The sequence below is a fragment of the Anabrus simplex genome, chromosome 11 (genome assembly GCF_040414725.1).
Source record: "Anabrus simplex isolate iqAnaSimp1 chromosome 11, ASM4041472v1, whole genome shotgun sequence".
NCBI classification, from domain to species: domain Eukaryota; kingdom Metazoa; phylum Arthropoda; class Insecta; order Orthoptera; family Tettigoniidae; genus Anabrus; species Anabrus simplex.
In genome coordinates, this window is record NC_090275.1 from 120,332,167 (window position 1) to 121,158,496 (window position 826,330).

Genomic DNA, 826,330 nt, shown 5'->3' on the forward strand with positions numbered 1-826,330 from the left:
CATAATTTGTATTGATATAAGGTGGATCATTTATACTCTCTTTGTTATGTGTTAATCTCCTTTCAATACGGACCAAATATATGAAGTTTTTAACATTACAGACAAAGAAGGTAAATGTTGTGTTGCTGTAGTAAGTGTTTCAGCAATACAAACTTAACTCGCTTGGATGGTAAAGTGGCGTTAAGATCTTCTTCCTCATCCCTATCCTGCTCCTCCTCTTCCTCATCCTCCTTCTCTTCTTCTGGCTTCTCTTTTTTTTTCTTTTTATCATGAGATTTTTGCATAGAAACAGAACTTGTAGTAGACTTGGACAATGAAGTAGAATTAAAAATTTGTCTTGTGATAGCCTAGGTATGGATATGGAAAAAGTGAAATTGCTTTCTAATGAAGAAAAGATTAAAATCTTTCAGAAAGTGGACTGGCATCCGCGCCTTTAAGCGCGCAGAGGTCATGAATGTTCAACTCGTACCTTCAAGTTTCGACTCGATCAATTCGACTTGCTCGAAGTTTTCAAAATGGCGGCCAATGTCATTGTCGCACATGACCGTGTATAACGTCCAATTCACGAGTTGCTGCTTGGCAGCTGACCTGACCGGTTGTCTTGTATAGTGTGTGCGGTTTGCGAGTACCGTACGGCCGAGTGTAGTGTAGTGCAGTGTGGCCACATGGTGTAGTGTGAGCAATATGGCAGAGCATAGTGGGGGTGACGAATCACCTGATCCGTCACAACTGCAGGTCGAACGGGAAATAGAACTCCGTATGGAAAATGATAACTCACTACTTGATTCAGCTCAATTGCCCAATTCTTCTTCTCAAAATATGGAAGGATCTAATAATCCACCTCACTCTGATTCTACTCCTCCTCTTGTAACTGAAACGTATCCTAGTACTCACTATGGACCATATATTGTGTATGTGGAGTCTACCAATCCCCAAAATATCAGTCATTTGCACCCGATGGCTTTGGGGCGAAAATTTCATGTCAATAATTTAAGTGCAAAATCCATTTCTCGCAAAGGGCGTAATCGCCTTCAAATTGAATTTTCATATGCAGTTAAAGCCATTGCTTTCTTAACTAATCCTCTGCTCACTAGTCTTCAAGTTAAAGCATTCATACCCAGTTCCAATATTATGCGTGTGGGTATCATCCGTGAAGTTGATAAAACTCTTACTGAATTTGAGATTCTTAAAAACTTAAAATCCACGAGCCCAGTTAAATCTGTTAAACGCCTTAAACGTCGAGTCACGCAACAAGGTAGTAGAGAATATCTACCCAAGGGCTCTATTTCGTGGTCAGGCATTACCTCAACATGTTTCCCACTACAGTGTTTATATGGAGGTTGAACCGTTTATATTTGTTCCTATTCTTTGCCGCAAGTGCCAAAGAGACAAGATTTGCAGGGCAAATACTACCAGATGTGGTCTCTGTTCCCTTTCCCATTCTACTGAAGACTGTCAAGAAACATTCTTTCAATTTGTTCACTGCCAAGGACCCCATTTGACTCGTTCTGCCTCGTGTTCCGAACAACAACACCAACTCCAAATTAAGAAAACCATGAGCATTGAAAATATCTCCTTTAATGACGCCTTGTCTAAGCTTCATCCCCCCAAGTTATTCTCCTAATCGGCATCACCAACTATTTCCCCCTCTACCTCAGGCTACATCTTCTATGCCTGCCGAACAACCAAGAAAGCGCAAATTCACCCAAATTATTACACATCAACCTCGGCCTGTACCTGTACCAGGATATAGCCGAGCTGGTTATCTAAATCTCGTCCGTGCTCCTCCGGCGCCCGATTCTCAACCCCTTTCATTGCCATCCACTTCCCATTCAACTGCCTCATCTGTACCTCCCGCTTTCGGAGCTCGAACGTCGCCGGAAGTGTGTCACAACCACCGTTGGTAGACAATAACCAACGGCAACGTCTACATCTACGACATATTACCAAAAAACTAACTACTGGGTGATAATCACAAAGTATCTCATGCTCTTCACATGTTAAAAGACAGTGTATACCCTATGTTTTCTTTTTAGGATCAGTATCACGCAAAGGAACGCTAGGAGTATCCTAACTAAACAAAATGAACTAAAATTACTTATCCAACAAACACACCCTCAGATTGTAGCTTTACAAGAAAAATGGTTTTTGCAGAGTCATTTTTTTTGTTCCGGGTTATAATATTGAACGATATGATGGGCGTGGATTTGGTGGCGTGGCACTGCTCCTTCAAAATAATATGTCATATCAATCATTACACATTACTACTCAACTTCCTTCCACCTTGAGTATCGCTATACTGTATCGTGACATATACATTATCAATATCTATTGCCCCCCAGATATTTATCTTTCAGAAGAACAATGGTCGAATTATTTCGCTCAGTTTGATCATGCCTCAAATATCCTCATCCTCGGCGTTATGAATTGTCACCATACAGTATGGGGTAGTGACTCTGACTCGTCTAAAGGTACCCATCTCTTAGACGCGTCATATGAACATAATCTCATAATACTCAACGATGGCTCCACTACAAGTTTGACTCCCCAGGCTCTCCACCCAGCGCGGCAGATCTTACTCTATGTCGTTGTTCTATGGCACCACTCACAACCTGGCATACTTTGATGGATACTTTTACAAGCTATCACTTCCCCGTCATTATTACGTACGCCCTCAGTAGACCGAACCCGTCTCTGTTTGACAATAGACATATTCCTACCGAACGATCGCTTAAGAACTTTGACGCGAACACCTTCCGACACTTTATCGCGACTCAACTTTCTCTTATGCCTTTTCATATGCTAATATATGACTCACTCCTGCAGATCGTTTATCGATAAATCAATATCTATTACCCTTTTAAAGTCGTTCACACTCCTCAATCACGGCAACCTTGTCGTTTGCGTTGGTGGGATGATGAGTGCCACAATATTATACAAAAACGTAAAAGATCATATTGCCTTTATCGTAAAAACTTATCGCCTCACAACTATTACGCTTTAAAACATCATATTGCCTATTCCCGCCGAGTTTTTAATGCCAAGCGCCGGGAAGCGTGGAGGAGCTTTATTTCATCACTTACAAAATCAACACCGGTTACGCAACTCTGGAATGCTGTTCGAACACTGACTTGTGTTTTTCAACATGCTGCAAGTGCGATAATCCCCACTGATGTGTTTGAGCAGTTTCTTCATTCCCTCACTCCGGACAATGTCGTCCCTTGCCAATACCTTTTCACAAGCCGATCCCAGTCGTTATTCCTCCGTTTTATTACAGCCTATTACACTATATGAATTCGAAGCAGTTATCCCTACATCCTCTCAGTCAGCACCTGGCCCTGAATATACTACCTACAGTGTGCTGCACTTGTTGCCTCCCACAGATAAGCAAGTCATTCTTAAATACTATAATACCATATTATCTACACTTAAATTGCCCTGTCAATGGAATGACTTCTTTCTTGTGCCAATCCGTAAACCGTATAAGATAGCCTCTGATTTTCATAGTTACCGTGGGATTGTTCTCAGTTCGTGTATGAAGAAAACATTTCTTAAAATACTACTCCAAAGATTTCTTTGGGTACTCGAATATTATAACCTGGTACCAAAAATCAATGTACGTATCTTAAGGGCCGTAGCACTCAAGATGCTATAAACACCTTTGTACTCGACCTCATATTGGCCAAGGCACGTCGCCACAGTACCATAGCTACGTTTCTTGATATTCAAGGCGCATATGACTCTATTCCGTTACATATGTTATGGGATTGTCTTTCTGCTAAGAATTTCCTACCTGGTTTTATTTCCCTTTTACAGCAATTATTTACATAACTTACCGTAATATTATACTACAATCGTCTCAACTTCTTATTTCTAGCCGGCATACGTCCAATGGCTTGCCTCAAGGGGACATTTTCAGCGGGATACTTTTTGCTCTTTACATGAGCGATTTTGACAGGGTAATAACGCGCTCCGCCCGTATAATAGCGTACGCTGGCGACATTGTTCTTTACCTATCGCACACCAACATCGATACATGTCGCGAGCAAATGTCGCAACTTATGAGTGAGGCTACCTCGTGGTTGGATTCCCATGGTCTTCAGCTTGCAATATCGAAATGCTCAACGATGATCTTCACCCATCGCCGTAAATTTGACCGGAACCCTCTTCTATTCGATACGTATTCTATCCCTCTCTGTATCCATCACAAATACCTTGGACTACATTTAGACCATAAAATAACCTGGACCCACCATATTAAACATTTACGTAATAAAGCTACTGCTTATTTAAATATCCTCCGAACTGTTACACGCAGAAATTGGGGCGCAGACCCGGCCATCGCTCTTTCTTCATATCAGGCCACCATCCGTTCTCATATGGACTATGGTGCCCGTGCCCTAGATATGGTTTCTAAGACTACTTTTGCACATCTAAATACGATACAATTCAGCGCTCTCCGCATTTGTCTCGGTGCCCTTCACACAACGCCTACTAACGCATTACTTGTGGAAGCTGGCGATCCCCCTCTAAAAATACGACGACTTATGTTAACAACAAAATACCTCTTCAAGAAATTTGCCATCATCGCTACTCCCCTCATACCAAAATTATAACTATTTTTCGAACTTTCCGCCCCTCCCCGTCAGCGTCTTCCAAACATGCCGGCAATATATCATGCATAGAGTTTTTACATGGATACCGTGATGCACTTTTGCACATGCCTACACTACCGTATTACTATTTTTCTTATGAATGTTTCATTCATCGCCTTTATATTATTCTCCCCACTGCTTCTAATTATTGCCGCGATGCCAATCAGCACAGTACACAGGTACAAAAAGTTACGTGTCTCCCCCTATACCAGTACTGTGGATATATACACAGATGGCCCTAAGTCATCGACTGGCGTTGGGGCGGCCTTTTTTGCTGTTCAACCTCAGTTTGCTCAACAAATTAAATTACCTAATCACTTCTCCATTTATTCTGTTGAACGTTTTGCCGTACGCCAAGCTCTCCTTTATGTTACACAACATAATTATGCAAAAGCAACCATCTACACTGATTCTTTGAGCGTATTACAATCACCCTTCTCCACCTCCTTCTCATACAATTGGTACCTATATAACGTAAATCATCTTATTTATACCCTCGAACACTCAAACGTCTACTTTACTTTCGTCTGGGTGCCAGCGCATATTGGAATTCATGGAAATGAACGAGCCGATACTTATGCAAAGCAAGCAGCACGTCTTCCGCTTCTCGCCTCCACTATAGCCTTCCCCCCACTGATTATTTCATATATGTCAAAAACAATGCTCATTCTGAATGGCAATCAGAATGGCATGATACTGCCAAGTACAAAGGTAGATCGTACTACCAACTGCAACCTCTTATTCCTCTACAACCGTGGTTCACAACAGGCCAGTACTCTAGACGACATATAACTACTATCATCCGTCGAAGATTTAATCATGTCCTTACTCCGCTCTATAAATATCGATTTCATCTGACAACTCACCCCTTTTGTGAATGTGGTTACCCCGACGGAGATGCTAATCATATCTTTTTCCAATGTCGTTTATACCGTTCAGCTCACCGACGTTTTTTACACTGCCTTGTCCAGCACAAATTTTCATTGCCTACCAATATTTCTTGTTTACTCTATAATCTGACACAATTTTTCTTGATGACTCCAACCTCACTTTATAACTTGATATCATGTTAATCTTTCATTTGTTTTTTTGGTGTGCTCCTGGCTTCCCTTGTGTATATAACCTGATCATTTGTTTTCCTGATGACTATTTCTTCATTTTCAATTTTTAATTCTATTTTGTTATTAAAGCTGCTTACTACCATCTCTATGAAGTTTACCCCTTGCATACGATACCGTCACCGATCTATGAGTTAATCAAGTCTACAATGCGCAAACTTTTCTTTCCAGACCTCCGGTGTTTTCTGTCGTGTGTACAATGCGGTGCTCCCATTTGTTTATTTATATTTGTACTAGCAAAACCCAACAGACGTTGTCCTGGCTGTGTACATTTATTTACCTTAGCATATATAAAAATGAATAATCTGTATGTAATCTAGAATCTATAATTCATTGATAGAAATACATGATGAACTATGTACATTTTTAAATTAATAATTCACGCGAATGAACAATATTTTTTTACTATTCCATTCGCCATGCAGTATAATTGAACCAATTTGATATCATTTAAACTAATGCTAACATTTAGCGTAACGCGAGTGGTTACACAATATTTTTGGTTCTCTTATTTGGTGTATAGATGTAAAGAGCTTTTGGAGTTCCTACTCTGGAGCAAGCAACATATAGTTGACCATGCGAAAAACACGGATTTTCCAAATTTAATCCGGCAACACGCAGTGACTGCCCTTGAGCTTTGTTTATTGTCATCGCGAATGCAAGACGCACAGGAAACTGTAGTCGTTTGGATGCGAAGGGCAAATCAGTTGGAATCATTGGAATGCGCGGAATCATCACATCTTCTCCTTTACATTTGCCGTTAATTATTGTTGCTTCAATTACATTCGGCATAAGTTTCTTCTCGGAAAGTCTGGTTCCGTTGCACAACTTTGGCGTGTTAATATTTCGAAGGAGGAGTATAGGTGAGCCAACTTTCAACGTCAATATGTGCGGTGGAATTCCAGCAGGCTCCAAAGAATTGAGAAATTCTACTGGGCAATTAACAGCTTGATCATCTTCTGTAACTGTGTCAATAGATTTATATTTCGTAACCGCACCAGGAATTTTCAATTGAATCTTATTGTTGATTCGATTGACGTCATCATTCTTTGGAGCTAAGATAGCTCGATCGCATAGCCAATCCTGATTACTGTAGTTGGTCGCGATGTTCGGATAAACGTTATTTTCAAGATCTTCAATTGATGACTGAAGTTGACAGAAGTTCAGTGGGAATGATATCTCCTGTGTTTCAGGAAGAACCGGAAGTTTACCGTCGCCCATAACCAAAACTTGCTTGGCGAAGGTTTGTGCGGAAGTATCACCAAGTAATCGTACACGCATATTGGTCGACAGTGTAATTTTTTTCACATGTCTCCAGAGAGCCGAATTCTTCAGGCATGCGTTCAGCTCGTCTGCTGGTGTCGATCTCGGAATGACGGGCAAAGTTTGCCGAAAATCACCGGCGAGCAATATCAGGGCTCCGCCCATTTGACGTTGACTATTTCGAAAATCTCGCAGAGTACGATCAAGTGCCTCAAGTCCTTTCCTATGGGCCATGGTACATTCATCCCAAATAATGATTTGGCATGTTTTCAATATAGTTGCCATTCCAGATGTTTTACTAATGTTGCAAATGGGATCTGCAGCTAGATTTAAATTCAATGGCAGCTTGAGAGCCGAATGCGCCGTGCGTCCTCCATCAAGTAGCGTTGTTGCGATCCCCGATGATGCCACAGCCAGAGCAATCTCATGCTTCATTCGAATTTCGGCGAGTATCAAATTGATTAGAAATGTTTTTCCGGTGCCTTCTGGTGCATCAAGAAATAGAAGTCCACCATTTCCACCTCTTACATGCTCCATAACTGTGTCGTACGCGAGTCGCTGATCGTTTGTAAAGAGCCTTTTCTGTGCCTGAACAAAAACTTGCAGCGTCATATTGTTTTTCTCGCAGTACGTCTATATCGACAACATCGTTTCTGTGACGTTGCGGGGAAAGGAGCCCAAGCTGATTGAGCATTTTGTTATTAATCGACATGCACATATCCTCCAGTGATATCAGTGCTTCATTGTAAATGTCTTCCGAATACTGTAGATCCAGGCCGGAGTTTTCTCTGCGTGCTCGGGAAAGTATGTGTTCGCTCATATTCTCTTTGTGTTTTTCCCATAGATCTTTCGGATCAGAAGGCGCACATGATGTTAAAATAATGGCGAAAAGAGTTGGTATTTGGTGGGCATGACATGATTCAGATGCTTCAGTCAATGCGTTGTCCCAGTGTTGATCATGATCAAGCAAACCAAGTTTGAAACATGCTTCTCTGTATGTCTGACACACTTGACCATCGATGGTTTTGATTGCTTCGAACGATGTTGGTTCTTTGACCACGTGAAGCAGCATTCGCAAATAGTATCATTCACCATTATTCGGATGAACAGTGTATACGTATACTCTTCCCAATGTGCCAGTAGAAAACATGCCAGCTATCGAAGAATGTCTGGCGCCTCGTTGTTTTCTGCAAAATTTCTTCGCAGATTGATTCCAAGTGTAATAGTGTGGGACTTCGTGATACAGCAATGTTTTTGCGAATTCGTCAGTTGCACACAATTGGAAAAAAGCGGTCAACGTTGTATTTGGTGGATCTGCAGCCTTCTGGAATGCATTTTCTTCCGTGAAGTAAACTCGTTGACCGTTTTGTAAGTGAACACTGAGATGCATGACAGCAGGAAAGCGTTCATGAACGTCGAAACCAAGAATTCGCCATACAGCTTCGTTACTGCTAATATAACGCTCCACTTGAAATTGTTCGACTTCATTGACGGGTGTACTGGGTTTCGCAAGTCCGAAAACTGCCATATCGCTGTCTTTATTCAAATATTTACATATGTATTTGATCGATTTAACTGAATTGCAGGCCTCCACGTTGATATGTGCATTAAATGATTTCGAAAGGATAGGAGAGTAGGGCATAATCCATTGGTTATCAATATTGAAATCAACGTTATTGATTTTGATAGTTGTTGTGTGTCCTCCTTCATCTGGTTTTCGTCGTCTGTACAGCGGATAACCATCGCCACCACTTTGTGTTTCTTGGAACATCTGACGTGGATACTTTTTGGTGCATTTTCCACCTTTCATGCATGGTGAATGTGGGTTCTATAGTCCACATGGTCCGTGAATCATATGTTTCTTGACAATTTTGAATAATTCTGGATCTTCTTCTGGATCGGGCAACTCAGCAGTAATTATATCTTCAATATGAGTTGGAAATTTTTTTTCAACCAACCAGATTAAGATATGTGCATGTGGTAGACATCTTTTCTGTCATTCAATCGAGTACATCCAGCAGCGAGTTTCTCTGTATACATGATTCTTGGTGATGAAATCCATAAAACGTATTAGTTTTTGTTTGAAAACTCTCGCTGTGAGGTCATGTCGATGGGATGGTTGCTGACCAGACAGAAGTAAATCTTTGATTTCTGTCCAAGATGGATTACATGTAAAAGTGATGAAAAGTTCTAGACGTCCGTATTTGCGAACATATGTCAGAGCATCCTGAACATATTCTTGCATGTGTCTTGGACTTCCAGTATACGAAGCCGGAAGTATAACCATTTGTCCAATGTTAGTAACTGTTCCATCATTCGCAATTGCATCTCGCAGATAAATATACTCTTCGACTCGAAGCTTCGATTGATTGTAACGAATGTAATTGAGTCGTTCGCTTTCGACTTTAGCGTACATATCTACGATGAATTGTTGTAAAAGTTGACGACACTTCAGGATGTGATTAGATGGTTGGTCTCCAATCATGATACGATATGCATAAAAATCCGAACAACTGACTCTTTTCGTTGTCGCAGCACCTGTAAGGGGATGAGTTTGGTACAATTCGAGATGATATCCGTCTTCTCCTCGCGGAAATAGTATTGGATACTGAAGTGCATCATACGATCGGTGTGTTTCAGCAACACGTTGTATGGTTTGATCTCGTCTGCTGATAACAATATCTCGCCGGGTAATCTCTGTTCCGACAATTACAGCTGCTACTTCAGAGGCTGTTGGAGCATTAAAGCGTCTTTCATGCTCATTCAATGGCGTTTTGTCTGCCCTGATAATGACTTTGAAGTCATCCGCTCTTACGTTCTCTAATGCGGATTTGAAACCTCGGACCAAACAGTTGTGCTCGTGGAATAATGCTCGTAATTAAGAAATAATTTTCCGATCTGTTGTTACACTAAATGCGCATCGTCTATCAATCTCTTCCTCCACATTGTCCATGAAATAAATTTGTAAAAACTGTGGATCTTCTTCAGATACCGGAAGAATTTAACCAATCTGATGATACACTTGTCCTAGGACTTTGAATGTGGGCATGAAATTCCCATATTTCACAATATTTGTCGCTCCAAAAGATGTCATTTGAAAGCATGAGTTGTATTTCCGAATATGCTGTAGAAAATATTTAGACTCCCGAGTAGCTCCAGCCACATAAGTTAAAAGTGGTTCTGGTGGCTCAGCCAGTGGTGGCAAATGGAGCAACATATGCCAGGCGTTTCTTTTTCGAACTTCAAAGCGTGAAAATGAAAGCACAAATTAGTCATTGGGCCAATGAGAACATCGCGATGCATTCGGAAATGGTAGTCTTTGTCGTAATTGAACGCCGCTTTCTTGAGATCGATTCTCGTTCTTGATCGACTCTGCCGTGAGCGTTCAACTTCCCATCGTGTCTCTCGCTCTTCGGGTGTTGCAGCAGTTATTGAAATAGAAGCTCGCACTCGCATGCTTTCAACTCGTGCGCCTCGTTCTTCAGACGTTTCAGTAGTTCTTGAAGTAGAGACTCTGATCCGTTCAGTTTCCCGGCGTGCGACTCGCTGTTCAGATGTTTTAGCAGTTTTACTGGATGACAGTTGCCGCGCATTTCTGGTTGATTTTCCGATGTTTGATTTTTCTGGTGGCATTTCAAAAAATTCCAGTACTCAATGTTTGGTGACAGATGAGGCGTTCAAAGATAGTTTAGTTGTGTATGACACAAATTTCATTCGCCTGTAAACAAAGGAAGAAACGGATGTCATTCGCCCGTAAACAAAAGAAGAATAGTTATTCATATCGACGTCCAGCACTCAACAGAATGGAAATGGCATTCCGTTTCAAACTCACTCACCAATTACAAATCATAGTCAGAAAGGTATTTGTTATTACTGAGGACTGAGGCGTCGATATGATTTTTGTGATCTATTGAACGGTATAGAAGTTGATGATATGCTGCATCGCCATCTAGAAGCGAGTTACAACATAGTGGACAGCACAAAACTTTCTCCATGACAGAACTTATATGCCATCTCCTTCACATTCTTACTACAACCTCTAAATACTCTCATAACCATGTGCAGAGATCTGTACACTTTATTTACAAAACCATTCATGTGCTTACCGCAGTGAAGATATTCCCTTATATTGATACCTAAGTACTTACAGTGGTCCCCATAAGGAACTCTAACCCCTTAAATGTAGTAATTAAAACTGAGAAGACTTTTCTTATTTGTGGAGCTCACTACCTGACATTTAACCCCGTTTATCATCATACAATTTCCTACTGTCCACCTCAGAATACTGTTGAGGACATTTTGCCGTTGCTCACAATCTTGTAACTTATTTATACTCTATACAGAATAGCATCATCCTTAAAAATCTTTACCTCTGATTCCAATTCTTTACACACCCCTGAGTCTTCCGATATGGTACTATATCCCAACCCCCCGAAATACATGATCAATTCCAGCGGATTTTCTAGTTTTATAGTTTTCAATGTTTGTACATTATTGTAAAAGTAAAAGTCTTTGTTATCGTAGGTAAAATTTAATACTTGGGTTAGTATTAGTCATCTGTTCTCTCAGGACATTTTCCTTATACCTATTAAATTACTTAATTCTACTCCTTTCTTTACAATACTTCTTCAGTTCAGTACTAACATTTTAATGTCACCCCTACTTGACGTCCAGATCCCCGTACCTTTATCACCACTCCCTAGCCCAACCTGTTCCCCTGAATGTACCTCCCTGTAACCCTTTTAAACGAACTTCCTAACTTAGATGTACCACTGCGGTTGAATTGAAGGCCATCTTAGTGTAGATCCCTATCCTGTACCCAGCTATTAGGGCCCGGTTGCATAAAGATATCTGACCGTAGATCAATTTAGAAGGTAGTTCTGAAAATGAATTGAGAATACGACTTCGTCGCGTTCTACCAAACGGAACTCGCTATACACATGTGTAGTTCAAATGTAATCGGATTTCAGAAAAGTGGACGTTGCAACATTGCAAAAGAAATGAAAAACGAAATAGCTTTGCCTGTTGGATAATACTTCAATGGTGGGACTGACCTGGCTAGGTGTATAAAACAGAGTAGTTCCATTTAAAAACGAAGTTAATAGCATTATCTCAGAGGATATTGACGCCATTCTAACTTGAATGGTCCATATGTTATTTGAGATGGAGAACTTAGCTGAATAACCTTCTATATCCCAGTAATCAGACATGTGTAAAACATGAACGTCAGCAATTCACAGAGGTTATGTTGTAGAATTATGTTTCACTGCGTTATAAGAAGCGTAATATAGCTTATATAAACGTATTAGGTTAGTGTTTTGATTTATCGTAACAACACAGGTAATATTATGTTCACAATCAGCTGTTCTTGTATCTTGAATAGCAAACCACTCCTTGATGAATTTCGTTTCTAAGATCAAACTACTTGCAGACAGAGGAAGCAATAGTTATGGTACAGTTATAAACTGCAGTTAAACTTATCAAACACTTACGGTGCTAATACTACATTCAATTGCTCACACACATCGACCCGTACACAACAAAACGTTCTTCAAGGAGTGCAAGATGTGCACTCGTCATGGCCTTCTAGGAACATAGGCCCTACCTAGGTGATACTCTTAGAATGGAGTTTCATAACTACGTCACACACACATGTGTTGCTCGCTGTTCCTGTCTGTCTACCGCTGCTGGGCCGGCGCGTAGCGCCAAGTTTTAAATTTTAATTGCGGGGACTTAGTTCCGCACCGCTGTTCCCGGTACAATATCTGGATTGCGGACTCCAATTGAATTTCGGTCCTCTGCTTAAAATTTCAATTTCAGTTTCATTAAAGGTTGTTTTGGAGATATTTACGATTGGTGGGTTGAAATTATGCTCCTCGTGTATCTTGTCACTGTTTGAAACTTTTTTGTTCAATTTGGGTGATGTGGAGTGACTGATATTGTCATTCGCTTTTTTGAGGTTATCTACTTTCTTAAGATTGTCTAGTTTCCTAGCGGCAATGTTTTCCGTTACGTAAAGTGAGTGTCTTAGAAAATCGTCCCAATAAGTTGGGGGAAGGTTTCGAGCTGCGTCTAAGTGTGCCTTGTAGAGTTGAGTGTTCACAATTGTCCTTTTTCTGCAAAGGAACTTAATTTCTCCTTTTAGCCAAATTTTGTTGGTTTTATTTCGGGTGTTTCGTGTATGAAATGTTGACCTATGTTTTGGGTTGTAAGCTTTTAAAAATCTAGGAGTTAGATTATTAAGAAGGCATTCTTTTAAAAAAGGCGATATCTTTGTTGATGATCGTTATCTTTTTCCTCAGATTTAAATATTTATAAGCGTATTTGTGTGCCTGGTTGGCCGCACTATCGTAAGTTCTGATCTTCATTTCCGTGTTGACGTTTAACCAATAATGTAGAGTTTGAGGGATGTTCCACCATTCAACACATTACAACAGTGTATTCAATTATAAGAAGACCGGTTTCGACTCCATGAAGTCATCAGATCTCGGTGAAAATTAAATTAAAGGGAAACTGATAACAATCATCATAATGAAAAATCCATGCACCTATAGGTGGTTGCTTGGAAATATATCATTGAGTTGATAGATATTACCTAGAAATTTAACATACACTTGACAAGGAGAACTTGGAGCTTAGAAAGTTCCCTGTTCTGGTTCTAAAAGTCTTGTGTTCATAGAACACGGAACACTGGAATTACATGTACTGGATTGAAAATATATACAAAACACAATAAGGACACTTGATAATGGTGTGGAAAACTTGGCTTTCTAAGAGCATTCTTGGATTTGACAGTCATGTTTCTGTCTGAAAAAGACTGGATGAAATACACACAATGAAGCAAAATGTATAAAGACATAGATCTAGTCTAAACTGTCGCGCGTTCATGTACACGGAACACTGGGAACACTTGTATTGTTTGATAACACTCGTTCAAATGAAAACACTTATAACCATATGAAATAATAATAATGTTATTTGCTTTACGTCCCACTAACTACTTTTTAAGGTCTTCGGAGACGCCGAGGTGCCGGAATTTAGTCCCGCAGGAGTTCTTTTACGTGCCAGTAAACCTACCGACACGGGGCTGTCGTATTTGAGCACCTTCAAATACCACCGGACTGAGCCAGGATCGAACCTGCCAAGTTGGGGTTAGAAGGCCAGCGCCTTAACCGTCTGAGCCACTCAGCCCGGCCCATATGAAATATTGGCGTCACAAGAACGTTTATGGGTTTGACTCTCCTGCTTCCCCTGACTAAACTAGTGAAATAAATATACATTGAATGTTAAAGAATCAGGGGTCGAAAAATACCGGGCGCCCAGTTGCCATGGCGCCTGAAATTTTTTATCTGGCGCCTAAATTTTGAAATTCGGTTTTGAAAATTTATTTTCCGAAACCCGGAGTCCCTTTACATGTACGTCCCCAGCACTTTGTAAAGTAACTTTACTGTTTACTGTAGCTCATATATTCTAATATCTGCAATAAACATTTTCACTGCTTTTGGCAGTCTTGGAATTCTGTAATTGGCACTTCGTACTTTGGAACTTGACGTTTCAGTTCTGGGCGAGAGCTGCCTCGCGATCATGAGACACATCGTTGTAACCCGTCAAACAAGTAGCTTTTCATGTGGACATATGGAGAAATGCAGATAACTACTACGTTAAATAATTTCACGAACATCACATTACCGCCTTCGTTCCCGTGATTGGCCCACTTCTTGTAGCGAATGACACTCAGGAGCCGTCTCGGCTATATTCGTTGTTACTCGGCTCATAGAGCCGAACGCATCGTATCGTCACTAGTTCCGCTCACCTTTGATTATTTGAGAATCTGTATTATTGAATTATAAAAGAGTCATGAATAACTTCGTGTGCCCAGTATGTTCTACCGGTACATCCTTTAATTATAGACAGACTAGACTTTCTTTCCTTTCTTGTAGTGTATGCTTTCCCGAAGATCCCGCGCAACAAAATGCGTTATCTCAACCTGTATCTTGCGGTAGTCAGATGAGGTTAGTTAAAACGAGGACTTTATTTTAGTTTTGAAAATTCTTGAGTGAAATTATTAATGAAGCTAGTGTATTATTTAGTTCTAAAGTAGTCGTGAATAACTTGGTGTGCTCAACATGTGTTGTACATGATTTAATTATAGAAAATTGAATCGTCATTTTAAGATGAAACATTCAAGTGAAGCAGTGATATTTACATGTAACTTCTGCATCTACAATATTATATGGGCTTCCACCATAACGATATGATAATGTGAATATTTGTAATATTTCTAATAATATTAGCCACTTATTTTCTGTTTACGATGTTAGAAATGATGCATGTGTACGAAGTAGCATTAGAACTGATAATAAACTGGGCACGCAGTAGCATTGTCAGCGAGAGCCTACAGTATAATTATGTTCACAATACTCCTTAATACTCTGAGCTCGGGGAAAGTTAAAAACCTTAGCTTCGAAAAGGTCAACCAAAGGGAGGGTGTGTGTAAATATCCTGCCACGACGACAATGCGCGATTTTAGCCGATGACGGCTCCTGAATGTCAAGCGCTAGAACAAAAGTGACTAGAATAGCCAACCTAGCCATTCCTAAACTATTGCCGCCAAAGCAGTGCTCATAAATTCCCGTGGAATTCATTCTTTGCATTTAAAACATACAGAATTTTCACTTTTCATTTAATTACAGCATATTTGTATTGAACGGTTTGCACTTTAGAAAATAATACGTTTGTTTTCATTCCTGTGCGGCGGTGGAAAATCGGCAGCATTGCATCAGACATCGAAGCCCGCGAACTCGTAAGCCATTTAACTCTGGTGATTTATTGTAGTCTATTACGTGTTTTACGTTTCTGTGTTATACTTCAGAAAATTGGCAAAATGAAACGAACAAAGCCGCACAAATTGACTGATGCGAGTAAAAAACAGTGTACTCTTTCAGATTTCTTCGTAACAAAAAGTGATACAGAAGCGAGTTGTTGTTGTTGTTTGAGCCATCAGTCCACAGACTGGTTTGATGCAGCTCTCCATGCCACCCTATCCTGTGCTAACCTTTTCAGTTCTACGTAGCTATTGCATCCTGCATCTTCTCTAATCTGCTTGTCATATTCATACCTTGGTCTACCCCTACCGCTCTTAAAACCTACACTTCCTTCAAAATCCAACTGAACAAGTCCTGGGTGTCTTAAGATGTGTCCTATCATTCTATCTCTTCTCGTCAAATTTAGCCAAATCGATCTCCTCTCACCAATTCGATTCAGTATCTCTTCATTCGTGATTCGATCTATCCATCTCAACTTCAGCATTCTTCTGTAACACCACATTTCAAAAGCTTCTATTCTCTTTCTTTCTGGGCTAGTTATCGTCCATGTTTCACTTCCATATATTGCCACGCTCTACACGAAAGTCTTCAAAAACATATTTCTAATTCCGATATCAATGTTTGAAGTGAGCAAATTTATTTTCTTAAGAAACCTCTTCCTTGCTTGTGCTAGTCTGCATTTTATGTCCTCCTTACTTCTGCCATCGTTAGTTATTTTACTACCCAAGTAACAATATTCATCTACTTCCTTTAAAACTTCATTTCCTAATATAATATTTCCTACATCACCTGCCTTCGTTCGACTGCACTCCATTACTTTTGTTTTGGATTTTCATCTTGTACTCCTTACCCAAGACTTCATCCATACCATTCAGCAACTTCTCGAGATCTTCTGCAGTCTCAGATAAAATAACAATATCATCGGCAAATCTCAAGGTTTTGATTTCCTCTCCTTGGACTGTGATTCCCTTTCCAAGTTTCTCTTTGATTTCCTTTACTGCCTGTTCTATGTAAACATTGAAAAGGAGAGGGGACAAACTGCAGCCTTGCCTCACTCCTTTCTGGATTGCTGCTTCTTTTTCAAAGTCCTCTATTCTTATCACTGCAGACTGATTTTTATACAGATTGTAGATAATTCTTCGTTCGCGGTATCTGATCCCTATCATCTTCAGAATCATAAATAGCTTGGTCCAATCAACATTATCGAATGCCTTTTCTAGATCTACGAATGCCATGTACGTGGGCTTGTCCTTCTTGATTCGATCCTCTAAGATCAGACGTAAAGTCAGGATTGCTTCACGTGTTCCTACATTTCTTCTGAAGCCAAATTGATCTTCTCCCAACTCAGCTTCAACTTGTTTTTCCATTCTTCTGTAAATAATACGTGTTAAAATTTTGCAGGCATGAGATACTAAACTAATGGTGCGGTAGTTTTCACACCTATCAGCACCGTCTTTCTTGGGAATTGGTATAACAACATTCTTCCGAAAATCGGACGAAACTTCTCCTGTCTCATACATCTTGCACACTAAATGAAATAACCTTGCCATGCTGAATTCACCTAAGGCAGTCAGTAATTCAGAGGGAATGTCATCAATTCCAGGTGCCTTGTTCCTATTAAGGTCACTCACAGCTCTGTCAAACTTTGACCTCAAAACTGGGTCTCCCATTTCATCAGTATCAACAGCCTCTTCATGTTCCAGAACCAAATTATCTAAATCTTTACCTTGATACAACTGTTGGATATGCTCCTGCCATCTTTCTGCTTTGTCTTCTTTCCCTAGAAGTGGCTTTCCATCTGAGCTCTTAATATTCATATACCTAGATTTCCTTTCTCCAAAGGCTTCCTTGATTTTCCTGTATGCAGCATCTACCTTTCCCAGGACCATACAGCCTTCGACATCCTTGCACTTCTCCTTCAGCCATTCTTCCTTAGCTACCTTGCACTTTCTATCCACTTGATTCTTCAATCGCCTGTATTCTTTTCTGCCCTCTTCATTTCTGGCATTCTTGTATTTTCATCGTTCATCAATCAGGTCTAGTTATCTCCTGAGTTATCCACTGATTCTTAGTTGATCTTTTCTTCCTTCCTAACATTTCTTCAGCAGCCCTACTGCCTTCATTTTTCATGATTCTCCACTCTTCCTCTATAGTGTTTCCTTCAGCCTTTTCGTTTAGTCCTTGTGTAACATGTTCCTTGAAACAATCCCTCACACTCTTTTCTTTCAACTTGTCTAGATCCCATCTTTTTGCATTTTTTCCTTTCTTCAATTTCTTCAACTTCAGATGGCATTTCATGACCAACAAGTTGTGGTCAGAGTCCACGTCTGCTCCTGGGAAAGTTTTGCAATCTAACACCTGGTTTCTGAATCTCTGCCTAATCATAATGAAGTCTATTTGATACCTTCCAGTGTATCCAGGTCTCGTCCACGTATACAGCCGTCGTTTGTGGTGTTTGAACCAAGTATTGGCAAGGACTAAATTATGATCAGTGCAGAATTCAACCAGCCGACTTCCTCTTTCGTTCCTTTGTCCCAATCCAAATTCTCCTACCGTACTACCTTCTCTTCCTTGGCCTACCACTGCATTCCAGTCTCCCATTACAATTAGATTCTCGTCACCTTTTACATAGTGTATTAAATCTTCTATCTTCTCATATATTCTTTCGATTTCTTCATCATCCGCTGAACTAGTAGGCATATAGACCTCCACTATTGTGGTGGGCATTGGTTTGCTGTCTATCTTGACGACAATAATTCTTTCACTATGCTGGTCGTAGTAGCTTACCCGCTGCCATATTTTCTTATTCATTATTAAACCAACTCCTGCATTTCCCCTGTTTGATTTTGTGTTGATAATTCGGTCGTTGCCTGACCAAAAATCTTGTTCTTCCTGCCAACGTACACTTATACCAACTACATCTAACTTTAGCCTATCCATCTCCCTTTTCAGATTCTCTAACCTACCACAACGATTCAAACTTCTAACATTCCACGCTCCGACTCGCAGAATGTCAGTATCCATCTTCCTGATGATCGCCCTCTCTCGTGTGGTCCCCCCCCCCAACCCGGAGATCCGAATGGGGGACTAGTTTACCTCCGGAATATTTTACCCGGGAGGAAGTCATCATCAGTACATCATTCATACAGAGAGAGCTGCATGTCCTCGGGAGTTAGTTACGGTTGTAGCTTCCCGTTGCTTTCAGCCGTGTAGCAGTATCAACAGAGCTAAGCCATGTTGAGTATTATTACAAGGCCGTATCAGTTAATCATCTAGACTGCCGCCCTTGCAACTACCGAAAGGCTGCTTCCCCCCTTTCGAAGCGAGTAAATGTGAGAAAACACTTGATGGAAGTGCCAATTGTAGTGTTCAAGACGACAATGACAAGAGTGAAATTTGTGGTGTTCAAAACAATGATAAGTCAAACATTAAAAATACGTCGAAATTTCAGTCAGGCAAACGGAAATTTCAGCAATCGTGGCTTGAATTACTACCGTGGCTGCGCTATGAAGAAGGAATTGCGAAGTGTGAATTATGCAATAAATTTCCTAGTATTGCCGACCAAAATTCTAAAGTTGTATCCGGATTTTCAGGACCATTTAAACTGGAAACTTAAAAAAAACACGAAAAATCGAATCCTCACTCGAAGTGTCAGGAGGCTGAAAGTTTCAAGAAAAATCCCGAATATGCACCTTTAGCTAAGTGTGTAAAGAAAATGGATGCTAATATGTTACAGCATATGAACGTATTGTTCATGGCATCTTACCATATTGCAAAAAATAACAGACCCTACACTGATTTTGAAAGTTTGGTTGCATTGTTGAGCAAGTTGAATGTTACTGATTTTGAGAAGTATGTGAATGATAAACAATGCTGAGAATTTATTTCATACATTGCCTCAGATCTTCGTGAAGATTTGGTATGTGAAATTCAGTGATCTCAATATATAAACAGGATACACAACAGCTCTGCTTTGGAATGGCAAAAATCGTGACGTTCGTTTTTTGTTACGTTGGCAATTGTGTACGCATTGAATGTGATTTGGATATATGTGATTCTTATTGAAAAATATAATTCTAGATGAGTTTTCGTCATTTATTAATGATAAAATGGTGACACTACCTCGGTTGTGCGGGTCAGTTGTGCGCAGCATTGGTGATCAGTTGTGTCTAGTATATGTGTGGTGAAGGAGTGGTGAGCTATGGCTGCCGACAGTGGAGGAACGTTGGCATTGTCCGGATCTCATTTACGAGTGGAAAGTGAAATTGAAATACCCATGGATGAGGAATCCATGACTGAGTCATCTAGTGATACGAAACAACAGCAGGGATCTCAGTCAACTGAGTCTGATTATCAAAGTCGTAATACGGATGTGTCAGAACGTTCTAACCGGTTTCACCATGGACCATATTTTGTATTCGTGGAATCCATGAACGATCAAAACATAGGTAGTTTACACCCTGTGGCACTTGGTCGCCGGTTCTATGAAACAAACTTAAACGTTATATCTATCCAATGTAAAGGGCGAAATAGAATCCAAGTAACATTCCATACGGCTTCTCAAGCAAATGCCTTTATGAACAGTTCCATTCTTGAAACCCTAAAAATTGAAGCCTATATCCCTTCTTCACAAGTTTTGCGAGTAGGAATTATTCGTGGAGTCGAAAAAGGTCTATCTAATGAAGAAATTCTACAGTATTTGGAATCTGTAGTACCAGTTAAAAGCGTCCAACGACTTAATCGTCGAGTGACCCAAGACGGTGAAACCCAATACCTCCCCACGGGTTCTATTAAAATAATTTTCAGGGCTCAAACGCTTCCATCACATGTTGCCGTATATAAGGTCTATATGGAAGTTGAACCCTATATTTTTTCACCCATACGCTGTCGCAAATGCCAGCGCTATGGACACACAATACGACAATGTCAGGCCAAAAATGCACGTTGTGGAAAATGTTCTCAGCAGCACGAAACCCAGGCTTGTACTGAGAAATTCACGCAATGTGTTTATTGTAAGAAAAATCACGATACGGGCTCTTCGAACTGTCCTCAACACCAGTATCAGGTTAAAATTAAACGATTAATGAGTACCGAATATCTGTCTTTTCCAGAAGCTAAAGCTCGAATCGTCCTTCCAGTTTATCATCCTGAGCAACAGGAAAATCAATTCCCTCCTCTGTCATCGTATCCCCCATCTCCCCCGACTCCAAACCCTCGTAAACGAAAGTTTACTCAAGTCATCATGCAATCTCCCCCTCCTACACCTGAACCCGGCTTTGATAAGCAAGGATATATGGCCACACTTCGAAATGAAAATTATGCCCCAGTAAACCCTATCCCATCATCGAGTAGAATGCCTCAACCTACGCAGGTATCATACCCATCAAGTTTGTCACAATCCAGTGGACAGAAACCTCCTGTAACCACCCAACATATAAACTATACTCCTACGAAGGAACTTCATCAGGAAATCCAGCGACTGCTGGTAACGTTACTCCAAAATATGAGCCATGAGCCACAGATGCACCATGTTCTATTTCAACTAAGGGACCATATAATGAATATTCTTGTATGATTACATTATTACAATGGAATTGTAGAAGTGCCACCTCTAAACGACATGAATTACAAAATCTAGTGAATGAAACGCAGGGTAATATTATTTTCTTACAAGAAACGTGATTTCAACCACATTTTTCTCTCAGATTAAGAGGTTACCAAGTTTTCCGTTACGATGGTAATGGTTTCGATGGAGTAGCCACATGTATACAAGCTTCACTAAATTCCAAACAACTAGCTTTACAATATATTATTCCACACACGTACGCGGTAGGGATAATATACCACAATACTTGTTTTATGAACATCTATTCCCCCCCCCCCCCACATTTATGTTACTCAAAATCAATGGACGCAATTTTTCCAACAATTTGCACAATTCCAGCACCTTTTCATTCTTGCTGATTTCAATTGCCACCACACTGAGTGGGGGTGTATAACGGACACGATAAAGGGTTCCAATTTATTTGTTACATCAAATCAACATAACTTGTTTATTTTAAATGATGGTTCTCCAACCCATTTAACTCCGCCTGGATCCCCACCCAGTGCTGTGGACCTTACATTATGCCGTACAAACATGGTTCCCATTACCACTTGGCACACATTATCCGACACCTACACCTGTGACCACTCTCCCATTATTATAACATATGGTAATAAACCAATCCCCTCTCGAAATACGGCACCTGCATTCATAAGTAATGTACGATCCTATAAAAATGTCAATACTTCAAATTACCAATCATATCTCAATCATATTCTACAGCATAAATGCGGTTCATCTATCACCTTTTCAACCTTACTCCCTTATTTAACTCAATATTTAGATATGTTTCACCCGTGTAGACCACTTAATGTAACGAACCCTCCACCAGAGTACGAGATAAAATGGTGGGATAAAGAATGCCACGGCCTCATTCATAAGAGAAAACAATTATTTAAACAATACCGCCAAACTATGACTCAACACCATTATTTCCAGTTACGGAATCACATAGCTAAAACAAAGCTTATCTTTAATACCAAAAAACGCAAGGCATGGCAATCCTTCACTTCTAATTTAACTCCACAGTTACCACCTGCGAAATTCTGGAACGTTATCCGCATGATAACCAGAACTTTCCAAAGTCCAACCTAATTTTCATTTCCACGACACGTTTTAGAAGATTTTTTGTATAAACTCGCCCCAGTATCAGTAAATCCTTCCTTTATCCCAAACTCAGTGAACAATTCTTGTCTCTATACTTTATTATTAAACCCAATTACATATAATGAACTTCAATCTGTATTGTATACCGTTAATAGTTCCGCTCCAGGACCTGATGCCATTACTTATCTTATGTTAAAGGCCCTATCACACCAAGTTCAAATTTACTTACTACAATATTACAATGGTATTCTTGACACGCTACAAGTACCAATTCAATGGAATAATTTTTTCATAACTCCTATTTTAAAGCCTACGAAACGACCTATAGAACCCGAAAATTTTCGTGGTATTGTACTGGGATCATGTATCCGAAAAGTTTTTTGTAAAATCCTCATGAAAAGAAAGGCGTGGATATTGGAATATCATTCGTTATTACCTAAGTATCAATTCGCTTTCATGCGCGGTCATAGTACACAGGAACCCATTATCATCTTTCTTCTCGACATTTTATTAGCAAAACGGCGGAAGCACTCTACCATTGCGGTCTTTTTGGATATTAAAGGCGCCTATGATGCTGTCCTATTACATATTCTCTAGGAGAAATTATCTATTCATGGATTTCCTATCAGATTTATTTCTATTTTAAATCAATTATTTACCAACCGTCGGTTAACCATTAAATCAATTCACCACACAATTGAAAGCCGGTACACATCACAGGGATTGCCACAGGGATCAATTCTAAGTGGAATTTTGTTTTCTCTTTATATGAAAGACCTCGAAGCTATTGTAACACCACATGCTCGAATTCTAGCCTTCGCAGATGACTATGTCATTTATTACTCCCACCAAAACAGTGACATTTGTAGAGACACAATATCCCATGTTTTAAACTTAGTTTTTCGGTGGTTATCGACCCATGGACTTTCGCTCTCCTTACCTAAGTGTGCAGCGATGATTTTTACTAACAAACGAACCTTTGACAGAAGCCCCATTATTTTTGATAATTGTAGCATCCCTTTTGTCCCGCAACACTTATATTTAGGTGTATATATAGATCAAAGGCTTACATGGCAACCCCAAATACAAGTATTTACTTAGGAAATCTGATCGATATATTACCATATTACGAACAGTAACGAAACGTACATGGGTGCTGACCCCTTGTCAGCATTACAACTATATCGTGCAACCATCCGTTCCACACTGGATTACAGTGCACATATTATTGATTTAGCCTCTAAACAAAGTCTATTAGCATTGGATCGCTTACAATTTTCTGCACTACGTATCAGTGTGGATGCCCTCCGAACAACACCAACCAACGCTTTGTTAGTGGAAACTACAGAAGAACCTGTTTCATATTTCAGGATAAAAATTTCGAAAAAATTTCTACTTAAACATTTTAGCAAATCGAACTCCATTATAGTCCCTAAATTAAAATTACTACACGAATATTATCAACAGCGTCCTCCCCCTAATCGTCAATATCCGGCAATATATCTGGCATATGCTGAAATGCAACATGTCACCGAGACCATACTACGAACACCACGCTTGAATATGTACTCCATATAGCTATGATGTTCAAATATTCCGTCCATCAATTATCATTGTGCCTTCTGTTTCGTTGAATCAATCAATGAATGCACCTACCCTCAAATCACATGCTCACAAGAAATTTAAAAGTTTACTTAATTCACCAGACTATCATATTTTTACCGATGGCTCAAAGTCGTGTAATGGAGTTGGAGCAGCATTTTATAACCCACAAACACAAACTAGCTTTAAATATCCGTTGCCTAATAATTTAACTGTCTTTACAGCAGAATTATATGCCATACACCAGGCTCTAGTATATGTCCAACATTTGCATTCCAGGAAAATAAACATTTTCAGCGATTCTCAAAGTGTGTTACAAGCTCTACAATCACTCACCCCCAATCAAAATACATATGTCTACGAAGTTAAACATCTTCTTTTTCAACTCGAAACATTTGGCTTCGTTATCACGTTGTTATGGATAAAAGGGCATAGTCAGCATGTAGGCAACGACATAGCCGATATAGCAGCCAAAGAGGCTAGTGCAGATACCGAGCACTTATTACAAATCAAAATTCCGGTCTCCCGATTTCTTTCCATGTATTAAACACGAAGCTCACCTAACATGGCTCACACAATGGCGTCTATCAGCTAGTACGAAAGGCCAATATTATTATCAAATACAACCGAATATTCCAACACATCCGTGGTTTTCAAACGGTAAGTACACGCGACGTCACATCACTAATATAATTAGACTACGCTTTAATCATTCACTAACACCTGTCTACTTATCTCGTTTTCACATTATGAATGACCCAACTGGGGGTTGAAGTTGCTCACGTCCGTAGGTTTAACCTCACATTGCCCTACACGTGACCCCCGGGTGGTGCTAAGCGAGCAACTGAGACTAGATGCCGCCGTACTGTCCTCAGCGACCTCACGGCAATGACAATCAAAGAGTTAGCCCTTTTCAGGGCGCAGCATCCTACACATGGACACTAGGCCCTCAATTAACCATCTGTCAACTAAACATTGAGGGTATAAGTAGAGCCAAAAGTGAATATTTATCCAAGATACTTCTGGATCATTCTCTTGATATTCTGGTGCTACAGGAAACTCATTGTGAAGATGAACATCAGTTGATTACCAGGGGGAAAATACCTGGGTACAAGCTAACTACCGGACTTCACCACCCTAAATATGGCATCGCCATCTATATGAAGAATAATATTGACAACTATGAAGTTCTGCCATCTGACTCTATGCAAAATATCTTCAACACATCTGTCAAGTTTCAAAATATTACTATCACTAACGTTTACAAACCACCAATGGTTAACTGGCCAGACCCTATCACATTAAAACCCACCGAAAATAGTGTTATCCTACGTGACTTTAACAGCCATCATACATTATGGGGCTATAAGGATAGCGATGAGAATGGCGATAGGCTATTGCAATGGATAGACATTAATAACCTGACACTGGTGTATGATGCCAAGGACAAAGGTACATTCCATTCAGCACGATGGGATCACGATTATTCTCCAGACTTGTGTTTTATGTCATATGGACTAATGACCCAATCTTTACAAACACAAAGGAAAGTATTGAACGATTTCCCACGAAGCCAACACAGGCCCATAATTTATAAAACCGGCCAATAATTAGATCAATACCTAAAGCTCGGTGGAATTTTCAGAAAGCTGACTGGAAACTGTACTCCTCGTACACGGATGCTAACATACGATGGGTAAAACCATCTCCTGAGAACTACGTCCGTTTCGTGGGACTAATCGAAGCTGCTGCTAAGCGAAGTATTCCGAGAGGATTCCGTAAAGATTACATACCTGGGTGGAGTGAGGAAACTAGCCGTATATACAAAGAGTACGAACAAGACAACAGTCATGAGAAAGCTACCGAACTGCTGGCATCCTTGGACAGTGGCAGGAAAGAAAAGTGGAACAAAACTGTTGAAGGGCTCAGCTTTACTCACTCAAGCCGAAAAGCTTGGTCTCTTATCCGAAAATTGGACTCTTCAAACAAGCCAGCAAGAAAACGATCATCTATAAACTTAGAGAACATTGCTAACTACATTGTCTCCTCATCCAGGCCCATGAAAGATAAGAAATACATCAGAAAAATTCGATCTGAGCTCAAGCGGTTAAGACAAGAAGCTGAACCTCATACCACCTACTCTCGTCCATTTTCCCCAGAGGAAGTACAACATGGCCTGAAGTCCCTCCAGAATGGTAAAGCAGCTGGATTTGATGGTGTATATCCAGAGCTACTGAAGATCTGTGGCCCCGCAACTGTGCGCTGGCTGGCGTCCTTCTTTAGCAGTATACTGCACACTGGACGTGTACCCCCAGTATTTAAGAGAACCAAAATCATCTCGATATTGAAACCAGGAAAGGATCCTTCTCTACCCCAGAGCTACAGGCCAATTTCGCTATTGTGTGTTACATATAAACTACTGGAAAGGTTACTTCTGAACAGGATAGCTCCTGCAATTGAACACCTGATCCCAATAGAGCAAGCTGGGTTCCGCCCCAAGCGAGACTGTAGTGACCTAGTCCTTGCCTTAACATCATATCTGGAGATTGGTTTTGAGAAAAAATTTAAAAATGTTTCTGTCTTCCTTGATCTGTCAGCGGCCTATGATACTGTCTGGAGAGAGGGTCTCCTCCTGAAGCTCATCAAGATTGTACCTTGTCTTAAGGTGATTACTCTCATTGATAATGTATTGAGTAATCGATTATTCCAGGTATTCTCTGAAAATTCCAGGAGTAGATTTCACAAATTGAATAACGGCTTACCGCATGGTTCAGTCTTAGCCCCTATACTGTTCAATTTGTACATCCATGATATCCCAGAAACTACAGCTCGGAAATTCATTTATGCCGACGATATAAACCTAACAGTACAGAGATCTACTTTCAAGGAGGCTGAGGATATACTGTCTGAAGATCTACGGGTGATGGATGAATACTTTAGGAAGTGGAGACTTCAGCCAAGTCCTTCGAAGACGGAAGTAGCCGCGTTCCATCTCAACAACTTAGAGGCTACTTATCAACCTACGATACGGTCGGTTCAGGAATCAACTTTCGAAATACAATAGTACACCAAAATACCTAGGTGTAACATTAGACAGATCACTGACATACCGAAGTCACATAGCCGCCAAACTTAAGACTCGGAATAACCTGCTGAGCAAGTTAGCTGGAACTTCATAGCGAGCTGACGCCAATACTTTGCGAACTACCGCCTTGGCCATGGTGTATTCTACAGCTGAGTATTGTGCCGGAATATGGTTAAACAGCTCTCACTGCAATCTAATTGATATCCAACTTCGCCAGGCTATGCGTATTGTATCCGGCACGCTGTACTCAAATCCAGGGCAATGGCTACCTGTCCTTTGCAACATCTCTCCCCCTCATATAAGGAGACAACAAGCACTTAATAGCTTATGGTGCAGAATAGTGAATAATGAGGCCCTAATTGTTGTAGTTTGAGAGCTTTCTCCACAACAAATCTTTCCATCACGGTTGTAAGAAATAAAAAATAAAAATGCCAAAACGATATCTATGCATAGGCAACAGTGCGAAGTCGGTCACGCCAAAACAAGAAAAAGCAGTGTAGCTGGAAGCAGTACTGGGGCGAAGGGGGGGGGATAATAGGAGAGGTTTACCGTGGTAGGTACCAACATAAAAAAAAAGAGAACAATGCCTTTTCAAAGAAATTCTTAGAGTGACCAAGTGTATTGGAACAGCAACTATTACGAGAATACAGTACGCGCTGACATACTTGGAGAATACAGATCCTCAAAAAGTACAAGAGAGATAATTAAGTTAACCCTTTTTTGCAAAATTGAATTGACCAATATACAAAGAGTGTAAAAAGGAACTGCCATGCAGGACCTATCTTTTTTTTTGTTTTCCAATAATTATACAGATAAATATATCAGATAATACATTTCTTGACTAGAATTTTCTAAACTCTTTAAAAGAAAGACTCCCTTTTTTAAATAGAATTGGGGTAAAAGTTATATCACAGTACATACCTTGCAAAACAAGGAGAATAAGCCCGAGCAAAACCCCGGACATTGATCACAAAGGCAAATAGCTCGGATCGCCGTTAGGAGGAAAAGTATTGGAAAAAGGAGTAACCCAACAAAAGTTTGACAAAATATTTTCACAAAATAGTTACTTTGAACACTATCTCAGATAACTCCACCTAACGTGAGTGATAACCATATAAGGGGACTAGATCACAAAACAAGTTCTCTCAAATTTTTTTGAAAAGGGAGGCGTCACACACACACAATAACCTCAAATAATTATAATTATTATTATTATTATTCAATCAACTTTGGAAGGAACAATTATACTTTTACTATGAAGATCAAAAATTTATTTGGCCACATTAAAAAACAAACGAAGACGCCTCCAGGGCGCTCTAATATAAAAACCATATACACCGAAATAAAGGAAAAAAAGGGTAGGGTAAAAAGAAGGATCAGCACAATAAGGATAAGTGAGGATGAAAAGAATGGAAACTCCGACTGCGTAATGGTTGAGAAAGTTCAGTCTGCCAATTTATGTTTTTCCGGAATCATCAAAGCTTGAGAATGTTCTGTTTGACGATGTTCAGGCTCAGTCCACATCACCAATATTACAGCACTTAAAAAACAAATAATCTCAATAAGTTTGAAGGTGGCAAGAAGCCAGGCTCGAAACAAGGCCTTGAAAATTTTCACAGCATGCAATCACGGGAATGCCAAAACAGGCCAAGTTAGGATTTTTAAGCAAGTTTACTTAAAGAAATGTTTAGCTCACCAAAGCCCTTTTCAATTCAACTCCATCAGCTGGTAGGGAAGAAAATAGCAGCACACGGCAAGCCGTGCGAAGTCCGTAGCCCCCTCCACACACACACACACACACACACACACACACACTATTTACAGAAGATGATACCAGTCTGCCCAAGACCGGCCAAGCAGTCCAATATATACACGCCCGGAAGCGAAGACCAGTTCATTCAAGAAAGATCATGTGACGTGGCAGGTGACGTAGTAGTTGCGAGGCAGACAGAAAGACAGCAGTCAGTGTGTCGAGAAATGTCGGAGGGTAACGACAGGTGAGCAAAAAGTAAGGTAATTCCGATGATAGGAAGAAGTATTGATAACCAGAGCAGATAATAATAATAGCGTATAGTCCTGTAGAAACATAAAATTGTAGAGTATGTGGAGATGTACATGCGACGAAGTTCGCAGAAACTCATAGAACGTCGATCGAGAGGTTATGGCAGTGGCACGTTACATATTCCTGCCACCGGGCGGAATCCGAAGGATGGGCGAAAGCAGGTAGGCGTAGCAGCAGCAGCGATGTCCAAGAGCAGCTCCTCCAGTGGAATCGATGATCGGTGACCAGAAGAAACGCAATATCAGAAAAAAGAAAAAAAGGAACAGCAGAAGTATGGAAAACAAAGAAGCAAGCAAAAGAAGGAAAACAGAGAAAGAGAAAAGAAAGGGAAAGGGAAAAAGAGAGAAAAAGGAAGTAGGAACGATGGAAAGCGGTCCGGACCAATGCATAATAGACTAAAAGTGGCCAAATATAAAAATTACAGGAAAGTTTCCCATGAAAATAAAAAGCAAGTACAATACAAGAAACGGGCATGGGAGAGTCGTACATCAAAAGTGTGTGTGGGTGGAGGGAAAAAGGACTGGGTGAGCCAAAAACAGTAAAATAAGTTTTCAGAGATGTGGACCAGAACAAACAAAGCAAAGAGAGAGTAAATCCAAATACCAGACAATAAACAAGAAAGAACTCTCCCTCAGCACGCAAGAAGGTTTAGGAGGAAAATTTCTTAAGTTCGGAAAAATGGGCCTGCCGAATATCCTGAGGGTTGGAGAGAGACTGCAATTGAGCAGTGACCAAAGAGAGGAAAGAAAGAATTCGGTATGGGCCAATCCATAAAGGGGAAAGCTTAGCCGAAATATGATGTTGGGTAGAACTAATGGGATGGTTTTTTTAACAAAACCTGATCAAAAAGCTTGAACTTAGGCGGACGAAGACGGGAATTACAAGTTTTACGGTAAAGGTCCCTGGCATGATTTAAATTACCAAGAGCTTCCCGTAGTTGAGAGTCAGTGAGTAAATGAGGAGGGGTAAGCAATAAAGAGGGCAAGTTCCAGTTTAAAGATAAAGGAGTATGAAGATCTCTTCCCAAGAAGAGTTTGGCGGGAGAAAAGGAGGTAGAATCATTAACAGTAGCATTTAAAGCTAAACAAAAGTGAGGGAGTTCAGTATCACATGATTTTTGATCTTGGGAATGAAAAATGGAAAGAAAAGATTTAAGATTCCGGTGGTAACGTTCAACAACATTTGCCTGAGGGTGAATGGGTGAGGCACAAACCTTTTTGATACCATAAGAAAAACAGAAATTATAAAAAAACTTTAGAAGTAAAAATTTACGCGTTATCAGAGACCAGAATTTTAGGAATGCCTATAAGAGGAAAAACGTGATTAGTTAGTAAATTAAGGATAATTTGGGAAGAAATGTTACGTAATGGGCGTACAACAAGAAATTTGGAAAAACCATCCAATAAAGTAAAGATGTAGGAGTTTGATTTGGAAGATTTGACCAAAGGACCGACAATGTCGATATAGAATTTCTCGGCCGGGTAAGTAGAGGGAGAGGCTGCATATGTCCCAAAAGGTTGATGATTTTGGGGCTTATGTTTTGGCACAGGTCGCAAGATCGGACCCAAGAGAAAACATCCTTTCGCATTTGGGGCCAATAAAACTGAGAGGCATTGCGAGAATAAGATTTCGCCATTCCAAAATATCCACCAGTAGGGGACCCATGAAAATATTGAAATATCATTGGGCGTAATGCGGAGGGGAGAACCAGACGAGGAGTAGCCCAAGGAGTAGGTTTAAAGACAAGGAGTTGATTTACAATGCGAAAAGGCCCAGAATAATCATTACAAGAAATATCGTTTTTCAATTGTTGGCAGTATGGATCGAGATTTTGATGGTCTTGGCAGGACTGAAAGGACAAAGGAAAATCAGTAAGTGAAGAAATAGAATTTACCATAGCAACCGGAAGGTGGTGTATTTCGGAATCAGCAAGATGATGATCGTCAAATCAAATCAAATCAGATCAAAAATCTCTTTATTTGCAAATGAGGTGTCTACCTCGGTGGCAAATGGTACACTAAAATACATTATTGTCAAGCACTAAATTTTAAATTAACAGGAGACGAAGAAAATTTTCCTAGAATACAATATTATACAATTTACGCTAATAATTTTTCTATTAAACACACACATCATCCTTAATAAATTTATATTGTTTACAAAATTCTACTTATAATATCTTACAAACATATTCAACTCATATACAGTACGGTATGTGAAATTACTTCTAATAATACTATTCAACTTGTATAAGATTAAAATTAACATTGAATTTATTTACATATTTATATTTTACCCATTTTGGAACCTAAGTAGCATAACGACCTGCTGCGTCTTAACCAGAGCCCCTTTTGCCACCACTTTTCAGAGTTCCTGAAGGGCCTTCACAGCTACCGTAGCGGTCCCAGGGCCCTTGAAGTCCCCACTGTACTTCACCCCTACAGGCAGTCCCCTACTTGGGCTGTCCAAACACCTTAGACCAGGGGATGGAATTAATTTAATCACACACATTTATTATTTACAATATCCTGCACTGGTCGAATGCCCTCTAACATTTAATTTATTATCTCTGTTGTTGTTTATTCTCTTCTTGAATATCTGTACAGATTTTGGAAAAGGATCAAACACTACCCCTGGTAAACTGTTCCACTCCTTCAGGCCCTTCCCAATGAAAGAAAATTTACCCCAATCGCTTCTGCTAAAATTCCTTCTAATTTTGTACTTGTGGTCAGTTCTACCAATATAATTATTTTCCAACCGAAGCCTCTCACGGATATCTCCCCATGCTTCTTCTCCTGTATAGGCTCTATATAATCCTATAAGTCTACTTTTCTCCCTTCTCTTACTTAAAGTTTCCCACCCAAGTTCCTTTAACATTTCTGATACACTACTCTTTCTCCTGAAATCCCCTGTTACAAACCTTGCTGCTTTCCTCTGCACACCATCTAGTTCTTTTATTAGGTATTCTTGGTGAGGATCCCAAACACTGTTTGCATATTCCAATAATGGACGAACCATACTTAAGTAACTTTTTTCTTTTTATTCTTTGTTGCATCCTTTAAGTAGCCTCATTATGACATGTAACGATCTGTATGCTTTCCCAACAACGTCATCAACATGACCCTTCCAGTGCAAATTACTTTCAAATCTCACACCTAAGTATTTGCACTTGCCATCTTTTGGGATAACTACCTCATCCAAAGTATATTCAAATTCAGTTTTAAAGCTCCTGTTTGTAAATGTTGTAACAGTTGATTTGCCTCCATTAATCTTCATATTATTTTCTTCAACCCATTCCAGGATACTGTCAAGGTCCCTTTGTAATTCTGAACAATCCTCAATGTTATTTATTTCCCTATAAACAATTATGTCATCTGCACACAATCTTATTTTCGATGTTATATTGTTCCCTAAGTCATTTGCGTATATTAAGAAAAGTAACGGACCGATTATACTACCCTGTGCAATTCCCTTCCAGACTTTCTCTTCCTGTGATATATTATTTCCTACTTTGACTTTCTGAACCCTTGAATTCAGAAATGTTCTTATCCAACGTATAACCCTTACGTCCAATCCTATTCCCTCCAATTTCTTTAATAATATTCCATGTTCCACTCTATCAAAGGCTTTGGAAAGATCTATGGCTATGCAATCTAACTGGCCTCCTGAATCTAACTGATCTGATATGTCCTGCTGAAATCCCACCAGTTGTGCCTCGCAAGAAAATTTCTTTCTAAATCCATACTGGCTCCTCATGAACCAATTTTTATCATCACATATCCCTCTGATGTACTTTGCTATTAAACTCTCCAGTATTTTACAAACTATACTGGTCAGGCTGATTGGTCTGTAGTTCTCTGGTTTCCTTTTATCACCCTTTCCTTTATAAATTGGTATTATTATAGATTCCTTCCATTCCTTTGGTATCACACTATTATTTATGACATAGTCAAAGAGAAATTTTAAATAAGGCACTATATACCACCCCATTGTCTTTAATACCTCCCCAGTAATTTGATCACTTCCTGCTGCTTTTCCTAGCTGAAGCAGTTGGATTTCTCTGAAAATATCTTCATTTGTGAATGAGAAGCTTCTTGTTTCCCTCTGTGTCTCTCCCTCTCTATCTTCTGTTACGGTTTCCAAGTCCTGACAATCTTCTACTGAATCTCTGAATTCCCTACTGAAGAGGTTTGCTTTCTCAGTATCTGTTAAATAGTGTTCACCCCCTTCTCCCACCATTGTAGGAATTTGGATTCTTTTCCTTTTTGATTCCTAATATATGAATACAGATTTTTCCATTTCCCTTTGTGGTCATTACCCTCTTGAAGAATGCCATTCATATAATTCTCTTTTGCTTCCTTTTTCACTCTATTCAGTTCCCTCATTGGTTGTTTTCTAGTTTTTCTATTCTCCCTACCTTCTTTGATTTTCCTGTTTACTATTCTACAACTTCTTTTTAATTTTCTTATTTCCCTTGTGTAATAAACAGGGTCTGAGGTCATTTTACCCTTCTTAACAGGTACAAATCTCTTCTCTCCTTCCCAAATTATTCCTTTAAATTTAGCCCAAAGTGTATCCACATTATTCCCTTCACTTATCCAGCAACTGAATTGTGATTTAAGGTAAGTCCCAAATTCATCAACTTTAGTTTTTCTGTATAATTTCTTGTCTTTTGTGATCCTCTTATTAAGCATTTTTGGTACGAGTCCTACATCCATTATTACAGCCTTATGGTCACCTATTCCTTCAATTACCTCAGTTTTATCAACAATTTCCCATGGTTTAACCAAGAATACATCTAGCAATCTAGCAAATAGGCGAGACAACGCATCAGCGACCGAATTTTGAAAACCAGAAATAAATTTCAGAGAGAATTTGAAACGTGACAAACGAAGCAACCAGCGACCAGTAAGTCCAATTTTCGGAGCATTATTAAGTAACCAGGAAAGTGATTGGTTATCAGTGCTCACGATAAATTCTCGATGATCGAGATAGTCGGAAAAATGTTCAAGTGAAAGGATTAAGGCAAGTGCTTCCCGTTCATAAACGGAATATTTACGTTCCACAGGTGATAGTAAACGACTATAATAGGCAATAGGGCGGGTTTCGCCCTGTATAGTTTGTTGCAAGACAGCGCCAATGGTGACATCGGAAGCATCAGTAGAAAGCTCAAATGTAATGTTAAAATCAGGAATCTGTAAAAGAGGAGCTTGTGATAGTTTAGTTTTTAAACAAGAGAAGGCATTTTGCTGTAAGTCACCCCAGTGAAACTTTACGCCTTTGCGTTTCAATAAGTCAAGAGGTTCGGAAATATGGGAAAAATTAGGTATACATTTTCCATAAAATCCAACCATACCAAGAAAGGGACGTAACTGCTTTAAGTTCTTTGGAGGTGGGACATTATGGATGGCAGAAACCCTATCCGGATCGACAGCAACACCGTTAGAACTGAGAATATGGCCTAAAAACTTAATCGAAGTTTGAGCAATTAAGACTTTAGAAGGATTAACCGTTAAACCCACGGAACGAAGACGCGTTAAGACTTCACGAACATGCTGTAGGTGAGTGAAAAGATCAGGGGAATAAATCAAAATATCGTCAATAAATGGGAACAAATATTGATATTTTATGTCAGAAAAAAGTGAATAAACAAAGCGTTGCATAATTTGAGAACCTAAATTAAGTCCGAAAGGAACTTTATGAAACTGAAAAAGACCATCAGGAATAATAATAAAGGCAGTGTAACGGGAGCTAATTTGATTGTATGCAGAATTAAGATCGAAAATAGAGTAATATTTGGCGTTGGAAAAATTTGAAAAGCGGACTGCAATTTGGGCATAGGATAGGAATCGTAGAGTATACGGCCATTTAATTTACGATAATCTACGATGAATCTCGAAGATACATCGGGTTTATCGACAATAAAGCCAGGGGAAGCATAATTAGAAGAAGAAGGAATTATAGTTTTGTCCTGAAGCATTTTATCAATTAATTGATTTAAAATTTTCATGCGAGGAGGGCTGAGAAAATAGGAGTAGAATCAATTAAGTCAATATGAGCCTTGAAATGTTTGACCGTACCAAGAACAGGAGTAATGACATCAGAAAATTCAGTTAACAAAGAATCAATTTGATCAGAATGAATAGAATTGTTAGTGTGAGACATGGATGAAGTTGAAGAAGGATAATCAGCAATATTAATTAATGGAATAACCGTTGAAGAAAAATGAAAAGAAACCGTAGAGTTCATGGAATCAAAAATAAGACCAGTGTGGGGAAAAATCATAACCTAAAATAAGAGAAGATAATTCCGAAACGACAAGAAAGGTAAACGGCCAAGAAAAATGTTGAATTTTAACCGTGAGAGAAATATGACCAAGAACATCAATAGGGTGATTAGAAGCCGAAACACAACCGGCAGTAGCAGGAAGAAAATGAAGGTGAGAAAATACCTTTTTCAGGGATTCAAAGAAAGATAAACTGATTAAAGAAACAGCAGCCCCTGAATCGAGAAGAGCGACTGAGGGGACATTATTAATAGTCAAGACAATATGAGAAGTAGGAGGTACAAATGACGAACTTTCCGTCAAAAAAGTTGAGAGGAAAATTCAGACGGCAAAGAGCGAACATTTGAAACAAGAGTAGAGGGGGACTGAACAATAGAAGACAGATTTTGCCCATTATTACGCCTACTGTCTAATGACGCGGGTAAGCCACGTTTCCCGAATAGGGAGTAGAACAATTCCGAGATATATGGCCCTTTCCTTTACAACGGAAGCAAATAATAGGAGAAGGAGTATTACCAGAAGAAACGGATGTAGAAGGTCAAGGACGAGAATCGAGAGGAGATGGGATAGATGAATAATAAGAAATATCTCCCAGAGAATGAATGGCGTGAGATTGACCTAAATTAAAAAGCTGAAGCATGGACGTAGGAGGATTTAAGGCATCAAAAAGCTGCCGAAAGGAAGGAGTAGCGTAGAATTGGACGATAGAAATTAAGTCATTGACAGAGTGAGCAATGTTTAAAATATCACTATAGGTCGTAATCGAATCAAGATAGTCATGAGCAGGTTCGGTGGGAAGTTGATGACGACGAATAAATTCAAGGCTCAGCTTGCAAAGTATTTCGTAAGGTAAGAAATAGTTGTGTATGGCATTCCGAAGTTGATACCAATTGGAAAAACTTAACATATTATCAACCCAAAATTTAGTTAAAAACCGGTAGTTTTAGGTGACAGTAATCCCATTAACTGAGGAAAAGAAGCTAAACCAGTATTTAGAAATTTTCGTGCAGAAAAGAGCCACAAGGTCAAACTACGAGGATCAGTAGATTGTAATTTAGGGACTTGATCAAGAGATTGTTTTATGATCTGTACATTGAGAGAGGTATCAATAGACGTGTATTGAGGTAATGAAGGGGGACGGGGTATAGATGTGTATCGGGAGGCATAGAATGAAGTTGAGGTAATGAAGAGGGCTTGCCCTCTGAATCAGTGAGCAAATCGGGAGAATGAACACGGGAAGATAATGTTGGGGTATCAGAAAAGGAGATTAAGTTACTAGTGGAAACCTCAGGTAAAGACCGAGTATGATATACTGGGGGTGGAGATAAATCGCTATCTTCGCCCAAGCGAAAATTATCCGAAAAGCAAGCCATAGTGTTGCGAGAACAACCAAAACAAAATGCGAAAATATCGAGGAAGAAGAAACCAAAAAATTGTATCAATTTCAACAAGAGAATATGATGAGAATGAGGAAGAAAGGAACGTCTGCTACCATATGTTACGTAGTTTGTGCCATATAGTTAAGATAGCTTGAGAGCTTTCTCCACAAGCCGTGCGAAGTCCGTAACCCCCTCCACACACACACACACACACACACACACACACACACTCACACTATTTACAGAAGATGATGCCAGTCTGCCCAAGACGGGCCAAGCAGTCCAATATATACACGCCTGCACTGGCGTAGCCAAGGGGGGGCCAGTGGGGCCGCCCCCCAAAATGTTTCCTGAACTAGAGCGAGGATCAGCCGTTGTTTTACATACGGTACGAACAACTTAAAAACTTACGCCGAAATATTAAATTAACGTAGAGACAAAGAATCTACTAGCAGGGCTCAATACGGCCATTCATAATTCTCCATATTTGTACTGCTTGAATGAAAGGAAAACACTTAGGATTGTGATGCGCGGGGATATTACACTGCAGGGGCCTCAGTATTGGGAATGCAACTGTGTGTTGACAAATTCCAAAAGATGAGGAAAAGGGCAATTAGCCAGGGATTACTCAATAGGGGGCCGGAACGTGACCACCGAGATAACGATGTCCACGGCCAGAAACAGTTCAAAGCTTACAACATCGTGTCAGCTTTTGCAGATCGGTTCCAGGAAACTGGGGTTGTACCGTGGTTGAAAGATGTGCTATGTTTAAGTTGCAGCGTTCGGTAGACTGTGACAGGATTGTGAGCTGCACGTTAGTTCCTCATTTTGTGCCATATAAGTAACTTTATTTGAAGACGGACCGTTTTGTCACTAAGGGCAAAATAATGTGCATCCTCGGTAAGTTATTTCTTTTTAATTGAAACAGTAGCAAGACAGATCGCAGATGCGTGCCTTAGTTCTATAGGTAGGTCTATATATTTTGTCAAATGCCCGGGGACTGATTGGAACCTCAAATGGCGCCAGCAAAAGTGCATGTAAATATTTTGTAATCAGCGGACGTGATAACTCAGTTCCAATGGTTCTATCTTCTCATCAAGACGGCCGAGGCTTGAGTCGCAGTCGATGCATGAAACATTTTTAAAATGGGAAGTCATGTTCTATTGATTCAGATTGTACTTAAAGCACTAGGTCGCGTGCCTTACCTTTCTTTAGTACTTTTGAATCATAACCGCATCATTTATGATGGTGTACTTTGAGGATCAACCATTCTGCGGGCTTACCTTGCACCTTAAATGGTGAGTGGATGCAGTGGCGTGGATACAACTTTTCCTTGGAAGGGGTTGTGGAAAGATGTTTTATTTTGTATTTAGAATTTACGTCGCACCGCAGGTCTTATGGCAACGATGGGAAAGTAAACGGTTAGGAGTGGGAGTGAAGCGGCCGTAGCCTTAATTGTATGTTCAGTCTTCAGCCCTAAGGCTGGTTGGATCCTCAACAGCTCCGCCATCAGGTGTGAAAATGGGAAACCACTGAAAACCATCTTTAGGGCTTCCGGCAGTGGGGTTCGAAGCGGATGCAAGCACACAATTGTGCGCCCTTAACCGCACGGCAAACTCTCCCGGTGGATATGAAACGAAAGCCGGCCCTACCGAGTGCGGTGACGGATCTTCTGTAGACATTGATGGGTTTGATTGTTACCATGTAATTATATCCAACAATCTATATCATAGCTTCTGTACTCTAAACCGGCTGCATTATTGAAACTATTCGTAAAATTGATAATATCGTTCTTCGTTTGTGAGGAAGTAGAATCTTCATTTAATTTTTTCTTAAAAAAAGGAACAACTTTGGTACTACGCCCCATGAAGGTGACTACCTGCCAGGTCGTAGATATTTCTATCACGGGAGACTCATGGCCAACTCTATTGCAGCCACAAACAAGGCTGTATCTTCCCGATCCCATGCCTTTCTTAACTCTGTCAGTGGCGGGCATCGAATGCAGGATGCCTTAAGTCTAATTCCAAAATAAGGAGACCTAAAAATAACAAGCCAACCCCGCGGTGTAGGGGTAGCTTGCCTGCCTCTTACCGGAGGCCCCGGGTTCGATTCCCGGCCAGGTCAGGTTTTTTTACCTGGATCTGAGGACTGGTTCGAGGTACACTCAGCCCACGAGATTATAATTGAGGAGCTATCTGATGGTGAGATGGCGGCCCCGGTCTAGAAAGCCTAGAATAACGGCGGAGAGGATTCGTCGTGTTGACCACAGGACAAGTGTTGGCTACTGAATGCATGATTCGAAGCAGTGTATCGATTCATTCAAGTGTCCGAGTGAATCGATTCACAGGAACGGCGAGCTCACGGCACACGATTCAGCTTACTCCCAGCGGACAGTGCTGAGTGGCGCACTCACTGGACGTTGACGGGGAGCCGAGCTTCCGCTGCAGCGAGATAGTGAATCATGGCACATCGAAATAATCGTGAACGAACGCGGCTCAGTGAGACACATGATACACACGGCTCCTTATCGGCTCACTGGACACGCGGAGAGCCGAGCTTCCGCTGCATCGAGACATACAGTCAGCCATGGCACACGGAAAGAATCGTGAACGAGCCGGCTCAGTGAGACACAAGATACGCACGGCTCCTTATCGGCTCACTGCAGCCAGACATGCAGTGAGCCACGCTACACTGAAACAATCGTATGCTATAATGGACTCTCGAGCTCAGATCATCTAAAAGTACACTGACTGACAGAGCAAATGCAACACCAAGAAGGAGTGGTCAGAACTTTATGCCAATTGCAGGGTAGACTGACGTCACTGAGGTATGCTCATGATGTGAAATGCGCCGCTGTGCTGCGCACGTAGCGAACGATAAATGGGACACGGCGTTGGCGAATGGCCCACTTCGTACCGTGATTTCTCAGCCGACAGTCATTGTAGAACGTGTTGTCGTGTGCCACAGGACACGTGTATAGCTAAGAATGCCAGGCCGCCGTCAACGGAGGCATTTCCAGCAGACAGACGACTTTACGAGGGGTATGGTGATCGGGCTGAGAAGGGCAGGTTGGTCGCTTCGTCAAATCGCAGCCGATACCCATAGGGATGTGTCCACGGTGCAGCGCCTGTGGCGAAGATGGTTGGCGCAGGGACATGTGGCACGTGCGAGGGGTCCAGGCGCAGCCCGAGTGACGTCAGCACGCGAGGATCGGCGCATCCGCCGCCAAGCGGTGGCAGCCCCGCACGCCACGTCAACCGCCATTCTTCAGCATGTGCAAGACACCCTGGCTGTTCCAATATCGACCAGAACAATTTCCCGTCGATTGGTTGAAGGAGGCCTGCACTCCCGGCGTCCGCTCAGAAGACTACCATTGACTCCTCAGCATAGACGTGCACGCCTGGCATGGTGCCGGGCTAGAGCGACTTGGATGAGGGAATGGCGGAACGTCGTGTTCTCCGATGAGTCACGCTTCTGTTCTGTCAGTGATAGTCACCGCAGACGAGTGTGGCGTCGGCGTGGAGAAAGGTCAAATCCGGCAGTAACTGTGGAGCGCCCTACCGCTAGACAACGCGGCATCATGGTTTGGGGCGCTATTGCGTATGATTCCACGTCACCTCTAGTGCGTATTCAAGGCACGTTAAATGCCCACCGCTACGTGCAGCATGTGCTGCGGCCGGTGGCACTCCCGTACCTTCAGGGGCTGCCCAATGCTCTGTTTCAGCAGGATAATGCCCGCCCACACACTGCTCGCATCTCCCAACAGGCTCTACGAGGTGTACAGATGCTTCCGTGGCCAGCGTACTCTCCGGATCTCTCACCAATCGAACACGTGTGGGATGTCATTGGACGCCGTTTGCAAACTCTGCCCCAGCCTCGTACGGACGACCAACTGTGGCAAATGGTTGACAGAGAATGGAGAACCATCCCTCAGGACACCATCCGCACTCTTATTGACTCTGTACCTCGACGTGTTTCTGCGTGCATCGCCGCTCGCGGTGGTCCTACATCCTACTGAGTTGATGCCGTGCGCATTGTGTAACCTGCATATCGGTTTGAAATAATCATCAATTATTCGTCCGTGCCGTCTCTGTTTTTTCCCCAACTTTCATCCCTTTCGAACCACTCCTCCTTGGTGTTGCATTGTCACTGTCAGTCAGTGTAATACCCATTTGCATCCACTGTCCTCTTCTTACAGGGAGGTTTAAATAATAGATGGATTTATTTGCAGTGTTAAAAAGGTAGTCACAACATAATTCTGAAGTAGCTAGTGAGTAGGTAGGCTATTAGGTTATACTATTTATTAGTTTAATGAATCTTAGTATTATAACTTAATTGACATTTGACAATTAAACTCTACTCTAGCCTGCCCTATGACTATGAGTCATGCTCATGACCACTCAGAAGTATCTGTTTTATATTGGGAAGAACGGCTCAGTATTTTCTCAGTTCATATGTCACATCGTTGCACAAGACTTCAATCATATGTGGACAGACGCAATAATAGTATGTTGAATCAGAAAATCAGCGGGCTACTGTACATCTCGGGTAGCCTATACAAAATATGACGATTTAAAAAAATCCTCTGCTGATAGAAAAATACATATTTTCAAAAATGACTGAGCGAGTTGTCGTGCAGTTAATATCGCGTGGCTATGCGCTTGCATTCGGGGGATGGTGGGTACAAATCCCACCGTCGGCAGCCGTTAAGATGGTTTTCCGTAGTTCCCCCATTTTCACACCAGGAAATGCTGGGACTGTACCTTAATTCAGGCCATGGCTGCTACCTTCCTAATCCTAACCTTTCCCACCCTGCGTCGCCGGAAACCTTCGATGTATTAGAGTAACCAGCATTTTTTCTAAGAAAGGAGTTCATAGTATGAAGACCAGATGGCAGCTGCGAGCACTGAATGCTATTGGTGCAGTCTTACCAGCACATACTACACAGATGCAGTAGGAGCGGTGACCAATGAGCCGTGAATCGGATCACTGTATCGATTCAGTAACGTGAACGGAATCAAATGAATCGATTCAGTAAAATGAATCGAATGTCCCATCACTACACAGGACACCTCATAATTTGCAGGACTTCGGGCTGAACAGCGGTTGCTTGGTAGGTGATGGCCCTTCGGGGCTGTTATGCCATGGAGTTTAGTTTGGAAAAGTGTACAGAGAAGGAAACGACACTCCTGCAAGGCTCTTTAGCTTCCAGCTAGTTCTTCCTTCCGGTCTCGTGCATTTAGGGCAGTTGGAAAACGTACGCCTTAATAATGCTCTTTATTAAACCTGTGTAAACATACTAACTGAATCTATTTATAACAATAATCACAAACGCCTCCTTTTCATGTGGTTCAGTTGGTTGAGTCGCTGTCCTTCTGAGTCCGAGTTCGCAGGTTCAAATTCCGACTTTGGTCGGTGGCCCTCAAAACGGTGTTGAAATGGCAACAGCTCCACGTTGTTGGTTTCTGGCACATTAATAAAAATTATACATACGAATATTAGCGCCACAAAACTGTAACTTTATACTACTATATTCTGCACCCCAGGCTTGCGAGGGAAACGAATTAACAATTTGCTTTACTTCACAACGACACTGATAGGCCTTATGGTGACGGTGGGATAGGAAAGGCGTAGGAGTGGGAAGGAAGCGGCCGTGGCCTTAATTAAGGTACAGCCCCAGCATTTGCCTGGTGTGAAAAGGGAAACCACGGGAAACCATTTTCAGGGCTGCCGACAGAAGGGTTCGAATCCACTGGCTCCCGGATGCAAGCTCACAGCTGCACTGCCCTAACTGCTAGGGAAACTAATAGGACAAGGTAAACACTAAGTAGTATATGTTGTGACGTATATTTTTCTTTATCAACTAACAAAATATCTATACCCATACCCTTACATTCTATATTTATTTATTTATTAGTGCCTTTTTTACAGCGGCGAAGTTAGGGCTCGAGGCCCTCTCATACACTTAACCACACACTAATCAAAATCTTAAATAAAATACTGAGATACGTAAAACAGTTAAAACTACATAAAGTAATATAATTAAAAATAAATTTAAATAAATTACCAACTAAATTAATATTAAAACGAATTAATATTAAAAAGTGCGGCTCCATGGCTAAATGGTTAGCAAGTTGGCCTTTGGTCACAGGGGTCCTGGGTTCGATTCCCAGCAGGGTCGGGAATTTTAACCATCATTGGTTAATTTCGCTGGCACGGGGGCTGGGTGTATGTGTCGTCTTCATCATCATTTCATTCTCATCCCGACGCGCAGGTCACCTACAGGAGTCAAATAAAAATACCTGCACCTGGCGAGCCTAACATGTCCTCGGACACTCCTGGCACTAAAAGCCACACGCCATTTCATTTCAATATTAAAAACTCTTAAAAATGACTAATCCTCAGGCATGCACACATTCACACTTCAACCATTCAGTCAGCTGTCCTCAGCAGGTGACCTTAAATCTTGATCTCTGACCTGGGCTGACAAGGAATTCCATAATGTGCCGCCGATCAGCACAAATGATCTATTAATTTTATTTGTGCGGTGCAGTGGAATAGAAAGAAAGGATCTAGAACGTGTATTTAAGTTGTGAAATGATGATAAAAAGGTGAATTTAGAAGAAATATACAGTGGCTGCCTTTCAGCTAACACTCCTAAACACCATCGTTAAAATGTGTAGCTGCCGGCGTTTATCAGGCTTCAGCCATGAGACAGCCTGATAGTATGGGGTGGTATGAACATCGTACCCGATGTTGTAAATAAATCGCAGGCAGGTATTCAGTGCTCGTTGAAGTTTAAGTGTTTCTTCTCTCGCCATATCAACTAAAACGTCACAATAATCAAGAACAGGGAGAATGAGTGTCTGTATTAGTTTGGCCCTCAGCTCAAATGGAAATATATCCCTCTGTCTTTTAAAAGGGTGAAGCATTCCAAAAGTCTTTTTACTTATTTCTTTCGTGTGACTAGAACAATCAAGTGTTTCATTCATAATTAAGCCGAGATTTTTAACCGTTTTACTGTAGGAAATAATGTTAGTCTACCATTCAGTAGGATAGGCAGGATTGCGACATTGTATGAGCAGCTCAGTGATTTTCGTGATCCAATTATGATTGCCTGAGATTTTGTGGAGTTTGGTATAAAAGAATTTCGTTGTGCATATATACTGAGTCATCGGAGGTCATTGTTAATATCTTGTCTTGCAGTGTCGATATGTTATTTCCTGTCAGGGATGGTATGTCATTGATATAAATACAGAAAAGTAAGGGCCCTAGAATACTGCCCTGTGGGGCACCACCAAGTTTCATTTTCCATTTAGAGGCCTTGTCGTTTACTGTTCCACGCTGTTGATGGTTACTCAAATAATAACTACAAAACTTAAGTGCAGCCAGGTCGAAATTTAGCAGTTCCATTTACTTTATCATGGTCTGAATGTCAATAGTGTCAAAGGTGCTACTGAAGTCAAGAATGATAAGTACCATATAGTGAGCAGTCGTTTGTCTATAGCGTTTCTTCTTACCTTCAAAAGTGCTGTCGCGGTACTGTGACCCTTCTTAAATCCAGATTGCAAAGGGTCCAAAGGAGCATTTTTATTTAAGTACGGTATTCCAGAACTTGCTCGTATACTAAACGTTCAAAGGTTTTTAAAGCGCAGGGAATATGGACACAGGACGAATGTCAGAGAGTGATTGTGGGTCCAAACTCTTAGGTACCCGGTACCAGTATAATATTCAATATTGTCAGTTTTCAAGACAGTAGGGAAAATTCCGTTTAGTAAACAGTAGTTCAGTATGTGCGTCAGTATAGGCAGGACAGCACCCATAATGTTATGTATAAAAGTAATAGGAATATCATCTACACGCGTGGCCTTTGATTTAATCAAGTACAAAGCCTTTTTAACCTGATTTTCTGTGACACTGTGAAATGTGAATGGTGGATTGGCTGGAGAGGAGGGCGGTGAGTCGGTGCAGTTATTTGGGATAGGTTGAATATTTATTCTACTAGAGTAATCGTTCAGTTCGTCAAGTAGAATGTCAGGAGTTGTCAGGCTCTGTTGATGTTTTCCTATTCCCAGAGCTCTAAATTGGTCCCATGTGCGATGGAATTAAAGTTGTTAGCTAAATTCCGGAAATATGCACATTTTAAAAATTTCTGATTAACTGCTTTGTGCGATTTCTTAAGATGCGGTACGATTCGAAGTCTGTGTCATCTAGGGTTTGTCCATAATGTCGAAGTAATGAGTCACGGTGGGCCATCATTCTCTTGGTTTCAACATCTAGCCATGGAGAAGAAGGGCGAGAAACCTTTATTCAACGTGTATGTGTGTGTTTCTTTGCCGCATTAATCGTATAAAATGTCACTTCTTTATAGCTTATCACATGACCATTATTATAATAAAATTACAGTATTTATTTTCTGGCTTGGGGACTGGGTGTTTGTCCCAACATTTTCCTCTTAATATTCAGACAACATACTACACAACCAAGCACCGAAGAAGCACATAACAGTGATTACATCCCTCCATATAGGGTTGGCGTCGGGAAGAGCATCCGGCTGTAAAACAGGGCCAAATTCACATGTGCGACATACTTCGCACCTGTGACCCCACAGATGTGGGAAAAACGGACGAAGAAGAAGAAGAAGATGATAATGATGATAATTATTATTATTACTATTAGCTTCCGGAATCCGCACGAATCCACCACTCTTACTTGGATCCAAGGACACTCATTTCCTATTTAGGTATTCTATACCACCTAAACTCTGGAAGTTTGGACACCTATCAAAATAAATGCCCCCCCCCCCCCAAACTGAAATCCTGGCTATGCTACTGCAGGCCCGGAAGCGAAGACAGTTCATTCGAGAAAGATCATGTGACGTGGCAGGTGCGAGGCAGACAGAAAGACAGCAGTCAGCAAGGGTTTGACAGCGGCATAGGTCCTACCCTTCCGAGGGCCCGGCTCAGACTGAATACTTTCGCCCTCCACTCGTGTGGGCGCGCTGTTGTACATCACGTCACTCACCCTAAGTCCACGTGACGAATACGGCAGCTCCTATTGGTAGAAACATCTCCCAATTGCTATTGGTCGATTTGAGTTTGACAACTTGGACCACGTGGGACGACCACATTTTTGACGTTTGTAACATTTTGCTTCACTTTGATTTGTATGCTATCTGTTATCTTCGTTTGCGTGTTTGAAGAAAAAGTACCTACAAGATATTTGAGGTAAGCATCCTTTCTGTTCTTGTTTTACTAATCTCCTGAGGCCAGAACATGAAAACATACCACATCAAGGCAAATGAATTTCGGATAATTTGAAACATAAGTGCGGCCAGTATCCAGTATTCAGGAGATAGTAGGTTCGAACCCCACTGTCGGCAGCCCTGAAGATGGTTTTCCGTGGTTTCCTCATTTTAACACCAGGCAAATGCTGGGGCTGTACCTTAATTAAGGCCATGGCCGCTTCCTTCCCAGTCCTAGCCCTTTCCTGTCCCATCGTCGCCATAAGACATATCTGTGTCGGTGCAACATAAAACCAATAGCAAAAAAAAAAAAAAAAAAAAAAAATTAAAAAATTGAAACATTTTCGTCTAGGCCTAAATTTTCTGTTTATTTTATCTTATTGTTTGAATAATGTTTGCGGATATTCCATTCTATTTTTAAATAAAATCCTATTAAAAGGATACTAGGCTGCAGGAGGTTAAGTAAGTTAATAAGTTAATGATTGATAGTTGCTATTATTTTTGGCTGTTACCTTTTTATTACCTTTTTGCATGGTGGTTGATATGATAGTTACATAAGCCTACTTGAAACAGACACCTTAAAATTCAGTTGATGTAATGTTATATTAGGCCTACGTCTGATAAGCCACTATCGTTTTGATAGTATTGATATTAGCAGTAAAAATATAAACTGATTACAATGTCCTTAATTATTTTCTTCTATTTCTTTTCATGTCTCAGACCATGCACGAAAAGTGTCAGATCGATGGAATTTACACAGATAACGAAGAAGGCTGGCAACAGGGAATCTTATTTCATCATTTCCCTGTTGCTAGACCTAACATTTGCAGAGAGTGGTTGGACGTTGTGGGGGTTGAACGGTTGCGGCAGCTTCCTCCGAAGCAGCTGAGGAACCGCACTGTGTGTTCGATGCACTTTCGTCACTCCAGCTATCCAGGACCCCTATCGAGGATGCTGTCGACATGTCCACAGCAACCGACTGGGAGGCCTAAGTCCAGTGTTACATGATTTGGAAGGAGCAATAGAACACTAGAAGTTCAACGTACTCTGTTATAACTTGTTTGTGATCATAATATTCAAATAGTTCAATTGTGCAGTTAATATTTACCTGTCTGATATTATTGTTAATGCCCTGAGGGGAACGAATTGAAATTTATATAAGTTTTATTCCTCGCCCGGCTACTCATTCTTGCCACCCGCCTGACAAACATTTCTGGGGAGAACACAGGTGCTAATGATATTAATGTTAATTTTACATTCAAATTAAACAATTTCAGTTTATGAATGCTAATGATTGTTTAGCAATATATTTAATTTTGTATTACAAAACACCCAACAAGTAGGCTGTGCAGTGTGGTCATGTATCTATGAAATTGCGCTTGGGCAGTGGTGGGTTCGAACTCCACTGTCAGCTATCTTGAAGATGGTTTCCCTTCTTTGCAATAGGCAGGCAGATACTAAGGCCATACGGTACCTTAATTAAGGCCACAGTTGCATCCTTCTGAGGCCCATTCCATCGTTGCCATAAATCGGTGATATATGAGCCTCATAGGCAAAAAAATGAGATCATTATGAAGCCCAGAACATCATTATAATTGTTCATAAAAGTGGAAAACAAGTATGTTCAGTTCATGTTCAGTGTTGTAATTCAAAATATGCCATACATCTGCATGTTTCAGACTCCCATTTGTCTTAATTGCATTAATGACTTTTATAAATTCCTGCCCTACAGTTGTTATATATTCAAACACTTTATTTAAACTTCATGGGACATGTATTATTATTATTATTAATATTACTATTAATATTATTATAGGGAGATTAAGTACAGCATGAAGCATATCTGCTAAATGGGAAGTGAAAAACTGTAATGTGGCGTTATTTTCAAGAGCAATGAACCTTTCAAACATGTGGTTTACTGTACTCATAGTCTGTTCCTTTATATGAGATCATCATTTGTGTATAATTGTATGATAATAATCAAATACTGTAGTGGAAGTGTCGTGTGATATTGTGTGAATGATTTGTGTAAAGAAGTCATAGTTTTGGTTAAGCATCCATTTCTTCCAAAGGAGGTTTCACTGAAAATCTTGTATTTTGGAGATAATTTCTCATCAGAACACAGGGAATATATTATATTCTCACCTCTCTTATTTGCAGTTTGTATGCACACCCTCCTATACAAAAGTATGTACTGGTATGTATGCAATGTCCAAGTAACTAAATTAATATTTGTGAATTTTGTGATGTTGGTAACCCATTCATTTGATGTGATGGTAACAGTTGTACAAACTTTTCTTATCATAGAACTAGGCGAGTTGGCCATGCGGTTAGGAGCGCACAGCTGTGAGCTCACATCCGGGAGATAGTGGGTTCGAACCCCACTGTCGGCAGCTCTGAAAATTGTTTTCTGTGGTTTCCCATTTTCACACCAGGCAAATGCTGGGGCTGTACCCTAATTAAGGCCACGGCTGCTTCCTTCCCATTCCTAGGCCTTTCCTGTCCCATCATCGCCATAAGACTTATCTGTGTCGGTGCAACGTAAAGCAACTAGCCTTATCATAGTTGTCCCCCTGTGGGTAGGGGCAGTAGAATAACAGCCACGGCATCCTCTGCCTGCTGTAAGAGATGACTAATAGGGGTCCCATGTGGGCTCTGCACTAGGGAGCTTGGGTAGGCGACCACGGATCCCTTAATTGAATTTTGGCATTGCTTCCGCTTACTTGTGCCAGGCTCCCCACTTTCATCTATGCTATCTGATCTACCTCGATCACCACCTGTTCTTTTCTGCCCCCGATTGTATTATGTATGGAGGCCTAGGAAGTCTTATTTTCAAGCCCTCCATGGCCCTGGTCTTCCTTAGCTGATACAATCATTTTTCCTAGTGTCAGCCCCCTTCCATTTCTTCTCTCCGATTACTAATATATATAGGAAATGGTTGCCTAGTTGTACTTTCTCTTAAAACAAAGACCTACTGTTGGATTTTTTATTATTGACACTCGAGTTTAGGCTTTAATTACAAACGAACCAATTGGCCTATTGCAATGTGAGTTATACTGATAATTTCCTTGTTTAATTCTACATTAGTGTATATAAGACACATTATTTTCGACGTTCATTAAATATTTTTTATTATTGGTTGTAATAAATATTGCCCGGGTTTTTGGCTTCTCCTCTAGGAAGCGCTCACTTAGGAATATATACAAGGTAAACTACTTGTCTGATAGTAGTGAAATTTTTATATGTTATAACCACATGTATTTTTAGTGTAATACTCAAGTTAGAATTTTTTTCAACCACCCCAAAAGAAGTTCTTATCATTTTTCTAAAGCAACTCTTTCTCAGCCCAGGATAAACGTACAGCAGCAAACTTGGGCTTGTTTTGAAGCACTCAGTCGTGGTTATCAAAAACTACAACAACTGTAACCCTACAGTGTGGTACCGAATTTATAAAGAGTAATATTGAAAGGAGGTTTTGTGTACGCCGGACCGTGCGATTAACAGCAAGCCGGGTGGTGAAATCGGGCGCAGTGTTGCCGCGTTCAGTAGCAATCACGCGCGCAACGAACACAAGAAGTAAGTATAAATAACCACCTAATCGATACTTTATTAATGCCTCAGGCAAAATTGAATAAAATTAAAACTTACAGGACATGTTTCGACCACTTAGTGGTCCTCTTCAGCTGTATAAATAAAGAACTGAAAAGAAAAACATTGACAATAAGCACAAATAAACGTTCGTTTACTTTCAACCTTTAATTTTATTTCCTCTTATAAATTCCACTTCCCATCACCTTTTCTCATGAGGGCTTTGGACCTGCAATGGCAGATTTAAAAATGGTTGACTTCCTAATTTAGAAATATCACTTGCAATTTTACAAGAGTTGTTTGCATTATTATTTACATATATTTACAATATTTAATTCTATCAATTTTCTTCGTCTGAAAAATCACTGTGTTACGATGAATCTGTGCTGCTGTCATTCAAGTTGATTATGACTGGCTCGAAATAAGGGTCATTTTCAGACAGTCCAACTTTTTCCCAGTAGTGGTCTTCAATTTTCTTAGCGTGTTTAACACATTGTTTCCAGAGTTCAGGGATCACGGTCCGTAATGCTTCTCGGCATAAAGCGTTAATTGCTTCCATACCTCTACCATTTTCTAATGTGTTATCCATATTTGTTTTTAATATTTTCCCTTTTACGTAAGCCCAAATGAGCTCGACTGCATGAAGCTCGCAATGGGCCACTGGTAACCAAACAAGCTGCACATCTGGTCGAAGTCGTTTAGTCAGTTGTTCCATCTTCTTTACCGGTGTTTGAAAATAAGGCCTGGCAAGGACAATCAGCTCTAATTGAGTTAATTTGTTATAATCGTCAACTCAGGTGGTAGTGAAATATTCTTTGATGTTTTTTTTTTTTTTTTGCTAGTTGCTTTACGTCGCACCGACACAGATAGTTCTTATGGCGACGATGGGAGAGGAAAGGCCTAGGAATGGGAAGGAAGTGGCCGTGGCCTTAATTAAGGTGCAGCCCCAGCATTTGCCATGTGTGAAAATGGGAAACCACGGCAAACCATTTTCAGGGCTGCCGACAGTGGGGTTCGAACTCACTATCTCCCGGATGCGAGCTTAGAGCTGCGCGCTCCTAACCACACGGCCAACTCGCCCGGTATTCTTTGATGTTATCCAAGATATAATTTCAGGTTTCAGCCATGACATGTTCGGGTTTTTAGATGAAGGATCAACCATCGTATGATATGGAGCTTGATCTATAACAACAGCCGACCTTTGATGCAATAAACTCAGGACTTTCGTGAACCATTCTTCGTAATGAGCAGAGTTCATCTCATTGTGGTAATCACCACATCCTTTCTTGCCAATAAAACAAAGTTCTCCACCGTCAAGAAATCCTTCTTCACTTCCGATGTGTAAAATTATGATGCGTTTCCCAGCTCCAGACGGTGTTTTGAACCCTCCACGCCATCCATAAATTTGCTATGTACAGATTATAGTTGTCAAAGTTGTTTCTAAAGCTTCAACCATGTTTTCTTGCCACCCATACTTCATAGTATGGTTCCTCCGCACGAGGTCTCGTCTGTAAAGAAGATCTTGTAGCTGTGTGCTCTTAAGTCTCTAATTCGCCTAAGTTATGTATGTCGGAATGCAGCAACTGTGGAATTTATGAGGGGAAATTAAAGGTTGAAAGTAAACGAAAAGTTGTGTTCGTTGCGCGCGTGATTGCTATTGAACGCGGCAACACTGCGCCCGATTTCACCACCCGGCCTGCTGTTAATCGCACGGTCCGGCGTACACAAAACCTCCTCTCAATATTACTCTTTATAAATTCGGTACCACACTGTAGGGTTACAGTTGTTGTAGTTTCTGATAACCACAACTGAGTGCTTCAAAACAAGCCCAAGTTTGCTGTTGTATGTTTATCCTGGGCTGAGAAAGAGTTGCTTTAGAAAAATGATAAGAACTTTTTTCGGGGTGGTTGAAAAAAGTTCTAACTTGAGTATTACACTAAAAATGCATGTGGTTATAACATATAAAAATTTCACTACTATCAGACAAGTAGTTTTCCTTGTATATATTCCTAAGTGAGCGCTTCCTAGAGGAGAAGCCAAAAACCCGGGCAATATTTATTACAACCAATAATAAAAAATATTTAATGAACGTTGAAAATAATGTGTCTTATATACACTAATGTAGAATTAAACAAGGAAAATATCAGTATAACTCACAATGCAATAGGTCTATTGGTTCTTTTGTAATTAAAACCTAAACTCGAGTGTCCATAATAAAAAATCCGATAGTAGATGTTAGGCCCTTTTAATCAACAAGCATCATCATCATCTTAAGCAAGGAGATTTGTGGTGAGGGCGAGATGTTTGGTGGCCATGACATATACTAGGAACTGTCCCATCATTTGCCTAAATGCAGGCGAAAGGAAAACCATTCTCAGGACAGCCAGTGGTAGGGGAACAGCCCGTTTCTGTGTCCCAAATGCAGAGGTGTAGAAACACTGTGGAACCATAGCCACCCCTCCTCTGCTTGGTTGGCTGGTTGGAATGCATGCTGTCAGACCACAGATCAGCCTACTCTGCAACCACCAACATAGATTTCTGCCTTCGATATACAGTAGGTACAAATGGCACTGTCTGAAGTAAGTTTCCACTGTCTTCAACTGGCATTTCGTCTAGGTCACAGCAAAGCCCCTTGCACATCGTAATGTTGTGGAAGTAGCAGCATATTGTTCATAATACTGTACTAAATTAGCAAACAATTCCTTGGACACAAATCTTAATAGGTGGAGCTATGTTGTGACTTGGCATGGGAATGTTTTATGCTGGATCAGCTGCCATGTTATTGTACATAGATCCTGATGCTACATATTTCTGTCAATTTATTGGAATTCCTCTCCTGCGGATGGACTGAAAGGAAGCATTATTTGTACCTCCTGCATGTTGTAAGAGGGAACAATCACAGAATCTGTAAGCGCTCTCTTGTCTTTTAAACCCACAAACATATTCATGATTCCATCCTTTTCCATGTAGCAGAAAAATTTAGATATATCCTACTGTCACATAAAATAGAACATTTTTAAGTATTGTAAATAGTGCAGATCAATGAATACAAGGGATGCATACAATTTTGTAGCTTGACATTGTTTATCATCTAAATGCAGATGACTGATTGAATGATATGTTGTGTTTTGGTGCAGTATGTAGGACCAGAGTATGTGCTATCATGTCTTGGTTTCTTCAAACACTACTCTGCCAGAGATTTGCCATCCTCTAGTAGATGCAAAAGAAGTACAAATCTCAATATTTCTCAGTGTGTGGCCCTAGGTGCTTCTTTTGACAGACTGAAAGATGTATCACATAGTAAGTTCCTTGGGAAAATACAAATGCTGTTGCTGAAATTTTTGCAATGTCAGTGCAACATTAGACTGCAATAAGAGAGAAAAGTATTATGTTGTACCTTGTCAGTTCCAGTCTTTCTTTTATAAATGAATGATTTTGTATTTATGTTGTATTGAATAGTTTTCTGGCTGATGAATATTAATTGACGATTAACACTGCTGAATGTAATGTCACAATTTTATACCTGTAACACTGTGGATAGTAGGTAGAATATAGCTCCATAAATCAAAAGATCGTGTTTCATTTCAATTTACCTTTGAATCCTACAAACTCCCTCCTTAGCATATGAGTTTCCTTTCATCATTTTGGTTCCTGTGTATGGTTTTCTTTCTTACATTGTATTTATATTTTATTTCCTGCATAAATGGCATATCTTGATACTATTGACTGTTACAGTTGGCTTAAGTACGGTAGTGTTAAAGAGGACTGATGTACGAGGGTATTTTAGTGTCCATTTCTGTCATAGGTCGTAATCTGAGATAAGGATTGCCAATCCCACTCACCTTCTGGTCACTTCCTTCCTCCCTTTGTGAGTTAGCTTCCTTTATCCTCAGCAGAAACAAACAAAAGCAGCACAGGCAAGGCCAGTCACTCCCATCCTTCATGGCTTTGTGAATTAGTAAAAATAAAATATAGCTCCATAAATCAAATAATTATAATAAGCAGCACAAGCTGGTAAGCTTCTTTTCTCCAGCAAAAGAATTATTAATAATACAGCACAGGCCAACCTCCAGGTGTATTGTTGTTCAGAATGCAATATTTCACAAAAAAGTAACAGAAAGAAGGAAAGAAAGAAAAGGAAATGAAAGAAAAATATAAGAGAAATTTTAAAAAAAGAAAAAATATATTTAATATAATATTTAAGAGTGGAGGGGGGACGAGAACTCGGGGACCCTCCGCGCGCTAAACGATTTAAATCGCCCACCCGGTAATTTTAGTTCAACCCTGTATAAGCTAGAGGCACTAGTGTGCAATTCCTGGCGATCTTTGCGCAGCCGTTGCGTACAGAAGTGAAAAATGACGTTGAGAGTCATCTCTTACTCATTCTCTTTGGCAGTCAGTGTGTCGAGAAATGTCGGAGGGTAACGACAGGTGAGCAAAAAGTAAGGTAATTCCGATGATAGGAAGAAGTATTGATAACCAGAGCAGATAATAATAATAACGTATAGTCCTGTAGAAACATAAAATTGTAGAGTATGTGGAGATGTACATGCGACAAAGTTTGCAGAAATTCATAGAACGTCGATCGAGAGGTTATGGCAGTAGCACGTTACAGTAGGTGTGCCAGTTACCAACTAATGAGTCTAAATTAACACACTGGGGCGAAATGCTGGCAACTAAGAATTAGTTCCCTGTTCCGGTTCCTAAGACACTACATCGACCACCTCACCATTGACCTGGAAATAGCACTCTCCTTTAGTCACACTTAGCAAGCATTCAAACCCTTAATGTGTTCCCATCATAGAGACACATCCAGCTTCTAAAATGTAACATTCTGTACATACATGTATATGTATATATATGTACATTATTGTATTTTTGTGTATGATATGTGAAATCGAAATGAAATTATGGTTTCCTTCTAGGAACCTCATTTTTGATATAAAGGCCAAAGGCAGGCCATTTATACAAGTGGAGGCACATGCTTCCCCTAGTGCACCGTCACTGCATTGTCCTACATAAGAGGCGCACTAGCTGCCAGTGTCTTGGAAAGGTGTAGCAATCCACTGCTACACTTGGGCGAAACGCTGGTAATTTCACGATTGGAAAAGCCTAAAGAGCTTAAATGTATTGTATATAGTTATATAGATCAACGTTTTCTCACCAATTTCTTTACTCAGACATTACATTCTTAGCATGGAGTTGATTTAATTTCAGTTATTATACGTTTCAACAATCTTTACATATATTGAACATTACGTAGCAGAAAGCTGGCTAAGTCTATTCATTTAGTCAGCAAAAATAGCTAAGCTGCTGCTTCGTTTCTTCATGGGGTCTCTAAATATTAGTTCCTAATTAGCGTTGACTCTAAGATATTTTGCTACCATGTTTTTCCTTCATTCCCACCTAGATATACCTGCTCCCTTCACAAAGCTGCAGGTTGTTCTTATTGGATCTTCTTGGATTTTTCTCTCTCTCTTCACCTGGTAGTCCTAGAGTGGAGAGTCTGATTCTACCCAGAGCCTCACATTCGAAAGGTGTGTGTTCAGGTGATTCCTCTGCCTCATTGCATTTCCTACATATATTGTCTCTTATTACTCCAATTCTATGCAGGTGTTTTTTCGGATGGCAGTGTCCTGTCAACAGTTCTACTACCCATCTTATATTTTCTCTGCCGAGTTTCAACAGTTCTTTAGTATGCTTCTTGTTTGGTCCTTTTATCAGTTCCTTTGCAAGCCTGCATCCTGAAGTATTTTTTCAGTTCTCCATTTGTTTCTTTTGAACCCATTTTTCTATGTAGTGTCGGGCTTGTCCATAGGAAATTCTGCATACAGGTTCTGGGCCTACAAAATGTGTTTCTGCCCCTTTCCTGGCCAGTTTATATGCCTTTTCATTTCCTTCTATACCTGCATGCCCTGGTACCCATATTATTTTGACAATGTTGTGCTTTGAGAGCTTCAGGATAAGTGAATGGCAATACGAGACAGTTCTGGATATTATCCGGACTGCTTCTAGTGCTTTAATGGCCGCTTGGCTGTCCGTAAAAATGAAAATGTTCTTATTCCTATAGTTCATTTTCAGATTTTCTTCAAGACATGTTGTGATAACTTTCACTTCTGCTTGAAAGACTGTAGTGTGTTTGCCCAGGCTCATCTGGACTGATCTCTCAGGTCTTTGATCCCTCCTCCTGTGCCATCCACAGTCTTTGAGCCATCAGTCCACCGCATTATATCTTCTTTTTCAGTATTCCATTAGTTGACATCCCGTTCTTCTTTGTTATTATCTAGGTCTCAAACGGTTTTTCGAAGTTGTACTTTGGTATCATATGATCAGAAGGCACATGTAGAACTTCTTCTGTTATTACTCTGTTAATTTTACAGTGTCCTAGATTGGGTCTTTGTGCATTCCAGCACTCTGATTGTACCAATCTATATGAACTCATTCTAGCCTGTCCTTTTATGAAATTGCATAGTGATGGGAGATCTAGTAAATTATTCAAGGCTTCTGTCAGCATAGTTCTCGTAGCCCCAGTTATGGCTATGCTTGCCATTCTCTGTAGGCTATCCAGTCTGCTACTGACTTTTCCTTGGCTTACTTTCTGCCGCCAGATGATTGCAGCATAGGCCATGATCATTGTATATATCCACATTACCATCGATGGTCTTACGCCCCACGTCTTCCCGACGGCTCTTTTACATGCATACAGCAAGTTCTTGGCCCGGGTTATGTTCCTTTCTATATGTGGATTCCAGGTTAGATTTTTATGTAACACTACACCTAGGTGCAGTACCTGTTCTTCCATATATATATATATCTTGCCCAAAGAGCTTAAGTGATCTCTTTCCTTCTAATTTCCTCCTACTTGTAAAAGGGGCCAGAGTTATCTTGTTCGGGTTGACTGATAGTTGTTCTTCCCGACACCAGTTCTCCAAAAGGTTAAGTGATCTTTGCACGAGATCCTAGATAACTCATCACTTTACCTCATACCACAATCACTAGGTCATCTGCATATCCTTGTGTATAAAAACTTTGTTCGTTGAGCATAGCTATGATTTTGTTCACTACGAGGTTCCACAGCAGAGGAGAAAGAACTCCTCCCTGAGCACAACCTCGGGTGGCCCTAACCGTCAGCGTTTCTTCAAACAGGATTGCTCTTTTATCTTCCTTCAGTCTAACATGGATTTAGTCCATTTGACGATGGTTTTACTCACCTTGCTCTTTTCCAATGCTTTGATCATAGATTTGCAGCACAAAGGCTCCTTCTATATCTAGAAATGCCGCCAGTGCAATTTCTTTATATTCTGGGCTTTCCTCTAGTTTACAAACCAATTGTTGGAGTGGTACTTCAGTGGTCTGCCAGGTCTATATGCAAACTGATTTTCATTTAATGTTGAGTTCAGTTGCACCGTTATTCTGATATATTTATCCAGAATTTTCTCCATTGCTTTCAGCGTGAAGGAGGTTAAACATAATGGTCTGTATGCTTTGGCTTGGGCATAATTTGCCCTTCCAGGCTTAGATATGAATACTGCTTTAGCTTCAGACCATGATTATGCAGGTACCCTCAAGCTAGACTAGCTCCGTCAGGGCACTGACGAGTATCTCCCATCCTTCCTGTAGGAGTATCGGAAGTACCTCATCTGGCCCCGGAGGCTTTATAGCATCCTATATTCTGTTGGCACAGTTCCAGTCTGCTCTTTGAGCTCCGGTCTCTGTTCCAACCGATTCTTCTTCTGTCATTTCCTCAGCCTCAGGAAAGTGACATGCCATTAGTATCTCCAGCGTGTTCCTCCCTGCCTGAGTAAATACCCATCTGGTTTCTCCAGTGTCCCCACCTGATTTATATGGGTTGCTTTCAGAACCTTCTGGAGCCTTGCTATTTCAGTGTGTGATTCCACTTTCTCACAGAACAGTCTCCAAGATTTTACTCAGTGAGTTTCCGAAGATATACATCCCACATATCATTTTTAGATGATATTCTACACAACATCGAAACCTCTTTTTTAATTTTGGCTAGTTTGTTGTTCCACCACCTTATATTTTTTGTGTTTTTCTTTTATTTGATAGGACAGTTTTCATGGAATGAGTCTATAATGGCCTCTTCTAATAGTTCCACTGCCTCATCCAATTATTTTTGTCCTCTCACATTAGTTGTGTACAGCTTTCCCTAGAACTTCTCTGTATCTGTCCCAGTTAGTTCTTTTTGGGTCTCTGTACATCTCAGTCCCACATAGTCTCGCATCTATTGCAAATTGGATGTGCTGGTGGTCTGCCAATGATGGATCCTCCAGCACCTCCCAGTCTTTAATGAAGTTTGTAATATGTGTAGTGCTTAGTGTAATGTCTATTACCTCCATACAATTTTTGTTTATAAATGTAGGCTTGTTTCCTGGGTTTAGTACCATCAACTCAGTTCCAATAATAAACTCTAGTAAAGTCTCACCTCTTGCATTGCAGTTTGTGCTGCCCATGCAGTGTGGTGAGTGAAACCATCTTTATCAACATTGGGTTTCGTTTTTTCCCAATTACTTGAAACTTGATCTGCCCAAGTCCGAGCTTAGCCTTAAGGCTTCTCTTTTTGAGCTCTTCAAATTCTCTTTCACCAAGGGCTAAAACGACAGTCATTCCTGTCTTATCAATTGAAGTGGCATTCAGCACTCTCCACTCTTGTGTTAGAAGTTTGGTATTGTGCTGATTGATTCTGACAGCAGTCTGTTCTACTGGAGCTTCTGTTGCCATTTCTTGTTTTGAGTCAGCGACAGCCTGTCCAATTGGGATTCCGTCTCCATTTTTTCATCTTGGGGTTTGCTCCCAGATCTGCTCTACTGGAGCTTCCTTGGCTTCCCTTCATGTTGAAATTTTTGAAAGTGGTTCTTTATAAGCATCCATATTTCAATCAAACAGGGTTTTTGCTCCTTCTAGGGTCCTGAGTGTCGTCACCATCTGTGGTGAGGCATACAGCCAGAAATTGTCCTCCCGCAACTCAGGCTCTCCTTAGCAGAGACCACACCCCTCAGTTGTCCGCCTCTGGCCTAAAGCTAGCCAGGTTTGTTCCCCATTCAGTAGGCCTACTCACGTGGTCTCCACTTGGCATTATCATGACTGAGTTCACAGCCATGACTCCCCCTACGTTGGGATCGCCCCTTTCCCAACCCGCAGCTTGTCCAGGCTACGTAGAGCAAACTGATGCGTTGGTTCCAGCACCCTGCAGTGAACCTTCACCTCAATCACCAGCCCCACTTCACCTGAACCACCGTATCACCCATGTGGAGGAACCATGGATGCCTCTCTAGCATGTGTGGGTGAGGCCTCCACTTCCAAGTCTTGACTTGGGCTAGTAAGAAAATAGCTAAGCTACTATTGGTTATGTTATCAAGAACTCAAAATTAAAACCCACAATATGCTCCAGCTATAGAACTGATATAGCCTATTGCTAAATTGTAGCAACCTGTACATATGTATATAGTTCCAATTTGCATTACATATATTTGGTATAGATCAAAGTTTTATATAAGAACCTTTTTCACATTCAATATTTTCTTAGCAGGTTAACTACATTCATTCCTATCATACCTAATAACAGTAATTTGATATCTATTTATTTAAATACTGTCATTAATAACACTGCTGAAAATAGCGGTTTCCTTAGTCATGCTGTTAAAGAAATAAGCTGTAATATTGTATTTTTGTGTATGATATGTGTAATCAAATGAAATTGTCTATTCAAATGTAAATGGTAGAAGACAACAAAACTAATTCAGTAAAAATAAAAATTAACAAACAAGAAGAGAGAGAAAAAAATAAAGACTATCTTACAGAACAATGTGTATTCCTCAAGACTCGCTAGGTAAGATGCCCACAATCCAGTCTCCCACTCCTATCGCCTCTATTTACCCTCTCACACACTTTTTTTTTTTTTTTTTTTTTTTTTTTGCTACTTGCTTTACGTCGCACCGACAAAGATATGTCTTATGGTGACGATACCCTCTCACACATCTAACACTTCACCTTTAACCCTCCACAATCTCTTGACCAGAGAGTAGGTGTTCCCTACCTACAGGGAGGAATGATGGCTTGAATAGATAGCATGCACTACATGCACTAGCCATGCATCTTGGTAGGTGTGCTAATTATCAACTGATTAGCCCAAATTGGCACGCTGGTGTAAACGCTGACAACCAAGAATGACTTTGATGGAAGACTTATCACTTCCAATAACGAACCATTTATATTGGAATTATGAATTTACTCATTTAGGACATATCTATACCTTCTGCTCTGCTGTCATAACCAGATCCCACATATCCCCATCTATGTAGGGACGTCTATCTTCTTCTCCATACGTTCCCTGTTCCAGATTCTCTCTGGGTAGGGTAGTGTACCAAGCCCTCCACCTTACTCGATCTTTCCACCCCTCTTCTTCTAGTGCTTTATTGCTCTCGACTACTCTATTTGCCATACAGTCCACAACAGAGCTCCTCCATCTCATTCTAGGCCTCTCTGAAGTCTCTGTATCCATGAATGTTCTCTTTGGTATTCTATCTCCTGACATTCTCATCAAGTGTCCAAACCGTTTCAGCTTTGCTACACCAATCTCTTCTTGAAGTTTACACACTCCCATGCTTCTCCTTATTTCCTCATATTGTATTCTATCTCATCTTGTCTTTCCCTGTATGCTTCTCAAGGATCCCATTTCAGCCGCTTGTATCGTACTTTGGTTCCACTTAGTCAACGTCCAGGCTGCTGAAGCATAGGTCAGTATAGGTTTATAATGGGACGAGTATAAAACTTTCTTGCACTTCATTGGCACATCTTTGTTTCATACAATGTCTCTCACCCACTGGTAGAAACTTGCAGACTGCTGTATTCTTAAATCAATTTCTCCATCCAAAAATACTTTTCTCATAATTTTCTTTCAGGTATGACATGCTTATACTGGACAAGGGCATTTAACCATAGGAAGGTAGTGTTTGTGAAATATCAAGGGCCACAAACATTGGGAGTGTGATGTAATGTGAAGCAACATCACATACCAGTATTAAGATTGCCAAACTGAGTGACTCACACGGTTAAGGCGCTGGCCTTCTGATCCCTACTTGGCAGGTTCAATCCTGGCTCAGTCTGGTGGTATTTGAAGGTGCTCAAATACATCAGCCTCATGTCAATAGATTCACTGACATAAAAAGGAACTCCTGCGGGACTAAATTCCGGCACCTCAGCGTCTCCGAAAACCGTAAGTTGGTGGGACGTAAAGCCTATAAGATTATTATTATTAATACATTTTAAGATTAAAATTTTCCCTTCATTACTGGAAGATGCCAATTTAAATAATAATAGAACAAATAACCAAATTTTGTTGTAATTACAAAAAGCGTGCTGATAACATAAGGTTATAATAATGTTATTGATATTACATCCCACTAATTACGGTTTTAGGGGACGTCGAGTTATTGGATGTCCCACAGGAGTTCTTTAATGTGCCAGTAAATCTACTTACACCAGGATGACGTATTTCGACACCTTCAAATACCACCGGACAGCCAGGATTGAATTTGCCTTGTTGGACGATCACATAAGGTTGGTTGCAAGTAGTTAATAGGGCTACCGGTATAGGCCTAGATAATCTTAAGACAGCCTCAAGATAATTATTAGTTCCCAGGAAAAGTGTAATATCACAATTTTTGTAATGTAAAGCTATTTTCTGCTCTTTAAATGCAGCTATTTACTACTGTTTACCTTCAATGTACATTCACACCAGATTCAGATTAAACAAATGATTTTAACAAACCGCTTCAATATTATTTTAGTCAAAACTTACAAGAACATCAAGTAGTTTAATTTGAAAATCTATTCGTTCATAATAGTGGTTTTATAAAGCCGATATTTTACTATAATTCCAGTAATGTTTGCATGGCTATATACAGGACACAAGTAAGAGAGAGAGAGACAGACGTACGTTCACTGTCATGGCGGACCGCTAACTCTGTCGTCACCATTTTCCATCATGCAGTGCTACCTCCAGTATAATTATATTAGAGCTCAGTGGTGAAATTAAGGAAAGTTCATACGTCAGTATCTTACTTGATGGATCAACAGATAAATCTGATGATGAGGAGCTCATACTTTACGTTCGTTTTTTAAAAGAAAATAAGGTGAAGGAGACATTTCTTTCTATTGTGTCATTGGAGGATGCAACAAGTGATGGCTATATGGAAGCTCTGGAAACAGAATTGCTTCAGTTAAGGCTTGGAGAACTCTTCACAGGTACAAAACTAATTGGCATAGGAACTGATGGAGCACCATGTATGATTGGTGTTCGTAATGGTTTGGTAACGAAAATATCTGAAAAACTTGAGAACTTGGTAAACGTTCATTGTGTTGCACATCAACTCCAACTCACCGTTCTTCACTCACTGAAAAATGTGAAACTTAAAATCATTGATGAAATTGATTCTATACTCAGGAAACTATACAAGTTTTATCGACATTCGCCGAAACGACTTCGCGAACTGAAGAAAATTTCGGAGTTACTGGAGTGTGAAATATCTAAATTGCAGTACTTACACCAAGTTAGATGGGTAGCAAGCAAATTAAATGCTTTGCATGCAGTTGTCAAAGACTGGGAATGCCTAGTGTGCATTTAGAGAATATTTCTGAAAGGAAAGGTGAAGAAGGAATCACGGCTAAAGGTCTTCTAAAGAAGATCAAGGACTTCAAATTTGTCATCACAATTCACTTCTTGTATGATTATCTGAGTATATTCAAAAGACTTTCACTTGTATTTCAGAGGTATGATCTGATTTTAAGTCAGATAAGAGTGCATGTAAATAATGCAATTAATTCATGGCAGCAACTTCAGAACACCAAGGGCCCAATGGAAGAAAAATTTGTTTCTGCTATAACACTTTCAGTTTTCAATGGATTATCAGGTGTGTTGGATAAGAATTTCACGACAAACAAGGAACATATTTTGGCAAGTGGGATTAACTTTCTGAAAGACACATTTCTTCAAAATGAAGATATTCAAAGTGCCACTGGTGTTTTTGACACATATTCCTGGCCTTCAGGAAAACAATTGGAAAATTATGGCAACAGTGAAATACAGCTTCTTGCCACTCATTTTTCAAAACACCTTCAAATTGAGGAGAACAACGTAGAAGACATACTGAGCGAGTGGTACGAGTTCAAAATAGTCGGGAAAGCTTCCACTGAGTGATCTACTTGAAAAATTGCGGACTATGAAAGGACGATTTCCGATTTTAGGAAAGCTCCTCAGTATAGTGGCAACAATTCCTGTATCAACCTCATCATGTGAGCGAGGGTTCAGTACAATGAATATAATTAAACACAAACTGCAAACCAAGCTTGCCGTGAAGAACTTAAGTGATCTCATGATGATATCTTTGAATGGACCGTCTATAAAGGACTTTGATGCAACAAAATGTATTGATCGTTGGTATTTTGGTGGGAAATCAAACAGGCATATGTAGTATAATTTCAAAAGATGCTGACCTTGAAGGTGACTGGTGACTATTTGGGTTAGTATTTCTTAAAATATAAACTGTTTCTATTCCATTCTTATATGAATTGATAGACTAGACTATTTAGGGACACACTTCAAAAACAATACATAGCTTAATCCTAGTCTAACCTGTGGTTTTTGTAATGTTTATTTGCAAAAAATGTGCTGGCTCCTGATAAAAAGGTAGTTACTGAATGATTTCTACTTTTTCCTACCCCTGTTAAAGATAAACTACTTGGTATTTAAAGTTCTGGTTTTTGGTTTCAAAAATCGTCATGTGTTCGTGGAACACAGAATAGAACTGCTGGTCCTGCTTCTGTCTACTGGAAACTAATGCATTAACGCAATTGAAATTAATTGAATGAAAGTTTATACACCAACGGCAAACACTTGGCACTTTAATATTCTTGGATCTGAGTAAACTCGAACACACAACAATTTCTCATTTTGTCTTTCTCTTTTTCCTCAGACACCTTCAATGCACGTTTCCATAAGCCAAGGCCGTACCATCACCATACTACAACAACAATAGCGACAACAGTTACAACTTTACATAAAAACAATATATATACAATTCTCCACCTTATCAATACGAATTTATTTTACATTACAAATATTCAAGACTAGTTTCGACCCCTATGGGGTCATCCTCAGTTGACATGCATTGTAAATTGTTCATAAAAACATCACGTATAGTGGTAAAAGTTAGACTAGTTTAGGCTGATCATTAATGTTTGGTATGTCTAGTACATGATTAGTGTGCATTGTTCATAAAGACATATATTACCTTACTGCTACTACTATCCAATTTTAAGTTATATAGTATGGAACACAGATATGTTTGTGTAACTCAACAGTGACAAGTTCAAATATTTACAGAATTGGCTGTTGATTAGTCACATGATATTACAGAACACAGGCTTGAACATTTTTGATTTAAGTGTCAGTGCAACATCTTGCTTATTATACATACTAAAAGCTAAATTCATTTTGTAAAGTCATTACATTCTGATTGGAACTTAGTGTGAGGTTAAAGTTGAATAAAATATATGCTAATGTGGACATTAAAATATTGTTAAAATGGGCATATAATCAAAAACAATGGTGTGTATGCCACACATGTCTAGTATAAAAACTCATTACATTGATGCTGTTAGTGTGCAGTACAGCATATACACTGATTTGGCATAAATGGATTTGTATATATATTGTTCCAACAAAGTGGATCCATAAAAATATAAGATGTATAGGTAATTAGTATTATAATGATCCACTGCAAATTAGGTAATGCTGTTGTTTATCTGAAGATCTATTGGCAGCTACAGATATTAAAGTTATTAAAAATGTTAATGGAACATGTTTTCTTCCGTAGACGCGATGTTTAAGATTGGTGGCATTAGTCAAATATGATGAAAGTTATGCGTCTTGGTGCACGTTGGTTAGTTCTGGAAGCTTGTATGTAATGAGAAACCAAGGTGGAGTGTCTGGAAATAGAAATAAAAGTGTGATAATGTTGTGGATAGAAAGTGTGATAGTGAAACGTATGTCGTTTACTTACTTAAAGTGCTGGAGCCGTGCGTTCTTAGTAGCTGCCTGATGGGATCTGGTGCGCGTAGCTCTGAGATTGTAGTTAGCGGCGGTGGAGGGGAGGTTTGGGGGGGTAGGTGGAGTGTTAGTAATAGGAGTGGGGTTGGAAGGGGGAGGGTTTTGAGGCGGTTGATTTGAACATATCGATTTTTGCTTGTTTATTCTTTTGATATAGAAATCTTTTAATAAGGGAATTACTGCATGAAAAAGGATGTTATTTCTGTCTATACTTTCATTTAGGTTGGAGTTTGGATTCACATATTTGTCTAAATTTATGTAAAATTCTTCTATTATACTGAGTAAGGGACTTTTTGGGTTCATGTTAAGGATTTGCATGTCGTTCTTAATGTCTGTGAAATTATGTTTTTGATCGTCAATATGCTGACCCATAGCCGAAAAATGTCTGTGCTTGACGGCGTTTACATGTTCATTATATCGTATTAAAAAACTTCTACCGGTAAGTCCTATATAGCTGGCTTGGCAGTCGTTACATTTTAGGCGATAGACTCCTGAATGATTGTATTTATTCGTGTTATTAACTAATTTGGAATTGTATAGTATGTTGGTGTTGTTGCGTGCCGTTTTATATGCTATTTTTAGGCCTTGTTTATTGAAGATGTTTGTTATGGGATGTATATGGTTATTGTTATAAGTAAACAGTGCATATTCTTTTTTATTTTTAGTGATTCTAGTTAGCTTGGTTTTAGGTTGGTTTTTGACTTTATTGATGATCCGGTTTATCATTTCTCTTTTGTATCCATTTTGTTTTGCTATTTCATGGATTGTGTTTAGTTCTTTATTTAGATTTTCTTTTGAAAGTGGAATGTTGTATGCTCTATGAATCATACTATAGTATGCAGCTCTTTTATGGGCATGTGGGTGGGTGGAGTCTATGTTTATTGTATTTGATGTATGGGTAGGTTTCCTATATATATTGTATGTTAGGTGGTTGTTATGTCTGGTTATGGATATATCTAGGTAGTTTATGGTGTTGTTGTGTTCAGTGTCCATGGTAAATTTAATGTGGGGATCTATTTTATTTAGTTGTTCTAGGATTATGTTTTCATTAGTATGTCTGTTGTCCATGATTATAAATGCATCATCGACAAACCTGCACCAATAGATTATATTTTCTATTTTTTTAATTTCTTGATGTTCTAAGTGATCCATATATATATCAGCTATTATGCCTGATATTGGTGATCCCATAGGTAATCCTTTTTGTTGATAAATAGTGTCATGGAACTTGAAATAGTTGTTATTGATAGCAAATTGTAGAAGTTTAATAAATTCATCTATTTCCAATTTGCTTAGCTTACTGTGGTTATAAAGGTTGGATTCTATGATAGTGATAGTTTTTTGTGTGGGTATATTAGGATACATGTTTGTTATATCATATGTAGCTAGCTTGTAAAAATGTTCTATTCTAATATTCTTAGTAATGTTGCAGAAATCTATTGAGTTTTTTATGGTTTTGTTTGCTTGAAAAACATAATGTTTTTTGAGGAATTTTTGTATGTATTTGGATAATTTATAAATAGGGCTTGGTCTATAATTTATTATGGGTCTCATAGGAATGTTGTTTTTATGGATCTTAGGATAAGCTTTAGCTGTAGGTATCCCTGGGTTCATAGTGGTTAATTTTGCAGTTTCCTGTTCGTTCATAAGAAAATTGGTGTTTTTTAGGAGAATTTTTAAGTTTTTCTGGATACTGTTAGTGGGATCTTTAGTCTTAATTTGAAAGGTTTCATCTTGAAAGCAGGTTTTTGTTTTTGTTATATATTCCTCTTTATCCATAATAACTGTAGTGTTTCCTTTATCTGCCTTTGTTACTATTAGGTTATTTTGCTGTATTTTATTTTTGAGTACCTTAATTTGTGTTTGGTTTGTGATATCTTGATTCTGAGGTTTTTGAGTGATCTTATCAACATATTGTGGTAGTGTTTTTTTGATTTCATATCTAATTTCATTTTGTTTTTCTTGGGGTATTTTATTTAGGGCATCTTCTGTTTCAGTAATAATGGTGGCTATGTTTTCAAATACTGAATTGTTTTTCCAGTTATGTTTTGGTCCCTTGCTCAGTATAATTGTTTCTTTTTCATTGAATGTTGTGTTAGTTAGGTTTTGGAGTGGGGGATGGAAAATATGTTGGTTGTTATCAGTAGAAACAGTAATATGTTGTCTATGTTGTATATGGTTGGTTTGGTTTAGTGATGTCTTGAGTGCGTTAAGTTTCTTGTTTAAGGTATTCTGCTTCTGTATGGCTATGTTTTCTATCTTTTCGTTAGTTATTTGTTGGAAATTGCTCCAGTATGTGTGTGGTAGCTCATGTGAGGCTTTAAGGTGCGCTTCATACATTTGTGTGTTTAGGTGTTGTTTTTTCCTATACATGAATTTAATTTCTTCTTTCAGCCATATTCGATTGGTTTTGTTTTGGGTATTTTGGGTTTGATATGTGCTTCTATGTTTATTATTATATTTCCTAAGAAATTTAGGAGTTAGATTATTAAGTAGGCATTGTTTTAAGAAAGTGATGTTCTTGACAATATTTGTGATCTTAATCTTCAGATTTTGATATCTGTGTGCTATTCTTCTTGCCTGGTTGGCTTTTCCACTATTGTTTATAAGTTTCATTTCCGTATTGATGGATATTACTTTACATAAAAACAATATATATACAATTCTCCACCTTATCAATACGAATTTATTTTACATTACAAATATTCAAGACTAGTTTCGACCCCTATGGGGTCATCCTCAGTTGACATGCATTGTAAATTGTTCATAAAAACATCACGTATAGTGGTAAAAGTTAGACTAGTTTAGGCTGATCATTAATGTTTGGTATGTCTAGTACATGATTAGTGTGCATTGTTCATAAAGACATATATTACCTTACTGCTACTACTATCCAATTTTAAGTTATATAGTATGGAACACAGATATGTTTGTGTAACTCAACAGTGACAAGTTCAAATATTTACAGAATTGGCTGTTGATTAGTCACATGATATTACAGAACACAGGCTTGAACATTTTTGATTTAAGTGTCAGTGCAACATCTTGCTTATTATACATACTAAAAGCTAAATTCATTTTGTAAAGTCATTACATTCTGATTGGAACTTAGTGTGAGGTTAAAGTTGAATAAAATATATGCTAATGTGGACATTAAAATATTGTTAAAATGGGCATATAATCAAAAACAATGGTATGTATGCCACACATGTCTAGTATAAAAACTCATTACATTGATGCTGTTAGTGTGCAGTACAGCATATACACTGATTTGGCATAAATGGATTTGTATATATATTGTTCCAACAAAGTGGATCCATAAAAATATAAGATGTATAGGTAATTAGTATTATAATGATCCACTGCAAATTAGGTAATGCTGTTGTTTATCTGAAGATCTATTGGCAGCTACAGATATTAAAGTTATTAAAAATGTTAATGGAACATGTTTTCTTCCGTAGACGCGATGTTTAAGATTGGTGGCATTAGTCAAATATGATGAAAGTTATGCGTCTTGGTGCACGTTGGTTAGTTCTGGAAGCTTGTATGTAATGAGAAACCAAGGTGGAGTGTCTGGAAATAGAAATAAAAGTGTGATAATGTTGTGGATAGAAAGTGTGATAGTGAAACGTATGTCGTTTACTTACTTAAAGTGCTGGAGCCGTGCGTTCTTAGTAGCTGCCTGATGGGATCTGGTGCGCGTAGCTCTGAGATTGTAGTTAGCGGCGGTGGAGGGGAGGTTTGGGGGGGTAGGTGGAGTGTTAGTAATAGGAGTGGGGTTGGAAGGGGGAGGGTTTTGAGGCGGTTGATTTGAACATATCGATTTTTGCTTGTTTATTCTTTTGATATAGAAATCTTTTAATAAGGGAATTACTGCATGAAAAAGGATGTTATTTCTGTCTATACTTTCATTTAGGTTGGAGTTTGGATTCACATATTTGTCTAAATTTATGTAAAATTCTTCTATTATACTGAGTAAGGGACTTTTTGGGTTCATGTTAAGGATTTGCATGTCGTTCTTAATGTCTGTGAAATTAGCACTTTAAGTAAGTAAACGACATACGTTTCACTATCACACTTTCTATCCACAACATTATCACACTTTTATTTCTATTTCCAGACACTCCACCTTGGTTTCTCATTACATACAAGCTTCCAGAACTAACCAACGTGCACCAAGACGCATAACTTTCATCATATTTGACTAATGCCACCAATCTTAAACATCGCGTCTACGGAAGAAAACATGTTCCATTAACATTTTTAATAACTTTAATATCTGTAGCTGCCAATAGATCTTCAGATAAACAACAGCATTACCTAATTTGCAGTGGATCATTATAATACTAATTACCTATACATCTTATATTTTTATGGATCCACTTTGTTGGAACAATATATATACAAATCCATTTATGCCAAATCAGTGTATATGCTGTACTGCACACTAACAGCATCAATGTAATGAGTTTTTATACTAGACATGTGTGGCATACATACCATTGTTTTTGATTATATGCCCATTTTAACAATATTTTAATGTCCACATTAGCATATATTTTATTCAACTTTAACCTCACACTAAGTTCCAATCAGAATGTAATGACTTTACAAAATGAATTTAGCTTTTAGTATGTATAATAAGCAAGATGTTGCACTGACACTTAAATCAAAAATGTTCAAGCCTGTGTTCTGTAATATCATGTGACTAATCAACAGCCAATTCTGTAAATATTTGAACTTGTCACTGTTGAGTTACACAAACATATCTGTGTTCCATACTATATAACTTAAAATTGGATAGTAGTAGCAGTAAGGTAATATATGTCTTTATGAACAATGCACACTAATCATGTACTAGACATACCAAACATTAATGATCAGCCTAAACTAGTCTAACTTTTACCACTATACGTGATGTTTTTATGAACAATTTACAATGCATGTCAACTGAGGATGACCCCATAGGGGTCGAAACTAGTCTTGAATATTTGTAATGTAAAATAAATTCGTATTGATAAGGTGGAGAATTGTATATATATTGTTTTTATGTAAAGTAATATCCATCAATACGGAAATGAAACTTATAAACAATAGTGGAAAAGCCAACCAGGCAAGAAGAATAGCACACAGATATCAAAATCTGAAGATTAAGATCACAAATATTGTCAAGAACATCACTTTCTTAAAACAATGCCTACTTAATAATCTAACTCCTAAATTTCTTAGGAAATATAATAATAAACATAGAAGCACATATCAAACCCAAAATACCCAAAACAAAACCAATCGAATATGGCTGAAAGAAGAAATTAAATTCATGTATAGGAAAAAACAACACCTAAACACACAAATGTATGAAGCGCACCTTAAAGCCTCACATGAGCTACCACACACATACTGGAGCAATTTCCAACAAATAACTAACGAAAAGATAGAAAACATAGCCATACAGAAGCAGAATACCTTAAACAAGAAACTTAACGCACTCAAGACATCACTAAACCAAACCAACCATATACAACATAGACAACATATTACTGTTTCTACTGATAACAACCAACATATTTTCCATCCCCCACTCCAAAACCTAACTAACACAACATTCAATGAAAAAGAAACAATTATACTGAGCAAGGGACCAAAACATAACTGGAAAAACAATTCAGTATTTGAAAACATAGCCACCATTATTACTGAAACAGAAGATGCCCTAAATAAAATACCCCAAGAAAAACAAAATGAAATTAGATATGAAATCAAAAAAACACTACCACAATATGTTGATAAGATCACTCAAAAACCTCAGAATCAAGATATCACAAACCAAACACAAATTAAGGTACTCAAAAATAAAATACAGCAAAATAACCTAATAGTAACAAAGGCAGATAAAGGAAACACTACAGTTATTATGGATAAAGAGGAATATATAACAAAAACAAAAACCTGCTTTCAAGATGAAACCTTTCAAATTAAGACTAAAGATCCCACTAACAGTATCCAGAAAAACTTAAAAATTCTCCTAAAAAACACCAATTTTCTTATGAACGAACAGGAAACTGCAAAATTAACCACTATGAACCCAGGGATACCTACAGCTAAAGCTTATCCTAAGATCCATAAAAACAACATTCCTATGAGACCCATAATAAATTATAGACCAAGCCCTATTTATAAATTATCCAAATACATACAAAAATTCCTCAAAAAACATTATGTTTTTCAAGCAAACAAAACCATAAAAAACTCAATAGATTTCTGCAACATTACTAAGAATATTAGAATAGAACATTTTTACAAGCTAGCTACATATGATATAACAAACATGTATCCTAATATACCCACACAAAAAACTATCACTATCATAGAATCCAACCTTTATAACCACAGTAAGCTAAGCAAATTGGAAATAGATGAATTTATTAAACTTCTACAATTTGCTATCAATAACAACTATTTCAAGTTCCATGACACTATTTATCAACAAAAAGGATTACCTATGGGATCACCAATATCAGGCATAATAGCTGATATATATATGGATCACTTAGAACATCAAGAAATTAAAAAAATAGAAAATATAATCTATTGGTGCAGGTTTGTCGATGATGCATTTATAATCATGGACAACAGACATACTAATGAAAACATAATCCTAGAACAACTAAATAAAATAGATCCCCACATTAAATTTACCATGGACACTGAACACAACAACACCATAAACTACCTAGATATATCCATAACCAGACATAACAACCACCTAACATACAATATATATAGGAAACCTACCCATACATCAAATACAATAAAGATAGACTCCACCCACCCACATGCCCATAAAAGAGCTGCATACTATAGTATGATTCATAGAGCATACAACATTCCACTTTCAAAAGAAAATCTAAATAAAGAACTAAACACAATCCATGAAATAGCAAAACAAAATGGATACAAAAGAGAAATGATAAACCGGATCATCAATAAAGTCAAAAACCAACCTAAAACCAAGCTAACTAGAATCACTAAAAATAAAAAAGAATATGCACTGTTTACTTATAACAATAACCATATACATCCCATAACAAACATCTTCAAAAAACAAGGCCTAAAAATAGCATATAAAACGGCACGCAACAACACCAACATACTATACAATTCCAAATTAGTTAATAACACGAATAAATACAATCATTCAGGAGTCTATCGCCTAAAATGTAACGACTGCCAAGCCAGCTATATAGGACTTACCGGTAGAAGTTTTTTAATACGATATAATGAACATGTAAACGCCGTCAAGCACAGACATTTTTCGGCTATGGGTCAGCATATTGACGATCAAAAACATAATTTCACAGACATTAAGAACGACATGCAAATCCTTAACATGAACCCAAAAAGTCCCTTACTCAGTATAATAGAAGAATTTTACATAAATTTAGACAAATATGTGAATCCAAACTCCAACCTAAATGAAAGTATAGACAGAAATAACATCCTTTTTCATGCAGTAATTCCCTTATTAAAAGATTTCTATATCAAAAGAATAAACAAGCAAAAATCGATATGTTCAAATCAACCGCCTCAAAACCCTCCCCCTTCCAACCCCACTCCTATTACTAACACTCCACCTACCCCCCCAAACCTCCCCTCCACCGCCGCTAACTACAATCTCAGAGCTACGCGCACCAGATCCCATCAGGCAGCTACTAAGAACGCACGGCTCCAGCACTTTAAGTAAGTAAACGACATACGTTTCACTATCACACTTTCTATCCACAACATTATCACACTTTTATTTCTATTTCCAGACACTCCACCTTGGTTTCTCATTACATACAAGCTTCCAGAACTAACCAACGTGCACCAAGACGCATAACTTTCATCATATTTGACTAATGCCACCAATCTTAAACATCGCGTCTACGGAAGAAAACATGTTCCATTAACATTTTTAATAACTTTAATATCTGTAGCTGCCAATAGATCTTCAGATAAACAACAGCATTACCTAATTTGCAGTGGATCATTATAATACTAATTACCTATACATCTTATATTTTTATGGATCCACTTTGTTGGAACAATATATATACAAATCCATTTATGCCAAATCAGTGTATATGCTGTACTGCACACTAACAGCATCAATGTAATGAGTTTTTATACTAGACATGTGTGGCATACACACCATTGTTTTTGATTATATGCCCATTTTAACAATATTTTAATGTCCACATTAGCATATATTTTATTCAACTTTAACCTCACACTAAGTTCCAATCAGAATGTAATGACTTTACAAAATGAATTTAGCTTTTAGTATGTATAATAAGCAAGATGTTGCACTGACACTTAAATCAAAAATGTTCAAGCCTGTGTTCTGTAATATCATGTGACTAATCAACAGCCAATTCTGTAAATATTTGAACTTGTCACTGTTGAGTTACACAAACATATCTGTGTTCCATACTATATAACTTAAAATTGGATAGTAGTAGCAGTAAGGTAATATATGTCTTTATGAACAATGCACACTAATCATGTACTAGACATACCAAACATTAATGATCAGCCTAAACTAGTCTAACTTTTACCACTATACGTGATGTTTTTATGAACAATTTACAATGCATGTCAACTGAGGATGACCCCATAGGGGTCGAAACTAGTCTTGAATATTTGTAATGTAAAATAAATTCGTATTGATAAGGTGGAGAATTGTATATATATTGTTTTTATGTAAAGTAATATCCATCAATACGGAAATGAAACTTATAAACAATAACAGTTACAACTACAATAGCAAGTATTCTATATTGAAGGTGTTCTCCCAGCTCTTCAACCAGCTTAATTCTACTAATAAGTTATTTCCGTCTATCAAAAAAACTGTAAGCTCATGTAAACTAAAACCAGCAAGTATCTTAATTCGGGACCAACAATTAAGTTCCATGTTCTACTAACACACGGTAACAATTTTAGCAGAAATATACCTGGACTTCCTCGAATACACCAAAATTGACAACGAATTCGAAAACATTCTCTTTTGGGCCAGATATGTCGACGATGTCTTTGTAATCATGAATGAGAAATCAATTAACGCACCCACCACCCTCTTAAGACTCAACAATATTGATCCTCATATCAAATTCACACTAGAATCCGAATCAAATCAAAAAATCAACTTTCTAGATTTAACCATCACTAGAAACTCAGATTCTTTCAGTTATAAAATTTTCAGAAAACCCACTCAAACAGCCTCCACCATTCGCCAAGATTCAGTGCACCCCCAGTCCCACAAACGAGCCACATACAACAGCCTAGTTCACCGAGTCTTCAGCATACCTATGTCCAATAAAGATCTAAAAAACGAACTCAACACAATCCGCGGAATCGCAAAATTCAACGGCTTCAGCAATCATTTTATAGAAAGGATAATCAATAAACACAAACATCGCCCAAAAACTACCCTCAAAAAAGAAATAACCAAACCTCTAACATTTTCCACCTTCACGTTCAACAATGATATCTACAAGTTAACTAACATCTTTAAGAAACAAGGCGTTAAAATAGCCTTCAAAACCAACAATAAGAACATGAACGTTTTATACAATACTTCACACATCAACAAGACCAGCAGTTTTTTAAAATCAGGAGTTTATAGGATCAAATGTACCACCTGTAAAAAAACCTACATAGGGCAAACCGGGAGAAACTTCATTATCAGATACCACGAGCACACTAACGCAATAAAATACAACAGGTTTTCAGCCATCGGCCAACACATGCAAGATTATAACCATAATTTCACCAAAATTGAACAAGACATGGACATCCTCGTATTAGCAAACAAGGGCCCTTTACTCAACATAATGGAAAATTACTACATACACCTAGACCAATACTTTAATGCCAGTCACAATCTCAATGAAATCTCAGAGAAACCCAACATACTCTTCGATCTATTTATCACTTTCCTCAGAAACAATAATGCAGCCAACCTAAACTCAATCCTAAATTTAATCAAAGGTACTTTTCCAAGACAATTACACTTTCTCCCGCACCCTTCAGCCCCACTTTAAGCCCTCTTCCTAAGCCATATTTCATTTCAATACAAGAACTTACTGATTTCCATGATTATAATTTTTACAACACCCCATTTATACTTTATTCTTTGTTAAAAACCTCTTAGTATGTATATTCCTTGTATTATTAACTATTACCATAACATCTCATTTCACTTGTTATTCTTTAAAATAACATTTTCTTAGGATTTCGCCACAAATGATCTTTGCTCCAATACGGCTGATGATGACCCCTAGATGGGTCGAAACTAGTACCGTGTAATTTGTAATTTTGTGAATATATTGTAGTATTGAAAAGGTGGAAACGTTTACGTTGTTGTTATTATTATTATTACTTATATATTATTCTCAGTTCAATACGGACCAAAAACATGAAATTCATAACCATCAACCAAGATCTCTCTTAAATACTAAGCATCTCGGACCAATGTGTAACTTCACCTGTTCACCAAACGTTTCATGTGATGTGTGGTTGTAATAGTGAACAAGTCTTTTTTTTTTTTAAGTTTCACATATTCTGGTTGTGACAAGACCACTCGACAAGTCCAAGAATATTAAAGTGCCAAGTGTTTCGCATTGGTGTATAAAATTTCAATCAATTAATTTCAACTGCGTTAATGCATTAGTTTCCAGTAGACAGAAGCAGGACCAGCAGTTCTATTCTGTGTCCCACGAACACATGACAATTTTTGAAACCAAAAACCAGAACTTTAAATACCAAGTAGTTTATCTTTAACATTCAATGTATATTTATTTCACTAGTTTAGTCAGGGGAAGCAGGACAGTCAAACCCATAAACATTCTTGTAACACCAATATTTCATATGGTTATAAGTGTTTTCATTTGAACGAGTGTTATCAAACAATACAAGTGTTCCCAGTGTTCCGTGTACATGAACGTGCGACAGTTTAGACTAGATCTATGTCTTTATACATTTTGCTTCATTGTGTGTATTTCATCCAGTCTTTTTCAGACAGAACCAGGACTGTCAAATCCAAGAATGCTCTTAGAGAGCCAAGTTTTCCACACCATTATAAATGTCCTTATTGTGTTTTGTATATATTTTCCATCCAGTACATGTAATTCCAGTGTTCCATGTTCTATGAACACAAGACTGTTAGAGCCAGAACAGGGAACTTTCTAAGCTCCAAGTTCTCCTTGCCAAGTGTATGTTACATTTCTAGGTAATATCTATCAACTCAATGATGTATTTTCAAGCAACCACCTATAGGTGCATGGATTTTTCATTATGATGATTGTTATCCGTTTCCCCTTAATTTAATTTTCACCAAGAACTGATGACGACTGCACGGAGTCGAAACCGGTCTTCTTTATTTATTTATTTATTTATTTATTTATTTATTTATTTATTCAGTGATGAACATATCAGGCTTTTCGCCCAATTACAATGTTCACAATATACAGTACAATTAGTAGTTACACTATTAAACATTAAATGAAAAAAAAAGACAATACAAAGAATACAATGAACTAACCAAACAATACAAAGCTTGTAATACAATAAAAAAATACACTTACTACATTAATAATTATTTTACAGCGGTGCCTAATAATTGAAGAAATTGTTGTAATGTGTTGAATGGTGGAATATCCCTCAAACTCTACATTATATCTATAGTCTTCGCAGATATAAGAGGTAGGATCTGCACCTTGGATGTAAATATTATTACTCTTCAATTAAGTGTTCAGTAGTAAGAAGGGATTGTATTTACATATGAAACAATCGGAGTTGTTTGTATATAGCCATATTATTATTGTTTGGACAAAATGTAATTTGCGTGTGCGAACACAATGCAGTAGACGCAATGTATATATCTTTGTCACAGTAGTTTAAGTGTTCAGTTACGTCATTCTACGATTATTTATGAAGGTCTGTTTTATGGTGATTCATAATATGTGATATCATCGATCCACCAAGGGGGCGTTGTGTTAGTACATATATCACACCCTTGCACTATATGTAGAAGCGAGAGATATTGTCAGTATTCAACTATTATTATTACTATCATCATCATCATCATCATCAGTATTTCAGTTGTATATTTTGTCATTAATATGAGTAAGCTGGGAGGTCTCCATATATGGTATGAGTAATTTATTTTGTACAACGGCTGGGAAAATATTGCTATATTGAACTTGGTAAATTTGGATAAGTCATGTGTCTACCCCAGTGTTTGATGAGATGTGCTTGTTGTTGTACTCAGAACGTTTATGACTCATGTGAAACACCCCAGAGTTTTTTTTTTGTCTTGGGAGCAAGAAGAAGTCCAGGGCGTGGTCTTGACAAGAGGATCTACCATGACTGGCTGGCCAGGATCAAGCTCTGCGTATCATGTGAGAGCTGAGGTCTTTATATACTTCGACATCACAGCGGAAGTGAACCACACACACTTTATGGGAATGAAGTAGTGCTGATACACAATACGGGAGTGAAACTACACAAGACGGTACTGGAGTGAGACTGCTGCACTATACTGGACTGGACTTCAAACGTTCGTGGAACACTGTCTGTGCTTACGTATTGAGTATTGCATCACTTTGTGGCGGCCTGGTATTACATGTTTCTGAAAGCTGGGAGGTGCTATATCTCAGACTTTCCATAAATTATGTTCAGGGACGACAAGCGTGTGTTGCTCAAATGTGTAACAAGTAAAACAAGTCAGTGAACACAGTATTACGAGGTACAGTATCAGTGTGATATTATAAGTGCAGATTATGAGAATCGGCAAGTCATGTTGATACAGAGACAGTGAAGGGTTCTTACCTACATATATGTACATTGTTCAACGCACTAACTGCAAATGGTGGCTTAGTTCTCGCTTTTGTTTTCCCACTATTTTCTTTGTTGTTGTAAATATGGAGTCTCCCAGTAATATTTTGTTTGTGTATTATAAGTGTATTTTGGTGCGTTGATGAGGTGTTCATGCACAAATTTTGAGAAAATAGTTATTTTAGAATCAGTGGAGTTATTGATGAACCTAGGTGCAGTTCCTACCTATTTAGTCATTTTCAGAAGGTTAGGTAAGGCCTGAAGCAGATGTACCAGTACGCAGCATTATGTATACGCCCTGGGAGATAAAGAATTATCATGCTCTATCTAAATTCGAGGGATCTACTCTGGTGAACTCTGGCGCCCATACTACGGACATTTTGATTAATTAATTGTTTTTTGCTAGTTGCTTTACGTCGCACCGACACAGATAGGTCTTGTTGCGACGATGGGACAGGAAAGGGCTAGGAGTGGGAAGGAAGCGGCCGTGGCCTTAATTATGGTACAGCCCCAGCATTTGCCTGGTGTGAAAATGGGAAACCACGGAAAACCATTTTCAGGGCTGCCGACAGTGGGGTTCGAACCTACTATCTCCCGAATACTGGACACTGGCCGCACTTAAGCGACTGCAGCTATCGAGCTCGGTGATTAATTATTTTTATTAATTCATTTTTATTTCAAGTATTTTATTAAGTGTTTGAGTAATTTTATTCAGTCATTGATTTTATTATTTATTAGTATTCACAAGATAGTTACAACGTGCACATGGAAGTACATGAATGTAAACATACGAATCTACTGCAATGCATACTTGGAGTGAAATGTACTATTTCAAAATGTACTTCAATGAAGGTGTTCTTGACCTAGCATACCTGGTATGTTTGAAATGTGTGATATGAAATATATGATTTACGTCTCAAATGAAATAAGGTACTATACTTACTTTATTCTTTCCACAACCGTAATCCACTTCCTGCGTCTGTCCGATTCCCATGGACGACCAGGAAATGTGTGAAATGTAATCCCTTTTCCACGCGTGTTTCTTTGTGTGTTGTGGCAGTTTACTGCACAGCAGTTTCCATTTGATTTAGGCATTTTGATACACTACTACTACCACAATTTCACCCCTACAGTTACACGGCCTGGACTGACCACTTAAGACAAGATCACCTAAATGTTACAGATTTCTTCCGCTAGAGGCGCTAAGAGCGGCCGTGCACGCTCCCTGTAACAGCTACCTGGCAGGCTGTGTACATCTGTCCTGCTGATCACAATGTTTACCTCCAGCACTCTTTTTTGTAATCCACGATCGTTTTCTCTTCTTGCTTGTCCCTATTACGTTCCCTTTCTCTGCTATCCTTCTCTTTGAAAGCACATTTGTTTTCGTAAGTACCCACGATTCACATTACACTCCAAACCTCTTCCTCAGAGCTATCCTGATATCTGAACGATTCTTCCACCGCAGGTCCTACTAGTCCAACTCCCTCCCTGTCAGCTTCTCCAGGTACACGTACACTAGTCCCTCTTCCTCTCCTCACAGCCTTAGTTGCATGGTATATGTAATTAATTTAAGTTTTCCACACTTAGGTAATGGAACCAGTATGATTCTCTACTGACTGCACCATTCCCTAAGGCAATCAGCGTTGCATCAAAACCCCATCTTTTCGCATGCTTCCTGTTCCATACTCCCGACGTCCTAGTTTATTCAACATTCTTTGTTTCCTAATTTTCCTCAACAAACTCTTCACTCTTCTGTACATTTCTTCTGCCTTCATCATTTCACACTGTTCTTTAATCAACTCATCTCTTGCCTTGTCTCAAGGATGGTTGCTACATTCATCCATTTTGTCCAGTATTGTCTGTGTAATCCAATCTTCCAAAGTTGTCAGCACTACTTCCATTTCGCTGATATTCAGGCATGGTCTCACGTGTCTGCTCTGGGGAAGGTCTTTATGCTGTTCTTGAACCTTTGGTTGAGGTCTTCCAAGTATACAGATGTCAGCTATCCACAGGTAACATCCTCCTCCACCAAGTACAAACTTTCCAGCAGGCTGTTCCAGTACTGTCCTCGTCTAACACTTACTCGATCTATTTGTAAATTCCATCCACCTCATCTTCATCACACTCTGACATTAGCAGTATCACATTCAGAACGAGACTGTCCAGCGCTTTCTTGTATAGCAGGGTGATTCTCCCTTCTCTTCTCCTCCCTCATACATTCGCCTCACTCTCTTTTTCCTTCTACTTCGCTCCAGACTTCACTCACTGATGTTGTGTCTTTCCATTTCTCTTTTCACATTTTTCATCTTATATTTTCTATTCACTGCCCAAATATTTCATGTTCCAATTCTCAGTGTTTGAGTCAACTTCTTTGATTTTCTATTTTGTGCTGTTCTCCTGGGATAGCATTCAACCGCACATCTGAATACGAGTTCAAGTTAAATTTGGAAATATTCTGCTCAAGAACAGTCAAGACTTTGAAGAGGTTGTGTTGGACTAGACTTTTCAAGACTTTTCAAGTCATAAAGAGAAAGACAGAACACAGAACAGGTCAGCATGGGTAGGAAACACAAAAGGACAAGTTCCACAGATGCTGACATTTATCACAGAATATAACAATATTACAACTGCTTCTCAAATATAAAAAATGGAATCATTAGCAAATGGAAACACAATGTTGTGAACATAGGAAGACTCATCAATGGAACTATTCTTTATTATAATGCATTACACAAGAGATTCACACATGAACATTCGTCGGCAGTAACTGAACATCACCGTCATGTCCCGAGTCGCCCGAATACGCTGGTGCGCTTGGTCATCGTGATGCGTGGGCGTATGTTACTCTGAACAGGCTCTTTCGGATACACTTTCTGGGTCACCGTACCAAAAGTGACAGATTTGACTGCAGCTGAACTAGGGGAGTTGAAGACTACAGGCTCTGGCTGTAACAGAAACAGAGAAAATTATGGAAGCTGGTTGAAACATGTTAGTCAATGCAGAAACTCCTCTACATCTGAAGATTTAACTGAAACCTTGTTTATCCACAAATGACATAGCTTTTTTTCTTTTTTTACAATTGGCTTCATGTTGCACCAACACAGATAGGTCTTATGGTGACGATGGGGCAGGAAAAGGCTAGGAGAGGGAAAGAAGCGGCCGTGGCCTTAATTGAGGTACAGCCCCAGCATTTGCCTGTTGTGAAAACCGGAAACCATGCGAAACCATCTTCAAGGGCTGCCGACAGTGGGGTTCGAGCCCACTATTTCCCAAATACTGGATACTGGCCGCACTTAAGTGACTGCAGTTATCGAGCTCGGTCCATATAAACAACAATAAGTGAGATACACCTAATTGTTTAAGTTAGATCTCAAAGTGTATGAAGGATAGTGTCTGAAGTTCCATGACGTTAGCTTGCCGTATTTATGGATATCTAAATATGTGCAGATAACGAGTTTTACCATCATGATTTTTGATTCTGAACGTTCATTGTCCCCTTGTTTTTATTAACACACTGTTGGGTGAATTGACAAGTTGGATTGCTTTCATCATGTTTTAAACCTACTTCTCCTAAAATTACCCATGTTGGTGGTGCAGCTTTTTTCAGGCTAAAGGTGACCTACACACCAGCCTTCCTGCAGTTTTTAAATCTCTGGCAGTACTGGGAATCAAACTCGGACCCCTAAGGACGGCAGCTCATATTGCTGTTGTGCAATGGAAGTGGATATTTCTTAACAAAAAAATAATAAATCACGTACTGCATGACTTTAATGTGCGCCTGCACTGCATGAGTCCCACAGACAAAACTGCTCACCTATTTTTGTGACATTTATTTTTTTATTTATTTAGCGTATGGCCCATACAATCAAGTTGAGTTTAGATATAAATTATATACATATTTACATAACAAGAAAACAATGAACAAGAAAAGGCTGTATTGCTTCTGGAGTTGCCATCAGGAAATCCACTTTGCTGCCTGTGTATGCCCGCGTTTCACACTCTCTGACAATATGATGTATGGTTTGTCGTGCAACTCCACAGTCACACGCGGGTGTCGGCAACTTGTTCCATTTAAACAGCATGTCTCTGCATCTGCCATGGCCTGTTCTTATTCTGTTCAGACCAGACCATGTTTTATGTGGTAGTTGGAATCCACTTGGAAGTTTGGCATTCGAGAACATACTGTGCAGGTGCGTCTCCGTTGCTGCTTCCCACTGTCTTTTCCACTCTGTAGTTGGGTTACAGCTTCTAGCAACCATGTCTGAGGCGTTACGTCAAGTTGGATGGCGTGAACGTAATCTGTTTTGGTTGATAGTTCGTAGATCTTCGTGTACAGGTAGATCGGGGTTCCTTAAGATTTTATTGAATTCCTTGATAAGAGCGGTGGATCTGCGTAAATCAGATGGCATTATTCCAGATAGAAGCGGGAGCCAATGAGTTGGTGTAGATCGAATTGTGCCAGTTATTATGCGCATAGTGGAATTCAATTCAGCATCCATGAGTTTTGTGTGATGATTGTTCATCCATACTGGAGCACAGTACTCAGCACTTGAATATACCAAGCCTAAAGCTGAAGACCGTAAAACACTTGCCGAAGAACCCCAGGTAGTTCCACAAAGCTTATGAATGATGATGATACGTGTTTTCAGTTTCTGTGCAGAGCCCAGCAGATGTTGCTTATAGGATGTTGCTCACGTCCGTAGGTTTAACCTCAAAATACCCTACACGTGACCCCTGGGTGGTGCTAAGCGAGCAACAATATATTTGGCAGCCAGTCTATCACTGCGATCTCCTGGCAATTACATACAATGACTTTTTTGTGTGACATAATCACTATGACGCAGAACTGTTGTGCTCTAACGAATTATGTTGCAGGGATGTTATATGCGAGGTTTAATATTTTTCATATTCTTAGCCTCTAAAAGCCTAATATGTGAGGGAGTTTAATAGACAAGGAAATACAGTATTCCGCTTTCCTGTTTTTGTAGCAACTACAGACATCAGAAATATAGGAAGAAAGGGGAACACAATAACTGGGAGACACACATAAATGTTAAAATGAATATAGGTTTTACAAACTGTGACTACACTAAGTAACTGTCTCTCACAAGTCCAACCCCTCGTCCACACCGTGGCAGATGGGCAAAGTCATCAAGCAGGGAACAGCCCGTGGGGGTGAAGTACAGTGGGGATCGTGTGTGCCCTGAGACCGCTATGGTAGCTGTGAAAGTCCTGCAGGAATCCTGAAAAAAGATTCCAGCTAACAGGGCTCTGGTGAAGTCATGACAGGCCTTGCAAGTCGGTGATGGATGTCCATTCTTGTTCAAAGAAATAAGGAACAATAAGCCGGACAGACGTAACAGACGACGACCCTGGCAAGGAACCGGGATTACGAATTGGAACACTAAAAATACAAACACTGACTGGAAAAGTAGAAGAGATTGTAGACATGACAGAAAAAGAAAACTGGATGTATTAGGGCTGGCAGATACTAAATGGAGGGGGGGGGGGAAGGTAAGAACGGTTTTTGGTTGTACTGGTATGGAAATGATGAAGGAAAGCAAAATGGAGTAGGAGTGGTGGTAATAAATGGATTGAAAGAGGAAGTTATAGGGAGAAGTGACAGGTTGAATGACAGTCAAAGGAAAAAGCTGGGAAACTGTACAAGTATATGCTGTGTGCAACAAGATAAATATGACTTTCAGGAAGAATTGGAAAGTTGAATGGCCAAAACAAGCCCTTTTTAACGAATCACAGCTGGATTTAATATTTCTTCTTTACAGAGGGGTTCAAAGAAAATAGGCTATATATCACAAGAAATGGCCAGCCCCACGGTGTAGGGGGTAATGTGTCTGCCTCTTATCCAGAGGCCCTGGGTTTGATCCCCAGCCAGGTCAGGGATTTTTACCTGCATCTGAGGGCTGGTTCAAGGTCCACTCAGCCTACGTGATTACAATTGAGGAGCTATCTGACGGTGAGATAGTGGCCCCGGTCTAGAAAACGAAGATAACAGCCGAGAGGATCCGTTGTGCTGACCAAACGACACCTTGTAATTTGCAGGCCTTCAGGCTGAGCGGTGGTTACTTAGTAGGCCATGGCCCTTAGCAGCTGTTGTGCCATGGTATTTGGTTTGGTTTATCACAAGAAATAATAATACATTTATGTCTTTAATGTAATGTCAGAAAATAGTAAATTAACATATTAAAAATACTAAAAAGTTAAATTAACACAAGAATAACAAAATATTTACAAAACAACAGATGTAACAAATTTTTTAGTGGACCATTGGAAGCACAACCTGCAGCAAGGAAAGGAGAAATAGGTATTACTGACTTGCAATTATAACTTGAAGGAACAGAGGCATAAAATGATGTTAAAGAGATTTGTAAAAACTAGACCATAAGAACTGTGAGAATAAGCATTATTAACCTTTACTTTTTGAAATAGTCTGGTACAGTAGTTTGCTTCCTCTTGCCCAGATGTCTCGCGGAAAGAAGTTTTCTCTCAATTGAGACTGTTGATGAGGTCTTCATCAACCTTGGAGGAGGAGGAGGAGGAGGAGGAGGAGGAGTACTGGTGGACAATATCCAGTCCCTCCAATGCTGCCCCAATAGTTGGTTCTGCTGGATCCTCTTCTTCTTCCTCTTCAGTACTTTGTCTTTTTTGCATCGTCAAGAAAGTCTCCAACATCTATCTGTGGTGTTGAGGTTAGGATATCATTATCACAAGTAACAAATTCTTTGATACAACCCCCCAGTCTTCCTTAATGTCATTAGTAGCGTCATCTTCGTGAAAAACTTCTGAAATTGCACCAAAACCTGCATGCCCAAAGCAGTTTTGAATAGTGTCCATTGTGACTAGTTGCCATCCTGCTACAAAAATATGAATGCCTTGGAGTATATTAAATTTCATTTCCTCATTTCTTTCGAGGAAAGAAATAGCTCTTTGAACCAGGGCCTTCCTGTACTTCACTTTCACAGAATGAATAATGCCAAGGTCCAAAGGCTGCAGGTGACTGGTGCAGTTAGGAGGAGAGAAAACCAGTTTGATATTCTGCAGGAAAGATGTACCTGAAGGATGAACTGGATATCTATCACCAGCACTAGCTTTCTGCCGATCCCATCTTAGCATCCAAGCTTAATAACAATTTTAGAAATATCTCCGATTGATAAGGTGGATTCAAGGATATACTATTTTAAATAGTTTTTAATAGATTTTGAACATACACTAGACGAAGTTTTCAGTTTAGTTCAATGTTTTAAGAAATGCGTTGTCTTTTACGCTAGTAAAAAAGTGACAGTTTTGTCGGAATTTCTTACACTAGATCTGGAGACTGTATTGAGGAGTACGGTGGGTGCTCACGCTTGTGTATTTCAGTAGTGTGATAAAAGTTTATTTGGTGCGTTGTTACAACCTAGGCTATTTTACTGTGTTTTTCATAAGTGATAAGAAGCATGGCAGATTACAAACAATGACAAGTTGAAATATATTCAAGACGTGGACTGTAACCCTCACATGAAGTCTGGATATAGGACAAAAGTGAAATATTCCTCCATCTACAATGAACACGATTCTCGGCAAAAGGAAGGAAATAGAACGTGCATTTGAAGAAAGAGTAGGGAAAACAAAACATGTGTGAGAGGGACAGTTTCCTAAACTGGAAAGTGTGTTATTGAAACGGTTCATGCAAGCCAGTGCTTCAAACATACCAATCAACAGAACTGTGGTTCAAGCACAGGCCTGTAATTTAACAGCACAGATAGGCATCACTGATTTTAAAGCTTTGAATGGCTGGATTGAGAGGTTCAAGAATCTGTACCAGCTGGTGTACAGATGCATCCGAGGCGAGCTGTTAGCATGAATACTGACACAGCAGAAGAGTGGAAAAGTAAGACACTTCCTCAATTTCTCGAAAATTTAAAGGAGAAAAATGTCATGGAGGAAAGTTGAGTAAAGAGAGATTGACAGTCTTGTTGAGCTGCAAAGAAAGTGGAATGTAAAAATTGTTTCTACTGGTAATAGGACAAGTGAGGAGCCCATGACGTTTTCAATGCACACAAAACAGGCTTGTTTTTTCACCTCTTACTTCACAAACCCTGGAATTTAAAGGAGAAAAATGTCATGGAGGAAAGTTGAGTAAAGAGAGATTGACAGTCTTGTTGAGCTGCAAAGAAAGTGGAATGTAAAAATTGTTTCTACTGGTAATAGGACAAGCGAGGAGCCCATGCTGCTTTAAAAACGTGCAGACATTTCCTTGCAAGTACACAACCAATACAAACGCCTGGGTAACAACTGCAATATTTGAGCAATATTTAAGCATGCTGGATGCGAAGGTGCTCAGAACAGGAAAAATCTTGCTGTTCGTTGATCAATGTGCAACATATCCTACCGACGTGGTGTATCTAAGAAACATGAAGAAAATGTAGGGGTTTCTTTTCCAGACGAACTGCACTAGTCACCTTGCAGCCATCTGATCAGATCAGGGCACCATCAAATGCGTGAAACAAAAATATAGGAGCTCGTTCAAAAGCAGTTGGCATCTCTTGTAACCACTATGCCTGGGATTCAGTTGAACCGAACACCATCAAGAACCGTTTTAACATGGCCGGTTTCTGTTGTGTTGTTGCAGATGACATCCCTGAAACAGGAACGCCCGTTCTTTAGCTTAGTGGAGAGCATGGATTAACGCCAAGGCGTGTACGGTTCATGCTCAGAGAGTATAAGAGAGAAGGGTAGTGAAATGAGTTCATTTTTAAAGTTGAACTCACAGTTTATTCAAGAAAATAAAAATTATATCACCTTTACAGATGAATGGTTTGAATGTCTTCAAAGATGTGGAGAAGGTGTCGTCCCTCGGCGGTCGTCTGGTGATAGTGCAGCGTGGAATAATTGATTAGCTTTGTATTCCACTAAAGTCCCATGAAGGGAGAAGAGAAATGTAAGATGTTCACACAAAATGTCAATAGAATCTGATACGACACTTCTCTACTGCACTGCACTGCAAGTTGTGGCGAGACACTGTTTATTAGCCGAACAAGTTCCACTGTAAATGGTGTTGGATGCACATTACTTTCGGAAAAAAGAAATGGATTCAAAATCACAGTTCTGTGAAAATAATAGAAATTAACACTGTTCATGAACTTGTCACTGGCGAACTCAAAGTGACAGACAATGAAAAATAATCTGGAACTTTCTCAGATTCAACTGTATCAAACTTCACTTAATCTCGGTGCGAAGAAGAAAATAAATTAATTCCTACGGACACAGTCTTTTGTACTGTTTGTAATGAGTACAGAGAAGCAAATGCAATGATCTAGCGCGCGCGCACGCACGCACACACGCACGCACACACATGTGGAAATATATTAGTTTCTATGAAGACAATAAAGAAACAGTTTATGCGCCTTAACATGCAGTCTCGCGAAAAGAACCAAGTTCCATTACGACACAGTCTTAATCAAAAAATCACATAGTTTCTCAGAAATAAATTCTCCACTGAGGCACAGTTTAACAAGTCGCTTAATACAACTTCTCGGCAATAAATGTAGACAGTCTTTCACAAGGGGAATTAACGTAGTCCCTTGAAAGGAAATAAAGGCACAGTATTTCTCGAAGCGAGTCAACACAGTCTTTCAAAAGAAATGTCGGCACAGTCTTATGAAAGAAAATGTTAGCACGGTTCCACGAAGTGAATTAACACAGTCTTTTGGAAATGAAGGTTGGCACAGTCTTATAAAATAAATGTCGACACTGTTTTTTACGGATTGAATTGACACAGTCTTAGAAAAGAAAGGTTGGCACCATCCTTTATGAAACAAATTAACACTGTCCTTTGGAAAGGAATGTACTTTCACTAGGGCACAGTTTCACGAAATAACTTAACATAGTCTCTTGAAGAGGAAATAATGTTTCACTAAAGCACAGTCTTTATGCCCTAAGTCCTTCAAGCACAGTTTCAAAAATATCTAGCGATTACTGTATAGTCTCTGCAATACAAAATTCACAAGATGAAAATAATGTTAATCAGCTCGACAGATCGATATTATAAGTGAATAAGTTTTCTGTTTGCACGCAAAGTTAGAGTCCGATGAGAATATGTTCGACACTTGTATCGCGTACTTTGGGGAGTGGAGTTGCTCACGTCCGTAATTTTTAACCTAAAATTACCCTACACGTGTTCCCTGGGCAGTGCTAAGCGAGCAACAGCGATCAGGCTGCCAGACTATCCTAGTGATCTCCTGCCTATTTTACATAAAATGAAATATCATTCAAACGGTTCTTTTCAGAACCAACAGACAAAGACTTTCGAGCCTACACTTAAAGTCCTTCATCTAAATATAGAAGGCATAAGAAAATCCAAATGCCAATACTTGTCAAGAATCCTACGAGATGGAAAAATTGATGTGGTTGCCATCCAGGAAACACATGCTGTGGATGAACACCAATTACAAATGAGAGGGCTAATGTCAAGTGCAACATATCACCATGCATGTGGTACAGCTACATATGTCCGTAGTACTATTGAAAATGCCTCATTGCTCGCAGCTAGCTCAAAAGACGACATACATACAGTTGTCATCAAAGATGGAGATGTCACCATCATAAACATCTATAAGCCTCCACCTTCACCATGGCCCTCTCAGATGATTCAGGTACAGGACCATCCAGCCATCTATATGGGTGACTTCACCAGTCATCATGAAGAATGGAAATTTAGTGCCACTGATTCTAATGGAGAAACTCTCATGAACTGGGCCGAGGAACATAATATTCATCTTGTATTTGATGCAAAAGATAGAGGAACATTTAGATCTGCTGTATGGAAACAGGAATACAACCCAGGCCTATGTTTTGTTTCCAGTGATCAGAATAATCAACCTCTGCTCACATCACAGAAAGTACTTCAAGATTTCCCACAAAGTCAACATTGACCTATATGTCTTGAGGTTGGAATGTAAATACCCCTGATAACTTCTTATCCTCGTCCACAATGGAACTTCAGGAAAGCAGACTGGAAAGCGTTCTCGTGTGACCTTGATAAATATGTTAGATGGATACCACCAACAAGTAACAATTATGAGAGATTTGTGGGTGCTGTAATTGTCACCGCAAAAAAATTCGTTCCTAGAGGCTATAGGAAGGAATATATTCCTGGCTGGACTGATGCAACTGAAAAGTTATACCAAGAATTCCTTGCCAGTGGTGAACAAGAAATAGGGGATGAACTGCTTCATAATCTAGATAATGCTCGAAGAGAAAGATGGACTGAAACTGTAACATCTATGAATTTCAGAGAATCGAGCAGAAAGGCATGGTCATTGTTATGGAAGCTTGGTGGGGCCACTTCCATCTTTCGTAAAAGTTCTGCAGTCACTCCAAACAAAATTGCAGCTCATATAGTTGATATGTCTAGATCACCGAGAGACAGAAATCATACAAGGAACATCAAAAAACAATTAACCAGTCTTAAGGCCACAAGCCCCCCTGATTCAGAATACACTAGACCATTTATTGTGCAAGATATTGAGGCAGCTTTAAAAGACATAAAAACTGGTAAAGCACCGGGATTTGATGGGATTCATCCTGAGTTTCTAATTAATTGTGGAGCAAATACAAAATTATGGTTATCTAGGTTTCTAACCTACATTCTTAGAACAGGTATTCTACCTCGCTTATTTAAAATGAGTAAGATAATTGCTATCCTAAAGCCAGGAAAGCCTAATGATGCACCAGAGAGCTATAGACCAATACCATTGCTTAGTGTATGCTATAAATTACTTGAAAGGCTAATCTTGAATAGAATTGCTACAAAAGTGTTGGAAACGATCCCTATTGAACAAGTAGGATTCAGGCCACAAAGAAGCTGTGCTGACCAAGTCTTGTCATTAACTATCTTCATTGAAGCAGGATTCCAGCAAGGACTAAAGACTTCAGTAGCATTTATTGACTTAAAGGCAGCTTACGACACAGTTTGGAGAGAAGGTGTAATCAGCAAACTCCTTAAAGTGATTCCATGTAGGAGTCTGGCTCATCTTATAAATAACATGCTGAGTGACAGAACATTTCGTGTAGTCATGGGGGATGATATCAGTAAACCCAGCAAACTAAATAATGGACTTCCGCAAGGTTCAGTGCTTGCCCCACTCTTGTTCAGTTTATATGTCTCAGATTTACCATCCACAAGATCCAGGGAATTTGGGTATGCAGATGACTAAGCTCTTGCCACTAAAGACCTATGCTTCGAGCAGACAGAAGAAACGTTGACAAAAGATCTCTCTGTTTTAGGAAAATACTTTCAAAAATGGAGACTCCAACCAACAGAAGTTTCTCGTTTTCATCTGAACAACCGAATGGCTTCAAGGGACCTCAAAGTATACTTCGATAACACTCTCCTCTGCCACAATAGACACCCCAAATATTTAGGTGTTACACTTGACAGAACACTATCATTTCAAGAACATCTGAGAAAGAGCGCTGCCAAGTTTCAGACACGTAACAACATAATTCGAAAACTGTGTAGTTCTTCTTGGGGTGCAAGTGCAACTACTCTACGCTGCTCAGCTCTAAGTCTAGTTTACTCTACTGCGGAGTATTGTGCCCCCGTCTGGATGAACAGTCCTCATGTGAAGAGAACAGATGTTAAGTTAAATGACACAATGAGAATGATTACGGGTACGATCAGATCAACTACAATTCAATGGCTGCCCGTACTAAGCCATATTCCTCCACCCCACCTCCATAGATGCACTGCTCTGATGAATGAATACAATAAGATCCAGAATAATCATAGATTGCCCATTCATGAGGATATCCCCCACTTACATATAGACAGACTTAAGTCGAGACGTCCACCCATCTGTACGGCAGAGAACCTTATAGCCAGTCATTTCAATCTGATTGAGAGATGGTCTAATGAACGGAGACAATTTGCTTCAGCAGAATCCTTACATATGCCGTGCATTACACAGAAAGTACCTGACTTTGAACAACCTCGGAAAGCATAGTGCAAGTTAAACCGGATCCGGACTAACCATGGTGTGTGTGCAGATCTGCTGTATAAATGGAGGAAAAAGTCATCATCTTGCTGCGACTCTAGTGCTGAGAGGCAAACTGTGAAGCACATCACACAAGAATGCCCACTGAGACGTTTCAATGGAGAAAAACATGAATTTTTCTTGGCGAGTCCACAGGCGATTACCTATGTAAATAATGTAGATATAAACCTGTAATTTATTGCACTGATCATGTATATGCCATACGATAAATAAATAAATAAATCGCATACTTTCTATCACCGGTCCTAAACTAGACAGAGTAACTGACTGTACTTCACCAGCTGGCCCGCATGGCGTGACAGCTGGTACATGACAAAATCACACACTGTCTACTCTGGGGCTGGCGACCTCCTTATATTGCTCAATTTTGGACGGCCAGACTGGAAATATGAGCTTATTTTAAAATTTATAACTCGACCATCCTTCTGCCGATTTTCATAAAATTTTGGGCAGTAGTATTTGTTGTCCAGGCCTACAAGGTGATGTTCTTCAAATCACGATCTGACATTCTGTTCGTGATATAACGATATCGAACCGAATGGAACTTTCGGCGTGACATCACTTGGCCTTGGCTGGTACTCTGCAGCAAGCGATCACTTGTATGTTGTCACCCATGATGCCTGCGCCCTCAGTGTTCCTTTTAAATCCACACAGTCGGGTGTTAGTGCGTTCTCTTCAAGAAATACATGAACGGCGAATGCTGACAGGGCATTCCTGTTTCATCTCCCCCCTGCTCAGGGAAAAAGAAAATTGGTGGACAATTTTCTTTTTATTCATCTCCTAGCAAAGTATTTTTTGAGGTTAGCAGAGTTTAAAATTCCCTCGATGTTACCATCTGTTCTTACTACTTCGTAGGCACCGTTGTCTAGTGCAGTAAGTATCCTGAAGGGTCCTATAAATAAGGGACAGAATTTGGCATAGATTCCCAGGTCAGGATGCGAAAGTGCAGGCATGCGTATTAACACCAGGTCGCCCACTTGTAAGGGTTATCGAAATTTATGATGTTGCAGCTTTCTTTCCCGGACTTGAGCAGCATGCCGCAGTTGCCGAAGTGCCTTGGTAATGCGAGTTTGTTGGCTCACCGCCGCATCAGGTGGAACAGACAAAGTTCGATCCCATGGTCCGTCAGGAGCGAGACTTTTATGTACCCTCAAAGGGATGTCCTGAATAGACTCATGCATGGTGGTATTGACCATCTTTTGCATGATGGGGAGAACCTCAACCCACTTCCAATGCTGTTGGCCACAATATAACCTACAAAATCTGCGATCTCTCGCATAACACATTCGGCTGGGTTGGCTTCCGGATGTCGGATTGAGTTCATAATATGCTTTATTTCAAGCTCTTCTAGTGCTGCTTGACATTCCATGGAGGTAAACTGACTTCCGTGGTCTGTTAAAAGAAATTCCGGCTTGCCATTCTCGGGAATGATGATTCGACGAATCCTTCGGAGAATGTTCCTGGTGTTTGCCTACTGAATCGGAAGCAACATAGTGTATTTAGAAAATACATCTATGGTAACGACAATGTGTCGGTTAGCTCATAATGCCTTAGGCAAAGGTACGTACAGGTCCATTACGAAGATTTGGCCAGGTTTTTCAGGAATTAAAGGTCGTGGATATTCCCTGAGGAGCCTGTTGTTGGGTTTAATCTTGTGGCAAACATCACAAGCACTGGTGGTATTATCGAAGTCACAGCGCAAATATTTCCACGTAAACCTTTCTCTAATGAGGTTTAGGACCTTGTCTGTACCGGCATGTCCAGAGATGGAATGTGAAGTAGACCATCATGGTAACAAAGTTTTTGAGCTATCCTTGAAATAAGAGGATACTCATCTTCATCTGGAGGGATGAATCCTTTAAAAAAGCAAATCAACTCATGGCTAAGAGAGTCTCTTCCTTGAGCTTGCAGTAGGTACTTAAGTTGTCACAAGAACTCTCCATCTTCATCATTCATTACTTTGATCGCATGGATCGAAACCTCATCTGTCGGATTCCGACTTAGCGCATCGGCGAGGATATTTTTCCTTCCGGACCTGTGAACAACAGTGATGTCAAATTGCTGTATAAACAGCACCCATCGTGTTATCCATTGTAATGTCTGATTTGAGAATAAAGGTCAGTGCTTGATGGTCGGTGTAAACTGGATATCCAAATATTATCTTCTTCCAATAAAGGAGAGAATGTACTATGGCAAGGGCTTCTAATTCCGTTATCGTGTAAGCCTTTTCATGAGGCCTTAACTTGCGACTCATGAATGAGAGAAAGATGCAAACTTCGGGTTCCTTCAGATTAATTTGAAAAAGAGCTGCACCGATCCCTATGCGGCTAGCGTCACTTTCAATATAAAAAGGTAGCTCATAGTCAGGATAGGCCAGTTGAACATTATCCTTCAACATTTGTTTTGTTGCCAAAAATGCCTTGTAGCAAACATCAGACAACTTCCATCTGTTATTCTTCAACAACTGCTGCAGGGGTGCCACTGTTTCAGTAAAATTAGGACAATGTTGCGCAAAGAATTGGTAGAGACCTAAGAATTGCCTGATGTACTTCATTCTGGTGGGTTTGGGGAATTCTAGAATGCATTGAATTTTAGCCAGATTGGGGTTGATCCCATCCCCTCCAATAAGGTGGCCTAAAAACAAAACCTCAGATTTAAAAAACTGGCTTTTCTTGGCGTTAATTTTAAAGTTCTTAGCCTGTAATTCCTCCAGTATGTTATGAACATCCTATACATGTCGTTGCAGGGACTCGGACGCGACTATAATACCGTCCACATAAAAGGTGGTGATTGCCTTTACTTCGTCAGAAAGTTGTTCTTCTAAGGCCCTAATGAGAACTGTGCCAGAGTTCTTAATGCCAAATGGAAGTCTATTAAATGCATGTGACATTATCAAAGATGAACCCCGTAAATCTCCGACTATCTTCATCTAATAGGATGTGGAAATATGAAGAAGCCATGTCCACAGCAGAAAAGATCTTCATGTTGTGAAATTTCCTGATTACATCCCGGAGTAAAGGAGGATGGTGTCACTCTAGCACAAGGTGAATGTTCAAAGCCCTTGCATCAAGGCATATGCGCAGATTACCATTTGCTTTTTCACTATCGCTAGAGGATTGATATAGGGCGTAACACATTTTGAGATGATTCCATCATTCTCCATCTGTTTAATGATGACCCAAGCTTCTTCCAAGTATTTCATGGGTATCGAATAAGGCCGTTTCTTGTAAGGTGAAATGTCAGTAACATCTAAGTGGTGTTCAAAGCCTTTGATAACTCCAGTTTTATCAGAAAACACATCTGGAAATTTCTCAAAAAACTCTTGAATCATCTCTGCCACTTCATAATCATCATAATCTGGGCTTTCAGCTACACTGGCATAAATCGTGAAGTTACAGTGGTCCTCGTTAAATTCATCATCGATAATGGACGCTATCGGGTCCTTTCAATTTCAACATTAATTAAGAGATAAGTGTTTTTACACACTTCGATTTCCCTTTAAACTCTCCTTTCATTCAATTTCATTCATTAACACGTAAATTCTCCTATTGTTACAGACTTTATATTTAACACAGCTACTTAACATCAAGCACTCTTCTTCACTCGTGCTCCTAGAAGACTGCAGTTTCATCTCATCACATGAGAGTTTCAACAGTCTAACAATCTTTATGCTGATGTTTGAACTGTTTAATACCTGATAAATTTTCTCTAACACCCTCAACCATCAAAAGGCCCTGCTTTACTTGTTTCAACGTAACAATTTACTTCAAACCTCACTTGAAGTGAGCAACAGAAACTTCTCTTTACAAAATTTACGTTTAAAGTTAAAAACTTCATGATTGTTCCGTATTGAATAGAGAAATAAGAAGATGTACAATATTATAGGGAAGGATCCACCTTTCAATACTCCGTAGTAAAAAGTAGTTACAACCTGTTTATTGGTACCAGTTTCAACACATTTCAAGTGTCATCATCAGCCAATTAGCGAAGATCTTAAAACAACTAATATATTGAACACAGGCAAAATATTAACATTGTATCATATTGTAGCAATTCAGTTAATGTTCAAAACACAATAATCACAGTCAAGAGAGTAAACAGAACATCACTATCTTGCGCCGAAAACAAATATATTTGAAGTTCATAAGCTGATCAAGTATGCACTTATGTAAAGTCGTTGCTAGGCAGGTCTTGTAGGCATTTGTTTCTCCGGCCGAAGAGTAAAAGGTGACGTGAATGAAATCTTAGGAAAACAGTGTAGGATTTAGTTTCGTCAAAATCAAAGTGGATATATAGGTTTTAAAATAATTTAAAACGTTAAAAAATAAAAATAAAAATATATTAAAAATGGGAAGAAATAATGAAAGAAATACGAGGTTCAACTCGAAACAACTTGCCGTAGTAATTGATAAAGAAATGATAGAGAAAGGGGGTGGGGAACGTTTATTAGAGGGTGGTGATGGTGGTTATTGTTATTAGAGGAAATACAATTGGGCAACAGTCCTTTATATAACACTAATTCGAGGAAAAAAGAGGAAGAGACCTGACACTTCGAAAAATGAAGATATCGGTTAAAGGAAGACAAGGGCCACGAAGGGCGTGAAAATGAAAGACTCCCTAGCCCTCGCAAACCTAATAGCATCGGGGTCGGAAAAGAACAAGAGTTGACCAAGGGAGGTCGGCATTGCTTCCACTTACTTGTGCCAGGCTCCTCACTTTCATCTATCCTGTCCGACCTCCCTTGGTCAACTCTTGTTCTTTTCCGACTCCGATGCTATTAGGTTTGCGAGGGCTAGGGAGTCTTTCATTTTCACGCCCTTCGTGGCCCTTGTCTTCCTTTAACCGATATCTTCATTTTTCGAAGTGTCAGTTCTCTTCCTCTTTTTTCCTCGAATTAGTGTTATATAAAGGATTGTTGCCCAATTGTATTTCCTCTAATAACAATAACCACCATCACCACCCTCTAATAAACGTTCCCCACCCCCTTTCTCTATTTATCATTTCTTTATCAATTACTACGGCAAGTTGTTTAGAGTTGAACCTCGTATTTCTTTCATTATTTCTTCCCATTTTTTAATATATTTTTATTTTTATTTTGTAACGTTTTAAATTATTTTAAAACCTATATATCCATTTTGATTTTGACGAAACTAAATCCTACACTGTTTTCCTAAGGCTTCATTCACGTCACCTTTTACTCTTCGGCCGGAGAAACAAATGCCTACAAGACCTGCCTAGCAACGACTTTACATAAGTGCATACTTGATCTGCTTATGAACTTCAAATATATTTGTTTTCGGCGCAAGATAGTGATGTTCTGTTTACTCTCTTGACTGTGATTATTGTGTTTTGAACATTAACTGAATTGCTACAATATGATACAATGTTAATATTTTGCCTGTGTTCAATATATTAGTTGTTTTAAGATCTTCGCTAATTGGCTGATGATGACACTTGAAATGTGTTGAAACCGGTACCAATAAACAGGTTGTAACTACTTTTTACTACGGAGTATTGAAAGGTGGATCCTTCCCTATAATATGTACATCTTCTTAAAATTTACGTTCTTAAAAAACTACCAGTATACAATTTGTTACCAATTTTTAATCAAGGACATTCATAAATTTATGACTATTTGTATATTAGACTTTATTAAGGTTTCATTTTAAGAATATCAAAACTATTGTCAACCATTTCGCTCATCATTTGAAACACATTTCCAACATCATCTTCATATTCATATGTAATTTAATTATAATCAGGTACCTGATTAATTAACTTGCAGATTGAGATTAGGCTGAAGATGCCCTTCATTAAAGGGCGAAACAAGTCCCTATAATTTTATTTACCGATTTAATTCTTTATTAACATCTCTTTTTATGTATTGAATAGGTGGAATAATTAAACTTTATTATTTATTTGACTTCACGTAAAAGAACTCCCGTGGGACAAAATTACGGTACCTCGAGTCTCAGAAAACCGTAAATGTTGTTGAATGAAATGGCGTATGGCTTTTAGTGCCGGAGTGTCCGAGGACAAGTTCGGCTCGCCAGGTGCAGGTCTTTTTATCTGACTCCCGTAGGCGACCTGCGCGTCGTGATGCGGATGAAATGATGATGAAGACGATACATACACCCAGCCCCCGTGCCAGAGAAATTAACCAATGACGGTTAAAATTCCTCACCCTGCCGGGAATCGAACCCGGGACCCCTGTGGCCAAACGCCAGCACGCTAACCATTTAGCCATGGAACCGGACATAAATGTTGTTAGCGAGATGCAACACAAATAACATTATTATTATTTTGCACATTATAAAGAAAATAATGAGAACCATCATAGCCAGTTAGTTTGCTACTGTGATGGCATAACAATACTTCCTCGTCAGCAATGCTTGGATGTTGAAACACTTTGTAATAAACTCTTGAATATCTCCATTATTACAGATTGTACGGTAAATAGGTGTCAGATATAAATGACTGAATGAAAATCATATTTTCTATAATTATAGTTATGTGCTAATAGCCGGGCTGAGTAGCAACTCAAATGGTAGAGCGCTGGTCTTCTTAGCCCAACTTGGCAGGTTCGATCCTGTCTCAGTCCGGTGGTGAAGGTGCTCAAACACAAAGTTAGTGGGATGTATAATCCAATACCATTAACATTATTATGTGCTAATAACTTATATTTCTGAATATATTTTGAAGCCCCTGAAATAATACAGTATTCGTGATCTGATATATAGTAAATACGGAGAAAGAAACAAAAATGTCATGCGAGAAGAGACCTGTTACTGGATCTCGGTTACTTCAAAAGTGGGCCTCACACATCCCAGTCATGAGTGGTTAAAAACATAGCACGGTTCGAAATTTCATTTAGTGTGTTTCACGGTAAGACTGTATCCAGATGCAAAAACGTAATGAAAACTCTTATTTCTATTATTAAGTCAAAGTTTCCAGTATTTCATGACAAAATAATTTGTCTCTACGTAAGGACCAGGACATTTATTAGGATATGGCATTTTAATGCAAAGAGTAAGGAGCTAGTACTGAGAAAATATGCCAATAAGAAGGCTAAGCTTTGTAGTGGTTCATCAAGTAATTAAGTCTCCTGACACGTACGTTTTAATAATTTAATGTAATTCCATAAAGATGTCGATATGATATATATTTTCCTATGCCATTTGATATAAATATTTACTTAATCAGGACATAAATTAATTATTTGAGTTGCATGGCAATATTTTATTTCTTATCGTATTATATGTTATGTATTTGATAGTTGATGTTCTACCTGCTCAGCATGTGACGAAATGTGATGAAATTTAACGCATTTTCACGTTTTAAAATCTATTGGAAGTGCCGTTACTTATCGAACTGGACTAAACCAGACTACTATTTGATGAAAAATTGAGAAGATGTTGCACAGGCACGAGAAAGAAGCTTCAAGTGCCGGAGTAGCTTACCTTTTATTCTAGTTGCCTTGGGACCCTGCTACATTACCCCAAACCGTTCGTATCCAATCTTGTACAAGAGACTTGCCCATCCATACTTTTTCTTGAACTCGAACGGGGAACACTCGCGGAAATTTTGCTTTAGGCATTGTTGTATGTTTTAGAACAATGTTAGGTGCAAGCTTTCTGCCATCATCTGTTACAGCAAGCATTGCAGTACCGGTACATCGTTTTTTGCTTCCGGTAGCATGTACGATACCTAACATTGTTTGTTCCTTTATTATTGTTCGACGTTGTGGCATATGGAAACTGATTGGCGCCTGACCTGCGGTTCCTATTAAGGAGATCAAATATTCCTTCACTTTACACGCTTTTCAGTCACAAAGCGATGGATATGGCTGAAATCAATCGTCATTTTTTGGCATAATGTTGTTCTTCGTCGAAGAGAAAGTCTATTTCTCTTCATAAAATTAATCAAGCCTCGGCTAACCTTCAAATCCGAGACACTGATTCCATGTGCCGCTGCTATTTGTCATTCTTTAAAACACAGCATTTCGTAAGAAACGGCTTATCCAACACTGCATAACAAATTCATATATTTAAGCAGATAATCCTCTACTTGCGGAAACTTGCCCCTTTTTGGTCCGCGAAATGCTTTGCGAGACTTGTTGGCCGCTTGAAGTGCACTTGTTACCGCGGTAGCGCATGTTTGATTTGGACACTGAATATTTGCTGCCCGCTGCACTATTCCCGTATGTTTTGTCGTAACTGATCACCAACTTCGAACATCCATCACTCAGCTTCGGATGCGTTTTGAAATAAAGATGTCAACTACTCAAGTATCAGGCTTCCTCTTGCGAAAGCGGGCATTCCAAACACAGGGCAATGTGCTGTTATTAACCGTTAGGAAATCCCACTGGACTAGTTTTACGACGACTGTTTCGGGTACGGGACATTCTGTGATTGCAAGTGATCTCAAATTGTCAGTCGTCTGGTGATAGTGCAGTGTGAAATAGTTGATTAGCTTTGTATTCCACTAAAGTCCCACGAAGGGAGTAGAGAAATGTAAGATTTTCGCACAGAATGTCAACAGAATCTAATACACGACACTTCTCTACTGCACTGCACTGCAAGTTGTGGCAAGACACTGTTTATTAGCCGAACAAGTTCCACTGTAAATGATGTTGGACGCACATTACTTTGGGAAAAAAGAAATGGATTCAAAATCACAGTTCTGTGAAAATAATAGAAATTAACACTGTTCATGAACTAGTCACTGGCGAACTGAAAGTGATAGACAACAAAAAATAATCTGGAACTTTCTCAGATTCAACTGTATCAACTTCACTTAATCTCGGTGCGAAGAAGAAAATAAATTAATTCCTACGGACACAGTCTTTTGTACTGTTTGTAATGAGTACAGAGAAGCAAATGCAATGATCTAGCGCGCACGCACGCACGCACATGTGGAAATATATTAGTTTCTATGAAGACAATAAAGAAACAGTTTATGCGCCTTAACATGCAGTCTCGCGAAAAGAACCAAGTTCCATTACGACACAGTCTTAATCAAAAAATCACATAGTTTCTCAGAAATAAATTCTTCACTGAGGCACAGTTTAACAAGTCGCTTAATACAACTTCTCGGCAATAAATGTAGACACAGTCTTTCACGAGGGGAATTAACATAGTCCCTTAAAAAGAAATAAAGGCACAGTATTTCACGAAGCGAGTCAACACAGTCTTTGAAAAGAAATGTCGGCACAGTCATATGAAAGAAAATGTTACCACGGTTCCACGAAGTGAATTAACACAGTCTTTTGAAAATGAAGAAATGTCGACACTGTTTTTTACGGAGTGAATTGACACAGTCTTAGAAAAGAAAGGTTGGCACCATCCTTTATGAAACAAATTAACACTGTCCTTTGAAAAGAAATCTACTTTCACTAGGGCACAGTTTCACAAAATAACTTAACAGTCTCTTGAAGAGGAAATAATGTTTCACTAAAGCACAGTCTTTACGCCCTAAGTCCTTAGAGCACAGTTTCAAAAATATCTAGCGATTACTGTATAGTCTCTGCAATACAAAATTCACAAGACGAAAATAATGTTAAATCAGCTTGACAGATCAATATTATAAGGGAATAAGTTTTCTGTTTGCACAAGAAGTTAGAATCCGATGAGAATATGTTCGACACTTGTATCGCGTACTTTCTATCACCGGTCCTTAGCCGGACAGAGTAATGGACTGTACTACACCAGCTGGCCCGCATCCCGTGACAGCTGGTACATGACAAAATCACACACTATCAACTCCGGGGCTGGCGACCTCCTTATATTGCTCAAGGTCGGACGGCCAGACTGGATATATGAGCTTCTTTAAAAATTTATAACTCGACCATCCTTCTGCCAATTTTCATGAAATTTTGGGCAGTAGTATTTGTTGTCCAGGCCTACAAGGTCATGTTCTACAAATTACGATCTGACATTCCATTCGTAATATAATGACATCGAACAAAATGGAACTTTCGGGGTGACATCACTTGGCCTTGGCTGGTCCTCTACAGCAAGCGATCACTTGCATGTTGTCACCCATGATGCCTGCACACTCAGCGCTCGTTTTAAATGCACACAGTCGGGTGTTAGTGCGTTCTCCTCAAGAAATACATGAACGGCGAATGCTGACAGGGCCTGTAGACAGAAACTTTGCGACGACTGATGAATGGCGACAGACAGCAGGCGAAAACTACAACATAAGCTGTGATGCTTATATACACACTGTGATGATGGTGTTGCAGTCTACGACGACTGACGAAATTCTCCATCAGCAGATGGTAGATAAGCGACAGCAAGAAAATGAAAAAGAGGACAAACCAGAACAGATACCAGTGCCTACACTTTCAAAAGCTCTAGGAAGCACCACATGTCACAAGTTTTGTTGCTGTTGTTGTTGATGATGACACGGCTGTAATGACGAAAATCAGGGCACCATTAAATGCGTGAAAAAAAACTTGGACAAAGGAAAAGGGTGGATATGTTTTTCAAGGCTTTGTTATGTGTGATAGCGGAATAGATTATGCTGCCATCCCAAGCCAGAAGGGCGTAACTCAGATTTTAAATGTTTGGCAAATGACCAATTTTGTAAATTAAAAATCACATATCCTTTTAAATAAGACGTCACTGTTTTCGTGTTATGTATTGAAACTAATTGCACTTCCTTAGCTTCATCTGAGAGCTGCTATTTTGCGTAAGATTTCAATAAAGGCTTGAGAAACAGCATAATTTATTAGTGGTTTTCATCACTTTCTAAATTAGATACTTTGCTGAGGAAACAGGTAGAGTGACCCTTACACGTTCCTATGGTAAAATGACACAGAAATTTGAAATAAATAGATATGCCCTTAAGGCTTAAAATGGCAGTAGAGTTAATAAATTAAAATGAAGGTCCACCTATTCAATACCATTTAACCCATTGCGCTACAATGACTGCTACAGCCGTCAAGAGTTTCAAGTTCATTAACATGCAATGACGAGTACAACCGTTCCCGTGTACTCAAGTCGGGAATATGTCTGTCTGACTACCAATTTCTTTCGACTGTGATGTTGTACTTTAGAATTACGTTCCTAGATAGTTCTAGTGTGTTTACATGCCAATGTTATTATCCGAAGGCTATTTCATCAATGTTTATTTTGCTTCTAAAGTTGGTCATCTTGTTCACGAAACGAATGCTAACATGGAGCAAGATGTCATGTAAACATCGCGAGGAGGAAGAGGAAAGAATTCTGCAAATTCCGCTTCAGAGTGGTGATGAAGATAACTCAGAATTATCTGATAGTAGTTTTAGCAGTGATAGTGCGTCAGATATGTTACTCCGCTCGTGAAAGTGATAGTTAGGATGAAGATAACTTTGTACATAACCTCACCGCATCGAGCAACTAAAAATGCAGTTTGGCCAGTAATTTTCTGAAAGGCAATGCGTGTGCAGTTGTTGGGGAGCTAAATACTGTTGTTAGAAATTTCTTATCTGACTCCATATTTATATGAAAACATGCTTTATTTTATCTCATGCAAACTATATTGAGATTCACCTTCTGCAATGTTTTATAAAGAAAAACAAGAACAACAACCATATTATTAGCATATTACCCGATGATGAATGCTTACTCCTAGGAACTCTTAATCAACAGTTCATAGAGAAGACAAATCCAAAGAGTATAAACGAAGTATTTACAACATCCTCCCACCTTGGAATTGTGGGAACAATTTCAAAACTGTACTCTTCTATAGGGTCCTCATTTCTTCTATTACAGGCTCAGAGCTCCCTATGGAGCTCTTCAATTTTTCAGTTTCATCCAACATTGCCTTCGCCTTTTCCCACTCGCTCTTCCTGAATTCCAAACTCTGCAGTCTTTGATGCAATAAGTTCAGTGGTTCGGACCAGCTCTGCACGAACGGATGTAATGTCTCCTCCCCCGCTAGCACTACAGGGTCCACTCTGATGCCCAAGAACAAAACTGAGTTCTTCTTTCAAAAGATTAAGGGCAGTATTCTTTTCAATGAGCTGTTTCCTACAACAATCTAATTCATCCCTTATACCCTCCTCACTACTCAGTCCACCATTTGCTAACATGCCTGTAACAGTCTCTACCTCTTCCTGAATGGCTGTCAGTTCCTCGCCTTGTTTTTGGCTGACAGTACTATTAATGTGGGACAATTTATCTCTACCTTTCACCACATTCTGCTCTCTCAACTGAAGCATTTTAATTTCTTCCCTGAGCTTCATATTTTCAGTCTGTTGTTTCTCGCTGTGGTTTTCAAGGTTCGAAATGACAACGTTTAAATGTTCCAACTCTGAGTATAATCTGGCCACCTCTTCTTTCCCACGACCTTCTAAGGTCCCTTCAATCTCCTCCGGTGGTGGAGGTAATTCCGCGACTGTCTCAGGAGTGCGATCCAGACCATCTTTTCCTTGACTGTCACTGGAAGACTCAGTCACGCTTACTGAATTTTCGTTTCCTTTAGGGAGAGATATGATTTTCTCCAAGTTCTCATCCAGAACTGTGATTGCTGCAGACAAGGAATAAGAAGTTGACGAATCATCTTTCGTATCCTGCAGCACGGTGGACCCAATCTGTTGTAAAACAACTGCAGTCTGTTGTACTATACTCTGCAAACGTCGTTCAGCATCTTTGATTTCTGAACGCAGAGCACTAGTTTCAATGCTAACAGCTTGCAAGTCCTGATTTAATTTCTCCTTTTCATCCTTTAAACACACATTTTCATTGAAAATGACATTCTTCTCTGTATTTAATAATTCTATTATACTAGCAAGTTTCTCCTTCTCCTCGTATAAGGCATTTTTCCCAGTAATTACAGCCTCAAGATATTCATTCGACTTCTGTTTCTCAGATTTCAAGAAATTGTTTTCTTCAGCAAGGATATGTTTCTCTTTGCTGATAAATTCTAAACATACAGTCAATTTACGATTCTCCGACTTCAGGATGTTATGTTCTTGTATAATGATATTCTTCTTTCGACAACCGATTCCAAACGTCCATTAAGCTTATTTCGGTCAGACTTGTATTTACTGTTCTCAATGACGAGAGCATCTCGCACTTTAAAAACTCCAGCAAAAACTTCACTAAGTTTATGTTTCTCTCCCTCAAATCTGGAATTGTCCTTCAATAATGCTTCATTTGATGTTTCAATATTCTGAATCAACTGCTTCAGTTCATTGTTATTAATACTCTCACTATCCTTCAAGATAGACTCATTTTCTTTGGACAGCGATTTCAATTGTTCGTTTAGAGCATCATTTTGATGTTTCAGCTTTTCTTTCCCTTGGAAGTCTTTCTCAGCGTGTAAGATCTTCATGATATCTTTCAAGTTCTCTGCATTAGCTGAACAGTCTTCCAACTTCTTCACAGCCAACTGTGCCAGACGTTAACATCTGTTTGTCATGCTCAGCCACTTCTGTTACGGCTCGCAAGCGTTCCGACAGTTCCTTGTTTTCATTAGTAACGGTCTCCACGGTTTTCTTCACAGTCTTCAATTGTATCTCAAGCTCTTCCCTTTCCTTTTTAGCAACCACAGAGGCTGTCTCTAAATGCTTGATGGCCTTACCAAGTTCGCAGGCTGCATTATCCATGGCTTCGTTCCTAATGCGCAGATCTTCACGGTACTTTCCTTCCATCTTAGCCATCTCATGGAGGAACTGTTCATTGAGCAATTTCATGTGTTCATTCTTCTTCTTGTTTTTATCCGAGATACCATGAAGCTCTTCCTGGAAGACATAAAGTTCATTCTCCAGAGACGTCATCTTGGATCGGTCAACAAAGTCCAGAGCGAGTGCGGAGCAGCCTGACTTCCATCTCCACTTCGAGATGTTGTAGTAAGTCGTCGTTCTCCTGTACAAGCCTCTTGCACTGTCGCCTACTGCTCTCGGCAGATGTCTCCAGTTCATCAAAGCGAGCCTGTAGCCGAGTTAACTGCTGACGAGCCCGCTTCTCATTTTGTTCTTCAGCTGATTTTATTTCTACTGGATCCTGAAGACCTATTGTTTCAAGATTCCACAAGTCCGTGATTGAACAATCTTTGTGAGTCATCGTGATTGTTGTATTTGCCATATTCACTTCACGAGAGTTGTCAGTTAGTTCTCCACCCAAAGTCCATCCTAGCTCTGTTTCAATGGCTGTAAGACCATTCGTAAGTCGAACAATATCTCCAGTTAGAATTTTAGCATAGACATCCATTCCGATAAGAAGCTGAATTTCTGGACAGTTATCACCCACATCGCTGATCCATATTTTCTTCATTCTAAGTTCTTGAAACAACGTAGAGCACGCTGGAACTCGTGGGACTGACTGGCAAATACGTGGTTGGTCCCTGACTTCGACCTCACAATCAACGCTACCGCCTGGCTTTTGGAGCTTGATTGTGTACTTCTTGTGATTTATTTCCGAGGTCTTGCTTCCACCGAACAGATCATGGGAAACCAATTCCTCAGCGTGTGATTTCAATCCGAGTTCTTCAGCTGTTTTCTGCAAGATGTAGGATCGTTGAGAGCCACAATCCAAGAAAGCTCTCACAGTTTTCCTTCTGCCATTTCCGTGGATAGTAACCATCAGTGTTTGTAGTATTACTTGACGAACAGATGTATGACAAGCCATATTTGAAGTTGTGTGAAGCTGACTGGCTTTCTCTTCTTCCTTCGATTCATCCTTATCTTTCTGCAAAAGATGAGGACACATAACCGTGGCATGCTTCTTACAACAAACCAAGCACCTAATATTTGATTTACAGTTCTTTGACAAATGATTAGGTCGCAAGCACGTGAAACAACGCTTTTTTTCTCTAACCTTTGATCTTCTTTCCTCAACTGCCATGTTTGTTGTTTTGAAACACTTCTCGCTATCATGGGCCTTTTCACAGAAGATACATAAGTCTTCTGAAGTATTGCTAAGTACAGCCACCGTAGGTATACTCATATTATCTTTAATGTGTTTCCTATCTACTTTTGAAAAAGATCCCTTCCTTTCAGTCTTTCCTTTCACTTCTGTACTACCGAAACCTAACTGTGCTAACAGTATTTGCTGCTCATTTCGGACTTCACTCTTGACCAACTCCATTAAACAATCAAGTCGAGACATCCTAGGTTCCATTTCATTTACACTCTGTTTAGAAAATGGACTTCTCTGCCATGCCCGTAACGTTTCTTCTGGTAAACTCAACTCAACCAAGGGATATAACCATGTACCTGGATCTGTGCCGGTCAAGTTTAAGGTACTGAGTGACCGTAAATGCGATTCTAATTTAATTGATAAAGTTGAAAGGGGAAGTTTATCATTTTGAGTAGCATTTGAAATTACTAGTTTCAACAGTTCTCTTACATAGACTTGCATCAGAAGGTCATCCCTACCAAATCATTCTTTTAACGCTTCAATGACTTTTGGATAATTTTCTGCTGTTTGAGGGTAACTAAGAACAATTGCCTCTGGTTCTGTGCCAGGTTTCATTGCCTGTAATAAATACTGAAACTTGTCACTGTTGTGCAAAGTATCATCTTTGTGTATCTTTCGGAACTAAACCCTAACCATTCCTTAAGATCTCCATTAAATGTCTTCAGTTCAATTTTGGGTAACTTAAAGGACCTTCTTTTAGTGTTACGATTGCCTACCTCATTTCCGAACATCTCGCTAGGTGGTGGACTAATCTTTCCTCAGTACTTTCTCTTTCAGCTAAAATAATATTATCCTCTGCATGACTGTCTAATAAATGATCCATTATTTTCACGTCAATTTCATGAAGTTCCTCCATTAAATTTTCTAAACGGTTAAAATTTGATTGCAACAAGTCACGATTCTGTGAGGTAATTTCTGTTACAAGAAACTCTTTAATACATTGAAACTTCTTTGTTACACATTGCTTAATAGGCGCCCTACCTTTCTTTAGCCGTTCCATGTTGCTTCCTTCTCTTCTTGGATAGGAATAATTATTCACGATTACTCACAACATATATTCCTCTCTCGCCTTGGACAGGAATATTCACAGTAATTTATATACGTCTCCGATCACGTCGGGGTCACCAAATGTTAGAAATTTCTTATCTGACTCCATATTTATATGAAAACATGCTTTATTTTATCTCATGCAAACTATATTGAGATTCACCTTCTGCAATGTTTTATAAAGAAAAACAAGAACAACAACCATATTATTAGCATATTACCCGATGATGAATGCTTACTCCTAGGAACTCTTAATCAACAGTTCATAGAGATGACAAATCCAAAGAGTATAAACGAAGTATTTACAACAACTGTAGTCAGGAGGTGTCTGGGCGGTAATGATACAGATTATGATGCTGTGAGTCAGTTCCTTACTGACACTTATTGGGAGGGAATTTGCAAGGAAACCAATGCATATGCAAATAAAATTCTGGAAGATACCACCCTTCCTGATTATGACACTATAGGAGTTTCATCTCAAGGTAGCACACTAGCACACAGGGAAGGCTCTGGAGTCATTTTCCTGAAACGACTGCTCCTACAGCAAGTAAATCAGCCACATCAAGGAGATGTAAAGTCTGTTTTGAGCGTGGAATCCGGAAGGAATCTTGCTTCGAGTGCAACAAATGCAAAGTTTCCCTCCACGTGGATGGATGTTTCAAGGTGTACCATACCTTAAAAGACTTAATTGTAGTAAGTTAAACTCTACCCCAAAATTTTGTTAGTTTGATGCAGTATGCTTTTTTAACCATTTTAGCATCCATAACATAAAATGTAGAAAAAATAATCGCGTTCCAAGGTACATTTCTCAAGGAAAATATTTGCATGGCAATGGGTTAATATGATGTCAAATCACTTATACGTCAATGCTTGTAACAGGTTCTCTGTTATGAGTCAGCATATGCAGGATTTAAATCATGAATTTACATCGAATGAACAAGATTAAAGTAGCAAATAAGGGTGCTTCACTCAACATTATGGAAAATTGTTTCATCAACCTGGATCAATATACAAACCCAAATTTAACTTTAATGAAATCTCGGAAAAATCAAACATTTTTATGATACAATCATTACATACATACATACATACATTACATTATCATTATAGACTGTTATGCCTTTCAATGTTCAGTCTGCAAGCCTCTGTGAATTTACTAAACGTCGCCACAATCCTCGATTTGCAAGTAGTGTTGTGGCCTAATTTAGTTCTATACCTTTTATCTTTAAATCGTTAGAAACCAAGTCTAATCTTCATCATCTTGGTCTACCTCTACTTCTCTTACCCTCCACCATTCGCCTCACATGACCCCACCACCGAAGTCGGTTTATGCGTATAGCTTCATCCATCGAGTTCATTCCTAAATTAGCCTTCATCTCCTCATTCTGAGCACCCTCCTGCCATTGTTCCCACCTGTTTATACCAGCAATCATTCTTGCTACTTTCTGTTACTTCTAACTTATGAACTTATCCTGAGTCCACCCAGCTTTCGCTCCCGTAAAGCAAAGTTGGTCTGAAAACAGACCGATGTAAAGATAGTTTCGTCTGGGAGCTGACTTCCTTCTTACAGAATACTGTTGATCACAACTGCGAGCTCACTGCATTAGCTTCACGACACCTTGAAACAATCTCACTATATTACCATCCTGGAAGAATACACAACCAAAATACTTGAAATTATCGACCTGTTCTAGCTTTGTATCACCAATCTGACATTCAATTCTGTTGAATTTCTTACCTACCGACATCAATTTAGTCTTCGAAAGGCTAATTTTCATACCATACTCATTGTACCTATTTTCAAGTTCCAAGATATTAGACTGCAGGCTTTCGGCACAATCTGCCATTAAGACCAAGTCGTCAGCATAGGCCAGACTGTTTACTACATTTCCACCTAACTGAATCCCTCCCTGCCATTTTATACCTTTCAGCAGATGATCCATGTAAATTACGAACAGCAAAGGTGAAAGATTACAGCCCTGTCTAACCCCTGTAAGTACCCTGAACCAAGAACTCATTCTGCCATCAATTCTCACTGAAGCCCAATTGTCAACATAAATGCCTTTGATTGATTTTAATAATCTACCTTTAATTCCATAGTCCCGCAGTATGGCAAACATCTTTTCCCTCGGTACCCTATCATATGCTTTCTCTAGATCTACGAAACATAAACACAACCGCCTATTCCTCTCGTAGCATTTTTCAATTATCTGGCGCATACTGAAAATCTGATCCTGTCAGCCCATTTGTGGTCTGAAACCACACTGGTTTTCATCCAACTTCCTCTCAACAACTGATCGCACCCTCCCTTCTAAGATGCCAGTGAATACCTTGCCTGGTACACTAATCAACGAGATACGTCGATAGTTGTTTCAATCTTTCCTGTTCCCTTGCTTATAGATAGGTGCAATTACTGCTTTTGTCCAATCTGAAGGTACCCTTACCAACACTCCATGCTAATCTTACTACTATGAAGCCATTTCATCCCTGCCTTCCCACTATACTTCAACATTTCAGGTCTAATTTCATCTATTCCTGCTGCTTTATGACAATGGAGTTTATTTACCATCCTTTCCACTTCCTCAAGCGTAATTTCACCAACACCATTTTCTCCCTCCCCATGAGCTTGGCTGTTCGCAACACCACCAGGAAGATTTCCTTCTACGTTGAGAAGATGTTCAAAATATTTCCTCCACCTTCCCCGTGATTCCCTGGGGTTTATTATGAGTTCACCTGAATTACTCAAAACACTGTTCATTTCCTTTTTCCCCTCCCTTCCTAAGATTCTTTATTACTGTCCAGAAAGGTTTCCCTGCTGCTTGACCTAGCCTTTCCAGGTTATTACCAAAATCTTCCCAAGACTTCTTTCTGGATTCAACAACTATTTGTTTTGCTCTGTTTCTTTCATCTACGTACAAATCCCTGTCTGCTTCGGCCCTTGCTTGGAGCCATTTCTGGTAAGCATTCTTTTTACGTTTACAGGCTGCTCTCACTTCATCATTCCACCAAGATGTTCACCTTTTCTCATCTTTACACACAGTTGTTCCGAGGCATTCCCTTGCTGTTTCTACTACAGCATCCCTGTATGCCACCCATTCACTTTCTATATCCTGAACCTGCTTACTGTCTACTGTTTGAAACTTCTCACTAATCATATCCATGTACTTCTGTCTAATTTCCTCATACTGGAGATTTTCTACCCATATTCGTTTGCAGACAGATTTTACTTTCTCTACCCTAGACCTAGAGAAACTTAGTTCACTACAGATCAAATAGTGGTCTGTATCATCGAAAAATCCCTGGAAAACTTGTACATTCCTAACAGATTTCCTGAATTCGAAGTCGGTTAAGATATAGTCTATTATGGATCTGGTACCCCTAGTCTCGCATGTGTAGTGGTGAATAGCGTTATGCTTGAAGAATGTATTCGTAACAGCTAAACCCATACTAGCACAGAAGTCCAGCAAACGCTTCCCATTCCCATTAGCTTCCATATCTTCCCCCAGTTTACCAATCACCCTTTCGTATCCTTCAGTTCTATTCCCAACTCTCGCACTGAAATCGCCCATTAGCACTATTCTATCCTTGCTGTTGACCCTGACCACGATGTCACTCAATGCTTCATAAAAACTTGTCAACTTCATCCTCATCTGCACCCTCACATGGTGAATACACGGAGACAATTCTAGTCCTAATTCCTCCAACTGACAAATCTACCCACATCATTCGCTCATTTACGTGCCTAACAGAAACTATGTTGCGTGCAATGGTATTCCTGATAAACAGCCCTACCCCAGACTCTGCCTTTCCCTTTCTAACACCCGTCAAGTACCCTTTATAATCTCCTATCTCTACCTTGTTATATCCCCTTACCCGAATATCACTTACTCCTAGCACATCCAAATGCATCCTCTTTGCTGACTCAGCCAGTTCTACTCTCTTTCTTTCATAAGCCCCATTAATATTGATAGCTCCCCATATCATTTCATTTCGTTCGCCAAGTTGTTTCCAAGGAGTCCCTCGCCTGTCAAATGGGAGTGGGACTCCGTTACTCCCATAGGTCCGAGGCTTGCTTAAAGTGTTCTGAGCTCGGTAAATTCATGAAGCAGGATGCTACCCTACTTGCAAATAGTCCAAGTGAGGATCTCTCCTCTAACGGGTTATGGACCACCGGTGAATTGTATAGTCGTAGCCGCCTGAGCACAAGGAGGGACATGACTCAGAATATGTCCGAGATGCCAACTCCCATTCCATAGCAACTGGTATCCCGACACTCTCAGGACCACTTACTAGGCCGCTCAGCCGTTGCCCATGGTTCACAAACTAGGACGTGACTACAGTAACCCACACCATGAACCAACAATTTACAACAAATACAGTTTGAACAAAATAAAAATCTTGTGTCGCCATAAGACCTATCTGTGTCGGTGCGACGTAAAACCCCTAGCAAAAAAATAAATAAATAAATAAATAAATAAATTTTTAAAAAAAGATAAAATTGAATACAAAACTCAAGAATACAAACCTCCGCTTTACCCTTACACAAAACAAACCAACAACACGCACATTTTCAACTGAGGAAAGGGCACGAAGATCGGAGCGTCTGAAGAAGTACTGGGAGGACCGCAAAGCCCGAACAATCCCTTCAAAGAGACCTGAACGACGGACTGTCTAAAGTGATCCTATGTGGTCATGAAGAAGAAGAAGAAGAAATAAAAATCCCCACTCCTAGTCCAGTCTCTCGTCACTCCCTCGGTGGCCTCCCATTCCAACTCATCCATCCTTGAACTGTAACCACACCTCCCCTACCCTCTAACTAATCCCCCCCCCCCCCCCCGCGCTTTCGCCCCTTTCAATACACGCCTCTCTCCGCTTGTTCAGTTGTCTGTTCCTGGGTATGTGTGCACAGTTTGATATTGTGGAGGGATAAGTCTCATACCAGTTTCCTTTCATCACCAGCGTTTATACCCCAGTTTTCTTCTCTTTTCAGACCTATTAGCTCAGCACAAACAGCTCATCAATTATGATTTGGGTTCTGCAAGGTCCCTTGTATCAAATAATTCAATTGTACCATTTCAAGCCTACTCATTGTGTGTTGTGTTTGACACAACTCTCACCGATACATATTACTCAGTAAGGCACTAAGCACACAAGAGGGTTATTTTAATTTTCAACACCAATGTAACAGCTCAGCTCCAATTTTAATATTTCAATTGTACATGTAAAGAGATCTTATTAGGTCTGTTCATTTTAGATTAATACCAATGGCAATGTCACACATGACAAATTTGACTAGTGGACTTTAAATTAACTAATTATATTACAGACTGAAAGATATTTTTGCCTCTTTTGTAAAATAATTTGTAATATGTAGCCTATGTAATATTTTAATGTGTTAATTTGATTGTATTTGCACTATATATTGTCAATTTTAAGCCCTCGCTAAAAATGACCCATAATGGGGTCGAAACCAGTCCGCGGGTTGGGTAGTAGAGCATACTCGACTTTCAAAGTGACTCCCTCTGCCATCTATCTGCTAAACATATAACTTCTTGGAACCAGTGAATTCTCTGCGCTTCATAGGTACAACTGACATGCACGGAATGCTAAAATGAAGTGTCTTTTATATGTTTTTTTAGATAGAACAGACAGCTGACAATGTAAACACATTGCAGCAAGATGGCTACACATAACCAGTTGAGTGAAGAGGATATTTGCTACAAATTAGATTCATATGTTGACGAATGCACTGGTAGTGAGTTTGAAGTTGTAGGTATGATAATAAAAATGGTGTGGGAAGAAGATGGGACAGAAGATTAACCTGAGGGAAATCGAAATACAATTTATTGCACAGGACAGGGAATGCTTATACAGGTACCATCTTCTGTTAAAATATTAGGCCTACTTGGACAAAAATAATTATTAGTTTTAATCCTCCAGTTAATTCTGTTTTGGACTATGGGCTTTTACGTAATTACATAATATTCTAACTAATGTCAGTTTATCTTCCAATCCCATTCAGTGAAAAATAGTTCATAATTTGTATGTCCAGGAGGCAGTATGATTTGCTATCTACATATCTTCCTCTGATGGATCCCAAAAAAAAAAAAAAAAAATTGGGGGATGCAGGGTGAAGTCCTGCGTTCTCTGTATTACCAATAAAATAAGAGCCTCATCACGTCATGCAATTCAGACCGACTTTAACAAGTAATTTAATATTAACTTGCACCAAGTTGGATGCTTCTTGATGTATTATTCTGAACGGGGGTGTTCCTGTGTGTAATTAGGTAATCTCATTGTATCATTTTTGAATAAGTATAGTGTATTTTCCCTTGTTGAAAAATTTGAAACCTATACCTTAAGTGGCTTTTTCAGAATAAATTATTTAGTGAAGGTACTCCACAACTATACCTGACAAGCAAATTATTACTCTAGGTTTCGCCAGACAGTGAGTCAAAGAAAGATAGTCTGTTGCAATGGGTTAAATGGTGGACCTTCATTTTAATTTCTTATTAATGTGAATGTTTGTCAATACGGATGGCAGTATAGTGGGCAGCCGGAAGCAGCTGTAAAGACTAGATGGTGATGTGTGGAGTCAAGGCGCAAGCATAGCTACAGCATTGCTCCGGGCTGTTTATGCAATAAAATAACATAGAATGGTACAGTGCGTTGTGTAGTTAAAATACTCATTTTGTAGGTTTGACAGCATCCGATGTTGAAAGGTCAGCTGCCCATTTTCCCAAATTGTCAGTGCGGAAATCTAGTTTAACTCGGGATCAATTGTAGACATTTTCATGTACTCTTACGAATCTTGTGAAAAAATTTTCCATCAGTAATTGATAATGTTCCGACTGATCTACAGTGCGAGTTACTCACTATTCAATGTGATAGTAAACTGAAGGCTAAATATTAATCACGAACAAGCCCATCACATTTTTTGCAAACAGATTTCCCAAATATGCACAAAATGGCTGCCAAACTTCTATCAATGGTTGGCTCAACATATCTGTGTGAGGAACTGTTCTCTCTAATGAGGATACATAAGGGTACGAACATACCGAAGATGCATCGCAGCTCGCGGTCGCGGTTTACATCGCGGTCGATGCCTCGATGTCACCTCCTGGTAACACAAACACACAGTTTTAAATGGAACAGTTCATGTCAAAGATGCTCGCTTCCATTCACCATCGCGATTTACCAGGAGGTCTAGCGCGATGACAAGAAAGTTTGTGTTCTCATCGCTGTAGAACGGGAGGCATCGATGTAGCTTGCTCCTGATTGGCTTGTCCGGTTTGAGATCACGTGATATATCCCCCCGTTCTACTCTGCCCTTAATCCAGGTGTTCACAGAGCCCGCGTGTGTATTCGTGTGGTAGTTATTGTACTTCACAGTATCAATTTTTGATTCCACATTGTTGTATATGTATTGGAACGTCTCAAAGGACATTCTCATGTATGAATGGAATCTGTCCGCGTGGTGTTTCAGTTCTTCAAATACCGGGCGAGTTGGCCGTGCGCATAGAGGCGCGCGGCTGTGAGCTTGCATCCGGGAGATAGTAGGTTCGAATCCCACTATCGGCAGCCCTGAAAATGGTTTTCCGTGGTTTCCCATTTTCACACCAGGCAAATGCTGGGGCTGTACCTTAATTAAGGCCACGGCCGCTTCCTTCCAACTCCTAGGCCTTTCCTATCCCATCGTCACCATAAGACCTTTCTGTGTCGGTGCGACGTAAAGCCCATAGCAAAAAAGTTCTTCAAATAAGTTGTGATATTCCCCCAGCGCCTGCCTTCTTTTATTACAGGATGATCATTCCACTGGCGGGTTTACTGATTAAATAATAATGTTATTTGCTTTACGTCCCACTAACTACTTTTTAAAGTCTTTGAAGAAGCCGAGGTGCCGGAATTTAGTCCTGCGGGAGTTCTTTAACGTGCCAGTAAATCTACCGACACGGGGCTGTCGTATTTGAGCACCTTCAAATACCACTGAACTGATCCAGGATCGAACCTACCAAGTTAGGGTTAGAAGGCCAGCACCTTAACCGTCTGAGCCACTCAGCCCGGCGGTTTACTGATTTGAAAGTAGCCACCACCGTGTGCTTATGCACAATGAATCACTATCTCCACTGTCACTTGAATACATACTCTATACTTGTAAAAGCTCAGTAGTAGAGGATAAATTATCTTTAACTTGAACGCGGAGATCTAAACATTACGTCCACTCACTGTAAACACATCTCAGAACACTGAAAGGTAAACCTCCCCGGTATGTTCACCCTCCATCGACCACAACGTAAACCGCGACCGCGACGTAAACCTCAACCGCGACCGCGAGCTGCGATGCATCTTCGGTATGTTCGTACCCTAAATCTCCACGAAGAGCCACTCTGACACACATCTCACTGTCGTTCTTCGAACTGCAAGTGCAAGATCAATTGCAGCAAACGTAACTCATCTTCTTCAGCGAAAAGATACTGTGACATTTCAGGTCTATTGTAATTGACAGTGAATTTTATGTGATGGGACTGTACGCCACGTGTTCCAGGCCGCGTGTTCGCCGGCGAAATCAAAGGGGTAACTTTCTTTTTTCTTTTTATATAACAAGCTGAGGGATGAAGACCAACATTATCACCACAGGAAGAGACGGATAAATTATTAATACTGCTGGACTCTCCACCCATGAGAAACATTACATTTAAAACTTCCCGTAATCTCAAAACTTAAGATTCGGCGTCTTAACAAACATTCTCTAACGAGTATGTATAAAAGATTTGATAACATATTTTAGGAAGATATAAATAATATTATGAAATAAAATTAATTATGGAATTAATTAACTAATTCATAAGGAACCATGGGACATGTTATTCACAACATTGAGGAACTTAGGGCGTCAACTGAACCACGAGGTACGCTGGATGTCAGAGCTCAGAATGTATATGGTGTACACAGTGAAGGGCACTTTCACTTGCTACGCGTCATTCATTTGCTCACTTGCTGTTAGATTCAATACGCAGTGAGGTCTTGTAGACCTGGACAGCCGTTTCTCACCACCACAAAGAGAACAGTCTCATTTCTCGATCGTTTAACAGACCATCTAGATTCATAGCAGACTTCAATAGTGTTCATGAAAAAAGTACGTATCATTACGTGCCAATTGTTAAACCATGAGTTGAGAATCCATACTAATATTTTCGTGTAAGTTTCAGTGAACATCAAGAGGTACCAGTTCGTAACCAGACGAGGCGATGAAGACCAGCATTAGGAAATTTAACTGCCCCGAAGACATCACCCATCTCATCATGCAGCACTAAAAAGGAGGACTGATGCCGACAGTGTCCTAATGCCATGAATCCAGCCTAGAAGGAAACCAGGGTCATCAAGACATCCAAGTTAAGTCGACAATTCATTTATACTGGGTATTATCTGTCTATGCATCTGTAGTAAGTAGTTAACTTTCCTCTTGAAGGGATTATTGGTTTAATAGTAGTTTTGAGTAGATTTTTAGCAACTTAACCATGACATTTTCTTGCATTATACGATGTTGGGTCTGTATTTTCTTCAATTATACGATTTTTAATGTACGTCAAGATCATCGATTGTGTGGGCTTGAGTAAGTCATGTCATTGGACGAGTATCTGGTTTAAATATCAGCCATCGGCTAACCTTTAGTGAATATTATTTTTCCATTCAATTATTACGATATTCAGGAACGTGTACATGAAATATTTTTATCCTTTGGAGTTTATTTCACCTATATTTTTTCAAAATGTTTGCTACATTTTCATAAGGGAGTAAGCTCATCTGATGAACGAATGCTAAGCTAGTGATACGGATAGTTTTCTTTTGAATCCGATTTAATACTTTTAAGGGAGGACATTGTTTAATTTTTAAATTCATGTGTGGTTTGAGTCATTTATGTAATTTTATACATTATATATTAGACGGACGTTGCGAATTATATTGATATTTTTCCTCTCACGTTGTGCCATGTGGAGAGATGATGTATTGGATTTTGATAATTTTATGTGCTATTTGCGGACGAATCTTCATGTTACTATGATCAGAAGCACATGTAATCTATTTTCTGCGATGCGGTGTATAATGATGAATGAATATTTAGAGATAATTTATCTTCATTTGATATATCTATGAGTAGTTGCTTTTTCGAGAGAGAACCATAGACGGTAGTGTCTTCACGAAGTATTATCAAACCACATGTCTTCTTATAAAATAAAATTGAGCAAATGAGATTATTAGAGCCTCTTGTCATACTGGAAGAGCATCCTCACAATGATATTAAATTGTAGCTGTATGATACTACCCAATTCCTCAATATTCGATTGATTTACGTAACGACTTGCATTTGATGTAGGTATTGACGACCTTATCAGTCACCATTACCCAGACTATTTTTACCGGATTAATTATTGTTATTTCATTTATGGGATTATTTCATCCCCATTATAATGGATGAAAATGCGTGGACACGTGTTGTAATATTTGTAAAATAGTAATATAAGTCGTAGCTGGTTGCATTTCCTTCCTTGGTAGATGATGGTAACGGGAGATTTATTACATGCATTTCTTTTTATTATTTCCACAGATCGAGTTATTTTTATTTTTATTGTATTTTATTGATGTGTGTGTTACCATCGTTGTTCTAAGTTTCGGCATTGTATTAAGGTTATTACACATGGTTAAAGATTTAATTTTAAATCTTTTTACTTTCCTACTTTTGTCATGTGAAGTCACGTGTATTCTGAGGTTATGCTGAACAGATAATAACTGAAATGTCGAGTTGAATTGGAGGGACGTTTAATCAAGCAAAATTAAGAGAAATTTAAAATTAAAATTTTTGTATTTTCATATTTTGACCAGTCATGCAACTTAAACATTTAAAATCTTGTTCCAGATTTTCCGGCATGATTTGACATGCGTACGAGCATCATTCTCTTAACAAATAAAAATTAACATTCATTAAATTCGAAAATGATGATTCAATGTAAAATTTTGTCAGAATTAGTAGGGATTTATTAACATGTGCCATCCCATTTGTTTTATTTTTGGATGTACATCAAGATTGAGCAGAAAATTTAAATTTATATTACATAATCATAGTTCTTAGGATGATGAAAATTTTGTAATAAATTATCTACCATGGATTTACACTGACTGACAGAGCAAATGCAACACCAAGAAGGAGTGGTCAGAACTTTATGCCAATTGCAGGGTAGACTGACGTCACTGAGGTATGCTCATGATGTGAAATGCGCCACTGTGCTGCGCACGTAGCGAACGATAAATGAGACACGGCGTTGGCGAATGGCCCAATTCGTACCGTGATTTCTCAGCCGACAGTCATTGTAGAACGTGTTGTCGTGTGCCACAGGACACGTGTATAGCTAAGAATGCCAGGCCGCCGTCAACGGAGGCATTTCCAGCAGACAGACGACTTTACGAGGGGTATGGTGATCGGGCTGAGAAGGGCAGGTTGGTCGCTTCGTCAAATCGCAGCCGATACCCATAGGGATGTGTCCACGGTGCAGCGCCTGTGGCGAAGATGGTTGGCGCAGGGACATGTGGCACGTGCGAGGGGTGCAGGCGCAGCCCGAGTGACGTCAGCACGCGAGGATCGGCGCATCCGCCGCCAAGCGGTGGCAGCCCCGCATGCCACGTCAACCGCCATTCTTCAGCATGTGCAAGACACCCTGGCTGTTCCAATATCGACCAGAACAATTTCCCGTCGATTGGTTGAAGGGGGCGTGCACTCCCGGCGTCCGCTCAGAAGACTACCACAGCATAGACGTGCACGCCTGGCATGGAGCCGGGCTAGAGCGACTTAGATGAGGGAATGGCGGAACGTCGTGTTCTCCGATGAGTCACGCTTCTGTTCTGTCAGTGATAGTCACCGCAGACGAGTGTGGCGTCGGCGTGGAGAAAGGTCAAATCCGGCAGTAACTGTGGGACGCCCTACCGCTAGACAACGCGGCATCATGGTTTGGGGCGCTATTGCGTATGATTCCACGTCACCTCTAGTGCGTATTCAAGGCACGTTAAATGCCCACCGCTACGTGCAGCATGTGCTGCGGCCGGTGGCACTCCCGTACCTTCAGGGGCTGCCCAATGCTCTGTTTCAGCAGGATAATGCCTGCCCACACACTGCTCGCATCTCCCAACAGGCTCTACGAGGTGTACAGATGCTTCCGTGGCCAGCGTACTCTCCGGATCTCTCACCAATCGAACACGTGTGGGATCTCATTGGACGCCGTTTGCAAACTCTGCCACAGCCTCGTACGGACGACCAACTGTGGCAAATGGTTGACAGAGAATGGAGAACCATCCCTCAGGACACCATCCGCACTCTTATTGACTCTGTACCTCGACGTGTTTCTGCGTGCATCGCCGCTCGCGGTGGTCCTACATCCTACTGAGTCGATGCCATGCGCATTGTGTAACCTGCATATCGGTTTGAAATAAACATCAATTATTCGTCCGTGCCGTCTCTGTTTTTTCCCCAACTTTCATCCCTTTCGAACCACTCCTTCTTGGCGTTGCATTTGCTCTGTCAGTCAGTGTATATTTTAAGGTTTGATATTTGCTGATATCTGCCCATTTCCATTGATCCACACCATTTTGGAACATATCAATACCTTACTGATCACCCCTGAGGGTGTCTTGTGTTTCTGATGTAGTTAGTCGCGGCATAAACGGGCAGAATACGCACTCCTCATCATCTGCTGAATGAAATTTCAGATATATAAGAACACACAGGCCTATGTTTTGTTTATGGTGAATGATATTTATTTCTTTACTTAATCTAGAGCTAGTTTTTCATTCATTGTTTATGCTGTGTTCTAAACAATTTTTTTATGTTGGCTTATTGTATTTTCAGGGCTATACGTAATATTTAAAGTTAAAAACTTCATCAAGTTGACAACAGATTGTTCAATATACTATCTAAAAAACAGAGTACCTTAGATAGAAAGCTCAACACACTCAAAAACAACTCAGTGCTAAACAGAAATGTTACTAAAGTAACCAAAAAATGGAACAATCCTGACAACATAATAAAGAAGTTCCATCCACCTGTAGTCAACTTATCAAAAACAACTCTAGATGATGATGATGATAACTCGATCCTCTCATGGCCCTAAACATAACTGGCCCAACACAAATAAAGTTAATGCATTTTTTAATTTAGTTACATAATCTGAAATAGCCATCAGTAAAATGCCCATAGATTTACAAGACGAAGTAAGACTAGATGTAAAGAAAAAAATAAGATTCACACCACTATTACAAATACAAAACCTACTAAAAGAGATACTTTCCCGGAAAGAGAACTCATTTTCAAGCTTAAAAAGAAATTGAAAATAATAATCTCATTATTACAAAAGCTGATAAGGGTAACACAACCGTTGTTATGGATAAAATTGAATACATTAAAAAAACCAAAAACTTTTTCAGCAATAATTCTTTTTCAATAATTAGAAAAGACCCAACTCGACAGATTCAGCATCTTCTTAAGCAAACATTAAAGAACACCTCTTTCCTATTCGCAGATTATGAGAAAACAAAGTTATTGAACATGAATCTGGGTCTACCAACTGCAAAAGCTTTCCCTAAGATCCACAAGGCTTATGTCCCCATTCGCCCGATCATTAATTACAGACCCAGCCCGCTTTACAAATTAGCCTAATTCATTCAGAAATTTCTAAAGAATAATTATAAGTTTTATCAAAAAAGTCTATTAAAAGTACTATTGAGCTAATTGAAAAACTGAACAACTTTGAAATCCAGCCATACCATTCTTTACATTCTTTTGATATTGTCAATATGTACCCTAGCATTAAGACCAAATAATTATTTCCCGTTTGTACAGTTTGCATATTTGTTGGGAGATCTTTAGAAGATAGGTCAGGCAGCCAATGTTGTTGCTTCCTTAGCACCACCCAGGGGTCACGTGTAGTGCTCTTTAAGGTTTAACCTATGGACGTGAAGCAACAATGTACTCAAACTCAACAACACAATGAGGATTATTTCAGGTGTAATAAGATAAACTCCTACCCACTGGCTTCCTGTCTTGAGCAACATTATGCTCCTTCATTCTGCAGAGCCCAAGCACTGTTGAGAAAATACTCCAAGATAAATGAGAACCCTGACTTGCCCATCCACTCCAATATTCCTGACCTTCAGAGGAACTGGTTGAAATCTAGACATCCGCCAGTTAAGTTCACTCAGAAGCTCACAGAAGACAATTTCAACCCCTATGCCCAATGGAAGGAAGACTGGATCTCAAAAACAGGTGAATATCTCTGGCCTTTCTTCCCACCTAATTCGAGGTCTGATCTCCCAAGAAGAACTTGGACCATCCTTAATAGGATTCGATGTGGTCATGGTGTCTGCGCTGCGTCCCTGTATACATGGGGAAAGATACAATCCCCCGAGTGTGACTGTGGTGCTCCTTTTGAAACCATCGAACACATTGTAAAGGAGTGTAGCAGAAGAGCCTACCCTGGAGATTGGTTTGATTTTCTAGAGGCCAATACAGAGGCTCTAGAATGGATAACATCTTTGAAGATTAAAATATAATGTACTTTCTTTCTTGTTTCTGTATATGTGCCATATGATAAAAAAAACCTGAATACATACACTCACCCGAGTAAATTTGAGATTCTTGATTTCATGAATGTCTTAAAATTGGTAGTCAATAACAATTTTTTCACATTTGACAATATACCAACAAGATGGCTTGGCAATGGGATCACCAGCATCGGGGATCTTGGCAGAGATATACTTAGATTTTTTGGAACACAATTTTATTGACAACAGTGATAATTTCAAGAATATACTTTTTAGGGCAAGATATGTGGATGACACATTGGTAATTCTAGATGATATGATTATTAATGCATCCTCTACTCTTAATAATCTAAACAAGATTGATCCTTTTACCTGCGTAACAATTTTTCCCTCTCGGTAAATATTTTTGAACTAGCCACATGGCTGTAGAAAACTGTGTTCTTAATAGTGGTTCGCCACTTCGTTATTCCTTCTTTTCAAAACTTATAAGCTGGAAACTTCTCCGCTGAAATGGTTATTTGTTGTCCAGCTAACTGTGCGCTCGTCCTGTCTGTGCCTTACTGTATTATCCTGCACTCTAGTGGCGTAGGTATGAACTACCTCGCGAACTACCTCACCACTCGGTGGCTCTCCCTCTGTGTACATGTGATCGCTGGGGCAGTGGACTGTGGAATCTCGGGAAGAAAATGCCATTGCTGTTTTGTGAGAAGGAGATGGATGTGTGGGGCTTCTCTCTCCCTAGCGAGATGATTTCTCCAAAAATGTTCGAGCCTGGTTAAGGTTACATTGGTAGGGCTTTGCCCTGGTGAAAACTGCAAGTTATTTTTGTTTAATATTCCTCGCCTGGAAATTGTATTTTATGCATTTCTTCAAAATACGTAAGTAGAATGTACTACCGAAGCGTCCTCACAACTTCATCTGGATGAAACTGTAAGTGTTGTTCCAACTAAACTTTTACTAATTTATTGTGAAAGACCTGAAAATTTCCCTATGTGAAGAAAGTGTGCGACACGATGTAATCTGGCATCATCTAAAAACTAAGTCTTGCCTTGTGGAATTTCAAATTTTTTGGGCTTGTTAAATGGAACTTATAGCATGTGTAATTTACGTCAATTAACTAGGGACTTGCGTGCTATGTGAACGAATGTTTTGATTTCTTAGAAATCGTAAATTGAAAACTTGGTGTTTATTAAAGGCTTTCCAGGCCTAAAAGTTTTGTGGTAAAAGCTATTATTTAACAGGAATAATTAACCAAGCGAGTCGCTCCAGGGATGTGGGGGTTACGTGTATATTCTGTTCCGGTTCTTTCTTCTTTTCTTGCTTCTCTGTTTAATTTTAATTTTTAAATTAAATTTTTCTTTTCTTGGTATTTGGGTGATTTTCTGGGCCCGGTTTTCTCTTGTCCTTTGTAATGAACCATACTGTTCATGAGCCAATAGCATCGATTTTAGTATTAAGATTGGGATTACATGAGACCACCCACGAAGTCATTGTCTTATAGTATATTTCATAAATGAGTCCAGAAGACGCGTTCTTGTGTGAAGTGAGCTAGAGCGTCATTATGAGTAATCTCCAGAACCTCATTAAAGGGAGTTATGTCCCAAGCCAAGCCTCTTGATGAAGATTGGGGACGCTTCCCAGATCCCGGCAAAACTTATATTAGGAGGGAAGAGAGAATTAAATTAATATCTTTGGTTACGGAAGAGTTGCATTGGATTTGAGACAAGAATTGCAACCTGCATAATTTCTGCTTAATTTTGATATGCATTAGGGCTGCAATCATAAATGCATTCGTTAAATAGAGCACTGGATGTACTTTGTGCGGGAAAACGTCAAGTCGCGGGCGCGCGGATCCTACACGCGATCAAGCGGCGTGATGACGCTAAACTGGATTATAAAAATAAGGCCGCCTGGCATATCAGTCTCATTCTTTGACCAGAAGGCTGCTTGAACGAGTCGTCATACTGCGTGTTGGTACTGAGAACAACGCTTTGTCTTCGAGCTGCACATACTACTAGTACTACTGTACCTGCGAGGAAGTAAGTAATCAACTTGAATATTCAGCTGAACTCTTGATTTTACCGGTGAGGATATGCTATGGGGAGATGAGGTACTGCTTGTAAGAGACTGATGAACTAGTAGCTTCATATTTCTGTGAGGTCAAGTTGCAACTGACGTAAGGCTAGGATAAATATAGGCTCAGGGTAATTCAAGAACTACATGTTGTCCGAGTGAAGGGATGAAATAACAGTGACTAAGAGTAGTGATGAAACTATTGTGTACCAGGTTTAAAATTCTGAACAAGACTTCGTCAATGTAACGTGTGAGACACGATAGTAGTGGAAACAGGCATCGAGTTTGGACAGTCTGTAATGAATGAATTTGTTTTCAGTTACCCCAGCATCAAGTCAGAACGAGTTTTTGACATCATCATTGCGAGGAAGCCACAACCAGGAGCTGAAGCCAACACGACAACGGGCATCGATCCAGGAACGTTGGGAGCACCTGATCAGCGCGACGTCGAAGGGGACATCTTTCAACTATCTAAGGAGCTGTACGGAGGAGTCACGCAAGAAAGAATGTCTCCAAGTGGTCAATAGTATCGGATGCAAGCGCCGCAGTCTGTCATGATGTGGTAAATTCAGTGGTCCACAGGGAGGGCCGCTCCGTCATGTCATCAATAACATAAGGTCAGAGCTTTCCAATTCTGTTTCAAGCATCTCATTTAAATTTAGATAGGAAACAGTCAACAGATTAGTTATGGTAGGAAAATTTTCCTTGTAATTAAGAGCTAGGCCTCAAGCTCGAACCCCGTACAGTAGGGTAGATGATATTTTGTAGATTCCTTGTTAGTGTGTTTATACTTCATTTCGATTGTATTATATTAGCGTACGTGTTATCTTGATGGGTCAGGTCGAACTCCTTTGGTCATGGTAGGTTAGTCTAACAGGCAGGCACTTTTTATTGTAGCGCATTTAGGCGTTTGTTTCTGCAGACGTAGATACGTATAGTTGAGACCAGGATGGAACCCGTAATTCACCCAGCTTCACTGACAGGGCGAGCGAGTCCGAATATTTGAGAGATATGAGCATTATGCAGATACTGACTGTATGTATTTGAGATGAGAAAGCCCAGCACAGTTTGAGAGTGTATTGGCTGCATGAGAGATGCCTGATTATGGCCATGTGATTATCGCATATTGATTTGTGTCTTTGTCTTATCAAGGTTGAGCCCAGGGGCGGCGGAAATAAGATTAGTTATATTGCGGGTGATATTGAGATGAGGGCGGATCGCCCAGGTGTATTTAAAAGAGTACTTTTTAGCAGCCAGGTTATGTAAGGTATTTTGAGAGGCGAGATGTTTTTGCTGGCAGCCAGCTGAGCTCATAAATTATGTGGACTACCGCTGGTGAAGTGGTTGCAGGGTGAGGGTCGTTGTGCCTGACGTCACAGTCTTGATACTTGGTCATTTTCCTGTCTGCAGCTTGTCGAGTTTGTTAAGGGGAGAGACGACCGTGATGTTTGAAAGCAGGAGGAGATTTTTTTTTGTTCCATTTGCTCTACATTAATTTTACACTGACCCGTTTGATATTGATACCCTTGGATATGTTGGTTGTGTTCTTTTTATATTGTTTGTTTGTTTATGAATATTATTCGCCTTACTCTTCATGGGACTAGGGTTCGTGACCGAGTCAGGACACTGTACTTTATGTGGTGGTATTTGTTTGCACCGGGGTTCGATGGTACGAGGCATTGTAAATTTTATGGGAATTACTGTTTGATGTGTATTTCAGTAGATATTCGTTTTTCTAGAATTCGTTACTTATACTATGGTAACATGCTTGTTACAGCACAGCTGTTTTCGTGAAGGCAGTGAACTGGTTGTCATCGGCTCAACGTTATTTTACCCAATCATTTTGAAAGCTCTTTCATTTGTAAATAATTCATTTTATGTAATAAATCCCTGTTTGTTAAACTTTGAATGCAGCGATGTTTTCTGTTATATATTTTTTTTTTTTAATTTAGCGAATTCTTACCTGATTAGTCACATATCCTAGTGTTTTATCTTTTGTTGCCCCGTTATCCCCATGTTATCCCTGAGAAGAGCGCTTGTATCCGGCTGAGAATGGATGTGTGTTCAGGTAAGACTATGTGCACCAGCTCACGTTTGTGAGAGTTCTTTCACTACTGTACTCTGGGTTCGAGACCGGCTTTCGCCTGGCCGGAACTTTAGAGTCCAGTGGGGTACAGTAAGTATTCGCCTATTGTTGTTTTGAGGCCTGTGATTGGCCCCTTCCTTCCCTTGACCTATTGTTGGTCGTTGTCATGGAAATGCTAAGATTGTTGATGTTGTGATGGGATTGATAATAATAATAATAATAATAATAATAATAATAATAATAATAATAATAATAATAATCGTATGGCCTCAGCTACCGTGCAGACATTTCAATTTGACGCCATCTGGCTGTCTGCTTGTCAATTTTGACGCCCCGTTTTACTCTAGGCCCCCACTAGATGGCAGGCCGAGTAAACCGAAACTCTCTTGGGCGTCTATGGCTGAGATTTAATTAATTTTGTCGGGTAAACACCAAATGTGTCACCAGAGATCTTTTACATGCCGACATCGTACGACATGGAGTGTCGAATGGACTTTTTTTCCGCCCTTCAAAAATCCGACTACCTCTGCCGGGTTTGAACCCGCTATCTTGGGATCCGGAGGCCGACACTCTACCGCTGATCCACACAGGCAGCTATGGGATTGATGATTTGTATTGATGTGCCTGTTATGAATTCTGCCTTGTGGGCGGTTTACCTTGGTCCCTTTTATTTTTCTTTAGCATTTTCATTCTTCCTTCTGCTCATTTTTCCTCCCGGTGTCGCGCAGCTTATTATTATTATTATTATTTTAATTTCGAGAAAAGTGTACGTAATACCTACCCATCCTTGTAGGGGCTCGTTTGGATACATCCTAAACAAGGTTTTCAGTTTCAATAAAAACAAAAACTGTTTCTGTCAAGGTTGTTTTTCAAGGCTGAAAAGATGTTTGAAAAACTTAGGTACTGGTCAAGGAAACCTTTTGGTTTTTAAGAAACCTTACGAGTTGATGAGGTGTTTCATTAATCTACGTAGTCTTACTAAGTCCTTTAAACAAATTAAATAATTATTTTCTTTATTAACGGTCGACCGTAGGGTTTTAGTTTGAGTTTTAAGTTGTTATATTTAATTTTTTTTTCCAGCGAGGATATTCCTTTCAATTTTGTTAATTACTTAATTTTGCTGATTAAATATCTCTTTGTTCCCCAAAGGTGTTGGCGTTTTCCTTAAAAGGGGTGATAATTTGATATGACCAGGTGCACTTTTATCCGCTCCTCTGGGGGCTCTGTGTGTTTTTTTTTTTTTTTTTTTTTGTTTTTTTTTCCCCCCTTATGGTAAGTGCCTTTCTTCCTTTCAAGGTGTTAGTCTAGCACGTTTCCATGTATCTGAACCGTGCCTTGGCTGCATGGTCAGACCTTTGGTGCTGTCACTTGGGGTAATTGCGGCTTTAATTGCTCTAAGTGCTACAGTTCGTGGCAGCAGAGCGTGGTTAATTGATTTGTGTGCCTCTTGCTTGGATCTACCCGTAGGTCTGTTGTATCCTCATTAAATTTATTTTGCACTGTGTACTATATGCTTTAATCTCCCTTTCATTAAGCTTATCTATTTTGTTTGTGCCAACTACCTGGGTTTTTTGCATTGTCCCTTTAAAAAACCTGGTCATAGGGGAACTTTAAATTATTTGAGGATTCAAAGAGAATAAAAACAAACTTGTAATGTATCTTCCTGTGAAAGGAACGCTTTTATTTGGATTAATTTGTTAATTTATTGTTTCATGTACATCAACTATGGCGAGGGCTGTGCTGTTCCCATACCAGCTCAGGAAATCAGAGCTAATTTATGAACTCACTATCAGGGACATCAATCCTGCTAACACTGTTGCTGAGTGCGCTGCTTTGCTGACATCGCATGTCCAGGTTCCGATTAATCTAGATTCTGTAAAGATGTGCTGCAACTTTGGTGAGTCCCTAAATTTAATTACTGACTCCCTTACAGAAATTGAAATTGTCAGACAAGAATTCATTGAAACTTCTCCCACTAAGGGGCAGATTAATAGACTTAAGGCTAGGGTGTGGCATTATTTAGGTCGCATCCAAGATTTGATTACTATGTGTCCCCAACCCAGTCTTGTTTCTGAAAGTACTAAGCTGTTGACCATTGCTTCTAGTATTTCTGCTGACCTAGACATAATGCTAGCAAGTAAGGATATGGAGAATTTATCGGTTGTTGAGAGGGAAACCTCCTCTTTTCCTAATTCTAATTATGCTTCTAGTCATGCTGATCCCTCACTTAATAATCAAGCTTCATGTTGTGCAGTCTCTCCTGTTCTTGAGAATCTGTTAGCCTGTTTAAATTGTGCTCCTTCTCACTCTTCACTAAAGGATCTTTTCAACGGAGTTAAAAATTTCTCCGTCAATTCAATTGAAGAAAGTACCAGGTTTCTGAGGTTCCTGGTAGAAATGACAGAGTCGGGTAGTGTGTATTCTGTTGATGACTTAGGAATTTTCCGAGCCCTATTCTCTCATTGTGAGGGGATCTTGAAACGTGAAATCTCTGAAGCAATTTCAAACAATTTAACGATTATGGAATTTCATGAACTTGTATTATCTAAATTTATTCCTTCCTTAGCATTGCAAAGTTTGATTCCTCAGTATTGCTTTCGGACTCAATTGCTCCATGAAAATCTTTTAAACTATGTTCTAGACTTGCAGTTTTATTGCAAGGTATTTCGAATTTCGGTGCCAGAAGAGGAAATGGTGGCCCGTATTCTGAAAGGTATTTCCCCTGCCTATCGATCCTACCTCTCCCTCACGAAGAGTCCGACTAATTTTCTTGAATTAGGAGCTGCGTGTACCTTTGCTGAAGGTGTGAGGCATGGGGATGCAACAAGACCTATCTGCCACCCTCCTCCTACTGTGAAGCCTGTTTCGCCTCAAACTAGGGATAGTGGAATTCCAAAAAAAATGTTATAATTGCGGGTCACGTGATCACCTTAGGAATGCTTGCCCCTCAGTCAAGCGTGGCTCTGGACCTTGTTATTTGTGCGGCTCGAGGCAACACCTTAAAAATAATTGCCCTGCTTCGTTCCGAAAATGCAGTCAATGACTAAGACCTAATGGTAATTCTGGTGAATCGTTTGCGCCCGAATTTTACGTGGATTCTGAAAAGGTTATTTGCCCGCAGGAATGTAATAAGATCTCTGCTTTGGTTGAGTCTAAAAGTACCTTCGCGAAGGTGGAACTGAATAATGTACCCATTGTTGCTCTTATGGACTCAGGTAGCGTCGTCACCTTAATTTATGCTAATTGGTATGATGGAATGAGGTCCCCTTGTAAACTGCCTGAGTTGAAGAAGGTCAATGTTGCATGTGTCATGGCTAATAAGGATAATATGAAAATTTTAGGGTCTGTTGATGTGAAATTGCGTATTGGTAATTTTACTTGGAAGGTTCTTTGCTTGGTAACTCCAAAGCTAGCGTGTAGCATGATTTTAGGTACGGATTTCTTGTCAAGAACTGGTTTAATTTTGGACCTCCAGGCTAGAAAATTTCACTTTAAATTTTCCCCAAATTGTAAATTTGATATTATTGATGCTCCTTTGGGTACCTTCAGTGTTTCTTGTGTAGGCAGGCTGCTACCTAGGGAGAACAACGAAATAGATCAGTTGGATCTTAGTCATTTGGATTATCAGCAAGCTAATCGTGTGCGTGACTTGTGCCACCAATTAATTACCCGATGTGTTCACTAGCAAGTTACGAGTTACTGATGTTCTCGAGTATCAGATTGAGCTATCTGATAACACTCCTGTTAGATCTCCTCCTTACCGTCTTTCACCTCCTAAGATGTTAGAACTCAAAAAGATTATCGATCAGATGCTTGCCGATGGGGTCATCAGACCGCCCACTTCTCCCTATACATCTCCTGTTTTTCTAGTACCTAAACCCTCTGGGGGCTATCGAGCTGTTATCGACTACAGGGCTTTGAACCGCAAGATCATCTTGCAATCAATCCCTTTACCCGATTTGCACACTTGTTTTGGGTGGTTCTCAGGAGCCAAGTTTTTCACAGTGTTAGATCTCAATCAAGCATATTGCCAAGTCCCGTTGTCTAAGTCATCCATTCCACTGCTTTCATTACTGATTGGAACCTTTACGAATTTCTGAGGCTCCCGTTTGGGTTCTCTTGTGGTGCGGCCGTCCTTACGAGGCTGTTAGATTCGATACTCTCAGGTATTAAATTCAAGTTCGTCTTTCATTATCTTGATGACCTTGTAATATTCTCAAATTCCTTTGAAGAACATGTCGAACACGTTAGAGAAGTCCTGGATCGCTTGAGAAAAGCTAGACTAACTGTTAAGTTGTCTAAGGTAGCGTTTGCTAAGCCGAGTATGTCTTTCTTTGGACATGTGGTTTCCTCTGACGGTATCTCCATCGACCACTCTAGGACTCAGGCTATTAGGGACTTTCAACCCCCTAAAGATGTCAAAGGCATCGCACGGTTCGTAGGCATGGTGAACTTCTTCAGGAAGTTCATTCCAAATTTTGCAGAGATAGCAGCTCCTCTAAATCATCTCAGACGTAAGGATGTCAAGTTCATCTGGGGCCCCTCCCAGCAAGAAGCCCTTGAGACCCTGAAGCTTGCCTTGTCAAATGCTCCTGTGTTGGCTATACCCGACTTTAGTAAACGCTTTATTGTACAAACTGATGCCTCAGGAAAAGCTGTTGCTGGTGTACTCTTACAGGAATATGAGGATGGTCGTAGACCGGTTGCCTATGTGTCTAGGATCCTCAATAATCTGGAGAGTAAGTACTCCATCTATGAATTAGAATGTTTGGCCGTGCTGTTTGCACTCGAAAAATTCAGACCTTTCATTGAACATGTAAATTTCGATCTAGAAACAGATAATCAGGCTTTGTCTTGGGTCTTGAACCGTCCCAAAAGAACGGGCAGAATCACTAGATGGGCGCTTAGGATCTCAGCCTTCAGTTTTCAAGTAAAGCATATTAGGGGTTCGGAAAATGTCATCGCTGACAGCCTTAGTAGAATGTTTGACGGGAGTTTTGGTCTTGATGAAAAATCTAAGGTTGAAGAAAATGATGAAACTAATGTTGCTAGTGTGGGTGCCATTCTTTCGGATCTACCTTTGTTGTACCATGAGTATGCAGATCATCAAAAGGCTGATCCTGATTTGAGAGAAATCGACAAAATTAGTGACGAAATTGTGGTCAAACCTTATTCTCTGGTGAAGGGTGTCTTATGCTGTAAAGGTCGAAGCGACGCTAATTTCAAAATTGTTGTTCCCAAGGTTTTAGTGCCAATCATCTTCAAGTACTATCACTCTTGTCCCATTGGTGGCCATTTAGGCACCTTTAAAACTAGGCAGAAAATTAGACAATTCTTCGTTTGGAAAAGAATGGATGGTGATATCCGAAACATGATTAGGTCCTGTAAAATTTGTTCTATCAGTAAACCTAGTTTGAACAACCGTGTGGGTCTATTATCTTCCTCACAAGCCTCTCGTCCTATGGAAAGGTTATTCATCGATTTTGTAGGTCCGCTCCCTAGCTCTACCTTGGGAAACACTCATATCTTTGTTGCTATTGATGCGTTTTCTAGATTCTCTTGGATTTTCCCCACTAGATCTACGACTGCTCGTACGACTATAAGTTGCCTAAATTCTATCTTCGCATCCCTCGGCCCCCCCAAGTTTCTGGTTTCTGACAATGCCAGTGCTTTCACTGGTCACTTGTTTAAGAAGTAACTTTTTGAGTTGAGCATTTCCCATGTCACCACTACCCCATACTATCCTAACCCTTCTTACGCAGAAAGAATGAACAGGAACCTCAAATCTGCTCTAATTGCATATCATCACAATAACCAATCCAAGTGGGACTCTTGCCTGCACTGGTTGGCTCATGCCTTCAATTCTGCCACACACGAAATTCATGGTAAAACCCCCATGTCACTTATGTTCTGCTACACCTCGTACTCCCCTATATCAAATGTTCTGGGCAATGATGATCTTCTTCCAGACTTGTTGAAACCAAATGACCTTCAGAAAATCTGGGATGAAGCCAAGAACAAGTTGTCAGTATCCTATGAGAAAGGCAAGGTTAAGTATAACAAGGGTAGAAAGTCACCTAGGCTGAAGGTTGGAGATCAAGTTTTTGTCAAGACCTATCCCATTAGCAAGGCTATTAACAAATTTTCAGCCAAACTTGCTCCTCTGTATCATGGTCCCTGTACTATTTTGCAGTTTTTATCTCTGGTGTCGGTACTGGTGAGTGACCCTATCGCCAAGAGGATTAGCCGGGTTCATTTATCCCAGTTAAAAACAGGTTAATGCATGTTTGGATTTGCGGATGAGAGCAACTTTTCAGAGAGCAAATTTGATAGGTCACCGTGGGTTATTATGTAATTATTCTGGTCTGGTGTGAATTTAATCATGTAATTTTTTCCTTCCTTTTCTCGTGTACTGTATTTTGAGGAGTTTTTCGGTATTGCTTATTGTACTTACCTTCTTTTCCTGTCAAACATGGTTGCTTAGTAGGGTGCGAATTTTTACCACGTGTTTAAGCTTTTGGTACCTTACCTGCTGCGTTCACGCCTCCGATGATTCTTGGCATGACCATGTAGTACTTTCTAGCGTGTACTTGTTCTAATCATTGTATCTTAAAAGGGTAATTGTGGTTTGCGAGAAGCGTGTGTACTTTCTCTTGCTCTATTGGTACCCAATTTCTTAACACTAGAACGGCCGAACGTTCCTCATACCTATAAAGGCCGCAGGCGGTCATTTTGACCGCTGCCACTTACTGACATATATCTAGCATCCAGGATCTGGAAAACATGCGAATGTTCAATTATTAATTTTAAAACAACATAGTTAACAACTGGGATGTATTTTATACATACAGATCAATCTATTGTTAAGTATTAATAATTGTTCACATTCTCTCGGAGTTCACTTGACGTTGTCATCGCTTACGACTGGCACATTGGACCTGAGTCTGAGTCTGAGGCTCAAGCTGAAGTGTAAGGAGACTTTTTTTGTTTGCTAGTGGTTTTACGTCGCACCGAACAGATAGGTCTTATGGCGAGTTCAATCAACCGGGATCTTGTCTTCACAAAATCAGATCTTAGTTCTTGTATTACTTCAAGAATATAACCATGTTGAGAGATTCTCTGTCCCGTAACTTCCATGTAGACTATCCATGAATTTATTGCTGCTAGATCAAGTACGTTATAAAATACATGGCATCCAGCCCTGTTGGTGTATATTCGCGCCATTTGATCAGCTGTATCCACACCACACTTAGTTCCGTTATAAAATTCAGCAGTACTAGCGAGCTTCTTGTTATCTTCACTGACTTGAACGCTTGGGTGTAGAATAATTAGCAGAAGCACATTCTTGTTCACTTTTCCTTGATATATTGTGAGAGTAGTGTGATCTTCCTTCTGGAGTATGACAGTCTCGTACAGATTCATACGTTGTGCTTTGATTGACTCCGGGATTTCTTCCTCACTCGATTGACTGTTCCAACAATACTAGTTTTCTTCTCTTTCAGTCTCTCAGCCAACTTTGCCAATGTAAAGAAGCTATCAGTGGTCACGTTATGTCCATTCATGAGGTATGGGTCCATAAGTTTCAGGACAACATTTCCAGGCAGTGACTCATGGGCAGGTCGCATTTTGTCTTTCCCAAGATAAGGAAACCCAATGCACACATACTTAGAATCAACGTCACCAGTAGCCAAAATTTTATGCCAAATTTATCTGGCTTGTTGGCCAAGGTACTGCGCGAACCTGCACCAAGCTTTGCTTGGGAAGTGTTGTTCATCAGCTGTGACATTAGCTCCTGGTTTATAGCAAGCATAACAATTCTCAATAAATCTATTCCAAATAGCAGATGCCAAAGCAAATTTATCTGTCAGCAAACGAGTGGATGTAGTTTTACGGAGATCAAAGCGTAAATACCTTAGAATTTATTTGAACCTGTTCCTTGCCATAGTGTTGGTGAAAGCAGAGGGACCCCATAAAGAAGACCACATGTGATCTACGGCTAGACCACTAAGTTTATAAGCTCCACGGGCGTATAATATACCAATAAAATCATCTAATTCTTCCAAAGAAATAGACCACTTGTTTTCCATTGTCTGTCTGTGAGCTTCAGTCGCTGTGCACATCTTTATATGCTTCAACATGGATGTGTCAATGAATAAACATCAGACACTAATCTTGCCATTATCTTGCCATTAGTCTCTACGTTATGCTTAGCATGAGAAATAGGCCCTGCTGCCTCTTTCAGTAAATTCTGAGCAGCCATCCTTCCAGGGAGGGGGGTTCCCACTACTGTCAATAACAGTCCAAATAATTCTTCCATCCTTACCACATAACTAATCCCCTGGTGAAAATGAAGAAGACTATACCAGTTCATGACCTCTCCCACCTCGTCCCCTTCCTCTTCAAACAGGTGGCTCGCTGCTAAGGGACCATTCTCTGCTGCAAGATTGATCATGGCTGGTGAAGGAATAACTGCGTCTATCGTAGGTGCGAAGTCCACTGTGTCAATACTTTCATTAGCCGAATCACTATCACTATCCGACATATTGCCACACTGTTGAGGTATAGAAATCTCATCGTCACTCATTACGTCTATGTCTGATAATGTATCTTCATCTCCTGATTCATCTTCTAGCTTTTCAAGTTCTGCTAATAACTGAACAGGAGTAAGTTTTTGCCGCCTAGCCATTATTACGCACTATACTACACAAGGGACAGGCACTAACTCGTCCACTCGCGACCACAGCTAGAGGCATACTATTTAGTTACATCATACGCCCCTATAGCGCCAGTTGTAAATATATCACAGGAAGCAAGCAGTAAGCAGAATAGAGCTCACCGTACCAAGGGAGTGAAGCGGTCAAAATGACCGCTTACGGCCTTCCTAGGTATAAGGGACAATATCGGTGTTCCCTTATCAACTACGGATATAATTTTTGGTGTGAATGTACATAACCCTAAAAGATTAAAAGTCACAAAAGCACAACCTCGTGCATTAAAAAGTACGAGCGTGGAAATAACTTGAAATTCGCTAACGGTCAAAATGACCGCTCTGGCCGTTCTAGTGTTAATTGTTAATATCTAACTACTCTTTTGGTCTGGGTGCAGGTCAGCTCCATCTAGCTCCATCTATCATAATTCGATTATATCCTGATCATTTACGTTTGCAAAATTTTGATCATAAATTTATTTATTGGCTCTTGAACTGCTGTTGCCTTGGTTTGGTACTCATTTTGGAAAATTGTAGGCAATTTCTGCTCTGTGCGTTGTTATTAATCCGGTAGGAAAGCTGTTAGTCTCCTAACCCCTATTTATCTTGCCCTGTTCTAGTTTTTGGTCCTAGTTCTTTGTTATCTGATTCCTTGCGGGTAATATTTCGGTTATCTATTCCAATTGTGGTATTGTTTGGTGTGCATTTGTTGAAACGAATTATCTATTGGTTACATTGTTGGTGTAAATTGACTAGGATCTGGATATACCCGGTGTTACGTCCTGTTGGGTATGTTTTGTTTTGCCTGTGGGTATTGGCAATGGCGGAATTCTGACGATCGGAATTGGTGGTGGTTGGCTGTTTGTCTTTACGGCATGGACTTCACAGTCTTCACTGCCTTCTGTCTCCAACTTCTGGTGACACGATTCCCTAGGCTGCGAGTGCTCTGATGTCCTTCTCTGGGGCATTTCTGTTATCTGTTGTGAGTTCACGGTTTACTGAGTTATCTATTCCTAATCAATCTTGTACCGATGGTTTACTGGTGAGCAAAATCCTGTTCCGGGCTAACCTTATTTGGTAAATTTTTCTTTGGGTTTTCCTTCCTGGTAGTGGCGGTTAACTAGGTGGTTTCTTGTCGTATTTCTGCTTGCAAGTGGTATTAATTCTAACCTCTTCTGAAGACCTTACCTGCCTGATTTTATTTCCTGAAGTGGTGTATTATTCTTATAGTATGTTATTTAATCGAGTTGTAGCTCCATGTCGTCCTGCCCAGTCTATTTGTTATTGTGGTGTTTTGCACTTATTGCACTAATTGATCCTGAACCTGAGGAGGGCGGTCTCTTTTCGTGCCTAGTAGGTACTGGTTTCGGTCCTGACTTAGTAAAGTTGTAAACGGTACCGTGGTTTGGTTTTAGGTTTATCTTGTGAGGTGGAATGATGGCTTCACGACATGTTGTTGAGGGTAGTTGCTGTTTTCTTCCCTTTTTAGCTAACGCGTGTCCGTTGTGGTCCATTATGGTTGTATTGTTGTCATGTAGTATTAGTTATTTGTTATGGCGCTTCGGTATGGGCGGCGTTGCCTTTAATTTACCCTGTGTCCCGGTAGATTGGGAAATAAACTCCGGCATGGATTTACAACTCACTGTAGATGTGTCTTTTCTGCTTGCATATAATGTGTGATTCCTGTATGACCTGGTCTGTTCTTTGATTTTAATTCTCTGCATACCCTAGGAATCTGACATCATGCAATTATCCTGTACTATAATGTTCTTCTCGAATCAACCTGCCAGCCTATTGGCCCTTTTCCTTCTGGAGTGTTTGAAAACCTTGGCTATCGGTTTGTTATCTTGTCGTCCTACGGTGCGGCAGTTGCGTATGGGATCAGCTGGTGCTTCATAGGCGGCATTGAAACCTCCCCTCTATCTGGTCATGTGATTGTTTAGTGGTGTTTTCTATTTCTCTGTTATTTGGAGTGTTTTCCAGCGACCTAGTTCGTGACCTACCTTTCATATCTTATTTACCTTGTTCTATATTTGGTGAGGTACCTGTGACTGAGTGGCCACAGTGTGAGTCTACGGATATCACTTATTTCTAGTCCGGATTTGTCCGAGATCTCTTGTGGATAGCCGGTAGGGAATCTTGTCAGGTCTGTGCTCCCATATTCAAAGGCGTTGGCTTAATTGAGGTGCTTTACTGAACCTTTTAATTGATTGAGTTGCCCATTGTTAAGGTATATGTTTGTATGTGTGGTAACATTGTGAGAAATATGATTTTAGATTGGGTAACACTCCTGTTTCCTTTCGGCCAATTTCTGTCCGGTTTCATCATGGTGTTAAAGATTGTGTTTCATAACCTCTGTTACCCTCCTACTACTCTTTGCTTGGTGTTGTTTTTGGCTCGTTGCTGATGACCAACTATACGCGTACCCTCCATCTGAAAGATCTTGAAGTCTACAACTGCAGCCTCTACATTCATCTTGTCTTGAGTAATTATTTACTGTAACCCATGAATTTTGATCCTTACCTAGTATCTTGTTTCTGGGAGTTTCTCCTAAAAAAAAAAATCTATATCCCATCCTGTTTCTTGATCATTTGGGTTTTGCATGGAGTGTATACGTGGAGTTAAAATTGATTTGTGCCAAAATTTATTTCTAGACCTTGGTCATGTACTTAAAGGGTTTAAGTCTTGTTAATTGGCTCACTGATTAGTGGTTCTATTCCGTTTAAAATATATAAAAAAAAAGGAGGTTGTAAGCTTAATTTACTTGTAGTTCTGTGTTATGTTTCACAACATGTTTTTCTTGGTCAGTGTCTTGGTTTGGTAATATGTATGGACGGGAGTTTCTCTTAGCATTTCTGTTATGGGAAACATTCTGCATCCACGAGTTGGTGCTTGTCTGTAGTTTTTTTTCCTATGTAACGTTAGCCTCCTGGTTTCAGTTTGTCGATGGTGACGTTATTGTGTAGCCATCCTGATAGGGTTGGTTGTATGTATTGAAAGGTGTTTTGAGGAGATAACTATCTTTGGTTATCTAGGTTTTGGTTCTCCTGGTATGTTGAATATTGTATCCCTGGCCATATATTTTGTTGGCATGATACTTTAAATGTAATGTAATTAGGTATCTGGGTATGGATTGTTTAAATAATTTTTGTATTCTGTTCCTGTGCCATACCGTAATCTTAAGTCATGTTAATCTAGTTTAAGGTTAGGTTAAGTATTTTCCGGTAGGACCTTGTGATTGTGCTTTACGCTCACGAAAGTTGTTTAACTCCTTTTCTTCCCTTCCCCTTCTGGCATTTTTCTTTTTTTGGGGGGGGGTTGTCGTTACCATCCCAAAAAGGGGGTGGAAACCAAATGAGGGCGTTTCTTATCTAACGCAAGTCCTATAAATAATTACAAATTTGACAAACATGTAGTGATTTAAATATAGGTATGTGATCGAGTGCAGTTAAGACCTAGAAGGTCTAATGTTCTAAAAGCAAACATTTATGAACTTTTCCTAAAGGTGTGTATGTAATACAAGGTAGCGTAACCTTCGATCAGATGACGCATACGAACTTGCGGAAGTTAATTGTTTACATTAAAGCATAGCAAGAAATCTGGAGGATAAGTATCCCCTGTGATCTGGACCATTAATAAATTTGCCTGCATCTTGTGTGTTGCACAGTTTGGTGCATGGGACTTCAATATAATTGAAAGTGGCTAGACATTTGGTGTCGTCTAAGTGACCTGTACTGTTTCTCTAATTCAAATCACATTGTTTGGGTTCTTAATGATTGTTGGACTCATTCTGCTGGTGGTGCATAAACTGAGACGGGCGATTGGTGGTCATTTTCACATATGTACTATTCTACCAAAAACTTAGTTTGCTTCAAGACCACCGCCTTATGATGGTAAACATGTGCTGTACATGTCAAGTTTCGGGGAGGGAGACTGTTACCTGCGTAACAACTTTTCCCTCTCGGTAAATATTTTTGAACTAGCCACATGGCTGTAGAAAAACTGTGTTCTTAATAGTGGTTCGCCGCTTCATTATTCCTTCTTTTCAAAACTTATAAGCTGGAAACTTCTCCGCTGAAATGGTTATTTGTTGTCCAGCTAACTGTGCGCTCGTCCTGTCTGTGCCTTACTGTATTCTCCTGCACTCTAGTGGCGTAGGTATGAACTACCTCGCGAACTACCTCACCACTCGGTGGCTCTCCTTCTGTGTACACGTGATTGCTGGGGCAGTGGACTGTGGAATCTCGGGAAGAAAACGCCATTGCTGTTTTGTGAGAAGAAGGAGATCACTAGCGAGATGATTTCTCCAAAAATGTTTGAGCCTGGTTAAGGTTACATTGGTAGGGCTTTGCCCCAGTGAAAACTGCAAGTTATTTTTGTTTAATATTCCTCGCCTGGAAATTGTATTTTATGCATTTCTTCAAAATACGTAAGTAGAATGTACTACCGAAGCGTCCTCACAACTTCATCTGGATGAAACTGTAAGTGTTGTTCCAACTAAACTTTTACTGATTTATTGTGAAAGACCTGAAAATTTTCATATGTGAAGAAAGTGTGTGCGACACGATGTAATTTGGCGTCATCTAAAAACTAAGTCTTGCCTTGTGGAATTTCAAATTTTTTTGGCTTGTTAAATGGAACTTATAGCATGTGTAATTTACGTCAGTTAACTAGGGACTTGCATGCTATGTGAAAGAGTGTTTTGATTTCTTCGAAGTCGTAAATTGAAAACTTGGTGTTTATTAAAGGCTTTCTAGGCCTAAAAGTTTTGTGGTAAAAGCTATTATTTAACTGGAATAATTAACACGTCATCACACGCCCCCTTATTTTTACATGACAGCACGCCCCACGGCAATTTGCTCACGCATGTTATATATTGTTGCTCTGATTTTGAAATGAAGAAACCTATCCTCAAACGTTAACAACATTGTAAGAAAGAGAATTTACTTACCAAAACGTCATATTTAGGATTGTAAATCATTATTAGTAATTTAAAATATTTTACAACACGAGAACACGCTATGTTAGCAAACTGCCGCAATTCCAAGCCTGTGATCTGACATCAAAGCACGCCCCGTTAGCAAATTGCCGCATACTATATCTTAGGCATTTTCACATAAGTTGCATTAACACAAGTCCAGTTGAATAAGTAAAATATGAAATATAAAAAATATGATTGATTTAAGAAACATCGTAAGCATATTACTTCTGTCCAACAATCAGCCAGTCTTGTCATTTTTCAGCTGGATCCTCCTGTTGGGTTGAGCATCTCGAACACGTTGGCACTGTATGTTCTCGGCAGATGTGAATATCACATGCGCAACAAATAACCATTGTTCTGCTATTTTTCCTTCTAGGGCAGATACCACAGATAGCATATTGACCTGGTTGCAGGGGCCTCTCATGTGGTTGTTGGCTGTCTCACTTTAAGAACAGGCTCACAACGTTCAGGTTCTTGCTGAGCGCCTACTGAAAGGTTCAGTGTCTCTTCGTTTGGCGGTGGGGTGTGTTGTTCGTTACCAACCTCGCACGGCTGTATTATTTCTTCTGCAACACTCTCTTCTGAGTCACTATTATTATGCTCTAAAATATCTGTTTCATCAACGTCACGATAACCAGAAGTATCTTCTCCTAATTTACTTGAATGACATTCTGGAACACTGTCCACTATATGTCTCACTGTAGCTTGTCGTACGTCGTACGGATCCATTTCCAGGTAATGGCGCAAACAATAAAACAGAAATATTGCAACTATATCATATTAAATATACGCGAGAACTCGCCCGTTAGCAATATGCTCACTAATGTTTGTACGCGATAGCACGCACGTTAGCAATCTGCTCACACAACGTGACACCACCAACACAAATATGAACTGACGTAGAGAGGAGACAGCGACGAACTGGATTACGCTACGGTCGTTATACAGAGATGTGGGGGAGGAATACCTGACTGCCCGCCGATTCTTGGATACAACAAAGGAAGATATTAGGATTATTGTTCAAACGCGGCAAACTGCCGCGGGAGCGTGTGATGACGTGTTAACCAAGCGAGTCGCTCCAGGGATGTGGGGGTTACATGTATATTCTGTTCCGGTTCTTTCTTCTTTTCTTGCTTCTCTGTTCAATTTTAATTTTTAATTAAATTTTTCTTTTCTTGGTATTTGGGTGATTTTCTGGGCCCGGTTTTCTCTTGTCCTTTGTAAGTATTCGCCTATTGTTGTTTTGAGGCCTGTGATTGGCTCCTTCCTTCCCTTGACCTATTGTTGGTCGTTGCCATGGAAATGCTAAGACTGTTGATGTTGTGATGGGATCGATGATTTGTATTGAAGTGCCTGTTATGAATTCTGCCTTGTGGGCAGTTTACCTTGGTCCCTTTTATTTTTCTTTGGCATTTTAATTCTTCCTTCTGCTCATTTTTCCTCCCGGTGTCGTGCAGCTTATTATTATTATTATTATTATTATTATTATTATTATTATTATTATTATTATTATTATTATTATTATTATTAATTTCGAGAAAAGTGTACGTAATACCTACCCATCCTTGTAGGGGCTCGTTTGGATACATCCTAAACAAGGTTTTCAGTTTCAATAAAAACAAAAACTGTTTCTGTCAAGGTTGTTTTTCAAGGTTGAAAAGATGTTTGAAAAACTTAGGTACTGGTCAAGGAAACCTTTTGGTTTGTAAGAAACCTTATGAGTTGATGAGGTGTTTCAATAATCTACGTAGTCTTACTAAGTCCTTTAAAAAAAATTAAATACTCATTTTCTTTATTAACGGTCGACCGTAGGGTTTTAGTTTGAGTTTCAAGTTGTTATATTTAATTATTTTTTTTTCCAGCGAGGATATTCCTTTCAATTTTGTTAATTACTTAATTTTGCTGATTAAATATCTCTTTGTTCCCCAAAGGTGTTGGCGTTTTCCTTAAAAGGGGTGATAATTTGATATGACCAGGTGCACTTTTATCCGCTCCTCTGGGGGCTCTGTGTTTTTTTTTCCCTTATGGTAAGTGCCTTTCTTCCTTTCTAGCACGTTTCCATGTATCTGAACCGTGCCTTGGCTGCATGGTCAGACCTTTGGTGCTGTCACTTGGGGTAATTGCAGCTTTAATTGCTCTAAGTGCTACAATCCTCATATTAAATTTACATTTGAATCTGAATCCAATAGTTCAATCGATTTTCTAGATATAACAATTAGCAGATTACCTTATTCTTCATCTTATATGATTTATAGGAAACCCACACAAACAGCTACTACTGTAAAACAAGATTCCTCACACCCACAATCACATAAATGTGCCACTTACAACAGTATGGTTAACCGCGCTTTCAAAATACCTTTATCTAAAGAAAATTTAAATAAAGAACTTAATATCATATGTTCCATCGCTAAATTTAATGGTTACAGCTGATTTTTTATTGAACAAATAATCAATAACTTTAAACACCGAACAAATACAACGCTATCAAATGACAATCCTAAACCAGCAGCTTACTCTACCTTCATTTTCAATGAAAACGTCTACTGCATTGCCAATATCTTCAAAAAACATAATTCCAAAATTTCCTTTCGAACTAACAATAGAAACATGGATGTGATTTATAACTTCATATCTATAAACAGAATATATTTTCAAAATCTGGCGTATACCGTTTTCAATGCAACACCTGTGATTCTTCTTACATTGGACAAAATGGACGCAGCTTCAAAATTAGATATTCAGAACATGTTAACCCGATAAAATACAATAAATTCTCAGCAATAGGGCAACACATGCAAGACGTAAAACATCATGTCACTACGTTAGACCAAGACATTGAAATTATCAGTACCCTAAACAAAGGCCCGCTTCTTGATATCACTGAAAATTGTTTAATACACCTTGATCAATATTTTAATCCTAACCAAAACCTTAACGATTTGTCTGAAAAACCGAACATTCTTTTTGACTTCCCTTTTTCAAAAGCTTCAAGTTGACACGTAGGCATTCAATCTTCCATGTAATACACAACACCTTCTCGCGCTACTTGCCCTTACCACAACACCCCCCTGACCCACCTTAAACTACTCCCCTTACTTTCTTACCCCCTCCTATCCCCTACCTATTCAATTTTTGGTTCTTACTTCCTCTTGTACTTCATGACAAGGCTAAATTAAAGTGAGCCTAATAATATTACTTACCTTACCATTTTCACTTTTCTATTTCTTATTTTTAATTTATTTTATTTTTCTTAGGTCTCATAAATCCATATCAGTACTAATAGTTTTATATATACCACTATCCACCTTTTGAAGTACTAAAACAAAATCATCATTTGTTACCTAGCAACAAATTTTATTCCTTGAATAACAACAATAATTGTGAATTATACTGCATCATTTTTTTACCTCAACAGTGCTCAAGAACCTAAGATATCTCCAAAAAATTATCTTCACTTAGAAGTGCTACATGAACTTCTATTTTTAATTCTTCAAGGAAAGTGTCATAAGTATTACAATTGTGTTGACTTCTTGCCATTTTTGTATCGGCTGTTGACGACATGGACATATGTCGAAACCGATCCCATAACATATGAAACATGTTGCTACATTAATTTGTGCAACAATATTATTGTATTGAATAGGTGGAACATCTTTCTCTTTTTAGCATTGTAACTATACGTAATAGTCAAAGTAATTAATTTTGTTTCTTACGCATAACCTAGTGAGAGGAATATAATTAAACATATTTACTCGGCACCATAATCTAATGCACTCAATAGAACGAGACATTAGACACAACACAAATGTCAAAAGTTTAAATATGCTTTGATATGCACCTTTTCCCCAGTTGTAACAGCAAGCTGTGCAAGCAGCTACAAGGTTAACTTCCGTTAGAACACCTGCCTGAGCAGGAGCGTTGTTCATCGAGCTGGATTGTGCCCACCTCTCGTGTAGAGGTACAGCAAATTATCTTCATTTTTACGTTGCTATTTATTCTCTGCATAAGTTACTGATCACCTATGTTTATGTTGTGACTAATTGTTAAGGTTGGCGATTTAACGTGCAAGGCTACGTTACATTCTTTCTTTTTTCTTTTTTGCTATTTGCTTTACGTTGCAGCGACACAGACAGGTCTTATGGCGACGATGGGACAGGGAAGGGCTAGGAGTGGGAAGGAAGCGGCCGTGGTCTTAATTAAGGTACAGCCCCAGCATTTGCCTGGTGTGAAAATGGGAAACCACGGAAAACCATCTTCAGGGCTACCGACAGTGGGGGTCGATGCATTCTTTCTTACACATTGTTTTACAGTACTATATTTTCCCACATTTGACATACAAATTTTTCAGTCCCTTCAAACATGTATGAAGTTCCACTGTATGTAATGAGAGAATGGTACAAGGATAACCCAAAGAACATCAAAACTGGAAGATCTAAAGACAATATAAACTGCCTGAGATTTGCTGATGACTTTGCTCTCCTGTCCAACAATGTTCACGAGGCCTGACAAGTTAAATCGCTACAGGAAATAGGACAGAAAATCGGCCTCAGAATATACTTAAAAAAGACAGAAATAATGTTAACTAATCCACCAGTCTAAAATAATAACACAACAGAACAGAAAATCAAAATTGTTCACAAATTTAAATATTTAGAAGAAATAATAACACGTGACCTCATCGAAAAGCAGACATGGCATAACAGAATACAGAAACTGACCAAAGCAAAATATATCACCAAGAATACATACAGTAAAAAAGGCCTCTCAATAGCCACAAAATCAAAACACAATAAAACAGTTACACAACCAGAAATAACAAATGCCACTGAAACCATTTTCAAAACAACAAACACTGCAGAAATGGACAGAATACTCAAGATTGAAAGGAAGAACAATCAGAACATGCGTAAACAAAATCTATGAAGAAAATGGGCACTGGAAGCTAACTTATAATGAAACAGTCTACGAGAACTCTTAAAAAAAGGATGCTGTTATCCCTAAGGTAACTTCATCTTATAATCATTAATAACGGATCAATCATCAATAAATCAATCTTAAAAATGTCATCTACTGTACTCAGGACACCAGAAAACAGGATAACAGGACAATAAGAGCAACATTAGATGGATTTCAGAAATCAAGGAAGATATGGGGGAAACAACAAATTACAATAGATGATTTTTTTAAAAAAAAACCTCACAAACAAACCAAGATTAACAGAGGGATAATGGGGTGGGGGCAGTTAAGATCCCACAGAATGAAGAAGTACTGAAAAACCTTTTCTAAAACTTACTAAAGTGGTTCAGTAAAGCCCACCTGTTTGCAAGTTAGGTTCTCTCTAAGAAACAGGAGGCAACAAAGACTCCCCGACCCAGCAGGATTAAAAATCCTTCTCGCACATGAAGCATTAGCAAACACAAATATGGAAGTGAGAAGCAATGAAACAAGAGTGAGGATGATTGAATTTGCTGGTGACCAAGCAGAGTAGCGTCTCAAGAGAACAATAGCCATCCTACAGGTTAATGAAGCAAGGTGAAGAAAGCTGAAGCCAAGATGGATTTCATGTTGTGCACTATCACCCTGAGACAGAACAATATGCATCAGAAAGTTGGACAATAAGTGGGTTTGACAAGAACAGACAGAGAGGCTAACAAATTCTGAAGTTCTACGTGTGGAAATTGGGGAAAAGACCTAAATAAAGCAGGGACATGAGAATGGGGCCCTAACTAAGATGAACACCCAGCTCCTCAGTGAGAGGAATTAACCAACAAAAGTTAAAATCCCTGACCCAGCCAGGAATCGAACCTGGAAGGCCAGACCGCTAATAATTTAACCACATGGCAACATGCCATACTTCACTGAGACAAAAAATTACACGGTTTCAATTAGTTGAACTGTCAATGAAGAGAAATAGTTAGCCGAGGAGAGTGCGGGAACACTGGCAGGCAACATACTTAATAAGGAACAAAGGAAACTTGAATCATGAGAGGAGAGGACAACAATCTTCACTAAACACCTACCTTTCTTTTGACAACCGTTGTTGACGACAGGGGCGGACTGCCATCTGAACTTCCTAGCCTTGACTTGACGCTCAGTTTGGTAGCATTAGTTGGGTTAGCTATAAGATAAAGAAAGAAGCAAGTTAACACTTCATAACATCATAAGGTTTTAAAAAATTTAAATGGCCATAGCCGACATATTCCTTGATGTGTGCGATTCTGAAAATACGGTATGTTTGAAATATATCTTACGAGTAGAACTTGAAACAATATTTTTAAAATACCAATAGTTATTTATTAAAGTGTCCAATATAAGCACACTGACATTTATTACCATCTTGATTTTGCTGACCACAGGGTTATTGTGGACAATATTTATTGTATTACACTATTACATATTACCAGAGGCCGGATTTCCATGCAAATTCATGTTTTTAAATAAGCTAGTTACACTCCACAAACTTTGTAAATATTTGTTTATGGCTTAACGATTCCAAATAACCATTCTTTTTCCCTGCATGTTTGCACGTATTGGCTTTTTTAGGAGAAAATTCATGCATATTTTGAAGATTTTGGATTTAACAGTGAATATCTGGAAGTTTAATATTGCATAATATGACTTTTCTTCTGACTCTGACCCATATATATAGTGTTAACTTGCATGATAGTGCCTTTTATGAATGTTCGTGTGCAGAATTTGCGAACATTTTTCCACGTCATACAGAATGTTTATTACTGAGAGATGGAGAGTATGTATTCCCGGCATCCTATGTTACAACCAATGTTAGTACATACGGTAGAGGTCCTATAATCCAATTAAGCAAGCACTTTCTTATCTGTTGCTTGAGAAAACATTCACGTAACCCGGAAGCCCCCTCATCGATCTCTGTAATTCTTAGGAATAAGGTGTCCCAGTTATACACTGTTATAAATTGAGCCTTAAATTGTGCATTACTCATTGACAGCCCAGTTGTTCATCTATCTTAGACGAACAAAATGAAACTTTTATTACAGTTCATTGATGCCACATTACTGAGATAGCAGCTTACACACCTAGCTTTTGCCCTGAACCCTCATCCGTTGTTATCCTGGAATTTCCTAACCAGAACTCACTCGTCACACGTCTTTGTTATCACAGCAGACAATCGTTACCAGTTATTGAGGACATTCAAAAGTGTCTGCAATCACTGCATTGAGCCGCAGCAGCTAGAGATAGGTGGAACAGAGTAATTCGTTCAAATCCTGACTTTGAATTCAAGCTTATGTAAGACGTATTGTAGTGAAAATGCAAAAGACCTACAATTTGACCTAATTGTTTCCCAAATGTCTTCATTTAAGTACGCATTTTTCACTTCTTGTGACATAACAGGATCATTTTCTTTGTTTATGAATTGCTGACATAAATGGATGAGCTTAAATCAAGACAAATTGGAGAAATTACGGTAGTAGCTGTACATCGTTTCAAAAGAAACTGAATTTTGATAGTGCATATTTTGAGATTTGATAGGGCATGGAAATCTGGGTTCTACATATTACCAGGATAGCGTATCTCCAATAGCAAAACTTTAGAGGAAGCAAGAAAATCTGACAAGTCTGGTACTGTTTTGTACAGTGGAATCTTGTTAGCATGTTTCCGAAGGGACTAAAAAATGTAAAACAGGGAAAGCATATTGCTGAGGATACAAGAAAGTGTTTATTGTGTGTTTAGGCTGGTGATGTGATCACAAGTAGTTTTCACATGTTTAGAGACTGAAAATGCACAGTGGATTCCTATTTCCTTCTCTTGTTCCAACTTGCCTTGTGTATAACTGAATCAACCCACATTAATACAGCCATATTGTCACTGCCACTACAGAACTCCACACAGTATCCATTGCTTCCAATGTTGGCACTGGTGTTCATTCTCTCCATCACCACTTTCCGTTTCAGCATTGGAAGTATGATGATCTCATTCTGTAATCAGTGTCTTCCTCACACCAATCATCTGCTTCCACTATGTTTTCTTTTGCTGCGTGAAGCTTCTTATGTTGTTTTCAGAAACTTAATCCAAAGTAGATTTCACATGTTCAAGATACGTCCTCACTGTGGAATCACATAGTCGCTGACCAAGAAGTAACCCTAAGTGAAAATTTGGATGGAGACCACACGCTGTTACTTGCAGACATCACAAATAAAAACTTCAGAGACTTTCTGAACCAAGGGTGAAGGAAATGTTTTCAGAGAATATTCGGAAGATGTTACCAACCAAGTAAGAAAATCCAAATGCTGGACCGAGTAGCTCAGACGGTAGAGAGCCGGTCTTCTGAGCCCAACTTGGCAGGTTCAATCTTGGCTCAGTCCGGTGGTATTTGAAGGTACTCAAATACATCACATTTGTGTCCGTGAATTACTACTGGCACGTTGAGAACTCCTTCGGAATAAAATTTCAGCACCTTGGCATCTCCGAAAACCATAAAAGTAGTAAGTGGGATGTAAGAGGAAGTAAACTAGGCAACGATCCTCTATATAACACTAACCAGAGAGAAAAACTGGAAGGGGTCCGACACTTCGAAGAATATCGGCCTAAGAAAGACAAGCAGCCACGAAGGGCGTGAAAATGAAAGACTCTGTAGGCCTCGAGTGCTCTAAACCCTTAGGGTCGGAAAAGAACAAGAGTTGACGAAGTGAGGTTGGATAGGGTACACGAAAATGAAAATCCCAGCACAAGTAAGTGGAAGCAATGCTAGGACTCAGTTAAGGGCCTTGTGGCCACCAATCCACGCTCCCCAAGTTAGTTACCTCCTACAACAGGCATGGGATATTATGGGTGTTATTCTACAGCCCCAATCCAGAGGCGGAAACAAATGAGCTGACACACAAGATGACACTCCAAATGTTATAAGCAATAATATTGGAAGTGGAGAGACTGGATAAGCTTGGAGAACCTGCATTACAATGGTTGTATACAGTACTTCAAAGAAATTACAACTTGATAATATACATATATAAAGGAGGCGACAGAAATTACATCAAGAAAAGAAAACTCAACCAGAATCACATATACCTAAAAGATAACCCATTCTAACTTAACTCACGTACTATTAAAGCACAATTCAAACTCTTAATTAATGCTCATTAAACAACCCTGAAGTCATTAGCAGAATAATTTAAAATGCTATAACAGAGACATTGCCTGCTGTCATTTCTTGATGGATGCATCCATCTCTTGGCACAGGCCAGAGCAAAGTGTAGCTTCCACCGAAGTCCCAGTCTCATCCATGGCTGTGACAATATGAAAGCTGCTGGGGTATGGGTGGTGCTAAGTAATGACATTCAGAGCACGACTAGGGCATTTGAGTGTTATGCAAGGTGTTGCTCATACGGTTAGTCGTGCTGCAGTAGCTCTTTCTGGCCCAGTGGGGAAAGCAATGGCAAACTACCTCACTCCTCATCTTGCCTAGTATGCCTCATTTTTGTGCTCCCATTGGTTTCTGCGGTTTCCTTATAACCGCATAACCATTGGTAGTGCTATTTGAGGATCCAACCAGCCTCTGGGCTGATGACCTAACAGACATAACAGAGACTCCAACTTTCAGAGTGGCAGTGTCTGCTGCAAATAAGGGAAGGTATGTTGAACAAAGAGACGTGAGAAATAATATTCAGTTCTTTGTATTGTCTTTGATGCATCCTCACATTCATGATTTTTAAATTTCGCATAGCATGGACAGTCATTGCGTCCTCCGTCTTTAACTGAAAATTGTACAAGTGATTCACAAATCTGTGCCTCGGTAAACTTTCAGTGGTCCTAGGCACGAAAACCTTTCCATATACTACTTTTGGGAATACCAACTATTTGCTGCAGATAGTTTTTGTCCACAGTCACTCAGCTTTACACTTCTCTAGAATAAATATTTGTACATATACAATGTAAATTTGCAACAAAGGCGGGCAATGGAAGTGTAAATCACTGCAGGCAACTCATTACTAAATCAGAGTTAACAGAACAGAAAATGAGCACATATGCTGGGAATGTGTTAAAGTTCGTACACAATATTGCTGCTATCTAGTAATCTAGTAATGAATATTATGCTAAGGATCCCCACATTGCAGTAGCTCACTATAAATTTTTTCTATGCAGAATGAAGCTGCACCAGACTCGCACACAATGGATTGCAGAATTACGTGGTCTCGCCAAGAGTTGCAAGTTTGTCTGTTCTAAGGATGGTTGTAGCACGCCCTACACAGATTCGCTCATTCGGGACATGGTCATTCTCCATACTCCACAAGACAAAGTTTGTTTCAATGCTGTAAAAAGTAGTAACCCTTCTTCAGAAGAAGTACAGCGTATTGCCACAGTCTATGAAATGACTACTAAGACTGCAGCTGAAATAGCTACGAAACATGAAGTTGCTCAGGTATCTCATACGGCCAGCAAGCATTCTGCTCCTCAGAACCGTCAGGTCAGCTCGCTCACTTCGAAGTGCTCCCGACAGGTTCATTCTCGCTCTTCTACGAAGACACGCATTCATAAGAAAGCTCCAAAGCTCCTGCCTTCCTGCAGAGGATGTTTTAAGCATCACAAATGCCGTGATTACCGCTTCTTCAAGTCCACCTGTGATCGCTCTCATAAAATAGGGCATATCAAGACTGTCTGTCAAAGTACGTCCTGCCCTGCCCGTACTCCTCCTGCGAAGAAAACTACTCAGAAGACACGACAGGACATGGAAGTTGATCAAATCAACCTCATTCTACCTACAAGAAATTCTAGTAAGATCATCATTCCCAGATCATTCAACTGACTTTCAATTAGATACTGGATCGCCTGTCTCCATCATCAATCTTTCTACATATCACAGCTTAGGATCGCCGTCCTTCTCTCCTGCTGATGTCCAGCTTGTTACTTTTAACAAGAAGATTAATATTAAAGGAAAAATCACTGTTCCTGCAAGATATAAAGATATTCATAAGGCAGTTACCTTACTGGTTGTCAATAACTATACTGCATCCAGCATTCTAGGCATGGATCTCTTCAATTTATTCAGATTTCAAGTACATGACAACGTCAATGTCGTCTCCGCCTTGCAACCTACCTCTGATGTCACTAATCTCCTAGAGCAATTTCCAGAAGTTTTTGACTCCACCCTAGGCACAGCCAAAGACTACACAGCTCATATCCAGCTTAAATCAGGAGTGAAGCCTCGCTTTTTCAAAGCATGTCCAGTCCCACTTGCACCTCAGGAGAAGTTACGCAAGAACTACAGAGATGGCTAGCAGCCGGTATCGTAGCTCCAGTCAATTCCAGTAAATGGGCTACTCCGCTCATCGTGGTTAAAAAAGCCAATGGCAATATCCGCATTTGTGGTGATTTTCGCTCTACAATCAACTCTCAGATTGAAACTGACGTTTTTCCGATTCCCCGTCCTGAAGACTTATTTCGCCGTTTAGCCGGTGGACAGTTCTTCTCTAAAGTGGATCTCAAAGAAGCTTATCTACAGCTACTATTAGATGAAGAATCTAAGCAGTGCCTCACACTGAATACCCCTCTTGGACTTCTACAGCTCTAGCGTCTACCTTTCGGTTCTCTTCCTCCGCTGCGATTTTCCAGCGATATTTAGAACAATTTACCGCCTCCATTCCCGGTTGTGCTAATTACCTTGATGACATTATTGTGACCAGCAAAGATCAAGATCACCTGAATAATCTGTGCCTACTCCTCACCAAATTGAAAGAAAATGGCCTCCGCGCTAATCTTGCTAACTGCACCTTCTTTCAACCTCAAGTTCACTACCTAGGTCATGTCATTGATAAGCATGGTATTTGGCCCAGCAAACAGAACGTCTCTGCCATTACCAACATGCCCGCACCGCAGAACATCAAACAACTACAATCCTTCATCGGAAAAGCTAACTATTACAGCAAGTTCATTCCACGCTTCGCTTCAGTAGCAGCTCCTCTGAACACCTTACGCAAAAAAGGTGCTAAATTTCATTGGTCTCCACAATGTCAGCATGCCTGGCAGACCATCAACAAGGCCCTTCTTGTCCACGCTGTCAAGCTTACTCATTTTCAGCCCGGTAAGCTACTCACTCTCACCACGGACACATCTGATTATGGACTCGGTGCCGTTCTCTCCCAGAAGGATCGCCACGGACAAGAACATCCTACAGCCTTCGCTTCCAAGACACTCAACGAACACCAACGTCACTACTCTCAGATAGAGAAAGAAGCCTTAGCTATTATCTTTGGCATTCGCTGCTTCGATGAGTATCTATATGGTAACCTTTTCCTCATAATCACTGATCACAAGCCTCTTGCTCACTTATTCCATCCTGGTAATAAGATCCCTGAACATTCTCTACATAAACTTCAGAGATGGTCAATATTTCTCTTTGACTACTCCTATCAGACTGCCTATCGTAGCACATCCCAGCATTATAATGCTGATGCTCTCTCTCGCCTACCTGCAGGTCCTGATACTACTTTTGATATTCAGGAATCTGAATGTCTTCAGTTAGACATTGAACTTGAAGACACAGTCTCCAGTTTTCCCACTGACGCTACTTGCATCGCCAAAGAGACTGATAAGGATAGTACACTAGCTACAGTTCGTATTTATATCCGCAGTGGTTGGCCTCTTCAACACAAGCTTCCTACCAGCCTTGCACCTTATCGTTTTCAGCATCGTCTCACAGTTCGTGCCGGAGTAATCCTGTTAGAAATAGGCACCCTATTCCGAGTGGTTACCCCACTTAGTCTCTGCAAGCAAGTTCTCAACTTGTTACATGAAGGTCATTGGGGAATATCGCGCACCAAGTAACTCGCCTGTCAACACTGTTATTGGCCCGGTATTGACGCCGACATCGAGAAACTCATCCGCCACTGTGACCCTTGACAAGTACATCAGAACGCACCGTTGTCTGATCTCGCTCCATGGCCTCCTGCTAATTCTCCTTGGGAAAGAGTACACATAGACTTAGCCGGACCTTTTCTCAACTCTATGTGGCTCATCGTGATAGACTTTCTATCCAACTTTCCTTACGTCGTAGAAATGCATTCTACTACTACAGAAGCTACCATTCGCACACTTCAGAAGATTTTCAGTACAGAAGGTTTACCTCAAGTGCTAATTTCAGACAATGGACCTCAATTTACTGCCATTAACTTCCAGAACTTTGGCACCCATAATGGCATTAGGCATATTTTGGCACCTCCTTTTCATCCACAATCCAATGGTGAAGCTGAACGTTTTGTCCAGACTTTCAAGAAAAATATGAAGAAAGCCGTATCTTCAGGTTTAACCAAGGATCAGGCATTATTACAACTCCTAGGCAGATATAGGACTATGCCCGGTACCGACACCCTCACTCCAGCTCACAAGCTCCATTGACGCCCTCATAGAACTTTGCTTTCTTTGTTGCAGCCTCTTCCTGCCCAGCCGCATCACTCTTAAAGTTCAACGCTGCCGACAAAGTATATGCCCGGACTTTCAAGTCCAATCCTCCCTGGATACCTGGTATCATCTGTCGTACCTTGGGACATGGTCTCTATGACATCCAGACTGCCGGGAAACGCATCTGCCGCCATCAAGACCAGATCCGCCTCCGCTATCGTCCATCTCCCTCTGTTGATTCCCTTATCACACCTCAGAAATCCATCACCGAAAGAGCTCTGGACCATTTAATCACGATGGGTTCTTTTCAGGACGATTCTTCGCTCCTCCGCCCAGACCAGGCTCCAGACAACACAACAAACACGGCCGACTCTCCAGCCCAGCATCGCTGCCGCCGCTTCACGCCGTACCAGCATAATTAGGAGGGGAGGGTGTTGTGTGTGTCCTCTGCCGCCAGCAAGCTCCGCAACCCGTCCAGCATCGACGCTTCTAGATACCACGAGGTGTAGACTGCAGCGCGCTGACGTAATCGTGTGTGACGTCAGTCAGCGGATATAAATTGGGCGACGTCTTCTCCACTGAAGGCACTCCCACAGTGTCCAACGATCAGACTACACCGTATATCAGACACGGAGGTACCCTCTTAAAAAGTGTTCTGAATAGGTGGACTAATTCTGGTTGGGAGGTTTCACCTCAGGACATCTCCGCCTCAAATATCCTGCCTCCCGTATCACCGACATGCATCCTTTCCTAGCATTCTGCTACTCACAAACTTTACCACAAGTTCCCTGCAAGTTCTCCAACTTCGGCCTAGCATTCTGCTACCACAAACTTTAATCCAAGTTCCCTGTATAATTCTACGAACTACAGATAGTCATCAGCTATCACGGACATTGGTTACTTCAAGCGTCCTATCTTATCAAGATAGACAGCATTGTACATATGAATATTAGTATGTATGATTGTATTTTTTTCACAGACTATCAGTCTACTAGTTTAGGCCATTATTTAAGGTGTGCAGCGCTTCAAGCATCAAGTCAGTTTTCGTTCCTTTTTTGTATATACTGTGTAAAGATTTACTAATAATAAACTTTTATGTTGTGCTTTGTATATCGAGTTCCTTGTATACAACAAGGAGTTCACTGTGTTCATCACACATAGGATGGTGTCATCCCGGGTTCTTTCACAAAAACTACATCTCCTCTTGACGTCTCTCAGCAGCAGGCATCCTCCTTGGTTCTTCATTTGGGATGCCAAGAGTTGCTCTCTTCATTTTGCTTCTTACAGCACTCATTACCATACTTTGATCTAAGACAGCAAACCAAATTCTCATAGGCCGGTTGGTATCTCGAGTTGCAACTGGCCAAACCTGTCAGTTCCACCTTTTGTGGAGTGATAAAAAGGAATAGGTAATGGTTTCTGAGTCATCGTTAGCAAGCATTTTATTTCTAGCAAAAGCGAACAGACATATCTTTGTCTTTTTTGCAATGAATAATCTAAAAGTACCTACCATTCTTAGTTTGTGTTAGGGATTGGTTCACTTAGTATTTGAACATAGTATTGTTGGCTGGCTTTATTTTACCAACATTTATCATGTAGGCTGTTCTTGAGTCATTAATTATGTAGATTTTCATGCCATATTTTATCAGGCTTACCTTTCATGTATACTCTGAATGGAAACTTTCCTCGGTACCCAATTGACTGCTCATCTATAGTGCAACGTTCATACGAAGAGTACCCAAGATTTTGCATTATTTACAAATATGTCCCATATTTGATGGGTTGGTGCAAATTTATCATTGAAGCGTTATTTTACTAAGTACGCTTGTTATGCGATCTACCTTGGACAATCTACTGTCTATGCAACCTTTATTTAAATTGTGTCCTTTACCCGCACTCATAATTTTGGGTGAATTATTGCTTTCTGCCATGGACTTCATGTTCCCGGCCTAGTGACTGTTCGGAACTGTGATATTACCACGATAATATGAGACTAGAATTCTACTCTATGTGAAGTATTGGATTGGTAAACTGTGTGTCTGGTAGAGCTCAGAAACTGTTAGCCTACTGGCGAATGTGCCTTTTCCTCACAAAGTCGTTCTGTGTATTACTGCCGCTGAGGGTATAAGCATCGTGGTCTGCCACGCGGACTTGTACGTCATCTATTAGTGAGCATAGCTACTGCAGTGTGGTTTTGGACGGCGCTCCTCCCGGCGAACGCTGAAGGTGATATTCTGCGCGTGAAGGCGAGAGAGTGAAGACCTTGGCGTTGTACTGATGGCAGGTTCGACCGTTGCCAAGACTGTGTGTGCCCAAACTGGTATCTGTATTATTTTGTTTAGAATTAGACATGTTATTCCTTTAGTGTATATTTGTAGTTAAGTAGGTTGTTTATATGGTGTTAGTAAAGTAGTAGTATTTAGTCAACTACGTGGTAAGTTATCTTGGCACTTGACCTACTGGTAAATATGTTTAATTAGTTATTTCTGTTACTATTATTTTAATGTGTATATACTATATTCAAGCTGGGGTATGGATGTGATGGGTATTTAAGTTTGGTGACATTGAGTTCTGCTTTTCAGGTGTGTGCGTAGTACGTAAAGGATGGTCATTATTGTGCCGAGATAATATTTGAAATTCTTCATTTCCTTGTTTCTTGAAGTTTGTGCTTCTCTTCTGCCCTTATATTGGTGTATTTGCGAGTGATTTATTTCTTTGTGATACGATTTCATGCGTGTGCCGTTCTCTGTGGAAATTCCATTTATTAATTTTTTTTCTCATCTTTCGTCTGTGTTTGGTAGGCACTTTTGGCCTACTCATGTTCATTTATGGTTTCTCTCTTATGTGTGTTTTGTGCCTCTTGGCATGCGTTTTGGCTTTTGTGTGCCCGTAATTGACCGAATACTACACTACACTTGTCTCTATTATTTTCTTTAAAATTCTATTAACATTATTATTATTATTAGTAGTAGTAGTAGTAACATTTTCGTAAGATGGTATATGCTTTTATTTCCTAGTAAATATTTTATTTGAGTTTGGTTAGGTTATTTTCTTTCCCTTTGGGGGACTTTTAAATATTATATTACTCTATTGTTGGTGTAATATCGCATTAATGTTATCTCACTTTCAACAATACAATTGTTAACGTTCTGTATGTCGAGGGTTTGGGCAGCCCTGGAGCGAAGGATACGGTGCCTGTATCTTATCTTGGGTTGGGGATTGTTGTCTTTATCTATTCATGCTCGACAGTTACGTAATATTATTATTGGAGTGAGAGTGTGAATTGTCTCTGCCAGGATGACGGTATCTTGCGTATTGTTCCGTGAATTCTACTATGAATTAGTTTTCTTCTGAAACCGTTTGTGTGGGCTTCTGTCTTGGTGATGTGAAGTGATCTGCTTGTGCTATTTTAGAGATGTTACTGTGACTTAGTTATCGCGCTTGTTTACCATGGTTTTGCGATTGTAAATTATTTGTTCCCTGGGGCAAAAATTTTTTTTCTTTTCAAACGCGGTACGAGTTTGGGGTTGTGACTTTATGTTCGTAATTGTGTACTGATTTTATTTGTCATGTACGGTGGTGTGTCGTTCGTGTCTGGGTTTGTGGTGGCCCATTTACTTCGACTGGGTGCTGTCAGAGTCCTCGATTTACAATTTAAACTCTTCCTTTTTCTAGCTTAAATATTTATGTTTCATTTAATTTTAATATACTCTAAACCTGTGCTTTCCATGGCAATTATGAAATCTGACTGATGCATCAGTGTATAGTCCCTATATATTTTTGGGAAAAGAAAGGAATAGGAATGACTTTTTTCTATTTTATCTAGTTCATTTATTTACTGGATATCCATTTTTCCCTTTTATGTTGTGTTAATTTTTCTGAGTTTATTTAATTTTTATTTTGTATGGTTTGAATTTTGAATGATTCATTTATTATATTTTATTTTAAATTTTTGAAAATCTGGGTGTTATTTTCTTGTTGTGTCTGCTACGCAATTTCCTGGATCCCCACCTCTATTCTTTAAATGGGTAGCCTTCAGCACTCTTCCTTGCTTCCTCTCGTCCGTATCCTTGGTGTGTTTTTCTGATTTATCATGATTTGCTCTTTTGAAATTTATCTTGTACGTGCACGTCCCTATGACCCCTCTCATTTGCTTCTATTGTTTGGGGCGTTGCATCATTCATCTTCCTAACCGCCCTGGTAGCTTTATCATAAAAACGTAAGCACTTCACCAGAAACTTGAATCTATTTAGCAGCATTTTAGCTCAAAATACTGATACTGCAAATGTTATGGACCAAAGTTCATCTAAATGTCTGTTGTTATTTCTTTGAACACTGCTCAAATATTAAAGACCAATGAAAGCTAACAGTTAATTTTCATTAGTGGCAGTGTGGTAGCTTTCAACATTCTTTAACAATAAAACATTCCTGCCTATTTCTTGATTTGTTCTAAGTACAACTATCTGTAGAATGTTTCAAAAACTTTGAAGCAACCATGAATTAAGAGCGGTAGTTACCTCTTTTCCAGGTCCTTTGACACAAGGAGAGTGTGTCACTAAGTTTCTTGCTGAAGGACATCCTCTTTGTTGAGGTTTCTCTGAACTCCACTAGTAACCGTTTTTTTCCAAGAAGGGCAGCTGCGTTTCTTATCCTCACACTGTCTTCTACTTCTTCTCCCTCAACTTCCTACTGCTGCTTGTCGAAAATTATTTCTTCAGAATAATCTGATTCTTCTTCACTGTCCGTCTCCAAACAAAGTTTGTCCATCCTCTTCATCACTATCAAAGCAATAGATCGTGTATCTCGTCACTTCACAAATTCTCAGACATAGTCTAAGTTTCCTTCATCTGACTTAATACACGGTCTAATGCTATAAAACCTATAGTTGCTACTACTACTAAAAGCACCAACGTAAAGGATGCACTGCTGCTCGGAAACAAAAACTAGTGATAGCGGTCACTGATAGGCAGCACTACTAACTGAATTTATACATGTGGTAAAAAATTCCCTATGCCTACCCATGTTGCAGGAGAAAAATAAAATGCCGTGGGATAATGACATCAGCAGAGAGTTAGTGATAAACTAGCCAGCTGGTCACTTCCTTCCCACTCCCATCCCACCTCTCTGCGTTGGAATGACATAATGCCAATTGTAAATTTAAACATTCAACTGTTAGAATTTAAACATCAATGATTTAATGTTTCTTAATAATATTAATCAATTCATAACATAGTCTTCCATCATCAGATGTTGATCAGTTTTGTTGTTGGCTGAGTGAAATAACAAAATGGTTGGTTGTTTGCAGGTTCTTGGTCTCCCAGGACCACCTTCCCCTCAATCTCCCTTTGTATAATTATTTGCAGGAGGTTATAATTTTCCAGGTGCCTTATGATATGACTGATGTTAACAGCCCTACAGAGTTCTTTTCCCTTCCCCCTTATTTCATATTCTGTCATCCCAGCTTGAAATTCTCCTAATCTTCTCTTGATGACTTTTGTGACAGTTCAGGACTCGACTCTGTACACCATGATGGAGATGCAATGGTAGTTCTCTGCTACAGAGCACTTGACGGAGGCTTGTAAATCCTACCCTGGCCTACTCAATGCATCACTGTTTTGTGGGAATGGTCCCCTTGCCTGTTGACGACGCTGCCTACGCAACTCTGTTAACCCACAGACCGGGCTTTAGACCCACAGACCGGGCTTTGCAAGAGGGTTTTCGCTTACGATCTGTATTTGATCTTTTTTTTATGTAAACATTTAGATAAAGGTTTTCATATCTCCCCCACTTTCGACAGCATCTGCTGCAGGTTCTCCATGCTCTTGGCCATAAGGACAATGTCGTCAGCATATCTGATGTTAATCGTTAATCATCGCTTCATTTGTTCTGATGCCCCTTTGAATATTAGTTTATACAAACCACACTAAGATCACAAACATCAACCCTGAAACCTTCAGAATATGGAATGTTGAGTCACGTGACATACAGTTCCTGAAAGAACTTCCAAAGGTCATTGTTATGAAGATTTCCACCCAGAACAGATGACAGACATCGTCGAGACTGTTGACGAGAGACGTGTCGACAATAGAAACATCTGACGTCATGGTGAACAGGGATGACTATCAACATTCAAGTTCAGCAAGGTGATATACAACCGAACGTGACAGATTCAGAGGACGAACCAGAATTTTTGGGCTTTGATGTGGGTCTACTTCCAGTTGAAGTTGCAACGTCGAAGTGCAGGCCAGGTAGGCCTAAGAATGTTCTCACATGAAAACCAGGCCGACCAAGGAGAGGAAGTTGGAGATCATCCAGATGTCGCGTGCATTGCGGAAGTTCCCATTAAGTCCACTATCTCTGGTCCCGATGAAGAAAAGTAGATGCAGGCGATGGCTGATGAGTTTTCCTCCATACTGAAGAATGATACCTAGGACTTAAGGTGCGTCCGAAGAATTGTTCAACTGTTAGCAGTCGGATAGTGTTGAGAAACAAATACGGCACTGATCGCTCTATAACTAAACAGACAGCTAGGGTTCCATACTTAACTAGCATACAAAATTAGGATTTCATCCTTATTTTATTGCCAAATTATTAAAAACGTGGTGCATGTGGTAATTTTGTAATGCTAGTTAAGTATTGAATAGGTGGAAAACAATGTATTATTATTCTCCTTTCAATTGATTTTCAATACAGGATCTAAAATGAGAACAGTCTCTTGAAACCTATGCTCCCGTGGCGTGACTCAGTTCCATTCGCCTAGGTATGGCTCATGGAGTACTGCGTGGGATCCCTGTGCGTCAATTCAACGTCTCTACTGCCTTCCTTAAGGGCATTGTTGGCGAAGAGATTTGGATGGAATTTCTGGAGTATACTGAAAGAGTTTTAAAGTACATCACTGAAAGGAAGTATGGCACTGAAGATGTAATCGACAAGGCCAACAGGATGTTATCCGAGGTACAGAAAGGAAACAGAGTATCCTGCATGAAGAAAGCGCTATACGGGTTGAAACAGGCTCGAAGGTGTTGGTACCAGGGTTTGGATGAAGAGTTACGGAAATTCAGAGGAAAGTCAACCACTGGGGATCCGCAGCGGAGGGTCCCCTGGCGAGGAATAACATCCCGCCAACCCTAATGCTGGACCTTGAGCGGGTGTCGTGATGTGCCGCCAGGTGGTGGATAGCTGGCACCTGCCTAGACAGGTGTGTCTCTGAATATATTGAATAGGAGATCACGGACCACCTTCCCAACCCCAAGGTGTTAAGTGTGGCTTGCCTAAATCTGTGCCGAAGGGGTGCATGGCACATGGGTGATGTTTAAAGATAAAAATGTCATGATGTTCCATACTGAACTGTATCACAATTAAATTGAAATAACAAATAACGTGGTTCAACCTATTGAATACAAGTAAATAAGAAATGTAGTGTTACATTCTTATTTAATTATAAGCGGAAGCGGTGCAGGTTTTGACCACCAATCTGGGTCATGATCGCTGAATAAAAATACAAAAACAATGCAAAGGAAAACAAGAAATTAAAGGATGAGTCTTTCAAAAAAACAGTTGAAGAAGCAATATAAGATAATGGGGATTAGCACTGCGCAATTTTAAATCGTAAAACCTAGAAGAAGTAGGTCAGTCACTTATATGAAGTAAGGCGCAATCTTTTGAAGAGTACCACAACACACGCAATGTTCGGCAATGTGCCTCAAAATGTTTACGAGAAAAGATGAACAGTTAAGTGAGCCAGCCTGCATATACTATCAGGCGCGAAGTCACGACACAATTTAATAAATATGAAGCCCCAAAATTGTGCAGAAGTCGAAGACGAGTTGCTTGATTGAAGCAGGATGCTAGCTCCTGAAGATCAGCACAACATAATGTCTGGCACTGTGCTTTCAAATGCTGACAAATTTCGGTGAATAGCTTAATGATCAAGCCTGTAATTGTTTCGGTTGCAAAAATATATATATAATACAATTTAATATAGTTGAAGTATGTAACTAGAATCTACAAGAAATCGGAGAATGATCTTGCTTCTGAGTTACGCGGTCAGAATATCACATGTGACAAACTTTTACGTCATACAATTTGGGACAGCTGCGTCTGAAAAGGAAATTGACTACGTTGGGAAGTATACTGAAAAATAAGCAAGGGCTTCCACATAAAATGACCAATAAGGAAGCACACAGCTCTTCATTTTACTTCATAGATGTCACTACTGTGGTCAATTACATTCCAAAGAGAAATAACAAATGTAGACAGGCTTATGTTGTGTCAAGATGAAACTCTTTACATTTGCTCCGCGTCTTCAAAAGAAAATCTCGACTGTTCCTGAGGAAGTCTTGTACAATAACGAGGGTTTGAATTTGAGAATATTTTACCATTGGAGAATTGTAGTGGTATGTCACTAGGTGGCTGGCACAGCGCTCCAAGCGGGAGAAGGCGACAACATGACATTTACACGTAACACACAGCTTGGAATGAACCATCTGGTGATGACGAGCGTACGAATTTGGAAAACACCGAAGCGAAATAACAATATAGAAAGGACAGGGAAGAGAACTACATACGTAAATCCTTAATGGCTGGCAACCACATATTACTTAATAATTAATTATTGATAGCCAGGGTCCCTGTTGAAATTGTTAGAATTTCTATGGATTTCCACAGCTTCCCGTACCTGTAGTGTGTAGTGTGGGTAGGAGCTCTAGCATCTTGGAACACGACATCATGACCCGACGACAGGGCGTGCTCAGCTATTGCTGATTTGTCTCGCTGGTTGAGGCGAATATTTCGTTCATGTTCCTTTATACGAGTACCAATGGACTGGCATGTTTGGCCAATGTATACCTTGCCGCAAGTACAGGGAATTTTGTACACCCCAAGGTGTAACAGTGGGGACAATTCGTCCTTGGTTTTACCCAGACTGTGAGCAATTTTAGTGACGGTACCAAACACAGTTTTTATATTATGCTTGCCAAGGACCTTGGCAATTCTGTCTGTGGTGATGTGAATGTAAGGCAGGTAGGCAGTTTCCTTCGTTTCTTCTTCCTGTGAGCTTTGATTACTGTAGTTGTCTCTCTGGGATGCAGAGCTCTAAGTATTTTTAAATCAAATCAGCAACATCCTTCAATTAAATTCACTATGGAGATGGAGTCAGATGGATGCGTTTCCTTCTTCGATGTTCTAGTAAGAAAGAAACCGGACAGCTCCTTAGGACATACCATCTATCTTAAGCCTACTCGCACAAATCACTACCTCCATCCAGCACATTCGCCATGAGAGCGACACGAATATCCAGGAGGAGATGGACATGTTCAAGGGTTATGGTTAGAATGATGTACAGATGCTGTCATCAGGAAGTCAGCCAAGTTCCCTGTCCTGCTGTCCTGTCAGCTCCATAGCCACATTTTATTCCACTTATGGAGAGCATCTGCCCACTTGCCTTGGTCCACATTCTATTTAAGGCAGACCACATTCTGCAAGGCCATTCAAATACAGGAGCTTTCCTAATGATACAGGATAGAGTTTGACAGCTTGGTGGGCAGTTTCCTCGCCAGCTTTGCTGCCAGGAACTAACAAGTTTGAAGTTTGTCATAGTTAATTCCCTACCAGTGGATGCCTAGACACTACACCAAGCGATTCCAACTGAGGTGCTCCCAAGGACCCGGCCGGCCCCGTCAGCAGCCCCGGTGCTGTGCTATAGCACCGTTGAGGTGGTGGGGGAAGAAGGGGAAGTGACAGAGGCAGAACCACAGGTCGTCAAGTCAGCGCACAGCTTATGAAAACAATATTATTTATGACAGTTCTGTGAACACATAAACACACAATTTATTCTGTACATACTTTGCGTTTGCCTTAATGTATATTTAGCGTTTAAGTCGATTGCTGACATCGTTTTGTGGCAACTAATTTACCAATAATGGGTACAATCGATTTGGCAGTAGAAATTGTAAGTACAGCCTCTAAGTCCGCATCAGACAGAGAAGTCCTAGTTCCCCATTCATTTAAATTCAGAATTGAAACATCTGGTGTTTCTGCAATTTTCAGAGCAACAACAGCCCATAACGTGCTTGAACTGCGCCTTCTAAAGTATTGGATTCAAATATCTGTGGGACAGGGAGATAAAATAATTTTTGCAATAGGTCTTATGGTGATGATGGGATAGGAAAAGGCTATGAATGGGAAGGAAGCGGCCGTGGCCTTAATTAAGTAACAGCCACAGCATTTTCTTGGTTTGAAAATGGGATACCACGGAAAACCATCTTCAGCGCTGCCGATAGTGGGGTTCAAACCCAACATCTCCCGGATGCAAGCTTTCACCTGAGCGCCCCTAACCGCGCCGCCAACTCGCTCTGTGTTTTTTCTTAGCAGCACATCAAAGTCTAATTCTAAACAGTTCTTAATAATACAAAACCAAAAACGAAAAAATCTCCAAAATTGCATGTAAAACAATTCCTAATGAGCATGTTATTACGTATCTCCGAAGAATTTAGCAATTCCGATTTTAACTTAGCAATTTGTTCGGTTCTTGCTGTGCCAACAATGTCATCATAGGTGGAAACATGTTTATTGTGGTAGTGTCGTCGCACGGTTGAAGACTTTACGCTTAAAATGACATGACAAATTAAACAGTAAGCTTTCCCTTCGGTATTGAGAACAAAATATGAATCCACCCATGAAGGATTAAACGACAATTTTAATGAAGGTGAAACCAACTGCTGCTCCACTGTCCGTTCTATTGAATAGATTCTACTGAGAATGACTCTCTCTCTCTCTCACACACACACGCACACACACACACACAATGAGAATGAATGTACTGCCTCTTACAAACACATGCACCGACCACTGTGCGGGGCAGGTGGGGAAGGAGGGGAACGGTGCTGCTGAGTGCAGCGCTGGTGCGCCCCAGCACTAAGTTCTCGAGTTAGAAAGGCCTGTACTACACGGTGTCTTTGTAAATCCTCCATGTCATGTTTCTTATTTTTTATTACAAGGTGCTTTATTACAAGTCATTAATCTCATTTTTGGTCCGTATTGACAATAGTGATTAATAGTGATTACATAAAATTTTCAAAATATACATTTAATGTTAACTTAGTCAATACTTACAATACCACATTCTGTGGTTAAATATTTATAAATGATAGAAAGGTTGTGAACATGTTTCGTCCTTCTTAATGGGCATCATCAGCACAATGGATAACCTCACAGGGGTCTCTTCCCGCATCGCGCTCACTTGGTTCTCTCCCTGTCCGCCTTCTGTGTGACGTCATGTGGTATGAAACAGCGGTCGCCCGTCCTGCTGACACGTATTACCACTACAGTCTAAAATGGTCATAACTTCTGAACCATTCATGCATATAATGTCCTGACAAGGTTATTGTAATCGTTATAAAATACTGGAGGAGGTCAAACAATTTATTTTGATGGGGAACTCGAGGATAATATCGAAATATTTATTTAATTTTAAGGAGTTACATTTTTTACTGCGGACTGTAGCATAAAATCGCTTCTAGAGGGCAGCCGGTTGGAAATAGGTATGTGCCATCACAGACTTGGGTGTTGTCAGTATCTGAAGTAGAACCACTGTACTGATTCAAATGCAGACAACATATTATGGAAACGTGTGTGGCGCTATAAATTGTCGGCACATAAAAGAACTCCCGTGGGACAAAATTACGGCACCTCGAGTCTCAGAAAACCGTAAATGTTAGTGAGACGTAACACAAATAACATTATTATTATTATTTCGCAAAAAATAAAACACTACAACACAGTTATAAAACCGGAAGCTACATATGCAGCAGAAACACTCTTTTACCTGAATAAACAATCAAAGACTGACAGACTTCAGAAAATTGAAAGGAGGATTGGAAGAACCTGTATCAACAAAAAATATCAGAAAGATGGACAGTGGCGGTTAATACCTAACAAAGTCGTGTACAAAGAGCTAGAACCCATTACAGATACTATGCGTAAGAGGAGACTAAGATTCTTTGAACATATCATGAGGATGCAGGACTCGAGACTTCTGAAACAACTAGTACAACACAATCTCGTCTCAAAAAATACCACAACAGGATGTAAATGGATCAGAGAAGTAAGAGAGGATCTGAAGGAAATAGGCCTTACAACAGAAGACACCAAAAATAAGATAAAATTGAATACAAAACTCAAGAATACAAACTTCCGCTTTACCCTTACACAAAACAAACCAACAACACGCACATTTTCAACTGAGGAAAGGGCACGAAGATCGAAGCGTCTGAAGAAGTACTGGGAGGACCGCAAAGCCCGAACAATCCCTTCAAAGAGACCTGAACGACAGACTGACTAAAGTGATCCTATGTGGTCATAAAGGAAGAAGAAGAAGAAAGACAATAACGACAACAATCATCATAGCCAGTTAGTTTGCTACTGTGATGGCATAATAATACTTCCTCGTCAGCAATGCTTGGTTATTGAAACACTTTGTAATAAACTCTTGAATATCTCCATTATTACAGCTCGTACGGTAAAAAGGTGTCCGATATAAATGACTGAATAAAAATCATATTTTCTATAATTATTGTTATATGCTAATAGCTGGGCTGAGTAACAACTCAAATGGTAGATCGCTGGCCTTCTTAGCCCAACTTGGCAGGTTCGATCCTGTCTCAGTCCGGTGGTGAAGGTGCTCAAAAACATAGTTAGTGGGACGTAAAATCCAATAACATTAACATTATTATGTGCTAATAACTTATATTTCTGAATATATTTCGAAGCTCGTGAAATAATACAGTATCCGTGATCCGATATACAGTAAATACGAAGAAAGAGACAAAAATGTCGTGCGAGAAGAGACCTGTTACTGGATCTCTGTTATTTCAAAAGGAGGCCTCACACATCCCAGTCATGAGTGGTTAAAAAATATAGCCCAGTTCGAAATTTCATTTCGTGTGTTTCACGGTAAGACTGTATCCAGATGCAAAAAAAGTGAAAACTCTTACTTCTATTATTAAATCAAAATTTCCAGTATTCCATGACAAAATAATTTGTCTCTACATAAGGACCAGGACATTTATTAGGATATGGCATTTTAATGCAAAGAGTAAGGAGCTAGCACTGAGAAAATATGCCAATAAGAAGGCTAAGATTTTGGGCTGGTTCATCAAATAATTAAGTCTCCCGACACGTACATTTTAATAATTTTATATAATTCCATAATGATGTCGATATGATGCATATTTTCCTATGCCATTTAATCTAAATATTTACTTCATCAGGAAATAAATTAATTATTTTGAGTTGCATGGCAATATTTTATTTCTTATCGTATTATATGTCATGTATTTGATAGTTGATGTTCTACCTGCTCAGCATGTGACGAAATTTAACGCATTTTCACGTTTTTAAATCTATTGGAAGTGCCGTTACTTATCGAATCGGACTAAACCAGACTATTATTTGATGAAAGATTGAGAAGATGTTTCACAGGCACGAGAATTCACAGGCTTGCTGTACTGCGACTGCGTTCCTTACTCGCTATCGTTCATACCGCGTGACGTCAGAGCGCTCCAGCCAATGGAAGCTTCAACCGCCGGAGTAGCCTACCTTATATTCTAGTTACCTTGGGATAATCTTAAAACAATTAATTCCAACTAAGAATGTTTACAATTATTAGTCATATAAAATTGGAATGAGATGATGTGGTAAGTTATTTTCGATATCATGATTAGAAAGTTTGACGCAAATGTTACAAACGCAAGTTAAAACTATTGTAGTACATTTTTACAATATTGTCTAAAAAATATATATTGGCATTCGTCTGGAATTGAAATGGATCCTCTTCTTTTAATTTTTGGTGAAAGTCAATGTTATTGTCGTGTTCACCACCAAGCAGATTTAAAGAAAAAGATATGTAAAAAACATATGTTCTTATTGTAGAAATTAGGTCAGGAATGAACAATTGGTGTTATTTCTTGAGTTAAATTGGTTAAAACACTTTCACTTAAGGTGCTTTATGTCGCACTAACACGGATAGGTCTTATGGCGATGTTAAGACAGGAAAGGTCTATGAGTTTGAAGGAAGCGGCCTTGGCCTTTATCAAGGTATAGCCCCAGCATTCGCTTGATGTGAAAATGGGAAACCACAGAAAACCATCTTCAGGACTTCTGACAATAGGGTTTCAACCCATTATCTCCCGAATTGTTATTATGTATTACAAGTTGTCCATTTCATGACCGTATCGATGTTTAATCAAGAAGTAAGTATAAATAACCACCTAATCGATACTTTATTAATGCCTCAGGCAAAATTGAATAAAATTAAAACTTACAGGACATGTTTCGACCACTTAGTGGTCCTCTTCAGCTGTATAAATACAGAACTGAAAAGAAAAACATTGACAATAAGCAATAAGCTCAAAGACAGCGCAGAATAAACATCTTTTCCAAACAAGAACGAGAGGCAAGATGACCTATTCTGATGACCTCCATTTTTATCAAAGGAGTCTCCAAAGAACTTTTATTTGTGCTTATTGTCAATGTTTTTCTTTTCAGTTCTTTATTTATACAGCTGAAGAGGACCACTAAGTGGTCGAAACATGTCCTGTAAGTTTTAATTTTATTCAATTTTGCCTGAGGCATTAATAAAGTATCGATTAGGTGGTTATTTATACTTACTTCTTGTTATTATGTATCACAAGCTAAGGGTTGCTTAAAATTTTCTTGTACTTCCAAAGAAGAGCGTTCTTCCACCGAAGGTCTGGAGGAGGTATATGAATCAAGATTGGTAACCAGAAGGTGCACACAAGTATGAAGGATGAGTTTTCCACCTAATCAATACTTTATTTTACAATATATTTAGAATTATTTACGTTAAAACAGTACCGGTTTCGACCTTTAAATATGCCTTCATCAAGTGTTGGTGAACCTGCTTAATAGCGATTGTACATCATAAAACATTACTAAAAACTAATTAAACAAGAATGCCTTATTCTAACATATGTAACATGCTCCCCTACGTCATGTCGTCTACCTTTTCAACTGCTCTACTTCTGCTCTTACCTCTGCGTGTGTTCCGTTCGCTCACTCAGCCCGCTGTGTGCTTCACAACTGCTCGCCCTCCGTTCCCTCCCCTCTGCCGCTGCTTGTGTACGTCACCTTGCGCTCTGGTACTTTCTGGACTCTACTTTTACGATATAAAAGGCTCGCTCTGGCCTCGAACAGGCAGTCTGACTTTTTGCAATGAACTGTGTGGAGGAAGGAGTCCATCATTCGCATATACGGCTGGTCCGTATGCGATTTTTTACTTTGTCTGCAACTCAAGATCTGAACCTACGACCGCTGGCTGGGTGAGCAATAATCACTTTGTGCTTTCTACTTCTCAATTCTGGAAAACTGTTTGCTTTCTCTAATATGCCATTCCGGCTGAAAATGTAACACTACTCTTGTTGTGGCTACAAGACAACATTATAGACCTGTATGTTCATTCTCAAGTTCATATTTGAATTTTCAAAATTTTATTCTCCATCTAAAAATTGGTAACCAACTTGGTGAACAGACGCAAGAACTGACAGTCGTATCTGTGACATACTTGGAACTCTCTTCTACGCCTCGTTATTGGGAGCGAGCTTATTACTTTTCTATATTTATTCGCAGGCTGTACCTTTTTCTTTCCCTTCGCCAGCCCTTGGACATCATTTTTTCCTCCTTTATTCTTCCTTTTATCCTATTCTGGGTGTTTTGCATATTGTACAGTGGCCTTTGAAAATTTTAGAATTCCTTTTTGATATAGTGTGGTGTACATTTATAGGGAACTTGACATTTGATTCTAGTCAATCTTATTTTTTTGTATCAGATCCCCATGTATACTGTGGCGTACCAGCCTAGTATTCATAATTTTCTTTCTTTTCCACTTCAATCTGCTGCCTAGTCTTATGGCGTTACAAATCCTATTTCGATTGTATACAACTGAATATAGTCGCTTATTCAATTAATAATTGTAACCTTGTTCTTGTGATCATGTTTGTTGTTTCTATAATACATGTGCATTATGAAAATTTAACTGATTGTATCTTCTTGATTGCTGTCCCTCCCTAATTCAAAACTCCTAGTCAACTTGTACTTACCACGTATACTTCTGGAATGATCTCAGCTTAACGCTTCTTTGCAAACTCTACTTATTCACTACGATTTCATTCTGAATACTTATTTTAATGGAGAGGTGGTTAAAAGCTGGCCACGCATTTTGTGAAGGTGTGCACCGTTTTCACTGAATACCTTACCTCGCTTCGCCCATGTTTGCTTGCGCTACCACACTGGTCAGACTAGTGTCTTCATTTACTGTCCACTTTTCTGTGCTACGTGTTTGTTTTTGATATTTGCTTATTTGGACTATTCTATTTATCTACGATAATTAACATTACCTTTATTCGTCACGTCCATCCTTTTACTACCACCTTCCACTACCTACCACACCACAAAATATTTAAAGTACTTGTACACACCCACGTCACAAATGGTAGCAGAGTATCTTTTCTTCTCTTTATAGTTACATTTTTTTAAATGTTCCTTTTAATATGGCATGCTTTTCTGATAATTTTCCCTTGGGCGAAGATACGACTTCATCACCACCACCTCCTCCTTATCATAATCTCTCCTTGCCTAACCCTTCCATGGCTGATTTAATTTCCTTTTCTATTTCCAGTCCTCCAAGTTCCTTTACATATCTTTCTTCTCCTACATCTGACAACCTGACTTCTGATCATAAATCTTCCCCATTTTTTCACCAACATGCCATGCCACCGAATCCATGTCCCCATTCCTCTCCATCCATACCCCAACTTAACGCTGTTGACAGCTCACTCAATGTTCATATTATGGAACAATCTTTACTCCAGGTTCCGCAATTATTAGCTACTGATCCCCGTAGTCTAACTATTTGGCTTGTCTCTGCTCGTAAATTTTTGAATATTAATTTAGCTTCCTTTCCCCAATTGCTTGGTTTGTTATCTGCTAAAACTATGGGCTTTTTTTCAAAATTTTGGCTGGATAATATGTCTCATTTTTCTATCTGGTATGAATTACTAAATGCCATTCACAATTATTTTCTGCCTTACGAGAAACGTTTCAAACTAAGTACCGACTTCATTCGTAGTCATCAACTACCTGCTGAAACGGCACATGACTATTTAGATTCTATCACTACCTACAGTGATGTACTAAATATTGCTCACAATTTTGCCGAGTTAATTTCCATTGTTCAGTTTTATGCTACTCCCTCTTTTCGTCAACTTTTCAATGCATTGAACCCTCCAACCTCTATGCTTCAATAGGGAACATGCATGATCCGGGGTTTTAATTATAAATATGCTAATCTGATTCAAAATTGCATGCAGAATTCAAAAATGTGATCAGAATGTACAAATAATAACTCCAAATATGATAAAAATCTACGAAAATGTCACGTCACGCAAGTACGCGATCTCATTGGCCTGACGTCATCGTACAGGTTGACTGAATTAGCAGACGAAATAACACATAGTGTGCTGTGAGAAGCAGGATACACTTCGCGTATTTCTACTTTACGTTAGTGTCTAGTATGGTTAAATTCGAGGTCTATACATTGGATAATAATCTGAGTGGTATATTTTAGACTTAAAATGAATCCTGCGCAGACAGTGAGGCAGAAAACATAAATGGTGTAGAGTTCCGATGTGCAATAGCACTTCGCATACCATACCAAACAAGTTGTTTATAAACGTTCCAAAGACGCTAAAACTGGCGAGAAATGGATTTTGGCGAGCTGGAGAAATGCTGGTGATATATCGGAAAAGTCTACAGTTTATTTTTTTGGAAGATTTTAACGTAAGATGAATTTGTTTGAATTTTCAAATCACTTTTCCATGTCAGCTGTTCTAGTGGTAAAACTTTAAATTTTAATGTATGATGCTTTATTTAAATGCTTCAATTACATCTTGGAATATGAAAGTAATAAACAGTGCATTAAATAATGCTGATTATTAAAGTATTCTCCAAACCTAACCTATGTTTTGGGTGATCCATGTCAAGATAATAAATCAAAGGGGTTATGAACCATTCTGACAGCTCTAATTCTACCAATATATCTTGGCATGGGACAGTTATGTATGTCTTTATTGAAGAGCTTAATTGGTAAAGAAATTTAGGCTATATCTAAATACTCTATAATGTAACAAAGAACAGGCGTGTACATCATGAAAGGAAACAACGTGAATTTAACAAATGTATAACTCTACACAAAACCAATGCTTGTCTGTTGGGGTCTTATAAGTTAAAAATGCTCAATTATAATAATTATCATAATATTAATGAAATAAATAACATAATTGCACACAGGTGAAAATAGTGATGTAGGTGTTTAAAATATTATCCAACTTAGCCTAAGTTTTAGGTTATACAAGCCAAGTCAATAAACCGAAGGGTAAAAATACCGCGCGAGTTGGCCGTGCGGTTAGGAGCGCGCAGCTGTGAGCTCGCATCCGGGAGAGAGTGGGTTTTGAACCCCACTGCCGGCAGCCCTGAAGATGGTTTTCCGTGGTTTCCCATTTTCACACCAGGAAAATGCTGAGGCTGTACCTAAGGCCACGGCCGCTTTGTTCCCATTCCTAGGCCTTTCCTGTCCCATCGTCGCCATAAGACCTATATGTGACGGTGTGACGTAAAGCAAACAGCAAAAAAAAAAAAAAGTCACAGCACCCAAAGACATTCCTGTATTGAGCAACTAAAATGTCACCAAGACACTTTTCTTTCCTGATATGCTCAGCTTGTTAAAAGCCAAATGTAATTAATGTTACTGGCTTCACGCCCCGCTAACTACATCTACGATTTTCGGAGACGCCGATGTGCAGGAATTTAGCCCTGCAGGAGTTATTTTACGTGCCAGTAAATCTACCGACACGAGGCTGACGTATTTGAGCACCTTCAACTACCACCGGAATGAACCAGGATCGAACCTGCCAAGTTGGGGTCAGAAGGCCAGCACCTCAACAGTCTGAACCACTCAGCCCGACTTGTGAAAACTAGATGAAGTCATATTTATCTTTATCATGTTTAACTTTTTCCCTCCACAAAGATATTTAATTCTCTTTCATGGGCCCCGGAAGTGGGTAGGCCAGTTGTCCCAACCATAAATATATATATTTTTGGGAATGATAGATTATAGCCCTATAGTACTATGATCTTTCTTTCTTTCCTTCTCTTTCTTTCTTTCTTAATCAGTTTATCCTTCAGGGTTGGTTTTCTCTCGGACTCAGCGAGGGATTTCACCTCTACCACTTCAAGGGCAGTGTCCTGGAACGTGAGACTTTGAGTATGGTGATGCAACTGGTGAGGAGGGCCATTACCTCTCCCAGGCGGCCTCACCTGTTATGCTCAACAGGGGCCTTGTTGGAGGATGGGAGGATCGGAAGGGATAGACAAGGAAGAGGGAAGGAAACGGCCGTGGCCTTAGGTGCCTGGAGGAGAAGTAGGAAAATACGAAAAACCACTTCGAGGATGGCTGAGGTGGGATTCGAAACCCTTCTACTCAGTTGACCTCCCGAGGCTGAGTAGACCCCGTTCCAGCCCTCGTACTATTTGTTTTCAACTTTCATGGTAGAGCCGGGAATCGAAACCGGGCCTCCGGGAGTGGCACACATTAACCACTACACCACAGAAGCGGACTAGTACTATAATGCTACCTATATGTTTATGTTTAGTGCTGAAATCCGATTTCTTACTTTACTAATGCTGAAAGCCCGAAAATGTAATGTTATTCTTTAATAGGGGAATCAGTCTAGAAGGAAATGTTGAAAGTGATGTGATATCTATCCAGGTTCGTTGTTATCCTAATACTATGGGTTACAGTACATTGCACGTATATAAAAGACGCCACTTACAAGCTTGTTATCCGCGAATTTCTGCGCCCACAAAAGTCACTATTTTTCAAGAATGATGACATTTACACATGATAGATTGTCTGATTGTGCTGTTTTGAACGTTTCTTCTGTCATTTTGAAGTTATTCGCGATCATGAATAATAAACAATCGGCTTTTAGCAACGGCTGATGCACAACGGCTGGTAGAGCTCCATGCGGTACTGGATCGTGACGTCACAGCGCGCCGCTTACGTCAGAGGCCGTTTCACTCGCCTTGCGGAAAGGCACTATTAAATATTTTTTTAATGGTAGAAAACAAGGCAACATACCACAATGTAATACGTTTACGTACTATTTCATTGGTGTACTTTTCAAAAAAAATATTTTTTAAAAAGTGTCATGTTCCCAATTGTATAATCTGGCTCAATCTCATGCTATATCTGCATTAAGTGATTCTTCTTATTATTCTTCCGTTCCGCCACCACTTGTCGCTTCTTCTTCACCCACCTCCTCCGTTTGTAGTGTTCCCAATGTTCGCTCACCCATTTTTTTTGTTTTCGTTGTAAAGGACAGGGCCATATTTCCAAATTTTGCATCAACCCGTCCTTGGGAAACGCTTTTCCCCCCTCGTTGTTAGGCAGTTGACGCATTAATAGGGAAAATCTGCCTTCCCACACTCTCCCGTCACCTTGCCATACCTTTGAAGTTTCATCTACTTCATTACTGTCTTCTTATTTTTCTTCAAGTTGTACCTCATTTCTACCTCAGGCTTCTCACGTAATTGTCACTGTAAATAACGTACCCTCTGTTGGTCTTTTAGATTCCGGTGCTGCCGTCTCTCTTATTAGTTTTGCATTTTTTCAATCCTTACAATCTATTTGTCCTCATTTGCATTATTTTACATCTACTGCTCAGTGTGTTTCTGCATGTAATCAACCTCTTGATGTCTTTGGTGCTATTTCTTTAAATATAAAGATGCAATATTTTTCTGTCCATTCTGATCGCGTTCAGTCTTTACTCTTTACTCACTGAATTTTCTGATGTGATTACTCCTACTTTAGGTACCATAAAAATTTTACTGCTCACAACATTGATCTTACTGACCCAACCCCAGTTCGTTGTCCTTATTTCTTGAGTCCTCCCAGAATGAAAATTTTTAATGAATTAGTCGATCAAAAGCTTAAATATGATATTATTCCTTCATCTTCTAATCATGCCTCCCCCGCATTTATTGTAGATAAACCCGATGGATCGTCTCGCTTTATAGTGGACTATAGGAAATTAAACTCTCGTATCTTGTTTGATGCATACCCTATGCCCAAATTGCAATCTGCCTTTCAACATTTTTCTAATGCTCAATTTTTTACTATTTTTTATTTGAATTCCACTTATAATCAAATTCCTCTCGATGACATTAGTTCTCGATATACTGCTTACATTACCCCAAATGGTCTATATCAGTTCAAAAAAGTCCCTTTTGGTTTATATCTTGGGTCCCAGATTATGCAGCGTTTTGTTGATTCTTTGTTTGCAGATGTAAAATATAAATTTTTATTTCCTTTTATTGATGACATTCTTATCTATTCTCCTGATTTTGAATCTCATTTAGTTCACGTCCGCAAAGTATTACCTCGGCTTCGTTCTGTTGGCTTAACCGTTAACCCCTCTAAGGTACTTATCGTCCAGACATCAATGAAATTTCTATAATCCATAAAATACCTCCTCCCACTAATTTAAAACAATTGCGCTCTTTCCTTGGCATGGTTGGCTTTTATGCTAAATATATTCCACATTTTTCTCTAATTTCCGAACCGCTAAATCTTCTTAAACGGAAAGGCATTAAATTTCACTGGACTTCTCTCCAACAAACCGCCTTTGATACGTTAAAATCTAAACTATCTCAGGCTCCCCTCTTGCAAATTCCCGATTTTGATTTAAAGTTTGAACTTTCTACCAACACTTCTGATGTTGCCATCGGTGCTGTCCTGCAACAGACTAAAAATGATCAGACTCTACCTGTTGCCCATTTTAGCCGTATTCTCTCTCCGGTTGAATGTAAATATTCGGTGTATGAAAGAGAAGCCTTAGCCCTCATTCTTTCCATCGAACATTTTGCTGAGTACCTCGATCACCGTGAATTTTTAGTAAGCACTGACAATCAAGCTTTTCCTGGTTATTGCATAACGCCCCTAAAATCGGACGTACTGGTCGATGGTTGCTTCGCCTATCTCGCTTCAAATTTTCCCTCAAGTTTGTATCTGGATATCATAATTCTGTTGCGGACGCCTTATCTCGTCTTTTTGACGATTATCTATCTCATGTTTCTGAACTTAATCAACTTCCTATTAATTCTGTTACTTCGATTTCTTCTCTTACTAATTTTCCTCTTCCTTTTCAATCCTGTGTCGATCACCAAAAACTTGATCCCTATTGCCAGCAAATTGTTCATGATCTTTCTTCTCCTGACTATTCTGGCCCTTTCCGTCTACAAAATCAGCTTCTAATCTTCAAACCTACCCCACGGGCCACCCCTCGTCTTGTTCTCCCTTCTAGTTTACGGTCCATGATTTTTCAATATTTCCACGGTTCCCCTATTGGGGGGTCATCTTGGTATGACAAAAACCTATGCTCGCCTTGCCTCCCAATTTTTTTGCCCCCAGATGAGGAAAGATGTTTATTCCTGGGTACGCTTATGCGACTTATGTCAAAAACATAAGCCCCTTAACCATCAACCTTATGGTAATTACAATTACACTGCATCTTCTGCCACATACCCTGCTGAGAAATTTTACCTTGACATTGTCGGACCTCTTGTAAAATCTTCAATGTCTAATTCTTATATTTTCACTTTGCTTGATGGTTTTTCTAAATTCCTCATTCTTCGTCCTTTACGTAATATTTCTTCTCAAATACTTATTAATTTATTGTCTACCCAAATTATCCCTATTACCGGTCTTCCTAAATTTTTAGTTTCAGATAATGCCACTATTTTCACTTCTAAACTTTTTTACAACTATTGCTTTTCTCATGGTATTAAGAAAGTTAACATTTCTCCATACCACCCTCAAGCCAATATTGTTGAACGCTACCATCGTAATTTAAAATCTTTTTTGTCTATCTTCCATTCCCATGATCACAAATCTTGGGATGCTGAACTCCCCTATTTTGCCTTGGCATTAAACGCTACCGTCATTAATTCTACTTCTTATACTTCTGCCAAATTATTTTTAGGCCGTGAACTTCACACACCTCTTTCCTTGACTTGGCATTTGTCCTCTCTGTTGGACACACCTTCTCATCTTCTTACTAATGATCATTTGCAAGATGCCCTCCAGAAGCTGTTTCAGGCTAGAGATCTCCATAAGAAAACTTATAATTCCCGGGTTCGTACCCCCTCTTTCAAACCTTGGGACTTAGTTTTGCTTAAAAACCACCCTGGTAGTTCCTCTTCTCAACACTTGTCTGCCAAGCTTTCTCCTCGTTGGCTTGGGCCTTTTTTGTATTCTTTCTTTTCCTTCCCCCGTTACTGCTCTATTGCAATCTCTTGGCAATCCCAATGACATTCGGAAGGCTCACTTTTTCTAACTTGAAAAAGTTTTCTGCTTAATCCTTTGGCATGGCTTAGGGATTGGATATATATATATATATATATTTTTTTTTTTCCCCTCCCTTTCTTTTGTCAGTATACCCTTTGTTGTTTTTATTTTCTTCTTGCGTTTGTTCACATGTGCCACCCTTTCCTTTTTCTTTCTTTCTGCTTATTCATGTTTGTTTACTTTTTTTTGCTCACCCAGTCATGCTCCCTCCACACACTTCATGCCTTTTGTCTGACTCTTCCATAATTATTTTTCCATATGGCACTTGTGTTTCTGTTTATTTATGGGAAACCATACTTGTAATCTTTCATTGTAAATGGTCCCATATATTTATATTTCTCAGAAATGTTAATACTTTACCTTTTTTACCTTAAGGCCACTTATATTTTCTATATATCATATTTTATATTATATTTTTTTCTTCTTCTCTTCCTCATATATTTTATTCGATCCGGATAGTTTTCCCTTCTACTCCTGTTTTCATCTTCTCCCCCCCCCCCCTTCCCTATTATTTTCTCTTTTCCGCTACTTATGCCTGCCCTTTTTTTTTTTTTTTTTTTTTTTTCTCTCGCTTTATCTATGACGACTCTCTCCATGTTCCTGAGATGGCGACTCTCCGGAACATCGATGGACATTCGTCGCGCCAGCATCCCATCCTTCGGATTTCTCCGGCTGCAGGGAGTATGCAACATGCTGCCCTACGTCATGATGTCTACCTTTTCAACTGCTCTACTTCTGCTCTTACCTCCGCGTGTGTTCTGTTCGCTCACTCAGCCTGCTGTGTGGTTCACAACTGCTCGCCCACCGTCCCCTCCCCTCTGCCGCTGCTTGTCTACGTCACCTTGTGCTCTGGTACTTTCTGGACTCTACTTTTATGATATAAAAGGCTCGCTCTGGCCTCGAACAGGCAGCCGGACTTTTTGCAACGAACTGTGTGGAGGAAGGAGTCCATCATTCACATATACGGCTGGTCCGTATGCGATTTTTTACTTTGTCTGCAACTCAAGATCTGAACCTACGACCGCTGGCTGGGCGAGTGATAATCTCTTTGTGCTTTCTACTTCTCAATTCTGGAAAACTGTTTGCTTTCTCTAATATGCCATTCCGGCTGAAAATGTAACACTACTCTTGTTGTGGCTACAAGACAACATTATAGACCTGTATGTTCATTCTCAAGTTCATATTTGAATTTTCAAAATTTTATTCTCCATCTAAAAATTGGTAACCAACTTGGTGAACAGACGCAAGAACTGACAGTCGTATCTGTGACATACTTGGAACTCTCTTCTACGCCTCGTTTTTGGGAGCGAGCTTATTACTTTTCTATATTTATTCGCAGGCTGTACCTTTTTCTTTCCCTTCGCCAGCCCTTCGACATCATTTCTTCCTCCTTTATTCTTCCTTTTTTCCTATTCTGGGGGTTTTGCATATTGTACAGTGGCCTTTGAAAATTTTAGAATTCCTTTATGATATAGTGTGGTGTACATTTATAGGGAACTTGACATTTGATTCTAGTCAATCTTATTTTTTTGTATCAGATCCCCATGTATACTGTGGCGTACCAGCCTAGTATTCATATTTTTCTTTCTTTTCCGCTTCAATCTGCGGCCTAGTCTTATGGCGTTACAAATCCTATTTCGATTGTATACAACTGAATATAGTCGCTTATTCAATTAATAATTGTAACCTTGTTCTTGTGATCATGTTTGTTGTTTCTATAATACATGTGCGTTATGAAAATTTAACTGATTGTATCTTCTTGATTGCTGTCCTTCCCTAATTCAAAACTCCTTGTCAACTTGTACTTACCACGTATACTTCTGGAATGATCTCAGCTTAACGCTTCTTTGCAAACTCTGCTTATTCACTTCGATTTCATTCTGAATACTTATTTTAATGGAGAGGTGGTTAAAAGCTGGCCACGCATTTTGTGAAGGTGTTCACCGTTTTCACTGAATACCTTACCTCGCTTCGCCCATGTTTGCTTGCGCTACCACACTGGTCAGACTAGTGTCTTCATTTACTGTCCACTTTTCTGTGCTATGTGTTTGTTTTTGATATTTGCTTATTTGGACTATTCTATTTATCTACGATAATTAACATTACCTTTATTCGTTACGTCCATCCTTTTACTACCACTTTCCACTACCTGCCACACCACAAAATATTTAAAGTATTTGTACATCCATCGTTACACATAATACTAATGTTAAGATATATACATATGGTACAATTATAGGGCTTTGACTTGTTGGAGTCCCATTCAAATATCTATGCTGTTGCCAACATTACGTCAAACAAAATATATACATATGGTACAATGAAGGGCTTTGGCATGCTGGAGTCCCATGAATGCCACATATTCCAAAAATCGTATGGCTGAGGTTAAAAATAGGGTATAGTTCTTAGAAAATAAAGGGTCACTGAGGTTTTGGTTCAAGTTCAAATATCTATGCACTATGCCATTATCATGTCCAATGGTTGTATAGATAGAATCAAGGTGCATTGTTAGGCCGCATTTTTGCAGGGAACGTTGCGTTCAGTAGATTGAGGTTCTATAGCTCATTTAACAGGTACTATGTTCATTCTTAGTCTATGTTGTTGCTGATACATGCTAGTTTTCAGGATCCTTGTTGAGGCATATCATACTAAGAAGAAAGCTCCAAAATTTATCAATAAAACTAATCATAATACAAAGTTATAACGCTGTGCATCTCTAATATACGAGATCTCAAGCGAAATATTCAGAAATAGATAAAAAAATAACTGAGCGCATACTAGGATCGCACTGAAGATTAACGAGAGTTTCTTAGGAAAGACTTTAAGAAAACGCAAACATTTAAAGAGTATTATTAACCCTTTCCCACTGAATATCTTTGACTCACTGTCGGGCAAAACCTAGAGTAATAATTTGCTTGTCATGTATAGTTGTGGAGTACCTTCATTAAATAATTTATTCTGTAAAAACCTCTTAAGATATCACTTGCAAATTTTGTACCAATGGAAAATACACTATAGTTATTCTAAAATGATACAATGAGATCACCTAATTACACGCAAGACCCCCCTGTTCAGAAAGATACATCAGGAAGCATCCAATAAGGTGCATAATGTTAAATTGCTTGTTCTTGAAGTCACTCGAACTGGACATGATGGAGCTCTTATTTTTTTGGTAATGCAGAGAACGCAAGAATTCACCCTGAATCTCCCAATTTATTTTATTTTCGGGATCAGTCAGATGAAGATATTTAGTTAGCAAATCGTGCTTCCTCTCGGACATACAAACTATAAACAATTTTGACTGAATGGGATTGGAAGATAAATTGACATTAGTTGGAATAGGCTTATGTAATTAATAGGGGACGTATTTTTTGGTAATAGCGATAAGCACGAAACTTTTCATATCTTCTTTCTAGCCTTTATATGACCTTGTAGGTACCGTACCGTTACGTATTTTAGCGAAATGAACTCGCGAAATATTGCAAAATCTGTTTATTACGCAAATCGCGCAAATAATCACGAAATATACCCCACTTGGTAAGAAAAATGCTAAATCGTATCGGAAAAGATTTCCAATAAACGTTTAAATGCTCTTGAGAACATGACTATAGTAGTTTCCTTCTCAGTTGATTGATAGCACTGTATATTCTCTACACAAATGCACACAAAGCGATGAGCCCTGTGTATCGGAAGTATGTGTATTCAGTTCTGTGATCTCTAAGGCAATCATTAAAAATCAATATCTGTTATCGATTACAGCAAATGGCGTTGTGGTCGTAGCAAGATCGGTTGTAGATACAGCAGTGCGCATTATACTCTTTCGCATTGAAAGTTTGCCACTTATGAACCTTTATCAGCAAATGTCCAGCATTTAAGTACAAAAATGCTAAAAACTAAAGTCACAACAGTTTTTCCGAGGGCCGAGGAATACAACAGTGAGGCGTTCTATGTATTTGATGCTGCAAGAAAGATTCTAATGTGTAAGTACTATAATGTTCGCATTACGTGAAAACGAAGAGATTACATAAAACGAAGAGATGCGTGCGATAAATACTGTAGAGAATCAGAAACACACAAAAAGAAGAAGAATGAAGCAAATGAACATAATTTTAAGCGGCAAATAACAATCGGCGATACTTTACACATCGCAAAGGAGTTGAAAAGTGATAGAGAGCAATTTGTAATAGACACAACAAAAGCTTTCATGCAAGCCGGCATTTCTATAGAAAAATTGGATAATCCTGGCTTGAGGACATGGATGAATATAAAAGGGAAGATAAATAATACCAACTTTATTATAAAATATCTCTGTGTTACTCCGCTGCAGAGTACGCTTGCCCTGTTTGGTACAGATCAAGTCATGCTAAACAAGTTAACATTTCTCTAAATGAAACATGTCGACTCATTACTGGCTGCTTGAGACCAACTCCACGAGATAGAATCTACTGTTTGGCTGGAATCGCCCCACCAGATATAAGAAGAGAAGTTGCATCCATGAATGAGAGAACTAAAGCACTTGCCTCATGTGCACACCCATTAAATGGATATGAACCTGCCCACCGAAGATTGAGGTCTAGGAGGAGTTTCCTGAATACAACCGAAGATTTAAACGAATCTGCCCAATCCACACGGTTGAGATTATGGAGAACTAGAAATCCTCAACTTGCTGATTGGATGCTACCAATTGAACATCTCCCCCCAGGACACGAGGAACATTGGTCTACGTGGAAATCGCTGAACAGGCTTCGCACTGGGGTTGGTAGATCAAGAACCAATATGGTAAAGTGGGGCTTTCCTGGCACATCCAGGCAATGCGAATGTGGTGAAGACCAAACCACAGCCCATTTCATGAACTGTAGTAAGTGTCCTTTAAGATGCACAATAGAGGACTTGATGGCTGCAACACCTAATGCCCGTGATTTGGCAAAATTTTGGGCAGACACTATTTGATATGTATGTCATTAAGTACCATTATGCAATGTAAAATGTATGCTTCTGATACGAATAAATAAATAAATTATAAAATATGACGATATTAGTAGGCCTATTCTAAATAAATCGCACCGAGCTCGATAGCTGCAGTCGCTTAAGTGGAGGCAGTATCCAGTAATCGGGAGATAGTGGGTTCGACCTCCACTATCGGCAGCCCTGAAGATGGTTTTCCGTGGCTTCCCATTTTCACATCAGGCAAATGCCGGGGTTTTAAGGCCACGGCCGCTTCCTTCCAATTCCTAGGCCTTTCCTATCCCATCGTCGCCGTAAGACCTATCTGTTACATAAAATCAGCTTCATGGTCCGTATCGCACTTCAATAGATTCACAATTAAGTATTTATTTATTTTCCACCTAGTCGATACAATGATTGCTTAAGGTGCGACGTAAAGCAAAGAGCAAATAAATAAATAAATAAATAAATAAATAAATAAATAAATAAATAAATAAATAAATAAATAAATAAATAAATAAATAAACAAACCGCCTGGTTGAGTTGTAATAATGTTATTGTTTTTACGTCCCACTAACTACTTTTACGGTTTTCGGAGATGCCGAGATGTCGGAATGTTGTCCCACAGGAGGTTTTTACACGCCAATAAAACTAGTAACACGGGGCTGACGTATTTAAGCACCGGACTGAGCCAGGATTGTACCTACCAACTTGGGCTCAGAAAGCCAATGCCTTAACAGTCTGAGTTACTCATCCTCGGCCGGGCAGCACCAGCATATCCATGAATATCTTCCAGGGATATATGGCTTTGCAAAATGCAGTGAAAGCACGTCTGATAGAAGAGAAGAAAGAAGACATTGTTAGTGAAGTTTTAGGAGGATTTGCACCAAGTGTTCGCAAGTATTATGGTTTCCGACGCCTAATGTGGTCAGCGAAAGGGGCTGCTTTGTTTACAAAAAATACTTTCTGACTGTCGCACAACTCTGAATCCTGATAATGCTGAAACCATGCGTAGTTTTTTACTTTGGAGACAAGTCATTCAAAATGTTAAAACGTGTAGAACCAAACCAAACCCCACGGCACTTAACGCCCTGAAAGGGCCTTGGCCTGCCCTGTGACCGCTGCTCAGCCTGAAGGCCTGCAGATTACGAGGGGTTCGTGTGGTCAGCACGACGCATCCTCTCGGCCATTATTCTGTGCTTTCGAGACCGGGGCCGATATCTCACCGTCAATAGCTCCTCAGTTCTAATCAGGTAGGCTGAGTGGACCTCGAACCAGCCCTCAGGTCGAGAAAAATCCCTGACCTGGCCGGGAATCGAACCTGGGGCCTCTTGGCGAGAGGCAGGCACGCAACCCCTACACCACGGGACCGGCAAAAACGTGTATGCTACGTATAAATTCTCACCTTCCGCCTAACTTCATTTTGAGGTTTCAGTGATTTATATAGGCCTACCGGTATTTATTTCTACAACATTTTGTATATTTGGTTGTTCTAAGGTTTAATAACAATTTAATACATTACAAGTGTTCACTTTAAAACCCCTAATCACAAAATTAGTTAGATTTACCCCATACCATAAGGAATATTTCACAAGAAACATCAATCAGTATGACAATTTATTTCACGAAATACCTACCGAAATAGTGTTGGTTTTAACACCGAAATCAACAGTTTTATTTCACCAAAAAATAAGGCCCTTAGTAATTAAGTAGAGGCTCATAGTCCAAAACAGAATTAACTGAAAAATTAAAACAGATAATTATGTTTTTTACAAGTAGGCCTAATATTTTAAAAGGAGACGGTACCTGAATGAACATTTCCTGTCCTGTGCCATATTTCGATTTCTCTCAGATTCATATCCTGTCCCAAATGCTTCTGATACCATTTTTATTATCATACCTACAACTTCAAACTCACTACCATTGCATTTGTCATCATATTGATCTAATTTGTAACAAATATCCTCCGCATTCAACTGGTTATGAGCAGCCATGTTGCTGCAATGTGTTTACATTCAGTCAGCTGTCTGTTCTATCTAAGAAAACGTATAAAGGAACAATTTATTTTAGGATTCCATTCATGCCAGTAGTATCTAGGAAGCGTAGGGAATTCACTGGTCCCAAAATGTTATAGTTTAGCAGACAGATGGCAGAGGAAGTCGGTCTGAAAGTAGAGTACGCTTTACTACGAAATCCACGGGAAAGAGTTAACGTTAAATAAGACGATTTTAAGCCACCATTAATATCATTGAAACTACTATAGCAGAACTTTTGACGTCATATTCTACCTTTTAAAATGTAGTAATAGTACACGAAGGCTTAGTAATTAAGAAGATGAAATTAACGTAGTCTTTGGATATGTTTGTCATGCATATGTCTGAAAACGCCATAATGGCCTGCTAAACTGGAGATGGGGTTGACGTCTTGACCTCCTTTCCAGTTATTTAATTTTTAACATCAATAATTTCAATACGGAACAATGAAAATTTTTATCTTTAATCCTGTGAATGCAAATCCAACTGCCGAGACTCGGAAATGACAGAGCCGTAGTCCAGAGATGAACATTCCCGAGGAAGGACAAAGCAACAACTAGCCCAGCCCATAAACACACGCAGAATAAGATAAGTTTTATGAATTATATTTAAAATTAATTGTGTTTTTACTGTCTTGTAGTGAGTTGTTGATTGTGTTGTTTAATAAGGAATAGTAATATCTTCGAGAAGTGCTTTAAATATGTAGTTTCAACGCGAATGTACTGATAGCGATGTTTTAAGGAAGGTTATAGGTAGTCTTCCAAAATATTTAAACACATCAAGTGTAGGGAAAGATGCACATCTAAGTGTAGGGAAAGATGCATATGTCAATGAAGTGTTACAGTATTTCAGTTTATTCTCAAGGAACTATACCGAAGATAGTATGTTTTGATGAATATGAAGTACGATATTGGTGCATATTAAGTTATAGGCTACCAAGGCCATAAATATCAACAACTTATTGCCAAACGTAAGTCAATATGGTAATGTTTTGACAAGTGAAGTACATATGGCTAGGAATATGGTAGTTGTTGATCCATAAAATATTAATTTTACTGAATTGTGAAGTTATGTGAGCTGAGCGTTACATTGAATTGATTAAATAATATTTGTATATGCGGCGATATAAAGGTATGATGAAAATATGAGGTAAGGAATGTGAGATTAATGAACAATATATATTCTCGGATAATGTAGCTGAGGAATCATGTTAAATATGACGACGTATGAGGAAAGAATTTTATGAAAGGTTAATTAATGAAAGAATAAGTAACGCATATATGGATCAAGGTTATAATAAATGCTAGTAATGATGTGAAATATTGAATAACCTATGAGTTCATGGCCATTTGATAATGGACTTACATGTTAATAATAGATTATGGTCATAAAAAATTTCAAGTAACCTATAATTAAGACTCTGATGGTAACTTCAAAGAGAATTTCATATTTTATTTAAGGTTTAAGCTGATTTAAGTTGAAATAGCAGATCATTGATGGCAGATACGATCTTAGTGTCTTCATTGTGTTAGCCTAGCATTATTAAAGAATTAGGAAGTTTTATCCATGGTATTCCTTGTCGACTTGCAATCGTATGATTGAATTTTATGAAGTGATATGACTTAAATACAACCTGTTAACAAACTTGTTGAAGCTATCTAGGAAAATTTTACCTATTCCTTAGGAAATATTTTGAATATATCTAGTCATGATGAATAACATTTTTTTAATATTGTGATAGGTAGCCATTGAAAACTACAGTAATGAAACAGATCTTATTCTGCGTATGTAATTAAAAAAACTTAATCGCATACATCAAAAGCGAATGATATATTTTCTCTTAAAAACATTCTTGGTAGTCCTAAAGAATTTTATTATCCTAAAGAATTTTATTTTATTCTTGTTGCATAATTTCTATATTTTCAAGCATGTTAACTGAATTTATTTTTTAATATCAACATAAGGAGTTCTTGGATTTTTATCCTTCAATAAGAGGCGTAGGAGATGTGAATTGTAATTTATGTGAGGACAGGATGATTTTCGTTAAGTAATTTCAACAACATAACATAACATTTATAACATGTAATAAGTAATTTCAATCCGAATAGACTACATGGAGAGGAATTATTTGTATTTACGAAGACAAGACCTTGGAAGATGATAGTATATTTTATGACTGCGGACTAAAAAGTCAAGATCAAGAGAATAATTATGAAATAATACTTTCAAAGTAATATCAATGTAAATACTAAAAATGTTGGCATAATGGATTTAACTTATCTGAAGTATACCATATTATTCTGAAAAAAATGTTAGTAATTAAGAATGTAATTCATCATTATTATTTGTAAATCATAGAATTAATATAAGATAATTTCGTAATTGATAATGAGTAAATGAATTTACAGTTGGTTCTTTATAACACAATGGTCCCTTAAATTAAGACATTGCGAGTAAAGGAGAGATGAAGGATAATTCTCAGTCGAAGTCACGTAAAAAAATCTTGTGTATAACATAATCCTGAGATGTTCTCCAACGTTAGCTGCGGATTTTCTTGAACGCCAACGAGGGCTAAGTGGAAGAAAGAGAAGATGCCCAGTAGGGTTGCAAAAGTAAGGGTTGGCACACATGGTATCAACATGTGCTGGGAGGGATCCTGTAGATAAGGTAAAGAGATGGGACAAAAAGAGGAAGGAACGTATTGATGTTGAGAGACCTTATGCAATTGCATTCTATAATGACCACATGGGGAGAGTAGACCTCACAAATCGCATGGCAGCACATTACCCTGATGCTCTCAAAAACAAGAAGTTTTATATCAGGATCTTCTTTTATTTCTTCAATAAGAGTATTGTAAATGCATGGATCTTATTCAGAAGAACCTGCAGTAAAATTTCCTTAGTAGACATCAAAGCTTCTGTAGCTACTACAGTAGTGGAATTGTGCTTGGGAAGAAAGAAGCGGGGGAAGGCCATCCTTATCACCAAAATCTCCCACAGTAATGAAGAAAGGAGCACGCATGCGTTGTGTTCAAGAAGTGAGACTAGATGGAATGGACCATTATCCAGTGAAAAAGGACTACAGAAGTGTACCTCGATGTAGAGATAAAAACTGTAAGAGGCGAACACGACATGAATGCAAAAGTGTTGTATGCCAGTTTGCCCAGAGTGCATGGAGTCATTCCACACAGTGTAAAACTATGAATTTGCTAATTTTTGCAATAATTGTAACTAGTTGTGAAATAAAATAGGTACAAAGAAACACAATTTTTATAAAAGCTTCCTTGATTGGTCCACCTATGCACTGTACACAAATGTTGCTATTAACAGAAAGGTTAGTTCTGGGGTGATATTTAGATATTTCTAAAAAATAAGTAAATAATTATGGCATTTCAGCCTCATGTACCATATAAAAAATCCAGGAGGAAAAAAGTAAATTTAATAAATTTGCCCCTGAAGAGGTTAAAAAAATGTATTCTACAAAGTAATTTAAATTCAAAATTTCTCTGCATCATGAAAATTTCCTTAGTAGAATTCAAAGCTTCTGTAGCTACTGGAGTCATTCCACACAGTGTAAACTATGAATTCGCTCCATTTTCCAATAATTGTAACTAGCTATGAAATAAAATAAGTCTTCCGGAACGTGCAGGGGTAGCTTTCCGCACTTTCTCTCACTTCGGTATATCTACAGTGTGCTTCATATTTTCTAAGTTCAAGTGAAATCATAATTATTTTGTATTCAGCATTTTGAGGAACACCACAATATATGCAGAAGGCGAACATTGGCGATGCTAAGAGTTAGTTTGAAATCATGTAATTGGATAACCGATTTTTGTGTCCTAATGACTTTGACTTAACGAATAACGTAAATACCCCTAAAATTACTAAATTTTTACAATATTTAGGTGAATTGCTAAGATTATAAACACGTTAATTTGCAGGTACATTGATTCGCTTAAAAACTACTAAAAATACCAATTAAATTAAATGATATTAAAAACAATGTAGGGGTTAGTGTGTTAATGATATGAGACCGGATGATTACATAGTTGGTCAGCTTAAAAACTATGTCTATTCATTTGAATAGTTGTTAAAAATCTCATTTTGTTACATTAAAATGTCTGTTTGCGGTTAAAAGTTTTAAAATGTTTGACTTCGTAACACTGTTCAAATTATTGAATGTTTTATCTTCTGTTCCTTCCAGGTAAGTTGTTATATATTATGGGTTTGCTTATGGTGCCTTTGATTGAGTCTGTGGAACTTTGAAGCTGATTGCTGATCAATTTTTGTGAAGGGAGCTTCGTTTCAATTTCTTGCTATTGTTAGACTCCAATTCTACTGTGACCCTGGAGGGACGTTTGTTGCTGCTTTGCGTCTTGTATAGTATTAAAGTATCAAAACGGTGGAAGAATTTTAAATATTGTAAAATTTAGTGATTAAATTTTGATACGGAAAATGAAGTTGATTACTTGCAAGTAAATGCACCTTGTCGGGTACATTTCGGAAATAGTGTTTTCCATGGCATTTGAAAGGTTTAAACAGAATGAAAGTGAATGCATGCATATTTCAAAAACCCTTTTAATGATCAGACTGTTAAAGAAAAAATTGGTAAATTTTCTGTAGTTTACTAAAAGTTAAAAAATCCTTTACAAATGTCCTAAAAATAATTCCAAAATTATTTTCTATTTCATTCTTGGCAGATCAGTTTTTTAGTTTTCTATGTGAGAAAAATAACTAGAGCATTTCATAGATCTCTACGATTCAAGAAGGTCTTACCTAATATGCCTGCAGTCTTGTTCTTGAGCTTCTTCACCACTTTTATGGTTTTCACAGATGATCCTCCCTGCTTTGCGCTACCACTTCCCAGCCGACTATGCAACAACGCCTTCTTTTTGACAACAGAAGAGCTCTCGGCATCAGCCCTCATCGTCGCCTCATCTGTTTTCAAAAAAATCACAGAAAGCAAAATGAGAATGAACCCCCAAGCCAAAGCAAAATGAGAATGTACCCCAAGCCACGTTCCTGTAGATATTATTGTTATAGTGATACTACTTCCAGCATTCAAGAATCGCAAGTTAATGGCGCCTCACTGCAATATGTACTATAATTATAAATATTCCCCTGACCATCTACATAAATGATACGAGGTTGAGATCATTACAGAGAGCAGTTCAAGGAGGGGACTAGTATTATGCTTTACAGCTTTGTAATATTATCAATCAGTCAATCAATCAATCAATAAATGATATGCAAGTGGCAGATTCCCTATCACTTGTTTCTTAGATTTTCTTGAAGGCTATGAAAAGAACTTTGAAATTTAACAAATCTCTCCCTTCCTCTGAACAAGTTTTTTCCCTCCAATTTGTAAAACAAATTGTAATAATCTTCTGCAGTCCTTGTACCAAGTAATACTGATGAGCGTGCTATACATTGGCACCATGTTCTAAGTGGGTTCTTATTAGTGATTAATATGCCCGCTCTTTTACATCCTTAATATTAAGAGACCTTTATTTACATCCTGTGTATGTCATAACCTCAACGAAGCTATTTCCTAAGTACTTACTGTCACCTCGTCAACACAGTAATTAAAAATGAGAGGACTTTTCCTCTCAGTAAAACAAGACTTTTCACTCCATTTATGTCTGCTGTCCATGTAACTATTTTGTCAAGGTCTTTTTGCAGTTGCTCACAACCCTTCTATCCTGTTATCCTATTTTTTGCTAGCGGCTTTACGTCGCACCGACACAGATAGGTCTTATGGCGACGATGGGATAGGAAAGGCCTAGGAGTTGGAAGGAAGCGGCCGTGGCCTTAATTAAGGTACAGCCCCAGCATTTGCCTGGTGTGAAAATGGGAAACCACGGAAAACCATTTTCAGGGCTGCCGATAGTGGGATTCGAACCTACTATCTCCCGGATGCAAGCTCACAGCCGCGCGCCCCTACGCGCACGGCCAACTCGCCCGGTGTTATCCTATTTATTACCCCATACAGTATAATATTCCTGAAAAGCCCTATCTGTGATTCCATTCTTTATACACTCAACTCCCCATTTACCGTAATTGGATCAATCACGTTGCGGTTTAACCGCGATATCAAAAACACTAAAAATTCACGAGTGTTAGGAGTTACAGTAATACAGATATTTGATGAAGCCGATACAGTTAGTACAGTGACTGAAGCCATAAAAACTGTCGCAGGAAGAGCTGACAAACAGACTGTTGACAAGGTAAAGTGCACGGAAGGAGCGGGAAGTGAAAGTGGTGAGGAGGCACAACAAACAGTTATGCATGGGCTGCCTTGGCAAATGTCGAGTCACTGCTGGAGTACATCGAGGGCCAGGATGATTCTCTCATCAGCGACAAACTTGCTTTGAGAACCTTGAGAAGCAAAATAAATAAAAAGTGTTTCTCAGCACAAAAGCAGAAATCCAAGAGTGATTATTTTGAGAAAGAGTAAGTTACTGAAGCTGGTCTGAATATTTCAATGAAAAGTACTGTTTATTTTTCCATTTGTTAACTGTGCTAAGTGCTACTTTTACTGCACCGCATTGGGTTAGTTAATACAGTAGTATAATTTAATATCATTTTAACGGTACATTCAGTATGCCTCCTCTATTTTTAACTTTTTGCGGGTTAACCACGATTTTACTTATCCGGGAAGCCTTAACCCTACATTATTCTGGTTAATATATGTAAGAAAACGCAGAGGTCCAATAAATCTGCCCTGAGGGACTCTCCAGATAATGAATGATTCACCTACTCTACTTCTCCGAGTTCTGTTTTCAAGAAATTTAGCCACACCATTCAATCACGATAGACCTCCTTTTAGTCCACGATCTACATCCGCAGCCACTTTGATATCAGTAACCATTACCACAGTACCGTAATACATTTTTCGCGTAACAGTTTACTTCTGCATCCTTATGCATTTTAGATTACCATTTTAATTATTTCAATAATATTTCTATCCCACGGGAGCCATGACGCACATGGTGCATCAGAGGAATTACCAACCAGCTTTTTGCCTGAGGTGCCGTTTGACACAGTGTATCTGTCTTGACAAGTAATGAAGTGGAATCAGGAAAAAAAATGTTTTTTCGACTGTAGATGTTCAATGGCTTTTCTACAACAGATATACAGGATGTTTCTGTAAGAGTGTGCAAAAATTTAACAGGACATAGAGGATGCTCCACTGAACAATTTGAGGTAGGGAGCCTGGGGTCAGAGAAGCCAGCTTAAGGAGATAATAGGAATAAAATCACATTATTGTATACTTTTTTATTTACATTAGTTACAGTTAACTGCAAATACCATCGACACAATGAAGTACCATTTGCACTGTATCTTACAAAATGTGCTGAAAATGACGGCCATCAACCTCAATGCAAGCATGACATCAGCGAACAAGCGACGCACCCTGACAAATATCCCTGGTGGGTTTCGAATCACATCATAAGCAGCTACAATTTTGGCCACTAATTCCATCTCCGTATCTACTGGGGTCTCATACACAAGTGACTAAGACTTCCCCATAGGAAAATCAAGGGGGTTCAGGTCAGGTGACCTTGCAGGCCATGGAACAGGACCTCCTCTTCCAATCAAGCGACCAGGAAATACAGCACTGAGATGGAGGCGGTCCACCGTCATGTTGTATCCACATCCTCGCACGAACAGCAAAGGGTACGTCCTCCAACAACTCAGGTAGAACTCTTTGCAAGAATCTCAAGTACAGGTGGCCATTCAGACGGCCAGGTAAAAGATATGGCTCAATGAAATTGTCGCCTACAATGCCAGCCCACATACTCACAGTAAAACATACTAGATGGTGTGACTCTACTAGAGAGTGAGGGTTTTCCACAGTCCACACATGGCTATTCCTGCTGTTCGAAACACCATGGAAATATGGTCGCTCAATCCATTGTTGGAGCAACCACAGACACAATGCGACCCTTGGTGCAAAGTCAGTCGCAAGCATTGCATGGACGCGTTGTGGGTGATATGAGTGTAATTGTTGTTCGTGGAGTACTCGCCATACGCTAACATGTGCAACACCCATTTCACGTGCAATACGAGTATTTGTAGTGGGGTCCAGCACCTCCTCTTCAAAATCGGGTGGGGGAGTGGTCCTCATGTTGCCAAGTCCCTCGTTTCTTCTCTCCAACAAACCAGTCTCCCGCATTCTTTGACTGAAAGAAATAAACACCCATCGTGACAGATGGTACCTGTTAGGAAATCGTTCCCTGTATAACCTTTCAGCAGTGAGAGCATTGCAACATAGTTTCCCCTTACACAAGGTGCATGTCAGAGAGTTCTGCAAAACTGTACCGGTACCGCTCCATCATATTGTACTGTACTTCCCTGAATAGCACTGAGTAATGAATGGGTCTATTGGTGATTCATAGCACATTCTGTTATGGGCCAATGTACATACAATACAACAGAGCCACCTTATCAACAGGTAAAGTAAACAAAATGTGCATCATGACTTGTCAGGCTCGTCCTTGTTTCCTTGCAGGAAATAAACAGCACAGAACGTGTAAACTTGTATGCATGTTAGTTTTAAATAAGCTGGAAAACATTAATGTGAGACAAAGCGGTAGACAAGCCTCTAATACTGCTCTACAACAAACACAGGTACAAATGGCACTGTTTGTGGAACTGTATTAAGTATTGCTCAAGATATAAGATTAGCTGTCCTGCATACTTGCTGCAGCCCTGCGGCTTCCGTAATTTACACCCATTCTCCCTGGCAAAATGTGTTCCTATAGGCAGTGTGACAGATTTTGAAAGCCTACGATATGGTGTTTTTCTTTTTTCTTTTTTCTTTTTTCTTTTTTCTTTTTTTTTTTTTGGCTGAGAAGGCTCTGCAACCTTGCTATTTTCTGTAATGGCTACAGAGACGATAACTAACATTCTGATCCCCAGACAACATCACAGATAAGAGCTTGGCTTGTTTACCCAGGTACTAGCCAAAATACAAGCTTTAATATTTGGTGCGGAGATTGATACACGGGTCGTCATCGGTACTGAGTGAAAGTGGAGTCAAGACGCACGTCATCAACCGCAAATATGTTATTTTTTATTTTTTTTGCTAGGGGCTTTACGTCGCACCGACACAGATAGGTCTTATGGCGACGATGGGATAGGGAAGGCCTAGGAGTTGGAAGGAAGCGGCCGTGGCCTTAATTAAGGTACAGCCCCAGCATTTGCCTGGTGTGAAAATGGGAAACCACGGAAAACCATCTTCAGGGCTGCCGATAGTGGGATTCGAACCTACTATCTCCCGGATGCAAGCTCACAGCCGCGCGCCTCTACGCGCACGGCCAACTCGCCCGGTGCAAATACGTTAAAGGCCTTGGATAGGTCAATAGCAATATAGTTCATTTTACTTCCTAAATCTAAAATATCTTGTTACAATTCTAAAAGTTGGGCCTTAAAGGAATAACCTTTCCTAAAACTGAATTGCCTTCTATCAAACCAATTAGTAAATTTGCAAATGCTTTCCCAAGGTTCACATGCAACACATGCAAAACTGACTAGCCTGTAATTATCGGCTTTATATTTATCACCGTGTCCTTTGTACGCTGGAGCTTCTATAACAACTCCCTATTCATTTGGTACACCACCTCTGTGCAAACAGTAACCAGATATGTACTTCAGATAGGGTAGCATTTAGTACCGGTTGTTTTTGTAATTTTCAACTTCTGTATCTTATTATTAATAATGTCTTTGTTATCACAGGTAAATTTCAGAACCTCATTTGTCACCGCCTCTATTATTTTTATATACTACTAACTAAATACTGCGTTCTGTACATGATGAGGCAACTCTTATGCTGGGTCTTGCTCACCAGGTACAGGCTACCCCAGCAAGTATTTTCAACATTCAAGTTTGAATGAACAGCTAAGGATTGTTATTTTCCTTTGTTAACCTTATGTCGAACAAATTAGCAGCAAAATTCACTTAGTTTGCATTTCAGTTTACTCTGGCTTGGGGCTGTCAATATGACCACACAGAGTTGCCTGAGGTAGTGGATCAGAAGTGAAAGTGATAAAGACGAGAGTGCATGAGATAATTCAATCAATCAATCAATCAATCAATCAATCAATCAATCAATCAATCAATCAATCAATCAATCAATCAATCAATCAATCAATCAATCAATCAATCACCACAAATTTGCATGTATGGAAATCACCCAGGTGGTAGTAGATTCCCTACTAGTTGTGAACCTAGTCTCTTCTTAATTTAAAAAATTTGGAAATGTATTGAACATCTCCCTTGGTAAATTATTCCAATCCCTAAGTCCTCTTCTTATAAATTAATATTCACTGTAGTTTGTCCTCCTTTATCTTCACATTATGATCATTCCTACTTTTAAAAATACCACTCACACTTATTCGTCTACTAATGTCGTTCCATGACATCTCTCCATTGACAGCTCCGAACATACTGCTTAGTCAGCCAGCTCGCCTTCTTTCACTGAAGTCTTCCCAGCCAAAAGTTCGTAACATTTTGGTAATGCTACTCTTTTCTCGGAAATCACCGAGATCAACTCAAATGGCTTTTCTTTGGATTTTTCCAGTTCTCGAATCAAGTAATCCTGGAAAGGGTTCCATGCAGTGGAACCATACTCTAGTTGGGGTCTTACTTATACACCCTATCCTTTACATCCTTACTATAACCCTATATACCCTCACCACCACACAACCATATGAAAGGATCTGTACCCTTTATTTACAATCCAATTTGTGTGATTACCCCAATGAAGATCTTCCCTTAAATGAACATGATCCCCATCCCCATGAGAAACATTCACCCCACTAACACACTGATCAAAACTGAGAGGACTTTTAGTCTTTGTAAAACTCACAACCTGACTTTTTCTCCTGTTTACAGTCATACCATTGCCTTTTGTCCAACTCACAATATTGTTGAGGTCCTTTTAGGAATCGCTCACAATCTTGTATCTTATTTATTACTCTACACAGTATAACACTCGGCAGTTCTTTACTCGTATCATTTATATATACCATATAAGAAAACATAAAGGTCCAATAATACTGCCTTGAGGAAGGCTGATCACAGGATCAGATAATGTAACTTGAGAAAGTCTGGAAAAAAAAAAAAAAAAAAAAAAAAATGGCTATTGGAGCCATCATCAGCACATAAACACAACAAACACTTAAATACGATTATAAGAGCATTATAGTACAGACGCGAGGAATGATTTTAACATTAATACAATTGAGAGAAAGATGTATGGAAGCAAAAATGATATTTAAGAAAATTATAGTGCTGTGTACTGATTAGGTGGTTAAAACTATATATTTTTCTTAATTTATATGTAGGCAATATGGATATGATTACTTGTCTGCTCGAGAGCTGGATCTGACCAACTTGGTCTTCCAAGGCACTTTCTGTTCTCTTCACAATTAGTGCAAGTTCAACGGTAGCCTCGAACTCAAGCCCAGGTGTCAGTTTGTGCACAAATCAAATGAGATGTGGTGGCTTTCATTAATTTCAGAAGCTTCATTCAATGTCAATAAATCATAAGCATTTCTGTTATTTTGAGGATTCGTGTTTCTCATAATTTTTTATTCATTTAGGTGTGTTCAAATGATAAATAATAATAATCATTCCAAATCTGGAGATATCTGGAGGTAATCTGGGGACAGTGGTTCATCCCATTCTAGTCCATTTGTCTCTTGGTACTATTCGACAGCAGGAGGCTATGTGCCAGCACCGGGCTTCACCCTCTCCCTTCCTATTATCTTATATTACATAATTCATTTAATTCCACTAACTCCTCTCATGAGATTGATGGCAGGATGGACATCAGGTTAAATTTTTTTTAAAAAAGCTTGCTACGAAATCTCATCTCACATCACACCAGAGCCCGTAGAGAAACGACAGAAGGGTTGGACATACAAACATACACACACTGCTGGGGAAAAACCTATAACATCCTCAAGGAAAAGTTAATTTTATTCACAAGTGATACGACAGTAGTTCATCATTGCAGGAATATACGAGAGGGGATCACATATAAACGGGATTTTATTTTGTATTTAAATTCATTCATTGAAAAACACAACGCAATTACAATTTATTTTTCCAGATAGTTTCCTGCTTTGGAAATGCATTTGTCCCAACGTACGGGCAGTTTTTTGATGCTCACATCGTAAAAAGAACAGGGTCGTGTCACCAGCCAGTTGTGCACGAAGTCTTCCACACTCTCATCACCTTCAAATCGTTGCCCTGCTAGACCTTTTTTAAGAGTGGTCCAAACAAATGGAAATCGCAGTGCAATAAGTCCGGGCTGTAAGGATGATGATCAAGTGTAGTCCAGTGCATTTCCTGTCGCTTGGAGACAGAGTTGCAGTATGGGGCCGCGTATTATCGTAAAGGAGAATAACCTGTAAAATCGGTTGGTCTAGTCTTTTGTGACGATATACAACTCTTGCCTTGTTCAACAGCTCACAGTAGTAAGCAGCATTCATTTGCGTCGCTCATGTAAAAAAATCAATCAGCAAAATACCTCGCCGATCGAAAAAATATTGTAAGAACCTTGCCAGTTGACAGTCAAGTCTTGGCTTTCACTGGTGCTGCCTCTCCTTTCCTCCGCCACTCGTTACTGGCTTGTTTGGATTCAGGAGTGTAGTGGTGGACCTGTGTTTCATTGCAGGTGACGATCTGATTCAAAAATGCATCACCTTCTTCCGCAAACCTTGCTGTAAGCCTCTGACAGATCTCCAAATGTCTGAACTTCAGATTTACGGTCAAAAGGCGAGGGATTCATCTGGAACACACGTGGTGATTGCTTCGCAGCTCCCATAACTGATTCAGACTTTTTTTGCAAATTCTGTTACTGTCGCCAGTCGATAGTCGTCAATGATGTCTTTTACCACACAAATGTTTTGGTCTGTAATGCTGGTCAGAGGACGGCGATCATGTTGCTGATTTCCCACACGTTCTTGCCCTTCCTTGAACTTTTTATGCCAGGCAAACACATGAGTCCTTGACAATGATCATCTAACTGTGCAGTCAATCTATGGCAAATTTCCGCCGTTGTTAACTCCTTCGTGAGCAAGAAATTTTATAATTATGCGTTGCGCAGTGGAGGGGGTGCACCTGTTGCTCTGACATCGTGACGTTACTGATGAAACGACGGGAAATATCTAACAGCACGCTCTCCCCACTCCTAACGGTCCCGTCTAAGCATAGCAGAAGCACGGAGCTAGTCCTACCAACTGTTGATGTTCGGGAACAAAAATTCCGTTTATATTTGATCGACCTGCGTATGACTTCAAATTTAGACCAAGTGAAACGCACGTCACAGTAAAGGGTGCCCAAACAGTTGCACCAATACACAGTGTACCCCACTCTGGCAGCAACGCAGGCGTGTATTCATGCATGCAAACAGCATGCCAAATGGCATCCTGCAACAGATTGTTTCAAGAAATTGACAACGGTCCTTGCAGGCCCTGGAGAATGCATAAGATCCTACTTCATCATACCCCATGTGTGTTCAATTGGCAAAATATCTGGTAATCTTAACCATGGAAAACCTGTTCAGGGCTGTTGACACCCACTATCTCCTAAATGCAAGCTCACAGCCGTGCAACCCCAGCCACACAGCCAACTCGCTTGGTATGTTATCCTTCAACTAACTTTCACAGAGATACAATTAATTATTTAATTTTGGTATATTATAGGGTAACATTTCAAACCATAAAACAGAAGAAAATTTTATCAACCTCAAAAATATCAGAAAAAAATTTCACCCAAATTATCAGGCAAATCAAGAAGCAATCTCAGAAAGATCTAAACAAATCAACAGAAGAAAATTACCATAGAAACAATTCTTCCAAAATTTTTGGAAGGCAACTACAAATATATAACCCCATAAGTTAATGCTAAAAAGTGAGGACAGAAAAATTACTCACAGTATGAAGGAAAGCGCCGAAATCACGGCAAAAGCATTCAATAAAACTTTAAACCGTGAAGGACTCAAGAAACTTTGAACAATTAACACAATCAGCCCAATAAAGACCAAACCTATATGGCTGTATAAAGACAGCAGTGGGAATTAATTTGAAATGTCTTTTTTTATTGTATTAAAACTTATCTTTTCTATTTTTGTCATCGTCATCATCATCATTTCCCCTCATCCAGCCCGTCAGGACAGGGTATTAATGGCACTTCTCCGTCTTCCTCTTTCCTTCCACCACTCCTTTTCCACGATCTTGTCCCAGTCTAAATTTCGTCTTCTTATGCTGCTCTTCACTGATTCAATCCACCTTGTTCTAGGTCTTCCTCTTGCTCTCTTGCATCCAGCATCTGCCTTGGAATTCTGTTCTTCTCCATCCTCCTTACATGTGAAACTACCTTAGTTGATTCTTTTCAACTCTCTCATTTAGCTTTTCTATTCTAACTACCTTCCTAACATCTTCATTTCTCACTGGCTTGAATTCTACTTTCTTGCCTGCTAGTCCAAGTCTCAGCTGCATACGTCAGTATGGGTACATAGTACATTTTGTACATTATCTCTCTACTTTTCCTTGATACCGGCCATGTCCACCCACGATCTTATATTTCTTGCTTACTCACCGTTCCAAAATATAAACCTAGGTACATAACGTGCAGGAATATGAAAGATAATGACATGTATGAATTAAGACACGATGCCTACAATCTTCTGTGGAATAGCATTTTTAATCTGACAGACATTGATGCAAAAATAAATACATTTAATTCGTTAATACACAATCTATACAACAAACCTGCACCGTAAAGACAGATCAGAATATCCCACAAACCTAATCCATGGCTAACCTCTGTAGTTTAAAATATGATGTACCAACGTGATACTCTTTACCGACATTACAAACGTACTCAGGACCCAAATGACTATGAAAAGTAGACAATAATTAGGAATAAAACTGAACAAATCATCCGTAATCTTAAATTTAAATATGTTTGCGAATCAGTAACCAACCTAAATACGGCTAGTCCCTGAAGGCATCTTCGAGCCATGGGCATAGGAAAAAACACATGAACAGCATCAGGTACCCAACATTCCTCTCGACGATTTAAACAAGTATTTCATGGAAGAGAGAGATCTGCTTAACAGACCACACGTAAATAACATCCAGCACCTGTCCCTTTTGTATCGTCAGCATTAATGAAGTTAAGAATGAAATTCCTATTACTTTCATTCATAATATTATTGGCGCTATTCTACCCATTCTCACCCATATTTTTAATTACTGTCTCAAAAGCAGCACATTACCGACAATTTGGAAGTAAGCCAATGTAATTCCACTTCCTAAAAACCCAGGTTCGAAATTCCTATTCGATTACTGTCCCATTTCGATTCTCCCTGCTCTCTCCAAAGAGTTAGAACAGTTGGTACGTGCGCAAATACTGGAATACCTTCAGGCTCACTTTCTCCTTGACCAGCTTCAAACTGGTTTCAAAAAGAGCCATAGCACAGCAACTGCCTTATTCAAAAGTGACTGAGGACATACTCGCACTCCTTGACTTCGGCAGTGCTTATGACACGATAAACATCCAGACATTGCTGATGAAGCTCAAATCGTTTTTCGGTAATGTTGCTTTAAAATTTTTCACCGCACATCTTACAGATCGTATGCAACGTGTTATAATACAAGATACTGCTTCTCAGTGGCGACTCCGGAAGGCAGGAACCCCCCAAGGTTCTGCTCTTGGTCCCCTTTTGTTTGTCCTGTATATTAATGACATCTCCTCTAAAATAAAGTATAATAGGTATCACCTCTTTGCCGACGACCTCCAAATTTACTCCTAATATAAATGATATATCAAATGCAATAAGAGATATTAACTACGACCTTCAACAACTCAGTGTGTACGCCAGTGAAAACTCTCTCCTCCTCAACCCCCAAAAAAACTCAATCATTATCGGTTCTCAGAAATGATTAAACATCATGTATAAAAATTTTGCTATTCCTCCAGTGACATTAAATGCCACCGTAATCCCGTTCAGTAAGGAAGTAAGGAATCTAGGTATGACCCTGACCGAAACTCTTGACTGGTCTGCACACGTAAGATATACATGTAGAAAGATGTACGCGACGCTACACCCTCTGAAACGACATAAGGACATTTTGCCACAAGACGTAAAGATAAAACTACTCCAAACTTCGATACTACCAATACTTGACTACTGCGACATTGTCCTCGTTGATGCGACCCGTGAACAAATCATGAAAGTTCAACGAGCATTGAACTCTGGTCTTCGATTTGTTTTTAACTTGAGTTACAATGCTCACATAACACCTAGCTACACATTTCTCTCCTGGCTGAAACCCGAGAGGCGACGGAAATTACACGTACTTACGTTGATATATTGAACTCAGAAGGAAAATCTACCCACAAACATCTCTTCAAAATTCCATTTATTATCCTCATTCCATTATAACACAAGATCCCTCGCTATTCCCGTCAACTACAATTCTATATGTAAAACAACTTTGGAATTTACTTCCAGCTGCTGTCAGAAACTCAACCAATATCAAAATTTAAGACTGAATGTACAGATTACCGCTGACTATTTCGTGTGATTGTTTCAAGTGTATGATGGCGTATAATAGGTTGTGTGACTGTAGTTATTATTATTATTATTATCATCATCATCATCATCATCATAGTGTAAATGTACGTATTATTATTATAGTGTAATGTACATAATATTTAGCTTCCTACTCATGTACATAGATCACATATGGCCATACTTATATTTCCATTTACTTTATTACTTATTGTGTTCTCTTTATGCATTGATTATTTTTTCAGTTTGTATCTTACTTTTCATTATGACTTTGTCTCTTTCTTATTATCTTTATGCTCCGAATTTTATTCCATTTTATTTGTTGAACTCTGCTTTCTCTCTTCATTATATGTTTTTAGCTTATCTTTGATTTTATAATAGAATAGTACATTTCTTATCTTCTTCTTTTATGACCACATAGGATCACTTTAGTCAGTCAGTACATTTCTTTTATATATGTATTATCTGTAAATTAATTATGTGGTTAAGTGTAAGAGGGCCACGACCCCTTTCGCCACTGCTTAAGTCAATAAAGAAATAAATACTTCATTGCTCCAAACAAGATTTCTTACACTTTGGTAGAATGCATACCCTGCTGTACCCTTCTGCTAATCTCCACGTCCACTCTAGCATTTTAAGCTGTCCACAATTATTTCTAGACTCTGACTTCCAATTTTCACAGCGCCCTTTCCTCGCCTTTCCCCACTCGACATCTTTGTATATAAATGGCATATCTTCCGGATTAAAACACTGTAAATACCACTTATATGCTGATGACATACAGATATATATATGCAGCAAACCCGAAAACCTACACTCAGAAACACGTCACCTGAATGAAGACTTGATGACCATACATATATGGGCCAGAAATCACGGATTAAAATTAAACCCATCAGAATCCCAGTAAATAATTATTGGTTACCCTAAATTACTTTGCAAACTCAATCGAACAGCGTTACCACAGTTGTCCATAAGTGGTACTCCGATACAGTATAGCCAAAATGTAAGAAATCTTAGTATAATATTTGACAAACATCTGTCCTGGTCTGCCCAAACTATATCTGTGCGTAGAAAAATATACGGAACGCTACGTTGTCTCAGTAAATTCAAATTCACTTTCCCTTTTAAACTAAAGAAAATTCTTGTTGAATCACTCGCATTACCTCATTTTGATTATTGTGATATAGTTTACAACAACCTAGGAGTAGACTGGGGAAGGAAATTACAGTGTGCTCAGAATGCTTGTGTAAGATTTATCTGTGGCATATATCCCAGTAATTGCAGTTCAAGTCCCTGGAGTAGTAGTAGTAGTAGTTTTGATAGAAATATTTGAGAAATTATTGTCGACAACCTCGTATTTTTCAGTAGGCCTAATTAAGGACACTTTTTTTTTCTCCGTCCCGTGGAGTAGGGAAAATAATCCACCAGCTGTAATAATCACATAACCACATTTCAGTAGAATTGTAGTGAAGATAAAGTATAATATATTAGACTAGCTGATGTACCCGCGCTTCGCTACGGGATTCTCAGAAAGACTGACCTTGTGGTATTCCTAACTGAAGTAAACAAATCCCATTACAAAAACGTGAGTAGGAAAGTAGCGAAGTTATAATCATAATAATTTCGTGTTGCTATTTCTAGCCGGATGCAGCCCTTGTAAGGCAGACCCTCCGATGAGGGTGGGCGACATCTGCCATGTGTAGGTAACTGCCTGTTATTGTGGTGGAGGATAGTGTTATGTGTGGTGTGTGAGTTGCACGGATGTTGGGGACAGCACAAACATCCAGCCCCGAGCCAAGGGAAATAACCGTTTAGGGTTAAAATCTCCTACCCGGCCGGGAATCGAACGCGGGATCTCTGGACCAAAGGCCAGCACGCTATCCATTTAGCAATGGAGCCGGATAATGTTATCGTATAAAATACTCAATCAAATGAAAAACCACACCTTTTCTCACTTTAAACCAATAGTACTACGGTGCCGATCTAACAGTCCAAAGTTCCAGAGCTGGAATGAACTGGCCACAGACATCCGTGATCACTCCTCTGCCATAATTCTCTTAAATATCCAAACTGCTCATACCAATCAGTGCCTCAGAGTACGGATTGAACAGCTCGAATGCTATGATGAACCAGTGTGTTATGTACCAGTAGTGTCAGAAAATTTATGAACCAGAGGAATGGCATGCTAAAGAAGAAAGTTATCTGACTCCCCAGTTACTTCCTGCTAATCTTCAGGCAGGCTGTTACACTGGGTACGACCGGGCGAGTTGGCCGTGTGGTTAGGGGCGCGCAGCTGTGAGATTGCATCTGGTGGATTCGAACCCCACTGTCCGCAACCCTGAAGATGGTATTCTGTTGCTTCCCATTTTCACACCAGGCAAATGCTGGGGCTGTATCTTAATTAAGTTCAAGGCCGCTTCCTTCGCATTTCTAGCCCTTTCCTATCCCATCGTCGCCATAAGACCTGTCTGTGTCGGTGCGATGTAAGATAAATTTAATCCTAACTATCGTAGATGAGTGGCAACAGAAGACACAAAGCCCACTACAACAAACAATGGTCAATGTAATGTTATTGTTGGTCAATGTTACGCGCTTTCAATATGGTAGGCCTTCACATTTAGTTTTCTTCCGGCTCTGAAATACCATTCTTATCATAGTCGCTACGATAACATTGAATAAACCAAAATGGTCGGAAATTGTATTCTCTATAACTTGTGTTATGTAGTACTTTTTCGATAGGACCAATAACATAGGTATTTTAAATTTTAGGCACCTTCCCCTAAACTACAATTTCACACAGGGCGCATAAAACTGTTTATATGTTAGACTGTAGTTTATTATTCCCCGACTCTATATACCAACATTAAATTATGTTAATACATTTTTTTGTGGCTCGGCGTTGATATGGACTTGGCAACAACAATACAAATTCATGAATATCTGTGTTATCAAAGCCGGTGCGGTAACAATGTATGACATAAATGATCGGAAATTTAATTCTATATGAGAATTAAATTTTAGGCCTTCCCCTAAACTACCATTTCACTCAGTGTGAGTAAAATTATTTATAGCCTAGATTGTAGTGGCTCCTCTCCCGACTTCACATACCGATTTTCATTAAATTCTCTTCAGCCGTTCTCTCGTGATGCATGTACATACATACAGACAGACAGACAGACAGACAGACAGACAGACAGACAGAAATTACAGAAAAGTAAAAAGTGCATTTCCTTGTTACTATGGACATGACCGATACAGAAATACCTTTCTTTTCAAATTCTGAGCAATGTACAGACAAAACTCTTATTATATATATATATATAGATAGTATCTTGCCAGTTATATTCGTGTTTTTCTTCGTGTACGGCAATCCTTTTGATACTTAAGCATTTAACCAAACGCAGTGTAGTGTAGTGTAGATACATTGTAGTATAGATACAGTACATTTAGATAGTGCCGTATCTTGCCTGCTATATTCGTGTGTTATCTTTCGTGTATATCTATTAGGCCGTAATACTAATAATAATTTGTCTAAGCATTTAGCTTCATTGGTAATCTTTGAGTACAGTAGTTCTTGCAAATTTCATTTCTGTTGTGCTTAGTAGTGACATACGGTACGGTACCGGTACCGTAATTAGGATACGTCTGAAAGTGTGATACTGTAGTATACTGTACAGTAGTATACGAGTAATATCCTATTAGAATTTAGTGTGCTTATTTTATTATTGTAAAATATTTGTGTAGTACTGGTGTAGTAGAGGTATCCATAGAAACTCTTACTAAAATATTGTTGAAATTAGGATAGGCTTAATTGCAGTTTGGAATTGTGTAGTTCTTGTGTATTACTTTCGATATTCAGTAATTAACAGCAGCTTTTATCCTGTTAGGGGTTGTAGGATAAAAAAAAAATAGAGCACGACTAAGTAGTATGGTAGTGTAGTTGTATATTAATTACCTTATTGTTGTGTACTATCCCAGACAATATATCCCTCCGTTCATTTATTTTTTTGTAAATAAGTTATTTTTTAATTTAAAATTTTTCCCCCGTAAAGAATGGCTAAGGAGCGCAAGTGTACTTATTGTGGGTGTGGTGAGGCATTGAGGGGTATGAGGGAGGAGTTGGAAAGTTTGAGGGAGATAATTAGGATTCTCACAGAAGACAGGAAGGAAGATAGGACTCCCTCAAACAATGTACAGGTTACAGTAGGTGTACAAGAGGGAGGGGAAGGAAAGGGAGGAGTTGTAGAAGACAGGTGGTCTAATGTTCTAAGGGGAAGGAGACTGCAGGCCAAGGGCTCTATTCAGGATCAGAATTCAGGACAGGTGTCTGTGCGAAATCAGTACGAGTCACTCCAGGTAGAACAACAGAGGGAAGATGAGGGACAGGGAACTGTTGCTGAGATGCGTGGAAGTAGGAGGAAGGGAAAAGGTAGGAAAGGGAAATGTAGAGTAGAGGATAGGAAAAGACAGGTGGAACAGGGTCATGGGAAGGAGAAAAGGGAGGAGGAAGTAGCTTCTGAAGCTATCAGGAAAGATAGGGCTGACCAGGAGGGGAGGGGATCAAATGAGGTGGGTAGGGTTGAGGCTCTGGTCATGGGGGATTCCATCGTTAGACACGTGGGGAAAGTGTGTGGAGGAAAGGGAACCAGGGTAGAATGTTATCCAGGAATTAGGTTGAGGCAGATGTTGAGGAAAGTAGAAGAGAGGGAGGAGGGGAAGGAGAAGGTGGTAGTGTTTCACGTTGGTACCAACAACGTAAGGCAAGCTGATATAAGTACCAACATAGTTGGAGATGTGTGGGATCTGGTAAATGCAGCACGGGTGAAGTTTAAGAAAGCGGAGATTGTTATTAGTGGAATACTGTGTAGGAGGGATACTGACTGGAGGGTGATTGGGGATTTAAATGAGACTATGGAGTGGGTATGTGGGAAACTGGGAGTGAAATTTCTAGATCCTAATGTGTGGGTAGAGGATAGGGATCTGCGCTCGGATGGCCTTCATTTAAACCGCAGTGGTACGTATAAGTTAGGAAATTTGTTTGGAAGGGTAATAGGGAGGTACATTCAGGGAAACGGGATGGCCTAGGGAGCGGTGATAAGGGAACAGGGAACTGGAAATCAAGTAGGGATGACATAAAATTGTTAGTGTTGAACTGTAGAAGTATTGTAAAGAAAGGAATAGAATTAAGTAATTTAATAGATATATATTTACCAGATATTGTAATAGGAGTTGAATCATGGCTGAGAAATGATATAATGGATGCAGAAATTTTCTCACGGCACTGGAGTGTGTATCGTAGAGATAGGATAGGAAAGGTGGGAGGGGGAGTTTTCATTCTGGTGAAAGAAGAATTTGTAAGCTATGAAAAAGTTAAAGATGAGACACATGAAATTCTAGGTGTAAGGCTCATTTCTAAAGATAATAGGCAACTTGATATATTTGGAGTGTACAGATCGGGAAAGGGTAGCACTGATGCGGATTCGGAATTATTTGATAGGATAGTCAGCTATGTGGGAAACGACATGGAAAGAAATGTGATTGTAGCGGGAGATCTGAATTTGCCAGATGTCAATTGGGAAGGAAATGCGAACGACAGGAAGCATGACCAACAAATGGCAAATAAGTTAATATGGGAAGGACAGCTGATTCAGAAAGTGATGGAACCAACCAGAGGGAAAAATATTTTGGATGTGGTGCTGATAAAACCAGATGAGCTCTATAGGGAAACTGAAGTAATAGATGGTATTAGTGATCATGAAGCTGTTTTTGTGGTAGTTAAAAATAAATGTGATAGAAAGGAAGGTCTTAAAAGTAGGACTGTTAGGCAGTAGCATATGGCTGACAAAGCAGGTATGAGGCAGTTTCTAAAAAGTAACTATGATCGGTGGAAAACGGTAAATAAAAATGTAAACAGACTCTGGGATGGGTTTAAAGAAATCGTTGAGGAATGCGAAAACAGGTTTGAACCTTTAAGGGTGGTAAGGAATGGTAAAGACCCACCTTATTATAATAGAGAAATAAAGAGACTAAGAAGGAGGTGCAGACTGGAAAGAAATAGAGTTAGAAATGGCTGTGGAAGTAAGGAAAAATTGAAGTAACTTACTAGAAAATTGAATCTAGCAAAGAAGGCAGCTAAGGATAACATGATGGCAAGCATAATTGGCAGTCATACAAATTTTAGTGATAAATGGAAGGGTATGTATAGGTATTTTAAGGCAGAAACAGGTTCCAAGAAGGACATTCCAGGAATAATTAATGAACAAGGGGAGTGTGTATGTGAGGATCTCCAAAAGGCAGAAGTATTCAGTCAGCAGTATGTAAAGATTGTTGGTTACAAGGATAATGTCGAGATAGAGGAAGAGACTAAGGCCAAAGAAGTAATAAAATTTACATATGATAACAATGACATTTACAATAAGATACAAAAGTTGAAAACTAGAAAAGCGGCTGGAATTGATCAGATTTCTGGGGATATACTAAAGACAATGGGTTGGGATATAGTACCATATCTGAAGTACTTATTTGATTATTGTTTGGTCGAAGGAGCTATACCAGATGAATGGAGAGTTGCTATAGTAGCCCCTGTGTATAAAGGAAAGGGTGATAGACATAAAGCTGAAAATTACAGGCCAGTAAGTTTGACATGCATTGTATGTAAGCTTTGGGAAGGCATTATTTCTGATTATATTAGACATGTTTGTGAAATTAATAACTGGTTCGATAGAAGGCAATTCGGTTTTAGGAAAGGTTATTCCACTGAAGCTCAACTTGTAGGATTCCAGCAAGATATAGCAGATATCTTGGATTCTGGAGGTCAAATGGACTGTATCGCGATTGACCTGTCTAAAGCATTTGATAGGGTGGATCATGGGAGACTACTGGCAAAAATGAGTGCAATTGGACTAAACAAAAGAGTGACTGAATGGGTTGCTATATTTCTAGAAAATAGATCTCAGAGAGTTAGAGTACGTGAAGCTTTGTCTGACCCTGTAATAGAGTTGAGAGGGGAGTTCCTCAGGGCAGTGTTATCGGACCTTTATGTTTTCTTATATATATAAATGATATGAGTAAAGGAGTGGAATCGGAGGTAAGGCTTTTTGCGGATGATGTTATTCTCTATAGAGTGATAAATAAGTTACAAAATTGTGAGCAACTGCAACGTGACCTCGAAAATATTGTGAGATGGACAGCAGGCAATGGTATGTTGATAAACGGGTCTAAAAGTCAGGTTGTTAGTTTCACAAATAGGAAAAGTCCTCTCAGTTTTAATTACTGCGTTGATGGGGTGAAAGTTCCTTTTGGGGATCATTGTAAGTATCTAGGTGTTAATATAAGGAAAGATCTTCACTGGGGTAATCACATAAATGGGATTGTAAATAAAGGGTACCGATCTCTGCACATGGTTATGAGGGTGTTTAGGGGTTGTAGTAAGGATGTAAAGGAGAGTGCATATAAGTCTCTGGTAAGACCCCAACTAGAGTATGGTTCCAGTGTATGGGACCCTCACCAGGATTACCTGATTCAAGAACTGGAAAAAATCCAAAGAAAAGCAGCTCGATTTGTTCTGGGTGATTTCCAACAAAAGAGTAGCGTTACAAAAATGTTGCAATGTTTGGGTTGGGAAGAATTGAGAGAAAGAAGAAGAGCTGCTCGACTAAGTGGTATGTTCCGAGCTGTCAGCGGAGAGATGGCGTGGAATGACATTAGTAGACGAATAGGTTTGAATGGCGTCTATAAAAGTAGGAAAGATCACAATATGAAGATAAAGTTGGAATTCAAGAGGACAAACTGGGGCAAATATTCATTTATAGGAAGGGGAGTTAGGGATTGGAATAACTTACCAAGGGAGATGTTCAATAAATTTCCAATTTCTTTGAAATCATTTTGGAAAAGGCTAGGAAAGCAACAGATAGGGAATCTGCCACCTGGGCGACTGCCCTAAATGCAGATCAGTATTGATTGATTGATTACGCTGACCATGTCACACCGTCTTACACGCGGCTCGGGTGGCTTCGCCTGCAAGAACGACGCACACTTCATACTCTTTGCTTCTTGCATACTATTCTTAAAAGTTCTCAACCAGCCTATCTCCGTGATCGAATGAAGCTCCTCTCCACAGACCATAACAAAAATACCCGATCCTGCAGCACCATGTGTTTATCCCTTCCTGTACACAGAACAGCAATCTACACGAAATTATTCACCGTTACCGTAGCCCGACAATGGAATCTCTTACCAGTGGACGTCAGAAGCATGTCCAGCAGCTTAGCTTTTGAACATGCCTGTGTCGAAATACTAGGTAAACATGCATGAATCATCAAATTATGACCTGAAAACACCTACTCCTACCGCCTCTTCATCATCGTTTCCCTCTTCCTTTCACAGATCTTCTTCTTCTTCTTTTCCTTCTTACTAATCCTTCTCTTCACCTCTCAACTGAAGGCGATATTTCGGTGTACTGTAGAAATGTATACATTTTCTAAACTTTTTCTTAAGTAGTTGTTATAGAACTCATTATTCAAAATTGAATTCTTCTACGTGCGATTTATATTATATAGATGATATGATCTTTTTAATTGTGGTTACTTTTGTTAATGCTATTACCGTTATTATTGTTCATATTATATTATTATCATCAGTAGTTATTATTAAGTGTTCTAGGTTAAGACTGGTTAAGTGTAAGAAAGGGAGTACATCCCTAACTTTGCCAGGATAAATAAAACATATTACTTACTTACTTTTCTCTTACCGATTTTCATGCCATACATCTCTATTTTTATTCAGTGCATCTAGTTGTTGTTGCACTTCTTTCCCCAGATCACCACATTATATTCAAACAGCAGTATCTTCATCTCGTTATCTCCACAAGCTTCCTTTGTTTCCTTTACAATTTCGTCCATGACCATAATAAACAAAAGAGGTGACGGCACACTCCCCTGTCTCAGTCCAGCCTTATTCCTAAACCATTCTGTCTTTCCAACTGGGGTCAGTACTCTGCTAACATAGTTGTACATTGCTTGCACCATTTCTAACATTTCTCTTCCAGGTATCTTTTTAACCATGATTTCCCAAACCTTCTCTCTGGGGACACTATCATATGTCTTTTCTATATCTATGAAAGTCATGACCAGATCCTTTCCATATTCCCAGTTCTTTTCCATCAGCTGTTTCCATTGTAGATCTTCCACTCCAGAAGCCATATTGTTCCTCTTGTAACTCTCCTCCAATCTTTCTTCTCATTCTTCTTTTTAATATCCTTTCCAGTATTTTAACTGCCTCCGATATAAGTGTGATTCCTCTATAGTTATCACAAACTTTCTTGTCCCCTTTCTTAAACACTGGTATTATCATCCCTTTTTCCAGTCTTCTGGTACACATTTGTGATTCCACAAACACTTTAGTAGCTGGTACAACCATTGCATACCAACAGGTCCAGCAGCCTTTATCATTTCCACACTGATTTCATCCATCCCTGTTGCTTTTCCCATCTTCATCTTTTGTACCACTAATTCCACCTCCAGCATTGGTTATATACTGTAATCCTCTGTTGTTGAGTCCTCACACTGTATTGCTTCTATCTCCCCTGTACAGTTGTTCACATTCAACAGCTTATCAAAATACTCCTTCCATCTTCTCTTCATCTTTTCTGGGTGTGTTAACAATTCCCCATCATCCTTTTTTCACTAGCTTTGTGATAACTCTTCCTGCCCTCTTACTCTTGTAAGTCCATACAGCATCCTTTTACTGCCACTTACATTTTTTGTGTAAATTCTTCCCAAATTCTCCTCTTTTCTTCTCCTACTACCTTCTTACATCTCCGTTTTCTGTTGAGATATTTCCTTTTGCTTGATCTCTGTTCCATTCTCGTCAGGCTGTCTTCTTTTCTTTCACCACTTTCTTCACTTCCTCATTCCACCACGGTGTTTCCTTTTCTTTCACTCTTGTAAATGTCCTGCCACAAGCACACACTGATGTACTAACAAATGCCTTTTTAAAATTGGCCCACTCCTCTTCTACATTTTCCACTTCAGTAACTGGGATTCGTTGGTTTAATCTCTCCTGAAAATATTCCTGTACATTTTTGTCTTTCAATTTCCATACTTTTATTTTGCTTTCTCTTATCTCTTTTAGCTTTTCCATTTTTCCCAACCGTAATTTTGCCACAACTCTATGGTCCGCATCAAATGCTTCTCCTGGCAAAGCTGTCACATCCATCAACTTCCTGTGATTTGTCCTTTCCACCAAAAAGTAGTCAATTACTGATTTTGTTCTTCTGTCACCCCACCCATATCTTGTAATTTTCCTGCTGTTTTTCTTTTGAAACCGTGTATTCCCCACTAACAGTCCATTCCTTTCACCAAAGTACACTAGTTCCTCTCCTTCACAATTCTTTCTCCCATATCCATATGGTGCAATGACTTCTTCCCTTCCGTGTCTCTTGTTTCCGACCTGTGCATTCAGATCTCCCATAATAACCACTTCCACACCTGAAATTTCTCTTTTTACTTTCTCCAAGAATCGTTCAATATCATCTTCCCTGTTTCCCGTCTGCGGTGCACACACTTGTATGAAGTCCATCACTTCATTCTTCGTTTTTAGTCTAATCTTCATTAATCTGTCACTCATACGTTCTACTACTTCAACATACTCCTTCAATTGCTTTGAAATGATTATTCCAACTCCGTTTATTCCCTCCTGGCCACCACTCCAGTATAATGTGTATCCTTTCCTCAATTTCTTCCTTCCGTTACCTTTCCATTTTACTTCACTCAGCCCCATCATTTCCACATTCTCGTTCTTCATGAAGTCTACTACTTCCTCGGCTTTTCCTGTCGGGGTCATAAGATTTACTATTCCTATCTTTATGTCCGTTACTGGTCGCCCATTTCTCACAGTTACCCCAGTACCCTGAGACCTGCAAGTTGCTTTAAGCAGGGGACACCCTAACCTTTTCCGAGGTTGATTTCCTAGTACAATACCGTATATAGGCTATTATTAAGATGGGGTCGCCACTCTCAAAGGCATTGTATACCTACTGTCAGGTGTTATTTTAGGCCCCTCCAATGGAGTACAGACACCTTCTGTAGTCGCTCCTCTGGAGTACATATGCTACAAGTTTCCCTCTTCTGCCACCAATGCCGTACCAAAGTCCACCTTCTCCACCACTGATGCCGTTGGGGGTCTTCAACCATACCTGGGCTTGGGCCCTCCATATCTGTGACCCCTGTAGAAAGGGTGTCCCAGTATTTTAAAGCTTCCAGGAATTGGGCTGCCTGTTGTTCCGCAGGCTGTACTTCGTATTTCAACCAGCCCTACTGAAAATAGGGACCCCCTATCCACCACCCGGGGTCGTGCCCATAGAGGTTAACAGGCTCCCCCGAGGGTTTATTTTTTAAAGATTTTATTCTGTTTAGACTTAAATTTTTGACTTCAAAGAGTTGTTTCGATCTCATAAATGTGGAACTATCCAGATCATTTTAAATTCTCTGTTCTAAAAACTCTTATTTATGGGTTGTACCAAAATTTTCATTAATCTGTGGATTTTTATATTTTCGTATTTGGTCAATTATTTATGAAACATGCACAGTTCTGGAAGTGTGTTTCCTTTTCCATATACGAAAACTTTTCTTGAACATTTATTACCACTGTGTCAGCAAGGAAGAAGAGACTTTTGATTGGAGAAAATAAAAGTAAATATAACTGGTGAATGTGAAAGTTGAAGGTAAAGTCTGCATTCTTTGGTGGTTGCACCATTTGCTGTTTCTCTATCTTGACCCACTTCTTTTGTGGGAGTGCGCTAGTGTCTGTGTCTTTGATCATCTAATCATCGTAGAGAGCGGACATGCTCATCTTTCAGTCCCCTCATGGGAAACTCTGTCTCAGGGTAAGCACTGTTTCCACCTTTATTTCAGTTTTTAACTTCAAATGTGATAATTTACTGTACCTTTCTTTTTCGTATGCAGGATGGTGGTGGTGGTGGTGATTATTGTTTTAAGAGGAAGTACAACTGGGCAACCATCCTCTATATAACACTAATCAGAGAGGAAAAAAAGGGAAGGGGTCCGAAACTTCGAAAAATGAAGGTATCGGCCAAAGTAAGACAAGGGCCACGAAGGGCGTGAAAATGAAAGACTCCCTAGCCCTCGCAAACCTAATAGCGTCGGGGTCGGGAAAGAACAAGAGTTGACCAAGGGAGGTCGGATAGGATAGATGAAAGTGAGGAGCCTGGCACAAGTGGAAGCAATTCCAGGAATCAGCTGAGGGCCCCGTGGTCGCCAACCCATGCTCCAAAGTTCAGAGCCCCTGGGGCTTTCGTATGCAGGAGCTTACCTTCGAATTTCACGTTCACGGCTAATTTGTCAAAATGACAGTTTCGAAGCTAAGATCATATACTATTTGTTTGGAGGCAATACCCTTCTTCTTAACCTTTGTATTATGTTTGAATTATCCCTCGGGTTTGCCGCCTGGTATTTAAGTGTCACCTTTCATACATAAAATCTATGCAGGTTATCTGAAGTGTTTTAGATCATGATTCAAGTTTACGTACCTCTGTTTGGTTTAATTTCTATATTTGTTTGTGTAGAATGGAACTAACCCTCATTTTAGTAGACATGTATCATCGGATTAGGGTTTCTATAGGTTTGAGTTTAGTGATAAAATTTCTTTTACCGCACTGTGCATGTCTGCAGGCATGCCTAATAACTCTTTAATTTCCCTTTGTAAAGGTCTTTCAATTTTTGAGTTTCTGATTTTGTGTCTTTTTTATAAATAAATGTTGTAATCCAAGGGCAATTACCCTCTCCGGTTTCTTTCATAGCAAAAAGGCTACGTTCCATTAACTTTAGGGTTCCACATCAATTCCATAGTTGTCACGTTTCCTAAGGCCTCTCGTCCTTTGGATGCGTAATCATGCGACAAGTAGCGATGAAGGGTCGTCTGTATATGCACGAAAACGCAGGACTGTTCCAAACAGATGCGAGGGGGATGGAAGCTCGTCCACTGGAAGCGGGCTGGTAGTACGTACACGTGCGACGGCGCATTACATCCAGTACAGTTTGGATTTTCTGTGTGACAATACACGACAGCAATGGATTGTGAGAAATTCGTTAATTTAATTCAGGAACGAAAATATCTGTGGGACCAGAAGGAGCCTCAGTATCACATGAGGAATGTGCAATTGAAGTTGTGGAAGGAGGTTGCACTTGAAATGGAAGAATCAGGTACATTATATTACGTAATTACCATGTTATTAATTTTATATTTATTTAAATTATTATGTTTGTATTTAACAACTCTGATTCAAGTAGGCTTACAGTTGCAATCATATATTTACGACCTCAGATTAACAGTTTTTGTTGACATTCATGATCATTATGGATTATTAGCAAAATAGGTCTTTAATTTTTCCCTCACATCAGTAGCTTTAAGACTGCTCCTATTCTCACCCCTGCTAGCAAACCTAGAGTGGTTTTTAGTCTATTCTGTTGAAGGCTGTATTTCTGGTGAGCCTTCTCTGTGTATTATCACATTGTGTAATAAATACATTTCACAATGTTTTCCGCTCTCTCGGGGGTAACTTCTATTGCTTTCATTAATATGCGCCATTTATTGCTTATTATACCGAAGGCACACCCTACCACTTGTCTTGTATGCGATAAACGTTTTTTCTTGTTCGGGTGTTAAATGTCTCATAGGATAACGGTTCATCAAATAGGCCTTCAGGGGATATCCTCCATCCCCTATCAGAAAATGTGGTACAGTTACATCACTACGAGGAAGCTCTTTCAAGCACTTTACCTTTAACGCACCATGATCCAGCTGTTTATTCAAGTTTGAGTACCCGAAAATCCTACCTGTTTCCATAGGCCCCTATATCAATACAAATGAATTTGTAGTCTGCTCCTACCACTGCTTGCAGTATGATAGAGAAAAATGTTTTGTAGTTGTAATACATACTTCCAGACTGCTTCGGACACTTCATTCTTATGCGTTTACCGTCTATACACCCAACACAATTCGGACATTTCCATTTTCTTCAAAACTGTGATTCAATCTCATCAATTTGCTCACCAGAAGGGAATGGAATATGGTCACTGTGTAATGTTTCCCATAACACAGAATACATTTCGTGAATAATTCTTCCCACTGTAGCATCTGATATACGATAAGAATAACCCAGTGTTTTGAAAGATGAACCAGTTGCTAAGTACCTGCAAAATACAAAGGACGTGATTATGTTGTAATAAAATGCATCCACAGTGAGCTAGTTACAACATAATTTTATTAAAAATTTAATGGCTATTATTTAAAAATTAATATGTTCAATGTTTTCATTGGTCTTTTGTTGTGATTTAATGAAATTAATTTGATTTTCTTTGGGTAGATGATTAGCATAGATGTTTGAATTGTAGTAAAGTAAATTTCAGGATCTCAAAGGATCTGTTACAACAGTTCCTTATCTCTTCACTTGACTGGTGTATAATTTCGCTGCATTTTCCTTTCTATTGCAGTTGAAGAACTTAAGAAAAGATGGAGGAATCTCAGGGATTCATTTAGGAGAGAATTGAAAAACTGAATGAAACAAAATCTGGCAGTGGTAGAGAATCGTCAAATACATGGGCTTTCTTCAACCAAATGAGTTTTCATACTGATGCTATGCAACCAAAAAGCATGCAAAGCAGCGTTCCTGATATTACAAACAATACAATACATGAAATGTTCGACGGTCCTAGTACCTCCAATACAGCCCACACAGACTCTAATCAGGAGGATAATGCACAACCGGATGCCAATGATCGCGAAGGGGAATGTTCAAAATCGAGTAAAGAAACAACCAAAATTACAGGAAATAGAACATTTAAGAACCCTTGTAAGAAGAAGAATAAAAAAGTTAATTACGACGAGAAAATTCTTGAGATTAAAAAACAAGAAACTGTCTTTCTTTCAGACAAGAGCAAAAACTGATGGAGACAGTGACTACCAGTTTTTGGTTAGTCTTCTCCTACATTTACGTGAAGTACCACCGGAAAACAAGTTAAGTATACGGATGGAATTAATGAATGTTCTCTTGGTAGAACAGATAGAAAGACAGAGACGTAATCAATCTTCAACAGGTTCATCATCGCAATCTTCATATCGTCAAATTAATTATTTCATTTCACTGATTCTAGCACTGCTTCGTACTATGATAATTTTGATCCTCAGCAATAGGGCATTGGTTGTTTCAACTGTTTATTTTTCAGTGACATGCTTTCTTAATTAATGTATTAGTTACCGCATTAATTGCATCTTGTACTGATTTATTGTATGATTCCGATTTGTAATACAGGTACTTAGTTTCTCCTGTCTTGTATAAATACTTTTAAATTATTCCTACATTAATGTTAGTGCTAGACGTTCTGTGGGTGCAATGGTGTCCCTGAAATTACTGTACTTCTGCAGACAATCCTCCCCCTTGGATATTATGTACTGAAAAGTTTCTTTCATCTGAAAATAACCAAAATGTTGAGCTTCATTAACTTGAAGATCGTCATATAAGTGGGAAAATGGACCATATCGACTCATTTTGCTTAAAATTTCATTTACCCACTCCTTTTACCTCTTTCGGGCTCTTCGCCTCGCAAGCAAAGGCATCTCCAAAGCATACAGTAAAAATGGATCATCATCATCATCATTATTATATCAGATACTCTGAGCATTTTAACGCAGCTAAATACAACAAATTTTCAGCCATCGGCCAACATATGGTCGATTATAACCATAGTTTCACGAACACTGAAACAGACATGGACATACTAGAAATAGTTAAAAAGGGACCTCTACTCAACATAATTGAGAGCTTTTACATAGATTTGGATCAATATTTCAATGCCAACTACAATCTTAACGAAATTACCGAGAAACCCAACATTTTATTCAATCTTTTCATTTCCTATTTAGGAAAAACAAATCAACTGTTAATAAACCTTTCTTTAAATCAATTAAGGGTCACCTTCCATTTCAAATTCCATAACTTCCCTCTCTCCTAACCCGTCCTGAACCATTTCCCCTTCCCTCCTTCCCTGTCTCCTTCCACACTTACCCCTCCGCATCCCTTCTCCTCTCCTGCTGATCTACGCTGCGTGACGCTCACTCTGTCTGTTGCACTCCTTCCAACAGCTCGTTTCAAACAAGCGCAAAAACACACACACACACACACCCACCCACCCACCCACCCCCCCCACACACACACACACACACACCTCCCTCCCTTAGTACATTCTCTATCAGATTTCTTGCATTAATTCTAATTTTGTTCTTCAGGTTCTTTGGGTTCCAACTGAATTGAGACTTCCTTTAAACACAGCATTTGCTTAAGCTACATAGAACAAGTCCAGCTTTCTCAATTTGTCAAGTCTATATTGGTCATATAGGACAATTCCCTCTGCGCCATCGTGGAACTTGCCCCCAGAACTTTCCAGAAAACTAAGACTTCACTTGAATTTAAATGTGCAACACGAGTCCAACCGACAACCTAGACTTTGGCATCAAGAAATTTTAAACGACATCACAATTATTTTATTCATTTGTTAATTTTAACATATTCTGTCATATTTATTGTAACTTATGTAGAAGGTTTTTACTTGTATGTCATTCCACTACCATCAATCCTCTTGTTCATCCATTTTAATTTAGTTTATGTCTTTTACTTGCAATTTCGGCTAGGCTGATGATGGTCCCAAAAAATGGACCGAAACTAGTACCTGACACTATCATATTGTAATGTTTTGTTAAGTGTTGAATGATTTTAAGTATTGAGAAGGTGGAGCAATAAATCTTGTATTCATTTTAAGTTCATCACGGAAGGCCACGATCACATCACAGAGCTAAGATTGACTCCGCTGCTACCAGACAATAAACGCGTGCAAAGGATGATGCACTGTCGAACGACACTGGACTGCTTCACGTCGCGCGTACATGCTCAACATCGCAGTCACAGATGTACGCATCCAGTGGACGAGAAGCCTAACCTGTTTGTGTACAATATGTGCTGCGATGCTGTTGTTGAATTTTTTTTTTACTGAGGTTAAAATTTCATTCTTTATTATTATTATTATTTGTGTAATCAGCCAATCAACTGTTACAATTTATTAAACACACAAATCTCCAACAGCCCAAGAGGCAGAAACAGCACTCAAGAGGTCGAAGAATTAGAAGGCCTGTGGAGAAGACCAAGTTTTCACAGAAATGTGGAAATGGGCCAGCAGCAAAGCTTAAAATTAATTGTGCCATATTACAGGAAACAAAACAAGCCTCTTGCAATAAATAACCTTTGTAGAATTAAGGAAGGCATATCATGACTGTATCCATAAACCCAGCCTGTAGCCATTTCTTGATGGATGCAGTACTTTTGTATTCGTCTCTTGGCACAGGCCAGAGCTAAGTGTAGCTTCCACTGAAGTCCCAGTCTCATCCATGGCTGTGACAATATGGATGTTGCTGGGGTATGGGTGGTGCTGAATAATGACATTCGGAGCACAAATAGTGTTTGAGTGTTACGAAAGGTGCTGGGTGCTGAATAATGACATTCGGAGCACAAATAGTGTTTGAGTGTTACGAAAGGTGCTGCTCATAGGGTCAGTCGTGCTGCGGTGGCACATTCTGGCCCAGTGAGGAAAGCAACGGCAAACTACCTCACTCCTCATCTTGCCTAGTACACCTCATTTGGGCTCTGCCATTGGTTTTTGCTCTTTCCCTATAACTGCATAGCCTTTGGTGGTGCTATTTGAGGATCCAACCAGCCTCTGGGCTGATGACCTAACAGACAGACAGACATCCATAAACCTTCAATATTGAAAATTCTTAAGATCTTTGTTTTACATCCCACTTACTACTTTTATGTATTTTCAGAGATGGCAAGGTGCTGGAATTTTGTCTTATGTGCCCGTAAATCTACAGACACGTGGCTGAGTTATTTGAGCACCTTCAAAATACCACTGGACTGAGCCAGGATCAAACCTGCCAACTTGAACTCAGAAGGCCACCCAAAATTAATCAAATTGATAGAACTCAACACAAAATCTAAAGTCAAGGTCAGAAGCAAGGGCATCTGCAGGGGAGGCATAGAATCCTAAATTTAAAAGAAAAGAGTATATTTTAACCTTTTCCGGTCCAATGTCGAGGTGAACTCAACATCGTGGTTTATTGTAACTGGTCGAACGTCGAGGTTACCTCTACATTATTTTTCGTTCTACTTGAGCGGTTATTTATTGAAATTCTTTGACCTCATTGAGGTCGATCGATATCCCTGGAATTTCTACAGCTAATTTTTGTGCACAAAGGAAGTCGTTCTCTTATCTCCATAGAAATAATACAAGATATATGTAGCCGTGTATCATCATGGTTACCCGCAGCCTGTCAGCTGTGTTTACATTGAGTAATGCTCCACACGTGTCGTACTAAGCGTGTTTATCTGTGAATGCGAATTGTCTCAATTGAATTTATGATATAAAAGTGGCAAATATGAATGAAGAAGAAATACGTATGCACATTTATTTAGATAGCAGTTATGATGATTATTTATTTGAATTAGACAAGAGTTTAGAGGGCTGCCAAATGAAGATGAACGTGTAGTGAACTCCAGCATTGCAAGTGAAACTTCATCGACTAGACCTCTGCGTAAAAAAAGAACCGAATGATCCCGGGCCATTGTGTGCTGTTTCCGAAGATTCAGAAGAGGAAGTTCCAGTGACTGCTACAAAAGCAAGAAGACGCGCGAAGGTAATGGTCCGGGGCGGAGGAGGGGATACGGCACACGGCAATGAAGACGCTTCTCAGGTAGGTGTTGTAATTTGAGTAACAGTGATGCTGAAAATAGTTCCACATATAAAAATGGGAATGAAAACGACAATAGTGTTTACCAGAATGTAACATTTCATGATAATTAGCCTCCTAGACTAAGTTATTTACCAGGTTAGAAAACTAGAAGACCGCAGGTGCCTCATAGCTGCATCACTCCACTTCAGTTTTTATGTTAATTTTCACTTCTGCACTGATGACGAAAATTATTATTGAAACTAATTCTTACATAATAGAATATACGGTAATAATCATTATAATATACTTATAGTTACTAATAACAGTTCTGTGATAAATCTAACTAGGTAAAAATTTGCAAAATTAATTTGGACCAGACTATTGGAACATGTGACAATATTGGACTGCAAAGGGTTAAATACAACTATAAAACAACAAACTCAGCAGTTTATTCTTCCCTTAAAACACTTGATACCAAAATGAGATTTTGACGATACGAACAGATCTGTACACTACAAACCTATTTGACAAACACTTACTGTATGCAGAGTATCAAAATATTAGGGTTTTAAATACGTTTCTAACATTTATAATAATTAAATAATTGCAATCATCTCCATGTTAAACATGCATGCTACCAATGTAATGTTTTATTAGAATATTCGAGGAAACGGCCAGATTCTTGTTAAGAATCACTCATTTTATCATGATATGCACAGAACAACGATGTTCAAGTTTTGATCCATTTAAAACCGCACCATCAAATTATTTTATAGCAGAACGACTTACCACAAGGCAATGCAATGGGAGATCCAAAACAAAGAATTCCCTTGTATGTAGCGTGACTCCACACACAAGGATATCGTCGTTATGCATTTAAATTCAACGGAAGGAATGTTCCACCTCATCAATACATGTCCTGTCCATCCACATATGCGATACCAGTTTATATCTATCATTTCAACTCCTCCCAGACATCACTAGGTCTTCCTCTTGGTCTCTTCCAAGGAACACTGCTACAGGAGTCCTGTGGGGATGCCACTACAATCTGTTCAGTTCCAGGGTCTCCAGCAGGCTTCCTTATTTCATACAGTGTTCTCCCTAGGACACACCGCCGGGTTAACATAGCCTAGATATATGCGACTTACATACATAATCATTATAGACTGTTATGCCTTTCAGCATTCAGCGTTCAGTCTGCTAGCCTCTGTGAATTTACTAAACGTCGCCACAATCCTCGATTTGCAACTAGTGTTGTGGCCTCATCTAGTTCTATACCTCTTATCTTTAAATAGTTAGAAACGGAGTCTAACCATCGTCATCTTGGTCTCCCTCTACTTCTCTTACCCTCCATAACAGAGTCCATTATTCTCCTAGGTAACCTATCCTCCTCCATTCGCCTCACATGACCCCACCACCAAAGCCAGTTTATGCGTACAGCTTCGTCCATTGAGTTCATTCCTAAATTAGCCTTTATCTCCTCATTGCAAGTACCCTCCTGCCATTGTTTCCACCTGTTTGTAGCAGCAATCATTCTTGCTACTTTCATGTCTGTTACTTCTAACTTATGAATAAGATATCCTGAGTCCACCCAGCTTTCGCACTCGTAAAAGCAAAATTGGTCTGAAAACAGACCGATGTAAAGATAGTTTCGTCTGGGAGCTGACTTCCTTCTTACAGAATACTGCTGATCGCAACTGCAAGCTCACTGCATTAGCTTTACGACACCTTGATTCAATCTCACTATACTACCATCCTGGGAAAACACACAACCTAAATACTTGAAATTATCGACTTGTTCTAGCTTTGTATCACCAATGTGACATTAAATTCTGTTGAATTTCTTACCTACTGACATCAATTTAGTCTTTATTAATAATCTTGACCATGGTGGTCTTCGAGAGGCTAATTTTCATACCATATTCATTGCACCTATTTTCAAGTTCCAAGATATTAGATTACAGGCTTTCGGCACAATCTGCCATTAAGACCAAGTCGTGAGCATAGGCCAAACTGCTTATTACATTTCCACCTAACTGAATCCCTCCCTGCCATTTTATACCTTTCAGCAGATGATCCATGTAAACTACGAACAGCAAAGGTGAAAGATTACAGCCTTGTCTAACCCCTGTAAGTACCCTGAACCAAGAACTCATTCTACCATCAATTCTCACTGAAGCCCAATTGTCAACATAAATGCTTTTGATTGATTTTCATAATCTATCTTTAATTCCATTGTCCCCCAGTAAAGCGAACAACTTTCCCCTCGGTACCCTGTCATGTTTTCTCTAGATCTACGGAACATAAACACAACTGCCTATTCCTCTCGTAGCATTTTCTAATTACCTGGTGCATACTGAAAATTTGATCCTGACAGCCTCTCTGTGGTCTGAAACCACACTGGTTTTCATCCAACTTCCTCTCAACGACTGATCGCACCCTCCCTTCCGAGATGCCAGTGAATACTTTGCCTGGTAAACTAATCAATGAGATACGTCGATAGTTGTTGCAATCCTTCTTGTTCCCTTGCTTATAGATAGGTGCAATTACTGCTTTTCTCCAATCTGAAGGTCCCTTACCAACACTCCATGCTAATCTTACTACTCTATGAAGCCATTTCATCCCTGCCTTTCCACTATACTTCAAAACTTCAGGTCTAATTTCATCTATTCCTGCTGCTTTATGACAATGGAGTTTATTTACCATCCTTTCCACTTCCTCAAGCGTAATTTCACTAACATCATTTTCCTCCTCCCTATGAGCTTGGCTGTTTGCAACACAACCATGATGATTTCCTTTTACATTGAGAAGATGTTCAAAATATTCCCTCCACCTCTCCAGTGATTCCCTGGGATCTATTACGAGTTCACCTGAATTACTCAAAACACTGTTCATTTCCTTTTTCCCTCCCTTCCTAAGATTCTTTATTACTGTCCAGAAAGGTTTCTCTGCTGCTTGACCTAGCCTTTCCAGGTTATTACCAAAATCTTCCCACGACTTCTTTTTGGATTCAACAACTATTTGTTTCGCTCTGTTTTTTTCATCTACGTACAAAGTCCTGTCTGCCTCGGCCCTTGTTTGGAGCCATTTCTGATAAGCCTTCTTTTTACGTTTACAGGCTGCTCTCACTTCATCATTCCACCAAGATGTTTGCCTTTTCCCATCTTTACACACAGTTGTTCCTAGGCATTCCCTTGCTGTTTCTACTACAGCATCCCTGTATGCCACCCATTCACTTTCTATATCCTGAACCTGCTTACTGTCTACTGTTCGAAACTTCTCACTAATCATATCCATGTATTTCTGTCTAATTTTCTCGTCCTGGAGATTTTCTACCCTTATTCGTTTGCAGACAGATTTCACTTCCTCTACCCTAGGTCTAGAGATACTTTGTTCCTAGAGATCAAATAGTGGTCTGTATCATCGAAAAATCCCCGGAAAACTTGTACATCCCTAACAGATTTCCTGAATTTGAAGTCGGTTAAGATATAGTCTATTATGGATCAGGTACCCCTAGCCTCCCATGTGTAGCGGTGAATAGCGTTATGCTTGAAGAATGTATTCGTAACTGCTAAACCCATACTAGCACAGAAGTCCAGCAAACGCTTCCCATTCCCATTAGCTTCCATATCTTCCCCACATTTACCCATCACCCTTTCGTATCCTTCAGTTCTATTCCCAAATCTCGCATTGAAATCGCCCATTAGCACTGTTCTATCCTTGCTGTTGACCCTGACCACGATGTCACTCAATGCTTCATAAAACGTGTCAACTTCATCCTCATCTGCAGCCTCACATGGTGAATACACGGACACAATTCTTGTCCGAATTCCTCCCACTGACAAATCTACCCACATCATTCGCTCATTTACGTGCCTAACAGAAACTATGTTGCGTGCAATGGTATTCCTGATAAAGAGCCCTACCCCAGACTCTGCCCTTCCCTTTCTAACACCCGACTCAGCCAGTTACTTTCTTTCTTCCATAAGCCCCATTAATATTGATAGCTCCTCATCGAATTCCATTTTGTCCGCCAAGTTGTTTCCAAGGAGTCCCTCGCCTGTCAAATGGGAGCGAGACCCCGTCACTCCCATAGGTCCGAGGCTTGCTTAAAATGTTCTGAGCTCTGTAAATTCATGAAGCAGGATGCTACCCTACCTGCAAATAGTCCAAGTGAGGATCTCTCCTCTTAATGGGTTATGGACCACCGGTGAATTGTATAGTCCTAGCCGCCTGAGCACAAGGAGGGCCATGACTCAGAATACGTCCAAGATGCCCACTTTCATTCCATAGCAACTGGTATCCCGACTATCAGGACCACTTACTAGGCCACTCAGCCGTTGCCCATGGTTCACGAACTAGGACGTGACTACAGTAACCCACACCATGAACCACAATTAATATATATCCGAGTTGTTGGGTGCTCCAAATTAACATGTAAATACTGCAAAACTGGGCATTTAAATGATAAATCTTCATTATTGTCAGCATAATTGCATCAATTACATCAGAGTTTAAGTATTTAGCTTGACTGTCGCGTAGCGTCGTGCCGAGCGGTGTCTGGTTTGGTGTGGAATCACATGAGAGCACTCTATTTCGCATGATATCACAAACCAATAGGCCATTTCACAACAACAGAGTGGTAAGTCCCAAGCTATGTTATTATGAACGAGCAGTAGAACACTAGTAGTTTGGGATTATAACACTACAATATTTCAATTTTGCTGCTAAAGTTCACCTGTCTGATATTACTGTTAATGCTCTAAGGGGAATACATAAAAACGTTATCATATTCATTTTGTTATGAAATATTTCCCGCCTGACTTCTCCTCCCTGCCACCCGCCTGATAAAAATTTCTGGGGAGAACACTGCCATCTATTTTAGTTTTTTGTAGATGAAAACTGTTGCCTGAAGACAACTCTTTGTTGATCCAGTAAGTGTTACTGCTTCCAGACCATATGTCAATATTTCATCCCAAAGTATACAATGTATCTGAGCAAAACACAAAGATACAAATTCAAATCTTGGTACCTTGATTACATATTACATATTAAAAATTCCATTTTGGTACCATATTGATGTCACTAAACATGTACAAATGCAAATGTGAAAGATCCACCAATTCAATACATCATATATTCACATGAAATTATTACTTGTCAACAAGTACTAGCACATGTTTCGTCCACTTAGTGGACATCTTCAGCTAATACCATCAGTACTAAATCACAAATTCTAGCAAGCTAATCACCAGTCTTAAAATTGTTCTTTGATGTGTTGGTACACATGGCCTTGATGTGGTGAAATTCAAATTATATGCATCCTCCTTTGGCACGGATTAATCTTATTTACTGTTGTGGTGAACTTCAACAGGGAACCACTGAACCTATTGACAACTCTATGTAACACGGGTCTCCGCTGGAACTTCTCAGGCTGAGCCTTGTTATGAGATTGGTTCTGTGTATTCATATTTTAATTTGATGTATGCACTAGCCATGTATCTTCGTAGGTGTGCTATTTACCAACTGATGAGCCCAACTTACACACTGGGGCGAAACGCTAGCAACCAGGAATGAGTTAGCTGGAAAATTTATAATGTCCAATAATGGACCAACTATACTGGTATTACTAGTACTTCCCGCCAAGCAATAATTTTATCTGAATATATGATGTACTGACTTGGTAGATCTTTTACATTTGCATTTGTAAATATTTAAAACCTTGAGGCGAGTCATCCTTGGCTAGATGCATAAACAATCCTCAAAAGCTAAAATACACTCTTCAAGGTGGTTTGAAAGTATAACATATCACAGTTTGCTGCTGTCCATAAAATGTTCACAAGACTAGTTGTGGTGAACTTCTGCTATGTACCAGAAAATTATAAAACGTCCTTCACAAATTATATAAGCATGTATGCAGCCCAGTTCCTGGAGGCTTTATAATACTGGGACACCCTCTCTCCAGGGGTAATAAGTATGGAGAGCCCTTGCCGGGGTTATGGTGAAGACCTCAACGGTTGACTTGGCAGAGAAGAAGTTCTTCGGTATGGCAAGTGAGGCGGAAGGGGCAATGAACCACAAATCCAGCTATGGTGTCTGTTCCCGCATCGGGCGGCTTGCTGGTCAGCGTCTGTTATCCCATGTTAGGGGCGGCTGTTAATGGAAGCTCTGGGACTTACAATCTCAGTTCTATATCTGCGAAGCAATTCTTGCTTCGCCACGTCTAATGATTAGACAGTTAACGCGTTATGGACTACCAGTGCATTGATGAAACTACTCCAGGTGGCAGCCCAAAAGGGAAATCCACCGCCACGATAAGTGGCGCAAGCAGGCCAAAGGGTTCTGGAGAGCCTGCACCACAACGCGAGGGGAAGTCGGAGTCCCCTGGGAACCACAGACTCAAGATGAAACGCAAGTTCTGGCTAGGAACTCTGAATGTAAACTCACTACTTAAGGTCGGAAAATTGAAAGAACTAACAAAGACAATGGAAGAAAGGGAAATAAGAGTTTTGGCTGTTCAAGAAACAAGATACAGAGACGAGGACTTACTCGATACTGGAAAGTTTAGGATATTTAAAGGAAAACCAGCCATCATAGTGGACCAAACTAAATCTCTCCCACTATTCGGAACAGCATTCATTGTAGACAAGTGTTTAATAGACTCCGTTGTAGGTTTCGAGAGTTTCTCTGAACGCCTATCATTTCTGCATTTAGGATGTGGAAACAAAACGTACACATTAATCAATGCCCACGCCCCGACCAATGAAGACAACCGCAAAAAAGCAGACAAAGTTGATAGTTTTTGGGAGGAATTGGAAGATCAGATCTCCCGGATTCCCGAAAGAAATGTGAAGGTATTAATGGGGGACTTCAATGCTCAGATAGGAAGAGAGAAAAAGTTCAGAAAAATAGTAGGGGAATATCCGGCACACAGGCGGACAAACAGGAATGGAGAGAGGCTTATTGAGTTGTGCCGAGCCTTTAATCTACAACTCATGTCAACTAAATTCAGACACTTGCCAAGAAAACAAAAAACGTGGAGATCTCCCAATCCGATTCTGGGTGAATTCCAAATTGACCATGTGGCGATCTCTAAACAAGCGCAAAAAGAAATAATGAACGTGAAAGTATTACGAGGTGCCCAAGTTGATTCTGATCATTATTTAACCAAAATAAAGATGAGACTTCTCCCAGTCAGGAAAAGACAAAAGGGGAAAAGAGTACCAAGATACGATGTGGGAAGGTTAAAACTTAGTGAGGAAATAAAGCATCAATACCAAAAAGAGCTGGAAAACATGAATTCAGTAAACTGGGATGACATTCGAGACAATATTAAACATGCTGCAAGTAAAACCATTCTCTTGGCGAAACGAAAGAAACATGAATGGTGGAATGAAACATGTGAAGATGCACTATTGCGCAGAATGGAGGCATGGAAGAAATGGAGTTCCACCAGAAGGAACTGTGACTTGATTGCCTTCAGAGATCAAAGAAAATTGACAGCACAAACTTTCAGGCAAGCGAAAAGACAATATGAAACAGATCAGCTGAAGAAGACCTCAGAAGATTTCCAGAAAAATAACACCAGAAATTTCTATCAGACCTTTAAGTCACGGTTAAAAGGATATAAATCACCTGGTCTATGTTTTGAGGATGAAGAGGGTAAACTAGGAATGAACAATAAGGAAAACTGTCAAATTCTCGCCAGATATTTCAAAAGATTACTGAATTGCGACGGTCCACAAGAAAGACTGGCAATTAAGCGACCGCAGGTAACAATGCCAGATTCAAAGCCACCTGACGAACGTGAGGTATCCAAAATCATCCAGGAGCTAAAAAATAACAAGGCAGCAGGTGAAAACGGTATTGTGGCAGAACTGATCAAAATGGGAAATGCAGAATTAATCTCATCATTGACCCATTTATTTAAAATTATTTGGGAAACGGAAAGAATTCCAGAAGACTGGCTAACTGCTTTAATACATCCATTACACAAAAAAGGGAACAAGAAGGATGTCAATAATTATAGAGGAATTTCGCTGCTTTCGGTCCCATATAAAATGCTGTCTAAAGCCCTTCAAACCAGGGTTGAAGAAAGACTCGATGAAGAACTGGGCGAGTACCAAGCTGGATTCCGGAAAGGCAGATCATGCGCTGAGCAGATTTTTAATCTCAAGAACATCATAAAGTACAAGATGCTGGGACGAAGCAAATATGTTGTAGTCTTCGTGGATTTTAAGAAGGCCTACGATTCGGTAGATAGAGACGTTATTCGGAATACTGGAAGAATTTGGTGTGGACAGTAAAACAAGGAATATCATCAAACAGACACTTACCAACACCAAGTCAAAGGTCAAGTTCATGGGTGAAATATCGGAGTCCTTTGAAGTCAAGACTGGTGTGAGACAAGGGGATGGACTCTCACCAATTCTCTTTAACTGTGTCTTGGAAAAGGTGATAAGGAAATGGAAAGAAGGAATCCCAGACAAAGAAGCATTCCGTATTGGAAGAGGGGCAGGTGCTATACGGATAGACTGCCTGGCATATGCTGATGATATCGCAGTCTTTGCCAGTGACATAGAAATAGCAAAGAAAAGAGTGGAACAACTCCGTAGCATAGCAGAAATGACTGGACTGCAAATATCATACAGTAAGACTGAATTTATGACCAACATCAAAGAGGCTCCCCAAATGTTAAAGTTGAAAGAGGGGAAAGTCAAAAGAGTAAAGAGCTTCAAGTATCTTGGAGAAATAGTTCAAGAGAATGGATCAGAGAAGCTAGCTCTGATAGAACGAGCGAGAAAAATGGAAACAGCGTATCAGCTCACTAGAGACACCTACAACAAGAAAGCTTTGTCATATGGAGCCAAATTAAGACATCTGGACACAGTCATCAGACCTGAATGCTTATACGCAGCAGAAACATTGGATATGATTGGAAAGGGAGATCTAGAGAACATCAGAAAGAAAGAGAGGAAAGTGCTCCGGAAGATCTTGGGCCCGAAAATGAAAGGTGGGGAGAGGAGACTTAGACCCAACAAAGAACTATACCAGAAAACAGAGGAAGTCGTCGTATTGATGGAAAAGCGAAGGCTTCAATTTTATGGACATCTACAGAGAATGGACACCAACCGACTGCCCAATTTTATGGACATCTACAGAGAATGGACACCAACCGACTGACAAAAAGGATTTTCAGCTTCTTCAGCCTAAGGAAGACGGAACCAAAATGGTTTCGGGAAGTAAGGACCGACCTGGCCAGGGTAGGAGTAGAAAAAGAGGACGTACTGGACAGAAACAAATTTAGACAAAAAGTGAAGGAGTTCAAGGGTTTCCAGGAGACTGGGGAAGAACTTGTGAAGAATAAGAAGAGAACCTACACAGAAGAACAGAAGAAAGAAGTCAGTGCAAGGATGAAGAAGTACTGGCAGAATGTGAAGTCAGGACTGGTGAAAAATAATGTAAAGACTGTAAAACGTGGTCCATAGATGGCCTGAACGATAATAAATAAGCATGTATGCTTGAACTGTTTGCAAGAAATGTACAATGTTTATACACTGTACAGAGCTTAGATTTAGCAGATATAGTTGTTATTAATAATAATGTTATTCGCTTTATGTCCCACTAACTACATTTACGGTTTTCAGAGACGCCGAGGTGCCGGAATTTAGTCCTGCAGGAGTTCTTTCACGTGCCAGTAAATCTACCGACATGAGGCTGACGTATTTGAGCACCTTCAAATACCACCGGACTGAGCCAGGATCGAACCTGCCTCATTAGGGTGCAGATATAGTTAATTACATTATTGTCTAATAGCTGATCTGAGGAAACCACCTTTAATTGATGTGAAGACTGACTGTGAAAATGACAGATTGTTGTAATTTAAGGAATAGCAGTGCACAGTGATAGTTTACCAGCTGCCGCCAGTCGGGGTTGCAAAATCTGCCTCGGCTGCAGGTAGCGGGAGTGAACTACTTCAAGGTCGGTCGCCGAGACAGCAGCCCTGGGTGAAGAGCTCCATTTAAAATAATATTCCACCAAGCACGGGCTTCTGATAGCCGAATCCTGTTGCCTAGTGTGAAATGGCCCTTAATGCATGGTTCTGCACGAAGTTCGTAGGGCAAATATTTTACATACATAAACATACAAAAAGAGAAAATCAATGAGAGAAATCTTACCTGTAATATGTTGATCTTCTTTTCATCCTTCTTTTCGACGTTTACACATCTGATAGTGTGCTTGCACCAGCATCTTACGATAATGCAACTTGAAGTTGTGTATCACTCCAAGATCAAGCGGCTGCAGCTCGCTCGTACAATTCGCGGGAAAAAATTCCACAGTCACATTCTTCAGATACGAAGTAATAGGAGGATGTGTTGGGAAGCTATTCAAGAACAATAAGATCTCATGACCTTCACTCCCATTTTGGCATCCACGCTTCCAAGCCAGTCTTCAAAAACTTCCGTAGTGACCCAGGAATTCTTATTGTTGGTGTATTTCGTGGGGAGCGTACCAACGTACTTAAAACAGCGCAGCTTTGAAAATTTGCTGATTATAAGTGGAGGCAGTTTTTTGCTTCCGTCACTATTAGCACATAACAGAACTGTTACATGTTTGCTTTTTTTCCCGCAGTGACATTTTTTTCCCTTTGAATGCCATTGTACGTCCAGGCATTAAATTTTAAAAAGAGGCCCGTCTCATCCGCATTGAAAATGACCTTAGGAGTAAATTGAGATGTCAGTTTTTTTGAAAGATTTTCCTTCCAATCTTGCACAGTCTCGGCATCAACACTTCTGCTTTCCCCACACATATTATGACTGTGAATACCGTGTCTAACCTTAAATTTGTGTAGCCAGCCCGACGAAGCACTAAAATCTTCCACATGAACTCTGATCGCTAGATCACTTGCCTTTTCGCAAAGGATTGGTCTGCTGATTGGAATGCCTCCTGCTCTATGTTGCCTGAACCACTGTAATAAACAATTTTTCAAGCGTTTGTATTTTCCGCCCTGAATGTGGGTCCACTTATTTGTCCTAACACCTAATACATGCGCTCTTTCTTCAATTTCCACAGCATTAGCTACAACAGTATTTAAGGTACACGGAGCAATCCCCAATTTCACAACAATTTCACCTCGTTTCATGTTGCCACTTCACTACACTCAGCAATCGTAATGCTCGTTCTCTTTCTTTCACCCATGTTCACTACTCACGAAATCTCACGATGCTAGTCACAACTCGGTCACACCTGAAGCACAGAACACCAAAGAGTAAGCTCAAAAATAGCTTGCAGTAAGTAAAATTCTTTCAAGAATAAAATTTACTGTGTCACCTATTCAATACAATGTATACAATTTATACTTATTGCTATCTTCAATACGGAACAGATGTGAGATTAGTTACTTCTAATAGCTTCCAGGTCGCTCACATTACCAAACAAGAGCGTAGAGGTACGATTTCCAAGAAAAGTACAGTGCGAGTCATAAGTTTGTGTTTAGAAATTTTATTTATTTTGAAAACGGACACCATCATAAATGTATAAACGAAGCATTTTGCCGTAATACGTATAGAATTTGTCGGGACCGCTGGAAAAAAGTGTGTAAGTGTAAAAAACGTATAAGTGTGAAACGTATAAAAGAAGTTTTACTGCATTGTAGCAGCTGTATATGGCATTTAGTTCCAACTAAACTTTCGTCTTTCGTCTATGGATAGCTGCTGGTGAGGAGTTTAATAATGTCTAAATAGCCTATTAGCATGGTCTACAAGAGGCTGGAATTGAGCACAGAGTTCGTATTTTGGAGAGCCAGGAAGAGAAAGTTTACTGTTGTCAGCTAAATGAAAAAATTTGAAGCAAGCTGAAACGTATCCCTTGAAAACATTTCACCAAACCAAGAAGTAATGAAATGGTCTACAGAATTCTAGTAAGAAACAATAGTAGGTTTTTGTATTAGTTCTATATTCAGGATGATCGCAATGAACAACCTTATTTCATTAATTGTAGTGGGTCTCCAACATCAGGATTGGGAATTGGGTGGCAGTTTATTACATGTAAGGAGTTGGTCTCTGTGACTATAAGGTTTAGCAGAGAGAAAGTGAAAAATAAGTTGAAGTATGATATGGGTGGAGAACAGATGGAGGGGCATGTTTGGGTCTGGGAAGTTCCATGAAGGAGACAGGAGGTTCCTTGGAAGAAATTTCCGTTAAATGTTCTCCAGAGACATCATCATCATCTACCACCACATTTACAGTACCTTTAGTGCTCTTAGAAACAAACGTGTCTTCTTTAGCTGCGCTGATCCCGGGGGCGTGTCCAGTATAATTTTGTCAATACTGTCTTAACTTAATTCACTATTGCTATCCAATAACAAATCATCTGCGTTAACTTTGCACTGTTCCAAATACTCCATTAATGTATCATCATCAACACCTGTGAAAAAATATCACCTGAAGCACTTGCCATTTTCCTTTCACAAAATCCAATCACTGCAAGGAGCAAACTCTTACTGACTGGTTAGCAATGTAACAGGTAACAATTCTTGTGAAAGCTAGAATGCCCTATTAAAACTGCCACAGCAAGGTCAGGCATAAAATAACTTGTAGCCTCATTACTATAAGTTGTCAAGAAAGTATGTACGTCAAAAAACGATGTTTATCATGGAATGTTATGCCAGCCAATATAATTGGTGCTGGCAATTTCCTACTGGATTTTTAAAGGTAGACCTGATCAGCTTCGGCAGTTTAAAAGGGCTGGTGCTCGCACTACCACCTGGCTCCATGAATGTTAACCGTAAGTGGTTAAAATCCCAGGGCTAGCTAGCAATCAAACCCAGGGCCCTATAAACCGAAGGCCAGTACATTGCCCATGAAACCAGAGAGACAGATACAAAACTAAAAACAGACTAGACACTAACTTTTCAGAGTTACAGGCACCTTCTTCACCAAGATAGTCTTCTTAGGAGGTAGTTTGAAGACGCCAGCATATGGAGACGGTTCATCGTCTTCATCTTCTTGGTCATCCTCTTCCAAATCTGGAGCAGTGGAGGACGTCACCCGCTGCTTATCCCCTAGGCGAGAGAACACCGACGACTGCTGCAACTGTGAACAAAAGGCATGTTGATATTCATGAAGTTCGCCACTCGAACCATTTTTCTAGCGGTTTAACGTCTTGTTAACTCTGATAAATTTTGGTAATAACAGATGGAAAGAAGTAGCTATGGGTTTAATGAAGGCACAGCCTAGACTAGAAATGGAAAGCCATCTTTATGGTTGCTGATAGTGAGGTTCGATCTCCCAGATACTCGCACTGAATACTCTCAATATAAATTTTCTCTTTGTCTTCAATTAATAACCCTATTATTATAGTGAACTCTGAGTTCTCACATTATGACACTTATCATTAAGGCATGCTCCCCAAGAACTTGCAGGTACAGGTCCTGTTCTGACAAGAGATATGATTGGAAAGGTAAGGAAGACACTTCCCACTGGACACGGACAGCTTCCAGTTTCCTCACCAATACCAAGACCATACAGAAGTTACCTAGCAGTAGAGCTTCTATGCTGTAACACAAACAGCATTGTATGGACAGAAGAACTAGTCATTAAAATCTAGTCATCATCATCATCATTTCCCAACTCCAGTTTCTCGGGTGTGGTGTAAAAGCGCTCGCCATCTCCTTCTGTCTTCATACATCTTTTGTTTCAGTACATCCTCCCATTTGTGTCCTCTCTCCTCCACAACTGATCTTACAGTCTCTATCCAGTGTTTTCTTGGTCTTCCCTGTGGTCTTCTTCCTATGAGATTAAGGTCAAAATATTTTCTGGCAGGTCTTTACCTGTTCATTCTTATCATATGCCCATACCACTGGTCTGCATTTCTTTATGACATTGGTAATAGGAACATTGATACCAGCTACTTTCCTATTCACTTCATTTCTGATCTTGTCCTTTCTGGTAGTTTGGTTCATGGTTCTAATGAATCTCATTTCAGTTGCTTGGATTCTACGGAAGTCTTTGTTTAGTAGGGTACATGTCTCTAAACCGTACATGAGGATTGGTACAAAGTGTGGTACATGATTGTTTTTGCTCTTTGTGGTATTTCACAGTCCCAAAGAAGATTTCTGACTTGGCCATAGAAGTTTGATGCTTTCTGTGTCCTGCTGAGTATTTCCTGCCCAACAGTGTTGTCTTTCGAGATTGTGCTTCCGAGGCACTTGAAGTGGGAAACTAATTCAATTTTTACTCCCTCCAGAAATATATATGAGCTTGTTCCTTCCCTATTGATGGTCATTTCCACTGTCTTTGTTTTGCTCATCTTCAGTCCAAAATTATTAAATGTGTTGTTCCATTCGTTAAGTTTCTTTTGAACTTCAGCTTCTGCACATCAGCAAATACCAGGCGTTAGGTTCACTGTCCATTTTCTTGATAGATTTTATGACCTTGTCCATTACTATTACGAACAGGAGTGGTGATACGGCACTTCCTTGTTGGACCTTCGTTTCAAACAATTTTGATTGTACGTTGCCTATGTGGACACAGCCATAGCACTTCTGGTAGAGCATCTTGACTTTGTTAAGTACTTTGGCACCTCTAGGTCTTCCAGACCTTATCTCAGGCTTGGTTCCTAAAACTATGTCACTCCCGCTCCCCTCCTAGCTACTCTATGTGATGGTGTTTCTACAAAGGGAGACTATCGGCCTGAATTGTCGACATAGTGATTTCATCCTGTTTTGAACTGTTATAAAATGAAAATTTTGTAGACTAAGAGGTCCGCAACCTTGCTACGTGCACTTATTGTTTCATTTCCATCTGTATCAATTGTTTTCATTTCTTTTCTTAGGTTAACACAGTTTTTAGATTCAATTATGTTTTGTATTAACCCCCAATTTCACTGAATTTTATCGCAACGAGTTGTTTTTTTGCTTCATACGATGTAAATATTGTACATTGTGCTTCTTTTATTTCCGTCATGTCTCTTATGTTTTTTCATTTGTTCCTTCATTAAATGTTTCTTGGCACTTTTTTAGCTTTATTATGTGAATTACTTCAACCCCTCCCCTTTTTTTTTAACTGAAGATGGCTCAAACGATTCGAAACATGTTTGAATTTGATTACTCCATCTAATGATGGAATTATATGATGTATTGAATTAGGATACATTTAATTTTACCTTTGTAAAGTGCAACCCGTCAATACGGAATGATTCTAATACACTTAAGAAAATGGAAATTGCAACACCATGAAGGCATTGGTCGTTTGTGTTGATTTTCAAGATATGGAACGATGCCATGTAGGTATGTAAATGATCAAAGTTTCAGACCCATTGGGATTGTTGCTACAGGTCTCCCCATGTGATTGGTCACGGAGGAATCAACTCCAGTATACGGACTCTGGTGTAGCGTAGTTTACTTGCAGTCTGTGCAGTGCAGTGTTCCCCGTCAAACATGCCTCGACAACAAAGAAGAGCACGCTATCAACAACTGTCGCTGTTTGAGAGGGCTCGGATAATTGGGCTGTGTGAGGCTGGATTGTTGCTAAGGACTGTCACTGCACGTGTTGGCCGACATGCATCTACGGTACAACGTGTATGGCAGCAGTGGTCAAAGGAAGGTACCCACACCCGTAGACCTGGCACAGGCCCAGCGCGACGGACAACTGTGAGAGAGGATCGCCGCATCATTCGGATGGCCCGGATGGAACCCCATGCAACAGCAGCGCAAATTCGAGCAGCTGTGGCACCCTACGTTACACAACAAACAGTTGGTAATCACAAGCATGCAGCTTGCTTATGAACCTGTGTCCCTGCAGAAGGTGTTCCATTGACCACACAACAGCGAAGTGTAAGGCTGGATATTTTCTGTTAGTGGCTGGCCGGCAAGCGGATAGTTTTTTCCTCCGCCTTACCATTTTACTACTAGAGGAGCATTTGCAGAAACATAACGGGAGGTTTGTTCCGCTCTGATTCAAAAAGTCCGGTCCTGCAACAATCGAGCAAATGTCATCTGCCCTGACGGCACAAACATGGCTAAAATTTTTAAGATGTATACAATGATGAACCTATCAATGCAACCTATAAGGGTATTAACTTCAAAGGATGTCAAAGTTGAGTATGGCGGTGTGAAGACGTGTGTGGGTAGTGCTCCGATTAAAGTGCATAATTTAGATGTAATATGTGCTGTTCATTAGCTGTAAATCTGTAAATGGTGTCTTCTGCTGCTGTAAGTACTACATAACAAATTAATATCATTGGCTCATGTGGTTAACTTCGATATAAAAGTTATGAGATCAAAATTCGCTTTATGCAGTGACAAACTAAGTTTTGGAGGTTATACGATCTCGATAATGGAAGACTGTCGACAGTTATTATTCTGTCAACTCACCTCATGCTACCACCTTTGAAACGTCATTTTTCTCGCAAGGTAGAGTTTTAGTTGGGTCCGCTAGATGTCGGTGTATACTCCATGTTACTAAATTTACTCTACATTGCATGTGACGTATTTCTTGCTGTTACAGCTTTGATTTTCAACAAACATTTCAGTTAAATAATAAGAACGCACGTTAGGAATTACTCAGGAGTATCCCACGAAACTAAATTACAATGAGCGATTGCTGTGTGTGTAATTTGAAACTCCCAAACAAAGCAGATAAATCTGATAAATTACAGTGTTCTGAATGCAAAAGAACATCGCATGCTAAATGTGTACGCTTGAAGAAAGGGGAAATTAAGCAACTTAGAGCAGTCGGTGGCCAGTGGAAGGGTTCAGAATGTTTTTCTACTAGAGATGAGAAAGCAAAAAAATGAAGACACGGTGACTTTGAAGGAAGTGTTAACAATTCTGAAGGATGTTAGAAAGGAAATTGTGCATTTAAGGAAAGAAATTCAACAAATTAAGGAAACGCAGAAAATTCAGGAAAGGGAAATGGACAGATCATTAGAACTATGTCATGAAAAGCTAGACAGTAACTCTGCTATGATTGCTGAGCATGGGAGAAAATTTGACTCGTTTCTACTCATGATCGAGTCCCTGAAAAATGAAAATAATGAGTTAAAAAAAAGGATTGAAAACTTAAGCGAGAGGAATACCGACTGTGAACAATATTCCAGGGTGAACACCTTGGAAATCCATGGAGTTCCTCATCAACACAACGAAAATGTGAGTGAAAAAGTGGTGGCTGTTGGTAGAGCACTCAATGTCAGTATTGAAGAAACTGACATTGATGCTTGTCATAGGCTCCCTAACAGCAACAGTCTGAACTCCCCCACCATAATTGTTCGATTCTGCCGTAGGTATTTCAAGGAAGAACTTCTCCGTCAAAGGAGAATAAAAAGGAACTTTTCTACACTGGATATTGGCCACATATTCAGTCATACTATCTATATAAACGCGAGTCTTTGTCCCACTCTTAGGAAACTGTTTTCGAAAGCTAGGGAAGTCAAGATTTCCAAAAATGTGAAATACCTCTGGATCAGAAACGGAAAAATTTTTATGAGGAAAGAAGATGGCTCAAAAATAATTAGAATTCAAGGTGAAAGTGATTTAAATAAGTTTAAATGTTAACTTCACTCTATGATATTTATTATCAGAATGTTAGAGGTCTCAGATCAAAGACAAACTTATTTTATAACAACGTGCTGTGTAATTTTTACGATCTTATTGTATTAACTGAAACACGGCTCCATAATTCTATTTATGATTCCGAAGTGTTTGACGATAGGCATCATGTATATCGCCAGGACAGAAATATACAACTCACTAGTAAGAGCAGAAGTGGTGGGGTGTTGGTGTAAAGAATAGTATCATAGAAAGAATAAATCTACTTGAAGGAAATGCTGATTCACTATGCATTTCATTCCTTAGTAACAATGTAAGATACATTATTTGCATAGCTTATTTTCCAACAAATTCAGATCTGACAAGACTATAGTTTCTTCTTTGAAAGTCTAATTCAAATCAAAGGTATATTTACACTGAATATTATTATTATGGGTGACTTTAATTTACCTGAAATAACAGGCAGCAACTATGATATGAGTCAAGGTAGCAACAAGGTTAAAGAAGTCCTAAAGTATTTACACTTGTTTAATTTAAAATCAGTTAATTATGTACGGAATAAAAACGGAAGAACCCTTGACCTTGTGCTTTCAAATATAGACACAATTGATCTGAGCGAAGAATCAGAGATACTTACTCCCATTGATCAACACCATCCTCCTTTGTTAGCCTCTATCAAATATACAGAAAATAAAACAAGTAAAATTCACGGATGTGAAAATAGATCTAATTTTAAACGAGCAGATTTTTGTACACCTTTATGTTCTGCTTAGGAAAGAAAATTGGAATGATATTCTGAATTGTGATGATGTAAATCTAGCTGTAGACGTATTTTACGATAAGTTGTATTCAATTTTTAGTAAATGCGTTCCAAAAACTAAGCACTATAAACGGAGGTATCCAGTCTGGTTCACTAAGGATTTGATATGTAAACTGAAGCTTAAAGAAAAATTTAGGGAAAAAAAAAAAAAAAAAAAGGAAAAAATAATTTTAATTTAGTTATGTATAAAGAATTAAGAGCAAATATTAAGAAGGGAATGAATATTGCATTCAAACAATACATTGAAAGTATTGAGTTTGAAATACCAACGAACATACATTCATTCTGGAATTTTATAAAAAACAAAAGAAAAAAGTGGAATAAAAGTACAGTGATGAAATTAGATGGTAAAGTATTCAATAATAATGAAAGTATTGGGAATAATTATGCAGAATATTTTTCTAAAGTGTACTCAGAAAATACTGCATCATACAATCCGTTTGTTCAAATGGTAACTCAAACGTGTCGGGGCGACGACAGGATAATATTATAGTTTGATATACCACAATGAAATAAAATGTACCATAATTGATAAGATAACGTTGGGTGATCAAACGTGCTTAATAAAATATAATAAGAAGTAGGCTATGATGAGGAAAATCGCGCAGTAAGGAAGGAACTAGGCCCAAAAGAAGATGACCAGAATAACAGTACAAAATAATATATAAATATATTTTAACAACCATAACAACCAGATGAAAATTTGGAAATGGAAGAAAAATTTAAAAAAGATGTGCCACATTTACAAAAGTATACAATATGCATCGAAACCAGAACCCTGAAAAGAAAAAGGACGCATTGGAAGGGAAAGGGGACTAGGATGAGAAAGGATCTTCTTCACCGGGTAATTGAATAGTTTAGCAGTAGCAATAGATCATAAATGAGAACTGAAGAAGCTTTCTTTTTGCCAATAGTCCATAGCGCAGTTCATAAGTAGAAAGAGTCTATGTGAAAGTTTTAAAGCGAAGCATTGCCACTCGACTGAGTAAAGTATTTATAATAGGCAAATGCCAGAATGAAGGTTAAGTCCACATGTAAACAGATGTGTTATATGCCTTGCTCACCGAGTTGTAGCAGATAATGTCCAGCTGAAGTTGACATAATAGCACAGCACACAGTTATTAGCGTGTGTAAATCCACCACTCCGTCACGAAGGCCCGACTCAAGGATGGATGGGCGGAGAGAGCAATTTAAAGAGGAAAGGAAGTTTCCAGAAACGAAGCGAAGGCTATACACACTAGCAAGTTCTAGAAAGAATAAAGTCACATGGTGCACAGTACACAAGCACGGCAAAGTGTAGCACAGCTGACGTAATCAGTCGAGTTGACAGTAGGTGAGCAGAGTACATCATGAGGAGAGCGTAGAATTGAAGCAAGCAGCGCCAAGCAAGGTAGGGAAACGTAGAGTATATAGGGAGATCTTAATAAACGTACAGTTGGATTTGCTTCTCTTGGGTAGAATAACTATCTATGAGATCGAGAAAGCAATAACGAAACTCAAGCCAACGAAATCGTCAGGGCCAGATGGTATTCCTCTGTTTATTTTCAAGGGATCCAAAGATCAATTACTTTATCCATTGGAATACTGTTCAATATGATTGTTAGCTCTTCGATTTTTCCTGATGCTTGGAAATATTTGAAAATTACTCCTATTCCCAAAACTGGTGACCTTAGCTTAATCAGTAATTGTAGATCAGTAAGTATATTGTCAACTCCTGCAAAGCTATTTGAAAGTATTCTTTTTGAACATATAATGAATCATGTAAAACCTATTATTTCTATTCGTCCGCATGGCTTCATGCCAATGCGTTCTACCACCACATATTTAATCCAATTTTCAGAGTATATTTCAGAGCATTTGGATGACAGAGGCCAAGTTGATGTTGTATTTACCGACTTTCAGAAAACGTTTGACAAAGTAGATCATGATATACTTTTAAAGAAAACTGACTCCTTGAATTTCTCTCAGGGCTTCTACTCCTTGATAAGGTTAACAGAAAACAATATGTGTGTTATAAAGGATATTCATCTCACAACTTTATAGCTAATTCAGGTGTACCATAGGGCTCAAATCTAGGACCTTTACTGTTTCTAATTTATGTTAATGATGTTGTAGATGTCGTGTCTGTCTGAAATATCACTCTTTGCCAACGATCTGAAGGTATTTTCTGCAATTAAATCCATCATTGTGGAGTAAAGAAAATAAATTACCATTCAATGTAAATAAATGTGTTAAAATGTCTTTTACAAGATGTAGCCAGCATATCGGGTATACTTATAACATCAACGGTTCCGTCTTGAAGGAAGTCAAACAAAAGATGGATTTAGGTATTCAGTTCAATATAGATTTGAAATTTGGAAGTCATATTGAATATATAGTTAATAAAGCAAATAGAAATTTGGGTTTCATATTTCAAAATTCCTTAAATTTTCAACGTACAACGTTATTTATTTTATACAACTCATTAATAAGACCGAAACTAGAATATGGTTCTATTATCTGGAGTCCTTCAGACACTAAGTACATCAAATTAATTGATGAAGTACAAAAAGCATATGTACTGGAAACAGTCACACGAGTACCCGACATTTCTGTCCTATTTAAAGTTAAGAACTTCATTTTGGTCCGTATTGAATTTAGATTTACACTATAAATTGAGGATAGTTATGTCCACCTTTTCAATACAAAAACAATGTGAGGTCATTAGCACATCACATATTTATTACCTTTCAAACATTGGGACCGGTTTCGGCATTATTTGTATGCCATCATCAGCCATAGGAAACTTAGTGACAAGGCCTAAGTACAATGTTAACATAACTTACAACATACATATATATATATATATATAAAAATGAACATATTCTTACAATGACTATTAAAATTTTTTGGTGTACACCATAAAACCTTAGATTAAGATTGGTAGCATATTTTAGTCAAATAATTGTATAAAGTCATAATATGTCGCATAAAATATGCTACCAATCTTAATCTAAGGTTTTATGGTGTACACCAAAAAATTTTAATAGTCATTGTAAGAATATGTTCATTTATATATATATATATATGTATATGTATGTTGTAAGTTATGTTAACATTGTACTTAGGCCTTGTCACTAAGTTTCCTATGGCTGATGATGGCATACAAATAATGCCGAAACCGGTCCCAATGTTTGAAAGGTAATAAATATGTGATGTGCTAATGACCTCACATTGTTTTTGTATTGAAAAGGTGGACATAACTATCCTCAATTTATAGTGTATTTCAGTCCTACTCCGCAATGTTATCACACTTTGGTGTTAAAACTTTGGAACAAAGACGTAAAAAGTCCATGATGTTATTTTTGTATAAAATATTGAATAGTAAAATTGATGATGAGTTACTTGGAAGGATACCACTTTACGTTCCTCGAAAGTCTGGCAGGTTCAAGAATTTGTTTTACATTAAGAAATGCCGCACAGAAGCCCATAAGAATTCTCCTCTTAATAAAATTCTGAAACTTTATAATACATTAAATACATATAATTTGGATATCTTTTTCATGAATCAAATCAACTTTGAATTGGCATGCGATACTTTCCAATAATGCACATACTGTTGAATTTTATCTCTGTTTTCTGTATATGTTTTATTTCATTCTTCTAGTTGTTCTTTTATTTCTCTTCTTCTATTTGAATTCACAGTTTTCAAATGACCTATACATTAAACACTTTATTTCTCTTTTTAGAATATTATTTTGCATAATGTGTCATGTGTCATGTTTTAAGACTAAGACTGCATAATTTAACTGTATAACGGAATGTGTTACTTTGTGTTAGGCACCACTGTAAAATAGTTATTAATGTAGTAACTGTATATTTTTAATGTATTACCAACTTTGTATTGTTTGGGTAGTTCATTGTATTCTTTGTATTGTCTTTTTTTTCAGTTAATGTTTAGTTGTGTAACTATTAATTGTACTGTATATTGTGAACATTGTAATTGGGCAAAAAGCCTCTTATGTTCATCACTGAATAAATAAATAAATAAATAAATAAATAAATAAATAAATAAATAAATAAATAAATAAATAAATAAATTGGATAATAAGATGGTAGCTTTATAGTGGCAGCAACAATACAAGCAGTGACAAGTAACATTTTATCAGTGGCTGACTCAGCTAATGGATCATTCCAGGGTGTTAATACACGTTCTATGAGTGTAAAGGATAGGAGTAATGAATGGACGATTCAAGAGTGTTTTTAAATATATTCCATGTCTTACGTGTTTGGGTTACAACATGCATTATTATACAAAACTGCAAAGTGTACATATAGTGTTCTAGAGTTGAGGTTATACAGGACAATGGTTAATGTGATATGATAAGATGTTGTATCTGGAGACTTGGGTAAGGTAGATTTTGATGTAAATATGCTGACGAAGGGAGTTAAGGCTCCCGAAACATGTACGTATAAATTTTCAAATATTAATAATATATTTACAGGGCGGACCAAACAATCACCCGTTGTACGTTATCGTTATTATGAGTCAATACAGACCAATTAAGGACCGATATGGTCAAGTTTGTTGACTTTGTGTAAGTCGAGAAAGATCGACATGGGTCGACGAATGGCATAGGGTCGTCTTTAGTGATGAATCGCGCTTCTGTCTTGCCCGCAGTGATCGCCGGAATTGTATGCGCCGACATACCGGGGAGAGGGGCCGCCCAGATCTTATTGTCGAGAGGCACACAGGGCCAACACCAAGCATTATGGTTTGGGGAGCTACTGGCTTGAATGTGAAATCACAATTAGTGCTTGTTGAGGGCACTATGACTGTTCGACAGTATGGTGATAGGGTACTCAATCCAGTGGTTGTCCCTGTGATGGCGAACATTGCTAATGGGATGTTTCAGCAGGACAATTCCCAGGTTCACACTTGCACGCATCTCCAGAGAAGCTCTCCACAACATCACAACCTTAGAATGGCCCGCCAGATCCCTGAACCTCAGTTCTATTGAGCATGTGTGGGACAAGATGGGTCGACAACTGGCTAACCGTCCTCGGCCACCCACAACTCTGGAACAACTGACCCATGCAGTGCAGCAAGCATGGGCCACAATTCCTCAGGAAGCGATCCAGGGCCTTATTGACTCCATGCCTCGACCAATTCATCAATGTATTGCAGCTCGCGGTGGGCACATCCTGTATTGATTGTTGTCCTAACTTGCGGTCAGAGGGACCTTAAAGTGTAATCATCGAATCACAATCGAACACTCGTCCTGCATGTTCACTTGCAGCAATGTAGCACCACTCCTTCTGGGTGTTGCAATTTCCATTTTCTTCAGTGTATCTTGTAATGTTAGGTTTGGCACCAAAGCGAGTCAGACGACAACGATGAGAGCTGCAAAACAGACCGGTGTATACTCAGGCATTCAGGGCATGACTGGCAAGGTCACAAATCCAAACTTCCAAGCGGTTATCTCATACTCGCCTCTGCACAGCTGTTATTCAGGTGAAGGTGAGGCAGGCAATTCATAACACTAGTTCGGTTTCAGGAGGGGGAGGGAACCCGTCTAACCACATCCTTGCCGCTAGGAACAGCAGAGCTCTGAAGCTGACACACGACACTTCTAGCGCTGCTGCAGAACTGCTTATGTTGAATGTTCTCCCACAGAGTGATTTCATAAACACAGAGTTTTGGAAAACCACCTGCCATATGCAGAAACACCCTGGACCTCATTTCTTTGTTTTGTTATAAGCACAATATACCACAGGCACAAAGCCTATAGGATGTTCGGTTAACCTGCTAGAAATCTCTCAATACCCTAAGGAAAATATTTTTCCCCGCTAAAACATGCATATTTCAGCACCCACCCTTTATATCCAAATTCAAGTTTCTTTCTTATCCATAACAACTATGGTTGGGATGAAGGTATTGTGAGAATTAGCTTCAATTCTAGACATTTCTTATTAAATGGAATTGATTTTTCAATGTTCATGATTTTGATTTTTAGTGACGAATTTCTTGAGCTTGTAACTTGCTGGACTGGCAAAATAATTTTTTAATAAGGAAGCCATACTTAAGGTAACTTAAAAGCTTTCCAGCCTGTTGACAAGTAAGTTCAATCAGTTATCCTCAGCAACTATGTTTGGAATGATGCCAGTTCCTTTTCTCCAGTCTAGTTCTTCGCAGCTAAGTAAGGAGGTGAGCAGAAATTTTGTAGGCAATAACTCTGTTTTGTGGAGGGGGAGAGAATTTATGAGCATTAATTCTGTACAATAGAAAGAGGAGAGGGTGCTGCTTCTTCATCTTATCATATATTCTTGTTTATAAGAGTAAATGTAAGTTACTGATTTTGATGAAATAGAAGTAAGGAATTAAGAGTATTTTGCAGCACATTATTTTTATTGATAGATAAAGTCTCGATTTGAGAGGACACTGCACAAATTCAGAGATTTTGTTACAGATAAGAATATCTGACTCAGAGAGTTGAGCGGCGAGAAATAACTCGACCCCTAAAGGCCCGTCTCCACTGATTAACATTTAACACCAACATGTTAAATTGAACATGTATATTGTGACTGTCTTCCAATTGACTTGGCATGTCAACTCAAAATGTTGAGGTAAACACTTTTAACATGTTGGTGTGTTTTCTGCTCCAAGTGGAAACCATGTCAAGTCAGTTCCTTGTTCGTGGATGTCAGCACAGCTTCGGCAACTTACGTGCTGTGCCTACTCCAGCAGATAGCCTAAACAACGCAAACGACGTACTTCTCGTGAAGTAGGATTATAGTTACAACACTCCGCAATACTCATTCTCTTTGTTATAAGCCACAAATTCAGTACGGGCACGTATGTCGTTCTCTCTGCACTATACCGGTACTAAAATGTATAGTAAGAAATGGAGTGGAGCAAGGAGATTACTCTGGACTTAATGATATAATAGAAAGGCCTTGTTTGTGGGATGTCTCAAAGGAATACAGAGATAAAATGAAGAAAGCCAATAGTTTCCAGAAACTCCAAATCACCTATAATTGTTCCCGCGAGTGCATTGAAAAGAGAAACTAGCATCCCTCCGCTCCAAGTACAGTCAAGAATTGTGAAAGGTTCAGAAAAGTCGGAAGTCGGGGGCAGGAGCAGGGAAGTGGTTTGCTTTTGAGGCAATGAGCAGGATGAGGGGAAGAAATGTGCCTAATAAAACTGCATTTCTAAATCATAACAAGATGCAACAGTGGCAATAACAAAGGCCGAATACTCTCCATCTTTCTTTCTTTTTGCTAGTGGCTTTACGTCACACCGACGCAGATAGGTCTTATGGCGACAATGGGTAAGGAAAGGCCTAGGATTTGGAAGGAAGCGACCGTGACCTTAATTAAGGTACAACTCCAGCATTTGCCTGATGTGAAAATGGAAAACCACGGAAAACCATCTTCAGGGCTCCCTACAGTGGGAATCGAACCCACTATCTCCAGGATGCGAGCTCACAGCCCCGTGCCCCTAACCGCACGGCCAACTGGCCCGGTAATCCTCTTCATCTGAGTCCATTGCCCTTGTTTGAAAATACTAGACACCATCTAAATGTATTACCACAAATTGATATAATGAACTACCTGTATATAGAAAGAGGAAGTTAAGTTTAACATGTTTATTAAGTGTGGATACAATGTTAAATGAAACATTATTCAACATTTAACCTTAACATGTGGATGGTGTCACCAGTTAACATTTAACACCTTTAATATTTAACATACATACATACATACATACATACATACATACATACATACATTATCATTATAGACTGTTATGCCTTTCAGCGTTCAGTCTGCAAGCCTCTGAGAATTTACTAAACGTCGCCACAATCCTCGATTTGCAACTAGTGTTGTGGCCTCATTTAGTTCTATACCTCTTATCTTTAAATCGTTAGAAACCGAGTCTAACCATCGTCGTCTTGGTCTCCCTCTATTTCTCTTAGCCTCCATAACAGAGTCCATTATTCTCCTAAGTAACCTATCCTCCTCCATTCGCCTCACATGACCCCACCACCGAAGCCGGATTATGCGTGCAGCTTCATCCATCGAGTTCATTCCTAAATTAGCCTTTATCTCCTCATTCCGAGTACCCTCCTGCCATTGTTCCCACCTGTTTGTACCACCAATCATTCTTGCTACTTTCATGTCTGTTACTTCTAACTTATGAATAAGATATCCTGAGTCCACCCAGCTTTCGCACTCGTAAAGCAAAATTGGTCTGAAAACAGACCGATGTAAAGATAGTTTCGTCTGGGAGCTGACTTCCTTCTTACAGAATACTGCTGATCGCAACTGCGAGCTAACTGCATTAGCTTTACTACACCTTGATTCAATCTCACTTACTATATTACCATCCTGGGAGAACACACAACCTAAATACCTGAAATTATCGACTTGTTCTAGCTTTGTATCACCAATCTGGCATTCAATTCTGTTGAGTTTCTTACCTACTGACATCAATTTAGTCTTCGAGAGGCTAATTTTCATACCATACTCATTGCACCTATTTTCAAGTTCCAAGATATTAGACTGCAGGCTTTCGGCACAGTCTGCCATTAAGACCAAATTGTCAGCATAGGCCAAACTGCTTACTACATTTCCACTTAACTGAATCCCTCCCTGCCATTTTATACCTTTCAGCAGATGATCCATGTAAACTACGAACAGCAAAGGTGAAAGATTACAGCCTTGTCTAACTCTTGTAAGTACCCTGAACCAAGAACTCATTCTACCATCAATTCTCACTGAAGCCCAATTGTCAACACAAATGCCTTTGATTGATTTTAATAATCTACCTTTAATTCCCTAGTCCCCCAGTATGGCGAACATCTTTTCCCTCGGTACCCTGTCATATGCTTTCTCTAGATCTACGAAACAAACACAACTGCCTATTCCTCTCGTAGCATTTTTCAATTACCTGGCGCATACTGAAAATCTAATCCTGAGAGCCTCTCTGTGGTCTGAAACCACACTGGTTTTCATCCAACTTCCTCTCAACCACTGATCGCACCCTCCCTTCCAAGATGCCAGTGAATACTTTGCCTGGTATACTAATCAATGAGATACCTCGATAGTTGTTGCAATCCTTCCTGTTCCCTTGCTTATAGATAGGTGCAATTACTGCTTGTGTCCAATCTGAAGGTACCTTACCAACACTCCATGCTAATTTTACTACTCTACGAAGCCATTTCATCCCTGCCTTCCCACTATACTTCACCATTTCAGGTCTAATTTCATCTATTCCTGCTGCCTTATGACAATGGAGTTTATTTACTATCCTTTCCACTTCCTCAAGCATAATTTCACCAACATCATTTTCCTCCTCCCCATGAGCTTGGCTGTTTGCAACACCACCATGATGATTTCCTTTTACATTGAGAAGATGTTCAAAATATTCCCTCCACCTCTCCAGTGATTCCCTGGGATCTACTAGGAGTTCACCTGAATTACTCAAAACACTGTTCATTTCCTTTTTCCCTCCCTTCCTAAGATTCTTTATTACTGTCCAGAAAGGTTTCCCTGCTGCTTGACCTAGCCTTTCCAGGTTATTACCAAAATCTTCCCATGACTTCTTTTTGGATTCAACAACTATTTGTTTCGCTCTGTTTCTTTCATCTACATACAAAGCCCTGATTGCCTCGGCCCTTGTTTGGAGCCCTTTTCTGATAAGCCTTCTTTTTACGTTTACAGGCTGCTCTCACTTCATCATTCCAAAAAGATGTTCGCCTTTTCCCATCTTTACACACAGTTGTTCCTAGGCATTCCCTTGCTGTTTCTACTACAGCATCCCTGTATGCCACCCATTCACTTTCTATATCCTGAACCTGCTTACTGTCTACTGTTCGAAACTTCTCACTAATCATATCCATGCATTTCTGTCTAATTTTCTCATCCTGGAGATTTTCTACCCTTATTCGTTTGCAGACAGATTTCACTTTCTCTACCCTAGGACTAGAGATACTTAGTTCACTACAGATCAAATAGTGGTCTGTATCATCGAAAAATCCACGAAAAACTCGTACATTCCTAACAGATTTCCTGAATTCAAAGTCTGTTAAGATATAGTCTATTATGGATCTGGTACCCCTAGCCTCCCATGTGTAGCGGTGAATAGCCTTATGCTTGAAGAATGTATTTGTAACAGCTAAACCCATACTAGCACAGAAGTACAGCAAACGCTTCCCATTCCCATTAGCTTCCATATCTTCCCCACATTTACCAATCACCCTTTCGTATCCTTCAGTTCTATTCCCAACTCTCGCATTGAAATCCCTCATTAGCACTATTCTATCCTTGCTGTTGACCCTGACCACGATGTCACTCAATGCTTCATAAAATTTGTCAACTTCATCCTCATCTGCAGCCTCACATGGTGAATACACGGACAATTCTTGTCCTAATTCCTCCCACTGACAAATCTACCCACATCATTCGCTCATTTACGTGCCTAACAGAAACTATGTTGCGTGCAATGGTATTCCTGATGAAGAGCCCTACCCCATACTCTGCCCTTCCCTTTCTAACACCCATCAAGTACACTTTATAATCTTCCTCATTATCCCCCCTTACCCGAATATCGCTTACTCCTAGCACATCCAGATGCATCCTCTTTGCTGACTCAGCCAGTTCTACCTTCTTTCTTCCATAAGCTCCATTAATATTGATAGCTCCCCATCGAATTCCATTTCGTTCGCCAAGTTGTTTCCAAGGAGTCCCTCGCCTGTCAAATGGGAGTGGGACTCCATTACTCCCATAGGTCCGAGGCTTGCTTAAAGTGTTCTGAGCTCAGTAAATTCATGAAGCAGGATGTTGCCCTACTTGCACATAGTCCAAGTGAGGATCTCTCCTCTAACGGGTTATGGACCACCGGTGAATTGTATAGTCCTAGCCGCCTGAGCACAAGGAGGGCCATGACTCAGAATACGTCCAAGATGCCCACTTTCATTCCATAGCAACTGGTATCCTGACTCTCAGGACCACTTACTAGGCCACTCAGCCGCTGCCCATGTTTCACGAACTAGGACGTGACTACAGTAACCCACAAACATGAACATGTTGTTGTTAAATGTTAATCAGTGGAGACCAGCCTCAAGAGGACCAACCACTTCGGGCAGATGAGTTCTCTTACATGGGGTGACGGTCCCCTCAGTGTTCGAAATGACACTGGAACCCGTCAAGCAGCGTCTATCCCCAGATTAGGGGTGGCCTCATCCCCTCCTGGCAGCAGCTCTAAAATGCCTTTGGGAATGGCGAAGCCATCGTAATAGAACTCTAAAATGAGCGCAGATATGGCGAGGCCTGCAGGCGATGCGCACTTCTTCAGCTACTGGGGAGCTGTCAGAAGTCGACAAACAGTCAAGACCGAAGAGATGACAATAGTTCGTGAAACAAAATGGAGAGGAAGAGGGGAAAGGAAACTGAAGGAAGGGTACAGGATAGGATGCAGTAAATGGAGTAGGAATTATCATTAAAAAGGACATCCTGGAATATGTGGAGGAATTGAAGATCAATGACAAATACCATAGCAAGGATACAACACAAAATCTGTTCAAAGTATATGCTCCACAAACTGGAAATAAAGAAGAGAATACAGAACAATCCCATTCAGAAAGGCAGAAATACACTGCAGACAAGGAAGTAATTATAATGTTAGATGTGAACACACAAGTGGCAACAGAAGAGATTCTGGGGCCATACAGATATGGCAACAAGAATCAAGAATGGGATATGTCAATTGATTTTTGCTAGAGGTACCAACTAAGAATACGAAACACACATGTTTTAGGAAGAAAAATAGCCACAAGATTATCGTACCAGTTATGGATGGGGAGATCGAAGAATGAAAATGTTGATTGATTACATATTAGTTGAAGAAGGACATCAGAAGGATCTTATAGACGTTACAGCGATGGGGGTGACCATAGAGCAGTGATAGCCAAGTTGAAAGTAGGCAAGGTCACTAAACTACAAGAAACATTAGGGTCTGGAGATTGAATGAAAAGAAGGTTTAGGAGGAGTTTAGTACAGATATTAGTTATGTTGAACAGGAATGGAATAATTTTAGGAGTGCATTTGTACGGTGTGCAGAACATCAGGAAAGGTAACATGGTGGAATGATAGAGTGAAAGATAAAGTACAGGAAAAGAAGAAAACTTGGTAGGAATGTAAAATGCAAAAGACTGAAGAGAGTACAACCAGATACATGGAAATGAAAAGAGTTTGCAAAACAGTAGTAGCTGAAGAAAAGTTGGGAAATATGACGGGAATTATAAGAAACTGTGGGAATGAAATGGCAAATACAAGCTTTGTGTAGAATAAAGATGGAAATAATATTTCAGCTAACATCTGAACGTGAGAAGTCAGACGTGGAAGGCAGCAGGAGTAATAGAGAAGGAATAAGACATTACAATGACACTGCTGGAATGGGAAAACCTGTGGGATTACATGAAGTACCATAGTAATGATCAAGGCTGCAGGACCAGCAGGACTCCAGTGGACTAACAGAATACTCAAATGGAGAGAGAGAGAGAGGGTTTATAACACCAATATTCAAGAAAGGAGATAAGAAGATAAGCAGTAACTACCAAGGGATCACTATCACCTCCCATGTTGCCACGATAATGGAAAGAAGAATTAGAGAAAAGTCAGTTACAAGAGGAACAATTTGGATTCAGAAGTGGAAGGTCCACAGTGGAACCTGTTTTCATTCTCAGACAGATCATGGAAAAGAGCTGGGAATATGAGAAGGACATAGTAATGACTTTTATAAACTTAGAAAAAAGATACGACAGAAAGTCTAACACAAGGAATTAATAACAGTTGCAGCTGTGTGTGGATCATAATGGCTTATAAATGACAATGGGCTAAACAAGGCAATGTGTTGCCATAATGGTGATGGCATCAAGGGAAGAACACAGAGGGGAAAGAACGAATGTTATGAAGAGAAGATGAGAGGAGGAGGTACAACAACAGCTGAATGTTAAGGATCAACGTGGATAAGAGCAAGGAGAGGAAGTAAAGAAATGGATATAGAACACTTGAAATACTTGGGAACTGACAGAAAATGGAAATTAGTACAAGGATAAAATTGGGGAGCGCCTTTTACCACCGAACAGACATATGGAATAAAGATGTATGAATGAAGGCTAAAGAAGCAATGTACAAGGTATAAGCAGCAGAAACCTGGACGACAGTGAGTAGAAGGAAAAGTGTGATCTCTCCCCTAGTTCACCAGTTCCTCTGCTAAACGGCTCTTCTATCAGTAAATAAGCTTGAGCTTACGAATCAGCATACAAATAAAAGAAATTTACTGCATGCAAAATATGCTTTTGCATACTATTCCTGAAGTCAGTTGTCAGATAGTAGACTTTGTGCTCTTAGAAGATTTCGGTTCCTTTCTCATCTGCCTTGTTACAAAATGAAAGTATAGGAATAATGTCCACATCATGATCATCACAGCCCCTAATTCTTTCGAATTAATAGTGATTCTGTGTAAACTGTCCAAACACTCTTAAAACAATCACCCCACAGACTATGTTCAGAGGAGAGTTTTGTTCTACTACAATTTCAACCTGCACGAACTGCTCTTGAAGAATGGGCGAGGGAAGTCCTGTCAATGCTGTATTTATTGCTATCGTCCCTTAAAAAATGAGGGCTGAGGCAAGTATTTCTTCCATAGGCTTTCCATGAAACATTATGGGTACCTCGAATGAACCCGAAAAAAGAGTACAGATATGCAGAACACCTACTTTAAAACAGGAGGTGGACGCACAGACTGGGAGCACAGCACTGTATAGGCTGGGAAGTGGGCCCTGTAGGTCAAGTGTCGCAGTACCTCACATGGCAAGCAGCGGGGAGATATGTGATAGTGGACAGTGCTCGAGGTATACGGTTCGAATCCTACATAAGAATTTTTTTAACAGCCAGTTGCCTGGGATGTCGTAAGGTTGCATACTTGACAGCTTCCAAGGAATGATTTGTTTGTTTGACCGTGTAAAAGCCCATAGGTATCGTTGCACTAGGTATAGTGCTGGGTTGGACGAGGATGAGATGATGGTTTGTGGCCAGTTAGCTACATCATACATCATCACAATATGATGTCTTTAAGGAGACACTCCACAGATAAAAAGAAATATTTACCTAATGCATGGATTTTCACAAAATGTTTGTGGGAATGTCACCTACGTAAGAGCAGAGATATCACAAAAATTTCATTCATGTACAATTAAGTTTTTCCAAAAAGAATAGAGTTTTTTTTGAAATTTTTAATTCCATTTTTTAATGAAATTTAATTAACATGTTAATGTAAATTTGTTATTAGGTTCATAATACTTCTTTTAAAAGCACTACATATCGATTTTTCTGTACATAATTTATATAAGGAGATACATCGTGCTAAAGTTTCTGTAATTTTTACGTTCTAAAATTTTGGACTTAAAAATCTCTACTACTTGAAAAAATTCTGCAATAAAAAATAGCATACGCAGATTTTTTAATATAGTTTTGATACATATACCATACAAATTTTGTTACAATTGGCTGAAAATTTTGGGAGATAAATGGGATTTAAATGTAAAAATGGGGGACACGGAAAGAGCCTCCCCGAAGAGTGTATGATTTACATTCGGGCGTTCCCTGGGCAACGGTGAGGTGTTAACACCGGCTGATCTTTCCAATCCATAAGTAACATCAACTATTATATAATGACATTCATAAGTCGGGAAAAGTTATTTTCAGAACCAAAAATGACCATCATATCTATAAACATAGAAGGTATGTCAACTTGTAAACAACAGCTCTTACAAGAACTTTGCCAAACAACAAACTGTGATGTAATAATATGTGTACAAGAAACTCGCAGGGATGTACACCAACCACGTCCTAGAATACCAGGTATAAAATTGGCAGCAGAGAGACCACATGGACGATATGGTAGTGCAGTCTTCGTCAAGCCAGGTCTCCAGATACTCTCCACATCAATTACAGAAGAAAATGATACAGAATTCATCGCAGTGGAATTGAGCAATTCAGTTATAGTTTCCATCTATAAACCTCCTAATGTAACATTCTCATTCATGCCACCTAACAATCTCGAGGATTGGAAGGTATCTTTCTTCATTGGTGACTTCAACAGCTACAACAGTATTTGGGGTTATGAACAAGACAACGAGAGTGGTGAGAATGTTTTAGAATGGGCTGAGGAACACCATCTGTCTCTTATCCATGATAGCAAGCTCCCTTCTTCTTTTAACAGTGGTAGATGGAAGCGGGGTTATAATCCAGACTTAATATTTGTGAGCGAAAAGATAGCACATCAGTGTGTTAAAAACTGTATGTGCTCCTATTCTGAATACACAGCATCACCCAATAATGTGTCAACTGGTAGATGCCATTAGACTTCAAGAGGTCTACTTTAAAAGGAGATATAATTTTAAGAAAGCTAACTGGGAAAGATTCACCAACTTACTGGATGAGAAGATCAAACCACTCAATCCAATTCCAGAAGCATATGAACAGTTTAATAATATCATCAGGGAGTGTTCTAGAGCTACAATTCCTAGAGGATGTAGAACAAACTACATACAAGGTCTAACTCAAGAAACCTCTGCCCTCTTAACAGAGTATCAAACTCTTCGAAGAAAACCCTTTCAGCAACGACACCATCACAATAGGACAACAAGTAATCTCTTCTATTTCTGAAGTAAAACGGGCACAGTGGTTAAGGTTGATGGAAGAGATTGACATGGGTAGAAGTAGTCAAAAAGCTTGGCGATTACTTAGACGACTCAGTAGTGATCCTAATAAAACTTCAACACATTCCAGTGTCACAGCAAACCATATAGCACATCAACTTCTACGAAATGGACAACCATCAAATCCATGTCGGCTTCAGAATAAACGAATTGAGAGGGATTATGAACAGGAGACAGATACACTCACTAAACCTTTTACTTTATCTGAGCTGAACAGAGCAATAAATCAGTGTAAGAATGGTAAGGCTGCCGGCCTAGATGAAATATGTGTTGAGCAAATTAAGCAATTTGGACCTGTTGCTAAACAATGGTTACTAGAACTGTACAACAATTGTATAAACATCTGCAAATTACCACGTGTGTGGAGGAAAGCCAGAGTAATGGCAATTCTCAAACCAGTAAAAGACCCAAATGATCCGAAAAATTACAGACCTATCTCACTGTTATGTCATCTGTACAAGATCTTAGAACGGATGATCCTGGAAAGACTTACTGTGATCATTGAACCACTTATTCCAGAGCAAGCAGGATTCCATAAAGGAAAAAGTTGTTATTCACAGGTCCTCCATCTGACACAGTATATCGAAGATAGATATGAAAATCATAAAATCACAGGGGTGGCTTTTATCGACTTATCTGTTGCATATGATACAGCTATTCATCGTATACTGTTGCGAAAATTATACAACATGACAAAAGATTACAAGATGACTCAAGTAATTTGCAATCTTCTCCAAAATCGTAGGTTCTTCGCTGAATTTCAGGATTAGAAAAGTCGATGGAGGAAACAAAAGAATGGTTTGCCACAAGGCAGTGTTCTCGCACCTATGCTCTTTAATATCTATACGAATGACCAACCTCTTCCAGTTGGCACCAGAAGTTTCATATATGCGGATGATCGAGCTATTGCTACTCAAGCAAACGGCTTTGAGGTTGTAGAAAAAAAGTTATCAGAGGCTCTTTCTGAACTATCCTACTACTACTACAACTACAACAGAGGAAACCAATTGAAGCCTAACCCATCTAAAACTCAGGTATGTGCCTTCCATTTAAAGAACAGACAGGTGTCAAGGAAACTGCAGGTAGTATGGGAAGATACTCAACTATACTGAGAGTCAACTCAAGACCTTAGCGGTCCCTTTGATGTTAGTCAGACTTCTGGTCAGTGAAAAGGCTTCCACAGCGCCAAATAGTTCCCTAGGTTTGTTACTTGTTCCTGAAGTCAGGAGCTTCCTTCAGTCTGGTTAGATATTCTGGTGAACTGACTTGACGAATTACACATTTTTGCCCTGTATAAATATGGAAAATATATCACATGTTGTATGTTATTCGGGTTCGTTACCAACTCTTATATTTCATACGTAGATGGCTATGAATAGTGATTGTTCTCAGTGGCGTATGTAGCAAAATAATAATTATTTAATATTATATTGATATCTTATTGCACTGTGTAATTATAAGTTTTGTTCGAGTTCATTCCATTGCTGATAAGTTCCCATAATATGTGCGACGTTGAAGATGGATCCAAGAAAACTGCTGGCAATACTGGGCTACTGGCTGCAACAGCATGTTCAGTATTCATAATGGCTGCCAGCTGTGAGCAAGACGTGTGTGATGCTGTGACGCTTGAGTTCCCTGTGAAATACTTTAAAGCTAACAAAAATGGAGAAAAATTAAGTAGGAAATCTAAACCAAATTGTTTTAAACGTTTACAGTAGCCCACGAGATGAGAATCCGCTGTGGAATGTGGAAGACAAGGTGAAAAACACCGCGCAACTGACCGGCTTGTGTACAGTGTTTACACCGCTCGCTTGGAATTTAAACTCCACGGAAAATCCAAGTCTCCAGCGAAAGGTCGATGTGTCAGCTCAGCACTCGCCGTAAATAATAAAACAGGAAGGGCCTTAACACGGTATGGGAATAGGATCCTTGGCGTAATAATAATAATAATAATAATAATAATAATAATAATAATAATAATAATAATAATAATAATAATAATAATAATAATCTGTACTTTGCTTTATATTCGTAACCGCCCTCCACCTGCAGAAGTGTTGTCATGAGGGGATCATGAGTTCGTTTTACCTTCTGAATGACGAGACCACAATATTTACAACATTCCTGGAAACATTGTAGGCCTATTTTGCAAACCCACTCACAGGTGGTTTTTTTCCAGCTTTTTGAACTGTGAGAAACTGCCAATGACAGTCGTTGCACGAGAGCGGAATCGTATACTTATGCTGTAAGTCCCCATATGCCTCATAAAAATTGCATTATGAAATAAAAATAAGCCTTGCTTCTCTTGCCTCGGTATTTGTCAGTAATCTGTAGGCTTTACATGGCCAATAAAGGAATAAATAGGTATGGTACGTAATCAAAGTACATCTATGTGAAAGGATGTGATTTCATTTGATGCTTCTCTATTTCAGAATGAAGTACTTGTCAGACAGACGCACGCGTTAATAATAAGCTAGTTGTGGCGGAGATGGAGATCGGAGACGGGAAGGGGGAACAGACGACGTGCTCACGTGCGGAAGGATACTTTTCCTAAGCTCTTAAGTTGAATTTCAGTATAGATCACTGCCCAACACCTAAATATCTAGGTGTAACAATGGATCGTGCTCTCACCTACAAACAACACTGCATGAACATCAAGCAGAAAGTGTCGGCTAGAAATAACATCCTTCGCAAGTTGTCTGGAACCAATTGGAGTACACATCCAAAGACATTGATAACTGCACCCCTGGCTCTGTGTTACTCCGCTGCAGAGTACGCTTGCCCTGTTTGGTACAGATCAAGTCGACATTTCTCTAAATGAAACATGTCGAATCCTCAACTTGCTGGTTGGATGCTACCAATTGAACATCTCCCCCCAGGACACGAGGAACATTGGTCTACGTGGAAATCGTTGAACAGGCTTCGCACTGGGGTTGGTAGATCAAGAATCAATATGGTAAAGTGGGGCTTTAATGGCACATCCAGACAATGTGAATGTGGTGAAGACGAAACCACAGCCCATTTCATGAACTGCAGTAAATGTCGAAAGTTGCACAATAGAGGACTTGATGGCTGCGACACCTAATGCCCGTGATTTGGCAAAATTCTGGGCAGATACTATTTGATATGTATGTCATTAAGTACCATTATGCTATGTAAAATGTATGCTTCTGATACGAATAAATAAATAAAATGTAAAAATTACAATTGGCAGGAAAATTAAAGCAAAGTTCAAGTGACGTTTTCTTCCTGATTCATTACCTAAAAGTCACCGAAATCATGTTTTGCCTTCCCTTCCTTTCTTAACAGCTTTTGTACGAATACTGGTAACTCTGGAAGCTTGTCTCTTCTTCTTCTCCTCCTTCTCCAAAGAACGGAACGGAAAAATGATTCACCTGCAGTTTGTTTTTCACAATGCAACCTTTCCTGAGTCGAAGTTATGGGGATTGTAGTTTCTGTCATGTCAAGTTGATGCAACACTTTCCTTATGAGAACAATCTGATTCCCATAACATTTCATGACCTTTTGTCCCTGATTTCTTCAATGGAGACTCCTGTCCAGTAATAGCTGATCCGCATCTCTTTCCTATCAAAAGTTCAGCAATTCGTCACTTAGCTAAGGCTGATTTATGTTTATGCATATTGTTTATTCCCTTGAATACAAGCTATCCATTATTACAGCATACTGATCTTGATACACAACTACTAGCATGTGTAATTCACAAAAGTAAACAGACTGGCTACCACCACAGAACCCACAAAAGAGAGTAAACATATCCGCATAACAAAACTTATAGTTATCGGCACTATTGTAGTACCATCAGGAATACCAATACAAGCATAAATATGTTGCTCAGTGAAAGTTGAGTACTGAAATATTAGTCTGTAACAGGCTTTATAAATTAATTCAGAAATATGGTAGATCTTACAGCTTGAGTCTGTATAAATATATCGGGAGAAAGGGCGTGGGGGGCTTATGGCCCATCCCATAGATGCATAATTGCAAAGAATAGGCATATTTGATTGAATGGAAACATAATGACTTCATTACCTAGCAAAGCAGTTCAGCAGATGCCACGCCCATTTCTGCTGTGTGCGGACTGGCAAACAAAACATTATTAAAGTGATAAATTGTTTGATGCAACAAAATAACTTTACGACAAGAAAGAAGAAACTTAACCCTTTCAATTTCAGTAAAAAAAATTTTTTAAACACCCAAAATATTGATCCTTATCTCCGGAGTGTTGCCTTGAGTTGACTGAAGACCTCAGGTAAAGAAGTAAATCCCTAATGTCTAATGTAGAACAAGCACTGACTTCTTGTAGGAAGCAGGTAATAATAATAATAATAATAATAATAATAATAATAATAATAATAATAATAATAATAATAATAATAATAATAATAATAATAATAATAATAATAATAATAATAATAATAACAACAACAACAGCAACAACAATTTTTTCTTCTATGTCAATTCATCATAAATTTGTGCTTAAAGGGGTTGGTATAAATGACATAAAACGAGTTATGTATTCTCTCAGATCAAATGCTGCTGGACACGATGACATACCTCTGTCTTTCTACAAATGTATCATTGGCACCATTCTGCCGATCATACCGCACATTATTAACTACTGTTTGACCCAAGGAATTTTCCCTACTGTGTGGAAGGATGCCCTTATCATCCCAAGCACCAAGTATTCCTTCAGATTATCAACCAGTTTCTATCCCACCGACCCTCAAGTGCTGGAACACGAGTAAATCCTAACATACTTGCATAAATATGCTTTACTCGACCGTTACCAATCGGGCTTTAAGAAAAAACACAGTACTATGACAGCTCTGCTGAAAGTGACGGATGACATTAGATATGCAATGGACAACAAACAAGTGACAATACTTACTCCCTTAGATTTCAGTAGCGCATTTGATACTGTCGATCCTAGGTTGCTTCTTCCCAAATTACAGTCAAACTTGAGCCAGAAAGTACTGGAAATTTTCTATTCTTACCTCACCAACCGCCGGCAGTGTGTGGTTCCAAATAATAACAAATCAAAGTGGTGAACAAAAATTATTGGTGTCCCACAAGGGTCAGTCCAGGGCCCTCTCCTATTCACTTTATATATAAATGATATCACCAGATCAAGCACGGCAAGTACCATCTTTATGCTGATGATCTGCAAATTTATTATCACATTAGAACTAATAATATACAACAAGCAATATGTAATGTAAATCCTGACCCTGAGCTAATTAATGGCTATGCAAATAAAAAGAACCTTAAATAGAAATCCCCTAAAATGCAAGCCATCATCATAGGTACATCATAGAATCTTTCGGCCGATTGCAGAAACGATGACTAGTTTTAAGCCTTAGACATCGTCTACCTAACCAACGCCTAAATCGTTCACGATATTCCATTGCATAAACAATGTTCAGTCGATGATTAACTAGACATCCCTTAAAGTTTCAATTTTGGTTTGAAAATGGATACAGAAGTATCTTTCATGCAACTCTTTGCTTGTCGCAACCAATGAAATTTGCCGGTGCGCGCGCCAAACGTCAGTCAGCTGTTTGTCTTCCTACACATTACTCAAATATGGCTGAGCATGACTTGCCCACAGATAAGAGTATCGCTTTCGATGGAAATTAAATCTCATAATATCGACACTAAAGCGACACGGCACCGTACGGGGAAGTGTAGCTTTCATTATAGCGTTGTTACAGTGAGTGTAATCTACTCATAAATACGGTAGCTTCGACGAAGGGAAGATGAAGCAATAGTAACGTGTAACCGAGTGTGTTGTACGGGCCATATAGATGTAGCTTGCAATCTGGAGATCGTAGGTTCGAAACGCATCATCGGCAGCCGTGAAGATTGTTTTCCGTAGTTTCCCTATTTTTACACCAGGCAAATACTAGGGCTGTTATTATGGCCACGGCTCTTCTTCCTCAGTCCTCTTTAAACGATAATCACCATCACTTGCCTTTTCCTATCTGATAGTTGCCGATGATATATATAAAAATCCCATACAACCTAATTTTTAGTTTTTACTATTATGTGTGTTTACTTGGCAGTAAATATAAGTGAATCCCTCCTGATTGATATATGTGACAGCCCTCAGACGATCGGGACACGTAATTCTGATATGTATGTAGTCAAAGTGGCCTTTAATTCCATGGAAATTACCTCATGTACATAATAAAATATATCGGTTGCCAAGAATTGTATTCAAGTTGACAGTTACCGGACTGTCACTTTGTCAGTCTCAAGAAACAAGTCTCTCGTAAAGCGAAACCTTATTTTATTGTTATCTCCCCGTGCATGTCAAACGAATTGCTGCGATTTAGCAGCGGGTGACCCACAGAGAGGCCGTCGGATTAATCTTTCTTTCCGGAACCGTTTCAACATGATCATACAAATTACATATTTTATGGTACATAACCTCTAATTGTGATTCACTCCTCTCATTTGAGGTTAAACAGTGCTCTCGGCAGTGTTTAAACATGACCGGTTGAGCATCGGTTTTAGACAGTGTCTAAGTGATAAATAACATCTCTGCAATGCGGCAGCCATGCTTAGGCATTGTTTAACCGTAGACATCGTCTAAATACCGTTTCTGCAATAGGCCCTTTATATTTTAAAACATTATTGTATTCCTCCCATAACTTTAAATAATACTGCTATACTTTATTGTGAATCAGTATCTAATCTGGGAGTTATTATAACGGAAACTCTAAACTGGTCAGCTCAAGTTACGAACATCTGTAAAAAGGTGTATTGTGGCTTGCATCCCTTAACCCTTTCACTACCAATTTCATTTTTTCATAAATTAGGATATTTCTTTGCATTTACTAGTCAACGAACTTCTAATTAGTCTGTAATTTCAATATCTAATTCATATCTGATATGTTTTGCCTTTGAGAGGGGTGGGACATACGTGTCCCACTGGTACCCCTGTGTGGGACATATATGTCTCAGTGGTATATTTTGAATGATGCCGACTCTTATTTATATTACCATTATTTATAAGAATACTAGCTGATGTACCCGTGCTTCGCTACGGGATTCTCAGAAAGACTGACTTTGTGGTTTTCCTAACTGAAATCAACATAGGTCATTACAAAAACGTAAGTGTGAATGTAGCGATTAAAAGCAATGCTATCATATAAAATACTCGATCAAATGGAAAGCCGCACGTTTTATCACTTTTAACGAACAGTGCTGTGGTTAGATTGCGGTGCCAATCTAATAGTCCAAATTTTCAGAGCTGGGATGACCAGGTCGCAGATTGCCATGAACACTCATCTGCCATTATTCCGCTAAATATGCACACTGTTCATTCCAATCAGTACCTCAGAGTAGGGATTGAATAGCCCAAATGCTATGATGATCCAGTGTGTTACGTACCAGTAGTATCAGAAAATTTATAAACCAGGGGAATAGCATGCTAAAGAAGAACGTTATCTAACTCCCCAGGTACTTTCCATCAATATTCAGGCAGGCTGTTACACTCTGTATGACTGGGCGAGTTGACCGTGTGGTTAGCGGTGCGCAGCTGTGAGCTTGCATCCGAGAGAGAGTGCATTCGAACCCCATTGTCGGCAGCGCTGAAGATGGTATTCAGTGGTTTCCCACTTTCACACCAGTCAAATGCTGGGCCTATACCTTAATTAAGGCCTAAGGCACTCCTAGTCCTTTCCTATCCCATCGTCGCCATAAAACCATCTATGTCGGTGCGACGTAAATCAAATAAAAAATACTCTGTCGCAGCAGTAATCCTATCTACCGGAGATGAGAGGCAACAGAAGACACAAAGCACATCACGACAAACAATGATCAATGTAATGTTATTGTTGATCAATGTTATGAGCTTTCTATATTGTAGGCCTACACATTTAGTTTTCTTTCGACTCTGTGATTTGTAAAATATTTTATACCGTAAACTGTAGTTTCTTATTCTCCGACTTTACATACCAATTTTCATTAAATATGGTTTACCCATTTTCTCGTTACTCGACGCTGATATGGACTTACTGTAGTAACAAAACTCCAAATTCATGAATATCTTTGTGATCATAGCCAGTACGGTAACAATGTATGAGACATGAATAATAGGAAATTTAATACTGTGTAACCTTAGTTATGTAGCATTCATCGATTACACCTCTAATAAGAAATATTTGAGAATTACATTTTAGGCCTTCCCCTAAACTACCATTACACTCAGCGTGAATAAAATAATTTACAGCCTAGACTATAGCGACTTATTTCCTGACTTTGCATACCGATTTTCGTCACGATATGACTACTAATAACAACAATAATTGAGAATTAAATTTTAGGCCTTCCCCTAAACTACCATTTTTCTAAGCATGAATACAATCATTGACAGCCTAGATTGTAGCAATTTAGTCCCCAACTTTGCATACCCATTTTCTTTAAAATACGACCACTAATAGCATAAATAGTTGAGAATTCAATTTTAGGCCTTCCCCTAAACTACCATTTCAGTCAGCGTGAGTAAAATGTTTTATAGCCTAGATTGTAGAGGCTCATCCCCCGACTTCACATACCGATTTTCATTATACCACTAATAGCATAAATAGTTGAGAATTCAATTTTAGGCCTTCCCCTAAACTACCATTTCACTCAGCGCGAGTAAAATGATTTATAGCCTAGATTGTAGAGGCTCATACCCTGACTTCACATACCGATTTTCATTAAATTCTCTTCAACCGTTTTCTCGTGATGCGTGTACATACATACATACATACATACATACATACAGACAGACAGACAGACAGACAGACAGACAGAAATTACGGAAAAGTAAAAAGTGCATTTTCTTGTTACTATGGACATGACCGATACAGAAATACCGTTATTTTCAAATTCTGAGCAATGTACAGACAAAACTCTTATTTTATATATATAGATGAAATACAAAATATGGTACACAGAATACTACGATGATGTACAAGATCAAATTATTAGGTTTAGAATACTTGTAGGTTAGATTAGGTGCAACAGATCAAGTGTGATAAGTTGCAAAGTAGTTGTTGCACAGAGGGAGCTTACACACTGTACAGAGTTTTGGTTCTTGTTTCTTTCTTCAGCTTTGAGCAATTCACACATCGCCTTCTGGTGTTGCCTTCCACCGGCAACTGATCTCCGACATTCAACATCAATTTTGATGCCGAGGTAGGTCGCCCAGATGTCCTCTTCCGTTTTACTGTTGCATTTACTTTGCCAACAGCCATCATAATTGAGAATTGGCGCAAAAACAGTGACCCGTATCGGTAATCTCCCGTTCTATGAATAAAACTTGGAACAAGTGCCATCTGTTGGAAATTTATGGCAATGCTAAAGCTAACAAATGTACAGATAACCATTGGGACACGGCCCTGTGATATTATAATTGAATTAAATCCCAACAGTATTGCTTGATACCCTTGCGGTAGTGATGGGCAGTCTGAGACAAGGTCTCAAGATTTCTCGAGACTAGCGCAAGCACTATTTCTCGCGAGAAATTTAGAGAGATCTCGAGAGCGTTGTCCCTGCATTGTGAGGTGAGCAGTGTGTCTTAGGCCTACAGGTAGTTTGAGCCAAATGCAGTTTGTGCCGAGTATGCGAATAGCAAACCACGCGCCTTCCCCATTCCGTAAATGTGTGTCAACAAGCGACTAGGGCATTCAATTCTGCCCAGGTATATGTATATTATAAAGGATACGCATTCTGGCATTGTATGCACTGGTAGGTACACGAATAAATAGGCTAAGTACAGAAACTGACGGCAACTGTAGGTACACGTACCTGGATAATAGAGGCGTGCATTATTTGAACTCGAGACGAGCCAAGATGCGCCTTGCTGCATATGCAACCTTCATTACACACGAGTGGAATGTGTAATCTAAAACGCTCGAGTTTGCTCCAATTCTTTCCACAAGTAGGTGTACATCGTTATCAGACCCCATATTCAAGATCATATGACCACCACTTGTGTTTACCGATACTTTGGTGACGAAGGAAACAATTCCTTACGATGTTATAGATTATTCGCATCATAATTAGGTACTTCGATATATGATGGTGCCATGTGTAATTATGTCTAGTTGTATGCCACAACTTGAAGACGATGTCCGAAACACAATGGAAGTCGTGGATGTCCGTTATTTTGAAGAGATGCCACATAGCACAGCCCGCTGTGTTGCTTGTTCAAAAGAAGTAAAATATGTCAGCGGAAATACTTCTGAGATGATTCGGCACTTAAAAACGCATGAAGAAGAATCGTCACAGAACCCCTCCGGCCCGGTCTGCATTCACAAGAAGCTACCCTATCGACAACGATTGCGAGGTATCCAGGTAGATGTACATCCTATCTACAGTTATTAACAAATTATATGGGTTATTCATTCAAGAAGTCCACCTGAAATAATTCCTGAACAGTTCAAAATACTGACATTCTGTTTTCACTTTCGTTAATGTTATTTTAAGGAGCTCATAGTTCAACATGAGGTGCTTTCCTCGGCTGTTGACAAAATTTATCGTCACACACGTTTCCGTATGAGAACTGCTGATTATATACTACGAGGCTTACGCTCGTAGTTTCTGGGACGTCACTCAGCTCGCAGCACACGAAAACGGTCTCGAGAGCGTTGCCCATCACCCCTGTCGAAAGAATTGGAGCAAATTCGGGAATTTTAGATTACACGTTCTACTCATGTGTAATGGTGGTTGCATATGTAACAAAGCACATCTTTCTCCGTCTCAAGTTTGAATAATGCACGTCTCTAGTATCCAAGTTATCCTATCTACAGTTATTCACAAATTATGCAGGGATATTCAACTAAGATGTCCACCCCAAATAAGTCGTGAACAGGTTAGATACTGACATTCTGTTTTGACTTTCGTTAATGGTATTAAGGGGTTCATAGTTAGGCTTTTGACAAAATTTATTGGCTCACACGTTTCCACATGAGAACATTATTTCACGGAATAGCTGCTGATGATATTGTACCGGGAACGCCGCTACGAGAGAAGTCCGAAGTATGTTTGTTGAACTTCGCGCGAGGTGGAAGGTAGGCAGCCCGCCGAACGCAGTGACGTACCCAGCGAGTGACGTAGCCGCCGTAAGCCACCTATACGCGACCATATATGGTAATGTTCCAGCTTACCCTCAAAAGTACATTTTGCGCTACTTTATCGCTGTTTCGACACTGCCATCTTAAAAACCATTACAATGGACGTAATCTGTCAAGATTTCAAGGAAATCCACCGAGTATTATAGGAGTTATAAGGGTAGATAATACCCGGGTTCTAGACACTTCCACGCGAACAGGTATAAAAGGAGGACCACCCGACCTACGAATTGAGTATCTGTCACTCCGCCGTCTCTGTGACACGGGTGACAGGAGGAGTATTGTGTGTGTCGAACTTCTAGTCGACAGTCTTCGAAATCCAAGTATTGAAACTTCGGTATTTTCTCTAAGTGTTGTGTCGGGACTTTATCATATTCTTGAAGTGCCTGATTGGGACCTTGTTATTTTCTGCGAGCATCGTGTTGGAACTTCGTCATATTAACACATTGGAACTTTGTTATTTTTCGTGTGTCGTGATTGGACTTTGATATTTTCTTAAAGTGCCATATAGGAACTTCGTTATTTTTCTGAAGCGTCTCATTGGAACTTAGTTATTTTCGCCAAGTGTCGTGGTAAGACTTTATTATTTCCTTAAGGTGACATACTACTAGAACACTGTCATCGGAACTTTATTTTCTTCTAGTGTCGTGTTGGGACTTTAATATTTTGACACATTGGAACTTTGTTATTTTTTTGAAGTGCCACATAGGGACTTAGTTATTCGACAACGATTGAAAGGACTTTGAATTTTCACGTGTTTGTGTACCACATTGAACTTACGTTTCGAACTTATTCGAGCTTGTATTTTGTGAATCAATTTCTGGAACATTGAAATTTTCCGAGCGTGTAGGATGAACTTGTGCCCTACCAACGTAAACTTTCGTGTGAACGATATGACTTGTTTTCCCAAGTGCCTCATTGAATTTAAGTCTTGTAAAAACTGTGAAACTTAGGGGATGTTCAACATTACGTTTAATTGTGAAATATGCAATACTTTCCAAGTGCTGCACTGGGGCTTGTGTTTTGATTCTTATCCTCATTAAAGACTGTGACAATTCAGAATATGCATGTCGCGTTCCCAGAAAGCCTAGAACTTTCCAGTAGTTTGAGTGAATCCATAATTTATGAAGTCAGACTTTTTCTTTCAAATATCATTTTCTTTAATGGCTATTCACTTCGCCTATAGACAGAACAAGACAGTTTGCGAGTGCTATTTATTCAGTTCATTGCCAATGTGTTTTAAATCTTCAGAAACTATGCATTAAGAACTGTGGTGACTATAATCCTCCAGAACATTCCAATTTACAGTAAGCTTGCGTTATGAACTTGCATTTCTACCGGTACAAAGTCAAAATCATCTTGTTCTTCGAGTGATTATTCCAGAATGTTTTGATTTAATATCTAGAGTGCAGTAACCATAATTAAAAGGTCATATCTGTTCAGACAGTGCCATGAATGTGTGGAGTGCCGTGCAGAAAACTCAAGTGTGAATTACGTCTCAAATCGAACCCAGGAACGTGTGCCAATCTTCGAGACATTCTAGGACCTCGAGACATTCCAGAACTCCTCATCCGAGCAGGTGTGGTCCCTGCCCAGGCGATGTCCAGCGCCATCCCAGGACTCGGAGGTACCAACCAGCCACGACACTTCCATGCTGCTGTACGAAGGTGATATGAACTTGCTTTAGATGATCAATAAACTCAATTTATCAAAAGAATCTCTAAAATTGATAACTATACCCCTCTCTGTACCAACTCCAATGATAAAGCCACTCCCTAGGATAAGATCCATGCTCGTTAATTTAATATCAAGTGCCTTAAAGATATGAACATTTTTTACACTCGTAGTTACTAGTACGTTGCACAGCACGCACTACAGGAGAATCGGTTTAGAGATTCTCGCAAGAGTCTCAAGATCTGCGACGTCAGTCTCGAGAGTCTTGAGCGAGAGCGTTGCCCATTACTACCTTGCGGGACATATGTCCCAGTGGGAGTGAAAGGGTTAAAACGGTTCATAAATATATTCCCTCGATCACTAAAAATTCAACTTGTTCAGTCATTATTATTTGCCATTTTTGACTACTGTGATGTAATTTTAACGGATGAATGAAGCTTGAAACTACAACACACTCAAAATGCTTGCCTTAGATATGCTATGGATTTACAGTATGATGCTCTAGTTTCTCCCTACTATAAACAATTATCTTGGTTATGACTAGAAGACAGATGTAAACTACATTCAAACACACTTGTGTACCAGGTGCTTTCGGAAGACATCCCTGCTTATCTCTCCAGCAATTTTCGTCACCTTGGTTCTTTACATCTCCATGATACTCGCCCAGTGTGCCTCCTAGAAATACCTGTCCACGGCACAACCACATACCATCGATCATTCACTACCACCACTTCAGGATGGTGGAATGCTCTCCCCAAGACATCCAAGGATGCTGCATCAAAAAGTAAACCTCTTAGCAGTAGTTCCTCGTTATGTACTTCCAGCAAGGTACCTGTATGAGTCGAATGAGTTAGTGTGTGTGAAAATTATGTTATGAGATTATTGTACAATTAAATAAAATATTGGGTTAATATGATAATTAAAATTAAGCTTAGTTCTGTAACTTTTCAATCTGCAACTTTCATCCTAACTAGATTTATTAAGCTCTTTCTAATTTAATAGTGTATATCAATAATTTAATTAAATTAAAAACATCCATACTGAATTTACCAATTAGAAGTAAACATAGCTAGTAGTATTTACCTTAGATCTAGTATCACAAGAATACAATTAGTTCAATTTCATTTAATATTTTTATTAAGTTTACTAGTATTTTTACTTTAGTATTTCTTTCGTTGTGTATTGAAATGGCAAGGGCTGAATGGAATGGAACTGTCACGAGAAATGCAATTCAGAATTAGAAACATGAATAACAAGAGCCTGAACAGTGTTATAGTAGATGGCAAAAAATCAGAATGGTTTAGAGCAGACAGAGGAGTTCGACGAGGAAGTGTACTTTCACCAGTGCTCTCTAATATAATGATGGACAACATTATGAGGAAAGTTTGTCAAGGGTCAACAGCAAACATATACAGATGATGTAATGATATGGGAAGAAAATGAACAAAAATTGGAAGAACAACTAAATACCTGGCAGAGGGCAATTGAAGCAGGCATGGAAATAAGTTTAACGAAAAGTGAGGTAATGAAAATCAGTAGAGAAAACAAAAAAATGAAGAATGTTAGGTGTAATGGAAAAATTCTTAAAGAAGTAGATGCTTTTAAATACTGTACCTAGGAAGTAAGCTAACTGGGAAAGGAAACATCAAGGAAGATTTTTAGAACAGGATAGGAAATTGCTCAAAATTTTATTACTGTGTATCAGACATAATTAGAAATTGGAAAGTACCTACCAAAGCAAAAATCATGATTAGAGTTTGTGGTTTATAGCATTTAAAAATCAGTGATTTAGCGTTTTGATTTTCAAATTTAGCGTTTTGTAGCATCTAAACTTCTCAAATTTAGCATTTTGTAGCAAATTGGTTAAAAATAGGCATAATTTGCTAAATTGCACACACAACAGTTGGGAGTAAAATCATACTGTTTAATCACACATTGCTCGTCATGCAGTTTTGAATTCACTATGGAAAATAAGACAAACATCAACATAAGACTGCAAGAAGTATTAACGAACACACAGAAATATGCTTATTTTCAAATTTACAAACACAATTTCAAAGTGAAAAATACTATTCTGAACTTATTTATCACAGTACAACACACCTACAAGGAAGAGGAATTTCAATGATGATTTAAGTACAACATGCCAATTATTTCAAAGGTGTCCTCCTTCATTTGAGACCGCCTATCAGTTACAATTATGTTGTACTTGCTAAAAAAGAACTCTACATCGATACTGTACGTAGAGGCCCAAATGCATAGAAGTGCTGCCAAGACAAAGGAAAGCCTGCAAAACATTTTTTTCTTCTTCACGTTTTTGATTGCAGAGTCGGCACATCAATATAGGCCATCTGTATCCTTACATAAAAATGTCCCGATTTGTGACTTTCGGCATGCTGTTTGATCGTCACTTCGCTTCTACCCATGGCTAACAGACAATAAAATAAATCGCTACCGTACTTTTAAACAGAACTACTACTCAACACCAATGTCAAGGATAACCGACTATGATCAAGGGTCAACACACAAAGAGAATGAACGTGGTGCTTGAAAGTGTATTTGCTGTTTGATTGACTGGTCTTTGCAGTGCTCTTTAGCCAGTGAAAGAAATTCCACACATTGAATGATTTAACCCTTTGGCCTGCCATTACTTGTGAAAGGAAATATTCCCTTACATACTATTTATTTTTCGTCACTTTAACATAAATTTGATTAATCACATAGGCTACATAAGAATACACAAAGCAAAGTAAGCTTTTAGCTCGTCTATAGTAACAGGAAACCAATGTTTTTGTTTGTAAGTACTACTGGTTTCAAGGAAAGCAGATAAATTAGCAAGAAATGTAGAGGCATAGGTATTGGTTTCCTTAGTAACGTGATCCCAGAACTGTGGGGTTAGAAATTCATTCTCTAAGTCCATTTCTTTCGGATTATTAATTACCCAACCCCCTCCTCACTATAGAGTGAATTTCAAAAAATGGTTTACACGTTACAGAAAGAGGCTTATTGTCAACAAGATCATAATTCCAAGTATCATTTTACTAGACTTCTCAACAGGCGAGTTGGCCGTGCGGTTAGGAGCGCGCAGCTGTGAGCTCGCATCCAGGAGATAGTGGGTTCGAACCCCACTGTCGGCAGCCCTGAAGATGATTTTCCGTGGTTTCCCATTTTCACACCAGGCAAGTGCTGGGACTGTATCGTAATTAAGGCCACGGCCGCTTCCTTCCCATTCCTAGGCCTTTCCTGTCCCATCGTCGCCGTAAGACCTATCTGTGTCGGTGCGACGTAAGGCAAAAAAAAAAGGAAAACTAGACTTCTCAATCGCTCTTGTTGCATTCTGGTTTTGTCACGTAGTTTCAATTGGCACTATCATCTCGGAACTGAAATCGGAATCACTTTCATCACTGGCATTTGAAGAAGTATTTTCACTCTCCAGAAAATCTTTTCCACTTTCAACATCACTATTTTCAAGCCAGTTACGAATAAACTCATCCATGCCGCGCTTGGATGCCGCCATGATTGTTTACAACGAGCGGCAAAATGAGGTGCTTTTTATTTTCCGTATTTCAGCTCAGAGTTACTATTTACATAGAGAAAATAGCTTCAGGTATCATCTGACATCAATCGGTTAGGCTGCAAAACAAAGAGAATATATCTCTCCGACCAGCTAACTGCGATAATGAACTTATAGATGTTCCGTACACCAAGACAGAAGTGTCCGTCAAAGCATGTTACCGCTTTACGATCGCAATGGGCGCCGTAATAATTATTTCTCCTGAAATAAATAACAACATTTATATCTTATTTTTAAGAAAAATGCATAGTTTTTAAAAATATATGTTTATTTCGTATACAACTGAGAGTTTCGCATCTATTTCGCATAAATTGTATAATTTCGCATTTTGAACCAATTTCGCATTTTATCGCGAATTTGAAATCGCTAAAAACCACCCGTACGGGTCATATAAGATGAAGGCACATACACTGACAAAGTTTCGGCATATTTCGCATTTATCGCAAATGCTAAAAATCACAAACTCTAATCATGATATATAAATCGTATTATTTGCCAATATTGACCTACGAATCAGAATGTTTGACTTGGACAAAATAAGATCTGAGAAGATCACAAGCGACAGAGATGCACTTTCTGTGAGGAATCTGGGGTAAAACAAGGAGGGACAAGATAAGAAATGAAACCATACTAAACACGCTACAGATCAACCCTCTAAAAGAAAATATAGAGAGAAATAGGCTGAAATGGTTTGGCCATGTCAAAAGAATGGGACAAGAAAGACTCGCCTAATTCAACCACACATCATAGTGTTAATTATATATTCATAATGTTCTTACTGCTTAGAAACATGTTTTAGGATTTCGTCAAATATTGTGTATTGTTTAAATATGGCTGATGATGACCCCGTGTAGGGGTGAAACTAGTCCCATGTAACGTAAATACACGCATTATAAATATAACTATGTATTGAATAGGTGGAAAACTTTTCTGTTTGTAATTTATATACAAGAAACATAACCAAGAAGAGCTCTGGAATGGACAGAATCTGGAAGACTGATTGGAAGAACATGAACAAGATGGAGGGATCAGGTGGAGGATGACGTAAATCGGAGAGGATTACAGTGGCAGACTGTGATGAACGATAGAATGTGGGAAAAAAGAGAAGATTGGAAGAGGATCTGTGAACGACCTGCATAAACAGAAATGTATCAGGAATAAGAAGAGGAAGACTGAAATGAGTACCGCAGAATCCCGAATACCACCCGCCCCCGAATAAGACCCGCACCCTAAATGTGAGATGGCAAAATGCGGAAGAAAAAAAAAAAAAAAAAAACTTACATACCTATTTAATTTTCTTCAAATATACCACAAATATAAATTCAATCAGCTTAAAATGAATAAAATCATCTCAAAAATTGTAAATAAAATCGGTCCAATACTTGGGTCATTCATAATTCACCGTTGTCATCTGAAGTTTCACCATAGGAACTTTCGTCGCTGGCATCTTTCCACAAATAGTCATCCTCACCAGCGTCCACCGAATTTGAAATTTCACATTTCTTAAAGCTTTTGGACACTAGATCATTGGGAATGCACACCCGTGCGGTCTTGATCCAGCTGCATATTAGTCCCACTTCAGGCCTATTCACTCGTCCGGATGGTGTTAACGTGTGATCACCAACAGATATCCATTCAATGTACAACGGTTTCATTGCAGTTTTGAAAGGCCAGTTCATGCACACATCCAACAGCTGTAGAATAGAAGTGAGTCCTCAGGGAATTATCGCAAGATCGGTATTTCCTTTCCTCATCATATCTTTCACGGCATCAGTTGTATGTCCTAGGTAACTGTCCAACACAAGCATGTTTCGTTTTTGTAACAAAGCTCCCGGGCGACGTTGCCAAATGCACTTCACCCAGTCCTCAACTAACGCACTGTCCATCCAGCCGGACTCGTGTTCTAACAATAACACAGGACGGCAAGTTTCCTTTTGGAAGTGTTTTCCTTTTCAGAACTACATATGAAGGGAGTTTGGTTCCATCCGCTAATACGCACAACATTACCGTGCATCGTTGCTTTTCGTTACCACGTGTTCTGATGGATACACTTTTAGAACTCTTCGTATCCACTGTATTTTCCAATGGTATTTCAATGATGATGCTTGTTGTTTGAAGGGGCCTAATGGCATTTCAAAATAGACAGGTGTCTGGTCAACATTCCCAATTTGCGATAGCAAATAAGAATTTTGCTTTCTCAAATGAATAATGTGATGCTGAAAGGCCGTTAAATTTTCTTCATATGCCCCAGGGAGACATTGTGAAATAGACTTCTCCGAATGCACAATCCCTTTCTCTAATAAAAGTTTCGGATCCATCCGCGGCTTGCAGTAAAACCCTGTGTTTTGAGTTCTTTTGAGATCTCCAGTGCTTTCACATTTGACACATTTCACTAGAAACACCATATCCTAACTCACGTTTTTCTATCACAAATTTGTGGAGCCGTTCTTCAATTTCTGGAAACACTGCACTCCGCCCGCAGAACGCTCTGCGATTGCCGTTACTTTTTAGGAGTTTTTCCTCCTTCCACCAATCACGAATACACGATTCATCAATACCGTACTTTCTGCCAACGGCACGAATTCTGTATATCTCAGTTTCACTTACAACTTCAAGATTCTCACGCACCCATAGTCTTTGATTTACCATATTTCATTACCTTACATTTCACGTTTACATGCCACTGTAACAGTATTGAGGAAAAAACATCTTGTTTTCTAGAATGCAACTAAAACACAAGAAGACCTGAATGACCGCTTACATGCAGTATATAGAGTACGGTAACCGTATTCAAATCTATTTCAACAATCCATGTAAACATAGTAAATATTTACGAGAATGAACGGCTTGAATACGAACCGCACCCAAGATTTAGAACCAATATTTTTGGGGAGAAAGTGCGGGTGGTATTCGGGATTATATGGTATTTTTCAAATCTATATTATGTAGGCAATTCCTTTTTTCTTTTTTTTTTTTGTGTGTACATATTCATATTTTTATCTTAATCATTAGTGTTATTTGTAGTTCTTAGTATTTTAAGTTTATCAGTTTCACTGTATTAATAAGTAATAATGTGTGTGGGGTTAAGTGTAAGAAAGGACCAGGAGCCTAATTTTGGCACAGATAACAAAGGCTTTATCTATCTATCTACCTACCTTTTCTCCCTGCAATTGTTTCATCTCACAACATACAGTAACCATCACTTGAAGTGGCGCCAGTATCAAGAGCTTGTGCAAATAAAATGATCGATAGTTGATAGGCAGGGTGTAGGAAGACATTTCTGAAGGTCCATTGTGACCGTTTTCTTCCTTGCATCTACTATGGATTCCTCTTTATCTTTTTTCTTAAAGCCGTACCCGCCATCAGCTTTTGTATGGTGATTTTCCAATTCTTTTACAATTTTCTGCTTCTCCTCCTAATTTTCAGATTCTTTCAATTGTTTATGAAACCGATCACAATCGTCACAAAGTCTCTCTGTTAGAGAACTGGAAAGAGAGATTGAAATCTTCGTTGAAAATCTTTCTATATACCATAACCATTCTTTGGCTACATTTTTTCAGGGATGTTATTTTCTCTGCATTCCGTGATGTATGCTCTGTACATCATTGAAATATTACAATGAGGCCCAAGACACTTCCTTTCTGTCCGTCAGGAGTAATGGCTCTCATATTGTGGGTGTTTCGAAATATCAGATTTTACACTTTGTCTGGTATTTTATTGATTGGCGTAGATTTTCCTCTTCAATCACATGTAACTTCGCTGTTCATATTTTTGTACATAGAAACCTTGACAAACCTGTCACTGACACACAGCGTATTCAAAAACAATTTTACACACAGGAATTATTTCATGTTTATTTTCCAGTGAGTAGAGTTTTGTCATCTTTCTTCTCTCTGCAGAACTATCCATTTCTTTGAGAGTCCTGTGTCTATTTTTTGGAACTTCCTTCAACAAAGTTCCTATTATCCGACGTTTCTGGTCCCAAGAAATAGACACCTGCCAAAACGGCTCAAATATATCTTTCCGTTCCTCTTCAGTTAATTTCTCGGTACATTTCACCCTACAGTTACATGGAGGTTTAAATGTACGTGCTGGGATTTCCTTTCCGCCCTTCACTGATTTATAAGGTGCCCTAATCAACTTGCTTCTTTTAGCACAATTTCTTTTCCAACTTGAGGGCTCTCTGATCCCTTTTTTCCCACGATATACTACTCCTTTTACTTTTTTGTTAGTTTCAGGTAACTCACATGCCTCTGTTGAGTTATTTTGACATTCTGAAATTAAAAGAAACTGTTAAGCCAACCTCTATTTAGCCTTGAATAGCCATGAACTAACACTAGAAGCTCTCACAGAAAATTGCTCTCTTAGCGCAAGCAAATGAACATAGACAATTAAAAAATCACTAGATGGATGAATTTCCATCTTAATTCTAAAAATCCTGGCAGGACCCACCTTGTCAACATTGTTCTTGATGATCTTGGTCCCCAGTCCTGTAATGGTGATGAGTGGGCCATCACTTTCTGTTGTACTGCTCACAGAGCCTTCTCCTAACCTCTCGAACACCGTCTTTTTAGCTGGCACTACAACATATTAAATCAAGCACTTAAGAACACATTCACAACGAACTGTAGGTTCTCATTACATAGTATGGTGATAGTGAATTGCTTTGTATGCAAGAAAGCTAGATTTCAATATGGCAATCAAGTATCATTGCCTCATAATAAAGAAGCAGAAAGTGAATGCATAGTGCTAATACATATATACACAAAAAAGCATAAGTTCAGGTTGTCCTGAATGCTGTCCAACCTCCTCCTCCTTACATATTTCTGGTTCCTTCTTCTGATGTACACATACCATATGAATCAAGCGGTATGTCCGCATTTCTAGTCTTGAAATGCTGTCATATGCGTTCTTTTTTTTTTTTTTTTTTTTCTATTTGCTTTACGTCGCACCGACACAGATATGTCTTACGGCGACGATGAGATAGGAAAGGCCAAGGAATTGGAAAGAAGCGGCCGTGGCCTTAATTAGGGTACAGCCCCGGCCATATGCGTTCTCAAGGTCCACAAACCCTCACTGCTTCTGCCACATATCAAACCGAACTGCTCCTTGACTCGGTCTCTGTTTAAACACTCACTCCAATCCCTTCATTATTCAGGCTCATCAGATTCATTTCTTTATAGTTGCTGCAATATTCAATCTCTCTCTTTCTGTTAATAAGTGGGAAGGGGAACTCCGCCATTGTCCAGTCCCAGGTCCGGAATGAGAAAGGAGGAAGGTTTGCTGATCTGGCACCCAGCTGTAAAACTGCCAACGCCGAGTGTTGGGCGGCGGGAAATAACCTGACTCCCTAAGGGGGCCAACGGCTTTGGGCGAATGAGAACCTTTGGTGGGGTGATGGTCCCCACAGTGGAGGAAATGCCACTGGAATCCATTATGCAGCGTCTGTTCTCCAGGTTAGGGGCGGCTGCACAAGGCGTCTGTACTCCAGAGGAGCGGCCTCATTATCACTTCGCTGGAACACATCCAGAGTTGTAATTCGGGACCTAGTCCCACACAGGTGACACCTTGACAGTCAAGCATGGAAGGTCCTTTAAGGAATACTCCACCGGCTGAACGAAGAGTTCAGAGAAGGCAGCATTCGGATATGGTGGGCTGCCACCTAAAAGATACTGTGAAGTCGGAGGCACGGAAATTCCCCAGTACCTCATACACAAACGAGACAAAATCAAGAATCAACCCAAAGCAGATAACATACTTCTCTACACACTATATAAACTCACTCATGCAAACCGGTAAACTAAAAGTGATCACCGACATAATGGACCAACACAAAATTCTTATCATGGGATTACAGGAAATTAGAAACACTGACCAGGATGCCTTGGAATCTCAAGGGTACAGACTTTATAAAGGTATACTCGGGAAGAGAGCGATGAATGTCCCACAATTTGGAACAGGCTTTTTGGTCAGCCTAAAAATAATAAACTCAGTTCAAGAATTCAGATCACAGTCTCCACGACTCCCAATGCTCACCTTAAAGGCATCTAATAAAATCTATACTATAATAAATGCCCATGCTCCCACTAATGATAAAAACAATTCCTCAAAAGACCACGAGGAAATAGAAGAATTTTGGGACCTATTGGACCAGACCATAGATAACATCCCCGAACACCATGTAAAATTATTAACAGGCGACTTCAACGCTCAACTAGGTAGAGAAAGGAAATACTGGGACATCATTGGAAAATGGTCAGCACACAAGAAAACAAACAAAAATGGAGAGACTAGTTGACCTGTGTAGAAACCATAATTTAATCTCAAAATCTAATGTTTTAAGAGGAAACTTCAAAAACTCAAAACATGGAAACACCCTGACTACACTAAAGGAGAATGGCAACTGGATCACATCTGCATGGACAAATACCATCACAAAGAGATCTACAACGTCAAAGTCCTCCGAGGAATAGACACAGGTTCAGATCGCTATGTAGTTAACATTAAACTCACTCCCCAGGAGACAGCAAAAGCAAGCCCTTAGAACTAAAAGAAAAATAGATCCTACCCCACTAATCAACAACAAAAGTTAGCAGAAAGCAACTGAAAAAATAAAAATCATAGAGAAACTTGAAGACTTAGTACACAACCATAAACAAATTGTAGAAGACCTGGCTCCAATTAAACCACATAGAAAAAAACCAATGGTGGAACAGTGAATGTGATGAAACAGTGGAGAAAAGACATCAGGCATGGCTATTACATCAGTCCCAAAAAAAAAAAAAACACCCACAGAAATATCCTATCAAAATCTAGTAAAACAGAGAAAAGAAACTACCCAAGTCTTAAGAAGAATAAAAAGACAACATCAAAAGGACACACTGCAGTTAACTGAAGAACAATTCAACAAAACTCAAACAAGGGACTACTACAAAACCTTCAGAAAGCAGCTCCAAAAATATGAACTCCTGACCCTACTGATGAAGGATGAAAATGGTAAGCTGGCTCATAACAATAAAGACAATGCAGAAATTCTGGCTAAATATTTCAACAAGCTTTCAAATTGTGAGGAACCTACAGAACTCCTTCATTTGGACACCAACACCCTGATAAAAACACCACCAGAGATCATCAACCCCCCCCCCACAATAAAGGGAGTAATAATAATGTTATTTGCTGTACGTCCCACTAACTACTATTTTAAGGTCTTCGGAGACGCCGAGGTGCCAGAATTTAGTCCCGCAGGAGTTCTTTTACGTGCCAGTAAATCTATCGACACAGGGCTGTCGTATTTGAGCACCTTCAAATACCACCGAACTGAGCCAGGATCGAGCCTGCCAAGTTGGAGTTAGAAGGCCAGCGCCTTAAACGTCTGAGCCACTCAGCCCAGCAATAAAGGGAGTCTACCAAGCTCTGAATAAATTAAAAAACTACAAAGCGCCAGGAAAAGATCAGACCTTTGCGGAAATCTGGAATTATGCAGGAACATCAGCAAAAGTTGCCCTCCATCAACAACTTGTCTCTATCTGGATTAAAGAAGAACTACCAGAACACTGGACAGCAGCCCTCATTCACCCATTGCACAAAAAAGGAGACAAAACTAACCTTAATAACTACAGGGGAATCTCGCTCCTAGACATCAGACATAACAATAATCATCCTTAACAGGATAAGTTTACAACTTGAGAAAGAACTAGGAAAATATCAAGGAGGTTTCAGACCCTGGAGGAGCTGTCCTGATCAGATCATGAGTCTTAAGTTGATAATGGCTTATAACAGAAGAAACAGAGATATGCTGATAACATTTGTAGATTACAAGTAATCATATTCATACTGGTCCGTACTGACTATATAATTTGAGAAAAATACAGAGTTTTAACTACCTAACCAATACACCACACTATAATGTGAACATCACATACACATTACAAAGACTTAAATAAGATTATAAAAACTTTAAAATACAGACATGAGGAATGATTTTAACATTAACATTAATACAACTGAGGACCCCAGTCCCAACGCAGATAAAACGGAAGAACTTTCTCCCGTACTTCAGTGAAGCCGTTAGGCGTCTGTAGTCCTGAGGAGCGGCCTGAAGTTACACAGAGCAGTAGTTTTGGGAGTGGTGGCCCCACCGTAATAGTAGCCTGTACACGGAAAGGAACTTCGGGCATACTGTGCAGGAAGCAACGCGAAGTACCCAACATCATGACCCTGACTGTAAAGGCAGAAAGAGATGGGGTTGAGTGAAGTAAAATGGAGGGAAAAGAAATAAGAGAATGAGGAAAGAATATTTTACATTGGAGAGGTGGTAGAGAGGCAAAAAATGGAGTGGGACTGATGATATCAAAACAGCTGGACTTCATAGAGTACATCAGTAGCAGGATAATAAAAAATTACAATGAGAATGAGGAAAGAAGTGAAGAACTGCATACTACAAACAGGGAACAAAGAGGATACTGAGGAATTCCTGGAGAAACTTAAAAAAAAAAAAAAAAGAGATAACTGATGTGGAAGAGATTATAATGGGAGACTTAAAATGTACAGGTGGGAAACGAAAGATAAGGAAAGGATGAAGTAATTAGACTGTATGGAATGGAAAAATGAACAAAGGGAAGAAACAAGTTGAGTTTGTGGAAAGAATGGAATGATCGCAGACAACACATGGTTTAAGAAAAACAGCAGGAAAATTACAGGAGAATACAATTAGTAATTGATTACTTTCTGGTGGAAAGGACAAATCGCAAACAGCTGATGGATGTAACAGCTTTACCAGAAGAAACATTTAATTGAGATCATCGAGTTGTGATAGCAAAAATGAGAATGGGAAAAATGAAAAAATAAAAGGAGATAAGATATAGTAAAATAAAAGTGTTGAAATTAAAAGATAAGAATGTACAGGAAGGATTTCTGGAGAGACTGAAACAACTAATTAAAGTTACTGAAGTGAGAAATTTGGATGATGAATGGTCCAACTTCAAAAGGGCATTTTGTAAGTGGGGCAGAAAGGGCCTGTGGTAGAACATCGACGAGAGTGAAATAAGACACCGTGATGGAATGAGGTGAGAGAATCTCTGACAGAAAAGAAAGCATGACAACAATGGAAGACAGATAAAAAAAGAAAGAAAAAGGAAGTATCTTATAATAAAAGGAAAAGTAAGAAATTGGTAAGAGAAAAAAGTTTGGAAAAATTTACACAAGAGATGGAAACAGACGGAGCTGGCAGTAAAAGAATGCTGTATGGCATTACAAGAGTTTATACAAAGCTGATGAAAAAGGAAAGTGGAGACTTGATAACACATCGAGAAGGAATAAAGAGAAGCTGGAAGGAGTATTTTTATAAACTTCTGAATGTGAGAAATTGTGCAGAGAAGATGGTAGTAATACGGCATGAGACCAAACAGTAGAAGAGGATATAACAGTTCATAAAATGAAAATGGGGAAGGCACCAGGGATGGATGAAATTAGAGTGGAAATAATAAAGGATGCTGGACCTAGATACTGATTTTTTTTTTACTGCATATGGTAGCATTGTCCAGAATTTAAAAAGGATGGTATTTCTGTATCAGTTGTGTTCACAGTAACAAGGAAATGCACACTTTACTTTTCCGTAATTTCTGTCTGTCTGTGTCTGTATGTATGTATGTATGTATGTACACGCATCACGAGAAAACGGCTTAAGAGAATTTAATAAAAATCGGTATGCAAAGTCTGAGAATAAGTCGCTACAATCTAGGATATAAATAATTTTGTTCACGCCGACAAATGGTAGTTTAGGGGAAGGCCTAAATTTTAATTCTCAAATATTTATATTAGTGGTTGTGCCTTAATGAAAATCGGTATGCAAAGTCAGGGAATAAGTCACTATAATCAAGGCCATAAATAATTTAATTCACGCTGAGTGAAATGGTAGTTTATGGGAAGGCCTTAAATGTAATTCTCAAATATTTATGTTATCAGTGGTCCTGCATGACTACATAAGTCCCTATATTGTAGGTCATAAATTTATTCACGCAGAGTGAAATGGTAGTTCAGGGAAAGGCCTAAATCTAAATAATGATGTTATTAGTGATCGTATCGATAAATACTACATAACTAAAATTATCTAGTATTAAATTTCTACCGTGCCGGCTATGATCAGAGATATTCATGAATTTGGATTTTTGTTATTAAGTCCATATTTAAAGATAAAAATTACATTGTTCTGTATTGAAAAGTATCACCGTTAAATTGAAATAATAAATATGGTAGTTCAACCTACTCAATACAAGTAAATAAGAGATGTAGAGATTACATTCTTATTTAATTAAAAGTGGGAATGGTACCGGTTTCGACCCCAGTCTGGGTCATCATCACCAGATTATAACTCGAAAAACAATGCATAAGTAAGAAAGAAGTTAACGGTCAAGTCCACACAATATCAGCTGAAGAGGCGATATAAAAATGACGGGGGTAGGTACTGTATAATTCAGACGAAGTGGACTGCAAGTCACTTAAAAGAAGTAATGCGTAATCTTCCGAGAATCAGCACAGCACACGCAATGTTTGGCACTGTCTCATAATGTTCACGAAAAGCAGAGAACAGTTAAATGAGCCAGACTGCATACACCGTCAGGCACAAAGTCACAACACAATCCAAATATGAAGATCTAAAGTCATGAAGAAGCCGAAGACGAGCAGCTCAACCGAAGTAACTTGCAAGCTCCAGAAGATCGGCGCGGTGTTTATAACGTCAAGTGCTGTAGTTTCATACGCTGACGGAGATTGAAGGATAGATTAATGATCAAGTATTTGCTTAGTTCACGAAAATGTACCTTACGAGCATTCACGTTTCATTCATTTATTAAGAGGAACTCTCTAACACCCGGCCGTAAGCATTTAAAACTTGCGCCGAGCGCACAGGCATTGTGGGAACTGCAAGCAAGCTCGCGCTGTTCTAGAACACCGGCCAAGGTCAAGCGACGTCATGCAGAAGGTTCTTTCGTGTTCCATAGCATTACAGCATGAACGAAATGCGATATCAATATTTCAATAACGTCACCTTGCAGGCAGGAATAATGAACGCTGCTAGCCGAAATTTCATGTCAATCGGTGTAAAGATGGCCAAGATATAAAATTTTCTTGGGGCCCACATGTGTAGCCACGCCCACCGACCTTCGGCAATATAAGCGAATCGCCAGCCTGGGGTAAAGCAGAGAGTGTGCACTGTGGGCAGTGTGCAGCTGAAGTGTGCCGTAGGTAGAGAGAGAGAGGGGAGTTGGCAGTAAGCCGTGAGTTCAGTGTGTGTGTGTGCAAGCAAGCACGTCGCGATATAATTCGTCACTCGGTCCGGCTGTATACTTGAGTTCAGAAACGTTAGTGTTAGAAGCTTTCTCCGTGGGCTTGAACTTTGTGCATGAACAACAACGTAATTTCGTTTTTATCAGTCTGTACGACTGGGCGATTATATTTCGTTTGTGGACTATGAATGTTTCTAGCATAAACTGTGCCAGCCTTGATTTCATTTAAAGACTGTGTTTCTAGCATAAACTGTGCCAACCTTGATTTCATTTAAAGACTGTGTTTCTAGCATAAACTGTGCCAACCTTGATTTCATTTAAAGACTGTGTTTCTAGCATAAACTGTGCCAGCCTTGATTTCATTTAAAGACTGTGTGAAAAGAGCGATAGTGTTTCTAGCATAAAACTGTGCCAGCCTACATTTCATTTAAAGACTGTGTCTATCCATTGAACTGTGTTCGTAATAAAACTGTGCCAGCCTTCATTTCATTTAAAGACTGTGTTTATCCATTTTTCGGAACTGTGTTCGTAATAAAACTGTGCCGACCTTCATTTCATTTAAAGACTGTCTATCCGTTGAACTGTGTTCGTAATAAACTATGCCAACATTCCCTCTTAAAGACAGTATTAACTTGTGGAATACGGTATCGTAATTTCTTTCCGAGGGACCATGCCAATTCCCATCATAACCTGTTCTGAATCACGTATGATCTTAAGTGTCAGTGATAATCTTCTGAAAATTACGACGTAACAGAACTTGGACTGTCGTTTATTTCAACAAGTGTGTGAATATTGTGCTCATGGTGTACAGTGCAGAGACTGTACCCGGTGAATTTAATTTTCTTTGTGAAGTGCTTAATCACTGCACCTCGCAAGGTCCTAGATTGTTTTCGTTTGTTTATTATTCCAAATACGATAATTCCTTCCATCTTATTCTCATGGAACTGTGACTCTGACTTTATCCTTGCTGCTAAAGTGCGTTCAACATCATTGACTGTGGGAACTATTTCGGTGTGCTTCGCCTTAGAGAGGTGTCACACCAGAGTCCCATGACGTCCGATGTGGAAGCTCCACATTTCCCCGTTCCCGCCTCAGGTTCGAGTCGCCATCAACACTAATACAGAGAAAACACCAACAACGGAAGACAACGCCGACGCCGACCGCAAGACGACGCAGCCGCCGCAGGACGACGTCCCCTCCACGCCTTCAAGGATCTATTGAATAAACTGAAGGATCCACTTAATCATAAAAAAAAAAAAATTTCACTACCCTTCTCTCTCTCTCACTCTCTTAGCATGGGCCGTACACCGTACACGCCTTGTCGTTTCTCATGCTCTCCGATAAACTGAAGTACGGGCGTTCCTGTTTCAATATATACTTATAATACGATTCAATATAATTGAATATGTAATTATGATCTTGAAGATTTTTAGAACAGTTGACGTGAGAAAAAATAGTGAATAGAAAAAATGGTAAAAAGCGCAATACCGGAAACAAATGTAAACGTGTATGCACAGTACACTATTTCTTGAATTTAAAAAAATTCAGGTAATGATTGAAGTAGTCAAAGTTGGCAGACGCAAGGCATGAGTTTAAATTTGAAAGTGAGAGCCCAAAATGAAGGTGGCAATGTAGCTCTTTTTTTTTTTTTTTTTTTAAGAGGTGAAAAGAAAAATAGGATAAGTTAATAAAGAAAGAAGATTAGTGGATAAGAAAAGATAAAAAGGGTTTAAAGTTAAAAGGTGGTGAGAAAGGATAAGATAGGGATGAAGGAGGGGTAGTTTTATTCACCCTGACCAATACTTCAACCCCAATTTCAACTTAAACGACATTTCTGAAAAACCCAACATCCTATTGGACTTCCTAATTCTTCTTCTCAAAAATTCTAAATTTCAAAACCTGAATTCAATTTTCCATGCCTTACAAAGTTCCTACCCACATTTTCTACCTCCAGTAACCCACCCTAAACTACCCCTCCTTCACTATAAGTCCATATTAGCGCCGAGTCACGAGAAAATGGGTAAACAGGATTTAATGAAAATCGGTATGTAAAGTCGGAGAATAAGGAACTACAGCCTACATGATAAATAATTTTATAAGACGTCCTAATATCACAGAGTCGAAAGAAAACTAAATGTGAAGGCCTACAATATACAACTATTACAATTACAACTTTTACAACTATGAGTGATGGCGGTTGAGTGAGGACGTGTGTGAATAGTGCTCCGGTGTAAATGTGTTATTTTTGCTGATTATGCTGGTTTCCTGACTTGGAGTCGTGTCTACCGATGTAGTAAGTTTCAACGAACGGTAATAACACTAAGTTTCACTGGTAGATAGCCGTAATACTGGTTTAATTTGTATTCTTTATAAAGGATATTGTATGTAAACATTAGGCGGTCAGTGTTGCAAACCCAATGAATTCAAAACACCGGAGTACGTTCTTTACTCTTTGTTCGAGATATCGACTTTGCCTACGCTTGCGATGAGCACTTGTTTGGAGTGTGGAAAATCCGTATCCAGGCAGAATACCACTGCCAAAATACAGTGTTCTAATTGCAGTCAATGGTTTCATTCTAAATGTGTGAATCTCCAAGACAGAGACTTGAAGTTACTCTCATCCAGTGATCATAAATGGTGGTGCAAAGCTTGTCATAGTAAAAAAAGATCGAGCACTGTGAGTGATGAAATGTCAGTAGCTGAGATGCCATCTGTTGGTGACATCTATGAACTTCTGGTTACTCTGAAAGAGGATATGACAGCTCTAAGGAAATCAACTACTGATATTGAAAGACAGCTAGGTAATTCAATTAATGTCTGCCACAAGAGATTAGATGAGCATCAGAAACTTCTTGATAATCAGGAAGCAATAATAGTAAGACAGCAAACGATAATTGACAATCTGTTATCCGAAAATCAGCGGCTCCAGAAAACAGTACATGACCTTTCGACCCGATGTGATGAGAATGAACAATATTCTAGGGTAAATACTCTTGAAATATATGGTGTTCCCGAGGTTCCCAATGAAAACGTTGTTCAGACCGTCATAAATGCCGCTAGGGCCTTAGATGTTGAGCTTAAAGCGGACATGATTGATGCTTGCCATAGATTAAAAAAGGTCAACAATCGTCCAACTGCAGGCATTATTGTAAAGTTCGTTCGCAAATGTCATAAGGAACAGCTCCTCGAGAGGCGAAAAATCAAAAGAAACTTATCAACTTCTCACCTGGGTTTTACAGTTGCTAATCCTGTGTACATTAATCAGTCCTTATCCCCAGGGAGGAGAATTCTGTTTGCTAAGGCAAAACAGCTGCAGCACGACAAAGATTATAAATACCTATGGGTTAATAACAGTGGAAAAATAATGATCAGGAAAGAAGACGGAAGTCCTTCGTAGTGTTGAAGATTTAGGTAAACTGTAATGCGTTTTGGTTTCCTTTACTACCCTTAATGTTAGAATATTTTCCAATGATCAGTCAATTGTTAACTTCTACATTTTATTTAATATTTTTTATTGCCTTTTAAATGTCAGTGAACAATTTGTCAATTTATTACCAAAACGTTAGAGGACTTCGTACCAAGTGTGAGTTATTTCTTCAAAATCTTCTTTGTTATTCATTTGATGTACTAGTGTTAACTGAAATGTTCTTGGCGAATGATGTATTTGATAGTGAATTATTCGATGATCGATTTGTAGTATATAGAAATGATAGGGACACGTCACTAACAGGAAAGCCACGTGGAGGTGGAGTATTAATAGCTATTAAAAAGGGATACTGTGTAAAGCTATCCTCTGTTTACAATAGTCAACAATGTGAATCTCTAACTCTTCAAATTCTCGGTAACAAGCGAAAGTTATTTATAAATGTTGTTTATATAACTCCCTCTTCCGGCTACTCTGTATATCGGGATTACATTAACTATGTCGAAAACATTGATCACCTTATAATGTCCGATTGCATCATTATGGGTGATTTTAATTTAGCTGAAATTAATGATGTAAATTATAATTTTACTGAAGGATCAACGGCCAGTCGTAGTCTAGCAAATTTCATGTCGTATTTAGGATTGAAATCATATAACAATGTTCTCAATTTTAACTCCAGAACACTAGACTTGGTTTTGGCCAACATACCGTTTAATATAAAACATGAAGAATTCGTACTGGTACCAGATGATTTGCATCATCACGCACTCTCTTTATTATCGTTACCAACCATGAAACTTCCCATTCTTAAGAACACATGCCGTGAATATTATGACTTCAAAAATGCAGATTTTATGAAACTTTACTGTGAAGTGCGTGACTGTGACTGGAACACGTTGTATTCCTTTGAGAACGTTGACCTTGCAGTAAATTTCTTTTACACCTCACTCTACAAATGTTTTGACGTATGCATTCCCAAGAGGAATCTCATTCAAAAAACCAAATATCCCGTATGGTTTACACATGATATTATCCAAACTCTAAAGCGAAAAAAGAAATGTGCCAGGAAGAGAAAGTTTTCAAAATATTATGACAATCGATTTAGGCAGCTTAGAAGTTAACTAAAATCTAAAATAAACATTGCATATAAAATATATATTCACAACTTAGAAAATGGAATAAAACACAATATTAATAATTTCTGGACGTTTACTAGTAGTAAAAGAGAAACGCGAATAGGTGATAATGCCTATTTCTATAATGACAACATATATGAAACTGGAAATATTGCCCAAGGATTTGCGCAATATTTCTCATCGGTGTATACCATCCCGGACTTTAATTATAATATCGACAACATGGACTTGGATGAGATTCCTGTATTACCAACTATGGATGTGCTCAATATTACTTCTATATCAGAAGAGGAGGTAAAACGAGCCATTAATGGAAAACTAAACCTAAAATGCTAAGCGGTCCAGATAACATCCCACCTTATATAATTAAAGGATGTGCTGAAATACTGGTTCCACAGCTAACCTTCATTTTCAACCTTTCATTAAAAAAGTCTTGCTTCCCTGAAAGGTGAAAAATATCAAAAATTACACCAGTTCCGAAGGCAGGCGTTCATGAAAATATATCTAACTACCGCCCTGTTTCCATTATTGACGCCTTTGCAAAAGTATTAACATTAAAAATTAAATAATTGAAGTTCAACCAATTCAATACATAAAAGAAAGAAATGTAGTTACATTCTTATTTAAATGGGACCGGTTTCGACCCTAGTCCAGGTCATCGTCAGCCGTAAAAACAAGTAGGCGAAATCACACAATGTTTATGAATATTGGAGAAATGGGTCAGTTTCACACTCTGTCAGGCACAAAGTCACAACACTATCAAAAGTCGCAGATGAATAGATTTGTAGAAGCAAAACGCCAGTTCCCGGTAATCAGCGCGGCACATTCAAGGTCATGCGCTGCGGTCTCGAACGCCAAAGTAGAGTGGAGAATGTCTTGAAGGTCCAATATTTGTCTCGGTTGCGGGAAGTTAAGTACATATATAAAAAATATACGACGCAAATCAGTATAATTGAACTGACTAATATACGACGCAAATCAGTATAATTGAACTGATTTGCGTCGTATATTTTTTATATATGTACTTAACTTCCCGCAACCGAGACAAATATTGGACCTTCAAGACATTCTCCACTCTACTTTGGCGTTCGAGACAGCAGCGCATGACCTTGAATGTGCAGCGCTGATTACCGGGAACTGGCGTTTTGCTTCTACAAATCTATTCGTCTGCGACTTCAAGTTATTTATAATCTTCATATATTATTTGATAGTGTTGTGACTTTGTGCCTGACAGAGTGTGAAACTGACCCATTTCTCAAATATTCATAAACATTGTGTGATTTCGCCTACTTGTTTTTACGGCTGACGATGACCTGGACTAGGGTCGAAACCGGTCCCATTTAAATAAGAATGTAATTACTACATTTCTTTCTTTTATGTATTGAATTGGTTGAACTTCAATTATTTAATTTTTAATGTTAATAATTTCAATACGGAACAATGAAATTTTTATCTTTAAATATTTGCAAAAGTATACGAACATATACTATATTTTAAGGTCTATAATCACATTAAGGCAGGTATTTCAGAATTTCAGTGTGGATTTTTGCCTAATAGATCTGTTATTACAAATCTTGTAGGATTTACTCAGACACTGTATGATGTATTGGATAACAACGGAAGAACGGATGTTGTCTACACAGACTTCGAAAAAGCATTCAACAAGGTAGATCATAAAATTCTTGTCCAAAAAATGCACCAGTTTGGGTTCTCGAAACCACTACTTCGAATGTTATGTACTTACCTGAAAGATCGACGTCAGTTTGTGTCTTTTAAAGGCGAAATCTCAGACAACTTCATTAGCTTCTCTGCTGTTCCCCAAGGATCTAATTTGGATCCCCTTCTATTTTTAATTTTGATTAACGACTTGCCAAATAATCTTCGCCATGCCAGTTGTTTGCTGTTAGTTGACGATGTTAAACTATTTAAAGTCATACATCACAAGAAGGATGAGCTACAGCAGGATATTGATCGTGTTGTACAATGGTGCGATATGAATCATGTCTCTTAATGTAAAGAAATGTAAATCAGTAACTTTTACCAGGAAAAAGAAAGGTACGATTGCGTCGTACTATATAAAAGATACCAAACTAGAAACAGTTTCGGCAATAAGAGACTTAGGAGTAATATTTGATGAAAAATTAACATTCAAAGCCCATATTACAAAAATAACGAACGATGCCAACTGTATGCTCGGGTTTATAATAAGGAGTTCTAAATTATTTACTCAATCATCGATTGTAATTCAGTTATTTACTAGCCTTGTTAGGAGTAAATTAGAATATGCATCTGTAATTCGGGACCCGTGTTCTAACGAACACACACATACTATTGAAGTTGTTCGAAACAAGTTTTTGCGGTATCTGTACTATAAAACAAATAAGACATTTTGCCCTTTTGATACATCAACACGGTATTTAAGAAGTAACTTTAACCTCACGTCGTTGCGCAACAGAAGATCATTATTTCTCTAAAAACGTTAAACAAAATCGTAAGAAATAAATTTAATTCCATAGGACTGCTCAATTTTATCTCCTTTCATGTTCCACGAGCTAAAGCTGGTATGAACACAGTATTTCAAGTTCCAAGATGTAGAACATCTCATCACTTGAACTCGCCATTTATTAAAATGCTACGATTTTATAACACATTTGCTGCAGGAATAGATTTATTTTCAGAATCACACACTGTCATTAATATACATTTAAAGTCCTGTGTTTCTAATTTATAAATTCAGACTCCTTTTCTATATAATAGGTGCTCTTTAACTTATTTATTAATATAGTCACATATCTTTGGTGCAATTCCTGTATTTTTATAGTGTAGAAATAATCATTGTTGTACTCTGGATTGTCATTTTCTCTGTATATGTGTTTTCCATTCATTCTTCTTCCTTGTCTTTATTATCTTCAGCATTATTATGAGTATAAATAAATAAATAAATAAATAAATAAATAAATAAATAAATAAAATTTATCAACAATAACATTACACTGACCATTGTTTGTTGTGATGTGCTTTGTGTCTTCTGTTGCCACTCAACTCCGATAGATAGGATTACTGCTGCGTACCAAATATTTTTTTTAAATTTGCCTTATGCCGCACCGACACAGATAGGTCTTACGGCAACAATAGGATAGGAAAGGGCTAGGAGTGTGAAGGAAGTGGCCTTAGCCTTAATTAAGGTGTGAAAATGGGAAACCACGGAATACCATCTTCAGGGCTGCCAATAGTTGGGTTCGAATCCGCCATCTCCGGGATGCAAGCTCATAGATGCATGCCCCTAAGCACATGGCCAACTCGCCCGGTTATACCAAGTGTAACAATCTGCCTGAATATCGGCGGGAAGTAGCTGGGGAGTTAGATAACTTTCTTTAGCATGCCATTCCTCTGGTTCATAAATTTTCTTTGAAATGAAATGGTGTATGGCTTTTAGTGCTGGGAGTGTCCGAGGACATGTTCGGCTAGCCAGGTGCAGGTCATTCGATCTGGCGCCCATAGGCGACCTGCACATGGTGATGAGGATGAAATGATGATGAAGACTACACCTACACCCAGCCACCGTGCCAGAGAAATTAACCAATGATGGTTAAAATTCCCGACCCTGGGACCCCTGTGACCAGAGGCCAGCACGCTAACCATTTAGACGGACAATTTTCTGATACTACTGGTACATAACATACTGATTCATCATAGCATTCGAGCTATTCAATTACCACTCTGAAGGCACTGATTGGAATGAGCAGTGTGCATATTTAATGGAATAATGGCAGATGCGTGTTCACAGCTGTCTGTGGCATGGTCATTCGAGTTCTGGAACTTTGGACTGTTAGATCGGCACCAGAGTACTATTTGTTAAAAGTGAGAAAATGTACGGTTGTTCATTTGATTGAGTACAGTATTTTATATGATAACATTGCTTTTAATCACTACTTTCCTACTGACATTTCTGTAATGACCTATGTTGACTTCAGTTAGGAAAGCCACAAAGTCAGTCTTGCTGAGAATCTCGTAGCAAAGCACGGGTACATCAGCTAATAATAATAATAATAATAATAATAATAATAATAATAATAATAATAATAATACCAGTCTTTAGGAAGGGGGTCAATGAAAAGTGTGTAATAACTACAAAGGAATCACACTCTAATCACAACTGGCTGAAGTACATGAAAAATATTAGAGGGGAATGAGAAGAAAGGTAGAAGCAGAGTCGCAAGAGGAACAGTATGGCTTTAGAAGCATGAGGCAATTAACGGAAAAGAATTGGGGATATGGAAAGGATCTGGTCATGAGATTTATAGGGAGAAGGTGTGGGAAACCATGGAAATAGAAAGACTGGGTACACAAACTGTAGAACTGGTGCAAGCAATGTACAGACTCAGTTTGGGAAGACAGAATAGTTTAGAAATGAAACTGGGCTAAGACAGGGGAGTGTTTGTTTCTAATGGTTATGGACGAAATTGTAAAGGAGACTAAAGAAGCGTGTGGCAATAGCAGCTTTTACTATCTGCAAACAATAGAGTCCAAACACAACTTTATGCACTAAAGAAAAAAAGTGTGGTATGAAAATCAGCGCAGAGAAAAGCAAGACCATGGTGATATCAAGAGGATAAAATTGTTAGTACATTCCTCCATAATAAGATTTCCCGCTTAGCACGTTGTAAATATGGAGCCCCAATTCTCATCGTATTAAATCTATATACAAAATGCCTCATTTATCGCGACACGAATTTTCGCTATTAGCACTTAATACGAATACATTTTTCCTAGGCCTGAAAATGTTATTGTATTTTTCATCCTTTCTGAAAGAAACGTGATTTCCAATCTGAGTACAGGCCGTCGCTACAGTTGCGTGATTATAGGAATAGGCCTTCCTGAACTTCAAAGGATAAGTTGCATAAGTTGCACTTTCGGGGAGCCTCAGGAATGTTCAGTTTTGCTTGCCGGTCAGCAGCGAGATTGCTGAATCTACTGAAGAAACTATTATAGTTTTATTTTGAGTCCACCTTGTCAATACACCTTATTGTGATAAAAAAATTATTAATTTAACATACATGTTTTGGGAAAATCATCCATTCCCTTCATCAGTGGTGTCAGTTCAAGAAATAGCGCAATAAGCCCATTTGGGCTTGTAATTGGCAATCCATTCAGAAGGTAGAAATGCTGAGTGGTACAGTGGAGTGTAGCTAATATCTGTTGTGTGATACGGTAGCCTATATCTGGATTAGGAACATAATCGTATGAAAATGACTAGGTGTGGTGCATATTTGTCTTGTGATAACCTAGTTATGGATACAGAAAATGTGTAAAATTCCTTAATAATCTAGACAAAATTAAAATCTGTCAGAAAGTGGACTGGCATAAGCACACAGAGGTTGCGAATGTTGAAACTTGCACCTTCGAGTTTTGGCTTGATCACTTAAATTGGTCGAAGTTTTGTTCAATTCAAAATGGTGGCCGAAGTCATTCCTTGCAGTTGCACGTGGTCGAGTGTAACCTCCAATTCATCGTCTGAGTGTGACCAGAAAATAATGTGTCAATTTCAATGGTTTTATTAATTACATGATATAATCCAGCTTAATCTCTAGGACATGTTTCGTTCCGATTATGGAACATCTTCAGCTAAAAGATTTGACAAAATGTCAAGACAATGAAAATACATGTGATAGTTATGATGACAAGATAAAATTTCCAACAAGTCAGTGTCCAAGTGACGAAGCAAAATGGGCGTAAGGGTTCTTCTTTATGTTGGAGACGTGTATACTTGTTAATCTCGAAGATAAAATTGGAGATATAAAAGGTTTTCTTAAAGTATAGCTATCAGGGTAACTCTTGAAAAATAACTGTGCTGAAGTTGAGTTGCAGTTGGACTATTAAAATAAGTCTGAAACAAGAAGAAATAAGTAAAAGGAAGGATATTTTATAGGAGAAAACCTTGTGAGAATGTATGTACATGAGGATAAAAGGATAATGGAGTTGTTTACCTTGTAGTCCATCGTGTCGTATTTGGCGCCTTCCCTTATGCCGTGTCGTTAACTGACTGAGCGTGTGTGAGGCGCTTGCGGTGGGCGAGGTATAGCAGAAAGAGAGGTAGGGGAAGTGAGGGAAACAGGTGAAATGTTGTGTAGGGTGGAGCTAACTGAGGAGTGGTGTTGTGATAGGCTAGGGGAAACGGAAGGAAAAGTAGGGGGAATACTGTGTAGGGTGTAGCTACTTGGAAGGAGGTGTGTTGGTTGTTTTTTGGGATCCTTTTTGATGGCTTTTCTAGATGATTCTAATTTGGTAGCCTCTTCTAACAATATATTGATATTCTCCATAATTTCGTTAATATTCTGGGTGGGGTTTTGTTTCTGATCAATCTCAATATAGATATTTTCAAAAATATTCATTAATTTACCTTTGTTTAACGTTCGTAGGATGGTCAAGTCCCTTTCTATTGATGTAGAATTGTGTTCATATTCAGTCATGAAGACTCATGGCCGAGTACTTCCTATGTTTTTCAGCATTAATATGTTCTTGATATCTTACTAAGAAATTACAGCCTGTTTGCCTAATGTATGAATTGGCACAACTTGAGCATTTAACCCTATATATCCCCGAATTTAAATATTTATTATTACTTGCAATGCATTGGTGATTGAAAATTAAATGTTGATTTTTGTTGTTGGTGTGAAAGGCAATTTTAAAATTGAGTTTCTTAAATTTATTAGTAATCTGGTACATATTCCCATTTATTTATTTACATTTTATGGTCTTCATTGGACCACTCTAGCCAACTTTACACAAAGAATTTTTTAGTTTCCTGTCAGCCCAGTACTTAATTCTCTCTGATCTTATCCTTCTTTCATCATCGGAAATCACCCTTCCTACTGTCTGTTTGTTGATTCCGATTTGCAGTCTGGTTTGTCTGAGTTTCTTGATTTTGTCGATTTTGTTTCTTAGGTCTTCCACTGTAATTTGTAGTTCATATCTTCCTTGATTTCTGTAATCCACTTAATGTTGCACTTACTATTCCATAATTTTTCTATTATTCTCCTGATGATCCTGTTCTCTGGTGTCCTGAATACATGTCCAAAAAATGAAATGCGTTTCTTCCTGATTGAACTCATTACTGGTTCTATTTCCTTATAGACTGTTTCATTAGAAGCTACTCTCCTGTGTCCATCTTTTTGGTATGATTTGTTGATGCATGTTCTAATGATTCTCTCTATCTTGAGTATTTTGTCTATTTGTGCAGTGTTAGTTGTTTTGAAGATGGTTTCCCTTGCGTATGTTATTTCTGGTTGAATGACTGTTTTGTAATGTTTTCATTTTGTTGCTATTGTTGTAGGTATTCTTGATGATAAATTGTGATCTGGTCAATTTATTTATTGTTATGCCCTGCTGGCTTTTCATTGAGGTTATATGTTATGATTTCTCCCATATATTTAAATTTATCTACAATTTCCCACATCTACATGTTCCCATTATTATAAGTAAAAGTGGCAAAGTTTTTCTTTTTATGTTCTTTTACCAGCTGCGTTTGAGGTTTATTCTTCATTTTATTTATTAAAATATCTATGTAGTGTTTTGTGTATCCATTGCTTATCGGTATTTTGTAAATGAGATTAATTTATTTTTGGAGATCGTTCTTGGACAAGGGAATGTTAAAGGCTCTATTTAACATGCTTAAAAAGGAACTCCTTTTATCTGGATCAGGATGGTACGAATCTTTTTGTATGATATTTATAGCTTGAGTCAGTTTCCTGAAGATTGAAAATGATAACTTTTCTTTGCTTTCAACTGTTAAATCAAGGAAATTTAGTTTTTTATTGTTCTCCGTTTCTAACGTAAATTTTATGAAAGGGTCTAAACTATTGATTTGGTCTATTAAATTAGTGCTACTATTGATTTCTTCATCTATAATTGCAAAAATGTCATCGACAAACCTTAGCCAGATAATAATACCTTTCTCGTCATTTAAAATTTTATGTTTTTCTAAATGATCCATGTATATTTCAGCAAGGATACGTGACACTGGAGATCCCATTGGGAGACCACTTTATTGATATACTGTGTTATTGAAGGAAAAGTAATTATTGTTAAGTGTAAATTCTAAGAGTAATGTAAATTCTTCTATTTCATAGTTACTAAGTTTCTTATGTGTCCTTAAGTTGTTCTTAATTATATCTAGATGATCTTTCGTGGGGATGGTAGAATATATATTAGTAACGTTGAATGAGTTCAAGGTGAAAGATGGTTTTAATTTAGTGTTCTTAATAATTTTACAAAATTCTATTGAATTACTGATTGTGGTTCCACTTTGGAAAGTATAGTACTTTTTTAGAAAGCTATTGATAAATTTAGAGGTTTTGTAGGTGGGGCTGTTTTTGAAGTTAATGATCGGTATTATGGGCATTTCAGGTTTGTGTAGCATAGGCAAAGCTCTTGTTATTGGTAGTCTTGGATTCATATTAATTAGGATTGATATTTCATTCTCATTAAGGATGAAATTAATGTTTTTAAGTATTTGTTTTAGTTTTCTTTGGACAGAGTTAGTCAGGTCTTTTTTATTTTTTGTGAAAGTATTATCTGAGAAAAATGCTCCGGTTTTTTCTATGTTTTGTGCATAATAACCGACACATTACCTTTATCCGCCTTTGTGATTATAAGGTTATTATCTTTTATTTTTTGTTTTAAGCCTTTGATGTCTGTAGAAGGTAAATGGGGCATGTTAACTTTCTGATCTTTAAATAATTCTTGAAGTTTCTTTTTGACTTCGAATTTAGTTTCAAGTTAACATAAAGAAATAAATGAACTGGATTAAAGCCACTATATATATATATATTTAATAATAAAGCCAAGCTTTCAGCCAAACTGCATTGCCCTTCATCAGGGCATGTGAAGTTTTGCCTCCGACAGTGAGCAAAGAAATTCTCCGAAGGAACGTGGAAGTCATACCCATACTATCCACGGCCTACCCCACTAACTGGACTCAAGGATCATGATCATGATCACAGCACACAGCGCCACGATTACATATTCATTTTGAACTTTAACTCACTACTTGTTACCCCATTTAAAAACAAGACATTCATAATAATCTATAATAAGGAATGATTATAGGACTTTGTCGTTAGAGTACTTATAACTACTGTCTTCCACTTGCTAGTCTTTTTTAGACATTTGTACCTACAACAGTATCCTCTTATATTTTTAGACCTTTGTTAAAATCTACGAATAAGAACAATCAGGATTTTGATTTTTTTCATTCTTTCAGGTTTGACATTTTTAGGCTGAGGATGCCCTCATTATGGGCAAAACATGTCCCTGTATTCTAATATGTTAAGATCTATTTCCAAATTTTAAATAAAAAGCGCTTATGTATTGAATAGGTGGAATTTATATTCTAGTATTTATTCTTTGACATTATCCCTGTTGGATAATTTTTATTGGTATATTGATTAGTACATTTTCTCACTTAACACGTTCTTTTTCCTTGCCCCGGCAGAAACGTCTTAATGAGGTTTCACTGTACCTAGGGAGTGAATTGATGCAGAATATAAGGCTGGACATGGAGATTAGCAAGAGAGCAATGCATTCTACCTTGTGTGGAATAAGGAAGTATAGAGAGATAACGTACAAAATGCATTATGCACCCATATTGAGACCTGGACACTGACAAGTAGGGAGGAGAGGAGAATTCAAGCCAGTGAAACGAAATACGTACGAAGTATGATAGGAAAAGCAAGGAAAGACAGATTGAGAAATGAAGATGTGAGGGAAGAGGTCAGAATGGAAAACCTAAATGAGAGATTTGCTAGGAGTAAACTAAGATGGTTTGGACGTGTAAAAAGGATGGAGGAGGAAATAATACCAAAACAGATGACTGAGATAAAGTTTGACGGAAAGAAAACGAGAGGGACACGTACAACAATGCATCACAATTCAATAAAGATAAACAAGAGAGAGAGGAAGGTGGAGAAGTGCCATAAATGCCTCGACCTGACAGGAGCTGGGCACAGGGAAATGAGGACCATGACTATCATGAGCTAAGCGGCAATTATTCAAATTGTTCATTTCACTGCAGTATACCTGCAATTTATCACTTAACTTCCCCTCCATTTTATCTCCTGTACACACAGAATGGATATCATTATATTATTACAAAGTGATGCATAATTTATTTATGGATTTATTATGGACTGGAATTTTGGGCTAATTTTGTTACTTTTATTTATTCCAGAATAATCCAAACCTTTTGTCGTCATCGACAATAATTTATTAAATTTCTGTAAAATTTTAATGTGTAACAGAATAATCCAAACCTTACGTCAACATCGAGAATAATTTACTAAATTTTTGTACAATTTTAATGTGTAACAGAATAATCCAAACCTTTTGTCAACATCGACAATAATTCACTAAATTTCTGTAATGTCTAACAGCGCGAGTTTCTGGAAGAATAATGTCATGCAAGAGAAGATTTTTGTATTCCATCATTGTGAAGTGTTAAATTATTGAATAAATGCCGTGCCTTGTTTAACTACTGTATGTGTTTTTGTGTGTTGTCGTCAGCCCTTGTCCTTTTAAATGCCTCTAAAAAGTATACAGCGCGCAAAAGAATGGTCCACCTCTGGATCTCCCGTGTTGCCTCTTGAGTTAGACAGGGAAAATGGAGTAATTTAAAATTTTATCTTTTTGTTTCTCATTTTAAAAGTAACATTTTTTTCTTTCATCTATCCTTCTGAATCTGGCTTCATACATCATGGATGTCTCCCATTGTTTTAAATTATCATGTTACTGCTATTTAATTATAGCTTCCCCTTCTTTTTTTTAAAATTACTGATACTACTGTGATTTCAAGCTTCAGTATTAGCCCGTTTTTTACGTTCCCGTATAAAATGTTTTTCCATAGTTTGTTGGTTCCCTCAGATTTCCTATGGTTACCTGTATTAAAGTCCTCAAAATTTAAATTTACAACGTTTCATGCTTCTACACCACAGCAGGCTGCTTGAGAGGGCAGTAAAATGGTGCCACAACTAACCTAAAACATTTCTAGTAACCATGAGTTCTTGGAAAACAGTTGACTCGGCAGGAGCACAATTACTCATTTAATTATACTGAATTGCGTTGTATATTTCTATATATACGTACTTAACTTCCCGCAACCGAGGCAAATACTAGATCTTCAGGATATTCTCCATTCTACTTTGGCGTTCGAGACCACAGCGCATGACCTTGAAAGTGCCGGAGATGGCAGTTTGCTTCTATAAATCTATTCGTCTGCGACTTCAACATATTTATGGATCTTCATATGTTGTTCGATAGTGTTGTGACTTTGTACCTGACAGAGTGTAAAAACTAACCCATTTGACCGTTCTCCACTATTCATAAACATTGTGATACTTTACCTATCATTGCGTGTGCCGTACTACCTTTCATAATATTACGTACTGTTTTTCTTTTAAGTGACTCTCAATTTCTACCCCCATCATCAATTTATATTTCATCTTATACCGATCCAGAATTCACTTAATCTTTTTCTTTTTCATATGCATTGTTTTTCACGTTTTTTATGTTTTGAACGGCTGACGATGACCTGGACTAGGGTCGAAACCGGTCCCATCTCTAATTACTATTAAATAAGAATGTAATCACTACATTTCTTTCTCTTATGTATTGAATAGGTTGAACCTCTTTTTCAATTATTTAATTTTTAACGTTAATACTTTCAATACGGAACAATGAAATTTTTATATTAAATGGAACTAGTTTTGATGCTGGTGAGCGTCATCTTCAGCCAAATACGAGAACAGGCAATTGTAAATAATCATATTATCATTATATCAATGCACATATAAACATTATTAATATGGGACTTATGATGCCCCTAAAAGTAGGTGGAGAAAACTTCAAATAATCACAATTTCAAAATCTTGAAGTCGCGATTAGAATGACACTTAACACAACACACAGTAGAACCTCGATAATCAAAATTGGTTAATTCAAAATCCCGCCTAATTTGAAGCCACTCCCGTTCCCGGAAATATGAGGTACGGTTCTGCATGTTATTTAAACTGTTTAATTCGAAATACGGATAATTAATAATATAATTCAAAGAACAGTGTCCGTCCCCATTACCGAAATTCAGGCTTTTAATTCACAACTGCCTCAACATTTAAAAAAGTTAGTATTTTTCAGAGTAATTTCAATTTAAAATTTATCCGGATCACAATAGAATTCGTCTTCCGGAACCTGTTGGAGGAGTTTTCCGTACTTTCACTCACTTCGGTGCGTCGACAGTGTGCTTCATATTTGCTAAGTTTGAGTAAAATCATAATTCTTTGTATTCAGTGTTTTTAAGAAATGCCACAATATCACGTAGCAGGCAGTGTGCGGAGAAGTAGAATCCGCGAACACTGGCGATGCTGGCTGTTGGCGAAAAAGTGTGCACATAATCAGTTCACACGCACCGAACAATATTGTAAATGCCAATGAAACTGCATTTTTTTTTTTTAATGCTGAGCCCGAATGGCCTTGATTTTAAAGGAAAGAGTTCCAGCTGGGAAATCGTACAAGGGTGGGGGTCACTGAACTGTGTTGCAACGCACATGGAAGCAAGAGACTTTCTTTCCTCGTCATAGCAACTTTCGATAAGCTACGATGTTTTAAGGGCGTTGGGCACTTCCCGTGCTAGTACAAGGCATCTAAAAAAGACACAAACAGTACAATAAACCAAAAAATAAAGCATTTGCACAACGGAGCCAGCATAATTTGTCCTCATCTTTGAATCATGTGTGTTTTCCTTTCATTGTGTAAGGTTATGTTTGCCAGTGATTTATCCAAGTGCATTATTTGAATAATGTAAATGCACCTTGTTGGTTCTTCTTGGAAATAGCTTTTTCCATAGCATTTGAAAGTTATGAACTGTGAAAAGGTGATTGCATGCGTTAATGGGTCTTAGAATACTTTGTGACATGGCAATTACGAGAAGAATTTCGAGAGAAGTACAATTTAAAGATAAAAACAGTTTACAAAAGAATAAGAAATGCAGTGATTACATTCTTATTTAATAATAAGTAGAAGTGGTACCGGTTTCGACGCTAGTCCAGGTCATCATCAGCCAATTAAAACATGAAAAACAATGCATAGGGAAAAGAAAATAAAAGATCAAGTTCACTCCACGTCAGTAGAACAGGTGATAGATACTGTAAAATTCAGAAGAAGTAAAATGTAAGTCACTTAAAAGAAACAGTGCGTAATTTTCTGAACAGCAGTATGGCACACGCAGGATAGTCACTGTACTGTGTTGTAAACTTGTAATGCAGACTGAAGCGAAGAGACTTTCTCCCCTCGTCATAGAAAAGTTCGATAAGCCACAATGTTTTGAGGACATCGGGTACGTACTTTCCGTGCAAGTACAGGACACCTAAAATGCATACAGTACAGTAATTCGATGTAGTGATGGGACATTTGATTCATTTTACTGAATCGATTCATTTGATTCCGTTCACTTTAACAATCGATACAGTGATCCTATTCACGGCACATTAGAGTCACTGCTCCTACTGCATCTGTGTAGTATGTAAGACAGCAGCAACAGCATTCATTGTTCGCTGCTGCCATCTGGTCTTCATACTATGAATTCCTTTCTTAGAAAAAAAAACTGCTAGTCACTCTTAATACATTGAAGGTTTCCAGCGATGAAGGATGGGAAAGGTCCTGGATTAGGAAGGTAGCAGCCATGTCCTTAATTAAGGTACAGTCCCAGGATTTCCTGGTGTAAAAATGGGGAAACTACGGAAAACCATCTTAACGGCTGCCGATGGTGGGATTCGAACCCACCATCCTCCGAATGCAAGCGCATAGTTACGCGATACTAACTGCACGTCCAACTTGCTAAGTCATTTTCGAAAATATGTACTGTATTTTTCTATCAGCAGAGGAGTTTTTAAAATCGTCATATTTTGTACAGACTACCCGAGATGTACAGTAGCCCACTGGTTTTCTGATTCAACATACTGTTGGTAAAGTTATTGCGTCAGTCGACTCACTTACTGTCCACATGTTATTGAAGTCTTGTGCAACGATGTGACATACAAACTGAGACAATACTGAGCTTTTCTTCCCAATATAAAACAGGTACTTTTGAGTGGTAATGAGCATGACTCATAGTCATAGGGCAGGCTAGAGTCGAGTTTAATTAATTGTCAAATGTCAATTAAGTTATAATACTAAGATTCATTAAAACCTAATAGCCTACCTACTTACTAGCTACTTTAGAATTATGTTTCGACTACCTTTTTAACACTGAAAATAAATTCACCTATTATTTAAACCTCCCTGTAAGAAGAGGACAGTGAATGAAAATGAGCTGAGCTTGGGAGTCCATTTAGCGTACGATTCTTTCAGTGTACCATGGCTCTGTATGCATTGTCTCAAGAGGAAGCCTGGCTCTCCGCCAGTGTCCACTGTCCAGTGAACCAATAAGGAGCCGTGTGTATCTTGGGTCTCGCTGAGCCGTGCTCGTGATTCATGATTCTTTCGGTGTGCCATGGCTCACTGTACGTCTTGCTGCAGCGGAAGCTCGGCTCTCCGCCACCCGCCAGTGTCCAGTGAGCCGATAAGGAGCCGTGTGTATCTTGTGTCTCACTGAGCTGCGCTCGTTCACGATTCTTTCGATGTGCCATGATTCACTGTCTCGCTGCAGTGGAAGCTCGGCTCCTCGTCAACGTCCAGTGAGTGCACCACTCAGACCTGTCCGCTGGGAGTAAGCTGAATCGTGTGTCGTGAGCTCGCTGTTCCTGTGAATTGATTCACTCGGACACTTGAATGAATCAATACACTGCTTCGAATCATGCATTCAGTAGCCAACATTAATTCAATGAATAATAAAGAACTTGCACAGGGGAGCCAACATAGATTTCTTCTCGTCTTTGAATCATGCTGGGTTTTTTTCCCTTTCATTGCGTGAGGTTATGTTTGTCAGCAAGTTGTCCAAGTGCATCATTTGAATACTTGTACCTGGTTGGATACATTTTAGAAATCGTTTTCTCCTATGGCATTTGAAAGGTTTAAACTGCGTGTCAAGGTTAATTGCATGCAGTAACAGGTCTTAAGAATATTTTGTGATGAGGCATATCTGAACTACAAGTTGGCGGTTAATTCGAAATCACATAATTCAAAGTCCAATTTTAACATTCCAATGACTTCGAATTAACGAGGTTTTACTGTAATTCTTTTCACTCAATTAGAACTTTGAAAGTATTGAGTTTGACTTAGAATTGTAAGACTCTCAAGTAAATAAAAAGTCTTGTCATAAATGAAACGTTATACAAAGGTCGAACTACATAATGAGTTTCTCTGTAAATATGACAGTCCCAATCAGAACGACACTTTAACATAACATAATTATTTAACTCGAGATAGAATCCTGAAAGTCCTGAGTTCCACTTAGAGTAGGAAGATTCTCAATTTATATAAAAGGTCTTGTCACAATTGATCAGAAGTACAAAGGATGAAACATGTATAAAGTTCCTTTATAAACATTAAAATTTAACTCATGAAATGAAATGATAGTGGAGAGTGTCGCTGGAATGAAAGATGACAGGGAAAACCGGAGTACCTGTAGAAAAACCTCTCCCACCTCCGCTTTGTCCAGTGCAAATCTCACATGGACTGACCGGGACCCAGCGGTGAGAGGCCGGCACACTGCCGCCTGAGCCACGGAGGCTCTCATCTCCTGTAAGTATACTCCCCAAATATTTGAAGCTTTCCACAACTTCATTGTTCTTGTACTTCTCCCCGTATTACAACGTGGCCTTTGTCTCTTTGCTACCCATTTTTATTGTACACTCTTGGGGATTTCATCCACGACTGTGATGAAGAGGAGAGGGGATAATATACTTCCTTGTCAAAGTCCTGTTTCTACACTGAACCAGTTCGTTTGTCCTATCTGAGTCCTCACAATGCTTACAAAATATGATCATTTGAACTTATGCTCTGCCTATCCTCTTTTTCATCAATGCATCCACGACCAGTTGCTGTGGTACACTGTCATATTCCTTTTCAACATCTATAAATGCCATCACTAAATCCTTCCTGAATCCAATCTTCTCCCCATCATGTTCCTTAATGCAAAAATTAAATCGGAAGTTGATCTATCTCTTCTAAATCCATATTTTCTACTGTCATTCTCAGTATTCTGTCTAATATCCCCTCAAAGATCTTTGATCATGTGAAATGAGGGTGATTCCCCCTACATCTTTTCTTATCACCCTTCTTGAATACTGGGAGTATCACGCCAATCTTCTGGTACGTCTTTATCTTCCATATCACTTGAAATAATCTATATATAAAATGTAAGCCTACTGGTCCTTCTGTTTTTATCATCTCATCCACACCTGATGATTTGCAACTTTTCATCTTCTTTAAAGTTCCTATTACCAACATTGTTATATCTTCATTCTGGATTTCTTCCACTTCTTCATGTTCCTCATCTTTCTCTTGATATTAAGTCATTTAGCAAAATAATACTCCCGGTATCTGTGCTTATAAATCTTTTCTGTTTACTTTGTTTTAACCAATCCATAAAAAAACTGTCTAACATCCTCTTTTTTTCTTTTTTTCTTCATGATACTTTTGCCTACTCTCTGTATTTCTGCCCCCTATCCAGCTCCTCGATGCTTTTTGTTTTTCTTTCACCGCATCCTTTACCTTTTCCTTCTTTTTTCCCTGACACTACGACAGGTATCATATGCACATTTCACCATTCCTTGTTTGAACTTGGCCCATTCCTCTTCAACACTGCCAACCTCTCCTTTAGAAGTTTGTTTCTTCAGTTCTTCATGGAACTTATATTATACTCCCTTTTCCTTTAATTTCCATACTTTAATTTTTCTTTCTCTTGTCTTTTTTAATTTCACAGTTTTACCAAGCCTTAATTTTAGGGTCTCCTTCAAATTGCTATCTTGGCATCTTTCAATTATCTGTATTTCTCTCTCTCTCTCAACTAAAATCAGATCCATCCTTGTGTTTGTTCTCCTTTGTACTCTTTCATATCTAGTTATTTTTTGGCTGTTCTTCTTTCTGAACCATGTATCGCCTACTATTAATCCATTCCTCACAAAAAAATCTAGAAGTAGCTCTCCTTCTGCATTTTTATTTCCATAGCTGAAAGGACAGGTAAATGTCTGTCTGTTCCTATGTGTGTGCATTCACGTCTCCCATTATCACAACTTCTTTATCTTCAATGCACCACCCCAGTTCCTCCAAGAATTCCTGTAGACTCCCTTTGACATTACCTGTCTAAAGTGCATATACTTGGATAAAATATTGAACTCCACTCTTAAAGCCAAGTGTGATTTTCATGATTCTGGTAGACCTCTATGTACTGTACCACGTCTTCCTTCACAATAAAACCTACTCCATTATCGTGGTTTGCACCTCCACTCCAAAATAACAGAATCTCTTTCATCAATCTCCTCTGTACCTTGCCTTTCCACTTGGTTTCGCTCAATCTTAAAAATGTAATGTCCTTTTCCGTGTATTATTCTGTCTTGCTGTTTAAGGGTCGAGACATTTATGGTTGCAATTTTTGTTGCTGGATGCCCACTTTCTACAGTTCCCCAAGAACAAGAACACCAGGAATTGCGTATCGCTTTAGGGGAACACCCTAACCATTTCCCGGGTCTCAACTCTTATAGGCTATTAGTACAAATGTTTCGCCACATCTAACATGCAGAAACAGACAACATTTGCAGCTACATCTAATATGGAGTACAGGTACCTTTTGCAGCTACCCCTAATATGGAGTACAGACACTGCTAGATGAACTTCTGTGGTATTACCTCCACCAAGGGTCAAACTGTAAGCCAAAACACTGGTAACCAAGAATAAATAAGCTGGAAAATTTATAATTTCCAATAATGGACATATTATATTGGAATAATAAATTGTTAGTTGATATTCCTGTCCAATGGTATACCACGAAGGCATATAAAGCAATCCTGAACACTATATTCTACAGTATAAGAAGGCACAAGTCTCACAAGCAAATTACTTACAGAGTCCCTGTTTGGCAAGAATTTGTTGAGTGCGAGGTGTTGATCCTGAAGGCATGGTGATCTTGTAGCGCCCTTCGTGTTCTGGTAGAACCCTCCGCGGTTTTTTTATCGGAGGAGCACTCTCTTTTGTCTTAACCTTCCTCTTGATGCCAGGAACCAACTTAGCTGCCTTTACTGCTGGAACTGAACAACATTACATTAAGCTACAGGGACAGCCTGAAAGGACTTCTCAAGCATACTATGTTACAAATAAGCAACTATGTCAGCTTATGATAGAAAATACTAAGATGATGAAATACTGTTCCAACTAAAATATGCACGTGGCTACAATCGAAAAAAGTTCCCATGAAATATAAAACAAACAAAAAATGTTTCGACCAATACCGAGAATGAAGAATTATTTATAATCTGTAAAAAAAATCAGTCTGCAGTGATAAGAATCGAGAACTCTGAAAAAGCAGGAGCAATCCAGAAAGGAGTGAGGCAAGGCTGCAGTTTACCCCCCTCCCCCCTTTTCAATGTTTATATAGAACATTTAAAGTTAAAAATTTCATTGTTCCGTATTGAAGAATAACACAATTAAAATTGAAATAATTGATAAGGAGATTCCACCTATTCAATACCAAAGAATAAGAAATGTAGTGAATTACATTCTCATTTAATAATAATTAGAAATGGTACCGGTTTCGACCCTAGTCCAGGTCATCATCAGCCGATTAAGAAATGGAAAACAATGCATAGGATCAGTAGAAGAGACAATATGAAAAGGAAATGAATGGGGCTAGACACTGTAAAACTTAGAAGTAAAATACAAGTCATTCAAAAGAAAAACAGTGCGCAATTCTCTTAGCGGCAGCAAGGCACACGTAGCGCTAGGCAAAGTCCCACAATGATTACGAATAGCGGAGAACTGTTCAAAGCCAGTTATTTAAACACTGTCAGGCATAAAGTCACATCACAATCGAACACATACGAAGGTCCGTATTCGTGTAGGAGTTGAAGACGAGCAGATTCATTGAAGCAACTTGCCAGCTCCCGGTGATCAGCGCGAACACATTCAATATCAGGCACTGTGGTTTCAAACGCCAAAGTAAAATGGAAAATAGCTTGACGATCCAGTTATTTTCCTTGGTTGCGGAAAAGTAAGTATATAGATAAATATACAATTCAATATAATTGAGCGAGTAATTGTGCTCCTATAGATTTTTCTCATCCATACTCAACTCCTGCCTTACGCCGATTTCGACTACTTCAATCTAGACCTAAATTTTTTACGTTTTAAAAATTGCGCACTGTGCATATACGTTTTCATTTGTTTCCGGTATTGTGCTTTTTACTATATTTTTTTCTCTTCACAATTGTTTTTTCACGTCAACTGTTCTAAGAATTCTATAGGAGCACAATTACTCACTCAATTATATTGAATTGTATATTTATCTATATACTTACTTTCCCGCAACCAAGGAAAATAACTGGATCATCAAGCTATTCTCCATTTTACTTTGGCGTTTGAAACTACAGTGCCTGATATTGAATGTGTTCGCGCTGATCACCGGGAGCTGGCAAGTTGCTTCAATGAATCTGCTCGTCTTCAACTCCTACACGAATACGGACCTTCGTATGTGTTCGATTGTGATGTGACTTTATGCCTGACAGTGTTTAAATAACTGACTTTGAACAGTTCTCCGCTATTCGTAATCATTGTGGGAATTTTGCCTAGCGCTACGTGTGCCTTGCTGCCGCTAAGAGAATTGCGCACTGTTTTTCTTTTGAATGACTTGTATTTTACTTCTTCTAAGTTTTACAGTGTCTACCCCCGTTCATTTCCTTTTCATATTGCCTCTTCTACTGATCCTATGCATTGATTTCCATTTCTTAATCGGCTGATGACGACCTGGACTAGGGTCGATACCGGTACCATTTCTAAATATTATTAAATGAGAATGTAATTCACTGCATTTCTTATTCTTTGGTATTGAATAGGTGGAATCTCCTTATCAATTATTTCAATTTTAATTATATAGAACATGCGGTAAAGGAAATCAAAGAGGAATTTGGAAAGGAAATCTCAATCCAAGGAGAGGAAATCATATTCCTGAGATTTGCTGATGATATTATTTTATCAGAGTCTGCAGAAGATCTGAAGAAATTGCTGAATGGTATGGACAGAGTCGTGGGTAAGGAGCACAAGGTGAAAATAAATAAGTCTAAAACAAATGTAATGAAGTGCAGTCAAACAAAGGCAGGTGATGCAGGAAATATTACCTTAGGAAATGAAGTCTTAAAGGAAGTAGATGAATATTGTTACTTGGGTAGTAAAATAACTAATGATGGCAGAAGTCAGTAGAACATAAAATGCACACTAGCACAAGCAAAGAAGACCTTCCTTAAGAAACTAAATATGGAAGTGAATCATGGAGCAGCTCAGAAAGACAGAGAATAGAAGCTTTTGCAATGTGATGTTACAGAAGAATGCTGAAGGTGAGATGGGTAGATCGAATCAAAAACGAAGAGATACTGAATTGACTTGGTGAAACAAGAACAATCTGAAGAAATTTGACCAGAAGAGGAGACAGAATGATAGTACACTCAGGACTTGTTCAGTTTTGGGGGGAAGAGTAGACAGTAAAATCAACAGGGGTAGAGCAAGATATGAATGTGACCAACAGATTAGAGTAGGTACGATGTAGTAGTTACATTAGCATAGGATTAGGGTAGCATGGAGAGCTGCATCAAAGCAGTCTATAGGCTGATGACTCAACACCAGAAAATGTTGGAAACAAGGACAACATTAACCTGAAAAAGCTTATGGAAATTCCTGAAAGTTAACACAATAGGCGTAAAATAAAAACTAGTAAATAGAATAGTTCAGTTCTTCCTAGTACCGTCTCAGCCCAAAGGTTGATTGAATCCTCAACAGATCTACCATCACATACGTGTCCAGGTTTTCCCCAGTTGCTTTCCTTGCTGAGCCAGAAAGGGCTATTACAAGCCAACTGACCAACTCTATTTGAACAACACACTGGCTGATTGTTGATCCACCATATTAGGCTCATACATTTATACTCAATTACATATGTTCATTAATTACCATCTTCATAATAAATATTCAAATAGAACATCATTCCTTCATATTCCAGTAATATATTTTATTTCCAATTTATCTCACCTAATCTCTACCTACTGACAGTAAGCTGAAGTGAAGAGGTAGTCATTTCTTCCCATTATAGTGTTACACAGAATTATAGTGTAATTTATTAGTTGGTATGAGCAGTTTTCATTTTCTGCCAGTGCACAGAAAAACTAAAATGTCTAGGTATTTAAGCATTTCTACTGTTCTTTTTGTAGTGCCTTCTCCATTACTGAAGGTTGGCCACTACTAGAATCTAGTCCTGTAAATTCCTCAGCTGAGAGAGTTTCCTCTACGTCCATGCATGATCGATTTAAGTTGCCTATACTTTTCTTTCCTCATAATATGGATGCCATTATGCATCACTAGACCAAGCGCCAAAAGTTGGTTGCGAGATAATCGCGTTTAAATTTGGTTCTATGTGTAAATTCGACCGAACATAATTTTGCTAAATATGGAATTACTGGTGTTGTAGGATAATAGATTGTACCTTCTCACCAAATTTTAACATTTTTACACTCGCACTTCATAGATTTTCTTGAAGAAATGGCGCTTAGTCTACTCATGCAATTTAAGTATTTTCTCAAGTGCGAATAATGTATCACGATGCTACACAAATAACCCCCAACTGTTGAGTATCTACTGAGTAAAACTTCAAAAAATATAACGTGGCGGCAGCCGTGATTAAAAAATGATTCTCCTACTGTCTGAAAAGGCCTGCTAAGTGCTTGATCCATTAAGTTTTACATGGAGAAATTCTAATAATGTTATTTGCTTTACGTCCCACTAACTACTTTTGCGGTTTTCAGAAACGCAGAAGTGCCAGAATTTAGTCCCGCAGGAGTTCTTTTACATGCCAGTAAATCTACCGACAAGAGGCTGACGTATTTGCGCACCTTCAAATACCACCGGACTGAGCCAGGATCGAACTTACCAAGTTGGGGTCAGAAAGCCAGCGCCTCAACCGTCTGAGCCACTCAGCCCGGCTGGAGAAATTCTAGGAGGGAAGCTATTCTCTAAAGTCGTTGGTATAACGACTTGCCGATTTGAGGAATTTCAAATTATCTGAGTCAAATACAAATGGTAAGACATTGTAGTCTATACAATTTTTGAATGGATTTTCCTTCACGATAGGCCTATTATATTCTGAGAGTACAGTATTGACGTGATATTTTTAAGCCTAAGGGTAAGTTTTGTTCTGCTTGAGACAGAAAATGTGATTGAAGATATTTTCTCTCATAAATACACACAAAACACTGGACAGGTAATACGACTGTTGCTCTCAGTTCATTCAATATCGAAATCAGGATCTCCATTAAATCCATCTACGTCATCCACGATATCAGAATCTGCTTGAAGATTCTGGTAAAATTGTTTGGCATCTGCAGGTATTAGGTGCATCAGCAAACTCATGTCACTTAGTTTGGCTTCAGAGATAGGTTTTCCTTTTGGCCACAAAGGTGTTAATGCCTGGTGAAAGGGAACTCTGCTTTCCCCCTGGTCGTCCCTGTCTTGACTTAGATTTACTTCCTGAGATTCACCATCAAATTCTAGAGAATGATTCTCAGACGCAACCTTCGTAGCAAGCTGCATTAGTAGCATTGTCTTTCTCCTTACTTTTGGAAGTACTTGATACATCGCTGAACTTCGTCACTTGATAAACCACTCATTGTATAACCACGTAAAAATGTCAGCACTATCGAAAACGCGAGCGCCCTCGCTGTCATCCGCGTGCAAAGTGAGGAATGTGGCGCTTGGTCTAATGATGCAAACTGGAACGTCGCATAGTCTACTGATGCAATTTACATTTTAACTGATTCCCGCTTTGTCGCTTAGGTTTTCTGTTTAATAACAAATAACAGCCTCTTGTAATGCAGTGGGGAATTTTTTATAAATAGTTCAAGCCTTCCTCTACAAGTTGGCGCTAAAATCTCAATTTTCATCAAATGGCGCTTAGTCTACTGATGCATAACGGCATCCATATGATCAATATCAACATTCGTTCCCTCCTCATGCGTTTTTGCAACCTTATCAAGAAAAGCACCAAACAGCAACGAAAACCAAACACAATACTTACCATAAGGGCAGTAGCACCAAATACGAAGCGTGGAGGGCAAAATAGGGAATGAAAAGGGCAGGATCTTACGTTAACATTTGACAGGTTGGCAGGTCAACATTGTTAACTACTAAATGGCAGACGAAATAAATTGTAAATAAGATGTTTACTTAAAGAGAAAAAAAAAAACAATTCATAGCATTTATAGTTAAATAAATACCTTCTTTCTTAAAAAATAAATAAAGGGTAAATAACTTTCTTTCAAAACACTTAACATTTAAAAAAATGAACTGAATTCATTAAAACCAAATTGTACTAACTCAGACCAGTAGCAGAATAATACAGAAGAGGATTACAATCTTATTAACAAATGCCTTTTGTAAAAATTTAATTTTTAATTTTAATATTAGACTTTAAACCTTAAGGTATACCATTGTAAATTAATTACTGGCCATAGATAATTAACTTGTTGCAACAAGATTCAATCTTCCTTTTGTCAATCACTAGGCAATACACACCATACACACGAACCCGAAATATGTGGCAAGCAGAACCAAAATTACAAAATAAATTAAAGAAACGAACGAAAAGTTAATAACTAGGAACCAGAAAAATATCCCCCAAATTCATACAGTATTACAAGGGGAGGAAAAAAAAATATATGTTCCACAATGTAAACAGAACAGCAAAACACGCTAAAGGTCAGCTAGCAACTCACGACCCAAGCTATTAAAATTTCATTTAATAATAGGCAAAGCCTGCCAAAATTTTAGCGTTTACCAGATAATAAATATTTAGGCTAGTGATGTAACAAAACTACGTAAGAATAAGGAATGTGAGCATTAATCACCTCGAAGTTCATGAACCGGGCAAAGAAATTTCAGATTTTTACAACCGAGGAGTACTGACATGACTATTAATAATAATAATAAAAAAATTATAATTACATGTATCATGAGATTAAATTCATAGAAGGTGGCATTTCCTATAAGGAATAATTTTACATAAGACCAAGATGGTCGTTATTAAATTAACTACGAGGTGGCCTTGGAACCACAACAATGAGCACATGAGATAAGACCGAATGCGGGAGACATCGGCAAAAAAAGGGATAAAATAGCCACACGACACAATCTAGAAAATCACACGAAATCAGATACAATCAGAGTACGCATTTCAAAATCAGAGAAAACAGGCAGTGAGAGAAACACACGGTGCAATAATAAAAATAACAATACGAACTACCAAAACAATACGCACACCGTATATGGAGCAGAAAATCAAAAACATACAACAATCACAATAACAGCAAGGAAGGAATGACATAATGCACATATGCTCACCGCGAGTTTCCAATTCGCCTCGTAATTAAATTTACATATCACTTTTACATGAGAATTTTATCAATAGTGATTTAAATTTTTCAGTCGGCTACTAAATTTCCAAATACCGGGTATAGAGTTCAGATTCAATTCACACTACATTGGCGATAACTCGAGGTAGGCCTAAAATTAAATAACAGTGACACATTGGTTCGTAAACGGACAAGATAATGTTTTTGAAAATTCCAAGACGACGGTTGTAAACAATATCTCCTCCAAGTAATCCACTGAAGTTGACGTTGCTCCAAAATAATTTTTGAATAAATATTACTTACATGCTGGTGGTTTTGTATCCAAATTAGTGTAATCCTTTATCACAAACTTACACCAGAAACATGTTTTCAGAGGTAATCTGCCTGCCTTGGCATGCAGGCTCACACTCAACACTCACATAGTAGAATTTAAAGAATCAAATCACTATCAATAGAGGAACATAAGATTAAAAACGTATTTAGGCATCTTGCCTACAGTATCTCCCACCTAACCGGGAGTATTCAGCTCCATTTCGTTACTTTTCAAAGTCTTTTAAGGAACAAGGCTAATGGCGTCCATCTTACAGCTCGCTCAGAACAAGACTCCTTGCTCGCTAGTTGACGAGACAGAAAAACAACTGCAGAGCGCTCCGTTCAAGAGAGACACTACGCATGCTCAAGTCAAGGATTAGCTTATTGGGCCAATAAGGAAAATCAAAATTATTGACGTAATAATGGATTTTAAATGCATTTTAAATACCCACAGTACCGGCGCATAAATTAACGGCAGTTCAACAATGGCCGATAATTGCAGATAAAAGTCCCCACACACAAATATACATGTCCAACAAATGAGGGTATCGTAAATTATTGTCTCAGTTTTAGTACAGGAGCACTGGAGACTGTGGTCAGTCCACGAGATCCGTAACATCCTTTGGAACACCCACATCTCGAAGGCATTTGTTCTCTTAATGGTGTTACATTTCAGAGTCCATGTTTCAGCGCTGTACACAAGCACTGAATATACATAGCACCTGACAAAGTTGTGACATGTCTCCAAGCTGAGGCTTCTGTCACACAGTAGATTCCTTATTTTCAAAAAGCTAATACGAACTATTTCTATTCGTATACGGATCTCTACATCCAGGTCTAAGCCCTCCGTTCTACTGTTGTGAAATATTTGCATATTTCTTTAGATATTTTGATGTTTCAACATTTAAAGGCAGTTTTAATCTCTATTACAGCATAACAGGATATAATAATAATAATAATAATAATAATAATAATAATAATAATAATAATAATCTGCCTTGTCTATTTTAAACTACTTTTACATAGCTATACTTACAGTATTATTGTATAATTACAAAACACACAAGTAGTATTGTACACTAGTAATTTGATTAGTTATTATCTTGCTTCAATTATCGTCATGTTCTCCTTGTGTGATATACACTGTGCCGGCCCCGTGGTGTAGGGGTAGCGTGCCTGACTCTTACCTGGAGACCCCGGGTTCAATTCCCGGCCAGGTCAGGGATTTTTACCTGGATCTGAGGGCTGGGTCGAGGTCCACTCAGCCTACGTGATTACAATTGAGGAGCTATCTGACAGTGAAATAGAGGCCCCGGTCTAGAAAGCCAAGAATAACGGCTGACAGGATTCATCGTGCTAGCCACACAACAACTCGTAATCTGCACGCCTTCGGGCTGAGCAGTGGTCGCCTGGTAGGCCAAGGCCCTTCAAGGGCTGTAGTGCCATGGGGTTTGGTTGTTTTTAATATACACTATATCTTTGGCCAGAATTTGTCTGTTTTGTGCATAATATTTCAAATTTCTGAGAAGAAGATTGAAGAATGGCTAAGGACTGTGGGAATGCCGTGTCAAAACGTTTCACAGGAGAAAATCTCGACTGTTCACAAGGAAGACTTCTAAATTCATGAGGGTTTGGCTCGTCTTATGCTCGCACAGCACTATCATTCCAAGCGGGAGCTGATGATAGCATTTAAGGTCCAATTAAGATGTTCCTTTTACAGCACAAGTGCGTAAGAAGTAACAAAGATGGCACTAGCCATGCGTCTTGCTAGGTGTGCTAGTTACCAACTGATGAGCCCTAATTGGCAAACTGGGGCGAAACGCTGGCAACAGGAATTAGCTGGAAAATTTACAATGTCTGATAATGGACCAATTATACTGGTATTAAGTAACAAAAAGGTCATCAGACAAATTTGCGACAAATGTGGCAGAAGAAATATAAAGAAAATAATAAAATAAAGTGCAACGAACAGAATAGACATGCCATAAGCCCAAAAGCCTATATCATGTCTACAAGAACAGGACGTGAAAGCATTAATGTTAACAAGAACAGGGTGTCCATCAAATCCAGATTTTAAAATTCCCTGACATTTCCACGTTTTACAGACATAAAAACCATATTTTCCCTGACACACGAAGACAAAAAATAAAACTGTAAAGGAAGTTTCCAGCTATGACAGTAATATTAAAATATATTGTGAAAACTTAAAATCCAAAAAATAAATGAGCAATTAATGTGCATATTAAATTTCAAAACTTGGAAATTCACTTTAAGATTTTAAAAAAAAATGATAACCATTACTGCTTCAGCAAAGAAATTTCTTAATCTATAGTCACCAACGACTGTCGAGCTTCTGCCATCACCCTAGGCTTCTTTTCTTCTAATTCTTTCAGTAACAAAACGGTCTTTCACTTATTTTTTTGCAAAGAATCTACTTCCAATGCTTCACATTTGTCCTTTAAATTTTGAAAATCCAAAGCATGAGCATACCTTGCAGCATGGAGCATGTTCTTAATAATGGAGACCTTTTCAATTCCACCAAGGTTTGAAATAGCACCATATATTCTTCTTTGTGCTACAAGGGATTTTTGTAGCATGCTCTCTACTATAATTTCTTTACTGACAGAAAAACCATGTTCAAGTGAAGCTTTTCCATGAAACAATATTAGTATCATTTTCAAATTTACTGTTGGCAGAACAGTGCAGAGCTAAGAGTGATCTAACCTCTCGTCTTTTGAAGACAAAGAATTCACTACTTCTTTGAAAGTATCGTTCTCACAAACAGAAGTAAACTCCCTTTGTATATGATCGGCTTCATTACCTGAGATCCATTTGTTTTCAACAAAGGCATTTAAAGCTATCCTTATCCGTTTGCTACACAGTATGCAAGCCACAAAATCCAATGTTCACCAAAATAGGAGAATCTGGATCATCATTTAATACATTACAGATATCCTGAAATAACTTTTTATTAACATTTGGACCATCCAGTGAAATGTGTAAGTTTTATAGATTGATTCCTTGCAGTGCTTGCAAAAAACCATTCAAAAAATCTGAGGAGGTAGAGTAACCAAGAAACACAGAATCAAAACAGGAACTGCATACCTCATTAGTATCATCAGGATTGAAAAAATGAACTACAAGATCCAATTGGTCCATCTGAGAAATGTTATTCAGGGACTCGTCAAAACAGACTGTGAAATGTGTGCACTTATTACACATCTCAAGAACTTGTTTATGAAAATAGGGAGCCAAACCATGAGTGATTGCATATGCAACTTTCAATCTGTGCAGTTGAACTTTCAAAGCTAGTTCAGAGTCTGGAAACATTTCTGGGAATAAACGTACACTAGCTTCACTGGCACGTAAAGAATGGTGTTGCATGACAGTATGCATGCACCATATAATCTCAACTTTGGTTCCTTGCTCTCATGAAAGATAATTCTGTAAACATCTTATCTCTGGTGAGCCTTTTTTAATGGAATAAAAAGTAGAAGCGGCAGCAGTGGAGTCATATGTGATAGAGTTCATTATGGTAGCTGTGGCAGGCAGAGGACAATTTGTGTTTGCGGCCACTGAGTTTAAGTCTTTTGTTACTTCACTCTTCGAATGGGTTTTTCTTTCTTTCTTTTTTTTTTTTTTTTTTTTTTAAATAACTTGAAGGGGATGACGAGAACTGGCTGAACTTGACACTACTGACAAGCTTCTTTCCTCCCATGTGATTTTTTTAACACATTCTTCCCCTTGTTGGTAAGAGAAAATTTTGTTTTACATATTATGCAATATGCTGAAAATTTGTCCTGAGGCATGGGTTTCAACCATGTTCTGAAAGTATCATCAAGCAGCCACATTTCCTTGGCTTGAAGAAGACATTTTTAGCTGAAAAAAGAAGTAACATTGTAAAAATCTTTAAAAGTCCTCTACATCGCACGGCTTTCTTTTAAATTGGCAGTTCACAAAACATGTGAGCACTGCCTTACCTATGCTGCCAGCACTCTACTGCTTCAATAACAGCTGATGCAATATAACTGCGGCACACAGCCCTTGTAAAATGTAGTACCGTACTAAGAAAATCCCACGCGAATCACAAGTGAAAACAAATTCGCAAAACCTTCAAAGATAGTGTATACACTTCCTAACAATATCCGACACTAAAACAATAGGTACATTATTATGAAGAATAAAAGAAATAAATTATACGCGGCTAATGACTGGCATAGGAAGGAGGTTATGGCTGATCGAGACCACAGAGCCAATTTTTGCCGAGTCACACTCTTGCTTCTTGTCTTTCATGAACTATACAGGGGGTCGGTACACAAACCAACTATATACTAACCAACACATGGATGTAAATAAAATTACATCTACACTGAACAATATTAAACCTATACCACACACGCCGAGCGAGGTAGCTTAACCACGTGGTGATGTATACAATACAGTTGGCAGCCAGGTTTCGAGAATGCGCTCAATACTCAAATGAGTATTAAGTTCAACCCATATGCACCCACCCGCTCTTTGCTCTGACATTGCTAGGAATCCGCCAACTTTATAGTATGCAACCTTGGTGTTGCAAGCTTTCGGTTAAAACGGTATAGTGGGTGCTCGACTGCGCGTATTATCACGGGACCTGTTTTATATTATTGAGAAATTCCACGCTATCGCTCATGACACAAACAAACAGAATACAGAAATATAACACACAAAAAATCCCTTTGAAAACTTACATTTTTCATTAACTTATCTTACCTCAGAAGTGCTTTAGTGTGTGGTATGGCCTTAATTATACGATACGAGCCTAACATTTGCCTGATTTGGAAATAAGGAAATAATGGGAAACCAATCACAAGCCAACGAATGGTGAGATTCGAACCTATCTCCCAAATACGAACTTACAGCCGTAGGTCTCACTTGGTGTATTATTATTATTATTATTATTATTATTATTATTATTATTATTATTATTGAGATTCAGTCTGAGGATCACTGGTAAAGTGTTCACATCCAGGTACCAAGATCATAGGTTCAAATCCGGCAGTCTTAATCGGATATTGAGGGGTGGGAGAAAGTCAATTCAGCATTCCATGTTGTACGATATTACTACATTTCATGATCATTCATGAACAGGATCACTAATAACTACTTCCTTATTATCACTGCTGAAATCAGAGCCTAAAACATCAAGTATGCTTTGAATTTCGCTATTACTGAGCATATCTCGCGAGCAAGCAACTTCCTTTTCAGCCATCTTGTCAACAACAGAATACAGATTTCTCGATCGATATTTTAATCAATTCTCTTTGCCAAAGAAGTATACCAGAGCACTCTGGTGACATTTTGAGACACCAAGAACAGATTTCTAGTAGAAATGTTTTTGGAAAAAGCCAACAGATGTCACAAACGTCTCCAATATGCGACCTTGCATCCTAGCGGATCAGGCCGCTTGTGCAGTCCTGCCCCTGTCGCTCGAGCGCGTATCAGTCCGCTTGCAGGTGTATAGGCATTAAGTGAATTTCACACTTCCCTGCATTCAGTCAGTGTTGTTTTGTCTGTTTTTACATTTTGTGAGGTAGGAACCATTGCACACATCATTACATAGTAAACAAACAAAGTCATCCATTGGGTTGTGAAATTTTGTTTATATGCACGTTTTGTTGTGGGAGCCATGTATTTAACTGAGAACACAATATAGGCCTCACCATTCCCCAACAACACAGAACATTCAATAGTAAGCAGGTCAAAACATTGAAAAGTCAATCGATCAATTATAGTCGCTACTGCTTGCTATAGGCTATCCATATAGCTATTGATGCTATCTGTTACTTCACATTTGAGATCACACTAGTTTTTTAATAATAATAATAATAATAATAATAATGTTATTTGTTTTACGTCCCACTAACTACTTTTTTAAGGTCTTCGGAGACGCCGAGGTGCCGGAATTTAGTCCCGTGGGAGTTCTTTTACTTGCCAGTAAATCTACCGACACGGGGCTGTCGTATTTGAGCACCTTCAAATACCACCGGACTGAGCCAGGATCGAACCTGCCAAGTTGGGGTTAGAAGGCCAGCGCCTTAACCGTCTGAGCCACTCAGCCCGGCTCACACTAGTTTTTTTAATGATTATTAAGTTTTCTTTATAATTTATTCCTGGAATAAAAGACATGCCCTAAATTAATGTCATAAAACTGAAAAAAAATGTGCGTCTATTATATGGATAAATACAGTGTGTCCATTTTATCTGGCAGAAGAACGAATTTCCAGATTTTTTCTAAATTCCCTGACATTTCCCGGTTTTCCCATTATTTATCGAATTCCCTGATATTTCCTGGTGTTCCTGGTTTTCCATACAGGTGAACACCCTGAAGTTTGAGGGAGAACAGGGATGCAGATAGGTTTCCTTCAAACAATATGTAGGATACAGTAGAATACAGGAGGGAGGGGAAGAAATAGGAGAAACTATGAGAGACAAGTGGACTAATGTTTTATGGGGAAGGAAATTGAGGGCCAAGAGGTCTAATCAGGGGGAGAGTTCAAGAGAGATATCAGTGAGGAATTGGTTTTTGTCACTGCAGGTAGAAGAGCAGAGGGAAAACGAGGAACAGTGAAGTGTTGCAGAGGAGTGTCGAGGTAAGAGGAAAGGGAAACAGAGTACAGAAAAGGAAGACAGAGATGAAAGAGCATCATAAAGAGGCAGATAATCCCTAGTGAAAGTATGGAAAGTGATCATAGATTACTAATTGTGCAATTAAAACAAGTAAAAATCCCTAAAATAGTATTGAAGAAGAAACCAAAGATCAGGATTTGGGAATTAGAGGAGGAGGATAAAAGAATGGCAATCCGAGATCGTATAAAAAAGAAGTTGCCTAACACAGAAATACGAAGTGGACAAGAAGAGTGGGATAATTTAAGACAGACATTTGTCGAAGCAGCAATTGAGGTATGTGGGAAAACAAAAGTAAGGGTTAAGGGAAAGGGAGACACGGTGGTGGACAGACAAAATAAATAGAGAAATAAAAGAAAGGAACAAGGTGAAGAAAGAAATGGATAAGGAAAACCAAAAAACGTATCAGAGGGATGAGAATAAGATAGAAAGGTTACATGTGGAATACAAAAGATTAAAACTACAAGTAAAGTATCAAGGAAGAAAAGGAGAAATGTTGGGGAGAGTTTACAAACAAAATTGAGCAAGATAGTTGAGGAAATCAGAAACTATTATACAGAGTAATAAAATCAAAAAGAATAAATCAAGAAAAAATCAAGGCATTAGAGAGAGAGAGAGAGAGAGAGAGAGAGAGAGATCCATAGCACATGACGAAAAGGGCCTTCAGAAGGTGATGGCAAAGTATTCTGGAAAATTTTGGAATGAGGATGACTGCTCGGAGGAAGAAGGAGATAAGAAAATGGAAATAATAGATGGAGAAAAGGAAGAGAACCCGATAACATGGTTGGGACTTGAAAGGGCAGTGAAAGCAATGACCAAAGGTAAAGCAAGTGGGGAAGACTAATTCAATGCTGATATGATTAAGGCACCAGGAAGCATTGGACTACAGTGGCTATAGAGAGCCCTCAATGCCATATCGAAGGATGAAAGGATACCTGAAGATTGGCAACAAGGAAGCATTGTACCACTGTTCAAAAAGGAAATAGGAAGAAATGTGAAAATTATAGAGGAATAACCCTATTATCACATGGGCTAAAAATATTGGAGAAAGTCATAGACAAAAGACTGAGGGAGTTAAGAAAAAATGGCAGAGGAAAAAGGGTTTAAGAATCTGGGATGAAGAGATTGAAAAGGTTATTTCAGACAAAAGAAATGCTTATAAAAAATTTTTGTCAACTGTTTCACAACTGGAGACTGATATAACAAGACCACAACCACAGACCTATAAAATACTCAAGAAACTAAATAATGATGTAAAAGAAGACATACGCATTAATGCAATACCTCTAACGGAGTGGCTCATTTATTTTTGGAACCTTTAGAGAGGTTCAAATATTGAGCCATTTCTTCTGCCAACATCTCTTAACAAGTCTTCGGAAACCATTACACTCGAAGAACTGGAGCTAATACTCAGAAAACTTAGAAATGGAAAAGCATCTGGAGAAGATTCAATAAATGCAGAATTATTCAAGTATTCCAGTGACATCTTCAAGCAAAGATTTCTCAAATTCATCAATTTCATTTGGAATGGCAACAGACCACCAGAGAATTGGCAAAAAGCCATAGTTATTCCTCTTCATAAGAAGGGCAGTGTGAAAGATTGTGGAAATTACAGAGGGATAAGTATACTCAACTCAGGTTACAAAATTTACTCAAATATTTTGAGAGAAAAATTATTCAGGTATTATGAAAATGTGATTGGAAATGAACAACATGGATTTCGAAAGGGACACTCATGTGCTGATGCTTACTTTACCTTGAAAATCTTAGTAGAAAAACACAGGGAATTTAACTTGGAAACTCACATAGCATTTGTTGATTTTAAGAAAGCCTTTGACCTAGTTAATAGGAACAGACTTCTTAATATCTTAGCAGAAGATAATGTCCCACAACAGTTAATAGATAACATATACAACATGTACAGTGACAACCTTATTGCAATAAAGTTAGGTAATCATCAGACTGAATGGAAACCGATCATCAGAGGTGTGAGACAAGGTTGTGGACTTTCTCCTTTGTTGTTCATAATCTATATGAACAACATAATACAGGAATGGAGGCATGAAAGGTATGGATCAATCCCAGTCAGCAGATATCTCATACATCTAGATGCCATACTCTTTGCTGATGATGTTGCATTGGTAGCACCATCAGAAGATGATCTTCAGTGGTCAGTATTTAATCTCCAGAAAGTCTCTTCAAAATTCGACATGATCATTTCACCACAAAAGAGCAAAATAAGGGCCCTTAAGGGGAAGGACCCTATCCCGAGTAAAATCTGTTTAGATAATAAAATTTTGGAAAGAGTCAACGAATTCAATTATCTGGGATACAATTTATCTTACCAAGGGGAAATTGATATCTCTGCAAAAATAACCAAATTTACCAGAACAACAGGAATCATAAATCATATCATGAAGCCATCTCTTGTCCAAAAACACACTCGCTTACGTCTTTATAACACTTTAGCCAGACTAACGCTTTGCTACGGTAGTGAGGCATGGACAATAAGAACTCAAGACAATTCCAGAATTACAGCACGTGAAATGACATTCATGCGCAGAACAGCAGGCTATACGAAATGGGATCGTATAAGAAATGAAGATGTGCTTAAGGGACTGAATGTGAAATCAGTAATCAATTACATCTATGATTACCAAGAAAACTGGAAACGTCATGTTCAAAGGATGGAATCTGGAAGACTACCAAAGGAGATCCTACGCTATCAACCAAGAGGACAGAGATCTATAGGACGTCCAATGAAGCGATGGAAAGAAAATGCAAGACCGTAACAGACCACATGGCCCAGTACTTGGAAGGATGATGATGATGATGATTATGACATAACCTCTCCTGCCCAAAGGCCATCCTCACCTTCCCGAGATGAAAAAACCTGTTCCCAGCCCTGTTGACAGAGTCACGGCGGTATAACCGTTACATCCATTATGGAGGAAATGCTGTGATTTCAGCTAGTCCATTAGCTGAGAGGTGGCAGCCCCACCAATGGTCTTCCTTCCTTCAGGCTAGCAACCCGTCGGAAGGGCATTTGATTGCTTTCAAGTCTTGCAAAAAGTAAAATGCAAGACCGTAACGGGTCACATGGCCCAATACTTGGAAGGAAGATGATGATGATGAAGAGGAAGAACAATATGGCTTTAGACCGAACAGATCAATAATAGACTTGATATTTACAGTGCGAACGATAATGTCAAAACATCTGGAAAGGACCAAGGAAATCATATTCGTATTTTTGGATTTGGAAAAAGCTTATGATACAGTTAAGAGAAACATGTATGGGAATGCCTACTGAAAAGGAATGAACCAAAATAATTAATTAACAAGATAAATATGTTGTATCACGAGAGTAAAAGCAGTGTACAAGTAGAGAGTGGTGAATTTGAAACATTTTATACAAAAAAAAAAAAAAAAAAAAAAGTCTCAAGCAAGGAAGTGCACTGTCGCCATTTTTGCTTATAATATTGATGGATGAACTTTACAAAGGTGAAAAATGAGAGTATCCTCCTAATTCAATACAATAAATATTCCGTCATTAGACGGAGTAAACAAATTCAAACATGTTTCGGCTCGTTTGAGCCGTCTTCAGTGAAAAATGAGGGGAGTTTGAAATAATTTACATAATATAAGTTGAAAAAATACTAAAAAACATAATGAAGGAGCAAATGGAAAAACGAACAAAAGAGAGCCTAGACGGAAACAAAATTAGCAACAAATATACAATATTTACATCAATATGCAGAGCAAAAAACAACTCACTGCGACAAAATTCAGTGAAAAGGTGTTAATTTAAAATAATAATTGAAACTAGAAACTGTGTTAACCTAAGAAAACAAAGGAATGAAAAAACGAATGATGCAGATGGAAATGAACAATAGTAGCACATTTCCATCTGCATCATTTGTTTTTTCATTCCTTTGTTTTCTTAGGTTAACACAGTTTCTAGTTTCAATTATTATTTTAAATTAACACCTTTTCACTGAATTTTGTCGCAGTGAGTTGTTTTTTGCTCCGCATATTGATGTAAATATTGTATATTTGTTGCTAATTTTGTTTCCGTCTAGGCTCTCTTTTGTTTGTTTTTCCATTTGCTCCTTCATTATGTTTTTTAGCATTTTTTCAACTTATATTATGTAAATTATTTCAAACTCCCCTCATTTTTCACTGAAGATGGCTCAAACGAGCCAAAACATGTTTGAATTTGTTTACTCCTTCTAATGACGGAATATTTATTGTATTGAATTAGGAGGATACTCTCATTTTTCACCTTTGTAAAGTGAAAACCGTCAATACGGAATGATTCTAATATCTTGTAATTGATGGATGAAATCATGAAACGTGGAAAACAGATTATCAGTAGTGATGAAGTGAATGCTTGGGTATTTGCAGATGATGTGGTGATTTGAGAAAAGGGAGAAAAGGAAGTACAAAGGAGACTGGACATTTGCAATGAAAATGTGAAGGAGTTTGGAATGGTAATTATTAAAAAGAAAACTGTAGTCATGCACTGTGGAAAAGGGAAAAAGAGAAGCCAAGTGAACATAGATGGTGATGATGATGATGCTTGTTGTTTAAAGGGGCCTAACATCGATGGAGAACGGTTAGAAAATGTGGAACAGTTTACATATCTGGGTAGCATTATTAAGGGAAGTAATGAAATCAACCCTGAAATTAATAACAGACTAAGTAAAGGTACAACATTTTATCATCAAGTCAGAGAGCTTTTATGGGATGACAAAGTACCCAAGAGAACAAAATTAACATTATATAAACAGTATTTCATACCAATTGTAACATACGGACTAGAAACGCTGGTAACTAATAAGAGAGAAGATAGTAATATCCAAGCAGTAGAAATGAAATTTTTTAGAACATCGGTTAAAAAGATAAGAAGAGATGGAATCCAAAATATTAAAATCAGAGAAGAGCTGAACATAGAACCGTTAGTAGGGAAGATACAGAAAGTAAGACTGAGATGGTTTGGACATGTAGAAAGAATGGGAATGGAATGGGTAGCAAGAAGGGAATTGGAAAGAGAAGTTAAGGGAAAGAGACAAGTTGGAAGACCGAGAAGAAGGTGGATGGATCAGATTTGGAAGGACATTAGAGAAGCTGGATTGAATGTGGTGGAAGTAAGGGAGCAGGAAAAGTGGAAGGACAGAAAGTAGTGGAGGAGGCTTGTAAACCACACCGGGCGACTGGAGTGTGACATTGATGATGATGATGATGATGTTGAATGTTATTGGGGGGGGAGAGGTCCATATTCTAGTTCCATTCACAAGAAAGGAATGGATACATGCTGCTGACCTGCTGGGTGGCATAGAAAGGGTGCAATTGGAGCATGCATTATGCTGACGGAAAGAGAATAGGAAACTGAATTGTGAAGATAAGTAATATGGGATATTATTGTTTAACAAACAAAAGATTAATACTGCCACATGGATGTTTCTATATACTTCAAATTTTAAAAGGGAAATTTGATTATGATAAGTGGTAACACGTACATCACAGTGTAAAGTGTTCATAGCACGTTGTAATCGGCTTAGTTCTCTCGTGGCATCAATATTAGTATTACGTTACAGTAGGAAAATATAGGGTGGATAAAAGTATTTGTAAGCTTAATTCTCATGTTTAGTGGCAGCATATTTTGATAATATTTTAGTGAATGAAGGGAGGCATACACTTTTCTACAGACATTGGTAATGTGCTCTCCCCCAGTTAAGACTCTAGTTTATAATTACACCAAGATTTCTTAATGAGTTTTCAAATGGAATCATTTTACCTGATGATGTGAGCAGAGGATTTTTAAAAATTCTTTACTGCACTGATTTGTTTCACCTACCCAATAATAGATTTTGATGGACTTATTAAAATATAGTTTTTATGAGCGTATGCACTGAAATGATTTACGACAGAGTTCATATAACCTATTGCTTGATTGATGTCGGAAATTTTGTAGTGCTGGTAAATTTGTAGATTGTCAGCATACCTATGTCATGTCGATATATCATGAATATAAACATTCTCAAAAAAGCAAATGTTAAGAGTGTAGAGGCATTGGTCACTGGCCAATACCTCAGATGGGCAGGACATGTGCACCGTATGAATGACATCAAACTACAGCGCCAGATCCTCTACAGTGAACTTTGCTCCGGTTCAAGACCATGGGGTGTCCCTGAGACGTTTCAAAGACCAACTGAAAGAAACCTTAAAGATGGCAGAAATAAACTCACAAACCTGGGAAACGCTTGCCAAGGACCATTTAATTTGGCGGCAAAGTGTCTGTGCCTAAGTTCAACATTTCGAACAAGAACGCTGCAGACATGAAGATGATCTAATGATGGAACTACGTGATGTATTGATTAAGCAGGATAATTTTAATATTTCCTTTGTAAAGTGAAAACCGTCAATAAGGAATGATTCTAATATCTTGTAATGAAAGATATTAAGGGATAGGAATGAAAACTTTTGCCAAACCCAGCCAAGATCTCCCCTGTCCTTCAGCTGCGCGATGTGTGGACCTATGTCCTACGCAAGAATTGCGCTGTACAATCACTAGAAGTTCAAACACAAACTGCTGTGAATTGAAGTGAACTATTAGCTAGGAAATCTGTTAACTCGGAAACGAGTAACTGCCACCGCTGCCGCGATAACAAAGACAAGTGGTCCAAGTACCGAGCCCTGTGGCACTCCTGGAAATTTGGTAAACCCACTCAAATGACCTATTTTGAAGAATTACACATTGTTTTCATTCGGTAAGATGAGAGAAAGAATCCTAGAGCTGTATGTCCAAGGTGATGAATGACTTTTCATGAAGCGACTCCCTGCTTACTCCTTTCAAGAGAGGGGACCATTCAAACATAGCACTCGCTCATACTGTGTGTGTGTGTGTGTGTGTGTGAGCGAGAGAGAGAGAGAGAGAGAGAGAGAGAGAGAGAGACGGAGAGTGTGTTTACTTTGACCTTCAACTAGCACATCCCCCAAACTACTTGCTCCACTCATCGTCATTCCGCTCTTCACTCTTCCAACTTTCACTGCTTTGACACGTAGACTTAACTACTCAGTGTTTACAGCCACTTTTGATACTACGCCCTTTGGCAACACACGGCGCCTGTCTAAATTCAGGATTCAACTTTTGTTTCGTGTCAGTAAATGAGAACATTAAAGAATGAAGTAGTGTTTAATACGGTAAATTCATGCGTCTGCACTACTATAATGATAGTGTTAGACATTTTAGAACTAGAAGCTAAAATTTATAAACACACTATTTAATAAAGTACATCACCCGAAATACATCACTCACTTCAATTAGAATTTAGAAATAAAATTTGGAACACACTCTTTCCTGTGAGTTGGCTATCCTGCTTTTGAAAAAATTCTCACAAGTCATTGAAGTAGCAACTACACACAAATGCTTCAATGCCAGTTCGTGAAGAAAAGGATACACATGTTGTCTTTCTCAGCGCCAAAGAGGTGGATTTCCTTTCAGAGGCAACAATGGCTCTTGAAAGATTTATCCACTTGAATTATCGCAGCGATTTTGGGTGTAGAAAAATTCAAAACTTTAGTTATGAAGGCATTCCTTTTCAGAGAGGGCAATAAGGCATAGTTTCGGCTGACGGGAAGTTGGCAACTTTCAGAGAAGCGGATAAGTCCTTGTTTGCGGGAGTTAAAACAACTCTTATAAGCGAAACCATGTAATTTAAAGCAGTTTTGTATGGCTGTTGCCTTTGAAAATATGGCATTCTCCTCCATACTTCTAAATCATTCTGCGAGAGCTTCCAGTATCCTTTGAGCCAACTCCTGGACTTCTGCACATATTTTTTAACTGTTTAGGTGACTGGCTCCACAGAATCACTTCAGAGGGTGTCACTTGTTTTTCACTGCTCTTAATATTTTCAATGTCTTTGCTAGTTAGCTGTAACACATCGGGGTAGTTTAAGGCAATTGATAAGATTAGAGCTCGTTGGACCTCAATAATTCTCAAAAGCACAGTGAAGGTGGAATTCCACCTCGTTACAACTTGTTTAATACTCAAGACTGGCTCACCCATCTGCTCCTGCATTTGTTGCAGTTTGCTTTCAGCTAGTGAGCTGCATTTGAGAAAGCCCACAATTTTTTTCACTTTCACAGTGATGTCTTTAACACAGTGGAGTCCGCACTTGAGAACTAAATTTAAATTACGGGCAAATGATGGACTGTGCCTCCAGGCTGTTCGATGCATTGCAGCCACAATAATTGCAGCATTATTACTAACTAGTTTCCACTTTCCACAAGGAACTTCGGCAACGTTGGGATAAGAAAGGGCTAGGAGTCGGAAAGAAGCAGCCGTGGCCTTAATTGAGGTACAATCCCGGCATCTGCCCCGTGTGAAGATGAGAAACCATGGAAAACCATGTTTAGGGCTGCCGGCAGTGGGGTTTGAACCTACTATATCCAAAATACAATCTCTGCTCGGTGCTTAAGGAAATGCAGGATTCCCAGAAATTTTCTCTGAAAAAGTGACCCAAACAGGCAAAACTAAATCAACTGAGAAAGGAAGCCAGAAAAAAAAAAAAAAGACCCATGTATCTCAATAAGGCCTACTACAGAACTACTACTACTACTACTACTACTACTACTACTACTACTACTACTTCTTCTTCTTCTTCTTCAAGAAGATTCCCGAGGACGTTTGGCACAGGTCCTTGAGTCTGGAAGTAATGAATTTTCTTATAGATCAATGATAAGCTGTGTCCAATGTTCACTTGCTCTTTACTTTTACTCACCCAACAGACAGATTTCCTCTCTATTGGAGCATTATTCTGTACAACTCAAAAGACAACCACAGGGAAAATATAATAATATAGCACAGTCAAACCGGCCCTCATGCAGACGAATCCACTTTTCTTTACGTTGCAATGCTCATTCACAAGAGTTCCTACGTACTTCAGAGATGAAAATCTATGATCTTGTGTTGATTTGCAAGACAACATAAGAAAACAAGAAAACAAAGATACGTAAGAACTAAACAACAGAAATAAGAAGTAAAGTAATCACCAAAATCCAAAAAATAATCACATTCTACATTATGTTTCCAGGCATGTCAATATCCCTTTAAGGGATGTTAACTCACCTTCATCTTTGGTACTTTTATCAACCGAGGGCCCCGCAGCATCGGTCTGCCTCACATAATGGTGCACCATCCGTGACGCAGCTGTAAATGAAATAGTACACTTCTCAACAGATCACACACAGAATTATCTTAAAAGTAAGGAAAATATCAAATCATTGTAACTCGTGAAAACAAATTTCACTACCTTTTAAAAATTTATACTGGAATTAATATAATTCTATTTTCTATCATTAAGCTTCTGGTTGCTGATATATCATACCTATTACCAAGCTTGTGTCAGGTCATCCCACACCTGCAGAATAACACTGCTTCTCTAGTGAGTCTAGAAGAGACATTTGTAATTATATTCAAAGGAATTTGTAGTTTTTTTGACACTGCAATCAGAAACATGAGAGCTCCAATTTCACGTGGAATGCAAACTAAACTTTACACACATAAGGTGCCAGAATTCAATCCGCGGCAGCCTCGATGCAGTCCCTCACCTACCATATGTCATCTCAGTTCAAACTTAATAATTTTTCATAACAATGAAACATCAGGTACCATGACAATCTTGAAACAAGTCCAGGAAAATACAAGATTAGAGAACTTTAAAAATCCTGGGCTTCAAGCCCCTCGCTTTACAATTCCTGAGCTCCCAGCTCAAATTTACAAAAGAGCACAAATTTATTCAAAGGCAGAAATCCCCTCATTCACAGAGCATTCAGTTTAAAGTTTTAAATTAATTTGATATTGTAGATAGATCCATTCACCCCGGCACCTTCTTTAACCTCTTTCTGCTCCACGGGTTACCTCGTAACAGTTAGCATCTCTACTTTTATATGCTGCTTCAAGCCGTGGCTCCCGTAGTAGGTGATTATGGCTTCCTTTGTCTAAATGGTGTACTCTAGAAACAAGGTTCTTAACCCTCAGCAAACGTTGTGACACTTGTGGAACAAGAAGCCAGTGATCGGTTGAAAATTAATTACAGAAATTTTTCATTGACCAGATTCAAAACTGGAGGAAAGAAAAAGGAAATATTGCCAACCCAAAAATAAATGAACATCAATCAGTTACAAAAACCTAGGAATACAAAACTTCTTTCACTTCGAACCAGGGTGCATGATCATAGATTTTGGTAGTGTCATCTATGGAAGAATGTCCAAACTTCTTGGTGAATGGCAAACAAAACAAGGCGAAATTCACTCAATTTAGGAAACTTTACAACTAAACAATTACTTAATTTTTCAGTGGTGACATCATCTGATTAAAGTTCTAAGTTCCTGTTGTAGTAGTTTCCACTTTTGTTCGATAGAGGAGTTCATTTAGGCGCTCATTTTGAATGCACGCCATTGAGGTGTACCTCCTGGTACACTAACCTTCAAAGATGGTTGTCTGTAGTGGCATGGTCTTCTGCAGACAAGAGAAGGTTTGTGCTAAACCAAAAAGGTGTGAAAAAAAACATTCATCCCATATAACACTATCAGTCCTTGTTATAAGACAAGAACACCTTGCACTGCCCTTCGAGGCATCCATACTCTCCCCCCCCCCCAACCATAACATCAACAGTCATCGCGTTCCCTATGTTTAGTAGAAAAATCACATTTGCATGTTTCAGTGAAATTTTCACTGGACCTACGCATGAACACTCTTAAGTATTCTGCTTTTGGCAATACTGATCAGCTTCTTTCACATCACTCACTACTTCACATTTACATTTCTTAGTTATTACTGTGATCACAATTCAATACGGATCAAAACCATGAAGTTTATATCCTATGATTAGGCTATAAAGAGCTATAAATTGTACATGTAAACGTTCTACACTATTCTTTAACAAACTTATGACTGTATTTGAATTATACTGGCTATTTTTGTTGGAAGGCAGTATTAATAAATGTGGAAGAAAAAAATATGGTGAACACAACTTTTAGGCCTACATTTAAAGTAAATATAGTTACTTTTAGTTACTCATATCACACCATTCGTTTCATCAAATTAATTCTTCTGATGAGGTTGATGTCACGAAGGGCATACATTCGTAAAAACACGCTACAAAGATTTGTCTCACTTCACATTCAACCCTGTATCCATAGAGAAAAGGGGTAAGGGTCTCGTATTATTATATTATGCAATATTGATACAAGATAACTTAATGGCCAGTCATTTATCTCTATCAGTTGAGCAGTAGGCTAACCACACAGTAAACCTGAGTAAACGTGATCACTGTTTTCATCTGAATTATCGTCTTGCACCGCCATATGCCCTGATACCGGAGGACGTCATCTTCACTGCCACCTCGTCAGCCACGCTTTCTACAGCATGGTTTTATTCAGATGGAGTGGCTTCTGCTACACACGCACACCAACTGGGAATATCAGATACCATCTCCAGAAACCATTTGGGAATAGATTCACACAGTTGCTAGCTATGGGAGTGAGAGAGACAGCACAACATCACAGGCGGAGAACCGGCCGGATGATGTAATCGCCACATGTTGCTAGCTCACCCGTCTAGAACTTACTGGAACAATTTTGATATCTACTAAATGTCGTTAGCTACAAAATAATGAAGTAGACCATCATGAAGCTCATATTTTAAAAGTAAAGTGGCCACAATTTGAAGAAAATTCACCTATTGGTTTCCGAGATATTAAGGTGGAAAAGAAACACATTTTTTCACTTGAAGCAGAGTGCCAGCCCTGTTTCCAATATATAAGAGCCTCACCACCAGGAGTAAAAAGCAGTCGGGTATGAAACTATTTTTGAAAGTTTCAAAAAGACGGGACCTCGAATGCTCTCCATTTATTCCAGAACATTCTAAAGACTTATGAAACCACATTTAACTCACGAATTTCATGAAGAAATATGTTTATTTTTCAACTTTGTGTATAGCAAAGAATTTTCAGAATTCCAATTTTGGTTGAATATACATGAAGGAATATATTTCCAAGTCACTTCTCAGTTTTAAATGCGAGATAAGAAGAAGGTTATTTATGCACCTAAACTTTTGAATAAATTTTCATTTAGCAAAATAACATCTATTATTTTGCTCTGCCAACTTCTTTCTTTGTACCGGCTCCTAAGAATCCATCACTACCCGAGACCCCTCTCATGCTCCTTATCCCAACAACTTTTCCTGGTACAATATTCTAGTATGTTTTGTTTGGCATCTCCGAAAATCGTTAAAAGTAAGTGGCGACATAAAATAATAATAATTATTATTTGTTAGGTACGTTTGGGAATAAAACAATTGTTATAATTGGATAGTTTTTATCATGTTTTAAACTTACTTCTCTCCAAAAATATTATCTGTATTGTCCCAAGTTACGAGATATTAAACAATCACTTTGTTAATGATCTCGTCTGCTATATTAATAGCAACAACCGTGAATATTTCTCAGCTAAAGTAAACTTGTTTCCTCATCCCGAGGAGATGCAGCTCTTTTTGACACACCCCTAGGGGAAGGGAGTTACAGAGAAAGGCAGAGAAAGCTAAGGGTGTGGAAATTGCAGGAGAAGGAAATAAATTAAGAGTTCCAGACATACATTAAAACAAGTAGGCCTAAAGAAGACATCGGAAGGGTCAAAGAAGAATGGACATACTTTAAAATAATCATGGTCGAGTCTGCAGAAAAGACCTGTGGAAGAGTATCAGGCAGGAAGAAAGATCAAGAAACGCCCTGGTGAAATGACAGGGTAAAATATATAGTTAAAAGGAAGAAACAAGCTTGGAGAAGATGGCTGAGAAACAAAACAACAGAATGCAAAACAGAATACAGGCACTGCTAGGAGGAGTGCTCCAAAGTGGTTCAAGAAGAGAAAAAGAAATGCTGGCAAAAATTCACTGAATCTCTGCAAGAAGATACAACCGGATTTAGTGCAGATAGAAGATAAGGAAAACGAGGTGTCCATGGCAGAGATCGAGTGGGCCACTAAAAGAATGAAACGAGGCAAGGCAGCTGCAATTGACGAGGTCACCATAGAAATTATAATAGCAGCAGGAGTAGTTGGTCTACAGTGGTTGTATAGACTCTTCAGAGTGATATGGAAAGAAAAGACTGTTCCAAAAGAATGTACAAAAGGGCTCATTATACAAATTTTCAAGAAAGGAGACAGGAAGCAATGTGAAAATTACAGAGGAGTGACAGTGATACCTCATACAGCTATGATCCTTGAAATAATCTTGGATAGACGAATAAGAGACAGAGTAGAGGGAAAATTGGCAGAACACCAGTATGGATTCAGAAGAGGCAAGTCGACATTTGACCCAATATTTACATTGCATCAAATGATGGAAAGGTATTGGGAATATGGAAAGGACATGGTAGTAGTAACGTTTCTAGATATTGAAAAGGCATATGACAGTGTCCCAAGGAATTTGGGTATGGAAAACATTGACAGAGGCACAGATTGAAAATGAAACACTGCAGATGGTAATAGCACTGTATCAAAATTGCGAAAGCTGTGTTAGAACCAAAGTGGGTCAAACTAAATGGTTCAGAGTTGAGACAGGCTTAAGACAGGGAAGTGTATTGTCTCCCTTACTCTTCATATCATCATGGATAGAATTCTACATAATATCAAGAAGATGATGAACGAGCAAATAAAGTCTATGCTCTTTGCTGATGACACTGTAGTTTGGGGAGATAATGAAGAGGAAGTGCAGACACAAGTTGATTTAAGGAATGAGGAGATAAAAAATTTTGGAATGAAGATTAGTACTGCAAAAAGTTAAGACTTTGATCATAACAAGATGTAACAGAAAATCCAGGGGAGTGAAAAAAATAGGAAATTAACCTCTTGAAGTAGTGACAATTTTTAAATATTTGGACAGCATTATGTCACAAGATGGAAATTTGGATGGAGAAATTGATTTAAGTATACAGCAGTCTGCAAGTTTCTACCAGTGTGTGAGAGACATTGTATGGAACAAAGATGTGCCAATGAAGTGCAAGAAGGTTTTATACTCGTCCTATTATAAACTTATACTGACCTATGCTTCGGCAGCCTGGAAGTTAACTAAGCGGAACCAAAGTAAGATACAAACAGCTGAAATGAGGTTCTTGTGGAACGTACAGTGAAAGACAAGACGAGATAGAATACGAAATGAGGAAATAAGGAGAAGCGTGGGAGTGTGTAAATGTGTGAGATTGATATAGCAAAGCTAAAATGATTTGGACACATGATGAGAATGCCAGGAGAAAGAATACCAAAGAGAACATTCATGGATAAAGAGACTGGAAAGAGTCCTAGGGGACGTCCTAGAATGAGATGGAGGAGGACTGATGTGGACTGTATTGCAAATAGAGGAGTAGATAGCAATAAAGTACTAGAAGAAGAATGGTGGAAAGATCGAGTAAGGTAGAGAGCTTTGGTACACTACTCTACCCAGAGAGAATCTGGAAAAGGGAATGGATGAAGACGACGACTAATAGTAGATTGTATGTAAACCTTAAGTTTTATATTTCATAAATGTACAAATCAATCTCATCTTGACAGGAGACTTGAATTACAGCAAAGACAAACTAAAGAGGAAAAGCCATTTTGTCGTCTCTTATTTGGAAAAAAATGTTTTCAATCTAATTCAATATAAAAAACAAATACAATGTATTTCTGTCAAATCAGCAGTAGTTATTCTCAAATAAGTGAAAACAGATGACAGCTGCTTAATAAGGAAACATCTCCCAGTAAGTTACATTTGCAACACTATCCGGGTACAAAGCAAAAAATCATCCAGTAAAGTTTTTCTGGAAAATCAAAATGCAGAAACTGCTAACATTGGAGGAAAGGCAAGCTCTCATTCAGAACACTCTTAACAAATCATCGGACGAAGCAACTATGGAATCAGAATGCAAAATTAAACAAGTTATATCATAATGATACAGCAATATACCAGGAGCACAAATATGGTTTGATGAAGAATGCTACAAGTACACAAGTTTAGTTCTCAAAATTCTACATAAAGCAAAGATGACACCCAACGGCCCCGACCAGTATTTGTATAATGAAGAACAAAGTGTACAAACAACTTTTAAAAGTAAAGAAAGTCATATTTATTGAGAGGGAAGCAATGAATATTGCTGAGGAAGCTAAGAAGAACCCTTTCCATGCACAAATCATGAGAGGTCTCGCTTCCGATATGACATTCGTATGGATACATGGAGAGGTCATTTCTGGCGCATCTTCAACAGAGAAAGAACCATCTGGTAGCACTGGAGATGGTAACATAACTACGGAACTTGATAATATTTGGAACTATTTGGAAAGTTTTGTCATTGGCATGACTAATAACTAAACCTTCATCCAGTTGGTGGCGCATCTAGTGGCCACTATACATAACTGCGACAATGTTGCCAATAATCAGATGCAAATAAAAGACTAGTGATCTTTCTAGTCTTGAGGAAGATGGAGTCTAGTTCAGACGGATTCTTTCATTCATCGGAAAAGATGAAGCACAGAGGTTTGGAGTATGATCCTGGCTAAAGATCATACAAGGATCATTCCTTTTAAAAATCTTATCCGGCGCAAGGCATCGAAATGTTTCATTTCAGCCTTATTTAATTTTGGGCAATTGTTTTTGGAGGTCCTTAAACAGACAGATCTGGAGTGGGTAGAACCAGAGCGAATCTACATAAATGGAACTTCCCCATCGATACGGCCTTTTGTGACTGTGGTGAACTTCAGACAACCAAACACCTGCTATGCTGCCCACTGTGCCCATCAAACTGCACAATGGAAGACTTGGTGCTGGCCAATCCAAATGCCCTTGAAGTGGCCAAATTTTGGGCTGAATCGGTGTGAGATCTGTAAGACATATATTGTTGAAGACCTTTTACTTGTATATATCATTGTATATAGTTTGTTTCTTTTAAACGTAGTATTATTCTGTTGTACTTCTGATTCGAATAAAGAAAGAAATGAGTCGTATGCGCGTACAAATGTCTATGTTACATTCCCTATATATTCAGAAAAACGGCAATAAAGAGGATTGTTGACCGCGGGACATGGCTACGCAAGAGAATGTAACAGACTTTTGTTCCGTAAACCTGCATGTTAGAAGTGCACGCGCCCACTCATTCGCAAATAATGGATGCATACAGAGGAGCATAATGTTATTTTAAAGTTTTAGCCTAATTACAACTTAAGAAAACGGAAATTGCAACACCATGAAGGCATTGGTCGTTTGTGTTGATTTTCAAGATATGGAACGATGCCATGTAGGTATGTAAACGATCAAAGTTTCAGACCCATTGGATTGTTGCTACACGTCTCCCCACGTGATTGGTCGCGGAGGAATCAACTCCAGTATACGGACTCTGGTGTAGCGTAGTTGACTTGCAATCTGTGCAGTGAAGTGTACCCTGTCAAACATGCCTCGACGACAGAGAAGAGCAAGCTATCAACAACTGTCGCCGTTTGAGAGGGCTCGGATAATTGGGCTGTGTGAGGCTGGATTATCGCTAAGGACTGACGCTGCACGTGTTGGCCGACAGGCATCTACGGTACACGTGTATGACAGCAGTGGTCAAATGAAGGTACCCACACTCGTAGACATGGAACAGGCCCAGCGAGACAGGCAACTGAGAGAGAGGATCGCTGCATCATTCGGATAGCCCGGATGGAAACCCATGCAACAGCAGCGCAAATTAAGCAGCTGTGGCACCCCACGTTACACAACAAACAGTTGGTAATCGCCTGCGTGCAGCTGGCTTACGAGCCCGTGTCCCTGCAGAAGGTGTTCCATTGACCCCACAACAGCGATGTGTAAGGCTGGCCTGGTGTCGAGAAAGATCGACATGGGTGGACAAATGGCATAGGGTCGTCTTTAGTGATGAATCGCGCTTCTCTCTTGCCTGCAGTGATCGCCGGAATCGTGTGCGCCGACGTACCGGGGAGAGGGGCCGCCCAGATCTTATTGTCAAGAGACACACAGGGCCAACACCAAGCATTATGGTCTGGGGAGCTATTGGCTTTAATGTGAAATCACAATTAGTGCTTGTTGAGGGCACTATGACTGCTCGACAGTACGTTGATAGGGTACTCAATCCGGTGGTTGTCTCTATGATGGCGAACATTGCTAATGGGATGTTTCAGCAGGACAATGCCTGGGTTCACACTGCACGCATCTCCAGAGAAGCTCTCCATGACACCACAACCTTAGAATGGCCCGCCAGATCCTCGGACCTCAGTCCTATCGAGCATGTGTGGGACATGATGTGTCGACAACTGGCCAACCGTCCTCGGCCACCCACAACTCTGGAACAACTGACCCGTGCAGTGCAGCAAGCATGGGCCACAATTCCTCAGGAAGCAATCCAGGGCCTTATTGACTCCATGCCTCGACGAATTCATCAATTGCAAGTGACTAATCCTATGTCTTAATCCATATTGAAATGTGTTATTTGTAATAACAAAGTTTTTATTCTAATCCACCTGTTCAACACATTATAATGTTGTTACATTTAAAATATCTTCATTAATTGACAAGTTATTTGTGGGACATGTTTCGCCACCTTACAGAGCATCATCAGCCAGGACTGAATCTTGAAGAATGGTAATGTTCGTACGCAATGACTCCAGAAATATTGAAACAATTTTTCACAAACTTAAATATACTCTATTAGAATATCATAAAATACATAAACTTTGATCATGCCTTAATAACATGGGCTTAGTAGGAAATATACATTAAAATTGTGGTAGAATGAGTTATTCTAAAATACTTAAAACAAGTAGCATGTTTAACATCTTTGAAATAGGTGAAATTCAATCTTAAGAACTAAATTTGAAAGTTTCTTAGTAATGAGGTCTGGTGAAAGTTTAATATCCCTTAAGGATAAGAGTCTATAAAGATTCAAAATCTTGTCGATTTGATAATTGCACTTGTAACAGGATAATATTGATCTTCATGAAATGTAAACACTTGTTGTCATTTGACTACGGCGAGTGCTGTTGAATAAATAGCTCTTGTTGACGTCGGTGACCATACGTTGAAATTGCAGATTTAAAAAGGTATGATTGAAAGGGATGTAAATCGACGACCGTGGTTATAAGTTGTTAAGTAGTTTATCTTGTTATAATTCTGTAACAAGAAAAGGAATCTTGTAAGTAATCTGAAGTTGTGTTGCTAGTTAATTGCGTACTTCTCGAACTTTACTTACCCCTCCAACGCTCGTTTGACAGTTCGGTGTTAACTAAGGTTGTATGGCGACTGTTTGCTGCTCTGCGTCTATTCCTTGTGTTGTATGAGTGAGAAGGTAGGAGATGAGGGGAAGGAGTAGGGGTAGGAGGAGAACAGTGGTTTTGGAAGGGGAATGTCTAGCAGAGTCGCAGGGAGGAGTTGTGTTCTTTAATGTTCCATGATTATTATTTGTTTTGGGGATGAAAACTTTGGCAAAACTGTTTTTTTCTAGATTAAGCGTTTGTAAAAGTTTAGGTAATTATTTGTGTAAAGGATTTCTTATTTAGATTAAAATCTGAGATTAGTCACTTGCAATGAAATAGCCAACCAGACTAATACAAATAAAAAGAACAGATATCAGAATCTCAAAATTAAAATCAGTAAGATATCCAAAGATATTTGGTTCTTGAAAGAATGTTTCAAATTTAAGTTAGTACCTAGGTTTTTAAAGTCTGTACAAAGAAAAAACTTATCTAATTCAAAGGTAGCTAATACTCAAAACAATATAAATGAGATCTGGCTGAAAAGTGAAATAAAATTACTCTATAGGAAGAAATCGTTTTTGAACAATTAAACCGAACGCACTTGGAAATTTTGCAACAATTGTCTCCCTTAGAATGGAAATCTATCTAAAATTATATAACAGAGAAACTTGTTGATGTTTTAGACAAGAAACAAAAAACCCTACATAACAAACTTATACTCTTAAAAGAAAACAAACCAATTCCTAACAAAATTAACAATAGGGCAAATAATCCTAATTCTGACCTAAAGAACATTCCCACCACTACCAATCTATCAAACACAAACTTCACTGATAATGAAATGAACCTATTCAATAAAGGTTCAAAATTTAATTGGCCTAACTCACAAAAAGTAGAAGATGTAATCAAGTAGTAGCAGAAGTTGAATCTAACTTGAATAAATTGATGCCAGATTTACAAAATGACATAAGATTTGAAGTTAAAAAGAAGCTCCCAAGGGAAATAAATGAAAGTTCTAATCCTACTCTCACAAAACAAATAATGACATTAAAAACAAAGTTAAGCAAAAATAACGTAGTTGTTACCAAACCAGACAAAGGTGAAACAACAGTCCTTTTAAATAAAAATGACTATATTGAAAAACAGAAGAAATCTTTTCAGATAAAACCTAAACCATAGTAAACCAGGATCCCATAAATAAGATTCAATGGAATCTAAAAATTATCCTTAAGAATTCAACTTTTTAATTTAATGAACAAGAGAACCAAAAAATGATAAGTATGAATCCAAAGTTACCAACGGCTAGAGCATTACACAAATTAAATAAACCCAACATACCCATACACCCTATAATTAAGAGTAGAAATAGTCCTACGTATAAAATATCTAAATTTATACATTACTTCCTCAAAAGACATTACAAGTTCAATAACGAATCGACAGTCAAAAATTCAATAGAATTTTGTAATAAACTAAGTAAATTCAACTTACAACCACAACATAAAATGGTTTCATTTGATGTAACCAACATGTATCCAAATATACAGTTTATAGAAACTATCAATATCATCAAACACAATCTCCTTACACACAGTAAATTAAGTAAATGTGAAATAGAAGAATTCATTAACTTGTTGATATTTACCTTAAACAACAATTATTTCATATTTAATAAAAAGATTTACCATCAAACATGCTTGGCAATGGGAGACCCCACATCGGGCATACTGGCAGACATACACTGACTGACAGAGCAAATGCAACACCAAGAAGGAGTGGTCCGAACTTTATGCCAATTGCAGGGTAGACTGACGTCACTGAGGTATGCTCATGATGTGAAATGCGCCGCTGTGCTGCGCACGTAGCGAATGATAAATGGGACACGGCGTTGGCGAATGGCCCATTTCGTACCGTGATTTCTCAGCCGACAGTCATTGTAGAACGTGTTGTCGTGTGCCACAGGACACGTGTATAGCTAAGAATGCCAGGCCGCCGTCAACGGAGGCATTTCCAGCAGACAGACGACTTTACGAGGGGTATGGTGATCGGGCTGAGAAGGGCAGGTTGGTCGCTTCGTCAAATCGCAGCCGATACCCATAGGGATGTGTCCACGGTGCAGCGCCTGTGACGAAGATGGTTGGCGCAGGGACATGTGGCACGTGCGAGGGGTCCAGGCGCAGCCCGAGTGACGTCAGCACGCGAGGATCGGCGCATCCGCCGCCAAGCGGTGGCAGCCCCGCACGCCACGTCAACCGCCATTCTTCAGCATGTGCAAGACACCCTGGCTGTTCCAATATCGACCAGAACAATTTCCCGTCGATTGGTTGAAGGAGGCCTGCACTCCCGGCGTCCGCTCAGAAGACTACCATTGACTCCACAGCATAGACGTACACGCCTGGCATGGTGCCGGGCTAGAGCGACTTGGATGAGGGAATGGCGGAACGTCGTGTTCTCCAATGAGTCACGCTTCTGTTCTGTCAGTGATAGTCACTGCAGACGAGTGTGGCGTTGGCGTGGAGAAAGGTCAAATCCGGCAGTAACTGTGGAGCGCCCTACCGCTAGACAACGCGGCATCATGGTTTGGGGCGCTATTGCGTATGATTCCACGTCACCTCTAGTGCGTATTCAAGGCACGTTAAATGCCCACCGCTACGTGCAGCATGTGCTGCGGCCGGTGGCACTCCCGTACCTTCAGGGGCTGCCCAATGCTCTGTTTCAGCAGGATAATGCCCGCCCACACACTGCTCGCATCTCCCAACAGGCTCTACGAGGTGTACAGATGCTTACGTGGCCAGCGTAGTCTCTGGATCTCTCACCAATCGAACACGTGTGGGATCTCATTGGACGCCGTTTGCAAACTCTGCCCCAGCCTCGTACGGACGACCAACTGTGGCAAATGGTTGACAGAGAATGGAGAACCATCCCTCAGGACACCATCCGCACTCTTATTGACGCTGTACCTCGACGTGTTTCTGCGTGCATCGCCGCTCGCGGTGGTCCTACATCCTACTGAGTCGATGCCGTGCGCATTGTGTAACCTGCATATCGGTTTGAAATAAACATCAATTATTCGTCCGTGCCGTCTCTGTTTTTTCCCCAACTTTCATCCCTTTCGAACCACTCCTCCTTGGTGTTGCATTGTCACTGTCAGTCAGTGTATATATGGACCATTTAGAGCAAAACAAAATAAAAACAAACATAGGACTCTGTCTTTGGATCAGGTATGTAGATGACACTTTTGTCATAATAGTAAAAAAAAAATTCTAAATTTCTTAAATAATATTGACCCAAATAAAAAATTTACGAAAGAAGACGAAAGCAACAACTCAATAAACTTTTTGGATATTAAAGTAAAATGAATAGGAGATAGGTTCAAATTTCAAATATTTAAAAAACCATCATATGCTCCTTTAACGATAAAAAATGATTCACTCCATCCAAAAATCACATAAACAAGCGACTTTTTTCAGTTTGGTTTATAGAGCCTTTAAAATTCCCCTCTCAGATACTAACTTAAGAAAAGAGCTCAAATTGATAACAGATCTGGCCTCAATTAACGGATTCAAAATAAATATTATCAATCGGATCATCAATAAAGTAGAACGAAAGTTAGCAACTAATCTTACTCCCAAAAAAACTAAGAAGTCTAAAAATCGCAACATTTACATTCACTAATCCAGCCATTTATCAAATAACTAATCCTATTAAAAAACGAGAAGTTAGTATAGCGTTCAAAACACAAAATACAAACAGAAACATTTTTTTCAAATACAATAGAATACCTGCCAACTTCACAAAACGAAAAATCGGGAGATTTTGATATGAAAATCAGGAGATACAACTAGTCAAAACTGCTTATTCTACATGTCTTGCGCAATGCAGGAGTACTTTTTTCTGCTATTTGCTTAACGTCGCACCGACACAGATATGTCTCATGGCGACGATGGGATAGGAAAGGCCTAGGAAGTGGAAGGAAGCAGCAGTGGCCTTAATTAAGGTACAGACCCGGGATTTGCCTGATGTGAAAATGGGAAACCACGGAAAACCATCTTCAGGGCTGCCGACAGTGGGGCTCGAACCCACTATTTCCCGATTACTGGATGCTGGCCGCAATTAAGCGACTGCAGCTAACGAGCTCGCTACAGCAGTACTATTGTATATCATAGTTATTATCTCAAAACCAGACTGTTGCCATATGAGGCTACAAAGCTAAAATTTACACATCTCTATTCCCTCACAGGAAGTATGAGAGTGAGATGATCGGTCTCTGATAAGCCTTTCAAAAATAGTATGTACTCATGCTCCACACATGTGAATCAGTCATGCACTCATATACCATTACTTAGCAAATGCATAGTTAATATATTGCATCACGCGCCCGCGCGATTATACTAAGCGCAATGCTATTTTTATGAAGTAAAATTCGCCAGAATTGTCTACAAATGGCTCCTAAAATATCTTTAAAAAAGTCACTAGTCGCTATCATTGATTTTCTGTCACTAAGACTCCAAATCTAGCAACTAGTCTCTACAATCGACTAGATTGATGTGAACGAACACGAACATAGCACGCGACAACAAGAGATTGACAATCGATATGCAGGTTTCAATAAATATCGCACATTCGCGCACATTTCTCGTATTAACAAACGTCGATATTGCATTTGAAAGCCGTCAATAAGCAAAGAACTTCCGACCACTAGCGTACAAAGATGAAATGGTGAGATTTGAAAACAAATTTTTGAAGTTCACCAAAAAAAAAAAAAAAAAAAAAAAGCTAAACTTGGGAGAAATAAAAGAATAATTGGGAGGTGGGAATAACTGTCGAAAATCGGGAGTCTCCCGCCTAAATCGGGAAAGTTGAGAGGTATGTAATAGTATAAATTCTATCAATAACCCTTATCTAAATTCTGGCATCCATAGATTAACCTGCGTAGAGTATGAATGTTCTTATGTTGGCCAAACTGGCCGTAGCCTTCTTACAATATACTTAGAACACATCAACGTTGCGAAACACAACAAACATTCTGCGATGAGTGCTCACATGAGAATCAGGCCACCATTTTACAACTATAGAAAAAGACCTAAAAATTATCAAAAAGACAGAAAAGGGAAAATTAATGATAGAATTAGAAAATAACTATATCCATTTAGACCAGCATTTCAATAAAGGAAAAAAATTTAAATGATGAAATTGAAATAAGAAATCCTTCACACAAATAATTACCTGAACTTTTACAAACGCTTAATCTAGAAAAAAGCAGTTTTGCCAAAGTTTTCATCCCCAAAACAAATAATCATGGAACATTAAAGAACACAACTCCTCCCTGCGACTCTACTAGACATTCCCCTTCCAAAACCACACCTACTAATAGTTCTCCTCCTACCCCTACTCCTTGCCTCAACTCCTACCACCTCACTCATACAACACAAGGAGTAGACGCGGAACAGCAAACAGTCACCATACAACCTTAGTTAACACCAAACTGTCAAACGACCGTTGGAGGGGTAAGTAAAGTTCGAGAAGTACGCAATTAACTAGCAACACAACTTCAGATTACTTACAAGATTCCTTTTCTTGTTACAGAATTATTACAAGATAAACTACTTAACAACTTTTAACCACGGTCGTCAATTTACATCCCTTTCAATCATACATTTCTAAATCTGCAATTTCAACGTATGGTCACCGACATCAACAAGAGCTATTTATTCAACAGCACTCGCCGTAGTCAAATGACAACAAGTGTTTACATTTCATGAAGATCAATATTATCCTGTTACAAGTACAATTATCAAATCGACAAGATTTTGAATCTTTATAGACTCTTATCCTTAAGGGATATTAAACTTTCACCAGACCTCATTGCAAAGAAATTTTGAAATTTAGTTTTTAAAATTGAATTTCACCTATTTCAAAGATGTTAGACATGCTACTTGTTTTAAGTATTTTAGAACAACTCATTCTACCACAATTTTAATGTGTCTCTCCTACTAAACCCAAGTTATTAAGACATGTCACCAAAGATTCTGGATTTTATGATACTCTAGTAAATTAAGTTTGAGTTTATGAAATAATAGTTTAATCGTTTTTGAGTCATCGTTTACAAACGTAACCATTCTTCGAGATTCAGATTTGGTTGATCCTGTCACAAGTTCAATTATCAAATCGACGAGATCTTTGAATCTTTATAGACTCTTATCCTTAAGGGATATTAAACTTTCACCAGACCTCATTACTAAGAAACTTTCAAATTTAGTTCTTAAGATTGAATTTCATCTATTTCAAAGATGTTAAACATGCTACTTGTTTTAAGTATTTTAGAATAACTCATTCTACCACAATTTTAATGTATATTTCCTACTAAGCCCATGTTATTAAGGCATGATCAAAGTTTATGTATTTTATGATATTCTAATAGAGTATATTTTTAGTTTGTGAAAAAATGTTTCAATAGTTCTGGAGTCATTGTGTACGAACATAACCATTCTTCGAGATTCAGACCTGGCTGATGATGCTCTGTAAGGGGGCGAAACATGTCCCACAAATAACTTGTCAATTAATGAAGATATTTTAAATGTAACATTATAATGTGTTGAACAGGTGGATTAGAATAAAAACTTTAGTTATTACGAATTCATCAATGTATTGCAGCTCGTGGTGGGCACATCCTGTATTGATTGTTGTCCAAATTTGCGGTCAGAGGGACCTGAAAGTGTAATCATCGAATCACAACCGAACACTCGTCCTGCATGTTCAATTGCAGCAATGTAGCACCACTCCTGGGTGTTGCAATTTCCATTTTCTTCAGTGTATAATTATTTGATGCGTACAAATACTATTCCATTAAATATAAAACTTAATTTAACTAGTTTTTTTGAACAGTGGTAAATATTTTTTTAGAAAGTAACTTCTGTGCTTGCTCTTCATTCTGGTACTTCCAACACAATTTGCACAACTTTATTATAATAATAATTATTACATCATCTGGCAAAATTTGAAAATGTATAACAAATACATTCAAACTGATATACACAGAAAATAATCAATAAAAGCAACACTGTAAGTTATACTTTTCAACTCACTTGTAGTTTATATTCTAATGTTATTCTGTTTTTAGGTTTACATAGAGACTATGATACTCCTCTTCCAAGTATTTCACCGTATCCTGAAGATCCTTTTTTTTTTTTTCCTTCGTAATCGGCAGGTCATCTGGATACAAAGGAACAAGGTCAAAAATTGAAAATGTCTCACCAATGATGACATTTCTTGGTGTCAGAACTGAATAATATTGGAATGGTATTATTGTATTGTGCAATTTTCTAACGTATACACCACTAAGCTCATCTTTAGTAAATTTTATCCACTTAGCCTCTGTGATTTTTAGTTCTTTATTCTTCATGATGCCCCTGGTCAATGGTTCAAAACTTTTGAAGTTATTTCTGTTCATCTCTACTATTTCATAGCTTCTTGAAATAAAAGATTCTCCAATCATATACTTCCATTCAGAAGGATCGTGGACTGTGGAAACCTTTTTCTGTTTTTCAATTAATGCGAAGTCTCTGTCGCATGGTAGGAAGCTGTGTCCCGAACAGAGAAATTTTTGATGAACTTCATCAAAAAAACCTGAGGTAACAAATTTCCTGAATAGTACAAGATGTAGCCAGTTATTTTGTCCTATGCATTGATCAGACCACACAATAAGTTTTCTGCTGTGCAAACTGCTCGGTTGAAAGTTTTCAGTGATGTCTTTTAATAAACATGATGCTATTTCTGTCGATCCTCTCTTCCCAATTGTTTCATTCCAGATAGAAAGTTACTTTATTTCGTCCCGTGTCATGTGTAGCAAAATTTTTGCAAGACTGCTGGCGTTGGTACTACATGGATAAATGAGTGAGTGTAGGGCAGAACAGAATTTGTTGCAGATCGACACAAAGCACAGTTACATTTTCATTCCTTTCGGCAATTTCACCATCGTTGTGCATGGCTTTATACGCTTGATCGGCTTTGTAATGGTGCAGCATACTATCAGTCTGTATTTTCTTCTGCTCTTCTTCTGTTTGAGAAGCTTGAAGTATGTTAAACAATAAATCACAGTATTTACACGTGTCACTTCATGGAGAGCCTAATTTCAGATTAATTTCATAAAAGGTTGATTGATAGTACGTAAGGCTTACTTCAGCCTCAGGGTGCTTTGATTTAAAGGCTCTGTACATTTTAGCTAAGGTTAAATCAGGTGACAGGTACTCTTTCTCAATTTTGCATCGAGAACAATGGCTGGGCTGCCTAGGGAAGCTGTTTATATGTTCTGTAGCTTTGTTTTTGGTTTCATCTTTAATAGAGTGAGGATGATTGAAATGCATGCTCCTCTCCCTGGTCTTTAGGAACACTGATCCCGTCTTTCATATTTCTCTGCAGTTTGGATACGTCCGTGCAAAATTGAAAATGTGTACATAAGGGTAGTTTTACAAACTTGCAGAGAGGCTAATCTGTAACGAAATGTAGCTTTTTTTAAATAGAGAAGTTGCGTCTGTTAGTCCTTTCCTTCGTCTGTTAGGTTCCTCCAAATCAACACATTTCATTAAATAAAGGGTCTGTTCATCATAAGATAATTTATAAAATTCTAGAAAATAAGACAGTTTTAATTCGTAACTCAATTCTTTACACCCAGACCTCCTACATTTACAATCAAAATTGTATGTTGGTTTCTTATGTTCTTCTATATGCTTACCTCTTTTACTGGTCTAAGCTTTCCCACTGTCCCTTAATTGTTTACGTTTCACATCTTTTCACTCACTGGGGTCACTTTTCCTTTTCCTGCATCTGTTTTTCGTCAACTTGTGTACACTGCTTGGGGATAACAGAACATTACGATCACTACTATCGTCTGATTGCATGACTATGGTGTTGATGTGAAACTAAAACTCAGTAATATAAGACTGAACACACCAGAACAATATCCACACTAGAATGTGTTCATTACACTGAATTCAATTCGTGACATTGTCGAGCGCTCGTGCAGGGAATGATGTAACATAGACTTTTGTTCCATTGTTTTTCAAGTGCATTTCTCATCACAATTTCCAGAATACTATCGCCATCTGTTGAGATGTGTTCGAACTACCTGCAAATACAGATCCAGGACACATCATAGATGTTTGTTTCGTGAATATCACAAATGCCACAAAAATGTAACATAGACGCTGATTCGCGCATTCGACTAAAATATTAATTCCAGAAGCTTAAATTCAATGATCTAATATTGTTATTGGTATATCTTAAATCAACATTTTATGTATATCCATTTGCTATGTCGGTTATTTCAGCATGCAAACTATACTTCGAGTTCATAACTACCCCATTGGGAATCTTTAAGAACCGTTAGGACCAAATTTTTCTTCTGTTAAAATCATTTCTTAGTAAAATTTTGAAGGTATGTCATAATTCCAATTCTTTGTTAAAGTTTCTCCAAATTTTTACGAAGTTTACTATATGTGAGGTTAGGCCAAATAGTATATCTTCACATTAATTTCTACTGTATTTACATCGATATAAACGAAACTTCAAAATTATTAGCTGTCTTAAAGCTAGTTAACCGCATATTGTATGATGCCTCGTGTATTGTTCATGTTTGTTTCCTGATACTACCAGCTGTTTTGATGATGAATAGTTTTTAATTCGTTTTTTGTTAAAATAATACTGATTATTAATGATCATTACCCTATAACTACAAGATGTAATCTTGAACCTTGTCACTTGGTGGTTGCATCCTGAATAGTGAGTGAATTGATTCTTATTAATCTATTTATTAATTGTCATCTCAATACTTAATGTTTAAATAGTTGAGATTTTATTTTTCCTAATCTTTCTTACTCGGTTATAATTTTGGAGTTCCAGAATTAAAGAGCTCTGACACCTTTAATGGTAAACCATTTTCCTTGAAGGTATATTAACTAATTAACTATTTGTTTCTAAGAACTTAGTGTATTTAAATTAAATAATTGAGGTACATCATTCATGCTAATTTTCTCATTTTAATTAATAAATGTTACTTGTTATTTCTTAGTGTATGCATTAAATTTATTTTTATTCGAGTTCATTTCATGAAACACTGGTAAGGAAGCTGAACTATAATTTAAGATCTAGATCCTGGCCTTTTGATTTTATCCATAACATGGGTGGGTTAGTGCTGTTTCCAGATGTGATTATTGTCACCGGTAAGTAATTGTATTTTTGTGACAGTAATTTTGGTAGCAGAGCATGGTTGTATTATGTGTTTGCTTGTGCTACTGATTAGATACCAATGCTGTTGCCTTAAATCTGGAAATTGATAATGGCAGTGCTGTTCATTTAGATTTTCATGTTATCAGCTCTCATTGGCCATGAATCGTGGAGTGAGGTCATAAAACAGTGTTAAATTGCTTTGTAAGGCAAAGGTAACTTGTCTTCTGTTTTTTGTATCATGTAAAAATTGCCTGGTTCCTGAGCCTTATCTATTAAGAAAAACTGAACTCTGTTATGAGTTGTCCATTCGTGAACTGCAATCCACTGGCACAAACCAGGGAGATATTCTTGCTTAAAGGATAACAACCCATCAGTGAATCAAATGAAATGATTAAAAGCCCGTACATCACATTACCTGAATAGAGTCAGGGATCTCTTAAAATTGAAACTCAATCCCAGTTACCTAGAAAAATGTTCAATGCTTTTATGTGATGTTACTACCCTATCATGTGATACTGATATATTAATTACGAATGTTAAGTTGCAAAATTTCTCTATCACTTTTCCAGAATCCTTACGAGACCACGTAGCGTATCGGCCAAGGAAGACCAGATGTGATAGTGTCTGGTGCTCCATAGGCATTCGCCAAATGGGCAAGAACCTAAGACGTGTGCCAAAGTTTCAATCTCACTGCATAGTCTGCCATGGGTAAGGTCTTTGAATCTACCTGGTATGATGCGCACAGGAGCTACATTTGCTGTCATTTTGAGAGCATTTTTCCTTTCTGTGCTTGTGAATCCGCCCTGTTTTCTTATCCAGCGGTTGGCTGGAGTAAACTCTTGATATAGGCATACACCTTTGCCTTTCTGGTTTAATAGGCACCATTTTTTATATTCCTGGTCTCTGAGAGATCTCCTGAGTTTCATGGTGACCAACAGGCCGTCACGTGTCTGCAAATTAGCAGCATTTTTGGTGAGACATTCCATGTTAAGGATGGACGCGCCATGAGCAGTTTCAACTTGGAGGTTTCTCGTTGCTTCAATATTCTTATTGCCAGCTTTGCTGACGATGCTACAGCTATTGATCTGTTGAAGAGCTGCTTCCCACCTGGCACAAAAAAGACCTAGACCTTTAACTGCTTTGTCAGAATGGATCATTGCATCTGGTGCGTCAGCTGGAAGTGATAAAATCTCCTTGAGAGTACTCTTAACCATTTTGTCGGCATTATCTAAAAATCGTTGGGGAATTTTTTCCAGTGGGGTGGAAAGGAACTGCTTCTCTTCGAGAAACGAAAGGAAGTCTTCCATACCTTCGGAATTCCTTCAATCATTATTAGCTTATTTGGAGGAGGTTAAGCCTGCCACTCCATCCCCCAATGGGACGTAACCAAATGTCTCAGCTGAAATGAATATCACTGGCTGGAAACTTGTAAAGCAGCGAGGGCAATGTGACCACCTCCTTGGCGGTCATATCGGCTAAATCGCTTCCCACTATACCCATGTGGCTTGGGAGCCACAAAAACGTCATTTTGGTGTCAGCACTCCACCACCCAGCCAACAGGTCCAGAAACCACTGCACCAGATGGTGCCGCAGGAAACATGCATCAATAGATATTAGCAAACTCAAGGAGTCAGTACACAGGAGAAAGTGTCAACGTTCAATGGACAGCGCAATCCACAGAGTTTCAAAGATAGCCTAGAGCTCTGTTGTGTACAGATAGAGGAAAAAGGCAGTTGCAAACTCAGCTGTAGTAAAGTTTCACAAGGACGCTTTGCCTGGTTGATTCATATGCTGCACTGTCGCAGTCAAACCTGGGCAAAATACGTGCCCTATAAAACCGTAGGAGCAATGGGTAGTCTGCCCTCTACACAGTGCCACTATGCAACACCAAAATATTCAGGTTTTTAGTGCATTTGACTTTTAACTGGCACACATACGGTTCCCATGATAATTTACTATCGAAAAGAAGCTCAAGAAATCTGTGTCAGCTACCATAAGAGTGGCCCCAATTGAATAAACCTACGGATGTGGATGAAGAGTGGGTTTCAGGCAGAAGTGAACAGAGGTCTTTGCAGTTTAAAATCAAAAGCCATGTTCTAAGGTCCACTGTTCCACTCTCCTAATAGTTTGTTGTAATTGTCACTCTGCGACTGCCATATTTTGCGAGCTATAATGCAGAGCAAAATAGAAATTGCAAACAGAGTGACAATGAGAAGTGATCCCCTGTGGGACTCCACTTTCCTGAACATAGTATTGCAAATGTGACCTCCCTACTCAGATACAGAATAGATGAAGAGAACAAAATGTTGCCATAAAAACCAGAAAATTACCTCAGAATTTCCACTGATACAGGACTGAAAGAATGCTATACAGCCATATGGTGTAATAGACCTTCTCTAAATTGAAGAAAACGGCCACTAAATGCTGTTCTCGGAGAAATGCACAGCTCAGAAACCAGATTCATACTCTGTCAAAAGTCCATTTTTCTCCAAACACCACATGAGTAGTAGGTTCACCATCCTCTCAAATAATTTCCGCAGACAGTAAGACAGATAGGTCTGTAGCTTCCTGTATACTTAGAATTTTTTGTCAGGCTTGAGGAGAGGAATTACTATTCCCTCTCGCCACTGTGATGGAAACTCATCCTCTAACCAGATTCAGTTAAACACTCCAAGAAGATAGGAGGCTTTCCTCGCTGGGGTGTTTCAACATCTGGTTATAGACACTACCTGGTCTCGAAGCCATGTCCTTGCAAAGTGCTGCTGCCGAGTTCTTACTCTGTAAAGGGCACGTTATAATCCTCAGATGAAGGCATTCTATCTCCCACTTCAGAGGAAGGAAATCAAGATGGTAATTCCTGGAACTAGACACATCTGCGAAATGACTTGCTAGATCATTAGCAACCGAGGGTGGATCAGTGATGATACTGCCTGCAAAGGAAATTGCGGACACCGAGGATGGTTCTTACACTCTCGAAATGTGTTGAAGTTTAGTCCACAATTGAGGTGACAGGGTATGTGATGGCATGGAAGCTTTTCCATGAAACTTTCTTACTTCATTGAATGAGAATTTGCACCTAAGAGCAAAGTTTTTTAAATGTTACTACAGTAAAACCTCGATTATACGTTCCTGGAAACTACGCTTTTCCGTATTATTAGTTCAAATTACGTGGTCCCACGAGCATCCTAATGAAAACATGTTGTAAAAATCCCGCATTATTCGTTCCTTGAAGAAACTATTTCCTGGATCAACCGTCCAGAAATTTCAACCCCATCAATGTTAAATCCTCGATCACGAGTTTTTCAAGAAACTATATCCTCCGAAAGGACAGTTACAGCATACATAAGGATCTTGGTGTTGAAGTCCCGTCATTGCAGTAATTTGAAGAAGTAGCCTATTGTACTGGAAAAGCGATCGGCGGTGAAGTTGCATAAGGGATCATCTTAGCATCGCATTCGGGTAGTATTGTTTAGAGAATCCTCGGAAATCATAAAGCAGAGAGTGCCGACGACAGTTGGAAGGAGACAGAGCGCATTTTGACAGCTCTGTTTGAAGACAAAACCAGTTTCGTCAAATGTTCGTACTTGCAAAACGTCTACATTATGTCCAGGGTTAGTTGTTTATTTTTTTTATTTTATTTTTTTTTTTTTTTTTTTTTTTTTTACTTTTTCGAGTGTATCGCCGCACAGGTTTTTTGGCAATTCCCTCAGAGCACTGTATGGTCACTGGGCTTTCAGGCAGAAATCGAAACTGTTTCTTCTTAAGTAACACAAATTTAGTATTTTAATATTTTCATATACGACTATGTTATCGAGACCACAACAGATGTTGCACCTTACATACTTCAAGCCATGGGAGGTTTTGGGATTGCCTATTACTGTTTTTGTCGTAATATAAGACTGGGAATTCCATGTTTTTGTATTAAAATGTTATAAAAGCTGCAGTCGTTTTATTTGCGCACGTTACATTTAAAAATTTTGAATCATTTCGCACTCGCACCAACTTGTACAGCGAGCGTGCTTTCCAGCTGAGCTCAAGGTAGCGAATATTCGTAATTTTGGAAATGTTAATGATATTTTTTCTCTTTCCAATTTGATTGTGATTAGTGACGAGCAGAACTAAACATAATGCATTCGAGAACTTGAGGATTGATACTTTTGAAACCATATTCTCGAGTTCAACGGAACCTTTAAAAGTCGATGTAGGCCTAATTTACGCGGTACAAGATTTCCAATAAACTGACTAGGAACAGTAAACTGGTGACCAAATTACAATGAAAGATTTTAAAAAAGGATTATGCCATCATGTTGGACGCTTTTGTATCTAATGTGCTTTATATTATTAGATTAGAGAATGGAAAACTACTTGTGGTCGATTGTTGTTTGGCTTGGCGTTACGGTTATTAGATTTTTCGAAGAGTTTGGCTGATCAAAGTTGCTGAACTGAAAGAAGTTTTCAAAGGAATATGACGAAGTTTTCAGACGAAACTGGCGAAGTTTCCCCGGTAAAACTGAACGTAAAGTTTCTAGAGTTTTAAGTCGTGTACCGGTAATAAACGTTTGAAGCCAGCCCTACGGTCTAACTTGCATGCCTCTCACACGGAGGAGCCGGGTTCGATTACTGGCCAGGTAAGGCATTTTTACCTGGATATGAGGGCTGGTTCCAGATTCACTCATTCTACGAGTACCTTTAATTGAGGAGCTACGAGGGCTATTTTTTTTTCAAGGTCCGATTGGTTACGAAATGAAACAGCAGTACAAATTTGACACTTTTTTATTAGTAACACTTACTGATACATCACAGCTATTTTTCAACATAGTCGCCTCGCAGATCGAGACATTTGTCGTAGCGTGGTACCAACTTGTCAATGCCCTCTTGATAGAACGTCGTCGCCTGCGCCTGTAACCATCTTTGTACGCCGGTCTGCAGCGCCTCGTCGGTGTCAAAACGCTGTCCTCCTAGCCAGCGTTTCATATGAGCAAAGAGGTGAAAATCTGATGGAGCCAGGTCCGGACTGTGTGCTGGGTGATCGAAAACGTTCCACTGGAAACGCTTCAGGAGGTTCGTGGTGGCAGCTGCAGTGTGCGGCCGAGCATTGTCATGGAGGAGGACAATGCCTGATGACCACATCCCTCTCCGTTTATTCTGAATTGCCCGTCGTACACCTTGAATAGTCGCACAGTATGCGGCTGTAGTGATGGTGGAACCACGTTCCATGAATTCCACCAACAGAACTCCTTTCCGGTCCCAGAACACAGTAGCCATACACTTTCTGTTGGAGAATGTTTGCTTGAATTTCTTTGGCTTACTCGGGGAGTGCGAATGCATCCACTGTTTGGACTGGTCTTTTGTTTCTTCCGTTTCAAAATGAACCCATGTCTCGTCCCGTGATAATTTTGTTAAAAAACAATGGTCCTTCATCATGGTAGCGCTGGAGAAACGCTAAAGCGGCACCCATTCGCTGTGTTTTGTGACGGTCAGACAGCATCTTCGGAACCCATCTCGCACAAAGTTTGCAGTACTGAAGTGTCTCACTCACAATTGTGTAGAGAGCTGACCTGGAAATTTCAGGAAACGAAGCACTCAACACAGAAATTGTGAACCGACGATTTTCTCGAATTGCCTGATCGACACGCTGAACAAGATCATCGGTTGACACACGCTTCCTTCCCTGGCCGCCTGCATCATGGACGTCTGTACGCCCTGCTGTAAAGTTCCTCCCTGCTGTAAAGTTCCTGCACCATTGTCGCACTTTGCTGTTGCTCATGCACGTTTCACCATACACACGACTTATTCGGCGATGAATTTCGGCTGCATTGCACCCCTCAGCCTGAAGAAATCGAATTACACCACGCACTTCACACTTGGGAAGCGATCGTTGTAGCCATGTTTACGAGCGTGCTGCACGTTCACTACTGACGGGACTGAGGTGAGGCGCATAACGGTCACTTCAGAGACGTTGCGCAACACATCTGCGCAGCGGTTCATCATATATTCGCGGGCGTTTGACTGTCACGACCGATCGGACCTTGAAAAAAATATAGCCCTCGTATTTAATGATGAGATGGCGGCCCTGGTCTAGAGAGCCAGGAATAACGGCCGAGAGGATTTGTCACAGTGACCATGCATCACCTCTTAATCTGCGGAAGGCCCATTGAGGCTGTAGTTTGGCTTGGTTTAAGGGCGTTTGTAAGATTATAAGTATACATATTTCATTTTTGTGATGTTTAGCCAAATCGTTGATGGTTCATTCGTTCCCGGATTTTCCGTTTTCCCGTGTTGAACGTCCCTCCAAAAACGGAGAATCAAGGTTCCACTGTAAGTTGGCCACAATAGGCTGCATACAATAATGTTTATGAGCGCGACGTTGTTCTATTATAGCAGCTGCAATTTCTTCGTTCCAGAAAAAGACAGAATGGACTCCTTGGTAGCAGCAAAAAAACTTGTATGACAACCTCTTTGCCAAGGTATTCAAGTGTTTGTTGCCATCATTTCTCTCATTTTCATTAGATTATGGTATAGATTGAGTTGGTTGTGAGTTTTATTTTCTCACTTTCCATCTAGACAAGTATAAAACTGGAGTGCATAGAGAAGAGTGGAGGAAAACGAGAAGACGTAATTATAAAAGAAGAAGAGTGGTGGAGAGACAGGCAGCGATGGAGGTCCTTGATTCACAACCTGACCCAGGAAGCTGGAAATGAAGAGGATAAAACTGGTTATGTTAGAGAAAATAAATCTGAAAGTTTGAGGACTTGAGGGCTTGTTACTTGTACGGTGCTTGATAAGACGGCAAGTTATCCTTACTAATGTTCATTTTTATGAAAGAACTAGACTTCTGGTTAACAGTTAACCTTCAACAGTGAAGAGTTATTTCAGCTACCGTACTCATAAGCGTTAATACCATTTTTCTGCATATCCTTGAAAAAGGTAACAAAAAAAATGGATTTATTCAAAGCATTTTTTGCTAGTTCATACATGTAGGTTAGTGTAATAATAATAATGATGATGTTATTTGCTTTACCTCCCACTAAATACTTTTACAGTTTTCAGAGACGCTGAGGTGCCAGAATTTTGTCCCACAGTTCTTTTACGTGCCAGTAAATCTACCGAAACGAGGCTGGCGTACATGAGCACCTTCAAATACCAATGGGCTGATCCAGGATCAAACCTGCCAATTTGGGGTCAGAAGGCCAGCGCCTCAACCGTCTGAGCCGCTCAGCCCGGCATAGGTTAGCATAGCACAGCATAATTTACAGTGTGGTGTTTTGTGCAAGTCGGCAACTCTTATCTCTTGTGTAGTCAAACAAGCATTCACCTGTAAGCCGCTGTTTAGGAGTGGTGTCTCCAATGGTGACATTTGGACTAGAGTTCCCAGAGTCTGACGTAGACGAGTTTGTTGGACTACTCCTCCTGGACACAGAGGCAGTACTCCTCACTGTCTGATTAGGTGTGGCTGGTGTACCAGCCAGAACTTTCTCACATGCCGTCTGCAAAAGAGGAACATCATTTCCACATTGTTAATGTGATTGCTCAAGACATTTCATGCATATATAGTGTGCTCAGTACTGAAGATGTGGAGCAAGGAATTTCCTGAGAATTAAATTATAAACACAATATGGATAAATGCCAATACTTCTCACAAAACCAGAAGGACCAACAACAATTCACAGGACTAATCTACAAAACAAATTTACACTGTGTTCAAGGAACTCCTTTTAGCAATGCAGTAAATACCTTCCAATCAAATATGTTTGTTTCCAATCAAATGACTGAAGAGTTCTACGATACTTTCTCACGTTTAATAGTTGTCAGCAACTTGCAGTTAGTGCCTTAGCATTTCCCTATTTGTAAGCATGTCCACCCAAGACATCAGGATTATTTCATGGAATTAATTTCTGCTCCTTTAAAAGCAATGACAAGCTCATTCTCGGGCTATCTGAGAGAAAAGAAAAGAAAAACAATACATCCCTGACAAACACCCCCCACAAGCTTTCATATTTTCAACCTGGTCTTCCGGTATTTAATTTCAATAATTATTCCCAAACGTTAACATCCAGTCGAATGCTGCGATAGCAAGAAATATTTCATTGTTACCAAAATACTCCTTTATTCAAACTGTGACTGATATACATACATATATGTACGAGGGCCATCCGGAAAGTAGTACCCGTTAGCGCCGCATGAAGCGCTGACGACTCGGGTAGCCGCTGGGCAAGGTCAGACCGCGTCAGTGGCTTGTCTGCCTGCTCTGTGCAAGGTTGCGTGACACTAACATTGGCTGTGTTGTGTCTGTGATCGTTTAAAATGTTTAGACAAATTGAGAACCCCGCCAGTTGTGAAGTGAGGGCCCTGATTAAATTTCTTAATGCACGAAACGTTCGACCTTTTGATATTCATCGCCAATTAACGGAGGTGTATGGAGACAATGTGATGGACGAGTCATCTGTTTGGTGCTGGTGTCGCAACTTCAACCTGGGGAGGGGGAATACACACGACGAGGAGCGTTCAGGGAGACTATCTGTCATTACAGACCAACTGCTGAGCGCAGTAGACGAATGCGTGAGGAACGATCGGCGCGTCACAATTGATGAACTCTGAACATTTTCCTAATGAGTCTCGAACAATTGTTCATGAAATTGTCAAAGACCATCTGCATTATTCGAAAAACTGTGCAAAGTTGGTCCCTCGCATGCTTACAGAGGAGCACAAAACCAAGCGTATGGCTGCAGCACTGACGTTTCTGGGACGTAATTCCGATGAAGGAGACTCTTTCCTGACTCGTTTCACTACTGGGGACGAAACATGGGTTTGTTATGCATCACCTGAGAGTAAACGACAGTCAATGGAGTGGCATCATGCTCATTCACCAACCAAACCAAAAAAATTCAAGACAGTTCTGTCCACCAGAAAACTCATGGCAACCGTTTTCTGGGATACTGCTCATTGACTTTATGGCCCGTAGAGACACAATTAATGCTAATGCGTATTGTGAAACATTAAAGAAATTACGGCGGGCAATACAAAATCGACTGTAAAACCTTTTGACTTTCTGGCGGGAAAAAATTTGACAGCGATGAAGAACTTAAACAAGCCGTGACTACGTATCTCAAAATGCTGGCAGCGGAAGACTATGACGCTGGAATACAAAAACTCGTCCCACGTTATGACAAATGCCTGAATTTGCTTGGAGATTATGTGGAGAACTAGCGTAAAGTATGCTCTTTCCAATAAAATATGTATATTTGTTATATTTACTCCTGTGTCTTTATTGCACAAACGGGTACCACTTTCCGGATGGCCTTCGTAATAAATCATCCTGACCCGTATTCATACCATCAGTGTGATTTTGCTGTTGATGGCTGAGGCTGTAATATCTGGGCAACTAACACTGTTCCTGTGTGATAACAGCAAAGAGAACAGGGTCCTCCATGTCCATGGCTTTGAACTGATTCACAATAGCTAAAATATAACTGAAAACACTCAAAGAGATGAAGCCCAATGATAAAATTTAAGCATGAGAAACATTTTAACATACGTGACCCACTGGATGTAAAGGGGGCCAAAGTTAGCAATGGAAGTTTTACAACAGGGCTGAAGAAAATGTCTGGGGTGTAACACGTGCGTTTCTATGTTTTGACTCCTTGCACTATCTGTAATTGTGTTTTTCTCAAAATACACAAGAACCTCGTTTATACGGATTAAGAGGGACTGGAACTGATCCAAATTATCGAAAATCCGGATAATCCCGAAAAACAAAAAAACAAATACAGTATATGTTGTGTTTATTTGAGTCATCAGTCCATAGACTGGTTTGATGCAGCTCTCCATGCCACCCTATCCTGTGCTAACCTTTTCATTTCTACGTAACTATTGCATACTACATCTGCTCTAATCTGTTTGTCATATTCATACCTTGGTCTACCCCTACCGTTCTTGCCACCTACACTTCCTTCAAAAACCAACTGAACAAGTCCTGGGTGTCTTAAGATGTGTCCTATCATTCTATCTCTTCTTCTCGTCAAATTTAGCCAATGTACAATATAACTATTTATAATAGTTTATTTAAATCCGCCTTGATCAATACACTCATTAAATGAAAGAAACATTATTTATTAAACCATACATGTTTCGGGAAATCTCAACCATTCCCTTCATCAGTGGTTAGATCAAAGAATAACATAATATGACACAATCTTTTGTTTTACAATTTGAAGGAGTATTGTGTCCCAATACATCATGTCAAAGAGTAAAGAGAACTTATGAAATATGGTTGAAATGAATCATAAATTTACAGACATTTCCAATGACATGAAATTATTACATTCGACCAAAAAGGGAAAACTAATGAATGTTTTGGAAAATTTAGAAATTTAACTTACACAAAAATGTAATTCTGAATCAAGTTTAAATGAGAAAAGTACAGAAGATAACCCACTGTTTAGGCTAGCATATAATCATTTAAGGAACAAAAAGAAGAAAAGAAGAAAAACTTGAAGATCATAAATTTGTATAGTGTTTCTCATTCAGTTCAACCAAAATTGTATGTACTGATCATTTTTATAATATTTCATAAGTTCTCTTTACTCTTTGACATGATGTATTGGGACACAATACTCCTTCAAATTGTAAAACAAAAGATTGTGTCATATTATGTTATTCTTTGATCTAACCACTGATGAAGGGAATGGTTGAGATTTCCCGAAACATGTATGGTTTATAAATAATGTTTCTTTCATTTAATGAGTGTATTGATCAAGGCGGATTTAAATAAACTATTATAAATAGTTATATTGTACATTCAGACCAGTCAATACGGACCAAACACAATATTAACCTATCATGGTTAAGTTTATTAACAAAATTTAGCCAAATCGATCTCCTCTCACCAATTCGATTCAGTATCTCTTCATTCGTGATTCGATCTATCCATCTCACCTTCAGCATTCTTCTGTAACACCACATTTCAAAAGCTTCTATTCTATTTCTTTCTGAGCTAGTTATCGTCCACGTTTCACTTCCATACAATGCCACGCTCCACACAAAAGTCTTCAAAAACATCTTTCTAATTCCGATATCAATGTTTGAAGTGAGCAAATTTCTTTTCTTAAGAAAGCTCTTCCTTGCTTGTGCTAGTCTGCATTTTATGTCCTCCTTACTTCTGCCATCGTTGGTTATTTTACTACCCAAGTAACAATATTCATCTACTTCCTTTAAGACTTTGTTTCCTAATCTAATATTTCCTACATCACCTGCCTTCGTTCGACTGCACTCCATTACTTTTGTTTTGGACTTATTTATTTTCATCTTGTACTCCTTACCTAAGACTTCATCCATACCATTCAGCAACTTCGAGATCTTCTGCAGTCTCAGATAAAATAACAATATCATCGGCAAATCTCAAGGTTTTGATTTCCTCTCCTTGGACTGTGATTCCCTTTCCAAATTTATCTTTGATTTTCTTTACTGCCTGTTCTATGTAAACATTGAAAAGGAGAGGGGACAAACTGCAGCCTTGCCTCACTCCTTTCTGGATTGCTGCTTCTTTTTCATAGCCCTCGATTCTTATCACTGCAGACTGATTTTTATACAGGTTGTAGATAATTCTTCGTTCTCGGTATCTGATCCCTATCATCTTCAGAATCATAAATAGCCTGGTCCAATCAACATTATCGAATGCCTTTTCTAGATCTACGAATGCCATGTACGTGGGCTTGTCCTTCTTGATTCGATCCTCTAAGATCAGACGTAAAGTCAGGATTGCTTCACGTGTTCCTACATTTCTTATGAAGCCAAATTGATCTTCCCCCAACTCAGCTTCAACTTGTTTTTCCATTCTTCTGTAAATAATACGTGTTAAAATTTTGCAGGCATGAGATATTAAACTAATAGTGCGGTAGTTTTCACACCTGTCAGCACCGGCTTTCTTGGGAATAGGTATAACAACATTCTGCCGAAAATCGGATGGGACTTCTCCTGTCTCATACATCTTGCACACTAAATGAAATAACCTTACCATGCTGGATTCTCCTAAGGCAGTCAGTAATTCAGAGGGAATATCATCAATTCCAGGTGCCTTGTTCCTATTTAGGTCACTCACAGCTCTGTCAAACTCTGACCTCAAAATTGGGTCTCCCATTTCATCAGCATCAACAGCCTCTTCATGTTCCAGAACAAAATTATCTATATTGTTACCTTGATACAACTGTTGGATATGCTCCTGCCATCTTTCTGTTTTGTCTTCTTTCCCTAGAAGTGGCTTTTCATCTGAGCTCTTAATATTCATGCACCTAGATTTCCTTTCTCCAAAGGTTTCTTTGATTTTCCTGTATGCAGCATCTACCTTTCCCAGGACCATACAGCCTTCGACATCCTTGCACTTCTCCTTCAGCCATTCTTCCTTAGCTACCTTGCACTTTCTATCCACTTCATTCTTTAATCGCCTGTAATCTTTTCTGCCCTCTTCATTTCTAGCATTCTTGTATTTTCGTCGTTCATCAATCAGGTCTAGTATCTCCTGAGTTATCCACTGATTCTTAGTTGATCTTTTCTTCCTTCCTAACATTTCTTCAGCAGCCCTACTGACTTCATTTTTCATGGCTCTCCACTCTTCCTCTACTGTGTTTCCTTCGGCCTTTTCATTTAGTCCTTGTGCAACATGTTCCTTGAAACAATCCATCACACTCTTTTCTTTCAACTTGTCTAGATCCCATCTTTTTTCATTCTTTCCTTTCTTCAATTTCTTCAACTTCAGATGGCATTTCATGACCAACAAGTTGTGGTCAGAGTCCACGTCTGCTCCTGGGAAAGTTTTGCAATCCAACACCTGGTTTCTGAATCTCTGCCTAATCATAATGAAGTCTATTTGATACCTTTCAGTGTCTCCAGGTCTCGTCCATGTATACAGCCGTCGCTTGTGGTGTTTGAACCAAGTATTGGCGAGGACTAAATTATGGTGAGTGCAGAATTCAACCAGCCGACTTCCTCTTTCGTTCCTTTGTCCCAATCCAAATTCTCCTACTGTGCTACCTTCTCTTCCTTGGCCTACCACTGCGTTCCAGTCTCCCATCACAATTAGATTCTCGTCACCTTTGACATATTGTATTAAATCTTCTATCTTCTCATATATTCTTTCAATTTCTTCATCATCCGCTGAACTAGTAGGCATATAGACCTGCACTATTGTGGTGGGCATTGGTTTGGTATCTATCTTGGCGACAATAATTCTTTCACTATGCTGGTCGTAGTAGCTTATCCGCTGCCCTATTTTCTTATTCATTATTAAGCCAACTCCTGCATTACCCGTTTGATTTTGTGTTGATAATTCGGTAGTCGCCTGACCAAAAATCCTGTTCTTCCTGCCAACGTACTTCACTTATACCAACTACATCTAACTTTAGCCTATCCACCTCCCTTTTCAGATTCTCTAACCTACCACAACGATTCAAACTTCTAACATTCCACGCTCCGACTCGCAGAATGTCAGTATCCATCTTCCTGATGATCGCCCCCTCTCGTGTAGTCCCCACCCGGAGATCCGAATGGGGGACTAGTTTACCTCCGGAATATTTTACCCGGGAAAAAGCCATCATCAGTACATCATTCATACAGAGAGAGCTGCATGTCCTCGGGAGGTGGTTACGGCTGTAGTTTCCCGTTGCTTTCAGCCGTGTAGCAGTATCAACACAGCTAAGCCATGTTGAGTATTATTACAAGGCCGTATCAGTCAATCATCTAAACTGCCGCCCTTGCAACTACCGAAAGGCTGCTACCCCCCTTTCGATGAACCATTCGTTAGTCTGGTCTCTCAACAGATACCCATCCGATATGGTTGTATCTGCGGCTCGGCTATCTGCATCATTGGGACACGCAAGCCTCCCCACCGCCGCAAGGTCACATGGTTCGCAGAGGAGGACAGTATATGTTATATAATTTATTAACATAACTTGTACAGTAATCCTTTCTTCAATTGTAAAAAAAAAAAAAAAACATATAAGAACACTTCTCTTACATTTACTACTCAGTTTTATGGAGAAAAATAAATTTTTTCAATTTTACATTTCTTTGGGCGCAGGACGATCACAAAGACACTTTACTAACATCAGTTCTACCGCTGTGTTTTCAGTTTAGGATTCTAAATAGGCCATCAGTTTGTCCAGCTATATTTTTACCTCTCCACGAGTCATTGTTTCTTCTGATGGAGCGCCGGTTTCATTTTCGAATTCACCATCAGTGAATAAGTAGTGTGTTGCATTCAGAAGAGCGTGGGTTCAAATTCCACCTTGGACATCCTGGGTACGGTTTTCCGGATGGTACCTTTGTCCATGGACGAATTACTTCCCATTCCTGTCCTTAAATATCCTTGGCAGAAAAAAACATTCAAGAAGAGTCAACCCCATAAAAGAAATATTGTACAAGTAAAAATTTTTTATTACTTTTGATCTGGATAAACCGGAGATCTGGATTAATGAGGTTCTTGCGTACAGTTCTCTTAATAGCAACAATCTTCTGAAGTATTGAATCTAGAAGCATGAACTCGTTTTTTAAAATGCTCACTATCTTGTGCCACAAAAATATCTAAAATGAAAAATCTGACTAAGTACCTTTCTGTGCCATGGGTCACATATGAGTTAGTTAAATCCTCTCATAAACACAAAATTACATATGAAAGTAAAATCCACTTCTTTCGCCCCTTGTTCATCTGTAAAAATGATCATTGATGCTTATTAGCTAGTCATCATCGGAGAACGGACATATGAAGGAAAATCATAACACCCACGCAAATATGAATACAAACACGATATGGTCATCAGCAATGCCTGGTTCAAGAAGTGTGGTTAGTATCTGAGCACATACTACAGTGGCATTAAATCAGCAACATCAAAACATCCCGGTTTCCTGGAACTCGAGAAAGCTTTCAACCACGTACCACACGACTTGATAAAACATAATTTTGCTTTATGTCCCACCAACAGAGATAGGTCTTATGGCGACCGCTGATGAGGTACAAAAGGACTATGAGGGGGAAGGAAGCGGCTGTGGCCTTAATTAAGGTACAGCTACAGCATTTGCCTGATGTGAAAATGGGAAACCACGGGAAGCTATCTTCAGGGCTGCTGACAGAGGGGTTCGTACCTGGCCAACTCGCTTGGTAGTGTCTCTTGTAAATGAAACCACAATGCAGAGTGATTCTGGGGAGTTCTAGTAGCCTGTGTATTCTTTAGATGAAACTCACAGGTCTGGGTTTTGTTGGAGTTTGGTATCACAGTGTTCTTTCAGGCCATTGGTCAGCTTCTGTTTAACTGTTTCAAATGGTCTGGGGGAAACATATAATAATGAATGAATGAATGAATGAAATGATTGGCTTGGCTTGGGCAGTGACAGCACAGACATCTGCATAGACGAAACACTTTATTCCTTTGGGAAGTGCTGGTCATTGAGCAATGAAGGGGCAAGCACACTTCCCTGACTTCTATGTTCCCCATCTGCTTTTTCCCTAGAATTCTATTTCATATGAAATTTCTGATCATACAGGTAAGTGATGCTGTAGAGTTTCTGTATTAAACTGCCAACAGTTCTACAAAAGCAGCTCCTGTAATTGGTTTTCTATGTTTTGAGTCAATTTCAACACTTGAGATGTACAGCTTTGAACTTTCATTCATTATAATTCTCATTTCCAAGATTCCAGGAAATAGTCTCCTGCGAAATACGTAACAGAGCGACCTACCAAATTTGTAGTGCCCATTAAATACTGCCTGCAAAAAAATAGGCAAGGAAGTGTAGCAATGAAGTGCACGCTGCCAAGAAGACTTGTGTTTCGAACATTTCATCAATGCCAAATAACTTTTGCTTTACCTTCACCACACTTGGAAAGGTGGGGGTCAAAAAAACTCCCACATCATACAAACCATGTTTTGGCTTGTCAACAAATTACCTGCCCATTTATAGGAAATAAATGACATTCCCAGTAAGAGGCCATAGCTTTCTGCCGGCAGACCGTGTGTCGCGTTGAGAAGCACATTCGGACAACACCGATTATTACACAAAAGGAAGAATATCAAACAATTTACAAGTAACACGGTACTTTACCAACCTTAGGACAGGAGTCTTACACAATATTAAACCCCTCAGAGAGCCCTTCAATAAAGTCCCCAGAATAAGGTACATAAAACGACGCAACTTCAAGAAATACACCGTCATTCAGGGAAAAGGACAGCAGAGATGCATAAAACATTATTCCTAGTAAAATACTACAGGAATTACAAGCATGAACCTGTTGAGGAAATGAAACTGTCTTGCATTTTAAAGAGACGTAGAAACCATCCACAGACATTGGACATTGTACAAGTAGTGTGTCATCTGAGCAGCCAAAAAAACAAGATGTGCGAGGTTCGTTGGTCAGGCAATTTGGAAAGGACGGGGCAACGGATGCTTGTTTCCTGTGGTACAAGGAAAAGCTTTTTTTTTTTTTACGTCGCACCAACACAGATAGGTCTTATGGCGACGATGGGACAGGAAAGAGCTAGAACTGGGAAGGAAGTGGCCGTGGCCTTAATTAAGGTACAGCCCCAGCATTTGCCTGGTGTGAAAATGGGAAACCATGGAAAACCAGCTTCAGGGCTGCCGACAGTGGGGTTCGAACTCACTATCTTCCGAATACTGGATACTGGCCGCACTTAAGCGACTGCAGCTATCGAGCTCGGTAAGAAACAGCTTAATGATGGTGAAAATCACAAAGACGATGCAGATGAAAAGCAAGTACCCGCAGATGAGCAGTGTGATTGTTTGGAAGATGAACTGCCAGCGATAATTTAATATTAAATGTGTTTGTTGCCTTGTGTTCCCAGGGCGGGCAGATTGAAGTCTGATAACTGCAAACAGTCGAATCAAAGCCAGACATATTTTTGCACGGAATGCCCTGGTTGTTGCATAAACATCCACTGAAGGGACAATAAGGTACTGCATCGGACGTTCTGTTTCTATAGGGCCTGCTTTGAATTTCTACCACATTCAGCAATTGTGTAACCACATGATTAAGTGGCTTTTTCCTGGCCTCACGTGTTTCCCAGGAGTTATCTTCTTTTTTTTTATTTGCGCATTTCAGTTGACGACGTAAGCGGTATGTCCTGTGTTTTGGTTAACATGTTTGTGTGACAACATGCATTTCTCCCATATCTCCCCCCTGCACCTCAAACACGCGAATACAGTAAAAGTGAAATTATCGGTTTTTGTTCCGGAGCTCCTCAATTACTAGAATATCTGTTCGGCATGACATAAAATAGTCCTAGTGTATCTCCAATAACTATGGGAAATCTCGCACATATAAGCAAACCGACTTTAAAACAAACATCATGTAGTGCAGGTACAGGTGGTTGTACTGCAATCTAAAATACTGCAAGGAATGAACATAAAGAACACTACTTGTTGAACATCGATTCTATAGCAAAAACATAATTAGATACCCTTTCAAAGCATCCAAATTAACTTCAATACAGTGTGGAAATAGTTCCGATACCTAACCTATACACAACATTCAACGATACCTAACCTATACAGATAATTCAACGACTACATTCACTATAACACAATTAAAAACTTATTACACAATACATATTAGCGAGTTACTTTTCATGTATAAATCGTTGACTACTTCTACCTGTTCATGTACTCTTCTAGCATGCCTTAAAATGGCAATGACATCTCCCATAAGATTGATCCGCATGTCCTTTAAAATTTCTTTGTTCAAATCAAGTAACATGTCCATCCGTATTCTATTTTCAGTGAACGTAAGGGCATAGGTTGCAGCTGCTGACGACGGAAGACCGGCATCTTTGAAAAACTTGATCCAAGAATCTAGAAACGAATGTAAACAATAATTCCAGCTATCAGGCCAATATGATATGAATGAAAATATCTTCAATAATCTGCTCTGAAATTATATCAGAAGCATAATAAAAAGATTTCAGTTTTACTTTAAACATAATAGGAACCAAACATGTGTCTTATTGGAGTTAATATAAAGGAATACAACAGTTTCGTTAAGTTACCTGTTCCAGTCACCGCCATTTTCATTCTCATATTACAGGAGTTGTACGTCAACCCAAAGGGAACGAGCCCGTCAACCAATCAAAAGTCTCAAAACATTTTCCTAATTGAAATTGTGTTTGGAATGCAGAATCGTTAGTTGGTAAATTTTTTATTGATCATTTAGATGTAACATAGCGAAAAATTCATAATTAAAACGTGTATGAGCTAATAAAACAGCCCACGTAATCTTTTCCCTGACTTTCGTTGTACTTGGGAATTTTGCCACCTAGCGTGCTGCTGCATAGTTCCCCCCACCCTAACCCCCTCCTACCCGCTGCTAGCAAGTTTTCGAGTGGGACGACAGAGGTTACCCCGCAGGAGGGTTTTGTACGGTGTGTGAGGAGGTGTGACGCCCTGCCTCGATTTTCTGCCGTGGAAGGGACTTTTCGACACTATCAGCCGAGATAAGCTATGACCGATCTTCAAATGAACAATATTGACCAGTTTGGAGACGGCTACATGGAGCAAGAAGAGGAATGGGAACGTGAGGGTCTCTTAGACCCAGCATGGGAGAAGCAGCAAAAGAAGGTAAGCCACGCCAGCCTTTGTATTAGCATCGCTAGTTCTTTTTACTCTGTGGCATAATAGCGCCGATTTGTATTTTTATTTTTCGTTTTGCTTTCAATGTGTCACATTTACAGATGTCGGTTGGGACGCGCCCGTGAATCTCACTTTTTATGCACTGGCATATTCTTCAGTAGTGCTGCAGAGTAGTATTCGCAATTACATGTTGCTTTGTTTTCTTAGAACTGTGGATGACATAGTAGGCGTGGCTGAAATGAGCTTGTGACTCTCTTTCATATAGGAATTTCTAAAGTGCGCTTCAGAAATGAATGAGACCTACCGTCCGTATTTGGACAACCAGTTGTTTTAAATTGTCTAAAATTAAAAAAAGATACTCCAGAAGCACATTGTGTCCTGGCGCGCTTACCGCTTATACTTGTACTGGGTTTGTTTTCAATTGACCAGCCTGTATTCTCGTTCCAGCTGTACATTAAATATGCGAATAATGATGCATCGTGTCACCGAATACGTGATTATCTTGCAAGAGTTAAAATTATTGCTCGTACCGGTATTGAGCCAAGCGCAGTTATTCGATGCCCTTAGTCATCTTCTATTTGCGGCGTTCTAAATTAAGACCAGCGTCGATAGTGTAGTCTGTATGGTTGCTATATTTTGAATGTAATGGACAGTGATCGTTTTACTTGCATAATAGATGTTGAAAATATTTATATTACAGATTTTTTTTTAAAATACCGTTACAAATTTTAATGATGTAAGTGTATTGTAGAGCCATGTGTGGAATAGGTGCCCAGTTCACCCCCAGCATGAGATACAGATATAGAATGACATTTCTTAGGGTGGAAATGTATAAAATGTTAACTATTACTCCCCATGCTCTCTTAAGTCTCTTCTAGAACTGGGACTGTACTAAACCTTGAGGGAATAAACTTTCAGGGTGTCCAAGCTACTTCCTGTTATAACTTAGTGTGCCCTACACTGCATTTCTCTCGTACCACTTCAAGTAATTTTGTCCTGATGGGGATCTGTAATCTGCCAGCAAATCTACCAAGATCTTTTTTTTCCCCAGGATGTTGTCCCCTACTTCATGAACTGCAACTGCTTACAATCAACTGCCGTGAGAATCTCCAATTGCAAACTTTACATTTGTTGCTTTGAGTAATCTTTGTCAGTAGCTGGTAGGCTATTGTACTTTCAATGGCTGAATTTGGATTGCTTTCACATCCCTGAATTACTTCTCTCGTGTCTTTTTTTTCTTAATAGTAAGAGGCATGGTCCATGGAGTGGAACTTTCTCTGATCCTGCCAGAAGCATTTTTTAGAATTTTCTTCTTGCTTACACCACCTATTTATTTACATAATCTTCCTTTACCGGGCAAGTTGGCTGTTGCGGTTAGAAGTGTGCAGCTGTGAGCTTGCATCCAGATGATAGTGGGTTCGAACTTCACTATCGGCGGCCATGAAGATGGTTTTCCATGGTTTCCCATTTTGATACCAGGAAAATGCTGGGGCTGTACCTTAATAATGGCCACGGCTGCTTCCTTCCCACTCTTAAGCCTTTACTGTCCCATCGCCGCCATAAGACCTCTGTGCGTCGGTGTGACGTAAAGAATATTTGAACTGCAAACATAATCTCCCCTTTGAAATGTCCCACAGTAAGAACAGACATTTTGATATTGTTTAAACTGGGATCAACCATGGTGGATGACACTATAGGTTTGATATTGCTCATGGCAGTTGCACTTCAAAATGCAGGGAGAAGTGTCATGCTCCATACATTGTTGTTGTTGTTGTTATTATTATCATTATTATTATTATTTATTTAGCTATTGACCTCTAGTATACTCTGCACCCATGTGACAAACTTAATTCATCCTTCAAACTTCCTGCCACATTATTAGCAAAATAAGTAATACAGTCTTGATAATTCAGTCTTGATAATTAATAGGCCTAGAACTTTTTGAGAAATTTTCTGTAAATATTGAGTGATACCATAACAGATTCTCTTTCCAATCCTTCCTGTAGCAGGACCAGTTGGAATTGAGTTTTCCAATTAAATTTACTTCCTTTTTCACAGAAGTTATGCAATATAAATCATCCAGCAGTACATCTTCAGTACTGGTACAACAAAACCATGAATAATTTAAGCAGCAGAATCTTATGAATCTTGCCTCATATTACATGTTAAAGACTGTTCACTGCTGCTGCTTAGGGCCCTCTCTATCTTTACTTTATAAAACATAATGAAACTGTCATTTTCCAAACTAGCATTGTGAAGAACGCTGGTTTTGGGGCTGAAGTTATTCCGTAACACATCACTCTCTTAATTAAACACAGATAATATGTCCTTACCAATTGAAGACATGGATGGAAGAAGGGCTTAAGTCAGGTTGTGTCGTTATTCGGTAAATTGCATATATACATTCCTTGGTGGCTGTTCTAGATACTACCTAAATGGCTTCTCGGTAGTGTCAATAGATGGCGTGTGATGTGCTATATTGAGTTGCGCCGTTCTTCCAAATATTGCTCGTGCCCGACTTAAAATACACTCCAATGCTGACTTACGGCGAGCCAGCACTCATCACTCATCAGAAGCGAATCGGCTAACGCAGGAGTAATGTCAGGAGGAGAAACATCTGATATTTCAGCAGATGACAGTGAATATATACCAAGTGAAACCTCAGATGATTCGGATACCAAATCCTTACAATCCGAATGTTCTGCCGTTCTCAGCCCAGTGTCATTTGCAACATCACAAACAAAAGCATTTTAGTTTTCAATTCAAAAGTATGTCATATTATGTTACTCTCCTGAAGGAACTGTATCAGGAAGCCAGACTTATAATATTACGTTTCATGACAAATTTCAGTTATTGAAGGATATAAAGTCTGTAGATACTTTGGATAGTATCCCAGTCCCTCATGTAGGTATTGAAGCCGGGAAATTAAAAGATGTTAAAGATTTAGTAAGCTTTATATGCGCAGATGCACGTGCATGGTTGGAAAATATTTTCCGGGGAGCTGAATCTGTGGGAGTAGGAAATTCTCGATATAGTGGCTCCCCTAATAACATGTTGTGACCTGTCAAATGTTCTAACCTGTAAAAGTTGTCTACATGCTTCCAACAATGTACATAACATTAATTTTCAATGAAAATGTTTCTTGAAATTGGAATAAGGGCGTAACTCCAAAATACAAAACAGACAACAAACCACAAAATTTATAAATATTTTTGATGTACATATTATGAAATAATCAAGAATATAGTTATGTATAATATCCCAGAATTCTGTATTTCTGAGAGAAGTGTTTGATGTTATAATTCTTTAAACTCATTTATCTCGAAAGTGTGTTTTTTGAGTTGCGCCCTTCTTCCATCCATGTCTTCAATTGCAGTACGGTACACTGAAAAGTTGTGAACAATGTTTGTGAATGTATCAACTATTGTTGTTGTTGTTATTATTATTATTATTATTATTATTATTATTATTAGGCGGTCCTTCCATAGTGGAGGCTGGCAGCACAGGGTTTCTGCTCCCATTGAATTCTGAAGGCCTGTACGCCGTTCGTGGCTGCTAACCTGGGAGGATATCCGTGCAAGCCTAGAACCAATGGTCTTCTCACACCAATCATACTGTCTGTACAAGAAGAATAAATGTGATTGTGTCCTCTGTCAAACATAGAATGCACTGCTGCCAACATTGTCAAGCTGAATGATAGACGAACTTCCACCTGATATGCAAGCGATATCCAAATCCTAATTGCTCACATTTTGTGAAGATTTCTTTCAACAGTTAGTGGCATTGTCCTCCCCTTACTTAAGAAGTAAGGCAAGGAGCATGCTCTTGTGGTGCTACTGATGTACCCATCCGGCTTCAGAAAGTATTTTGTATTGTTGTCTGTACAATGGTCTGTACACCATGTGAGTTCATCCACAGTATCTCCTGCATGTGCTAAGAGGCAACAAGGGGGCTCTCAACTTGGTAGTGTGGATGGGCGATGATAGGGTGCCTAGCTGAGTCTGACTTATGCTGGGCTCCTCCTTTCGTCCTTCATCGGTCAACTCTTGTTCCTTTCTGACCTGGGTATTTTCATTTGTTCACCGCTTCATTCTTTGAAGAGTCAGAACATTTCTGATTAGTGTTAAGAGGATGGTTGTAACCACCACCTACAAACCACGATTATCGGGAATATATTGCTACTGATATGATGGGCAAATTATATACTGTACATGCACATACAGTATTCTGCAACGGTCGTTATTTGTCACTTTCTAATTTCTTCGCGCCGGGCCGAGTGGCTCAGACGGTTGAGGCGCTGGCCTTCTGACCCCAACTTGGCAGGTTCGATCCTGGCTCAGTCCGGTGGTATTTGAAGGTGCTCAAATACGTCAGCCTCATGTCGGTAGATTTACTGGCACGTAAAAGAACTCCTGCAGGACTAAATTCCAGCACCTTGGTGTCTCCAAAGACCGAAAGAGTAGTTAGTGGGACGTAAAGCAAATAGCATTATTATTATTATTATTATTATTTCTTCGTGCGCACACTGCCTTATCTCTTTCCTTTGGTCATAAGATGATTTTTAATACCTATTTTCTTGAAATTGAAGAGGAACCCATGCCGTAGTGGCCAGCAAGTTGTCATATTGTCTTATTCCTGCTTACGGTTATGCTAGACTCTTTTCTAAGTTCGGTTGAGTGTCTGCGTCTGTCCAGTAATGGTGTGATTGTTTATTAACATCGCGAGGAGTTTAAGTAGTGACAGTTATTTATTTAGTTAGTGAAGTTAAACGCCAGATCATTGGATACAGCAGAGCTCTATGCTATCCGTGAAGCTCTGCGGTACGTGCTGTCCGATGATCGCAGACACTTTCTGCTGTGTACCGACTCCTTGAGCTCGCTATAGGCTATTGATACATGTTTTCCTTGGCACCGTCTGGTGCAGCGAATCCAGGACCTGCTGGCCAGGTGTTCGGATACTGGCATCAGAATCACGTTTGTGGCTTCCAGGCCACATGGGTGTAGAGAGAAACCAGTTAGCTGATAAGGTTGTTACATTGCCCCCATTGCCTACAAGGTTCCAGCAAGTGATATTCTCTCTCAGCTGAGGCATTTGGTTATGTCCCATAGGGAGATGGAGTGGCAGGCCACTCCACTTCCAAATAAGCTGAGAGTGATAAAAGCAACAACACACCCCCTGCGGGTGGGGAGCGCACATGTAGAACACACCCGCGGTATCCCCTGCCTGTCGTAAGAGGAGACTAAAATTAGCGGCCTAGGCGCGGACATGGATTGCGGTTTAGTATAATGTGTTGGACCTCCTGTGGATGGTAGAGGATGAATACATTCACAGGTAATTCCTGCCTGTCGTAGAAGGCGACTAAAAGGGTCATGTGGCCGTGGTCCCCTCTTTATTTTTTTGTTTTTTGAGGGTTAATTGTAAACCTATCCCAAATTTTTGATGTGCGCTTTGCTCGGAGATGGACCTCCTACGTGTGCGACTACGTTCGAAAGCCCGTGTCAGTAACTACTCAGGAAGGATGGACCTCCTCCGTGTGCGACTACGTTCGAAAGCCCGTGTCAGTAACTACTCAGGCAGGATGGACCTCCTACGTGTGCGACTACGTTCGAAAGCCCGTGTCGGTAACCACTCAGGAAGGATGGACCTCCTACGTGTGCGACTATGCTCGAAAGCCCGTGTCAGTAACCACCCAGGAAGCGGCGGATAGGAGTGTCATGTACCCGGGCAGCAGTATCCGCCTGACAACACAGGTCCCTGCACAGCCGAATGGCAGAAAGACATATTCTTTTAATTATTTTTAAATTTTTTTATCTATATTTAGTGCACTGTACACGCTATGGGGTACATGCTATTGCGGGTGACTGGAGGGAGTCCTAGTACTCATTGCCTCAGTCCTCCCGTATTAGGCATTGTCCAACTTCGGACCCTGAGCAGTACCAGCTATGACCAGGTGGGTATTGCCTTGGCTGCTTGGTTCGGCTACAGAGACCGCTGATTGGAGTGGATGGCATTCAAGGAGGATGATTTCGGGTATGGCATCGAAACCGGCTGCCTCCTCGGGTAGTTTGCTACCCAAGTCCTTAGCTTTTGATTCCCAAAGGGGGGCAACACCTTGGGAACAAGCGCAGCGTATTAGTCTGGGTTCGAGTTTCCCTAGGTTCCAGGTTGCCACCAGAACTGATGGGCACGATTTCAAGTTGGTTAAATCTACTCTTTTCAGTCGACACATTGAAGGTATATACGGTGAACCTGAAGACCTGAAGAAAATGCGCAATGGTGGTTCGCTTCTGAAGACGAGCACTGTGCTCCAAGCAATCAAATGCTTAAGTTTGACCACTTTGGTGACATTCCCGTCAAAGTGGAAGAGTTTAGAAATAGGAAAGGATTTCCACCTATCAATACTTGTTTATTGCACTTATGCTGCAGGACCGGCTTCGACCCTTTACATAAGGTCATCCTCAGCTGAACCATGCATACATATCTATGTGATGAAGCTATGATTAAGATAGTATTGTCAAAGGAATGCCATACGATAATAAACATTAGGTGACATCCAAATGGGGCATGTCGTAACGTGAACTGGCATATATGTCACTATGTACAACAATGCATTGTATGTCTAAAATAGATCTTAAAATTAGTTGATGAAACATATCTCACTTAAAATATATATATATATATATATATATATATATATACATATGTAGAAGATGAATACAATATATGGGAGCACTTCATGCACATGAACGTTCGTGTCGTGCTTGTTGGCTAACTCCCGTGTTCAAGTCTTGTTTACACAGTTGTAGCATAATAAGTGCAATAAACAAGTATTGATAGGTGGAAATCCTTTCCTACTTCTAATTATGTAGTTCGTCAATACGGAAATGAAGATTATAGATTACGAAAGTGGAAGAGCACAAAACTTTGAATCTAGTTCGTGGAGTTACTTTCCACCGTGATCTCATTCTGAATACTGACGATGAATTGATGGAAGACATGAAGCACCGTGGCGTGACACGTCTGGCGTATCACACGCAAAGTCAACGGTGAAGACTTTGCCAATAGTCTCCTTCAAATTGTCAGTGTTGCCAGAGAAAGTCAAGGTAACAACCTATCGTTGCGATGTGAGGCCGTTCATCCTGCCTCCTATACGATGCTATCAATGCCAGAGATTCGGACACATGGTATCTTGTTCTTTGAATCAGTCTGTGTGTGGTACATGTGGAAGAGTAGTTCACGGTGCAGAGGAGTGCACAACTCCGTACAAGTGCACAAACTGCTCTGGTCTTCAATCTCTTCGAGATCGGAACTGTCCGACCTCTCTGAGTGAGGAGATCAAAACCCTGGATTGTCTTTCCTACCAGGAAGCGCGCCGTAAGTTTAATTCTCTGAATGCCCTGACCAAGACATTAGACTTCAGTATGATAGCACAGTCTCTCCCAAGTGCGTCTTTTTCTCTTGAAACACCTTTCATGAAGATCACTGCGCCCAAGGCGGTAGTTGCTCCTGTGAGCAACGCCGCAAAGAGAACGAGCTCGAAGGCGGGTCCACCCCGGTCTTAGACCACCAAAAAGCCTGTGCCAGCTAAGAAACCTATGCCGGCTCAGCAGGGCAAGAAGACATCATCTCCTTCTGTCCCAAGGTCGGCAAAAGCCGCTCCTAAGCCTGCGGAGGCGGCATTGTCGACCAGAGCTGGAAAATCACCTTCCAGTTCGTCTAAACAAGAATCAACGGTTGGGAAGAAGAGCGCCCTTACCAGGCATTCTTTCATATCTCCTACGAATGGAGCCTGACGCCCTCCACCCGGAGGGTCTGACTCTGCACCGGCGGGTTTTCCTCCTGGGAAACCTGCACGCTCCTCTCGTCCGGTGGCGAGGTCATGCACATGGAGCGTTTATCTCCATCTTCGGATGGGGATGTGAGTGTAGGTTAGGTAGCATTACGCTGCTTCTAACCTAATTACCAGAAGTCCTGACCCACACTGTGGTATTGTTACAATGGAACTGTAATGGTTATGATAGGCATCTTGCTGAGATGCTCCAGCTCATTTGCGAGTATTCGGCGAGTATAGTCTGTATTCAGGAAACAAATTTCAGACCAGGTCATCATACGGTCTTGAGAAATTTTCGACTATACTCGACAGAACGACATTATGCTCACCAGTCTTCCGGTGGAGTTGGCATTTGTGTCCGTTCTGATAACTACAGTGAATAGATCCCCCCTAAGAACGCCGCTGGTGGCTGTAGCATTTCACGTTCCGCTGCCTGTCATAGCAACAGTTTGTAATGTTTATTTTCCACCAGGCCAGCCCCTTAACGTAAATTGTCATTGATCTTATAGATCAGCTTCCTCGTCCCTTCCTCTTATTGGGTGATTTTAATGCCAATCACCTCATATGGGGCTCTGATGCGCCTTGCCCCAGGGGAAGGGAGTTGGAAACATTAGTAACAAAGCTGGATTTATGTATTTTAAACACAGGCGAACCAACTCATTTCAGTGTACGTTATGGCACATACTCTTGCATAGATTGAAGTTTATGCAGCCGAACGTTTGTTCCGCTGTTTTGGTGGAATACACATGACCATCTTTGTGACAGTGACCATTTTCCCATTATTCTTACTTTGTTACAACAAAAATCTGTTGAGGCTCCTTCTCGATGGATTCTTAAACATGCCGATTGGCCTAAGTTCACATCCCTAGCTTTCTTTAATGCTGATACCACGCGGACCGTAGGCGGCAAAATAACTTACATAACACAAGTTATCCTTGCTACTGCTGAGGAGTCCATTCCCTCCTTCGCAGGACCTCCTTGCCAAAAACTCGTTCCTTGGTAGAACGAAGAAAATGCAGCAGCTGTCAAAGAACTCCGTCGAGCCCATAAACGTTATCGTAGGCAACCTACTGTGGCCAACTTGGTTACATTTAAGAAACTCCGCGCTAAGGCGCGAGTTCTTATTCGCCAAAGTAAGAAAGCTTCTTGAGAGAGATATGCATCGTCTATGACGTCACATACTCGATCATCACAAGTGTGGACTAAACTTCGACGTATTTTGGGTAAATAACACTTTTGTATTGTATTGAATAGGTGGATGAATATTAAAACATACAAGTGTTATTTAACGCAAATATTTTCAATACGGACCCAAAAATGAATTTTATCACATGTAGTATTTCGGATTTCCAAGGACCCTTTTCTGTACCGGTAATTTCCATTGCAGGCAGTCTCGTCACTGAACCTCTCGACTGCTAATCATCCATCATGTCATTTCGCGGATGTGTCTGGCTCCGGGAATTACCATAGTGATTTCCTCGCTCTGAAGCGGGAGGCAGAACGTCATCACCTTAGTTTAGCCACTCATGCTTCCGAGGACTATAACGTTCACATTACGGAGTGGGAACTCCATAGAACCTCGGCGCTTTGCAGGGACACTTCTCCTGGGCCAGACAGTGTCCATAACCAGATGTTAAAACACCTTAGTAAGGATAGTCTATTATATCTCCTTCGCGTGTTCAACCGAATCTGGATAGAGGGTGAGTTTCTCTCTCGGTGGCAAGAGGGCATAGCAATTCCTGTCCTCAAGCCTGACAAAGATCCTAAGGGCCGATTGCAGGAACGGTATTCAGACGATGTCTATGGTTAAACAATGCCTAAGTATGGCTGCTGCATTGCAGAGACGTTATTTATCACTTAGACACTGTCTGAAACCGATGTTCAACCAGTGATGTTTAAACACTGCCGAGCGCACTGTTTAACCTCAAATGAGAGGACTGAATCACAGAGGTTATGTACCATGAAACGTGTAATTTGTATTATCCTTTTGAGACGATTCCGGAAAGAAAGGTTAGTCGATACGGACCAAACACAATATTAACCTATCATGGTTAAGTTTATTAACGGCCTTTCTGTGGGTCGCCCGCTGCTAAATCGCAACAATTCCTTTGACATGTATGGGGAGATAGATCTTAAAATAAGGTTTTGCTTTACGAGACGCTTGTTTCTTGAGACTGACAAAGGGACAGTCCGGCAATTGTCAACTTGAATACAATTCTTGGCAACCGATATATTTTATTATATACATCGGGTAATTTCCATGGAATTGTGGGTCACTTCGACTACACACAGAGCAGAATTAAGTGTCCTGATCGTCAGAGGGCTGTCACATACATCAACCGGAAGAGAGTCGCTTATATTTACTGCCAAGTAAACACACATAATAATGAAAACTAAAAAGTAGGTTGTATGGGATTGTTATATATATATAATCATATAAGTTTTCGGCAACTATCTGATAGGAAAAGACATGTAACGGTGATTATTGTTTAGAGGACTGGGGAAGAATAGCCATGTTCATAATAACAGGCCTAGTATTTGCCTGGTGTAAAAATAGGGAAACTACGGGAAACAATCTTCAGGGCTGCCGATAATGCGTTTCGAACCTACGATCTCCAGAATGCAAGCTACATCTATATGGCCTGTACAACACACTCATTTACACATTACTGTTGCTTCATCCGCTCTTCGTCCAAGCTACTGTATTTATGAATAGATTAGACTCGCAACAACGCTATAATCAACGCTACACTTCACCGTACGGTGGCATGTCGCTTAGTGTCGATAATATTATGAGATTTAATTTCCCGCGAAAGTGATACTCTTATCTGTGGGGAAGTCATTCTCATGCTTAGACATATTTGAGTAATGTGTACGAAGACAAGCAGCTGACTGGCGTTCGGTCGCGCACCGACAAATCTCATGGTTGTCCTGAGTGGCCATTGGATTCTAATTTGCTCTCCATTTAAAATCAGGTTGCCTCCAGCCGAATTTCACGAACCTTGATACGGCAACTTTAGCCATAGACTTTCTTATTATTTATTTGGTCAAGGCCTAGTTTGTACAGTTTTATAAGATCATTTTAAGATTGCTGATGTAATAACCATACCAACTCTTATTTCTTCGCAAACATTTTAAATAATTTCTAATTGTCAATTGTCATTTAAGAACTCATGATTGCACATATTGTATAATATTCATCCTAATTTTAATCTCATTTTATATACTTTTTCTTATATAGACAATCAGGATCCTGATTTTTACCTTTAGCATGAGTGTAAAAAGGCTGATGATGCCCTTTTAAAGGGTGAAACATGTCCCTTTAGACCTTAGTTTAATAGGATGTAAGTCCTAACTTTGCAAATATTATTTGTATTGAATAGGTTGACTAATAAAAAAAATTTAATAATCTTAAATTGATGTACATTTTCAATACGGACCAAATATGAAGTTTGTAACATGTAAATCTCATGGTTCCGACATGCAAAGAGTTGCATGAAAGATACTTCTATCTTCATTTTCGAACCACTATTGAAACTTTAAGCAATGTCTAGTTAAACATCGACAGAACATCGTTTAGGTAGATGTTGTCTAAGGCTTAAAACTAGTCATCGTTTCTGCAATCGGCCCTAAGTATGCAGGAAGTTACAGACCGATTTGTCTTACAAAATGCCTGTGTACGCTATTTGAGATGATGGTAAATCTCAGACTTGTGTGGTGTCTGGAGAAACAAGGACTATTGTCAGAGTACCAGTGTGGTTTTCGAGCCGCTCGCTCAACCACTGACCATTTGGTATGCCTGAAGAACTCTATCCAGGATGCATTTCTCCACAGGCAGCATTTGGTAGCTCTTTTCTTTGACTTAGAAAAGGCCTATGACACCACATGGCGATATGGTATCCTTTCAGTCCTGCATAGGTGGAGATTCCGAGGTAACTTGCCGGTATTTATTGCAAATTTTTTGTCCCTCCTATTCTGTGTCTGAGACATATTCGCAATACCGCATTCAGGAAAATGGAGTCCCACAGGGATCGGTTCTTAGTGTCACTCTGTTTGCGATTGCCATTAACAGTATTGTTGCTGTTGCTGATTCAGCAGTAATACTGTCGCTGCATGTGGACAATTTTGCTCTGCACTGTAGCTCGCGTAATATGGCAGTCGCCGAGCGACCGTTACAGCACACTATTAGGAGAGTGGAGCTGTGGACCCTCGAACATGGCTTTCAGTTTTCCACCACAAAGACCTCTGTTGTCCACTTTTGTCGGCAACGTACTCTTCACCCACATCCTGAGCTTTATTTAGGAAATGTCACTATACCTGTAGTTGACACTTATCGATTTCTTGGACTCCTTTTCGATAGTAGATTATTGTGCAGCTAAAAGTGCAATGCACCAAGAGTCTTACTTTCTGAAAGTTTCTTAGCAGCAGTAATTGGGGGGCTGACTGCACAGTGCTCCTATGCCTCTATAGGGCACATATTTTATCTAGGTTAGACTACGGCCGTGCAGCATGTGGCTCAGCAAGACAGTGTTCTTGCGAGATTGAACAGTATCCATCACAGCGGGGTTAGGTTGGCGACGGGAGCTTTTCGAACAAGCCCCATAGCTAGCTTGCTCACTGAATCTGGTGTGCCACCTTTACACCTGAGGCACCAGCAGCTCCTTCTGTCGTATGCTGCAAATTTGCGACAGATCGACAGATGCCACTTCTCGCAAGCTATCCTTGCGTATTCAGCAATGGACACCGTCGGCTGTACTCTGCTTGTCCTTGAGCAACGCGGCCGGTTGGAATACGCTTGGATAGCAGTCACAGATTGTTTCAAGTACCTTCAGTTCCTTGCCTTGTCAAACAACCAAGTTGGGTGCCTCCGTGAGTAGTACGACATCCTGAAATAATCCTGGATCTGCACACTGGCCGGAAGGAAAACACGGACCCTTCGATTTATTGGAGGCACTTCCTGTCCGTTGTTGGCCGGTATCTAGGTTCAGTCGTCATTTACACGGATGGCTCAAAAACACACTAAAGTGGGCTGTGCGTTCGTTGTCAACACTGATAAGTTTCTTGTTGCTCTCCCAGAAACCTTGAGTGTGTACACAGCATAGCTCTATGCTATCCGTGAAGCTCTGCGGTACGCACTGTCCGATGAGCGCCGACACTTTCTTGTGTGCACTGACTCCTTGAGCTTGCTACAGTCTATTGATACCTGTTTCTCTCGGCACCCTCTGGTGCAGCGGATCCAGGACCTGCTGGCCAGGTGTTCGGATGCCGGCACCTGAATCACTTTTTTTGGCTCCCAAGCCACATGGGTGTAGAGGGAAACAAGTTAGCAGATAAGGCTGCCAAGGAGGCAGTTACACTGCCCCCATTGCCTTTCAAGGTTCCTGCAAGTGATATTCTCCTGGTTATGTCCCATTGGGAGATGGAGTGGCAGGCCACTTCTCTTCCAAATAAGCTGAGAGTGATAAAAGCTACAACGAAGGTATGGAGGACTGCCCTTCAGGCTTCTCGGAGGAAAGCAGTGGTATTATGTCTTCGGTTCGGCCGCGGTGTACGGTGTACTAATGCACTCCCATTTATTGAAAGGAGAACCCCCTTCGGTGTGTACTTGCGGCGATCATTTCAGTGTTACTCATCCTTACGGAGTGCGTGGACCTGGTCGGTCTACACCGTAGTCTGACTCCCCCGCACAATCTCCCTTATCCTGCGTGATGACGAGCAGAACACCTCGTCATCCGTTTTATGAGGGATCGTGGTCTTTTTTATCGTGTGTAATGATGTCCTTTGTCCTAGTGTATTTGTGTTAACTGTGCTTTTATCCCATTGACTTTATTTTAGTTCGTGTTGCGTATTTTAATGTCTTATTTTAACTTCTAAGTTGAATTATATATATCTGTATTCCAGGCAATGCCTTATTCCTTTGTCACCTGTATTTTCTATTATTTCATTAGCAATAAGGCATTGCAGATTAGATCCACTGATTGTTTTAATCTCATGCCATTTCTTGATGGATACAGTACTTTTGTATCCATCTCTTGGCACAGGCCAGAGTAAAATGTAGCTTCCTCCGAAGTCCCAGTCTCATCCATGGCTGTGACAATATGGAAGCTGCTGGGGTATGGGTGGTGCTGAGTAATGACATTCAGAGCACGACTAGTGCATCTGAGTGCTATGAAAGGTGTTGCTCATAGGGTCAGTCGTGCTGCAATAGCACTTGCTGACCCAGTGAGGAAAGCAATAGCAAACTACCTCACTCCTCGTCTTGCCTAGTATGCCTCATTTTGGTGCTGTCATTGGTTTTTTGCGGTTTCCTTATAACCGCATAACCTTTGGTGGTGCTATTTGAGGATCCATCCAGCCTCTGGGCTGATGACCTAACAGACAACCATTTGTAATCACCATTTTTTTAAACTCCAGTCAGTGGATACATTTTAAAATTTTAATCTAGTATCGTTCATCTCGGTTCATTAGGGGCCAATGATCTTCGATGTTAGGCCCCTTTAAACAACAAGCATCATCATCACCAACAAAGAGCAACGAAGGTATGGAGGACTTCCCTTCGGGCTTCTCGGAGTGAAGCAGTGGTATTATGTCGTCTTCGGATTGGCCACGGTACAGTAACACCCTCCTATTTACTGAAAGGAAAACCCCGTTCGGTATGTACTTTCGGCAATCATCTTCCCGTGGTACACATCCTTACGGAGTGCGTGGACCTGGCCGATTCGCACCATAGTCTAAAACTCTCGAGTACCATCTTCCTTATCCTGCGAGATGGCGAGCAGTAAGCAGACCTAGTCATTTGTTTTAATGAGGAATAGTGGTGTGTTGTATCACATAAACGTTGTGTTTCGTATAAGTCTTTACGACGTTTTATTAATTTGACTCTGTTTTAGTTTGTGTTTGTATATTTTAATGTATGTTTTAAAATGGTAATTTGCCTGATATATTATTGCATTTTAAGGCAATGTCTTATTCTACCATAATCTATCATCTGTCATTAGCTCCACTGATTACTTTAAATTCACAATCATTGTTCATCTTCATTTGTCTTAAGTTCTATTCAGTGGATAAATTTTAAAATTGTAATTATATCACGTCGTCCATCTCGTACCATTAGAGGTGAATGACCTTATATGTTTGGCACCTTTAAACAACAGGCATCATATCTGTGGATATAAATTACCACCTAATCGACAACTGTTATCAGTCCTGTTTTATAAGATACGTGAGGTGAAATTGACTATCAGTACAAGTGCTAATTTAGCTGCATGTGAATGTGTAATATTTTGGGAGAAGGCTAAGATTCTCACAAGATATTTACCTTATTGAAGAAAAAATGTTATAAATCAGAGTTCAGAGTCAAGCAATTGGCAAAAACCTGCCCACACAAGGACAAGTACTCGTAAAGAACGAGAGTGTAAGTTTATTGCAAAATGCCGGGCTGAGTGGCTTAGACAGTTTAGGCGTTGACCTTCTGATCACAACTTGGCAGGTTCGATCTTGGCTCAGTCTGGTGGTATTTGAAGGTGCTCAAATACGTCAGCCTCATGCCTGTAGATTTACTGGCACACAAAAGAACTCCTGCATGACAAAATTCTGGCACCACAGCGTCTCCGAAAACCGTAACAAAAATACTTAGTGGAATGTAAAGCCAGTTACATTATTATTAAGTTTATTGCAAATCTAAATAATGCTTTAAACATAAGAATAGAAGAGGATAAACTTCTGCTTATTACATCAAAGAGAGCCCAGGCGTAGAGGTTATCTTTGAGGGGTTGACCGGAAGTTTGCAGCGAAAAGGACAAGACTTGGAATTATGGAGGGGGGAAAAAAAAAGCAGTAAACAAAGACAGTGGTAACAGTTTGCCTGAAGTGAGTGACTTTGATTGAGGGTAATCCCATTTTTATAGAACCTTCCATGAGCTCAGCTACAATTTCTGGGTGGGATGTAACTGTAGATGGATGGAAGGCAAATTTATATGTGGAGAAGAAACTTGGAAAAAAATGTTTTATGATGTCAAAACTAGTAGCAGTTTTAAACAGAGTCAGAGATGCTGTGTTCGTCCTTGAAACTACAGCTGAAACCTTAGGACGTAATGTTGATGAAATAGCACTTACGCCTAATCATAGTTCAAGAAGAAACGGGTAGAAAATATTTGTTTTTTATGTAGACTCTGTGAGAAAGATCATGTGTAATACTAGTGCGTGATATATCTGTCTATAAAGAACTAAGTTCCTTTTGTTGGTTCTAGGGAGTATTTCTGTCTTTATTTTGTGTGCTAAGTATGTGAGTGTTATCTAGGGTGCCTGTGGTCATTTAATAATGTTTTAGGGCCATATTTATCTTCAATCTTGTGCCCTAAGTGTCACCTATCTTGTTTATTCCTATGATCTATCCATAGATATTAAGTTGCTATTTAGAGGGTAACTTTTTTATATAATCATTATCTTTGCCCTAACTGGCATCTATTTTGTTTCGTTTGTCGTCGGTACCATGGAGACCATAAAGATGTGCGTTCTATTTTCTTGTCATGGCATTGTCTAGGTCAAAATCTGCCCATATTGTCAGCCATCTTCCAAACAAGCTGCAGCTTGTACTCTGGTACCAGGCAGTAGCGGGCACCTGTATAGACTTGATGCACAGAGCCAATGATGCTGTAGTTGGATCAAGATCGAAGATTCCTGGGTGAAATCAGTCGGTCTGGTTCTTTGGCTGTGATACTGCGACATGGAGAGGAAATGGAAAGACTACCCAATTTCCTGAATATTTGAAAACGGAGAATAATAATGGCATTTCCTGGAATAAAAGATTCCGGGGACAAACTAATCCCTCATTTGGATCTCTGGGTGGGGAGTACTTTGGAGGGAGTAATCAAAAAGTCTTAATTTCTGGATTGGGACATGGAATGTAAGAACCCTTAGAAGAGAGAAATGGACAAATGTGAAGTAAACATAATGGGTTTAAGTGAAGTTAGGTGGGCAGATAGTGGTGAAATAGTGTCAACTAATTAGTGTTTCATTCATGGGGGATAGTTCTTGAACGTGGAATAGCAAAAGTGATGTGAAATCAGTTAGTGCAAAATATGACTGAGAGTGATCGTTTAATGTTTGTGAAAATTAGCGCAGAACTAGTGGACATTCTGATAGTTAAAGTGTACATGATGACGAAGAAGTAGAGAAAATGTACGAAGAAATAAGACATCCACTCTGAAGGCAGAGGAAGAGTAAACGCCATAATCATGGGACCGTGCATCATGTAATGGACGAATGCCCTCTGCGTGATTATGGTGGAGACTGGAAAGTATCCCTAGTGCAGTGGATAAATAATTTAGAGATCCATGTGCAATTGTTCCCTACTTAGTACCATGTATTCTTTGCAGGTTTTTCTTTTGTATAATATTGTATATGCTTGTCCATTATGTAAATTCCATATGCTTATAATAATAATTATAATAATAATAGTAGTAATAATGGGAGACTGGACATGGTAGTGAAGCAAATATCATGGGACAATTTGGATTAGGAAGAAGAAAGAGCAGAGGAGGGATGCTAGCAAAATTCTGTGAGCATAACTTGGTGATGGTGGTGAACAGTTCGTTCAAGAAAAGGAATAGTAAATTACACACATGGAAGGACCCAGGAGACAATAGATATCAGATAACCTATGATTTATAACCTATGAATACTCATCAGAAGTTTAGGGGCATTGTGAAAGACACAAAGACTATGCCTGCTGCTGATGTTGACTTGGATCACAACACTTTGGTGAAGTGAGAGATGAAAATGTAAGTGCAGACAACAACGCACTCAGGAGAGAAACACACAAGGCGATGAAAGAGGAATTACAAAGAAGAGCAAGGTAAGGCCTCGTGTACCAGAAAACGAAAAAATTGGGAAGGAGTGAAAACAAAGCAGTAAGGACCTCCAGAATAGAAAGCTCTAGAGGACAAATGGTTACAGAACAAGCGGAGGTGCTGAAGGTATTGGAAGAATACATAAAGCAACTCTATGATAAGGAACATTGTCCGCAAGACATCAAAATGGAGATAGAGGAGGAGATTGATGAAGGCGAAAAAGGGCCCAGCGTATTGATAAAGTAGAAGAGGCGATTGCCGACATCAGGAGGAAAGTTGCAGGTGATGAGATATGCCAGTGAATTTGCTGAAAGAAATTGGAAACTAAGGTTTGAAAGTGCTGACGCAACTCAGCGAAATCTACGAAACTGGAGTATGGCCCAAGGACTTTCTGGACGTCTCAATGGTGGCTGTTGCAAAGAAACTGCAAGTCAAGAAATATAGTGATCGCAGAAAATTAGTCTGATCTTGAATGTGGTGAAGATCATTGCAAAAATAATTTACAGACAACTGGAACACAGAATTGAAGTAATGGGAGGCGACCAAAGATGATTTATAGAAGAAAAAGGAACCGGGGACGCCATAGGCATGGTGAGGGTATTGTTGGAGAGTTTTAACTGTTAACAAAGAAGTTTGTGCTTGTTGTTTAATAGACTCGCAGAATGCCCTCGACAGTCAACTGGACAAAATTTATGAACATCCTTGAGGAGATGGGAGTCAACTGGAAACACAGGAGGCTAATTCTCAACTTGTACATGTGACAAACAGAGAAGGTGCGACTAAACTGCGGAGAAACAAACAGCATGGAAATAGGAAGAGGAGTCGGACAAGGGTGTTGTCTATCGCACTCTCTTCAATCTGTATGGAGAATGGCTAGTGAGAGAGAAACTTCAGCATAGGAAGACACCTCATCTACACCATAAAGTATGCAGATGACCTGGTAGAGCTCACCAAAAGTCAAAGATAGCTGCAACACTTGATGAACCGATTGATGGAAACTGGAAGGAAATATGGCATGGAACTCAACATTGCAAAATCAAAAGTAATGAGGATATCAAGACGGGAGGATAACTGTTGACAATCGAGAATGTGAAGCAGTTAAAGTACTTGGGAAACTCTCTGACAAAGGATGTCTGCTGCACAACTGAAACTTGAGCAAGAATCGTCATGGCTAAATTCGCATTCAACAAGAAGAGGACTATGTTAACCACCAAATTGAGCTTGGAACTAGAAAGAAACTGGTGAAGTACTACATCTGGAGCATTGCACTGTAGAGCAGAGACGTGGACCATGAGAAGGGGGGAGAAAAAATACCTAGAAAGTTTTGAAATGTGGTGTTGGAAGAGAATAGAGAAGATTGGGTGACAAACGACGATGTACTTAGAAGAGTAGGAGAGCCTAATACTAGCATTAAATGTCAGGGATTCAGGAACTTAGACTACGAATCTTCATAAGTTGCAGAAATTGGGAACAATGAATTGGTGTGCCTGCATTACAGAATTATAGTGGGGAAGAACAATCGCAGGCAGTTTGGAATGCCATAAAAATTTGCGGATGGATGATAAAGTTCACGTTCTTTGTTGAGGTACCACTGTATCCAACACAGGTCATTTCAGTGGAGCTGCTACTTTGCTGCAAGAGTTAACAGTAAGATAGATGTTATGCAACTTTGATCGGGAGGAGCACTGCCCTCCACGTTTTTTACTTTCTAAAAGCCTAACGAACCTCCGACGTTTTTAGACGGCTGCAAAAGATGGATTTTATTGTGTAGTTATGTTGTGCAATAGCAATACGAAAAAATTAATATGTATTGGGCGTGATGGAGCTGATTAATTTGCAGTATTGGAAAATTTTGTGCAGAACAGTGTAGCTTGTTGCAGTTCGTGATATTTCTGTCTCTTCTGTACACTTAGCAGTATGTGGACAGGCAGCTTGTTTGGTATTTTTCGTGGCACGAACTGATAAGTTAATAGGTGACCGTTTAAACTGCGGTCATCTACGCGAGAGTAGTAAACACCATTCCGGGTAGCTCAGTAAATTAGTAAATGTTACTATGTTTCAACTTGGCTGCTTCATTCTGCAACTAGTCTAGGTGTGTGAATATCTGAGGGTCCTTGAGCGTGGAATGGTTGACCGCGAGTCAACTCTTGTTTCTTCAGACCCGTTTGAATTTCATTTCAGGCTGCACTTCTCTCTCACGCAATAATCAGATGTCGAGTAGTTGTATGCCGTCGTCGTCTCATTTTTAGCGTTGAGCCCTGAGTTCCGTGGTGCGCACACACACACTCGGTTATGAATACTAGCTGTACACTTCCAATGAGCTGTCCACCCCGATTCTGAGGCTCCAAGTGGGCAGCGACTCGCTTCCATGCTCATGTGGCATTTTCAGTTTTATTTTATTTTTTGCATTTTTTCTGGTCTTGATTTGATATTTTCCTACCGGTGGAAAGAAAAGTGAAAAATCGGGTTAATGTTCAAGAAGTACTAACAGGTCCTATCCGCGAAACTTTTAGTGACAATTCGTTTTACGGGGGTGAAGCGTAAGGAGGGATTTACAACGGTTCCGGTAATACTGCCAACTGAATGGAAATGAAATTGACTTGAATCGATAGTATGATCGATCTATATGAATTTTCTAAACCGTCGTTTCCGTGTAAGAGTTTTAGGTTGGTCCTGTGAATTACTTTCATTTTCCTCACTCATGTTCAAGCTTTACATATATTTAGAATTTGCTGTGTAAATAAAAACAGTATTTAAAGTGTTGCAATTATCGATGCATAATAGATTCATATTTTTTGCGTCAGAGGTTGCCAATACGAATCTCGAAGATAACAGAGTTCTACCGTTTGAGCACTAGGCAGCCGAAGTATCACTAAAATTTCGCGAGAACCGGGCCACTTCCGAGCACATGGCAAAGGCCACGTGGAGTTGATTGCCGCGATTATGTCAGACTGGCTGGGTGCCACTGATGTCAACATGTAGGTGAAATGCAGTGATATTATGGATATGAAGCAAATTATATGCACGTCCGCGAGGAATGACCTACAAGCGTACGTGATCGCATTTGGATATTGAACTGCCCAGAAAAGAAATAATTTACGGAAGGTTGATGGATTTGAGGTTGTCTAAAATGCAAATACGTAATAAATCATTCACAACAGCACATACAAGGAAAACTGCACACTTTTGATTTTTTACATTTCAATTAACTTAAATTCTAGAAGGGAAATATCGTTTTGAAAAGGTAATATGAACGACATTTTTTTAAAGCAAGTTGCGTAATTAGAATCTGATAAAGCACGAACGTCGATATCTCTCTCTCTGTCGGTTTGTGTGTTGTATTTTTTACTCCTATCATTCGAATTAATGCCAAGACGATCGACAGTCATATCGCACCGACCCTCCGATTTCCAGAACCTCAACCAACACCAACTACAATACCTCAGACCTAAACCGACCTATCGAAACTGTCCATAATGGCGACAACTGGAGTGCTAGCAAATACTGTAGAGACAATATGGGACACACTGCGAGATATCGAGGGACAGCGATTAGTGCTCTGTCTAGCGGAGTGACCTGAGAGTTACTGATTCTGTCATAAGAGTTACGTGTATTTGTTTGTGAAGTTTTTGGGGTTATTTATGCGTTTGCATCAAGTTGACAAAAGTAAATAGTAACGTATGTCATATCTCCTGTCAGTATGAGTGGAAAGATATGTGCTGCGTTTGGCTGCAATAACTATGAAGTGCAGAAGGATTCGCGGTTTTTCTTCCGTTTCCCAGTGACAAGAAAATGTAAGTAAATACTGTGTTTGCATATATATTCTTCCAGTTACAAAGATTTTTATAAAAGGCTTACTTCCTAAACTTCTGACCTGCACGACCCATATTTTAACTGGCTTAAAATATAAATTTATTTTATTGTATTGGTGCAGCAGTTAACCTTCAATACTGATGTGTTGATGTAGGTTTGTTCTGTGGGTTTTGATTTAATTCAGGAAAATGCATATGTGTGGCTGGTTGTGTTCCAAGTTATTCCATTTGGAATGCCATAATGCGTTGTCAATCACTGAAGAAAATATGGGTGATTTAAGAAATGTGATGGTCCTGCAAATTTCCTTGACCCTAATGTGATGGCAAGGTGTTGCTTATAGGGGAATTTTGAATGTTTTTGCAGCTAAATTTATAGATTTTCTTCCTGTTAGTAGGCTTTAAGTTATAAGGAAAATTGTCCAGCTCTTAAATGTAAATTCATTGAATCATGTGTGTAAGGAATGTGCCGATATTTTTGACAAGTGTCCTAATGTGATGTACAATGCTTTTAAATGATAAAAAAAGTCTAGCCGTGAAAGTTCAGGCAGGTATGCTAAAACTTAATAATGACGTGTTAAATAATTCTTCATTCATCTATCCAGAATTGCTTGAGCAACTTTCAAGTTAATATTTTAGCAACACTTTCGTTCTAGAGGTAACTTATTTATCCATTTCCTTATATATATTACCATTTATATTTGAATTTAGCGCGAATTTTCAGGTCACGCCACTAGGAGCGCCACTTGCGAATTGTCTTCCATTTTAACAAGACTAAATCCGGAAGTGTCGCGTATTTTCTCTACTGTATTTGGTGCTAGCATTCGTTTGTTTTGATTTTTGTAAGTCGTATTGTTACCAGAAATTTACGGAGGTTTGAATATTATTAATCGTACATTATACTTATTTATAATCTTAAGGTTATGATCTTTCAGTGCCATAAGAAGCTGTTTGTTCTTAAAGAGCTTATTTATTCCAACAATATCGGTGGTGATTAGGTTAAAGTTGATTCTCGTGTTCTTCTCCGAAAGTATTTTCTTTACCGTATTTTTGGTTACCTATGCAATATGTTTATAGTTTAACGTGCTGTGTCTGGATGTAAGTAAGAGGTAGGGCACAAGCTTCAGTGTTCCGTTTCCAAAAGCTCTATTATTAGATCTATTATTAAGTCAAAATTGGTTAAGGAGCAGTCGTAAGGAAAACTTCGAACCGAATGATAGGCCTAATAGTGATGTGTGCATTAATCATTTTTGAAATAAAACTTATTGTCAGGGAAGATATTATATACCCATAGGTGATCTAATTCGAGTGCCACGCAAACTTCCGAAGTAAAAACTAATGATGCCTATCCTAGCATTTGCCCTATCAGTCAACGTACCTTACTACAAAGAAAATTAAGTAAGTCCCGAAGATCTGGAAAATCTTGACCAAGATTTAGAGACTAAATTAATCTTAAACGGTGGTGCAAGAATGATGTAATTAATTTTCAGCGTTTTACAGTGAACATGCGTAAACTAAACCTAACCCCAATCCCCGTGAGTGAACATGAGGATTATGTTCTTTTTTGTATAAAATACAATTGTCATCAATTCTGGTGAGTGTTAAGGTGACAAGTGCTTTAGATGGTAAAGTGTTTCACACAAATATCATTTGGTACCTACTCAACAATCCAGGTGGATTTTAGAGGGTTGAAATTTTGTTGGAGACATTTGTTTGCGTGTTTTACATAACAGGCTGTGGTTTGATACAATAATTCTCCCTTTATTTTACCCTCCGAAATTATATTTAGACTTACAATACGCGATAACGCTACTTTTGGTGTTTAATTATTCATATTTTGAGTTTGTGAGTTGCATTTCATGACGTTCGTTTTGTAATCTTTTCTTTAGGTGACTCGAAATAAACATGCATAACCTTCCCCTCAACCTTGTATATCGCCCACCGATGTCCATGTTTCTTCTGGATTACGGTCTAATATAATTGTAGTTGGTCTTACCTCAGCTCTTCCGTCATCGCGTGATAGAAGGCACGCCACATTATAGCTCTTGCACTCAGAACTCGCGTTAATATTCAGACTTCTACGAGTTTTATTATTGCGCGCAACGTATCCGTATACCACGGAGGTAAACTTCCCGTCGAACCTTCGCGAACGGACGATGTCATAGAGGCAAGACCGACTCCAATCCTCAGACTAGAGATGGGCACTATCGACTGATAACTATCGAACTAGTCGATAGGTTAAACTATCGTAACAGTCGACTACTTTAAAAAACAAGTAGATTGAATTCAGTCGCAGTCCCCGTCACACACCTCTCCACGTTTCACTGTCCAGTCAGCACAAAACAAGTCGACTGAATTCAGTCGCATTCCCGTCACGGATCTCTCCACGTTTCACTGTCCAGTCAGCACAAAACAAGTCGACTGAATTCAGTCGCATTCCCGTCACGGATCTCTCCACGTTTGACTGTCCAGTCAGCACAAAACAAGTCGACTGAATTCAGTCGCACTCCCGTCACAGCGACGCGGAAGCGAATGGAACTATCGGTTTATGGTCACATCGGATATGTAATAATTATATAATGTTAACTTTATATGTACCTACTTAATATGGCGATTTTCTCTTGTCGTTTATGTGCTCTTTATTTCGTTACACATTTGTTTATATTAATTACGTTATTCGAAAATAAGGCATAACTATAAAATAATCTGCATAACTATAATAATCTAGAAAATACAGTTGTAGTGTGTTTGGCTATTCTCATATATATCTTGATTGTGTACTACAGCAACAAGTTGTACATATTATTATTGTTAGCATTATTCGGGAATAGAGCCTCGTTGTCGTCTTTCTACGTTTCACTGTCCATTGAGCACCAAGAAAGGCCATTCGTATTATATTGGTTCGTATTAAGGGCATCTCTTTATTTATTAGCCCCGTGTACGGACGAGTGAGTAAATCGTATTTTAACCTGCGCCACTGTGAATTCCTCGATAGTGTGATTATATAATCCGGGATTGGGGTATGCGCCCAAGGTACAGTACTATTGTGGCATTTGCCAGGAATGAATGTAGAAAACCCCATGGAAAACTGCATTAAGGGTATGGTATCCGATGTCAGTGAATGGAATACGAACCTAGGATATCCAGGTGGTGCAGCTTCTTATTCCTAATGTGGAGCGGAGTGGACTCCTAGGTTACGAACGAGAATAAATTTGTAAGTCACTCAATATAACATTAATTTTGTTCTAATGGGTGTCTATAGTGATTTCTAATTATTGGTAAATTGCGTTAAAATGAGTCGAATTCGTAAAAGTACGACTCTCCTCTTTTGATATGGAAAGTTTCGACTGGAAACATTCGAATGTTTTTCATGGACTGACTCCTTGCGTTATATGAATACTTTCATTCGACTGAAATCATTCGACTGCTCAGTCTTCTCGACAGGAGGCAATGAATACGTTTGTTCTACTGAAAACATTCGACTATTCAGTCGATAGTTCGAAGGGACTATCGCCAGACTAGTCGATAGTGGTCTTCAGTCGATAGTGCCCATCTCTACCTCAGACCGTAATATTAAAAAAACATGGCGGCCGAAGTAGCCGGATTGCTGGTATTGGCTAACACGAAAATATTACGTACATATTATATAAACGGCGGTATTTTAACAAGCTCATATCGAAATTTCAATTAGTCAAATAACGTTTTCTCTTAAATTCCACTTCGCTGGATAGCTGAAAATAAATGATCAAACTGTTAAAATGATATTTATAACATCACTTTGAATGTTTCAAAATAAGTTAAGGTGCGAAATTCTTCAATTTATTCGCTCTCATGAGAACTGTGAACCGTAATTTGCTGCCTTAGTTTTGAAGTGGTGGACAATTTCCTACATTCAGCACCCAATGAAATGGAAGTACACCCGAAATAATGTTACTGGCTTTACGCCCCACTAACTTGTTTACGGTTTTCGGAGACGTCGAAGTGCCGGAATTTAGTCGCGCAGTAGTTTTACGTGCCAGTAAATGTACGACACGAGGCTGACGTATTTGAGCACCTTAAAATACCACCGGACTGAGCCACGATAGAACCTGCCAACTTAGGGTCAGAAGGCCAGCGCCTTAACCGTCTGAGCCACTAAGCCGAAGTACACCAGAAATGATTACGTTAACCCAATGAACGGCCCTGGTAATGCCAACGTAATGTTGACATATGGCATAGCAGCACTTCACACAATGACGGTAACCTTAGCAATGAAACGTTCAGACACTAATGATATAATAGGTGTTTGCCCAGTATAGAACATGAGTGAAAAAACTCTATTTACACGAAACACTTTAATTACATGGACGAGCTTCAGTTCGGTGTAGACAGCTTGATAACAGATAACCACAGCATGAATAGGAAGGTGTTGGTAGTGTTACCCTGCGTTACAAACCCAGCTAATCCCCTCCAAGTCACTATCTTTTCTGTGTAACAGTATACAGGTTGCTCCATCTGTCGTTATACTCCAAGATCCAGCCAAACATTTCCCCAGGCAAAGCATAATTATTATAAAATACACTTGCTGACGTTTTGAAGCATATAGACACTGATGGAATATCACAATATCAATTATATTCTATCTACATTAATATTTGTCGAGGAACACGAATAGGTTCACTGTTTGCATTTAGAGAAAACTCTTCCCTAACCTCAGACTTATTCTCAAAATGATGTATGCACACTACAGTTTTGTCATAGACTTCAAAATAATCACTATGTATATTCCTAATTCAATTCTCTCTCAAGGTTTATTCCGTAGGAAACTTTAGAATAGTTGTGTGAGAGGCATTGCCATAGTTAGACGAAAACCTGGTTCACAACACGATCAAAACAAGCATATTCTCACATAACTGTGTATAATTACAGATCCTATGTGTCCACTGACTCACATAAATACACTCGCACACTTATATTCTACAAAGTAATATTTATAGTCAGCTTTCATGAAATTACACAGGCTACATACGATAACAACAAACCCACATTTCCAACATTTCCGGCTACTCGATTCGCCATCTTTGAACGATCGAGAGTAGCATTAAGATCCGAGGATTGGAGTTGGTCTTGATAGAGACTAAAGATTCAACATGGCGGGTCAAGCGTGATAGCATGTGTACCCGGCATTCTTCAGATTGAATTACTTGATTACATTAATGACGATAAATCGGTTCTTGCACGTTTTTCTGATTGAAATTATTTGAGAAATTATATTTTGGGCATTATGCACGTAGGGTCGCATTATGCTATGATCTGGATAACGAGCTATTTGGCTGTCTCCGCGCAGGCGTTTTGTGGTAGCATCAACCAATAAACGGAACACACGTTCATGATTGGAGTCGGTCTTGTTCTCATGTTTACAGCATGACTGGTTTTTTCGCTGACGGTGGTTATAGTATACTAGTACAGTGCTGGTCAAAACAATGACGCCACCCAAAACATAATTTTTTGCCCCCTGTCCGTAATGTATTGGTGATGCGCTATTCTTTGAATTATTAGTAAAAACTACGTAGAATGAGTATCTCGTAACATTGGTGCTAGTGAAGCCAGAAACTTGCGTCCGCCGCCATCATACACCACTGCAGATTCACTGTAAACATGCATGTTCCTGTGTTACGTGCAGTTTTATTTTATGTTTTTATGTATATTTCACATAAATTTTTCGGAAAACTGCTGTGTGGCCATGTGGTGTTTGGGTGTGGTTTTTCCTATTCACGAAGAAAGAATACTGATGGATTAAGAGTTTCAGTACACCGGTACAGTAGCGGCGATTAGTGATGGGGGGGCGCCCCCACCCCCACTTTTCGGGGCAAATATATTTTTATTTAATTTTGGCCGGTTTAAACTAGGAATTATTTTAAAAAAGGAGTTTGTACGTCCTAGTCGGTTAATTATGTCTTGCACTTCCCTGTTGCCTTGTTTTTTCACGTTCACGCAAATTTCCCAACCAAAGGCATATACATTTGTGCATTTTTTAGATAGGCTACTGAGATTCACAGTTAGTCTGCAGCTTTTCTCGCTTCGTGTGTTCGTGCAAGCAGTGTAAGACACAGTAGTGGCATTTATTGTAGACACTTTATTGAAATGTTCATTCATAAGGAGAAATTGAAGGAACTTACTAGAAAATTGAATCTAGAAAAGAAGGTATCTAAGGATAACATGATGGCAAGCATAATTGGCAGTCATACAAATTTTAGTGAAAAATGGAAGGGTATATATAGGTATTTTAAGGCAGAAACAGGTTCCAAGGACATTTCAGGAATAATTAATGAACAAGGGGAGTGTGTATGTGAAGATTTTCAAAAGGATGAAGTATTCAGTCAGCAGTATGTAAAGATTGTTGGTTACGACGATAATGTCCAGATAGAGAAGAAGACTAGGGCTAAAGAAGTATTAAAATTTACATATGATAACAATGACATTTGCAGTAAGATACAAAAGTTGAAAACTAGAAAAGCGGCTGGAATTGATAAGATTTCTGGGGATATACTAAAGACAATGGGTTGGGATGTTGTACCATATCTGAAGTACTTATTTGATTATTGTTTGGTAGGAGGAGCTGTACCAGATAAATGGAGAGTTTCTATAGTAGCCCCTGTGTATAAAGGAAAGGGTGATAGACATAAAGCTGAAAATTACAGCCCAGTAAGTTTAACATGCATTGTATGTAAGCTTTGGGAAGGCATTCCCTCTGATTATATTAGACATGTTTGTAAAATTAATGACTGTTTCGATAGAAGGCAGTTCGGTTTTAGGAAAGGTTATTCCACTGAAGCTTAACTTGTAGGATTCCAGCAAGATATAGCAGATATCTTGGATTCTGGAGGTCAAATGGACTGTATTGCGATTGACCTGTCTAAAGCATTTGATAGGGTGGATCATGGGAGACTACTGGCAAAAATGAGTGCAATTGGATTAGACAAAAGAGTGGCTGAATGGGTTGCTATATTTCTAGAAAATAGATCTCAGAATTAGAGTAGGTGAAGCTTTATCTGACCCTGTAATAATTAAGAGGGAAATTCCTCAAGGCAGTATTATTGGACTGTTATGTTTTCTTATATATATAAATGATATGAGTAAAGAAGTGGAATCGGAGGTAAGGCTTTTTGCGGATGATGTTATTCTCTATAGAGTAATAAATAAGTTACAAGATTGTGAGCAACTGCAAAATGACCTTGATAATGTTGTGAGTTGGACAGCAGGCAGTGGTATGTTGATAAAGGGGGATAAAAGGCAGGTTGTGAGTTTCAAAAATAGGAAAAGTCCTCTCAGTTTTAATTACTGCGTTGATGGGGTGAAAGTTCCGTTTGGGGATCATTGTAAGTATCTAGGTGTTAATATAAGAAGAGATCTTCATTGGGGTAATCACATAAATGGGATTGTAAATAAAGGGTACAGATCTCTGCACATGGTTATGAGGGTGTTTAGGGGTTGTAGTAAGGATGTAAAGGAGAGGGCATATAAGTCTCTGGTAAGACCCCCAACTAGAGTATGGTTCCAGTGTATGGGACCCTCACCGGGATTACCTGATTCAGGAACTGGAAATAATCCAAAGAAAAGTAGCTCGATTTGTTCTGGGTGATTTCTGACAAGAGTACCGTTACAAAAATGTTCCCGAGTTTGGGCTGGGAAGAACTGGGAGAAAGAAGAATAGTTGCTCGACTGTGGTATGTTCCGAGCTGTCAGCGGAGAGATTGCGTGGAATGACATCACTAGACGTATAAGTTTGAGTGGCGTTTATAAAAGTAGGAAAGATCACAATATGAAGATAAAGTTGGAATTCAAGAGGACAAACCGGGGGCAAATATTCATTTATGGGAAAGGGAGTTAGGGATTTGAATAACCAAGGGAGATGTTCAATAAATTTCCAATTTCTTTTAAATCATTTAGGAAAAGGAGGAAAACAGATAGGGAATCTGCCACCTGGGCGACTGCGCTAAATGCAGATCAGTATTGATTGATTGATTGATTGATTGATTACGAAATGTACGTAAGTTGTGATGCACTAAATCAATAAATTATGCTTTTATATTATCATTGCCGGGCTGGGTGGCTGTTAAGGCGCTGGCCTTCTGGTCCCAACTTGGCAGGTTCGATCCTGGCTCAGTCCGGTGGTATTTGAAGGTGCTCAAATACGTCATCCTCGTGTCGGTAGATTTACTGGCACGTAAAAGAACTGCGGGACTAAATTCCGGCACCTCGGCGTCTCCGAAAGCCGAAAAAGTAGTTAGTGGGACGTAAAACAATTAACATTATTATTTTTATTATCACTTTTCGAAAGTGGGATATGTTGTATTTTTATTAAAAATAATTAAATAGATATAAGTGACAACTATTTAAAAACTTCACTTTTTACATGTTTTTGCGGCTGTAAAAGAAGTTTCATTTGTTTTGTTCTTACAAATCAGTGAGTGCGTATTATTATTATTGCTTTATCCAGTGAGAAAAAGCATTATGATCATTGTTGTAACAGTAAGTCAGCAAAACATTGTTGCTGAAGTGCAAGATTTCTCTAAAGTGAGCTGAGTTGAGACGGAATACAGTATCGAAAATAATGTCTCCTGTACAGAAACGTGCTGATTGGTCACTGAGGAAAAAGTGTAATGCAGTAACGCTCCGTGAAGGTAATAATTACGAAGAAATAGCAAACAGGTTGGGTGGAAGCTCTACGACGTCGGGTGTGAGGACAGTATGCAAGCGGTGTGAGGAAACTGGGTCAACCAAAACTGCTCCAAGAACTGGCAGAACACCAATATTGACTGATGAAGACTGTCGTAGAACCTGCCGTCTTCCTCTACAAGGTCGTCAGCGTGCCATCTTGAAGACTTCAGGGGTTGAAGTTTCATATCGAACAGTCGGACAGAAACTTTGTGAAAATGGTTTGCGAGCGAGGACTCTAGGAAGGAAGCCTTATCTGAACAAAATGCAGAGGCAGAAACGTTTGCAATAAGCCACAAGGAGTGGACGCAACAAGACTGGGCTAGAGTCATTTGGAGTGACGAGACGAAGATCAGCAGCATCTTTGGAAGCGATGGAATATAGTTAGTTCGTTCGTTCGTCGACCAGGCGGAGACTTGTTTCTTGACTGCACCACTGCAGCTGTGAAGCATCCCATCAGTGTCATGGTGTGGGGCTGCATGGCAAGACATGGAATTGGGCGTCTGCAAGTGTTACACGGCAACATTAACACCAGAAAGTATCAAGAAGTCGTCTTAGTGCTGAATTTGCTGCCCTCTCCGTGATTTGTTTCAAGGTAACAGCCATCATTGCATCTTTCAACAAGACAATGTGCCAGGCCACAGCGCTAGAATCAATAAGAAATGGTTTGGTCACCATCACATTAATGTGCTTCCTTGGCCTGGCAACAGTCCCGACCTCAACTCAATTGAGAACTTTTGGGCAAGACTGAACATGTTGGTTACACGACGGAATCCCAATCAATCCATCCCAGTAACAAGAGGGAGCTGGTAGAAGCCATTGTCAGTTCATGGTTCAGAGTGATCAAACCAGGAGATCTCAGAGGATTGGTAGACTCGATGCCGTGCAGAATGGAGGCAGTGATTAAAAACAGCGGTCATTAGGGCATGTTTCCTGAGAATTTGTAGTAAATTACAATGTATATTTCAACTAAAATAAACTGCTGCATACAAGATTCAATGAATCACTAAAAAGTGCCCAGAACTAATGCCACTATTGTATACTCGTAGTGGCTCCAAATACAGGAATACCATATTCTGTTGACCAGAATACCTTTCTGCGCCTGTTGTTGTTTAGGTCATCAATCCATAGATTGGTTTGATACCATGCTAATTCTACTCTGAATGTGTTTGTCAACCCCTAAGTTTCTTACCGCCTATACTTCCCTCAAAAACTAAACTGAACAAGACCCGTGGTGTCTTCAGATGTCTCCTATCATTCTCTCTCTTCTAGGCAAATTTAGCGAAATCGTCCTCTTATCAATTCGATTCAGTATCTCTTTACTCGTGACTCGATCTACCCATCTCACCTTCAGCATTCTTCTGTAACACTACATTTCAGAAGCTTCTATTTTTTCTGACTGGGTTGAGTGGTTCAGACGGTTGAGGCGTTGGCCGTCTGACCCCAACTTGCAGGCTCAGTCCGATGGTATTTGAAGGTGTTCAAATACATCAGCGTCGTGTCGGTAGATTTACTGGCACGTAAAAGAACTCCCGCGGGACAAAATTCCGGTACCTCGAATACCGAAAAAGTAATTAGTAGGACGCAAAAGCAATAACATTAGCTTTCTTTCTGAGCTATTTATCGTCTCTGTTTCACTTCCATAAAATGCCATCAAAAACATCCTTCTAATTCCTGTATCAGTGTTCGAAGTGTCCAAAGACCTTCCGTGCTTGTTAGTCTGCCATCATTACTTATTCTACTACCATCTACTTCCTTCAAGACTTTATTTCCTAACCTCATATTCCCTGCATCATTCCTCCCCATTACCTTTCTTTTGGAGTTATCTTCATCTTGTACTGAAAAACTCTGCCCACTTTCTCCAGATCTTCTGCAGACTCGCATAAAATGAAAATATCAGCAAATCTCAAGAGTTTTAAATTCCTTTGCATTGTGATTCCTTTTTCCAAATTCCTCTTTTGATTTCCTTTATTGCCCTTTCTATGTACACATTGAAAAGGAGAGAGTAGAAATTGCAACCTTCCCTCACTCCTTTCTAGATTGCTGCTGCTTTTTCATAGCCTTCGATTCTTAACACTGCAGGCTGATTTTTGTACAGATTGTAGAAAATTCTTCTAATCCGGAAACTCTAGTGGTTTGTTCCAATCATTATCGAATGCTTTTCTAGATCTACGAATGACATGTACGTAGACTTGTCTTTATTAATTCGGTCCTCTGAGAACAGACGTAAAGTTAGAATTGCTTCACTTGTTTCTACATTTCTTCTGAAGCCAAATTAATCTTCTCCAACTCAGCTTCAAGTTATCTTTACTTTATTTTGTAAACAATACGTATTAAAATTTTGCAAGCGTGGGATACTAAACTAATGTTCACACTTGTCAGCGCTTGATTTCTTGGAAGTAGGCATAAGTGTCGGTCAAGTTACTTCTGTATCACACATCTTACACAATAAATGTAACAACCTCCCCATGCTGGTTTCTCCTATGATGGTCAGTAATTCTGCGAGAGTATGTCATCAGTTCCAGGTGCCTTGTTCCTGTTTACGTCTCAAGGCTCTGTCGAATTTTGACCTCAAAATTTGGTCTCTCCTCTCATCAGCGTCAACAGTTTCTACAAGATCCGAACGTTTCTCCCGAACGCCACTTCGTACCTGTCACACCAAGAAGTCCCTGTAGTACTTGTGCTGTCACTGTTCTGCCATGTGGAACAAAGTGGCAAACAATGTCAACCCTGATGTCATACGCCACGATCACCATCAGTTTGACTGGGGAAGGATTCTGACTGACCTTCTGCCTCCTTGGTGATCCAGCATGTCGCCCCTCCGCTGACTGACGTTTCAGTTCTGGTTCGTATGCCCCGGCCTTAAAATTCATCGATGGCGATTATTCGTGACAGGAATTGATCGTCGTCCTGTTGCCAGCGTGCAAGCAAGGCCGCATTAGATAGACAGGCCACAAGGCTCGGACCGTGACGTCACGAGAGTGGCTGGCGTTCAGCATGGCAGTGTAGGGCCCGCTCTCACTTTCACCATGATATTGTTCATTTATTCAACCTTAACGATATAATTGAACACTCCTTCAATTGTGGCTTTACTGAGGCGTGTATATTACACGAGTTTTATACGGAGAGAAAACTGGCTGGGCAGTATATGTAGGCCTACATTTACGTAAAATTATGCCGACAGCTGTCACTTGTGACTGAACACGGTATCATGTGAAAGATTACAACGCATAATACGTATACTAATAGTTGTAATGTTACTAGGAAAATACATGATGGCAATTCACAACAATAGTCTGAAACCTTTCTTAGAAATTAAACTGCAACTTAAAACTTACCTAACAATTCCTAAGGTTTCAGTTTATACATTTTTATTTTCCTGAGGAGTTCTTCTTCTTAGCCATGAGTTTGTCTACAGTAACTTTTCTATTGTTATTCAATAATATATTACAAAAGATGTATATATATTTGTCAACGAAATGTTTAAAACTATTTATTTAATCACTGCATGTTTTAAACATGACGTTTTCGTTTTCCAGAACATTGTTGACAAGCGAAATCAGAATTTTTCTCTGAGAATCCTCATGTAAAAACATTAGTATACAGGTTTACATTTTATAGCTCTAAAAGAGTCTGGTACGACACATTTTGGTCCAGAGCAGGAGCAAGCCAAGGCCGCACTAGATAGACTCAGATAGACAAACTTTTGTCTGACTCAGGGTTGTTATTTATTAAGATTTTAAATAAATGACCAGTATCAAACTATTGTTTATTTTTCGTTTCGTCAGAAGGGTTTTGAGAAGTGGTTTGTAAATTGCTTTTGCACAGCTTTTCAAACATGTTCCTACTAACACTGTTATTATTAGAAATTATGCATGCTACCTTATAAGCTATAGGCCTATCTGTTAATACTTCAAAGACTTGCAAAGTTAGTTCTTCTGAGAAATGTCATGTTAGGTTCTTACATGGAAACAAATCAACAACGTCTTATTTTTTTTAAAGACTGGATGACAACATAACAGTTTGTGCAGTTGTAGCTAATGTAGTGTTATTTTCTCCGCTTTTACTACTAAAAGCAACTCCCTCTATCTTTCCTCCTACGGGGCGATTTGGCCGTGCGGTTAGGGGCGTGCGGGTGTGAACTTGCATCGGGAGGTAGTGGGTTCGAATCCCACTGTCGGCAGCCCTGAAGATGGTTTTTCGTAGTTTCCCATTTTCACACCAGGCAAATACTGGGGCAGTACCTTAATTAAGGCCACGGTCGCTTCCTTCCAGATGTTAGGCCTTTCCTATCCCGTCGTCGCTATAAAACCTATCTGTGTCGGTGCGACGTAAAGCCACTAGCAAAGACAAAAAATAAAATTTTTCCTCCATAGTTCAGCTCACGTTTTACGTAGACTCCATCCAACAAGTTACAAAATATTTCATGCTCCTTTAACAATTTTAGTTTCTTGTTCAATTAATTCCAATGTGAATCAATACCCGAATTTCCCGTGCCTAGTTTTGCAGTAAAAGCTGTGAATAACCGGGTGAGGCATTGTAAGAAACGTTGACTGTCTTATATTCTTTTTACGCCCCAGGAAATGCGAAAAATATTGAAGTGAACAATGTTATTAGTATACAGGAATAAGATACTTTCTTTGCAAAGGCTATATTTAACTGTTCCTTACAAAATTATAATTTATCAGTAATGGTACATTCATCAACTTCACTTTCAATTTCATCGATTATTTTGTGCACAGATTCAATTTTGTCGTGGACAGTACCTTTTGAGTTACGAGCAGGTCTAAACAGGAAGTTACAAATACTTTCCTAATTTGACCATTTTAATATTTTGCCCCCCGTCACTTAATGCACGTATATCAGGGTTATCACTCATGAAAATATCATGATTAATGGCCTTATAATCCATTTACATACATTATCATTATAGACTGTTATGCCTTTCAGCGTTCAGTCTGCAAGCCTCTGTGAATTTACTAAACGTCGCCACAATCCTCGATTTGTAACTAGTGTTGTGGCCTCATTTAGTTCTATACCTCTTATCTTTAAACCGTTACAGAGTCTAACCATCGTGGCCTGGGTCTACCTCTACTTCTCTTACCCTCGATAGCAGAGTCCATTATTCTCGTAGGTAACCTATCCTCCTCCATTCGCCACACATCACCCCACCACCGAAGCCGGTTTATGCGTACAGCTTCATCCATCGAGTTCATTCCTAAATTAGCCTTTATCTCCTCATTCCGAGTACCCTCCTGCCATTGTTCCCATTTGTTTGTACCAGCAATCATTCTTGCTACTTTCATGTCTGTTACTTCTAACTTACGAATAAGATATCCTGAGTCCACCCAGCCTTCGCTCCCGTACAGCAATGTTGGTCTGAAAACAGACCGATGTAAAGATAGTTTCGTCTGGGACCTGACTTCCTTCTTACAGAATACTGTTGACCGCAACTGCGAGCTCGGTTCATTAGCTTTACGACACCTTGATTCAATCTCACTATATTACCATCCTGGGAGAACTCACAACGTAAATACTTGAAATTATCGACCTTTGTATTACCAATCTGACATTCAATTTTGTTGAATTTCTTACCTACTGACATCAATTTAGTCTTCGAGAGGCTCATTTCCATACCATACTCATTGCACCTATTTTCAAGTTCCAAGATATAACACTGCAGGCTTTCGACACAATCTGCCATTAAGACCAAGTCGTCAGCATAGGCCAGACTGCTTACTACATGTCCACCTAACTGAATCCCTCCCTGTCATTTTATACCTTTCAGCACATGATCCATGTAAACTATGAACAGCAAATTGAAAGATTACAGCCTTGTCCTAACCCCTGTCAGTACCCTGAACCAAGAACTCATTCTACCATAAATTCTCACTGAAGCCCAACTGCCAACATAAATGCCTTTGATTGCTTTTAATAATCTACTTTTAATTCCATAGTCCCCCAGTATGGCGAACATCTTTACCCTCGGTACCCTGTCATTTGCTTTCTCTAGATCTACGAAGCATAGACACAACTGCCTATTCCTCTCGTAGCATTTTTCAATTACCTGGCGCATACTGAAAATCTGATCCTGACAGCCTCTCTGTGGTCTGAAACCACGCTGGTTTTCATCCAACTTCCTCTCAACGACTGATCGCACCCTCCCTTCCAATATGCCAGTGAATACTTTGCCTGGTATACTAATCAATGAGATACCTCGATAGTTGTTGCAATCCGTCAGTTCCCTTGCTTATAGATAGGTGCAATTACTGCTTGTGTCCAATCTGAAGGTACCTTACCAACATTCCATGCTAATTTCACTACCCTATGAAGTCATTGCCTTATGACAGTGGAGTTCATTTACCATCCTTTCCACTTCCTCAAGCATACTTTCACAAACATCAAAATCAAGAGCCTCGTTAATGTTAAGGAGAGTTTGGCTATTAAAATTGACGAAAACTTTGTCCAAATCTAATTTGCGTTTAATATTGAAATTACCCTGAACGTCATCGAAGCTCTTGATCCTGTCATATTCTTCCTCTTCTTTCTTTCTTTCTTTCTTTCTTTCTTTCTTTCTTTCCTTCCTCTTCCCGTTTTTCAATTTCTTCTTGTCTTTGAATAGGATTTTTGCTCAGTGTTGGAATATTTTTAGACAGTTAGGCAGGCACATTTTCAAACTTACGAATAGCGTCGTTTGAGAGTTTTAAATGGTTAGGTTTTACAGTTAAAATAGACTCATCAGGTTTTTTAACAGAATCGTCCCTAATTACGAAACTTCGTCGAAGTGTTTTATGCACACAACTGACCTTGCTGTTGGGACGAATTCAGTTCGATGGATGGCTATGATCCACTTTTGTTTCCGAAACAAGTCACTAGGAAATCTAAACACTGAAATATTAGGCTGTTTTGAACTGTAGTTGATTGTACAACCAGGTATACAACACGACGTGGCATGATTCACAATGTTCACACTCGTTTAAATCATTCAACACCATAGATAGCCTCACTGCTGCGAGGTTCAGATCAGCCTACAAGTCACTGGCGAGAAGTGAAGCGGCTGGCGACTTGTGTGACGTAGCGCCCGAAGTGGAGGGGGAGCCTTATGGCCTGTGTATCTAGTTGGCCTTGGTCAAATACAGTAGAGACAATACGCGACACTTACGGATTTAGCCTTGCTAAAATGGGAGACAATTCGACGGTGGCGCTCCTAGTGACTTGACCTGAAAAAATCGCGCTAAATTCAAATATCATTGGAAATGTATGCACGGAAATGGATAAATAAATTACGTCTAGAAAGAGTGTTATTGAGATATTAACTTCGAAGTTGCTAAAGCAATTCTGGATAAATAAAGAATTATTTAAAAGGTTATTATTCAAAGACTGAAATAAGACATACAAACAAGATGTGAAATGGCTTGATCTTTCATTTATGCATTACTTTTTTAGCTTTAGCATTCCTGCCTGAACTCTTACGGTTGGATTTATCTTTCTTTCTCATTTAAATAACATTGTATCATCACATTAAGACACTTGTCAATAGAAATATCGGCACAGTCCTTACAAATATGATGCAATTAATTAACATTTAATAACCATCCAACTCTGCGTGATGCCTCTAACATGGATGCTAAGGATTTTAAATATCTTGAGTGGAAAAGTAGATGGGAAGCAGCAACGGATGTGCGCCAGGTCCCAGACTTCCAAGTGGATCCCACCTACCACGCAAGACCTGGACTGCCCTGAATAGAATCAGAACAGGACATGGTCGGTGCAGAGCCGCTCTCCATAGGTGGAAAAAGCTACCTAATCCAGACTGTGAGTGCGGAGCTCCTCACCAGACTGTTCGTCGTATCGTCAGGGAATGTAGGATTCGAGCCTATCACGGTGATGAGGATGACTTCCTGCTGCTAACTCCGGATGCTACACGCTGGATCGAAGATTTAGACATTCAATTGTGAAGCACAAGTTGTTTCTCAGCTGTAAATATGTATGTTACTGATTGTCTTGTATAAGCCATACGCTAAATAATAATAGCTGGACAGTTTTCCTCGTAACATGAAGCCTAGTAACAGAAAGAAAATCTATAAAATCCCGGCTTTAATCTCAGAAGAGGGATAAAAGAAAGAAAAGTATGAAAATGTTGTCGATAGTGATGCTTTGAGGAATATTTACGTACAATTAGAGTAAAAAGGTAACATACCCTTGGCTGTATAGTCGAGGATTTTTAAAGTCGCTTGCCTGGAAATGATCTGAACAGATCTTATACTTCTTATAAGCGTAACGTCCCTTCTTTCTTGTACACCTTATCAAAATCACTTCTGTGACATTTCAAAACCCACAGATCACACCTACAAGACATCGGTATTGAATGTTAACTGCTGCACTGTACAATAAAATATGCGTATTACATTTTAAGCCAGTTAAAATATGGGTCGAGCAGGTCAGAAGATTATGAAGTACTATAAAGATCTGTCACTGGAAGAATATATATGCAAACACAATATTACTTACATTTTCTTGTCACGAGGGAACCTGAAGAGCGACCGCGCATTCTTCTCTACTTCATAGTTACTGCAGCCAAACAGCACATACCTTTCCCCTCATGTTGAGAGGAGATATCAAGGAATGACACACGCTACTATTTAATTATGCCAACTCATTGAAAACGCATAAATAACACCAAAAACTTCACACAATACACGTGCTCTTATGACAGAATCAGTTACTACGTTTACATGCAGGATTCAGATCGATCTGAGTACACTTCCCATATTGAAAACGCCATGTAAACGGGGCTCAGTTCGGATTGAGTCTCGGTTCGAATTGAGTTCCATGTAAACGCGGATCGTACTGAGATCGTATTGAAAACGACTGCGCACAAACTCCATGTTTGTTTTGACAAATTCATCATTAAAGTTCTGTCGAAATAACAAATATGATAAGCCAGTAAATATATTTACCTGTATAAATGATCAGCAACTGCAATCATATTATAAGATATTGGCGATTAAGTAAATCACGATAACCTTCTATTGGGGGTAAAATTGAAATGTGCGTTCTATCTATTGCACCAGTTACATTTGGAATACCACACATACTTTCAAAACTGCAAGTTATCTCCTGGGCTTCTACTGCATTTAGCGTTTTAAAATTCTGAGGTGATACCGATTTTATTACAATTCTGCATCGTCTGTATACCTCGATGTTGCCTGGCGGATTCAATACCGTACTCAAATACATGTAAACGGGGATCGTATTCAATACGGTAAGTGTACTCAAATCGATCTCAATCCCCATGTAAACGTACTAAGTAGTTTTCAGGTCTACTCGCTAGAAAGAGCTCCAATAGCTGTCCCTCGATATCTCGCTCAGTGTCGCGTATTGTCTGTACTGTATTTGCCTTGGTGCAAGGTGGTCGGAGCATATTGCATAGCACACCCACTTTTGAACTTCCGTCAGTGCATGCGGTACCTACCGCGATGCGATTTTGCGCAGTTGCAGCTCATTACGCAATATTCCAGGTGTATTTTGTAATGTTACTAGTAAGCGGTCCTTTTAACTGACCAATGTGCAAGTCGGTTGTTGTAATATTCGCTTAAATACGGGAGTCATGGTGTCAACTTCAATCGCCTGGCCATTGTCTTTCCAAACGAATTTTGGGATCCAACACTAAAGCAGTGCTTTTTTGGTTGATTGGCAATGATGTCGGCTCTTTAATCGCATGCATTATGTTTGCCCTCTCCATTTTTTGCATTCTTCTATTTTCACCGTTCATCAGTCGGATCTAATATCTCCCGGGTTATCCTCTGATCCTTAATCTTGCCTTTCTTCCTAACGTTTCTTCAGCAGCCCTACTGATCTCATTCTTCACGACTGTCCGCTCTTCATCTATTGTTTCCTTCAAAGTTTTCATTTAGTTCATGTGCAACCTGTTCCTTGAAACAATCCTTCAGTCTTTTCTTTCAACTTATCTAGATCCTATCTTCGTGCATTCCCTCCTTCCTTCCATTTCAGAGGCCATTTCTTGACCACCACGTTGTGGTCATAGTCCACGTCTCTTGCAATTCAACACCTGTTTTCTGAATCTCTTGCCTAATCATAATGAAGTCTATTTGATACGTTCATGTGTCACCAGATCTGTCCGCGTGTACAGCTTTGGTTTGTGATGTTCGGACAAAGTGTTGCCAAGGATTAAATTATGATCAGAGCAGAATACTAACTTACTAGTAGACTCAGTCTTTCATTCCTTCGTCCCAGCCCGAATTCTCCTACGGCATCACCTTTCCTTCCTTGGCCTACCACTGCATTCCAGCCTCACATTAAAATTATTCGTTGCTCCTTTTACATATTATATCTTCTATCTCCTGATATTCTTCCGATTTCAACATATGCTGAACTGGTGGTCATATAGACTTGCACTATTACGGTGGACATGGCTTGGTATCTATCTTGAGAACAATAATTCGTTCATTATGCTGGTCGTAGTACCTTACTCGCTGCCCTATTTTCTTATTTATTATTAAACAAACTCCTGCATTTCCCATGTTAGATTTTGTGTTGTTAATTCTGTATTTGCGTGTCGAAAAAATCCTGCTCTTTCTGCCAACGCACTTCACTTATGCCAACTACATCTAATTTTAGTCTATTCATTTCCCTCTTCAGATTATCGAAGCTACCACAACGATTCAAACTGCTAACGCTCCACGCTCTGACTCGCAGATTGTCTGTATCCATCTTCTTAATGAGTACTCCCTCTCGTGTTGTCCCAACCCGGAGATTCGATTGGGGAATATTTTACCCGGGAGGAATCCATCACCAGTAAATCAGTCACACAGCGAGAGCTGCATTTTTGTTACGGCTGTAGATTCCCGTTGCTTTCAGCCGTGTAGCAGTATCAACACTAAGCCGTGCTGAATATTATTATCGGTGATTCATCTGGCAACTTCTGAAATGCTACAACCCCACTTTCGATGTACCTTTCGTTAGTCTGGTCTCTCGACATGGTTGCACCTGCGGTTTGGCTGTCTGCTTCATTGGGACGCGCAAACCTCTCACATGGTTCACACGGGAGGCTCCCAGAAATTCTGCAAGTTCAGTACTGCAATAAGGTAACATGCAGTTTCAATTCGTCTGTTCGATTGTTTGAATGATTACAAATAATGACTAATAGAAATGGCTAGTGTGACGACTCCCTCTTGAGTCACATGTTAACAAACATGGTGTACATTTTCTCCTCCGCCAGCAGCGCTGCTGTCGCTAAAGGGCAAAGTAGGCGCGCTTTTTGTCGGCTTAAAGTGGAAATGTGTGAACAATTCTTGGTCTAGTTTGATACGCACAGAATATCTGGTGTTAACTTTTCGTGAACTGAAAAGTGTTTGAGAAGTAGGACGTAAGTTTTTTTTTTTTTTTTTTTTTTTTTTTCATATATATGCTATTTGCCCCTACTTGTACCATATGTTAGGACCTGCGTGTATTTGGATATTGCGAAAGTGTAAAGTGTTGAATGTGAGGAAGGAACGTTAAGGACGACACAAACACCCAGGGATATTAATCATTTACAATTAAAAACCCCTGACTCTGCCGGGAATCCAACCGCGTGGCAGGCGGACGTGTTACCCCTACACCGCGGGGCCGGACAAGTAGAACGTATACTTCGGCATAGGCTTCAATTTACTACTGCATGAGAATATGCCAACAACTTGCTATGTCCCGAGTTACAAGTCTGGTTGCGATAAACAGTCAAATGAAAAATTTTCTTCACCCCAAAGGATCCCAGTCTGTTCTGCAAGTCGTCGAAGGCTGCTCCACGACATGATCCGCCTTTGAGTGATCTGTGATGTGCATTTTACCGCTGAACTTATTCTAAACTGTGACAGTTTCATTATTAATGCTGAAAAAGTGGGACAGAGACGCAAACTGGGTCCCATAGCAGGCCAATCCATTTTTCCCAATCTTCTAGTATATTTATCCTGGAACATCATAGAAAGATGTCCATATCAACGCCAGTCTACTAAATCAGATGTTCCTTCCACTCATAATCATTACGTACTGGACTCCTCATTAGCTCTGATGCTCTAGTGCAGGTGATAACACAAAGTTAGTGCTGATAATCAGCAGGAATTCATCTTTTAAAAAAAAGAAAATTAAGCATCTCCAGGGGTAGTTACTAGTAAGATTCATGATTAAGCTGAGCATGTGAACATTTAAATGAAGTACTTCTGTAAGAATCGCAGTACATGTGTATGGCATACGTATTTATAAGAATAATGTGGCAAACCTGCAGAGGTTTAATGTTTACTGCGATATATTTCGAAGCATGTACACTGAGCAGTTGAAATCTATGTTGTTTTTAAAAATTAAAGTTATTACTGATAGTTACTATTGTTTGATGAGCAGCCATTTTCGTGGCGAATTACTGAAATAACACTTAGCACAACTAAGCACAAATGTTTGGTATGTTGATTTCGTTACTGACGAACCAATTTCTGAAGTAAAGTCCTCATGTCATTAATTACTGTAAAAATACTACCTACATGTTTTTCATAGATTACTTTCAAAACATGAAACACTATACCTTAATTTGCTTCAAACATGTGTAGCACATAAACAGTCATCAGTCAGTAAACACAATGCACAGTCCTCAAGCACCAAGTAATGAATACACGATTTAAAAATCATTTATTTAAACTAAAAATTCCGAATTAAATCACATCAATTCCAATTTAGAAACATGTTCAGAGACGGATGATCTCTATCTACCTACACCAGCGCCGCGTAGTGAAGGAACATATCAACCAGCATGGGCGCCCGCAAGGGGGGGCACTTGCCCCCCCCCCCTGGAATTCTAAAGATGTTGATGTTTAATTCTTTAATATCATACCAGATTATTTCATAAACTGAAATTACTGACAGTCATCTAGCATATGTTATAACTGGAAGTTTCTGTAAACAATTTAATGTTGCTGACGTTATATTGGCTTTTATATTCAAGAAAATTGTTAATGTGCCCCCCCCCCCCCTGGAAAAGATCCTGCGGGCGCCCATGCTTATTTCTACAATCATTCCATGCCATTATCGGCCAATCTTCAATTGGGATATGTTCACTGATCATTTACCGAACAGTCCCTATATGCTTTACTGAGAAGGCACCGCTGCCTAGCTACAATATCATGAGAACCCCCCCCCCCATGGTGCTACAACCCTTGAAGGGCCTTGGCCTGCCAAGCAACCGCTGCTCAGCCCGAAGGCTTGCAGATTACGAGGTGCCGGGTGGTCAGCACGACGGATCCTCTCGGCCGTTGTTCTTGGCTTTCTAGACCGGGGCCGCTATCTCACCGTCAGATAGCTCCATATCATGAGAAGCTTACCTCATTTCATTGATCTTAACTCCCGCTATTGTTGGCAGAGTAATACACACAGAGCACTTCCCTGGTATGAAATTGGGAAAAACACCCTCATGGCTGCCGACAGCGGGGATCGAACTCAATCTCCAGATTACCGCGCAGCCAACTGTCTGTAATATGATTATCTTCATTCTGCAGTCTCACAATTACCCAATTTTGGTGGTTTTAACCCGGGGTCTTTCTTGACCCCAGGTCACTCATAATCTAACCACAATTCATCATTGACACCGGAAGAATGCCCTTTCGAAACTTTCTGTACTAATACCGTAAGGGATTTGACCGGTTTTCCCTTCCTAATTGCTCGTAAAAAATCGTTCGGGGTCAGAAGGGACCGCCTTATACAGTTCTTATTAGGGGAGAAAGGGGCAATGGGACGCACCTCTCTAAATCTCCTCTCCCGGTAGCATGCATTCTGTGAAATATTAGTTTTATTACATCATCTTACATCAAAGAGTTGAATTTATTTATATTAAGGTACGTACTAAACTGTCCAGACACGCGTAATTTCCATTTTTCCTTCATCAGTTATAAAATGGCAGGATAGAAGACGTGAAGGTGTCTAGAGGGGTAATAGTACGCGCTCTGAGTCTCATTACCCCTTCAGTGTGTACAATTACCCCCTCTAAACAAAATGCGTTTTATATCTTACCAGAGATGTATGTGAATGATACGTGTACCGTACACCATTAGCGAAATAAGTATATGTGCAAACAAAACTAAGAATTGTAATTTCAGATGGTTCGGAACCGTAAGAGGGCTACTTCTTGGTCTGAAGGGACGTTAGTTGCTGCTGTTAGAACTGGACGTAAAGTGCATGAGGTTGGGCGTCAGTTTAGCATTCACGAGGAAACTAAGGAAGCGTTTGAAATGTGGTTTAAATGGGAGGACCGGAGATGGGGAGGAAAAGTGTCTTTACTGAACATCAAGAAAAGGAAGTGTCTCACCTTCAGTTGGCTAGGCTATTTTACGGCATGCCGATGACTGAACTACGTCGTGTTGCCTATGAATTTGCGGACAGGAACAATCTTTCTAACAATTTTAACAAAACTACTGAAACAGCTGGCAACGACTGGGCGCAAGGTTTCTTGACAAACAACCGAGAACTCAGTCTGCGGAAACCCGAAGCAACTAGCGTAAGCAGAATTTTATCATATACTAAAGCAGAACTTGACACTATCATTTATTACTTGTAATCTCTTGACTGCCAGTTTCCTCCGTCACGTATTTATAACGCTGACGAAAGCAACATTTCAACCGTCCAGAAGCTACCTCCAATAATTGCCCTCAAAGGTCAAAAGCAAGCAGGAACAGCGACCAGCGTAGAACGAAAGACTAAATATTACTGTATGTTGCGCCACGAGTCCTACACCACCCATGTTTATACTGTATATCCTGGTGTGAGGGTGTCCACTTCAATCACACGTGGAGGCCCTCCAGGAAGCATTTACGTGTGCTCCAAGTGAGGACTTGTTCCTGACGTGGCTCAAGCATTTCGCTGCACACACGCAATCATCAGTGAGGAATCCAAATCTTCACTTAATGGACAACCATTCGGGTGACAACACTTTCCTCCTTTGATTTCTACACGCAGAACGGCATTGTATCAATTCCTCTCCTATCCCTATCACTGCAACAACATCTTGTGCGAAAACACAAAGGTCTAGGTCTAAGCAGCACTCTGAAATTTTGACGGGAACACCCAGAAAACCAAGATTAGAGGAGTTGAAAAAGAAGAGAGAAAAACGAGTACACAATGGTGAAGTGCTCGAGTTGCAAATTCAAGAAAATGAAGACGAAGAATGTACTGTTTTAAGACAGTTCGCCAGGTGAAATATATGATGAACTTTGTCAGGATGATGATAATGAAGATTACACGGAAGAAGTGGTGTCTGGGTTGCCACAGAGGAATACCACCAATATTTTGGTCTCTTTTGTGGTGAAAGAAGTGCATGCGTGCCATTGTCCGCATGGGTAGGTAATGGTACGCAAAGCCAATTTCTATATTTTGATAGAAGACTCGGGAACTTTACTACTGTATTCCACACTCCGTATTCCTAAATGTATTTCCTAATCATACTGAAGTAGTGTAGACATTTTGGACCCAACGTAGAACCTTATAAAGATGTTTTGCCTTAGATGCGACAATTGCCCCCCTATCCCCTATAAATAGATTGAAATTTAGGGCCTGTAAGGATCGATCATGTTCCCGGAAATGGTCGCAAAGAGCTCACTTATAGGCTTGTTATGCTGGTGGTAACAGCGAGGAGCATCTTCAGGGCTGCCAACTCGTTTAGAAGATGTCGAAAACGATATGCGACAAAGTAAAGAAGCAACCCGGAAGAAGCAGTTAGCTCTACGAAGGAATGATTTCTAACGTTCATAACAAATGAAATTATGAACATAATTTCAAGACGAATAGAAATGTACAGTGTGACGACTTGTGCTGGTTGACATGGGCTTCCGCAGGATCTTTTCCGGGGGGGGGGCACGTTAACAATTTTCTTGAATATAAAAGCCAATATAACGTCAGCAACATTAAATTGTTTACAGAAACTTCCAGTTATAACATATGCTAGATGACTGTCAGTAATTTCAGTTTATGAAATAATCTGGTATGATATTAAACAATTAAACGTCAACATCTTTAGAATTCCAGGGGGGGGGGGCAAGTGCCCCCCCTTGCGGGCGCCCATGGAAATAAGTGAAATATTGACACTTCTAATTGAATTTTGCTGTCAACAAACCTCTGTTTCTTACGTGTATGATACAAGACACTATCAAAATATCAAGTTTTAATACTTGTGTGTGGCTTACATGTGAAGTTAAAATTTTGTGTGCGGTTTCCTTATACAGTACATTCTTTGTCAGCACATACAACGAAGCTCTTTAGAATCACTCATGCTTTACGACAGGCTGATGTTTTAATTGATCACCCTACCAGGTTTGTACTGCTTCAGTTAATAGAGGGAAAATTAACTGGCAGTTTTGGACGAAGAAGACCTCGAATGATCTGGCTAAATATCTGGAGACTGTGTTCAAATACTTCATCCATCGGAGTCAATCTGTCGATATAGTGCGGTCAATAAAAGCAAAATTGCTACGTGGATCTCTAACATCCTTTAATGATCGGCCATGTCTTCGATACACCGGCAACAAGTTACCAAGTTATTTCGGCCCCACTGTTTCAGTGAAGGTGACGTTGCGAAGGTGTGACCTAGTTGCTGCGAGCTAGCGTCTTGTGGAATGTTCTATATTTAAACCTGGGATGTCCTGCGTCTGTTCAGAGTTCTGATCAGCTTGCGCGCCTGGGTGTGGCATAGGCCTACTTCTGGCTTATTGTTTTCAATAGTAATAGTATACATTCGCTAATAAAATTACTATTGTGCGCATTCTCAGAAATAAATAGAATGTGAACTTGGCCCAATTCTTTGCTGGATAAGAAAGCCCTTTACGAGGATGTTGTGTACTACTTCAGATATTGTGAACCTTACAGAGCCCGTTTCTTTTGATATTCCAATTATGTAATAAAATAAATTTCCGTAATTGTTTCAGTCTGCCTTTAAATACTGACCCCTGCACGTGTGACTCAGAGCCGTTTAAATACTGTGCTGAGGTTTGCAAAGTAGGTTTTGTTCAGTTTCTGCCAGTCTGTCTCGTGACATCACCGGAAAACAACTCAGTGGAACTTGTGTAGCCGGGAGAGGGGCAAAAATGTTTAATGCTGTGCTGAAAAGCCAGAAGTTGATATGTAAAAAAATGAAACTTTTCAAGAAATGAAATTCAAACTTAACACAGCAGTATAAAATACATAACTGGATTTATTAACTTCAAACTGTAGGAACTTGTACATCAACATATTATAAAACGCAATAAATGCTTCAATGAGTGTATTGACATACCAAGTTCTGGCACATGAAGGTATGCTATATATTTGACATATCAAGTTACCAAAATACATTTTAACAAACCCATTACACTTTAATACAAGCATAATAATCTTAACTGCAATTGCTTTTTGTATTACCGCTACCACAAATTTCAACATTTTAACTTTTGAACTTGTTTCTTTTCGTTTTAACATAGCTTGTGGGGAAACACTGATTCAATGTTCGTATGATTATGATGATCAATCAGAACATGGAAGAATATACCTGATACAGAACGGCTAGTGGTTAAATTTTGATAGAAATTGTGACATTCTGGACTGACGGGAGGTAGCAGTGACAAGAGGTCATTTTTCTTTTGACTAATTGAAGGTGCGGAATAAGTTTGAGGAATGTAGATACTTTACGGTTTTCCTCTTTTATTCCTGCGTGAGGTCCATAACCTGAAACGGTACATCAAGGGTGTATTCAAATTCTACAACTACAAATTCTTTTTATCACTGCCATTTGATTTGTAACCACTTCACCCTCTGTATACTTTGTCCATTTAGTGAGTTTATCTGTCAGAAAACAGGAATAAGAGTGAACCTCATTCTGTCCCATCTCAGTAACTTTCATTGGTGCCTTTCTTCTCACAGAGCGTAACAAAATTATACGAGTCTCTGGGTGCCATTAATTCAAATGGGTTGTGATTCTTTGCTCGTTCTCTCCTAGCATGGCCCACATCACACTAAAGATGGGTATGACCAGGTAATAGAAACTTTTGATCTATAATTTCCAGAGAGGGATGGCTTTCAACTGCAAAACTCATCATAACTGCCATTTTGATATTCCGGTTTTGTGCACCGCAAGTATCGGAATAAGTTGCGAGAAACACACGACCGAGATCGATAGCTGCAGTCGCTTAAGTGCGGCCAGTATCCAGTATTCGGGAGATAGTAGGTTCGAACCCCACTGTCGGCAGCCCTGAAAATGGTTTTCCGTGGTTTCCCATTTTCACACCAGGCATATGCTGGGGCTGTACCTTAATGAAGGCTACGGCCGCTTCCTTCCCACTCCTAGCCCCTTCCTGTCCCATCGTCGCCGTAAGACCTATCTGTGTTGGTGTGACGTAAAGCAACTAGCAAGAAAAAAAAGAGGAAAAAAACACGAAACATTTTGAACAGTAATGGAAACCTACGATGAGATAAACAGAAAATACAATGTATTGGTAAAACAAAATGTGTTTCACATATCAAGTTTAGGCAAACACTGAACTGTAATGCTCAAACATATCATTTACTTGCCACTGCCATTTATTCCGTTACTATAATGAGTGGACATGTCATCTTTTGGTGGAATATGGAGCACGTGAAATACTATCGTCTATCAGCATCTGGCAAAACTAAAAAAATAGCAGATTTTTGCATTTTCATCACAGAATTTCTATATTAAAAAACTGCACTGCTGCAGAGAAATGTGCGAAACGGGTCGTGCTTGTGATGTGCTGTGGAGATCCACACTCATCCTTTTTCATTTTGGAAAGAAAAGAACCGAGTTATAATCGGACCACGCCTTCTGCCATAACAAGTTAACGAAACGGAGCTGTGCCAGGGAGGATATATTTGGCAATCTGAGAGATGATATGGGATGACTTGACTTAAGGTGAGTATCGAAACATCGGGTTGATGATCGGCGATGTAGGCGTTGGAGAACATCCAGGAACGTCGCTCGAAATATGGTTCACTTAGCGACCGAACAACATGTCACTCTGTGTATATAAGCTGCTTTCTGAGGGCAATATAATCACGAACCAGCCGGGAATCGAACCAGAGGCCCGAAGACAGTTCAGCCATGGAGCTGGATATTTTACTCATAAAGGAAACCCTTCTTGATGTCAAGTGTCAAAAAAATATTACGTTTCATATCACCGGCAATCATGGCACTCGTAAATCGTATTTACATTTTTTCGTTTCAATCTTTCCGTAGTGTCCCGCGGGTCTGAGTTTGGTGAGCGCACGTCCAGTCAGCATGTTTTGAGGTCGGCGACTCACCACGTTGAGTTGAAGGGCAGTCTCTGCAACTTCACAGCTACGGATTACATGCCCATACCATCGCACAGCTCAGGTCGTGGTGGAGCACTTGCCACTGCACATAGTTATTTTTCTAAGAAGAGTGAATATTCATGAATTGCTGTATATTATGGTACCAAAATGCAGGCAGGGATGTTCGGATACCATTATAATGTACCAAACTTTCCAATCTATCAAACAAAGAGGTATGTTCATAGTGCTATAATTTATATTGAAGTGTTTGTGTGTTTGACAGACTGGACAGTTTTTATGTTACGTTTTACTAAGACGACACTGGAAAGTATGGCTTCCTTCTTAATAAAATACATTGTTATAACTACAGTGACTCAAAAAAGTATTTGTCTGCCCATAGCCGTGGTATGAACGGAGCAATATAGTACAGGTAATGGTGCATATAATGGAATTACACGTATGTAGATATGCAGGACAGTCAAGTACATAGTCAGATTGAATATGGAGCCAAGGGGATTCATGATGTTTCCAAACGGACCAGCAATACAGCGTGCGTCATTACACGCCAAACAAGTATTGGTCTATTAAACAATATCATCGTGACGCCGTGCTCTCTGCCACAACTCGGGCTCATTGCGTCTGTGCTGACACCTTAGAAGGTAATATTCAACACTGTTTCCTTGCTTAGCCAGCCATCTGAAGGAAAATGAAAGAAACAATCGTGGAAGAAATGATTCCAGTGCTACTATTTCAAAGACGTAAACTTTCAAGGACATAAGTGAAATTATTGGAAGGGCTGTTACAACTGTTAAAAATATTGTATACAGGTACAAAAGAACAAAGATAATAGAAAATAGACCAAGAAGTGGCCGCCCCTCAAAGTTATCAGTACAAGACAAACGGCAAATTGTGCGTTAAGTGGCCCAAAATATTCAGCTAAGTGCGCCGAAGATAGCAGCTGCGTTACAATAAGATGCAGCAGTGCAAGTGTCATCTGAAAACATCCGAAATGTGCTACGCAGTAAAGGGTATGCGGACGAAACAGCCCGTAGAAAGCCATACATCAGTAAGGCTAACAGGAAGAAGAGACTCGCGTACGCTAAAGAGCACAAAAATGGCAACTATCAGGATGGGAAGAGAATCGCTTTTATCAATGAGAGTAAATTTACCCCTCTTCTCGTCAGACAGACGAGTGACTCTGTGGAGAAAGACGAATTCTGAACTTGAAGAGAACAACCTGCAGCTGCTGTTAAACATGAAGGCGGTTCCCTGATGGTCTGGGGTTGCATGAGTGCGAATGGCGTAGGTGAATTAGTCTTTATTGAAGGTGCTATGGATCACAAAGCATAGATTAACATCCTCAGGACACATCTTCCATCAGTTGTACAAAAAATAGGACTGTCAGCAATGTATACGTTTACGCACGATAGCGACCCCAAACTCAAAGCCCTGAACATGAAGTTATGGCTATTGTGTAATACACTGCGTTGGATGGAAACTCCACAACAGTCTCCTGACATCAACCCCATCGAGAATTTGTGGCACTATTTGGAGAAAAACGTGAGAAAATATGGACTATCAAACAAAGCTGACCTGAAAGAAGCCTTACTTAGCTAATGGAATAGCATACTAAAGGAAATTACGGAAACCTTGGTACGATCGATGCCGAATAGGTTAGATGAGATTATATACAGGAAAGGAGGACCTACCAGGTACTGAAACGTTTACAAAGAATCAAGAAGCTGCATTGTGTTAATTCAGACCAATACTTTTTTGGTGACAAGTGAAGAGGATTGTTTTAAGTTATGTTTTTTAGTTAAAGGACATGGAAGAATTATGTTATTTTTACAATGTACATATTACACAAGAAAAATAATCAAGGATTCTAGTATATGTCAATTTTTATCATCATTCCCTTCGATTCCTCCTCCTCACATGTAGCATATCTCGACAGACCAATACTTTTTTGAGCCACTGTATGTAAATGTTGTACAATTAGATTTTCACACGCTGTTCACATTACATAATATCAGTCTTCGGCGTGAAATAGTGATGAAAATTGTTGTTTCAATTAAGTATCATACTTGTCGGCAGATCTTAACTATCGTCCACTGATAGGCTGCTACGTGAGGGACCGGTGAAGTTCGCTGCTAAAACACAATCAGTAGTAAGCCGGGCGGCCTCCATGTTATTTCTAGTCATATCTGTTTATATGTCGTCACCAGATTAATTATCCTTCGTTATTTGCCTACAGTTTGGAAAGGAAGAAATAGATACAAGGATTTGTTTTTTCGCTACAATACAATTTTGGCCCATTGTTCATCGCAGGCGTGATTCACCCATTTTCTCTGTGATTGGGGGCAACCTTGAATTCCTTCCGCACAACATTCGTTCGTGGTATTGCCTAGTCGAGTCAAGCCATATTGATGAAGTGCATCTTCATACTTCGGTGTTGTTGTAGGCCAGCATTCAGCTCCACAAAGGACCATCGGTCTGATGACTGTGCGGTATAACAAATGGCAACATCAAACGTCCTTTAGCTTTTCAGCAAGAATAATATTGGTTAACCAGTTCTCGGCAATATAGTAAGTGTTTGTGTATGCTTGCTTCTTTCTCTTAGGTCTTGAATTAGACTAAGTGTGTACTTCGTGCTTTATAGCAAATACACTATAGAGAATACGTGCCACTTCGCGAGATATTGCCAGCGTACCTAGCGGGACGGCCTTGAAACCTAGTGCAGTAGTGCACTATACACTGTGAATTATTATGCCGAAAGTATCAGGTTCCAAGTCGTCTGTAATTAAAAATGTGGTTATAGGAGTTTCCCCCATTTCACATCGGATGGTAAACTTACATTCTGTGACGTTTGCTGCAAAGAAATGAGTGAAGCTTGTTTTATATTTCCCCCTGACGAGTTATCAATTTACCAAATAAACATGGTTTTTAATTGACGACTTAAAATACGGTCCGGCTCCATGGCTAAATGGTTAGCGTGCTGGCCTTTGGTCACAGGAGTCCCGGGTTCGATTCCTGGAGGAGTCGGGAATTTTAACCGTAATTAATTTTGCTGACACGGGGGCTGGGTGTGTGTGTGTCGTCTTCATCGTCATTCCATCCTCATCACGACGCGCAGGTCGCTTACGGGCATCAAATCAAAAGACTGCATCTGGAGAGCCGAGCTTGTCCTCAGACATTCCCGGCACTAAAAGCCGTTCGCCATTTCATTTTTAAATTAAAATACGTAAAATTGAGGCTGCATGAACGTACTTTAAAACCTATTTGAGTCTATTTAAAGCAGCTAAAATAACATTTAAGCCCCCAAAAAATTGACTTCTAGTAATCACTATTGCATGTTCCTGTAGTTTTTGGAAGTGCGGTGTGTTGGCTTTATATGGAGAGAAACGTGTTAGAACAAACACAAATACTCAATCTCAGAGCCAGAAGAATTAGACGCGATTAAAATCGGCGATCCAGCCGGGAATGGAATCCGGGACCTTCTGAACGAAGACCTCAACGCTGACCATTCAACCAAGGATTCAGACAAAACGAAATCATTATTGAGTTTCATTATTTCTGTCCGTGGTTACCCGTGGAACGCAGAGGTGAAAGAAGGTACCGGGGCGAATGGGTCTAACTACAATGTCAAGAAAAATATAAAACTCAAACTGAAGGTTATATTTTCTTAACTAACAAAATTTTCATAACAGTAAAACGTCGGGTACACCGACGAATTATAGATAGGTCAAGAAATCCAAAATTTAGTGACTATTAAAAAAAAACTGGGCTTCAAGCCCCTCACTTTACAATTCTTGAGCTCCTAACTCAAATTTACCAAAAGCACAAATTTACACAAGGGCAGAAATCCCTCAGTACATGGAGCGCTTGCTCCCAACTCACAATATCAAGCCTCTCAGAGGCACTTTTACAACACTAGAAAAGAGCTGACGTGCTCTCAGTTTTCCAAGCCTATTCAAGGCAATATCAGAAAATTACCATCACTCGCCACCAACGCACAACTTACAAAATTTGAAACAGGGGTATCTAGTACCCAACCTATTGGGCCTTGGCGGAAAAGAACAGATTAAGTAAATGGCCCGAAACACAGATTGAATAGAAGCGTGTACTTGCACTCCTAGATATGAATTCTTGAAACCTAAAGGACGCTAGACCGATGAAACAGGGGTTATTCCTAAACTATGGAGGTGACTCGTATAAGAATAAATTAAGACATTACGGAAAGGAAGAAAAGTCACCTCACACAAATATGAAGGTTAGCTCGAGAGGGTACATCACTCTCTATCCCCCGATTTACAGTTAAAGATTTTATGAAGTTATTACATAAGCCGGCAGAAAGTTACATGTTTAGAAAAGTAGGTTACATGGTTAACGAGTTGGACCTTTCCCTCGGGTTGCTGAAGGACTGCTGCCTGATGAGAGGCGCCGCCCGCCTCCTGCTTGATGCACACAGTTAGATGACGATCATATGGCCAAGAGACGAAAAAATCCGCAGTTTAAACCCTCGGGGAAAGTTCGAGACCTTTCGCGAATAAACCAGCCACATCCTCTCAATTCATTGGTCAGTTTGAAAGGTTACACTCCAAATCGAAGAAGGCAGTGATAGGTTGAAAATTAATTACAGAAATTTGGGATTGGTTGGATTCAAAACTGGTGGAAAGAAAAGATAAATATTGCCAACCCAAAAATAAATGAACATCAATTAGTAAAAAAAACTTATGAATACAAAACTTCTTCAGATCAAAGGTTCTTTCACTTCGCACCAGGGTGCATGATCATAGTTTTTCAGCAGTGACATCTATGGAAGAATGTCCAAACTTCTTGATGAAGGGCAAACAAAGCAAGCAGAAATTCACACAGTACAGGAAACTTCACAATAACAAAATTACATCAAATTTCTGTGGTGACAACTTCCGAGTAAAGTTCTAACTTGTTGTATTATTGGTTTCACATTTGGTAGATAGAGGAGTTCTTTTAGGCGCTGATTTTGAACGCGCGGCGTAGAGGTGTACCTCCCGGTACAATTTCTATTCGAATTAACAATCAACTTTCGTGGTAGAACAAAAGCAAAAATCATTTCTCTCAATTTTAGCATGCAACCTTTTTTGTAGTTTCAATCGTGCTGCCTGATGTTGAAGGTCCGGCCCCCAGGTGCTCCATTGTGAACATATCTTGATCTCACCAAGGTCTGTATACACAGGTCAAGACACGCATGTTACTTATGGAGCCGCCATATTGGGACTAAGTCTGGGCGTTCCCCACAGTACTTCCGTGTTGGATACAAGCGAGTTTCGGGTTTAAAAATGTATTTAAGAACAAAAAATTTGTTAAAATTAGTTTTTTCCTTTGATTACATGTAATTAGTTTTACCATAACCTGCGAATTGTGAAATAATATTAAAATTTATATATTTTGCCATTTGTAAGCACTCGGTTTTCATATGTTGTGAGCAGTTGCAATGACATTAAGAACAGACTATATGACAAAAATTCGTCTGTAGACGCAGAGTGGGTCTCGGCCGATAAGTGGCCACGGCTGGTCCGTGGTCCCAACAGCTCTGCACTCTGACCGGCCAACCGAGCAGAGGAGGGGTGGCCACGGCTCTACCGTGGCTCTACGCCTCTGCATTTGGGAGACTGGACAGGGCTGGACCTCACAGCTGGCCCCAACCGTCGGCTATCCTGAGAATGTTTTTCCGTGGTTTTCCATTCTCTTGCACTAAGGCGGATACCGGGACAATTCGTAGTATAGGCAACGGCCGCAGAGTATCTCCTTCACCGTAACAAATCTCCCGGCCCGAGAGACGGCGTCACCGTCTAAGAGGCCCTTCTCCCCCTTCAGGGGAGGAATGACAACATTGTAGTAGTATTAGTAGTAAGCAAAGCGTCACCTCCGTACATGCCGTGAAGGCCCTTGGAGGGTTGGAAGGTAAAGGCTTCCACTGTCCGTAACCTCGGCACTTGATGGGGTGGAGTGGTTAGCTCTACGCCCGGCTGTCATTGCCCCCAGGAATTAACCTGATACTCATTCTTGGTGTAGGCTGAGTGAACCTCAGGGTCATGTGCACCTCCGGAGGTGGAAATCTCGTTTCTTAAATTTTACGACTTCCTGACGGGGATTCGAACCTACGTCCTTCTGGGCGAACCGAGCACACCTTTACCGCTTCGGCCAGGCAGCCAGTAGTAGTAGTAGTAGTAGTAGTAGTAGTAGTAGTAGTAGTAGTACTAGTAGTACAAAATTATCAGTTTTTCAGCCAGTAGGTCTAATTGAGTACCTATGCATGAACAAGGTAATACAATGATCAAAGAAGTGTGACGGTTAAAATTAAATAATTACATATAGGCTAAGGCGTAACACAAAATTAGGCCTGTTACAATAAATATCATAGCCAGCAATTTAGGCTACATTTCTAGTAACAGGAATAAATGCGTATATTAGTAAACCGCGCTCGTAGCGTACAGTTTAATGTGATAAACTGCCGTTCTCGCGGTCCGGGTTCGATTCCCGGTACTGCCAGAAATGGTATGTGGTCAAAATGGTACACATGCAGCTCACATCTATTGCAGGTGTGCCTTTCAAAAAAGAGCTGCTTCGCCACGCGATGACGATACAGTTTTACTACAATTCGCTTACGTAGCACCGACACAGATAGGTCTTATGGCGACGATGGAAGAGGAAAGAGCTAGAAGTGGGAAGGAAGCTTTTGCCTGGTGTGAAAATACGTAGTAAACAACGGAAAACCATCCTCGGAGCTGCCGACAGTAACTATCTCCCGTATGCAAACTGATAACTGCGTGACCCAAGATCCTCAGCCGCTTGCTCGATGATGTACATTTTATACAATAACAATAATCATTGAATAAGTTATGTAAATTTTACCTTATTTCTTGCATTCTTTATTTTTTTTAATCCGTTTGCCGTCCCTGGTTGGTTTTCCCCTCGCTCTCAGCGAGGGATCCCAACTCTACCATCTCAAGAACAGTATCCTCGAGCGTGAGACTTCGGGTCGGGGTGTACAACTGGGAAGGAGGTCCAGTACCTCGCCCAGGCGGCCTCACATGCTATGCTATGAGAAGATTGGTAGGGGTAGACAAGGAAGAGGAAGGAAGCGGCCGTGATGTTAACTACCAACCCGACATTTGCCTGGAGAAGTGGGAAACCACGGAAAACCACTTCGAGGATGGCTGAGGTGTGAATCGAACACCCTTATACTCAGTTGACCTCCCGAGTCTGAGTGCACCCTGTTCCATTCCTCGTACCATTTTTCAAATTTTGCGGCAGAGCAGGGAATCGAACCCGGGTGTCCGGTGGTGGCAGCTAATCACACTAACCACTACACCACAGAAGCAAATACAATTAAACCTGGTGAATATTTATTTTTATTTAGCAAAGGTTATACTAACCTCACACAGCTGCGAATGTTCTGTGGGCTATCAGGTCGGCAATTTGAACCCATTTTGCCCTCCTGTTCTTATCTTTCAGGAATATAAATAACCTGGTCCCTTTACATGAATGACTTCTACGATTTGAAGCGACACAATAAGCCATGACATCCTGATCTCACTGCACTGTGGAGGCCTTTGGTCCCAATATGGCCGCTGCCGCAAAGAATTCTGGGAGCATGACCAGGCCTTGATCTCTCAGTTTATTGTCTGTAGTGTATTTGTTTATAGTTGCTTTCCCTAAATCTGTTGCGTTGGGTCACAGGTGAGGTCATGGGTGGAATAAAGTAAATTGAAAGATAACCAGCGATTCGAGCTCGGTGGTGGTCCTGTAATTAAATGCACAGATTGTCATTGCAATCACCGAACTAATTTTGTTTTTATTGGGTGCATAACAGCCCAGTAATAGTTCACACACTGTTTTTATGTTCTTGCTTCCTTGAATTACAAAATTTACAGGATTGAAAAACTTAGGAAATGCTATAGAAATATATAATAGTAATTAAAAACAATTAAATTCAAATCCATACAGCTACAAAGATAAATTCATTCTGCTATGAGCAATATACATCCGAAAAACAAGGAACTTTCAAAAGATCTGAAGTAGAAAACAACGTTACAGTACTTATTAAAGGGAGTACAAAAAAGAAGAATCATAAAGATACTTTTAAAGCAATAAAACATTAAAATTAATCACGTTAATGATGAGACAAGAGTGAGATCGAGCCTTTCGGGGCAGTTCTGGAATGGAAACTTGCTTAATGGTGGAACTAGGAATTTATTCCCAGTCGCTTACGTACTCACCGGCATAAATACTGATACACCTTAATGTTGGTTTCGTTCAAATCTTATATAAATGAAATATTGAGACATTACAACAATATGGCAAAGTATACCAATACGAGGGGTATGCCGAAAGTTTTTAGCAGAGTGTGAGAAAACTAATTTATTTGCAAAACAACAGTTACAACTTTGCAAAATGCTCTCCATCAGCCCGTATACATTTTTCCATTCTCTCAAACCACTTGAAAGCGTCTGTCCAAATTTCTTCCGGGATGTCACTTACAAGGAAACAACGCCAATGGTTAAATCGTCGATCGCTATGAAACTTGGAAAACACATTGAGGTACACGTAAAAACGATGTCGGCATCAATTTTGAGTGCCAACATTCATTAGGGCGTTAACTACGGGGCCTAAAAGTTGCGACATTTCAAATTCCGCGCGATCAGCGATGAATACCTGCTGGCCAATGCTAAGCCTGCACACTGCGTGCTTGGAGACACGCCTCTGCACCTCCTCCCCTCCACGCTCCAATTCGTTCGCCACCGCACGTTTCCCTTCCCCCTCGCCAGCCCGTTTTCTTAGCTGTGGAAGAGAACCGGTGCTACACTTTGGGTAATCTATCAGCCTTCCTCATATCTCTCCTTTGTAATTTCCACATTGTATTAGTCAGTTTACGTTTTCTGAAATGTTTATGAAAACGTTTGCACCTGGCGAGTTGGCTGTGCGGTTAGAGGCGCACGACTGTGAGATTGCATCCGGGAGGTTGTGGGTTCGAATCCCACTGTCGACAGCCCTGAAGATGGTTTTGCGTGGTTTCCCATTTTCACACCAGGCAAATGCTGGGGTTGTACCTTAATTAAGGCCACGGCCGCTTCCTTCCGACTCCTAGGCCATTCCTATCCCATCGCCGCCACAAAACCTATATGTCGGTGCGACGTAAAGCACTTAGCAAAAAAAATGGCGCCTGTTGTTAATTGTGTTTTGTTTCGGTTTTCTTTTCACAATTTTTTAATATTTCGCACAGACCAAAGATTGTTTTTGTTTACTATCAGTTACTGGCGGGGAGTTTGCCCGATGTAATATAGGCCTATACGGAGTAATTTATTGTGTTGCCTTGTAATTGTTTGTTGTTGTACCAGTTCGTACAATAGCCATTTAACTTTTTGCGTATATTACTGCCATTATACCCAGAAGACTGTAGTGTGATACTTTAATATCGGTACTTGTTGAATACATAGACCTTCGTCAGCTATGACGCAAAAGTACCGGTACAGTAAGACTACAGGCCTGCCTGTGATTACTGTATATCTACTGCATATATAAATGCACATCTTTTTAATTTTTCAAGGCTTATCTTATTAGGTCAAACTTTACTACATTCCATGTCATACATCAAAGTTGCCTGTACATTAAATGTATTTATATTCGACAGCCATTGCTGCAATTGGGAACATGCATCCATTTCAAAAATATTTTTTTTGAAAAGTACACCAATGAAATAGTACGTAAACGTATTACATTGTGGTATGTTGCCTTGTTTTCTACCATTAAAAAAATATTTAATAGTGCCTTTCCGCAAGGCGAGTGAAACGGCCTCTGACGTAAGCGGCGCGCTGTGACGTCACGATCCACTACCGCATGGAGCTCTACCAGCCGTTGTGCATCAGCCGTTGCTAAAAGCCGATTGTTTATTATTCATGATCGCGAATAACTTCGAAATGACAGAAGAAAGGTGCAAAACAGCACAGTCAGACGATCTATCATGTGTAGATGTCATCATTCTTGAAAAGTAGTGACTTTTGTGGCCGCAGAAATTCGCGGATAACAAGCAAGTTTGTAAGTGGCGTCTTTTATATACGTGCAATGTACTGTAACCCATAGTATTAGGATAACAACGAACCTGGATAGATATCACATCACTTTCAACATTTCAACATTTCCTTCTAGACTGATTCCCCTATTAAAGAATAACATTACATTTTCGGGCTTTCAGCATTAGTAAAGTAAGAAATCGGATTTCAGCACTAACATAAACATATAGGTAGCATTATAGTACTAGTCCGCTTCTGTGGTGTAGTGGTTAATGTGTGCCACTCCCGGAGGCCCGGTTTCGATTCCCGGCTCTGCCATGAAAGTTGAAAACAAATAGTACGAGGACTGGAACGGGGTCTACTCAGCCTCGGGAGGTCAACTGAGTAGAAGGGTTTCGAATCCCACCTCAGCCATCCTCGAAGTGGTTTTTCGTATTTTCCTACTTCTCCTCCAGGCACCTAAGGCCACGGCCGTTTCCTTCCCTCTTCCTTGTCTATCCCTTCCTATCCTCCCATCCTCCAACAAGGCCCCTGTTGAGCATAACAGGTGAGGCCGCCTGGGCGAGGTAATGGCCCTCCTCACCAGTTTCATCACCATACTCAAAGTCTCACGTTCCAGGGCACTGCCCTTGAAGTGGTAGAGGTGAAATCCCTCGCTGAGTCCGAGAGAAAACCAACCCTGAAGGATAAACTGATTAAGAAAGAAAGAAAGAAAGAAAGAAAGAAAGATCATAGTACTATAGGGCTATAATCTATCATTCCCAAAAAAATATATATTTATGGTTGGGACAACTGGCCTACCCACTTCCAGTGCCCATGAAAGAGAATTAAATATCTTTGTGGAGGGAAAAATGTTAAACATGATAAAGATAAATATGACTTCATCTAGTTTTCACAAGTCGGGCTGAGTGGTTCAGACTGTTGAGGTGCTGGCCTTCTGACCCCAACTTGGCAGGTTCGATCCTGGTTCAGTCCGGTGGTAGTTGAAGGTGCTCATATACGTCAGCCTCGTGTCGGTAGATTTACTGGCACGTAAAAGAACTCCTGCAGGACTAAACTCCTGCACATCGGCGTCTCCGAAAATCGTAGAAGTAGTTAGCGGGGCGTGAAGCCAATAACATTAATTACATTTGGCTTTTAACAAGCTGAGCATACCAGGAAAGAAAAGTGTACTGGTGACATTTTAGTCGCTCAATACAGGAATATCTTTGGGTGCTGTGACTTTTACTTTTTTTTGCTTTACGTCACTCCGTCACATATAGGTCTTATGGCGACGATGGGACGGGAAAGGCCTAGGAATGGGAACAAAGCGGCCATGGCCTTAGGTACAGCCTCAGCATTTGCCTGGTGTGAAAATGGGAAACCACGGAAAACCATCTTCAGGGCTGCCGGCAGTGGGGTTCAAAACCCACTATCTCCCGGATGCGTGCTCACAGCTGCGCGCTCCTAACCGCACGGCCAACTCGCGCGGTATTTTTACCCTTCGGTTTATTGACTTGGCTTGTATAACCTAAAACTTAGGCTAAGTTGGATAATATTTTAAACACCTACATCACTATTTTCACCTGTGTGCAATTATGTTATTTTTTTCATTAATATTATGATAATTATTATAATTGAGCATTGTTAACTTATAAGACCCCAACAGACAAGCATTGGTTTTGTGTAGAGTTATACATTTGTTAAATTCACGTTGTTTCCTTTCATGATGTACACGCCTATTCTTTGTTACGTTATAGAGTATTTAGATATAGCCTAAATTTCTTTACCAATTAAGCTCTTCAATAAAGACATACATAACTGTCCCATGCCAAGATATATTGGTAGAATTAGAGCTGTCAAAATGGTTCATAACCCCTTTGATTTATTATCTTGACGTGGATCACCCAAAACATAGGTTAGGTTTGGAGAATACTTTAATAATCAGCATTATTTAATGCACTGTTTATTACTTTCATATTCCAAGATGTAATTTAAGCATTTAAATATAGCATCATACATTAAAATTTAAAGTTTTACCACTAGAACAGCTGACATGGAAAAGTGATTTGAAAATTCAAACAAATTCATCTTGCGTTAAAATCTTCAAAAAAATACACTGTAGACTTTTCCGATATATCACCAGCATTTATCTGGCTCGCCAAAATCCATTTCTCCCTAGTTTTAGCGTCTTTGGAACATTTATAAACAATTTGTTTGGTATGGTATGGTATGCGATGTGCTATTGCACATCGGAACTCTACACCATTTATAAGTTTTCTGCCTCACTGTCTGCGCAGGATTCATTTTAAGTCTAAAATATACCACTCGGGATTATTATCCAATGTATAGACCTCGAATTTAACCATACTAGACACTAACGTAAAGTAGAAATACGCGAAGTGTATCCTGCTTCTCACCGCACACTGTGTTATTTCGTCTGCTAATTCAGTCAACCTGTACGATGACGTCAGACCAATGAGATCGCGTACTTGCGTGACGTGACATTTTCGTAGATTTTTATCACGTTTGGAGTTATTATTTGTACATTCTGATCACATTTTTGAACTCTGCATGAAATTTTGAATCAGATTAGCATATTTTTAATTAAAACCCCGGATCATGCATGTTCCCTATTGAAATGTGTTGTGCCTGTAACTGCATAACATAAATAAATCGTTCAGTACAAGCACAAATAAAAACATTCTACCTATAGGTCTATTCCTTATAGCAGAGTACTAAATACAGAAAATAAGAGTAGTTTCAAACTGGGAATTTATAATTGTTGTTGTTGTCCGCGATGTCGTTTCGTTATGACACAACTCATAGCGTACACAAAATGGGTGGGGGTGGGGTGTGGGGAACGGGACATAAAATGAAGATCTGGACCTATAACCAGGTTTTGATATCCCGAGGTACCGAATCTCATTACATTCAATGAGATCCTCTACCCGGGCACGTCATTTCTTTACATAAAAAGGCATTTAACGTTGTTTAAATGCGGCAGATTTATTTAGTGGTGGGCGATTTAATTTAATTCCATTTGTATGTCAAATCTAAAGGACACTTCTGACAGCTTTAAGGCGTTTTAGAAGTAAATAATAATTTAAGCGTAGATAGGACGCAGTTCCCCATCCCACGTTTGACCACGCCCGGTGGTACTTAACTCGGAGTTGTACCCACGAATGTGACAACTCACCGGAATTAGCAGGGAAGAAAATGTGACATTTGAATAAAATACGGGTATATTAGTGTAGGTTATCATTATGTGTGAAACGGAACGTTATTTAAAGGATTTCAATAATTATAGTACGAAAACAAGCAAAGTATAGAGTTGGTCCCGTTGAACAGCTAAGCAGCCGGCAAGCGCGGGGAAAAGGGCGACGTGCGGTGGCGAACCAATTGGAGCGTGGAGGGGAGGAGGTGCACAGACGTGTCTCCAAGCACGCAGTGTGCAGACTTAGCATTGGCCAGCAGGTATTCATCGCTGATCGCGCGGAATTTGAAATGTCGCAACTTTTAGGCCCCGTAGTTAACGCCCTAATGAATGTTGCCACCCAAAATTGATGTCGACATCGTTTTTACGTGTACCTCAATGTGTTTTCCAAGTTTCTTTGCGATCGGCGACTTGGCCATTGTCGATGTTCCCTTGGGCTCACTTGTCTGGGCTCCCTCTGAGTTACGGGGAGGTAGGCTGTGACAGCTGTTGCTTGCTGTTCCAATCTGTCTTCCGCTGCTGGGCCGGTGCGTAACGCAAAGTTTTAAATTTAATTACGGGGACTTTGTTCCGTACCGCTGTTCCCGGTACATCATGTGCCCTATAAAATCGTAGGAGCAACTTGCGGTCTGCCTGTTAAGTAGTGCCGCTAAGAAACAAAAATATTCAGTTTCTTAGTACATTTCACATTTTACTCTCGTACGTGTGGCTCCCAGGATAATTTGGAATCGAGAAAGGAGCACAAGAAATCGATGTGTCAGCTAGATGAAGAGGGACATTATCTAAGATAAGCTCAGAACAGCCACTCGTCTGTTATTCGGGGTGATGTCACGCACTTGTTCAATATTGGCAGATGGATGCCCGGATCTTTCCTGATCCTTCACGCCCGTGCGACCCGTTTTGAACTGTTCAATCCACTGGTAAACACTTTGCTGTGGCAAAACATTTTCCCAGTATTGTGCTGAAAGTCTTCTATGAATTTCCGCTCCTGGTTCACCCTCAGACCACCGGAACGCTGGTCTTCCTTAGTGCAAACAGAGAGTGGCGCGGCCATTTTGACGTCGCAACAGCGCAAGCAGTACTGATCTGATAACGCTGAAACCTATCACAGCAAGGTCTGTCTAGAGAGGTCAAGTCAGAAATGCTTCTTATGGAGCCGCCATGTTGTTGTTGGCGTCATCAGTCCATAGACTGGTTTGATGCAGCCCTCCATGCCACCCTATCCTGTGTTAAACTTTTCATTTCTACGTAACCATTACATCCTACATCTGCTCTAATCTGCTTGTCATATTCATACCTTGGTCAACCTCTACCGTTCTTACCACCTACACTTCCTTCAAAAACCAACTGAACAAGTCCTGGGTGTCTTAAGATGTGCCCTATCATTCTATCTCTTCTCGTCAAATTTAGCCAAATCTATCTCCTCACCAATTCGCTTCAGTATCTCTTCATTCGTGATTCGATCTATCATCTCACCTTCAGCATTATTCTGTAACACCACATTTCAAAAGCTTCTATTCTCTTTCTTTCTGAGCTAGTGTAATAGTACATATATCACACCCCAGAATTATATGTAGAAGTTAGATATTATTATTGTCAGTATTCGATTTTATTATTATTATTATTATTATCATTATTATTATCAGTATTTCAATTGTATATTTTGCCATTTATATTGGTAAGCTGGAAGATATCCACATATGTAGCTATGAGTAATTTGTTTTGCACGAGTGGGAAAACATTGCTTTAATAACTCTGGTAATTTGAATGAGTCATATGGCTACCCCAGTGTTTGTTGTGATGTACTTGTGTCGGGAAATTCATGAGTCATGTATATATCCCAGCCAGCCTGATGAGATGAACTTGTTGTTGTATTAGGAAAGTTCGTTGACTGATCCGAGGCAAACTCCAGAGTTTGTCATTGTCTTGGGAGGAAGTAGTAGTTCAGGGCTTGGGCTTGAGAAGAGGACCACCCATGATTGGCTGGCAAGCACCAATCCAGACGTATCATCTGAGAGGATGGGGATGTTTATGTCTATAAAGGTTGATCATACGGCGGCAACCGAAACATTGTAAGGGTGATTGTAGAGGTGATTGTAAAGGAACGAGAAGGAAGATAACTACAAGCAGTAACACTGTATGAAGGAACGACAACTGACACACTGTACGGGAAGGAAGTGGTGCTGATACACGGTACTGGAGTGACACGGCTGCAATGGACTGGACTTCAAACGTTCGTGGAGCGTAGTCTTGTTAAGTTCGTGGAAAGTGGCTGATTGTGGAGAGTGCTTGCGCATTAAGTATTGTAGCACTTGTGGCGGCCTAGCATTATATGTTGGTGAAAGCTATCTCAGACTTTCCATAATTTATGTTGAGGATCGACAGACGTGTGTATATATCTTTACAAGTGTTAAAATATGTGAACACAGTAGTACAAGGTACAGTATCTGTGTGATGTGATAACTGCCGATTATGAGAATCGGTAAGTCGAATTGATATAGAGACAGTGAAGGGTATTTATCTTCATACATGTATATTGTTCATCGGACTATCTACAAATGGTAGCATAGTTCTCGCTTTCGTTTTCCCACGATTTTCATTATTGTTGTTGTAAATATGGAGTCTTCCAGCAATATTTTATGTGTGTATTATATGTATAATGTTGTATGTTGATGAGGTGCTCATGCACGGAATTTGTTCAGAATAGTTAGCTATTTTAGAATCAGTGTTATTGATGAACCTATGTGCAGTTCCTACCTAATTAGTCGTTTCCAGGAGGTTAGGTAAGGCCTGCAGCAGATGTACCAGTACGCAGCATTATGTACACGTCCTGGGATATACAGTTTATCATGCTCTTATCTAAATTCGAGGGATCCATTCTGGTAACTCTGGCGCCCATACTACGGACAGTTCGGTTAATTATGCTTATTAATTTTATTAAGTTTTTGAGGAATTTTATTTATATATTTTTATTCATGATTTTATTATTATCATCAAAATTGTTACAATTTAACGCCCCCTTGGTGAATCGATATCACATATTATGATTCACCATAAAACAGAACTTCATACATAACCTTATAATGGCATAACTGAACACATCACTTACTGTAATAATGATATATACATTGCGTCTACTGCATTGTATTCGCACACACGAAATACAATTTGTCCAAACAATATTAATAATATGGCTATATACACACAACTCTGATTGTTTCACATACCATTGAACACAATCCCTTCGTGCTACTGTACACATAACTCATAATTGATAATATATACATCCAAGGTGCAGATCCTATCTCTTATACCTGCGAAGGCTACAGATACTAAATGTCCCAAGGACTTAGTCGTCAGAAGTTAGGAACCTATAAGCACACTTGCCTATTCTACTGTCCACAGAATACGGACCCTCATATAAATGAAAAAACTATACATAAACTTAACATTGGCATCGATAAGCGGGGAATGCGTACCGTAATAAAACTAACTACATCTAGAATCCACTCTCTCTCACACACAAATATTCATCCCATCCAGTCACACAAGAATCATACAAGCTTTCATTCGGAACATTCATAAAAAGGAAATCCCTCTTTCTGAAATGCGCGGGAATCTCACTACGTTTACTCTTCCACAAAACCATAATTAATGCAAGCAAACAGACCACATACTTTTTCACACATTCCACATCGCTATCACTCAGCACGTCATTCACGTCATTCACACAACTCTCAGCCTTAAATAAAACATTACACACTCGTTTGGATGTACTTTCTTTACACATTCCCAACACACGCACATTTCCATTCTCACATACGCTCACTCTATTACTGAAATTCTTACCATAATACATTTCGAAATTGCTGTCATTACTACTTAATGACCCAACAATTAATCCATCTTCACCACCTTCCATATCAGCTCCTACTTGCACCACTTTCATGCCAACAACACTGCTACTTTCGACTCTCTTATCAGAAGTTTCATTAATCTCAATCACCATTTTCACACATAATGGCCCTAACTTTACTCTCCTCACGTACACTTAAATCAACAAAAACATCCTCATGATGTATACTCCGTGAACACTCTTCACTTACTAAACAACCTTCATCAACTTCACAAAAAATTCCACTTTCAATTTCAGAAACTTCCACAAGATTATCGATCGCAACACCGCTATTACCATCACCACTAGAACAAAGTCAGTCATCCGACACATCTTTCTTACTTTCATTACGCCCCCTATTCTCAAAATCTCCCTGAACACAAAACACATGGTCATACAATAATTCCTCTTTCACGTCTAAATCATAACTTACCTGTTTCATCACGTGAATAGGAATTTCGGTATCGGACTGCCTATCTGACCCAACTAAGAAGTCCGATTCCGATTTAAATTACTTGACGTGGACTGTTCACTATTATCATGTCTCTGCACTTGATCTGGAGGTCTTTGATCCGTACGCCCCCTCTTTTCTGATTCCCATTGATTAGGTCTTCTGTCATAATATTCCTGGTGATTACCTCCTTGATTAGAGTGTCTGTTTCCCCTTCCGGAATTACCACCCTGATTCCCTTGCCTAGAATGACTGAAATTCTGATTATTCCTATCTCCCGCTACCTGATTACCTTGTCTCCCATTATCCCCGTAATTTCTACCTTCACTTTGCCTTGTCCTCCCCTGCCCTTCCAAAGCATCAAACCTCTCGAACAGCTGCTCTAATTCCTTAATCGTAACAATATTCTGCATACATGCAGCTAATCCGACCTTCTCAGGAAAATGCCTCAACATCTGGCGGACTGTATCTCTCTCCGATGCTAGACCTTCAATATTCTGGCTGATCAGAACATGCGCCAAGAAATACTCCGTCATAGATACACCTTCCTGAGGTTTATACTTGCCAAATAGTACGCGATCTCTTTCCCTTCCCTGAATAGCTTCACTCCAAAATTTAGAACTAAATTTCTCCCTAAATTCCTCCAAACTCGAAATACCCTGTCTGTAAACTTGAAACCAAGGTCTCGCTTCTCCAACAAATGCAACATCCAACAGCTCATCAACCATAGTCCAATCAATCAAACCATCGTCAAGATTCTTGGAAAACCGTTTCTCCACCGTTTTCAAGAATTCCATCGGATTAAACTGCCGACCATTAAACTTGGGTAATTCAGAGTCCTTCGTACAAGATACGTACCTATTACATATGCTGCTACCTAATTGGATTGGACTGATCTCCTGCCTTAATTTCACATAACATGATTTAATTCCTTCTTCCACTACCATTCTGGCATTTCCTTCTACTGACTTGAGGTCATCTTTTACCGACTTAGTCTTTCTCCAATTTCTCATCCTTCTCATCTATACGCTTCGCTAAAACGTTCTGATTGGATTTAATTCTATCTATTTCTTCGACTTTATCTTCCACTATTTTTATTCTCTTATCACATTCCTTGCTGTTTTCAACAAATTCTTTCTTGACTACATTAAATCGGCATTCAATTTTCTCTGTCAATTCCAAGCGTTGAGCTTCTACCTTATTGTTGACTTCCTGAATTTCCCTGCTTTGATGGTCAAACTTCTGGTTTAATTTGTCTATTCTACCATTCACAGCAATACTTAAACTATCAATTTTACTCGACAATTCAACAGTAGCTAAATTTAACTGTGCACTCTGCTTCTCAATCTTACTGGACAGCTCCGTACTAACTGAATTTAATTCACTATTAATACTGTATATTAAATTGCTTAAAAAACTCAATTCACTCTTCAACTCTTTACTCTGACCATCAATCTTACTGGACAATTCAACACTCACTGAATTTAACTCCTTACTTTGACTATCAATCTTACTGGACAATTCAACACTCTGATTATCGATTTTACTGTTAATCGAATTCAATTCACTCTTCACCTCTTTACTCTATCAAGTAGCGATTTAAGCATACTGAGCATTGAAGCCTCCCCTTGATCCCCTACATTCTGAGTTTGAGACGGGTTACTCGGTTCCTCACCTATCGTTGCCAATAGATCATTCCTGCTATCAGCCATTTCGCTAGTCTCACTTAAATTAGATAAACTCGATGTGGTGGAATTCTTTTGACTTCTCCTATCCTCATTCATGGTACCAGCAGCTTTAACAACTTCTCTACTTCTCAATTTTATAATACTAGACTCGCTACAACATTTCTTCATACTCCAAAATACACATGAAACATATAAAACACTTCACTGACATAGTTTGTAGAATTCCATCCACACCTGACAAGTGCACCTACGCTTATCAGCCTAACAGATGTACCAATCATTCAGCCCCACGTTGGGCGCCAAATTGTAACAATTTTGATGATAATAAATAAAATCATGAATAAAAATATATAAATAAAATTCCTCAAAAACTTAATAAAATTAATAAGCATAATTAACCGAACTGTCCGTAGTATGGGCGCCAGAGCCACCAGAATGGATCCCTCGAATTTAGATAAGAGCATGATAAACTGTATATTCCAGGGCGTGTACATAATGCTGCGTACTGGTAAATCTGCTGCAGACCTTACCTAACCTCCTGGAAACGACTAATTAGGTAGGAACTGCACCTAGGTTCATCAATAACACTGATTCTAAAATAGCTAACTATATTCTGAACAAATTCCGTGCATGAGCAGCTCATCAACATACAACATTATACATATAATACACACATAAAATATTGCTGGAAGACTCCATATTTACAACAACAATAATGAAAATCGTGGGAAAACGAAAGCGAGAACTATGCTACCATTTATAGATAGTCCGATGACCAATGTACATGTATGAAGATAAATACCCTTCACTGTCTCTATATCAATTCGACTAACCGATTCTCATAATCGGCAGTTATCACATCACACAGATACTGTACCTTGTACTACTGTGTTCACATATTTTAACACTTGTAAAGATATATACACACGTCTGTCGATCCTCAACATAAATTATGGAAAGTCTGAGATAGCTTTCACCAACATATAATGCTAGGCCGCCACAAGTGCTACAATACTTAATGCGCAAGCGCTCTCCACAATCAGCCACTTTCCACGAACATAACAAGACAGCCGTGTCACTCCAGTACCGTGTATCAGCACCACTTCCTTCCCGTACAGTGTGTCAGTTGTCGTTCCTTCATACAGTGTTACTGCTTGTAGTTATCTTCCTTCTCGTTCCTTTACAATCACCTCTACAATCACCCTTACAATGTTTCGGTTGCCGCCGTATGATCAACCTTTATAGACATAAACATCCCCATCCTCTCAGATGATACGTCTGGATTGGTGCTTGCCAGCCAATCATGGGTGGTCCTCTTCTCAAGCCCAAACCCTGAACTACTTCTTCCTCCCAAGACAATGACAAACTCTGGAGTTTGCCTCGGATCAGTCAACGAACTTTCCTAATACAACAACAAGTTCATCTCATCAGGCTGGGATATATACATGACTCATGAATTTCCCGACACAAGTACATCACAACAAACACTGGGGTAGCCATATGACTCATTCAAATTACCAGAGTTATTAAAGCAATGTTTTCCCACTCGTGCAAAACAAATTACTCATAGCTACATATGTGGATATCTTCCAGCTTACCAATATAAATGGCAAAATATACAAATGAAATACTGATAATAATAATAATACTGATAATAATAATAATGATGATAATAATAATAATGATGATAATAATAATAATAATAATAATAATAATAATAATAATAATAATAATAATAATAATAAAATAATAATAATAATAATAATAAAATCGAATACTGACAATAATAATATCTAACTTCTACATATAATTCTGGGGTGTGATATATGTACTATTACACTAGCTCAGAAAGAAAGAGAATAGAAGCTTTTGAAATGTGGTGTTACAGAAAAATGCTGAAGGTGAGATGATAGATCGAATCACGAATGAAGAGATACTGAAGCGAATTGGTGAGGAGATCGATTTTCAACCTAAAATGAAGAAAATGCACGTATTACAGATTGAGTAGCTTACCTCAACTTCACCATCCTACAAACAAGCGATGTTGCCGCATTTATATAAATTACACTACATAATTAGCGTGCAGTAGGTTGGGAAGAGAAGCTGTGCAGAGGAAACTGAGGGTGTTGGGAGGAAAATCTATCATTTTTATGTTCAGGCGTGCCAAATTAATAAAGAGCGCGCTTATTTTCCAAACCCCAGAACCAGTGCTCACGTGTTTTATTGAATGTAGTGAGGAACACATCAACGTACCACCAACTGTCGTCCCCTTGCTTTCGTCCCATGTGACAATACACCTAGTACTGAAGCTAGTACTTGTCCAAAAACCCCAGGAGTCTTTGAGCATCCTGTGCGATATTGTTTTGACAGCGTTGATTTTAAAAATGTTCCACTTGCCGTTATCCTCGCTTCGTTAGGTGTGGTTGATGTAGAACCGCTTTGTGCTTTCAACAGTTTGTACCATGACCGTCATTGCAGAAACTATAAGTAGCAACTTGTAACGTCCCCCGTTATGCTGGTTAATCTTTCTTTCCATCGTAGCTATCTTATTCTGTTGTCTTTGACCCGCAATCAATGCAGGATCAGTGGCGCTGTCCTTCGGCGAGTGAACCCCATTTGAACTATTGGTAATACTGGAACGCGCGACTAGCTGCACGGCAAAGGATTCATAGCAATTTGAAACTGAAAATAGCTACGAATATTAGATAAAATGAAAATACCGAGGTTTTCTGAAAAATGTAGACACCCTTTGATAGTCGGTATTAATGACGGTTCTTGCTCAGGGGAGAGGTTATTTTGTGCGTTCAAAGTGACCCACATTAGCAGCCAAACAACGTCGATGCCGCTGAACTGCAGACCGAACTACGCCTGTCAATGATGCTGATGGTTTCTCGTAGCTCGTTCAGTGTATAAACTTCATTTCCCAAGGTCCCCCGTTGGGGTGAGTCAAGAGGTGTAAGGTCTGGACACCGTGGTGGTTACTCAACAGCTCCTCTTCGAGCTATCCATCCTCCAAGTAGGTTCTTACATCTCTGTGGTAGTGAGGCGGTGCACCATCTTGTTGCAGATAAAATCTTTCATTTCCAAACATCTCTCGGATGGCAGTTCAAAGAAGAATGGGCCAATCAAACCACGCGATGACAGACCACGCCGCACATTAACACCGGGTAGATTAAAACATGTTTGTCCACGTAAACGGGTGGATTTTCAGGAGCCTACTACACGCAGTTGTGGCGGTTTACAGTACCGTTCAGTTTGAATTGTGCCTCGTCAGGCCAGATAACCATCCCTGCAAACCGTTCATCCTGGCGAAAGATGCCTTCAAACTACTCGCAGTACTCCATCCTTCGATGCGGGTTGTCCTCGTTCATAGCGTGCTGCGATTTAGAATGTACACTGGCAACCTTCAGCTTGCCCCGCTTTCACGTACACCTAATTCACAGTTTTGAGGTGACATAGTAAAATGCAGCAACACAGCAGTGCTGGTCGGGTAGGCATTTCCTTACGCACATCATGAAGAGTATCATCGGCTTGAAATTTATCCCGAATACGATAAATTGTTGTACGTGTTGGTGGCTCAGTTCGGTACACATTACGCCTTTGCCGTTGTACCTCCATGTTTTGGTACTTCCAATAACACTTCAATACGGCCTTGCGTTGCTCAAACCAAAATCTTACTTCATTCATTGCTGCACTGTCATCTATTGGAAAACGTGCGCCAAGATTATCGCGCCATTCTCCTGACCATCATCTGTTGAGAAAACAAGACTACACTACCGTGCAATAATTGCAACGATATGCCATTTCGTTCCAAAGATATTAACTATCAAAAAGTGTCTAGGTTTTATTTTTCTGGAGCGCTCTGTATATTGTAGGCCTGATTATTCTCGAATAGTTTTTCTTTAAGAAATCAAATGCGTATGCCTAGACTAAAAAGACCAGAGGTCGCCTGCCAAGCGACCGCTGCTCAGCACGAAGGCCTGTAGATTACGAGATGTCGTGTGCTCAGCACGACGAATCCTCTTCGGCCGTTATTCTTGGCTTTCGGGACAGACGCCTACACTAAACAGGCAATGAAATAGACGCCACACGAACAAAAGGTACGCATTAAAATGATAGGCTGGTGATTTTAGACGGGAATAATGATGAATTGAAAATGCATTGTAATCAGTTTTCGAACTATTTATCAGATCAAAGACACAACTTCACACTGAAATATACAGTCAATAAACAAAATATGTACATTTAACAAGCAATTATGACACCCGCCCACGTGGCGGATTCCCTGTCTTACCTAGTCTTTTCTGAAATAACTTCAAAAAAGTTGGAAATGTATCGAATATCTCCCTCCGTGGATTATTCCAATCACTCTCTTTTTACTAGCCCTAGACCGTGATCCTTGCTACGTGACAGCTCGTCTCTTTACTCACCCTCTGTCTGAAATCCCCCAGAACAAATCGTGCTGCCTTTTTTTCATCCAGTTCTCAAATAAACTCAGGTTTGGTAGATAATGTTACGACTAGGAAATCGTTACGTCGTATTCGTATTCCATGATAAAGGAACTGCTATTCTCGAGTTGCAGGAGCTGGATAAGGAGCAGTTACTGTACATTGTTCTTCCTTTTTGTTATACGTCTTTGTCTTAGATTTAGCGTCCCTAATGCCATTGGGGAGTTCATTCCACCAGCTCGCAGCGGTAACCGTGAACAATCTGTTGTAGGTTGTGGTTTGATGTACAGGGATTTTCTAGTGTGCAGCCTGACCGGGTATTGAACATGTCTAGTGAACGAAGGTAGCGAAATCTGGTGGACAGGTAAGGAGTGTTTCCGGAAAGCCTTCGCTGCACCTAAGTAGCTGCAAGGAGTCTACGTCTATCATTCAGTCGTAACCAGATATCTGTCTACAGAAGGGGGGTACGTGGGCTATTGACTCATGTCGAATGCGTACCTGATAAGTTACATGCGATTTGAACACGTTGCAGTCTCATGGCTTGCTCATTATTTATATCAATAAAAGCTGTACCGCAGTGTTCAGGAAGTGGAAACAAATGTGACTGAGTGCGCTTTATTTTAAGAGACCGATGAAATATATTTTTAAACCGCTTCAGGAGTTGCAGGCTTCGATATACTTTTTTTTTCATACATTCGTTATATGTTGCGACCAGTTTAATAGATTTTAACAACACAAAGATTCATAAGTGTTTCACAGTATGGAATAATGGTACTGTTTGGTGCTACAGGAGGAATATCGTATTGTTTTAACACGTAAGTTTTTCGAAACGCCGATGATTATTGCTTGCATTTTAAGGGGATTAATTTTGGGGTTGTTGCTCGATGCATAATTACTTATACTCAAATCTGCGTTACCTTCTCGTACAACACTCTGAATTTTATAAGTTCTAGTGGGGTAGTAGATCTGCAGATCAGCATAAAGTTGATACTTGCCGTGTGTAATCGATTTGGCAACATCGTGTTTGTAAATTGCAAATAGTAGTGGTCCAATCACAGACCCTTGAGGGACACTCGGGATTTGTTAAGCCACTCAGATCAGATATTATTTAGTGTGACACACTGGCGGTTATTTGAGAGGTACGAACTGAAAAATGTTTATTCCCGTCTGACTGAAATTTAAAGAGTCTAATTTCGAAAGTAGTAGTTGAACAACGGTATCAAAAGAATTAGAAAAAATCAAGTAGAATCAGTAATCACTTGTCGAGTGACCATAGCGTGTCGGATGGAATCAGTTACTTTCAGTAAGGCATTCGTTGTGCTGTCCTTTCTTGAAACTAGATTGATACGGGTCAAGCTAAGAGCAGTTAAGTAATCAAGGACTTGTTCGTGTACCAAGCTTTCTTATGGTAAAGTAGGTGAATTCTTCTTAGGAATGGGAGTGACGATACCATACTTTCACACAGTTGGGAATACTCCCTGTACGAGGCACTGACGGCATTATACTGATATTTATAATTGAATCCGCCGAAATTCGCGATCTGACTCGTTTTCTGAGAGATTACGGCAAAGTTCCTCCCATTTTTCAATCTTTTTCCCAGCAATCGATTTCGTACTTCCCGGGCTAGGTCCAGGTATTCCACCCGGTCAGTTGGGTCCCTAAACCTTTGCCATCTTTTCCTGTAAGCATTTTTAATATGGATCAAATCCTTGAGGAGATCCGGCGTGGTGTTGTCTTGGGTGCCTTGGTGGTACTGAACCCGCGGCCGGGCTGCAATCGCAGTCATTACCCGGCCAGGACCCGTTTCTAGCGCGGTCCGCACATTTTGACGACGGTCCAGAACATTATTATTATTAGGATGGGTAATATTAGTTGAATTTAGGTTATTAATATTATTATTATTATTATTATTATTGTTGTTGACGGTCTGAAACCCACAACAAAATGCAAGACCGCTACTTGGTGGTAAATTACATCTGCTGCCATTGTCATTGCTGACAATGTGACCAGCACCATCGTCGCGCGTAGGCAAGTGCCAGAGATTTCAGGCGACACGAATGATATACTTCCGTGCATTATTGGCCTAATTATAGGGGTGAACAATGGCACGGTCAATTTCATTCCTATAATTTATTTTAAATGTGTTTACATTTTTACTTATATGGCAGGATGATCTACTGTAATCTAACTTTATGTTCTCCAAAGGAAAAGATGGTTCTTGAAAACGAACCCAGGAAAGATTAAAAATGATCAGTTCATTATCAGAATAAGTACGTTATGAACAGTAAAATCAATTGGTCTCAACTCCTTTTTCACCCCACCGCCCCACAGTAAAATCAATTGGTCTCAACTCCTTTTTCACCCCACCGCCGTTAAGTTGGTTAACCCCCCCCCCCCAAAATGAAGGCGTGTTTCCTTATGTTTAAAGGAGATTCCGAATACCAATGTTCACGTCTGTTACCTTCAGTTCTGAGATATAAGTATCCCCATAAAAAATTCACATTTTTCACTTCCTTTCACCCCCCTCACCCCCTTAAGTGAATTTCTCGTTAAAAATACTTGTTTCTTCAATAGTAAAGGGTCTTCTAAATACCAATTATCACGACTCTAACATCTTCAGTTTTTGAGATGTGTCCTAATAAAAGGAATTCAACTTTTTTTCACCCCCGCCCCAAAGATTATTTTCCCCAAAAACGCTTCTTTCTTTGTTTTTAAAGGAGATCCCATACCAATGTTCACGTCTGTAACATCTTTAGATTTTATTTGATGCAAGTATACTCATACAATTAATTCAATTAATTCTTCTATTACCGGGCGAGTTGGCCGTGCGCGTAGAGGCGCGCGGCTGTAAGCTTGCATCCGGGAGACAGGTGGGTTCGAATCCCACTGTCGGCAGCCCTGAAGATGGTTTTCCGTGGTTTCCCATTTTCACACCAGGCAAATGCTGGGGCTGTACCTTAAGGCCACGGCCGCTTCCTTCCAACTCCTAGACCTATCCTATCCCATCGTCGCCATAAGACCTATCTGTGTCGGCGCGACGTAAAGCCCCTAGCAAAAAAAAATAATTCTTCTATTCTTTCACCTCCCCCCCCCCCCCACTTTATTGCATTTTCCGAGAATACTTTCTTTAATTTTAAAGCAGATTCCAAACACCAATTTTTACGTCTGCTTAATCTTTCGTTTTGAGATAATAGTATCCTCATACAAATAATTCAAATAATTTTTCAATTTCTCTCCCCCCTTCAGTACATTTCCGAAAACCAAAAAAAATACGTATTCCTATATTTGAAAGGAAATTACAAATGCCAAATTTCACGTCTGTAACGTCTCCAGCTTTTGAGATATCGGTATCCTTATTCAAAATTTCTACTCTATTTTCAGTCATTTTTACCCCTCCACCTAAGTTGTTTTTCAGAAAACAAAAAAATACATGTTTATTTTTAGTAGAGATAAAAAATACTATTTTTCACTTCGCTAACATGTTAAGTTTTTGAGTACTGCAGAAAAGCTCATTTTAAATTTCACCCCCTATTTAGTTCCCCTTAAGTGGAGTTTCTAAAAACAACCGGGAGGTTGTGGGTTCGGATCACACTGGTGTCCGGCTGGCCATTTTTGTTCTGTACTTAACATCTCTTCAATACGTACTACATGTACGTAACACGACCTAATACGTTGAGTCTGTTTCGATTACAATGCGGTCGTGAAAATTCAATATTCATCAATATTCAAATCACCTATGTTTCTTTACTTTTACAGGAGATTAAAATTACCAATGTTTACGTCTGTAACATTTTACGTTTCTTAGATATACTGTAGATATAGTCTTTCTAAAAATTCACCCCAATTTGTCACTCCTGTTTAACCCCCATTAATTGGATTTTCCAAAAATAAAAAAATACGCATTTATTTTCAAAGGAGATCACAAATACCAATTTTCAGGGCCGTAATGTCTTCAGTTTCTGAGATATTAGTATCCTCATTACAGGTATTCAACCCCATTTTCACTCTTTTTCACCACTCCTATTGGGATTTTCCGAAAGCAAAAAATACGTGTTTCCTTATTTTTAAAGAAGATTCTTAATACCAATTTTTACATCTGTAAACGTAAAATTTTGAGATATGGATGCACTCATTTAAAAATGTCATCCCCCCTTTTCACCCCCTTAGCGACGGAATATCCATAAATCCTCTCTTAGTGAGCACCTACATGTTAATATGAATGTATCCCCAAAATTTCATTTCTTTATGTCCAGTAGTTTTGGTTCGGCGATGATGAATCAGTCAGTCAGTCAGGACAAGTTACTTTATATATATATATATATATATATATATATATATATATATATATATATATAAAATATATGTAGCTAATATTGCACCAATTATATTTTTTATGAAGGATAAAAGTGTATCATTATCCGGAGCATCTGACTGGAGGGAGTAAATTGCACACTTCATATCGTTCACACGAACATTTTTTTAGTGTACATTTTACTTGATTTATTCGGGAATGAATATTTATGGAGTTATCAGCAACAGTTAGGTCATCTGAATTGTTATTATTAGTCTAGTTTTATTATTATAGTCATTATTATTCGTAATATTATAGTTTGCTACTTTCGTAAAATGATAATTTAGATCAAGTGGGATACTGGATGCCTGCTTATTCAGGCTGCGGCCTATGCCCATCTGATGCAAATGTTTCCATATTTGTGCTGAACTTCCCCTGTTTATCTCTCGATTATATTTATACCGGCTGTTGCGAATTAATTGTTTACTTCGAAGAATACGGTAATTTTCGAAGTCGCTTGTGATTTCAGTTCGCTTAAATCACCTATACAATGCATCGCGATTTGCCATGACAGACTCCATTTAATTTGTTAGCCAAGGGGGCGAAGGGTGAGAAACACATATTTGCTTCTTCGGAGCGTATTTGTCAGTTTTTGTCCAATTTTGTCGTATTTGTATTAATGAGTTCAGTCTGTCAACCTTATCAGTGTCATTAAACAGTAGAATGTCATTCCACGGCAGTTGTATGCTCTATTTCGTATTACCTCAACATGGACATTTTTGAAGTTCCTTCGCGTTATGTACCTGGCTTTGCATTTCGGTACCTTAAGTAACATAAATGGGATTATGGTACAGCAAGCTGTCCTTGGTTTACCACTATCTGCGGATTGTTCGTGTCAGTATATTGTAAACCATGCCGTGGAATAAGTTTTGTAAGGATGTCGATTCGTTACTTGTAGCTAGATGATAGTGCCACTTCAGAGGCGTATACTGAGACCTACCAAGGCTATCAGTGAAACCCAAACCTCAAGTGAGAATGACGGAAGTCTAAAACAGCGTATAATGTAAGCATCTGACACATCGTTCCATTTACAAAACTTCAGAGCAGTGATAAAAAAAATAGATAAGAGTGCTGGTATTTCACTTAGGGTACGAACATGCCGAGTGGCTTACTCCTCGCTCAGCGCTCATCACTCCTGTGTCTTCACACAGGAAGCTGAGAGATGCAAAACAAACCCATGCATTTCAATAGTAGCGTTCATGCCGGCACTTCACTCATTCCTCTTCTCTCCGCTCCTCCCTCAAGAATCAAATCGGTTTGATTTTGGAGCGATGTGCTTCTTGAGCGCTGTTCTGTGATTGGTTGGCTCAAGGCCACGGCCGCCTACTCATAATATTATCGGCCTGCGTTCACTGAAGGTAAAATATCCATGTTGAATATTATCTTTATACTCGGTAAATTTAATCTTTCGATGAAGTACAGATTTCTTTAGTGAAGTGGAGAATAATATTATATTACTACTGCTTACGTTATTGTAATGACCAGTTCTTCAATGCAAATATGACTGACATGATAGTTGCTGTACTTCCGTGATTTCATATTGCCTTCAGTTCCTTTCAGCAAATATTGAAATGTCTACATTATTCTTCTTCTTCTTTTTCTACCGCCTTTTGCCACACCTTGTGGGGCCGGGGATGCGAACCGTATCACACATGTTGACTGACCCTGTTTTACGGATGGATGCCTTTCCTGACGTCAACCCTATGTGGAGGGATGTAATTACTATTGCGTGTTTCGGTGGTAGTTTGTAGTATGGTGTGTTGTCTGAGTATGAAGAGGAGAGTGATGGAACAAACGCAAATAACCAGTCCCCGAGCCAGAAAAATTTATGTCGCCATTAAAATCTCCGACCCGGCCGGGAATCGAACCTGGGATTCACTGAACCGAAGGGATCAACGTTGGCCATTCAGCCAAGGAGTCGTATACTGAAATGACATTCTTCAGTAATCGTGACATTTCTGTGGGTCTTTCTTCACTTCTTTGTATAAATGATGGAATTCACCCACTCTTATTAATTGGATGTGCGCTGTATCTTCTGTCAGAGCTTGAAATCAAGTACAGTTTGCTTGCTATCATAAGTTCATCATCACTTCTGCTACTATACTGAACTATTATGTATGCTATTTTGCTGTACGTCGCACCGACATGGATAGGTCTTGTGGCGACGATGGGATAGGAGAGGCCTAGGAATGGGAAGGAAGCGACCGTGGCCTTAATTAAGGTACAGCCCCAGCATTTGCCTGGTGTGAAAAAGGGAAACTACCGAAAACCATCTTCAGGGCTGCCGACAGTGGGATTCGAACCCACTTTCTCCCGGATGCAAACTCACAGCTGCACGCTCCTAACCGCACGGTCAACTCGCCCAGTACTATTATGTATACAAAGGAATATGAACATTTTCACGAAACAAAATTACATTTAAAGAACACAACGCTATCTTCTCGTGAATGCTGCACAATCATAACTGGATGGAAAACGTTTCCTCATTAATGAAGAAAGAGCGAGGGTCTCCTACCCGGTATGTGCGCCTTTGAATGATGAGTGATGAGTGAAGAGCACTGCTATGAGCACTGAGTGAAGAGTAATCCACTCGACATGTTCGTACCCTTACGGTTACTTCCACATCCTTGTAGGAATACACTGCAGGAGTAATATGCTTTTCTTTTTATAGGTACATCTGCTAAAATGAAATGCAGTCTTCAGGTTTAGTGTTCTCTTTTGTTGGTTGGAATCGAACCCGTGATCATGGGTCGGATACCGCCACTGATCTCCCGAGGAAGCTAATTCAGTGAACTTGTATTTAATAATAATAATAATAATAATAATAATAATAATAAATAACGATGTATGGCATCTGTATAGGTTTGGTGGTGACCTAATGAGGATAAAATGAATGGCGAAGACGTTATAAACACCCAGTCACCAAGGTAGGAGAATTAACAGTACGAGAGGTTTGAACCGGTGCCATCGGACCAAAGGCAAACATTCTATCCATTTAACCACAAAGCCAGACTTTAATTTGCTAAACCTTAGGCTACCATTTCCACTGGCGAGGGGTTGAGCATTGGCTGTAGCAGAGGCCAGGGCAGTAGCTTGTGAAACAGACTTGATAACACAGCAGGCTTCCCCGTTGGCTAATGTCTGCAGCTCAAAACGCTGAAGGCTTGACGTTCACTAAACCAACCATTACAAAGAGGTAACCTTAGTCTGGTGGTAGCCCACGTCTTCATCCCAGCATAGGCCACTGTGCCACTTCTAGATGAGATAAAGTATAGAACTAGCACCGATAGAGCGCACTGCTGTTGTACTGGGTAAGCGCAATGCGCACTTCATTTGTCTTCTGTGCACTCATGCCGCTAAATATCCACGAATTTAAGTTGCTTAAATTGTTATTTTCGTGACTATGCCGAGCTATTGCAGTGTTCCTCTTTGAAAAAATCAGGGAAGCTCATTTTCGTTTCACCAGTTTCCACAAAATAAAGGAATGAGGTTACATGCTATCAGAAGGAAAACTTTCGGTGAGAAGAATCTGACCGAAAATATTAAAGTGTGTTCCCATTATTTTCAACCCGGTGACTTCACGAAAACTTTGTTGGGTAAGTGCGATTTACGAAGGGAAATAATTCCTTCTACATACCAACTGATTAGGCATTTTGATAACAACCACCGAATTTATGCGTTTGTATTTAAAGGTGAGAGATAAAGATTAAAACCGGGCGCTGTTCCATCGCTTTTTCCGAGGACCACGAACAGAACAAAAACAAGGAAGAGGCCATACACCAGAAAATTGCCGGATTACCACGATAAACCTACAATATCGGAATATGCAGAAATCACCTCCTTTGAAGTACGGGAAGAAATCGTGAATATACCGGAAGAAGTGAATGTTACATTTTTGTGGCTCTCATTTTCAAAGATATCAGCACTCAAAAAATACTACAGGTAATTCGGTTGTTGAGCAAACAATGCGTAATCCTGATGCCATATTGCTTTATACAGAATTTGTAGGCGTCCAACATTGTAATTTGGTGTTTGCTGTGCTGGGAGAAAACAGATATAATTTACAGATATTCCCTCTTGAACCCAGACTGTGTTTCGTCTTGACAGTTACGAAGCCAAGGACCAACAAATCTGACAAAGAACTAGGCCTTAACTTCGGAATCCATAAAACTACTGTTGGGAGAATATTTAATGTTTGGATCAATTTCATGTACTGCCAATTTAAAGAATTGAACATTAGGCCTGATAGAGAAAATAACCTTGAAAACAGCCCCCTTGCTTTCAGACAGAAATACCCCTCGACTAGAGTTATAAATGGTGCAGCTGAGATTATAATAGCAAAACTTGTTCCAAGGGCAAACATTCCACTTTCATAGGGTTAACTGGCCTCAACCGTTTGGTAGGGGGATGCTGAAAAGTTCATAAATTTTGGCTGCATGTTTTTGAATACTGAATAATACCAGTCTTGGGAAAGTGCTCTATTGCGTAGCTTACAGCAGCAATGTGCTTATAACATGCCTTGGGGCCTGCTCCAGCAAAACGTTCACATTCCCTCCTATAATGTCACCAGGTACTCCTAAAATAAGCTTCACATTATAGGTCTTATGATTTGTGTACTCGGATTTGAGTACTGTATTTTAGAATTTCACCCGACCGAAATTTACCTTTTATAAACAAAGCAAATTTTTCACTGAAAAGTCTGTATCCAGCATAACAATGATTTGTAGTTGGAAACAGGTGCTCCATCTATTTCCGGTTTTCTAAATACGAAATAATCCATCAGATGGAAATTTGTGATAGTGATCTTCTCTGTGGATCCGTGGTAGAGTGTCGGCCTCCGGATCCCAAGATAGCGGGTTCAAACCCGGCAGAGGTGGTCGGATTTTTGACGGGCGGAAAAAAGTCCATTCGACACTCCATGTCGTACGATGTCGGCATGTAAAAGATCTCTGGTGATACATTTGGTATTTACCCGACAAAATTAATTAAATCTCGGCCATAGACGCCCAAGAGAGATCTGGTTTACTCTGTCTGCCATCTAGCGGACCTAGAGTAACGGAACGTCGAAATTGACGAACAAACAGCCAGATGGCGTCAAATCGAAATGTCTGCAAACGGTAGCTGAGGCCATACGATTATTATTATTATTATTATTATTATTATTATTATTATTATTATTATTATTATTATTATTATTATTATTATTATTATTATTACCTTATGGCTGATGGTCAAATATTCAAAGGAACCGGCACTGGGAAACTCACGAATATCCACATGCTTTTGGTGGTGGACAAAGGCTGTATCTGCAGTTTCATGTAAGCCATCAACCTTAAAAAAAAATACATGAATCGAAGTTTATAAGCAAGGGGAGAAAGTGCGTGTTTAAATATCTATTTATGATTTAAGTCTTGTGGATGTACATATATTTATCAATGCGCAGTACTCAAAGGCATGCTGACTCCTATTCATTATTTGGATAATAAAGCGCGTTAGAATTTTCTAATTGCCGCTGAACTAATTCTTCCTTCCTTCCGCTAGTTTTAACGTTTCTGACCCGTAGCTCATATTGCAGCTGTTTAAGGCTTAAACGCTGAAAATCGTCCGTAATATACTAGGGGATATACCTATATATATATATATCCTTCTTCTTCTTCTTCTTCTTCTTCTTCTTGCGTTACGGCCTCTGTAGGACCACGGACAGCTCCTTCATGGATTGCATTTTCTTCTTCTCCTCCCAGAACCTCTTCATCCTTTCTCTTCTTCTCTCCCGCTCTTCTTCCGAGATATTCAGTATCCTCTTCTCTTGTCTACTCCACTGGTGACTCTCAATCCTTTTCCTGTATCCATCCCTATCGTTGATCTCTGGCATATTAGTCGGTATGTACTTCCTTTTCCAATTTTCCTTTTCTTCCACCTTGATCCCCAATTCTGACCAATCTTTCCGGAGTTCAACTACCCACTTGGTTCCTGTCTTTCCTCGTGTCCTCGCTGTTGTTTCCCATACTCTTTTCGTCATTCTATCCATATTCATCCTGATTACATGTCCCGCAAACCGTGCTCTTTTCAGTCTGATTTCTTCTGAGATTGTCCTCATGTTCCGGTATAGTTCTTCCCTGGGTCTCCTCATCCATCTCTCACCTCCTCTCTTAGGGCCTAGTATTTTCCTCAATATTTTTCTCTCTTCTTTCTCTAGTTGTTCCGCACCATTTCTTCTTAGTGCTATAGTCTCAGCAGCATATAATACAGCATTTCTCACCGTTGCCTTGTAATGTCTGATCTTTGCGTCCGTAGATATATTCTTTTTATTGTATATATCTCTGGTCATACAGAAGGCTGATCGCATCTTTTTTATCCTCTCTGTTATTCCTTCATTGCTCCTATTCCTTCCTGTTATAAATTCTCCTAGGTACTTGAATTTGTCCACCTTCTGCACGGTGCCTTCCGGTGTTGTCCAATCCTCAGTGGTATTCAATGTCTTTGTCTTGTTGTAGGCGATCCTCAGTCCTACCCTTCCGGCTATATTGCTTAAGTTGTTGAGTTGTGTCTTTGCATCTTCTTCTGTCTCACTTACTATAACTATGTCGTCCGCAAAGGCTAGACAATCTACTTGGGCCCTATTGTCCTTTTTGTCCCCAACATGCGTCTTTGGTATTCCCATTGTCTCATTCATTGTTCTCCACTGTCTGATGACTTCATCCAGAGCTATGTTGAACAACATTGGTGATAATCCATCTCCTTGTTTTACACCAGTGTTGATATCAAATTCTTCAGAGAGTACTCCTCTGAATCTCACCCTTGCCTTTGTGTCTGATAGAATTTCCATTATGAGTTCATGTGTAGTGCCATCTAATCCTCTGTTCTTCAGGATTCTTCCAAGAGTTTGTCTGTCGATGGAGTCATATGCCTTAGTGAAATCTACAAAGGTTACCACCGTTTTTTTGTTCTTTAAGGCCCTATGTTCTATCAGTTGTTTCAGTATAAATATCTGTTCTATGCATCCTCTTCCCTTCCTAAATCCTGCTTGGTAGTCTCCAATTGTACTTTCTAACTGTTCTCCCAGTCTATTGAGCAGGACTTTCGACAACACCTTATAGCCAATCTCTAGTAGCGAAATTCCTCTATAGTTGTTTGCATCCCTCTTGTCTCCCTTATGTATTGGTATTATGATCGCATTCTTCCATCCTTCTGGTAACTTCTTTGTTCTCCAAATCTGGCCGATGATGTTGGTCATGTTGTCTACTGCCTTGTCACCTCCCCACTTAATCATCTCAGCTGATATTCCATCTTCTCCGGTTGCTTTGTTATTCTTTAGATCGCTTATGGCCTGCGCGACCTCATCTCTAGTTGGAGGACATGACTCTCTCTCTTCTGTGTTTGTCCCCAGCTCCAGCTCTTCTTCAGGTGGTTCACAGTTTAACGGGTCATGAAAGTATTCTGCAAGTATCCTACAGTTCTCCTTCGCACTAACTGCCAGATCCCCATTCTTATCTCTTATAAAGAGTTCTCTGCCTTTATATCCACTCAGGCTCTTTTTGAATTTCCCAAAAAAGTCTCTACTATTGTTTTTCCTGAAGTTGTTTTCAATTTCATCCAATTCCTGCTTCATCCTCTGTCTTTTGGTCCATCTTATGGTTCTGGCTGTTTCCTTCCTTACTCGTAGGAAAACTTCCCATTTTTCCAGGTTCTTCTTAATGCTCCAGTCTCTCCAGGCTTTCCTGCGATTCTCAACCGCTTCCTCACAGTCCGTATTCCACCACCAGTGTTTCTTTTTCTTTTCTTCCTTTCCCCATATTTCAGCCTGTTTCCTCATATTCAGCTTCATGTCATCCCATCCATTGCCAGTTTCTATTCCTTCCTCGTATTTGGATCGATTGTGCCGTAATTTGTCTCTGTCTATATTTATTTTTCCAGTTGGTCTACTTGTCTGTGGCAGTCTACCCCTGTGCGGAATCCAAAGGCACTTGATTTCTGTAAGATAGTGATCTGATTCTATTCTTGTGTTCTTTCTGACCTTTGTGTTCATAATCTCTTTAGTGTTTGTCCGATTGATTGCCACATGGTCAATCTGGAATTCCCCAATGTGGGTGCATGGGCTTGCCCATGTCTTTTTCTTATTCGGTTTGGCCCTGAAGTGAGTTGTCATAAGTCTCATTCTGTGTTCTCGACATAGTTCAATTAACCTTTCTCCGTTTTTGTTCGTCCTCTTGTGTGCTGGGTACTCGCCTACTATCCCCTTATGTTGCTTCTCCCTCCCTACCTGTGCATTGTAATCACCTACAAGTATCTTTACTTGTCTGTGCGGTATGCTTTTCAGTGTATCATCCAGTTCTTCCCAGAAACTGTCTACAGCTTTCTTGTCTTTTCTGTTCTTGTCATTGGTAGGCGCATGTCCATTTACTATGGTATACTTTTTGTTCCCTGCTCGAATTGATAACGTGGAAATCCTTTCAGACCTACTCTTCATTTCAATTATGCCATCCTCATACCTCTTGTCTATTATGAATCCTGTACCAAAGCATGTAGGTGTGTGTCTTCCTTTTCCCACTCTGATTCCTGGTTTTCCTTTCAGCACTATGAAGCCTTCTGACTCCACTGTGTCTTCATCACTATATCTTGTTTCTTGCATGGCTAGTATTCCAATGTTTCTTTCTCTCATCTCATCTATTACCTGTTTAAGTTTACCAGTCTTTGTCATTGTCTGTACATTTATGGTCCCCATCCTGAAAATCTTTTTCGTTTTGATCCTTTTGGAGGTTCTTGGGAGCTCCGACTCTTCCCATTCGCACATCCTGGCAGGTCCCCCAGAATCCGAATGCCTGCTTGCGTCAACTTTGGTTGACGGGGGATTGTCCCCCTGGGGTAATCTCAATTCTACAGTGCGATCCATTCCATGAGCTAAAAGGAATGTTTGTTGGGACAGCTCGGGACTGTCCAATTATACGACTGAGGTTGTTAGCCCCAGAAGATGAAATAAGAGCTTGATGTTCAGCTCAGGCTGGCATTTCCTCCAAACCTCACGCTTCGGTTTTCCCGCCGGTACTCGGGTGGCTGACTGCAGTGGTTTCCCACTGGGCGATGGGTGCGCCACGTCCCTACGCCAATATATATATATATATAATTAATTAATATAGTCTTGGAGTAAAATTGGAGAAGATACAATCGGCTTTAGCTCAGAAAACTCGGTCACATTCTATACATTACTCGCAGCTGACAGGGAGAAACATAAGACGATCGCCTTGCGCTTACCCAGTAGTACACGAGCGCTATCTGGCGCGAACTTTCTCTGCCTACATCCCTATTGGTAGTCATGAAAAGTCCTGCGGAAACTAGTTTCTCTGTAAGAAATGTAGTGATAAATTTCCAAATGCAGAGAACGAACGAACGTGGGTTTGTGCTGGAATGTGTCTTGTTCCCCTGGTTTCAGAATGGATATGAGCTACCTTTACGACAAACACCATGAGTGCACGTTGCCTGTGATTAGTGCCACTACGTGAGAAAACCCAAGGGTTTGGCTGGCGCCCGTGGTAAGTACCACTGTGTGCGAAAACCATCGGTGTGTGTTACCTGAGAATAGTTCCATTACGTGTTACCTATGGTTGTTACAAGAATGTGCCATACACCGTGGGTCTACACCGCCTATGATTAGTAGCACTATGTGAGCAACACCATGAGTATACGTTGCCTGTGATTAGTTCCACTTACTGCAGTGAGGGATACCACAGGAATACCGGCTCCCGTGATTAGTCCCTCTGCGTTGCTTGCCAGTGGTAGCCTTGCGTGCGAAACATGGGTTTGTGTTACCTGATATTAGTACCACTATAGGAGTAACACCATGGTTCAACCTCAGTGATGATTACCATTATGAGTGGCCGGCGACCTGGATTTTGGACCCCTTTAGACAATAATGCATCATCCCAATAATTCGGGCTTTGTGAATTGGATCTACTGATTGTTTTTGTTTCACGATCATTTTTTCATCATTACTTTTAGATTCTAGTCAGTGGATAAAATTTGAAGTTTTAATTTTCGTTTCGTTCATCTATTACCATTAGGGGCCTGTGACCTAGCTGTTATAGGCCCCTTTAAACAACAAACATCATCAAAGGAAGACTGCGGCCATACTTTTCCCCAGGTAATCAATATACAGTATTGGCAATTCGCACACCTCGTCTGGTCCCGAGGCACCTTACAACCGCTTTGGTGGTTCCTTTGCACAAGGTTATATTTAAGTCAGCTGAAGCAGATCATAGTGAGGGAGCTGTGGGATGTGGGGGGGGGGGGGGGTATGTTTGTTGGACTGACACAGGTGCTGTATTCTCAGGAGTCTGTTAGTGCTAGGGTCTGTTTCATTTTCGGTAGCTTTGGTGACTGAGACAAATTGCAAGTAATCAGCGTCATTTTCCGTATCAAAATTTAATCACTAAATTTTACACTATTACGGTGGAAGATTCTCAATAGTGTAACATTTAGTGACTGAGACAAAATCTGGATACGCTAGGAAATTTGTATTATTTTGGTTTGGATATTCTTTGGGAAGGTTAATGTAGGGAGATGGGGTGGGATTTTTTTTTGGTGGCGGCGGGGGCGGGATTCTGTGAAAGTGTCAAGTCCCTTCAACAAGTTGTCTAACTTGAAAACGCTAACGGCGACCAGTGTCAACCATTCTACATTAACACGGAGCTGAAAGAAAATGAGCTAACTAAAATGAAGTCTTAACATTGGGCATTTACATATTTGAGGAGGATTGGCTGAAATTTGAGAGATTTTCCCTGGCTGTTGTCACCCGCACGCGTTACGTTGTTGACGAGTTTTTACACTGTTTTCTTCGTTCTTGATGTGAGCCTGTTCCTGTTCTCGAAAGATCTCACACATGGAAGTGTAAACAGATCTTTTGGCTGAGGGTTTCAGACAATTTTTAAAAAAGGACTTGTTGGCTGCAAAAACTAATTATTAGCTTGTCCAGAGATGAGGACATAGAGATATAGCACACTGACGGCGGAAGTGATTATGTTAGTGATGTTGTTGGAAGTATTGTCTGCAGGGCGCGGTTGGCCAACATCTGCATACTGTATGTATTGTGTAACAAAGAATCCGCCTTAGGAGACACTGCATTTCTCAAGAGGCTTGTTCTGTCCATTTTGATAATAACTCAAGCTTCCACTGCTCTATAAGACATTGTATTCCATTAAAATGGAATATTCTGGCAATTTAAAAGTAACGCCACTGTTGAGTGTGCAGTAGCCTAAGGAATTTTCTAGGAATAGCTAGTTTTATGGGATAAAGAAATGTTCCGCAAATTACGTCACAATCTAAAGAACTATCAGAATCACTTGACATGGACCTGAGACCTAGAAATTGCTCCTTATGGGGAAAACCTGGAAATAGCATGTTCATTCAACTGGTACGGTAGAAAGGCCATTTTCGAGTCTAAAAGACGACTTATAAAACCATCTTGCAATCCTGAAGTTTTATCGTGAGGAGACAAATTTTTTTTACACATAAGTCAACTTTTGTTATAATAATGGTATGGCCTCAGATACCGTCACTCTACCACTGATCCACAAAGGTAGAGCAATTCAGATAAAAGGAAGGCACTGAAATTATCTATTCTTTGTGTTGTCCTTTAAGGGTATTGGTACGTGACAGTCATAAATTAATGTTTGTTCTACTTTTTTATTAAGTTCCTAAAGATTTTCCGCATCCAACGGTATAGCGCATTGTATGATTTCTTTAAATTTAAAAGTTCTTAATGGGCAGTTTAAAAACGGCATTAGCGGCAGTCGAATAATGTTCTTTGCTTTACGTCCCACTAACTACTCTTGACGGTTTTCGGAGACGCCGAGGAACCGGAATTTCGTCCCGCAGGAGTTCCTTACGTGCCAGTAAATCTACCGACATGAGGCTGAGGTATTCGAGCACAATCAAATACCAGCGGACTGAACCAGGATCGAACCCAAATTTAAAACGGATATAACCTTGCCGGTGTCAGGAATATTTGAATATTTAGAGAAGGTTAATTGCGTGTCTGGTACCTTTATAGTAGCTGTAGCTACTGAAAGCGCTCGTATGATTTGTTTGTTTAATATTCACGACCGGAAATATACTCCGAAATAAATTTCACTTATTACGTTGTTTCACTCCCACTTGTCTATTTGGCCTTTTTTGTTCTGTACTTAACATCTTTGATATGTACTAAGAGTGTACTTCGAGATGTTTAGGGTTGTTGTTGTTTGAGTCATCAGTCCATGGACTGGTTTGATGCAGCTCTCCATGCCACCCTATCCTGTGCTAACCTTTTCATTTCTACGTAACTATTGCATCCTACATCTGCTCTAATCTGTTTGTCATATTCATACCTTGGTCTACCCCTACCGTTCTTGCCACCTACACTTCCTTCAAAAACCAACTGAACAAGTCCTGGGTGTCTTAAGATGTGTCCTATCATCCTATCTCTCTTTCTCGTCAAATTTAGCCAAATCGATCTCCTCTCACCAATTCGATTCAGTATCTCTTCATTCGTGATTCGATCTATCCATCTCACCTTCAGCATTCTTCTGTAACACCACATTTCAAAAGCTTCTATTCTCTTTCTTTCTGAGCTAGTTATCGTCCATGTTTCACTTCCATACAATGCCACGCTCCACAAAAGTCTTCAAAAACATCTTTCTAATTCCGATATCAATGTTTGAAGTGAGCAAATTCCTTTTCTTAAGAAAGCTCTTCCTTGCTTGTGCTAGTCTGCATTTTATGTCCTCCTTACTTCTGCCATCGTTGGTTATTTTACTACCCAAGTAACAATATTCATCTACTTCCTTTAAGATTTCGTTTCCTAATCTAATATTTCGTACATCACCTGCCTTCGTTCGACTGCACTCCATTACTTTTGTTTTGGACTTATTTATTTTCATCTTGTACTCCTTACCTAAGACTTCCTCCATACCATTCAGCAACTTCTCGATCTTCTGCAGTCTCAGATAAAATAACAATATCATCGGCAAATCTCAAAGTTTTGATTTCCTCTCCTTGGACTGTGATTCCCTTTCCAAATTCCTCTTTGATTTCCTTTACTGCCTGTTCTATGTAAACATTGAAAAGGAGAGGGGACAAACTGCAGCCTTGCCTCACTCCTTTCTGGATTGCTGCTTCTTTTTCAAAGCCCTCGATTCTTATCACTGCAGACTGATTTTTATACAGGTTGTAGATAATTCTTCGTTCTCGGTATCTGATCCCTATCATCTTCAGAATCATAAATAGCCTGGTCCAATCAACATTATCGAATGCCTTTTCTAGATCTACGAATGCCATGTACGTGGGCTTGTCCTTGATTCGATCCTCTAAGATCAGACGTAAAGTCAGGATTGCTTCACGTGTTCCTATATTTCTTCTGAAGCCAAATTGATCTTCCCCCAACTCAGCTTCAACTTGTTTTTCCATTCTTCTGTAAATAATACGTGTTAAAATTTTGCAGGCATGAGATACTAAACTAATAGTGCGGTAGTTTTCACACCTGTCAGCACCGGCTTTCTTGGGAATAGGTATAACAACATTCTGCCGAAAATCGGATGGGACTTCTCCTGTCTCATACATCTTGCACACTAAATGAAATAACCTTACCATGCTGGTTTCTCCTAAGGCAGTCAGTAATTCAGAGGGAATATCATCAATTCCAGGTGCCTTGTTCCTATTTAGGTCACTCACAGCTCTGTCAAACTCCGACCTCAAAATTGGGTCTCCCATTTCATCAGCATCAACAGCCTCTTCATGTTCCAGAACGAAATTATCTACATTGTTACCTTGATACAACTGTTGGATATGCTCCTGCCATCTTTCTGCTTTGTCTTCTTTCCCTAGAAGTGGCTTTCCATCTGAGCTCTTAATATTCATGCACCTAGATTTCCTTTCTCCAAAGGTTTCCTTGATTTTCCTGTATGCAGCATCTACCTTTCCCAGGACCATACAGCCTTCGACATCCTTGCACTTCTCCTTCAGCCATTCTTCCTTAGCTACCTTGCACTTTCTATCCACTTCATTCTTTAATCGCCTGTATTCTTTTCTGCCCTCTTCATTTCTAGCATTCTTGTATTTTCGTCGTTCATCAATCAGGTCTAGTATCTCCTGAGTTATCCACTGATTCTTAGTTGATCTTTTCTTCCTTCCTAACATTTCTTCAGCAGCCCTACTGACTTCATTTTTCATGACTCTCCACTCTTCCTCTACTGTGTTACCTTCGACCTTTTCATTTAGTCCTTGTGCAACATGTTCCTTGAAACAATCCATCACACTCTTTTCTTTCAACTTGTCTAGATCCCATCTTTTTGCATTCTTTCCTTTCTTCAATTTCTTCAACTTCAGATGGCATTTCATGACCAACAAGTTGTGGTCAGAGTCCACGTCTGCTCCTGGGAAAGTTTTGCAATCTAACACCTGGTTTCTGAATCTCTGCCTAATCATAATGAAGTCTATTTGATACCTTCCAGTGTCTCCAGGTCTCGTCCACGTATACAGCCGTCGTTTGTGGTGTTTGAACCAAGTATTGGCGAGGACTAAATTATGGTCAGTGCAGAATTCAACCAGCCGACTTCCTCTTTCGTTCCTTTGTCCCAATCCAAATTCTCCTACTGTGCTACCTTCTCTTCCTTGGCCTACCACTGCGTTCCAGTCTCCCATCACAATTAGATTCTCGTCACTTTTGACATATTGTATTAAATCTTCTATCTCCTCATATATTCTTTCAATTTCTTCATCATCCGCTGAACTAGTAGGCATATAGACCTGCACTATTGTGGTGGGCATTGGTTTGTAGTCTATCTTGGCGACAATAATTCTTTCACTATGCTGGTCGTAGTAGCTTATCCGCTGCCCTATTTTCTTATTCATTATTAAACCAACTCCTGCATTACCCCTGTTTGATTTCGTGTTGATAATTCGGTAGTCGCCTGACCAAAAATCCTGTTCTTCCTGCCAACGTACTTCACTTATACCAACTACATCTAACTTTAGCCTATCCATCTCCCTTTTCAGATTCTCTAACCTACCACAACAATTCAAACTTCTAACATTCCACGCTCCGACTCGCAGAATGTCAGTATCCATCTTCCTGATGATCGCCCCCTCTCGTGTAGTCCCCACCCGGAGATCCGAATGGGGGACTAGTTTACCTCCGGAATATTTTACCCGGGAGGAAGCCATCATCAGTACATCTTTCATACAGAGAGAGCTGCATGTCCTCGGGAGGTGGTTACGACTGTAGTTTCCCGTTGCTTTCAGCCGTGTAGCAGTATCAACACAGCTAAGCCATGTTGAGTATTATTACAAGGCCGTATCAGTCAATCATCTAGACTGCCGCCCTTGCAACTACCGAAAGGCTGCTACCCCCCTTTCGATGAACCATTCGTTAGTCTGGTCTCTCAACAGATACCCATCCGATATGGTTGCACCTGCGGCTCGGCTATCTGCATCATTGGGACACGCAAGCCTCCCCACCGCGGCAAGGTCACATGGTTCGCAGAGGAGGATGTTTAGGGTAAGGCCAAGTTTTTCGGTACTGTCAGTCTTAATGTACGAATGCTGCGAGGACCCGCATCACTTTCACTCTATTGTCACACAGGAACGGTTTGGAGGTAACTACAAAGGGAAGCACAACAGCGACTTGTTACTGACCTTGCTTTAGATGCGGAATCTTCCTTCTCGTTGTCGTGCTTCACTCCCGAGCTACACATTAATGAATAGTGACGTCTCTCACTAGGATACCGACGACACTTCTTCGCTGTATGACCAATCAGACAGATGAAACAAGCACCTTTTTTCGACAATACTCTTCTTCTTATTCGTCTTCTGCAAGGGCATATTCTTATTTCTAAAGAATTCTGAGGATAAATGGGTATACTCATGGCAAAAAAAAATGAGGATGTACTGGCTGTCTTAACTGTAGATTCCAAGCCATATGCAGGGGGAACCACGTTTTGGGGAGGATTTTCTGATCGTGTCTTATGTAAGACATTACTAATCTTCTTAGTTAATTGACAATAGTCTTAATTCTCTAATTCATCAGACTTTAAACTTTTCCTGAGATACAACGTCCTGTATGGTGTACTGGCAAGATTCTAAAAGAGCAAACACGGCAGCATAATTCTCTGTCGTCAGTCCCATCGATTCTAATGATCTGACATAAACCTCAATTCGGTAGTGCAAATTTGAGAGAAGGTTTTTCATTCACCAAAGTATATCTCGCGTATATAATTCAATAAGTAAATATTTACGCCCAAAACGTTATTCAGGCAATTCCACGGCCTTGCTGTAATTCTCTGCTGTGGCAAGGAAACATTTGCCAGATCATGGGCTCGTTTTCCTGGAGTCATTGACTCCTTGCGGTAGAGAAATTGGTGTTCATCACGTAACTCATTACTTTCATTAATTTTCAACTGGGCCCAGAAAGGGTAGCCAATGATTGTTCTCTCCAAAGAACTTCACAAGACTCAACTTCGGTAACTTCGTTAACATTCTACTGCGCTGAGACATCGCTGAGGTTATGGACTGAACGTCACCTGGCACATTTGCTTCGAGAATCTTTTCATACTGCTTCTTAAGTGCGAATCATTTCTCCCTATAGGCGTCAGATTCCTGAAAATCCCGATTTGCATTCTCATCTTAATCTTCAACAGCTTTTCTAACCTCCCAAATCTTTTTATCCACGACAAGCAAGCAATCAGCTTTATCTTCCAAGTATTTTAAAGCACGTCATAATATCTCGTCTCCTTTGACAATCTCTTCAAAATTGGCAAACACGAAGTTGTGGCCGTCTTTATTCATTTTCTTGATACTAGTATACATCATTGTGTATGCCGTTCTTGAAGCTCTTATTTCTAATTTTCACGAGATCTTGTAAATTGTGCGACCTAAAATGTCCTGTCACAGTCGCCAGATGTTGCGGAAATAATAGTAATGTTAATGAAACACAATTACTATGCCATTTAACGTATTTAAATAAGAAAATACTTTTATTCGTACAATCTCAAAGATCTCAAGCGCCGAAAAACTCGTAAGCAAAAATCACAGAGCAAATAAAGTAATAATAAGCATAATTTCAAAGAGAAACATTAACTTCTTCTTCTTCTTCTAGAATGGTGTGGTTAGACTCATTTGTTATCGTCCAGTCACGAAACCAGATTACTAACATCAACACTGACACATATATCACTCGTAATGAAACGTTAAAGGTATAGCTGATAGAAGAAAAAACACAGGACTCACACAAAAACATGGTGACCTCATATAAGACACAGGTTAACTCTCGCAATTTTTCTTGTGTTGTTGCAGCGGTTTTGATCAGATTACATGGTAAGAATTCGTCACATTAATCTACAAATAAAACATTAAACAGTGAAGTGAAGGTCCCCAGTTCCTTTTCCTAACTGAAGTGACTGAATGGTAAAGTGATAGTGCTATGCTTATTCAATACGCAGCAATGTGTTCAAAGTCCCGTCGCAGTGCCATTCGTTTGAGAAGTGACTGCGATATCCAACAGTTGTCATAGCGATCGCCTGTACCAGTAAACTAAGTGCCCGTTCCCTGTGACTCTGTGAACGCTAAATCCTACCGAACTCGTGTGTTGTGCTGCTCTTGTGACTCTATAGTAGCATATTTATACCCGTGTAGATAGCTACTTTTAGAAGGGTCTACGATGATTTCTGGGGAGATGACACTTCCTCTCCTCCCTACTCCTGCAGCGAAATCTACCCCCGTAGGTAGTCAAATTAATGTAGTTAACCTTGGAACCTTTAGTTTCATTCCAGAGATCATACTACAGCTGTGTATACTGACAAATTGTAAACCTCAACCTATTGTGACTAACAAAGTTATTAAAAGTACCTCCTCCACCTCTGAGTGGAAAGTAGTCTAATACAAATCCATCAGAAAGTTTATATTCCCAGAAAGGTTACAAGGACGGCGCAACCAATCAGGAAAAAAGCGCCCATTAAATTTAGTAATGTTTTTTTCAATTCTCGCTGGGAGTAACTAACAGTGCGGTAATCAGCAGTCCTCTTCTGCCATGAGAGTACCTGCTGAGACAGAAGCGACTCCGAAGGCTGTGGCCTCAACGTCACACTCCCGGAACCCCAAATCGGTCCCCGGTGAGGTCTCTCCTCCCCCCACCCCTACCCCCACTCCCCAGGAATTTTCGCCAGTTAATTTTTCCCGTGATACTAAGTACCTTAAAGGTTAAAATATACTTCAAAAACTGAACTGCTCCCCACCTCAGGCCATTAAGTTATAAGAAGTCCAACTGAAACCGTCAATATTGACGGTTAAAAATGGAAATAACAGAATACACCTACAGACGTGCGCCAGTTCTCAAAAAGAGTCAACAAGAAACTCCCAGTATTCTCCCTGACACTACCCCGGAGAGAATTGTCGGAGACTGTTTTCAGCGTGCGGTATATCTGCGACTGTAAGGTGAAAATTGAAGCGTTCAGAAATAGTAATACCCCAGTACAATGTCATAAGTGCCAACGGTTAGGCTACTCTTAACTATTGCTACATGCCTTTTGAGTTGTGTAAAGTGTGGTTCCACACATGCTCGAAATCATTGTCCCCTTAATTCCGAGGAAAAGGTGCACTGTGTAAACTATGGTGAAATAAGATAAAGACTGAAATTTATGGACTGAGGATAGGAACTTGGAATGTGAGAACAATAAACGAGAAAGGTAAATTACAAAATGTAAAGAAGGAAATGGAGAGAGATAATATCAGCATTTTAGGGCTATGTAAAGTACGATGGGAAAGAGGAGAATTCGTTTCTGGAGAGTATAAGATCATTTATGATGGAGGAGACCGCAAAGGAGGAATAATATGCTTATTATACAGAAAGACTCTGGATAAGAACATAATACCTATAAGTGACAGGGTGATGGCAATGAAGATATCAAGTGACCTTATAGTTACCTTGTTTATTCAAGTGGATATGCCTACATCGGAAGCAGATGAGGAAGAGGTAGACGATTTATATGAACAGATAGCAGAGGTGTTTAAGGAAAATGGAAAAGGTAAAATAAGAGCTGTGGTGCAGGTTGGAACAGCGTGGTGGGGAGATGTAGGCATGGAAATATTGTTGGAGATTATGGACTAGGACAAGGGAATGGAAAGTGAGATAAACTGACAGGTTTTTGTGATAGTCTTGACCTTTGGATCGCCAACACCTGGTTCAGGAACCATAGACGAAGACTGTATACATGGAAAAGCCCTGGTGATGAAACTAGATACCAGGTAGACTACATTTTAACCAATGAGAGATCCAAAAACAGTCTCAAGATGTCTAAAACTTCCCTGGAGCAGATGCCAATACGGATCACAACTTTCTTCTGGCAGACATAAGAACTCGGCTGAAACAAAGGAAACAACTTGTAAGGAAGTGGAATCAGGAAAAATTGAAGAATGAAGATGATGAGCCATTTACAAATAGCATAGAAGAAAAATTGGGCAATGTAAAACAGAGTTTGGATATAACAGAATAATGGGTTGCCATCAGAAATGCAGTGCTGGAAACTTTAGAGAAAGAAGTTGGAAAAGTGGAAGAAATAAAAAGGAATGGATGAGAGGAGAAAATGGAAAAGTGACTCATCAGTTGAAGGAAAACAATATAGAAAACTGAACAATGAATTTAGAACAAGAAATAATGAACGCCAGTGGAAATGTCAGGTAGGAAACTACCATGGCGCGGCTAGCACAGGATGATGCCTGATGCCAACAGAACAGGGGTTCACAACCAGATTCCTCCTGTGGGTGGGGGCGGTAGAATAACATCCACGGTATCCCCTGCTTGTCGTAAGAGGCGACTAAAAGGGGCCTCAGGGGCTCTGAACATTGGAGCGTGGGTTGGCCGACCACGGGGCTCTAAGCTGAGTCCTGGCATTGCTTCCATTTGTGCCAGGCTCCTCACTTTCATCCATCCTGTCCGACCTCCCTTGATCAACTCTTGCTCTTTTCAGACCCCGACTGTATTACGTATGGAGACCTAGGGAGTCTTTCATTTCATGCCCTTCGTGGCCCTTGTCTTCCTTTGGCCGATACCTTCATTTTTCGAAGTTTCGGACCCCTTCCATTTTTTCTCTCTGATTAGTGTTATATAGAGGATGGTTGCCTAGTTGTACTTCCTCTTAAAACAATAATCACCACCACCTCACAACCAGATTGACACTGGGTCTCCTTAAGGATTCGATCCAAATTAAAAATATCAGGAAGCGCTGGCAGAGATTTCGAGACCCTGCCGATAAAGAATAATTCAGACAATTAAAGAAACTTGTTCAGGCCAGACTACTTGAATGTAAGATTGAAAGATGGCAGTCGCTAACCGCGACCTTAACTAAGAGCGACTGTGACTATTGGCGCGTTACTCGTTCCCTAATCAGATCTAAAGCAACAAAACGTGCTATTCACGAGCGACATGGGCTTTCACCGTGGACAACGACCATGAACAATTTTGACAAACTTACTACTGTGGATATTAAGCGGGTCATCAGACATCTCCAAAAGGGCAAAGCCGTAGGTCCAGAGTGTGTAACAACAGAGCACTTAAAACATTTGCCACCCATGCATAGAAATTTTTGGCAGGTAGACAATTAAAAAAAATAGGGAAACGTGTTTTTGAACGTATGCCAGGCTCTACAAAAAAATACCTCACACCCAGGTATATTACCGACTTTACCGTTGAAGTATACAAAGAACATCGATGGATTCGCGTTAATTTTCAGAACACAAACGGAAATGTCCACGTAGGGGCGAAAACAAAGTGATAAGTCCTCCAGGGTGGATTTTTATCACAGCTTGGCACCTACGTGGCATGCTCCGTATAAGTCGACGGAGGTCACATTACGGTATCAGGTCCCATTCTTCAATGAGAGCCTGTTTGAGGACTTGGAGAGTCTATGGTGGAACAGGACGCCCACGAACACTTATGTCAAGCCTATCAAGCACATACTCGATGGAATTAAGGTCGGGACTCACTGCTGGCCATTCCACCTCTTAAATGTCCAGTTCTCGCAAGACAGCTCTGGTGAGCGCACTACTTGAGCCCTGGCATTGTCGTGCACGAGTACGAATTCAGGCCGAACACCGAATGCAGCAACCAACACATGCTGTAGCAGTACCAGCTCGATGTACCCCGCAGCGGCAAGATTACCACGGACGACAAGATCCGTACGGCCATCAATACTGATGTAACCCCACCCCACACCATCACAGAACCTTGGCCGAATCGGTCGCTTTCCTAGACAACATTTGGCATTTACTGTTCACTACGGCGTCTCCATACACATTGACGTCCATCACGCTGTGTCAGGGGAAATCTGGACTCGTCTGTGAACAACAAAGGTCTCCGTTGGCGAAGTTGCCAGTTGACGTGGGTACGGGCAAACAGAAGGAGAGCTGCGCGATGTTGCTGCGTTAAACGGGGCACTCGAACAGGACATCTGGGCGGGTAAGTGCACTTCTTTTAACCTGTTCCTTACTGGCTGGTCCGACACCGTGACTCTCCAGTGACCCTCCTGAGGTCTTGTTACAGTTCTCTGGCAGTTGCTGAACGACGCCGCAATGCACAGATCGTCAGATATCGGTCATCATGTGGGGGTTGCCATGGATCCAAGACCTTGTCCAATCCTCCTTGTGAACTGGCCTGTCGCATTGTAGCGATTCCACAAGCGTTGAATAACTGACGGAGGCACACACAGATTCACTGCAACACGACAAAAAGTACATCCATCTTGGATCAAAGTGACGGCCCTTGCGACTTAAACCTCGTTAAGATGTCTCATGGGATGTGCTGGTTTACGTACAACGTGCGCAAATGACCGCACCAGTCCGTGTACGTCCCAACGACACACGGGCGCACCGCTATTCACTTTGTTTTGAGGAGCCACCTGACAGTTTAATGCATGGCTACGCCTACAGATGGAGCATAACTTCGATTTGACATACCCTGAGTAGCTAAGGTCTCAAGGTATGCATTATGACCATTGGAATCCCATTTACCAAATTAACGTTCACATACTAGACGTTACAAAACATGTTCCCCTATTTTAACTGTATTTTCAGTGCTTGATTTCCATTGGCTACTTCCCTAGTGAATAGAAAACACCAAAGATCATAATGATCCCCAAGCCCGGAAAAGGCAATGTTTTTCCTTCAAATTATAGATCCATATCACTGCTGTCCCATATTTCAAAGATATTTGAAAGACGCCACTGTTTTCGCCTCAACAGTCATGACTAGAGACGGGAATTTGCCTATTTGCCTATTTTATTCCTGTGTCCAGAAACGTGGGCTTTTAAGATATGAATCCGTTTCAGGTTCCTTTACCTAGATTTAGTAGGTTTTATTGTGCCTATAAATGCCTATTTCAGGGGTTTGTGCCTATTTGGAGTATAATTGCCTATTTGATGCCTTTTTAATATATTTTAAAGAGGGCGGTTTTCTTCCACTGCATTATATTTTAACCGATGCGCTCGACAGTATTATCTTCTCATTTCTCAAGATCTGTTTACCCCACGAACAAAAATGGAAATTCTTGGAAGTCACCAGAAATAGTTTTTGGGAAATTTCCATCAGGAAAAACAAGGAACAATTTGACCTCGAAGCATTCAACCCCTCCAACATTCTAAGACATATGTGAGAACCAATCAACGTCGAACCCTTATACCTCCTTCTCGATGTGAACTGCTGTACGCGTACCAAATGCTGGGGCTGTGCCTTAAAGTCACGGTCGCTTCCTTCCCACATCTACGCCTTTCCCATCCCATCGTCCCCATAGACCTATCTGTGTCGGCGTGACGTAAAAAGTGTTATTGCAAAGAAAAATCGTCGAAGTCCTACTGGTTGAAGCGGTAGATCACAGGGGATCCCAATTTCACTACAAATGGAAAGGTAGTCTTCTGCCAAGCTTGATAAGTTCGTTTGTTCCTTTTACCTCTTCTTGTGACTGAACTATGATCGCATTTCATTGTAGCATTTTGTTGCAATGCTATATTAGTCGTGAACTTTCAATAATTTATATTACTAAAATGTAGATAATCATTTTTACTGAACGAGGAGTTAGAACGCTGATGGTCTCTTGTCACAGAGTGGATGAAAATTAAAAATCGGTAATTTGAATTCTGATTCAATTCCTGCGAAAATAGAGATTTACAACTGAAATATTTTATTTCTGTCTTTCTTTCTTTCTTAATCTGTTTACCCTCCAGGGTAGGTTTTTCCCTCGGACTCAGCGAAGGATCCCACTTCTGCCGTGTCAAGGGCAGTGTCCTGGAGCGTGAGACTTTGGGTCGTGGAATACAACCGGGGAGACAACCTCACCTATGCTGAAGAGGGGCCTTGTGAAGGCATGGGAAGATTGGAAGGGACAGGCAAATAAGTTAGGTACCATCTGGGCATTTCCCTGAAGAGAAGTGGGAAACTACAGAAAACCACTTCGAGGATGGCTGAGGTGGGAATTTTATTTTTTGCTAGCGGCTTTACGTCGCGCCGACACAGACAGTTCTTATGGCGACGATGGGGTAGGAAAGGTCTAGGAGTTGGAAGGAAGCGGTCGTGGCCTTAATTAAGGTACAGCCCCAGCATTTGCCTGGTGTGAAAATGGGAAACCACGTAAAACCATCTTCATGGCTGTCGACAGTGGGATTCGAACCCAGTATCACCCGGACGCAAGCTCACAGCTGCGCGCCTCTAACCGCATGGCCAACTCCCCCGGTGATGTGGGAATCGAACCCGCCTCGACTCAGTTGACAACCTAAGGCTTAGTGGACCCCGTTCCAGCCCTCGTGCCACTTTTCAAATTTCATGACAGAGTCGGGAATCGAACCCGGACCTACGTTGGTGGCGGCTAATCACACTAACTAGTACATCACAGAAGCGGACTACAACTGAATTGTAATTTTTAAAAATCGTAAGTAACTCACCAGCGCTATGTGTAGGCTCCAGTGAACTCTATTACGCTTCCGCTATGCCTTCGCGAAACATAGGTTGAAAATCGAATGTAGTGCAGCTAGGACGATGTCACAGAGGCTTGACATACAAGATGGCATGGCTTGGGCGATGTTATAGCGTGTTTAACAAGGCTACGAAGACTATCTCTACAAGACCAGGCCAGTGGAAAGACCGTTGGTCTGGATTGGTGAGGTCCGGTTTGTACCCGTTGTGCTTGGGGGGTAGCAAAGAGAGTCTGCGGTGAGTAAGCTCTAGCATCCCATCATTAGAGTTTTGCTAAACTGTGACAAAAAGTAAGTTTAAGGGCGCATGCCACGGCAATTTCAAATCACGCGGTTTTCTAATTTTCAGTGAGGTTGGCAGCCTTATGGGCACACATGATGCAGGATCTATTGCAGGCAACAGAAAATAGTCTTCATGACAGCTGACCCGGGTGACCAAAGCAGGCGAATAGCAACATATAAAATGTTCATAAGTCTGAGATTTACAGTGCCTCCGTTTTAATTTTTCTATATAAGTAACAATACTGCTAGAGGCAGCTTGGTGAGTCCTTGACAAGCACATAAGAAGGATCTCTCCTCTACGCTACTCAGGTATCGTTTCGCGTCATTTTTATGATTTTTTTCACCCAGTGAACTCGACAGGAAACTGCCAGATTATAACTGAACATTTTTGAGAACATATTTCCGTGTAAATTACGAATTCTCTTGTTCCTACTTTAAAGTTTTGTACTTCTAGAAACATCGCCTCTGATAGTCCCTATTTTTAATGAAACAAATGCATGTTTATACTATCCAACTCGTTGGCTGAATGGTGAGCGTACTGACCTTAGGTTCACAGGGTCCCGGGTTCGATTCCCGGTCGGGTCGGGGATTTTAACCTAATTGGTTAATTCCAATGGCTCTGGGGCTGGGTGCGTGTGGAATTCTCAGCATTAGAAATCATCCTAGGTATGGCCCTCATGTTCACAGACATGCAGGTCGCCTAATAGGCAGTCTACGAGAAAAAGACCCGCACCAGGCCTTTTCGGAGGCCATACCCCATTATTATGTTTATACTAAGCATTATTGCCAATTAGCCCAGCTTTATAAATATAAGAACATTGTAATTTAAGTCAATTTTATTATTTTTCAGATAAAATGTGAAAAAATACCATATAGATTATCAAAGAAATATGGCGATGCATTTGACATGAGCACAAAAAGCGTTGTCATCACCGCTGTTCTACCAGTCCACTGTGAACAGCGACCAAGAACAATTTTCTATGGACCTGTGCACTGTAATGGTGGGAGCTAATATCCCCCTCAATAAACTGGAGCATCTTCAGACTTCAACAAGCTGCCGGGAGCATCGCCGAGTTGGAGACGAGTGGCTTTTGCCCGGTGGAGTCATTCAGGGTTGTGGAAGAAGTCAGGAGAAATTTTGACGGAACCTCTGGGAAGGTAGCCGCTGTCAGCAAAAAGTTCCATGCGAGTTCTGCAGCAGAATCCATGATGGAAAACGACGGTAAAAGTAGCCAGGGTGCTACGAGGTGAATTAGATGAAGCAGTTGAACTAAAACCAGATGAAGTGCCTTCATTGAAGTGTTGTCCAATCACTCCCTGTGATGTTGAGAGGTTTCTCTCAGTACAAAACATTCTGCCCAACAGGAGAACAAGATTGTTACCGGAAAACATTGAAACGTTGCTTGTTGTAAATTCATGTTGTAGTAATTGAGCGTGTTATTGAATTATAAGTATTTTTTCATGCCTATTTTGTTGCCTATTTTATACGTTAGTGCTTATTTGCATGCCTATTTTGGCTCGTTTAAGAGCCTATATGCCTGCCTATTTTAACTGGTTTTATTGCCTATAATTCTCGTCTCTAGTCACGACATACGACCCGAGCAGTTCGAATTCAGGACACTGTAGGTACTACGACTGGTGTACGACGTGCCTCAAGGCCGCACTAGACACAGGCCACAAGACTCGGACCGTGACGTCACGAGAGTGGCTGGCGTTCAGCATGGTAGTATACGGCCCGCTCTCACTGTCTCCATGATATTATTCATTTATTGAACCTTAACGATATAATTGAACACGCCTTCAAATGTGGTTTTATTTGGGCTTGTGCACTACACGAGTTTTATGCGGGGGAAAACTAGCGGAACAGTTTATGTACATTTCTTTACGTAAAATTAAGCCGACATCTGTCATTTGTAACGGAACATGTTTTCATGCAAAAGATTAAAACCCATAATACGTATAAAAATAGTTTTAATGTTACTATGCAAATACATGGTAGCAGTTCACAATAATAGCCTGGAACCTTTCTTAGAAATTAGGCTTCAACTTAAAACTTATCTAACAATTCTTAAGGTTTCAGTTTATCAATTTTCCTTTACTTTGCCGATTTATGGCTATCCTTACTTGAGGATTTCTTAGCCACGAGTTTGTCTGCGATAACTTTTCTATAGTTATTCAATAATATATTACAAAATATGTATATACATTTGTCAACATAAGCTTAAAACTACTTCTACAATCACTGCATGTTTCAAACATGACGTTTTCATTTTCCAGAACTTTGTTGACAAGCAAAATCAGAATGTTTCTTAGAGAATCACTATGTAAAAAACCTCGGTTCAAATTTATCTCTTATAAGTACACTAAATAATTTAAACTGTGTGATCAAAATGTTAACAATAAAATCTGATGGATATTTCCATTATATTGAAATAAAAATTGCCCTCCGGCTCTAACACATCTGACGTTACATTATCATTATGTAACAATAAAACATCTTGACAATTTATACATGTACAGTTTTTCATAATTAATTTACAAATATATCCACCAATATAAACTAGACCCAACAAAATGTTTGCAGATGCAGTAACATCATTTAACTCAACTACCACATTTTCAAAATATGAAATGTCTGTAGGTTTGAAGCTTTTACAATCTGAGCTCTTGCAGTCCACATACTTAATTAATGAAACATCACTAATAGGGATGTCCGACTCGTTGGCTGAACGGTCAGCGTACTGGCCTTCCGTTCAGAGGGTCCTGGGTTCGATTCTCGACCGGGTCGTGGATTTTAACCTTAATTGGTTAATTCCAATGGCACGGAGCTGGGTGTATGTGTTGTCTTCATCATCATTGCGACGCGCAGGTCGCCTACGGGAGTCAAATAGAAAGACCTGCACCTGGCGAGCCGAACCCGTCCTGGGATATCCCGGCACAAAAAGCCATAAGACATTACTAATAGGGATGGCTGCATGTTTAGCAGAATATGCATTTATTACCGTCAGGGCTTTCAATTTTCGTTCTGACTCGAGGATTTGCTTCACTGAAATACGCTAACAGGCACCACTCATTTCCCTGTACTGCTCAAATCTTGCTTCCAATTCGTCAGTTTGAAATTTCCCTAACAATACATACTTGAATCCTAAACTTGTTTTCAAGAAATTTATTAACTCTAAAATAGTTTTTGTAGTGTGAACTACGGCTGTTTGAGTTTCATTAGTAAGTTTTCCATTACGACTCTGTTTTTTGTATAATCTCCCCTTGAACAGACAGATTATCCCATCTAATTAACCATGTTTAAAACTTGCGCAGAAATAAAACATTGTCGCCATGAATTGAAAATATTGCGTTACAATGAGGGTCGTTAAATCTGTCGCCTTTGAAAGCATGCTTAACATTAACAATCTTCCACCACTGAACAATTATTTCTAAGAATACAGCTGTGTTTTTAAAACCATCTCCATTTTTTATTTTATCAAAGTGTTTTAAAGTGGCGACATTTTTCTCATCGAACAGCTTAGAACAAAGGTTTACATTTTGTCGCTCTAAAGAAGTTGAGTAAAACACTTTTTGGTTCAGGGCAGGAGCAAGCTTAACTACATCATTCTCTTCTCTGTGGAGCTGTTTAAGGTGACCAACACTAGCAAAACATTTTTTGTCTGACTCAGGGTTTAAAGATAAAAATTTCATTGTTCCGTATTGAAATTATTAACGTTAAAAATTAAATAATTGAAGTTCAACCAATTCAATACATAAAAGAAAGAAATGTAGTAATTATTCTTATTTAAATGGGACCGGTTTCGACCCTAGTCCAGGTCATCATCAGCCGTGCCTGACAGAGTGTGAAACTGACCCATTTCTCCAATATTCATAAACATTGTGTGATTTCGACTACATGTTTTTACGGCTGATGACCTGGACTAGGGTCGAAACCGGTCCCATTTGAATAAGAATGTAATTACATTTTTTTCTTTTATGTATTGAATTGGTTGAACTTCGATTATTTAATTTTTAACGTTGACTCAGGGTTGTCAAAGTCAGGAAATACGAAAGTTTGTAAGTTATCGGCTTGATTAAGCCAGTTATTTCTTAAGCTTTTAAATAAATGAACAGTATCGAACATTACAAAAGTATTTTGTGTTTCGTCAAATGGATTTTGAAAAGTGGTTTGTAAATTGCTTTTGCACAGCTTTTCAAACATTTTTCTATTAACACTGTTATCAGAAATTATGCATACTACCTTATAACCTATATCTGTTAGTACTTTAAGGACTTGCAAAGTTAGTTCTAAGAAATGTGACGTTAGGTTCTTACATGGAAACAAACCAACAACGTCCTTTTTTATTTTTTTAAAAGAATGGATGACAACATAAAGGTTTGTACAGTTGTAGCTAATGTTGCGTTATTTTCTCCACTTTTACTACTGAAAGCAACTCCCTCTACCTTTCCTCCTTTATAGTTAAGCTCAGGTTTTACATAGACTTCATCCAACAACAGGTTACAAAATCGTTCATGTTCATTTAACAATTCGTTTCTTTTTCAAGTAATTCCAATGTGAATCATCTACACCCGAATTTCCCGTGCCTATAGTTTTGAGGTAAAAGACTGCACATACACAGGGTGAGGCATTATAAGGAACGTTGGCTGTCATATCTTCTTATACGCCCCAGGAAATGCGAAAAACATTGAAGCGAACCATGTTATTAGTATACAGGAGTAAGACACTTTCTTTGCAAAGGCTAAATTTAACTGTTCCTTGCAAAATTCTAATTTTCCAATAATGGTACAGTCATCAACTTCACTTCCAATTTCGTGGATTATTTTGTTCAGTTTCTATTTTGTCGTGGACAGTCACTTTTGAGTCACAAGCAAGACTAAACAGGAAGTTAGATACTTTCCAAATTTGACAATTTTAATATCTTGCCCCCGTTACCTAATGCACGTATATCAGGGTTATCATTCATGAAAATACCATGTTTTATGGCTTTAAAGTCAAGAGTCTCGTTTAGTGTTAAAGAAATACCAATTTCAGGAATATTTTCCTCAGTCATATAAATTTTGAAAATACATAGACTTTGGCTGTCGAAATTGACAAATCAAATTTGCATTTAGTAGTGAAATTACCTTTAACGTCATCGAAGTCCTTGATCCTGTCATCTTCTTCCTCAGCTTTCTTTCCTACCCCATCCCCGCTTCAGGGAGAACTCCAAGCTTACAAGGTTAGTCTTCCTCAACCTGAAGTTCTGTCGACATCAGTTGAGAAGCTTTGTACAGATCTAAGAATTAACGAATTTGAAACTTGGAAAATATTATCTGGACGAGGTATAGGTGTATCTCACCTTAACAAGTGGATTATCCACATCTGAATGGATCGCCTGCAAACGTGGCGGCTGTCCGAATCATTCCAGGCAGATTCTTAGACGGTACCTAATGCACACTCACTGCACCGAGAACGAATGATTAGGACATGTCTTAGTATCCTGAGATAGAGAAACATCCACCCTATCGCATGGTGAGGTCTAAGAAAGAGTGGCAAGTGCACGAAGAAATCCCATGAGTTTCCTCACATAAGTCCACTAGAAGAGTTGATAGTATTGCATATTCTAACACCTCTAGACATATAATAATTGACTCTTGTATCGGATTCGGGGTTGGGATTCAATAAGCTGAGGTGGTGAATAAGGAAATTAAAAATATATGAAGCTACAGTTCACTAAAGGCAGTTATGCAAATCATTAAAATCTGCTAAAACTGTAAGTTTTGTGTACTACAGACAACTTGGTCAAAATGATTTTCATTGTCACTGCTGGAACGTAAGTCGGTTTTGCCCGTGAATTACTGTGCAAGGTTTACAATGATCAGCAAAAATGTCTATCAACTACTGCAATAAAAAGTAGGCCTTTCCTGGACTCTGTTGTGAATGTTTTAGCACACATTTGCGATCACCGCCTGCACTGGAATTTGCTATAGCTCATACTATACCTACACTACTGTAACACTACGGGCAATTTTCGTATACACATTGTAAAATTACATGAGTGTCAAATTAGCCCGGTGGTAGCCAGCCACGAGATCAAAGGCGACAGTTTATTATTATTATTATTATTATTATTATTATTATTATTATTATTATTATATTTGCAATATTGCACTTAGTCATTCAATTTTACTATTAGTCATGAACACTTTTTTTTTTTTTTACTTCCAGCTAATTCCCTTGATCACCCGGCTAAATTGCTCTACTACGCTCGAGTTGCATAAATACTTTTCTTGCTACCGTTACTGTATCTAATTGGTGAGGTTTAAAAAGGTGATATCACATACAATAATGACCGTGGGACCAATTGAGTTGGCCAATGAGCCATGATTTAGAAAAAGTTCTGATTCTCAATTAATGTTGTTAATTGTTGTAAATGGGCGGTGTGTGCAGCTACGTTCGCCAGTGTTGTTCGCGACGATGATGAGGAAGTACCGGGTGCGGCACTGTGATAGGGTCCAGAAGAAGGTATGTGCTCTCACTCGTGCCCCTGTGTTTTCATCTTCCTCAAATACCTTTTAGTTTGATAACGTAACGTATAAGTACTAGTACGATGTCGATAAAGGCTTGTTTTATCTTCGTAGTAACGAGGCAGTGAATTTCTTTTATTTACAGAAAATTGTCCTGAGTTTAACGAGAAAATAAACCTGGCTTTAACGAAACAAATGTTTAAATACTTCGCATTCATGAGCTTGGCAAAATGTCCTCTTTTGAATGACTAATAGGGATGGGTAAACCTGGAATTTAGTGTATAGGAGTGCTCGAATGTATCTTTAGGGGGCTACTTTTAAACTCTAATGCGTATTTTCTAGAGGATTTCGGTTTCAAAGACGTCTTTACTCTTGGAAAGTGTCTGAATTAATGTTAGTTATCACAGTTCGAAAAAGACGTTCGAAGCTGTGCCTTGCCATTCTCGTGCTATGGTTCTAGCAGTTAACTTTGATTGCTTACATAACTCTACTCTATTTTTGTGGAAGACCAAGGCTAAAACGTTATGCCAATTTAAGATTGAAACGAAATACTTATTATTGCATACGTCTTGCGGCCGGTGGTGTTTCACTTGTTCTCTTCCAACCCCGGTACCTTCATTCTGTTACTTGTCCGACTCCATGGCTACAGAGGTCCCGAGTTCGATTCCCGGCAGGGTCGGGAATTTTAACCATAACTGGTTAATTCCGCTGGCTGGGCGGCTGGGTTTATGTATAGTCTCCATCATTTCATCATCACGACGCGCAGGTCGCCTACGGGGTCCGTTCAGCCGAACTTGTCCTCGGACACTCCCGGCACTAAAAACCATTTGCCATTTAATTTCATTGGCAGCTCTTGTTCCTATCAAGGGATTCAAATGGTTTCACAAAGTTTCGTGAAGTAAAGTGTACCCCTTCAACTGTGTGTGTGATGTTTGCCAGCTTTTTCTGAAACTATTATTAAAATAGACCTATGATAAAAACAAAGAAATTAAGACAAATGTGTAGGTCGTAAATTTGTGGGGAAAACTTGTAAATTTTCCTAATGTTTCTTCCTGCCATTAAACTAGTTTTTTTGTAAAAAAAATTGTACCCTTTGAAATGAAAGGTATATTCACCAGCTCATCTGACGCACGCACACCATGCTGTAAGTCCAGTAGCAAAAATGTACAATCACAACATTGTCACAAATAGCACTCGTCTCATCTAATATCAGGAGGCCCCTCCGCATGGTGACTGCATCCCTTCACCGTGCAACTGTAGTTGGTATGTCTGGGAGTGCATAACATTTCAAAGCATGTTTGTCTTGTGTTACTGTTTCTCCATATCTAACCGGTATGGTGTGTTATTCCAGGTGAGTAGCAGACGTGGTACGACCGGTTCACCGGTCCATTCTCAAGAAATACCCAGTGATCTGTGACCGGCTGCTGACTGGTAAGAAACACTGTATATTGTAGGTCCTCCGTGAGATTATTAATAGGTATTCGTACCGGCAAGGAAAGTGTTTGGTAGGATGATCGGTGTTACATTAGCGGGGAGTCCTTGACAGGCACCAGAGCAGCTATTGAAAGTGATGTACATTACATTATTAAATTATCCTTGATATCTATGCCTACTGATGTACATTGTTCTCGATACCAAGTTTGCATCGGCATAAAAGTATAGGCCTAATCCGAAATACTCTCATCTTCGCATCTAAAATTTCACGTGCGAATCGTCTAATTTCATTCTTCAGGGCTTGAAGAGTACGTATCTGGGTTGAACTTTGCATATCAGACACTCATGCTGGGTGAATGAGGGGAGGAGGGAGGGCAAGTCCGCGACTAATTATTCGCTCATTGACTGATGAGCGGTATCGACAGTAGCGTTCAAACAGGCTTCGTAATCGTGACTACATGACGATTGTCATTGCCCCAGTACCTTGAATTCTGAGAATTCGCATACCTACTTCGTTTGTCATAATTAAAAGAGAAGGATCGACAATACGGGCAGCTGGGTCTGAGACTTCGTAAGCGTAAGAGAGTAGGGTTGATTTCAGAGGTGAAATATCGCGATCCAGCGCCAGTTCTTCGAGCTGATGTCGGCGAGTTGCTTCTCTATGGGTCTCTTTCTATTCAAAACAGACGATGTTTCTCACCATTTCCTCAATAACTTGGCATTGAACGCCACGGAAACGACGCAGACATTTGCGAATAGTTTTTCTGTAGAAAATCTGTTGTTCAATATTGTCACCATACTGATAGTGTAACACTGCGCTGCTTTGCTTATGAACAGTACAGAAGTATTAAAACCGTGTCAGTTTGTCTGGTCCAACCCAAACGACACGTGCCATTCTACGTTCTTACCTGTGAGCATGGCGTGTTCCACCGCCTAACCCCGAGCGGCCGGCGAGCACAGTGACTAGCGCTGTGAAGAGGATTGAATCGGATAATACGATTACAGCGCTCCTCCGGAGACCTCCGGTAGTCCTGCGATTGAATTCACTGGCGGAAAATTCAAATGCTTTGATGTGGGCAATGTTGCAACGGTGATCTTAGGAGGAATTACAATTTAGATTCAGTACTAATTCCACAGATGCATGTGTTCCCCTACGTTTGTCATTCAAATGATGTAGTCGTTTCAAGATCGCCGCATTATTTGTTACGTTATGAATAACAGGTTTTGATCTGCTGACGTTCAGTTTGCAATAGGTGCAGGTGGATAGAATACTGTAGATTGAATATTGGCATATATTATACCGTTGCAAATGCGTTAACAATATTATTAATACTGGTAGTAAAATAGTTTAAGTGGTAATTATATTCCATTGCATGTAAACATGTATTATATACGATGTTCTTACATTAATTATACTCGTAGCTCATTTATTACGGAACAGTACATCCGGCTCCATAGCTAAATAGTTAGCGTGCTGGCCTTTGGTCACAGGGGTCCCAGGTTCGATTCCCGGCAGGTTCGGGAATTTTGACCTTAATTGGCTAATTTCGCTGGCGCTGGAACTGGGTGTATGTGTCGTCTTCATCATCATTTCATCCACGTCACAACGCGCAGGTCGCCTAAAGACGTCAAATCAAAGGGCCTGCATCTGGTGAGCCGAACTTGTCCTCAGACACTCTCGGCACTAAGTCATACGTCATTTCAATTTTTACTGAAAAGTACGAACTGAGTGAAACTGGTTATATGCTGTACCGGGCTGAGTAGTTCAGACGGTAGAGCGCTGACCTTCTGAGCTCAAGCTTGCGGTTTCAATTCCGACTTTGCTCGGCGGTACCTGAAGGTGGTCAGGTGTACCGGCAGTAGCGGCGATTGGGAATTAGAAGTAGTGGGTCAAAAAATGTAAAGACAACAAAGTACCCCAGTTTGTGGGATATAGCGGGGGGGGGGTATATACGTTAGACATTAAAACTGAAAAAAAAGCTACTAAATGGAATTTCGACAGAGAGGTAAAGATTCTCAGCCTACCAACTTACCTGTGTTGATAATATTTATTTGAGATTTTTATTCAATACTATACAATAAAACTTTCACGAGAGGAACAATACTAGACATGTATTACAATTAAGTAGACGTACGGCGTAATTATATAATTAAAATCATTTAGTATTTGACTACAAACTAAAAAAAAACTGACACTAAATAGACTGCCAGACTAACGAATGCACGCGTACCCTTCCTCACAGCACATACAAAGTCTCCACTACAGTACTCGCTGTGGCGCTATACAAATCGGTTAACCGCGTGAACGACTTTGTTGCGTATTTCCGCTAATAATTTCGTTATTAATTAAAGCAAATAATTAGCTGATAAGACAACAGGGCTTGTACAAATTGCTTGTTTTAATAATTCCTATAATTCCTTGTTTCATCCAGCTAAAATGGAATACAAATCCCAAGTTTTTTCCACAAAGTAGGGGGGCTCTGTCCCCTCTGGCCCCCCTAATCGCCGCTAGGCACATGAAAGAACTCCTGTGGGACAAAATGTCGGCACCTTAACGTCACAGAAAACCACAGAAGTGGTTATGGGAGTACAATAATAATAATAATAATAATAATAATAATAATAATAATCATCCTTCCATCAATTTACCCTCCAGGGTTGGGTGTTCCCTCGGACGCAGAGAGGGATCCCTCCTATACCGCCTCAAGGACAGTGTCCTGGAGCGTGAGACTTTGGGTTTTGTTTTATGTCGCACCGACACAGATAAGTCTTATGGCGACGATGGGATAGGGAAGGTTTGGGAGTGGGAAGGAAGCGGCCGTGGCCTTCAGTTAGGTACCATCCCGGCATTTTCCTGGAGAAGTGGGAAACCACGGAAAACGATCTTCAAGGCTGCCGACAGTGGGATTCGATCCCATTATCTTCCGGATGAAAGTGGGTTCGAACCCCACTGTCGGCAGCTCTGAAGATGGTTTTACGTCGTTTTCCATTTTCACGCCTAGAAATTACTCTCCTTAGCCGTTCCTATCACATCGTCGTCATAAGACGGCATGACGTAAAGCAAATTGTTACAAAAGTAATCGACAAATGAAACACGAACGATAAATGAGAATGTATATATTTCCTATATTCTCCTTCGTCATACTTATAAAGCAGTATTTACTATGTCGCTAGCACATCCGTTGCGCACCACGGATGGAACGGCAAGCGAGGCACACATTCAGTACTGTTGCTCCGTCCTCCGCTCGCCCACCGCTCGCGTGCCGAAGCACCGATTGGTTTCCCAGCAACAGTTTACTACCGGAGAATACCGGAGGGAGCGCTCACTCGCACTACCGATTGCAATCATAGGAGCAACTGCTCCGTTCCCAGCTCTGTTCGCAACAGTAGCTCCGAGTGTAAGGACTTAGTGGGCTGTAATTTCAAACTTACGTCCATGAATGTAGGCGCCCTATAAAAATCGTTACCTTCATAAACAAAAATTGATCTATATCACCGATATTCCATACAATACCCCTTAACAAAGAACGTATAGTCATTCAGAATAATTAATGCATCCTCTCATTTGTTATCAAGAAAATGCAATTATATCGACATATAATACACACCCCATATACCTGTAGGTATAAACCCTGTAGATACAACAAACAATATATCTAAACAGGTTCAGTTGTTTCTCAGAAAAGTGCAGGCCCTACCTGTGCAGAACTTACACAGTACATACACTTCGTTTATTATTATTATTATTATTATTATTATTATTATTATGGAAATATTCCCATTGTATTGGCACCAGAATACAGTAGTTTCAAGTTAAATTTGAATTCTCTTTTAATTTCTGGACATATGTAAAAAACGCGAAAGACGTGCAGAAGTAAAGGATGATTATTTACGAATGGACGGAGGAGTTCAAGCGGTTCAAGTCTGTAAGTGCTGCGCTGTAAATCATGGCACAAACAACTCGTAAACACCGGTCTCACGGTGTAGGTGGCAACGCGTCCGCCTGACACCCGGCGGCCCCGAGTTCGATTCCTGGCCGGTACAGAGTTTTTTATTTAAATTATTAATATCCCTGGTCTGGGGACTGGGTGTTTGTGTCATCTTTAACGTTCCTTTCATCACATTCAACACTTTACCCTACCGCCATTTACATAATACACGCAGGTTTCCTCACATATGGTGGAAGTAGAGGCAAAAGATCTTCAAAGGTCGACGCCCCGAACATATAGCATTAAAAAAAGTTAAAGGAGTGTAGTTTCGCGCAATAATAGCGACAAGTTATAAATTCATATGAGAATGCTCGTTCATTCCTCCCGTATGAAGTTCACACTACGCGCTTGTCATTCAGTGTCTTTTTTTTTTTTTTTCTAGTTGTTTTACGTCGCACCGACACAGATAGGTCTTATGGCGACGATGGGACAGGGAAGGGCTAGGAGTGGGAAGGAAGCGGCCGTAGCCTTAATTAAGGTACAGCCCCAGCATTTCCCTGGCGTGAAAATGGGAAACCACGGGAAACCATTTTCAGGGCTGCCGACAGTGGGGTTCGAACCTACTATCTCCCGAATACTGGACACTGGCCGCACTTAAGCGACTGCAGCTATCGAGTTCGATCATTCAATGTTTGTACGTAAGAATGCTATCTGTATTATCGTCCAATAATAAGGGTACCGGTATAAACTGAGGGACCTAGTTTCTCACGATAATAGTGACAAGTTATAAATTCCTGTGAAAATGCTCGTTCATTTCTCCCGTACCAAGTTCACACTACGCGCTTGACATCCAATTGGAGGTTCTGTTACATAATTATTATGTTTGTACGTAAGAATGCTATCTGTAATATCGCCAAATAACTAAAGTATTAACGGAGGGGCGTAGTTTCTCACATTAACAGCGACAAGTTATAAATTCCTGTACAAATGCTCGTTCATTTCTCCCGTACCAAGTTTAAACTACGCGCTTGTAATTCAATCGGAGGTTCTCCGGAGGCACCGATTGAATGCGCCCGGAGCCTCCGCTCCATAAACAACCGCTCCGTTAACAGCGCTAACAGTGACTCTCCCCCACCACTCAGGGAAATGCTCATTGGGGTACAGTTTTTCTTAAAGGTTTAATTGCAAGAAAATACACCTTTTCAAGATATTCCGGTTTGATTTATACTGCGCTCGATTTAAACAAGTCAGTTTTATTTTCTAATATTTATACATTCAAGAAAACTAACACTATCTTTTGTGTGTTACAGTTCCCAAAAATACAGTGTTTAAGCGAACAAGCTATGATTTACAACTCCTTGAATGGGAATGACAGTGTTTCTATTTAAGACAAATAAAATTCCTGTAATATATTTACATAATTCAACAAGTTAACTGCTTGATTTTACACAGTGTTAGTGTTCCGTGACTTTCCCTGTTCACTGAATTTCTAAAAATTGTATTTGAAACTTACTAGGCGTCCGATGATGATAGCCAGCCTGTAAATGGCGAGGGAGGTCATGGATATTCACTATCCAAAATTAAATGTATCCACTAAATAGATAACTGGTAAGCCGTAACTCCATATTGCATTAGAAATGTTTCTGAAGCACCTTTTAAAATATGATGGTGCAAATTGTAATTCATTTCGGGAAATACTGTGCACACAGTACGTAAAGTACAGTGAACAGAGATAAGTTATTTCTTACAACGTAAATTGAAAACTACATTTCAAATTCGGGTAAGGCCGCAGTGACTGGAGAACTTCGCCATGTCACTGTGGTTGAACAGCATAATTATGCTGTCCGCGGGACGGAATGCCCCTGCGTGGTATTCTATAGTCCTCCATTCGCCTCACATGACCCCACCACCGTAGTCGAGTTCATTCGTAACTCGGTCTCTCGTCGTTCCGAGTACTCTGTTGCCATTGTTCCAGCGATCATTCTTACTACTTTCGTGTTTGTTACTCTTCCACCCAGCTGTCGCTCCCTTACCGCGAAGTTGGTCTGAAAACAGAGCTCACTGTATTAGCCACCGAGAACCCAATCTGACATTCAGTTGTTAGGGTCTTGCCTACCGACATCGAATGCTAAGTTTCTTGTTGTACTCATTACACCCCTTCTATTGGATTGCAAGACCAAGTCGTGGGCACAGTTTCCACGTAACTGAACCCTCCCTGCCAGTAAACTGTGAACAACGGTGAATGATTACAACCTTGTCTAATCCCCGTAAGTACCTTCAACCAAGAACTCTACCATCATTACTCACTGTAGCCAATTGTCAGAATACATACACTAGTGTCCAAAAGTTACGCATAATCACTAAACGAGGCCATACCGCCTGATAGGAATGTCAGACAAACGGAAGATGACTCACACACCATATGTCACACACCGTGTCCAAAAGTGTCAGAAAGGTTGTGATAGCTAAGATACACCTTCGACAACAACGAACAAAACTTGGCAATGGCTTCCACAACAAACTATGCTGTTAATAGGGTGTATGGTTACCCCTAACGGCTACACATGCTTCGCAGCGACGTGGCATGCTCTCTATCAGATGGTCCAAGAGCCCTAATGGCAGTCGATCCCATTCCTCCGAAAGGACATTGCGAAAGTCTTGGAGGGTCCTTCGTGGAGGCTGACGGGATGCAGTTCGCCTTCCCAATGCATCCCAGACATGTTCTATAGGATTCACATCCGCACACCTCGCTGGTCAGTCCATGCGATGAATGTCTTCCCCAGCAAGAAATTCATCCACCAGAGCAGCACGGAGCGGTCGGGCATTATCGTCCATTAAGAAAAAGACTGGACCAGCCGCACCTCTGAAGAGTCGAACATGTTGTCTCAGTACCTCATCCCTGTATCTCCGAGCTTTAAGTGTTCATCGGACCACCCATGAAGATGTGCAGGTCCGTACGGCCATTCAGCATGCCTCCCCACACCATGACGTCACCACCATACTGGTCCCGTTCTACGATATTCCTGTGGTTGTATCGGCTACCCGGTTCTCTCCAGATTAATGTGCGATGGGAATCGTTCTGCTAACTGAAGCGGGATTCATCTGTGAAGCGCACATGGTCCAGTTTCGATGTTGACAGCTCCACAGTAAACGGGCCCATGAATGGAGGCATGTGCACTTCACAGATGAATCCCGCTTCATTTTGCAGAACGATTCCCATCGCACATTAATCAGGTCGACCAAGGGTAACCACCCTACAGCAGGACCGATATCTGGCCTTAACCGCCCGACGAAATCGGAGTGCACCTGCAAGACAATTGTCGGCGAAGCTTGAAGCCGTCTCAGGGGTTGCCGTTTCCCGAAAAAATGTACTGGAGGATCAGAACAGCAGGGATGTTTGCCCGACGTCCAGCGGTGTGCGTCCCGCTCACTCCAGCACAGAGACGAAATCGTCTCCAAGGCCTAGAAATTACACTGTATGACCCATTCAATGAGCCCCAAGGGCTCTGAAATTTGGAGCGTGGGTTGGCGACCACGGGGCCCTCAGCTGAGTCCTGGCATTGCTTCCACTTACGTGTGCCAGGCTCCTCACTTCCATCTGTGCTATCCGACCTCCCTTGGTCAACTCTTGTTCTTTTCTGACCCCGACGCTATTAGGTTTGCGAGGACTAGGGAGTCTTACATTTTCACGCCCTTCGTGGCCCTTGTCTTCCTTTGGCTGATATCTTCATTTTTCGAAGTGTCGGATCCCTTCCATTTTTCCCTCTGATTAGTGTTATATAGAGGATGGTTGCCTAGTTGTGCTTCCTCTTAAAACAATAATCACCACCACGACCACATTCAATGATACGGCGACTTCAGTCTGTGCCTGGCCTGCGTCCAGGCGGCAGAGTATTCTACCCTGCAAAACTAGGTTCAAATGGCGTCGTTGTGCCATTATGGTGTCACGTTCACCACGAGGCTACACTCCGCACACTGTAACAGGGCAAACACGACTGAGGGAATATGGGGCGCAGGCACTGACTGTTTACCTTGCGATTACGCCGCTAGTCAAAGCAGGGAACACTTCTTTCCTATAGAGAGCGAACACGTAAGGTTGGTAGGTGCGTATGTCGTGCGATTTGCGGTCTATTTCCTGTTGCCCTGCTTACTTGTAACTTATGCTTAACTTTTGGACACTACTGTACTTACCTTCGATTGCTGATGCTGATCTACTCTTAATCCCATGATACCTCAGCGCGGCCAACGTCTTTTCTCTCTTTCTCTCGCCGGGCTGAGTGGTTCAGACGGTTAAGGCGCTGGCTTTCTAACCCCAACTTGGCAGGTTCGATCCTGGCTCAGTCCGGTGGTATTTGAAGGTGCTCAAATACGACAGCCCCGTGTCGGTAGATTTACTGGCACGTAAAAGAACTCCTGCGGGACTAAATTCCGGCACCTCGGCGTCTCCGAAGACCTTAAAAAGTAGTTAGTGGGACGTAAAACAAATAACATATTATATTTCTTTTCTCTCGGTACTATTCCATGTGCCGTCTCTACATCTACGAAACATCTTCGTTTCATATCATTTTTCAATTACCTGGCGCATACTGAAAATCTGATCCTGACAGTCCCTCTGTGGTCTGAAATCACACTGGTTTCCGTCTAACTTCCTCTCAACCACTGATCGCACCCGCCCTTCCTAAATGCCAGTGAACACTTTGCCTGATACCTCGATACGTGTTGCAATCCTTCCTGTTCCCTTAATTATAGATACGTTCAGTTACTGCTTTCGTCCAGTGAGAAATTATCTTACTAATCTTATTACTCTGTGAAGTGATTTCATCCCTGCCTTCAGTTTCAGGTCTTTTCACCTATCCCTGCTGTTTTATGGCAGTCCTTTCCACTTAAACATCCAGAGTTACAGTCACTGCATTTACTTCACAGAACGCTAACATAAGGAAATAATACAAACATTTACAAAGAAAAGATTCCTTAATTGTATGTGTTTAATGTAAATGTTTAGCATATAGGCATAACAATGGCTTGGAACTTCCGAATTGATATTTTCCCATCATTTTTATTTTAGTTAATTACTTCTATTCGCGTTATTCATTTACTTGACAAATAAAACAGTTGGTTCCTAAATTTCTCAGTGTTACTGGACAGGTGTAGTCGTAGAACGGAGTTTCCACCATTTCTAGAAGGTAATGCTCACTAAAATTTAACGATGACAATGTTATCAGGAACTGAATTAAATGTAAGCATTCAATTTTATAAAAAAGTAAGGATTACAAGTAAAAATTACCGATTGAGTTGGCCGCGCGGTTAGGGGCGCACAGCAGTCGAAGCCCTGAAGATGGCTTTCTGTGGTTTCCCATTTTCATAGCTGTACCTTAAGGCTACGGCCAGTTCCTTCATGCTAGTATGCCTTTTCTATCGCATCGTCGCCCTAAGACCTATCTGTGTCGGTGCGACGTAAAGCAATTTGTTAAAAAATAAAATAAGTACCGAGAATGTAATCCTTCCAAGTAATCGGATTACTTTTACTCGGTTACTTCCAAACTCTGCCAACATCATCATAATCCTTCCCGTGAGATAGATTATTCGCGACGTCCTTTTACGTTAAGAATATTTTCAAAATATTCATTCACTTGTCTGGTGACTCCCTGCTATCCACAATATGTCCACATGTATGTATGTATGTATGTTGATTCTTTAGCCCGAGGGCCGGTTGGATCCTCAACAGCTCCACCATCAGCTGTTATGAATAGCCTAGGCATCACTGAAGAGGCGTACTAGGGAAATGAGGAGTGAGGTAGTTTCCCGTTGCTTTCCTCACTGAGCCAGCAGTTGCTATTATATATCAGTCTGCCAAGCCCACTGAAAAGCACGCACCAGCCGGCCCTATGAGAGACATTTCCACACCATTCATAGCAGGGACTGGCTGCATAAGGAATGGTATTACTAGCATCGCTCGTACCTGTCACTTTCATATTATCAAAGCCAAGGGTGAGACTGAGACAGGGCAATGAAAGTAACAAAATTGCTCCAGCCCACACCAGAAAACTTAGTGCAGTGTAAACACAACATCTTGCCAGCAAAGGCAGTTGATTTACTCTAAACGCCTTTCTAAGGTTCGTTAGCGTATTATCGTCCAGAAAGTTTTCTCTTCCGCTTGATCTAGCCTTTCACCGAGCTGGATAGCTGCAGTCGCCTTACTTGCGGCCAGTGTCCAGTATTTGGGAGATAGTGGGTTCGAACCCCACTGTCGGCAGCCCTGAAGATGGTTTTCCATGGTTTCCCATTTTCACACCAGACATATTGCTGGGGCTGTACTTTAAGGCCACGGCCGCTTCCTTCCCACTCGTAGCTCCTTCCTGTCCCATCGTCGCCATAAGACCTATCTGTGCCGGTGCGACGTAAAGCCACTAGCAAAAAAAAAAAAAAAAAAAAGACCTAGCCTTTCCAGATTATTGCCAAAATCTTCCTGCGACTTCTTGGATGCGATAATTTTATTTGTTTCGCTATGTTGCTTTCATTTACGTGAAATTCTCTGTCTGCACCAGTCCTTGTTTGGAACCATTTATTTTTGTTTAAAAGCTGCCTTCACTTCATCATTCCATCAATATGTTCCATTCCTTCCATCTGTACACACAGCTATTCTTAGGTATTCCGTTGTTTGTTTTACAGAATCCCTGCATGCCACCCATTCTCTTTCTATATCCTGAAACTGCTGTCTATTTTTTGGAACGTTTCACTAATCATATGCATGTACTTCATATTTTTTCTGGAGATTGCAGACAGAATTCACTTTCTCTATCCTACTTCACCGCAGATCGGTGTGTGGTCTGTATCGTCGAAAAATCCTCGCATTACTTGCACATTCCTAATTGCCAACTCTCGCCTTGAAATCGCCCGTTAGCACTACCACGTCCATGCCGTCGGGTCAAGAAGCTGCACATTCTGCTCGTCGTTTTTAACACCCCGTTCCTCGTTCTCTCATTTCCCGAATGTTGTTGATTGAGTTATCAGTCCATGGACAAGTTTGATGCAGCGCTTCATGCCATCCTATATTGTGGTAACCTTTTAATTTTTACGTAACTGCTACATCCTACATCTCCTCTAATCTGCTAGTCATATTCATACCTTGGTCTACCCCTACCGTTCTTACCGCCTACACTTGCTTCAAAAACGAACTGCACAAGTCCTGAGTGTCTTAAGATGTGTCCAATCATTCTATCTCTTCTGGTCAAATTTAGCCAAATCGATCTCCTCTCACCTTCAGCATTCATCTGTAACACCACATTTCGAAAGCTTCTATTCTCTTTCTTTCTGAGCTAGTTATCGTCCATATTTCACTTCCATACAATGCTACGCTCCAAACGAAAGTCTTCAAAATCATCTTTCTAATTCCTATATCAATGTTTGAAGTGAAGAAGACCTTATTTGCTTGTGCTAGTCTGCATTTGATGTCCTCGTTACATCTGCCATCGTTAGTTATTTTACTGCCCAACTAACACTATTCAACTACTTCCTTTTAGACTTACTTCCTGCATCGCCTGACTTTGTCGACTGCACTCCATTACTTCTGTTTTGGACTTATTTATCTTCATCTGGTACTCCTTACCCAAGACTCTGTCCATACCATTCAGCAATTTCTCCAGATCTTCTGCATTCTCAGATAAAATAACAATATCATTGGCAAATCTCAGGGTATTGATTTCCTTTACTGCCTGTTCTATATAATCATTTAAAAGTAGCGGGGGGGGGGGGGACGACAAAATGCAACCTTGCTCACTCCTTTCTGGATTTCGCTAGTTGCTGACTCATAAGCCCCATTCATATTGATAGCTCCCCATTCAATTTCATTTTGTTCACCAAGTTGTTTCCATGGAGTCCCTGGTCTGTCAAATGGAAGTGGAACTCTGTTCCTTTCATACAATATTCTGTAAGGCAGAAACGTGAGACGGGCACAACAACTCAAGATGCGACTACACCTCAAACCATGGCATTGCAGCCCTGATGGACCGCTGCTGCAGATGACGCTGTTTTCTAGACCGGGATCGCCATCTCGCCGCCAGTTGTAACCACAGTCCCTGTCCTGGGAGCTCGGAACCGGCACCATTTGATATGACAACTTCAGTTGACGAACTAATGAAGATGAAATGAGAATCGGCTGCGGCCTATGAATAGAAGCTGAAGCGCCCACAACATGGCGATGGCGATGCGCGTAAGCACCAGCGCGCTCCGTGAGTGTAGATAAGTAATACTAAAGTCTTTGATTTTTCTACGCAGTGTATATTTCATACAATGCAAGACCTCTGTCGCGCGCAAAATGTATGAATTCTTCTACAGGAAAAAATCTGTCCGCGCAGCCATTGGTGCACCGCTGTGGGGCGAGGTCATGTTCTGATGCTGCTACATCGTCGATAGGTGTACTGTACTGCTCCTGAAACTGGAAGGCTCCTTGTGGACGTTATTAGAGCCTTCATTCTCGGAAGGTGTTAGTGTTAAGAGGCGCTTGTATATGTTGTCAGGATGAATGTTCTTAGCGCGTCTGGTTGATAGCCGTGCCTGGCCGGTCGAGTTTCGTTTGTTTAAAAAAAAAAAGTCACCATAAGAATATTGGTGGTGAGAGCGGGACAATTAGAATAACACCCACGGTATCTCCTGCCCGATGTAAGAATCGACTGAAAGGGACCTCAGGGTGTCTTTGAGAGCGTTGGTTGGCAACCATGGGGCCTCTAGCTGAGTCCTGGCATTCCTTCCACTGTGCCAGGCTCCTCACTTCCATCTATCCTACCAGGCCTCTTTTGGTTAATTCTTGTCCTTTTCCGAACCAGACGGTATTAGGTATCGAGGCCTAGGGAGTCTTTTCTTTTTCACGCCTTTCATTGGCAGATAACTTCTTTTTTGAACTGTCGGACCCCATACTTTTTCTCTGATTAGTATTACTAGAGAATGTAAGCCCACTTCCAACTCTGGCTTGCGTGTCAAAAGCCTGAATTCACATCTAGCCGACCGGGTGAGTTAGCCATGCGGTTAGGCGCGCGAAGCTGTGAGTTTGCATGCGGGAGATATTGGTTTCGAACCCCACTGTCGGCAGTCCTGAATATGGTTTTCCGTAGTTTCCCATTTTCACACCAAGAAAATGGTGGGGTTGTACGTTCAGGCCACGGCCGCTTGCTTCTCCCTCCTAGGCCTTTCCTGTCACATACAACCTATCTGTGTCGGTACGACGTAAAGCCGTCTAGGCGCACATCTCTTGCACGTGTCCTCGGACGCTCCGGGCATTAAAAGCGAGTTGAGTTTTTGATCACTCCGAGGTAACAGTCGTGAAGGAGTCTTACGTATACAAAGAAAATGAATCCTAGTTTTTGAGTTCTTCTCTGAGTTCTTTCACGGAAAATGTGCCGGTCGGTCTTTCTTAGTACCTCAGTTTCTGTTCCCATCTTTGACAAGCGGCAAGAATATAGAGGATGAGCGTGTAGCAAACTTTTTAAATTTCTGTCTTAGCCATTAAACTTAAATTTTCAGTATTATGCTACACGTTGAGAGAGAGAGAGAGAGAGAGAGAGAGAGAAGAAGAAGATAACGTGTTGCTGTAATTGAGACTGAAATAGCTGGAAGTTATGAATTCGTTCAGTGGGATTCGTATTCTAATAAATTCTAATGCGCACACTGCTTTCGTGTAAACTTCGAGCGGTTAATTATTTTTAGGTGTAAAATGTAACGCCATGAAAGGAAGTAAATATTTCTAGTGCTCTTTCAGCTTGCTCAAATTGGAATCTGCGTTGTCCAGTTGTGGACCATGTTAGAGATATTGAACCTGAAAGACCAACCTTATTCTTATGATAGGGAGCGTGCAAGCGACTACTAGCGCTAAAGATGGCGAAACAATGAGGTAGATAGCAGGCCCGTTAAAGTCTTTGAGCAGGCCTTGCTGGTTTAACTAACGCACGACTGTGCTGTTGATTCACGGAAATATTTATCTGTATAATATATATTGTAAGGCATATAGAGGAAGTATTGAACGTCCTCGTCGTGCTGAACGGCACATAGTTCAGGACATTATAGCGCTCCTAGTGCCAGTCTTTTTCGCGTTCAATACGAAAAAGACAAAAATGGATATTGACAGGGAACCACATGAAATAAGTATCGTAAAATAATGCCAGAAATATAATTCAAACGTAATTGACACCTTGGGAATGACAGTGGTGCAAGTCATTATTAAAGCAGACATAACGTGTAAGTTCCTTGTCCTTGTTTATTATACATATCTATATATATATATAAAATAAGAGTTTTGTCTGTACATTGCTCAGAATTTGAAAAGAATGGTATTTCTGTAGCGGTCTTGTCCACAGTAACAAGGAAATGCATTTTTTCTTTTCCGTAATGAATATATGTATGCATGCATGTATGTACACGCATCACGATAAAACGGCTGAAGAGAATTTAATTAAAATCGGAATGTAAAGTTGGGTGATGAACCGCTACAATCTAGGCCATAAATAATTGTATTCACGCTGAGTGAAATAGTAGTTTAGGGGAATGCCTAAAATTTAATTTTCAAGTATTTATATTATTAGTGGTCTATCTTAATGGAAATCGGTAGACAAAGATGGGAAATAAGTCGCTACAATATAGGCTATACATCATTGTATTCACGCTGAGAATAATGGTAATTTAGGGGAAGGCCAAAAATTTAATTCTCAAATATTTAGTATATTAGTGGTCGTATCTTCACGAAAATTGGTATGCAAAGTCGGGGAATAAGTCGCTATGATCTAGGCTATCAATAATTTTATTCAAACTGAGTGAAATGGTAGTTTAGGGGAAGGCCTAAAATTCAGTTCTCAAATATTTATATTATTAGTGGTCCTATCGATAAATACTACATAACTGAAGCAACATAGTATTATATTTCCGTTCATTTATGTCTTATACATTTTTACCGTACCAGCTAGGCGCCTAAAATTTAAAATATCTATGTTATTGACCCTATAGGAAAGTACTACGTAACAAAAGTTATAGAGAATACAATTTCCGATCATTTGTTTTATTCAGTTTTACCGTACCGACTATAAGAGTAGTACTTCAGAGTTGGAAGAAAACTAAATGTGAAGGCCTACAATATCGAAAGCGCATAACATTGATCAACAATAGTCCGACTCGTTGGCTGAATGGTCAGCGTACTGTCCTTCGGTTCAGAGGGTCCCGGGTTCGATTCCCGTCCGGGTCGGGGATTTTAACCTTAATTGGTTAATTCCAGTGGCACGGGGGCTGGGTGTATGTGTTAGTCTTCATCATCGTTTCATCCTCATCACGACGCGCAGGTCGCCTACGGGTGTCAAATAGACCTGCACCTGGCGAGCCGAACCCGTCCTGGGATATCCCGGCACTAAAAGCCATAAGACATTTCATTTTTCATTGATCAACAATAACATTACATTGGCCATTGTTTGTTGTAATGTTCTTTGCCTCTTATGGTGCCCTCATCTCCGATAGATTGGATTACTGTTGCGTACCGAGTATAACAGCCTGACTGAATATTGGTGGGAAATAACTGGGAAGTTAGAAAACATTATTCTTTAGCATGCCATTCCTCTGTATCATAAATTGTCTGATACTGCTGGGGCGTAACACACTGATTCACCATAGTATTCCAACATTCGTTCCCTACTCTGACGCGCTGTTTTGAATGAGCAGCGTGCACATTTCACAGAGTGTGACGTGGTCTAGAGTTACAATTTAGGCCTATTCCAAATTATAGCACCACAATATACTAAATAATTCAAAATTAAACCCTGAAAAGAGCCGTTTCTTAAAGAGCGTCTTCCTCTTCACTTTTATTAAATTCTACATTCATTTTATTCCAAATTAGCAGTGAAGAGGGGTTTTCTCCTCTGGCTTGGAGGCAAATTTTTCCTCCAAATCAGATTTTTCCGCCGCCAGTGTAGTGAATTGATATTTTCCGACTCATCGGGTACTCCTAGGAAACAGATTACTAAAAGGGCATAGATTTTCCCTGGGACTCTCCACTATTCGACAACCCCCCCACCGAAAAAAGACGAAGAGTGTTCACGGATTACGGCTGTCGGCGGCTTGGTCGTTCCAGCTCTGGAACTTTGGACTGTTAGATCGGCAGCGTAGTACTGTTCGTTAAAAGTGAGAAAATGCGTGGTTTTTCATTTGATCCAGTATTTCATAAGTTATTGCTTTTAATCGCGCCATTCCTGCTGACGTCATTGTAATGACCTATGTTAATTTCACTTGGGAAAACACTAAGACAGTCTTTCTGAGGATGTAAAACAGCAGGTGGAGAGTGAGTGTCTGCCGTCATGAAAACTCCCCAATCTGTGACTGATGGTAGGCAAAAGGGTCTACCATTACAATAAAAATTCCCTAATCCAGTCTTCATATGAGAAAAGAAGTTTGGTGACTTCCCCGTCGTGTTTCTAGGGTAACGTTAAGAGCTGTGTGATATAATACAGCGTTGCTCACAAGGTGTACACTACTTAACCTAGAATTCTGTATAACTTAACAATATAGAATTCCGTAGCGAAGCACGGGTACATCAGCTAGTAATCCTATAATTATGTGCTGATTCCAGATTTCACTCTTCCTGTAAATATATCCGAATTCTTTCTCCCGAAAAATATTAAGGGGAGTTATGATTAAGATTTGTTAAGTTTTAATTCTTTTTAGTGATTTTTACCGGACTAAGTGGTTCAGGCAGTCCGGTCACCACCAGCACCGCGGGACAACATTCAGACACCTCGGCGTCTCACATATCCTTAAAAGCAGTTAGTGGAACGTAAAACAAATATCATTATTAAAAACATTTTGAAGTACATCAAATATTACACCTAGGGCATAAAAGAATTAAAACTTCGTACGTCAAACACTTTTGGAGGGATGCATAATTTCATTTCTGGAGCTGACTTCATTTAATGCCTTAGAGGTTGAATGTTTTAAAATTATTTCCTATATTACATTTAGGATTTAAAATATATAGTCATTTGGAATTTCGTCTTCGAACATAAACAGTTTCAAAGGAAAGAGTATTTCTGTTTTCCGGTTTAACCCCCACTTAACACCCTTAGGGATCGTTTTCTTTAAAAGTTGCTTTACGTTGCACCGATATGGCGGTACGAAAGGGCTAGGAGTGGGAAGGAAGCTGCCGTGGCCTAAATTAAGGTACAGCCCCAGCGTTTGTCTGGTGTGAAAGTGGGAAAGCACGTAACACCATCTTCAGGGCTGCCGACAGTGGGGTTAACCTCAGACCTACAGAAAATTGAAAATATAATGAAATGTTATTATTCGATATTTATTTCCATTTAGTGTCATGAAACAACAACAAAACATGTATTATGGATGTCTGAAATATTTTTGACAGAAAAATGGCATGTCCCCTATAGGGGACATTGGGCTTTAAGCTATGAATTCCCAGTGTTAATCAATAATCACCATTTTCCTCCTAAAGATTGTTAGATTGTTAGGTTTTATCTAACAATCACACTGGCCTTTCACTGAATTTCATGATACTGCTTGAAGCAGTTTCGTCCTATAACCAAACACAAATTCACCTTGCAAGTAGTATACATTATTCTGGCTTTCTTGCTGTGGCAAGTTGGCAGGCGGCATCTGTGTTCTTTAGTGTCCACGATTTCGGGCATGTTCAGCACACTTTTCCTTCGTAGTTGAGGCGATGGGTGTGGAAAGCTTTTCTTCTTTTGCTGTTCATTTCCTGGTTTCTCTCTTCCTCACTGGTGTCATCCGAAACAATTTGACTCATTTTCACAATACAGAAGGCTATCAGTAGCGTACTTCTTGGAAGTCCAAGAATCCATATTTGTTCTTCTTAGGAGTTTCCCTGGCTGTTTCATCCCTTATTTCAATCCACCCTGCTGCAACATACGCATAATGAGTCTAACGGTCCACTTCCTTGTCCTATTCATAATCCTATAGGATGCAATTTTCTGTCGAAGAGGTCAACACCACCCATTTGGCAATTATGATTCTTCACAATCAATGGTCGGTTGACTTTGATATGCCTTTCTTCTTTTTTACACAAACGGAGACACTCATCAGATGGTTACGAAGCTTCTTTTGAGGACGCCAAGGTTACAGATTTATTGTCAAACCACTTCACAATTGCTACTTCTCCATCGCTCCGTACCACTTGATCTGTTGTTCCTCTACCTTCCAGTTTCATCTGCTTATCTGTCTTCAGACGAGCTCCTTCAGGAATTTGGTTGTTCTGAATTGTTCCCGTTGCTGCAGTTTTCTTTCTGAATGGAGAAGGTCTAGAAGGGGAATAGATGTAACATAGCGATGCACGTAGACTGTAGGTCCTTCATTGAGAGTTGTTGTGAGATGCATCACAGCTTTTCGCCTAATTCAAGTGTGTTTTTAAAGTATCATTAAAAACTGAATCACCTTTACCCCCGTACAAGAAAAAGTCTAACGGCAATCCATCTGGCGAACAAGCAAAGCAAACTTTTAATCCATAAGGATTTGGTTTGCACGAACATATTGCCTCATGCTAACATGTCCATGAAATGGTACGATCTGTTCATCCACAGAAACAGTTGTACTTCTGGAATTTTTCAGGCAGCTTTAGCTCACAAAATTTAGCATAGGCCTTACCTTCCAAAATTTATCCTACTACTGTCATCCTCAGAAACAGAATAGTCATCAACAATTTTGAGGTTCCTTAGAAGGAAGAACCTGTTTCGGGGCATTTTATCTGCAATTGAGGAATCCTTCGTGCGACTGGACCAATACATTCGCATTTGTGGGTATCGCAGATAAGACACGGTTATAACAATTCCAAATATTTTTTTTCTTTCCTGTGGAGTTGAATTCAGTAGTTTTCCCGTCTTCACATGATAGCGATGATTAGTCTCCTTGCTCACAAGCTCATAAATTTCTAACGGAAGATATTTCAAGAGATAATCAAAAGGTAATTGCTTGTGATATGGATGAACATCTGGCTGTCTGGAGCAGGAGGAAGAGGTTCAAAATCCCCAGTATGCTTCCAACGAACCCGCTATGTTTCGTTAGCATAAGAGATGTCGTGGGCTTGAGTTTCACCATCCTCATCTTCTTCATGCTCTTCTTCACTGAAAGTTGAGTCTGACTCTTGAAGTGATTGCAGTGTGAAATCTGTTTCCCCATAATCTTCACCATCCGAAATAATGTCTGATATCACCATTGAGCGTTTCAGTGATGTCCTTTTCCAACAAGTCTGATGAACAATGAAACACGTGATAAAATATATTATAGTAAATGGGGTTATCAAACACACATCCCACATACATACACACTGCTCATGGTCTATAATTCTGTCCAACTAGACACAGAACAAAGAAAACAATGTTCACTTCATGAGCAACGCCCAAAACCCAATGTTCCCTATAGGGGACATCAAAACTTAACATGTACTAGATCCAAAGTACCGAGCTCGATAGCTGCAGTCGCTTAAGTGCGGCCAGTATCCAGTATTCGGGAGATAGTGGGTTCGAACCCCACTGTCGGCAGCCCTGAAGATGGTTTTCCGTGGTTTCCCATTTTCACACCAGGCAAATGCTGGGGCTGTACCTTAACTAAGGCCACGGACGCTTCCTTCCCATTCCTAGGCCTTTCCTGTCCTTTCGTGGCCATAAGACATATCTGTATCGGTGCGACGTAAAACAAATAGAAAAAAAATCCAAAGTAAGTTTTAGTATCAATTATATTACTGCCAACATATATTACACCAAAACTGATAGTAAATAAGTAAATATTCAATAGTGTGAAATACAGAAAATGTGATATTTACCTCTGCTTGCAGCACATGTTTGGTTAGCAGACATTTCTTCTGAACTGAGTGTGTTACCATGCAACAATGGTTAATATTTGACGCTAAAATACTGTTGTCTTACACAGCTGCATTCTTCAGAAAGGCAACAATGCAAGAATACAATAGTGGAAGTAGAAACAGTCACAAGGATATTACGAAATGTCTATAGGGGACAGCGGGTCTGAGGAGGTGAAGACCCGAGTACTGGATACTGGTCGCACTTGAGCGACTGCAGCTATCGAGCTCTTAATATTATCTTTGTTCCATTAACTACTTCTACGGTTTTCGGAGGTACCGGTGCCGGAATTTAGCCCCGTGGGAGTTCTTTTACGTGCCAGTAAATCTACGACACGAGGTTATCATAAAATACTCTTCAAAAACAAGTACTGGCATAGCCAACCTCTCAGATAATATTCCCGATATGTCCTGTAAGAAGAATGTGGAATTGTGTTCCAGTTTAATACCACTCCAGACAATTTGAGATGCTTAACAAGGAAACACAAACGCCATTTTCGGGAAAGGAGACAACGCACATACTTCAGCAACATGGATGAATGGGACCTTAAACAGAATATTTAATAATTTTCCAAGGAACTACTGCAGATAATGCAATCAACCAAATTCTTCTGGCTGCACAGTAGTCGAGCTACTTGCTGCGAACGCAGAAACAACCCTCGAGCACTCCTGTTAGTGTAGAACAGTGGACATGTAAAATATAAAGAACTACGGACTTAGATAAGCAAAGGATGAGGTCACCGGGGAAGGAAAACCTTGAAATATTGATAAAGAGTTATCTACCGACCTCATACTTTTACAAATTACCAGTAAACTACCGATAAGTGTGACACACCAGCGGGGGGGGGGGGGATATCAGCAAATGGCCCTGGAAACTAATTTGCATTGAAAATAATGAGCCACGTGTACTGCATAGTTCGGATATGCTGAGAACTCCAACAGCGTATCAACGTAAGGGCTGGTTTACACGGGTAGAGTAGCGAGGCGAGTAGAGTAGCCACGTTACTCTACTCTACCGCTGTCTGGTAGAGTTGACACTCGTATCGTTCATACGGGAGTAGAGTCGTACAGTAGAGTACAGTAGTAGGACCATGTCAAGACGTAAGCACATCGTAAGGAAGTGTTTAAAGACATTTACAAACATATTACTGCAAGAGGTTAGTGAAGCGTTAGAAGAAGTAAATGAGGAAAAAAGGGAATGGGTAAGAGGCTGGCTTAGTAGGAGAGATACACTCGGGGCATCGGCATTAATTCTGAGAGAACTTGGCAATTTGGAGAAATATGGGGGGATAAACTCGACACAGTTGGCCAAGAACATGAGGGATCGTCTCAGGAATCATTTTGTTAATGAAGGAGCAGTTCCCTGGCAGTACAAGCATGTATTTTAATCCAGGAACACAAACGATTGAATTTTTATGACGTTATTCATTATTGTACAAAAAGTAACGACAGTGTAATCATCCCCTCAGGATTTTACTAGTCTTCGTCTGTGAATACTGTAGTGGTGATTTCTAAGATAAAACTATATGAACGAGCTCCAGTCTAATTATAGATCATAATTCTGGCGAAGGTTTTTGTTCCACGGTGAAGGGGTGAGGTACTCCTTTCCCCAGTTAGACTGTAGTGATGTTTCTATTTCCTTTTTTATTTCAGCCAACCTAAATCTTATCCGAATGAAATTTTACAGAATTCATTTCAAAAGTTATAGAAAGAATACCCATTGGCCATCAGTGTGTCGTCTCAGAACCCACGAGTCTCAAAACTCACGAGTAGAATAATCGGTTGCGTCATGAATAAATTTTTCGGTGTAAATGTGTCGGATGGATAATCAATTGAATTATGTGAATAGATGAAAACTAGAAATACGCCTCTTGTTTTGCAATCCATGAAGTCCAATGCTGAAGACGGCACAAATACTCAGTTCCCGAGCCATAGGAATTAACAAATGAAAGTGAAAATCCCGGCCAGGAGTCGAATCTGGGACTCCCTGGACCCATTGGACCACAGGCCAGCATGCTAACCATGTATCCATGCAGCCGGGCGACATAAAATTAAAGTAGGTATATTGCCTGCTGCTAGTTAAAATAAATTTTCAGTTGGTAGTAATTACCGGGGCTTTGTTCTATTATGAGGCCAGAAGACGGCATTTACTTATATAAGAAACTTTATTTTACCGATATTAAATATTACGACTGTCAATTCACTCATTTAGTTTCATTAGAGATGAATTTGGTCATGAATCTCATCGCAGGGAAATTAAATTACTTATCTCCATTCCCTTCAGAAAGTGGGCGAGTATGATGAACGGTCTCTGATACGCTTTCCGAAAATAATATAAACTCATGCTCCACACGTATGACTGAGTCATGTACTCCCAGATGCCTTACTTAGCATAGATTAATATATTACATCACGCCCCCACGTGATTACATGATACGCAATGTTATATACTTGTAGTATTGACTACTTGGCTCACCAAATTTATAAAATCTTAAATTAAAATGTGTCAGAATTTTATCTGAAATATAGCGAAGTAGCCAATCGCTATCTTTGACGTTCTGTTGCTATATGACTTAAAAAGACTCCACCGCGCTGATGTTGATGATATTTTATGATGGTGGTTCTTTCCCCAGCCAAGAAAATGTGGAAAGGTTCATTAAAAATAAGTGTTGAAAACCATGAAGGAAAAGGTGGTGGTGGTGGTGATTACTGTTTTAAGAGGGAGTGCAACTGGGCAGCCATCCTCTATTAATACTAATCAGAGGGAAAAAATGTCAGGTGGCCCATACTTCGAGAAAATGAAGGTTTCGGGCAAAGAAAGACAAGGGCCTTTGCTAAAAAATGTAAGTACCCCTGGGGCCCCTTTTACTCGCCTCTTACGATAGGCAGAGTATACTGTGGATGTTACTCTGCCACCCCAACACACAGGGGAAAATAATGGTCGGTGAATGACACAGAGGTGTATTATTATTATTATTATTATTATTATTATTATTATTATTATTATTATCATCAAAACATTTTTCTGTGGTCTTAAAGGTAATATAACGTATTTTTCCTTTTGATATAAATTTAATGTTAATGGTATCGTGGCCTCAGGAGAGGCCTGGTGAGTGAGTCACCGCGCACCTCACCCCTCCTGCCGTCATCGCAGGCACCTGCTATCCGGAGTCGTGGATTTTGACTCATTGGAATATTAATTTAGCTATTAGTTTGCAGTCGTGAGTTTTGATACCATTTGCTACTAATTTTTGCACGTGAGTTTTGAGACGTAACCGGCCATACGTACACTGTAAATTACGCTCGCGTAGGCGTAATTTGCAGTAGCTTCGCCATAAATATCCCAATTACTGATCTTTTTTGTTCGTTGCTTCTACGGCCCAGGTGTAGAGCTTAAGCTGCTAGATCTGACACTGTACTGTAAACAATAATTATTTTGGATATTCCAAACAATATATGGAAACTATTCAATTTGTTGGGGAAATTACTGTTATTGCTGAAAATTAACGGCAGTGGCGAGTGGTATGTAGAAGATCCCTATGTATGTTATTAATATGATTAATGTACACAGTCCTGCACCATTGTATTGCCTAACTTAAACATGTCGAGACACATGATGAACACACTGTGTAACATTGAAACTTGAGAAATCTTCATATTAAGTGAAAATCCAGCTGACACTTGTTTATATTTTATGTTGCATCTTCGAGTGTAGATGTCTGCGGCACCACCTCCAGACTTCTTGGATCTTCGTATTTTCATGAGTATTTGATTGTATGTACATCGTATTTTTTTTATTTTCTGTTTGTTCCGTTAACCCAACACCCTCTTTACCCATTTTCGCAATCAAGTCCTCTTCCGCCGCCCGTCTCATATTCTTATTTCTATAAGTAACGCTGTTTATGTTCCATAAACATTCTTTTTCGCTGTAGAGCTCCACAAATTTGCAAGTTTCTTCTTCCGTCCACTTCATTTTGCCGCCAAATAAACGCTCGACGTAATACCATCGTATGTACACACATGCAAATACAGCAGTCGAATGACGCGTCAGCTGAAAAATCGAACGTCCTCGGACTTCTCCGCCAGCTCTCGGAGCTCGGTCCCGGTCGGAGGGGGAAGGATAGTGGTAGAGTTACTTTACCGCAGCGGAAACCCACTCTACTCTACTGCCTACTAACTACTCTACTCTACTTGCTACTATCCCGGTCGTTTACACGATGCTAGTAGCTCTACTATCCACTCTACTCGCCTCGCTACTCTACCCGTGTAAACCAGCCCTTGAGACATGTTTTCTTACATCTTGTGCCAGTTTGTTTTAACACTAGCAAATGTACCCGTGCTTCGCTACGGCATTCTACATTGTATACGGATATCGAAGTAAATGACTGTACATGCTGTGAATAACATTGCATATATCTTAGCGTTATCCAGAAACTGTAGGGGGAGGTTCACGTACGCTGTTTCCAATTTATAGTGCAAGTTGTGATAACGGCAGACTCACTTGCCTTCTGCCATTCATAATCGAATAGGGAAATTTTCTACAGCGAGGTCACAATCAATTTGGAGAGTTTTCATTGCAATGGCAGGCCTCTCTTTCCTACTTCCAGACATATTACAGTTGAGTTTTTATTTTAATGACAGGCCCCTTTTCTTAATGTCAGTCACGCCCAGTTGGTGAGTTTCCAATATAATATCAGGCCCTGTGCCTAATGCCAGTCACATTTTAGATGGGTAGATTTGTTTACATTTGCGGGCACACTTGCCTATTCCCAAACACAATCGGTTAGAGGAGTTTTGAACACAATTGCTTGCTCCCTGACTTTTGCCAGTCAATCGAGACGGGAATTGTTCATTACAATGGTAGTCCCTCCTTACTAATGCCAGTTACGCAGGAGTTAGAGAAGGATCCCATTCCTACTGCCAGTCAAAGTACCTTAGATGTGGAGAGTAAAGATTACAATAGCAGGCGCCCTCCTGCTGAGAGTCATTATCGATTTGTAAAATATTACTTATAATTGCAGACACACCTTTTCTACATCGCTACAAATCCACTTCAAGGAATATATATAGATCGACATATGAAGTATATCGAAAGGGGGGTAGCAGCCTTTCGGTAGTCGCAAGGGCGGCAGTCTAGATGATTGACTGATACGGCCTTGATATAATACTCAACATGGCTTAGCTGTGTTGATACTGCTACACGGCTGAAAACAACGGGAAACTACAGCCGTAACCACCTCCCGAGGACATGCAGCTCTCTCTGTATGAATGATGTACTGATGATGGCTTCCTCCCGGGTAAAATATTCCGGAGGTAAACTAGTCCCCCATTCGGATCTCCGGGTGGGGACTACACGGGAGGGGGCGATCATCAGGAAGATGGATACTGACATTCTGCGAGTCGGAGCGTGGAATGTTAGAAGTTTGAATCGTTGTGGTAGGTTAGAGAATCTGAAAAGGGAGATGGATAGGCTAAAGTTAGATGTAGTTGGTATAAGTGAAGTACGTTGGCAGGAAGAACAGGATTTTTGGTCAGGTGACTACCGAATTATCAACACGAAATCAAACAGGGGTAATGCAGGAGTTGGTTTAATAATGAATAAGAAAATAGGGCAGCGGATAAGCTACTACGACCAGCATAGTGAAAGAATTATTGTCGCCAAGATAGACACCAAACCAATGCCCACCACAATAGTGCAGGTCTATATGCCTACTAGTTCAGCGGATGATGAAGAAATTGAAAGAATATATGAGAAGATAGAAGATTTAATACAATATGTCAAAGGTGACGAGAATCTAATTGTGATGGGAGACTGGAACGCAGTGGTAGGCCAAGGAAGAGAAGGTAGCACAGTAGGAGAATTTGGATTGGGACAAAGGAACGAAAGAGGAAGTCGGCTGGTTGAGTTCTGCACTGACCATAATTTAGTCCTCGCCAATACTTGGTTCAAACACCACAAACGACGGCTGTATACGTGGACGAGACCTGGAGACACTGGAAGGTATCAAATAGACTTCATTATGATTAGACAGAGATTCAGAAACCAGGTGTTGGATTGCAAAACTTTCCCAGGAGCAGACGTGGACTCTGACCACAACTTGTTGGTCATGAAATGCCATCTGAAGTTGAAGAAATTGAAGAAAGGAAAGAATGCAAAAAGATGGGATCTAGACAAGTTGAAAGAAAAGAGTGATGGATTGTTTCAAGGAACATGTTGCACAAGGACTAAATGAAAAGGCCGAAGGAAACACAGTAGAGGAAGAGTGGAGAGTCATGAAAAATGAAGTCAGTAGGGCTGCTGAAGAAATGTTAGGAAGGAAGAAAAGATCAACTAAGAATCAGTGGATAACTCAGGAGATACTAGACCTGATTGATGAACGACGAAAATACAAGAATGCTAAAAATGAAGAGGGCAGAAAAGAATACAGGCGATTAAAGAATGAAGTGGATAGAAAGTGCAAGGTAGCTAAGGAAGAATGGCTGAAGGAGAAGTGCAAGGATGTCGAAGGCTGTATGGTCCTGGGAAAGGTAGATGCTGCATACAGGAAAATCAAGGAAACCTTTGGAGAAAGGAAATCTAGGTGCATGAATATTAAGAGCTCAGATGGAAAGCCACTTCTAGGGAAAGAAGACAAAGCAGAAAGATGGCAGGAGCATATCAAACAGTTGTATCAAGGTAACGATGTAGATAATTTATTTCTGGAACATGAAGAGGCTGTTGATGCTGATGAAATGGGAGACCCAATTTTGAGGTCAGAGTTTGACAGAGCTGTGAGTGACCTAAATAGGAACAAGGCACCTGGAATTGATGATATTCCCTCTGAATTACTGACTGCCTTAGGAGAAACCAGCATGGTAAGGTTATTTCATTTAGTGTGCAAGATGTATGAGACAGGAGAAGTCCCATCCGATTTTCGGCAGAATGTTGTTATACCTATTCCCAAGAAAGCCGGTGCTGACAGGTGTGAAAACTACCGCACTATTAGTTTAGTATCTCATGCCTGCAAAATTTTAACACGTATTATTTACAGAAGAATGGAAAAACAAGTTGAAGCTGAGTTGGGGGAAGATCAATTTGGCTTCAGAAGAAATGTAGGTACACGTGAAGCAATCCTGACTTTACGTCTGATCTTAGAGGATCGAATCAAGAAGGACAAGCCCACGTACATGGCATTCGTAGATCTAGAAAAGGCATTCGATAATGTTGATTGGACCAGGCTATTTATGATTCTGAAGATGATAGGGATCAGATACCGAGAACGAAGAATTATCTACAACCTGTATAAAAATCAGTCTGCAGTGATAAGAATCGAGGGCTTTGAAAAAGAAGCAGCAATCCAGAAAGGAGTGAGGCAAGGCTGCAGTTTGTCCCCTCTCCTTTTCAATGTTTACATAGAACAGGCAGTAAAGGAAATCAAAGAGAAATTTGGAAAGGGAATCACAGTCCAAGGAGAGGAAATCAAAACCTTGAGATTTGCCGATGATATTGTTATTTTATCTGAGACTGCAGAAGATCTCGAGAAGTTGCTGAATGGTATGGATGAAGTCTTAGGTAAGGAGTACAAGATGAAAATAAATAAGTCCAAAACAAAAGTAATGGAGTGCAGTCGAACGAAGGCAGGTGATGTAGGAAATATCAGATTAGGAAACGAAGTCTTAAAGGAAGTAGATGAATATTGTTACTTGGGTAGTAAAATAACCAACGATGGCAGAAGTAAGGAGGACATAAAATGCAGACTAGCACAAGCAAGGAAGAGCTTTCTTAAGAAAAGAAATTTGCTCACTTCAAACATTGATATCGGAATTAGAAAGATGTTTTTGAAGACTTTTGTGTGGAGCGTGGCATTGTATGGAAGTGAAACATGGACGATAACTAGCTCAGAAAGAAAGAGAATAGAAGCTTTTGAAATGTGGTGTTACAGAAGAATGCTGAAGGTGAGATGGATAGATCGAATCACGAATGAAGAGATACTGAATCGAATTGGTGAGAGGAGATCGATTTGGCTAAATTTGACGAGAAGAGATAGAATGATAGGACACATCTTAAGACACCCAGGACTTGTTCAGTTGGTTTTTGAAGGAAGTGTAGGTGGCAAGAACGGTAGGGGTAGACCAAGGTATGAATATGACAAACAGATTAGAGCAGATGTAGGATGCAATAGTTACGTAGAAATGAAAAGGTTAGCACAGGATAGGGTGGCATGGAGAGCTGCATCAAACCAGTCTATGGACTGATGACTCAACAACAACATGAAGTATATGCATGTTTACAATACTGCAAACCTTCATTTACAGATTAACTGCTGCTAAACGATGCATCATATCGACAAACGGATTGTACCATAAGACGCCTCATTTAGCGGTCTAAATTGTTGGTCTTAAGGTATTTTCTCCTGTCTCATCCATTTATGGGTAACATTGATTTCGAAACGTTGAATAGGGTGAAATTTGGGTAATAATATGACAGCTACAAACATATAATTTGGCTCTCGTACGAATACTGCATGGACGAATGTTCGTGTAGAATTAGATGATTATACCTTTCGTATAAGTGATTCTAACTACCAATTATACGTTTACAAAGAGCAAAATTAGGCATTTTCGAGAAATAGAGACAAATCTAACATATAAGGAACAGAGATACGACGAAACGTCGTTGGACCAACGTTGTAGATCACTCCAAATTGAACGGAGATTGTGCCATCCGTTTTGTGGGAGGAATTAGGCCTACCGTTGAACCGCGAAATATCTCGAAACGAAGGTTTGCACAGTCATTAAAATTGCCTCCATATTTCAATATTCTTCGGGGGTAAAAAGTGAAAAATGTAAAGATCTTGGTAGTTTTCTGTCGGTTACCGACAAAAATGTATAATTTTGCCTAATTTCAATTTTTTAGCTTGTCTAACATTGTGTCGCAATCTTAATTTGGGGCGAGGGGGGGGGGGAACTTAGACCTTTCAGGAAACTAAAGTTTAAAAATGTGCAGATGGTCATTATTACCCCTTAAACGGATAGCTGTACGAAAATTTCACCAAAATAGTCAATGTACTGGCACACGGTCGTTACGATTTTATTTATATGGATAGATAAGGAATCTGCTCCACGTACAACACCTTTTGGGCTATGTCCGCTGGACTTAGACTGCATAACCGACCGTTCATGACATCTCCCTTACTAATCCTGTCGAAAAAATGCCCGTGAGAAAAAAATTAGAAATGGATTTCCATCAAGTTTGGTCTATTTACAGTCAGGTTGGTCTTGTATATATTGTGGGAGAGTAAAATCACCGTTTCGGTTCCCTGTAAACCCCCAGTCTATTCCTGGAATTTGAAATGGTACGGACCTTAAAACCTACCTTTGGACGGGTGGATGCTAAATATAAAGTTTGGTTGAAATATCTTCAATAGTTTTCAAGTTACAAGAAATACGCTTCACACGCACCCGCTCTTGAGTTAAGTCCGGTGGGACTTGTACCGGAAAATGATATCTCCCTTATTAATCCTCGTATCGAAATGATGAAAATGAGAAAAAATAATTTAGAAATTGATTTCCATTAAGGCAGGTAGATTTCCATTAAGTTTGGTAGAGTATATTTTGTCGGGGTGCAAAATCACGGTTTCGGTTTCGTATAAACCCCCAGTCATTTCAGGGATTTCGAAACAATATTCACCCTAAAACCTGCCCAACGACAGGTGGATTCTAAATATGAAGTTTGGTGGAAATATATCCAGTAGTTTTCAAGTTATACACAGACACCAGAGCTAAAAAAAAAAAAAAAAAAAAATATCCAGATGGTCATTATTACACCTGAAACGGATAGCTGTGGGGAAATTTCGCCAAAATGGTCAATGCACAGACACACGGTCGTTACGATTTTATTTATAAAGGAATAAACAGCTTATTTATTTTAGCAATTTACGTGCAGTATGTGTGTAGTTTATACGATGGCTCGTGTGTGCTGTGTGCCTGTATGCAAGTTCAATTATAGGAGTAGTGCACAAATTTGTGTTCAGGCAAAAAATTGGTTAGGTGCATTCAGAGAAAACTTCGAACCAAATGATAATGGTGCTGTGTGCATTAATAATTTTGGTCCTAAATGTTTTTTGGGGGAAGACCAGTATTATTAGTTGACACCTTTTTATCTTATTTGCCGTCCGCAGTTGCATATGTGAAAATATTTTATGCTGCGTCCGTTTCAACGTGACGTTTGTAAAGTATTTCTCCCACTGAAATTAAAATTGAATTTAGAATAGAATTACGCGATAACGCTACCTTTGGTGTATAATTGTTCATATTTTGAGTTAGCTACTTGCATTTCATGACGTTCGACTTGTGAAGTTTCCTTTAGATAACTAGGAATGGGCACGTATAACCTACTCCTTAAACTCTCATATCGCCCAACGATGTCCGCCATGTTTTTTCTGTGTTACGGTCTGATGTAATTGTAGTTGGTCTTGATGGAGACATAGGGAGTCTTCATTTTCGCGCCCTTCTTTCTGTAGTCCATACTTTAATTTTTCAAAGTGTCAGATCTTTTTCACTTTTTCCGTCTGAATAGTGTTAATAATCCACCACCACAATCACTTTGTAACAATGTACAAGATAGCGAAAGTGGTGGAAAGCGATTTCATAGCGTTAGATGTGACCACTTTATTTTATTTTTCGTCGCTAGCACGACACCTACCGTTCAGAGTTTGAAAGTCTAGCGGACTAACGCTGCGAGCAAGGAGCGTTCGAGGGATATTCTCATTTATGCAGTGGCGTGCACTGAACCCCATCTACTCCAGCGCTGCTAAGGTAAAGAACTTTGTATTAACATTTTCTAATTATTCCTTAGAAACATTGTTATATGTTTAAAAATTGCGAACAACTAAGCCAAGCGAAGTACAATTGTCTCGCCAATTCGCTCGCACTAGGGCAGTTCAGTTTTTCCAGCGAGCTGGGTTTCCTTACCGGCGCGATAGAGAGCTACCCGCAGCGAAATTTAAGGTCGCTTGGGCAACGCATGCACTTGGCTTCCTGGAGGCTGAGTTGTGTCCCCTCGCCCGACAGCAATTTACGGCGACAGGCTAGCTAGCTTAGGTAAGGGGTGTTAGTTTTAATACTTCGACCTCGAAGTCTTCAGCGCCACACACTAGAGACTGCAAGAAAAAATATGAATATCTTAACAGTACAACCACTTGCACATCGTCTTGCTAATAAAAATAGAGCCAGTAGGTACTGGTGGGGACGGAGCGTAGCGGAGCAGTTGTGACGTCATCACCTGGCAGTACCGAGTAAACTACCGAGTGAATGTAATGTGGCGGCACGTTTAAATACGTTATTGGTATGGCAACGTAAATTCAATGTCCTTTTCTCACAACATAACCATTTTGCTGAATACAGCAATGTTGCTTTCTGCTGGAGAAGCCGACCTGCCCATTTCATCCTTAACAGTTGATATAATCCCACAAATTTGATACGCCACCACCCGTCGCGTAAATGCGGCCGCAAAATTTGCATTTTGCTTATTTTTATCACCAGTAATTTCAAAGAACTGCCATGCATCAGACGGTTTTCGTGGCATTTGTGGTACAAATTTCTGTAAAAATGTGTGTAATTCCTTCAATTTTCTAAAACATGAATACCGTCTCAAAATAGGATTTAATATCAAACTAATGTCACAATTATTATCTACTATGCTTTGCATTATCTACAAAACACTACAAGCGGAGGAAATATAGACGCAAATTAAGAAACAGACTGAATACAGGCATAATACTCTTACAAGGGGTGGCCACGACGTTCGGATCACGGAGTATCTTCAGACTTTTTACACATTTAGTAGTCAATTAGGACAAGCTAATGTGCAAGTAGTAAGATGTACTACTAAGGCGTTCTCGAGAAAATCTCAAGAGAAGTTTTCGCGTCGAATATGTACCGGTGCGTTGCGATCATGAGCGCGAAACGTGATGGTCGAGTGGTTAGCGTTCAAGCTCCGTAATCGCTGGCTATTGGATTTCCAATGTTATTTGGCTCTTTACTAATGTTTATCATTACAAAACATATCTTTCTTTTTTTTTTTTTCTTTCTTTCTTAATCTGTTTACCCTCCAGGGTCGGTTTTTCCCTCGGACTCAGCTAGGAATCCCACCTCTACCGCCTCAAGGGCGGTATCCTGGAGTGCGAGAGTTTGGGCCGGGTATACAACTGGGTAGGATGACCAGTACCTCGCCCAGGTGACCTCACCTGCTATGCTGAACAGCAGCCTTGTGGAGAGATGGGAAGATTGGAAGGGATAGGGAAGGAAGTGGCCGTGGCCTTACATTAGGTAGGGGCCTACATCCCGGCATTTACCCGGAGGAGAAAGAAATGGGGATCTACGTAAAACCACGTAGAGGATGGCTGAGAAGGGAATCGAACCCCCCATCTACTCATTTGACCTCCCGAGGCTGACTGGACCCCGTTCCTGCCCTTGTACCACTTTTCAAATTTCGTGGCAGAGCCGGGAATCAAACCCGGGCATCTGGGGGTGGGAGCCAATCACACTAACCATTCCACGACAGAGGTGGACTACAAAAAAAAATATCATTTATAATTATCAACAAGTAAACGGCCCAATGCATAAAGCATTCCTGAAAATGTATGCCTGTCGTGATTTGTGAAATCCCTCATACCTGACAGTGAAATAGAGTGCGGACCTGCTTTGCACCTGGACGCTCTGACCTGCAATATATATGAAAGAGTATGACCAGTGTTAAATAACAAAGTGAAAAGCGGGACTCGATCAAGTGATCCAGCGATTACGGAGCTTGAACGCTAACCACTCGACCGTCGCCACCTCGTGCTCGTGACCGCAACGCACCGGTACACATTCGACGCGAAAATTCTCTTGCAATTTTCTTGAAAACGCCTTAATAGTACGCCTTACTATTTGCACATTATCTTGTCCTAATAGACTACTAAAAGTGTACAAAATTTGAAGATGATCCGTGATCTCAACGTCGTGGTCTCCCCTTGTTAAACACCTTCCGTGTGCTAGCTACACTGTGCTCTGGTCCTCCGCGAGTACTTGCAGTTGTAAGCGGAGGGGATCGGTGGTGCGCTCTACCGCTACAACCGGATTACTCATCGGTATTACTCGCTCCGTCCCCACCTCTACCAGTAGGCCTATATGAACTCAATTGTAATATAAAAGAATGTATTTTAGTCTTGGGTTTCGGCATGTATACAGTTTTTTTTCGAGCAATTCATTGATGGTACACTACCGCTCATTAATTCCAATACACCCTGGTATTTCAGATTTACAACACAAATCAAACGTTATTTCTCACAAAAGATAATTATATTAACTTTCACATATATAATACAATCACAATCATTATATTTTACTTTCATCAAAGTATCCTCCTTTGGATTTAATGAATGCCTCACAAACTCGAGGCATGCGGTCAATCAGTTTTTGTAGGTATCGTGAATCTATATAATTCCACACATCTTTAACAATATTCTAGAGATGTTCCTTGCTGGATATATTAACTTCCCTGATACGACTGTCCACTTTATCCCTGACCATTTCAATGGGATTACAATCGGGGCTTTGGGACGGCCTTACCATACCTTTCCGTATTTTCTGTTTTTCCTTTGATGCAATGTAGTTCGTACAGTATGCCGACCTATGTTTTGGGTCATTATCCTGTTGTAAGGTGAACCCTTTCCCTATTAAGCGCAATCCAGTTGGTATTGCATGATACTGAAGTATGCGGTGGTACTGCTTCTGATCCGTACATCCTTCTCACAATGTCGCCAACTCTATCTCCGGCGAAACATCCCCAAACCGTAATAGAACTTCCACCGTGTTTAACTGTAGGTAGAACACACTGCTGGGCTACCCTTTCCCCTACAAATTGGTGAACAAATATTCTCCTTCTGGTTCCAAAAATCCCGAACTTCGATTCATCGATGAATAACACCTTCGTCCACTCTTCCGATGTCCAATTACGATGTTTTCTAGCCCATTCAAGTCTCTTCTGTTTATTTATGGGCCTTAGATGAGGTTTTCTTGCTGTGACACATCCTTTAAAGCCGGCTTCAGTCTCCTTTTTACTGTTGCAACAGATATTGTTGTTATTGTTGTGTTAATTTCTTCCAATTCTGCACGAATTTGGGGCGCTGTTTTGAATCTTTTTCTCTTATTGGTAGTTCTGATATATTTATCACTTTTAGATGTTTTACGAGGTCGTCCTGGTCGTGGTATGTCCTTATTGCTACCTGTTGTCTTCTGGCAGTGAAGGGTGTATTGCACTCCCCCTATAGACACACTACACTGTTTCGCAATTTGGCGAATAGATAAACCTGCTTGGCTAAGTGCTACAATTGCAGCACGTTTTTCTATGGATATCTCCACTCGTGGAGCCATACTAGCGATGTGCACACTTCAACTGTCACGAAGGAACTGCCATGCAGATATCACATGTTATGAATCGTAGCAATGCTTGCCGTTTACTACAGGGAACAACACTGGTGCACCAAATGCGGCGTCCGTTGGCAAATAGGTAAACAAACATATCCGATAGGTACATAACGTTTATGTACACATTCTTTGTTGGATACTATTATATCTCGATGACCACAAACAAAAATCATGACATGTGTACTATGTACAACTGTTATACTATTTCTTTGCTTCCTCAACCGAACCCACGCTATTAGACCTTATCTACAGAGAGCTACAGTAGATGTTATTGGGTGTATTGAAATTAATGAGCGGTAGTGTACGTGTAGACTGTGTTCCGATAGCCGCAGAAAAATATTTAGGTTGCCCAGCATGAACAGAGTTAAACGCGAATGGTTGTCTGTGATGGTGGTATCTAGTGAATTTTTGTAGTGTTCCTGTTACAGGTGAAGGTTTCGCGAGTTGTGTGGCATTCTTCATGAATACTAGCAGTTTCCCGCGGGCTCCGCCCGCAGTGTAGAAAGTATGGTGTTGTTCCTTTTTTGCTAGTGGCTTTACGTCGCACCGACACAGATAGGTCTTATGGCGACGATAGGAAAGGAAAGGTCTGAAGCGGCCGTGGCCTTAAGGTATAGCCCCAGCCAGCATTTGCCTGGTGTGAAAATGGGAAACCACGGAAAACCATCTTCAGGGCTGCCGACAGTGGGATTCGAACCCACTATCTCCCGGATGCAAGCTCACAGCCGCGCGCCTCTAACCGCACGGCGAACTGCCTGGTTTGTTCGTTACTATCCTGACGGATGTATTTGCAAAGTTTCGAGTTAATGAAATAAAGCGCATGATCTGCTGTGGTAATAGAATGTAATATGTCAACAAAACACTTGAAAATACATCACACAAAGAAATTTAATTAAACGTTCCTTGGAACAACAATACGCGCCGGACTGTTAAAACATCCTTCAAAGATCTTCGTCATGGAGACAAATGTACTCATAACTTTTCTCAGAATCTGCCAATTTAAGTAGTTACTACCTCAAAAGAAAGCGCTTGATCCACTGAGTGTTTAAGTGCGTACCTCAATTAGAACGAAAGATATGATTGCTTCAGTGAGGAAAAAAATGTTGAAGAAATGGGACGTCACATTGAATGTGCACTCATAACTTCCCTCAGGATCAACCAATTTGAATAGTTAAGAGCTGAAATGAAAGATCTTGATCCACTGAGTGTTCTTAGGTCAAAACGAACTCCATACCTCAATGAGAAACAAAGATATGATAGCTTCAAAGAGACAAAAAATTGAAAAAATCAAATAATTTGAGGAAGACGAAAGTTAAGTGATTCATAGTGCCTGATGACAAATCTGTGCATGAATACCTTTCCGTTTTTTTTTTTTTTTAAATGAAGGAAATCGACCGGATAGAATGGCCTTATTGACTGACTTTAGTTTTCATCAATTTTTTTAATATTCATGAATATAACGTGTGTTATACGTCGTGACAAATATTTCCCTCGTTTGTCGTTGATGCACGTACACTCAGTATGCGAGTGAAACTATAAAACTTCAGCGACAGTAAAATACCAGCGAAATTTGGCTGATTAGTTTAGATTAGGCTTTTTAAGTAAAAAAAAAAAAAAAAAATAGTCCCAGTGTACTCTTGTAAAAAACCGTGACTGTACTATCATGAAGCGTCACCGGATGAAGCTGTAAGTACATTATTTAAAATCTGCTATATTTAAGTTATGATGGTGTCACTGCCGTGAATCTCAATTTGAAAGTATGTGCGAGCGTGTGGTTGAAACTATTCTTGAAAAATCTTTCTCAGGTAGACCTTTCCACGAAAAATGCAGCCTTATAAAATGGTAATGTTGACTTTAGAGCGTGTAGTGGGGTTACGATTGTTGATATTTACAAACTTTTTTTGCAGCGGGGGTAATGAATATGTTCACCGCACGCCACTGCATTTATGACGGATTTAATGGCGTGAATTTCATACCCAAAAGTAAATATAAAAAAAAATACCACAAATATTATACGTGTTAAATAACTGGAGTTTTCTTTTCAATTTGCTTTACGTCGCATCGACACAGGTAGCTCCTTCTGGCGACGATCGGATGGGAAAATACTAGAATCGTAAAGGAAACGACCATGGCCTTAATTTACCTGGTGTGAAAAAAAATTAGCCGGGCTGAGTGGCTCAGGCGCTGGCTTCTGACCCCAACTTGACAGGTTCGATCCTGGCTCAGTCCGGTGGTACTTGAAGGTGCTCGGGTCGGTAGATTTACTGGCACGTAAAAGAACTCCTGCGGGACTTAATTCCGGCACCTCGTCATCTCCGAACACCGTATAACCGGGACGTAAGCAATGACATTGAATTACAAAGTTCACGTCGGAGGAAAGTCTAAGAAATTCATCACAAGTCGGCCGTCACGAACCGCGTGATTGGTCTGGTAACAAACAGGCGGAGGGCATTCTAATTTCCTTAGCAATCCCCGATGACAAAGTAGGCTGCACGATTTTGATCATGTCCTGAAATCTTTTGAAGACTGCTTTATTCCTAGAAAAACGATATATTTTGAAAAAAGGGAAATTCTTGCGTTGGAAGCAAAAAGCGTCAGTAACGGCGGAAAATTTTATTAGACTTGTGTACCGTTGTGAAAAATTGTGGTTGGGGAACTCACGAAGATGAGATAATCCTTATGAGCAACGTGAATCCGTTGCTACGGTCTTAGAGATTCGGTAGAATTGTTTCGAAAAAGAAGAAAAAGGCTTGAATTTGCAATGCAAAGAAATCCCAACCGCATATTCGGCAAGCAGCGGCATCTAGGTTTGACAACGAAAATAATGGGCAGTGTATTTGGTGCGGCCATACTTATCGTCGTGGCGAATGCTCAGCCAGAAATGAGCCGTGTTTATCTTGCAAGTGTCTGCCTCGCTCGTGAATGCGCAACACAAGATACGTAGTGTCAACAAAACGACCTCAGATCCTTCGTCAGCAACTTCATTACTAAATGACTCCATATACAGTAGGCCTACTTCAGAATAGACGCATGCGCAGATGTGTCGATATTACCAGCTGATATAAAGCTAAAAAAGAAAGATTTACAGCTTTAAGGCTCTTTATACAGTACTAGCTGTAGTGCCCGGCGTAGCCCGGATCGTTTTTGTTACGGAGTTATCCGTGGTAGTTGGAGGTGAAAGAAGGTGCGGGCGGGAATAGGTCTCACCTACAAAATTAAAGTTAATTTAAAACTTTAACAAAGGTTATATTTTCAAAACTTAACAATGATGACATAGAATTTGTAAACTTAACAAGTCAACAAGCCAAAATTAGATACAAAGAAATCACAAGATTTAGGGGGTTATTACAAGATCTGGGCTTCGAGCCCCAAAAATAATTTCTGAGCTCTCAGCTCACAATAACAAGATACCAAAGAGCAAAACACCCTTAATTACATGGAGCATTAGCTCCCAATTTTACATCTCAAGCCTATCTAAGGCACTTTTACCACAACACTATAAAGAGCTGTCCCGCTCTCGATTTTACAAGCCTATCAAAGGCTACAACAAACTTCATTTCTATCTGCCCTTAAGGCACACAAGGAAACAGGGGTAATTAATACCCAACCTACGGGGCCTTCGCATGAAGAAAACAAACAGGTTAAGAAAAATGGCCCAAAATATACAAAATGAATGGAGGCGATAACTTGCACTCCTACACAAAGTTTTTGTCTAAAAACCTATGTGGCGCTAGTCCGATGATACAGGGGCTAATCCCAATCTATGGAGGTGACTAGTCGGCAAAATAAGTTTAAGACTTTAAGAAGAAGAGAAAAACGGTTACGAAAACATAGTCACCTCAAATTCAAAATGAAGGGGAGTTCGAGAGGGTGAAGCACTCTCTATCCCCGCTTTACAGATTTGTAATTTGTAGATAAACAGAAAATAATTTACATTTTAAAAGGGTAGGTTACATACTAAAGGTTTCGAACCCTCCCCGAGAGTTAAACTGCTGAGCTAGCAAGAAATGAAGATGTTAAGAGGCCATTACCTTGTAGATGAACTGCTGCCTTGGAGAAAGAGGCGCTTCCCGCCCCCTGCTACCTATCCACACACTAAGAAAGATGTTACTGAAGTGGCCCTGAGACAAGAAAATCAGCAGTTTTTATACCCTCGTGGAGAATTCGAGACCTTTCAAGAATGAGTAGACACACCCCCTCAATTTTATTGGGTCGCTAAAAGTTACACATCAACATCGAGAAAGAAAGACACTACTGGTCAGAAATTAATTACAAAAATTAGTTATTGGTTAAATTCAAAACAGGCGGAAAGAAGGATAACTGTTGCCAACCCCCAAATCACAGAACAAAATTTAGTAAAAACAAAACTTATGAATGCTAAATTTCTTAAAGAAAGTTCATTTCTTTACACCAGAGTGCGTTATCAAAGTTTTGGTAGAGACATCTGTTAGAGAATGTCCAAACTTCTTGATACGGAGCTAACAAACACAAATCAAAATACACAGTTCAGAACACTTCAAAATTACCAAATTTACAGTAGTGACATCTTCCGAAAAACCGTTGAGTTAATTCAGTTTGTTAAAGTTCCGGCTTTTTCCTGTAGAGGAATTTCCAGTGGCGCAATATTTGAATTAGCGGCGTGGAGGTGTACCACCCGGTACAGTTTTGAATGTTTACCTAAGGTTTGTATTACCGGTTAGTTAGTTGTGAAAGTCATTGTTATAGAATTCCTTTGAGTTGTTGATTTTACGATATATTATGTAGTTTTAGGCCGCGTTCACACTAAGGCCATATATGTCGTAAGCGATATACGATACGCGACACGCACAGACAGATACTTGAAATCTAAAGGGAGGCGTTAAAAAAGGTTCACAGCTGCGCGATTGCACAACATATCGCAAGTGACATATCTCTCGAAGTGCAGCTTGCTAGTCTCATCAGCGATTAGTATTGTACGATATTTCGAGCTGTGAATATGACGGGAAGAAAAGACAATTCTGTAATACCTTTCATTAATTTAGTGGAACTGATTGGTACAATTCGTAAAAAAAAAATGTAAAAAATTATCAAATTAAAACTGCTAAATTTTATTAATACTGCTTTTTATATTCATATCTACTTATAGTAATCAGAAGTTTTTTTTATCTGAAGAAATGACCTTCCTGAAGGGTGTATCTTTTTTTTTTTTTTTTTTTTTCAAGGGTTCGTGATACTAGGCTTTTCAGAAATGAAAGTTTTCAGGATTCATTCAATAAAAATCCGTGAATTTTGATTCATGTTGAGACAGCTTTCGAGAAACAGCCGAGCTATGGTGCAGGTTGGTAAGATTGTAGGGATGTACCCAGTATTTCTTTTTTCTTCTCATCCTACGCCCGAACCAATAAGCCGCTACAACGTCTTCCTCACTTGAACTCATATTTGTAACTGATGTAGTGAGAATTGTATTCCCACCAAATTTTTACCGTCCAGGTCGCGCCGATTTATCGCCAAGTGCCATAGACCTTCCGAGCAATATATCGTCGCAATATATTCCGTACTATATATCACTTATCTTACGTCGCCTGAGGTGCCGTTCACATTAAGGCGACTTAAGATAAACGATATATAGTACGGAATATATTGCGACGATATATTGCTAGGAAGGTCCATGGCACTTGGCGATAAATCGACGCGACCTGGACGATAAAAATTTGGTGGGAATACAATTCTCACTACATCAGTTACAAATATGAGTTCAAGTGAGGAAGACGTTGTAGCGGCTTATTGGTTCGGGCGTAGGATGAGAAGAAAAAGGAAATACTGGGTACATCCCTACAACCTTACCAACCTGCACCATAGCTCGGCTGTTGTTTCTCGAAAGCTGTCTCAACATGAACCAAAATTCAGGGAGTTTTATCGAAAGAATCCTGAAAATTTTCATTTTCTGAAAAGTCTAGTGTCACGAACCCTTGAAAATAAAGATACACAGTTCAGGAAGGCCATTTCTTCAGATAAGAACTTGTGATTACTATAAGGTAAGTAGGTATTAATATGAAAAGCAGTATTAATCAAATTTAGCAGTTTTAATTTGATAATTTTTTACATATTTTTTTTCGAATTCTACCAATCAGTTCCACTAAATTAATGAAAGGTATTACAGAATTGTCTTCTCTTCTTTCCGTCATGTTCAAAGCTCGAAATATCGTACGATACTAATCGCTGAAGAGACTAGCAAGCGGTACTTCCAGAGATATGTCACTTGCGATATGTTGTACAATCGCGCAGCTGTGAACCTTTATCGCCTCCCTTTAGATTTCAAGTATCTGTCTGTGTGCGTCGCGTATCGTATATCGCTTATGGTATATCACTTATCTTAAATCGCGTTAGTGTAAACGCAGCCTTAGTTATTTAAATGCGTTTGATTTCAAGTTTTAGATTATTTAATTTGCGAATAAAACTTTGTCCTTGTGGAAGCGTGAATTGACTGTGAAGTATTTGATCCTTTCAAAAAATTAAGTGATACTGATAACTACTGTATATGTATTTATCCGTCGCGCTGTAGATATGATGTACACGATTTCAACTGTCATTGAGACTGCCACAAATCAGCCCAGCGACCCCAAGAGCAGTGAAAGCGGTGGAATCTCGGTCTTAATGTAAACTATTTACTTTTAAGCCCCTATCAGAACTTCGTCTCAGTGGAGGCTGAACGTGGACTTAAGCGGCATCCAAGAGCGTCACAATTCGTCTCAGCGACATATAAGCAATGAATTAGACATTAATATCGGTTATATTCCATTATATTTACATGTTATTTCCTTCCCCATCCCCAGCGGAGTTTTTTAGTTAAATTTGTATTTCACTCCCTCCCCTGAGGGTTCTAGGTAGGGGGGCGTATTTCTATGACCTAAAAATGTATGCAATATGTATGCATTTATGACCTAAAAACATAAAAATATGACCTATAAAATTCAAAATATGACTTAATGAATAGCATTTACGTTACATAGAAACACTTTCATTACGATTGTTACAGGCTGCAATTAATTTAGAGTTAAAAAAGTTTTAATTCTTCGAAATCTTTAACCCAAAATCAACTGAAATGATGAATATTTCATGAACTCGTTAAGGTTACACTGCATACTCCTAGGCAAGGACGGACTCTATGGAAGACATAAACACTTCAGTTACTTTCACTGTTCAATATTCAATCAGTTTTAATTTAAACACAAAACATATGTTATTTGAATGAAACTTTCATACCTGATCTAGTCTCCATTATCAAAATTGTTGCAATTTATGACCACATGCATCTTAAGATTGTTGAATGAGAATCCCCTCCTGTTGTTGCTGAGTATCGTCTTATAGCGAGAAAAACTTCTTTCGACATCGCATGATGTAACGGGAGCATACTTGAATAGAGTTAAATCACTTGGAGAAAATTCCTGGGAATCTGCAGACGAAGGGTTTCCACAAAGATCGTCACTTATTCCACGCAGGTACAAAAGTCCGCTATTTTTTTTCAATACATTTTCTAATTTTCTACACACCCTAGTTGCTATTGTTTCTTTCGCGTGCTTTAATTCCTGTTCAATGCACTTTACAACATCCAGTGCATCGCTTAGTTCTGTACCTGAAACTTCCAGTTGCGCGATTGCTCCAGATAAAGAATTAAAATTGGACTTTATGTAAGCCAGGCCCGCTTTTAATGTAGTGCTTGAAAATAAATCTTGAGTGGTTTTTATGGAGGACGATTCTGCAGGATCAAAAAACTTCATGATCTTCTCCACAACATCTAAGTTGTTGCAGTAGTACGTTGCGGCATCAAGCCAAGTCCCTCATCACGTTATAACTGGTTGGGGAGGTGCTTCTCCTTGAAATTTCTGAACGCGAAGTGGAGCTTGAACAAACACTTTCTTACAGTTCGATATTAATTTATCAACTTCAGGGTAGCTACTTCTAACTTCTTCAGCTGCCCTATGCAAGGACATGTGCAGGACATGTCACATGTATCATTTTCGGGTATAGCATTTTACTGTAAGTCCCTTGGCTGCCTTCGCCATATACGGAGCAGCGTTAGTTACAAATAGAAAAATGTGCTCTCTTGACCCGTTTGGCCACAACAGATTCATTGAATTGTCAAAGAGAACCGCAATGGTGGAATGGTTTGTCTTTTCTAGCACTTCGCATGTCAGGAGAAACGCATCTCCAGACCGGTCTTCTTTCAGCGTGCCAACGATCACATTTGCTACATATCTTCCATCGATATCTGTGGTCTCGTCTATTGAAACCCGTATCTTACTGTCTCCCACGCCACGCCTTATTATATCCAACATCTCTTCCTAACAAGGGGTCAGATAGTCCTTCCTGAGAGTAGATTCGTTGGGAACAGGATGCTTTGTATATTTTTCAAGAAACTGTCTGAAGCTTCGGCTGTTAAGTTTCTTTAAAGGAATATTAGACGAAACCATCATCTTGCAGAGATCTTGTGAAAATTGTGAACACTGTGAACTTGATGTCGGGGTTTCGAATAGCATACTTTGCCTATTTTCGAGTTCAAAATATCTAGTTACACAATTCTTATGTTTTACAGTACTACAGTGCTGTTGCACAAAAAGCGGTTTTTCGGCAGTAACTTTCACCTCGCACAATTTACAGAATAATATCACTCTATCCGTACTAATGTTTTCACCGAACTCGCGAACAAAACTTCACAACTTCCCACAAATGGAGACTTTCGTTTTAGGCATATCGAAAGAAACTGAATGACTGAAGCTCCCTAATAACAAAGGTCATTCAGTGTGTTGAAGGTGGAAGAGGGAAGGGCGAAGGGGAGAGATAAAAACAATGATAAATAACTGCAGAAATACCTCTGCTTCCGTGTAAACAATAGCCCGGTTTCCAGTTATTGACCCAGCTAGCAAACAATAGCTCCTACACGTTAGAAACATTCCATACACTACTTTAGAATGGTTCTTCAGTACTATATCCCAGTCTGTCCTGAAAAATGAGCTTATTCTGAATTTTTAAATGAAATTAAAATTAAAATTACAAAAATATGCCGTTTTAATGATATTTTGTTCAAAATATGCCACCCCACTGTCGGCAGCCCTGAAAATGGTTTTCCGTGGTTTCCCATTTTCACACCAGGCAAATGCTGGGGCTGTATCTTAATTAAGGCCACGGCCGCTTCCTTCCCACTCCTAGCCCTTCCCTGTCCCATCGTCGCCGTAAGACCTATCTGTGTCGGTGCGACGTAGAACAACTAGCAAAATATGCCATAAAACTTAAAGCCTAAATATGCATTTATATGCCCAATAAAACCTGTTTAATTTTATCATGCTTGGAAACTTGTTGAAAATACAAGACTATAAGATATAATGTTAAGGGAAAGAATATGACTTGTCATAGAAATCCGCCCCCTAGTTCTAGGGGTGTGTTACCCGAACAGCATTTTTCACAGATAGTAATACTTGTACCAAATTTAGTTGACAACTTTGCAGGAAAATGCGCACATACACCGATAATCTCGGTCATAATAATAATCTAATTTTGTTTACCCTTTCTCACCCCTATGCCATAGTGGGCTGAACTTGGACTTATAACATCTGAAGTGTCGCTGATCATCTCAGTGACCTCTAGAACTTTGGATTGGACACTATTTTCGATTATTTTAGGATCTCACACCTCACCACACTGGGGGATGAACTTGGACTTATAAAAAATTCGGAGTGTCACTGTTCATCTCAGCGAGCCCGAAAGCTATGCATTTGACACCATTTTCGGTTATTTTTATATTTCACCCCCCCCCTTCGTCCCCCGTCCCTAAGTGTGTTTGGGGTGTCTTACCCGTATCAAGTTTGGAGGAGATGTAATACATACATACATACATACATACATACATACATACATACATACATACCCGCGTAGTGACATGTATATATAGATGGAGTATCTAGACTCGCCTTTGCTCGTTAGGAACCCCCAGTTGCTCTTCGTTAGGAGTGGGTGATAACTCGTGTCGTTCTACCTTGATATTCTATAGTTTTCAGTTTCTTAAATATTTTACACGTCTAAAACACAGCTACATTCTTCAAACCGGGCAGACCTATCAAAGTTGGTCCTATGACTTGAAACTATACCTCGATCACGGCATGTTGGATTACTATTTCCAAATAACAGGCATAATAATTAATCTCCTAAGAAAGGTACTTGATAAAATATGACAGCGTGTTCCCATCCTCCTGTATACAGCATTGATTACTGGACTACATGATACAGCGTAAGATGCTGTCGCCTGGCGACAATCTGTCCATCAAGTCGATCCAATCTGGATGCGTCTTTGCAATTAAATAAAATGACAAATTATTCATCATACAAAAATTACCCATCAGATATCGTTCAAACCACTTCATAAACCCTCTCAGAAGTAATAAGAACGAACTGTGAAATTTTCAGCGAAATCGGTCCAGTAGTTTGAGTCTGTTATCTCAAATATACGAACATCCGCTTTTGGTATCAATCACCATTCTCTCATACCAATGTCAAGGGTGGCCTAACAAAGACCGACTCCAATCAACACCACCTAGATAATATATATCTAGGAGGTGTTGCTCCAATCCTCAGACCTTAAAGCTACTCTCGATCGTTCAAAGATGGCGAATCGAGTAGCTGGAATTGTTGGAAATCTGGGTTTGTTGTTATCGTATGTAGTCTGTGTAATTTTATGAAAGTTGACGATAAATGTTAGTTTCTTTGTAGAATATAGGTGTGCGAGTGTATTTATATGTGTCAGTGGACACATACGATCTGTAATTATACGCAGTAATGTGAGAATATGCTTGTTTTTATCGTGTTTTTTCCGATTCAAGAACATGAGTGCACTAGGTGGACCAGGTTTTAGTCTCATACAACTATTCTTAAGTTTCCTACGGAATAGAACATTAAGGTAGAAATGGATTAGGAATATACATCGTGATTATTTTGAAGTCCATGACAAAACTGTAGCGTCCATAAATCATTTTGAGAATGAGGTTAGGGAAGCCATTTCTCTACTTCCGAACTATTCGTGTTCCTAGAAAAATATTTAGATAGATTATAATTGATATTGTGTTATTCCATCAGTATCTGCTTCAAAGTGTCGAGTGATTTAGATGCAAGTTTATTTTACAATAATCTGTGCTTTGCCTGCGGAAATGTTTGGCTAGATCTTGGAGTATAACAAAAATTATAAGTGTGACAGTTGGGGCAATCTGTATACTGTTACACAGAAGAAATAGTGACTTAGAGAGATTAGCTGGGTTTGTAACGTAGGGTTTTACACTACCAACACCTTCCGATTCATACTGTGGTTATTTGTTATCAAGTGACTGCGCCGAACTAAAGCTCGTGCATGTGGTTAAAGATCAATGTTTGGTCAATAGAGTTTTTGCGCCCATGTTCTCTAATGGGTAAAAACCTGTTATATCTTTAGTGTCTGAACGTTTCATTACTAAGGTTACTCTCATTGTGTGTAGTGCTGTTATGCCATATGTCAACATTATGTTAACATTAATTGGGTTAACATAATCATTTAGGGTGTACTTGGGCTGAGTGACTCAGACGGTTAAGGCGCTGGCCTTTTGACCCCAAGTTAGCAGATTCAATCCTGGCTCAGTCCAGTGGTATTTGAAGGTGCTCAAATACGCCAGCCTCGTGTTGGTAGATTTACTAGCATGTGAAAGAACAACTCCAGGACTAAGTTTCAGCACTTCGTCGTCTCCGAAGACTGTAACAGTTATTTCGGATGTACTTCCTATTCGTTGGGTGTTGAATTTAAGAAATTGTCCACCACTTCAAAACTAAGGCAACAAATTGTTTCACAGTTCTAATGAGAGCGAATAAATCGAGGAATTTCGTACCTTAATTTATTTTGGAACGTTCAAAATTATGTTAAAAGTATAATTTTAACAGTTTTATCATGTATTTTCATCTATCCAGCGAAGTGAAATCTAAGAAAAGGCGTTATTTGACGAATTGAAATTTCTAAATAATCAGCTTGTTGGTCTCTTTTCTAGTAGGATATAGGTGATTCTTGTTTGCGAAGCGTTTTCATACATGTAAAAGTGATTTTTCTTATGATGTTGCATTTATCATGTTAATTTACAGCGGTTTATATAGTATGTACGTGATATTTTCGTGTAAGCCAATACCAGCAATCCGACTACTTGGGCCGCCATTTTTTTAAAATATTACGGTCTGAGGATTGGATTCGGTCTTGGCCTAACCACACGTAAAAATAGGAGCATATCTGAGTGAAAATCAATGAACTTCATTATTTGGAAATTATCCGCACTGCCATAGAGTTTGCATCTCCCAAGACACTAACTTTATCCACGGATACCCGCATCTTTGCAGGGCTCTAATCATTTGATAGCATTAAGACTTCTGATCGAAGTTCCACAATTAGCATTCTACAGCACTGATATCGGTGGATTCTTCGTCCTTGGGAATTGGCGGTGCCCTTCTCCAGCAAAAACATGCCGTTCTGTCTTCTATATATCGAGAGCATTGGCCTCCAGCGAGCGGCAATACCTGGTGCTGTGACAAATGAAAAGAATATATCTTAGGCTAAGACATAATTTTGGAGACTGATCACAAACCACTTCTGAACATTTTGCAGACAAATAATTTCTACGACTTGACTCATTGTCTGTAGCGATTACCAATAAGGTCAATGCGTTACTCATATGAAATAGGTTACACTCCGGGGAAGCACCTGATTCCTGCGGTATGACTTGGAACATGGTATAGGTGCATGTGCAAAGGAACTTGTACATTCAAACAACGGCCAGCAACATACAGCGAACTGTAACAGTTCAACATAAAAATCGGGTGTGCAAGTTCTTATTCGACATCTCCACCGCTGGTTGGCCTGAACGTTCAAAACTCCCTGCGGAATTGCTGCCTTATTACAGTGTGAGAGATCAAATTAGTCATCGAAGATACGTTGTTAAGGGGTAAACGGCTTACAGTAGCAGCTGTACTGCGAGAGAAACCGCACCAGTAAGTGTTCGGTGGACCGGCGAGCATCCAATACAGGGTCCAGAAAAATGAACCCTTTCTACCAGACAAGATGCCCTCGAAGCCATGGGAGCAGGCGGCAGTCTATCTCGTAAAGACTGGTGGAAAATGCTTCATTACTAGTAAGGATTGATACTCTCGCTATTTTGAGATAGCAACGCTGAAGAGTCTACGTGCTTCGGACGTGATAACACGCTAATCCACGGTTTGCCGGTTCGGCACACCGGTAGTCGTTAGAACGCACAGTGGCTCACAATTCAGCCTTGAATTCACAATTCTACCGATTTTAAATTTAAGATTAGCAGTCCATACTACCAACAGAGTAACGGCTCTGCGGAAGCCGCCGTCAAAATATCAAAACAAATCTTAAAGAAGAAGATCCGTACTTAGTTAATTTGCGTACAGAAACACACCAATAGAAAATGGATATAGTCCGACCCAACGTGTGATTAGCTGCCACACTGGACGCTCTACGTTACAGAGCAAAGTGTACAGGAGACAGGGTGCAACGAGCCTTCCACCTCAGAACGTAGGCGAGTCAGTCTGGGTTCGGGACCTACAGCGGCCTTGTACAGAATGCCGTATTTATCAAGACAGACAAAAGTGTGATTGGGCGTCTGCTGCCTTACTCGGGAACCCTCTGTGGGTGATGGACGCAGACGAAAAATACACCCATGGTATCCCCTACCTTTCATAAGAGGAGACTAAAAGGGTAAACTATTTGTCATTAGTACCATTACGTGCAGAACACCATGAGTCGACGTTACTTGCGACTAGTACCACCTTGCGAGGAAAGCCATTGATCTACGTTACATAGAAGCAGTGCCATTATGCGAAAAACAGTACGGGTCGGGGTGTTGCTTGTGATAAGTGTCGCCGTGGGTATTCCACCAGTCGGTTCCACTGTGTTCAGAATTGGCCTGCGTTACCTATGAGCAGTACCACTTTATGAGAAACACCATGGGTATACATTGCCTATGATAGTGTCACTATGTGAGAAACGCCACGGATTTGGTTGGTGCCCGTGAGTATTACAACTATGTGAGTAAAACAATGAGTGTGCGTTGCTTGTGAGTAGTACCATGAGTCTGTTACCTGTGATTAGTACCTCGGTGACCTGGATTTTGGACCCTTTTAGATAACATGTATCATCCCAGTAATTGTGAATTGGATCCAGTGTTTGTTTTTATTTCACGATAATTTTTTCATCACTCGTTTTAGGTTCCAGTACCATTTTCCGATCATTAGAAGTTTGTTGTTCGGTCCCTGTAATATTAGCTCCCAGCATCACTGTAACCCTGTCATTACTAATTAAATGTTCCTCACAAACCGCAAATGCCGTATTGCACAGTTAACGCTGCACAAAATTTGAGTTAGAGGTTTTTTTTTTTTTTTTTTTTTTTTTTTTTTCAAGGGAGGAAATGTTTGCTTCAAGAAATTCGTGTAACCAAATTTCGACTATTAGAGAAATAAATGCACGTGAAGAATAGGACAAACGGCCGGGGAATTTAACTTCGAGATACTGAAAATTCGAGTAATGGAGGTTTGAAATATCGAGATTCGACTGTGTAAATGTGTGCTACAACACGTTTGATGTAAACAATTAAGAAAATGAGTGTAATCTTGAAAAGAGTTACAACTCAATGTCCCTTCCGAATTAAGCTAAGGGACTAGTGTTAAAAGTGCTTCCTGGCATGAAAACTTGAATACACTTTCGGAGGTTGTAGAGGTAGAAGTAAGCTATAACTTACATTGATGGTAAAATCTTTTTTATTTTTTTTATTTTAAGATGTGACCCTTTCGTTCTCAGCCATTGATATGTATAGCGCGATGCGTACATACAGTTTTTACGATGGCGTAAGAGAAGGTTTAAAGGAAACAAAATTTTCGTAATATTACAGACTTAAGAGTTACATATTTTACAAGCACGTGTTTCGTTATTTTTTTAAAATTTACCTCATTCTAGCAAAATGATCATTGCAAAATTGTATAAGCTACCTATATAATTGCGATATAAATGATTTGTATTGTTAAATTTTACCTTTCCCCATCATTCTAATTAAAATTTCGTTAATAAGTTCAGAAAAAATGCAGACGGGGAGGGCGCCGAACGTCATGGACTCCGAAGTTCTCCTGTAAATGGCTGTTCTGTTTTGCTGCATTCTTAAATACGGAGGCAAGTCAATAACTATCTGCAGTTTTGCTCTAATTGTCTTTAGGTTGGCTTTGTCGCGTTGTGCGCTCACCAGCCGCTAGATGGTACCGTTGTCTACGTCTGTGGTAGATTTCAGCGTTATCAGCAGTGTTGCCAACTTATCTTTTTCCCTGCTAAATCTAGCTTATTTCATCCAATGTGCCTCAATGATTTGGCGTATGGTTCCCGCAGTATGAACTCTCTTTCCTTGTATGATGTGGTAGCAACAGCTAAACTAGGTATGATAATGGTACATAACGCACCACTGGTCCAGAGGGAGCATGGAATGTGCCTTTATGATGTAATATTGACGTCCCTTCTCATACTTCAGTTTACTATCGTCCTATGACTCCACAAAACTTCCTTTCTTGTGCCAGATCCCTCACTTTCATCTGTCTTACGGCCTTCCTTGGTCAATTCTTTGTTATTTTCCGACCCGGCTGTATTAGGTCACGAGGCCTAGAGAGTCTCACTTCACGCCCTTCGTGGCCCTTCTTTTTCTTTGGCCTATATCTTCATTTTCCAAAGTGTCGAACCCCTTCCATTTTTTCTCTCTGATTAGTGTTAAAAAGAGGATGGTTGCCCAGTTGAACTTTCTCTTAAAACAATCACCACCACCTCCACCTTTCAGGACTAGCTCAGTGTACATAATTAAATATCCATGGTTTGCGTTTATAGTAGTTGGCTAATTGGACTGAGCAAAGAACAATTTCATTCCCTACCTGGTGAGCAGTGCTATAAATATTTGGCTTATTTTTTTAACATTTCTAGTTCTGATTTAGCTTTTTCTAGCTTAAATAGGATGATCTACCTTATTAAATGCCAATTGGGTTGGCAACACTGGTTATGGGATCAGTACAGTTACTCCCTGTTTGCACCAAGGAAGAACAGCGTTTCGTAATCCGCTTTTAGTGGTCTAAGGGTGCACCAGGAGAGGAAATTCATAGACGACTCTCAGCCACAGCGAAGTGTGTATCAGTGCGTTGAACAGTTCATAAGGAGTCGTACCAGCGTGAAGGATGAGCGTCCATCTGCAGCCGTAACTGACGCGAATATTGAAAAAGTGCGTTATACGACCCTGAATGACAGACAATTGACGGTTGATGACGTAGCAAGCCATATGCACATTAGCCATGGTTCTGTATATGAAATCAGCTCCGATCAACAGGTTAGAGAAGCGGTGCATGCGTGGCTTGCTGCGCAACCAAAAATTTTTTTTGGAGAGGGTATCAGAAGGCTTATGGAACTGTGGACCATGTGCATTCAAAAGCAGGGCGACTATGTTTAAAAATATCAATATAAAGCGTGTATTCTTTTTGTAAAAAATTATAAAAAAGTGCTTGCAGGTACTTACTGACTTGCCCTCGTATCTTTAATAGCAAACGCACTACTGTATTTATTTTCTCAGATTTAATATGGCATAGTGTGATTAGCTGCCACGAAATTCAAAAAGTGGCACAAGGACTGTAACGTGGTCCACTCAGCCTCGGGAGGTCAGCTGAGAAGATGGGGTTCGATTCCCACCTCAGTCATCCTCCAAGTGGTTTTCCATGTTTTCCCACTTCTCCAGGCAAATGCCGGGACGATACTTAACCCGTAGCTTATGCGGTGAAATAAATTTACACAACTTACACCCATGGGTCCCAGGGACCCGACAGCAAATTTATCTTCTTTTCTCAGAAAGCATAACTTTCCAGATATTTTCTACAATTTCAGGAGTTATAACACTCAATCTGGAATGAAAATATAGATTTTACATTTGCTTTTCTTTTCACATTTTTTATTAAATCAATTTTTACGTTACATATTCATTTTGAAAACCATGCCCATAAACAATTCACTTCCTGGAGTCATTTGTTGATTGAAATATTATTTACAAAGTTTTGTCAAAAAATAACGCAAGTTTTAGATCGTCTTTGAAATAACCCGGTATATCTCAAGGAAAAATATCACAAACGTTTTCTTCATACTAGAAATTATTACATTTCAATGTATGCTTGAAGTGCTGATATACAGACAACCAATGAGAAAAGCAAAACAAATAAACATGAAAGTAGTGACATTGGAATATCAAATAACAAAATCTTCACATTTCAGCGCACTTTGAACAAATCGCAGTTCCACAAGACTCGCAGAGTGGAGTTTTGCACTTGCCACATGCTCGGCAGGCTTTTCTGTCTTTCTTTACTGGACATTGCGAACATCTTTTTCTCTTCGATTTTTCTGTCTTGGGTGGCACCAAACAGATCCCTTGCGGCTCCTCTTTACCCAAACAGTGGAATACCATGCCTCATAAATTCCGTGGGAGTCTCGGGTTCGTGGCTCTCTCTTCCAGGCGTTGAGAGATCAGCTGCTTTCCCAACTGCAGCAAAAATGACCTGCGTTGTGTATCCTCTCTTGGCAGAATACCATTGTAAATTACATGAGCATTTACAGCAGCGATATCCAGAATGGCGAAGAAAATTGCCGTCGGCCATCTCTGAGTGCGGTGACCTGTGGTGTAGTTATGGCACTTTTCATCCAGGGCATCTACACCACCTTTCGTATCGTTATAAAATAAAATCATCCCTGCCTTGTTGGTTTCAGGACCAGTGGCGGCTCGTGAAAAAATCAGCCTACGTGCTACAGGAAAACCACTGAATAAGCTTTCTTTAAGTCTGCATATTGCCATGATGACCAACATACTTCAAACCTGTTAATAATAATAATAATAATAATAATAATAATAATAATAATAATAATAAAAGCTTTTCTCACAATTTATAACTCAGAACAAACAAGAACAAAATTACATTGTAATGCAGGAAAACATTTAGGGCCAGTCAAAGATTCTTTGACTCACCAACGAATTCCTTATTTTTGATTCCAAAAGGAAGATGGATATTTTAATAAGCATTGGTTGGTTTCCTTAATAACAACATTATCATTGCGATAGATTGCCTCCACTTACGCTTTACTTTCCAGACTGACGTTGCTTTCAATCCCAGGCGATACTAATCTCTAGTGGCAGAATCGCTAACCACTTACCACGTTCAACATCAGGGTAGCAGGAAACATCGTGCAGTTCTACCCCCCTTGCGGGAGAAAAAGTAACTATTGACGGGAACAGTGAAAGTTGAGCCCGGTTTATGGTATAGTCCACCGGCTACGGGGTGTGTTGCAAGCTTGGCTGCGCCTGCGTATTGCTTCCTTCAGGCTGCAGGCCAGAGCTCATTTCAGATGAGCACGGACTAAGTTTCCCGGGAGAAGAGAGCTAGGTGTTCAACAGATCTTGTCCTGATTTTCACCAAACAAAATTCATACCGTACTCAAAACAAAGAAAAGGCACCAGGATAATTGTACTGTACATAAATAATTCCGTACAGTTCCAAGCTACGTGCTGGAGCCCGGTAGCACGTATTGACCGGCCGCCACTGTTCAGGACATACAGAAGCCTGGTGATGCATAGTTGACACTAAATTTACTATCTTTCCTTTTTCAGGTACAAACGATAGCAAAGTGTAAGTATTTCCCTTTCCTGTCTCTTCACTATTGTTATTCCGGCTGTGTTTTCGAAATTCGTACGGTCCTCATCGCCAGATGTTTCATTTCAGGCTTGTATCAGTCATACACCTGTCAATGTCATGTTACGTACTCATGTTATGTGACCCTCTTAGGCTGATTTTGATGGTTCGGTCAGCTTCCGCTTCGAACGCTAGCGCTGTGCCACGTACGGGGAGCAATCTGGTGACTAATGAACGTACCATTTCCACTTCTATTGTAACGTCTAAATTTCAAACAGTCATTGTTTAAGAAGCCTTTCTCGTAGACAGGCGAGATTTTCTTCTGATGACGCAGAGCACAGTTCTCTGCGAAACGTAAAGAATCTCCCCTTATTTTCTTGACACGGCATAAGCCCAAAAGTCTATTCAGGATCATGTCTAAAAGCTTAAACTGTTCGGGAAGCCTTCGGGATTAGAATTTTCTCTGATAACTCAATATATGCCTTTGATTGAATAGCACAATACAGTGAAAAACGGGAGCCTCTTTTCACATTTCGTCCGAACTGTGTTTTCTGGGAAAGCAAGGTTTTTCGTGGCCATGATGAGAGTGAGGAATCCAGAAAAAGAGGGAATTATGCAATATTCAAATAAGGTCTCAACATACGGCACGTGCCTGAAGGAACACCTGGAAAAGTCGACTGTATTTCGTGCAACTTCGCTTGAAATTCAGGGGATTTGATTTCATTAAGTGAGGGTTTGTGTCCCGTGAAAAAAAGGAAATGTCTAACGTTTTCTTATGTCACCGATATTGAAACTCCTGATATAAGTAGTAAAGAATCAACTCTATACCGTGCAAGTTGTGGCCAGACGTTAACGATTATGAGGATGAGTTGGAGAGTTTGAGGGAGATAATGATTCTCTCGGAGGATAGGAAGGAAAGTAGGCCTCCCTCAATGTACACGATACAGTAGGTGTAAAACAGGGATGGGAAGAAAAGGGGGGAATTGTGGAAGACAGTTGATCTAATGTTTTGTCCGACCCGTTGGCTGAATGCTCAGCGTACTGCCCTTCGGTTTAGAGGCCCCCGTATTCGATTCCTGCCGGGTCGGGGCTTTTAATCGCTTCTGATTAATTCTTCTGGCTCGGGGACTGGGTGTTTGTGTCCGTCCCAACACTCTCCTCTTCATATTCAGACAACATACCGCACTACCAACCACCACAGAAACACGCAATAGTGATTACATGCCTCCATATAGGGTTGGCGGCAGGAAGAGCATCCTGCCGTAAAACAGGGCCAAATCAACTTCTGCGACGCAGTTCGCACCCGCGACCCCACAGGTGTTGGAAGAAGTGGTAGTATATCTGGACTGAAGTCTACACACACCGATGAAAGCTATCAACAAAACATGAGTTCTGACTAGAATATTGAGGAGCTTTCTTTACATTAGAAGTGGATATTGGTGATTCAAGATGGAATGGGGGAAATTAGGAAGGAAACTACATTTGAAGAAATAAAAATACTACTCACTCTGCATGAAGAAAGCAAATCATACGCCGAAATTGCACAAATCATTAAACGAAGCAGATACACAGTGTGCATTATCATTAAGAAGTACAAAACTTCTAAAACAATTATAAATAAAGAGAGAAGTGGACGTCCCCGTAAAATCACTCTGAGAGAAGAGAAGACGGTAATTAGGACAGTACAAAAGACTCCGAAAATATCATCTTCCGAAATATCAGCAGAACTTCAGCCGTTCCATGGTGACAAGGTACACCCTAAAACCATTCGCAGAACTCTTCTTCATACCGGGCGAGTTGGCCATACGGTTTGAGGCGCGCGGCTGTGAGCTTGCATCCGGAAGGTTGTGGGTTCGAACCGCACTGTCGGCAGCCCAAACAGTGGTGAAGGAACTGGAACTCATAAGAGCAGACATGAATCTAAAACTGGCTATAATCTGCAAAAGCTACAAGTCTCGTCACTATCCCCACGCGAATCTATACAACAACCACTCGCACAACGCTGATGGAAAAATAGAACCACAAGCTGAAATTACAATAGCGGTACCAAAACCACTCGGCATCAGGAAAACATATCGTCCACAAAGCAAATACCAAAGAGCATCAAACAAGGCAGTCTCCAAGAACAAGTATAAGAACATTATAAAGAAGAGGAGATATTCGTGCACAGCTCAAGAAGGAAAAATAATGGCTAAGGAAGCATTGGGAGACTTCTTCGTTGCACTGAGGGCAAGAAAACTGAACATTGCAGGGTAAATAGACATGGATATCTGGGCAAGCCACTTTTACACCATTCTTAACAAGAACGGTGATCATCAGGCATACCCAAACACCCGTCATTACTTCATTAAAGAAGATGAAAGGAAAACAATCTCACCACTCAAAAATGGGAAAGCCGCTGAACCTGACTGGATGTTCAACAAACGCACAGATGCATGGAATAGACGTGTTAAATAAATGGATAGACCTGGAATCAATCCCTGAGAGTTGGAGAAGATCCAAAATGGATAGACCTGGAATCAATCCCTGAGAGTTGGAGAAGATCCAAAATTACAGTGATGTAAACGGGGGAAGGAGACATCTCAGACCCCAATTGCACTAGAAAACAACATGTTTAAAGTGCTGACAAGAGCTGTCGCAGGAAAGTGTAGGCGGTAGAAACGACAGCGTTAGACCAAACAGTTTAGAGCAGGCGTAGTAGTTACGTAGAAATGGAAAGATTAGCACAGGATCGGGTGGCATGGAGAGCTGACCTGCCGTCATGTTGGCTTCCTCCACTTCACCACGTTCGCCGCTGTCATTGTTAGAGCGCCACAACTGTGCCGTTTGTTGCATTCCAGTCTGTTACAGCATCATGGTATTTCAGTTTAGAGTATTATCAACTAGGATGTTGTTCAGAAAATGTCAGCCGGGCCCTTCCGGATGTAACTCGATGTAATTTATCTGTCTTATGGTAGCTATTACACGAAATTTTTTTTCTGTGCCTGATGCAGTGGAAAATGACCTAACGGAAATAACAGTGACAGTCGTCTGAAAGTTTTAACTCGAAGACTGGGTAAGTAAAGAGTTGCTATGGGGAGGGAAGAGGGCAGTAGCCTATATTAGAGTGCGGGAGTTGTCAAGTACAGACAAGTCCCGGTGTTATCATGGGGCGTCAAAGAGGATAGTCTTCGAAAGAAGAAAGAGAACTGATTTTTTAGTATAATAGAGGAAAATCATACAGAGAAATTGGTAGTGCAACATTAACAAAGTGAGTGCTGGAGCAAACCTAGTAATTGACGTTCAAGTGTCAAACATTGGAGGTAGTGTAATTGTCTACGTGGGGGGGGGGGGGGGTGCCTGTCAGCGAGTGGATGGGACAGTGGATCAAAATGTCCCTAAATACTGACAGAACATTTACGACCTAATTCCCAAAAGCTTGGCATACTTGATCGCTTGAAGTATTTCTCGAGGTACGAAGCTCATAAAGCAAGGATGTCGTGCTGTTTAATTGCTCGAGATTTGCTCCAGTCATCAGAATTAATTGATAGAAAAAGTATGACATTACTTGGAGTCAGCGGTAAGGAAACATCAAATTTCGAACAAAGTTGATCTGCAAATGGTTTTTGTGAAGAATGGAAGAAAATACCTCAATTTTATTGCGAAAAGTTCGTTTAATAGCTGTGAAAAATGCTGAAGGGTATCTCACAAAGTTAAAGTATCATACAAAAAAGAGCCAACAAAGGCGCTATTATTATTATTATTATTATTATTATTATTATTATTATTATTATTATTATTATTAAATAATTTGCCTTACGGAGCGCAGCGCGGAACGTTCGTGTGTGCCTACCTAATTTTGACAACAGCCAAAAGGACTCGTTGGGCGCAAAGAATCGCTGTTTCACAAGAATAAAACTAGGCGGATATGACGTACAGAACTTCGTATCCGCCAAGCTGGACTTTGGTCTAAGTGGTGTCCGGTTCGATACGAAGACATTTTATCGGATACCCTAATTCTTCTCATCACATAGACGTGTCCTTAAAACTACGGTCACCCCTAATAGTCATGCGACAGAAGACAAGCTTGGATCATTTACATTCTGACTGTAGGCCTAGCGCTCATAAGGGATTACTAATATAGAAATATTTCGAACGGGGGTGGGATTCAGTATCGCGCTTGCCAGCTGTATTGCACAGTCCTTGGCAACCAGTGACTGTGAGCGCCGCGCGCGCCTCTAGCGGAGTGGCTCGGGTTACGATGACCATACAAGGGCGCCGGTGGGGGAGCACGCCAGAGCTCGGCTGGGTCGTGTCGCGACGCCTCGCTCCGAGCGGTTCAACAAAATATTAACTGTAATGTGTCACACGGCTCGAGAAAATCTCGTAGCTGTAGGAAACTGTTAGTGTTGTTACGTGACAATAGTCAAAATTAAATCTTGTCACCGCAATATATTTTAGTTCCCCTTTCGTAATAGCATAATTGGTAGGGTTTCCATAACCGCGACAATTTTATAGAAACGGTGGCATAGACTAACTTTCGCTTTCTTTGCCTCAATTACACCGCATAGATAGACCTATAATATTCAGTGTAGTTTTATTACACGAGAAACAAAATAGTTCCTAGTTGTGCTAGTGTGATTGAGACCATTCGTATTGTGATTTTGACAGATAAGATCATTGACCCTTTTATTGTGGGTTCATTTCTTCAGAAAATAGTCTTTCAACTGGAGCACAAATAAGTTACTCGACAAAGCTGTTGGCATTACCCGCAGAAACGACTGGACAGTTCAATCTAATTTCCTTCACAGTTTACTGATTTTCCAATTTACTTCAAACAATACAACAGTTCAATTCATTTTGCCGATGCCATCATATTTCTTCTTCACTTCGAATCGCCCATCTTCGGAGTACGTCAGATCAATCTCTTTTTAGATGATTGTGCTCTTTATTTTTTTCAATTACTTCATTCTATCTGATCTCTTTTTCTTTCCTCCTCTGATATCTGAATCGGTTTTCTGGTGTTCTTAATTTGGAACTCTTGCCTCTGGTCACCTGCTTTATCAAAAGCGCTAGAGTTCATCGCTCATAGACAAATAACCGACTACATTACGACTTACAACTTACCTGACCCACTACAATCTGGTTTGTCAAGCACACAGTACTACAACGGCACTACTGAAGGTCACATTCGAGAAGCAATAAAAGCAAGGAAGTGATAGTTTTAATACTCCTGGACTTGAGTAAAACTTTAGACTCTGTTGACACTAACATTTTGCTCTCGAAATTGTATTCCCTCCATTTCTCGGACTGTGCCCTTCTTTAATTGCATTCCTTCCTACATGGCCGTCCGCAGTGTGATAGAGATAGAATAAACAAATCAACTTGGCGGTCCGTGCAGTGTGGTGGCCCCAAGGGTCGGTGTTAGGACCTCTTCTTTTTTCTATTTACGTTAATGATGTCTCCCAAAGGCTAACGCACTGCAAATACCATATTTACGTTGATCCTGTACAAATGTACCTCCATACATCTCCAGATGTAATGTTTTCGGCCATAGACAAAATCAGTCAGGATCTAACAGTTTTCTTCTTGGTCTTTGAGATGTGGTCTTACGTTAAACCCAGCCAAAACGCAAGCCATCATTTTTGGACACCCGAAACTACTCGCGAAGGTCAATCGACCAGAGATTCCATCTATAAGGTTATGTAATACTAACATATCATTCATGTCATCAGTAAAAGTCCTAGGTGTAACTTTCGATGATGATATGTCATGGAAAACGCATATAACGAACATCACTCAGAAAACATTTCCTGCATTGCACATGCTGCGCGGGTATAAATACTTATTTCCTGAAAAACTCAATGCTGGTAGAAGCTCTGGTTTTCCCTCATTTCGACTATTGTGATGCGATTTATAGAGACGCTGGGTGCAAGTTATTGAGCAGATTACAGCGTGGCCAAAATGCATGTGTGAGATACGTCTGTAACCTTAGGTACTATGACCATGTAACTCCTTCATTTAACGACCTGTCTTGGCCCCGACTAGAAATCCGTCGCACTGTGTATACCCTATGCCATCTCCATAAAATCATTCATTCTTCACAGCCTTCTTACCTTTTTTAAATTATTTTTTATATTAAATGATATTTGTTCGGGGCGTCGACCTATACCCCTACTTGCATCGTATATGAACGTGCGTGTAATTGGAATGGAGGAAGTGTAGTGTTGAATGTGAGGAAAAGAACGTTAAGGACGACACAAACACCCAGTCCCCAGACCGTGGGTATTAATCATTTACAATAAAAAATACCTGACCCAGCCGGAAATCGAACCCGGGGCCGCCGGGTGACAGGCGGACGCATTGCCCCCTACACCGCGGGGCTGGACGCCATATTCCAAATACCTATCCTCTTATCACAGTCTTAACACCAGATCTTGCTTTAGCTACCCATAGAACTACCATCTACGATAAATAATTCACAGTAATTGCCTGCCATGAGTGGAACCTCCTTCCCGAAAGTATCAGAGGGTTAGAAGGAAGCACCTTGGAGACATTCCATGCACCAGTAAGGATCATTAGCAAATCTGATGCTGCTACTTACAACCATTCTGTTGACATGGATATCCTGGTAGAAGATTAGTCTAAAATTCTTACCCACTTAGTTTTTCAATTTTTTAAAAATTTTATGTACTACCACTTTTTTTACATGTAGGATATTAGTTTTAAGAATTTAGCCTTAATATCTTATTTATTTCATCTTAATTTAATTCGTATAAATCTAATTATTGTAAAGTAATACAATACAATATGTATATTTCAGTGCTTGGTTAGATGGAAGAGAAGGCCCGAAGGCCTTAATCTTAACAGGTAAAATAAAACATTACGAAACTAAATATTGCGGTTTTTTTTTAATTTTTAGATTCAGGAATATTTGTTTCATAAATGTCACAATTAGAAACAAAGTTAAATACTGGTAGCATATCGGAAGGGGAAAGCCCTTTTCGACGTTCCATGTCGTATGTCATGTTTACCCGACAAAATTAAAACTCGGAATTGGTCTCAGCACGCAGGCAGTTTGAAAGACCATACGCTAATCTCTTCATTCCTGAATTAGGGACGTCGTTCTTGCATTAACCATTCATTTTACTGTAGGCTTTTTGGATATGCGTGTAAATGAAGTAAGAGAAGCGAAATAAGCTGCTCCTATTCTACGTACTGTAACTGCATACAGAAATCCTGAATTAAGCGAGAGAATCGCGAAGTGTACACACTTGGGTAAACAAACCAGAAATTATTTCGTGCGGTCTTTCCACAAAATCGGTAAATCCTGATATTTTTCTGCTCTTCTTAGCCCGTGCCAATTCTCTGCGTCCCATTTCGTTGACTGACACAAGCAAGGAACTCCAGAATGCTGGAATTTGGAATTGTCATATTAAAATTTAACAATATAGGCTATTTCACGATTTTCACGCACGCACCTACCACAACAATACGGAAGCAGTATTGTTACGGATTTTACGAGTTCGAAAATCTGTTGTTAAATTCTCCATTTCTCCCGTGAACTTATAACAGAAACAAAAATCGTACGTTGGAGACTCGCTGTTAGAAGATAATTGGGTGAGAAAGAATGAATGATATCGCGACATCAGTCATAGTGTTCTTTCTGTTGCTTGGACTAATTCTGTTACTTCCGTTGCGTACTTTTGTTGCAAAATGCTGTCGTAAAAAAAAAGACATTAAATGCAACTATATCATTCAGACTTATGACCTGTTATGTTCACAATAAATAATAAAATGCATGTGCCTTGCATCGTGTTTTGTTAGTCGCATATAACTGAACACTCAGTACATCGCACACCGTCTATCATAAGCTCCACCTGCTCACGATGGGGAACGAAAACATACTTGGTGCCCTCCTAGTGCAAAAAATAAACAAAATACATTCTGACTCATGCTATCAAAAACAGTTTACTGAGAGTTAAAAGGCAAAAGAAGTCGCATGTTTCTTAACGTGAACGTGTTGATATCACCTCGGGTCTCGTGATAAGGTGAGAGCGGAGAAATGTCTCGCCTGCGGGATCAGGTCACCCGCTGACCTTGAAACGAGAACAGGCGTGGGTACTGTTTGTATGTTGAACGAGCGAGTGGCCTCACTCAAACTGAAGTAGCTATGAGGTCTATCACGACATAGAGATATTTTATTTCATTCGTGTTTCAAATTTTCTACATTCCTACACAACTCTGAACTGGCAATCTGCACACTGAATTCTCGACCACATTAAGTGCAGAGTTTCATCCTATTCGACCCTACTATGATCTAAACACTTTGGGAATATATCTGCACTGTGTCCTAAAAATACCGAAATAAGACAAAAATTGGAGATATGACTCAAAGGAAACTAAATATTGTCAAAAATTTGCTTAGAAAACGCGCATTGTCCTTTCCGTGTTGATAACTCGCGGAACTTCATTTTGACCACGAAAAAAAAAAATACAAACACTTGGCATTTTCAGCACAAAAGATGTGAATAATTCTTGGAGAACGGCTAAAAATATTGGTTTATTCATTCATTTTTTCTAGTGGCTTTACGCCGCATAGACACAGATGGGTCTTACGGCGACGATGGGTTAGGAAAAGTTAGGACTTGGGAGGAAGCGGCCGTGGCCTTAAGATACAGCCCCAGAATTTGCCTGGTGGGAAAATGGGTAACCACGAAAAACCATCTTCAGGGCTGCCGACGGTGGAATTGGAACCCACTATCTCCCGCGCGCGCCTAACCGCACGGCCAACTCGCCCGGTGTAAAAAAAAAAAATTATTTATATATATTGGAACATATTATGTATTTTGTAGGGATGATTGTAAAATGAGTCGAGCTCCTAGCACCAGAACGTGATTGCTCAAAATAAGCCACGCTGCATTCATTTTCTCGCGGTAGTTTGTGGGTCATCTTATATGCAGTGACGGCTGGTGCAGAAAATCAGCTGTGCTGTAATCCATCCCCCCTCCAAAAAATAAAACTATTTAGAAACATACGCGGTTTTCAAGAAGCTCTCCACTGAGTTTTCCATACTGAACAAACTCGCCAACAACCTCAACACATATACACATTCCTCATCCAAAATTAAACACAATAACACCTGCAGTGACAATACATTTGCGAACTCAAACACTTGGTGTGAGCGCGCAAAAACAAAACGTCTCACTGTTACTTGAATCATTGAAATAAAACCAGCAACGTCGTAATGCAAAATTACATGTTGTGTTTGTTGCAGTGAAATTTATAAACTCCACATTATGTAAATAAAGAAAATCGCAATACCATGTCCTTATTTTGAAGTAAATAATTTAGGAAGAGGCTAGGAAGGCAACAGATATGGAATCTGCCACCTGGGCGACTGCCCTAAATGCAGATCGGTATTAAGGAAGTAAGGCGAAATTGAAGGAACTTAGGCCCTACTAGGAAATTGAATCTAGCAAAATGTCAGCTAAGGATAACGTGATGGCAAGCATAATTGGCGGTCATACAAATTTTAATGAAAAATGGAAGGGTAAGTATAGGTGCTTTAAGGCAGAAACAGGTTCCAAGAAGGATATTCCACGAACCATTAATGAACAAGGGGCGTGTGAATGTGAGGATCTTCAAAAGGCAGAAGTATTCAATCAGGTGTATGTAAAGATTGTTGGTTACAAGGATAATGTCCAGATAGAGAAGGTGACTAATGCTAAAGAAGTATTCAAATTTACATATGATATCAATGACATTTACAATAAGATAAAAAGTTGAAAACTAGAAAAGTGGCTGGAATTGATAAAGTTTCTGGGGATATACTAAAGACAATGGGTTGGGATAATGTACCATATCTTATTTGATTATTGTTTGCATGAAGGAACTATACCAAATGAATGGAGAGTTGCTGTAGTAGCCCCTGTGTGTAAAGGAAGGGATGATAGACATAAAGTTGAAAATTACAGGCAGCAAGTTTGACATGCCTTGCATGTAAGCTTTGGGAAGGCATTCTTTCTGATTATATTAGGCATGTTTGCGAAATTGATAACTGGTTCGATAGAAGGCAGTTCGGGTTTAGGAAAGGTTATTCCACAGAAGCTCAACTTGTTGGATTCCAGCAAGATATAGCAGATATCTTGAATTCAGGAGGTCAAATGGACTGTATCGCGATTGACTTGTCTAAAGTACTTGATAGGGTAGGTCATGGGAGACTACTGGCTAAAATGAGTGCAATTGCACTAGACAAGAGTGACTAAATTGGTGGCTATATTTCTAGAAAATAGAACTCGGAGAATTAGAGTAGGTGAAGCTTTATCTGACCGTGTAATAATTAAGAGGAGAATTCCTCAAGGCAGTATTTTTGGGCCTTTGTGTTTTCTTATATACCGTATGTAGATTATATGAGTAAAGAACTGGAATCAGAGATAAGGCTTTTCGCAGATATTCTGTGCAGAGTAATAAATAAGTTACAAGATTGTGAGCAACTGCAAAATGACCTCTATAATGTTGTGAGATGGACAGTAGGCAATGGTACAATGTGTATGGCGTGTGGCCTCCGGGGAAGCCTGGTGCAGGTCTTTCGATTTGACTCCCGGAGGCGACCTGCGCGTCGTAATGATGAAATTATGAGGATGGCACATACACCCAGTCCCCGTGCCAGGGGAATTAACCAATTATGGATAACATTCCCGACCCTGCCGGGAATCGAATCCGGGACCCCTGTGACCGAAGGCCAGCACGGTAACCTTTTAGTCATGGAGCCGGACAATGGTCTGATGATAAACGGGGTTAAGTCAGGCTGTGAGTTTCACAAATAGGAAAAGTCCACTCGGTTTTAATGACTGCGTAGATGGGGTGAAAGTTTCTTTTTGGGATCATTGTAAGAGTCTAGGTGTTGATATAAGGAAAGGTCTTCATTGGGGTAATCACATAAATGGCATTGTCAATAAAGGGTACAGATCTCTGCACGTGGTTATGAGGGTGTTTAGAGGTGGTTGTAAGGATGTAAAGGAGAGGGCGTATAAGTGTCTGGTAAGACCCCAACTAGAGTATGGTTCCAGTGTATGGGGACCCTCCTCATGATTACTTGATTCGAGAACTGGAAAAAATCCAAAGAAAAGCAGCTCGATTTGTTCTGGGTGATTTCGGACACAAGAGTAGCTTTACAAAAATGTTCTCATGTTTGGGCTGGGAAGAACTGGGAGAAAGGCCAACTGCTCGACTAAGTAGTATGTTCCGAGTTGTCAGCGGAGAGATGGCGTGGAATGACATTAATAGACGATTAAGTTTGAGTGGTGTCTTTAAAAGTAGGAAAGATTCAAGAGGACAACTTGGGGCAAATATTCGTTTATAGGAAGGAGAGTTAAGAGTGGAATAACTTACGAAGGAAGATTTCAATAACTCGTCGCCATAAGACCTACCTGTGTCGGTGCGACGTAAAGCCCCTAGCAAAAAAAAAAAAAAAAAAAAAAAAAAAAAAAAAAAAAAAAAAAAAGATTTCAATAACTTTCCAATTTCATTGAAATCATTTAAGAAAAAGTCTAGGAAAACAACAGATAGGGAATCTGCCACATGAGACTGCCCTAAATACAGATTTGATTGATTGATTGATTGATTGATTGAACATAAAAAGTACAATGTTTGTAGTTCATTGATTTACGTGGCTATGGAATAGGCACGTTGGGAGTATTAAAAGGGGAATAATTCTTCGAGAACGGCTAAAAATATTGTTTTTTCTTTCTTTCTTTTTTTTACTAGTGGCTTTACGTCGCATCGACACAGATAGGTCGTATGGCGACGATGGGATAGAAAACGCTAGGAGTTGGAAAGAAGCGGCCGTGGCCTTAATTAAGGTACAGCCTCAGCATTTGCCTGGTGTGATAATGGGAAACCACAGAAAACCATCTTCAGGGCTGGCGACAGTGGAATTCGAACCCACTATCTCCCGGATGCAAGCACACAGCTGCGCTGCCAAGAATAAGATACAAGAAGTTGTGTATCTCGAATAAGTTGGTTAATGAACAGTGAGGTGAACGTGTTTTGATCGCCCGTGCTCTTGGCGATTTCCATTCACACTGCAACGTAGCGTGATCGGCATCAGTGAGTGAGTGATAAATACCACGGAAAATGGCGAAATTATCTGCTAATGTGTGGATGATTGCTCTTGTTTTTGGATGAAGAGGGGGAGCAACAGGTGCTTCATCAGGACTGGAGCAAGAGAAGAACAGGAGGGGAATTCGCCACTCTTTATAAGGAATTGGAGCAAAGTTTCACGAATACTTCAGAATGTTTGACATTCTATTGAGCAAACTGGGTGGCAACTTGAAAAAACAGGACACAAAATGGCCGTGGGAACGGCTCGCAGTTTACTTGAGGCATGTAAGGTAGAATAGGATTACAGTATACATTTTGAGTTTTTATTTTGGAAGAAAATTTTCAACTTTTAGTTTACAAATGCTTGGTAATATAAATTGGTATTTTAATAATCTTTTTTTCGAAAAGACTTCATCTGTTAAACAAAAAAAATGTACGTATTTATTCCTGTCTGAAATTCTCAAGACTGTTCCACTGAATAGTTCAGGGCAAATGCCGGTTGCCTGTGACCAGTAGCAGGATAAGGCTGCTTCTCCCATGAACATTTTAAGCTCGTACCTTTGCACAGCGTGAAGCTCTCGCCGTGGTTCAAATCTCGGTCACTCCATGCGAGATTTGTGCTGAACAGGTTTTTCTCCGGGTACTCCGGTTTTCCCTGCCATCTTTCATTCCAGCAATACTCTCCATTATCTCATTTCATCTGTCAGCCATTAGTCATTGCCCCAGAGGAGTGCGACAGGCTTCGGCAGCCGGCAAAATTCCCATCCTCGCCGCAAGATGGGAGCTCCATTTTCATTCCATCCCTGAGCCGGTCATTGACTGGAAAACAGGTTGTAGGTTTTGCACAGCGTAATGCCAGTAACGCTTATTCAATGCTGGAGCTTTCCTGATAATACGTCAACGGGATCTGGAGATTGGGTTACGCCATAACAGTAGCATCGACACTTTTAGGAGGATATATATGTTTTTAATGACAGTTTGTGTAGAGTATCGTAAGGAGCCTAGGACTTGCGTAGCAGGTCCTCATCAGTGTTACTCCTGGTCTCCCTCTTTCTGAAGAATTATTTCAAGAAACTCAGCTGCTCTGAATATTTGTAGAGTTTTTCAGGATTTCGCCTTCTGACGACTCACAGTAGTATCTTAGAGACTTCGTGAAATTTTTCCTCATGTTGACCTCTCTGATCTGCAAGACTGCTTTGAAAATAAATAAATAAATAAATAAATAAATAAATACATAGATAAATAAATAAAAATACCCTTGCTTATATTGATTTATTTATTAAATCGTAAACGAGTCTCTGTTATAGGAAAAAGTGCATCGAGCTGTAGAATACAGTGTATCAATTAGAGAATAAAAAGAAACACACAAAGTAATTGCTATTCAGGTGATAAATATGCTTATTGCTATTTTTCTTTCGGATATTTGGCCTCTGGGGGGATGCGCTATGTCATGGGCCAAGATCATGAGAGAAACCTGATGGAAGAATATTGTTCCGGACTCGAAGAGCACATGAAGTACTAAAAAGTGCGTTATGTAGCCGAGCTGAGTGGCTCAGTCCAGTGGTATTTGAAGGTGCTCAAATACATCACCCTCGTGTCGGTAGATTTACTGGCGCGTAAAAGAACTCTTGCAGGACTAAATTCCGGCACCTGGGCGTCTCAGAAAACCGTAAAAGTAGTTAGTGGGGCGTAAAGGAAATTATTATTATTATTATTAAAGCATCTTTATTATTTTGGTGCCCGTTTTTGTCGTTATAAATGCCTATTTACTGCCTATTTCCTGTATGTTAAGTGCTTACTTGCCTGCCAAAATAAGTACCTGAACTTCCGGCCTCTACTGATAACCTTTCTTATCATTGGGGTAATCCTTCCTTGTCGCTGATGAGGCATTCCCGGTTAAAGACTGCATAATGCGAGGGATAATTTGGATGATTGTAACCGAAACTTCGTTTGAGTTGCGCTAGGACACCAGGAAACAGTTTTGGTATTTTGTCACCAAAATTCCTGATTTACAGCAGTCGTATTCAGGCTTACCCAGTTACGTTAACGTAATTCTTGACACGTGCTTATTGCATAACTTCGTGAAAAAGTATGACAGAAATAGTTACAATTACGCTCCTCAGAATGTGATGACAGTCCGCTACAAAATTTAGAATGCTACGTCACATGCATTTCGGGTCAGAGAGATATTCACAGAATACTTCAGTTCTGATAATGGATCTCTCCCTAGGTCATAAACTCTGTAGATAAGAGAATAAATACATCTAGGTGGATCTCACAAGAAAAACATCAGATTTACTGTAAAATTTACGCATGTTTATTTAAAAAAATGTACAAAATTGATAAAGTATATACTTACCTGTTGTTTGAATTTCATTTCCTATTTTACTCCAAATGTTCTTAGAAGCCGTGTCACCGAGCTCGATAGCTGCAGTCGCTTAAGTGCGGCCAGTATTCGGGAGATAGTAGGTTCGAACCCCACTATCGGCAGCTCTGAAGATGGTTTTCCGTAGTTTTCCATTTTCACACCAGGCAAATGCGGGGGCTGTACCTTAAGGCCACGGCCGCTTCCTTCCCACTCCCAGCCCTTCCCTGTCCCATCGTCGCCATAAGACCTATCTGTGTCGGTGCGACGTAAAGCAACTAGTCCAAAAAAACTTGCCCATGTACTTGCGATCGGACAGATAATTGCGCACTAGTTATTTTCATTTCTTCTTTAACTTTGCAGTAAGCCAGTGGCACACTGACTGCACGGTCACTTAAAGCTGTCTCCTAGAAGGCAGATGTAAATCTCATCGTATGACACTTCTTTGAGCCCAAGCGGCCAATATCTCTAACAGTTGGTTTTAGGGCCTTGCCAGTGATTTGTTCCTCGCGTCGTAAGACTTCGTCTCGTTCATGTAAAACAGATTAGATTTCCGCCTATATTAGCTAGCCTATGCTATTGTGTCAAAGAGAGAACCTGACTTTTGAACACAGCTTTATTAGTGTATCTCTAGGGCAATTACAGCTTTCTACGCTTTTTTTCATACTTGTTTTATCATCGCACAGAGAGATCGAAGCACTTCGGCGACGGAGTGATGGTATTGCCTGTTGCCTTAAGGTACAGACAGCTCCAGAATATGCCTGGTGTGAAAATGAGAGACCACGGAAAACTATCTTGAAGCCAGCCGACGGTGGGATTCGAACCCACTATCTCCAGAATGCAAGTTCACAGCTGCGTGACGCTAACCGCAGGACCAAATCAGACGGGGATTTTTTGATCTGGAGATGTAATCGGTGAATGGTATTTGGCTTTTAGATAGATGGATTATTATTATTATTATTATTATTATTATTATTATTATTATTATTATTATTATTATTATCATTATTATTATTATTGGTATTATTTAATTTATGTATTTTATTACTACTTTCAAGACTTGCCCACTGTTTATATCCAACACGGTGAGAATGCAGGATGAAACTAGGACGACTGTACCACTTGAACTCTTCACATTGTGCCAAATTGGAGAGATCTGTATATGCATGAGAAAGTGTGAAGAATTGTTCACATTCGCCAAGGTTTTGTGTATGAGCTGAGTGTGGGGTAAGGACATTGTCATTGTAAAGTAAGACGATGTGATTGTTTGCATGTGAGGAGAGGTGTGTTCTCAGCTATGAAATGATCTTTAAAAAACAAAAAAACAAGGTTTAGAAAATTTTGTCCGCCAAGCTCTATAATCGCAAGTGAACTTCGTAGAGACGGCATTTAACTGGTTTTCCGTGGGAACTACTTATTTACTGTTGTGGCTGAAGTCTGTAACAGTGATTGCCTTGCTGCTTGATGAAACAAGCTAATTACATAAGAACATTTTTGTTGGAGATTTAATTGTAAATACTATTTAAACACTACAACTAACACTCGTTTTTTGTGGTCTACCTACTCGTTGAATGAGATGTTCTCTGTCCACAGACCTTCACAGCATGGTGCAACTCTCACCTACGCAAAGCCGGCACATCCATTGAGAGCATCGAAGACGACTTCCGCAATGGGCTGAAGCTGATGTTGCTGCTTGAGGTGATCTCCGGGGAGGTGTTGCCCAAGCCCGACCGCGGCAAGATGCGCTTCCACAAGATCGCGAACGTCAACAAAGCTCTGGACTTCATCGCCAGCAAGGGCGTCAAGCTCGTCTCCATTGGCGCCGAGGGTACGTGTGTCCTTTCCACTGCATGACAATGGCGCTTCTTAGTTCTATCAAATTAGAATTCAACACTCACTGCTTACGCTCTCCTATTGCTGTACCTGCAGAGCCGCTGCATTATGCAGCCAGTGCTACGAGCTTGTCTGCCGCCAAGCACTTTCCTGTAATGTGCTTCTCGGCACCACAAGTTACCCTCCTTTGCGGTAGAGATGGGCGAAGTGACACTGCTGACTGTAATACCAACATAAATGGTCCGTTATTGGACATTATAAATTTTCCAGCTAACTCATTCTTGGTTGCCAGCGTTTCGCCCTCGTGTGCTAGGGTGGGCTCATCAGTTGGTACCTAGCACACCTACCAATACGCTGGCTAGTGCATACCGTGGAGGCCACTGCGTAGGCTAACTGGAGCCACCGGCAGTGCCAGTGCACTACGAGACTTTGTCTCATCACTAAAAATTGATGCCTGCTTGGCCATCAGATGATATAGATGTTGATTCCCATAAATTTACTCCTTCAGGACAAATATTTCTGATTCCCTATGGGAATCAACATTTATATCAACTGCTGACTGTTTCGAAACGTTCTGTGGCGTACCGAGAGTCGAACACAAGGACAACAAAACAAGTGACAGCATAGCACCGCGAACACAGTGTCGATTGCCAGCACTACCACCAGAAAGCCTAGAGACCATCCCAGCGCGAAATCGCACCAACAACTTAGGGTAGACCTTGACCAAAACACAAGGAACAGAGCTGGAAAGCGATGGTATCTGGGTAAACAAAGGTCAAAAGAACCTCAACAGAGGGTAGAACTTGTACAAAAAGGGTTAGAACAATTTATGAGGAATACCATAAATCATAAATAGTTTAAACCTCATAAAAAAATTAACGAAGGAAGAATTTAAATTTTAGATACTAACACAAATTAATAAAATAAAATTCACACACTGAATCAATTAAATGGAAGGGATAATATAAGTTTCCAGATTGAAAATTGTTTAAGGTACTATTACAATTAAGTGATTAATGGTTTAAAGATATTTAAATCCTTAAAAGGATGAATAACTTGTACATAAATAAAACCATTAGAGTAAAAACGTGCATCTTGAGTATGAATTACAAGAAAAATTATGGTAGGCCTACTTAATGAACTTTATCATGACTACGTTTTACACAATTAAAAATTTTACATATGAACTGCAGTTTCTTTGGACTGATCTTTTTAATTAAACCTAAATATATGACCATCCCTGTTGATAGCTCTCAATAACTGTGGTGAAATAGAATGGGGTACCTCTTTTAGTATACAAAATTTTCTATTAGACGATCGAAGAGCATAATAAATTACTACTGTTTTAAAAGTATGTCACACCAAAAGAAATCAAGAAAATTAAAAACAAAAGATGAAACCTCCGAACCAACAAATTTAAAACGCCTTTAAAGGCAGAAGGCAAAAGAGAGAACGCGAACATTTACAAGTTCACAACGTGCCTAAACAAGGCATATTCACTCAAGAAAAAAAATACATATTTGTAAAATCACCACCATCACAAATAAAAGCTGAAGAAATATTGCAGAGATCGTATTTCTTAAATTCCACGCTGAAGGTTATTTAATATGAGGTACTTTGAAACAGTCGTCATCAATCAATGACTTGACGTATCTACAGCTCAAGTGTCTTTCAACAACGCTTTTTGCAGAACAACGACAAATGTATAAGGGTGACGCAGCGCTTATGTTATCTTATGAATACTAGTCTTGTCCCAACAATGGTTTTACCATTATAAAATGATGCAGAAACAACAAGGATAGCCATTATGAGAGAATGAACAAATCCATAACGTTAAAGAGAATTAGGCACCAAAAGAATTAATAGCGCCTTCAATATTCTGTAGAAAATTAATGAGTTTGGCTACTAAAGGAACCTAAGTGTCATAATATTACAAAGAAATTGGGTTAAGTAGTACGCAATTATGTCCTTCAAATTTAAATATTAGTAATAATAATAATAATAATAATAATAATTGTGATATTAGACATTAGCTGCACTCTGAACAGTCGTTAAGTTATAATACTAGGTAACATCAGCTAATTACGGTGACCACAGGATTACTTTTTAAAATGTTTAAACACACATACGTAGTTGCCAAACTTTCTAGCGTATCAGTCAAGAATTTCAAAGGAAACCCTTTTAAATTTCTTCAAATATTATTTCAACCAATGAAGCTCAAATTTCAGATAATTCCATTTAGTACAAGTATAGTGAAAGCATATAACGTTTGTGCAGCATAGTTAATAATGCAGTCCAACATGTTTGAATGTGTATCAAGACTTGTCCCACTTATAGGCACAATTCACAGTAGGTTGAAATCAAATTACACGGTGATATCACGTACAGTAGTTGAAGAATAAAAAAAAAGTTTTTCACACCAATAAAACGCAGAAGAAAAACCTAAGTAGTCCTATGTTGGCTTAAAAATTTAAATAAATAAATAAATAAATAAAATGGAGTATTGAAAAGAACACAGTTTCATGTAATAGCCTCCAAAGCCAGTTCCACCCCATGACTAGGGCAGTAAGTAGTCATTTCGTCTAGCCAAAATAAGCAGTAGAAATTATACCTCGTCGTCCAATCAGGATTTTAGAGGTAGATCAATTAACCCATTACATCAAATAGCTGTCTTGCTATTGATGGCACATTGTTAAATGATACATTTTAAATTGTGTGAATAATTCCTTGCATACTAAAATATCAGAGTTGGTAATATTTATAATAATTTTCCTCAAATTATAACGCCACAGTTCGATAAGGTACAGCGAATTGCTTCAAAGCAGTGTTGAGATATCTGTTAGGTTCCACCTATTCAATACTAATTACGTGTTGATGTTACTAATAACTTTTATTCAACTTGGGACCGGATTTGACACACATAATGTCATCATCAGCCATAAAATGAATCACACAAATATAACCAAAAACATAATAATCAAAACTATTGTGGATACATATTGAAATATGATCATTAAAAATCTTTGACCGTCCATTCACACCATTTGTTAAGATAAATTGCCATAACAGAAGAGCAACGGGATAATCATTAAAACTGCCACAGTGACACATTGAAGTATGCATATAGTCTCTTGGTAATCAAAGAATAAAAGAAGATTCTTCAATATGTAGTCTTTGTGCATCCGTTTAATAGAAGGCTCTCACAGGCTTCCAAAGTAAAGAGTCATTTAAAACATTCACACATGCTATGCATCAACCAGAGCGTCGAGAACTTATTTGACTCATTTGGTATGTTATTTATACCTGATAATTTTTTTTTAACACTGATGAATATGAAATAAGTCAGTGGTAAAAGATGTTAGTCTTGTGAGAAGGAGATATAAAATATTATGTGGTAGGTCTAGAGGGGAGAAGGCGGAGGGGGGAGATAAAGATCTTGTTATGGGAGTAGTAGGTATAAGGTGGGTCTCGTGAACAGTGTGGTGGGGGTTGTAACATAATAGGGTACTGTGTATCGCGCTAAATATTGACCTCCTATTCGGAAGATTAAAATACTTTAAAACTTTAATTAAAAAATCGAACAGAATGTTAGTTTTTTCTGAGATTTCGTTCAGATTTGAATTGAAGTTTAAGAACTGGTCTAAGTGAATGAAGCAATTTTCTGCGACGTCAAGAATAGGGCCTTTGTCCACATTCATGAGCGCCTCTGTATCTTGTATGTTACTGAAGCTATGCTTTGAATCTTGAATGTGCTGGCCAACTGCCGAGTCTCTATTATATTTTGTAGCATTAACATGTTCCATGTATCTGATTTTGAATAATTATAAAATAAGTAAAAGGAAATCCAAGAAGAGTCAGAAATCAGAATTTTACATACATTAACAAAGTAAACTAGTTACGAAAGCATAGCAAGATAGTTAATAAACTAAATGAACTAATTTGAATGATTATAAAATTAAAAATTAAATCTAAGAAGAGTCAAAGGTTGGTATTATATACAACTTGACCTAATCCAGTTCAAAAATCTACTTCAAATTGGAGTTTAAAAACATAATTGTCAAGAATTTTGCATGTGTCTGTTATTGTATGTGCTTTGAAAAAATTGTCCTGTTTCTGTGTCAAACTAAGACTTTCCTTTGCAGAGCACATTGTTCTTTTAGTAGCTTGACTTGTGATTCAGAATATGAAGCGTCTATTCACAAGTGTCGGCTCATCTTTAGGGCAATTTCACACGGAATGTTTCTCTTGAGGAGAGAAGATGAAGCACCGCCACTGTTCCGTTGCATCCGTGTAGCGGACGTGTACGGAGCAATTGTAGTTTCTGTTCAGGCGAAACAACACCCAAAGCAATCTCACTGCTTCGAAACAGTGAAGTGTTGTTGTGTCGCGGCATAGACACAGCTCATTGCGCCTGCTCAGTGTTTCGAAGCATACACCCACTAGGCGACTCCATTTTACAGGCTGCTGATAGCTTTATCAGCGTAAGGTTCAGTTTAGGCAACGTGCGCACACATGTGTATGTGTAATACCTTCATAAAGTACAGAAAAATTGTGTGGAAACACGACAGCACCAGTAAAATTTAAAAAATGTAGGTTAAAAGTTCAGACAGGCTCAGTAAATTGCTACAGAAGACAAATTTGAGACTAGAGCACACCTCGCAAAAGTCTCACATGCTCGAGATCTCGATAGGACAGCAGTTGTAGAGCAACATTTTGTGTATACAAGTCAGTTGTTTTATTGTACGTGGAATTCAAACCAAAAGAATGTGTCCAGTAAAAGTGCGATGAGAAGAATACAGTTGTTTCAGAGAACAGAGTATCAAGGGAAAAGATCTTAACTGGTGGCAGGGGTAAGTTATTACAGGCAATCGGAGATATTTATTACATTTTCATCAGATTCTACCAAATAATTTGGTACCTATTCATAATCCCTAAAATTTTACACCATGAATAGTTACACGGGCTGTGAAAGTCTAAATGATGATTTGGTAACGTATTTCCTCGTTTCATTGTTAACCAGTCTATATTGATTACACGCGACATTTAGGGCATTCGTCGAACTGTCGACTCTTTACCTCGTCTTTTCTTAAATAATTTTAGGGAATTGGTAATTTATCGAATATTTCCCTCCTCTCCCTGTACATGAATACTTGCCCTGATTTGCCTCCTTGAATTCTAACTTCACCTTTATATTGTGACGTTTCCTACTTTTAGGAACACCATTCTCTCTATTGACAGCTCAGAACATAGTCGAACAGCTGATCTTTAGCGTGCAGACCTGAACATTACCGCACTGCGATTCTCTCCCCAAGATCTATACTGTTACTTTAGTTTGTCAGTTACCATCTGCCCTGCATATCCTGGAATGTGCTTCATGTGACATGATTTCACAAAACTTCAAGACTGAGCTCGATAGCTGAAGTCGCTTAAGTGCGGCAAGTATCAATTATTCGGGAGATAGGTTTGAACCCCACTGTTGGCAGCCCTGAATATGGTTTTCCGTGTTTTCCCATTTTCACACCAGGCAAATGCTGGGGCTGTACCTTAATTAAGGCCACGGCCGCTTCCTCTCCACTCTTAGCCTTTCCCTGTCCCATCGTCGCCATAAGACCTATCTGTGTCGGTGCGATGTAAAGCAACTAGAAGAAGAAGAAGAAGAAGAAGAAGAAGAAGAAGAAGAAGAAGATCATTTCATGATTGCCTTGAACGTTTTCAAATTTTATTTTTTAGCGTGTGATTTTTATAGCCCAAGGACATGTTCGGATTGCTTCTTTTTCCGGTGCACCCCATGGGAGTGAGCTACATGTACCACTATATGAAAGCGTTTGGCTAGGAATGGGAAATAAGTGCTTATGGCCTTGAGAAAGGTACCATCCCGGCATTTGGTTGCAAATGAAAAAGGGGAAATTATGGAAAACCATATTCAAGGATGGCTAACGGGGGCATTGAACCAGCAGTCTACCAAAGTAGTTGTAACACACTCTCTCCCAGAGATGAAAACTCAGCTCCATATATGGCCATGTTGTAGGATGAAACGTGTTGTGTTGAAAGAACTACCAGTTTTCCCCAATAAAGTAGAGACAGTAGCTGCTTATAAGACTTCTTTTAGTGACATTGCACTTAGTGCTGGTACTTCACAGTAAAGTTCTTCAAAATCAACTTAGGAAGATGCTGCTCTGTCATTTCTTTTTCCTGAAAGTCCAAGGACTGATCCTGATGGTCACCAAGAACTGAAAATGGAAGCACGATAAAAGTAGATATTCTAGCCATCGATAAACAGAGAGATTGTTCTGTAATATTGGAACCAACAGGACATATGTGAACACCAGCCGCAGGATGTGCACTCCGAGAAGCAGGCAATCTAAGTTCCAGTATCCAATTAAATCATGAGAAAATATAATGTAAACTCCGTCCACAGTTTATGGATTCTTGGTGGGTACAAGAGGTATCATACGGGGGATGATGGCAAAGTTGTGGAAGGGATTTGCCTACAAGGAAAGCTACCTAATCACGATTGCCGAGGCGGCTGTGCATGGGTTCATGATATAAACATTTTACAATACTGTTGTAATCTATAATTTTTTAAAAAAAAAATTCATCTCCGTATTGACGAACTACACAATTAAAAATAGGAAATGATTTCCACCTATTAATCCTTATTTATTGCACTTATTATGCTACAGTATCGGTTTCGACCCCCTACATAGGGTCGTCTTCAGCTGAACAATATATTCACATCTATATCTTGAAGCTGTGATTAAGATTACATTGTGTAGGGAATGCCATATGATAGTAAACATTTGGTTACATCCTGAAGGGGCATAGATTCACAATCAAGTATTTATTTATTTTCCACCTATTCGATACAATGATTGCTTAATGCAATTTAAAGGTTAAGTGGTACATGTTTCGTATATTATCAACATCTCCAGCCACATAACACTGTTTAGTTGAAAAATATACAAATTGACAAAGTAATGCTTTAGAAGAAGTGTCCTTAAAATTAACATAAGATTGACAACATTAAAACAAACAAATAACTCAAGAGAAAAAATATATATATAGGTCTTAAAATAAGTTTATATTAGTTTATATTCTAAACCAATTTTAAGACCTAAAGCATATCATTATAGACATACAATCGCATTGTTGCACATAGTGACATACACGCCAGTTCCCGTTTCGACATACCCCATTAGCATGTGACCAAATGTTTACTATCATATGGCATTCCCTAGACAATGTAATCTGTACTGTAGCATAACAAGTGCAATAAATATTATAGGTGGAAATCCTTGCTATTTCTAATTACAATAGCCTACTGTGTTGTATGGCAAACCCATTGAGTCAGTTTCCTAAATAAAGGATTAGGTAACTGTAAAACAAATAATGTTTGTTAAAATAAGAGCATAATTATTCTCATATTTGGTATAAATTACCTGGTTGTACATATCCCCCCACATTTTAGGGTTTTGACTTAAAATATCTCTTGCATTATTTATAACCCATCTCTGTTTTCTCTGGGGAAGAAATATCTTTGTTTATGGTATTCCAAATTATACTTTGCACCGATTTATTTTTCAGCAATGAGTTCATTTTTGCCAGTGGTCTCCCATGATGTACCCTACCAAACACTTTAGATATGTCAGTTGTGATACAGTCCATTGGACCTCCCAAATCCACAAATCAGGCAAGGTCATTCGAGATGAACATGTTAAGAAGAGATGGGAGGAATGTTTTGATAAGCTGCTTAATGAGAATTCACGGCTTGCTTTTGATGATGGTCTCTCAAATTATAATGTAGCTGTTACAGGGGTGCCAACCAGAACAGATTATCCGTAATTATTACGGATTTCACCTCACAATTACGGCATTACAGTCAATGAAATGATTACGGAGAAGCTACAATATCACAAAAAAATTCTACAGTGGAAAAAAAAAAGGAAAGCAGGAAGAATGAAACTTTTCAAGCATTAGTGCTCATCCCTCCTCACTTCAAAGTTTCAGTTGGCAACAATACTTCGATCGTCACTTCCTTTTGCTACCCGTGAGTGTTGAAAATTCATTGTCATTGAATGAGCTGTTCTCCAGTATGAAACTTTAGGTAATATTGTACTTGCAGTATTAAGTGTACCTGATAGTAACTCTCCCACAGAAGGGGTTTTCAGTGTTGATCGGGAAAATCTGAGGAAATTCAGGTCTACATTAAGCACATCTACATTGGAAGGTTCAGAAGGCGAAAAGTGCATCACAGAGGAAAGGATACTTCAAGAAAATCCTCACTGAAAAGCAGCTGCCGGGTGCGAAACAGACTACGAAGAACGTTTTATGGCAGAACTAACGGGTAATATGAAATACTTCAGAGTAGATTGCTGTTGAGGAGGGCAAAGGGGAAGGTAGGTGATACTTTGCATTTGACTCGTAACATTTCTGGGGTAGGGGGAGGTATGACTGAAAACCCACTTCAAAGGTTGGCACCTCTGTTGCCTGCATATGTAGGGTGGAAATTGTAACTGCTATGAGCAGAATTAAATTTGGAAAAACTGGCCCCTATGAAATTCCTGTGGTGGCCTGGAAATGCCTGGGGGGGCAGAGGGGATAGTAATGTTGTGGAATCTATTCTAATGGAGCTTCAAGAAGAAACAATGCCCAGGGACGTGAGTGAGTGTCATAATTCCTATATAAGGAGAAGGGAACATTCGGGATTGCACAAATTACAGAGGAGTTAAACTCGTGCCGCATACTATGAAGACCTGGGGAAAAGTTATTTAAGGTAGGCTTAGGAAGGGAAGGAGAGGAGATGACAATAGGGGAAGAACAGTTCGTATTTATGCCAGGGTTGCTCTTAGGCAGGTTATGGAAAAGCACAGAGAAAAGCAGAAAGAACTGCATGTGGTGTTCCTAGACTTACAAAAGGCTTCTGATCAGGTGCCCCATCAGGGCTTACCAGAGAAGTATGTGCGCCTTGCTCAGGATATGTAACAAGGAGCAAAGACGCAAGTTAGAAGAGAACTTGACAGTCTTTATCAAGGTGAATCCCAATATGTTTCATCTTATAATGGATGTTCTAACAGAACGTTTGCAGATGATATTCTACTATGTAGCACAAATAAACCAGAAAGCTGGAGGAGAGCTGGAATAAGACTGAATACATGTGCCTGGGAGGAACTGGAAATGAAACTTGCTCCACTATGTCTGCTGATGGTAATCTAGATCTAGAAATTCCCCCCCGAATTCATGTTGTGTGGTCTAGTCTGGTGTTCTCTGTGACAGTAGACTAAATATCCAAACTCTATGAATAAACGAACGTGCAAAGTACAAGGTATGCCAGGGACTTAGAACTACAAATTATCGAATACAGTCATCAGATTCTTGTATTTGTTTACTCAACTACCCTATACACTTTGATCTTGTCGAAATGCAACAAACAATCGTCAACAATCCAAAGACTATTATTAGTGTATGACGAGGAAATTATATGCATAATATACAATATATACACAGTAACAAAAAACATTGATTTACTTCAGGCATTACTGTTATCTCTTTCCACGTGAGTTTAATCCTGAAGTGAACAAATAGGTGGAGCACGTTTCCTTTGCCCGTGGACATAGACGTAGTTGATTGGAGAAGAAACTGTCGCACTCACTCAACAGTATGCGAGCACGAAGAAAAGTAGTACGTGGCATTAATTTTAGTTTATTACATTTAGAGAATTTGGAAGAGTACGTAATCAAATTAAAACATGGTTGTCATATACAGTATACCACTACTTATGTTTTCTAAAATATACACTGACTGACAGAGCAAATGCAACACCAAGGAGGAGTGGTTCGAAAGGGGTGAAAGTTGGGAAAAAAAGAGACGGCACGGATGAATAATTGATGTTTATTTCAAACCGATATGCAGGTTACACAATGCGCACGGCATCGACTCAGTAGGATGTAGGACCACTGCGAGCGGCGATGCACGCAGAAACACGTCGAGGTACAGAGTCAATAAGAGTGCGGATGGTGTCCTGAGGGATGGTTCTCCATTCTCTGTCAACCATTTGCCACAGTTGGTCGTCCGTACGAGGCTGGGGCAGAGTTTGCAAACGGCGTCCAATGAGATCCCACACGTGTTCGATTGGTGAGAGATCCGGAGAGTACGCTGGCCACGGAAGCATCTGTACACCTCGTAGAGCCTGTTGGGAGATGCGAGCAGTGTGTGGGCGGGCATTATCCTGCTGAAACAGAGCATTGGGCAGCCCCTGAAGGTACGGGAGTGCCACCGGCCGCAGCACATGCTGCACGTAGCGGTGGGCATTTAACGTGCCTTGAATACGCACTAGAGGTGACGTGGAATCATACGCAATAGCGCCCCAAACCATGATGCCGCGTTGTCTAGCGGTAGGGCACTCCACAGTTACTGCCGGATTTTACCTTTCTCCACGCCGACGCCACACTCGTCTACGGTGACTATCACTGACAGAACAGAAGCGTGACTCATCGGAGAACACGACGTTCCGCCATTCCCTCATCCACGTCTATGCTGTGGAGTCAATGGTAGTCTTCTGAGCGGACGCCGGGAGTGCAGGCCTCCTTCAACCAATCGACGGGAAATTGTTCTGGTCGATATTGGAACAGCCAGGGTGTCTTGCACATGCTGAAGAATGGCGGTCGACGTGGCGTGCGGGGCTGCCACCGCTTGGCGGCGGATGCGCCGATCCTCGCGTGCTGACGTCACTCGGGCTGCGCCTGGACCCCTCGCACGTGCCACATGTCCCTGCGCCAACCATCTTCGCCACAGGCGCTGCACCGTGGACACATCCCTATGGGTATCGGCTGCGATTTGACGAAGCGACCAACCTGCCCTTCTCAGCCCGATCACCATACCCCTCGTAAAGTCGTCTGTCTGCTGGAAATGCCTCCGTTGATGGCGCCCTGGCATTGTTAGCTATACACGTGTCCTGTGGCACACGACAACGCGTTCTACAATGACTGTCGGCTGAGAAATCACGGTACGAAGTGGGCCATTCGCCACCACCGTGTCCCATTTATCGTTCGCTACGTGCGCAGCACAGCAGCGCATTTCACATCATGTGCATACCTCAGTGACGTCAGTCTACCCTGCAATTGGCATAAAGTTCTGACCACTCCTTCTTGGTGTTGCATTTGCTCTGTCAGTCAGTGTAAAATAGTGATTAAATAACAAGAAATGAAGGAACAAGGCGTGGTGTAATACAGGATGTCTTCTCGTTGTGGGGGAAAGTCCCAAGCTGTACAGCGTGGAGATAAGGTGTTGCATCTTGCAGCAGCAATCAGTGTCGGTATTCATAGTGAGAGCAATGGAGCAAGAGGTAGGGCCATTGCGTGTAGTGAAGCAAAAAAGAGGAAAACCGCTCAGAAGTGACCGTAGGCAGTGCATTGTGAAAGTGTTCAATAAACTAGGTGACAGAATCCAGGTTTTGTCGTTTATTCAGAAGTTCAGATCTTCGTACTGTTATCGTATGCGATGCACAGCCCTGTACGTCCAAACACGAGACGTTGACAGGGTGGAGGTTGGTACTAGGTGCTCAGTGAATCCCAACTCTTTCTTTGGCGGAGGCGTGGATGTACCATGTTTACATCAGGATTAAACTCTCGTGAAAACACATATATCTGTTATATCTAAATGTCCAATTTTTGAATCCACTGTAGTGCTTCCGCTGTTGGCGACAGGTAGTCTTCCAATCAACCTCGATAAGCCCGTAGTTGACACTCGCAATCCAAAGACTGTTGAGTAATTATCCAGTGAAATACAGTGTATTTGTGATAGTTTGAATGGAGACCTATACGAAATACCGGGTTTAATGTCTGCACGAATGTAAAAGCTGCGGAAGTTAAAACTCCTTATGATAAACTGCCTTTGTAAGTATTATACTAACAAACCTACAGATATTTGAAAAAAAAATTTAAAAATGTAAATACAGTGAAACCTCGGAATGCAAGTAACTTGGTATACGAGTGTTTTGCAAGACGAGCAAACATTTCAAATAAATTGTAACTTGATAAGAAAGTGAGGTTCCGCAATACGAGCGTCACGTGTGCCTAGGTTTCCCCCTTCTCTGTGCCTTTGTTGAATGGATGAACAAGGTTTGATGGTTATGGACAATGCTCCTGCTCATCCTACAGGCCTTAAGGCCTTCAGGATGACTTGCTGGAGGAATTCAAGTTCGTTAAGGTTAAGGAAGGATCAGTAAGTCATTTACAACTTCAAAAAGCTATGCACGGAAGCACTATTTCAGCGATGCTTCAAAGTGACCGAAGGAATAAACCTTACCCTCCAAGACTTTGGGAGAAATCATTTCCCCACCATGAACTGCCTGAAGATCATCAATAAAGCCTGGGATGGAGTCGCCAAGATAACTCTCACTTCCCCTTGTGGAAAGCTGTGGCCTGACTGTGTTCTTGGACGTGACTTTGAGGGGATTGTTGGTGAACATGAGCTGCCGGTTGTCGATGAAATTGTGTCCTTAGAGAAGACTATGCGGTTGGAGGTGAATGACGTGGACATTCGAGAGCTGGTGGAAGAACATAGCCAGGAACTGTCCAACAACGAACTGATTAGATGTGCATCGCGAATAACAGGAGGAGGTTATGGAGGAGATCTCGCGCGGGGAAGAGGAGGAGGAAAAGTCAATGAAATCTCTCACTTCAACTGAGGATCGGGAGAAGTGCAAAATGTGGGAAACGGTGCAAAATTTTGTAGAAAAACACCACCCGAGTAAGGTAGCAGCAGTACGAGCGATGAGTCAGTTCAATGACAATGCAATGTCACATTTTCATGAAATCATCAAAAAGAGAAAAAAAGCAACAGTCATTGGACAGGTTCCTCGTTAAAGTTGCACGAAAAGGAAACAATCCCAGTGAGCCAACGGATAGCAGCGATTCTCGTCTCCCTCAGACCAACAATGGTAAAGTGCACTTTAATTTGTTTTATATTATATTTTGTCTTAGAAATGGTATGCAAATAAATATTTCTGTGTTGTGGATGAATCATCCGCGTTTCAATTGTTTCTTATGGGGCAACTTGCTTTGATAAACGAGCACTTTGGATTACAAGCGTGTTGCCGGAACTAATTATGCTCGCAATCCAAGGTTCCACTGTATAATTACCTAAATTCGAAACGGTCCACCTAGCTAGCCTACTTAACCTAGAAAATGTAATCTACTGAACACCTACTGAACTGTTTGATATAAAATTCAAATAAATATCACTACTCCCAATTTCTACCAACAAGCACCAAACACCAATATATAAATAGCACTAATTGGACCGTGCGCGCGCACACGTGCATATTTTAAACCATTTACTACATTGACACTTATTGTTACCTCTTTATTATTATATAAAAACCACTTGTTATTGATAAAAACCACTTGTTGCTTTGCCATCTATATATTACCAACTTCAAAAAACAAAACTATAAATTGTAAAGAAAATCATTAGTTTCGGATTTTACACTACTCCCCATCAGTATCTCAGTTCCGAACTGGTTATAGTTTATGATGGTGAGGACATCAACACATAAACACAATAATTAAGAATAAAATAATGTCAAATGTTTTGTTATTACTTTTAAATATATCCTTGATGATACTTGCTCTAAGAAGCGCATAGGGTATTTTATTGTTCTGCCTGACTTAGTGAGTGTCCTTTGAAAAATGTGTAGGATTCCTCTTCCTCCTGCAACAGGTAGGCTGGTTTTAGTCTGATAGTTTCCCCTCTATCTTGATGGTGAATTATTTCTCATGCCTTGTTATGAATGGGTTTGACCCTGTCACATCTCACAAATATATGGTGACAGGTTTGGAGGTCTTTTGGAACAGATACTGATCTTGTTTGTGTACTGGGTTTCAGGTTTAGCATTTGTACTTGTAGGTCAGAATTGATATTTGTTGTTGGTTCCTCAAAAAATTCGCTTGAAATTTGATCAGTTTTCCCATATATCATCTGTGCAATTATGTGACTTGATGTTTCTTGAAGTGCAGTCCACAATCCCAGTAACTCGTTAGGTAAGATTTCTGTCCATTTAATAGTATCATGAGCTTTGATAGCAGACTTCAGGGTCCTATGCTGTCTCTCAACTTTGCCAATACACTGGTAGTATGGTAGTATACACAGTGTAGTATGCTAAATTTTCATTCCACAAATTTTAGCTAAGTTTTTAAACAGTTGTGATGTGGACTGCACTACTCGATCAGTGATTACACGTAATGGGATGCTGAATCTTGCAATCCAGTGATAGTAGGAGGCTTTTGACATTTTTCAGTAATATCTTCAACTTCCATCCAGGATGCGAAGGTTAAACAACAGATGTAACTAAGCTTTCCAGTTAAATATAAATATGATACTGCAAAAAAGCACATTCCTAAACAAAGAATGCAAATACAAATTATTTAACAAAGTATGACGTGTTTTGTACATCAGATTCTATCAAGTCACACTCAGATATTTAGGATGTTAATGTTTAATACTTAATGACTTGAGATCTGGAACTTCAGTGCTTTTTTACGGGTATTTTATAACTTGTGTGTTCGACTGACTGAGGAAGTTGACTCAGTCGACACTGGAAAGTGTGGCTTACTTCTTAAACAGGTCCGATGAGGTCGAAGTGTTAGCCTCTTCGTATTCTTAGAGTTACGATTTAGTATGCCAAGTGGGCTTGGTTTTCTGGCAGTTGATACACGATCTAGTCCATTGTCGCACATCACAGCAGATTAAAAAGATGACTAGTTAACATCTTCACTGTATTATTATTACCAGGATGGGCGACGAAATGGCTTGGAAATGGAAGGTCTGATGTTTTCAGTAGAAGTGTCACACAGAAGCTTTTCTGGTGGAAGCTGATATTGCTTGAAATGTAAGGAGTTGCTGTCATTCCGAAGTTTCTGCAATTCGTCTTGAAGCTATTTTATCATAGTCTTTTATTGATACTTCATCAGCTCTTAGATAATGCGTTGGCAAAGTTCAGTTTTCAAATTGCTGTAATACAGAACAAACAGCATCAGTGAACAGTGCTAGGGGCAGATCAGGGTTAGGGTAACCTGGTTTGTGATAATAATTTGCCGGGGGGGGGGGGGGGGGGGGGCGATATCATATTTACATTTCTCAAACATTTTCTTTGCTTCCTCGATCAACTGAATAAGTCTGATGTCCTTCTTTGCTCCCTTAAGGTAGTGTTGCAGGACTGCTTGACTTTGTGCAGAGTCTTTCACGTAACGTTGGTAGTAGTTGACTCCACCAAGGAACGTACGGAGCTCATGGATTTTATCAGGTAACCTCTAATCCAAAACTAATTTCACTGTCTGAGGTAGGGGACGATAGCCTTCTGGTGTTAGCCAAAATTCAAGAAAGCCAAATTCATTTACTCTAAATAATTACTTTGAAATATTTATATGAAGTATATCTAGAGTCATTCCAGGACTAGTTTTAGGTGTGACTTACTATCTTCTATACTGTATCATGTGATTAAAATGTCCAGTCCATACAGAACTTCACTTATAAATCTCTGGAATGTTGAAGGTGTGTTTCGAAGGCCAAAACTAATAACATTAAATTCATACAGTCCAAACTGTGTGATGATAGTCTGACTCATGTTCTTCAGGTATAGGTATCTGAAAATATGGCTTGTTTCATTTAATGTTTATCATCACTACATGGGCGTATTGTGCCATCCTCTTTGGGGACCCTGTGAAGAGGACTAGCCCATGAGGACTAATTCCATTCTTCATCGTAAATTTGTATCCTTGTTTTGGGTCTAGCTGTCTAGCCTTAGAAAGCATGCTGAACTTCATTGGTGTTTGATATCATGCTTAATTTTTCCAGGAATCAAATTCCGTATAGCTGTATCTGGGTACAGCAACACTAGGTCTGAATATTTAACGTTTTGACTCAAAGAACTGACAAAATTTTCTTCTGAGCTCGGCATAACTTCAGCCTCGGCGCAGAGCTTGGTTACACCATTATCAGTCTTATTGCAAACATTCACTAACAACTGAAATTCACTCAGGTCAACTCCCAGTATTGCCTTATTGACCTTTGCAACATGAATGGCCACTGGAAATGGCATTGAGGTCCTAAAAGTAGTTCAGTTCCAAATATGGGAAATTCGGTCCTGTTGTCAGCATGTGATTTATAAGTCAAATCGGTTATAGCTTTCGGTGTAGCTGGGACCAGTGAGTCATCAGCTCCACTGTAAACCAAATATTACGATCCTGATTTTTTGTCCATGACAAATAGGTGGGTTATGCGACACTTCATTGGGCAATACCAATATAATGGTCCATTATTGGACATTATAAATTTTCCAGCTAACTCATTCCTGGTTGCCAGCTTTTTGCCCCCGTGAGCTAAGTTGGGCTCATTAGTTGGTACTTAACACTAGTACTTGGAGATTATCTGAGTTAATGATGAAAATATCAGATGGAAAGCGTAACTTTTTGATGTGTTTAAGTTTTCCTTAAGCAGAGGTCCCCTATAGAATCGCAATGTACTGTATAGAAGAAAGAAAATGCCTAACAATTGGTTTTATTGTTGAAAAAGATTAGGTCAATAATTGTTTTATCACAGATATCCACACATCTCCAGTGTAGCCCTACGGATGCAACCAACACAATTAAACACACTTCAATGAATTATCATTCATTTCAACGTAACATTTTTATAACATAGACTGGAAATGAACAAATTGAATTTTATATTGATCTATTAATAGTCGCATTTCTCGATTCGAAACAGTTCTCTCATTCACATGAACCGATACGTAATAGCTCTGTGCCTCTCGTGCAGTCTAATTTAAAATGCTGCTTTAAGAGAAGTTTTCTCGTGCTGACATAATGGGTTTTCTCACTGAACTCGCTAACAGTAAATAAATTATTGTTACCATAAAACAACTGCCCTGCAAATGACAAGAGAACTTCAACATAAGGTCTATGTTACAGCTTGGTGACAGTGACTTTTTCTGAACACTTTTTCAACTACATCACATCATCATGAGCTGGATAAAGATAATATATTATTTTATATCTTTCTAGGTAATAAGTTCTTTTCTTCAGAATGCTGAGCAAACATCACCTTTTGACAGTAGTGGCAATTCCTGTCTGCCACGAATCTTTTTTTTTTTTTTAATGAACACTGGTGTGCAATCTTATTAAACCTTCCCAGTAAGTTTTTTTTCCTTCTTACAAAATTGTACAACGTAAACAGCGTGAAAATCCACGATGGGACAACAATCTCGACACCTATAACGCAGACCAAAGGGGGTACTCCAAGGAGACCTAATGAGCCTGGTATTGTTCAACCTGATGACAGCCGACATGGCTCTGCTATCAAGAAACCCCACCAGAATGCAGAAGGCATTCAGTAACCTTCAAGAATGGGCAGACAAAAACTCGTTAAGTATTAACAGTGAGAAGACAAAACTGATGAGATTTAGAAGAGGAGGAAGACTGGCAAAAGACAACGTTTTCTCAAACGGCAGGGACCAGCTAGAAATACTACAGTCATTCAAGTACCTAGGTATCACGCTACAGACCACAGGAGCAACTTACACGCTACACGTCAAAGAAGGAACGATAGCAGCAACTAGATCAATGTTCGAAATCCCCAAGCCCCAGAATCTATCGGTGAAAACAGCCGTGGCATTGTTCAAACTCAAAGTTGCCCCGGTAGCCATGTACAGTATACAGTTAATCTGGCACAAATTAACCACAGCAAATCTAAAAAGGATTGAAAATATCAAAGCCAGATACCTCAAGCGGATCCTCCAACTTTCAAAATATACAAAGAACAGACTGGTGTACACCCTGGTGGATGAGCCGTTCTTCCTAGAGGACATAAAAACCTCCTTCAATCTTTCTGACACCGAAGCACCTGTCGCAGTCCTGGAAGAAAGAAGACAAAAGGCACAGCAAATCCCGGAAGAATTCTATGAAACGGAGGCAGTGAGAAACGACGAATGGAAGGGACCGGGCTACAACCTATGTCACACCTTCCCCCGTTTCGCCATCCACGGATTCCATGGAAAGGTATGCCAAAGAGCTGGATACCATGAACCAGACAAAGAATGTACCTGCCGTCTCTGTGGTGGAAAATGCGCCAGGTACTACCTTATCAACTGCACCGCAAGAACATCCAATCCCGCACTCGCTAAAGACTGGTAAAGAGGAACCGCATGCACCTACAAGCGGACGAGGCATGTTCAACAGTGTGTTGCAAATTAGACAGAAGACTTATCACTATGCCCTGCAATATGCTATCTCAGTACAGTGTCGCGAATGGCTTCTCATCACTGTGCGTTGCAATATGTGTCTGAGGCAGAGCTCAGCCCTAAATGTCCTCTCACAGATGGAACACATGAACAGACGAACACCACTGAATGGATATGCTTAAGGCTGAACGCTAGAATAGTAGTCTCCCAGTATGATCAGCAAACGCACTCTCTCGCCCCTTAAAAGCCACCCCACATGTGAGACATTGGAATAGCCTTCTACCATTATGATTATCAATGTGTCTCCTAAGAGAAACGACCGTTCAAATGCACTCCCACAAATAGAACAACCAATGGGCCTACCCCCGCTATGTGTAACGCAACGTGACCCAAGAGAGGATTAACCTAAAGGAGCTCCAAAGGAGTTTTATAAGAGGTCGCACAAACGAAACGGAAGTTGATCCTCACTATGACTGCTAGCGAGTACCTGACAGTGTGCATTGATACTCTATGGAATTTAATTACCTATGTAACCTAATCATTGTGTATTATTGTGTGTATAGCCATTGGCTGCAATAAATTATTTAACATTCAGAATTGTACAAAACTGTCAATACTATATATTTTACGTCTAATTAATACGAAACTTGACATATAAATAGACATGTTTCCACCCGGCATTGGGTTATCCTCAGTAAGACATTTAAATTGAATTTAAAACATAGGAAACACACAATGAAATGTTAGCTAACATTTTTTTTAAACATGATGAAAGTTAAAAAACTGTGAAGTGTTGATCTTTAAAACAGTTTTAGAGCTGGAGGTCTTCCTGTTTCACTGTTCGGTGTGGTTCAGCTGGTATCTATATAACCGTTGGCTTAGTTGTTGTGTTCCGAACATGGGCATTATTGATGTTGAACAGTGCGTTTCCTATGTTTTTAATTCAATTTACCCAATACCGGGTCAAAACTTCTATATGTAAAGTTTCGTCTTAATTAGATGTAAAATGTATAGTATTGACTAGGGGGATTAAAATAATTTTGTTCAATTTTGTAAGAAGTTCAACCATCAATATGGATTGAACATGAGATTCATAGTCTGTAATAAAAGGTTTGCGCGTTGTTCATTTTAACTTACCATCATAAAAAACGAAACGACAAAACATCGCTAGCAAAAACAATCATTGCAGATGAACAGAACAAGCCAGGTTGAGGTGACACTGAACTGGCAATGAGTTACGCTGTACACGCCTAGCAGCAGAAATGTGTCAAATTTCTTTATTGCTTCTTTGTTCTGATCCACTGATCAGCTAGAACATTATGACCACCTACCTACTATTGATAAAAAAAACCTGTTCAGGTGACAGCAGCGTCACCTGACGAGGAATGATTGCTAGTCAGACACGCACGGTGCATATAGTACCTGTGAGCGTGCTGTCAGTGAGTAGAATGGGGAAGGTGCGCTATCTATCTGTGTTTGCTCGAGGGCAGATTATGATTGCCCGAAGGTTTGGCACGAGCATTTAGGAAACTGTACAACTTCTCAGGTGTTGGAGGAGTGCTGTGGTGAGTGTCTTCAACACATGGCGAAACCAAGGTGAACCCATGTCCAAACGTCGAGGAGTTGGGCAACCACCCCTCATTACAGATGTCAGACATCGTAGGATGGGCACACACACAGTGCAGCGAACACTCCTAGAGATGGATCTCCGCAGCATACGACCCACGCATGTGCCAATGTTGACACCACGATATCGACAACTACGACTGAAATGGGAACGTGACCATTCTCACTGGACGTTGGCACAGTGGTATGGTCTGATGGATCCCAATACCTTCTTCATCATGCTGCTGGGAGGGTGCGAATCCGTCGCCTTCCAGGGGAACAGCTCCTTGTCACCTGTAATGTAGGACGGACACAAGCTGGCGGTGGCTGAGGTTATGCTCAGGGGAACATTCGTGTGGGCATCCATGGGTCCAGTGGAGCTCGTGCAAGGCACCATGATGGCCGAGAAGTATCATACAGTAGTTGCAGACCATGTACACCCTTTCATGATGATCATGTTTCCCAACGGCAGTGGCATTTTTCAACAAGGTAATGCATCATGTCACAAGGCCAGAAGTACGATGGAGTGGTTCGAGGAACACAGTGATGAGTTGCAATTGATGTGTTGGCCCCCCGACTTGTCAGATCTTAACCCGATCGAACACACCTGGGATATAATTGTACGTGGCATCAGAGCTCATTGCCCCCTCCTCCCCTCCTGGAATTTACGGGAATTAGGGGATTTACGTGTGCAGATGTGGTGCCAACTCCCTCCAGTGACCTACCAAGGCCTCATTGCTTCCACGCTAAGACGCGCCACCGCTATTATTCACGCCAAGGGTTGACATACCAGCTATTAGGTAGGTGGTATCATAATGTTCTGGCTCATTAGTGTTCAATAATACATTTATGAAACTGTGTTGTTCTTATGAAGCTGGCGCAAACATATTTGTAGACTGTGGCTCGATACTTTAAATGGCGTATTTCAATGTTGAAAGTCTGGATCTCTGTATAGTCAACTCAACAAATATACAAATTTCAGTTTGGCTCTCCTACTGCACAACACAGCCAGGGTTCAGCAAGGTTTAGTTCAATATTTTTAGGGTTTTCTGAAACAAAAATCATTGGAAAACACTGCTTTAGGTGGGAGATATTTTAACCATTGTTGTACATTACAGAAATCGTGGACGGCAACTTGAAAATGACTCTCGGCATGATCTGGACCATCATCTTGAGGTTTGCGATCCAGGACATTTCAGTGGAGGAAATGACTGCCAAGGAGGGCCTGCTGTTATGGTGCCAGCGTAAGACGGCTCCGTACAAAAACGTAAATGTGCAGAACTTCCACCTCAGGTACATAACCACTGCTCTGGTGTTCAGTTGTTTTCTGTATTAAGTAATATTTGTTTGTATGAAGCCATAGCTTGTTCCTTGTTCTTTTTGATGACAACAACAAGAAAGTTCACATATTCTCACTTGAGTTCTGAGAACTGTCTTACAGGTTTATTGATTTCTTTCTTTTCCATGTCTGGTCAAACTTTGTATCCTGAAATTACCAGCAGAGATAGCTGTCTAGGGGTGTTAGGTCATGTAGTAATAATAATAAATTATCATTATTATTATTGTTGTTGTTGTTGTTGTACTCTGACGCATTTGAAACCTGCAACCAGGAAATGCATTAGTTTACAATAATAATAATTATTACACAACCTAACATCCCCAATATACTGTGTTTCTCCGAATCCAAGACTACCTTGAATGCTGGGCGACTCCCACTTTTGCCTTGAAAAAAATTAATTCAAGCTTAAAAAGTGCTTTATGAAAACATAATTTTATTTATAACAAATTTCACATTTGATTTGAGAAAACACACGCACACACATGTTATCATGTAAATCCTACCTACTTCCCTAATAATTTTCATTTGAGTTATGATACTGCCTTTGAAAGTTGAGGGAATTCATCTTTGCAAGCCCACATTTGTATCACATCTCATGTTATCATTCCGACCTTGCGTTTTTTGTGCACGTACACCACAATTTCATGTTTGACTTCTTTAAAACGTCCTTGTTGCGAGCCAGCCACTGTATGCCTTCCTTGTACAGTGTGCAGTTTGACTGTCTTTGTCATATTACAACTAATGAATTTCATCGTGGTCCTTGCTGTAAGCTTGAGAAGTTCCACATTTCCACTTCTTTAGAGTTACAAGTAGGAATTTCTTATGTCTTCATCATACCATCGCGGAACATCAGCTTTCGTTATGCCGTATTTTCTTGCGGCTGTATAATTATTCTTTATTTCTGCCTGTTTAATAACCATTAACTTAAAATTGGCATCATAATATCGTCGAGATCCCATTGAAAATTTGTCGGCAATACCTGTTCTATGTGTTTGTGCAATAAGACTTTCCATCGCAAGAGATTCGTGTTGTCTGTAAAATTGTTACTTTTACTAAGCATCAGGTAGCGGCTAGTGATGTTTAATAAACACACAGAAGTTGAATGTCAACGAGTTTTGTATGCTGTGTTATGACCATTCCGCCCTTTCTTTTTACGCACACGTACCTCACATTTTTCTTTGACTTCTTTAAAGCGTCCTTTTTGCAGGACACTGAATGATGTATGTCAGAAGTAGTTTCAGTTTATCGTTAGTTCCACAATCGCTTTCTGACCTGTAGCTAGTTAACAATAATGTACAACGGGAGATTGTTTGGTCTGCCCTGTCAGTATATTATTAATATTTGAATCATTTATACGTACATGTTTCGGGAGCATTGACTCTCTTCGTCAGCGTATTTACATCAAAATCTACCTTACCCAAGTCTCAAGATAAAACATCTTATCATATTAACATTAAGCATTGTCCTGTATAACCTCAATTCTAGAACACTATATGTACACTTCGCGTATTTGTATAATAATGTCTGTTGTAACCCAACACATAAGACATGGAACATATTTAAAAATATATTTGAGTCTTGGATAAGGTAGATTTTGATGTAAATACGCTGACGAAGGGAGTTAAAGCTCCCGAAACATGTACGTATAAATATTTCAAATATTAATAATATATTTACAGGGCAGACCAAACAATCTCCCGTTGAACATTATTGTTATTACGAGTCAATGCGGACCAATTAAGGACCGACATGGTCAAGTTTGTCAACTGTAGCTAGTTCATAATCTCTCTATTTCTCTTTTATAATATTCTGGGCCTTTCCCATTCCTTACCTCCTTTAACCATCTATGTATAATTGATAAACGTAATATGTTCCACACTTGGTTCTTGATATAGAACTGGAGTTGGCAAGTAGTGATAGCTATTATTGTATATACATCCCTTGCAGGAAATGCTTAAGGGCAGACTCCTAACAAGAAAGACAGCAACATGAAGCAGGTGAGGTTCTATCCTCATCTATCGCAGTACCGGCGAGTTTGTTTCTGCTTCCCACCTTCATCATTGCCGAGTTTGGTTTCTTTTCTCTTCCCTTGTGCTGTGTTTATTCTGATCCCACATTTGGTGATTGATGAGGAGAGATAGCACGTAACATGTCTGATACTCTAAAAAGTAGGTGATGTGAAAATGCTTCCCTCTTACAGCTTCAAGGATGGTCTTGCCTTCTGTGCTCTCATCCACCGTCATCGTCCAGACCTCATAGACTATAACAAGCTGTCCAAGGACAACCCCTTGGAAAATCTTAACACTGCTTTTGATGTGGCGGAGAAGTATCTGGACATCCCCCGCATGTTGGATCCCGATGGTGAGTGATCTTATCTCTGAATAGTGTTGTCACCCTGGAAAACTGTTGAGAAGGCTTGGTAATGCATTGAAGTCTCTCTTCTCTTCCTCTTTGCCTAGTACCTGCTTCTTGCTCTTGTCCTCTGAGCATTGTGCACTCCGTTTTGATCAACCCGGGAGGGGTAAATACTAGTTGTAACAAACATTTAGTGTCTCTAGACTCTTGTCAAAATTTCTGCTGTAACAACTGTAGCTAAGCTACTAGGCAGCTATTTCGTGGACCATTTATTACTTTTGTTTACACACCATCTGCAAGTTCAGTAATTTATCATGTCTGGGGTACTTAGTAACTAAACAGCATTATGTTGAAAATTATCTGGGCAAATTCTCACGCAGAATTATGGAGGCTGAAAAGTGCGAAACTGTGAAAGCGTTGGGAATAATTCCACCAGAAAAAGTTACTCATGCCTTCTTCTAGTTTCTTTGATGTTGAAATATTTAGATATATTCATTGAATTTGTTCGAATTTTCCAAGAAGACAGTTTGTGTATTTCTCTTGAACATATTCCTCATAATTAAAAATAGGAGAGGATTTCCACCAATCAATACTTATTTATTGCATACATTAAACTATAGGACCGGTTTTGACCTCATATTCAAGGTCATCTTCAGCTGAACCATATATACATATTAATATAATGAAGCTTTGATTAAGATTGTGGTGTTGAAGGAATGCCATATGATGATGATGTACATTTAGTTACATACAAATGGGGCACGTCTTAGCGTGAGCTGGCGTATATGTCATTCTGTGCAATATTGCAACTGTATGTCTAAAATGTTGAAGGTCTTAAAACTAGTGTATAAAACACGTCTTTCTTAAACTAACTTATATATATGTACAAGATAAAAACAATGCATAAAAACATAATGCATAATCCAATAGATTACGATATTCCTCATATTATTTGAAGTAGTCACCAGTAAACTGTTTGCAATATTTTGTGAAAGAAAACAAGAGTCCACACTAGTAATCAGTAGTTTAGAAACACACAATACAAGACTGAAACACTTGCTTTAGAGTTATCCGTGCTTCCAGTACTCTCTTCCACTCTTGTTCTGTCTCCGCTCTCCTCTTCCCTGTTCATTTTTCTCCCTCACTGTTTCAGCTTGCTTGTTTTCGCCTTTCCTGTGTATGTCAATATCAAATACAGAACTTCTAAGTTCTAGTCAATCTCCTCGGTTATCATTGCATCTTCTGTGCTTCCTCTTCAGACTTCCCCCTCCCTCTCTTCATCACTACTCTTCATGCTCCTTAGCGCTTAATCTCTTCTCAAACTTTTCTATCACTGATTGTACTTGTTCTTGTCCTTCATTTCATTTTCTGTTTTAATAGAGTATTGAGCTTCCCTGCCTACGCCCTGTTTCCAAGGCTGTCAATGAGAAACTATTTGAACCAGTGTTCTGTGAAAGTGCTTGTGCTAGTGTCGGTTAAAATCAATGTGTCTGCCTTGTTCATGTTTTTAATGAAAACTTGAAAATAATTGAATTCTCATGTTTGTTTATATATATGTAGGATATTTCTTCCTGTTGTTGGAAGGGATGTTATGCATTTTCTTAGTAATCTCGACTCTATAAAAGTAGGATCTGTTTTGGCAAAGAGTCTTTTCTTATTGGTGTACTATTTGTTTCTGAATGAAAAGAAATATAATTCGTTCCAGATCTGATCAACACTCCCAAGCCTGACGAGCGTGCTATCATGACCTATGTGTCGTGCTACTACCATGCCTTCCAGGGTGCTCAGCAGGTAACGAGTGTTGAAGTGCATGAACAGCGAGTTGGTGTGACAGAGTTCCTGTTTGTTTGTTTGTTTGTTTGTTTCTGAACTTTGTATAAGTAATGCCAGCCAGCACCCTGCTGTCCACTCGGGTTGTTATCCTCATGGTCCCTCTTCCATCTGACAGGCAACTTGGTGGGGAGTGTAGAACTAGCTGAGTCAGGGTTAGGGCATAACAAGAAAGATACAGTGTTTGCAAACACATGTTGAGAGTGTAAGAGCAAAATGTGGAGGGGAACACACATCGGCATGAAAATGAACATCTGTGTAGATAGATTTGGCAGATGCACAAATTAGAATGACTGTTGTCTCAGTGTATTTAACAGACAAGTTTTATGACGCACTGAGTGACTTCGTGGTAAGTCAATGGGGGATTTCAAAATAAAACTTCAGAATGGTGATGGGTAAATGTGGCTAAGATGTTACAGCTAATAAGAACAGAAGCGTGCTAGTATGGGATTAGCAGTTACCAATTCATGGGGCTCATATAGGCCAAGAAGATGCCGTGTGGTCATTGTTGACTGGGTCCACTATCTCTCTTACCGGATAAATATCAATAGATCTAAAACATAAAAAGCAAGATCTGCAAATGCTTAAATGTGAACAGGTGAAGAAATCAGACTAATCTACATGGATATGATTAATGGAAAGTTCCAAATAATGGACAGCAAATAGGTTCAGTTTAAGGACATAATGTCGTAATAATGGCAAGCAGGAAAAAGGGTAAAAGTGTGCAATTTGGTGGAGTGGTCAATTCAGGACGTACATATGTCTCCAGCAAGAACTGACAGAAAGAAACGCAGCAACACAAATAACTGTGGACTTCAAGAATAAATCGTGTGGAGACTTTGGAAATAATCTGGAAAAGCTTGCTCAGGCAGCACAGGAAACCCTTCTCTACTGTAATAAAGATGCTTCTGTGTGAATCATTTGAACTCTTGTAGATCTAAGAGAATTGTTAGACAGATTAATGGAATATTTTGAAAATCTGACTGTATAAAAGTTTGTCTAAAATAAAGACATCACAATGAAATTATACTCGTGGGAAGTGGAAAGTATACTGAGGCCTGGTTTCAACAACACATGTTAGTACTTAACAAGGTGTTAAATCATTTTAACATATGATTTAAGAAAATTTGCGTTTCATCAACAACTTTTTTTTTTCTTTCTTTTTAGGGGCTTTACGTCGCACCGACACAGATAGGTCTTATGGCGATGATGGAATAGGAAAGGCCTAGGAGTTGGAAGGAATCGGCCAAATAACATTTTCTTAGGATTTCGCCAAAAGTGATCTTTGCTCCAATACGGCTGATGATGACCCCTAGATGGGTCGAAACTAGTACCGTGTAATTTATAATTTTGTGAATATATTTTAGTATTGAAAAGGTGGAAACGTTTACGTTGTTATTATTATTACTTATATATTATTCTAGTGAGGTTGGAATATCCTACGAAGGGAAACTTACCTCTTTCTCCAGTATTGCAGGTACTGATACTGATAATATTACAATTTTTTGCTACTGGTTATTTTCACATAATGGTCAGAGACAATGCTGGAATTTCTAAAGCCACTGTTAGTAGAGTTGTTTGTTGAGTGTCTGCAGCAATAGTATCCATGAGAAGGAGGTATATAACATTCCCTTCAGTAGAAGAGCGTCAGCAAATTATCCGCGACTTCTATAAAATAAGCCGTTTTCCTGGTGTTTGTTCTAGGTGTAATAGATTGCAGACATGTAAGAATCCAATCACCTGGAGGCGATTGGACCGAAATATATCGTAATCGGAAGGGATATTTCTCTGTTAATGTTAATGTTCAGATGATTAGTGAGCCTAACCTCCAAATCAGGGATATACTTGCTAGGTGGTCTGGTTCTGCACATGACAATACAATATCTAATAACTCCCATATCGGAGCACAGTTTGAAGTGGGACAATTAACGAAGTGATTTTGTTAAGTGACAGCAGATATCCGCTAAAAAGGTATCTGTTAACCCCATTGAAACCCTCGTGGACTTTCTCCCACGCCTCGTCCTTTTCTTTTAATGGCAAGCCATCTGTGCGCTTGCACTCAATAACTTATATATATTTACTAATTCTATTAACAACTCTTTTTCGAAGGAGGAAAAATTAGAACTACAATTCCGTTTCACTTCACGCGCCAGCCATATTTTACAGCTGTACTCAAACAAAAGCGCATCGAAGCGCGCTGTAAAACAGCATGTTCGTACCACTGCCTCCTTGATTCGCACCAGTTCGCAATATTGGGAGAGTTAACAGTCGATTAGTGAACATTTCACAAAAAAAGTTTGATGAAACGCAAGAAACCTAACAAGATGTTAAATTTTTAACTCCGTATTAACTAACTACTTCTTAGTATATATTTAACATGTGTTGATGAAACCGGGCCTGAATAAACCAAATTGTCATGCAGCAACAGAAATGGATGGAATAAGTTCGGATACGGTGAAACATTGGCTCTCATATAAAAAATAAAAGCCATTGTAAACAGTTAAAAATGAAAAACGGTCTATTTCAGCAGACATTAAAGTATTTTAATTCGGAATCTTAGTTCCATCACTGGTGAGTAATCAAAATTAAAATATCAAAATTCATTTAATTCCACATATATCCATATAATTGTGAAATATGGAGTACAGTTGTGTGTAATGAAAATTGAAAAACAATAAGAAACCGAACACAACAGAACTTTTAAACCTAATGAATTATGACATGAATGACAGAGCGTCAGACTCAGCTGTTGCCTTCACAGCGCTGATGAGAGAGTAGCATGTGATGTTCCACTTCAAAAGGCCTTTTTCTGTGCTGAGTATATGTCGATATGCCATGAAACTTGTATGTTCTGTAAAAGCAGAATACTTGTAAAACATCTTACTATCTATGCTCCAGAGCTTTTGTAGGGATCATTTTTATTAACAATTTTGGAGTTGTAAATTTCTTGTGAAACTTTGTTTTGAGACCTGTAAGCTATTTTTAGATCAAATTTATTTTAAAATATTTGCAATTTTGTAGGTTTCTTTCCCAAAAGGTGTGAACGAGACATTTTTTGATAGTTACATACGCGCAGCAATAATCATAACTTTCATGGTATGTGCAGAGATATGGGATTAATCTACAGATGCAATTATGGTTTAGAATTAAACATTCATGAGAATATCAAAATATACTTAGAACAGATAAAGGACCCGGATAAAATATTAAAAGAAACCGTCACAGACAGCGTAATGTTTACAATCTTGAGGCGATATTTCACATGCTACTCGTATATTAGTTCCATTTTCCCTTATTGATAATTCTGCAGTTCTCAATTATAAAGGTTGGATGTTTCCACCTAATCAATACTTTTTAAAATAAATATATGTATTTATGTTTCTAAAAATACATTTCAGGACTAGTTTTGATCTGCATAGATCATCTTTAGCTGATACATCATACAACTAACTAAACTAGCATTCACTATTATTAAAATATCACACTTCCCATCTGAAAAATTCTTGTGAATTTTGCCCATGCCATGAAAGTTGTGATTCTTGTGAATTTTGATCAAGTGGAACCTTCATAATTACGAACATGCTGCTCGGTCACTAGCACTGTTCAGTCTTAATGTAATACCTGAGTCTGTATGCTCGGCCATTCCTGTCATTGTAAGGTATGTCTTTAAGCATATTAATTAGCTTTAAAAGTTCTGTTATGTTAGCTTTCTTATTAGTTTTCTATTTTTACTACAGCACAACTGTCCTCTACATTTAAAAATCAAGACAACACGATATAAGGATATTTTAATTTTGATTACTCGCTAATGATAGAATAAAGATTCCGAAAACTGGTTTTGAATTAAAGTATTTTAATGTTTGCCGATATAGACCGTTTTTAATTTTAATAACTATAATATAATCTTCCTAGTGCCTCCGTGGCTCAGGCAGCAGTGCGCCGGCGTGTGACCGCCGGGTTCCGTGGTTTAAATCCTGGTCACTCCATGTGAGATTTGTGCTACATGAAGCGGAGGCAGGACAGGTTTTTCTCCAGGTACTCCGATTTTCCCTGCCATATTTCATTCCAGCAACACTCTCCAGTACGATTCCATTTCATCTGTCATTCATTAACTCATTGCGGACCGTGGACGCCATAAGACGTTCAAGCTTGCTCCTATGCTGCGGGCCGTGGACGGCGTAAGACGTTTAATGTTCCGCGCAAAGCAATGCTGTTTATATTCGTCATCTATGGATTCTTACACCTTAGTCAGCGTTACTGGTTGTAGTAGGATGTTGGTTGACCTTTTTGAGATAACCCTCGCATTGAGTGGGCTCATGTTTATCTTAGTTGTTTTAGCGAGAAAATCTCAGCACTTCCTCGCGCGTCAAGATAGTACTAGAGATTCCAATGCAGTGCGTGTCGTTCTTACTGAGTGTAGTATAATGGCTTATAAAACAAAGTTTCTAACGGAAGATTAATTATTAGATATTGTTCACAATGATTATTCTGGTGATGAACTTATTCGTGAAATAGACTCAGATATTGAAAATGAGCGACGAGGAAATTCCGATTCCCGAATCCGATAGGCCTATAGAGAAAAGTGAAGTGCCTGATACATATAATCCTAGTTATTGTCCACCTGTTCCACCATTTACAGGGATTTCAGGTATAAACGTTCAAATAGAAAATAAGCAGGATATTTTGAGTTACGTGAGTATTTTCATGAATGACGAATTTTGTCAGTATGTGTGTGTGCAGACCAATCTATACGCGAGTCAAGTGATAAGTGCGGTGCCCCAGCCTTTCACAAAGAATTCGATCATGCAATCGTGGAAACCGATTAGTCCAAAATCCTGATATAAAAATGTGCTCGACCGAAGATCCTGTTTTTCAGACTCCGATATTTTGTAATACTACCGGTATGTTCCGAATACGCTTCCTTCATATTCTTTCATTTCTTCACTTCGGTGACAGAAATCATTATGCCGAAAATACAGATAGGCTGTATAGAATTAGACGTATTTTGAAACCTGTGACACCAGATATCACACCCTAAATATTTACTAGAGGTAAGCACAAAATATAATTTTTCCAACATTTATAGTATAGGAGTAATTGTAAATTGTATAAAGTGATGCACGTCAAGAGGGCCGGGCATGAAAATGGCTGGTCCAGGCATTCAAGTGTCCCGCTCAGAAGCAGGTACTGAACGTGTTAATCATTGCCCCAAGAGGCTTCAGCAGCCGGCACAATCCTGTCCTTGCTACTAGATGGAGCTTCATTATTCCATTACTGACCCGGTCGAATGACTGGAAACAGATGATATAGATGTTGATTCCCATAGGGAATCTGAAATATTTGTCCTGAATGAGCAAATTTATAATACCAATATAAATGGTCCGTTATTGAACATTATAAATTTTCCAGCTAGCTCATTCTTGGTTGCCAGCGTTTTGCCCTCGTGTGCTAGGGTGGGCTCATCAGTTAGTACCTAGCACACCTACCAATACACTGGCTAGTGCATACCGTGGAGGCCACTGCGTAGGCTAACTGGAGCCACCGGCAGTGCCAATGCACTAAGAGACTTTGTCTCATCACTATGGGAATCAACATCTATATCATCTGATGGCCAAGCAGACATCAATTTTTAGTGATGAGACACAGTCTCGTAGTGCATTGGCACTGCCGGTGGCTCCAGTTAGCCTACGCAGTGGTCTCCACGGTATGCAATAGCCAGCGTATTGGTAGGTGTGCTAGGTACCAACTGATGAGCCCACCCTAGCACACGAGGGCGAAACGCTGGCAACCAAGAATGAGCTAGCTGGAAAATTTATAATGTCCAATAACGGACCATTTATATTGGTATTATGACTGGAAACAGGCTGTAGATTTTTTTTTTTTTTTTTTTTTTCAATGTTGTCTTCCTAGTTCCTCCTATCTATAGGCATCAGAATAGAAAGAATTGGAATTATCGAGGCATTTTGTTGATCTGTGTACCAGGAAAGGTGTATGTAAGGAGGCTGTGATCGGTGGTAAAGTAAGTTAGATGGAAACGGATTTAGTTACAGACCACAGTGGAGTGTGTCAGGGACTAGGTGATTCAGAAATGCTTTGGGAGGAATGGATACCTGTAGATGTAGAAAAGACTTACGAGAGAGTGCCAGGGGAAAAATTATGGAATTAGTGGTAGATTATTACGAAACTAATGCGGGAATTGATGCTGTTGTTGTTTAAAGTACACGTGAAATAGCAAGTAGTTCGGTCTTAACGGCGGACTGTTTGAGAGATTTCCTACCTTTTGCTTTATCAACAAAACAAAAAACAATTAGTCAAGTACATGATTTTTCCTTCCTCTCAGGAAATCTTTAGCTTGGAAGATAAAGTACATCTAAAAAGACGTTAGAGAAGTTTAAAACATGAAGTAAAAAAACATGTTAGGTTATGTTAGTATCAGAATTAGAAAATAACAAACGAGTAAGGATCATCATGGTGATCTGTAATGACAGTTAATAGGGAGAAATGGGTCCACCTATTCAATATGAAGGCACAGACCACGAAAACTGGAGTTTTGAACAAACTGATTGTCATAGATTTAAATGTATTTTTTTCTTGTATTTCTTTCTACTTGTACAAAAATCTGGTGGTCCCCGCATGTTTCCGGTAACGTGCAAGTGAGGAAGATTTTGGCCGGTTAAAAGTCGTGTTTAACATGAAACTGGTTTTGCCACATTGACGTGCAAACTGAACAGTTGGAGATGTTCTGAAAGGCTTGAATATGACCTGCACCTGATTTTCAGAAGCAATAGTTTTGCAAAACTAGTTCATGTGGCATTTGGATATGGTATGTTGGAATAACAGGAGTATTGCTCGTGCTAGTGTATGATACTGTACTCAACCTTTGAGCATAAGTGAATGAGTTTAATTTTAACAGTAAGGTATCTTTTGTTGTCCACTACCAGATTGAGCACGACAAGTGTGTGTCGCTAACCTCTAACATGCTTGCTAACTTATGCCTGTTGCATGGTGACAGACCTGGTGAACACAGCCATGCCCGACGAGAGAGCTGTCATGACGTATGTGTCGTCCTACTACCACTGCTTCTCTGGGGCACAGAAGGTACGTATGGCTCATGTGACATATAAAATATCAAGAGTATTCCCCTCCTCTCTTAATATAATGCAATTCAGGGGATTGATATTTCAATTTGATCCTTTTAGAGTGAATTTCAGTTTTGCGCTAGGTCAGGTGAGTTTGTAGACAACAATGCGAGAGGCTCTAGGAGTTGTTTCTCCTGACATTTCCTCTCATATCTCAAGACTGAGTCATGCTGTTGGAAGGAGAAGATACACCCACTACTGAGCGATAATTGTTTAGGAGTTTGTTACTTATATAAAAAGTTATGCAGCACCACCAAGATTTTGCATTTGTGCAAGATTTTCAAACTACTTTAAAAAAAAGGTCGCGTTTGGCATAATTTTAAAAAGCAACATGTTACGCACGTGTGAGAATTTGAATATTCCGTATGAATAAGTGGAGGTAACAAGTTCTGATGCTAGACTCTGTTAATGTGCCATCTAGCATCCTCGTAAGTGAATGTGTTCCACAGTTCTTGTGCTTCGTATGAAATGAATTTCATTTTGGTCTGTATTGATAATTTCACTATCAACAAGCATGAGAAGGCCCCCCCTTCCTCTATTCAATACAGTGTATAATATGTTAATATTCTTTATTATATCAGGACTGGTTTCAAGCCTTGTATTGGGTCATATTCAGCCTTAAATTTTCTTTGTATTGTTTCTTTTCCACTTAATTTTCCTTTACTTTTCTTTTCTAAACATTCACTTGATATGCAATAATTTAAAAAATCACTCCACAGACTCGTACTGTGAATGTCCCTATTAATATCACAATTAATATACATACTCAGCAATCTGAAGACCAAAGACATCCTTCACATACAGACCATCTTTTTAACTCCAACAATAATGAAAGATAAATGCTACACCAAATGGACATCATGAGATTGTACACTTTTATATTGAGACTGCAATTATCTTAAACAAAAAGTGACACAAGAGGCATTAATTTAAATACTCATGTGTAACCTAAACATATTTTATCAATGGTTCAAGACATGTCAATAATGTTATATTAGGTGTTGGTGTTTTCAAGTTACGTTTAATGTACTTTTCCATTTATAGTTTAAGGCTGAAGATGACTCGATACAAGGGTTGAAACTAGTACCAATGTAATAAATAATATTAACATCATTGGTTCTCTGCCTATCAGCAGGTCACATGTAACGAGCTTTACAGCTTCATTTTTGATTAAAACCTGTATTGACTGTAAAAATTAAGTAGCCAATAACAAGGAACTAAGTAATGCAATTTAGATCATAAACAGTAGAAGTCGGTTATAGTGAGAATTCATAATGACGAAAAATTTACTCGCTAGAGCGAATTGTCGTTATATCGGATTTTTTGTAAAAGTCGGGAAAACCCCCATATACATTAAAATCAGTATGAAATGGCTATCACTTTGTTCAAAAATTGCATTTTCGCGGGTTATGTCCACACTATGGCTTACGTGTTTGTTGTTTTTTGAAATCCTACACAACATGAAAGTGTGTTCAATTTCATTCCGAAAAATATATATTACCGTATTTCTCCGAATCCAAGATGACCCCCATTTTTTCCTTTAAAAAAATCAATCAGGCTTAAAAAGTGCTTTGTAAAATCATATGAATGTCTTTCTTACACAATACGCATTTTAAAACTATTTGTAGACTCCAAACATTGACTTTAGTTATGCCGTATTTTTTGCGGCTGTACAATTAATAATCATAAACTTAAAATTGGCATTGTAATATCGAAGGGAATTCGTTGAAAATTTGCCGGCAATACACATTCCAAACGTCTCTACAATACAACGATCCATCAGGAAAATATTCTTGCGTGCTATAAAACTGTTACTTTCACTCAGCGTCAGATAGAACTGGTTGCCGCTACACGCACGTCTTGCTTGCCAGATTCGGCCAACTATAGCTGCTAGCGATGGATAGGTCTTAATCGCGGACTTTGAAAGTCAACGAACGAGTTTATTGCGCCACGGGATGGCAATTCCGCTCTTGCATTTTTGTGCACATGCCTCACAATTTCATCTTTGAAGTCTTTAAAGCGTCCTTGTTGCGGACCACTGAATGCATTTTTTTGTGCAGTACGCATTTTTAAGCTATCTTTGTCTTCACGATAATGCCGAATATTGGCTTTAGTTAGGCCTATGCCGTATTTTCCTGCGGATGCACAATTATTATACATTTCAGAGTGTTTAATAGCCATGAACGTAAAATTGGCATCATAATATCGACGAGAACCCATTGAAAATTTGCCGGCAATACCTGTCCTACGTATCTTTACAATACGATGATCTATCACGAAAATATTCCTGCTGTCTATAAAACTTAATTTTAGTAAGCGTCAGGTACAGCAGACGCATTATAACTCTGTTACTGAGTAGCTGTGGCCGTTCTAAGAATTCGAAGGCTCGCATGTTTTGATGCCATTCTGCAGATTTGAGAAACCTTTTTGTAGAGAATAGAATGTCATTCTCTCTTCACTATTTTCCCGAGATCCAGTGATGTTACACATAGGCACTGTACAACCAGTCGCCGCGGCTAGCGATTATGATAAATAGGCGGTCATTTATTGTCAATGAGTTTTGTGTGTGCAGGGGTGGGGGTGAAAAGAAACAGCATGGTTACTGCGGTAGTTGCCAGTGGTGTTCGTTACTATCAGGCCACGAATGCAAAACGACCCTTCATTTTTCACACGAGATTCTGAGAAAAAAACGTCGTCTTGGATTCGGTGAAATACGGTATCACTCCAGAGGCTTCTGTGGCAAACATTGCCGTTTTCTTCTTCAAACGGCATCACCAACCTAAAAAATTAGATGTATGGCTTTTCAGGCGTTTGCTCTATTAACCAGCGTTTCGTCTTAGGTCTGACACGAAGAGAGTAGTGTCAGACCTACGAAACGCTGGTTAATAGAGCAAATGCCTAAAAAGCCATACATATAATTTTTGATATGCTCTATTGGTGGAAAAATATCAAATTCCCTCCATGGGAACTTAGAATTTCCAATCACCAACCTAACCGCATATGTATCATGAAAACCTATTAGAAACACATTAAGAGATTGTTTACTTCAGCCTTTATTTTTAACGAGTTAACAACTGCTATCGGTGACGTTATTTACACATTTATTACGAAAACGTGTTATCCTTCTTCATTTCTAATGTTCATTAGAGAACAGCAGTCAACGGGTATTACTAATCGACTCCAATATCGCCTTCGAATGTTGACGAGAGAGCTCGCAAATGCACATAGCGCGAAAACTATACCGCACCGAGATGATCGATCGCGTTTTGTGGCAAACGTTTCAGTTTTGTTGTTCAAATAGTCACCTATCCTAACTTATCTGTACTATATGTATGATGAAAACATACTTCAAACGCCAGTAGAGAAATTATAACTTTCTCGCTATAAATGTACATAATAGCCTTTCCGTAATTTAAAGAACGCGAGAAAATATAAACTAACCTCGTAATCAATGACGCATTCTGCCATATCTTGAGGTGTAGGCCTATCTCATTCTTACTTAATTGCAGTATTTAGCGTTAAAATTAAGCGATCGTTTATTCAGCGTTAATCTTTAACGAGTTAACAACGGTTATCGGGTACGCTATTTATGCATTTATTACGAAAACATGTTCTCATCTTTCATTTTCCGTGCGGAAGAGCAGTCGACGGGTATTACTAATCGACTCCGACATTGCCTTCGAATGTCAATGAGAGAGCTCGCTGGTGGGCATAGCGAGAAAACGATACGGTACCGAAGATGATTGATCGCATGCAGTATAATGACTGGGTGCATAAATATTGGCAACGGAAAAATTCAAGCGCGCATAATCGCTCGTAATAACAGGCTCTCGTTGTAACCGAAGGATAATACACAGTTCAATATAGGAACTTTGAAGGGACGGAAAAACGTTATCGTTATAACGGGGTTGTCGTTATATGCCGTACTCGCTATAGTGGACTTCTACTGTATGTTATTTCATCTTCCCTTTTTCTTCACTTTATTTTAGTTTCATACTGAACTTTATTCAATTCTTCAACTAACTTTACTGCTTTGGCCCCTTGTTGACTGGGAATCCAGAAGCATTCATTCTTAAATGCAATTTAAGGGGAGGGGGATGACATTACAGGGAGAAGTGACATAAGAATAGGTAAGGTCTGAACTTGAATATCTTACTCCATTTTTGCAATATAAATTTAAGACTCTCAGAACAGGTAAATTTGTACTTTTTTTAAAATTGTTAGCATCTTTAAAGTTGTTAATATTTACTCGGAAACAGTGTTATTCAAAATTTTTTTTAATGTGGGACAATATAATTTTTAGTATTCATCCCAAATTTCAGAAACGAACGCAAGAAAATATAAACTAACCTCGTAATCAATGACGCACTCTGCCATATCTTGAAGTGTAGGCCTATCTCATACTTACTTGATTGCAGTATTTAGCATTAAAATTAACTATTAAATATACAGAGCTGAAATTAAATATTCTATTTATGTGTATTCTCATCTGTAAGTTAGACTTAAAAAACAACAAATTTATTAACTATTTAACTATTTCCCTGAGATCCAATGACGTTACACATAGGCACTGTACAACCGGTCGCCGCGGCTAGCAATTATGATAAATAGGCGGTCGTTTATTGTCAATGAGTTTTGTGTGTGTATTTTCATGACCAGAAATTTAAAGTGTCTGAAAATGAAAAGTAAGTATAACTTTTGTTCTAACCAAAGTCTGTTATCACATACCAAGCCTATTAGGCACGATTCTGAAATTTTACTTCCTGAAGTACAGTACAGCCAGTGTACCTGAAATTTGCGTTGCGTACTAAAAATTAAATTGTGCAATATGTAAAAAATATAGAATAGCACTATTTTCTAGTAACATTGAAAACTTTCAGCATGCTAACAGTTAAGTAGTACAAGTTTTCCTGTTCTGAGAGTTTTGAAGCTATGTTGCAAAAATGGACTAAGATATTCTAGTTCAAATCTAGTTCAAATTTTTATGTTGCTTTCCCCCATAATGTTGTCCCCCTCCCCTTAAAAGGAATTTCTATTAGAGATTTTCTCTTATCAAGAAATCATCTTACGATTTTACGAATACAAATGTTAGTTTTCATATCAATTTTTGATTACTAGCTGATGTACCAGTGCTTCGCTATGGAATTCTACAATGTATACAGAATTCTAGGTTAAGTAGTGTACACGATTATATGAAATTGCCTAGCTCTTAACGTTACCCTAGAAACGCGACGGGGAAGTCACCAAACGTCTTTTCTCATATGAAGACTGTTAGGGAATTTTCACTGTAATGGTAGACCCGCTTGCATACCATCAGTCACAATCAGGTTAGGGAGTTTTCATTATAATGGTAGACATTCACTCTCCACCTGCCTTTTTACATCCTCAGAAAGACTGTCTTACTGGTTTTCCCAACTGAAATGAACATACATTGCATTGACGGTCAGTAGGAACGGCGCGATTAAAAGCAATGCTTTCAAATGAAATATTCGATCAAATGAAAAACCACAAATTTTCTCACTTTGAACGAACAGGACTAAGCTGCCGATCCAAAAGTCGAAAGTTCCAGAGCCGCAGCCTGCCGTGAGTCGTGAACACTCTTCATCTATTTTCGGCGGGGAGGGGGTCGAATAGTGGCGACTCCCAGGACAAAAACTATGCCCTTTCACTGATCTGTTTTATAGGAGTATGCGATGAGTCGGAAAATCTTAATTCACTACACTGGCGGCGGATAAATCTATCTGACTTAGAGGCAAATTTTTCCTCCAAGCCAGAGGAGAATCCCCTCTTCACTGTTAATTCAGAATAAAATGAATGTAGAATTTAATAAAACTGAAGATGAAGAAGCTTTTCTTAACTCTCTTGGTGCCAGGCGCTAGTGCGAGCATCCACCCTTAAAATTGCCAGAGCCGATCTGGTCGGCCGTTAACAATCCAGTCAGAAGTTGCCAGAGCCGATTACATCGGCCGACTTAAAATTCTGTGATATACGTAATTTTGAGGCAACCTATAGTGAAGTGCATACTTTTGTTACAACCTGTAGTAAAGGGGCTACACGTCATTGTGTGCCTGGCCTTGCTTTGGCAGTTCTAAGAGGGTGTTATACCTTTCACAAGAGTCGTTTCCTGTGTTTACAAATACCGCTAACCGGTCAGTAAGAGATTGCTCCTTGCAGTGAGTGGTTTTGTGACAGGAAAATGGCATGTTATTCACGTGATAATTTTTCAGCAGGTATTGATGACAATAAATTAATGCAGTATTTAGAACAGTGTGAAGTTAACGCTGATGATTTATCGGATAGCGATAGGGAATTTAGTTCAGAGAGTAGCGGCGAAATTATACCGGACACGTCCGTGGAATCACCGCAGCTAAAGGAGAGACGTTTAAGTATGTCTAACAGCACTAAAGCTGCTCTGAATATGGTGGTAGATGAAACTAGTGATAACGAATATGATGATGATGATGATGATGATGATGTCTCTGGAGAACATTTTATGGAAATTTGTCCCAATGAACCCGACAACATTCTTCAACCTCCTGTCTCCTTCAAGAAAGTTCTTGGACCTAAACATGCCCTACCGTCTGATTCTCCGCCCGTATCACACTTCTATTTACTTTTCACTTACTCTCTGCTAAACCTTATAGTCACATATAGTCCTCTATCATTACCTAAATGCCGGACTCCGCGGGCGAAGTGTAGCGTGCCTGCCTCTCACCCGGAGGTCATGGGTTCGATTCCCGCCCAGGTCAAGAATTTTCGCCTGGTCCTGAGGGTTGGTTCGAGGTTCACTCAATCTAAGCGACCCTAGGTGATTGCAATTGAGGAGATATTTGAGGGTAGGGGACCCCGGTCTGGAAAACCAAGAATAATTACTGAGAGGATCTGTCTCACTGACCATGATTCACCTCGTAAAGTGCAGGTACCGAACTGAGCAGCGGTCGCTTAATAGTTCAAAGCAAATCACGGCTTTAGTGCCATACATTTCTTAATTTCGTAAATTCTGTTGTATTGTAAAATTATTTTTCTAATATATACTACAACCGAAAACGAGAAACTACTTTTTCTGAAAACAAAAAACTATAATATCAACTACTATTTTTTACTTATTTAATAATTCAGAATTATTTTAATACTGTGTTGTCCACACGTAGAAAATTTGTTGTCAGTATTTGCCAAACATCGATACATACACGCGAATTTTATCGGTGAGTAAAATCGTCTTGTTTTTATTAGTGACATATGTTTGAATTTTTATTTTTTACGTTTTTATTTTTCTCGTTCAAATTAGTTATTGTATAGAATTGTATTTAGAAATACATTATACATAATTACGTATACTCTTTTGTATCGTAAATTATTTTTTCAAAGTAGATATTGAGAGAGAAAGTGCGAAAATATTTTTCTCTTCCTAAAAATAAACGTTTTCGACAACTATAAATCAACAATAAAACGTTTTTGACTCTTTATATCACTCCAAACCAGTTTCTTATTCTGCGTAGTCGATATGTAGAAAATTTCATGCCGGTATTTGGTATACACCGGTAGATATACGCGAATTTTAAAATACATGTATTTCCACTGAAAACGGCCTGGCACTTTACAGTAGTAGAGTGGAGGCGGAGCTCTGGCCTCTTCCAGCTGATGGGGAGCGGCCGACTAGATCGGCTCTTGGCTCCAAGAGGGTTAAGAAACGTGTCTTTTCAGGGTTGAATTTTGATTTAGTGAATTGTGGTGCTATAATTTGTAATAGGCCTAAATTGTTATTCTAGATCAGGCCATACTACTACTACTACTACTACTACTACTACTACTACTACTACTACTACTACTACTACTACTGAGCCTCTGCCTTAAGTATGCACACTGCTCATTCAAAACAGCGTGTCAGAGTAGGGATCGAATAGCTGGAATACTATGATCAACCAGTGTGTTACGTACCAGCTGTATCAGAAACTATATGAACCAGAGGAATAGCATGCTAAAGAAGAAAGTTTTATAACTCCCCACGTATTTCCCGCCAATATTCAGTCAGACTGTTATACTCGGCACGCAGCAGTAATCCCATCTATCGGAGTTGAGAGGCAGCATGAGAGACAAACAACATCACTACAAACAATGGTCAATGTAATGTTATTGTTGATCAATGTTATGTGTTTCAATATTGTAGGCCTTCACATTTAGTTTTCTTCCGACTCTGAAATACCACTCTTATCATAGTTCGTACGGTAAAACTGAATAAAACATAAATGATCGGAAATTGTATTCTCTAAACTTTTGTTATGTAGTACTTTTCGATAGGACCAATAACATAGGTATTTAAAAATTATATTTTAGGCGCCTTCCCCTAAACTACAATTTCATCCAGGGTGAATAAAATTGTTTATAGCTTAGACTGTAGTTTCTTATTCCCCGACTCTATATACCGATTTTCATTAAATTCTGCTAACCCATTTTCTCGTTCTCGTCGTTGATATGGAATTAGCAACAAAAATACAACTTCATGAATATCGTGTTATCATAGCTGGTACGGTAAAAAATGTATAATACATAAATGGTCGGAAATTTAATTCTATATATCTTTGGTGATGTAGTATTTATCGATACAACCACTAATAATATAAATATTTGAGAATTACATTTTAGGGCTTCCAGTAAACTACTATTTCACTCGGCGTGAATTAAATGATTGACAGCCTAGATTATAGTGGCTCATTCTCAGACTTCGCAAATCAATTTTCAATGAGATGGGACGATTAATGATGTAAATATTTAAGAATTAAATTTTAAGCCTACCCTTAAACTACCATTTCAATCAGCCTGAATAAAATTATTTATAGCCTAGATTGTAGAGACTTATTCTCCGACTTTGCATACCGATTTCATTAAATTCTCTTTCGCCATTTTCTAGTGATGTGTGTACAGACACAGACAGACAGACAGACAGACAGACAGAAATTACGGAAAAGTAAAAAGTGCATTTCCTTGTTACTGTGGACATGACCGATACAGAAATACCATTCTTTTCAAATTCTGAGCAACGTACAGACAAAACTCTTATATATATATATATATATATATATATATATATATGTGACTTGAAACTTTAACGAAGTTTGCAGATACAACCTATGTCAGAAAAGTTCTAGGACTGAGGTTGTAACAAATAGAAAACTTGCACTTACCAAGTAATGATCTTAGCTCCTGACGAAGTAGTCACCTTGGCTACCTACTCACAAAGGATGTCCAGGAACTTTTGACTAAGGGTGGATGTTATTTTAAATGTCCTTGTGTAGAGTGTACAGTGCAACCTTGTTAAGACGTTCCTGCAGGGGACAATTAAAAAGGAACATGTTAAGCGAGAAAACGTACTACTGAATATATGAACAAAAACTATCCAACAGGGATATGGAAACACTAGATAAGATTTTTTCTGACGTGAGGGCATTTTACATCGTTTATCCACGGGTACAGTGTAAACCATATCTTAAAGATATGAAAGTATTAAAAGGTGTCGGAAACACAAGAGAACAGATATGAAAAGGTGTGCATGCGGGCAAATAAAAATTTCAGAGTATTATTGCTTCTAAAGCAAATTTTAGTAGAAGCCTTTTATTTCAGAGCAGTGGGTTATTAAACATTATTCTCTGGTCACACTCTTTGATGATGAATTGGAAGTTACATTCGATCATCTGCGACTGGCAGGAATAACTTTGGTCGCCATTTTGAATCTAACAAATCTTTGACCAACGTGAGTGATAGAGTCGAAATTTGAAGGTGCGAGTTCAACATCTGCCACCTCTGCGCGCTTCAAGATGTGGATGGGAGTCGACTTTCTGACAGATTTTAATTTTTTGTTAATCAGTAAGGAATTTCACGACCTTCGATATCCATAACCAGGCCATCACAAGATGAATATGCACCTTGCTAGTCAGTTTAATATGACTACGTTCCTAATCCAGATCTAGGCTGTCGTATCATGCGAAAAATATTTGCTACAGCTCACTATACTAATTAATACATAAATTTCTATTTTCTGAATAGAATGCAAAACAAAGGCTCAAATAGGCTCGCTCGCTAACCGGCAAGCAAATCTGAACAATCCTCCTCGGGAACGTGCAACGTATCCTGTGAAGTTCAGTAATCATGCAACTGTGGCAACTGATCTTACCCGAGAAATCGCGTTTCATTCACAATGGATGACAACATTTTCAGGGCTAGGAAGAATGTGATCATACTACGCAGTAATAGCAAAAATTCGTGAGTGATAAGCGAAGTATTTTTATATAGATTTAATACGATGAGAATTACGACTTCGAATTTACCACGTGTTAAGCGGGAAGATGTATTAATGGGGAGCGCATTAACGAGGGTTCACTGTATTTCAATTTGCCTTACATATCTATTTATGTAATTTTTGTATCTGATATGTTGCCTGATTTAGCTGATGTCCCTTACAGGAAGAAACATGTACTAGATTTAATACATTATATACATATTGAATAGGCGGACTACTTAAATATAATATTTAAGTTGTCCTTAAATATTCACTACTTGATATCAGAAAGTTTTCGCATGCATTTTCCAAGCCAATCTGTCTTCTGCCATCCTTTTAGTCTCTCAGTATCTTAAAAATCAAAAGATATAAATTTCATGATGATTGATCTGTATTGACCTGGGATCACAATAGTAGTTAAATATTTTATATTTAAGGTCCGCCTTTTCAATACAAACTGTGTAATGTTTACATTACATCCCCATGCAGGGACTAGTTTCGACCTAACTGTAGGTCATCAGCCATAAAGCAAATCGCAGCACAAATACACCGAATAAAATAATGTACAGACACAATGGCCTTAAAATGCAACTGTATGCACAACCCATAGAATTCAAGTTAAGAGTGGTTACATAAATACACTCTGTTAAAAGTTCAATCAATTTAAGACACAGTGCAGTGTCAATGACATTAAAATAATATGTACATACCATGTATGCATCAAAGTAAGGCTCAAGAAATGCATTGCACTATGTTAAAAAGTTGTTTTTCATAGAGATTCATAAGATGCTGGTTAAAGGTGACGCATAGAAATTCGATTAATGCTGGCTCCTTAAATATGTTGCATTCAATTAAGTTCAATTGAGCCGAAGTCAAGGTATCTTCTCAAAACAACAACACAACCGTTATAAAGGACCCTACTCAAAAAATCCAACGCCTACTTAAGCAAACTTTAAAGACTATTTTGTTCCTTTTAACACATCAAGAAAAAGCAGAATTGACTAATATGAACCCAGACCTTACCACTGCTAAAGCCCTTCCTAAGATACACAAGACTGGTGTCCCCATTCGCTCGATCATCAATTATAGACCAAGCCCTCTATAAAGCCTCTCAATTCATTCAAAAGTTTTTAAAATGGAATTACAGTAGAACCTCGATAATTCGAAATCGGTTAATTCAAAATCCCGCCTAATTCGAAGAAGCTCTCGTTCCCGGAAACATGAGATACAGTTTTACATGTTATTTTAATGTTTAATTCGAAATGCGGATAATTCGTAATTCGAAGTACAATGTCGGCCTCATTACTGAAATTCAGACTTTTAATTCGAAACTGCCTTTACATTTTAAAACAATAGTATGTTACAGAGTAATTTCAACTCAAAATTTTGTCCGCTTCGCGTCATAGATCGCGCGTTCCGGAACGTGGAGGGGTAGCTTTCCGCACTTTCACTCACTTCGGTGGGTCTACAGTGCGCTTCATGATTGCTAAGTTGAATGAAATCTGAATTCTTTTGTATTCAACCTTTTAAGGAACGCCGTAATATCACGCAACAGGCAGTGTGCGGGGAAAATAGAATCCGCGAACACTGGCGATGCCGACAGTTGATGAAAAAACGTGGCTCATATAATAAATTCGTAGGCACCGAACAATATTGTCATTGCCGGTGAAACTGCACTGCTTTATTTTAATGCGAGCCCAAACGGTCTTATGGTTTTAAAGGAGAAATTGCCAGCCGCAAAATCGTACAAGTGTGAGGGATGGGGGTCATAGTAGTGCGTTGCAGTGCACATGGAAGCGAGATACTTTATCCCGTCATCATAGGAAAGTTCGATAAGCCACAATGTTTTAGGAGCGTCAGGCACTTTCCATGCCAGTACAAAACATCTATAATAAAAATGCAAACAGTACATAAATCCAAAAAATAATGCATTTGCACAGCGGAACCGGCATAATATATCCTCGTCTTTGAATTGTGCGGGATTTTTTTTTTCTTTCGTTGGGTGAGGTTATGTTTGTCAGTGATTTATCCAAATGCATTATTTGAACATTCTAAATGCACCTTGTTGGACACATTTCGGAAATAGTTTTTCTCCATGGCATTTGAAAGGTTTAAACTGTGAATCGAGGTGACTGCATGTATTAATGGGTCTTAGAATACTTTATGACGCGGCAAGTGCGTACATTTCTGAAGTACGAGCGAAGTGCCGGCGGGAAATCGTACAAGGATAGAGTCATAGGAAAGTTCAATTTTAAGGGCCTCAGGTACTTTCTGTATAAATACAAGGCATCTAAAATGCATACAGTATAGTAATCCAATTAATAAAGCACTTGCACATGGGAGTCAGCATAGATTTCTCGTCTTTGAATCGTGCTTTTTTTTCCTTTCTTTCGTTGCGTGAGGTTATGTTTACCAGTGAGATATCCGAGTGCATTATTTCAATACTGTAAATGCACCTTCTTGGATACATTTTGGAAATAGTTCTTTTTTTCATGGCATTTGAAAGGTATAAATTGTGAATCAATGTTAACTGCATGCAGTAACGGGCCTTAGAATATTTTGTAACGCGGCAAGGGTTGGTACTTCTGAATTGCGAATTGGCGGTTAATTCGAAATCACGTAATTCGAAGTCCGATTTTTGAGTCCCAATGACTTCGAATTAACGAGGTTTTACTGTATCAGTTTTTATCCAAAAAAATGTGTTAAAAATACTACAGAATTGATAGAGAAACTAAATAAGTTCAGTCATCATCATCATTTCCCTTTACCCAGCCGTAGCCAGGTAGGGACAAATATGCTACCTCCCCACTTTCTTTGGTACGGGGCACCCTAACATTTTCCGAGGCACCATATCTGCTTTATCCATATAGGCTATTGTTTCAATGGGTTCGCCACACCCAAAGGCATTTTATACCTACTGCCAGGTTCAAAATTAGGCCGCTCCTAACATGGAGTCAGGCTCCTTTCCTCTGGAGTACAGACGCTACAGGTTTGCCCCTAACACCATCTCCACCGTACCGTGGTCCACCTTCTCCGCCGTAGATGCCGTTGAGGTCTTCACTCGTAACCCTGAGCTGGGACCCATACCAGATGTTACATACTGGGTCAGTGTGCTCTGGGACTCGCATAGGCAGGGGCGCCACTCCCTGGGTAGGGCTGCCTCCTAACAGGGTCCCTATCTGCTACCTAATCAGTCCCTTCACTCGTTTGACATTGTAAAAAATGCATCCTAGTATACAAACATCTAAATTATATCCTATCATAAAAAGCAATTTAATCAAATATAGCCATCTAAGTAATTTAGAAATACAAGATTTTATATCTATCCTGGAATTGGTTATAAATAAATTTCTCTTTTGATAATGTTATCTATCAACAAGAAGGTTTGGCTATGGGATCGCCAGCCTCGGGTATCTTACCGGAGATTTACTTACATTTAGAACATACTAAAATTGATAGCAACAATAACTTTGACAATATTCCTTTTTGGGCTAGATATGTGGATGATACTTCAGTAATTATAGATGAGAACACAACAGATGCTGCTACCACTCTTTTCAACCTCAACAACATTGACCTCCACATAAAATTTGTGCTTGAATCTGAAACTGAACAAAAAATATTTTTTTTAGATTTGACTGTCTTTAGAGATTTAGGCTCCTTACAATACAAAATTTTCAGAAAACCTTCTCAAACAGCTTTTACAATTCGTCAAGATTCTTCACATCTCCAAATTTATTAACAAACGGCATACAATAGCATGGTTTATAGAGCCTTTACTGTACCAATGTCCAAAGGCGATCTCAAAAAAAGAGTTGAACAGTATTCGTATGATTGCAAAGCTTAATGGATAAAATAGTTTTTCCATTGAAAGAATAATCAATAGGTACGAACATTGCCCTTCAACCACTTTTAAAAGAAAAGCCCAATTTCAAAAAGGAAATTTATAAAGTCGCTAATGTTTTTAAAAAATATGATGTAAAATTAGCCTTTAAAACTAATAATAATGCACATTCTTACATAACTCTACATCTATTAATAAGACCAATAGTTTTCAAAATCAGGAGTATATAGGATCAAATGTAACAGCTGTAATTTTTCTTATGTTGGACAGACTGGAAGGACTTTTACCATAAGATACTTACATGTCAATGCTCTGAAATATAATAAATTTTCAGCAGCAGGACAACACATGCACGATTACAATCACAAGTTTACTGACATTAAGCAGGATATGGAAATCCTCAAGGTTATGAATAAAGGACCCCTCCTTAACATAACAGAAAGCTGTTTCATACCGTACATTTGGACCAATATCATAATCCAAATTACAATCTGAATGACAATTCTAGAAAAACAAATATTTTATATGACCTGCTCATTCTTTTTTGCAGAAACACAAAATCAAATAGTCGAAATCCTATTTTCCCTTCTATTCAAGGTACCTTACTTCTGCAATCGTCTGTATTCTCGCATCCCTCTGCCCCACCTTGATCCCCTTCCTTTCCGCTTTCCTTCCTTCCCCACTTTCCGCACTCTCTTCCTCTCCACACCACCCCTTCGAGGCTTCTGTAGAACCTCATCCACTCCACTCCTCAGTCACGCCTCACATCCAGCTTCGCTCCATATGTTGCAGCATGAGGCGATTCCCATACAATATATGCCATTTATTTATATTCTTCCCCCTAGCATAATTCTTTCTAATCTTGGCTATTATTTATTCAGGTGAACTGTGAAATCCCACCACCTTCCAAAAACTACCAATATATTTAGACCTCCATATGCAGCAATCAGCAGCATTGAAGAGTCTTTAAACAGAAAAGCCCTGCTAACATCATGCATCACATTCATGTGTATTGAATGTGTGTTTGTGTACATAACTCAGATAATTTTAACATCTTAAGATGCCTTGACTTCAGCTCAATTGAATTTTTAATTGAATGCAACATATTTAAGGAGCCAGCATTAATCGAATTTCTATGCATCATCTTGAACCAGCATTTTTTGAATCCCTATCAAAAGCAACTTTTTAACATAGTGCAACGCATTTCTTGAGCCTTACTTTATCGCGTACTTTCAAAGAGGTATAACACAACAGTATTTGCACGACCATGGGCAGTATGAACAAGGATATTCTCAATAGAAGGTCGTAGCAACCCGTGGAAGGCACTAGGGACCACCAAGGTCAGGTAGATAAAGAATAAATAAATTACTACTAAGTAAAATAAGTTGCTACTGACTAAAATAAAAACATCGATTTAAAGGAAATTAGGAATTTAATTAGAAATGACATTTTTTAAGTCTTTCACTAGCATAATTCTTTTGGATTAATAAAGGGTAAAATGTGCGAGATCTCGTTAAAAGAAAAGAAAAGAAAAGAAAACCCTTAATCAGACCTTGGGATCCCAGAACTAAACTAAGCAAATTACAGTAAGTTAATGAATCAGGAAATAAAACTCGACTGTAGCACAAGAAGAGAAAACGGTTTCTTAGAGACCATCTCTGGTTACTTAAGGAGATAACTCTACACAATATTTCACCAGAACAAGTTCCATAAAGGATAATACTCAGAAATTAAATTAATACAGAAATTAAGAATCAGCAAGAACGAAACATTCAAGGAAATAAATATTAAATCCACAACACAAAACTCTTGGTTAACTCGACAGTTTATCCCATTCGCATAACAAATCAACATCATATCCTTGACAACCACAATTAATACTCGCAACACAGAGAACGCCCGTCAGCTGTCAGCTCATAGCAGAGAGCTCCCATCACAACAATGTTTACAAGATGCAGTCATGGTAACGGGATCACATCAGCCGAGAAAGAAAATGGCTGTGCATCAACAACGGAGTTAGTCAAAGGAACCACTTTCAACTCACTAACTTACTTTTCCCCTGGATAAACTATTGACACACTCAAGAAAATCAAGACATTAAGAATAAACCCACCCATAATATAATGATTGAAAAATGCCTTTTAGATGCCACAGTCAATGAATAACATCGGTTTTTGCAATTACATCTAATCTGAATTTTAACATGAAAAGCACAACATAACTAGTTTGGAATTAATTAATAGGAATAAACATTGTCAAAATCTTACATTAAAGAAACCCCAGTAACATGAATCATAACGTTATTACAAAGTGATAATCCGTAACATCATGTCGAAACATATTCAAATGTAAATCGTTTGATTAGAGAAAGATCATGCACAATATAATTTAGAATAATGTTTCTGCTTCGAACGATCAAAAAACAGTTCCACTTTCAGTTAGCATGCATTTCTTCAAGTTAATCCAGTCCCCAGATCAAAATTTTGGGTTATCAGTACTTACAGACTCGCCGAACATAGAATAAGAGGAAAAAAAGGAAACCAAGGCATTTTGGCTCTCGCCGGTTGGTGAGTAATTCATCCAGTGTCGAAGACCATGACTCCTGCTTCTTCTTTACTCAATTTTCACTATTTTTCAACAGCAGTGATGAGCTCAAATCTTTTCTCCCCGACAACCTTCGACAATCGCAATCAAAACAAAAAACAGTCGGTGTATATTCACATGCATGGAGATCACGAGAACAAGTTGAGTACTGTTAATGCCACTAGATGGCAGTCCAATGCAGATAGCGAGTTTCACACAAGGCTAGGGCACGTGTGAATCATGCAAACTACTAGGAGCTTGCGGGTAAATGTGACATCTTAAGTGACGTTTCAATACAGTTGATTAGATGAGTCAATCTCCAGGTACTCATATACCTTTAAACTCTTCAAATATTGTCAGAACTTTGCATTCATGGTATGTACATATCATTTTAATGTCATTGACACTGCACTGTCTTAAATTGATTGAACTTTTAACAGAGTGTATTTATGTAACCAGTCTTAACTTGAATTCTATGGGTTGTGCATAAAGTTTCATTTTAAGGCTGTTGTGTCTGTTCATTGTTTATTTTATTTGGTGTATTTGTGTCACTTGCTTTATGGCTGATGATGACCTACAGTTAGGTCGAAAACTGGTCCCTGAACGAAGATCTAGTGTAAACATTACATAGTTTGTATTGAAAAGGTGGACCTTAAATATAAAATATTTAACTACTGTTGTGATTCCAGTATCTTCCATTAATTTTCACACTGTCCATGTGATACCTCTTTCTTCTTTTCCTTGCAACTTTTCTTTCCAGTGCCTGTGTTTATATACATTGCCTTTGTAAAGAGCAGCTTAACCAATTCTTCTTTCTCTTCTGAGTGGTTTCCAGTATTGCCAGTTGATCTTTGGTTTTTCTCCATATCCACATTTCAAAAGATTTCAGTTTTCTTTCTTCCTCCCTTCTCGAAGTCAGTCTCGGACCCATAAAGAGCAGTGGCCCACTCATCAGTTCCCTTTGGTTCCTTGGCTATTGCAGTCCTCATCCAAACAATATAGATCACTTGTTATTGTGCTTCCTAAATATCTGAACGCAGATACTTGTTCTATTCCTTCACCTGAGAGAACTATCTTCGCTATTACATCCTTCTTACTCATGATCATTGCGTTAGTCTTCTTTCTTTTAAGTTTCATACCAAAGTTTTCATGCGTTCTGTTCAATTTTTCCAGCATGATATTTATCGTTTTCTCAGTTTCTACTAAGACGACTGTCATCAACAAATCTGATGCATTCAGTTTTCTTTCTTCCCACATTAACACCTTGCTTACAAGTTAGAATTATTTCCTCAAGGTTGGTGAAAAACAACCTTGTCTAACCCTTTTATCAATTTTGCTTTCTTCCGACGAATTTTGTCCTACTCTTACCCAAACTGTTTGATTTGTGTAAATATTCTCTGTCAGTCTTCTTTCCAGTCTACTCCTTTTTTCTTCAGTATGTCCATTAATTTCTCCCGTTGTATTCCATCAAAGACTTTTTCAAGGTTAATAAAAACGACAAACACCAGTCTTCCTTTTTTAATGTATCTCTTTCCATTCATTCGTAATAACCCAGTAGCATCTCTTGTCCCTTTTCCTTTCCTAAATCCACACTGCTTTTCCATAATGAATTCATCTTATTTATTGTATAGTCTCCAATTTACGACTCTTATTCGCTGTTTGGGAAATGATACTTATAGTCCAGTGATCGTCAAATTTAGCTGTTACTCTTTGCTGTAGGGATCGTAATTGTAGTGACAGTCATCAGGCCTCTGTCCTGTCTCATGTATCCTGTTACAGATTGATGTTATTATTTTTATATCCTTATTTCCTAAAGCTTTTAAATTTCCACTGGCAAATAAACTCCACATTCTTTTTCCTTGCTCTACTTCTCGCTCAAGTATAGAGTAGCCTTTTTCATCCTCATGTAGTTCATCATCCTCTTCCATTGGTCTGTTCGCACTATCATGTATCCTTTGCATTGTCTCAGTTCTTCTTTTGGATCACTTCTTCCAATTTTCCCTATTCTTCTACAATTGTTTCCCTTAAACACCATTCTCTTTGCTTTTTGGTACATATTTCTGGATTCTCTCTCTGCTCACATCACTCTTCTCGAGCCCTTCTGTTCTCAAATCATTGTTTAGACTTGTATACTTTTTCTTGCTTCTTGTGTTTTAACTGCTTATCACTTTCTTCTTTTTTCCATTTTCTCCAACATCTCTTGTTACCCATTCTTTCTGTTTCTTCTTCCTTCTCATGCTATCCATTCCTTAATTATATTTCCTGAGTCTGATTTTGCTTTCATCTTTTGAATAAAAATCCTTTCCATCTCATCATGTTTCTCATTTTCTTCTTTATTATCTCTAAGCTTAGCTCCTCTCTAATCCACCCTAGCACTTTTCTTCAATTTCACTCCTATCTGAGCTACCATTAGATTATGGTCAGAGTTAATATCTGATGCATTTTTTAACCCGTTCCTGTATCTCGTTAGGATCATGGTATACTCGATCTGAAACCTCTGATCATTCAGTGGAGATGTACATATCATATACGGTATTGAATAGGTAGTCCTCCTTGTTGATTGTTTTTGTGCTTCTGCGAATTTTGAATCAACTGATGTTAAGGAGCAAAGAATCTGCATTAACTTCTGCTTCAGGCTCGATAAAACTGCTGCTGAAAGTAATAGAATGCTAAAGGAGGCTTTTGGGTGGCATTTTGACTGTTGAAGAGGACGGAATTGCAGGAGGTGCTGTATACACCAAAGCGGGAAGACTACCATGAATGCTTCCTTATAATAAAGTCCAGGGTGACTACTTCGAAGTTCATGATGGAAATGAAACGTTAACCCTCGAAGTGGCGGTCATTTATCCTGTAATGGCAGCGATATTTTACCGGTGTTGCAGACTCTTAGTATAAATTGTGTTAAAAATCGTTGACTTGTTATACATACATAAACAGCACACCCTTTTATCCTCAAAAGTACAAGGAATAAGATGATGATGATACTAAAGCTGTTATTTATCATCCACAAAGTGTAAGACCAAAAATATGTTGAATTTGTTTATATTATTTATTTTTGCAAAAGTTTTGCTATATATAAAATGTTTATATTTAGGTAAATTTAAAAAAATGACATATACAAAAGAAGCACCAGTTCATAGTAAATAGGTGCGTACCAGTATATAGTTCATAATACTATTCTTAGCTGGAAAAATTATACAACAATGTATACAACGATTGTATGCTGCCACTTGTAGGCCTACATTTCACTCACAGTCACTTGGGTGGGTCTTTCTTTTTACTCCATGATTGTGAGGCCTCCAGAAGTGCACTAGTTTATAACACCCCTGGTGAATACCACCATTACATCCTCGACACCAGAATGTAGACTTCTTCTTCTTCTTTACTTGCAAGCACACAACACATAGGCGATTGTCACTCTGTGGCAATATTTCGAGAGCATAAGAGGGGCCTCCTGCATGACCTGTTGGCCTCACAACTGGAATTGGGAACTGTTCATTTAGCAATCTCCTAACTATAGTGATCATGAAGTCTCATCTTGCTAAAGGCTTATCAGTGTTCTTTATGTACAGGACGTATGTGTCAAATAATGTTATATCTAGAAGATTTGAAAAAAACTGCTTCCAGTACCTTCTAGTGGGTCTGGAACAAGTGGCATGGAAAATGCACTTACCTTTATTATCTACACCTCCCATGAAGTTATTGTACTTATGAGTCAGTAGCGGTTTCAACCCCTCATTTCCCTCAGTGTAACATCCCGTTGTGAGACAATAGACTGGTTTCCTTGTTTTCGTCTCTTTATAAGCAACCAGTAGAACGTCACCTTGCCTAAAGTAAACGGTTTGCCTAGGTTCAAATTTTGTACCTAAAACAATCTGAGACAGTCCCTTTGAAGATTTATTCACTGTTCCTGTGAGGAAATGATTCAGTATTGCTGAGATGAGTGCATATCAACACTTCAGATTGATATCAGAAGGAAAACTGGCGACTAAATATAGCTGGCTCAGCTGAGACATTCGTGTGGCCGGCCGCTGAGTATGTAGCAGCTAGCAAAAGATAGCAGAATTGACGCTACTTTGGCAATGATTTACACTAGATTAGTGTAAGATGTTATTATACAAACTATTTCATGATTATGGCCGAACATTTCTCCTTCAATTGATTCGTAATTAGCACATTTCGATGAATAATAATAAGATTATCGAAATAAAATAAAGAGCATGTCAAAACGCCTGATATCAGGCGTTGCCACTGGGCAAACGCATAAAACGCCTGATATCAGGCGCTTGCCACTTGGAGGGTTAATGCAAGTATTAATATTTTTATTAGCAAATTCTTGGAAATTGCGGGTAGCACCTCATCTCCCCTCCCACAGGATGGTAACCTTCATCTTGGAGAAGGTACTATTGCTATATCGTTGGATCATTTGTAATTTCTGTTTAACATGAGTCTCAATGCTCATATAATTTTTAAACATGCATAATTGTTTTACTTTACAAATGTAAAAAATTGAGTGTATCCTCCTGTAATGCATAATTGTAATTTAAAGATGGTGTTTGTCGCAGGCGGAAACAGCTGCCAACCGAATCTGCAAGGTGCTGAAAGTGAATCAGGAGAATGAGAGACTAATGGAGGAGTATGAACGGCTTGCCAGTGATGTAAGTACATGGTGTAATTCACAAGTCTTGCTTTTGATGTCGTGAATATTAAAACAGTCTTAAAGTGATGCAAAGATCTACAGGCCACGTTGAGTTGCCTACTTGTTTTCTGCAAGTCCTTTTTAAAAAATTAATCTTCTTTTACTTGAAAGACCAAATGGCCTTCTAGTTTCATGCAGTTAGTTGATGGGAAATGAGCTAGAACAGTGAGAGTGAGTTGTTGGAAGTAGTCTAAAATTACAGCAAAATAAATATAAATTTGAAACTCTTAGTCTAAACACAAGGATGGTAAACAAACTTGTAAGAGAGCTGCGATCTCTGGTGGCTCGATGTCTGTGGTGACCATAGTCCAGTAGTTGTTAACTGCTTCAGAAATAAACCAAAGTAGGGACATTATAATATTCACACTTGTGAAGGGACAGGTTATGTCTTATAAGAAATGAATGAATGTTTTTGAACTTGCAGCTATTGGAATGGATTAGACGCACCATGCCTTGGTTGAACAGTCGTCAAACGGACAACTCTTTGGCTGGCGTGCAGAAGAAATTGGAGGAGTATCGCACGTATCGTCGCAAGCATAAGCCACCTCGTGTGGAACAGAAGGCCAAGCTAGAGACGAACTTCAACACTCTGCAAACGAAGCTCAGGCTGTCCAACAGACCTGCTTACATGCCAACTGAAGGCAAGATGGTCTCTGTAAGTATGACACTCGTGTTTCATTCTATGCACTCACAAATGTTCGCCACACGTGAGGCAGATTTATTATTTCATGTGTGGCATAAAATCTACATATAAACAATTGAATATACTGTATGTCCAGCCCTTTCAAAACACTCTTTAACGCTGTCAGCCCTTCACGTGACCCCTGAGTGGCGCTAAGCGACCAAGATCTCCTGGCTATAACAGCTCGTAACAAGAAATGTCAATGTTTCTCCACCCACAGAACTGATACTTTTATTTATTTATTTATTTATTTATATAGTTTACGCCCACATTGGAGCACTCAAATCAAACCCAAATACATTTATGTTAACAAAGAATTAACTGAAGGTTTAGCTTGCATCATCTTCTTCCTTTCCCAAAACCTCTTCATTCTGGCTGACCTGGCTGCCCTTTCTTCATCAGATATGCAATATTGTTTGTGTTGTACAGTTTTTAATGACAATCTTATTTGTTTGTTCTTGAGAATCCTTTTTTCTTCTCTTTTTTCAATTTGCTTCATTGTAATATTCAGCTCTTCTAAATCATTCTGAACTTCTTTAAACCAATTATTTTTCGTTTCACTTTTCCAAAAGTAATTAAATAGTTGTTTTATTATCCTATTATCATTTAATCTAGAAAGATGACAGAAAAAGGCAATTCTTCTTTTTCTCATGTCTATTATAGATTCACTTTCCCTATAAACCACTGCATTAGGCAATAATCTCCATTGTCCATCCACCTGACGTTTTTTATTAATGGTTGTTCTGAGTATCCTTCTGTCAACCTTTTGCAGTGTATCAGTTCATTTCTAAATCTGACTTTAGATTTAGTGTTCTTAAGGGTAATTCCAATAAGGCGAATAAGTTTTGGATGTAAACGAAATTCTTTTAGGATATTCAATAATGACTCACGATGGATACTATCATACGCCTTTTTAAAATCAACAAAACTGATAACTTTTTGTTTCTAACCCTATGATTCTTCATAATCCACTTTAAACTGATAATTTGATCTGGACAACTTCTCGCTGGACGAAAGCCTCCAAGTTCAGTCAAGTTGTTCTTGAATTCTCATGTATAATAACTTTGAAAAATTTTTGTAAGCGATATCCAGCAATGATATCCTCCGATAATTGTTGGGATCTGATCTATCGCCTTTTTTTATGTAAAGGGTGTATTATCGCCATATTCCACTCTTCGGGCATTTTTTCAGTATTCCAAATGTCTATGAGGTATTTATGTAAATTCTGAATGGTTTGTGTATTAGCATTCTTCCATATTTCTGCAGTTAGTTGATTCTCCCCTGAAGCTTTGTAATTTTTAAGTGAATTGATGGCTTTCAACACTTCATTGTAATCTGGTGGTATAACCTTTTCTATTGGTGTTTTATTTTTTGAATGAAGTTCATACTCTAGGTATTGTGTTGGTTCTTCGCTATTAAGTAATTCTTGAAAGTATTGAGCTAAAATTTCTGCATTCTCTTGGTTACTATGTGCCAGTTTTCCATTTGTATTTCTCAACATAAGTGTCATAAGTTTCCTAAGTCTCTGAAAAGAATTTCAGGCCTGCTCAATTCTGCATCGGATCTCGTGAGTAAGGTCCCAGTCATCATTGGATCACCCAGGATCAAATACAATCCACATCTTTTCTTCTTTCTTCACTTATTTCAAGTTAAAATCCACCAGCAATAGCATAAGTAGCTTTGTCCTGTATGACTTTCACCAAAAACAACAACCGTCACCTATTGTCGTTCGTGCATGGAGAAAAGGTTGAATTTAGTTCCGTGGTTGCTGCTAGGTGGCAGTGCAGTCTCGACAGCATGCCTTCTGAATGCTAGCGCTACAGTGGCGGACCACGCAATTATGAGCTCGCAGCATAAAATACTTCCAGTTCAATTTCAATGAGTCGAAATAATCATAATAATTAGTGTTGATCAAAAGGTAACTTAATAAGTGTCTAAGTACACTACAATATGTATCCGAAATCCGTGACAGTCATAAAAATTGTACAAGCAGTGATTGTTTCGGTATTGATCAGTCTCTTTGTCAAACTGCTGCCACTCCCTTCATATCCTTTTTACCTTTAACAATAATTCTTTGCTTTATTTGTGTACAGGACATCGCTAGTGCGTGGAAGGGTCTAGAGACTGCTGAAAAGGCGTTTGAAGAATGGCTGTTGGCTGAGATGATGAGGTAAGCGAATAAATTATCACTAAATATTTTTTTTATTTATATATTACGAGAATTTTTCTTGTTTACGTAACAAAATAAACCGCTCCTCCCTCAGTCGTATTGCTCACCTTCGCTACCTTAAATGTTTCCCTACACCTAGTTTGGAGTACGGTGACAAGACAAGAATGCTGACATTTCATCAAAAACATAGGGCCCTTCTCCGGTCGAATAATTTTGTTATACACGCCTGGTGGCCACGATTGCCTAGTTAGTCTCGGTGGTAGAAATAATTGACAATAACAGTGTTGGACGTAAAGGTGGTGGTATGCAATTTCTAATCACTAGATCGCATGCCAGAAGCTTGGGTTCATTTCCAAACATATCCATAGAGTTCATGTGGAGTGAAGGTATATATCTCTGTTGATGACGGTATGTCCATCAGAGAGCGAATACACCTCTTGGTGGTGTTCTTCTACAGGAGTAGGCTCTCAGCCGACATCTTCATACACCACACTCATATGCAGAGGTTGCCCACAGGCAATATGACCTCATCATTATCACATATACACATGAAACACTTTAAACCCCTACAAGATAGCCTTGCTTTTAAATAAGTCTACATATTTTTTTTTTTCTGAAGGAGACATTTTTGCCAGTAAATCTATTTATTACAACACATGCCGTATTTACTCACGTATTATTAACCCCCCCCTTCCCCCCCCCCCCAGTTTCACAGCAAAAAATGTAAGTGCGGGTCCTCCAATATGAGAACTTCCAAGTTTGTGCGGTGAACACATGACTTCTAGGCTGTATGTGTATATATCACGTCATTTATTTCATCTCATCAACTCATCTGATGACGTTGACGTCAGGAAGGACATCGGGTCATAAAAACTCTCTACGAAGATTTTCTTGCTTCATACTCATTCCCGTAGAGAAAAGGGATAAGGCAATCGTATTATGCAATATAAATACAGAAGAATTCAGTTGAGCAGTAGGCGTACCACACAGTAATCCTGATCACTGCTTTCATTTGCATTATCATCGTCTTGCGATGTCCATCTTCACTGCCATATTGTCACCCATGCACTGCCAGCGAGAGCATTCGAGGTCCCGTCTTTTTGAAACCTTTAAAAGTAGTTTAGTCTCAGACTATAGAGTCCAAAGGGTGAGAATGGTTCTGTTATTCCCAGTTGGTGCTGCAGAAAGCATGCTGATATGTTAAGAGTTGTACTTCAGAATGCAGTACATACTGACTGGAAGTATTCTTTGCATAACTGCGGCTGTTAAAAGCCAGACCTTTATTTTTAAATATATTTCATGCTTGTTCTCAATATCACATCAGGATTTACCTGAACAGATGTAATTGAGATGAGAGAGAGACTGTATTTTTTAGGTTAGGTATACTATCAAGTACCCAGGTTGTACCAGAAGTTTCTCGGCGGAAAGAATAAAAAACACGAAATTTTGCCGCATTTATGGAGATCTACAGGTAATGCATTCTATCGCAGTTTTAAATTTCGTACGTTCTTTCTCCATTTTTTTCTATTAACGCATAGTATGTCTATTTCAAGTGTTTACATTGTACAAAAAGAATTATCCACCACCGGTCGTGTTACTGTCCAGTAAAAAGACACTTCATGTGTCACTCCATTAAGGCTTGCTTGGTAGTGATGTTACTCTTCTTCAGTTTCATCTTAATTACAGCCCAGAGATTTTCAATAGGGTTAAGATCTGGTGAGTTTTCGTGTCAGGGGAGAACACTGACCGCCTTCTCAGCCAAATAATTCAACACTGACTTGGCCATGTGACAGGGAGTCCATCCTGCATCGTGGCAAATTCCCCATTGGGAAACAAGCCATTTGCTTTTGGCAGAAGTATTCTTTCAGTACTCTAAGGTACTGATACTGATTCATAGTTCCCTGTATAATATAAATATCTCCAGGGCCCCACACTGACATCATTCCTCAAACCATAACACTGATTGGGTGTTTAACACTTCGTTGAACACAATCAATGTTGAAAGCCTCATTCGATCTCATGATCTATTGGAAGAATTCATCGCAAATAGAGAAGATGGATGATTCATCTGCAAAGAATCCATCTGCAAAGATCACCTGGAACAAAAACAGACGACGCCTTTGTAACATTCAGCTTATAACTGACACTCAAAGAGAGGGGAAAACAGTTCCATACATAACAATAAAATGAACTTCCAAAAATTCACTGTGACATTTTGCTCTAGTGGGCCTCCTCCAGTAATTAACCCTTCTAAATGAACTTTAGATCATCTATTTATTGTAGAAATAAGTGAATAAAAGGATTTAGCTTTTGCCGATCTACACTAATGGGGTCCAGTGTTTGAGGCCTCTAGCCCACGTAAGGCACTTCAAGCCATTGAAGGAGAGATGATGGCTTTTTTCAGAGGCTGACAAGTTCAAAATCCTTCCCTACAAAGTGTTCTTCGCACTGTTCTTGGCGACTCATCCACTCCATACTCCTGCATCTTGAGGGAGAGTTCCTTATAGAGATGGGCACTATCAACTGATAACTATCAAACTAGTCGATAGTTTAAACTATCATAAGAGTAGACTACTTTAAAAAACAAGTTGTTTGAATTCGATCACAGTCCCCGCCATGGATCTCTCCACCTTTCACTGTCCAGTCACACTCCCGTCACAGCGACGCGGAAGCGAATGGAACCATCGGTTTATGGTCACTTCAGAAATGTAATATTTATGTTAATTTCAGAGGTCCCTACTTGATATGGCAATTTTTTCTTGTCGTTTATGTGCTCTTTGTTTCATTTCATATTTGTTTACGTTAATTAATTTATTCATAAATAAGGCATAACTATAATAATAATATTATTAATAATAATAATAATAATAATAATAATAATAATAATAATAATTATAATAATCAAGAAAATACTATGGTAGTGTGTTTGGGTATTCTCATATATCCTGATTGTGAACTACAGCAACAAGTTGTACATATTATTGTTAGCGTTGTTCAGGAATAGAGCCTCATTGTTGTCTTTCTACGTTTCACTGTCCAGTTAGCATTAAAAAAAAGGCCATTCGTTTGATGATGGTTCATATTCAGGGCATCTCTCTATTAGCCCCGTGTACAAACAAGTGCATAAATCGTTTTTAACCTGCGCAACTGTGAGTTCCTCGATGGTGTGATGTGTAGTCCGGGATTGGGGTATGCGCCCAAGGTACAGTACTATTGTGGCATTTGCCAGGAATGAAAGTAGAGAATCGCATGAGAAACTACATTAAGGATACAGTATCCGCTGTCAATGAATGGAATACGAACCTGGGATCTCTGGGTGCTGCATCTTCTTATTCTTAATGTGGAGTGGAGTGGACTTCTCGGCTGCGAACGTGGGTCTCTTTGAATAAATTTGTAAGTCAATATAACATTAATTTTGTTCGAATGGGTGTCTATACAAGTGATTTCTAATTATTGGTAAATTGCGTTAAAATAAGTCGAATTTGTGAAAGTACGACTCTCCACTTTTGATACGGAGAGTTTCGAATGGAAACATTCAAATATTTTTCATGGAACGATTGACTACTTGCGTTACATGAATACTTTCATTAGACTATTCAGTCTTCTAGACAGGAAGTAATCAGTACTTCCGTTCGACTGAAAGCAGTCGACTGTTCAGTCGATAGTTCGAAGAGACTATCGCCAGATTCGTCGATAGTGGTTTTCAGTCGATCCTCTTTCACTAAGTTTTTGACTTAGTCTACATTTCCCACTACAATTCCGTTGGTATTCTTGCCCTTTACTGCAATGTTTTTTGATTCTTCTAACAGATTTTTGGGGTATATTCATTTTTTGTGCTGTGGCCCGCTGCAAGTAAGTCTTTTCTTGTAAAACAACACGTGCAACTGCTATTTTCCGAGGAGATGAATCGCTTGAGTTGCCCACAACCTCACTTTCGATTCGTGACAAAACTTCACACTAAAATCTGGAAATACAATGTCTGTTTAGTGTTTCCTGTATTAACACGCAGAAGAGAATAATTCTCTAAATTAATAGATGAAGCACCAGCTGACTGCAGTGCTACCACAACAAACCAAATACCAGAAAAATTTAGTTTATTTTCCGGGTTGAACCGTGTTGTTGTTTTCTGTATATTACGTACAGTTTGCAGACGTTTTGAATACATGGCAGTATTCTTTGTCAAGGCAACTGAAATACCCCTGCTCGAACCGAGGTAATCAGTCTCCCAGGCAGCAATCGTTGACGTAAGCCCTCTGGCTGTCTCGTGAGAATTCTGGAAGGTATGCATCACAGCCAGATAGTGGGGCTTTTCCGTGCTGTTATGTATTTGGAGGTCCAGCCTGCGTGTTGTTATGGTCTGTATGTCTTAAACTATGAATGATAGGCATCCAAGAATTACTGATTTTATATCCTTCTTCTAAATTCATATTTTTTGGATGTTTCTTGATTTCGATAGCCTCGCGGATTTTCCTTTCCAGATTCCAAGGGATAGCTGTTAGGATCTTGATCTTGTCAAATGATATTCCATGCCTTGTTTTGTAGGAATGCTTTGCTACCGCTGAAATATGTGGCTTGGTTCTTGGTGTGACGGATATGTTCTTTTAGGCTGGTGGAGATCAGACGTTTTGTTTCACCAACATAACACGCTCCTCAGCTACATTCAATGTGGTATACTCCAGGAACCTGTAGTTCTGTTGTGTCTTTTACTGGTGGTAGATAACGGGCTAGCTTCCAGTGTGGTTTATAGATGGTCTTTATGTCGTATTTGTCCAGTATCTTGCCGATCCTGTCTGTAGTGTTTTTAATGTATGGACGTATCGCTGTTTTCGGGCGGGTCAGTTCTTCTTTCCCATAGTTTTCTCCTATGGCAGCCTTTTTTTTTTTCTTTCTAAAGCTCGTCGGATGTTATTGAGCTAGTAGTCATTTCCCCTAAGGGTTCTCGTGAGGTGTTCTTTCTCTTCTTCAAGGTGTTCTGTGTCTGATATCGCTATAGCCCTGTTAACCAGTGATGTTAGAACAGCCTGCTTTTGTGATGGGTGTGATGAGAAGAGGTATGCAGGTACCTGTCTGTGTGTGGGTTTCCTGTATACTGCGTGACTGTCTCATTGATGTTGTAATTTACTAGGACGTCCAAGAACGGTAGTTTTCCGTTTACTCCAATTTCCATGGTGAACTGAATATTTACGTGAATAGATTGAGATGGTCGAGAAATAGCTGCAGATTTTTGCTCCTGTGAGGCCAGATCATGAACGCCTCATTCACATAATGGAGAAAACATTTCAATTTCAGGGTAGATGTGGCTAAGGTTTTCTGTTCGAAGTGTTCCATATACATGTTTGCTATTATTGGCGACGATCCCATCACGACCCCTTCTGTCTGTTCGTAGAACTCCCTGTTGAAGTAGAAAGGCTGGGATATATAAGACCAAGGTCAGGAACCACTCTTGTAGTGTGATTGTTGCCTGGGAGACTGATTACCTCTGATCGAGTAGGGGTATTTCAGTCGCCTTGACAAGGAAGATTGCAATGTATTCGAAACGTCGGCAAACTGTACGTAATGTACAGGAAACGATGACATGGTTCAACCCGGAAAATCAACTAAATAATTCTACACACCGTGGAAGTTTCACCTCTAAGATTGTGCTAGCGGTTTGTGTTGGTTTTCTGAAAATCTTGTAGCTCAAATAACCAGGTAGTCTGATGATAGATCTAAATAATTGAGTTTTTTTTTATTGTACTCTGATTTGCCACTCTATCCAATCTTAATCACATTGACCCACATATCAAGTTTACGCTAGAATCCCCAGTCTTCTGGTACATGTTTCTTTCTCCATATGCACTTCAGCAAGCTGTACACCCATTGTAGTCAAACAGCAACCTTAGTCATTTCTACACTAATTTCATTCATACCTGGTGCCTTCCCAATTTTCATTTTTCTGGCTGCTAATTCCACTTCTACTGGTGGATCATCACACTGCATTATTATTGTCCCCTCCGCACAATTTCTCATGTTCCGCAGTTTATCGAAATACTCCTTCCATCTTCTCTTTATTTCTTCTAGATGTGTTATCAACTCTCCGCCTTGCTGGACACTAGGGTGAAATATAGAACACGTCACGGAGTTTTAGGACATCTGGCTACCCTAGTTGTTTGGTACGAAACTCCAAACAATTGGCATGTTGAGGGAACCCCTTCACTCTGTGCTCTTGGGCTATTTCCTAGAGAGTTCGTGTTATATTATATGCATTTGTTAATTTTGTGAAAGTTTCAAAAGGTATTTAATGTGTATATTATAGGAAGGTTCTGCCAACTCTCCATGTATTTATTGCACCTAATATACTAAGTGGAAAATATCTTCAAAAGATCACAGACAACACAGAAGTAGGATGTTGTATTTTCTATACACTGTGCAATTTCTACAGTTCAGTCTCAACTGCAGCTGCCAGCTCCTGTCTGAATACTTTATGGTCTTGTTTGACATTCTTTCGATGTATTTTTTGCTGTTGTCCATTTTAATCAATATTTGTGTGTTGATGTGCAGGTTGGAACGCCTGGAACACCTTGCGCAGAAGTTCAAACACAAGGCGGACATCCACGAGGACTGGACCCGCGGAAAGGAGGAGATGCTGCAGTCCCAGGACTTCCGGCAGTGCAAGCTTAACGAACTCAAGGCCTTGAAGAAGAAGCACGAGGCATTTGAGAGTGATCTCGCCGCTCACCAGGACCGCGTGGAGCAGATAGCAGCTATTGCTCAGGAACTGAAGTGAGTCTTGTTTTTATTCTTATTTGTCCAGTGTTGTGTTAATACACTGGTAGAGTAATTTCTGCGTTGGACTTAACCATTGACTCAAAGATGCAGGCCATTGTGCTTCCTGTGCCGATGTGGTGAAGGAATGAAACTGTGCACATTGTCTGTAGGCAGGTAACAATTACTAGAAAAACAAACTAACAACAGTATCGCTGGAGCTCGGAAACTCCCTCCCGTCCACGCCCAGTGTCAAGTCGGTGCTCTTGCGGGAGACGTTTCCGTCAAGCCGGGACTTAAAGTGCTTGCCAACACCAGTGCTGCCAGTGTTGCACCGCCGCCGACGTCTTTGTTGGAATATAATATTTTATCGTATCAGAAGTAAATCTTTGCATGATAAGTGGTAAAGTTGTTTATAGCAACACTATGCTCTCGCTCTCTGTATCACACAGGTGCATAGTGTTCTGTGAAGCAAGGGCACATTTAGTTTACATTAAATATCCTTTGCATACAGTGCAGCATTTCAAGGGTTATTTTCACTACCCTCTTTCATCTATCAGAATATTACAGTAGGTCAGTGGATTATTTTCAGTCCACAGCAAATATTAGTAGTCATTCAAGTAATCTAGTACAGCAATAAATATTAGTAATTTTCTTGTTGCTCTTAGCTGGTAGGAGTCCGAACTACAACTTTGTAAGGGAGTTGACCTGGTGGCTGTGATTTTTAAGCGTAGACCTTTCATAGTGATGCCATGGTTAGTGTCGTTAAGGGGGGGTGGTGTAGAGAGGTGGTGATGTATAGTTTGTGCCAAAATCCTGTGCTCAGTTGCAGTCTGCTCCATATGGACTGAGAAGACTCCTTGGTGGTGTTTGACCTCATTACGTACACAGAGTGTGCGCACAAATAAATAAAGACGACCCTGGACACACACACAGGGAGAGGACTGTATAGAATAACAACAAATGATTTACCTGCTGCCTGAATAATACCAATTGTAAAATAGTTGTCTTCAAAAATTAAAAGAAGCACAGGATCAACATGAATGATTTTAAGACACTTTTTAGGGATGAGTGTTTTTAGACCTCTTCCAATAGAACATAGTTTTCAACATCACTTTTGCTTATTTGTAATGGGTCGTGTTTCTTGCCACTTCATCAACGACTGCACTTTGGTACTTTTCGATGGCCAACTAGTTTCAACACTCAACTAGATACTAAAGACTAAAATAGCGCTTGGTAGTTAACTTGTGCACCAGATATGAGCTGTGGCAGGTGCGAGTTACTGCATCATAGGGACCGTACGCATTGCAAGTGTTGCGCTCGGCCGGAAGTACCGTACCGTCGCTGTAGTGTGGTGAGAAGCAGGTCAGACCTAGGTTCTAGGGAGGAACATCAGATTGAGGACCTTGTCTCTTCAATTTTATCTGATTGAAAGCTTCAGCCTTCTCCAGTTGACGAATTAAGAAATGGGAAAGTTTAACTTCTACCTCGTACAGTACACTGCAGCTGTGTCAAATCTCAAGCAACATTAATTAGACAAAAATGCTATGAAATTATATTTTAACATGTAAAAGATTTTTTTCTAAGAAAGTGGTGGACAGTTTAATAGGAAAACAGTGTATTGATTTTAGTATTTTTTAAATATTCTAGAAAGGACACGAGTTCATCAGTTTTAAATTACTGGGCACTAATATTTCTGTATTTTAATTACATAAAATAATTTTTGAGACACTGTGGCTAAAGTCTTAGATCAAAGACGAAACATATACCAAAGTGTGAATAAAATATCTCACTTCTTAATTCTGATAAGCGTTCCGAAAAGAAAATACATACCTGCCAAGTTTTCCGGTTTTTCCATAAAATGTATGGATTTTGAGTGTGTTACAGTTGTACGGATGAACAGCGTTCTTGTACGGATTTTGAATATCCACGCTTGGTTTCGCTTTCTGCGGTCAGATCGGATTTGACTTTCAACAGTAGCTAGTAATACGAGATGCAGTGTTTGAAATTTGACCGGTAAATGTATCAATAATCACATTATCAATTATCACCGTGCTTTTGTCACCTGTTCAACCTCCACTGCTACTACATTCAATGAGAATATGGTACATGTTCCCAAACAAGTAGCAGGCTGCAATTTTGAAGAAAAGAAATCCATGAAAGTAGCAGGCTGCGATTTTGAAGAAAAGAAATCCATGAAAATAGCAGGCTGTGAATTTATATAAAACAACTTTAGTAACTGTGTCGTGCTTTGTAGCAGCTGAAAGGCTTTGTTTGTGTGCGTGTGAAACATTGGCGCTAGTTCTGAAACTCGTGGAATTATGTGACGAATTTTTAAGCAATTTAGTATTTTCAGTGGTGTTCGTAATTTCAACTAAGAAACGATATTATGTCTTCTTGGGAGGCATATTCTGCTTAATTTCCTTGTTTTATATGATCACGGAAAGCATTCCCAGTGTTAAGTGAAAACAGATGAGCACTTATCAAGATGTAACTTTGTGTACAGTATTTAATTTCAGGGATGATCATAACATATACAGTAAAACCTCGATGCATCGTTTTTCAGGGGGTAGGGGGAAAATGATGACGGGTGCGGGAAAACCATAAATGTGAACAACATAAAAAATAGGGGGAGAGCAAAATGATTATTGTATTCGGACATTTTTCGTTACGTAAATATTGTTATTATTATTATTATTATTATTATTATTATTATTATTATTATTATTATTATTAGTCTTGTGAAAAGTAAAATGCAAGACCGTAACGGGTCACATGGCCCAATACTTGGAAGGAAGATGATTATTATTATTATTATTATTATTATTATTATTATTATTATTATTATTATTATTATGAAAGCAACAATAATGGCGCATGGCCTCTGGAGCCGTATAGACGTGTGATAGACGATCTACGCGCATATGAAAATGCGGCCCTATCTAAGATGAATTCTAATGTTTAATTCAGCAGACAGACAGCCTTCGAACCATTGGAATTAACCAAGGAAAATTAAAATCCTCGACCCAATCCAAACCCCTTCGAAGGCCAACACGTGTTAACCATTTAGCTCATACTATACATAAGGTATCAAATATTGCAACAATGATATAGGCCTACGAGATGAAAATAAAAAGCGCGACTTTTAGGCAGTTTCGTTTCACTTTTCTGTACAAATTTTGTAATAATTGAAAACCTTTATGGCCAGTTCTCTTATTGCAAATGAAAGATATACGTGGATATTACGGCGATAACCTGTATTTAGGAAAATATTCCGTAGACCCCTTGCGAACGATAGGTTAGATACCCAACACGGCACGGCTCCCACAGCTCAGCTCGGGCGATGTCACAGAGGTTAGACATTCAACGCGGCGCGTCTCGAATAATGTCGCAGCAGCTTGGTTAGGTGCAGTTTGTAACAGACTATTGGGCAGAGGGCAACAAAGCGGTCAACAGACCTCTAGCATCCCACACACTCCACAAGTTACGACGCGATTAATCACCCTATGATTAATTAAAATGTATATGGCGCACTGCGTGATATTCTCTTTTTTTCAACGAAGTTGGCAGCCGTAGCCAGCCCATACCAGGACAGAAAATGGTGGCAAATTTTAGTTTTACGTTGTCTACGATTTAATTCTTGTAAATAAGAATACTTTCAGGGGTTGGTTAGTGGGTCGAGGAGAAGCGCTGGCAGGAGGCTCGTAGTGAGGTTGCGCGTGAATAACCTGCGCGCAGCACTCCAGCCTACAAGATCCTTGTTCAAGATTACCAACGCCGAATGGCATGAACATTCTCCCGTAACAGGTTGCCACTATTATATGCTAAGAGTATTGAGCAGTCCTTCTAAATTCAAAACAACTTTTGTGTATACGGTAGAAGTCCACTATAGCGAGTACGGCATATAACGAGAACTCTGTTATAGGGACGACTTTTTTCTGTCCCTTCAAAATTCCTATATTAAACTGTGTATCGTCCTTCGGTTACAGCGAGAACCCCATCACTGGCGCATCTGTTATTACGAGCGATTAAACGGGCGCAATTTTTTCTGTTACCGATATTTATGCACCCCAGCGATGATACTGCATGCGATCGATTACCTTCGGCATAGTTTCCTTGCTATGTGCACTAGCAGTTTCTCTCGTCAACATTCAAAGGCGATGTTGGAGTCGATTAGTAAAATCCGTCGACAGCTGTTCCATAAAGAAAATTCGAAATGAAAGAGAACATATTTTCGTAACAAAGGCGTAAATGTGTCCAATAATGGTTGTTAACTCGTTAAAAATTAAGGCTGACTAAACGACCGCTTAATTTTGAGGCTAAATACTGCAATTAAGTAAGAATGGGGTACACCTCGAGATATGGCAGAGTGCTTAATTGATTTCATAGGTTAGTTTATATTTTGTCACGTCTGGTTAAATTACGGAAAGGCTATTATGAAAATTTATAGCGAGAAGGGTATAATTTCTCTACTGGCGCTTGAAGTGTGTTTTCATCATACGTATAGTATGGTTAAGTTAGGATACGTGAGGCTATTTGAATAAGAAAACTGAAATGTTTGCAACAAAATGCAATCAATCGTCTTCGGTACGGTATAGTTTTCTCACTTTGTGCATTTGCGAGCTCCCTCGTTGACATTCAAAGGTGATGTTGGAATTGATTAGTAATACCCATCGACTGCTTTGAAAATTTGAAATGAAATGAAATGAAAGAGTATAACACGTTTTCGTAATAAATGCGTAAATAACGTGGCCGATAGCAGTTGTTAACTCGTAAAAATAAAGACTGAATAAACGATATCTTAATTTTAGTATTATATACGGAAATTACGTAAGAATGTCATACACCTCAAGATATGGCAGAGTAAATCGCTGATTTCAGAGGATAATTCATATTTTCTCGCGTCTAGTTACGGCTATTTACATGTAAATTTTTCGCGAGGAGGTTATTTCTCTACGTGCGTTTCAAATTTGTTTTCACGATAGGCTACATATACGGCTAGGCGACGCTGTTTGAAGAAGGAAGTTGAGGTGTTTGCCACATATCTCTGAAGTGATACCGTATTTCTCCGAATCCAAGACTTTTTTTTTTTCTCAGAATCTCATGCGAAAACTCAAGGGTTGTTGCATTTGCGGCCTAACAGTAAGTTAATGGATACCACTGGCAACTACCGCCGTAACCACGCTGCTTCTTTTCACACACGCCCAGAACTCATTGACAATAAACGACCGCCTCTTTACTACACATCGCTACCGGTTGTACAGTGCCTGTGTTTTTCTCAAATCTGCAGAATGGCATCAAAACATGCAACCCTTCGAATTCTTAGAAAAGCCATTGCTACTCAACATCAGAGTCGTAACGCGTCTATTGTACTTGACGCTTAGTAAAATTAAGGTTTATAGACAGCAGGAATATTTTCGTGATGGATAGTCGTATTGTAAAGATACGTGGAAAAGGTATAGCCGGCAAATTTTCAATGGGTTCTAGTCGATATTATGATGCCAATTTTAAGTTAATTTTTATTAAACACTCGGAAATGTAGAATAATGTGCAGCCGCAAGAAAGTACGGCATAGGCCTAACCAAAGCCAATATTTGGCGTTAGCGTGAAGACAAAGAGCTAAAAAAAATGCGTATTGTACGAAAAATGCATTCAGTGGTCCGGAACAAGGACGCTTTAAAGAACTCGATGATGAAATTGTGAGGTATGAGCACGAAAAATGCAAAGGTGGTTAGCCATATCGTGGTGCAATAAACTCGTTCGTTGACTTTCAACGTTCGCGATTAGGCCTATACATCACTAGCCGTTGAATTTGGCCGAACCCGACAAGCGAGACGTGTGTGTAGCGGTAGCCAGTTATATCTGACGCTGCGTAAAAGTAACAGTTTTATAGACGGCAAGAATAATTTCCTGATGGATCGTTGTATTGTAGAGACATATGGAATAGGTATTGCCAGAAAATTCTAGAGTTCTCTTCGGTATTATGATGCCAGTGTTAAGTTAATGGTCCTTAAACCCGTGGAAATAAAGAATAATTGCGCAGCCGCAAAAAAGAGAAAGAAGAAATACAGCGTGACGAAAGTCAATGTTCGGCATCTAAAAATAGCCTAAAAATGCGTAGGCCTGTATGATTTTACAAACTTCTTTTTGAGCCTGATTTAAATTTTTTGAAGGATTCGGAGAAATACGGAACTATATTTTTTTCAGAATGAAATTAAACACACACTTTCACCTAGTATCGTATTACGAAAAATAACAAACAAGTAAGCCATAGTGTAGATATCATCTGCGGAAACTCAAGTTTTGAACAAATTGATTGCCGTTTCATACCGATTTTAAATTGCATGAAGGGTTTTCAGACTTTTATACAAAAATCGGATATAACGACAATCCGTTATAGCGAGTATATTTTTCGCCGTTATGAATTCTCGCTATAACGGACTTCTACTCTGTTTTTTTTTACGTATGATCGATCAATGCGGGAAAATTGTGATCGAGGACAAATAATTTTTTGACGATCGATGCGATAAAACGATAGTTTGAGAAACTATAAATGCGGGGAAATTTAACATTGGTTTATATGAAACATTTTAGGGAAGAAATAAATTCAACGATGAATACGGAAAAACGACAGTTCAGGGAACGATGAATCAAGGTTTTACTGTATTTAACTTGTATTAGTATTGTTTATAATTCCCCCCCCCCTCGTTGCCGCCCTTTTTCATTATATCTCAAGACTGTTATGCATATGCGTGTTGTTAAAAATATTTCCGCTTAAGGATCTTCCGGATTGATCTTTCCGAAAGTTGGCAGGTATGAAAATAATACAAACTCAATGCTCTACGCATGTGAACGAGTTGTGCACTCAGATGCCATTACTTAAAATGAATAGATTATTATATTGCATCGTGCACCCATGTGACTACTTGGCTCACCAAATTTATCAAGCCATACATTAAAATGTGACAATATGCTGTAGTCACTATCTTTGAAATTTTGTTGCTAAATGACTTCAGCACTGGCAACACACGATGATGATGATGATGATGATGATGATGATGATGATGATGATATTTTGTGACTGGTTCTTTCTGCAGCTAGGAAGATATATAATGGTCAATACAAATCAATAAGCCTTGAAAATAATGAAGAAAAAGGTGGTGGTGATTGTGGTGGTGATTACTATTTTAAGAAGTACAACTGGGCAACCTTCCACTATACAACACTAATCAGAAGGGGGGAAATAACACTTCAAAAAAATGAAGGCATCGGCCAAAGGAATGTAAGGGCCATGAAGGGCGTGAAAATGTGAGACTTCCTGGGCCTCCTTAACCTAATACTGTTGGGGTTGGAAAAGAACAAGTTTACCAAGGGAGGTGGGATAGGAGGAAGTGGAAGCTATGGCAAGCTGCGTAGTCGCCAATCAATCAGCACTGAAACACATTCAGGGCAGTTGTTTGCTTAGTCTTTTCTTAAATAATAAGAGTTCCTGGAGCACCTTTTAGTCATCTGTTACAACAGCCAGGATGTTATCGCACTGCCCCAACCCACAGGGGAAAATAATGGTTGCTAAATGAGAGACAGAGTGGTCTAATTATCAAAATTGCAGTCATCTTAACCCTAGAACTGCTGCTGGTTTACCTGTCAAGTGCTGCAGTAAATTCCTATAAAGCACATGCTAAAGGAATTTGGTATCTGTAAGTGGACTGTAATTATAAATTATAACTCACCATACATCAGTAGAAAGCTGAAAGACTGTTCTATATTATTTTGATAGAGGTGAATCATTCAGTCATCAGTTTTAAATAATGATAAAAAATATTTTATTAAAAAAATACAAAATATATTGACTTTCTTGCTCTAGAAAACCAAATTGCCAAGTTAAATGTGTCAGAGACATCATAAATGAAAAGTTCAGTTTTTTGTTACTATTTCAAGAACCAGTTTTAAATTATTCCTGTTATTTACTAAAATAGAAAATTATTTTTTAAATGACATTTCTCAATTTTGCACATACTTGAGAAATGCACCTTCTGTCTTTTGTCAGTTTCTTTCTGCCTGTATTATGATCAAAGTCTTACCTGGAGTCACTTTCATCAGGTTGTATATCAGTCCAGTTCACACTTACCCTTCATGGCTAACATTAGGCATGTTTACACTGTCTGTAGGAACATGATCACGATCACTTGCATTGAGGGGGATTTCCATAACTAGCAGGACATCCTGTTCGCTGGTATCACTGCCGCTCCTTTCACCATCTTCATTTTCATACGAATCCACACAATAATCACTGCCATCGTCCATACTATCACACAGACATAAAAGTCAAGTGCTCAATTTCTGAATCGTCAACATAGTTGGCTGCCATCTTGCTCAATGCAACCTCGGTCTCAACATGAAAGTACTTCCAGTTCTGCAGCCAAATAATAGCCTGCATATTGTCATTTGTTTGCCAAAGGATTTCGTTATGAAAGATAAAAGCATCGGAAACCAGCATGACTTGAAATTAGTGCCATCTGTTGGCTAACAGTAGTACTATATTTGAATTCCGAGACCGTCTCCCAGGGAGACGACCGCACTTTACTTCCTGGAAGATGGTACGCAGTTCTAGGGTTAAAGCTAATATAATTTATTTTTTCCCTTTCACATATAATTATAGCAGTATATTGCTTGCTGCTAATTAAAAGAAATTTTCAATCTGTAGTTCTGGGGCTTACTTCCATTATGTGGTCAGAAGACCGCATTTACTTAAATAAGGAACTTTATTTTACACATTTTGTTTTGAACGTAATTCATTCACTTGCTTAAATAAAACATTTATTACACCTTGTGACACTTATACAAGCACATTAAATACAGAATATTGGCCATTGTGGGCGAATGCACTCGATAACAGCAAGTCGTATCGTATCTCGTCTCGCTCAAAGGCACCCAAGCGTACAAGTCTCTCGTCTCTTTCCGTCCATACCACTTCCGGGTGGGGACCTTCAGATGAATATGCTGCTGGGTGCTGCCATCTGTCCCAAAGTGCTAGCAATCTGCTAGGCAGGACTAGTGACTGCTAGGCATCAACATACATTAAAGGTTGAGACAGTTCATTCACTCAGTGTTTTAGCACTTGGAGATTTATTTGAAGGGGGGAAAAAAGGGAAGACTTAATTTCTATTTCTCGTAAGAGTTCATCTGGTCACTTATTTCAGTTGATTATCTATCTGACAAACATAATCCAAACAATTGATTCAGGATGTATCCAAGACAACTGAATGATATTTGAAACTCATTTGATAATTTAAAATAATCGGATGGAGGTTATTAAATTATTCCATCACTTCTACTTCTTTTATGAGCACATAGGATCACTTTAGTCAGTCCGTCGTTCAGGTCTCTTTGAAGGGATTGTTTGGGCTTTGCGGTCCTCCCAGTACTTCTTCAGAAGTTCCGATCTTCGTGCCCTTTCCTCAGTTGAAAATGTGCGTGTTGTTGGTTTGTTTTTTGTCAGGGTAAAGCGGAGGTTTGTATTCTTGGGTTTTGTATTCAATTTTATCTTATTTGTGGTGTCTTCTGTTGTAAGGCCTATTTCCTTCAGATCCTCTCTTACTTCTCTGATCCATTTACATCCTGTTGTATTTTTTGAGATGAGATTGTGTTGTACTAGTTGTTTCAGAAGTCTCAAATCCTGCATCCTCATGACATGTCCAAAGAATCTGTCTCCTCTTACGCACAGTATCTGTAATGGGTTCCTGCTCTTTGTACACGACTTTGTTAGGTATTAACCGCCACTGTCCATCTTTCTGGTATTTTTTTGTTGATGCAGGTTCTTCCAATCCTCCTTTCAATTTTCTGAAGTCTGTCAGTCTTTGATTGTTTATTCAGGTAAAAGAATGTTTCTGCTGCATATGTAGCTTCCGGTTTTATAACTGTGTTGTAGTGTTTTATTTTTGTACAGTAGAACCTCGATTATACGTTCCCGGAAGCTTCGTTTTCCCGTATTATCCGTTTAAATTACGTGGTCCCGCGAGCATCCTAATTAAATCACGTTGTAAAAATCCCGCATTATCCGTTCCTCGAAGAAACGATTTCCCGTATCAACCGTTCAGAAATTTCAGTCCCATCAACGCTAAATCCTCGATCACGCGTTTTTTCAAGAAACTGTATCTCACGAAAGGACGGCAACGCATACTTGCGGATCTTGGTGTTAACGTCCAGTCATTGCAGTAATTTGAGGAAGAGGAAAAGCGATTGGCGGTGAACTTGCATAAGGGACCATCTTAGCATCGCATTCAGGTGGTATTGTTTAGAGAATTGAAATCACAAAGCAGAGTGTGTCCACAATAATTGGAAGGAGACAGAGCGCATTTCGACAGCTCTACTTGAAGACGGAACGAGTTTCGTCAAATGTTCGTACTTGCAAAGCGTCTACATTATGTCCAGGGTTAGATGTTTACTTTTTTTTTCCGAGTGTATCGCCGAACAAGTTTTCGGCACTTCCCTCAGGGCACTGTATAGTCACTGAGCTTTCAGGCAGGAATCTAAACTGCTCATTCTTAAATAACATAAATTTAGTATTTTAATATTATCGCATACGATTACGTTATCGAGACCTGAACAGATGTTGCACCTTACATACATAAAGCCATGGAAGGTTTTGGGATTGCCTTTTACTGTTTTGGTCCTAATGTAAGACTAGGAATTTCACGTTATTGTGTTAAAATGTTAAAACCGCAGTCGTTTTATTTGCGCACGTTACATGTAAAAACCTTTGCATCATTTTGCACTCGTACCGACTTGGGACAGCGAGCGCGTTTTCCAGCTGAGGTGAAGGTCGCGAATAACCGTAAATTCGGAAGTTTTGATGATATTTTTTCTCTTTCCAATTTAATCGTGATTAGTGACGGACATTATTGAATATAATGCATTCGAAAACTTGAGAATCGGTACTTACCTTCGAAATAATATTCTCGAGTTGAACATAACCTTTAAAAGTCGATGTAGGCCGTAGGCCTAATTTGCGCGGTAGATTTCCACAAACTGACTACGAACAGTATACCGGTGACCAAATTACAATGGAAGATTTAAAGAAAAGGGGATTTCGCCATCATGTTGGACGATTTTGTATCCAATGTGCTTTATTTTACTAGATTAGAGAATTAAAAAATACTTGTGGTTGATTGTTTGGCTTAATGTTATTAGGTTTTCGAACAGTTTGACCGATCAAAGTTGCTGAACTGAAAGAAGTTTCTCCGGTAAAACTGAATGTAAAGTTTCGATACTTTTAAGTCACGTACCGGTAATTAATGTTTGAAGCTGGCCCCGCGGTCGAACTTGCCTGCCTCTCACTCGGAGGACCCAGGTTCGATTCCCGGCCAGGTCAGACACTTTTACCTGGATATGAGGGCTGGTTCCAGGTTCACTCATTCTACGATTACCTTTAATTGAGGCGCTATTTAATGATGAGATGGCGATCCCGGTCTAGAGAGGTAGGAATAACGGCCGAGAGGATTCGTCACACTGACCATGCGTCACCTCGTAATCTGCAGGCGTTCGGACCGAGCAGCGGTCGCTTGGTAGGCGGAAGACCCATTGGGGCTATAGCTTGGTTTAGGGGTGTTCGTAAGATTTTAAGAATATATGTATATATAATTTTTGTGATGTTTAGCCAAATTGTTCATGGTTCATTCATTCCCGGATTTTTAGTTTTCCCGTGTTGTACGTTTTTTTTTTTCGGTGGTCCCTCCAAAAACTGAGAATCGAGGTTCCACTGTATTTATTGATAGACATTTCTTTTTGTAGATATCCCATGTTAATTTTTGTGCTTTAGCTAATCTATTTGTTCTTATTTGGATTGAGATTTTTTCATTTAGGTTATGTGTTATTACTTCTCCAAGATATTTAAATTGAGTTACTATTTTGATTTTATTATCATTTATGGTGACTTCTTTTAGCTGTGTTGGTTTTTGGGGCATAATTTCTGTTTTTTTTCAAATGATATTTTGAGGCCAGTTTTATTTGCAATGTTTTGAAGTTCTGATATCTGGGTTTTTGCTTCTTTGATGTCCACTGCTAGTAATGCTAAATCGTCAGCAAAACCCAGGCAATTTGTTTTGATTTTTCTGCCAATCTTTATTTTGGGGGGACATTTCCTAAACCATTCCCTCATTACCATTTCTAGAGCACAGTTATATAATAGTGGTGAGAGCCCATCTCCCTGCCGTAGTCCAGTTTTAATTTCAAATGTCTCTGATGTTTCACTCCTAAACTTCACTTTTGATTTGGTGTTGGTGAGAGTCAATTTTATCATGTTTATTAATTTGGGGTGTAGTCCAAGGTGTCTTAAAATTTTAAACAGAGATTCTCTATGGATGCAATCATAAGCTTTCTTGAAATCTACAAATGTTATCACCCTATCTGTTTCTTCTCCTGTTATAGTCCATTATCAACTTAAGACTCATGATCTGATCAGGACAGCTCCTCCAGGGTCTGAAACCTCCTTGATATTCTCCTAGTTCTTTCTCAAGTTGTAAACTTATCCTATTAAGGATGATTATTGAAAATATTTTGTATGTTATGTCTAGGAGCGGGATTCCCCTGTAGTTATTAGGGTCTGTTTTGTCTCCTTTTTTGTGCAATGGGTAAATTAGGGCTGCTGTCCAGTGTTCTGGTAGTTCTTCTTTAATCCAGATAGAGACAAGTTGTTGATGGAGGGCAACTTTTGCTGAGGTTCCTGCATATTTCCAGATTTCTGCAAAGGTCTGATCTTCTGCTGGCGCTTTGTAGTTTTTTAATTTATTCAGAGCTTGGTAGACTTCCTTTATTGTGGGGGGGGATTGATGTTTTCTGGTGATGTTTTTATCGGGGTGTTGGTGTCCAAATGAAGGAGTTCTGTAGGTTCCTCACAATTTAAAAGCTCGTTGAAATGTTTAGCCAGAATTTCTGCATTGTCTTTATTGTTATGAGCCAGCTTACCATCTTCATCCTTCATCAATAGGGTCGGGGGTTCATATTTTTGGAGCTGCCGTCTGAAGGTTTTGTAGTAGTCCCTTGATTGAGTTTTATTGAATTGTTCTTCAATTAACTACAGGGTGTCCTTATGATGATGTCTTTTTATTCTTAAGACTTGGGTAGTTTCTTTTCTGTTTTACTAGCTTTTGATAGGATATTTCTGTTTTTTTGGGACTGATGTAATAGCCGTGCCTGATGTCTTTTCTCCACTGTTTCATCACAGTCACTGTTCCACCATTGGTGTTTTTTACGTGGTTTAATTGGAGCCAGGTCTTCTGCAATTTGTTTAAGGTTCTGTACTAAGTCTTCAAGTTTATCTGTGATTTTTATTTTTTCAGTTGCTTTTTGGTAATTTTTGTTGTTGATTAGCTGGGTAGGATCTATTTTTCTTTTAGTTTTAAGGGCTTGCTTTTGTTGTCTCCTCTGGGGAGTGAGTTTAATTTTAATTTTAACTATGTCGTGATCTAAACCTGTGTCTATTCCTCGGAGAACTTTGACGTTATAGATCTCTTTGTGGTGGTATTTGTCCATGCAGACGTGATCCAGTTGCCATTCTCCTTTAGTGTAGTCAGGGTGTTTCCATGTTTTAAGTTTTTGAGGTTTCCTCTTAAAACATGTAGATTTTGAAATTAAATTATGATTTCTACACAGGCCAACTAGTCTCTCTCCATTTTTATTTGTTTTCTTGTGTGCTGACCATTTTCCGATGATGTCACGGTATTTTCTTTCTCTGCCTAGTTGAGCGTTAGTCACCTATTACCAATTTTATATGGTGTTTGGGGGTGTTATGTATGGTCTGGTCCAATAGGTCCCAAAATTCTCCTGTTTCCTCCTGGTCTTTTGAGGAGTTGTTTTTATCATTAGTGGGAGCATGGGCATTTATTATAGTATAGATTTTATTAGATGCCTTTAAGGTGAGCGTTGAGAGTCGTGGAGACTGTGATCTGAATTCTTGAATTGAGTTTATTATTTTAAGGCTGACCAAAAATCCTGTTCCAAATTGTGGGACATTCATCATCACTCTCTTCCTGGGTATACCTTTATAAAGTCTGTACCCTTGAGATTCCAAGGCATCCTGGTCAGTGTTTATAATTTCCTGTAATCCCATGATAAGAATTTTGTGTTGGTCCATTATTACAATAAATAAACTTGATATTTCCACCTATTCAATATCTTGGTTCAATACGGAAAAATGAAATTTCTTACGTTAACTTGGTCCATTATGTCGGTGATCACTTTTAGTTTACCGGTTTGCATGAGTGAGTTTATATTGTGTGTAGAGAAGTATGTTATCTGCTTTGGTTTGATTCTTGATTTTGTCTCGTTCGTTTATGTGGTACTGGGGTGTTTCCGTGCCTCCGAGTTCACGGTATCTTTCAGGTGGCAGCCCACTGTATCCGAATGCTGCCTTCTCTGAACTCTTGGTTCAGCCGGTGGAGTATTCCTTAAAAGACCTTCCATGGTTGACTGTCAAGGTGTCACCTGTGTGGGACTAGGTCCCGAATTACAACTCTGGATGTGATCCAGTGAGGTGATAATGAGGCCTCTGCTCTGGACTACAGACGCCTTGTTCAGCCGCCCCTAACCTGGAGAACAGGCGCTGCATTATGGATTCCAGTAGCATTTCCTTCACTGTGGGGACCATCACCCCACCCACAGGGGCTCATTCGCCCGAAGTCATTGACCCCCTTAGGGAGTCAGGTTATTTCCCGCCGCGCAACACTCGGCGTTGGCAGTTTTACAGCTGGGTGCCAGACCAGCAAACCCTCCTCCTTTCTCATTCCGCACTTGGGACCGGACAATGGCGGATCCCATCACTATAGCACTATTATTTGTTCATATCCGTAGCACATACAGATTGCAGATGCATATTACAAAATTATATAAAATACATGAAATTACAATATTTACATAGCACTAAAACCAATGGAATGCTCATTTCACATCCATTTTCCTTATAATGTGCATCAAAATGTCTGGATAAAGTATATTCGTGGGTGCTTTGAAAAGTTCTCGGAATGTACTAGAATTAAGTATCTCACCTCGGTGGAACTGCTTTCACTTTTCAACATAGTCTCCCTGTAGACTAATGCATTTGTTCCAGTGATGTTCCAATGCCTTGATCCCATCCCGAAAATGAGATTCCTCCAGGCCTGCAAAATACCTCTCCAATTCGGCTGTCAGTTCTTCCCTTGTATAAAATCTCCATCCACCGAGGAAATTTTTCAGCTTGGGGAATAGATGAAAGTCTGATGGTGCCAAATCAGGTGAATAAGGTGGATGTGGCAACAATTCGTACCCCATTTCATGAAGTTTTGCCATGGCAATAACACTTGTGTGCGGCAGAGCATTGTCCTGATGAAAGATGACCTCTTTCCTTGCCAAACCAGGCCTTGTTTCGCGTATCTTTTCCTGTAGTTGGTCTAGGTTTGCATAGCATTGCCCCGTAATTGTTTGGCCAGTAGGAAGATAATCTATCTGCAGAATGCCTTTTGCATCCCAGAAAACTGAGGCCATGACCCTTCCGACCAAACGCACTGCCTTTGCTTTCTTTGGTGGTGGTGAATCAGCATGTTTCCACTGCTTTGACTGCTGTTTTGTCTCTGGGGTATAGTAGTGGACCCAAGTTTCATCTGTAGTCACAAACCGGCGCAAAAAATCTTGTTGGTTGCACTGAAAACGGGCCAGCCTTTGTTTGGACATTTCCAATCTGATGTGTTTATTGTCCAATGTCGAGCTGCGGCACCCATCTTGCGGATAATTTTTCATACCCAATTCTTCGGTTAAAATATAATATACCCATTCAGAAGACATCCCTACAGCTTCAGCAATCTCCCGCACTTTCAGTCTACGATCCTCCATGACCATTTTATGCATTTTTGCGATAAATTCTGGGGTCGTAACACTTTTTGGCCGTCTACTACGCGGATAATCATCCAAGCTCTCCCGACCAAATTTAAACTCGCTGGTCCCCTTGGCAACAGTTGAAAATGAAGGAGCAGAGTCCCCCAGTGTGTTCTGAAAGTCGGCATGAATTTCCTTTGCTTTCATACCTTTCTTTACAAAGTATTTAATCACTGCTCGAATCTCAGTTTTTTCCATTGTCACAAATCACTACGCGAGAACAACAACAACAAAGAGTCGTCACTACTACACTCCTGAAGCTAGAGCACTGACGCGCCACGTGTTCACTCACAAAGGATGTGTGATTATTGTGCGGTAACCTCGTTGCTCTAGCACTGACATCTAGTGGTGATTCCGAGAACTTTTCTAACCGTCCTCGTATACACTAAAAATTGTTCTTAAAAAGAACTTCATGTTCACCAACCTACGAGTATTATGAAGCATCTTGTAAAAGCCTGTGAAGTAGGAACGAGCTTGAAAAAATAATGTTGAATGTCGAAAGACATTGAAATTTAAAAATAATTGTGGTGCCAGAAGCAGAGGGTTGCCACATATAACGTGTGCGGGCAAAATAATAATTATTTCATCATAATTATAAATTGCTAACTTTTTCAAAGATTTCATTGAAGTTTCTCTGATCTATATAAATATTTTGCCAAATGTTAAGTACCTTTCTGTAAAGTGCTCAAAATATCATTGGTGTGACGTATAGAAATATAAGGGTAATTATGATGAATCGTACGTTTGCTCAGAGCGGAAAAAATATTGTACTTGTTTGCTTTGACATCATATTTATAGCGAATGAGAACTCCTTCCATTTTGGCTTATATAGCTTGTGTTGTGAATACATTTTAAATTTTGTGTGTCTGAATTCAAAAATGATGATTATTATTATTATTTGTTTGTGTTGGCCTACTAAAGACCCTGTTATTTCAGCTGTCTTCTCTGGGTTTTGCTCCTTCATTCGTTATCGGTGTTGCTCTTTTCTTTCCTCCGTCCACGTCTTTCTTTGAAACCCTGGAGGTCTTTTGGTTTCCTTCAGAGTGGCCTGTTTTGGTATATCTTTGTAAGTGATATTATTATTATTTATTTATTTAGGATAGTTTCATCCTCCTATGAATTACAATTACACAACTTCCTTGACTGTTGATGTTCTTTCTTTTTACGCCAATACTCCTTCATTCTCTGGCTAGCTTATGCTCGTTCCTGATCCGAGACCACCCTTCTTGTTCTCTTGGGTTTCTCTACGAACAGCTCCATCACCTCCGCAATTTTCCTTCTGAACACTTCCGTTTGTAATATCTCCCACCTTAATGCCACATTTTTTAAGATCCTGATGAACTACTTTCAGCCATGGTACAGTGGAACCTCGATTATCCGTTCCCGGAAAATACATTTTCCCGGAATATGCGTTCATAATACGTGGTCCCATGAGCATCGTAATTAAATCACGTTGTAAAAGTCCTGCATTATCCGTTCCTCGAAGAAACGATATCCCGGATCAACCGTCCAAAAATTCCAGTTCCATCAACACTGAATCCTCTATCAATCCTTTTTTAATAAACTGTATCTCACAAAAGGATGGCTACGGCATACTTATGGATCTTGGCGTTAAGGCCACATCATTGTGATAATTAGAGCAACTGACTGTACCGGTACTGGAAAATCGATCGGCGGTGAACTTGCATCTTAACATCGCATTTGGGTGGTATTGTTTAGAGAATCTCTGAAAATCATACAGGAGAGAGTGGCTACAACTATTGTAAGGAGACACGGCGCATTTTGACAGCTCTGCTTGAAGACGGAATGAGTTTCATCAAATGTTCGCACTTATAAAACGTCCATATTATGTCCAGGGTTAGATGTTTGTTTTAACATTTTTTCGATCGTACTGCCAAACAGGTTTTCGGCACTTTGCTCAGGGCACTGTAGAGTAACTGGGCTTTCAGGCAGGAATCAAAACTGCTTCTTAACACAAATTCAGTATTTTTGATATCATACATGATTATGTTAGCGAGACCAGAACAGATGTTGCACCTTACATTAAAAAAGAAAGCCATGGGAGGTCTTGGGATTGCCTATTACTGTTTCGGTCCTAATGTAAGACTGGGAATTTTACGTTTTTGTGTTAAAATATCCAAAACCGCAGTAGTTATATTTGCGCACATTACATTTAAATGTTACTGACATGTGCAGCGAGCGCGCTTTCCAGATGACCTCAAGGTCACGAATAACCGTAATTTCTGAAGTTCTGATGATATTTCTTTTTATCTTTCCAATTTGATTGGATTTGTGACGGGCAGAATTGAATATAATGCATTTGAGAACTTTTAAGAATCGATACTTACATTCGAAACCATGTTTTCGAGTTCAACATAACCTTTAAAAGTCGATGTAGGGTAGGCCTAATTTACGCGGTACGAGATTTCCAGAAACCGACTACTAACAGTATACCAGAGACCAAATTACAATGAAAGATTAAGAAATGAAGGGATTTCGCCATCATGTTGGGTGCTTTGTATCTAATGTGCTTTATTTTATTAGACGAGAGAATTAAAACTACTTGTGGTGGCCGATTGTCGTTTGGCTTGGCATTATTAGATTTTTCGAAGAGTTTGGCTAGCCTAATCAAAGTTGCTGAACTGAAAGAAGTTTTCACGGGAAACTGACGAAGATTTCCATGTAAAGCTGAATATAAAGTATAGAGATTTTGAACTCGCGTACCGGTAATTAATGCGGTTTTGTGGTCTAACATGCCTGCCTTTCATCCAGAGGGCCCGGGTTCAGTTGCGACCAGGTCAGGCAGTTTTACCTGGATATAAATCTGGTTTCAGGTTCCATTCAGCCTACGTGATTACCTTTAATTGTGCAGCTATCTAACTGTGAGATGGCGACCACGATCTAGAGAGCCAGGAATATCGGCCGAGAGGATTCGTCGCACTGACCTTCTGTCACCTCATAATCTGCAGGCCTTAGGGCTGAGCGGCAGTCGCTTAGCAGGCAAAGGCCCATTGGGGCTGTAGTTTGGTTTGGTTTGGTTTGGTTTGGTTTGGTTTGGTTTGGGAGTTTTTGTAAGTTTATAATTATTCATATTTCATTTTTGTGATGTTTAGCCAAATTGTTGATGGTTTTCATTCATTCCCGGATTTTCCGTTTTCCCATGTTGTACGTTTTATTTTCATGGTCCCTCGAAAAACGGAGAATATAGGTTTCACTGTACTTGGGTCTTTCTTCATTCCTAGAAGATGAGGTTCTTATTTGTTAGGCGTTCTGGTCGCATTGCTCTCAGGTGTCCACAGAAAGTCAGTCTCCTTTTTCTTATAGAGATTGAAATGTTTTCGTACAGATCTTGATTTGATCTCAAACCGAAGGTAAACTCGCTTCCTGTTGCTTTCTTGGGTTCCAGAATTTTCCTCAGAAATTTATCCTCTTTTCTATTTGGGTAATCCCCTTTCTGGCAATTGTCTCTGCTGCATAGAGGCATTATTATTATTATTATTATTATTATTATTATTATTATTATTATTATTATTATTATTATTATTATTATTATTAACATAATGCCGGGTTTCTTCAGCTCTGTGTTAGTTTACTTAAGAAATGTTGACTAACAATTATTGTTAATTTAACACTTTCGTTACCAAAGAGTTGTTAAAGACAAACTAACAAGTTCCCGTGAAATTTCTGAATGCATCATTTTTTTCTTCACGCACAGAGCCCAGAGCGGTATATTGGAGTTGTAATTTGTCACACGTGGTTAGCGGAGAGCGCTAAGATACAAACGTGCAGTAAGAGGCAACAAAAGCATAATTATTTTGGATAAGAGACAATGAATGTGTGCGAGTGCCCTTAAAGAATAAAAGGACAGACAGTTGTATCACATGAGTGGAACCTGGAAAATGTGATAGTTGAATGCTTTTTGGGCACAGTTCTACACACTCTTGTCTTGCACTCATGAACGTAGTTTCCTACAATTACATAAAGAGAGTCAAACATAATATCGAAGAACTGTAAAATACTGCTATGAAGACTGATGAGTTTCAGTCTGTGAGGAAACTCTAACCTATTTTCAGTTTCTTCTAGTACAGTACTTTGTTCCTTATGACTTCGGCAATTAGGCATCTTTGTGGGGAAACTTTCTTCTGACAACAGTAAAAAGTAGTTTTTTGTTAGTACGGGTTGTCCGTTGCCTTCTTCAGTTTATGGATAGTCTTCATCCAGCAATAAGTCTTCATACTTCTAGGTGTTACCATTTTGAAATTTTAACAGCTGTTAAGAGGTTTAACATGGGACTGATAACAATTGGGTCGTTCTTTAAGGTGATAACTGTCTTGTTTTTCAACTTAGCAATTATTTTATTAACATGGATTCTATAATAATTGTTCAGTGCTGTTTAATAATTATTTCGTATCATTTTCTTTAGATAGAGGGATGCTTAAAGTTCTATGCACAAAACTAGGTTGAAGAGTAAATATGAAGTTCTATACTATTTTAAACATCAATACGAAACCACAATAAAGTATATAACTTTTTGCGATTTGTAGTATTTGTTTCTCTCACCTGATGCGGACGTAGGCAGTGTATAAGGATGTGGTGATTGTTTTCATGTTTTGCCTAGTCTGTCCGCGTTTTGCTGACTTTTTCCACAATGTTCCATCATTTTGTTTATCCGATGGAATATTATAAACAATTTACACTAAATTGTGGAAGTGCCTACTTGTACTGAAAGGATTTGTTACTTTTGATTAACTTGTGTTCTTGTATTATATTGGTGGGGAAACCTTTAATATTATGAAATATTTTGTGCCTTCTGGGAGATCTGCGGACAGGTAAGGCTTACCGGTTCTTACACTTGCTGCACTTCAGTAGAGAAAGCACGCTACTTGCAGCATTCTGTTACCTAAAAGTGCTCCTTCTCACTGCTTGCATGTCTTGCTTTCCGTTTATGGATAACATATTCTCACACTACTGCGAGGACAGTCCTCCCATGAACTGGTGTGGGGTCACTTGGTCAGCACAATAAATTTAAATTGGAGGAGGTGTGGTGACCATCAAAATAAAGCAGGGAACTAGCAGTTGGCAGTGTTACCTGCTCCATAGGATGGCAAGGACCATGCAGGTTCTCTTCCCTGGGGCGGATGGGACGTCGCAGCTGTGTTGGGAGTACACCTTTTGAGTACTGTTCATAAACAGAATGCACATTAACAGGTTGAAGACCAGCCCCTGGATCTGCAGTCAGCGGTTGTAGCTGTTTTTATAGTAATCGCCGCGTAAGGAAATACCCCAGAAAGTAAATATCGCTGCCCGATGCTCTTCTTTTCTCTTTTTTGTAATGGCTGATCACTGCTGCCAACCTGCCTGGTTACATATTAAAATCACCAGACATAACCATAACAAACTAACCTCAATGTAAACACCGATAATCAATGTGTCCCTACCCCAGTAAATGCTAACAGTTAAGATGAAATAAATCAAGATATTCATAATTAGGTCAGTTTCCACGCTCAATGAGGAATTAAGGAAATAAACACACTTTCTCACTCAAATTAATGTTACATGTATCTGTCTTTATTTTGATATACAGTAGGCGTACTAACCATATTCTTGAAAAGAGGGGCGTGTTAAACGATACAATTTATTTAATCAATCTTTGCAGTGTGATTTTCGAAAGTTCCAGACATCCAATGACTTCCCTTTCTTTTGCGCAAACATTTCCTTCTCTCTTCAATACCGGTAACCAGTAAGGAGAGAGATTACTGGGCATATTTTCAGCCTGCAGGCTGGTTATATCTTCAAGCTTACCAGGAAACATATAGGAATACTAATGTGCCAAGCTCCGTGAACGGAAATTAGGTCAGCTTTCAAGTTCACTGCGGATTTGAAAATAATAATGTAATAAGTTCTACTGCCAAAAAATTTCGTCCCGCAAGTTATTTCATGTACCGGTAGATCTAGACATGACACTGGCGTATTTGAGTACTTTCAAATACCGCCAGACTCGAACCCACCATATAAGAACACTAATGTGCCAAGCTACGCGAACGGAAATTAGGTCAGCTTTCAAGCTCACTGTAGAATTGAATATTACTTCTACTATCTACTTCTATCGTTTTCATATACGCCGAGGTGCCAGTATTTCGTCCCGCAAAAGTTCTTCATGTACCGGTAGATCTAGACATGAGGCTGGCGTATTTGAGCACTTTCAAATACCGCCTAACTCGAATCCGCCAACCTGAGCTAGTCATACATTCTCTCCTTCACTTGCTTAAATTAATTTTAAAAAATCCTGCCTTTATTCTGATGTACGCATTACTATAACTGCATTCTTAAAGGAAGGGGGGTCGTCACCATAAGACCTATCTGTGTCGGAGCGACGTAAAGCAACTAGCCAAAAAAAAAAAAAAAAAAAAGGCGGGGGGGGGGAGGGAATATAGATTGTATAATTCATTGCGATTTCTGCAAGTTCAAGGACTTACCACATAAGACATATTTGTCCTTCCTTTTAATAATAATGCTAAGAGCTTTACATCCAACTAAGTACTTTTACGGCATTTGAAAAATATTTTCAGCTTACAAGTTGGTGTATCTCAAGCTTACAACATTACAGAAACCAATGTACAGGAGCACTACGAGTCAAACAACATTACCGTACCAGATTTTTACATATACATTGCCTTAAATCACATGAAGACAGGTTGTGAGGCAAGAATGGGATAGGAAAGAGGGCTAAGATTTCAAACGTTTAAAATGTACATAAGCGTACAGACACAGCACTAGCCTGAAATGAAAATGACGGGCGAAAAAAAAAAAAAAAAAAAAAAAAAAAACTTCAGACCTGCCGAGTGTGGGGTTCAAATCCATCACCATCTCCTGATACCAAGCTCACAGCAATGTGATCAAACTGCACAGCCAGTTCACTCAGTTTCCTATGACGCGTAATAGGCCTACCACATGGGCGACCCACTTACCTGTATATGGATCTTCAGTTCTTCAATTATACATGTATGCAAAAACATTATGCACCTTAGTAAAAGGTACTTCCCTAGTTGGTTCTCTGATTGGTGCACGTATAACAAATATGTTTGGGAAGAAATACTTTTATTTTATATTTATTTATATCATAAAGAAGTAATGTTGTCATAGCAAAAAGAATATGCAACGAAAAAAAGAATCCAAAGAGATAAACATTTACTGTATTCAATATTAGTTTATTTACATGTTAAGCGATATGTAGCAGTAATAATAATAACAACAACAAACATGTGCAATATGGAAAAAGGAAATAAATACAAGTAAATATAAATATAATTTACAACATTTAGAGCCATTCCATGGTCACTGAATTACAAAGCAGGGGTATGAATAAACAAACATAATAAACATGAATACTAATATTTAAAAAGCAAAAAGCAAAGTCATCTCCGTACAAACCATGAAAGCCATTGGAAGGGTGGAAGGTGAAGGCTTCCACTATCCATAACATTGGCACTCGGTGGAGTGGAGTGGTTAGCTCTACGCATGCCGCCCTTGCCCCCCAGTAGTTAACCTGGTACTAGTTTATCATACGCAAAACATTCCTTCCAAATTACGTTAAACCCCTGTCGCTCATTATTATTATTATTATTATTAAATTGCAAATGGGAAATATCCCAATGGCAATGGTCACTTACAGTAATGTAATACTAAAGTAAAGTTAACATAATTACCCAACAACAAACAAAAAAAACAAACAAGCAAAGAACAAGAGTACTAGAAGCAGATATATGGAAGGAAAATATTACAAGCATTACTGCTAGTTTAATATTCTAAATTGAGCAACATCATATACAAATTCTCACACAACTTACGTATTTATAGTGCTTAACAATATGGCTTACAATATTATAGGTTGACCTTACTACTAGCTTACCATTATAAGTGATAATAAAGTGAAGTTAAACCGTAATTACCCTACAACAACATTACAACAAGCAAGAAATACTAGTAATTTAACTTTCTAAATCCAGTGTCATTATATACATATTCGCACACAACTTAAGTATTTCCAGTACTTAACACTACAAATTACAATACTACAGATTGAACTTGCTACTAGCTTAACACTACAAGTGATGATAAAGTTAAAACCTACTACCCAACAACTACAACAACTCAAGTATCGGTACAAAAAGGAATTCCATAAAAAATATTACAAGAAATACTACTAGTTGTTTTATATCCAGCATCATGTACAGTTTCACACACAATTTAATTATTTCCAATACTTGACACTATGGCTTACAAAACTATAGATTGAGCTTACTACTAGCTTAACGTTACAAGTGATAAAAAATAAAGTTAAAAACATTGTTAATTAACCAAGAACAACAACAATTACAAAAACATGAGTACAGCAAGCAATTTCCTGGAAAGAGAATACCACAAGTAAAAACCTCCCAGTTTCACAATCGAATCCAAGCAGAAAATCACAAATTCAGTGCCCATAATTTACAACTTTTACTCTTCACTTTACACAAACACTAATGGTCTTCTTAAATGACTTGATACCAGAAGGGAATCTATCAAAGACTGCTGCAGGTAATTTATTCCAATCCCTTACGATCCCGTTGACGAAGGAAAACTTGCCCACATCCGTATGCTGGTTTTTATGCTTATGATAATTTCTCGATAAGTATGAGGGAGGTTCCAAATTATTCCTAATACAACTCCAAGCAGCCCTTTCCGTATAGCTCTTATAAAGACCACACAGGCGAGCTCTAGTTCTTCTAGATTCAAGACTTTCCCAATTAATGGTATTCCTCCTATTCCCAGTTACGAAACGCATCACTCTTCTTTGAACTTAGGGAATTTATTAAACCCATCCTGTACGCATCCCAGCATGCAGATCCATATTCGAGAATGGGTCTTACGAAGCATTTATAAGGTTTATTTAAACCTACTAGGGTGGTGAACACATAAATAAGAATTCCAATGAAAGTATTTTCCTTCTGGACCTTCATGTCAGACAGATTTTTTTTAAACTAATTTTTTTCACTATAATACGATTTATCTATAGAGCGAAACCGCTATGCAGTGTGCGTCTCATAGCTATCGAGATGGAATTGGTATTGTACTATGTATCTGTAGAGCCTATATACAAGACTTTTTACAATTACCTCTAAAGTGACATTTCAGCTGTGTGACAACGCTAAAAAGACTATGGACTTTGAGATTGGCATTCCTGAAGAGGGTTTTCTGCACTTTCCCATTTTCACACATTGATTCAAGAGTCTGTATTGGCTTGTGACAAAACCACAGTATTCTTCCGAAAACCACTGATAGGGACAGGTTTGGTTGTGATCCACCGAAAACAAATTATAATGACCGGTTAGGTTGTGATCCACCGAAAACCACTGATTGTCACAGGTTTAGGTTAGGTTCGACAGGAATTGTACTCGAGCGACTGTTGTCATTTAAAGCACTGCCGTGACGACTGAAGGCAATAAACATAAAACTGAATCCATTGATCTACAAAGTTTTCATTCAGTAGATACGCTAGGAACTGGCGAACCAACACCGTACCGGTACATACAAAGTTTACAGGAATCAACAAAACAGGATATTAATTCGTGGTACTCGCTGTTCTTTAAAGAGAAGAAATATCCAGTCAACAATAGCTGCAGTGAACGTGGTTTTTCACTATTATTGTCTGGCCCCATGGCTAAATGGTTAGCGTGCTGGCCTTTGGTCACAGGATGCGGGTTTGATTCCCGACAGGGTCACGAATTTGAACCACCGTTGGTTAATATCTCTGGCACGGGGGCTGGGTGTATGTCGTCTTCATCAACATTTCACTATTATTGTGTAAAATAGAAACTTACTAGTTTTGACAAGTATAGTATGTTCAACAGCGACTCATGAATGATGACGGGCAGGATGTCCAACCTCACTAATCTATGTTGACGATGTATTTCATGGTAAAGACAGCTGCCTCTGTGGATCAGTGGTAGAGTGACAGCCTCCGGGTCCCAAGATAGCAGTTTCAAACCCGGCAGAGGTAGTCGGATTTTTAAAGGGCGGAAAAAAGTCCATTCAACACTTCATGCCGTACGATATCGGCGTGTAAAAGATCTCTGGTGACACATTTGGTGTTTACCTGACAAAATTAATTAAATCTCAGCCAGAGACGCCCAAGAGTTTCGGTATACTCGGTCTGCCATCTAGTGGGCCTAGAATAAAACGGAAAGTCAAAATTGACGAGCAGACAGCCAGATGGCGTCAACTTGAAACGTCTACACACGGTAACTGAGGCCATACGATTATTACTATTATTATTATTATTATTATTATTATTATTATTATTAATAATATGGTAAAGACGAATTACTTTGCAATGCTATCTGTCTTAATGGTAATGTACTATGTACCTGTACTAATGTTGGCTACTGAGTGCATGATTCGAAGCAGTGTATCGATTCATTCAAGTGTCCGAGTGAATGGATTCATAGGAATGGCAAGCTCACGGCACACAAATCATGCACAATCACGGCTCAGTGAGCCACGACACACACGGCTCCTTATCGGCACAAAATGGACACTGGCGGGGAGCCGAGCTTCCGTTGCAGCGAGACACAGTGAATCATGGCACACTGAAAGAATCGTACGTAGTCACGGATCAGTGAGACAACACACACACGGCTCATTATCGGTACACTGGACATTGGTGGGGAGCCAAACTTCCTCTGAAGCAATACATACATAGTCATGGTACACTGGAAAAATCATATGCTACAATGGACTCTCGAGCTCAGCTCATTTGAAAATAATACCCACTCGCATTCACTGTCCTCTTCTTACAGGGAGTTTTAAATAATAGATGGATTTATTTGCAGTGTTAAAAAGATAGTCAGAACATAATTCCAAAGTACCTAGCTTGTAAGTAGGTAGGCAATTAGGTTATTCTAATTACCGTATTAGTTTAATCAATCAGTATTTTTATAACTAGTTGAAGTTCGACAATCAGCTCTCTAGCCTCCACGCCTGTCTGAATGGCTCAGACGGATGAGGCGCTGGCCTTCTGAACCCAACTTGGCAGGGCCGAGCTCAGTGCGATGGCATTTGAAGGTGCTCAGCCTCGTGTCAGATTTACTGGCACATAAAAGAGCTCCTGCAGGACTAAATTCCAGCACATCGACATCTCAAAAAAACCATAAAAGTTGTTAGTGGGACATAAAGCCAATAACATTATTATTTAGCCTACCCTATGACTATGAGTTATGCTCATGACCACTCGAAATTGTCTCAGTTTGTATGTCGCATCATTGCACAATGCTTCAATAATCGAATCACCAGGTTACCGGTATACGTGGACAGTGTGTATGTAAGTAGACTGATGCAATAGCTTAAATAAATGATGTTTAATCAGAAAACCAGTGGGCTACTGTCCATTTCGCGTAGCCTATACAAAATATGACGATTTAAAAAAAGCCTCTGCTGATAGAAAAAGACATTTTCAATGATGACCCAGTTAGTTGGCCGACTCGACAATCTTCTTCTCAGTGTGTTTCACTTCATTTCTCCACATCTCTGCTGTCACCTGTAGGATATATTGAAGTATCACAACCTGACAAGTATATTCAAAACTCCACTTGCCTACAGTGCCTGGACAACGAATTAGGAATTTTTAATTTTGATTCAGTTTCAGGACTTTTTATCAACTTTTTACTCACTTAGGTTATTTGTTCGGGTGGAAATGAATGTGAGGCTCTTCTCTTGGTTTGAATGTGGTAATAACTCAATTCTCCACCGCTAGATGTCTTAGAGTTCCAAGTTTTCCCAGTAGATAGTGTAAGTGCTGCCATTGTGAAAGTGTGTCTAGTTTTGTGCCTCTTAGTTTTCTTCAGAATATTGATAAAGGAAGTTGTTTTTTTTGAACTTAATTAGGTGGGTTAGCTATTGTCAAAGTTTTCCAAGTGAATATAATATTAATTTATTGTTATTCCTGAGATTAATAAGGAAAACATAACAATGGGTACTAAGGAGACCTGAGTCCAAGGAAGAAAAAGGAAATTGAGGTTATGTTGAAATGTTCAAACTTAAAATCATATGAAATTGCCAGAAAATGTAATGTTTCTCCACAAAGTGTTGGAAGAATTAAAAGAAAAGTGGACTTAGGTGAACCAGTTACACCAACAAAGCGGCAAAACTGTAGGGGACTGAGAAAGACCACGCCAAGGCAGGAAAGAATGCTTAGGAATCTTGCTTTGTGTAACCGAAAGATTACTGTTAAGAACATTAGAGATGCCTTGAGTGATGCAGGTTGTAATTTAAGCGCGAAGACAGTTCGTAGGCGACTTCACGAGTCCGGTTTACTATCTCGCCGTCCAACAAAAAAGCCAAAGTTAACACCAGCCATGATGAGAAAGCGCTTATCTTGGGCATTGAGGCATAAAGATTGGACTGCAAGTGATTGGTCAAAGGTAAGTTCATTTTTTCTATTGTTTTGTGAATTAATTCAGCCCTTTGACCATACTTTGTCGTCGGCTTTATCAAAATTTTATCAAATTTCAAAAAGAATTTGAGTCGCTGATTTTTTAATACTTTTTACTCCATATGTTTCCTTGTTGCAGGTTTGCTTCTCGGATGAGTCGACAGTAGAAATTATGCAAGATCGTCAGCAGCATGTGTGGAGACCACGTGGAGAGCAGTTGATGTCCGAGTGCATGAAGGAAACTGTTAAATACCCCGGTAAAATTATGGTATGGAGTGTGATATCTGTCCATGGCACTGGGCCATTGTATTTTGTTGAGGGTACTATGAGGAAGGAACAATACAAACATGTCCTGGATACTTGCCTAGTTCCTCAAATAAATGAGTGGTATCCAGAAAATGATGGAATTTTCATGCAGGATGGGGCACCCTGCTATACTTCAAAATTTGTATTAATCATCTGCAGCAGGTAGGAATCAAAGTGTTGGACTGGCCAGGGAACAGGAATTAAAACAGCGTCTGCAACGAGTATGGCAACATGATGCGGCTATTACTGAAATGGTGGCACGGAGTATTGAAAGCATACCAAGGCGTGTTATGGCTGTTATTACAGCTAAAGGTGGTACTACCAAGTACTGACTGTCTCAAATGATGTGAAAATAAGTGCATTAGTTATAAACTTATGAAACATGGTAAAAGCATTGTAAATATATTGTACAAATTGAAATAAAGTTATAAAATATAAGAATTTTTGGAAATTCCTAATTCGTTGTCCACTGACTGTATATCCAATAAATAACATTTCCACTTGGCCTACCTGATCAAGAGATTCTTTCCACACAGCTGTAGCTCTGTCCAATCCATGACCAGGTGTTGAAGCCACTGTTTTGTTATAATACTGCTTTGCCACAGACCATGCAAATTCGATGGCATTGAAAAATGAGTGGTATGGAGGAAATCGTAGGACAGTATGGCCTTCACTGTGCAGCATCTCGTCAACAATGTACCTGGTTTTAAAGAAGCAGAGAAATATTGTTATGCATACATGAAAGTCAACAACATGAATGTAAACAACATTATCTAAACTTACGGTTAGGTGCTTCTGTACCTCTTTAAGTGACTTTGATTCATATTACACAACCTTTGCAGCTCATCTTTTGTAGCATAATCTTGATTTCTCTTCAGGTTTGTAGCATCAAATCAGCACCTGTAAGAATTTTAAGTTTTAGTATGAAGTTATTTCTTCTAAAAAAAAGTATTCCCTAAAAATATGAGATCACCCCTCTTCAAGGATAGGCCTATTAATTGATAAAAAATGTGATTTCTGTTGAATGATACAAAAAGACGTCTGATTTTAAGTGAAACCAACTACTGTGTAGCAAAGTCACCTGATGATGAAGTCAATGAATTACTACTTACACTACTTTATCCTAACATCTCTCATGAATGTATTTCCATTAGTAGGCCTATATCTGGATTAGAAGTCCACGATCACTTGCATTAAAGATATAAGTATAAACACCCATTTCAATACCTTAGAACAAATGTAATTGCTGCGAACACTGAACCTATATTAGGCAGTAAGAAATAAGAAGTTTGGAAGGTGTTCAACAGTCAGGTATCAAGCACCGATTCAGGTGGAGATTGTCGAATGCAGAATAAACATAATAAATAGGCCTGCAATACAAGTAATTTACTGATACAAATATCCAGTAATATTTTTTGAAAATACACTGGGGAAGTTTTGATTGAAGTACCTCTCTAAGGTTAATCATTGGCCTAAAGTGAATACCTGCAAGTCTTTTTAATAACCAAGAGATCCCTTGACAGTAGAGAAGTCAAAATCAAAAACCACATACAGAACCCAATGAGCGGTAAGTTATAATGCCACTACCGATCTCGTGCCAGTCAATTTCAATCAATCGGGCACCACTGATCTGCACTTAGATCAGTCGCCCAGGTGGAAGATGTAGTTTCAGGGATAGGCCTAGTCTTTTCTTCAATAATTGCAAAGAATTTTGAAATTTATTGAAATCTCCCTTGGTAAATTACTCCAATCCCTAACTCCCTTCTTAAAAAAAAAAACAAAAAAAAAATTTGCCCCATTTTTCATCCTCAACTTTACAATTGTACTGTGATCTTACCTACTTTTAAAATACCACTGAAACGTATTCGTCTACCAATGTCATTCCACACCACCTCTCCACCGACAGCTCGGAACACACCACTTAGTCCAGCCACTCGTCTCCTTTCACCCAAGTCTTCCCAGCCCAAACTCGACAAAATTTTTGTAACGCTACTCTTTTGTCAGAAATCACCCACAACAAATCGTGCTTCTTTCTTTTGAACTTTTCCAGTTCTCAAATAAAGTAATCCTAGTGAGGGTCTCATACACAGGAACTGTACTCAAGTTGGGGTTTTATCAGAGACTTACGTGCCCTCCCCCTTTACATCCGTACTACAAACCCTAAATACCCTCATAACTATGTAAAGAGAGATCACCTCACTATAATAAAATGAAGTGAAATAAAGTAAGAACATACCAGGTACAAAGCCATCTTTCTTTCCAGCATGAACAATAACCAGTCTTCCTCCCTCAGACACAGGTCGACGAATTACTCCTTGAACATCATGTCCAGATTTGTGTGGTTTATTCCAGGAGTATGTGGGCGACCCTGAAAGAGAAATGCACATTTGAAACCAAAGACACCTGATGAAGATAAATTATTCTAAGATTTTTAAATAAAATATAATATATAACATATATATTCACCACTACCCTGTAAGAATACACACACAGAAATATATTACATACACATACACCGTACGTCAACAGGAATACACAAAGCTTAAGTCTACAAACCGTATCGAAGTCGACACAAGACATGGTATAGGCCTACATCATTAGGTTAGGTTAAGTTCAGAATGAAATACTGCTCCATTTGAACTGATTGTCATTATGTCAGAAACTTATCATAGAAACAAGATAAAAACGAACACTTACCCCAGTTAATAATGAAACTCTTGCCATTAGCTTCGTATCACTGCGACTGATAACTTCTTCGTCGTAGTTCGCGTTTCAATTGCTCGTAGCAATGTACAAGCATTTCTTGACCTGATGTTTGTAAAGGACGTTACCTTGCTTTCCTTTTCGGAGGAGTTCTTGCAGATTTTTCTTCCTTCTTAGACATCCCAATCGAATTCTGTTCGTATAAGTATGGGACGAAATAGGAACGTAATTAATAAAATGTTGTGCTCATCATTTCACACAAACTATGTTATTAAATGCATTATCCGAACATGCCATAATTCTACTTACCTGGTATTAGCCAAATAGATTTACAATCCCACAGAAAAAGAAAATATTCTTTAAATATTCTCGCAAATGTATCATTAGTGACTTTAATACCAATGCGGTGGCAACACGCAATTCACGCTAGAACAGTGATTGAACGTTGCCAACGTGCCAGATTAACGGTAAATGTAAGACGTCGTATCGGCAAGTAGGGTCCCTAAACTGTATGGTTACCGACACTGAAAAAGATCCAACAGCAAGAAAAGTTATTATAAATCAATACTTTAATATTACAGGGGAGAAAGGGTAAGGTTGCACCCTTAGGTTACGTCCTTACACGGGGACGACTTTACGTACCTGCGTAGTTTTCAGCTTGTTGGGCTGTCTGTTGGCTACTTGCTACCATGTCGTTGAGTAGTGGGATTGTTTGTTAGTTTTACTGTCTTTGTAACCATGGAAACAACCGATGGTCTTAGACACGATGGTGTGATGACAAAATGTTGCAAGATTTACACACAGATTCATCATCTGATGTGCCAAGTGGCATAGATACTAGTGCTAATGACTGTGATAGTGGCAGTGGCTGTTGACATTGACTAATTGTCCAAACATTCTGGTGAGTGAAGTTTGTTTACTGGCTTCACAAAAGACAATCCAGCTGTACAAGGTCAGCCAGTAACTGCAGACATTATAATGTAAAGTAAACCAGGTGAAATTCTTTACATTTTGCAGAGAAGTCTGTCAGAAGAAAATCTAGTCTGTTCAGGAAGGTGGTTTGAATTTAAGAATGCTTTATGTAAAGAATTTAACTTGTATTCTTGACATGGCAAAAACTTCAGTCCTCGCTCCTGTTTCTAATGATCCTTGCAATATTTCAAATGTTATAAATCACTTTCTGATGATGAGTCGTTCAAACACAATCTGACCTATATCATAGTCAGAATGTGCGTAAATATCCCTAAATGCATTAAAGTGGACTGATATGCCAGTTATTGAAATGAAACGTGTCTGGCGATCATTATTTTGATGGGACAGGTTAGAAAAGGCAATTTAAAAGATTATTGATAGTAAAGACCTCCTTTGAGACTCCTATTTTCATATAGCTGAGGAGTTGCAATCATAGGGACAAAAAATAAAATACCAAATGCATGCCACTACAGGATTATCCAACACACAGGCTTCATAAGATACCACTTCATGAGGCCATCTAAGTTTTAGGACCTATAATCCTGAGAAGTACCCCCTGTGGGTGGGGGGCGCAGACGAAGAATACATCCATGGTATCCCCCTGCCTGTCGTAAGAGGCAACTAAAAGGGGCGACCAAGGGCGACAAGAACCATGAAACTGTTTGTGATTAGTAGCAAACGAGAGCGCGACCTCTCTTACAGTACCTCTGATTAGTAGCACTATATGAGCGACACCACGGGATGACAGAACCCATGGTTCTGGCTTGCCTTTGATTAGTACCCACTATATGAGGAACACCACGGGATAGTAAGAGTCCCTGTGGTTAGTACACTTAGGTGATGAACACCATAGGTTTGCGTTGCCTGTCAGTGGCGCCGCAATGTGCGAAACACAGTAGGTCTGTAATACATGTGCGAATTTCATTACCTGGGAGCAGTACCATAATGTGTGGAATACCGCGAGTCTACGCTACTCTTTATTAGTACCGCAACATGACAAATACCATGGTTCTACTTTTCTAGCGATAAGTACCACTATGAGGGGTCAATGACTTGGATTTTGGACTCCTTTCGACTACAAGCATCATTGATTCAGTATTGTGCTAAAGAAGCAGCAGTCCCTTCGTCAGTAATACTATTGTTTTACGCCAGCTTCTGTGCGTGTGGGGGCACTCGGTCGGTTCCACTGATTGTTTTAAATTCATATCCATCCATCCATCCATCCATCCATCCATCCATCCATCCATCGTCCTCACGTTTTGAATTGTGGTCAGTGGAGGATTTTGGGTTTTTAATTAAATTTGTCTTCATTTTGTCTCATTTCGTACCATTAGGGGCCGATGACCTAGATGTTAGGCCCCTTTAAATAATAATAATAATAATTATTATTATTATTATTATTATTATTATTATTATTATTATTATTATTATTATTATTATTATTATTATTATTATTATCAATCCTGAAAAGTTCTTAAAATATGGTTTACTGATGTGAGCCCACTTCAGGTTATATCTGTAATATGGAATTGCATAGTGGCATCATATCTGCCAAAACAGTTACTATAGCAGATAAATTACTTACACAGAAGACGAGGGTTTGTGGGACTATAGGGGCCAATATGAGACCTCTTCCTGAATTTTCAGATGCTGTAAAAGGTATGAAGAAAGGGGAAGGCCTGTATTGTTGGAAGCCGGGTGATGCTAATGGTTAGCACCTGGAGGTACGCTTTAGTGAACAAAACAGACTTGCTTCTGAGAAAAACAGTCGAGTGCAGCAAGAAAGTAGTCCTCTGGTTGATGAATTGTGTTCTATTCAATGCCTTCATTGTTTATAGAACCCAGAACTCTAGCCAGAAATACAAAATACAAACCATTTCTGCTAGAGACAGCTAGATACTGAACATCAACACTGCAGCTAGAAGTACAAAAGGATGGACGAGGTCCTGAACACCAAAACAGGATCGTCCTGGAAGACTATCAGGGAACATTAAGCGCAAACTGGAGGCAATAGTAGTTTAGGGCACAAGAAATATTCTTCAGATCTGCAAATTCTGCAGCCCACACAAGCTGAGGAAGGAAACCTGTTACATCTGCTCCTTCTGCAAGGGAGTGTGCTTTGAGAACAGAACTACTAGACCTTCCGGTGAGTAATACCTGATACGGTCAGTAGAACATAACTTATAAAATAGTGCGTCCTAGTAATTCCATTCTCAAATCTTTCGGTCCAGGGTGGTGAGCGAGTCACACGTCCGGTCAGCAATTTAACTGTACTGTACATGTTTCATCCCTATGTGTCAGGAGTCCAAGAATTTAAAGATACAAGCTAACTAGAATATATACGACGTCCACTTCTTGAAGGAAACACCCTTATTTCGCTCTTCAGTGTGTAATAAGTGGTATAACGATATCGACGGTAAATTGTTTACAGGGTGGGAAACTATTTCAGTATTTTGGTGAAGGATACGAATGGAAATAATTTGCAATAATTTTCGCTGAATACTTCGAAACCCTACTTAATAGTGATGAACTTGAAGATTATTTTGAATTTGATCTGTATCTCAGAAATAAAACACCTCTGGAACATACCACCGGTTTACGATGAAGTGTGTGCAGCTATTGATTCACTTAAAAATTTCAAAGCGGTGGGAGAGAGTCAATTAGTAACGGAACTTTGGAAGAATGCAAATGTACAGACTATTTGGAATTTAACACATTGCGGACCGGTCCCGAGAAAACTCGTGCATGCCTGGCCGAACGTTGCGGACCGGTCCCGAGTTATCTCGTGTTAGCAGCAGACTGAAGTTTAGTGCTATCTTTTGATATATACCGGAACTATTTGGAGGTCAAGGGTGCTAGAACTCTTATGTATGGTTCTACACAATCGATAGTCGCATTTTTTTTCGATTATTCTTCATATTATAGCTTTTCCTTGCATTTCCTGACAACATGTTTACAAAGTTTGAAGAGCCATGCAAGATGGCAGCGCTCAGGGATCGCACGTGTTTAGACAGGGATGAAATTATTCGCGTATTATGTGCTGATACAGGCTCAGAATGTCGAAGTGATGCTGAATATTTAGAGTTCGATGATGAAATACATTCTAACGGAAATGTTTCAAGTGATGACGAGTAGATATCCTTATCTTCAAGGTGTGGAAATCGCGTGGTGCAGGACGAGTCTCATAATTGTGTTATGGGTGTAAATATTCTAAATATTGTAAATAATATAGTGTTTTCTGACAACTAGGTTATGGACAACAGTAAACCAAGGCTAGAGGATTTTGAACGTGCTCCTGATATAAAGGTATGGCCTAATGAACCTGGAAACGTAGGACAAGTATCAGTACTTATGTTTGAGAGGACTTTTTCATTATGTAGCTGAGCAGACAAACTTATACTATGAGCAGAATTCACATTCTCATAACGTATCCCGTAAAACCCAAAGTGGACTAATGTCCCTAGGAGGGAAATTAAAAAATTGTTTTGTGTATAAATATAGGGCAGGTTAAGAAACCATATCTGAAAGATTACTGGCCAACCGATCCCCTAATAGAAAACCATATATTTCGGAAAACTATGAGCCGAAATAGATTTCAGCAAATACTTACCTAACTGCATTTCAACTACTAATCAGGAATGCCTCCAGAATAAAACACAGTAGTCCTTCAAAGGCTAGTAAAATTTTGGCAGTTTATTTGAATGCATGCACTCCAGTTTGGAGGTAGTTAGAAAGTGGCCGGGAACAGGGCTGTGCATGGGGTGAAGGGCACCCGGTCCGCAATGTGTTAAATAAACATCTCATTGACATATGGAATACTGAAAAATTGCCTGAAGAATGGAATGTTGCAATTATACACCTACTACACAAAAAAAACGATAGATCAGATCCTAGTAATTATCAAGGAATTTCTTTGCTGGATATCACTATAAGATTTTCTCCAAGATTTTATATCCCAGAATTCATGAACAACTTATTAGTGAATTTGCTGACAATCAGGGTGGTTTTCGTCCAGGACGAAGCTGTCCAGATCAAATTATCAATATAAAATGGATTATATAACATCAAAGAATTAGGAGCAAAATATTAGTGATCGCTTTTGATTTTCAGAAAGCTTACGATAGTATCCATCGTGAATCATTATTGCATATCCTTACCGAATTTGGTTTACATCAGAAATTTGTTACCCTTATTGCGATCACTCTTGGAAATACAAAATCTAAAGTTAGGTTCAGAAATAAAATCTCTGAGCCATTTGAAATGTTGTGTAATTGTGTACTGGAAAAAATAATCATGTATGGAGTAAGGTATGTCCGACTGTTAATATTGAAAGAAATATTCAACTAAATTGTCTCGCATTTGATGATGATCTAGCATTATTAGCAAATAGTATTGAAGAAACTAAATTTCAAGTAGATGAATTGGAACGATGAGCAGCGATGGTTGGGTTGAAAGTATATTTTGAGAAAACTATAATGATGCCATCTTTTCAAGTTGACACTTCACATATTATGTTAAATAATACTTACAAAATAAAGGTTGTAGACAAATTTAAATATCTTGGTGAGATAATAACTTGGAATTCTAACAAAAAAGCATCCATAGATGGTAGAACTCAAAAATTGAGACGAGCTGAACAAATTACCTGGTCGAGTTACAAGAAACAGTCTGTTTCGATTAATGCTAAATTTTAACATCCGTCGTTAAGCCGGAAGCAACACATGCGAGTGAAACATTATTTAAACTGAATACCCAATCAACAACAGACAAACTGCAGAAAGTTGATGGAAGAATTTTTCAGACAATTATTAATTAAAAAACACCAGATTGATGGCTAGTGGAGACTTTTGCCAAATTCAGTATTTTACAAGGAAAGTGAATCAATCATTGACATGATGCGAAAACAGAGGATTGCATTCTTTGGACATATAACGGGTCACGAAATACTAAACTCCTGAAACAACTTTCTAATTTCTTTTTAAAACAAAAAAACACATGGTTTAAAGAAATACAAATGTTTGTAGATGAATTGAAAATTACTGAAGATCAAATTGAAAATACAGAAGGGAAACGGATTCTAAATAACAGGTACACAAGACTATCACTAAAAATATTGCAGCATAAACAGTATGTCACATCTCGGAAGAACAGGCCGCAAGATCATCCAGAATGAAGAAATTTTAGGAAAAGAAAAAGTTGTCAAGTGTTAAAAGCTGAACTTATTCTTTGAAGACTTTGTTGTATAAGGTTTGATTTTATATATATGTACTGTATATTACATAAAATTATAATAATTTGTATCACATGTAGATCTTCAATACGAACAAAAAATGAAATTTATAACCTGCAATGAAATCCTTGCTACGGTTTGCTAGTTTATTTTTCGAAATCTGCTACTACGTGAAAGTGTGTGTTTAATTTCTTATAGTATCACTCCAGAAGACTCTGTGACAAACTTTTCAGTTTCTTTCTTCCAACAGTATCACCTAACCTAACCATATATGTATCATGAAAATATATTTCACTTTACAAATGAAAAGTCTTATTGTCCTCCTTTTCAGTACAAATACAACATATTTCAAGCGCATGTAGAGAAATGATAACTTCTTCACTACAAATTTACATGGGAACAACCTTTGTGAAATTTAACTAGACGCAAGAAAATATAAACTATCCTCTGAATCAGTGATGTACTCTGCCATATCTTGAGGTGTCACATTCTTACCTAATTTCAGCGTAGAGTATTAAAATTACGTGATTGATTAGCCTTTATTTCTAACAAGTTAACAACTGCTTTCAACCATGTTATTTACTTGCTTTTTAGGAAAACATGTTCTCTTTCATTTGTAATTTTCTTTATGGAACAGCAGTTGTCGGGTATTACTAATAAACTCCGACGTCGCCTTCAAGTATCGACAAGAGTTCGCAAGTGCACATAGCGAGGAAGCTATACCGAAGATGATTGATCGCATCCAATATGATCGCTGGGTGCATAAATGCCAGTAGCGGAAAAAATCGTGCACGCTTAATCGCTCGTAATAACGGATGCATCAGTGATGGGATAATTCATGGTTTAATATAGGAATTTTGAAGGGACAGAAAAAAACAGATGTTATAACAGGGTTTTTGTTATATGCTATAGCAGACTTAGACTCCTTCAAGAAGTGCTTGTCATATATATTATTTTTAGGTAACTATTTTTTATTGTGAATCTTAACTTCTTACATATGTCCCTCATAGGGATGAAACATGTACTGTTAAAAATATGTAAATATATTCTGTTTGAATATTGAACAGTACTGTTTCATTCAACACAAGGATTCATTGTCACTATGGGTTAAATAATGAAATGTATTTCATAAAAGGGATGTTCACCTATATGGAAAATGGGGAAAAGGTGGGAAATGTGTGGGGATTCACAAAATGTGTGGAAATTTGCACTTCTGTCAGATAAAACGAACATAACTTATTTATCGGCCTAAAAGAAATGCTTTTTTTCATTTTTATACCAAAAATCTAGGGCATGTCTTTTATGCAATGAAAAATATGTAACTAAAAGTTAAACATAGTGCTATTACGATAGTGATACAGCAAGCAGTTAATTCCAATATAAATGGTCAGTTATTCGGAATTACAAAGTTTTCCAGCTAACTCATTCTTGGTTGCCGGAGTTTTGCCCCTGTGAGTCAGCTGGAAAACATAATTTACAGTATTAGAATTATGAATTTACTCATTCAGGACAAATATTTAAAGTTCACTACGCGAATCTCAATTTCTAGCAGCCAGTAATAAATACTCACAATTACAGAGTTTTCTCACATCAGGAAACTGTAATTGTGAGTCGTAAACCATCAAATCGCAAAGTTTATACAAAGAGTAATTTTAATACCACCTATTCAATACAATTTATTCCACTATAGTGTGGTTAAATACACATGGAAATTACCAAAAATTTGAAGGGTACATTTTTCGCCCACTATTTATTGGGCATCATCAGCCTCAATCAATCGTAAAAAACACGTGGTCTAAGGAGTCATAATAACTTACGTAAAACGTATTGATGAATATTTACAAGTGTTAATACTGTGGATGCAAAATGTTGACGGTATAAAAATATTGAATAAAACAGAACTTATACTAAAATCACTTTGAAAAATTGAAATGTTTGTCTAAAGGTAATTCTCACATTGTTTTTAAAAAGTAATCCATGTCTGACACTGAAATGGATCTTTTTGATTAAAAGCTTGAACAATATATATTACATTTGGAAAACAGAATATAAAAAATAAGGCGTCACAGGATAAGAACAAGACGGTTAAAAGATACAGTATATGCTCATGTTTGAGGTCTATATTTAAAATAAGGATGGAAATATGTAGTTGAATTGGAGGCGGTATATTTTAAGACGTCTTGGAAAGTTGGATAAAAAACGTATGTCGTGAAGTGCTAAAAAAAACATTGAAGAATTTGCCGTAAAATGCTGCTAAAGTATCCAAATAAAAGAAGGTAGGCTGGACGACAATTTTGAGTAACCAGAAAATGCCTCGTGTAGCCGTGGATGTCCGTAGTAAACAATGTTGTCAATCTGGAATGAGACGGAAAGCTAACTTGGCGACGGGAAATTAGGCCGAGAGTATATCACTGAAAACTATATGTTGAATAATGTGTACTTACTTATTCTCAAGATGTAATGTATGTCCTAATGTATCTGCAGCGTTAGTCTGTTTGAAATTCCTACTTCTAGTGTAGTATCAACGCTGTGGAGGTGTTGGGGAATGCTGAGGGGAAAAGGGGGTACCGGTAGGCGGAGCCTCACGTGTTGTAGCCAGTATAGGAGGGGCATTACTTGAAGGAGCAAGTGTGGGGTCGGTATTTAACGAAATAGAGGGAGTCTTTAATTTTTAATTTTAATTTAATTTCGCACAATGTGCATAATTAGAGGACGTACTCTTAAGCATTTTCACAGAATTTTGTCAGATATTTCTCTGCGCTTACATGTCATTACGTGATATGTCACATGGGTTATCACAAAGTTTACACACGCATAGTTCATCCGGTTGGTGGTAGATGTGTCTCGTGCAGATACCATGGTGAAAACCATGAACGGCAAAACGCGTCATGAAGTGTCTCAATGCGTAATTGGGTTTTATCCATTCTCTGTTGACCATAGCATCTGTAGCGTAAAATTCAGGAAATATTTCTTCTCTTTTTCCTTGCAGTTAACGGAGTAGACTCTGGTATGCTTCTGTTGATGGCAGGCATAGGTCGTATCTTAAATCCTCAATGTAGAAGGATTCTCTGGCGAGAACATATGCTAGACGTGAGGGTGTATACTTTGAAATACACAAGGCCTTCTTCAGGAATCTTGCTTTTAATTTTTCGATTTCCTTCAGATTCTTCTTTCTTCATTGGTCCCAAATTAAAATCAAACCATATGTCACTATTGGAGTGATTTTTAACTTGAAAATTTTTAACGCGGTATTTAATGATAACTTCCGTAAATTCGGTATACTGTTCATAGTTGATAAAGCGGCGATAACACAACGAAAGACAAAAGCTTGTGGTCCAGACGGAATTTACTACGAAAATCTTAAAAGTACAGCAACCCATCTCAAGAAAATGTGGACAGACCTATACAATGAATGCATAAAGCAAGGAAAAATACCTCATAACTGGAGACTTTCTACTCTTAAAATTTTATACAAAGGGAAAGGAAATATTAGGGATCCAAACGCATATCGTGGAATAGCTCTCGAATGTACTGCCCTAAAAATACTGACAAGCCTCATAACAAAACGTCTATACAGCTTGGTTGAAGGAACAATACCGGAAGAGCAATTTGGATTCATGAAGGGAAAATCAACACTCCAAGCGGTAAAATGTTTACAAGGGGATATAGAAGATGCATTAAGATTCCACAGAGGTAAACTACACGCTGTCTTTATAGACTACACTAAGGCCTTCGACCTCGTGAATAGAAATATAGCAATCGATAAACTGGAAAAGCTCACTGGAAAAAATTACATCACGAGGATTTTAAGGAACATTCTGAACAAAAATTTCATACAAATAGATGACAATGTTGATATATCAGATCCGATAGAACAAACAAACGGAGTTTTGCAAGGTGATCCGCTTAGTCCGCTCCTATTTAACATAGTAACTGCGGACATAACTCAGAGCATTAGAACAGAAAAGGTCAAATTGTACGCATACGCGGACGACATGGTGCTTGTATCCACTGAGTTAGCAAATCTCCAGGAGGCTTTCAACAAACTTACAATATGGGCAACCGAGAACGAACTTCAATTAAATGAAAATAAAACTGTGTCTATGACTTTCAGGAAAGGAGGCAAACCGGCAGCTAGCGATGTTATAAAAAAAAAAAAGTGTGAGGCAGAGCACGCAATTAAAATCGTGTTTTACAAATACGAAATAAAACAGTAATACAATTCATAAAACTAAGTGCTATCTATTTAAGTGAAGTGCCGTTAATAATATTTGTGTCAGGAAGTGTAATCTTTGATAATCCTAGTGTAGAATAGACAATATCTATTTCAAAAGAGCACTAGGCAAGATTTTTTACAGGATCTGCCATCTTGGAGCCCGTTTTGCGAAGAACACAGAAAATACAGATATACCAACCAGGCATGCCGAAAGAAAGCAATCAGCACACTGCGACACCTATAGAGGAAATTGATAAGCATGAAATCTGTTCAATATGCAACAAACGAGTTGAAGAAAATGATGCAGCTGTGACCTGCGAAGGGTTATGCCAATGATGGCACCACCTCCCATGTGCGGAGCTACAACAAGGTCAATTTAATGCTCTTAAATCAACCAATAAAAAGAAATCAAAACTTCTATGGTTATGTATTAGCTGTGAACAAGATTTCAGCTTATATAAAGCAGGAAAGAACATGCAGAGAGCACTGGAAGACATGCGTACGGAACTTACTATGAAAATAAATGAAATGGCCGAAGCACTTTCCAAGCTGCCTCAAAAAGAAAAGTGAACGAGACAAAATCAACATAGAACTTGATTACAGCCCTCGGAAGGTAAAGACAAACCAAATGACAGAGGAAAGTCCAAAATCAGTAGAGCAACCTATCATCAGCGAAACAAAAGCTACCATGCACAACGCGAACATAGAATATGTAGGACAAAACTTCGAACACCATTGCAATAAAAGTGGTGAACAAAATGAACATAACAGTTACAAAGAAATAAATAACAGAAGAAGAAGAAGAAGCGCTACCAACAGGTCATCATAGGAACCTCTATGGACAACACGATTCAAGCAGCAGAAAGGAATGCATGGCTATACTTGGGTAAACTATCCAAAAGCACCACAACAGAAAGCGTCAAAAACTTCCTTCAACAGAAAGGAATAGAAGAAAATATAGTATGTGAGGAATTAAATTCACCGGGTACTTATAAATCGTTCAAAATAGGATTCCCATATAGGCAACTAAAGGCAACAGAAGACTCAAGATTTTGGCCTAAAGGAGTGATTGTGAGGCCTTTTCATTTCCAACGTCGACACAGAAACAGGCCAATTCAGGGTATCAACCTGGAAACTTACATGTGAAGATAAAACCAATGCAAACAAAAATAAGAACGTCCACAAAAATGCAAAAATTGATACCGTAAAAATTAATAAAAATTGCAACCCAGATTCATTAAAGACACTACTTTGGAACATTGAAGGATTGAAAAATGCCCTGGATTTGATACCAGAAAACTTATTCCAACCATATGATGCAGTAATTTTAACTGAAACATTCCTCACCGTAGAATGGAACACCAAAAACTTTTACTCCATACATTCTCACGCAACACAAGGTCTACGTGGCAGACCTAAAGGCGGTATCACCTTGCTGTTAAAAGCCAGACTGTCACCATTTAGTGTTATAATGGAAACCGATACCATTCTAATGGTAAAAACAAAGCTATGCATAATAATCGCTGTCTACTTTCAGCCTGAATATAAAGAAGGTATCATCGATGAGCTGGCCACGGCAATAAATATGATACATCGGAACGAAAGAACCATATTAATGGGAGATTTAAACTGCAGAGTCGACATTGGTCAAAAGAAATCGGAAAACGTAGTCGAATATTTAGAAAGCGAAGGCTTGATAATGGTAAATAAGAGACTCTAAAACATATATATGTGTAAATGGTTGCAGCACAATTGATCTAGTCTTCAGCAATGTAAGGTCAACGCAACAGAAGGTACTATTAAATATAGTTGCAAGGAAGCACCTACCAGTGGACACTATCATAAAACTGGATGAGTTGCAAAAGACTGAGAATGAAAAAGAAAAACCCAAGAGGGGGAGAAGAGTTGACCTAATTAGATTAGCTGAAATGGATACAGATGCAATAACTGAAAACATTCGTGAAGGCAATATAGATAATGCCATTGCCAATTTAGAAAGATGTATCAAAGATACTGTCGTATATAATAATCAACAAAATCGAAGAGCGAAACCCTGGTTTAATCACAACTGCTATAAAGCAAGGAAAGACACGCTGAAGGCACTGAGATGCGCCAGAATAACGCCAACAGAAACATCGCTAGGAAAATATAACGACGCAAGAAAGAATTATAAAACAATAATCAGAAGAGTCTTTAATTTTAAGGATTAAATATCTGAGGGATTTTACTATGGTTTGGGTTGACCGTATTCAATTCTGTTTTCCAAATATAATATATATTGTTCAAGCTTTTAATCAAAAAGATCCATTTCAGTGTCAGACATGGATTACTTTTTAAAAACAATGTGTGACAATTACTTTTAGACGAACATTTCAATTTTTCAAAGTGATTTTAGTATTAAGTTCTGTTTTATTCAATATTTTTGTACCGTCAACATTTTGCATCCACAGTATTAACACTTGTAAATACAGTAGAGTCTCGATTATCCGACCTAAACGGGACCTGGAGTACGTCGGATAATACAGAACAACTTTGAAAATGAACTGAAACAAACAGGAAGGCTGTACTCTAGTACTAAAACAACCGCTTAATTCACAAAATCAAAAAAAAAGTTATCCACGAATCTCATACTCAACAAACCAAAAAGAACTAAGTACGCCACTTTTACTTATAGTAGCCCAGTGGTCCACCAAATTGTGAATACTTTCAGTAAGCATAATATGAACGTAGCCTTTCGAACAGTTAACACAACTCAGGAATTTTTAAATCATAATAAGATTATGACAATAATAGATATTCAGGTTCAGGAGTTTATAGATTAACATGTTCTCAGTGTGGAAAATCACATGTTGGACAGACTGGGTGCAGCTTTTATATAAGGTACATGGAACATTTCAATGCCGAAAAACATAATAAATACTCGACAATGAGCACCCACGTGCAGGAAACTGGACACCAGTTCACTACAATAGAAAAAGATCTCTCAATAATCAGGAATACGGGCAAACGTAAACTTTTGAATGAATTAGAGAGTATTTACATTTTCTTGGACAGGACATATAATAAAGATCGTAATCTTAATGACACGGAAGTCAGAAGTCCGCTACATATTTTAATGCCTTATTGAATACGGTCAACCCAAACCATAGTAAAGTCCCTCAGATATTTAAATTCTTAGAATTAAAGACTCCCTCTATTTCGTCAAATACCGACCCCATACTTGCTCCTTCAAGTAACGCCCCTCCTATACTGGCTACAACACGTGAGGCTCCGCCTACTGGTACCCCCTCTTCCCCTCAGCATTCCCCAACATCTCCACAGCGTCGATACCACACTAGAAGTAGGAAATAATGACGAGAATAATGGTTTGTAATATAAACCATCAATACGGAAAAATTACATTAATCACACGATACCAATGAGTTTACAATAGATAATGTTTCACTCTCTGCTTACTATTTTGTGTTGTTGGCAAATGGTGAGCCTGATGAGTCATATTGTGTTTGCAGCTTTTCTAATTGTTTATTGCGGTGACATTTGCAGGCCTTGTGTAGTGCATCGTGACATCGTCTGGACCGCGCCATATCACGCATCTAACGCAATTTAAAAGGAGGTTGATAAACTTAACCATAATAGGTATTTTATTTGATCCTTCATTGACGTGTCTAAATCTATTAAAGAAACTAAAATAGTTTGTTGGGTCCACCTTGTCAATACACTTTTAATGATTGAAAATTATTTATCAATTATTTAGAAGTTTAATTTTTTATAATTTGCTTGGGTGAGGTGTACGAACCCCCTCCATTTTGTGTGTCTGTGCACCACTTTTCTCTCATAACCACCTCCTCATCTCCTCAAATGACACCACCACCAGCTAGTAACTGCTTTCGTTCTTGCACCTGTTTCTTCTCAAACTCCTTTTTATACCCGACTTTCCCAGAGTTTTGCTCAGAGGACATCCTTGAGAAAGTTTCAATACACTGAGAAGCAGAATGCGTTTTGACGCCAACCCCATGTGGAGGCAGTCCCCGAACGAGAGCTCCCTGTCTTCCAGCCCAGCTTTCTTCTAATTACACTGGTTCATCTTGCGCACACTCTTTTAATCTGGGACTCCATCTTTGGCATCCTCTTAGCATGTCTAGAACAGCTAAGTTTTTCCCTCTTCGTTCTGTCTTAAACCTTTCCCACTCTGATTTCCTTCCTGGTGTCCTCATTTCTTACTCTGTCCTTTTTTTCTTTTTTTTTTTATTTTTTATCATACTTCTTAAAAATTCCATTTCACTGGCCTCCTGTCTGTTTGTCAGTGTCCAGATGTCCGCTGCACTTCCTCCACACCAGGTTTCTCACACTCTGGTAGAATGCATTTCTCTGTTGAATCATTTTACCGGTCTCCATGTGCACCTCTGCATCAATTCAATTCCCAACTACTAGTCTTACTACAACATGTCTCGTTTGCTCTGAGCTATAATGCAGCGAGATTCTCACTTGGAAGCAAAGTAGCCAGATATTTTATGGGTAATAATGTCTTTTCTTGATTCAGATTGTTCTTATTTTGTAAGTCAACGGCCTTCAGCGACCAATTTCTTACTTTATTTATATATATATATGCGTTAGGCCCTTTAAGGAGCACATAGAACCATTAGTTAGCATTCTTCTTCTTGTTTCTCTTATCCTCCCAAAACTTCTTCATCCTCGCATCTTGTTTTATATGGTGGGACTCAGGCCATGAAGCCTTTAGACTTTAGACACCTGATTTAAAATACTTTGAGATTGTAAGAAAGAATGTTGACCACTTTCCACAAATCTTCATCAGAGTGTTAATTGCATTTTTCTTGCTATGTTTGTTCAGCACCTTGGAATACCACGACAGCGCATCGGTGAATGCTCGGTGCCAGCGAATCTGCGACCAGTGGGACCGTCTGGGCAACCTCACCCAGCGTCGGCGCACTGCTTTGGACGAGGCCGAGCGCATTCTTGAGAAGATCGACATCTTGCATTTGGAATTTGCCAAGCGTGCTGCAGTAAGTGTCCTCTTTCTTGGTGCAGTAGACTGAGGAACCAGTACCTGTTGCGTGATGGCATGCTTGCTTGTTCTAGCCTTTCAATAACTGGCTGGACGGCACCAGGGAGGACTTGGTCGACATGTTCATCGTCCACACCATGGAGGAGATCCAAGGCTTGATCGATGCCCACAACCAGTTCAAGGCAACTCTGGGAGAGGCCGACAAGGAATACAACTCCATTGTGGGTCTAGTCCGCGAGGTGGAGGCTACAGTACAGAAATACCAAGTTCCAGGGGGCTTGGAGAACCCATATACCACACTGACTGCTGGTGTAAGTATTTTAGGGTTTGCTGCTCGGATTCTTGTTTCTTTGGAGCGAGACCTTTGTCAGCTAGGTCTACTTCTCTTTTCCATGTAGCAATGGATTAGCAATCTTCACTTGTTAATTTAGCCATGATACCTTTGACCTTTCTGGCCCATTGTAACATGCACATTTCCACAGTGTGAAGGTTCTGTTGGCCAGACCTCATGGCTGTCTTGTCCGCTTAAAATACCATTTGCTCCAGGCTTCCCATCATCAGTGATAACAGATCCAAGATACATGAACTTTTTGTGTTCTAGATAGTTTGGTCTTCATTTGGTGTTTGATCAACTTACAAACCATATATTTTGTTTTGGTTCTAATACACAAACCATTGCTTTCAAGGGACTCTCTTGACTGTTCAAAACCATATTGAATTTCTCGTTTGCTTTCAGAGTATAGCATAGTCCGCACAGTCTGCTGTTAGGTAGTTCGTAGTGGGACACCTGTCCACATTTTCGAGGTCAACTCCCTCTTGTTCTCACTCGCCTTTTCTATAACTGTTCTAATGGCACATACATCATCTGTGAGCGAACTGCTAAACCAGTTCTCCTGAGACTGACATTGAAATAATGGTCATCATTTTTTAAATTTTAACGAGGAAAAACACACGGTAACCATGCATGTTCAGTGCAAATCACAAGTTTCCGTGGAGGAAAGATTGAGTGGCGAGTTTCGGTGCCCATTCCGTGTTGGACTTTTCCCGTCTTTCTTCAGGTAAATGCTGCATTGGTGTCTTAAGGATGATGATGATGATCATGATAATTTCAGGTCTTTCACTATCTTCAAAAAGCAAGTACCCTGCAGTGATAACTGACGTTGTCCGTCCCTATTACAGAGTTTGCTTTAATAAACATCATTAACATGTTCTCAAACCAGTTCTTAATTATGTCTGCTTTTATTTCGTCCTGATAATTACCGCTAGACTTCGATCCAAAGAAAATTTTGCTCCTGGGCACAAACCCTGTTGTTGCTGACCCAGCAACTTTCTTGCCCCCTCGTCAATCATTCATTCACTTCAGAGTATCGTTCAGATTAATGTAATACATGGTTACCATCCCTTTCATAGAAATTTGACCCATGCAGCTGCATTGTCACTTCACTCCATTATGAACTTCCTTCCATCATTACATCTTTTGATTTTAAAATCCTGTACATAGAAATCTTAGTTCCAATATAGGTCCCTCATCACCTCAGACTTAAGCAACCAATTTTTTTTGCTGTAGGAACTTTGCCCCAATCTTAGATCGAAGAGAGTTTATGCCACCAAGGGCATTATTGAAACCATCTGTTCCAGTTACTTTCTTAAGACGAAAAGGATTCTTACATAACGACCTTAAAACGATATTTGCACTGCTGAGAAGCAAAGATTTTAGTTGATGAACAATTCTCTTGACAGTTCTCACCCCTACTTCCCCTGGCAACATCGTCCACTGGCCCGCCGGCTTCCTTCTCAAGCAGAAAGTAGCACCCTATAAATTACCTCCTGCGCTTGTCTATGCACATATTTTATCTCCTGCCATCTGCAACAGCAAGAACAACTTAAAAGTGACCAAGTTTAAGTGATATTTCTCCACTTAAACCAACACTTTACTGCGCACTATTGGATGAATGTCACACGATTTCCCACGCCAAATGCCCTCCGAAGTGGTTACAGCTTTAGTTTGTTAGTGCTCATTTAAGTCTTTCCCAGATCTTCAGATTAGTTTAATGCCTCTCCTTTGTTCTTTTACGAGCGTAACAACCTATTGTTTTGTCCTGGTGATTTGCCACTTGAGGGGGATGCCCAACCCGTTATTAAAGCTTTATGGCCAGTGACCTTGTCTCCAGATACGGGTGAAGCAGCTTTTACTCTGTATCCTCGAGTTACATTGTACCACCATAGCTTCAGCAAGAGACCTGGCGAGTGTCTGAACCACCTGTGTGTATTAACATTTGACCTTTACTACACTGGCCTCCCATAAATCATGTCTCTGTATTCAGTATCTCTTGCTTTACTTCCCTCAGGTCAAGATATAAGCCTTTCTGCCTGTTGTGTCAAGTAGAACTCCTCCACTGTGTTCTAATAGTTTCTATGCAAGGACACTTGCAATTTATACAAACTGTTTTTCAATCTCCTGTCGTACCTTCTGTATGTTTGGTTGAGTTGCAGAAATGGGTGCAATTTTTCACCTCTTTTCCAGCATTGTGGAACGTATTGCTTGCCAGCCTCTTTAACATGGAGTCGCAACCAGAGGAATTCTGCTGCACTTTGTCTCATGATATAACTTACATATACACACACCAACCATTTTCTGGTGAAGATCTGCAGGAACCAGGATTTGAGTGATCAAGCTGCACTGACAAGTTCCGAACTTAGACAAAAATTGACATTGTTTACTTGAACAATTTCATTCTCGTCAAGTCGTTGAGTTATTTCTGATATCTGCACTCTGGCCAGTATAGGGAATGCAACTGATCACTTCTTACCACGTGCACTAGCGAGCGCCCTCATCAACACTGGAAGGTGATATTGGAATGTATTAGTGATGTCCATCGATTCGTGTACTATAAACAAAATTTGAAATGAAAGAGGAGAGCATGATTTCTTATTAAATGCATAAATAACAAGGTTGATAGCAGTTATTTACTTCTTACAAATGGAGGGTAAAGTAAATTATCGCCTAATTTTAATGCTCTCTACTGAAACTAAGTGAGAATGTGATATGGCACAGTGGTTAGTTCCAGAAAGGTATTGTCATTACTCTGTTGGCATTTGGACATGCGCACACACACAGGTGACTGTTTGCCACTTTGATACTTTTACAACTTTTAAAAATGAAATTTATCATGTGCATTCACATACCATCAGGATTAGAAAAATAACCGAGTAACTGATAGTACGGAAATATTCTGGAAAAGTGCAAGTTCTGAATAATCTGATTGCAGTTTAACACAGATTTTAATGTGAGTTTTTTCCTTCTTTCAGACTTTTCTGTAAAATCTGATACGACAGTCCACTATAGCAAGTAAATTCTCCGCAGTTATGAATTCTTGCTACAATGTACTTATATTGTAGTTCTTGTAATGGTAACTTTCTAGTAATCTATTTCCATTGCATGAAATGGGGAAGAAAGTAATTGACGAATTCTACTACACCTTCTACTTGCTAACTGCTGGGGATCTTCCGGGCATCTTTCTGTACTTTCCCTCACAGGCTGAGGATTGTAAGAGCAAATGATTTCATGAACTAAATTGGCAATTATTTGAACTGCTACAAGTCGGTTTAGTAAGATAAAAATTGTAGGAAAATTGTACATTACATGGTTGTACAGACACAAACAACGGCCTATGAAATTCTCTTTTATTTTTTACAGCATTTAAAACCATTTGCTGAAAATGTTATTGGGGACTATCAGAACAGTTTTCGTAGTAACAGATCCACTACGGACAACATATTTGCAATTTAGACTATTAATGATAACGTGTGGGAATACAGGGAGTCGGTTCATTATCTCCTCATATATTTCTTCAAGGCATATGATTCAATCCATAGAGAAGGGCTGTGGAACATCATGATGGAGTTGAGCTTTCCCATAAATTTAACATGTGCAAACTGTGTATGGATGGTAATGCTAGCTGTTTTGCTCAAGAGCAGAAAATCAAGTTCCTTCCAGAATAAAACTGGTCTGAGATAAGGAGATGCACTGTCTCTCCTCGTCTATTCAACATTGCACTGGAGAAGATTATCCGGAAATTCTCTTGTACCTGCTGGCATCATATTGGGGAGACACATGAAGTCCTTGCATATGCAGACAATATTCTTATTGGTCGCAATGAATTAGAAATTAGGCAGTTATTTGTGCAACTAGAGGTAATGTCAGCAAAAATTGGTTTACAGTAAATGAAAGAGACACATTACGTGGTTGTACAGAGACCAGGTCATGAGGATGTTGACAGATTGCCTTTGATGATTGGAAAATATATATTTAAAAGAGTAGAGGAGTTTAAATTCCTTGGTGTATTGATCGATGAGCAAAATTGAAGGCAACAGGGACACCAAGCTAGAATTAAGAATGCAAATAAGGCATTTTTCTCTGTGAGCCTTATATTAGGCTCCAAGTTTTTAACAAGGAATGCAAAATGATTATCTACAGTACAATCATTCGACCAGTACTTCTGTATGGTTCCGAGACATGGAGTATAACCAAGAAAGAGCAGCAGCAGTTGGAAGTCTATGAGAATAAAGTTTATAGAAAAATATTTGGCCCATGGTTCGATCCTGTTTCTCAAAGCTAGCAGAAAAGATCTAATTATGAGATTTACACCCTCTCAACAACACACCATAATGGGTGTGGTAGAATCCAACAGACTGCGCTGGGCTGGACATGTACTGAGGATGCAGGATAACAGAGCACCAATAGATCTCTACAAGGGCTCTCTTAACCCATTAGTGCCATGTGTTGCCATATGGCAACGATTTTTGTGCCTTTTTCTTTTAGTACTGTTGGGAACAAGAAAGAATCTGGAATATTGTGTTGTTATCCAGCAGTTAGAGATGTGTTTGTAGAATTGAGCAATCAGGTTTATTTAATTTTAAAATCTACTGTTGTGACACAAGGAGTGGTGGACTGTTGGTTATGTTCAGATTCCTACGAAATGGCCGCAAAAATTTTCTGAATTTAGAGGGACTGCTCAATACTCTTGGCACATAGCAGCAACCTGTTATGCGAGAATGTAAGAGTGATTCTGATTTGCCTGTCTTGAACAAGGATCTTGTAGGCTGGAGAGCTGTGCGCAGGTTATTTACATGCCTCGCTACGAGCCTCCTACGTGCCAACGCTTCTCCTCGACCCACTAACCGACCACTAGAAGTATTCTTATTTACAAGAATTAAAACGTAGACAGTGTAAAAGTCAAATTTGCCACCATTTTCCATGTTGGTATAAGCTGGGTAGGGCTGCCAACTTCGTTGAAAGCGAGGCAGTTGCGCATCACACCAGATACGTTTTTAATTACTCACAGGGTAATTAATCCCATCGTATGTTGTGGAGTGTTGACCGCTTTGTTGCCCTCTGCCCAATAGTCTGTTACAAACTGCATCTAACCAAGCCAGACTAATAATCTTTTCTCATAGCCTAGTCGTGTGACTAGTTTCTAAGTTGGCAGCCTCGGACAGGCCGCTGTGACATCATTAGAGATGTCCTGCATTGAATTTCTAACCTCTGTGACTGTGACGTCTGAGCCGAGCTGCGGGGGCCGCGCATTGTTCGGTATCTAGCGTATCGTTCGCAAAGGGTCTACGGAATATTTTCCTAAATACAGGTTATCGCAGTAATATCCACGTATATCCTTAATTTACAATAAGAGAACTGAACTTAAAGGTTTTCCATTATTATGAAATGTGTAAATAAAAGTGAAACGAATCTGCATAAAAGTCACGCTTTTTATTTTAATTTAAATAAGCATATAGTAGGTTCCACCTTATCAATACATTTACAATGTTGTAATCTGATGTTTACAACATTATTTATTACAAATTACAGAACATGTTTCGGTGTACAATTTTTAACACCATCAGCTGCATGAAAAGTGTATAGAAACTTGGCGGTCAAAACAATGAACAGCATATTATCATACTTAACTCCTTATATACAGGCAATAGAATGTTGTTATAATTAAATTTAACATCTTATTATGCTAGGTTAAAACTAATTTGTGTGACAAGGAGATTCTTGCAGGTCAAAATATAAAATTCATTTGGTATATGAATGGTCTTCGGTTCCTTAATGTCTATAATATTATACACTCGTAATATTGGTTTCGCATGCGATCCTAAATTAGAAGATTGAAGTTGAATGCAGTCAGTCTGTCATTAAGATATTCATTTTTTGTATATGTTATTTTGTTGAATTAGTTCGTTGCATATAGAAGAATTATTAAAGCTGAGCCGTCTTCTTATTTTTGTTGAGTAAAAACGTAGTACTTTTGATGCTGTATATGTAGTGGTTGAACTGATATTAATTTGCCCTATAGTTGTTAAGCGGGCTACGATTCTCAGTTCAATAGGCACCTGTAATGATGAAACCCTATGTTAAAAGAAAGGCGAGAAAATTGATAGAGAAACTGATTGAATTATTGAAACGCCTGACTCATCTCTAAAGCTGTGTACCCCGCTTGCTGGCTGCAGCACAACGAGTGTGTCTGCTTGTGTCTTGTACTGTGTGATGAAGCGTTAGGGAAGGAGAAGTTTTCATCGCGTAGGTCTCTAACATGGTTGAAATATTTTGATACCGTTACGTATAGTATGAGCTAAATGGTTAGTGCATGTTGGCCTTTGGTTCAAGGGATCTCTATCAGGTCAAGGATTTTAACTTTTCTTGATTAATTCCAACAGTTCGGGGGCTGTTTGTTTGCCGAATTAAACATTACAGTAGAATTAAACTTGAGTAGGGCCTCTTTTCATATGCACGTGATCACCTATCACGCGACAACTCAAAGGACGTGCACCTGGCTCCGGAGGCCACACATCATTGTTGTTGTTGTTTTTATAATAATAATATTTACATAATGAAAAATGTCAAAACACAGTACCCGTATTTTATTATTTTGCTTTCTCTCTATTTTTTATGTTGCCCGTTTTCCTGCATGCGTAGTCAGTTTTCCCCTCCCCCCTGAAAAATGATGCATTGAGGGTTTACTGTATACCAGTGAAACCTAACCTAAATATTACTGGCAGCTGTTGCTTTCTCTCACGCATGGCAGTGTCCTTTTATTTTTGTGGCTCTGTGGTAAGGAAACACAAAATGAAGTATGCATATCATTCCAGTAGACTTTTTCACTTAAGTAATTGTAAGTTTACTAATTTGTAATGACATACCATCACTGTTCAGTAGAAATATTTACATTTACTTGTGTGCATTGCATAAGAATTGTTCTTGTTTCAGGATCTGACGAAGAAGTGGTCTGACGTGAGGCAGCTTGTTCCCCAGCGTGACCAGACCCTGCAGAATGAGCTGCGGAAGCAACAGAGTATCCTTTTGCTTGTATACGTTTGTTTTGCACGAGTGTGCGTGGTCAGTCCCGACTGCACCTGTCCACTGTTAGACATCATTTGCTGAACCACGATGATGATGATGATGGGAATATCTTAATTTTAAATAGTTCCCTTTTACTGGTTACTTGAGCAAGAAAGGTAACAAGGGAAAGATTTCCACAGCAGCAACTTGCTCTGTAATTGATACAGTACACACAAAATAAACTCCTGGATCCAAAATTTTCAGCTCTAGCTTTTGTCAGCGGAGGATAGAACAGAAAACAGTTGTAGCTGTTACTAGGTAATATCCTCAAGAACAGTTAAAATCGGTCTTTGGTCACTGTTCAGGTTGAAAAGAAGACTACAAATTGTACCACTCTTGCACCCTGGGTTGTAAGAAATTCCGCATCAAGAAACGCCACACGCCAGCCAGTCAAGTGAGCAGTGTTATTGAGACATGTTTGAGTTCTTAGCAGAACAAAACACCACTTTCCATTGTAGAGTCAGAGCTTTTCAGCCCTGAATAATGGCCGAGAGGATGCGTTATGCTGACCACACCACCCCTCGTAATCTGCAGGCCTTCGGGCTGAGCAGCGGTCACTGGGCAGGCCAAGGCCCTTTCAAGGGCATTCAGTGCCGTGGGGTTTTTATGATTAGTACCCACTATATGAGGAACACCACAGGATAGCGAGAGCCCCTGTGGTTAGTACACGTATGTGATGAACACCATAGGTTTGCGTTGCCTGCAAATGGCGCCGCAATGTGCGAAACACCATAGGTCTCTATTGTATGTGTGTGTTTCATTACCTGTGTGTGGAATGCCACGAGTCTACACTACTTTTGATTAGTACCGCAACATGACAACTACCATGGTTGTACTTTCCTAGTGACAAGTACCATTATGAGGAACCGATGACTTGGATTTTGTACCCCTTTAGACTGAAAGCATCATCGATTCAGTATTCTGCTAAAGAAGCAGCCCCTTGGTCAGTAATACTATTGTTTCATGTCAGTTTCTGTGAATGTGAGGCATTGCAGGTCGGATCCACTGATTGTTTAAAATTCATATCCATCCATTCATTCTTCGTCCTCACGTTTTGAATTCTGGTCAGTGGAGGATTTTGGACTTTTAATTTGTCATTCCATTTCATCTCATTTCGTACCATTTAGGGGCTGATGAGCTAGATGTTAGGCCCCTTTAAACAACAAGGATCATCATCATCATCATCAAAATATTCCGGAGGTAAAATAGTCCCCCATTTGAATCTCTGGATGTGGACTACACAGGGGAGGCAATCATCTAAAAGATTGGTGACATTCTGAGAGTCGGTGTGTGGAATGTTAGAAGTTTGAATCGCGATAGGTTAGAGATTCCGAAAAGGGAAATGGATAGACTACAGCTAGATGTAGTTGGTATAAGTGAAGTACTTTGGCAGGAAGAGTAGGATTTTTGGTCAGGTGACTACAGAATAACAGACGTAAAATCAAACTTGGGAAATGCAAGAGTTGGTGTAATAAGAAAATAGGGGAACAGGTAATCTGCTACGACCAGCGTAGTGAAATGTCCAGCACAATAGTGCAGGTCTTATATGCCTACTAGTTCTGATGATGATGATGATATCGAAAGATTGTATGGAGAAACTGGAATGCAGTGGTAGGCCAAGGAAGATAAGGTAATGCAGTAGAGAATTTGGACTAGGGCGAAGGAATGAAAGAGGAAGCCAGCTGATTGAATTCAGTTCAGATCATAATTTAGTCCTTGCTAATACTTGGTTCAAACACCACGAACGACGGCTGTATACATGGATGAGATCTGAAGGTACTGGAAGTTATCAAATAAACTTCATTGTGAATAACCTGAGACTCAGAAACCAGACATTCGATTGAAAGACTTTCCCAGGGGTAGACATGATCTTCGATCATAAATCGTCATGAAATGCCATGTGAATTTGAAGAAATAGAACGAAGAAAGGAATGCAAGAAGATGGAAGTTAGGCAAGTTCAAAGAAACTAACATTACGGGTTGTTTCATGGAACATGTTGCACAAGCACTAAATGAAAAAATCGAAGGAAACTCAATAGATTAAGAAAGGAAGGTCATGTAGAATGAGAACAGTAGGTATGCTGAAGAAAAGTTAGGAAGAAAGGAAAGATCAACTAAAAATCACATGATAACTCAGGAGTTACTAGACCTGATTAATGAATGGCTGAAGTGCAACAATGAAACTACAAAGAATCGGGAAGAAGGCAGATTAAAGAATGAAGTAGATAGAAGTGCAGAACAGTTAAGAAAGAATGGCTGAAAGAGAAGTATAAGGATGTTGAAGGTTGTATTGTCATAGGATAGGTTGCAACCCCACTTTATTAAAAAATAAAAATCTACAACCCACGTCAACACCGAAATGTAAAATCCATCGGGTGCCAATTACGACCACCCCATCGTCAAGTCAAACAGCTGCCTCTCCTCACGTGTCACCCTCATGAAGGCCACCTCGGTAATAATAATAATTTCGTGTGGCTATTACTAGCCGATTGCAGCCCTTGTAAGGCAGACCCTCCGATGAGGGTGGGCGGCATCTGCCAGATTTAGGTAACTGCGTGTTATTGTGGTGGAGGATAGTGTTATGTGTGGTGTGTGAGTTGCAGGGATGTTGGGGACAGCACAAACACCCAGCCCCCGGGCCAATGGAATTAACCAATTAAGGTTAAAATCCCCGACCCGGCCGGGAATCGAACCCGGGACCCTCTGAACCGAAGGCCAGTACGCTGACCATTCAGCCAACGAGTCGGACGGCCACCTCGGTACAACAAGCAACTCCCAACTTTTTTACAGGAGATGGTCGCAATACAGACAATGTCCCAAATTCAATCTCCATTTCGTCATGCACTTCACATCCCTCAGCACTAAGAAAAATAATTACGTATACATAGTAAAATTTCACAATATGAAGCCTTTGTAAAACTGTGCTCAAAATTCTCTCGTGAATGGAACTTGAAGGATACTCAGAATCTTCTACAAATATTACAGAATTTGTTATAAATACTCCTATAGTCTTGTTCTTCTTCCCATATGTTGCATAAATACACTTTGTAATGATACGATATTGTTGAGATATTTACATTTCAATATACTGCAATATGCCAGACCTTTTTATATGTTATATTGGTTTATTTTCAATTTCAATTCAGTTGGCACACTTATACATCAGATAATCATACTCTATCTCTGCCAAACTTGACTTTCTTTTCTATGAATCCTTCTTCAGCTCTTCATACTTTCGTCATTACTCTTTCCAGTATCATTGAAATTTAATGATATTAAAAAATAAATATAAAAAACACACATAGTATTTATGATGACAACCATACTATATAACTACATCATAACTGTATATAAAATCTTATATTAAATTAAATTTATTAGTTTGATTTATAACCATAACATGACTATTATAGCTTTTTTTTTAATAAGGGATCCAACTTCTGTACCATTACAAATTCCTCGCCTTGTTTTGGAAAAATAAATTTATAATAATTTTCACAAAGCAAATATGCAATGCTACTCTATACACACTTTTTTTTTTTTTACTAATATAACAAACAGCAGTTTTGTCATCTTTACCATTTAACAATTTGTATGCACATTTACTTACATTCTTATTTACATAATAAGGTCCTTGATATAATTTGAAGAATTTATGCATCTCTTCATTTTCTGCTGAAGAGAGATGAGGAATTCTTAATAGGACCTCCTCTCTTATTTTAAAACTCTTCCCATTTTGCTTCTGTTGTTTTTTCCTCTTTTCATTAGTGTTATAAAGATTATACCTAGCCATTTCAATGATCAAATCTTTAGGTACTTCCAAGATTACTGCCAACTCTCTTACAGGTTTTCTACCTAATTGTAATTCAATTGGTGTCGTACTTTGCCACTTTACACCAATGTTCTACCTCTTCTAAGTAACTAAACCAAGAGTTATGCCTGTCGCTAACTTAAGTATGTCCGAAACATACGGCTATGGGGAACAATGAAATGAATTATCCGTGCATCATTATTGAAAGAGATGACGAAATTTTTAAAATCGAGCCTTTTAATTTGTATTTTATTCATGATGTACTCCAAAACTGAATAAAGTACACATTAGTTTTTGGAAAGCATCGAGGACTCGAGGTACAATAGCAAAAGAAAGTGATGTACAGCGAGCTTCTCTCATCACTTGGCTGGCATGCGCGCCCAGCTTATCTGCTTCTCATTGCACCGTGCAGTGACAGCTTAGAACGGTGTTCATCTGTCTCTTCAACTGTTCTTGAGTTGTGAAGTGTTACTTCGGGGTACAATTCTCAAAATGACTCCACATATGTACATGGTAGAGGAAATATAATTATCTGAAAACAGTCTTGCAGGCGATTTGTAACACAATTTCCAGGTGTTTGCCCTCCAAATAGAGAGGCTTTTTACTCGATAAGAAGCAAAGTGTTAAAAAACGTACTTAATGAGGAAAATCTAAATGAAATCACAAGGAAACACGCCTACAAAATCCCTAGGACAACTTGGACAAGAAGCCTGGGTTTTGAAGAGCTCTGCATGGTGAGCTATGAAAATGTTAAAATTGAAACCATACAAGGTAACTGTAGTACACGAACTGCATGCATGTGATCACGATTAGTGGGCACGTTTCTGTAATTGGATGTTGCAAAATGTTCATGTTGAAATAATTGATCCATGCTTAATATTTTTCGCCAGCGAAGCATGGTTCCACTTGCACGGGTATCTTTTGATGCAGAATAAGATATTGGAGTTCAGAAAAACCCGCATCACATATACGAAATTCCTCTACATGATGAAGGGATCGGAGAATGGTGCGCAGTGAATTACAGGACTTTTCTTCAGGGTTCAATACCGTGTTATTAGTACGGACTTATGGTCATCATGGTCTCCAGCTTTAACCGTTTGTGACTTTTATGCATGGTGGGGGAGCTTAAAAAATAAAGTGTATGCAAGAAACCCTCACACGTTGGATAAACAAAAGAACATGTCCAGAGAAAAATAGCCTCAATTACAGAAGACGAATATATGCACGTGAATAAGAGTTTCCTAAGACAATGCCAGAAATGTGTGGATGCAGGAGGAGAAAATTTCGAACATCTCCTGTCATACGTTAAAGCTTATTTTCTTGCTTCTTAATTACTAATTTAGTTGTTATGTCGTGCTGTCCTTGTTGCTATGCCGCGGAGGCTGCCCAACCGAGGAGAGAAACTCTCCGCACAATTTAATGATAATACGTGCAATAATTCATCACTAGCAGAGGAACCTTATTTGTCGTCACCATCTTCCCAAACAGCATGGTTCCCAGTTCGATCAAATGAAGTGTTGTCCAGCTTTGGTCTGTGTGGTACCTTCAATACGGCAACACATAGGCGAAACACAGGAAGGTGGGTTTGTCTGCCCAACCTATAGTACAAGCAAGACATACAGCATTGCCAACCTTACTTCAAATAATGTGCGCACCCGAGTTTGTCTTCACTAAACTGTGGAAAAAATATATCGCAGAGTATTTGCCTAAATACTATAAACTTGGATTGAAAGACATTTAAGGAGTAACGACCGTGATTGAATAGGAGGAGGATGGAAAGGTGGCACAAACATTACAACCTGGCAACGTTCCTTCATCTGTGCTTTTCCAATATCATCATCTTCCATTGCACTTGATTATATTTTTGTTATATTCCTTCTCAAACCCCTACCCGTAGCTCGTGTTGGAGGTAAGATGGAGACACGATAGTGGGCCTTTTGATGAAAGAACATACACAAACAGTCATAATTTTAACCATCGTTGTCAGATCAGTCATAAGTGTTTCTCTCCTCAAGATGCAAAATGTAAAAATGTTGAAGGATTTTCCAAGCATGCATCAGACCACTCTTTTGACCTTCAGCGGTGCTCAGGTGTAATGACGGCTAAACTCCTGCTTAATAGAACACTGTTGTTTGGTTACAAAGACATACAACTGCCATGAAAATTCTTCCTTGACAGCAACCCTCAGATAACGAGATGGTGCGTAGACAATTTGCCGAGAAGGCCAACCAGGTAGGACCGTGGATCGAGCGGCAGATGGATGCTGTTACAGCTATTGGCATGGGTCTGCAGGTGAGTTGTGTGCTGTTATTTTTTAATTGAGAACAATATTAATTTAAAATCCCTGCCCACAGCTTTGATAGGCTTTAAAGCATTTTAGTCTGAGCTTTACGCTATTAAACAAGGAATGAGAGGAATTGTTCTTGAAAGGACATCAGATTCTATCAAATCACACTTAAGATAATATTGATGAAAATTGTTTAGAAATTTACAAAAATGTATTTTTAAATTTGGTTTATACCCTTTAATGAAGTGCTTTAATGAAGGCCACATCAGCAGCTACCTTGAATTGTACTTCTACCTTTAATATGGCTTATTCTATTATTTTAATTGTTGTTAAATGAGCGTTTAATCCATTACTGCAGTTTCTTTAGTTGGCCTTTTCATTTTGCGACGCACTCAGGCAAATAATCAATCTTTAAGTATTTCTGAAACGGGATTTGAACCACTGCAGTAATAATATCACTACTCTCATTGTTAACATAATCTTGGCCTTGCTTTTTGTGGTATTTTAATCTTTCGTGCTGAAATTAAGCTTCAACAATGTAGGTGAGCATGTGTGTGTCAGTTAGTACCAGGGTCTATGTTCAAAGTGTGAGGTCATGCTCTTAACCTTATGACATGTAATTTAGTGGGTAAATAACTGGAGTGCGATGGTGGCTAAAACTAACATTCCCAATTTACTTATACAGTACATCACCTCTGAACCCAAAGATCACAAAACTAGTTGTGATTAAGAAAACGATTCTTGTTCTATGCTTATTTTATTTATTCAATTCCATTGTATACCACTGTATAGGTGGACCTTCATTTTAATTTGGTATTAATGTGAATGTTTGTCAGTACAGATCATATCGTACGATAGTGTTATAGCCATTTGAAGTGGTTACTGTAATTGTTGCAGGGCTCTCTGGAAGACCAGCTGCAGCGACTTAAGGAGTACGAGCAGGGCGTGTATGCCTACAAACCCCACATCGAGGAGCTGGAGAAAATCCATCAGGCAGTGCAGGAAGGCATGATCTTCGAGAACAGATACACCCAGTACACGATGGAAACTCTACGTGTAGGCTGGGAACAGTTGCTCACTTCCATCAACAGGAATATCAACGAGGTGGAGAACCAGATCCTCACTCGTGACTCAAAGGGCATCACCCAGGAGCAGCTCAACGAGTTCCGCAGCAGCTTCAACCACTTCGACAAGAACCGCACCGGGCGTTTGGCACCAGAGGAGTTTAAGTCCTGCCTCGTCAGTTTGGGCTATAGCATTGGGAAGGACCGCCAGGTGAGTGCCGCAGATCCGTGCAAGGTATTCGTGAACTCGGGGATCGGCTGAGGTTGCAAATCACTCTAGAGAATCAGATATTGTTATAACGAGAGTAAGACAGGTGCTGCTTGGGATGGGGTAAATGTTGGACATACATAATGTTGAACTACCGTATTTACCTTCATCGCATATTTTCCCAGCTTTTTTTTTTTTTTTTTTTTTTTTTTTTTTTTTTTTTTTTTTTTTTTTTTTTTTTTTATATTGAAAACCAAATTTTATTTTTCCCTGCAGAATTTCCCCACCTCTGTTGAGCTCGACTAGGCCTGGTTTCATCAACGTTTGTTAACTTAGGGTTAGTATTTTAACTCATTCTTACGAGTCAAGCTATTTCAGCAGAGGGTTGACTAACACCGTATTAACCCTCGCCGGAAACAACTGCCGTGACTAAAAATCTAAGATTATGAACATACTTTTTACGTGGTTCTTTTGTTTATTTTTTGCACGCTATTTAGTTTTCTTCCTCATTTCCATTGTAGATATTCTTCTTCTGTGATCGTGATAGAACTGATTGCAGTTATCGAAAAATAGAAGTAGTTCGGGAAAGAAATAAGGCCACGAATTTTTCTGCTTTAGGAAAAACCTTACTAATTGAATTAGCCACCAAGTACTAAAGCATTATATAATGCAAGAAGACTGATGGTATAAAATTAAAAGTAAAAGAGCCCACAAGGAAAAAATAAGTGTGGAATTTAATAGCATTGCTCATGCTACAGGCCATCTTGCAACAATATCACGAACTTTGGAGGTTGGAATCGCTGGTTGTAATCAATTGACAGAAAAATAACCCTCCGTTATGTGAAACGACCCTGTGGTATGCACTATAGGAGAGAGAGGCCTGTATTCTAACCTCCAGCGAATTTCCTGCCGACAGTTTTTGACAGTCTATACCTCGTATAACTCGCCGTTAAGGTTTAACTCACGTTGATGAAACCGGCCCCTAGAGCTGCTGCCGGACTTGCGGGGCAAATATTGTCCTGAGTTCCTAGCTGTAGAGCGGACTGCCAAGAGAGATAGGACGTCAAAAATTACATTTGCAAGATAAAGCACGAAGTTTAACTCAAACTCGAAACTAAGGTCAGAGCAATTACGATATCCTCTGAGAGAAATAATAACAGTAAGTTATTTATTAGACCACCTAATCAATACAAAGTCTAGTCTTGAATGATTTACATAAATTTGTTTACTAATAGTGGTACATGTTTCGCCTTCCCTGAAGGCATCATCAGCCATAGTCTTAACCTTAAATTAAAAATAAGCGCCTAAATAACATGTAATAATGAAATTAATTTTAAAAATCTTGAGGAGATTTGAAGTAAAATAACATTAAAAATAACAATGATGGTTTAAAAAATACAGTGTGATGAGATATGTGTCTTAAGTTAACACTTTATAATTTTTAATTTTAATTTTTAATTTTATTGTTGTGTGACTTTTAAAATGTTATAAGATTGTCAATTAGTTTTATAGGAGTAATCTTGAACCAAAAGAATTGTTTTATGATCTTACACAATCTTAGATTAATGATAGTTTGGCTGATGATGCTCATGAAAAGGAGTGAAACATGTACCATGTAAAAATCATAATAAATACATAAGTTTGTAATATATTTTTATTGTATTGAAAAGGTGGCAATTGGCAAAACTAAAGGAATTGTATCACAAGTAGATCTTCAATACGGACAAGGAAAATGAAGTTTATAACCTGCAACGTCGTCTCCATGTCGGAGATTGCCTTAATATACCATTGTAGCTGCGATGATGAACATGGAATAGTAGTAGGCTTCCTCTTCCTGATGTAGTGGCATCTTGAATTATCTCGATCCGCTCGCAGTATTCCTCTTCTTTCTTCACAAGTAGTAGGAGCTGAAACTGACAAATAAGTTTTAAGATGTGCCCAGTACACACACACGATGAATTATATTGTTGAATTATACGTAACTTCGTCCGTAAAATCTGCTAAACTCGTAGATCTAGGATGGATAACGAGTCTGTTCTGCCGAGTGATCAAACCCAAGAGTGTCTGTGACGTGAATGTCAGCGTAGAATTCCCAAGACAGTCATCCAAGAAGACTCAAATCCAAGAGAGACTCAAATCAAAAAGAGGCAGTTCCTTCTGGAAACATCGATATATAATTCTCTTAAGATGAGGGTGTGTCGCTGTAATCGTCTGTGATTGGTCAGTGACTCGCACCTGATAGGCTGTTACATTTCATTAAAATACTGTCAGGTGTAGCACGGCCTTGCTCGCTATCGATCGGACGGCCTTGGTTTCTCCCAGTTGGTCACGTGGGGACAGCTGGCAGCCTGACACACAAAAAATCCATAGCTCACCCCCTCGCTTGGAAAATCCGGTTTCGTGCGAGCACTTCTCTCTGTAACACGGAGTTGGGAAAAATTTCCGCCCGAGCTAATGAAATGATAATCTTACACTCGTAGATATTACAAATATTTCTTATATGCCAAATTTGAAGGGGACAGTATTCTGATCTAAACTGTTAAGATCGTCAAGAGTAGCTTTTGCATCTGTGGACCATTAATCAAGAATTACGAAGGTATCGTCCACATATCTGGCCCAGAAATGAATATTACTGAAGGTTAAATTCTTGATTATAGCATTATTTTCTAATTGGTCTAAGTAAATCTCTGCCAAAATCCCGGAGGCTGGTGACCCCATTGCCAGACCATTCTGCTTATAAGTGGTATTATCAAAAGTAAAGTAATTATTATTAATTAGCAAGTTAAGAAGACTCATAAAATTTAAAACTTCCAGTTTACTTAGTTGACTAATGGCAAGAAGATTCTTCTTGATGATAGGAAGAAGCTCCTTGGTATTTATACCGGGAAACATGTTAACTATATCGAAAGAGTGCATAGTGTGAGAAGGACGAAGAACAAAAATATCCAATTTATTAGTTAATTCCGTGGTGTTCTTAATAGAGTTGTTCAAAGAAAACTTGTAATTTGTAGCAAGAAATGTTTGAATAAACTGCTAGCTTGTAAAGAGGATTGGGCCTGTAATTTATAATGGGTCAAATGGGGACACCGGCATTGTGAATCTTGGGAAGTGATCTTGCTGTCAGCAAACTCGGGTTCATGGTTATTAATATATAAGTAATAATAATAATAACGTAAACGTTTCCACCTTTTCAATACTACAATATATTCACAAAATTACAAAATTATACGGTACTAGTTTCGACCCATCTAGGGGTCATCATCAGCCGTATTGGAGCAAAGATCCTAGACCCCTAGATGGGTCGAAACTAGTACCGTATAATTTTGTAATTTTGTGAATATATTGTAGTATTGAAAAGGTGGAAACGTTTACGTTATTATTATTATTACTTATATATTATTCTCAGTTCAATACGGACCAAAAACATGAAATTCATAACCATTCATGGTTATTAACGTTTGTTTTTCTTGTTCCGTAAAAAGGAAGGAAGAATCCTTCAGGATTTGTTTTAACTGTCTTTGAATGAGTTGTGTAGGGTCCTTCTTTATAATTGAAAAAGAAAATTCTCAAAATTCCAGGAAGAGACCACGCTGGGGGTTTCAAATTTGTGGCTCAGCATAAGTACCCAGTCGGATATATTTATCCAAAATGATAACCTATACGTTTCATGGGTTTAAGTTTCCTAAAAGTTCTAAATTTTACACCCCCGCCCCCAATCAAGATCGTAGCACAATCTGCCAGACAAGCTAGAAAATTGAAATTTGGGATAATTATAGCTTTTACAGAGGTGCCAACCTTTGAAGTGGATTATCAGTAATCACTCTCAGCCCCCGAGAAGAATTTTGAGTCAAGTCCAAAGCATGCTCCTTCCTTGTCGATAATGACACCCCTTTTGCCCTTCTCTCTAGCAACCTATTCAAAAGTATATATCATATTACACAATAACATTTGCACACAACCTGTCAGTTCTGTGATAAAACTTTCCTTGTAACTTGTTTCTCAAGCAGCAGCTGCTTTTCAGTGTAGTTTTTCTTGAAGCATCCTTCGCACTGTTATGACATTTTCGTCTTATAAACCATAAGCGATTCCAGTGCAGATGTGTTTAATGTAGGCCTCACTTCTTTCCGTGTACACTTAACGCAGCAAATACATCATTGAATGATTTATAGTGGAGAAGGGTAGCGCCTGAGTTCCTTCATTCACAATGAATTATGCAACGCTTATGGGTAGCAAAGGAAGTTACGATCGAATAAGTATCGTTGCCAACTCACAAGCATTGAAACGAGGACAATTCAGGAGAAAAGCTCGAAAGGATTGAACCTTTTTCCTTGTTTTCTTTTTTACCATTCAAACTTATTTCTTCGTGATAATGTCAGCTTTTCCGTAATAATTTCCCCTTTGACCGTAATTCTGTAATCGTGAGGTGAAATCCGTAATTATTACGGACAATCCATAATAGTTGGCACCCCTGCTTTTAGCCTGTAACTGACAAGAGATATTCCAAGATGTTCAAATTTTTACCCCAAAAAATATTGAAATACGGAGAAATTTTAATAACTGTGCAGACCTTCGTTTCGAGGTATTTGGTTGTTAACCGGTAAGTCGTATCACAAAACGGATGGCACAATCTTTGTTCATCTACAACTTTGGTCCTATGACATTTTGTTGTATCTCTATCCCTTATACGTTAAATTGTATGAAAATTTTGTACTTCTTACACACAGTTCATAGTTTGATGCAATTTTGGTAAAGATAGAATGATAAAATTTGTCACTAACATTGACTCACCCAGTGGCCATATGTGACCCAAATTCAATGATTCTAGCTATCACATTAGCATCAGAAAGTTTACTCTCACATGAATTTTCACTTACCATGAAGGATTGGAGGAATTTGTTGAAAATAAACATGGAAATACCTATGTTTTTAGAACTAACTAGTTTTATTACACATTTCACTAGATTTTCCTTTACAGTGATCATTCACAGGGAGCTAGAAACACAATCACAACATCTTAAGCAATCACACAACCTGTTCATCAATGTGTCTACCCTTTGCTTTGATTACTGCTTTACAGATGCGTGGCATTCTAGGTGTTAATTTTTCCAAAGTCTCTGTATTTATACATCCCCAGGTTCCTAACAGACATTACCACAACCCATCCACACTGCCTGGCGCCTTTTCTTTCACTTTCCTCTCAAGTTCTTCCCACAAAAGTTCGATAGTTGACAGATCAGGTGATTGAGGAGGCCAGATCGTTATTTCCAATTTTCCTTCAGATTTTTCCTTTCCAGATACTGCTTGCAGAAATGAGAGGTGTGTTTAGGATCATTGTCCTGCTGTTGAACAAATCCCTCACCAATCAGTTTCATTCCAGATGTCACGGCATTGCACGAAAGGATACGGTGATATTGTTTCTTTTCCAGTATTCCCTCTACTTTCCCCAAATCACCAACCTGATTATTTCCAAAACATTCCCACATCATCACATTCCCTCCTCCATGCTTCACAGACCGGAATTATACAGGATTCCATAACCCTTTGCCGGGGCGGCGACAAACGTATTGGCGACAATTGGAACCGAATCTTTCGAATTTAGATTCATCCATCCAAAGCACACTTTTCCATTGTTCAGCAGTCCATTTTGGCCCATTGTAGCCTTTTCTGCTTGTGTACAGTTTTCAACAATGGTTTCCGTGCTACTATGCAGTAGTGTTGGCTACTGAATGTATGATTCGAAGCAGTGTATAGATTCATTCAAGTGTCCGAGTGAATCGATTCACAGGAACGGCGAGCTCACGGCACACGATTCAGCTTACTCCCAGCAGACAGTGCTGAGTGGCGCACTCGCTGGACGTTGACGGGGAGCCGAGCTTCCGCTCGAGCGAGACAGTGAATCATGGCACATCGAAATAATCGTGAACGAGCGCGGCTCAGTGAGACACATGATACACACGGCTCCTTATCGGCCTACTGGACACGCGGAGAGCCGAACTTCCGCTGAAGCGAGACAGTGAATCATGGCACTACGAAAGAATCGTGAACGAGCGCGGCTCAGTGAGACACAAGATACGCATGGCTCCTTATCGGCTCACTGGACACGCGGAGAGCCGAGCTTCCGCTGCAGCGAGACATACAGTGAGCCATGGCACATCGAAAGAATCATGAACGAGCGCGGCTCAGTGAGACACAAGATACACACAGCTCCTTATCGGCTCACTGCAGCGAGACGTACAGTGAGCCATGCTACACTGAAAGAATCGTATGCTATAAAGGACTCTCGAGCTCAGCTCATTTGAAAATAATACCCATTTGCATTCACTGTCCTCTTCTTACAGGGAGGTTTAAATAATAGATGGATTTATTTGCAGTGTTAAAAAGGTAGTCACAACATAATTCTGAAGTAGCTAGTAAGTAGGTAGGTTATTAGGTTATACTATTTATTAGTTTAATGAATCTTAGTATTATAACTTGGTTGACATTTGACAATTAAACTAGACTCTAGCCTGCCCTATGACTATTGAGTCATGCTCATGACCACTCAAAAGTACCTGTTTTATATTGGGAAGAACGGCTCAGTATTCTCTCAGTTCATATGTCACATCGTTGCACAAGACTTCAATCATATGTGGACAGATGCAATAACAGTATGTTGAATCAGAAAACCAGCGGGCTACTGTACATCTCGGGTAGCCTATACAAAATGACTATTAAAAAAAATCCTCAGCTGATAGAAAAATACTTTTAAAAAAATGACTGAGCGAGTTGTCGTGCGGTTAATATCGCGTGGCTATGCCCTTGCATTCGGGGGATGGTGGGTTCGAATCCCACCGTCGGCAGCTGTTAAGATGGTTTTTCCGTAGTTTCCCCGTTTTCACACCAGGAAATGCTGGGACTGTACCTTAATTCAGGTCATGGCTGCTACCTTCCTAATCCTAACCTTTCCCACCTTGCTTCGCCGGAAACCTTCGATGTATTAGAGTAACTAGCATTTTTTCTAAGAAAGGGGTTCATAGTATGAAGACCAGATGGCAGCTGCGAGCACTGAATGCTGTTGCTGCTGTCTTACCAGCACATACTACACAGATGCAGTAGGAGCGGTGACCAATGAGCCGTGAATCGGATCACTCTATCGATTCAGTAACTTGAACGGAATCAAATGAATCGAATGTCCCATCACTACTATGCAGCCAAACTATCCCGCCTCAAGCAGACGATTTTTCACTGTTGTCACAGACACGGGTTGTTCTCTTGTTTTATTTATCTCTGAGCAAATGTCTAGCGCTGTACGCCTTCTGTCACACTTGCTGAGGGTTAAAATACGGTTATCTTCAATTTTACAAGTCTTCCTTGGACTTCCACTGCATGGTCGATCCTCGTGACTACCTGTTTCTTCTCTGCGTTTCACTGTTCTGTGAATGCTGCACTCTGAAATTTTCAATTTTTCCGCAATTTTTTGGTTTGACCACCCAATTTACAAGCACAAGCCTTGGTTCTGTTTTCATGGGTTATATTAGCCTTCTTCCCCATATTTGATTGTTTAATGTGTGTTGTTACTGTAGTTATGCCCAGATAACAACAATGTAGAAAATAATCTGGTACAGAGATTAACATACAACTGCTCAGGATAACTTTTGTAGGCTAACTGTCGACTTCCAAGACAGCGAGGAAACAAGGACAAGTAATCCCGTGAGAGAGGCATGTTCATTACCTGGGAAAAGGCCAGGAGTTATCCAGGTAGAAGCAAGCAGTAAGAGCTGGGGACAATAAACCCGTGAACATCTTTGAAAAGATAAAGTAAAATCTTTCAATATGCACTGAAATAGCTTTATGAAAGTGCTGAAAGCATCCATACATAAGTAACAGAACTAAAGTACCACTTATCACACAGAAAACAATTATTTAAGAAAATTATTAATTTTCGTAGGAGAGTTTAAACTTTCCGACACTAGTGTATGTATTTGCAAGAGACAATTCTCATTTTAGATCCCGTATTGAAAATCAATTGAAAGGAGGATAATAAAACTTTGTTTTACACCGATTCATTACTTAACTAGCATACAAAATTAGGATTTCATCCTTATTTTGTTGCCAAATTATTAAAAACGTGGTACATGTTTCGCTCATTTTCTGAGCATCTTCAACCATATTGTCATCACAAGGTTAATTAGGAACATTGATCTTGAATTTGTATACATGATTTGTCATTAGCAAACTTAAATAATACAATTTTTAAGAAACCTGATTAAATATAATTATCTTGTATATTATCTTGTCTTACTAATAAAAAGTCCTTATCCATTTAACACTTGTATAGTTATATGGTTCATGTTTGTGGGTTACTGTAGTCACGTCCTAGTTTGTGAACCATGGGCAACGGCTGAGTGGCCTAGTAAGTGGTCCTGAGAGTCAGGATACCAGTTGCTATGGAATGGGAGTGGGCATCTCGGCCATATTCTGAGTCATGGCCCTCCTTGTGCTCCGGCAGCTAGGACTATACAATTCACCAGTGGTCCATAACCCATTAGAGGAGAGATCCTCACTTGGACTATGTGCAAGTAGGGTAGCATCCTGCTTCATGAATTTACCGAGCTCAGAACATTTTAAGCAAGCCTCGGACCTATGGGAGTAATGGGAGTCCCACTCCCTTATGACAGGCGAGGGACTCCTTGGAAACAACTTGGCGAACAAAATGGAATTTGATGGGGAGCTATCTATATTAATGGGGCTTATGGAAGAAAGAAAGTAGAACTGGCTGAGTCAGCAAAGAGGATGCATCTGGATGTGCTAGGAGTAAGTGATATTCGGGTAAGAGGAAATAATGAGGAAGAGAGAGGAGATTATAAAGTGTACTTGACGGGTGTTAGAAAAGGAAGGGCAGAGTCTGGTGTAGGGCTGTTTATCAGGAATACCATTGCACGCAACGTTTTCTGTTAGGCACGTAAATGAGCGAATGATGCGAGTAGATTTGTCAGTACCGGGCGAGTTGGCCGTGCGCGTAGATTCGCGCGGCTGTGAGCTTGCATCCGGGAGATAGTAGGTTCGAATCCCACTATCGGCAGCCCTGAAAATAGTTTTCCGCGGTTTCCCATTTTCACACCAGGCAAATGCTGGGGCTGTACCTTAAGGCCACGGCCGCTTCCTTCCAACTCCTAGGCCTTTCCTATCCCATCGTCGCCATAAGTCCTATCTGTGTCAGTGCGACGTAAAGCCCCTGGCAAAAAAAAAAAAAAAAAAAAAAAAAAAAAAATGATTTGTCAGTTGGAGGAATTAGGACAAGAACTGTGTCCGTGTATTCACCATGTGAGGGTGCAGATGAGGATGAAGTTGACAAGTTTTATGAAGCATTGAGGGACATCGTGGTCAGGGTCAACAGCAAGGATAGAATAGTGCTAATGGGTGATTTCAATGCGAGAGTTAGGAATAGAAATGAAGGATACGAAAGGGTGATTGGTAAATGTGGGGAAGATATGGAAGCTAATGGGAATGGGAAGAGTTCGCTGGACTTCTGTGCTAGTATGGGTTTAGCTGTTACAAATACAGTCTTCAAGCATAAGGCTATTCACCGCTACACATGGGAGGCTAGGGGTACCAGATCCATAATAGACTATATCTTAACAGACTTTGAATTCAGGAAATCTGTTAGGAATGTTGTACAAGTTTTTCACGGATTTTTCGACGATACAGACCACTATCTGATCTGTAGTGAACTAAGTATCTCTAGGCCTAGGGTAGAGAAAGTGAAATCTGTCTGCAAACGAATAAGGGTAGAAAATCTCCAGGATGAGGAAATTAGACAGAAGTACATGGATATGATTAGTGAGAAGTTTCGAACAGTAGACAGTAAGCAGGTTCAGAATATAGAAAGTGAATGGGTGGCATACAGGGATGCTGTAGTAAAAACGGCAAGGAAATGCCTAGGAACAACTTTGTGTAAAGATGGGAGAAGGCGAACATCTTGGTGGAATGATGAAGTGAGAGCTGCCTGTAAACGTAAAAAGAAGGCTTATCAGAAATGGCTCCAAACAAGGGCCGAGGCAGACAGGGATCTGTACGTAGATGAAAGAAACAGAGCTAAACAAATAGTTGTTGAATCCAAAAAGAAGTCATGGGAAGATTTTGGTAATAACCTGGAAAGGCTAGGTCAAGCAGCAGGGAAACCTTTCTGGACAGTAATAAAGAATCTTAAGAAGGGAGGGAAAAAGGAAATGAACAGTGTTTTGAGTAATTCAGGTGAACTCATAATAGATCCCAGGGAATCACTGGAGAGGTGGAGGGAATATTTTGAACATCTTCTCAATGTAAAAGGAAGTCATCCTGGTGGTGTTCACAACAGCCAAGCTCATGGGGAGGAGGAAAATGATGTTGTGAAATTATGCTTGAGGGAGTGGAAAGGATGGTAAATAAACTCCATTGTCATAAGGCAGCAGAAATAGATGAAATTAGACCTGAAAGGGTGACGTATAGTGGGAAGGCAGGGATGAAATGGCTTCATAGAGTAGTAAAATTAGCGTGGAGTGTTGGTAAGGTACCTTCAGATTGGACAATAGTAGTAATTGCACCTATCTATAAGCAAGGGAACAGGAAGGATTGCAACAACTATCGAGGTATCTCATTGATTAGTATACCAGGCAAAGTATTCACTGGCATCTTGGAAGGGAGGGTGCGATCAGCCGATGAGAGGAAGTTGGATGAAAACCAGTGTGGTTTCAGACCACAGAGAGGCTGTCAGGATCAGATTTTCAGTATGCGCCAGGTAATTGAAAAATGCTACGAGAGGAATAGGCAGTTGGGTTTGTTTCATAGATCTAGAGAAAGCATATGACAGGATACCGAGGGGAAAAGATGTTCGCCATACTGGGGGACTATGGAATTAAAGGTAGATTATTAAAATCAATCAAAGGCATTTATGTTGACGATTGGGCTTCAGTGAGAATTGATGGTAGAATGAGTTCTTGGTTCAGGGTACTTACAGGGGTTAGACAGGGCTGTAATCTTTCACCTTTGCTGTTCGTAGTTTACATGGATCATCTGCTGAAAGGTATAAAATGGCAGGGAGGGATTCAGTTAGGTGGAAATGTAGTATGCAGTTTGGCCTATGCTGACGACTTGGTCTTAATGGCAGACTGTGCCGAAAGCATGCAGTCTAATATCTTGGAACTTGAAAATAGGTGCAATGAGTATGGTATGAAAATTAGCCTCTTGAAGACTAAATTGATGTCAGTAGTAAGAAATTCAACAGAATTGAATGTCAGATTGGTGATACAAAGCTAGAACAGGTCGATAATTTCAAGTATTTAGGTTGTGTGTTCTCCCAGGATGGTAATATAGTAAGTGAGATTGAATCAAGGTGTAGTAAAGCTAATGCAGTGAGCTCGCTGTTGTGATCAGCAGTATTCTTGAAGAAGGAAGTCAGCTCTCAGACGAAACTATCTTTACATCGGTCTGTTTTCAGACCAACTTTGCTTTACGGGAACGAAAGCTGGATGGACTCAGGATATCTTATTCATAAGTTAGAAGTAACAGACATGAAAGTAGCAAGAATGGTTGCTGGTACAAACAGGTGGGAACAATGGCAGGAGGGTACTCGGAATGAGGAGATAAAGGCTAATTTAGGAATGAACTCGATGGATGAAGCTGTACGCATAAACCGGCTTCAGTGGTGGGGTCATGTGATGCGAATGGAGGAGGATAGGTTACCTAGGAGAATAATGGACTCTGTTATGGAGGGTAAGAGAAGTAGAGGGAGACCAAGGCGACGATGCTTAGACTCAGTTTATAACGATTTAAAGATAAAGAGGTATAGAACTAAATGAGGCCACAACACTAGTTACAAATCGAGGATTGTGGCGACGTTTAGTAAATTCTCAGAGGCTTGCAGACTGAACGCTGAAAGGCATAAGTCTATAATGATTATGTATGTAATGTATGTATGTATGTTGTATAGTTATACAGTGAATGAACCCTGTACAAGCGTTTTATATTTTTCTTACTAATAAACGTGGTAAAGGCATTGTATTACTATACAGCACGTATACACTCGTTCCAAGGCGTAGGAATCTCTTCCTGCAGTTCACTGGCGTTTTTCGCACGTTCACCGCCTTTACGATCGCCTCTGCTGGTTATCTACGAGCAAAACTTTCTGGAAAGTCTTACAGTAGCACGACATATCGAAAAGTCAGTGGCAACGCAATGTGAATCAGCTGGAAATTGGCTGATACTGATATCAATATTTCTTCAGCTTGCTTGCGTAATGAACGCCAAAAAATAAATGGAAAAGCTTAAGAAAAGATCAATAGCTCCTAACTGGGATACTACGGAAATCGTAGGCAATTGTATGGTAATTGAATCGGCGAGTTGAAAAGTGTACACATTCCAAAATCCTTACTTTTCAGGAGAAAGGAAAACCTGTTTTGTAGCTCAAAGAAAGGTTTGATCAAAAAAGTTTCTATTAGGCATTTATACATCATATTGAATTACAAAGTATGGAAATCATATTACGTGTGGTTTTCAACTTATACAATTTTTTTGTCACGGAATATGTCCCTTTTTAGGGTACTCAAATTTGATAAAGATCTTTGTAGAGGCAGAAATGTATAATGAACTCGCAATTTCAAAAGTCTATTAAGCAGTAACACATTATTACACAAAAATATGCCCAACCATAATTTCTTTTATAGTAATTCCGTTTCTTTAAAGTTTTTTACTTTACGAAGATGTCTAGCCTCCATAACCTCTGAACGGTGTATGTCTTCTATGTTTAAAATACCGTGAAGATCGACGTTATCGTCCATTCTTTCAATGTGTGTTCAATGTTATATGGATAAGTCGAATATTTCACCACGATTATATTACTGTAGACAATAAATACCACGAAAATAAACTGCTCACTCGTTTCTTTGTCCGCTATTCGCTACTATACAGCGCTTGTACAAGGGTCCTGGTCTGTATAAGCAATTCAATCAGTAACTATAACAGATGTATACACAGAAGGCTTATATGCGGTTTATTAGTAACGAATTTCACATAAACGGTGTATAAACCTTGTGTAAATGTTATACACTGTTTATTAGTAAGACGTTATATCGTTTGGCTGTGATGCAGGATATAACAATTATTAACACTGGAAATTAAAACTATTACAATATTCTCGTATGTGACGTCAATTAGTTTGTCTAAGTGTAACAATTTTTCACATTCTATTAAAACTATTAATTTTCTTAAAAGTTTGTTGTTTGAACTAAAAATGTTTTAATAAAATCTCGAGAGTGTAATACATTGTAGTTCATTTCTCAAACTTATATGAAGTGACGATGATTAATTCAAGATTTTAATAAAACCTTTCAAGTTCAAACAACAAACTTTTAAGAAAATTAATAGTTTTAATAGAATGTGACAAATTGTTACACTTAGACAAACTAATTGACGTCACATACGAGAATGTTGTAATAGTTTTAATTTCCAGTGTTAATAATTGTTATATCCTGTATCACAGCCAAACGACGTAATATCTAAGATAATTATATTTAATCAGGTTTCTTAAAAATTGTATGATTTAAGTTTGCTAATGACAAATCATGTATACAAATTCAAGTTCAGTGTTCCTAATTAACCTTGTGATGACAATATGGCTGAAGATGCTCAGAAAATGAGCAAACCCTGTACCATGTTTTTAATAATTTGGCAATAAAATAAGGATGAAACCTGTTGTTCAAAACTCCCCTACTCGATTGTGTCTGGCAGTAAGCAAGGATGCCCGCCATTATAAACAAATTTACCCATCTAAAATGTGACTGGCATTAGGCAAAGTGGCCTTGCTATTATAATTGAAACTCGCCAACTCGAGTGTAACTGGCATTAAGAAAGGAGGCCTGTCATTATAATGACAATAGCAAAACTCAGTTTTGACTGGCAGCAAGGAAGGTGCCTTCCATAATAATAAAAACTCCTAATCTGTAATGTGACTAGAAGTAGGAAAGGGGGTCTGCCATTATAACGAAAACTTCCCAAATAGATTGTGACCACGCAGAAGGCAAGTAAGCCTGCCTTTATCCATCACAACTCCACAACTCTCACTTCACTTTGGAAGCAACGTATGGGGACCTCACCATGCTGTTTCTCCGATAACGCTAAGAGACCTGCTGTTTAAAAAAATATCTTACTCGCTGCGTGTACAGTACTTCACTTAGATGTCCGTATACAATTGTAGAATACTGTAGCGAAGCACGGGTACATTTGCTAGATTTTAGAATAAGAAAATCTAGAGGCAAACCATTAATTCCAAAGAATTCAAAAATTACGTAGGTTATTGAAATAGCTAGCTGTCGTCTTCAGTATTACTGTAATCTGTTGATGCTAAGCCCAATGGCTTTCAAATTAAGATTGCAACTTTCAAGAAAATTATGACCATCTTTTGGCAGAAGTGAAAATTTTTGCTATAAATTTCACAGTATCATCATGTGCTAAAATTTTGTTTGGTAGTTCAAAAACATTTGTTCCATCATCATCTACGGAAGGGTAGTCACCGTTACAGATTTCTTGCAAAAAATCAACAAATTGAATATTTTAGTGGTTTTTCTGGCATATTTTAATGTAAGCAACATATTTTGCAGAAGGGTCAAAGAGGAGAATATTTATTTCAATTATAATTAAATAATTGTGTGAACTACAGCAATAATCCAGCCACTGCACAAAAAAGGGTGAGAGATTGGATCTCAGTAATTATTGGGGTCTCTGCTCAATGTTATCTAATATAATATTGTACCAGTAAAAGAGACAGACTCTCAGATTATATTGTAAAGTAAGCAGGAATATAGTTCTCAGGGCTAAAACTGGGTGACTAGTAGCTAGGGCTCGGTACAGGAGGTAGGGTCCTATCTACAAGAAAACTTTGACTCTGACTGAACATGAGTTTATTCATATAAGACATGAAATTGCACATCACCTCCTGGTAGATATAAGTTGTCTTCCACATAGTCCTAATATGGCTCGGATTCTCCAGTTCACCAAGCCGAGCAGGTTGGAACACGTTCCAGAAGATTCCAGGGACTCCGTACAGAAGCGGCTGGACTGTCTGGGTTGGTAGAAGGTAGAGATGCCTCGAACTTTCGAGGCCCAGGTTGAATCCCGATGATCCTCGTGATGTTCCAGATAATCATTTGCTACCTCAGTCCAATGTGACTGAGAGGGTTGATGTCTCCAAGGTCACTCGCAGTACTGATAAATCTGAGTTCATAAAAACCTTGGGTGATTAACCTATTAGCGAAGTCACTGGTTATTATTTGTCAAGACTTTCAAAATTTAACACTCATAAAATGATATGTGTCTGTATACGAGGATTATAAATAATTTCAGAGTTCACCACTAGCAAAAGTCTTCGTCTCTGAATAAATACTGGCAAAAAAAAAAAAAAAAAAACAGAAGTCCCTTCTCATGAAACTATGACCAAATTTAAAGTTCATCACTGGCGAAGGTACAAGTCTTTGAATAAACACGGCCGAAAAACATAAGTCCATCCACATGAAAATCTGAATAGATTTACAGTCTATCACTGGCAACATTTATAAAGTTTTGAATCAACACTGGCGAATGTACAAGTCTTCGAATGAACACAGACGAAAAACACAAGTCCATCCACATGAATAAATTTACAGTCTATCACTGGCAAAATTTATAAGTCTTTGAATAAACACAGGTGAAATCCTAAATTTATGTTTTAAAGTCGTTGAATGAAGTTAGAGTTCATCACCGGCAAAGTTTATAAGTCTTTGAACCGATACCGGCAAAATCACAAATTTATGCTTACGGGAACTTTGAGCACATTCGGAGATTATCTCTAGCAAAGTTTATAAATCACTGTTTATTAGAGGAATGACTCTCTTAACACTCGCAAGTATTATAGGTTAAATTTCCAAACGAACACTTCGTTCTTTAACACGCGTAAATAATACAAGTCCAATTATGAATTTAGCACACGTAAATAATTTAAGTCCATTTCATGAATAATTGGAAAATTCCAGTCTCGAACACCCGTAGATATTGTAAGTTCAATTATGAAGGCGTAGAAAATGTTCTTTAACACTCGAAATATTGCAAGTCCACTTGAGAATACTTGGAAGAATTCTTTCTCCCACACTCGGAAAAAATACTAGTTCACTTTATGAATACTAAGAAAATATTGCAAGTCCACTTGAGAATACTTGGAAGAATTCGTTCTCCCACACTCGGAAAGAATACTAGTTCACTTTATGAATACTTAGAAAATTACAGAGTTCCTCGTCGGGACAGTCACCACACGACGATAGTAGCAGCGAGTGTGTCCATGCTGACTACTCAGCTGTAACTGAGAGAACAGGCTACAGTGGGCCCTCCTTTTATTCGATCCGGGGCATCTACGTCACAATACGGCTTGACTGAATATCTCCTGAATCCCTCAATGGATTTACTTGAAACTTGAGCATTGCGACGTTCAGGTGATCCCAAACAAAATGACATATCGCTCAAGCCGCTAGCATAATTATTACGGGAGTTACAAAATTTTCCCCGTCGAACAATCTGGAAGATGTGACGTGGAATCTAGAACAGGCTGGGAACACGTGGTGTGACGGGCGGGCAGTCTAGCTAGCCCCTGTGGCTACGTCACAGCTCACAGCTGTCCTTCACTCGCTTGCTTGTCCCGCTGATGGTAAACAAATCAGGCCCGCTCAGAACATTATGCGTGATAATTAAATGTCATTTATACTAAAAAAATACTCATGTACAGGTCGTAACTGGTACAATATATACAAGAATTCAGGAACTAGGAGAATATCAGGGAGGATTTCGACCAGGACGAAGCTGTTGTAATCAAAATGTCAGTCTTAAGTGGATCATGAAACACCGTAGAGTTCGGAACAAGAGATTAATCCTCACTTTTGTCGATTTCAAAAAGTCTTATGATAGTATTCATGGTGAGTCACTATTGAAAGTCCTTAAAGGATTTCGTTTACACCAAAACCTCATCAGTCTTATCGGGATCACTCTTAAGAATACTACAGTAAGTCGAAAGTCAACTTTAGAGGTGAATTGTCTGAGCCATTTGAAATCCACAGTGGACTTCGACAGGGAGATGGACTTTCGCCATTATTGTTTAACTGTGCCCTGGCGAAAGTCGTGCAAGAATGGGTAGAGAGATGTCATTCAAACACCAAGATGGGCAGAAATATTGAACTTAATTGCCTAGCATTCACAGACGATCTTGCATTACTAGCAAGTAGTGTGGAAGAAGCTACATTTCAAATTGAAGAACTACAGAAAATTGCTGCAAAAATCAGACCGCAAATCCCATTCAAAAAGACTGAAATGATGCCGACCTTCAGAATTGAAACACCAGCCATTCACCTCGACAGTGACAAACAAATTAAGATTGTGAACAAGTTCAAATATATTGGGGAAATTATAACCTGGAACACAAAAGAGAAAACATTGATCGACACCAGAACATCTAAACTGACAACAGCACAGCGAATTGCCAATGTATTTTTTAAAAAAATATCAGTGCTAAATTTCGACATAACAGACCATTTATATTGGTATTACAATACAGTTGTAAAACTCAGAGCAGCTTATGCTAGTGAAAAACTCTTCAAGTTGAACACTAAATCCACAGCCGATATATTGCAGAAAGTAGATAGAAGAATAATCAGGGCAATCATGTGAAGTGGTAAATCGTGAAAGAGAATCAATAATAGATCCAATGCAGAAAAGGAGAATCTCGTTTTGTCATGTATTCAGACTGCCAGAAACCAGACTAGTGAAGCAGTTATTTTAACTTCTGGAAAAACAAAGCAAAGAACATTTGGTTCAGAGATCATAAATGATTTAGAAGAATTAAATTTACCAATGCTCCAAATTGAAAGCAGAGAAGAGAATAGAAGAGAATTCTAAGGAATAAACACTTGTGATTCAAACTCATAACATTTGAATGAAGGAAATACATCATTACTGACAACCGAAGGGCAGCCAGGTCTGACAGGATGAAGAAGTTTTGGGAACGGAAGAAACTGAAAAGCTGACTCTTATTTAATACTATTAGACTTTAATGTATATGACTGATGAAAGTAAACTATGTAAAAACAAAAAATGTGTGGTAATAAGCGTGTGGCGAAACCTTCATGAAATTTCCCCCAAGAACAATAAGTTTCCCACTAGAAAGAATGGAATGTCCTTACCTATTATGTACAGTATTTTACGAGACTATTCACACACACGAATTAACGACTATTTGCCATTGGAGCTTTATCCCATATTGAGCCGTGCTTATCGAATATAGTCAGCTGCTTTGGAATTTCATTTTAATCCAGACACCGGATTCTCAACTAAATTTAGAGGAATTTTGAATGAATGTCCATTGTTCAACCGTTAGGGAGCTAAACCATGATTATGCCTGGGAAGTTGTTCCCGGTTTGTTGTTAGTACAATGTCAGCCGAATCAAAATTGGAAATTAGCACATTAGTATGACTCGGAGAATGGACTCGCTTCGCTAACTACCGAAACGGAAGTAGTTCACAGCCTCAGTGTTAAAATTGACATGAAAAAAGTTAAAATTTCTGCAAAATCTCTCAGGCTAACAAATACAGGGAAAGATGATATGGAGAAGGAAACCTTTAAATTTATCCGAAACCATTTCAAGTAAGCGACTCTGCAACACGAGCACAGACTGGAACAGCTGCCCAGGAAGATGTCGGACTACGCATGCATGCTTGCCTCCCTTCCATCTCTCCTCCTGCATCGTGTGCCTCCCGTCATGCACATGGCCAGTAGTGAACCGGCAGTACTGGCGAGCAGTTGGCCAATCAGAATGTCTCATTTTTCTTTAATAATTTAAAAATATAAGGAAAGACATTTTTATGCTTTTAAAGAGACACCGCAAATCTACAGGCCAAGAGCTTCACGATATCAGTCAGTTCAGCCGTTCTCTCAAACTCAGTCTGGTGTTTTAAATATATGGCATGGCTTTCTATTCCACTTGGACAGTTTAAATCTTCGGAAAACTGCAAACGACCTCCAACTTTTTAATAACTTATCTCTGAACCGTGTTGGAGCAGTTTCACTTGTACTAAGGTTAAGTGAATGCTTTAGCGTGGCGCGGTTTAGCAGCCTAGGTGATTTGTATAGTGTCATCAAACATTAGTGTATTTTAATTTGGTATTATGTATCTTTTACAATGGAGAGAAAGTAAGTTTGGTAAGAAACAAACGGTGAAAAACTTTAAATTCTTTGAACCTTTAACATTTCATTTTACTGTAAGCAATCCAAGTTAAACATTCCTCAGTCAACCTTAAATAGTAAAAGTAAACTGATTTAAATACTTTTGAAGAAAAGTACTGAAAGAAACAATTGCCAGGGTCAGTTTCTAGATTTAGAAGTAGTTCTAAAGTGTAAGCTAGATGGTCCATGGTTTGAACTCAGGCAGCACATTTACCACCGATATAGATGTGTACGAGGCAAGGCTGCCAGCTTGGATAATGACACTACAAGGCTTCCATCAGTTTTTAATGTAGATGAAACAGGTATATTTTTTCACCTTTTGCTGGACAAAACCCTGCATTCTAAGGGTGCAAACTGTCACAGTGGCAAACTTAACAACTAAAATTCCTTTGTGCTGTAATGGAGGTGAACCAAGAAATTGGTACCACTGATTATTGGAAAAGCAGGCAGTCTGTAATGATTCAAGCATTTGCAAATTTTTCCATGCAAGGCTTGGCATAAGGAACAGGAAAATTGTGCTCTTCCTTCATCAGCAACCGAGCTTGATAGCTGCAGTCGCTTAAGTGCGGCCAGTATCCAGTAATCGGGAGATAGCGAGTTCGAATCCCACTGTCGGCAGCCCTGAAGATGGTTTTTCCGTGGTTTCCCATTTTCACACTAGGCAAATGCTGGGGCTGTACCTTAATTAAGGCCACAGCCGCTTCCTTCCCATTCCTAGGCCTTTCCTATCCTATCGTCGCCATAAGACATATCTGTGTCGGTGCGACGTAAAGCCAAAAAAAAAACCTTCATCAGCATGCTGCTTATCCACCAAATGTTCTTAATTTGATCATTTTCCTCCCAGCAGACTGTACAAGTAAGCTGCAGGCATTAGACTGCATGAAGCAAAAGTATGGTAAGAGAAGATTGGCTGCACTGTAATCAACGACTAGAAAAATTACTGTCTTAGATGCCATACATTTCGTTCAAGTGCGGTGTACTTCTTCCTGTTCCTCTATGTCCTCCCTCTTCTTGCACACTGTTCTTGATGGTAGTACAAAGTACCTGCCAGAAAATTGCTGCAACAAACCCATAAACATGGCTGTTCTTGTTCCCAGGGAGAGATAGACTTCCAGAGGATTCTAGCTGTTGTGGACCCCAACAACTCCGGCTATGTTCACTTTGATGCTTTCTTAGACTTCATGACACGTGAAACAACGGACACAGATACAGCAGAACAAGTGATAGACTCTTTCCGCATCCTGGCTGGTGACAAGGTGAGTGTTACTTCCTCCAGTGCTATTTAATACTGGATCAACAATAACTAATCATTAAATTTGTGGAAATTCAGGAAAACACTTTTCACTTTTATACTGTCAGTATTCAGGTGTTTTTTTGTTTTTTAAAAAATAGTTATTAATGCAACTGTAACTACATTATCATTGAATTCTGTTCAGTGAATTTGAAGTAAAAATAATGTTTAAAATAGCTTGCATGTACTTGTATCCCTTTGCCCCCAAGTATGTCACTTCCATCTCTCTGACTCTGAGAGCTAATATTAGTTCGAGGGTAATATTCACACAATCATAAATTGTCACTCTGATTCCCACATAGTATCTTCATTCCCTGCAGGTGTATCATGGCTCGTTGCTGGCGAGTTCTTAGTTTGGTGTTTCAAAGTCTTGTAAATCTGGTGGTGATTAGGAGGCACTGCTGAAGATTCCAATAATTGGCAGTTGTTATGGCAGGTGGTGATTGATGGAGTAGTGTTAACTGTGTTGAAAATCAGTGTCTTCATTAAGAGAATTCTTATGAAAAAGGGTGTATGGAGAATCCTTTTTGAGACAAAGCCATTGAAAGTGTTAAATACCTTTGATCTTGTCTGTGACTGTCATTCATAGGTTTTATTGATAGAAAGTCATCCTGTTTCATGCAAATAACTTGGAATTTGCGACTTGCATGTGTCACATTAGCCCAGTCATCCAGTATGAACACACACTGCTGATGCCAAAATCTTGGTCACGTTCCATGTAGGAATGGCCAAATATGAAACTTATCTACTGTCTCTGTAGATGTATCCTTGGTAATATACATCCTGAACTTGATATATTTGGTTTTGTTCTGGCCCCCGGCATTATTGCTAAAAGCAATTAGATGCGCCACAGTGGCAGGAAGTTGTACGTACTTTACCAGACAAGAACCAAGAACCCCTTGAGGCCTCACCTTCATGGCCTGGTCAGTAGAGAGGTTGTGGATATTGAAATTGTATGTCCACGACTGTTACTACAAGTTAAGACTGGGATAGGTAATGTTTTCTCCAGATCAAAGCGTATCGCATACCTGCCAACTTTTACGGTTTGTTCGTAAAATTTACGGAAAGACAGTTTTACGGATGGACTATAATATTTTAAGATTTTACGTACCAAGATGCTCTTTCTAAACTTTGCACCAGAACAAGCTTTCGCATGCCATCTATACGCACTGTGTGACCAGCGAATATTCAATAAATTGTTCTGATTTATATTCATCCAATCATTACATTCTTCGACTGGGAATAGGGGATGCATCCTGAATCCCAGTCGATTGATATCGATTTGTAGAGACTGACTCTTGGATAACCGTATGCTTGTTCTTTACATTGATTCATTCGATAACATTTATTGTCCTGTATAAAAATAGTTTGTTCTTCACCACGAATTACAGAGCATAGGTTATGTTTGTCGCTTAATTTGCTTCATATTTATTGTCACGTGCTGCGAAGCTGAGGTTATGCACTTGTGGAGTAGCATGAACTGTGTTCATTGCTTATTTTAACTTATGATCGTTGTTTATCGGTAATCATCAGTAAATCTATGAAAAAACATTTTATCATCAGGTGTTGAGTTTGTTGCCATGCATACTGAAGTAGAGAAAAGGCGAGACATTTTTGTTTTGTACCATATGCTCTTGTGACATTAACATAGCACACGGCAGCAAAAATGACCTGACAAATCGTGTAAAGTGTGGTGAACATCTTGGTAATTTGAAGTCTAAGGAAGAAAATCAGAAAATAAACAGTTTTTTGCCAAAGCTGAAGATAATGTTTATGATGTAATAAAGGCAAAGTGTTTGTTTACTTCTTTTTTATTGGAACACAACATTCCATTGAGTGCAGCTGATCATGCAGGACTGCATCACAGGACGTTATTTGTTTACAGAATAGTCCGTTTTGTCAACAGAGGGAAGCAATGATACAGATTCAAAGTTGTATCCCATAGTGGTTACTTTTTATGATGCTGCTCGAGAAAGTATTATAAGTACTGTTTTATTTGTACCAGCATTTGGAGGGGATTCAACAAGGCACAACATAGCAAAGCTGCTATTGTCGCAGTTGGAATTAAATTGTCAATCAAGAACTGTATGGCATTCTGTTCTGACAGTGCTCTGTTATGATTGGACAGAAAAATGGAGTTCCAGCAGTTTTGAAAGAAGCTAGTCAGGATATTTTTGGTATTGGTTGCAGCTGCCATCTAATTAACTTAGCCGCTGAAAAAGCTGCAGCAACTTTACCAGTTAGAATTGGCTATATTCTTGTTGATATTTTCTATTACTTGGAGAAGAGTGCCAAAAGAAAAGAACGTCTTCAGAAATTTCAAAGTATGCATGGAAAAGAAGCGAAGAAGTTGAAGCATGTGTGCTCAAGATGGTTATCCCTAGCCAGGTGTTTAGATAGATTATTAGGTCAGTGGGATCTTTTTTTTTTTTAGGATCAGGTGGTACTGTGTGCTCCAAATATTTCTGCCAGTGTATCCTTTTTTTTTTTACTATTCCCAAAGGACACAGATCTGATGACAAAGAGTGTGTATGATCTTTCCTCCTCCTCATCTTCTGCCAAAAGAATGGCTGTTCTTCCAAACATGACTCGCCTGTTCTCAGAAATATGAATTCCAGTACATCTCGTGAAGAAAAGCTGTTTGTTTCTTTCCTTTGATCTAAACAGGGCATTTTGTACTTTTTTACATGAGACTATCCCATAATTTAATAAAATCAATACTGTCCTTCAGAGTGCTTCCCCACATAGCCATGTACTGTTTGAATTAATGATGCATGTAATGAAACAGATGCTCACAAAGTTTGTCCAGCCAAGAGTAGTTAAACGGTCTGCATTGTTTGATGTCCAGTATCACCCAATCCAGAATCAGAAGGATGATGATGAACTACTGGTAATTAGCATTCAAACATGGATAAGGTGCTACAAGATGAAAGCACATCTGTTTTTCTCATCAATCTGAAACTATTTCTGTACAGCCTGCGACTAGATGGATAACGAGTTCGCTTTTAAGAACGATGTGCTAAAACATGCACAGGTTGCTAAACTTGATGCCATTGAAGATACACAGTTTTCTTCTGTTAATTTCTTTTTGGAGAAGTTTCCAATTATTTTGTGTAAAAGAGAAAATGGAACAAGTGATGACGCTGTGAATGAACTCCAAAGCCAGTCTGTGGCTCTTCAGATAGACTATTTATCTAGTGTTGTAAGTAACCAAGCTACAAATGATTCAAAATGGGCACAGTTCTTTAATATCTGTGGAGTGGATGGACATTATAAATATGACAGGATCTTCTAGATTTATGTTGTCGGTTCTTACCATATCACATAGTAATGCAGTGTGTGATCAAATTTTTAGCTAAAGAGAACAGGACACAGTTCAGGTCATCGATGTCCAGTGGAACTCTGGAAGCCATTTCCATTTTGAACACTAGAAGTTCTGAAACATGTTATACAAACACATATTCTATTGACTTTCTGAAGAAAGCATAGCTGTTAAATCAGAATAAAGATGTGCGTCTGATGGGGTAAATAATGTAAATAATTATGTGCAGTAACATCCTCCTTAGATCAAAGTTTTAATTAATCGTGTGCATAAACAAATTACATTGTGTAAGTAGATTTCATTGATGCATTTTCAAGATATTTGTGTTGGTTTAACTGAGGTGAAATATTTTGTTCCTTAAAATGCCATCGGTGTTTTATATTAATGCTGTTGAACTCTTAATTATCTGAAGCAAAGAAAATACATTTTGTCATGTTTTACCGCATTTTGGTGCGTTGGGTTCCTGCGTATTTTGCCGTACGGGGATTTTCCTGATAGGTCATTTGGAAAGTTGGCACCGTTGCAGGGTTTTCTTTAGCCAGCTGTTTTGCATCACTTTTAGCTGATCCTGCCTTCTAAGCTCGTCGCAAATGAAGTTCCTTGTTTACGTTGCTTATTTCAATGACTTGAGGATCGTCACTATTTTCCATATTGTTCTGAAGTATGTCACAAGTGGTACATGTTTCAGTGTGAGGGTGATTAAAACTTAGATTGTTCTGAGTGTTGGAAAAAGCTCTCTTTAACAGGGTTTTGTATTTGATTCTCCCTGTAATATTCCAGGTAAAGAGATCTTGTTTCTGGATGTTTATGTCTAGCTAATGACTAGTGTACTCAGGGAACTTATTATAAGACGTGCGTCTTTCAGGGATACACCTGTAGATCGTCTGCACTCTAGTACATTGTCGTATCGTTTTTGGCTTATGTCTAGAGTTTAAAGAAAAAACAATTTGCAGACTCTTTTATCTTTGTTGTAGAACAATGCTCACCCCATTATGGACAAGTGCATTGTTTAACCCTTTCTGCTCGTATGTCGACCTGAGGTCGACAGCCGTCACTCAGCGTTATAGCTCGTGTGTCGACCCTGAGTCGACACAATGTTTTGCCGCTCGTTGCTAGGTTACCTGGAATGCCAGGTCTTTCGTACTTCGTTCCGTAAGTGCTGGTCCCTTCTGGAAACTGAAAGAAACCAAATAGGTGTGTTTTAGTTTCTCTTTGCTTGGCAAAATTGCTCCGTTTCCTTGACAATGGAAAGCAGTCGCGTGAAGCAACATGGCGGCGCATAGTCTGACCGAAGCTGAGATTCTTGCGTCTATTTCGGCTGATTGTTTTTATAGTGACCATGAAAATGATGAAAATTTTGAATCTGGCAATGAAAGAGATAGATCTATTAGCGATTCAAATGGCGATATTGATATCTGCGTCGCAAGAAATCATGGAGGCGGCGATAGTATTTTGACTCGTCCCGGTCCCAGTGATACAGTGCTGACTTCAAACATACCTTGGAGATCGCGGAGAACGGGTCATACAGGATTACCCAAATGTCCTTACAGATTAGTCAGTGCATTCATAAATTGTGGCAATAGACCTAAAATAGAACTAGAGTACTGGTAGCTATTTTTTACTGATCAGTTGATAACCTCTATTGTCCATGAGACAAACAAATTTGCCGAAATATAAATTACAGCAAAATACTCCACTTCTGAAGAGATCTATCTGGTTTTCTTGGAAAGCTGTGACATTAGAAGAGCTGAAGGCATTTATTGGTACAATTATCAACATGGGGATGAACAGTAAGGCAAAAATGCAGGATAAATTGAGTGCAGACTGGTTGGATAAGCAAGCAGGGCTCCATCGAAGCATTTGCTTTGAACGCTTCCACACACTAAAGTAGTTTCTTCCTGTATTATTGTTACAACCAGTACTTAACACCAGGTTTTAAAGTATGAAGAATGCTGACAGGAATAAATGCGAGTTGGGAGAAAGCAGGACGTGCAAATAATTCGAGTGGAAAGGGTTAACATTCTTTTGGGCTGACATACATAAATGGATTATGTCTGAAGATCCCATCACCCTAATTCCCAAAACTCTCTAAAAATATCATTCCTCTCTTCTTCAGAATTTTTTTGACATCCATTGTGACAATTATGTTCATATGGTTGGACAGATTTTTCTTTCTTCTGCACTCCGTTCTTCCCTACATACTCTTTTCCTGTATCTTGTAACTGTTCGCTCTTCACATCAAGACACTTGGATCTTGGACTTCTTTGTCTTGCAAGTCATCTCATGCCATACCCTTTTCCTTGTTCTTTTTCCTTTAATTTAACTATCTTCTGATGAAACAGATATGTCAGTCGCGTGATAATCTGTCCCTTGATCAGTGTTGTCTGCTGGATCTGTTGATAAAAACAAATATTTTTAGTGCCTAATAAAATATGAAATAGCTTTTTATGAGGTGTAAGTGCACTAGTATCCCTTTGCCACCAAACAAGTTCGATATTTGTATTATGCACTAGATCACTTATTTCAAATTTTGTCACTTACACCCCTTTGCTTCTAACAGTCTCAATTATTTTCACCAGCTGAAGGTTTGCTGCTTTAGGCATTCTACAGTACAGAAAGCAATAAATTGTGAGTCTGCCAGTTCCAACTCCTTGGCGACAACGAATAGTCTGCAATTTACACATCTCTGTATCTACAGATGGAACATGGACCTTCCGTTCTAGGTATTTGTTCCATTTCCTGCACCAAACATGCAGCGACTGACGTGGTACGTTTGTCTCCTAATGGTATCCAACATTTTGCTACATGTTGGTCCATGTCCAGAAGGCCTAACAATCAATTTGACAGCCTAGGTTCTGTTGCTTTTGCTCTTCATTCAGCATTTTCACCCCCACTGATACCACAATGTGAAGAATAAATATCCTGTATTTTACAACTTAACGTTCTTTAACATTATCACAAGTTTAAAAAATTGAATGAAAACAGAACATTATTTTGACTCTCTCGAGTCGTCTTCAGCTGTAAAAAATTAACAAAATGTACATTCATATTTCATTTTAACAAATCTTGCTAAAAACACAAATTCATTGATATTTTTTATTTTGCAGTGTAGAAAAATATGCTGATTATTTGAATAGGACGCTAATGCAGACATGAAGGGACGACGAGGTGTTCCAGACTTGACTTAATATACATAATAAATAGTATTGACTGCCTGATGTACTAATGATGGCTGGTATTTTCAGCCGTACATTCTACCGGACGAGCTGCGTCGCGAGCTGCCCCCAGACCAGGCGGAGTACTGCATCCAACGCATGCCTCCTTACAAGGGACCCAACGCCGCTCCCGGAGCGCTGGACTACATGGCGTTCTCGACTGCTCTGTACGGAGAGTCTGATCTCTGAAGTGTCGGCTCGCATCCCGTTCTGGTCCATTTGCCTCTGCCGGTGCTACCGCGTACCATTTGTAAATACCTGTAATGATATGCCAAATTACTGCAAGTTTGAATGTAGTTTTAATAAGATATATTTTTCTATAGATATATTTATATACATATGTGCAAGTCCATTTATGCAACAGTTAAGTTATTAATTTATATAATTTTACGTTATTGCTTAGTTAGGTGGCGGCTTGCATGGCCAGAGGCTATGAACCAGAACCAGTTGTATCCTCGTCCTTGAAGTTGAGAAACTGTCTCGAAAAACAAAATGAATTTTTAAATTTTTATTTTAAGGTTTTTTTCTGTGTATAATTCCCCTTGTGACTGTATTTATTAACCAACTTGTTGGGGGAAGAAAAAGTGTGTGTAATTTTCATGCAAGTTCCTTTTGAGTTGAAGATGGCAATAACGAAGCAAGCTTCCTTTTGCAGTGGCCAAGTCTGATTACAAGTGTTTTCTTTGCTGCTTTCGTGACGCGTGTCCCTTCCACGGATATAAAAATCGTTTTGGGTAAATTTGCCATTGTCTTCACATCCACCAACGAACCGGTCGGAGCTCCGGCTTCGCCAACGATACGTGCTACCGGACGAGTCCACGCTTCTACGAGGTGGAACGTCTCAGCCATATTCTCGTGTGGGGTATCAGACTTGCAGTACGTGAGATTTGGGGTACAGATCGCACCCGTGTCCGACCTTTTGTTTTATGTCGCATTCCAGAAAATTCTGTTCTGCAAGTAGACCCCCAGAACCAACAGCACTGCCATGATGTTGATGTGGGACCACAGAACCCTCAAAAATACTTGTAATCAGGCAGTATAGTGTATTTATATATATAATAATATATATGTAAAAATAAAGAAAAATGTACAAGACTCTTAAATGAAGGTTGTATTTTTTAAATGATAATTTTTAAAAAGAATAGCAGAATGCAGTGCCATTTTACTGTGGTCACGTTCAGTAACATTTCGTAATGTCGGAGTTCTCTAGTCATTGTAAAAGGTAATGGAAACATTAAATGGATTTGGAACCTACTTTTGTGGCAAAAATTGTTTTCATTTTTGTTATGCATTTTGCTTTCAAACAGCATTAGATATCCACCAGATTGAGTTACTTCCCACTAATCGAGTGGAAATGTGGTTTATGTCAATTAAGGTAAGTTGCCTTCTAATGCTGTAGGAATTAAAATATTCAAATGAACATGCAAGATTTGCACTTATTCCTCCATTTACCACCTTTCTTTTCTTCTCCTCTTATGGAGTATTGGATCACGGAACAGGAGAACTTGCAGACTAAGCAGTGATAGTTCCAAGCAGAGTTGAGAACCCAACCCAGCGTGTTTTGGTTATCCGCAGTGACTGTCATAAGACTGTAGACATGATATGGGCTCATGCTGTGTCCAGTAAACAAGGTTTCCGCGTCTTCACAGAAAATTTGAACTGTTCACAAGGAACACTTCTCCAGTCATGAAGGTTTGAACTTAGACATTAATAATAGAAGTGTAAGTGGTACGTTGATTCGTCACCAGATGGCTCGCAGTACTAACATTCCAACTGGCAGCTGACGGCACCATCTAGTGTCGGTCTGAGAGGGGGGGGGGCACAAGCCTGGAATGGAACATCTGGCGGTGAGGAACGTACTAATTTGGGAAACGCCGAAACAAAATAACAATAGTGAAAGGACAGGGAAGAGAACTACCTACGTAAATCCTTAATGGCTGACAACCACATATTGATAACCAGCGCCCCTGTTGAAATTGTTAGGATTTCCACAGCCTCCCTGTAGTGTCCAGTGTGGGTAAGGGCTCAAGCATCTTGCAACGCGACATAGGGCGTGCTCAGCTGTTGCTGATTTGTCTGGCTGGTTGAGACGGATAGTTCTCGGGTGTTCCATGATGAGTCCCAAAAGTCATAAGATTAATCAAATTGGTTACTTTTAAAAACTACCATATACAGTAAAACCTTGTTAAGACATACCTGCAGGGGACAAGGAAAAAGAACGTGTTAAGCAAGAAAACATACTACTGAGTACACAAATAAAACTATCCAACAGGGGTATGGAAACACTTCATACAAATTTTTCTGACATGATTGCATTTTACGTCTTGTATTCACGGGTACAACAAAAACTATTCTCTACCCTTTCCAAAGGTGAGAGGAGAATATTAAAAGGGGTGAAAAACACCAGACAACAAAAATATGAAAACAGTTGCACGGGGACCAATAAAAATATAGGGTATTATTGCAGATCACACTTTTTCTAAAAACAAATGTTAGTAGACAGCTTTTATTTCAGAGCAGTGGGTTATTAAACATTATTTTCTGGTCACACTCTTAGACAATGAATTGGAGGTACACTCTACCATGTGCGACTGCGACTTTGGCCACCATTTTGAATAGACAAAACTTTGATTTGACCCAATCAAATGATGGAGCCGAAACTCGAAGGTGTGAGTTTTAACATTCGTGCTACCTCTGCGGGTGCGAGTCCACTTTCTGATAGATTTTAATTTTGTCCTCATTAGTAAGGAATTTCATGACTTTTTCCGAAACCACAAATAGGCTGTCACAAGACAAATATGCACCACGCTAGTCAACCCAGATACAGGCTATCACGCGACAAATATTGCTACCCTTCACTGTACCACTCAATACAAAACAAATTTCTGAATGCAGTGCAAAATGCAAGCACAAACAGGTTCTCTGTGTTAATCAGCAATCTCGCTGTTAACTGGCAAGCTAAACTGAACATTTCAGAGGGAGGCTAATTGCTCGCTCCCCAAAGGTGTAACTTATGAAGTTCAGGAATTCAAGGCCTTTTCCCGTTATCATGCAACTGTAGCGAAGGCTCTTTCTTACCCGAGTTGGAAAACATGTTCCTTTCACAAGGGATGAGAAATAACATTTACAGGGCTATGAAAAATCTGATCGTACTAAGCCGAACGATTCCAACCGAGGTGGTTCCACGGCCCCGGCAGCAGCCCCGGTGCTGTGCTGTAGCCTCGGTGAGGTGGTGGGGAAAGGAGGGGAAGTGGCAGAGCAGAACGTGCAGCTTACGAAAAACAATATTATTTATGACAATTCTGTCAACACGTAAACAATTTATTTTGTACATACATTGCGTTTGCCTTAATGTACATTTAGCGTTTAAGTCTATTGTTGACATCATTTTGCGGCAACTAATTTACCAATATTGGCTACAATCTATTTGGCAGTAGAAATTTTAAGTACACCCGCTAGGACGTCAGACAAAAGTCCTAGTTCTATATTTATTTAAATTCAGAATAGAAAATATCTGTTCGCATTCATAAGTTGTACCGAACATTGACGTAGATTTTAAGGCAAGTGCATGAAGTTTGAGAAATTTGTGTGGATGAACACCTTTATAAAAGGAAAATTAAATCACCGCTGTAGTGGTAGTACCTGTCCTTTAGGATTGCGTTGCACTGTAATTTTATCAGCTCTGTTTGGAAATATGATCGTGGTTTTTCAGGACGCGCTGAAAATGGGGTCAAATATTTCAAGTTGAGGTGCCATATCCTTCATTTCTTTGAATCCGGCATTGAATTCATCATGCAAAGTCTGTAACGACATCTGATAGTCTCCAAGATTTCCGTAAGTAGACAAATGCAATGATTTTTAATGAAATAAATTTGTCAAAATTTCCATCCTCAAGCTGACTTTTCAACTCTGCATTTTGAAAGCCTTAATTCTATCACACATGATGCTATAGGTGGGCCGGCACAAGGTTGCACTTGACAGTTGTAATTCATGTTGGCATGACTACAAAAATGAAATGAAGAACGTCACCCGTCAATCAGAATCGCCAATCTACTACTTTTTATGTCGGATACAGTTACACATTTTATTCATGTTAATTCGTATTTCATACTGTATAGTGCTCATAATCTTTTATTTGCTTAGACAAATGTGAGCATTTATAAAAAATATTTAAGGTATAAGCGAGCCACAAAATAAATACGAACTATTTTCAGTTGATGGTTGTTGGCAATATGGGTAGTATAGTGGTGCCATCTATATCTAGCTTGACTACGATATTGAAGTGTTGCCGTTTCGTCTGTTGTCGCTAGCACGTGGTCGGGTGTGATTTGCGCGTTTGTGAAAGTTTTGTTTTCTTTGTGAGATGATTGTGAAATTTTATTTTAACGAATTCAGTGCGATATCGCGGAAACGACAACATAGTTATGAACCGCGAAGTGATAATCGTTTGCGCCGTGGAGTGGCCCTTAATAGTCAGGCATTAGAATTAGTGCAGAGAGCTCGTGAGTTTTACGAGATGGAGAGGAAATTCGTACTCTTGTATGGCCGTCTCTCTGTTCCTGAAGATCAAGTTGTGGAATGCATATGTCAAACATTAGGGCTTTCAAAGCGTACTGCTATTCAGACAGGCGTTCGCCTCCAAGAACAGAAGGAAAAAGGGACTGGGGAACATAGCAGTAGCGGTAACGGGGCTGATAGTAGGGACTTGTTTCACAGCACTCCGGGAAAGAAACTAATTAAGCTATCTCTTGTAACAGGAATTAATTCTTTCCAGGCTGATGCAATACGAAGACTAGTGTACGATTATTGCAGCTCAAAGTCCCTTCTGTCATTGTTATGGACGATACTCCTACCACTCCGTAATAATGGACAAGACCCCTTCTTCGAGCGCCCGTAAAGAACTTCTTAGTGGAATGGCTGCAGGAAAGAAATATCCCAGCGCATATGTGTATGACTAAATTAGTCGAGGTAGCAACCGAACAAGGGCACGAGGTTATTAGGTTGCCGCCGAACCACTGTCACTTCAACCTCGTGGAGTTGGTATCGGTACGGTATAGGGTAAAATAAAACATTACGTACGCACCAATAACTCCTTCATAATTACTGAAGTGGAAGGATTGTTCCGGGAGAGTATTGCTCGAATAGATGCGGCTTATGTGGAGGAAGAAAATCATGTCGCAACATTCATTAATTCGGCAATGGCAGTACATGGCATCAACAGTGACTGTTAGGAGTTGATCTGCCTAGACGACGACAATAACAGCGAAGGCGACGGTAGTGATAGCAGTGATCTGGAGGCTATCGAGCCTCTACCTGTATGAATAAGGTATGAAAATAAGGTTTCTGAATTTTCATAAATTTTATAGATTTTACTTGAAACCTTTTGTGTTAGCACCGGTGTACATTATTCAAACATATATTGGTGTATTTAAAGTGAGATTCTTGTCGGCCGATTTCTTCCGTATTTTCTAACATCGCGATAGTAAGAACTTCCTAGTATATAAAATATGTTCATCTCGTATTATTTTGTGTGGTGAAATATTTTATTGTAGATTTAATCGGTGTGTTGAAAGTTCAATTCTTGTTGGCCGATTTCATTTGTACTGTGTATCATCGCGATGACATTAAAAGAATTTCTCCCAAGTTTTTAAGAACTCATGTGTCGTGCAGTCATCTGTTGCGGCGGCAGCATCGCTTCGTGCGCCACTGCAGTGTAACCACCATTGTGCGCAGCTGTCCTGTGCAACCTTACGCCGGCCCACCTATAATCAATGTGTTTCTCCCTTGCAATGAAAAATTTAAAGCATTCCAATAAGACGTTATGTCCGCCAAGAGAGCGACGTCAACTATCCATTGTTTATCCCGCAAAGTTGCTTGTGGAAACCTTTCATCTCCATAAACAGAGCAATTTCTGTAATTATTGCAAAAAAGGTTGCTAGCACTTTAGCGCAACTTGACCAGCGCACAATACAATAAAAGGGAATGTCGCTACATTCTCCCAGGAGATCTTTTAAAAATTATTTGAACTGCTGATGGTTCAAACCTTGCTTTCTGCAGAAATTTACACATTTTGACACAGTATTCATAACAGATTTAAAGTTGCAAAAGTTTCTTGCACATAATTGTTCTTGATGTATAACATAATGTACTGCGTGGACTAGGAGGGGAACGGTGCTGCTGAATGCAGCCCTAGTGCGCCCCAGCACTAAGTGCTAGAGTTGGAAAGGTCTGTATTAAGCGGTAATCTATTACAGAATTATTTAAAATAGTTTTACTTGAATCTGCCTTGTCAATACACCTTATAATGAAAGAAAACTATTTATTTAACCATACATGTTTCAGGAAGTCATCCATTCCCTTCATCAGTGGTCAGTTCAAAGAATAACACTATCTTTTGTTTTTACAATAAATCTGTTAAACAATTTCTTAGCCTGGCTGGCGTACTCACTGTTAAGCTGTAAAAACAAAAGATAGTGTTATACTGTTTGACCACTGATGAGGGGAATGGACGACTTCCCGAAACATGTATGGTTAAATAAATAGTTTTCTTTCATTATAAGGTATATTGACAAGGCGGATTCAAGTAAAACTATTTTAAATAGTAATAGATTCAGGCTTGTTAATACGGATCAAACAACCATATTAACCTATCATGCTTAAGTTTATCGACACTAAGCGGTAATAGCGAAAATTCATGACGCGATAAGTGAGGTGTATAGATTTAATGCGAAGAGAATCGGGACTTCGAATTTACGACTTGCTAAGCAGGAAAACATGTCAATGAGGAATGCACTAACGAGGTTTCACTGTACACAAAAAATCCCTGCACCCCAATTTGAGGGAAAATTTTAAAGAAAAGCAGTTATTTAAATTTGTGTAACTTTGTTAAATATTTATATTCAAAACCTTAAATACTCCAGTACAATAAATTATAAAATAATGAAGGAACTAGTCTTCTTTAGTATAGTCCATCTGATCTGCATTAGGTAGCAATTTATTTATTCTCTCAGATCTTACAGACCCGTACATAGCATACAATAGTAACCCAAGCAATATCTTGATAAACTAACATAACAGAACAAAAATTAAGCTCCTATTTGGAGACCTCGGCAAAATGGCAACGCTGTCTAAGGAAGGTAAATACCGGCAATATAAAATAAAATAAAACAAAACTGTGCACACAGTGTGGAGGTTCATAACCTCCCTCTATCCTGTTGTCAGCAATACCAGTCTCTTCTCTTACACTGTTCATTTCCTTTTTACCCTAAGATTCTTTATTACTGTCCAGAAAGGTTTCCCTGCTGCTTGACCTAGCCTTTCCAGGTTATTACCAAAATCTTCCCATGACTTCTCTTTGGATTCAACAACTGTTTGTTTCGCTCTGTTTCTTTCATCTATCTACGTACAAATCCCTGTCTGCCTCAGCCCTTGCTTGGAGCCATTTCTGATAAGCCTTCTTTTTACATTTACAGGCTGCTCTCACTTCATCATTCCACCAAGATGTTCGCCTTTTCCCATCTTTACACACAGTTCTTCCTAGGGATTCCCTTGCTGTTTCTACTACAGCATCCTTGTATGCCACCCATTCACTTTCTATATCCTGAACCTGCTTACTGTCTACTGTTCGAAACTTCTCACTAATCATATCCATGTACTTCTAATTTCCTCATCCTGGAGATTTTCTACCCTTATACGTTTGCAGACAGATTTCACTTTCTCTACCCTAGGCCTAAAGATACTTAGTTCACTACAGATCAGATAGTGGTCTGTATCATCGAAAAGTCCGCGAAAAACTCGTACATTCCTAACAGATTTCCGGAATTCAAAGTCTGTTAGATATAGTCCATTATGGATCTGGTACCCCTAGCCTCCCATGTGTAGCGGTGAATAGCCTTGTGCTTGAAGAATGTATTCGTAACAGCTAAACCCATACTAGCACAGAAGTCCAGCAAACGCTTCCCATTCCCATCAGCTTCCATATCTTCCCCACATTTACCAATCACCCTTTCACCCGTCCAAGGAAGCGGTAAGGGTTTTTTAGTGATCCATGTTACAATAATTTATTTTCTTCATGTTTCTTGAGGTATCCAGATTGCTTACTTGCTACACACAATTGACACTCATACACTTGCACACGATTTCTTTCTGACGGACACTCTCCCATAAATTATTAAAACACTAAACACTTAATAAATATATATATATATAACCTACGCAGTGCTCAAATGCAAGAGATGGTTAACACGATCTACTGTTGTGGACATCCCTTCTAGTTTCTTTACGCCCAGCGAGGTACTTGTTGTTCTCAGCTTTCCCCTCTCAGTTTTAACAAAGGAAACAGTTAACTGCGTGGTTTCGCTTTCAGCCTTGATACAGCTCCCAGCAGTGAAAGTTACATTCCTCCCTGCAGAATCGTATCATCAGCTGACTATCCACAATAGAAACGGATAAGTGTTCCCAATATCTGCATCAGTCTCTCTGCCTGTTAGAACGTCAACTTCCCTGTACTTGTTAACTTACTAAACTCGTATTGCATATTACGTAACTCCAAGTCCTACATTGGTTATATGTAAATTCTATCTTTACAGAGTACGTTTATCCACTATTTAGTTCCAGTATATTATTACAAGGCACGTTAATATATAATTAGCGCTATTCAAGACTTAACTTCGCCTGAATATACTTGAAAACACACTTAGTTCACGGTACAGAGCAGTGCCTGACATACGTCTTATCGCGACAGCTCTCCAGAAGATGACTGAAGCTTGCAAATCGGAGCTTTGGGGTGGTCGGTTCTCTTATCAGCGGAGTAATACAACTTCTTGACGCACAAAATTCACAGTTTGGAGGGCCTTGGCACGTCTCCCAAATAAAAATACTTGGAAATGAAATGCCTTCCACACAGAGTTCCAAAAATACATGTTAATATACTGATGCTGCGTGATCACAGAATTGTTCGTAACTTTTTCTGTAAAGCCAATAGCGTTAGTTGGACTATATCTCGTTATACGCTAACCACCAGGCTCCATTACGGTGGACCGAGCTCGATAGCTGTAGTCGCTTAAGTGCGGCCAGTGTCCAGTATTCGGGAGATAGTAGCTTCGAGCCCCACTGTCGGCAGCCCTGAAAATGGTTTTCAGTGGTTTCCCATTTTCACACCAGGCAAATGCTGGGGCTGTACCTTAATTAAGGCCACGGCTGCTTCCTTCCCACTCCTAGCCCTTCCCTGTCCCATCGTCGCCATAAGACCTATCTGTGTCGGTGCGACGTAAAACAACTAGCAAAAAAAAAAAGTAACCATTACGGTGGGGACTTCACATTCGTGTTGCTATGCTAGAGTTCAGTGCGCAATTATTTTTACACATTACCGATGAGCTATTGACTTAATCCAAAAGTTCTCTAGTGAATATTAATATCTTGCTGTTAGAAAATCCAAATTAATTATTATGTCTAGATTGCGGACAATTTACATACATTTTGTCCCGCTACTTTTGAAAACATTTGAATACTGCAATCTAATAGGAGCACACATATACGCTAGTCATTTTTATGGACGTGTCTATTCGAAACCAAGGGGTTTCTGGTAGTAACATTCAATATTTTCTTTCTCTCTCATCCCAGCAGAAATTTCCGTTGTTAGTGCGCAATTCAAATGCTGATCTGATGCAGCAACAGGTGTAACAGAGATAACTATTTATTGGGGAAAGGAAAGGAAACACAAGCTTCTACTGATGCTTTGTTCATATGCATTGGTCTTTGAATATCCCAATATTATAATTGTCACACATATCTGAATATTTTCATCCCATATGAAATATAATTAATTAAATGTGGCAATCAGGCTCATATGATGGGTGCATCATGGGCGGCAAAAGTACAGAGAAAAAAATGCGAGAGATCGCGACATAAAAATAGAAAAACATCTCTGGACCACAGAAGTAAAATTTAAACTCAAGGAGTATCACAGGCATGCACATGGCCTGAATAAGAAAAGAAAATGGCGGCCTCCTAGGCAAACAACGGCCGCGATAAAAACCAAGGCAAAACGAATATTATCGTGCCAGAAACAAACATGAGGCACAGAAACAAGGTTAAAATATAAAATAAGCAGATCGATATGTCTACCTTCTCCCCATTCACTCACAAACACACTCCCAAACATTCAGACATCGCCGGAACGGCAAGCAATCTCAGCTTTAGCTCTCATAAATAAGTCGAACTCAATCACAAGTAGTATGACTCACACGGTCACAAACCAGGGTCTCGCGCATGACAGCAGCGTCCATAGCGCGCACAATTACCAGCAGGATAATACAGACACGGTAGTCACACATAAAACCATCATCTCACGCGCTGCGTACGATTCGAATGGACCTCCGCGTCGACACGCAGGGTGTGCATTCATTGTCGGCTAGACACAATACCACGAAGTGCACGAAAATAACCAGAGACTCAGTTATTTATGCATCGCAATCACGTCAACCACAGACACACTACCCATTCATGCAGTAGAGCACGAAGATGCATATCAACCGGCCATCATTAGTAAAGGCGAAGGGCACAATTTATGCATAGTAATAATATAAATACAAGATTTACCGTACCTGCCATATCAATACTCAAGACATCAAGAAGAAAGGTAGTAACGGATCAAGTTAAATCTGTTAAAGATCCATTTGTGGCACAAAAACGCCACTCCAATTTGCATGGGGTCCATGTTTACATTTCACACACGTAACAATGCAGGGAAGGGTTCCAGAGAGATAAAACCACTCTCTCGCCGAAAGAATGATCTCCCGTGCTCACGACCGAGGGAGCTGCCCTCTCTGATACAAACATGGAAACACTTAAGTGAATTGAGGCGAGGCCGATACAAGTTCTTTGTAATACGGGAAACAACATCTCAATGAAAATTCTATATTAGCATGGTTCAATAACGCACTGCACCCTTTTAAAATGGGTCTTCTCTTGTTGATCAGACAAGGAGACGCATTTTAAAGCGGGGTGCTGAATCCTTAAATCTAATGTGCGCACACTCTTAATACTGAGGGCCTTACAGTCTAACTAAAACTAGGGGCAACATATGTTGTTGTTGTTTGAGTCACCAGTCCATAGACTTGTTTGATGCAGCCCTACATGCCACCCTATCCTGTGCTAACCTTTTCATTTCTACGTAACTATTGCATCCTACATCTGCTCTAATCTGTTTGTCATATTCATACCTTGGTCTACCCCTACCGTTCTTGCCACCTACACTTCCTTCAAAAACCAACTGAACAAGTCCTGGGTGTCTTAAGATGTGTCCTATAATTCTATCTCTTCTTCTCGTCAAATTTAGCCAAATCGATCTCCTCTCACCAATTCGATTCAGTATCTCTTCATTCGTGATTCGATCTATCCATCTCACCTTCAGCATTCTTCTGTAACACCACATTTCAAAAGCTTCTATTCTCTTTCTTTCTGAGTTAGTTATCGTCCATGTTTCACTTCCATACAATGCCACGCTCCACACAAGTCTTCAAAAACATCTTTCTAATTCCGATATCAATGTTTGAAGTGAGCAAATTTCTTTTCTTAAGAAAGCTTTTCCTTGCTTGTGCTAGTCTGCATTTTATGTCCTCCTTACTTCTGCCATCGTTGGTTATTTTACTACCCAAGTAACAATATTCATCTACTTCCTTTAAGACTTCGTTTCCTAATCTAATATTTCCTACATCACCTGCCTTCGTTCGACTGCACTCCATTACTTTTGTTTTGGACTTATTTATTTTCATCTTGTACTTCTTACCTAAGACTTCATCCATACCATTCAGCAACTTCTCGAGATCTTCTGCAGTCTCAGATAAAATAACAATATCATCCGCAAATCTCAAGGTTTTGATTTCCTCTCCTTGGACTGTGATTCCCTTTCCAAATTTCTCTTTGATTTCCTTTACTGCCTGTTCTATGTAAACATTGAAAAGGAGAGGGGACAAAGTGCAGCCTTGCCTCACTCCTTTCTGGATTGCTGCTTCTTTTTCAAAGCCCTCGATTCTTATCACTGCAGACTGATTTTTATACAGGTTGTAGATAATTCTTCGTTCTCGGTATCTGATCCCTATCATCTTCAGAATCATAAATAGCCTGGTCCAATCAACATTATCGAATGCCTTTTCTAGATCTACGAATGCCATGTACGTGGGCTTGTCCTTCTTGATTCGATCCTCTTAAGATCAGACGTAAAGTCAAGATTGCTTCACGTGTTCCTACATTTCTTCTAAAGCCAAATTGATCTTCCCCCAACTCAGCTTCAACTTGTTTTTCCATTCTTCTGTAAATAATACGTGTTAAAATTTTGCAGGCATGAGATACTAAACTAATAGTGCGGTAGTTTTCACACCTGTCAGCACCGGCTTTCTTGGGAATAGGTATAACAACATTCTGCCGAAAATCGGATGGGACATCTCCTGTCACATACATCTTGCACACTAAATGAAATAACCTTACCATGCTGGTTTCTCCTAAGGCAGTCAGTAATTCAGAGGGAATATCATCAATTCCAGGTGCCTTGTTCCTATTTAGGTCACTCACAGCTCTGTCAAACTCTGACCTCAAAATTGGGTCTCCCATTTCATCAGCATCAACAGCCCCTTCATGTTCCAGAACGAAATTATCTACATCGTTACCTTGATACAACTGTTGGATATGCTCCTGCCATCTTTCTGCTTTGTCTTCTTTCCCTAGAAGTGGCTTTCCATCAGAGCTCTTAATATTCATGCACCTAGATTTCCTTTCTCCAAAGGTTTCCTTGATTTTGCTGTATGCAACATCTACCTTTCCCAGGACCATACAGCCTTCGACATCCTTGCACTTCTCCTTCAGCCATTCTTCCTTAGCTACCTTGCACTTTCTATCCACTTCATTCTTTAATCGCCTGTATTCTTTTCTGCCCTCTTCATTTCTAGCATTCTTGTATTTTCGTCGTTCATCAATCAGGTCTAGTATCTCCTGAGTTATCCACTGATTCTTAGTTGATCTTTTCTTCCTTCCTAACATTTCTTCAGCAGCCCTACTGACTTCATTTTTCATGACTCTCCACTCTTCCTCCACCGTGTTTCCTTCGGCCTTTTCATTTAGTCCTTGTGCAACATGTTCCTTGAAACAATCCATCACACTCTTTTCTTTCAACTTGTCTAGATCCCATCTTTTTGCATTCTTTCCTTTCTTCAATTTCTTCAACTTCAGATGGCATTTCATGACCAACAAGTTGTGGTCAGAGTCCACGTCTGCTCCTGGGAAAGTTTTGCAATCCAACACCTGGTTTCTGAATCTCTGCCTAATCATAATGAAGTCTATTTGATACCTTCCAGTGTCTCCAGGTCTCGTCCACGTATACAACCGGCGTTTGTGGTGTTTGAACCAAGTATTGGCGAGGACTAAGTTATGGTCAGTGCAGAATTCAACCAGCCGACTTCCTCTTTCGTTCCTTTGTCCCAATCCAAATTCTCCTACTGTGCCACCTTCTCTTCCTTGGCCTACCACTGCGTTCCAGTCTCCCATCACAATTAGATTCTCGTCACCTTTGACATATTGTATTAAATCTTCTATCTCCTCATATATTCTTTCAATTTCTTCATCATCCGCTGAACTAGTAGGCATATAGACCTGCACTATTGTGGTGGGCATTGGTTTGGTGTCTATCTTGGCGACAATAATTCTTTCACTACGCTGGTCGTAGTAGCTTATCCGCTGCCCTATTTTCTTATTCATTATTAAACCAACTCCTGCATTACCCCTGTTTGATTTCGTGTTGATAATTCGGTAGTCGCCTGACCAAAAATCCTGTTCTTCCTGCCAACGTACTTCACTTATACCAACTACATGTAACTTTAGCCTATCCATCTCCCTTTTCAGATTCTCTAACGTACCACAACGATTCAAACTTCTAACATTCCACGCTCCGACTCGCAGAATGTCAGTATCCATCTTCCTGATGATCGCCCCCTCTCGTGTAGTCCCCACCCGGAGATCCGAATGGGGGACTAGTTTACCTCCGGAATATTTTACCCGGGAGGAAGCCATCATCAGTACATCGTTCATACAGAGAGAGCTGCATGTCCTCGGGAGGTGGTTACGGCTGTAGTTTCCCGTTGCTTTCAGCCGTGTAGCAGTATCAACACAGCTAAGCCATGTTGAGTATTATTACAAGGCCGTATCAGTCAATCATCTAGACTGCCGCCCTTGCAACTACCGAAAGGCTGCTACCCCCCTTTCGATGAACCATTCGTTAGTCTGGTCTCTCAACAGATACCCATCCGATATGGTTGCACCTGCGGCTCGGCTATCTGCATCATTGGGACACGCAAGCCTCCCCACCGCGGCAAGGTCACATGGTTCGTAGAGGAGGGGGAAACATATATTATACACATAATTACAAAATTTAGGTATAGCAAGCATTGTAATGCAGTCCACCTCATCCTGAGGCTCTGTATTTTTCATAATCAGTACCACGCTGAGTTAATCAGTCCATTTTAGGCAATTCATGTAATACTTCCACGAGTCGTGTCAGATAAGCCGGGGAAGATTGTAATTACACATAACATCTTCGCGTATCCAATGGATCCGCAGCTCATTTCCTCTCATCTTTAACTAATGTCATCAATATTTCCTCTCCATTTTCCTTTTTTCCCTTCTACATTATTCAGCCTGAAAAAATGGACTTTAGAACATTGACAATTTCACAATAAACAGGTCTCAGCACCCATATGTAATGGAATTGAAAATATGTAAAGTTTACATGGTCCTTGGATAGTACCGTTTCAGTAGGGAGACATGACTCCTGGATAATTTCTTACTCGTCAGATCTTCCAGTTCGACTGTTACTGGTCCCAGGAACCTTACTGTTCTCTTAGGACTGGACCATTTATGACACAGTTTGGGGGCGATTTGATTGGCTGTCGAGCTTACAGGGAACATTTTCACCACAACCAGGTCTCCAACTTCCAGGTCGACCTTTTTCGTTCCCTGGCTGAATCTTTTTGCCACCCGGTGTCGGGCTGTGACCAAGTGCGCAAGGGCTTCATTCCATTTCTCCTCAATATTTCTGTTTCTCGACGGCTCAGACAGGTAGCCAATGTCCCACTGCAGCTGGAGCGGGTCAGCAAGGCTTCTACCTAAAAATAGATCTGCCTGGGGGCGGCGATGGGACTCGTACATAGGACTGTTGAAAGCTAAAACAAAAATTCCAAATTATCGTCCCAGCTGCGCTGATCAGCGCTGCAGAATGCAGTTAGGCAGACTTTAATGTTACGGTGGAATCTTTCAACGTGGAAAGGTTTGGGGTAGTGGGGGCTCAGAAAAACATGCTTCACTCCCCACCCAAAATACAGGTGACGAAATTTACGGCAGCCGAATGTAGACGCATTGTCAGTAACCATCACCTTCGGGGCCCATAAGCTCCAAAAACATGCCGATATAGAAAGTGGACGGTAGTGATGGGCAGTCTGAAGCGTGGTCTCGAGATTTCTCGGGATTTCTCGAGACTAGTGCAGACACTATTTCGAGAGCGTTGTCCCCGCATTGTGCGGCGAGCAGCGTGTCGTAGGCCTACAGGTAGTGGGAGCTGAATATTGTATGTGCCGAGTATGCGAATAGCCAACCACGGACCTTCTCCATTTCGTAAATGCGTGTCAAGAAGCGACTAGGGTGTTCATTTCTACCGAAGTCTATTTTGACGCAGTATTCTGGCATTGTATGAATGAATGGTTTAAGTACAGAACCTGACGGCTACTGTAGGTACACGTATCTGGATACTAGAGGCGGGCATTATTCGAACTCGAGACGAGGTAAGATGCACCCTGCTGCATATGCAGCCGCCATTACGCATGAGTGGAATGTGTAGTCTAAAATGCTTGAGATTGCTCCAATTCTTTCGACAGGTAGGTGTGCATCGTTATCAGACCCCACATTCGATAACGTATGACCACTGCTTATGTTTGCCGATATTTTGGTGGCGAAGGAAATAATTCCTTTCAATATTATAGAGTATTTGCGTCAAAATTAGGTACTTCGATATATGCCGTTGCATTGTCAAATTGTGTCTAGTTGTACGCGATAACTTGAAGACGATGTCCGAAACGCAACTTAAGTCGTGGATGTCGATTATTTTGAAGAGATGTCACATAGCACAGCCCCCTGTGTTGCTTGTTCAAAAGAAGTCAAGTACGTCGGCAGAAATACTTCAGGGATGATCTGACACTTAAAAACACATAATATAAATGAAGAGGAATAGTCACAGTACATCTGCAGCCCGGCCTGCATCACAATAAGCTACCCTGTCGACAACGATTGAGAGGCATCCAGGTAGGTTTACATCCTAATAACAGTTATTAACAAATTATACGGGTTATTCAGCTAAGAAGTCCACCTGAAGTAACTAGTGAACAGTTTACGATACTGGCATTCTGTCTTCACTTTCGTTTGTTATTAATGAGCTTATAGTTCAACATGCAGTGCTTTCCTAGGCTTTTGACAAAATTTATCGTTACACACGTTTCTATATGATAACTGCTGATGGTAAATATCAAGCTTACACTCGGAGTAACTGGGACGTCGCACAGCTCGCAGCACACGAGAATCGGTCACGAGAGTGTTGCCCATCACCTCTGCTGAAAGAATTGGAGCAAAGTCGGGCATTTTAGATTACACGTTCCACTCATGTGTAACAAAGCACATCTTCCCCGTCTCAAGTTTGAATAATGCACGACTCTAGTATCCAGAGTAGGTGTACATGCTATCTACAGTTATTCGCAAATTATGCAGGATTATTCAGCTAAGTTGTCCACCCTAAATAACCCGTGAAGGGTTTAAGATACTGACATTCTGATTTCACTTTCGTTAACGGTATTAATGGTTCATAGTTGGTCATGCAGTACTTCTCCAGGCTTTTGACAAAATGTATTGGCCCACACGTTTTCATATGAGTACGTTAATTCGCGCAATAACTGCCAATGATATACTATCAAGCTTATACTCGTAGTTATTGGTACGTCGCACAGCCTGCACTACAGGAGTATCGGTCTCGAGATTCTCACGAGAGTCTCGAGATCTGCCACATCAGTCTCCAGAGGGCCGAGCGAGAGTGTTGCCCATCACTAGTGGACGGCGCTGTTCGAGTTAATCTTACGAACTGGGAACAACCATACGAATTTAGAGAAGGCATCTACGACGGCAGGATTCCAACGTTGCCATTCATGGATTTAGGAGAGGACCGAAATAATCAATAAACAACTTTTCTCCTGGGCATGACGCAACGTCAGCGGAATGGAGTTCAGTTTGTGAGGATTGCGCTGGTTTACATCGTTGACAAACGTCGCAACTTTTCACTTCCCTTTTGAGATTAGGCCAAAAGAAATCACGGGAGATACGGTGCAAGGTTTTATATTGACCTAGATGAGCACCCAGCCTAGAAACATGATAATAGTGTAGAATCATGGATCTTAATTTGAGAGGAACGTAAATTTTGTCTTTGCCGTTTTTACGGTTAAGACGAACAAACAACCCTAGTTTAATACTAATCGACTCGCCTCGAAGACTCCCATCAGCGATTCCTTTCACCAGTTCCTGACACTCGCTGTCATCTTTTTGGTGCTCTGAAATGTCCGTGAAGGACCAGGGATAATTTTGTAAAACATTGACACAATTAGCATTTTCAGTTAGATGACGGTCTTCCTCAGACTCGACCTCACTCTCCTTTACCCCGTCGAACATACGCGACACAGTCGGCCCCAACATTCTCTTTTCCCGAACATCCACGACTGTAAATTTATAGGCTGATAGTCGGAGGATCCATCCAGCAGTCCGGCCAAATCACTTCATATAGGCGCTCATCCACGATAGGGCTTGATTGTCCGTATGGACGAAGAAATGACGGTGCTCCAGGTATGAACGGAATTTCTCAATACTTAAAACTACGGCCAGGCATTCCTTCATATGAATGGAATACCGTAATTCAGCTCCATGAAGCAGCTTGCTGAAATAGGCAATAGGGACTAGCTTCCCATCCTCAACGGACAGGTTAAGTACAGCAGAAACGGCAAGTTCGCTGCAGTCACACTGCAGGACAAAATCTCGGGAAAAATTTGGACTGTGGAGGACAGGGGCTTCACAAAGGGCATTTTCAGTTGATCGAAAGCATGAGTTTGAGCTTCAACCCAGACGAAACGGGAATTTTTCCTTTTCAGAAGGTTCAAGGGGGCCGAAATTCGGGAAAAGTCTATGATGAAACGGCTGTAAAAACACAACCATACCCAGGAATCTTCTCATACCGCAGACATTCTTAGGCCGAGGAAACTCTTTGATACATTTAACACTGCCGGGGTTTTTACAGAGATTCCGTAATCAGATATGACATGACCAAGAAAATTTAGGCGCTTGAAGCAGAGACACCTTTTTAGGATTTAATGTAAAACCGTGCTTGCGCAAGCGACTAAGAACCTTTCTAAGATGGGCAAGATGCTCTTTAAAGCTGGGGGAAAATGAGAAGGTCGTCCAGAAAATTGAAGACGTAGGAAAACTTTACATCACCGAAAATCAAATCCATCACGCGGCTGAGCGCTCCTCCACCAATAGAGATGCCCATCGGTACTTTGTTGAAATCAAATAGGCCGAAGGGAGTGGCGAAGGCAGTACAGGGGCGACTTTTGGGATCCAAAGGGATTTGGTAGTACGCTGAGTTGAAGTCAAAAACTGTGAAGAATTTAGCGGCATGAAAATGTTGAAAATCACTTTCAATGGTGGGTAAGGGAAAGCTGTCCAAGACTATGTTCTTACTGACCTTACGATAATCCACTACAAACCTGAATCTACCGTACTTTTTGGGGACACGGAAGGCGGGACTACGGTATGGTGACTTGGAGTGACTGATGACCTTCTTTTCCAAAAGATCGTCAACACATTCTCTCATAGCAGACAACTTAGGGGCGAGCAACCGAATGGAGGTGACCTAACAGGGGTATCATCTTTGAGTCCAATGGAATAGGAATTTTTTTTAGCACTACCCAAATCAGCCGTTAAAACATCAGAAAATTCTTCCAACAAACCGCTCAAAATCAGGTTTTGGTTGTCAGTCAGATCACATGACGCGTTGGAAAGTTGGGATTTCGAAAGAGCGCATACAGTAGCACGTTGGAAAGGGGCTTCAAAAGGGTAACTTAAGCCTGATTTGAATCGAAAGGCAAAGGTACGAGTGACAAAATCAATAGATAGACCAGTAGCCAGCATAAAATTGGTTCCAAAAATCACCGGGACAGACAGATCGGGCACAACATTAAACATCCAATCCCATGAAAGATTGTGAATTTTGATATGGCATTTTATTCGACCCTCGGGACATACCTGACGGCCATCGGCAGACATGATTTTTCCCAAGCTCTAACTGGCTTGGAGATATTCTAAATACATAGAAGACACAAGGCATTGGTTCATGAAGGAGACACATGAAACGGTATCTAATAAGGCATACAGTACCCGCGATCCAACCAAAATTTTGGCCCAGGATGTAGACGAGGGAAGGCCCCATATCCTTTTATTAACACCAACATCAGGCGCCAACGACGGGCCATCACGCCGGCGCGCTTTTAGTTTCCCTGCTAAGGGGTTGCACCAACGGAGATCGATTTAACAGGCGTACGTCATGCAACGTCGGGAAATGAACAATCAGACGGATTGGGAGGTGGACTGTATAATTTATTCTGACAGACTGTGGACTCGAATTCACGACCTAGATTAATAATATCTTCAACACATTCAACCTGAGATCGTTTAATATATAATTTATAATCAGGGACTAAATTTCTATAGAACTGGTCAAAAACTTCAGATTCTGGCACTTCACACACGTACGGTTAAATAAGGTCAGAATATCGGTGACGTAATCATCAATTCCTTCCCCTACTCCCTGAGTTCTCCTGAAAATTTCCTGTTTCAAACAGTAGTACATGCCGGACAAGCCAAACCGCTGTTTGATTCGAGTGGCAAAATCATCCCATGACAGAACGTTATTTTTGATTAGCCTGAACCATTTTAAAGCTGGCCCCTCCAGCATCCCAGGGATAACAGGAACGAACAGGTCAAGGGGTAGCGAGCTACATTCAGCGATGTCTTCCACTCGTTCACGAAATTCTATGACACTAGCGCTTTTCCCTTCACCAGAAAAATTTAACTTCCATTTCCTCACCACGTCAAAGACAGGGTTAACATTAGCGCAACGATCACTAGCGGGTCTCGAACTGGGGGAAATGGGCTCCGCACGGTTTACGTTGAGGGCACGGTCAGTACATGCAATAGCATTCCTACCTTCTGGGCACCTATCACTATCACTACCAGACACAAGTGACGCATTAGCTTCAACAACACCATCCCTCTTCTCTCTTTCAACGTTGAGGACTTCCCCTGTATAAATTTCACTTTCATTACTCATCTCTACGGCCTTCTGACTTTCCATACCCTATGCTACTTTCAGCGATAATAAACACTACACGCATATGCAAATGGCCACAACAAAACACATGATTTATAAATAACACACAGGACAAGGTTAAAACATACTGCCTTCATAAGGCTAACACTAGGGAAAATAACGGCTCACTTAATATATTTACATAGAACACCATCTCCAGTTCTACCTCACGCGATCCTTTCTCAGATGAGGCATCCCGATCGAGCACGCATCTGCTACCACTTGAGCCACACCCCATCCTTACCGACAACACACCTACGCATAAAACGCACACGTCGGAGATTCGAGGCGTGGACCTCGACTAGGAAAAGCCAAACACAGCCATGAACTGGAAACGGTGCTCATATCAAAATCATAACAGGAATAACACTACAGCTACTAGCAATAAAATGTCAAGAAAATTTAAATAATTTATAATAATAAAATCGAGAGGAAACAAGAAATGAAGCCAGCAATAACATAAAATAAATGAATAATACGTACATGTACATAGCCCATCCAATTGAAGCCATGACGCTAATACGTGAACACAAACTTATCAAATACCAACCTCAAATTACTCATAACACGGGCTCGCCGTTATATTCTCAATCTCACAGCATGATCTGGAAATGCAAATACAATACGTACGGGTTATTTCGCTCATTCTTTCCTCGAGATTGATAAAACTCATTATGAACCCGCCTATTTAACTTCCACATCCACAACAATTACAACACAGATCAAAACTTCCACGGAGCATGGACGGCAAAAGTACTGAGAAAAATTGCGAGAGATCGCTACATAAAAATTGAAAACATCTCTGGACAACGGAAGTAAAATTTAAATTGAAGGAGCATCACAGGCATGCACATGGCCTGAATAAGAAAAGAAAATGGCGGCCTCCTAGGCAAACAACGGCCGCGATAAAAACCAAGGCAAAACAAATATTATCATGCCGGAAACAAACATGAGGCACAGAAACAAGGTTAAAATATAAAATAAGCAGATCGATATGTCATCCCTTCTCCCCATTCACTCACAAACACACTCCCAAACATTCAGACATCGCCGGAACGGCAAGCAATCTCAGCTTTAGCTCTCATAAATAAGTCGAACTCAATCACAAGTAGTATGACTCACACGGTCACAAACCAGGGTCTCGCGTATGACAGAGCAGCGTCCATAGCGCTCACAATTACAGGTCACACATAAAACCACCATCTCACGCGCTGCGTACGACTCGAATGGACCTCCGCGTCGACACGCAGGGTGTGCATTCATTGAGGGCTAGACAATATACCATGAAGTGCACGAAAATAATCAGAGACCCAGTTATAAATGCATCGCAATCACATTAACCACAGGCACACTACCCATTCATGCAGTAGAGCACGAAGATGCATATCAACCGGCCATAATTAGTAAAGGCGAAGGCACAATTTATGCATAGTAATAATATAAATACAAGATTTACCGTACCTGCCATATCAATACTCAAGACATCAAGAAGAAAGGTAGTAACGGATCAAGTTAAATCTGTTAAAGATCCATTTGTGGCACAAAAACGCCACTCCAATTTGCATGGGGTCCATGTTTACATTTCACACACGTAACAATGCAGGGAAGGGTTCCAGAGAGATAAAACCACTCTCTCGCCGAAAGAATGATCTCCCGTGCTCACGACCGAGGGAGCTGCCCTTTCTGATACAAACATGGAAACACTTAAGTGAATTGAGGCGAGGCCGATACAAGTTCTTTGTAATACGGGAAACAACATTTCAATGAACATGCTATTGTGCCCTTGTAAAGGCACCCAATGCGGTGATCTTCTTTCTTCATATGTGCGCCGGCTGCTCCTGTAAATAATGACATTTAAAAATACTTACCGCTGCATGTAGAATCTTCTTCCTGAGTCGTGGTGCGTCCAAAAATATCCCACGGGTGATGGGCCACACGTCGATCGGGGGATGAGGAAATGGAAAGATGGGGTAAACTAAACTATAAATGACGGTACCCAAAGACTGAATTAAAATTTAAATATATAAAATGGTTTATTTAACAAAATGCAAAAAATGTAAAAATATTTGAAAGTAAAATGGTGTAAAATGAAATAAAATGAAATTAAATTAAAATTAAAGACAATTAAAAGATCTGCATTATAGTAAATTAATCATCTGCCTTAATAAAATTGTCCTGAATGTCGATTAAAATTTTAGTGTTCTGAATTACATCGAACCACTGTCTGCATGACGATGACATGACCACAATTAAACACTGGTCAGAAATATAGTCTCATTTGAATAACTGATTTGTAATACATTGAAAAAATGTCTTCTCAAAATATACTTGCGTGGTTAATTAATTAATTGGTTAAGTCATTAAACTGACACTGACTCAGAGGTGTTTATCAAATATTTAACCCATATGACTCAGTTGGGAAACACCCAACTCTAAAATAATCATGGACTGCACTAACCATGTATAAATAAGAGAAAAGAAAACAAAACAAAACAACCATGAACATTGTACTTCATCTACCACATAACCATTGCCACACTTTAAACTACTCGTGGTTGAAAACCAGAAATTATTACTGAAACATGAACCTGAGTGTTACAATCACTCATTTAATTATTCGAACCTCACTTGCATGACTGTGATAGCCTGGACCACTTAAAATATAAGAATTAATTAGGCCAAGTGCCTCATGTTTACATCTCAAATGAAAGCGATCCCTTTACATTATTAATTTTACTCAATTTGCCGCTGCCTGCATTTTCATTACGAATTCATATTTCTGGTACCACCACTAGATGGAGGCAGATCCCATCTCATTTACCTAATTCATTTGCGGCACTTATGATACAACTGGTTTATTAAAGATCGCTTCATTTTCCTAATTGAAATGTAGTGGATTTCTAATACTTGGTAATTACTGAATGTCTGGTATGAGCATCCCACTACTATGGTTTTGACTATGAACTAATCGATGATCTTTTATCCTAACACATGAAATCTTATTTACATAAATGAACCTGTCAGTGGAGAAACACTGCTCCAACAAAAAATACTGAAATCAAATATCCTAACTACACCTATTTGTTTTCATCAATGAATACAAATAATTCACATATGATCAGATTCTAAATAATACGGTGATAAAATACACACAAAGAAAGGATAATAATAACAAAAATCTAGATCCCAAACATCGCTGCCTGCTGAAAGTTTATTAAAACATAAAATGCGCAAATATCGGAGTATAAAGAAAAATTTACCCTACTACAAGTAACAAAATATTGTGAATTTGAAGACAATCTTCTAACCTCAGACAACAAAATGTCTGGCTATGACACTATTCAACCTTTATGGACAATAATTACTGGTACTACATGTCATCCATGATTCTACATGATTGACAAAAATACACATTGATTCGTCGCTCTGCTCACACATTACCTCATGCACTAACTCGCATTTTTGCCGAGCATCTATTTTCCCTGGAAACTATTTGAAACACTACAGGCTTCCCGCCTACAATCATAATCCATGTCGTTACATATTTAACACTCTCAGTTAAATTATTCATCTCTCAATTCTATTTATTCATCATTATTCTCGACGTAGAAACTCATAATACGGCCTCGCTCGTATCCGGCGGGCGAAATATCTATCGTTCACATCTCCATTTCTTACGACACTGTTCATGACATGGTCCAATATCACATTTCCATTATCAACGCAGATCATCAGGGATATTATTATTCACATTGCTCGATCTTTTGATCATCCTCTGCTTCACATATTACAAAATATCAGAGCTGACTTATCAATGGCTTCCTGTCACTAACTATTTTACTAAAATGACGAGATTGCCTCTCAGAAACACGGCTATTGAAATGTGTGACCGCAATTACACACAGAAATAAACATTCGCGTGTCAACCAAATCGTCGCGAAAATACACGGTATAAGAGCTACCGGAAACGGTCATCTGAATGAAGATTACACAACATGAAACAAACTGAATGCGCTAGTAGCAAACGTAAACCTTAAAATCAACAAGGCGGCATCTACAAGATCATAACTCAACAAAATATCGCTCATAACCAACGTTATAATAACATGATTATTATTATTAATCTGCATTACACTTATCTAAATCTCGCAAAACAGAATTCTAACCTGTCAAAAGGACTTACTACAAATGATCCAGAAATAATATGCAAAACACATTTACATAAGGAAAGTACGCAAATCACTAGCTCACACTTATTATTATTATTATTATTATTATTATTATTATTATTATTATTATTATTATTATTATTATTATGTGAATTATTTACAATTCTATCTAACAGTCTAAACTACATTTGATCATCGATTGGTTCATAGTCCTACATATTTATTTATACATTTTGTTGCTCATTACCTTAGTGCTGGAAGCAGATTGGATCACCCTCTGGGCTCTGTCATGATGAATTAGAATTCCATCTTGAAGCTGATGTGGTAATCCGAAATATCACACGCACATGCTTGATACATTTTTATAATGGCGTTACACACGTCCACATTTACATACACAACCGCATTTTCCAGCACTTCAATGAAGATTGTACAATAACACTGCATAAACACCTGACGTGAAGTCGAAAGTCTTCTCTCCGCTACCTGCCTAGCGTCTTGCTGTGTCTCACACACCCTCTCAGTTTGTTTGTTTAAGGCTTACCGGTTGTTCACCTCTTCGGAACACAACAGTGTAGTCAAGGTCTTAACACCGCGGCCTTCCATTAATGAAAAACAAAGTCATCCTCCTTCCTGTAACTGCTTTAACTAACTTTTCTCCCGTAATATCTCGCTTGTCATAACAGTTCATTGAAAGTAATGAAAACAAGCTAAGTGTAATGTTTCCAAAGATGTGTGGAGAAATTTTTACACGATTCGTCCTCCAAAATAAAAGGAATGATCTTTCAACAAATATCCAAACTACACGTGGATTAGGAAAATTTTATGCAGTTACATGTTACGACGTGATCCATTGTCCCTCTCGGTTGGTTGTGTAAGTTCATTTAAGGCAAGTGTTGAAAAATGTAGTTATTGCCTATCTCTGCATAAATTCAAATTAAATAAAAGTTTGTTAAAGTGTTCATTTCTCCTGAAATATTACTCTCACAAGTGAATACATAGCTCACTCGGATGCCAACAAGTGTCTCTGATTGCGTTCCTACAAGACTGAGAATTTACACAACTGACTGAACTAACTTCGTACAAGACTTCGTACAAGAACTCCTTACAAGACTAAATTAGACACTAACTTCTCCGTACAAGACTGAATTTGAAAGCTAACTGAAGATTCACTACACTGCTCGTTGGTTTTGTAAACAGTTCTCCCCCCACTTCGAAAATAGTTCTGTGGAAGGGATGTGGCGTAGTAATCTTGCATTTGGGACCGATTTATCATACGTCCGTAGGTTAAAGCTTTAAGAAATATGTTCAAAATCTTCCTAATTTCGGTCCGACTTACTTGTTATATTGCGCTGTGGGAAACGATCACAGGGTAATCCATACGACGGCGCGCGTCACCGGCGTTATTTTCTTCCTGAGGATGGTTCCCGCCATGACGGTTCAGTTCCTGGGCGATACCACCCTTCCATGTAAAGTTAAAATTTTCCTAATTAACCACTAATTACTCACACCTTTGCACAGATAAATCTTCAAATATTGTTAGGAAGTCAGGGCACCGTTTTTCCACAACTACTCCGGGCTCCAAATAGCGAAATACTGGCTGTAGATTCCCGCTATGACAAAACTTTTAAATTTGCAATTTTGTGATTGGCCGAGACGTTCGCGCTCTCCGCAGCATGGATGCTTCCATTTCCTGCCAAGGGTTGACGGGTATCATTCTTTCTCTCTCACACTTCTAAGTAGGTCAGGTTCCAACGCGTGATTTTCCCGTGAGAACCGAGTAGAAAGTTCCCACTTCTTGTCGGCACCATAAACATTATTGGATGTACCACTTAGGCCAGCTATCTGCTGTTCGTGCCTTAAGAAATGTTCTGCAGACCTTCTCGCAGTCTGAACGGCGCCAGAATGTTGCTTTGTGAGACTGCCAGCTTTCACAGCCTACTGCTGTATTCCAATATGCGAATTATTCAACTTTTAATTCATACATAATTACGCACATTCGCATATGGGTGCACTATATTAGCATGGTTCAAATGTCAATAATTGTTACATGTTAAATTTAACATCTTGGTATTAAATGTCAATCAATGGAGACCAGCCTTTCCTTCCAGGTCACCTATCACCCCGTTTAGCAGTAGAATTAGATGAAGCCTACAAGAATTTATGCTCGTGCACAAAAATAGCACTTACCATCTTTAGTTATTTTTTCTATTAATACTGACAAGTCTGTTATACTTACGTCATTGATAAGTGTTCGAACTGGAACATAAGCTTCAAACGCACGTACGAAATAATACTTTCCATTCAATTTATGGTAAAAACGAACAATATAAGATAAATGTTTTAAAATTGTATTTTTCAGTGGAGTTGGAACCTCCTCCTCATAGACAACCTCCTCCCTCCTTTTAGAAATAAGAATGTATGGGAAAAGAACGTGAAGTCTACGAGGAGGAGGAAAAGATTGTCATGCGCTACTAGGTTCATCAGATCCCGCTAGAGACATAAAAGGTAAAGTTAAGTGATAAGGAGGTTCCCACCTTCCAATACTTGACAATTTCTATATAATGGTTTTAATATTTACATGATATAATCCAGTTTAATCTCTAGGACATGTTTCGTTCCGATTGTGGAACATCTTCAGCTAAAATATTTGACAAATTGGCAAGACAATTAAAACACATGTGATGGTTATGTTAAATTAAAATGTTCATTAAAGGAGAAAACCCCTTTAGACTATAAGGTAAACAACTTCATTATCCCTTTACCCTCACGAACATACATTCTAACGAGTTTTTCTCCTTTAAAATATCCTCCTTTTTACTTATTTTCTTGTTTCAGACTCAATTTAACAGTCTAACAGCAACTCAACTACAACTACGGTTATTTTTCAAGAGTTTCCCCGATAACTATACTTTAAGAAAATCTTTTATATCTCTAATTTTATCTTCGAGATTATTTAACAAGTATACACGTCTCCGACATAAAGAGGAACCCTTACGCCGATTTTACTTCGTCACTTGGACACTGACTTGTTGGAAATTTTAACCTGACATGAATGAACATTTCATTTTATCATAACCATCACATGTGTCTGAATTATCTTGCCAATTTGTCAAATCTTTTACCTAATGATGATCCACAATCAGAACGAAATATGTCCTAGAGATTAAACTGGATTATATAATGTAAATAATACAACCATTTTATAGTAATTGTCAACTATTACAGGGTGGAAACCTCCTTATAACTTAACCTTAGTTGTGTTGAGACAATACGGGACAAAATATGAGATTTATAAGCTGTAATCTAGACAACCAGACAAAAAAGCAATCAAACACCTATTTGAACTTAAAGAATAAATGTCAAAAATGGCAAAGACATTAACTTCCTAAAATAATGTTTACATCAAAATCGCGATCCTAAGTTTCAAAATTCAGTACAGAGAAATCCTTGTACAACAAAATGGCATAAAGCTACTCAAGAAAAACTAACAACTTATAGATAAAAAATGAAAATAAGTTTCTATACAGACAAAAGTCTTTTTTAATATTCTAAGTAATATAATTCTCATATAGAAGCTTCCTCCCTTATGACCCATATTGAATGGGATTCCTTTTTGAAATATGGTAATACTAAAATTCAAAACATCTTAGATAAAGAACAAGAAACCTTGAAAAAACTTTGCAATCTTACTCTAAATTTAAAAACATATATTAGTCAAAAGAATCATCCATTAACATCGATCCCAATTCAAACTTTCACCCTCCAACTAAGAATCTAACTGACGTTGTTTTCGAGGACAAAGAGTTACAGATCATTAACAAAGGACCCAAATATAATTGGTCTAGTCCATAGAACCAAAATCAATACATAACAACCGTTGTTGAAGTAGAACAAGTCATAGCTCAGCTTCCAATAGATCAACAACTTGAAACTAAATTCGAAGTCAAAAAGAAACTTCAAGAATTATTTAAAGATAAGAAAATTAACACGCTCCATTTACCTTCTAAAGACATCAAAGGCTTAAAACAAAAAAATAAAAGATAATGGCCTTATAATCGCAAAGGCGGATAAGGGTAATGTGTCGGTATTTATGCACAAAAAAGCATATATTGAAAAACCGAAGCATTTTTCTCAGACAATACTTTCACATAAATTAGAAAAGACCCGACTAACTCTGTCCAAAGAAAACTAAAACAAATACTTAAATACATTAATTTAATCCTTAATGAGCATGAAATATCAAGTCTAATTAATATGAATACGAGACTACCAACAGCAAGAGCTTTGCCTAAGATACACAAACCTGGCATACCCATAAGACCAATCTTTAATTTCAAAAACAGCCCCACCTACAAAATCTCTACATTTATCAACAGCTTTTTAAAAAACTACTATTCTTTCCAAAGTGGAACCACAATCAGTAATTCAATAGAATTTTGTAAAATTATTAAGAACACCAAATTAAAACCATCAATAGTTTAGACCCTTTCATAAAATTTACGTTAGAAAAGGAGAACAACAAAAAACTAAATTTCCTTGATTTCATAGTCGAAAGGAAAGAAGAAAATTTATCCTTTTCAATCTTTGGAAAACCGATTCAAACTATAAATACCATACGAAAAGATTCGTACCATCCTGAGGCACATAAAAGGAGTTCCTTTTTAAGCATGCTAAACAGAGCCTTTAACATTCCCTTGTCCAAAAACGATCTCCAAAAAGAAATTAATCTCATTTACAAAGTAGCGATAAGCAACGGATACAGAAAACACTACATAGATAGATTAATAAATAAAATGAAGATAAAATCTCAAACGCAGCTGGTAAAAGAACATAAAAGAAAAACTTTGCCACTTTTACCTATAATAATGGGAACACATACAAGATTAAAAATATTTTTAAGAGACTCAATTTTAAAATTGCTATTTGCACCAGCAACAACAATCAACGTTTAATTTTCAATCACCAAATCATTGCAAGTGATAATAAATATTTAAATTCGAGGATATATATAGCCTTAAATGCTCAAATTGAGCCTATTTATACATTGGGAAAACAGGTCGTAATTTCTTAGTAAGATATCAAGAACCCATTAATGCTGAAAAACATAGGAAATACTCGGCCATGTGTCTTGATATGACTGAATATAAACACAATTTACATCAATAGAAAGGGACTTGACCATTCTACGAACGTTAAACAAAGGTAAATTAATGAATATTTTTGAAAATATCTATATTGAGATTGATCAGAAACAAAACCCCAGCCAGAATATTAACGAAATAACGGAAAATATCAATATATTGTTAGAAGAGGCTACCAAATTAGACTCATCTAGAAAAGCCATCAAAAAGGATCCCGAAAAACAACCAACACACCTCCTTCCAATTAGCTCCACCCTACACAACATTCCCCATACTTTCCCTTCCATTTCCACTAGCCCATCACAACACTACTTCTCAGTTAGTTCCACCCTACACAACAGTTCACCTGCTTCTCCCACTTAACCTAACTCTCCTTCTGCTATTCCTCGCCCACCGCAAGCAGCTCTCTCTCTCACACACACAACACACACACACACACACACACACACAACACACACACACACACAGAACTCAGTCAGTTAACGAACAGCATAAGGGAGGACGTTAAATACGACACGATCGACTATAAGGTAAACGTCTCCATTATCCTTTTACCCTCACGAACATCCATTATTACAGGGTTTTCTCCTTTAAAATAATCTCCTTTCTACCTATTTTCTTCTTGTTTCAAACTCAATTTAATAGTCTAACTGCAACTCAACTTCAACTACGGTTATTTTTCAAGAGTTCCGCAGGATAACTATACTTTAAGAAAATCTTTTATACCTCTAATTTTATCTTCAATATTAACAAGTATAAACGTCTCCAACATAAAGAAGAACCCTTACTCCGATTTTACTTCGTCACTTGGACACTGACTTGTTGGAAATTTCAACCCAATATGAATGAACATTTTACACTGACTGACAGAGCAAGTGCAACACCAAGAAGGAGTGGTTCGAAAGGGATGAAAGTTGGGGAAAAAACAGAGACGGCACGGACGAATAATTGATGTTTATTTCAAACCGATATGCAGGTTACACAATGCGCACGGCATTGACTCAGTAGGATGTAGGACCACCGCGAGCGGCGATGCACGCAGAAACACGTCGAGGTACAGAGTCAATAAGAGTGCGGATGGTGTCCTGAGGGATGGTTCTCCATTCTCTGTCAACCATTTGCCACAGTTGGTCGTCCGTACGAGGCTGGGGCAGAGTTTGCAAACGGCGTCCAATGAGATCCCACACGTGTTCGATTGGTGAGAGATCCGGAGAGTACGCTGGCCACGGAAGCATCTGTACACCTCGTAGAGCCTGTTGGGAGATGCGAGCAGTGTGTGGGCGGGCATTATCCTGCTGAAACAGAGCATTGGGCAGCCCCTGAAGGTACGGGAGTGCCACCGGCCGCAGCACATGTTGCACGTAGCGGTGGGCATTTAACGTGCCTTGAATACGCACTAGAGGTGACGTGGAATCATACGCAACAGCGCCCCAAACCATGATGCTGCGTTGTCTAGCGGTAGGGCGCTCCACAGTTACTGCCGGATTTGATCTTTCTCCACGCCGACGCCACACTCGTCTGCGGTGACTATCACTGACAGAACAGAAGCGTGACTCATCAGAGAACACGACGTTCCGCCATTCCCTCATCCAAGTCGCTCTAGCCCGGCACCATGCCAGGCGTGCACGTCTATGCTGTGGAGTCAATGGTAGTCTTCTGAGCGGCCGCCGAGAGTGCAGGCCTCCTTCAACCAATCGACGGGAAATTGTTCTGGTCGATATTGGAACAGCCAGGGTGTCTTGCACATGCTGAAGAATGGCGGTTGACGTGGCGTGCGGGGCTGCCACCGCTTGGCGACGGATGCGCCAATCCTCGCGTGCTGACGTCACTCGGGCTTCGCCTGGACCCCTCGCACGTGCCACATGTCCCTGCGCCAACCATCTTCGCCACAGGCGCTGCACCGTGGACACATCCCTATGGATATCGGCTGCGATTTGACGAAGCGACCAACCTGCCCTTCTCAGCCCGATCACCATACCCCTCGTAAAGTCGTCTGTCTGCTGGAAATGCCTCCGTTGACGGCGGCCTGGCATTCTTAGCTATACACGTGTCCTGTGGCACACGACAACACGTTCTACAATGACTGTCGGCTGAGAAATCACGGTACGAAGTGGGCCATTCGCCAACGCCGTGTCCCATTTATCGTTCGCTATGTGCGCAGCACTGCGGCGCATTTCACATCATGTGCATACCTCAGTGACGTCAGTCTACCCTGCAATTGGCATAAAGTTCTGACCACTCCTTCTTGGTGTTGCATTTGCTCTGTCAGTCAGTGTATTTTATCGTAACCATCACATGTGTTTTAATTGTCTTGCCAATTTGTCAAATCTTTTAGCTGTAGGTGGTCCACAATCGGAACGTTCCATGTCCTAGAGATTAAACTGGATTATATCATATAAATAATAAAACATTATATAGAAATTGGCAAGTATTGGAAGGTGGGAATTTCCTTGTAACTTAACCTTGTGTTGAGCCAATACGGGACAAAATATGAGATTTATAAGCTGACATAACAGGTAGAATAGCTTGCGTGCATGTGCGAGCGGGAAAATACAACAGCTTGCGGAGGAAAGAAGAAGTATCTAGAAACACTCTGACGGCGAGTTTGTGAGTTACTGTAAAATGAATAACAAAAAACGGATTACTCAGTTCATCCTTTCTACACGTGCTGTAGCAGTAGGTGCAATGAGCTCGTTGATGTAACTCATCTGTGTCTTCACTTTGAATAGCTATTTCTCAATAATACCTGCACGACGTATTTCTTGTTCTATGTCTAAATCTCTGGTTCATACTCTGCCTTTTTAATTTTCATGGCCCGCCCGAAGGACGGGGCGGGCCCCTCAAGGCGTGACTCATACTCTCGGGTCGGGAGATGTGTAGTGATAGTGAGGTGTGATGAAGGAGAATGATGGGAAAACGATGTTACAAGTCACGGAATAGGGATGGTGGGGGTCTCTTGGCTAGGGAGATGCGAGATAGCGAGGCTGTGTAGGAGTGAAATGTTAAACGGGAGTGCCGGGTGGAAGAATGGGTTGAGGAGTTGTAGGGATGCAGCGATGTGACTTAGGGAAGTTATGAGTAGTCGATAGAGATCTGTATGTGGAGGAGGTTGGAAGAAAGGAAGAGTTGCGGGAAGTGGTGGGCGTACGTAGTGACGAGGTTGATAAGGATGATGAGCTGGCCGGGTGCGATGACGTGTAGCGACGGAAGGACGTCTGGAGAAAGGTCGAGGAGGAGAGCGAGAGAGTTGCACTGGATGATGACGTCGGTGGATGTGCGCTCCATTTGCGATGAGGCGATGGACTGCTTCTTCTGTCGGTAGATGGAGACGTACTACGGTGGTCGGTATGCGGAACGCACGCCGTCCTGGGACTCCTGTTGGATGAAATTCCTGGAGGACTTCTTGCTCAGTGATGGTTGTAGCAACGCCGCGAAGGATGCAGCTAAACATGATGGGTTGAGACGGCGGTGGTGGTGGTGGTGGTGAGGAAGTTGACGGTGTGACGTTTGCGGTAGTAGATGCAGACGCTTCGGTGATTCGCTGGTGATTGAAGTAGCGAGATGGGATACGTAGAAGGCTAGGGCGTTCTGAAGTGAGTTGCATAGGAACAAATGAACACATTACTGGGGAGGGATGGGAGTACGTTAAAGATGTGAGAGGGAGGCATTAGAGGGTGAAGGCGGAGGTCGTGGTAGTCTTTTTAATGGTTGTGGTTGACATGGCACACATCCAGTGCGGAGTTGGTCCACTTGCTTTTTAAGGTCGGCGGGGAGCTGATTACAGTTGACGAGCAACCCGGCCGAGCAAAACTAGTAGGAGAAGCTGCGATTGGATATGCCCAATAGCGAGGTCGGTGCGAGATGTCGTACTCTGTTGTTTTCATGTTTTCATTCCCCACCCTGAAGGGGTGGGGAGGGTCACCTATAGGGTTAAGCCCTCTCTCTGGCCCAGAGATGCGGGCGGGTTGGGGAGATGTGATGGAAGAAGGAGGTGGGTAAAAGAATGTGAAGAAGAAGGAGATGGGAGAGGAATTTTGCCTATGCCAAAGTTTATATTCTTATACATAGCTTTATTGTAAAGAGGTACAAAGTCCAATACAAGAGATGAGAAACAGTGCTTTACACAACGGTGGTAGGGAGTAGATGAAGGGCTAGAAGGTGGTAAAATGACGAGAAGTTAACGAGGGAAGTGAGGAGAAGGCGAAAAATGTCTGGGAAACCTAATGAAGGTGCACAGTAAGTGGTAGGGTCAGGTGAGGCGAATGAAAAGCGAAGGGAGGGACGAAGGGATTGGGAAGGTGGGACAGGACGGGGGCAACTGCGTGATGAGGAAGGACGATGCGACTGTTGTGGAGGAGAATGAGAAGGTTCCACTCTATGATAACGACCGTAGAGGTGGAGATCGATGAGACGTTGGACATCGGCGTGGGCCGGAAATTGAAGTCTCACCAGGAACGTAGAACCATCGGTGTTATATATTCGAGATGCTCTCCTTACAGGTACGCCTGCCTGGCGAAGGTCACGGGTGATGACGTCAGACGCCAGGCTGTGGTCCATCCCACGAAGAACACAGCTGGAAGTAGTTGGGCGATCTGATGGTGGTGGCGGCGAAGGTGGTCGTTCCGCATTCACGGGAGGAGCAGGGAGAGGGAGAGATGTCAGGAGGGGAGAGGGAGACGTAGTGGTAGTAGTAATGGGAGGGTTGGAAGAAACCAGGGCAGAAGTAGTGGTGGTGGGGGTGGTGGTGGTGGTGGTGGTAGTTGTGGTGGTAAAGACAGGTACGGTAAGCGAAATGTCGGAAGAGGCGGAAGAGGTGGGAGCAGAGATGGTAGGATCGGTAGTAGTTGTGAAACAAGAAGACAGAGGAAGAGAGGGTGAATAATAGGGTGGACGCGATTGGACAACAGGCGAAGGATGGTCTTGAGCGCTGATGTAAGCTGGAGTAGAAGTCAAGCGATGAAGACGGCGATGGAGAACCACTCCGGTATCTTGAAGAGACGTACAGGTACTGGCGGAGGGAAAATGAAGCAGTATTTCAGTTGAAGGTTCAGCACCAGAGTAAAGACGTGTGGCACTAAGGACACCGAGCTGGCGAAGTTCGGTAGTAATATCCTCGAGCAAGAGAGCTGGATTGACATCATGGACTAAACAGGAATACATAGCTGGGTACGGCCGTCCACCAACGTGGGGGCGGCCTATGATGTTACGACTCGGCGAGGTGCAGAGATATAGATGATGTAGCACCCCTGCCGAACAAAAAAGTATTGAAGAAAAGCGAGGTGCACTCGGCGATGGAGATGGCGACGAATGACCACGTGATCTCGCACGCCGTACTCTGTATTTTATTTATTTATTAGAAGGTCATTTCATTCCTACCCTATGGGTAGGCGGGCCGTCAACTATACAAAGTATCTCTTAGGGCGTATACAATATATATGCATATAAGAAAATCGAAGTTTAGTGGTATGTGTAGACATACGTAAGGGAAAAGTAGGAGGATAACGAGTCAGGATACATAGTTATACAGATATTTACAGAATAAGATAATAAAATGATAAATATACAACTATGATAACATGTTTGCATCGTAGCGTATTGAAGCAAGAGTACAATCCATCCATAGTAAACAGTAATCAGAGGGGCAATTTATTGTTCTTTCCTTATTCCTTTTTATCTATCACTCTTACTGCCCTAAATGTCGGCCATTTTACACAGCCATGGAAACCACGATGCAGATGGGAACTCTACCCTACATTTTATGCGTTGCCTAGGCCACAGAGCTTAAATTGTTTATTTACATCTTCTGCCCTTACTTAGTCAGCCATCTTTAGAGCGGGGTTTTCGTTGCTACACGTCCGTAGGTTTAACCTCATATTACCCTACACGTGACCCCTGGGTGGTGTTAAGAGAGCAACAACTTTGGCTGCTGGACCCTAAGCTCTTCTTTGTGGATATCCCAGCAATTCAGAGGATTCATTAACTCAATATGAGAAAAATGATTAAAATCGTAAATGACCCTTTTCAGAGCCCCACTGAAAATCATGATTCTACTTTAAACATTCTGCAGCTCAATATCGAAGGAGCAAGTCGACCAAAAAGTGACTATCTAACAAAAATACTGACTGATCACAAGGTGGATATTGTTCTATTGCAGGAGACCCATTGTGAAAACCAGGACCAGCTTTATGCCAGATGTAGGATTCCCGGATACAATCTGCTCAATGCAACGTTTCATAAACAGTACGGAACAGCAACATATGTAAAAAATGATATAGAGGAAGCTGAAATAATAAGCACAAATACTGATAAAACATGTTTTGCTCTAAAACAAAGATTGCAAATACAGAAATTGTAAACATCTACAAACCACCTTGTCAACCTTGGAGCCTAAACGAGACCATCCTGAATATACAGCACCCAGCCGTAATCCTTGGAGATTTTAACAGTCAGAACACTAAATGGGGTTATAACTATACCAACAAAGAGGGACAAGATGTGTCTGAATGGGCTGATGCAGAAGATCTTTTTCTATTGTTTGATGCCAAAGAAAAGGGCTCCTTCCACTCTACCAGATGGAATAAGGACTATAACCCTGATCTGTGTTTTGTATCAAAAGACTCTCTTGGAAGACCTCTACACTGTACTAGGAAAATTCTGAACAACTTTCCCCGAAGCCAACACAGACCAGTGCTTGTCAAAGTCGGCCTGGAAATACCTGTCATCAGATCAGTCCCACTTCCCCGCTGGAATTTTTCCAAAGCCAACTGGTCTAAATTCACCAGCGAACTGGAACATAATGTACAGTGGATTCCTCCTACAACAGGAAATTACGAGCGCTTTGTCAAACTAACATCCGCCATCGCGAAAAAGCATATCCCAAGAGGATACAGGAAGGATTATATTCCTGGATGGAACCCAAAATGCAAAGAGCTATACGAGGAATATATGCTCAGCAGTGACCCTGAAATTGCAGATAAACTGATCCAGTCTCTAGATTCATCTAGAAAAGAAAAATGGTTCAATCTCATGGAAAATATGAGTTTTCAACATTCCAGTCGAAAAGCATGGTCACTTCTAAGGAAACTTGGCAACAGCACTCCCAAATTCGGTCCCAAGAGCTCTAAGATAAAACCAAACGAGGTGGCAAACAGATTAGTTAACCTGACAAGAAAACCAGTCGGCACAAATAAGAAAGAGTCAAAAAGAATTCAACAAGAGCTAAAATCGAGGATAACCCAGGCCAAAGCAGTCTCTCAGTTTTCCTCTGATTTCACAGCTGCTGAGATCTCAACTGCGCTAAAAGAAATAAAGTCAGGAAAAGCAGCCGGATTGGATGGAATATACCCAGAATTCCTTATACATTGTGGCCCCCGAATAACCGAATGGCTTGCCAAATTTTACAGCAATATCTTACATGTTGGACAACTACCATCAATACTCAAAAGAACAAAAATAGTAGCAATCCTTAAACCAGGGAAAAGTGGAGACAATGCAGAAGATTACAGACCCATAGCCCTTTTAAGTGTCTGCTACAAACTACTGGAGAGAGTAATATACAATAGAATCTCAGCCAAAATCCTAGAGCACATACCACTTGAACAAGCTGGCTTCAGACCAAGCCGCAGCTGTACCGACCAGGTGTTAGCCCTAACCACCCATATTGAGAGGGGATTTCAAGATCGAAAGAAGACTGTAGCAGTGTTCGTAGATCTGTCATCAGCATATGACACAGTCTGGCAAAAAGGAATGATCCTCAAATTCCTGAAGTTAATCCCTTGTAAGACGCTTGCCACCCTGCTGAATAATATGTTGGCTAATAGAATGATTGAAGTACACCTACATGGCAACATAAGTAAAACGTACAAACTGAGAGACGGATTACCACAGGGATCGGTACTGGCCCCATTACTCTTCAATGTATATACAGCAGATCTACCTTCAGCTAATGCTAGGAAGTTTATATACGCTGACGACATCTGTTTGGCAGCCCAGTCTAGTGATTTTGCTGGAGCAGAAACCACACTTACTAAAGATCTCTGCAGAATTGATAATTATTTTAAAACCTGGCGACTGAAACCAAACATAACAAAAACAGAGGTCAGCTGCTTTCATTTGAGCAACAGACAAGCTAATTATGTCCCTCAGGTTCAATTCAGAGGTCATATACTGAAGTTCAATCCTCATCCAAAATATCTAGGCGTTACCTTGGATCGATCTTTGACTTACAGCGAACATGTACGCAAAACATCTGCCAAGATCAAAACCCGCAATAACATCCTGCACAAACTCACAGGAACAAGCTGGGCCCCATCTGCATCCACCCTCCGAACTACAGCACTTGCGTTAGTATACCCAGTAGCCGAATACTGCTGCCCAGTATGGCTCAACAGTGCCCATACAAAGAAGATAGACACTCAGTTAAACGATACAATGAGGGCTATATCAGGAACCATCCAATCCACACCTTTGGAGTGGTTACCAGTTCTTTCAAATATTCCACCTCCTCATCTCCGAAGACAAATGGCACTGAAGAAAGAATGGGTTAAATGCTGTGACAATCCTCTTCTACCAATACATCAAGACTGCCTAAGTGAAGATCTCAGGCTGAAATCTAGGAAACCTTCTTGGTTACTAGGAAAGAGGCTAGTCCAAGATGAATTTCATACTAACACTGCCTGGCGCTATGGGTGGGCAGCTTCAAACCCTGACAGATTAGGTCTAATTTCGGATCCAGTTATGCAACCTCCTGGTTTCAACTTACCCAGAAAAATCTGGTCATCACTTAATCGGATCAGAACTCAACATGGCAGATACAACTTCTGGAAACACAAGTGGAAGATTACCAGCGATCCTTATTGCGACTGCTCTGATGTGCCTCAGACCGTTCAACATATCGTCACAGAGTGCCCACTCCGAAGATTCAGTGGGACAATAAAGGATATCCACGAGGCCAGTGATGAAGCTGTGAGTTGGCTAACAAAACTGGACATTCAGCTTTAGCAGCAATGCAGATATTGATGAGCTCAAATGTATAAATATAGTTAATAACCAAATTGTAACAATGTATTCTCATGCCATACGAAATAAATGAAGCAAGAGTTCGTATAGTCCATGCACTGCGGTAGTCAAGTTCACAACATAGCGAACAGAACGTGCACTGACAATTGCTACAAGATAACAGACGAAATTGCAGTAATAAAGGAAAGACAACACTCAATATAAAGAATATGGAATAAAATTTGGTAGAATAACGTTCAAGAACACCAATTGCTAGCTTAAGCCAGTCCACATTATGTAAATAAAGAACGTGCCACAGGTAGACTGTGAATGCACTGGGAAAAACAAACAGAAAGTAGAATCTTGAGGCACTGCAGAAATATGAAACGAAAACACTGTCACATAATATGAAATATCCATACTTCGGACGGAAACGTAAATAATAATAATAATAATAATAATAATAATAATAATAATAATAATAATAATAATAATAATAAAAGGAATAATAATTCACACAAGATAAGAACTAATGGGACGGTAAGTCCGTTTGCTTGTGCCGAAGTAGAAACAGGAAAAAGATTGTGATGATAAAAATAATAATGATAATAATAATAACAAATAGAATAAAAAATAAAAACAATAAAGGGACACTGGTCGTGCTGCAGATATATAGGCTGGAACCACTGTGCGCAGGGGCATCATAGAGTTGGAAAAGAAGTACAGTTTTTAGCATATAACAGGACATTGGTGAGAGAGGGGGGAAGCTAAGTGGTGCGGGAAGGAAAGAGATGAGAAATCTGGAGTGTGCGACGGTCGTTAAGATTGGCATCAGCTAAAGGGGATAAGGGCAGGGCTTCGGTGATGATAGGATTGTGATTACGGGTACCTTTGGTGAGGTAGTTGAGGCGTAGAGAGTGAGGGTGACCAAGGGTAGTGGGGAAGGAATAAAGGGAGTGTCAAGAGGGAGGCGATGTGCGATTCGGAGAGCATGTCTGTCGAGTTTCAAAAGCTGAATATACTGTCGAACATGAGCAGTCAACCAAGTCAGGGAGGCATAGGTGACGACAGGACGGATAAAGAATGTGTATATATGGATAATATGGGAGGGGCGAAGACCCCAGGTATGCCCAGTGAGCGTACGGAGGGCACGGAAGCGAGAAAAGGCCTTTTTATAAATATTATCAAGGTGATGGTTCCATTGGAGGTTATTTTGAAAGGTAATGTCTAAATATTTTAAGAGATTAGTTTCCGTAAGGGATGTATTATACATAGTTAGTAGAACTCAAGACGGGGTCGGCAAAGACGGGATATTTTACGGAAAACAATAAATTGAGTTTTAACAGGATTAACGGACAAATGCCAGGATTGAAACCAGCTTTCTAGGGTAGTGAGGTAGGCTTGGAGTTGAGTAGTTAATGTGTTAGTTGTGGTGGAAAAGGCAAGAAAAGCTAGATCATCTGCATATTGATACAGGCGTAGGGGGGATCAGGATGGGGAATACCATGAGTGAAAAGGATATACAGCAAAGTGAAAGTGGGGAACCCTGTTGAACTCCGGAAGTCATAGGGAAACTATAAGAGGAAGTGCCATGAATTAAGATACGAGATGTACGGGAGCGAAGATAGTGATAAATAAAACGAATAAGAATAAGAGGAAGCGGTAAATGACGCAATTTAAACAGTGAGCCGGAGTGCCACACAGTATCAAAAGCTCTATGGACATCAAGACGCACAAGAGCAGCAGTTTTCCGGGGGCGTAGAAATGAATTTAGGGATGACGTAATATTTAATAAATGATCCTGGGTTGAGAAGTTTGATCAGAATCCGGCTTGGGAGATAGGGAGGAGGTTGAGGGAAGTAAGATAGCGAGATATACGACGTGATAAGAGAGCTTCTAAGATCTTAGATATGACAGGTAAAATACTAAAAACCGAGCTCGATAGCTGCAGTCGCTTTAGTGCGGCCAGTATCCAGTATTCGGGAGATAGTAGGTTCGAACCCCACTATCGGCAGCCCTGAAGATGGTTTTCCGTGGTTTCCCATTTTCACACCTGGCAAATGCTGGGACTGTACCTTAATTAAGGCCACGGCCGCTTCCTTCCCACTCCTAGCCCTTTCCTGTCCCATCCTCACCGTAAGACCTATCTGTGTCGGTGCGACGTAAAGCAACTAGCAAAAATAAAGACTAAAAGGCCTATAGGAAGAAATATCGGAAGGTGGCTTACCAGGCTTTAGGAAGAGAAGTACGTTAGCTCGACCCCAATGAGAGGGATAAATACCAGTATGGAGCTTAGTAGTATAGGCTGAACTGAGGAGATCGAAGAGAATGGGTGAAGCTTCACGGATGTGACGGTAGGTTATTGAATCAGATCCAGGGGCAGTATTTTTCCGATTTTAAAGGAAAGTACGGATTTCACGAGGCGTAATAGGGGAATTGAGTGGGTGAGTATAATCAATATTAGGATAATCATGAAAGGAGTGTTGAAGTTCAGGACGATCTTGATGACTATAATGGTTAATTATGGACTCATCAGGATGATAGACTGTAGGGGAGAAGGAGGGAGAGAAGACTTTGGAAAAATGGTCAGCAAACAAATCAGCTTTTTCCTTATCAGAGTAGTAGGGGGTGCGGAAGATGATAAATGGGGTAGGTGAGGTGGGATTTTGCATGCTGCGTCAAACGTTTGGATGTCTGCCAAAAACGTCAAGAGTTCTGTTCGTCGGAGAGTTCAGTACAAGCTGTAGTCCATTGCTTTCGCTTAATAGCTTTGATATAGGAACGAGCATGTCGTAAGGTTCGGCGATGTTGAGTCAAAGTGGTAGAGTCACGAGTTCGAAGATAGTGATGACACAGGCCATGTGCTAAATGCAGTAACTGTAGTCCTTTTTGAGGAATAGGGGGCTTGTTAGGAAGATAGGAACGGCGGGGAATGTGCAAGTGATCAGCTGTAGTTAGTGCATGTTGTAGTAGTGTTATGAAAGAGAGAAGATTCTGGGAGGCAATAGGGGAGGGGGAGTTCTGAAGCAGGTCTGTAATAGTCTGTCGATATGCCGTCCAGTCAGTCTGATTGTGGCGTCTAGTAGGAGGGGAGAATGTGCATGGGGGAGGACATCGGGAATGGTAATGAGGGCAGGTGTATGATCACTACCGATTTCTAAACATTTAGCAATAATCGGAGATAGGGAAAAAGAAGGAGACAGGATAAGAACGTCTGGTGTGGTGTTGGATCGTGGTAGGGTAGGGTAGGGAAGGGGAAAGGAATGCGATTACCCCGAATATTCGCGCAAAGAGTATTAATGTTAGTAAGGGCCGTAAGGGTATATGAGGTGATATTAATATCGCAGACTATAATATAATCGTGAAAATGATTATCAATATACCGAATAAAATCAGAAGGAGGAGGGTTACCAGCAGTTAAATAAGTAGTAGCGAAAAGTGCGAGTAGACGAAAAAATTTCAATAATCAGATATCATGGAGAGTAATAGAGGGAGGAAGAATGTGACGTTTAGTAGTGAGATCCCGCCTGACACCAATAGCTACGCGTCCACGAGCCTTAAGGGACCGGTCAGCGCGATACAAAGTGTAAGGTCGTTGGCACTGTGTCAGGAAGGTCTCATTAAGCACAAAAATATCCGGGGTATAAATGGAAAGGGAAGTGGTGAACAGGGCACGGCTAGACTGAAGTGATCTTATGTTATAATAAACCTTCAAAGAACTATCGAATGGGGACGGTATTTAGGGGGAAAATATAAAATGCATTTTATTCCCCGTATAACCAACATCAACATACGTATTCAGAACTAATCGTGCCGCTAATTGGATCTGGGTAAGAATGTGGGGACGCAGGAAAAGAAGGGTGTTTTGGAGGACCATCGCATAAAGCGGGCGATGTTCTCCACACTAGGGAAGGGGAGGGAAGGGGAAGAGACGGGTGTCGGAGGATCCTGGGAAATGACGGGTACAACAGACTCGGAGTGAGAAGGTTCAGTAGCGGGTTTAACTTTATATTTATAACTATAGGCAGGGTGAGGCTCGTTACAATTAATGCACTTCGGATTCTGACGATTAGGGCAAGAACATGTAGGATGTTCCTGCGCACATGTGGCACATGCCTGATCTTGTTTGCAGGGTTTATTCGACAGGTGGTCGTACCACTGACAGCGGTCACAGCGCATCCTCCTGGGGGGCCATGACCGGAATGGCTCGATGTGGTGGCGGCGGGCGTAGGTCATGGCGCCGTCGCGGAGCAGGCAGTCAAGGGTGTTAATATCCCGGGAGAGAATGCGTACCAGAGTAGTTGGTGTCTCGGCGTTTCTGATGCGGAGGACGCGATATATTTGGTGGCCGTCTTGTTGGAGCTGGGCCGCCTCTTCATCCTCCGCGTAGTCCCGTTCGACCCCATAAGCAACGACAGATAAGATGGGGGCGGGACGAGGTGGAGCCTCAGGTCGACGGGCTGGTTGCTGCTGAGTAAGATTACTCGCTCGGGCGTGTTTTCCCAATTGGTGGGGTCCAATCGCCGAAGTGAAATGCGAGTAGAATGGCTTGAACATTTTCAGGTTGAAGCCTTCTCTTGTACGTTGAATATCCAGATCGTATTGAGAGATGTTGGGGGTAAACCTGGAGATAAGCTGGTAGAAAGAGCGGGTATTGGCCAGATGTGATTCAATATTAATCAGTATGATGACGTAAAAAGTAGGTAGACGCTGTGGTGTGGGAGAAATGATACTGCGCTGTTGGATATTAAAAGGAAGAGCCGGATTTTTCGCAACCGTAGCATAGCTACGAATATTAGGAGGCATATATAGAAGAGGTGAGGGAGCTTGGTACTGAGGTGGCGAAGGTGATAATTGTTGGATGCCCAGAACCGAGGACGGCGTGCCTGCTCGCTGGGACTGGGAACTGGCTCCAGTATATGTAGAACCAGTGGACCTAGAAGCTAGACTGGCCTGATCACGGTGTTTCTTAATTTCACGTTCAGGGCTAGAGTGGTGGTCATCGTCGCTATCCAATGGTCGGGCTAATTTAGCAGATTCGTCCTCCATAGAGCGGGATTCAGAATGCTCTCGATCCGTTTCCTGCAGCCCCGACATGACACTGGGCGAAGTTTCCAGAAACTTCGGGAGATGGCGCTGATAGTGAAGAGTCACCTCGATGAGGAGAAAGCTTGAACAAACTGTCACCAGATGGTGGAGATGGTAGATGGTCGCCGCAAACGCCTGAAGATGGGAGTGAGCTTCGAATACGTAGTTAGATGGATCGAAGTAGGTATTGCTTGCTTCAATAATTGCCGCCACGCTGCAGAACTATAATGTCCGATGCCGTACTCTGTGTTACCAGCATCTTGATAAGCTCTTAGGAATTGTAAACGTTCAACGAGTAAGTTGAGGTCTTTACAGTACGGTATCTTACACCTAGAGATGAACTCAACCGATATTTCAGAATATTGGTGACAGGCGTATCTGTGACACGGAAATATCTGTGATTTTAATCGGTGATTCTGTCACAGGTAGAACGAGCCTGTTTCTAGTCACTTAACCAGGTCCGAAATAGAATGAAGCCCCATCTAACAGCGAAGATAGGAATTGTGCCAGGTCCCGAAGCCTGTTATGACCTTCTACGGCAATGATTATTGATTGACAGATAAAATTTAAAAAATCATGTTTAGAGTATATTGAAAGATGACAGGAACGAGCCTTAGTATCCAGTTAAGCTACTGAGTTAATAAAACTACAGAATGCCAAAAGTTCAAACGCAGTATCTCCAGTACCTATGTCCATTTTGTTTGAAACCTGTTTTGACTTAACCATTTTTAATTTCAGCTGTACATATGCTACTATTGGGGACGTGATCGGAGCCAACGTCTGCATCAGAATATGTTGTCACTCTTCTGATCACGTTCCTAAATCACTTTTTTAATTAGGTTATATCAATCTGGTTCCTGGCTGGCTCGTTGGAGTTTGCTTCTAAAGGTGAAATCCATGTCCATAAGCAACGTTTTCTTGACAAAATTTAAATAGCCTGCTGTTAGCTACACCCAGACCATAGTTGCCTACCGAGTCAAATCTTCATTCTTGTGCAATTTTGGCATTAAAATCACCCAATTTGGGAACATGCATCATTTTCAAAAATATTTTTTTGAAAAGTACACCAATGAAATAGTACGTAAACGTATTACATTGTGGTATGTTGCCTTGTTTTCTACCATTAAAAAAATATTTAATAGTGCCTTTCCGCAAGGCGAGTGAAACGGCCTCTGACGTAAGCGGCGCGCTGTGACGTCACGATCCAGTACCGCATGGAGCTCTACCAGCCGTTGTGCATCAGCCGTTGCTAAAAGCCGATCGTTTATTATTCATGATCGCGAATAACTTCGAAATGACAGAAGAAAGGTTCAAAACAGCACAGTCAGACAATCTACCATGTGTAGATGTCATCATTCTTGAAAAATGTGACTTTTGTGGCCGCAGAAATTAGCGGATAAGAAGCAAGTTTGTAAGTGGCGTCTTTTATATATGTGCAATGTACTGTAACCCATAGTATTAGGATAACAACGAACCTGGATAGATATCACATCACTTTCAATATTTCCTTCTGGACTGATTCCCCTATTAAAGAATAACATTACATTTTCGGGCTTTCAGCATTAGTAAAGTAAGAAATCAGATTTCAGCACTAACATAAACATATAGGTAGCATTATAGTACTAGTCCGCTTCTGTGGTGTAGTGGTTAATGTGTGCCACTTCCGGAGGCCCTGTTTCGATTCCCGGCTCTGCCATGAAAGTTGAAAACAAATAGTACGAGGGCTGGAACGGGGTCTACTCAGCCTCGGGAGGTCAACTGAGTAGAAGGGTTTCGAATCCCACCTCAGCCATCTTCGAAGTGGTTTTTCGTATTTTCCTACTTCTCCTCCAGGCACCTAAGGCCACGGCCGTTTCCTTCCCTCTTCCTTGTCTATCCCTTGCGATCCGCCCATCCTCCAACAAGGCCCCTGTTGAGCATAACAGGTGAGGCCGCCTGGGCGAGGTAATGGCCCTCCTCACCAGTTTCATCACCATACTCAAAGTCTCACGTTCCAGGACACTGGCCTTGAAGTGGTAGAGGTGAAATCCCTCGCTGAGTCCGAGAGAAAACCAGCCCTGAAGGATAAACTGATTAAGAAAGAAAGAAAGAAAGAAAGAAAGAAAGAAAGAAAGAAAGATCATAGTACTATAGGTCTATAACCTATCATTTCTAAAAAATATATATATTTATGGTTGGGGCAACTGGCCTACCCACTTCCTGGGCCCATGAAAGAGAATTAAATATCTTTGTGGAGGGAAAAAGTTAAACATGATAAAGATATATATGACTTCATCTAGTTTTCACAAGTTGGGCTGTGTGGTTCAGACGGTTGAGGTGCTGGCCTTCTGACCCCAACTTGGCAGGTTCGATCCTGGTTCAGTCCGGTAGTAGTTGAAGGTGCTCAAATACGTCAGCCTCGTGTCGGTAGATTTACTGGCACGTAAAAGAACTCCTGCAGGACTAAATTCCTGCACATCGGCGTCTCCGAAAATCGTGGAAGTAGTTAGCGGGGCGTGAAGCCAATAACATTAATTACATTTGGCTTTTAACAAGCTGAGCATATCAGGAAAGAAAAGTGTCCTGGTGACATTTTAGTCGCTCAATACAGGAATGTCTTTGGGTGCTGTGACTTTTACTTTTGTTTTGTTTTTGCTGTTTGCTTTACGTCACACCGTCACATATAGGTCTTATGGCGACGTTGGGACAGGAAAGGCCTAGGAATGGGAACAAAGCGGCCGTGGCCTTAGGTACAGCCTCAGCATTTGCCTGGTGTGAAAATGGGAAACCACGGAAAACCATCTTCAGGGCTGCCAGCAGTGGGGTTCAAAACCTTCTATCTCCCGGATGCGAGCTCACAGCTGCGCGCTCCTAACCGCACGGCCAACTCGCGCGGTATTTTTACCCTTCGGTTTATTGACTTGTCTTGTATAACCTAAAACTTAGGCTAAGTTGGATAATATTTTAAACACCTACATCACTATTTTCACCTGTGTGCAATTATGTTATTTATTTCATTAATATGATGATAATTATTATAACTGAGCATTGTTAACTTATAAGACCCCAACAAACAAGCATTGGTTTTGTGTAGAGTTATACATTTGTTAAATTCACGTTGTTTCCTTTCATGATGTACACGCCTATTCTTTGTTACATTATAGACTATTTAGATATAGCCTAAATTTCTTTACCAATTTTTTTTTGCTAGGGGCTTTACGTCGCACCGACACAGATAGGTCTTATGGCGACGATGGGATAGGAAAGGCCTAGGAGTTGGAAGGAAGCGGCCGTGGCCTTAATTAAGGTACAGCCCCAGCATTTGCCTGGTGTGAAAATGGGAAACCACGGAAAACCATCTTCAGGGCTGCCGATAGTGGAATTCGAACCTACTATCTCCCGGATGCAAGCTCACAGCCGCGCGCCTCTACGCGCACGGCCAACTCGCCCGGTTCTTTACCAATTAAGCTCTTCAATAAAGACATACATAACTGTCCCATGCCAAGATATATTGGTAGAATTAGAGCTGTCAAAATGGTTCATAACCCCTTTGATTTATTATCTTGACATGGATCACCCAAAACATAGGTTAGGTGTGGAGAATACTTTAATAATCAGCATTATTTAATGCACTGTTTATTACTTTCATATTCCAAGATGTAATTGAAGCATTTAAATAAAGCATCATACATTAAAATTTAAAGTTTTACCACTAGAACAGCTGACATGGAAAAATGATTTGAAAATTCAAACAAATTCATCTTACGTTAAAATCTTCAAAAAAATAAACTGTAGACTTTTCCGATATATCACCAGCATTTTTCCGGCTCGCCAAAATACATTTCTCCCTAGTTTTAGCGTCTTTGGAACATGTATAAACAATTTGTTTGGTATGGTATGCGATGTGCTATTGCACATCGGAACGCTACACCATTTATAAGTTTTCTGCCTCACTGTCTGCGCAGGATTCATTTTAAGTCTAAAATATACCACTCAGATTATTATCCGATGTATAGACCTCGAATTTAATCATACTAGACACTAACGTAAAGTAGAAATACGCTAAGTGTATCCTGCTTCTCACAGCGCACTATGTGTTATTTCGTCTGCTAATTCAGTCAACCTGTACGATGACGTCAGACCAATGAGATCGCGTACTTGCGTGACGTGACATTTTCGTAGATTTTTATCATGTTTGGAGTTATTATTTGTACATTCTGATCACATTTTTGAATTCTGCACGAAATTTTGAATCAGATTAGCATATTTTTAATTAAAACCCCGGATCATGCATGTTCCCTATTATGGTGATGTCATTGTTGTTCAGTCTGCTCAACATCTCATAGAATGTCTCCACTTTGTCATAAAATTTGTGTGCTGCAGGAGCACGTTGACGTGCCCGTAGCAACATCATTCGTATTTTCTGTATTGAGATGATACAAGAATTCCAACTCCGTTCCAGTGGTTACAGTTTTGTGGGTCACTGTCAGTTCCTCATTCATGATGTCAAATCCCCGAGTCCGTCCATCGTAATTCACTTATTCATAATAATTATTGAATTTACATTTGAACCAGGTTATCTAACTTTCTTGCTGCATACAAACTTCTTACATTCCAAGTAGCAATATGGAATCTAGATTTAAGTGCTTTGCACCTGGAGATTCTTAGCACACCTTGCCCACCTAAGTGCTGCCTGGGACTAGGGGCCATGGTTCTGTGTTCTCTGTCCATAGTAACTTCCTGGGAAACATTACACTGACATGGTTTTCTGTTGCCTTCCATGCTCCTAACATGGAGAACAGATGCTGCTTGCGGCCGCCTGTAACACGGAGTGCAGACGCTGCCCACTGACTTTCAGTGGCATTTCCTCCACTGAGGGACCTCCACTCTTTTGAAGGAGGTCATCCGCCCGAAGCCACTGGCTCCTTCAGGGGGTTGGTTCTTTCCGAACACTTGGCGCAGGTCTAACTAGATTCATCAAATATAATTTGTTTTAATTCATTGAGTGGAATTTTTCTAATGACCATGAATTCTTTGTAATTTTAAATTCACAAGTAAAGAAGACATGTGCCATGCGGTAAAATGGCATCTGATTACGTGATGTCTATGGCGTGACTCTTCAGCAGGCTATAAGAGAAGCTGATGGTGATGCTTAGTCCAGAATATACGGACATTGTTATGAAGAAATGGTTGCAGTAACCATCAGAGATTCAAAAAACTGGGACCTTCTTTGCAGTACCATTTGAGATGCACTGTACTGGAGAAGGACATTTTATAATTACAGCTAATTTTAAGTATCTATTTGAAACTTTAACTCGAGATAAATTTGGTGGTCTGGAGGTTGAGGAAGAGTGGACAGCTTTCATGAGTTCAATAGTACGAAGAACTATAGACAAGCGCAAGAATTTTAAAATTATGCAGTAGGTATTTCAATTCCTTTAGTGAGAAATGGGACATTTTGTGTCCCAGCAAGGTTCTGTTGCACAACTGGAAGAAAGCCAAAGAACATGATGTCTGGAATCCCAACAGTTCACTAGTTATGAAGTGAGAAACGTCTAGAAGTAGAACTTCTCTCTCTTAATTTGTGTTGTCTTCTGCGGAACAGCAGGTTCACATCCGCTAGAGGTAAGTGCATTTTTGCAGGGCTGGAAAGAAGTCCATCGGACACTCTGTGTTGTACGATGTCGGCTGGTAAGACATTTTGTGTTAACCCGACAAAATTGATTCAAATTCAGCCACAGATTATGCGAGAGGGATTTGGTTTAAACGAAGCCTAAATGCTTGAACATTTACAAACTTCTGGAATGTGATGAACCATTTGAAAATAATTTTTGGAAATAAGAAACTCCATGGACAGGCGGCAGCCGGTCATTCCATGTGACGGAGGCGGAACAGGTTTTCTCCAGGTACTCTGATTTTCCATGTCATCTTTCACTCCAGCAGCACTCTCCAATATTATTTCACTTCATTTGTCAGTCATTAAATATTGGCCCGGAGGAGTGCTTGCTGCAAGAATGACTGCAAACAGGCTGAGAATTTTCAACATAATAAGGTTTTGCATCTGACTAACTACTTTTACGGTCCGGCCACGTGGCGTAGGGGGCAACGCGTCTACCTGTCACCCGGCGGCCCCAGGTTCGATTCGATTGTAATGATTAATATCCCTGACATGGGGACTGGGCGTTTGTGACGTCTTTAACCTTCCTTTCCTCGCATACAACATTCCACACTACCACCATTCCAATTACACGCAGGTTCATACAATATGGTGCCAGTAGGGGCAAAAGATCCACATGGGTCGACGCCCCGAAAAAATAGCATTTTAAAAACCCACTTTTACAGATTTCAGAAACACCAACCGGCATGAGGCTGACGCAGTATCACCAGAGTGGCAGCAAAATGCATTAAAGGGATGAAATCACCTCCCATAAAGGTGCTTTTGCTATTTCACAAAGAAAAATACAATCAGTTTAAAATGGGTTGAAGTGAACTTTCGTCTTTTGGTGACGGAAATTCTGCAATTGAATAGCTTGTTTGAGAAACGACACAAGTCCTGACATGTCAATTTTTCAGCAATTGCGAATATATATTTCAGCCACTAAACGGACAAATAATGAATGAATTTCTTACATCCACTGAAGAAGTTATTTCTTATACTTTCAACAATACAAGCCATTTTTCCGTGGACATGTGTTGTTTTTCAAAAAATACCTAAAATAATTCAATTTATTTCTCTTTAATAACTTTTAGTATCAACATACTACCTAGTAACGCATTGTAAAAGATTTGATGGAGGTAAGTTTCATTCATACATCAGAGTATCATCATCCACGTAATCACAAAAAATACAAAAAACACTGCTCTTTTGTCCTCTTAAACAACAGTACCACTGAACACAATAAAATGGAGGGATTATATTTTGGCTTATCACTCATATTCATTACATTCCTAGGCTTACACTTAATCACAAAAGAACTCTACTCTCTTTTCCTTTTAAACAATAATACCAAACGAATAAACTAAAATACATGGATAGTATCTCGGTTTATCACTCATCTTCATTTGATTCCTTGTCTACTGTGGGCCAGGAGAGTATCTTATTAAAAACAATTAAATCTCTTCATCTTCAGGCAGGTACTTCATTATTTTCTGTAAGTCCTGAATTTTCTTGCTGTTGATGGGAATACAGTCCTGTTCATATGGTTTAGAGTTAGTATTATGAGTTTGCAACTTGAATGTGTGCATTACTAGTCCATCTATATAAGTTCTTGCAGTCAAGACACCATTATATTCTCTTCTAAAAGTGAAGTGATTAAATTGACTTATCTGTAGATACATGTTTTGGTCTTGTGCCACTTTTCTACCTTACGATTCAACTGATAATGTTGTCTTTTTATAATACTGGAGCCACCATTGCTTGAAGTCCAAAATATCTCTTCCTTCTACCATAGTCACTGAGAAATTATTGGCTACACTAGCTGATATTAATAGCTCCACATACTCTTTAGGTGTGTAGATTCTATCAATTTGTCTTAATTTCCTCTTAATAACACATCACAAGACATAAATGAATATCCACGGATGGAATAGTAGTGATGTGTGGTGTTAAATCTTCCCTGTGCTGCCACGTCCTTAAAATTGTATGATTTTTATTGTGAGCAGAGCATGCATCAGAAAATATATGCAACTCCTTCATATTTTCATGTATGTTTTATTTATATAGTCCATTACAAATGAACAAACCTCGTTAGGGCCCATACTACCTATTTCTTCATGATGGGTGTAAAAGTGAACCATATCCAGTTTTATGGTAATGGATATGAAACACATTAAATGTTAATTGCCTAAGATAGAAGATTTCTTGCACAGGAATTTCTGGCAACTGTACGTTCTTTTAATACATGCAACGTCATCCCTCTGACTCATTAGTTCCTTCACAGACTTAACTTTAGTGAAAAACTTTTTGGCACGTTCTTTACGAACGGTAAGCTGTGCTGATGAAACCTTTTTGGCATTTTTATTTAATGTTTTACTTTTTACTTTCATACTAAGTTCTTCATATTTGCAACATGTGTCAACTTGAGGACGACCAAATGAAAGTTCAAAATGTTGCAAGAATATATTTCTGTAGGAGCAGTAACTGATTTTAACATCTCAACATACAACAACTCATATACGGTATAACCTTCAGGTTCAGTTTCTCATCAAGATATTTCCGGAATTTACTGGAGTAATGACTGTGTATATGAAAATGCCGATATGTGATTCTTCACTGGTAGTGTAGCATCCCCAGTTTTTGCATTGCCTGGCACCATTTTCCCATGTTTATCCATAGGAGATTTACCCTGTGTTAACAAATTACTCAGACGCCGAACTCTTCCGCTGGTTAGTCCATGCAAAGCCATGAACACAGTTTTACACACCTTGATATGCCCAGACTGGGATGTTGATACTTTGTAAGAAAATGTATTACGGTACTTTTTTCTTATTTCTGTCCCCTTCTTCTATTCGAGGTCTTCCATGTTGCACTGGCATTACTTCCATTAAGGGGATACGGAACGGTTAAAATGGTCAAAAATATCTTTTATATTTTTTATATTTTATGAATCTATGTTGTTTGCTCTTTAAAATCATGTATAATACATTATATTTTAACCATTAAAAGTTGCCACAATTTTAATTTAAACTTGCGCTAATAATGAGAAAATCATCAGTAATGGCTGCAAAAACTAGTTGAATTGCATTGCCATAACTCCGCGATCATGATGTCTATGATGTAGGGACCTTTTACAATCAAGAGTACTTTCTTTACCTTTTAATTCTGTGGTGGCTAGACTACACTATTTTTGATTGTCTTTTGTTTATTCCTTGTGTATTCCATGACATGAATTTCCATGGTTACTACTTAGAGTTTTGATGTGATTTGAGCTAATTAGCTGTGAATATACAGTAACTCAAGTTCAAAATGCCTAGAAGTAATCGTGTTTTTAAGAAAAGAAGGAATATTGGTATTCCAAAGAGCAAAAATTCTGTAAGTTTTTTTTTACCACAAGTGAGGAGAAGCCAATGGGAGTGTTCTAGGCGAACTTCGTATTGCCGTCACAAGAGCGCAGTAAGGACCGAAGGGGTCCTGGCGCATACGAATGGGCGGACATGCTTCATTGTTTCTAATGCAATCAGCTGTTCTGTCAGGCATCGAAATGAGTGAAAAAACGAATTATGGGAACTGGAATTTATTTCAGTTGAAGGCGGAACTCAGAAGAAGAAATGCGAAAGTTCATGGAAGGAAGAGTGAACTTATAAGGAGGTATTGTTGTTTGGATTATAGCTGCTGTATATTTTCATAACCTGACATAGGCCTAGGCCTAATACAATGTCAATTTTATGGATGCTTTAATCGTCAATATCCGCGTAACATTTCGTATTTTATCCTTTGTAGGCTCGAAGATTATGATGCCACATTTAATGTGGAAAATCGGCAGGATGAGGAGGAGGATATGTTCATGATGAAAGTACCCAGTGCAATAGTGTACAAGGACGTAAATGAAAGTACAGATCTTCCAACTGTGACTGCCCAGTGTTTTTCAAGATATTTAACGTGATTTAACGTGATTCAGGTGTGGTTAGTAAAATGTACAAAGAGAGGTATTTGTTGTGCTTGCGTTGGGCACAGGAAGGTGAATTTACTACATTTTTAAAAGGCAGAGTTGCATCAGAGTACAGGAAAAATATGGTATACCATGTAGACTTGAAAATAGCAGACTTCTTAATTGAGGAGTGCCAGTGTGAATGTGGTGCTGGTATGGGACCATTTGCTCACTGCAAACATGTATGTACTACATTACATGCTTTGTTAGATTTCAATACCAGCAAGACCTTCATCTGCCAGGAAACCTGTACCAGCCAGCTACAATCTTTCCACAAGTGCAAAAAGTTTAAAGCCTCCCCAGTTAAGGCAAATGCACTAGTTTTAAAGACAGTCCAGGTCAAGTCATCTGTTCAAGATATAAGAAGTCATGATCCCCGGCCACACCAGTTCCGAAATACTTCTTCATACAATGAGTACTTCAGAAATTTATCCATAAACTTCACTGCAAATTACCCTTCCCCAAATCCCATGCCAATCTTACAGTTGTATCCCTCTGCACATCTTAAAGCTGTTTATAATGATCATGATTATTTTGGATATGTTGAGGAGAAATTTTTAACTTCTAGAAAGTTGAAAGATGTTTCTCCAGGGGATTGTACTGATGTGGAACTTAAAACTAGGGAACAGAGTGCAAATCCACTTTGGTTCACAGAACGCTCCATTAGAATACCTAGCTCATTGTTTAAACGTGTTTGTCACCTTACCGAGAGGACTGACACAAAACAATTCTTAGCTCAACTAACATCTAGTCATGAATTGTCTACACCTGCTATTGTTCATGGAAGAAAGTATGAAGCTGTGGCAGTAAAAGCTTTTGAGGAACTTTACTCTATGAAGGCACATGAGTGTGGATTATTCATAAGAACAGAACATCCATACTTATGTGCATCACCTGACCGAGTTCTGGATGAGAATGAACTTCTTGAAATCAAGCGTCAATACTCATGCAGAGATGAAATGGTTTCCTGTGAAACTGTGGAATACTTGTATCTTTGTGATGTATCAGGAAACCTAGCTTTGAAAACTGATCACCCAAACTACTATCAGATACAAGGGCAGCTGTACTGTGCTGACAGGAATCTTTGTAGACTTGTAATATACACCTTCAGGTACATGAAAGTTATCCTTGTTCATAGGAATGAAGAATTTATTAAACATATGATTTCTTCACTAAAACTCTTTCACAATAGGTATCACAAATCATATATCATAAATAAGTTCCTCTACTTGGGCAGTGAATAAGAGATGAGTTCATAAACATTGTATAACACAATGCAATCTTTGTAATGTTTTGTAATCTTAATGCTGCAACATCATTTACCTTAAATGAAATCACAATTTAATACATTTAATTTATTTTGTTACATAATTTCTGTTCTTAAAACATAATTCCTAAAATAATAAGCACCTGTTCTCATATCCTAAAAGGCTGTAAGCCTATAACTGATCAACAAGTACAATGGAAAATGCTACACATCACTAGAAGTTCTGTTTTTATAGGTATTGTATTTTAAAAGTTACTTGAAACTGACTTCACTGTTACTAATCAAGCATCCTTCTCAACAATATTTCTTCTAAAATTGCAGAGCATATAGCAAATAAATATGATTTCTGATGACAAGGAAGTATGTAAGGGACTCATTGGAGATTGCAGTATTTTATGTGTTTTACCCAGGCCTATTAGTGTCTCAATATGTACTCTTTTACTGGCTATTTTCCTGTCTCTTCTTAAAGTTTCACTTGGGAGCCTATTCATTTTCTTAAAAACTCTTGGGATGTTAACAGTAACACCATGAGGAACAAGCATATCTTGTATATCAAATCCCTTATCAGCCATAATGGAATCACCAAATTGAAATTTTTCCAGAATGTCTCTTCTTTCCATCATCTGTCTATCACTAGTTGCACCTCCATAGCATTGTGAAATATATGAAATCAATCCACCTGGTGTTGAACCAACTAAAACTTTTATTGTGTTTCTATTTTTGTAAGAGGAGAATGTTGCATGTTGAGCTGTTGGAAGAGATGGATTTTTGATGGGGCATTCAGTTGAGTCTATGATCAAGCATGTGGTTGGATACTTAATTTTAAAATCAGTTGGCATATGAAACTTCACCAGCTGTTTTGAAGGCCATATATCTACCTCTTGCCACAAGAGATACATGAATCTTATCCAAGTGTTAAAAATGTTTGATACTTGAGAGACAGAAGTAGAAAACATGAAACTCACCTCTTTGTAGGGTAGATACCTTCTTAGAATCATCATAGTCAAAAAGAATAAATCTAGAACTTCTAAATGTGTAGGTGGTGGGCTATTTATATAGTTAAGTTGATATGATGCAGATCCTAGGGAATAAAAAACAAACATAAATTTCACATAATTTTCTAAACCAGTGTAATAGTGCAGGATATTTCCTTGAAAATTATTTATAGTGTATGGGACAAATTTGCTTTTAGTTTGGGTGAAGTGAGATTCTCTAGAAATTTCACTTTTTAACTGTAGGCCTATTTCTTCGGTCTGTGTTGCATTACGTGTAGATTGTAGCCTTGCTGTATTTTGGTTATGGGGATGATAAGTAGTAGAAACCTCTAATTCTTCACCAAATGGAAAGGGGCAAATGTCATCAATAACCTCAAAATCATTCTAGCTACTCGCAGGAGGTACACAGACACTGCTATCCTTGCCTCCTTGGATTAACAGTAACTGTCTCTTGTCATGTCTCTCTTTTCGTTTCTTTGCTGTTTCACTGCCCTCCTTTACTTTTGTCCATGCAAATACCGAAGGCACAGCTGTCTTTTGCAGTCTTCTTAAGAGGTATATTGCCTCCTGAAAATGAACACATTGTGATATGTTATGGAATTGCAAATCATATTTTGGGATTAAGTTTTAATGTAAATAAGAGTAGCTATGACTTCTTCAGATCTTTCTAATATATAGGGCAATAACTGTAGGCGTACTACACATGCCTGTTATATGTACGGGATTAAAGGTTAGAATTAAAAAGGAAATTCCTGAGGCGATTAATTAAGTACGGTACCAATCAGGTATTTTAGGGACCATTAATTTCTAAACTATGTTACTGATGATTGAATTACATGTCCTACCTCGCCAAGTAGAGCTTATATAATCCTTGGGAGCGAAATGTTCGAAACAAACAACACTGCTGTCTGTTGGATTCCATTTAATCCACCGAATTTGTTTTATCCATTGTTTTCTCAAACTGGGATCCTCTGGAAACCTATGCCCTCCTCTGTTTTTACACAATGGTACACAGCAGCATGTGCTTGGCATTATTCACGCTTGTAAATGTCATAAACTATAAAATTTACTTAACATTCGCCATTAGCCGCATTACGTATGGGACCTGTTGTGGTTATGCTGCACTCTGGTGACAACTTTTGACAGATACACGCCCATTGGAGATTCGAATGTAAACAAAGACATTGAGGTTATTGGAACTTCTACTGCTTCAGAAAAGAAGTTAACCTCAAGCAGCGATATTTATGAAGAAGTGTGTGATGAAAGGATGGTTTATGAACTCATAAATATTACACTTCTACAAGATGCCATGAGTGAATTTCTTGTATGCAAATTTTGTGGGGGTGATGATCAGCTTCATGTGAAGAAACATGTTGGTCTTGCAAATGAACTTGTTTTTGAGTGCCAAGTATGTAAACAAATGCACAAATTTATAAATACTGAGACTATGACTTATCACATGAATAATAAGGGTACTGTGTACCTGCGAGCAATTGGTAAAGGGCGCACAGCAGGTGTTACAGTGTGTGGTATAATGGATCTTCCCAAATCGCCTGCAAAATTTGACAGACATGTGGATCTGTTAGGCTCGTCTTTTGAGAATGTATGCCATAAATTTATGCGTGAGGTTGTACAGGAAAGTGTAGATTTGAACGATGGGAAACGTGATCTAAACAGTTGCTCTGGATTGGACTTGGCAGAAACGAGGGCATACCTCCCTCTCTGGTGTAGTGACAGCAACCAGTGGATACACGGGGTAAGTGGTTGATGTAGAAGTACTTCATTGTAGATGTCAGAAAAGAAACAGTGGAAAACATGGTGATGACTGTACTGCCAACTATCAAGGTGTGAGTGGAGTGATGTAAATTCAGGGGGCTAAAGGTATTCTTAGAAGGTCAGTTGATAGATACGATGTGAGTTACGTGCAGTATTTAGGTTATGGGGATTCTAAGGCGTACAAATCTGTTGTGGATGAGGCTCCTTACGGCAATCTCGAATAGAAAAGCTGGTATGCTTGGGCCATATTCAGAAACGGATGGGGACAAGGCTAAGACGCTTGAGAAATAAACTTGGAGGGAAAGAATTAAGTGATGGAAGAAATTTTCAGGTGTGAATCGGTTAACTTTGGAAAAATGGTGATATTCAGACTTTCTATAGCTTGGTAATAAGAAGAAACCAAGGGAATTTGCAAGGAATGAGACGAGCTATATGGGCGATTTATTTTCAACTGCTATCGACAGATGAAAATCCTCAGCATTTACTTTGCTCATCAGACTGGTGCAAATATCTACGAGCAAAAGAAGAAGGAATTCCCTACGACCATTACAAGCACACACAACTTCCTCTTGCCTGTATGGAAGAAATTAAGCCCATTTTTTGAGATATATCCAGCCCCTAGCTGTTGGATGAGTGTCCTCATGGGAAAAGTCAAAATCCTAATGAATCGGCAAACAACGTTATATGGTCTCGCATCCCTAAAGGCACTTTTGTAGGCATAAAAACACTACGATTTGGAGTTCTTGATGCAGTGGCCAATTATAATAAAGGAAACATTGTTAAATGTCTGGTATTATAGGAGTTAGGACTGAAAATAGGAAGGAATTGTGTGAATGCCATGAAGGAGTTGGACTGAGAAAGACTACGGAAAGCAGAAAGAATGGTTCAGGAAGTGCAGAAAAAAGCTAGGCAATCCAGGGCAAGGTTAAACGGAAGCTAGAAGACCTGTATGAATCACAGGAGGATCCAGATTCTCCTTCATATGGTGCAGGGATGCACTGAAATATGAAAACGTGTGTGGAAAGTTTTAACTGCAGTTTTCTCAGTTTCCATTTTTTTCAAATGTATGTTCCTTTTTCTAGGTGAGATGTGTACTTTTCATCATAAATTTTTCTCATATTGGTTAACATTTTAAGGGAGGGATTTCATGATTTATGTAAAACTGTTTGAGATTTGGCTGGTTTTTAGGAAAAAATAATTCAATTTATTGACTGTTTAAAAATATGTATCTGAGTCCCCTTAAGGCCAATTACAATGTCAAGTAAGGTTTGAATAAAATGTGACATAAATTTCATTTTCGTAACTTTATTAGATTCTGAGAAAAAGGAACATGAATTTAACATTGGTAAGGTAGGCGGCTCCGTATCCCCTTAAATTCTGAAGGTACGCATCCTATTCATTTTTCGTATCCAATGAATACAATTAATTGAATATCTTTAATTGTTCCTCTTCTGAAACTTTGGCAATGCACTTCTTTGAACGTCTACAAAATAATAACAAATTATGAGTAAATTCCTGAATATATTCGATATAAAAATTGAAAATAAGAAATGGAAATACTTTTTAAATAGTTATTTCTATTGACTGCAATGAAAAACATGTAGAAATAGTAATTTATTTTAATAGAAAATATTGAGGATAGTTTTACTTACATCAAATACAGTATTTACTTTCATGCATTTTCTCTGAATTTCCTTTCTCGATATTACAGTTCCTGCAGAATTAACATACTCCAAACCCTTAATCCGTGCTTTCTTTATCTTCTCACAGGCATATTCCACAGCTTTAACGCATTTCTTCCTTTTAATAAGAGAGGTAGTATTTCCATCAAACTCCATGATTACAATTTAAATCAGCTGTTGTAAACTTGCAGCGCACACAAGCAATGGTGGCAGGTTTAGACACTACTCTCCTGCACATGTGTTATTTCTCAAACAAACGTAATATTTAAGCAGTCATTTTGAATAGGATATTCCATGGACTTGTGTAATTACACTGTAAAATGATGTATTTATATTTGAAATTCATGAATGTTTACATATCTCAATAAAGCAAAAAATGGAGTTGTCCAGTTTCTCAAGCAAGCAGTTCAATTGCTTTTATTGAAATTATAGTATATTTGTGTGAAACCGGGTGCTGCTGTGTGTGACACACAGTTGTCGAGTCTGAACTGAGCTGTTCATGATGATCACATGACTTTGTCACCCAAAACTTATGAAGTGTGATATTTTCAAGTGCAAAGGCAGGTCCAAATAACTGCGTTCTCAGGAAGAAGTTTCAGTATAGTAAAGATAATTTATTGTTATTCATCTCACCACAAAATTATATTAAGTAAGTTTTTCAAATTATTATCAGGTTTACAAACTATGTACAGTCAGCTGAGTAGAAGGGGATTAAATTCCCACTTCAGCCATCCTCGAAGTGGTTTCCCATGGTTTTCCCACTTCTCCTCCAGGCAAATGCCGGTGCGATAAGTAAAGCAAATTGTAAAAAATATATATTGTACCAGGAAAAAGTTGTTGGACAAGAGCATGGGAAGCATCTCAGGTTGTGTACGAACTTATTGGAGGAGGTAAAGAGAAGGAAGACTTCGCAGGTCGATTAATAAGATTGAACAAAATGTAGTCGATGTTTGTAAAATGTCCAGAATGAATAATAGCTTTCAATAATTTCAATCATACACACCCTAAAGTTCAAATAAGTTTTCACTCATGGATTCAAATTCAAAATAAAGACTTTGTTCATAAACCTTCATTCAAATCACTTCGTCAATTGACCAAGATTTTAGAGTTCAAAAGAAAAACTAAATCCTCAAAATCACTTCCATGCAAGCTTAGAGTCTGTCTAAATCATTATAGATTAAACATAACTTCAAATTACACTTGCTTCAGAAATCCTACAGTCCAATTAAATATTATTGATTTTAAATCACTTGCTTCAGAAATCCTAAAGTGCAGTTAAATAAAGTAAACATGATTTTTAACTTGTACACTTGTAGAAATCCCTAAAGTTCAACTTTTTATGGAATGGCTTCAGATTACACTCAATTAAAAATCCTTAAGTTCATTAAAGAATGATCTCCAATTATACTTACTTCGGAGAAAATCCTAAAGTTCAATTAAGAATGACCTACAGTTCTGTTAAATGACTTCATAGAATTCCAACAAGTAGTAGGATTGGAATTCACACGATCAAAATATTGATAAGCGTAGCACTAGAGTATTGAGAATGGTTAAGTGCCTTGGCAGTAAGTCAGTTAATGTTTTAATGCAATTATTCACTCCGGAAAGACAGTAAAATACACTTATATCACCTGAATTCAGCTATAGGAATGGTTGAAGTGAGGTTCTGCAGCTTGGCGACTGGAACTTCTACTGCGAACAGCCTGAGGTCTAACTCAGCACCAACAGCAGCGAACCACGTTCCATCCCTCGATGTTGCCACGTCTTCTCCCTCGAAGTTACCACGTCTAATCCCTCGATGTTACCACTATCTCCAACGATGTCGCCTGTCCCACGCTGGATACGATGTTTAAAAGTAATGTAAGGTTACGACACTTCGCCAAGATTTCCGGTGTTTATTAGAAAGAAATATAGACACACTGGAAAGTTCAATTGGCACGATAATGCAAGACGTAGCACTGTCAATTAATAGTAATGAGTTGCATTTTACACTTGGATGGTTTTGAAAGCATAGTTCGTACTTGCACTTTATAATGTAGCAGTTAATATGTGACTCGTAAGAGCACAGTCTTTTATCACAGTCTGAACTACACGTCAGGTCTCTGTGGAAATGTTTACGACAAATATGAGATCACTCCTTAAGTTACGAAGTCAAAAGCACACACAGTCTTTAACTACACAGTTTGTATGACATGGAATTAGACACTAGGCACAGTTCAGAATACGCACAAATCATGTAGTAAGTTCAGCATGAGTATGAGTGTCACAGTCTATGAAATTCATGCGTAAATTCAATTAACACGACGTCTACAATAGTCTCTAGAATTCTAGCATTCACTGCTTAAGTGGATTTTATGTGTGAATTCTCATAACAAGGGTTCATATTTCCTATTATCGACATAAAATGTCTTTAATGTTCAGTCCATTTTTCTAACGATACTGTTCAATTATTCACGAAAATACGTACAAATTGACTAGATTTAATCTTGTATTCGATTAGAATAACACCTCAAATAGTCCAAAATCGTACTTACAGACGAAACACATGTCTAAAAATTTATGGATTTGTCAATAGTCGTAAGATTAGTTTATCGCGCACATTTCTTTTAATATTCTTATCACCGTACGTGATCGCGACAGAGTTTAAATATACATCGAACTAGCAAAGTCCGTAATGCACTATAAAATGGCAAATTTAACACTTGTATTCTAAGTTCTACCTTAATACACATTCAAGATCACGAGTTCACTACTTGTTAAAGAAATTCATAAGTCTTGTACTACGAAACTCAGTTTTCTGGTATTTTACATTATTCCACACGTTCACGACGCGGTTGAAGTTTCCAATTATTGCGATCTCACACAACGAAATTCGAAGTCTTACTGCACGACTCTCTTTTACTTCGCGCAACGCGACGTAGCAGCATAACTTTCTCCCATGGTTGAGTTACGTATTTCAACTGAGTATACCTCTCAAGTCGTTGACCTATATATACCTCGATGAGGTGGGTTCACTGTGTCAAGCGACAGACAAGTGGTTACGCATAACAACCTTCCATCTTCTATATCTTCCAAGTTAATGGATGGATTAATCCCAAATTTTGAGCATTATACATTCAGAATATGGGCTTACGTTGGTGTAGCTCTCATTTTGTATTTTAAGTCGTTCAAAAGTTACGTAAAAAGGTTCTAGAGCCTTCCAAAGGGGAAGTTAAGAACACGCGGCTAGGGCTCTCTAAAGACTGGGTATGCACGCCCGCCATTATGGTTCATTCCTTCACTACGTTGGTAAGGCAGTTGACCATCCCAGCCTTGTATATCCCTCTTTTTTACTATTCTCCACGCTAGAATACTGTAAAAACATACTGTAAAAATACTCATTCTCAGTTTTACTCAAACGGTTACTCAACATAAATATTAGTTTATTTCGTACACTATTGTGTAATTTTTACTCAAGATGCTGATTGTAAAAGCAAGGTCGTTGATAATTTGCCTTTTAACAAACAAACAAACAAACTAGGCATGTACACTCACTGGAGAATTATTAGAAAAATAGCTTACTAATAAATCGGATTATTATTATATTATTGATGAGTAGAATAGGTTGTTCGTAAGCTATGCGCCGCGTTACCGTCAAATGAAATGAGGGACACCGTGGTATTGATATAGGCTGCTGTCATTCTTAAATCGTGGAATTTGACATGGTAGGAGATTTTGATACCATATGATCTCAGTCGGTATTTCATACTTGCGTGAAATTTATCCAGCGCTATTTTCAGTGTTGTCGAAATAAGAAGGATAATATTCTTCGAACAAAAATAACTCTGAAATGTGATGTACGAAGACGAGCACACCCAAGTAACTGGGATTCTTTTTTTCTTCTAAAATTGAGCCCTTTTCTTATTTGCCAGTATTTAAAAAACTACATTCTATGTACAAAATAAACTTAATTTTTGGTGAGTGTTATGATTCTCATCTGCTTATGCAGTTGTAATGAACAGAGGATTTTAGTTTATTCAACCGAGCATTCATGACACAAATGACATTCAGGAAGAAAGTAGGGATAGAGTAACTACTTCTATAGCTGAGTCTTCTCTCCCATCCTGAAGTACTGCACTGATAATCAGTTACCATTGACTTGTAGGAGGAATGACCCACGAGCTATGGAGGATATTGAACATTTTTTTATTTTGGCAAAGTTAACAGTACTTTTTACAGGGATTCAATCAATCAATCAATCAATCAATCAATCAATCAATCAATCAATCAATCAATCAATCAATCAATCAATCAATCAATCAATACTGATCTGCATTTAGGGCAGTCGCCCAGGTGGCAGATTCCCTATCTGTTGTTTTCCTAGCCTTTTCCTAAATGATTTCAAAGAAATTGGAAATTTATTGAACATTTCCCTTGGTAAGTTATTCCAATCCCTAACTCCCCTTCCTATAAATGAATATTTGCCCCAGCTTGTCCTCTTGAATTCGAACTTTATCTTCATATTGTGATTCCTCTGGTTTGAGGAGAAGTAGTATGATTTCTCAACACGACTCACCTCATTAAACTTCAAAGGGTTGCAACATTGGTTAACTTGCTCAGCCAGCACCTTTAAAAGGAAAGATATTTAAGTAATATTTTACAAATGTACTGTCTCCTTTTATTACAGTATTTACAAAACACTAACATTCCATTCCTTGTTTACATTTTCTCTTCTTTTCCGAAGCAGTCCCATACATTTTTACCTCGTTTCCGTATTTCTTGTTAAAATCCAGAACAGCACGAACGAATTTTGAGGAAGTGTCTTACATGTTTTTCTTTTAAATTGGAAAACATGTACTGGTATATTTATCATTCAAAATTGTCTCCATTACAAGATTTGCACCATTTTGCATTATGTAATGCTTATAGATGCCTTTGCTGGCAGGACCTAGTGTTTACGCTGCACTATGTCTTCTTGTATGGGCTAGAGCAATTTTGTTACTTTCGTTGATCTGTCTCTGTCTTATCCTTGGCTTCGACAATATGAAAGTGACTGAGGTATGAGCGATACTAGTAATGCCATTCCTTCTGCAACCAGTCCCTGCTATGAATGGTGTGAAAATGTTGCTCATAGGGCTAGTTGGTGCATGCATTTCAGTGGGCTTGGCAGACTGATATGTAATAGCAACTTCTGGCCCGGTGACGAAAGCAACGGGAAACTACCTCACTCCTCATTTCTCTAGTACGCCTCTTCAGTGATGCCTAGGCCATGTATGACAGCTGATGGCGGAGCTGTTGAGGATCCAACCAGCCTTAGGGCTGAAGACTGAACATACATACAATGCTTATAGCCCCTATAGAAGTCCTCACAGTTACAAATTAATTTCATAACTTCACAATTTGGTTTCTTTAGACCACGCAAATTTTAAAAAATGCAAATGTTTCAGAGCTTGAGTCAGAAAGCTCATAGTTTAAGACCTGTCTGCATATAGGCCTACCGCAGATCGTGGTTTCCAGTAATGAATTTGTTGTACTACCACCACTGTTAAACAAATTATTTCTGTCATATGAAGTTAGTTTTGACAAATATTGTAACTGTGTTTGGATGTTGAACTCCTGTTGCTGGAATATGCGGTAGAACTGAATATTGAATGATCATTGTGACTGAATTAAGGGGTGTAGTAATGTCAGTGGGAGCTGGATGCGGGTTTATGTTAGCAGTTGAAGTAGAAGGTGTAGCAGAGGCAGTGGAGGCATAATGCATGACAGACGGGAATCTAAACAACCTGTATCCCGCAGTAGAGACATTACTACAATTAGGTGCAAAACAATCCACCATTATGTAATAAATATCCACACAAATATAGCACTATTCTGCCAATGCACGCGGTGATTAAAGCAATACGTTCAATATGACGAAGCGAGCGCTCGTAGGAGAAACTAGAGTTTGATCACATGGCCCATTGCGCATGTATGAACCAAAATGGCGGCTAAGCATACCCATCTTATAGAGCCTTACACGCGGCGCTGACGTCACTCGGCCTGTTACTCCTCTCTCGCTGTCTCTCTCACGCCTGCATGAAGCAGCGGAGACCAGAACTTTCGTTCGTGCAGCTGTTTCTGACGCTAAAGCTGAGCCGTTCTTTAATGATTAAGGACTTAGAAAAATAATGTGTCAGGGCCTATGCCTTCCTGGTACAATATATATATATATTTATTTGTCCCTTACTAATTTGAATTTTTCTTAATTGTAAACATTTTTAAATTTAATTCTTGGGTTTGGAACCCAAATATTACATACAGAATATCTCTTCCTTTAAGTCAAGATTGAAGTCATTTGTTTTATTGTACCGTCATTTGGGGTAACTTCAGACACTTTTAGCGATTTTTTGTTAATGTTCCTTAATGAATTTAATTTATATTATTTTAATTTCTACGTCTAGGTACATATCTAAGAGATGAAATGGACACCGGAAGAAACACGACAACGCACATCGTCGTGTTTAAAAAAATATTAAAATATGTCCGAAGTTACCCCATATGTTGGGGTAAATTCGGACAGGCAGTGTTTTTAAGTTACCGTCCGCGATTACTTCATGTATGGGGTTATTTCGGACAGTTATTTGCGGAAAAAATATATATGGATGAAATAGCAGAATTACTCCTTATTTACATAACAAAACAAACAAGACTTTGCCGCAAAATACAATATAGTTTACTTTCTATTCAATTTAGTCATTCGTGTGGATTATTTACACAACGTCTGTGAATATACCCCTTTTCTCTTTTGGTGCCGGTAGAATTTTGGCAATCTGGTCCTTCAGAACTGTGTCCTTATCCTCGACACTCGGAAACAAACATTTTCTTGCTTCGCGTGAGTGACCGTAGGAATTTTACGAGGACGTCCTGAGCTCCTATGTTGACCGTCACACCAACATATTGCCTATTTCACTACGACGAGACTTTCTAGTCCAAGTGTGGAACTGCATGGTTGGTCATCTGATAACTGTGGAACTACAGCTGTTTCACTGTCACGAAAGTGACCACCCACGATAGATTTTCCCGGAGGAACATTCAATTTACGACGGCGAGATGATGCGGTAGATCCAGAGCCGTAACGAGCTTGAGATAGTACTGTCTCGAAAGTGGATGACCAAGACGATTCCTTTGCATTTGAATCTGATGTTTCTGGAAACCTTTTAAGGACTCTCTGGGGGTCAAGAGGAATTAATCCAGTGCTGCGGAAGCCACTTTTGATATTATCTGCTTTTCGCGCCTCTATCTTATCTAGCGTCTACTTCAGAAGAGATGAGAAAGCATCTCTAGATATAGGCCCATGTGTACACTTCTTCTAGTTCGTCAGCACATCACTCCGGGCTTTCTTAAGTGGCCCAAAAATCACACGTCTAAATGTTGTAGAATATGTGTGCTATTTGGTGGGAGAAGGATAAAAGAAATGTTGTGTATTTCACATTCTTGAACAACTGAGAGAGACACATGGCTGGATAAATTGTCCCCGATCATGACTTTTGGTCCATCCAGCTGTTTAAAATACAGCAGTGCCACCGTTAAGAACCAGTCTTCAAAAATCGGTAGATCGAACCATACACTTTTGTTCCTGTTATATCGGGTGCCAGGAGGGCCACCTTCTTGCTAGGTATCCCACAGATGCTCAAACGTGTACAAAACGTACGGGGGCAGTAGTTTTCCATCCCCATTTGCATATATCATGACAGAAATACTTGTCCGCATACTTAATCCCTCTCTTAACAATCACGTGTTTCTTCCCAGGGTCGTCACTTAAGTTGGTTTCATCATAGTTTGTGACATTTTCCGGTGGAGTGTTTTCCAGAGTGGGTTGCACGTTAACGAAAAATTCGCGCACGGACTCCGAGCTAACCTCAGCACGAGCTCTCTTAATGTTCTCTGAGAGGCGAACGGAGAGAATGCTGGAGTGCTTCTTTAAGAAAGACCTTGCCCATTCGACGGCTGGAAGATTCTGGGAAAAATCTCCTCTCGTTTCTTCCAATCCTGTCAAGGAACCCCTTTACAATATATCGAATATCACTTGAAGTGAGAGGATATCCCCAGTGCGCTGCTCTGACGATCCCATGTACAAGCATTTCCTCCTCTTCAGTGTCCAGGACAGGTGGTGCTCGGATTGCTTTGGAGTTGGTGCGGTTCACCTTATTCTCAAGGGTCGATCGCGGTACCTGAAAATACTCCGCGGCTTTGCGGTAGGACATTTTTCCAGCCTTAATGGCATTTACTGCCGCATCGAGTTTACTTTTCTCGTAGTTGCAATACAACTGTCCTCATGATCTTCTCTTGTACATACGCGGCATAGTCCGAAATTACCCCAGCCTTGCACAGATTCACAGTATAATGTGTGTAGAACGAAGTGTTTAAAGATAAACTTCTTAGAAGCTTCACAGATACTTTCAAACACAACAGAACAAATGGTAGACAATAGTGAACAGCAGCTGGACTCTTTTAACCCGCGAGGACTGGCGCATGGGGGTTTTAGAGCCGAGACTTAAATATTAGTCTATAATTCTGATTTGGTCACCCCTAGTTTCCTGTCGCCTTCAGTACCTTCCTTCCTGACCTTGAGCTAAATCCTGAGAAATTTCACATGTTATTGTTTTGTCATCACCCGAGTTATTAGTGTGTTACTCTCTGGCGGGTCAGGGTTACCCAAGGCGCAGGTCCTCACGTGACTTTCGGTCAAGTCAGTGCTTATCTTGATGGCTGTGTCGATGGATTAGTGTAAGGAACAAGAACGTTTAAAACGACTAATTGACGAAGTATTTCAAGAAGATGAAGAGGAGGAAGGAATCGGTGGACAGGCAAGTGAAAGTGAAGATGACTGTATGTCAGAAAGTGAGCTTATCAGAAGATTTGCTCAACAATCACCGGCTTGCATTAGTCGGAACGATATGCAAGAATAAAACAAGAAATTCCTCCTAGTTTTGTACAACACAAAAACAGATCACAGTATTCAAGTAGATTTGCATTTGATAATCAAGTGACTCTGGTATCACATGTTCCGAGGAAAGGAAAGACCGTGCTGCTCCTATCACCAATGCAGCATGAAGGAGCCATTGATAGAGAAACCGGTGCGAACCATTAGTCGGAGTTGAACACATTTTACAAATGCACAAAGTCTGACGTTGATGTTGTTGACGAGCTTTGTGCAACATACAACGTTGGACGTGTGAGTAAGGGTGTTTTATGCCATGCTGAAGCTGGCAAAAATACTCTCATTGTCTACCAATCGAAGAGACCTGATAAGGTAGTTAGACGAGCTTTTCTCAAGCAACTGTCTCAGAAAATGGTCCACAAACGTACGAAAAGCCCAGCCGTAATGGAGAACCTTCTTCGTTCACTGAGGTCGAAGTTAGCTGGATATGTAGGCACTGAAACTCCGATGACAGGACCTCCAGCTAAGATAGGCCAAACAAAATGTGGGTATTGCCCATCCAGTGCTGACAGGAAGATGAAAACTGAATGCAACAACTGTGGAATAATGGTTTGAGCTCAACACACCACTCCCATGTGTCTCCAGTGTGCGGGTATCGCTACCAGCCAGCGTGAATAAAAGGGCACACTTTGGACAGCCATGAATTATTGAGGAATACTGGCAACGATTTGTGAGTGATTGTAAACGTTTATTGAGACTTGGGCTATATATTAATGCGAATATTTCTTTGAATTGTTGAACCATGCGACTGAAATTTAAGATAAATACTTCCCTGCCGAGATTAAGGCCTATTTTATTATTCATGGAAGTATTGTAATTATTTTGCATATTATATTGAATACATTTTAAAAAATCACATTAAACGATTTAGAATAGTTTATTAGAACAGTTTAGGTGCAAATTCATTTCGTACGTAGTGCAGGATGGCTAAAATAGATTTTAAAAATTCGGGTCAAATACACACATACGCCAGTCTTCGCGCTATATTTCTTCGTGCCAGGCCTCAAGGGTTAATACCTGTGTACACTAAGAAGTTCCGCTACCAACTGTCAAGGCTATAATGAAGCCGACAACAACGAACATTATTAACGTGACAAATCCGTATGTAACGCAGGTTATACGCGCTAAAATTGGCTCGGGAATTCGTCTTGAATTCAAAAGGTTCGAGCGGGGGTATTCTATCTTGGAAAATTCAGAGTGACCAACAGTGAAACGAAAAAGTGCAGTTTTATCCGAAATCACCTCCTGCGTCCGAAATAACCCCAAATGGCGGTACCTTATTTATTCATTCATTAAATGCATATTGCATTTAAAGTATTCTCATGTAATTTTGAGAAGAAGTTATGCCCCGTTATTTGTCCCGGTCTCTTTTAAGTCAGTCGAGGGGAGGCTATTTTTTCCACTTTCCATTATTTGGGGAATTTTGGTTACTTGTACCTGGTCTAAGGTAAGTCTTGGTGTGGTGCTTATTTATGGTGACGGTTTGATATATCCTGTGTTTTCTCCCTTCTTTCCACGTTTGAATCAATGCAGACCAGCCCTTGGCCGGCTTCACGGTTCGGCAAAGTTCGGTTGTCGATGGAGGGGAGGAAGGGGAGGAGTTGTTGAAGGCGGGAACGAGTCGAGTGGAGAGCCTACTAGTGATGAGCGATACCGTGATTTGTGAGTCACAGCGTGATTTGATATCGTGATTTTCTGATATCAGTGATTTTTAGTCGTGACGTGATCACAATCACCGCATCGTCCGTGCTGCTTGTTATTTGTAGCTTGTGATCAAGAGAATGCCTTGTTATTGTGACTAGGCTAACTCTGTGTAAACATTTATAAGAAAATCAGCCACCTAAGGTTTTGCATTTAATAAACAGCCTACATTTTGGTTGCATTACAGACACGGTCGTTGCCAATTTACTTTTAGGCGTACAAACATAATCATTTTATTATTTACATTCGTTTTTTTGTGGACATGCCGAAGTTCAACCAATATGTCAAGAAAAAAATAGGATCAACATTGGTAACAGTCGTGTTTTATACTGTAACCGATTATTTGGTATGTGCTAGGAAATGAAATTTTACACATTTATCTGGCACAAGCGAAAAATATAATGATGAATGACTATTCTCAGCCACCTAATGTAAGGTTAACGATACCAGTGCACCTTTCCCTAGATACCAGTACCGGCAGTAATTTAGAAAAATGTATGGTATGGAAAGGCGTTGACCCATCTGCGTGAGGGCAATTGGGAAGCTACAATGAGGAGCGGTCTCAGAGGCACGGCAATACACTTGAGGGATGTGACGTTTTGACCACACGGCTATCTAATATTTGCAAGCCTAGAGCTGCGCAGCAGCTGTAAATGAAAGCCAAGACCTTTCGAGGCGTGGAGTGTTCTTGTTCTTAATTAACTTTAGAGTAATAGTGGTTTAAATGAAATAATTCAAAATTACAAATTTTATTCATTAGCTATTCCTTATCTTAGTCTGTAATTTTCATCACATTATTGTGTTTTGGATTTCACAAGAGCATGCTGATAGTGCTAGTCACAAAGCAAAATCAACCATGAAAAGTAACATTGGACAGACTCTGCTCACACAAAGTATACCTCCCACAATCCACAGTAGTTTCTATGCTCATATGTTTAGAGCCCTAGTTGCTGAAAATATCCCCTGGAATTCTGTGCATAGTCATGTTTTCAGAGATTTGTTTACAGAAATACACCAACAACACATACTTTCAACATCTACATTAAAGAAAAACTACTTCGATATAGGAAGTAATTTTGCCAGTCACAGAGGATATTTGGGAGTCCTTACACAGGGTTGTATGTGGACAAAACCAGCAACTCTGTGGGCAGGTACATTGCTAATCTTATAGTAGGAAAACTGGAACCCAATTGGCATTTACTGCTCTCCTTTGTTCTAAGCAGCTTCAGAAAATAGAGCAAAGCATTGTGTACATCAACAAGGGGTTCCAGTTGTTGTATCCTGGGAGTGTTGATGATTATAAAGACCTTCTCCTTGTCTCCAATGCTGCTTCCTACATGATTGCTACTCTACCTCTCGTTAAAACTTTCTACCCTTCTTTAATGTCCATGTTACTTGCATGGCCCATACCTTGCACAGACTCACAGAAATAGTTAGGGCCAAGTTGCCTGCAGTAAATAATCTGATTTCAACAAAGAAGAGAGTGTTCTGTAAGCTTCCATCAAGAATAGCCATCTTCTGAGAGAAATTCCCCTCTATTCTTTTCCACCACAGCCAATCATCAGCCGTTGGGGTTCCTCAATGGAAGCTGCCCTGTATTATATCGAACATCTGTGATAGACAATATGCCTTTAACAGACAACTCTGCATGTGTGTCGTATGGGCAAAGATCTGCTAAAGGATTATTCCAGTGTTCGGAGAGACATTGCATATATTCAGGCAAATTTTTCATTTCTTCCAGTCAATCATTACAAAAATAGGAAAAAAAATGTAGAGTCTCAAACAGATATATTTTGTAATTAAGGAAGCTGAGAATATTGTACAAAGTACTAGGGGTAAAGTAAGGGATAAAATAAAAGACAGGTGGGCTAGTGTATTGCAGAAGAATCTAGGTAATTCAGTGCAGGAAAGGTACATCAGGTAATGGATGGGGAAAAGTAGACCTACCTAGCGAAATTGAACTGAAAAATGTAGGTAAATTTTGCTATGCCCCTCCAACATCTGTGAGTGTAGAGCACATTTTTTCTGCTTTTAAAATTGTTTTAACAGACAAAAGACGCAGCCTGACTGTGGAAAATTTGGAGAAGATTAGTGTTATGTGCTGTAAAGCAAACTACGACTGAAAAGTGCAGTAGGAATGTTCCTCACAAATAAATATGCATACCAGTACTACACATTTAATTTAATTTTAGTACAGTACTGATGAAAAATTTTTTGTTTCCTAATCCATAGCTGTTTGTAATAAATGCCTGTTTAATTATGCCTTCATTTTGCAACTATTCCTATTTAGAAAGGGTAACCTATACCACATTACTGTACTTAATGCAAAAAAATATATATCACATTACAGTGTAGGTCTATATTGTCATATTTTAAAGTCGATTTTCTGCCTATTTTTAAAACATATTTGAAGTGCCTATATTCTCTTTTAAAAACCTATTTACTTGTTTAAAAGGCCATTTTAGGTGCCTAAAACATTTTTTTAGAGTCTAAAATCCCAGGTCTGTATCATCAGATACATGCTGATTGTTGACTACTGCTTTCTGGCAAAGCAAGTGAGAGGTGCTTGCATTCCAAATGTTTATTCAGATTTGAAGTACTTCTTTTTAAGACAATTTCTGTTTGCACATATTACATAATGTGAAATTTTCATCCACTTCTTTAAAGGACTGCTACAGGTCACTGTTTTTCCTTTTTCTAGAAAATGCTATTTCAGTCAAATTGCCTCCTAATACTGAGCTCCAGTGACAATATGCCCCCGGGCATTCCAAAATACAGGAGAAATACATGTTTGTTACCGTACCGTACTATTCTAGGAGAGTACCGTGTACCACGATTTTTTCGAACGCGCGCTTAAAAATAATACCACACTGCGAGTCAAGTGACAATTTTCTGAAACTGATATTGCAAGTGATGCCGAGGATTATAAGTGTTTCAGTTGTTAATATATTCGGGAGAAATGTGCTCAATTCCTACAAATACATTATATACTGAACGATATGTTGACGTCCTTAAAAAATTAAATCATCAAATGTCCGTACTATTGGTAATCATGGCGATGCTGCTTCCTTCAACGCATCGCTTCGCGTGGATACCGTTGCGGCAGCACATGTCGTGATATCACGACTGATCACATCGATCACAGTCACAGTTTAGGTAGCAACATTCTAGTTCGGTATATGGAGTTAAGAGGGCGTACGGTGATCACTTGAAGTGAAATCTTGAAATCACGGCTGATCACAGTGATAGCGTAGAAGGTAACAGTCGTTACTCGTGATTTATTGATATCAGTGAAAAAATCACAGTTCGTGAAATATCGCCCATCACTAGAGCCTACCACAGGCTCATTTTACGCATTGACTGACCGCGTGCTACATTGCTAGTTTAGCGTGGCTTGGTGTAGCTGATTCGTAATTATTTGTGTTGCATGTTCGGAGTTACGGCGGAATATTAATTGAGAGGAATTTTGTATGGTACGAACAATGGCTACTGAAAACGTTGATTATGAATGCGAAAGTACAGTCTGTGAGTATTGTGGTAAAAAATTTTCGGCAAAGAGAAATCTCATGACACATGTCCGAAATATTCATGGTATTGACCCTTCGACTGGAGAAAATACTCCAACGTTGTATTTGTGTGAAGTTTGTGGTAACGAGCTCTCTGCTAAATCTTCTCTTGATCGCCACTTGAAGGTTGTTCACGGTATTGAACCAGAAGCTCGTGAAAAGAAGTTCGAATGTTCACATTGTACGGTTTCGTATGTTACTAAGAAATGTACGTCTGCAACATTCCGGTATGTAACATTCGTTTTCAAACTAAACTTGAAAATTTACTGTTTTATTACAAAAGTTAATTCATGTACTGTTTTAAATTTATTATTCTTTCAAAAATAGTCCGTAAGATACTGGCTTTTATGGTGTTTTTTATTGAGTGCTCTTGAAAGAGTCCCTTTAGTTAAGTAATCCCCCTGTGGGTGGGGGCGGTAGAATAACACCCACGGTATCCCCTGCCTGTCGTAAGAGGCGACTAAAAGGGGCACCAGGGGCTCTGAACATTGGAGCTTGGGTTAGCGACCACGGGGCCCTCAGCTGAGTCCTGACATTGCTTCCACTTACTTGTGCCAGGCTCCTCACTTTCAACTATCCTATCCGACCTCCCTTGGTCAACTCTTGTTTTTTCCGACCCCGACGCTATTAGGTTTGCGAGGGCTAGGGAGTCTCATTTTCATGCCCTTCGTGGCCCTCGTCTTTCTTTGGCCGATACCTTCATTTTTTGAAGTGTCAGACCCCTTCCATATTTTCCCTCTGAATAGTGTTATATAGAGGATGGTTGCCTAGTTGTACTTCCTCTTAAAACAATAATCACCACCTTTAGTTAAGTAAGCACCACCATTAAATTATTATACTTCCCAGGAGCATTGTAGTTGCTTACCATTTTCAACGCCATGTGAGTCACAGGCATGTTTTTTTTTTAATTCTTTTTTTTTGCTAACGAGGCACGTGAAGTCTTTCGCGCTCAGCTGTGTGTTGGAAGCAGCCACGTGGTGCAACTGTAACTCCTGTATAATAGGTGTTGCAATGTGTCGGACAAGACCTTGTTCTTGGCCCGAGGAAAACAGATCAGAAAGCATTCTCTTTGTCAAAAAGGCTCTCGGTACATGAAAGAGATCGTCACGTGAGTTGTATATGTCCTGAGTTTTTATACAACTCGCATGGTGTATAACACAACTTTTTCACGAGAAAAGTGAACTTATATTATGCCCTTCATTTAGGAAGAACACTGCTCAGAAATTCCATACACCATATTATATTATGAAAATGAACAGAAAGAATACGTTTAAAAAATAGGTCACTTTGAAATTTATCACTTAAAACGTAACATTCTCTTCAAGGATGTTGATTTAGTTAACACTTCGTATTATTACTGTGTTATGTTCCGTAAAAATGCGTTTTACATAAACTAATTCTGGTTTGCATTATTCCGTATAACGTAAACTGGGGTACTTTGTGACAGGTCGATTGGAATGTCGCTCAAGTTTTAATGCCATATGCATATTCATTTTTCTATTTATCACATCCCATGTTTCTTTTTTCTTCCAAGAAAGTTGCCTGTTCCCTCTTGTAAACCCCCCCCCCAAGTTTGGGAACTATGATATGGTACTTCTGAAATCCTCTCTGACAAAATAAGTGTAATAATGGTATTTGGTGGGAATGGAATTTGCAGATCTTATAAAGGGGGGCCAACAAATGCAAAAGTTTGGGAATCGCTAAATTAGACCTATGCGGTAATTAATTTACTCTTAAAGTTGTTAGGGCCGTATGATTTGTTATAATAATATGATATTTACACAGTATCAGATGATATCGGTGACAGTAGGCTCCACATAATTTACACTTGCAGTTATCGTCCGGGTCAAGGAATTTATCTGTTAGGCATATCCTGTCAGTACATGACGTAGGTCATATTTGGTTTGTGTCCATTCCCTGTATATCGTCGCATCCGTTGAATAAAACGCTGGCCATATCTCTTGTCTGTTCTTATTGAGTTCCTGCAGTACATCTAAGTAGGGTTTGGTAGCTGGTAGAAGCAGGTTGAGGCGGAGGTCTTCGATAAAAAATTGCTCTCTTGCCAGTACATATGTAAGTCAGGATAATGTGTACTTTGACAGACATAGTGCTCTTTTGAGGAAATTGGCTTTGATTTTTTCTATGTCTTCGAAATTTTTCTTCTTTAGGTGTGTCCAGATGGTTTCCAGTCCATATGTTATGATGGGAGCAATTTTTAAGCGAAACAGTGTGATAGATGTGGGAAGGGATAGTTGTCTTAGATTCTTTATGCTATTAATTGCCACCTTTGCTGCGATGGTTCGTTCTTTTATGTGAAGGTCACAGACATCTCCACTCGTCTGTAGTGTAATTCCTAAGTATTTGAAATATGGTACGTTTTTCATCGGAATATTCATATACACAATGTCATTTGCCGATAGTTTGCCTCCTCTTCTGAATGTCATTTTTACAGTTTTGCTACTATTTATAGTGAGCTCATTCTTTTCTGCCCATGTTGTAAGTTTGTTGAAGGCTGTTCGAATGTTTTACAAGTTTTTTGTTACAGTGACCCTATTGTCTGCGTAAGCGTAGATTTTCTCATTTTCTGTGTCTATTTCTCTACGTACCGGTACTTCTGCAGAGAATTAGCGTAGGCGAAGCTTAATCTGATCCTGTAATAATTAAGAGGGGAATTCCTCAAGGCACTATTATTGGACCTTTACGTTTTCTTATATATATAAATGATATGAGTAAACGAGTGGAATCAGAGATAAGGCTTTTTGCGGATGATGATATTCTGTACAGAGTAATAAATAAGTCAAGATTGTGAGCAACTGCAAAATGACCTTGATAATGTTGTGAGATGGACAGTAGGCAATTGTATGATGATAAACAGGCTTAAAAGTCAGGTTGTGAGTTTCACAAATAGGAAAAGTCCTCTGTTTTAATTACTGCGTTTATGGGGTGAAAGTTCCCTTTGGGGATCATTGTAAATACCTAGGTATTAATATAAGGAAAGATCTTCATTGGGGTAATCACATAAATATGATTGTAAATAAAGGGTACAGATGTCTGCATGTGGTTATGAGGGTGTTTAGGGGTTGTAGTAAGGATGTAAAGGAGAGGGCATAGAAGTCTCTGGTAAGACCTCAACTAGAGTATGGTTCCAGTGTATGGGACCCTCACCAGGATTACTTGATTCAAGAACTGGAAAAAATCCTAAGAAAAGCAGCTCGATTTGTTCTGGGCAATTTCCGACAAAACAGGAGCGTTACAAATCTCATTTTTGGTCCGTATTGAAAATTACAGTTCAAGAATAATAAAGGTATTCTTTAATCCACCTATTCAGTACTTTCCACTTAGTGGTTACATAAACAGACTATCAGTTGAATGGGACATGTTTTGCCCTCAATTTAGGGCATCTTCAGCCTAAAACGATCTTCAAGAGTATACCTTATATTAATATGGAAGCTAAAAGTTTAACCAGTTACTAAAATTCAGAACATAAAAATGTGAAAAATGATACATTATACAAACATGTTAATGGAAACTGTCAATGATTAAACCATAAACTATTTTGTCAGAGACTAAAACTTATTCCTTTTAAAATTATAGTTAAAATGGTTCATTTAAAATTGTAAGTGGAATACCAAAGTGACAATGACATAATGCCAACGAGATGAGGGCGTGAAACACAAGCAGAAAAAATGAATGTCATAAATACAACATGTTCAAGGCCGCTGATGGAATCATGAACATAAGGTGAAACTGAACCATCAGTTGAATTATTGCAGAAAGGGCCCTTAGCACCGGTATGCAATATTGTTGTCTGAGACCTTGTCAGGAAAAGTCAGTAGATACTGGAAAATGTTTAATGTTTGTTGAAAGCTATCATTTGCTATCTACCGGTACTGTTGCGTTGATAGCCGCCCTTCTGTTGGCTCTGAGCCTCGTATTTTAAGTGGTATGTTCCGAGCTGTCAGTTGAGAGATGGTGTGGGAGGACATCAGTAGACGAATAAGTTTGAGTGGTGTCTTTTAAAGTAGGAAAGATCACAATATGAAGATAAAATTGGAATTCAAGAGGACAAATTGGGGCAAATATCTGTTTGTAGTAAGGGGAGTTAGGGATTGGAATAACTTACCAAGGGAGATTTCTTTGCAATCATTTAAGAAAGTTAGGGAAACAACAGATAGGGTTTCTTCTGTCCACTTCACCAGCACGTTAAATGTCTGTTGTAGTTCCGCGCTGGATCTAGAAGTGAGAATTATATTGTCTGCGTAAATAATCTTGTGATAAGTATATTATTGATGGTTATGAATTTCATGTTTTTGGTCCGTATTGAACAATATATAAGTAATAATAATAATAACTTAAATGTTTCCACCTTTTCAATACAATATATTCACAAATTTACAAAATTATACGGTACTAGTTTCGACCCATCTAGGGGTCATCATCAGCCGTATTGGAGCAAAGATCATTTGTGGCGAAATCCTAAGACAATATTATTTTAAAGAATAACAAGTGAAATGAGATGTTATGGTAATAGTTAATAATACAAGGAATATACATAATAAGAGGTTTTTAACAAAGAATAAAGTATAAATGGGGTGTTGTAAAAATTATAATCATGGAAATCAGTAAGTTCTTGTATTGAAATGAAATATGGCTTAGGAAGAGGGCTTAAGGTGGGGCTGAAGGGTACTTTTCCAAGACAATTACACTTTCTCCCGCACCCTTCAGCCCCACCTTAAGCCCTCTTCCTAAGCCATATTTCATTTCAATACAAGAACTTACTGATTTCCATGATTATAATTTTTACAACACCCCATTTATACTTTATTCTTTGTTAAAAACCTCTTATTATGTATATTCCTTGTATTATTAACTATTACCATAACATCTCATTTCACTTGTTATTCTTTAAAATAATATTGTCTTAGGATTTCGCCACAAATGATCTTTGCTTCAATACGGCTGATGATGATGACCCCTAGATGGGTCGAAACTAGTACCGTATAATTTTGTAAATTTGTGAATATATTGTATTGAAAAGGTGGAAACATTTAAGTTATTATTATTATTACTTATAAGTATATTAGCCGTAGCAATATGTATACTTATATATACTGTATATAAAGCAGAATGTCTGTCTGTCCGCTCCATATTAAAATCCATACAGTTCCGTCAATCTGAATCCAATTTTGTTTACTTACCTTTTAGGACCCTGCGGATAACCCTGTCTACAAGAACCCATTCCCTACATTTAGGCCCTTTGGCATGATAATATAGGCAAAATAATGAATCGGGCATACAGTAAAAGGACAGGACAAAGCTCCAATGGGGCATCGAAAACCTTGTTTTTAAGGCTCTAAAACAAACCATCAGAGATATTGGCATCAGGAATCTGATGAAGAAATGACAGGCCATATGTCAGCTCAAGGATTCTACAGTAGAATAAAGGTCTGGTGTTCGAAGTAGGAATGTGCGTGAATACAGGCTAGGCCAAGGAGAGATTCTCCCCCTGTGGGTGGGGGCGGTAGAATAACACCCACGGTATCCCCTGCCTGTCGTAAGAGGCGACTAAAAGGGGCCCCAGGGGCTCTGAACTTTGGAGCGTGGGTTGGCGACCACGGGGCCCTCAGCTGAGTACTGGCATTGCTTCCACTTACTTGTGCCAGGCTCCTACTTTCATCTGTTCTATCCGACCTCTCTTGGTCAACTCTTGTTCTTTTCCGACCCCGACGCTATTAGGTTTGCAAGGGCTAGGGAGTCTTTCATTTTCACGCCCTTCGTGGCCCTTGTCTTCCTTCGGCCGATATCTTCATTTTTCGAAGTGTCGGATCCCTTCCATTTTTTCCCTCTGATTAGTGTTATATAGAGGATGGTTGCCCAGTTGTACTTCCTCTTAAAACAATAATCACCATCACCACCAAGGAGAGATTCTACTTTAAACATTTTAATCTCATACCTAGTGTTAATCTGTTAAGATACTTATGACCTACTTGATACACATTTCCATACTGTTATTAGCATGATCATAGTAAATAGCACCAAAAATATTTTAAAACTTATAGACAAAGTTAATCTGCCGAGATACTCTCTGAATTTCCATACTACATTATTACGGTAATGACTGTGAAAAGCATGCAGGCGTTAAATTCGGTATTTATAAGAGGTTCTGTTTAATTATTTCAAACTTATAAATTGGTGCTAAATGGCTTAATGTTTGGAGAAAAGCACTGTGGGGTAAGCCATTCCTAGCACTGCTAGGGGCAGACGTGGGGGGAGGGTGGCATATAAATATAAATCTGTTCATAGACTGTTTTGATACAGCTTTCCATCCCACCCTATACTGTGCTAACCTTTTCATTTCTACGTAACTACTACACCTACTCTAATATGATTGTCATATTCATACTTCGTCTACCCCTACCATTCTTACCCCCCACCACCACACTTCCCTCAAAAACCAACCAAATAAATCCTAGGTGTCTTTAAGATGTGTCCCATTATTCTATCTCTTGTTCTGGTCATATTTTGCCAAATTGTTCTCCTCTTGCCAATTGATTCAGTACCTCTTCATTCGTAATTCATAGAGTTCGATAGCTGCAGTAGCTTAAATGCGGCCAGTATTCGGGAGATAGTGGGTTCGAACCCCACTGTCAGCAGCCCTGAAGATGGTTTTCCATGGTTTCCCATTTTCACACCAGGCTAATGCTGGGGCTGTACCTCAATTAAGGCCATGGGCGCTTCCTTCCCACTCCTAGCCCCTTCCTGTGTCATCTTGCCATAAGACCTATCTGTATCAGTGCGACGCAAAGTAATAAGCTTCATAATTCTATGTATCCATCTCACTTTCAGCATTCTTCTGTAACACTTCATGTCAAAAACTTTTATTCTCTTTCTTTCTGAACTGGTTTTCATCCATGTTTCATTTCCATACAATGCCACACTCCAGACGAAAGTCTTCAAAAACATCTTTCTGTTTCCTATATCAGTGTTAGAAGTAAGCAGATTTCTTAAGAAAGGCACTCCTTGCTTGTGCTAGTCTGCATTTTATGTCCTTACTTCTGCCATCATTATTTCTACTACCCAAGTAACAGTATTCACCTACTTTAAGACTATTTCCTAATCTTAATTTTCCTGCATCGCCAGACTTCATTCGACTGCACTCCTCAAAGAATGTGTCCATACCATTCAACAATTTCTCCAGATCTTCTACAGACTCAGATAAAATAACAATATCGTTAGCAAACCTCAGGCCTTCTGACCCCAACTTGGCAGGTTCGATCCTGGCTCAGTCTGGTGGTATTTGAAGGTGCTCAAATATGTCAGCCTCGTGTCGGTAGATTTACTGGCACGTAAAAAAACTCCTGCGGGACTAAATTCCGGCACCTCGGCGTGTCCGAAAACCGTAAAAGAGTAGTTAGCAAGACGTAAAGTAAATAACATTATTATTATTAGCAAATCTCAGTTTTGATTTCCTGTCCTTGGATTGTGATTCTATTTCCAAATTCCTCTTTGATTTGCTTTAGTGCATTTTCCTCATATGGTAGTAGTTGACCTTTTCAAACAATAAAAGTAAGCTCAAGTGTTCAACTTACTTTTATTATACTGTATGTTTGGAAGGATTAACTTCTTCCCAGACAATCTTGAGTGCAACAAGGAAACAGTGTAACACAAAATTAAAGCCTGTTGTACATGGTCAAATTTAAGACTTAACAAGAATTTTCAATACTTCAAAAGTTTACCTGTCACATCGCTTGCAGTGCTTGACAAATCTTGGTATTCAAAAGTCTTGAAAGTGAATTAGAACATGTTCTGTTTGATCAAACAATTGTAAAATTCAGTATGTTCAGTGTATGTTTTATAACATTATAATGGATTTGAAGTGTCACAAATCTTATGTGGAATACCTTGTAGAGAAGAGATCTGTTCACTGCGACAGCCAGGGACCCCACCCGCTAGGCTCCAGAAGAACGTTTACTTTTATAACCTAATGTGATTTCTCATCCACCATTCCTCATTGTTAAAGCACACAGTAACATCAACATCCACCCACCATTTACATTTTTACTTTTAATTACAGTGTTCTATTCCTTCTATTAAACCCCCTGCGGGTGGGGGACGCACGTGTAGAGTACACCCACGGTATCCCGTGTCTGTCGTAAGGGGTGACTAAAAGGGGCCCAAGGGCCTCTCAACTTGGGAGTGTGGGTTGGCGACCACGGAGCCCTTAGCTGAGTCTTGGTATTGCTTCCACTTACTTGTGCCAGGCTCCTCACTTTCGTCTATCCTGTCCGACCTCCCTTGGTCAGCTCTTGTTCTTTTCCGACCCTGACGGTATTAGAGCATTCGAGGCCTAGGGAGTCTCACTTTCACGCCCTTTGTGGCCCTTGCCTTTCTTCGTCCGTTACTTCATTTTTCGAAGTGACTGATCCTTTCTTTCTTCTTTTTTCTCTCTCTCAACCCCCTGTGGGTGGGGGATGCAGACGAAAAATACACTCACGGTATCCCCTGCCTGTCATGAGAGGCGACTAAAAGGGGCGACCAAGGGATGGTTTTCTTAGAACCATGAAACTACTTTTGATTATTACCATCACGCGGGGAACCCATGAGTCGCCTTTACTTGCGAGTTGTACCACTATATTAGGTGCGAAATAGGTTCGCGTTTAGTAGCAACAGGGGGGTGAATCAGTATGGGTTTTCCAGTACCCGTGAGTCGTAGCCATGTGAGCAACACCGCGGGTCTGGGTGTTGCCTGCGAGTTGTACCACTATATGAGCGACACCATGGGTCTGCGTTGCCTGTGATTAGTACCCACTATGTGAGGAACAGCACGGGATAGTACGAGTCCCTGTGGTTAGTACACCTAGGTGTACCTCATCGGTTTGCGTTGGCTATGATTGGTGCCATTGTGTGAGAAACACCATAGGTCTGCGTTACCTGTACGAAGTACAATACTTGTGAGTAGTACCATCTTGTGTGGAACAGGGAGTCTTTGCTACTTTTGATTAGTACACCAACATGACAAATACCATGGTTCTGCTTTACTCGCGACATGTACCATTCTGAGGGGCCCTAGACCTGGATTTTTTACCACTTTAGACATCAAGCATCCCTGATTCAGGGTTGTGCTTTATAAGTGATCCCTTGGTCAGTAATACTGTTATTTATGATCTTTTTTTTTTTCAGTCGAATCCCACTTGTTTTCTGTTTGATTGTTTCTTTTTTGTTTTGTTTTTTTTCTTGGGTCCATGTCCATCCATTCATTTTTTAAATTTTTGGTCAGTGGATGAATTTGAACTTTGTTATTTCATTTCGTACCATTAGGGGCCAATGACCTCGATGTTAGGCCCCTTTACACAATGAGCATCATCATCCTTCTATTAAGATCCACTCCTCTGTTGGACCTTATATTCCTGGTTTGCCCAGAGACCATTGCTTCCTTACCCCTTTCAGACCTGAAAGAAAACTGACGTTAACATTTTAAACCATTAAAATCTTATACATTAAATTTCTCATGTAGTGTACGAGTTCTGCTTTCACAGTCCTTATGGTGGCAGCACCCAGCATTCCCACATGCATTGCCTGTAAGGAAACATAGCCCGCACAATTGTGCGTATCAACATTCAAAACCTCATGGTATTATGAACGATGTTGTAAGTTCACAATTTACGTTCGCTAAATAATTCACACTCTTTATTGATTACATTCTGATACTCGGTTACGTGAATGATGTTGATCCACGAAATATCACTGTAATCGAAACAGACTTTCAACGTATTAGGTCATGTTACGTTGAAAGTCTGTTTCGATTACAATGCGGACGTGAAAATTCAATATTCATCACTGTAATATTTGTCACAAATGGAAGATAGTAATTGCTTTTACTGAAACAGGCTCAAATCGATGGTTGATTAAGAAATAATACGAAATATTTTATTATAGAGAATACATACTTTACTGCCTTACAACTACTATTTCTGCTACGTCGCAGCTCTTCCGTTAGTGTTTTGTTTGTCTAACACTGTTGTGTGTGATGTCTTTGCTCACTGAAGTTCTTAGGTGTCGTTTTTTTGTTTCTCCTCATTCAATGTAATTTGATGGGCTGTCACTTCATGTGCACTAACCGATTCATTAAACGATTTATTGGTCCAGGGATCATGCTATTTTCCTTTCAACAAAATACCCACACTCCCATTCATCGGTGCCAGCCCTGGACCTCATGAAGAAACAAAAGACGGCGCAAGGAGCGGAATGCAATGTAATGGCGTCCCTATTTAAAGCCAGTAAATACGTATACATATTTCTTGCTAGTTACGACAGTATTTCTTAATCAACGTCCGATTTGAGACTATTCGAGTAAAATCAATGATTATCTTCCATTTGTGACAAATATTAGTGATATTCATGGATCAACATCATTCACATAACCCTGATACTCAGTAAAGCTTCTAGATTAATATTAATGCAATAAATAAATATTTACTTTAGGCATTACTGATTCCTGCCATCTTGCCGATGAACTGTATTTTCTAACTCTTCTTCCTGCCCCCTGGTGGTCAAGGGCTAAATAAAAACTGAAGTACATGCTACGTGACCCGCACAAGCACTGCAGTCCAGTGTGGCGGCAACAAAACATCTAAGCTCAGTCATAAATAAAATATGAACCCGCACGATTGGGCGAACATGGTCTGAAAGGGTTATTCCTGTTCGTGTGCTTCAGGACATTCCCTCCATAGTTGGTGTGTTTTTGCACTGGTTTGTCTCCTAACTTTCATGTGGTTGTACTGATAATAGACACTATGTGCTTGCAGTGTGGTTCTGTTATTTGTTTTGCTGTTCTTGTGTTTGATTGTTATGTGCACCATATAATGAAGATGTATGTATCCTATATCATGTAACTAGGGGCCAATGACCTAGATGTTGGGCCCATCTAAAGAGCATCATATTTTTTTCATATAAAGAAAGATAGGAACATCTAAAGGAACACATAATGGGATTTGCACTGTTAGCTCCTTTCCATCACTCTTTCATGTTTAGAACAACCTGGCTAACAGACAGGCATTGTTGATATTTTACTCACAAGTCTGTTCAGAGAATTAGGAAGCCTGCATTCCTGAGGTAAACCTGAACTTCACCTCGAGTTGTTTAAACAGACATAATCAGTGCTGACTTCTAAGTCGAAGCTGTTTTTTTTTAATGGGACAGATCCATTGTAAGAGTCAAACATCCTTCAGTCTCCTTCTGAGAATTCTGTAATTTTCCTTATAGACTTAAATCTAAGTAGTGTATTTATTTGTGTCGTGAAAAATTGCAACTGGATATTTTGATGTTCTTTCAGTTCTTACATCTCCGAGTGAAGATTCCAGCACTGAAGACAATAGCCCGGATAATAAGGCCAAACATCTGTGCTCATACTGTGGAAAAATATATTGTAAAGCCTATTCGCTCAAACAGCATGTCACCAAAGTGCATGGTATTGAAGAGCAGAAAATCCCATCCTCCATCTGCTCCATATGTGATGCCCATGTCAGGTATGGTAGTGATTTCAGTAAACACCTGAAGTCAGAACATGACATTGAAGAGGATATTGAGGAACTATCTTTCAGTTCTATGGCAGGTAATTATTTCCACAAGGTACACTGATATTTATCAAATTCTGTGCATATTTCATTGAGATAATAATGAATTCTTCAGATAGAATGCCTTTGACCACCTGAATGTATTATAGTAATATTCTGATTGGAAAATTCTATCTTCTTTCCTCTGTAGATTTCTATCAATGGAAGGAGAAGATGGAAAAAGAAACTTTGTCTTCTTATTCCAAAGCGACAGGCACAAGAGATAGCCAGCAGTCATTAAGGCATTATTTTGCATGTCATCGTTCAGATGAGCGCCATACTCATGGGAAAGGTAAAAGACTCTTTAATGCTGAAAATAGCGTTAAAATAGGAAAACTGTGTCCATCTCGACTCATAGTGTCTGAAAGTGGTAATGGTGTTTTTGTAATATTCCATAAATCACACGTAGGGCATACAAACTGTCTGAAGTATCTGCGTTTAACTCGGTCTGATAAGGAGTTGATTGCTGGGAAACTTAGGAATGGACTTCCTAAGAAACAGATTCTAAAAGAGATTAGGAGTGGTGTTCCAAGTGAGCGCATACATGCTATTGATATGGTGGACATTTATAATATCATTAGAGATTATAATCTTGAGTGATAGGGCACATCCAAATGACTTTGTCAGTCTGGACATGTGGGTAACGCAGCAACAGCTTTTGGGTTCTGACTGTCCTATAATTTGTTATAAGAAACAAGGGGAAGAGGATGAGACTGGTGAACTGAACACTGAAGACTTCTTGGTTGTGATTATGACACCATACCAGAAGATGATGCTCTCGAAATTTACAAACTTCAAAGTACTGATGGATAGCACCCATGGAACAAATGCCTATGACTTTCAGTTAACTACAGTAATGATAGTGGATGAGTTTGGTGCTGGAGTGCCCATTGCATTTTGTATCAGTAATAAAACCGATCAGTCTGCAATGAAGAGATTCTTGGTTGCTGTTAGAGATGCTGTTGGACATCGTGTGATGTGTCAGGTTTTTATGTCTGATGATTATCCAGCCTATTACAATTCATGGTCTCAAGTCATGTCTGTCCCCAATCACAAACTCCTGTGCTCTTGGCATATCCTAAGATCGTGGAAGAACAACTTGAAGAAAATAAGAAATGATGAAAAGCAAGTTCAAGTTTGGCAGGCATTAATTGTCATCCTAGTAGAATTGGATGAGGAAATCTTCCACCAGCTTCTTGAAGCATTTTTAGAGATATGTTCCAACGATGACGAGCTTCAGTCTTTTCATGAGTACTTTTCGTCCAAGTATGCCCATTCATATGAAATGTGGGCCTTTTGTTATAGGAAAGGCTTGGGTTTAAATACGAATATGTACTTGGAAGCTTTCCACAAGAAGTTGAAGTACTGTTACCTTGATGGTAAGATCAATAGGAGAGTTGATAAATGCGTGTCCATTTTGCTTCGGTTCTCCAAAGACATGATGTATGAGAGATTCATACGACTGGTGAAAGGGAAACCCACAATGCGTATGGCGATGATCTCTGAAAGCCACAAAAAGAGTGTCCTTGTGAAGGATGAAGCTATTGAAAATGTTGGAGAAGGTTCATGGAGAGTTCAGTCCTCAAAGGCAGAGTCTCGAGGTCCATACTGGGTAAATTTCAGTAAAACAGCTGCTTGCGATGGTTGTCCTTTAAGCTGTCATTTGTGCAAGGTATGCATCCATCAGTTCACATGTACATGTGTGGATCACCTCATTCGTGGTAACTTTTGCAAACATATTCACGCCTGCCTACGTTATTCAAATTTGGTTGATTCAGTACATACTGGGCCTAGTACAGAAGAGGTGAAAGCTGGTGCATTATGTGAGGAAATGGAGGAAATGGCGATGTGTCTGCCTGCCGTTGGTGAGGAAGTAGGTGAAGTCGTCGACGACAAGAAGAAAGTTAAGAGGCTCCTTGAAATTTGCATTGGTGCTACACAAAGTGTAGACAATCCACACTTGCCACGTATCATCAGAAGTGCTGAAAGACTCATGACCATGGTGCATGAAGCCTTGAAGAACAGTGAGAGCAGTTCTTCCCACTTGAATGCACCTGCAACTCGGAAGAGAAGTATAGAGTGCCAACCACGTTTCTTCTCAACGAAGAAGCCAAGATTTATGGAAAAGCAGTCAAGTAAACCAACAGATGAAGAAATATTGGAATGGAAGAATCATCTGCTTGGCCAGTGAATGTTGGAACACTTGCCGTATGCTCCAAATTGCAGTACAGTAGAACCTCAATAATTTTAAATCTGTTCATTCGAAATCCCACCTAATTCAAAGAATCTCCTGTTCCTGGAGACATTAGGTAGAGTTTTACTTGTTATTTAAATTGTTTAATTTGAAATACTGATAACTCGTAATTCAAAGAACAGTGTCGCTCCCATTACCGAAATTGACTTTCAATTCAAAACTGCCTTAACATTTAAAAAAATACAGTGTGACCCCGATTGACGTGACCTCGAGATTTAACGTAAACCCACGTTTTAACAGAAGAAAATTCAGGTCCCGAAAATGATACCATAAGAATAATACAATTTTATATTCGATTTAATGTAATTAAAATTACGGCAAAACCCGCATTTGGAATTAGGACCTTTTAAAATTAGCAAGTATTTATTTCTATTCATTACGGTTATGGGACGTAAGAATGTATGAAAAAGATGTCATAAGCTTGCTAAGTGTGATTCAAGGCATGATAGGAATTTAGAGCGCGAACAAAAGTGAAATGTCAGACTCTGATACACATCTGGCCACTGCAGTACAGTAGAAGTAATGACAATGTATTATGCCCATCGAAAATTCCTGTATTAATATGTGCAATATCCTCCGGTTACAATAAGAACCCTTTCAGTGATTCATTCGTTGTTGTGAGCAAATTTAGGTGTGTTTCTCCGTTATCAATATTCATACTCTCGACCCCATTGTTTATATAACGTGATCGATCATCTTCCATATCGATTCCTCGCTACACGCATGAGCGAGCTCGAACTTAGCCGACTGCGGCCGAAGACTAATGATGGCACAATGTTCAGGAAGTGAACTCTATTCGGGAAATGAAATGGCTCCACATCTGGGACTTGCACAGTCTTCATTGTCAGGGATATTAAAGAATAAGGAAAAGATTGTGGATCAAGAAGTACAGTGTGGTTTTAAAGCAAAATAGCGGGGGGGGTGTTGAAATGTCACCGTACGAAGAATTGGAATCTAAGCTGATGGAGTGGTTCAATGGAGCATGTGCGGAAAACGTACCAATCGATGGGGCAATTATAAAAATAAAAGCATGTGCGATATCAGCGAAAGTTGGGCTTAAACAATTCAATGCTTCAAATGGATGGCTGGATTACTTGTAGGGTGGTATGTGGAGTGTGTTCCGCTGTTAGCGACGAAAGTGTGGATCACTGGAAAGAAGAGCTGCTGCCATCCTTGTTGCAAATCTTTGAACTTTGGGATTTGTACAGTGTGGATGAAACTGGCCTGTTTTATCAACTCATGCCCTCTAAAACCTTAAGTGTTAAAGGAGCGCCATGCCATTGGGGAAGAATGAGTAAGCAGGGAGTTACTGTTCTTATGTAGTAATACAGACTGCATCGACAAACTGAATCCCATAGTTATTGGAAATTTCCAGAAACCATGCTACGCTGCTGTGTAAATATTTTAGCAATAACAGTGCTTGGATGAATGCGGACTTTTTCAAAAAGTTCTTTCAAGCTTTTGAAGCACTGGGTGCTAGAAACAGGAAGGTGCTTCTCTTTAAGGACAAGTGTCCTCATCCAACAGACTTAGCATTTTTGCAGAATGTGAAAGTACATTTCTTTCCAGCAAATTGTACTAGCAGACTCCAGCCTATGGATCGAGGAATTATTCATACCCTGAACAGAAAGTAAGGGAAAGCTCTTGTCTTTAAGGCACTTGCTTTTATTGAAAGAAATGAAGTTCTTAAATTGGGCATTCGCCAAGCAATGCATATGCTCACAGGAGTTTGGAAGATGGTTACTGAGGAAACCATCTCAAATTGCTTTCATAAGGCTGGACTTGATGGAATGGGTACAGATGACAAAAACTGTAAAGAAGCAGGAGGGGACATGCATGACTGGGTGCAGGTATCTGGTAATGTGCCCATCACTTTCAACGAACTTGTGGGTTATGGTGTCATCACTACAGGTATCCGGGATGTTGAAGAAATTTGCGAAGAGGAAGTAACGCAGAATAATGAAGATGACGATGCTGCTGATAATAGGAATAAAGAAATTGAACCACAATCATTCAGTGAAGCTGTTGCCAGCATAGACATTGTTATGAGGTTTGTTGCAGTGTTTAAAGTGGACAGCTCTGTTATAGACCGAGAAACCCATTGGAAATGGACATTTTGAACTTAAAATTGAAGCATGCTAAAAAGCAGACTACCATCTTTGATTATTTCAAAAAATGAGACTGACAGCTGTGTAAATGTGTGCTATATATGAGACACTAACGGTTGTGTGAATATGTACTTGTACAGGTAAAGTAAGTCAATATATTGTCGTGTAAGTAATGTGTGTTGGTGCAATTTGTCAATACAGTCAAAGATTTCTGGAAAAAGGTTTCTTTCTACTGACACCTCAATTTAAGGTTAACCCTCATTCATGGTTAAAAATTCCAGTCCCTACAAAAATGCAAAATAGGGGTTCTACTATATATTAACATCACTAATAAAAGTTAAGTTGCCACAATTCGCAGAATTTAGAAAAAAACGTAAAGGTATGCGAAGTTAAAATCCGTCCCATGTAAACACCGATCGCTACGTTTAAAAGTTTGTAAAATCGCATACATCGGGTTTATAACAATGACATTTGTGGGGTTTATTAAGTATCACCTAGACATTATGCAAACTCAATTTGTTTAGATGGTAAGTTTCATGTATATGTTAAAAGGAAATGTACAAATGTTAACACGCGACGCCTGGAATTGGCCATATACACACTGTATATTGGTTGAAGTGTACTATCAGAATCAGTAAGATCAATAAAGTATGAAGGCTTTCACGGCCGGTGTCAATATAATAAAATTCTTCCGGGCTGTTATGCCGTGGTCCACTCCTCTCGCTTCTCCCAGACGTTTCGACTACTGCTGCGGTAGTCATCTTCTGTGGCGTCGTGTAGATACGCTCTCCTGTCGCCAGCGGGATACAGGAGAGCGTATCTACACGACGCCACAGAAGATGACTACCGCAGCAGTAGTCGAAACGTCTGGGAGAAGCGAGAGGAGTGGACCACGGCATAACAGCCCGGAAGAATTTTATTATAATAAGATCAATATCAGCAACTGTACTCACATAGTTTATTTCACTCACTGCACTGACATGATCATCCTCCTCACTGCCATTTACATCACTTTCTGGTATATAGTCCGATTCGTCTTCACTGAAAACACCTTCACTTGAATCATGCTCGCTATATAAAATCACTTGTAAGAGCCAGTTATTACTTTGGTACTGTCACAGTAGAAACTAGCTCATTGTCGCAGCAGAACAGCCAACAGAATACTGTCTATATATTCTCGATGGGCTAGACCATTAGTCTCAGCCTAGGTATCAGCATAACAAAGTGAAAATAAACAGCACAATAATGAAGAATGACTAATGAAATAATGAACGAAGCCATTATATCATAACAAGACGGTTTTCATGGGCATAATACAAGAATTTCCTGTAAAGAAAAGGAAAGCGTAAACAGTACAAAATATGACATGGTAGAGTCTCGGGGACTTCCATTAGGAGTTCTGGGGGTTAATGTTATAGGAGATGTTGTAGGCCTAATTACAGTAAAGTGCATAGGGTAGGTGTCTCCTTGTTTTATTGTTGTCATTGTGTAAATTATGTGTGTTGGTGCAATTTGTCAATACAGGCAAGGATTTCTGGAAAAGTTCTGCTAAAAAGCAAACTACAATCTTTGATTATGTAAAAGATGAGACACTGACAGTTGTGTAAATATGTACTGTATACAGGCAAAGTAACTCAGTATATTGTTGTTATTGTGTAAATATGTTGTGGGTGTTATGATTTTGTACTGTGCTGTAAATCTATGATCTTTCACTACTGTATTAATTTAATGTTACATAAAATGTTGTAGACCTAAAAACAGTATAATGTGTAGGGTAGGTATCTCCTTGTTTTATTGTTATTGTGTAAATTACTGTATGTATGCGTGTTGGCAGTTTGTCAAAGATATCTGGAAAAGGGTTTGCTTAAAAGCAAATTACTAAGTTCAATTATTTCAAAAAATGACAGTTGTGTAAATAGGTCTATGTACTGTTTATAGGCAAAATAACTCTATATATTTGTCATTGTGTAAATAATTTGTGGATGTTTTAATTTTTGTTGTGTGCTGGGAATCTATGGTTTTTGACTACTGTATTAATTTGTTACATAAAATAGTGTACGCCTAATTACAGTATGGTGCATATGGTAGGTATCTCCTTGTTTTATTGTTATTGTGTAAATTACGTCTGTTGGTGCAGTTTATGTCAATACAGGCAAGGTTTTCTGGAAAAGTTCTGCTAAAAAGCAAACTACCATCTTTGATTATTTAAAAATATGAGACACTAACGGTTGCGTGAATATGTACTTGTACAGGTAAAGTAAGTCAATATATTGTTGTCGTGTAAGTAATGTGTGTTGGTGCAATTTGTCAATACAGTCAAAGATTTCTGGAAAAATTTTCTTTCTACTGACACCTCGATTTAAGGTTAACCCTCATTCATGGTTAAAAATTCCAGTCCCTACAAAAACGCTAAATAGGGGTTCTACTAGTATTTTACGGTGTAATTTAAGTTCAAAATTTATCTGTGCCATGATGGAACGTGTCGTCCGGAACATGCAAGGGTAGCTTTGCGCACACACTCACTCCAGTTTGTCTACAGTGTGCTTCATATTAGCTAAGATGAGTGAAATCGTAATTCTTTTGCATTCAGCGCCATAAGGAATACCACAATATCATGTAACAGGCAGTGTGCAGAGATGCAGAATTCATGAACACTGGCGATGCCCACAGTTTGCGGAAAAGCATGGCTCATATAATCATTTCGTACGCACTGAACGATATCGTCAATGCCGATAAAACTGCATTTTTTATGCCAAGCCCAAACTGGCTTATCGTTTCAAAGAAGATAGATGCCAGCTGGGAAATCGTACAGTAGTAGGGGTCATTGTACTGTGTTGCAGTGCACACAGAAGCGAGATACGTCCTCACCTCTTCATAGTAAAGTTCGATTAGCCAAGATGTTTTAAGGGCGTCGGGCATTTTCCGTGCAAGTACAAAGCCTCTAAAGAATGGAAACAGTACAGTAATCCAAAAAGTAAAAGAATTTGTAGAGGGGAGCCAGCATAATTTGTCCTCATATTTGAAAAGTGTTCTTTCTTTTCCTGTCATTGCGTGAGGTTTTGTTTGCCAGTGATTTATCACAATGCATTATTTGAATAACATAAATGCATCATGTTGGATACATTTTGGAAATATTTTTTCCATGGCATTTGAAACTACATGCATTAATGGGTCTTAGAATACTCTGTGATGCGCCACGGGTTGGCATTTCTGAATTACGAGAGAAGTTCCATGGTGGAAAATTGTACAAGGATAGTCACTTTACTGTGTTGTATATAGATAGATAGATTAGGAATTGTTGAGCCCTGCCTTCGCAGGGTTCCACACATAGGTCTGTGAAGACCCTTTGTGTCCCTTAAACCGGTTTGCCTAGTTCAGTCCTAGTGCTCCTATACAGGATACCAGTGTCCAGATGTTGGCATTCCTGAGGTCTTCCAGGTTCACAAAATGAGCCAAGATATCAATGTCTTAGTGCTTGCAAGAGCCTCCTCCATACCGCATCTTCTACACATCGGATCCTGACTGATTTTCATGATGTGTAGGTGTCTCTGTAAGGTATTGTGGCCTGTCAACTGTCCAACTACTATTCTTATTCTGGTCCTATTCAGGTTTATTAGGGCCTTTTTATATCTTTGGCTATGCCCTTCGATAAGTCCACGTGCCTGCCTTGCTGTGGTTAGCCTCTTCCTAATGTCTAAGTGAGGCTGGTTTGTCCACTGGGATATTACCAGTTTCACACTTCGGAGTGATACTCCCAGGAACGGTTCTGGTTGTATGGAAGGACCTTCTGAGCCTTGTTCTGCTAGTTTGTCAGCTTCTTCATTTCCACTGATTCCTGTGTGCCCAGGTACTGTGTTGTAATGCAGACGAAAGCAAGAGACTTTCTCCCCTCGTCATAGGAAAGTTTGATAAGCCACGATGTTTTAAGGGCATCGTTTACTTTCCGTGGAAGTACAGGGCATCTAAAATGCATCAGTAGTCATCCAATGGACAAAGGACTTGCACAAGCCAGCATAGATTTCTCTTCGTCTTTCAGTCATGCTTATTTTTCCTTTCATTGCGTGACGTTATGTATGTCAGTGAGTTATCGAAGTGCATTATTTGAATACTGTAAATGTACCTTGGGTACATATTGGAAATAGTTTTCTTTCATGACATTTGAAAGGTTTAAAATGTGAATCAAGGTTAATTGCATGCAGTAACAGGTCTTGGAACATTTTGTGACACAGCAAGGGTTGGCATTTCTGAATTAAGAGTTTGCGGTTAATTTGAAATCGCGTAATTCAAAGTTGGATTTTTGCGTCGCAATGAATTGACGAGGTTTTGCAGTATTACTGTCAGAGTGTTGTGCCTCTCAGCGACATACATTCATGCCCCACTGTACCTGAAATGTTGCCTGTTGTACCGAATGGGGATTATCCACACTCCAACGGTTCCATTGTTGTGGAACCACGCTTTGATCGTAAACAAGTACGACAAATTAATGGCATAAACATTCCTTCAGAAATAAGACACTTTATTAACACCCAAGAAATGTGCATGATGTGGTCTGGTAAACACCGACCTCATGACGCCTACAATTCATTGGATAAATACGTCCCACTAAGTGAAATGCATATTACTTTACATTTCGTGGTGAAATCCATAAATTTTACACCACAATATTCAGAATTAATCACACCTTCATAATATACACAATCGACCTACCTTCATCTTGCCGCACCATATGAGTAAAGTCGGACATTGCCATTACTGTGCAGACTACACTTCAACTGTTGTCACAGGTCCATAAATGTGTACAGTGTTAAACTGATCATTCTCTGTGCAGTTCACAATAATTCCACCAGAGTGCAGCACTATCCTTAAGTTGGTCAGGTAAATCCCAATGGACTTTACCTTTAGCTTTTAAATTTAGTGGGGCCTGTGCGGCCCACCGAGCCAACAGGTTAAAACACTCAATTATGTAGGGTATTTCTTTCAAACTCCAGAATTGAATGAGGAATAATATTTTGTGTGAATCTAAAAAAAATACTTACTTTAGTAGTGGTCTTTAATTAACATTTACAATTTCTTTTTAGTGGGGCATGGTATCTGGATAACATTACTGTTGGTTGGTCACCAAGGAGGTCATGATTTAAATTCCAAGCAATGCATGTTCATTTTTGTAATGAAAAGTAGTTTTCTCAAGAAAGAAGAATTTTCACAGCTTATGGAACAAGATGTATTATGCTCTCTGCAATTAACTTGTAAGGTGGTTGTTCTGTGACATGAGATTGTGAAAGTTTGTGCTAATCTTAGTTCATTTTGTATTTTAGTGATATTTCATCAGAATTTTTCTTCTGTTTCTTTTATATGTCTCAAATTAATGGTAATAAAGATGAACTGAAGGAGTGTTATTGTCTAAATCACAAACTGTATGAGGCATTCTTCTTTCTCAGTCCTAGCCAAACCCTCTTTCCTTTCAGATCAACATTGTGATTTTCTATACTTCTGCACTGATATAGCTGGACAATAGGTTGTGTTATGAACAGAAGTTTGCCCTTCTGTTCACAGGAAATTATACATGAAGAAGCTGTAAGTAAGTTTGCGACATCACACTCGACCCACGAGCAAAAATCAGTTGCTTTATTTTAGCCTAATCATTGGACTGGCGTGAATGTGATACAGTTAACGTAGTTCCACTATTTCACAACCCAAGAACGTATTAGGAGGGTTAGGAAGGAACTGTTTGGTTTTTGTGTTCATTTTTTAAGGTGAGTTTCTGTGTCATTCCTTTCTGTAAATAAGCAGATGTGGTCATATGAACTTAAATAAAAGGTCAAAAGAAATATTCGAAGTGTTCCAAGGCAGATCGACTAAAACTGCAGTCATTTAAAATAACCCGAATACTGCACTTTGAACAAGAAATTCTAACACCAGCATTTTGTTGTAATTTCGCAAAGGCGCTCAAGAGAATGCGGCACTGTTCGCTTTCTCTCAGGATGCTTTGAGATCCTCCAGATTTTGGCCATTTCTCGAGCATGAGAAATTCCCATCCCCACTGTGCACAGCTTGGCAATACTGAGGTATGTGCTGGCAGGAATGGTGCCCAATTAGCTGTGCTATCGGCTTTTGTACACAGTGTTGACCTGTCTTGTGCAAGATTTTTGCTGATGCCGTTAATTGAATATATTGTATTTTATTGGAAGTGTATTTTCTCCATATGGTAGGTAATGGCAAGTGCTAAAACAAAGTTGTTCATAGGGAATGGAATTCCTTTTTGTGATTCAGAAAAGAGTGCAATTTCCTTTAGCTTGCCTTTCAAGCAAGTAAATGAACTTCAGTGGTAAGGAAAAATCAGACATTTATTAAGAATATCAGAAGGGATGTGATAATGGGATGAAGTTATCCACTCTGGGCAAAAACAGAGTATTAAATAAGGAAATTATACTAGATGATACAGGTAAGTGCATCATCGGACGGAACAAGGCGATCTGCAGTTTATACATCTCATATTCGCTGTTCTGTATTGCCACCAATATTGGTGTTGAATAAGGTGGATCTAGAATCATTTCTTTTAAAGGTTGCTGTATAACAAGACGAGTCACAAACATCTGAGGTAAGTATTGCATTCAATAGGGTTTAAATTTAAGAAGATGAAAGAAACTACATTGCTTAAGAGTGGTGTACCTGAGAACAGAGGATAACAAGATCTGTCCTATTTTTTTATGAAACTTGTATCCGTCCATCATATACTTTAATGAAGTTTCAGGAGGACAATGCACTAGGTTTTCGGTATTTGAACAGCGCAGGTCAGGGAGATTATATGCAGGTAGTAAGGAAAGGTTTGGACTATGCATGTTGAAATAAACTATGAAGGTCTATAACTTCATCACTTGACTTAAAAACAGCTTGTACCAAACATGTCAGATGTGTCTTAGTGATGGACAATGTGTTGTATTACACCCATGAGATTAATGAAGTACCATCATCTGGCAGGAAATACAATTTAAAAGAACTGGCTAATGACAGAGTCCTGTGAAGCACCTAATTGCTGACAAAAATATGTACCAGTTACTCGAGGATAAAGAGCGCATCACCACAGATGAGTATGAACTTTACAAGTTGAGTACTGGAAGAGGAATGGGCAGCTTGAAGAACTCATACCTGTTGGTAGGCAGTTGTAGTGATTCAAACTCTGAACGTGACAGAGTACTACTATACAGCTTTGTGATCACATCTGAACAGGATATTCATTACTTCATATGGTAAGATAGATTTTGTTTATTTGTACAGTAAATTGTCCTAGTGTTAACAGCCGGCTATGGCTGTTGCGCTTCACTATATCGGTAACGTCATACTCGTCTTGCCCACTAGCTGATGGAACTGGCACTTACATCGATCTCTTGGCTTCGAGGATATACCGGGCAAGTTGGCTGTTCGGTTAGGATCTCGCATCCGGGAGATAGTGGGTTTGAATCCCACTGTCGGCAGGCGTGAGGATGGTTTTCCGTGATTTCCCATTGTCACACCAGGCAAATGCTGCGGCAGTACCTTAATTGAGGCCACGGCTGATTCTTTCCCATTCCTAGGCTTTTCCTGTCCCATCGTCACCATAAGATCTATCTGTGTCGGTGCGACGTAAAGCAACTACCTTAGAGGATATTCCGTCAACTACCTGACACTCAGTGTAGAGTTGCTGGCAGTATCATCCATTCCATTACCATAGGGATATACCCATCTCATCCTGTGCGTATGGAATGGTTTAGAAATATTAAATATCCTTCTACCGCTTTTTCCCACACCTGTGGGGTGACACATGTGAATATGGTCCTGTTTTACGGCCGAATGCCCTTTCTGACGCCAACCCTATATAGAAGGATATAATCACTATTGTGTGTTTTCTGTGGTGGTTGGTAGTGTAGTATGTTATATGAAGATGAAATTGTTGGGACAAACGCCCACTCTCTGAGCCAGAAGAATTAATCAGGCGCGATTAAAATCCCCGGTCCGGCCGCGATCGAACCTGAGACCCTCTGAACCGAAGGCCTTAACGCTGACCATTCGGCCAAGGAGTCGGACTTAGAAATTTTAAATATTATGATATGAAAACGAATTAAATATATGATTAGGCCTCAAAAGAAGATTAACATTACAGGAAATAGATTGATATCTGAAATATATGTATACCAGACAAAGACAATGTTGCAGGAATAATTATAGCATTAAAATACATAGGCCTATAATAACAAAAATTATGGTTACAATCTTTATTGTTATAATATGATGACCGGGCGAGTTGGCCGTGCGGTTAGGAGCGGGCGGCTATGAGGTTGCATCCGGGAGATGGTGGTTCGAATCGCACTGTCAGCAGCCGTGAAGATGGTTTTCCGTGGTTTCTCATTGTCACACCAGGCAAATGCTGGGGCTGTTAAGGCCACGACCGCTTCCTTTCAACTCCTAGGCCTTTCCTGTTCCATCGTCGCCATAAGACCACTAGCACATAGCATGTCTGTAAATTGACTTAGGACCTCGGGTAAAGAAGTAAATGTCTGGTGTAGAACAAGTACTGACTTGCTAGAGAAAGCAGGCAAGCCATGTAAACAAAGGAGTCCTTGTAAGGTGGTTGTCACATAATCTGTTTAATTTTATTTGGCTGAATATGGCCGTCCGCCTCTGGTGTAGTGGTTAGTGTGATTAGCTGCCACCCCCCGGAGGCCCGGGTTCGATTCCCACCTCAGTCATCCTGGAAGTGGTTTCCCACTTCTGCAAGCAAATGCTGGGATGGTACCTAACTTAAGGCCACAGCCGCTTCCTGGTCGATCCCTTCCAATCTTCCCATCCCCCCTTGCAAGGTCCCTGTTCAGCATAGCAGGTGAGGCTGTCTGGGCGAGGTATTGGTCATCCTCCCCAGTTGTATCCCCTATGCAGAGTCTGAAGCTCCAGAATATTGCCCTTACTTCATCACACTGCACTCTATATTGGCCGTGAAGGTAAGTAGTGTCGAAAGTTAATGAAGAACAATTTTCATTTCTTATCTACCTACGGTACTCTTATCTCACAGACCTACTGAATCCTACTCGTCAGCAAGTTTTGACAGTTTCCCAGAATTCCTGAGCTTTGCACTTAAAGAAATCTTCAGTCCAATCATTTTCTTCGTGCTTACAGTTATTTTTAAGACCGATATACTCATCTATTTCTATCTTTTTGATAGCCGACATAAAACCTAAGGTACTTCTTCAAATCTCTCCCAAACTTTGAATGGAAATATTCATATTTGGGCGTGTGGCATCAAATCACCAGTACCTCTAACCAGAATTAAGTTTCTTGGCAGAGCCGGGAATCGAACCCGGACCACGGGGTGTAGCCAACAATGTTAACCAATACACCACAAGGCTTACATAATAATAGCAACCCTTTCATCAGGTGTATTTTTAGAGATGCTGGGTGCCTGAATTTTACGCACCATAATGTGCCAGTGGATCTACCCACCCCACATACGGGTGTCTGATATTTATACACCATTACATGCCAAGAACTATTGTAGGACTTGATGCTCAACTATGGGTAAGACCTATCAGACATACTGTATTTGCTACCTCATTTATTTTTTACAAGCATCAACAGGTACTAATCCTCGGTATGTTGATGGAATTCAATTTCATACTGTCGTTGAGCTAAGGGAGAGTAACGTAACATTAACTTTTCTGCGAGCGGCTTGGATGTGAATCCTTTCTCTTTTACACAGGTACTTCAAATTTCACAGTACAAAAAACAATTAGCGTGATTAGCTGCCACCCCCGGAGGTCCGGGTTCGATTCCCGGCTCTGCCACGAAATTTGAAAAGTGGTACGAGGGCTGGAACGGGGTCCACTCAGTCTCGGGAGGTCAACTGAGTAGAGGTGGGTTCGATTCCCACCTCAGCCATCCTGGAAGTGGTTTTCCGTGGTTTCCCACTTCTCCTCCAGGCAAATGCCGGGATGTACCTCACTTAAGGCCACGGCCGCTTCCTTCCCTCTTCCTTGTCTATCCCTTCCAATCATCCCATCCCTCCACAAGGCCCCTGTTCAGCACAGCAGGTGAGGCCGCCTGGGCGAGGTACTGGTCATTCTCCCCAGTTGTATCCCCGACCCAAAAAGTCTGAAACTCCAGGACACTGCCCTTGAGACGGTAGAGGTGGGATCCCTCGCCGAGTCCTAGGGAAAAGCCAACCCTGGAGGGTAAACAGATTAAGAAGAAGAAGAAAACACAATAATGTCATTCTCTCTCTCATTGCAAGGAACATATCTTCAAAGCTGGATCTTACGTCCATAAAGGCTAGCGCACCATGAACTTGCATATTTTTAGACAGAGGCGGCAAGTTTCTCCACTTGGCTGCAATGTTTCTTTTTATTCCCCCCTATTAAACAATCAAACAAGTGCTTAGCGTCACCAAGTATCGGTCTGTCCTTTCTTACAAACTTTGACGGTAGTTCACATATCTCGTCACGCACCTTTCTTATTACACTGTTTAAAATAATTTCTCGATTGATCTTACAACACGGTTGAACTTATTTACCTCTCTTGATTGTACATGTTAACTGCACTGATCATTTCTACGAAAACTCAGGAAGTCCTGGAGCAGTCGACTCGGGTCACCCGTCAATCATCGCTCAACCAACATTTCAAGGGAGGTAGTGTAAGGGGACTTACCATCTAGAAGGATAATTCTTGTGGGGGCAAAAAATGACACTCTGCCCCCTGAGATCATTTTTGGTAGGGGAGGGGGCAGAAAACACCTTGCCCCTACCAAAGTCGGTGCCACTGAAGATTACACAAGATACCTTTCACCAGGATTTACAGGTATGAGTGTTTAAACCGAATGTAGCAACAGCAATTTGAAGAATAAACAAGTGATGCATAAAATGGGCTAAATTGAAACAAATCTGGCTTTAAAACAATCCCATATAGCCTGTCAGTAGAAAATTACCGGCAACACTCAAAATTATTTAAAGTCCTCAAAGTATAAAAGCAGTAATGTTCTTTGAATCACCAAACCAAACCTCATGGCACTACAGCCCTTGAAGGGCCTTGGCTTACCAAGCGACCGCTGCTCAGCCCGAAGGCCTGCAGATTACGAGGTGTCGTGTGTTCAGCGCGACGAATCCTCTCGGCCATTATTCTTGGCTTTCTAGACCGGGGCCGCCATCTCACCGTCAGATAGTTCCTCAATTCTAATCACGTAGGCTGAGTGGACTTCGAACCAGCCCTCAGGTCCAGGTAAAAATCCCTGACCTGGCCGGGAATCGAACCCGGGGTCTCCGGGTAAGAGGCAGGCACATTACCCCTACACCATGGGGCCGGCTCTTTGAATCACACTGGCAGCTATTCTTAACATTCAACATTGTCACTATCTGCTTATTTAAAATTACCGTACTCTTAGTATCTGTGAAGCCAAATAAAGTAATATGATGCATGAACTGTTTTATTCTTTGCAATTACCGAGAGCTAGTTTTGGGTAGGAAGCAGTCTTGCCAAACACATTCTTTGTTTTACAGGACTAAGTACATCTTATTTCAGACCTGTCCGACTCCATGGCTAAATGGTTAGCGTACTAGCCTTTGGTCACAGGGGTCCCGGGTTCGATTACCGGCACAGTCGGGAATTTTAACCATTCCCCTGACACGGGGCCATCATCATTTCATCACGAAGCGCAGGTCGCCTACGGGAGTCAAATCAAAAGACCTGCACTAGGCCTCTCCGGAGGCCACACAACATACCATTATTGAAATCCTTTCAGGATAAAATGGGAAATGAATTCAGTCAAACGGGACAGCTCTTAACATCGAAAGAAAAGGTCTTTCTTTTTTAGCTGGTTCCGCAGCACCACTCAGAGCACGGCTGGCGCAATGACACTCGGTCGCTAGCCGGTATAATGCGCGCTTTTCCTCACCACTACTCACGGCAATTCACACTTATATAAATCCATTTCTAGTGAAACTATTGGTCTAAAACCTACCTGGCATTACACTGGATGTTCAAAATGTTACCCCTCAGCTGTCAAACACGCCTGACACCTCGTAAATCGGTTTGCAGACACTCGGCGAATCTCAGCCCTGTGATGTTCGAAATAACTTGTGTAATGTTCTCTTGTGTGAGAGTGGTTTTTTTTTTCTATTTGTTTTACGTCGCACCGACACAGATAGGTTTTATGGCGACGATGGGATAGGAAAGGCCTAGGAGTGGGAAGGAAGCAGCCCCAGCATTTGCCTGGTGTGACAATGGAAAACCACGGAAAACCATCTTCAGGGCTGCCGACAGTGGGGTTCGAACCCACTATCTCCCGGATGCAAGCTGACAGCTGCGCGCCCCTGATTGGACGGCCAACTCGCCCGGTGTGTGAGAGTTGTTCACATACACTTTTCCCTTCAGCATCCCCTACCCCTACAGGTAGTAATCACAGGGATTTAAATCATGAGATCTAGGGGGATAATTAACCACACGATCTTCGAAAACTTCCCGCATTACCTCCATAGACCGATTAACAGCGTGTGCCGTCGCATTATCTTGCATAAAGTAACCATTACTCCTTTCTTCTTCCGTCAACTCTTGAAAGTGGTCTGAGAATGAGATCTATATATCGATCAGCCTTTATTGTTTCGCGGAAAAATATAGGCCCTATAATTCTGCGAGCACTTATTGCGCACCAAACTCCTATTTTCACATCATGAAGTGGACGGACATACAGTTGGTAGGAATTTTCTGCACACCAGTAGCGACTGTTTTGACTATTTGCATAGCCACTTAAGTGTAGCCATTCTTCATCACTATAAAATAAAAGTTCTGGGTCAACGTACCCATCGTGAACTGACTGAAGCAACCAGTTACAATACCGAACCCTAGCGAAACTGTCAGGTTCTCTTAAATATTGAGGAGGGGTGGGTTTGTACGGTTTTGCTTTGAACAGTTTTGTTGCTCTGTGGGCAAGGACACATTTGTAGAGACGAGAATTACAATAGTCACTAAAAACAGTTAAAATAGGCAGGCATATAGGCTCTAAAATTAGCCAAAATAGGCATGAAAAATACTTATAATTTAATAACACCCTCAATTACTGTAAAAGGTATTTACAACAATTAATGTTTTCCGGTAACTATCTTGTTCCCCTGTCGGGCAGAATGTTTTGTACTGAGAGAAATCGCTCAATATCACAGGAAGTGATTGGACAAAACTTCAATGAAGCCACTTCATTTGGTTTTAGTTCAACCGCTGCATCTACCTCACCTCGTAGCACCCTGCCTACTTTTACCGTCGGGCCGATGACCTTCGATGTTAGGCCCCTTACAACAACAAGCATCAACTTTTACCGTCGTTTTCCATCATGGATTCTGCTGCAGGACTCTTGTGGAACATTTTGCTGACAGCGGCTACCTTCCCAGAGGTTCGGTCAAAACTTCTCCTGACTTCTTCCGGCCGGGCTGAGTGGCTCAGACGGTTAAGGCGCTGGCCTTATGACCGCAATTAGGCAGGTTCGATCCTGATTCAGTCCGGTGGTATTTGAAGGTGCTCAAATACGTCAGCCTCGTGTCGGTAGATTTACTGGCACGGAAAAGAACTCCTGCGGGACTAAATTCCGGCACCTCGGCGTCTCCGAAAACCGTAAAACAGTAGTTAGTGGGACGTAAAACAAATAACATTATTATTGACTTCTTCCACGACCCTAAATGACTCCACCGGGGGAAAGCCACTCGTCTCCAACTCGGTGATTGCTCCCGGCAGCTTGTTAAAGTTTGAATATGCTCCAGTTTATGCAGGGGATATTAGCTCCCACCACTGCAGTGCACAGGTCTATAGAAAATTGCTGTTGGTCGCTGTTCACAGTGGACTGGTAGAAAATCTGCGATGATAACGCTTTCTGTACTCGTGTCAAATGCATAGTAGTATTTCTATGTTGATCTATATGGTATCTTTTCATATTTGATCTGAAAAATTAAAAAATGGCTTAAATTACAATGTTTTTATATTTCTACAGCTGGGCTAATTGGCAATAATGCTTAGTATAAACATATTATTGGTGTATAGGCCAGGTGCGGGTCTTTTTTCTCGTAGACGGCCTATTAGGCCACACACATCCAGCGCCAGAGCCACTGGAATTAACCAATTAAGATTAAAATCCCCGACCCGACCGGGAATCTAACTCGGGACCATGTAAACCGAAGGCCGTATGCTAACCATTCGGCCAACGAGTCGGACAGTATAAGCATGCATTTCTTTCATAAAAAAGAGAAAGACTATTAGAGGTGATGTTTCTGGAAGTACAAAACTTTAAAGTAGGAACAAGAGAATTCGTAATTTACAAGGAAATATGCCCTCAAAAATGTTCAGTTATAATCTGGCAGTGATGTAGTGGTTAGCGTGATTACCTGCCACCCCCGGAGGTCCGGGTTCGATTCCCGGCTCTGCCAAACTCGAAAAGTGGTACGAGGGCTGGAACGAGGTCCACTCAGCCTCGGGAGGTCAACATCAGGAAAGTGCCGGAATGGTACCTAACTTAGACGCGGCCACTTCCTTCCCTCTTCTTTGCCTGTCCCTTGCAATCTTCCCATGCCTTCACACGGCCGCTGTTCAGCATAGAAGGTGAGTCTGTCTGGGCAAGGTACTAGTCCTCCTCCCCAGTTGTATCCCCGACCCAAAGTCTCACGCTCCTGGCACTGCCCTTGAGACGGTAGAGGTGGGATCCTTCGCTGAGTCCGAGGGAAAACCTACCCTGCAGGGTAAACAGATTAAGAAAGAAAGAAAGAAAAATATTTTAGTCTTAAATCTCTATTTTCACGGGAATTGAATCAGAGTTCAAAATGCTGATTTTTAATTTGCATCCACTCTATCACAAGAGACCACCGGCATGTTCTAACTCCTCGTTCGGTAATTAAATGATTATTTACATTTTAGCAATATAAATTATTGAAATTTCACGACTATACGTAAATTAATAGGCCTATAAATGCTACAATGAAATGGGATCGTAGGTCAGTCACAAAAGAGAGAAAAGCAACAAACGAACTTACCTCCTTGCAGCAAGCTTGGCAGAAGACTACCTTTCCATCCGTAGTGAAAATGGGATCCCCTGTGATCCACCACGTTTGAATCAATGCAGACCAGCCCGTGGATTTTAACCTATATAAAGAGAAACTGTGGATTTTAACAAGTTCATATAGCCTAGGCTACCCCAACTTATAATTTAATACACAGCATTTTACACAAGCATCCTAAAGCAATAATTAGGATTAAAACTTAACCTAAATAGTACTAAGTAATATGTTTATCCGTTGTTATGAGTAAAAGACTTTGCCCATTCGTGACATTTCAAATTAACCTAAATTGTACTGTTTATTCGTTGTTATGAGTTAAACGACGGCCCATTCGTGATATTTTGCATATTGGCATCACCCCATAAACGCAGTAATTAAAACTGAGAGGACTTTTCCTATTTGTGAAACTCACAATTTGACTTTATTGATCGGGTTGTTGAATTTTCAGATTAAAGCTCGCAAATCAGCTGTTTTCAATCAGTAATGGCTACTATGCTATACACCAAAGAGCTATACACCACTACGTCCAATCCCTCCCTCAACGCCTACGCCCCTTCCTCCCCACCACCAATAACCGAACACTGCCGAACCTTACCCCCACCACTACCCCGTGTAAAGCGCACCAGGGAAAGGTCTGTATTGATAGTTAATACTTCTTTCCCCCCAAATATTCTACTGCTAACTATTTGCTACACCAATAGAGGGTGTGGGGTGTCAGATGAAGGCTTGGAGCATGCCAATGGATGTCAGTGAGTGACAAGCCAATGGACATCATATGATAGACTTTGAAACAGAATTCCAGAGGACGTTGGTATGCCCCATCCCATGAGCAAATCCTACCCTGCTTTTTAAATGGATTGTAGTGATCAAGCAGGAGCTGGTTCCGAGGCCTGTACATTAACTGAATGAGAGAGGAGAAGACAACCTTTAGTCCATCATTCTGAAGGAGTAGTGAAAGTGATGGGATAAAATTTGTGGCCTTCCAAACTATCAAACTGATTTTTAATGGCATCTTCAGTTACTTTAACAAGTTCTGAAGACAGCTTATCAGTAATGTTGTGTTGTGCTCTGTTTTAAAATCTCATCGCCATGTAAGATATTTTGCTCCACGTCTTCAGGGGCGGTTCGTACATTCCGAGTGGGAAGTGATGATGTTTCTTGTGTGTTGCAACAGCGAGGTCATCAACAGATGATGGATGAGGAATATAGTTCCGTAAAATGGGGTGAATAGGATCATAGAGGATCATCACTTTTCAAGGACTAAACGACTTTCTTTTCAAAGATTTCCTCCTTGGAATCCAGTAAATTTCATGTGTGGGGGTTGCCTGTCGTGACACCTGTACATTTTCCCGCCAACATAACATAACATTGTCTGAATCTCAGAAACTATTAGATTCCCCGAAATCACAGTTGGTATATTAGAGTTCCTGGAATTTAGGTTAACCTCGCTTTGTAATTTTTGTAAGAGTGTTTGTGTTGAATAGGGCGAGTGATGCCTGGAATCGCGGTACTCGACATTTTCGAGCCAAGATCGCCAAAAATTCATCTCTACGCAGACAGTCAAGGGCGGGGTATGGCCGAAGGCATCAAGGATGAGCTGCATAATCCAGAAACTGAGGTTTTAGGACTAATAAAACCAGGTGCCAAAACTGAAGACGTCCTTTCAAATTGCGATCCTGTGTTAGAGAAGGACAACTACGTGGTGATTGTGAGTGGTACAAATGACATTGCTGCAAATGAAGGTGAGGAACTAATTACGACCCACAGAGGTAAGATTTCGAAACTACCTGACTCAAAGGTAATTGTAGGTAATGTGCCACCCAGGTATGACCTTATAGAAGACTCGTGTGTGAACAAAGCTGTACAAGATGTAAATATAAAAATTAAGAGATTAAGTAAGAGTTTTAGAAATGTCTATGTAGTAGATACTTTAGGTCTTGGCAGGCAAATGTTCACTAGGCATGGGTTACATCTGAATGGTAATGGAAAAGCAACTCTCTTGAGACAAATTTCTACAATTATCAACAGAGATTTGCAAACTAGTATGCACTTAAGAAAACCCATACCACTAAATTGGCATATACAGGGAAACTTGCCAGAAAACCCAGATTCTTAAATCAAGATCTATGTACAAGGATCTGGGTTCCAGGGACATTCTCAACTCATGAGTCAAATGTTACCCAATTACAACAGTCAAGTTTTAGGGAGGAAGGGGTTCTGAGATTGCTCTTGGTAAACTGTCAGAGTGTAGTAAATAAACAAATAAAATTCAGTACATTGATGGAATCTTATGAGACTGATGTGGTGATAGGAGTAGAATCATGGTTGAGAGAAGGGGTGGGTAATAGAGAAGTATTTCCAGAAGGGTATAGAGTCTATCGTAGAGACCGAGGAGATAAAAAGGGTGGGAGGGGGTGTTTATTCTGGTGAAGGAAACTTATTGTCCACATGAATGGTTTACCGATGAAAGGGATGAACTATTAGGGATGAAATTAGTTTGTGATAATATGAAGGAGGTGGGAATTATAGGAACATATAGGCTTGGAAGAGAGGAAAGAGACATGGAAATATTTGAGAAAATAATACATTATACTCATAAAAACAATAATAATGATATGATAATAATTGGGGGAGATCTAAACTTGCCTGAAGTTGAATGGAATGGAGCTGCAAGTGAAGCCCACGAACAGAAACTGGCAAATAAGTTAATTTGGGAGGGAGGATTTACACAAGTAGTACAAGAACCGACTCGTCTCAACAACTTGCTAGATGTATTCTTGGTTAAACCATGGGAAATTGTTAATAAAACTGAGGTAATTGAAGGAATAGGTGACCACAAGGCTGTAATAATGGATGTAGGACTTGTACCAAAAATGCTTAATAAGAGGGTCACACAAGACAAGAAATTATACAGAAAAACTAAACTTGATGAATTTGGGACTTACCTTAAATCACAATTCAGTTGTTGGATAAGTGAAGGGAGTAATGTGGATACACTTTGGGCTAAATTTAATGGAATCATTTGGGACGGAGAGAAGAGATTTGTACCTGTTAAGAAGGGTAAAATGACCTCAGACCCTGTTTATTATACAAGGGAAATAAGAAAATTAAAAGAAAATGTAGAATAGTAAAAAGGAAAATCAAAGAGGGTAGGGAGAATAGAGAAACTAGAAAACAGCTAATGAGGGAACTGAATAGAGTGAAAAAGGAAGCAAAAGAGAGATATATGAATGGCATACTTCAAGAGGGTAATGACCACCAAAGGGAAATGGAAAAAAGCTGTATTCATATATTAGGAATCAAAAAGGAATCCAAATTCCTACAATGGTGGGAGAAGGGGGTGAACACTATTTAACAGATACTGAAAAAGTAAACCTATTTAGTAGAGAATTCAGAGATTCAGTAGATGATTGTCAGGAGTTGGAAACCAAAACAGAAGATAGAGAGGGAGAGACACAGAGGGAAACAGGAAGCTTCTCATTCACAAATGAAGATATTTTCAGAGAAATCCAACTTCGTCAGCAAGGAAAAGCAGCAGGAAGTGATCAAATTACTGTGGAGGTATTAAAGACAATGGGATGGTACATAGTGCCTTATTTAAAATTTATCTTTGACTATGTCATAAATAATAGTGTAATACCAAAGGAATGGAAGGAATCTACAATAATACCAATTTATAAAGGAAAGGGTGATAAAAGGAAACCAGAGAACTACAGACCAATCAGCCTGACCAGTATAGTTTGTAAAACACTGGAGAGTTTGATAGCAAAGTACATCAGAGGGAAATGTGATGATAAAAATTGGTTCATGAGGACCCAGTATGGATTTAGAAAGAAATTTTCTTGTGAGGCATAACTGGTGGGATTTTAGCAGGACTTATCAGATCAGTTTGATTCAGGAGGCCGGTTAGATCTTTACAAAGTCTTTGATAGAGTGGAACATGGAAGATTATTAAAGAAATTGGAGGGAATAGGATTGGACGTAAGGGTTATACGCAGCGGCGGCTCGTGCCCAAATTTTCAGGGGGTTCACAACAAAATTTGTGTTCAAGTCTGAAATATACCAAAGCAGAATGCAAATAAGTACAAAATCACTTACTTAAATCATTTCACTAAAAGTTCCTTGTTCGGCTGCTTCTCTACCCATAATATGGTAGAACCCTTACAACCGAGGATGCATTTTCCCGAGACTAATCTGTGAGTGTACAAGAAAAGTAAAATTACGACTGCCGAGCTGAGTCGCTCAGGCATTGGCTGAGGCTCTGGCTTTCTGATCCCGTGATTACGAAAACCTGTTCAGAATTAGCTACTAGCGAAATCTTCCGGCGATGTAATGCAATAGTAACTTCTGGGAGCTGTGGCCAACCGTAACAGGGGAGGTGGTGGGCCCTTGTGGTCAACTGTAATACTATCTCTGGTTTGAGAGTGGTTGTAGATGGAAAGGCACATTCCTTACCGTGCTCCTCGCTTATGGATATATCTGTGCATAAACCATGACGTCATCTCCATGCGCATGCGCATACTCTTAAGGTTCGTAGCAAAATATCCAGTGTGCTCCCTGGCATTGGCAGTCGAAACTAACAGCTGTCAGTGTAACGGAGCTTCGCTTTAAGTCGAATGCTTTCGATCGATTGAGGAAATCAGGTCGAAAAAGGAAACAATTTTGAATTGCCGGCATCCATAAATGCGTGAATATGCGTTACAACTGGGTGTTCACGTGCTCATGTGCTCCTGAGAGCCCACCGCCACTGGTTATACGTTGGATAAGAACATTTCTAAATTCAAGGGTTTCAGAAAGTCAAAGTAGGAAATAATATATCACAGGAAGAGAAAGTTTGGAAGGGAATCGCACAGGGTAGTATAATCGGTCCGTTACTTTTCTTAATATACACAAATGATTTAGGGAACAATATAACATCAAAAATAAGATTGTATGCAGATGATATAATTGTTTATAGGGAAATAAATAACATTGAGGATTGTTCAGAATTACAAAGGGACCTTGAAAGTATCCAACAGTGGGTTGAAAGAAAATAATATGAAGGTTAATGGAGGCAAATCAACTGTTACAACATTTACAAACAGGAGCTTTAAAACTGAATTTGAATATACTTTGGATGAGGTAGTTATCTCAAAAGATGGCAAGGGCAAATACTTAGGTGTGAGATTTGAAAGTAATTTGCACTGGAAGGGTCATGTTGATGACATTGTTGGGAAAGCATACAGATCGTTACATGTCATAATGAGGCTACTTAAAGGATGCAACAAACAATTACAAGAAAAAAGTTACTTAAGTATGGTTCGTCCATTATTGGAATATGCAAACAGTGTTTGGGATCCTCACCAAGAATACCTAATAAAAGAAATAGATAGTGTGCAGAGGAAAGCAGCAAGATTTGTAACAGGGGATTTCAGGAGAAACAGTAGTGTATCAGAAATGTTAGAGGAACTTGGGTGGGAAACTTTAAGTAAGAGAAGGGAGAAAACTAGACTTATAGGATTATATAGAGCCTATACAGGAGAAGAAGCATGGGGAGAAATCCGTGAGAGGCTTCAGTTGGAAAATAATTATATTGGCAGAACTGACCACAAGTATAAAATTAGAAGGAATTTTAGCAGAAGCGACTGGGGTAAATTTTCATTCATTGGGAAGGGCGTGAAGGAGTGGAATAGTTTACCAGGGGGTAGTGTTTGATCCTTTTCCAAAATCTGTACAGGTATTCAAGAAGAGAACAAACAGCAACAGGGAAAATAAATGAAATGTTAGAGGGCATTCGACCAGTGCAGGCTATTGTAAATAAAAAATGTGTGTGATTAAATTAATTCCATCCCCTGGTCCATGGAGTTTGGACAGCCAAAGTAGGGGACTGCCTGTAGAGGTGAAGTACAGTGGGGACTTCGAGGGCCCTGGGACCGCTACGGTAGCTGTGAAGGCCCTTTAGGAACTCTGAAAAGTGGTGGCAAAATGGGGCTCTGGTTAAGACGCAGCAGGTCGTTATGCTACTTAGGTTCCAAAATGGGTAAAAAAAAAGTAAATAAATGCAATGTAAATTTTAATCTTATACCAGTTGCATAGTATTATTTGAAGTAATTCCACATGCTGTATATGAGTTGACTATGTTGTAAGTATAGGAGATATTATAAGTAGAATTTTGTAAACAATATAAATTTATTAAGGATGATCTGTTTGTTTAATAGAAATAAATTGTTAGCATAAAATGTATATTATTGCATTCTAGAAACATTTTTTCTTCTCTTGTTAATTTAAAATTTAGTGCTTGACAATAATGTATTTTAGTGTACCATTTGCCACCGAGGTAGACACCTCATTTGCAAATAAAGATATTTTGATTTGATTTGATTTGACTCGTTTCGCTTGCGAAGGCTCGATGACAGCATGACGTCACACGTTCGCTCTGTCGCCCGCTCTTGGATGGGTACAAGTGGTCCCTGAGGTTTTATGGGATTGCGATAGTGCGGTATGATATCAAAAATCATAATGAATAAGCATAAAGAATAACCTCAATTTGATGATGACTTGATAACGATAATACTACAAGTACGGTATACAGTAGCGTAGCCAGGATTTCAGTTTGGGGGGGGGGCATTCATCCAGAATTTTATTTTGATAGGTGTCCAAACTTCCATAGTTTAGATGGTGTAGAATACCGAAAAAGGAGATGAGTGTCCTTGGATAGTAATTCTTCTTCTTCTTCCCCCGCTTTTCCCACATCTGTGGGGTCGCGGGTGCGAACTGTGTCGCACATGTAGGTTTGGCCCTGTTTTACGGCCGGATGTCGTTTCCGACGCCAACCCTATATAGAGTGATGTAATCAGTGTTGTGTGTTTCCTTGGTGGTTGTTAGTGTAGTATGTTGTCTGGATATGGCCTCAACACTGATCATTCAGCCAATGAGTCGGACTCCGCAAGCTAATATTAATGTAGATTATATATAAAATGCTCAATAAAAGTACATTCGTTAAAACTCCTGGGGTGTTTGGACTCCTTGGACGACAACCCCCCCCCCCCGTACCCCCGGCTACCACTGTTACTCACATCCCAATATAACTGTAGCATTTCATATATTCCGAGTACAAATGAAATGAATGCAAGAATAAACAGTTTAAGCAGTGGCGGTGGGCTGTCAGGAGCACATGAGCACGTGAACACCCAGTTTTAATCCAACTTTACGCATTCATGGATAATTTAAAACTTTCCTTTCTTTCGACCTGATTTCGACAATCGATCGAAAGCATTCAACTTATATCGAAGCTCCGTTACACCGACAGTTGTTTGTTTTGACTTCCAGTGCAGCGAGCACACTGGATAATGCGCTATTGTGCTGAAGACTATACGCATGCGCAAAGCAGATGACGTCATAGTTTATGCACTGATATTCCCATTAGCGAGGAGCACGGTAAGGTACGTACGTACGTGCCTTGCCGTCTATAGCCACCCTCAAACCAGTGGCAGTATTACAGTTGTCCACAAGGGTCCGCCACCTCCCCTATTGCGGTTAGCCACAGCCTCCCAGGAGCTACTATTGCATTACATTACCGGCAGATTTCGCTAGTAATTCTAAATAGGCATTTTCTAGCTCGTTGTGAACAGCTGTTCGTAATCGTGGGAAGAAGTTTGCTTTACCCTGTGATTGGAAAATCTTTTCAAATGAAATTTATTTGAGTGTTGTGTTTTGCTTCTCGGTTTGTATGGTTTGTAACCATGGTATTCTTTGGGTAAGAGGAAATTAATTCAGTTCACGTAATTTTAACCAGCGAAATATTAACCTATCAGGATAAGTTAGAAATTAAAAGGCTTGGACCGGACAGACCAGATTTGATTATTGAAAAAGTTACAAAAACTGACAAACGCGAGTACAGGCGTAAGTTTAAGAGAAAAGTGTATGAAACACGCAAGTGGCTCTGTGGATGTAGATCTAGGAATGCGCTTGTTTGTTTGCCCTGTTTATTGTTCAACAAATAAAGAAGTGTATGGAATTCAGCTGGGTGCACAGACTTTGCTCATTTGAGTACAAAAATAAATAAACATGAACATTCTCATGCGCACAAAACGCGAGTATTGAATTCCCTATGCTAGTGTTGTCTATAATTTCCAAGACGAGAATAATTAACATGTGATACAGTAGAACCCTAATTAACCGAGATAATGTGGAGACTATTGGGGTCAATTTGTAAACAATTATTTTTAAAAATCGACCGGTAAATGTGGTACACATTATTTCTACACTTCTCGTTATACCCAGGTGAACTTCGTGCTATTTAAAAACGAAGAAAGTGCTCGCATTCTTCAATGTTCACAGTGAAGTAAAGTTATTATGAATTTTACCTTTGTTATACACTAACACAGCCGGCCCCGTGGTGTAGGAGTAGCGCGCCTGCCTCTAACCCGGATGCCCCGGGTTCGATTCCCGGCCAGGTCAGGGACTTGTACCTGGATTTGAGGGCTGGTTCGAGGTCCACTCAGCCTACGTGATTACATTTGAGGAGCTATCTGTCTTTGAGATGGCGGCCCCGGTCTAGAAAGCCAAGAATAGCGGCCGAGAGGATTCGTCGTGCTGACCACATGGCACCTCATAATCTGCAGGCCACCGGGATGACCATCGGTCGCTTGGTAGGCCATGGGGTTTGGTTTTGTTCTACACTAACACCCAGGTGAACTTCGTACTATTTAAAAACCAAGAATAGTGATCGCATCCTTCAATATTCCCAGTGTAGTAAAGTTATTATGAATTTTACTTTTGTTCTATACTAACAGATTAGTCTAGTATAAAATTTATCCTCGGTTGCAGGGGTTCTACCATATTATTTGTGGAAAAGGAATCGTACAAGGAACTATTAGTGAAATGATTTCTGTACCTATGTTACTTTTTGCCGATGACATGAACATGAACAAAAATGTCGTCGTGAACCCCCTAAAAGCTTTGTCACGAGCCGCCACTGAGTTTTAGTAAGGATGCAATATTCTGGTTTAGAATAAATAAATGGTCATGTGATAAGCAATAAAGAAGTGATATTTTATACAAATAATGCGGCAAAGTTATACACACACGCGCGTCGAGTAGGTTTCTCGTCCTTCTTGTCCATGGCTAGATGATGAAGGCAAGAGAATGATGGCCCACCGTGACTCGTTATTTCGAAATTATAAACAAACCCTAGATGACACAGACTTCGAATCTAACCGCATCTTAAGAAATCGCACAAAGCAGTTAATCAAAAATATTTTAAAAATGTATATATTTTCGGAATTTAGCTAACAACTTACATTCTAATCGCCCATGGGACCAACTTAGAGCTCTGGGAATAGGAAAACATCAACAGAGACAGACAACTCCTGACATTCCACTTGACGAACTGAACGATTACTTTAGCAGAATAAATATTCAACCTACCCAAATTAACTGCACCGACTCACCGCCCTCCCCTCCAGCCAATTCACCATTCACATTTCACAGAGTCACAGGAAATGAGGTTAAAAGGCTTTGTACTCGATTGAATCAAAGACTACAGGTGTAGATGATATTCCTATTACTTCTATACATAACATTATGGGTGCTATCTTGCCTATATAGACACACATACTGAACAACTGTTTACTAAACGGAACTTTCCCTATTGTCTGGAAAACAGCCAGTATTATATCGGTACCTAAGTGTTCAGACCCACAATCACCCTCTGACTATCGTCCTATGTCCGTACTCCCTGCGCTTTCTAAAGACTTTGAACTTAGTATACGAGGAAGTTCTGGAATACCTAAATAAAAATGCTCTTTTGGAACCTTTGCAATCTAGATTTGAGAAGGATCACAGTACCGCGACAGCACTTTTGAAGGTTACTGAAGACATTAGAAACGCTATGAACAAACGACTGCTCACTATACGTATCCTTCTTGACTTCAGTAGCGCCTTTGACACTATAGTAATTCCGACTATGATAAAGAAAATGGAACTGCTAAATTTCGACCTGGCTGCGCTTAAGGTCCGTCAACAGTGTGTAACAGTAAACGACAAGGCCTCTAAATGGAAAATGAAACTTAGTGTTGCCCCATAGGGCAGTATTCTACGGCCCCTAATTTTATGTATTATTTATAACAATGACATACCATCTGTGACAGGAAATAACGCACATGACCTGTGTGCTGACGATCTTCAAATATATCGACACTGCAAGACGAGATATTAACAGGGACCTCCGACGACTCAGTGTATATGCACAACGAAGCTCTCTCATACTAAACTGCAAAAAAAAAAAAAAAAAAAAAAAAAAAAACTCAGACAATCATAATTGGATTACGAAAATTACTGAGCTGCTCAAACAATGTCGCAATCCCGCCTATCCTACCGAATGGTAACATTATTCCCTACAGTAAAACGGTTAAAATCCCGGCGTAATGATGAATGAAACAGTTGATTGGTCTGATCACACGAAAGAAATACGTAAAAAGATTTTTGGAGTTCTTTACCCTCTTAAACGACAGAGGGATGTATTTCCATTTGAGCCACAGGCCAAACCAATACAGACACATCCTTATTCTTGATTATTGTGACGTTGTTTTAGTTGACATGACGAGAGAAGAAACACTTAAACTTCAACGAGCACTGAATTCCTGCCTGCGATTTATTTACAATATCGGGTACGATGTTCATATCACCCCATACTACCAGGCTGTCTCATGGCTGATGTCTGATAAACGTCGGCAGCTACACAATTTAACGATTGTGATCAGAGTGGTAGCTGAAAGTCAGCCAATGTATATTTCTTCTAAATTCATCTTTTTATCATCATCTCACAACGTTCTAGATTCATTCTTTATATTCCACTGCACCGCACAAATAAAATTAATAGATCATTATTTTTTGGTGACTGTCGCCAGATTATGGAATTCCCTGCCAGTTCAGGTCAGAGAAACTAGCTTTTTTAATCACAATTTAAGGTCACTTGCCGAGATTACCTGCTGAGGACAGCTGACTGAATGGTTGAAGTATGAATGTGTGCGTTCCTGAGGATTAGCCATTTCTAAGTGTTTTCAATATTAATTAGTTCTAATATTAATTTAGTAAGTAATTTATTTAAATTTATTTTCAATTCTATTAATTTATGTAGTTTTCAACTATTTTAAGTATCTCAGTATTTTATATAAGATTCTGATTAGTACGTGGTTAAGTGTACGAGAGGGACTGGAGCCCTAACTTTACCACTGTACTGAAGGCACTAATAAATAAATAAATAAATAAATAAATAAATAAATAAATAAATAAATAAATAAATAAATAAATAAATAAATAAATAAATAAATAAATAAATATAGAATGTAAAGCGTATGGGTATAGATATTTTGTTAGTTGGTAAAGCAAAATACATGTTACAACATATGCTATGTAGGGTTTACCTTGTCCTATTAGTTTCCAACGCGGTTAGGGCCACGCAGCTGTGAGCTTGCATCCGGGAGATAGTGGATTCGAACCCCACTGTCGGCAGTCCTGAAAATGTTTTCCCGTGGTTTCCTATTTTCACACCAAGCACATGCTGGGGCTGCACCTTAATTAAGGCCACGGCCGCTTCCTTCCCACTCCTAAGCCTTTTCTATCCCACCGTCGCCATAAGACCTATCCGTGTCGGTGCGACGTAAAGTAAATTGTTAATTACTTTTCCACGCAAGCCTGGGATACAGATTATAGTAGTATAAAGTTAGAGTTTTGTGACGCTAATATTCGTAGATATAATTTGTATTGACGTGCTAGAAACCAACGACACGGAGCTGTTGCCATTTCAACACCGTTTTAAGTGTTACCGATCCAAGCCGGGATTTGAACCTGCGAACTCAGAAGGACAGCGACTCAACCAACTGAGCCACATGGAAAGGAGGCATTTGTGATTATTGTTATTAATAGATGCAGTTAGTATTTTTACAAAGGTTTTATGAGGAGCATTTATTAGCGCGTACGTTTTCTTACTGTCCTAAATGCACGAGGCCGGACAGAAGAACTAGCTGGAAGCTAAGGAGTCTTGCAGGGGTGTCGCTTCCTTCTCTGTTCACTTTTCCAAACCAAACTCCATGACGTAACAGCCCCGAAGCGCCATCGCCTACCAAGCGACGGCTGTTCAGCCCGGAGGCCTGCAGATTACGAGGTGTCGTGTGGTCAGCACGTCAAATCCTCTCCGCCGTTATTCCTGGCTTTCTAGACCGGAGCTGCCATCTCACCGTCAGAGAGCACCTCAATTATAAACACGTGGGCTGAGTATACCTCGAACCAGCCCTCAGATCCAGGTAAAAGTCCTTGACCTGGCCGGGAATCGAACTCGGGGCCTCCGGTAAGAGGCACGCACGCTACCCCTACACCGTGGGGCCGGCTGGTAACTTTCAGGTCTCCTTATTTTCGAATTTGACTTAAGGCACACTGCAGTTGATTCCCGGCACTGGCAGAGTTAAGAAAGGCATGGGATGGGGAGGAAACAGCCTTGTTTTTGGGTGCAGTAGAGTTTTCCTTGAGTCTCCCGTAGTCGAAATATCTACGGCCTGAAGGTAGTCACCTGCACGGGATGTAGTACCAAATTGGTTCCTTTTTTTAAGAAGACAAATTAAATGAAGTTTCTACTTCCTCACAAAAGAAGCACGATATTATCAGTTTTACGAACAGTTTCAGTAATGCAGCCGGTTTATGTTAAGAGTACAGAAGCTATGATTGTACTGGTAACAATCAAAACCAACAATATCTACTGAAGATCCGTCACCGCACTCGGTAGGACCGGCTTTCTTTTCATATCCACCGGGCGAGTTGGCCGTGCGGTTAGGGGCGCACAGCTGTGTGCTTGCATCCGGGAGATAGTGGGTTCAAACACCATTGTCGACAGCCCTAAAGATGGTTTTCTGTAGTTTCCCATTTTCACACCAGCCAAATGCTGGGGCTGTACCTTAATTAAGGCCACGGACGCTTCTTCCCACTCTCAGCCCTTTTCTTTCCCATCGTCGCCATAAGACCCATGGTGCGACGTAAAGCAAATTCTAAATAAAAAACATCTTTTCACAACCCCTTTCAAGGAAAAGTACTATCCACACTACTGGCCTGGACTTACACCCCACCCACTGAAATTATTTTTTGGGTACGCCACTGCATCCACTCACCATTTAAGGTACAAGGTAAGCCCGAAGAATGGTTGGATACTCAAAATACATCACCATAAATGATGTGGTTCTGGCTCAAAAGTAAAAGGAAAGATAAGGGACGGGATCTAGTGTTTTAAGTAGAAGCCGTATCAATAGAACGTGACTTTCCATTTTAAAAATGTTTCATGTAACTTAACTTAAACGTTTTCCTACAAGGACGTCGTTGGAATAATATTTCATAACTATCAACAAGTTCCTGGTGGCTACTTCCAGGCTGCATAATAATAATAATAATAATAATAATAATAATAATAATAATAATAATAATAATAATAATAATAATAATAATAATAATAATAATAATAATAGAATACTGTCGTTATCAGCATTAGAAAAGGTTGGGGACATACTTCGGTCATACTTGTCTTTCAAGTTGAGAGTTTGTTAGTAAGTCATAAATTTCAGTTCCTATGTTGATAATAATTATTGTAACAATCAATTTATTGATGGCCGATGACTCAACAAAACCAATCATCAGCAGCAAACATACTGCAATCCACACCAAAAAGTATTCTGCGGGTGGCCCTGAATGCTGTGCACTCCAGTACAGTAGATTATAGTTCTAAGACATGTCCATAGATAGCGACACTAGTATGCTTGGACTCGAGTCTGGAGTCGAGAATACTGATTCTAAAGGGCCCCATACACGCGCATACTTCTGGAATACTTACCTGCACAGACTTGCCTCCGAGAGGTAAGTCGGAAGTATGCAGTTGCCCACACACGCTCAGACTAAACGATTATTTACCGAGGAAGTTGAATACGTCGCACTCAGCTGTTTTCTGTTTAAGATTATACGCTCCGGATGGTTGAAAAATGTATACGGATTTAAATTAATTAGATAGTCGGTATAGAAGATAAGTTGTTATTTGGACACAATGTAGCGCTCTGCACGAAGAAAACGCATTTTAAAAATTTCATTTTTCATTGTGTAGGTTATTATAAGAAGCATTAAGACTATTAAGACTAACATTACTTCCGTGAATAGGTCCATTGCACTTCATACACATATTATTACCAAACATATCACCACTCGGAGAAAAAACTAAATCACTGTTTACCGCCATGTTGAGCATATTGTTCTGTGATTGGTTGCATAGAAGCAAAAGATTGGAGTGTTCTTCTGCAGCATGTAAATATTCTTGCTTCACTTCTAATAGCTCATTCTGCTTAAGGAAATGTATCAAAATTTTTAATTCATGAAAAAATTAAATACAATGAACACAAGCATGAGGAGTGAGACAGCAGGGAGGGTTCCATACTTCCTCTAGAGCCATAGAATGATCGCTTCAACAGTCTCCCACTAAATCACTATCAAATTATAGATAATGGGCGCGTCCCCAGGTGGCGGATAGGGGAATGCCTCCCAGGTATGGAAGGTAGGAGGGAAATTAAATACCTCCCGCGGACCAACAGGCAGGTAGCGTCTGATCCAGAGTGGGTGGCTACACCCGGCGTCTGTTCTTCATGTTAGGACTGGCTGTATTCATACAGGGGAAGGCAACAGGAAACCACCCCAGTGACAATATTCCAAGGAAGTTACTATGGAGAGAAAGAATAAATCAAAGGCCCCTAGTCCCGGCCAGCCCGTAAGTGGGCAAGGGGTGCTAAGAATCCCCCGGTTCAACATAATTAAAAATCAACTACGTACAGCTACATGGAACGTTAGAAGTTTATATGCAGTTGGAAAGCTGGACAATATGATTCAAGAAGTCAGGCGATTGAAAATTAACATCTTAGGAATCAGTGAGCTATGCTGGCCAGGTTCTGGATTGTGTTGCCATGAACATGGCACACTCTACTACTCTGGCAGGGACCCGCAAGACCGCAATCCCAATCTCTGACTGTATAATGCTGTTACAGATGCAGAGTCAGCCCTTTAATGTAAACATTATTCAAGTATATGCTCCAACAGCGGACACAAAACATGACAACGACGTTGATGAGTTCTATGATATGCTGAATAAGGTGTGTAAAGAACTCAGTAGCACTGACATAGTAATAATACACTGACTGACAGAGCAAATGCAACACCAAGAAGGAGTGGTCAGAACTTTATGCCAATTGCAGGGTAGACTGACGTCACTGAGGTATGCTCATGATGTGAAATGCGCCGCTGTGCTGCGCACGTAGCGAACGATAAATGGGACACGGCGTTGGCGAATGGCCCACTTCGTACCGTGATTTCTCAGCCGACAGCCATTGTAGAACGTGTTGTCGTGTGCCACAGGACACGTGTATAGCTAAGAATGCCAGGCCGCCGTCAACGGAGGCATTTCCAGCAGACAGACGACTTTACGAGGGGTATGGTGATCGGGCTGAGAAGGGCAGGTTGGTCGCTTCGTCAAATCGCAGCCGATACCCATAGGGATGTGTCCACGGTGCAGCGCCTGTGGCGAAGATGGTTGGCGCAGGGACATGTGGCACGTGCGAGGGGTCCAGGCGCAGCCCGAGTGACGTCAGCACGCGAGGATCCGCGCATCCGCCGCCAAGCGGTGGCAGCCGCGCACGCCACGTCAACCGCCATTCTTCAGCATGCGCAAGACACCCTGGCTGGTCTGTGCAGTGTTTAATAGTGAGCCCAAATGAATTATTATTTACAGATGCACTACTTCGGGATAGGAAAGGCCTAGGAATGGAAAGGAAGCGGCCTTGGCCTTAATTGAGGTACAGCCCCAGCATTTTCCTGGTGTGAAAATGGGAAACCACAGAAATCCATAATCAGGGAAGTTGACAGTGGAGTTCGAACCCACTATTTCCCGAATGCAAGCTCACAGCTGTGCGTCCGTAACAACACGGTCAACTCGCTCGGTGGTGAAAATCTTGCTGATTGTCAGGTCACTATTCACATCTTGTAATTTATACGTAAGGAGTAATTAAGTTTCGATTTTTGTAGAATACTGAAGTGACGTTGATATTTTCTCTTCTGCGGGTTTGTTCATGTTCTTGCCATTGTTGTGTGTGCATCGTCTCGAGTCAGTTATTCTTTCTTTTGACAAGATAAGATCGATCAATCAATCAATCAATCAATCAATCAATCAATCAATCAATCAATCAATCAATCAATCAATCAATCAATCAATCAATCAATCAATCAATCAATCAATCAATCAATCAATCAATCAATCAATCAATCAATCAATCAATCAATCAATCAATCACTGCTGATCTGCATTTGGGGCAGTTGCCCAGGTGGCAGATTCCCTATCATTTGTTTTCCTAGCCTTTTCTTAAATAGACGAACATTTGCCCCAAGTTGTCCTCTTGAATTCCAACTTTATCTTCATATTGTGATCTTTCCTACTTTTAAAGACACCACTCAAACTTATTCGTTTACTGATGTCATTCTACGCCATCTCTCCACTAACAGCTCGAAACGTACCACTTATGATACAGATGTTGATTCCCATAGGGAACATACCGCTTAGTCGAGCAGCTCGTCTCCTTTCTGCCAAGTCTTCCCTACCCAAACTTTGCAACAATTTTGTAACACTACTCTTTCATCAAAACTCACCCAGAACAAATTGAGCTGCTTTCCTTTGGATTTTTTCCAGTTCTTGAATCAAGTATAGTGCGCGCACCATTTATTGATATTACTTTGTACGGAGGTGAGGAGTAAGGAGGGATCTCTCCCGGTTCCGGTTATACTGCCAACCGAATGGACTTGAAATCTGAATTGAATCGATAATATGATCGATCGATCGATATGAATTTTCTATACAGTTATTATCTTACGCCAACAACTGTGTCCCACACACATTATATAACATTTCCCGATGCAAATCTTGTTCCCAGCATGAATTCTATAGTTTGGCTTTGGTGTATAAACAGCAACAGTACTAGTACGTAAAGTGTACGCCAGATGTCCACAGCGATTCATAGTTTGTGTTTCAAAGGTTGCCAATACGAATCTTGAAGATACCAGATGTCGACCTATTCAGCACTAGGGTGTCCATGTATCGCTAAAAGGTGCGCATACGGTAATCCCGGTGAGGGACCCATACACTGGAACCATACTCTAGTTGGATCTTACCAGAGACTTATATGCCCTCTCCTTTACATCCCTACTACAACCCCTAAACACCATCATAGCTGTGTGCAGAGATCTGTATCCTTTATTTGCAATCATATCTATGTGATTGCCCCAATGAAGACCTTTCCTTATATTAACACCTACATACAGTACTTACAATAATCCCCAAAAGGGACTTTCACCCCATCAACACAATAATTAAAACTGAGAAGAATTTTCCTATTTGTGAAACTCACAACCTGACTTTTAACCCCGTTTATCATCATACCATTGCCTACTGTCCATCTCGGGGCCGATGACCTTCGATGTTAGGCCCCTTAAAACAACAAGCATCATCATCATCACTGTCCATCTCACAACATTATCGAGGTCATTTTGCAGTTGCTCACAATCTTGTAACTTATTTATTACTCTGTACAGAATAACATCATCTGCAAAAAGTCTTATCTCTGATTCCACTTCTTTACTCATATCATTTATATATGGTATTGTACCAGGAATGAAAATGAAATGTCGTATGGCTTTTAGTGCCGGGATATCCCAGGACGGGTTCGGCTCGCCAGATGCAGGTCTTTCTATTTGACACCAGTAGGCGACCTGCGCGTCGTGATGAGTATGAAATGATGATAAAGACAACACATACACCCAGCCCTCGTGTCATTGGAATTAACCAATCAAGGTTAAAATCTCCGACCCGGCCGGGAATCGAACCCGGAACCCTCTGAACCGAAGGCCAGCCGCACCAATTGATCATATCCGATGGCCTGCAAGTAAGCCAGCTGAGAGTGAAGTGGAGTTGTGACATCACGACCTGAGGAGCACGGTCAAGGCCAAGTTATATCAGCCAATAGAAAATTCTAAACATTCTATCGTCAATATCTTTTGATTGGATTAACATACTGGAAAATGAACTACATCATCGTGTAGCCCAAATATTTGTGATCATTATCCCCAAATTTGGAAGAAATATGTCAAATATTAAGGGAGATATTGAACGAGATAAAATAGCCTCAATTCTCTGAGATCCTGTATAAAAAAGTGGGTGTTTCACTTGTAGAACCAGTCTTCCTTGTGCCACAGTCGAGGCCGGTCAGTCGGCTGTTGGTCATTCTCCACCACTGTAATGTAAGTCTCCAGTTCATCCTTGACGAAAGTTTAAGTCCGCGTTATGGAACTCTAACTCTACAACGCTTCAATCAAACTTATTTCAGCAGCGTGTTGCGTGTGACAATAAAAGTTCCACTAAAAGACGTGTACATTTCAAGTGATTAATTATTTACGTGAACAGTGTGGTTTGAACTTATATTTTTTCTCACGAGTACGATTCTACTTTACGAAGCACTTGAACATAATTTGGTGTTTGAATTTCATGAGGTGATAGAATTTGTACGACAGTGAAATGTTAAACTGTACTTTTTCTTGAGAAAGTGATTTAACATAACTCCGTATTTGAATTCTAAAGGTGATAAAACTTTTCTGACAGTGAAATATCGACTTGTATATAATTCAGTATTTAAATTTAACAAGGTAATAGAATATTTCTTCAAACTGTATGTTTACTTTTGTTACAAGTGAAATATGTAATGCGAGTGGAATGTATTTTTTTTAAGTCTTTGTTTGTAAAATACAATATGATGTTTTATTTTTATTGACCTAACCTGTACTGTATAATGTTGTAACATAGGCATTTGTAAATAGTAGAATTCTGTCTATAGTTCCTGGAAAGATCTAGAAAGTTACATAACTTTTATACAGGGTGTGTTACTTTGTTGGTATGTGTTCTAGAAAGTGTGTTCTGTTTATTCTGGAAAAAATACGACTTTCGCGATCATGCGTATTCTAGAATGTTAGTCAAAGTTCTCGATCGAAAGTAAGGTTGTGATTGGTGAGTCTAGGTGGCGATAGGGAACACGTGCACGCTGATTGGTTGCCTCCAAGGCCAGTAATTCCTATATATTGTGAGCGAGGCAGTGTTCGAATGAATTCTGTATCCTGAATTCTGTCGGTCTCGGTTTATCTGTCTGTGAGCAGCCTATCTGGTTGACGTCCCCCGGCTTCGGGGATGGCACTCTGCTCGGGTAAGCACTCTTGAATTCCTTTCCTGCTAAAATTTCCGTAATGTTCCGATGTGCCTTTCATACAGGAGTCTGCCCTAACCTCGCCTAGATTCACCAAATTAGTTACTTACGACGCCTTAATTTTCAGCTGGACTTACCTGTTCGTTTCCGAGGCATTCCCGTTTTGTTTCACCAAAATATGTATATTGTAGTTTAATAGTATTTCCCTGGGGGTTTGTCTCTGATAGTTCTGTATCACTTTAGGTACGCTAGATTTTGGATAACCTGTAAATTGCATTGTACTACTGCATTGGTAACTAGATGTACAGTTGATTTGTAATTTGAATTTACACTACTACGAATAACCTATGTAGATCACTGAACTTATAGCTCATAACTTGGAATGTATTTGTAGAATTATCTTGTAAATAATATTTTTAAAACTAAGGATCACGGTGATTCATTTCGGAATCCGCTATCTAAGCCATGTCCATGCTTTTGGTAGGTTCCCAGCCCTTCCATCTTCCCGTTTTGTCGTTCACTAGTTGGCCCTACTGATAAGTTACGTACTTGTTTTGTTGGAGATCCGCGTATGCTAGCTACTGTTTTTCCGAGTGTGTAGTGTTTTCTTATATTGTGTATTGTACACTTTCCCCTTTTAACTGTGTTTGTGCCTTGTTTGGTGTTACCACTGTAGTAGAGGTAACATTTGGTAGCAGAGGCAAGCGCTAGATTGCGGAAGAAGAAAAGTGAACCGTGATCATACCTAACCTAAAACTCCGTAAAAGTTGTGGTTCGTATATCGCTTGAAATCTTGTTTCTACCTGTCAGGATGGCTCGCGCTGTTCCTAATCCTTTCCATTTAAGAAAGGCAGAACTGATTTACGAGTTAAAAATTCGCAAAACTAATTCGACAGGGAATGTTAGAGATGACACTAGCCTGTTGAAGCAGTCCCTTGACCTACCTATAACCATATCTGTGTTAACTACAGACGAGTTGCGTGAGTCTTTGGCCGTGATTGAAGATAGGTTACCTGAATTTAACGCCATTCTTGTGTCCTTTAGTGCTTCTAAGCCCTTGCATGGCCAATTAGCGCGGGTTAAGGGACAGGATTAAGGATGTGTTGTCTATGGAATTGCCGGAAGTTGAGCGGCAGAAATGTCAGATCTTATTAGAACAGTTTTCCAAAGTTTTCGACAGAATCAGTGGTTTCCTTGAAGGTAATAAGTTAAATAACACCGTTTCTCAAATTCAAGTGTCGACCCCATCTGGAATGGGTGACAGTGTTCATTGTGGCGAGGCATCTGTTGCTGCTCAAGTGTGCGATCTGACACCTAGTGGTGGTGTTAGGCCTATTCAGGAGTCTGAGGTGACTAATGCTGCCCTGGGATCTTCTGTTTCGTTGTCTGGACCTAGGACACCTGTAAGTCATTCTAATGATACATCTCTTTTGCATGTTGGTAACCGTAGAAGTTTTCCTATGATTCCTGCTACTTCTGTTGAAGCTCAGTGTTTACCTTCTATTCTTAATCAACCCGGTTCTGATTCAATGGTGCAAAACCACCCACCTGTCCTAGCGCCACACGTATCGAGTTGCATAACCTCTACACAACCGGTTAATGCCCAAATGGTCTCTCAGATTAGTGAGAACCTTTCTCAAATTAGGTTGTCTGCGCCCGTAACATTGCAGGATAACGTTAATCCTAACCTATCCTGTACTCCGTCCTTTTCACAAGGGCACCCGAATCAAAGGCACGAGGCCTTGCTAAACCCTCTGGACTATTCTAAGCCTTCCCAAGCACCCTCTACACCTTCTTCCCCCAGATTTTCTCCAATCTGCCTCACCCGTTGACCACTGTGTTTAGGGGTATCTCTAAATTTTCAGCTAACTCCGTTGATGAAGTTATTTCCTTCCTTCCTTCGCTTTCTAACCGAGTTCAAGGATCAGGCAATAGTGTATAATCTCAGTAACGATAACGTATTTCAAATTCTATACCCACATGTCTCTGGAGCTCTTTCTGAGCACATTGTCAGGGCCATTTTGAAAGATGATCAGTAGATCAATTTCATGCCCATGTTCTTGAATATTTCATTCCTGCTCGTGCCTTGTCTGCATTAGTGCAGAAGCACTATTTTAGAGTACAACATTTTAATGAGTCACTAGCTGAGTATGTTCAAGACATTAAGCTCCAAGCAAAGATTTTCCGGCTCCACTATTCAGAGGCTAAGATGGTTGCCAACATAGTTGAAGGTCTCGCCCCGAACTATAGATCATATCTGGCTCTTTCACCCCGACCTGCAACATTCACCCAGTTGGAAGCAATTACAGTATCCGCTGACGGCATTCGATATGCTGACCAGCTACGCCTGGCATTAGCCCCACCTCCTATAACCGTACCCCCTACTCAGGATTCTAAAACCACCCCGTCACCTGCTTCCAACGCGCGTAATCCCCGTTCATGTTTCAATTGTGGCTCCACGGCTCATCTCAGGCGGGATTGTCCCAAGGCCGGGACATTAGGCAATAGGAAACCTGCGATGGGTGGAGGCTCTTCTACCAATACTTCTTGCCGTAACTGTGGATCAACTAGGCATTTCTCTAGGCAGTGCCCACGTAACACTTCTGGCTCTGGACCCCCAGGCCGTAGTAGTGCTAGATGACTAACCGCCTGTTCTGATGACAAATCCCAAAGCATAGCTTCTTGTCTTGTCGATCATGACTGTACCTTGGTTGATTTACTTTATTCTGAGGCTAATGATTGCTCCCAGTCTGACTCTGGTCTTCATTTCTTACAATCTTGTAGGATTTCTGCCATACCTTCTTGTAAACTACCATATTTATGTATAGAGGTAAATAATGAACCTGTCTGTGCGTTGCTAGACTCTGGGAGTAGTGTCACCTTGATGAGTGAGACCTGGTATGATTCTATGAAAACTGTTTGCAAGCTACCTACATTACGCACCGTGTCCTTAACCTGCCATTCTGCTAATTCCAATTCATGCCAGTGCTAGTGGCAAAAGATTTGTCCTGCCAATTCATATTGGGTGCAAATTTTATTGCAAAAACAGGCATGACTTTGGACCTCCAGTTCAATAGATTTCATTTCAAATTTTGTGCAAGAACATTTGAGCTGTGTGATCGCTCCCCTATTCTGCCTTGCCATGTTAACGCAGTTCCCGAAGATTCTGATGAACCTAAGGCTTTTGATTTTAATCACTTACCCGAAGAGCAGGCCAACCAACTTAGGAAACTCTGCGATAAGTTCCCTGATATCTTCACCGACAGGTTAGGCGTCACCAATGTATTAGAATACAAAATTGAGGTTACAGATAACATACCTGTTCGCTCTCCTCCATACCGGTTGTCACCTCCCAAAATGAAAGCCCTGAAGCCTATCATTGATCAAATGCTCGCTGATGGAGTGATACGGCCTTCCAAGTCAGCCTATTCTCCAATGTTTCTGGTTCCCAAACCACAAGGTGGTTATCGGCCTGTAGTGGACTATCGGATGTTGAACCGTAAGGTAGTTCTCCAATCTGTCCCACTTCCTGATTTTCACTCTTGTTTTTCTTGGTTCGCTATGCAAAAATTTTCACCACTTTCGATTTAAATCAGGCTTATTACCAGATACCCCTTGCCGAAGAATCCAAGCATCTCACTGCATTTGCAACCGATTAGAACCTATATGAATTCGAACGCGTCCCTTTTGCCTAGCAACTGGAACGGCCGTCCTTACACGGTTACTAGATTATGTCTTATCGGACATTAAGTTCAAGTTTGTTTATAATTACCTTGACGATCTCGTTATTTTCAACGAAACCTTCGAGGAACACCTACTCCATCTCAAGGAAGTGCTTGAAAGACTGCGTAAAGCAGGTCTAACCCTCAAGGCATCCAAGGTTTCCTTCGCACAACCCCAGATGTCCTTCTTAGGACATATCGTGTCGGGGAGGGGTGTCTCAATCGATCAGTCTCGTACTGCCGCCATCCAGAATTTCCCCCTCCAAAGGACGTCAAGGCTGTAGCCAGATTCATTGGCATGGTGAATTTCTTTCGCAAATTCACTCCTAATTTTGCTGAACGTGCAGCTCCGTTGAACGATTTGAGAAAAAAGGACGCCAAATTTGTGTGGGTTGATGCCCAACGTGAATCCTTCATGGACTTGAAATCTGCCTTATGTAACGCCCCTGTACTGGCTATGCCAGACTTTTCTAAACGCTTCATTCTTCAGACTGACGCCTCTTCCTCAGGCATATCCGGAGTTCTTCTACAGGAATTTCAAGAAGGGCGTCGTCCTATTTCTTATGCTTCCCGTGCCCTGAATCCTGCTGAGCGCAATTATTCCATTTATGAGTTGGAAGCCCTGGCGGTTGTCTGCTCTTTAGAACGCTTCAGAATGTACCTGGAACATCTGCCTTTCGATCTGGAAACTGACAATCAGGCGTTGAGTTGGGTACTGGCCAAGCCGCGAAAGACCGGTCGTCTAGCACGATGGGCAGTGCGTATCTCAGCCTTCCAATTTGAAGCCCGCCACATTCGTTGCACGGAAAACGTTGTGGCTGGTGGCCTCAGTAGAATGTTCCATCCAGACAGCTCTGACCCTCAATCCGAGCCAGTAGACTCATCTTCCGAACAAGTATCAGCTTTTGTCAATGTTGTTCTCACTGACTCTCCCTTCCTTTTCAAGGATATTGCCAAACATCAAGAGGGTGATCCTGAGTTAATAGCCATTGTCGACAGGATTAAATCCGGTGAGCATGTTAAGCCCTATATTCTTAAGAATGGTGTCTTGTGTTGTCCGGCTCGTGGTCGCAGAGACCCAAAATTGTAGTCCCAACTAACCTGGTCCCGGCTCTCTTCAAATACTTTCATGAATCCCCAGCGGGCGGTCATCTGGGCGTTTTCAAAACAAGAGAAAAAATCCGTAACCACTTTATTTGGAAATCCATGGATAGCGAGATCCGTACCCTTGTCAAGTCCTGTAAGATTTGCAACATCAGTAAACCTGCCCCGAATACTCGTCTAGGTCTCTTGTCTTCTGAGCAAGCTTCTTGCCCCATGGAGAGACTGTTCATAGACTATGTTGGTCCTTTCCCGAGATCTCGGAATGGTCATCGTTTCATACTCGTGTGTGTGGACGCCTTTTCGCGCTTTACGTGGCTGTTCCCCACTAGGATGGCTAACGCCAACTCCACCATCTCGTGCTTGAAACAGATATTCGCCTCGTTTGGACCCTGTCAATTCTTGGTAAGTGATAATGCAAGAGCCTTTAGTTCTGCCCAGTTCCGGAATTTCTGCTTTGATCTATCCATTGCTCACGTAACCACTACCCCGTATTACCCGAAGCCCAATTATGCTGAGAGAGTGAATCTTAACCTGCGATCTGCCCTAATCGCTTATCACTCCTCAGACCACTCCAAGTGGGATTCTTCATTGAATTGGTTGTCATTTGCATTTAACACTGCTGTCCATGAAAGCCACAAGTAAACCCCTGCTTCGTTGATGTTGGCTTTTACTCCAAATTCTCCTCTATCTAACCTATGGTCAATTAAGGATTTTCTGCCCGACGATGCCAGTCCAGAAAAGATCCGATCTAATTGGCACCGTGCACGAAAGAACTTGAAGGTTTATTACGCTAAGGTCCAGCATAATTACAACCACGGGCGAAGACCGCACGATCTCTCTGTGGGTGACCGGGTATGTATTAGAACACATCCGGTCAGTAGTGCTGCGGACCATGTTATCAGTAAGTTGGCCCCCAGATTTCGAGGTCCCTGCACCATCTTAAAGTTCCTTACCCCGGTGACATTATTGGTGAGCGATCCTGAAAGGAAAAGGATCAGCAGAGTATATCTCTCCCAGATCAAGGTACCTTAAGTCTGGTAGGGAAGGGTAAATACCATTGTTGGTGACCTTGTAGATTTAGTTGTATGTTATTTGTAAGAATTTAGTTATAAAATAAGTTTATTGTAAGGTTATTTATAAGGTTTCAGTTATAAGATAATAATAAGTTTTATTGTAAGTTAGTTGTAAGTAATTGTGTAAGTGAATACTTTAGGTATCCTCTAGTGTAATCGATTTAGTATTATAAGTTAGATGAGTTTTAGTTTAGGGTCACTACTTGGAATTTTCTTCCTTTTACGGTCAGGTTTAGGGCACCCTCCTGTAGTTTCTTTTCAGCCCCACCATAATCTTGTCACGTGAATTGTAGATAGCAGTGCTTACCCCGGGGCTAGTGCCCTAATATCCCTGGTGTGCGAGGGAGAATCCCTCCTGCATAGTTGTTAAGCCACCCATCGGGTGACTCTACGAGATATCTTGAGCCCAGCAGCATACTTTTACCTCAAAGTATTCCCCTGTCTGCTGCGGTTTGTGTGTGTTACAGTGTGTGCAGTGACCAGCTTCTTCGGACAGCAACCTGAAGTGCCAAATTGGGAGGTACACTGTGTGCCTTGGGCGTCACCATCCGGCACCACTATCCTGCGGGGAACATCCTTTTGGTGGCAGGCAGACTGGACGGTGTCTCACCCCGGCTTATTTGATGTAAGAGACCACTGAACTGCATCTCACCTAGGGTCGGGTTTGGACTGACATTGAATGGAGGCTGGCGGCAAACGGCCGTTTCGGCAGCCGCATCGTCAGCAAGAACCTGTGGCCTAGCTGTGCTGTGACTGTTGTGGGGAAAGTAGTGCAAACGTGTTAGCAACAAATGAGAAGTTTTGGTATTTCTAACATTCGAAGAAAGTATGGTGTACATGATTTGGTAGACAGACTACAAATTGTCTAATCATCTGTGAAAGAAGGCATTTTGGAAGTGCAATGTGACAATCCATGTGGGTTTTGTGATATTTATTCGAGAGGTAGATCTATATTATTTTTGAAAATTATGTGACAGTTTGTGTTGTTGGTTGTGACAAAGTTAACTTCAAGGAATCAGGTGTGTTAAAGTAATGTACCTTTACTATCGGTACTGTGTGAAAACGTTCTATCGCTTGCTCCCCAGTGAGGTTATATTATTGGTCGAGCAGGGCTCGACTTTCGGGAGGAGGAAGATGTTACAAGTGAAATATGTAATGCGAGTGGAATGTTTTTTTTTTTGAAGTCATTGTTTGTAAAATACAATATGATGTTTTATTTTTATTGACCTAACCTGTACTGTATAATGTTGTAACATAGGCATTTGTAAATAGTAGAATTCTGTCTATAGTTCCTGGAAAGATCTAGAAAGTTACATAACTTTTGTACAGGTGTGTTACTTTGTTGGTATGTGTTCTAGAAAGTGTGTTCTGTCTATTCTGGAAAAATACGACTTTCGCGATCATGCGTATTCTAGAATGTTAGTCAAAGTTCTCGATCGAAAGTAAGGTTGTGATTGGTGAGTCTAGGTGGCGATAGGGAACACGTGCACGCTGATTGGTTACCTCCAAGGCCAGTAATTCCTATATATTGTGAGCGAGGCAGTGTTCGAATGAATTCTGTATCCTGAATTCTGTCGGTCTCAGTTTATCTGTCTGTGAGCAGCCTATCTGGTTGACGTCCCCCGGCTTCGGGGATGGCACTCTGCTCGGGTAAGCACTCTTGAATTCCTTTCCTGCTAAAATTTCCGTAATGTTCCGATGTGCCTTTCATACAGGAGTCTGCCCTAACCTCGCCTAGATTCACCAAATTAGTTACTTACGACGCCTTAGTTTTTCAGCTGGACTTACCTGTTCGTTTCCGAGGCATTCCCGTTTTGTTTCTGACTAAAATATGTATATTGTAGTTTAATAATATTTCCCTTGGGGTTTGCCTCTGATAGTTCTGTATTACTTTAGGTACCTA

General features: G+C 39.6%; 2 protein-coding genes across 5 annotated transcripts; one reads left to right on the top strand and one right to left on the bottom strand.

Annotated features, from left to right (window-relative positions):
• Window positions 1–80,517: 80,517 nt before the first annotated feature.
• On the bottom strand, window positions 80,518–363,223 carry LOC136883058 (uncharacterized protein C19orf47). Of its 2 annotated transcripts, XM_067155204.2 has the most exons (9): window positions 362,972–363,223; window positions 362,581–362,777; window positions 352,243–352,414; window positions 325,558–325,638; window positions 302,913–303,095; window positions 273,470–273,597; window positions 231,398–231,581; window positions 145,293–145,390; window positions 80,518–80,770 (listed from the first exon to the last, which is right to left on the bottom strand). In XM_067155204.2, exons 1-9 carry the CDS (start codon window positions 363,000–363,002, stop codon window positions 80,606–80,608), a joined length of 1,239 nt encoding a protein of 412 aa, XP_067011305.1. In that variant the 5' UTR covers window positions 363,003–363,223; the 3' UTR covers window positions 80,518–80,605. The 2 variants fall into 2 exon arrangements, with proteins under 2 accessions (XP_067011305.1, XP_068085677.1); XM_068229576.1 differs by lacking the exons at window positions 80,518–80,770; window positions 145,293–145,390 and adding an exon at window positions 230,807–230,913.
• A 73-nt stretch (window positions 363,224–363,296) lies between these two features.
• Actn (alpha actinin) lies at window positions 363,297–695,999 on the top strand. 3 transcript variants are annotated; one of them, XM_067155202.2, is made up of 17 exons: window positions 363,298–363,539; window positions 542,340–542,574; window positions 563,538–563,712; window positions 565,959–566,119; window positions 567,819–567,911; window positions 574,956–575,041; window positions 596,348–596,440; window positions 596,906–597,136; window positions 599,257–599,333; window positions 605,874–606,095; window positions 652,726–652,897; window positions 652,974–653,210; window positions 660,167–660,251; window positions 666,298–666,401; window positions 667,294–667,671; window positions 688,015–688,173; window positions 694,776–695,999. In XM_067155202.2, exons 1-17 carry the CDS (start codon window positions 363,423–363,425, stop codon window positions 694,932–694,934), a joined length of 2,784 nt encoding a protein of 927 aa, XP_067011303.1. In that variant the 5' UTR covers window positions 363,298–363,422; the 3' UTR covers window positions 694,935–695,999. The 3 variants fall into 3 exon arrangements, with proteins under 3 accessions (XP_067011302.1, XP_067011303.1, XP_067011301.1); XM_067155201.2 differs by lacking the exon at window positions 567,819–567,911 and having other exon boundaries at window positions 363,297–363,539; XM_067155200.2 differs by lacking the exon at window positions 574,956–575,041 and having other exon boundaries at window positions 567,819–567,904.
• The last annotated feature ends 130,331 nt before the right edge of the window (window positions 696,000–826,330 follow it).

What these genes read in the sequence shown, in the direction of transcription:
- LOC136883058 (XM_067155204.2), bottom strand. Translation starts at nt 363,002, where the DNA reads ATGAGAATGAAAATGGCGGTGACTGGAACAG. An exon ending in AATGGCGGTGACTGGAACAG is followed by an intron (nt 362,778 to 362,971) that starts GTAACTTAACGA and finishes ATTCGTTTCTAG; the next exon opens with ATTCTTGGATCAAGTTTTTC. An exon ending in TCCTAAACAGCGGCTTACAG is followed by an intron (nt 325,639 to 352,242) that starts GTGAATGCTTGT and finishes TTTCATTTACAG; the next exon opens with CTGCGTCACGGATGGTGCAC.
- Actn (XM_067155202.2), top strand. Translation starts at nt 363,423, where the DNA reads ATGACCGATCTTCAAATGAACAATATTGACCAGTTTGGAGACGGCTAC. An exon ending in GTGCAGAACTTCCACCTCAG is followed by an intron (nt 563,713 to 565,958) that starts GTACATAACCAC and finishes TCCCTCTTACAG; the next exon opens with CTTCAAGGATGGTCTTGCCT. An exon ending in CTATTGGCATGGGTCTGCAG is followed by an intron (nt 666,402 to 667,293) that starts GTGAGTTGTGTG and finishes TAATTGTTGCAG; the next exon opens with GGCTCTCTGGAAGACCAGCT.